We start from the raw sequence: 985,097 nt of genomic DNA, 5'->3' as shown, positions 1-985,097 counted from the left end.
TTTCAATGTGGCTTAAGGTTTGTTACGAACCATGGTCACAGGCCACCCGTGGCTCAGAATCACTCACTTGCAATGTGTCTTTCTTCAAAACACTTAAAACAAATCCCACTAACAAAGTGTCAGCTACAGTGAAAGATTATCTGGTCAGGTCAGAAGAAAAGCTCAGTGAATGCTAGGAGCTATCTTCTGAAGTGTGTGCTTGTTGATGTAACACCCCCGGCTGAATGTGAGAAAGTATCTCCGCAGAATGATGTTGAAAGAAGTAGTGGGTGATCTGGCTATTGTTAGAAACCATAGCCGCAACCATCCCAAAGAATGAAAGCGTTCATGTGATAAAATTGAATAACTGTCATTGCTGAGAAAATTTTGGACAGCTGGTATTCATATCTCATTTGAGAAGGAATGTAGTGTGTTTTCGGCATGCAACACCTTTGTGTCATGTGCACCCACTCCATCAGGCTCAAAGTATAGTGTAATAAGGGCAGTAGATTGATTGATTGATAGGCTTTATTACGATACATAAAATATCTTAAAAGCAATTCAACAGTTAGGAAAAACAGCAGAAAAAACACTTTTCCAACAAGACAATAAAAACAATACTTAATAAATACAATTAGTACAGTTAAGATCAGAATTAAATTGATACAGAAAGCCTTTTTGCACGAATCAACCAGGACCACTTTAAAAATTTAGACACAGCACAAACCACCAAAGTGGATGTGTCGGACAGTAAAATACGCAGGGCGACTGTGTGATTGCGAGTTCCCAACTGTCTACCAAGTGGTCTGAGCCAATACCTCCTGGGAGAGCAATAGTCAGGGCATTCAAAAAGAATATGTGCCACAGTCTCGACCCGCGTGGAGCAGAGGGCACAAAAGGGGGAGGGCCGGGGGGACAATTTCCACCGGGATAGCAAATCACCTACAGGTAGGATCCCTACTCTGAATTTAAAATATAAGGCCCTATCAAAAGGAATAGAAATCATATCGAGATATGGTTCGTAAGCTACCACGTCTTTAATCCTCAAAAAGGCTACAGTTGACTTACATTGGCGTGGATCAACAGTAAGTTTAAACGAAACCCAATCCCAATACAATTTCTTTAGAGTGGCTTTGGGAGGGGCAGATCGAGTAACCCAAGCTTCACCTAGGCCCAACTCCCCCAAAAGATGTTTAACGTCCCTCAACCATTTAATCTTACACCAGCCCCCCATAGACATCACCTCGGACAGTCCCTCCGCATAGGAGGCTAGTTCAGGGACCCTCCACAAGTGGGCCCACAAGAGCAAGGGTCGTAGTCGAGCTTGGTCCGCAATTGATCTACATCCTAAGTCCAACAAAACTGGAACTGTGGGTGTACTCGAAGGGAGAGCCATCAGATCTTTCAAAAATTTGCTCTCTGATTTTGCAAGCACGTCAAGATTGCCTATGCCCCACAACTCTGCCCCATATAAAGCAGCACTAACCCCTCTAGCTTTATAAATCTCCACAACTGGGGCAATAAATTGTTTTGTGGAAGTACGATGTTCCCTGAGCAAAGCACCACCCACCCTTTTGTGGTTAAGGAGCATCTTGTTGATGTGCGGAGTCCAACACATAGAGTCACTAAGGCGGATTCCCAGGTAATCAAACTCTGATACCCTCTCCAGGTAAGCAGAGTTCAACACGGGAGGGCGCCCCAGTTTCCCAGGTGGATTCATGATCAAATATTTGGTCTTATCGACATTGATCACCAATCCCCTAAGGGAGCAAAACTCCTGGAAGCGTTTGAGAAGTTTTTGGAGGCCCTGGGGGGACTTTGCAATATGGAGGGTATCATCTGCAAAAAGCAGTGTAGGGATCCGAGTGCCCGCCAGGGACGGTGCATCAGCAGGTTCTTGTAGCAAATACTCAACCACCCCATTCACATAAAGAGAGAATAGGGTGGGAGCTAACACACATCCCTGGCGGACACCCCTACTTACTGGAATTCTATCTGTTTTCTCCCCATTCTTACCCCACCGCACCTGTGCATAATTGTCTGTATGTAGTTTTATCAGAAGTGATAGGATATAGGACGGCACCCCCAAACCCTGCAAGACCCTCCACAGTTCCTCCCTAGGTACCAGGTCAAAGGCAGTCTTGAGGTCAATAAAGGCCAAATAGAGACTGCCCTTGCCCAGCACCACCACCTTCCAATACAAGAGGGTCAGTCTGAAGACTTGCTCGATAGTCCCGGTTCCAGAGCGAAAACCAGCCTGGAAATCAGATAAAATCTTATTGTCATCTACCCATTGGAGGATTCTCCCCAGAATCACCTTCCCTACCACCTTTTGGGATGAATCAATAAGGGTTATGGGCCTGTAGTTGGCGGGGTTGTCCCGGCATCCCTTCTTGAATATCGGGACAGCCTCCGCCCCTTTCCAAGATTCCGGTACAGATGCTCCCCCCATAATTGCATTCAATAGGGTGGAAACCAACTTCCCCCATTGCTTAGGATTAGCACGTAACAAATCACTGGGTAACCCATCAGGCCCAGCAGCTTTTAGGGGGACCAGGGACTTGATTATGAGCTCCACTTCTCTATCGGTAAAGGGATACGCCTCAGTGTCCACTGCCTCAACCATCAGGGTAAAGGAGTCATTAAGAACCCCCTCGACAGGGGTATAAAGGGACAGGAAGTGGCTAAACCAATTCTGGGCTGGGATATTACATGTCAGCAAAGTGTCAACAGGCCTATCCCTAGATTTTACCAAACTCCAAAATCCCCTTGCATTCCTTTCCAGGCTTGCAGCCAGGAGGTCCGCCCAGAACTTCTCCTTCCCCTCTCTTTCTGCTGCCTTTAAAGTCTGGGAGTAATCTTTCCTTGCAAGCCTGATAGCTACCTGGGATTTAGATTTAACAGCCCCTACCAGTGCTTTTTTCTTGACTCTGCATTTTTTTGTAAACCAACCCTGCGATTTCGGCAGCAACTTCCTGTTGTTAACACGGGAGGCCATGCTAGGGAGAATAAATAGGTTACTCAATGCCCTAGATAAGTCGCAGAAAATCTGCGTAGTCTCCTCGGGCGATCGGGTCAGCGACTCCGACTTGCACAGTGCTGCAGCCAGGAGTGCCCCTATATCCGCCACTTTCTCTTCGGACATAATAAGCTTTGCCCACTTCAGCCGTCTACCACAATTAGATGGGAGAACTTCGTGGGAAATAGGTGCTGTATAGGATGATAATCCCCCCTTAGCAGTTAACCACTGGGAAAAAAGGGTGAGTGAGAGGAGATTATAGTCACTCTCAATGGTAGGTATGATCTCCATATCCTTCAGAGTGCTCCATAGACTAGCGTCAAGAAGAATGTAATCAATTCTGGACGTATGATTTGGCCTATTATAAGTATGGGCACCCACTAGGCCAGACTTGGACCTCCCATTGACAGCCCTAAGATCAAATTCCATGTTAAGTGAGTTGATCTGTACCGCCACTTGGGTCCACCTCTTGATGGGAGGCAGCGCAAGGGCAGGAATACCCCTCCTGGAGTCCTCCTCACCACTTCCCAATATATCGTCCAGGCCCAGGGGCTCAAACGTGCAATTCAGATCTCCTGCCACCAAGATGCGAGATTTATTGGGGCGCTGCCTAAGCAGACCTTCTAGTAAGGATATTGTGGCCGATAGTATACCACCCTTCGTGCCTCTGGCATAGACGTTAAAAATGTCCAAGAAGAGACCACCCCGTGCACCCTTTCTAGTAATGTTGAGGAGGTCGGGAGAATTGGTAGGATGCTGAACCACCTGACAGTCAAGAGCAATATCAACCCATTTGAGGAGACCTCCCGAAGGGCGTCCCTTCCCTGAAACTGAGGGGACAGCAGGGACAAAGTAAGTCGAATAACCTACCTTGTGACAGGGTTCCCTACACCATGTTTCCTGGAAAATGCAAATGGAGTAGCCCTCCACAAGCCCATTCCAGTCCAGGAGTCCCAGCTTCCTTGAAAGACCCGCGACGTTCCAGCAAAGAATCTTGATATCTGGATCCGCCACAACTGGCTCTCTACAGATAAAATCTTGTAGTAAATTGGTGGCTTCATCCAACTGAGAGGGAGAAGAGACAATTCTTTTATTCGGCACATTGGGCGCAGGAGCAGCACCTGGGCAATGATCCTTACAGACCACCCCATGGCACGTGTCGGTTCAATGTCCCGATGGCCCCCCATAATACCCGGGCCAAAATGCCGGTTGAAATAAATGAGGGATAGCAGGATTCACGGGATGAATAGGATCATTGCTCCAACCCCCAACAAAATGTACACCATTGTGATTTACTGCGGTCCTAGGGTAAAAATAGGTTAAGTCTACTACACTAATGTTTGCCCCCCCAATTGCGTACTCTGGATTGCAAATAGTTTGGGCAACCCTAGTATCTTTAAAGTTAACCACCACACAATCTCCTTCTAGGTGCTTACGACCATAACCTACCCACCCTACCCTTCTCACTCCTAGGATCAACCCATCTAAACCTCTAGGAAGAGGTCTATTAGACTTTAACCAGTGCATGGTTTTATTTTTTAAAGCCTGATAGGATTCATATTGATCTTCTCTCAAAATGGGTACGTTGGTGAGTATGGCAACATACTGGTGGCACTCGGGGGGCAAATTTACCGGTGGAAAAGGAGAGATTCCTCTGAATGGGTTTCTCTGGGGTGGTTAGTGCAAATTCTGGCCGAGTAAGCTTGGTCAGGACCAGTGCCCTTAGCAATCCCATTCGAGGTTTCCTTATATTTAGAAGGTCCCTTCCTACCCGGTAGCTCAGCCCGGATAGGCTTCTGTACCGGGACAATAATAGGCTTCGGCACACTCGATTGTGCTAGGCCCAATTGACTAATATCACCTAAAATATCCGTAACCTGAGTAGGAGGTTCATTAACCACAGCCGACAAATTTACAGTGTTTGCTGTGTTAGGGCCGGTAGATATGTCCTGTGTGGGTGCAGCAAGCATCCGGGTGCCACTATCCCCACCCTGTCCACCCTCCTTGTTTTTAGAAAGCAGTTTGATAAGGGTTTTCAGAGAGAAAAAATTATCCAAAGTTGCCTGTTCAAATCTATCCAGCCTCTCTCCCAACACTTTTACTCTTTCCACAATCGGGGACAATAAAGTTTTCATCAGATCTTCAAGTTGTGAAATTGTCACAGAGTCGTTAGATGAAACTAAATGGCAGTCTGATGTTGGATCAACACATGCGTCCTCAGTCCTAGGACCTAAATGACCCCCCCCCCTTTCCCAACCCAATATTTTTCTTAGCCAACCCCTCACCCGCTTTAGTTCCTGTTCCCCTTACACCATGTTTCCTTAGTCTCTTATGAAGTTTAGGGAAGCTGTCTTTACATGGGCTGGCAATCCTTTTCCTTTTAGTATCAGTTATATTCGTAGAAACCGTTAGAGGTACCACAGGCGGCTGAGGAATATTATCTTGGGTAGTTGGAATAGTTGTGCAAGTTGGTACAACAGGGAGTTCACTGGAGCATGAGTCAGCACTACTACTATCGATAGGAGGGGGAATGGATATGGCTGCCAAGCTCTCCAACCTATCAATGCTGGCCTTCAAAGATACAACCCGTAACGTCTCCGGTGGAGGGGATGTCATTACAAGGGGATCTGAACTACATACGGGCGAGGTAACAAGTGCCAGGGAACCCAATGAGGACCTTTTCGACAGAGGAAGTTCTAGGGAGAGACGCCGCTCTGTCATTACAATCTCCTTCTCTATGACAGCAGCCACCCGTGTGATGAACTGATCCATAGTGCCTATAATACAACTGGCTCCACCCTCACCTCCTCTCCTGAGGCTCTTCCCTGAGCGGGTGGACATTAACACAGGCTATAACAGTGACCAAATGATAATAATAGTAGAACACCCCTATATGTCTCAACGTACCAATGATAATATCAGGGGGGTGGCCCAACCCGGCCCTGGACAGCCCCGGACTGCCACAGACTGCCCGCCCTTTGCCCGGGCTTCGCTCCGTGCTTCGACCCGCGCGCATCCCGCATGCGCGGTCGTAAGCGTAGTTAAGTACGTATAAGCTGGGGGCGTGGCTTGCAGGGAGAGCGGGCCAGGTGTGAACTATTGGCCAGGCAGGGACTCCTGGGAGATGGAGTCCCTGCAGTAACGCTCGCAGCCCTGCTGCTGCCACAGACCTCCCCAGCCGGCACTGAAACCACAGGCACTCTACCGCTCCTTCCGTGAAGCGGGACCCGCGAAGCGGGTCCGGCGAACAGCGATGGCAAGCACAGCAGCTAAGTCCAGGTACAACGCTCCCTAAGATGAGGGTCCACTTGCACAGGAATTAGACAGAAGCACACACAGTCCCACCAGCACCGGGAAAGAAGGATGATTTTAAATGCAGCTAGTGTGCTGGGGGCGTGGCTTGCAGGGAGAGCGGGCCAGGTGTCAACTATTGGCCAGGCAGGGACTCCTGGGAGATGGAGTCCCTGCAGTAACACTCGCAGCCCTGCTGCTGCCACAGACCTCCCCAGCCGGCGCTGAAACCACAGGCACTCTACCGCTCCTTCCGTGAAGCGGGACCCGCGAAGCGGGTCCGGCGAACAGCGATGGCAAGCACAGCAGCTAAGTCCAGGTACAACGCTCTCTAAGATGAGGGTCCACTTGCCCAGGAATTAGACAGAAGCACACACAGTCCCACCAGCACCGGGAAAGAAGGATGATTTTAAATGCAGCTGGTGTGCTGGTGACGTGGCTTGCAGGGAGAGCGGTCCACTTGCCAAGGAATTAGACAGAAGCACACACAGTATTGATTGCATGGGCAGGTGAATGTGTACCTTTGGACAGTGCTTAATTTGTAAAAAAATTAAGTCCAGGTGCTAAAAGTTTTATAGGAGGTCACGCCCAATCACCCTGGCTCCACCCACTTCCTCCACTGGCTCCACCCACTTACTCCAGTGGTGAGATATGAAAGGAGGGTGGGTGGTAGGAGAGGAAGCAGAACAGCAGTGGATGCTGTGATTGTTTGCTTGAGGGAGTTCATAATTTAGGGGCACTTAAGGGCAGTGGCATAGGTTGTTGAGAGTATTAGTGAAGCAGGGATTGTTTTTATTGTATTTCTGAAAGGTAGCTACATGCCTCTCCTAATAAATCAGCTTTTTTCTCTCTAATTGTTGTCCTGTTTCTTACTTTAACACCTTGCTGTTAGAGTTGGTATGTGCTTGTGCATTATGTGGGCAGTATGGCTATGGCGATATATATATATATATATATATATATATATATATATATATATATATTATTATTTTTTTCTTGGGTTTGCCACAATAGTGGTTTGCCACAATCACCGCCACAACATGGGACATTCAGGCACAAAGCACAACGCATCTGTGATGATGTATGATATGAAGGATAGTGGAGTACTGTCCTGTGGGACTGTTGCTTTTCAATGAAAGGCTGAAACCTGAAATGGGAGGGTCCGAACCCATGGCGGCAGGTTCAATTTATGATCCTTACTCAGCAGATCAAAGCAGTCCAATACCAGTTAAGAAGTACAATTGGTACTGCTCTGCAAACTGCACAGATTTCTTCTCCTTATGGAGTTGGTTTATATTGTAATTGTATTTATATAGCACTTACTACCCCTGCAGAGGCACTGTAGAGATTTCCAGCTTGTAGAACACTACTCCTGAACTCAAGGTTACTGGTTAGTGCAGAGATTATTGGGTTAAATCTTGCGTTCACAAGGTAACCATTCCATGCACTTACTTCAGTTTCTTACATATAAGTTCACTAATAAGTTCATTCAAATGATGTATGGGTTGGGCTAGAAGGTATTCTTAGGTTGTAGGCATGCGGCTGACAGTCGACGTTATGACCTATGTAATGAGGTATTCACAATTCATAGAAAAGAATAATAGAAAATAAGGCAAACAATTATGCAACTTCTTAAAGAAGATTATGATCGAGGAGAGTAGTTCATGTAAAGGGACATAGCTAAGGATACCATTCATCAGTAGGAGAAGAGATGGAAACATGCAAAAAGTTATAAATCAAGGTAATTTTTTAATGTATGATTTTAGTAATATTGTGAGAGGGCTTGTGAGATCGCATGCAATATTAATTGTGTGAGATGCAAAAACAAGCAACAACATTTACATGGTTTTAGCTGCTGCAAACTATGAACTTTCTGCACAATCCTTCAAGTACAGGGCGGAACAAGGAGACACATGGTATGGTAAAATCAAACACACTCAGTGCTTAATCCATAAAAGAATGATTGTTGGTGCCCAAAACTCTGCCCTGAAGCTATTAAAAGCTGAAGCGCAGAATACCAAGGTTGCACAGTCTTAATTCCACTTTATGCATGTTATTTCACTAAGAGACACTCTCTGCCCCTTTACCTTACTCTTGCAGGGTTCTGCTTTCTCCCTTCCTGACGGGTTTTCCGACTTTCTCTTCCTCCGACTTTCTGCTCTGTGTGTTTTTCCCTCTCATCTCGGTGAACGTGTGACACAGAAAAATGAGTGCTGGTAGTCCTCACCGGCAACCACAGACTCAAATTAAGCGCTACACACGCATGTGTTCACAGATGCACAAATGCTGACTCCAGCACATGTGCTAGCTCGATAGCAATCAGTGCAGCACAGAAGTGTCCTATTTATTTTCATTTATACAGCAGTGCAAGCAAACCTAGCTTTAAAGGACAACAATGAAAATGATAAACTGTAAATGCTAGTTTGTCTAAAAACAGACACTCTGACTGCTCTGTTCCGGTGCAGACTCACTATTGCACAAAGATGCAACATAAAACGTAGCGTACACACTACTACTAGCATCTTGGTACAGAGTTAAATTAATTACTTAGTGTGACAGCTTTTTTAGTTTTCATTGACCTACGAGGGAAGCCTGCTGCTCGACACGCTGATTGCTTCTGTCGTCGGCTGATTAGAGCTGCGGCTGCGCGGTATGCTGGGTGAGACATGGGCAAAAACACTGCTCATTGGTCCACTCCGGGTACACATTTGACGATTCGCCAAGTAGGGACGAATTTGCAATCCTTCACCAATGAACAATTTCAAAATGGGGTGTGGCGTAACTTACGCCGAGGAAGGGGCCCAGCAGTTTCTGGCAGTACTGTGTGGCTCACAATAAGGCGGGCAGCTGGGCTGCAGCAAGCAATGGCATCCAATTTAAATATTTTACACACACGCAGTCACATGAGGCTCTTCACCGGGGAGACTGGGACCCATATCAAAACTTAGTACGCAGCGCAACCAATTATATTATATATATTTCGTGCAGAGTGGAGACACAGCCCTGAAAAATAAGTGCCGGTGCTCAGCACCGGAAAGCACCGGCACAAATTAAGCACTGCCTTTGGGCGAATTTCAGTGTCGTTCATGCCTTAGGCTTGGGAGCATGCAAGAAGCAGTTAGCATTTCTCATCTGATAGCTCTTTTTTTATTATAATATTTTACTGGCATTTTGTAATTGTTGGTATTCATAACCTGGCATGAAAGTTTAATGGTACATGCATGGTGTAATAAGAAATCATACATTACTTGTTTAAATTTCCTTACTGTCCGTCAATTTATGCCCCTTATTCATTGACAACATAGCTACAGAGAATTACTGTAAACATCACTTTATCTTTGACCCAGATCCATTATTCACTGACATCTGACATTGGCACCTCTTGAGGGGGCTCACATATGTTGACCCGAAAAGCATTCCACTTTCCCCACACCTGTGTCCATTTCTTGGGGCACCCTCTGTGTACATAGGCTGCTTTCTCTGCTATTATTGCGCTATCCATGTCACAGCACCATTGGCGATAGGTGGGAGTCAGCCCGGTTCCCCAGTGTTGGGCTATATTTCGTTTAGAAATCACCTTACCCAGTGTCGCCCAGTCTCTGATAGCTCTTTTTGGTTGACTGAGAGGCAATCGGGAGTCGACATTAAAATAAACAATTTAAAGTTCAAGTGACCCATTTGGCCACACAATAAGGACCAGTAATGAGTAACTAAATTTAAGTGGGTTTATTACATGTTAATAATCACTCCAGTAAATGCAAAAATCAAGAACATGTTATAAATGTAAAGAGTCGCGACAGGCAAATTGAGGCGTTGAAGCAAATTCCAACTCAATAGCATAAAGCATAAAATAACAAAAGAACAATACAGATGCCAAGAATTTGGAATTGGAGTTCTTTCAAGATACTCCAGTCCTCCTTCCTAAACATGAATAGATTCTAAAGCCATTAATCCAGCATATAAAATGAGGATGATTTGGAATAAAAGGTCTCAGGGAAATTTAGAAATGCAGGAAGGTGGCAGCATAGTGAAACCTTCAGTAGAAGTCTTCTAAACAGGGAACTGAGTATTAGCATAAAGCCACACTCATGTAAGAATACAAGTGAAGCAGAGAGGTCTGTACATTCCAAAGTCTGAAGGGATGTCTCCTAACGTATAACAGTGTGAGTACTAATTAAAAAACACAGACACCTCATCATAATCCATATCTCGTGCCACCTCTCAAAGGACCAATTGTGTTCAACTCCAAAGGTACAATTGCAACATTTCCAGACTTTCCCATCTCATAGCCTCAGCAACCTTGTGTTTCCCTCCATCCCTTATACAAGATGAATAGGGGGCTTCTTCTGCTCATTAAATCGCCTTTCTCTAGCTACACAATCTTGAGACGCACCTGCAGAGGAGAAAACACGCAGAGTAAGGAAAATACATCTCAAGTAAAGGCTGAGTCATGCTAACTTTAATTAAACCTTTGCATTGTGCACTTCGAACACATGATTATATGTGCACATTTAACTTCAAAATAAATGCAACAAATATAAACGCATTCATGGTTACATATTCAATGCACTTTCAAAGAATACAATACGACTTAAAACGTGTAAATATGTGTGAGATCTACATATTTTGATGTTTAAACTAACATTAATAATCATACCTTCACAAGTTTCTAGTTTTCTACAGTGAATACACTTAAGAAGTACATTTGAATGCGTAGATAGTGCTGAGTGCATATAAGTGTTGCACTTCGGTGACATGCAAGGGGGAGCCTAAATTGTGCTGCTCCAGTCAGCACCAACCTCCTCAGTTTAGCTGCTCAGGAAATGTTTAACATTGGCCTGCCGACAGCCGGAGAGACTGCGTATGCCCCGATGGAGTCTGCACTATCGTCCATCACTGTTTTTATGAGTGCTCTTCAATTAATGACTAGACATGCTGGATTTGTGTTGTGTTGTGTACCTAACCTTTTCCCTTAGCCTATTGCTTCTCACCGCGCGCCCCTCCCTCCTGCGCGCGACAGTTAGCAGCTGGAATGTTGACAGCTGACATTCCTTGTTGACAGTTTAGAACGTTGGTGTTACCCTGAGGAACTCAGGGTGCCCCGTGCCTCCGGTTATGTGTGGCGTCCTGTAGAGGAATAAATTAATTAAAAGCAAACCTTCTGACGCCTCATCTTTACAATTTGCCAGGACAAATCCAGCTTATGCACTTCTCTACTACCATGCAGACATTTTTTTTTTTAATGAAATACATGTATTTTTTAACAGATGGCTGGAAATGCATTTTAAAATGTTTTTGATAGCGCCAACCCATACAGGACGGTCCTTGGAGTCTGGGATCCCCTACAAACACAGATGCAGTGCTGCCTCATCCCCACACAGATGTACCTTGTTGCAAAACGCAGAAGGTCAGGAGCACTGCAGTGTCCAAAAAGATTCTGAGAGGAACACAAGAGTCCAGTCATAAGCAATTAAAGTTATTCAGAAGACTGTGTTCACTTTACATTTACTTTCCCTTGTGTTAGTATTGGTGTTATGGGCACCTTGGAACATTAGCACCACAAAAATGCTGATCTTAGTACCTCGGGTCACATTATATTCCCTTTTCTATGTTCTTGAATATTCTCATTTCAACTCCATCTGAGCCCGATGCAAAATTTCAGACCGAATTCTGTTCAATATCTTTTGGATTGCCCGTTTTTTAAATTGAACATTTCATGACCTTGCTCCTGCCACTTCACTTCGGACTTTTGGTACAGTTGAAGCTTAGGATTTCCCCATGATTCCATGTTCACTGTCTTATCGCCCGGTGACCCACATCCTTCACCCACTTCCAGCAAGGAGATTTTGAAGAGTTGCAGAGGTACCTGTGTATGTGTGTTTTACAGAGGTCTATTGTTCGGATCTGCCATGGGGGATGTGTTCCTGAAGTTGGCCTAATTTCTTAGAGCCAGAGATTCACCATGGTTGTATATCCACGTTGTGAGGCAGACTGTATGGATCTTAGCTTCACTAGGTGTCTTAGGATGGGATAGACTTGACATGATGTTACAGGGTGAGGAGCAGGTGTATGTAACAAGCCAAGCCTTTTCGAGGACCCTCTGCATGCCGAGGCCATTAACGCATTGTGCTCTGGGGATAGGGGAATATGTGAGAGAACCTTTTATGACACATTGAAAGGGAATATTTGGCCTGCAGAGGTCATTACACTCCACAGAGCTGCTTGATGAATGTGAGTCACTGGCAACAGTGATAGCATGTTGGAACTTGTCGGGCCATTTGCTTAGGGTTGTTGCAGGCGTTGAGAAAGCAGCCTGTTGGGAGTGGCAATGCAATTGACAATGTGGTGCTGTAATGGTGGTGGGGAGGAGAAGCTGTTGGCCTGTATTGCCTGCTTGTTCGGTGTTTTGCTATAGAGCTAGAACCAAGGGTGGTGTTCAGTAGAGACCTCTGTCTGGCATCTATTTTGTTGATGTGCTTACTGGTAACCCTGGGCGTAGTTCGCGAAGTAGCACTTCGCGAAGCTACGCAAAGTGAAGTTCGCACTACGCGAGCTATGCGTAGCACTTCGCGAACTGCGTAGTACCTTGTTCGCACTGTGCCAGATGTCGTTTTCAATGATTGCACAGTGCGGACAAGCAACCGGCACTGTGCAATCATTGAAAATGGTATCTTGCACAGTGCGAGCTGTAGTTTTCTGCTGCTCGAGTAGATTTTTACTCGAGCGGCAGCTTTCTCAACGCGAACTGGTAGTTTCTCATCGCGAGCGGTCGCGAGCATACGCGACCACTCGCAATGAGAAACCTGACCTCCTCGCGTTGGTAATTTCGCCGGGAGGTTTATTTTCCATGCTCGTGATCGCCAACTTGATGTTGCTGATCGTGAACAAGGAAAAAGTTTTGCCGGGATATCATTTTGCTTGCTCGCGGTCGCCAACTTGACGTTGAGGACCGCGAGCAAGCAAAAAATGACCGCAGCACTACGCAACACTACGCTACGCGTGTTCGCACTGTGCTACACGCAGTTCGCGTAGTGCGAAGTAGCGCGAACTTCGCAAACTACGCGAGCGTCGCGTAGTGCTTTGCCCAGGCTTACTTACTGGACTACCCGTTTCTCATATTTCATTGGTCCATCTTCATTCTCTCCCATGTCTTCTTTAAAGTCCCCTCTCTTTGTTTGAGCAATGGAGATCACACAGTTCACACTGATCGGTCTTAACTCTGCCAGACTAGTGCCGCTCCTGGAGGGAGTGCTGTGGGGCGGGATGGGGGAGGGGCAGAGTGGGAGGTATTAAACTATGGAATATGGCCGAACAGAGTTAAGTAACTTAATAAATAAATAAAACAAATTACATTGCACCCGATGCAACGCAAATGGCGATGCAGCGCGTGCAATGTAATTTGTTTTATTTATTTATTTAGTTACTTAACTCTGTTTGACTGTATGCCGTAGTTTACTAGCCCCCACCCTGCCTCTCTCCCGCTCCGCCCCCTGCCCCATAGCAGTCCCTCCAGGAGCCGCTACTAATTCAGACAACAGTCACTGCTCTATCAGACCAGTGTTGTTAAAGACAATGTGCCGATTCACAAAGGTAAAGTAGGACGAAAGTCTAACTTTACGACTTTCGGTATTCAGAAAGGGCATTTACTACTCGTAAATGCCCTTTGTGAATACTGAGTCATAAAGTTAGAAGTTAGGTATTCACAAAGGGCATTTACTACTCGTAGTTGCCCTTTGTGAATAACGATAGTTGTAAAATTAGACCTTCGTCTAACTTTACCTTTGTGAATCGGACCTAACATGTTTAGCTTCTATTAAATGCATTTGTATAGAGACACAACATATGTGTGCCTATAGTCACATACATATGTTTAAATCGAGCAAACCATTTAGCAGCATTCATGTGAACCCAGACAAACCAGACAGTAGACATGCACATTCTGTTGGCCTTGAGGGGTGGGAGCTTCCAATGTTTGTGATACTTTCCATGGATGGGATGGAGGACTTCCCGTCTATGACAATTCATGTTTAAGTGGTGGGCCTGCGACGAGGAGAGTATTGACATTTGCACATGGGTTCACCTCTCTCCATGTCAGTTATAGTGGAGGGGTGTTATTCCTGATGCAGGTACTCATTTGACCTGGACGGCTCCCTGGCATTGTGCTTAATGGCTTGGACTGCCTTGTCATGCACACACCATTCAATTGTGACCTTTGCCTATGTCTGGCCTTGATCAGCTGGTGCCACATGATTGGGTTTCCTTTTTTGATTTCTTGGAGTAAAAAGAGGCCCCTCTTAGGAAATTTGGTGGATTAGTGAGGCTGGCATAATAGCACTTAACCATAAACAAACACGAAGGACCCCAAAACCACCAGACTCATCTTCCAAGAAATAATGAAAGACATTGCAGCTTGGATGAGCAGCAGCTGTCTGACACTCAACTCGGAAAAGACAGAAGTCCTAGTCCTCGGACCCTCATGCCCTGCGTGGGACAACTCCTGGTGGCCAGCCTCCCTCGGCACCCCCCCCCCCACCCCCACGGACCACACCCGGAACCTCAGCATCATACTTGACTCCTCCCTCACCATGACTCGACAGATCAACGCCGTCGCCTCCACCTGCTTCAACACCCTCCGCATCCTCCGCAAGACCTTCAAGTGGATCCCCCTGAAGCCAGAAATATTGTCGCCCACGCATTCATAACAAGCAGAATGGACCACGAAAATGCCCCCTACGCTAGAATCAACAAATCCCTGCTACACAAACTCCAGACCATCCAGAACTCCGCATCCAGACTCATCCTCGGCATCTCACGACATGAGCACATCACCCAATACCTGCGAGACCTCCAGTGGCTCCCCGTTGAGATGAGAGTAACGTTCAAGCCACTCACCCATGCCTACAAATCCCTCCACAACACCGAACCCAAATACCTCAATGAAAGAGTCTCTTTCCACATACCCAAAAGGAACCTCCACGCTGTTTCTGTTCTGTTTGATCTCTTTTTAAGTATGTATTACCCCACAGAGAAAAAACTCTTCTCAATATGTATGCTGGGTTTTCGGTTTGCATGTCATATATCTGTTTTGAAAATACTTTATACAGAGTCACTGTGGCTTAATGGTTAAGGTCGGAGACTTTTACTATCAAGGTTATGTGTTCAATTCCCATTGTCTCTGGTCTGTTAGGTCTCTTTTTAAGTATGTATTACCTCACAGAGACAAAACACTTCTCAATATATATGCTGGCTTTTCGGTTTGAATATCATATAGACGTTTTGAGAGTGTTTTCCAGAGTGTCACTGTAGTCTAATGGCTAGGGTCTGAGACTCTTACTTTCAAGGTTAAGTGTTCAATTCTCAATGTTTCTGTTAGATCTCTTTTTAGGTATGTATTACCCCAAAGAGAAAAAAACTCCTCTCAATGTATATGCTGGGTTTTCGGTTTGCATGTCATATATCTGTTTTGAAGGTACTTTATACAGAGTCACTCTGGCCTAATGGTTAAGGTCTGAGACTCTTACTCTCAAGGTTACATGTTCAATTCCCATTGTTTCTGTTCTGTTAGAGCTCTTTTTAACTATGTATTACCCCACAGAGGAAAAACTCTTCTCAATATATATGCTGGGATTTCGGTTTGAATGTCATATATCTGTTTTGAAGGTACATTATACAGAGACACTGTGGCCTAATTGTTAAAGGCTGAGACTCTTATTTTCAAGGTTATGTGTTCAATCCATGGTGTTTCTGTTTCTACAATTAAAGGAGTAAGCAATGGTAACTTACTTCACTAAGGTTGGATTTCTTTGACCTTGTTTGAATAGATTTCTTTTTAATTATTTATAACGCCAGAGAGGAAAAAATCATCTTTATCTCTCTCCTACCCTGTGTTGTCCTTCAATTTCACACTGTAAACCATTTTACTCTATGTGCACTCTAATCAGCTCTATAAATGCAGGTTTACGATGTGAATGTCATATATACGTTTTGTCTCTATCCAATTGAGAGTCACTCTGGCCTAATGTTTAGGGGTTGAGGCTCTTGCTCTCAAGGTTGAGTGTTCAATTGCCATTGTCTCTGTTCTGTTGGATCTCTTTTTAAGTATGTATTACCCCACAGAGAAAACACTCCTCTCTATATATATGCTGGGTTTTCGGTTTAAATATCATATAGAAGTTTTGAGGGGTTTTTCCAGCGAGGCACTGTGGCCTAATGGTTATGGTCTGAGACTCTTACTCTCACGGTTAAGTGTTCAATTCCCAAGGGTTCTGTTCTGTTTGATCTTGTTTTAGGTATGTATTACCCCACAGAGAAAAAAATCCTCTTATTATATATGCTGGGTTTTCGGTTTGCATGTTATATATCTGTTTTGAAGATATTTTATACAGAGTCACTGTGGCTTAATGGTTAAGGTCAGAGTCTCTTATTCTCAAGGTTGAGTGTTCAATTCCCAATGTGTTTCTTCTGTTAGATCTCATTTTAAGTATGTATTACCCCACAGAGAAAAAACTCCTCTCTCTATATTTATGCTGGGTTTTCGGTTTGAATATCATATATCATTTTTGAGGGTGCTTTCAGGAGATTCACTGTGGTCTAATTGTTAGGATCTGACACTCTTACTCTCAAGGTTAAGTGTTCAATTCTCAATGTTTTTGTTCTGTTAGATCTCTTTTTAAGTATGTATTACCCCACTGAGAAAAAACTCCTCTCTATATATATCTGCTGGGTTTTCGGTTTGAATATCATATATCATTTTTGAGGGTGCTCTTAGTAGATGCACTGTGGCCTAATGGTTAAGGTCTGAAACACTTACTCTCAAGGTTACGTGTTCAATTCCCTTTGTTTCTGCTCTGTTTGATCTCTTTTTAAGTATGTATTACCCCACAGAGAAAAAACTCCTCTCTATATATATGCTGGGTTTTTGGTTTGAATATCACATAGACGTTTTGAGGGTGTTTTCCAGAGTGTCACTGTAGTCTAATGGTTCTGGTCTGAGACTCTTACTTTCATGGTTAAGTGTTCAATTTCCAATGTTTCTGTTAGATCTCTTTTTAGGTATGTATTACCCCAAAGAGAAAAAACTCCTCTCAATGTATATGCTGGGTTTTTGGTTTGCATGTCATATATCTGTTTTGAAGGTACTTTATACAGAGTCACTGTTGCCTAATGGTTAAGGTCTGAGACGCTTACTCTCAAGGTTACATGTTCAATTTCCATTGTTTCTGTTTTGTTAGATCTCTTTTTAAGTATGTATTACCCCACAGAGGAAAAACTCTTCTCAATATATATGTCGGGTTTTCGCTTTAATGTCATATATCTGTTTTGAAGGTATCTTATACAGAGACGCTGTGGCCTAATTGTTAAAGGCTGAGACTCTTACTCCCAAGGTTATGTGTTCAATCCCTGGTGTTTCTGTTTTTACAATTAAAGGAGTAAGCACTGGTAACTTACTTGACTAAGGTTGGATTTCTTTTTTTCTTTGACCTTGTTTGAATAGATTTCTTTTTAATTATGTATAACCCCAGAGAGGAAAAAATCTTTATCTCTCTCCTACCCTGTGTTCTCCTTCAATTTCACACTGTAAACCATTTTATTCTATGTGCACTCTAACCGGCAGCTCTCTAAATGCAGGTTTTCGATGTGAATGTCATATATACGTTTTGTCTCTACCTAATTGAGAGTCACTCTGGCCTAATGGTTAGGGGTTGAGGCGCTTTCTCTCAAGGTTGAGTGTTCAATTGCCAATGTTTCACTTCTGTTAGATCTCTTTTTAAGTATGTATTACCCCACAGAGAAAAAACTCCTCTCTATATATGTGCTGGGTTTTCGGTTTGAATATCATAGAGAAGTTTTGAGGGTCCTCTCCAGAGAGTCACTGTCGCCTAATGATTAGGGTCTGAGACTTTTACTCTCACGGTTAAGTGTTAAATTCCCAAAGGTTCTGTTCTGTTAGATCTCTTTTTAAGTATGTATTACCCCACAGAGAAAAAACTCCTCTCAATATATATGCTGGGTTTTCGGTTTGCATGTCATATATCTGTCTTGAAGATACTTTATACAGAGTTTCTATGGCTTAATGGTTAATGTCTGAAACTCTTACTCTCAAGGTTACGTGTTCAATTCCCAATGTTTCTATCTTGATGGACCTTCCCTTCCAGCTCATAACCAGAGAGGGGTACTGACAGATAGTGAGGTGCCTCACGTCCTGAGCAGATGCCAGGTGAGGCAAGGTGTGCCCCTGCAGAAAGCTGGGTGTTTTTCCAGTACAACTGTCTGTAATCTCCCTCTTTGGATTCACAGAAGTGCTCAAGTTGTATTGTTACCAACCTCTACTTTGTTTATTTTTCTGGCACATTAGCACTAGATCTCTTTGCAGTAGCTACAATTTAAGGTCCTGACGAAAGCTTGGATTCTAATATCCATAGGCTGAAACATGTAGACCTGGACATCTTACAGTTATTTGTTAAGCTGAATATGCACTGTTTTTATATTGACAACAAGACAGCGCCTAAATAAATACTTTTTGTGTCTTGATAGTCAATTTTAAAGCACTTTTTTCGCACATTGTCACCAGCACTGCAACCATCACCCTACAAATAGTCAATATGCTTTTTCCAAGATAAAAAATATACTGTTGCTCACTTCTAGGAATCCTGTGTTACCACTACCCTCATTTCAATATAGGTATGTGGCTCACTGATAGTTCCCAGATGATGAAGCAAGCCACCTCGGTGGGTGATGGGAACTTATACCTTTTTGTTAAGGCTCCATTACACCTCTAGTTCAACCTTTTTGTTGTGTTGGGGTCATATACAACGTTTGACCTACAGTTTTTTCATGTATTATACGTGTTCAATTCCCATTGTTTCTGTTCTGTTAGATCTCTTTTTAAGTATGTATTACCCCACAGAGAAAAAAACTCCTCTCTATATAAATGCTGGGTTTTCGGTTTGAATATCATACAGAAGTTTTGAGGGTGTTCTCCAGAGTGTCACTGTGGCCTAATGGTTAGAGTCTGAGACTCAAGGTTAAGTGTTCAATTCCCAATGATTATGTTTTGTTAAATCTCTTTTTAAGCATGTATTACCCCACAGAGAGAAAACTCCTCGCAATATATATGCTGGGTTTTTGGTTTGCATGTTAAAAATCTGGTTTTGAAGGTACTTTATACAGAGTCACTGTGGCCTAATGGTTAGGTTCAGAGCCTCTTACTCTCAAGGTTAAGTGTTCAATTCCCAATATCTCTGTCTTGATAGATCTATTTTTAAGTATGTATAACTCCACTGAGAAAAAACCCATCTCAATGTATATGCTGAGTTTTTGGTTTGCATGTCATATATCTGTTTTGAAGGTACTTTATATAGAGTCTCTGTGGCCTAATGGTTAAGGTCTGAGACTCTTACTCGCAAGGTTATGTGTTCAATTCCCATTGTTTCTGCTCTGTCAGATCTCTTTTTAAGTATGTAATACCAAACATAGAGAAAAAACTCCTCTCTATATATATGCTGGGTATTCGGTTTGAGTATGATTTAGACGTTTTGAGGGTGTTTTCCAGAGTGTCACTGTGGACTAATGGTTAGGGTCTGAGACTCTTACTTTCAAGGGTAAGTGTTCAATTTCCAATGTTTCTGTTCTGTTAGATCTCTATTTAGGTATGTATTACCCCAAAGAGAAAATACTCCTCTCAATGTATATGCTGGGTTTTCGGTTTGCATGTCATATATCTTTTTTAAGGTACTTTATACAGAGTCACTGTGGTTTAATGGTTAAGGTCTGAACCTCTTACTCTTAAAGTTACGTGTTCAATTATCATTGTTTCTGTTCTGTTAGATCTCTTTTTAAGTATGTATTACCCCACAGATAAAAAAACTCTACTCAATATATATGCTGGGTTTTCGGTTTGCATGTCATATATCTGTTTTGAAGGTCCTTTCACAGAGACACTATGGCTGAGAGTCTTACTTTCAAGGTTATGTGTTCAATCCCTGGTGTTTCTGTGTCTACAATTAAAGGAGTAGCAATGGTAACTTACTTGACTAAGGTTGGATTTCTTTTTTTCTTTGACCTTGTTTGAATAGATCTCTTTTTAAATATTTATATCCCCAGAGGGGAAAAAATAATCTTTATCTCTCTCCTACCCTGTGTCTGTCCTTCAATTTCACACTGTAAACCATTTTACTCTATGTGCACTCTAACCTGCAGCTCTATAAATGCAGGTTTTCGATGTGAATGTAATATATAAGTTTTGTCGCTAATGGTTAAGGTCTTAGACTCTTACTCTGAAGGTTAGACGTTCAGTCCCTTGTCTTGCAATGTTACTGTTTGCTCAGTCTAAAGTATAGGCAATGATATTTCCTTCAGTAAGGTTGGGAAATATTTTTTCTTTTCATCTTGTTTGAATGTATCTCTTTTGAAGAACTTCTTACCCCAAGGAAAGAAAACGACTCTCTATCGTTCCCTCTCTCAGTCCTTCCATTCCCCACTATAAAGAATAGTACTGTTGGTGGACACTAACATACTTCTCTACCTAGCCATGGGTTTCTGATCCGCATGTCATATATTAGTTTTCAGGCCACCTGGTAAAGAGTAACTCTGGCCAAATGGTTAAGGTCTTAGACTCTTATTCCGAAGGTTCGGTGTTCAATCTCAGGAATTACAATGTCACTGTTTGCTCAGTCTAAAGTGTAGGCAATGGTATTTCCTTCAGTAAGGTTGGAATTTTTTTTTTCTTTTCATCTTGTTTGACTATATCTCGTTTGAAGAACTTCTTACCCCAGTGAAAGAAAACGACTCTCTATTGTTCCCTCTCAGGCCTTCCATTCCACACTATAAAGAATAGTACTGTTGGTGGACACTAACATACTTATATACCTAGCCATGGGTTTCTGATTCGCATGTCATATATTAGTTTTCAGGCCAACAGGTAAAGAGTCACTCTGGCCTAATGGTTAAGTTCTTAGACGCTTACTCTGAAGGTTAGGTGTTTAATCTCTTGTCTTCCAATGTCACTGTTTGCTCAGTTTAAAGTGTAGGCAATGGTTTTTCCTTCAGTAAGTTTGGGAAATATTTTTTCATTTCATCTTGTTTGAATATATCTCTTTTGAAGAACTTCTTTCCCCAGTGAAAGAATACGACTCTCTATCGTTCCCTCGATCAGTCCTTCCATTCCACACTATAAAGAATAGTATTGTTGGTGGACACTAATATACTTCTCTACCTAGCCATGGGTTTCTGGTCTGTATGTCATATATTAGTATTCAAGGAAACTGGTAAAGCGTTACTTTGTCCTAATGGTTTAGGTCTTAGACTCTTACTCTGAAAGTTATGTGTTCAATCCCTGTTCTTGCAATGTCTCTGTTTGCTCAGTCTAAAGTGTGGGCAATGGTACATCCTTCAGTAAGATTGGGCAATATTTTTTCTTATACTCTTGTTTCAATATATCTCTTTTGAAGAACTTCTTACCCCAGTGAAAGAAAACGCATCTCTATCGTTCCCTCTCTCAGTCCTTCCATTCCACACTATAAAGAATAGTACTGTTGGTGGACACTAACATACTGCTCTACCTAGCCATTGGTTTCTGATCTGCATGTCATATATTAGTTTTCAGGCCAACTAGTAAAGAGTCACTCTAGCCTAATGGTTAGGGTCTTAGACTCTTACTCTGAAAGTTAGGTGTTCTATCTCTAGCTTTGCAATGTCATTGATTACTCAGTCTAAAGTGTAAGCAATGGTATTTCCTTCAGTAAGGTTGTGAAATATGTTTTCTTTTCATCTTGTTTGAATATATCTCTTTTGAAGAACTTCTTACCCCATTGAAAGAAAACTACTCTCTATCGTTCCCTCTCTCAGTCCTTCCATTCCACACTATACAGAATAGTACTGTTGGTGGACACTAACATACTTCTCTACCTAGCCATGGGTTTCTAATCTGCATGTCATATATTAGTTTTCAGGCCAACTGGCAAAATGTCACTCTGGCCTAATGGTTAAGTCCTTAGACTCTTACTCTGAAGGTTAGGTATTCAATCCCTGGTCTTGCAATACCACTGTTTGCTCAGTCTAAAGTGTATGCAATGGTATTTCCTTCAGTAAGGTTGGGATTTTTTTTTTTTCATCTTGTTTGAATGTATCTCTTTTGAAGAGCTTCTTACCCCAGTGAAAGAAAACAACTCTCTATCCTTCCCTCTCTCAGTCCTTCCATTCCACACTATACAGAATAGTACTGTTGGTGGACACTAACATACTTCTCTACCTAGCCATGGGTTTCTGATCCGCATGTCATATATTAGTTTTCAGCGCAACTGTTAAAGAGTATCTCTGGCCTAATTGTTAAGGTGTTAGACTCCTATTCTGAAGTTTAGGTGTTCAATCACTGGTCTTGCAATGTCACTGTTTGCTCAGTCTAAAGTGTAGGCAATAGTATTTCCTTCAGTAAGGTTGGGAAATATTTTTTCTTTTCATCTTGTTAGAATGTATCTCTTTTGAAGAACTTCTTACCCCAATGAAAGAAAACGACTCTCTATCGTTCCCTCTCTCAGTCCTTCCATTCCCCACTATAAAGAATAGTACTGTTGGTGGACACTAACGTACTTCTCTACCTAGCCATGGGTTTCTGATTCGCATGTCATATATTAGTTTTCAGTCCTCATGGTAAAGAGTAACTCTGGCCTAATGGTTAAGGTCTTAGACTCTTATTCTGAAGGTTAGGTGTTCAATCTCTGTAATTACAATGTCACTGTTTGCTCAGTCTTAAGTGTAGGCAATGGTACTTCCTTCAGTAAGGTTGGGATTCTTTTCATCTTGTTTGACTATATCTCGTTTGAAGAACGTCTTACCCCAGTGAAAGAAAACGACTCTGTATCGTTCCCTCTCAGGCCTTCCATTCCACACTATAAAGAATAGTACTGTTGGTGGACACTAAAATACTTCTCTACCTAGCCATGGGTTTCTGATCCGTATGCCATATATTAGTTTTGAGGACATTTGGTAAAGAGTCACTCTGGCCTAATGGATAAGGTCTTAGACATTTACTCTGAAGGCTGGATGTTCAATCCCTAATCTTGCAATGTCACTGTTTTCTCAGTTTAAAGTGTAGGCAATGGTTTTTCCTTCAGTAAGGTTGGGAAATATTTTTTAATTTCATCTTGTTTGAATATATCTCTTTTGAAGAACTTCTTTCCCCAGTGAAAGAAAACGACTCTCTATCGCTCCCTCTCTCAGTCCTTCCATTCCACACTATAAAGAATAGTACTGTTGGAGGACACTAACATACTTCTCTACCTAGCCATGGGTTTCCGATTCGCATGTCATATATTAGTTTTCAGGCCAGCAGATAAAGAGTCACTCTGGCCTAATGGTTAAGGTATTAGACGCTTACTCTGAAAGTTAGGTGATCAACCCCTGGTCTTGCAATGTCACTGCTTGCTCAGTCTGAAGTGTAGGCAATGGTATTTCCTTCTGTAAGGTTGGGAACTATTTTTTCTTTTCATCTTGTGAGAAGGTATCTCTTTTGAAGAACTTCTTACCCCATTGAAAGAAAATGACTCTCTATCGTTCCCTCTCGCAGTCCTTCTTTCCACACTATAAAGAATAGTACTGTTGGTCGACACTAACATACATCTCTACCTAGCCCTGGGTTTCTGATCCGCATGTCATATGTTAGATTTCAGGAAAGCTGGTAAAGAGTCACTTTGGCATAATTGGTAAAGTCTTAGACTCTTACTCTGAAGGTTAGGTGTTCAACCCCTGGTCTTGCAATGTCACTGCTTGCTCAGTCTGAAGTGTAGGCAATGGTATTTCCTTTAGTAAGGTTGGGAAATAGTTTTTCGTTTTTAAATGTATCTCTTTTGAAGAACTTCTTACCCCAGTGAAAGAAAACGAGTCTCTATCGTTCCCTTTCCCAGTCCTTCCATTCCACACTATAAAGAATAGTACTGTTGGTGGACACTAACATACTTCTCTACCTAGCCATGGGTTTCTGATCCGCATGTCATATATTAGTTTTCAGGCCAACTGGCAAAATGTCACTCTGGCCTAACGGTTAAGTCTTTAGACTCTTACTCTGAAGGTTAGGTGTTCAATCCCTGGTCTTGCAATACCACTGTTTGCTCAGTCTAAAGTGTAGGCAATGGTATTTCCTTCAGTAAGGTTGGGATTTTATTTTTATTTTCATCTTGTTTGAATGTATCTCTTTTGAAGAACTTCTTACCCCAGTGAAAGAAAACGACTCTCTATCGTTCCCTCTCTCAGTCCTTCCATTCCACACTATACAGAATAATACTTTTGGTGGACACTAACATACTTCTCTACCTAGCCATGGGTTTCTGATCCGCATGTCATATTTTAGTTTTCAGGCCAACTGTTAAAGAGTGCCTCTGGCCTAATGGTTAAGGTCTTAAACTCTTACTCTGAAGGTTAGTCGTTCAATCCTTGGAATTGCAATGTCACTGTTTGCTCAGTCTTAAGTGTAGGAAATGGTATTTCCTTCAGTAAGGTTGGGAAATATTTTTTCTTTTCATCTTGTTTGAATACATCTCGTTTGAAGAACTTCTTACCCCAGTGAAAGAAAACGACTCTCTATCGTTCCCTCTCTCAGTCCTTCCATTCCACACTATAAAGAATAGTACTGTTGGTGGACACTAACATACTTCACTACCTAGCCATAGGTTTCTGATCTGTATGTCATATATTAGATTTCAGGCCAACTAGTAAAGAGTCACTCTGGCCTAATAGTTATGGTTTTAGAATTTTACTCTGAAGGTTGGATGTTCAATCCCTGTTCTTCCCATGTCACTTTTTGCTCAGCCTAAAGTGTAGGCAATGGTATTTCCTTCAGTAAGGTTGGGAAATATTTTTTCTTTTCATCTTGTTTCAATATATCTCTTTTGAAGATCTTCTTACCCCCGTGAAAGAAAACGCATCTCTATCGTTCCCTCTCTCAGTCCTTCCATTCCCCACTATAAAGAATAGTACTGTTGGTGGACACTAACGTACTTCTCTACCTAGCCATGGGTTTCTGATCCGCATGTCATATATTAGTTTTCAGGCTTCATGGTAAAGAGTAACTCTGGCCTAATGGTTAAGGTCTTAGACTCTTATTCTGAAGGTTAGGTGTTCAATCTCTGTAATTACAATGTCACTGTTTGCTCAATCTAAAGTGTAGGCAATGGTACTTCCTTCAGTAAGGTTGGGATTCTTTTCATCTTGTTTGACTATATCTCGTTTGAAGAACTTCTTACCCCAGTGAAAGAAAACGACTCTGTATCGTTCCCTCTCAGGCCTTCCATTCCACACTATAAAGAATAGTACTGTTGGTGGACACTAAGATACTTCTCTACCTAGCCATGGGTTTCTGATTCGCATGTCATATATTAGTTTTCAGGCCAACAGATAAAGAGTCACTCTGCCTAATGGTTAAGGTATTAGACGCTTACTCTGAAGATTAGGTGTTTAATCTCTTGTCTTGCAATGTCACTGTTTGCTCGGTTTAAAGTGTACGCAATGGTTTTTCCTTCAGTAAGGTTGGGAAATATTTTTTCTTTTCATCTTGTTAGAATGTATCTCTTTTGAAGAACTTCTTACCCCAATGAAAGAAAACGACTCTCTATCGTTCCCTCTCTCAGTCCTTCCATTCCCCACTATAAAGAATAGTACTGTTGGTGGACACTAACATACTTCTCTACCTAGCCATGGGTTTCTGATCCGCATGTCATATATTAGTTTTCAGTCCTCCTGGTAACGAGTAACTTTGGCCTAATGGTTAAGGTCTGAGACACCTATTCTGAAGATTGGGTGTTCAATCTCTGTAATTACAATGTCACTGTTTGTTCAGTCTAAAGTGTAGGCAATGGTACTTCCTTCAGTAAGGTTGGGATTTTTTTTTTCTTTTCATCTTGTTTGACTATATCTCATTTGAAGAACTTCTTACCCCAGTGAACGGAAACGACTCTGTATCGTTCCCTCTCAGGCCTTCCATTCCACACTACAAAGAATAGTACTGTTGGTGGACACTAACATACTTCTCTACCTAGCCATGGGTTTCTGAACCGTATGCCATATATTAGTTTTCAGGCCATTTGGTAAAGAGTCACTCTGGCCTAATGGATACTCTTACTCTTGGGAAATATTGGGAAAGGTTGAGAAATATTTTTTCATTTCATCTTGTTTGAATATATCTCTTTTGAAGAACTTCTTTCCCCAGTGAAAGAAAACGACGCTCTATCGTTCCCTCGCTCAGTCCTTCCATTCCACACTATAAAGAATAGTATTGTTGGTGGACACTAATATACTTCTCTACCTAGCCATGGGTTTCTGATCTGTATGTCATATATTAGTATTCAAGGCAACTGGTAAAGAGTTACTGTGGCCTAATGGTTTAGGTCTGAGACTCTTACTCTGAAGGTCAGGTATTCAACCCCTGGTCTTGCAATACCACTGTTTGCTCAGTCTAAAGTGTAGGCAATGGTATTTCCTTTAGTAAGGTTGGGAAATAGTTTTTCGTTTTTAAATGTATCTCTTTTGAAGAACTTCTTACCCCAGTGAAAGAAAACGAGTCTCTATCGTTCCCTTTCTCAGTCCTTCCATTCCACACTATAAAGAATAGTACTGTTGGTGGACACTAACATACTTCTCTACCTAGCCATGGGTTTCTGATCCGCATGTCATATATTAGTTTTCAGGCCAACTGGCAAAATGTCACTCTGGCCTAATGGTTAAGTCCTTAGACTCTTACTCTGAAGGTTAGGTGTTCAATCCCTGGTCTTGCAATACCACTGTTTGCTCAGTCTAAAGTGTAGGCAATGGTATTTCCTTCAGTAAGGTTGGGATTTTATTTTTATTTTCATCTTGTTTGAATGTATCTCTTTGGAAGAACTTCTTACCCCAGTGAAAGAAAACGACTCTCTATCGTTCCCTCTCTCAGTCCTTCCATTCCACACTATACAGAATAATACTGTTGGTGGACACTAACATACTTCTCTACCTAGCCATGGGTTTCTGATCCGCATGTCATATTTTAGTTTTCAGGCCAACTGGTAAAGAGTGCCTTTGGCCTAATGGTTAAGGTCTTGAACTCTTACTCTGAAGGTTAGGCGTTCAATCCCTGGAATTGCAATGTCACTGTTTTCTCAGTCTTAAGTGTAGGAAATGGTATTTCCTTCAGTAAGGTTGGGAATTATTTTTTCTTTTCATCTTGTTTGAATACATCTCGTTTGAAGAACTTCTTACCCCAGTGAAAGAAAACGACTCTCTATCGTTCCCTCTCTCAGTCCTTCCATTCCACACTATAAAGAATAGTACTGTTGGTGGACACTAACATACTTCACTACCTAGCCATAGGTTTCTGATCTGTATGTCATATATTAGATTTCAGGCCAACTAGTAAAGAGTCACTCTGGCCTAATAGTTATGGTTTTAGAATTTTACTCTGAAGGTTGGATGTTCAATCCCTGTTCTTCCCATGTCACTTTTTGCTCAGCCTAAAGTGTAGGCAATGGTATTTCCTTCAGTAAGGTTGGGAAATATTTTTTCTTTTCATCTTGTTTCAATATATCTCTTTTGAAGATCTTCTTACCCCAGTGAAAGAAAACGCATCTCTATCGTTCCCTCTCTCAGTCCTTCCATTCCCCACTATAAAGAATAGTACTGTTGGTGGACACTAACGTACTTCTCTACCTAGCCATGGGTTTCTGATCCGCATGTCATATATTAGTTTTCAGGCCTCATGGTAAAGAGTAACTCTGGCCTAATGGTTAAGGTCTTAGGCTCTTATTCTGAAGGTTAGGTGTTCAATCTCTATAATTACAATGTCACTGTTTGCTCGATCTAAAGTGTAGGCAATGGTACTTCCTTCAGTAAGGTTGGGATTCTTTTCATCTTGTTTGACTGTATCTCGTTTGAAGAACTTCTTACCCCAGTGAAAGAAAACGACTCTGTATCGTTCCCTCTCAGGCCTTCCATTCCACACTATAAAGAATAGTACTGTTGGTGGACACTAAAATACTTCTCTACCTAGCCATGGGTTTCTGATTCGTATGCCATATATTAGTTTTCAGGCCATTTGGTAAAGAGTCACTCTGGCCTAATGGATAAGGTCTTAGAATCGTACTCTGAAGGCTGGATGTTCAATCCCTAGTCTTGCAATGTCACTGTTTGCTCAGTTTAAAGTGTAGGCAATGGTTTTTCCTTCAGTAAGGTTGGGAAATATTTTTTAATTTCATCATGTTTGAATATATCTCTTTTGAAGAACTTCTTTCCCCAGTGAAAGAAAACGACTCTCTATCGCTCCCTCTCTCAGTCCTTCCATTCCACACTATAAAGAATAGTACTGTTGGTGGACACTAACATACTTCTCTACCTAGCCATGGGTTTCTGATTCGCATGTCATATATTAGTTTTCAGGCCAACAGATAAAGAGTCACTCTGCCTAATGGTTAAGGTATTAGACGCTTACTCTGAAGATTAGGGGTTTAATCTCTTGTCTTGCAATGTCACTGTTTGCTCGGTTTAAAGTGTAGGCAATGGTTTTTCCTTCAGTAAGGTTGGGAAATATTTTTTCTTTTCATCTTGTTAGAATGTATCTCTTTTGAAGAACTTTTTACCCCAATGAAAGAAAACGACTCTCTATCGTTCCCTCTCTCAGTCCTTCCATTCCCCACTATAAAGAATAGTACTGTTGGTGGACACTAACATACTTCTCTACCTAGCCATGGGTTTCTGATCCGCATGTCATATATTAGTTTTCAGTCCTCCTGGTAAAGAGTAACTTTGGCCTAATGGTTAAGGTCTTAGACGCTTATTCTGAAGGTTAGGTGTTCAATCTCTGTAATTGCAATGTCACTGTTTGTTCAGTCTAAAGTATAGGCAATGGTACTTCCTTCAGTAAGGTTGGGATTTTTTTTTTCTTTTCATCTTGTTTGACTATATCTCATTTGAAGAACTTCTTACCCCAGTGAACGAAAACGAATCTGTATCGTTCCCTCTCAGGCCTTCCATTCCACACTATAAAGAATAGTACTGTTGGTGGACACTAACATACTTCTCTACCTAGCCATGGGTTTCTGAACCGTATGCCATATATTAGTTTTCAGGCCATTTGGTAAAGAGTCACTCTGGCCTAATGGATACTCTTACTCTTGGGAAATATTGGGAAAGGTTGAGAAATATTTTTTCATTTCATCTTGTTTGAATATATCTCTTTTGAAGAACTTCTTTCCCCAGTGAAAGAAAACGACGCTCTATCGTTCCCTCGCTCAGTCCTTCCATTCCACACTATAAAGAATAGTATTGTTGGTGGACACTAATATACTTCTCTACCTAGCCATGGGTTTCTGATCTGTATGTCATATATTAGTATTCAAGGCAACTGGTAAAGAGTTACTTTGGCCTAATGGTTTAGGTCTGAGACTCTTACTCTGAAGGTCAGGTATTCAATTCCTGTTCTTGCAATGTCTCTGTTTGCTCAGTCTAAAGTGTGGGCAATGGTACATCCTTCCGTAAGGTTGGGCAACATTTTTTCTTTTCATCTTGTTTCAATATATCTCTTTTGAAGAACTTCTTACCCCAGTGAAAGAAAACGCATCTCTCTCGTTCCCTCTCTCAGTCCTTCCATTCAACACTATAAAGAATAGTACTGTTGGTGGACACTAACATACTTCTCTACCTAACCATGGGTTTCTGATCTGCATGTCATATATTAGTTATCAGGCCAACTAGTAAAGTTTCACTCTAGCCTAAGGGTTAGGGTCTTAGACTCTTACTCTGAAGGTTAGGTGTTCAACTCCTGGTCTTGCAATGTCACTGCTTGCACAGTCTGAAGTGTAGGCAATGGTGTTTCCTTTAGTAAGGTTGGGAAATATTTTTTCTTTTTTGAATGTATCTCTTTTGAAGAACTAATTACCCCAGTGAAAGAACACGAGTCTCTATCGTTCCCTTTCTCAGTCCTTCCATTCCACACTATAAAGAATAGTACTGTTGGTGGACACTAACATACTTCTCTACCTAGCCGTGGGTTTCTGATCCGTATATCATATATTAGTTTTCAGGCCAACTGGTAAAGAGTATCTCTGGCCTAATGGTAAAAGTCTTAGATTCTTACTCTGAAGTTTAGGTGTTCAATCCTTGGTCTTGCAATGTCACGGTTTGCTCAGTCTAAAGTGTAGGCAATGGTATTTCCTTCAGTAAGTTTGGGAATTTTTTTTTCTTTTCATCTTGTTTGAATGTATATCTTTTGAAGAATTTCTTACCCCAGTAAAAGAAAACAACTCTCTATCGTTCCCTCTCTCAGTCCTTCCATTCCACACTATAAAGAATAGTACTGTTGCTGGACACTAACATATTTCTCTACCTAGCCATGGGTTTCTGATCCGCATGTCATATATTTATTTTCCTGCCAGCTGGTAAAGAGTCACTCTGGCCTAATGGTTAAGGTCTTCGACTATTACTCTGAAATTTAGGTGTTCAATCCCTGGTCTTGCAATGTCTCTGTTTGCTCAGTATAAAGTGTAGGCAATGGTATCTCCTTTAGTAAGATTGGGAAATATTTTTTCTTTTCATCTTGTTTGAATATATCTCTTTTGAAGAACTTCTTACCCCAGTGAAAGAAAACAACTCTCTATCGTTCTCTCTCTCAGTCTTTGCATTCCACACTATAAAGAATAATACTGTTGGTGAACACTAACATACTTCTCTACCTCACCATGGGTTTCTGATCCGCATGTCATATATTAGTTTTCAGGTCCACTCGTAAAGAGTTACTCTGGCCTAATGGTTAAGTTTTTCGACTTTTACTCTGAAGGTTAGGTGTTCAATTCCTGGTCTTGCAATGTAACTGTTCGCTCGGTCTAAATAGTAGGCAATGGTTTTTCCTTCAGTAAGGTTGGGAAGTATTTTTCCTTTTCATCTTGTTTGAATATATCTCTTTTGAAGAAGTTCTTACCCCAGTGAAAGAAAACGACTCTCTATCGTTCCCTCTCTTAGTCCTTCCATTCCACACTATAAAGAATAGTACTGTTGGTGGATACTAACATACTTCTCTACCTAGCAATGGGTTTCTGATTCGCATGTCATATATTAGTTTTCAGGCCAACAGTTACAGAGTCACTCTGGCCTAATGGTTAAGGTATTAGACGCTTACTCTGAAGGTTAGGTGTTTAATCTCTTGTCTTGCAATGTCACTGTTTGCTCAGTTTAAAGTGTAGGCAATGGTATTTCCTTCAGTAAGGTTGGGAAATATTTTTTCATTTCATCTTGTTTGAAAATATCTCTTTTGAAGAACTTCTTTCCCCAGTGAAAGAAAACGACTCTCTATTGTTCCCTCGCTCAGTCCTTCCATTCCACACTATAAAGAATAGTATTGTTGGTGGACACTAATATACTTCTCTACCTAGCCATAGGTTTCTGATCTGTATGTCATATATTAGTATTCAAGGCAACTGGTAAAGAGTTACTTTGGCCTAATCGTTAAGGTATTAGACGCTTACTCTGAAGGTTAGGTGTTTAATCTCTTGTCTTGCAATGTCACTGTTTGCTCAGTTTAAAGTGTAGGCAATGGTTTTTCCTTCAGTAAGGTTGGGAAATATTTTTTAATTTCATCTTGTTTGAATATATCTCTTTTGAAGAACTTCTTTCCCCAGTGAAAGAAAACAACTCTCTATCGCTCTCTCTCTCAGTTCTTCCATTCCACACTATAAAGAATAGTACTGTTGGTGGACACTAACATACTTCTCTACCTAGCCATGGGTTTCTGATTCGCATGTCATATATTAGTTTTCAGGCCAAAAGGTAAAGAGTCACTCTGGCCTAATGGTTAAGGTATTAGACGCTTACTCTGAAGATTAGGTATTTAATCTCTTGTCTTGCAATGTCACTGTTTGCTCGGTTTAAAGTGTAGGCAATGGTTTTTCCTTCAGTAAGGTTGGGAAATATTTTTTCTTTTCATCTGGTTAGAATGTATCTCTTTTGAAGAACTTCTTACCCCAATGAAAGAAAACGACTCTCTATCGTTCCCTCTCTCAGTCCTTCCATTCCCCACTATAAAGAATAGTACTGTTGGTGGACCCTAACATACTTCTCTACCTAACCATGGGTTTCTGATCTGCATGTCATATATTAGTTTTCAGGTCAACTAGTAAAGAGTCACTCTAGCCTAAGGGTTAGGGTCTTAGACTCTTACTCTGAAGGTTAGGTGTTCTAGCTCTAGCTTTGCAATGTCACTGATTGCTCAGTCTAAAGTGTAAGCAATGGTATTTCCTTCAGTAAGGCTGTGAAATATTTTTTATTTTCATCTTGTTTGAATATATCTCTTTTGAAGAACTTCTTACGCCAGTGAAAGAAAACGACTCTCTATCGTTCCCTCTCTCAGTCCTTCCATTCCACACTATAAAGAATAGTACTGTTGGTGGACACTAACATACTTCTCTACCTAGACATGGGTTTCTGATCTGTATGTCATATATTAGTTTTCAGACCAACTGGTAAAGAGTCACTCTGGCCTAATGGTTAGGGTCTTAAACTCTTACTATGAAGGTTGGATGTTCAATCCCTGGTTTTGCCATGTCACTGTTTGCTCATTCTAAAGTGTAGGCAATGGTATTTCCCTCAGTAAGGTTGGGATTTTTTTTTTCTTTTCATCTTGTTAGAATGTATCTCTTTTGAAGAACTTCTTACCGCATTGAAAGAAAACGACTCTATGATCGTTCCCTCTATCAGTCCTTCCATTCCACACTATAAAGAATAGTACTGTTGGTGGACACTAACATTCGTCTCTACCTAGCCCTGGGTTTCTGATCCGCATGTCATATATTAGTTTTCAGACAGACTGGTGTAAGAGTCACTCTGGCATAATGGGTAAGGTCTCAGACTCTTACTCTGAAGGTTAGGTGTTCAACTCCTGGTCTTGCAATGTCACTGCTTGCACAGTCTGAAGTGTAGGCAATGGTATTTCCTTTAGTAAGGTTTGGAAATATTTTTTCTTTTTTGAATGTATCTCTTTTGAAGAACTTCTTACCCCAGTGAAAGAAAACGAGTCTCTATCGTTCCCTTTCTCAGTCCTTCCATTCCACACTATAAAGAATAGTACTGTTGGTGGACACTAACATACTTCTCTACCTAGCCGTGGGTTTCTGATCCGTATATCATATATTAGTTTTCAGGCCAACTCGTAAAGAGTATCTCTGGTCTAATGGTAAAGGTCTTAGACTCTTACTCTGAAGTTTAGGTGTTCAATCCTTGGTCTTGCAATATCACTGTTTACTCAGTCTAAAGTGTAGGCAATGGTATTTCCTTCAGTAAGTTTGGGATTTTTTTTTTCTTTTCATCTTGTTTAAATATATCTCTTTTGAAGAACTTCTTACCCCAGTGAAAGAAAACGACTCTCTATCGTTCCCTCTCTCAGTCCTTCCATTCCACACTATAAAGAATAGTACTGTTGGTGGACACTAACATTCTTCTCTACCTAGCCCTGGGTTTCTGATCCGCATGTCATATATTAGTTTTCAGGCATACTGGTAAAGAGTCACTATGGCCTAATGTTTAAGGTCTTAGAGTCTCACTCTGAAGGTTAGGTGATCAACCCCTGATCTTGCAATGTCACTGTTTGCTTAGTCTGAAGTGTAGGCAATGGTATTTCCTTCAGTACGGTTGGGAAGTATTTTTTCTTTTCATCTTGTGAGAATGTATCTCTTTTGAAGAACTTCTTACCCCAGTGAAAGAAAACGAGTCTCTACCATTCCCTTTCTCAGTCCTTCCATTCCACACTATAAAGAATTGTACTGTTGGTGGACACTAACATACTTCTCTACCTATTCGTGGGTTTCTGATCCGCATGTCATATATTAGTAATCAGGCCAACTGGCAAAGAGTCACTCTGGCATAATGGTTAAGGTCTTAGACTCTTACTATGAATGTTAGGTGTTCAATTCCTGGTCTTGCAATGTCATTGTTTGCTCAGTCTAAAGCATAGGCAATGGTGTTTCCTTTAGTAAGGTTGGGAAATATTTTTTCTTTTCTTCTTGTTTGAATATATCTCTTTTGAAGAACTTCATACCCCAATGAAAGAAAGCGACTCTCTATCGTTCCCTCTCCCAGTCCTTCCATTCCACACTATAAAGAATAGTACTGTTGGTGAACACTATCATACTTCTCTACCTAGCCATGGGTTTCTGATCCGCATGTCATATATTAGTTTTCAGGCAATATGATCAAGAGTCACTCTGACCCAATGGTTAAGGTCTTAGACTCTTACTCTGAAGGTTAGGTGTTCAATTCCTGGTCCTGCAATGTCACTGTTTGTTCAGTTTAAAGTGTAGGCAAATGTATTTTCTTCAATAAGGTTGGGGATTTTTTTTTCTTTTCATCTTGTTTGAATATATCTCTTTTGAAGAACTTCTTACCCCAGTGAAAGAAAATGAGTCTCTATCATTCCCTTTCTCAGTAATTCCATTCCACACTATAAAGAATAGTATTGTTGGTGGAAACTAACATACTCCATGGGTTTCTGATCCGCATGTCTTATATTAGTAATCAGGCCAACTGGTGAAGAGTAACACTGGCCTAATGGTTAAGGTCTTAGACTTTTACTCTGAATGTTAGGTGTTCAATCCCTGGTCTTGCGATGTGAGTGTTTGCTCAGTCTAAAGTGTAGCGGTACAAAAGGGGGTGGTGTTGAACAGAGCATCAGAACCAATCAAACACTCACACCCAGTCAACAGATCTGGGTTTAATCCATCACTGTTCTTTAGCCCACTCTGCCACCCCAGTTCAGACATCACCACCGCTTTGTTCGCCATAAGTTGGCAGGGTATGCTCAGACATGAGTCCCTTGCTCACTTTGCCACTGGATTCAAGCAAGCCTGCCAGAAACCGGTCCTAGGAAGCTTGTTTCCGGTCCAGGGAAGGCATGGCTTGGCAGTTCGGGCTGGACTGTTCCCATGAGGCACAGGGTCAGACTGATTTGCATATGGCCATGTCTGAACTGGGGTGGCAGAGTGGGCTATATAACGGTGATGGATCAAACCCAGATCTTTTGACTGGGTGTGAGTGTTTGATTGGTTCTGATGCTCGTCCATCACCACCCCCTTTTGTACCGCAGTCTAAAGTGTAGGCAATGGTGTTTAATTTAGTAAGGTTGGGAAATATTTTTTCTTTTCATCTTGTTTGAATATATCTCTCTTGAAGAACTTCCTACCCCAATGAAAGGAAGCGACTCTCTATCGTTCACTCTCTCAGTCCTTCCATTCCACACTATAAGGAATAGTACTGTTGGTGGACACTATCATACTTCTCTACCTAGCCATGGGTTTCTGATCCGCATGTCATATATTAGTTATCAGCCCAATTGGTAAAGAGTCACTTTGGCCTAATGGTTTAGGTCTCAGACTCCTACTCCTAAGGTTAGGTGTTCAATCCCTGTTCTTGCAATGTCTCTGTTTGCTCACTCTAAAATGTAGGCAGTGGTACATCCTTCAGTAAGATTGGGAAACATTTTTTCTTTCCATCTTGTTTCAATATATCTCTCTTGAAGAACTTCTTACCCCAGTGAAAGAAAATGACTCTCTATTGTTCCCTCTCTCAGTCCTTCCATTCCACACTATAAAGAATAGTACTGTTGGTCGACACTAACATACTTCTCTACCTAGCCCTGGGTTTCTGATCGCATGTCATGTGTTAGATTTCAGGCAAACTGGTAAAGATTCTTTCTGGCATACTTGGTAAGGTCTTAGACTCTTACTCTGAAGGTTAGGTGTTCAACCCCTGGTCTTGCAATGTCACTGCTTGCTCAGTCTGAAGTGTAGGCAATTTTATTTCCTTTAGTAAGGTTGGGAAATATTTTTTATTTTTTAAATGTATCTCTTTTGAAGAACTTCTTACCCCAGTGAAAGAAAACGAGTCTCTATCGTGCCCTTTCTCAGTCCTTCCATTCCACACTATAAAGAATAGTACTGTTGGTGGACACTAACATACTTCTCTACCTAGCCATGGGTTTCTGATCCGTATATCATATATTAGTTTTCATGCCAACTTGTAAAGAGTATCTCTGGCCTAATGGTTAAGATCTTAGACTCTTACTGTGAAGGCTAGGTGTTCAATCCCTGGTCTTGCAATGTCTCTGTTTGCTCCGACTAAAGTGTAGGCAATGGTATTTCCTTCAGTAAGGTTGGGAAGTATTTTTTCTTTTCATCTTGTTTGAATATATCTCTTTTGAAGAAATTCTCACCCCAGTGAAAGAAAACAACTCTCAATTGTTCCCTCTTTCTGTCCTTTTGTTCCACACTATAAAGAATAGCACTGTTGGTGGACACTAACATACTTCTCTACTTAGCCATTCAAGCAGGCGCAGGGTTTTGACGCAGCATGGGCTCAAAAGTGACTGAGTGAAATCTTGTAGATTTCACTCAGCCACTTTTAGGAGGCGTTCCTGCGCCGGAACGCCCCCACCTGCCCTGGAACGCCTACATGTGGCGCAGGGCTTTAAAACGTGACGCATCTCCCAGATGCATCACGTTGTAAATACCCCGCACCATGGCGCAGGATTTGCACCGCTGCTGCGTCACAAAAGTGACGCAACGGCGGCGTAAATGAGGCGCAAGTCAAACATAAATCTGCCCCTTAGATTTTTACTCTGAAGGTTGGATGTTCCATCCCTGGTCTTGCCATTGTCACTTTTTGCTCAGCCTAAAGTGTAGGCAATGGTATTTCCTTCAGTAAGGTTGGGAAATATTTTTTCTTTTCATCTTGCTTGAATGTATTTCTGTTGAAGAACTTCTTACCCCAGTGAAAGAAAATGACTCTCTATCGTTTCCTCTCTCAGTCCTTCCATTCCACACTATAAAGATTTGTACTGGTGGTGGACACTAACATACTTCTCTACCTAGCCATGGGTTTCTGATCCGCATATCATATATTAGTTTTCAGGCTAGCTGGTAAAGGGTCACTCTGGCATAATGGGTAAGGTCTCTGACTGTACTCTGAAGGTTAGGTGTTCAACCCCGGGTCTTGCAATGTCACTGTTTGCTCAGCCTAATGTGTAGACAATGGTATTTACTTCAGTAAGGTTAGGAATATTTTTTTTCTTTTCATCTTGTTTGAATGTATCTCTTTTGAAGAACTTCTTACCCCGGTGAAAGAAAACGACTCTCTGTCGTTCCCTCTCTCTGTCCTTCCATTCCACACTATAAAGAATAGTACTGTTGGTGGACACTAACATACTTCTCTACCTAGCCATGGGTTTCTGATCCGCATGTCATATATTAGTTTTCAGGCCATCTGGTAAAGAGGCACTGTGGCCTAATGGTTAAGGTCTTACAAGCTTACTTTGTAGGTTATGTGTTCAATCCCTGGTCTTGCAATGTCTCTGTTTGGGAAACAACCTTTACAACGCAACTTTTACAACATAATGCTATTACAACGCATTTTTTACAACGGAAAAACTTTTACAACGCATGCATTTACAACGCATGCTGTTATATGGTAAGTACTTTTACAACGCATATACCATTACAACGCATTTTTTATAAATTTTTTAATTTAGGATGTTTGCAAAATAACTAATTAATATTTTATTATTTATATTAAATACTATAATAGATAAATATGAAAAAGAGTAATTATTGAGTATTTATTAAAAAAAAAATTAATATTTTATTATTTATATTAAATACTATAATAGAAAAATATGAAAGAGTAATTATTGAGTATTAATTATTTAATATTCAAGAAACATTTAAAAATATGAGTTGTACTTTAAAAGATTAATACTGGAGTACTTTTAAAATATGAAAGAGTATTTTAAAAAAGAAATTAAAAATGAGTAGTATTATGAGAGTTTAATACTTGAGTATTTTTATCTTTCTTAATAAAAATGAAAATTATATAATAAAATATAAAAAGAAAAAAAAAGTACCTTTGGAGTATGTTAAAAATAATTAATTAATATTTTATAAATAATATTAAATACTATATTCTAAAAATAATTATTGTGTATAATTTTTTTAATTTCTTTTGAAATAATAAAATATATGATTAGTATTAAAAATGATTAATACTTGAGTAATTTTAAAATCAGAAAAAGATTTTAAAACTTTAAAAAAAAAACAAACAAATAAAAAAAAATGAGTAGTATTATGAATAATTAATACTTGAGTATTTTGAAACAAAAAAAATAAAAATAAATTAATGAAAAAAGTATTTAAAAAAAGAAAAAGTACTTTTGGAGTATTAAAATAAGAAAAATGAGTAGTATTATGAATAATTAATACTTGAGTATTTTTACATAAAATTTAAATTAAATAAATGATAAAAAGTATTTAAAAAAAGAAAAAGTACTTTTGGAGTATTAAAATATGAAATATAAAAAATGATTTAAAAAAATTATATTATATCTAAAATAATCATAGTTATTAAAAATTAATTTAACATAATATTAATACGAGAAAAAAAAGAAATAATAATATAGAACTTACTTTAAAAAAATTCCCACGCTTTTGCATTGAAGTCTATGTGCTAAATTGTCCTTCATTTATTTTGGCAGCTTAAGAATATACAACCCGCGGAACAAGAAAAGAAGGAGCGAAAAGAGAAGAAAAAGCAAGTTTGAAAGGAAAAAGAAAATAGAGTCGAGGTAAGGAACACATTTACTAAATTTACAAATTATAATTAACATTTTACATGTTTAAATAACAATTTTATAAATAAATAACAGTAAACAAATAAGGTTTATTAAATATTTCTTTATTATAAAAAACATAGAAAACACTTTTATGTTTTATTGTTTTTTATAACATAATGTACATTTATTACAAAACATATACATAATTTATTTATATTTATAAACATTTATTTACAGAAAAAGTAAATAAAATAGTCCTTTTTTAACATTGATGCACGCGATGAGGTCATGACGTGAACGTAGACGTAAGGCGCCATTTTGAAGAGCATCGGAGGAGGAAGCAGCAGGAAGCTGATCTGCGTCCAGGTAGGAAACTTTTTCACTTCTATTTATAGATAAAACCTTTAAAAAAGAAACATATATAGTAAAAAAAGAATAAGGAGAGGTTGCGGAATAACTAATTGATGTTTAAAATGTTTTAAAACATGTCCACATTTATGTCACTAATGTATGCCTATGTCGGGTCGCGAAAATGTATTGGTTCATTAAAAAATGTAAGTAACTGTAAAAGTAATTTAAGTTACTGTTAACAATGTTTATTTCATAACTTCGGAACCAATAATAATGATTTATATCTTCATTTAAAAAAAAAAATGCGTATTCTTAATTTTTGATAAAAAAGATTGTTATTAATTTGGTGTTTATGCAGCAATGTGCATTTTGGAAAATGGATTGACTTATGAATTTTTGAATAGTTGGTTTTTTTGTGGATTTTAAGGGTCGTAGTTACTTATGAAGTTTTCTATTAATTATTTACTGGCCTTTGGTTTTGGAAAAGTTGGTCGAATATCATGGAAAAGTTGATTTGGTAACATTGGTTGTTTAGAAAAAAATGAAGATTGAAAAAAAAAATACAATTATTAGGAGACCCGACTTTTAAATTTGAAAAAATGTTTGAAAAATAATTGTATGCCAATTGTAATTAAAGGATATTTAAATTTGAAGCAAAGCAAGAAAGTAAGAACAAAACTAATTTTAGAAAGAAAGAATGTTAGAAAGATTTTCCAGGTAGTCTAGAGCCACACACAACGTAAATTGTTGTAATATAGCCAATAGTCTCTCTGACATTTCCTTAGTTTTGACAGTTACTCGTGGGTTTAGACTACCTGCAAGTGTTTGGGCTAGTCTCATTTCTTGAAAACTTTGCTCCTTCTTCAAAGTTTCCAAAAAAGAGTAGAAATTTGGATGAGGTTTGCCAATTGCATGGTTGAAGGAGTTATGCCATCCCTCAATGGCATTGTTTGTTTTTGCTTCTCCCTCTAAACAGCTCGTGTAGCAGTTCCACCACTCCACATGGAATCGTGGCTTCCTCCTGCGACTCGATCTGCTTAGGTGCCCAATCCATGTGTCCTCGAAAGAATTTAGGATGGGTGCCAATTTCTCTTCATTACTTGTATAATAAACAGATTCTATAATAGCAGTGTAGTACTCGTCCACACTATCGGGAGGAACAAAACAAAGTGCTGTTAATTTTTTTAGTTCAAACTGTAGTTTGCTATCACGAGAATATTCTGCAACTAGGGATGTTTTTTGTAATTTACGCCAAAAAGCCTGGGAAAAATGGAAAAAACATCCCTGAATTTGGGTATCCGTGTACGTTTTATTGATCACATTGATCATGCTCAATTCAAAATCAATTATTATTTTCCTAGGACTTTGAGATGTTTTACTTTTAATAACTGATAAAAGTTCAGAGTATGTTGCAGAAGTCTTATCAGGTAGCAAACTATATACTAAGGGAATTACATTATTGTTAATTTTGGCATGTATAGTGTAAATTTGAGTGAAAGGATGGGGTGTACTTTTAAACGTCCCATCCATCATCCAAATTTCACTATTTTCTAACTTTGCAAGGTTACGTGGGGTACTAAAAATAAGAATTCGTTTCTGAGGGTTTTCGTTGTCATGCAAAAGGAAAGGTTCATCAGAAAAAGAAATAGAAAGATCATGTGGAATTCTAATATCTGAAAAAGTATGTGGTGTAGATAATTGGATGTTACTTGCCTGCTTTTGTCTTTGAATAATTCGTCTCAAATTAGGAATTATAGGCATGTTACTAGCAACATGACTGGGGACATGCTGTGCAACCTCTCTTAAAATGGATCCTGTAGAATCATTGGAGGTGCTTGCAATAGCTTTCATTTCATTAACAGTTTCTCTTATTTCTACCTCCATTGCAGAGGCAGAGTGGTTATGTTCTGTTGTTTTCACAACTAAATTATCAAGAGTAACCGCTCTGCCACTGCAATGGGTAGTGTAGTATTGCACACACCTCCAATGATTTCTAGGAAACTTATTCTTTCCTTACTATATATGTATCCTCCATGGTTTAATAAATTTTTTCCTTTCCTCGATTTAATGTATTTAGCTGCTTCAAAACTTGACATTATCTGAAAAGAGAAGAAAAGAAAAAGAAATTAGGATGTAAAAGTAAATACAATACCTCTAATGTTACCCCTACACCATCTAACACTTTCCCTACTGCTGCACCTTCCTGGAGTTAGAATAGTAAATTGTTACCCCTACACCATCCAACACTTTCCCTACTGCTGCACCTTCCTGGAGTTAGAATAGTAAATTGTACCCCTACACCATCCAACACTTTCCCTACTGCTGCACCTTCCTGGAGTTAGAATAGTAAATTGTACCCCTACACCATCCAACACTTTCCCTACTGCTGCACCTTCCTGGAGTTAGAATAGTAAATTGTACCCCTACACCATCCAACACTTTCCCTACTGCTGCACCTTCCTGGAGTTAGAATAGTAATTGTTACCCCTACACCATCCAACACTTTCCCTAGTGCTGCACCTTCCTGGAGTTAGAATAGTAATTGTTACCCCTACACCATCCAACACTTTCCCTAGTGCTGCACCTTCCTGGAGTTAGAATAGTAATTGTTACCCCTACACCATCCAACACTTTCCCTACTGCTGCACCTTCCTGGAGTTAGAATAGTAAATTGTACCCCTACACCATCCAACACTTTCCCTACTGCTGCACCTTCCTGGAGTTAGAATAGTAATTGTTACCCCTACACCATCCAACACTTTCCCTAGTGCTGCACCTTCCTGAAGTTAGAATAGTAATGGTTACCCCTACACCATCCAACACTTTCCCTACTGCTGCACCATCCTGGAGTTAGAATAGTAAATTGTACCCCTACACCATCCAACACTTTCCCTACTGCTGCACCTTCCTGGAGTTAGAATAGTAATTGTTACCCCTACACCATCCAACACTTTCCCTACTGCTGCACCTTCCTGGAGTTAGAATAGTAATTGTTACCCCTACACCATCCAACACTTTCCCTACTGCTGCACCTTCCTGGAGTTAGAATAGTAAATTCCACCCCTACACCATCCAACACTTTCCCTACTGCTGCACCTTCCTGGAGTTAGAATAGTAAATTGTACCCCTACACCATCCAACACTTTCCCTACTGCTGCACCTTCCTGGAGTTAGAATATTCAATTGTACCCCTACACCATCCAACACTTTCCCTAGCGCTGCACCTTCCTGGAGTTAGAATAGTAATTGTTACCCCTACACCATCCAACACTTTCCCTACTGCTGCACCTTCCTGGAGTTAGAATAGTAAATTATACCCCTACACCATCCAACACTTTCCCTACTGCTGCACCTTCCTGGAGTTAGAATAGTAAATTATACCCCTACACCATCCAACACTTTCCCTACTGCTGCACCTTCCTGGAGTTAGAATAGTAAATTGTACCCCTACACCATCCAACACTTTCCCTACTGCTGCACCTTCCTGGAGTTAGAATAGTAAATTGTACCCCTACACTATCCAACACTTACCCTACTTCTACACCTTCCTGGAGTTACAATAGTAATAGGTATGACTATTACATTGTTGGATTTATAACAGTGTAAATTTAAAATACCTATTTCTTTAGCTGATTCTTTTCTTGGTTTGGCTGCTGCTGTGGAATTGGACTGCTGGCTGGAAGTTTAAGTTATTTGTTTTACTGATTTTATACACAAAGTTGCAACCGATTGTCTGTGAAAATGAAAAAAAAATTTAAAAGTTAAAACAACTTTGACAACGTTGGTTTTAAAAAAAAAAATGAGACAAATTGTTTGTAAATCTGATATTTTATTTCACTGTAACTACATCACATATTTTCCATGGTGCTGCATCACACTTGAGATTGAATAATAATTGGTACACCAAAACATACTACACTTTCAATACATTATGAACTTAGAGTAGTAATGGATACCCCTACACCATCACTCAATTTCCCTACTGCTGCACCTTCCGGGACTTAGAATAGTAATAGTTACCCCTGTACCATCAAACGCTTTCTCTACTGCTGTACCAAAGTGCAGTCATATTAGTTATTGTTACTCCTGCACCATCGCACAATTTCGTTTATGATGCAGCGTGATTGTTCAAAAATATTATTAACCTCTATACCATACAACACTTTTGCTAATGATAAAAATATATTTTTAAATTAAAAGAATTAAAAAAAAAATTAAATCATTTAACTTCACAATAGCAAAGGTGAGTCGATTACGTTGAGGTGATGGAAAAATAGGGAAACGATATCTCGCTTTTGATAGAAAAACAACTTTCTGTTTTAGGAAAAACAAGTAGATGTTTTAAGTTGGTATATCTTATAGTTTCTTTGTTGAAAAATTTTTTAAAACAGTACATTTTATAAATTAATAAAAATATTTTTAAAGCATATTTTGTAAGGAAATAAAACATGATTTTAGACAAAACAAGGTGTTAAAATATATTAGTGACTTACTAGTAGTTGCAAAGTAACAATGCTTTTCCAAAGGATTGCAGTGTTCTGTCAGTCGAGGTCACAGTCTAGGTGTCAGAGGGTCAGGTTTTTACGTCTGGTCTCTCTGGTAGTTGATAATCAACTGATTGCAAAATGGTGTCTTCCTGGTATTTATAAGTTTTAGTCAGTGTCACTATTAATTTTTTTAAAAACAGCGTTCGTTGTGTTTTTTAGTATATTTTATTTTGCTGTGGAAAATGATAATTTAAAAAATCATTAACAGAAGTATAGTTTTCATTTGTTTGCTCCGTTTTGGCATCCATTTTGGAACATGTCTTTTGCTATTGTTTTCATAGAAAGTGTTGTAGGACAAGTTTTCAAAGTGAGATGGATAACATGGCGACTATGTGTATGTGTCTTCTGTTTTCATCCGTTTTTTTTCTGATATAATCATGATTTAAATGTATATGAACTGTTGTTAAATTTTTCGTTATTTGTGGAAAACTTTAAAATGTGTGAAAACGGATTTTTTGGGGAAATGGGAGTATTAATTTTAATACTCGAGTATTAATTTTAATACTCGAGTATTAATTTTAATACTCGCGCATACATTTTGTAATGCATTTCAGTAGATTTACGTTCAGTTTTGCTCCACATTTTAATACACTTCCCCACCCTAAAACCCCTAATTTCCCTGCATCCCGTGCCAGATTTTATTGAACTTTTTAATAAAATATATATTTATTTTGCGTTGTAATGGTATGCGTTGTAATGGTTTTCGTTGTAAAAGCACTTTTAAGTATTTTAATAAGTTTGGCGTTGTAAAAGTATTCGTTGTAAAGTATTGCGTTGTAGTAGTGTTTGCGTTGTAAAAAATGCGTTGTAAAGGTAGGCGTTGTAATAGCATACGTTGTAACGTCATACATCCCTCTGTTTTCTCAGCCTAATGGTATTTCCTTCAGTAAGGTTGGGAAGAATTTTTTCTTTTCATCTTGTTTGAATATATCTCTTTTGAAGAACTTCTTACCCGTGAAAGAAAAAGACTCTCTATCGTTCCCTCTCTCAGTCCTTCCATTCCACACTATAAAGAATAGTACTGTTGGTGGACACTAACATACTTCTCTACCTAGCCATGGGTTTCTGATCCGCATGTCAGATATTAGTTTTCAGGCAAACTGGTAGAGATGCACTCTGGCCTAATGGTTAAGGTTGTAGACTCTTATTCTGAAGGTTAGGTGACCAATCCTTGAAATTGCAACGTCACTGTTAGTACCGTCTAAAGTTTAGGCAACGGTATTTCCTTCCGTAAGGTTGAAAAATATTTTTTCTTTTCATCTTGTTTGAATATATCTTGTTTGAAGAACTTCTTACCCCAGTGAAAGAAAACGACTCTCTATCGTTCCCTCTCTCAGTCCTTCCATTCCACACTATAAAGAATAGTACTGTTGGTGGACACTAACATACTTCACTACCTAGCCATAGGTTTCTGATCTGTATGTCAGATATTAGTTTTCAGGCCTACTGGTAAAGAGTAACTCTGGCCTAATGGTTAAGGACTTAGAAGCTTAGTCTGAATGTTAGGTGTTCAATCCCTGATCTTGCAATGTCACTGTTTGCTAAGTCTAAAGTGTGCACAATGGTACATCCTTCAGTAAGATTGGGAAATAATTTCTCTTTTCATCTTGTTTCAATATATCTCTTTTGAAGAACTTCTTACCCCAGTGAAAGAAAGCGCATCTCTATCATTCCCTCTCTCAGTCCTTCCATTCCACACTATAAAGAATAGTACTGTTGGTGGACACTAACATACTTCTCTACCTAGCCATGGGTTTCTGATCCGCATGTCATATATTAGTTTTCAGGCCAACTGGTAAAGAGTCACTCTGGCCTAATGGTTTAGTCCTTAGACTCTTACTCTGAAGGTTAGGTGTTCAATCACTGGTTTTGCAATGTCACTGTTTGCTCAGTCTAAAGTGTAGACAATGGTATTTACTTCAGTAAGGTTGGGAATATTTTTTTCTTTTCATCTTGTTTGAATGTATCTCTTTTGAAGAACTTCTTCCCCGGTGAAAGAAAACGACTCTCTATCGTTCCCTCTCTCAGTCCTTCCATTCCACACTATAAAGAATAGTACTGTTGGTGGACACTAACATACTTCTCTACCTAGCCATGGGTTTCTGATCTGCATGTCATATATTAGTTTTAAGGCCATCTGGTAAAGAGGCACTGTGGCCTATTGGTTAAGGTCTTAGAATGTTAATTTGTAGTTTAGGTGTTCAATCCCTGGTCTTGCAATATCTCTGTTTTCTCAGCCTAATGGTATTTCCTTCAGTAAGGTTGGGAAATATTTTTTCTTTTCATCTTGTTTGAATATATCTCTCTTGAAGAACTTCATACCCCAATGAAAGGAAGCGACTCTCTATCGTTCACTCTCTCAGTCCTTCCATTCCACACTATAAAGAATAGTACTGTTGGTGGACACTATCATACTTCTCTACCTAGCCATGGGTTTCTGATCCGCATGTCATATATTAGTTTTCAGCCCAATTGGTAAAGAGTCACTTTGGCCTAATGGTTTAGGTCTCAGACTCCTACTCTTAAGGTGAGGTGTTCAATCCCTGTTCTTGCAATGTCTCTGTTTGCTCAGTCTAAAATGTAGGCAGTGGTACATCCTTCAGTAAGATTGGGAAACATTTTTTCTTTCCATCTTGTTTCAATATATCTCTCTTGAAGAACTTCTTACCCCAGTGAAAGAAAATGACTCTCTATGGTTCCCTCTCTCAGTCCTTCCATTCCACACTATAAAGAATAGTACTGTTGGTCGACACTAACATACATCTCTACCTAGCCCTGGGTTTCTGATCGCACGTCATATGTTAGATTTCAGGCAAACTGATAAAGAGTCATTCTGGCATACTTGGTAAGGTCTTAGACTCTTACTCTGAAGTTTAGGTGTTCAACCCCTGGTCTTGCAATGTCACTGCTTGCTCAGTCTGAAGTGTAGGCAATTTTATTTCCTTTAGTAAGGTTGGGAAATATTTTTTATTTTTTAAATGTATCTCTTTTGAAGAACTTCTTACCCCAGTGAAAGAAAACGAGTCTCTATCGTTCCCTTTCTCAGTCCTTCCATTCCACACTATAAAGAATAGTACTGTTGGTGGACACTAACATACTTCACTACCTAGCCATAGGTTTCTGATCTGTATGTCAGATATTAGTTTTCAGGCCTACTGGTAAAGAGTAACTCTGGCCTAATGGTTAAGGACTTAGAAGCTTAGTCTGAAGGTTAGGTGTTCAATCCTTGATCTTGCAATGTCACTGTTTGCTCAGTCTAAAGTGTAGGCAATGGTATTTCCTTCAGTAAGGTTGAGAAGTATGTTTTCTTTTCATCTTGTTTGAATATATCTCTTTTGAAGAAATTCTTACCCCAGTGAAAGAAAACGAGTCTCTATCGTTCCCTTTCTCAGTCCTTCCATTCCACACTATAAAGAATAGTACTGTTGGTGGACACTAACATACTTCTCTACCTAGCCATGGGTTTCTGATCCGAATGTCATATATTAGTTTTCAGGCTTTCTTGTAAAGAGTATCTCTGGCCTAATGTTTAAGATCTTAGACTCTTACTGTGAAGGTTAGGTGTTCAATCCCTGGTCTTGCAATGTCTCTGTTAGCTCAGTCTAAAGTGTAGGCAATGGTATTTCCTTCAGTAAGGTTGGGAAGTATGTTTTCTTTTCATCTTGTTTGAATATATCTCTTTTGAAGAAATTCTTACCCCAGTGAAAGAAAACGACTCTCAATTGTTCCCTCTTTCGGTCCTTCTGTTCCACACTATAAAGAATAGCACTGTTGGTGGACACTAACATACTTCTCTACCTAGCCATGGGTTTCTGATCCGAATGTCATATATTAGTTTTCAGGCTCTCTTGTAAAGAGTATCTCTGGCCTAATGGTTAAGGTCTTATGGGCATATTTATAATAACTGATGCATCCCTGCATATCAGCAGGGATGCACCAGTTATTTTGCGCCCCAGCTCCGCCATCATGGATGCGCCGCATTTATAATGCGGCGCACCATGGGGCAAAAACGGCACAGATGCGTCACGCATCTGTGCCGTAAAAGTGGCGCATTGCTGGAGTTGCGTCGCAAGCGCGACGCAGCTCCAGCAATGCTCTGGGGGGCCCTATCTGCACAATGCTGCGTCAATCCTTACGCCTGCTTCAAGCAGGCGCAGGGTTTTGACGCAGCATGGGCTCAAAAGTGACTGAGTGAAATCTTGTAGATTTCACTCAGCCACTTTTAGGAGGCGTTCCTGCGCCGGAACGCCCCCACCTGCCCTGGAACGCCTACATGTGGCGCAGGGCTTTAAAACGTCACGCATCTCCCAGATGCGTCACGTTGTAAATACCCCGCACCATGGCGCAGGATTTGCGCCGCTGCTGCGTCACAAAAGTGACGCAACGGCGGCGTAAATGAGGCGCAAGTCAAACATAAATCTGCCCCTTAGATTTTTACTCTGAAGGTTGGATGTTCCATCCCTGGTCTTGCCATTGTCACTTTTTGCTCAGCCTAAAGTGTAGGCAATGGTATTTCCTTCAGTAAGGTTGGGAAATATTTTTTCTTTTCATCTTGTTTGAATGTATTTCTTTTGAAGAACTTCTTACCCCAGTGAAAGAAAATGCCTCTCTATTGTTCCCTCTCTCAGTCCTTCCATTCCACACTATAAAGATTTGTACTGGTGGTGGACACTAACATACTTCTCTACCTAGCCATGGGTTTCTGATCCGCATATCATATATTAGTTTTCAGGCTAGCTGGTAAAGGGTCACTCTGGCATAATGGGTAAGGTCTCTGACTGTACTCTGAAGGTTAGGTGTTCAACCCTGGGTCTTGCAATGTCACTGTTTGCTCAGTCTAATGTGTAGACAATGGTATTTACTTCAGTAAGGTTAGGAATATTTTTTTTCTTTTCATCTTGTTTGAATGTATCTCTTTTGAAGAACTTCTTACCCCGGTGAAAGAAAACGACTCTCTGTCGTTCCCTCTCTCTGTCCTTCCATTCCACACTATAAAGAATAGTACTGTTGGTGGACACTAACATACTTCTCTACCTAGCCATGGGTTTCTGATCCCCATGTCATATATTAGTTTTCAGGCCATCTGGTAAAGAGGCACTGTGGCCTAATGGTTAAGGTCTTACAAGCTTACTTTGTAGGTTATGTGTTCAATCCCTGGTCTTGCAATGTCTCTGTTTTCTCAGCCTAATGGTATTTCCTTCAGTAAGGTTGGGAAGTATTTTTTCTTTTCATCTTGTTTGAATATATCTCTTTTGAAGAACTTCTTACCCGTGAAAGAAAAAGACTCTCTATCGTTCCCTCTCTCAGTTCTTCCGTTCCACACTATAAAGAATAGCACTGTTGGTGGACACTAACATACTTCTTTACCTAGCCATGGGTTTCTGATCCGCATGTCATATATTAGTTTTCAGGTTGGCTTGCCAAGAATATCTTTGGCCTAATGGCTAAGGACTTGGACTCTTACTCTAAAGGTTTGGTGTTCAATCCCGGGTCCTGCAATGTTACTGATTGCTCAGTCTAAAGGCTAGGCAATGGTATTTCCTTCAGTAAGGTTGGGCAGTATTTTTTTTTCATCTTGTTTGAATATATCTCTTTTGAAGAACATTTTACCCCAGTGAAAGAAAACGACTCTCTATCGTTCCCTCTCTCAGTCCTTCCATTCCACACTATAAAGAATAGTACTGTTGGTGGACACTAACATACTTCTCTACCTAGCCATGGGTTTCTGATCTGTATGTCAGATATTAGTTTTCAGGCCTACTGGTAAAGAGTAACTCTGGCCTAATGGTTAAGGACTTAGAAGCTTAGTCTGAAGGTTAGGTGTTCAATCCCTGATCTTGCAATGTCACTGTTTGCTCAGTCTAAAGTGTACGCAATGTTACATCCTTCAATAAGATTCTGAAATAATTTCTCTTTTCATCTTGTTTCAATATATCTCTTTTGAAGAACTTCTTACCCCAGTGAAAGAAAGCGCATCTCTATCGTTCCCTCTCTCAGTCCTTCCATTCCACACTATAAAAAATAGTACTGTTGGTGGACACTAACATACTTCTCTACCTAGCCATGGGTTTCTGATCCCCATGTCATATATTAGTTTTCAGGCCAACTGGTAAAGAGTCACTCTGGCCTAATGGTTTAGTCCTTAGACTCTTACTCTGAAGGTTAGGTGTTCAATCACTGGTTTTGCAATGTCACTGTTTGCTCAGTCTAAAGTGTAGACAATGGTATTTACTTCAGTAAGGTTGGGAATATTTTTTTCTTTTCATCTTGTTTGAATGTATCTCTTTTGAAGAACTTCTTACCCCGGTGAAAGAAAACGACTCTCTATCGTTCCCTCTCTCAGTCCTTCCATTCCTTTTTTTTTTTTTTTTTTTATAAATGTTTTTATTTTCATCATCATAGTAGACACATAGATACAATAAAACAAAAGCATATAGAAATATACATCAACCATATGAAAAATTCAGAAAGAAGGGAAGAGAATAACATTTTTTTTTGCATAAATAAAAATAAAATATGTAGGAGGAAAGCAGCAATCATAAAGTAAACAGATAATCATGAAGGACCATATAAGCACAAATTGAAATAATCAGCAAATAATATAGAGTTATATAATCACGAGGGCACTAGAAAACCTGAAGACTCAAATTTACATAATCACAAAGACAATATAAAGTTATATAATCAAAAGGACATAGGTCGCCAAAGTGCTTCTAATTTGACCAAGGAACGAAGTCCCCTTGTACTTGCCAGGGCAGCCTCTAAGCCATAAGTTTCTTTGATTATAACCCAAAAATCCTCAACCAGAGGAGGTGTGGGGGAAATCCAAGCCCTAGCAATAGCTAATCTAGCAGCCGCCATTAAGATTGAAAAAAGACGTGCTATACCTGAGTTATTTTCTTTGCATCCCAACATAATTTCAAGATCAGTCAATGGTTGACCCAATCCAAGTTTTAACTGGAGTAACTGTTCGATTTTCTGCCAAAAGACCGTCAGTGATGGGCACGAAATAAACATATGTAACAGATCAGCAGCGTACAATCCGCATTTAGGGCAGTATTTTTTATCCCCCACCATATTTCCTTGAGCCCATTTAGCTATTCTAGCCGGCGTATAATATAGCATACAAGTAATACGTAGTTGCTGGAGTTGCAGATTGACGGAATGCACCGAGTCCTTTACATTAGCTAGTGCTTGTTTAATCATACTAGGAGAGACCACTATACCCAGAGTTTGACTCCAGCGTTCGGCTAATTTTACACTACCATCTAATTTAAAGCTAGATAAATGTATGTACATCATACCTATTAAAGACTTGGTCTTTCCTCCATATATACAATCCCAGACATTTGACTGAATGAACTCATTTGCGACAAAACTTGTAGTCAAATAGTCTCTTATTTGCAAATATTTAAAAAAGAAATTTGTCGGTAACTTATAAATTATGCGCAAATTTTCAAATGATTTAATTCCTCTCTCATCATAAATTTCGCCCAAACATGAGATCCCATACTGACTCCAAGATTTGCCAGCCTGATCCTGAAAAATCTCAGGGAGCAATGGATTCCCCCACAATGGAAATTTAGTATGGATTTTTGGTAGTTTACACTTGAGAGAGATGTCTCTCCAAATAGCCACAATATCCCTCAGAGTCTTAAACTTGACTCTCTTAAAATAATTTGGATCGTTTATTCCATACAAGAACATGTCCCTCTGATTACCTAAAATAAGCTTAAATAATGGATCAGTCTGGTCCAGACCCAACAAACAACGAAAACGACCAGTAAATGAAGCCCAAAAATATATTTTAAAATCCGGGAAGCCTAATCCTCCTTGTTCATACGAAGATTTAAGTAACTCAATTGCTCTCCTAGGTTTTTTATAACCCCATATAAAGCTACTACAAATGCCCTCAAGTTTTTTGAAAAATATGTTAGGGATTTTCAAAGGGATTGACCGAAACAAATATAAGAATTTGGGGAGTATTTTCATTTTGATTAGGTTAGATCTGCCAAGTAATCGAAGAGGAAGCCAATGCCAAAATTTAAACAACTTAGTAGTTGCCTGTAAAAGTGGTGCATAATTAATATCTATGATCTGTTTAACTTTAGCAGTTATTTTTACCCCCAGATAGGTTACAGTTGTACACGCCCCAGACGTAGCATTTTGGATCCCGACTGTAGTAAGCACTTGAGTTTTATTCACATTCAGCTTATACCCTGAGACATTGCCATATTTCTCAGCTTCGTCTGTGATCCTAATCACGGCCACTCTTGGGTTAGTAGCATAAACCGCTATGTCGTCAGCGTATGCTGTGAGTTTAAGTTTAAAAGTACCAGATACCAACGGATTAATATATGCGCAAGATTGAAGAATGCGTAAGAACGGCTCTATGTATAAAGCAAAAAGTAGTGGAGACAAAGGACAACCTTGCCTGGTCCCACATAAAATCCTAAATGAAACTGATCTAGATCCCATATAAGAAAGATTAGCTTGTGGGTTACAATATAAAGCTTTTAGACAGGACTGAAACTGCTTACCTATACCTATCTTTGATAGAAGAGCCCATAAGAATTCCCATCTGACACGATCAAATGCTTTTTCAGCATCTAATAAGATCATACCGAAATCTATTTTCTTTTGCTCTGCATAATCGAATGAACTAATAGCCATGTTAACGTGAGCAGTAGTATCCCTCCCTAATATAAATCCGTGTTGACTTTCAGAAACTAAATCCGGCATAAGCGGAGCTAAGCGGATTGCCAAGATCTTAGAAAATATCTTTGCATCCGCATTGATAAGAGAAATTGGCCGGTATGAACCACATTCAGTTGGTGGTTTGCCCTTTTTTAAAAAGAACACAATCTGTGTCCTATTCCATGATGCCGGCACCTCTCCACTAATAGCTACATATTGTATCACACTAGTAAGAGGTAAAAGTATAGTCTGTTTGAAAGATTTATAAAACTCTAATGGTATCGAATCGATACCAGCCGCTTTCCCATTAGGCAATAATGATAATGCAGATTCAACCTCTTCTAACAAAACCGTTTCTTCTAATGTGACAATTTTCTCATTATCTGCAACTTGAAGACCACAATTATTAATATACCCTAGTATCTCGTCTTGATTAGAGGGCCATGTCAAAGAATATAGCTGTTGATAAAACTGCAAGAATTGATCTAAAATATCCGATGGTTCCGTATATAATATCCCATTTGTTCCCATAATAGAATCAATCTTAGTTTTAGCTTTTGTCTCTGCAGTCTGATATGCCAATACATGTCCTATATGCTCCCCATACTCATACTTTTCTAACCGATGCTTACAATAATTTGCAGCCATTTTTTCTCTTAAATTCTTTTTTACTGCAACTCTTGCATCAATTAAAGAAGAAAACATACTGTCCTGAGCCTTTAGATCCTTATTCTCGACCACCTTCACATGTTGTCTCTCAATGTTACGCAGATTAAGTAGTAAATTCCCCATTTCACTTTTTCGTTTTCTATTCTGTAAGAAAATATATTTTTGTGTAATGCCGCGAACAAACGCTTTCATAGTATCCCATACAATTATTGGGGATGCGGACCCAGTATTTATTTTAAAAAATTCCTCCAATTGCTGTGTGGTACTCGACAGGTATTCATTATCTGTCAGCAAGTACCTGGGGAAGGAAAATGGCCTAATCTCCTTATCTTCAGTTTTAACCTGAAAAGAAAAAATAATAGGATTGTGGTCGGAAGTCACCCGGGGGCATATTTCCATTTTTGATGCTATAAGTACGCTATCAGACACCAGGGCCATGTCAATCCTAGAGTATGATTTATGAGGGGCCGAATAGTAAGTATAGCCCGGTATTAAAGGATATATATGTCTCCAAGCATCCTTAATGGACTGAAGCCTCATCATTTGTAGAATTGCTCTGCGTGTTTTACACATTCTTAGGTTGCGCCTATTCCCTGTAGAATCTATATGATAATCTATAACGCAATTAAAATCCCCCATAATTAGTTTTTCCCCCTCCCAATTTAACAATTCCAAATTGAGGAATTCAAAAATAGCAGGGTCATCCACATTAGGGCCATATATGGCACAGATCACATACTTCTTACGCCCTATATCCAACTGAGCTATTGCCCATCGCCCCCATTGATCAGCCTGTTTTTTAATGACTTTGCAATCAAACTTTTTATCTTTTAAAATAGCTACCCCTTTAATAGATACAGTTTGAGTAGTACTAATAATTATATCTAACCCCAAATCCACCAATAAATTTCGGTCTTTGTAAGACAAATGTGTTTCTGTTAAAACCACTAATTGAGATTGATACATTCGTAGCTCCTCTCGGACTAGCCTTCGTTTAACTGTACTATTAAGGCCGGCAACATTACAAACCAGACATTTGATCCAATTCATAATTAATTTTTGTCTTTTGAGTTAATCCTCCTCCTGTAATAATAATTATCAAAATTAAATGAGTTATAGCATATGGTTTATTAATTATACCACACAAGACTAAGAAAAATCTTCCCCATTCTTTAAATCCACAGTGTCCCAATGATGACGATTTTCTCCCCCCCTTCAACCTCATACTCCCTCCCTGACCCTCACCGAACATAATTCAGATCTGAGAGTGACACCACACCCCGTCTCTTAGAAGAACCCCCCCCTTATTAACAGCTGCCGCTGGAGATGGCAGCGCTGCAGAGCCACAGCCCAATAGGTCAACCCAACCCTCCCTTGTTTCTAATCATAAGTCATAATTCACAATTTCTACAAGTTCTGCACTTCTTTTTGACTTTCAAAAAAAAAAAAAAAAGGTAAGAAAGAGAGAAACGAAAAACCAGGGCCCAAAGACACAATAAAGCAGACCCCCATTCTATCCCTGTTCGGCAGCTTCTGCCCGCCACTTAGCGACTGCCGCACTTGTTTCCTTTTCTTCCAAGAAAATATAAGTATGACTACCCTTAAGAACTTTCAAACGTGCAGGCTCTTGTAGAAAGGCCTGAGCGCCAAGAGCTTTTATAGGATCAATAAATTGGCGCAGTCTCCAACGTCTGTCCATTGTAGCCTTACTTAGATCTCATCTGACAAAAAAAGGAAAAGAGTCTACTGAGACCGGGGCATTAGGTCGTGCTTTTGTTGACACTGCCTGTCTAAGTAAGAAGTTCCCAAAATAAATCAAAAAAGGGTGAGGATATTGCCCTCCCTTGTTCCTCTGGGTTAACGGCAGTCTATGGACCATTTGAAGTTGGGAGTCCCAGTCCCAATCAGAGAGATCAGGAAAGGCTTTTTGAAATAATTTGACCAAAAACCCCCTCGGATCTGACCCCTCCACTCCTTCTGAAATACCAAAGAGTCTGAGGTTCTGTCGTCGCTGGCGATTTTCAATATCCTCCAGTTTAATTTGTATGCCCGAAATCTGTTCCTCATGTTTTTTAGCAGAAACATCTGTAAGTGCTGATAGTTCTTCGGTTGCGGAAACTCTCTGCTGCAATTCAGTTATATCTTGTGTAAGGCCGCTGATTTTATCAGTCATTTCCCGCTGGGATTGTTGGATTTTGTTATTATCCTCTCTAACCTGCGTATAATGTAGCTTCGCCTCTTGTCTTTGCTCAGCTAAAGACTGTAAGATCAGAGAAAGTGATGGTAACGCCCCCTCTTGAGAACCAGCAGCTCCTACCTCAGATAAAACCCTCTCCCGAGTGGCTTGGGTTTCCTTTGAGGAATACACATCACTATGACTTGAAGATATAGGCTGTGCTCCTCCTGGAACACCCTGCACAGAACTAGCTTCTGATATCACACCACCAGAACGAGGTATCGTTAAATTATCCTCGATACAGCTAGCACCTGAGAGTCTTAATGCCATGTTTCGCACGCCACCTTTTGCTTGCACCCATTTCCTAAGGGGGCTGTTATCGGAAATAGCTTTCCCTGTTGAAGGCACAGTATGTAGATGAAATGTACTTTTCTTAGATTTATTTTTAACTTTCCCTTTGCCCTTTCTGATGGTCGATGACTTACTCCCCGTCTGCTCTGAAAACTCGACTGGTTCTTCTATATCGTCAAATGAAGCAGAATCGTTAGCTTCGCTGTTGCCTTCTCCTTCTTGTGTGGCACTGCCTTCTGAAATAAGAGTCTGAGCTCCACCTGCTAGCGAAGCCACATTATGCTCCCCAGTTTCTCTGCTTTGACTTCTAGTTTGACTCAAATCAAGAGATGTGGGCAGCTCCACTACCTCTTCCTCTTCCTCGTGTCTACTGAACCCCTCATCGTGCTGTGCTGACAACAAAGGCTCAGTTAGCAGGCCCCCCCCACCTTCTCCGCTACTTACGTCAGACACACTCACATCACAGTCATTGTCCACTACTACCAAAGCAGTATCTGTTGAGGGAGCAACAATACTTGATGCAACAATGTTACCGTCCGAGATCGCAGTAAGTAAAGTCTCCGTAACATTGTTGCCAGACGAACACTTGCCTGCCAAGAGCTCCGGAACTCTCCCTGTTTGTAGTAGATGCGAGAGCGGTTTGCTGGTCGTAATGCCTGGTCTCTCCTTTCCACCGGCACCCGTAAGCAGGCTAGTCTCTCCTTTCCCAGCGATGTTACGGCCGGTGCGGGTGCACCGCGGTGTCATTTTCGGCGGCGCCATCCTTTCCCCGCGTTCGAGGTCTGAGACAACTGCTGCAGCAGGAGGAGAGAGACCAGGCCAGTGGAATGTCGAGCAACCAAACGAGCGTCTCGGGAGAGAGCAGTAAGCAGCCAGCAACCGCTCTAATGATCTCCGCTCAAATTTCAGAAGGAAAAGCTGCCACATTCGTTCGGCTCAATAGTTACAGAAGACTTCTCCGTGATATTTCGCTTAAAGTTTCAGCATTACGCGAGTTATTGCAGGGGGTATAGGGAGACCGTCAGGCTGCAGCTCTCCGTGGCGGCTTCAATCCGCCATCTTGGTTCTTCGTTCTGACCCTTCAGTCCTTCCATTCCACACTATAAAGAATAGTACTGTTGGTGGACACTAACATACTTCTCTACCTAGCCATGGGTTTCTGATCCGCATGTCATATATTAGTTTTCAGGCCATCTGGTAAAGAGGCACTGTGGCCTAATGGTTAAGGTCTTAGAATGTTAATTTGTAGTTTAGGTGTTCAATCCCTGGTCTTGCAATGTCTCTGTTTTCTCAGCCTAATGGTATTTCCTTCAGTAAGGTTGGGAAGTATTTTTTCTTTTCATCTTGTTTGAATAAATCTCTTTTGAAGAACTTCTTACCCCAGTGAAAGAAAACGACTCTCTATCGTTCCCTCTCTCAGTCCTTCCGTTCCATACTATAAAGAATAGCACTGTCGCCGGCCACCCTCTAGCCACGGACTCCCTCCCGGTGATTCACTCGCCCTTCAATTCTTTTTCATTGACTGTGTCCCCCGCCCTCGATCAATCTAGACCTTCACGGACCTCCCCCATTTTCCTCGAGGCCTTGACCTGCTGGATAAATTTGCCCACCTTTTCCGTGCAACACTGCCCCAAATATGTGTAACCAGTCCTGATGATGGCCTAGAATGTTACAGGCCGAAACGCCGTCGACTTCAACAGCGTTACTTTTGGCGCATTTTTAACATGGGCATTTGCTCTATTGTTCCTTGAATATTCCTGCATTAATTGTGTAAATGCCCCAACTCCGGCATATTTAATGTACCATTGTTTTTTCTGTTGCGCCCTTTCACCGCTGTAAATACCACTTTATGTGTCACTTGCGCCGTCACAAATTCCACGAGCACTTGTGCACAGTATTTTGTTGGTTACATTTCCACTAAGTGTCACGCAGTGCTTCTCACCTGTATGATATGTACATATGACGTAATATGTCCATCATGTGTTGAAAATATAATTCTTCCCTACATTCTTGGTTTCCCTGTGTCTTCCCTGTATGGATTCATTCCTCCGATACTCTATGATACGGTTCGCCTTGGAATAACTTGTCCTTCCAATGAATCCCACATTGAGACATTGTTGTTAGATAGCAGATAGCAACGGAGTGGTAGGGGGAGTGGCAGCACCAGTGGCAGGCGGTGGTAAGTTAGATTCATAATCCTTAACTATTGTTTAACTTGACAGTACACTCACTGCAAGGGTGTATTGTATGTATATGTATACTGTACAGTTGTGACTTAGGGCCCTATTAGGATGGTGGGCGTATTGCCCCCTGCCGGGCCGGCTGGAATTCACTGCCGACACCGCAGGGGCAAACCTCCCGCTATCCCTGTAGAAAATATTCAGACCCCCCACATGTCGACCAGGCGGAAAAGGGTTCAATATGGCAGTGGTGTCTCTCTGAACACACCGCCAGCCATATAATCTGCATTTTGGAATGCCTTTGCGTGGCGACATTGCCGTCCGCCACGGAAAGGCATGCAGACATTGCAGAGTATGCTTGGGGGCCCCCATGGAGGGTACCTACCTATGCTGTGGTACCCCCCGCCTTTCAAAGCAAAACGTGACAGGCTCTGTGCGGGGCCCGTCATGTTGTGCTTGGAAAAGCAGCACAACATGTATTTTTAGCATTGCTTTCGGCTAAGCCAACCAGAATGTAAAAAAAACAGGATGCGCCCGCCACTGTGCCGGGCGCATCATCCTAATTAATTGTCCCCACGGGACCCCCACCCTTTTTAGCGTGAGGATGGCGGGCAGACAAAGTCCGCCCGCTATCCGATGTCGTAAGTAAGTATGAGTTGTTGGGGACGTTTGAAGAGTGAACTAGAAGACTAGAATTCCTTTTAATTGGCATAGGAGCGGGAGTATTGAGTAACCAATGGCCTCATCTATCTGATTTCAACTCCGCTTTGAAAGTTTTATGGAGAAGAGCACCTGATGTACTGTTCAACTAAAAAGTGAAAGACGGGTGGAAGGAAGAAGGACGGGCGAGATTTAAAATGTTATGTACTACTGTGCTTTATAGTGCTACTCTACCATGCCACTATGTGTATAAATAATTAACTTGTCTTACTGTTTTTCTAAGAGTATATTTTACAATTGTCTTGTTTTTTTCTTTTTGATACACAGCTACTCCGAAACAAAATCGCAAGAGTTGGCCGCCAAGGCACGGCGCCGGAAGCTGGAGGCAATCCAGCGGGAATACCGGCGGCTGGTGGTCTTAGCCGAGGAGGAGGAGGAGACTGCGGCAGCAATTGTTCAAGCCTCCTCCAGTGCCCCGGGCCCCAGCCACCGCCCCTAGCGGTACGGCGCCACCGTCTGGTGGCTTCCCGCTGCCACCGTAGTGCCATCTCCGGTGCCCCCCCACTGTGGCTGCAACTGCCGCGCCCTTAGACGCCGCGTCGCCCGTTTAGAGGGCCAGATGCGTGTCCTCCTTGAGTCCCGCCCCACCACTTAGTCCCTGTCATCCTGATCTGCCCCTTTTTTAGTTCTTGTTTGGGTGGGTGGGTGGGAACTTGTTTGGGCGTTACGGACTTTTTTCTCCTATGGACATTGGTTGGGGTTAGGGAGGGGGGTGGATCAGCTTTTGTGGGTTTTGTTTATTTTTGTTAGGGTAAATTAAATATATTTTTCTATCTTACATGGAATGTTGTTAATGTTTTGTAGGTGGGGTAACTGTTTTACATCACACTGTTTCCTTGCTGGTGCATGGCCGCCCGTAGCCTGTGTTTGATTTAAATAATTGGCTGACTGTATAAGACACAAACAGATAGATGCGACACACATCACTCATTGACTTGTCCTTCTAGTACTTTCAGTCTGTCCTCTAGTCTATGCATTATTTGGACTGGTGTGTGAAAATGAAATCATTGACAACATGTCCATTATTAATTCTGCCTCCCACAAACTTCTCTATTACCGGTGCTTGATGTTTATGTCCAACTGTGGCACAGCACTGGCTGCATGGTGAAGATGGTTTCCTTTTTCATACATGCCATGATTGGGGTGGTGGTAGCATAGTAGTAGTAGTAGACACTGGCAGGGCGTCAGCATTTGCAAAAAAAGAAAAGGAGACAGTCAATCGCCTTTGAGAGACTGTTAGAGGAGTAGTAGAATAAAGTACAGTACAGAACTTACCAAGCAACAATAATATGCTCAAATATTTGACAAAAAAACATAATGGTGGTTGGGATAGCCTACTAGACAGAGTTACAAACTATAGTTGTGTCGAGTCACTTGACTAGGCCTACAGCCTAACAGTTAGTGCTGTATATGAGGAATGACAACAAACAAATCCAATCAATGCCGGCAATTCATGCTGAGGTATATGTTCCTTTGTTAAATAAAATAACCTCTGAAATATCCTACTCATGGGTGGGCAAGCAAAAGAAGATCATCGCTCTGCCTTGAAATTGAAGTAGTGTTGCTCACCACATCCGCCCCAGCAAGTGTGTGATTAAGTATTGGTGTACATTTAATTTAGTTACACCTCGACAATAAGTCACACATCCCGGGGGAAGAGGGTTAGGGTTTGTTGAATGGATGGGAAGGGGGTTTTTGGGAAAGGTTTGACATAGAAAAACAGCATGCATACATAGACAAACAAACGACAATCATTGAAGACTACCATCTCCATATATTAAGGGAGAAAAAGGCAATGCATGCATGATGATGAGAGACCCGGATTACATACACTTCTAGTTCTTGTTCTGTTGTTCCGGCCTTAATACTTTTACAGATAGCAAATAAAAATTTTAAATATTGGTAGGGAAAAATCGTAAACACAGAGCAAACCTAATGATGATAATAACAACTCCAAGAACACACTGTTGTAAAGATTGTATACAAAATATTAATCAAATTATTTAAAAGAAGATTAAAGTGGATACTGTTACTGTGTTATCCTGGTAAAAAATGTGGACTGGATTTGCATCTCGGCATTCCTCTTGCTCCTCTCGTCCATCAATCTTGGGTGTGTCGCCTCGCCACTCGCCACTGCCCGGCTGGAAAAAAAATGTTGATTTATTGGTAAGGTAAGTATGCATTGTAATGTTTTACAAAGTATAGGGCAAGGCCCGGCCTGTAATTGTAGATGGAAAACCAAAGGGGATATTGAGAAACAAAGTTGAAACAAATGCACAAGTTGGTGTAGTGCAACAAGAACACTTTCCGAGGTGGCATGTATGCATCATCTCTACTCTAGTCTGTTTCCAGCATTGACCTTCAACAGTAACAGGAGAGAGCAGGCCCACAGTGCTTAGCAGTAGCACATCCTACATTAACACTTTAGAGTCCTTTTTTTTCTCTCAAAGAGTTGGACAAACGCAAAGCACATTATCCATTCCAAACATAGCATTTTACAGTTTCAGTTAGTAAAATCAATGCACTGCAGTCATCCCACCGCTACACTCTATTCCACTTCTACACAGACATTTGGGTCTGCTGTGGTTGTTGTTGACGTGTTTACCTTTAGGCTTTTCCGTTTTATGCCACTCATGAAACGTCTTCCTGACTTCATCATCATCTCCGATACTTTTACTGACTGATTGTGAAGATCGGCCTGCAGTATAAGTAAAATTTTTATGACACAACAAGAGTAGAAATATAAATATTATTGACTTGAGTCATTCTTTAGTGTGTACAGAAAGATAGATTACTAGTACACTTTGACTTCACTTTGTGCACAACAAACAAACAACGAAAACACAAAGACCAATCGCTCAAAGTCAGGTGTCCAAAGCATGCCATTAATTGTCATTACCTGTTCCTTCTCATCTTAAGTTAACGGGCCGTCTATTTCGCCATCATCATGATGGACGGTGCTCTTGTGTCAATCATACTCATTGCGCAGATTGAGTGAGTCCCCTTCCTGTATTGAATTAAAAGCAATGTATCACCTAGCCGTAGGAGAAGTGCAAATTTAATATTTGCAATAAGGGAACAATTGAATTTACCTTGAGTTTAGTTTAGTGTGTTCTGTAGAAAGTTGATTAGTGGCAGTGCACAATTACATAAATTCATGCACAACAAACACAACAAAATCTAAATCATTCAGTCTGCGACTCTGTGTCCAATGCATGGCATCAATCATTACCTGTTCCATCTTATTTTCAGTTAATGGCCAGTTTCTCTCGGCTCTGAAAGGAGGATAGCTATAGTAGTCATCTGATTCACGCTCCACTTCTTTTGGAAGGACTAGGAAAGTTTGAATTTGTTGTTGTATTATTTACCATCATCCAATCATCATTCATGAGGGAAATGGAATTGAGCAGGAGATTCAGTATGATGGAACGGACGAGCTGGATTCGGAGGACTGTACTGTCAAATTGCAGACACCTGAAACTTGTATATTAAATTAGAAGAGTAGAAGACGGTGGTAATGGATTTGTTGTGATTCACAAGTTTGTAACTGGAACGACAGACACACAAACAAAGGGGGAAAAAAGTGAGGAAGACAATAGGTGTGAGCCTAATTGTCAGGGAAGTATAGCTTGTCCTCAAACTCTGGGGGTTCAGCCAGTAGTAGGTAATCATCTGACACAATACTTCCGTCACCTGAGCCGCTGTCCTCATCTTCCTCCATTGCTTCATGTATTGTGTAATTCGGTGGTATGAAGTGCTGATTCCTTTTGATCATTGTTAACCTCTCCACGTTTTTTGGCGATAGACTGGTCCTTCTCAATGTTACAATGGAACCAGCAGCACTGAAAACACGTTCGGAAGAGACACTTGCGACAGGGCAAGCCAGATAGCTTATCGCCAGCCTGCTGAGCTGTGGCCATTCAGACCTTTTCCTATACCAATACTGCAATGGGTTTTGATCAATGTACACCTCTGTTGGGTCGTCCAGATAGGCCTGGACCATCCGCTCAATGTTCAGGGTTGCTGCTGGTAAGCTTTCGTGCTGTTTTTTCTGTGCATCAGCACTGTGCTTATTAAGGCCTAACTTTACATACCAATCCTGTAATGATAATGATTGTACTCGGCCTAATGATCCAGTTATTGTTTCTGTGGTCGATAGTGATGGTGAGTGTTGTGATTGTGATCCAAACGCACTGCCCTCAGCCGACGAAGTTGCACTTGATCCTGCATGGCCTGCTTCAGTACTTCTTGTGGGTTGATCTTGCGGGCTTTTAATTAGCAGCCGTTCGTTTTCCAACTTACTGGCTGCTTCAGCTATACAACTTTTGTAGCGGGCAACATCAATGTCGGAAAAAGCAAAGAATGTCTTCAGCCCTAATTTTGCACGTGGATCCAGAATTGTGGCACAAATGTAATGTTCTTGTGACAAAATTTTATTTTGTATCCTTACATTTTCAGCTAAGCGCCGGGATAAGCTCTCCACCAAGTCATGGGCTTGCCTTCTGTCCTCTACACCTTTGTATGATTCAGACACATTATTCAGCTCATGCTCTAGCATTTGCAATAATGGGATAGCTTGGCCCATTGTACAGTCCTCCTTGCTGACTTCACGTGTGAAGACCTCAAAAGGACACAGCATCTCAGTCAGGCATTTAATTAGGGTCCATTGATCCATCTCAAGGTTCATGCCTTTAACACTCGCATCCCTGCTTCTGTTCCAGACATATTCATGGAGTGACCTGTACTGTTCGTACAGACGATCAAGCATGTAATACATTGAGTTCCAACGTGTTGCCACCTCCTGGATGAGTGCCTTGACTGGCATCCTTTGTTCACGTTGGATGATCCTCAGCTGCTTCCGAGCTTTAAAAGAATGGCTGAAATGAGTGCATATTCTTCGGCAGATGGCCAGTAAATTGCTGACTATGGGTTATTTTTTCAGAAAGTCTTGAACTATAATGTTTATGCAGAGCGCCAAACACGGAACCCTGAAATAGGAACCAAGTTCCATGGCCTTAAGTACATTACTGCCATTGTCTGTGGCAACAAAACCAAAACCAAGCCCTCTGGGCCGCAGCCATTCCAAAACCTTGCTGCGAAACTTGTGTAAAATGTTTTCAGCCGTATGAGATTTCTCCATGGCGAACATGGCTACAGTTGCATCTTTCCGAGTACCTTCAAAAATCGCAGCTGTGTCAACAACCCCTCGTGTAGATAGCTTATCTCTAACCCCCACAAAAGAGATCCAGTGTGCAGTGATGCACATGTAATCTGTGGCTTGGCAACTGGTCCACATGTCTGTTGTCAGGTGGATATTGTGCACAGAACTCTGCTGCAAAGCTTGTCCAACCAATTCCAGCACATCATGATATAGTGCCGGAACAGCAATTCTTGCGAAATAGGACCGGCTGGGAACCTTCCATTTATGGCAGATGGCAGACACAAATTCAAGGAAACCCACCCCTTCCACAAATGAAAAAGGAAGAAGGTCCAGCGCTAACATTTTAGCCAGCTTCGCATTGTACAATCGTGCCGTTAGGTGGTTGCGTTGGAACTGCCCCTCCAACCTAAACATGCTCTCAATGGTAGGCTGGATTACTTTCCTTTGTGGTGCTGTTTTCATTAACCCACTAAGGCTCAACGACACAGATTGTCTCATTGAGGTACTCGGTCGCCTTGGTGTCTCACCCTGACTCTGAGTATGGCTCTTACTGCGGTGCCACTCTGATGTTACTGAGGAGGATGTGGGCGTTACCACTGCACTACTGGGGACAGGGCTAGAAATGCCTCCCTCTTCTTCACCTGCCACCACAATAATATCACTCCCTGATTCATCCTGACCAACTTCAATGGGTTGAGTTTTTCTACTTTCTTTTAACTTAAGTAGGTGATCCTCCCACACGATAGTGTGGTGCATTGTTAGATGACTTGCTTGTCCTCTGGTACCATAGTTTGTACCAAGCTTACCACGCCGAACACCTTGCCGACAAATTGAGCATATAGCAACGTTCTCCTCCTTGGTGCTAACAGAAAAGAAGTCCCAAACTGGGGAGGAGAACTTTCTGGCACTGCTGGATGTGCCACTTTCAACACCAGATGAACTGGAGGGGGTGCTTGAAATGTGACCCTGTGCACCTAGACTGTGACTTTTACTACCACTACCTACTGAGATGGTTGAGCTGGATGTAGGTCCCTGCCGGGCCTTGGAAAATATGGCAGCTGGAGGTAGTGGTGGTGTAACCTGTGTTGGTGATATCCGTGCTACATCCCGCTCAGTAGCAGCCTTTCTGGATAGGGTGAGAATGTTGGTCTCCAATCCCTTTGGGGCGGGAGTAATGTGCGTGATGACTGGCTCATCTTCATCAACATCATCACCCCCCTCTTCTACATCTACCTCCATAACTCTAAGTTTTTCTGGGACCTTCCTTTTCAGAAGCATTGTCTTGTGGCGTATATCACTCTCAGACTGAGCTGGTGGCATCACGATCATCAGAAGCGGGGCTTGAAGAAGAAGATGATGGACTAAGCCTCCTTTTCCTTGCTGGTGGTCTGGAAGACAATAGATCTTCTGAAACAGTGTTTTCACTTTGCTCCACTTTGTCTGCAGGAAGCTCGATTTCCTGAAATGCCCCTACGTCAGGAGCAACAACTACTATGGTGGGCTGTTGCGGCCGCTGCTGTTCTTGTTGCGGCGGCTGCTGCTGTTCTTGTTGCGGCGGCTGCTGCTGTTCTTGTTGCGGCGGCTGCTGCTGTTCTTTTTGCGGCTGCACACTGATCTGCTGATTTTGCGCCTGCGTTGAACTTGATTGTGTACTACTTTGCGGTAATTACATTTCTTCAACATCGCTGCTCGTTAGTAGACTACCTCTGCGACACTAAAGCCCTTGGGCCTAGGTTGGTGGGGTTGGATCGCTGTGCTGCTCCCAGCTTGGTTCCCGGACAACGCTGCTGCAGGCGTAACTTTTTTGGTGCCAAAAAAAACATTGGCCGGCACACCACCAGTCGTGGTTAATGGCACTTCCTTTTTCTGTTCCTTCTTCTCACCGGCAACTTTCTTGGTACTGGACCTGGTACCTTTCTTTGGGGCCATCTTCTTCAGATGTCAGGCAGGATGCAGATGCACAACAAGTTCTGGTCACACGTGGACGTGATGTGCAGCAGGACTTCTGTCTGGCTGGCAGTACAACGGGTAGCCGGGTGATGCTGATGACACCTCCTACTCTGTCTTTTGTGCACCTAAAAGCAAATAAGCCAGGAGAAGAACATCAGTGAAATGTTGCATTTGTTGTTGTGGTTCAGTTACTTAGGGGCATATCAACAAGGGAGTTATCTCTGCTTTTTTGGCTTTAAAAGCCAAAAAAGCAGAGATAAAACTAGCGCCCTATCAACAACAGGGTGCTAACACGCAAATTTGCATGTTAGCACCCTTTTACTCTACGCTTCCCCTTGCATCTCTAATGAGTTGCAAAGGGGGCGTTCCAGAGTAAAATAATAGGAGAAATGTCCCTAAGCGACATTTCTCCTATTATCAAGAATGTCGCTAACCCTGTTGGAGACAAAAAAAGCAGCGCTAACCGCGGTTAACGCTGCTTTTTTACGTCTGCTAATTTTCAGACTTAGCCATGATATCCTATGGAAGGAGGATATCATGGCTAAGTTTGCCTGTCCCTATCAACAAGGTAACTTGTGATTATCGCTGGGTTTCCAGTGATAATCACACGTTAGCCTGTTAGCGTGTAGATTTTTATCGCTATTGAGATAAGTGTTGCTAATAGCACGCTATCTCAGCGATAAAAATTCACGCTAGCCGGCGATAATTATCCTCACGCTAAGAGCGCTGAGCGATAATTATCGCCGGTTGTTGTTGATATGCCCCATAGTACTGTACTAGTGCAAACAAAAGATAGTGTAGCCATTTATGACTTTTTTTTTTAACTAGGGCTATGTTATACAACTGTGTGCAGCCACACACTACACTCTCAGGAAGGATAGGAAAGTTAACAATAACCACCAAAATAAAAATGTAATGGAAGTGGAGTGGACCCTATTTGCCATTAAATTATTTGAGCATCTCAGCATCCATGGAGCTGCTGCTGGCTAAGGGGGTGGATGGATGGAAGCAGTAAGCCAAATAGCCAATAGGAAAACCATGCAGGCCTATGGCAAAAGCAGGACACTAATAACTCCCAGTCCAAACACAAAAAAAGGCCACCACCCACATGGACACTCACAAATCACAAACAAGCCGGGGGCCTGGGAAACACCAGGAGCTGACAAAAGGCCTATAAAAGCCAGGTAAAGGATGCATGCTAAAGCACACTGCTCTGCCTTTTTAATGCAACAAAATGTAAATACGAACATTCACAGGCCCCAAAAAGGTCTGCAGGGTGCATGCATTGCACACCAACACACCAGTGACCAGACACATACAACAAAAGCATGTCTTTAAGACAACCAACATCAGAAAGGCCACCCCCAAAAAGCCTGTTGGCAGACAAGGCCAGGCAAGCTTGCAGGCCTAGGCTTCAAAATGGCCACCAGCCACATGGCCAGGCCCAACAACATCAGAAAGCCCACCCCAAAAAAGCACACTTCCCCAACTCAATCCAATGCCATCCATGCCCTAAATGAAGTCTAAATTCAACAGACCACACAGAAAACACTTGATTAATAAAGCTGTGGCTACCTGCTCTGATCCTAGTGAATGAAAGCAGGCCTGTTGGCAGACAAGGCCAGGCAAGCTTGCAGGCCTAGGCTTCAAAATGGCCACCAGCCACATGGCCAGGCCCAACAACATCAGAAAGGCCACCCCAAAAAAGCACACTTCCCCATCTCAATCCAATGCCATCCATGCCCTAAATGAAGTCTAAATTCAACAGACCACACAGAAAACACTTGATTAATAAAGCTGTGGCTACCTGCTCTGATCCTAGTGGATGAAAGCAGGCCTTTTGGCAGACAAGGCCAGGCAAGCTTGCAGGCCTAGGCTTCAAAATGGCCACCAGCCACATGGCCAGGCCCAAAAACATCAGAAAGCCCACCCCAAAAAAGCACACTTCCCCAACTCAATCCAATGCCATCCATGCCCTAAATGAAGTCTACATTCAACAGACCACACAGAAAACACTTGATTAATAAAGCTGTGGCTACCTGCTCTGATCCTAGTGGATGAAAGCAGGCCTGTTGGCAGACAAGGCCAGGCAAACTTGCAGGACTAGGCTTCAAAATGGCCACCAGCCACATGGCCAGGCCCAACAACATCAGAAAGGCCACCCCCAAAAAGCACACTTCCCCAACTCAATCCAATGCCATCCATGCCCTAAATGAAGTCTAAATTCAACAGACCACACAGAAAACACTTGATTAATAAAGCTGTGGCTACCTGCTCTGATCCTAGTGGATGAAAGCAGGCCTGTTGGCAGACAAGGCCAGGCAAGCTTGCAGGCCTAGGCTTCAAAATGGCCACCAGCCACATGGCCAGGCCCAACAACATCAGAAAGCCCACCCCAAAAAAGCACACTTCCCCAACTCAATCCAATGCCATCCATGCCCTAAATGAAGTCTAAATTCAACAGACCACACAGAAAACACTTGATTAATAAAGCTGTGGCTACCTGCTCTGATCCTAGTGGATGAAAGCAGGCCTGTTGGCAGACAAGGCCAGGCAAGCTTGCAGGCCTAGGCTTCAAAATGGCCACCAGCCACATGGCCAGGCCCAACAACATCAGAAAGCCCACCCCAAAAAAGCACACTTCCCCAACTCAATCCAATGCCATCCATGCCCTAAATGAAGTCTAAATTCAACAGACCACACAGAAAACACTTGATTAATAAAGCTGTGGCTACCTGCTCTGATCCTAGTCGATGAAAGCAGGCCTGTTAGCAGACAAGGCCAGGCAAGCTTGCAGGCCTAGGCTTCAAAATGGCCACCAGCCACATGGCCAGGCCCAACACCATCAGAAAGCCCACCCCAAAAAAGCACACTTCCCCATCTCAATCCAATGCCATCCATGCCCTAAATGAAGTCTAAATTCAACAGACCACACAGAAAACACTTGATTAATAAAGCTGTGGCTACCTGCTCTGATCCTAGTGGATGAAAGCAGGCCTGTTGGCAGACAAGGCCAGGCAAACTTGCAGGACTAGGCTTCAAAATGGCCACCAGCCACATGGCCAGGCCCAACAACATCAGAAAGGCCACCCCCAAAAAGCACACTTCCCCAACTCAATCCAATGCCATCCATGCCCTAAATGAAGTCTAAATTCAACAGACCACACAGAAAACACTTGATTAATAAAGCTGTGGCTACCTGCTCTGATCCTAGTGGATGAAAGCAGGCCCGTTGGCAGACAAGGCCAGGCAAGCTTGCAGGCCTAGGCTTCAAAATGGCCACCAACCACATGGCCAGGCAGAACAACATCAGAAAGGCCACCCCAAAAAAACACACTTCCCCAACTCAATCCAATGCCATCCAAGCCCTAAATGATGCTTGAAAATGAAATACATTCAAAAAACACCAAAAGGAACAGTTGCTTCATCATGCACACACCCATGAGGCCATGCCCATGACTAGCTCGGGCCTACTTCTACTACCCACAACATTTAAAAAAAAAGGAATGATGATAGTTATCAAAAATAAATTGTAGTTACAACAGTTGCAATGCCCACAATCAAACAGACACAACAACCACTTACTTGTAAAATATCCTATTCCAAAAATCCTCAAATCCAATTGCAATGATGCAGCAGACAAAAAGAGTGATCTTTCCAGCTCCAAATCCAAAGGCAGAATGAGCAGGAGATGGACAAAGCACTGGGAGGAGCCTGCTGGACAGGAACAGGAAGTTGGAGATTCTGTGTCACTTCCTCCCTCTCCCCACCTTTTTAAAAAAGGACTCCTTGCACAAAAAAGGACAGCCAAATGTCAATGTGAGGAGTTGTTTTCATCCAAAATCAGCATTTGCAGAAGGTTTCATGCTGCTAGAGCTGATATTCCGCTCCAAATTGAAAATTTTACATGTTCGAGTTCTCGAGCTTCACATTACTTCCGCCGGATGACGATGGCGAGTCGAAAATGACATGATCGCGTTCTCTTGCTCCCTGTCGCGTTGGATATGACGTGTTCGGGGTCTCTTTCTCCTTTTCGCTTTCGATTAGATGTGCCCGCGTCCTCACCCTCTCGCTCGCAGTTTAGAATGACGTGTTCGAGATCTCAATCTTCTCATACTCGTGCGGTGCATGATCGCGAGAAGAATGACGTGATCGCGCGACAAATGACGCGATCGCGCGACAATGCGAGCGCAAACTGTTGCGTGACAGCGCAAAATGGCTACCAACAATCCAATATCTCGTGGAGAACGCGACCGGGTCGGGAAAACTTGTCAGCGAACGCGGGGATTCAGGTAAGGCGATCGCGCGCACGCAAGAATGTATTTTTTTACAGCACGAGCAAGAAACAAATTATCGCTAAGCTGCGGAATGCGGAAATTTTGACATTTTCGCGCTTTCCGCGGAACGCGAAAATGCCAAATTATCGCAATTCCGCGAACGGAAAGGGATTTTGGCCCAGGCCTAGATATAACCAGAGGGACGAGACAGGGATGCCCATGCTCCCCATTATTATTTGCGATATTTATCGATCCATTTATCCATAGACTTGAAACTAATCTGGAAATTCTACCAATACGATCACAAATCTGGAAAACCAAAACACTGGCTTACGTGGATGCTATCGCGTTGGTGACAAGCGATCCTGCCGCCTCAATAAAAGCAATTGAAGAGGAGGCTAAAATAACATAACAGCTGACCTGGATAAGCTAGTACAAGTCAATCTAGATCCATTAATTCAACGAACCGAAAAAGACCTTAACAGATTAAACAACTTACATCTAACTATCGGAGGCAGGTGTAATCTAATCAAGATGCTTTTCTTCCCCTAAATTTTTATATTTCTTTAGGACAATTTGTTTGGAGTTTACACCACAATTATTTAAAACCATAGATAGCATGTTCTCTCGGTTCATATGGGGATATAAAAGACCACGAAGGGCCCTCAGATATATCTCTCTCCCGAAAGATAGAGGTGGTATGGCCTTTCCCAATCTTAAAATGTATTGGTCGGCTACGATTTTGAAATACTGTAGGGTTTTAATGACCCTGAGTAACAATAGTAGACTAGATGGGGACATCCCAACACCACAAGAACTCATCTTGGGTAGTGAAGCTAATGGGTATTTATGGCGACATACATATGATTGTTATTTTAACAAAATACACTTTAAAACCCTGGTGGGTATACATACAGCAATGAAGAGCGTACATAAACTGCTAGGAATTGGAAGATTTTCTTACTAAACAGTCTTATCTAAAAACATTAATATACCGGGAATATTTAACGATATATGTATGAATAGATGGATAAATGAAGGGATTTTTCAACTTGGCTGCTTTTATACTAGAGCTGGATTAAAATCATTCGAAGAATTAAGAAATGAATATACACTAGAACATCGGGACGTCTTTAAATTCCTACAAATCAGGGATTTTTTGACTAGGAAAGGAGGGGGCAGTTCTAAATTCCAGAAAATTTAAACTATCGAAATTATATATAAGAATAAATTAAGTAAGATTGGTGAAATCTATGATAGTATGATCACTATACTTCCGGATAATATGAATAAATTCTCATCAAAATTGCAAGACAAACTAGGGATAACGGAAGAATCTTGTTTCAGATCGTATGAACTATCACAGTCTATATTAATGTCTGCTGGCTGCAAACCCAATATTACAAAACGTTTTTTCAATTATATTATACACCTAATAAAATTGCCAAATGAGGTTCAGAGTGTCCGCGGTGTGCTTTATATGAAGCTGACATAATACATATATTTGCAGAATGCAATATGCTTCAAGAAGTTATAAGAGACATATCCAACTTTTTATCTGAAATTTGCAATACAAGAATAGAAATCACTACGGGAGAAATGATGTTGGGTATAGATGGAGACATTCGACCAACCAATATACAAGGATTGATCTTTATATCAATGGCAATATTTAGAATATGTATGGCCTCCGCTTGGCTAGACCCAAATCCACCAGTATTTCAACAATGGTGAGCAAGACTGTTAGCCTCATGCAGCCTAGAGGTAGCAATATATAGAAGGAAGGGACGGAATAAGAGGAAAAAGGGGTTGCAAATATGGGAGCCCCTGCGACAGTGGATGCAAAATTAAGAGAGTTCGGATTTGATGTGTTGTGACCTTAATTATGTAAATAAAATATACTGGGAAATGGTTTGAACATACTAGATAATCTATACCATCTATGAAACCAATTGCGCAAGATTAAGCAATTATTTTTCCTTTTTTTTTTTATATTGTAACATATTTGACTTATGAAATATATGTGATATTTAAATTCCTGATTTATGTATATATAACGAAATGTAATGCCTAAGTGGGGTGGGGGGAGGGAAGGGAGGGGTGGGAAGAAATGTAAAAAAAATGAGTAATAAAGATTATATTAAAAAAAGGGAATTGAATGCTTAACCTTGAGAGATAAAAGTCTCAGACCCCCAACCATTAGGCCACAGTGACTCTTTGGTGAGCACCCTCAAAACATATATATATTCAAACCAAAAACCCAGCATATACATATAGAGAGGAGTTTTTTCTCTGTGGGGTAATACATACTTAAAAAGAGATATAACAGAACAAAAACAATGGGAATTGAACACTTAACCTTGAGAGCAAGAGCCTCAGACCCTAATCATTAGGCCACAGTGACTCTGTATAAAAATCTTCGACACAGATATGTGACATGCAAACCGAAAACCCAGCCTATATTATGAGGGGATTTTTTTCTCTGTGGGGTAATACATACAAAAACAGCTCCAACAGAACAGAAATATTGGGCATTGAACACTTAACCTTGAGAGTAAAAGTCTCAGACCCCCAACCATTAGGCTACAGTGACTCTCTGGTGAGCACCCTCAAAACGTATATATGATATTCAAACCGAAAACCCAGAATATATGGAGAGGAGGTTTTTCTCTGTGGGGTAATACATACTCAAAAAGAGATCTAACAGAACAAAAGCATTGGGGATTGAACACTTAACCTTGAGAGCAAGAGGCTCAGACACTAATCATTAGGCCACAGTGACTCTGTATAAAATTCTTTCAAAACAGATATATGACATGCAAACCGAAAACCCAGCCTATATTATGAGGGAAGTTTTTTCTCTGTGGGGTAATACATACTTAAAAAGATCTCCAACATAACAGAAACATTGGGAATTGAACACTTACCTTTGAGAGTAAATCAGTCTCAGACCCCCAACCATTAGGCCACAGTGACTCTCTGGTGAGCATTCTCAAAACTTATATATGATATTCAAACAGAAAACCCAGCATATATAGAGAGGAGTTTTTCTCTGTGGGGTAATACATACTTAAAAAGATATCTAACAGAACAAAAACATTGGGAATTGAACACTTAACTTCGAGAGCAAGAGGCTCAGACACTAATCATTAGGCCACAGTGACTCTGTATAAAATTCTTTCAAAACAGATATATGACATGCAAACCGAAAACCCAGCCTATATTATGAGGGAAGTTTTTTCTCTGTGGGGTAATACATACTTAAAAAGATCTCCAACATAACAGAAACATTGGGAATTGAACACTTACCTTTGAGAGTAAATCAGTCTCAGACCCCCAACCATTAGGCCACAGTGACTCTCTGGTGAGCATTCTCAAAACTTATATATGATATTCAAACAGAAAACCCAGCATATATAGAGAGGAGTTTTTCTCTGTGGGGTAATACATACTTAAAAAGATATCTAACAGAACAAAAACATTGGGAATTGAACACTTAACCTTGAGAGTAAGAGTCTCAGACCTTAACCATTAGGCCACAGTGACTATATATAAGACACCTTCAAAACAGATATATTACATGCAAACCAAAAACTCAGCCTATATTATGAGAAGAGTTTTTTCTCTATGGGGCAATGCATACTTAAAAAGAGATCCAACAGAACAGAAACATTCAGAATTGAACACATAACCTTGAGAGCATAAGTCTCAGACCCTAACCATTAGGCCACAGTAACTTGCTACTGGATTGCAACAAAACTTATATATGACATTCACATCGAAAACCTGCATGTATAGAGCTGTAGGTTAGAGTGCACATAGAGTAAAATGGTTTACAGTGTGAAATTGAAGGACAGGGTAGGAGCGAGATAAAGATGGGGTTATACATAATTAAAAAGAGATCTATTCAAACAAGGTTAAAGAAAAAAACAAATCTGGCCTTAGTCAAGTAAGTTACCATTGCTTACTCCTTTAATTGTTAAAACAGAAACACCAGGGATTGAACACATAACCTTGAGAGTAAGAGTCTAAGCCATTAACCATTAGGCCACAGTGACGCTTTATGACATTTCTTCAAAATAGATTTATGACATGGAAACCGAAAACCCAGTATATATATATATATATATATATATTCACTGAAAAAAACATAGGTTTCACACATGTTATAGTTAGCTGGACATTTCACTCATAAAAAAACAATGAAATTCCCCCGTTATAGTTAGTTCAGCTAACTATATCTCGCGCGCCCGCAATCCACTGCTGATGACGTCACATATTACATCACTCATGACATGGTCAGTGACATCACTCATGACATCACTGATGGCATCTCAAATGACATCACTGATGATGTCATCCAGTGAATGTGTGTTTCTGAACAATTTTAATATGTTTAATATATATAGGGAAAGGCCTGTTGAAGAATGCGTGGGTGTATAAGTGTGTGAATGGATGATTTTCTAGGTGCGTAACTGACTCTGTAAGTGAGTCATTAAATGTATCTTACTGCAGACTAGTGACTAAACTGTGTGAATGTCTGTATGTGTCTGTTGGTGGTGTATAAGTGGCTGCATGGTTTTGTGAATAGCTATATGAGTGACTATATGGGTTATTGATTGGTTGTCTGAGTATCTGTATGGGTGCCTAAGTGTTTGTGTGGGTAGGGTGTGTGTGACTCTATGCATAAATGTGTGAGTGGGTGATTCTATGGGTGCATGGTTTTAAGAGTGCATCTGTGATGGACTGTATGGTTGAGTGAGTGTATGTATGGGTGTGTTAGGGATTGAATGTATATCTCAGTAGTACATTTGTGACTAACTAGTTATGTAAAAGGCAGTATATGTGCGTGTAACAGTATATAAATGAGTAGATATGAGAGTGTGTGATTGTGAAAGTGACTGTATGGATGAGTGTGTGCTTGCATGAATGATTCTATAAGAGGGTAAGAATATGGTACTTTTTTTATGACTAAGTGAACTTGAGTGTGTATAACCACATAGGTGAGTAAATGGGAGTGTGATTATTTGCATGATTGAGTAGTTCTGAGAGTACCTCTATGCATGATTGGCAGTGTGTGAGTGTCTATATAGGTGTATAAATGCATATGATAGTCTTGTATGGAGTGACTGTAAGTATGAGTGACTGTACAGGTGAATGAGTGGAGGTGTATGTAGACCTAAGAGTTAATAAGTGGGTATGTAGCTATTGGTATTGCAGTATGTATGGTTTTGAGAATGGAACTCTTAAATTTTGAGTCGGTGTATCAAAGGTTATATTAGGGTGTGAGAAGATGTGCTAATTTTTCACATGGATGACATCATCAGTGATGTCATCAATGATGTCATTTGAGATGTCATCAGTGATGTCATGAGTGATGTCACTGACCATGTCATGAGTGATGTAATATGTGACGTCATCAGCAGTGGATTGCGGGCGCGCGAGTTATAGTTAGCTGAACTAACTATACGGGGGAATTTCATTGGTTTTTTACGAGTGAAATGTCCAGCTAACTATAACATGTGTGAAACCTATTGTTTTTTCAGTGAATTTGTAAGGTATTTTAAATGCTTTTTCCTAACTATAACGTGTGTGAAACCTATGGTTTTTTCAGTGAATTTGCAAGGTTTTTTAAATGCTAATTCCTAACTATAACGTGTGTGAAACCTATGGTTTTTTCAGTGAATTTAAAAGGTTTTTTAAATGCTAATTTTTTATGTTTTTAATATATTTTTGATATATTTCTTTTACAAAAATTTCCCTATGTATACATTTATAAATTATCTGTATCCTTTAATTTTGTGTGGGTCATTTTTTTTTTACTTTGAATTTGGATAAAGTTGAACAGCATAGTTAATATCTTCTATTAACTTATGTACACTTTATTTCTTTTTTTTTTTTCTATACATTTTCAGGGTGCGCGCACTGAGCGCGAACCTAGTACGTTTACGTACGTTTTTCATGTATGCAGGCGCACGTTATCTACATACGCATACATAAGTTTTAGTGCGCGCTCGCAGCGCGCACCTAGTACGCATGCGTACGTTTTTTGTGTACGCATGCGTACGTTATATACGTACGCATACGTACGTTTTAGTACGCACTTGCAGCGCGCACCCAGTACGCATGCGTGCGTCGTACGTGCTCCACGCGCTACACTCGCGTATACGCGTAGAGTACGCGCGCTGACGTTCGCGCATGCGCGCGTGCCGTGTATGCGCGTTACGTACGCGCATAATACTTATGCGCATGCGCGCGTACGTGCATGCGTAATTGCACAGTGCGCGCTCTGAGCTTGCTCCGTGCGCGCACCTCGGGTTATGTGATTAATAAAACAACACTTTTAATTGGTTTTCATTACTTTCAGTTTCAGATTGTTTCAACACCACACCCAATCCCCTCATGGCAAGTCATGTGATCAAGAAACATCACTTTTCATTGGTTCAAAGTACTTTCAGTTTCAGACTCTTCCAAAACTACACCCACTCCCCTCATTATTAGTTCTGATTCCCTTGGAGAAGGAGCTACTCTGTTTTTGTGAGACAATGGCAGAGCACCAGCCACCTTCTGAGAGTGAGCAGGACACTCTTGAGAGACAGAGGCAGAGGAAGCAGAAAGACTCCTTTATATGGCAGTTTTTCACTTTTCCTGAGGGATAAAAGAAGGTGAATGCACCACAGGTCACCTGCACACTGTGTCAGCGCACCTTGCCACATGGGAATGCTAATAAGAAGTACTCTTTTAGTATTCACACTATGATGAGACACGTTGAGGCAATGCATCCTGTGACTTTTCGTCAAGCTTCTGGAGCAAACCCTCCACCTGCTCAGCCGACGACATCTGCAGCAGCTCAGCCGAGCACATCTTCGGCAGCTCAGCCGAGCACTTCTTCTGCAATGGTGCCTTCACCTTCTAACACACCTCTGGATATTCGTCCTTGTTTTGGGAGGATGAGTACACGGTGCATGGATTGTGCTACTCTTATTACTATGGGTGAGAGCAGTATTGATCTCATTCAGAGGAAATTTGAGGAGCACCCTTGCACTAGGCCATAGTTTTTTTTTTCGTTTTTCTCTTCCTCTGTCCCTACATTAACTCAAGGGCTCTTTTTAGAGCCACCTAAAATCAAAACACAAAAACTTGTTTTTTGAATCTATTTGCCTTTTTTTTTTTCGGGTGCACGCACCCTGCGCGCACCCAATGACATTCAAAAAACAAAAAAAACGTTTTTCTCACCTTTAGTAAACCTTCAGGGACTCCCTGACAAAGAGAGGGGAGTGGCAAAGTAATTAAAAAAGAGATGGTGTACATTTCACACATGAAGGGAAGAGAGTCTTCCTATTAAACTTTAAACTCTGCATCAGTACTTACCTATAGGTACCCTAAACCTATCACAAAAAGATAATAGCTCATTTTAGTGCTGCATTTGAATTGGCTGTATTTACAAGGAGAGGAAAAGACACACAGAGTGGCTTATCCTCTCCTTGTAAATATGGAAAAGCACCCTGCACCACTAGTACGTCAAGAAAAGTGACGTAGTGGTGGTGCAGGTGGCTTGTAAATGTGCCCCAGAGATGTTAAGGAAATTAAGGGTAAAAGAGACAAACCAAGAGTGACAGATACAGAGACAGAGAGCAAACAACTGAGAAGGAGAAAGGCAGTTAAAAAGACTAAGACATATGGATACAGAGAAAGAAACATGGATGACAAATTAGTGATGGAGGTAGTAAAGGTAGGGGAGTAGTAAAGAAGGAGTGAGGGAGTTACAAAAGAGTAGTAAAGCAGGAAGAGTGAGTGAGAAGAGAAATGAGAAAAGCAGAGTAAGGAGAGGTGAAGAAAAGGAAGCATAAAACGAAAGCAGTGACACATACAGATATTTTAAACTTACCTGACCATCAAAGTAACTTATTTAGAAATAAATCTTTTTATTTAATTGCAAGGAAACTGAATTACATCTTCTAAATTTTCTTTCTAGTTCTGAAAAAAAGAAAAAAAGTATTAATATTCAACAATACACTTTATTAAACAGTACATGTTTTTTCATATTTAGCAAAGCAATTTTTTGCCCTTTTTTTGCTGTTTTCAGAATGTTTTGATTTTCACTGAAAATAGTGAAATCAATTGTATTCATCATTTAACAGCGGGCAAAAAAAAAAACAATCTGAAAGATTGTTTAAAAAAGTCCCAAATGTATCCTCACTAAAACATACCTTAATAGAAATGTCAAAAATACCTTTTAAGAACAATAACAATTTACAAGAAATAACGTCTGTAAACCTTGTTGCAAAAGAACATTTTCCAAAAGAATATCTGTCAAAGAAGTCCACAATTGTTTGTTTTACCTTTCCTTGAGGCCAAATGGTAAGTTTAAAATCCTTTTTGAGTGAAATATCCAATTTTAATCCTTTTAAATTTTAATAATGCTTTCTTCTGATGCTGATTTTAGTATTTAAAATTTGGGTTTCAGAAAAATTAAGTAACAATTGGGTAAATCATAAGGCAAACGTTGCTTGAAAATCAATTGAGAATCATTACACAGTGTCCATCCTTTTTCACATTTAAGATAAACTGTGTAATGACCAGAAGTTATAGAAGGACCATCATGAAAAATTATTGCAACTGCTACAAAAGTTTTTCCAGAAATAGATAATTGGTTGCCAACAAACTTCTTTAGTAAAGTTTCCAATTTTGTTCCATCAGCTCTACAACGTTGTACCATTAAAATGACATACTGTCCATATTTCTTTAAAAATAACGTTGACAACATTTCAGATTTACATTTAGAACATTCCATGTTGTGATTAGCATCTTTAACTAATTTACTAAAAGTCACTGTTTTACTTTCTGGTAATGGTAAATATATGAACCTTTCAGAATCTACATTACTACTGCTTGTGTTCATACAGTTATCACAACAATGTTCCCATGTATAAGAGACACCAAATACATTTTCTACTTCTACTCCTTCATCTTCCAGTACCATCAGGATATACATCAAGAATTCCTGTGCATCTTGCTGGACATTTTGTGTAAACTGTGTACATCCAGAACATACATCTAAAAGATTTCTAACACCAGAAGCACTTTCTATTTTATTTTTATCATTACTCAGCTTCTCATAAAGGAGACTCAGCAAAGAACAGAATCTTTTTTCATGATTTAGTATTATCTGCTCTTGCAAAGTTTCAAGATACAATACAACATTCAGCACTACATTTGTGTAGCAGTTGACACCAGAGCTATTTTCAAAATGACAACCAACAACCTCTTCCACACTGTCCTTTTTCTTTTTGCTTACAGTCACATCACTATCTTTTTGTTTTCTCTTCTGTACATCCTCATTACAGATATTCTCAAATCTCCTTTGCCGACAAACAACACGTTTTTCAAACACAGGATATTGACCTAAATGAGGAGCATAGCTTCTTCTTAATCTATTATACTCCTTTACACAGTTTGCATCAGCACTTACTTTTGAGTCATCAAAGTCTATCATGAATAAACCAGATAATTTTTTCACGCGTGACAAAGCAACATATGCCATACCTTCTTTGAACACAGTAGACCCAATGTTTACAAAAGCACTATCAACAGTTAATCCTTGAGACTTGTGAATAGTTACAGCATATGCTAGAGAAATCGGAAACTGCTTCCTACGTACATATAAGTCTTTCACTAGCAAAAAACGAATTGAACAACGACTAATGACTTTAACCTCTTCAATCTGATCAAATTTTATTTTTAAGCATTCAATTCCATCTTTTTTCTGGTACTTTACAAAACCCACAACTTTACCCATAGCTCCATTCACTAAACCTTTTTCTACATCCAAATTGCGTCTTAAAATTACTCTACAGTTCATACACACATAAAGATTCATTTCCAAACCAGCTGTTTTTGAAATGTTTTTCTCCAGAGAATCCAATTTAGTAGCCAATTTGCCTGTCAATATAATAGTTATTCGTTCATGTTGAATTTTATCCACAGCTTCCAGTTTTATGATCTCTTCATTTTCCAATTTCAAAAGTTCTTGATTGAATACAGAGCATTCATGTAGTGTTGGCATTAAGCAGATTACAGTATTTTCTTCAGCAATTTTCTTGTATATTTTCTCTGGAACTATTTCTTCTGTTGTAAACAAATTAGTCAGCAATCGACTCTGTAATACTTTTCTGCCATGTTCTGCGAGTAGTCCAATTCTTATATCTTTCAGAATACTTGCATAGTCCTCATCATTGGCTTGCCTCATATTGGTAATGAGTTCCTTATACTCAAAATATGTTCAAATATTTACATTACCTATACTTCCTAACGACTTTTTCGTGTCTTCATGTGTAAGAGTATGGAATACCGGTTGTCCTTTAACTGGAGTAAGTTGCAAAAGATCCCCAAAAACTATGACGTGTTTTCCTCCAAATAACACGTCATACTCTGTCTTCAGAATTTGCTGCATTCTTAAATGCACAAAGGCAAGCATTAAGTTTGATACCATGCTTACCTCATCAATAATGAGTACTTTCAATTTCTTCAATACTCTTGAAACTTCCAAGCATGCTTCTCCTGCTAGTTTGTGGTACTGTATTTTGTTCTCATGCTCTACTGGTAACATTAGCAAACGATGTAAGGTAACTCCTTTTATGTTATACGCTGCTAACCCAGTTGGAGCAGTAACAACACAAGACAAAATGGAATCCATTTTCTTCTGTAGGTAGCTTCTAATTACATTAATTAAGAAACTTTTTCCAGTTCCTGCTTGTCCACTTACATACATTCTCATTGGTTCAAAAGATGTGCATGAGCACTCTTTATTTTCATGTAGTAATCCGTGATCAATTTTTTTCCTGACTTCTTCATAAATTTGTTTTTGTTCTTCATTCAGTTGCTGTTCCAAATTTGGTAAGTCTATTAAATCTTCCTGAGCTTGTTTTATAGCTGTTTCCACTTCATTCATGGCTATTGCTGCTTCATTTTCTATGATTGGTTGTCCTAGAGGATCTTGACTGAATGTCCCAGAACTTTGACTGTCTTGAGAACTGTCTCTAGCTACTTCAGCTGCAATTGTTGCTTCTTGTTCAATTTCTTCATTTAACATTTGAACATAAGTTGTGAAAGTACTGCATTCTATGCTGTCTTTGCTAGCATTGAAGGAATCTTCATAACTCTGGAATTCTCCAAGTAGTTCGTCCTCTGAACGCCATGGTTTAAACAGCTGCAAAAGTGACAAGTAGTAAAATTCCTTTTTGTCAGGAGTGTCGCAACTCAGCTTCCGGTGATTTATCAAACTTCCTTTTGTTTGCTTCACCAAACAGCCCTCCTCACCACTGACTTTATATTTTCCATTGTTGATATCTTCTGTGGCATTCCGTTTAAAAATGAAGTTCTGCAGTACTTCATAAAGACACATGTCCTCAAGGTGATGACTTCTTTGTGGGTAATATGTGTCCAACATGTTTGTTCTTAAAATGTCTGTACTTTCTGGTTCGAACTCTGCTAAATATTCAATTTCTCGAATAGATTTCAGTACCCGATTTCGCATTCCTGCAAGGCCTAAACTTACCCAAATTATTCTTCTGGATTTCGAGTACAGACTTGCAGATGATAACCTATCTGAGCATTCGTAGGATCCAATTTCTCGATGCGATAACATCTTTAAACTGAAACTGTATAGCTTCTTGTGAGAAATCTCTTCCCATATTTCCTTCAATTCCGTTTTCTCAGATTTAGTGATGTAAGATGTGACATACCGAGCACCAGCAATAGAATTGTCAGCTACATACTGAATATCCATGTTAGCATTCCACATGGAAAAAATGACTGGGTTGTAGTCATTTATATATTTTGACTCTTCTTTTCTTCTTAGGTTGTAGGTATTCTTAGGTGATTTTCTTGTAATAGTATGTCGCACAGCTGACATAAAACTGTTTACTCTTCCTTTTGAAAGAACAGGTCGTGGAAATCCAAATCGACATTTTGTGTAGAATTTATCTTTACTCTTGTACTTTCGTCGACAGTATTTTCCACACCGATGACTTTGGAAACGTAAAACTTTCTCTTTTAAGTTTTTCTCTTCTGTGCTTTTAGGTATAGCACATGTTGCATATCCTTCAATGAAAGATAAAACTGCTTCATCAGCATCTGTTCCAAATTTTGGGGCATCCTTGATCCACAACAGCAAATGAATATGAGGAGCACCTCTTGCTTGGTACTCTTTTCTCCAAAAGAAATCCACAACTTCTCCAAGAGGTGGATTTTTTTTATTGCAGATGAAGGACATCATAGCCTCAAATCTATGAATGAAATATCTGCAAACATTAACCGGATCTAATGAGCACAATTCTCCTGCTGTCTTGTATTGGATGTTTTCAATGTTTGAATTTGCCTCTCGCAGAAAATCCAGTAAATCATCCCAAGCGTACTCAGCACAGCTCAGGGTAAGGAACCATGTAGGAGTTCCTAAATTCCGTAACATACACTTCAATTCTCCATGGCGTCGGTACCAATATTCATTAGTTCCACGCTGACAAGCCATCAAATTGATCAATTGAGATTCCAAATGATCATCTCGCTGTTGCACTTTGTTGAGAAAGTCCTTTGCTGACACATTATGTAGATGTACTCCAGTTTTCAAAATGTGATTTACTGCATAAGATAGTGCAGACAAGTCACTTTCAAATAAAAGATGGAACAAATAAGGAATACTTTGACGAAATCTGGGATCTTCTGCATATAATCTTGTAGTCCGATACTCCGAAGCAGGAATCTGTACTGGACGTTCATCATATCGTCCACCTTCTCCTGTAGGAAACAGTTGGGGAAAACAACGAGCTTCCAAGCTCTCCTCCCATACACTCACAGGAGTTCCTTTTGCTTTCTTCATCTGAAACAGATCAATAGCGTTTCCCATAACTTCTTTAGAATGAAGAGGATGTATGCTGAAATGTTCATAAATTTCTTCTTCTTTTGACTTATCCACTTTTTCAATTTGCCCAGTTGGTATTCCTGTGTCTTCTAGTATTTCTTCTTCATCTTCATCCATATAAATGGCTTCATACCATTTATTATTTTTTTTCAAATACAAATTTGCTCGTTGTACTTTTCGTACATCCACCAGCTCCTGCCAAATGTTCTTATTCTTTGTTGGTACTCCATTAACCAGATTAACTAATGGTTCAGTTTCCAATCTATCTGCATCAATTGTTTCCATATTTTTTTTCAAATCCAATGGCAAATAGACAACTCTTCCTTTTAAACCTCTTTGTAAATCCGAAGGAGGTAATTTACCTGTTTTTGGCTCCATACGCACTATGGTCTGAAACGGATGGACACATTGAATGAGTATAGACTCATACGTATTTAAATCAGAAAGTTCTGGAGGAATATCAACCAATTCTAATTTATTATGTACAGCTCTTGCTGGCATTCTATTTTCTTCTAACTTGTTATAACAGTATTACCAAATACGCTGATCTTCACCCAAATCAAAACTATTTTCCAGAAATATATATGTTGCAAAATCCTTCCACTTATAATTATCTTCATTTTCACTTTTTTTATACAGATCAACATTCCTTGTTTGAATTTTGTAATGGCTTCTCCGGCAACAAATACAAGTAATATTTGGGTGCCGATCACAATCCGGTAAAAAATTCCCCCGTGCGACTCGTATCGGGTCTTTTTACCGTACGAATCGTACAAGTGCCGTACGAACTGGCAATCACGATTCGCATGGTAAAAAGTCCATACGAACCGCACTGGGAATCATTCCCCACACGTCCTCGGGTCGGAAAATGTGTCCGACACGTCCTCGGACGATTTACCTTACAAACGTGAAAAGCCAAGTCCGACCGAGGAATCACGATCCATCCCGTGCGTCCGAGCGTACAACCGTATGGAAAAAACACCGTCCGCACCGAACACCCATAGCAACCATGGAGACATGTGCCCGCATACGCGCCCAACACTCCCCCCAGCCCCCGTACGTCCGACACGTACCCCCCGTGTATGTATACCCCCACCCGTCTAGGTACACCCCAGTACGTTCCAGTCGAACCCCCACCCCAGTACGTGTCATACCCCCGTCAATGTACACCCCCCCACCCCTGTACGTGTCGTACCCCCGTGTACCCCCACCCCAGTACGTTCCAGTCGTACCCCCACCCCTGGACGTGTCGTACCCCCCGTGTACCTACACCCAAGTACGTTCCAGTCGTACCCCCACCCCAGGACGTGTCGTACCACCGTCAATGTACACCCCCCCACCCCTGTACGTGTCGTACCACCGTCTATGTACACCCCAGTACATTCCAGTCGTACCCCCACCCCAGTACGTGTCATACCCCCCGTGTACCTACACCCCAGTACGTTCCAGTCGTACCCCCACCCCAGTACGTGTCGTACCACCGTCAATGTACACCCCCCACCCCTGTACGTGTCGTACCCCCGTGTACCTACACCCCAGTACGTTCCAGTCGTACCCCCACCCCAGTACGTGTCGTACCACCGTCAATGTACACCCCCCCACCCCTGTACGTGTCGTACCCCCGTGTACCCCCACCCCAGTACGTTCCAGTCGTACCCCCACCCCTGGACGTGTCGTACCCCCCGTGTACCTATACCCAAGTACGTTCCAGTCGTACCCCCACCCCAGGACGTGTCGTACCACCGTCAATGTACACCCCCCACCCCAGTACTTGTCGTACCCCCCGTGTACCTACACCCAAGTACGTTCGAGTCGTACCCCCACCCCAGGACGTGTCGTACCCCCCCGTGTACCTACACCCAAGTACGTTCCAGTCGTACCCCCACCCCTGGACGTGTCGTACCCCCCGTGTACCTACACCCAAGTACGTTCGAGTCGTACCCCCACCCCAGGACGTGTCGTACCCCCCGTGTACCTACACCCCAGTACGTTCCAGTCGTACCCCCACCCCAGTACGTGTCGTACCCCCGTGTACCTACACCCCAGTACGTTCCAGTCGTACCCCCACCCCAGTACGTGTCATACCCCCCGTGTACCTACACCCCAGTACGTTCCAGTCGTACCCCCACCCCAGTACGTGTCGTACCCCCCGTGTACCTACACCCCAGTACGTTCCAGTCGTACCCCCACCCCAGTACGTGTCGTACCACCGTCAATGTACACCCCCCCACCCCAGTACGTGTCGTACCCCCCGTGTACCTACACCCAAGTACGTTCGAGTCGTACCCCCACCCCAGGACGTGTCGTACCCCCCCGTGTACCTACACCCAAGTACGTTCCAGTTGTACCCCCACCCCTGGACGTGTCGTACCCCCCGTGTACCTACACCCAAGTACGTTCGAGTCGTACCCCCACCCCAGGACGTGTCGTACCCCCCGTGTACCTACACCCCAGTACGTTCCAGTCGTACCCCCACCCCAGTACGTGTCGTACCACCGTCAATGTACACCCCCCACCCCTGTACGTGTCGTACCCCCCGTGTACCTACACCCCAGTACGTTCCAGTCGTACCCCCACCCCAGTACGTGTCGTACCACCGTCAATGTACACCCCCACCCCTGTACGTGTCGTACCCCCCGTGTACCTACACCCCAGTACGTTCCAGTCGTACCCCCACCCCTGGACGTGTCGTACCCCCCGTGTACCGACACCCCAGTACGTTCCAGTCGTACCCCCACCCCAGTACGTGTCGTACCACCGTCAATGTACACCCCCCACCCCTGTACGTGTCGTACCCCCCGTGTACCTACACCCCAGTACGTTCCAGTCGTACCCCCACCCCAGTACGTGTCGTACCACCGTCAATGTACACCCCCCACCCCTGCACGTGTCGTACCCCCCGTGTACCTACACCCCAGTACGTTCCAGTCGTACCCCCACCCCAGTACGTGTCGTACCACCGTCAATGTACACCCCCCACCCCTGTACGTGTCGTACCCCCCGTGTACCTACACCCAAGTACGTTCCAGTCGTACCCCCACCCCAGTACGTTCCTGGCGCACCCCCAACACAACCTCCTAAGTACGGAGCGCACCCCATGCCCCAACATCACAACCGCATGTACGAGTCTTACAAAGCCACACACAAGGACAAAATCGTACAACCAAATGGCCCATGTACACACCGTACACACGCTCAAAACGCACGTACACAACCAGGACAAAATAAAACAACACAAGAATACACCAGTCGAAAGGCACACAGCCACTAAACATGGCCAACAACCACTTAAATAACACAATCACTGACCTGCAACTGCCAAAAACAAACAGAGGCCCAATACACCACCACTCCTTATAACACACCCACCCAAAATTCAAAAACTGCCACACCCACCCATGGACCAATAAAAAGGGCCCACACACACAAACCATGAGCCTTTCCAACAGACTCACTGCTGCCAGACACCACAGAACCAGACTACAAGCTACACCACACCTTACACTTGCACACCTTCAAACGACCACCCTCACAAACACCCTCTCATCACATTCACACACACACACAACCATCCACACCCCCCCCCAACATCCACACCCCCCCCACACCCACACCATCCCCACCCACACCCCTCACCATGCCCACTACCAAGAATCCAAAGTTCAGTCACCGAGAGTTGGAGGTCCTTGTTGATCAAATCCTCAGAGTCGAGCCACAGATCTTTGGAACATTGGTCAGAAGCACCAGCCAGGCAGCCAAAACAGCCATGTGGCAGACCATCGTCGATGCTGTGAATGCTGTTGCGGACACCAGGAGGACCAAGCAGGATTGCCAGAACAGGTGGTACGATCTGCGGAGGAGGGTCAGAGCCAAGAGGCAGGAGGAACACGACCAGGCCAACGCCACCGGAGGAGGGCCCTCCCGCAGAGCCGTACAGTACCATCCCTGGGAGGAGAGGGTGATGGCCATACTGCCGGTGGAGGCAGTTGAAGGAGTAGAAGGACTCCGAGACCCGGGTGAGTACACAAACAACGCACCTCACATGGGGGGAACTGCAACCACAACCAAAATCAATAACAGGCACGCAACCACCACAAGCCATCGCATTACTCAACCACACTCCATGAGCAGGCACATGCCACTGCTGCCACCATGCCCCATGCACCCAGCTGGACAATGTCAAGTCACAGGCCACAGAAGACAACAACACATGACACGGTAACCCGGATGGCGGGAGGCTGGGCACCAAGAATCACATAGTGCGACTCCAAAGCAGACAACAATGCCCTCTGCCCATATGGCCTAGGTCACAGCCAGACAAACACTGTGTCCCAACACAGGAATGACTTGCCAGCAAATGGCGGACGCCTTGCATCAACACATGGGGGTGAAGGCACTGTTTTGCACATGCCAGCAGCTAATGAACAGCCAACAGTGTGAAAGAGTGGCAGCACACACCACCACAGCAGCAGCGCACAGACACACAGCAGACAAAATGGGTGCCTGGAGATCAGAAACAAACTCACATCAACAGGCCAAGGGCCACTCAAAGATCTGCTAACAGTGTGTGCCCAGGAAGCTGGGCCAAGGTGACAGAGGGTGACACACGGAGGGAGGGAGAGGGGGACACAGAGGGAGGGAGAGGGGGACAGAGAGGGAGGGAGAGGGGGACTGAGAGGGAGGGAGACGGACAGAGGGAGGAGGCTGACACACGGAGGGAGGGAGAGGGGGACACAGAGGGAGGGAGAGGGGGACAGAGAGGGAGGGAGAGGGGGACAGAGAGGGAGGGAGAGGGGGACAGAGAGGGAGGGAGACGGACAGAGGGAGGAGGCTGACACACGGAGGGAGGGAGAGGGGGACAGAGAGGGAGGGAGAGGGGGACAGAGAAGGAGGGAGACACAGGGAGAGCAAATCAGTCCTTTGGTGTGTGGGAATGTCTGCTCGTCAGCAGGTGGACTGCGTGCATGTAGACAAGGGTGCCCAGTGCCAGAACCCCCCCTCTTCATCATGGCAAAACGCAGGGCCATGTTACAACCTGTACACGAGCACAAGGACAGCCACCTGCATCATATGAGTGTGTGGATCCACTCCATGTGCACATGTACAGTGCTACAAGGAAGGCGCAAACGCATAGCTCGGCACACATGCACACTCCACTGCTGACTGCAGTCACACTTGACGCAGCAAGTAAGACTGTGCCACACATAGTTAAAGGGGCCAAATTGGTGCCCAAGGGACACACACATGCACAAGTGCACTGTGAGTGGAATGCAAGACAGATCCTAATTCCAAGAGGAAATGTGCCAACTTTGTAACGGATGAAACATGGATGTTGCATGGATCAAAATTAACATTGTCTCTCTCACACACAGGTCAACGTCGTGCTGCACCCCCCAACACTGGGGGGGAACACTCACAGGACCCGGATCTGCAGGAGACCGATCCCACCGGCAGCGACCACTCTCACCACTCTGCGGACGACCCCGACCGACCTGGCCCCTCTGGTGTCCAACCACCTGCAGCACCTGCGTCAGGTACAACCGTGCCAACCACCACCCCCACTCCTGCCACATCCCAGGAGACACCCAGGATCCCTGCCCCAACACCACAATGCAGCCAGGCTCGCCAGGAGGGACACGGTGTCCCGGGCACCCAGGAGGAGGCAGGCGACAACGCCAATGCCACCCCTCAGGGGTCCCGGAGACCCCATGTGCCCACAAGTGCAGGCCAGACGCAAGTGGGCAGGGGTGGTGGGAGTGGAGAGCGGCGGAGGCGCGAGCCTGACCAGTTGGCTGGGGATCCGGTATTTTCCCATGTCCGTAACATCCTGGACTCATACCGGCAGGACACCACGGGCATGGCCCAGGTTGTGTCCGTCCTCGAGGGGATCAAGGTCCAGCAGGCCCAGCAACATGCGGAGCTAATAGCCTGTCTACAGCTACACCAACGGAGGATGGAGGACAGACAGGCTCAGCAAGTGACGGCGTCCCAGGGGATTCACGCTGAACTCCGTCGGATGGTCGACACCATGGCCGACCCTCCCTGTGCCAGAAGGCGGAGAACATCACCACCCACAGGGAGGGATCATGAGGAGGAGGAGGAAACATCCGACGGAGCATCCCAGACGTCGTCACGGCCTGCTGCTGAGGTTCCCCGCAGGAAGCTGGGTCGTCCACGGAAAGGACCGTGAGGGTGGCTGCTACATCACCATCTCCCAGGACACCTGGCCTGGCACCTGGCCCACTGGAGCAACAGCATCACAGCATCAAGAGACATTCTCTGCCACATGGCCCTGCTGGTCACTGGCTGACCAATGTTGACAAAGACTGTGGCATGGACTCTGAGGATTTCCAATGGCAAGGACACCAACTCCCCTACTGAACTTTGGATTCCCTAATCCCGGAAAGGCCCTCACTTGGCCCCCCCCCCCAATAATAAATCACACTATTAAGAGTAGATGCCTGCTGGTAGCATTATTACCTAACATGTGTCTTGTACAGTCTAAACATGCCTGAGTCATCTGTTCACTTCAACCATCCACACCCTGGGGCCTGAGTCTGGCACAGGACACATGGGTCACAGTTTTCTAGGCAAGACAGACATGGAGCACCATACACACCCGTGATGGTCAGAACCAGCTGAGGGGGTGGCCGAACAACCGTGCTGACAGACACATTGAGTACAGCAACAGTCATGCGCAGAGGTCAGGGATCCTGGCCCGTGTCCTGGGGGGCACCCAGGTACGTGTAGACAGGTGGCAGAACCATGTCCTGCAAGCTTGAGTCCGGTGGATGCAGAGAATGGGGTCATGGACAACGTTGGATGCATGGGGATGGCACATGTCACAATACCCACACAGTCATGGACATCATGCCCATTACACAGTCTCAGCACACACACACAGCTTGCATCTTGCCACTCGACACATTGACACATAGCCACAATCAGGGAATACCATGCCAGACATGCAGGATGCACCGTGCCAACACACCAGCATTGACTGAGAAGAGGCACCTTGGAGGCATAGGGACACCTTTAATAGTCATGTGTTTGGGATTGCAGAGGCAACTTGAAGTACACATGAACACATCATGTGGAGTAACATGTGGCTCCAACACTGGCACCCCCCTTCTGCAGCACAAATGCGTGATAGCCATGGAACTGGCACACAAGTGTCGGATAATAGCTAAATACCCACAGCTGCTCACGGAGAGCCTGCCATACACCATACATCCGCTGATGTGGAAGTCCCACGCCATGTCAAGACAATGTTAACCGTATGTGTCCGAGGGCAGTGTCACACACATTGATGCCTTCATCACAATCCACCATCCCATCACTGATGACTGACAACCAGGCAGCCCATCTATTCAGGTGTACCCAGCTGCATGTCGTGTCCCATGGGGATGCCACATGTCTGCAGAGGACCCAAACCCCGACCGGGGCAGTGTGCACACATCGTGAACAACTGCCACACCCAATACACCCCAGATGCATCCCTTACCCCATGGAGACTTCCAAACGTGTCCGTGCCTGTAACGCTGAGTCAGCCCACGATGCCATGTCCATGAGGAATAGCAGTGCCACAACAATGCAACCAGCAAACGGCATGCGCAGGTACCTGGGGAAGAGAGACACACAAGAAGTCAGCCACAAGAAGCACAGCCACTTGCATGTGCATTTACTCGACACATGTATGTATGACAACATGCTAGGTCACAATTATGCCTGGGGAAATACTACCATCACTGCCACCATCACTCCAGTGACACACCCACACACACCTCTGACCCACGTGCCATACATGCAGGTGGAGACACACATCACAACGCATGCCACACGGGGACCAATGCGTGCACACTCAGACCCTGGTACTCACCACTAAGCAAAGAAGTCGCGTATGAGCCGAGTCCGGATGTCCTCTTGCGGCTCCACATCCTCCACATCACTAGCCCCATTGCCAAGCCCTTCGTCCTCCACGGGTGGATGGTCCTCGTCATCTTGATCCAGGATGAGGGGCACAGCTCTTTCAACTGCCATGTTGTGCAGCATGCAGCAGACCATGAAGATCTTGCAGACCTTCGCCGGGGCATATGGGAGTGCGCCGCCGGTCTTGTGGAGGCACCGGAATCGGCTCTTCAGCATGCCAAACGTCCTCTCTATCACTCGCCTTGTCCGGCCATGGGCGGTGTTGTAGCGGAGCTGGGCCGGCGTGATGGGGTTGCGGAGAGGTGTCAGCAGCCAAGGCATGTTGGGATAGCCAGCGTCCCCTAAATGGAAAGCACATGGATATCGTTAGAACTGGCGAAGCGGTAGTGCTGCTCGGCCAAACAGAATACAGGACAGACAGACTGTACCCACCAACAACACATGCACGTTCGTTGCGCAGCTGCATCATCATATCAGGCATCCCGCTACGCCTCATGATGTAGGCATCGTGTGCTGATCCTGGAAAACGAGCACAGACATGTGAAATCACCATGTTGGACAGACACACCACAAGGGCATTGATGGAGTGGTAGTGCTTCCGATTGCGGTACGCCACCTCCCGTGCGTGTGGTGGTACCAAACCTACATGTGTCCCATCTATGGACCCAATGACATGGGGCATCCCTCCCAGGGCATAGAAACCACGCTTGACCTCAGTCATCTGTTCAGGGGTTGGGAACTTGATGAAGTCATCCAGGTGAATCAACATGGCCTCCAAGAAATCATGCAGCACACCGCTGAACATGCTCTGGGACATGCCACCAACATGAGCTATGGTATATTGGAAGGTACCCGTGGCAAGGAAATGTAGGGCAGCCATTACCTTCAGCTGGGGTCTCAGTGCCGTAGGATACCTGTGCTGCGGTTGCAGGTGTGGTGCCAGTCTCGCCGTCAGCTCCAGAATCAACGGTTGGGTGAAGCGGTAGAGCCGGATCCTGTCATTCTCCTGCATGGTGGCCAAGTCTGGAATTCTTCGGGCAACAGGAGGCGCTCTGCAGTAATTTGGAAGTGACAAGGAAGAGTGAGTGCACTACGAGAACAACTCATGTCTACTGAGCACATGTAAATCTGCCAATACACACATGCCACATAGGGAGTCAGGCATGTGCTACATGCCCAGGACACGTATGGATGCAAGGTGACACTCCTTCCAAGACCCAGCTACACACGGTGATTGAGAACCTCCCCATGCCACGCCATGGGAATAGCTGTGTCCCAGTGCAAGTGCACTGCCCGACGCAAGACAGGAGTGACATACACCCACACATCAGCAGAAGTGTGATGCTGATTGCAGAGACTGGCAGCGGAACACTTGAGCCACAGGTCACATGACGTTACACTAGTCCAGCCCACACACCTTGCCATGAAGGTGCACATGTCATGACTCCCCACACATTCCTTGTGAGTTTGCTGACATGGCCTTGTCACGCTACTCCGTGTCCCTTGCATACATGTGCACCTCACATCCGGTAACACATGTGGCATGGTGTTGGGAACAGTGTGCAATGACAATCTACACACAGCCACATGTTGGTTGCTGCAACGGCTGCAGCTTTTGAGGGTGCAACAACATCAACCCGATGTAAATCCCGGACACATATATGGCATAGTCACATTGTGCACTGTGGGTAGTGATGAGTCATGTGTCATGACCCCTGTACCGGGCATCATGGGACACTTCCGTGTGTTGGTGTCCGTGCCATGCCAGTGACGCTCACCCCAAGTGCGCAGTCCCACATGCACACATGTCAAAGGAGTCAAGGGCATGCCTGGCACACATTGCACCCTCACACAGTACACATGTACACATCTCATCATACATCTGGTGCCTTCTCCACTCAGGAGGCATGTTCCACATCACAGCCTGTGACACCTGTGCCCAACACATGTGGTAATGCACAGACGATGCCTTGGTGTCCATTCCTGGACAAGTATGTCCATCCATGGACAAGTATGTCCGCCCTATTCCGACATGTGTGTCGCCTATCACCACAGTGATGTGTAAAATCCGCCGTACTGCTGCTGAGAGGGCCTGTGCATGTTCCCAAATCACTGTGGGAGTGCTGCCGTATGTGTACCCATCGTGATGGCGAGCGTAGATGCGAGTGTACGGTCCGTACCACTACGGGTACGCATACGCGTGCAGACCCATAGTGATAGTGAGCGTAGATGCGAGTGTACGGTCCGTACCACTACGGGTACGCATACGCGTGCAGACCCATAGTGATAGTGAGCGTAGATGCGAGTGTACGGTCCGTACCACTACGGGTACGCATACGCGTGCAGACCCATAGTGATAGTGAGCGTAGATGCGAGTGTACGGTCCGTACCACTACGAGTACGCATACGCGTGCAGACCAAAAGTGATGGAGAGCGTAGGCATGCATGTACGGGCCGTTGCCATGCATTTGGGGTGCCCTAGGGCCCCCACACGCACCGTACCTGTGTGTGATGCTCCAAATTACATGGGGGACAAGTATTAAGGCCTACATGCATGCTGGTTGTCATGGAGACCAAGTTCAAAATTGGAAATTGTTCTGGAAGGTGCACAGCAGAAGTCAGTTGGGATTTGTCTACTTTGTTGCAATGTGTTTGTGGGGCTGACATCATGCAGGAGAATGAAACCGATAGAGAACCCACAGACTGCTAGGTTTGAAGGGATTGGTGGAAACATAGGATGCAAATGTGAGTGACCAATCTCTCTGTACTCCTGTGCATGAGACTGGGCAGAAGGGCACATATAAGGCAGCCAGGTCCCATGAGGGAGCACTTGCCTGCACATCTTTGCATTCGTCGACCCAGCTGCTGCTACTGATTCCCTGGAACCATGTCAAGGGCTGTGGAGAGGACACAGCCATTCACCCTGGAGGAGAACATGGCTCTGCTGGATGTGATCCTCCCACAGTACTCCATGCTGTATGGGCGACCAGGTTATCAGGTGAGTGCATAGGCCACTGCCACAGACTGTCCCTATGTGGTGACTGTGACTTCTGCCATTGCGTCCAGGTGTAACACACATGCCATGTACTGTCGGGGGGGTCCCAGGGGGGGGGGTGCCTGATGTCTCCCAGCAGTGCCCTGAGACAGGAGGGGTGGGGGCCTATCACTCACAGCAGTGCCCTGAGACAGGAGGGGTGTGTGCAGAGTCCTCCCAGCAGTGCCCTGAGACAGGAGGGGTGGGTGCAGAGTCCTCCCAGCAGTGCCCTGAGACAGGAGGGGTGGGTGTGGAGTCCTCACAGCAGTGCCCTGAGCCAGGAGGGGTGGGTGTGATGCACAGTGTGAGCCTAGATCATTGATTGTGACATTGCCATCATTCCACCTGTGTACCCACTGTGGCACGTACTGCTTTTTCCCTCACCAGGGGATGATGTCCCTATGACAAAGGTGCAATGCGTTGGCTGCATGACATGCCTTGTTGTTACCAGCTAATTTGTACCCATATGTCTCTCTGTGACATGTGGCTGGTGTATTGATGTGGTGTCACTTGTTCCTCCTCACAGGTAGGCGCCACTGCCAAGGAGCAGATCTGGCTGACCGCCGTCAGTGCCGTGAGGGGTGTGGATGGTCGGAGGCGGCGCCTGGCCCAGGTGAGGAAACGCTGGCAGGATATCCGGTGCTGGACGCGGAGGATTGCACGGCTCCTGCTGGGGGACTCACCTGAGAGCCACAAGAACCGCGGCCGCCGCCGTCTGAGCCACCTCCACAGGCGTGTGCTGCCGGTGGTCTTTCCAGACCTGGAGAGGCGCTTACAGGCGATGCAGCAGCCGGAAGGGGGTAGGTACATGTGTGTTTGTTGTGTGTCACCGGCATTTGTAAGGGCACAGTAGCATGAATCCACTGGCAGGGTTTAAAGGTGCTGTGCAGATCCTGTTTGGCCCAGTATAGCGCTGTGCCCCTGCCACCCTTCCCCTCCTTGCAATGTGTTCCCTGGTCTGTGTGTAGTCACTCCTTCCCAGGGTAATGTAGGCTGGCGCTTTGTCCACGGGAACAATGTCTGTAGCATCATGTGTGGGGGTGGTGTGTAACAGGTTGTGGGACCTTGCCTGTGCACTGTCAAGTTCACTGCATGTGGGTTCCATGTCAGTTGGCACTGATGCTGACTCCAGACATGGGAGTTGGTCTCTCATGTGTCATGCCTTACAGCGCGCATGTCCTATGTAGTGGCCTGTGACATGATGTGCATGACTGTGCGATACACATAGTGCAGGGATGGTGACGTGTGTTGCTGTCATTACCATTCAGTAGCATGTAGTTGCGTGCCCACTACTGTCCCCTGGGGCACCTTTTCCTCAGTGGTGTATGTGTCATCATGAACGTGGCCACTGTCAGTGTCTACAGCGTAAGTTGTGCTCTGTGCCATTGTCCCCTGTCACCATGTATATAGACGTGCTAATTTGTACAGGTGTCCACTGTGCAGCCTGACCTGATTGTCCTTCTTCATACTCACAGTTGCCAGTGCCTGTGTGTCTTGTTATACTCATCTGAGGATGGGCACTGGTACCTCATTATTTGTACAGGCGCACCTTGGCTGTTTGGCGTCCAATCTTGCTTTTTGCCTGCCCCTGTGTGTATCAGCCAGACCATGAGATGTTGGTGCCACCTGTGTCTCCACAATTTGCCTCGTGTAGGGTCTTGTTGGGGCGGGCAATGCCTATGTGTTAAATCCTGATTACCACTTGCTGGGTCTGGGCAGTGTGTGATGTGCCTGGACACACACGCAATGTGCAGTGACCGAGTCATGTTGTGCATGTTTTCAGCATTACCTATGCAGCATGTGTCTCAAGTTCATGGATATGGTCCCTGGTCATCGGTATTTTCGCAAACGCTGTGTGGTGCAGATGCAGTGCTGGATTGTCCCCAGGACCTGGGTGCTATGTCAGACTCCTTTTCCTGTGTTTAGCTATTGTCTCATGCTCTCCATGGTATTTCAGTGGCATGGTGGCTCAACCAACTGTGTGTTGCATGCCCTACATCGGTACCCTGTTCAGTAGATGTTAGGGATCTTCCTTTTCAGGCCATGCAATGTTACCTATGTAGATTGGACTCATGTGACAGATGTGTACAGGTGTCTGAATAATTTCTGTCTCTCCACCCTGCCCACAGCATCGGCGGGGGACACAGAGGGAGACATGGACACAGACCAGGCGGAGGGACCGAGCACCAGTGCCAGCCGTGACATCGGGGCTGGCACATCGAGTGGGACAGAGGCGGAGGAGAGTGTGGCCGAGGACCTGTCGACTGGCACATCAGACTACGAAGCTGACAGGTCCGGGGACGATGTCTCCGAGTGGGCGGAGGCTGCACCAGCAGCTGACAGCGGAACAACACCTCGCACCGCCCCCTCAGTTTCCACCAGCCGCCTCCCACTTGCTCGTGTCCCTTCCCAGCGTGCCCGGTCACAGCATGTCTCCTTCCTGCCAGGCACCGCGCCCCCTGCCCCTGTCTCCACTGCTGCCGCCAATGCAGAGTCTGTGGACATCCAGCGGCAACTGCAGGTTGGTCAGGCTGCGATCCTTAATGTCCTCCATGCCCACGGCAAAACCCTCACCAACATCGAGGCTTTCTTGGAGGGCATTCATTCATCGCAGGCTGACCAACGCAACTTGCTGAGGTCCATCGACTCCACACTGACTGCAGCAGTGGGTCTCCTGCAGCGCGACCTCCCCCCACCTACCCCTGCCCCATCCACACTTCCCACTCCCATGCCTGTCACACGTACACCCAGACGTCGGCATGCACCCACATCAACGGACACGGGCACCACACCAGCAGGGAAGGTCCACCGCACTCCTCCTGACACGCACACACAGGGTGAGGTAGGCACACCCACTGGGTCGGGGGGCAAACGTGTGACACGCAGCCATAGTGGGAGTCCGCATTCCACCCAGTCCACTCCCTCCAAATCCCCTCCCCTCAGCTCTCCTGGCCACATCTCCCCCAAGGACTCCTTCATGGCCGCTCTGTCCCTGAGCCCCACAGTTACACCACCACGCAAGCGGTCACGGAGGTCCCCGGTCAGGGTGGTTGAGTCTCCGCCCCTGTCTCCATCCTCCCCCGGTGGCGCTGCGACCCATCCCTCTGACCCCCCCCTCCTTGGGGCCTGAGGTCCCTTCGGGTGCAGGGGACTCCCTGGATGACCTTGCAAAGGTGTGTAGTGCCATCCTGGCCTCCGCCTTTGGCACTAACCCACCCCCTGTGGTGGACTCCTCCATCCCTGCACCCACAACGCCGCCCCTTTGCCCTGATGTCCCTGCGGTGCCTGTTGCTCCCCCCCCCCCCCTGATGCCCTCACCAGTGTGGAAGACGATGCCATTTGACTGTGCAGGCAAGGTAGGGGACACGCATCCCACTGTGTCCCCCATCCAGCTGAGAATCATTGACTGCCCTATGGGCTTTGTGAAGATTGAACTGCCTGCGATCCACGGACATTGTGCTCCTGCAGAATAAAGCTTAATTTTGTTTTCATTATCACACTACTGCTATGCTGGTATTGGTGTTGGTGGGGCTGCTACATGGTTTTGGGTGGTGTGTAAGGGTTTGGGTGTGTGGGATATGTAGTAGTGTACTGCTCATTGGTGGGACCCTGTGATCTGTGTGCCATCACAAGGTGTTGGCTAACTTTCTTTGTTCATGTAGGCAGTTACTGCATGGTGCACTTGTCCAAGGGTGTATTCCTTCCTCTGTGTACCCAGCTTTCTTCCCTGCAGGGTGTTCCCAATGTTTAGCGCAGAGCTGTGTCTACATGAGCTGTGTGTGTGACGGAGCCCTTCTACTTTGGCCATGCATGCAGGGCCATGTCTCCACCTGCGACAATCGTGGCATCCTTGGTGATCACTGTACTTGTGTGTGGAGTCTGTTGACATGAGTTCATGGGGACATGTTCCCTTGTAGCCAGTATGCATGTGGATAATTCTGGCCTCACACACATGTGTTACACCCCTCCAGTCTCAGGGCACTGCTGGGAGGACTCTGCACCCACCCCTCCTGTCTCAGGGCACTGCTGGGAGGACTCCACACCCACCCCTCCTGTGTCTGGGCACTGCTGGGAGGACTCTGCACCCACCCCTCCTGTGTCAGGGCACTGCTGGGAGGACTCTGCACCCACCCCTCCTGTGTCAGGGCACTGCTGGGAGGACTCTGCACCCACCCCTCCTGTGTCAGGGCACTGCTGGGAGGACTCTGCACCCACCCCTCCTGTGTCAGGGCACTGCTGGGAGGACTCCACACCCACCCCTCCTGTCTCAGGGCACTGCTGGGAGGACTCCACACCCACCCCTCCTGTGTCTGGGCACTGCTGGGAGGACTCTGCACCCACCCCTCCTGTGTCAGGGCACTGCTGGGAGGACTCTGCACCCACCCCTCCTGTGTCAGGGCACTGCTGGGAGGACTCTGCACCCACCCCTCCTGTGTCAGGGCACTGCTGGGAGGACTCTGCACCCACCCCTCCTGTGTCAGGGCACTGCTGGGAGGACTCTGCACCCACCCCTCCTGTGTCAGGGCACTGCTGGGAGGACTCCACACCCACCCCTCCTGTCTCAGGGCACTGCTGGGAGGACTCCACACCCACCCCTCCTGTGTCAGGGCACTGCTGGGAGGACTCTGCACACACCCCTCCTGTCTCTGGGCACTGCTGGGAGGACTCTGCACACACCCCTCCTGTCTCTGGGCACTGCTGGGAGTGATGGGCACCCACCCCTCCTGTCTCAGGGCACTGCTGGGAGGACTCTGCACCCACCCCTCCTGTCTCAGGGCACTGCTGGGAGGACTCTGCACACACCCCTCCTGTCTCTGGGCACTGCTGGGAGTGATGGGCACCCACCCCTCCTGTCTCAGGGCACTGCTGGGAGGACTCCACACCCACCCCTCCTGTGTCAGGGCACTGCTGGGAGGACTCTGCACCCACCCCTCCTGTGTCAGGGCACTGCTGGGAGGACTCCACACCCACCCCTCCTGTCTCAGGGCACTGCTGGGAGGACTCCACACCCACCCCTCCTGTGTCTGGGCACTGCTGGGAGGACTCTGCACCCACCCCTCCTGTGTCAGGGCACTGCTGGGAGGACTCTGCACCCACCCCTCCTGTGTCAGGGCACTGCTGGGAGGACTCTGCACCCACCCCTCCTGTGTCAGGGCACTGCTGGGAGGACTCTGCACCCACCCCTCCTGTGTCAGGGCACTGCTGGGAGGACTCTGCACCCACCCCTCCTGTGTCAGGGCACTGCTGGGAGGACTCCACACCCACCCCTCCTGTCTCAGGGCACTGCTGGGAGGACTCCACACCCACCCCTCCTGTGTCAGGGCACTGCTGGGAGGACTCTGCACACACCCCTCCTGTCTCTGGGCACTGCTGGGAGGACTCTGCACACACCCCTCCTGTCTCTGGGCACTGCTGGGAGTGATGGGCACCCACCCCTCCTGTCTCAGGGCACTGCTGGGAGGACTCTGCACCCACCCCTCCTGTCTCAGGGCACTGCTGGAGGACTCTGCACACACCCCTCCTGTCTCTGGGCACTGCTGGGAGTGATGGGCACCCACCCCTCCTGTCTCAGGGCACTGCTGGGAGGACTCCACACCCACCACTCCTGTCTCAGGGCACTGCTGGGTGGACTCTGCACACACACCTCCGATTTCTGGATATGTGCGCTTGGCACATACACGGTGGGGTTACGCACACTGCATTAGAGGTGAGGGTACGAGTCTACTGACACTGGTGTGGTGGGGGTACGCTCCGTACGTCCGCGGGTGTGGGTACGGGTCGTACTTACACTGTTGGGCAGGGGGGTACGCTCCTTGCATTCGTGGGTGGGGGTTCGAGTCGTACTTACACTGTTGGCATGGGGGGTACGCTCCATGCATACGCGGGTGGGGGTACGGGTCGTACTTACACTGTTGGGCTGGGGGTACGCTCCGTACGTCCGCGGGTGGGGGTACGGGTCGTACTTACACTGTTGGGCTGGGGGTACGCTCCGTACGTCCGCGGGTGTGGGTACGGGTCGTACTTACACTGTTGGGCAGGGGGGTACGCTCCTTGCATTCGCGGGTGGGGGTACGGGTCGTACTTACACTGTTGGGGTGGGGGGTACGCTCCTTGCATTCGTGGGTGGGGGTACGGGTCGTACTTACACTGTTGGGCTGGGGGGTACGCTCCTTGCATTCGTGGGTGGGGGTTCGAGTCGTACTTACACTGTTGGCATGGGGGGTACGCTCCATGCATTCGTGGGTGGGGGTACGGGTCGTACTTACACTGTTGGGCAGGGGGGTACGCTCCTTGCATACGCGGGTGGGGGTACGGGTCGTACTTTCACTGTTGGGGTGGGGGGTACGCTCCTTGCATACGGGGTGGGGGTAGGGTCCGTACATATCCGTCCCCACGCTATGTGATGTTTGTGCGGCCCGTACCCAGGCCTTTGCCACGTGGGTGCGATCCGTCCCGCCATTGTTGGGGTGACGTGTGTGGGCGTGGTCCGACTCGTACCCACGCTCTTCAGGCGTGGGTACGGGACGTACCTGTCTGGTTGTGTTGCCGGTTCGCGTGGTGACGGACTTCCGTTGTGGCGGTCGCTGGATTATCAGGACACGCCCCCACCCCCTCGTGGTGACCAGGGCATGGGAGTCAGGTATGTCCAGGCCATGTGTAGTGTGTCACTCATGTGGTTGTTTTGTGGCCTGCCCTGGTAGTGCCACCCCCACCCCACCCCACTTTCCCCCCTCCCTTAGTTATTCTGACCTTCTGCGGCGTCTGCGTCGTAACCTGTAGAGGAGGTGGACTGCTATGAGGGCAGGGATGACTCGTAGGTTCGGGTCCATGTCTGTCCGTCACGTACTGGTCCTCCTTGTTCGCGTCGTCATCTGTCCGTCGCGTACTGGTGGTCCTTGTTCGCGTCGTCCTGATTTCCCGGCAGTTTTTGGCTGCCGCAAAATATTCACCGTGCGGGGTGACGTCGGTGCGAATCGTGATTCCTGGGTCGTGAATGGCTGGCTGCGTGCGTCCCGACGTCAGGTCGGCGCTTTCCCGGATCGCATTGGTAGGTGTTTTTTGTTCGGTCGGTCTTTTTTACGATTCGTACGGTAATGGTGTACCCGTGCGAATCGTAATTCCATGTTTGTATATTTTGACGACCGGGTACGCGTCGGACGGAGAATATGCTCCGTCCGACGGTTCGTACCCGGTTTTTACCGGATTGTGATCGGCACCTAGGTCTTTCATTAGAGATGATAGCAAAATTTGTCATTTCATCTTCAAAATTTTTACTAACAGTAAGTTCTACATTCTCTTCCACATTTTCATCAATAACTGTGTCATTTTCTGCACTTTCTTGTTCTGGACCAAAGTAACAAAACTGAATCTCATCAGTAACCTTCACTACATCTGATACAGATCCACGGAACAGAGCATTATTCAACTCATTCAACTTCAGTGCCGGACTTTTAGCAAAATACAATGTTCTCACAAACTTTCTCATTTCAGTATGATGAACAGCCAGCATCCTAAAATGGTGAAAAACACTTTGACACACTTTCCTAGATAGACAAGCCAGAGAATGTCCTTGCAAACCAGTATTCTCTCTCACTCTGCATGGATCTAGTCTTTGAAGCACCTTAATTTTCTGTTTAACACTCTTTTTACTATATTTTCTTAGAAAGTCACGTAATTTATCAATAGATTCCAGACGCACAGTACAAATACTACTACAATTCCAAGTGTACACTGGGGCTTTAGGACGTCTCCCCATAACCTCATCAGTCATCACTTCTTCCTCATTTCTTGGAACCATTTTCTCCTTTTCCATTACACAACCATACTTAACTTCATATGCTCTACCATTGGTGTCAACTGCATGCAACAAACTATTACTTTGAAGATAACTCTCTTCATTAAAAAATGGTTCAGTACTTGAACTATGCTTCCATTCTCCTAAGAACACTTTACAAAAGTTATTTTTTTTTACTTCTCTTTTCCTTTTGCTTTGTGACTTCATTGCATTGACTAATTTATCTAATCTACGCATCCTGTTCAAAATTAAAATGAATAGTTTTTTTTTTATTTCTAATGCCTTGGTAACAATACTTTCAATTATTTTCTTTTTCTTATAAAATTTGGTTTTCTTCTTATATTTTTTCACATCTGTTAGCAAATTTAACATCACTCTTCTCTGAAACATTTTTCGACGAATGTTTTTAAAATCTATTTTCCGTGTTAAGTCACTCTTTCGTACTTCTGAGTCTACATTAGCATTTTGTTTTTGCTGTCGACTCTGTTGTTGTTTTGTACTTGAAACACTGTTTGAATTTATCTTTTGATCATTTTTTTTTTTTGGAAGATATTTTTTAAAAATTCTTTAGTTTGCTTACCAGAAGACTTTTTCTGTTTTCCAACACACGCTTCTCCTCCTATTTTTTTTTACCAGTTGTCTTCAAATATAGTTGTTGTTTCTTTTCTTTTCTCTTTCTTGACTTTATAGGCATCTTTATATTTTTTCACTGTTGCTCAGAAATACCTGCAAAAAACAAAAAAAAAATACCTTTATGTAATTTTAATTCATTACAATTTTTTTTTTCAACTTTTCAAATCCTATCACATGAGCTGATCCTTTCCTACCAGTCCAAGTCTTACAAAACAAGAGAAACATGAATTAAATCTCTGACAACAATTCCTGTGTGAAAACGATATTTGATTGGCAATTTGAAAGCACATTTACTTCTGTTGAGGAGCAAATGATAATTACTGTGACAGCCTGACACATTTTTCTTATATTTTAGAGAAGCAGAAAAGAGCACATGTCCTTACACCTATTTGAGACCATGACCATGTGTTACAGGGTGAGTGATTAGAGTAGAGCAAAGGAAATGAGCCTTGGTGACATTGAATGTGTTTGCGTTATACACTGCTATCTGAAACACAACACAGAGCTGAGTATTATGCATGGGAGTGTAGGAGAAGCTGCTGCATGTGTGCAAAGAGTGTGTTTCTGGAGACTGTGTATTGTCAGTTGCAAGAGAGATCTGCATGGAGACTTTTACAAGTGCATGAAGACTGCAGATATGTGTGTAAGAGTACATGTTTGGTAAAGGTTAATTGGAGTTTTGTACATGTAGGAACTACCTCACTGTTAGAAAAGGTAGATGGACCGGGAGGGTCGGCCGGGGTCAGGAGGAGAGGTCTCCGGGGAGAGCCGTCTCCAGCGATCGTACAGACAAGTAACTTCCCCCCCACAGACAGATATCACACACGGATAAGGTTCAGTGATCTTTATCGCCACTTATTTAAGGTACGGTAAAATGGTACAAGGAGGTCTGGACTCAGGGGTCCCCTCGATTAGAGTCTCGTAAGGTAGGGAAGGGGGTAGCGGGACAGTCTATTTACCAATCAGGTAATTCGGCTGAGCTGGTGATGAGCTCACAATCCTCGAGCTTGGTGGTTAGGTGGTATGGGCCGCGGCAGCGCCAGCAGGTCCCGGTGCGGATGGTCGATACAACGGGCCGCGGCAGCGCCAGCAGGTCCCTGGAAGATGAACGGTCCGCGGCAGCGCCAGCAGGTCCCGGTGAGGATGGTCGTTACAACGGGCCGCGGCAGCGCCAGCAGGTCCCAGGAAGATGAAGGTTGCAGAGGGCCGCGGCAGCGCCAGCAGGTCCCGGTGAGGATGGTCGGTACAACGGGCCGCGGCAGCGCCAGCAGGTCCCAGGAAGATGAAGGTTGCAGAAGGCCGCGGCAGCGCCAGCAGGCAGGACGATGGTTCACAAGAGCGGGCTACGGCAGCGCCAGTAGACCGTCAGGGTTGAGTTCACTCGGTGTCTCTCGACTCCAGGATACAACTGCCTTCCTGCTCCGGAGCTGTCTTAGTTATAGGGCTGGTGCCCTTTGATGTCCGGACCCTCGCACTTGGAGGTCGGAGGGTCCGGGATGAAGGTGTCCAGACACCCCGCAGGGGGTGGAGCCAGCGCCTGGGGGCTGCTGGAGGCGATCGGCACCTGGCGGGGGAAGAGCTCTTGACGCTTCGTTCTCCCATTGACCTGCCAAGTGGTCCGCTCACCTCCTGGGTGGATGGTGGTGCCGGGATGTCGGGGCCGGCCAGGCCCGGGGTTAGGGTCGAGGTGAGGCCACGCGGCCGCGTGGTGCAGGGCCCAAGATGGCGGCTTGACCTGGCCGGGGAAGCCGGTGGGGCTGGACCCCGTGATGAGTAGGGGTCCGAGGGCAGAGGGTCCGTCGGGAGACGGAGTACAGGGGCTTGTCACGGGGGTATGCCGGGTGGGCCGGAGCTCGGGCCCTGTCGTGCGGGGGGGGAGCCAGCCCTCTGTGTGGCCTGTCCAACATGCGTCCCCCCCAGCTGAAGGCGGGGAGAGTCACCCATCTCCTTGGGGACTCTCTTCGTCGAGGCGGAAAAAGCGGGACAGGCCGTCCGCGTTGGCGTGGTCTTGGCCTGGCCGGTGCTCCACAGTGAAGTCCATTCCCTGCAGGGAAATGGACCAGCGCAAGAGTTTTGGGTTCTCCCCCCGCATCTGCATCAGCCATTGCAGGGGTCGATGGTCGGTTTGTACCCGGAAGTGGGTACCGAAGAGATAGGGCCGGAGCTTTTTGAGGGCCCACACTACTGCAAACGCCTCCCTCTCGATTGTGCTCCAACGCTGTTCTCGGGCCAGGAGACGTCGACTGATGAAGGCCACCGGCTGGTCATGACCTTCGGGGTTCAGCTGAGAGAGGACGGCCCCGATGCCGTGGTCGGAGGCGTCGGTCTGTACTACAAATTCCCGACTGTAATCGGGGGCCTGGAGCACCGGGGCGGTGCACAGGGCGGCCTTCAGCTCCTCGAAGGCCGCTTGACAATCAGGAGTCCAGTGGACCCGCTTCGGTTGATTCTTGGATGTGAGTCCCGTGAGGGGCCCCACGATGCTGCCGTAGTCCTTCACGAACCGCCGGTAGTAGCCGGTGAGCCCCAAGAAGGCTCGGACCTCGGTCTGGGTGACGGGGGGCTGCCAGGACTGGATGGCAGCAATCTTAAGTTGTAGTGGGGCCACCAGCCCGCTTCCCACTTGGTGCCCCAGGTAGGTCACCGACCCTTGGCCAATTTGGCACTTGCCGGCTTTAATGGTGAGGCCGGCCCGCTGGAGGGCTTGGAGGACCTCTTGGAGGTGACGGAGGTGGTCGGACCAGTGGCGGCTGTATACAGCGATATCGTCCAGGTAGGCAGCGCTGAATTCTTCGAGCCCTGCTAAGACCTGGTTCACAAGACGTTGGAATGTGGCGGGGGCATTCTTCATGCCAAAGGGCATGACCTTAAATTGATAGTGGCCATCGGGGGTGGAGAAGGCTGACCGTTCCTGAGCCCTGGGTGTGAGGCCGATCTGCCAGTAGCCCGCCGTCAGGTCGAAGATACTAAGGTAGCGGGCGGCCCCCAGCCGGTCGATCAGCTCGTCTGCTCGGGGGATGGGATGAGCGTCGGTCCGGGTGACAGCGTTCAAGCCCCGGTAGTCGACGCAGAATCTCAGTTCAGGGGCGGTGCCGGGGGCGGCGGCCTTGGGAACTAATACAACCGGACTGGCCCAGGGACTGTCCGAGGGCTCGATGACCCCGATCGTGAGCATCTTGGCCACTTCCTCCTGTATGCAGGCCCGTACCCGATCTGGTACGCGGTAGGCCCGGTGCCGGACAGGGGGACTGTCCCCGGTGTCTACGTCGTGCAAACACCAAGGGGTGACCCCGGGGGTGAGTGAGAACAGGGCAGCGAACTGCAGCAGGAGGTCCCGGCAGTCCTGGCGTTGCTCCGAAGTGAGGGCGTTGGAGAGCCGGACCCCATCCACGGAGCCGTCCTTCTCCTGAGTCTTCAAGAGATCCGGGAGGGGCTCGGAGTCTTCTTCGGTACCACTGTCGGTCGCCATCAGGAGGCTTAGTTCGGAGCGCACAAAGTGTGGTTTGAGCCGGTTGGTGTGGAGGACCCGCAGGGGGTTCCGGGTGGACCCCATGTCGATGAGGTAAGTGACGGGGCTTTTACGCTCGACCACTTTGAAGGGCCCCGTCCACTTGTCTTGCAGGGCACATGGTTCGGTGGGGGACATCACCCATACTTGCTGCCCAGGCTCGAACTCAACGGAGGAGGCATTGTGATCATACCACCTTTTCATGTCCTCCTGACTGGCCTCGAGGTTCGCCTTGGCCATCTCCCTGAAGCGCCGGGTCTGGTTTCGTAGGGCCAGGAGGTATTTGAAGACGTCTGGAGGGGTCGTTAGGGGGGCCAACTCCCAGCCCTCCTTCACGAGGCTGAGGGGCCCTCGCACAGGGTGTCCGTATAGGAGTTCAAAGGGGCTGAAGCCGAGGGACTTCTGGGGTACTTCTCGGTAGGCGAAGAGGAGGCACGGGAGCAGTACATCCCACTGGCGACGGAGAGGCTCTTCCAATCCCCCAATCATCCCTTTGAGAGTGCGGTTAAACCGCTCCACTAGTCCGTTTCCTTGGGGGTGATAGGGGGTCGTGAATCTGTATGTGACCCCGCATTGTTGCCAGAGGGACTTCATGTACTTCGATATGAAGTTCGTACCTCGGTCGCTGACGACTTCTCGGGGGAAGCCTACCCGGGAGAAGATCCCCATCAGGGCCCGGCCAACCACTGGAGCGGTCACGGTCCGTAGGGGCACCGCCTCGGGATAGCGGGTGGCATGGTCCACTAGTACCAAGATGAACCTGTGTCCTTGTGCCGTGCGAGGGTCCAGCGGCCCCACAATGTCTATCCCCACCCTCTCGAACGGGGTGGTGACCACCGGGAAGGGTTGTAGAGGAGCCTTAAGCTTCCGGCCACTCTTCCCGCTTGCTTGGCATGTGGGGCACGATCGGCAGTGGTTCAGGACGTCATTCCTCATTTTTGGCCAGAAAAAGTGGGTCACCAGTCGACTGTACGTTTTATCTTGGCCCAGGTGCCCAGCCAGGGGGACATCGTGGGCTAGGTTGAGTAGAAAGTCTCGGAAGCGGAGCGGTACCACCAGAACTCGACTGGCCCCCAGCTCGGCGATTCTTTGCTCGCTGTAGAGCAGGTCGTTATCCCAGTAGACCCAGTGGGTTCCGGTGGTGTCCCCGGCGGCTTGGGTGCTGGCTTGTTGGCGAAGTCCCTCGAGGGAGGGACAGGTCTTTTGCTCCTGGCGGAACTGTTCTTGGGTGGGCCCCCCTTCTTGCCGCCACTGAGCCAGATCCGGAAGGTCCTGGGGTTGCGCGTTTTCTTCGGGGGCCGGGTCTGGGAGGTCGGCCTCGCCGTTGTCCTCTACGGGGGCAACCGGGGGCGGAGGTGCCGGCCATTCGGTTTCTTCTGATCGGGGGGCGGCCCGGCCGGCCAGGGATCGGGTGGTTATGCAGGCCCAGTCCGGGAGGCCCAGCATTCCCAAGTGCTCTCTTCTCTCGACGGTGGCCCACGGGGAACTCTCGAGGTCATTCCCCAGGAGGCAGTCCACGGGGGCATCGTCCCGGACCGTCACTTTCAGTAGGCCGGAGACCCCTCCCCATTCAAACGGGACGCAGGCCATCTTGCACATGCTTTCAGAGTTATCTGCCGAGCGGACGGGGCAGAGAATGTTCGGCAAGATCTGCTCGGGCTTCACCAGGTGACAGCGGACGGCCGTCACGCTGGCGCCGGTGTCGCGCAAGGCCTCAGCTCTCTGTCCATTAATGGTCACCCACTGACCGTATTTCCTGGTGTTGGCGGGTAGGGGAGCCCGCGGAACCATGTCTCTTCCCCCTAAGCATGCCAGGACCATGGCGGCCGGTTCCCACCCTTGCTGGTCCGGCTCACACTCCTCGGGACCCTCCAACGACTGCTCCTCCCCCAGGGCAGCGGCAGCTACCTGGCGGGGTTTGGGCGTTTGGTTCAGCGGGCAGTTCGGATCGTTGGCGTAGTGGCCTAGTCGCTGGCATCTGTGGCACGTGACGTTGGCTCGGTACCCAGGCCGCAACGGGGGGTTGCCCCGGCCGGCCGGCGGCGGGGTGCTGGCCACGGTTGTTGCTGGCAAGGCGTCTCTCCCCCGCCCCTGGCCTCCTCCTCCTCCCCGAGGACGGTGCTGGCCTTGGTTGCTTCTGTTCTGGTCGTGTGGCCCTCTCCGGCCCACTCGGGTGCTCTCCCACCGGTCAGCTTCGGCGGCGAGCTGCCGGGGGTCAGTCAGCTTACTGTCGAGTAGATGCTGCCGGAGCTCGACGAAGCAGTTGTTTGACAGGTGTTCCCATACCATGAGGTTGAAGAGCTGTTCGTAGGTGGTGACCTGACTTCCCTTGATCCAACCCTCGAAGGCCCGGCTGAAATAGTTCACGTATTCCACCCAAGTGGTACCTGGGATCCGGGTGCAATCCCTGAACCTCTGGCGGTACATCTCGGGCGTGAGGCCGTAGCGGGTGAGGAGGGCAGCCTTCATGTGGTCGTAGGACGACATTTGGTGATCGGGGAGCTGCAGCAGGGCATCGCGACCCTCGTTGATAAATCTCCCCCAAAGTCCGGCTCCCCAATCACTCCGGTCGATCCGGTGGGAGGTCATTGCGATCTCATAGGCCTTAAACCATTGTTGTATGTCGTCTTCTCGGACATACTCGCGGACCACATCCTTGGGGATGTGAACTTTTTTCTCAGTTGGTCCCGGGGTGTGTGGTCTTTCAGGCACCCCCAAGTCCTTATGCTGTTTGCGCAGTTCTATCTCTGCCAATTGGCGCTCGTGCTCGAGCGTTATCTTTTTCTCTTCCAGCTCTCTCTGTCTCTGTTTTTCTTCTCGCTCCTCTCGAATCCGCATATGCTCGAGGTTGAGTTTCTGTTCAGCTAACTTGAGCTCCCCATCCATCTTGAGTCGTGCCATCTCTAATTCGTGCAGTCTGACTCTGTCTCTTTCTCGTATCTCCTCCGGTGAGAGGCCCGTTCCCCGTTCCTCGGGAGTCGTGGCGTTCCCCTCTGGTGTGACGCTGTTTTGGTCTGGTGTGACGCTGCTTTGGTCGGAGGGTCTTGCGACCCCCGTTTCTGTCCACGACTCAAGGGCGTGCTTTAGGTCATCCTTGGTACTCAGGCCAGTGGTAGCAATGCCAAGTTCTATGCAAAATTGTCTCAGTTCGCGGTGGTTGTACTCCTCTAGTTTCTCCATTTGGAATTTCTCGGTGGAGCTGCTATCTTTGGTCGACATCGTGCTTTGTCGTGGGGTGAGCTACTCTCTGTACGATTACGCGTTGATTCGGATCGCGCCGCTGGCCACCAATGTTAGAAAAGGTAGATGGACCGGGAGGGTCGGCCGGGGTCAGGAGGAGAGGTCTCCGGGGAGAGCCGTCTCCAGCGATCGTACAGACAAGTAACTTCCCCCCCACAGACAGATATCACACACGGATAAGGTTCAGTGATCTTTATCGCCACTTATTTAAGGTACGGTAAAATGGTACAAGGAGGTCTGGACTCAGGGGTCCCCTCGATTAGAGTCTCGTAAGGTAGGGAAGGGGGTAGCGGGACAGTCTATTTACCAATCAGGTAATTCGGCTGAGCTGGTGATGAGCTCACAATCCTCGAGCTTGGTGGTTAGGTGGTATGGGCCGCGGCAGCGCCAGCAGGTCCCGGTGCGGATGGTCGATACAACGGGCCGCGGCAGCGCCAGCAGGTCCCTGGAAGATGAACGGTCCGCGGCAGCGCCAGCAGGTCCCGGTGAGGATGGTCTTTACAACGGGCCGCGGCAGCGCCAGCAGGTCCCAGGAAGATGAAGGTTGCAGAGGGCCGCGGCAGCGCCAGCAGGTCCCGGTGAGGATGGTCGGTACAACGGGCCGCGGCAGCGCCAGCAGGTCCCAGGAAGATGAAGGTTGCAGAAGGCCGCGGCAGCGCCAGCAGGCAGGACGATGGTTCACAAGAGCGGGCTACGGCAGCGCCAGTAGACCGTCAGGGTTGAGTTCACTCGGTGTCTCTCGACTCCAGGATACAACTGCCTTCCTGCTCCGGAGCTGTCTTAGTTATAGGGCTGGTGCCCTTTGATGTCCGGACCCTCGCACTTGGAGGTCGGAGGGTCCGGGATGAAGGTGTCCAGACACCCCGCAGGGGGTGGAGCCAGCGCCTGGGGGCTGCTGGAGGCGATCGGCACCTGGCGGGGGAAGAGCTCTTGACGCTTCGTTCTCCCATTGACCTGCCAAGTGGTCCGCTCACCTCCTGGGTGGATGGTGGTGCCGGGATGTCGGGGCCGGCCAGGCCCGGGGTTAGGGTCGAGGTGAGGCCACGCGGCCGCGTGGTGCAGGGCCCAAGATGGCGGCTTGACCTGGCCGGGGAAGCCGGTGGGGCTGGACCCCGTGATGAGTAGGGGTCCGAGGGCAGAGGGTCCGTCGGGAGACGGAGTACAGGGGCTTGTCACGGGGGTATGCCGGGTGGGCTGGAGCTCGGGCCCTGTCGTGCGGGGGGGGAGCCAGCCCTCTGTGTGGCCTGTCCAACACTCACCCATTACAAGATTTAAAGGAAAATCTACCCTGTTGATTTGAAATGTGTTACCATTTGCCTCTCATTTTTCTGATAGTGATTTCTGCTGAGTACTAACCAACACATTTGAACAAAACAAGCTGGCCCTTTCCTGAAAGTGCAAATTTTGCAGAACAACAGCAACACAAATAAAATCTCTGACAACAATTCCTCTGTCCACACAGACTCATGCTGTGATTCTACGGAGAAAACGATATTTCCTTTGGCAATTTGAAAGCACATTTAGTACTGTGGATGGAGCAAGTGATAATTACCGAGACAGCCTCACACTTTTCCCTTTTATTTTAGAGAGGCAAAAAAGAGCACATGTCCTAACAGCTACTTGAGACCATCAGCATGTGTTACAGGGTGAGTGATTAGAGTAGAGCAAAGGAAATGAGCCTTGGTGACGTTGAATGTGTTTGCGTTATACACTGCTATCTGAAACACAACACAGAGCTGAGTATTATGCATGGGAGTGTAGGAGAAGCTGCTGCATATGTGCAAACAGTGTGTTTCTGTAGACTGTGTATTGTCAGTTGCAAGAGAGATCTGCATGGAGACTTTTACAAGTGCATGAAGACTGCAGATATGTGTGTAAGAGTACATGTTTGGTAAAGGTTAATTGGAGTTTTGTACATGTAGGAACTACCTAACCGATTACAAGATTGAAAGGAAAATCTACCTTGTTGATTTGAAATGTGTTACCATTTGCCCCTCATTTTTCTGATAGTGATTTCTGCTGAGTACTAACCAACACATTTGAACAAAACAAGCTGGCCCTTTCCTGAAAGTGCAAATTTTGCAGAACAACAGCAACACAAATAAAATCTCTGGCAACAATTCCTCTGTCCACACAGACTCATGCTGTGATTCTAGGCAGAAAACGATATTTCATTTGGCAATTTGAAAGCACATTTAGTACTGTGGATGGAGCAAGTGATAATTACTGAGACAGCCTCACACATTTCCCTTATATTTTAGAGAGGCAAAAAAGAGCACATGTCCTAATAGCTACTTGAGACCATCAGCATGTGTTACAGGGTGAGTGATTAGAGTAGAGCAAAGGAAATGAGCCTTGGTGACATTGAATGTGTTTGCGTTATACACTGCTATCTGAAACACAACACAGAGCTGAGTATTATGCATGGGAGTGTAGGAGAAGCTGCTGCATGTGTGCAAAGAGTGTGTTTCTGGAGACTGTGTATTGTCAGTTGCAAGAGAGATCTGCATGGAGACTTTTTCAACTGCATGAAGACTGCAGATATGTGTGTAAGAGTACATGTTTGGTAAAGGTTAATTGGAGTTTTGAACATGTAGGAACTACCTCACCCATTGCAGGAGTGGAAGGAAAATCTACCCTGTAGTTTTCAAATGTGTTAGCATTTGCCTCTCATTTGTGAGATAGTGATTTCTGCTGAGTGCTAACCATCACAGTTGAAGAAAACAAGCTGCCCTTTTCCTGCGAGTGCAAGTTTTACAGAACAACAGCAACACAAATTAAATCTCTGACAACAATTCCTGTGTGCACACTGTCTCATGGTGTGATTCTAGGCACAAAACAGTATTCCTGGGTGATACCAGGCCCTTTCCTGAGAGTGCAAGTTTTACAGAACAACAGGAACACAAATTAAATCTCTGACAACAATTCCTGTGTGCATGTTGTCTCATGGTGTGATTCTACACAGAAAACAGTATTCCTGGGTCATACCAGTACACCTTAACTTATGGTGAAGACATACTCCATAATATCTTTCAAGTTCAAGGCACTTAAATATCTTCCTTAACATAAAATGTAAAACACAACTTTTAAATTGGTAGGAAAATGTACCATGCTATTTTCAAATGTGTTTGCATTTGCCTCTCATTTTTCAGATAGTGATTTCTGCTGAGTGCTAAGCAACACTGTTGATAAAAATGAAACTGCCCTTTCTTAAAAGTGCAAGTTTTACAAAACAACAGCAACACAAATTAAATCTCTGACAACAATTCCTGTGTGCACACAGACTCATGGTGTGATTCTAACCACAAAGCGATATTTTGTTGGGCAATTTGAAAGCACATTTAGTACTGTGGTGGAGTAAGTGATAATTACTGTGACAGCCTGACACTTTTTTCTTATATTTTAGACAAGCAGAAAAGAGCACATGTCCTAACAGCTCCTTGACACCATGACCATGTATTACAAAAAACAAGCTGCCCCTTTCCTGCAAGTGCAAGGGTAATAGAGCAAGACCAACACAAATTAAATCTCTGATAACAATTCCTGTGTGCACACTGTGTCATGGTGTGATTCTAGGCAGAAAACAGTATTCCTGGGTGATACCAGTACACCTTAACTTATAGTGAAGACATACTCCATAATATCTAACATGTTCAAGGCACTTAAATATCTTCCTTAAAATAAAATGTAAAACACCACTTTTAAAGTGGTAGGAAAATGTACCATGCTATTTTCAAATGTGTTTGCATTTGCCTCTTTTTTGTGAGTAACTAATTTCTGCTGAATGCTAACCATCACACTTTAAGCAAACAAACTGCCCCTTTTCTGAGAGTGCAAGGCTAACAGAACAAGAGCAACACAAATTAAATCTCTGACAACAAATCCTGTGTGCACACAGACTCATGATGTGATTCTAGGCACAAAACAGTATTCCTCAGTGATACCAGTACACCTTAACTTACAGTAAAGACATACTCCATAATATCTTACAAGTTCAAGACAGTTAAATTTCTCCTAAATCACAAAATGTAAAACACAACTTTAAAACAAGAATGACAATTCTATTATTTATATCAAAATACACCACATACTTCCCCTCTCAAACTCATAACTCACCTTTAAAATTAATTAGTTGAGAAAGAAATGTGGCACTCAAACAGCAGATTATCAGAGCCAGAATCTCAGAGCTGTACACCTCTCTCCTCTCTCCACAACCAGTAAATGGCAATTTTTCCCTCTCTTTTTTCACACATATACATGTTAATGTAAAATCACAGTCCTTCCCACATTTTTTCAAATGGAATCACACATTTCTATTGGTTGCAACTTTCAACCCCTTCCCAAATCATCCCTTCCCCCAACATGACTTCTGCCTGCTACCATAGCAACAGGTCATGGAACACTGGTGTGAGCAGAGAGGTCAGAAGTTCAGCACACAATGTTTCAAATCCAAAGAGCAAGACTGCTTGACTTTTCAAACCTAATAGCAAATCCAAAGTAATGTTCAGTGGGAACACATTTTTCTGTACCAATCCAAAACATGCTTTTAAAAATGTAAACATACAGCCTAGTTTTAACTGTAAAATGGTTTGAATCTGCCAATGAGTTCTTTTTATTAAAAAAAAGTATGTATGCCTCCATTTTTCAACTGTCTTTCTTTTCATATTGCCATTCTAGTGAAAGACACCTCCTGAGTGCATCCTGTTCTCCTTGAAAGATGTTCACAGTGTGGATTGTAGGTCATAGCTATGTCTTCTGAAGTGAAAAGTATGCAGAAAAAAGAGGTATTTTCAAAGACCTTGCTTTGCCAAATGTAGACATTAAATGGATTGGTCAGAGAGGGTTTAAGTGGCACCAATTAATGCCTTTGGTGAAAACCTTTCTACATCTCCCACAGCCTAACCTTATTATTGTGCACTGTGGTAATGACCTAGGCACTTTAACTGGGGTAGGTCTGGAAATGCTTATTAAGGACACCTTTCTGCAATTGATGTCACTTTTTCCACAAACTCCCTTTGTATATTCTAATATATGCCAAAGGCAAAAGTGGAACTGGTCCAACCAATTTTGTACGCAAATTGACAAAGCAAGAAAGCACGTCAATAAGTCTGTTTCTGCTTTCCTCAGAGACTATGGTATGGGTTCTATATACCACAACAACTTGCGTTACAACATGCAAGACATTTATAGAGGAGACGGTGTACATTTCAATGATGAAGGGAACAGAGTCTTCCTCTTGAACTTTAGACTCTGCATCGGTACTTACTTGTAGGTACCGAAAAACACTCAATAAACACAGGGGTTCTTTTTAGAGCCACCTAATATCTAAACACTTAAACTTGATTTTTATTTCTATTTTTTTAAATGTTTTTTTTCGGGTGCGCGCAGAGTGTGCGCACCTCGCGATGTCCCACTGTGACCCCCTGACAATGGCTAGGGGGTCAAGAACTCCCTACCCTGCCCCCTATTCACGTTCTCCACCTTTCCTTTTCAGTGCGACAGACAAAATGGCGGCCGACACTTCCTGATTTCGACCGATTCGAATGTTTACTGACATCTAACAACCAATCAGAATTACGCTCGCGCACGGCAGGGTGCGCGCACAGGGCTTGCACAGTGCGCGCACCCTGCACGCGTATAGATATTGATATGCTTTTAAATGCTATTTTCTCAGGAAATACTGAACAGATTTACACCAGACCTGCGAAAGGCACTTCCTTGACCTTATGGCTACCTCTCTGCCAAATTTCAAGTAATTCTGTTCAGCCGTTCGGGCTGTAGCTGTGTCTAAAGGTCCTATGGAAAAATGCATGGGGAAAACGCGTTTTGGGACCCCATTTTTTCTCGCCCCTACTTGACGAATCACCCCGAGACTTTCAGGGTAGGAGCTGAACGGAGCGCCCCATTAGTTTTGAAAATTTCGCGAGGATTCGTCAACCGGCGCTAAAGTTATTCAAAATAGAATTTTGTGATTTCCTATGGAAACTCGGTCCTAACTATAACTGTCTACTGGCGACCGCCAGTAGATATATATATATATATATATATATATATATAGAGGAGTTTTTACTCTGTGGGGTAATACATACATAAAAAGAGATCTAAAAGAAAAGAAACATTGGGAATTGAACACTTAACCTTGCGAGCAAGAGCCTCAGACCCTAATCATTAGGCCACAGTGACTCTGTATAAAATACCTTCAAAACAGATATGTGACATGCAAACCGAAAACCCAGCCTATATTATGAGGGGATTTTTTTCACTGTGGGGTAATACATACTTAAAAAGAGCTCCAACAGAACTGAAATATTGGGAATTGAACACTTAACCTTGAGAGTAAAAGTCTCAGACCTCCAACCATTAGGCCACAGTGACTCACTGGTGAGCATCCTCACAACTTATATATGATATTCAAACCGAAAACCCAGCATATATAGAGAGGAGTTTTTTTTCTGTCGGGTAATACATAATTAAAAAGAGATCTAACAGAACAAAAACATTAGGAATTGAACACTTAACCTTGAGAGTAAAAGTCTCGGACCCCCAACCATTAGGCCAAAGTGAATCTCTGGTGAACACCCTCAAAACTTATATATGATATTCAAACTGTACCTGTTGCCACATCCCTGAGGCTGTCTGTCCTGCCGTGAGGGGAACGGCGTTTTGCTGAGGAGAATCCCGACTAGAGGGTTGCCAATCGACTCTCATTGCCGTGAGGGAAACGGCCACCGGAACACCATTTCCCAGAACTCCCTGCCCCGGGCGCCTGCCAATTGCATCATCAGGCAGCGCCGGGGAGGGATTAAAGCCTGACAACAAACCCGCAGCGCGGGACGCGCGAAAACTGTACCTGTTGCCACATCCCTGAGGCTGTCTGTCCTGCCGTGAGGGGAACGGCGTTTTGCTGAGGAGAATCCCGACTAGAGGGTTGCCAATCGACTCTCATTGCCGTGAGGGAAACGGCCACCGGAACACCATTTCCCAGAACTCCCTGCCCCGGGCGCCTGCCAATTGCATCATCAGGCAGCGCCGGGGAGGGATTAAAGCCTGACAACAAACCCGCAGCGCGGGACGCGCGAAAACTGTACCTGTTGTCACATCCCTGAGGCTGTCTGTCCTGCCGTGAGGGGAACGGCGTTTTGCTGAGGAGAATCCCGACTAGAGGGTTGCCAATCGACTCTCATTGCCGTGAGGGAAACGGCCACCGGAACACCATTTCCCAGAACTCCCTGCCCCGGGCGCCTGCCAATTGCATCATCAGGCAGCGCCGGGGAGGGATTAAAGCCTGACAACAAACCCGCAGCGCGGGACGCGCGAAAACTGTACCTGTTGCCACATCCCTGAGGCTGTCTGTCCTGCCGTGAGGGGAACGGCGTTTTGCTGAGGAGAATCCCGACTAGAGGGTTGCCAATCGACTCTCATTGCCGTGAGGGAAACGGCCACCGGAACACCATTTCCCAGAACTCCCTGCCCCGGGCGCCTGCCAATTGCATCATCAGGCAGCGCCGGGGAGGGATTAAAGCCTGACAACAAACCCGCAGCGCGGGACGCGCGAAAACTGTACCTGTTGCCACATCCCTGAGGCTGTCTGTCCTGCCGTGAGGGGAACGGCGTTTTGCTGAGGAGAATCCCGACTAGAGGGTTGCCAATCGACTCTCATTGCCGTGAGGGAAACGGCCACCGGAACACCATTTCCCAGAACTCCCTGCCCCGGGCGCCTGCCAATTGCATCATCAGGCAGCGCCGGGGAGGGATTAAAGCCTGACAACAAACCCGCAGCGCGGGACGCGCGAAAACTGTACCTGTTGTCACATCCCTGAGGCTGTCTGTCCTGCCGTGAGGGGAACGGCGTTTTGCTGAGGAGAATCCCGACTAGAGGGTTGCCAATCGACTCTCATTGCCGTGAGGGAAACGGCCACCGGAACACCATTTCCCAGAACTCCCTGCCCCGGGCGCCTGCCAATTGCATCATCAGGCAGCGCCGGGGAGGGATTAAAGCCTGACAACAAACCCGCAGCGCGGGACGCGCGCGGGCCGCGCCCGGGCGAAGCCCGGGCCAAGGGCGGGCCCGTTTAAGCCCGTTCAAGCACGATCAAGACCGGACCGGGCCACCCCTCTGTCATCCCTGATACTGCTTGCTGTATCGGCTTCGAGGAGGATTGTAAGTACTGTTATTTTTGCTCCCTGACTAACGTACTATGGCTGCACCATCAACCAGAAGCAGGACTGTATTAACAGGAACCCTGGACAATTTTATAACTAGAGCAAACTCTGTAATTGATCAGGGGATAATATTAATGGAAAGAAGAGTCTCCCAAGACCTAGCGTTTGCAAAAAGATCCTCTTTGGGTCATATTGCTAACGTATGTACTCCGGATGCTCTTAGCAGAGTAATCCCAGATAATCGCCCCTCATGCATGGATAATGTATCCCGTAGTTTAGAGCCACTGCAGCCCCTCCCATCTGAGCAAGCCCTAGATTCCACTTTAGCTTCAACAATGCTAAGCTCACCTGAGAGATTAAGTCTCCCCCAGTTGCGAGGAAGACGTGAGGGAGCGATGCCAAAAAGAAAATTGACTACTGCTCCGAGAGCGGGGGAAAAAAAGGGAAACTTGCCAAAGGTCATACGGGTACCCAGATGACAACTGACTCAACTATAACAGCCCAACACGCAGCTGCCCCCGTCCAGGCCCCACCTACACCCTTAGGAACTGGGGCAGTAACTCCCATTAGCAGTGAAACTCTACTTGAGATACATGACACCCCAGCAGAGAAAAATGCCACTATAACTGCTCTTTTGAGTGCTATTATCAATCCCCTGGAATTGAGATTGTCTCGTATTGAGCAGCAGCTTTCACGGTTAGAACAGGTGGCGCTGGATACACAGAGCAAGTTAATTCCAAATATACCTAATCCATGCCCTCCTCTTGCCAAAAATGGGCGTCCTCAGTCTGACTTATATCTAATTAACAACACGCCTGTCCCTTCAAAAATTCCAACAGCAACAAATTCATCCATTTTTCCAACCACCCTATTGGGGAGGGGGGATGCCAATATAGATGAAGACAAGGGTGATCAGATGGAGAGCAAGGGGTATCTCCCTAAGGAACGTACCATAGATTTGCCACCAGAATGTAGCCCTTATGTGGCAATTTTGGTTGGAGTCCCCGAGCTCCCAATCTCAACCATAGAATCATACCCCTCCCTCAAGTAATAGATTGGCTCAATAAAAACCGACCACTTCCCCAACGCATTACTAGCGAAATCCTCATGGTACGCAGAGCATCGTGGGTGGGTCATGGCCCTAAAAACATCAAAGGCGATTGTATCCTAGTAAATTTTAAAGATCCCCGAACTGCTGATTATATCTGCAATTGGAGGTACCAGGGACAGGGTGCATTGATACAAACTTACCCGCTGTCTTACTTTTATCCACCGACCCGCAGGGATGCTATGGAGAATGGCTGGACATTAGTACAACATAGAGGAGGAGCAAGGCCATCAAGGGCTCCATCCGACCATCCACCAGCACCCCCCAAAATATCAATTCAAAACAGATACAGCTGTTTGGACCAAGTGGATTGAGTTCGTCGGGTAATGGGAGCGGCGCAAACTCAGGATAACAGCAAAAGCCGGGCTGTCGATGAGGCTGAGTGCCCGTTAATAATAGATGGGCTGTCAACTACTGTTATAGAGAAACACACTCATACCGCTGAACTCCCTCCTGAACTCCAAGAGGTTACATCTGATGCTAGGCGTCCAGACGCGCAAGAGGTTATTGAGCTGCACCAATGTGAAAGCACTGTTACAAGGAGCGACTGTAATTCCAGGGCACCTACGAACACTGAATCCCTGGTAATTGCGTCCTGGAATGTTGCGGGCCTACATAGTAAAGTGGCGAGTGGTGAATGGGGAACGTTTATCGATGGAATGGACATATGTCTATTCCAGGAGACCTGGGCAAGAACAGAGGAAAGGAGAATGGGATTTGCGGGTTTTCATATACCTGCACGATGGGGGGGCAAGGGTCGACCGTCTGGGGGTCTTACCATATGGGTGGCAACTCACTTGGGCTGTTCAGCCGAGTCTGTTAGCACACACTCGGACGATATACAGTGTGTAATCCTGAAATGGCCCAATAACTTCAAGCTGGCTGCTGTGAATGTCTACTCGAGGCCTGTCAGTCTAGCTAGTGAGTCTACTACGGTCGACGAACTATCAAATTTTCTGTACTCCATTCCTACGGATGTGTCCCTAATAGTAGCAGGAGATTTTAACTGCCACTTCGAACCCTTACCGGGGATGGACCATGGTGCACTTGCAACCGAGGATGATTACTGGTCCATTCCGCAAATCCAATCTCCTCATACTAGGTCCTGGTCCCCTCTAGCGGTCCAAATAACGGCCCTTACACTAAGCCACTCAATTAGGGCCTGTAACGGATGCACCAACTCAGATACTCCTTCTAGGTGCACATACAACAAAAAGGGTCACGAATCGCGTCTAGACTACATTATGGTTCGGACACAGTCATGGTCGAAGGTCATCGACTTCGAGATTATTGTAAGGGTCGACAGTGATCACAATTTGTTGAGGCTGGAGCTGGCTTCTCCGGTCACACAACCGAAGGATTTAGGACCCAGAGATGTCCGAGTAGACAGGTTAGTCCTAACGAACGACCGGCGCAGGGTCAAGTGGGACAAGGTGGAGGCATCCCCTGTGGACCTGGCAAGATTGTACAATTCAGTCTTGCTGTGTTTTATTGAATTAGATGTTTTAATAACTCAAGAACCTTCTCCAGATTTTAATATCAAACTGCAGGCCCTGCATACGAACCTCGTTATTATCTTGTTAGATATGTTTAATCCAGTATCAACCAAGAGAAAGAATAGGACCCCCCTCTCCTCTTGGTATAATGATGCTTGTCGGCTGGCAAAAAAAGAGTTGATTTGGGCTGTAAAAAAAGGCAATGACAAGATCCTTATCGCCACCAAGAGAACCCATTATAAAGCTATGCTGAAGTTGGCCAAACAGGATTGGGACCATGCAAAATGGACCGATCTGTCATGCGCTCTAGAACAGAGAGATGCCCGTAAATTTTGGTCTATAGTCAACACAGGAAGTGGGGATCCTAAACCGGCCACTGAGCCTAATATAGAGGCTAGCATTTGGGAAGACCACTTTAGAGCCCTGTATGCTATCGAAGTTGATATGGACACATATCCGGCACTACCAGCACTGAATGACTCCTATGATTGTATACAGTTTTCGCCTGAGGAAGTTGTTAATGCCATTTCGAAAATTCCGTCTAGCAAGGCCCCTGGGCTAGATAAACTGCCGGGAGACCTCTTTAAACACCAAATGGAGATCTGGGGACCATATCTATGCATTTTATTTAATGCAAACTTGAGAGGAATGAACGTGCCCTGCACTTGGTTGGGTGCAGAAATCGTTCCCATCTTCAAGAAGGGCTCCCCCCTGTTACCGGCAAATTACAGGCCCATCAGCCTCATAGATGTTCCGCAAAAAATTTTTGCACGGCTTATCCTTGAACGACTTGAGGATTGGATGGAGGAGCACGCTATACTGAGCCAATACCAGGCGGGGTTTAGGAGGAACACCTCTACCATGGACCAAATCTTTCGCTTGTTATTACTATTTTGGAAAACAGAAAAGATTGAGGGTGGCAGCCTCTACATGGTATTCGTGGACCTCCGCTCCGCTTTTGATTTAGTACCCCGAGGGAAACTTTGGGGCGTGTTGGCCAGTCTGGGGGTACCTCTACCAATCCTGACAATACTGATAAAGTTGCATGAGGGCAACTTTGCCCAGGTGCGCCATGGGAAGAACGGGGCTTTAACCTCCAAGTTTCCCATTGGCAGAGGGGTGAGACAGGGGTGCGTTCTAGCACCTACCCTGTTCTGCTTATATGTCAATGGTGTGATTTCCCATCTTAATAGCGCCCTTAATAATGACGCCCCAATTCTGGCAGGTAGCAGGGTGCCAGCAATCATGTTTGCGGATGACACCCTGCTACTTTCCAAATCACCAATGGGAATCCAGCGTGTCCTTGATAGTTTCGAGGACTTTTGTAGAGGTCGAGGCCTGGAAATTAATGTGAATAAAACAAAGTATATGGTGTTTAATCCTTCACCTTCCACACGGCCAAACCCTAAACTTGGATCATTAAATCTGGAAACGGTAAAAATTTTTGATTACCTAGGAGTAACGTTGAGCGAAAATCTTTCATGGGTTCCACAAATTGCCAAGGCGCAGTTGAAACTAGCCCAGTATGCTGGGGGTATCCTTAAGTTTTCCAACACGTCCACATACAAACCAATTAAACCCCCGCTCGAAGTATACAAGAGCCAGGCCAGGGCAGCAATTCTATATGGAGCAGAACTTTGGGGGCATTTACCTGGGTTGGAACTTCTCAAAATTGAAAATAAGTTCATCAGACAGCTACTATCGCTTCCACAGAGTACTCCGTTGCATCCTTTGAGGATGGATCTGAATCTGAGGTCGATGGATGATGAACTAGCTCTGAAGCCTCTTAGGTACTGGCATAGGTTGTGGACTACGCCGGAATTATTATATTATAGATTAGAGCTGAAGGAAATTCTGGCAAGCAACTGTGTACTAAAAATTCCTTGGTTTGTGTTTATAAAATCCCAGTGCATCAAACTTGGGCTGGGTGATATGTGGTATGAACCGGAACTAAGCTGCAAGATGATCTCACGGAAGATGCTCACTAAGATCTATGTGGCTGAGAAACAAAACAGAGTGCAGACTGCCCCTAATATTGGAGTTTTAACTAAATCTTTTTTAAGTGTCAAGGACTTTTGCAATTCGAGAATTTTATGGATATTATTTATCCTATATCATCAAGAAAACTATATTTGCAATGGAGATATGGCACACTACCTCTGCGAACTTTCACTAGCAGCTGGGCATCAAATTCTGTTGAGACCTGCCCTGGCTGCAGTTGTGTTAAAGAGGATGAGCTCCATGTACTATTTTTTTGCCCTGCATACACAAAAGCTAGGAAGCATTGGATAGTGCCTATCTGCAAAAATATGGGTTTTCGGCAATGTAGCCATGCTTTTAGAATTTTAAAAACAGACACATCTGAATGTATAGTTTTTGCAGTCTCTAAATTCCTCTTTGCAATGTGGAATAGGAGAAGGGGACTATGCACTACCTAATGTATTGTCATGACATATTTTCATTCTGTGCCAAGTTTGTCTGTATATATATTTATTTTTATATGTACTTTTTAAGGCAAATTGCCGAAATAAAGATATTTTGATGATGATGATGATATTCAAACCGAAAACCCAGCATATATATATAGAGAGAGAGAGGATTTGTTTCTCTGTGGGGTAATACATACTTAAAAAGAGATCTAACAGAGCAAAAACATTAGGAATTGAACACTTAACCTTGAGAGTAAGAGTCTCAGAGCCTAACCATTAGGCCACAGTGACTCGCTGGAGAACATCCTCAAAACTTATATATGATATTCAAACCGAAAACCCAGCATATATATATGTGGGACCCCGTCTTGGTCTCGAGATGGACATCCCGCGATGGTTGTCGGACCACAGCTAGCTGGAGTGTCTGCATGCAGTAACCTCAGCGTCTCGAGTCAGTGTCTCAGCATGGAAGTCCTTCTTCTCCTCTCTTTGCCTCAGCAAAGATATGGTGTTTATATACCTAAAGTGGTACCCTCAGGGATCTACCTTGCTCTGTCATGTCGGACTAGTATGACGAAAGGAAGGACCCTTATGCACAGTTATTTTGCAGGAGATGGTAGTCCTGTTGAGTTTCCAGGAATCCAAGAATCCTCATGCATGATGAATAAGGCTAGTTTTCGGAGAAAACCCCACGGTCTCTAAGCAGTACCGTAACTAGGTAAAAGGTCAGTACCAACAACCATAATGTAGTGTAATGGCAAGGAAATATAGGTGAAAGGTTTAGCTACTACCTGTACCTATATCGGGGTACTTGTATGAAACATAACATCCACTCCTCTTCCGACAGGATGGCATACTAAAAAGGTCTGAAAGTGTGCTACTGAAATATGCAGACAACTAACAAGTCCAAATAAATGTGCAAAAAATGTAAAAATTCTGTAGAAGTCTATTAAAATATGTTTGTATATACGGTCTGACCTCTATGAGTGTCTAAAAGCCATGCTGTTCAGTAAAAATTAAAACTGTTTTTGTTTTTATTTTAAAATTCCAAGTTTTGGTTGTTTAAGAAAAAGCCAAATTTCTCCCAGCACAGGATGAACCAAATGTTTATGTGTCCTGTGTGGTCGACGCAACATTCTTTTTTTTAAACTGGGACTGTGGCTGAGGTGGTCCAGGAGTGTGAGAGCCCTTCCTTAACAGCTGCATTTAAGGCCTCCGTGAGTAAGGTAGCCTATACCTCAGGGTCATTTATGTACAACTCTGGTGGGATCAGTCTGGACCTGGGTCTTGTTCTTAGAAACTCCTAGGATATTCGCTTTAACTTCCTCTTAAATAAAAACTAAGATGGAAACCCCAACACAGCTGGGTATCATGACCAATACTGGAAGCCACATAGTTATAAATCCAAGCAAAATGTGTCACCCAACTGACAGGGGGAATATGGTGGCACCGGGACCCATTATCATGGGGACAAAACAAGGACAATTTGACAATACTCCAGAACAGAGAACTATCTCCCAGGCTTCTTTTTTGATAACATTTTTCCACCTTTTAATCTCTGCTTTATAACTGGGTCAACAAGCAGGTACCAGGGCTTGGACCTCAAAGCACTCTGTAATCTATTTTTTCCTAGTTTCATGAAGGAAAGTCTTAATTTTACTAAAGACACTGATGAGGATATTGTGCTTCCTCTAACTTGCCTTATTTAAATATCAGCAGTCCAAGACAGTGAATAAACTATTAACCGCATGAGCCTCCGAGACAATAAGCTAATGGGAAGCAAACTATAGTCCAACTGTATAAACAATCAGGGCCCAAGACGCCCTATAATAACCAACTTTCCTGTAAACAGTCCTCTTTTCTAGAACGAGAAGTCATCTAGAAGTGTGGAACAATGGTAAAATAAGAAACACAATAGAAATTACAAAAACAAGTATGAACATATCCTGAGTAAAGTCCAACAATCTGGATCCTGAAGGGAAGATGACAGGAGACGTAGGTTTGTGGAAGGATAGACACTCATGGAACTTGAAAGATGTATCTGGGAGCCAACGTAGCTGTACTTGTTGCAGAAATGGGTACTGCAGGGTAGGAAAAAACATTGTTTTCACAGATGTTGAGGTGGGATAATAATCGCCTCGGTGTCTTTAAAAAATGTTGATTTTTTAAAACTATGAAAATCTAGATTTTATGGCAAGTCACGGAGTATCTAATTGTGCTTGTTTAAAGCATATTTATCACCACTGAAAAGGCAGTATGAACAGGTTGGCAATAAAAAGTTGACCTCAGAAAGTCCTTCATATGAGAACCCGCCCAAAAGTCCTTGGATGCCATGGCTCCCCTGGAGGAGTGGGCTCCAAAAATGGAAGGATCCGTCCTAGCTAAGGACATAACCCACCTAACACAACCGGCAAGGGTTGGGAATGAAACTTGTTAGTGCGGCTTTTTAAAGGAGATGAAGAGTTGAGTGCCCAAGGATGTTCTGAGATGGTTGGTCTGTTGTTCATAAGTTTTTAAAAATTTCCCACCAAGAAAGGGTAAAACACAGAAGTTAGTTTTTGTGTGTTTCCTTACATTAAAAACAACACCCAAATGAGTAAAATGGCGGGAAGAAATGTCTAATGCTTTAACATTAGAAAAACGTGTGATCAAAATGAGGCATAACAACATAGTCAACATAGCAGACAGCATTTTAAGGGAGAAACATTTTCTGGCCAGGTTAAGAAACTTTGCAACACCAAATTAACATCCCATAATTGACTGTATTTTGGAAAAGAAGGATTATAAAATCGTGCTCCCTTTAATAGTCAACAAACCAGAGAATGTTCCCCAACTGGTTTTCAGTTGATACATGGATAATTTGCTGCGATTGCCGATTTGTATATGTTAACCAGACGGTATCTGATATCTGCTGAAAAAGAATTAACAGATTTTCCCATACACCAGCTTCTCCAAACAGACCTGAGTGATTTGTATGCTTTGCTAGTTCCTGGAGCCCAGGATTTACTGAAATATTCTGCAGCTTCTGCTGAAATGCCTGGATTATTTTGGGAAGTCCAGCTACCTTCCACATAGAAAGAGAAAGAGAGTGTTGTTTAGAATTAGGTTCTGTCTGAAACCATTGGGGTCCAGAAGGAGATTGGAGAAGGTTGGAAGCAAGATCGGGTAATCTATTGCGAGCTCCAAGAGGGGGGATACCATTTCTGCGATTGTGAATAGGGGACACGAGGACCAAAAGAGCTCCCCGTCTTCTTACCTAGGCCAGGAATCGACTGACCATGAGAAAGGTAGAGAAGGTATAGTTGGTTTTCTGAGACCCATTCTGGAGAAAAGCATCAGTTGCCAGAGCCAACAGGTCCGGTCTCCAGTTGAAGAACTGAGGAAGATGAATGTTGAGTCTGGATTCAATGAGATCTATATGGAGGGGACCCCATTTGTGGTAAAGAAAGTGGAAAATAGAGGGATGAAGTTTCCAGTCGCTGGAATCATGCAGATACTGAGAGTGCCAATTGATAACAATGTTGAGGGCGCCTTGAAGATATTCTGCTCAAGCCGAAATATTGTCAGAGAGACAAAACTCCCCAAAACGTTTTGACAACTTTGCCAGAGGTTTGGACTTTCTACAGCCGAGGTGGTTGATATATCTTACTCCAGTAAGATTGTTCATGAGGAGGAGAATGGAACACTTTACCTTGTGTTTTGCAAAACACTGGATTACAAAGGACCCTGCAAGCATCTCTAAACAGTTTATGTGCAGTCTTGACTCCCAAGACAAGCATGTATATTCAGTCAAAATTTGACCACACCACATGCCCCAGCCTGTCAGGCTTGCATCTGATTCTAAGACAAGATCTGGACCAAAGTAAATAGTTCTGCCTTTCCAGGCAGCTAAATGGTCTATCCACCATTGATCCGTGGGATTCAGGATCTAATTGTACCAGGTCAGAATAAGAGAGGCTTTTGACAGATGACAAATTGTTGAATCTCTGGAGAGCTCAATAGTGAAGAAGGCCCGGAAAAATGGCCTGATTCAATGTCTGAAGTGTTTGAGATATTTCGGATTTTATTGTTGTGACCATGGAGAGGAGTAAGTGAAGGTTTGGAGTTTCTGAATTAATTAGAAAATCCAGAAAATCCATTTGTCTGGAAGGAGAAAGAATCAATTTCTCCTTATTGATGAGGAAACGTAGGTCCTGTAACAGCGAACAGGTAGTCTGAACTTGAGTTTGTAGGGTAGGTAGATTTTGACACGTTAAAGAATATCATCTAGGTAGATTATTAACGGGATACTGTGAGATCTGAGAAGAGCCACCCAGCTTTCATAATCTTTGTAAAGCAGCAGGGTGCTGAAGAAAGACCGAAGCAGAGAGATGAAAATTGATATGTTTTGCCTTGCCATTGGGATTGAAGATATTTTCTGGAATTAAAATGAAAAGGAATAATTAAATGAGCGTCTTGCAAATCTAGAAGGACCATCCATTCTTTTTGCAACAAGGTATCTCTAAGATGGATAATAGTTTCCATTTTGAAGTGATGGTAGACCACAAACTGGTTGAATACCCCAAGATTTATCACAGGTCTCATTCTTTTGTTTTTCTTTTGAACCAAGAAAAGGCAGCTTAAAAATCCTCTGAGGTGAAGAGAAGTTGATTGAATTACGTGCTTTTGCATAAGAGAAAGAATATTTTCTGTCACAAGCACACCTATCTCTGCCAAACATTTTAAAGGAGTTGGAAAAAGAGTGTGGAAAGGCCTTGAATAAAGTTCCATGGAAGAGCCTTGAACCATGTTCAACACCCAGGGATCTGCTGTGATAGATTGCCATTTGTGAAGGAAGAACCTTAAACGGCCCCCTACTGAATGAGGAGCATAAAGAAGACCTAACTTTTGGGTTTGCTGACTTTGCTCCACTGTTGGTCCTTTTTCCCTGGTTGCAGAAACCTCTACTCCTTTGGGGATAGAATTGGGGTCTACATTCTTGATAACTGCAGTTAGTGAAGCCTCCGGAATTCTGTTTTCTGTAACCGCTGTCAGCAAAACGGCTTCGGCCTCTGCCAGCCCTGGCAAAAACCAATTGTGTGAAGACTTTCTTCAACGACTGTTGGACTTTATCTAGTGAAGCAAAAGAGGTGACATGATTACTTAGTTCTTGGATGAAAGAGTCTCCGAACAGTAAACCATCTGCTCTAAACCCGGACTCCCAGGTTGCCAGATTGGCTAATTTAGGGTCTAACTTCAAGAGAATGCCCATCCTAGTTTTTTTCTTTTTACATGCTGGAGGCAGTGAATCCGAAGGTATCATTCAGGGGTCCCAGATCAACACTGCCATAGTGAACATCAACTTAAATGGACATAAGGTAGCTTCCTTTAGGGGAGTCCTGCTTCCTCAATAAATTAGGCACCCCTCTGGGGAGAGAGCAGTCAGGGTAGAACTATATATAACAGGGCTGGTGGGAACAACATTAGGGTTTGTTGGGGACAGGTGTAACATATAAGCCCAACTCCTCATCTACATTTGTGATCTCTTCGTTGAGAGCCCCAACCGCAGATGATAAGTGTTACATTTAAATACTTATGTATAGACACACTTGTTATGCTTTGTGTTTCATTCTAGTCCCATTGGAACCTTGCTTTAGAACTTCATGTTTCAGTCAGCCAGTTGCACTGGGTCTCCCTGAAGATCTGATTGTTCTGGTAGCTGTGCTGCAATTTATTGCATTAAATCATTTGAACTTTACTTGGATTATTTAATTCTATCAATGGCGACGAGGGAGGAACACTTTTCACAACAAGAAGCAGCAGCACGGAGGATTTGTGTTCCTGAACCCTAAAAAGGATTATTTTGGGACTTTTCAACACCAGCTTTAAAAAAAAAAAAAAAAGAAGATAAAACCTCTTTTAAACAGCAGAAGGATTTTAATACAACAGACTGGTAACTACTTATTAATTGTATTTTGGGACTACTTCCAAGTTGATACTATCGGAAATTTGAACCTTGCCAGCATAAGAATTGCATCGAAATTAAATAATTTGGAAGCATCACAAGGGAACTGAAGGTTTCATCACAAAAAGATAAAAGAAAAAAACCGGAAAAGATTGTGACAAACGGCGCAGGTAAATTGAATTATTCACCATTTTGCCTGGACTGCTCGCTAGTGGTCTGCAACTTTTAAAATCCCTAACGCATTCACCTTCTACAGCCATGGTGCTGCATCATTTGAAGTAGTGCACTGAATCTTCGCAAGCCCCTTGCGCAGGAGAGAGCGGCATTCCTTCTTCCATCGACTTCGTTTGTGATGCGCATTGAATTCTGGGAAGCGCATTGAATGCTGGGAACGTTTATGGAACGATGCAGACAACGTGGTGGCCATTTTGTTTTCCTTGGTTACAGCCTTAACAACCATTACGCTGTGTGTTAAAGGAAAAGCTATCGGTCATCATTTATTATACTTGGATCGTTTTTATTCATTTTGTTGTTGTTGTGTTTAGTCTGTTTCCCGATTTGAAGCTACATAGACTATAAGTAAATGGAATTCATTTGCTATTTCCACAAAATAACTTTTCTGCCCAAATCTATTTTTTTTTTCTCCCACTTACATCACTCTGGTGATTTACATACTCCAAACATTTTAACAAACGAATTGTATTTATTTATCATTTCAAATAGAACAAATAACTTAGGAAGTATCTCAGTTTGCAATAAAAAAAAAGAAAACAAGAACTAATTCAACACAGGTTAAATATTAGCATTTCATGGACATAATGGTTAAGTAGAGTGTGTCTTTACATAGTAAAAAGAAGATTAGTAAAAAAAATGTTGTAAAGAAATATTTATTACTACATATAATAAACAATATGCAATCTAAACTTCCACTTCCATGTGCTAGGTGTAATGAGGAATTCATAAATTATATGAAAGCCATCGATGGAGAAAGAATGGGAGCAGAAAGTAAAAAAAGTATTTTGTTACACTGTCTAGGTTCGGAAGGTTTTTAGAGCATTACCACAAATAGCTATTGCAGAAAATGGAGAAGCTACTAATGTTTACAATGAAGCCTTACCCAGGATGGAAAAAAGATTTAAACCAAGAAGTAATATAGCATTGAATAGGTTTACATTTTATACAAGGGTACAAGAAGAAAATGAGTCTTTTGACGATTTTTTAACAGCGTTACGCACCTTAAGTTTACAATGTAACTTTGGCAACATCTCGGATGAAATGATAAGAGATCAAATCATAGTTCATGTGAGGTGTAAAGAAACACAAAAACAACTATGGGTGATCCCAAACTTTCAGAAGCTATTTCTACTGCAAAAGCTTTTGAGCAAACGGAAAAATGGATGCATGCGGTAAAGAATAATAGTAACAAGTCTGAGAAATCTGAAGAAGTTGCTGCTGTCAAACGTCATGATGAAGTTAAAAATGAATCCCATAATTTGAATTTGTTTTCCCCTCAAAATTCAAATTTTAATACCTATAAAAAAGTTGATAGAATTGGGAAGAATATGGCTTGCTACAGGTGTGGAAACAGAAACCATATGGCTTAGTTTGGAGGATGTCCAGCTATTAAAAGAGAATGTAAGAACTGTGGAAGCATTGGACATTTTTCAAATATGTGCAGGGATCAAAGAAAATATTGCACTCAATATCGTCCCAGGATTTCATGTACATTAGAAGGACCTGGACAATGTTTAAATAATGGAGGAAATGAAAATATGTTACAAAATGCGGGATTTGTGGTGTCTGTTCTTGATAGCATTGCAAACCTTAAAGACTCTGATGACATGCCTATTAAGAATTCTCCCATGTGCATTGTTCAGATAACTAATGTGGATTTAAATCACCATGGACCATCATTTCCAAATAATATTTTGAAGAAAAACGTAGCAGGGTTTTTGATATAAATAAGATTGTTTCATCTGATATAAATACTGTAAGCTATTTATATCACGTATTGACATGGTGCGTTATTTTAAAACATTATTAAGTTTTAAAGACAGAATGGCCAAGATACACTTATATATTGCTGTCAAAGGGATAAATGTACTTGGTTGGTTGGATGGATCAATGGAAGCTTGGCATAATGTTGAATCCGAGACTTAAAGAACCTGTTGTCTTGGATGAATCTGTAGGTACTAATTACATTTCAGTTACAGGATGTGATGACATGGAAAGATTTCTAAAAGACACTTACAAGGATGCATTTACTGATTCTTTGGGAAAACTAAAAGACTATTCTCATCACATAAAACTCAAAAGTAATGTTACACCAGTTAGACAAAAAATTAGACCAGTACCCATCAACGTAAAAGAGGAGTTAAAGGAGATGTTAACGGAACTTGTGTCAGAAGGCATTATTGAACCAATTAACTCCTCTGAGTGGGTTTCACCCATCGTTTTAGTCCACAAAGTAGATAAAAATTGAGGTTATGTGTGGACTTAAGAGCATTAAATTCTGGCATTATTGTGGACTGTCACCCTTTACCCAACATAAATGAGATGGTTTCATTGTTAGAGGGTGCCAAAAAAAATTCTACTTTTGACTTGAGGTCAGCGTACCATCAAGTTCCACTTACTGAAGATTCGAAAATGTTAACAGCATTTATAACTCCACAGGGATTATATCAATACACCAGAATGCCCTTTGGTTTGGCCTCTGCGGCATCAGTATTTTAACACTTAAGCTCACGAATGCAAAATATTTAAGAAAAGTGTGGAATATTTAGGTCATACCCTTACAGGTGATGGTGTAGTACCCAAGAAATCTAATGTTGACGGTATACTAAATGCTTCTTCTCCTAAGAACAAAGAGCAATTACTATCTTTCGCAGGCATGTGCGAGTATTATTCTAAGTTTGTGACAAACTTTGCTTCTAAAAGGGAGCCTTTGAGGAAACTGTTAAGACAAAAGGCTGTTTTTGAATGGTCTGAAGAGCAACAGCATGCATTTTCTGTCATTAAGCAAGATATTGTAAATGCTCCCTCCTTAAGACAATTTTGCATGAACAAACATCGTGTTATTACTGTTGATGCCAGCTTATATGGAATTGGTGGTGTGTTGTCACAAAAATGTGGAAATGAAGAATGGAATGTATGTTTTGCTTCGAGAACCTTAAATGAAACTGAAAGGCGTTATGCTGTTACAGAGAAAGAGTTACTTGCATGTGTCTGGGCAATTGAGCATTATAGGAACTATATTTGGGGAAGCAATTTTACTTTGAGGACAGATCACAAACCCTTGGTTAATATACTTTTACTTGGTGGAGGTTGGAATTCCACTGCAAGAATTGCCAGGTTAACAAGAATATTGTTTCAAGACTGAATTTGTCCCAGGAAAAAAAATGTTACGGCTGACTTTATGTCACGTGATCCATGTGAGTTACACTCTTCAAAAAAAGATGATGACTTAGAAATTGTTACTACCATTCAGGATGTTGTAGTAGGGGCGTTTTCTGATATTTCAGAGGAGACATGGAAATCCAGTGAAGAAAATGATTTGCTATGGCAATTGGTGAAGAAGTATATTGTGGAAGGCTGACCTTCAAAAAAGAATATCAGTGAAGAACTTATGCCCATGTTTAATGTTGCAGACGATTTAGAATTGGAAGGAGATTTTGTTTACAAAAATGGGAAATGTGTGCCACCCCTTGGTGTGCGGGAGGTAATTCTTAAGTTATCTCATAATTCCCATCCAGGGATGTCTGTCATGAAACGTTTAATAAGATCTTATTTTTCGTGGCCAGGAATGGATCGCATGGCAGATCGTGTAGTAAGAGAATGTGATGTTTGCATTTCAAGTGAAAAAATGCTCAAAGTCAATGTCCCTCCCCCTAAGAGTTCGGAGTGGCCAGAGGAACCTTGGAAGAAAGTGGCGTTTGATATATCTGGTCCATTTTTGAATCTTCCACTGGATTCACGTTATGATTTAGTATTAGTTGATTACCACTCAAAATGGCCAGAGGTTAAGTTGGTGCCGATGGCTACTACTAATAGAGTGTTGGATTTCTTTAAGGAGATTTTTGCAAGGGAAGGGTGTCCCTCAACCATTGTAACTGATAATGGGGTTCAACTGATTTCAACAGATATGGAGGAATATCTTAAATGTCACAATATAAAACATGTCACCACGTCCTTGTATGCACCACATGAAAACGGTCAAGTGGAACGCTTCAATCGTGTATTGAAGGGTTATATTGCTGATGTTGTTAAATAGACAGAGGATTGGAAAAATTCATTAAGGGAAAGATTATGGATGTCTAGAATGACACCACATTCTATTACAGAGGTTAGTCCATTCTGCCTTTTGAAGGGCAGGGATCCAGCTTCTAATATTTGTCCATGGTGGCTTAAAGAGAAATGTAAGAATAACATGAGGAATGTTCATAATATAATTGATACCTGCATTAAGGTAAAGGAAAAACAAAAGAAGTACAAAGAATGGTATGACAAGAAGTGGAATACCAAGGAACATATCTTTAAGGTAGGGGTATGGGTGAGAATTAAGAAACCTGGTTTTGTTGGTCAATGTATGAGTAATTCTCTAAACCCATTAAGATCACTAAAGTTTTTAAAAATTCTCTTATAACTCAGGATGGTAAGATGTGGAATGTTAGACGTGTTTCTAAATGTTCTGAAAATGTTAGGACCATGACTGAATCACTTAATGTCAACAATGCTGAAATTGGATTTAAATTTGGCTATTCCTACTAGAGCTCATGATGTTCAACACAATTGTTCTGGTACCACATTTACACATAATGATTCTGTTGCTAATAGAGTTAAGGACTCCACTCGCTCAAGATTGTTACCTGTGAAATTATAAGACTTTGTTAGATAGTTTCATAGCTCCCTGCTTTAGCTTTATTTCCTTGCTTTTGTTTTTTTTTATATAAGGGAGGTATGTTACATTTTAATACTTATGTATAGACACACTTGTTATGCTTTGTTTTTCATTATAGTTCCATTGGAACCTTGCTTTAGAACTGCATGTTTCAGTCAGCCAGTTGCACTGGGTCTCCCTGAAGATCTGACTGTTCTGGTTGCTGTGCTGCAATTTATTACATTCAATCATTTGAACTTTACTTGGATTTTTTAATTATTTCAATAAGTATGACTTATCACAACGGCCCTCTAGCCATTCATTAGATTTGGTTGTGGTGGGTGCATCATTGTGAGCTTACGTTTCCCATTGTTCGAAGGGTCACACAGAAAATGTAAGAGGGCAAGCCCAGTCCGGTCTATTCAGCCATGGACGGGCTCGTCTTGGCCTGGTCTTCGCCAGGGCTTTTCGGCACATGTCCTGGGCAGCGGGAAGCAAGTGATCACTATATAGTGCCTATGCTCCTCCTTCTCCTCATCACAAGGCAGCAGGGTATTGCAGTTGGTGTTGTCCCCTTGGCCAACAGCACATGAAGTATCCAGGCAGTGCATCCAACACAGCAGGCAGCAAGTGAGAGTTTTATAGGTCTAAGGCCCCTCCTTCCCCTCACCAACCGGCAACAGGGGATTCTGGTTTTAATGTTTTTTTAATGCTTTTTGGTGTAGATTTATATAGCGCAAACTCGACCTGAAGGTATTGGGGTGCTTTACATGAGCACCAGTTACATTACACAAGAACACCTTAATTTTTTTGGTAGGCACATGTAGATTGAGTCATTTGCCCAGAATCACAGCCAGCTCCAAAGTCGACAGCTCTAGCCCTAAGGCCACAACCTCTCCCCAAGTTGGTGTAGTTCCCCCGGCTAACAGTAATGGAAGTTTCCAAGCAGTGCATGTCCTGAGCAGATGGAAGAAAATTTGTACTTTATAGCTCAGAGGCCCCTTCTTCTCCTCGCCAACAGGCAGCAGGGGATTCTGGTTGGCATGGTCCCCCAGGTCCAACAGTACAGAAAATCTCCAGGCAGTGTGTTTTCAAGTCACCTGTTCACTTGATGTGCCTTATGCCCATTCCGGACAGTCACCTTCTCACACTTGATGGCTATACTACTATCCCTCTGAAACATGTGAGACCTACACTGAAAGGAACACAAGAGGGAATGGTACACTGTGCGACAATAGGGAGGGTGGCAGGAGAGGCAGGTTGTTATAAGAGTCATGGATAGAGGTTGGGGAGAGGACCTGATATATATGAAGGACGCCAGAGAAAGGAGAACATGTAGTGATCGAGGAATGAGGATCTTCCAACATATTGTCAAAGAGAAGGCAGAAGAACTAACATGTAGGTTGAGAAGTTAGAATAGAAATTGCTTGGTGAGAAAAGTAGGTAGCAACGATAGTCAAGAAGTGAGAGCCACTGAATACAAACGTTGCTAAAAGGCAGCTCACCAGCGGATTTCTTTTTTTGTTTCACAAAGATCAAAAATGTTGCTCTCTGTTCACTTTGTAGAGCTCAGATGTCTGGGACATGTAATTGCTGCTAAGGAAAACAATGATTTGCATCTAAATGGTAACTGAATTATTCACTTAGACAAGGAGGCAAAGAATGGTTTAAACAGGAGTAGTGGATGAAAGTTATGTTTGTGTGTGGGTTGAAGGATTCTTGAAGATAAGTGCATTCGTGAAAAAGAGCAGATTAAGAACTGGTCTTATGTAGAGATGCAAGAGCTCCCAAAAGTGCTGGCCCAGCACTTTGTTTTACCTGAATCCTTCTTTCATTAAATTCGACTTTGACATGATGAGGTTCCTTTGTATGTCTGCAAGGTCTGATGCTCTAACCATTGACGGTAGATCTGTAAGGATCTTGTGAGTGTTGCAATGCGAAACCCTCCTGCAAAATATGCGTAGTGTCTTTTTTCAAGGCTCTGCAATGGGACAGGTGGACACAATGTTAGCGGTCAATTAATGGGGCATAGTTCTTGGTGCTGAATAAAGTTATCACAGGCACAGATGATTTGTGCTCCGGAAAAAGGCTGAAGAATAGATGTTTGCTTTTATGGGTTAATTAGCCTATTGCTACCTCAACAGAAGTATTGTTGTCTGCTCTGATGTTTGCTACTTGCAACATCTTTTGTGAGTGAGTGGAAACCTAATGCTGTTTTTGAGTTGATGCTCAATTGATTGCCTTATTTTTAATTTGCTCTAATTTTCCAATATATTATGACACTTTCAACTGCCCACTCCAGTGTATATCGAATTCATATGATAATGTATGCAGAATACTTTTTTAAAATTTCTTTTTATTGGCATTTAGTGCATCCATACAACATAAGGGAACAGCCTCAACCAGATTAAAACAGGCAGATAACTGAGAGGGGGAGGAAGGACGGGGAGAAGAGGAGGGAGGAGAGAGACGGGAAACATAGCTGACATGTCAAGTAATCACAATAGCATTATAACAGAGTACATATCCTGAACATTGCTGTAGCAGTAGCATTGCATCGGTCAGAATTAATACAGATTGAGGGATCCGTTGAAGTATATGACCGAAGGAGGTGCGCCTCGCAGGGAAACTTAGCATGGATGAGAAGCATGCAGTGCAGCGTTTTTCCTTCTCCCTCATAAAAGTCCACCCCCCCCAAGGTGTCCATAATTTGCACTGTCAGTTGAATGTGTCAGCCGAGAGGAGTTGGCCCAATGGCTAGGGCGGTAGTCCTCGAATCTGGGGAACTGGGTTCGAGTCACGGCAACGACACTGAACATCCTGTGATTCTGGGCAATTCGCTTAATCTAACAAAAAAATGAATGCGTCCTCATGTAACGGAACTAATGCTATGTAAAGTGCTCTGATACCAGATTCGGGTCAAGTTCGCGCTATATAAAACTTCGTAAAATAAAAATACATGTGTTTGAGGTGCAGGGGAATCCTGGAGCCTCAATATGTTAAGAGTGGCTCCCAGATCGCTTTGTGTCGGGCTGTCGGGGGCATAAATTCCAAATAGGTGGCCAATTGTTCCTGACAGAATGTTGCATCTTGCAACCAGGAAGTGACCCTAGGTACAGACCTCCACCCTCTGTGCTTGGCAAGTTGGCGCTTGGCCAATAATAGGGGCATGGCAGTTAGGCGTTGGTGCGCCACTGGCAGATCTTTAAGGTAACCTAGCAAACTAAACATTGGCAGCTGCGGTATGGGGTGGCCGGTAATCTGTTGGACAATAGCATGTAATTCATGCTAATAGATTATTATTGTAAACTCGAAATGGCGGGGGATGATAACAGCTTCCTGTTAGCACTCTTGCTTGCGAGGTCAGCTGTTACTCATCGTAATCCGTCTGTCCCTTGCCGCCGCGTAGAACCACGAGTTTACAAATTTAATAAACCCGGTTCCTCTCCAAGAGTGAGGGGCTCCACTTAAGGTGATATCCCTTTCTTCCTCTGGATTTAGAGGAGGAAGGTTTAGTACCCAGGGATTACAGTGGTGAGAGTCCTGAGGGAAGCCTGGGTATTAGTTTTGCTGGCTGAAACATGCCGACACCTATGCAGAGTAGAGAGTTTGGAATCTCATTATAAGTTCCCCAACCAACCATCCACGTTTTTGTTTTAACTCTGGACAGGGTACCTAATATAAAAATTAAGAAAAGGATTCCCTGATACTGGTTTTACATCACTTCATATCACTTTCTTTGAACCATTATCTCACCTGTGATCTCACACTTCACATTTTGTGTTGTATTGTCTTCCCCTCCTATTGCTCCACCTCCAGCGTTTGGCTGACGCGGAGATGTGTTAGCAGCCCTATGATGAAGCATGGAACAGCTTGCTGTGTGTGAGGGCAGTTTTATAAAGTTGGTGCATTCCCATACACTTATCTACCTTCACCTAGCTTCATTATCCCTCTTCTTTTTGTGAGATTTATTCTAGGGCATCCCCAATCTAAATGTAACAAGCATTTCTAATGCAAACGGTCTCACCATTGGGACCTTATATGTATTTAGCTATGCAGCACATTAGCCAGGGTGCTGAAACATCTACTGTTCTTTAACATGGAGGGAAAGTAAGCACCAAACTGCGTGACACGCCAGGTATGGGAACACATGGAGGGAAAAATTGCCTTTCAGAGGGAAATGGTATAGTCCAAAGCTCTGTTTTTAATATAAAAGCAGGGCCTTCGATTGGGCATATAATTTGAAAAAAATATTATTATTGTCTACGGGTGCGTTTGGAAGACAATTTCTATGGACTGGAATCTAGAGAATGCTAAAGTGATTCTGGTATTTTACTGAACTATGCTGGTCGTTTTCTATCAAGAACGTTAAATTGAGGCAGTGCCAGAAAAAGAAAAAAAAGAAAGTCCCTCAGCAGAAAGCAATTCTGGTATTGTACTGACCTCTGCTGGTCGTTTTCTATCAAGACAGTTAAATAGAGGCAGTTGAACAGAAAAAAAAAGTCCCTAAGCGGAAGCAGACAAGTCCTAGGGCTGATCTCCAGAGCCCACCAAGTACATATACACATATAAGTTTATACTAAAGTATATACAAGAGGTCTTAAATGCTCAACCTAAAAACAAAGCCTGAGGTGTGGAGCATCTCTCGCACCGTGCCTTCTCCCTCAGACCCATGTGATGTAGCTGTATAGGTGTGCGATATAACCGATAGAGGAACTTTAAATGTATGAGACGTAGTCTTTAATTTGGTGAGATAGCAGCGGTTTGCTCACAGCAATAAGCCCATTGCTCAGTAGATAGAGGTGGGTCCCTGTCCAGTGCCCATTGAGCGTGGGCTGGTGGGGTGCGTATTGGCGCCTTGTCTTGCATAACCGTGTAGAGGCGTGTGACTAGCTTGCAGTGTGAGTCATTCGTCAGCATGTGTTCTAATGCATGTAGCATATGTGAAGATTCCGGGAACGTATGTAGAATACTATGTAGAGTACCTCAGGCTCAATGTACACTTTCAACATTCAGGTAATTTTTACATTTGAATTTATGACTAGAATTTATTAATAAAATGCATACCAAGGGAATTAAATACAAATGCATCTTCATGGAAAGAGTAAAAGGAAATATCATTTATGCTTTCTAAATGGAAAGCCGATATGGTGGGCTCTCGGAAGAGCTTCAGCCCTACCCTCTCCAGTGTTTACAGGGTAGCTTGGCATGCAAATTTCATAGGTTGAGTCGGTAACTGTTGACAGTTCATGTGGTGGGAATACCGTCTCATATAATCCTCCATCAGTGCTGACGCCATCCTCTAGCGTCTCATAAATATCTGGAACTCGGTTTCTTTTGTCATCAATCCTGTTATGAGTTTCTGGATATTCGTAGTAGTCAATATGTAGATCATGGCAGTTCACACTCTGAAACACAAACATTACTGTTAAACATTTTCATACCATCGCCACACACACATTTAAGTTGAAATCATGCACCTAAAATGCACTATTGCATTGCCAGTATTCACATGGAAAAATAATGATCTAGTGCTGGACTTGCTGAGAACCGTGGGCCCGATTCACAAAAGTAATCTGAGACAAAATCCTAACTTTACGACTTTTGGTATTCACAAAACGCGTTTAGGAGTAATAAAGTTAGGATATTGTCTTAAGTTTTGGTCTGAAGACGAAATCCTAACTTAAGTTTAACTGTGCGTTTCTGTGAAGTTTAAATATGTTTTATATATAGATAGGCCAAGGTGTATCAAAGAATGAGTGGGTGCATGAGTGTGTGAATGGATGATTTAGTAGGTGCGTGATTGTCTGTATAAGTGAGTGATTAAACATGTCTTGCTGAATGCATGAGTTAGTGACTAAACTGTGTGAATGTCTGTATCAGTCTGTCAGTTGGTGTGTAAGCGGCTGCATGGGTTGGTGAGTAGCTACATGAGTGTCTATATGGGTTATTGATTTGTTGTCTGAGTATCTGTATGGGTGCCTGAGTGTCTGTGTTGGTGGGTGGGGGGTGTGACTCTGTGCATAGATGTGTGAGTGGATGATTCACTGAGTGTATGGGCCCAAGAGTGCATCTGTGATGGAGTGTATGGGTGGGTGAGTGTGTGTATGGGTGTGTTGCTAAATTAATGGATGTCTCAGTAGTATATGTGTGAGTAACTACATATGTAAAAGGCAGTATATGTCAGTGTTGGAGTATATAAATGACTATATGTGAGAGCGAGTGATTGTGAGAGTGGCTGTATGCATGAGTGTGTGCTTGTATCAGTGATTGTATAAGAGAGTAAGTATGTGTTAGTATCTTTATGAATAAGTGAGGTGGTGTGTGTATAACTGTATAGGTGAGTAAATAGGTGATGTTTTTCATGACTGACTAGGTGTGTGTGTAACTCTATGAATGAGTGACGGTGTGTGAGTGTTTGTATAGGTGTATGAGTGCAAATGATAGTGCTGTATTGATGAGTGATTGCATGTATGAGTGACTGAGTGGATGTGTATGTAGACCTAGGAATCAGTGAGTGGGAATTTAGTAACGGGTATTGGTGTGTCTATGGTTTCGAAGATGTTAGTCTGTATTTTAGACTGGGTGTATCAAAGGTTATGTTAGGGTATGAGGAGGTGTATCAGATTATCACATGGATGTTGTCATCAGTGATGTCATTTGAGATGTCATCAGTGATGTCACTGATCATGTCAAGAATGATGTAATGTGTGATGTCATCAGCAGTGCATTGCGGCGGCACAAGTTATAGTTAGCTGAACTAACTATAACAGCCAAAATTCTCTGGTTTTGTATGAGTGAAATGTCCAACTAACTGTAGCGTCCCTGAAACCTGTGGTTTTTTCAGTGAATTTCTATGGTTTTTTAAATGCTCATTTCTAACTATACCGTCCCTGAAACCTATGGTTTTTTCATTGAATTTCTAAGGTTTTTTAAATGCTAATTTCTAACTATACCTACAGATGTATGACATGTGCAGAAAGAGGAAGAAAGGCGCAGAAAGAAGCAAGAGATATGCAGAAAGAACCAACAGAGGTGCAGAAAGAGGCCTTGTTGCAAGTCATCCTGTGTGTCAGGACTCCAAAAGATGGCTTAACAGTAGCGGGCACAGTGTTGGGCGGAGGTCATGGACCAGGAGAAAGAGTACGGGCCAGAGGCAATGGCTGGACCAGGTTGAATCGGAAAAGGAGTCTAAAGATGGACGCCGCCTTCTAATCATCGCGGCGGTCTAGTGTATTTCTTCCCCACAGGTGCTCAGAGGCAGTTAGAGGCGCGCGCGCTGGAACAAACGCGCACTTCACCAGAGAATTCACGACGTACGCAGGGTTAATCTATCTCTCCACAGAATTAGTGTAGAGAATATTTCGTCGGGCTTTCGTCCGGTTTTCGTTCGCTACCTCCGTCAGAAGTAGTTAGGAAAGAAAACAGTTAGAGTTCATACAGAGTATATTGCCAACAAGGAGAAGTTTGCTGAAGCGACAGTTGGTGGCGCCTCTTCCAAGTGATAAACCAAGGCTGGTGTAAGAAACTCGTCGAAGAATATCCTGGGCTGAAAAGAAGTTATAAGCTAAGTGATCTATAGAATTGATAGAAGATGTCAAGACATATGTGAATATTGTAAATAATATAGACTTGGATAGAACGAACAGAAAGATAAGAAATACGTCAAAATTCCTGCAAGAAAAGGGAAGAACGTTAAGGCATATCTGAGAGGGAAATACGGTGCAGCTAGAAAGGTCTTAGACTACAACTAGCAAGGAAGTCAGTAACATTTATGAAGAGTATCTACAGAAAATAAGTACACACACTCAAGTAAGTAGATATACTAATTAAGAGAATAGGAGAGCGTAAGGGTAAATAAGGAAATACTTACATTGAGTGGTATCTTGTTGACAGGTGAACTCCAGAGTGTTATTTTCAAGAGAAAGAAAAGAAATATAGAGGAGAGGCACAGTGCCAGAAACGAAGGGTAGGTTAATATCATAGGAGCAGAATAAATTGGGACACAGTACATGTAGGATAAATGTATAACTTGATGCTTGATTTCTAGATTCTCTCAGTTGACACGCAGTCTGCGGATAGAACTAAGAAGCAGACGTAAGAGAGAGAAGACCGTTTCAGGACCAGTCTCTTCTTGTTTATTGTTTTATCCACTCCCCTTTCCCCCCCCGGGGGTAGATTTGAGGGTCTAGATATTTAACTGGCCCGCAGAAATATCCTTGAAGGGGAGTTGGGAATCAGCATCTCTGTTCCTGTGCAAGACATCAGAAAGAAGAATCTTGTGGCCTTGACAGAGTGAAGTGCCCACGTTTTTTTAACTTGCACCTGAGCAGAGATGGCTGAAGGAATAAATTTACAAACCTTAGGAGTAGTGTTAGAAACAATATAGAAGGAGTTGGTGGCAGTAAGAGAGGAAAATCAGAATCTTAGACAGGAGGTGGTCAATTCAAGAAAGGAAACAGCAGAACTAGATCAAACATTGAGACAACCACTTAGTACAGGACGAGAAACTTTAGACCCTCCTATTGAAGGCCCAAGTAGGATAGCAACACAAGTAATTCATTCTCTGTCCCCGGTTATACCATTAGCCCCCCCAGAGCGATTTAGTGGAGACCCACAAAAGGCGCAGATATTCATCACACAGTGTTCACTACACTTCATGTGTCGCCCTTCAATTTTCCCAGATGCGCAGTCAAGAGTGGCCTTCGTGCTGTCGTACTTAAGTGGAGATGCGGCGTCCTGGTCTATGCCCTTGGTTTCCCGGGATGATCCCCTGCTGCATAATTACGAAACTTTCAAACAAGAATTTCTTCGGATCTTTGACAGACGAAGAATCTCTCAAGTGGTTGATAATGAATTACTAGACTTAAGGCAAGGAAACCGAGATCTAGTGGCATATTTAGCACAGTTTAATAAGCTGGTTGTGGAGACTGACTGGCCGGAGAGTAAAAGAGCTGCAGTCTTTTACAGAGGTTTGAAGGATGAAATCAAAGATGTGTTGGCGCAAATTCCGAATCGACCCACCGAAATTTCAGAGCTGGTAGACCTGGTTTTAGAAATAGACTTCCGTCAAGGAGAGAGAAAGGGAGAAAAGAGAAGAGACTTTAAAACAATGACCCCACGGTTTGACAGGGCTCGGTCAGAAGGTATCAAGATTGCGGACGGACAAATGGTTTCGGAACCAATGCAAATAGGAACAATAAGGGGTCCGTTGACCAAGGAAGAAAAGGAAAAGAGAAGAACAGGCAATTTATGCATGTACTGCGGCTCCAGTGGACACTTCGTTAGGGGGTGTCCGAAGAAACCAAAGACTCCCTTCAAGCCGAAGGAAAACTTGCAGCACCACCTGTAGCGGAAGTTGGACCGGTGGATGCTAATGAAAAATCAACTCCGACAGAACATCAAGTAGCGAATACCCTGCAATCATCTGCCCCACACTTGATCTTATCTATGGTGATTAAGTTCCGGCAAGTAACCTTGACTGAGGTTTCGGTAATGATAGATTCCGGAGCCACCGGAAACTTCTGTGACTTAAAATTTGCGGCCAAGGTAGGGTTACGAGCAATATTAAAATCTAGGGGCGAACCCGTCCGGGCTGTGGACGGAACGAATCTCTCCTCCGGACCCATAGTGAGCCATACAGAGCAAGTGCAGCTAATTTCCAGCGACGGACACCAAGAAGTGATTCAGTTCAATTTAATTGACGCACCCCAGTTTCAACTTATCTTAGGCCTACCCTGGCTTACAGAGCACAACCCAACAATCAATTGGAGCTCCAGGACAATAGTAATGGACTCGGAATACTGCAAGAAGAATTGTTTTGAGACAAAAGAAAAAACCAATGGGAGTAATCCAGCTCATTCCTTATGTATGACTGCAGCGTCTGTTTGCGTGATTAATTCCCAAGAAATTCCACCAGAGTATCGAGATTTTGAGGATGTGTTCAACGAAACGGAAGCAGAGCAATTGCCACCTCATCGGGTGTATGATTGTAAGATAGACCTGGAACCAGGCTCTAATCTACCTTGCAGTCGAGTTTATGCTTTAACAGAAAAAGAACATTGTCATTTAAAAGAATACTTAGATAAATATCTGGCAAATGGTTTCATCAGGCCATCGCAATCTCCTGTGTCTTCGCCTTTATTTTTCGTGCCAAAGAAGGAAGGAGATTTGAGAACTTGTATTGATTATCGCGCGATAAACAGGATCACCAAGAAAAATAGGTACCCCCTTCCACTCATTTCCGTCCTATTGGATCAGGTAAAAGGAGCACAGATATATACCAAACTCGACCTTAGAGGAGCTTACCATCTGGTCCGTATGCGTGAAGGAGATGAGTGGAAGACGGCATTTAGAACGAGATTTGGATTATTTGAATACCAAGTCATGCCGTATGGGCTCTGCAACGCTCCGGCTGCTTTTCAACATTTTATAAATGACATCCTCCATGAAAACATTGATCAGTGTGCAATTGTGTACATTGATGATATTCTGATTTACTCATCCGACAAGAGTAAGCATCGAGGGGAAGTGAGAGGAGTTCTACAGAAGCTCCGAGAAAACAAGCTGTTTGTGAAACTAGAAAAATGTGTGTTCAACGTTTCCCAGGTGGAGTTTTTGGGCTTTGTCCTCTCACCAACCGGAATAAATATGGACGAACGGAAAATCAAGGCAGTGGTCGATTGGAAATCTCCCGAAAGTGTTAAGGAAGTTCAGAGCTTCATAGGGTTCGCAAATTTCTACAGAAGGTTTATAAGTGAATACTCACGGAAGATACTTCCTCTTACAAAACTACTCTGGAAGGGAGTTCACTTTGATTGGACAGAAGAAACTGAAGAGGCCTTTAAATCCCTGAAGAAAGACTTCACCACAGCACCAATACTTTTACATGCTGATCCTTCAGAACCATTCTATGTTGAAACAGATGCTTCCGATTTAGCAGTCGGGGGAGTGCTATCCCAACGACACAAGGAAACTGGCCAGTTGCATCCGGTTGCTTACAGATCAAGAAAATTGACGTCAGCAGAAGTGAATTGCACTATAACGGAGAAGGAGTTATTGGCCATTAAAGACGCCTTTAAGGAGTGGCGACACTACCTCATGGGAGCCAGGCATCTAGTGACAGTTTTTACGGATCACCGAAATTTAAAATTTCTGAAATCAGCTAAGACACTAACTCCAAGACAACTTCGATGGTCATTGTACTTTGCCGATTATGACTTTGTAATCACCTACCGACCTGGGGCTCAGAACGGGAAGGCTGATGCCTTATCCAGACTAGGAACCAATAACCAAAAGAGCAACACAGAAAATCAAACTATAATTCCAAGTACCAGAATCATTGGCGCCATCACTTCGATTGACCTGAAGGAACAAATAACCGAAATCATGAGTCCAGAAGAAATGCAAGGATGGGTTGAAGAGGGCGCTGGAAGAGAGATCCAACATCAATTGCCGTATTTTAAAGGAGCCTTGTATTTGCCTACCAAAGAGTTACAAAACCAGGCGCTGTACGAGTGTTACGATGCTCCTTTAGCGGGGCATAAAGGAGAAGCGAAGACTGAAGAATTAGTTAAAAGACTTTATTGGTGGCCTCAGATGACCAGGGATGTGGAAAAGTACGCAAAGACCTGCGAAATCTGCGCTCAGGGAAAATCTGAACGGCAAGCCCCTAAGGGGTTTTTACAACCCTTGCCTACACCATCTTTTCCATGGCACACAGTTACATTAGACCTCATTGTAGATTTGCCTCTTAGTCAAGGTTTCAACACCATCCTAGTGGTGGTGGACACATTTACTAAGAGGACACATTTCACGGCTCTAAAAGGGGTTCCCACAGCTAAACAACTTGCTAGACATTTCAGTACACAGATTGTGAAAATTCATGGCATCCCGAGGGTAGTTATTACAGATAGGGGTGCACAATTCGTATCTCATTTTTGGAAGGCTTTTCTGAAAGGGTTGGGAATCGAAGCTAGGTATTCAACCAGTTATCACCCAGAGACAGATGGCCAAACAGAAAGGGTGAACCAAGAACTAGAGCAGTACCTAAGATTGTTCCTGTTAAAACAAGAAGGAGAGTGGGCAGATTATTTATGGGCAGCTGAGTTTGCACACAACAATGCCAGGAATGTCTCTACAGGCTATTCTCCATTTTACCTGAATTATGGCCGACATCCAAATTTCACTATAGGGCAGACTGATATTCAAGTTCCAGCTGTAGAAGACCTAGTATCACACTTAAAACAAGTCCACCAGACGGTCATACAAAATTTAGAACAGGCTAAGAAAAAATATAAGACCTATGCAGATAAAAAGAGACGTGAGGGCCCTCCCTTAGAGGCAGGTGATTGTGTTTGGTTAAGTACAAAGAACCTACGGTTAAAAGGTAACAGAAAATTTCAACCTAGATTTATAGGGCCTTATCGGATAGAAGAAAAGATGTCTCACGTTACCTATCGGTTAAAACTGCCCACCAAATTGAAGGTTCATCCAGTTTTTCATGTGTCCTTGTTGAAAAAGGCTCCACTGGAACTGCGAAAAAATTTGCCTCCGAAACCCATTCCATTAGAATCTGGAGTAGAATTTGAAGTCAAGGAGATTTTAGATTCAAAAGAGGTAAAAGACAAACTGTACTATTTAGTTGACTGGAAGGGCTATGGGCCAGAGGAGCGATCTTGGGAATTGGAGTCAGATATCCATGCTCCAAGATTAGTTAAATCCTTTCATCAAAGATTTCCTACAAAGCCACGATTGGGAGGACCTCCTTTGTTGGGGGGTACTGTCAGGACTCCAAAAGATGGCTTAACAGTAGCGGGCACAGTGTTGGGCGGAGGTCATGGACCAGGATAAAGAGTACGGGCCAGAGGCAATGGCTGGACCAGGTTCAATCGGAAAAGGAGTCTAAAGATGGCCGCCGCCTTCTAATCATCGCGGCGGTCTAGTTTATTTCTTCCCCACAGGTGCTCAGAGGCAGTTTGAGGCGCGCGCGCTGGAACAAACGCGCACTTCACCAGAGAATTCACGAAGTACGCAGGGTTAATCTATCTCTCCACAGAATTATTGTAGAGAATATTTTGTCGGGCTTTCGTCCGGTTTTCGTTCGCTACCTCCGTCGGAAGTAGTTAGGAAAGAAAACAGTTAGAGTTCATACCGAGTATATTGCCAACAAGGAGAAGTTTGCTGAAGCGACAGTTGGTGGCGCCTCTTCCAAGTGATAAACCAAGGCTGGTGTAAGAAACTCGTCGAAGAATATCCTGGGCTGAAAAGAAGTTATAAGCTAAGTGATCTATAGAATTGATAGAAGATGTCAAGACATATGTGAATATTGTAAATAATATAGACTTGGATAGAACGAACAGAAAGATAAGAAATACGTCAAAATTCCTGCAAGAAAAGGGAAGAACGTTAAGGCATATCTGAGAGGGAAATACGGTGCAGCTAGAAAGGTCTTAGACTACAACTAGCAAGGAAGTCAGTAACATTTATGAAGAGTATCTACAGAAAATAAGAACACACACTCAAGTAAGTAGATATACTACTTAAGAGAATAGGAGAGCGTAAGGGTAAATAAGGAAATACTTACATTCGGTGGTATCTTGTTGACAGGTGAACTCCAGAGTGTTATTTTCAAGAGAAAGAAAAGAAATATAGAGGAGAGGCACAGTGCCAGAAACGAAGGGTAGGTTAATATCATAGGAGCAGAATAAATTGGGACACAGTACATGTAGGATAAATGTATAACTTGATGCTTGATTTCTAGATTCTCTCAGTTGACACGCAGTCTGTGTATAGAACTAAGAAGCAGACGTAAGAGAGAGAAGACCGTTTCAGGACCAGTCTCTTCTTGTTTATTGTTTTATCCACTCCCCTTTCCCCCCCGGGGGTAGATTTGAGCGTCTAGATATTTAACTGGCCCGCAGAAATATCCTTGAAGGGGAGTTGGGAATCAGCATCTCTGTTCCTGTGCAAGACATCAGAAAGAAGAATCTTGTGGCCTTGACACTGTGCCCCCAACTTTTTGCTGACGGGCACTGGTGGTAACTGACTTTAACTAATCGGGCCTAGAGCCAGTGCTATACTAAAAGACACTTAGAATACAGTGAAAACACCTACATACACTAGGGAACGCTATGCGTTGGGGTACCCCTGTGATTGGCATGACCTCCTCTGTAAGGCCCTAGTACATAATGGAGCAGGGGGATTAAAACTACATCTAAGTCAGAGGTGCAGAAAGATGCTTCTTTAAGTAGTAGTCACGTTTGCAGTGTGGTAGAGAAAGAGTGCTGGACCTCTGACCAGCGCTCAGGAATTCCACAGCGTAGGACTTACATGAGGTACCAGGAGGGCTTCTTGGCCCCCAAAGTCCCTCAGGAGTAAAATGAACTTCATCCCCCATCCCGTAGTCTGCCATGAGGCACAAGCTGCCCCCTTCCCCATTGCCAATTTGGGCCCTGGAGACTGCCACCTCCCAAGGGTGAAGTAAATTCATGAAAGGTGGAGGGAATCCCACAGCCCTCCTCCCGGGCCATATTCGACCCAGGAAATACCACCTCCCTGGAGCGTGGCCAAATTTAAACTGGGAGGAGGAACATGCAGCTTTCCTCCAGGGCTGTTTTCAGCCCCAGAACCCCCACCTCCCTAGGGTAGGCCCTAGAAGAACCAAGGAGAGGGGGCCGCATACCCCCCTCCTGGAGCCATTAATGGCCCTGGGGACTGCCACTCCCCAAGGCAGGAGTCCTACATCCGAGGATGCGCACTCCCAGGACATAGCTGTTTGCTCTTACTTGGCGGGAGCTTTGATAGCTCCTGCCAAGTGAGAGCCGCCAGTAAGATCACTCCCGGCGGGAGCAGGGAAACTGCTCCCGCCTGCTGGGAGCAGACTTTTCATCTTTCTTCCTGCTGGCTGTTAAGTGGGCAGGAAAACAGATGAAAAATTTGATCCCACACACAGAAAGCAGCATTTTATGCTGCTCCGTATGTGTGGGAGCAATGCCGGTATGCCGCTGACCGCGCCTTCTACTTGCCCGGCTAAGAGCAGGTACTGCAGAGATAGGGGCTCTAACCAGCAGGAGCTATAGCTGCCATGGTTAGAAATGGGCGAACAAACAACCCGCGCAAAGCTTTGAAAATGTTTGCAATGTGCATCATGCAGCACACATCACATAAAATATGATATGATTTATAACATACCCAAAGAGTGCATTGCTTTAACATGTGGAAACTGATATTAATACTGCACATATGGCATGGCACTGAGAGGTACTTGTTCAAAGTGCTCGTTTGTAAACATTTCTTAAACAGTGCGAAGAGCCCTTGCAGCCAGATGTTCAGGACAGGAGGAGAGAATGTGGCATTAGGCCAGAGCTGCCGACTATGGAGCTGGGAAACGGGGTTTGAGTCTCGGCACTGACACAACATCCTGTGATCTTGGGCATATCGCGTAATATTCTTGTTCCTACAAAAACAAATAGGCCCCTGTGTAAAGTAAATGGAGTTCATGTAAAACGATCTAATAATACATTCAGGTGGTGTTTGCGCTATATAAAACTGCATTAAAAAAAGGAGATGCAGCCAGTAACAGGGTTTATAAAATACTCAAAGAGTGTATTTCTTTAACATGTGTAAACTTTGATATTAATACCCCACATTACGGCATGACACTAAGAGGTACTTGTTCAAAGAGCCCTTGCAGGTGGAGGTTCAGGACAGGAGGAGAGGACCTGGTGTTACAGCCAGAGCTGCCAGTTATGGAGCTTGGAAACTGGGCTCGAGTTTCGGCATCAGCACAACATCCTGTGATCTAGGGCAAACCACTTAATCTTCTTGTTCCAACAAAAATGAATGTGTCCTTGTGTAAATGAACTGTCTCTCATGTAAAGCACTCTTTCGGCATCAGCACAACATCCTGTGATCTTGGGAAAATCCCCCATCCTCCCTGTTCCTACAAAACGAGTGTGTCCTTAGGTAAAGTAACTGGCGCCCACGTAAAGTGCTCTAATGATGCATTCAGTTGGCGTTGGCGCTATATAAAATGATTTGGTAAAGAAGGGGACCCCTACAATGAACAATAAGACTTGCTAGCTGAAGGGAAATATTACAATTCGGGTAAAGGTAACGGCTAAATGCAAGTTGAACACTTATATACAGCATGCCAGGCCACACATTTCTGTATCTTATTCGTCTAGAGACACAGTGAAATACATTCAAATGGGCATATACATATGACAGAGACCGTCAATATATATTTTATATCACAAAATATTTTTATTCAAGGTATTTTATTGATGACAATACTATTTCTACGTGCATCAAATATATAAATATATGTACATTTGTTTATATTGTTAATCTCAATTCTATAAGGATCATATACATGATTATATGCCAATAAAGGGACAAATACATACAAACTTATATATGACAGAAATTGTAGAAAACAATATAATACAACAAAATTAAAATGCACAAAAGATTGATAGGTTATGGAACAGTTCAAAGGCTGGCTGTAGATGAAATCTACGCGTGTTTCGGCGTGTGTGCCTTTGTCAGGAAAACCCATCTCAACTTTTTCTTCAACAAAATTAACAATGAACAACGTGTAAATATATATGCGTATAACTGGGCCTGAAACGGAAGCTTATTATTAATTAAGCGCAGATCATGCTTCTAGAATAGATCTTCAGTGCTGACGGTTCTAAAGGAATTACATGCACATGTGTTTTATATATATATATATATTCACTTAAAAAACCATAGGTTTCACACATGTTATAGTTAGCTTGGCATTTCCCTCGTAAAAAACCAATGAAATTCCCCCGTTATAGTTAGTGCAGGCAACTATAACTCACGCGACCGCAATCCTCTGCTGATGACGTCAGATATTACATCACTGTATTTAGACACTTATTTACCCATGTCTTCTTCCATTCATCTTTAGCTATACATATATTACATTTTTTTTTTTTTCAGAATGACACATATGTCATCAGTGATGTAATATCTGACGTCATCAGCAGAGGATTGCGGTCACGTGAGTTATAGTTGCCTGCACTAACTATAACGGGGGAATTTCATTGGTTTTTTACGAGGGAAATGCCCAGCTAACTATAACATGTGTGAAACCTATGGTTTTTTAAGTGAATTTGCAAGGTTTTTTAAATGCTAATTCCTAACTATAACGTGTGTGAAACCTATGTTTTTTTCAGTGAATTTGTACGGTTTTTTAAATGCTAAGTTATGTATTTATTAATATATTTTTTTAAACAAAACTTTTTCACGGCGCGCGCACGTTGCGCTTCGCTCGCCGCAAAGCAACTTTACGCAGTGTGCACCCGGTGCACTTCGCTCGCCGCAAAGCAACTTTACAAAGTACGTGCCGTGCACGCACGGAGCGCTTCGCCACCAAGGGCCAAATACATTTTTTTTTCCGATAAATCGCGGAGTGCGCGCACGCTGCGCGAACTTCGCAGTATCTTTTCCATTTTGGGTGATGCGCGCAGGGTGCGCGCACTCGGCGATTTTTCGAAAAAAAAATAAATTGTTTTTTGGCCCTTGGGGGTCCTTCGGGAAACCCTGACCACGGCTAGGGGGTCAGGAACTGTCCACCTTGCCCCCTTTTCACGTTCTCCACATTTGTTTTTCACCCCCTCAGAGTGCGAGAGACAAAATGGCGGCCGACACTTCCTGGTTTCGACCGATTCGAATGTTTACTAAGATCTAACAACCAATCAGAATTGCGCTCGCGCACGGCAAGGTACAGATATATATATTGATTTAAATGCTATTTTCTCTGGAAATACTGAACAGATTTACACCAAACCTGCAAAAGGCACTTCATGGACCTTATGGCTACCTCTCTGCCAAATTTCACGTAATTCTGTTCAGCCGTTCGGGCTGTAGCTGCGACTAAAGTCCCTATGGAAAAATCCATGGGGAAAACGCGTTTTGGGACCCCCCTTTTTCTCGGCCCCCACTTGATGAATCACCCCGAGACTTTTTAGGGTAGGAGTAGGAGCGGAGCGGAGCGCCCCATTAGTTTTGAAAATTTCGCGAGGATTCGTCAATCGGCGCCAAAGTTATTCAAAATACAATTTTGAGATTTCCTATGGAAACTCGGTCCTAACTATAACTATCTACTGGCGACCGCCAGTAGATAATATATATTCACTGAAAAAACCAGAGGTTTCACACACGTTATAGTTAGGAATTAGCATTGAAAAACCCTTGCAAATTCACTTAAAAAACCATAGGTTTCACACATGTTATAGTTAGCTGTACATTTCACTTGTAAAAAACCAATGAAATTCCACGTTATAGTTAGATCAGGTAACTATGACTTGCGCGCCCACAATGCACTGCTGATGACGTCACATATTACATCACTCATGACATGGTCAGTGAAATCACTCATGACATCAATGATGACATCTGAAATGACACATTGTGGATTGCGGTCGCGCAAGTTATAGTTACCTGATCTAACTATAACGTGGAATTTCATTGGTTTTTTACGAGTGAAATGTACAGCTAACTATAACATGTGTGAAACCTATGGTTTTTTAAGTGAATTTGCAAGGTTTTTTAAATGCTAATTCCTAACTATAACGTGTGTGAAACCTCTGGTTTTTTTCAGTGAATTTCAAAGGTTTTTTAAATTGCTAAGTTATGTATGTATTATTATTTTTTTTATATATTTATTTTACAATAAACTACGTATTAAAATTTTTTTAAAAATGTATTTTATTTTTTGGGGGGTTTTTCACCATGCGCGTACGGTGCGCGCACCCCCACGATTTAAAAAAAAAAAAATTAAAATGTTTTTTCTGCCTTCGGGGTCCTTCAGGGGCCCCCTGACAAAGGCTAGGGGGTCAGGAACTCTCTACCCTGCCCCCTTTTCACGTTCGCCACCTTCCTTTTTCACTCTCGCACTGAAAACAAACAAAATGGCGGCCGACACTTCCTGATTTCGACCGATTCGAACGTTGACTAACATGTAACCACCAATCAGAATTACGCTCACGCACGTTAGGGTGCTCGTACGGTGCTCGCAAGGTGCGCGCACGGTGCGCGGCTATAGATATGTATGTGCTTTTAACTGCAATTTTCTCAGGAACTACTGAACAGATTGACCCCATATATGCAAATGGCACATCCCTGAGCTGAGGACTACCTCTCTGCCAAATTTCAAGTAATTCTGTTCAGCAGTTCGGGCTGTACCTTGGACTAAAGGTCCCTATGGAAAATTGCATGGGGAAATCGCGTTTTGGGACCCCCCTTTTTTCTCAGCCCCCGCTTGACGAACCCCCCCGAGACTTTCAGGGTAGGAGCGGAGCGCCCCACCTATTTTGAAAATTGCGCGAGGATTCGTCAACCGGCGCCAAAGTTATTCCAAATAGAATGTTGCGGATTTCCTATGGAAACATGGTCCTAACTATAACTATCTACTGGCGACCGCCAGTAGATAATATATGTACAAGGATATACCGATGAGGCTAGAATTAAAGTAGTGTTAGAAACAGTCATTGCTTATCAAATGAGGATGTAAATGTGTGCTACCTTCACCAAAGCAATAGAGAAGAAAACCCTATATTCCCAAAGTAATAACCATGAGGATGTTAAAAGGCTATTAAAAAACAATGGTTGGGCCAAATGTCACCTATGTATTGGAGGTTTTATGTATAATATCTGCCTCCTATATTATTATAGCTTGATTTAATTTCATAACAGGGTACATTAGCACCATGGTGTTAAGCAAATCACGGTCACCAATAGTTTAAAAAAGGAGGGTGGGTACCTTTAATATATATAATCAGAATTTAAGGCAGTGGCGGTGCGTCCATTGGGGGCATTCGGGCGTTGCCCCACCAATGCCACGGGCCCACGGCCCCATTTAGAAATCGTTCTACTTCTGACGCTAATTCCAGCAATCAGGACTCCTGATTGGAAAGGAATTAGCGTCAGAAGTAGAACGAGGGACGCTGAAGGGGGTGGGGCTGCAGCAGTACTCAGGGTGAGTGACAGTGCAATAGTGCGCATGTTTGTTTTTGGGCTAGTCATTTTTAAGACCAGCCCGAACATGCGCACTAAGCCTTCCCCTTAGGAGAGCGAGGGTTGCTTCATTCGCAGGCCCCGGTCTCCTAAAGGGCAGAGAGCTACCCTGCTCCAGGCCAATCCTGGCGCTGCTGGACTCTGGAGCAGCGTCTGGATTGGCTGAGAGTCTGAAATGGCTTGTCAGCCACTCATGCAGAAGACGACGGTGAAGACGCCAAATGCGCACCCCGGCCCAGAAGCAGGCAGCAGAGGTGGCGGACCCGGTCATGTAATTTTAAGCTTCTTCTTTGTATTTTATTTTCAAACCCCTGCGGCACCCCACCCCCTGTGCAAGACCCCCCTTCCACCCTGCGCGAGACTCCTCCACGAGTATTGTGAGCCGCAACTGCTCTAGTCTGCAGGGATCTCTGTTATGCACAGTGAAAATGTGTGGCTTCGGATTTTGTTGAGGTACACTCAAATCCAGAGGTGGATGAGTTCCCCATCATTTTGTTTCACTGATTCTAAATGTTGTAAGGTTCAGGGGTACACCGAGTGAATGTTTTAGTGTTCTGTTAATTGACTGCAGGTTTTGGAGTGGTGCATTGTTTGGTACCCACTTAGATACAATATCCCGCCTACATACAAGCTGTGAGACCTTGTTTGTATGTATATGTGCAGGGTAGATGATTTGAGGTAGATGTGAGGTTTGAGTTCTAGATGTGTGCCCTGGTACCTCGATTGGGGTACTGTATTCCTGTCTGAAGAAGGTGAGGTGTTAGGGGTACAATGATGCATAGTTACTTTTCTATGTGCATATTCATATCCTTAGTGGCTCATGAATAGATTGTGATATTTTGATCGTAATAGATTAATTGCTTGACTTTATCTACATGCGTTTAGGTGTAGAGGTGTCACCTCCTGAACGCATGTGCAGAGTGGGAAGTTGCACATTCGTTGTTGCATACAAACGAAGTGCAGAGTCCGTCACTCAGCAAGGTCGAGTAATAGCTTGGTTGTGTCTCAGGAGTGTGCATGTGTGTTATGTAGAAGCACGTTTTCCTGTGTCTATTTTTTGGAGTTTTAGGTTCCATGCCTTTAATTTCTTGGGTTAAATGTGTATCTGTGCTGAATTATATTATATTTGAGTCCTGTGGTATGAGACCTTATCTGCGTTGCAATGTTATGCCGTGTCTGCCTCGTTCTTTTAAAACAGGAAGGTGTATTGCGGGATGTGTGTGTTGTTTGTGCTGAGCATTTGCCAATGAATTCCTTAGCTCTGGTAAAGAAAGCAGTATTGCATGGAAAGTAATTTGTGCTGTGTGGCGTCATTCACTTGCTGGAGACAGGAGGCTGGGATGGAATAATGTGATATCACCAGTGGGGTTTATATGTGCCAAAATATATACTGCGTCTGTATCTGAGCTGAGAACATTTGTATCTGACCTTGTCCTGCCTCCTTCATGCAAGTATAATCATTGTACTGAAAGATAAAGAGAGGCTGAGAGACCCTTGTGGTCAGAACTTATCGCTGCTAGGCTTGTGTCCCATGTATGCATTGTAGGAGTTTGGGAAGATGGATCCCCTTTGGTTAATCATGAAGCATTTTCGAAACAACACCCCCTGGCCTGGGCCTTATGGATACAATGGATCCTACAGCCCTGGGCGCCATCTTGGTTTTTAAAGGATATCTTGAAACACACTGTTGTGTCAGGCCGACGTGTGCCCTGTGCCTCAGGAGCACGGCGAGCTTGGAGGCAAGACGAAGGCTGCTCCTAGTTAAGCCTTCACTGTCACATCAAATGTTCTCACAAAGTGTCCAAAGATGTTCTTTATCAGCTGTCTGCTTGTTTACTAAGATCTTTCCAACGTAAGTATGTTTAGATAGCATTATTAATGAGTGTAAAGCTGCACGCTCTATTTATAAGACTTATTCTTATAGCCTGTTGCTTGCTCACATTTTACTCACAAAAGCTTATTTGTTGTGTGAGTCATGTCCCGATTGGACTTGCCCTTACACACTCCCAGGGCAGGGAACGTGCATTATTTTTAAACCGTGTGTGTGCTGTGTGCAAGATGGAGGCCAAGCTGATTATATCCATTTTACACTTCAGAGTCTCCATCTAGATCGACCCTTCCTGTCTCCCTCTGTGAACCCTGTCTTCCTGCCCATTCATTTTGTCCAGTGCATGTTTCCTCTGTCCTGGCTGGATAGAACTCATACTTCCTTCATGGTAAATGTGGAAAGATTTTGTCTAGTGGAACTGTTGACTCATGGAAAGGTAGCACAGAAGGTTAATGTGCCTCAAAGAATTTCTAACATGGTTGAACTTATGTGATTCTAACTTACAATTTACCTCAACCTTTAGTACTGCCCAAAAGGGAGTTCTTGGACATCATCATCAAACATGATACAGGGATGCTAGCTGTCGATTTGTACACTAACCAACAGCGTGTAATACATTATTGCATTACGACAGCTTTCACCCGACAGCACAGAAAAACAGTATTCTGTTCGGACAATTTCTGCGATTACGCAGAATTTGTACACGTATTCATGATTTTGATGCAAAGGCAGTGGCCATGAAAGATAATTTCTGGCAAGAGGGTATCCACGCCAATTGGTGCGACACTCATATAAGAGAGCCAGATTCTATGATAGACAACATCTATTAACGAAAACCAAACAAAAGAACACCACAGAACTAGTGTTCGTTACGCGACATTCCATGCTGAATGCACAAATCAGGCAAATAATTTGTTCAAATTGGCAGATTCTGAATGTTAATAAGGAACCAAAGGACAGAATACCAAAGCCCCTATTTGCCTATCGGAAAAATAAAAACTTGAAGGACCTAGTAGTGAGATCACGTATGCCCCAACGACAACAACCAGTACAGAGAAGTATTGTAGGATCTTTACCTGTCAAAGGAAATTTCAAATGTGGTACATGCAAGGTCTGTCCATTAGTACTACAGACGGATACCATACAACTCAATGGAAAGACCATTCATGCAAAGAATATGACAAACTGTAAAACAAAAGATATAATATATCTTTTAATATGCCCCTGCGGTTTAGGGTATGTGGGTGAGACAGCACGCACCCTTAATACATGCGTAACTGAGCATCGCTCAGCAATTCGTACAAATAAAATGTTAGCACCAATGGTGGAACACTTTATGACTTTAACCACACAGAAGAAGACATTAATTGGTTCATTATTAAAAAAAATCTCTCTCAAACAAGGTCAAAGCAGTGAAAATATCAGGAAAAAAAGGGAGGTATAATGGATTTTTACTTTAGAGACCTGTACAAAAGGTCTCAATTTAGAAATACCGTGGGATCAAGCCATTGGGTTTAATTAGTCACAGGCTATCTATCGACCAATAATCAATTATTACAACCATGAACTTAGAACACTCTATTGATCTATAGGTCTATTTACTTATACCTATGTACATATGAGGATATTTCTGTATCTGTTTACAACATTCTTTTTTCTTTTTTTCCTCATTAGGTCCCATGATATTATTCTGTTTTTTTTCCCTGCCCGTTATCAATAATAATCATCTGGCAATATCCATATATTATTAACTTTATCCCGCTAGTAGTGGCTGCCTTGAGATACTAAACTCTATACCAAGATGTAACCTGTATCTGTACCTGTATTTATGTCCATCTACACGTTATGCAGAGGCATTGCCCTTTGACGTTTTTCGTTTCCACATCTTAAGACATTTAGGATAGTATTGTGACAAGACACTGGATGCTACATAATGTATCACCCAGTTACTTGCATTGAACATCAGGTAGTTTTTAATTACCTCTTTAACCATCCTTCCATGTTTATGAATTTCTGAAAATGAGGTGTAGCACAATCTCGCGATGTTTCCTCACAAGAGTGACGTCTGACGCGTAGCAATCAACTACGGAGACACATAAAATAGCCAAGCTCACCACATTTTTCTTTGCTAACCAAATGCACCACTGTGGTAATTGCTTCATCACCGAGACTAGTAAGTACCCTTATCTAGTGAGACCTCAATAGAAACTTTAGCTATAATACACAATACTCGGCCTCCTAAACAAACGCAAATCAGATTCCTTTTAAATATCATCTATGCCGGGAAATATTCGACTCCCTTCAAACACCATTTGTGCTTGGCATAATTAACGTGTGTAACGCTAGCAGCATAAATGCTTTATGGGGACCCAGGGGGACCTTGGCGCGAGCCGGGTGTCTCCCTGAGCTGATTCGCGTGATGGTACAAGCCATGCAGTGAGATAGGGCAGGTAGGTAGGGTGCGGGGTTAGTTGGGAGGTTATTCATAGGAGGGCGTTGGGCTGGAAAACTCTTACCTGAGGAAAATTAGGCGGTCGTTTTGATTGACGTCGGCTTTATTCTTCTCCAGTCTCAGCGTTAGTGGTGTTTTTATTTATAATGGCTAATAACGCTGCGGTTCAGGAGGAGCTCTGCGTTCTGTGTGAGGCAGAGCGAGAGGATTTGCTGTGCCCCGTTGTTTCTTCATTGCTGCCGTCAGACGGGAGGCACCTGAAGCGAGTGGCGGCGCGGGGAGCGAACGAGGCTGTGGCAGCTTGTCTTCCTTCCAGAGGCCATTCGCAAGTTATTGCCCCCAGCGTTGTGCATTCTCCTGTTCACCCGACAGAACATCGTGGTAGGACTGCCCGTCGGAGCGGTAATCCCAGGCTCCTGTCAGCGTGCTGCTCTTCTGCATCTGCGGCCACGGAGAGGCAGTTGGGGGCGGTCTCAGCTCATCGTGTGGGCCGAGCTAGACGACGCGTCAGCGGTAGGGGCAGCGCTGCATCACGAAGCTTGCATCTTTGAACAGAGGTATCGGTGGGAAGGGGCATGCCTGGTGAGGGTAATTCTTTCTTGTTTTCAGCGTCTCCTTCTCTTGCAAAAAGGGCGTTTTTGGGTGATAAAATGTACCTGTCAAACAGATCTTTTAACATTTCTGGGTCCCGAATTAACATTGCTCCTCCAGTTTCGTCAGTTGGACGCTCTGCAGCCCTGGTTGACTATCCTAGTGATAGTGGGGAGGAGAAAGAGGTTTTTCAAGAAGGGTCCTCTCGCTCCAGTCAAGATGCTGCATCTGGGGATGTTCATTTGACGGGAGCTAAGTTGAGAAAGGTTTTGTCCCAGGCTCCTGTCAGCGTGCTGCTCGTCTGCATCTGCGGCCACGGAGAGGCAGTTGAGGGCGGTCTCAGCTCATCGTGTGGGCCGAGCTAGATGGCGCATCAGTGGTAGGGGCGGCGCTGCATCACGAAGCTTGCATCTTTGAACAGAGGTATCGGTGGGAAGGGGCATGCCTGGTGAGGGTAATTCTTTCTTGTTTTCAGCGTCTCCTTCTCTTGCAAAAAGGGCGTTTTTGGGTGATAAAATGTACCTGTTAAACAGATCTTTTAACATTTCTGGGTCCCGAATTAACATTGCTCCTCCGGTTTCATCATTTGGACGCTCTGCAGCCCTGGTTGACTATCCTAGTGATAGTGGGGAGGAGCAAGAGGTTTTTCAAGAAGGGTCCTCTCGCTCCAGTCAAGATGCTGCATCTGGGGATGTTCATTTGAGGAGAGCTAAGTTGAGAAAGGTTTTGTCAGATACAGTTGTGACTCCTATGCCAATGGGCCCCCCTGGGACAAAATACGCTTTTACTCATGCTTCAACAGATAACATGGGTCAGGTTGTTCCTTCTGCTTTAGCTTTGGGTGATGATGTCTCAGTAGTGACGCCTGATTTTGAAAAGGGGTCCCTCGAGGTCAATGGACATTTGCTGGGGGATCAGTTTATTATCTCATCAGACATTGTCTCCATTTTCCCAGCATCTCGCCCCCCCCCCCCCCATTGTCACCCTCAGGTTGAGTTTGATTCTTCGTTTGGTCCTCAACGTGGTCAGTGGGTGTGAGTTGAACCTTCTGCTCCTGAATCGTCTGAGGTGGGCGGTTTCACGCACTTTTCTGGTCATGGTAAGTCATCAGCTTCTGGCAAGAGCGGCGAGAAGTCTACATCGCATACAGTTCATCAGTCAGCACATGGTTTTCCCCGTAAGACATTTACAAAGCAGGTTGCGGCTTTTGGTAACATAGCATCTTCACAAAGCGGATCAGGTGCGGATTTTGGTGTTGCGGCCGGGCTCTCTGATCGGAGGCCTGTGACCAATTGGGAAGTTTACGATGGTGGGGTGGGAGATGGTGAAATGCCGGGTACAAGCAGTGATGTCTCTGAATTTTCAGATGTACATGGGGGTCGAGGTTTGGAGTATGATGATGGGAATGAAGATGGAGTTTTCAAAAGGGATTTGGATGGTAATACATTTATTTCTGAGCATGTTCATGTTTTGTCACAAAAGGTGTCAGGAAAATCAATTCTGCTAGTATATTACAGAAGTCAAGTGCGGATTTTGCAACGGATCAAGAGGGGCGTCACGGTTATTGGCTTCGTGACGATCCTCAGGAGTTTCAAAAGCGTGCTGCTCAGCTAACGTCAGGTAAGCTTCATTGGTGGGCTGCTTGGTCACAACCTTTGGGGGACAAGCATAGTTCGGGCTCTGTGGGGGTTGGTGAGTCAAATGCAAATGATGTGTTGGTTTTTGGGAATAGTGGGGGCGTGGTGGACATATCTAATCAACCATCTGTTTCTGGTAGCGCGGATAGTTTACTCAAAACGCCTATTTTTGTTAAACAGGTTGCTAATTTTGGTGCTGCTGGTTCAGGGTAGGAGTTGGTTACGGCTAGTATTCATCAGAAGCTTCCGTATATGAGTTTAGCTATGTCCTTGGGTATACATCTGTCAGATAACACCAAGAACAGAATTTGGCAGCATGAATTTGTCGATGTCTTTAAACTCCTTCATAGAGACATTCAAGCCAGGGAAGGGTCCAAAGAGGAAGAATGGGAACTTTCTAGGCCTCCCAGGGTTCCGAAGTCTATTGAAAATTGGACTGCGGTCTTTTTGATATACGCTAGTGTTTATTAGAGGTATCAAGACATTGTTTAAATACATGGACACTATTCGTAAAGCACACCTGCAGTTTGGGGGTATGCATGGCTCAATTACGATGAAGAATTTAGAGATAGGGTCAGTATGTTTAATGATAAACCTTGGGGTGAAGTGGATCAGGAGTTTTGGTTACAGTGGATGTCCTCCACTCAGCCGCCTGCGCCGATTCATACTGCAAGTGGTCTGCATATCACGTATCGGCCCTTTCTACCTCGCCCCGCCCAAGTTGGGGTGGGGGGTGCAAGTAGAGGACATTTGCCTACACCAAGTGCCAGCTGGAATTTTAATCGAGGCTCATGCACCAGGCAATTCTGCAGGTTTAAACACGAGTGCTCCCAATGTGGCGTTAAACATGCCATCACCCAATACTTCACTAAACTGACTTACGGGGGTCAAGGAAGTTTTCAAAGAGGTGGCGGTGCATTCCCTCAATTTATGTCAAAGGGCTCATACCCCAATTAAACTGCGGCTGTTGATACCTTGGTTGGAGGTGTATCCTGATTTCGAAGCTGCGTCTAAATTGTTTTGGGGTTTTAAAGAGGGCTTCAAGATCTTCTATCAAGGACCACGTTATCACCGTTGGTCTGACAACTTAAAATCTGCCAAAGAACTACCTCATGTGGTGCAACAGAAATTGGAGGCTGAATTGCAAGCTGGTCGTATAGCGGGTCTTTTAGTCAATGCCCGTAAACATTTTTTATAATATCTCCTTTGGGAGTAGTTCCTAAAAAACTGGCTGGTGAATTCAGACTAATTCATCATTCGTCGTGGCCGGAAGGCCAATCTATTAACGATTTTATTTCTTTGCATGATTCCAATGTCTCTTATGCTTCTGTGGATGATGCTTTGAGATTGGTGCAGAAAGTGGGGTCTGGTGCTGAACTGGCGAAATGTGATATTCAATCTGCCTTTCGTTTACTTCCTATCCATCCATCGGTTTTGAACTACTAGGTATGTCTTTTAATGGAGCCTTTTACGTTGACAAAGTCCTTCCCATGGGGTGCTCAGTGTCTTGTGCTTTGTTTGAAACATTTAGCACTTTCTTGTAATGGTGTTTTTAGGAGAGGAGTGGTTACACACATGTTTGTCATTACTTAGATGATTTTATGTTCGTTGGTGATGCACACTTAGACCAGTGTCGCAAAGGTCTCAAATTTTTCCAGGACATGGCTGAGGAGTTTGGTGTTCCGCTGGCTCCTGAAAAAACGGAAGGTCCCTGCACTAAACTCACATTTTTTGGGTATAGAGATAGACACTGAAACTATGATGGCTAGTTTGCCAGCTGTAAAGGTAGATGAGATCAGGTCTTTTTTGTTGGAGGTCCTTGGGAAAGATAAGATTGAGCTCAGGCAAGTCCAATGGCTGTTGGGCTACCTTAATTTTGCTTGTCTTGTTGTCAGGGCCGGTAGGACTTTTTGCAGAAGGCTTTGATTGGCGATGTCGGGAGCTTACCTCCCTCACCACAGAATTAGACTTACTAAAGCCATCAAGGAGGATCTTTTGGTTTGGCTCACCTTTTTTCAAGACTTTAATGGTGTTTCTCTCTTTTTCCTTGAAGACAATACTATTTGGCAGATACAGATTTTTTCAGACGCTTCTGGGGCACATGGTTTTGGCCTTTTTTGGGAGGGTCGTTGGTGTGCAGAGAAATCGCCACAACATTGGATATCCCAAGGGTGTAGTATTGCTTTTCTTGAGTTGTTTCCACTAATTGTAGCTCTGCTGGTTTGGGGCGAGGAATTCCGTGACAGTTGTGTGATGTTTCATATTGATAACATGGCTGTGGTTCAGCTCATCAATAATCAGAAGGCAAAAGATCTCCGGGTTTTGTGGCTTTTGCGTTTTTTCATGTTACAAAGTCTTAAATGCAATATTGTTTTCAGAGCGAGACACATTCCGGGCGTCAATAATTAAATTGCAGACGCCTTGTCTCGTTTCAATTGGCAGAAATGCCGCAACTTGGCGCCTGGGGCGGACACCTTCAAAACTCCAATTCCGCAAGACATCTGGGTGCTGGGGGAATGAGGATCATCTAGTTGGTCGAGAAATCTATAGCCCCTTCTACCAGACGCAGTTATCAGCAGATTTGGTTTGAATTTTTAACCTTTATGGAATCACACAGATCTGAAGGCCTTGTAGTTGGTACCAAGTTTTGTATGTTACAGTTTGTTTTACACTTAATTAATAAGGGTTTGTTGCACACAACCATTTCTGGAAAGCTGGCTGGGATTTCATTTTATGGGCAGCTATGGTGGGGTCAAGATTTGGTTGGGGATGTTTTGTTCCGACGGTTGCTGAAAGGTTTTAGTAGAGAGCATTCATGGCCCTTGCGAGAACCAATTACGTTTGGGCTTTTGCAACAGTTACTAGCTCAATTACCTTTTTGTTGTTACGACTTGTGGGAGGTTTCGCGCTTTAGGCTTTTTATGATTTGGCTGTTTTTTTGGAGCTTTTAGAGTTTCAGAATTGTTGGGGCTGCGGGGGCAAATGGGTATTAGGTCCAGTGAAATACATTTTCAACAGGGGGATTCAATCAGGATTTTTTTTTAAAAAGTCTAAAACTGATCAATTGGGCAAGGGTACTTGGATTCATTTGAGTGGTAGTGGCGTACAGGAATGTTGTCCTATTGGGGAATGGGAGTCATTTGTAAGTTCCCCTAATTTCAAGCATGGGTCTATATTTTTGCATCGCAATGGGGAAAAAATTACCAGTGCTCATTTATTGGCTATTTTGCGTAAATCCTTAACGATGATTGGGAAAGACCCTTTAATCTTTGGGACTCACTCCTTTAGGATAGGGGCAGCTACAGAAGCGGCCAAATTGGGCTGGGAGGACATTAAGAGGATTGGTAGGTGGAAATCCGCTTGTTATTCCCGTTTTTTTTCTGCCTAGGTCGTGTCAACAATTCTTTCTCAACAAAAATGCATTCATGGATCATAGGTCACTCCTTCGTCAAATGGTCCGCTGCATTTGCAGAAAGGCAGATCTACGGCAGGTCGCTTGGACTTCCTAGCAAGGACAACGAGGTCCTATAGAAGGGTAAAGGTGGGATGAGGTGGAGCAACTTGTTTCCTATGCTATCAAAATTGTCATCTGAAAGAGGTTTCCCAGACTTGTTAATAATACACTTAGGCGAGAACGATTTAGTACCATTATCTGGTCTATTGCTATTGAAACAAATGAAGTTGGATTTAGCAGTCATTAAGAACAACTGGGTGAGTACGTCTCTGGTGTGGTCCGAATTTATTTATAGGCACCATTGGAGGGGGGCTCGCAATCATTCGGCTACGGAAAAAGCTCGCAGAAAACTAAACCGTGCGATGAAAAACTTTTGCAATGCAATGGGTATTAAGGTTTTGTCTCATGATAACATCACCAGTGTTGAAAATCATCTTTTCCGGGAAGATGGGGTACATTTATCCCAGATAGGACAAGCCTATTATATGATGGAATTGAGGGACTTACTGGCGGGTTTTTGGAATGAAAACCTTTGGTGTGATAAACGTTCAAAGTAGAATATGTTTGGTTCAAATAATTTTTCTTCCTCTTTGGTTTTCCTGGGTGATGTTTTGTTGGGGGTTTGGATAGTCTGGAGCGGGCTTATCCTTCCCTCTGGGGAGGGGGGAGGGTGGACGAAAAGCTGGACAGGTAAACCAAAATGAGGAAAAAAGGAAATTATGCCATTGGGGTATTTTGTGGAAAGTTTGGTTGGGTATTTTGGACTTGGTATTGGGAAAAATGTTTTAAAGCATATGATAATGTGGATTTTGTGTCTTAATAAAGTTTGTTTAGGTTATAGAGTTTTATCTGTTTACCTCTCCTAATAAAGTGACCTTTTTGGCTAAGTTAAAGTTGGTGTGGATTGTCTTATTGCGCAATGCAAGTTTGCCCAATAACTTGATTGATGATATATCCGGCCACCATGTTAAATATATATTGGAGCCCTTTAAATAGTACTCAGGCTGCCATGCAGCAATCTTAGCATTGGCACTAGGCATAATTATCATTCATCTAGGACTTAGAGTCCCATGAGCATATATGTCTTCCTAGTCAGCCGCGATCGGCACCTATGGACACCAGTTGCACAGGTTATTTTTTTTTAATTAAAAATTAGATCTGATGTCGGGGGGACCAAAGAGCATATATGAACTGGTATGATTAAATCTAGTGATTTTGACGGGCTGAGTTCCAGGGTGTACCAGCTGCCTTGTTTTGAGGGTCTGCCTGTTTTGGCTGATTTGGTGGAGGCAGATTGTTCTGTGTAGCTGGTGACCCAGTCGTTGAATTTATGTACTGATCCATGATGGTGGTGTCTTTGGGCTGTGTGGTGGTGAGGGTGCTGGTCGATTGTTGCTGCGTGAACTTGGATCAACTGCAGTAGTGAGCGCTGTGTCATTTGGGAATGGTGCGGGTAAGTCAAGTGATGGTGAAGTGTACAAAGGAGTGGTTGTATCTGATTCTATTACTAAATGTGAAGATGGGGTCCAGCTTGTGTCCTGCTTTATGTGTGGGATCAGTGACTAGCTGCCTGAGGCCGATGGTGTTCAGTCTTTCCAGGAGGTCAGTGGAATTGGTATCAGTGTTGTCATCTAGGTGGAAGTTGAGGTCTCCCAGTAGGATGTAGTACTCGGATTCGATGGCAAGCAGGGTGATGGCTTAGCAGAGTCTGGTACGTGGTCCAGGTGGTCTGTATGCGAGGGTGTCTTTGATGGTGGTGTTGTTATCGGTATGGAGCTGGAACTTCATGTGTTCCATGGTTGGCATGGTCTCGTCATCTGTGAAAGTTCAGGTGATCGATTCTTTATGTTTGATGGAAATACCACCTCCATGTCTGTTGGTTCGATTGCTGTGTTTCATCATGGAGCTGATAGGTGCTGCTGTGGCGATGTCCAGGGCCGATGCTGGGGTGGGCCATGTGAGGGTGGAGATGGTGTCCCAGATTTTGATGGTGTGTTTGCAAAGCAGCAGCTCATGGAAGTGGTCGGTCCTGGAGAGGAGGTGAAGCTGCAGAGGAGACAGGAGAACAGTCCCGCTGTGAAGTGGGGAGATGCAATGCAGCAGTTGTTTTCTGTGACTGGGGTCTAGGGTACAGAGATCGGCAGTGGAGTACCAGTGGGGGTCCTGGGAACCAGGGTTTGTGGCACTGTGCACGGTCCAGGGGCAGACAGGCTTCACTTTGGCATGGCCACACTGCGGCCTTCATTAAAGAAAAAACATTTCAAAATTTCAAAATTCACTGAAAAAAACCCAAATATAACAGGGACGTTAGAGTTAGGCTCAGAATTCACTCGTACAAAACAACTGAAATTCAGCAGTGATAGTTACCTAAGCTACCTATAACTTGCGCCCCCGCAATGCACTGCTTATGACCTTACATATTACACCACTCATGACATGGTTTCCAAGAAAGATTTTAAACATGACTAGAGCCGAATCGCTGAATAGAATCACGCCAAATTTGGCAGAAAGCTAGATCTTGGTCAAAAAAAGGGCTTTTTGTAATTTGGTGTAAATACATACAGAAGTTTTGGAGTTATTAAAGAAATATTTATCGATATCTAGGTTCACAAATCCTCAGCTGATCTGACAAATCTCATGTTGAAATCTATAATAACCCTGTAACCTTTGGGTTTTTTTAAGTGAAAAAATATATATATACCATATGACCAAGGCCACTGCATTGGCCGAAACGCGCCATGATCGACTGCACCCGTAACTGAAAAATAAAACGCTATATTGGCAAAACTAGCATATGAAGTTGTCCGTTTCTCTCGCCGTGCGTGAATGCACACAGGAGTGGTTATTGGATACAAATAAATATATATATTCACTGAAAAAACCATAGGTTTCAGGCACGTTATAGTTAGTTGAACATTTCTCTCGTACAAAACCATAGAAATTGCCCCATTATAGTTAGTTCTGCTAACTATAACTCGCGCACCCGCAATGCACTTCTGATGACGTCACATATTACATCACTGATGACATATCAAATGGCATCACGGATGACATTGCCTCAGGACGTGTTTGCACACATGTCACATTAGGCCCCACCCCCTCCCTTCACCACTGTACAAACGCCCCCGTGCCGTGTTTTAAATTGGGGGACTAAGTCCAGTAAGCGCCGCCACACAACTGCGTTGCAGAGAGGTGTAAAAAGGGGCATGGCCTCGGACCACCTCTCTGCAATGCAGCACTGTGGCACGTACTGGAGGTACCTGGTGGGCTATATAGCCCCCAGGGACTCTCAGGATTCAAGGAGAACTAATTCCCCATCTTAAAATGCGCCACGGGGTGCATTTTCAAAGTGGTGCAGGGAGGGGGTGGGGCCTCCGGCGATTTGCCGTTTCCTTTTTGTCCTTTTTAAAAAATGTTGGGGGGAGGGGGGCTGCGTGGCCTCCCTTCCCTTGGCCATTTTTGGCCCCGGGGACACCATCCCCCAGGGCCATGCACCTTTTTTTTTTAAACTACGTGGAGGGGGAAAGTGTGGCCCCCTTCCAAAGGTCAATTATGGGCTCGGGGACCCATCCCTTGGGGCCTGGCCACCCATTTTTTTTTCCTGAGGGGGCAGCGTGGCCCCCTCCTCAGGCCAATTATGGCCCCAGGGACCCTATCCCCGGGGCCTGGCCTCTCCGTTGGGGACAGTGGGGGGAGCCCCACGGTCCCGCCGTCTCCCTGCCTCCTGCGGGAGCCGGCATTGCTTTTCCACAAGGGGAGCTGCTGAGATGCAGCTCCCCTTGTGGAAAAGCAATCTGGTTTGGATTTTGGAAGCGAGAGCAGGAAACCTGCTCTCGCTTCCAAAATCCAAACCAGTGTTTGCTATGACAGGGCAGGAGCCGCACGGCTCCCACCCTGCCATAGCAAACAGCGGTTTCCCGGGGGTGGGCACCCTGGGACACTGCAGGAGCCGGCCGGGGGAGGTCCCCAGGGCCATGGAGATCTCCAGGAGGGGGGCCCCCCTCCCATCTATTGCAAAGCCGCGGGGAGGTGGTGGTCCATGGGGCATGTGGGGGGCCCACAACTTTCCCACACTAATGTGAGAAAAAATTTAATTTCTTTGGCAAAATTTGAGGTTTGCAGGAAATTCTAGGTAAGAAAACACTGGGGGGTCCACGCAAGCCACACCTCCCAGGACTCCACCAGGTATCTAGTTTTCAGAACAGTCTGGATTTGGTAGGTTTCTCTAGATGGCCGCTGAGTCTCGGACCCAAAAACGCAGATGAGCCCTTGCAAAACCAAGCCATTTTGTGATCAATAATTTTTTATGCCTTTACAATATGTTTTGGGCCCTTCCCTCTTGTGGGCCCTTATCCCACCCACACAAGGGAGGTAGAATTTTTATCAGGAGACCTGGGGGAACGCTGGGTGGTAGGATATTTGTATGGGATTGATGATCCCACAACTTTCTCACACAGAAATGTGAGGAAAATTTGACTTTTATTACCTAAAATTGAGGTTTGCAAGGGATTCTGGGTAAAAAAACATTGGGGGATCCACTCAAGCTACACCTTCCTGGAACCCCACCCCAGATGTCTAGTTTTCAGAAATGTCTGGGTTTGGTAGTTTTCCTTAGATGGCCACCAAGCCCAGGACTAAAATGAGGTGCCCCCTTTACAAAGACAGGTTGTTTTGTGATATATTGGGGGCACTTGCATTTTTTTTTCCTGCCTCGGAGGCCATCAATGTCTTAAACACAGACATTTCTGAAAAACTAGACACCCGGGGGAGTCCAGTGAGGTGTGTTTTTTTTTACTTGCTTGGCTGGCGGTATGTGGAACTGTCACTTGGATGGCAATGTGCGTTTATGGCATTTGGCTGGCCGTGTACATGGATGGTGCTTGGCTGGTGGTGTGCATGGCGATACCTCTTGCCTGATGGTGTGGCTTGCATTAATCCTCCAGCATTTTATTACCCAGAATCCCCTGCAAACCTCAAATTTAGCTGAAAGTCACATTTTGCACACATTTCTGTGTGCCAAGGGTGTGAAATCACCACGCCGGTGCATATTTCCCACCAACCAGCATTCTCCTCAGCCTCTCGATAAAAATGATACCTCACTTATGTGGGTGCCAAAAACAGAGTCAGCCTAATAACTTATCAAAATAAGACTGCCCTTTTGGACCCACTTTGGTGTCCCCTCAGTTTTTGATTTTATACGCTTTTAGTTTCTTTGCTTTAGGCAGCCATACAAGTGAGGTATCAATTTTATCAGGAGATAAAGGGGAATGCTGGGAGGGGCAAAAAGACTGTCCCTTTTGTGTTAGGGTTGGGAGCATTGGCATGCCCATTGTGGGCAGCCCCCAACCCTCTAAAAAACATCCCTGGTGCCTAGCAGGCTTTCTGCCCCCCCCGGGGAGAAGATCGGGGGCTATTGTCCCCATCTGCACCCCAGGGGGCAGAAAGACTGTGCCAATTTTTGGGATGGGTGGGGGCATTATAAATCATATTTAAGGCATTTTCCCCAAAATAGAATCCCTGGTGTCTAGTGGGCTTTCTGCCCCCTCCCAGGTGGACAGATTGGGGGCTACTGCCCCATCTGCCCCCAGGGGGAGGCAAAAAGCTGAATATGGCCAAATAATTAAGGGGGGGAGGCCCTTGCCCAAGGCACCGCTTCCCCTCTATGGTGTCCAGTGGTGGGTCCATGCTTGGAGATAGGCCTCCTGTGGCACTCCCCAAGCAGGGAGCCACTATGGGCCATTGAAATGGGGATATTCTGCTCTTTCCAATTATACCCCTCCCTTTTTCCTACGTGCTCGGGGGCTGAGATAGCCCCAGGAGCACATAGACAATGAAAGTGAAATGAGCTGAATGGCTCATTTCACTTTCACTTTGAGTGTAGTGAAGTCAGCAAACCATGCGCGCCCATCGTCACTATACTGAAAAAAAAATTGGTCAGGCAGCTGGGGAAGTTCTTTCCCTGATCCCGGAGCTGAAGAAAATAAAGGAAATCGCTCTGCTGTTTGCCTTGGAAGCAACTGTTAAGTCCTTGGCATGGAAGGGGTTAATATAGATATACTTGTTAAGTTTAAGGTAAGTTAAACATGTGCCTTATGGTGGCTTCATAATCAATAGTAAGTTAATAATAGACTACTACCGTGTTATCTGATTATATTTAGTAAACATAACACATAGCAATTCACCATTGTTTTCATTTTTAAGTGTTTTGAGACAAAACTACCATCTCTGTTACACAACTATGTCTTCATTTAGAACATTTGCAGTTAAAGGTGGTCATATGGTAGTAGTCATCATGAAACACTGGGGAAAAACAAATCAACAGGATTGCTAAAAACTATAGATGATGTGCATTTACAACTGTTAATTTATCTAAGAAATTTGATGTATGTGAAAGCATAGAAGACAACAAACCTAGAGCAGATTTTTACAAATGTCATCACCTAAGTGTTTCAACATAATGACATTTTTCATGAATTATCTAACTACAGCTCATAAGTACCATTTTCTGGAACAACCATACAGATCCATTTAGAAATGTACCTGTTTTATGTAGATATATATAGATGGAGGTGATGAGGTATACTTTTCAATTAATCTTTTATGTCTTTGAAGAAGAAATAGAGATCTATTGTTTTCAGTCAGCAGAGCCTCTATGGTTGTTGTTGGTATTTAGAAGTATTGGGCTGTGTTTATTCTTCACTTTGTTATCAACCAATCACACAATGCTTTATTTCTTATTTGTATTTATTATCTAGTTTTCTATTTGTTTTCAATGTCCTTTGATGAGAAATGTGTGTTTCAAATTCCTTTCTAATATTTATCATACATCGTTGCTGCTGAATAGCTTATTTTCTTACCTCATTTTAGATTTTGGTAGTATTGTGCTACATTAGTATCCCAAATTTTATTCAAGCCAATAATTGTCCTCCTCCCCAAATTAAGTGGTTGGTATGATGTAGTTTCCTAATGCCCTATCATATAACTCTTTATAAATTTCCTTGTTTGCCTCTGTGTTTTTAGGTCGAGCCTAGGCAGTGCATGCGCTGTCTTTCGACATACTGCATTCAGTCAGGGGGCTTACAGCCCGCCTCCAGATTCTGATTGGATTTTGTGAGTGTTTTTTTAAAAATGTTGCTTCTAATTGGACAACGGTTCCTGCTTGTCCTATTTTTTTTAATCAATTGTTGAATCTCATGTATCACCCCCAGGACTTGTCCTCTTCCACTTGTTTCTATTAACGTTTTGCTCTGGGACTTTTGAAAAAAATCAGAACAGCTCTCAAAGCTCTTCACGCTCTTCCTGCGCCTGCATGATACATTTTAATATCAATCAATGTGAGAGCCGCCACTCTTCATCTTTAACTATGGCCACTGCGCACCTTTTTTTTTTTCCGCAAGAGCCCACACAATCCATTTTAATTACAGTCGGCGCGATGGCTGCTGCGCTTCATCTTTAACCATGACAGCCGCATGCCTTTCATTTTTCCTGCAAGTGCCGCTGTCTATGATGCTATCCATGCCTAAGCTATCCGTCTACATCGGAACTGTGGCACATTGATGCGGCATGGTGCTTATACCAACATGCAAGGAAGCAGAGCAACATACCATAAGACTGGGGTGCTCTTTTCACATTACTTACCACATAACCTCCAAATAACTTACCAGAGGAGCTGAAAGGAGCGGGGAGAAGGAGGTGGGAGTGGGCAACTGTGTAGGGATGTAATAACTTTTGTTAATGAAGCTGCACTCTTGTCGAAGTGTGAATTGCAAAATCTTGTTACTGCTTCCTGGCATGGTGGGCGCAAAGCAGCGGAGGGGCGGTGTGTTATTTATTTTCTATGGCTCTTTGTCAACCAAGCACTGTCCCATGCCTGGCTGCCCTGCTCTCAGATCCGCACCCCCTCATGATCAAGATCTAGTAGATTTTACCTTTGGTCTTAGAGAGAGATCTCTTTAACTGTTTTAACAGTGGAATGCTGTAAAATACACCTAGAGTAGACTTTATGCCATTTTTAGGTGTTGTGCACTGTATCGCTACACTTCTTTGGTCGCACTGAGTGCCCCTTTCATATTTTTACCTACTCTTGATTTTGCTCCCTTTCCAACCTACTTCGTGAATGGATTTATGTTGGGGTTTTAAGCCCAACAAAACCAGCCAGGCAGTCTTATTATTGCCTTGTAGTGTTAAACATTTGTTTAGTGTTTTGAAAATTATTATCTGCACACATTCCTTGTACGCATAGATTTGTGTGCTGCCACACTACTTGCTTTGCTGTTTGTGGTAGGGGCTGAGATTTGATTCCATGTAACATAAAATTGTGTTTCTTTGCATGAAAGCAGCGGGAAGAAGGAGGGGGAGTGGGCAACTGTGTAGGATGTAATAACTTTTGTTAATGAAGCTGCACTCTTGTCGAAGTGTGAATTGCAAAATCTTGTTACTGCTTCCTGGCATGCTGGGTGCAAAGCAGCGGAGGGGTGGTATATTATTTATTTTCTATGGTTCTTTGTCAACCAAGCACTTTTCCATGCCTGGCTGCCCTGCTCTCGGATCTGCACCCCCTCATGGTCAAGATCTAGTAGATTTTACCTTTGGTCTTAGTGAGAGATCTCTTTTACTGTTTTAACAGTGGAATGCTGTAAAATACACCTAGAGTAGACTTTATGCTATTGTTTGGTGTTGTGCACTGCATCGCTACACTTCTTGGGTCACACTGAGTGCCCCTTTCATATTTTTACCTACTCTTAATTCAGCTGAGCAGTGGAGATTGCTGGGAAATGATCACTATGAAGCTTGGGGACATCAGCCTACCTGGTTCACATTTCTGGTAATGCTTTCTAGTTCTTCAAAGATGTGCCTTTGGTTTCCAAATTTTCTTCAAGGAAAACTTGCAGCAAGTACTGTGTATAGTGGCTGTGGTAAAACTGTAGAGCAGCTAGAGTTAACTTACAAAAGTATTGCTGGTAAATGGCCATGGGTAGGGGAGGTGTTTTTCCCGTTCACTGTGCTGCCCCAGAAGTTGAACCTTTCAAAGTGCTCTTAGGGCCAGATGTATGACCCTTCACTTTAGCGAGTCACAACTGCGCCGAATTGTGACTCGCCATTCGCAAAGAAGAAGGGGTCCCCTGGGGACCCCTTCCTTTTTGCAAGTGTCTTACCACCTACTTGAAGTAGGTAGTAAACTGTGAGTGTTTTGCGACTGCAAATGCGGTCGCAAAACAATCATACATTGCTGTGAGACTTCCTATTAGGAAGGGATGCCCTTGGCATGCCCCTTCCTAATAGCAAGTTGCAAACCATATTTTGTGAGGCTGTAATAGGTTACCGACTCGCAAAATATGGTTTGTGCATGGGGCAGACCAGGATTTGTGGTCCCAAACGGGCAAAATTCCTGTTTGCGACCGCAAAGACGGTCATACATCTGTCCGCTAAGCATTTTAAGTGTATTATATGAGCTTCTTGCCTCATTAAAATAAGAAACTTGAGTGCTTTTAGTTGGGTTCTGATCAGATATGTTCTATAACACTTTAGCTAGTGGTTTACTTTGTGTTTAGCTACCGTTGCTAACTTTCCAATCAACCTGGGTTCTCCCAAGCAACCCTTACTGAATTCAACACTCTGACCAGTCAGCCCAGCCTCCCTGAAAGTATATGGGAAAGACGCTTATTTTCTTTTACAGCAACTCCTTTTCTATTTTTTGAATTCCTCATTCCATTGGTGTCCTTTATTTTCTCCTCTCACTCGTAACCTAGTTCCCATTTTCTGGTTCTACAGCACCTCAAGGTCATACAAATGGCAATAGCACTATGCAAATATGACCACTCCACTGCAAACAAAAAACGAAGGTAAAAAACATTGTCATTTACAACGCCAATAGCTCTAACTTTCACAAATGCGAGACCGATTGCATTGCAAATGCTTGTGTATGTGCAAGATGGTTAGGGGTTTGGTTGGTTGGGCACAGTTTCATTTTTATGGCAAGACACCATGCTAAGAAAGTAGGTGTTGAAAAGGATTTAAGTTTGATAGGAGTTGAACTAATATAGATTGGTGAAAGAGATTTGAAATGCAATAAGTTACACCTTCTACTTTCCCCTGTTAGTATTTGTGACCATTCCTACTTTATGATTATTCACAGTGGTTGCAATGATACAGGACATTTAACTGGAGTTAGATTGGATATTGAGATGAACGATACATTTTTCATCTTAATGTCTGTTTCTAAACACACATTTTGCATTCTAAAATGTTTGTCAGAGATAAACGAGGAAGTGATCTATTGCTGTAAATGTTTCTTAGTTTGAATAGACTTGAAGACATGTGAAAAAGTCAGTGTCTTCCATTTTTTCATTTAAATATAAAATATGGCAATGCAGCACAGTATCGTCCTAATGGTATACATGTTTCAACATATTGAAACCAAAAATAAAACACACAAAGGCTCATTTAAGAGCCACCCTATATTATGCCTAACTTTAATTTATCATTTTTTTTTTTAGTATATTTAATTAACTATTGCAGTACTTTCCAGATACGTTCGAGAAAATGCTGTGGTACTTTATATATATATATATATATATAATTAAATTCTAGTTAGGTTAGCGTTTCCATAGGAAATGCACTTCTAGTGTTGCTATAACATTGGCACTTTTAGACGAACCTCCACAAAACCTTCCCAAAGAATGCTCTTTTTTGGCCTAGTTTGCGCATGTAACGCTTTGGAGTGATCCCTAAAGAGGGTCCTCTTGCAATTTGTATACTTTTCTTAAAGAAGCACTACTGCAAAAAGTGCTGAACAGATATCACCAAATTTGGCAGGAAGGTGGGTCTTGGTCCGCAGATTAGGCTTTTTGTGATTTGGTGTAAATTCGTTTAATAGTTTTTGAGAAATTATGGTTTAAAATTATTAGTTTATCTGGACGGTCTCTAGAGAGTCATGCGGGAGTGGCAATTAAAAAATAGAGCATTTTGATTGGCGCAGGGAGCTTTTTTCCCCTTGAACCATCTTGTTTCCGTGGGAGTCAGATCCCTACAGGAGCGAACGCTTTCATTGGCTGCCAGCAAAATGAGAAAAATTTAGCTGGCAGCCATTACAGGCCTCTGACCCTCTCCTGAACTTTAAAATAACATATGGGGGCAGGTTAGGGATACCCTGATCCCTAGGCCCCATTGAGGGGACTAAGAGGGAACACCCCTGTGGGGTCAAAATGAAGAATGAAAAAGAAAAATCTGAAAATTATCCTGGTATCCGGTGGGATCGCGGCAAAAAAAAAAAATGCCAGCTGCCATTATTTACATACATATGGGGGGCGTCAGTAGAGCTCCACCCCCAGCTGATTTATGGCCCTGGTGACCCCATTCCCTGGGGTTGGGTTTAGGTGAGGGGACGGTGGTGCGCAGCCCCCCTCCCTTCGCTGTTTTCAGCCCTGAGGACCTATCCCAGGGACCAATCTATTTTTTAAGGGGAGGGGGCATGCAGACCCACCTTCCCGAGCTTTTTGAGGCCCAGCTACATGAGTGTCTATATGGGTTATTGATTGGTTGTATGAGTACCTAAATGGGTGCCTGAGTGTCTGTGTGGGTGGGTGGGGTGCGTGTGACTCCCTGCATGTATGTGTGAGTGGGTGATTCACTGGGTGTAAGGGTTCAAGAGTGTGGCTGTCAGGGGCTGTGTGGGTGGGTGAGTGTGTGTATGGCTGTGTTGGTGAGTAAATGGATGTCTCAGTGGTACATGTGTGAGTAACTACATATGCAAAAGGCAACATATGTGAGTGTTGGAGTAAATAAAGGATTATATGTGAGAGTGAGTGATTGTGAGCGTGGCTGTATGGATGAGTGTGTGCTTGTGTCAGAGTGTATAAGAGAGTATGTATGTGTTAGTATCTGTATAAATAAGTGAGGTGGTGTGTGTATAACTGTGTAGGTGAGTAAATGGGAGTGTGATTGATTCTTTGCATGACTGACTAGCTGTGTGAGTAACTCTATGGGTGAGTGGTGGTGTGTGAGTGTCTGAATGGGTGTATGAGTGCATATGATAGTGGCTGTATTGATGAGTGACTGCATGTATGAGTGACTGTCTGGATGAGGGAGTTGATGTGTGTATAGACTTAGGAATCAGTGAGTAGGTATGTAGAAACTGGTAAGTGTGTCTATGGTTTCTAGAATGGCAGTCTGTTTTTTAGAGTAGGTGTATCAAAGGTTATATTAGGGAGTGAGGAAGTGCATCAGATTATCACGAGGATGATGTCATCAGTGATGTCATTTGTGATGTCATCAGTGATGTCTATAACACATAAGACATGTCTGCCGGTGCTGTGCAACCAAATGACAGAGCAGAACTACGATGATTTGATCACCTATAAGAGAAGCTACCTGCTTTTTAAGCTACCATCTTCAGATGCATAACACATGTGTGAATACATGTGCAAGTAGACATATACCTCAGTCACGAGAGCACGCAGACCTTTAAACTTGACAGCTTGTACTTCCCATTTGAATATAGAAACAGGCGAGAGAGAAGTACAGAAACGAGCAAGAATTGCAGAAAAAAATGGAGGAGCCAAGATGGCGACCGGGACGGCAGCGTAGATTCCCGGCTCCGTGAACCTCCGCATCCCGCACGGATATCCTGCACGAGATCCTCAGTCTGCGCTATGAGATCGTGTTTGTGAATGAGAGCGGCAACCGATCGTGTGACTCCGAGGTTTCTGGCTGCCGTACCGCCGGAGAAATCTGCAGTTGAACTTTGCGGCCCGTGCAGCCCCGGAGCCGGGACCTCGAGTGGACGCCTTGGCCGGGTGGCAGTTTAACAACAGCGGCCTGTGGTGACTGGGTGGAGTCGGTCCACCGGAGCGGTACTGCCCTCGGCCTGCATTTTGACGTAGGCGCTCCCACTGCTAAGCGTAGCGGACCGAGAACATGCCCGGGGGTGCAACTCTCAGATTCTTCGGTGCTTGCCCCTGCCTTTGACGGTGAGCTGCCCGGACGCCGCCCCTAGCTCGCCCTGATCCTGGCGGGCTGCTCCCGGCTTTTCGCGGGAGCTGGTCCGTGGCGGGGACGACTGTTGCCCGTGACCACGCAACGGCTGAATTTGTGCCTGCCCCCGGACCCCTGTCTTCAGCGACGTGGACCTCGGGGTGCTTGTCCCTGGGTCCCGGCTCCAATACGAGTCGGGACTTCCCGGCGGCCATCTTGTTGCTATGCAGCCTACCATCCTGTCCACAGGGTCGCAGCAGGATTGGGAGTGTGTGACTTTTGGGAGTGTGGCGGAGCGATCGCAGAGAGCTGTGCTGGGGTATGGCGACCTCCTAGAGGCCCTTGGTGCCCTTCATTTCTCCTTGGCTCGTGGCGCCGGGGTCTTGGGGAGTAAGCTCGATGGTGTGGCATCAGCGTTGGGACAGTGGCGGCATGCTGGTCCACAGGTACACAGGGGCTTCCCACACTGCACACAGGAGGATAATGTCGCGGCCACCCCTGCGATTAGTGCACAGCCGGACACTCCGGACAGTATGCTACCGTGTGATCGGCTAACTGAGGGTTTGATCTGTTCCGGAGGTATTGGACCTGAGTGGAAGGTGGTGGCCTTGTCCCGTGCACGGCCTCCGGCGACCCAGGGACAACTCCAGCAACGTTTGCCTACTTTGGCTGATTCACCCTTCCTGGACCTTGTGTGCAGTGCGGATCCTGGGGCAGCACTGGGAAAGGCGTCCCTCCATGATGCGGACTGTGTTGGTGCTCAGGGACTTCCACCCCACCTGTGTGCGTCGCTTCCCGGTTGTTTTTGGACACTCCTTTACCCTGGAACATCGGACATGGTGCTGGGTCGAGGGGTAGGCATGGGCAGAATTGCAAAGAGTGGTCAAGGATGAGGCTGATCCTTCGGGGGTGGTCATCCAGTAGACGGGCGGACTCATGGTTGCGTACTCTCACGGTTATTAGCATAGTTGGTGCATTATGCTCCTCATTCCCCCCTTTTTTTTGATATGGTCGATTTGGTGCTGCTTATTGTTTGCTGTGGGGAGACTTCACCGTGCGGGAGGGAGAAGCCGGGGGTATGTTTTGAAGGCCCTCCTCCAGTTTATTATACTTTCTCCACCCCCCCCGTCTGGTGGGGTTCTTTCTTACTCCTTTTTCCCTGTTTCTTCTATATTTCGGGTCTAGTTCCAGGGCGACAGGCACACTGCTGGGGGGGGGGCCATACTCATTTGCAGAGGTGCAGGGTGGGGGGTTGGGGGAGGGGACTCTTTAGTCTTTATCTCTTTTTCCATGGCCTCCTTTTTCTTCTCCGCTTCTTCTTGTTTTTTCTTTTCTGGGATCAGCGCGGTACACCTCCTTTGTTGTGAATCGTCGCCTCTTCATGTGTGCCACAGTTTCCGGGGTGTTCTCTGGGCGTTAGGTACCGGGGCCTGCAGGCGCAACTGTTTTTGATATTCTTCCCCATCCGGAATTTCCCGTGTCTGCGCCATTGATCCAATAGATTGCTGCTTATTGCTTACGTCTATTATTCTTGCCCCTTATCGTTGTTGGGAAATTGTTTGGCACCTGATCCTACTGTCTTGTTTCATTATAAAATGAAAAACCCTTTTTCTCCTGGTGTCCTACCTGCGTGGCTCACTGGCCGGACTATATTGGAATGAAGATTCTGCTCTCCGAGGTGCCGCCTGTGTTTACATTGGCTCTTATTGCTCTGATTGCTTAGCGGCCGGCCCCGGGGGGTTGTAGGCCCATACTTGTTAATGATTGACATGTCAATAAAGGTTTTTCAACAAAAAAAAAAAAAAAAAAAAGAATTGCAGAAAAAAATGAGAGGTGCAGAAAGAGTAAGAACTATGCAGAAAGAGGCAAGAGCAGTGCAGAAAGAGGCAGAAGAGGAGCAGAAAGAGACAAGAGAAGCAGAAAGAGGCAAGAGTGGTGTAGAAAGAGGCAAGAGAAGTGCAGAAAGGCAAGAGAGGAGCAGAAAGAGGTAAGTGAGGTACAGAAAGAGGCAAGAGTAGTGCAGAAAGAGGCAAGAGAATTGCAGAAAGAGGCAAAAGAAGTACAGAAACAAGCAACAGAGGTGCAGAAGGAGACAAGAGAACTACAGAAACAGGCAAGAGAGGTGCAGAAACAGGCAAGAGAGGTGCAGAAAAAGGAACAGAGGTGCAGAAAAAGGAACAGGGGTGCAGAAAGAGGCAAGAGGGGTGCAGAAAGAAGCAACAGTAGTGCAGAAAGAAGCAACAGAGGTACAGAAAGAGGCAAGAGGGGTGCCGAAAGAAGCAAGGGGTGGCAACATTTTCAACAGAGGTGCAGAAAGAAGCAAGAGCAGTGCATAAAGAACTAACAGAGGTGCAGAAACAGGCAAGAGGGGTGCAGAAAGAAAAAAGAGAAGTTCAGAAAGAAGCAACAGAGGTGCAGAAGGAGGCAAGAGAACTGAAGAAAGATGCAAGAAAGTTGCAGAAAGAGGCAAGAGAGGTACACAAAGAGGGAAGAAGGGTGCAGAAAGAGGCAAGAGGGGTGCAGAAAAATGCAAGAGAGGTGCAGAAAGAAGAAGTGAAGTGCAGAAAGAAGCAATAGAGGTGCAGAAAGAGGCAAGAGGGGTACAGAAAGAGGCAAGAGAAGTACAGAAGGAAGCAATAGAGGTGCAGAAAAAGGCAAGAAAAGTGCAGAAAGAGGCAAGAGAGTTACATAACCAGGCAAAAGAGGTGCAGAAAGAGAGAACATGGGTGCAGAAATGTGTAAGAGAATAGCAGACAGATCAAGAGCAGTGTAGAAAGAAACAGAGATGCAGAAAGAGGCAAGAGGGGTGCAGAAAGAGGTGAGAGAAGTACAGAGAAAGCAAATGATGTACAGAAAGAGGCAAGAGGGGTACAGAAAGAGGCAAGAGAGGAGCCAAAAGAGGCACGTGGAGTGCAGACATTTGCAAGAGAGGTACATAAATAAGCAAGAAAAGTGCAGAAAGAACCAACAGAGGTGCAGAAGGAGGCAAGAGGGGTGTAGAAACAGGCAAGAGAGGTGCAGAGCATGGGAACTGGGGTTCAGAAAGAGGCAAGAGAGGTGCAGAAAGAGGGAAGAAGAGTGCAGAAAGAGGCAAGAGGAATGCAGAAAGAAGCAACAAAAGTGCTGAAGGTGACAAGAGGGGTATAGAAACAGGCAAGATAGGTACAGATAAAAGGAACAGGGTTCAGACAGAGGCAAGAGAGGTGCAGAAATAGGGAAGAAGGGTGCAGAAAGGCAAGAGGAATGTAGAAAGAAGCAACAGAAGTGCAGAAGGAGAAAGAGAACTGCAGAAAGAGGCAAGCGAGGCACAGAAAGAAGCAAGAGTGGCTTGCACACCATTAGAACCAATTTACACCAACATTTATCAATAAGTAACAGGTGACCATTCTGGGTTTACAAAGGACCTTCCACCACACTGTAACACTTGTCGCTGCCTTTTTGGTAAAGTTTGAGCTTGAAAAAAGGCTTTTTTTGTTTAAATCTGCAGATTAGGCAGCAGATGATGGATAATTCCAGTGACCCTGCTCATACCTCTGACTAGGTCCAGAACTGCTCCTCAGGGATTCCTTCTTTTTTTTGTCTCATTGAGTCCATAGTATAGCTTCTATGGAAATGAGGAAGACTCAGATTACCACTCCACAACACAGGCTACCATACCACATAATTACTCTCCATAACACATAATCCCACTCTACATAATTCCTATACACTAAATACCACATACTTTCTAGCCACATAATTTAACTGCACAACATACCACATAATTCCACTACACACAACGTATATCAACTCCACTCCAAAAAACATTAGTAAAAACGTTTACATTTACAATGCCAATAGCTCTAACTCTCACAAATGTGAAACCTATGACATTGAAAATGCTTCTTTAACTAGTAATGGCGGATGCGTAGTGGTGGAGAAAGGTGCTGGGCCTCCAACCAGCGCTCAGGAATTCCACAGCCTAGGACTTACAGGGGGTACCAGGAGGGCTTCTTGGCCCCCAGAGTCCCTCAGAAATAAAGTAGACTTCATCCCCAACCCGTAGAGTGCCAGGAGGCGCGTTTACAGAGTGGTGGAGAAAGGGGGGTGTAGCCTCCAAAGACCTCTTAGCAATCCCACTGTGTTGGACTTACTGGAGGTAACCAGAGGGGTAGTCAACCCCAAGGACATCTTTGGGGGCCAACTACCCCTCCTATTATCTCCAGTAAGTCCCACACAACAGGATTGCTAAGTTCTCATAGCAGGCCACACCCCCCTTGACCAACACTCTGCAGTTGCACCTCCTGGCACGCTCTTGGTTAGGGAATCAAGCTCAGCTCATTTAGTGGGGTCCTTAGGGGACAACTAGCCTACCTGTTACTTCCAGCAAGCCCCACACAGTGGGATTGCTGAGAGGGAGACATAGGCCATGCCTCCTTTCTCCACCACTTTGCAAACGTGCCTCCTGGCATGCTCTTGGTTGGGAGATATAGTCCACTTGCCTCCTGAGGGTCCCTGGGGGCCAACTAGCCCTCCTGTTATCTCTAGTAAGCCCCACACAGGTGGATTGCTGAGAGTGGTCTGAGGTCACGCCCCATTTTTACACCACTCTGCAGACATGCCTCCTGGTGCGCTGCTGCTCAGGGGATGAAGTCCACTTTAATCCTTAAGTCCTCAGGACACAAGAGGACCTCATAGCCCCACCAGCAGTGCGTCAATAGGCGCGTTTGCAGAGTGGTGTAAAAGAGCCTCTGACCACCTCTCAGCAATCCCACTGTGTGGGGATTACTGGAGGTACCTGGTGGTCTAGTTGGCCCCTAAGGACTCTAGGACTGAAGGAGACTTAATCCCCCAATTCAGAACGAGCCAGGAGGCGTGTTTTCCCAGTGGTGCAGGGAGCAGGCAGAGCCTCTGGCGAGATGCAGGCTTTTTAAATTTCGTTTTTTGGAAGGGGGCTGTGTGTCCCTCCTTGCTTTAATTATTTTTGGGCCCTGTGGACCCCATTTCCCACGGCGTGAGCATTTTTTTAAATGGGAAGGGGGTCGCGTGGTCCCTCCTTCCCTTGGCCACTGTTGGCCCCGGGGACCCCATAACCCAGGGCCTGGCCTTTTTTATTTTTTTATTTTTTATTTTCCCAGGAGGGGTCCACGTGGCCCCCCTTCGGACCACTTCTGGCCCCGGGGACCCCACCCACCGGGGCCGGCCCTCAAGTTGAGGATCGTGGAGGGAGCCCCAAAGCCCCCATGGTCCCAGCTGGCTCCCTGCCTCCTGCGGGAGCCAGCATTGCTCTTGGGAAAGGGGAGCTGCTAACATGCAGCTTCCCTTGCCCAAAAGCAATTCTGCTTTGCTTTTTGGAAGCGAGAGCAGGTTTCCTGCTCTCGCTTCCAAAAAGCAAAGCAGTGTTTGCTATGGCAGGGCGGTATCTGTCACGGCTCCCGCCCTGCCATAGCAAACAGCAATGTCCCGGGGGTGAGCACCCTGGGACATTGCAATAGCCAGCCGTGGGTGGTGGCTGTCTCTAGGGCCATTGAGGGCTCCAGGAGGGGGGCCGGGCGGCCCCCCTCCCAACTGTTTAAAGCCACGGGAGGTGGTGGTCCCCAGGGCCTGTGAGTCTACAATGTACCCCCAATTTTAATATACTGAATGCCCTGGGGAGGTGGCGGTCCCCGGGGCTGAGTGGGGGTGCAAGAGCCCCCCATGCTTTTTTTAATTAATAAAGCCCCGGGATGTGGCGGTCCCCGGGGCCGCAAGCCCCCGGCAGTTGAATAAGGATCGCCTCAGGGAGGTGGCAGTCCCTGGGGCTGCAGGGGCCCCATGGACCCCACACCATCATTATATATTTGCCCCGGGACCTGGTCCACCCAGGGGCTTTATGCGGGAGACCGCACTTCTTTTTTTTAAAAAAATGTCTTCCGGATTCGTGCACCCATTATGTAAATGGGTGGGTGGGCCAACTCCCCGGGGCTATAAATAATAATTAGTGTGAGGGGGGCCTCCCTGGGGCACTTAATATTCAAATTTGGGTGTTGGACCCCCAGCCCCGCGGACCACCACCTCCCCAGGGTTTTGAAAATGGAGGGAGGAGGGCCATGCACCCCCTCTCCTGAAGCCCTTGTTGGCCCTGGGAACCACCACACCTCAGGGTCAGGTCCTGCAATATCCCGGGGCACCCACCCCCAGGACATTGCTGTTTGCTATGACAGGGCGGGAGCACGGCTCCTGCCCTGTCATAGCAAACTCTGCTTGTGATGAGGTCCTCTTGTGTCCTGAGGACCTCGGGACACGAGTGGACCTCATCACCCCACCAGCAGGGCGCCAGGAGCTGCATTTGCAGAGTGGCATAGAAAGGTAGCTTGGCCTCGTACCACCTCTCTGCAACGCAGCTCTGTGGCGCATACTTGGAGGTACCTGGTGAGCTAGTTGGCCCCCAGGGACCCTCAGGAATGAAGGGGACTTGATACCCCAACTTAGAACGCGCCAGGAGGCGCGTTTGCAGAGTGGTGGGGAAAGGGTGCATGGCCTTTGTCCACCTCTCAGCAATCCCACTGTGTGGGGCTTACTGGAGGTAAGACGTAGGCTAGTTGGCCCCTAAAGTACCACCAGCAGCAAAGGGGACTTCAATCCCCATCCAAGAGCGCGCCAGGGAACGCGTTTGCAGAGTGGTGGGCAAAGGGGGCGTGGCCTACTATGAGAACTTAGCAATCCTGCTATGTGAGACTTACTAGAGGTAATAGGAGGGGTAGTTGGCTCCCAAGGTTGTTGTTGGAGGCCAACTACCCCTCTTGTTACCTGCAGTAAGTCCCACACAGTGGGATGGCTAAGACGTCTAAGGAGGACATGCCCCCCTTTCTCCAACACTCTGCAAACGCGCCTCCTGGCAGACTACGGAATGGGGGATTAAGTCCAATTTACTCCGGAGGGACTTTGGGGGCCAAGAAGCCCTGTTGGTACCTCCTCTAAGTTCTATGCAGCGAAATTCCTGAGCGCTGGTCGGAGGCCCAGTACCCTTTCGCCACCACTCTGCAAATGTGACTACTACTTAAAAAAGCATCTTTCTGTACCTCTGACTTGGAGGTAGTTTTAATCCCCCTGCCCTATCATGTACTAGGGCCTTACAGAGGAGGTCATGCCAATCACAGGGGTACCCCAATGCATAGTGTTCCCTAGTGTATGTAAGTGTGTTCACTATATTCTAAGTATCTTTTAGCATAGCACTGGCTCTTGGCCTGGTTAGTCAGAGTCAGTTACCACCAGTACCCGTCTGCAAAAAATTGGGGGCACAGGATGGCTTTGCAACAAGGCCTCTTTCTGCTCCTCTGTTGGTTCTTTGTGCATATCTCTTGATTCTTTCTGTACCTTTGTTCACCTTTCTGGACTTCTGTTGCCTCTTTCTGCATTTCTGTTGCTTCTTTCTGTGCCTTTCTTCCTCTTTCTGCACATGTCCTACCTCTGTAGGCATAGTTAGAAATTAGCATTTAAAAAACCTTTGAAATTCACTGAGAAAACCACAGTTTTCAGGGATGTTATAGTTGGAAATTAGCATTTAAAAAACCTTTGAAATTCACAGAAAAAAACACAGGTTTCAGGGACGTTATAGTTAGTTGGACATTTCACTCGTACAAACCCAGTGAAATTCGGCCGTTATAGTTAGTTCAGCTAACTATATCTCGCGCCACCGCAATGCACTGCTGATGACGTCACATATTACATCACTCATGACATGGTCAGTGACATCACTGAAGACATCACTGATGACATCTCAAATGACATCACTGATGACATCATCCACGTGATAATTTGATGCATCTTCTCACACCCTGCTATAACCTTTGATACACCCACTCTAAATTACAGACTGCCATTCTCAAAACCATAGATACTCCAACACCAATAAATACATACCCACTCACTGATTCTTAGGTCTACATACCCATCCACTCACTCACCCATACAGTCACTCATACTTTCGGTCACTCATCAGTACAGTACTACAATATGCACTCATAAACCTATATAGACACTCACACACTGCCACTCATCCATAGAGTTACTCCCATACCTAGTCAGTCATGCAAATAATTAATGACACTCCCATTTACTCACCTATACAGTTATACACACACCACCTCACTTACTCATACAAATACTAACACACACTTACGCTCTTATACAATCACTGATACAAGCACACACTCATCCATACAGCCACTCTCACAATCACTCACTCGCATATAGTCATTTATATACTCCAACACTCACATATACTGCCTTTCACATATGTAGTTACTCACACATGTACCACTGAGACATCCATTTACTCACCAACACACCCATACACACACTCACCCACCCATACAGTCCATAACAGATGCACTCTTGAATCCATACACCCAGTGAATCACCCACTCACATTATCTATGCACACAGTCACACCCCCCACCCACACAAGCACTCAGGCACCCATACAGATACTCAGACAACCATCATCATCATCATTAGTCTTTATTCGATTTAAAAATCATAAAAGACACAAACATATAACCAAGCATAACATATAAAATCCAATAAAATTATTTGAAATTCATCTATAAATACTTAAAAGAGTAGTAAAAAAACATTAAACAGATCCAGATGACAACAGAATTAGAATAGCATAGTTAAAACACCCACATCAACTACAAAGTTAGAGAGAATCAATTAATAAGGTACACGCCATATTGTGTCAGTTTAGACAGGTTAGTAAGGATGCTTCGAATGTTTACCAGAGGCTTGAGCCTTTAGGGTCCATGCCCAACCCAAGAATTTGGCTATTCATATAGAGATAATTGGTAAAGTGCTAGTGCGTAAGATTCTTAAAGCAACAGCATATCTCCTAGTACATAACGTTCTACAGATAGGAGACAGCCACACTCTCCTTGGGATAACTAATACTGGGCAAACAAACAGGAAATGGGCAATGGATTCTGCTTGTAACCCAAAAGCGGGGCACATTTCCTCACGGGTACTAGACCATCTACCTGTAAGAGACTTGAGTGGTAAGGAACCAGCTCTAAGCTGGAAGTAGAGCTTCCTGTCTCCGGGTCTCGTGATCAGGTCCCAGTACTGTTCTAGAGCAGGAGTAATCTTTACCTCTAGATGGCGACCAGTCATCCCAGTGGAGTTTGCTCTGCTCCATACTTGATGGTCAACTCATTCCCAATAAGTCATTTGGATAATTCTCTTTGAAGGAAACTGTGCAGCCGCTGGGTCACTCCACAGCCCCTCCATACCCAAGGCTATCAGGGTCTGGCGGAGCTGCCTCAGCCATTCAATCTTATGAAAGACGTCTAGTTCTGTAACATCCATAAGCCCTTTAGCATACAGGGAGAGCTCCGGAGTAGTCCAGAGCCTTCGCCAGTATAAAACCGGGCGGAGTCTGGCTATGTCCGCAATGGCCTTCCTACCTAACTCGTATCTTAGGGGAACCATAGGGGTACTCTGAGGGAGACCTGTTATGCTACGGAGAAATGTATTTTCGGCTTTAGTTAAAGCAGCCAGCCGATCGAACCCCCATAATTCTGCCCCTTACAAAACTGAACTTAGGGCCTTAGCCTCATAGACTTGGAGCACAGGTTTTATGGGCTTAGTAAAAGATTTTTTGTGCTCCCTAGTTAATGCTCCCGATATTTGCCTATGTTTCAGGGCAGCCATCTCTATGTGCTTATCCCATTTATTGTTTCTGGTTATGTGTGTGCCTAAATAAACAAAATTGGTAACCATTTCTATCGGTTGCCCATCCATAAAAAACTTTCTCCCTCTAAAACTTGGATGTGGGTTAAAAACAATTAGTTTCATCTTGGCCACGTTTACCTCCAAACCATGACCAAGACAAAAATCCTCAAAAACTAGTAAGGCTCTTTGCAAGCCACTCGGAGTTTTTGATACGATAAGCGTATCATCCGCAACATCAGTATCGGAGTAATGACTCCGGCGAGCTTTGGGGCATCTGTGGAGGCGCTAAGCATGGATTTAACTATCCCATTGATATATAGTGAAAAAAGCGTAGGGGCCATGGTGCAGCCTTGCCGCACACCACGTTCTACCGGGAACTCAGGGGTAATGTCACCTAAGCCTCCCCACTGGATTTTAGCAAAATTTGACTCGTGTAGCCTCATTATCAAGGTCAAAATTTCTACGGGGAGCCCTAGTTTTTTTAACACTGCCCACAACCGCAGACGAGGCACGAGATCAAAGGCAGCTCTTAAGCCCACAAAAGCTACATAGAGACTGCCTTTCCCCAAAGTGACCACTTTCCAGTGAAGTTGCACGAAGCGAAAGACCTGATCCACTGTGCTGGTTAGTTTACGGAAACCAGCTTGAAAAGGGGACAGGATCATATTATCTTCAATCCACACTAGTAACTGATTCAAGACCATCCTCCCTATAACCTTCTGGATTGTATCAATCAGGCTGATTGGTCTATAGTTACCAGGCAACGTCCTGTCACCTTTCTTGAACACTGGGATTATAACAGCCCCCCCCAAGATTTAGGGACTGGGGCACCTTCAGCAACAGCATTTGCCAGTAAGGTGATATACTTACTCCAGCAATTTTTATTATGAAGGAAAAGATCAGACGGGACCCCGTCCAGTCTCGGAGCTCGTCCATATGCTACGGATCCCAGAGCCATTAGGGCGTCTTCAATATTAAAAGGACCATGGCGATAGAAGACATGGGTTATCTCACAGGAGGGGTTAGACTGGAGGTCACATGCATATTGGGGTTTAAAATATTTTACCCATTCCTCTTGTGAGACATGGTTTGAGGGTCTGTCAGGTAACCCTCCTCTGTCCCACTTGATGATGTTCCAAAATAGTCTGGTGTCCCTGGCATGACTAGCACCCTTCAAGTCAGACCAGTAGAGCTCATCCCATTTCTTTTTGGCCAGGCCTATACATTTTTTGTATAATTGTCTAGCTTTTCGCACGTGATCACTACAACCACTAGAAAGGGCTGCAGCAAGATCAGCTCTAGCTCTCCTGCAATCACTATCATACCATCGTAGATGCTTTGGTGGTGCCCTCCTATCTTTCCTAGCTGGTTTCAAAAAATGCCGGCGTATTCCCTCGAAAAAAGTTTCGTGGAGTCCAGTGGTTAGTGCATTGCCTGGCACAATAGCCATAAAACTCTCAAACTCCGATATAATTTTGGTCAGCTGTTTATCAATGCTATCAGTGACCTTATCATTGGTCTTAACCACACTCCACTTGAGCCTGCGTATATCGTTGGAGGGGAGTACTTCAGGTAGCATGAGTTTCGGCTCCTCTTCTTTTGTGTTACCGTTCTTCCACCAGCAATGCGTTACACATAGAGGATTGTGGTCGCTTTCTGGTCCAGATTCAACCACCATATCTTTTACAAATTGCCATAACCTCAAGCTACAGAGGACGTAATCAATCCTGCTCCTATGGCGGCCATTGTCAAAAGTGTAGGCCCCTTCCTTATCCCCCGGCGTCCTTCCGTTCAATACCCTCAGACCTCTCTCGTAACAGAGGGCTTTGACCTGCACTACGGCCTCTGTCCATCTTTTAATTGGTTCTAATTCGAGTCCAGGAATACCCCATAGCTGTTCTTCCTCAGGATCAAGTCCCCTGCAAAGATCTGGGTTTAAGAGTGGTTCAAAGGTTACGTTCAAATCCCCCACGGCAAGCACTCCCCTCTCACTCGAGTGCTGGTCAATGAGGGAATCCAATATAACCAGAGCCCGAGTCCTTGTCCCTTTGGTCCCTCTAAGGTACAGATTGTGAATATCCAAATCACCCAGTAGGCCCAGGGATATTCTAACTAATTGAATGTCGGGAGACCCTGTTGGAAGCTCGCTAGCCGCCAACAATAAATCTTGGCATACCCAAGTTGTTAATCCGCCCATGGGGCGCCCTTTGGATCCCTTGGAGGCGGGAACATGGAAGTTCAGAAAGCCGAGCAAGAACTGAGGCTCACAGGACCAAGTCTCCTGAAAAAGGCAAACATCAAAGTTGCCAATGAATTGAACCCACTCCGGAGAGTCCATTTTTGCCTTCAGACCAGCAACACTCCACGAAATCATTGAACCCACCCCTGGTCCCAACTTTTTGACCTGGTAATTGGTTTTGGGGCTTTCTTCGTGTAGAATCTGGTACTCTGGGTGTATTTGTATTTGTAAAGATGGGGCCCTAGTTAAGTTAAACTTCCCGAGGGGGGCAAGGTCCACTTTGTCAACTCCAACCGTGGGCACAACTCCAGCTACAATGGGATCCCTTGAGGCCAGAAATTCCGGTCAGTCAAAGTAATCTGGGTTACAGGAACCATTGTAGTAATCGGAAGAGGGGATAATGAACCCAGGTGATAATCTCTTCCCTACCCAGTATTGCCTAGTTCTTTCGGCTTGATAAGGGGCCGAATTATAAAAATGGCCTAGGTCATACACCCCTATCCCAGACTGGTCCCCTAAAGGTGGACAATCACAGATAAAACGCACTAAGCGCCTATCTTGGAAGTTCACAATAATAGAATCGCCCACAACATCTTTTGGTCTGGATCCAACCCAGCTGACCCTTTTGACAAATGAAATCTTCCTGTTCAAACTGGCGGGGATTGGTCTATTCCTATTTAGCCAGAATGTCACTTTATTTTTAAGTTCATGGTAGGATTCAGACTTGCCACCTTTTAATTTAGGGACACCAGTTAGTACTGCAACGTAGGGGAGAGAAGCTGGAGGAAGATGAATATGAGCATTGAGAGATTTTACAGGTCTATCATGGGTCTCTCTACTTACACCTTCACTCATACCCTTGTTCTCCCTGTTAATATTCTCACTATTGTTATTGCCCCCAGATTCATTACTGGTTCGGCCTAGCCGTAAGTTAGTTTTATTGGCATTGACCAGAACCTTGTGTGCATCAATCCCTATGCTATCCTTTGTGGTTGCAGCGGGATCAACAATGGGAATAGGTGTGGGGGTCAGCATGGGTGCGGCCAGAGCTACTGAATTAGAATTAGATTTTGCTCTCTCGTTTGTTACTAGTTTAATAATGTTTTTTAAAGAGCAAAAATTGTCGAGCATCGTCTGTTCAAGACGTTCAATTCTTACATTGACCAATTTAACCCTTTCTAAGAGGGGGAGTATTAGTGATCGAACCACCTGTTCTAATTGGGCAATCACTTCACCTGGTTGTGAATGGTCAGGGGGGCATTTATTACCCCCCCCCCCAGTTACTTGGCAGTCCCCCACTGGTAAAACAGCAGGTACATTAGTAGGGTTTTCCAGTTTTTTAGAAATTTTCGGCTGCCTCCCTCCTTGGGTATCCCCACCTCTTTTCCTTTTTGGATTAGAAGGTCTTATTGGTTTCTTACTAGCCCGTGCCTGGGGACATACTACTTGAGATCTTATGGAACTTTCATTTACAAAGGCGACCTCCCCAGAGGCCTCGGTAATCCTCATGCTATCCAGTAAAATAATAGGGCTTGACTCAAGATCCCCAAGCTGGGATGGATTACTCTCTTCAAGCCCTACTGGCCTGATAGGAGATTTTGCTAATGCTAATAGCCCAATAGATAATCGTCTAGCTTGCATTGACTGAGTGGAAAGTCGCTGCTCAGTTATGGCGATTTCATGCTCGAGATTAGAATGGGGACCTAGGAGCTTACTATGGGGTAACGAACTATAATGGGAAGCAATGGCGTTTTGGGACCCCCCCTTTTTCTCAGCCCCCGCTTGACGAATCCCCCCGAGACTTTCAGGGAAGTAGTGGAGCGGAGCGCCCCACCTATTTTGAAATTTTCGTGAGGATTCGTCAATCGGCGCCAAAGTTATTCCAAATAGAATGTTGCGGATTTCCTATGGAAACACGGTCCTAACTATAACTATCTACTGGCGACCGCCAGTAGATAATATATATATATATATATATATATATATATATATATATATATATATATATATATATATATATATATATATATATATATATATATATATATATATATTCACTGAAAAAACCATAGGTTTCAGACATGTTATAGTTAGCGGAAATTTTACTGATAAAAAACCAATGAAATTCCCCCGTTATAGTTAGTGCAGGCAACTATAACTCACGCGACCGCAATCTTCTGCTGATGCTAATACTGTATTTAGACACTTATTTACCCATGTCTTCTTCCATACATTTTTAGCTATACATATATTACAAATATTTTCTTTTCATAAAGACACATATGTCATCAGCAGAAGATTGCGGTCGCGTGAGTTATAGTTGCCTGCACTAACTATAACGGGGGAATTTCATTGGTTTTTTATCAGTAAAATTTCCGCTAACTATAACATGTCTGAAACCTATGGTTTTTTCAGTGAATTTGCAAGGTTTTTTAAATGCTAATTCCTAACTATAACGTGTGTGAAACCTATGGTTTTTTCAGTGAATTTGTACGGTTTTTTAAATGCTAAGTTACTTTACGCCATTCGTGGCGTGCACGCCCACTTAACGCAGTTCGTTCCGTGCGCGCACGGTGCGCTTCGCGCACCATGCGCGCACGGTGAGCACGCGGTGATAGGTAATCTGTTAAATTTAATTTGTAAGTGATGACAATAATATGCCATGCACAGAGAGTTTTTTTTTTTTTATTAAAATTTTTAGCGTAAGCGCACCGTACGCGTACGGTAAGCGTAATCGGCGAAATTTTCAAAAAATAAAAATTTACCGTTTTTGGCCTTTGAGGACTCAACTAACATGGCTATGTGCATGGGCGCTGTCTAAACAGCCCCTTTATATGTTTTTTGCCTTTATTTACTGCCCCCCCCTCAGAGTGCGAGAGAGAAAATGGCGGCCGCCGCTTCCTGGTTTCGACCGATTCGAATGTTTACTTAGATGTAACAGCCAATCAGAATTGCGCTCGCGCACGCCACCGTACGCGTACCGTAAGCTTACGGTAAGCGTACCGTAAGCTGGCTCAGATATATATATTGATTTAAAGGCTATTTTCTCAGAATCTACTGAACAGATTTACACCAAACCTACAAAAGGCACTTCCTTGACCTGAGGACTACCTCTCTGCCAAATTTCTAGTAATTCTGTTCAGCCGTTCGGGCTGTAGCCCTGTCTAAAGGTCCTATGGAAAAATGCATGGGAAAAACGCGTTTTGGGACCCCCCTTTTATCTCAGCCCCCGCTTGACGAATCCCCCCCGAGACTTTCAGGGTAGGAGCGGAGCGTAGCGCCCCACCTATTTTGAGAAATTCGCGAGGATTCGTCGACCGGCGCCAAAGTTATTCAAAATAGAATGTTGCGGATTTCCTATGGAAAAGGGGTCCTAACTATAACTACCTACTGGCGACCGCCAGTAGGTAATATATATATATATATATATATATATATATATATATATATATATATATATTATCTACTGGCGGTCGCCAGTAGATAGTTATAATTAGGACCGAGTTCCCATAGGAAATCTGAAAATTCTATTTTGAATAACTTTGGCGCCGGTTGACTTATCTTCGTGAAATTTTCAAAACTAATGGGGTGCTCCGCTCAGCTCCTACCCTGAAAGTCTCGGGGTGATTCATAAAGCGGGGGCTGAGAAAAAAGGGGGGTCCCAAAACGCGTTTTCCCTATGCATTTTCCCATAGGACCTTTAGTCGAAGGTACAGCCCGAACGGCTGAACAGACTTACTTGAAATTTGGCAAAGAGGTAGTCCTCAGGTCAGGCATGTGCCTTTTGCTTAAATGGTGTAAATCCGTTCAGTAGTTCCTGAGAAAATCAAAAGTAAAATCACATATATATCTGGGCAGAGCCTAACCACACATCTCATCGTGAGATCTGATTGGCTGTCAGAACTTCATCCAAGAAGTGTTGGCAGCCATCTTGGGACCAATATACATGATAGCACCTCATTAAAAAGCATTGCAGTTAATAGAAGGTTTTAAGACTTTAGTTACATTATAAATCATTTGTTGATGGTACCATACTCATTTTAGGAATTGTGGTGTGTTCTAAGGTGATTTTACCATGTGAAAAAGCCTTCTGCTGTGATATCATGAATCATGTTTGAGAGAAAACTATTTTCTCATGCTTTTCTTACAGAGGTTTGTAAGCTAACTGAGAGCATATTTTCTGTAAATTCACATTATCATTCTCAGTCATGTGAGAATGAAGTCTGACATTCTCAGTAAAACATGTACATCCAACAAGGGCAGAGACTGTCAGTTGATTCCTTTGTGTTCTACTGCAGCTTCCCAGAGTGTTCTAAAGAACAACTAGAGCGCTAACAGTCCTACTTATGACAAACGTATGGCACACCTGAAGCCATCTTGGTTGGAATAAAGTGGTAATTCTTAAAACCTTTAATTTAAAAAGGAACAAAATGAGGGGGTTCATTTTGCCATAGAAAGTATGATTAGTGCTGCAGAAAGAAAAATTAGGGCACATTTTGAGTGACTTCTCAAATCCTCTTCTATTTCATTAAAAAATTCTGACATGCAGACTGAAACATGCACTTTCAATACCAGCAGCAGACTTCCCTGGTGAGCAGAAGCTTTACTACAGTGATCTAATAAGCAACTAGAGTGCTAACATTCTGAATTTATGGCAAATTTGTGACACATCTGAATGCCTTCTTGATGGAATCAAAGTAAAAAACTGAAAGTATTTCCTACTGAGGAGACTGTAGTAAATGAGGAAATTAGGAAACATCATAACAAATAAGGTGCCGATCACGATCCGGTAAAAACCGGGTACGAACCGTCGGACGGAGCATATTCTCCGTCCGACGCGTACCCGGTCGTCAAAATTTACAAACAAGGAATTACGAATCGCACGGGAACACCATTTCCGTACGATTCGTAAAAAAGCCCGACCGAACAAAATAAACCTACCAATGCGATCCGGGAAAGCGCCGACCTGACGTCGGGACGCACGCAGCCAGCCATTCACGACCCAGGAATCACGATTCGCACCGACGTCACCCCGCACGGTGAATATTTTGCGGCAGCCAAAAACTGCCGGGAAATCAGGACGACGCGAACAAGGACCACCAGTACGCGACGGACAGACGGCGACGCGAACAAGGAGGACCAGTACGTGACGGACACACAGGACGACGCCACCAAGGAGGACCCGTACGCGACAGGACGACGCGATCAAGGAGGACCCGTACGCGACAGGACGACGCGAGCAAGGAGTACCAGTACGCGACGGACAGACATGGACCCGAACCTACGAGTCATCCCTGCCCTCATAGCAGTACACCTCCTCTACAGGTTACGACGCAGACGCCGCAGAAGGTCAGAATAACTAAGGGAGGGGGGAAAGTGGGGTGGGGTGGGGGTGGCACGACCAGGGCAGGCAACAAAACAACCACATGAGTGACACACTACACATGGCCTGGACATACCTGACTCCCATGCCCTGGTCACCACGAGGGGGTGGGGGCGTGTCCTGATAATCCAGCGACCGCCACAACGGAAGTCCGTCACCACGCGAACCGGCAACACAACCAAACAGGTACGTCCCGTACCCACGCCTGAAGAGCGTGGGTACGAGTCGGACCACGCCCACACACGTCACCCCAACAATGGCGGGACGGATCGCACCCACGTGGCAAAGGCCTGGGTACGGGCCGCACAAACATCACATAGCGTGGGGACGGATATGTACGGACCCTACCCCCACCCCGTATGCAAGGAGCGTACCCCCCAGCCAACAGTGCAAGTACGACCCGTACCCCCACCCGCGGACGTACGGAGCGTACCCCCAGCCCAACAGTGTAAGTACGACCCGTACCCCCACCCGCGGACGTACGGAGCGTACCCCCAGCCCAACAGTGTAAGTACGACCCGTACCCCCACCCGTGGACGTACGGAGCGTACCCCCAGCCCAACAGTGTAAGTACGACCCGTACCCCCACCCGCGGACGTACGGAGCGTACCCCCAGCCCAACAGTGTAAGTACGACCCGTACCCCCACCCGCGGACGTACGGAGCGTACCCCCAGCCCAACAGTGTAAGTACGACCCGTACCCCCACCCGCGGATGCACGGAGCGTACCCCCAGCCCAACAGTGTAAGTACGACCCGTACCCCCACCCGCGTATGCATGGAGCGTACCCCCCATGCCAACAGTGTAAGTACGACTCGAACCCCCACCCACGAATGCAAGGAGCGTACCCCCCTGCCCAACAGTGTAAGTACGACCCGTACCCACACCCGCGGACGTACGGAGCGTACCCCCAGCCCAACAGTGTAAGTACGACCCGTACCCCCACCCGCGGACGTACGGAGCGTACCCCCAGCCCAACAGTGTAAGTACGACCCGTACCCCCACCCGCGAATGCAAGGAGCGTACCCCCCTGCCCAACAGTGTAAGTACGACCCGTACCCCCACCCGCGTATGCATGGAGCGTACCCCCCATGCCAACAGTGTAAGTACGACTCGAACCCCCACCCACGAATGCAAGGAGCGTACCCCCCTGCCCAACAGTGTAAGTACGACCCGTACCCACACCCGCGGACGTACGGAGCGTACCCCCACCACACCAGTGTCAGTAGACTCGTACCCTCACCTCTAATGCAGTGTGCGTAACCCCACCGTGTATGTGCCAAGCGCACATATCCAGAAATCGGAGGTGTGTGTGCAGAGTCCACCCAGCAGTGCCCTGAGACAGGAGTGGTGGGTGTGGAGTCCTCCCAGCAGTGCCCTGAGACAGGAGGGGTGGGTGCCCATCACTCCCAGCAGTGCCCAGAGACAGGAGGGGTGTGTGCAGAGTCCTCCCAGCAGTGCCCTGAGACAGGAGGGGTGGGTGCAGAGTCCTCCCAGCAGTGCCCTGACACAGGAGGGGTGGGTGCAGAGTCCTCCCAGCAGTGCCCTGACACAGGAGGGGTGGGTGCAGAGTCCTCCCAGCAGTGCCCAGACACAGGAGGGGTGGGTGTGGAGTCCTCCCAGCAGTGCCCAGACACAGGAGGGGTGGGTGTGGAGTCCTCCCAGCAGTGCCCTGAGACAGGAGGGGTGGGTGCAGAGTCCTCCCAGCAGTGCCCTGACACAGGAGGGGTGGGTGCAGAGTCCTCCCAGCAGTGCCCTGACACAGGAGGGGTGGGTGCAGAGTCCTCCCAGCAGTGCCCAGACACAGGAGGGGTGGGTGTGGAGTCCTCCCAGCAGTGCCCAGACACAGGAGGGGTGGGTGTGGAGTCCTCCCAGCAGTGCCCTGAGACAGGAGGGGTGGGTGTGGAGTCCTCCCAGCAGTGCCCTGACACAGGAGGGGTGGGTGCAGAGTCCTCCCAGCAGTGCCCAGACACAGGAGGGGTGGGTGCAGAGTCCTCCCAGCAGTGCCCTGACACAGGAGGGGTGGGTGCAGAGTCCTCCCAGCAGTGCCCAGACACAGGAGGGGTGGGTGCAGAGTCCTCCCAGCAGTGCCCTGAGACTGGAGGGGTGTAACACATGTGTGTGAGGCCAGAATTATCCACATGCATACTGGCTACAAGGGAACATGTCCCCATGAACTCATGTCAACAGACTCCACACACAAGTACAGTGATCACCAAGGATGCCACGATTGTCGCAGGTGGAGACATGGCCCTGCATGCATGGCCAAAGTAGAAGGGCTCCGTCACACACACAGCTCATGTAGACACAGCTCTGCGCTAAACATTGGGAACACCCTGCAGGGAAGAAAGCTGGGTACACAGAGGAAGGAATACACCCTTGGACAAGTGCACCATGCAGTAACTGCCTACATGAACAAAGAAAGTTAGCCAACACCTTGTGATGGCACACAGATCACAGGGTCCCACCAATGAGCAGTACACTACTACATATCCCACACACCCAAACCCTTACACACCACCCAAAACCATGTAGCAGCCCCACCAACACCAATACCAGCATAGCAGTAGTGTGATAATGAAAACAAAATTAAGCTTTATTCTGCAGGAGCACAATGTCCGTGGATCGCAGGCAGTTCAATCTTCACAAAGCCCATAGGGCAGTCAATGATTCTCAGATGGATGGGGGACACAGTGGGATGCGTGTCCCCTACCTTGCCTGCACAGTCAAATGGCATCGTCTTCCACACTGGTGAGGGCATCAGGGGGGGGGGGGAGCAACAGGCACCGCAGGGACATCAGGGCAAAGGGGCGGCGTTGTGGGTGCAGGGATGGAGGAGTCCACCACAGGGGGTGGGTCAGTGCCAAAGGCGGAGGCCAGGATGGCACTACACACCTTTGCAAGGTCATCCAGGGAGTCCCCTGCACCCGAAGGGACCTCAGGCCCCAAGGAGGGGGGGGGGTCAGAGGGATGGGTCGCAGCGCCACCGGGGGAGGGTGGAGACAGGGGGGGAGACTCAACCACCCTGACCGGGGACCTCCGTGACCGCTTGCGTGGTGGTGTAACTGTGGGGCTCAGGGACAGAGCGGCCATGAAGGAGTCCTTGGGGGAGATGTGGCCAGGAGAGCTGAGGGGAGGGGATTTGGAGGGAGTGGACTGGGTGGAATGCGGACTCCCACTATGGCTGCGTGTCACACGTTTGCCCCCCGACCCAGTGGGTGTGCCTACCTCACCCTGTGTGTGCGTGTCAGGAGGAGTGCGGTGGACCTTCCCTGCTGGTGTGGTGCCCGTGTCCGTTGATGTGGGTGCATGCCGACGTCTGGGTGTACGTGTGACAGGCATGGGAGTGGGAAGTGTGGATGGGGCAGGGGTAGGTGGGGGGAGGTCGCGCTGCAGGAGACCCACTGCTGCAGTCAGTGTGGAGTCGATGGACCTCAGCAAGTTGCGTTGGTCAGCCTGCGATGAATGAATGCCCTCCAAGAAAGCCTCGATGTTGGTGAGGGTTTTGCCGTGGGCATGGAGGACATTAAGGATCGCAGCCTGACCAACCTGCAGTTGCCGCTGGATGTCCACAGACTCTGCATTGGCGGCAGCAGTGGAGACAGGGGCAGGGGGCGCGGTGCCTGGCAGGAAGGAGACATGCTGTGACCGGGCACGCTGGGAAGGGACACGAGCAAGTGGGAGGCGGCTGGTGGAAACTGAGGGGGCGGTGCGAGGTGTTGTTCCGCTGTCAGCTGCTGGTGCAGCCTCCGCCCACTCGGAGACATCGTCCCCGGACCTGTCAGCTTCGTAGTCTGATGTGCCAGTCGACAGGTCCTCGGCCACACTCTCCTCCGCCTCTGTCCCACTCGATGTGCCAGCCCCGATGTCACGGCTGGCACTGGTGCTCGGTCCCTCCGCCTGGTCTGTGTCCATGTCTCCCTCTGTGTCCCCCGACGATGCTGTGGGCAGGGTGGAGAGACAGAAATTAGTCAGACACCTGTACACATCTGTCACATGAGTCCAATCTACATAGGTAACATTGCATGGCCTGAAAAGGAAGATCCCTAACATCTACTGAACAGGGTACCGATGTAGGGCATGCAACACACAGTTGGTTGAGCCACCATGCCACTGAAATACCATGGAGAGCATGAGACAATAGCTAAACACAGGAAAAGGAGTCTGACATAGCACCCAGGTCCTGGGGACAATCCAGCACTGCATCTGCACCACACAGCGTTTGCGAAAATACCGATGACCAGGGACCATATCCATGAACTTGAGACACATGCTGCATAGGTAATGCTGAAAACATGCACAACATGACTCGGTCACTGCACATTGCGTGTGTGTCCAGGCACATCACACACTGCCCAGACCCAGCAAGTGGTAATCAGGATTTAACACATAGGCATTGCCCGCCCCAACAAGACCCTACACGAGGCAAATTGTGGAGACACAGGTGGCACCAACATCTCATGGTCTGGGTGATACACACAGGGGCAGGCAAAAAGCAAGATTTGACGTCAAACAGCCAAGGTGCGCCTGTACAAATAATGAGGTACCAGTGCCCATCCTCAGATGAGTATAACAAGACACACAGGCACTGGCAACTGTGAGTATGAAGAAGGACAATCAGGTCAGGCTGCACAGTGGACACCTGTACAAATTAGCACGTCTATATACATGGTGACAGGGGACAATGGCACAGAGCACAACTTACGCTGTAGACACTGACAGTGGCCACGTTCATGATGACACATACACCACTGAGGAAAAGGTGCCCCAGGGGACAGTAGTGGGCACGCAACTACATGCTACTGAATGGTAATGACAGCAACACACGTCACCATCCCTGCACTATGTGTATCGCACAGTCATGCACATCATGTCACAGGCCACTACATAGGACATGCGCGCTGTAAGGCATGACACATGAGAGACCAACTCCCATGTCTGGAGTCAGCATCAGTGCCAACTGACATGGAACCCACATGCAGTGAACTAGACAGTGCACAGGCAAGGTCCCACAACCTGTTACACACCACCCCCACACATGATGCTACAGACATCGTTCCCGTGGACAAAGCGCCAGCCGACATTACCCTGGGAAGGAGTGACTACACACAGACCAGGGAACACATTGCAAGGAGGGGAAGGGTGGCAGGGGCACAGCGCTATACTGGGCCAAACAGGATCTGCACAGCACCTTTAAACCCTGCCAGTGGATTCATGCTACTGTGCCCTTACAAATGCCGGTGACACACAACAAACACACATGTACCTACCCCCTTCCGGCTGCTGCATCGCCTGTAAGCGCCTCTCCAGGTCTGGAAAGACCACCGGCAGCACACGCCTGTGGAGGTGGCTCAGACGGCGGCGGCCGCGGTTCTTGTGGCTCTCAGGTGAGTCCCCCAGCAGGAGCCGTGCAATCCTCCGCGTCCAGCACCGGATATCCTGCCAGCGTTTCCTCACCTGGGCCAGGCGCCGCCTCCGACCATCCACACCCCTCACGGCACTGACGGCGGTCAGCCAGATCTGCTCCTTGGCAGTGGCGCCTACCTGTGAGGAGGAACAAGTGACACCACATCAATACACCAGCCACATGTCACAGAGAGACATATGGGTACAAATTAGCTGGTAACAACAAGGCATGTCATGCAGCCAACGCATTGCAGCTTTGTCATAGGGACATCATCCCCTGGTGAGGGAAAAAGCAGTACGTGCCACAGTGGGTACACAGGTGGAATGATGGCAATGTCACAATCAATGATCTAGGCTCACACTGTGCATCACACCCACCCCTCCTGGCTCAGGGCACTGCTGTGAGGACTCCACACCCACCCCTCCTGTCTCAGGGCACTGCTGGGAGGACTCTGCACCCACCCCTCCTGTCTCAGGGCACTGCTGGGAGGACTCTGCACACACCCCTCCTGTCTCAGGGCACTGCTGGGAGTGATAGGCCCCCACCCCTCCTGTCTCAGGGCACTGCTGTGAGGACTCCACACCCACCCCTCCTGTCTCAGGGCACTGCTGGGAGGACTCTGCACCCACCCCTCCTGTCTCAGGGCACTGCTGGGAGGACTCTGCACACACCCCTCCTGTCTCAGGGCACTGCTGTGAGTGATAGTCCCCCACCCCTCCTGTCTCAGGGCACTGCTGGGAGACATCAGGCACCCCCCCCCCTGGGACCCCCCCGACAGTACATGGCATGTGTGTTACACCTGGACGCAATGGCAGAAGTCACAGTCACCACATAGGGACAGTCTGTGGCAGTGGCCTATGCACTCACCTGATAACCTGGTCGCCCATACAGCATGGAGTACTGTGGGAGGATCACATCCAGCAGAGCCATGTTCTCCTCCAGGGTGAATGGCTGTGTCCTCTCCACAGCCCTTGACATGGTTCCAGGGAATCAGTAGCAGCAGCTGGGTCGACGAATGCAAAGATGTGCAGGCAAGTGCTCCCTCATGGGACCTGGCTGCCTTATATGTGCCCTTCTGCCCAGTCTCATGCACAGGAGTACAGAGAGATTGGTCACTCACATTTGCATCCTATGTTTCCACCAATCCCTTCAAACCTAGCAGTCTGTGGGTTCTCTATCGGTTTCATTCTCCTGCATGATGTCAGCCCCACAAACACATTGCAACAAAGTAGACAAATCCCAACTGACTTCTGCTGTGCACCTTCCAGAACAATTTCCAATTTTGAACTTGGTCTCCATGACAACCAGCATGCATGTAGGCCTTAATACTTGTCCCCCATGTAATTTGGAGCATAACACACAGGTACGGTGCGTGTGGGGGCCCTAGGGCACCCCAAATGCATGGCAACGGCCCGTACATGCATGCCTACGCTCTCCATCACTTTTGGTCTGCACGCGTATGCGTACTCGTAGTGGTACGGACCGAACACTCGCATCTACGCTCACTATCACTACGGGTACGCATACGCGTGCAGACCCATAGTGATAGTGAGCGTAGATGCGAGTGTACGGTTCGTACCACTACGGGTACGCATACGCGTGCAGACCCATAGTGATAGTGAGCGTAGATGCGAGTGTACGGTCCGTACCACTACGGGTACGCATACGCGTGCAGACCCATAGTGATAGTGAGCGTAGATGCGAGTGTACGGTTCGTACCACTACGGGTACGCATACGCGTGCAGACCCATAGTGATAGTGAGCGTAGATGCGAGTGTACGGTCCGTACCACTACGGGTACGCATACGCGTGCAGACCCATAGTGATAGTGAGCGTAGATGCGAGTGTACGGTCCGTACCACTACGGGTACGCATACGCGTGCAGACCCATAGTGGTACGGACCGTACACTCGCATCTACGCTCACTATCACTATGGGTCTGCACGCGTATGCGTACCCGTAGTGGTACGGACCGTACACTCGCATCTACGCTCACTATCACTATGGGTCTGCACGCGTATGCGTACCCGTAGTGGTACGGACCGTACACTCGCATCTACGCTCACTATCACTATGGGTCTGCACGCGTATGCGTACCCGTAGTGGTACGAACCGTACACTCGCATCTACGCTCGCCATCACGATGGGTACACATACGGCAGCACTCCCACAGTGATTTGGGAACATGCACAGGCCCTCTCAGCAGCAGTATGGCGGATTTTACACATCACTGTGGTGATAGGCGACACACATGTCGGAATAGGGCGGACATACTTGTCCATGGATGGACATACTTGTCCAGGAATGGACACCAAGGCATCGTCTGTGCATTACCACATGTGTTGGGCACAGGTGTCACAGGCTGTGATGTGGAACATGCCTCCTGAGTGGAGAAGGCACCAGATGTATGATGAGATGTGTACATGTGTACTGTGTGAGGGTGCAATGTGTGCCAGGCATGCCCTTGACTCCTTTGACATGTGTGCATGTGGGACTGCGCACTTGGGGTGAGCGTCACTGGCATGGCACGGACACCAACACACGGAAGTGTCTCATGATGCCCGGTACAGGGGTCATGACACATGACTCATCACTACCCACAGTGCACAATGTGACTATGCCATATATGTGTCCGGGATTTACATCGGGTTGATGTTGTTGCACCCTCAAAAGCTGCAGCCGTTGCAGCAACCGACATGTGGCTGTGTGTAGATTGTCATTGCACACTGTTGCCAACACCATGCCACATGTGTTACCGGATGTGAGGTGCACATGTATGCAAGGGACACGGAGTAGCGTGACAAGGCCATGTCAGCAAACTCACAAGGAATGTGTGGGGAGTCATGACATGTGCACCTTCATGGCAAGGTGTGTGGGCTGGACTAGTGTAATGTCATGTGACCTGTGGCTCAAGTGTTCCGCTGCCAGTCTCTGCAATCAGCATCACACTTCTGCTGATGTGTGGGTGTATGTCACTCCTGTCTTGCGTCAGGCAGTGCACTTGCACTGGGACACAGCTATTCCCATGGCGTGGCATGGGGAGGTTCTCAATCACCGTGTGTAGTTGGGTCTTGGAAGGTGTGTCACCTTGCATCCATACGTGTCCTGGGCATGTAGCACATGCCTGACTCCCTATGTGGCATGTGTGTATTGGCAGATTTACATGTGCTCAGTAGACATGAGTTGTTCTCGTAGTGCACTCACTCTTCCTTGTCACTTCCAAATTACTGCAGAGCGCCTCCTGTTGCCCGAAGAATTCCAGACTTGGCCACCATGCAGGAGAATGACAGGATCCGGCTCTACCGCTTCACCCAACCGTTGATTCTGGAGCTGACGGCGAGACTGGCACCACACCTGCAACCGCAGCACAGGTATCCTACGGCACTGACACCCCAGCTGAAGGTAATGGCTGCCCTACATTTCCTTGCCACGGGTACCTTCCAATATACCATAGCTCATGTTGGTGGCATGTCCCAGAGCATGTTCAGCGGTGTGCTGCATGATTTCTTGGAGGCCATGTTGATTCACCTGGATGACTTCATCAAGTTCCCAACCCCTGAACAGATGACTGAGGTCAAACGTGGTTTCTATGCCCTGGGAGGGATGCCCCATGTCATTGGGTCCATAGATGGGACACATGTAGGTTTGGTACCACCACACGCACGGGAGGTGGCGTACCGCAATCGGAAGCACTACCACTCCATCAATGCCCTTGTGGTGTGTCTGTCCAACATGGTGATTTCACATGTCTGTGCTCGTTTTCCAGGATCAGCACACGATGCCTACATCATGAGGCGTAGCGGGATGCCTGATATGATGATGCAGCTGCGCAACGAACGTGCATGTGTTGTTGGTGGGTACAGTCTGTCTGTCCTGTATTCTGTTTGGCCGAGCAGCACTACCGCTTCGCCAGTTCTAACGATATCCATGTGCTTTCCATTTAGGGGACGCTGGCTATCCCAACATGCCTTGGCTGCTGACACCTCTCCGCAACCCCATCACGCCGGCCCAGCTCCGCTACAACACCGCCCATGGCCGGACAAGGCGAGTGATAGAGAGGACGTTTGGCATGCTGAAGAGCCGATTCCGGTGCCTCCACAAGACCGGCGGCGCACTCCCATATGCCCCGGCGAAGGTCTGCAAGATCTTCATGGTCTGCTGCATGCTGCACAACATGGCAGTTGAAAGAGCTGTGCCCCTCATCCTGGATCAAGATGACGAGGACCATCCACCCGTGGAGGACGAAGGGCTTGGCAATGGGGCTAGTGATGTGGAGGATGTGGAGCCGCAAGAGGACATCCGGACTCGGCTCATACGCGACTTCTTTGCTTAGTGGTGAGTACCAGGGTCTGAGTGTGCACGCATTGGTCCCCGTGTGGCATGCGTTGTGATGTGTGTCTCCACCTGCATGTATGGCACGTGGGTCAGAGGTGTGTGTGGGTGTGTCACTGGAGTGATGGTGGCAGTGATGGTAGTATTTCCCCAGGCATAATTGTGACCTAGCATGTTGTCATACATACATGTGTCGAGTAAATGCACATGCAAGTGGCTGTGCTTCTTGTGGCTGACTTCTTGTGTGTCTCTCTTCCCCAGGTACCTGCGCATGCCGTTTGCTGGTTGCATTGTTGTGGCACTGCTATTCCTCATGGACATGGCATCGTGGGCTGACTCAGCGTTACAGGCACGGACACGTTTGGAAGTCTCCATGGGGTAAGGGATGCATCTGGGGTGTATTGGGTGTGGCAGTTGTTCACGATGTGTGCACACTGCCCCGGTCGGGGTTTGGGTCCTCTGCAGACATGTGGCATCCCCATGGGACACGACATGCAGCTGGGTACACCTGAATAGATGGGCTGCCTGGTTGTCAGTCATCAGTGATGGGATGGTGGATTGTGATGAAGGCATCAATGTGTGTGACACTGCCCTCGGACACATACGGTTAACATTGTCTTGACATGGCGTGGGACTTCCACATCAGCGGATGTATGGTGTATGGCAGGCTCTCCGTGAGCAGCTGTGGGTATTTAGCTATTATCCGACACTTGTGTGCCAGTTCCATGGCTATCACGCATTTGTGCTGCAGAAGGGGGGTGCCAGTGTTGGAGCCACATGTTACTCCACATGATGTGTTCATGTGTACTTCAAGTTGCCTCTGCAATCCCAAACACATGACTATTAAAGGTGTCCCTATGCCTCCAAGGTGCCTCTTCTCAGTCAATGCTGGTGTGTTGGCACGGTGCATCCTGCATGTCTGGCATGGTATTCCCTGATTGTGGCTATGTGTCAATGTGTCGAGTGGCAAGATGCAAGCTGTGTGTGTGTGCTGAGACTGTGTAATGGGCATGATGTCCATGACTGTGTGGGTATTGTGACATGTGCCATCCCCATGCATCCAACGTTGTCCATGACCCCATTCTCTGCATCCACCGGACTCAAGCTTGCAGGACATGGTTCTGCCACCTGTCTACACGTACCTGGGTGCCCCCCAGGACACGGGCCAGGATCCCTGACCTCTGCGCATGACTGTTGCTGTACTCAATGTGTCTGTCAGCACGGTTGTTCGGCCACCCCCTCAGCTGGTTCTGACCATCACGGGTGTGTATGGTGCTCCATGTCTGTCTTGCCTAGAAAACTGTGACCCATGTGTCCTGTGCCAGACTCAGGCCCCAGGGTGTGGATGGTTGAAGTGAACAGATGACTCAGGCATGTTTAGACTGTACAAGACACATGTTAGGTAATAATGCTACCAGCAGGCATCTACTCTTAATAGTGTGATTTATTATTGGGGGGGGGGCCAAGTGAGGGCCTTTCCGGGATTAGGGAATCCAAAGTTCAGTAGGGGAGTTGGTGTCCTTGCCATTGGAAATCCTCAGAGTCCATGCCACAGTCTTTGTCAACATTGGTCAGCCAGTGACCAGCAGGGCCATGTGGCAGAGAATGTCTCTTGATGCTGTGATGCTGTTGCTCCAGTGGGCCAGGTGCCAGGCCAGGTGTCCTGGGAGATGGTGATGTAGCAGCCACCCTCACGGTCCTTTCCGTGGACGACCCGGCTTCCTGCGGGGAACCTCAGCAGCAGGCCGTGACGACGTCTGGGATGCTCCGTCGGATGTTTCCTCCTCCTCCTCATGATCCCTCCCTGTGGGTGGTGATGTTCTCCGCCTTCTGGCACAGGGAGGGTCGGCCATGGTGTCGGCCATCCGACGGAGTTCAGCGTGAATCCCCTGGGACGCCGTCACTTGCTGAGCCTGTCTGTCCTCCATCCTCCGTTGGTGTAGCTGTAGACAGGCTATTAGCTCCGCATGTTGCTGGGCCTGCTGGACCTTGATCCCCTCGAGGACGGACACAACCTGGGCCATGCCCGTGGTGTCCTGCCGGTATGAGTCCAGGATGTTACGGACATGGGAAAATACCGGATCCCCAGCCAACTGGTCAGGCTCGCGCCTCCGCCGCTCTCCACTCCCACCACCCCTGCCCACTTGCGTCTGGCCTGCACTTGTGGGCACATGGGGTCTCCGGGACCCCTGAGGGGTGGCATTGGCGTTGTCGCCTGCCTCCTCCTGGGTGCCCGGGACACCGTGTCCCTCCTGGCGAGCCTGGCTGCATTGTGGTGTTGGGGCAGGGATCCTGGGTGTCTCCTGGGATGTGGCAGGAGTGGGGGTGGTGGTTGGCACGGTTGTACCTGACGCAGGTGCTGCAGGTGGTTGGACACCAGAGGGGCCAGGTCGGTCGGGGTCGTCCGCAGAGTGGTGAGAGTGGTCGCTGCCGGTGGGATCGGTCTCCTGCAGATCCGGGTCCTGTGAGTGTTCCCCCCCAGTGTTGGGGGGTGCAGCACGACGTTGACCTGTGTGTGAGAGAGACAATGTTACTTTTGATCCATGCAACATCCATGTTTCATCCGTTACAAAGTTGGCACATTTCCTCTTGGAATTAGGATCTGTCTTGCATTCCACTCACAGTGCACTTGTGCATGTGTGTGTCCCTTGGGCACCAATTTGGCCCCTTTAACTATGTGTGGCACAGTCTTACTTGCTGCGTCAAGTGTGACTGCAGTCAGCAGTGGAGTGTGCATGTGTGCCGAGCTATGCGTTTGCGCCTTCCTTGTAGCACTGTACATGTGCACATGGAGTGGATCCACACACTCATATGATGCAGGTGGCTGTCCTTGTGCTCGTGTACAGGTTGTAACATGGCCCTGCGTTTTGCCATGATGAAGAGGGGGGGTTCTGGCACTGGGCACCCTTGTCTACATGCACGCAGTCCACCTGCTGACGAGCAGACATTCCCACACACCAAAGGACTGATTTGCTCTCCCTGTGTCTCCCTCCTTCTCTGTCCCCCTCTCCCTCCCTCTCTGTCCCCCTCTCCCTCCCTCTCTGTCCCCCTCTCCCTCCCTCTGTGTGTCAGCCTCCTCCCTCTGTCCATCTTCCTGTGTCCCCCTCCCTCTCTGTCCCCCTCTCCCTCCCTCTCTGTCCCCCTCTCCCTCCCTCTGTGTGTCAGCCTCCTCCCTCTGTCCATCTTCCTGTGTCTCCCTCCCTCTCAGTCCCCCTCTCCCTCCCTCTGTGTCCCCCTCTCCCTCCCTCCGTGTGTCACCCTCTGTCACCTTGGCCCAGCTTCCTGGGCACACACTGTTAGCAGATCTTTGAGTGGCCCTTGGCCTGTTGATGTGAGTTTGTTTCTGATCTCCAGGCACCCATTTTGTCTGCTGTGTGTCTGTGCGCTGCTGCTGTGGTGGTGTGTGCTGCCACTCTTTCACACTGTTGGCTGTTCATTAGCTGCTGACATGTGCAAAACAGTGCCTTCACCCCCATGTGTTGATGCAAGGCATCCGCCATTTGCTGGCAAGTCATTCCTGTGTTGGGACACAGTGTTTGTCTGGCTGTGACCTAGGCCATATGGGCAGAGGGCATTGTTGTCTGCTTTGGAGTCGCACTATGTGATTCTTGGTGCCCACCCTCCCGCCATCCGGGTTACCGTGTCATGTGTTGTTGTCTTCTGTGGCCTGTGACTTGACATTGTCCAGCTGGGTGCATGGGGCATGGTGGCAGCAGTGGCATGTGCCTGCTCATGGAGTGTGGTTGAGTAATGCGATGGCTTGTGGTGTTTGCGTGCCTGTTATTAATTTTGGTTGTGGTTGCAGTTCCCCCCCATGTGAGGTGCGTTGTTTGTGTACTCACCCGGGTCTCGGAGTCCTTCTACTCCTTCAACTGCCTCCACCGGCAGTATGGCCATCACCCTCTCCTCCCAGGGATGGTACTGTACGGGTCTGCGGGAGGGCCCTCCTCCGGTGGCGTTGGCCTGGTCGTGTTCCTCCTGTCTCTTGGCTCTGACCCTCCTCCGCAGATCGTACCACCTGTTCTGGCAATCCTGCTTGGTCCTCCTGGTGTCCGCAACAGCATTCACAGCATCGACGATGGTCTGCCACATGGCTGTTTTGGCTGCCTGGCTGGTGCTTCTGACCAATGTTCCAAAGATCTGTGGCTCGACTCTGAGGATTTGATCAACAAGGACCTCCAACTCTCGGTGACTGAACTTTGGATTCTTGGTAGTGGGCATGGTGAGGGGTGTGGGTGGGGATGGTGTGGGTGTGGGGGGTGTGTGGATGTTGGGGGGGGTGTGGATGGTTGTGTGTGTGTGTGAATGTGATGAGAGGGTGTTTGTGAGGGTGGTCGTGTGAAGGTGTGCAAGTGTAAGATGTGGTGTCGCTTGTAGTCTGGTTCTGTGGTGTCTGGCAGCAGTGGGTCTGTTGCAAAGGCTCATGGTTTGTGTGTGTGGGCCCTTTTTATTGGTCCATGGGTGGGTGTGGCAGTGTTTGAATTTTGGGTGGGTGTGTTATAAGGAGTGGTGGTGTATTGGGCCTCTGTTTGTTTTTGACAGTTGCAGGTCAGTGATTGTGTTATTTTAGTGGTTGTTGGCCATGTTTAGTGGCTGTGTGCCTTTCGAATGGTGTATTGTTGAGTTGTTTTGTTTTGTCCTTGTTGTGTACGTGCGTTTTGAGCGTGTGTGCGGTGTGTACATGGGCCATTTGGTTGTACGATTTGGTCCTTGTGTGTGGCTTTGTACGACTCGTACATGCGGTTGTGATGTTGGGGCATGGGGTGCGCTCCGTACTTAGGAGGTTGTGTTGGGGGTGCGCCAGGAACGTACTGGGGTGGGGGTACGACTGGAACGTACTGGGGTGTACATAGACGGTGGTACGACACGTACAGGGGTGGGGGGGTGTACATTGACGGTGGTACGACACGTACTGGGGTGGGGGTACGACTGGAACGTACTGGGGTGTAGGTAGACGGGGCTGTGACACGTACTGGGGTGGGGGTGTGGCTCGAACGTACTGGGGTGTAGGTACACGGGGGGTACGACACGTACTGGGGTGGGGGTGCGACTGGAACGTACTGGGGTGTACATAGACGGTGGTACGACACGTACAGGGGTGGGGGGGTGTACATTGACGGTGGTACGACACGTACTGGGGTGGGGGTACGACTGGAACGTACTGGGGTGTACATGGACGGTGGTACGACACGTACAGGGGTGGGGGGGTGTACATTGACGGTGGTACGACACGTACTGGGGTGGGGGTACGACTGGAACGTACTGGGGTGTACATAGACGGTGGTACGACACGTACAGGGGTGGGGGGGTGTACATTGACGGTGGTACGACACGTACTGGGGTGGGGGGGTGTACATTGACGGTGGTACGACACGTACTGGGGTGGGGGTACGACTGGAACGTACTGGGGTGTACATAGACGGTGGTACGACACGTACAGGGGTGGGGGGGTGTACATTGACGGTGGTACGACACGTACAGGGGTGGGGGGGTGTACATTGACGGTGGTACGACACGTACAGGGGTGGGGGGGTGTACATTGACGGTGGTACGACACGTACTGGGGTGGGGGTACGACTGGAACGTACTGGGGTGTAGGTAGACGGGGCTGTGACACGTACTGGGGTGGGGGTGTGGCTCGAACGTACTGGGGTGTAGGTACACGGGGGGTACGACACGTACTGGGGTGGGGGTGCGACTGGAACGTACTGGGGTGTACATAGACGGTGGTACGACACGTACAGGGGTGGGGGGGTTTACATTGACGGTGGTACGACACGTACTGGGGTGGGGGTACGACTGGAACGTACTGGGGTGTAGGTAGACGGGGCTGTGACACGTACTGGGGTGGGGGTGTGGCTCGAACGTACTGGGGTGTAGGTACACGGGGGGTACGACACGTACTGGGGTGGGGGTGCGACTGGAACGTACTGGGGTGTACATAGACGGTGGTACGACACGTACAGGGGTGGGGGGGTTTACATTGACGGTGGTACGACACGTACTGGGGTGGGGGTACGACTGGAACGTACTGGGGTGTACATAGACGGTGGTACGACACGTACAGGGGTGGGGGGGTGTACATTGACGGTGGTACGACACGTACTGGGGTGGGGGTACGACTGGAACGTACTGGGGTGTACATAGACGGTGGTACGACACGTACAGGGGTGGGGGGGTGTACATTGACGGTGGTACGACACGTACAGGGGTGGGGGGGTTAACATTGACGGTGGTACGACACGTACTGGGGTGGGGGTACGACTGGAACGTACTGGGGTGTACATAGACGGGTGGGGGTATACATATCCGGGGGGTACGTGTCGGACGTACGGGGGCTGGGGGGAGTGTTGGGCGCGTATGCGGGCACATGTCTCCATGGTTGCTATTGGTGTTCGGTGCGGACGGTGTTTTTTCCATACGGTTGTAGGCTCGGACGCACGGGATGGATCGCGATTCCTCGGTCGGACTTGGATTTTTACGTTTGTAAGGTAAATCGTCCGAGGACGTGTCGGACACATTTTCCGACCCGAGGACGTGTGGGGAATGATTCCCGGTGCGGGTCGTATGGACTTTTTACCATGCGAATCGTGATTGCCAGTTCGTACGGCACTTGTACGATTCGTACGGTAAAAAGACCCGATACGAGTCGCACGGGGGAATTTTTTACCGGATCGTGATCGGCACCTAAGTCTCCCAAAATGGCCACCAGAGACAAACGAGCCCAAATGTAGCCCAAATATCACCCAGATGTTGCCCGAGTATAGCCCAATGACAGAATGTCCCAGAGTGTTCTAACGAACAACTAGAGTGCTAACAGTCTTACTTATGACAAAAGTATGGCACACCTGAAGCCATCTTGATTGGAATAAAGTGGTAACACTTAAAACATTTAATTTACAAAGGAACAAAAGGAGGGGGTTCATTTTGCCATAAAAATTATGATTAGTTCTGCAGAAAGAAAAATTAGGGCACATTTTGACTTCTCAATTCCTCTTCTATTTCATAAACAAATTCTGACATGCAGACTGAAACATGCACTTTGAATACCAGCAGCAGACTTCCGTGGTGAGCAGTAGCTTTACTACAGTGATCTAATGAGCAACTAGAGTGCTAACATTCAGAATTTATGGCAAATGTGTGACATATCTGAATACCTTCTTGATGGAATCAAAGTAAAAAACTGAAAGCATTTCCTACTGAGGAGACTGCAGTAAATGAGGAAATTAGGAAACTTCATAACAAATAAATCTCCCAAGATGGCCACCAGACACAAAAGAGCCTAAATGCAGCACAAATATCACCCAGATGTAGCCCACATGTAGCCCAATGACAGAAGTGTGCAAAACACTTATTTTTTGTGTATTTGCAGTTTTATATAGTGAAGACTTGTCAGGTATTGGAATGCTTTACATGAGCATTGGTTACATCACACAAGATCAAAATCATTTTGGTTGTAGACATGGGGAGATTAAGGTGCCGATTACGATCCGGTAAAATAATTCCCCATACGACTCGTATCCGGTCTTTTTACCGTACGAATCGTACAAGTGCCGTACAAACTGCCAATTACGATTCGCATGGAAAAAGTCCATACGAATCGCATTGGGAATTATTCCCCACACGTCCTCGGGTTGGAAAATGTGTCCGACACGTCCACGGACGATTTACCGTACAAATGTGAAAAGTGAAGTCCGACCGCGGAATTACGATCCATCCCGTGCGTCCGATGTTACAACTGTATGGAAAAAACACCGTCCGCACCGAGCTCCCATAGCAACCATGGAGACATGTGCCCGCATACGCGCCCAACACTCCCCCCAGCCCTCCTATGTACGAGTTGAATCCCCCCCTCCCGGCCCCCGTATGTACGCGCCGACCCCCCCAGCCGCCGTACGTTCGAGTCGTACCCCCCCAGCCCCCGTACGTTCGTGTCGTACCCCCCCCAACCCCCTTCGTTCCCGTGTATGTACACCCGTGTACGTTCGAGTCATACCCCCGTGTATGTACACCCGTGTACGTGTCGAACCCCCCGTGTATGTACACCCGTGTACGTGTCGTACCCCCGTGTATGTACACCCGTGTACATGTCGAACCCCCCATGTAAGTACACCCGTGTACGTTCGAGTCGTACCCCCACCCGTGTATGTACGGTGCGTACCCCCAGCGCGTACATACACGGGTGGGGGTACGACTCGAACGTACACGGGTGTACATACACGGGTGGGGGTACGACTCGAACGTACACGGGTGTACATACACGGGTGGGGGTACGACTCGAACGTACACGGGTGTACATACACGGGTGGGGGTACGACTCGAACATACACGGGTGTACATACACGGGGGTATGACTCAAACGTACACTGGTGTACATACACGGGGGGTACGACACGTACACGGGTGTACATACACGGGGGGGTTCGACACGAACGTACGGGGGCTGGGGGGGGTCGGCACGTACATACGGGGGCTGGGGGGGGTCAGCGCATACCGGGCCACCTACTCTGGTCGTTTCGCGCCGTACTTCGCTTTTCCGGCACTTTTTGGGTGCCGTGAAAATATTGCCGTCCGGACTGCTGTCGGTTCGAATCGTACTTCCTGGGTCGTGAAACGCTGCCTGAAAGCGTCCCGACGTCACATCGCAGCATTCCCGGATCACATTGGTACGTATAATTTCGTCGGTCGGTGTTTTTTACGATTCGTACGGAAATGGTGTTTCCGTGCGAATCGTAATTCCATGTTTGTAAAGTTTTACAACCGGGTACGAGTCGGACGGAGAAAACGCTCCGACCGACGGTTCGTACCCGGTTTTTACCGGATCGTAATCGGCACCTAAGTGATTTGACCACAATCACAGAATGTTGAGCTGAAGCAGAAACTCCAACCTGGTTCCCCAGTTGCAAAGTCTGCAGCTCTGGAAGTAACACCACATCCTCTCGCCAAGGTGCAACATTTAATCAAGTGGTCAACTGGATAAAAAAACATAAAGATTACAAATAATTTAAAAGTTCTTTGTCGCTATTTGAAAACTCAGAAAATTTGTCCTCATTTTAGTTTTTTAGAGCACTAACCATAATTTTGATGCAAATAAGACCCTCTCTTATATGTAATTTCTAAAGGAAATACTCTAGGTATTACAGTTTTGATTACATCAAGATGACGTCAGGCCTTCCATACTTTTGTAATAAATATAGAATGTTAGCAATCTAGTTGTTCATTGGGATACTGTTGAGAGGCAGAGGCCAGGGGCACGGACTCTGAAAATTGAAGGCAGGTAGGAGAGTGCGGAGGCAACAATTTGACCACACTGGGCAGGCAGGAAGGGCAGTGGCAGCACAACAGACTATGGAGGGCAGTGGAAAGGGGGGCAGGGGCAACAAACCAACAATACAGGACTGGCAAGAGAGGCTGTGGCAATATAATAGACCATTGTGGGCAGAAGGAAGAGGCAGTGGTAGTACAACCATACATGCCAACAGACCCGTTTCAGCCAGGAAACGTCCAATGTTTTTAAGCTCAAATGGACTTTATTTGATCTGGATCACTGACAGAATATCGAGGAGAAGAATATCGACCTACAAAAATATTGAGGAAAAAATATAGAATGCCAAAATATCGAATCCCTATCTACAAACAGGTAAGTACAAAAATATCGATTCCAAAATATCGTTGTAAAAAATATAGTTGGTCAAAATATCGAATTTTTTAAATGTCTTAAAAGTAATGTAAAATTAATGAAATAATAAATATAATTAACTAAAACATACTTACAAATACTTAAGTAACTTTACAATTAATAAATAATTAATGTAAGTTAAAAAAAGAAGGTTTTTAATACCTATATATATTAACGTAATATTAATAAAAAATATTCTATCTTTTTAGCATAGGATAGCGGGCGGGTCAAATTTACTATTACCACTCCAGTAAATCCAACAGTAGGGAAAGCATTGGATAGCGGGATGGTAAAAATTACTATTCCCACTCCAGAGAGTGCAACAGTAGGGAAAGCGCTGGATAGCGGGAGGGTAAAATATACTATTCCCACTCCAGAGAGTGCAACAGTAGGGAAAACATTGGATAGCGTAGGGGTAAAAATTACTATTCCCACTCCAAAGAGTGCAACAGTAGGGAAAGCGTTGGATAGCGTAGGGGTAAAAATTACTATTCCCACTCCAGTGAGTGCAACAGTAGGGAAAGCGCTGGGTAGCGGGAGGGTAAAAATTACTATTCCCACTCCAGAGAGTGCAACAGTAGGGAAAACATTGGAAAGCGTAGGGGTAAAAATTACTATTCCCACTCCACAGAGTGCAACAGTAGGGAAAGCATTGGATAGCGTATGGGTAAAAATTACTATTCCCACTCCAGAGAGTGCAACAGTAGGGAAAGCATTGGATAGCGGGCGGGTCAAATTTACTATTACCACTCCAGTAAGTTCAACAGTAGGGAAAGCATTGGATAGCGGGATGGTAAAAATTACTATTCCCACTCCAGAGAGTACAACAGTAGGGAAAGTGCTGGATAGCGGGAGGGTAAAAATTACTATTCCCACTCCAGAGAGTGCAACAGTAGGGAAAACATTGGATAGCGTAGGGGTAAAAATTACTATTCCCACCCCACAGAGTGCAACAGTAGGGAAAGCGTTGGATAGCGTATGGGTAAAAATTACTATTCCCACTCCAGAGAGTGCAACAGTAGGGAAAGCGTTGGATAGCGGGAGGGTAAAATTTACTATTCCCACTCCAGTGAGTGCAACAGTAGGGAAAGCGTTGGATAGCGAAGGGGTAAAAATTACTATTCCCACTACAAAGAGTGCAACAGTAGGGAAAGCGTTGGATAGCGTAGGGGTAAAAATTACTATTCCCACTACAAAGAGTGCAACAGTAGGGAATACATTAGATGGCGTAGGGGTAAAACTGACTATTCCCACCCCAAAGAGTGCCACAGTAGGGAAAGCGTTTGATATCGTAGGGGTAAAAATTACTATTCCTATTCCCACTCCAGAGAGTGCAACAGTAGGGAAAGCATTGGATAGCGGGAGGGAAAAATTTACTATTCCCACTCCAGTGAGTGCAACAGTAGGGAACGCATTGGATAGCATAGGGGTACAAATTACTATTCCCACTCCAAAGAGTGCAACAGTAGGGAAAGCGTTGGATAGCATAGGGGTAAAAATTACTATTCCCACTCCAGTGAGTGCAATGTTAGGGAAAGCGTTGGATAGCGTAGGGGTAACAATTACCCACTCCAGTGAGTGCAATAGTAGGAAAAATAATAATTTAATATTTTATTAAAAATAAATTAATTATTAATAGTAATAAAAAAATGTATTAAAATTATTTACCAATCACACAACCTTTAATAATTAATTATTTATAAATACCAATAAATATTTTTTTTAAATTAATCACCTCTTAATAATCATTTAACAACCAATTAATATTCAATACTAAAAAATTAATAAATACAAATACAAATTAATAATTAATAATAAATTATTATCAATATACAAAAATAATTTCAAAAATTAATTATTTACAATTAAATTACTTCCCACCATATTCCAACAGTAGGGAAAGCATTGGATAGCGGGATGGTAAAAATTACTATTCCCACTCCAGAGAGTGCAACAGTAGGGAAAGCACTGGATAGCGGGAGGGTAAAAATTACTATTCCCACTCCAGAGAGTGCAACAGTAGGGAAAACATTGGATAGCGTAGGGGTAAAAATTACTATTCCCACTCCAAAGAGTGCAACAGTAGGGAAAGCGTTGGATAGCGTAGGGGTAAAAATTACTATTCCCACTCCAGTGAGTGCAACAGTAGGGAAAGCGCTGGGTAGCGGGAGGGTAAAAATTACTATTCCCACTCCAGAGAGTGCAACAGTAGGGAAAACATTGGAAAGCGTAGGGGTAAAAATTACTATTCCCACTCCACAGAGTGCAACAGTAGGGAAAGCGTTGGATAGCGTATGGGTAAAAATTACTATTCCCACTTCAGAGAGTGCAACAGTAGGGAAAGCATTGGATAGCGGGCGGGTCAAATTTACTATTACCACTCCAGAGAGTACAACAGTAGGGAAAGTGCTGGATAGCGGGAGGGTAAAAATTACTATTCCCACTCCAGAGAGTGCAACAGTAGGGAAAACATTGGATAGCGTAGGGGTAAAAATTACTATTTCCACCCCACAGAGTGCAACAGTAGGGAAAGCGTTGGATAGCGTATGGGTAAAAATTACTATTCCCACTCCAGAGAGTGCAACAGTAGGGAAAGCGTTGGATAGCGGGAGGGTAAAATTTACTATTCCCACTCCAGTGAGTGCAACAGTAGGGAAAGCGTTGGATAGCGAAGGGGTAAAAATTACTATTCCCACTACAAAGAGTGCAACAGTAGGAAAAGCGTTGGATAGCGTAGGGGTAAAAATTACTATTCCCACTTCAGTGAGTGCAACAGTAGGGAATACATTAGATGGCGTAGGGGTAAAACTGACTATTCCCACCCCAAAGAGTGCCACAGTAGGGAAAGCGTTTGATATCGTAGGGGTAAAAATTACTATTCCCACTCCAGAGAGTGCAACAGTAGGGAAAGCATTGGATAGCGGGAGGGAAAAATGTACTATTCCCACTCCAGTGAGTGCAACAGTAGGGAACGCATTGGATAGCATAGGGGTACAAATTACTATTCCCACTCCAAAGAGTGCAACAGTAGGGAAAGCGTTGGATAGCATAGGGGTAAAAATTACTATTCCCACTCCAGTGAGTGCAATGTTAGGGAAAGCGTTGGATAGCGTAGGGGTAACAATTACCCACTCCAGTGAGTGCAATAGTAGGAAAAATAATAATTTAATATTTTATTAAAAATAAATTAATTATTAATAGTAATAAAAAAATGTATTAAAATTATTTACCAATCACACAACCTTTAATAATTAATTATTTATAAATACCAATAAATATTTTTTTAAATTAATCACCTCTTAATAATCATTTAACAACCAATTAATATTCAATACTAAAAAATTAATAAATACAAATACAAATTAATAATTAATAATAAATTATTATCAATATACAAAAATAATTTCAAAAATTAATTATTTACAATTAAATTACTTCCCACCATATTCCCCTATAAACCCACAACCCACTACAAATAATTAATTAATACAATTAACATAATTATCAATTAAACAATTAATAGAAATTAATTACCAATTAATACACATTAATTAACAATTAATAATTAATCAACAACCAATTAATTTTCAATACCAAAAATTGATAAATAATAAAAAGTACCAATTATTAATTAACAGTAAATTAATTATCAATACACAAAAATATTTTCAATAATTACTGAATTATAATTAAATTACTTCCCACCCTATTACCCTATAAACCCACAACCCGCTCTGAATAATAAATTAGTACAATTAACATAATTATCAATTAACCAATTAATACAAATCAATTACCAATTAATAAAAAAAATTACCAATTATTACAAATTAATTACCAATTAATAATTAATTACAATAAATTAGTTATTACCAATTAATAATGACTTAATAACAATTAAATTACTTCCCACCCTATTCCCCTATAAACCCACAACCCGCTACAGAAGTAAAACGCAAAATTAAATTACAAATAATTAATAATCACTAAAAATTATTATTTATTGTACTATAATTAAATTACTTCCCACCCTAATCCCCTATAAACCCACAACCCGCTACGGAATTAAATTACAAAAAAATTAAATAACATAAAATTCATTACTTTAAAAATATTCAAACATACATTCCAAAATTAATACATACTTTTAACACATATACTAACACTTAAAACACTATAAAAAAATTCGATATTTTTAACAACTATATTATGACTGTCGATATTACTTACTTCGATATTATGTAAATCGATATTTCTTACCTGATTTTCGATATTCTTCACCACTATATTTTGGCTATTCGATATTCTGTCCATTCTATATTAAAAACTCGATATTCTGTCCAGTCGATATTTATTTTTCGATATTTTGACTGTTTACCATTTGATCTGTCTCCTGTCTACAATCTCCTCTTTTTCAATGTAACTCAAAGGGGAAAATCAATACCCCAGTTTTTTTTCAAAATCTCCCTCTTACCAAGTTCAAAATGTTCACAAGTATGGTACATTGAATCATGGTAGGCAGGAGGAAGTGGGGTAGGGACATGGACTCGGATAACAGAGGACAGGAGGGACATGGAGAGGTGCACCAAACTGACCCTACAGGGCAGGCATCAGGGTTTGCAGCACAATACACCACACAGCGCATGCAGGACGGGAGTGCAGCACAACAATCCATGGAAAGCAATAAGGAGGGGACAGGACCATGCACAGAGAACAGATGGGAAAGAGGCAATGGTAGCTAGCTGACCATAATGGACAGACAGGAGAGAAAGCTGCAGCATAACAGACCATAAAGGGCAGGAGGGACGGACCAGGGGCATTACAATGGAACAGACAAGCCAGGAGGGAGGGAATAGGGGGTCTGCACATGGAAACAGAGGGCTGGGGGCAAGGTGGCAGGGCAGGAGCAGCAAGATGACCATGGAGGTCAGGCAGGATGGGCACTAGAAACAAGACACACCATGGAGAGCAACAATGAGACTATGGTGGGATACACACAGACCATGGAGGGAAGGTGGGAGGGTGTCAGGGGCAGCTAGCTGACCACACAGGCAAGGTGGGGGGGCCATGGCAGCACAGAAGACCATGCATGGCAAGAAGGAGGGTTAGTGGCAGCACAATGGCTATGATGGGCAAGAAGGAGGGTGCAGGGGCATGCACAAAGGACCATGGAGGATAGAAGGGAGGGTCAGGATCTGGGCAAAGACAAGAGAGTTCAGGGGAAGGGGCCTCACAACAAACCGCGCGGGGCAGGCAGGAGGAGCAGTTGCAGCACAACAGATCAGGGAGGGCAGAAGGGTGTGGCAGTAAAATGGACCATGGAGGACAGGAGGAAGGGGATAGGGGCATGGCATGTGGACAGGCAGGGTGGAGGTGGCAGGGACAGGTTACAGTCATCTGACAATGCTAGGCAGGTGGGAGGGGAGTGGCAGCTCAACAGAACACTCAGTGTAGATAGGAGTGGCAGGTCCATGGAACATAGTGGGCAAAAAGGATGGAGCAGAGGCATGCACAAAGACATCGGAGGGCAGGGGGAAGGAGAATAGGGGCAGCAAGCTAAGCACAGAGGCTAAGCAGGAGGTCAATGATGGGCCATAGAATTGGGCAATGGAGGGCAGGAGGAGTGGACTGGTACATCATGCTAAATGGAGGGCAGTGGCGGCACATCAGACCATGCATGGCAGGAGGGAGGAGACTAGTCCATTGATTCAGACAACAGAGGATAGGGAGGAGGTGGACGGTCCATGGAACATAGTGGGCAAAAAGGATGGAGCAGGGGCATGCACAAAGACATCGGAGGGCAGGGGGAAGGAGAATAGGGGCAGCAAGCTAAGCACAGAGGCTAAGCAGGAGGTCAATGATGGGCCATAGAATTGGGCAATGGAGGGCAGGAGGAGTGGACTGGTACATCATGCTAAATGGAGGGCAGTGGCGGCACATCAGACCATGCATGGCAGGAGGGAGGAGGCTAGTCCATGGATTCAGACAACAGAGGATAGGGAGGAGGTGGATGGGGCAGCAAGCTAACTGTTCAGAGAAGGTGGGTATTAGGAACTTTATTGTTTTTAAAATGTGTGTCTGTGCGAACTACTTAAAATATGAACAAGTATGCAGCATAATCTCACTTTTATTCAGAAAGAAGAGGACATTTGTGACTGTGACTCCGGGCTCACTTGGTAGAAACACCCCCTGACCCTCCACCCCATCGCAAAATGTAATGCCCGTGAAAAGGGTAGGTGGACGCAGTGTTATATAGAACATATTCCTGAGAGCACGATTGAAAATGAAAACTAGATGTAGTATATGGTATAAACTATGCACCAAAAAGTGTGATATAAGATGAACCGGGGCGTGAAATATAATATGCAATACATTGTGCTCAATGACAGATTCATTGGAGAGCGCGAGATAGCACAGGCACTAGCGCGTGCTATGCGATATGCGCCTTGGAGTGTAATATGCACAGGGCAGTGTTGTGTAACATAACTAGTCTTTAAAGTTGTAATATAAAATATGTGCTGGGGAGTGTAACGTTGCATATGCACTGTGACAAAGATATGGATCCCAGATTGTAATATGTATGGCATAGCGCTGTGCGTTATAACATACACATCGAGGAAGGCACGTTAGATGGGGCAAAATAACCCGTGCGAAGGCAAGTGTGGCATGACATATTCACGGGGTGGTGTTACAGTGCACATGGGCTAGAGAGTGTCATAGCATACGCACTAGCTGGTGGAATACAACACAGAGGTGTGAGGCAATCGGCGAGCACTGGTGGGTGTAACACAGCATTGGGCTCAGCCAGGAGCACGCTGTGACTCTCAAGTGAGGTTCGTCTCCTTTCCAGAGAGTAAAATAAAAAGTATTACACATCCGGCGGTGGATGTGTTTTTTATTAACCGTGAGGGGTGTTTCTTGCATAGTTTGGTCGAATTTTTGTCGAATCCCCTTTGAATGGCTTGGTATGCGTGTATATTAAATGTGCCCGTCAATAGCTACCCATGTTTGTATAAATAAACGACAAGGGTGTCTACTTGGAGAGTACCCACCGGCGGGGGCGCCGGGATTAGGCACGGTAGGGCGTCAGACACGTCAGAGCTTCACTAGCGCTGTAAATACATTCCATGTGGATTCATTCTATGCATAGTTGCCTTTTAATGAATATCACGCAAATCGTCATGGTGATAGGTACATACGGTTTGTCCAGCATGTCCTAGGTGTTTCTATGAATATATATATTTTTTAAATAATAAAAAACAAAGGCCGGCCCCGGGGGATGGGGTCCCCGGGGCCAGTAAATTAGAAAAAGAAGGGGGCCACACAGCCCTCCTTCTTAAAAAAATAAAATAAATAAAAGACCGGCATCGCGCTGGAGGCCACGCCCCTTCCTTGCAGCACTCTGCAAACGCGCCCCCTGGCCAGTTGTAAGTTGGGGAATTAATTCCCCTTCAATACTGAGGGTCCCTGAGGGCCAACTAGCCCAACAGGTATCTCTAGTGTGCGCCAGGGAGCTGCATTGCAGACAGGTGTTCTGAGGCCACGCCCCTTTTTACACCTCTATGCAACGCAGCTCTGTGGCGCTTACTGGAGGTACCTAGTGGGCTAGTTTGACCCTAGGGACCCTTAGGATTCAAGGGGACTTAATCTCTCAACTTAGAACGGCCACAGGGCGCGTTTACACAGTGGTGAAGTGAGGGGACGGGGCCTGAGGTGACGTGTGCAAACATGCCCTGTGGCACGTTTTAAGTTGGGGAAATAATTCCCTTTCAATCCTTTGGGACCCTGGGGGCCAACTAGCCCACCAGGTGCTTCCAGTAAGTGCCACTGCTCTGCGTTGCAGAGAGGTGGTGCAGGCCGTGCCCCTTTTTACACCTCTCTGCAATGGCGCTTACTGGACGTACCTAGTGGGCTATTTTGCCCCTAGGGATCCTCAGGATTCAAGGGGACTTAATCTCCCAACTTAAAAAACGGCCACAGGGCATGTTTACACAGTGGGGAAGGAAGGGGACGGGGCCTGAGGTGACGTGTGCAAACACGCCCTATGGCGCGTTTTAAGTTGGGGAAATAATTCCCCTTCAATCCTGAGGGCCCCTGGGGGCTAACTAGCCCACCAGGTGCTTCCAGTAAGTGCCACTGAGCTGCGTTGCAGAGAGGTGGTCCAGGCCGTGCCACTTTTTACACCTCTCTGCAACGCAGCTCTGTGGCGCATACTGGAGGTACCTAGTGGGCTAGTTGGACCCTAGGGAACCTCAGGATTCAAATGAACTTAATCTCCCAACTAAAAACGGCCACAGGGCGTGTTTACACAGTGGTGAAGGGAGGGAATGGGGCCTGAGTTAACGTGTGCAAACAAGCCCTGTGGCGCGTTTTAAGTTGGGGAAATAATTCCCCTTCAATCCTGAGGGACCCTGGGGGCCAACTAGCCCACCAGGTGCTTCCAGTAAGCACCACTCCGCTGCGTTGCAGAGAGGTGGTCTAGGCCGTGCCCCTTTTTACATCTCTCTGCAACGCAGCTCTGTGGCGCTTACTGGAGGTACCTAGTGGTCTAGTTGGACCCTAGGGACCCTCAGGATTCAAGGGGACTTAATCTCCCAACTTAAAACGGCCACAGGGCGTGTTTACACAGTGGGGAAGTGAGGGGACGGGGCCTGAGGTGACGTGTGCAAACACGCCCTGTGGCGCGTTTTAAGAGGTAGTTTTAATCCCCTGCCTTATTATATACTAGGGGCTTACAGAGGAGGTCATGCTGATCACAGGGGGACCCCAACGCATAGTGTTCCCTAGTGTATGTAGGTGTTTTCACTGTATTCTGAGTGTCTTTTAACATAGCACTGGCTCTAGGACTGGTTAGTCAGACTCAGTTACCACCAGTATCCGTCTGAAAAAGTTGAGGGTACAGGATGATTTTGCAACAAGGCTTCTTTCTGCTCTTCTGTTTGTTCTTTCTGCACGTTATCCTTCTTCCTGCACTTTTCTTCGTCTTTGAGGACTTCTGTTGCTTCTTTCTGCATTTCTTTTTTTTCTTTCTGTGCGTTTTTTCTTCTTTCTTCACATGTCCTATCTCTGTAGGCATAGTTAGAAATTAGCATTTAAAAAACCTTTGAAATTCACTGAAAAAACCATAGGTTTCAGGCACGTTATAGTTAGGAATTAGCATTTAAAAAACCTTATAAATTCACTGAAAAAACCATAGGTTTCAGGGGCGTTATAGTTAGCTGGACTTTTCATTCGTACAAAACCATTGAAATTCCCCCGTTATAGTTAGTTCAGCTAACTATAACTCGCGCGCCCGCAATGCACTGCTGATGACGTCACATATTACATCACTCATGACATGGTCAGTGACATCACTCATGACATCACTGATGACATCTCAAATGACATTACTAATGGCATCACTGATGACATCATCCTTGTGATAGAGTGGCAGACCTCCTCTTCCCCTAATATAACCTTTGATACACACATTCAAAAATAGAAACTACAATGTTCAAAACAATGGACATACCAATACCAGTTACAACAACCTATTCAGTAATTCTAAGATCCACATACACATCCACTCATTCACCAACAGTCCTATACAGTCACTCATACATGTACTCACTCATCATATGTACTCACACACCTATACATCCTGTTACACAACGCCACTCATCCATAGAGTTACTCACACACATAGTCACTCATGCTAATAAAGAATCAAACATCCATTTACTTGCATATACAGTTATACACACACCACCACACTTACTTCTACAGAAACTTACACATACTTAGTCTTTTAAATAATCACTTATAGAAACACATACTTATTCATACAGGAACTCTTTCAATCTCTCACTCTCACATATACTCACTTATATACACCAATAGTCACATATACTAGTTTAAAACATATGTAGTTACTCATAAAGACACTATTGAGACAGTCTATCACTCACTAACACACCCATGCACACACTCATCCACCCATACAGTCCTGCACACATGCTGTCTTCAACACATACAAACAGTGAGTCACTCATTCATGCACCTATGCACTACGTAATACCTCCACTGAACCATACAGACACTCATACTGATACTCAAAAAACCAACTAATAACCTATATAGACACTCATGTAGCTACTCACCAACGCATGCAGCCACTTATACACAAAGTGAGAGACTGATACAGATATTTACACATTTAAACATTACTCACTAAGCCATGTATTCACTAAGATACACTTAATCAGTCAGTTATACAATCAATTTTTCAAAAACAAATCATCCATTTAGACACTTATATACCCATTTATTCTTCCATCGACCTTGAGATATACATATATAAAACATATGTAATTTTCTGAAAAACACACATTCACTGGATGATGTCATCAGTGATGTCATTTGAGATGTCATCAGTGATGTCATGAGTGATGTCACTGACCATGTCATGAGTGATGTAATATGTGACGTCATCAGCAGTGCATTGCGGGCGCGCGAGTTATAGTTAGCTGAACTAACTATAACGGGGGAATTTCAATGGTTTTGTACGAGTGAAAAGTCCGGCTAACAATAACGCCCCTGAAACCTATGGTTTCTTCAGTGAATATATATATATATATATACACACACATACTATTATCAGGGGAACCAATGCAGACGAGCAGACGATGAATCCTATCTGCCACCCACCTGCACTCCAGATACGAGTATCACACTCAATTGTGCCACCCATGTCTTGAGAAAAGAAGCATAACGATGGAGGCACCTGTGATGACCAGGGATGTGCAGGTAGACCTCAATACTGAGCTCATCAGAGGCAGTGGTGGCAGTGATTGACAAGTTCAGCTTGAACCGAACGCAAGCCATGCTGCTAAGATTCACATTGGAGCTGTTAATGGAGGGAATTATAGAAACCAGATATGGGACAAATTCAGCTAAGTCTCACCATCTAGCAAAAACAATTTTGACATGGCTAGTATAAAGTTGATAAGGTACCCAATACCATGCCCCCATGTAAGGAAGCTTACAACATATTATATCCTTTTTAGGCTCTGGTGTTCCCTAAGAAATATGGAAACAAAACAACAATCGCCGTCAATGTTTTTTTTTATTAAAAGAAAGAAGAGTATTGACAAAAGAAAGAGAGCCACTATTTCTTGAAATAGAATCGGTTCTCACTACACATACACTAAAAATAATGTTATAGTCAGTACTGGGTAAGGTAATGATGAGGCCGTCAATGTATGTGCTAATTCATTTCATTTTTCTTGCACAGCTATGACAAATTGAGGGATTTGATAGCCCCAGGGTTTCAAATATTGATATCGGAGAATATTGAGGGTACAAAAGAAGATAAATATGTGCAGTTGCCTGACAGCAATTAAAAAGCAAGTGAAATGCAGCAAAGTCTGTTGGTAGCCATGACTTCACAGCAAAAATCTGTGTGTTATCATGGATGCAACTATCCACAATACGGGAAGCTTCAGAACACAGTGATACTGGTAACTTTTAATGATTGTTTAAAATGGGATTTGGACAGTGAAGTCCAAGATATTGATTCCACTAGAAAAAGAAAAAGTTCTTGAATATACTTACAGACTTTCAGTGTACAACAAGAAACATTTTGACCAAAATGTAATAACTTAAGAGGATATCTAATTGTGGACAAATTTAAATGACTGTATATTGAAGTACACAGTGAAATTGATGTCTTTGTTTCTGGACAAATTGGCAGTTCAAATATTGACAAATAACTCACATGGGTATAGAAAAAATGCTCTTAAGCGGAATTACTTGCCAATCAGTCATTAGGCGTGAAGGAAAGGCAATGGATCGAGATAGACCTGCAAACAGAGGGCTTGTGGGCAGATAGAAATCCAACGGATTTTGATGGTATGTCATGCGACAATGAAAGGAAACACAGCTGATTACGCAGCTGTGTTTGAAGTGTGGATATGCTGTCATTGTCTCATAAATTGATCGTGGTGCACAAGAATGTGACAATTCAGAGGTCACAACTAAGTAGCATGGGGTGAGTTCAGCTGACAACCAAACCTGCCTGAACCAGGAAGGAAGAGACTGGTCCAAGAAATTGCCATAAAACACTTACGGGAGAATGATCCAGTGCAGATCTCAGTATTAGAAGTAAACGTGCTGATTAAGAAAAATTTGATGGGCATAAGGGGCAGGTGGCTGGGGTCAGAGGCGTCATGGCATAACTTATCACAGGGTTTGTGCAAGGGTAAGAAAAAGCCAACTACAAAAAGAGCATGCAATGTGGTGAACAGGGAAATAGCTGGGATTTTCAAAGCCTAGAAGATAGAACTGATAAAGCGCAAAGACATTACATGTATTCACCCATCTTTTTGCATTTAATATAGGCTTTATCTATTTTCCTTAAAGTCAGAAACATACTTAAGCACCTTATAGGCCAGACAACACTCAAAATACTTTAATTGTTAGCTATGTAATGCCCAAAGATCATCTTGAACCTACAGCCATGAGCTTAGCAGTGTGCCATGTTTTCAGATATATTTATATCACTGAGAGAGCATACAAAAAAGGTCAGTCTTGTTGGCAAAGTTGTCTTCCCAAGTGCTGTGCTGCTTTATGCCTCTTAAACCTTGTGCGTTTTTCATTCAGTTTTGTATAATTCACACAGAACTAGTTATGTGTTTACAAAAGAGTGCATTCATAAACGGCACAATGGCCTCCAATCAGAATTGTCAAACACCTTTCATTTCCCCAACTTTAAAGGACCCGCTTGGTCCGTCGTCAGCTTTTTGTATGGGAACTGCATGATGCGCAGAGATTACCTCACAATAGCAACGTTTCGTTCAGAATTACCCATTGGATCTATGCACCTTGTTCTCTAGACACTGCCACTTTATCTGGCAACAGACAAAGTAATTTAGCCCTCTTTATTCTCAGGATTACTGCAGTCCAACAAGCTGTCTCTTCCTTACTAAAGCCATGCTCCTCTGAGCCTCTCTCTTTTTAACACACAATATTTTAGACTGTGAGTCACTGACATGTAGGGTTGATTTAGAGTTTGGCAGAAGGGTACTCTGTCTCAAACGTGACAGATATCCTGTCTGCTTTATTATTAAAAGTGTCAAAGGATATAATGCACTTGTAATAAGGAAGTTAGGACATGCATCAAACTTGTGATGGAGTAACCCATCTGCCAAACTCTAAATCAAGCCCTTAGTAACTCACTGGCAAGTCAATCCATCTTTACCGCACCAAGAAGCACAGGTCATGTGTTTAGTATATGGCAGTTTAACCACATGTCCAGTGTGTGCTGAAACCTAAGCCTGTTCTTGATAAAGAAACTGTTCAGAGACCATTAGAGCCACACCAAGCATGTCCCCTGTAATAACTTGGGAATATTATCCGGGTCTTGAGTTGTTGACATACAGTAGTGTTGACGGCATACCAATTTTTGCAGATTCAAAGTCCTGAGCAGACCTTTTTTTGTTTTTTTGGGGGAGTGTGGCATACCAGTCCTACGTCATGTAAGGTTTCTTTGAAACGTAGCACCCAGACCCTTGCATTGACATTCCGTGTGTCAGTCTAGTGTATGTATGCAAGGTGGATGTGTAGCAAAATATCATGTGTAGTGAGAGCATGATTGCCAGGTCCAGTAGCATCCCTTTTGTATTGCCCCTAGCTTAGCATGGCAGAATATAGAGGGTGGATGTAGCATTCCCAGATAGTAGAAGTGTATTGAATTGATTCTTTAGGCTGAAAAGTAGGACCCATTTAAAGAATTGAGAAAGTGAGAAGATGGGGCTAAATTTAGGAATTCTATGATAAACTTTCAGCAAGGGATAGCTGATTTTTTCTTCTTGAGCACTGCCATTTGGTTTTGAAAGGCGAGAACATTTCGAGCAAAGGCCTTCAGGAAGGCTGATATCAGCAGGTACAGTCTTGTCATACTTCATTGTGCCCATGTTTTAGTCACTCCTATTTGGGCCAACATCATCACTACCTGCTGTGACACCAATCAACTTGCACAAACAAGGCTGTGTCTGCACTAAAGCCCCAAAGTGAATTTGACAGGGAACTATATCAAATTGCTTTCAGGACATTAAACAGTGGAACAACATCTCCGGTATGGAAAAATGAGTTTAAAGGTGAAACCTAAATCATTCCACTTTGTTTCGGTTCCAATTATCTCTTGACCAAGGAAGAGAGTGCTCCACAAAGTACCTAAAGAACTGCTATGACACTGACCTGGTGTCTACAGGACAGCCAATGTCTCATCCCAGAGGTGAGGGGACATAACTTGAAATCTGTGAAACTTTCTGGAGAAGCTGAGAATCTACCTAGAGCCTTGAGGTCTGTCTGGTTGCTCAGAGAGTGAAAGATGGCTTCTAATCATTATTTATCAAGGAACACAATAATTGGAGGGTGTAAGATTCGTTTGACCACGCAAAAAAAATCAAAGAACCTCTTACTGTGACTCTTAACATTGAAAGTTTTTTTTACAGAGTGGGTTTAGCTTTCTTGATGTTCGACAGCAATCCATTTTGATGTTGGTCCAAATATATGTCGATGTTAATATTGGCAAACTACCAAAAAAATACCAACTAGAATCAAACTCAATTAAGGCCACTCACCCACAAGTGATCTGAGTCGTGGGAACCAGCAGAGCTGCAATTTATTGCCTTTGATTTATGTGCTTGTGATAAAGGACCTACCACCTAAAACTAGGTTAAATCAGACTGTTGCAGGAGTGCTGTTTTCTCTTTTTTAGGATAATGTGATCTATTTACTGTGGGAATTTGCTACATCTCTGGAGATGCCTGGTGTCAGTTGTAAAGTTTCAGAATTAAAAAAGAAGCTTTCAAACAGTTTTGATTTTGTTTTGCAGAATAAGAGGATGAATTAGTTAGGTACTCCATACATCCTCAAACTCAGGTGTGTTTTGCTACAATGAGTCTGCTCTCCTGACAGGTCTGTGTAAAAGTCTCTGTAGGTGGGGATGTTAGATTTGTATTGATTGTGGCAGTGACACTTTAGGAGTTTGGGGTCCTGGACAAGGCATATTTTGTGACCCCTTGTTTGGAACTCATTTGAAGTCATTGCCCATTTAAAATGAATTCAAATCTACTTGATATCAAACTATTTTGAATTATACGTTAAACTTTCAGAGACAGGGGCGCATAATAAGAAGCTTAAGCTGCCTGATGTCCACCAGTCAAATAGCACCAAAAGAAATCTTGAGAACTTGTTGAATTACGCTTGGATCTAGATTTGTTTGACTTGTAACAACATTTTATATGGAATTTAGTGTCAAATCAGTCTGTTCATTCCACTAACGGAATGACAAGGTATGGGTGACTTGGTGGCTATTTAGTGGACTGGTTCCAAATGTGAAAATAAGTCATAAGCTCATCATGCTTGAAATCATAGCTTTAGTTGACAGTCATAATCACAAAAAAATCTCCAGTGATTTCTTGCTGTAACAGTGAAAATCAAAGCACTGCACTGATAAATTTCACCATTGCAGAGGGTGGGTGAAATCTAAGAATGTTCTCCTTATTTTTCTTCCCTTAGTTTGACCTCCTAATCCGTCAATGTTTTCACTTCTCTGGCTAAACTGTTACCTGCGACTTTTAGGAGTGCTTTGGTCCCTGACATTGAGAGGTAAGAAATAGCAGCAATCATAAAAGTAGTCCTGGAGAGGATAGTTCCCTGAGGGAATGATACCAGGTACTTTGTGACTGTCCCAATACTACGCCAACGATGACTTCCTTTAAAACACAGAATAGCCAAACAGACAGAGCTTAATTTGTGCCAGAGGTGTGGCGCCGCGGCCAGGGCGACGGAATCTGGGGATCACGGTTCGATCGCCGGCGGCAGATTAGCCCAGCACCATGTGACTGGGCAATAGCTTGCTTAATCTTCCCGACGGCCCCCAGCGCCTAGAGACCCTTACGGGTGATTGTTCGCGCTTTACAAATGTGGATTATTATTATTATTATTATACATTATACATCTAGTGGTTGCTGATGGTAGCCACCATCGATCATTTTTGGACAGTGCAACTTATTTTTCATTGTTAGATTTTAACACAGTGCAAGAGAGAAAAAGGCTGAATAGGTGGAACGAAGGATGAAGAAAAAGATAGGAAAAGAGTGACAAAGGGGAAACAACGGGGATGAAAAAGAACTTGCAAGAGTGCACTAAAAGACAGGAAGTGCTTGGATGGCCCAGAATAGATGCCTGAGTTTGGAGAGTAAGGAAACAGAAATTGCAGTGCAGGACTAAAGCGCACTTGAAAGACAGATTTAATTTTGATGATGAAAGGCCTCCTTTCCAAACTTCAGCTCCTCTGGTCACTTCCAATACAATAGTGCACTTTCTGCAGGGAATTTGTTAACTGGAGCAACCTCCCTGAGGTCCATTTCACACTCACCCAGTGATGTACACATGATTTCACAGTGCCTATATTTCCTCTATCAAAAATAGCATGTATGAATATCTATTTTGAAGACTGATGTGTAAAGATTCTTTTGATTGGTAGACTAATTGCTCCAATCAGTTGGTGTCTCCTTTATATTTCTGTATCCTGATGATAGCCCCGCTTTAAATAATCTAAGTCCAGGGGTCGGAACTTAGACAAAAACATTATATGTGGACTGTTTTTCAAGAAACGATGGTTGCTATCAACACTTGCTTAGCTGGGGTTGATCTCTAACACTCTATTAGCCTATCAGCCATATGTATATATTTCTGTACATAGAATGTATGCACTTTCTGCACTTATAGTCACTTGCACTGTGCGGTCACCCCCCATGTTTTGGAGCACCTTGTGTTCGATGGAGCAAATATAAGTTTTACTTCTCACTGTCAACAATCAAAGAAAAAGTTGCTAAAATAAAATAAAAAGATAAATATGTAATGCGAAGTTATTGTTGTTAGAGGTGTTTGTATCCCCTTCTTAACACGTTGCCATGGAAGTCAAGAGATACACATCCCCCATAGGGACCACCTTTTGTTAAAAAAAAATCCAGCCCAGTTCCCTGGGTTACTGGGTTGTGCCTTTTGTTTCAGAGGGTGGTGAAATAACAGTGCCAGAGTTGGAATCAAGCCTATGCAGCCATGGTATGCAGCATACCTGGCATTACATTAGGCAGCACCAATGAGGAAAACAACCTTGAGACTCTTTTTTAACAAACTAAGTTTTGCCAAAAGGCATTACTAAAATCCACATTTAATCTTACTACGAAACATTTTTGCTGTACACTGATCAAACACTGGAGAACCATTGCTAAGGCTTGCAAACTAGGCTCACAGTCTTTACCCATGACTGAAACCATCTTCTCACAGTGCTCAATGGGTAAGGCTCACTGAAGGCTGCACAAGGCCTTGACGAAAACAAATAAATCTAGGACACCTTCAGGCATCCAGGGATGGGAACAGGATTTGTTAAAAAGCTAAGAGTCTTGGCATAGCTGCACATACAGGAACTAGCATCTAAATCATCTGCATGTTTCCAGAACAAAGAAAATAAATGCAAACAATGATAAAGATAGTTTCTTCAGGCATAATCTACCACTCCACTCTGACTAGTTGTAGGAGGGGACACACCACACTGAGGAACATGCAACATATCTGGTGAACCTGTAACCAAGCCCAATTATTTTTTAAGGACATACTTTCACACATAACAGAAATAACTGAAAATAGACCTCACATTTGGTGTCCTGGTCGGCGGCTCTCCACACACCTTGTCGTAACCAACTAGCCTAGTGATGTTGCAGTTTCCATTGGTTGAAAGGCTACAAGTGGTGTAAAGGTTGCAATTGATGTTGGAAACTGGGATTTAAATATGGACACCACCGGTTTGGTTTTTAATGTTAACTTGCTGAACTAAATTATGTAACACATCATTAGGTCTTGCTGGACAACGCTGAATTGTTACCAATATTTTAAAACCTAAATAGAGCGGGCATTGGTTCTACAAAGAGCAGTATTAACCTCTCCCTTCTTGCCATTTGCCATTTGGTGTATCATTCCGCCGTCAAAAAATGCCTTCCTTGGAAAACACGAAGGACTATTTTACATCTGAAAAATCTCCTCAAAGATCATGCTGCTTGTCCTATTCAGTTTTCTCCTATGCGCGTTCAGCACAGAAAAATCACTTTAAGCTAATTTTTCTCAGGGTCAGTATAGCAAAATTAAATGTGATAAACAGGATTTCTAGGTGTAAGCAGCATTTGTGAATGCTAGTGATTGCATGCTTTGGCACATTTAAAACACAAATATTGGCGTTGGTAGTGCGCTTTCTTCAATGCTCAACAAAAAGATCTTGTAAAAAAGATGAAAAAATATCACCAAATACGTACCGGTTGTTCTTCAGTCTGTTTACTCTGTTAAATAGAAAAAAAACAGTAAGGTTCGGTTTAGAATGTAATTCAAGGCTTCGTAGGCTTAATCGGGTCAAACTTTGACATCTCCCTATATGGAAAAATACATGTTTTCAAATACCATACAGTCCACATTGTTGAAAGTCTGTTTTCTGACGCTGCCTAATTCCTTTTTAAGAGGTATCATAGTTTGAAATAGACTTTGACAAGATATCAAACACATATTTGCAGGTTGATAACATAAGGAATAAAGGCCCTTGATTCACAGTTAATTGTGGATTCGTCAATAGCACAAGCGTAGACCTCCAAGTATGCACACAAATAACATTACAAACTGTCGAGAGACACAAAGAATCTGCCTAAGTGTATGGCTTGGTAGGATTACCATGCTTCAGACACATTTTGTGCGTAGACCATAGATGCTTATGTTTGAAATAGTACATACACGTTTGTGTATGTAGGCTAGCAAATTTCAGGCTGATTCTGACACACTCAAAAATGTCTGGAATTGCATCAAATGAATATATGCATTTGCACCTGAAATATACAAGAGAATTGCCCTCTGCGCACCTGAAACCAGTTACACAAACACACATGCATGCACCCACACACACACACACATTAGGGATGTATGACGTTACAACGCATGCTTTTACAACGCATGCCGTTACAACGCATTTTTTACAACGCCAAATCTGTTACAACGCAAGTCTTTACATCGACTTGCAGTAGATGGCGTGCTGACATTAAAAAAGGGTAATTTACTGTTCTAACTCCAGTCCACGTTGCAGTAGGGAAGGTGTTTGGATAGTAAACTACTCTATTTTTAATGTTAGCACGCCATCTAGTGCAAGTCGATGTAAAGACTTGCGTTGTAATGGCATGCGTTGTAACAGATTTTGCGTTGTAATAGTTTCGTTGTAATGGTAGTGCGTTGTAAAAGTTGTGTTGTAAAGGTTGTTCCCCACACATTAGACCACATAAAGACCTAAACATATAAATAGTACGAGAGGTAAATCCGAGGGTCTCTTTCTCTTCTGATTCAGTGGGTTGAGATGAAATCATAATCATGACGTCAACCTTAACACTGAAGAGAAACAGAAAACTCACTTAAGAGGGGACAGGCCATGTTCGCTCTCTTATACAATGTCATGGCAAGGTATTGGGTCTGCCTCGTAAAATCCGGAGAGCTGCAAACAATCAAGCCATTGGCCCTACCCAATCAATAATGTGAATGTCAGGTTCGAGCGGATCACTTTTCTAAAACAAAAAAATTAAGAAGAATGGCAAGACGAGAAGATGAACAGGTCACAGACCGCAGCTGTGGTGCTTGGTAAGTAACGTGGAGCGTCTAGTAGCATTTGTTTCACCAACCTCCACCCAAAATACTGCATGACCTGTCCATCCTCGAGACCACAATGGAACTGGCACCTAGGTGCCATGGCAGTCAGTATCCTGTTCACCTGTCCCCCCCCACCCATTCTCCCCAGAATTCTGTTCCCATGCAACCCTCTACCAGAATCTTTCACCGTCTGTCTCCCAAACCTGTCTGTTGTTCATCTCCCTCTTTCGTTGCCCCGTTCTCTCGTTTACCCTATCAATAGTCTACTGTTCTCTGTGGCCTGCGTGTGCTGGCTCACCGCGTTTCTTCCTCCACATCTTTAAAGTCCCAGTCTACTGTTAAACCCATCTCCCGTCTCCTTACGCCCCTGCCCTCTCCCCTGCCCCCAGTCTACTGTTAAACCCATCTCCCGTCTCCTTACGCCCCTGCCCCCAGTCTACTGTTAAACCCATCTCCCGTCTCCTTACGCCCCTGCCCTCTCCCCTGCCCCCAGTCTACTGTTAAACCCACCTCCCGTCTCCTTACGCCCCTGCCCTCTCCCCTGCTCCCAGTCTACTGTTAAACCCATCTCCCGTCTCCTTACGCCCCTGCCCTCTCCCCTGCCCCCAGTCTACTGTTAAACCCACCTCCCGTCTCCTTACGCCCCTGCCCTCTCCCCTGCTCCCAGTCTATTTTTAAACCCATCTCCCGTCTCCTTACGCCCCTGCCCCCAGTCTACTGTTAAACCCATCTCCCGTCTCCTTACGCCCCTGCCCTCTCCCCTGCTCCCAGTCTATTTTTAAACCCATCTCCCGTCTCCTTACGCCCCTGCCCTCTCCCCTGCCCCCAGTCTACTGTTAAACCCATCTCCCGTCTCCTTACGCCCCTGCCCTCTCCCCTGCCCCCAGTCTACTGTTAAACCCATCTCCCGTCTCCTTACGCCCCTGCCCTCTCCCCTGCCCCCAGTCTACTGTTAAACCCATCTCCCGTCTCCTTACGCCCCTGCCCTCTCCCCTGCCCCCAGTCTACTGTTAAACCCATCTCCCGTCTCCTTACGCCCCTGCCCTCTCCCCTGCCCCCAGTCTACTGTTAAACCCATCTCCCGTCTCCTTACGCCCCTGCCCTCTCCCCTGCCCCCAGTCTACTGTTAAACCCATCTCCCGTCTCCTTACGCCCCTGCCCTCTCCCCTGCCCCCAGTCTACTGTTAAACCCATCTCCCGTCTCCTTACGCCCCTGCCGTCTCCCCTGCCCCCAGTCTACTGTTAAACCCATCTCCCGTCTCCTTACGCCCCTGCCCTCTCCCCTGCTCCCAGTCTACTGTTAAACCCATCTCCCGTCTCCTTACGCCCCTGCCCTCTCCCCTGCCCCCAGTCTACTGTTAAACCCATCTCCCGTCTCCTTACGCCCCTGCCCTCTCCCCTGCCCCCAGTCTACTGTTAAACCCATCTCCCGTCTCCTTACGCCCCTGCCCTCTCCCCTGCTCCCAGTCTACTGTTAAACCCATCTCCCGTCTCCTTACGCCCCTGCCCCCAGTCTACTGTTTTCAGTGCTTGCTTTTCACCTTGTCTCTTTCTCCCACAATCTCCCCAGTCCACTGTTTATTGCTCCTACTTCCCTATAGCATCACTGTATTTAGCTAATTTCCTTTTGCCCTATCTGAAATTTCTTCCGGTGTCTATCTCATTACCTTTCCCTAATTTTAGCAAAATAAAGCTGATGTTCGCACGTTTCTATTTGCACCATGTAGCGCTTCTTTAGTGCTTGCCCCCAAATCACTAGCGTCTATAACTGATGCTCCCCTGTGGATTTATGCAAGTGAGAGCGTGTGTGTGAAGAACATTACAATCTGGCCATTTTCATCGAGGTGACCTAATTGTTTTTCCCTTTTAAAGTACTTTATCGTCCCTTCTCCACTTAGTTCCCCCTTCTCTTCTTTCTTCTATTATGTATATGGTATTTCAATAGCACAAACCTAGCCGAATGACAGGTTCACGCTATAAAAATGCCATATATACATTCATGAAAAAAAGGGGAGACTAATTGGAGAAAGGGACGAAAGAGTACATTATAAGGGAAAGAACAACTAGGCCACACCCCTGAGGTTCTTCCTTGTTCAAAGTTTCCACTACTCTGCCCTCCTGTATCTCCACTGCCCCATCACTTTGCCCAAGTCTCACCTATATTTCCTCTGGCTTATCCTGTCTCTTTGTCCCATCTCCTTTGCTGGCTCCAGCTTTCTCATCCATAGCCCTGTTTCTCCTCTTCTCCCCAGTTCCTCAAACTCATTGTTCACCTCTCTTCTGCCTCCTTATGGCAACCTAATGCTTCTATACACCTAGTTCAAATTCACCAATTCTCGGGTTCTACTTATTTTCTTGCAGCACTTGTGGAGTAACAACCAGACCTTATACTTCATTTGGCGGTAGGAGAGTAATAACAATCACAAAAGTAAATCCAGGTGTCCTGTTGGTTCTTATGCATAAAGAACATCATCTGCATTATGCTGAGGAGGGGCAGTTGCAATGTTAGGAGGCCCTGGATTTTGTGTGAAGGTCTTGCATACTCCCATATCCATGGCTTGCATCACCGACTCGCACCGCTGTCTTTTATTCTTGCATGTTATTCTTCCAGACAGATACTCCACACTTACATGCCATGTAATGGCTCATACCAGTCAGGATATAATTGATGACTCCACCCTTTCCTTCTTGGTCCCCCTATCCATGTGACCATACCGTTATGCAATCCATGTGTTCCTCTGGTGGAATCCACTGGAAAGGCTTGACCCACTACTGTGCCTTTAGCTATTCCACCACCAAATTCACCAATCCAACCCATGAGACCATCCACACATACAAGTGCTAGCTAGCACCGGGGCATATCAGCATTTGGCAACAGGAGGCAGGAGGAAATGTAAATTAAGGCAGAGTCTGAAAACCATGGTAAAGATCTGGTGGTGCACAGCTGAACCACCAGAACAACACAAAGCTCTTGTCAGGCCCCAGATGAGGCAACAAAATGAGCATATGGTGGATCAAAAGGCAAATACGTACAGGCTGCACATTGACCAGATGCAGCTTACTGGGACTCTTGCCACGGGTCTGGAACACACTGTATAAAAAACCTGTGTGTAATTGAACACCAATCCTTTTCAAGGATACCGATCAATCAATCAATCAATCAATCAGGGAATTGTAAGCGCGCTACTCACCCGTGATGGTCTCAAGGCGCTGGGGGGGGGAGGGTCCGCAGATCTGTTTAGCTGAAGAGTCAGGTCTTGAGGGTCTTCCTGTAGGTGTTGAGGGAGGGGGTGCATCTGATGTCTGCCGGTAGCTCGTTCCAGGTCATGGCTGCAATGTGAGAGAAGGATCTTCCGCCTGCTCTGGCTCTATGGATGTGCAGGGTTTCGGCCAGTGCGAGGTTGGAAGATTGGAGGTTTCTTTTGGGTACGTGGAAGTTCATTCTGTCGTTGAGGTATTTGGGTCTGTTGTTGTGTAGGCATTTGTAGGCATGAGGGAGGATTTTGAAAGTGACTCTTTTCTCTACGGGAGCCAGTGGAGACTTCGTAGGTGTTGACTGATGTGTTCGTGTCGGGAGATGCCGAGGACGAGTCTGGCGGTGGTGTTCTGTATTGTCTGGAGTTTGTAGAGTAGGGACTTGTTGATGCCGGCATAGAGTCATTTTCATAGTCCAGTCTGCTGGTGATGAGTGCGTGGGTGACTGTCTTCCTTGACTCAGGGGGGATCCACAAGAAGGTCTTGCGGAGGATGCGGAGGGTGTTGAAGCAGCTGGAGATGGCGGCATTGACTTGTCGGTTCATGGTGAGTGATGAGTTGAGTACGATGCCAAGGTCCTTGGTGTGGTTTGAGGGGGTAGGTGTGCTTCCGAGGCAGGTGCAGTCCCAGGCAAAAGGGGTGGTACCGAGGACTAGAACTTCTGTCTTCTCGGCGTTGAGCTTCAGGCAGCTGTTGGTCATCCAGACTGCGACGTCTTGCATTCCTTTCTGAAAGTTGAGTTTGGCAGTCGTGGGGTCTTTGGTGAGGGAGAGGATGAGCTGGGTGTCGTCGGCGTAGGATACGATGTTGAGGCCATGTTGTCGGACGATGGCTGTGAGGGGGGCCACGTAGATGTTGAAGAGGGTGGGGTTCAAGGATGAACCCTGTGGGACTCCGCAGGTGATTTTCGTGGGTTCGGAGAGGAAGGGTGGGAGTCTGATCCAGTCCAGGGCTGTTCCTTGTATGCCTGCGTTGTGTAGTCTGCCGACTAGTGTGCGGTGGGAGATGGTGTCGAAGGCCGCTGATAGGTCGAGTAGGATGAGGGCTGTGGAGTGGCCTTGGTCCAGGAGGGTGCAGATGTCATCTGTGGCGGCGAGTAGGGCGGTCTCTGTGCTGTGATTGCTTCGGAATCCGGATTGAGACAGGTCCAGTATGGCGTTCTCTTCAATGAATCATGTCAGTTTCCTGTTGACTGGTTTCTCTGCAACTTTGGCTGCGAAGAGGAGGAGCGACATGGGCCGATAGTTCTTGAGGCTGGTGGGGTCAGCTGTGGGCTTCTTGAGCAGAGGTCTGACTTCTGCGCACTTTCAGTCATCTGGAAAGGGGCCTGTTTTGAAGGTGGTGTTGATGGTGCGTTGTAGTTCGGGTGCGATGGCGGCCATGGCTCTGTGGTAGATGTGAGGAGGCAGGGGTCGGTGGGCCCCCCGAGTGGATACTTTTAATGGTCGAGACGGTGTTTTCGGCTGTGATAGGTGTCCTGTTTGAGATGGTGGGCTGATTGGTGTTTCTGGGGGGCAGAGGTCCTGAGATGGGGTGATGTCTGTGGCTTCGCTGCGTGGGTTGGTGAATTCTTGAATGACACTGAAAAGTTCATTAGAGTTGGCCAGGATTTTGTTGTGGATGAAGTTCCTCTTGGTGGCTCTGATCTGGTTGTGGTAGTCCGTCATGGCGTCCTTGTAGGTGGTGTTGTCTTGGTGTTTCTCCAGTTCTTCTCCAGGCGTCTGCAGGTGCGTCTGGCTTCTTGGAGAGCAGTGGTGAACCAAGCGGCTTTCCTGGGTTGTTGTCTGTCGGGGTTGCGTAGTGGGGCGAGCTCTTCTGCGCAGTCGGAGATCCAGGTGTGGAGTTCTCTGGCTGCGTCGTTTGCGCCGGGTGCCCAGGTGTAGTTGTCTCGGGTGAGGGTGGAGTTAAGTTGCTCATCGGTAACCTTGATCCAGTTCCTTTGTGGTGGGCATGGGGCTGGTTTGGGTGCCTTGGGTTTGTTGATGGCGAAGTGTACGCAGTGGTGGTCGGTCCATGGCGGCTGCATTGTGTGGCTGAATTGGACGCTGTTTCCAGCCGCGAAGATGGGGTCGAGGGTGTGTCCTGCTCTGTGGGTCAGTGTGTTGTCGACTTGATTAAGTCCGATGCTGGCGAGGTTGTCACAAAGTATAGTGGAGTTGGGGTCACAGGGGTTGTCGAGGTGGAAGTTCAGGATTGCCAATGAGCATGTAGTTTGTTGAGGCGATGGCGTGGGGTGCGATGATGTCGGTGATGGTGGTGGCAAAGGGTGTTCTGGGGCCGGGGGGTCTGTAGACAAGGGTTTCTCGGAGTGTGGCTTTGGGGATCTTCTGGATCTGGAAGTGCAGGTGTTTGGCGGAGGGGAAGGTTTAGCTGGAGGTGATGAGGCAGAGGGTGCTCTTGTGGGCGATGGCGAGGCCCCCTCCTGGGTGGTTGGGGCGGTCTTTCCTCTGGATCTTGCATTTGTCTGGGATGGCGGGGGCGAAGGATGCGTTGGTCCAGGTCTCTGTGAAAAAGGCGATGTCGGGCATGAGAGAGTCGAGTAGGCTCCAGATTTCCATGGCGTGTTTGTGTACGGAGCGTATGTTGAGAAGGATGCATTTTAGGGTGTCGTCGATGCTGGAGTCGGCGGTGTTGGAGGCCGGGGTGGCAGTGAGGATCTGGCAGCAGTGGAGGCAGGAGAACTGGCTGTGGGTTGTGTTTGGTGAGGCCTGTTGGCATTCTCTAAGTCTTCCAGGGTTGAGTGCGAGGATGGTGGTGGTGTTGTAGCGATGGGTAGTGGGAAGTCCTGGGTTCCTGGCGCTGGCTTCGGTCCGGTTGCGGACGAGCGCAGACAGGCTTGCCTTTGGCGAGCCTTCAGCGCGCCGGCTGCAGGCCTGCTGTGCGACCGCCATTAAGCAGGGGAGGTGGTAGGGAGGAGAGGCTTGGAGGCGGGAGCGGGGGAATTCCTGGGGGGAATTCCAGGGGGGGGCGCAGGGGCAGCGGCGAAAGGCAAAAGGAACAGGCAGGCACAGGAAAATAAAAACAGTGGTGGAATTAGAGCAAGACACAGATGGGCACATTAACAGTGGCACAACAGGGAAAAGTTAAGGAAAAAAAAGGCTGTGAAAGGTTACGGTGGTTGCAGGCAGTCTGGTCCCAGTTGGAGCGGGCAGCAGGTGCAGGAGCGGACAGCAGCCTCGAACCTCCCAAGGAGGAGGTCGGGGTCTGGAGGCAAGAGACAGCACAGCAGAGGTGCGGAGAGAGAGTGGACCTAGATCAGGGGCAGCTTAATATTATCTCCGCCCAGAGGCTGGCTTCATAAAGTATGCCAGTCACATCTGGATACATGTGTTCAATTTTCACTGTTTGTGAATCCACCAAACTGCAAATCGCCTTGTAAATGTGATCAAGAAGAAAAAATGTGAGAAAGATCAAAATGTACCTCACGTAAGCATCACCAGTGGAGCTGCAGGTTGGTACTCACCAGTTTGTTCAGTCTTTCATCATTGGTGACTTTCATGACAGTGAAAAAGCAAAATATTGCCAAAATTATATTTAGAGGTGAAGAGAGGGAAAGAGACAGAAGTGACATGTGCAATAATGCACATAAAGTGTTTGTGTCATTCTATGCCAACAGAACCCCGTAGTGAAAAAAAGAGAAAATTGCTTCTCCGAGCTAAAATGAGTTGTGACTCACTCGCAAATAGACATACTTTATTGGATGCCGTGAGCACACTCAGATTAAAAAGAACGGCATGTTTTAGACCATTTCAATTAGGAGAGGCCAACATGTTTCATTGCCAATACCTTCCGGCAATTTCATCACGGATCGGGGACCAGTCTTCACCTCACTGGTACTTCAAGCTTAGACTATGGTGACTGACAAACGATAAAAGAAAGATGGTGTCAATCAATGAAGACATATTGAAACGTTAACTGGCAACATTGCCCAGGCGTTAACACATGCAGGTCAGTAGTGGTAAGATATTTACCAGGTGGTTGCTATCAGAGTTCATACCAGCAACACACGTCCTGGGGAGTATTCTCAAATTTTTAGCCACGCATTCCCTGTAGGTAATCACAGTCGCCACAAGTCATACTGTGGGTATATACACACACATAATGATAAATGTGTACACGCTCCTAGATGTTTCACATATTCCCCATTTTGTGCAAGATTGCCTGCCACACCTCCCTCCATCTACCCTATTCGGTGAAGTCATACATCTGTATTTAGACCAACTAGCATTGCCCCATATCTGTGATGTGGAGCTTTTTCGTATTTTGAGTTATTTATATCTCGTAGAGGCCCCATTTAACATCTCAAAACATTCATCCATACTGCCCCCGAATCAGCGGTATCTCAATTTGACAAAGCAAATCACTCTGCCATGTTGCCCCTGAGTCAACAATATCTCGACTCGGAACATTCAATCATGCTGCCCCCAAGTTTGCTGTGTCTCTTTAGTTGTTTGTATATCTCGCCAGACATTCTCACATCCCTAAGTCACGCTCACACACTCTTACCGCGTTACAGGCGCCTCCAGCTTCCACTCGTCCCCATCACCCGGAGCGTTCGCACGCTCATTTAAGATCGTGCACCGGTAGAGCACCTGCAGTCTCGCCCAGTGACATCTCAAACTCGGCCCCATTACATAATCGTCTGCCGGTGCCATATTGGAGTGGTGTTATATACGCACACTCCGATCTAGTATCCTAATATTTATGCTGAATTTAAAAACTGTTTTATGTTTTTAATGGCATTCACCAATTGCGGGAAAATTATAAATTGTGCAGGAGACACCTACCATCACTGGCCAAAGTTACTTAACTACAATGTAGTGGGGTGTGAAAATGCTGGAACCTCCCAGCACTCTGCATAAAGGTGTGGTAGCACAAAAGTGATATACGCTTAGTATGTATGCATCTGCACTGCATTTGAGCTAATTTTCTTCCCACACTTTTTAATTAACAGCATTCTGAAACGTATTTCAAAACAGAGACAGGAATGCTCACTGGTCACAATTATGTAGTGGTGCTATACAATGTAGGTCCAGTCAGGGAACCACTATACTCCACATTTTGAGTTAGTAAAATAATATCATTAGGGGTTCATTGACCACCACAATTGAGCTCTAACAAGAGGTGCTTCTTTTCAAAAGAACTTTAGACCATGGTCCCTTTTTATAGTGAGTTTCAACAAGTTCCTAGCTGTCTGATCAGTGTACCTCCATCCAGTAATTCAAGCGCAATGTGATATACATCTCAGGTGTACTATCTACCCACTTTATTCCATTCGATAGTCATTCAGGCCCACTTGGTCCACCTTCTCTGAAAAGAACCATCGTGCCTCCTTCCTAGCCAGTATATCTTCCACACTATGTGCGTCTCCCACTACTCTCTCGTGCACTATCCATTTCACATCCCTGAACTTGTGTCTCTGCTTTTGATAATGGCGAACTAGTCATGTGGTTAATTTTCCTGCCTTGAGTGTGCTGATGTGTTCTTGTATCCTCACTTTGACTTTCGGGGACATTAGACCAATGTAATGCAATCCACAGGTACATGTGAGTCTATATATTACAGTAGTGATATTGCAATTGCTGAATCTGTTCAAATGCCATGTCTTGCCATTTGTCAACTGAACACTTTTTGATGTCTTCATAAGATCAAACACCGAGCAACTGCCACATGGAAGTGCCCTGGTGTTATGCCTGATTCTTTTATGTGCTGAGTAGGGCAAGTGTGCCTCTCATTCCTTTCTAACAAGGCATCACGGGGGTATTAGGCACTTTCTTGCGTGCCCTTTTCACCAACCTGGTTGGATAGGCTCTGTTTTCAAGCTTTGTCACCAGGTCCTCAGATTGCTCCATATAAATTTTGGTTGATGTACAAGTCTTGCGATATCGTAAAATTGCCCCACGGGAAGAGTATCCCGCAAGGCTCTGGGATGGAAGGAGCGGTAATTAACAGTGGGTTCCTGTCGGTGGGTTTTTGATGGACAGTTGTATGAAGTTCGTGCCGGACGAAGTGTAATCAATGGGCCGGAATACAATTTTTAGAAAAAGGAACATTAGGAACGTGTGAGTAATGGTAGAGGAAGTCATGACAATCAGTTTGGGCAGGGTAAAGGGTGGGGCAGGACACTACATTATATGCCCTGACACTACAGTCAACACAGAGGGGAGTGGAAATAATGGACTGCATAAACCATAATGCAAAGGAGCAAACCTTTCTGGGATATGATGTAGTGTCCTGCACACACCCTTTTCCCTGCCCAAACTGATTTTCATGACCTCCTCTACCATTTATCACACATTCCTAATGTTCCTTTTAGTAAAAATGGTATTCCAGACCATTGATTACACTTTATCTGGCCCAAGCCGGAGACTACGGCCCGGGTGCTGACAGTACGGCCCAACTGTGGACGTAAAGATATGACTCATAAAGGACCTCTGTGAATACCAAAAGTTGTAAAGTTTGACTTTTTTCTCAGACTGCCTTTGTGAATGGGGCCTATTGTGGGGTTGAAGAATTTTGCCAGGTAAGGCATTTTGCTGAGATCAGAGCATGAGAATCCCATTATTCTTGGTGAAAAAACGTATTTTTTCAATGGATTATCGTGAAGATGTGTTGCAAATTGTGGTGAATAGGTTCCCTGATGTGTTAAAAAATGAGATTGGCACGGTCAGAGGGTTTGAATACTGTATTACGGTGAAGCTGCATGCCACTCCCATGATACACAAAGTTCGACCAGTACAGCTCAGTGTCCAGAAAGACCTTAAAATGTTACTTCACAAACTTTGTGATGAGATGTAATTCAAACCATCATTTCTTCTGAATGGATTTAACCTATTATTTGGCTAAGAAGAAAACCATGGACTTGCATCTATGTATGGACTTGCATTTCCCTAATCAGAATATTCTGGTTGTCTCTCATCCTTTGCCCAGAAACGGTGGGAGACCTAGAGCCATCTCCCTTTCGCGAAATCCTGTAGCTATCTCGCCAAAGAAGATAAGACATGACAAACACTCCTAGCCTGTCTTTCCCCTATAACCACAAGTAGATGCTGTAGAGAGAAAATACAAGGACTAAGCTGATGTAACACATACATGTCTGTAATATGAGAAGATCATTATTTGCTTTACCCCTGAGCTAAAGTCAAGCCGGTGGCTGCTAGAGGGACCCACCGGAACTCACACCTGGGGAAACACCCACACATGTTCTCATCAGACATTTTTCTAGAGTATTAGAGGAATGAGAAAGACAGAAAAATGGGCACAAAGTGAAAAAACAGAAACAGGCAAGAGTGAGAGAAAGGGAGGCATGAGGCAGGTGCAGGACTGCGCAGTACTGGCACTAGATGTGATGACATTAAATAGCAGCCGGATGGGCTCAGCAGAACTTTGGGCACCAGCAGTCACAATTTTACCCATTAGGTACTGTCTGGCCCACAGAACAGAGAAAGAAAACAGACACCCATGGTCAAACTCCAAAAGAAAATTTCTTAAGTCTCTGTAAGGAGCCAAGGGGCGGAGTCTACACTGGCTGAAAAATATAAGTTCCTATGTAAAGGTAAAAAATACCCCTTCCAGCCTTAAAAACTCTGCTTTCACGAAGGGGGGTGGATTAAATCCCAATGAGCTACACGTTGTAAACACACTGCTACAGGAGCTGTAGGGAGGGAATTATGCAAACCAATCCCTCAGGCTTCAAAACCATGAGAAGTCAGTTAAATCACTTGGAACTGCCAGAGATCAAGAGCTAAAGCAATCACTTTGCCCTCAAAAACCAAAAGCTAGTTCTGGACTTCTCCCTTCAAAAGACAACACATGCAGTCCCTCTAAATACTGCGGGTCTCTCCTCTCACAAACAACCCAGAAAGTGGTACTCGGGGTGCCAGGACAACAAGCATTTGCAATGCAATAGGTCTCGCATTACTGAAAGTTTGAGCTATTGGCGTTGCTTTATTACTTGAAAAACCAATCGCTCAAACTTTCAGTAATACGAGACCTATTGCATTGCAAATGCTTGTTTACCTTGCATATGGGGTGTGCAGCAGTTCAGTAACAATGCCACTTTTAACCCTTTTCCAGCTTTTAATTTAAAACTTACAAAAAATTCCCGTTCAACCTCTTGACCTGCATGGTAAAAGTTTTATTGAAGCTTGAAGAATGTATTTCAAAATTGCTCCTCTTTCTTAAGGCAATAAAATAGTTCACGTTAAATTGTCAGTGGGAAATTCTAGCACACTTTAAGTCTTAACCTTTTGTTTGCCGCTCAGTGCGTGCACTTTAACCTCGAGAAAAACTTGAAAAAAATGTTTTCCATAAGTTGCTTGGATTTAACATATAACTCCCTGCTAGTCGTTTAGAAGACTTGGACAATAGGTGCTTTTAGCTCCAGTAGTGTATTCGAACGACAGTTCTTGGGGTTAAAAAACGACTGCGAGCAGGTAAATAGGGCCAGCGCTTTCAAGAGCGGCAGGACCGGAAGACTACCAAATGTGACTTATTATGTGAAGGTATTATTTTTGTAAATTGTGCTTTAAGAATTACTGGTTGCCCAGACGTAGGTCCTGTGCTCACTGCGCTCTTGGATTCAAGCTAGCCTGGCTGATGAGGGGTGATGCCCAGAAATCGGTCCCAGGATGCTTGTTTCCGTTCCGGTCCAGGGAGGACCAAGCTTGGCAGTTCGGGCTGAACTGTTCCCATAAGGAACAGGGTCAAGACTGATTTGCATATGGCTGCTCTCTGAATATACAAATAGTTGTGCTTTTAGTTAATGTTTAGGGACCTACATCTTCCCTAGCAAAAATGTTTTGCAAAAACCATGACAACATAAAACAAGCACTGACAAAGTGTAGGCTGTCAGAAAATGTCAAATCTAGCTTTGCCAATGTTTGTGATCCTGATTTGCACACAGGTTAAATAGCCTTGAAAAATAAGGGCAACATTTATACACTGTTGCTGTTAAGGATCGAAACCCAAACAAAAAAAGTGTTTGGTTTTTTTTAAGACAAAGTATACATTCTTTGAGATATAATAACATTATTAAAGCAACTCATAGCATAGGTAGCCAGCCTCCGAGAAAGCTGTTGGTCTCTTCTTCAGGCGTACCTCTCTTAAATCATGTGTGGTCATATCTGGGGTGGATTCTTTCAGTAAACGTTTAACAAAACCTCTTCCGGGACAGTGGGTAGATTGGAACTATTTCATTGGCAGTTTGCAAAGGGGAAGGCGCCAGGTGCCTAGTGATGCGGGTATTTAACCAAAGCAACAGATATTTGTTGTGCGGGCTAGCGAAGCAAAAAAACTGTGAGCAGAAGCTGGGAAGCTTCAGGGGATGATTAAACCTGTTTTGAGGCAAATGGAATTGGAATTCGCTTTCCCTACATCAACACGAGGGAAATGACTCTAGTTCTTACTCAAGACCCCAGGCCGCAGCTATCCAGAATTTTAAAGTATGAATACATGACTACCATTTGCCACGTTCTGGGTAACTATGGCTAGACAAAAGCCTGGCGCTAACATGGATGTCTCCCGAAGTACCTGTTGCCCAACTAGTGCATAATTTCATGAACCAGCATACATACGCTGTTGTGTAGCTATGTACTTTCAGAGGTATCTAGGACGACATACAAGAAGCATCAGTCATCTTCAGGAGGAATTGCCCTTTGGATTTATTTCTCCGATTATACACTAACTATAAAATATTGATTGCGATGCTTTCTGCTTTCTATGTTGTTTCATGAAATGGCCAGCATTGGTCCTCAAAAATTTGGCCACAGTGATAGTCATGGTATCTGGGAAGCAAGCTCCATCAAAGAGTTAGGCCCCCAGGGGGCTCTCTATCAACTTGAAAGCAATTCAGAGGCCCACCTTGCTGCAAAGTGGCCCCTTGTCAATGATGACACATTCATCTCTCCAAGGCCTTTTAGCCAGCTGCACCTTGCATTATGGAATTTGTGAACCCAAAGTTACAATGTTAAAAAGGGGATCCCGAAAGCCCAGACTACAATGTGTTCCTGGGTAAATTAGTTTGGGCTTGCTGGAGGTGTCCAGAATGCTCAAGTTTCCCAAAATGCAATGAAAAACCTGGCCCGGACAACCCACTTACACACACATGGACCTTGGAATCTTCAGAGCTCCGAGGTGACACTGTGGAATGAGACGACTTGTCAGCTATGTAACTCACGGCAAGACCTTGAGGCACAGATAGTTTCTCTTCCCAGCACTGATGCCTGTTCACTTCCTTCTTTAAATCTATTATTCCCGGTAGGTCACCTAAGCTAATAAACAGCGTGAAACCGGATTGGTCATAGGCTAGGATTTAAAAATAACTTGAACGTCATGCTCCTTCTTTTGACACGCTATCCCTAGAGGTTCCTCGATGATGCAATGGCAGTCTTTCCTGAAGGAAATGTCTAGCCGCCCTTTTGTAGTGATCAGATGTGTCATGGTGCAAAACTCGGTGGTTTCATGGCGTGAAAACCATGGGCTATTGTGATCACGTAAGCAATAGTGTAAGGAGCTGCAATACTCAAACCTGTAATAGTACCACAAGCTATAGTTTTCAAATCCGTAGTTGCACAAGGCCTCCATTGCTCACACCTGTAACAATTCAGGTGCGGGAGATCTCAGAGCTGGAAAAGTATGCAAAGGTGCAGGGATCAGGTCTGAACAGCTGTAGTGATCTGACCTATAGTGCAACAGGAGGCAATGATGAGATTTGTGAAGCTGTTTGAGGGTGCCTTTAAGACACAATAGTGTCTACCATGTGGCTATAGGGATGACAACTGTAGAGTGAGGAATCAAGTAAACAGATCTGCATTTGTGTTAGGAGATGAAAGAAAAAGATCTTTAATAGTGCATGTTGCTTCAATGACCAGATCTGTAATGGTGCGGCTGGTTGTTGCAAACAGACATATGAGTGAGTGAAGGTCCGTGGTCGTCTGATTTATAAAAAATATGAAGGACTGTAGTGATCAGATGTATAATTGTTTAAGGAGCGCTTGTGCACAGATTGCTACTAGTTCAAGGAGCTGTAGTGAACAAATCTGTAATATTGTGAAGGCCTGCAGTGAAAAGATGTGTAATAGATAGATGTGCTTCTGTAGTCATATTTGTAATAGGAGAGAGTGAAGTGATCAAGTTAGAAATAATAGCATATGCTTAGTGATCAGATCTATAATGGAGTGAAGAATTGTAGCCAACCGGCCTGTGGTTCCGTTGTGATCAGGGTTATATTATTGCTAGAGACCATTATTGTTATATCTGTAATAGTGCATGTGACGATATGGATCACTTCGATGGCAGCGCTAGATGCTGTGGTAGTCACATGGTTATTATTGGAAAGTACTGTAAAAATCAAATCTGTAATAATGCGCTGTGTTATCAGTTATACGATCTGTAATACAACGGGGAGCTGTAGTGTTCACATTTGTAACTATGCAAGCTTTAGTAATGCAAAGATGTGTAAAAGAGTGAGGGGCTCTAGTGATTAATTCCGTGTTAGTGTGAAGGTCTGTAGAGATAAGATCTGTATTTGTGCAAGGGGCTTTAGTGAACTGATCTGTAACCGTGCCAGGGGCAGTAGCAGTGGTGACTTAATTAAAAGGCAGTGCTAAATTGGCGTTATAGCCAGAACTAGCAACGTTTGAACTGTAAAAGCGGGTTCGAGTCCCGGCGTCGACGCAACACCCTGTGATTCTGTGCAAATCACTTAACCTCCCCATGCCTAGAAATTTGAATGCGACCTCGTGGAAAGTGCTCTTGTAAAGCGTTCCACAAAGCCCTCGGGCAGTGTTCGCTCCATATAAACCTGCAAATAAATAAATAAATCACTAAATTGAATCACTAAATTGTAAGTCATTGAGGACGCCTGAACCCGGGCGAGCACGAGGATTGTAGGACATGAGGGTGCAAAGCAACACAAGACAGGCTAAATTGAATCACTAAATTGAAAGTCATTGAGGACGCCTGCACCCGGGCGAGCACGAGGATTGTAGGACATGAGGGTGCAAAGCAACACAAGACAAGCCCGGCAGAGCGTGGCGCGCGCGCTTGGCGGGGGCGGGGGAGCGCATTCCAGGCAGGGGAGCGGACCCTTTGAAGTGCTCCCAAAAGGCGAATTGCATGGCGGCACGATGCGCGTGATTGTGCGCGTGCTAGCCATGCAATCCGCATTTTGGGAGCACTTTTCAAACCCGCTTTCTATAGTCTCGCTTTGCGATCGCTTACGCGATAGCAAGGTCGAGACCTAAAAACAAATAGGCACTGCCACAAGCAAACAAGAAATTAACCGTGAGCGGATTTCGCCCATGCGCTAGTGTAACTGCGGTAAAAACATCAAGAAACGCCTGTGCAGCCCTAGTGTTAATAAATAAGCAATAACGGTGGAACCGCATTTGACAGTACAGCCACAGAATTAATAAACAATTGGTGCGAGGGGTGTGGCTTTGGCGCCACCTTCTGAGATGGCTGCCTAGGGGAGAGGCGCCTCCGTATCACAGACGCGTCGCTGCTTTTTCAGCGTTTTTGGCGCTGTTTCTTCAAAGGTTTGAGACCACAGAGTTTGTCGGTACAAAGGGGCATGGGGAAACGCCACTTTCCAGGAGGTGTGGCAGCTTTCTAACCTCCTTTTGCAGTGTCATAGCAGTTTCCTCAGGGGCGGCTGCCAATTTATGATCCTCTCCACTGCCGCAAGCAAGTTTAATAGCGTGTTATGTGGTTTAACAGTTTTCTCTCTGGCTGGCTTAATGTTGCTGTTTTTTTTTTTACATGTGACATGTGACTTGTCTAACAATTAGTTTCTTATTGGAGGCCAGGACACTGTTTTACCTTTATGGCTGCATATTACTTCAGTTGAACTGCTATCTGGCACCTGTAGTGTTTTCATTGGATTTTAAAGCAGATATGTGGAGATGTTTTGCAGGTAATTATTCTTGTCTTAGCTAGTGCAGCACCAGATTCTGTGTTTAGTCTTCTGGATACAGTATTTCAAGTTTTTACTGCGAGCTAAGATATCTTTTAACAGTACTGGCAGACTATTTTTCATATGGGAAATCTAAGAAAGCTGTTTTTACTCCCAAATTAAAATCTTCTTTTGTGTCAAGTGCTGATCCTTTTTCAAAGTCATTAGCAGTAGACAATTTGGATCCTTCTGGTAAAATGGCTACCTCTGTTACTTCTCGCGCTGCCTTCTTACAATACTCCACAAGTAAGGCTCAGTCGCCCTCTTCTTCTTCTAAACGATTGAAGCAAGATCCTCCTTTGCCTGAAAAGTCTGTCTCCTATTTCCTTGGAATTGCTGTTGGAGGAAATTCGGGTGCTCTGTTCTTTTGTCAAGGAGACTAATAAACAGATTTAACATCTCGATGATAAGTTGTCAGCGAAGGAGAATTGTATTTCAATGGTGGAACAGAAGATAGTTGACTTTCAGAAAGAGACTAATAAGATTCAATGTCTGGATAAAGAGGTTCTCCAGCTCAAACATCACAAAGAGAAGTTGGAATACAGCAACAGGCGGAACAATCTCTGCATTTATTGCCTTCCTGAGACATTAGAAGGTAAAGGCCCTGTTTCTTTTTTTTACCTCCTTTCTACCAAAATTGTTGGACATGCCTTCTTCAACCTCGCTCAATATTCAGAGAGCTCTTAGACTTGGTCCCTGTCCTGGCAGTGTCTATATCTCCTACCAAACCAAGAGGGATCATCATATTATTTCTAAAGTTAACTGATTTATTAACAGTTCTTTCTGCAGCTAAAGCAAAGCGGCAAGTTACTTGGTTGGGTCAAATCATTTTCCGGTCTCAAGAGGTTTCCAACGCTCTGCTGCCAAAAGCAAATCATTTTTTACTCTCCAAGCTCTCCTTAGGCACCAGATACTGTTTTTTTCATCCTTGCATCTTTAAAGTGACATATCAGTACAATACTACTACATGTGAAGACCCAGCTGAACTTAAAAATGTCATACAGACACATATCTTGGTTAATATGGATACAGCTGCTCCTTCTAATGGTTGACTTTTTCTCTTCGTTAGATTTGTAGATGGTTTATAATGGTCTCTAAATTATTAGTATATTTGATATGTAATTTATGCTACAGTTTTATCATGTCAAACATTTATTTTAAAGTGCTCTTTTTTCTTTTTGTTTACAGATTCATCTTATATGTTTCCAGTATGTGGTCCTTCATCCCGAATGTGTGTGGTCCTGATGTGGCGTGGATTCCTCCCCTTTTGGGTGTGTTGTCGATTCATTTGTCATCACCACCCCATCCTTTCTATTTTGCTATTTATTCAGGCATGTTTTTACACTTGTCCTTTTTGGATGTGTACTGTCTCTTCTTTTTGTTCTTTATTTCTCTACTTTACCTTCCTTTTTTGCCTTCCTTTGTTTCCCTTTTTCTACACTTATTATTTCGCTTCTTTTCCTATTACTCTAATATTCTTTTTCTATTTTTTGACCTTTTCTTATTAATTTTATCGTTCTCAGCCAATTTATTTGTTATTTACCTTCCATAATTCAGTGTAATATCATGGAAGATTAAAGGGCCTATTAATCCTGGTAAACATCAGAGAATATTATCTCATTTAGGTAAGTCCAACCCTGATTTAGCTCTTCTCCAAGAAACTCACCTTACTTAATCAGAAGCTTTAAAACTCAGCGGACCTGGGTGGGGAATGTGTTTGTCTCCCCTTCACGGAATAAAAAGAATGGTGTTATATTGTGCAAGAAGTTACTTAATCTTACTTTGATCTCACAAGAAACAAATGATATGGGTAGATGGAATATTATTACATTTCTCATTGATAATATGCCCCTTATTGTATTAAATGTATATGTTCCTACACTCCCTGATCATACTTTTTGGCCATCTATTGCCAGGAAATGTACACAGTATCATGATTCATATTTTATTTTGGGTGGCGATTGCAACAAAATTATGGATCCATGTTTTGATAGATGTTCTTTGGTTCATTTTTTGTCCCAAAGAATTCATAAACAATTTCACTCTACTATTTCGAATGGTGCCCTGGTAGATTCCTGGAGGCTCTCTAAACGTACAGCTCATGACTAAACTTATTATTCATTCTCTCATGGTACACTTTCATATTTAGATTACATTTTCTTTCCAAATCTCTCTCGCAATACATAACACAAACTCATATTACTCCAATCATCCTTTCTGATCATTTTTCTTTTTTTAATTATAATTTCTGATCATGCTATGGTTATTACTGATTTAGATTTGGTTTCTCCCTGTTCTCCTGCGCATAATTCTCTTTTGCAAGATGCTCAATTTTCAAGTTCTTTTGTTTCCTTTGCTTTAGTTTTGTTTCATTTAATGATACTACTGCTATTTCTTCTGCCTTATTATGGGATACGTTTAAAGCATCTGTACAAGCTTTTATTTTAAGTTATATCTCTAGACAAAAGATTACTGTTAAGGAGCATACTGCTCTGCTCAATTAAATCTTTGGAGCAGAAGTATTTAACTTTAAAATTGCCATCTGATCATCAGAACTCACTTCAAGTCAAAATGCAATTTAATGCCATTTCTACTAATGAAGCAAACCTTATACTTCTAAGGCAAAATGCACATTATTATTGCGTGAAAAATAAAGTAGATAAATTACTAGCAAATTATTTACAAGTTGGAAAAGAGAGATGCATTATTGATTCGGTGACAGCGACGCAAGGTGGTTCCGTCACTAATCATAAGGATAGTTTGGAAGAATTTGTTACATTTTATAAATCTCTTTCTACTTCGGAGTTACCTTCTAAATCCTCCAATGTTGCAGATTATTAGACCTAATTTCTCATCCCATTTCCCCAGATTTAGATTTTCAATCTTTAGAAACCAATCCTATTTCCGATGAAATTTCTAAAGCTTAACAAGCATTAAAACTCAGTAAAACGCCGAAGCTCGATGGCTTTACAGTGGAATTTTATCTTCATTTCTCTAATATTCTTCTTCCTTATTTATATCACTTGTTTACTCATTTAATTGATTCTTGGTCTACGTATGGTACTTTTCAAGAGGCTATAATATGTCTCCTTCATAAAGATGGGAAGGATCCCCATGACTGTAAAAATGATAGGCCTATCTCACTGTTAAACGCTGATTATAAGATTTTTTCTAGGATGCTAGCTCTTCGTCTAGTATCCTTTCTCCTGTATCTTTTGGTAAGGAACAGTCAGGATTTATTAAGGGTAGGCTTATATCAGATAACACTCACTTGTAACGTAATGTTCTTAGTAATGCTTCTCTAATTAAATCTTCACTAGCGGCTATTACAATAGATGCCGAGAAAGCATATGACAAAATAAATTGGGAGCTTATGCTTCAGTGTTTCCAGTTGCATGGTTTTGGGTCTAAGTTTATAATTCCTATTTCTCTTTTATATCATGCTCCACAGGCGTCAGTATTGGTTAATGGCATAGTTTCTGCTTATTTCCCCCTTTATAGAGGTGGAAGGTAAGGTTGTGCATTCTCCCTCTTATTATTTGTTTTGGCACTTGAATCTTTTATTTCCCGGATTCGTCTTACGTCCTCTGTTTCTGGTTTTACGTATGGTGATCATCATTTAAAATTTGCTACCTATGTGTATGATATTGTTTTATTAATTTCTTCTCTAAAACGTTTGTTGGCTCCTCTTTTGCATGACAGTTCCTTGTTTTCTGTGGTTTCTGGATACAAAATTATTTAAAAATAAAACTGACTTTCTTCCACTTAATAAATATACCTTCAGTCATTCCTTTCGTATTACCGATTTTCAATGGTCTACTTATTTGGGTATACGGTTTAAAAACTCTATCTCAGATACTGTAAATACATTTTTTAAAGAATTAAACACCAAGGTTGAAAATATTCTGTCCTCTTGGAAACCTTTATTTCTATTGTGGTGGGGGCGTTTAGATGCTATTAAAATGATGATCTCACCCATTGTTTTAAATATCTTCTTTCTATGTTACCAGTTAATATTCCAAAAGCCCTCTTTAAAAAAACAAATTCAATACTTATTAAATTCTTATGGCATTATAAAAAATTGTGTTTAGCCCGGACTACCTTACAAAAGCCCAAATCAGTTGGCAGGTTAACTTTCCAGATTTCTATTGCTATCATAGAGCTTTTGCCTCAGAGCAAGCTTCCCTTTCAACTTCTGAGTTGACCTCACCTCTTTCTCCATTGTGGTTAGCACTTAAAAAAGATTTTCTTTTGTCACTTACTTTTAATTAGGTATTGTCTTTCTCTATCCTACAAAGTTGCATCTTCACTTTCCTATTTTAAAGCACACAGTTTCACTGATCAAGTCCACATTTCTTCCAATTGATCTGACTCCTTCCATATTCTTAGATATGCCGCTATGGTATAATTCTTTAATTCAAATTAATAATAGACCTCTTTTTTGTGTACTTGGAAGGATAAGAGTCTTATGTGGGCCTCTCATCTCTTTCACAATAATGCTCCTATTCTTTTCCTCAATTTTGTCATACTTATCCCTGTCCCAAGTCTTTTTACTCTTACTTTCTATCTTCAATGAATGTGGTTCTTGATATCTATTTTTCCTTCCTACATTCTTCTAGTTTATTTCCTTTCGCCTCTGGATTTACTGAGTTCCTTAAAACAACTCCTAGAGCAACGGCTATTTACAAGTACCTCTCGCATCCGGCCCCTTCTCAAATCAAATCCAAGGTAGCGCTTTTATGAGAGGAAGATTTGGGGGTAATTTGGAATGTGATAAACTTTATTGTTTAGTTAATTAAAACCGTAACAAACGATTAAAAAGAAAAATTGTCCTTTACAATATAACAAGTAAAATTTTTCAAGCTATAATTTAAAAGGCAAAATTTCTAAGGATAACAAGAACTTTAACAATTGCACGTCAGTAAAGCAATCATTAATATAAAAAGCCTTTTTGTTTTACATTTCATATTGCTTTCAAACGCTTTTCAAAGGCTATCAGGAACTTTATCAGCTTGCAGTTAATTATGGGGTATGTTGAGTCCAGAGCACCTATAATGGCAGACCTGCAGGTGCGTAGTCTCTTGGCCCTAAAAATGTTCTTTAAAAAGTACATACGCTCCTGGTTCAGAGTCTTACAGTGGCATACAATGTGAATTACATTTTCTTTTGTAGTGCCACATAGTCGACAGACATCTGAGTCTGGTCGTTTCCAGTCCGGTTCGTCTGCCAGAGTTGGTAATTTACCGAATCACAGGGCCATCAGCCTCTTTTTAATGAATACGGAATATGTTGTTTCTAAATAGGCAGCCGGGGTGAGTTTTTTATAACTGTTAATCACAGACCAAGAATGGGAGCGGTCTGAAAAGATGGCTTTGTCTGTAATTAGTGAGTGAAATTTGGCCCTCTTATTTAGTGCCATAGAGATATATGGCAGGTTTTTGTCCCAAAGTTTGGCGGTGCATGTTTGCTCCAGTGCACAAATCAGATATTTATTAGCGGCTGAGTTTTGTTGGCTTTCTTTTTCCTGCCACAAAAACCGGTTCATAGTGTTATTTGTGGAGTTCATTTTAATTCGGTACCATACTCTGATGCTTGTGTATAGTTGTCCCAGTGACTCATTCATTAAGCCAAATTCTAGGCGCACCTGAGCAGGTGAAGCAGAGCTTGGTAGTTTTAAGACCTTCTTATAGATTTTTGTGATGAGGTTGTTTAAAGTAACAGCATCCTTGCCGTGCATTGCTACACTAGCATACGCTAGGGTAGGAAGAACTTTGGTGGCCATCACTGTCAATAAGGGTGTAAACGAAGGACCTTCCAGCTTTTTTGAAAGTATACTTAAATCAAATATTAAAGCTCCTGCTCTTTGCGTCATGTATTTTTTTTGAGCGTTTAAGTTCAGTTTGTCATCGATGTAATATCCTAAATATTTGTAATTTGATACTCTTTCCAGGAGTTTTCCTTCAAGCATGATATTAAGATGCGCAGAACGGCGGTTGGTTATTAACATTATTTGTGTCTTAGACAGATTGAGAGCTAGGTTGTTTGCCTCCAGGAATTCCGATGTTACTGCTAGTAGTCTAGACAGGCCCACTTTGGTTAGGCTCAGAAGCACAATGTCATCGGCGTAAGCCATATGAGTAAGTTGGAGGTTGCCAAGTTTTGGTGCATGAGCATTACAGTTGTTTAATTTGCCTGAGAGGTCAGAAATGAATAAATTAAATAGTTGTGGTGCCAGAACGCAACCCTGTTTTAATCCGATCGATGTATAGACTTTTCTTGATAGATGTGACCCATCCCCTAGCTTGATTTGTGTCCAGGTCTCAGAGTAAAACAAGAGTAGGCCCCTAAGTATCCCCTCCGGTATGGCCCATCCTCTTAACTTCGCCCATAGTAGCTTGCGATCAACACTGTCAAATGCCGCCTGCAGGTCAATAAAGCAGAGATTAAGGTCCTGTTTAGCGTGCTGGCCTTTTTCTGCTATCATGGTTATTGACAGTATGTTTGACGTAGTTCCGATTCCAGCTCTGAATCCAGTCTGGTTAATTGGGATCATTACTTTGTCTTCTGCCCAATTTACCAGATCTTTTAGAAGGAGTGAAGCGAAGTATTTAGCTTCTATGTCCTGGAGTGTTATTAGGCGATAATTTAGAGGATTAGCTCTGTCTCCTCCTTTATATAGGGGCATAATGATAGAGCCTTTCCAACTTTCAGGAATGCGATTACAGTTTTGAACATCTGTACAAAGTTTTTCTAGCGGTGGACCCCAAAATTCTGGTGCTTGTTTAAAGGCAATTTGCGGGATACCATTTGGTCCCGGCGCCCCGTTACTTTTACCCTTTCTAATAATAGTGATTATCTCCTCAACTGAGTAGGCGCCAACTGTGGTCGCGGGGTGTACCGAATTCCTTGGGACCATTGTCGTTGGGTGGATACGGCGTTGATCTCTGCTATTGTTCGTATAGGGATCCCCCGAAACGAATTGCTGCCCAAGTGCCTTCGTTGGGTTTTCTTTAAATTTTGACGACAAAAAAGTTGCCCATTCAGTTTCTTGGATGTTTGATGTTAATACATTTCGCGGTCTTATTAGCTGGTTTATAATTTTCCAAAATGTATTTGAATCCTGGAGCTTAGTGCTGGCCAACAAATTGATCCAGAATTCGTCATTCGTCTCCCTTTTATGCTCCCAAATCTTTTTTTTATATAACTTTCTTTGAGCAAGAAAAGTTTCCAAGTAGCTCCGGTCGTTAGTATTTAGTTGCAGGTTTTTTTGACTTCTTCGCAAAACCCTTCTTAGTTCTTGTAGCTCCAGCGGCAATTTCTTTCTTGGGTTCTTTCTCTTGGCCCCTGTTTTAAGTGGTTTCATTTTTGTCTGTAGTTTCTCTATAAAAAGGGACCAGGCTTGAATTTTGTCCATTGTTGCACTTTCCAAATCTTTCAATATGACCTCTATTATTGCGATCCAATTCTCTTCGTTCAAGCTATTCCAGGTTAAGTGTACCTAGTTGGCCCTGTAGGGAATAGGCAGGTTGAAGTGTTTCTGCAAAGAAGTTGAGTTTAAGATGTTGCATCCCGTGATCACTCATTGATGTATATTCTATGTAGAAGGTGAGTAATAGGGGGATCAATTGAAGACTAACAATGGTAAAGTCCAGTATTGATTGGGTGTATGTCCCATAATAAGTTTTTTTCGGGGGTCTGTCTTCCTCTGTCCTGCCATTCAAAACTTGCATGCCTAGGTACTCCAGCTCCGTTACCAGATGTATGGCTAGGCTGTCCTTTCGACTCTTTATTGCTCCAGTTAACTGCTGAGGGACATTCCAATGCGTGTTCTCTTCAGTTAGTATCTCGTCTTCCTCTGGAGTGTATATCAGATTGGAATTGAAATCTCCTGTTAATATAATGTTCCAAGTTGGCTCTGTACTTCGTAAATTTAGTATTTCCTTACATAGCATATCATTTTTTGTCTTTTTTGCTTGGTGATTTGGTTGAATGTAGTAATTGATCAAAATTGTCGTTTTGTGGCCGCATACATTTTGGCCGGATAATTTTACAAGCTGGATGCTTGGATCTGGAGATTTAAGTTGTTCTGAATTGATTTTTAGGGCAGTAGACACGTAAACTGAAAGACCTCCAATTGCTCGGCCAAAGGTTTTGCCTTTTTTCGCAGGTACCGTGTAGTGAATAAATCCGGCCAGTGCGATGTCTTCCTGGAGCCAGGTCTCTTGCAGTGCAATTATGTCGGCGTTGTCCCATTCGTCCGGAGCAAGACCGTCCTCCATTAATCTTTTTGCTCCGGCTATATTCCATGAGATTATGTGTATCTTGTTATTTACTACTTTATTTATATCTGAACCGTTCGGTCAATTCTTCCGATTATTCAGCATACCGGGAAGCCATTTCCAATCGTCAGATGGCGCTACCGCGTCCCCCATTCTATCGGGATCAGGTACTTCGCCTATGGTATCTGCCTCACTTCTGCCTTTGGCGTTGTATAAAAAAGAATAAACTGTTTTTTTCGGTGCAAGGTCCGCCATGCTCCTTGTAAGTTGGCTGCTCTTTGTCTTTAGGGGAAGCGGATATCTTGGAGTGATTGGCTGCGATAATTGGATACCCCATGATTGGAATATATCCGATTTCCCTAGTATTAATTGCACTATCGAGGCGGTTTTCCAGGTTGTCATTGTTTGTTCATTTGTTAATTCTTTTGTGCTACTTAAAAATTGAACTCGATCTAGGTCGGAAGATTTGATGGCAGTCAGATCCTTGATTTCCTTCATCAATTTTAAAATGTTACTCCTATTTAGGATATCATGACTGCCTTGAGTCACGTACTCCGGGGTGAAAATAATTTTGGAAACAGACGTCGTCTAGCTTAATGCTGTCTGTCGCTGGCTTCGTTACCACCTCGTGCTTTGACTGCGTATTTTCATTGTTCACAATGCAGAAGCTCAGTTTTGTCTGGACCACATTACGCTGAGTGACTGATGTTAGGTTATGAAGTATTGGCCGGGAATTTTGTGCAATGTCTTGTATTCCCCATTGATGAGCTATTTTTGAATTGTTAGCTGTTGAAGCCGGCTTTCCCGCTTCACTCAGGTAGGCCTTATCTGGTTGACTACTAGCGCATTCTTGGGCCTCTTTATATCCCTCTTGGTGTGCACCGGGTTGAGCGGTTTGGGGTATTAATATTGGTGTTATGTTGGTTAAATTAGTGTGCCGTGCCGCATTTTTAGTTACCAGGACTGGCACCGTGTCTTGAAAAGTTGACCCATTTAAGACAGTCTTAGACTGCTCAGTAACCTCTTAGTCAATAGTATTGATGTTATCCCTTTCTACGGGAATTTTTTGTTCTGTGCCCATTGGCGGCAGGCTAATCAATTTTACAGTGGCATTTAGCTCGGTTATTGACGTTAATGGGTGGTTTGTAGGACTTTCTGATGAGCGTGAGGCCATGAGTTCCTTTTTTGTCGGTGTATTTGTAATAAAGTGCCTACTGACTTCTCCTGTTGCCTCATGACTACTTCTCCTTTGGCAGCCCTCTGTCGTTTTTAGTGTTTGTTGATTTGTAAATATTGGATACATGCTAGTATGTGAAAGAGAGTCTTCTTTTTTTTTGTTTCTCGCTTTCCGTTCTTTTTTCTTTTGTTTTTTTGTTAATATTTGTTTCATCGGCTCAGCAATAATAGGCTCAGTCATTGATTTTTCCATGATGTCATTGCTCTCTATATTGATCACGGACTTGGCTGGCTGATCTTCAGTCATTTTTACGCAGGACTTGTTGCTGCCTGTTTGTAGAAGCTCAGTTATGGTGATATTTGGGCCATCTGTATCTCTTTCGCGGCTAATGGCTCGTTTATTTAAGTTAATGATCTGTTCAAGGACCATTGGTAGGGTACTCATTTTGTCGAGAATAGGGCCACAAGGACAAGATGGTTGCAAATCGGTGGTGTTAGCTTGGGCTCTTTTGATTAGGGTGTTAAGATTATCGAATTTTGTATTTATCCCAGCTATATAGGAGGCGATTATGTTCATTAGATCAATTTGGATGTCCAACTTGTCGGATTGCATAATTAACGTAGCCGTCGCTGTTTGTAGTGCTTGCAGGAGGGGAGCAACGAAAATCAGGGACCCTTCGCCTTTGTGTGAATTCATATCTGCTTCATTTATTGACGGTTTAATATGCTGCGTTTCGTTTTTTGATGGGGCATGTTTTCCGACAAGGTCCGTTAATCCGGATGAGAGTCTGTTTTTACTCAGATCTAGTGAGAGTAAAGCGTCGTTCTCCTTGAGCTTTGTGGTCTCTGCATTAGGTACTCCCTGGTTCAACCAATGGTCAGGGCCTGTTTCAACCAATAAATCTCTGACCTGTGATGGGCCTGTTTCAACCAATAAATCTCTGACTTGTGATGGGCCAGTGTTAGACCGTAATTGAAGAGGCTCATCAAAGCTTGAGTGGAATAAATGGGTATGATTTTGTTGTAATATATCCCCACTTTCCATGCTTAATCGAGGAGGTCCACTTAAAGCTAATATAGTGAAGCTTGTTTCTCTATAAGGCGAATTTTTTTTGTGCTCGCCGTTTAGTTGGTAGTCTTGAGCTATGGTAACCAGGCAGTCTTTGCTGGATTGTGCAACTTGATTCACGGATGCTTTCACCGGCCGGTCGTTAGCTTCAAGTTCTTTTGCTGAGACCATTGGGGTCAGTAATCCCACAGCGTCTGCTGTTGAAGAAAACAGTGCTGAGCCCGGATCTTTCAGGAACTGGAGTCGTAAATCCTGTAAGGAGTTTTTGCTCGCTATTGATTTTTCAAAGAGGGTGGCAATTGGTGAAATTAAAGGGTTTTTTAAGGTGTTATTTGCCTTGTTTGCCGTTGTTTTTTCAATTCTTCTCCGTTTAGCTGTGTCCTTAAGTGTTGTTGACTTCTCGCCAGGGGCTTTTCTTACTTTGCCAGACCTCATGTATAGGCCAGAAGGGGCTGGAGCACCCGCGGCTAGAGTCTCACAGCTTCCCCGCTATGCCCAGCGGCTTTTTCCCTATGTTATTATTTTTTTTTTCTTGTTTATGGATTCTCACTGTTGGTAACGGGCTGTGGTCAGCGGCGGTGTTGTTCTCACAGCGCTGAACTCAGCGCTCACACCTTCACTCAACCTGCCTCCTCTGGTTTCCTTGCGCAACTCGCGCTCGAACTGACCGTAACTCCCAGGTTCAGAGAATGCGTATCCCCTGGTGTGGCCCTGATGTGGCCAAAATGACTTGTGCGTCCTCTCCGGTTTCAGCCCTTTGTCCCTGGTGCTCCAGATTTCTATTCCACCTCCGCTTAGCTTCCCGCTCACCCTCCCAAGCCTGTCTGCCCCCGCACGGTAGGACAGCTGCCGTCACGGTGCTAGACTGTTTGACCAGGTGTAAGGTGGAGGGGAGGGGAGCTCTGACCTGCTTGTGTGGGCTGGTGAACCACTATTAGGTAATTGGATAGTTTGCTCGGTTATTAAGTCATAGATAAAAAAAAAAAAAAAAATTCACAGGTAGGCCACAGGTAGGCCTCTCTCTGCCTCTCTTGATTGCAGGGATGCGTTGAATTGCGCTGAAGTGTTTAAAACGTTGAGGCGTGAAGTGCGCTTTGCAGCAACTGGCTGGATCCCACACCTCCTCCTCCTCCTCCTTAGGCCAATATGCAATCGCTGGCCCTGACTTGCCTTAGCCTCCTGCCGCTTCCCCCTGATACCTGCAGCCGCCCGTCCCCTCGTGTGACTAGGAGGGAGGGTCCTTGCAATCACGGGGCTGTGTGTAGTGGCTGTGGGTGTGTAGTGGCTGGCAGGCGGTGGTGGGGGTGGCAGTGACGCCCTCTCAGCTAGCGCTGCCGTAGCTCTCTGTAACGCTTTTCATAGCCGCTCGGAAAGTCAGTGCCCCCCGCGGCTCTCACCGGATCACTGCGTCCATCGACCCGTGGCTCTCCGCGACTCTCCGCAGCTCTCTCAGCGGTGGCGGCGGCCTCAATGTACGCGTCACTGAAAGTCTGAACGGCGAACGGCGTCCACAACTGTGCCTTCCGCTCCACTCCGTATCGCACCCCGCACACCACTGTGGCTGCGGCTCCGTTTCCGAGCCGCTGCTGACCGCTGCTCTTACTGCTCCACCTGCTGCTGCTATGCTCCGCTGTAGCGCCACCGGAAGTCTGACTTTGGAATGTTTCTTTGTGGAATAGGATATGGTAATGTATTTATAAAAAGTCTAAATCAGATAGTATTACTCCATCCTTATTTTTCATTTATCACAGACTTTATTTCACTCCTGTACAATGCTTTAAGTTTCCTCAGTTGTTTCTGCTAAAGTTTGGTCTTGGGATTTTCCATCCAGCAGACTTTGTGCACATGTTATTTAGTTGTTCTGAAACACTTTCCTTTTGGCATAGGTTTTGGTCCCTAATTAAAAAGATTTTTAATATACAATACTATTTTAATCCTATTTATCTGTTTTTGGGTAAAATAACTCAACCTCTTATTCCATTTTTATCCCAAGAATAAATTATTAGATATTCTACTGGCAATTGCATCTCAGCAAATGATTTTTTATTGGAAATCGTCAACTAAATTATCATACAAGTTGTGGTGGGATTTTGCATGTTCACATCATAAATTGGATACTATGTATATGATGCAATGTTTATCCTCTCATAATGCCCATGTGTTATGTTTACCTCTCACTGTGTTTCTTAACCAGGTTGGCGGTGTTATATCAGATACTATTCCCATATTGTCTGAAACTTTTCACCCTTCATGATCATTTTATTCTGTGTCCTTCTTTGGCATATTTGTAATTTTATGATTTCTAAGTATATAGTTATTGCTCTGCTTATTATATTAAGGCATAAATGAGGACGTGAAGTTTTGCTTGCCATTATATTTATATATGGGCTATTTTTCTCTTTCCTCCCCCGTTCTTCCATCCCCCTTTATCCCTTCTTTGCAAAACTATAAAGACTTTCATACTTTATATACAATGTATGAGTCAGTATTTGATTGCTATTTTATCACTTATATTTGTTTGCTGCCATGTATTATTGTTCTAAATAAAGTCTTTTGAAAAGAAAATAAACAATTGGTGCCTATGCAGTTGTGTAAGTAGGCGGCAGTGAAGCAGCATTGGTATAAATAAAACACCGCATCAGATCAGCTGCATGAGCCGCTGCGTTTTCAATAAATAAACAAGCAGCGGCAATGCAGTTGCAGTATTAAGCAGCCACAATATAAATAAACTGTGCCTGAGCAGCAGAGGCATCAATAAACAAACAGCGCCTGAGCAGCCATAGAATTGACAGACAAGCTGCATCAATGTAGCAGCAGTCTTAGGGGATGCCTGAGCAGTCGCAGTATATATAAATGGCACCTAATCAGTCACATTATTGAACAAACACTGCCAAAGCCAATAGGTCTTGCCTATACATGAGCAATTGGCTTTGGCAAAGTGGTTTTAACATGTTGTAAACCAGTGTGGCTGCTGTTCAGTATGGCTAAAATGTAGTAGCGTGGAGTGTCCCACAGTGGACTGGCATGAGTAGAGAGTCTTAGACTAGAATTGCTGGCGTAGAATGAGTAGGGAGAGTAGAGAATCATAGAGTATCGCAGAGTTAAGTAGAGTAGCGGGGAGTAGAGTTCAGTGGTTCAGTGGCAGAGAGTGTCATATAGAGCAGAGGAGTGGAGTGGAGTAGAGTGGAGTTGTGTAGAGAGGGTGGCATAGAGTGGAGTGGCGTGGAGTGGAGTTAAATAGGTTGGAGTGGGTTGGAGTGGATTGTGGTAGTGGGGTAGATTGGATTGGAGGAGATTGGGGTGGATTGGATTGGGGTAGATTGGGTTGGATTGAGTGGGGTGGATTAGAGTGGGTGGCCTGGATGGGGTGGATTGGATTGGAGTGGGGTGGATTTAAATGAAGTGAGATGGATTGGATTGGGGTTGATTAGAGTGGGGTGGATTCAATTGGTTTGGTGTGGATTCAATTAGAGTGGGTGGATGAATCAGAGTGGTGTGGACTGGACTAAAGGGGCGGACTGAACTGGGGTGAGGATTGGACTGGAGTGGGATGCATGGGACTTGAGTGGGGTGGGTTGGACTCGAGTGGGGTGGATTGGAGTGTGGTGGGCTGGATGGATTGGATTGGGGTAGAGTGGGGTGGACTGGAGTAGAATGGGGTGGACTTGACTGCAGTGGAGTGGGGTAGATTTGAGTGGACTTAATGGGGCATATTAGACAGGAATGGGGTGGATTGAAATGGGGTGGGGAGGATTGGATTGGGGAGGGGTGGACTGGACTGCAGAGGGGTGGATTGGATTGAAGTAGGATGGATGCAGTGGATTACATGGGTTGGAAAGAGTTGGGGGTGGTTTGGATTGGGGATAGAGATAGGTGAGTTGGAGTAGAGTTAGTTGGATTGGACTGCAGTGGCATGGAGTGGGGTGGATTTGATGAGGTTGATTAGATTGGAGTTGGCTGGAGTGAAATGGGATGGGATGGAGAGGATTGAAATGGGTTACATTAGAGTGGGTGGATTAGAGTGGGCTGGATAGGATTGGGTTGGAGTAGGGTGGAAAGGAGTGGGGTGAATTTGACTGGCATGCAGTGAAGTGGATTGGATTAGAGTGAGGTGGCTTGAATTGAGTTTGTTGGATTGGATTGAGTGGGGTGGATTGGACTGAGGTGGATTGGACTGGGGTGAACTGGATTGGGGTGGAGTGGATTGGAATGATGTGGGGTGGATTGGAGTGGGATAGATTGGATTGGAGTGAGATGGATTGGATAAGGGTAAGGTGGATTGGAATTGGTGGGGTGGGGTGAACTGGATTTGAGTGGGGTGGATTGAATTGGGGTGCATTGGAGTTGAAATGACTAGATTGGAATGAGGTGGATTGGATAATGATGAGGTGGTTTGTTTAGGAGTGGGCTGGATTAGAGTGGAGTGGGGGAGTTAGGATTTGTATATTAGATTTGCGGGAGTAGAGTGGAGTGGGGGAGTAGAGTGTCGTAGAGTTGAGGGGAGTAGAGTTCAGTGGTTCAGTGGCAGAGAGTGTCATAGAGTGCAGTGTCATACAGTGGAGATGTGCTGAGTGGGGTGGCATTGAGTGGAGTGGCGTAGAGTGGAGTGGAATAGGGTGGAGTGGGTTGGAGTGAATTGAGCTAGTGGGGTAGATTTGATTGGAAAAGATTGGGGTGGATTGTATTGGGTAGAGTGGGTTGGAATGAATGGAGTAGAGCCTATTGGAGTGGATGGACTGGATGGTGTGGATTGGTTTGGAGTGGGGTGGGGTGGATTGAAATGGGGTGAGGTGGATTGGATTGGTTTGAGGTGGGGTGGATTGAATTAGAGTAGGGTGGTTTGGGTTGGAGTAGGTGGTTTAGATTGGAGTGGGTGGACAGGACTTGAGTGGGGTGGATTGGAGTGCGGTGGGGTGGATTGGAATATGGTGGGCTGGATGGATTAGACTGAGTGGGGCAGACTGAACGGGGGTGGGTTGTATTGGATTGTGGTGAAGTGGGGTGGCCTGGATGGGGTGGGGACCGGAGTGGAGTAGATTGGATTGCAGTTGGGTGGATTAGATTTGAGTGAGGTGGGTTGGATTGGAGTGGGGTGGGGTGGATTTGACTGGAGTGGGGTGGAGTGGATTAGAGTGGGATGGAGTAGTGTGGTGGGCTGGAAGGATTGAATTGAGTGGAGTGGAGTGAACTTGGATGGGTGAATTGGACTGCAGTGGAGTTGGGTGGACTGGATGGGGTGGATTAGATTGGAGTGGGGTGGTGTGTGTAGGATTGGATTGGGTAGATTAGAGTTGGGTGAATTGAAGTGGGGTGGATTGGACTGGGGTGAGGTGGAATGGAAAATTGACTGGGGTGGAATGGAGCGTAGTGATTTGGCGTGGGTGAATTGGATTGATGTGTGTTGGGGTGGAATGGAGTGGAGTAGATTTGGATTGCAGTGGGGTGGATTGAAGTGAGGTGGATTGGATTGGGATGGGGTGAAATAGATTGGGAAGGGGTGGGTTGGATTGAGGTGGATTGAATCAGAGTGGGTGGACTAGGGTGGGGTGGATCAGAGTGGGAAAGATTGGCTGGATTGGGGTGGATTATATTGAGGTAGGGCAGATTTGACTTGGGCTAGGTGGATTGGAATGCAGTGAGGAGGCTTGGATTGGGGTGAGGTGGATTCTATTGGTGTGGGGTGGATTGCAGTGTGGGGTTTGGAGTGGGATGGATTGGTTTGGATTGGAATGGGGCTGACTGGAGTGGAGCTAATTGTTTTGGATTGAAGTGGGACTGATTGGAGTGGGGCACATCGTTTTGGATTGGAGTGGGACAAATCATTTTTTATTTAAGTGGGGCAGGTTGGAGTGGGGCAGAATGTTTAAGATTGGAGTGGGGTGGATTGTTTTGAATTGGAGTGGGGCAGATTAGAGTGGGGGGATTGTTTTAGATTGGAGTGGGGCAGATTTATTTTGACTAGAATGAGGCTGAGTGTTTTTATAATGTGTGGGGTAGATTGCTTTTGATTGGAGTGGGGCAGATTGGTTGGATTGGAGTGGGGTGGATTGAATTGGAGTAGGGCAGATTGGGGGGAGTGGATTAGATTGGATTGGGGTGAGGTGGATTGATTTGACTGGCGAAGATTGGATTGGGGTGGATTGGATTGTTGTGGATTGTATTGAAATGGGGTGGATTGGAGTGGGGTGGGCTAGAAGGAATGGATTGAGTGGGGTGAACTGAACTGGGGTGAGTGGAGTTGGGTGGATTGGATTGGAGTGGGGTGTACTGGATGGAGTAGATTAGATTGGAGTGAGGTGATGTGATGTGAGGAGGACTGGATTGAGGTAGACAGAGTGGGGTGCATTGGAGTAGAGTGGGGTGGATTGGACTGAAGTGGGGTGGAGTGGAACTGAAAAATGAGTAGGGTGGAATGAAGTGAAGTGAATTGGAGAGGGGTGAATTGGATTGGCATGGGCTGGAATGGAGGGGAGTAGATTGGATTGCAGTGGGCTGAATTCGAGTGAGGTGGATTAGATTGGGCTGGGGTGAGCTGAATTGCAAAAGGGGTGGATTGAGGTGGGATGGGTTGGATTGAGGTGGATTGGATCGGGTGGGATGGGGTGGGGTGGAATGGAGTGGTTTGGAGTGGGGTGGATTGGGCTGGGGTGAGGTGGATTGGATGGGATGAGGTAGATTGTATTGAAGTGGGATGGATTTGAGTAGGGCAGATTGTTTTGGATTGGAGTGGTACTGACTGGAGTGGGGCACGTTGTTTTGGGTTGGAGTGGGGCAAATTGTTTTTGATTGAAGTGGGGCAGATTAGAGTGGGGCAGAAAGTTGTGGTTTGGAGTGGGGAGGATTGTTTCGGATTGGAATGGTGCAGATTAGAGTGGGGGTATTGATTTCGATTGAAGGGGGCAGATTGTTTTGGACTAGAGTGGGGCTGAGGGTTTTTGATTGAGTGGGCAGATTGTTTTTCATTGGAGTGTGGCAGATTGGTGTGGGGTAGATTGTTTTGGATTGGAGTGGGGTAGATTGGATTGGACTGGGGTGGACTGGGAGGGAGTGGACTTGAGTGGATTGGGGTAAGGTGGATTGAATTTGAGTGGGGTAAATTGGATTGGAGTGGATTGGTATGGAGTGGATTGGATTGGAGTGGAGTGGCTTTTGGTGGATTGGAGTGGGGTGAACTGGGATGGAGTTGATAGATTGGGGTTAGGTGGATAGATTGAAGTGAGGAAGGTTGATGTGAGTGGATTGGAGTGGGGCAGATTGGAGTGGGGCTGATTGTTTTGGATTGGAGTGGGCCAGACTGGAGTGGGCAGCTTGGAGTAGGGCCAATTGTTTTGGGTTGGAGTGGGGCAGCTTAGAGTGGTGAGGATTAGAGTGGGGGAGGATTAAAGTGGGGCAGGTTAGAGTGGGGCAGGTTAGAGTAGGGCAGATTAGAGTGTGGCAGATTGGAGTTTAGCAGACTGTTTTGGATTGGAGTGGGGTAGATTGGAGTGGGGCAGATTCAAGTGGGGGTATTGTTTTGGATTGGAGTGGGGCAGATTGTTTTGGACTGGAGTGGTGCAGATTGTTTTTGATTGAAGTGTGGTTGTTTGGTATGGGGCAGATTGCTTTGAATTTGAGGGGGGTGGATGGGGAGGGTTGGATTTGAGTTGGGTAGATTGGAATGGGCTGGATCAGATTTTTGTGGAGTGGACTGGATTAGAGTAGGGTAGATTTTGGTGGAATGGAGTGGGGTGAATTGGGATGGACTTTGTGGATTGGGGTTGGGTGGTTGGATTGGAGTGAGGCAGATTGAAATGGTAGGACTGCAGTGGGGCAGATTAGAGTGGGGCGTATTGGAGTGGGGCTGATTGTTTTGAATTGGAATGGGTCAGACTGGAGTCGGCTGATTGTTTTGAATTGGAGTGGGGCAGATTGGAGTGGCCAGAATGTTTTGGATTAGAATGGGGTTGGATTTCTTGGGGCAGACTCGAGTGTGGCAGATTAGAGTGGGGCAGATTGTTTGGGATTGGGGTTGGGCAGATTGGAGTGGGATGAATTACAGTGGGGCAGAATAGAGTGGGGCAGATATTGAAGTGGCATATTTTTGGGATTGGAGTGGGGCATACTGTTTTGGAATGTAGTGGGGTAGATTGGAAGGGCAGATTGTTTTGAATTGGATTGGGACAGATTGGAGTGGGGCAGATTGGCCTAGAGCAGTTTGGAGTGGGGCCAATTGTTTTGGATTGGAGTGGGGAGGGTTACAGTGAGGAGTATTACAGTGTGGAGGATTAGAGTGGGGTGAGTTAGAATGGGGCAGGTTACAGTAGGGCAGATTAGAGTGGGGCAGTAGTTTGGATTTGAATGGGATGGATTGGAATGGGACAGACTGGTGGTGGGTCAGACTGGAATGGGGCATATTACAGTGGGGCAGATTGAAGTGAAGCATATTGTTTTAGATTGGAGTGGGGCAAATTGCAGTGTGTTGGAATGGTGTGTGGCAGATTGTTTTAGATTGGAGTTAGGAAAACTGGAGTGAGCAGATTGTTTTGGATTTAGTGGGGCAGATTGGAGTGGGGCGGATTAGAGAGTGAGGATAAGAGTGGGGCAGATTGGCATGTGGCTGATTGAATAGGATTGGAGTGGGACAGATTGGCATGGGGCTGATTGAATAGGATTGGAGGAAGCAGATTGTTTTGTGTTGGAATGGAGCAGAATGTAGTTGGGAGGAAGAGTGGGGAGAGTTAGAGTGGGGAGAATTAGAGTGGGCCATATTAGAGAGGGGCATATTAGAGTAAAGCAGATTAGAGTGGGGCAGATTAGAGTGTGCCAGACTGTTTTGTATTGGAGTGGGGTGGGTTGGAGTGGGGCAGACTGGAGTGGGGCAGACTGAAATGGGGCATATGGGAGTGGGACAGATTGAAGTGAGGAAGATTGTTTTGGATTGGAGTCATGTAGATTGGAGTGTGATGGATTGGAGTAGGGTAGATTACATTTGATTGGAGTGAGCAGATTGTTTTGGGTTGGAATGGGGCAGACTGGAGTGGGGCAGATTAGAGTGGGGGTATTGTTTTGGATTGGAGTGGGGCAGATTGTTTTGGACTGGAGTGGGGCCGATTGCTTTTGATTGGAGTGTGGTTGATTGGTATGGGGCAGATTGCTTTGAATTTGAGTGGGGTGGATGGGGAGGGTTGGATTTGAGTTGGGTAGATTGGAAGGGGCTGGATTGGATTTTTGTGGAGTGGACTGGATTAGAGTAGGGTAGATTTTGGTGGATTGGAGTGGGGTGAATTGGGATGGACTTTGTGGATTGGGGTTGGGTGGGTTGGATTGGAGTGAGGCAGATTTAAGTGGTAGGACTGCAGTGGAGCAGATTGGAGTGGGGCTTATTGGAGTGAGGCCGATTGTTTTGGATTGGAATGGGTCAGACTGGAGCCGGCTGATTGTTTTGAATTGGCAGGAACAATACCCGCAGGATTACAAATACAAAATATTCCTGTGATTTTTACCGAGGATCCCCTTTACAAAAAAGGTTACAGCTGTATCGAGACAAAGTGCAGCAGAGATCTCATGGCCCTAACAATAGAGACTGCCCAAAGGATCTCGCATCAACAATTAGAGGAAATCGCAGTACTTGAATCGGAAATAAAAAACAATCAATTAATATCGGACTCAAAAGCACTGCTTGCTAAAGTTGAAAAATAAATATTTGAATTTCAAAGACTACACCATAAATCAAAAAACTCTCAAATTTGATAAAGATAAAAGAAATTTCTCTTTGGAGAGCGTGTATCAATATTTACAAACGGATTTTTACTCCCGAGCTGAATCATGAAAATTCCTGTCAGAATACCAAGGGAGATCAAGGAAACAATTTATATCCTTCTCAGACACGTCCTCGTCATCGGGAGGCGAGACGGAAATAAATGAAGGACGAGGCAATTTCAATACAAACCGGAGAGGGAACAATCAACAACAAAAGTGTTCCTTTTTTAGAAAGAGGCCAACAGAAGCCACGAGGGAGGAATCGATATACAAACTCGCCATGGGAGATGACAACGAGGAGGCAAGATTACAAAAACTAAAGCCGTCCCCGATTTATAACCTTTCATCACGAATTTTAACAGAAGCAGAAGAAACTATTTTAGAAAGAGTTTTAACATTTGTTCCCACTAGAAGCACAGACTTCGTGAGAATGAAGTCTGAAGCAATTAAATTCTGCCGCAAAATTTGTTTGAAAATTTATTTTTCAGAACATGTCTCCACCGGCAACACAGAAGTTACGGGACTGAGGAACTAATCAACTTTCTGTCCCCCGTCCAATAAAACACCGAAGGATGTGCTGACATTTGAAAAAACTGTCCTGTCTGCGATTTCAAATATGAAAAAGAAAAGGAAATTTGTGAAACATATCATCGCAAGGGATCAAAAAGATGCTATCACCACCTTGAAAAATGATACATCAATAGTTATCAAAGAGGCGGACAAAGGGGGCTCCATTGTGGTATGGAGTACCACCGAGTATACAGCAGAAGTTCTGCGTCAACTAGGAGATCAAGAATGTTATCGCAAAATTTCTAGAGACCCAACGATAGAATTACAGGGGGAACTTTTTAACATCTTGAAAGGAGGCTACGATCAAGGCATACTAGGCCAGAAGGAGTTTGAGTTTTTAAAGAATCTACACCCACGTACGCCAATCTTTTATGTCCTCCCAAAAGTGCATAAAAATGAGACCAGTCCACCAGGAAGACCAATAGTCTCGGGGTGCGAATCCTTATTGGAACCAATCTTTTTTGCCTGATGTTCCATCCTATTTACGTGACACAACGGATTTTATAAATAAAATCCAGTCGATTGACTTTGATGAAAATAAACATATTTTAGCCACATTAGATGTTGTGTCTTTGTACACACAAATACCACAAGACGATGGTTTGTCCATCTTGGCTAATTTTCTAGACGAAAGACCAAAACCGACTCGTGTACCAACAGACTTTTATTGTGGAACTGGCTGGATTTGCATTGCGAAAAAATTATTTTAAGTTTGGGAATGATTTTTATTACCAAATAAAGGAGTGGCGATGGGCTGCCCTTTTGCTCCAGAGTTGGCGGTCCTTTTTATAGCCAATTATGAAGAAAAATGTGTGTATTCAAACAACCCATTTGCACATTTAATTGCAAATTGGGTCCGTTACATCGATCACATCTTTTTGGTATGGACAGGAGATGTGGAACAACTATTTCAATTCCATGGCTGGTTGAATGCCAGAACGGCGGATATAAAATTTACTCTGAATCACTCCCAACGTAGAATGGCATTTTTGGATGTTGAAGTTTACACCTCAGAAGGTAGCCTGGTGACAACTTTACTTAAAAAATCCACTGACAGAAACAAATCTCTCTATTTTTCCAGCAATCATCCATGGAGCCTACGGGAAAATTTGCCCCATGGCCAATTTTTAAGGATAAAAAGAAACTGTACTTTTAAAGATGAATACACACTGCATGCTAACAACCTGATAGGACACCTTCTGGACAGGGGATACCCTAAAAAGCTGTGGAAAAATGCCATGAAGCGAGCATGGTGGACACCACACGACTCCCTTTTACAGAAGAAAGAGAAAAAACCACTGGACCGAACGGTTTGTGTTACCACCTTCTGCCCGAACTCCAACCTCCTCAAGAAAGTAATCATCCAAAATTGGCACCTGATTAAAAATTTAGATCAAACGTTTGCAGCCCCTCCCCTTTTTGCCTTCAAAAAGGATAGTAGTATTGCCAACAAAATAGTATGGGCGGCTCTACCAAAACCCCCCATAAAAAACTCATTACGAGACCTTTTGGGACTCCAGACAATTGTAGGACATCATAAATGTGGCACTTATACTAGTTGCGACCAAACAATGGAAGGATCTTTTTTCTCCCATAAAAACGTCCACTGGAAACACAAAGCATTTACCAATTGTAAGACCAGGAATGTTGTCTATGGCATGTTATGCCCTTGCCCAAATCTGTACATAGGCAAGACCAACCAGGAGATACGCAATAGGATCTCCCAACATAAATCCAGAATAAGAAGAAATATACACACGGCACCATTGGTCAATCACTGGAACAACTGTAATCATACAGAAAAAGATCTAAAAATGGATGGTTATTTCCAAAATTGAGCCAGATTCAAGAGGCAGCGACTTGGAACACAAACTGATTCAGTGTGAAGCAATGGTGATAGTGAAGTTCAATACAGCGATTGATGGATTGAATGAATTATCTGAAATATACAAGTTATAACCATCTGCAGGCTAATTTTGATTCAGTGACTCAAACAATGTTGTACTTTCGTTTCCTTTATACAACGGAGTGCAGTCAGAGGAATATGTAATTTTTCAGGCCAGTCCGGGTTGTGCAATAACCGCTTAAAACACAAGACTTCAAACCCCAGAATCCTCTTGTAGATCTTTCACATACCGGAAGTACAAAGGTAATGAGAAGTAAGAGCATGTGCAAACTTTCGTAAACGTATAGAAGAGAAAAGAGAGACACGTCAGGAGAACACGTTTCGAGGTAAGAGGCACATCCGCTTGACTCCTACAGGATAATGCGCTTAATTGTTTTATTAAAATGAACACACGCGTCAGCTGTTGCACCAGTTTTATTCATAGTAAGATTACTGGACTGCGCTAATTTCACAAAAGACATCACCGTTGCTAGCAGATATTCGCTCTAAGTGTGTGGAGCGTTTTGCGAACTGGTCTGCGCGGTAGCGTTACATCGTTAAGAAGTAAAAAGCGAGCAGAAGCAGGCTGCCAATTTACATAGGGGTATAACCTTCTACAGAACACTGATAAGGAATCCCCTTCAACTCTACTGTACTCCCTTTTCTGTTGTAGAAAGCATTTGGAAACTGAATTGAACCGTCAAAGAAAAAACGATTGATCTCTTCACTTAAGAGGTGAGCCAGCGACAGTCTGTATTTTATCTGGGATTTCAAGCCTTTTTTAGTGCAACTCACATTACAACATAAGTCTCTCCTGTTGGTCGTTTTTAGAATAATTCTATGGTGACAAGGGAACCAGACTACTTTCAAGACCTCACAGACTGAATGTAAGTCCATTTTTAAAGCTTCAGCAGTTAATATGCCCATGAGCCATGCAACTAGACTAAGACTGACGGTATCTTTTTGGCTTGTCTGTTTGTTGTTTGTTGTGAACAGAGAGGAATTGTGCGAATAGACTTTGATGAGATCGGCGAATCTCATAAAGTGTTTGAAGGTAAGATGTTGCCAATAAGTAACTGGGCTTACTTGGGGTGCCCTTCATTTTGATATTTAAAAGTCAGGATAGTAAAGATAGAATTTTTTCTTTTCTTTTCCAGCCTGTTGGTCCTGATGAGAACCCCAAGACTTTGAGCGGGTTCGAAACGCGTCGACCTTAGGTTTAGCCAAACATGTGTTTTCTAAAACAATTACCCCTGTGTATTGTAAATCAAGACCTGAAATTATTAGAATAATATCGTGGGTAACACAGAGGTTGTTTAATAAGAACCAGCTAACAGTTTGGCCCCCCCGCTACAATTTTGAGAACAAAGTTGAATAATATTTCTCAATTTTCAACGGGGCGTTTGTGTTGTGTCTTTTGAAATCATTTGTTTATGTGGTGTCTATGTCTTTAAATGTATTTTTATGTTCTCTGTGGTTTGGGTATGAAGAGTATTGTAAATAATGTCAATATGTACTCCAAAATGTGTTATTGAGATTGTGATGTTACTTTTTTCCTAAAAATATGAAATCATTGCTCCATAAGATAATGATCTAGAAAGAAAACAAAAATTCTTGAAATAAGGAATAGAATTCATTTTCTCAAGGCTACAGTGATTTGGTTTTCGTGTAGGGTATGCTGAATAGCATTTCAAAATTAGATCAGTACTGGCATCAGTGTTGTTTATTTGTTGAATTAGAGTGGGGCAGATTGGAGTGGCCAGAATGTTTTGGATTAGAATGGGGTTGGATTGCTTGGGGCAGACTGGAGTGCGCCAGATTAGGGTGGGGCAGATTGTTTTGGATTGGGGTGGGGCAGATTGGAGTGGGATGAATTATAGTGGGGCAGAATAGAGAGGGGTAGATTGAAGTTGGCATATATTTTGGATTGGAGTGAGGTATACTGTTTTGGATTGTAGTGGGGTAGATTGGAAGGGCCTATTGTTTTGGATTGGAGTGGGGAGGGTTACAGTGAGGAGTATTACAGTGTGGAGAATTAGAGTGGGGGAAGTTAAAATGGGGCAGGTTACAGTAGGGCAGATTCGAGTGAGGCAGTAGTTTGGATTGGAATGGGGTGGATTGGAATGGGACAGACTGGTGGTGGGTCAGACTGGAATGGGACATATTAGAGTGGGGCAGATTGAAGTGAAGCATATTGTTTTAGAATGGAGTGGGGCAGATTGCAGTGTGATGGAATGGAGTGGGGCAGATTGTTTTAGATTGGAGTTAGGAAAACTAGAGTGAGCATATTGTTTTGGATTTAGTGGGGCGGATTGAAGTGGGGTAGATTAGAAAGGGGAGGATAAGAGTGGGGCAGATTGGCAAGGGAAAGATTGAATAGGATTGGAGTGGGGCAGATTGCATGGGGCTGATTGAATTGGATTGGAGTAAGCAGATTGTTTTGTGTTGGAATGGAGCAGAATGTAGTTGGGAGAAAGAGTGGAGAGGGTTAGAGTGGGGAGGGTTAGAGTGGGGAGGGTTAGAGTGGGGAGGATTGGAGTGGGGAAGATTAGAGTCGGGAGGGTTAGAGTGTGCCAGAGTAGAGTGAGGCATATTAGAGTGAAGCAGATAAGAGTGGGGCAGATTAGAGTGCGCCAGACTGTTTTGTATTGGAGTGGGGTGGGTTGGAGTGGGGCAGACTAGAGTGGGGCAGACTGAAATGGGGCATATGGGAGTGGGACAGATTGAAGTGAAGAAGATTGTTTTGGATTGGAGTCATGTAGATTGGAGTGTGATGGATTGGAGTAGGGCAGATTACATTAGATTGAAGTGAGCTGATTTTTTTGGGTTGGAATGGGGCAGACTGAAGTGGGGCAGATTAGAGTGGGGTGGAATAGAGTGGGGCAGAATATTTTAGATTGGAGTGGGGCAGATTAGAGTGGGACACATTGTTTTGGATTGGAGTGAGGCGGATTGGAATAGGACAGGTTGTTTTGTCTTTAGTGGGGCAGATTGTTTCAGATTGGAGTAGGGCAGATTAATTTGGATTGGAGTGGGGCAGATTGTTTTGGGGTGGTGCAGATTGCTTTGGAGTGGGGCAGACTGAAGTGTGGTGGGTTGGTAGGATTTGAGTCTGGTGGATTGGAGTGGGGTGTGTTGCAGTGTGGCAAATTGTTTTGAACTGGAGTAGGGCAGGTTGCATTGGATGGAGTGGGGTGGGCAGATTGTTTTGGATTGGAGTGGGGCTGACTGGAGTGGGGCAGCTTGTTTTGGATTGGAGTGGGGCAGACTGGAGTGGGATAGATTGTTTTGGATTGTAGTGGGGCAGATTTGAGTAAGCGGATTGTTTTGTGTTGAAGTGGAGCAGAATCTAGTGGGGAGGATTAGAGTGGGGAGTTTTAGAGTGGGGGTTAGAGTGTGGGGTGTTAGAGTGTGGAGGGTTAGACTAGCCCAGATTATAGTGGAGCATTTAGAGTGGAGCAGATTAGAATGTGCCAGATTAGAGTGTGCCTGACTGTTTTTGGATTGGAGTGGAGTGGGTAGGAGTGGGACAGACTGAAGTGGGGCAGACTGGAATGGGGCATATTGGGGTGGAGCAGATTGAAGTGAGGCAGATTGTTTTGGATTTGAGTTGTGCAGATAGCAGTATGATGGATTGGAGTCGGGCAGATTATATTCGATTGGAGTGAGCAGATTGTTTTGGATTGGAATGGGGCAAACTGGAGTGGGGCAAATAAACGTGGGCCGGAATAGAGTGGGGCAGATCATTTTTGATTGGATTGGGGCAGATTGTTTTGGATTGGAGTGAGGCAGATTGGAGTGGGATAGGTTGTTTTGGATTGAGTGGGGCAGATTGTTTTAGACTGGAATGGGGTAGATTAATTTGGATTGGAGTGGGGCAGATTTGAGTAAGCAGGTTGTTTTGTGTTGGAGTGGAGCAGAATGTAGTGGGGAGGATTAGAGTAGGGAGGATTAGAGTGGGGGAGTGGATTGGGGAGGGTTAGAGTGGCCCAGATTAGAGTGGGGCATTTAAAGTGGAGCAGTTTAGAGTGGGACAGATTAGAGTGTGCCTGACTGTTTTGGATTGGATTGGAGTGGAGTGGGTTGGAGTGGGATAGACTGAAGTGGGGCTGACTGGAATGAGGCATATTGGGGTGGAGCAGATTGAAGTGAGGCAGATTGTTTTGGATTGGAGTTGTGCAGGTAGCAGTGTGATGGATTGGAGTAGGGCAGATTATATTCGATTGAAGTGAACAGATTGTTTGGGATTGGAATGGGGCAGACTGGAGTAGGGCAAATTAAAGTGGGTCGGAATAGAGTGGGGCAGATCATTTTGGATTGGATTGGGGCGGATTGTTTTGGATTGGAGTGGGGCAGATTGTTGTGGAGTGGTGCAGATTGTTTTGGAATGAAGTGGGGGAGAATGGAGTGGGCCCTGATTGAAGTGTGGTGGGTTGGCAGGATTGGAGTCTGGTGGATTGGAGTGGGGTGGGTTACAGTGGGGCAAATTGTTTTGGACTGGAGTATGGCAGGTTGCATTGGATGGAGTGGGGCAGATTGCTTTGCATTGTGGAGTGGGGCAGATTGTTTTGGAGTGGGGCAGATTGTTTTGGATTGGAGTAGGCTGGTTGCATTGGATGGAGTGGGGCACATTGTTTAGAAATTGGAGTGGGGCAGACTGGAGTGGGATAGATTGATTTGGATTGCAGTGGGGCAGATTGTAGAGGGTGAATTATTTTGGAGTGGGGCTGAATTGTTTGGATTGAAGTGGGGTGGATCAGATTGGATTAGAGCAGGGTTGATTGGGAATGGAGTGGGGTGGATTGGATTAGGGTGATGTGGATTGGATTGGGCTGGACTTGATTGGTGTGGGGTAGATTGGAGTGCAGTGGGGTGAATTGCAGTGAATTGGAGAGGGGTGAATTGGGATGGAGTGGTTCGACTGGGGTGAGGTGGACTGGATTGGAAAGGAGTGAGATGGATTGGAGTGGGGCAGATTGGAGTAGGGAGGATTAGTAGTGTGGGGTAAATCCTGTTGGATTGGAGTGGGGAAGATTGGAGAGGAATGGATTGTAGTGGGACGAATTGTTTTGGACTGGATTGGGGCGGAGAAGATTGGGGCAGATTGGAGTGGGGCAGATTGAAGTGGCACAGATTGGAGTGTTGCAGATTGGAGTGGTGCAGATTGTTTTGGATTAAATTGAGGCAGATAATTTTGGATTGGAGTGGACAGATTGGAATGGGACGAATTAGAGTGGGGCAGTCTGTTTTGAATTGGAGTGGGCGGACTGGAGTGGGGTAGATTGGAGTGGGGCATACTGGAGTTGGTTAACTGGAGGTGGACAGATTGTTTTAGATTGGAGAGGATTGGAGTGGGATGGATTGATGTAGGGTAGATTGTTTTGATTGGGGAGGATTGGAGTAGGCAGATTATTTTGGATTGGAGTGGGGCAGATTGGAGTTGGGCAGATAAGATTGGGGCAGATTGAAGTGGCGCAGATCAGAGTGTCGCAGATTAGAGTCTGGCAGATTGTTTTGGATTTGAGTGAGGCAGATTATTTTGGATTGGAGTGGGGAATATTGGAGTGGGGCAGATTGTTTTGGATTGGAGTGAGGCAGATTGTGTTAGATTGGAGTGGGGCAGATTATTTTGGATTGTTGTGGGGCAGATTGTTTTGAAATTGGGCAGATTGTTTTGGATTGGAGTGGGGCAGATTGTTTTGCATTGGAGTGGGGCAGATTGTTTGGGATTAGAGTGGGGCATATTGGAGTGGGGTTGATTGGAGTAGGGAGGATTAGTGTGGGGCAGATTGTTGTGCATTGGAGTGGGGAAGAATGGAGCGGGATGGATTGCAGTGGGGCTGATTGTTTTGGACTGGATTGGGGCAGATTGGAGTAGGCAAATTGGAGAAGGCAAATTATTTTGGATTGGTGTGGGCTGTTTGGAATGAGGCGGGTTAGAGTGGGGCAGACTGTTTTGAATTGAAGTGGGGTGGATTGGAGTGGGGCAGACTAGAGTGGAGCAGACTAGAGTGGGGCAATTTGGAGTGGGGCAGATTGTTTTAGATTGGAGCAGATTAGAGTGGGATGGTTTGAAGTAGGGTAGATTGTTTTGATTGGACTGTGGAGGATTGGAGTGGCAGGTTATTTTTGATTGGAGTGGGGCAGATTAGAGTTGGGCGGATTAGATTGGGGCAGATTGAAGTGGGACAGGTTGGAGTGTTGCAGATTGGAGTGAGGCAGATTGGTTTGGATTGGAGTGGGGCAGATTGTTTTGGATTGGAGTGAGGCAGATTGGAATGGGGCAGACTATTTTGGATTGGATTGGGGCAGATTGTTTTGAAATTGGGCATATTTTTGGAGATTGGAGTGGGGTAGATTGCTTTGGAGTGGGGCAGACTGTTTTGGAATAGTGCGGGGCAGATTGGAGTGGGAATGATTGTTTAGGATTGGAGTGGGGCAGATTGTTTTGGATTAGAGTGGGGTGGGTTGGGAGGATTTGAGTGTGGTGCATTGAAGTGAATTGTGGTGAGTGATTTCAATTTGAGGCAATTGGATTGGTGTGGGGTGGATAGGATTGAGTGGGGCAGACTGGTGTGGGGTGAGGTGGGGTGGACTGGCGTGGATTGGAGAACTGTGTATTGGGGTGGATTGGGGTATACTGCACGAATATGTGTTACAGCATCATTTCAGAAAATACGCATAAGAAATAAATAATGCCGCTTTGCAGTAAAATATTCCTGGCAAGCTTTGCATTAAGATATTCCTGGCAAAACTGGCAACGGCGAAGGTCGAGGGCGTCATTACCCTCGGGCTGTTTTGATTTATGTAGGCAATTTCATTTTACGTCAACCTATGTATCAAGCTGCCAGACCCAGAAAACCGGTCAGGGCACTTGGTGTTGAAGTCTTTCTATGCTCTGAATTTTTTAGAGAAACAGTGGCTTTCAGATGGCCGCTTATCGAGTTAATTCCAGATTTACAGAGGTTGGATGCAACTGAATTTTTGCTCGAGCCTGCTATGCTGAAGTTTAGCTATCAGGGCAGGAATTATTTCTGCAATGAATATGCACCTGATAGATCAATGGTCAAACTCTACCCCACTGGAAAGGGTTGGCTTGACATCTAAGGTGTCAATGTGAGGGTAACAGGCCCTCTTGATTTTTCTTGTGCTTGGCTGTCCGGGCTGGAAGTGATGTTCCTTCGTAACCGTAGCAGATGCTATTTGGGGTACAATTGGGCAAAGGGGAGTTGGCAGGCTTAAAGGTTAGCCAACGCCTGCATCTATGTTTGGGAGTGGTGGGTGGTTGAAGTGAAATTTTTTTTTTTTTTTTTGTGAACCCAGGATAGGTAAGGGACAGTGTGGGTGGGGGGTTGTTGGGAGGAGAGGGAGGAATGGGTGGGTGTTGTTTTGTTTGATAGAAGCTGGTGATGGGGTTGCTCTGTTTTCCTTTGTGGTTTTGGGTTGGGTTGTAGCAAAAAAAAAATGAAAAAGTATCAAATAGAATTGATTAGTGCAGTGTCATATGAAATAGGGTGTTTATAATATGTGCTAACGGAATATGGTAGAGGCAGTGGTAGTTGGGCTTTGCATGCACTTAGCTGGAATGTCAATGACCTAAGAACCCTCGCTGAGCGCTGGCATGTGGAGGTGGAACACCAACTTCTTAAACAAAACCTGCTCTGCCTCCTAGAGACCCATTTAACTACTAAAGAGTTTAACAATCTGAATATTCAGGGGTATAATGTGGTGACAGCTTCAGGCAGGGAAGGTTCTGAGCAGGGGGTGGCCTTATTTGCTGGGAATCGAGGCGGGAAGGTTTATAGGCCTAAAATAGATCAGGAAGATGCTTGATTGACTCTGTGTGGGGAGTATGCACCCAGTAATGATGACCCAGTTTTAGTAGTCGAACTGTGCTAATCGCATCCCCCTTGTGTTATTTGTGGAGAATTTAATCTGCCACTGGAACCACAAATTGATACCACCTCAGGCTAATCTGTCATGGCACGTATGAAAAAATCCAGAAAAGCTTTGAGAGAGATGATGCAATCACATGACCTTATTGACGCGTGGCGCATGTGCCATGGGTTTTCACAAGGCTTTACATTGTACTCAACTCTACATAAGACCCTTTCGAGAGTTGATATTATCTTTGCAAGTCATACTCTTTTACGTTGCATTCTATCAAGCTGAACCTTCGCATTATCTCTGATCACAATTCACTTTCTTTCTTTATGTCACTAAACCTCAGTGATGGTATTTCTTCTCCGTCAGGGTAGTGGTTTGACCGTAAATTATTACTGGACAAGAGATATCTGCATTATATGTCAACCTCTTTGGATAATCACGTTCTGCAAAATCAGAATTCAGCTACTCCAATCATGGTATGGGATGCAGTGAAAGTCGTTATCAGGGGTCAGACTCATCTATAATATCGAGCACAATAAAAGGAAGAGGAACATGACAGAACAGGCCTTTGCAAAACTATTAACTTTGTAACTCAACTAAAAAGTTGGTCAAAGGTCCCACTCAGGTTGTCGAAAATGCACTGAAGTAATTAATCATCTCTTGTAGGAGTCATCAGAAGGAGATCCGAGATATGGCTTATCAGAGATGGCGCTAAAACAAGCTCTATGTTTTGAGAACAGCGAAGAGGTGGGACAGATTCTTTCTTTTTAGATTAATGACATTCAAAGAATACAACTGCAGGCATTTGTGATTTGTTTGGCAAGGTATGCCAGGGTCCTCTGCTATTTTATTTGTCCTTCAGGAAATGTATACAACTCTTTAATGTGAGGAGAGTTCCCCCAAATTATCAGCTATAGAATGGTACCTGGAGGAGGTAAGCTTACCATATCTAAGACCAACTCAATCTCAGATTTTAGAGGCTCTTATTATGTATATAGAGATAAAGAAAGCGTTCACAGAGCTAGCCTCAGGTATAGCATCAGGACAGGACTCTATTTCTCTTGAGTTTTACAAAACACTTGCAGATATTCTAGTCACTAGATTTGAAGAGCTGGTTAATACTCAAGCTTTCTTGTAATTGGTACCTGTGCCCTGGAGAGAAGCATATATCCAAATATTTCTAAAGAAGGGTAAGGACCCGCTTAACTCTAGGTCATATCACCGAATCTCTTTAATGATACAGATACTAACATTTATATTTGTGTCCTGGCTGTTCATTTATCCTCAATCATATCTAATCTAGTGGATAATCAGTAGCATGGCTTCATTCCAGGATGAGACACCAAGGCCCATGTTAACACAGTCCTCTCCGTTCTGGATGTGGCAGAAACAAATGGAGAGCCTGTAAGACTGATCCAAACCTATGCCGAAAAGGCTTTTGACAAGGAGATGTGGGCCTTTCTCTGGGCGGTTTTGGTAAAATTGGACGAAAGCTCATAGGTGCATTTAGGACTCTACACCTCATCTGCTTGGATTGTTGGCATGGGGCAAATATCGGACAGCATTAAACCTCAGCGGGGGACCCTGCAGGGCTGCCCCCTGTCTCCGTTATTGTTTGAGATATATTTGGAGTGCCTTATTCGGAGACCTAAGCTTCTGGATACTATACCTCCATTGCACTTGAATCAGTTTATTGGCAAGGTAATGGCCTATGTGGATGACATTTGCCATCCTCTAGTCATGCCCTGCACAGTATCTAGCTGGTATTGAGGCTGCAGCTGTTGACATTGGCGTAGTCTTTAGTTCTAAATTGAATATTGGTAAAACTCAAATTGTAACTCGCTCTGCTGTAGCCCCTGTCGACCCCAGTCATGTTAAGAAAGCCACCTACTTAGGGGTTTGTATTTCTCCATGTACAGAGCTTGAGATCAAGCTTAATAAGAAGGCCTATACTAGGAATCCATGACACACATTCCAAAATGGGATAAGCTCCAGTTAGGACTGATTGGTCACTGCAATCTCAATAAAATGTCTATTCTGCCACGGTTTTTATACCTTTTTCACTGTATACCGTTACATATGCCTAAGAAAAGTTTTTAAATGGTAGAGACTAGTTGGCAGGGATTCATATGGGGGGACAAAAAACCATGCTGTGTTACACGGTAACTGCAGCTTACCCGAGAAATGGGCGGCATGGCTCTTCCTTTTCTTTCTTCTTTTGGGCTTTGGATCAGGGCAGTCTGAATGGCAGTTATCATATTTATTACCAGAGTACCAAATTTGTAGCTATGTACCACCAGTAACATCAGGTTTGATTGGTACAGTCTGTTTTAGAACACCAAGATTTAAGACACTGGTGGTTTATCATAAGGTATGGGATGCAATTCAGACACACTCTGGCATTGTTGCTTTTAATCAGCTTACCTTCCAGGAGAGTAACCCCGATTTAACTGTGTCCTTGAAAGAAGAATATTTACAATTTTGGCATCAGACCGACATTAAGGACCTTGGCCAACTATTCACTAATGGCAGATTTTATTTCTTTGAGGAAATAAATAGTCAGCATGGAACAAGTCGACAGTTTTTTTTTTAGATACCATCAATTCAGGGATTTTGTTACCACTTGCCATTGAGGATCTCTCAATGTGCCCTCATTTATTTCTGGAGCAGCTATATCGCTTGTCCAAACCTCAGTCCATTGGGACTTAGACTTAACTGCCGACACATAAGTGGACTAAGAAGTTAGAATCTCAGGTGACCGAAGGGGATATTCGTTTAAGTGCTCAGTTGGCTGAAACAATACTTAATATGTCTTGCTTGAAGGCCCTTTTTGTAATGAGCTTCTTTGACATATATTTTACACCTTATAGTTTGTTCAAAATGGGCCTACGCCCATGCGCTGACTGCTGTAGGTGCTCGACGTCAGGTGCAGATGCTATCTATAATTTTAGATCGAGCAGTTGAGACCTGTTGTAATTTCGCATGTTGGCTTAAATCCATACCCCTGCTTTTGATTTGTTTGTTTCAGTGTCCTTCAAAATTCCTTGCTTGCCAGTGGTCAGTCCTGCCTCTTTGTCACTCCTTTTTCTCTTCCGTTCCTCCCGTGCAGCAGGGACTAAGTACGGTCTCATCACACTACAGTTCTTTGTCTGATCTCTGAGGGACTACTTTTTTTCTTGGTTTCCTGCTCTGTTTCTGTTTGCCTGTGTGTAGTTTCAGCACCATAGCTGATTACATTTAAATATAGTTTTCCTCCCTCCCACATCCTCCTAATTGCACAGTTGTATTGGGGATATGTCTTTCGCCATGCCTCCCTTTTCGTTGGTTATATTTTTTGGGCTTTTAGCAATTTTCGCTGTTGACGGTCATTTGGGCATTTTTTTAGCAGGTTGTTAGTTTTGTTTTGGGCTTTGTTTCAAGGAGGATTGGACTTGTTCCTCTTGTTTACAAGTAGTTTTCTAGAGCGCTGCTCATACTCGCTGAGGTAGACTGCAATGCTAATGTCCTCTCTTGTTTTCACAATGGACACAAGATTTTGTACCCTGGGTTTCGTATTTAATGGCTTGAAAAGGTAATGTTTAGGTTTTATTTTTTCTTAAAGTGCCATTTCAATAATTATGGGGCTGAATTTAGTTCTAATTGGAATTTTATGCATTCCTGCTCCGATGGAGCGCGCACACAGCAGTCCCCCCGGGGTACAATCAGGCACAGGCTCAGTGTTTCCCGATCATTGTGTACTTAGTAGGCCCCCTGGGGCACAAGCAGGCATTCACTTCTGTGTTGCCTTTGTGCACGTACATTATTTTTAGGTCACCGCGTTCATGTGACCGCAACACGCAGACATCTCCTGCCCAGGCTCCACACGCAGCAAGTATTCATTTTTAAAATCCGTCCTTGCTCCTGCCTTCTCAGTTAAATTCAGCTTCTCTCTTATTTGTATGCGTTTGTGCTTTCATCTTCTTACTACTTCCCTGAACCTACCATTTTGGCATCTCTTGGTCCAACTTTTTTAGACTCTTCCTGGCTGTGCAATTTTAACAAGCCTTTTTAAGTGAAACCAGATCTCCAATACAGAGACTGAAGTCATGTTAGTGCTATACTAAGCTGCATAATGCATGGTAAAAGGATCAAACCATACGAAATAGCAGCCAACAGTCACATCATAACATACATAAAGATGGCTCCGTGTGTTTATTTTGGGTTAATTATTAATTCTGAGTTTCATCTTGACTGATTAACGTTGCAATATTCACTCTTGAACTCTCAATGTATTACTTTAAAAAATGTTTTTTAATACAGACAGTAAATACTGTTGTACTCAGTTTGTGCTGCCATTGACCTACTCAGTTCTTAATTTCTTTGTCTTTTACTATTTTCCGTAGCCATTACCATTTTGCCTTACTATTTACCTGTAGTCTGCTGATTTATTTTTCATCCTGTACTTTTGACTTCCCATATTTTCTCCAAGATTTAAAAAAAATATTTTTCAAAATCAAAACATCAAACATAAAAGCAGTTTGAGGCTATATTCGGCACAGGAGGGGCCGCTAGCAGTGGTGAAGTAGCTTCACCCAGAGTTCAAATGTGACATTCAGAAGCTGTATTCAGACAATTGTGTGAATGTTGCTTTCACAAATGTAGAAACACCAGGAACACACCAAATTGGTTTCGCCCTTCAATCATAACAACAGAAATGGTTTACTTCTGCTCATGTTTGCCCAATGTAATAGCCTACAGGTAGTATTGCCTCAAAAGGGCAAGCAAACCTCAAAATATTTGAAGCATCTACATAGTGCTTTGTACTTTTGATGAGGTCATGAAGTGCTAAGATCTGCATCAGGTTCCTTGTACTCTTTAGGAATGTTTAGTTGATAGGGTGCTGGTTGTAGTTTGGCATGTTTGGGTAGTGTTGGCTGAGGTGCTTAGGCCCAGATCCCTGTACTGGGGTGAATGTATGACATTGTTCTGCATTCTGTCCATCAACTGTTGTTTTTGTATTTGTCACCCCGAGTGGGAAGGGTATGCCCAGACGTGGGTCCCGTGCTCTGCATGCCACTGGAATCAAGCTATCCTGGTTGAAGAGGGGTGAAACCCCGAAACCGGTCCTAGGATGCTTGTTTCCAGTCCAGGGAGGACCTGGCTTGGCATTTCGGGCTGGACTGTTCCCATGAGGCACAGGGTCAAGACTGATTTGCATATGGCTGGGTTCAAACTGGAAAGGCATGGTGAGCAAAAAAACGATGGATTTAGGCCCAGATCACTGTACTGGGGTGAATGTATGACATTGTTCTGCATTCTGTCCATCAACTGTTGTTTTTGTATTTGTCACCCCGAGTGGGAAGGGTATGCCCAGACGTGGGTCCCGTGCTCTCCATGCCACTGGAATCAAGCTATCCTGGCTGAAGAGGGGTGAAACCCCGAAACCGGTCCTAGGATGCTTGTTTCCAGTCCAGGGAGGACCTGGCTTGGCAGTTCGGGCTGGACTGTTCCCATGAGGCACAGGGTCAAGACTGATTTGCATATGGCTGGGTTCAAACTGGAAAGGCATGGTGAGCAAAAAAACGATGGATTTAGGCCCAGATCACTGTACTGGGGTGAATGTATGACATTGTTCTGCATTCTGTCCATCAACTGTTGTTTTTGTATTTGTCACCCCGAGTGGGAAGGGTATGCCCAGACGTGGGTCCCATGCTCTCCATGCCACTGGAATCAAGCTAACCTGGCTGAAGAGGGGTGAAACCCCGAAACCGGTCCTAGGATGCTTGTTTCCAGTCCAGGGAGGACCTGGCTTGGCAGTTCGGGCTGGACTGTTCCCATGAGGCACAGGGTCAAAACTGATTTGCATATGGCTGGGTTCAAACTGGAAAGGCATGGTGAGCAAAAAAACGATGGATTTAGGCCCAGATCACTGTACTGGGGTGAATGTATGACATTGTTCTGCATTCTGTCCATCAACTGTTGTTTTTGTATTTGTTACCCCGAGTGGGAAGGGTATGCCCAGACGTGGGTCCTGAGCTATCCATGCCACTGTAATCAAGCTATCCTGGCTGAAGAGGGGTGAAACCTCGAAACCGGTCCTGGGATGCTTGTTTCCAGTCCAGGGAGGACCTGGCTTGGCAGTTCGGGCTGGACTGTTCCCATGAGGCACAGGGTCAAGACTGATTTGCATATGGCTGGGTTCAAACTGGAAAGGCATGGTGAGCAAAAAAACAATGGATTTAGGCCCAGATCACTGTACTGGGGTGAATGTATGACATTGTTCTGCATTCTGTCCATCAACTGTTGTTTTTGTATTTGTCACCCCGAGTGGGAAGGGTATGCCCAGACGTGGGTCCCGTGCTCTCCATGCCACTGGAATCAAGCTATCCTGGCTGAAGAGGGGTGAAACCCCGAAACCGGTCCTAGGAAGCTTGTTTCCAGTCCAGGGAGGACCTGGCTTGGCAGTTCGGGCTGGACTGTTCCCATGAGGCACAGGGTCAAGACTGATTTGCATATGTCTGGGTTCAAACTGGAAAGGCATGGTGAGCAAAAAAACGATGGATTTAGGCCCAGATCACTGTACTGGGGTGAATGTATGACATTGTTCTGCATTCTGTCCATCAACTGTTGTTTTTGTATTTGTCACCCCGAGTGGGAAGGGTATGCCCAGACGTGGGTCCCGTGCTCTCCATGCCACTGGAATCAAGCTATCCTGGCTGAAGAGGGGTGAAAACCCGAAACTGGTCCTAGGATGCTTGTTTCCAGTCCAGGGAGGACCTGGCTTGGCAGTTCGGGCTGGACTGTTCCCATGAGGTACAGGGTCAAGACTGATTTGCATATGGCTGGGTTCAAATTGGAAAGGCCTGATGAGCAAATGAAGGATGGATTTAGGCCCAGATCACTGTACTGGGGTGAATGTATGACATTGTTCTGCATTCTGTCCATCAACTGTTGTTTTTGTATTTGTCACCCCGAGTGGGAAGGGTATACCAAGACGTGAGTCCCGTGCTCTTCATGCCACTGGAATCAAGCTATCCTGGCTGAAGAGGGGTGAAGCCCCGAAACCGGTCCTACGATGCTTGTTTCCAGTCCAGGGAGGACCTGGCTTGGCAGTTCGGGCTGGACTGTTCCCATGAGGCACAGGGTCAAGACTGATTTGCATATGGCTGGGTTCAAACTGGAAAGGCATGGTGAGCAAAAAAAGGATGGATTTAGGCCCAGGTCACTGTACTAGGGTGAATGTATGACATTGTTCTGCATTCTGTCCATCAACTGTTGTTTTTGTATTTGTCACCCCGAGTGGGAAGGGTATGCCCAGACGTGGGTCCCGTGCTCTCCATGCCACTGGAATCAAGCTATCCTGGCTGAAGAGGGGTGAAACCCCGAAACCGGTCCTAGGATGCTTGTTTCCAGTCCAGGGAGGACCTGGCTTGGCAGTTCGGGCTGGACTGTTCCCATGAGGCACAGGGTCAAGACTGATTTGCATATGGCTGGGTTCAAACTGGAAAGGCATGGTGAGCAAAAAAACGATGGATTTAGGCCCAGATCACTGTACTGGGGTGAATGTATGACATTGTTCTGCATTCTGTCCATCAACTGTTGTTTTTGTATTTGTCACCCCGAGTGGGAAGGGTATGCCCAGACGTGGGTCCCGTGCTCTCCATGCCACTGGAATCAAGCTAACCTGGCTGAAGAGGGGTGAAACCCCGAAACCGGTCCTAGGATGCTTGTTTCCAGTCCAGGGAGGACCTGGCTTGGCAGTTCGGGCTGGACTGTTCCCATGAGGCACAGGGTCAAAACTGATTTGCATATGGCTGGGTTCAAACTGGAAAGGCATGGTGAGCAAAAAAACGATGGATTTAGGCCCAGATCACTGTACTGGGGTGAATGTATGACATTGTTCTGCATTCTGTCCATCAACTGTTGTTTTTGTATTTGTCACCCCGAGTGGGAAGGGTATGCCCAGACGTGGGTCCTGAGCTATCCATGCCACTGTAATCAAGCTATCCTGGCTGAAGAGGGGTGAAACCTCGAAACCGGTCCTGGGATGCTTGTTTCCAGTCAAGGGAGGACCTGGCTTGGCAGTTCGGGCTGGACTGTTCCCATGAGGCACAGGGTCAAGACTGATTTGCATATGGCTGGGTTCAAACTGGAAAGGCATGGTGAGCAAAAAAACAATGGATTTAGGCCCAGATCACTGTACTGGGGTGAATGTATGACATTGTTCTGCATTCTGTCCATCAACTGTTGTTTTTGTATTTGTCACCCCGAGTGGGAAGGGTATGCCCAGACGTGGGTCCCGTGCTCTCCATGCCACTGGAATCAAGCTATCCTGGCTGAAGAGGGGTGAAACCCCGAAACCGGTCCTAGGAAGCTTGTTTCCAGTCCAGGGAGGACCTGGCTTGGCAGTTCGGGCTGGACTGTTCCCATGAGGCACAGGGTCAAGACTGATTTGCATATGTCTGGGTTCAAACTGGAAAGGCATGGTGAGCAAAAAAACGATGGATTTAGGCCCAGATCACTGTACTGGGGTGAATGTATGACATTGTTCTGCATTCTGTCCATCAACTGTTGTTTTTGTATTTGTCACCCCGAGTGGGAAGGGTATGCCCAGACGTGGGTCCCGTGCTCTCCATGCCACTGGAATCAAGCTATCCTGGCTGAAGAGGGGTGAAAACCCGAAACTGGTCCTAGGATGCTTGTTTCCAGTCCAGGGAGGACCTGGCTTGGCAGTTCGGGCTGGACTGTTCCCATGAGGTACAGGGTCAAGGCTGATTTGCATATGGCTGGGTTCAAATTGGAAAGGCCTGGTGAGCAAATAAACGATGGATTTAGGCCCAGATCACTGTACTGGGGTGAATGTATGACATTGTTCTGCATTCTGTCCATCAACTGTTGTTTTTGTATTTGTCACCCCGAGTGGGAAGGGTATACCAAGACGTGAGTCCCGTGCTCTTCATGCCACTGGAATCAAGCTATCCTGGCTGAAGAGGGGTGAAGCCCCGAAACCGGTCCTACGATGCTTGTTTCCAGTCCAGGGAGGACCTGGCTTGGCAGGTCGGGCTGGACTGTTCCCATGAGGCACAGGGTCAACACTGATTTGCATATGGCTGGGTTCAAACTGGAAAGGCATGGTGAGCAAAAAAAGGATGGATTTAGGCCCAGGTCACTGTACTAGGGTGAATGTATGACATTGTTCTGCATTCTGTCCATCAACTGTTGTTTTTGTATTTGTCACCCCGAGTGGGAAGGGTATGCCCAGACGTGGGTCCCGTGCTCTCCATGCCACTGGAATCAAGCTATCCTGGCTGAAGAGGGGTGAAACCCCGAAACCGGTCCTAGGATGCTTGTTTCCAGTCCAGGGAGGACCTAGCTTGGCAGTTCGGGCTGGACTGTTCCCATGAGGCACAGGGTCAAGACTGATTTGCATATGGCTGGGTTCAAACTGGAAAGGCATGGTGAGCAAAAAAACAATGGATTTAGGCCCAGATCACTGTACTGGGGTGAATGTATGACATTGTTCTGCATTCTGTCCATCAACTGTTGTTTTTGTATTTGTCACCCCGAGTGGGAAGGGTGTGCCCAGACGTGGGTCCCGTGCTCTCCATGCCACTGGAATCAAGCTATCCTGGCTGAAGAGGGGTGAAAACCCGAAACTGGTCCTAGGATGCTTGTTTCCAGTCCAGGGAGGACCTGGCTTGGCAGTTCGGGCTGGACTGTTCCCATGAGGCACAGGGTCAAGACTGATTTGCATATGGCTGGGTTCAAACTGGAAAGGCCTGGTGAGCAAATAAACAATGGATTTAGGCCCAGATCACTGTACTGGGGTGAATGTATGACATTGTTCTGCATTCTGTCCATCAACTGTTGTTTTAGTATTTGTCACCCCGAGTGGGAAGGGTATACCAAGACGTGGGTCCCGTGCTCTTCATGCCACTGGAATCAAGCTATCCTGGCTGAAGAGGGGTGAAGCCCCGAAACCGGTCCTACGATGCTTGTTTCCAGTCCAGGGAGGACCTGGCTTGGCAGTTCGGGCTGGACTGTTCCCATGAGGCACAGGGTCAAGACTGATTTGCATATGGCTGGGTTCAAACTGGAAAGGCATGGTGAGCAAAAAAAGGATGGATTTAGGCCCAGGTCACTGTACTAGGGTGAATGTATGACATTGTTCTGCATTCTGTCCATCAACTGTTGTTTTTGTATTTGTCACCCCGAGTGGGAAGGGTATGCCCAGACGTGGGTCCCGAGCTCTCCATGCCACTGGAATCAAGCTATCCTGGCTGAAGAGGGGTGAAACCCCGAAACCGGTCCTAGGATGCTTGTTTCCAGTCCAGGGAGGACCTAGCTTGGCAGTTCGGGCTGGACTGTTCCCATGAGCTACAGGGTCAAGACTGATTTGCATATGGCTGGGTTCAAACTGGAAAGGCATGGTGAGCAAAAAAAGGATGGATTTAGGCCCAGGTCACTGTACTAGGGTGAATGTATGACATTGTTCTGCATTCTGTCCATCAACTGTTGTTTTTGTATTTGTCACCCCGAGTGGGAAGGGTATGCCCAGACGTGGGTCCCGTGCTCTCCATGCCACTGGAATCAAGCTATCCTGGCTGAAGAGGGGTGAAACCCCAAAACCGGTCCTAGGATGCTTGTTTCCAGTCCAGGGAGGACCTAGCTTGGCAGTTCGGGCTGGACTTTTTCCATGAGGCACAGGGTCAGACTGATTTGCGTATGGCTGGGTTCAAACTGGAAAGGCATGGTGAGCAAAAAAACAATGGATTTAGGCCCAGATCACTGTACTGGGGTGAATGTATGACATTGTTCTGCATTCTGTCCATCAACTGTTGTTTTTGTATTTGTCACCCCGAGTGGGAAGGGTATGCCCAGACGTGGGTCCCGTGCTCTCCATGCCACTGGAATCAAGCTATCCTGGCTGAAGAGGGGTGAAAACCCGAAACTGGTCCTAGGATGCTTGTTTCCAGTCCAGGGAGGACCTGGCTTGGCAGTTCGGGCTGGAGTGTTCCCATGACGTACAGGGTCAAGACTGATTTGCATATGTCTGGGTTCAAACTGGAAAGGCATGGTGAGCAAAAAAACGATGGATTTAGGCCCAGATCACTGTACTGGGGTGAATGTATGACATTGTTCTGCATTCTGTCCATCAACTGTTGTTTTTGTATTTGTCACCCCGAGTGGGAAGGGTATGCCCAAACGTGGGTCCCGTGCTCTCCATGCCACTGGAATCAAGCTATCCTGGCTGAAGAGGGGTGAAAACCCGAAACTGGTCCTAGGATGCTTGTTTCCAGTCCAGGGAGGACCTGGCTTGGCAGTTCGGGCTGGACTGTTCCCATGAGGTACAGGGTCAAGACTGATTTGCATATGGCTGGGTTCAAATTGGAAAGGCCTGGTGAGCAAATAAACGATGGATTTAGGCCCAGATCACTGTACTGGGGTGAATGTATGACATTGTTCTGCATTCTGTCCATCAACTGTTGTTTTTGTATTTGTCACCCCGAGTGGGAAGGGTATACCAAGACGTGAGTCCCGTGCTCTTCATGCCACTGGAATCAAGCTATCCTGGCTGAAGAGAGGTGAAGCCCCGAAACCGGTCCTACGATGCTTGTTTCCAGTCCAGGGAGGACCTGGCCTGGCAGTTCGGGCTGGACTGTTCCCATGAGGCACAGGGTCAAGACTGATTTGCATATAGCTGGGTTCAAACTGGAAAGGCATGGTGAGCAAAAAAAGGATGGATTTAGGCCCAGGTCACTGTACTAGGGTGAATGTATGACATTGTTCTGCATTCTGTCCATCAACTGTTGTTTTTGTATTTGTCACCCCGAGTGGGAAGGGTATGCCCAGACGTGGGTCCCGTGCTCTCCATGCCACTGGAATCAAGCTATCCTGGCTGAAGAGGGGTGAAACCCCGAAACCGGTCCTAGGATGCTTGTTTCCAGTCCAGGGAGGACCTAGCTTGGCAGTTCGGGCTGGACTGTTCCCATGAGGCACAGGGTCAAGACTGATTTGCATATGGCTGGGTTCAAACTGGAAAGGCATGGTGAGCAAAAAAACAATGGATTTAGGCCCAGATCACTGTACTGGGGTGAATGTATGACATTGTTCTGCATTCTGTCCATCAACTGTTGTTTTTGTATTTGTCACCCCGAGTGGGAAGGGTATGCCCAGACGTGGGTCCCGTGCTCTCCATGCCACTGGAATCAAGCTATCCTGGCTGAAGAGGGGTGAAAACCCGAAACTGGTCCTAGGATGCTTGTTTCCAGTCCAGGGATGACCTGGCTTGGCAGTTCGGGCTGGACTGTTCCCATGAGGCACAGGGTCAAGACTGATTTGCATATGGCTGGGTTCAAACTGGAAAGGCCTGGTGAGCAAATAAACAATGGATTTAGGCCCAGATCACTGTACTGGGGTGAATGTATGACATTGTTCTGCATTCTGTCCATCAACTGTTGTTTTTGTATTTGTCACCCCGAGTGGGAAGGGTATACCAAGACGTGGGTCCCGTGCTCTTCATGCCACTGGAATCAAGCTATCCTGGCTGAAGAGGGGTGAAGCCCCGAAACCGGTCCTACGATGCTTGTTTCCAGTCCAGGGAGGACCTGGCTTGGCAGTTCGGGCTGGACTGTTCCCATGAGGCACAGGGTCAAGACTGATTTGCATATGGCTGGGTTCAAACTGGAAAGGCATGGTGAGCAAAAAAAGGATGGATTTAGGCCCAGGTCACTGTACTAGGGTGAATGTATGACATTGTTCTGCATTCTGTCCATCAACTGTTGTTTTTGTATTTGTCACCCCGAGTGGGAAGGGTATGCCCAGATGTGCGTCCCGTGCTCTCCATGCCACTGGAATCAAGCTATCCTGGCTGAAGAGGGGTGAAACCCCGAAACCGGTCCTAGGATGCTTGTTTCCAGTCCAGGGAGGACCTAGCTTGGCAGTTCGGGCTGGACTGTTCCCATGAGCTACAGGGTCAAGACGGATTTGCATATGGCTGGGTTCAAACTGGAAAGGCATGGTGAGCAAAAAAAGGATGGATTTAGGCCCAGGTCACTGTACTAGGGTGAATGTATGACATTGTTCTGCATTCTGTCCATCAACTGTTGTTTTTGTATTTGTCACCCCGAGTGGGAAGGGTATGCCCAGACGTGGGTCCCGTGCTCTCCATGCCACTGGAATCAAGCTATCCTGGCTGAAGAGGGGTGAAACCCCAAAACCGGTCCTAGGATGCTTGTTTCCAGTCCAGGGAGGACCTAGCTTGGCAGTTCGGGCTGGACTGTTTCCATGAGGCACAGGGTCAGACTGATTTGCGTATGGCTGGGTTCAAACTGGAAAGGCATGGTGAGCAAAAAAACAATGGATTTAGGCCCAGATCACTGTACTGGGGTGAATGTATGACATTGTTCTGCATTCTGTCCATCAACTGTTGTTTTTGTATTTGTCACCCCGAGTGGGAAGGGTATGCCCAGACGTGGGTCCCGTGCTCTCCATGCCACTGGAATCAAGCTATCCTGGCTGAAGAGGGGTGAAAACCCGAAACTGGTCCTAGGATGCTTGTTTCCAGTCCAGGGAGGACCTGGCTTGGCAGTTCGGGCTGGACTGTTCCCATGAGGTACAGGGTCAAGACTGATTTGCATATGGCTGGGTTCAAACTGGAAAGGCCTGGTGAGCAAATAAACGATGGATTTAGGCCCAGATCACTGTACTGGGGTGAATGTATGACATTGTTCTGCATTCTGTCCATCAACTGTTGTTTTTGTATTTGTCACCCCGAGTGGGAAGGGTATGCCCAGACGTCGGTCCCGTGCTCTCCATGCCACTGGAATCAAGCTATCCTGGCTGAAGAGGGGTGAAAACCCGAAACTGGTCCTAGGATGCTTGTTTCCAGTCCAGGGAGGACCTGGCTTGGCAGTTCGGGCTGGACTGTTCCCATGAGGCACAGGGTCAAGACTGATTTGCATATGGCTGGGTTCAAACTGGAAAGGCCTGGTGAGCAAATAAACGATGGATTTAGGCCCAGATCACTGTACTGGGGTGAATGTATGACATTGTTCTGCATTCTGTCCATCAACTGTTGTTTTTGTATTTGTCACCCCGAGTGGGAAGGGTATACCAAGACGTGGGTCCCGTGCTCTTCATGCCACTGGAATCAAGCTATCCTGGCTGAAGAGGGGTGAAGCCCCGAAACCGGTCCTACGATGCTTGTTTCCAGTCCAGGGAGGACCTGGCTTGGCAGTTCGGGCTGGACTGTTCCCATGAGGCACAGGGTCAAGACTGATTTGCATATGGCTGGGTTCAAACTGGAAAGGCATGGTGAGCAAAAAAAGGATGGATTTAGGCCCAGGTCACTGTACTAGGGTGAATGTATGACATTGTTCTGCATTCTGTCCATCAACTGTTGTTTTTGTATTTGTCACCCTGAGTGGGAAGGGTATGCCCAGACGTGGGTCCCGTGCTCTCCATGCCACTGGAATCAAGCTATCCTGGCTGAAGAGGGGTGAAACCCCGAAACCGGTCCTAGGATGCTTGTTTCCAGTCCAGGGAGGACCTAGCTTGGCAGTTCGGGCTGGACTGTTCCCATGAGCTACAGGGTCAAGACTGATTTGCATATGGCTGGGTTCAAACTGGAAAGGCATGGTGAGCAAAAAAACGATGGATTTAGGCCCAGATCACTGTACTGGGGTGAATGTATGACATTGTTCTGCATTCTGGCCATCAACTGTTGTTTTTGTATTTGTCACCCCGAGTGGGAAGGGTATGCCCAGACGTGGGTCCCGTGCTCTCCATGCCACTGGAATCAAGCTATCCTGGCTGAAGAGGGGTGAAACCCCGAAACCGGTCCTAGGATGCTTGTTTCCAGTCCAGGGAGGACCTGGCTTGGCAGTTCGGGCTGGACTGTTCCCATGAGGCACAGGGTCAAGACTGATTTGCATATGGCTGGGTTCAAACTGGAAAGGCATGGTGAGCAAAAAAACGATGGATTTAGGCCCAGATCACTGTACTGGGGTGAATGTATGACATTGTTCTGCATTCTGTCCATCAACTGTTGTTTTTGTATTTGTCACCCCGAGTGGGAAGGGTATGCCCAGACGTGGGTCCCGTGCTATCCATGCCACTGTAATCGAGCTATCCTGGCTGAAGAGGTGTGAAACCCCGAAACCGGTCCTAGGATGCTTGTTTCCAGTCCAGGGAGGACCTGGCTTGGCAGTTCGGGCTGGACTGTTCCCATGAGGCACAGGGTCAAGACTGATTTGCATATGGCTGGGTTCAAACTGGAAAGGCATGGTGAGCAAAAAAACAATGGATTTAGGCCCAGATCACTGTACTGGGGTGAATGTATGACATTGTTCTGCATTCTGTCCATCAACTGTTGTTTTTGTATTTGTCACCCCGAGTGGGAAGGGTATGCCCAGACGTGGGTCCCGTGCTCTCCATGCCACTGGAATCAAGCTATCCTGGCTGAAGAGGGGTGAAACCCCGAAACCGGTCCTAGGAAGCTTGTTTCCAGTCCAGGGAGGACCTGGCTTGGCAGTTCGGGCTGGACTGTTCCCATGAGGCACAGGGTCAAGACTGATTTGCATATGGCTGGGTTCAAACTGGAAAGGCATGGTGAGCAAAAAAACGATGGATTTAGGCCCAGATCACTGTACTGGGGTGAATGTATGACATTGTTCTGCATTCTGTCCATCAACTGTTGTTTTTGTATTTGTCACCCCGAGTGGGAAGGGTATGCCCAGACGTGGGTCCCGTGCTCTCCATGCCACTGGAATCAAGCTATCCTGGCTGAAGAGGGGTGAAACCCCGAAACCGGTCCTAGGAAGCTTGTTTCCAGTCCAGGGAGGACCTGGCTTGGCAGTTCGGGCTGGACTGTTCCCATGAGGCACAGGGTCAAGACTGATTTGCATATGGCTGGGTTCAAACTGGAAAGGCCTGGTGAGCAAATAAACGATGGATTTAGGCCCAGATCTCTGTACTGGGGTGAATGTATGACATTGTTCTGCATTCTGTCCATCAACTGTTGTTTTTGTATTTGTCACCCCGAGTGGGAAGGGTATACCAAGACGTGGGTCCCGTGCTCTTCATGCCACTGGAATCAAGCTATCCTGGCTTAAGAGGGGTGAAGCCCCGAAACCGGTCCTACGATGCTTGTTTCCAGTCCAGGGAGGACCTGGCTTGGCAGTTCGGGCTGGACTGTTCCCATGAGGCACAGGGTCAAGACTGATTTGCATATGGCTGGGTTCAAACTGGAAAGGCATGGTGAGCAAAAAAAGGATGGATTTAGGCCCAGATCACTGTACTAGGGTGAATGTATGACATTGTTCTGCATTCTGTCCATCAACTGTTGTTTTTGTATTTGTCACCCCGAGTGGGAAGGGTATGCCCAGACGTGGGTCCCGTGCTCTCCATGCCACTGGAATCAAGCTATCCTGGCTGAAGAGGGGTGAAACCCCGAAACCGGTCCTAGGATGCTTGTTTCCAGTCCAGGGAGGACCTGGCTTGGCAGTTCGGGCTGGACTGTTCCCATGAGGCACAGGGTCAAGACTGATTTGCATATGGCTGAGTTCAAACTGGAAAGGCATGGTGAGCAAAAAAACGATGGATTTAGGCCCAGATCACTGTACTGGGGTGAATGTATGACACTGTTCTGCATTTTGTCCATCAACTGTTGTTTTGGTATTTGTCACCCTGAGTGGGAAGGGTATGCCCAGACGTGGGTCCCGTGCTCTCCATGCCACTGGAATCAAGCTATCCTGGCTGAAGAGGGCTGAAACCCCGAAACCGGTCCTAGGATGCTTGGTTCCAGTCCAGGGAGGACCTGGCTTGGCAGTTCTGGCTGGACTGTTCCCATGAGGCACAGGGTCAAGTCTGATTTGCATATGGCTGTGTTCAAACTGGAAAGGCATGGTGAGCAAAAAAACGATGGATTTAGGTCCAGATCACTGTACTGGGGTGAATGTATGACATTGTTCTTCATTCTGTCCATCAACTGTGGTTTTTGTATTTGTCACCCCGAGTGGGAAGGGTATGCCCAGATGTGGGTCCCGTGCTCTCCATGCCACTGGAATCAAGCTATCCTGGCTGAAGAGGGGTGAAACCCCGAAACCGGTCCTAGGATGCTTGTTTCCAGTCCAGGGAGGACCTGGCTTGGCAGTTCGGGCTGGACTGTTCCAAATGAGGGACAGGGTCAAGACTGATTTGCATATGGCTGGGTTCAAACTGGAAAGGCATGGTGAGCAAAAAAACGATGGATTTAGGCCCAGATCACTGTACTGGGGTGAATGTATGACATTGTTCTGCAATCTGTCCATCAACTGTTGTTTTTGTATTTGTCACCCCGAGTGGGAAGGGTATGCCCAGACGTGGGTCCCGTGCTCTCCATGCCACTGGAATCAAGCTATCCTGGCTGAAGAGGGGTGAAACCCCGAAACCGGTCCTAGGATGCTTATTTCCAGTCCAGGGAGGACCTGGCTTGGCAGTTCGGGCTGGACTGTTCCCATGAGGCACAGGGTCAAGACTGATTTGCATATGGCTGGGTTCAAACTGGAAAGGCATGGTGAGCAAAAAAACGATGGATTTAGGCCCAGATCACTGTACTGGGGTGAATGTATGACATTGTTCTGCATTCTGTCCATCAACTGTTGTTTTTGTATTTGTCACCCCGAGTGGGAAGGGTATGCCCAGACGTGGGTCCCGTGCTCTCCATGCCACTTGAATCAAGCTATCCTGGCTGAAGAGGGGTGAAACCCGGAAACGGTCCTAGGATGCTTGTTTCCAGTCCAGGGAGGACCTGGCTTGGCAGTTCGGGCTGGACTGTTCCCATGAGGCACAGGGTCAAGACTGATTTGCATATGGCTGGGTTCAAACTGGAAAGGCATGGTGAGCAAAAAAACGATGGATTTAGGCCCAGATCACTGTACTGGGGTGAATGTATGACATTGTTCTGAATTCTGTCCATCAACTGTTGTTTTTGAGGTGCTTGAGTTGCATAGATGTGCAGCAAACATGGCATGGTGAAAATTGCTGCGCATAAGCATGAGAAGTTGTAGAGAGGTGAGAACAGATGCAGCAGCGCATACTATCCAGTTTGGAAGTAGCCAGTATCCTAAAGGTAAGACTGTGATACTGTGCATAGCATGTGAATCAGTGAAGCCCACCCAAAAGTGACAGAGAACCACCACTGGAAGCTTGGGTATATGCCACGCTGCATTGATCAAGACACATGGGAGGCAAAACCCCTGGAAGCACCAGGATATGTCTCCCATGGGACTTATGGGAACGATTACTTTACCCCTATTGTTTTAAGAGTGTATACATTGTTGATCCGTACCATTGCAGAAATATCATCCATTGCATTTTGATGTGATATGTGGACGTAGTGGAGATTAGGTAAATCTAGTATTTTTTTCTAATTCATTTTATGTGAAAGTATGTAAATCATAATTGTGTCTCTACAAAACATAATACATGGCTTCAGCTCTCAACTGCTTACATCTTTGACAGACAGTGCCCACTTAATTTGATCAGGGAAGAGCAACTCAATACACCGCACCATTTGAATCACAGCTCAGTCTTTGGGGCTTTTGTTAACATTTAGAATAAGCACATTTGAAGAACAATATGTTTTTACTAGGTCGAGCCTGGGTAGCGCATGCGCTGCTCTGCGAGGCATGCTGCATTCAGGTATGGACGTGAAGCTCCGCACACTCTCTGCCCATCTTTTCAATTGTCTCCTGTTAATGTCCTTTCTAAATGGTTGCTTCTGATTTGTTAATAGGCTTGTTAGTCCCTACTTAGCCTTGACTGCATTTGTAACCTCCCATGAGGACTGGACTTTTTAATTGTGCTGTTACACAGTCTGCTTTATCTACGGTCTGTGAGCACTATTTTCTTTAATGTCTTTAATCTAACTGCTTTTGCAGGCACGACAGTCTCTCCCTAACCTACCCTGTTTTCATGACAGCACGGCGCCCAATCATGGACGCTGTGCTTTATCTTTCAAAAATGCTCCCTGCACAGCGCAGCACTTTTGCACGTGCTATGCTGCTTATCAAATGCTTTTTATTGTTAAAAGCGCCCCATACTGCACCTTTCTTTACACGAGCAGCATCTTAATGAAAGGGGTGTGACCGACATTAAAATGAAAGCGTGGCATGGGGGACTTTCACAAACAAGCATTTGGAAGGCAATAGGTTTCTCATTAGCGAGAATTTAGGCTATTGGCATTGTAAATGACAATGCCTTTTATTTATGTTTTAAAAACCAAAACAAAAATAAAAGGCATTGTCATTTACAATGCCAATAGCTCAAAGTCGTGTAAATGCGAGACCTATTGCATTGCAAATGCTTGTTGCTACTTGTCACTTATATTTGGCCTTGGCATTTCTTAGGCTAAAAAATATATTATGAGGGAAAGTTGATTCTGAGTCTAGGCTTGTTATGCTCGGTCATCTGACCTCTATTACTGACAACCTGGTGCCTATCTACTATGCCATCACAGAGGCCAGACTGTGTATTGGTAGGGCATGGCTACAGCGTGATGTGCCTGAAGCCAGGGGTTTCTGGCAGGAGTTTTTTTTTTCTTGTGTTCCAGAATTCACAGTTGTTCACAATAATCATAAAAGACGTAAACTGGGAACATTGTGGGTTCGTGTAAGGGAAGGCTTTGCACTTGGTATGTCCGACTACCGCTCAGAGATTCTAAATAAATTTGAAACTATATACATTTTGCTGGTTATGTATGTATGACATTGCACTTTATTATTTATTGACGGCTTGTTGACATATTTGAGTGCATTATAACTGTCTTTTGTACTAACTGTATTTTACTTCTGTAATATTTTTTCAATTAAAAAAAATAATCCTCCTCTTTTGAGAACAGCCCCCACAGCAAAAACAAAAGACAACATGAGTGCAAAGTGAGAAAAGAAGACTTGGCAAAGAAAATAAAAGTTAGCTATAGAAAATAAGTCTTTGCAATTTTGTTTGCAATGCTGGGCACGTTTTTGCCAGTCACACACCTTCTGTTTGCAGGACACTAAAAGTTATACAGAATAAAATAGTATCTCAATCATGTCAGGAGCAGCGGACAGGCCCTGATTAAGTTGAATCAATCAGTGCTTGGCCCCTGCTCCACAGAGTGGAACAGAAAGGATGTTAGGTTGCCTTGACGAATTAAAAAACTGTGAAGAGTGCCAAGCACGCCAACAAATGGTAAGCATCGGGTGGGCTCCAAGCCCTATATGTTAACAACATTGTCTGGTAAGCGAAACGCATGCTCTAGCGCAGGCTCAAACCTAAAAACAAACAGCAACCATACTGTCTAGGTGTTATTAAATAATGCACATTTGCACTACCAATCAACAAGGATTGCTTGCCAAATGAAAAAGAATAGAAACACAGAAGCTCCAACTAAATTTAACACTCCCAAGCGACGCCAGAAGCTGCCCCAAGGAAATAAGAGGAAGAATAAACTCCTTGAACTGACATGCTTTTATGATGGATAAATGAAACGCTTCTACCTTGGTAGAAGTATTCAATAGGAGTGCCCCAGCACGTCCTAGAAACAAGGGGACTGCCCATGTAAACACCACAGAGCCCTCAGGAAGGGAAGAGGGCACCAAAAAGAACATAAAGTACAGGGATAGAAACACAAAACAGCTTTAAGAAGTTGTGAGAACATGGCCCTCCTCGCTACTCAGTAAGTACTGGGACGAGGAAAGAGATGAGGAGGTAATAAACTTTCATGTGAACACTACATTTCATGAAGTTGTGTCACTTCAGCCAGATGTAAGAGTGGCATGAACAGATCCCCCACTGATCAGAAAGACCTAGACTGAATAAGAAGAGTGCTGTGTTCGCCCTCAGTGGAAATCCGCTGTCACTGCCAGACTGAAGAGGCATGTGCTTTATGACTCGCCGGCCGTCCTCTGCCCCAGACGAGTAAGGAGAGAGACTGGCCAAAAGAGTGCCATGCACTTTCAGGTTGGCTGCCTATCATTTTGGGAGGGGAAGAAACTGTGAACCCCTGTGAAGACAGGGAGCCCCATGGCATTCAGAGGTGCTCAACCAAGTAAAGTCCAGCCAGGGAAATGAAACCAAAGACAGCACCCAACGGGAAGAAAGGGACCACGACTGCACAAGTTACTATCTACAGGCTGCAGCACCTGTGAAGAGCGGCACAGCCCCACAATGTCAGCTAGGATGTCTCGGTCCCCAGAGGGAGCGAGAACGCTTCAACATAGACTGTTAAAGCAAGCAAGTACCGCTGCCACTGCCTGCAGCCAGAGATCTGCTTCCCATGAGAAGGCCCACTGTGCATCAGCCTAAGAGAAGAGGCAACACAACGAGGAGGAGAAAGTCCCAGAGGACAGAATTGAGCACTACGCAATCCTCGGTGGCCATTTGTCGCCACCAGACTAAAGAAGATAGTGCCGCAGGTTCCCTGGTGGTGAACGGCTACCACCGCAAGCATGAAGAGTAAACACGTACGGCACCAGCAGACGGCACCCACACAGAGACTATCGACTAGCCCCACCACCGCCTGACAGTGCACCAGCACCCAAGAACGCACTTTGCAAAAGGTTAAATGCCGCAAGCATGAGATCAGAGGTGCACAGAGGACTGCACCTGGAAATTTGACAGCCAGGGCAGGAGCCCTGGAGAGTGAGAGCCCTCAGAGAATGAGAAGCAGTGTTGAATGAAAGAGGCAGCACCAGCCGGCCGCCCAAGCACCGAATGGCCAGTGCTGGCCCATCATTGACCATCGTCACACAGATTGACCAATCCTGCCAAGTGCCATGACGGCGTAGCCTCGAGGAGCATGCACTGTGCCTTCAGGTGAAGAAGAGAGGAAGAGAGAGGCATGACCCACATTCCATGGAGTGACCACATTCCATGGAGTGGAGCACTAAGAAGATCCCTGAGAGAGGAACAGAACCTGTGAGGGGTCCATGAGGACGTCAAAGTGTCAAGTCCTATTTTCAAGACAGGACCTGTGAGAGGCTGCAATAAAATAAGAGAAATAGTCCTATGAACAGGATGAGAGTTCCCATCGACAGGACTGGGCCTGTGAGAGGCCATGGTGGATGAAGAGGGACAAGTCTATGAACAGGACGTGAGGTCCCATCGTCAGGACCAGGCCTGTGAGAGGCTGTGATGAGGAAAAAAAGAAAACCAGTCCTGTGAACAGGACGTGACCAGGGGGATACCAGTGAAGAAAGCACCATGGTGAGAGGCCTGATCAGAAGAGTCAAGGAGAAGTGTTGCATGATGTCATGTCTAGGAGGAGTCAAGAGAAAGAATGTGGTAAGATATCACATTGCCACGTTGTGAAGGAGAATAGAGTGGCAAAATACCACGTTGCAAGAAACAGTGATGAGCCGAAGAGTGTAGCATGATGCCACAGTACCACATCGCAAAGATGAAGAGGAGAGAAAGGTGTGTGATAGACCCATCACACAAAAGATCACTGACAGTCATCAGTGAGTGTCATCATTGTCAAGTGCTTCACTAAAACCACCTAAGGAGCACTGTACACAGAGTGGAGCCCTATGCCTGCGAAACCCCCAGAGAGTAACAATGCATCCCTGGAGCCCTTGGGGGCTGGCCATCCAGAAACCATCTGTTAGATCCTGTGTACCCAAGACCTGCTGAAGAATGCATACTCGACCATTGTACCATCCACCCTTGGGGTTGCACGATTGACTTGGACAAAGCCCTGGTGGGTGTTCCACAGCTACCCCTTTGTACTGCCTAGGTGAGGGCCCGCTGAGCCCACTGAGTGCTGTGGCAATCCAATTGCAAGGGCCTCAAGGGAATTCTGGCATGAGGAAATCCGAGCAAGAGAGATATGCCTGCAGCAGCTCCACGACAGGCACCAGGAGGCACTGAGGTCACAGAGGAAGACTAGTCGTCCAAAGACTATCTGGAAGATATCCGTTGCACCTGAGTCCTGATGGCAAGAGCACACTGATCCTGAGACAACCACCATTTATGGTTGCATGAGTGACTTGAATATAGTCCTGATGGCATATCCCCTTTGCGCAGCCTATAAGAGGCCTTGCACAGTCCTGTGGCAGCCCAGCGAAAAGGGCCTCAAGGAAATATTCATGTGAGGGAGCCCTGGCATGAGAGAGAATTCTGAAGCTGCTCCACTAGTAGGTACTGGGTAGCATCAAGGCCTTTGAGGAAGACCCCTTCAATTGCAATGTCATCCTCTGTCTTTGTGGGTTTGCAGTCCACGGAGCTAGGGTGCCTTCAAACAGTTATCCGCAGTGGACTCCTTTACAACTCCTGATGCATTCCCCAGTTTGAACTGTTTTGAATCTCTTCAACACCATGAGCACAGGTGGAATCAAACAATGCTGAACAGGGAGACTGTGACCCCAAGGACAGCAGATTGAGAGAAGCCTAGATGTCATCCATGTCGCACTCGTGTCCAGATCATCTGGTAAAACCAAGGGTGCTGTGATGCTGGGTCTGACCAGCTGCACCTATTTGCCGATTCTGTACTGTCCTGCGACTGACTGTAGAGACTCAGTGATGCTCTGTTTTTTCTTCTCTCCAACAAGTTGGACTTGTTTGTTTCTTTTCAATAACTTTTAGGAGGGATGTATCGTCCTGCAGGACATGTTCTAGTGTTCCAATAAATGTGACATGTAACCAGCCACTCCTTGAGGGCTGGTTCCCACACTCACCCCACAGCCATCCATCACAGGTGTCACCGGTCAAGAGACCCAGCAAATAAAAGGGTCCGGGCGCATGTGCCTTGGGCCAGTTCCATTTTCTATAATGATGTATCTGTGTTGTCTGTATGGCCGCATGCGGGCAAAGCGCCCAATACCCTACACAAAGTGCAGCATCAAAACAAAGCTGCATATGCAGCAATAGCATAAAGAAGACCCCAAGAAACTTCAACAACAGATGGAAGTTACAATGCTAGAATGGCCTTAAAAGGCAGCAAAAAAGCACCCAACCTAGCACAGGAACAAAGCGACACACCTGATGCTCCAGGCACTTCTTAGAAGAAACAAAATCTGCAGGAAAGTGGACGACACACCTTGGAAGAAGGAGGCACTAGAATCACAGCCTGTGCCACCGTGTCAATCAATCAAGACCGGAACCAGCCAGGACAGCAACCCTGAGAAGCAGGAGAGTGACTGTTAAAGATTACAGGGATCAGTTAGCATGAATTGAAAGCCATTTTGTACTTGGCAGCCATTTTAGTTAGCTATCTGCTAGCCATTTGCTGTTTCCCTCTTCCAGAGCCTTGCACATGCTCAGAGGGGCCTAGCTAGTAGAATGCACCTGCTCCTAGTATAGAACTGTCAGCCTGTTCTAACTGATGTCAGCAACCCATTACTCCTCCTACTTGTTGGCTGTGCATTTTCTGTATGACCATCTATGTGTTTAACTCTTCTTGTGTACTTGTACCGCCTTCTTTTGAGCCCATGTGTGGGTATATAAGGCCCCTGTTCTCTGTACTCCTTAGAATGCCTCCTACAGTGACTTGAGGGTACTGTGTGATGCAATCTCCCTCATCTGAAGTTAATAAAAAAGATGTCTTTTATATTACAGCTTCTGTGCCAATCTCTTCTTTGTTGGTTTAAAAGGACAGGGTGTATCAGTGAAACCCCTGAGAAGGTTTTGATTTTTTCAAATGGCGCTCAACGTGGACCTCATCAGAGAAGTGGCTATTCAAGGGAGTGGTCTTGATGGGAGACAGGAATCTACTGAGAAGGGCAGAACAGGACTCTAGTAAGAAGTTATTCTCTGTCTCTGCAGCCCAGTATATTTCTGGTCTTCCTGACTTGACTCCTCCAACTGCTTACCACTCCTGACTGAGAACATTGTTGACGTGAGTATTCTAAAAACGACCGTTTGGTCACTCAGAACTTGGCATTGAGGTTGGAGATTTTTGTGCTTGGTAAGGGTTTTTGTTGCGATGCTTTTTGGAATTGTATGGAAATTGGCCAATAGTTGGAATTTGGAAATATATGAATTGCAATTTATGTAGGCAGGTAATGAGAAACTTTTGAAAACTTGAACGGCACACTTTGAGTTAAGTGCTACTTTGTGTATAATATTGTATATGCTGCAATATTCTTGGCATGACAAGGGTACCGGGGGAAGATGGCGGCCGGCAGAGCTTGCTGAGCGGTCGCGGTCTCTCACCACTCTCGCTGGATGGGAACAAGCTCCTCGAAACAGATGGTGCCGGCGCAGAGATAAAGTCATTTCAATAATTTTCGGCAAAAAACCTACCGGGTCTTTCGTCGCTTCTCTCTTCTGACACCCGAGTGGTGTTTTTGTCTGTGCGCGTCCCTGTTTAACGCTGGGTCCTCGTACAAAGGTTTCGCGGTGGCTGCAGCACTGAATGTCGGAGTTATCGAGGTGGGATCTGGGCAGAGGCGGCGCTGTGGGTTTCTAGAGGTTGGCGCGCTGCTGCTAGAATCGGCTTCCCCACGGGGGAAGCCCTCTTTCAGCGTTTATCTCAACAGCAGCGGCAGATCGGCAGAAGCCCAGTACGGTAGGAAATGACAGTCTGCCGCGGATGTCTCCGGTAAGGAGGAAGAAGAAGGGGGTGCAGGGGTTTTCATTAGAAGGCAGTAATATTATGTCTGAGCCCTGTGGGACCAAGTTAAGAGTTGATAGACCATTTCAGTCATTACAGCCATTGAGGGGGCCTGAGCTTGAGCCTGTAGCTGGAAAGGGGGGAGACAGTAACCCCCAATCAAATAACTGTATCAATAGATACACTCTTCACAGCAAAAACATCTGGGGGCAGGAACCGCCACCTACGGGAAGTCTCTCAGACCATATTTCATCGAAAATAATACAAGTGGAGAAAGTGTCTGTTCGACCCCATTTAGAGGGGAAAAAAGCTATAAAAGAAAAAAAGTTAAAAAGTTAACTCCTCCAATTCAGTAAGCTCTCGTGTCACCCCTTCCCTGCGTACTTACTTTAAAATACAAGCCTTAACCCAAGCCTCCACCACACAGAATAAGCAAAATCCCAAGGTACTGGAGGGACTCAATATTGGGGTCCCAGGATCTAGGGGGGAGCTAGGAGATCCAAAGAAATGAAACGAAATGACTTCGGAGAATAGTTTTTCATTCCTAGCAGGAATGACGGATGCTGTTACTGCACTTCCAGACAACCCCATTCAACAAGATTTAGGGCAGCAAAATCTTGTAGCTACCACCTCGCTCTCTAACTTTACTCCTGGAATTGATTTTACCCCAGACAATCCTCTGACACAGCCTGTTAATCAGGGAGAGGGTCTAGGGAGCCAGGCGACGGACAGCTCCACCACAGAGAATTTGCTCCTAAATCTGACTACAGAAATGAGAGAAAAATTCACAATTTCAGAAAATAACCAGCAAAGGCTACAAAGGACTTGTGAGTTACTGAAGGTAAAATTAAACAATATAATGGGTTGAGTGGAGGCAGTAGAAGCTTCAGTAGAAGATCTTTCAAGGCAAGTCACAGAGAGTTCTGTAGAGATCAAGAGACTGAAAATGAAGGATAGAATAGTGGCGGACAAACTGGAGAGTTTGGAAAACAGCGCCAGAAGAAATAATATTCGAATCTTGAACATCCCAGAAGATCTTGAGGGAGGGGATATTAAATCCTTTGTAATAGATCTCTTTAAAGATCTCCATCCCGAGATTGAGAAATCGACCCTTGAAAATGATATCCAAAGAGTTCACCGAGACCCTTTCAATAGACGATCAGGAAAGAAAACCCCAAGGAAAATCTTAGTATATTTTAAAACATATTCCATAAAAGAAGCTGTTTTAGCACAAGGACTAAAAAGAGGGGTATACAATAAAGGGAACTGGTCTTTCCGTATTAGGACTGACATTTCACGCACCACACAGGACAGGCAGTGGGAATTGGGAAAACAGATACAGTAGCTGGAAAGCTTAGGGGCCACTGCAAAACTCCAATTCTCTGCTTCCCTGAAGGTCATGTGGAAGAATAAAATGCTTAACTTCAGAGATCCGGAAGAGCTTAGCCTTTGGATTCAACAGATTAAAGGCACATCTAATTAGCACTAAAAAATCACAATTATTGTTCCTATCCGCCCAGAGAGGGTGAGAGCCCGAAGAATAGAGGCACTCCAGCTTGCCTCTAGAGATGAGGGTGGGTTCCCCAGGGAGGAAGGGGGAGGGAGGGAGAGGGATTAAGTTAATCAAAAATGTAAAAGGAAAAATTTTCAATCACAAGATGGCGGAGCATTGGGGGAAAAAATAAATAAATAAATGTCCTCACTCACAAAATGCAGCGTTAGAAATGAAGCTACGGTGCTACAAAAGTACCCGTCATAGATGTGGCTCGGCAAATAACTATGGCTAGTCCACTGGTTTTAAAACTTCTATCTTGGAACATGAACGGACTTAGGTTTCCTGCCAGAAGGAAGAAGATTTTAGAATACCTGTACCTCACAAGTTATGATATTATATTTATTCAAGAATCGCATCTTACAAAAGAAGAGTGGGAAGAAATATTAAAAAACTATAAGTGGATAGAACATTCTTTTTGTTCAACACAGACAGTCCAGACAAAAGGCGTGGCCATTATTCTCAGGAGGAATAATCGAGCAGTTATTGGGAATGTACTGGCAGACACTCATGGTAGATGGGTATTGGTCAGGGCAAAAATTAACTTAACTTGGGTCACCTTTGTCAGCTACTATGGCCCGAATTTTGACGACCCGTCCCATCTCCAGTCTCTCTTCCTGCAGATGGAAAATGTAAACGATCAAATATTAATAGGAGGAGATTTTAATATAGTCTTAAACCCCAATCATGACTCTTCCTTTACAAAGCCATGGGAGCTACTCAAAAATCTCGAAAAATTCTGAAACAGCTTATGACAAACAGCGTATTTCTGGATATATGGTCAGAAAAAAAGCATGTTTTGGGGTCAGCAGGGGGAAATTTTACCTATCATAATAAGAAATACAATCACCGTTCAAGGATTGATTTCTTCCTGGTGGACCACAGGACTAGTAAAAACACGCTCCAAATCACCCATTTACCAGAACATCTCTCTGATCATTCCGATGTTCTCTTAGAAATAAATCTTCCTCAGTGTTTCACTCCGCGAAGATGGACTCTTAGTAGTGTAATACTCCTTGAGTCCGCAAATATCGATAAATTTAAAAAAGCCACAAAAGAGTTTTTCCTGTTTAATTTAAACTCAGCAGCCCACCATATGGTATGGGACTCGTATAAGACCTTTTTAAGAGGCCTATTAACCTCCCTCTCCAAAGCACAAAATAAGAAAGCAAATGAAGATATTATAGCACTGGAAGCAATAATTGCCCAAAAATCTATAGTGCTCGAACAGTCACCTACGGATCCTATTAATTTACAACAACTTTCCTTAGCTAAAAATAATTTAGCAGATCACTTAGAGGCAATAAATCAAAAAAATGGGAAAAAAATGGGAAGCAAGTAGACTTGCCCATCATGACTATGGAGAGAGTTGTGGAAAATACTTGGCATGGAAAACTAAATCTGATCACGTTAGAAATACTGTGAAGAGTCTTAAATGTCCAAATACAGGAAAGACTATTGAGGAAGATTCAGAAATTGAAGAAGCCTTTGTTCATTTTTTCTCAGACTTATACTCTGAAGATTTAATTCCATCTAAGGAAAATACAGAGGCCTTCTTCTGAGATCTCCAACTCCCCACACTATCAGTAGTTGACAGGGATAACCTGAGCGATCACATTAAAATGGAGGAGATACTGCAAGCCATTAAAACATTGAAAAAAGGGAAAGCCGCTGGCCCGGATGCCATCCCAAATGAAATATATACTATCCTGAAGGATGAATTAGCTCCATTCTGACTCCAACTTTTTAACTCTGTCTATATTTTTGCTCAGGAATTACCAGTATCCTGGAATGAGGCCACAATTACTATAATTTTGAAGCCAAATAAAAACCCCTATAACTGTGAATCATATAGATCTATTACGCTTTTAAATAGCGACCACAAACTTTATACTCAAATTCTCACTAAAAGATTAGACAAAGTCGTTGGCACTATAATACACCCTGACCAAAAGGGATTTATGAAAGGGAGGCAACTGAAGGAATTGACCCACGATCTTATTGGAGCAATGGATTTGGCAAACTACTATCAAGTTCCATTGGCAGTTTTAACATTCGACGCTGCTAAAGCCTTTGATAGGGTCAATTGGCCCTTTTATTAGAAGTAATCCAATGCTCCAATCTGGGAGAAACATTTGTGGAGGCAGTAAAGGCTTTATATAAAAACCCTTCTTCTAGGATCCTTGTTAACGGGAACTTAACAAGACAACTTAAAATTTCCCGTGGGACCCGGCAGGGCTGCACCCTTTTGCCCCTTCTTTTTAATTTATATATCAAGCCTCTTGCATGCAAGTTAAGATCGTGCCAGATTATTTCCCCTTTTAAATGTCTGGGCTGGGCAAAAAAAAATTGGCCTATATGCTGACGACCTTATGATTCTGACAAGGGATCTAGAAGAGGCACTTCCAGAGATCTGGTCACAGTTGGAGAACTTCGGGAAAATATCAGGTTATTCTATAAACCAGCAGAAAACTGAACTGATGCTATGGAACTCTCCATATAAAAGTGATCTTGAAAAACAGCAAATAAGATATCTGGGGGTTCAAATTACTAAGAATATAGATATGATAACCAAGCTAAATTTTGATAAGACTCTGTGTTCGTCAGCAACTACAACCTTGGGAGTCTATCCCTCTATCTATTATAGGTAGATCTAACCTGTTGAAAATGTGTATTTTACCCAAGTTCACTTTCCTATTTGACACCATTCCTTTGGAATTTTCTAAATTTTGTTTAAGAAAGCCCAAGGGCTATTCTCTTCATTCATTTGGGGCAGAAAAAATCCCAGAATCTCTCAGAAAAAACTCAGGAGGAGAAAACATAATGGTGGTATAGCTACCCCAGATCTCTATCTATACTATTGTGCTTTCCATCTTAAAACTTTTTGACAACTTTTAAACAATAGACAGATATACTCGCCTCTTTTTAATGCCCTAACCCAGAAATATAAAACGCAAGCTGACTTCTTCCTTCTTAAATTTGGCCACCCCATGTTCTTTAAAAAGATAAGGCTGAAGATTCTCAAAGCGGCCGCCAGAGTTTGGGTTCAAGTGAGGTCACTACTAGGCATACCCTTTTATAATGAAGAAACGCCGATTTGGGATTCCCCGGGTACTCCAGCATGTCTACAAGATGCCCTGTCTCTACCTTTACGTAGAGCTGGGATAGTAAGATGGGGAGAGCTAATAGTAGAAAATGAGTTAATTCCCTGGCAATCCTTCTATGCTCTAGCCAACAATTGGATATCGAAATTCAAATATTTGCAAATCCTCAGCTGGACCAACTCAATTAATCATGAAACAGTTGAAAATGGGGATGTGGTAAAAGCAATTTCTATAAGATCATCGCAAAAGGAAGTAGCAGCATGGTATTGGCAAATGATAGAGGCTGAAGACAAAAAATCGAATATATTTGCTGATAGGTGGAAGAAGGACATGCCGAGTGTTGACCTCGAAATTCTCGGGCGAGCATCAATGTCTACTCTCTGGTCGTATGTGAAAGCGGCCCCCCTAAAAATAAACCATCTTTTTACTGTCCATAAGGCGTATTGGACACCATTGAAACTTTCCAAATTAGGGTGACAAAGAAGTGCCCGAAATGTAATGGTATCAACGTAAATGAACTACACATGTTCTGGCAGTGTCCTTCAATTAAGCTCTTCTGGGATCATGTGACTGATATGATGGCTGAAATTTTATGCTGTAGGGTTGAGCTCACACCATCTACAGTCATTTTTAGGACTCCTGAAAGTGAAACCGTTAACTCAGTTTTCACAAGAAATCAAAAGACACTTCTTTTTGTTTTGATTCTTCTAGCACGAAGAGGGATTTGCATTAAATGGATCACACCCGTCCCACCCACTAAATCAGAATGGATAAACTCAGTCCAACGTATTTCAACCCTTGATCGAGTAAGCAAAAGGGGTAGAAGAACAAAATTCTGGGACCTGTGGAATAACTGGTTTTCTGCTTTTGTTTCAAGTCTCTCAGTGCCTAATTAGTCTAGATTGGTGTTTTTTTTTTTTTTTTCTCAGTGGTCCAATGATTATGAATGTGCTCACCCGGTCGAAGTGATGATAAAACAGCTATGGTTAGTTGTGATTCGACCACCGAAGAGATTGAGCTTTGGTTAATTCCGATAAGCCCGATTGAAGGCAGTGCTTGAAGGTCTCATCCACCTTTTCTTCAATGAGAAGAGACGGACTTATTTTCTTTTCTTTCATACTGGGCGATATCTTTCGGTTTGACCAGCTTTATATTCTTGAATTAAGAGCATATTTTGTAGAATGAGGACAAAAATATATATATATATATATATTCTTGGCATGCCTGTTCTTAGCACACATCGTAGAATGTGTTGCTTTCTTGGAGGTACCATTTTGGAACTTGTATGAAATCAGCTGGCTCCCCTAGAGGGGATACCTAACTAGGATTAGGTATAAAAACGTATTTCTTCCTCGGTGACTAGTACCCCAAGAAACTAAATATGCACATAAAATGGATCCTGGTCTGTGCACTTAGTAACATTCATAAGTGGTGATATGCAGAGCGATGTTTGGTGTTCTGCAAGCCAAATTGGTGAATTTGGTGTATTTTGGTTTCTTGAAAATAGAACAGTCTTTTTAGGCTGTTTTTGAACTACGTTTGAGAGCTTTTCTTGTAAATATGACTTACAATTAATATTTACAAATGGCTTGGTTTAAGTACAGTCTGTGGGCTGTCCTTTGTTTCTGTCCTAAGTGTTGATCTGTGGGTTAAATGTGTGTTTAAATGTCTATGTGGTTTGACATTGATGGTACTTGTGTGAGTAAATAGCAATTGCGCCCTTTGTGTAAGAATGGCTAGCCTTAACCACGCTCTATTGTGTGTTCTGAATGTATGACCCACTTCTGTAAATGTCTGGATTGAGCTCAATGTGTTTGTTTGTGTTATCTTTCTGTCATCATTCTGTTATGCAAAATATCATTAAAACAAAATATATTTTAAAATAATCCAGCAATGAATTATATAATATATGCTAAATAGCTGCACGTTATCATTAAAATTGACAGAGTAAGACACTATACGTGTGCAAATTGCCACGATGCTAAAGATAAAATTAAAATTCACATTGAATAGGAATAAAATAGGCATCAAAAAACGAAATTGTATGTTTTGCAATAAATAAACTAAAATACAAAATGTCACAGCATTTATCCTTATGTATTAGGTATTAAAAGGCATTCACATTATTTGAGTGAGTTGGTTGTTGTTGAACTAAACACACATTACAGAACGATAGATTTGTGCTGGCTTGAAAGGCTGGCTTGAAAGGTACATGAATTCGACGCCTGCTGATCACAAGCAGCTGTGTCAGCACATGGCTATTGCTGACTGAAGGCTACAGAGGGGAAAATGCTGAGTCATCTAGATTTTAAGTCAGTGCAACCTCGGTAAAACCCTGCATTTCAGACTGCTGAAATATAATTTCATTATTTTGGATAACAGAGAACAGGTTGACAGTAGGGATTTTCCTTTCTTAATGCCTTTTTAAATAAGTACATCCGTGGTTTTGATGTTAAATAATAATTGTACTTTAAAAAGTGGCGCATATTTTTCATGTTCCAAGTTAGGCTTCTGTGCTTGGGGTTATGAATGAATGCATTTAAACATAATAGGCAAGGGATGTAGCTTGCATTTCATATGTGGACTCATCAAAATGATTGGATTTATTAAAAAAATATTTCTGATTATATGAAAAAAAAGTTATTAAAAATAAGTGCATTAAATTCGTTTTTTGATCTTTATAATGTCTAATAATAATACTGTGAACTCCTAGCATTAAAATTGAATTTAAGCAGCGTTTTAAAGCAATGGGGGAAATTACAATGCGAAATGTCACTTTACCCAGGCATACAAAACTCATTTTTATAAGGGTATACATTATATATTCCTGATCCCCCATCTCTGGGATATGTAGGGAACATTCTGGGGATGACTATTATGCAAACACATTGTAGAATATTCATTTTTAAGTGCCCCAAACACCGAAGTCGAAATTGGGCAAAATTCACCTTTTAAAAGCAGTTCTGTCATTCAGAGCAGCTTTTAAATTGCCTTAGGCTTCAGTAAATACACACATTTAAGTATAACACAAACAGCTGACTTATATACTGCTAGAAAAGTATACTGCACACTGCTTACAATTGAAAATAAATATAAAAAACCACCAGCAGTTATTCTCTTGCCTCTAAACTGGCAAACAGGGATGGAATGGGTCTGCTTTTCAGCTCTCAGTCTCCAGGGTCACTTTGAATTGGGAGAACCGCATGGAAACCCTTGCACACAAAATGGGACAGCTGGTAATGGGTTAAAGGTCGAGTTCTAAATTTAGAAGCCTAGCAGGGCTCAGAGCAAGGTTTGCTTTGACATTTTGACTTTTGAAACGTTTTGAAAGACGAGATAGCAGTGCAGGGAGAGAAAGAGAAGTTTTGCTTACTTTTTTTGGCAAAAGCAAGTTTTTGTGCACTCATATGAACAGAGGGAAATATAATGGTATATGTGAACTCTGATTAAGAGAGTGGCTCTGCCATGTATATAGCACTAATGCTTTTAGGGCTGAGTTAAGGAAGCAATGGGATTTAGTTTGAATTCATGCGCCCTCATGTTGCACTTGTACATTTGCTAAAGGAATTGGTAGTTGGGTATTCATGTTTTTTTGGCTCGCTCCATGTGCTATTTACCTCCTATAACTTTGTTTATGCCCAGTTGCTACAAATAGGGGTTGATAGTGTTGACAGAAGTGAAACCTGTTTCAGGTTTCCTACTGTCAAAATGGGGGAAGGAGGCTAGCTCCTCTACAAATTAAGGGTAGGCAACTTTATGTTTTCTCCCTCTTTTTCTCACTTTGTTTTTGAGCCTGTCTACATTGTCTAGGAAATAGCCATGAGACATTGAATTGGCTATTCAGTAATACTGTTTTACAAATTGTTAGCATTGATAAAATGAATAAATAAATATGCTATGTTACTGCCCATCCTGTTTGATGAAATTATGAAAGGATGAGTAGTCTAGATTGCTGTTCCCTTATTTGATCTTTAAAGTGAACTAGATGTGGGTAGTTTTTGTTCTAAACTTCTCAGGTGATAACACCATTATTGTTTATGTTATTCTCATGCTACATACAGTTTTGCAAGGGCATTGCTAGTCTTATATTAGCTAGTCTGTGTAAATAAACTGACAGTCCTTACTAGAGCTGATGTTGCATAGTTTGGATTGTGAAAAGTAGAATGCAGGGAAGACCCATGTGATCCTCAGCAAACATTTTTGAAGGAATTATTGTTTTATAGGAGTTTGTTTTTCACAACATGTTCTGCTAGAGAAAATGTACCCATTATGTTGAAGTTTTTAGTTCTTTTTGTATTAAAAATCCCTGTTAAATTAGCAGTTTTAGATTTTCCTGTTGCTCCTATAACATGAGAGCATCGTCCTAAGCGTACAATGTAGGTGCTTTTATTAGGAGAAATCATTTTAGAAGTGTATGCAGTCCTGTACAAGTAATATAAAATCTATGAGTAAAAGTGTAGAACATTTCCTTTTTTCTTGACGTTCTCCAGATTAGCACACAGGAATACAGAGATGTAAGGATTTAGGGCATGTCTGTGTTGTTTTTCTCTTTACCTCAGAATTTAGTTTATGAACACAGACTTCCTTGGCTGCTTGGGATTGGGTGACATATTACTCGTCAGTTCACCAAAGAGTTCCTTTTATACTTGCCAATAGGTCCAGGCTGTTGTTTATTTTACTCTCACATAGATGAAAGTGGTTCTTGGGTGCCTTGCTAATATATGGGGCGTCCCAAGACTAGGAAGTATTCTGAGACTATCCTCTCTGTTGATAGACCATTTCTGTGCCTTGTCTAAAGACCTTTTTGTTCTGTCCACCAATAGATATTTGATACCTTACAACCATTGCCAGAGGGGTCCGGACATCAAATCTAGCTTGGGAAGTCAGCACCAGTCCAGCTTGAAGTCAAGGTGAAGGTAATCAGCACAGGCATTGCTGCCAACTAGGACCTCAGTGAAGGCCGAAAGCACTGGGATGTGAATTGTGTACCCCTGCCACTGTCTTGGGTGAAAGACGGGGTCACAAATCAGAAAGGATCAAATTTTTGATGCCCAGCTGAGAGTCACAGACCGACCAGAACAGCAAGGAAGTTTTTGCTTGAGGTAACCCCCTTTGAAACAAGGGTTGCTTCAGGTACTTCAGCATCACGATCCTGAATGCTGGCTGTAATGTCTGCACCTTTGGTTGTTGATTAAGAGATACCTGGGCACACTGGATACAATCTGTGGCCCCAACGAAAGAGCAGTGTGCCAGCAGAGCAATACAGGAGTTAGGGAAGGACTTGAGTTCAGGGTACAGGTGCTGTGTCTCTGGTGCCTGTTCGATTGAAATGAAGAAAACTGGTGCACTGCATGAGACACTGGACAGAATCGCTGAGGGCATTTGCCCCGGAAGGTGATTGCCCTATCCTGAAAGAAGAAACTTTTCCCTTGAAACTGGGCCGTGATTCCTGAGTTGTGAGTTGTGCAGCTCCACCGTGGGAACAACAAGAGCCTGCCTGTGAGGCTCAAACGGGCACAGGGAGAAGTCTCCCCTCTGGCTGGTTGTACAGCGGCTTTAATTTCCCAAGGACGACGACTTCTTTTTTTTTGTTAAAAATGTACCCCTTTAGTCGTCCCATTTTTTAGGAGGAGCAGCCCTTTACAGCTCTACGTCCAAATTCCTATGGCCATGTGTGGTCCTCCTGGTCCCTAGGAGCCAGAATTGTTTTTGTAATAATTTGTGTGACTTCCTTAATATTTGTATTTCTCTTAATGTTTATTCTACCCAAAAAACGTTTTCCTGAGCACTTAACCAATGTTACTTTGCCCTTTCCTTGAATAATTATTGATGTTCGGGCCCTCATAAAGGAAAATGGAAAGTCTATTGAAAATGTTTTTATTAGATATGTGCTGTTGGCTATTCTGAAATTGAAATGGATGGTCACTGAAATGCATAGGAGCCTTGAAAATGTTTTTACTAGACGGTTCTAGGATTTGCTTAGGACTAGAAAGTTAATAATTCTGTTTGTGATAATAGTCATTACTCTCTCCTGGTATCTGTATGTTAATTATGACCCAATGCTTTGTTCCCTTTGTACTCCTGCTTATACCTTATATATACCCGCTTATTTAGAATGAGAAATGTCCACCTATCAATGAATTAGGATATTGATAAATTTATGAAAATTAATGTGCAAATATTATCTGTGTTCCTACTGGATCATAGGAATGTCTTTAGCTCATGCTAAAAGGACCATCTGTTAAAGATTACAGGGATCTGTTAGCATGAGCTTTGCACTTGGCAGCCATTTTAGTTAGCTATGTGCTAGCCATTTGCTGTTTCCCTCTTCCAGAGCCTTGCACATGCTCAGAGGGGCCTAGCTAGTAGAATGCACCTGCTCCTAGTATAGAACTGTCAGGCTGTTCTAACTGATGTCAGCAACTTATTACTCCTCCTACTTGTTGACTGTGCATTTTCTGTATGACCATCTATGTGTGTAACTCTTCTCATGTGTACTTGCACCGCCTTCTTTTGAGCCCCTGTATGGGTACATAAGGCCCCTGTTCTCTGTACTCCTTAGAATGCCTCCTACAGTGACTAGATGGTATTGTGTGACGCAATCTCCCTCATCTGAGGTTAATAAAAAATATATCTTTTATATTACAGCTTCTGTGCCAATCTCTTCTTTGTTGGTTTAAAAGGACCAGGTGTATCAGTGAGATCACTGAGAAGCAGGGCCGGACTGGCCCTAGCGGGCACCGGGCAATCCCCCGGTGCGCCGCATGGGTGGTGGCCGGTTTTTGGCCCCTGGGGGCCGTTTTTGTTACAGGGTCGCAAAATCGGCCCTGTAACAAAATCGGCCGAAAACCGGCCCGGGCAAAGAGCTCGGCGGCACCCCCAACCCCCTGCAGGGGGTAGAGGGGGGGCGGCCGAGCACTTTGCCAGGGCCGGTTTTGGTTCCCAGTCTGGCCCTGCTGAGAAGGTTTTGATTTCTTCATGACCATTCTTTCTTCTTTCAAAGACTGATGTATGCTCTGGAAATTGAGATACAGCCACATGGGAGCTAACGTTTCGTGCTTGGTGCAGCTTTTTCCTCACAGTTTTGTACTTGCTGTCCTTCTGAGTACTCAGTTGTGACATGGATTAGCGTGCATTATTTCTGAGGACAAGTTAATTTACCATGTAGCAGTGCACCTGGTGCCTCTTGTTAACCCCGTTGGGCTATGATTTTTATAAATTATTTTGCTCACGGGATGCTCTGCAATGCTTTGCACTGTTGGTACTACCCTTTAAAATGACCACATAGCCTCCAAATGCATCCATGATGCCTTTCACGCTAAAGCACACATCTGCCATGTTTCAGAAGGCATCACCTCAACCTCACCCTCTGAAAAAGGAGAGGAAGAATGCTTCATGCACCCACCAGGTGTAGAGCAGAAAAGCAGGGAACCAGGAATCCAAACAAAGTCCTCCAAGATGCTGGAAAGAAGGAGAAAATGGGTCCAAACATACAAACAAAAGCCCCGCCACACATAAGCAGGGATACTAGCAGGGAGAGACAAGAGTCTTAGGGCATAGCAGAGACATTGGTCAGAGCAGAGAAACTTGGTTTGGAGAGAATAGAGACAGGGAACAGAGCCGACAATAGCAAGGTGGCTCAGTGGGTAACAAGACAGAATGAGAGATGAGCAACCAGACTACAAGGGAGAGCAGACACACTGGGAGGAAAGATAGACTGTGAGACTGGCAAGACATGGAAGCAGAGTGAAGAGTCTAAAGCAAGAACAGAGATACTGACAGACAACAGAAAGATTGAGGTGACAGTAGAGGCATTTTTGAAAGAACAGAGAGAAGAGTAGACTTGAAGAGTGGCGTGACAAAGTGAAATACCACAGATTGAAAGAGTGAATTGCTGATGGTGGCAGTAGATATACCTGGAAAGGGAGCAGTCAAATTTAAGAGAGACAGCAGAGAGATAGGGAAAGCAGTGATGGTGGTAGAGAAAGCAAAGCTCTTTGATCAGATCGATGCAGAGAGATATAACAGACTGGGTGGGAGAACATACAGACTGGGGAGAGTATACAGAATGGGGATGAACAGAAAGCTGGCAACAAGCGATGCTAGTTTTGTGGAAAGCAGATGCACTGAGGGAGAACAGGTGTACTGGAAGGCAGTGAGGTGATAATGGAGGAAGTGTGTGCAAGTTAAAGTCACACAGGGCAGTCTTGGATTGAGCAAATAATCTGACGGTGAAAAGAGAGTGAATAGGGTCAAGGGAGAACCAAGCCATTTGAAGAAAACAGCAAGCCTAGCTTAGAGTGTGGCCGAGAGGTCAGATAGACGAGTAGAGTGAAGTCCGGTGGAAATAGTGGATAGACAGGGGAGAGTACAGACAGAATAAAGTGAGTTGATATATGAAGGGATAGGGGAAAGACTGAGCTGAGGGCAGATCGATGGGGTGAATAAGGTCAGTCTGGAGGAGAACTTGTAGTCTGGGGAGAGTGGGCAAGCTAAATGAAAAGCAGAGAGATTCAGGAGGAGAACAGGCAGACTGGGAAATGCTAGGAGACATTCAGGGAGAATTGTCTGAGCTAGGAGGCAATGGACAGGCCGCATGGAAGAGGCAAGATCCGGGTGTTCAGGGGAAGCAAGAAAATTGGGTGCAAAGTGAACAGACTGGGAGCAAGCAGATAAATGGAAACTGGGCAGACAGAGAGAAAACTGGCAGAGTAAGGGAAAAGAGACAAACTCTGGAGATAATTAGTATTTTCTGTGCAATGCAGATGGACTTGGAGTGGAAAGCATCATGTCTGAGGGAAAAAAGGTGAACTTGGGGAAAAAGTAACAATCTTGATGAAAAGCTTGGTGACATACAGGAAAACAGGCAGCCTAAGGAGAAAATTGGAAGAATGGGTGAAAACCATCAGACTAGAGACAACCAAAGACAGACACTGAAAGCAGTCTGACTGAGGGGAGTTTGGGCAAATTCGGTTGGAGAACCGGGAAAATCGTGCAGGCTAGGGAGACTGGACAGACTCAGGAAGCAGGCAGACTAGGGGCAAAGTGGTAGACTCGGGGGGATGTGATGAAAATGGAGACGTGGTGGCAGAAAGGCCAGACTGGGGGGAAATAGGTGTTGTGGGGTAAGCAGATAGCGGGAGAACAAACAAACTTAGGATAAAGTGGGCAGACAGGGGAAAACAGGCAAGATGAAAGGAAAAAGGTAGAGTTGGGGAAAGAGGAAAGAAGGCGGACTGGGAAGAGAAATGACAGAGTGGAAGTAAAGTGGGTAAGCAGACTCAAGGGTGTAACTAATGCAGCTTCTTTATTAATTGCATGGTCAACTGCCAGTTGATGCACCACCTGCTATTTTTCCAATGGTTGGGTGAGTAGTTTCCTTGTTATTTGCAAAGCCACCAACCACATAATAGATAATCTTTTTATTCAGCAGCCAGGTAAGTAACAGAGAAAATGTACTATTTACCAGACGCTCAGCTAAATGGCCGCCATCAATCGCATTTGGAAATTATAGCAGAAGTGAATTAATTGCCATTTCCATTATTTAATATATGCAGTAAATATCACTGCACATTGTCATTGAAATCTATATAAGAAAACAGTCTAGCTTACTATTTGTAGGAAGTTTTTTTTTCTGTGTAGAGCTGTGAAAAGTAATTTGGTATATATTTACGCTAAAACATTTGGTATTTGTAAAGCGCAGACTAATCACCCCTAAGGGTCTCAAGGCACTGGGGGCCGTCAGGGAGAGTAAGTGAGCTACTGCCCAGAGTCACATAATGCTGAGCTGCCACCGATGCCAGGGATCGAACGGAAAGTCCAGCGCTCCAGAGTCAGCTGCTCTGGTCGCTGCACCACACCTCTCCTTAAGTACACACACAAATTATACATCACAGACTGCAATACTCAGCGCACATAGTATGCACAGGAAAGCAATACAAACACAGGACACCAAGGTAATTCATACAGCAGACACAGTGCATACATAAACACAGTACTTTACCAATACACTCCCTGCACACCAAGAAACAAATGTGCAAAACAGTAAAAACAACAAATTGAGTACTTCACAAAGCACAAGTGCACTGAGCAACACTTAGTAGATATACATTACAAAACTGTAATTTGGTAAATTCCAAGTAACTAAAGAAATTAAATAACAGCGGGAGAAAGAGGAGAATGAGGCTGAGGTGGTATAGTGGGAGATTACAATTTTTTAGCGTTAGAGATGAGTAGTGGACGACAGACAGAACAGAGAGTAAAGATTAGGAGAAAAGGATACTACACAATCATTCCACAAGCTATTAGCGAAATGTTTTCCTTGTATTATCAAAATATCAAAATAAATCTTGCTTTCCACAGAACTATTTTTTTTACTACCAGTAGAAAGTATCTCCCTGACTACAACATTGCCCATATCTACTAGCACAATACATTCCTTCAATTAGCAGTTCCCCCTCTCTACTGGCATAGTCTCTCATCTTCTACATAGCACCTCAACCTAATCCCTCTAATATTATAATGACAATTGTTCCCAATAGTTCTCCAATATGCCACACACCCTTGCCTTCTACCATTTTATTGGGGGTGATTCAACATGTTATAGGCCATCCACAGCAATGGAATGCAAATGATATGCCTCTGAAATATTAACTTTCAGTCCCAAATCAATACAACTTGTGTTATATTTTTAGCTAACTCTGATGGATTTGCACAAACCCTCCCTTGCCTACATTATTGTGTTTGACAAAATGTGGCAACAACTGATTATAATGGGTTAATATTCTGTCAGTACCATTTAAATGCGTATATTTTATCTGCATGAAATTGCTCTTAGCTAGGCATGCAAACAACATTTGTTCATTATTCTCAGGTCCCTTCTGTCCTCGTCCCATTCATGACAGAGTGGAGATAATCATCTCCCGACAGAAAAAAAGAGGAATGCTGAGATCCTAACCCCAGCCCCTCCCACTGGGAATACATAAGCAGTACTTACCCAGCATTCTGCCTGTTCTTTTTTTTGTCTGTCAGCATAATTGGTATGAGGTGCTGGTGCTGCTCCTGCTGGGCTTAAGTGGAGCTTTCTTATTTGGACTCCCCTGTCCGGCTGCCTGGCTGTTCGGATCGTGGTCCTGCTGGTCTGCCTGCTGGCTTGCCGGACTTGCTGGAGGCTTGGTTGTTCCTGGCCAAAACCGCTCTTGCACACCGGCAAGCCCTTGGCGCCTGGTGCGCCGGCCTTCCAGCTGCTTCCGGGTTGCTGGGCCCGTCTTCCTATAGCATGGCTGAGTTTGTTGACGTGCCTTGCTTGCTGCATGCCTCCTCGGATTCCTGTGTCCCTGGCGTGGTTCCTGGTGGTTGGCCTTGGACTGGCTGTAGGGGTGAGGGTGCAGGTGCCTTTTACGGAGCTGCTGACCCCTTCCCCGAAGAGTACCACATATCGTTTTTTTGTGCTTTTGTCTGTGCAGCCTACTGTGAATGGTGTACTGTGGATGCTATGGGAGCCTGTGCATACCGGTGTTGGCACTAACACCCATTGTATGGGCCTTGGTAATGTGCTGTTCCCGGCATTGCTGTAACTGTCACTGTAGTTCTGGAGGGTGTTGGTTGCCAGCAGCATGGGGGTGCATTCCTGGGTAATTGTGTTTTATTGTCTGGCTTTGCCTGTGGTTCCCCATTGCGCGGGGGTGCTTGTGTGGCCCCCCCGGTTGAGTGTGCCAAGGTTGCTGTCAGCTGGGGTTGAGCAGGTGGAGTCTAGGTGTCTGACTATGCCTATGTGCCCTCTGTCTCCGTTTGGTTTGCCCCTGGTTATACCCTTGGGTTTTTTGCTCTGCTCTGGGATCCTATCCTGGTCCTTGTGGTGCCTGCTTTTCAGCTCCCCTGCCTGTGGCCCTGTGGCGTGCTCCCTCCTGCTGTCTTCTTTTCACTCTGGGAACAGTCAGGGCCTTGTGGCGCCTTGCTTTTGGCACTCGTGCCTGTGTCCCTGTGGCATGCTCCCTCCCGGGGGGCGCATGGCTTGTGCCGCCCTCAGGGCTGGGGATCCTGGTTGGGTCTTGGTTTCAGCTCCCCGTCTGGCATTCTGGCCTGTTCGTGTGCTGTCTCCATGCCTCCCTCCTCTGGCGTTTCAGTCTCGGACAGTGCTCGTGCCTGCTCTGTATGGTGCCGGTCTTGTCCTCCGGGGTATGCCGTCACATGTAGGGCACTGGTTGGTTTGTTTCCCTGGCCCTTGTTTGGGTCCTGCAGTCATGCTGCTTGCTGGGTGCCCAGGGGGGTGCTGCTGTTTCCTTGTGTTGCGGCCACCCTGCCGGTGTTTTGAGGTCCTTTGCCCCTCCTTTGGGAGCAGCTCTATCTTCCAGGTGCGGAAATGGGTCAGGTTCAGGTTTGCGGGGAGGCTCGGTTGTTCCTGTGGAATGTTCTCTTCCTCTCTCGTTGCCTTGCTTTGCCTGGGCCCTTCTTTCATGCCACTGGATGGTTTTCGTCTTATGCTCCTGCTTTTTGGCCTTCTGCCTTTATCCCTTGTCGACCCTGCTCTGGTTTGCTGTGCTGGGTTGTGCTGGTTGGGCCTGGTTTTTCTTGGGTCTGCCATGTTTGGCAGGGGTTTGTGGGTGTTTGCCTGGGGTTCCCCAGTGCTGTGGGGGTTATTCCCCCTGTGGAGGCCCCTTTGTTGAGGTTCTTCATGCTTGTCCCTCCGGTGGCCCTTCTTCCCTTCTCTTCCCTCGAGGTTGGGTTGGGTCAGACCTGGTTAGTCCCTGATTTGGGGTCCGCCTGGGTGTCTGGGTGCTGACTGCTCAGTGTTGCCCGTGCGCTTGCTTGCAGCTCTTCTGGTCTGGTGGGCTGTGTTTGGGGCTGGCTGTGCTGGGGTATGTTTTGCTTGGCCTCCCCCCCCCCCCGGTTTTCTGGTGTCAGTATTCTGGCTTGTGTGGTTTCCGCCTGTTGGGTGGCTGGTGCCTCTGCTGCTGGGTTCCAGTCCTTGTGGGGTACGGTGTTCCTGCCATTGTGATCTCCTGGTTCTGGCTGGGCCTGTCTTTGCCCGTCAGCCTGCCCTGTCTTCCTGTGTGCCCCGTATGGGCCTGCTCCCTTTGTGGGTGTTTGTCGGGCGGCGTCCCCCCTTCCCCTGTCAGGGGGGCAGTCTTGGGGTGTTTGTCTTGCCTCTGCGGTTGCCCGCTGGCCTGGCTGCTGGTTTCCTAGGGTCTGCTGCTGTGTTGTGGGAGGGCCTCTGCCCCTCTGCTTCTCTCCTTTGGCCTCTGCCAGTCTCTGTTACTGTATGGGGCGGTGGGTGCAGTGTGTCCTCCATGGGTGCTGGTCTAGTTCTGGGGCTTTGGCTGCTGGCACTGTTTTGTTTTTGTCCTGGCTGTTGTGCTCTCGGCCCTGGGCTGTTGCCTTGTTTGGGTTTCGGTCCTGCGTGGTCCGGCGGTTCTGTGTCAGGGGTCTCTGCTGCCCTCCTGGCCTTTGCCTGTGAGGTGCTGGGGTCTTCCTCGCGTTAAATAAATGTCGAACTTGTAGTCAAAGTGAATGTGACAGGATCCTTGAATCTGGCCACCGGCATGATGTTAAAAGAGACTGAATGATGCCTCAATTGATCAGACACGCCGCGCTTGACATTTATTGCTACCTCTTGGCGTGATTCTGTCACATTCACTTTGACTACAAGTTCGACATTTATTTTCTATCATCTTCGCACCCGAACCACCCCTTGTGTTGAGTGTCGTGAATCTCCTTGACATTCAGATATCGGTTCCATTCCATCATGGATGTCCAGATGGATGTTGTCACTGGTGCCTTCCATCTTTAGGCCCAATTTACCAATCAGAAGTCTACCCACCTTCAAATATCCGGCTGTCCTACACTACTCCTGTCCTGATGAAGACCCGCTTTTGACCTCTTCAACTTAGGCTGTTTGTTAGGGTCAAAACGTCGACGGTTTTTTGTCCATTCATATCTGAGAATGCCCTTCTAGCACAGAGGTTACAGAATTATTAAGCTAAGGGCGATTATTAGTTTTGAATTCGAAATTGGACCTGTTTATGTTGTAAATATATGTACAGCTTTATGTCACCCTGTTGTTTACACAGATTCTGTCACTTCTGCACCATACCCACTATGTCACTTTGCTCACTCCCACATGCGCCGTTTTTACCAATTGAATTACCGGACAGCCTTGCTGACTATTTTGATTAGGCGTGGTAATTGTTAACCCATTGTATGAATAGGTAAATAACAAATAGTAAAAATATTTTGCTCATTTTCTTTGATAACAATATTCTTCTCTGTGTGTTTCTTGTACATTTAATCACCTTTTTTTTTAAATATATAGAGTTACAAAGAAATTGCTGTCTGCCCGACAGAACCAATTGTTGTTTATGGGTGTGTAGGGGGCTATGGGGCCTTCCTTTCTTCACCTCATCTTTTGGGGTTGCTTGTGTGTCTGTTTGGTGCCCTTGGACATGTCCTGTTGGGACTTCGTCTTCTCGTGTTCACTGCGTTCACTGGCTCCCTTTTTTTTGGCATGTTCCCTCCCCCCCTCTTTTGGCAGCCTCTGTTGTTTTTTTGTTTGGCATGTTCTCCCCCTTCCTTGTTCGCTCGAGGGGTAGGGGCTCCTGGTGTGTACTGGATGAACTCTATGGGTTGTCTTTCTCTTCGTCTTGGTTGTTTCCCGTTTGTTTTTGGTGGGTACAATCTTGCTATGGTGGGGTGCTTCCTGTCAGGGTGCTCCGACTGTTGTCTCCTGCGGTGCTCCGTTTTGCTTCCCTTGGGTTGCTGCCTTTGGTGTGGTTCCCTGGGTGTGCTTGAGGGTTTTGGAAGGCCAGGTTTCTTCTTTAGTATTCTCCACTTTGTCATTAATGGGATGAGGACAGGAGGGACCTGGGGGGTAAATCTCTAGTACTTACCCATAATCTTCATTACTCCGGGTCCTGTTATCCCCGTCCCATTCATTATGCCCCACCTTCCCTCCCGGCTGGGTAAGTACTGCTTGTGTATTCCCAGTGGGAGGGGCTGGTGTTAGGGTCCCAGCATTCCTCTGTTCTCTTTTTCTGTCAGGAGATGATTATCTCTGCTTTGTCATGAATGAGACGAGGACCACGGGACCCGGAGTAATGAAGATTACCCGTAAATAATAGAGCATGTGTTAACTCAGCTGTTCATTAAAGTCAGACCTATCGGCTTTGCCAATTCTTGTTTTTCTTCTGTCCTCTCCCTTTCTGTGTCTGTGGAAACAGAGAGGAAGGGGAAGATAGTGTCTACTATGCAGGTGCATAAATGGTGCAGGAGTTTGTCTCTTTATTTGTTATCAATAGATTCCATTGGAGGCTGCTGTGAGCATGCTTTGAGGCCTAGTTTTTTATCTCCCAAAGAAGCAGCCTTTTGGTCTTTGAGAAAAGGTTGGATGGTGAAGGGAGATGTCTCTTACATTCAGAGAGAACTGCCCTTTTTAGGTCTGGTGTTAGCCAAGACCTTTTGATTTTTCTGAAATATGTATAATATACTTATATATGGGGGCTTTCAGCCAGCTCTCTCCATCCTTTGGTCTGTTGCTGTGCCATTCACATTTTGGTTCCACCCACTACAGTACATAGCATGGGGCAGTGGACCAGCCTGCTTAAGCCACTGGTTAACTTCACTTTGATTGACTGCATTTTGCACATCCGCACATAAGCTGGTTCCCTTCAGTGCCATTGTTTTTACTTTATAATTACTTTCGTATTGCCTTTGCGTTTAGAGCCCTATGTTATGGCTGGGCACTTTTGATAGACATTTCATCTATATCAGATCTCATCTCCTGCCAATGAGCTAAGCTGGCAGAGTGAGAGGCAACTACATATGAAGACAAGAAGCATACAGCTAGTATGGCAGAGACAGGCACTAAAATAGAAGAGTGAGAGAATGTCAAAGAAGGGGTGAGATAATAAACAGGGAGATAGAGAACACTTTAGAATCAGAGTATTATTGGAAAATCTCAAGCTATGAGAAGTGGGCCTAGAAATATGCAAGAGAAAGAGCACAATACATACAGATATGCTGAGCTACAGACATAATGATGTAAAGAACAGGAGACGGGCAGTCATAGAATGAGATTTAAAATGACAGGCACGCATATTAAGCCCCCTCCCACACACACAGAGAAAACGTGTGAGTCAAACAGGTAAATAAACCAAGAGCGTGAGACAGACAGATGGCAAGTAAATAACCACACTGTTATATCCTGCTTATTTAAGTATATGCATCCCAGTTTACCTATCTCCCTGCTGCTCAGCCAGTGTGACTGTTGGGAGTGGAATGTTGGTGTGACTGTGATGCTTGCAATGTTTGGGTGCCTGTGTGGATGAGTGGTGAAGTTGGGAGATGGGCTGAGCAGCAGGCAGGCTACTCCTAGTGGGGCTGTACTATAAGGACTAACAGGCTGAATGGCAGATGTACATGGAAACCAAATTATTGTACTGGAATGCCATCTTGCACCCTGATTATAATAAAGGAACTTATAAAATACAACTCAGCTACGTCTGGTAAGATACATCACACACTGTAGATGTCAGCAGGGAAACATGCACATTAACCTACAAAGAAATATCGGAATATACACTGGGAAATAGGTTAACCAACCAAAAGACATAAGAAGATTGTAATACACTTTACAACGAAGAGTGGGCTAAATAGTGAGAGAAAGATGCAGGTAGAGTGAGAGGAAGAGAGAGAACCCAGAAAGACAGATAATATAGGACTTTGACAATTAGGCAGCTAGGGGATTGGGTCAGTTACCTCCTAAATGTAGTGTGCGCAGCGTAAAAGAGAACATAACTTGATGGAAATGGATGTTTATTTTCCTAATATACAATTCAAATTTCCTGATAAAACTTCAATATTTATAATGAGAATTCGAATATGGCACTTATACCTGTTTGCTGCCACTTCTTTTGTGTACATGGAATATTACTACGACGACTCCAACTATGAAAATCACAGATATTGGTATGCCTGTTGCAAGTCCAATTACAGCACTCTAAAAAAATAATAGGAAACAAACTTGTTACTGCACTTTCCGTGTTCTTTTAACCATCTAGAAACACCAGCGATGATTGCGTGGACAATTGTTGATGCTTAAACACTTTCAAGACTGCAACTCACACCACAGTGTCAGGTATTAAACAATTTCCTGTACTATTCTAAAAGCAACACTGTCATCTGTCCATGAGATAAACTGATGACAATATGTAATTAGTATATTAACATGTAAACATGTATAATCAACATCTCTCCGCCCATGTCGAAAATAATGGCAGCCTGGACCTCTTTCAATCTGGTTTTAGGCCCAGCTACAGTACGGAGTTGGCCCTTCTGGAGGTCACGGATAACATCAGAAATACCTTAGACCAGAGGTCTTCAAACTTTTTGATGCCGGGACCCCCCTGTCAAAAGTTTTAGGCGTAAGGACCCCCTCCTCATCATTGCCAACTATCCAGCGGCGGTCGGTCAGGTAAGCGTGGTGGAGCGGAGTAGGGCGCGGTAGGGATGGAACCAGACAGATGACGGAAGAAATAGGTATTATTCCTTTATTTAATTATACCTATTCCGTTGTTTGTCAACTTCCCCGCCCACCCCACCTCGCTTACCTGAGCTGGCCGCTGCAGCAACTATCGACAACCATAAATGCCCCCTGTTCCCACAGCAAATCATTTTTACATTGGGGAAATAAATTAAACTATGTTTAGCAAACCAAAGGTCAATCATGAGGGGGGGTTTCCTCTTTCAATGTGTGCTGCAGAATGCAGCATACATGGAAAGAGTAAAAAACGGGGAGAAATGAAAACATTTCTCCTCATTACGCCTGCTGTGGGAAGGCATAAGGTTTTGGCGCTGCCACAGTTTTACATGGTTTTCAAATCTGGGGCAGCGTCAAAATCCATGGGTGTTGCGTGGGAACACCCACTGCAATGCCCATGGAATGCCTACTTGACATAGAGTAAGGCAACGCAGCGACTCGCGCTGCTTTGTCTTACTCCATATCTATAAGGCCATGCAAAGCCACGCAGGGTGACTTTGCCTCGCCTCATAGATATGATTGAAACGCTCGTGCCACCTAAGCTTAAAAAAAAAAAGACACTCCGGCAGCACAAGCCTCTCATAAATCAGCTCCAAAGTAATATCAGACCATAAGTAATGCATTTACTTTTTTTGCATAACAGTCCCTCAACTCCTCCTCGGGGTACTAAGCGCTCTGTAAATACAGTTATGATTAAAAGCACCCACTTCACATCTCAGTTGATAAACACCAGGCAAAAAAACAAAAACACATCTTTGCCCTCACAATGCTTGGAGCGATTCGAACAACTAAAGCCAGAACCCCTCCCAAGCATCCTTTACATATGCAGATTAACTTCTAGCACACATTTGCTTTTCATTCAGGCAAGCAGGCACCCTGGAAAGAAGGCTTGTTAGAGGGATTGTTTAACCTGTCTGCTTGGCCTCTTCCTTTTACAGCACATGAGAGTCAAGTTACTTCAGCTGAAGTGTTTTAACGATCGTGGTGTTTTTGTCCAAAGGAAGCGCATATGTTTTGTATAGGCACAAGTTAGGCCTGGAAATGCGCGACCCCCTTCCCAGGACTCCATGGCCCCCCTGTGGGTCGCGCCCCACAGATTGAAGACCTCTGCCTTAGACAGTGGCGACTCTACAATTCTCGTGCGGGTGGACCTTTCTGCTGCGTTGGACACAGTGTCACACCAGATCTTGCTCAGGAGATTGGAGGAGACTGGACTTAGAGGACCTGCCCTTCAGTGGATGACTAGCTTCCTGTCCTCCTGTACTCAGACTGTCATTCTAGGACCTTTTCGGTCTAAGAACATGGAATTGACCAAGGGTGTGCCTCAAGGCTCATGTTTGAGCCCTACATTGTTTAACATCTATAGAGCCCCCTTGGCCAACCTCCTTAGGTCCTGCGGCTTCTTGCCCGTTTCTTATGCGGATGACACCCAGTTTCTCTTCTCTTTTAACAAATCTTCCTCGTTGGCTCAGTCCACCTTTTCAGAGGGAATGACTGAAATTGCCTTCTGGATGAAGAGCAATTTTCTCCAACTTAACGCAGGTAAGACGGAGATTATGCTCTTCGGGGACGCTCCGGTTCTATGGTCCCCAGACTGGTGGCCTGTAGCCCTTGGCAGGCACCCCTCCTAGCCCTAAAGACCTAGTCAAAAACTTGGGCATTCGCCTTGATTGTGCCTTAATATTAAAAGAGCCTGCTGCCCACACTGCTAGCACCTGCTTTTATGTGTTGAGTTTGCTTAGACGTGTCTTCCCCTTTTTGCCAGATCATACCCGCAAAACTCTCATTCAGGCCATGGTCATGAGCCACCTCGACTACTGTAATGCTCTCCTTGTCTCAGCGAATGAGTCATCTCTCAGTAGATTGCAGGTGGTCCAGAACACTGCAGCGTGATTGGTTACCAATGCCCCTTTTAAAACTTCCTCCCTTCCCCTTCTCCACTGGCTCCATTGTCACCCAATCTGCAAGCGTATGAAATTCAAAATCTGTTGTATTGTCCGCAAAGCCTTGTATAACAAATATCCACTATACATTTCTAAGAAACTTAAGCCTTACTTTCCTTCCAGGACCCTTAGATCAGGAAGCAAATCTCTTCTTTCAGTTCCCAGGGTGAGGAAAACGAGACTAGGTGGGAAATCTTTCTCCTACCTTGCTCCCCTGTACTGGAACCAGCTTCCTATACACATGAGACAATGCCCCGACTATCCACACTTCAGTAAACTACTTAAGACTACCTTGTTCTAAAAATCTTTCATCAGCCTGCACAGTAGCTCCGTCCAAAGCACAGAGATACCCCTTCGGGGGTAATTCAGGCGCTATAATAAAACCCACAAATAAATAAAAACAACCTGAAATAAGTTTGGGGTTTTACATCAAATTTGAAACTTTGATGCTTTTACCCATTTTCTAAACCACTCAAGAATTTGAATGTTCGATTTTTTTTTTCCAGATATAAAAATACCTTACTAGCTTGGGGTACCTTAGTTTAAATATCAAAAGTGACATATTCACCATGTGCAAGAGGAGTGTAAGAATTACATAGTAACATAGCTTTTGATGCATCCAATAGCTACCATTGCAGGGTAGAATGCTCTGCAACCACACAAAGGACTGACTGAATACATTGATGTTTGATTTCGATTGTAGAATTCCTCAAAAGAACTCTACTTAATTTGCTCCGGTTTTCAGAAGAGAGTTCAATAAGGATTCTGGAAAAATGGAGAAAGCTGCATTTTTGAATTGTTAGCCCATTCAAAGTCTGTCAGTTGCACTTCCTCGACCACTAAATGCGAATACCACTCATTGCTCCAAAACATTGTCGGTCCAGTGCAACATCATGCTGGTTCTCCACTCTGTCAAGCAATTCCAATATAATAATGCCAATTGTGCGAATGATGACGAAACTCATGATCAAAACTAAGGGGCTGATTACGATGACAGTAGGACCGCCACCGACAGCCCGTCGGTGGTGGTCCGTCTGCCATTGTACTGATGATTCCCACCTGCCACATTAGGATGGCAGGCAGATGGGTGGTGGTCAGAGAGACCAACCATCAAGGTGGCAGTCGGACCGTCAAAGGGATCTTGAATCCCTACAATGGTGGTGGTGCCTGCCAGGAACCTCCATCGGGATTATGACGTCCCTCCCCACTGGCTGTAAGGCTGGCGGAAAGGGACATTGGGGGCCTGTAGTGGGCCCCCCTTTTCCCCTGGCCATCAGTTCTGGCAGGCACCTATGGTGCCCCCCTACATGCCCCTGCACCATGTGGCAGGCACCGCATGGTGCCTGCCAATTAGTGCAGGGATCTGTACAGGGCGCCTTGCAGACGGTTTAACCGTAATACCTAAGGCAGGACCGCCAACGGCTATTTGGTCGGTCCCGTTCCTAATGGCATGGCAGTTGGATGGATGTCTGACCACAATCCTAATCAGGCCCTCAATTCGGTGGGCCTGATCCTCTTTTTTATTTGAAATCTGCGGCCACTGGTTTTTGATCTCGTGTGAGTGGATATTACCAAGAGTTTGGAATTCACAAAACGTTTTCGAGCATGTGCCTGGGAACCTGTACCAGTCCCAGCTTTCCAGGGATCATCCTGGAAAACCTTTTGTGATTTCCATTCACTCTACATCCCTGGAAAGGGAATGAACTCCTGCCCTTAGCAGGAGTAAATCTCTGACCATTTCCAGAACGTGAAGGACCCAGAAAATGGTTTTGGATACTAACAAAAGTGTACATTTGCAACTGTTCGTAAACTTCCAAAGCATTCCCACACTGCTGCGCCTACAACCCCCTCTAACAAGAATTTTACTTACATGGAAACATCGATGTGAGTAAATGTTTTTACAACGGTAAAACTAATATTTGTTTATTACACACATAAAGAGACTTTTTTTGTACATGTAATTCAAGACTTGCACACGTAAACAGTTTTGTTAATGAGGCCCAGTATTCAAATATATATGATTAAGAATCTGACCTGCGACTGAACCACTGAATCTGAAGTTCCAAAGAGGAGCGTTGTCTGAAAAGTAAAACATATATTGAATCATATACAGTTGTTCATTTTTAAAGTTACATGAAGATGTATATTAAAAGATATTTTTTTAGAAAATGTCAATGTTCAAAATATGAAGATAAACTATCCTGTATTATGATTATGGTTGCTATTATAATTATTGTTATCATTATGACTAGCTGGTATTGAAAATGTACATCTCTTACTTTCTTTTAAAATAATACATATATCAGATGTGCACAAAGAGACTAAAATACTGTCAAGTAAAACAATAAAGGCTAGCGAGTACAACATGTTTGCTACACAGATATTAGTTAGCAGAGTTTTAAACTTGGACATATACATAATCATATAGTTGTCAACATTGTCCACACTCTTCTCAATAGCGTTCTATTACCAAGTATAAATTTGGTGATCAAATGTATGTATTTAAGAGGGTTACCTGTACTTCTCCCGGTTTACTTGTGGTTTCAATATTTGCTGTTATCTAGAAAGAAAAACAGTAAATTCGATTGTAAAGTAAAACGCACTAAATTATATAACATTTTAGAAAATGTCAACGTCCAATATATGAATTTAACTATCTTGTATTATTATTATTGCTGCTACTATTATTGTAAAGAATCAGTGCTATAAATACACACAACTTTAATTCAAAGAATACAAAATGCATATTGGGTTAGTACAAAAAGATGATGATAGAAACTAGAACTTAATAGAAGGATACTACAAATTAGGTTCATCAATGATATGTGTTAACAAAGTTTCACAAAATGACTCACCAGGACCAGACCATTTAATCGTGTAGTAATCACTATAATAAAAATAAAAAAATGGAGTATTTTTCCAAACAGTAGCAATGCACAAGGGCCACTCAAGAGCATAGTGCAGATGGAAGAGTTTTACTGAAGGTCTCACTATTAATCCTCACTTACGTGATGAATGTATCGCCTCTAACTCCAAAACCACTCTCTAAAATACTTTTAGTGTTTGAACGACCCCTATTGAGCACATATGCAATGGAGTAAGTGAAAATTGTTATGCTTCCTGTCATCTTAATGGCAAGATCACTGTGAAGATAATCAATCTCAAGTATGTGATTTTTGTGCTTGCAAGATCTGTTCAGGAGGGCTCACCACAAATTCTACAAGAAGTGAAGCCCTATACAATTGCAGCTTGTCATGCTCTTCTTTGTGCGCTTGTGGAATTTAAATTTGCGGTGTACTGCCATGCAATCCTCCTACCGCTTGCATACACCAGCTGTGTAATCAAAAATTCAGAAGAATGTCAATTTATAAGTATGGGGCCAGATGTGCGAAAATTTAATTTGCAAAAAGTGGTCACAAAATTATGTGCTAACTTTTGGCAAATCAAATGAGATTTTGCAAACCAACCCATGTACTAATACGTTGGTTCCCAAAATTACTATTTGGAGTGGGTTGTAATCCAACCTACCTCATTACTAGTCATGAAGTAAGTCGCAAATTGCGACCCACTCTAATTAGATGACATCACAGGAAGGTTTGCCTGTTGGGTTCAGCATATCAATATGCCTGTGATCACATTTGAATAAAAGGCTTTTTAAAATTAAATGCAGCCCATTTTATTTAGAGGAAAAGATTCGGCATTTAAGAAAAAGTTTACATTTATATAAAAAAAATTGGTTTAAGAGAGGGCAATGGTCCCCTTGGATAGTCATGAAAAGTTGATTGGTTTTGATGCCGAATAAATAATGCACTTCAATGTCTATTTATAGTTGCAGACCACACCTATGGGAAGCAAGTGCATGGTAAGTGGAAATACTAGTCATTGTAGTTCCTTTTGGAAAAAGGTTTTTACCATCCATCACTAAACAAACAACAATGATACAGCACGGGCAGCAGCAGCATAAGCTTCCCTAACACTAATAATATGTTCACGTCAGGTAGCATCAGTTGTGCAAGTTACCTTCACACATCAAGAAGAGGTAAACACAGCAGCTGCTGTGCATACTTCCTTACAAGCATAACAGGCATAGCATGTGCATCAGCAGAGTCAGTTCCCATACAGATAGAAAACCATTGCCGCATAGGCAGCAGCAGTGCATGCTTTATCACACACATTTTGAACAGGTACATCATGTGTAATACTAATATAAGCTTCATTAATTGTTTGCTTTAATTTTTATAAGTGCCTTATGTAGTGTGGCAATGTGTGTTATTGTGAGGGGAGACTGACACAGGGAGAGTTGCAGCTGGAGGGAAGTGGAAAATAGTAAACAGGAAGACACTTAGAATGTTTTTTGAGAGAACCTTGGTCCTTTTAGTTCACAGAGGATAGCATGAAAGATGTGCTGTCAGCATCCACTGCAAATATCTGTGTGCACATGATATCATAGATAAAACATCATTAAAATATATTTTGTCCTATTAAGGATGCATCACACTGGGTCCATGATACAAATGTCCTATGCTCCTATTAAAATACTCAAGCACTCTATTCTGGTCAAACAAACATAAATTTGAAAAGAACAAGGTTGAATTTTGGGATATATCAAAAACAACCAACTTCGGCTTTTTACATCTGTGGTTCATTGTGAAGTTAGAATGTTGGAAAAGAAGGGCGGGGTTGCATTGTCGGAAGTCTACCACTGTATCACCTAGTAGTAAGCAGTGGCTTAACTCTCACTTGCCAGTATGACTGTCCATGGGTGGAGTAGAATTTCAATGGTGAATGTGCACTCATAGGTGGGTGATGGAGCAGTCCTAGAAAGCATAAAAGAGGAACTGGTAAGCCCATTCCAGGCAGGGGTGATGGGAGTGAGAAATGTATGCATACTACTTAGGTACTAAGGTTATTTCCATTATGATATGGAATATGAGAAGTCTTAATTACCCCCCAAAAAGGTGACGAGTAGGCTCTTTTTTAAGACGAAATAGGGTAAAATATTGCTCTCATTCTGCAAAAGAGTATATCTGTCAATGAAAGCAAGAAGGTTCCTAAGAAATGGAGAAGACAATTCCACCATGTATCTTAAACATAGCTGAACTAACTATAACGGGGGAATTTCTATGGTTTTGTACGAGTGAAATGTCCAACTAACTATAACGTCCCTGAAACCTATGGTTTTTTCAGTGAATTTCTAAAGTTTTTTAAATGCTAATTTCTAACTATAACGTGCCTGAAACCTATGGTTTTTTTCAGTGAATTTCAATGGTTTTTGAAATGCTAATTTCTAACTATAACGTGCCTGAAACCTATAGTTTTTTCAGTGAATTTAAATGTTTTTTTAAATGCTAATTTCTAACTATGCCTACAAAGTTAGGACATGTGAAGAAAGAGGAAGAAAAGCGCAGCAAGAAGCAAGACAAATGCAGAAAGAGGCAACAGAAGTCCAGAAAGACGAAGAAAAGTGCAGGAAGAAGCAAGAGATGTGCAGAAAGAACCAACAGAGGAGCAGAAAGTCCTCCTGTGCCCCCAACTTTTTAGTGACGGGTACTGGTGGTAACTGACTCTGAATAACCAGGACTGGAGCCAGTGCTCTGCTAAAGACACTTAGAATACAGTGAAAACACCTACATACACTAGGGAACACTATGCGTTGGGGTACCCCTGTAATGAGCATGACCTCCTCTGTATTTGCCATGAGTTAGTGCCTAGGTCATGCACGACTTGAACGATGCACTGGATGAGCTGTGCTCCGTGATTCCGCACGCACACAGTCCCTCTGTGCGCAAACTCTTGGCCACTCTTCTGCTGGCCAAGAACTACAACCTGATGCAGGCTCTGAAGGAGATGTGCAGGCTGGTGGCCTACTTGAACCAGGGCCAGGCGCTGGGCGCTGCTGCCGCCCTGCCTGCCTCGGCCGTTCCTGCCACCCTGCACCCGGCACTGGGTGCCTACGAGCAGGCTGCGGCGGTGGGCTACCCATTCACCACCGGCCTGCCAACCTCCGGGTCCTGCCCAGACAATTGCACCCTCCTCAGCAGCGTCTCGGCCAGCCTCTGCAAGCAGCGTACGGATAAGCCCTGAGGGGATGGGGCTTAGAGGGGAAGGCGCGGGCACTGACCACTGGAAAGGTGCACAGACCGGGACTGGGGGCACGGGAGGCACGGGGTCTGGGTATGAGACATGCACGTGAAGGTACACCATGTCGAACAAGGGCTAGGGAAAATGTGGGTACTTAGTGCTTAGAGAGACGCACAGATATGTCTTTATCGGGACCATGTCATGAGGGGCAGTGGGAGAAGTTTACAATGAGCAGATGTGCCAACATTGTGGTGCACCCTAACCTGAGACTTTCAAGTAAGGAAAAGGGACTTAGAGAAGGGAGAAAATGGAAACAAAAGTTTAAGGCATGTAACTTTATGTAGGGCCCGTGGCTCGACAACTCAGGAGCTAATAGGAAAGGGCAAATGTTGATAAGTCACCCAGGGCTGGCGGTGAACCAGGCGCCAAAGCCGGCACTTTTTAAAGTTTGACTGTTGGACTTGGCCCTTTTTGCAGGGTCATCCCTAAACTTTTTTTGCCTTCCTCCTGTATTTTTCCTGACCTGTTGTTGGCTGTTCTATGACTCTGGGCACCTTACCACTGCTGACCAGTGCTAAGGTGCATATGCTCTCCCTATGGTAAAATGTTGATGTTCATTGGATTCCATGTTTGGCTTATTTGGTTTACTATCAGCCCCTAGTAAAGTGCACCAGGAGTGCCAGGGCTTGTAAATACAAATGCTGCTGGTGGGCTTGCAGCACTGGTTGCGCCACCCACAGAAGCGGCCTAGTAAAATATGTCTAAGGGTCTGCCACCGCAGAACCTGCGTGCAGTCTAGTACTGTCACGCTGATTGCGCAAGTGCACCTACTTGCCAGTCCCTAAATCTTCCCTTAACTACATATTAGTCACCCCTCTGGTAGGCCCAAGGGCAGGGTGCATTTTAGGCATAAGGTAGGACATGCCCTGGTGTGTGTGGCATGTCCTAATAGTGAATTACAGCCATTTTCGTTTTTCACTATTGAAGACTACCTGCTCTCCATAGGCCAGAATGAGCTGCTGGAATTACTACACGCTGTAATCCCAGCGGACTCATAGAGCATGGTAGAAAGTCAAGTTTAGTATGCCTGAACTCAGAATAATAAAATACTTCTTTTAGTAAAGTTTATTTTAATATCCTGTGTTTGGAAATACTACTTTTAGAAAGTTAGTATTTACTTGCTTAGCCATTTCAGTCCGCCTCTGCTTTGTGTGTGTGTGTGCTGCCTAGTTTCAGTGAGAGGCAGGGCTGGGGAATTCCAGGAGACAGGCTGGCTGCCAGGTGGTGGGTAGAGAGATTACACCAGGATGGGTGGGAGGAGTGCACCTTGACTCTGAATAGACCTGTGCTCTGCCATCACAATGCTGGCTCCGCCCCCTGTGGAGCGGCTGATGTCTCTGCCCTTTGCGCTGAAAGGAAAGAGCAGAGTCACCACAACAAAGTGCTCCAGAACCGGACTGAACCAGGCACAGGCCACCTGGCGACAAAGAACAAAAGAAACGTGCTATAAAAGAAGGAGCCCTGCTCCTAAGAAATCAGATCCTGTTTGCGCCAAGAAGAACCTCTGCCCGAAGAGAAGGACCTGGGAAAGCTGCATGGAGGAGTACTGTCTCTAAGCCTGAGAGACTGGCCTGTGGTGGGTGCCTTGCTGCTGAAGGAGAGGAGGAAAAGACTGAGAAAGACTTTGAATTCAACTTGTGCTTTTAAAACAATCTCCAAGGGCTTGCTTGTGAACTTGCCCCCTGAACTGCGCCCCAGGAACAGTGGGCGCTACCCCTCCCTGGAAGAAGAGGAAGCTGCTGTGGGTGGATTGCTAACGCTGACCCCAGAGAACCTGTGTGCCCCCATCTCGCTGAGCAACGCGACTCCTGAATCGACTGTGCTGCTGTGAGCACCGTGAAGGCCTGCCCTGCCTGGCTGAAACAAAGTGAACAACTGCCCCCTCGAGCCGGAGCTCGCAACGTAAGGAGAGACTGCCTGTGTCCAAGCGCCGAGCCTCTGTGACCCCAGGCCGTAGAAACCACTGTGAGGACCGGCGGCGCACTGGTTCGCCGATTCTGGACGAAGCCGACAGCGCGCCGCGCTGAAAAATCACCCCCGAGCTGCCCCTCTTGCTTCCAACATCGAGGTGTGCTGAGACGTCCTGAGGCGCACCACGAAGCATCGCCGTCCACTGACCAGCGGGACTGCAACGCGATGCGGGACGCCCCTGCCAAGGACTGCGTAGGCCGCCACAAACTTTGCCCCCAAGAAGAAGGTACTGTGAGCCCCAAGCGCTCCTGTACGATGCGTACTTTGCTGTGTACGGTCCGTACGGCGCTGTCGTCCCGCTACGCTACTCACGCGGGAAGCGTGAGTCCTGGTGCGGTTCGCTCCAAGCACGTGCGACGCGTCCCTGCGCCTGTACGGCCCGTACCGCTTTAAAGAACTAGACGCTGCTCACGCGGGAAGCGTGAAGAGTGGCAAGAGGCATACCGGACTCGTACGACGCGTACCTACGAAGGTACGGCCCGTACGGCTTGAGTCCCAGTACGCATGCTCACGCGGGAAGCGTGAGAAACGACATGAAGCGTTCTAACACTGGTATGAAGCGTACGGAGGGCCCTACGAAGCGCACAGACCCCCAAAGAGTGCAGATTGCACCAAAAGTGACCATTTTAAGAACTGTGGCCTCATGAAAAGTGATAGCAAGTAACTAGAACCTCATTCTAAAGTGAAAGACTGTATTTGAAGCCTGCCTAAAGAGTTTTACATAAAGAACTTTATATTTTTACAGAATACAGTCTGGTTGTCTCTGTGTGGTGGGTTGGTGGTTATTGTGGGACGCCTTAAATGCTTAACCTAATGCCCTCTGGAATCTATCCTGACTGCTCGCGCCACGTTACCTAGAGGGTGAGCAGGGGTTATTTTCTAAGAGTAATCCTTCGCCCTGACTTAGAGGAAAGGGTCCCTGCTTGTCGCAAGCGCATACCTGCGCCAACCAGAGACTCCGGATTCTAACATTGACTATGACCTAGACTGTGGCCTGCTGCTCAGCCCTCCCAAGCACACCGCCCCTCAGTGCAACCCTCGGCCCAGGGAAGACCGGGTACCCACAGGGACTTCTGCACAGACGCTTGTGTCCTCCCTTCCCTACTTGAACTGAACTGCCACTACACCTCAGCGAAACACCGGGTTCGTGAATATGTTTGTTTTGTATCTTCCTGAATGGCGAGCAGCACTTAGGGAAATGCTCTAGAAGAACTGTTTGATTATATATATGTCAAAAACAAAACCGGGCTCAGTTGAATTGAGTGTCTGGATTTGTAGCTCGAGAAAAGTACTGTATTTTAAAAGAAACCGAAAAAAACATGCACTTGCTTTTTTGATTCAGAATGAAGAGAAGCCGAGAAATAGACCTAAGTAAAAGACAAAAAGTGAACTAAGCGAAAATGATACGACTTGTATTTTTTATTATCTCACCCTTTGATCTGGTGATACTGAACAAAGTTTTGGAGAGAGTGATTTAAAAAAATAGAGTGGATGGAAGTTTTTTTTAAAGAAAGTATTTATGTGTACCGTGCTACTTTAAGTATGCAATGACGTGTGTATGATAATTAAGATTATTTATTTATATATTCCTCGGGCGCCATGAAAAGAGCAGCACTTATCAGTTGCAAGGACCACTGGTCTCGTGTGCATTTTTTTAACGCCCTCGAACACACTCTTCGTCGATTACTTTACATTGAGTGCCAAGTGTTTCTTTGCCAACAGATTACACCTGGTCGCGGGACGCTTAAAGGGTTGCTTGGTTTGTGAATGGTCGCCTGGGTGAATCTACTCTGTATTTTAAATTGAGCTTTAATAAATTGCTTAAATCCAAAAAAGTAGAGAAACAAGTTTATTTTGCCACCCTCTAAATTAAACAATCTCTTCTTAAAAATGAATGCAATTGACGCTGATGGCATTGACATTTTTTTCATTTGCCGCTGTAGAAAATGGTTTACCAGGAGCAATTCTAAAATATATGCTGTTGATGTGTTTCTTTTTTTGACCAGGAAATTTAGCTACACATTGGATGGTGACATTTATGGGAAAATTTAGATTTTCTTTTACGCTTGCTAAAAGAACACGTGCCTTGGGATTTTAATACCCTAATTTGTTCTGAGTGAAATTGCATTCTTGCAAAGTGCAATATACATTTTTATTGTTGTTGTTGTTTTCCAAAATGTAGAACATGAACTGAAGTACGTTTGCCCTGCCCAAACACCACACTACCCTAAACCCTGAAACACCACCCCCAGCCCAACCCCCTTCACTGCCTGACCACCACTGCACTAAGCCCTGAAACACCACCTCCGGCATGACCCCCTACACTGCCCGAACAACACTGCACTGCCCTAAAACCTGAAACATCACCCCAGCACTACCCCCTACACTGCCCGAACAAAACACCTCCCCCAGCACGACCCCCCCTACACTGCCCGAACACCACTGCACTGCCCTAAACCCTCAAACACCACCCCCAGCACGACCCCCTACACTGCCCGAACACCACTGCACAGCCCTAATCTCTGAAGCACTATTCCCAGCACGACCCCTACACTAACCGAACACCACTGCACTGCCCTAAACCCTGAAACACCACGCCCATTACAACCCCCTACACTGCCTGAACAGCACTGTACTAAACCCTGAAACACCACCACCAGCACGACCCCCTACACTGCCCGAACACCCCTGCACTACCCTAAACCCTGAAACACCACCCCAGCAGGAACCCCTACAATGCCCGAACACCACAGCACTACCCTAAACCCTAAAACACCACCCCCAGCACGACCCCCTACAGTGCCCGAACACAACTGCCCTGCCCTAAACCCTAAAGCACCACCCCCAGCATGACCCCCTACACTGCCTGATCACCACTGCACTGCCCTAAACCCTAAAACACCACCCAGCATGACCCCTACACAGCCTGAAGACCACTGCACTGCCCTAAACCCTGAAACACCACCTCCTGCATGACCCCCTACACTGCCCAAATACCACTGCACTGCCCTAAACGCTAAAACACTAGCCTCCGCATGACCCCGAACACCACTGCACTGCCCTAAACCCTAAAACACCTCTCTCAACACAACCCCCTACACTGCCTGAACACCACTGCACTGAACCCTAAAACACCACCCCCAGCACGACCCCCTACACTGCCCGAACAAAACACCACCCCCAGCACGACTCCCTACACTGCCTGAACACCACTGCATTGACCTAAACCTTGAAACACTACTCCCAGCACAACCCCCTACACTGCCCGAACACCACTGCACTGCCCTAAACACAGAATCACCACCCCCAGCACATCCCCCCTACACTGCCTGACCACCACTGCACTAAACCCTGAAACACCAACCCGGCATGACCCCCTACACTGCCCGAACACCACTGCACTGCCTTAAATCCTGAAACACTACCCCCAGCACGACCCCTACACTGCCCGAACAAAACACCACCCCCAGCACGGCCCCCCTACACTGCCCGAACACCACTGCACTGCCCTAAACCCTGAAACACCACCCCCAGCCAGACACCCTACACTGCCCGAACAAAACACCACCCCCAGCATGACCCCCTACAATGCACAAACACCACTGCACTGCCATAAACCCTGAAACACAACCCCCAGCATGACCCCCTACACTGCCCAAAAACCACTGCACTGCCCTAAACCCTGACACACTACCCCCAGCACGACCCCCTACACTACCCAAACAACACTGCACTACCCTAAACCACTACCCCAGCACGACCCCCTACACTGCTCGAACACCACTGCAATACCCTAAAGCCTAAAACACTACCCCAGCATGACTCCCTACACTACCCAAAGACCACTGCACTACCCTAAACCCTAAAACACTACCCCCAGGACGACCCCCTACACCACCCAAAGACCACTGCACTACCCTAAACCCTAAAACACTACCCCATCAAGATCCCCTACACTACCCAAACACCACTGCACAACCCTGAACCTTAAAACACAACCCCCAGCACAACACCCTACACAACCCAAAGAACACTGCACTACCCTGAAGCCTAAAACACTACCCCTCACATGACCCCTTACACTAACCAAAGACCACTGCACTACCCCAAACCCTAAAACACTACCCCAGCACGACCCGCTACACTACACAAACATCACTGCACTACCTTAAACCCTAGAGCACTACCCCCAGCACAGCCCCCTCCACTACCCAAACACCACTCCACTACCCTAAACCCTAAACCACTACCCCCAGCAATACCCCCTACACTACCCAAACACCACTGCACTACCCTAACCCCTAAAATACTACCCCCAGCAGAACCCCCTACAGTACCCAAACACCAATGCACTACCCTAAAACCTAAAACACTATCCCCTGCAGTACCCCATACACTACAAAAACACCACTGCACTACCCTAAACCACTAACCCCAGCACGACCCCTACACTACCCAAACACCACTACACTACCCTTAACCCTAAAACACTACTACCAGCATGACCCCCTACACTACCCAAACATCACTGCACAACCCTAAACCCTAAATCTACCCACAGCATGACCCCCTACACTACCTGAACACCACTGCACTACCATAAACCCTAAATCTAAGCCCCCAGCATGACCCCCTACATTACCCGAACACAACTGCACTACCCTAAAACCTAAAACACTACCACCAACACAACCCCTACACTGCCCGAACACCAGTGCACTGCACTAAACCCTGAAACACCATCCCCAGCATGACCCCTACACTGCCCGAACACCACTGCACTGCCCTAAACCCTAAAACACCATCCCCCCACACGACCCCCTACACTGCCCGAACACCACTGTACTGCCCTAAACCCTAAAACACCACCCCTGTACGACCCCCTACACTTCCCGAACACTACTGCACTGCCCTAAACCCTAAAACCCCAAACCCAACACAACCCCCTACACTTCCCGAACAACACTGCACTGCCCTAAGCCCTGAAACACCATCCCTAGCATGACCCCCTACACTGCCTGAACACCACTGCCCTGCCCTAAACCCTGAAACATCACCCCCAGCACGACCCCCTACACTAGCGGAACACCACTGCACTGCCCTAAACCTTGAAACACTACTCCCAGAACGACTCCCTACACTGCCCGAACACCACTGCACTACCCTAAACCCTGAAACACCACCCCCAACACAACCCCCTACACTGCCTGACCACCACTGCACTAAACCCTGAAACACCACCCCCGGCATGACCCCCTACACTGCCTGAACACCACTGCACTGCCCTAAACCCTGAAACACCACCCCCAGCACGACCCCCTACACTGCCCGAACAAAACACCACCCCCAGCACGACCCCCCTACACTGCCCAAAAACCACTGCACTGCCCTAAACCCTGAAACACCACCCCCAGCACGACCATCTACACAGCCCCAACACCACTGCACAGCACCAAACCCTGAAACACTACTCCCAGCACAACCCCCTACACTAACCGAACACCACTGCAGTGCCCTAAACCCTGAAACACCACACCAATCACGACCCCCTACACTGCCTGAACAGCACTGCACTAAACCCTGAAACACCACCCCCAGCACGACCCCCTACATTGTCCGAACACCACTGCACTGCCCTAAACCCCAAAACACCATCCCCCACATGACCCCTTACACTGCCCGAACACCACTGCACTGCCCTAAAACACCACCCCCAGCACGACCACCTACACTGCCCAAACACCACTGCACTGCCCTAAACCCTAAAACACCACCCCCAGCATGACCCCCTACACTGCACGATCACCACTGCACTGCCCTAAACCCTAAAACACCACCCCCAGCACGACCCCCTACACTGCCCGAATACCACTGCCCAAAACCCTAAAACACCACCCCCAGCACGACCCCCCCACTGTACTCAACCTTAAAATACCACCCAGCATGTCCCCCTACACTGCCCGAATGTCACTGCACTGCCCTATACCCTAAAACACCATCCCCAGCATGACCCCCTATACTGCCTGAACACCTCTGCACTGCCCTAAGCCCTGAAAAACCACCCCCAGCACGACCCCCTACACTGCCTGAATACCACTGCACTGCCCTAAACCCTGAAACACCACTCCCATCATGACCCCCTACACTGCCTGAACAGCACTGCACTAAACCCTGAAACACCACCTCCAGCACAACCCCCTACAGTGCCTGAACAGCACTGCACTAAACCCTGAAACACCACCCCCAGAATGACCCACTACACTGCCCGAACACCACTGCCCTGCCGTAAACCCTGGAACACTACTCTCAGCACACCCCCTACACTGCTCGAACAACACTGCACTGCTCTAAACTCTGAAACACCACCCCCAGCACGACCCCCTACACTGCCCGAACACCACTGCACTACACCTTGAAATACCACCCAGCACGATCCCCTACATTGCCCGAACACCACTGCACTGACCTATACCCTAATATACCACCCCCAGCACGACCCCCTACACTGCCCTAACACCACTGCACTGCCCTAAACCCTAAAACACTGCCCCAGCACTACCACCTATGCTGCCCGAACACCACGACACTGCCCTAAACCCTACAACACTACCGCCAGCAGTACCCCTACAATACCCAAACACCACTGCACTACCCTAAACCCAAAACTACTACCCCCAGGATGAGCCCCTACACTACCCCAACACCCCTGCACTACCCTAAACCCTAAAATACTACTCCCAGCATGACCCCCTACACAGTCCAAACACCACTGCACTGCCCTAAACCCTGAAACACTACCCCCAGCACGATCCCCTACACTGCCTGACCACCAAGGCACTGCCCTAAACACTGAAACACCAACCACAGCACGACCCCATACACTGCCCGAACACCGCTGCACTGCCCTAAACCCTGAAACACCACCCCCAGCATGACCCCTTCCACTGCCCGAACACCGCGGCACTGACCTAAACACTGAAACACCAAACCCAGCACGACCCCCTACACTGCCCGAACAACCCTGCACTGCCCTAAACCCAAAAAACACCACCCCCAGCACGACCCCCTACACTGCCCAAACACCACTGCACTGCCCTAAACCACTACCCCAGCACGTCCCCCTCCACTACACAAACATAACTGCACTACCTTAAACACAAAAACACTACCCAAGCATGACCCTCTACACTGTTTAAACACCACTGCGCTACCCTAAACCCTAAAACACTACCCTAGCACAAAACCCTACACTATCCAAACACCACTGTACTACCCTAAACCCTAAATCTACTCCCAGCACGACCCCCTACACTTCCCAAAAACCACTGCACTACCCTAATCCCTAAATATACCCCCAGCACGACACCCTACACTATCAATACTCCACTGCACTACTCTAAACCCTAAATCTACCCTCAGCATGACCCCCTTCACTACCCGAACACCACTGCACTACCCTAAACCCTGAAACACTACCCCCAGCACGACCCCTACACTGCCCGAACACCACTGCACTGCCCTAAACCCTAAAAAACCAACCCCAAAGCACGACCCCCTACACTGCCGGAACACCATTGCACTGCCCTAAACCCTAAAATACCACTACAATGCCTGAACAAAGCTGCACTGCCCTTAACCCAGAAACACCACGCCCAGCACGACCCGCACCACTACCAGAACACCACTGCACTGCCCTAAGCCCTAAAACACCCCCCGCATGACCCCCTACACTGCCCGAACACCACTGCACTGCCCTAAACCCTAAAACACCACCCCAAAGCACGACCCCCTACACTGACCGAACACCACTGCACTGCATTAAACCCTAAAACATCACCCCCCGCACGACGCCCTACACTGACCGAACACCGCTGCACTGCCCTAAACCCTAAAACACCACCCCCAGCATGACCCCTTAAACTGCCCGAACACCGCTGCACTGCCCTAAACCCTGAAACACCACCCCCAGCACGACCCCCTACACTGCACAGACACCACTGCACTACCCTAAACCCTATACCTACCCCCAGCATGACCCCCTACACTACCCGAACACCACTGCACTACCCTAAACCCTAAATCTACCCCCTGTACAACCCCCTACAGTGCCCAAACAACACTGCACTGCCCTACACCATAAAACACCACCCCGCACGACCCCCTACACTACCCAAACACCACTGCACTACCCTAACCCCTAAAATACTACCCCAGCAGAACCCCCTACAGTACCCAAACACCAATGCACTACCCTAAAACCTAAAACACTACCCCCGCAGTACCCCATACACTACAAAAACGCCACTGCACTACCCTAAACCACTAACCCCAGCACGACCCCTACACTACCCAAACACCACTGCACTACCCTAAACCCTAAAACACTACTACCAGCATGACCACCTACACTACCCAAACCTCACTACACTACCCTAAACCCTAAATCTACCCACAGCATGACCCCCTACACTACCTGAACACCACTGCACTACCATAAACCCTAAATCTAAGCCCCCAGCATGACCCCCTACATTACCCGAACACAACTGCACTACCCTAAACCCTAAAACACTACCACCAGCACAACCCCTACACTGCCCAAACACCAGTGCACTGCACTAAACCCTGAAACACCATCCCCAGCACGACCCCTACACTGCCCGAACAAAACACCACCCCCAGCACGACCCCCTACACTGCCAGAACACCACTGCACTGCCTTAAACCCTAAAACACCATCCCCCCACACGACCCCCTACACTGCCCGAACACCACTGTACTGCCCTAAACCCTAAAACACCACCCCTGTACGACCCCCTACACTTCCCGAACACCACTGCACTGCCCTAAACCCTAAAACCCCACACCCAACACAACCCCCTACACTTCCCGAACAACACTGCACTGCCCTAAGCCCTGAAACACCATCCCCAGCATGACCCCCTACACTGCCTGAACACCACTGCCCTGCCCTAAACCCTGAAACATCACCCCCAGCACGACCCCCTACACTAGCCGAACACCACTGCACTGCCCTAAACCTTGAAACACTACTCCCAGAACGACTCCCTACACTGCCCGAACACCACTGCACTACCCTAAACCCTGAAACACCACCCCCAGCACAACCCCCTACACTGCCTGACCACCACTGCACTAAACCCTGAAACACCACCCCCGGCATGACCCCCTACACTGCCTGAACACCACTGCACTGCCCTAAACCCTGAAACACCACCCCCAGCACGACCCCCTACACTGCCCGAACAAAACACCACCCCCAGCACGACCCCCTACACTGCCCGACTGCACTGCCCTAAACCCTGAAACACCACCCCCAGCACGACCATCTACACAGCCCCAACACCACTGCACAGCACCAAACCCTGAAACACTACTCCCAGCACAACCCCCTACACTAACCAAACACCACTGCAGTGCCCTAAAGCCTGAAACACCACACCAATCACGACCCCCTACACTGCCTGAACAGCACTGCACTAAACCCTGAAACACCACCCCCAGCACGACCCCCTACATTGTCCGAGCACCACTGCACTGCCCAAAACCCCAAAACACCATCCCCCCACACGACCACCTACACTGCCCAAACACCACTGCACTGCCCTAAACCCTAAAACACCACCCCCAGCATGACCCCCTACACTGCACGATCACCACTGCACTGCCCTAAACCCTAAAACACCACCCCCAGCACGACCCCCTACACTGCCCGAATACCACTGCCCAAAACCCTAAAACACCACCCCCAGCACGACCCCCCCACTGCACTCAACCTTAAAATACCACGCAGCATGACCCCCTACACTGCCCGAATGCCACTGCACTGCCCTATACCCTAAAACACCATCCCCAGCCTGACCCCCTATACTGCCCGACTGCACTGCCCTAAACCCTGAAACACCACCCCCAGCACGACCATCTACACAGCCCCAACACCACTGCACAGCACCAAACCCTGAAACACTACTCCCAGCACAACCCCCTACACTAACCAAACACCACTGCAGTGCCCTAAAGCCTGAAACACCACACCAATCACGACCCCCTACACTGCCTGAACAGCACTGCACTAAACCCTGAAACACCACCCCCAGCACGACCCCCTACATTGTCCGAGCACCACTGCACTGCCCAAAACCCCAAAACACCATCCCCCCACACGACCACCTACACTGCCCAAACACCACTGCACTGCCCTAAACCCTAAAACACCACCCCCAGCATGACCCCCTACACTGCACGATCACCACTGCACTGCCCTAAACCCTAAAACACCACCCCCAGCACGACCCCCTACACTGCCCGAATACCACTGCCCAAAACCCTAAAACACCACCCCCAGCACGACCCCCCCACTGCACTCAACCTTAAAATACCACGCAGCATGACCCCCTACACTGCCCGAATGCCACTGCACTGCCCTATACCCTAAAACACCATCCCCAGCCTGACCCCCTATACTGCCTGAACACCTCTGCAGTGCCCTAAGCCCTGAAAAACCACCCCCAGCACGACCCCCTACACTGCCTGAACACCACTGCACTGCCCTAAACCCTGAAACACCACTCCCATCATGACCCCCTACACTGCCTGAACACCACTGCACTAATCCCTGAAACACCACCTCCAGCACAACCCCCTACACTGCCTGAACAGCACTGCACTAAACCCTGAAACACCACCCCCAGAACGACCCACTAAACTGCCCAAACACCACTGCCCTGCCGTAAACCCTGGAACACTACTCTCAGCACAACCCCCTACACTGCTCGAACAACACTGCACTGCTCTAAACTCTGAAACACCAACCCCAGCACAACCCCCTACACTGCCTGACCACCACTGCACTAAACCCTGAAACACCACCCCCGGCATGATCCCCTACACTGCCCGAACACCACTGCACTGCCCTAAACCCGGAAACACCACTCTTTGCACGACCCCCTACACTGTCCAAATAAAACACCACCCCCAGCATGACCCCTATACTGCCCGAACACAACTGCACTGCCATAAACCCTGAAGCACCACCTCCAGCACGACCCCCTACACTGACCGAACACCACTGCACTGCCCTAAACCCTGAAGCACCACTCCCATCATGACCCCCTACACTACCCCCATCAGTAACCCCTACACTACCCAAACATCACTGCACTAACCTAAACCTTAAACCACTACCCCAGAACGACCCCCTACACTACCCAAACCCCACTGCACTACCCTAAACCCTAAAACACTACTCCCAGCACGACGTCCTACACTACCCAAACACCATTGCACTACCCTAAACCCTATACCTACCCCCAGCACGACCCCCTACACTACCCGAACACCACTGCTCTACCCTAAACCCTAAATCTACCCCCTGTACAACCCCCTACAGTGCCCAAACAACACTGCACTGCCCTAAACCATAAAACACCACCCCCCGCACGACCCCCTACACTGCCCGAACGCCACTGCACTGCCCTAAACCCTAAAACTCCATCCCAGCATGACCCCCTAAACTACCTAAACACCACTCCACTACCCTAAAACACTACCCCCAGCATGACCCCCAAAACTACCCAAAGACCACTGCACTACCATAAACCCTAAAACACCACTCCCAGCACGACCCCCTACACTGCCCGAACACCACTGCACTACACCTTGAAATACCACCCAGCACGATCCCCTACATTGCCCGAACACCACTGCACTGACATATACCCTAATATACCACCCCCAGCATGACCCCCTACACTGCCCTAACACCACTGCACTGCCCTAAACCCTAAAACACTGCCCCAACAATACCACCTATGCTGCCCGAACACCACGGCACTGCCCTAAACCCTAAAACACTACTGCCAGCAGTACCCCTACACTACCCAAACACCACTGCACTACCCTAAACCCAAAACTACTACCCCCAGGATGAGCCCCTACACTACCCAAACACCACTGCACTACCCTAAACCCTAAAATACTGCTCCCAGCATGACCCCCTACACTGTCCAAACACCACTGCACTGCCCTAAACCCTGAAACACTACCCCCAGCACGATCCCCTACACTGCCTGACCACCAAGGCACTGCCCTAAACACTGAAACACCAACCACAGCACGACCCCATACACTGCCCGAACACCGCTGCACTGCCCTATACCCTGAAACACCACCCCCAGCATGACCCCTTCCACTGCCCGAACACCGCGGCACTGCCCTAAACACTGAAACACCAAACCCAGCACGACCCCCTACACTGCCCGAACAACCCTGCACTGCCCTAAACCCAAAAAACACCACCCCAGCACGACCCCTACACTGCCCAAACACCACTGCACTGCCCTAAACCACTACCCCAGCACGTCCCCCTCCACTACACAAACATAACTGCACTACCTTAAACACAAAAACACTACCCAAGCATGACCCCCTACACTGTTTAAACACCACTGCGCTACCCTAAACCCTAAAACACTACCCTAGCACAAAACCCTACACTATCCAAACACCACTGCACTACCCTAAACCCTAAATCTACTCCCAGCACGACCCCCTACACTTCCCAAAAACCACTGCACTACCCTAATCCCTCAATACTCCACTACACTACTCTAAACCCTAAATCTACCCTCAGCATGACCCCCTTCACTACCCGAACACCATTGCACTACCCTAAACCCTGAAACACTACCCCCAGCACGACCCCTACACTGCCCGAACACCACTGCACTGCCCTAAACCCTAAAAAACCAACCCCAAAGCACAACCCCCTACACTGCCGGAACACAATTGCACTGCCCTAAACCCTAAAATACCACTACAATGCCTGAACAAAGCTGCACTGCCGATAACCCAGAAACACCACGCCCAGCACGACCCGCAACACTACCAGAACACCACTGCACTGCCCTAAGCCCTAAAACACCCCCCGCATGACCCCCTACACTGCCCGAACACCACTGCACTGCCCTAAACCCTAAAACACCACCCCAAAGCACGACCCCCTACACTGACCGACCACCACTGCACTGCATTAAACCCTAAAACATCACCCCCCGCACGACGCCCTACACTGACCGAACACCACTGCACTGCCCTAAACCCTAAAACACCACCCCCAGCATGACCCCGTACACAGCCGAGCACCGCTGCACTGCCCTAAACCCTAAAAGACCACTACAATGCCTGAACAAAGCTGCACTGCCCTAACCCAGAAACACCACGCCCAGCACGACCCCCTACACTGCCCGAACACCACTGCACTGACCTAAACCCTGAAGCACTACCCCAGCACGACCCGCAACACTACCCGAAAGCCACTGCACTGCCCTAACCCTAAAACTCTACCCCCAACACAACCCCCTACACTGCCCGAACACCACCGCACTGCGCTAAACCCTAAAACGCCACCCCCGCATGACCCCTACAATGCCCGAACACCACTGCACTGCCCTAAACCCTGAAACACCACCCCAGCATGACCCCCTACACTGCCCGAACTCCGCTGCACTGCCCTAAACCCTACAACATCACCCCCGCATGACCCCCTACACTGACCGAACACCGCTGCACTGCCCTAAACCCTAAAACACCACCCCCAGCATGACCCCTTACACTGCCCGAACACCGCTGCAGTGCCCTAAACCCTGAAACACCACCCCCAGCACGACCCCCTACACTGCACAGAAACCACTGCACTACCCTAAACCCTATACCTACCCCCAGCACGACCCCCTACACTACCCGAACACCACTGCACTACCCTAAACCCTAAATCTACCCCCTGTACAACCCCCTACCGTGCCCAAACAACACTGCACTGCCCTACACCATAAAACACCACCCCGCACGACCCCCTACACTACCCAAACACCACTGCACTAACCTAACCCCTAAAATACTACCCCCAGCAGAACCCCCTACAGTACCCAAACACCAATGCACTACCCTAAAACCTAAAACACTACCCTCTGCAGTACCCCATACACTACAAAAACGCCACTGCACTACCCTAAACCACTAACCCCAGCACGGCCCCTACACTACCCAAACACCACTGCACTACCCTAAACCCTAAAACACTACTACCAGCATGACCCCCTACACTACCCAAACACCACTGCACTACCCTAAACCCTAAATCTACCCACAGCATGACCCCCTACACTACCTGAACACCACTGCACTACCATAAACCCTAAATCGAATCCCCCAGCATGACCCCCTACATTACCCGAACACAACTGCACTACCCTAAACCCTAAAACACTACCACCAGCACAACCCCTACACTGCCCGAACACCAGTGCACTGCACTAAACCCTGAAACACCATCCCCAGCACGACCCCTACACTGCCCGAACAAAACACCACCCCCAGCACGACCCCCTACACTGCCGGAACACCACTGCACTGCCTTAAACCCTAAAACACCATCCCCCCACACAAACCCCTACACTGCCCGAACACCACTGTACTGCCCTAAACCCTAAAACACCACCCCTGTACGACCCCCTACACTTCCCGAACACCACTGCACTGCCCTAAACCCTGAAACACCATCCCCAGCATGACCCCCTACACTGCCTGAACACCACTGCCCTTCCCTAAACCCTGAAACATCACCCCCAGCACGACCCCCTACACTAGCCGAACACCACTGCAGTGCCCTAAACCTTGAAACACTACTCCCAGAACGACTCCCTACACTGCCCGAACACCACTGAACTACCCTAAACCCTGAAACACCACCCCCAGCACAATCCCCTACACTGCCTGACCACCACTGCACTAAACCCTGAAACACCACCCCCGGCATGACCCCCTACCCTGCCTGAACACCACTGCACTGCCCTAAACCCTGAAACACCACCCCCAGCACGACCCCCTACACTGCCCGAACAAAACACCACCCCCAGCACGACCCCCCTACACTGCCCTAAACCCTGAAACACCACCCCCAGCACGACCATCTACACAGCCCCAACACCACTGCACAGCACCAAACCCTGAAACACTACTCCCAGCACAACCCCCACACTAACCGAACACCACTGCAGTGCCCTAAACCCTGAAACACCACACCAATCACGACCCCCTACACTGCCTGAACAGCACTGCACTAAACCCTGAAACACCACCCCCAGCACGACCCCCTACATTGTCCGAGCACCACTGCACTGCCCTAAACCCCAAAACACCATCCCCCCACACAACCACCTACACTGCCCAAACACCACTGCACTGCCCTAAACCCTAAAACACCACCCCCAGCATGACCCCCTATACTGCACGATCACCACTGCACTGCCCTAAACCCTAAAACACCACCCCCAGCACGACCTCCTACACTGCCCGAATACCACTGCCCAAAACCCTAAAACACCACCCCCAGCACGACCCCCCCACTGCACTCAACCTTAAAATACCACCCAGCATGACCCCCTACACTGCCCGAATGCCACTGCACTGCCCTATACCCTAAAACACCATCCCCAGCATGACCCCCTATACTGCCTGAACACCTCTGCACTGCCCTAAGCCCTGAAAAACCACCCCCAGCACGACCCCCTACACTGCCTGAACACCACTGCACTGCCCTAAACCCTGAAACACCACTCCCATCATGACCCCTACACTGCCTGAACAGCACTGCACTAAACCCTGAAACACCACCTCCAGCACAACCCCCTACACTGCCTGAACAGCACTGCACTAAACCCTGAAACACCACCCCCAGAACGACCCACTAAACTGCCCGAACACCACTGCCCTGCCGTAAACCCTGGAACACTACTCTCAGCACAACCCCCTACACTGCTCGAACAACACTGCACTGCTCTAAACTCTGAAACACCAACCCCAGCACAACCCCCTACACTGCCTGACCACCACTGCACTAAACTCTGAAACACCACCCCCGGCATGATCCCCTACACTGCCCGAACACCACTGCACTGCCCTAAACCCAGAAACACCACTCTTTGCACGACCCCCTACACTGTCCGAACAAAACACCACCCCCAGCATGACCCCCCTATACTGCCCGAACACAACTGCACTGCCCTAAACCCTGAAGCACCACCTCCAGCACGACCCCCTACACTGACCGAACACCACTGCACTGCCCTAAACCCTGAAGCACCACTCCCATCATGACCCCCTACACTACCCCCATCAGTAACCCCTACACTACCCAAACATCACTGCACTAACCTAAACCTTAAACCACTACCCCAGAACGACCCCCTACACTACCCAAACCCCACTGCACTGCCCTAAACCCTAAAACACTACTCCCAGCACGACGTCCTACACTACCCAAACACCATTGCACTACCCTAAACCCTATACCTACCCCAAGCACGACCCCCTACACTACCCGAACACCACTGCACTACCCTAAACCATAAATCTACCCCCTGTACAACCCCCTACAGTGCACAAACAACACTGCACTGCCCTAAACCATAAAACACCACCCCCGCATGACCCCCTACACTGCCCGAACGCCACTGCACTGCCCTAAACCCTAAAACTCCATCCCAGCATGACCCCCTAAACTACCTAAACACCACTCCACTACCCTAAAACACTACCCCCAGCATGACCCCCAAAACTACCCAAAGACCACTGCACTACCATAAACCCTAAAACACCACCCCCAGCAGGACCCCCTACACTGCCCGAACACTACTGCACTACACCTTGAAATATCACCCAGCACGATCCCCTACATTGCCCGAACACCACTGCACTGACCTATACCCTAATATACCACCCCCAGCACGACCCCCTACACTGCCCTAACACCACTGCACTGCCCTAAACTCTAAAACACTGCCCCAGCAATATCACCTATGCTGCCCGAACACCACGGCATTGCCCTAAACCCTAAAACACTACCGCCAGCAGTACCCCTACACTACCCAAACACCACTGCACTACCCTAAACCCAAAACGACTACCCCCAGGATGAGCCCCTACACTACCCAAACACCACTGCACTACCCTAAACCCTAAAATACTACTCCCAGCATGACCCCCTACACTGTCCAAACACCACTGCACTGCCCTAAACCCTGAAACACTACCCCCAGCACGATCCCCTACACTGCCTGACCACCAAGGCACTGCCCTAAACACTGAAACACCAACCACAGCACGACCCCATACACTGCCCGAACACCGCTGCACTGCCCTAAACCCTGAAACACCACCCCCAGCATGACCCCTTCCACTGCCCGAACACCGCGGCACTGCCCTAAACACTGAAACACCAAACCCAGCACGACCCCCTACACTGCCCGAACAACCCTGCACTGCCATAAACCCAAAAAACACCACCCCCAGCACGACCCCCTACACTGCACAAACACCACTGCACTGCCCTAAACCACTACCCCAGCACGTCCCCCTCCACTACACAAACATAACTGCACTACCTTAAACACAAAAACACTACCCAAGCATGACCCCCTACACTGTTTAAACACCACTGCGCTACCCTAAGCCCTAAAACACTACCCTAGCACAAACCCCTACACTATCCAAACACCACTGCACTACCCTAAACCCTAAATCTACTCCCAGCACGACCCCCTACACTTCCCAAAAAACACTGCACTACCCTAATCCCTAAATCTACCCCCAGCACGCCACCCTACACTATCAATACTCCACTGCACTACTCTTAACCCTAAATCCACCCTCAGCATGACCCCTTTCACTACCCGAACACCACTGCACTACCCTAAACCCGGAAACACTACCCCCAGCACGACCCCTACACTGCCCGAACACCATTGCACTGCCCTAAACCCTAAAACACCAACCCCAAAGCACGACCCCCTACACTGCCGGAACACCATTGCACTGCCCTAAACCCTAAAATACCACTACAATGCCTGAACAAAGCTGCACTGCCCTTAACCCAGAAACACCATGCCCAGCACGACCCGCAACACTACCAGAACACCACTGCACTGCCCTAAGCCCTAAAACACCCCCCGCATGACCCCCTACACTGCCCGAACACCACTGCACTGCCCTAAACCACCACCCCAAAGCACGACCCCCTACACTGCCCGAACACCACTGCACTGCATTAAACCCTAAAACATCACCCCCCGCACGACGCCCTACACTGACCGAACACCACTGCACTGCCCTAAACCCTAAAACACCACCCCCAGCATGACCCCGTACACAGCCCGAGCACCGCTGCACTGCCCTAAACCCTAAAAGACCACCCCCAGCACGACCTGCTACACTGCCCGAACACCGCTGCACTGCCCTAAACCCTAAAACACCACTACAATGCCTGAACAAAGCTGCACTGCCCTAACCCAGAAACACCACGCCCAGCACGACCGCCTACACTGCCCGAACACCGCTGCACTGACCTAAACCCTGAAGCACTACCCCAGCACGACCCGCAACACTACCCGAAAACCACTGCACTGCCCTAACCCTAAAACTCTACCCCCAACACAACCCCCTACACTGCCCGAACACCACCGCACTGCGCTAAACCCTAAAACACCACCCCCGCATGACCCCTACAATGCCCGAACACCACTGCACTGCCCTAAACCCTGAAACACCACCCCAGCACGACCCCCTACACTGCCCGACCTCCGCTGCACTGCCCTAAACCCTAAAACATCACCCCCGCACGACTCCCTACACTGACTGAACACCGCTGCACTGCCCTAAACCCTAAAACACCACCCCCAGCATGACCCCTTACACTGCCCGAACACCGCTGCACTGCCCTAAACCCTGAAACACCACCCCCAGCACGACCCCCTACACTGCACAGACACCACTGCACTACCCTAAACCCTATACCTACCCCAGCACGACCCCCTACACTGCCCGAACACCACTGCACTACCCTAAACCCTAAATCTACCCCCATACAACCCCCTACAGTGCCCAAACAACACTGCACTGCCCTACACCATAAAACACCACCCCGGCACGACCCCCTACACTGCCCGAATGCCACTGCACTGCCCTAAACCCTGAAACTCCATCCCAGCATGACCCCCTAAACTACCTAAACATCACTGCACTACCCTAAAACTCTACCCCCAGCATGACCCCCTACACTACCCAAAGACCACTGCACTACCATAAACCCTAAAACACCACCCCCAGCATGACCCCCTACACTGCCCGACCACCACTGCCCTAATCCTTAAAACACCACCCCCAGCACGACCCCCTACACTGCCCGAACACCACTGCACTACACCTTGAAATACCACCCAGCACGATCCCCTACATTGCCCGAACACCACTGTACTGACCTATACCCTAATATACCACCCCCAGCACGACCCCCTACACTGCCCTAACACCACTGCACTGCCCTAAACGCTAAAACACTGCCCCAGCAATACCACCTATGCTGCCCGAACACCACGGCGCTGCCCTAAACCCTAAATCACTACCGCCAGCAGTACCCCTACACTACCCAAACACCACTGCACTACCCTAAACCCTAAACTACTACCCCCAGGATGAGCCCCTACACTACCCCAACACCACTGCACTACGCTAAACCCTAAAATACTACTCCCAGCATGACCCCCTCTACACTGTCCAAACACCACTGCACTGCCCTAAATCCTGAAACACCACCCCCAGCACGATCCCCTACACTGCCTGACCACCAATGCACTGCCCTAAACACTGAAACACCAACCACAGCATGACCCCATACACTGCCTGAACACCGCTGCACTGCCCTAAACCCTGAAACACCACCCCCAGCATGAACCCTTCCACTGCCCGAACACCGCGGCACTGCCCTAAACACTGAAACACCAAACCCAGCACGACCCCCTACACTGCCCGAACAACCCTGCACTGCCCTAAAACACCACCCCCAGCACGACCCCCTACACTGCCGAAACACCACTGCACTGCCCTAAACCACTACCCCAGCACGTCCCACTCCACTACACAAACACAACTGCACTACCTTAAACACAAAAACACTACCCAAGCATGACCCCCTACACTGTTTAAACACCACTGCGCTACCCTAAACCCTAAAACACTACCCTAGCACAAACCCCTACACTATCCAAACACCACTGAAATACCCTTATCCCTAAATCTACCCCCAGCACGACACCCTACAGTATCCAAACTCCACTGCACTACTCTAAACCCTAACTCTACCCTCAGCACGACCCCCTACACTGCCCGAACACCGCTGCACTTCCCTAAACCCTAAAACACCACCCCAATGCACGACCCCCTACACTGCCGGAACACCACTGGCACTGCCTTAAAACCTAAAACATCACTTACCCGCACGACCCCCTACACTGACCGAACACCACTGCACTGCCCTAAACCCTAAAACATCACCTGCAGCATGACCCCGTACACAGCCCGAGCACCGCTGCACTGCCCTAAACCCTAAAACACCCCCCGCATGACCCCCTACACTGCCTGAACTGCACTGCACTGCCCTAAACCCTAAAACACCACTACAATGCCTGAACAAAGCTGCACTGCCCTTAACCCAGAAACACCACGCCCAGCACGACCCCCTACACTGCCCGAACACCGCTGCACTGACCTAAACCCTGAAGCACTACCCCAGCACGACCCACAACACTACCCAAAAACCACTGCACTGCCCTAAACCCTAAAACTCTACCCCCAACTTAACCCCCTACACTGCCCAAACACCACCGCACTTCGCTAAAGCCTAAAACACCACCCCCGCATGACCCCTACAATGCCCAAACACCACTGCACTGCCCTAAACCCTGAAACACCACCTCAGCAGGACCCCCTACACTGCCCAAACTCCGCTGCACTGCCCTAAACCCTAAAACATCACCCCCGCACGACCCCCTACACTGACCGAACACCGCTGCACTGCCCTAAACCCTAAAACACCACCCCCAGCATGACCCCTTACACTGCCCGAACACCGCTGCACTGCCCTAAACCCTGAAACACCACCCCCAGCATGACCCCCTACACTGAACAAACACCACTGCACTGCCCTAAACCCTAAAACACCACCCACAGCACGACCCCCTACACTGCCCGAACACCAGTGCACTGCCCTAAACCTAGAAACACCACCCCCAGCCAGACACCCTACACTGCCCGAACAAAACACCACTCCCAGCACGACCCCCTACACTGCACGAACACCACTTCACTGCCATAAACCCTGAAACACAACCCCCAGCATGACCCCCTACACTGCCCGAAAACCACTGCACTGCCCTAAACCCTGAAACACCACCCCCAGCACGACACCCTACACTACCCAAACACCACTGCACTACCCTAAACCACTACCCCATCACGACCCCCTACACTGCTTGAACACCACTGCAATACCCTAAAGCCTAAAACACTACCCCAGCACGACTCCCTACACCACCCAAAGACCACTGCACTACCCTAAACCCTAAAACACTACCCCCAGCAGGACCCCTACACTACCCAAAGACCACTGCACTACCCTAAACCCTAAAACACAACCCCCAGGACAACCCCCTACACAACCCAAAGAACACTGCACTACCCTGAAGCCTAAAACACTACCCCTCACACTACCCCCTACACTACCCAAAGACCACTGCCCTACCCATAACCCTAAAACACTACCCCAGCATGACCCGCTACACTACATAAACATCACTGCACTACCTTAAACCCTAGAACAATACCCCCAGCACAGCCCCCTAAACTACCCAAACACCACTGCACTACCCTAAACCCTAAACCACTTCCCCCAGCAGTACACCCTACACTACCCAAACACCACTGCACTACCCTAACCCCTAAAATACTACCCCCAGCAGTACGCCCTACAGTACCCAAACACCAATGCACTACCCTAAACACTACCCCCTGCAGTACCCCATACACTACAAAAACACCACTGCACTACCCTAAACCCTAAAACACTACTACCAGCATGACCCCCTACACTACCCAAACACCGCTGCACTACCCTAAACCCTAAATCTACCCCCAGCATGACCCCCTACACTACCCGAACACCACTGCACTACCCTAAACCCAAAAACACTACCAACAGCACAACCCCTACACTGCCCGAACACCAGTGCACTGCACTAAACCCTGAAACACCACCCCCAGCACGACCCTCTACACTGCCCGAACAAAACACCACCCCCAGCACGACCCCCTACACTGCCCGAACACCACTGCACTGCCCTAAACCCTAAAACAACATCCCCCCACACGACCCCCCACACTGCCCGAACATCACTGCACTGCCCTAAACCCTAATACACCACCCCCGCACGGCCCCCTACACTACCCGAACACCACTGCACTGCCCTAAACCCTAAAACACCACCCCCGCATGACCCCCACACTGCTCGAACATCACTGCACTGCCCTAAACCCTAAAACACCACACCCAACACGACCCCCTACACTTCCCAAACACCACTGCACTGCCCTAAACCCTGAAACACCATCCCCAGCACGACCCCCTACACTGCCCAAACAAAACACCACCCCAGCACGACCCCTACACTGCCTGAACACCACTGCCCTGCCCTAAACCCTGAAACATCACCCCCAGCACGACCCCCTACACTAGCCGAACACCACTGCACTGCCCTAAACCTTGAAACACTACTCCCAGAACGACTCCCTACACTGCCCAAACACCACTGCACTACCCTAAACCCTGAAACACCATCCCCAGCACAACCCCCTACACTGCCTGACCACCACTGCACTAAACCCTGAAACACCACCCCCGGCATAACCCCCTACACTGCCTGAACACCACTGCACTGCCCTAAACCCTGAAACACCACCCCCAGCATGACCATCTACACTGCCCGAACACCACTGCACAGCCCTAAACCCTGAAACACTACTACCAGCACGACCCTCTACACTAACGGAACACCACTGCACTGCACTAAACCCTGAAACACCACCCCCAGCACGACCCCCTACACTGTCCGAACACCACTGCACTGCCCTAAACCCTGAAACACCTTCCCCAGCATGAACCCCTACAATGCCCGAACAACACTGCACTGCAATAAACCCTGAAACAACCCACCAGCATGACCCCCTACACTGCCTGATCACCACTGCACTGCCCTAAACCCTAAAACACCACCCCGAGCACGACCCCCTACACTGTCCGAACACCACTGCACTGCCCTAAACCCTGAAACACCTTCCCCAGCATGAACCCCTACAATGTCCGAACACCACTGCACTGCTATAAACACTGAAACACCCCCCAGCACGACCCTCTACACTGCCCGAATACCACTGCACTGCCCTAAACCCTAAAACACCACACCCAACACGACCCCCTACACTTCCCGAACACCACTGCACTGCCCTAAACCCTGAAACACTAGCCCCAGCACGACCCCCTACACTGCCCGAACAAAACACCACCCCCAGCACGACCCCCTACACTGCCTGAACACCACTGCCTTGCCCTAAACCCTGAAACATCACCCCCAGCACGACCCCCTACACTAGCCGAACACCACTGCACTGCCCTAAACCTTGAAACACTACTCCCAGAACGACTCCCTACACTGCCCGAACACCACTGCACTACGCTAAACCCTGAAACACCACCCCCAGCACAACCCTCTACACTAACCGAAAGCCTCTGCACTGCCCTAAACCCTGAAACACCACACCAATCAGGACCCCCTACACTGCCTGAACAGCACTGCACTAAACCCTGAAACACCACCCCCAGCACGACCCCCTACACTGTCCGAACGCCACTGCACTGCCCTAAACCCTGAAACACCTTCCCTAGCATGAACCCCTACAATGCCCGAACACCACTGCACTGCAATAAACCCTGAAACACCCCCCAGCATGACCCCCTACATTGCCTGATCAGCACTGCACTGCCCTAAACCCTAAAACACCACCCCAAGCACGACCCCCTACACTGCCCGAAAACCACTGCACTGCCCTAAACCCTGAAACACCACCTCCTGCACGACCCTCTACACTGCCCGAGTACCACTGCACTGCCCTAAACCCTAAAACTCCACACCCAGCACGACCCCTACACTGCCCGAACACCACTGCACTGCCCTAAACCCTAAAGCCCCACACCTAGCACGTTCCCCTACCCTGCCCGAAAAACACTGCACTGCCCTAAACCCTGAAACACACCCCCAGCATGACCCCCTACAAAGCGCTGAACACCAGTGCACTGCACTAAACCCTGAAACACCATCCCCAGCATGACCCCCTACACTGCCCAAACACCACTGCACTACCCTAAACCCTAAGTCTACCCCCACCATGACCCCCTACACTACCCAAACACCACTGCACTACCCTAAGCCCAAAAACACTACCACCAGAACAACCCCTACACTGCCCGAACACCACTGCACTGCCCTAAACCCTAAAACACCATCCCCCCACACGACACCCCACACTGCCCGAACACCACTGCACTGCCCTAAACCCTAAAACACCACTCCCAGCATGACCCCCTACACTACCCGAACACCACTGCACTACCCTAAGCCCAAAAACACTACCACCAGAACAACCCCTACACTGCCCAAACACCACTGCACTGCCCTAAACCCTAAAACACCATCCCCCCACACGAAACCCCACACTGCCCGAACCCTAAACCCTAAAACACCACCCCCCGCATGACCCCTACACTGCCCAAACATCACTGCACTGCCATAAACCCTAAAACACCACACCCAACACGACCCCCTACACTTCCCGAACACCACTGCACTGCCCTAAACCCTGCAATACCATCCCCAGCATGTCCCCCTACACTGCTCGAACAAAACACCACCCCCAGCACGACCCCCTACACTGCCTGAACACCACTGCCCTGCCCTAAACCCTGAAACATCACCCCCAGCACGACCCCCTACACTAGCCGAACACCACTGCACTACCCTAAACCCGGAAACACCACCCCAGCACAACCCCCTACACTGCCTGACCACCACTGCACTAAACCCTGAAACACCACCCCCGGCATGACCCCTGCACTGCCCGAACACCACTGCACTGCCCTAAACCCTGAAACACCACCCCCAGCACGACCCCCTACACTGCCCGAACAAAACACCACCCCCAGCACAACCCCCTACACTGCCCGAACACCACTGCACTGCCCTAAACCCTGAATCACCACACCAATCACGACACCCAACACTGCCTGAACAGCACTGCACTAAACCCTGAAACACCACCCCCACCACGACCCCCTACACTGTCCGAACACCACTGCACTGTCCTAAATCCTGAAACACCACCCCCAGCACGACCATCAACACTGCCCGAACACCACTGCACAGCCCTAAACCCTGAAACACTACTCCCAGCACGACCCTCTACACTAACCGAACACCACTGCACTGCCCGTAACCCTGAAACACAATACCAATCACAACCCCCTACACTGCCTGAACAGCACTGCACTAAACCCTGAAACACCACCCCCAGCACGACCTCCTACACTGTCCGAACACCACTGCACTGCCCTAAACCCTGAAACACCTTCCCCAGCATGAACCCCTACAATGCCCGAACACCACGGCACTGCAATAAACCCTGAAACACCCCCCCAGCATGACCCCCTACACTGCCTGATCACCAATGCACTGCCCTAAACCCTGAAACACCACCTCCTGCACAACCCTTTACACTGCCTGAATACCACTGCACTGCCCTAAACCCTAAAACTCCACACCCAGCACGAGCCCTACACTGCCCGAACACCACTGCACTGCCCTAAACCCTAAAACACCACACCTAGCATGACCCCCTACAAAGCGCCGAACACCACTGCACTGCCCTAAGCCCTGAAACACCACCCCCAGTAGGACCCCCTACACTGCCCGAACACAGCTGCACTGCCCTAAACCCTGAAACACCTCCCCCAGCATGACCCCCTACACTGTCCGAACACCACTGCACTGCCCTAAACCCTGAAACACCTTCCCCAGCATGAACCCCTACAATGCGCGAACCCTGAAACACCCCCCAGCATGACCCCTACACTGCCTGAAAACCACTGCACTGCCCTAAACCCTAAAACTCCACACCCAGCACGACCCCTACACTGCCCGAACACCACTGCACTGTCCTAAACCCTAAAACACCACACCTAGCACGACCCCCTACAAAGCGCTGAACACCACTGCACTGCCCTAAGCCCTGAAACACCACCCCCAGCAGGACCCCCTCCACTGCCCGAACACAGCTGCACTGCCCTAAACCCTGAAACACCACCCCCAGCACGACCCCTACACTGCCCGAACAAAACACCACCCCCAGCACAGCCGCCTACACTGCCCGAACATGACTGCACTGCCCTAAACCCTGAAACATCACCCGCAGCATGACCCCCTACACTGCCTGAACACCACTGCACTGCCCTAAACCTTGAAACACTACTCCCAGCATGACCCCCTACACTGCCCGAACACCACTGCACTGCCCTAAAACCTGAAACACCACCCCCATCACAACCGCCTACAATGCCTGACCACCACTGCCCGAAACACTGAAAAACCACCCCAGCACGAACTCCTACAGTGCCCGAACACTGCACAGCCCTAAACCCTGAAACACTACTCCCAGCACGACCCTACCTACACTAACCAAAAACCACTGCACTGCCCTAAACAATGAAACACCATGCCCATCATGACCCCCTACACTGCCTGAACAGCACTGCACTAAACCCTGAAACACCACCCCCAGCATGACCCCCTACACTGCCCGAACATCACTGCACTGCCCTACACCCTGAAACACCACCCCCAGCACAAAACTCTACAATGCCCGCACACCACTGCATGGCCCTAAACCCTAAAACACCACCCCCAGCACGACCACCTACACTGACCAAACACCACTGCACTGCCCTAAACCCTAAAACACCACCCCCAGCACAACCCCCTACACTGCCTGAACACCACTGCCCTAAACCCTAAAACACCACCCCCAGCACGACCCCTACACTGCCCGATCACCACTGCACTAAACCTTAAAATACCCCCAGCATGATCCCCTACACTGCCCGAACGCCACTGCACTGCCCTAAACCCTAAAACACCACCCCCAGTATGACCCCCTATACTGCCCGAAAACCACTGCACTGCCCTAAACCCTGAAACACCACCCCCAGCACAACCCCCTAAAGTACCCCGAACACAAGTGCACTGCACTAAACCCTGAAACACCATCCCCAGCATGACCCCTTATACTGCCTGAACACCTCTGCACTGCCCTAAGCCATGAAAAACCACCCCCAGCACGACCCCCTACACTGCCCGAACACCACTGCACTGCCCTAAACCCTGAAACACCACTCCCAGCATGACCCCCTACACTACCTGAACATTACACCACCCCCAGCACGACCCCCTACACTGCCCGAACACCACTGCCCTGCCCTAAACCCTGAAACACTACTACCAGCACAACCCCCTACACTGCCCGAACACCACTGCACTGCTCTAAACTCTGAAACACCAACCCCAGCACAACCCCTTACACTGCCTGATCACCACTGCACTAAACCCTGAAACACCACCCCCAGCACGACCCCCTAGCCTGCCCAATCACCACTGCACTGCCCTAAACCCTGAAAAACTACTCCCAGCACGACCCCCTTCACTAACCGAACACCACTGCACTGCCCTAAAGCCTGAAGCACCACTCCCATCATGACTCCCTACACTGCCTGAACAGCACTGCACTAAACCCTGAAACACCCCCCCAGCATGACCCCCTACACTGCCTGATCACCACTGCACTGCCCTAAACCCTAAAACACCACCCGAGCACGACCCCTACACTGCCGGAAAACCACTGCACTGCCCTAAACCCTGAAACACCACCTCCTGCACGACCCTCTACACTGCCCGAATACCACTGCACTGCCCTAAACCCTAAAACTCCACACCCAGCATGACCCCCTACACTGCCCGAACACCACTGCACTGCCCTAAAACCTGAAACACCACGCCCATCACAACCCCCTACACTGCCTGACCACTGCACTGCCCTAAACCCTGAAACACCACCCCCAGCATGACCCCCTACACTGCCCAAACAAAACACAACCCCCAGCACGACCCCCCTACACTGCCCGAACACCACTGCACTGCCCTATACCCTAAAACACCACCCCAGCATGAACCCCTACACTGCCCGAACACTGCAAAGCCCTAAACCCTGAAACACTACTCCCAGCACGACCATACCTACACTAACCAAACACCACTGCACTGCCCTAAGCAATGAAACACCACACCCATCATGACCCCCTACACTGCCTGAACAGCACTGCACTAAACCCTGAAACACCACCCCCAGCACGACCCCCCACACTGCCGAACATCACTTCACTGCCCTATACCCTGAAACACCACCCCCAGCACAAAACGCTACAATGCCCGAACACCACTGCATGGCCCTAAACCCTGAAACACCACCCCCAGCACTACCACCTACACTGCCCAAACACCACTGCACTGCCCTAAACCCTAAAACACCACCCCCAGCATGACCCCCTACACTGCACGATCACCACTGCACTGCCCTAAACCCTAAAACACCACCCCCAGCACAACCCCTACACTGCCCAAACACCACTGCCCTAAACCCTAAAACACCACCCCCAGCACGACCCCTACACTGCCCGATCACCACTGCACTAAACCTTAAAATACCCCCAGCATGACCCCCTACACAGCCCGAACGCCACTGCACTGCCCTAAACCGTAAAACACCACCCCCGGTATGACCCCCTATACTGCCCGAAAAACACTGCACTGCCCTAAATCCTGAAACACCACCCCCAGCACAACCCTGTAAAATGCCCCGAACACAAGTGCACTGCACTAAACCCTGAAACACCATCCCCAGCATGACCCCCTACACTGCCTGAACACCTCTGCACTGCCCTAAGCCCTGAAAAACCACCCCGAGCACGACCCCCTACACTGCCCGAACACCACTGCACTGCCCTAAACCCTGAAACACCACCCCCAGCACGACCCCCTACACTGCCCGAACACCACTGCCCTGCCCTAAACCTTGAAATACTACTCCCAGCACAACCCCCTACACTGCCCGAACACCACTGCACTGCTCTAAACTCTGAAACACCAACCGCAGCACAACCCCCTACACTGCCTGACCACCACTGCACTAAACCCTGAAACACCACCCCCGGCATGATCGCCTACACTGCCGGAACATCACTGCACTGCCCTAAACCCTGAAACACCACCCTTAGCACGACCCCCTACACTGTCCGAACAAAACACCACCCCCAGCATGACCCCCTTATACTGCCCGAACACCACTGCACTGCCCTAAACCCTGAAGCACCACCCCCAGCACAAACCCTACCCTGCCCAATCACCAGTGCACTGCCCTAAACCCTGAAAAACTACTCCCAGCACGACCCCCTACACTAACCGAACACCACTGCACTGCCCTAAACCCTGAAGCACAACTCCCATCATGACCCCCTTCACTGCATGAACAGCACTGCACTAAACCCTGAAACACCACCTCCAGCACAACCCCCTACACTGCCTGAACAGCACTGCACTAAACCCTGAAACACCACCCCCAGAACAACTCACTACACTGCCCGAACACCACTGCACTGCCCTAAACCCTAAAACACCCCCCCAGCAAACCCCCTACACTGCCCGAACACCACTGCACTACCCTAATCCCTAAAACACCACCCCCAGCATGACCCTCTACACTACCCGATCACCACTGCACTAAACCTTAAAATACTCCCCACAAGAATGACCCCCTACACTACCCGAACACCACTGCACTGCCCTAAACACTAAAATACCACCTCCAGCATGGCCCCCTACACTGCCCTAACACCACTGCACTGCCCTAAACCCTAAAACACTGCCCCAGCAATACCACCTATGCAGCCCGAACACCACAGCAATGCCCTAAACCCTAAAAAACTACAGCCAGCAGTACCCCTACACTACCCAAACACCACTGCACTACCCTAAACCCTAAACTACTACCCCCACGATGAGCCCCTACACTACCCAAACACCACTGCACTACCCTAAACCCTAAAATACTACTCCCAGCACGACCCCCTACAATGTCCAAACACCACTGCACTGCCCTAAACCCTGAAACACCACCCCCAGTACGACCATCTACACTGCCTGAAAAAAACACCACCCCCAGCACGACCCCCTACACTGCCCGAACACCACTGCACTGCCCTAAACCCTGAAACACCACCCCCAGCACGACCATCTACACTGCCCGAACACCACTGCACAGCCCTAAACCCTGAAACACTACTCCCAGCACGACCCCTACACTAACCGAACACCACTGCACTGCCCTAAACCCTGAAACACCACACCAATCACGACCCCCTACACTGCCTGAACAGCACTGCACTAAATCCTGAAACACCACCCCCAGCACGACCCCTTACACTGTCCGAACACCACTGCACTGCCTTAAACCCTAAAACACCTTCCCCAGCATGAACCCCTACAATTCCCGAACACCACTGCACTGCAATAAACCCTGAAACACCCTCCCAGCATGACCCCCTACACTGCCTGATCACCACTGCACTGCCCTGCCCTGCACCCTAAAACACCACACCTAGCACGACCCCCTACACTGTCCGAAAAACACTGCACTGCTCTAAACCCTGAAACACCACCCCCAGCATGACCCCCTACAAAGCGCCGAACACCAGTGCACTGCACTAAACCCTGAAACACCATCCCCAGCATGACCCCCTACACTGCCCGAACACCACTGGACTGCCCTAAGCCCTGAAACACCACCCCCAGCAGGACCCCATACACTGCCCGAACACCACTGTACTGCCCTAAACCCTGAAACACCACCCCAGCACGACCCCCTACACTGCCTAAACAAAACACCACCCCCAGCACAACCCCCTACACTGCCCAAACATGACTGCCCTGTCCTAAACCCAGAAACATCACCCGCAGCATGCCCCCCTACACTGCCCGAACACCACTGCACTGCCCTAAACCTTGAAAAACTACTCTCAGCATGACCCCCTACACTGCCTGAACACCACTGCACTGCCCTAAAACCTGAAACACCACCCCATCACAACCCCCTACACTGCCTGACCACCATTGTACTAAACCCTGAAACACCACCCCCGGCATGACGCCCTACACTGCCCAAACACCACTGCACTGCCCTAAACCCTGAAACACCACCCCCAGCATGACCCCCTACACTGCCCGAACAAAACACAACCCCCAGCATGACCCCCCTACACTGCCCGAAAACCACTGCACTGCCCTAAACCCTGAAACACCACCCCAGCACGACCCCCTACACTGCCTGAACATGACTGCCCTGCCCTAAACCCTGAAACATCACCCGCAGCATGACCCCCTACACTGCCCGAACACACCTGCACTGCCCTAAACCTTGAAACACTACTCCCAGCATGACCCCCTACACTGCCCAAACACCACTGCACTGCCCTAAAACATGAAACACCACCCCATCACAACCCCCTACACTGACTGACCACCACTGTACTAAACCCTGAAACACCACCCCCGGCATGACCCCCTACACTGCCCGAACACCACTGCACTGCCCTAAACCCTGAAACACCACCCCAGCACGAACCCCTACACTGCCCGAACACTGCACAGCCCTGAACCCTGAAACACTACTCCCAGCACGACCCTACCTACACTAACCAAACACCACTGCACTGCCCTAAACAATGAAACACCATGCCAATCATGACCCCCTACACTGCCTGAACAGCACTGCACTAAACCCTGAAACAACACCCACAGCTCGACCCCCTACACTGCCCGAACATCACTGCACTGCCCTACACCCTGAAACACCACCCCCAGCACGAAACTCTACAATGCCAGAACACCACTGCATGGCCATAAACCCTGAAACACCACCCCCAGCACGACCACCTACACTGCCCAAACACCACTGCACTGCCCTAAACCCTAAAACACCACCCCCAGCATGACCCCCTACACTGAACGATCACCACTGCACTGCCCTAAACCCTAAAACACCACCCACAGCACGACCCCCTACACTGCCCGAACACCACTGCCCTAAACCCTAAAATACCACCCCCAGCACAACCCCTACACTGCCCGATCACCACTGCACTAAACCTTAAAATACCCCCAGCATGACCCCCTACACTGCCCGAACGCCACTGCACTGCCCTAAACCCTAAAACACCACCCCCAGTATGACCCCCTATATTGCCCGAAAACCACTGCACTGCCCTAAACCCTGAAACACCACCCCCAGCACAACCCCCTAAAATGCCCTGAAAACAAGTGCACTGCACTAAACCCTGAAACACCATCCCCAGCATGACCCCCTATACTGCCTGAACACCTCTGCACTGCCCTAAGCCATGAAAAACCACCCCCAGCACGACCCCCTACACTGCCCGAACACCACTGCACTGCCCTAAACCCTGAAACACCACTCCTAGCACGACCCCCTACACTACCTGAACATTACACCACCCCCAGCACGACCCCCTACACTGCCCGAACACCACTGCACTGCTCTAAACTCTGAAACACCAACCCCAGCACAACCCCTTACACTGCCTGATCACCACTGCACTAAACCCTGAAACACCACCCCCGGCATGATCCCCTACACTGCCTGAACACCACTGCACTGCCCTAAACCCTGAAACACCACCCTTAGCACAACCCCTTACACTGTCCGAACAAAACACCACCCCCAGCATGTCCCCCCTATACTGCCCGAACACCACTGCACTGCCCTAAACCCTGAAGCACCACCCCCAGCACGACCCCCTACCCTGCCCAATCACCACTGCACTGCCCTAAACCCTGAAAAACTACTCCCAGCACGACCCCCTTCACTAACCGAACACCACTGCACTGCCCTAAAGCCTGAAGCACCACTCCCATCATGACCCCCTACACTGCCTGAACAGCACTGCACTAAACCCTGAAACACCACCGCCAGCACAACCCCCTACACTGCCTGAACCGCACTGCACTAAACTCTGAAACACCACCCCCAGAACGACCCACTACACTGCCCGAACACCACTGCGCTAAACCGTAAAACACCACCCCCAGCAAACCCCCTACACTGCCCGAACACCAATGCACTGCCCTAAACCCTAAAACACCACCCCCAGCACGACCCCCTACACTGCCCGAACACCACTGCACTGCCCTAGACCATAAAGCACTACCCCAGCACGACCACCTATGGTGCCGGACCACCACTGCGCTGCCCTAAACCCTTAAAACGTTACCCCCAGCACAACCCCCTACATTGACCAAACCCCACTGCACTACCCTAAACCCTAAAACACTACTCTCAGCATGACGTCCTACACTACCCAAACACCATTGCACTACCCTAAACCCTATACCTACCCCCAGCACGACCCACTACACTACCCGAACACCACTGCACTACCCTAATCCCTAAATCTACCCCCTGTACAACCCCCTACAGTGCCCAAACACTGCACTGCCCTAAACCATAAAACACCACCCCCCGCATGACCCCCTACACTGCCCGAATGCCACTGCACTACCCTAAACCCTAAAACACTATCCCCAGCATGACCCCTACACTACCCAAAGACCACTGCACTACCCTAAACCCTAAAACACCCCCCCCAGCACGACCCCTATACTGCCCGACCACCACTGCCCTAATCCCTAAAACACCACCCCTAGCACGACCCCCTACACTGCCCGAACACCACTGCACTAAACCTTGAAATACCACCCAGCACGATACCCTACATTGCCCGAACACCACTGCACTGCCCTAAACCCTAAAACACTGCCCCAGCAATACCACCTATGCTGCCCGAACACCACATTACTGCCCTAAACCCTAAAACACTACCGCCAGCAGTACCCGTACACTACCCAAACACCACTGCACTACCCTAATCCCTAAACTACTACCCCCAGGATGAGCCCCTACACTACCCAAACACCACTGCACTACCCCAAACCCTAAAATACTACTCCCAGCACAACCCCCTACACTGTCCAAACACCACTGCACTGCCCTAAACCCTGAAACACCACCCCCAGCACGACCATCTACACTGCCCGAACAAAACACCACCGTCAGCACGACCCCCTACACTGCCCGAACACCACTGCAATGCCCTAAACCCTGAAACACCATCCCCAGCATGACCATCTACACTGCCCGAACACCACTGCACAGCCCTAAACCCTGAAACACTACTCCCAGCACGACCCCCTACACTAACCGAACACCACTGCACTGCCCTAAACCCTGAAACACCACACCAATCATAACCCCCTACTCTGCCTGAACAGCACTGCACTAAACCCTGAAACACCACACCTAGCACGACCCCCTACACTGTCCGAACACCACTGCACTGCCCTAAACCCTGAAACACCAACTCCTGCACGACCCTCTGCACTGCCCGAATACCACTGCACTGCCCTAAACCCTAAAACTCCACACCCAGCATGACCCCCTACACTGCCCAAACACCACTGCACTGCCCTAAAACCTGAAACACCACGCCCATCACAACCCCTACACTGCCTGACCACTGCACTGCCCTAAACCCTGAAACACCACCCCCAGCATGACCCCCTACACTGCCCAAACAAAACACCACCCCCAGCATGACCCCCCTATACTGCCCAAACACCACTGTACTGCCCTAAACCCTGAAGCACCACCCCCAGCACGACCCCCTACCCTGCCCAATCACCACTGCACTGCCCTAAACCCTGAAAAACTACTCCCAGCACGACCCCCTTCACTAACCGAACACCACTGCACTGCCCTAAAGCCTGAAGCACCACTCCCATCATAACCCCCTACACTGCCTGAACAGCACTGCACTAAACCCTGAAACACCATACCTAGCACGACCCCCTACACTGTCCGAACACCACTGCACTGCCCTAAACCCTGAAACACCTTACCCAGCATGAACCATACAATGCCCGAACACCACTGCACTGCAAAAAACCCTGAAACACCCCCCCCAGCATGACCCCCTACACTGCCTGATCACCACTGCACTGCCCTAAACCCTAAAACACCACCCGAGCACGACCCCTACACTGCCCGAAAACCACTGCACTACCCTAAACCCTGAAACACCACCTCCTGCACGACCCTCTGCACTGCCCGAATACCACTGCACTGCCCTAAACCCTAAAACTCCACACCCAGCATGACCCCCTACACTGCTCAAACACCACTGCACTGCCCTAAAACCTGAAACACCACGCCCATCACAACCCCTACACTGCCTGACCACTGCACTGCCCTAAAACCTGAAACACCCCCCCCAGCATGACCCCCTACACTGCCCAAACAAAACACCACCCCCAGCATGACCCCCCTATACTGCCCGAACACCACTGCACTGCCCTAAACCCTGAAGCACCACCCCCAGCACGACCCCCTACCCTGCCCAATCACCACTGCACTGCCCTAAACCCTGAAAAACTACTCCCAGCACGACCCCCTTCACTAACCGAACACCACTGCACTGCCCTAAAGCCTGAAGCACCACTCCCATCATGACCCCCTACACTGCCTGAACAGCACTGCACTAAACCCTGAAACACCACCGCCAGCACAACCCCCTACACTGCCTGAACCGCACTGCACTAAACTCTGAAACACCACCCCCAGAACGACCCACTACACTGCCCGAACACCACTGCGCTAAACCGTAAAACACCACCCCCAGCAAACCCCCTACACTGCCCGAACACCAATGCACTGCCCTAAACCCTAAAACACCACCCCCAGCACGACCCCCTACACTGCCCGAACACCACTGCACTGCCCTAGACCATAAAGCACTACCCCAGCACGACCACCTATGGTGCCGGACCACCACTGCGCTGCCCTAAACCCTTAAAACGTTACCCCCAGCACAACCCCCTACATTGACCAAACCCCACTGCACTACCCTAAACCCTAAAACACTACTCTCAGCATGACGTCCTACACTACCCAAACACCATTGCACTACCCTAAACCCTATACCTACCCCCAGCACGACCCACTACACTACCCGAACACCACTGCACTACCCTAATCCCTAAATCTACCCCCTGTACAACCCCCTACAGTGCCCAAACACTGCACTGCCCTAAACCATAAAACACCACCCCCCGCATGACCCCCTACACTGCCCGAATGCCACTGCACTACCCTAAACCCTAAAACACTATCCCCAGCATGACCCCTACACTACCCAAAGACCACTGCACTACCCTAAACCCTAAAACACCCCCCCCAGCACGACCCCTATACTGCCCGACCACCACTGCCCTAATCCCTAAAACACCACCCCTAGCACGACCCCCTACACTGCCCGAACACCACTGCACTAAACCTTGAAATACCACCCAGCACGATACCCTACATTGCCCGAACACCACTGCACTGCCCTAAACCCTAAAACACTGCCCCAGCAATACCACCTATGCTGCCCGAACACCACATTACTGCCCTAAACCCTAAAACACTACCGCCAGCAGTACCCGTACACTACCCAAACACCACTGCACTACCCTAATCCCTAAACTACTACCCCCAGGATGAGCCCCTACACTACCCAAACACCACTGCACTACCCCAAACCCTAAAATACTACTCCCAGCACAACCCCCTACACTGTCCAAACACCACTGCACTGCCCTAAACCCTGAAACACCACCCCCAGCACGACCATCTACACTGCCCGAACAAAACACCACCGTCAGCACGACCCCCTACACTGCCCGAACACCACTGCAATGCCCTAAACCCTGAAACACCATCCCCAGCATGACCATCTACACTGCCCGAACACCACTGCACAGCCCTAAACCCTGAAACACTACTCCCAGCACGACCCCCTACACTAACCGAACACCACTGCACTGCCCTAAACCCTGAAACACCACACCAATCACAACCCCCTACTCTGCCTGAACAGCACTGCACTAAACCCTGAAACACCACACCTAGCACGACCCCCTACACTGTCCGAACACCACTGCACTGCCCTAAACCCTGAAACACCAACTCCTGCACGACCCTCTGCACTGCCCGAATACCACTGCACTGCTCTAAACCCTAAAACTCCACACCCAGCATGACCCCCTACACTGCCCAAACACCACTGCACTGCCCTAAAACCTGAAACACCACGCCCATCACAACCCCTACACTGCCTGACCACTGCACTGCCCTAAACCCTGAAACACCACCCCCAGCAAGACCCCCTACACTGCCCAAACAAAACACCACCCCCAGCATGACCCCCCTATACTGCCCAAACACCACTGTACTGCCCTAAACCCTGAAGCACCACCCCCAGCACGACCCCCTACCCTGCCCAATCACCACTGCACTGCCCTAAACCCTGAAAAACTACTCCCAGCACGACCCCCTTCACTAACCGAACACCACTGCACTGCCCTAAAGCCTGAAGCACCACTCCCATCATAACCCCCTACACTGCCTGAACAGCACTGCACTAAACCCTGAAACACCATACCTAGCATGACCCCCTACACTGTCCGAACACCACTGCACTGCCCTAAACCCTGAAACACCTTACCCAGCATGAACCATACAATGCCCGAACACCACTGCACTGCAAAAAACCCTGAAACACCCCCCCCAGCATGACCCCCTACACTGCCTGATCACCACTGCACTGCCCTAAACCCTAAAACACCACCCGAGCACGACCCCTACACTGCCCGAAAACCACTGCACTACCCTAAACCCTGAAACACCACCTCCTGCACGACCCTCTGCACTGCCCGAATACCACTGCACTGCCCTAAACCCTAAAACTCCACACCCAGCATGACCCCCTACACTGCTCAAACACCACTGCACTGCCCTAAAACCTGAAACACCACGCCCATCACAACCCCTACACTGCCTGACCACTGCACTGCCCTAAAACCTGAAACACCCCCCCCAGCATGACCCCCTACACTGCCCAAACAAAACACCACCCCCAGCATGACCCCCCTATACTGCCCGAACACCACTGCACTGCCCTAAACCCTGAAGCACCACCCCCAGCACGACCCCCTACCCTGCCCAATCACCACTGCACTGCCCTAAACCCTGAAAAACTACTCCCAGCACGACCCCCTTCACTAACCGAACACCACTGCACTGCCCTAAAGCCTGAAGCACCACTCCCATCATGACCTCCTACACTGCCTGAACAGCACTGCACTAAACCCTGAAACACCACCGCCAGCACAACCCCCTACACTGCCTGAACAGCACTGCACTAAACTCTGAAACACCACCCCCAGAACGACCCACTACACTGCCCGAACACCACTGCGCTAAACCGTAAAACACCACCCCCAGCAAACCCCCTACACTGCCCGAACACCAATGCACTGCCCTAGACCATAAAGCACTTCCCCAGCATGACCACCTATGGTGCCGGAACACCACTACGCTGCCCTAAACCCTTAAAACGTTACCCCCAGCACAACCCCCTACATTGCCCAAACCCCACTGCACTACCCTAAACCCTAAAACACTACTCTCAGCATGACGTCCTACACTACTCAAACACCATTGCACTACCCTAAACCCTATACCTACCCCCACCACGACCCCCTACACTGCCCGAACACCACTGCACTACCCTAAACCCTAAATCTACCCCCTGTACAACCCCCTACAGTGCCCAAACACTGCACTGCCCTAAACCATAAAACACCACCCCCCGCATGACCTCCTACACGACCCAAACACCACTGCACTGCCCTAAACCCTAAAACACCACCCCCAGCACGACCATCTACACTCCCCGAACAAAACACCACCGTCAGCACGACCCCCTACACTGCCCGAACACCACTGCAATGCCCTAAACCCTGAAACACCATCCCCAGCACGACCATCTACACTGCCCGAACACCACTGCACAGCCCTAAACCCTGAAACACTACTCCCAGCACGACCCCCTACACTAACCGAACACCACTTCACTGCCCTAAACCCTGAAACACCACACCAATCATGACCCCCTACAATGCCTGAACAGCACTGCACTAAACCCTGAAACAGCACACCTAGCACGACCCCCTACACTGTCCGAACACCACTGCACTGCCCTAAACCCTGAAACACCTTACCCAGCATGAACCCTACAATGCCCGAACACCACTGCACTGCAAAAAACCCTGAAACACCCCCCCAGCATGACCCCTACACTGCCTGATCACCACTGCACTGCCCTAAACCCTAAAACACCACCCGAGCACAACCCCGACACTGCCCGAAAACCACTGCACTGCCCTAAACCCTGAAACACCACCTCCTGCACGACCCTCTACACTGCCCGAATACCACTGCACTGCCCTAAACCCTAAAACTCCACACCCAGCATGACCCCCTACACTGCCCGAACACCACTGCACTGCCCTAAACCCTGAAGCACAACTCCCATCATGACCCCCTTCACTGCATGAACAGCACTGCACTAAACCCTGAAACACCACCTCCAGCACAACCCCCTACACTGCCTGAACAGCACTGCACTAAACCCTGAAACACCACCCCCAGAACAACTCACTACACTGCCCGAACACCACTGCACTGCCCTAAACCCTAAAACACCCCCCCAGCAAACCCCCTACACTGCCCGAACACCACTGCACTACCCTAATCCCTAAAACACCACCCCCAGCATGACCCTCTACACTACCCGATCACCACTGCACTAAACCTTAAAATACTCCCCACAAGAATGACCCCCTACACTACCCGAACACCACTGCACTGCCCTAAACACTAAAATACCACCTCCAGCATGGCCCCCTACACTGCCCTAACACCACTGCACTGCCCTAAACCCTAAAACACTGCCCCAGCAATACCACCTATGCAGCCCGAACACCACAGCAATGCCTTAACCCTAAAAAACTACAGCCAGCAGTACCCCTACACTACCCAAACACCACTGCACTACCCTAAACCCTAAACTACTACCCCCACGATGAGCCCCTACACTACCCAAACACCACTGCACTACCCTAAACCCTAAAATACTACTCCCAGCACGACCCCCTACAATGTCCAAACACCACTGCACTGCCCTAAACCCTGAAACACCACCCCCAGTACGACCATCTACACTGCCTGAACAAAACACCACCCCCAGCACGACCCCCTACACTGCCCGAACACCACTGCACTGCCCTAAACCCTGAAACACCACCCCCAGCACGACCATCTACACTGCCCGAACACCACTGCACAGCCCTAAACCCTGAAACACTACTCCCAGCACGACCCCTACACTAACCGAACACCACTGCACTGCCCTAAACCCTGAAACACCACACCAATCACGACCCCCTACACTGCCTGAACAGCACTGCACTAAATCCTGAAACACCACCCCCAGCACGACCCCTTACACTGTCCGAACACCACTGCACTGCCTTAAACCCTAAAACACCTTCCCCAGCATGAACCCCTACAATTCCCGAACACCACTGCACTGCAATAAACCCTGAAACACCCTCCCAGCATGACCCCCTACACTGCCTGATCACCACTGCACTGCCCTGCCCTGCACCCTAAAACACCACACCTAGCACGACCCCCTACACTGTCCGAAAAACACTGCACTGCTCTAAACCCTGAAACACCACCCCCAGCATGACCCCCTACAAAGCGCCGAACACCAGTGCACTGCACTAAACCCTGAAACACCATCCCCAGCATGACCCCCTACACTGCCCGAACACCACTGGACTGCCCTAAGCCCTGAAACACCACCCCCAGCAGGACCCCATACACTGCCCGAACACCACTGTACTGCCCTAAACCCTGAAACACCACCCCAGCACGACCCCCTACACTGCCTAAACAAAACCTCCACCCCCAGCACAACCCCCTACACTGCCCAAACATGACTGCCCTGCCCTAAACCCAGAAACATCACCCGCAGCATGCCCCCCTACACTGCCCGAACACCACTGCACTGCCCTAAACCTTGAAAAACTACTCTCAGCATGACCCCCTACACTGCCTGAACACCACTGCACTGCCCTAAAACCTGAAACACCACCCCATCACAACCCCCTACACTGCCTGACCACCACTGTACTAAACCCTGAAACACCACCCCCGGCATGACGCCCTACACTGCCCAAACACCACTGCACTGCCCTAAACCCTGAAACACCACCCCCAGCATGACCCCCTACACTGCCCGAACAAAACACAACCCCCAGCATGACCCCCCTACACTGCCCGAACACCACTGCACTGCCCTAAACCCTGAAACACCACCCCAGCACGACCCCCTACACTGCCTGAACATGACTGCCCTGCCCTAAACCCTGAAACATCACCCGCAGCATGACCCCCTACACTGCCCGAACACACCTGCACTGCCCTAAACCTTGAAACACTACTCCCAGCATGACCCCCTACACTGCCCAAACACCACTGCACTGCCCTAAAACATGAAACACCACCCCATCACAACCCCCTACACTGACTGACCACCACTGTACTAAACCCTGAAACACCACCCCCGGCATGACCCCCTACACTGCCCGAACACCACTGCACTGCCCTAAACCCTGAAACACCACCCCAGCACGAACCTACCTACACTAACCAAACACCACTGCACTGCCCTAAACAATGAAACACCATGCCAATCATGACCCCCTACACTGCCTGAACAGCACTGCACTAAACCCTGAAACAACACCCACAGCTCGACCCCCTACACTGCCCGAACATCACTGCACTGCCCTACACCCTGAAACACCACCCCCAGCACGAAACTCTACAATGCCAGAACACCACTGCATGGCCATAAACCCTGAAACACCACCCCCAGCACGACCACCTACACTGCCCAAACACCACTGCACTGCCCTAAACCCTAAAACACCACCCCCAGCATGACCCCCTACACTGAACGATCACCACTGCACTGCCCTAAACCCTAAAACACCACCCACAGCACGACCCCCTACACTGCCCGAACACCACTGCCCTAAACCCTAAAACACCACCCCCAGCACAACCCCTACACTGCCCGATCACCACTGCACTAAACCTTAAAATACCCCCAGCATGACCCCCTACACTGCCCGAACGCCACTGCACTGCCCTAAACCCTAAAACACCACCCCCAGTATGACCCCCTATATTGCCCGAAAACCACTGCACTGCCCTAAACCCTGAAACACCACCCCCAGCACAACCCCCTAAAATGCCCTGAAAACAAGTGCACTGCACTAAACCCTGAAACACCATCCCCAGCATGACCCCCTATACTGCCTGAACACCTCTGCACTGCCCTAAGCCATGAAAAACCACCCCCAGCACGACCCCCTACACTGCCCGAACACCACTGCACTGCCCTAAACCCTGAAACACCACTCCTAGCACGACCCCCTACACTACCTGAACATTACACCACCCCCAGCACGACCCCCTACACTGCCCGAACACCACTGCCCTGCCCTAAACCCTGAAACACTACTACCAGCACAACCCCCTACACTGCCCGAACACCACTGCACTGCTCTAAACTCTGAAACACCAACCCCAGCACAACCCCTTACACTGCCTGATCACCACTGCACTAAACCCTGAAACACCACCCCCGGCATGATCCCCTACACTGCCTGAACACCACTGCACTGCCCTAAACCCTGAAACACCACCCTTAGCACAACCCCTTACACTGTCCGAACAAAACACCACCCCCAGCATGTCCCCCCTATACTGCCCGAACACCACTGCACTGCCCTAAACCCTGAAGCACCACCCCCAGCACGACCCCCTACCCTGCCCAATCACCACTGCACTGCCCTAAACCCTGAAAAACTACTCCCAGCACGACCCCCTTCACTAACCGAACACCACTGCACTGCCCTAAAGCCTGAAGCACCACTCCCATCATGACCCCCTACACTGCCTGAACAGCACTGCACTAAACCCTGAAACACCACCGCCAGCACAACCCCCTACACTGCCTGAACAGCACTGCACTAAACTCTGAAACACCACCCCCAGAACGACCCACTACACTGCCCGAACACCACTGCGCTAAACCGTAAAACACCACCCCCAGCAAACCCCCTACACTGCCCGAACACCAATGCACTGCCCTAAACCCTAAAACACCACCCCCAGCACGACCCCCTACACTGCCCGAACACCACTGCACTGCCCTAGACCATAAAGCACTACCCCAGCACGACCACCTATGGTGCCGGACCACCACTGCGCTGCCCTAAACCCTTAAAACGTTACCCCCAGCACAACCCCCTACATTGACCAAACCCCACTGCACTACCCTAAACCCTAAAACACTACTCTCAGCATGACGTCCTACACTACCCAAACACCATTGCACTACCCTAAACCCTATACCTACCCCCAGCACGACCCACTACACTACCTGAACACCACTGCACTACCCTAATCCCTAAATCTACCCCCTGTACAACCCCCTACAGTGCCCAAACACTGCACTGCCCTAAACCATAAAACACCACCCCCCGCATGACCCCCTAAACTGCCCGAATGCCACTGCACTACCCTAAACCCTAAAACACTATCCCCAGCATGACCCCTACACTACCCAAAGACCACTGCACTACCCTAAACCCTAAAACACCCCCCCCCCCAGCACGACCCCTATACTGCCCGACCACCACTGCCCTAATCCCTAAAACACCACCCCTAGCACGACCCCCTACACTGCCCGAACACCACTGCACTAAACCTTGAAATACCACCCAGCACGATACCCTACATTGCCCGAACACCACTGCACTGCCCTAAACCCTAAAACACTGCCCCAGCAATACCACCTATGCTGCCCGAACACCACATTACTGCCCTAAACCCTAAAACACTACCGCCAGCAGTACCCGTACACTACCCAAACACCACTGCACTACCCTAATCCCTAAACTACTACCCCCAGGATGAGCCCCTACACTACCCAAACACCACTGCACTACCCCAAACCCTAAAATACTACTCCCAGCACAACCCCCTACACTGTCCAAACACCACTGCACTGCCCTAAACCCTGAAACACCACCCCCAGCACGACCATCTACACTGCCCGAACAAAACACCACCGTCAGCACGACCCCCTACACTGCCCGAACACCACTGCAATGCCCTAAACCCTGAAACACCATCCCCAGCATGACCATCTACACTGCCCGAACACCACTGCACAGCCCTAAACCCTGAAACACTACTCCCAGCACGACCCCCTACACTAACCGAACACCACTGCACTGCCCTAAACCCTGAAACACCACACCAATCATAACCCCCTACTCTGCCTGAACAGCACTGCACTAAACCCTGAAACACCACACCTAGCACGACCCCCTACACTGTCCGAACACCACTGCACTGCCCTAAACCCTGAAACACCAACTCCTGCACGACCCTCTGCACTGCCCGAATACCACTGCACTGCCCTAAACCCTAAAACTCCACACCCAGCATGACCCCCTACACTGCCCAAACACCACTGCACTGCCCTAAAACCTGAAACACCACGCCCATCACAACCCCTACACTGCCTGACCACTGCACTGCCCTAAACCCTGAAACACCACCCCCAGCATGACCCCCTACACTGCCCAAACAAAACACCACCCCCAGCATGACCCCCCTATACTGCCCAAACACCACTGTACTGCCCTAAACCCTGAAGCACCACCCCCAGCACGACCCCCTACCCTGCCCAATCACCACTGCACTGCCCTAAACCCTGAAAAACTACTCCCAGCACGACCCCCTTCACTAACCGAACACCACTGCACTGCCCTAAAGCCTGAAGCACCACTCCCATCATAACCCCCTACACTGCCTGAACAGCACTGCACTAAACCCTGAAACACCATACCTAGCACGACCCCCTACACTGTCCGAACACCACTGCACTGCCCTAAACCCTGAAACACCTTACCCAGCATGAACCATACAATGCCCGAACACCACTGCACTGCAAAAAACCCTGAAACACCCCCCCCAGCATGACCCCCTACACTGCCTGATCACCACTGCACTGCCCTAAACCCTAAAACACCACCCGAGCACGACCCCTACACTGCCCGAAAACCACTGCACTACCCTAAACCCTGAAACACCACCTCCTGCACGACCCTCTGCACTGCCCGAATACCACTGCACTGCCCTAAACCCTAAAACTCCACACCCAGCATGACCCCCTACACTGCTCAAACACCACTGCACTGCCCTAAAACCTGAAACACCACGCCCATCACAACCCCTACACTGCCTGACCACTGCACTGCCCTAAAACCTGAAACACCCCCCCCAGCATGACCCCCTACACTGCCCAAACAAAACACCACCCCCAGCATGACCCCCCTATACTGCCCGAACACCACTGCACTGCCCTAAACCCTGAAGCACCACCCCCAGCACGACCCCCTGCCCAATCACCACTGCACTGCCCTAAACCCTGAAAAACTACTCCCAGCACGACCCCCTTCACTAACCGAACACCACTGCACTGCCCTAAAGCCTGAAGCACCACTCCCATCATGACCTCCTACACTGCCTGAACAGCACTGCACTAAACCCTGAAACACCACCGCCAGCACAACCCCCTACACTGCCTGAACAGCACTGCACTAAACTCTGAAACACCACCCCCAGAACGACCCACTACACTGCCCGAACACCACTGCGCTAAACCGTAAAACACCACCCCCAGCAAACCCCCTACACTGCCCGAACACCAATGCACTGCCCTAGACCATAAAGCACTTCCCCAGCATGACCACCTATAGTGCCGGAACACCACTACGCTGCCCTAAACCCTTAAAACGTTACCCCCAGCACAACCCCCTACATTGCCCAAACCCCACTGCACTACCCTAAACCCTAAAACACTACTCTCAGCATGACGTCCTACACTACTCAAACACCATTGCACTACCCTAAACCCTATACCTACCCCCACCACGACCCCCTACACTGCCCGAACACCACTGCACTACCCTAAACCCTAAATCTACCCCCTGTACAACCCCCTACAGTGCCCAAACACTGCACTGCCCTAAACCATAAAACACCACCCCCCGCATGACCCCCTACACGACCCAAAGACCACTGCACTACCCTAAACCCTAAAACACCACCCCCAGCACAACCCCTATACTGCCCGACCACCACTGCCCTAATCCCTAAAACACCACCCCTAGCACGACCCCCTACACTGCCCGAACACCACTGCACTAAACCTTGAAATACCACAAAGCACGAAACCCTACATTGCCCGAACAGCACTGCACTGCCCTAAACCCTAAAACACTGCCCCAGCAATACCACCTATGCTGCCCAAACACCACGTTACTGCCCTAAACCCTAAAACACTACCGCCAGCAGTACCTGTACACTACCCAAACACCACTGCACTACCCTAATCCCTAAACTACTACCCCCAGGATGAGCCCCTACACTACCCAAACACCACTGCACTACCCCAAACCCTAAAATACTACTCCCAGCACAACCCCCTACACTGTCCAAACACCACTGCACTGCCCTAAACCCTCAAACACCACCCCCAGCACGACCATCTACACTCCCCGAACAAAACACCACCGTCAGCACGACCCCCTACACTGCCCGAACACCACTGCAATGCCCTAAACCCTGAAACACCATCCCCAGCACGACCATCTACACTGCCCGAACACCACTGCACAGCCCTAAACCCTGAAACACTACTCCCAGCACGACCCCCTACACTAACCGAACACCACTTCACTGCCCTAAACCCTGAAACACCACACCAATCATGACCCCCTACAATGCCTGAACAGCACTGCACTAAACCCTGAAACAGCACACCTAGCACGACCCCCTACACTGTCCGAACACCACTGCACTGCCCTAAACCCTGAAACACCTTACCCAGCATGAACCCTACAATGCCCGAACACCACTGCACTGCAAAAAACCCTGAAACACCCCCCCAGCATGACCCCTACACTGCCTGATCACCACTGCACTGCCCTAAACCCTAAAACACCACCCGAGCACAACCCCGACACTGCCCGAAAACCACTGCACTGCCCTAAACCCTGAAACACCACCTCCTGCACGACCCTCTACACTGCCCGAATACCACTGCACTGCCCTAAACCCTAAAACTCCACACCCAGCATGACCCCCTACACTTCCCAAACAAAACACAACCCCCAGCACGACCCCCGTACACTGCCCGAACACCACTGTACTGCCCTAAACCCTAAAACACCACCCCAGCACGAACCCCTACACTGCCCGAACACTGCAAAGCCCTAAACCCTGAAACACTACTCCCAGCACGACCATACCTACACTAACCAAACACCACTGCACTGCCCTAAGCAATGAAACACCACACCCATCATGACCCCCTACACTGCCTGAACAGCACTGCACTAAACCATGAAACACCATCCCCAGCACGACCCCCCACACTGCCGAACATCACTGCACTGCCTATACCCTGAAACACCACCCCCAGCACGAAACGCTACAATGCCCGAACACCACTGCTTGGCCCTAAACCCTGAAACACCATCCCCAGCACGGCCATCTACACTGCCCGAACACCACTGCACAGCCCTAAACCCTGAAACACTACTGCCAGCACGACCCCCTACACTAACCGAATACCACTGCACTGCCCTAAACCCTGAAACACCACACCAATCATGACCCCCTACACTGCCTGAACAGCACTGCACTAAACCCTGAAACACCACACCTAGCACGACCCCTTACACTGTCCGAACACCACTGCACTGCCCTAAACCCTGAAACACCTTACCCAGCATGAACCCTACAATGCCCGAACACCACTGCACTGCAAAAAACCCTGAAACACCCCCCCAGTATGACCCCCTACACTGCCTGATCACCACTGCACTGCCCTAAACCCTAAAACACCACCCGAGCACAACCCCGACACTGCCCGAAAACCACTGCACTGCCCTAAACCCTGAAACACCACCTCCTGCACGACCCTCTACACTGCCCGAATACCACTACACTGCCCTAAACCCTAAAACTCCACACCCAGCATGACCCCCTACACTGCCCGAACACCACTGCACTGCCCTAAAACCTGAAACACCACGCCCATCACAACCCCCTACACTGCCTGACCACTGCACTGCCCTAAACCCTGAAACACCACCCCCAGCATGACCCCCTACACTGCCCAAACAAAACACAACCCCCAGCACGACCCCCCTACACTGCCCGAACACCACTGCACTGCCCTAAACCCTAAAACACCACCCCAGCACGAACCCCTACACTGCCCGAACACTGCAAAGCCCTAAACCCTGAAACACTACTCCCAGCACGACCATACCTACACTAACCAAACACCACTGCACTGCCCTAAGCAATGAAACACCACACCCATCATGACCCCCTACACTGCCTGAACAGCACTGCACTAAACCCTGAAACACCATCCCCAGCACGACCCCCCACACTGCCGAACATCACTGCACTGCCTATACCCTGAAACACCACCCCCAGCACGAAACGCTACAATGCCCGAACACCACTGCTTGGCCCTAATCCCTGAAACACCACCCCCAGCACTACCACCTACACTGCCCAAACACCACTGCACTGCCCTAAACCCTAAAACACCACCCCCAGCATGACCCCCTACACTGCATGATCACCACTGCACTGCCCTAAACCCTAAAACACCACCCCCAGCACAACCCCTACACTGCCCAAACACCACTGCCCTAAACCCTAAAACACCACCCCCAGCACGACCCCTACACTGCCCGATCACCACTGCACTAAACCTTAAAATACCCCCAGCATGACCCCCTACACAGCCCAAACGCCACTGCACTGCCCTAAACCGTAAAACACCACCCCCGGTATGACCCCCTATACTGCCTGAAAAACACTGCACTGCCCTAAACCCTGAAACACCACCCCCAGCACAACCCTGTAAAATGCCCCGAACACAAGTGCACTGCACTAAACCCTGAAACACCATCCCCAGAATGACCCCCTACACTGCCTGAACACCTCTGAACTGCCCTAAGCCCTGAAAAACCACCCCGAGCACGACCCCCTACACTGCCCGAACACCACTGCACTGCCCTAAACCCTGAAACACCACCCCCAGCACGACCCCCTACACTACCCGAACATTACACCATCCCCAGCATGATCCCCTACACTGCCCGAACACCACTGCCCTGCCCTAAACCCTGAAACACTACTCCCAGCACAACCCCCTACACTGCCCGAACACCACTGCACTGCTCTAAACTCTGAAACACCAACCGCAGCACAACCCCCTACACTGCCTGACCACCACTGCACTAAACCCTGAAACACCACCCCCGGCATGATCCCCTACACTGCCGGAACATCACTGCACTGCCCTAAACCCTGAAACACCACCCTTAGCACGACCCCCTACACTGTCCGAACAAAACACCACCCCCAGCATGACCCCCTTATACTGCCCGAACACCACTGCACTGCCCTAAACCCTGAAGCACCACCCCCAGCACAAACCCTACCCTGCCCAATCACCAGTGCACTGCCCTAAACCCTGAAAAACTACTCCCAGCACGACCCCCTACACTAACCGAACACCACTGCACTGCCCTAAACCCTGAAGCACAACTCCCATCATGACCCCCTTCACTGCATGAACAGCACTGCACTAAACCCTGAAACACCACCTCCAGCACAACCCCCTACACTGCCTGAACAGCACTGCACTAAACCCTGAAACACCACCCCCAGAACGACTCACTACACTGCCCGAACACCACTGCACTGCCCTAAACCCTAAAACACCCCCCCAGCAAACCCCCTACACTGCCCGAACACCACTGCACTACCCTAATCCCTAAAACACCACCCCCAGCATGACCCTCTACACTACCCGATCACCACTGCACTAAACCTTAAAATACTCCCCACAAGAATGACCCCCTACACTACCCGAACACCACTGCACTGCCCTAAACACTAAAATACCACCCCCAGCATGGCCCCCTACACTGCCCTAACACCACTGCACTGCCCTAAACCCTAAAACACTGCCCCAGCAATACCACCTATACAGCCCGAACACCACAGCAATGCCCTAAACCCTAAAAAACTACAGCCAGCAGTACCCCTACACTACCCAAACACCACTGCACTACCCTAAACCCTAAACTACTACCCCCACGATGAGCCCCTACACTACCCAAACACCACTGCACTACCCTAAACCCTAAAATACTACTCCCAGCACGACCCCATACAATGTCCAAACACCACTGCACTGCCCTAAACCCTGAAACACCACCCCCAGTACGACCATCTACACTGCCTGAACAAAACACCACCCCCAACATGACCCCCTACACTGCCTGAACACCACTGCACTGCCCTAAACCCTGAAACACCACCCCCAGCACGACCATCTACACTGCCCGAACACCACTGCACAGCCCTAAACCCTGAAACACTACTCCCAGCACGACCCCCTACACTAACCGAACACCACTGCACTGCTCTAAACCCTGAAACACCACACCAATCACAACCCCCTACACTGCCTGAACAGCACTGCACTAAATCCTGAAACACCACCCCCAGCACGACCCCTTACACTGTCCGAACACCACTGCACTGCCTTAAACCCTGAAACACCTTCCCCAGCATGAACCCCTACAATTCCCGAACACCACTGCACAGCAATAAACCCTGAAACACCCTCCCAGCATGACCCCCTACACTGCCTGATCACCACTGCACTGCCCTGCCCTGCACCCTAAAACACCACACCTAGCACGACCCCCTACACTGTCCGGAAAAACACTGCACTGCTCTAAACCCTGAAACACCACCCCCAGCATGACCCCCTACAAAGCGCCGAACACCAGTGCACTGCACTAAACCCTGAAACACCATCCCCAGCATGACCCCCTACACTGCCCGAACACCACTGGACTGCCCTAAGCCCTGAAACGCCACCCTCAGCAGGACCCCATACACTGCCCGAACACCACTGTACTGCCCTAAACCCTGAAACTCCACCCCAGCACGACCCCTTACACTGCCCGAACAAAACACCACCCCCAGCATGACCCCCTATACTGCCCGAACACCACTGCACTGCCCTAAACCCTGAAGCACCACCCCCAGCACGACCCCCTACCCTGCCCAATCACCACTGCACTGCCCTAAACCCTGAAAAACTACTCCCAGCACGACCCCCTTCACTAACCGAACACCACTGCACTGCCCTAAAGCCTGAAGCACCACTCCCATCATGACCCCCTACACTGCCTGAACAGCACTGCACTAAACCCTGAAACACCACCGCCAGCACAACCCCCTACACTGCCTGAACAGCACTGCACTAAACTCTGAAACACCACCCCCAGAACGACCCACTACACTGCCCGAACACCACTGCACTAAACCGTAAAACACCACCCCCAGCAAACCCCCTACAATGCCCGAACACCAATGCACTGCCCTAAACCCTAAAACACCACCCCCAGCACGACCACCTATGGTGCCGGAACACCACTGCACTGCCCTAAACCCTTAAAACGTTACCCCCTAAACTACTACCCCCACGATGAGCCCCTACACTACCCAAACACCACTGCACTACCCTAAACCCTAAAATACTACTCCCAGCACGACCCCCTACAATGTCCAAACACCACTGCACTGCCCTAAACCCTGAAACACCACCCCCAGTACGACCATCTACACTGCCTGAACAAAACACCACCCCCAGCACGACCCACTACACTGCCCGAACACCACTGCACTGCCCTAAACCCTGAAACACCACCCCCAGCACGACCATCTACACTGCCCGAACACCACTGCACAGCCCTAAACCCTGAAACACTACTCCCAGCACGACCCCCTACACTAACCGAACACCACTGCACTGCCCTAAACCCTGAAACACCACACCAATCACGACCCCCTACACTGCCTGAACAGCACTGCACTAAATCCTGAAACACCACCCCCAGCACGACCCCTTAAAACTGTCCGAACACCACTGCACTGCCTTAAACCCTGAAACACCTTCCCCAGCATGAACCCCTACAATTCCCAAACACCACTGCACTGCAATAAACTCTGAAACACCCTCCCAGCATGACCCCCTACACTGCCTGATCACCACTGCACTGCCCTGCCCTGCACCCTAAAACACCACACCTAGCACGACCCCCTACACTGTCCGAAAAACACTGCACTGCTCTAAACCCTGAAACACCACCCCCAGCATGACCCCCTACAAAGCGCCGAACACCAGTGCACTGCACTAAACTCTGAAACACCATCCCCAGCATGACTCCCTACACTGCCCGAACACCACTGGACTGCCCTAAGCCCTGAAACACCACCCCCAGCAGGACCCCCTACACTGCCCGAACAAAACACCACCCCTAGCACAACCCCCTACACTGCCCAAACATGACTGCCCTGCCCTAAACCCAGAAACATCACCCGCAGCATGACCCTCTACACTGCCCAAACACCACTGCACTGCCCTAAACCTTGAAAAACTACTCTCAGCATGACCCCCTACACTGCCTGAACACCACTGCACTGCCCTAAACCCTGAAACACCACCCCCATCACAACCCCCTACACTGCCTGACCACCACTGTACTAAACCCTGAAACACCACCCCCGGCATGACGCCCTACACTGCCCAAACACCACTGCACTGCCCTAAACCCTGAAACACCACCCCCAGCATGACCCCCTACACTGCCCGAACAAAACACAACCCCCAGCATGACCCCCCTACACTGCCCGAACACCACTGCACTGCCCTAAACCCTGAAACACCACCCCAGCACGACCCCCTACACTGCCTGAACATGACTGCCCTGCCCTAAACCCTGAAACATCACCCGGAGCATGACCCCCTACACTGCCCGAACACACCTGCACTGCCCTAAACCTTGAAACACTACTCCCAGCATGACCCCCTACACTGCCCGAACACCACTGCCCTAAAACCTGAAACACCACCCCCGGCATGACCCCCTACACTGCCTAAACACTACTGCACTGCCCTAAACCCTGAAACACCACCCCCAGCATGACCCCCTATACTGCCCGAACAAAACACAACCCCCAGCACGACCCCCCTACACTGCCCGAACACCACTGCACTGCCCTAAACCCTAAAACACCACCCCAGCATGAACCCCTACACTGCCCGAACACTGCACAGCCCTGAACCCTGAAACACTACTCCCAGCACGACCCTACCTACACTAACCAAACACCACTGCACTGCCCTAAACAAAGAAACACCATGTCAATCATGACCCCCTACACTGCCTGAACAGCACTGCACTAAACCCTGAAACACCACCCCCAGCTCGACCCCCTACACTGCCCGAACATCACTGCACTGCCCTACACCCTGAAACACCACCCCCAGCACGAAACTCTACAATGCCCGAACACCACTGCATGGCCCTAAACCCTGAAACACCACCCCCAGCACGACCACCTACACTGCCCAAACACCACTGCACTGCCCTAAACCCTAAAACACCACTCCCAGCATGACCCCCTACACTGTACGATCACCACTGCACTGCCCTAAACCCTAAAACACCACCCACAGCACGACCCCCTACACTGCCCGAACACCACTGCCCTAAACCCTAAAACACCACCCCCAGCACGACCCCTACACTGCCCGATCACCACTGCACTAAACCTTAAAATACCCCCAGCATGACCCCCTACACTGCCCGAACGCCACTGCACTGCCCTAAACCCTAAAACACCACCCCCAGTATGACCCCCTATATTGCCCGAAAACCACTGCATTGCCCTAAACCCTGAAACACCACCCCCAGCACAACCCCCTAAAATGCCCTGAACACAAGTGCACTGCACTAATCCCTGAAAGACCACCCCCGGCATGACCCCCTACACTGCCTAAACACCACTGCACTGCCCTAAACCCTGAAAAACCACCCCCAGCATGACGCCCTATACTGCCAGAACAAAACACAACCCCCAGCACGGCCCCCCTACACTGCCCGAACACCACTGCACTGCCCTAAACCCTGAAACACCACCCCAGCACGAACCCCTACACTGCCCGAACACTGCACAGCCCTGAACCCTGAAACACTACTCCCAGCACGACCCTACCTACACTAACCAAACACCACTGGACTGCCCTAAACAATGAAACACCATGCCAATCATGACCCCCTACACTGCCTGAACAGCACTGCACTAAACCCTGAAACACCACCCCCAGCTCGACCCCCTACACTGCCCGAACATCACTGCACTGCCCTACACCCTGAAGCACCACCCCCAGCACGAAACTCTACAATGCCCGAACACCACTGCATGGCCCTAAACCCTGAAACACCACCCCCAGCACGACCACCTACACTGCCCAAACACCACTGCACTGCCCTAAACCCTAAAACACTACCCCCAGCATGACCCCCTACACTGTACGATCACCACTGCACTGCCCGAAACCCTAAAACACCACCCACAGCACGACCCCCTACACTGCCCGAACACCACTGCCCTAAAGCCTAAAACACCACCCCAGCACGGCCACTACACTACCCGATCACCACTGCACTAAACCTTAAAATACCCCCAGCATGACCCCCTACACTGCCAGAACGCCACTGCACTGCCCTAAACCCTAAAACACCACCCCCAGTATGACCCCTATATTGCCCGAAAACCACTGCACTGCCCTAAACCCTGAAACACCACCCCCAGCACAACCCCCTAAAATGCCCTGAACACAAGTGCACTGCACTAATCCCTGAAACACCATCCCCAGCATGACCCCCTACACTGCCTGAACATCTCTGCACTGCCCTAAGCCATGAAAAACCACCCCCAGCACGACCCCCTACACTGCCCCGAACACCACTGCACTAAACCCTGAAACACCACCCCCAGCACGACCCCCTACACTACCCGAACATTACACAACCTCCAGCATGACCCCCTACACTGCCCGAATACCACTGCCCTGCCCTAAACCCTGAAACACTACTCCCAGCACAACCCCCTACACTGCCCGAACACCACTGCACTGCTCTAAGTTCTGAAACACCAACCCCAGCACAACCCCCTACACTGCCTGACCACCACTGCACTAAACCCTGAAACACCACCCCCGGCATGCTCCGCTACACTGCCCGAACACCACTGCACTTCCCTAAACCCTGAAACACCAACCCCAGCACGACCCCCTACACTGCCCGATCAAAACAACACCCCTAGCACGACCACCTTACACTGCCCGAACACCACTGCACTGCCCTAAACCCTGAAACACCACCCCCAGCACGACCATCTACACTGCCCGAACACCACTGCACAGCCCTAAACCCTGAAACACTACTCCCAGCACAACCCCATACACTGCCCAAACACTGCTGCACTGCCCTAAACCCTGAAACACCACCCCCAGCACGACCCCCTACACTACCCAAACACCGCTGCACTGCCCTAAACCCTGAAACACCACCCTAGCACGACCCCCTACACTACCCGAACAAAGCTGCACTGCCCTAAACCCTGAAACACCACTCCCAGCACAACTCCCTACACTGCCCAAACACCACTGCACTACCCTAAACCCTAAAACACTACCACAGCATGACCCCCTATACTGTATGAACACCACTGCAGTACCCTAAAGCCTAAAATACTACCCCAGCACAACCCCCTACACTGCTCAAACAACACTACACTACCCTAAAGCCTAAAACACTACCCCAGCATGACCCCGTACACTACCCAAACACCACTGCACTACCCTAAGCCCTAAAACAGTACCCCCTACACTACACAACACCACTGCACTACCTTTAACCCTAAACACTACCCCCAGCATAACCCCCTACACTACCCAAACACCCCTCCACTACTCTATACCCTAAAACACTACCCCAGCAGTACCCCCTACACTACCCAAACACCACTGCCCTACCATAAATCTAAACCACTACCCCCAGCAGGACCCCCTACACTACCCAAACACCACTGCACTACCCTAAACCCTAAAATACTACTCCCAGCACGACCCCTACACTACCCAAACATAACTGCACTATCCTATACCCTAAAACATTACCCCAGCAGTACCCCCTACACTACCCAAACAACACTGCACTACCCTAAAGCCTAAAACACTACCCCCAGCATGATCCCCTTCAATACCCAAAGACTACTGCACTACCCTATACCCTAAAACACCACTACACTGCCCAAACACCACTGCACTGCCTAAACCCTAAAACACCACCCCCTAGCACGACCGCTACACTGCCCGAACAATGCTGCACTGCCCTAAACCCTGAAACACCACCCAGAGCATGACACCCTACACTGCCCGAACACCGCTGCACTGCCCTAAACCTTGAAAAACAACCCCCAGCACGACCCCCTACACTGCCCGAACACAACTGCACTGCCCTACACCCTCAAACACCACCCCATCACGACCCCCTTCACTGTCCGAAACACTACTGCACTACCCTAAAGCCTAACACTACCCCAGCACGACCCCCTACACTACCCAAAGACCACTGCACAACCCTAAACCCTAAAACACTACCCCAGCACAACCCCCTACACTACCCAAAGACTACTGCACTACCCTAAACCCTAAAACACTATCCCCAGCACGACCACCTACACTGCCTAAACACAACTGCACTACCATAAACCCTAAAACACTACCCCCAGCAGGACCCCCTACACTACCCAAAGACCACTGCACCTCCCTAGCCCGTAAAACACTATCCCCCAAACGACCACCTACACTACCCAAAGACCACGGCACTACCCTAAACCATAAAACACGACCCCCTACACTACCCAAAGACCACTGCAATACCGTAAGGCCTAAAACACTACCCCAGCACGACCCCGTACACTACCCAAAGACCACTGCACTACCCTAAAGCCATAAACACTACCCCCAGCACGACCCCCTACACTACTCAAAGACTACTGCACTCCCTAAACCGTAAAATACCACCCCAGTATGTCCCCCTACACTACCCAAACACCACTGCACTACCCTAAACCCTAAAACACTACTCCCAGCATGACCCCTACACTACCCAAACACCACTGCACTACTCTAATCCCTAAACCACCACTACACTGCCGGAACAATGCTGCACTGTCCTCAACCCTGAAACATCACCACCAGCATGACGCCCTACACGGCTACACTGCCCTAAACCCTCAAACACCACCCCCAGCATGACCCCCTACACTGCCCGAACACCGCTGCAGTTCCCTAAACCCTGAAACACCACCCCCAGCATGACCCCCTACACTCCCCGAACACCGCTGCACTGCCCTAAACCCTGAAACACCACCCCCAGCACGACCCCCTACTCTGCCCAAACACCGCTGCACTGCCCTAAACCCTGAAACACCACCCCCAGCACGACCCTCTACACTGCCCGAACACCGCTGCACTGCCCTAAACCCTGAAACACCACCCACAGCACAAACCACTAAACTGCCCGAACACCAATGCACTGCCCTAAACCCTAAAACACCACCCCAGCATGATCCCCTACACTGCCCGAACACCACTGCAATGCCCTAAACCCTAAAACACCACCCCCAGCATGATCCCCTACACTGCCCGAACACCAATGCACTAGACTAAAGCCTAAAACACTACCCCAGCACGACCCCCTACACTTCCCAAAGAACACTGCACTGCCCTAAACCCTAAAACTCCACCCCCAACATGACCCCCTACACTGCCGGAACACCCCTGCACTACCCTGAACCCTAAACCCCCCCCGCACAACACCCTACACTGCCCGAACACCACTGCACTGCCGTAAACCCTAAAACATCAGCCCCGCACGACCCCTTACACTGACCAAACACCACTGCACGGCCCTAAACCCTAAAACACCACCCCCAGCATGACCCCGTACACAGCCCGAGCACCGCTGCACTGCCCTAAACCCTAAAACACCACCCACAGCACAACCCGCTACACTGCCTGAACACCGCCGCACTGCCCTAAATCCTAAAACACCACTACACTGCCCGAACAAAGTTGCACTGCCCTAAACCCTGAAACACCACCCCCAGCACGACCCCCTACACTGCCCAAACACCGCTGCACTGCCCTAAACCCTGAAACAACAACCCCAGCACGACCCCCTACAGTACCCGAACACTGCTGCACTGCCCTAAACCCTGAAACACCACCCTCAGCATGACCCCCTACACTGCCCGAACACCGCTGCACTGCCCTAAACCCTGAAACACCATCCCAGTACGAACCCCTACACTGCCCGAACACCAATGCACTAGACTAAAGCCTAAAACACTACACCAGCACGACCCCCTACTCTGCCCAAAGACCACTGCACTACCCTAAAACACTACCCCAGCACGACCGCCTATACTACCCAAAGGCCACTGCACTACCCTAAACCCTAAAATACTATCCCCAGCATGAACCCTACACTACCCAAAGACCACTAAACTACCCTAAACCCTAAAACACTACCCCCAGCACGACCCGATACACTACACAAACATCACTGCACTAAGCCCTAAAACACTATCCCCTACACTACACAACACCACTGCACTACCTTAAACCCTAAAACACTACCCCCAGCATGACCCCCCACACTACCCAAACACCCCTGCACTACCCTATACCCTAACACTCTACCCCAGCAGTACCCCCTACACTATCCAAACACCACTGCACTACCCTAAATCTAAACCACTACCCTCAGCAGGACCCCCTGCACTACCCAAACACCACTGCACTACCCTAAACCCTAAAACACTACTCCCAGCATGACCCCTATACTACCCAAACACAACTGCACTACCCTAAACCCTAAATCTCCCCCAGCACGACCTCATACACTGCCCGAACACCGCTGCACTGCCCTAAACCCTGAAACACCACCCCCAGCATGACCCCCTACACTGCCCGAACAAAGCTGCACTGCCCTACACCCTGAAACACCACCCCCAGCACGACCCCCTACACTGCCCGAACACCACTGCACTGGCCTAAACCCTGAAACACCACGTCTGCATGACCCCCTACACTGCCCGAACTAAACACCACCCCCAGCACGACCCACTACATTACCCGAACACCACTGCACTGCCCTAAACCCTGAAACACCACCCCCAGCACGACCCCCTACACTGCCCAAACACCGCTGCACTGCCCTAAACCCTGAAACACCACCCCAGCACAACCCCCTACACCACCCAAAGACCACTGCACTACCCTAAACCCTAAAACATGACCCCCTATACTACACAAACACCACTGCATCTATCCTAAACCCTACAACACTACACCCAGCATGCACCGCTACACTACACAAACACCACTGCACTACCCTAAGCCCTAAAACACTACCCCCTACTCTACACAAACACCACTGCACTACCTTAAACCCTAAATCACTAACCCCAGCACAACCCTCTACACTACCCTAACACCACTGCACTACCCTAAACCCTAGACCACTACCCCCAGCAGTACCCCCTACACTACCCAAACACCACTGCACTACCATAAACCCTAAACCACTATCCCTATCAGTACCCCCTACACTATCCAAACACCACTGCACTACGCGAAACCACTACCCCCAGCAGTACCCCCTACACTACCCAAACACCATTGCACTACCCTAAACCATTACCCCCAGCAGTACCCCATAAACTACCCAAACAACACCCTACACCCCAAACCACTACCTCCAGCACGACCCCTACACTACCCGAACACCACTGCACTACCCTAAACCCTAAATCTACCCCCAGCACAACCCGATACACTACCCGAACACCACTGCACTACCCTAAACCCTAAATCTACCCCAGGAACAACCCCTTACACCCCCAATCACCACTGCACTACCCTAAACCCTAAAACACTACCCCCAGCATGACCCCTACACAAACACCACTGCACTGCCCTAAACCATAAAGCACTACCCCAGCACGACCCGCAACACTACCCGAACACCACTGCACTGCCCTAAACCCTAAAACACGACCCCCAGCACGACCCCCTACACTGCCCGAACAGCACTGCACTGACCTAAGCCCTAAAACACCCCCCCGCATGACCCCCTACACTGCCAAAACACCACTGCACTGCCCTAAACCCTAAAACACCACCCCCAAACACGACACCCTACACTGCCCCAACACCACTGCACTGCATTAAACCTTAACATCACCCCCCGCACGACCTCCTACACTGACCTAACACCACTGCACTGCCCTAAACCCTAAAACACCACCTTCAGCATGACCCCGTACACAGCCCGAGCACAGCTGCACTGCCCTAAACCCTAAAAGACCACCCCCAGCACGACCCGCTACACTGCCCGAACACCGCAGCACTGCTCTAAACCCTAAAACACCACTACAATGGCCGAACAATGCTGCACTGCCCTAAACCCAGAAACACCACCCCCAGCACGACCCTCTACACTGCTTGAACACCACTGCACTGAACTAAACCCTATAACACTACCCCAGCACAACCCGCAACACTACCCGAACACCACTGCACTTCCCTAAACCCTAAAACTCTACCTCCAACACAACCCCCTACACTGCCTGAACACCTCTGCACTGCTCTAAGCCCTGAAAAACCACCCCCAGCATGACCCCCTACACTGCACGATCACCACTGCACTGCCCTAAACCCTAAAACACCACCCACAGCACGACCCCCTACACTGCCCGAACACCACTGCCCTAAACCCTAAAACACCACCCCCAGCACGACCCCTACACTGCCCGATCACCACTGCACTAAACCTTAAAATACCCCCAGCATGACCCCCTACACTGCCCGAACGCCACTGCACTGCCCTAAACCCTAAAACATCACCCCCAGTATGACCCCCTATACTGCCCGAAAACCACTGCACTGCCCTAAACCCTGAAACACCACCCCAGCACAACCCCCTAAAATACCCCGAACACAAGTGCACTGCACAAAACCCTGAAACACCATCCCCAGCATGACCCCGTACACAGCCCGAGCACCGCTGCACTGCCCTAAACCCTAAAACACCACCCCCAGCACAACCCGCTACACTGCCTGAACACCGATGCACTGCCCTAAATCCTAAAACACCACTACACTTCCCGAACAACGCTGCACTGCCCTAAACTCTGAAACACCACCCCCAGCAGGACCCCCTACACTGCCCAAACAATGCTGCACTGCCCTAAACCCTGAAACACCACCCCCACCACGACCCCCTACACTACCAGAAAACCGCTGCACTGCCCTAAACCCTGAAACACCACCCCCAGCATGACCCCCTACACTGCCTGAACATGCTGCACTGCCCTAAACCCTGAAACACCACCGCCAGTACGAACCCCTACACTGCCTGAACACCACTGCACTGCCCTAAAACCTAAAACACCAGCCCCAGCATGATCCCCTACACTGCCAGAACACCAATGCACTAGACTAAAGCCTAAAACACTACCCCCAGCACGACCCCCTATACTACCAAAGACCACTGCACTACCCTAAACCCTAAAATACTATCCCCAGCATGAACCCTACACTACCCAAACATCACTGCACTAATCTAAGCCCTAAAACACTACCCCCTATACTACACAACACCACTGCACTACCTTAAGCCCTAAAACACTACCCCCAGCATGACCCCTCACACTACCCAAACACCCCTGCACTACCCTATACCCTAACACTCTACCCCATCAGTACCCCCTACACTATCCAAACACCACTGCACTACCCTAAATCTAAACCACTACCCCCAGCAGGACCCCCTACACTACCCAAACACAACTGCACTACCCTAAACACTAAATTTACCCCAGCATGACCCCATACACTACCCAACCACCACTGCACTACCCTAAACCCATAAACACTGCCCCCAGCAGTACCCCTACACTACCCAAACAACACTGCACTATACTATACCCGAAAACACTACCCCAGCAGTACCCCCTACACTACCCAAACAACACTGCACTACCCTAAAGCCTAAACCACTACCCCCCCAGCAAGACCCCCTACACTACCCAAACACCACTGCACTACCCTAAACCCTAAAACACTACTCCCAGCATGACCCCTACACTATCCAAACACAACTGCACTACCCTAAACCCTAAATCTACCCCAGCACAACCCCATACACTACCCGAACACTGCTGCACTGCCCTAAACCCTGAAACACCACCCCCAGCAAGACCCCCTACACTGCCCAAACACTGCTGCACTGCCCTAATCCCTGAAACACCACCCCAGCACGACCCCCTACACTACCCAAACACCGCTGCACTGCCCTAATCCCAAAAACACCACCCCAGCACGACCCTCTACACTGCCCAAACACCACTGCACTGCCCTAAACCCTAAAACACCACCCCCAGCTCGTCCCCCTACACTAACCAAAGACCTCTGCACTACCCTAAACCCTAAAACACCACCCCCAGCTTGACCCCCTACACTACCCAAAGACCACTGCACTACCCTAAACCCTAAAACACCACCCCAGCACAACCCCCTACACCACCCAAAGACCACTGCACTACCCTAAACCCTGAAACATGACCCCCTATACTACACAAACACCACTGCATCTATCCTAAACCCTACAACACTACACACAGCATGCACCGCTACACTACACAAACACCACTGCACTACCCTAAGCCCTAAAACACTAACCCCAGCACAACCCTCTACACTACCTAAACACCACTGCACTACCCTAAACCCTAAACCACTACCCCCAGCAGTACCCCTACACTTCCCAAACACCACTGCACTACCATAAACCCTAAACCACTATCCCTATCAGTACCCCCTACACTATCCAAACACCACTGCACTACCCTAAACCACTACCCCAGCAGTACCCCCTACACTACCCAAACACCATTGCACTACCCTAAACCATTACCCCCAGCAGTATCCCATAAACTACCCAAACACCACCCTACACCCCAAACCACTACCTCCAGCAGTACCCCCTACACTACCCCAACACCACTGCACTACCCTAAAGGCTGACCACTACCCCCAGCACGACCCCCTACACTACCCAAACACCACTGCACTATCCTAAACCCTAAAACACTACTCCCAGCACAACCCCCTACACTACTGAAACACCACTGCACTACCCTAAACACTAAATCTACCCCCAGCACGACCCCCTACACTACCCGAACACCACTGCACTGCCCTAAACCCTAAAACACCACCACCAGCTCGTCCCCCTACACTAACCAAAGACCTCTGCACTACCCTAAACCCTAAAACACCACCCCCAGCTTGACCCCCTACACTACCCAAAGACCACTGCACTACCCTAAACCCTAAAACACCACCCCAGCACAACCCCTTTCACCACCCAAAGACCACTGCACTACCCTAAACCCTAAAACATGACCCCCTATACTACACAAACACCACTGCATCTATCCTAAACCCTACAACACTACACCCAGCATGCACCGCTACACTACACAAACACCACTGCACTACCCTAAGCCCTAAAACACTACCCCCTACTCTACACAAACACCACTGCACTACCTTAAACCCTAAAACACTAACCCCAGCACAACCCTCTACACTACCCAAACACCACTGCACTACCCTAAACCCTAAAACTTGACCCCCTATACTACACAAACACCACTGCATCTATCCTAAACCCTACAACACTACACCCAGCATGCACCGCTACATTACACAAACACCACTGCACTACCCTAAGCCCTAAAACACTACCCCCTACTCTACACAAACACCACTGCACTACCTTAAACCCTAAAACACTAACCCCAGCACAACCCTCTACACTACCCAAACACCACTGCACTACCCTAAACCCTAAAACATGACCCCCTATACTACACAAACACCACTGCATCTATCCTAAACCATACAACACTACACCCAGCATGCACCGCTACATTACACAAACACCACTGCACTACCCTAAGCCCTAAAACACTACCCCCTACTCTACACAAACACCACTGCACTACCTTAAACCCTAAAACACTAACCCGAGCACAACCCTCTACACTACCCAAACACCACTGCACTACCCTAAACCCTAAACCACTACCCCCAGCAGTACCCCTACACTACCCAAACACCACTGCACTACCATAAACCCTAAACCACTATCCCTATCAGTACCCCCTACACTATCCAAACACCACTGCACTACCCTAAACCACTACCCCCAGCAGTAACCCCCACACTACCCAAACACCATTGCACTACCCTAAACCATTACCCCCAGCAGTATCCCATAAACTACCCAAACACCACCCTACACCCTAAACCACTACCTCCAGCAGTACCCCCTACACTACCCAAACACCACTGCACTACCCTAAAGCCTGATCACTACCCCCAGCACGACCCCCTACACTACCCAAACACCACTGCACTATCCTACACCCTGAAACACTACTCCCAGCACAACCCCCTACACTACTGAAACACCACTGCACTACCCTAAACACTAAATCTACCCCCAGCACGACCCCCTACACTACCCGAACACCACTGCACTACCCTAAACCCTAAATCTATCCCCAGCACAACCCCATACACTACCTGAACACCACTGCACTAACCTAAACCCTAAATCTACCCCAGGCACAACCCCTTACACCCCCAACCACCACTGTACTACCCTAAACCCTAAAACACTACCCCCAGCATGACCACTACACTACACGAACACCACTGCACTGCCCTAAACCATAAAGCACTACCCAAGCACAACCCGCAACCCTACCCGAACACCACTGCACTGCCCTAAACCCTAAAACACGACCCCCAGCATGACCCCCTACACTGCCCGAAAACCACTGCACTGACCTAAGCCCTAAAACACCCCTGCATGACCCCCTACACTACCCAAACACCACTGCACTACCCTAAACCCAAAAACACTACCCCCAGCAGTACCCCTACAGTACCCAAACACCACTGCACTATCCTATACCCTAAAACACTACCCCAGCAGTACCCCCTACACTACCCAAACAACACTGCACTACCCTAAAGCCTAAAACACTACCACCCCAGCAGGACCCCCTACACTACCCAAACACCACTGCACTACCCTAAACCCTAAAACACTACTCCCAGCATGACCCTTACACTACCCAAACACAACTGCACTACCCTAAACCCTAAATCTATCCCCAGCACAACCCCATACACTGGCCGAACACTGCTGCACTGACCTAAACCCTGAAACACGACCCCCAAAACGACCCCCTACACTGCCCAAACACCGCTGCACTGCCCTAAACCCTGAAACACCACCCCAGCACGACCCCCTACACTACCCGAACACCGCTGCACTGTCCTAAACCCTGAAACACCACCCCCAGCACTACCCCCTAAACTGCCTGAACACCACTGCACTGCCCTAATCCCTGAAACACCACCCCCAGCTTGACCCCCTACACTGCCCAAAGACCACTGCACTAACCTAAACCCTAAAACACCACCCCAGCACAACCCCCTACTCTACCCAAACACCACTGCACTACCCTAAACCCTAAAACATGACCCCCATACTACACAAACACCACTGCACTATCCTAAACCCTACAACACTACACCCAGCATGCACCGCTACACTACACAAACACCACTGCACTACCCTAAGCCCTAAAACACTACCCCCTACTCTACACAAACACCACTGCACTACCTTAAACCCTAAAACACTAACCCCAGCACAACCCTCTACACTACCCAAACACCACTGCACTACCCTAAACCCTAAAACATGACCCCCTATACTACACAAACACCACTGCATCTATCCTAAACCATACAACACTACACCCAGCATGCACCGCTACATTACACAAACACCACTGCACTACCCTAAGCCCTAAAACACTACCCCCTACTCTACACAAACACCACTGCACTACCTTAAACCCTAAAACACTAACCCGAGCACAACCCTCTACACTACCCAAACACCACTGCACTACCCTAAACCCTAAACCACTACCCCCAGCAGTACCCCTACACTACCCAAACACCACTGCACTACCATAAACCCTAAACCACTATCCCTATCAGTACCCCCTACACTATCCAAACACCACTGCACTACCCTAAACCACTACCCCCAGCAGTAACCCCCACACTACCCAAACACCATTGCACTACCCTAAACCATTACCCCCAGCAGTATCCCATAAACTACCCAAACACCACCCTACACCCTAAACCACTACCTCCAGCAGTACCCCCTACACTACCCAAACACCACTGCACTACCCTAAAGCCTGATCACTACCCCCAGCACGACCACCTACACTACCCAAACACCACTGCACTATCCTACACCCTGAAACACTACTCCCAGCACAACCCCCTACACTACTGAAACACCACTGCACTACCCTAAACACTAAATCTACCCCCAGCACGACCCCCTACACTACCCGAACACCACTGCACTACCCTAAACCCTAAATCTATCCCCAGCACAACCCCATACACTACCTGAACACCACTGCACTAACCTAAACCCTAAATCTACCCCAGGCACAACCCCTTACACCCCCAACCACCACTGTACTACCCTAAACCCTAAAACACTACCCCCAGCATGACCACTACACTACACGAACACCACTGCACTGCCCTAAACCATAAAGCACTACCCAAGCACAACCCGCAACACTACCCGAACACCACTGCACTGCCCTAAACCCTAAAACACGACCCCCAGCATGACCCCCTACACTGCCCGAAAACCACTGCACTGACCTAAGCCCTAAAACACCCCTGCATGACCCCCTACACTACCCAAACACCACTGCACTACCCTAAACCCAAAAACACTACCCCCAGCAGTACCCCTACAGTACCCAAACACCACTGCACTATCCTATACCCTAAAACACTACCCCAGCAGTACCCCCTACACTACCCAAACAACACTGCACTACCCTAAAGCCTAAAACACTACCACCCCAGCAGGACCCCCTACACTACCCAAACACCACTCCACTACCCTAAACCCTAAAACACTACTCCCAGCATGACCCTTACACTACCCAAACACAACTGCACTACCCTAAACCCTAAATCTATCCCCAGCACAACCCCATACACTGGCCGAACACTGCTGCACTGACCTAAACCCTGAAACACGACCCCCAAAACGACCCCCTACACTGCCCAAACACCGCTGCACTGCCCTAAACCCTGAAACACCACCCCAGCACGACCCCCTACACTACCCGAACACCGCTGCACTGTCCTAAACCCTGAAACACCACCCCCAGCACTACCCCCTAAACTGCCTGAACACCACTGCACTGCCCTAATCCCTGAAACACCAACCCCTCCACGACCCCCTACACTGCCTGAACACAGCTGATCTGCCCTAAACCCTGAAATACCACCCCCAGCATGACACCCTACGCTGCCCGAACACAGCTGCACTGCCCTAAACCCTGAAACACCACCTCCAACACGACCCCCTACAGAGGCCGAACAGCGCTGCACTGACATAAACCCTGAAACACCAGCCCCAGCACGACCCCTACACTGCCCGAACACCACTGCACTGCCCTAAACCCTAAAACACCACCCCCAGCTTGACCCCCTACACTGCCCAAAGACCACTGCACTAACCTAAACCCTAAAACACCACCCCAGCACAACCCCCTACTCTACCCAAACACCACTGCACTACCCTAAACCCTAAAACATGACCCCCATACTACACAAACACCACTGCACTATCCTAAACCCTACAACACTACACCCAGCATGCACCGCTACACTACACAAACACCACAGCACTACCCTAAGCCCTAAAACACTACCCCTACTCTACACAAACAACACTGCACTACCTTAATCCCTTAAACACTAACCCCAGCACAACCCTCTACACTACCCAAACACCACTGCACTACCCTAAACCCTAAACCACTACCCCCAGCAGTACCCCATAAACTACCCAAACACCACCCTACACCCCAAACCACTACCTCCAGCAGTACCCCTTACACTACCCAAACACCACTGCAGTGCCCTAAACCCTGAAACGCTACCCCCAGCACGACCCCCCTACACTACCCAAACACCACTGCACTATCCTAAACCCTAAAACAACACCACCAGCACAGCCCCTACATTGCCCGAACACCACTGCACTGCACTGCCCTAAACCCTAAAACACCAACCCCAGCTCGACCCCCTACACTACCCAAAGACCACTGCACTACCCTAAACCCTAAAACACCACCCCAACACAACCCCCTACACTACCCAAAGACCACTGCACTACCCTAAACCCTAAATCACGACCCCCTACACTACACAAACACCCCTGCACTATCCTAAACTCTAAAACACTACACCCGGCACGCTCCGCTACACTACACAAACACCACTGTACTACCCTAAGCCCTAAAACACTACCCCCTATACTACAAAACACCATTGCACTACCCTAAACACATAACCACTACCCCCAGCAGTACCCCCTACATTACCCAAACACCACTGCACTACCCTAAACCACTACCCCCATCAGTACCCCCTACACTATCCAAACACCACGGCACTACCCTAAACCCTAAACCACTACCCCCAGCAGTACCCCCTCCACTACCCAAACACCACTGCACTACCCAAAAGCCTAAAACACTACTCCCAGCACGACCCCCTACACTACCGTAACACCACTGCACTACACTAAACCCTAAATCTACCACCAGCACGACCCCCTACACTACATGAACACCACTGCAGTACCCTAAACCCTAAATCTACCCCCAGCACAACCCCATACACTACCCGAATACCACTGCACTACCCTAAACCATAAATCCACCCTCAGCGCAACTCCTTACACCCACAAACACCACTGCACTACCCAGAACCCTAAAACACTACCCCCAGTATGACCCCTACACTACACGAACACCACTGCCCTACCCTACACCATAAAGAACTAACCCAGCACGACCCGCAACATTACCCGAACACCAATGCACTGCCCTAAGCCCTAAAACACCCCCAGCATGACACCGTACACAGCCTGAGCACCGCTGCACTGCCCTAAACCCAGAAACACCACCCCCAGCACGACCCCCTACACTGCCCGAACACCGCAGCACTGCCCTAAACCCTGAAACACCACACCCAGCACGACCCCCTATGCTGCCCGAACACCACTGCACTGCCCTAAACCCAGAAACACCACCCCCAGCACGACCCCCTACACTGCCCAAACACCGCTGCACTGACCTAAACCCTAAAGCACTACCACAGCATGACCCGCAACACTACCCGAACACCACTGCACTGCCCTAAACCCTGAAACTCTACCCCCAACATGACCCCCTACACTGCCCAAACACCACTGCACTGCCCTAAACCCTGAAGCACCACCCCTCGCATGACCCCCTATACTGCCCGAACACCACTGCACTGCACTAAACCCTAAAACAACCCCCCGCACAACCCCCTACACTGCCCGAACACCATTGCACTGCCGTAAACCCTAAAACATCACCCCCCGCACGACCCCCTACACTGACTGAACACCACTGCACTGCCCTAAACCCTAAAACACCACCCCCAGCATGACCCCGTACACAGCCCGAGCACTGCTGCACTGCCCTAAACCCGAAAACACCACCCCCAGCACGACCCGCTACACTGCCCGAACATCGCTGCACTGCCCTAAACCCTAAAACACCACTACACATGCCCGAACAAAGCTGCACTGCCCTAAACCCTGAAACACCACCCCCAGCACGACCCCCTACACTGCCCGAACACCGCAGCACTGCCCTAAACTCTGAAACACCACACCCAGCACAACCCCCTACGCTGCCCGAACACCACTGCACTGCCCTAGACCCTGAAACACAACCCCCAGCACGACCCCCTACACTGCCCAAACCCCGCTGCACTGCCCTAAACCCTGAAACACCACCCCCAGCACGACCCCCTACACTGCCCGAACACCGCAGCACTGCCCTAAACCCTGAAACACCACACCCAGCACGACCCCCTATGCTGCCCGAACACCACTGCACTGCCCTAAACCCAGAAACACCACCCCCAGCACGACCCCCTACACTGCCCAAACACCGCTGCACTGACCTAAACCCTAAAGCACTACCACAGCATGACCCGCAACACTACCCGAACACCACTGCACTGCCCTAAACCCTGAAACTCTACCCCCAACATGACCCCCTACACTGCCCAAACACCACTGCACTGCCCTAAACCCTGAAGCACCACCCCTCGCATGACCCCCTATACTGCCCAAACACCACTGCACTGCACTAAACCCTAAAACAACCCCCCGCACAACCCCCTACACTGCCCGAACACCATTGCACTGCCGTAAACCCTAAAACATCACCCCCCGCACGACCCCCTACACTGACTGAACACCACTGCACTGCCCTAAACCCTAAAACACCACCCCCAGCATGACCCCGTACACAGCCCGAGCACTGCTGCACTGCCCTAAACCCGAAAACACCACCCCCAGCACGACCCGCTACACTGCCCGAACATCGCTGCACTGCCCTAAACCCTAAAACACCACTACACATGCCCGAACAAAGCTGCACTGCCCTAAACCCTGAAACACCACCCCCAGCACGACCCCCTACACTGCCCGAACACCGCAGCACTGCCCTAAACTCTGAAACACCACACCCAGCACAACCCCCTACGCTGCCCGAACACCACTGCACTGCCCTAGACCCTGAAACACAACCCCCAGCACGACCCCCTACACTGCCCAAACCCCGCTGCACTGCCCTAAACCCTGAAACACCACCCCCAGCACAAACCACTAAACTGCCCGAACACCACTGCACTGCCCTAAACCCTAAAACACCACCCCCAGCATAATCCCCTACACTGCCGAACAAAAATGCACCAGACTAAAGCCTAAAACACTACCCCAGCAGACCCCCTGCACTTCCCAAAGACCACTGCACTACCCTAAACCCTAAAACACTACCCCCAGCACAGCCCCCTACACTACCCAAAGACCACTGTAGTTCCCTAAACCCTAAAACACTAACCCCCACACGATCCCCTACACTACCAAACGACCACTAAACTACCCTAAACCCTAAAACACGTCCCCCTACACTACACAAACACTGCTGCACTACCCTAAACCCTAAAACACTACCCCCAGCATGACCCGATACACTACACAAACACCACTGCACTACCCTAAGCCCTAAAACACTACCCCCTACACTACACAACACCACTGCACTACCTTTAACCCTAAAACACTACCCCCAGAATAACCCCCTACACTACCTAAACACCCCTGCACTACCCTATACCCTAAAACACTACCCCCAGCACGACCTCTACACTACCCAAACACAACTGCACTACCCTAAACACTAAATTTAACCCAGCATGACCCCATATACTACCCAAACACCACTGCACTACCCTAAACCCAAAAACACTACCCCCAGCAGTACCCCTACACTACTCAAACACCATTGCACTATCCTATACCCTAAAACACTACCCCAGCAGTACCCCCTACACTACCCAAACAACACTGCACTACCCTAAAGCCTAAACCACTAACCCCAGCAGGACCCCCTACACTACCCAAACACCACTGCACTACCCTAAACCCTAAAACACTACTCGCAGCACGACCCCTACACTACCCAAACACAACTGCACTACCCTAAACCCTAAATCTACCCCCAACACGACCCCATACACTGCCCGAACACCGCTGCAATGCCTTAAACACTGAATCACCACCCCAGCATGACCCCCTACACTGCCCGAACAAAGCTGCACTGCCCTAAACCCTGAAACACCACCCCCAGCACGACCCCCTACACTGCCCGAACCAAACACCAACCCCAGCACAACCCCCTACACTACCCAAAAACCACTGCACTGCCCTAAACCCTGAAACGCCACCCACAGCACGACCCCCTACACTGTCCGAACACCACTGCACTGCCCTAAATGCTGAAACGCCACCCCCAGCACGACCCCCTACACTGCCCGAACACCACTGCACTGCCCTAAACCCTGAAACACCACCCCCAGCACGACCCCCTACAATGCCTGAACACCACTGCACTGCCCTAAACCCTGAAACACTACTCCCAGCACGAACCCCTACACTACCCAAAGACAACTACACTACCCTAAACCCTGAAACACCACCCCCAGCACGACCCCTACACTGGTCGAATACCACTGCACTGCCCTAAACCCTAAAACACCACCCCAGTACGACCCCCTACACTGCCCGAACACCACTACACTGCCCTAAACCCTGAAACACCACCCCCAGCACGACCCCCTACACTGCCTGAACACAACTGCACTGCCCTAAACCCTAAAACATCACCCCCATTACGACCCCCTTCACTGTCCGAAACATCACTGCACTACCCTAAAGCCTAACACTACCCCAGCACGACCCCCTACACTACCCAAAGACCACTGCACTACCCTAAACCCTAAAACACTACCCCAGCATGACCCCCTACACTACCCAAAGACCACTGCACAACCTAAAACCCGAAAACACTATCCCCAGCACGAGCACCTACACTGCCTAAACACCACTGCAGTACCCTAAACCCTAAAACACTACCCCCAGCACGACCCCCTACACTACCCAAAGACCACTGCACCTCCCTAACCCGTAAAACACTATCCCCTAAACGACCCCCTACACTACCCAAAAACCACTGCACTACCCTAAACCATAAAACACGACCCCCTACACTACACAGTGCTGCACAACCCTAGAACCCTAAAAAACTACCCCCAGCATGACCCGATACACTACACAAACAACACTGCACTACCGTAAGCCCTAAAACACTACCCCCTACACTACACAAACACCAATGCACTACCTTAAACCCTAAAACACTAACCCCAGCATGACCCCTACACTACCCAAACACCACTGCACTACCCTAAACCCTAAAACACTATTACCAGCATGACCCCCTACACTACCCAAACACAACTGCACTACCCTAAACCCTAAATCTATACCCAGCATGACCCCCTACACTACCCAAACACCACTGCACTGCCCTAAACCCTAAAACACTACCCCAGCACTACCCCCTACATTGCCCGAACACCATTGCACTGCCCTACACCCTAAAACACCACCCCCGGCACGACCCCCTACACTGCCCAAAGACAACTGCACTGCCCTAAACCCTGAATCACTACTTCCAGCATGACCCGCCACACTACACAAACACCACTGCACTACCTTAAACCCTAAAACACTACCCCCAGCACAACACCCTACACTGCCCAAACACCACTGCACTACCCTAAAGCCAAACCACTACCCCCATCAGTACCCACTACACTACCCAAACACCACTGCACTATCCTAAACCCTAATAAACTACCGCCAGCAGTACCCCTATGTTGGACGTGGCCCTTTTTGCAGGGTCATCCCTAAACTTTTTGCCTTCCTCCTGTATTTTTTCTGACCTGTTGTTGGCTGTTTTATGACTCTGGGCACCTTACCACTGCTGACCAGTGCTAAGGTGCATATGCTCTCCCTATGGTCTCATCCCTGACTACTGTCAGTGGCCACTGTAGCATTTTGCTGTCTGTCTGTTGGGACACACCTGTGGGCCAGTTAAGGTTAGGTGCTGCACAGGTGGTGTCCACAGGTGAGGAGAAGGGTTCCCCATGGATTGGCTTGGTGGGCCCTGAGAGTATGGACAGAGGGAGTCCAATAGGTTCAGATTGGCCTAGAACTGGAGTCTGCCCCTGCAGTTGCGGGCCAGGTCCTTGTTCTATCGCCCCAAGCAGGGAAGACCATCACGGTGGTGATTGGTCTACCCTGCGTTTTGGCTGGAAGGGGGTTGTGTTGGACTTGGCCCTTTTTGCAGGGTCATCCCTAAACGTTTTGCATTCCTCCTGTATTTTTTCTGACCTGTTGTTGGCTGTTGTATGACTCTGGGCACCTTACCACTGCTGACCAGTGCTAAGGTGCATATGCTCTCCCTATGGTAAAATGTATACATTGATTGGGGTCCCTGATTGGTTCATTTGGTTTACTGTCAGCCCCTAGTAAAGTGCACCAGGAGTGCCAGGGCTTGTAAATACAAATACCGCTGGTGGGCTTGCAGCACTGGTTGTGCCACCCACAGAAGCGGCCTAGTAAAATGTGTCTAGGGTCTGCCACTGCAGAACCTGCGCGCGGTCTGGTACCGTCGCGCTGACTGCGAAGTGCCCCCACTTGCCAGTCCCTAAATCTTCCCTTAACTACATATTAGTCACCCCTCTGGTAGGCCCAAGGGCAGGGTGCATTGTAGGCATAAGGTAGGACATGCCCTGATGTGTGTGGCATGTCTTAATAGTGAATTACAGCCATTTTCGTTTTTCACTATTGAAGGCTACCTGCTCTCCATAGGCCAGAATGGGCTGCTGGAGTCACTACACGCTGTGACCCCAGTGGACTCATAGAGCATGGAAGAATGTCAAGTTTAGTATGCCTGAACTCAGAATAATAAAATACTTCTTTTAGTAAAGTTTATTTTAATATCCTGCGTTTGTAAATACTACTTTTAGAAAGTTAGTATTTACTGATCTGGCCATTCAGTCCGCCTCTGCGTTGGGTGTGTGTGTTCTGCCTAGCAACAGTAAGGAGCAGGGTTGGGGAATCCCCAGAGACAGGCTGGCTGCCAGGTGGTGGGTAGAGAGATTACACCAGGATGGGTGGGAGGAGGACATCCTTGACTCTTGAATAGACCTGTGCTCTGCCACCACAAAGCCGGCTCCGGCCCCTGTGGAGCGGCTGATGTCTCTGCCCTGCTGCTGAAAGGAAAGTGCAGAGTCACCATAACAAAGTGCTCCAGAACTGGACTGAGCCAGGCCCAGGCCCCCTGGCGCTAAAGAACAAAAGAATCACTGTATAAAAGTAGGAGCCTGGCTCCTAAGAAATCAGATCCTGTTTACGCAACGACGAACCTCTGCCTGAAGGAGAAGGACCTGGAGAAGCTGAAGGAGGAGTACTGTCTCTCTGCCTGAGAGACTGGCCTGCAGTGGGTGCCTGTCTGCTGGAAGGAGAGGAAAAGACTTAAAGAAAGGACTTTGCTTCAACTTGTGCTGAACTATCTCCAAGGGCTTGCTAGAGAACTTGCCTCCTGAACTGCGCCCCAGGAACATTGGGCGCTACCCCCCCTTTGAGGAAGAAAAGACTGCCGTGGGTGATATCAGAATGTAGATTCAATGGAAGCTAGGGATTAGTATGTCTGCATGCAACTACCCGCTTCAGTCGCCAAGGGCATCACTTACCACTACTTACTTTTTTACATATGGCATTAGTTGTAGTCTGCTCCTGGGCATATTTTATAACAAAAAACATTTTGAGTATTACTTTTCAAATTATGATGTGGTCCTTTCTAGTGCCATTATTCAGGCCCTTATATAAGCACACAGCAGAATATCCCGGTAGATACTTCATCATGTCCCAGACCCTGGAGACTGCTTATGCTCACCGACATATTCTAACTTGCGCACTTACGGGGATTCAAAATGAATTTATCGGTCAAGTAGAAGATAGGTTTTGAGCAGGGAAGGCTAATGCAGACATTGGGTTTCACACACAAGACTGGACCCAAGAGTAAAAGGAACGCAAATCAGCAGGATAGACAGGATTGGCAGCATAAAGGCAGATTGTGTTTTTATCACAAACAGACTGACTATAGTTCCATATTTGAAGGGAAGAGTGCATGTAGGCACACCTTTGAAGTCCGTGGCTCATGGAAGTTGTACATAGATAGTTAAGATCTGGTGATCTCTGGAGTTTATTATGTGTGTGGAAAGAATGCCTATTTCAAATTACGCAGTAGATGGTATGGGACCTCTTATTTAAGAGGGGTGTTTCCAAAGCTTTGTCATGGGAATGATTTCGATCACCCGGTTTGGGGAGAGACTTCCAGGCGTAATCGTGAGCTGAGAGCCGTAGAAATTGTGGGTGATGTTTTTGGAGCAATCGAGTGTTGGAGTGATAATATGTGACATTAAGATTAGGTATATACATAGGATATGTGCTGGTCAGGGATGAGTTAGACTGATAGAGCTGTATATGCACAAGGGTGTTGCATGTCATTGGGATAGTGTACTGGCAGAGCGGAAGTTGCATGTCGGATCTAAGTGCAGGCCAAGTACACCGGCTCGTTAGAGTTCAAGGATCCAGGTCAATATAAAATGTAGGAGAATTAGTGCCAGTGCTGTCATTTGTGAAGAGCATTTCTCAAAATCATCTATGAAAGCTACTTATGTTCCAAAACTCTGCGCGTAATACATGAACGTATGACATGGGCGTAATACCTCAATATTTGTAATTGTCACTCAACCCTGCTAACTCTCCATGGGTGCCTCATTCTCGGGGTTAGTACTTAGGAGGACCACAAGTAATTGCGTCAGAACCTGCCAATATTGATGTGACTGAATAAGGTGATCAATTTGGCACAGGATTTCACTACCTATACACGTCATGAAGAATAGCTGTAGTTTGCTAATAACAATTACAGAATACTTTGACTTTAGGATTAAATCATTTTTATTATTGTAACGCCCAGTATACCTAAACCAAGGGCTCCAAAACAGCACAGAGGAATGAATTAATTCAAGTAAAGGAGATTACAATATGTGTTATCTCTGAATTATGTACTCCCACTATAAACCCCTGCTATAGCAATTAAGGTAGAGGAGAGGTGGGTACGCAGGGGAGAGGTGGGGCAAAAAATAGAAACAAATCCTGAATATTGCACTAGAAAAGTTTATATGTTGAAAGCTTTCAATTATTCAAAATACAAGGAACTCACTTTTATTTGCTTTTTTATCCATTAGATGTGGATTACTGTGGATGTTTTGATAATACATACAGTTAGATGTAGCACAAATGTAGTCCAGGGGCATTGGAATGCTTTACATGAGCACCAGATAACAAAAGGTCGGATTCTTTTTTTTATGCTCTGGTAGATTAACTGTTTGGCCCAGAATCACAGGATGTTACCTAGGCGCTGGAACCTGTGCCTGGTTTCCCAGTTTCAAAGACGATAAGGCCACAACCTCTCCCGTTTGTGTGTAGTAACTAATATCAGCAGGCAAAGGAGAACAGAAGAGACTAATTAAACTCTGCCTGTTCCATGGAGGTGAGGGGGATAAAAAAAAATAATTAACTGAGGTGCTCCATGGCTGGCCCTAACCAACCCATCTCTCCAGTCCACTACCCTGTCATAGTCCTCTTCAAATCAAGTGCTAATGACTTTCCATTAGCAGCTCCTTGAAAGTAGCCAGGCGGCAGGGACACCTTATGCTGTGAAGACGAGGGGGAGCCATTTTCATTCTGACTATTGGCAGGCCGGCCTCACTTAATGTGCATCCTCAAGTTCAGTATATGTATGCCTTTGTGTGCTTGTAGTGGAGGGGAGACAGCCCAGGCAGGCGGGGCTGCTTATCCTACCGAATAAATGGCCCGTCAACTGTTCTCAGCCACCCATCGACCTATGGTCGATTGCCCGCCTTGCCAATCCAAGGCTGGTTGGGGCTCTGAGCAGGGCAGGACTGGGGTCAACTGATGGATGGTAGTGTGCACCATACTCCCCTGAGCAGCAATAGGATATACAAAGCCCTTTGAACTACTGCTTGTTTAGATTTTAAAAAATTGCAATTATTGCACTTGCAAAGTTTTTGTAGCGAACATTAGGCTATCGTGAGAAATCTTATCCCATGCAGTAATAAACATTTTATTTAAAGGGGTGCGGAATCCTCTGTTTCAATGTTTTTGTTCCCGTTTCACCGCCTCTTACTCTTCCGAAAGTTGCATCAATTTTTTTAGGATTTTGAAAACAGGCATGTTGTTTGTTTCATGCAATTTATTTGTATTTGAAAGACTAGTTAAAAACAAGCCATTGCAATGTAATCGGTCTCGCCTTTGGGACCTTATATGTATTTAGCTATGCAGCACATTAGCCTGGGTGCTGAAACATCTACTGTTCTTTAACCTGGAGGGAAAGTAAGCACCAAACTGCGCCAGGTATGGGGACACATGGAGAGAAATATTGCCTTTCAGCAGGAAATGGTATAGTCCAAAGCTCTGTTTTCAATATAAAATCAGGGCCTTCGATGGTCATATCACCGAAAATACAAGATTTGAAAAAATATTTTCTACGGTGCTCATGGAAGACAATTTCTATGGACTGGAATCTAGAGAAAGCTAAAGTGATTCTGGTATTTTACTGACCTTGCTGGTCATTTTCTTTCAAGAAAAATAAATACAGACAGTTGCCAGAACATTTTTAAAAAGAAAGTCCCTGCGCAGAAAACAACTCTGGTATTTTACTGACCTCAACTGGTCGTTTTCTATCAAGACAGTTAAATAGAGGCAGTTGAACAAGCAGAAAGCAATTCTGGTATTTTACTAACCTCTACTGGTCGTTTCCATCAAGGCAGTTAAATAGAGGCAGTTGAACAGAAAAAAAGTCCCTAAGCGGAAGCAGACAAGTCCTTGGGCTGATCTCCAGAGCCCACAAAGTACATACACATATAAGTATATACTAAAGTATATACAAGAGGTCTCGAATGCTCAACCTAAAGATACATTTCAACTTGAAAAAATTTAAAACATATAAGAGGAACTGATAAGGAGAAACGCTTTTTGATGGCAGAACAGCCCCGAATAGATTTCAGTAGAAGCAGATGACTCATTAAATAAGGTCTGGGGTAGTTAAAATCAAGTATCAATGAAGCTGCCTGGAGCTGTTTTATGTAACACGAAGTAAGGGAGATTTTTGGATAAGCAAACACGCTTACTTTAAATAAGGTACATTTGCTAAAAAGAGATGCCATTGCGGTAGCTAGGAGTAAAACCAGTGAACATCTCTTGATTGTAAAACATACAAACAACTTTCTCTGAGATATAGGCCATGGTGGAGGAAGTGACAAAACTTGAGAATGCATTTGGGACCTAATTTTTATTTTCAAAAATGTTGTCATTACGTAAGGAAATGGCTGTCGAGGGAATTTGGCCATTTGGAGCAACTATTTATTATACATTACATTGAAACAAATTAACGTTTCCGGCGCAGGATAGGGTTGTTGTTTCCGATGTCAATGAAAAGAGCTTGATAGAGGCAAGTGTTACTCAAATTTCACTTTGAAAAGACAGATATTTGTCAGATAGGAGGCCAGTAATATACAACTGAAAAATCAGTAAGAAAATATTTGCACCAACATTTCCATTAAAAAAGGATCTGTGACTTTTCAAGCTGGTTAAGGCTGCAATCTTTGATCAATTTGGATATCAAAATATAACCGATGGTACTTGTCCTTTATTTGGTCCCACTGATGCCCAACCTGGTACTTTAAAACTAAGCGGGATCACCCCTGCCCAAAATACAGTTCTCATTTTTACGTGGGAATACCATTTGTTGGCTGCTCCTGAGTGGAGACTGGGTCCTCGTATGAGAGCCAGTCTGGATACTCAAAAGGCATTGAAAATATGAGATGGCCCCCAGCAAGCCTATGGTTACTATGTTCTTCAGTTAGGTCAATCTACAATAAACTAATCCCTCCATGAGAGTCTCCACTTATCAGATGATTTCTGATCTTAATCCAGTATGTACACGCACCTATAGGAGTTGTCCTCTCCCATCAGTTCTTTTCGCCTCAGCCTCTGATCCACTGGATTTTTCATTGAATGGTAGGCTTATAACTCATGGGTTAGTTTCCAAGAGATTTCTCATTTGATATCTCATTATGCAAATTACATGCCTTGTTTTATTTATTATTTAAGAGTCTTTTATAGCGCTGGCTAGACTCGAAATGTTCAAAATTGTACATTTTGGATCGGCATGCCATGTCCCCCATGGTCTTGAAATGAATTGAGAGATTCATAATTTTGTCTGGATTGACTGTTAACTGGGAAAAATCTGTTTTTTATCCATTAACCAGTGTTTGGCTAGATGGCTGTCTACACAGCCAATAAGGAAGGCATCCAAACCTTTTCAATATCTTGGAAAATGGGTTGGATCAATAACCAAGAATTGTATGAGGGTAATGCTGTAAATGAAATTGATAATATCTATGAAGTTTTAGAGTTGATCCCATATGTCCCAAATGGGTAAAATATACATATCAAAAATGACACTGCTCGCTACAATGTTGAATGTGTTCAAAGTAATGTCAATGTACTTGCCTACATACAAACACAATACATTAAAGAAGTAGGCAGATTGCTTACGTTCTTCCATTACAATAAGGCTGCGGTTAAAATCTCAATTGGAAAACTGTGGCCACCATACTCGGAAGGGGGGCTGAAAATGTACAGATTTGAGCTAATATTATATATGGGATAAAGTAGCCCAAGTCATACATCATAAGGATATTGCTAGTCAGAGTAATTCCACAGCCATATAGAGGAAGGAGGCCAAAGGCTGAGTTCCTTTATAAGGTATGGAACTGCAAGTTGACTTACAGTAGACTTATCATGTACACCAAGGGTACCTTATTTCATATAATACATGGTCACATCATCACCTTTCCCACAAACCACTTAAAACCTTGGTGCGTAGCTCTGTCATATGAAATAGCGAGAAGGTTTGCAAACATGAAGAACAAAAATAAAACCTCTGGTGTAAAATGAAGGACATCAAAAAAGTCTTACATATTTGTTGCAGACAGATATTAGAAACAGTTCAATACAGCTCAGTTAAAAAAAAAAGCTTCAGTAGCTTGGAATGAGTAGAAACATGCAGGAAGGTTCTAGCTTTTCTCTAACTATCCAAGGAGTGCAACAATTAAACATGTTCTCTCTGGTTGCCATTGTTAGTTAGAAAAATAGAGCAGAAAAAAGAAAAGCAAAGTTCTGTTTTCCGATGCTTTCAATAGCTGCTTTAGTAATGTTCTGTGACCTGACCTGCCTTTCACCTCGACTGCTTGCTCTGGCAGCAGGCATTGTAACATCAGAACTCGAATGTAATAACTTATAATAGCCAAGTTCTAACGTATTTTCTTAATATTCGGTGATAGGGTGCGTCACAAGTCTCCGATTTAATAAGGGATAAATTACCCCCTACCCTACATGAGAAAGATATTGTTAGTCACCGAGGAGTCCCATAACCATATAGAGGACTAAAGCCAAAGGATAAGTTCCTTTATAAGGTTATGTAACTCTGAGGTGACTTGCAATATCTTTATCATGTATGCTAGGGGGTACTTTATCCCATATAACACATGGACACACCATCACTTTTCCCACAAACCACTTACAACCTTGGTGTGTAGCTTCTTCTTGTGAAAAAGTGAGCATGCATTAACATCTGAAAAATAAAACATCTAGTGCAAAATTAAACACATCAAAAACTTTTTCGTTAATTGTTGAAAAGGGTTATTCAAAATAGTTTAATAGAAGTCAATAAAAAAAAAAGCTGCACCAGAAAGGAATGTGTACAAAATGCAGACACGTTCTAGCTTTCCTCTAACTATCTAATGAATGTTTATCATCTAAACGAGAAAATAGAGCAGAAAATAGAAAGCAATGTTCTGTTTCGTTGCTCCAAACAGCTGATTTAATTATGCTCTGTGACCTGACCTGCCTTTCTCCTCAGCTGCTGGCTCTGGCAGCAGGTATTGTAAGGCAAGCACAATAAGACTGTAATGTCAGAACTCGACTGTAATAACTTATAGTCAAGTTCTGACTTCTTCTCTTTACAATCGGTGACTGTATGCGTGATAAATTGCCGATTACAAATAAATTAGAGATTATACAGGGATTACAGAATCCCATGTATAATTTAACTGATTGTGCAGAATGCATGCCCTGAGTGTTGCCAGCCTCCAGACATTCAGGCCAACATTTTCTTGATTTGCATTCCTGGATTTATGTTGGTCCTCCGAGAAATGGAATAAAATATTGGCCAAATGTTTTATATAAAGTCCACATTTTTCATTAAATGCTCTTGATGCAATGCGATGTTGATGCATTGTTTGCACAAATACATACACATAGCTCTAACAAGTATACAGTGAAAGTGTTCAAGTAGTCTGTTTAAATATATACAGTTGTATGACAGCATTTGTAACATGAATTTGAATAGGCAATCCTTACTACCTGAGAGCATTTACAATGGGACTGAAGGCTGGATATATTATTTGAAGATAACTGCTCATAAATTAAAATCTATTAGGCTCCCATAAAATGTGCAAAAATAATGAACAATTGTTTTAATAGGAGGCACACAGCTCTGTTCATAATATCGACCCCAGTCAGAGCTTTGCAGTAAAGAAACAAAAGTGCCTTTGAGCTAGGCACCAGATAATACTAAGACTCTCTAAGAAATCTCCTAATGATCTCTCATTGATCAAAGCCTTTCTTCTGATAATACCCAAACACACTTTGGGGCCGATTACGATGTCAGTTGGAAAGCCTCTGATGGCTGTTTGGAAGCTTTCCAACGGCATCGGAGGCTTTCCGACTGACACGGTCGGTTTGCGGTTCAACCAACGCTAAATTACGATGTTGGCGGTCAGCGTGTAAACCGGCCTGTCTTTCCGACGCAGTTCCAATCGGCTCTGAGAGTCTCCTGGCCAGTCAGAAGCGTACCGCAATCCCCCATGGATGGCGTTTCCGACTTCGGGATTATGATGTCAGAATAAAAACACCTTACCTTGCTGGTTTTTCCGACACTGAAAGCCTGTCGGAAAGTGACTTTGGGGGCCCTAGCAGGGCCCCCTTGCTTCGACGGTCTACTTTCGGTGGCCGAGGGGGTACCCAGAGTGCCTCCCTGTGAAACGCTGCACTGTGTGGCAGGCACCAACTGTAAATATCTCTATCAAAGCATCACTCAGCAGGCCCTTGTCTACTGCCCCAACTTTGGAACAACATCACATACTTTATTTGCCCCTAGTCCTCGATAACAACTCTTTCATCCTCCTATGAGATCTCAGTTTTCATCTTGAAGACTAGACTGACACCAACTCAGCTGCCTTTCGTGATAATCTTGAGAACCTGGGAGTATTCAATCACATCTAGGAGCCCACCCATGCCACCAGACACATACTAGACCCCATCTTTACATCTATCGATAACACTACAATCAACAACCGTAGGCCTGTCACCTGGGCAGACTACGCCAGAGTAAGTTTTACCATCAACGTCCATCAATCCATAAGAGCCTCCACACCAGGCCCAGCACGCTGACACTGGAACAAACTAGCAGTGGTGGACTGGACGACTGCCCTAAATGAGAAAAACCAGAACCCACAGACATCCTGGCATACAACATTGAGAACTTCAACAATTGGATCACCAACTGTGCCAAAATATTGCCCCCATGAAATGAAAAATAGAACAAAAACCAGAACACAAATCAGCAAACACAAATGGAGAACCAGCGAAGGAAAAGTGGAAAAACACACCCTCAAAACCTCCTAGAGGAGGTACCACCAGCTCATCCAAGAAATCAATAGGAAGGCCCTTGTCAAACCAATAAACCCCTGCCCCAACAGCAGCAAAGAAGTATTGGCAATTGTCAAAGACTTCACCACTCCCACAGCTCTCACAGGAAACATCAACACATCACATGACCTGTGCAACAACATCTTGAACTTCTTCTGAAGCAAAATCCCAACCATTTAAAGAAACGTCCCCCCACAACTGTACTACTAAACCCATGGCTATTTCCTGAAGTTAAGACAATCACCACAAGGGACACGTTAGCACAGAGGAAGAAACCACACCAATCATGAAGACCATTTACTCCAGGGCCCGAGCGGACTTCTGTCCCTACCACGCCTTTGACAAAGGAGCAATCCCTATCAGCGAGGCCCTCAACCCTATCCTCAACACCTTCATCACTATAGCCACCTTCCCAAACCCATGAAAACATGCAGCTGTCAATACCCTCCAAAAGCAACCCTCGGCTGACCCAACCAAACTCGACAGTTATCAACTGATATCCCTCCTTCTCTACTCAACCAAAGTCCTGGAAAAAACACCTCTCTGACCCCCTCGCAAAACCCCAGCTTCTCAACACCACATAATCAGGATTAATACTCAATCACAGCACAGAAACTGCAGCTAAAGCAGCAATGGATGGCATCCGGATGATACTCAATGCATGAAAGTACACCCCTCCCCTTTCAAACCTATCAGCAGCCTTCACACCATCTTCCATCACATTCTAACCCAATTATTTCACAAAGTAGGCATCCAGGATCTTGCCCTTAAATGGATGTGCCCCTTCCTCACCGGAAGAACCCAAACTGTCAACATGCCCCCTATGCCTCTGAAGCAAGAGATGTTATTTGCTGAGTCCTGCAGGGCTTCTCATTCAGCTCAATACTCTTCAACATCTATGTGACCCTGTTAGAACTGGGGGTCTCTAGTTGGCAGAAGTAGGTACCTTTGAACAAATAGGGACCCTTGCTTCGAAGTCAGGGAAAGGGGATTACACTACTGGATAACCCCTGCTCACCCTCTTTGTAGCTTGGCACGAGCAGGCAGGCTTATCTCAGAGGCAGTGTGTTAAGCATTTGTGAACACATACAGTAATACAGTGAAAACACTACAGATGGACACCACACAGGTTTTATAAAAATGGGGATTCTTTATATAGACTTAACACAAGACCACAAACAACAAAAATCCACAATACTGTACTCAAAATTGACTTAAAGATGGTAGTTCAAGTTGATGGTAAATGCGACACAGTTCTCACAAAAGTACCTGGATGCGTAACGCAAAATAAACAAAAGGCTTGCAGCGTTGGAGATGCGTTGGTTCCTTGCTTCTGGGGAGACGATGCGTCGTGCCTCAATGCTTGCGCAGAGTAGGGGATGCGTCTTGATCCTTATCGGAGAGGAGATGATGCGTAGAATCTCGTACTGCGGCCCGGTTGAGATGCGGCAAGATGGTGCCTCGATGCGAAGCGACAATCCGGTGTGATGCGATAAGATGGCGCCCTTGATGCGACGACGTTAAGACGATGCATGCACGCCCTGGCAGCCTTGCTGTGACTCTGTACTTTGGAGCCACGACAGGCCCTGCGGCACGCTTCTCCGGTGATGCGACGGCTACCCTCACGGTGGCGTCACATTTCTACGGTGATGCGTCGGCAGACAACTGTGACGAAGACACACTACTTAGGAGATGCGGCGGCGGCACGCCTCTCCGGCGATGCGACGACTACAGCTGCAGCGGGGACACGCTTCTTCTTGTTGCGACGCTCTTCCAGCTCCCAGCGACACGCAGGTTTCTGCAGATAGAATTCCCAGCAAGGAAATTCAGAGGGGAGCTGGTGGTGAAGTCTTTTGTCCCTGAGACTTCAGCAGGAGGCAAGCACAAGTTCAAGCTCTTGGAGTAATATTCTGCAAGATGATGAAAGTCCTTTGAAAGTTCCTTCTCCTCTCCTTGGCACTGAAGACACCACTGTAGGCCAACCAAGCAATACAGCACACTGGCAGGGGGGGGGGCAGTACAACTCCTACAGCTTCCTTTGGTTCTGCTCCTTAGTAGAGGTTTGTCTTGTTGTTCCAGAAGTGATCTAAAGTCTTGGGGTCTGGGTTCCCATATTTATACTACTTTTCTCTGTGTTCTCTGAAGGCAGAGAGGCCTTTGCCTAGTCCAAACCAGTTCTGGTCAGTCCTGGAGCACTTTTTTGACAAGACCCCTTCTTTCCTTTCCCAGTGCAGGCCAGGGACATCAGACGCACCACAGGAGGTGGAGCCAGCATTGTGGAGGGAAGGCACAGCCCTATTTAGGTCTCAGTTGCAGCTCCTCCCACCCATCTACATGCAGATCTCTCTATTCAGACCTGTGCTGACTCACCCTGTCTCCTGGAATCCCCCAGCCCCTGTCACTCAAACTCCAGACAGAAAATACCTAGCAGAGGCAGGCTTGGATACTTAAGCAAGAAAATACCTACTTTCTAAAAGTGGTATTTTCAAACACAGAATGTTAAAACCAACTTCACTAAAAGATGTATTTTATCATTCTGAGTTCAGGCATACTAAACTCGAATTTCTACCATGTTCCCTGGGTCAGTCAGGATTATAGGATGTTATAATTAAACTGCCCATTCTGGCCTGTGGGGAACAGGTAGCCTTGCAATAGTGAAAACGAAAATGGCTGTAATTCACTATTAGGTCATGCCACACACAACAGGGCATGTCCTACCTTATACTTACAATGCACCCTGCCCTTGGGCGTACCTTAGGGGTGTCTGATATGAAGATAAGGGAAGGTTAAGGGACTGGCAAGTGAGTGCACTTGCCAAGTCGACATGGCAGTCAGGGACTGCACACAGGCTCTTCAATGGCAGGCCTGAGACACACTTTACAAGCTGCTTCTGTGGGTGGCACAACCAGTGCTGCAAGCCCACCAGCAGCATTTGATTTACAAGCCCTGGGCACACATGGTGCACTGTACTAGGGTCTGACAAGTAAATCAAATAACCCAATCATGGAGTCACTAATTAGCACATCAATTTAACATAGGGAGAGCATATGCACTTTAGCACTGATCAGCAGTGGTAAAGTGCTCAGAGTCAGAAAACCAACAAAAACAGGTCAGAAAAAATACAGGAGGAAGGCAAAAAGTTCAGGGATGACCCTGTAAAAAGGGACAAGTCCAACAGACGATTTATACAAGCTCACAACAAACATCCTCACTTACGTCAACGACATATAACTGATACTGTCCCTCCCAGACAAAACACCCAACACCAGGAATACGTTCACCACATGCATGACAGAAGTAGCCACCTGACTGAAGTCAAATTGCATCAAATTGATCTCTGACAAGCTGAGGTGGTAGTCTCCAGGAAGAACTCCTCACCATAGGACTCCACCTGATGGCTCACACCCACCCCATGCCCTGCTCACAAGTGAGCAACCTCTGTATCATTATAGATAACAAACTGGACATGACTGCCCAAGTCAACGCAGTGGTCTTGGCCTGCTTCAAAACACGATGATGCTGAAGAAAATCATCAAGTGTCTACTAGACAATTTCAGGAAACCGATCACCCAACCCTTCAACACCGGAAGACTGGACAATGGAAACACTCTGTATAAAGGAACCCCAAACCAGCTCAAAAGAAGACTGCAGGCCATCCAAAATGTAACAGCCATACTAGTCTGCAACCTCCCATGCCGAGCACCCATCACGCCACAAATTAAAGAACTCCACTGGCGAACAATACACAAGGGCGGACATTATAAACTCCTAACCCACACCTACAAAGCTCACTACTGCACTGACTTTGTCTACTGAACAGATGCATTCACTTCCACCAACCTTCCAGACAACTCCACTCTGCTGGTCTCTCATTAGCACATACCCTACGCGCACACAAAAGCAGAGCAAGTGGCCGCGCCTTCTCATTCCTTGCCTGCAAAGTCTGGTAAGACCTTCAACAACACATTAGAGGCTTCTCCTCTCTTCTTGACTTTTGCACGAAGCTAAAGCTCTGGCTTTTTGAGTAAAATCAGTAAATCATCATAAGATTTCATTCAAACACAGCAGCATTCATTGTTTGTTCCTGTCATCAATTTTTCCTCAGCAGTTTTAATCCTGAAAAAGAGAAAGAAAAAACAAAAGGGGAAAGAAAGAGAAAAATGGACAGCTAGAGTCAAAGAGGAGGGATGATACAAATCTGTTAGAGTGAGATAAAGAGGCAGGGAGTGCCTGGTGGTTGATTAAAGAGGCATGAGATAGAATCAAGAATACATAGGCTTTGTGTTCGGCACACTGATCTTCAATAGCATTGGCAGTGGGCTGCTGAGAAAAACTTTGGGCCCTGGCACTTAATCTTAAGCAGCCCGGATGCAACTACTTTTTCTGCACCACGGTTAGCAAGGCCAATGCCTTTTTGAAGGGTTAAATATGTGTGCAAAATGCCTACATTTCCTTTTCTGTAGTAATTTCTGTACTTACTGCATTACTGGTAATGGCGATCGTAGACATAATCTGTTAAAAAAAGAAAAAAAATAGTTATTGTTAAGAACACATAGGGAGAAGCAAGGAGCACATTATAACAGGAAAACACCTTATTTAACAATGATATATTTGAATTTTTAGGTCAGTGTATTTTATGTACCATAAAGTACCTTAGTCTTATTAATCATTACCCCTCCGCCCACTACACACTGCCAGAACTACAGTATTGCAGAACATGTACTTTGGATAGCACAGGTCCCCACTGTACCCGTGTTCAGCAGCATCATGATTACCTCACTCTTTGGGCTCTACTCCCAACAAAAAAGAATATTTAATGTTGTGGACAAGCTCAAATGGATGATTACTTGACATACAAATCACATAATTTGGGAAGTAGTGCAATGCACAAATGAGAACACACAAGGAATGCTGACTATGAGTCTGTTTTCAACTTGCCTTGGACTGATAACAAGAAAGTCACAAAAACTGACATGGTGTTTGATGACCGAAAATCCACTTTGACTGGATCGTATTCCCTCCACCCCCCTTTTGGTCACTTCACCATAATCCTTCTTCTAAACAAAACCAACCTGTGCCGGCTACCAATTACACCTATTGGAAAAACCAGCAACCATCACAAAGATAAATCTTTGTAATGATGCTGATGTTATATACTGTGGTTTCTCTGTGAGAGAGTCCCCTGACTTTTTATGCTCCTCCTTCCTCAAATTCCTGCTCGAATTTTCAAAATGGAATTCATGAGTCTGTGCTATTTTTTTAGAGCAATGTTGGTGTTTTGTTTCCAAAGTTTTAGTTGCTTAATGAAAATTCTGAAAATCCTACACTCTAGCATCACTTACCTTGACAGTTACTGCCTCTTTCTTATTTTCTCTTACTCCTTATGAGTGAGCTGGCTTTAAGCGAGATAAAAAGCAGATGTTTTCCTTCTTTATACATACAATCAAATGAAGTATTGAAACTTTGATACCTGTATACTTTTTTTTTCCAAATTGTGACCGATATATTATAAAGTCATATATCGTGTAGGATGATACGTATATCAAAAAATCAATAGGAGAGTGGATCACTGGTCCTGGGAAACCAGGGTATTGCATGGTTAGTACGTTGTACTGTTTAAGAAACCCTCATTCACGTTTGGTATAGGATCGAGATTAGCGGTATATCTTGATTCTCCGCTAGATTTGTCATTAACGTGATCGCATAATCATTGGGTTAATCCAATGCTTCCTCCACCCGGAGGCTTTTACCACTGGTGGTCACAGTAGTGATCGTGAATAAAAAGAGGTGAGGTGATTGTGGTGAAAAAAGGTGTTGTTTAAAAATCTCGTAAAGCCAGCAGATTTCTTTATTGGTACTGGATTCGGGATAGGTTTAAAAAAAGTTTTGTAATTGTGCACATATCAGACTTATTATGGTCAAGTGCACTTTTTAAAAATAGTGTCCAAAAAAGGTCGACATGTTTCAGCCCTCGTCAGCCCCTAGGGGTCAAGTGGGCTTTCTTCAGGACCTGGTGCAGAACAGAGTGGCCTTAACTACAGGCACCCTTGTGGAAGTGCGGGAAAAAGATTGTTTCCTTCTTGGTCGCACATTCAATCTGGTCTCCTTGGTTACAGACCACAACGGGTGCTCTAGGGGGGTCGCTTCACGCTCTCTTCGGCGTCGGTCTGTGACCTGAATGTACGACCAAGAAGGAAACAATCTTTTTCCCACACTTCCACAAGGGTGCCTGTAGTTAAGGCCACTCTGTTCTGCACCAGGTCCTGAAGAAAGCCCACTTGACCCCTAGGGGCTGACGAGGGCTGAAACATGTCGACCTTTTTTGGACACTATTTTTAAAAAGTGCACTTGACCATAATAAGTCTGATATGTGCACAATTACAAAACTTTTTTTAAACCTATCCCGAATCCAGTACCAATAAAGAAATCTGCTGGCTTTACGAGATTTTTAAACAACACCTTTTTTCACCACAATCACCTCACCTCTTTTTATTCACGATCACTACTGTGACCACCAGTGGTAAAAGCCTCCGGGTGGAGGAAGCATTGGATTAACCCAATGATTATGCGATCACGTTAATGACAAATCTAGCGGAGAATCAAGATATACCGCTAATCTCGATCCTATACCAAACGTGAATGAGGGTTTCTTAAACAGTACAACGTACTAACCATGCAATACCCTGGTTTCCCAGGACCAGTGATCCACTCTCCTATTGATTTTTTGATATATTGAGATAAGGAAGCTGAGTGGACCTAAGCCCTTCTTTCTCCCTCCTATCTGATTTTTGAACGAAAGGATGATACGTATAGCAATATTTAAAAACACTAGACTGTTCCACAACATAAATAATTACATACATACATCTATGCCATATACATTACATAACACCTAACACAATTCAAAGACTATAGGGCCATTGACAATAGTAACACACATACAAGATGATTACTTAATTGAGGTCAATATAACCTTATTTTACATATTTAAACATGAGGCCTTATTCTTTGGTGTAGATATGTCTGATTTGGAACGAACGCCTATTTTTTATTTTATACACTCTTTTTTATTGAAATAAAGGTATGACATAAGAAAAGGCAGTTCACACATAAAGTGGCAATAGAGCTATGCTGCAGGGGAGGCGTGGAGCAAAATAATTAGAGAACAACAATATTGTAATCACAGTTCCAACATGCTTAGACCTTGTGCGACAGTTTCTTCCCTCGTCTTCGGGGACTCACAGATCCCTCCTCTGTGGGTGTTCCACTTTTCCCAGACCTGCCTCCATTTGGTGGAGCACCCCCTAGCTTCATATATAGTCTTTTCTGTTAATTTGCACTAGTTTACATCCTTACACCAATCCCCTATACATGGCGGGATCTGAGCCTTCCACAATCGCGTGATATATCGTTTTGCCACCATCAACCCCAAAGTTACCCATATTCGTTCCCTGGAGGTTAGGTCAGTTGGGCCCCAGATGTTTAGGATGGCCAGCTTTATATTACAGCCAATCTTCTGCCCTAACATCCCTTCCATGAGTCTCACTACTGCCACCCAATACCCTTGGATAATTGTGCATTCCCAGAGGGTGTGGATGAAGGTGCCTTCCTGCCCACATTGCCTGGAACAGCCACCATCAGAGCTATATCTCGTATGAACCAGTAATGGACCAGACAGGTAGGACCTATGTAGGAGCTTCAGCTGTACTAAACGAAGCCTGGAGGATACGGCTATCTCTCGAGGAGAGGCCACGGCAGTCAGTCACTCTTCATCATCCAAACCTGCTACGTCACAGTCCCATTTTGCCCGCAGCTGGACCAGGGGATCCGTTGTGTTATTGATCAGATTTGTATAAGTGAGTGATATGGCCTTCTCCGCCAGGTCCCCATCTAAGACTCTATCCTTGAGAGGGGAGGACTCAGAGAGTAACTCTCCTCTAGGGAGTGTTGCAAGCAAGGCATGTCTAATTTGCAGGTACCTAAAATATTCGGGTTGCGCCAGTTCGTATTCCTGCTGCAACTGAGTGAAAGGGATTATATAGCCTGATTTCCACATTTCTCCCACCTTGGATAAGTCTATAAGGTCCCAACTCTCAAAGCCCTTCGAGCGAATCAGTCTACCCAATTGCTCGCTGTGCCAGAGTGGTGTGGCCTGTGTGATTTTTCCCTCCCACCCCAGGCTTTTCGTAGTGGCCTTCCACACCTGAACCGCGTATCCAGTGGGGCCAGTCAAGGCTGGTTTCAACGAACGCACATAGAGTGCCCCTTCAAAACTCCCTCCCGGCAGAAGCCATCTATCCATCTGGAAGTCAGGGTTGCCCTGTGGTTTGTGTGTGCATTGGTTAATTGTTGAGAGGTGAGAAGACCAATAGTGTTTCCTAATGTCCGGTAATCCAATTCCCCCATCGTACCACCCCAGCGTGGCCTTGTGCGTAGCAATATGGGAGGCTTCCCTCCCAGAGCAGATCCCGTAGGAGACAGTCAATTTCTTTGAAGTAAGAGGAGTCAATGTGATGTGGAGTGTTCTGCAAAACGTATAAAAATCTGGGAAGGGACATCATCTTAAAGAGGAACAGAGGGAGTGATTTCCAATGCTGGACATCAGACTGAAGACGTAACAGGGGAGGGAGGAGGTTCCACTCGTAGAACTTGGACGGGTCCATAGAGACCCAGATCCCCAGATACTTGAAGCCGTCTGCTGCTGCAACCAGCTGATATCCACGAGGGAGCGGGGGCATCTCCCCATGGAGAACACAGGGCACTGATTTGGTCCAGATTATTTTATAGCCATCAAATCTACCAAAACACCCAAAAAATATTCAGGACCCTGTTTAGGGATGCAGCCGGTGATGCCAGATAGAGCAAGAAATCATCCGCATATAGCGATATACGGTCTTCGTGCCCAGAGGTCCATTTGAGGCCCCTGACAATGGGCATCCCTGCCTGGTCCCCCTGCTGAGGGTGAAGGTAGAGGATTTCCTGTTATTGACCATTATTTGGGCCAATGGTCGCGGGTAGAGGAGCTGAATCGAACTGATAAATTCCGGGCCCAAACCTAGTTTATGGAGTACTGCGAACATGTAAGGCCACTCGATGGTGTCAAACGCCGACGCCGCATTGAGAGAAACCACTACTGCATTTTCCCGTATTGTGCCGGCCCGGCACAACACACCATGGAGTCTACGAAGATTGAGGGAGGTGTTTCTAGCTGGCTTAAATCCCGACTGGGCCAGATGAACCAGGCGGGCAATGACCCTTAGCAAACGAGGGGCAAGGACCTTTGCCAGGACTTTAGCTTCGCCATTAAGCAGGGAGATCGGTCTCTAGGAGGAGCACTTATGTGGTGATATGATGCTGGTAGAGATCAGCTAGAATACTGTGATGTCATCTAGAGTGTTGATAAGCATCATATCCTGAGTGTTCCCTCAGTGGCAGTTACAGCCTGTGGCTTGGCTGTGACAGCTGGGACGGCTCTCTGTACCCTGCAATAAATACTTCTTGTGGAAAACTATTACAGCGTCAGCTACACTTCATTTCAGTTGCGACAGAAGATGGGATACCACTCTGCTTACTCAAGGTCATTCAAGTATTCTTGGTCTACAACCCAATCGTGAGTCAAGTACATACTTTGCCTGCAATTCAACTGTGAGTAATATTTATTTTTTATTACTATTTGGATATAGATGAGCAAGACTGGGAGACTGAAGTAGAAGTGTGGCAAATGTTAATCAGGAGTGCTTATCTTTTGTAGAAGATGACTGGATAACTGAAGTTGATAGGGATGTTGTGCTCAGGGAAGTTGCTCTACTTATCAAGAAAGGTTGGCCAAAAGAGAAATGCCTTTCTTCTGATCTCCAGATGTTCTGGAAAGTTAGTATTGAGCTTAGTCAGAGGCGACAAACTGGTGCCTCCCATGTGCTACTGAGAGAAAATTATTTTAGCCGCTCATTCAGGTCACCTTGGTGCTACCATTACTAAAAGAAAAGTCAGGTCTAATTTTTGGTGGCCTTGGATGGACACCCAGGTTGATGAGTTGGTTAAACAATGTGCACGATGTAACGCTAGTGACAAAGTTCTTGTCTTAGAGGGTATTGTTGAATCCCTTGTACCTCCTCCTGGTAGAGCCTGGCAGAAGTTAGGTATGAATTACCATTACTAAAAGAATCATCCAAAGGCAGGAAATATGATTTAATAATATCCTTTAACGGAGCTCGTAAATCAGCTTCCATGTTCATCCCAGTATCTCAATTGAATGTCCCTTGTACATTCTTCCCTTAACATTCTTTTAGAATGAATGACATCATCACAATGTCATTTACACATTATTACATTCTCCCCCCTCCCCCCTAAAACAAATAAAACAAAATAAAACAATATAGATAGAGTAAATGCATTAACATTGTTCAATTAGTCTTCCCGGTTTTCTTGAAATTCTTTCTGATTTTCTCTGTATCCATCCATCTTGTTGATCATTTGAGTGTATAATTCCTTGTTTAGTATTTAGTGTAATTCTTTTAAAAAAAAGACTTATTTCTTGTTATTGTTCTATGTTCATTTTCTGCTGTCATTGCTGTACCTTGTATTCTTGTAATTTCCAAAGGTGTTGGGTGAAATCTAGTTTGTGATTTTTTTACTTGTTGTTGCTGAACTAGTACAAGATCACCAACTTGATTGTCTTGATTTTGATACTCTTTTCCTTTTTCAGTGTAATATTTCGTTTTTTCTTTTTCTTCTTTGTCTTTTTCTACTACTTCTTTGTGTACCTTTGGAGGAATTAAAGGCAACTGCGGTAAGCGAGTTCGTCTTGATTGCCCAAACATTAAATCTGAAGGGCATTTTCCAGTTGATACATGTGGAGTATTTCTATAATCCCTTAAAACTTCACATAACGCTTGATGTATTGAAATTTGTGAGAGTTTCGCTCTTTGTACTGCTTTTTTAATTGTTGCCATCAATCTTTCTACCATTCCATTTGCCCTGGGCCACATTGGAGTTACCTTTCTATGTATTATTCCCAAATAGTTCATACATTTTCCAAATTCCTCTCCACTAAATGGTGGTCCATTGTCTGTCTTCAATATGGTAGGTATTCCCCATGTCGAGAATATTTAATCTAATACTGGAAGTACTGTTGAAGTGGATGTAGAAGATATGCATTTTACAATTGGGAAGCGAGAATACTCATCTACTATTGCTAGCAAATAATGTCCAGAACCTAATGGCCCATAAAAATCTGCTGCTACATTTGACCATACAGCATCTGGTAGATCCGACATATATAGTTCTTCAATTCCTTTTTCTTTCACAGTGCATTGACAGACATAACATAATTGGACAACTTCTACTTGTTTATCTAGCCTTGGAAACCATAACTTTTCTCTTCGAAAAATCTTTGTTGCTGAGACACCCCGATGACTTTCATATTTTAGTTCCTCTGAGTAATATTCCTGATAAAGTCATTGATAGTTCTGAACTCATGTTCTTGAATGCTAGTATATCATTTTTTTTTACATTCATTCGAAATTGACTCCCATTGATTATCAATCTCCACTTGTTTTCATGTAAGATTTCTTTTACTTCTTGTAGAGTATTGTCTTTTCTTGTTTCTTCAATTAGTTTACTTTCTCTAACAATTACTGGAACCGTTGATCTTACTATAAAGAGGCCGATTCCGATCCTGTATTTTTTTTTCCCGTACGACTCGTATCCGTATTTTTTTCCGTACGAATCGTACAAGTCATGTCCGACCCGTGAAGTACGATTCATACGGGAAAAAGTACATACGGATCGGCCCGATCCGTACGAATCATAGCGGGAAGAGTTGTACGAGACAGACCCGGACACTTTTCCAGACGAACCGTAAAAAGACAGTCCGAGCATACAAGTACGATCCGGACCGGCTTTCCTATTTACGATTCATACAGAAAACATCCCGTACACGGGGAATGACTTGTACAAATGCAAAGTCGGTGTACACACCGTACATACAAATGGTGGGGTACGCACCGTACATACGCGATGTCGGTGTACGCACCGTACATAGCAATGGCGGTGTACGCACCGTACATACGTAATGGCGGTGTACGCACCGTACATAGCAATGGCGGTGTACACACCGTACATAGCAATGGCGGTGTACGCACCGTACATACGCAATGGCTGTGTACGCACCGTACATAGCAATGGCGGTGTATGCACCTACATATGCAATGGAGGTGTACGCACCGTACATAGCAATGGCGGTGTACGCACCGTACATAAGCAATGGCCGTGTACGCACCGTATATAGCAATGGCCGTGTACGTACCGTACATACACAACGCATGTGTGCCTGTACGACTCGTACCCCTGTACTGTACTGAACCACGGACACTGTAAAACAGCACAAGGAGGGTCTAATCGACTCGCACAACACCACAAAACACGTCTACAGTGCACTAAAAATGGAAATGACTGACCTGGACACATCAAAACAGGCAAACAGAGGGGCAAACTCTCAACCACCCCTTATAACACACCCATCAAAAATTCAAACTGAGGCCCACCCACAAATGGACCAATAAAAAGGGCCCACACACAAACCATGAGCCTTTGCAACAGACTCACTGCAGCTAGAGAGCACACACCAACAACTGCACCCATCCACCTTAACATATACACCGTCACACAACCTCCTTCACACTTACCCCCTCTACACATTCACACCCACACCGTCACATTCAGACCCACACACCCACAACCATCCACACCCTCACCCCACACCATGCCCACAGACAAGAATTCAAAGTTCACAAGGGAGGAGCTAGACATCCTTGTCAATGAAGTCCTCAGAGTCGAGCCACAGCTATTTGGAACATTGGTCAGACAGACCAGCATAGCCTGTGGCAGAGGATCGTCGATAGGGTGAATGCTGTTCCACCCATCAGAAGGACCAGGAATGAATGCCAAGCCAGGTGGTACGATCTGCGGAGGGCGGTCAAGCGCAAAATGAATGAGAACCACGCCCAGAGCAACATCACTGGAGGTGGTGCGCCCCGCAGACCAGTACATTGCCATCCCTGGGAGGAGAAGGTGATGGCCCTGCTTCCGCCGGTGGGAGTACATGGACTGCAAGGACTTCCAGAGCCTGGTGAGTACACAAACAACTTACGTAAAATGGGGGTAATGGCATCCACACCCCAACTACACAAAATGCACGCAACTACCCCCAAGCCCTCACTGGCCAGAACCACACTCAAAAATAAAGCTAATGCCACTAACATGTGTATGCTCCACTGAGAAAGCAAGGCCATGCTATGTCCCATGCTACACGAAGCACCAACCCAAGAATCGATGTCCGGTATGCTGGGAGGGTGGGTGGCACAAAACACATTGTTGAACTCCAAATCAGACACAATTGCCCTCATCCCATATGGCCCAGGTACATACCCATGCACCATGCGCAATGCACAGGGATTGGGAAAGTACTGACAAGATAGCTCACACTCGGACTGGGTGTAGGCAGCACAAGGCCCTCCTGTGACCAGTGCAAACACAAACACCAAGACAACAAGGTCAGATATCTAGGACAGGAACTCACACTCACTGTCATGGCAGCATGCTCCATGGGGGGACAGCTACATTACCTGGGAGCCCCACTGCCAAATCACACTACACCCACAAGCAGGCCCTGTCACACACACCCCCTACACAAGCAGACACCCCCGGGACAGGCAATGGATGTACCCACTGTCACAATGGACATGTAACACAACAACACCAATACATAGCCAAAGAAGTATCCAAGCCAAAAATCTACATGTCAAAGACTCAGGAGAACATATCAAACTATCCCCCGCAACATACCCATCCACAAGTGAACATTGAGGAGAATGCTAGGCACATACAACTACCTGGAAGAACAGTGCCAACTAGAATGTGTATGATACATGCATGTTGCATGAAACAGCATTAAAATTGTTTGTCTCTCACACACAGGGCAACGTGATGAATCTACCCCCAACAATGGGGGTGAAGATTCACAGTCCCTGGCCCGGGAGGAACTTGATCCCACCGGCAGCGACGCCTCTCAACATTCCGCGGATGACCCCGACCGACCTGGACCCTCTGGTGTCCAATCCCCTGCAGAACCTGGTTCAGGACCATCTGTGCCAACCACCACCCCCATTCCTGCCACATCCCAGGAGACACAGAGGATCCCTGCCCGCAGTGAACAACTGAGTCAGTCTGACCAGGAGGGACAAGGAGCGCTGGGCACCCAGGACAACACTGCCACTGCCATCCCTCAGGGGTCCCGTAGACCCGATGTGCCCACAACGGCAGGCCAGGCTCATGTGGGCAGGGGTGGTGGGAGTAGAGGCAGGCAGAGGCTAGAACCTGACCAGCCAGCTGAAGGGACCGGTATGTCACACATACACAACATCATGGAGGCATACCGGCGTGACACCAGGGAGTTCAGCCAGGTAGTAGTGACACTCACAGAGATCAAGAACCAGCAGACCGAGCAACACGCCAATCAACAAGAACACCAAGGACGGATGGAGGCAAGACTGGCTGAGCTCCTAGCGGTGCAAAGGGACATAAGCCATTCACTCCGTTGGATCGCCGACATCATGGCCAACTCTCCCTGTGCCACCAGGCGAAGATCACCACCAGCCACAGGGAGGGAGGAGGAGGAGGAGGATTCGTCCGAAGGAGCGTCCGAAGCATCGTCAAGGCCTGCATCTGAGGGTCCCCGGAGGAAGGTGGGTCGTCCACGGAAAAGACCGTGAGAGGCAGCGGACCATCCACATCTCTCAGGTCACCTGGCCTGGCACCTGGCCTTCATGTGCGACAACATCACCTCATTGACTGACATCATCTGCAACATGGACCTGCTGATCACAGTCTGACTAATGATGCCAAACACTTCAAATGGCAGGGATCCCATCTCCCCCTGTGAACTTTGGATTCTATTGTCCCTGCATTGCACCTTTTTCTGTGCACAAATCACGCCCCAGACCTATAATTAAATAATTACTACGTGAAATTTCTTGTTGCAGTTATTTAGCATGAGTCTACACATACGTGTGGGGATATGTCAAAGTATGCCTGAGTGTGGAACTAACTCCAGCCATCCATACACTTGGATCTGAGTCCGGTCGAGGACACACATGTGTCTCAATGTATCACCAAATACAGACATGGAGCCCAATACTCACCCATGATGGCCTCAAGCTGCTGAGGGGGGGCTTGCAATACTGACCAATTTGGAAGAGTATCATGAAGGTGTACAGGTCATGGGTCATGTTGATGTTCCCGGGGAGGGAGTCCCAGGTCTGTTTGGCGAGGTGGGAGAACTATCTCCTGCATGCAGTGTTTATGTGGATGTGATGAATGGTGGCCAGGGCAAGGTGGCCTGCACGGAGTTGGGCCAACGGGGTGTTGGATGACAGTCGTCCAAGGTTTGTTTTGGGTCTGGGGTTGTGGACTGCCTCCTGAGTGTGGTTGAGCAGTCTGAAGGTGATCCTGCAGCAGACAGTGAGCCATTCTAGCTAACTCAGGTGGACGGTGATGTGGCTGGGGCTGGGGATGTTGAAGATGAGGTGTGGGGATGCACCCTGGATGTGGACTACTTCTCCTGCAGTCCTGCTGTAGTTCCACGTAGAGGCCGGTGCTGTAGTTGAGCCGGCTGGTGTCGTTGACCTGGGGGACGGTCTGTCTTGCCTTGTAGTGGATCTATCTGTGGATCATTTGCAGCATGCGGAGTGTGTTGCAGCATAAGGTACAGATGGTGGTGAGTTGCATGGTAATTGTCAGCGATGGGTCCATGATGAACACCAGCTTGCGTGCATGGCCACTGGGTGCTGGTGCGGTGCCCAGACCAGTGGGACACAAGGAGTTGACCCAGCCGTAAGGGGACAATCCTCAGATGATGAACTCAGTCCTGTCCAAGACAAGCCTCAGGTGGCTGATGTTCAGCCATTCGTCAATGGATCTCATGCCTTATTGAAGTTTGGATCTGGCAATGACTGGCTCTTTGGTGAGTTTGAGGAGCAGCTGGGTGTCAATGGCATACGAGATGATGATGAGGTCGTGTGCGCATGTAATGGTGGAGAGGGGGTTAATGGAGACATTGAAGATCGTCACGCTGAGAGAAGAGCCCTGAGGCATGTGCCACATGACCCCAGTGTACTACATGCTGCAGGGTGGAGGCAGACTCCCTGGGCCTTGCTGGTGAGCTACTTTCTGATTTAATCCCGGGCCCTCCTCTGGATACCAGTGTTGGAGATGTGTGAGCTGACGGTGTGGTAGCACATGGTGCACAATGCCGTTGAGAGGTCAAGGGGGGTGGGCTCACCATTGTTGAGCAGGGCAAAGTTGTCGTTGGTGGTGGCAATGATGACGGTTGCAGTGGTGTGATTACTGTGGAATATGGTCTGGTGCCGGTTGCCTGGAGCTGGTTGCGTGGAGGAAATATGTCAGTTGCTTGTTGAGTGTCTTCCGGATGACATTTGATGAGGAGGGAAGCAGGGTGATGTACCAAGAGATCCTGCGGTACTGCCGTCCGTTGTTTAAGAAGGGCCTGGGTCTCTGCATGCCTCCAGCACCCATGGAATGTGGCCAACTCAAAGGAGACATTCAGGACGCGCTGGACGTGGGCTGCAAGAATGGGGAATGATGTGGTTGAGATGTTGTGTGGGAAGGGGCCTGATGGAGAGCCAGAGTGGATGGTGCACATGAGCCCGGTGGTGAACTTTCTGCTGACGGGAGTCCAGAACCTGAGGGGGGTTTGTCCTGCGGATAATAGTGCTGTCTGCCTCTGTGTGCCAAGGCTGTTGTGTATGGCCATGAGCTAGCAGTGGTATAAAGTTGCAAGGGATGTGATCTGCCTTGTAAGGGTGGGGTGTCTTGGATGGAGATCTGCTGTCAGTTCACTCACAATGCTGTTGAGCTCCTTGATGTCGTGTGTTTTGGTGTCTCAGCACTATCTGAAGGATCTCCACTTGTCCTTGCTGATGATATGGTGATGGCTGTGTGTGGTCTTTTCCAGGCCTGGAAGGTAAATGATGGCTCTTTGTGTTGCAAGGTGTGCACAAGAGTCCGGCTACGTCTGTAGGAGTCCAGTAGGTCTGCCTCGTCCCAGGTGCCTTAACTATTGTTGTGCTTCACAGGAAAGTCCGTCAATGTGGAAAGATTGTTGGATCAGTTGCTGATCCAGTGCGTGAGGGTTCATGGTGTTGCGTTGGTGTTGTTTTGAGTGTCCCACACAGCTTGTCTGTGGTGACTTACATCAAGCATCTTTGGGGGATCGTTAGCAGGGTGTGGGGCAGTGTGTTGGTTGTCGGAGACGTCGATCAAAATGTTTATGGACCAATGATGGATGGTGGTGTGGTTCTCCTCCAGCCAGAAGTTACTGGCCCCCAGCCACATGTAACCTGTGGAGGTGAGGGCGTGCGTGCAGATGTACGTGTTGATGCCTTAGCGCAATTGTGGATGTAGGCCTGGATATCTGTAGATGAGTGTCACTCTGAGGGTTGCCAGGGAGTTGCTGCAAACCCGGATTTGTGACTCAATTGCAATTCATCCTCCGGGATTGTTGGTGCCGTCCCTGCGGGTGATCTTGTATCCATCTGAGATGGCAATGAAGAGGTCGTGTGCTGAGGATGCTTATGTCCAGGTTACTGTCATGAATGTGATGTGTGGCCCTGTTGTGTTGAGGAGGTAACAGAGACCAATGGCGTGCTGGTGGACGGAGCGGGTGTGGAGTAGGAGGCACATGACCTGGTTGTCCTGACAGGGTCTGGTAGGCTGGGCAGCGCTGTGTAGGCAGTTGGAGTTGCACACTCAGCATGCAAAGGTGTCGTGTGTGCGCTTAGGGGTTGCCTGATAGCAGGCGGATGATTGTGTGGAGGACATTGCTTAGAGGTTGGCTGCAGCATGAGCCTGTTGTGTGACGTGGGTCATGCAGAGACCAGAGGCTCGGGCACTGTGCACGTTGCAGGCACACACGGTCCTGCCTTTGGCACGGCGTTGGCGCAACAGTGGCACAGACAAGCTGCTGGCTGCATGAAGAATTGGTGGAGGGGGGAAGGGAGGAGCATTTTGGAGGCGTGTGGGTTGCAGAATCATGGCACTCGGCGGGGCGGTGCCGCAGGTGAGGCAGCAGCAGGTGGAAGGTGTGAGAAACTATGCAAAAAGTAGCACACAAAAACAAGGAGGCCAGAAAGGCACAGTGCAACAGGTGTATGTAAAGGAAGGAGTGTCAGGTAACTCATGGGTCACTACGAGAAAATGTATGACCAATCACCAAAAATTACAGTCACAGGGTCAGGCAACAAAATGGGGAGCTGCGCACAGGAGACACACCATCAACATGTGTTCATGTCCAGTTGTGGGGAGCAACCTGCACAAATACATACACAACCAGGGACTTCATGCACAATAGATATTATTAGCCATGAATAACTGCATGCATGTTGCCGAAGTAGACATACACATATGCTCAATATTTGACAAGTATGCCATAGATGACGCATGCAAACTGGCAAGATGCAGTGACAGAGATGAGGCACTTTGGATTGTGTTGAACACCTTTACTCCACATACACACACAAAGGGAAATGCATACATGTGAACAGACTCACAGGTCAGTTGACAGAACATGTGGGACATACGCTGGACCCCCCTTCACGACACGGATGATGTCAATCCCAATGAACTGGCACACAAGTCAAGGGGATGAGTCAAACAAATCCTGCTGCACACGGAGAGGCTGCAATTCCCCATAGAGCCTGTTGTTGTGATGTCCCACACTATGTCCACCCGTAGCATCCGCAATGTTTCAGAGGCAAGGATTACACACATTGATGCCTTCATCAGATGCCACAGTCCACTACAGATGACAGTCAAGAAGGGTGACTATCATGTCATGGGAGTGATGCTACATGTTATATGCTCCATGGTGAGAAGACATGTATGCATGGTACCACAGCATGCACAGAAGCAGGCCCACACATTCCCAACCTATACCACCACCAAAAAGCCTTGCTGCTATCCTAACCCAAACTGACATTTCCACATGTTCGTGCATGGCACGCTGATTCAGCACACGTTGCAATCCTCATGAGGAATAGCAGGAGGACAGATGACACGAGCAGACAACAGGCGCAAAAACCTGGGAATGACAGACACACAAGAAGTCACCTAAAACAATTCTCGCCGCACACAGGGACATTTACAAAACATGAACAATGTTGGACACATGTAAATTTCAAAGAAAGTCTCTTCGCAAAACTGTGTGGCATGACATCATCACTCGAGTGACACATCAGAACACACATCAAAGTCACTATGCATTCAGTCAGCTGGACACACACATTGCAACACATGCCACTCAATGCTACAAGCTTGCACACTCATACCCAGTGACTCACCATTATGAGAAGAAGTTGCGTATGAGCTGACTCCGGATATCATCCTCCTCATCACTAGCCTCGTGACCAAGCCCTTGATACTCCACGGGTGGATGTTCCTGCTCATCCGGATCCAGGATGAGTGGCACTGCCTTCTCAACTGCCATGTTGTGCAGCATGCAGCACACGAGGAAGATTCGGCAGACCTTCTCCGGGGCATAATGGAGGGACCCGCCTGTCTTGTCCAGGCACCGGAATCGGCTCTTCAGGAGGCCAAACGTCCTCTCAATCACTCGCCTGGTCTGCCCGTGTGCATTGTTCTACCTGTGATCTGCAGCTGTTCTTGGGTTGCGGAGAGGTGTCATTAGCCATGGCATATTGGGATATCCAGAGTCCCCTACATGGAAACATCATGTAAAAAAGTGGGTCAGGAGATGCCGTAAGAGCCAAAGATACCGCAACACACAGGACAAACAGAGTATACCCACCAACAAGACATGCTCGCTCGTTGTGCAGTGCAAACATCATTTGTGGCACCCTGCTACGCCTCATGATGTAGGCATCGTGTGCTGATCCTGGAAAACGTGCACAGACATGGGAAATCAGCATGTTAGCAAGACACACCACAAGGGCATTTATCGAGTGGTAATGTTTTCTATTGCGATAGGCTTGTTCCTGTGCCTGTGGTGGTACCAAAGCCACATGTGTACCATCAATGGACCCAATGACATGGGGCATCCCTCCCAGAGCATAGAAATCACCCTTGACATCTGTCAACTCCTCAGGAGTAGGAAATGTGATGAATTCATCAAGGTGCTCCAACATGGCTGCTAAAACATCACGCAGGACACGGCTGAACATTGTCTGTGACATGCCACCAACATCAGCTATGGTGAATTGAAACGTACCTGTGGCAAAAAAATGTAGGGCTGCCATCACCTTCATCTTTGGGGTCAGTGGAGTAGGAAACCTGTGTCGCGGTTGGAGGTGTGGTGCCAGCCTGTCGGTCAAGTCTTCAATCAACTGTTGAGTGAATCTGTAATGTCGGATGCAGGCACGTTCCCTCATGGCACCCAAGTCTGGCATTGTTCTTGGGACAGGCGGTGCCCTGCAAGACATTGTTTGTAAGAATGAAGATTGAGAGTCTGCCAATATCAATGTCAATGAACATAGCACATGCCACACTGCTAATACACATCAGGTAACTATGGAGTCGGGTGTGTGCAATACATACAGGACACATATGCCAGCTTGCTGGCACTCCTACAAAAAGCCAGATACACCTGTTGATTGTCAAGTCAACATGACATGCCCTGAAATGATTTGGGGGCCAGTCTGAGTGAAGAGCCACATATATCACCGGAGTGACACACAACCACATAGCTGCATTGGAAGGATGTCATCTCATCCAGACAGCTGACTGAAAGGCACATGCACAGGTCACATGGAATGTCAAATGTACATATCAAACACAGTGTGATGAAGGGGTACACGTGACAATACAAAGACACAGCCATTGAGACAAAGCACACATGTATGACTGGGAAAATATGATGTCCTATGCACACAGACCCTACAGCCATGGGAATCCACATGTGGCATGGTGTGAGTAGATGTGTTCCATGCCCATCTCCACACAGACCCCTGTTGGATGCACCAACAGCAGATGCAGTTGACGGGACACTGACATCAAGGTCATGTGAACACATGACACATACATGACATAGTCACAAAGGGGCACGCTGATCATGATTCGTGACATGTCAGTCGATAGAGTGTCCCTGTCCCTGGCATCAGGAGACAGGTGCGGGTGTTGATGACTGTGCCATCCCACTGCTGCTGTGCATGACACAGTTGGACTACAGACACACATGTGGCAAGTGTCAAGGTGATGTGTGCCACATAGTGCCCCATCACACATGACATGTGTCCACAGGTCATCACACATCAATTGTGCAACTATATGAGATGACCTGTGCAATATCACTGGCTGCCACACCTAGGGCCTGCACATGAAAGTATGCAATGACACGTTCTTGATGGACATCCTTGTGCCACTCCTAGCCCTACATTCCTGGCATGTGTACATCTGTATTCCTATTGTAAGCGCGTGAAATGCGTACCCGTACGTGTACGCACTAGTAGTACACGTACGTGTACGCACTAGTAGTACACGTACGTGTACTACTATTGCGATCCCTTTACGGGTACGCACTAGTAGTACACGTACGTGTACTACTAGTGCGTACCCATTAAGGGATCGCACTAGTAGTACACGTACGTGTACGCACTAGTAGTACACGTACGTGTACTACTATTGCGATCCCTTTATGGGTACGCACTAGTAGTACACGTACGTTCCCCAATATCACCTGGTGCTCTTTTTCATCCCTTCCCCTCCTTGACATGTGTCCCCTGGTCTGTGTGTAATCACATTTTCACATGGTTGGTACCTTGCCTGTGCCAAGACCTGTTCACTATGTTGGGGGTCCATATTTGTTGTCACTGATGATGATTCTCAACATAGGAGTGTGAGCTTTCAACTGAACACCCTTGCAGAATGCATGACCAATGTGGTGGCCTCAGACATGATGTGCATGAGTGTGAGATATGCATATTGCCATGACGGTTGAACATGGTACAGTCAGCTCATTCCAGGACCACGGAGCAGTGTGCCCACTACAGTCCCCTGAGACACCCTGGCTTCCTAATCATGTGTGTCATCCAACACTGTGCACATTCACTGTGGGTTCAGCATAGGTCTGCCTCTGTGGCATTGTTCCCTGGCCTAGTTTGTATTTTTCAAATGTGTGCTACATGTGTCCACTGGACAGGGATACACCATGTTGCTTGTGCATACTCACACTGGGCAGTGACTATGTGGCTATTCACAACAATCTGTTGACGGTTGTTTGTCACAAATATGTGTTGCCAGCCCCACAATGTGATGTTGTGTAAATGAAGCAATTTTTCAAGCACAGTTATTGTAACCCTGATTAGGAGGTGTCACTTCTTTATCTGTATCAATCACATTGACTCAGGTATGAGGGGGGGGTGCGGGAGAGGCATACATGTGCAACCCTGAATTTTCATTGCCAGGTCTGACTTGTGTGTGAGACTTGGCTGTACCGAAACTCACCGTGCAGTGCCCCTGTGATGCTGGCCAGTGCTTCATGTTCGTGCTTTGCAACCTGTGTCAGTTTTTTACAAACATGAATCCTGCTCATACATTTTTTGCACCTGTGTGTGGTTCAGATGCAACGTAGTTTAGACTTTGTGTGCTGACATCTGTGTGTACATTCTGGCTTGCCATGAGGGTGTCCCCACAGTACAGCTATGCTTTTTTACAACCCAATTGCAGGCCCATTAGCTCATGCATTGTCCTGGGTGTGGACATGTGTCCCACTCCAGATGACAGGCAGTAGGTCATATGTGTAGCCAACTGTGTTATCAGGTGACGGATGGCCATGTGACAACTGACATAATTCAAGTTGTTACTCTTAAAAAATTGTACCTTGGCACTCGCATTACTTGTCAACAGTTCTTCATGTTTTAGATGTGGAAATTTGAGGATTTGTGTTAAGAACACTGATGTGCCTGCATGAAAAAAAGTCTAACAAGGAAGTGCACACCAAACGACATTTCCACTTTCATGGAACACGCTGGCACCTTTTCAAATAAGCCAATGTTAGAATTAAATGGTGTGGCAGATTCTCCATATACAAGTTCCCACAGTGGTCTTGATTTTGTGAGACTCCTTTGTTGTTGGTGATACATACTAACGAGTCTCAAGACATCCAGACCTCCATGGGCCCATGTATATGTACTTTCTGCAACCCCATTTATTTCTAACTGTGGCTTCTTAGAAAAGGTGCCAGCTTCTTCAATGACAGTGTAAAAGTACTTTTGTGTGCACTGCCTTGTGCGACATAGTTCATGCAGGCACATGAGTGTTATTTTCACAAAAAGGCGAATTGCCACATTCAAAACATGTCGATTAAGTAAAGTATTGTGAGTCTCAAGGTAACCACATTTTTTAGTTTGGTGTTCCAAAGTACTTACAGGTCTCGGAGTGTGGTGACACCTTGAGTATTGAGGTGTGTTAGTTTACCTTGGGTGCACCACTAATGTTTCTTTCAGGGTAAACAAGAGGTGGCATGACTTCATTGTATTGCTGTGCTCACCGGTGCACAGACACTAGCTTCTCAGTGTATTTCTCATTCAAGTTGTGGCCTGGTGTGTTCTTTTTGTCCTGGTGTCCAAGTGGCATAGTGGGTCTACAAACTGGGCCGTACAGGGCTTACATATGTGCGGAGTAATCTAGCTGTTACTCATGATGCATTGCCGGATATGCACTGTGACAAATTGGTTTGTGCTCATGTGTCAGATGTATACAGGTGACTGATGCATTTCGGTTTCTTCTCCTTGCCCACGGAATCATCATCCGAAACTGAGGGAGACACCTGCATGGACCTGGAGGAGGGACCCAGCAACAGTGCGACCAGTGCTGTGGAGTCAGCAGGAGCCAGTGGCACGGAGGGTGAGGGGAGTCAGTCGGAGGACCTGTCTGGAGGCGAGAGCATCTACGACGCCGACGGGTCTGACGCTGACCTCCCTGGGGAGGCGGAGGCTGCAAAAACAACTGGCAGCATCACCACATCTGTCCCCGCCTCCTCCATTACCATCTCTGCCCTCCCAGTTGCTCCCGTCCCTCCTGTCCGTGCAGAGACCCACCATTTCTTCTTCGGCCCAGGCACCGCACCCCCTGCCCCTGTCACCCCTGCTGCAGTTGCAGGTTGGCCAGGCATCAGTGCTGAATGTCCTCCATGAACACACTAAACTGCTCACTCAGGTGGTGTCGTTCATGGAGGGTATGTCAGCAATGATGACTGACCTACGCAGGATTCTGCGGTCCATGGACTCTTCACTGACAGCAGCAGTTACTGCCCAGCAGCGCTCCGTCCCACCTACCCTGGACCCATCCACACTGCCCTCTCTCATGCCTGCCCAACGCACACCCAGACAGTCACGGGCACGCACCCCAACAGACACATCCAGCACACCCCCAAGTAAAGCACAGCGCACACCTCCTGGCACGCACACTCAGGGGGATGTAGGCACACCGACACGGTCTGGGGCAGATGACAGACATGCAGCCACAGTCGGAGTCCGCAGTCCTCACAACCCTCCGTTGGCCCTGGGGTATCTTCAGGTGCAGGGGTTAGTCTGGACGTCCTAGCAGCAGTGTGCAGCGCCGAGCTCACCTCCACCTTTGGCGCTGCCCCACCCCCTGTGGTGGAGACGTCCACCCCTGCATCCACCACACCTACCCATCTCCCTCATGTCCCTGCGGTGCCTGGTCCTGCCACTGATGATGCCCCCCCCCCGGTCGACAAACCTTGAGGTTACTTTGTGCAGGCAAGGTAGGGGTGGACGCGGTGCCCTACGTCCACCCTTGGACTTGAGAAATGGACTGGCCATTGGCCTTTGTACATAGTTTCTTATTAATTAATTTTTTTATGGTGCTGAATAAAGCCTTTTCTTTTACTTTCAACACTATTGCGTTTCAGGTACTTGATGTTGGTGATGAGGCTCCTGGAGTTGTTGTTCTGGTAATGTGTTAGGGTTCTGAGAAATGTTTTTGTATGATGGTCATGAGGTGGACCATGGTATCTGTGTGCCATCACAATGTCTATGCAAATAATCATTGGTAGTGTGTGTTCATTTTCTTTGGAGACATTGTCCCAAGGAGTGTTCCTTCCACTGTGGCACCTGACATGTTCCCTGCAAACATTTGCACAATTTTTGTGCTGACCTGTGTCAACATTTCCTTTGTTGGTGAGGGATCCCTTCAACAATGGCCATGCCTGCTCACCGATGTCTCCTGCTGAATCGTCTGTGCCATCTTTGCTAGTCACTGTACTTGTGTTTTGTGTATGTAGGAATGCCTTCAGGGACAAGTTGCCCCTTTACAGCACTATTCATGTGTGTAATCACAGCCTACCGAACAAATGGTACTTGTTATGCAGGGTATTTGGGCACCTGACTCACAATTGTGGGCATTGTATCTGGTGGAATTGAACCATATTCGTTCCATGAGAGCCAACATCTTGGTGGCTGGACCAGCACCTGCACATTCCTATCAGTCCTGGGATGTGCGTGACAGTGTGTGTTCCCTTTGGCTATCTTAGTTTTGTATGCAGTTACATGACTATACAGTCTGTTGGCATGAAATCAAGGTGTGTATTGTGCTGCATCCGCCATGGGTGGGTATGCTTGTGTTATATATCCTCACACCCACATGTGGTGTGTCATGCAGTGTGTGAAAGACATCCATCCTCCTGGGAGTGGGACACTGCTGGTAGTGATATGCACCCACCCCTCATATGTCTGTCCACTGCTGGGAGTCCTCTACACCCACCCCTCATATGTCTGGCCACTGCTAGGAGTCCTCTGCACCCACCCCTCATATGTCTGTCCACTGCTGGGAGTCCTCTGCACCCACCCCTCATGTGTCTGGACACTGCTGGTAGTCATATGCACCCACCCCTCATATGTCTGGACACTGCTGGTAGTCATATGCACCCACCCCTCATATGTCTGGACACTGCTGGTAGTCATATGCACCCAACCACGCACCCCCTTGGAGCTGTACACTGCTGGCCTGGACCTAAACACACACCAATATGAAGGTAACATGCTGGGCCAGTCCTCTAAGCCCACATTCCTGGCATGTGTATGCCTCGCATCCCAAATTTACTGCTGCTGTAACGGGGTACGTGTGGAATGCACCGTACCGACGCATTCATGCGTGTGTACGGTCCGTATCACTGTTATAATGGTGCCCTAGGGGTACGTGTGGTACGCCCCGTACCCACGCATTCATGCGTGTGTACGGTCCGTATCACTGTTATAATGGTGCCGTAGGGGTACGTGTGGTACGCACCGTACCCACGCATTCATTGCGTGTGTACGGTCCGTATCACTTTTATGATGGTGCTGTAGGGGTACGTGTGGTACGCACCGGATCCACGCATTCATTGCGTGAGTACGGTCCTTATCACTGTTCTAATGGTGCCGTAGGGGTACGTGTGGTACGCACCGTACTCACACATTCATTGCGTGTGTACGGTCCGTATCTCTGTTCTAATGGTGCCGTAGAGGTACGTGTGGTACGCACCTTACCCACGCATTCATGCGTGTGTACGGTCCGTATCACTGTTATAATGGTGCCGTAGGGGTACATGTGGTATGAACCGTCCCCACGCATTCATGCATGTGTACAGGCGGTATCACTGTTATGATGGTGCCGCAGGGGTACGTGTGGTACGCACCGTACCCACGCATTCATTGCGTGTGTACGGTCCATATCACTGTTATGATGGTGCCGTAGGGGTACGTGTGGTATGCACCGTACTCACGCATTCATGCGTGTGTACGGTCCGTATCACTGTTATGATGGTGCCGTAGGGGTACACGTGGTACGCACCGTACCCACGCATTAATGTGTGTGTACGGTCCGTATCACTGATATAATGGTGCCGTAGGGATACGTGTGGTACGCACCGTACCCACGCATTCATTGTGTGTGTACGGTCCGTATCTCTGTTCTACTGTGTCGTAGGGGTACGTATGACATGCACCGTACCCACGCATTCTTTGCGTGTGTATGGTCCATATCTCTGTTCTGATGGTGCCGTAGGGGTACGTGTGGTACGCACCGTACACGTCCACTTCCGTTGTTGCTGTACGCGGGGTTGCTGGCCACGCCCCCCAAGTGACCAGACCCTGGTGGTAATGTATGGGCTCCATATTATAGGTTTGGATTTGGGTATGGGGTATGTTTCCTGCCCCTAACCCCCACCCTGGCCCCTGGGTGTTGTTCTCCCCTTCTGCGGCGTGTGTGCGTCGGGTCCGGTGCACCAGGTCGTAGGCTAGGAGGACTGGGATGACACGTACAGTGGGGTTCATGGCGTGTACGTCGCGTACCGGGGCTCCGTTGCGTGGCGGTTTGCGTCAAACTCTGCTTTTCCGGCTGTGTTTGACTCCCGTAAAAAACGAGCCGTACGGAGTAACGTAGGGACAAATCGTACTTGCTGGGCCAGAAACTGCTGCCTGAATACATCCGGACGTCTCGTACAAGCTGTTCCGGATCAGAATCATAGGTATTTTTTCCACATACTGTCTTTTGTACGATTCGTACAGAAATAGGCTTTCTGTACGAATCATACTTCCTAGGTTGTAGGGACAGTTTACCGGTTACGAGTTGTACGGAGAAAACGCTCCGTACAACGATTTGTACTGCCTTGTTCCAGGATTGGAATCGGCACCCACATGTATGTATTCCTCCACCTCTAACTGTTGCTCATCCATTGTTTTAGATGGATGCCTGGATAAATGATCTGCTGGATTATGTTTTTTTCCTGGTTTATGAATAATTTTAAAATCATAACCCATGAGTCTCATTCCCCACCTTTCAATTCTTGGTGGCATTTTTGTTTTCAGATTCCCCAAAATAGGCACTAGTGCCTGATGATCAGTGATATTCACAAATGATTTTCCATAAATAAAATCATGAAAATGTTCACATGCCCAAACAACAGCTAAACTTTCTCAGGCTAAGAATATCCCTGTTCTATTTCAGATAAGCTTTTGCTAGCATGTGAGATTACATATCTTGGAGATTCTCTTCCAGGTTTATGTTGTACTAATATTGCACCTAAGCCTACAGGACTGGCATCCACTATTAGTTCTGTACACAGATCTGGGTCAAAATATTTTAAATTTGCTGCATTTGTTATTTCCATCTTTATTTTTTGAAATGCTTGTTCACAGTCAATATTCCACTGAATGTTTTTTTCTTTCTTCATTAATTCTCTTAGAGGTGAACCTACAGTTGCAAAATGTTTTACATATCTTGCGCAGAAACTTGCCATTCCAAAAAATGATCTCAGTTCTGCTACATCTTTTGGTCTCTGCATTGCATTCAAGGCTGTTATTTTGATAGGATCTGGCCTCATCCCTTTTTTCTGAAAATATGTGGCCAAAAATGTTAATTCATTCTTATTTATTTCACATTTTTTTCATTCAAAGTTAATCCAGCTTCTTCAAGCTGTTGACCTACTTTATCAAATGCTTGGTCATGTTCTCCTTGGGTTTTTCCAAAGACCAAAATATCATCACTGTAATTCATACCGTTTTGTATTAGCCTTATAACGTTCTTTATAATTTCCTAAAAAAATTCTGCTGCAGAACAAATTCCAAAGTTTAACTGCTTGTACCTAAATAATCCCAAGTGTGTTGAAAATGTTGTGATATATCTTGATTGATTATCGATTACTAACTGATGATATCCTTTGCATAAATCAAGTTTTGAAAATACTGTTGTTCCGTTTATGGTACTTATCATGTCATTCAAATGAGGGCCTGGGTAAAGTTCTCTTTCAATAGCAGTATTAGGAATCCTCATGTCCACACATATTCTGATGTCATCAGTATCTTTTTTTGGAACAATGACAATAGGACTTACCCAGGGTGTTGGGCCTGTTACTTCTTCAATTATATCCTGTTCAAGTAGTAATTTTATTTCTTTTTCAACTTTTCCTTGCATGTGAATTGGCACTCTTCTATGTGTTTGTGCTGTTGGTTTCATTGCTTCATGTATGTGTAAAGTAACTTCCTTTCCTTTAAATTTGCCTAGTCCTTCAAACAATTTAGGATATTTCTTTAAAATTGGATGATCTGTTGAAATATTACAATTCATTGCCAATAGACCCATTAGTTGAGCAGTTACATTGCTTAATAAACAAGGACCTGGGACTTCACCTTGCAACAGATGTACATCTTCTTTACTTGTTGTACCTCCATATTGGAGAGTTTCTTCAAATTTTCCTAGGCATAGAACTGGACGTTTAGCACCCCATTGAAAACACTAAGATTTGATGGTATCAACACAGGTTGTTTTTACATTTTCATATATTCAGCTATGCACATTATGTTACATGTTGCTCCACTGTCTGAGACAAAACGGACCTCTTGTGATCCAACTAATAAATTTACAGAAGTGGTTTTTTAAAAAAAATTCTCTTTTAATCATATTAATTTGCTGACAAACGCTATTTTCTTGCATAATATTACTTTCTTGCATCATCTATAGTTTTTCTGATTGCTCAAATTCTTCTTCAGACTCTCCTTCAATTTCTTCCATATGTCTTATGTATTTTGTGTTTCCAATTCTTTTTTTAATTGGATTAGCTTGTTTCCAACTCTCTTTATTTTCTTTTTTAAATTTGCAAACACTTGCAAAATGATTGTATCCTTTGTATTCTCTGCATTGTTGTCCTATTGCTGGACATTTTTTCTGATGTGGGAACTGAAATCCACACCTGTAGCATAATCTTTTTCCTCTAAACTGTGTTTCGTTTTCTTTTCAATATTTGTTTTCTTTGACATTTCTCTGATCTGTTCAATTGCTTTAATTCTTCCTTCTTTCATATTTGCAGCATGTTTTTGAGCCTGTGTTTCTGTTTTTGCCATGCGAATTATTTCTTGTAAATCATATTTTTTTTCTAAGGTTTTTCTTCTAAATTTTAGTGAGTTACATCCTTGTATTATTCTTAGTCGAATGGCTTCTTCATTGTTGAATTTATCAAATTCACAAAATGTAACTAGTTTTTTAAGTCTAGTAACATAGTTATCCATTGTTTCATTTTCTTGTTGACATGCTAAATTGAAATTATATCTTTCAAAATCTAAGTTTCTCTGAGGGTCAAACTTTGCATTTAAACATTTCATAATCCCTTCATAGGTGTTTTTATTCATCTTCTGGAAATGTAGTTATCAAGTCTTCAACATCATCACCTACAAGGTTAAGTAATACATCTTTTGCTTGTTCATCTGAGTATTTTTTACATGTTGCTTTTAGAAAATGTTTAAATCTCCTTGTCCACTTTTCCCATCTTTGTGCAATATTTTCTTGTTCAGACAGACTGAAAGGTAATGGTCTTCTGAAAATAGTACTTGAAATGCTTTTAGTAGGATCCTCCTCATTGTATATATCTGAATTCATATTTACAACAACTTCATGGCTTGTTTCTTCTCCAGTCATGTTTTAATGTGTATCAATTCAAGCTATAATTAAACAAACTTTCTATGTCTGTTTGTTACTTTGTTAGTATAATTCAATCAATGTGTTTAATATATCTCAGTCAATATAGTATATTTAAATAATGAATATATTTCTTCTAAAGGATGTAGTTTGAAAGTCTGTTGTTTATTTTATTAATCAGGAAGCTTGGTGCTTGGAAACAGGAATTCCTTTCTTTCTTTCAACTCCCTTCAGTTAGATTGGAGACTTCAGTTGAAGGAGGTGTTTACAACAAAAGGTAATTAAATGCTTCTAAAATGACACAGTAATATGACACAGTAGCTGTTTCAATGTTATTTGTTTAACTTAGCTGTGCTTCTATCAATTAGCTTAAACATTTGAAAATTTAGCACGTGCCTCACAGCTGATTTAATCTCAGAAAATTCAATAATGTATGTTTCTTGTTAAATTGTCAAAAGGTAATAGCATCTAACTGCTTAATGCTATTTCTAAACGTTTGTTTTCCTTTAGCGTGTAGACGTTCGTTTTCCTTTAGCGTGTTCTCCTTTAGTGTGAAAGCAGAGCGGTAATTTATTCCTCACGTTCGCCTCCAAACACACACAGCCGGCTTTGTTTATTTTTAAAGCCTTACTTCACCATTAATCTTTTCTCTCACTTGCTGTGACTTAAACTTTGTTTACATTCAAAATGACTTCCTCTTAGCTTTTGTATTCTGCTCGCGCTCGGCTCTATGTGCGCACAGCAGGAAGCTCTGCCTCAGCGTTAATACGTTGCTCGCGCTCGGCTGGGTTTTGTTTACTTCTGAAGTTCTGCCTCTGCGTTTATGCGTTGCTCGCGCTCGAGCACGAGAGCCATTAATTACTTTCACGCTTCCTGACAAATCTTCAATTTGCAGTCTTCCCTCAACTTAGCGTGTACACGGCAATGTTTTTTTTTTAACTTGCGCATGCCTACATTTTATTTAGCCTGTCTCTCTCACGGCTGCGGACGCTTAGCTAATCTACATTTCTTTCACGCTGAAACTTTGTCACTAACCTCAAATTAGTCCACTTTAATCGCGGCACTCCTCAAGTTATATAATTCAGCCTGCAGCACTCTGAAGTCTCCAAACGCCCGACGTTCAGCCTCAGTTTGTTGTGTGAATTTTAAGAACTACTCTCCACACGTTTCTTTCAGCAAACAAGTCCTCACTCTTTATAGGTGTTCTTCTCCCCTCGTCACCATTGTAAAAGAATCATCCAAAGGCAGGAAATATGATTTAATAATATCCTTTAATGGAGCTAGTAAATCAGCTTCCATGTTCATCCCAGTATCTCAATTGAATGTCCCTTGTACATTCTTCCCTTAACATTCTTTTAGAATAAATGAATGACATCACAATGTCATTTACACATTATTACAGTCAGAGGCGACAAACTAGTGCCTCCCACGTGCTACTGAGAGAAAATTATTTTAGCCGCTCATTCAGGTCTCCTTGGTGCTACCATTACTAAAAGAAAAGCCAGGGTGATGAGTTGGTTAAACAATGTGCACGATGCAACGCTAGTGACAAAGTTCTTGCCTTAAAGGGTATTGTTGAATCCCCTATACCTTCTCCTGGTAGAGCCTGGCAGAAGTTAGGCATGGCCTTTCTTGGACCTTTTCACGTTCTTCCTGCCAATTCAAGATATTTTTTGGTTCTTATTGATAATCTGTCCAGGTGGGTTGAGGTTGAAACCCTTAGTGTACCCAATTCCAAGAGTGTCATTGACTGTTTGAATATGATTTTTCTCAGGGAAGGTTATCCTAAGTAAATTCTTACAGACAACGGAGTCCAATTCATCTTGCACGACATGAATTCCTTTCTACGAGTTTGTGGTATTAAACACACCAGAACCCCTCTTTATCACCCGCAGAGCAACGGCAAAACTGAGAGAGTTAATAGAGTTGTTGTGGAGTGTGTTCAAGCAGCTTTCAGATCCAGGTGTTGTATTTTTCAAGCTGTGAAAGATCTAGTTTGGTCATACCGTACATCGCCTCATGTTGCCACCATTTTCAGTCCATTCAAACTTATGAGAGGGAGAAAAGCTTCTTCTCAGGTCTATCCATTTTGGATGGTAAAATCTTTCCATCATGATGGTGACATGAGGAGCATGTGGGAATCTGCCAACAAAAAATCATCTGACACCTGTGTTAAAAACATTGAACCTACTGTCCAAAAAGAAATCCACAAGATTCGTGTGGGAGATTGGGTTAGAGAAAAAAAAAACAGTCTGAGTAAGATAAGGTCTTTCTAAATTTCTAGATTCTCAGCAGGTGTAGATATTTGCAAGAATCCTGTGAAATTGTCTAATGGAAATTGGTGGAGCACCTCACGTGTGGCTCAGGATCCTTGTTCTTCTCCCAGAAATGTGAAGTCTGACAATAATCATTCGAGGGGAGATGGTGTCAGGAAGAGTGCCAGGGTTCTTGCCAAACCTAGCAGATTACGAGATTATGTATAAGTTTATGTATAAGTATAAATGTGTTTTACTTACATTGACCTTTAGTTTTATTTCCCCTCTTCTTTCTGTATCCTCTTTTCCTTTTCTGTTGTTTCAGTGTCTTTTTGTTAAAAGGGGGAGGTGTGGTGATATGATGCTGGTAGAGAACAGCTAGAATACTGTGATATCATCTAGAGTGTTGATGAGCATCATATCCTGGGTGTTCCCTCAGTGGCAATTACAGCATGTGCCTTGGCTGTGCCAGCTGGGACGGCTTTCTGTACCCTGCAATAAATACTTCTTGTGGAAAACTACTACAGCGTCAGCTACACTTCATTTCAACTTATTACTTGGTTTGCCCTCCTCATGAATAACTACTATATTAGCAAGACTTTGGTCTGCGGGCAGTAGCCCCACCTATTTACTTTCGAGAAACATTCTGGTGAGATAGGGAGCTAATTTACCCGCAGTAAGTTTAAACAATTCAATAGGCAAACCGTTAAGGCCAGGTGCCAGCCCTCCAACCAGTCCCACAACTCCTCAGGGGTGGCGAAGAACCAGGCCTTCCGCCCCGACTCCGCCCTCAACTTGGATTGGAAGAGCATTGCATATTTACGATTTTTCTCACGGAGCATCCGTTTCACATCTAAGAAGATGCGTCGCTGCACCCTGAGGGTGATATCCGGAAGAAAGACACTATACTATTTTGGAATTCGAGTGGAGGCGCCATTCTAGCTGCGTGCAGGATGACGTCTATCCCTATAGTTGAAAATCCTGGCAACTATAGGTCTCGGGGGGCAGCAGGCCTCAGTCAGCCCCCGGCACACGGTGTGTCCTTTCAATGGAAAAGAAATTGGAGAGCCTTGTTGGCTTTAGGTAGGTAGTGCCTAGCTCTTCAAAAAACAATTCCGCTGCCGGCCCCTCAGCTTTTTCTGGGACCCCCAGTATGCGGACGTTGATGCGCCTGGAGCGCCCTCCATATTCGTCCAGTTGCGCCTCCAGTTTAGCTGTGTGGGTTTGGAGGTCGTCCACCCTGCGCTACAAATCAGAAGTGTCGGTGACCAACGAGCTTGCTCTTATTTCTACCTCTTGCAATCTAGTGTTCATGAAACGCATATCTGCTCTGATGAGGGAGACCTCTGTAGATGCAGAGTCAATCCTTGACTCCAGCGACGTACGGACTGTAGTGATAGCTGTAAGGATATCTTGCAGCGTCAGTTCCTTTGCCCCCTCCTCTAATTGTTGCTTCTCCGACTGAGCATCACCCTCCTTTGGAGCTGCTCCAGGGCCCTTGTCCTAGGTGAATTTCTCCAATTTGGCCTGAACTACGGCCTTGTAATTGTGTCCTCCAGCCATGACCAGACCGCCCGGGTAGAAAGTGAGCAGGGAGAAAAGGGCAAGCAGGCAATACGTGAGTGGTGCACTTCACAGCACGGCTTGAGGGAGCCCTACCTGCCGGGCTGTATGTAGAACAGGCGGGTTATGTGCGGCTGGTACCGTGGTAGAGGGCCAGTGCACATGAGAACAGGAGACGGAAACTGCTACGATGTACAAGCTTGCAGACTGGCAGCAACACTCCCAAAAGCCACCGAGCTCGGCGACGTGATGACACTCACTCCCACACACTGCAGCTCAACGAACCCGAGGGCTGTCCCACTCTTTTGGCCCAAACTGGACGATGCTGGTCGGCGGAATGGGGCTGCCAGTGTTAAGAGGGAAGGAGACCTGGGGCAAGAGAATGTCAGAGTTGCAGCTGCCCCTATGCGCTCAATTCACGAGAACACTGTGGAAAGCGTTGGTCATTGACAGTCGCTATTCTCGGCACTGAGGTAAGTGATGGGTTGACAGGGTGGCCATGAGACTCCCACACTATAACTGTGCAGGACTGTCCGCACCGGCCGCCCTGACTCGATAGTGCTGGCATACGTCGACTTCAAGGTAAGTAGGGGATGTTATAGCTGCTGGGCGAGGCACAGAGGCATACTGTGCACAAATGAGCTGAGCCGTGAGCTTTGAGGCAGCTTCTTTCACTGCACCTCCTCTGTAGCCGAGGCCTGCACGCCCTACTCCTTGATGCGCACGGAGGGCCTCAGTCGTCGTTGATTACGGCGCCGACGGCACCAGGTGGCTCAGTCAGGCCCAGTGCTGGGGTGTTAAGTTGTGGTACATCCTCCAGCAGGATGCAAGCTGTGGCGGGTTCCCCTCACCTATATGCCGCGGGCCTGAGTGGCCACCAGTCACCGTGCCAATCTCGCCCAATCCGGGCAGGCAGGAAACACCACCTGTGGCTATCGAGAGCTCTCGGCTGGTCCGTCCCAGCCCACAGAACAGCCGGCGGATGCAGTCACAACGGCTTACTCCGGAGTCAAACATCTGGGGCAGAGCCACTACTGGTGACCTGGGCCTATGCACCCCTCCTCCAATGCCGACCCCACTGCAGCAGGCGAAGTCGAGTCGATCTCTGGCACCGCCAGCTGGAAACGTCAGTAACCCGGCTCAATCGACTCGCGCTGTGTTCCGGAGACCAATTCTATAAATATTGCCGATATTTACTACTGATAAATGGATGGATTTATTCCGGAGTGGGTGAGCTCAGTCAGAACTGCCTCAGAAAGCGGCCATGCTGTTTGGTGGTTGGCCGCACCCCCCAGAAACCTGTATACTTAATTTGATGGGGAGAGTTTGTGATTCACTCCAAACATCTAATAGGGAACTGCCTATTGTCTTATCTCCTTCCATGCAGTAGAAAAGTTTAGATTCCCTTTCTCAATATCAGAGGTGATTCCATCTTCTTCTGACTGCTCAACAATAACAACGTTTGCTATTCATTTTGGTTTCTTTTAGCTTGGTGGATCCCCAACAAATTCCTCGTTTTGCAAAAAGCTGTCCCTCACCTTTTTTTTCTGTGTTTGCAACTGCCTTCCTGGCTGTTCTCATCATACTTTTGGAGCAGCATAATTTAGTGCTCCACCCCTTTATACGTAACTTATATTTTCAATGCGTGTTTAACTGTAGTCATTTGTGTGCATTTTATGAATCAATTGTAGTGAATGGTTACATATTTGCTTTGATGAGGCCACCAGTATATTTAGTTGGTTTATAATAAATCTATTCACCATGAACAGAAATTATATACCTTTCTTAAATGTACTCAATATATCTACTTATGCTAACTGTATTTATTTAGAAACTATTTTGACATTGGCCTAGCTTGTAACCAGGCATGAGCTGCACACGTTCCATGTTCTAAAGTATTTGCCAGTGTCTGGTTTTTTTCTCCACTGCAGGTGTCTTATCAAAGTGTTCATACGTTGTTAAGTATACCACAGGCTCATTGTTTATTTATCAGACTGGCAGGCAACTGAACCTTAATTAGAAGTTAGACTCAGATATGAAGGCTGAGACGATGGAAGGGATCTTCCTGTAACAGGCAGATCGGACTGATGTTATACCCAAGGTCTCCAGTTTGTGCAACAGCAGAGAAAGTGTTGGATTGTAAATCCAACCCCTTCTGCCCCCTACAGCAAGTCGTTGTAACGACTTGCGATGTAATCGTATGCGATGTAACATCACAGTCGTTGTAACAACCGCGTCGTAATGTCATGCAATGTATCGCATGCAAACTGAACGATGTCTCCCGTAAAAAGATTCTAACTTTTCCATAATATCTATGGAATTAAAAAAATAAACATATTCTTCATGCTAGTAACTGTAAGCTAGAAAAAAATAGAGAAGAAGAAAGAAAAGCAGTGTTTCATTTTCATTGCTTTAAAAAGCTACTCCATGACTTGACCAGCATGTCACCTTAGCTGCTAGCTCTAGCAGCAGGCATTGTGACGTCAGAACTTGACTATAATAACTCATTACAGATGAATTCTGACATTTTTTCTTCCTAATCAGCGACCGGGTGCGTCACCAGTCACCAGTTATGTACGGGATAATCGCACACCCAACAGACATTATCAGGATAATGCAAGTTATCGATTAATTCAATAATCAAATAGAGGAATGAAGCTGAATAGGGTGCTTTATCAAATATAATACGTAGTTTCACCATCACCTTTCAAACAAACCACTTAAATCCTTGGTGTGTAGCTCTTTTCTATGAAAGAGAGAGCATGTCTGCAAGTATGAAGAATAAAAATAAAACCTCTAGGGAAAAATGAAACACATCAAAAACCTGTTTGATATTTGGTGCAAAAAATCAGGGGGAAGATACCGACAATAAAACACGATGATGATGCTGTTACGCTACACATAGGCGGAGAATGAAGATATACTACCCACCACCTGTGTACGCTAATGAGGGTTTTTTAACAAGGTTCACAACCGAATGACCCTGGTTATACAGGTACAAGCGGTCCATTCTCCCCCCTGATTTTTTGCATTAAGATAAGGAAGCCAATTGGACCAAAGCTTCTTCTTCCCTCTCCCTTGATCCGAGTGATATTTGTTGCAAACAGATATTAGAAACAGTACAATATCAATATAAGTAAGATTTAAAAAAAGAAAGCTGCAGTAGCTTGGAATGTGTAGAAACATGACAAAATATTTTCTCTAACTAACTAAGGAGGGCAAAAATGAACTTGCTCTCTCTGCTTGACACTGTAAGCTTGAAAAATAGAGCAGAAGAAAGAAAAGCAAGTTTTCATTTTTGTTGCTAAACAGATGCTTCAATTATGCTCCGTGACCAGACCTGCCTTTCACCTGGGATGCTGGTTCTTGCAGCTAGCATTAAGATGTCAGAACTCACTATCATAACTTATTATAGCCAAGTTCTGACATTTTATCTTTATATTGGAAAACTGGGTACATCACAAGTCACAGATTATAAAGAAATTTGAGAATGGGGAATATACCAGGATTACCAAATCCCACATTTTATAAACTAATTCCAAAATAATATCATATCTTTTGTAAGGACTGTTGTAAAGCCACTCTGCATACTAACATTTCTTGGGTTCTTAAGTCACAATGTTTACACTACTACAAGAAAATTAACAAATGCAACAATGAAGAAAGTATATGAGGGAACAAGTTCCCTCCTGACCACATCAAGACAAATGCTACTACTGCAATTGGACCAACATTGTTTTCAATAACATATCTTCTTTAAATACAAGCACACAAAAACAATCTACAGAGCAGTCCATCCTGGAATCAGAGAAACGTTTAGCACACAACAGCTATATTCATTTCAACTCAACCTGACGACTAAATGCACAAAGTAAGTTTCAACCCCGATCCTAATTCAGGTCTACCTTTATAAGACTTTGTAAGTAATTTAGCTTACATATTTTTTGCTCACAGATGTGATGAGGTATTTAACCCCAATCACTTCAGCTTACCATGTCTCTGATTTGAATACTTCTTTTTGTAATCTGCCAAATACTACTTTTACAGCCATAGAGCAGTGTAAGACTTCCTTGGATCATTTTCAGAACACCTGGAGGTCATGCTCCTTGATGGGCAATCTTAAAATGCACAGATCTAAGAAATTAGATTTAGAACCCTCCACAGTGATGACAAACTATTTATCTTACTAAGTTTAGGATTTCAGGATCACCAAAACCTCAGAATGCCCACTTGGCTTATTCCTGATTATAGCACTTGGCACCCTAGCCTAACTCAATGCAATCTATCCAAACTCAGCCCATCAAGTCCACTTAATCTGTCTTATATAGATAATATTTCACATGGCCTCTAACTCACTAAGAGTTCACTATTCCAAGTTGTCTAAGGCCGTGTCCCCTGCTAGCTTACTCCCAAAATCAAGCCTGTCCGGTTTGATAATTTATTGCCCTCCTCTTTTGTTCCAAGAGATGAAAATAAATTCATAAATAAAAATCCTTTGTCTACACCTTGGAAATCCTCATCATAGAGTGCTACATGTAGCCTCACGAAGGCAACATTATGCTTATCGAAACAGACCTTTTTCTCATCATGCAGGACCCTCACTCATGGATAGAAATGATGAAAAGTTTCTACCCCACCACCTACCTCAGGATCATATGCATGAGTACTGCCTTAAGTATACTAGTCATAAACATAATTTTCACAAATTTGAGTTTCAACTCCCATAAAAAAATCAGTCCCATGATTCCTAATATAGCAAAATATCGTTTGATGGCCTCTTCTATAACCTAAACTCCCTTATTTATAAGATACTTACTTCACCACATACCATATCTGCATCCTCTGACTCACCTAACACTTGTAATCCCCGACCAAACAACTCTAACCACAATCTACTTCAACCAGCTTCTCCCTCTTGAAGAGTTAAAGCACAGTACCTTACCAAGGATCTCTCTTGCAACCATCCAGCACAATAAATAAACCCCCATACCTCATTTAATTGTTACCAGCTGCAAAACAGGGGATACTCATTATCCTCGAACCCTCTCCCCCACCTGCCAAGTTCATTGTTCTACCTGGGTCTCACCTTGCACAACCCTCCTCATTCTACTCAGGCTCACCTCGAACCATTTAGTTTAAGAGGAGCGTGCGTCAATAACATGCCATAAATGACAATGTTTCAACAACTCCTCCTTTCCCTTTCTCACTATCTTCTAAATCACATTTTGAAACACTGATTGCTTCTCTGACCAACTCCAAGAACAACCTCTAGAAGGAGTCAATATCTTCTTGTACAATAGAACTACAAGCTGAGACATAGGGTTCTACGTGGTTTACTCTAAAATTCGTCTTTGTTGGACTGAGCTAGATTTATTCCTATGCCATTTACAAATAGCTTCTAGGTAGAGTAACAATCTCAGCTTCTATCCCAGCCACCTGTGGTGTTAATCACAGGTCTCCTCATTGCCTTATGCTGTTCAGTTCATTTATGAAACCGTTAACAATATTGATTTAGACAGAGACAGTTACCGTAATCCAGTCTACATCTCTACTTAGGGATATCCACGTTCCAAGATATCTGCACATTAAAAACCTACCTTTCTAAATTGCATTCATAGATGTCTTTGAACATTCTCAAGCTCAAACTGGAAAAACAGAATTCCGCCTCATACAAAGACCTCATGACACTAAATTAAAAGAAAATACTGGCTCACTGGTCTGCACATTGATGGCTTCACCACTATTCAATAAAGTTAAATCACTGGGCATGTGGATTTATCTTTATCAATCCAATTCCTCACGAATTGAACAAATAGCAAGAACCACCAAAGCTACTCTTCACAAAAACTGAAACCATTTCTGCAAGCAAAATAATTTCCCCTTTCAGTTTAAGCCTTGCTTCTATCCCGAACCATATGTGGGAATGTCATTCCGTGAGAAAGTGGATCATTAGTTGGGGTGGGTTATAGCCTACTGAAAGTAATAATGTCACTATTCTTCTTAGGTCCAGTTAAGGTTTGAGTAGCTTAGGACCGGGCTCAATTTCAGAAAATATGTATAGTATTTAAAAGTACGAAAATCTTTAAAAAGTCAAGCACACAACACTATAAAATTCCCACTCCAATTCGTAAAAAAAGAGAATATTTAAAACAAACAAACTGACACTAAAATCACAAAAATCCAATAAGGGGAAGAAGAGATATAAATTTTGAAGTTTATAAATAAAAGTAGAGCCAAAAAGTGAAAAGTGGCAATCACGGCCCTCTGGTTGCATGAGACGGGGACGAAGTTTAAGGCCAACCAAGATAGAGCACAGGTCGAATACGAGGCCTAGGCTGGTCCCAACCAACCAGTCATCTTCTGACTTCGAATATTTCTGAGAAGATAGAGTCCTCAGTAGGGCAAAGCAGCAGGCTGGATCAGAAGACATGTTTGTCCACAACGGGTTGCAGAAAGATAAGGTCTTAGTGGAGCCATTGACTTTTGGTGGAAGAGCTCTAAGCTGGAGAAATTCAACATTCATGCCCACAGAAAGGCTCTAGCCAGCTGGATACGTTTGGCCCTTTCTTAAGTTGAAGATTTCTACCTTCTGACTTTTTTGAAACTCGTATTCCTCCAGCAGGGCAAGGCTGAAAGCTGTAGCCCATTAGAGCTCCACAAGGCTGGATACCTTCTCTTCAACATCCTGCTGAAACATATTTGCTGCTGCAGAAGAGCTCAGAGCGGAAGCAACCTGAATATTTGGCACCTTCTTCAGATTGATTTGGCAGGTTTGTTCCAGTCTACTGTCGGTTCTCCAGATAAAAAGCCCCAGGTTTCGGTCTACAGAAGAGAAATATACTTTGACACCAGCCAAAGGCCACAGGACGCTGGGAACAGGTCTCAGGGGCCAGGACTCATTCCAACTGAAGGCACCAACAGGATTCAGTGTATATCCAGTTGAAACTTGTCAGCTGGGCTCTTTCAGAAAAGTGGGCTACGTACAGCTTGTGTGCCCCTGTAGCTTAACAGGAGATCAGCCAGCTGACCATTCGGAGTTTACTTCTTAATCTTAGGTATACGAGGGAGCAGGTTTAGCTCTTAGGGATCTCTTCACAGGTCACAACAGTATGGGCTCTGCCTTTCACAGATCCAACAGTGCTCAGAAGAGGGTGCCAAGGGCTGCCAAACTGATGCCTGGCACTAACCTATGGGTAGGAGTGACTCCTGGTCCCTCCCTAACCAATAGCGAAAAAGTTCTCACAGGCAACCCTACCTACTTTTGCAGTAGATCCTGTGTGCCCTACTGCAAACAACCCCAGAGTGCCCCTCTCTTCCTAAATCCAACATGAGAGAACATTTCTTCCCTTGTGCAGAGATCCTGTGATCACCCTAGAACTGAGCAAACCCTCCCCTATGGTCACTCAAAACTTGCGGCCTGATTACAATGGTGTAGGGATTGCCATCACCTGCCCGGCGGTGGCGGTCTCTCCACCATCTGCATGCCCATTTCCCCCTGCCAGATCAAGATGGCGGGGGAATCGTTCCGCAAGCGTGGCGGGCGCAATGACCGCCCTCCACGCTTCCACCACACGCAATCGTAACAATTGCCTGGCGGTGCAGATATGACTCGATGGCACCGCCAGCCTGATCACGATGCTGGCGTCAAGCCAGCCTTTAAAAGGCTGGAGGAGGCTGGCTTCAGGGGGCCCATAATGAGCCCTCTGGGGTGGGAGGGCACTTGTGCACTGGGGGCTACCCATGGTACCCCCCTCCATTTCAATACACAAGATGGCAGGCACCGCGCGGTGCCTGCCACGTTGTGCATGGAAATGCACAACATGGCCATTTGGCATTGCGGCGGGTGCTGCAGCCAGCAGCACCCGCCGCAATGTTAAATGGCGAGATGCGACCGCCGCGGTGGCATGGCAGGCGGGCGGTCCCGTGACCGCTAGGATGGCGGGCAGACTGAAGTCCGCCGCCATCCTAATGACCCCCTTAATTCTGTTGGCAACTCCTAACCTACTAGGATTGGTGCCTGCCATGTTAGTTAGACAAATGGGAAGCTGCCCCAGGTATAAGCTCTATTTTCCAATGACTGGGTAGATCTCTTTTGATGATATGCAAGACACACTGATTTGGCAATCCCAAAAGTTGCTTTGAAGACCTTGACACCAATAGGTCAAGCATCTTCAGATCTTTCCCTCTAATAATGGGGGAACCATATATGAGGGTTGGTTGTAATTTGGCTTTAATTACTTTAAGAATAAAATCATATGATTGGCAGTTCAATGACTTTTTAAGACATTTAAAAGCGTGGATCAAGGTCACAGCCTTGGCCCTTAGATCCTTAAGATGAAATTTAAAAGACACATGGTTATCAAATACCACCCCTAGGTATCTATACGTCTTAACTGTGTCAATTATACCTGCTCTGGCCTTCCAGGAATTAAACTTCTGTTTTGCTACACCAATTTTCCACACTTTGTTTTTTTTTACATTCAATTGAAGGCCATTTTGTTGGGTGTAGTCATCAAAGGCGGTAATAAGTCTTTGTAGGCCGATAGGAGTATGACTCGCGAGGATGGTGTCATCGGCATACTGGAGGTAACTAATTTTCTCCCCTCCATCCTAAGAACATGCCCATTAACAACATCCAAATGTTGGGAAAGATCTGATAAAAATAAATTGAATAGACAGGGGGCAAGGACACAACCCTGCTTTAGGCCGTTATATGTTCTTATTTTCCTTGATAAGAAATTGCCATCACCCAACTTAACTTGAACCTAAGTATCGGCATACCAAAGAATGATAGCCTTCAACAGTTTCCTTGAAATGCCCCGATCCACCAATTTTTTCCATAACAGGTTTCGTGGCACAGAGTCGAAGACTACCTTAAGATCAATAAAAGCAATATATAAATTTTGTTTATTTACGACAGCCCTCTCCGCAAGTAAGGTTAAAGCCAGCAGATATGTGATAGTGGATTGTCCTTTCCGGAAACCAGTCTGATTACATGGAATAATGCCCTCCTGCGTAGCCCAATCTTCCAATTCTATCAACACCTTTGCATCGACATCGGTAAGTGATATTAATCGATAGTTAGCAGAGTTGGCCACCGGGCCGCTCTTATAAATGGGTTGCAGTATGCTGCTTTGCCAAGATTCTGGGACCATTCCCAGAGTCAACACTTCCCTGAATAAACGATGCAAAATGCTAGCCCACATGTCACCATTAGCATGAAACGGGGCATTAGGTAACCCATTGGGTCCAGGGGCACCATTTGCTCGAAGCCTACTTAGCAGGGTCAATACTTGATCATAACTCGAGATTTCCAGGTCAAGATTTGGATCAAAACTGGTGTCGATAAAATGGTCAATTGAATTCAAATCCAGGCACTCTCCATTCCCCACATTGGATGATAATATATTATTCCTCACACATCCATCAAATGTATCAATAGGATTTTACCTCTGGCCCAGCGAACCATACAAATTAACATAATTATTTTAATTATGCTATTTTTTTAGGAGTAGGTTGTGGGTTTATAGGGGAATAGGGTGGGAAGTAATTCAATAAAAAAAATGTAATGATTCATTTTTATTTATTATTATTTATATTTAATTTATTCTTAATTAATTTTAAAAAATGGTTATTAGTTATTATTAATTAATTCATTGATAGTTATATTAATTGTGTTTTTTAAGGAGTGGTTGTGGGTTTATAGAGGAATAGGGTGGGAAGTAATTAAATTATAATAAAGTAATTATTAATATTTATTCAATAGTATTTATAATTAATTTATTATTAATTCATTATTAATTGGTTATTTAATTTTAATAATTATTTAATTGATAAGTATGTTCATTTTAACCCTCTGCTATCCAACACTTTCCTTACTGTTGCACTCACTAGAGTGGGAATAGTAATTTTTAATCCTACGCTATCCAACACTTTCCCTACTGTTGCACTCTCTGGAGTGGGAATAGTAATTTTTACCCCTACGCTATCCAACACTTTCCCTACTGTTGCATTCTCTGGAGTGGGAATAGTAATTTTTACCCCCATGCTATCCAACTCTTTCCCTACAGTTGCACTCACTGGAGTGAGAATAGTAATTTTTACATCTCCGCTATCCAATACTTTCCCTACTGTTGCACTCACTGCAGTGGGAATAGTAATTGTTATCCCTCCGCTATCCAAAACTTTCCCTACTGTTGCATTCACTGGACTGGGAATAGTAATTTTTACTCCTACACTTTCCAACACTTTCCCTACTGTTGCACTCTCTGGAGTAGGAATAGTCATTTTATCCCCTCCTCTATCCAATAATTTCTCTACTGTTTTAGTTAATGTAGTGTAAAATGTATTTTAAAAAGATTAAAAATATTGTAATATTTTAATTTGTTATATATATTTTTTATTTATATTATTGGTGTATGCGTATATATATATATATATATATATGTATTTATAATTTTTAATGTGTTTAACAATTTATACGTTATTAAAATGGTAATTTATTATTATTAAGTATATATATTATATTTTATACATAGATATGTTTAATTTATTTTGACATTAAGGTGCCGATTCCGATCCGTTAAAAAAAATTACCGTCCGACTCGTATCCGTATTTTTTTACGTACGAATCGTACAAGTCCCGTACAAACGTCGAAGTACGATTCGTACGTGAAAAATACATACGAATCACTGCGAGAAAAGTCTACGAGACGTCCCCGGACAGTTTTACATACAAATCGTAAAACTGAAGTCCGAGTGCGCAAGTACGATCCGTACCGCCTGTCCGAAAACACAAGTGCATGGAAAAGGCCCCGTACGGAGCGAACGCCGTACCACTCGTATCTGGGTAAACTTGTGCCCGGGATACGAGTCATACAGCCCCCCCTCCCCCCATATGTCTGCACCATACCCCCCATGTCCGCACTCTACACCAGCCCCATACGTGTATGCACCGTACCCCACCCCTGTACCCCAGCCCCGTACATGTACGCACCGTACCCCACCACTGTACCTGAGCCCCTTACTTGTACGCAACGTACCCCACCACCGTACCCCAGGCCCGCACTTGGACGCACCGTACCCCACCACCGTACCCGAGGCCCGGACTTGGACGCACCGTACCCCAGCACCCTACACCAGCCCCGTACTTGGAAGCACCGTACCCCAGCACGTACCCCATGCCCCTACTTGGACGCACCGTACCCCAGCGCCGTACCCCAGGCCCGGACTTGGATGCACTGTACCCCAGTGCCCTACCCCAGCCCCGTACCCCAACACCGTACCCCAGCACCGTACTTGTACGCACCATACCTCACCACCGTACCCCAGGCCCGTACTTGGACGCACCGTACCCCAGCGCCGTACAACATGCCCCTACTTGGACGCACCATACCCCAGCGCCATACCCCAGCCCCGTACTTGGACGCACCATACCCCACCACCGTACCCCAGCATCGCGTATGTACGAACCATACAACAACATTGCATATGTGAGCACTGTACAACAACATCGCGTATGTACGCACCTTACATACGCTAAAACTACTCGTACAGAACCAGGACAATGTAAAACAGCACAAGGAGGGTCAATTCGCCTCGCACAACAGCACAAAACACGTCTACAGTACAAAAAACATCTAAAAGACTGACCTGGCACATCCAAACAGGCAAACAGAGGCCCAAACTCACAACCACCTCTTATAACACACCCACCAAAATTTCAAACCCAGCCACACTCACAAATGGACCAATAAAAAGGGCCCACACCCACAAACCATGAGCCTTTTCAACAGACCCACTGCTGACAGACACCACACACAAACAACTGCACCCATACACCTCAACATACACACCTTCATACAACCTCCTTCACACATACCCCCTCTACACATTCACACACACACCTACACATTCACACCCACACACCCACAACCATCCACACCCACACCCCACACCATGCCCACAGACAAGAATCCAAAGTTCACAAGGGAGGAGCTGGACATCCTTGTCAACGAAGTCATCAGAGTCGAGCCACAGCTCTTTGGAATATTGGTCAGACAGCCCAGCATAGCCGAAAAATCACGCCTGTGGCAGAGGATCGTCGATCGGGTGAATGCTGTTGCGCCCATCAGAAGGACCAGGAATGAATGCCAAGCCAGGTGGTACGATCTGCGGAGGGCAGTCAAGCTCAAAATGAACGAGGACTATGCCCAGAGTAACATCACTGGAGGTGGGCTGCCCCACAGACCGGTACATTACCATCCCTGGGAGGAGAAGGTGATGGCCTTGCTTCCGGTGGTGGGAGTACACGGAGTCGAAGGAGTTGCCGAGCCTGGTGAGTACACAAACAACTTACGTAACATGGGGCAATGGCATCCACACCCCAACTACAACAAATGCACTCACCTACCCCCAAGCCCTCACCGGACACAACCACACTCAAAAACAATGCTCATGCCACTAACATGTGTATGCCCCATTCACAAAGCAAGGCCATGCCATGTCCCAGCCTACACAAACCACAAACCCAAGACTGGATGTCCGGGATGCTGGGAGGGTGGGGATCACTAAACACATTGTACAACTCAGAAACAGACACCATTTCCCTCAGCCCATATGGCCCAGGTACATACCCATGCACAATGCACAGGGACGGGCAAAGTACTGACAAGGTAGCAGACACTTGGCCCTGCTGTAGGCAGCACAAGGCCCTCCTGTGACAACTGCAAACTCTAACACAAACACAACAAGCTCAGATATCTAGGACAGGAACTCACACTCACTGACATGGCAGCATGCTCCATGGGGTGACAGATACATCACCTGGAAGACCCACTGCAAAATCACACTACACCCACCAGCAGGCACCGTCAATCAATCAACAATCGATCAGGGTACTTATAAGGCGTGCTACTTACCTGTGAGGGTCTCAAGGCGCTGAGGGTTCCACTACTGCTCGAAGAGCCAGGTCTTGAGGAGTCTTCAGAAGGCAAGTAGGTCTTGGCTCAGTCGTAGGTGGGTTGGGAGGGTGTTCCAGGTCTTGGCGGTGAGGTAGGCGAAGGATCTGCTGCAGGCGGTCGTACGTTGGATGCGGGGGATAGCTGCGAGGGCGAGGCTGCTGGAGCAGAGCTGGCGGGTGGGGGTGTAGAAGCTGAGTCTGATGTACAGGTAGGCTTGTCCGGCGTTGTGGAGTGCCTTGTGTGCGTGGGTGAGGAGCTTGAAGGTGATCCTCTTGTCGATGTGGAGCCAGTGCAGGTCACTCAGGAGGGGGTGATGTGGCTGTGTCGGGAGGTGTTGACGATCAGTCGTGCGGAGGCGTATAGGAAGCGTTGTATCCGCCGTTGGTGTTTGGATGGGAGTGCTGCGTAGAGTGCATTGCCATAGTCCAGTCAGCTGCTGACGAGGGCCTGTATCACTGTTCTACTTGTTTTGGTCGGGATCCACCAGAAGATCCGGCGGAGCGTGCGTAGGGTGTCGTAGCAGGAGGAGGAGATGGCGTTGACCTGCTTGGACAGGGAGAGGGAGGATGCGAGGATCAATCCTAGGTTGCGTGCGTGGTGGGTGGGTGTCGGTGCTGTCCCCAGAGCGATCGGCCACCAGGAGTCGTCCCGGGTTGAGGGTGTGGGTCCCAGGATGAGGACCTCCGTCTTGTCCGAGTTCTGTTTCAGATGACCGCTCCGCATCCAGTCGGCGATGGACCGCAGCCCTTGTGGATGTTTGTTTTGGTGGTGTGGGGGTCCTTGGTGAGGGAGAGGATGAGCTGGGTGCCGTCGGCGTAGGAGATGTTTTTGAGGTTGTGGTGGCGGGCCACTTGTGTGAGGGGGGCCATGTGGATGTTGAACAGCGTCGGGCTGAGGGATGATCACTCACCCCTTACACAAGCACACACCCCCGGGGCAGCCAATGGAGTTACCCACTCTCACAATGGACATGTGACACAACAAGATCAAGCCACAGCCAATGAAGCATCCAAGCCCAAATTTGACATGTCAAACACCCTGGAGAACATTTCAATCAGTCCCCTGCAACATACCCATCCACAAGTGAACATTGATGTGATTGCTAGGCACATACAACTACCTGGAGGAACTGTGGCAAATAGAATATGTATGAAACATGGATGTCGCATTAAACATCATTAACATTGTCTCTCTCTCACACACAGGGCAACGTCATGGATCTCCCCCCACCAATGGGGGGGAAGAACCACAGTCCCAGGCTCGGGAGGAACCCGGTCCCACCGGCAGCGACACCTCACAACACTCCGCGGATGACCCCAACCCACCTGGCCCCTCTGGTGTCCAAGCCCCTGCAGCACCTGCTTTAGGTACATCTGTGCCAACCACGACCCCCATTCCTACCACATCCCAAGAGACACCCAGGAGCCCTGCCCACACTGAACAACTGAGCCAGTCTGACCTGGAGGGACAAGGTTCGCCGGGCACCCAGGAGGAGGCAGCCAACACCGACACTGCCATCCCTCTGGGGTCCCGTAGACCCGATGTGCCCACAACGGCAGGTCAGGCTCGTGTGGGCAGGGGTGGTGGGAGTGGAGGCAGGCGGAGGCGAGAACCTGACCAGACGGCTGAAGGGACTGGTATGTCACACGTCCGCAACATCATGGTGGCATACCGGCGTGACACCAGGGCCATCAGTCAGGTAGGGGCGACCCTCACAGACATTAAGAATCAGCAGGCTGGGGAGGAGCCTAGCGCGCAACCAAGATGGCCGCGTAGGTGCGAGGCTCCCGAGGACCTCCGCGACCTCCTGAATTAATCCTGGCGATATCCTGTCCTTGTTGAGGGGACTGTGTCGGGGAACCCGAGCTGAGGCGCCACCCGTTTTTCGGGCTCGAATCGGACCCCGGACACCGGTGGGAGCACCGATCGAAGGTTGCGGCCTTCTCCTCGCCGGCCCCCCGGATTGGAGTAGTGGGGCGATCCGGGGACACAGTGAACAACAGCGGCGGGCAGGGCTGGGCGACTCGCGTACCCCGCACTTTCACTTTCGCTTTTGCGCCCTCCTTGCACTCAAGCGAGGTTGGGTTGCGGAGCCGGGTGCGGTGGTGTGGTCTTGTCCAGGAGCCCGGCTGACCCGCCGGCGGTGGGTTGACCTGCGGTTCGGTGGTCGCCCCCGCCCCCCCCCGGAGCCCGTGAATTGGTATAGCGGCCCGTTCGAGGAGATTGGCACGACGGTGGGAGAGCAAGCATGTCCACCAAACAAGATGGCGACCGGGCGAAGGTGAAGACAACCCGCCGTGGCACGGCGCACCAAGCTAACAGTATGGACCGCTACACGCTCCAGAAGGGTTCTCCGGAGACATCGCGCGCATCCCCGGTGGGCCCGACGGAGGCATCTGCTCATCCGGTGGATCTGACCCTCCGGGACGTCATGGGCGCCATTGCGGAGATGAAGGCCTCGGTGGACCAGCGTTTCGACACCCTAGCGCAAAAAATAGACTCGGTCCTGGTGGATGTGAGCCTGGTGAGGGCAGACTTGTCCAAAACGAACGACCGGGTCGATTCCCTGGCCCACACCACAACGAGCCTCACGACGGACGTGGTGGCCCTCCAGAAGGAGGTGCGCCGGCTTGGCCGGGCGAGCGCCCTGATGGACCGGCGACTGGAGGATTCTGAGGGTCGGGCCCGGAGGAATAATGTCCGTATTGTGGGGGTGCCGGAGGGACGAGAGGCGGAGGCGGCGGATCTTTTTGTGGAAGAATTGATCCTGACCCATCTCCAGCCCCGGGGGCTGAGTAAGCTTTTTGCGGTGGAGCGTGCTCACCGGGTCCCTGGGGGCAGACCTAAGACCGGTGCCCCGCCGCGGCCTCTCATTGCCCGGATTTTTAATTTTCGGGACAGAGATGCTATCCTCCAGACCTCCAGGCAACAGGGACCGGTCAAGCTTGACAACATGGATGTGCATTTTTACCCAGACTTTACTCCGGCGGTTCAGAAGCAGAGACAGAGTTTTCTTGGTGTTAAACGTCGCCTACGGGACCTGAACCTCAAGTACTCAATGCTTTTTCCAGCGAAGCTGAGGGTGGAGGTGGATGGTCGCACGCACTTCTTCGACCGGCCCGAGGCGGCTGGGGACTGGTTGGACACTCTGCCTGGAGATCGGGGCCGGGGGGGCGGGGGGGGCGCGGCTGGCGAGGAGGGCCCGCCGGATCAGAATTGAGGGGTGACTGAATAGGCCTTGCTCTGGACGATGTTCCTTCACCATTTATTGATTGCATATGTTCCCCTCCTATGGAGGTCGTGCGGGGTCTGTTGGGGGCTTCCCGCCTCCTCTGGGGGACTAGTTAGTTTTAGCTATGGGGCGACAGGCACACTGCACTTTGGGGGGGCTGTCTGGGCTCATGCAGGGGTGCAGGGAGGGGGGAGTTCTGTTGGGATGGGGGGGTGGGGGGGGTGTGTTGTTTGTTTGCACCGCAAGGCAAACCCGCTACTGTGTTGTTGTTTTTAAGATGCTCGGTGGGGGACGACCGATTGTTTCGACGTATGATGGGGGGTAGGGATTTGACTGTGTTGTCATGGAATGTTAACGGCCTGGGGGATAGGATTAAGCGTGGTGTGGTCCTGCAGTACTTAAAACGTATTTCACCAGATGTCGTCTTCCTGCAGGAGACGCACCTTATAGGTAACTCCTTTCATGCAATGAATCGGCGGGGATATCGTTTGGCGGCCCATTCTGGCTTCACTTCGGGCTCGCGGGGGGTGGGCATTATGATCAAGAACTCGCTCCCGTTGGAGATTGATGAGGTGGGCCATGATGAGAGGGGACGCTACACTGTTCTGGTGGGAAGAATGGAGGGTAGAGTGTTTATTTTTATATCAGTGTACGTCCCGCCTGGGTTACAAGCCACCACATTTGCGGATCTGGGGCACCTCCTTCTGGACCTTCCGAGTGGCCTGCTGGTGGTTGGAGGGGACTTTAATGCGGTAGCTTCTGGGTCTATGGATCGCCATCCCCCTAGGGACCTCCCCCGGGCACAGGCGTGGCTGCCCGGCCTTTTAGACACGCTGGGCCTGGTGGATTGCTGGCGATTAAAGCATCCCGCACAGCGGCAGTACACCTTCCACTCGGGTGCCCATGGTAGCCTCTCGCGGCTTGATTACATCCTTGTCCCGGCGGCCCATGCAGGGAGGGTGGGGGAGGTGCGCCATCTGGCGCGGGGTATCTCAGACCACTCCCCATTGCTGTTACATTTCGATGTCTTCCCGAGGGGGGATGGCAGGGTGGCTCCAATCAATGCATGGTATTTGCGCGACCCCACCATTCGTGCCGATTTGATCAAATCCTTACAGCGATATTTCGACGAGAATGTGGGGTCGGTCCCTTCGGCCATCTCCCTGTGGGAGGCTTTCAAGGTAGTTCTTAGAGGGGAGGCCCTCTCCTTTATCTCCCATGCCCGGCGGCGCGAGCGGGAGGAGGTGACCCGGCTAGAGGCCGAGATTGCAGAACTGGAGGGTGACCTGGGGAGCGGGGTAACAGACGCCAAGCTGCATGTTCTACACCTAAAGCAGGCGGCCTATCGGGCCCTCGTCACAGAGGCGGCCAGGGGCCTCAGTAGAGAGCAGCAGGGGCGATTGTATGATGTGGGTGATAAGGCTGGCAAATTGATTGCGTGGTTGGATAAGAGGGAGAGAGCGAGCCGCGTGGTTCCTTTGATTGAGAGTGTGGATGGTGCGTGTGTCACCGAGCCGGAAGCCATTGTCTCCTGCTTTGCGGATTATTTCCGCGAAGTCTACTCCCCGGTTTCCCCCTGCTCGGAGGAAGATTCCCATGCCCTGCTTCGGGACATCGCACTGCCCTCCCTCACGGTGGAGGACAGGGATTCGCTGGACGCTCCTCCCACCTCGGACGAAATTGCCTTGGCTATTCGCTCGGTTGCATCCGGCAAGGCCATGGGCCCCAATGGTATTCCCATTGAGCTATACAAGCTACGCCCGGATGTGTTGGCGCCCCACCTGCGCGCGATGTTCCTGGCGGCCCACTCGCAGGGTTCCCTCCCGCCGGACCAGCGTCTGGCCACAATTGTGGTGATCCACAAGGAGGGGAAGCCCCGTGAACGGGTCACGTCCTATAGGCCGATCTCGCTCTTGAACGCGGAGCCCAAAATCCTCGCCAAGGTGTTGGCCAACCGGTTGGTTGGCGTGGTGGGCGATTTGGTCCACCAAGACCAATCTGGCTTTATACCACACCGCAACACGGCGCTCAATCTGCGGCGCTTGCACGGGGTGCTCGCGCGTGTCCCATTTGTGCGGGAGCCGGCCATCTTGGCGTCCTTGGACGCCACCATGGCGTTTGACACGCTGGAGTGGCCATACATCTGGGCGATGCTGGCGAAATTTGGATTTGGACCGGGCTTTATCAGCTGGGTCAAATTGTTGTACTCGGGCCCATTGGCGCAGGTGGTGGTGAATGGGCGAGTCTCGGTCCCATTCGCGCTGGGGCGGGGCACGCGACAGGGTTGCCCCTTGTCACCTCTCCTGTTTGCACTGGCCCTGGAGCCCCTGGCGGAGTGGCTGCGGTGGCACCCTTCCATCCGTGGTCTCCGCTGGACCCCCGAGCATGAGGACCGTGTGTCCCTCTATGCTGATGATATCCTCCTGTATCTCGCCTCCCCGCGTAAATCACTGATCGTCCTGGTTGATGTTTTGCGCTCATTCGGTCGCAACTCAGGACTTGTCATCAACTGGGCGAAATCCTGTGTATACGTGCTTTCCGGGGAGGCTCCGGTCCTGCCACGGGACTGTCCGATCCAGATTGCCTCCCAGGGGTTTTGGTACCTGGGTATATATATCACTCTTGACCCGGAGGCCCGCTATGAGCGGAATTTGCTGCCCCCCCTCCAGCGCTTGAAGGAGGACGTGGTGCGCTGGCGGCGTCTGCCGCTTTCGCCGCTCGGCCGAGCGGCCTTGTTTAAAATGATGTCCTTGCCGCGCTTCCTCTACGCCCTCCAGAATACTATGGACTTGGTTCCGGCACGCTATTTCCGTGAGGTGGAGGGCCTCCAGCGGCGCCTGTTCTGGGACGGGAGGCCGCGCATTGCTCTAGCTAAACTGACGCTCCCGTGGTACGATGGGGGGGTCGCCCTCCCGGACATTAAACGGTATTACTGGGCCTCCCAACTGGCTGCAATTAATCATGGCCTTTACGGGCCCGCCTTGAACCCGGCGTTTGAGATGGACAAGATGCTCCTGCCCGGTGGCGACTACAATCGAGCGCTCTACTCTGCCGCGCCCGACTCCCGTCTGACGGGACCGACGCGTGTCATGGTGCGTGTCTGGCACGCGGCTAATGCAGCCATGGGGTGGAAGGACCGTTTGACCCGAGCGTCACCGCTGTACGCGTCTGAGAGGTTGGGCTCCCTGTGGACGTCGAAGGGCTTCGAGAAGTGGGACACGATCGGAATCAGCACGGTGGGAGATCTCTGGACGAGGGGGGGATTCAAGACTTTTGCGGCGCTGCAGACGGAGTTTCAGCTGCAGGGCAGTGAGTACTTTCGGTACCTACAAGTCCGCCATGCGCTGGGCTCCGTCTTCCCGGATGTCGCGTCCATTCCGGAGTCTTCCCCCCTGGAGGACAGAGTGCTGGATGGCCATGTCCCAGACAGCACGATCTCCCTCATATATAAAAAACTGATCAACGACAGATCGTGCCTGCTGACTAGTCTCCGCGAGGCCTGGGTCGCCGACGGGCTAGAGCTGGACGACGAGGATTGGATTTCCGCGGTGGCCTCTCCAAAAGAGGTGGCCATCCCGGCTCGCCTTCGTTTCGTCCAGCTTAAGATCCTTCACCGGGTTTACGTGACGGGGCCAAGGCTTCTACGTATGGGCTTTGCTGGTGGCGGAATGTGTAAGCGTGGCTGTGGTGCGTTGGCAACTTTCATGCATATACTGTGGGAGTGCCCAAAGGTGGAGCGATTCTGGCGTGGTGTGCATGAGGTCCTGCGTGTGGTTACGCGTGTCGCGCTGTTGCCTGAAGCGAGGAGATGCCTGCTGAATGTGTGGGAACCAAATGACTATTCGGTCCCGCAGACGCGGTGGGTGACTCTGGGATACATGATAGCTAAGCGTGATATTGCTCAATTGTGGGGATCCCAGAGGCCCCCTGCGGTGTTGGCCTGGAAAGAACATATGGATTGGTGTATGTTTCGTGAAAAGGTGGTGTATGTGGCGAGGGGTAAGCCTGGGGCGTGGGTGAAAATCTGGGGCCCCTGGAACGCTTACCGCGGGGGTATTTGTGAGCCGCCACTGCTACCGGCTGCCTCGCCTGCTCCGTCTCCCTAGATGGCCCCCCTCCCTCGGCCGTGGGCACGCGGTCCCCCAGTCCCTGATCTACTCCCATTCCCCTCTTCAGAGTTCTGCTGCTGGTTTGGATCCCCCACTTATGGAGCACGTGCTGTCACTTTGGATCGCGGGTTGCCTTGCGGGTGTGGTTTTTCGTGTTGTTTTGTTTTGAGAAAAGGGAACCGTACTGTGGGCATGGAGCTATGCGGCCTGCAACATTGATTTCTCCTGTTTCGCTACTCTGCACTGCCAAGAGACTCTTACTGTATGTATGCAATATGCTTTTGTCACTCTAGCGGCCGGCCGGGTGGTTGTAGGCCCATACCTGTAACTTTTACAAACTGCAATAAACGGTTTAAAAAAAAAAATAAAAAAAAATAAAAAAAAAGAATCAGCAGGCTGACCAACACGCCAGTCAACAACAACACCAAGGATGGATGGAGGCAATACTGGCTGAGCTCCTGGCGGTGCAAAGGGACATGAGCCATTCACTCCGTCGGATCGCCGACAACATGGGCAACCCTCCCTGTGACACCAGGCGCAGACCAGCACCAGCCACAGGGAGGGAGGAGGAGGAGGAGGATTGGTCCGACGGAGCATCCCAAACATCGTCAAGGCCTGCATCTGAGGGTCCCCGGAAGAAGGTGGGTCATCCACGGAAAAGACCATGAGAGGCAGCGGACCATCCACATCTCCCAGGTCACCTGGCCTGGCACCTGGCCTTCATGCGGAACAGCAGTACATCATTCACTGACATTCTATGCCACATGGACTTGCTGGTCACAGTCTGACCAATGATGACCAACACTGTGGTCTGGACTCTGATGACTTCAAATGCCAAGGATATCATCTCCCCCTGTGAACTTTGGATTCTATGCACCCGGTAGAGCACCTTATTTTATCTACCAAAACACGCACCCCACCGAGAATAAAACTATTTTTTTTCATGAGAAGTTGCAGTCATTTTGCTTTAGTCCACAACATACGTGTGTGTAAATGTCAAACTATGCCTGAGTGTTGAACTAACTCCAGCCATCCATACCCTGGGATCTGAGTCCGGTACAGGACACACATGGGTCACAATGTATCATCCGATACAGCCTGGGAGCACAATACTCACCCGTGATGGTCTCAAGCTGCTGAGGGGGGGCTTGAAATACTGTGCGGACACACCAATCAGGAAGAGGATCATGAAGGCCTAGAAGTCATGGCTCATGTGGAGGTTCCTGGGGAGGGAGTCCCAGGTATGTTTGTCCAGGCGTGAGAACCACCTCCTTCATGCTGGAGTGTTGTGGATGTGAAGAATGGTGGCCAGGCCAAGTTCGGATGCATTGAGTTGGGCCAACGGGGTCTTGGATGACAGACGTACAAGGTTAATTTTGGGGTCTGGGGTTGTTGACTGCCTCCTGAGTGTGTGTGAGGAGTGTGAAGGTCATCCTGCAGCACACAGTGATCCCTTGCAGCTATCTCAGGTGGACGGTGATGTTGATGGGGTGCGGGATGTTGAAGCTGAGTTGTGCAGATGCACCCTGGATGTGGACAAGTTTCCCGTGAGTTTGGATGTACTTGCTCCGTAGAGGGCGGGGCAGTAGTTGACACGGCTGGTGTCGTGGACCTGGGGGATGGTCTGTCTTTCCTTGGAGTGGATCTATCTGAGGATCATGTGCATCATGCAGAGGGTGTTACATTAGGTACAGATGCTGGTGATTTGCATGGCAAATGTGAGTGACAAATCCATAATGCACACCATCTTGTGTGCGTGGCCACTGGGTGCTTGTGAAGGGCCCCTGCGGGTGGGACACAAGGAGTTGAGCCAGCTGTAAGAGGACAATCCTCAGATGCTTACCTCAGTCCTGTACAAGTCCAGCCTCAGGTGGCTGATGTTCAGCCATTCATCCACGGACCTCATGCCTTCTTGAATGTTGGAACTGGCAATGGCTGGGTCTTTGGTGAGGGTGAGGAGCACCTGGGTGTCAATGGCATACGACATGATGATGAGGTTGTGTGTGCATGTGATGGTGGAGAGGAGGGTCCTGGACACATTGAAGAGTGACACGCTGAGAGATGATCCCTGGGCCATGTGCCAGATGACGCCACTATACCACATGCTGAAGGCTTGAGTCCCACTCCCATGGCCTTGCTGGTTGACGGAGCCGGTGTGGATCAGGAGGGACATGATCTGGTTGGTGTGACAGGGCCTGGAAGGCGAAGCAGCGCTGTGTAGGCAGTTGGAGTTGCACACTCAGCATGTAAAGGTGTCATGTGTGCGCTTAGGGTATGCCTGAGAGCAGGCGGTTGAGTTTCGGATAGACATTGCTTGGAGGGTGGCTACAACCTCAGACTGTAGTGTGATGCGGGTCATGCAAGGACATGAGGGTCGTGCAATGTGCACGTTGCATGTGCTGACGGTCCTGCCTTTGGCACCGCGTGGACCCAACAGTGGCACAGACAAGATGATGACAGCCATGAATGGGTGGAGGGAGGCAGGGAGGAGCATCTTTGAGGCGTGTGTGTTGCCGAATCACGCCACTTTGTGGGCCCTTGCTGCAGGGGCCGCAGCAGCAGGCGGCATGTCCTTGAAACTATGCCAAAAGTAGCACACAAAGACAAGGATGTCAGAAAGGACAACTGCAACAGGCGTATGTAAAGGAAGGAGTGTCCGGTTACCCATGGAACACCCAGAGAAAATGGATGCACAATCACCAAAGATGACTGACACAGGATCAGGAAACAGAAGGCCGAGCCGTGCACAGGAGACACACCCTCAGCAGGCGTTGACGGCCCGTCGTGGGGACCAACATGCCCAAATACATACAAAACCATGGAATACAGGCACAATTGAGGTTCTAACCCATGAAGAACTGCATGCATGTAGCCAAACTACACATAGACTCATATGCACAATCTTTGACAACTATGCCAGAGATGACGCATGCAAAGTGGCAAGGGACCTGCATTGACAGAGATGAGGTACCTTGGAGGGTGAGGAAAACCTTTATTACTCAGGCTCACACTAAGGAAAAAGCATCAATATGAACAGACACACAGGTCATTTGGCTGAACATGTGGGACCTACACTGGACACCCCCTTCACAACACAGATGTAGTAAATCCAAATGGCCTGGCACACAAGTGAAGGGGATGAGCCAAACAACCCCTTCTGCACACGGAGAGGCTGCAATTCCCCATTGAGCCTGTTATGGGGATGTCCCACACCATGTCCACCCGTAGCCTCCCGTATCTTTCTGAGGGAAGTTATACAGACATTGATGCCTTCATCAGAATCCACAAACCATTAGAGATGACTGTCACGAAGGTTGACTATCAATTCATGGGAGTCATGTTACATGTCATGTGCCCCATGGTGAGTCGACATGTATGCATGGTAACCCAACATGCACAGGAGCAGTCCCCACACATTCCAAACACCTAACAACCCCAAAATGCCTTGCTGCAATCCTCACCCAAAATGACTTTTCCACATGTCCGTGCATGGAACGCTGATTCAGCACACGTTGCAATACTCATGAGGAATAGCAGGAGGCCAACGATGACCCGACCAGACAACATGCGCAAGAACCTTTGGATGACAGACACACAAGCAGTCAGCTAAAAGATTGTTATCCGCATACATGGTCATTTACTCTACAGGAATAATGTTGTCACCATGCGAAAAGAAAAATTAGGGTCACAGCTAAAATGAGTGGAATTACATCATCACTCGAGTGACACATCAGAACACACATCTAAGTCACTTAGCATACAGTCAGCTGAACACACACATTGCAACACATGCCACACAAGGCTCCAAGCGTGCACACTCAGACCCAGTGACTCACCATTATGAGAAGAAGTTGCGTATGAGCTGACTCCGGATATCCTCCTCCTCCTCTTCCTCCTCACTTGCCTCGTGACCAAGCCCTTCATCCTCCACGGGTGGATGTTCCTGCTCATGCTGCTCCATGTTGTGCAGCATGCAGCACACAAGGAAGATTTTGCAGACCTTCTCCGGTGCATATGGGAAGGACCAGCCTGTCATTTGAAGGCACCGGAATCGGCTCTTCAGGAGGCCAAACGTCCTCTCAATCACTCGCCTGGTCTACCCGTGTGCATCGTTGTAACGGTGATCTGCAGCTGATCTTGGGTTGCGGAGAGGCGTCATCAGCCATGGCATGTTGGGATAGCCAGAGTCCCCTACATGGAAACATCATGTAAAAAAGTGGGTCAGGAGATGCCGTAAGCTACAAAGATACCGCAAAACACAGGACAAACCAAGTATACCCACCAACAAGACATGCTCGTTCGTAGTGCAGCCGCAGCATCATTTGTGGCACCCTACTGCGCCTCATGATGTAGGCATCGTGTGCTGACCCTGGAAAACGTGCACAGACATGGGAAATCAGCATGTTAGCAAGACACACCACAAGGGCATTTATAGAGTGGTAATGTTTACGGTTGCGATAGATGACCTCCTGTGCCTGTGGTGGTACAAAAGCCACATGTGTACCATCAATGGACCAAATGACATGGGGCATCCCTCCCAGGGCATAGAAATCACCCTTGACACCTGTCAACTCCTCAGGAGTCGGAAAATGGATGAATTCATCCAGGTGCTCCAACATGGCTGCCAAAACATCATGCAGGACACGGCTGAACATCGTCTGGGACATGCCACCAACATCAGCTATGGTGAATTGGAACGTACCAGTGGCAACAAAAATGTAGGGCTGCCATCACCTTCATCTTGGGGGTCAGCGCAGTAGGATAACTGTGTCGCGGTTGGAGGTGTGGTGCCAGCCTGTTTGTCAGGTCCTCAATCAACTGTTGGGTGAATCTGTTACAGCGTATGCAGTCACGTTCCCTCATGGCACCCAAGTCTGGCATTGGTCTGGGGACAGGCGGTGCCCTGCAGAAATTTGGAATGAATAACGAAGAGTGAGAACATAACAACATCAATGTCAATGAACTGAGCACATGCTCAACTGCTAATACACATCTGCTAAATACAGAGTCTGGTCTGTGCAATACATCCAGTTCACGTATGCCAGCCAGGTGATACTCCTACGAAAAGCCAGCTACACCCGTTGATTGTCAAGTCTACATGACATGCCCTGATACAAGCTGTGGGCCAGTGTCAGTGAGTAGCCAGAGACATCACAAGAGTGACATACATCCACATCTCAGCATTTTAAGGATGTCATCTCATACAGACAGCTGACGGCAAGCTAGATGCACAGATCACATGGAATGTCAAATGCACAGATCACACACATTGCGATGAAGGGGTACACATGAAAACAGAAAACACAGACATTGAGACAACGCAGATATGTCCTCATGTCAAAATATCAAGTTAGATGCATACAGACACACGTTACGTGGAAATCAACATGTGGCATGGGGTGCGTAGATGTGTGCCATGCCCATCTAGACACAGACACATGTTGGATGCAGCAACAGCAGATGCAGTTGACGGAACACGACCAGCAAGCTCATGGGAACACATGACACACACATGACATAGTCACATCGTTGCACGCTGGTCGTTAAATGTCAGTTGTTAGTGTCCCTGCCCCTGGCATCAGGTGACAGTTGCGGGTGGTGGTGACTGTGCCAAACCAGTGATGCTGTGCTTCACACGTTTGTACTACATGCACACATGTGCAAAGTGTGAAGGGGAAGTGTGCCTCATAGTGCCCCATCACACATGGCATGTGTACACAGGTCATCACGCATCAATTGTGCAAATACATGAGGAGACATGTGCAATATCACTGCCTGACACACCTAGGCCCTGTACATGTAGGACAGCAATGACAATGACTTGATGTACATCCTTGTGCGAGTCTGAGACCTCCATTCCTTTCGTGTGCGCATCCTCTCAACAGTGTAAGCGTGTGAAGCGCACCATACACACGCTCTGAGGGCGTGTGCACGGTCTGTATCACTAGAGTTGTGTGGCCGTAGGAGCACGCGTGGTATGGACCGTACAAGTACGGTCCGTATCACTATAGTAGTGGTGCCGTAGGAGCACTCGTGGTATGGACTGTACACACGTACGTGTACTACCAGTGCCTACACATACATGTACGCACTGGTGGTACACGTACGTGTACGTGTACTACCAGTGCCTACACGTATGTGTACGCACTGGTAGTACACGTATGGGTACGTGTACTACCAGTGCCTACACGTATGTGTACTACCAGTGCCTACACGTACGTGTACTACCAGTGCCTACACGTACGTGTACGCACTGGTAGTACTCGTATGGGTACGTGTACTACCAGTGCCTACACGTACTACGTGTACTACCAGTGCCTACACGTATGTGTACGCACTGGTAGTACACGTATGGGTATGTGTACTACCAGTGCCTACACATACTACGTGTACTACCAGTGCCTACATGTATGTGTACGCACTGGTAGTACACGTATGGGTATGTGTACTACCAGTGCCACACGTACGTGTATGCACTGGTAGTAAACATGCGTGTAGGCACTGGTAGTACACGTACCCGTACGTGTACTACCAGTGCGTACATATACGTGTAGGTACTACCATTGTGTACACGTACGTGTACTACCAGTGCGTACACGTACGTGTAGGCACTGGTAGTAAACGTACGTGTAGGCACTGGTAGTACACGTACCCGTACGTGTACTACCAGTGCGTACATGTACGTGTAGGCACTGGTAGAACACGTACCCGTACGTGTACTACCAGTGCGTACATGTACGTGTAGGCACTGGTAGTACACGTACGTGTAGGCACTGGTAGTACACGTACGGGTAGGCACTGATAGTACACGTACGGGTACGTGTACTACAAGTGCGTACACGTACGTGTCAAAGGCACTGTGCAACTGGTGCCGTAGGGGTACGTGTGAAACACACCGTACCTGTGTGTGGATTTGAAAATTACATAGGGGACACATAAGGGACAAGTATTAGGCACTAAATGCATGCTGGTTGTCATGGATACAGAGTTTTCAGTTCAAATTTTTCCATCAGGTGGCCTGGAAAAGTCAGTTGGCCTCAAAATACAATGTTGCAAAGTGGTTGTTGACTTGACATGATGCTCAAAATTTGAACGATGCAAATGCTGTCACTGGTGTATGTGGAAAGGGATTGGAGTAAACGTAAGATGTGAATGAATCTGACCAATCACTATGTACTCCTCCAAATGAATGCCCCTCAGCAAGACAGATATAAGTCAGCCAGAACCCATGAGAGGGCACTTGCCTGCACAACTTTCCTGTCAACAACACTGCTGCTGTCTGTGCTTCCTCTGGCACCATGTCAAGGTCTGTGGAGAGGGCCCAGCCATTCGCCCAGGAGGAGAATGACGCATTGCTGGATGTCATCCTCCCACAGTACCCCAGCCTGTATGGGAGACCAGGGGAGCAGGTGAGTGCTGACTCCACTAGCTTTGACTGTGCACCTTTTTTGTGACTGTCACTTCTGGCATTGTGTCCAGGTGTGACAGACATGCAATGTTGTTTAGAGTGGGTCCCAGGGGGGAATGGCTTATGTCTCCCATGCAGAGCATGATGTAGTTCATGTGTGCACTCCTCACTTGCATTGTGCTTACTGTGAAATTCACTGCAAAGTGCATGACACATTCAGCCTGGCTAATCCTTTGTGGCATTTTTTGGCTATAGTCCTGAGGTGATTCAGTGGTCCCCCCGGTGTGACAGGTGACTGTACCCACAGATGTGTGTGAGTTGAGTGGAGCTGTGGTGAGAGTGTCCAAGTGATGTGTATGCCCCCTGGACATTGATGTGTGTGAATGTTCCTTGTCATGTGGGTGAGTGTCTATGTGAAGTGTTGCACCACAGCTGCTTGGAGGAGGCAACAGCTCTACCCATCTGATGTAAGAAGTAAGCCGTGCTGTGTGTCTGACTTGCTGAGGTAGACCCACACCTGTGACACCCCACAGGCAAGTGGCACATGTGCAGAGTGAGGTTTGTATCCGCTGTTGCCAATGGCATGTGATTGATCTGTGCCTGTGTGTGTCTGAATACTCTGCTGAGGTTGCGTCAGTGGCCTGGGGCATGTAACTGCTTGGAGGTGCTGTCCATCAGTCTGGTGTTGCTTGTGATGCACAGTGTGTGCCATGTTCATGGAGTGTGTCGCACCCCTCATGCCACCTGTGTACTTTATATGCCATGTAGTGCATTGGGGCTTCCACAGAGGCCAATGTCCATATGACTAAGATGCTAGTCCTTGGCAGCATCCTATGCCCTGTTCAACATATCAAAGATGTTCAAATGTGTGTCTCTCTCTGACATGGAGCAGGTGTAGTGATGTTGTCTCACTTTGTCATCCTCACAGGTAACTGCCTACGTCAAGGGGGAGATCTGGAAGCGGGCCGTGAGATCGGTGGAGGGTCGCAGTCGGCGCCTAGCCCAAGTAAGAAAACGGTAGCAGGACATCCGGTGCTGGACCCGGAGGATCGCCCGGGTCCTGCTGAAGGACTCACCTCCACGCCCCCATGGCAGGCGCCGACGCCTGACCCATCAGATGAAGCGTGTCCTGGCGGTGGTCTTCCCTGACATGGATAGGCGGTTACAGGAGATACAGCAGCAAGGAGGGGTAGGTACATGTGTATTTGTTGTGTGTCACCAGCTTTTGGAAGTGTTCAGTCGCCTGGATACACTGCCATGGTTTATATGTGCAGTGCATATCCTTTCCCCCCCCAAGTCAATCGGTGCTGTTCTTCCTCCCTTCCCCTCCTTGACATGTGTTCCCTGGTCTGTGTGTAATCACTATTGCACATGGTCATCTAGGCTGCCAGTTAATCCAAGTGCACATTGCTTTCTGCATCATGTGTGGGGGTGGTCTGTGACATGTGTTGGTACCTTGCCTGTGCCCTGTCCTGTTCAGTCATTTGGGGGTCCATATTTGTTGGCACTGATGCTGAGTCTCAACATAGGAGAGGGAGGTTTCAAATTAACAGACTTGCAGCATGCATGACTGATGTTGTGGCCTCAGACATGATGTGCATGAGTGGGAGATATGCATAGTGCCGGGACGGTTGCTCATGTTACAGTCAGATCATTCCAGGACCATGGAGCAGTGTGCCCACTACAGTCCCCTGAGAGACCCTTGCCTCGGAATCATGTGTGTCATCCAACACTGTGCCCATTCTCTGTGTGTTCAGCATAGGTTGGCCTCTGTGGCATTGTTCCCTGGCCTCATTTGTATTTATGTAAAGTGTGCTACATGTGTCCACTGTACAGGGTGACCCCATTTGGCTTGTGCATCCTCACACTGGGCAGTGCCTGTGTGTCTATGTACAACTATCTGTTGATGGTTGTTGGCAGCCTCACGAGGTGATGTGGAGTACATTTAGAAATTCTTGATGCACATTTTAGTAAACCCAGATTAAGAGGTGTAACTTCTTGATCTGTCTCAATCACATTGTCTCAGGTATGGGGGGTTTGTGCGGGCAAGGCCTACATGTCCAAACCTTATGTCTCCTTGCCAGGTCTGACCTGTGTGTGATAATTGTCTGGACAGACACTCAACATGCAGTGACCCAGTCATGTTGTGCAGGGTTTAATGTTTGTGCTTTGCAGCATGTGTCAAAAGTTGAAATACATGATTCCTGCTCATCCATTTTTGGCACCAGTGTGTGGTCCAGATGCTACGTAGTTTGGTCTTTGTGTGCTGACATCTGTGTGGACATTCTTGGTTGCCATGAGGGTGTCTCCTCAGTGCAGGTGCTCCTTATTCCGACACAATTGCAGGCCCATTAGCTTATGCATTGTCCTGTGTTTGGACATGTGTGCCACTCCACATGACAGGCAGTGGGTCAGATGTGTTGCCAACTGTGTCATCATGTTACGGATGGCCATGTGACAGGTGGCATGATTCAAGTTGTTAGTGAAGAAGTCTTGTACCTTGGCACTCACCACACTTGTCAACATGTCTTAATTTTTTCAATGCTCGACTTTGATGTTTTGTTGTGAAGGACAATAATGTGTCTGCATGACAGATGTCTCCCAAGGAAGTGCACAAGAAACCACCTTTACACTTTCAGGGGACACGCTGGCACATTTTAAAGAAAGGCACAGTTCGAATAACACTTTTTTTCAGATTATACATATACATGTTCCCACAGTGTGGTGGCATTTGGGTAAGTCCTTGGTTGTTGCTGATACCAACTTACGAGTGTCAAGTCATCCAGACCGCCGTGGTGCCATTTATATGTACTTACTGAAACCCCATTTCTTTCTAACAGTGGCTTATTTGAATAAGGCTGGCAGCTCATACAATGACTGTGTAAATGTAGTTTTGTGTGCACCTCCTTGTGTGACTTCTTTTATACAGGCACATGTGTGTTCTGTTCACAAAGTGGCACATTCACACATTCTAAACATGTAGATTGTGTAAAGTGTTGTGATTCCCAAGGGATCACAATGTATTTCGTTTGGGTTTCCAAAGTACTCACAGGTCTCTGAGTGTGGGGACACCTTCAGCATTGGGGTCTGTTATTTAGCCTTGGGTGCACCAATACTGTTTCGTTCACAGTAAACAAGAGGTGGCATGCCTTCATAGTATTGCTGTGCTCAACTGTTCCCAGGCACTAGCTTCTCAGTATAATTCGATATCAAGTTATTTGCTGTTGTGTCCTATTTTTCCTTGTTTTCAAGTGGCATGGTGGGTCAACCAACTGGGGAGTGCAGGGCTTACATATGTGCGGAGTAATCTAGATGTTACTCATGATGCATTTCCTGATATGCACTGTTACCTATTTTGTTTGGACTCATGTGTCAGATGTATACAGGTGACTGATTATTTTCAGCATCTTCACCTTGCCCACAGCATCATCGGAGGACACCGTGGGAGACACCTGCACGGACCTGGAGGAGGAATCCAGCACCGGTGCCACCACTGCTGGTGAGTCTGCGGGAGCAAGTGGCACGGAGGGCGAGGGGAGTCAGGCGGAGGAGCTGTCTAGTGGCGACACCGACTACGACGCTGACGGGTCAGAGGCTGAACTCCTCGAGGGGGCGGAGGCTGCTACAACACCTGGCAGCAGCACAACATCTGTCACCACCTCCTCCATTCCCATCACCGCCCTCCCAGTTGCTCCGGTCCCTTCTGTCCGTGCAGGGCACCACCATGTCTCCTTTGTGCCAGGCACCGCACCCCCTGCCCCTGTCACCCCTGCTGCCCTCACTGCAGAGTATGTGGACATTCAGCGGCAGTTGCAGGTTGGCCAGACATTGATGCTGAATGTCCTCCATGGCCACACCAGACTGCTGACACAGATGGTGTCGTTCATGTAGGGCATGTCAGCAGCGATGTCTGACCAACGGATGTTGCTGAGGTCCATGGACTCTTCACTGACGGCAGCAGTGAGTCTCCTGCAGCGCTTCGTCCCCCCCTACCCCTGCCCCATCCACACTTCCCACTCCCATGCCTGTCCCATGCACACCCAGACATTCCCAAGCACGCACCCCACCAGACACAGGCAGCACACAAACACGTAAGGGAAAGCACACACCTCCTGGCACGCACACTCAGGGGGATAAAGGCACACCCACTGGGTCTGGGGCACACAGGCATACATGCAGCCACAGTCTGAGTCCGCATGCCTCACTGCCCAGTCCCTCCAAAGGCACTCCCCTTGGCTCCCCTGCCACACAGTCAGACAAGGAGAGCTACTTGGCTGTGCTGGGCCTCAGCCCCACTGGGTCACCAGCCCGCAAACGGGCAAGGCACTCCCCGGGTAGGGGAGTTGAGTCCCCCCCTGTCCACCCCCTCCCCCAGTAGCGCTGCACCCCATCCCTCCGACCCCCCCCTCCTTTGTGCCTGTGGTTTCTTCCGGTGCAGGGGATACTCTGGACGCCCTGGCAGAAGTGTGCAGCGCCGAGCTCACCTCCACCTTTGGCGCTGCCCTACCCCCTGTGGTGGAGGCGTCCGTCCCTGCACCCACCACACCTACCCTTACACCTCCTGTCCCTGCGGTGCCTGGTCCTTCCCAACATGATGCCCCCCCCGTCGACAAACCTGAGGGTTCTAATGTTCAGACAAGCTAGGGGAGACACATGCCCATGTGTCCCCCCAAGGACTTCTATTCTGGACTGGCCATTGGCCTTTGTATATAGTGTTGTTGAAAAAAATATTATCTTATGCTGATTAAAGCATTTTCCTTTGACTTTGAACACTATTGCATTTCAGGTATTGATGTTGGTGCTGATGCTCCAGGAGTTGGGGTTGTGGTAATGTGTTATGTTTCGGGCAAAGGTTCGAGTCTGATGGTCATGAGGTGGCCCATGGGATCTGCGTGCCATCACAAGGTCTCTGCAAAGGATCTTTGGTTGTGTGTGTTATTTGTTTTTTGAGACATTGTACCAAGGATTGTCCCTTCCTCCGTGGCACCTGACATCTTCCCTGCAGAGAGTTGCACAATTGTTGTGCTGACCTGAGTATACATTCCCTTTGTTGGTGACGGATCCCTTCAACTATGGCCATGCCTGCTCAGCAATGTCTCCGGCTGTATCGTCTGTGCCATCCTTGCTAGTCACTGTACTTGTGTATTGAGTATGTTGACATGCCTTCATGGAGAAATTGTCCCTTTTCCGCACTATGCATGTGTGTAATCCCAGCCTAGCACACATATGGTACTTGTTCTGCAGGGTATTTGGGCACCTGACTCACAATTGTGGGCATTGTATCTGTGGGAACTCCACCCTATTCCTTCCATGAGAGACAACATCTTGGTGGCTGTCCCAGCACCTGTACATTCCTATCAGTCCTGGGATGTGCGTGACAGTGTGTGTTCCCTTTGGCTCTCTTAGTTTAGTAGGCATTGACATGACTATACAGTCTTGTGGCATGATCTCTGTGTGTGTATTGTACTGCATCCGCCAGGGGTGGGTATGCATGTGTCATTTGTCCTCACACCCACATGTGGTGTGTCATGCAGTGGGGGAAAAACATCCATCCTCATGGGAGTGGGACACTGCTGTCAGTAATGTGTTGTTATGGCACTATCAACATAGTCGAAAATTAGGGATGTGTACATACACCCATGGAGTTGTGGTCATCTGATAATGATGTACACACCCCCATGTCTCTGTCCACTGCTGGGAGTGATAAGCACCCACCCCCATGTCTCTGTCCACTGCTGGGAGTGATAGGCACCCACCCCTCACATGTCTCTGTCCACTGCTGGGAGTGATAGGCACCCACCCCTCACATGTCTCAGTCCACTGCTGGGAGTGATAGGCACCCACCCCTCACATGTCTCAGTCCACTGCTAGCAGTGATAGGCACCCACCCCTCACATGTCTCCGTCCACTGCTGGGAGTGATAGGCACCCACCCCTATGTCTCTGTCCACTGCTGGGGGTCCTCTGCACCCACCCCTCACATGTCTCTGTCCACTGCTGGGAGTGATAGGCACCCACCCCTCACATGTCTCTGTCCACTGCTGGGAGTGATAGGCACCCACCCCCATCTCTCTGTCCACTGCTGGGGGTCCTCTGCACCCACCCCTCACATGTCTCTGTCCACTGATGGGAGTGATAGGCACCCACCCCTCACATGTCTCAGTCCACTGCTGGGAGTGATAGGCACCCACCCCTCAAATGTCTCTGTCCACTGCTGGGAGTGATAGGCACCCACCCCCATGTCTCTGTCCACTGCTGGGAGCCCTCTGCACCCACCCCTCACATGTCTCTGTCCACTGCTGGGAGTGATAGGCACCCACCCCATGTCTCTGTCCACTGCTGGGAGTGATAGGCACCCCCCTCACGTCTCTGTCCACTGCTGGGAGTGATAGGCACCAAACCCTCACATGTCTCTGTCCACTGCTGGTATTCCTCTGCACCCACCCCTCACATGTCTCTGTCCACTGCTGGTATTCCTCTGCAACCACCCATCACATGTCTCTGTCCACTGCTGGGAGTGATAGGCACCCACCCCCATGTATTTGTCCACTGCTGGGAGTGATAGGCACCCACCCCTCACATGTCTCTGTCCACTGCTGGGAGTGATAGGCACCCACCCCTCACATGTCTCTGTACACTGCTGGGAGTGATAGGCACCCACCCCCATGTCTCTGTCCACTGCTGGGAGTCCTCTGCACCCACCCCTCACATGTCTCTGTCCACTGCTGGGAGTGATAGGCACCCACACCTCACATGTCTTTGTCCACTGCTGGGAATCCGAGGCAGCCACCCACCCACCCACCCACCCGCACCCTTGGTGCAGTACACTGCTGTCCTGGGCATACACACACCCCAATATACTGGTTATATGCTGCACCAGGCCCTAAGCCAACATTCGTGGCGTGTGTACGCCTTGTATCACAAATGTGCTGGTGCCCTAGGGGTACCGGTGATGCGGTCCGTACCCTCGCATTCATAGGTTGGGTACGGTCCATACCACGCGTACCCCTACATCTCCACTACAATGGTGGTACGGACCGTACCCACACTGTGAGGGCGTGGGTACGGTCCGTACCACGCGTACCCCTACATCACCCCAACAATGGTGTTACGGACCGTACCCACGCCCTCAGAGCGTGGGTACGGTCCGTACCATGCGTACCCCTACATCACCCCAACAATGGTGTTACGGACCGTACCCACGCCCTCAGAGCATGGGTACGGTCCGTACCACGTGTACCCCTACATCACCACTACAATGGTGAGGGCGTGGGTACGGTCCATACCACGCGTACCCCTACATCACCACTACAATGGTAGAACGGACCGTACCCACGCCCTCAGAGCGTGGGTACGGTCTGTCCCACCATTGTAGTGGTGACGGGTACGCGTACACGTCCACCTCCGTTGTGGCGGTACGCAGGGATTGGTGGACACGCCCCCTAAGTGACCAGACCCTGGAGGTAATGTATGTACAGGATATATTTTTTTTAAATTAGGTAGGGGTTATGTTACCTGCCCCTCTCCCCCCCCTTTGCCCCTGGGTGTTGTTCTGACCTTCTGCGGCGTACGCGGCGGTTTCGGTGCACCAGGTCGTAGGCTAGGAGGGCTGGGATGACACGTAGGATGGGCTTCATGGCTGTCCGTCGCGTACCGGTGCTCCTTCTTTGCGTCGTCCTCAATTTCCCGGGAGTTTTTGGCTGCCATAAAAAATGAGCTGTGCGGAGTGACGTAGGCACGAATCGTACTTGCTGGTCCGTAAAACGCTGCCTGGCTCTGTCCGGACGTCACGTACGCGATGTCCCGGATCGGAATTGTGGGTATTTTTTCGCCGCACGTAGTTTTTTACGATTCGTACGGAAATGGTATTTCTGTACAAATTGTACTTGCTGCTTTGTAAGGAGGATTTCCCGGGTACGAGTCGTACGGAGAATACACTCCGTCCGACCATTCGTACCCGGGTTTTACAGGATCGGAATCGGCCCCAAAATGTATTACTTATAATTTTAAACATGTTTTAGTAATTTTAACTATGTTTTTAATTATATGTATTATTTACTTTATTTTACATTCTTTTTTAAACATTACAAAAACAATATTTTTAACAACACATCTTAGTGCCTCCACTGGATTGATTTTAATGGCTAGCCTGAAGCCGTGGAGAGGTCCCGCTGCAGGACAGACCCGCGGTGTCGCCAAACAGTGAGACCAGAATGTGGGACCAAGAGTGATATTGGAGGCACTAAGATGTGATGGAGAACGAACATTGTACCTGATTACCCACTGTGGAATGTTTGTTTCATCACGGACTGAAGGCTACTCACTGTAGCAAGATGTAAAATGCACTACAAGCACCAGCAGGCTGTGCGAAGCAGTCCCGCCCACTGAGGCAGGTGCTGTAAATTACACATTGCATTTAAACCGCCAAGCCACATCCGTGATGTTGGCCCATTGAGAAAGTACAAGAGCACGAAACGCGTCTGGGCAAAGAATATCGTTTTGGGCCGGTTGTTCTGAACTTGCATTGCAGCCTCCAATAAAGATCGTGCTAAATCAACTTGGTGTTGGACCTCTCCGTTGTTAGGCAACTTGGTGATGGATTTTAACGGCTGGCCTGAAGCCATGGAGAGGTCCCGCTGCAGTACAGACCCGCGGGGTCGCCAAACGGCGAGACCAGAATGCGGGACCAAGAGCGATATTGGAGGCACTAAGATGTGATGGAGAACGAACATTGTGCCTGATTACCCACTGTGGAATATTTGTTTCATTTGCATCGCAGACTGAAGGCTGCTCACTGTAGCAAGATGTACTACAAGCACCAGCAGGCTGTGCGAAGCATTCACGCCCACTGAGGCAGGTGCTGTAAATTACACATTGAAACCGCCAAGCCGTATCCGTGATGTTGGCCTATTGAGAAAGTGCAGGAGGACGAAACGCGTCTGGGCAAAGAGTATCGTTTTGGGCCAGTTGTTCTGAACTTGCAATGCAGCCTCCAATAAAGATCGTGCTAAATCAACTTGGTGTTGGACCTCTCCGTTGTTAGGCAACTTGGTGATGGATATATATACATATATTACCTACTGGCGGTCGCCAGTAGGTAGTTATAGTTAGGACCCCTTTTCCATAGGAAATCCGCAACATTCTATTTTGAATAACTTTGGCGCCGGTCGATGAATCCTCGCGAATTTCTCAAAATAGGTGGGGCGCTACGCTCCGCTCCTACCCTGAAAGTCTCGGGGGGATTCGTCAAGCGGGGGCTGAGATAAAAGGGGGGTCCCAAAGCGCGTTTTTCCCATGCATTTTTCCATAGGACCTTTAGACAGAGCTACAGCCCGAACGGCTGAACAGAATTACTAGAAATTTGGCAGAGAGGTAGTCCCTATGTCAAGGAAGTGCCTTTTGTAGGTTTGGTGTAAATCTGTTCAGTAGATTCTGAGAAAATAGCCTTTAAATCAATATATATATCTGAGCCCGCTTACGGTACGCTTACCGTACGCTTACCGTACGCGTACGGTGGCGTGCGCGAGCGCGATTCTGATTGGCTCTTAGATCTTAGTAAACATTCGAATCGGCCGAAACCAGGAAGCGGCGTCCGCCATTTTGTCTCTCGCACTGAGTGTTATTTATCAAACATGATGCCCAAAAACATGTTACGGGGCTGTTTTGACAACTCCCTCCCACATAGTCATGTTGAGGGAGTCCCCAAACATCCCCCAAGAGCAAAAACGGTTTTATTTATTTTCGGCAATTTCGCCGAGTACGCTTACCGTACGCTTACCGTAAGCGTACGGTAAAAAATAGAAATAAAAAAAACACTACCCACACTTACCCCACCCCCTTTGCTTTTGGTGGCCGTCGGCCACCAAATGTACAGGGCTTATTACATCAGTAAAAAAACTATATTTTGGCAACATGAAATTATAAAATCGAAATAAAAAAAACACTATCCACATTGACCCCACCCCCTGTGCTTTTGGTGGCCGAAGGCCACCAAATGTACAGGGCTTATTAAAGTTGATAAAAACCGTGCACGGAACGCACTGCGTTAAGTGGGCGCGCATGCCTCGAATGGCGTAAAGTAACTTAGCATTTAAAAAACCGTACAAATTCACTGAAAAAACCATAGGTTTCACACACGTTATAGTTAGGAATTAGCATTTAAAAAACCTTGCAAATTCACTGAAAAAACCATAGGTTTCACACATGTTATAGTTAGCGGAAATTTTACTGATAAAAAACCAATGAAATTGCCCCGTTATAGTTAGTGCTGGCAACTATAACTCACGCGACCGCAATCTTCTGCTGATGACATATGTGTCTTTATAAAAAAAAATATTTGTAATATATGTATAGCTAAAAATGTATGGAAGAAGACATGGGCAAATAAGTGTCTAAATACAGTATTAGCATCAGCAGAGGATTGCGGTCGCGTGAGTTATAGTTGCCAGCACTAACTATAACGGGGCAATTTCATTGGTTTTTTATCAGTAAAATTTCCGCTAACTATAACATGTGTGAAACCTATGGTTTTTTCAGTGAATATATATATATATATATATATATATATATTCACTTAAAAAACCATAGGTTTCACACATGTTATAGTTAGCTGGGCATTTCACTCGTGAAAAACCAATGAAATTCCCCCGTTATAGTTAGGTCAGATAACTATAACTCACGCGACCGCCACTCTATCACAAGGATGATGTCATCGGTGATGTCATGAGTAATGCCACTGACCATGTCATGAGTGATGTAATATGTGACGTCATGAGCACTGGATTGCGGGCGCGCGAGTTATAGTTATCTAACCTAACTATAACGGGGGAATTTCATTGGTTTTTCACGAGTGAAATGCCCAGCTAACTATAACATGTGTGAAACCTATGGTTTTTTAAGTGAATTTGCAAGGTTTTTTAAATGCTAATTCCTAACTATAACGTGTGTGAAACCTATGGTTTTTTCAGTGAATTTGTATGGTTTTTTAAATGCTAATTTATGTATTTATTTATTTTTGTAAAGTTTTTTCACCGTGCGCATACCGTGCGCGCACGGTGCGCTTCTCGCACCGTGCACGCGCTGTGGGCGCACGGTGCGCTTTGCGCACCGCGCGCCCACGTTATGTAGTTTCGACCGATTCGAATGTTTACTAAGATCTAACAACCAATCAGAATCGCGCTCGCGCCCGGCAGCATGCGCGTACGGTAAGCTTACGGTACGCGCTCGGAGCGCGCCTATAGATATATATATTGATTTAAATGCTATTTTCTCAGGAAATACTGAACAGATTTACACCAGACCTGCAAAAGGCACATCCCTAACCTGAGGACTAACTCTCTGCCAAATTTCAAGTAATTCTGTTCAGCCGTTCGGGCTGCAGCTTGGACTAAAGGTCCTATGGAAAAATGCATGGGGAAAACGTGTTTTGGGACCCCCCCTTTTTCTCAGCCCCCGCTTGACGAATCCCCCCCGAGACTTTCAGGGAAGGAGCGGAGCTCCCCACCTATTTTGAAAATTTCGCGAGGATTCGTCAATCGGCGCCAAAGTTATTCAAAATAGAATGTTGCAGATTTCCTATGGAAACACGGTCCTAACTATAACTATCTACTGGCGACCGCCAGTATGTAAAATATATATATATATATATACATATATATATATATATATATATATTTTTTTTTTACAATCCCACCATACCATGTATCATGCTCTCAAAAATTCATGAAAATACAGAAATTAATTATCCCCCCAACAACTGATCATCTTCGGAATTAGATCATCAACTGAAAAGGTGTCTAAATATATAGATGGACTCCTACAGCCATCTGTAAAGAATCTTCCATCTTTTCTCCAAGATACCAAAGATGTATTGAACAAACTGGAGGACAGACAGTGGGCTGCAGAAATGGTTTAAGTTACATTTGATGTTAGCTCCACATACACATGCAAACCGAAATCAAAGGGTTTGGAGGCAGTATGACATTTCTTGTCCATTAGATCGGCCTCCTATATTGAACACACGTGCATGGTTCTTGACATGATTGAAATAACTCTAGACAATAACGTATTCATGCATGAAGGGCAGTGGTTTAGACAAGACCAGGAGTTGCCATGGGTACAATGTTTTCACCCTAAAATACAAACACCTACAAGGGCTTTTTTGAGTTGAGACATCTATGGCGCGATGGACCCCACCATCTGACAGAACACATATTTTTATGGGGAAGATGCATAGCTGATGTCCTTTTAATTTGGATAGGGCCTGAATCACATTTGGTTGAATTTTGTACCCATCTCAACACAAACAATTTCAATATGCAGATGACATGTACATTTAGTAAACAATCCATCTGTTTTTTTTTATATTTAAATTGATATAAATGCTAGAAAAGTCCAAACCAAAATGTATCTGAAACCAACAGCATGCAATTCACTCTTGTATGCCACCAGTGCCCACCCTACACCCCAGATATTAACCATACTATGGGGCCGATTCCGATCTCGTTCGGATGGGCTCCGAATCGGGTTTGGCCGGAAAAACTACGAGCCGTACGCGTGTTTTCCGGCCGACTCATACAGCTGTACGAGCGAGCAAGTACGATGCGAGCTACATGAAATTCACTGACCGAGTCGTTTCCGGGTCCGCACCGCTCCGTGTGTCCCGGTTGGAAGCTAACCGTGGCGTGCAATGGATGCGATTTACAACCGAGCCAGAACGATGCATGCGTCGGACAGCATGTGCGAGCCGGAGTGTCCGGCTCGCAAAAGCCCCCAGAGTCGGACTTTGGGGGTCCGTGTCGGACCCCCTGACACCCACAGCCCTACGACTCAGACACAGGGGGAGACCTATGGGTCTCCTCAACACAGGCATGTACGGTGCGGGTGGCACCGATGCGTACCCACTGTAGGGGGCGCACTTGTTAATGACGTACCCATTCAATCAATGGGAGCCCATGTACGCGTCGTACAACCGGCTCCCATTGACTTCTATGGGAGTCCGACCGAACCGAGTCCGACAGCATACGTGCGCATCGTACTCGCTCGGTCGGACTGTAGGGGTCTGGCTCGGTTGGACAACACTCCGGATCCGACTCGGTCGGAGTGGTTTCCGACCCGGATCGGAATCGGCCCATAATGGAGAAATGACAAGAATCTGAAGAAATCATAGTGAGGCAAATGTGTGTGACGGTGAGCTGGACAATCTCACAAAAAGATTCACACAAAGGGGTTACCCTAGGAAGCTCATAACAGGTGCCAGAAAAAATATTCTTTGATGAGGAAAAAGAGACAACTACTCAAGAAACATGTGCTATGAATCCTTTCTGTACACCTTTTAGCTGTGACAGGAATGGCAGATATAAAATCCTATTAAAACTTTGGCATGCCCTATGCACTGATAAGACTTTGACTTGGATATTACCACCCAACCCAGGATGGTGCACAAGAAGGGAAAAACTATTAGAGATACAGCATATAGTAGTTATCTGCCAGTAACAACTGGATATACCAGTACATGGCTATCTACCAAGTGCAGTTCATGCAATATGTGCAGCATTACAATGCGTAAAACTCACCATTTTACTTTCAATGGGAGCAGGGAATATACAATTGAGACAATTATTAATTGTAACATGAATATGTAGTGTATGTTCCTATTTGCACATTTGATACCATTTGATACCATTTACGTTGGAAGTACCATTCACCCCTTAAAAAAACATCCACACAGGAGCATATGAGGGTGGTGAGAAACAAAAATATTACATATCTAAGGTTCTTGCCTTGCCACGGACTGCTGTTTGCCGCCTGGTTTACGGGATAGCGCTGCTCTCCCCAAGTGCTGCTTTGCCGCCGGAGCCCTTAGCCCACCTCCCGCCGACTCGCCGGAACCACCACCTTGCTGGCGAGGTTGCCGAGTGGAGTGAGGGCGGAAGACTTCATCTCCCAGCTGCCCCTGCGGCTACACGCATCATTCTGCAGCACCAGGAGGTGCTTAAAAACATTGTAAGCCCCTGCTGAGTGGGGTTCTTGCCCTGCCACGGACTGCTGTTTGCCGCCTGGTTTACGGGATAGCGCTGCTCTCCCCAAGTGCTGCTTTGCCGCCGGAGCCCTTAGCCCACCTCCCGCCGACTCGCTGGAACCACCACCTTGCTGGCGAGGTTGCCGAGTGGAGTGAGGGCGGAGGACTTCATCTCCCAGCTGCCCCTGCGGCTACACGCATCATTGTGCAGCGCCAGGAGGCGCTTAAAAACGTTGTAAGCCCCTGCTGTGTGGGGTTCTTGCCTTGCCACGGACTGCTGTTTGCCGCCTGGTTTACGGGACAGCGCTGCTCTCCCCAAGTGCTGCTTTGCCGCCGGAGCCCTTAGCCCACCTCCCGCCGACTCGCTGGAACCACCACCTTGCTGGCGAGGTTGCCGAGTGGAGTGAGGGCGGAGGACTTCATCTCCCAGCTGCCCCTGCGGCTAAACGCATCATTCTGCAGCGCCAGGAGGCGCTTAAAAACATTGTAAACCCCGCCTCGCGGGACGCGAGCGGGACGCCGGGCTAAGCCCGGGCAAAGGGCGGGCCCTCTTAGGCCCTCAGAGGCCGAGTGAGGCCGGGCAGGGCCCATTGATTTTCATTCTGTTTTCATCTGTATTCCTTGATATTATTGTTTGTCATGGCCCAGAGTCCCGACAAAGTCATCCTTGAAAAGCCGGGGGGGTTGATAAATGGCTCTCTTGATAAATACTTTACAAGGGTCCTCCCGGACGAAGACAGGGAAAACATACTGGCAGAGCGCAGGGCAGAGCGTCGACGCTCAGTTGAAAGTTTGAAATACAGGGCTCCCATAGATCTCACGCTCCACGCCTTTTCCCATGATGGAGGTAGCCCTAGTGGTAAAGAAGACTTTCTTTCTCAGGAGAGTGTCCCACTTTTGCTGTGAGATTGTACTCATATACCTTGTGTTCCCATTGACCAGGACATAAGTGACACTCCCTTCCCAGTCCTATCAGTACAGCTGTCGACCTGACCACCCAGACCCTTATCCGTGGCAAACCGGCTAGGAAGAAGCCGAAGAAATCAGTGACGGTTAAGATTCATGGTCCACCACCAAGTAAAAGAAGACGAAAGGAGGGGGGGGTCTGGTTAAACCCAAGATCAGTCATTTCGACTTTGGTAAGCACACAAAGCCTGTTGCTAGAACTGTTCCGGCGACAGCGGCCGTACCAGCAATTTTGCCAAACTTGGCACTCCCCCCATCATCTGCACACCTTGAAACAGATGCTAACATCACTGAGTTATCCCCTATCCTTGTTGAATCGCTGCTGAAGGCAGCACCCTCGACTTCTTCACAAGAAAATATGGGACATCTAATTAGGTCTTTCATTCTGCCCATTATTGAGAGTTTGAAGAGGGTGGAGAAAAGACTTGCGGACATAGAGTCTGTTATAAGCAGCAAGGTTGATTCAGTCAGGGCTCAGGTGAGTGTGGCTGTGCCACTCACTCCCATGGCCACACTACCTATCAATAATGCCCCTAAAGGCACATCCCAATCTACCAAAGCTACATTACAGCCTTCTAGTCAGGCAGATTCTAACCAACAAAGGTTACTGCCCCATAAGCATGTAAATAAACCGGCTGGTAATCGTGCTAGTGAAGTCTTGAGGGGAAGGGCAAAGGCACCCACAGGGAACACGCGGGAAGAGTGGGGAAGCAATAGACACACCAGGGCTTTAGTGAATAAAGGGCCACAAGTAGAACTACCCCCAGAAGCTGTGCCCTTGGTGGTTGTTCTGACGGGGGTGCCCACATTGGCAGACAACAAGAGGGAAGGGTTCGCCCAGTTGAAAAATAAAATCATGCACTGGCTCAGTATATACAGACCAATCATAAAGAACATCAATGGTGAGATAGTGCACGTTAGGCGACTCCCTTGGCTGGGTGGCAGATGCAAAGATATCGAGGGAGACTTAGTTATAGTTAATTTCAGAGATCCTCGCGCGGTTGACTATATACTAGATTGGCCTACGGGAAATGGTAATAACTGCATCATCCCCCGTGCCTTGACATATTTTTATCCTAGATCCCTGGTGTTCCCCCTAACCCATACAAGTGGACAGGCTCCCACTCATACAAACCTCTTAATATCATACAACACTAGGCAACCGGCACATGGACAATACACAGCACCCGCTGCTGATCCCTTTGGGTGGAACATCGTACCTCCAAGATTTAACAGAAATACCAACAGGAGAATGGATCATTTGAGACCCTCTACACCCCTGGAGACAGTGAACAGGTTTGATGTGTTCACTGGTATGGATGATTGCGACTGAAGATTACAGTCTACGCTGGGCATGTGGGGCCGATTATGCGCCGCTAGCCCAGTGGGCAGTGATTATGAGGTCCTTATGGAGGCCATCAGCCCTGATAATGGGAAAGTGGTTCCTATAGCAGACAATAGTTCTGATAATAGTGGGACCACAACCACCACACAATTATTGTTTTTGGGGTGCAATGGTGACAGTAGTTTATCCCCAAAATCAATAGGCCCATTAGAAGTTACCATCGAGCCTATCCCATGTGTGCAGGGTGGGAATAAGGGGGTTATCCCTGACTTGTCCGCCACAGGTCATAAGGTTATCCATTTGGTATCTTGGAATGTGGCTGGGTTGCAAAAAAAGATGGCTTTTCCAGAATGGAATGCGTTTATCGAGAAGTTCGATGTATGCATGTTACAAGAAACCTGGAGTTTGCTCCCAGTACACAAATCCGGTTATGCAACCTTTTTCTTGCCCGCACTAAGTTGTGGGAAGGGCAGACCAGCAGGAGGCCTACATGTCTGGGTAAAAATTGAACTGAATTGGGATGTTACCACCCACGAATCAGCGAGTAGGGATATCCAACACCTTTCATTCGCAGGGCAAAACAAGTGCAGTAGGATAGATTTATTTAATATCTATTCTAGAGGGACCCCGGGGGATTCAACCTCATGTACATTAGTGACCTTAGAACAGGCACTAGCCAACTGCCCCCCAACCTCTAAAATTATCGTGGGAGGGGACTTTAACTGTACATTCGAACCCCTCAGTGGGGATGATCCCTTGGGCATAGAGGAGGAGGATTCTAGATGGTCTATTCCAGCCCTGTCATTAGCCCCAATCAGAAAATGGTCAGCAAAGGCAATACAGATCAATGCCCTTACCGTGGAATTCAACTTAAGAGCGCTAAATGGCAGGACACCCTCTGACCGTGCTGGAGCGATGACCTTTAATAGGCTTAATGGCACGTCTAGAATTGATTATATCTTATTGGATGTCACATTGTGGTGTGATCTAATAGATATGGAGGTGGTACCTTCGCAGGATAGCGACCACAACCCCTTATGTATGAAGCTAAGGTGGGGTAAACTAAATGGATGTGTGAATAATGTCCCTTTGAGGTCAACCAACGAGGTCGTCCCTTACAATGGTAATCGTAGGCTGAAATGGGATACGGTTCAATCCCAGGAGGGTAATCTTGCGAGGATCAGGGCGCACGTAGCAGATCTGACTGTAGAGCTGGCGGATCTTGAACTGGGAAAAGGTAGAGCCCAGGGGCCGTCCTTCGCCTTGGCTTATAAAAACGTAATAGAGGAAGTAGGACAATACTTTTTAATCCAGGGTAAAAGTGGTAGAGTGAATAATAAACTGAACAAAGCCAGTAACCCTTGGTACTCGGACCAGTGTAAGGTAAAAAGGAAGGAGCTAACAGTTGCCCTGCTTAAAAAGAATCCCTCACTAGTTAGAGCGGCTAGGAAGGATTATGCGAGGGTAATGGTGTTGGCCAAACGAGAGTGGGAGGAACAACACTGGCAGGATCTCAAATCTGTAGCTAACACGAAGAATGCAACGCTGTTCTGGGAACTGATTAACAAGGCTAGGCAGCGAAGCATGCCACCAATAGCTAACCACATAACAAATCAACAATGGTATTCCCACTTCTCTGCACTGTACGGCGGAATAGATGCGACACGTTCATCTCCTTCTGATCCAGATAGTAGGGCCCTATCTCCACTGATGTTTGAGGAGCCATTTCTGGCCTCTGAGGTAGCACTGGCCATTAGACACCCGACCCCGAGGAAGGCTGCTGGCCCTGATGGGATACCGGGGGACCTCCTTTTGGAAGAACCTGTAGCCTGGGCTAAACTTATTGCCCTAATAATGAATTTGATTTCCAAGGGACACCCTGTGCCAGACTCGTGGAAGGGAGCAGAGGTGGTAACTGTGTATAACAAGGGTGCCAGAGATGACCTTGCCAATTACAGACCAATCAGTCTGATCGACGTGATCCAGAAGGTGGTTGGCAGGGTCATTATCTCGAGGGTGGGTGTCTGGATGGAAGAGGAGCATGTCCTTTCTCATTTCCAAGCAGGGTTTCGACAAAAGGTGGGCACGATGGACCAGGTCTTCCGCTTCTTTGCGATCTATTGGAAGTCTGTGACCATCAATAAAGGTAGCCTCTACCTGGCTTTCATAGATCTCAAGACGGCGTTCGACCTGGTCCCCCGTGCAAGGCTGTGGGATATCTTAGAGAAGATGGGCTTCCCAGGGCCACTTTTGGGTTTTATTGTGAAGCTCCACGAGGGGAATTATGCGAGGATTAGATGGGGCACCCAGGGACAACTGACAGAGAGGGTGCCCGTGAGGAGTGGAGTCCGCCAGGGATGTGTTATGGCGCCGACCCTGTTCTCCCTCTTTGTGAATGGAGTGGTGGACCACCTGAGAGAGGAATCGGCAGACGCGCCATCCCTGGCAGGGGAAAAAACACCTACCCTACTCTTCGCGGATGACACCATTTTGATCTCTAAAACCCCCGCAGGCCTCCAAAAGCTCTTGCACCGTTTTAGTGCGTTTTTTACCGATAGAGGCCTTACCATCAACACCTCTAAAACAAAGCTTATGGCCCTATCACCCTCCAAGAGATTTAGGAACAATCTCTCGCTTAATGGTGCACCCCTGGAGTTGGTAGATTCCTTTGACTATTTGGGTGTTAGGGTAAATAGCCTGATGAGTTGGAAAGATCACTTGGCCAAAATGTTATTAAACCATAAAAGAGTCTCAGGGGCGGTCTTGAGAGAACAGCGGGACTCGACGAGTAAACCCGTGGCACCGACTCTCGCAATTTATAAGGGACAAGTATTACCGGCTGCCCTATACGGTTCCGAGTTGTGGGGGTTTGAGAATACATCGGAGTTAGTTACATCTGAAAACAAGTTCATGAGAGATCTGGTAGCCCTTCCAGTTTCCACCCCGCTAATCCCACTACGGTTAGATTTGGGTAGGCGCCCCCTTAAAGACTTAGTGCGCCTGCGCCCACTACTTTTTTGGGTTAGATTGAGAAGGACCCGGGAGCTTCATAACTATGCAGCAGCTCTAGATGAACTTATTCTGCTTAATACAGGTAATAAGATCAAGTGGTTGTGCAATCTGAGGCAGATGGTTGTGCAATTGGGATTGAGTGAATCATGGACGAGCCAAACACCGCCCCCCAAGTTAGTGATCAAGAAGTTGTATTGGGACTGGGTCCAGGAGGAGGCCACATGTAGAGGTGTAGGGGGTCCTCTCACTGAGCGGTTCCTAGAGTTTAAATGGACAAGGAAACTTGAACCTTTCCTTGACTTCATAGGAAAACCCCTGGATAGATCACTCTACCTAAATGTTAGGCTCGGGACTCTTCCGGTGAACGACTTCACCTCCGGGTGGAACAACCTGGGTGGTCCAATGAAAGCTTGCCCTGGTTGTGCAGCCCCTAACGAGTCTGTGGCGCATTTCCTCTTTGCCTGTCCAGCATATAGGGTTGCCAGGAAGATATGGTTAAAGCCATTATGCAAGGGGCTGGGTCTCAGATGTCACAAAATGGCCCTGCGGGTTCTTTGCACCGACACAACCTCTACTGCTATGGTGTGTGGAGTAGCTAAATACCTGGGTAGTGCATGGCAGACACGCATGAGGAGGGCCAAGTCCCTCCCCCACTCCACCTAATTGCTAGAGGGTTTCCTGGTAGGATGTTCCCATGGTTCCTGGTATCTGTTCTTATTGTATATTTTATCAAATTAGAATTTGTGTAGTATGTGATGTTGTATGTATTTAAGGATTGGCGGGTTCTCGTTTTTATCCTTTTTGTACTGTATAAATTGCATACTTTTATGATGAAATTTTTTTTATCGAATAAAGTATATCTTACTTACTTACTTACTAATAAGACACATTCAAGAGGTTATTTAACTTCTCACGGTGCCCACATCCAGCACGGTCCCCTTATTCAAGCTCTGTTAGATGCAATACATCTGCCTACTTCAATATCTATCATGAAGTGCAAAGCCCATACGAAAGTGACGGACATTATTTCTCAGGGTAACGACCTAGCTGACAGAACAGCTAAACAGACTGCTCAGAATCAGACTCATCCAACTGACACGACAAAGACAATAGTTCCGACACCAACACACTGTATGACAGTTAAGGATCCCACCCTTGATGTAATTGACATACAGACACATGCTACACCAGAAGAAATAAAGAGATGGACTGAATTAGGAGGGATCCAAACGGATCAAGGATGGATGACGAAGGGAAAATCTATATGGTTTCTCCCCGACTCAATGGTTCAGGTCATCATTAACACAATACATAGTCCAGCGCACCTAGGAGAGAAAGCTATGCTAGACAGTATTCAACGCATTTGGTTTAATAAACACTTACGAGCAGCAGCTAAACAGAAAGTACGTACCTGTATGATTTGTTGTCAGTTCAATCCAGGAAAAGGCGTACCTGTAGACCAGGGTGGATTTCAACCCCCCGATCACCCTTTTGAAGTCCTCCAGATGGAACGTTGTCGAGGATTCAAATATGTCCTCGTAGTTGTATGCGCTCTTTCCCGGTGGACAGAGGCGTATCCCGTCTCAGATTACACTGCCCCGACTACTGCCAAACAGTTAGTTCGAGAATTCTTCCCACGGTATGGTTTGCCCCGTATCGTGTATTCAGATAATGGCCAACCGTTCTCATCCGAGCTAATGAAACATGTTTCACTTCTGTTAGGCTACCAATGGAAATTCCACTGTGTCCGACATCCCGAGGCAGCAGGTCTAGTGGAACGACATAATCAAACTCTGAAAATTAGACTGTCCAAAGTATGTAGAGAAAAAGGTGTCGACTGGATAGTAGCTTTACCAGTTGCGCTCTTTTACATGAGAATGGTAGCGCACTCTCGAACAGGGCTATCCCCGTATGAGGTGATCTTCGGTAGACCACCAAATATGTGGGGGACGCCTATACCTCGTAAAATAACTGATGTTGATTGTAATATGCTGACGGATTACCTGGCTTCCTTGATGTCTGCACTACAATCTTGTCGTTCACAGGTAGCTGCAGCTTTTCCCGACAACACTGAGGTGAAGCCCCACGACGTGGTTCCGGGGGACCTCGTGTTTGTGAGGAATTTTGACAGGAGGAACCAGCTGGAGCCTCGGTGGCAGTCGCCGAAGCTCGTCTTATTGACCACAAGGACAGCCGTGAAGATTGAGGGACGTAAAGGGTGGTTGCACTCGAGCCACATCAAAAAATTTTATGGACTACCGTCCGACGTGAACCCTCAGCCCTGCATTCCCTCACAGACTGATTCAAAACTACCCCTGGTTGAAAAAACCAAGAGTGAAAACTATAAACTGAAACTAAGGTCTAGCAAGTCAGACAATTTGATTGTTTAAGTCCTCTCCAAGGTGAATCGGTTGAATTTGTCTCTGACATGTATCCTCTAGACCGAAATAGAGAGAAAAATGGACAGAAACAGCTCAGGACACATGCGTACTGTAAATCACTTCGTAGTCACTGCATAGTGACATTGTTAATTATGTTTTTTCTAAGTCTTCTGATTATTATCTCAGGTATATCATTACACATGTATTACCCTATCTCCAAGCATGCTTTCAATGCTACTGCCTAACATTCTTTTAGCGAATTACCCCCACATGAGTTGTCCTATAGATTTGCGCTGCGCAACAACACATTCATTAGTATGTTACATCATTCTCATCAGACCAGCAATGCTACAAATTGTTGGATATGTGGCCGACTCCCTCCCTATCAGAAATACAAGGGAGTTCTGCCCCTCTTTCCGTATCCATTCACACACAATGGCTCCTGTGGAGCATGGTTTAGTTTGATTAATTCCCTAGATTCAAATACAGTAGTTTACCAAGACAATTGGGTATGGGGAAACCTGAACCTAGTTTTACTTAAAGTCTGCTACCCTAACAAGGAGGGACTTCCCAAAAGAACAGGAACTGATCTAGAAAATGAAGTATATGGATTAGGTAACTTTACACTTAATCTTATGATCCTGAATATTGAATCCGAAGCTACACCGATCTTGCCCGCATGTCAGTATTTCCAGTTAGAGGCGAATTATGTGTAAGAAAGAATGGTTCAATACACATGGGCCATAGTAAATGTACCACTGTAATAGAATTCAGTGATAAAGGCAAATCTACATTTAGAGCTTCCCATCACTCCTACTTCATCTGTGGTCACACCGCATACATACGCCTACCCCTAGATTGGGATGGTACCTGTTACATTGCATTCCTTCTGCCACCTGTTTCCTAGCCCCGCCTGATTATCATAGGAACACCCATTTAGTACACAATAGACAGCAGAGAGACCTCCCGATTGTCGACTACACTGAAACAGCATGGGAGAAATACACAGATTTCAATAAAGGTTTCTTTCCCTACATAGGTACAGTCACCAATAGTAAGCTGATACGTAGATTAACTAGAACCCTTGAAGCAGTAGTGAATGAAACTACTTCCGCTTTGGGCAACTTAACGGAGGAGCAGTCTGCGATGCGGATTGTTGTTCTCCAAAATCGTCTTGTCCTTGACGTCATTCTGGCTGATAGGGGCGGAGCTTGTAGGGTCATCGGATCAAGTTGCTGTGTTTTCATACCAGAAAACGCGCCGTCAGTATATAAAGCCATAACTCGACTTCATAAGATCGTAAGCCAGATACACCAGAACCCAGGCACCTGGACTTGGTCCGGTTGGTTCTGGAGCGTGTTGTCAGCCTGGGGATGGAGGATCCTATCCTTCCTAGGTATTGGCTTTCTCATACTATTCAGTTGCTGCTTGTGTCTACAATGTGGGCCAGCGATTTGTGGTCTGTGTGCCACATCGTGTATCCCGCCTTCAAATTTTCACTCAAGATCCCGGAAGAAGAAAGAAGAACAAATGATGCTATATGAACAGATTGATGGATTAATGAAGATGGATATTTCATGAGGGTCCGTAGGGGACAAGGAGGGAATGAGGAAATATGAATTTTCATGGTCAATTGTGTCCCCTATCTTAGACCCCAACGGCTCCATGTACATGCTACAAGTACATGTATGTTCCCTCCAGTTCCAGCTATGAAGACGCAAATACATGTGCGTCCAACGTCAAAATGCCCTCTTTCAGATCCGCCATGAATGGGTCGAATATTCCATTCCTAAGTATGATTGGCCACCGACTTTATATGGTTCACTTTTCTAGTTTTACAGTTCAGGCAAGTAGGCCCTGAATTCTGTCATCAAGCCTTTTCCTGCTTCTGCCTCTGAAATGCTCCAGCCTGGACCTGCATCCGTGGCCATGAACTTTGTCTTACTCCCTACGCGGCCTGTTGCCTGCCAAAAACTGTATTCAGCCTTCAAGTTATCTGCTCCGCTCCTCATCCAATGCATTCCTGTCTAGTAGTTTAGGTAAACATCCTTCCAGCTACCGTGCAAAAGGCTCGGCCTCGCTGTCTTTATGCAAGTAATTCATAGCCCCTGTTACCATGGAAGATTCCTGCCCCCTCGCATCTCATGTAGACACATAGACGCTTGCACATGCACTAACAGTCAGTATAGAATAGATTCCGTCCGAGAGACCTTTCCTTTTGGATAAAACAGTTCCTTAAACAAAGATATTAGATACGATTTGGGATTAGGTTGACCTGACCCCCCAGACTTCTGTCTCCACATGTAGAGCTAAATGCCAATTCCCCTTCACCCTCTAGTTGCGCGTCAATCACACGTCATGCGGCTGCGCGCGCATCTCTGCCAAATATTTCTGCTGACACTGCAGGATTCTCTTATGGATCCACCCACTTGTGACATCATTTTAAATGACGTTTCTAGTATACGCCTGTATTTACGCCTACTTTCATTACGTATGTGTATTCTTATCTGTATTATCAGCTGTTACGCCGAACAGGGACACTTTCTCATCTCACGCGCCGGAGGTGCGTTGCAGGCCCGGTCCCCTGCCACAGCTGAACGGACAAAAACGCGTACCCGCAGGATTTCCTGTATCTCCCTCCGGCCAAGCGGGGGTGACTGAGGCTGCGATCAACACCCAGACGAGGCGGTGAGAAGTGCGAAGTATCCCGACCAGAGCCTAGCTGAGAGAGCAAGATCCGAGGTATACAGAGGCCCACCAGGTTCCGAAGTTCCGAGTCGAGTCGAGTCCAGTCCGGTCCAGTTCAGTTCAGTTCCGAGGCCTTCCGTTCCGTGCTACCCGGTGAGTACCGTTGCTGGGGAGGCAGTTAGACGTGCACATTAATTTGTGCCGGTCCTGACGGGTTTGGGTACACAGATCCGGTCTGCACTGTTTTAGCAGTGTATCTGTACTGTTTAGCAGTATATCCAGTATGTTCATGTATATAATTCAGTATTATCTAGTATTAGTATTATGTCAGTAACTAGTTTTCTTCTAAATTATCATTGTTCGTTAAAAATTAAATGTTAAATGTTAAATGTTTTACTGTGTCCAAAAATTGTGGTATGAATGAGTGTTCAATATTGTGTTTATCGTATTAATTGTGTTCAAGTCCAGTTCGAGTAAGAACCAAGTAACAAGGTTTAAAGATGCCGTTCTTTTCAAAATTAAGACAGATCAAAACTAGAAAAGGAGTACTCGAAGAAGCTGTTCCCATTCCACCTAGGGACACTCCAGGGTATTTTATGTATCATAAACATGGCCTAGATGCCGTATTATATCTTGACTTATGGGTGGACTACACCAAGGATCTAGCAGAAAGTCAGAGGTGGCCCGCAGCTGGGACATGGGATGCAGATTGCATCATGAGAGTAGAAGAAGAATTATGGAAAAAGAAAGCCAGACAGTCACAGAAAGATGCTATTGAGTTATGGCGTAAAGAATCGCATAGGCGTACAGAGAAAGCGCTCAGACTGGAAGAGAAAAGTAGGGAGAACTCAAATAAAGCCCGAGAAAACGTATTAGTTGAGGAAGGTATCCGAGTAAAAACAGAACAAGTAGACAGACAACGAAACACTCTTATGAATGGTATGTATCCTCTTTTGGCCGAAGGTTTACCTAAGGCCACCCCGGAAATACCGAAAGATTTGCCACCCCCATTACTCCCGACTAAAGCACATCCCAAGACCGCAAAAGATATTTTCCTTTCCTCTTATTTAGACGATGTAGCTCCAGAATATGTTAATGGTCCACCACCCACGCCACCTGTCGATGGTGCTCAACGCCGAGATCATCCGCCCCCACATCCGCAACAACAAACTCCTCCGCACGATCCCACAGGTCCATCTGTTTCCACCGCTTTTCCTGCATCCACAGTCTCTACCTTACACCCCACAAATCCTTTTGTGCCTAGCACCTCAGAAGGTGCGACAGCAATTTTTGCTACGCCACCATCAAGAAGCAAATCGTCTCTTAGAGATTTAGCAAACCAACGTACACCCCAAATAGCAACATCCGACATGTTTAAGGAACATCTTGTAGATTGTAGATATGATCCAGTGCCCGGTAAAAATGATAGAATGCTGCTATCATCACTACGTATACGACGCGCCTCACTATATTTAACGACGCTACCAGGAATGATTAAACATTTAGACAATATATATCGCTTTGTCCAAACAGGGCAAGGCCCTGAAAGTATTGACGAAGCCATGGAATACCAGAAAGCGGATATACAGAGACAACTGTTACGTTTCTTCATAAACTGCTTGATCAGAGACAGAGATAGGTTCGAGGTAGACCAGGATGAAATGCAAGTACTTACCCGATGGGGTCAGAATATATCCGAGGGAAAACATGATAAACAGACATGTATAGTAGTTATGTGCCGAAAGATCCGCAAAGAAGTAGAACGAATACATAAAGCCAGATTAGAGGCAGACAAAACTGAATCAGAGGGAGAGGAGGAGGAAGAATCAGAAATGCCCACAGGACAATTAGAAACGATAGCTTATGTAGGTAGGGGAAGACCTTGTAACAATACCAGATACTCTAATGACCCGATACGTCCGATACGTCCAGAATATAACAGACATCTTCAAGCCCTTATGCTAAATACGAAGTCCCCTGAACACTTATTCCAGGCTGCTGATAAATTACTCCGAGACCGAAGGGGGTATCATATGCTCGATTCTATGGATGAACAAGAATTAGCCAGGTCAGCAGTACAATGGGCTGACAGTTCTGAAAAATACAGTGATGATGCGTTGGCACACACGTTTTTGAATCTTACCCCAGACGAACAGCGTTTAGCTGGTATATACATGATACAACATCTCGTTATATTATATAGAAGCCAACACTCCGATCCCGGTCCCCTGCCTGATATACTGATAGAATTACTCACGAATAAATGGAGAGGTTCAGGTACTGATTTAATTAAAGAAATTCTGGAATATCGACACCAGTACATTGTCTTCATATGCCCAGAACATGTTTCAGTTCCCCCCAAGTTGGAAAGAAAAACGTATCACATAGACAGACAGAATCCCTTACGCGAAGTGCACCCAGTCAGAGGTGAGGACAATGTTTTTAAACGCGTGTTTGTGTACGCGCCCATAACTAAAATTGAATTATTAGAGATGAAGAAAGTAGTACCTAGCCATGACAAAGACCCAGCAGGTTTCCACCGTGAGATAAAAGACATGTTACTCATGGGAGAGTATACTTACCCGGACATTATGAAAATATTAAAAGTCCTATTACCCGCCGGTATTTACGAGAAACTCAAAGAAAAGGAATGGGAGGTGGGAGACCAAAAGATAGATTGGACAGTATTAGAAAACGAAGAAAAGGCCCGAGCTGCAGGTTCAGGGCTTGGGGAAAGGACTACAGCATTACCAGGATTATTAGTGCAGGTACTACCACGTTTATTAACTACGAAAAAGGAATACTGGGGTGCAATCTCAGCCTGTAAACAAAAACAAGATGAAGACACTAGTGATTTCTATTCCCGATTTGAAAAATGTTTTGGTATTAATAGTGGCATAAAAGCAAACAGTGAATGGTATCCACATCTGTTTGTGACAAAATTAGTTGAGAATTCCCTGCCCCAAGTCAAGAGTAGAGTACTGAAATTCGAGAGTACCTGGCAAGGAAACACACCGTCACAGATGTTACAAATGTTACAATATCATCACAATAGAATTAGGGAAGAACAAGAACATGAACAAAGACGTATGAAAGACACGAAAATGAAAATGCTTGTTGCTCAGTCAGTTCCAGCTGACGGTCATAAAAAGGGTATGACACAGTCCAATGATTCAGTAGGTCCTGTTAGAGGGACATGCAACTATTGTAAACAGCCAGGTCATTATATACACGATTGCGCAGTTTTGAAACATAATATCTCTACGGGTATAACGAAAGAGAGACCACGTCCGCCTAGACAGGATCAGATCCAACAACAAGTACCTCAGAATATACAGCCTATGCCAGCTGTACAACAGACCGCACCACAACCACAACAACAATTACAACAACAGCCACAGCCTATTGCTGCAACACAAAACACGACACAACAGATGTACCAGTATGCACAAAATGACTATCCAGAGTATCAGCGCTACACATGAAATAGCCTAGAGAGGGAAGTTGGCTTACCCCTTATTGAGGTTCCAGTAGATCAAGAGGGTCCTTATGTACAAAGTCAGTTATTAGGGAAAGATAGAAAGTTTCTACTCGATACAGGGGCAAGCAGAACCACTATCCGTCACAGCGAAGTCCCAGGGGTACCCCTCTCAGGCTCACAAAATATTTCCCTTGGTTTTTCGGGAAAGCCTACTGTTAACGAAGTATCGCAACCACTTGCATTTACAGTCGGTCCATTAACACGGACTACAGATCTATTACTTACTAAATCATGCCCAGAAAACTTGTTAGGTATAAAAACATTGAAAGCTCTAGGAGCTGTAATATGTTGTTCTCCGGAAGGAGTACGACTATTTTTACGTGACTTTAAAGGTCATTACGTGTCTAGAGACATGGATCACCGGTTACAGAATCTACCTGCACACTTATGGGCACAAGGCCCCACTGATGTAGGTTGTATGCACATTACACCATATCGAGTCACAATCAAAACAGGAGTGGTACTACCACGAATACGACAATACAAGTTACCCCCAGATGCTGTAGTGGCTTTACTGCAAATCATTGACGAGCTCATCGCACAAGGAGTGGTTGTAGAAACCGACTCCAATGTATGTAATTCCCCGATAATTCCGATTCTTAAACGAACTGATCCAAAGGCACCACCAGTATATCGATTAGTTATTGATCTGCGAGAATTAAATAAATGCATTGTACCACAATACCCCGTGGTCCCAGATATCTCTTCATTATTAACGGCCATAGATTCAGAAGCAACGTTCTTTACTGTAATTGATCTCAAGAACGCTTTCTTTAGCGTCCCAATCGATCCGGAAAGCCAATATTTGTTCGGATTCAGTTTAAATGGACGAAGTTTTAAATTCACACGCGCACCTCAAGGATTCACAGAAAGCCCCAGCATCTATAGCCAAGCACTGAAAAGAGAACTTGACAGTATTCACATGCCAGCTAACACTGCCCTGCTTCAATACGTCGATGATCTGCTGATCACCGCACGAAGCGAACCTGAATGTGAAAAAGCATCACTGACGGTTTTACATTTCTTAGCCGACAAGGGGCACAAAGTGTCCCCTTCGAAACTACAATTCTGTGTCCAGCAAGTTGTGTACCTAGGGCACTTGCTGTCCAAATGGGGGAGACAGCTCACACCTGATCGCATCCAGTTAATTGTAAACATGCCACCACCCAAGACACAAAAGGAGGTACGGGCCTTCATAGGCCTCACTTCGTACTGTAGGCAGTGGATCCCCCAATATGCATTTTTAGCTAAACCACTCATTCAGTTAACAACACAGGAGGCAGCGACACCGACTGTCCTCCCTTGGACTCAGGAACATACACAAGCTTTTGAAAGCTTAAAGAAAGCTTTATGCCAAGCACCTGTTTTAGCAACGCCATGTTACAGCAAACGTTTTACACTTTTTGTTACAGAACGTGAAGGTACTGCTTTGTCAGTACTCACGCAGGAACAAGCAGGATCACACAAGCCATGTGCTTATTTTTCTAGTACATTAGATCCCGTAGCTCAGGCTCTTCCTGCGTGCCTGAAATCAGTCGCAGCAACAGCTTTAGCAATCAGACAAAGCGACGCCATAGTGTTAGGACATCAATTGACAGTACAAGTACCACACGCAGTAGAGGTTCTCTTGAACCGGACCCAAACACAACACCTGACTATAGCAAGACTGACGGGTTATGAACTAACATTGTTCCAGCCACACATAGAAATCAGACGCTGTAGTACATTAAATCCTGCCACACTTTTGCCATTAAATGGAACAGACCCATTGGCACATGATTGTATTGAAGTCATTACTATTACGACGAAACCCAGACAAGACTTGACAGATATTCCATTATCAGACCCAGACCTGACATTGTATGTAGATGGTTCATGCATGAGAACAAATACAGGAGAATTAGTGGCCGCTTATGCAGTCACAACAGACACTGAAATTATTGAAACAAATTGTATCGATACCTTGTCAGCTCAAGCAGCAGAGCTCATCGCTCTGACACAAGCCTGTATTCAAGCCAAAAATAAGAAAGTCAACATATACACAGATTCACGTTATGCATTCGGAGTCGTCCATGACTTCGGCGTGCTGTGGCGAGAGAGAGGTTATTTACCACTTTGGAAACATTGACACTGAGATTCTTGGGAATCAGTCAGACCATAGCAAGTCCAATAGGGCATAACTGTATGGCCAAATTCCGAAAGAATGAGGCACAATGGATTATAAAACTAAGAGCTAGGGAATTAAGGAAAAATCTTGACAATGAAATGAATCATTTCCAGTACTAATTCAATTTGCAGATATCTATTTTCTATCAATGTGGATCTTCCGCTTACTTGGGGGTTACTTGAGCTTCCAAAATCTTTATGTATGAAATACAGGGTGAAAAATATGACTAGTACTCAGGTCGGTATGTAAATAAAACAAAAAAAGCAATCAAGGAATTTTCCATTTTATGATCAATGAATTATCAGTGTTTTTGCACTTTGTTCTATTGAAAGGCATTAACCAATGCAATGGTTTTTCATGTGGAGAATGACGAAAATAATGGAAGCGAGTACCAAGTATTGTAATTCTTGCACAAAGTATCTTATTTAGTCCCTACTGCTTATATATGTAAAAAAGTAATATCTGAATGCAAAATAATTTGCTTTGTTTTACACCTGGTAGAGTACTGTATCTTTCTTGATGCCCCAAAAGCACCTAGAGACTCCTGCAGTGTGGGATACACACATCGGGCTGTCCAAGGTCCACACCCATTCCTTGCCTGCCTGTCATTGCACTCAGTCCCCTAGCGTTCCCTTCACCAAAGAGTAGGAGCAACCATCCCTGAAGCCACAAATACGCCTGGTGACTGAGCCAAGGGTGGTCCCGTCTGCACCTGTCTGAGTCCGGATGAGAATGGGTTGCGCCACCCCTCTGAGATAGTCATCTTGCGCAGTAAGGTGAGTTTTTTTCCTGTATGGACACCTGAGTTTTCACTGAACAAGAAAGAGTGCAAGCGGGGGGAATGACTGGGCCTGGTCCCCTGTAAAAAGCCCTATACAAACTTACCAGTATTGTTTTCATGCTGAAGCGAGCAGTACCAGTGGTGTCCAATGAAATTGCCCTAACCGAACGATGGTTGTCTCTGGGTCAAGGGGGGCACAGGAAATAGTTGGTATTGGTGTTGCCTCATTATTGCTATTAGTTGCCCTGTGGAAGAAGCCTTGATTGGCATTGGTGAAAGCATAGTATCTTCCACTCACCGACTGGACTTAAATGAAGGCAAACAATGGTCTCTTGATAGGTGATCTGACGCAGGACAACACCATCGCCTCTGCTGAACCTGTGCCTAAAGAAAGAAGGCAAACACAAGGATACCATGGGCAAAACCCAAAGGGCCTAAGGAAGTGATAAAAGAGGGGCCCAGCACCATGTTTTTCGGATAAAACCTTAATGGAGGAGGTGTATAGGAACTTCTCTAAAATCCTGGATGCACATTCACAGCCTATAAGGGAGCACCTTGAGAAGAATAAGTCTAATCTAATTGGAACATGTGACGGTATCATGCAAACACGCGCCGCAGTAATCACTGGGGTCACTCGCACTGGAAATGCACCTGAATTTACATCTCAAACTATGCCCTCACAATGCTCAGGTGGCATGGTCTCGAATAGGGGCGTCATCTTATAGATTTCAGAACTTCAATCCCAATCTACTCACCCCACCCACCTGCAGTCTCGGGGCCAGATTTCTTTTTGATAATGGTCCAATGGTTATTGCATAAAGAACAATTGATGGACAGAATGCAGAACAATGTCATACATTCAGCCCAGTACAGAGATCTGGGCCTAAATCCATTGTTTTTTTTCTCACCGTACCATTCCAGTTTGAACCCATCCATACACAAATCAGTCTTGACCCTCTGCCTCATGGGAACAGTCCAGCCCAAACTGCCAGGCCAGGTTCTCCCAGGACTGGAAACAGGCATCCTAGGACCGGTTTCGGTGTTTCACCCCTCATCAGCCAGGATAGCTTGGCTCCAGTGGCATGAAGAGCACGGGACCCACGTCTGGGCATACCTGTCCCACTCGGGGTGACAAAGGCAAAAAGAACAATTGATGCACACAACATGAATGGCTCCAACAGGAGCACCCCACAGGGAGCATCAAGGGATCGAAGTACTCCAGTTACACAAGGAGGGGGAGGCACAGTCCTGGACAGAGTTTCTAGTACTGAAAATTGAAATCTGCAGCCAGGTTCATGCCCCTATGTTTTGATAATGGTGGGGTTAACACGGTTGCAAGTAAATCAGGTGGCATCATGGTGGGAGCTTCAAAACAAGGTTACCAACTGGCTGAGCACACATAACTACTTTGACGCAGCTGATAGATGTGATATCTTAATGGTGTGAAGAGAGGGCTGGGTTGGGTCTTCGAGGAAACATATAGATGGGGACTGGGTCGTAGTCAACTTCTGGCACCCAGTTATGGTGAGGAAACTACTGAATGTTAACTCAATGGAAATTTTGAAAAAATCTAAGATTGCTCCACTGCCTTTAGGGTATTTCTACAAACCGATTACACGAGTACCTCATTATTTCCAAATTGCTACTCCCAGCATATGATATGAGGCCTGCAATGTCAAAACAGATATGCACCCTTATTGGACTGCAATGAGGTGGACTGACTGGCCAGAGTGAACTCTGGAGAATGCTTATTGCCCGTCCCTGGGAGAAGTACTATTACTAGAAAATTCTGGAAAAGGGTCTCTCCAGTAAAAGAGGGGCAAACAATATCTGGTACTGACGGTGAATCTGATAGCATTGTATCCAGAACAAAACACACTGCCCAGCCAATGCTTTGCCTAGTACCTCCTACGTAGTCCATTAGATTTTGCCCCAACCCTCACAAGTTTAATTCTGCCTGCCAAGAACTCTGGGCTGAAAATATTAAGCTGGAACATTATTGGTCTCAATACCAAGTTATCAATGCCTGATTGGCAAATGTTTGTAAAAATGTATGATATTGTTTTATTTCAGGAGACCTGAGAAACTAATTTAATAGAGTTCGATGGTTTCATCTTTTTTAGCCTTCCTGTTACTTCATCTCGCTCTGGCAGAGCCTCTGGTGGACTGTCCATTTGGACACATCTTTTGATAGATGCTGTGCAGAGTCTATAAGCACTCCATGGTCGGATTTTCAAGCTGTTATATATAACATGGGTTTGACGCTATTTTTGATTAATTTTTATAATAAGGACTTTGTGAACATGCCCAATCAAATATTTACTGGCTTACATATATCTCTACCATAGTGGAAATTAAATTCCAACAGGGTCAGCAGCTGCATCTCTGTCAAGGGGGGATTTTAATGCCCAATGAATGCAGGGTTTGTCCACCTTCAGAGGAGGGAACAGCCCCTCAATTATTGATTATATATTAATCTCTCATAATTTGAGGGAAATGCTGTTGGATGGTGCAATTGTCTCAACTGACTATGGGGATCATAATCTGACTGAAATAACTCTGAAGGTACAAAATAGGGAGATTAACCAAGAGGTGCCAGGCCTTGAAAATTAGACGGCAACTTCTGACAAAATAAGGTTATGATAGAAGTTGACCGATCCACCTACGTTCCTTAATGAGATAGTAGCTGCAAATTTGCAGATGGTTCTGGATTGTTTACGACAGAATGAAGCTATTGGAGCAATTGTTACCTCTTTGATTGCTCTTTGTGACCAGATAAGACTCTCTCGCTCTAAACCTATTAGACCTGAGCCTGGGTGCCCTCGATGGTTTAACAACAATTGTTCACAGGCAATCAAACTCCTACGAAGGGCCTTAAACACACAGCCATTAAAATCACATTCTAGTGGACTCTCAGTGTAAAGCCTCTAAATTAACCATACATAGGAGGAGGAAAGTGGTTATGTCCCAGCATAATGGTCCTTTCTAACTGACACCACCCATGTATGCATTATTTAGATCAAGGAGGATCATCGGTTAGCTGTCACATAAATGGGGAGGACTGGATGGCACATTTTGAAAAAAAATTATTCTGATGTCAGTCTGACCTGTCTGCAGCTGTGGCCCGGAGGCGTTCTGTCATTCCCAATCATTTCATTTAAAAAAGTGAAGACCATGATTCAGAAGAGTGTGGTAGGGAAAGCACCTGGGCCAGATGGCATCCCAAATGATATTATAAAGTGCAATATAGATCTCTGGGCCCCATTCTTGACAAATGTTTACACCAGCCTGAACAACCTGTTGATAACACGCTCTTAGGTTTATTCAGTTATTGACCCGATTTTTAAAAAAGGCAACAGGGCCGAGCCTAAATGCTACCACCCGATCTCCTTGTTTGACATTCCAGCTAAAATCCTGGGAAGAGTTTTGTACAATGAAATAGTAGAATTGGTCAGTGAAAATAATGTGGTAAATAAATTCCAATATCGTTTTCGGAGTGATATTGAGACGATCGATCAATGCCTCAAATTAAACCTGATTTTTTAGAAATACAGTGACCAAACAGTCTGTACAGTATTTAGCCTTTATGAATTTGGCAATGGCCTTCAACTGTGTTAATCGGGTAAAGTTGTGACAGTCTCTTATCAAGCTGCAAATGGACCCATCTCTAGTTCATCTGTTGGTTTCCCTGCATACGGTCACTAAGGCTCGATTCAGGTTTGTGTATATAGGAGAAGTCACTGGTTAATTCAGCATTGGTCAGGGGATCACCAGTAGTGCGTTTTAGCCTCACTTTTTTTTATCTAGTTATTAATGATCTTAGTATGGAGCTTTGAAAGTGCACTGTGGAAGAGGTGTTGTGCAGCAGCAAGGGTGCCTGACTCCAGACTGCGGGGTTCACAGTTCTATCCCCGGTGCCGGCGGCAGGTTAGCTCAGCACCATGTGACTCTGGGCAATAGCGTGCTTAATCTTCCCAAGGGCCCCCAGTGCCAGGTCACCTCTCCGGAGGTAGCTGTGCGCTTTACAAATGCTGGTATTTCATTTCATTTCACCCCAGACGTTCCCATGGTGAATGGTGCCCTATTACTGTATGCGGATGACGTGGTGTTAATTGCTCACACCCCTAAAGCCCTGTGTCATCTAGTTCAAACCTTTGTTAATTTTATGTTCACGCTGGATTTATTAACTCAGTTAAATAAGTCTTTTATAATAACTTGTGGCTCAAAGTGCACACAACCTCTAACTGTTGCTGTAGGTACCGATGTGTTATTTAACACTAGAACCATCTCCTATTTGGGGGTCACATTTAGCTCATCTAGGACATGTTCTGGATATATCGCACAAAGTAGGACCAAGCTTTCAAGGGTTGTTGGCTCTGTGCTGTTGACTCTCTACTTAGAGGGTCCTTAGGATGGCGGGCGGACATGGGACCACCTGCCATCGGTGCGGGGGTCCCGTTGCAGACATTAGGATGCGCTCGCCATACTGGCGGGTGCATCCTGCATTCCTGACATTGCGGCGGGCGGTGCTCTCAGCACTGCCCGCTGCAATGCCAGGAAGGCATGTTGTTCACTTCCATGCACCACGTGGCAGGCACCGCGCGGTGCCTGCCATGTTGTGCATGGAACTGCAGGGGGGGTACCATAGGTACCCCCATGTGCACCCTGCAGAATCCCTGGGGGCCCACTACGGCCTCCAATGGCAAATACCGCCTAACTTTCCGTGGCGGCGTTGGCACATCCCTGCATTCATGCTAATATGGATGGCGGTGTCTCCCTGACACCGCCACCATGTTAGCTGCTTTTCTGCCCGGTCGACTCTGCGACCGGGCGGAAAACCAGCAGACGGTCTTTATGTCCGCCGGAGTCCCCCCCCCCGTCATGGTAATGTGGTGGGGGAATTTGGAAGCGGGCGGTGGTTTTTAGCGGGCGGATCACCTCTGCCATATGGGCGTTGGTGATCCGCCCGCTATCCAAATGAGTCCCTTAGTCATCCATCACCTGAGGGAGAGAGGGTTCTCGCACTTCTCCTGCAAATATACTCTGCACAATGTGTACCTATAGCAACTTATGGGGTAGGTCTATGGGGTCTGGGTGGCTCGATTAACCTACAATTTGAAGAAAATCGATTCTGTCGGAGAGTACTGTCTGCCCCTGTATCAACTTCTAGTTTTATCTACCACAATGAGCTAGGCCTAGACTTCCTGAGTGATTTTATTCATAGCTGCCAGTTCTTTGATGGATATCTATCTGGAGATCGGATGAAGCAAAATTAACTAGAGAGGCAGTTTTATATTGCCTAGCATGTGATGATGGTCTTTTGATTCCCTGGATAGCGTATGTAAAAAAATCATTGGATGCAATTGGATGATATGTTTTTAGATTGAATGCTGCGGTTATCCCCAGTCAGAAAGTAAGTATAAACGTTATTGCTAGAATGCACGAGCGCCTTGTTCAGTCCTTCGGCATTAGAGTCTCCACCAAAATAAACCACTGAGCCGTCACTCACAAGCCCCCTGTTCCGTCCTTTGGCATTAGAATCCCCACCAAAATAAACCACAGAGCCGTCACTCACGAGCGCCTTGTTCCGTCCTTCGGCATTAGAGTCCCCATCAAAATAAGCCACTGAGCAGTCACTCACAAGCCCCTTGCTCCGTCCTTCGGCATTTGCCGCTGACCGAGGCACCCACAGGGGGCCACTAGAGAGGTCAGCGCACTAGTGTCGCCTGGGCACCCTACACCCCCGGCCCCCTTTGGGGGCAGGGACTCCGGTTGGAGTCCCCCTACTTCTTGCCTGGTCGTGACCCAAGGGGCGTCACTTCCTGGGCGTCTTGGTCTTGGGGGAGGATATATATCCCTCTCCCACCATGTTGGCGACCTCTTTGTCGCCGTGCACGCCGTCTCCCTCCCTACCACTTACCCGGCGTGGTGGTGGCAGGAGGGGGGCAGAGAATATTGTAATGTTTTTCTTTTTTGTTGCAGGCGCAGTTATAGGGCGATCTGGAAGCAGGAAGGTACCAAGGGTACCTCTGCGTGGCACCATAGGGGGTGCCAGAGCCAAATCCGCGGAGACTCATAGGAGGGTCCTTGAAACCGTGTCGGCGCCCCACAAGTCCTTTGGGAGGTTGCGGGCCTGAACAACCGGGGGGGTTTGCTATGTGACGCTCCGCCCTGAAAGGGGCGTGAGTAAGAAGGTACCAATGGTCACGTGATCCGGGAAGAGGATCACCAGTAAGGGCAGCTGAGGCGGGGTTCGCCCCAGTGCTGCCTGGCTCATCAGGTGGGCAGGCAGCCCAGTTGGTTGCCTGCCCATGGATCGCCCGTAAGATAACCCACCTATTACATAACGGTGTATGTAGTAAACCTGCAGCAATTGTACCCAAACAAACAATCTGTTTCTTCTTGGGAAATATATATATTGTTGGAGGGGTGTAAAAAATGATGCCAATGACGATACTAAGAGTCCCCACCAAAATAAACCACTGAGCCGTCACTCACAAGCTCCTTGTTCCGTCGTTCGGCATTAGAATCCCCACCAAAATAAGCCATTGAGCCGTCACTCACAAGCTCCTTGTTCCGTCCTTCGGCATTAGAATCCCCACCAAAATAAACCACTGAGCCGTCACCCACGAGCGCCTTGTTCCCTCCTTCGGCATTAGAATTCCCACCAAGATGAACCCCGGAGCCGTCACTCACCAGCGCCTTGTTCCGTCCTTTGGCATTAGAGTCCCCACCAAAATAAACCACAGAGCTATCACTCTCAAGGGCCTTGTTCTGTCCTTTGGCATTGCATTGGTGATCAACTGATAGCACTGCACTTTTGAAGTTCCTCTATTATTCACTGATATTCCCCTCACCATGAGGCCAGGTGACACACACTTCTGGCGCCTTGTTTATCACCACATCCATATTGCACAGTACTATTTAGCGCTTTTTCTTACTGTGACAGCCTTTGTTTTTCAGCAGCAAACATCAAAGTTTGTTCAATTAAGCTATGAACAATTATGTTAAGCTATGAATCACATGTTTTAACAAATCATGAACAATTATCTGTGCCTCCACAAAACATGTATGACAAGGGCAATAGAATAGAGGAAACAAGGACGCACTCAAAACAAGTAAAGTGGTGTTGAATTGCACTCCAGTGCCACTAAGCATCATGCGGGACCAATGCGCACCTGGAGATGAGTCTAAATGTCACTGGAAGTGAGGGCGGGAGAAAAGGATCACACTCCACATTCCCAGTAATATAGGGGCATATATATGAAAGTTTGGTTTTGTGATTCTCAAATAGCAAATTTTAGAGAATCGCTTTTTGAGAATCGCAAAACAAGATGTATGTAGGATTTGCCAAGAGGTCCATAGGAATGAATGGGAAGACAATCTCAATTTGTGATTAGCAATTAGAAAATCGCAAATTGAGACTGCAACTTCAAGGGTGCCAGAGTGTCAAAAGGACACCCTGTTGCACCCCTGAAATAAGCAAGGGTGCACATGTGGCGCACATACATGCCCTACGGGCATGTATGCGCACCACACTGCACTTTGAAAAATGCAAAAAAGTGAATTTTTCAAAGAAATCGCAACTGACAGGAACCTAGACCCTAATGCCGTATACGTCATCACTTCCGGCAGCCCCTAGCTCCCGACGTGCGACGCGTTGAGCATTGGTGAATACTTCAGTCTTTTGCGCGCAGGTGCCACCAATATACCTTCAATGCTCTCGCCCAATTAGCGTTCTTATACCGGCGCCCTATGGTTAGCAGCGATCATTTCATTCCAGAGGATGCCGAAGTAAGTTTAAAAGCAGATGGGCACTGAGACAAAGTAAGAACTTTCCTTTTAAAATGATAGGTGGTCTATTCAGTTACCACTTTATTGCAACGCCCTGACATTTTTCTCATCTATACTCCATTTTTTAAACCCCCCCTGTTTTTCTTAGAGTACCATATATATATACCTTATATGTTACATGTCGTTCTGTCTTGTCATTTTTCTCTCTACAGGGATTTTTTACTTCTGAACCAATAATCATGGTTAGTTCATCATTGCATGGTAAGCACACCTTAGGGAATGCGTAAATATGCGCTACACACGTGGTTAATTTTTACCACCCACTTTTTCACACTTGCACATTAATCACTATATTGATAAGGTCCTGAAGAAAGCTCCATTTTATTTTTTGGGTGAGCTGAAACATGTCGACCTGACCTAAGGATAATCCAGACACTTAATTATAGTCCTGTAATATTATCCACCTCATTTTTAAACATACCCTGGGCCACTGGGAATAAAGTATCGTATAGTGAGTTTCCCAGAGGTATTTTTAACATCACCACATTCACTATATCATCACACAAAAACCAAAAAATAGCTTCACTGTAATCAGGTGTCGCAGCACAGTTGGGTAGCATTTGGCTACCCAAGTGGGAACCCAATGATGTCATCAGTGATGTCATTTGAGATGTCATCAGTGATGTCACTGACCATGTCATGAGTGATGTAATATGTGATGTCATCACCAGTGCATTGCGGCGTGCGAGTTATAGTTAGCTCAACTAAGTATAATGAGCGAATTTCTCTAGTTTTCAATTGTCCAACTAACTATAATGTCCCTGAAACATATGTTTTTTTAAGTGAATTTCAAAGGTTTTTTAAATGCTAGTTCCTAACTATAACGTCTGTAAAACCTATGGTTTTTTCAGCAAATTTCAAAGGTTTTTCAAATTTTAATTTCATATTTTAATATTTATAAAACCTATATTTTTTCTATTTTTTTGTAATATTTTGGATCTCTATTATCCTTTTTTATTTGAAAAATTATGTAATTTTTTATATCTTCAAAAAAAGCATGTATATATATTATTATTAAACTAGACTCCTGTACCAGTAGTGTACCAAGCTCCATCACCACACGAATCCTATCCGCGATATTGCGAAACTCATTAAGGATGCATATTTCATATCCGATGGCTTCGTAGCACCGTGTCCTGCCTAACATCATATATGTATAAGGTCTCGCCAGCTCCTAGTTTGGTATGCGATGGCTGCCCGGCACCAATATGCGCGTTACATCCTCTACGTATAGTCTCGCGCCGGCTGCGCGTTCCGTATGCGACGAGTACACGCTGCCAAGCCCTGTGTTACATCATAGACGTATGGTATCGCGCCGGGTACGCCATTCCCTCCTTTATTTTTTTATTTCTCAAAACTATATCTAAATAAGTTTAAAGTGTACATCAGAGCAAGCGATAATCTAAAATATTTTCCACATTTATATATTTCTAACTGTAATAAACTTATATTATGGAAAATATATTTTCTCAAATCGCGTCGGGGCAGCCCCCCTGCGCACTTTGTGCGCGATTGCCATGTGACCTTAAAAAAAAGCTTTTGATTGGTTCATAACATTTCCCATTGTAACAGTTGGAGGACCCCACCCATTTTAGTCATTCTCTCTACACCGTTTGATGAGAGACACCTCTTCTGCTTACAGAGCTTTTTTGAAAACCTTTTTGCTGTGTACACATATCTTATAGTACACACAACATGCAACGATCATCTTCATCAATAATCATGCTCTGTACAGTAGCCTTTCATGTGTGATAGCCATGCATCTAAAACGTTACATCAAAAAACAAATGTGTGTTACACAATGCCCCTGGTGTGTGTGTGCGCGTATTATTGTGCTGCGTTTCGGCCTGGGTATTGGTGGCTCAAAGGGGTATCATCAGCCATGAGCAGAGTGCACATCCTAGATCACATGTGACAAACAGTAAAGGGTAATGTGTAGATTTGTGTTACAGTATGCTCTGTTGTCAGGCTTTACCAGTATAGTAGTGTGTCATATGGGAGACTTTCAGATTCACGTTTGACGTGCATTGCTTGACTGTAATGAGCATTATCACTGTGTATGACGTACCCTCACTGCTGATCCTCCCTCCATCCGAGCACATTCACATGTGTGCGCTTCGCGATAGCAAACTTTCAATAATACTGCACACCATTGACATGCGTGTCTGCGCATATCCACAAGCTTGACAATGACATGTAATTTTGTCCATTCAATGTTTTCGGACAGCATCTCATTAGCGATAGTTGCCGCCCTCCCGGTACATGCTACATTAATGTAAATTGCGGATTGTGCGACGTCAAAACTGCAACAGGGACCATAAGTACACTTCCTGGCCAGGCAGGAACTGAACAACGCCCAGGTCCCCGGAATAATTATTCACACCCCTACATTGGCCAGTTGTACGCAAGCCCAGCCCACTTTGCATACGTATAAATAGGATAACTACGACGCCACATGTCCCAGTTCTTCCACACTGCTTCAGGTGATATAGCCGCATCCACCTCGCATATCACAATGCGCAATAAAAAAAAGGGATCCATCAGGTGTACACCATCCTCGCAATCAAAACTCTATCTGAATTGTGAACCCTGCTGGCCGTCGTGTTTGGATACACACCAATGACAGCAGGTGAGCAGTGGGGCCTGGGTGCACAGTGGCTGCAAATGAGCGTGGTGCGGCGGGAGGGATGAAGTGCATCAGCCAGGGTGCACAGGTGCAAACAAGTGATGTTGCCATGCGTAATGATGTGATCTCTGACCTCATTCAGTCACATCTCTGTCTCATTTTAAGGACCTGCTGGACAGTACTGTAGGCCTGAGCCAGTGGGCAGCGCTGCCCTACAGACACGTGGCGTTGGCTTTTGGGGCACTGTAGTGAGCTGACTACTAAGTGTACATGCACACAGGCTTGCACCACTGCATTGCATGCACACATTATGCTTCTAGCATGCGCTCTGTTCCTTTGTATGTGAACGTTGGCATAACATATTATTATTTACCCTTGTCTATTCTTGTGCACTCCAACTCCTCTTTGAACTACGATTACCACTAACAGTTGGTAGATTGTACTTCAAGAAGGAAGGATGCACTCAACTGGTGTTCTCTCTTAAGCTTGAAATAAACCTTCATTTACCTTAAGACGTTTCCACCATTATATTATTTCTCCCTTTTCAGACACTGGGTAAGTTGCACAAAAAAAGCACACAGCAGGTGTTCAACCGGTGCTGATGCTCAGGCTTTTCTGACGCCTTCCATCATGGTATCAAGATACCGTCCCAGACTGGAGACCTGCTGTGACACCCTGAGAGGCACCACGGAGTCGCAGCATGCACCGGCACGTCGTTGGACACACCGGTTGTGGCAGGTGAGCAGTGAAGCCTCGGTGCGCAGGAGCTGCATTTGAGCACAGTGCAGGGGAAGGGCCGGGGGTCCAGCAGCCTGAGTGCACAGGTGCAGGTAAGCAATGTTGCCGTAGATAATAATATAGTCTCTGGCCTCATTCATATCTCTGTTTAATTTTAAAGACTTGCTAGACCGCACTGTTTCTCGCGGACCCCAGAATCCCAGACACACGGGTCTGACGGGAGGTGAACAGTGAGGGCTGGGTGCAGTAGGCCGACGCTCTGTCTCCTCTTCCCTCTGTTCTTTTGACTCTCCCTCCCTTCTCCCTTCCACCCACCCGCTCACTGTCCCATTCTCACTTTCTTCCTTTCATTCTGACTACCTTTCTTTTTCTCTTGGACATGGCACACATACTTATGTTTCTTTTTTCTCAGGTTTTGTACGCTGCTTCCGGAGGAGTCCTGCCCACTTCTTTCATGGTTTACAGTTGCTCGAATAAAGTTACGTTTCCATTTATTTGTGTTGTTTAAAAAAAGTTATTTTTTTTACCAATAAATAAGTGAGTGTATGGGTCTTCTTTTTCTCACAACACTTGGCTGTAGTTTATGGTGAAAATCGGCGGTTGATAGGAGGTTATGAGGGAAAACATTTGTAATTTTGCAGTACACCTACCAAATATAAATCAACAGACTATAACATAAATTAAGCCTGGGTAATTCTACAACGGCAAGGGTTCTATGAGTGAAACACTTTATAACACCATGAGTACTGCCCGTGTGATTACAGAACCAAGAAGGCACTGCCTAGGGCCACCGAGGCTTCAAGGACTGGCAAGGCCCATCCTGCATATGTAAGTAAAGCCCCGGAGGTTGCTGATCCCCGGTCTTAAGTTGGCCTTGAAGCCCCCCGAACAATTCGTAAACAATACCCGGGGAGGTGTAGATCCCCTAGTCTAAGAAACATCTCTGTGCCCTCCCGCGCCTAATTTACATGTGAGATTAAGGTCCCCAGTGCTGCAGAGACCCCGCAATATAATAATAGGATTGGACCCCGAACATTACCCACCAGTGGGCTCATTTAAATGAACGGGTGAGACCCCGCTTCATTTCTATTTCTCCCTTTTAACCATCTGGATCCGCTTTATTGAAGCGATACGAGGTTTTCCTCCTCTCGCTTCAACGAGGCAAACAAGGATTTACTATCACAGGGTGGAAGCAATACTCCCGCCCTGTAATAGCAAATATAAATTTCCCGCTGACGCACACCCTGGGACATTGTATGACCTGCGCCTGGGAGGTGGCGCTCCATAGGGCCATGATGCATTGGTTAATGCATAACTACAGAATTAGTATAAATGCATACTACCACTACTTGCACACGTGTAGTACAGCAACCAGAGTGTAGTGAAGAGGCAGAGGAAGCCCAAAATCAAAAAATATAAATCCTACCAGAGGTAGGATCACATAGTTTGATCAGCCAATGACCCTGGGATGAGTAGAAACAGCTTCACCAAGAAAATGGGGCTTCAGCAGAACGCAAGCAAGCTCAAAATCTTGGTGGGTGCTGCCTTCTTTTTACTTCTCCTGCTCGTTACAAAATTTATGTAGTGAAGAGGAAGATAGCAGTGGATCCGATAAGTAGATTTATTGCAGGAAAAGAAGACAGCTTAAACAGCCACCAACAGGACCAGACAGCAAGGCAACCGTCTTATCCAGCACCATGTTCAAATTCCCCAAGATTCCCCTCATGACAGCTCTACATTCTAACATTACATACTAACATTATAGTAGCATTACATACCAACATTCTACTATGACTTACATTGGAATACTACACAGAGCACATGACTTTACAGCAATGAGTTCATGGTTTCATCCACGAGTCTTGAGATCGGTATGGGTGAGTAGTTAGCTTCCCACTCCCTGTATGGTATAAACGCATCCTAACACTACTTCCACAGGTATGCTACAAAGACCAGAGCACATCACTTTACAGCAATGACCTCACGGTCACTCTGAGCAACACCGCACTTTCAGTCCGGTAGGAGTGACTACTTTTTTTTTTTTTTTTTTTTTTTGGTTTTTCAAAACCTTTATTCAGCATGAATACGAAATACACAGCCCCACGCCTACAACCATCCTGTGGCCGGCGGCTTGGTGCAAGGATGAAAATGAGTGTTAAACACAGCTGCCTGCCTACAACCCTCCAGGGGCCGGCTGCGGCATAAGAAGCAGGATAATTGGCGTGCCAGAATGAAAAACCATCACCCCCGAAACACTTTGCATTGAAACATTCGACCCCCAGTAACATGCAGCAGTGGTATAAAGGCGCCTGGCAATCGTGCACAATGACCGTCTCAACTCTCATCCCCATGTGCTGTCTGGCCAAGGGGCAGAAGGTGGATCACTACCGCAGGAGCGATGTCTAGGAAGGTTTAAGGGGAAAGCGGGATGAAGGCCCGCTATGTCTGTGGGTGTGACAACAGATATGCCTGTAGGGGACCCCAGATGTCAGTCGGCCTTGAAGCGGAAGGCAGGAGTTCAGCATATCGAAGTAAAGTATCCTGACAGTGTACCATATCACCGATTCAATCCTTAAACTTGGGAGCTCTGCCCCGTCCCCATCTACAGGCTATCAGACGTTTCGCCATGAGAAAGGCGATAGTGGCAAATCTGCGGACCGGTTTTCGAATAGTTCTTGTATAGCCCAGGAGTGCCTGTGTCGGAGAGGGTGCCAGTGAGACATCTATCATTTCGGAAATGCCGGAAAACACTTGTTGCCAATAGTCGGCAATTTCCCGGCATCCCCACGTCATGTGAAGAAAATCAGCCCCCGGAGCGTGACAGCGCCAGCATAGATCATCCTCTCGAAGGCCCACCCTATGCATATGTGCTGGAGTACAATAGAGCCTATGTAAGAACCTATAATGAATCACCCTGAACCTGCTACTGGAGGAGATCTGTTCGGTTTGTAAGCAGCAATAGCTCCAGAGTTCGTCATCTATGGGCAGTCCTAGGTCTTCCTCCCATTTTGTACGTGCCTTGCAAGGCAAGAAGTCTAGGGTGGTGCGTAGCGAGTGGTATAGGGTAGAGACTGCATGAGCCGGAGTGGTAGCCTTAAGTAAACGATGCAAGGGTTCCAGCGTGGGTGGCTCACTAGGAAAGTCCCCCGTCAATGCACGAATACCACTACGAAGCCTGGTATATAGGAAGGTGTCCATAAAAGTGGGTGCAGAGTGAGCGAACATGTGAGATTGGGAACGGAATTGTCCATTATGATAGAGGTCCCCCCATGTTGTAATGTGGAATTTGGCCCTAAAGTTTTTGAATAGTTGCTCCTGTAAAAGGGGCAGCCGGGGATGGTATGCCAGAGGAAGCAGTGGGGAATAAAGCAGCGGTGCGCATGTTATCTTCGCAATGTATCGCCACGCTAGAATGGAGCTCGAGATCGTGGTGCGGTACGCCGTATGTGTCTCTGGTGTACTGAGTATCGCTCCCTCAAGTGGAATAGGCTCTGCCAGCCAATGTTCCACAGCCGTCTGCGGCAGGAAGGGCGTGGGGCGAATCCAGTGATGAATGTAGTGGGCCTGCGCGCTGTGATAATACATCTCAAAGTCTGGGAGGTCGAGCCCTCCCTGCGTGAATGGACGAGTCAACACCTCCCAACGAAGACGCGGCCTCCTCCCTCCCCAGACCAGGCGAATGAGCTCAGACCTCAAAAGACGAAAGAAGGACTTGCCAGGGTAATATGGGATGTTCATGAAAAGGTACAGGAGTTTCGGAAGAACCACCATCTTGATTAAGGATGCGCGGCCCGCAAATGAGAGTGGCAGCGTGATCCATCTAGACACGCATGCCTGGATATAGTCAAACGTGCGGCCATAGTTCATCCGCATTAGCTCCTCTCGGTCATGGGAGAGGAGTATGCCCAGGTAGCGGACCTCATCCATTTCCCAACGTAGAGGGTAGTCCAGAGGGAAAGGCTGGGCCGCCGCAGTCAGGGGAAAGATAGTGGACTTTCCCCAATTGATATGGATACCAGACATACCCGCAAAGCGAATAAACTCACGGAGGATAGGGTTGAGGTTGGCAGCGGGGTCACGTATATAAAGCGTGATGTCATCCGCGTATAGGGAGATGAGGACCTCTCGCTGAAGACAGCGCAGAGCCTTGTCTCGGTGATGTTGGCGGAGCCGGGCCGCCACAGGTTCCATCGCCACCGCAAACAGCAGCGGAGATAGTGGGCAACCCTGCCGGGTACCTCGCGACACCACAAAGGGGTCCGATATGCGCCCGTTCAACCCCACCCTAGCGACTGGTCGGTCATACAGGAGATCAATCCAGCGCGTAAAGCCCAACGGCATGCCCATATTGCGCAAAATACAGTGGAGATAGTCCCATTCCAGAGAGTCGAAGGCCTTGGTGGCGTCCAAAAAAACGGCTACCAATGGTAAATCCGGATTTACATTATGCATGATGGAAAATAGCGTCCGGAGATTATTGGAGGTGGCCCTACCAGGGACAAAACCCGCTTGATCAGATAACACCAGGCCTCCCAGTAACAACTGCAGCCGGTTTGCTAGTATTTTAGTCAGGATTTTGGCGTCGCAATTAATTAGCGAGAGTGGGCGGTACGAGTCGCAACACTGAGGCGGCTTCCCAGGTTTCAACAAGGAGGTAATCAGTGCCTCCTGCATCGACGGAGGAAGCGTGCCCGATTCATGAGCTTCCATGAAGACCTCACGGAGCACCGGAGCAAGGATATCCATATACGCCTTGTAAAAGTCCATAGGTAACCCGTCCAGGCCGGGGGCCTTTCCCGGAGCCATCTGTTTGATCGCATCTCTAACCTCCTCCAGGCCAACCGGCTCTGCCAGGAACTCCCGGTGCAGGTCAGAGAGCCATCCCAGTGTTAGCTCCCTAAGGTAGTCGTCCATGTCCAGTGTACCGACCCTGGTAGTAGAGTATAGCGTGGAATAGTGTGTAGTGAAGGCCGCCAGAAGCGAGTGCGTGTCCCGTAATGGAGTCCCATCCTCCCCCTCTAGCTCCAGCACAAAATTAGAGCCTCGCGGTGGGCGGACCGCTCCCGCCAAAGATTTACCGGGTCGTTCCCCTTCCCCGTACGTGCGAGCTCTGAAGTATTTGCCACGGAAATTTACCTCTCTTTCAGCAGTGGACATGTAGTCCGGTAGCGTTTCGCGGTACTTTGCCTGTGCATCTGTATTGGTGGTGTAGTCTGGGCTATGTTCTAGGGTGTGGAGTGTGGCTTCCAGTTTGCGCAACGTATCTCGCAGGGTCCGTAGTACCCCAGAGCTCTTGGAAATGCAGAAGCCCCTTATTGTGACCTTTAGCGCCTCCCAGAGAGTGGCCACCCGGTCCACCGTTCCCTTGTTACGGGATATGAAATCTTCTAGCTCTTGACCCAATTCGGTGCGAAATAGTTCATCAAGTAGGATGGTGGGTTGGAGCCTCCAAGTCTGAGGTCTGCCCATGATGTCGGGTAGACGGAACTCGGCCAGTACCGTGGAGTGATCGGAGTATGTACGGCCCAGATGTCGCACCCCCACCAAGGAAGGGGCTAGGGCCCTATCCACCATGATGTAATCTAGTCTGGCCCAAGTTGCATGTGCATGATTCCAATGTGTGCCTTCCATAGAAGTCGGGTGTAAGTGTCGCCAGGTATCCACGATCTCATGAGTGTCGCATATGTCCCTTAGGTATCTGTGTGTATTAGTGTAGTGGTGCGTGGAAGGGTTCGACCTGTCCAAAGCGGGGTCTAAAACAGCGTTGAAATCTCCCAGATGAGGTGTGTGGATCCCACTTCTCTGACCTTGTTCCAGAGAGCAATGAAACTGCTCGGATTATCGCAGTTGGGGCCATAAGAGCAGGCTAGGGTGATGGTCTCGACCCCTATCCTACCCCACGCTATGCAATAACGACCCTCCCGATCCTTGGCGGTGCCAATGGGAACGTAGGGAACTCCCCTTTTAACTAAGATAGTAACGCCTCTTGCATAAGACGAGTAAGGCGCATGAAGTGAATGGGCAGCCCACCTGGCAGCAAAGGTGGCATTGCGAAGAGGGTCCATGTGAGTCTCCTGAAGAAATACAACCTGAGCATGCAACCTGTCTAGGGCACCCAAGATTCGCCTACGTTTCCTGGGATCCCCCAGGCCACGAACATTCCAGGTGATAGCAGTGAGCAATCCTCCCCCCCCCCTAGCTCAGCGCGTGTGGCGCGGGTCATGTGTGCCGAGAAGTGAATTATGGGTTAAGTGGTGCAACTGGCCGCAGGGCCATAAATGTATTGGTAGAAGAAGGGTGGCACATTGTGCTATTTCAACAAGTTTATTCGCAGTATTCATGCTGAAGATCAACAACAACCCCAAAACAGTCCCTGGAACTCCCACCCCCTCGCCCATTTCAACATCCCAATCATGTCGAGCATCCCCAAATCCCATCCCACTCCCTCCCACCACTGCAGCCCAATCCTGCCGGAATTCAGACCCCCTCCCAACCTTTACTACAAACATATATGCAAAAGTGGGGTATACCCTATAGGGGACTCGCCGGTGTGCCGGGCCTGCCCTTCCCAATCCCTTTGTTTTACCCACCACACCATCACCCCATTGGGGGAGGATATCAGGTGGGACAGGGGGGGGAGTGCCAGGGCGAATCTAGTCGTCAATGTCCAGACCAGTACCCTGTTAACAGTAGGCGATAGCATATACAGGGCCCCAGACCGTAATGACTGTTCATCCCTTACATCTTAGTGAGAGGGCGAAAGGTAAATGTAGTCCCGCATTGGGCTATCGGAAACGGTCCCTCCCAAAAGAAAAACAGGATCCTCCCAAGTTCCACGGTCAGAGTAAACGTCTCTCAAAGAGAAGAATCAAGTGCGAGGGGGGAGCCAACAGTGCCAAGGAAGAAGGAATGGCACATGAAGGGGTAAAGAGACAAAACATAAACCAAAACAGCGGTACTCATCAGTCTGGTGCAGACGTCGGGGAGCTGGAGCCCGATCCCGTTACAGGACTGCGTCGCCGAGGGGCCGCTGAAGATTGTTCCTTCAGAAAGTCCTCCACCTGTTGCGGATTGCCAAAGAAAAGGGGCTTGCCATGATGTGTAACCTTGAGCTTGGCTGGATATTGCATGGAATAAGGAATGTCTCGTTGCTGTAGTTTCTTCTTTACTCCTGTAAACTTTCGCCGGGCCTCTTGCACTGCCTGGGTAAAATCCGGGTAGAATGAAATGGTGACGTTTTCATGTAGGATCGGTTGTTTCTCCCTGGCCAGGCGCAATACGGTGTCACGATCCCTGTAATTAAAAAATGTGATGATAACAGGGCGTGGTGGGGCCCCAGGAACTGGACGAGGCCCCAAGGAGCGGTGGGCTCGCTCCACTACCAGTTGCGGCGAGAAAGAGTCCCTTCCAAATTTATCGATCAGCAGCCGCTCAATGAAATCCTCCATACGGCCCCCACCGCTGGACTCCGCAAGGCCAATCAGGCGAACGTTGTTCCGCCGGGAGCGTGCCTCTAAATCTTCATTTTTGTCAGCAATGACCTTGAGCAGCCGGTCCATCTGCGTCAACTTAGTCGCACCGGCCACTGCGCCATCCTCCAGCTCCGATATTCGCCCCTCTGCCTCTTTCAGGCGCTCTCCGTGTTGGTCCAGCCGATGCACCACCGCCTCCAGGCGTGTGTTCATGTTGTCGATTTTGGTGTCAATGGACGTTAAGCTCTTCTGCATGCCGAGGAGGATAGACTTCCAGTCCACTTCCTCCTCCTCGCTGGGACCTAACTCGCCACTCTCCGCAGGCAGCGCTCGTGTTTTCTTTTTTGGGGGGTTGAATTATAGAGTCGCTTGTTTTGCGTCCGCTTTGCCCATGGCTGCTTCAGACGAGAGCCCAGGCCTTAGATAGGTAGTCTGCCAGGTAAGTATAATATCGTGGGTGATTGCGTGAGCACCAAGTCGAGGGGTCCGCCACACTCCGCAGTGCCAACACCAGCTCGCCAGATGAGCAGATCCCTCTAGATGCCGGGAGCCTGCAGGTCAGCTTGGCCTTAAGGTGCTACGTGCAGCCACAGCCCTCCTCAACCCCCGCAAGTACAGGGCCACGCACCTCCGCCCCGTAGGCCACGAGGTCCAGACCAGAAGAGACGTCCGTCGGGCAAGGGCCGCCGCTACTCCGCAACGCCAGCGGAGGGGCTCCACCGACAGCCCCCCCCTCGAGGCAGCCCCCGGTGTCTCCGGCTACGGCACCCCCGCGGCCCCCGGGCGCAGAGGCGCGCACCCCGGCCTCAGTGCGAGTTGGCTGGGCGGGCAGGGCACCGACACGTACCATGTCTGCAGCCTCGATGTAGCGAAGTCCTCTCCACGTTCCCAGCACGCACAGCCCCGTAGTTGGGTATCGGCAGTCGCGATGCAGTGAAGGGGACGACCAGGCTCACCGTGGCCGTCCAGCAGAGCGTCCTTCGCGCCAGCCACAGTCCACGACTCCCTCGCGGCCCGCAGGGTCCGATGAATCCCCGGTCTCGCGTTGTTGGGAGCCTCCGCTTCCAAGGTCCGCTTCTCTTGCTGCTCCGTCCGCGGCAGGTAATATCTGCAACCGTCAAGGCGCCCACAGACTCGAAACTTGCACCGAGTGGACCCGCGACCTTCAGCTGTCCATCGGTATCGATTAAATATCGGTAACTGGCCTGTAGGATGTAGTTGCAGGGTTTATTCTCGCCCGGCTGGCGAGAGCCTCACTAAAGCGCGGCCATGACGGTCCAGCGCCACCTAGCGCCCCTAGGAGTGACTACTTCGCTTTGCACTCCCCCACAGAGGTTACAGTGCTCCTATCCTCCTGTTTCCTACTCTTTTTGCCCTTTTTCTCCCTTACTCGTTTCAACAAAATCACAAAATGGCTGCCAAAACTTCCTAGTTGCATTCGCTCGCACCGCCCGCTGCCAATAAGCATCAAGCTCGTAACGCCTCAGCCAATCAGGTGGCAGAATTCCCAAATATCGATATCTGCAAATTTCGATATTTCTCCAAAACTATTGAATGGATTTACACCAAATAAATAAAAAAAAGGGCTTTCTAGACCAAGACCCTTCTCCCTGCCAAATTTGGGGTAATTCCGTTCACCCGTTCGACTTGTAGCCTTGTCTAAAGTTTCCTATGGAAATTAACATCGAGAAAACACGTTTGTGGACCCCCTTTTTTCTTGGCCCCCCCCTTGATGAATCACCCCCAAACTTTCACCATGGAAGCTGATATGAACAAAGAATAAGTTTGGAAACATTCATGAAGATTCATCAAACGACGCCAAAGTTATAAGCAAAACAAAAAATGCTCTTCCTATGGAAGCTTAGTCCTAACTATAACTACCTACTGGCAACCGCCAGAAGGTAATATATATATATATATATATATATATATATATATATATATATAGATTATAGATATAGATATTACCTACTGGCGGTCACCAGTAGGTAGTTATAGTTAGGACCTATTCTCCATAGGAAATCCACAACATTCTATTTGGAATAACTTTGGCGCCGGTTGACGAATCTTCGTGAAATTTTCAAAACTGGTGGGGCGCTCTGGTCCGCTCCCATCCTGAAAGTCTCGGGGTGATTCATTCGTCAAGCTGAGAAAAAAGGGGGGTTCCAAAACGTGTTTTCCCCATGCAATTTTCCATAGGAACCTTTAATCGCAGCTACAGCCCGAACTGCTGAACGGAATTACACCAAATTTGGCAAAAAGGTCGCCCTTGGTTCAGAGTTGTGCCTTGTTGTTAAATGGTGTAAATCCATTCAGTAGTTCTTGAGAGAATCAAAAGTAAAATCACATATATATTTGGGCGGAACCTAACCACACATCCGATCGTGAGATCTGATTGGCTGTCAGCACTTCATCCAAGATGTGTTGGCAGCCATCTTGGGACCAATATACATGATAGCACCTCATTAAAAAGCATTGCAGTTAATAGAAGGTTTTAAGACTTTAGTTACATTATAAATCATTTGTTGATGATACCATACTCATTTTACGAATTGTGGTGTGTTCTAAGGTGATTTTACCATGTGAAAAAGCCTTCTGCTGGGATATCATGAATCATATTTGAGAGAAAACGATTTTCTCATGCTTTTCCCACAGAGGTTTGGAAGGTGATCTATAAGCTAAACTGAGAGCATATTTTCTGTAAATTCACATTATCTTTCTCAGTCATGTGAGAATGAAGTCTGACATTCTCAGTAAAACATGTACATCCAACAAGGGCAGAGACTGTCAGTTGATTCCTTTGTGTTCTACTGCAGCTTCCCAGAGTGTTCTAAAGAACAACTAGAGCGCTAACAGTCCTACTTATGATAAACGTATTGCACACCTGAAGCCATCTTGATTGGAATAAAGTGGTAACTCTTAAAACATTTAATTTAAAAAGGAACAAAATTAGGGGGTTAATTTTGCAATAGAAAGTATGATTAGTGCTGCAGAAAGAAAAATTAGGGCACATTTTGAGTGACTTCTCAAATCCTTTTCTATTACATTAAAAAATTCTGACATGCAGACTGAAACATGCACTTTGAATACCAGCAGCAAACTTCCCTGTGAGCAGTAGCTTTACTACAGTGATCTAATGAGCAACTAGAGTGCTAACATTCAAAATTTATGGCAAATGTGTGACACATCTGAATGCCTTCTTGATGGAACCAAAGTAAAAAACTGAAAGTATTTCCTACTGAGGAGACTGCAATAAATGAGGAAATTAGGAAACTTCATAACAAATAAGTCTCCCAAGATGGTCACCAGAGACAAAAGAGCCCAAATGTAGCACAAATATCACCCAGATGTAGCCCAATGACAAAAGTGTGCTTTTGAAGTTTTATATAGTGCAGACTTGTCAGGTATTGGAGTGCTTTACATGAGCATTGGTTACATCACACAAGAACAAATTAATTTTGGTTGTAGACATGGGGAGATTAAGTGATATGACCAGAATCACAGGAGGTCGAGCTGAAGCAGAAACTTCAACCTGGTTCCCCAGTTGCAAAGTCTGCAGCTCTGGAAGTAACACCACATCCTCTCCCCTAAGTGCAACATTTAATCAAGTGGTCAACTGGATAAAAAAACAGAAAGATAACAAATAATTTGAAAGTGCTTTGTCGATATTTGAAAACTCAGAAAATATGTCCTCATTTTAGTTTTTTAGAGCACTAACCATAATTTTGATGCAAATAAGACCCTCTCATATATGTAATTTCCAAAGGAAATGCTCTAGGACGGTATTACAGTTTTGATTACATCAAGAAGACGTCAGGCGTTCCAGCCTTTTGTAATAAATATAGAATGTTAGCAATATAGTTGTTCATTAGGATACTGTTGAGAGGCAGAGGCCAGGGGCACGGACTCTGAAAATTGAAGGCAACAATTTGACCACACTGGGCAGGCAGGAAGGGCAGTGGTAGCACAACAGACTATGGAGAGCAGTGGAAAGGTGGGCAGGGGCAACAAACCAACAATACAGGACTGGCAAGAGAGGCTGTGGCAATATAATAGACCATTGTGGGCAGAAGGAAGAGGCAGTGGTAGTACAACCATACATGCCAACAGACCCGATTCATCCAGGAAACGTCCAATGTTTTTAAGCTCAAATGGGCTTTATTTGATCTGTCTCCTGTCTACAATCTCCTCTTTTTCGATGTAACTCAAAGGGGAAAATCAATACCCCAGCTTTTTTTCAAAATCTCCCTCTTACCAAGTTCAAAATGTTCGCAAGTATGGTACATTGGATCATGGAATGCAGGAGGAATTGGGTAGGGACATGGACTAGGATAACAGAGGACAGGAGGGACATGGAGAGGTGCACCAAACTGACCTTACAGGGCAGGCATCAGGGTTTGCAGCAGCACAATACACCACACAGGGCATGCGGGATGGGAGTGCAGCACAACAATCCATAGAAAGCAACAGGGAGGGGATAGAACCATGCACATGGACAACAGAGAACAGAGGGGAAAGAGGTAATGGTAGCTAGCTGACCATAATGGACAGACAGGAGAGAAAGCTGCTGCATAACAGACCATAAAGGGCAGGAGGGACGGATCAGGGGCATTACAATGGAACAGACAAGCCAGGAGGGAGGGAATAGGGGTCTGCACATGGAAACAGAGGGCTGGGGGGCAAGGGGGCAGGGCAGGAGCAGCAAGATGACCATGGAGGTCAGGCAGGATGGGCACTAGAAGCAAGACACACCATGGAGAACAACAGTGAGACTATGATGGTATACACACAGACCATGGAGGGAAGGTGGGAGGGGGTCAGGGGCAGCTAGCTGACCACACAGAGAAGGTGGGAGGGGCTGTGGCAGCACAGAAGACCATGCATGGCAAGCGGGAGGGTTAGTGGCAGCACAATGGCTATGATGGGCAAGAAGGAGGGTGCAGGGGAATGCACAAAGGACGATGGAGGATAGAATGGAGGCTCAGGACCTGGGCACAGACAAGAGAGTTCAGGGGATTGGGCCTCACAACAGACCACGCGGGGCAGGCAGGAGGAGCAGTTGCAGCACAACAGACCAGGGAGGGCAGATGGGTGTGGCAGTAAAATGGACCATGGAGGACAGGAGGAAGGGGATAGGGGAATGGAATGTGGACAGGCAGGGTAGAGGTGGCAGGGACAGGTTACAGTCGTCTGACAATGCTAGGCTGGTGGGAGGGGAGTGGCAGCTCAACAGAACACTCAGAGTAGATAGGAGTGGCATGTCCATGGAACATGGTGGGCAAAAAGGATGGAGCAGGGGCATGCACAAAGACATCGGAGGGCGGGGGAAGGAGAATAGGGGCAGCAAGCTAAGCACAGAGGCTAAGCAGGAAGTCAATGATGGGGCATAGAATTGGGCAATGGAGGGCAGGAGGAGTGGACTGGTACATCATGCTAAATGGAGGGCAGTGGCAGCACATCAGACCATGCATGGCAGGAGGGAGGAGGCTAGTCCATGGATTCAGACAACAGAGGATAGGGAGGAGGTGGATGGGGCAGCAAGCTAACTGTTCAGATATGGCGGGTATTAGGAACTTTATTGTTTTTAAAATGTGTGTCTGTGCGAACTACTTAAAATATGGACAAGTATGCAGCATAATCTCACTTTTATTCAGGAAGAAGAGGACGTTTGTGACTGTGACTCTGGGCTACTTGGAAGAAACACCCCCTGACCCTCCACCCCCATCGCAAAATGTAATGCCGTGAAAAGAGTAGGTGAACGCAGTGTTATATAGAGTATAGTCCTGAGAGCACGATTGAAAATGAAAACTAGATATAGTGTATGGTATAAACTATGCACCAAAAAGTGTGATATAAGGTGAACCCGGGGCGTGAAATATAATATGCAATACATTGTGCGCAATGACAGATTAATTGGAGCGCGCGAGATAGCACAGGCACTAGTGCGTGCTATGCGATATGCACCTTGGAGTGTAATATGCACAGGGCAGTGTTGTGTAACCTAACTAGTCTCTAAAATTGTAATATAAAATATGTGCTGGGGAGTGTAACGTTGCATATGCACTGTGACAAAGATATGGATCCCAGATTGTAATATGTATGGCATAGCGCTGTGCATTATAATATAGGCATCGAGGAAGGCACGTTAGATGGGGCAATATAACCCGTGCGAAGGCAAGTGTGGCATGACATATTCACGGGTGGTGTTACAGTGCACATGGGCTACAGAGTGTCATAGCATATGCACTAGCTGGTGGAATACAACACAGAGGTGTGTGCACTCGGCGGCCACTGGTGGGTGTAACACAGCATTGGGCTCAGCCAGGAGCGCGCTGTGACTCTCAAGTGAGGTTCGTCTCCTTTAGATATAGTGTATGGTATAAACTATGCACCAAAAAGTGTGATATAAGGTGAACTCGGGGCGTGAAATATAATATGCAATACATTGTGCACAATGACAGATTAATTGGAGCGCGCGAGATAGCACAGGCACTAGTGCGTGCTATGCGATATGCACCTTGGAGTGTAATATGCACAGGGGCAGTGTTGTGTAACCTAACTAGTCTCTAAAATTGTAATATAAAATATGTGCTGGGGAGTGTAACGTTGCATATGCACTGTGACAAAGATATGGATCCCAGATTGTAATATGTATGGCATAGCGCTGTGCATTATAATATAGGCATCGAGGAAGGCACGTTAGATGGGGCAATATAACCCGTGCGAAGGCAAGTGTGGCATGACATATTCACGCGTGGTGTTACAGTGCACATGGGCTACAGAGTGTCATAGCATATGCACTAGCTGGTGGAATACAACACAGAGGTGTGTGCACTCGGCGGCCACTGGTGGGTGTAACACAGCATTGGGCTCAGCCAGGAGCGCACTGTGACTCTCAAGTGAGGTTCGTCTCCTTTCCAGAGAGTTAAATAAAAAGTATAACACATCTGGTGGTGGATGTGTGTTTTATTAACCGTGAGGGGGGTTTCTTGCATAGTTTTGGTTGACTTTTTGTTGAATCCTCTTTGAATGGCTTGGTGTGCGTGTGTATTAAATGTGCCCGTCAATAGCTACCCATGTTTGTATAAATAAATGACAAGGGTGTCTACTTGGAGAGGACCCACCGGCGGGGGCGCCGGCATTAAGCCCGGTAGGGCGTCAGACACGTCAGAGCTTTACTAGCGGTGTAAATACATTCCACGTGGATTCATTGTATGCATAGTCGCCTTTTAATGAAAATCACGCAAATCGGAATGGTGATAGGTACGTACAGTTTGTCCAGCATGTCCTAGGGGTTTCTATAAATATATTAAAAAAATATATAAAAAAAAACAATGGCCGGCCCCGGGCGATAGGCCCCTCCTAAAGATTTTTTTTTAAAAAGGCCATGCCCCGGGGGTTGGGGTCATTTTTTTTTTCGAATTATTTTTTTTAGGGGGAAGGCACTGGGGGATGTGGTCCCCAGGGCCAATAAATTAGAAAAAGAAGGGGGGCCACACAGCCCCCTTCTTAAAAAAATAAAATAAAGAAAAGACCGGCATTGCGCCGGAGGCCACGCTCCCTCCATGCAGCACTCTGCAAACGCGCCCCCTGGTGAGTTGTAAGTTGGGGAATTAATTCCCCTTCAATACTGAGGGTCTCTGAGGGCCAACTACCCCAACAGTTATCTCCAGTATGCGCCAGGGAGCTGCGTTGCAGACAGGGGTTCTGAGGCCACGCCCCTTTTTACACCTCTCTGCAATGCAGATTTGTGGTTCCTAGTGGGCAAGTTTGACCCTAGGGACCCTTACGATTCAAGGGAACTTAATCTCTCAACTTAGAACAGCCACAGGGCTTGTTTACACAGTGGTGACGGGAGGGGACGGGCCCTGAGGTGACGTGTGCAAACACGCCCTGTGACATGTTTTAAGTTGGGGAAATAATTCCCTTTCAATCCTGAGGGACCCTGGGGGCCAACTAGCCCACCAGGTGCTTCCAGTAAGCTCCACTGCGCTGTGTTGCAGAGAGGTGGTGCAGGCCGTGCCCCTTTTTACACCTCTCTGCAATGGCACTTACTGGACGTACCTAGTGGGCTATTTTGCCCCTAGGGACCCTCAGGATTCATGGGGACTTAATCTCCCAACTTAAAATGGCCACAGGGCGTGTTTACACAGTGGGGAAGGGAGGGGACAGGGCCTGAGGTGATGTGTGCAAACACGCCCTATGGCGCTTTTTAAGTTGGGGAAATAATTCCCCTTCAATCCTGAAGGCCCCTGGGGGCTAACTAGCCCACCAGGTGCTTCCAGTAAGTGCCACTGCGCTGCATTGCAGAGAGGTGGTCCAGGCCGTGCCACTTTTTACACCTCTCTGCAATGCAGCCCTGTGGTGCTTACTGGAGGTACCTAGTGAGCTAGTTGGACCCTAGGGACCCTCAGGATTCAAGGGGACCTGATCTCCCAACTTAAAATGGCCACAGGGCGTGTTTACACAGTGGGGAAGGGAGGGGACAGGGCCTGAGGTGACGTGTGCAAACACGCCCTGTGGCGCATTTTAAGAGGTAGTTTTAATCCCCCTGCCCTATTATATACTAGGGGCTTACAGAGGAAGTCATGCTAATCACTGGGGGACCCCAACGCATAGTGTTCCCTAGTGTATGTAGGTGTTTTCACTGTATTCTAAGTGTCTTTTAACATAGCCCTGGCTCTAGGACTGGTTAGTCAGACTCAGTTACCACCAGTATACATCTGAAAAAGTTGAGGGTAGAGGATGATATTGCAACAAGGCTTCTTTCTGCTCTTCTGTTTGTTCTTTCTGCACGCTATCCTTCTTCCTGCACTTTTCTTCGTCTTTGTGGACTTCTGTTGCTTCTTTCTGCATTTCTTTTTTTTCTTTCGGTGCGTTTTTTCTACTTTCTTCACATGTCCTATCTTTGTAGGCATAGATAGAAATTAGCATTTAAAAAACCAAAGGTTTCAGGCACGTTATAGTTAGGCTTTAGCATTTATAAAACCTTAGAAATTCACTGAAAAAGCAATAGGTTTCAGGGGCGTTATAGTTAGCTGGACTTTTCACTCTAACAAAACCATTGAAATTCCCCTGTTATAGTTAGTTCAGCTAACTATAGCTCGCATGCCCGCAATGCACTGCTGATGACGTCACATATGACATGGTCAGTGACATTACTCACTAAGCCATGTATTCAGTAAGGGACACTTAATCAGTCAGTTATACAATCAATTTTTCAAAAAAAAATAATCCATTTAGACATTTATATACCCATTTATTCTTCCTTGGACCTTGAGATATACATATATAAAACCTATTTAATTTTCAGAAAAACACACATTCACTGGATGATGTCATCAGTGATGTCATCAGTGATGTCATTGGAGATGTCATCAGTGATGTCATGAGTGATGTCACTGACCATGTCATGAGTGATGTAATATGTGACATCAGCAGTGCATTGCGGGCGCGCGAGTTATAGGTAGCTGAACTAACTATAACGGGGGAATTCAATGGGTTTGTACGAGTGAAAAGTCCAGCTAACTATAACGCCCCTGAAACCTTTTTTCGGTGAATTTCTAAGGTTTTTTAAATGCTAATTCCTAACTATAACATGCCTCAAACCTATGTTTTTTTCAGCGAATATAGATATATATATATATAACCTACTGGCGGTCGCCAGTAGGTAGTTATAGTTAGGCCCTATTTTCCATAGGAAATCCGCAACATTCTATTCCCAATAAATCTGGTGCCGGTTGACGAATTTATGCGAAATTTTCCACACTTTTGGCCAGCTCCGGTCCGCACCTATCCTGAAAGTCTCAGGGTGATGCGTCAAGTGGGGGCAGAGAAAAAAGGGAATCCCAAAACAAGTTTTCCCCATGCATTTTCCCATAGGACCTTTAGCCGCACCTACAGCCCGAACTGCTGAACGGAATTACACCAAATTTGGCAAAGAGGTAGTCCTCAGTTCAGACTTAGGTCTTTTGCTTAAATGGTGTCAATCTGCTGAGTAGTTCCTGTGAAAATTACAGTTAAAAGTACATATTTATCTATGGCCTCGGAGGATCCGTACACCCGATGCGCACCGTGAGCGCATCCTGCGCACACCCTCCCGATCACGCGCTGAATGCTAATTGGCTGTCAAGTGGTGGTCAACATTCAAAACCAGGAACTGTTGGCAGCCATTTTGTGCCTCGGTAGAAGCGAGGCTGAAGAAGTCTGTGGAATAAGTGTGTAAAACATACAAACATATAAGGGGGCAGGGTAGAAATACTCTGACCCTCTAGACCTGCTTAGGGGGTCCCAGAAGGACTCCCAGGACCCTTCTTTTTTTTTTAAATGGCAAAATGCGCGCTGGTTGCGCGGATTCGGCAGTAAAAAAAAAAAGACCGAAGAGCGGGCTCCCGCGCTTCTTTAATAATTAGCCCCGGGGGAGCCAAATCCCGGGGGCAAAAACTGTCAAATTTAATGGGGGGCCCAGGGGAGCCCCCAGCCCCGGGGACTGCTACCCCCCGGGGCTACAGAATAAATGGGTGGGGGGGCTCAACGGAACCCCAAGCCCCAGGGACCACCACCTCCCGTGGCTTTATTTATTGAGGGAGGGGGGGCTGTGTGGCCCCCCTCCTGGAGCCCTCGAGGGCCCTGGGGACCGCCCCCTCCCAGGGCCAGCTCCTGCAGTGTTCTGGGGTGCCCACCCCAGGACACTGTTGTTTGCTATGAGAGGGCGGGATTCTCCCGCCCTCCCATAGCAAGCTTCCTTTGGATTTTGAAAGAGAGAGCAAGGAAACCTGCTCTCTTTTTCAAAACCCGAACCATATTGCTTTTCCACACGGTGAGCTGCATGTCAGCAGCTCCCCATGTGGAAAAGCAATGCCGGCTCCTGAAGGACGCCGGGAGCCGGCTGGAACCGTGGGGGCATTGGGGCTCCCCCCATGGTCCCCAACGTTTTTTATAAGCCCCGGGGGATGGGGTCCTCGGGGATAATAAAAGTTAGTGATAGGGGCTATTTTTTTTTTACGGTAAAATTAGGAGTCGCGCATCCAGCGCGGCTCTCAGCGCGGCCACCTGTTGTGCACACCTTGGGTGCACGACTCCTATCGCGTTGGGTGCACGATTCCTCTCACGTAGGGTGCACGATTCCTAACGCATTGGGTGCCCGACTCCAAGCAAAAAAAAAATGAAATCTTTTTGAGATAAACATCAAGCTTATTTGTTTCAATCTTGAGTGGCTCTAAAAAGAGCCGTTGTGTTCATTGAGAGTTTTTGGTACTTATAAGTAAGTACCTATACAGAGTCTAAAGTTGTTGACGAAGACTGTTACCCTCATCAATAAAATGTGCACTATCTCTCCTATATATGTCTTGCATATTAAAACGCAGATTGTTGTTGTAAATGGACCCCATTCTATAGTCTCGGAGAAAAGTAGAAACAGATGTATTCACATGTTTACTAGCTTTCTCAATCTGTTGACAAAAATTATTGGACCAGTTCCATTTCTGCCTTTGGCATATGTTAGAATAGACAAAGGCAGTTTGGGGGAAAAGTGAAATCAATTCTGCAAATGTGTCCTTGATAAGCATTTCCAGACCTACCCCAGTCAAAGTGCCTAGGTCATTGCCACCACAGTGCACAATTATGAGGTCAGGGTGTTGGAGATGCAAAAAGGATTTTACAGATGGCATCAAATGATGCCACTTTAACCCTCTCTGTCCAATTCATTTAATGTCTACATTTGGCAAACCTAGGTCTTTGTGAATGCCTTTGTTTTCTGCATACCTTTGGCTCCAGAAAATATAGCTGTGTCCCACAATCCACACTCTAAGCATCTTGAAGGGAGGTCTGGATGCACTCAGATGGTCTCTGTAAATAAAATGGCAGTTTGAAAAGTAAGATTTTTCTTAAATGGTGGCTAAGATGCAGTTTTGAAAAAAGAAAATAAATGATTGGTTGTTTGACAACATTCTACACTGAAAACTAGGGTGCATGTTTCTGTTTTTTAAACGCATGATTCTTATTGGTAAACAAAAACTGATTGAAAGGAACCTTTTATTTATTTTATTTTTTATTTTGAGAGTTTTATATAGCGCTGGCTAGACCCGGAGGTATCAGGGCGCTTTACATAAGGTTCCACAGAAGTTACAAGGATAAGCTGATATGTTGAAAAGTCAAGCACACTTGCTGTTTTGATTAGCATCATTGTGTGCTGAACTTGTGACCTGTGTGCTCAGTTAAGTGTTCCATGAACTGTTTCTATGGTAACAGGCAGAAAGCAGATTGGGGGTAGGGTTCAAATTTATGTCATTTGGAAAGGGTTGAAATGTGTAACTAATAGAAATGTGTGTTTGAGTTTGAATAAATGTGGGAAAGAATGTGATTTGGTGTTTACATGTATATGTGTGCAAAATGAGAGAGAAACATTGCCATTCTTTGGTTTTGCTGACAGGTGCACAGTGCAGAGATTCTGTATAAGAAAATCTGGTGTGTGACTGACATACTTCTTAATCTACAAAAAAACTTAAAAGGTGAGTTTTTTTAATTGTGAGGGGGTGTCTGTGGTCCATTTTGATTTTAATCACACTAATGTGTTTCTCCTGCTAAAGTGCAGGGAGTACTTTTTTGTGTGTAGAATCTTATTGTCAGTGTGTGTGCATTTAGAAACCATCCTGTGATAAGCATTTGTGTTTTTCATGTGTTTACAGACAGATAACTGTGCTGTTTTCATGTTTTGGTAGAATTAGAAACCACTCATTGTTTATGTATTTGCAAAATGAGTCAAGTTTCTACACTAAAATGCAGTACTCCTTCTAGATTATGAAATGTGTTTTGGTAAAATGCAAGGGATAATGTTGTTTGTCTAGAATCACACAGTGAGTCTCTGTGCATTTAGGAATCATTTTGAGAGAAAAATGTTGGTACTAATGTGTAGTAGAAAATTTTGTGCAATGGGTGCAGTCACCTTACATCTTGTAGACTAGTAAATGTATTTCTGTAAAATGCAAGGGATAGTGTTGTTTGTTTAGAATCACACAGTGAGTCTGTGTGCATTTAGGAATCATTCTGACAGAATCACTCTATACAAATGTGTAGTAGAAATTGTTTGGGAATGTGTGCAGTCACCTTACGTCTTGTAGACTACTAAATGTGTTTTGGTAAAATGCAAGGGATAGTGTTGCTCGTCTAGAATCACACTGTGAGTCTGTGTGCATTTGCGCAACCATTGTGAGAGAAGCATTTGGTTACATCAGGTATTTGCTGAGAACTAACTGTTTTAAAATCGGTCATGTTGTCAAGTTTTAGTAGTACTGGAAGCCAGTCATTGCTTATGCATTCACAAAATGAGTCAGGCTTTCACAGTATTGTGCAGTATAGAAATATGTAGAATGTGTGCAGTTACCTTACCCCTTCCAGACTACTGAATGTGTCTTGGTAAAGTACAAGGGATAGTGTTGCTTGTCTAGTATCACACTGTGAGTCTGTGTGCACTTGTGAAACCATTGTGACAGAAGCATGTGGTTACTTCATGTCTTTGCTGAGACACACCTGCTTAAAAATCTATCCTGTTGTCAAGTTTCAGTAGTATTAGAACCCAGTCATTGCTTATGCATTCACAGAATGAGTCAGGCATTCACAATAGTGCAGTAGTGAAATGTGTAGAATGTATGCAGTCATCTTACCCCTTCCAGTCTAGTGAGTTTCTCCTGCTAAGGTCCAGGGAATAGTCTTGCTTGTCTAGAATCACACTGTCAGTCTCTGTGAACTTGTGCAAGAATTCTAACAGAGCCATGTGGTTACTTCATCTCTTTCCTGACACATAACTGCTTAAAAACCTACTCTACTTGCACTTTTCTAGTGACCCATTCAGCACCATGAACTAATCCATTCACTGTGCCAAACCGCAACCACTTATAAATTCACCCAGGCACTCTCCTTGCAATACTCTAAACATTCAGTCAGTACCGAAGTACTAATGGAGTGAGGCAGGCCTTAGCACATGGATTGATTCAAACGCCTATCCACTATGCATGCAGGCCTCTAACCACCTACACAATTGTCTTTCACTCCTTTAATTTCCAAGTCAGTATTTATATTCTCCAATAAACACCTTGTCACTCCCCTTGCACACCTTCAGTGACTCATCCAGCACCTTCTACTAATCTATTAACTGCGCCAAAACCCCAAAACTTAAAAGATTCACCCAGTCACTCTCCTTGCAGTACTCTAATGATTCACTCAGTACCCAGGTACTCATGCAGAGACCCAGTCCTTAGCTCATGGACTGCTTCAAACGTCTGTCCAGTATGCATGCAGGCATCTAACCTCCTACGCACTAGTTTTTAACACCTTCAATACCCCAGTTAGTATTCATACAGTTCCCGCAAACACCCTGTCACTCCCCTTACACTTCTCCAGTGACCCATTCAGCACCATGTACTAATCCATTCACTGCGCCAAAACCCAACCAGTAATAAATTCACCCAGGCACTCTCCTTGAAGTACTCTAATGATTTAGTCAGTACTGAGATACTTATGTAGTGAACCCAGCTTTAGTACATGCACTGCTTCAAACGTCTATGCACTATGCATGCAGGCCTCTAACCACCTACACACTTGTCTTTCACACCTTCAATACCCCAGTCAGTATTCATACAGTTCCCACAAACACCCTGTCACTCCCCTTACACTCCTCCAGTGATTTATTCAGCACCATGTAGTAATCCATTTACTGCGCCAAAACTCAAACACTTATAAATTCACCCAGGCACTCTCTTTGCAATACTCTAATCATTCAGTCAGTACCCAAGTACTTATGGAGTGAGGCAGGCCTTAGCCCATGGATTGATTCAAACGCCTAGCCACTATGCATGGAGGCCTCTAACCACCTACACAATTGTCTTTCACACCTTCAATTGCCCAGTAAGTATCTATATACTCCAATAAACACCCTGTCACTCCCCTTGCACACCTCCAGTGACTCATCCAGCACAATGTACTAATCTATTCACTGTACCAAAACCCCGAAACTTAAAAGATTCATCCAGGCACTCTCCTTGCAGTACTCTAATGTTTCAGTCAGGACCCAGGTATTCATGCAGGGAACCATGCCTTTCCACAAGGACTGCTTGAAATAACTATCCACTATGCATGTAGTGGTCTAACCACTTTCACACTTGTGCTTCAGGCCTACTATTCCACAGTCACAATGCATACACTCCAGCAAACACACTGTGACTGCTGTTGCAAACCCATAGTGAGTCTTTCAGTGCCATGTAGTAATCTATTCAGTAAAGTAAAACTCAACCAACTATGAATTCACCCAGTGTCTCTCCTTATAGTACTGTAATCATTCAGTCAGTAAGCATGTACTCTTTCAGTGAGGCAGGCTTTAGGGCATGAACTGCTTCAAAGTAGTATGCACTATGCATGTAGTGGTCTAACCACCTTCACACTTGTGCTTCAGGCCTATAATTTCTTAGTCAGTGTTTATATAAAATGTGTTATAATTTATAAAGATATTAATATACATTTATTTGTGATTAATTTTTACAGATACTGTTTATCACCATTAAAATAAAGTAATCATGCCGGACAAAGTAAGAAAAAGAAAAGAACAGAAAAAGGACAGTTACTTGAAGAAAAATTAACCACAAGTATTGGATAAACAACATAATGTTGTTAAAAAGAAAGAATCTTCTGGTAAGATCACAAAGCAATTTATTAAAAATGTTTGTAGGATCAGACAGAATGGACAGAATACTGAAACCTCTGAGAATGCTTCAACTAGAAAAAATACTCAAAATAATAGGAAAAGCAAAAAAGCAAATGGACAGTCAAAGTACACAAAGTATGGTAAAAGAAGACAAAATCAGTATAAAGAAATACGGAAAACAATTTTTTTACAAGAGAGTAGTACATAATTTGCTGAAAGATACGAAGAAATATAAAAAGAGAGCTCTATTTTATAAAAAGAAGAAGCATATTGAAACCATTGTTGAAAAGGCTTTTGAAGTAAAAAGGAAACTATTCATTTTAGTTTTAAACAGAATTCGATCACTAGATAAACCAATCCATTTAATGAAGGCCAAAAGTAAGAGGAAAAGAGTAATTAACTGAACACATTTTTGTGATGTTTTTTTGGGTTAATGGAAACACAGTTCAAGTTCAGAGCCTTTCTTTAATGAAGAGAGTTATTTACAGAGCAATAATTTATTGCATGTAGTTGACACCAGTGGTTGAGGTTATGAGGTTAGAAATGGTTGACCAATTGGCAAAGAGAAAATGGTTTAAAGAAATGCAGAAGAAGTGATAGCTGATGAAGTTCTAGGGAGATATCCTAAAGACCCTGTGTACACTTGGGATTGCAGTAGTATTTGTAGTATACGACAAGAATCTATTGATAAATTATGCAATTTCTTACGAGCATATAGTAAAAAAAGTGTTAAAAGATTAAGGTGTTGCAAGGACTAGACCCTCGCAGAGTGAGAAACATACTGGTTTGCAAGGTCATTCTCTGGCTTGTCTTTTTAGGAAAGTTTGTCAAAGTGTTTTTCACCATTTCAGGATGTTGGCAGTACATCATACTCAAATGCGGAAGTTAGTGAGAAGATTGTATTATGCAAAAAGTCCAGCACTAAAGTTAAATTAGTTGAACAGTGCTCTTTTGCGTGGGTCAGTATCAGATGTGAAGAAGGTTTGTGATGATAATGAGTTTTGTTACTTTGGTCCTCAGCAAGAGAGTGCAGAAACTGACACATTAATAGAATAAAAAGTTGAAGACAATGTAGAACCCATGATTACAAAAAAATTTGAAGATCAAATCATAAAGTCTAAGGTGATTTCAGGTGAAAGACCACATTTTTCTTGTATTTGTTGTCGGCGAACTCACTATAAAAATCAGACTAGGAGTGTCAATCTGTATTTAAAAAGTGAAACAGAAAATAATGATAAGTGGAAGGAATTTGCAACTTATTTGTTGGTAGAGGATTGTTTTGATTTGGGTTCTGACCAGCGTATTTGCAAATATTGTTATAACAAATTAGATGAGAATAAAATGCCTGCTAGAGATGTTCATAATAATCTAGAGTTGGTTGCTATTCCTCCAGAGCTGATAGATTTAAATACCTATGAGTCTATTCTCATTGAATGTGTGCACCCGTTTCAGGCTATTGTTCGTATGGAGCCTAAAACAGGTAAATTGCCTCCATCAGATTTACAAAGAGGATTAAAAGGAAGAGTTCTGTATTTACCGTTAGATTTAAAGAAAAACATTGAAACTACTGGTGTAGACCGTGCAGAAAATTAACCACTAGTTATTCTAGTTAATGGTGTTCCTACTAAGAATAAGAAAATCTGGCAAGAGTTAGTGGATGTTAGAAAAGTTCAAAAGGCAACATTGTATCTGATAAAAAATATTGAGTACTATAGAAATGAGTTTGTAGGAGAAGAAGAAATAGATTTAGCAGAAGATACTGAAACGTCAAGTGGACAAATGGAAAAAGTGGACATGTCCAGATGTGACGAAATCTATGAACATTACAGTGTACATCCACTTCATTCCAAAGAAGTGATGGGGAATACGATTGAGTTATTCCAAATGAAAAAAGCAAAAGGTAGTCCCATGAGTGTATGGGAAGGGAGCTTGGAAGATCATTGTTTCCCGCAGTTGTTTCCAACAGGAAAAGGTGGACGATATGATGAACGTCCTGTGCTGATTCCTGCATCTCAATATCGGACAACAAGATTATATGCAGAAGATCCAAGATTTCGACAATGTATCCCTTATATCTTTCATCTTCTGTTTGAAAGTTACTTGTCTGGACTTTCATTTGCAGTAAATCACATTTTAAAAACTGGAGTGCATCTGCAAAATGTAACTGCAAAGGATTTTGTGGATAAAGTGCATCAGAGAGATGATCATTTAGAATCTCAGTTGATTAATCTGATGGCATGTCAGCGTGGGACTAATGAATATTGGTACCGTTATCATGGAGAACTGAAATGTATGCTACGGAACTTAGGAACTCCTACATGGTTCCTTACACTAAGCTGTGCTGAGTACGCTTGGGATGATTTACTTGAATTTCTTCGAGAGGCAAATTACAATATAAAAAACATTGAATACAAGACACCTGGAGAATTGTGCTCTATGGATCCTGTTAATGTATGCAGATATTCCAATCATAGATTTGAAGCTATGATGTCTTTCATCTGCAATAAAAAGAATCCTCCTCTTGGAGAAGTTGTGGATTTCTTTTGGAAAAAGGAGTATCAAGCAAGAGGAGCTCCTCATATACATATGTTGTTATGGTTCAAGGACGCCCCCAAATTTGGAACAGATTCAGATGATACTGTTTTGTCTTTCATTGAAGAATATGAAACATGTGCTGTACCCAATAGCAGAGAAGATAAAAACTTAAAACAATAAGTCTTACGATTCCAAAGCCATAGATGTGGAAAATACTGTCTACGAAAGTACAAGTCTAAGGATAAGTTCTATACCAAATGTCGTTTTGCATTTCCACGTCCTGTATTATCCAAAGGAAGAGTGAACAGTTTTATGTCAGCTATGCGACATCCCATCAGAAGAAAGTCTCCGAAAAATACCTACAACTTAAGAAGAAGCGAAGAGTCAAAATACATAAATGACTGCAATCCAGTTATTTTATCCATGTGGAACGCTAACATGGGTATTCAGTATGTTGCGGACAATTCCATTGCTGTTGCTCGATATGTAATGTCCTACATTACTAAATCAGAAAAGACGGAATTGAAAGAAATGTGGGAAGAGATTTCTCACGAGAAGACTCTAAGTAAGAAATTATACAGTTTCAGTTTGAAGATGTTATCACATCGAGAAATTGGAGCATATAAATGCTCAGATCGGTTATCATCTGCAAGTCAATACTCCAAAAGTAGAAGAATCATTTGGGTGAGTCTAGGTCTTGCAGCAATGCGAAATCGGGTACTGAAATCTGTTCAAGAAATTGAATATTTAGCAGAAAAAGAACCAGAAAGTACAGATATTTTGAAAACGAATATGTTGGACACATATTACCCAAACAGAAGTCATCATCTTGAGAACATGTGTCTCTATGAAGTGCTGCAAAACTACACTTTTAAACGGAATACTACAGAGAACATCAATGATGGAAAATATGAAGTCCTTGGTTACGAAGGATGTTTGGTGAAACAAAGGAAAGGAAATTTGATTAATCACAGGAAGCTGAGTTGCGACACTGCTGATAAAAGGGAATTTTACCATTTAGCTCTTCTGCAAATGTTCAAACCGTGGTGTTCAGAACTGGAATTACTTGGAGATTTTCAGAGCTATGAAGATTCATTTAATGCTTGTAAAGATAGCATACATTGCAGTGCTTTTGCAAATTATGTGAAAATGTTGAATGATGAAATTGATCAAGAAGCTACAATTGCAGCTGAGATTGCTAGAGACAGTTCTCAAGACAATCAAAGTTCTACTGCACTGAGTCAAGATCCACTAGGACAACCAATTGTTGAAAATGAAGCAGCAATTGCCATGAATGAGGTGGAAACAGCAGTGCATCAAGCTCAAGAAGATGTAATGGAGTTAGCAAACTTGGAAGAACAACTAAATGTTGAACAGAAACAAATATATCAGCAAGTGAGAGAACAGATTGACCATGGATTACTTCATGAAAAGAAAGAGTGCTCATGCACATCATTTCAACCTATCCGAATGTATGTGAGTGGACAAGCTGGAACAGGAAAACGTTTCTTAATTAAAGTAATTACAAGTTATCTACAGCAAACATTTGACTTGTGCTGTCACTGCTCCAACTGGGTTGGCAGCACATAACATTAAAGGAATTGCTTTACATTACATCGTTTACTAATACTACTAGTAGAGCATGAGAACAAATTAGAATACCTCAAGCTATCTGGAGAAGCTCATTATGAAGTTTCAAGAGTCCTGAAGAAAATGAAACTTCTCATTATTGATGAGGTAAGCATGGTCTCAAACTTAATGCTTGCCTTTGTGCATTTAAGAATGCAGCAAATTCTTAAAACAGAGTATGACGTGTTATTTGGAGGAAAACACGTCATAGTTTTTGAAGATCTACTGCAACTGACTCCTGTAAAAGGACAACCAGTATTTAAAACACTTGCGCATGAAGACACCAGAAAGTCTCTGGGTAGTGTTGGAAACGTGAACATTTGGTCATATTTTGAATACAAAGAACTGTCGAAAAATATGCGACAGGCAAATGATGCTGAATATGGAAGTATTCTTCAAGATATAAGAATTGGAATTCTGACAGAACATGGCAAACAAGCTTTGCAGAGTCGATTACTTTCCAATTTGTTTCCAAATGAAAATGTAGTTCCTGAGAAAATATACATGAAAATTGCAGAAAATAAATCTGTAATCTGCTTAATGCCAACACTGCGCCAGCATTCTATATTCAACAAAGAACTATTGAAACTGGAAAATGAAGAAATTATAAAAATGGAAGCCATCGATAAAATAGAGCATGAAGGAATCACTATTATTTTGACGGGAAAATTGAAAACAAAACTGGATTCTTTAGAAAAATGATATCTAAAACAGCTGGTTTAGAAAAGAATCTATATGCATGTATAAACTGTCGGGTAATTTTACGGCGTAATTTGGATGTAGAAAAAGGTTTCGTTAATGGAGCAATGGGTAAAGTTGTGGATTTTGTTAATTCTCAGAAAAAAGATGGAATTGAATTTTTAAAAATTAAATTTGATCAGATTGAAGAAGTTAAAGAAATTTGGTCGTTGTTCAGTTTGTTTTTTGCTTGTTAAAGGTTTATTTGTCCGTAGGAAACAATTTCCATTTCCATTTTCTCTGGCATACGCAGTGAGTTTCATAAATCTCAAGGATTAAGTGCATTGGTGAATATTGGATCTACTGTTTTTAAAGAGGTTATGGCATATGTTGCTTTGTCGTGAGTCAGAACATTATCTGATTTGTTTTTGATTGATTTTGATGACACAAAGGTTACTGCGGATGCAAACTGTGTAAAAGAGTATAATAGGTTAAGAAGAGCTTATGCTCCCAATTTAGGTCAATATCCTGTATTTGAAAAGCGTGTGGTTGGTCTAAAAAGAAGGTATTAGAGTATCTGTATTGAAGGTGTAGAGAAGGGAAAAAAACAAGGTAATGTAGTCATTACAAGCAAAAAGAAAAAGGACACTGTTGAAGAGATTGTTGGTTATCAGTTTGAAAATAGTGCAGGTGTCAACTGCTATGCTAATGTAGTGGTCAATGTTGTTTTTTTATCTTGAAGTTTTGCAACAACAAATTATGCAGAATCGGGAAAAAAGATTTTGTTCCTTGTTGCATTCGGTTTATGAAAAATTGAGAACTGATACAAGTAACATACAACCTGTTTCTGATGTTCGCAATCTTTTGGATGAATGTTCTGGTTCTACACAATTTACGCAAAATATCCAACAAGATGCTCAGGAATTTCTAATGTATATGCTTACCGTTTTAGAAAATGAAGGTGTAGAAATAGAAAATATTTTTGGCCTTTGTTACAAATGGGAACATCATTGAAAAAATTGTATGTATACATCTACCACTAATGTAGACACTAAAAGATTTCTATATTTAACATTACCGGACTGTAAATCAGTGTCTTTCAATAAATTAGTTAAAGCTGCAAATAAAAACATGGAGTGTAGCCAATGTAAATAAGAAATGTTATCAACATTATTTTTACAAAGATATGGACAATATATAATTTTAATGATGCAACGTTGTACAGCTGATGGAAGAAAATTGGACACTTTAATACAACATTTTGTAGCAACACAACTATCAATATCAGTAAGGACTTTTGTAGCAGTTGCAATAATTTTCCATGATGGTCCTTCCGCTACATCCGGACATTACACTGACTATCTAAAATGTGACAAAGGCTGGACACTTTGTAATGATGCCCAGTTGGTTTTCAAACAACATTTGCCTAGTGAATTACCAAATTCTTACCTAATATTTTTAAAGCCAAAGTTTTAGGAAGATAATTCAGCTTCTGAGGAACTTATTATTATAATTTATTAGGATTACCATTGGACAATTTACATAAAAAACAGTGCAAAAATACCATTTGGCCTCAAGGAAAGGTATATGTTTGAATTATGGACTTTTTCTTACACATTAACTCGGTGTATATTTTAAAGCGACAACATTTATAGTATTTATAAATTTAAGTTATAACATTTTCTTAGCAGTAAGCATTTTATAAATGTGTGATTTGTATTTTCTGGTATTTTACTGAGAATAGATTGTTGTTTTTTATTAAACAATCTTTTTGATTGTTTTTTTTTGCCCGCTGTTATGTGATGAGTACGATTGAAATCACTATTTCTAGTTAAATTCAATATATTCTGAAAACAGCAAAAAAGGCAAACAAATTACTTTGTTTAAATTATGCTATGTTGTTAAAAATGTATTATTACATGTTATAACTATATTTTCTTTTATTTCACAGATCCTAATTCTAAAATAAGCAATGTACCCCAATTTACATTGCAAAAACATCTGAAAAAAATGTGTACCATTTTTTATTTCTATTAGTGTGAAGGTAAGTTTAACTAAGTATTAATATGCACAATGGGCAGATCTGCAAGAAGCAACAAAGTTTGAATGCGTTTTTTCAATACACCTTGTTTATACCTATGTAGTTTTGGAATGTCCCTGTCAGAGGGTATCATGTGACCTGCAAAAAAACAGATTTGAGTGGTTCATAATATTTCCCATTGTACCTATTGAAGGACCGCAATGATTTCAATCATTCTTCTTTGAGCATCTTTGCAGGCAAAACTCTGTGCTTACCTCCTATCATTCACAAGCAATTTTCCACACAGAAATATGTCACTGTCATAGTTATAGCGCAAGACACTCTTTCATATTTACAAAGAGAGGAAAAGGCACTCTGTGTACCTTTTCTTCTCCATGTAAATGCAACCTCATCATACACACCACTTTGCGTTGAAAGGGCGGTCTATAAGTGTTGCTGTGTGTGATTGCACAAAATACTCATAGAACAAGACACATCTCCAAATATATCAAAATTCATAAATCTGGACATGTGTGTGAATGCTGCACCATTCTCCAATTGGTGTAGCAAGGCACAACAAGGAGAATCGTTCAGTGATGTCATGAGTGATGTCACTGACCCTGTCATGAGTGATGTAATATGTGACATCATCAGCAGTGGATTGCGGGCGCGTGAGTTATAGTTAGCTGAAATAACTATAACGGGGGAATTTCAATGGTGTTGTACGAGGGAAATGTCCAGATAACTATAACGCCCCTGAAACCTATGGTTTTTTCAGTGAATTTCTATGGTTTTTTAAATGCTAATTCCGAACTATAACGTGCCTGAACCTATGTTTTTTCAGTGAATATACATAGATATATATATATAGATATATAATAACCACAATCCTTGATTGCCGAGCTCACAGCAACAAACAGGTAAGGACCACAGCGTGGAATTTAAAGTGCGGTGCTTTTATTTCAGGAAAACGTGCATTCGATAATTCACAAAGCAAGTGCCCAGCCTGACGCGTTTCAACCGCATTTCCACAGTCTTGCTCACATGACGCGCTGGACCAATAGAAACCTTTAAATAGCGACGTGATAATTTGCATTAGCACCATAGCCACATCCTTCTCAGCAATAGAAATAGACAACATACTGATTAGGAGTCACTTCAAAATTAAGTTCTACCTCTCTGCAGTATTCAAAAAATATTTAAACATAACAAATGTGATAAATAGATTTGATAAATCAAACGGAAAAGGGGATTCTTCCTATTCACAGATTCTTACTTAAACCACATTCATTATTAATAAACTATTATATACATAGTGCAAGTTGTTGCCAAGTGACCATACAAGTGTATTCACCTAGACAGAATGCAGTTAAAATGCATGTGTGCTGGAAAATTAATACTATCCTTTTTCAATATTTTTCAATCGCTATTGCTCTGAGATAAAGTGCAAGTGCAAGAAACAATGTGCAAAAGTGTGCTATAATATCAACAATAACTCTTGATTGTTTATCACAAATAAATTCAAAACATACAAAGGCAGACCAAATTCATATAAATATAAAGTGCGAGTGCACTGTAATCGTATAACTGAGCGCTGAATTTATGTTGTAAACGGTATATATGTATTGCATAGTTGTAATTCACATTGTCATAAAGTGCAAGTGCATTATACATAATGATTAGTGCACAACTAACAGACGTCGTCATCTATGATTAGAAGCCTCCAGAGTACACCATACAGCTGATTCAAGGAGCTAAAAACCAGTAAAAAACCCTCTTAAAATCCAGGTAAAAACTAAGTTCAAATGGAGCTAAAACCTAGTAAAAAGCCATCTTAAAACCATACAGCACAGAATATAATAGAGGACACTAAGAAACCAATCTATAAAAAGATAGGCAGGTCTACCCCTGTGTTAAGACCATTAGGCATCTTAGTGTCTAGCTGCATGATAAATTCCGATTCTAGCTGCCTTAGTGTTTTCTCTTGATTACCACTCCTGATAGATTTCAGTATTGAACCTATAACATAGTAACTGAGATCATTCAGAATATTATTGTGAACCAGTTAGAGGTGGCGCGACACTGGATAGTTGGGATCTGAGTTAACTACTACTCGTAAATGCTGGAGTATTCTATTAAAAACTTGCAGTTTGGTACTCTCAACAAAGTAAACGACAAGTACATTCCAATATATAAACTGCAAAATCAGTCCTACATGTGAAATGACCTTAATGGGTTTGGAATCAAAGGCAGTAGTGTACTCAGTGGTGTTCTTGCCAAATTTGCAAGCTCGGCACGAGCTGCACTTAAAAAATTCTGACCGTGTGGACAACCATATACTGGAGACAGTTACCTCTGGGCTAGTTTTAACCAGAGCATCTCTCATCGATAGTTCTCTCCTAAATATTAAGGAAGGGAGCTCTGGCAGTATTTGTCAAATAGTAATGTCAGACAATACTATAGGCCAGTTTTTATAGAGGATCTTACGTACTTGTCTCTCTTGTTGACTATAAGTAGTTATTAGTCTGACTGTGTTCATAACTTCAAAGGTGTTTTGGTGGGTGGTAGTTGGAATAGGGGGTGTACTCCTAGTAGTAACGGTAAGACACTCATCCCTAGTGTTTCTACTCATCCCTATTGGCTCTACTCAAAGCGACGTGCAACTCTTTGGTTTTGTAACCTCTGGCACTAAACCGATGGAAAGCTTCTAGTTGGCAAATATTTAAATCAACATCAGAACTGCATATCCACCAGATTCTTAAAAACTCCACATAAGGAATACTCCGTATTAGATGCTTTGGGTGGGAGATACTTGCATGGAGTACTGAGTTTATGGCAGTCTTTTTCCTATGAAGTCTGGTGTGGATGGAGTTACCCTCAATGTATAACTCTACATCTAAGAACTGCACCCTCACATCACTCATATCCGCTGTAAATTGTAGATTCAGTGTGTTAATGTTTATGGTCTCCACAAAATGTCTAGCTGAATCCATTGAACCTTTCCAAATTAAACAGACATAATCAATAAATCTCCACCAATGGAGAACATGTTCATCAAATACAGCTTTGTGGGTGGTCCTGAGGACATGTTCCTCCCACCAGCCAACATGTAGACAAACATAGCTGAGTGAGAAGCATGCCCCCATCGCCACGCTACACAACTGCTGGTAGACCTCCTTGCTGAACATAAAATAGTTATTAGTAAGGCAAATTTCAATCATCCTCAAAATCATTTTGTTGTGTTTACATAAGTGCATACTGCGTTTGCCCAAAACATGTCATACTGCTTCAATGCCATCAGAATGGAGAATACTGGTATATAATGAGCAAATATCCATTACTATCAAGAGACAGTTATCTTCCCATTTTACCACCTGAAGTTTTGATAAAAAGTGACCTGTGTCTCTGATAAAAGAAGGGAGAAGCTCAACAAACTCATGTAAAAAGTAATGAACATATTTAGACTTTGGTTGTAAAATACTTTTTTGAGCTGAAATAATCGGCCTCCCTGGCACTGGAGTTATATTTTTATGGACCTTGGGTATAAAGTACAATACCGGTGTTATTGGAATATCGTTTTTTAAAAAGCAGAATTCATTCGTTGTTAGCAAGCCCATGCATTTCCACTGGGCCAACTCTTTAAACACAACGTCCTTAACTTGCCTAAGTTCATTAAGGTAGTTTTTCTGTAGCAGTCCGCATCATTTAAGTGGTGAAAGGCTTCTTCCATATAGAGAGTCCTTGACCACAGCACTATGTTGCCCCCTTTGTCTGCCTTGTTGATAATTAGATCAGAATTATCTTGCCCCTTTTATGCAGCTTTTAACCTTTCTAGTTCAGTTTTTAGATTTTTCTATTTTTTACTTGTTAGGTCAGGCTGGAGACAGCAAAAGCTGTCTTCCAGAGCTGATATCAATAAACAATACAGAGAGAGAGGCAACAAGTCAGCCCCACCCAACCACTGCTAATTCAAATTTATCAGCCTGCATTAAAATTAAGTAATTGAGTGTTATATCTCTTAGTTTTGCTAGACAGAAATGTTCTTCTTTGGCATCCTGCCATTTCATTGATGGGGCAGATGTATGAGGTTGCACACTTTTTCAAGGATTGAATTGCAACGGTTGTATGACTTCAGCACGCATACATTTACAACACATACCTTTAACACGCATCAATCAAAACACGTTGCCATTGGCACGCAAATCTTTACCACGCATATACTTTTAACATGCGTGCTTTTGAAATGCAAATTAAGTATATGTGGGATAAGTGAAACCTGAAAAAAAAAAAATATATATATATTTTTTTTTTTTCACTGAAAAAATCATAGGTTTCAGGGACGTTATAGTTAAAAATTATAATTTAAAAAACCTTAGAAATTCACTGAAAAAAACACAGGTTTCAGGGATGTTATAGTTAGTTGGACATTTCACTCATACAAAATGAGAGACATTTGGCCGTCATAGTTAGTTGAGCTAACTATAACTCGCGCCCCCACAATGCACTGCTGATGACTTCACATATTACATCATTCATGACATGGTCAGTGGCATCACTGATGACATCACTGATGACATCTCAAATGACATCACCGATGACATCACTGATGACATCATCCATGTGATAATCTGATGGAGCTCCTCACACCCTAATATAACCTTTGACACACCCACTCTGAAACCTGTGGTTTTTTTCAGTGAATTTCTAAGGGCTTTTAAATGCTAATTTCTAACTATAACGTCCCTGAAACCTATGGTTTTTTTCAGTGAATATCAAAGGTTTTTTAAATGAAAATTTTGAACGATGCCTACAGAGGTAGGTCATGTGCAGAAACAGGAAGAAAGGCTCAGAAAGAAGCAAGAGAAATGCAGTAAGAGGCAACAGAAGTCTAGAAAGACGAAGAAAGGTGCAGAAAGAAGCAAGAGATGTACACAAAGAAGCAACAGAGGTGCAGAAAGATGGAAGAGATGTGCAGAAACAAGCATGAAAGGTGCAGAAACAGGAAACAGGGGTACAAAAAGAGACAAGAGAGGTGCAGAAAGAGAAAAGAGTTGTGCAGAAAGAGGCAAGAGATCTGCAGAAAAAGCAGCAGAGATGCTGAAAAAGGCAAGTGAGGTGCATAAAGAGGCAAGAGATCTGCAGAAAAAAGCAACAGAGGTGCTGAAAGAGGCAAGAGAGGTGCAGAAAGAAGCAAGAGAGTTGCACGAAGAGGGAATAGGGGTACAGAAAGAGGCAACGGGGTTACAGAAATAAGCAAGTGAGGTGCAGAAAGTGGCAAGAGGTGTAGAAAGAGGTAAGAGGTGCAGAAAGAGGCAAGAGAATTGCAGAAAGAGTCAAGAGAATTGCTGAAAGAAGCAACAGAGGTGTAGAAAGAAGCAAGAGAAGTGCAGAAAGAGGCTAGTGGGATACAGAAACAGGCAAGAAAGGTACAGAAAGAGGGAAGACGGATGTAGAAAGAGGCAACAGGGGTTCAGAAAAAAGCAAGAGAGGTATAGAAAGAAGCATGGGAAGTGCAGAATGAAGCAACAGGGGTACAGGAAGAGTCAAGAGAAGTGCAGAAAGAAGCAACAGAGGTGCAGAAAGAAGCAAGAGAACTGCAGAAAGAGGCAAGAGAGTTGTAGAAACAGGCAAAAGAGGTACAGAAAAAGGGAACAGAGGTGCAGACAGATGCAAGAGAGGTACAAAATAGGTAAAAGGGGTGCAGAAAGAGGCAAGAGGGGTGCATACATTTGCAAGAGAGGTGCAGAAAGAAGCAAGAGAGTTGCAGAAACAGGCAAAAGGGAATGGTGTGCAGAAAGAGGCAAGTGAGGTACAGCAAGAAGCAAGATAAGTGCAGAAAGAAGAAACAGAGATGCATAAAGAGGCAGAAAATGTGCCGAAAGACATAGGAGGGGTACAGAAAAAGGCAAGAGAGGTGCTGAAAGAGGGAAGAAGGGTACAGAAGGAGACAAGAGGGTACAGAAAGAAGCAAATGAGGTACAGAAAGAGGTAACAGACATGCAGAAAGAGGCAAGAGATATGCAGAATGTAGAAGACATTTGCAGAAAGAGGCAAGAGAAGGGCAGAAAGAAGCATCAGAAATGCAGAAAGAGGCAAGAGAGGCGCAGAAGGAAGCATGAGTAGCTTGCACACCATTAGTACCAATTTAACACCCACATTTAGCAATAAGTAAGAGGTGACCATTCTAGGTTTGCAACACACTGTAACACTTGTCGCTGCAGTTTTGGTAACATTTGAGCTGTTTGAACTAGAAAGAAGGCGTTTTTTGTTCAAATCTACAGATAAGGGAGCAGATGATGAATTACGTGGCAAATACGGAAAATGTATATTTGTGCGAAAGTCGGTGCAGCCAAACAGTCGCGTGATTCCAGTGGCCCTGCTCATACCTCTGATTAGGTCCAGAAGTGCTCCTCAGTGATTCCTTTTTTTTGTCTCATTGAGTTCATAGTTGAGATTCTATGGAAACGAGGCAGACTAAACCTGACATTATCACTCCACAACACAGACTACCATACCACATAATTACTCTCCATAACACATAATCCCACTCTACATAATTGATATAAAATAAATACCACATACTTTCCATTCACATAATTTCACTGCACAACTTACCACATAATTCCACTACACACAATGTGGTGGAGAAAGGGTGTTGGGCCTCTGACCAGCGCTCAGGAATTCCTCTGCATAGGACTTACAGTAGGCACCAGGAGACCTTCTTAGCCTCCAAAGTCCCTCATTAGTAAATTGGACTTCTTCACCCATCCCGTAGTCTGCCAGGTGGAGTGTTTGCAGAGTGGTGAAGAAAGGGGGGCATGGCCTCCATAGACATCTTAGCAATCCCACTGTGTGGAACTTACTGGCGGTAACAAGAGGGGTAGTTGGCCCCTAAGGACATCCTTGGGGGCCAACTACTCCTCCTATTACCTCCAGGAAGTCCCACACAGCAGAATTGCTAATTTGTCATAGCATGCCACGTCCCCTTTCCCCACCACTCTGCAAGCGCACTTCCTGGAGCACACTTGGATGGGGACTGAAGTCCCCTTGACTGCTGGGGGTCCTTTAGGGGCCAACTAGCCTACATGTTACCTCCAGTAAGCCCCACACAGTCGGAATACTGAGAGGTGGACAAAGGCCACGCCCCCTTCCCCACCACTCTGCCAACACACCTCCTGGTGCGTTCTATGTTGGGGCATTAAGTCCCCTTCATTCCTGAGGGTCCCTGGGGGCCAACTAGCCCACCAGGTACCTCCAGTAAGCGCCACACCCCTAGATTACTGAGAGTGGTCAGAGGCCATGCCTCCTTTTTACATCACTCTGCAAATGCAGCTCCTGGCGCACTGCTGCTCGGGGGATGAAGTCCACTTGTGTCCTTAGGTCCTCAGGACACAAGAGGACCTCATCGCCCTACCACCAGTGTGCCAAGAGGTGTGTTTGCAGAGTGGTGTAAAAAGGGGCATGGCCTCGGACTACCTCTCTCCAACGCAGCTCTGTGGCACATACTGGAGGTATCTGGTGGACTAGTTGGCCTCCAGGGACCCACAGTATTCAAGGGGAATTAATTTCCCAACTTACAACGCACCAGGGGGTGCATTTGAAGAGTGGTGCAGGGAGGGGGCGGGGCCTCTGGGGAAATCCTGGCTTTTTTTTTTTTTTAAATGTTTTTCGAAGTGGACCTGTGTGCCCCCCTTCTTTTACCGTGTTGTTTGAAAAGACAAGGGAACCCAAGAGGCAATTGGTCAGGGACCTTGGGTAAGTATTTTATGAAAGACAGGGGTCCCTAGACAGTCTAGGATTGTATGAAAAAATAATAAATACAGGCTAAATAGCAACTATATTCTTTGTCCAGCGGACAGGGTTTTTTAATCTCAAGATATTTATATGGCATAGAATACATACACAAAATACAAGTGGGACACATCCAGCGTCTAACTAACATACAAAAACAAAAACAACTAAATAAAAAGGGAGTTCAGGCAAAGAGAAACGTATCTGTGTAATATCAATTAAAGCAGATTGAAGTGACGTAAACACCATTGCACATTTTAAATTCCACAGTATATTAATTTGCATATGATGTAATCAAAGTCGACGATGTTTCGATCCCTAATAGATATGTAACGGGACCATCATCAGGACTTATTACTAATACATGCCTGTATACATTTGGCTAATTACTAAATAGTGTTTGCCAGAGTATTTACAGTGTATTCATATCCTTTTGCAAAAACCATAGAATTAGGGGAGATAAAATAAGGGGTTAGAGGGAGAGAAAAAGGAAAAAACAAACATTTAATTTGGGCAATAAGTAGGCCACACACACTGTGATGTAAAACCTAAAAGAAGGCATTATTCTTCAGAAAATTGTTTAAAACATCGAGTATAAGAGGATGAATTAAACCAGTTAACCAAATTAAGATCAAGGATTTAACAGTTTAGATAAAAGGTAAATGAGGCCAGTCGGGGAGACATTGTGCGAAGGTATGAAGCCAAAAGCGCGACGGTGCGTGCGGAGGAACAATTTGTCGTCAACATAAGCATAGAAGACTGAATTGCTTGTAACCATCAGTCGATGTGCGCAGAAAAGACCGTTCTGTGAAAGGTGAGCCTTCAGTTGATAAGTCATCATTAGCATAGAAGACAGATTTGCTTACAATCATACGTCAATGTGCACAGATTAAAGGATCGTTCTGTGAGAGGTAAACATTCAGTTGAGAGGATAGGGCGGGCCATGTCGCAAGAAATGGCAAAAGTAGCGGCTATGCTTATAATCATACGTCAATGTGCGCAGATTAAAGATCGTTCTGTGAAAGGTAAAAATTCAGTAGAAAGGATAGGGCGGGCTAGGTCGCAAGGAATGGCAAAAGTAGCGACTGTGCTTATGGAGAAGCAATTACTGTGTGAAGACAATTCATAAATGCTTACAATCATTGTGTGTAGACAACTGTTTGACAATCCCTGGTTGCCAGTAAAGAGAAGAGTGCTGGCGGCTCAGGATTAGCTAAAATTAGAGAGAGTATAGTTGAGAATCGGTGCCAAGTAAGAGAGTGCTGAATGGTGGGGAGAAGGGATTTAGGCTTACCGAGAGGTTCAATTGGAGCCGGGGCGGGCACCGGGATGAAGGGAGATTGTGCTCAAAGGTATCTGGGGAATAAGATATAATGGAGTGAGAACTAGAACCCAAAAAGCAAGGGTGTATGGGAGGGGCGGGGTAAGTGCACTGGAGACGACTTACCCGGTCGAAGTAATCATAAACCATGCCAGGTGAAGCCAATACGTGAATTATCTGTAAGGGAGGAACGGCAAATAAGGACCAAGCTAATGCGAGGCGGGCAATGCGTAGGGAGCGCGGTTGCAGTAAAACTTACTTAGAAGTATGTCCAAGGCTCGATGACCTGGCGCCAGGGGAGTATGTCCAAGGCTCGATGACCTGGAGCCAGGGACCCGAGGCAGTACTCGTGGTGTAACAAGTCCATAATGTGAGTGCATATATAATTAAGGTGAGAAGTCATGTGATAGGAATCACGTGACTGGAATTGGGGGGCGGCCATATTGGTAAGGGCAATCCTGCCCTAAGGGGATGGAAATCCATGGGGAGGTCACAAAGCGGGGCTATCTTAGTGTGAATGAAAATAGTGAGTGAAGAATGGTGAAAACGGCGGCCATCTTGGTATGAAGGAAGTAAACAGAGTTAAGATGAGAAGTGGAAATGAGAATAATAATAAGAGACATTTAAGGATAACAGCATATATACATATTTGGCAAAATATTCCGGAGATTTAAGTGCAGAAACCTCTCACAATTTACAGAGGATGTTTTATCAAAGAGCAATAAACATTAAATTTGAATGACAGTAGGGAGGTTCAGTCCTCAAGTCTGTTCAACCCATCGTGGATACTATTAGTTTTCAGTATCCATCTGAGTTCTTCCTTATTCAACAGCTGGTGAATGTCACCCCCTCTTGCTGGTAATTTTCTATCCATTTCAGAGTGTCCGGTCTTGATAAAGTGGTCAACAAGTGGTGCGTTAGGGGTTCTGCACCGTATCCTGCTGCAGTGCTGGCAAATCCTAACACGGGCTTTCTGTGTGGTTTGTCCAACATAAATTTTATTGCAGGGATAGAAAATAGCGTATATAATGTTACATGTATTACAGTTGGTAAAATATTTTCTCTCAAACTTAACTTGGTTGAACACAAATTATTTTCCTTCAACAGTAGTCTCACATGTAATTCAGTCTCCACATTTTGCATGGCCCGTAAGGGGCGTTAGCCCCCACAGATCATTTATGGTGTTTCTGGTTTCAGTGGTTGGTAGTGCTGCCCGTAACAAATGATCTTTTACATTTTTAGCTTTCTTAAAAGCGAAGAGGGGTCGTTCAAGTCTTAATTCCCCTGCATTAATCACTTGCCAATGTTTTATAATGCTCTTTCTTATGGCATGTGAGACAGGTGAAAAAGTGGTAACACAGACCAGCCGGTTCTGCGTCTTTTTGGGCTTAGGTTCCAAAAGTCAGTCTCTAGGGCAATACCAAGCCCTTTTGAGGGAATTTTTAACAAGTTTACGTGGGTAACCTTGATTGCAAAGTTTGTTACTTAAGGTTTTAGGTTCAGTGAAATAGTCTTCCTTGCGATAACAGTTTCTCCTTATACGGAGAAATTGGGAATAAGGGAGTGAATCCCGGAGGGCGCGGGGGTGATGGCTGTCAAAGCTGAGTAGTGTATTGCGTTCAGTGGGTTTACGGTACAGGCTAGTTATTAGTCTACCTTCATCATGCTGTATTTTTAAGTCAAGAAAGGCTAGGGTTTCTTTATCTTTTGAGAGAGTGAATGAAAGGCCACTACAATTATTATTGAGCAAGTGGAGGAAATGCATCATGGATTCATGGCATCCACGCCAAATCATTAATATATCGTCTATATAACGCTTCCACAGGGCATTGCCACTGTAGAAGGGGTTGGTGGGAGTGAGAATGCGACCCGTTTCAAAGTCATCCATGTATAGAATGGCTAGATTGGGAGCGAAAACTGCTCCCATGGAAGTACCTCTAACTTGTCCGTAGTACTGTTCATTAAAGAGAAAAAAGTGTTTTGTTAGGCAGATCTCTAAAAGTTGTAAAATGAAAAGAGTGGGGACAGCATGTGGCCGTGGGCGCGTATTCAGAACTTTCTCAATGACCAACATCGAATCAACTTGAGGGATATTAGTATAGAGTGACTCCACATCCAACGTGCAAAGTGTGTCGGATGTGGGGTCAAACGGGTGCTCTTCGATTACATTTATCATCGCCATACTATTGCGTATGTAGCAATCAGTTTCGGGTATGAAGTCTTTAAAAATATGATCAACATACTGGCCCAATGGTTCCAGGATTGATCCACAACCTGAAACTATTGGGCGGCCAGGAGGGGTTTCTGAATTTTTGTGGATTTTGGGCAAGGTGTATATTACTGGTGTCCTAGGTGATTTGGTATTTAAGAACAAATGTTCTTTCTTACTGAGAAAGCCAGCTTCTAGGCCTTTATTAGTGACCTGGATGATCAATTTCTGTATTTCTTTAGTGGGGTTAGTTGGTAGTCTGCAGTAGTGATCAGTGTTATTCAGTTGTCTTAGAATTTCATTTTTGTATTTTTCTGTTTCTTGCAAGACAATCCCACCCCCCTTGTCTGCGGGTTTGATGACAAGGGAGGTGTTTGTCTCAAGGGCAGCTAGTACATTTTTCTCATCTAGCGAGATGTTATAGGGTATGAAAGTTCTATGATTTTCCATTTCAGTGACATCCTTGGGAACCAATTTTTCAAAGGTCAAGATTTCTCCTGGGACCATGTTGGCTGATGGTAAAAAAGTGGATGGGGACCTAAGTGGGGTATTGGTGTTAGTAGTGGGTGTAGGGTTGAGGAGAAAGTAGCTATGCAGTCATATTTTACGGAAAAACCGAAGGATTTCCGTTTGAATGTTAAGAAAATTGGGGCGAACAGTGGGTACAAAAGACTTTTGGGGGTACGAAATTGCTTGTTCGTATATCGAAAGATGATTCGTTAGATTAAAATAGTGAGCATGGTGTTGGGTGTAGTATCGGTTACCATTGGTAGTGTTGGCGGCGTGTGTAGTGCTCGCCCAGGGGATTGGGCCATCGCTGCTGTTGTCTTCCTCTTCCTCTCTTGGGTGGTTCCCCTCGGCCACGGCCTAAAAAGGTATCCTATTTGAAGTACTGGGGCCATCGCCTTGGTCTGAGCTATCAGAGGATTCAGCAGAGGTATCTGAGAATCCAACCAGGGTTTGTCGTTTATTAAATCGACCCCACGGTCTTTGATTCTGAGGGGCACTATATGACCTATTTGTGTAGTAATCTTATGCCAAATAGGGATATGCCCGTTCTAGTGTGAAGGCTTTAATGTCCTTCCTTACTTTGTTTGATTTTTTATTTTGCTCCAATCTGTGAAATTCATCTACGGTCTTTTGTACTTCCTCTAAAAGTTTATTTCCTTCACCAGTAGGTGTGTTGTCTTTTATCTGTTTCTCTAGGTCAGTTATTTCGGTGGTCAATTTTTTAAGCTCTTCGGTTGCTATGTCTTTACCTAGCACCATCCAATGTCTTGAACATGTGGTACTGATATAGCTAAATCCTGTGGTATATTTGGGGTTATCTGTGAACGCTCCGGGAATATTCCGCACGTGTAGTCCTACCGGAATAATATTCGGCTTTAAATATTCTGTCAGTAAACGAATCATTAGCTGTAAACGTACATATTTCTGTTTACTCTTCTCTAATTGTTCACCTAGGGATATACTCTGATCCCCTGGCGTGTCAATGGATTCTCAGAGTAGAGAGGGACCTTCTAGAATCTTCTTAATATAGTCATCGGAGTAAAGAGGGGTGTGGTCAGACATGCCCAACAGGTCAGAAAAATTAGTGTGAGAATAAAAGGTCAGAGATCAAAGGTGAATTGGACAGAGAACTTATCCACTTGCTGAGAAGTGGTAGGGGAGCAGTTCACTTGCAATCTACTGATTGCGCTACAAAATGTTTGAAAAGACAAGGGAACCCAAGAGGCAATTGATCAGGGATCTTGGGTAAGTATTTTATAAAAGACAGGGGTCCCTAGACAGTCTAGGATTGTATGAAAAAATAATAAATACAGGCTAAATAGCAGCTATATTCTTTGTCCAGCCGGACAGGGTTTTTTAATCTCAAGATATTTATATGGCATAGAATACATACACAAAGTACAAGTGGGACACATCCAGCGTCCAACTAACATACAAAAACAAAAACAACTAAATAAAAAGGGAGTTCAGGCAAAGAGAAACATATCTGCGTAATATCAATTAAAGCAGATTTAAGTGACATAAACACCATTGCACATTTTAAATTCCACAGTGTATTAATTTGCATATGATGTAAAGGAAGTCGATGATGTTTCGATCCCTAACAGAAATGTAACGAGACCATCATCAGGACTTAGTACTTACACATGCCTGTATACATTTGGCTAATTACTAAATAGTGTTTGCCAGAGTATTTAGAGTGTATTCATATCCTTTTGCGAAAACCATAGAATTAGGGGAGAGAAAATAAGGGGTTAGAGGGAGAGAAAAAGGAAAAAACAAACATTTAATTTGGGCAATGAATAGGCCACACACACTGTGATGTAAAACTTAAAAGAAGGCATTATTCTTCAGAAAATTGTTTAAAACATCGAGTATAGGAGGATGAATTAAACCAGTCAACCAAATTAAGATCAAGGATTTAACAGTTTAGAGAAAAGTTAAATGAGGCCAGTCGGGGAGACATACAATGCATTAGCTTGGTCCTTATTTGCTGTTCCTCCCTTACAGATAATTCACGTATTGGCTTCACCTGGCATATATATACACGCCAAGGTGTATTGAAGAATGATTGGCTGTATATGTGTCTGAATGGATGATTTAGTGGATGTGTGACTGACTGTATGAGTGAGTGATTAAACGTATTTTAGTGAATGCATGGGTGAATGACTAATATGTGTGAATGTCTGTATCAGTCTGTCAGTTGATGTGTAAGTGGCTGCATGGGTTGATGAATAGTTACATGAATCTCTATATGGGTTAATGATTGGCTGTCTGAGTTCCTGTATGGGTGTCTGAGTGTCTGAGTAGGGGAGTGTGCGACTCCCTACATGGATGTGTGAGTAGATGATTCACTGGTTGTTTGGATTCATGAGTGCGTCTGCGAGGGGCTGTATGATTGAGTGTGCGTATGGCTGTGTTGGTGAGTGAATGGATGTCTCAGTGGTATATGTGTGAGTAACTACATATGTGAAAGGCAGAATATGTGAGTGTTGGAGTATATAAGTGACAATATACGAGAGTGAGTGATTGTGAGAGTGGCTGTATGGATGAGTGTGTGCTTGTGTCAGTAACTGTAGAAGAGAGTAAGTATGTGTTACTATTCTTATGAGTAAGTGCGGTGTTGTGTGTATAACTGTATAAGTGAGTAAATGGCAGTGTGATTGATTCTTTGGATGACTGACTCAGTGTGTGAGTAATAACCCTGGGAGTAGGACTACGTTACGCTCACGTAGTTTGCGCAACTACGTGCACGTAGCACAGTGCAAAAACGCGTAGCGTAGCGTCCTTTTTTTGCTTGCCCGCGGCCCTCATTGTTAAGTTGGCGACCGTGAGCGAGCAAAAAACCATCCCGGCGAGACTTTTTCCTCGTTCGCGATCATTAACATCAAGTTGCCGATCGCGAGCGTGGAAAATAAACCTCCTGGCAAGATTCTCAACGCGGGGAGGTCAGGTTTCTCATTGCGAGTGGTCGTGTATGCTCGTGACCGCTCGCGATGAGAAACTACCAGTCTGCATTGAGAAAGCTGCCGCTCGAGTACAAATCTACTCGAGCGGCAGAAAACAACCACTTGCACTGTGCAAGATGCGGTTTGCAATGATTGCACAGTGCGGACAAGCATTCGGCACTGTGCAATCAGTGCAAACAGCATTTTGCACAGTGCACTACGCACTTCGCATAGCAACGCGTAGCTTGCATAGTGCGAAGTGCACTTCGCGTAGCTACGCGTAGTGCTACTACGCAAACTACACCCAGGGTTAGTGAGTAATTCTATGGGTGAGTGATGGTGTGTGAGTGTCTGTATGGGTGTGTGATTGCATATATCTGTGGCTGTATTGGTGAGTGACTATATGTATAAGCAACTGCATGGGTGAGTGAGTGGATGTGTGTGTAGAGCTATGAATCAGTGAGTGGGTATGTACAAACTGGTATTGGCGTGCGTATGGTTTCAAAAATGATAGTATGCATTTCAGAGTGGGTGTATGAAAGGTTATATTAGGGTGTTAGGAGGTGCATCAGATATTAAGTGGATGATGTCATCAGTGATTTAATCGGTGATGTCATTTGAGATGTCATCAGTGATTTCATCAGTGACGTCACTGACCATGCCAGTGATGTAATATGTGATGTCATCAGCAGTGCATTGTGGGGGCATGAGCTATAATCAGCTCCGCTAACTATAACGGCTGAATTTCTCTAGTTTTGTATGAGTAAAATGTCAGCCTAACTATAGCGTTCCTGAAACCTATGTTTTTTTCAGTGAATTTCTAAGGTTTTTTAAATGCTAATTCCTAACTATAACACCCTTGAAATCTCAGTTTTTTTTTGTGAAAATATATATACAAGACCAGAAAGCCATGGGGGTGGCAACGCCCACTCAGGGGGGGGAAATAAGACTGAATGTTGCCAAAATTGCAGTGCCTTTGAGTTTGCAAGTCGACGCCTCTGAGGAAGTGTTAAAACACAAAACGCGTCAGGCTTTGGACAATTATTCCTGTGCTGTTCCAGCCGAAATCCTCGCAGCATCCTTCAATAAATGATGGTTTGACAAAAAACATACCTGTCGTGCGGCTTTCTCCTCAACAGGCAAACTTTCTGGATGTTAGTGGCCCCGCCTGAGCCACGGGGAATGCTCCGATGCAGTTTACATTCCTGCAGCGACGCCAATCGATGCTGCTGCTTTAGGAGCAGGTGCCTGTTGTTGATGGGCAAGAGTGCAGCGGGGACTTGAGGCTGACACCACAACCCACTGTGGTTTTATCATTATTTTCAATTTTGCACCAACGGCATGTCAGCTCACTGAAGCAAGAAACGGTATTACCAAGACCAGAAAGCCACGGGGGTGGCAACGCCCACTCAGGGCGGGGAAATAAGACTGAATGTTGCCAATATTGCCGTGCCTTTGAGTTTGCAAGTCGACGCCTCTGAGGAAGTGTTAAAACACAAAACGCGTCAGGCTTTGGACAATTATTCCTGTACTGTTCCAGCCGAAATCCTCGCAGCATCCTTCAATAAATGATGGTTTGGCAAAAAACATACCTGTAGTGCGGCTTTCTCCTCAACAGGCAAACTTTGTTCTGGATATATATATATATATATATATATATATATATATATATATATATATATATATATATATATATATTTATATATATATTTTTTTTATAAGCAAAGGACGCCGCACTCTGGAATCTTGAGATGTGCACCTGGTGCGACAGAATGGCTCTGTAATGAATTGCACATCTCAAGATTCCAGAGTGTGGTGCCCTTTGTTTTAAAAGTTTACTATGGCCATTGGTTCGGCCCAATGCCTGCACCCGCTGTTGCGCGCACCAGCAGGAACCACATTGAAGGAAATATATATATATATATATATATATATCTATATATATATATATATATATAACCTACTGGCGGACGCCAGTAGGTAGTTATAGTTAGGATCTATTTTCCATAGGAAATACGCAAAATTCTATTCCCAATAAGTCTGGCGCTGGTTGACGAATCTTCGCGAAATTTGCCAAACTTTTGGCCAGCTCCGGTCCACTTCTATCCTGAAAGTTTCGTGGTGATTCGTCAAGCGAGGGCAGAGAAAAAAGGGGGGGTCCCAAAACACGTTTTCCCATGCAATTTCCCATAGGACCTGTTGACGCAGCTACAGCCCGAACTGCTGAACGGGATTACACCAAATTTGTCAAAGAGGTAGTCCTCAGTTAAGACTCGTGTCTTTTGCATAAATGGTGTAAATCCGTTCAGTTGTTCCTGAGAAAATTAGAGTTAAAAGTATAGATATATCTATGGCCTTGGAGGATCCGCGCACCCTATGCGCACCCTGAGCGCACCCTCTGCGAACCGAGCGAGCACCCTCCCGATCACGCGCTGAATGCTAATTGACTGTCAAGTGTCTGTCTACATTCAAATCCAGGAACTGTTGGCAGCCATTTTGTGCCTCGGTAGAAGCGAGGCTGATTAAGTAAGGGAAATAAGTGTGTGACCATTGTATGAGAAGCATTTGGTAACATCATGTATTTGCTGACAGATAACTGTTTTTAAACCTGTCATGTTGTGAAGTTTTAGTAGTATTAGAAGCCAGTCATTGGTTATGCATTCATAAAATAAGTCAGGCTTTGACAATAAAGTGCAGTTGTGAAATGTGTAGATTGTGTGCAGTCTTACCCCTTCCACAGTAGTGAATGAGTTTTGGTAAACTCATAGGGATAGTGTTGATTGGCTAGAATTACACTGTGAGTCTGTGTGCATTTGGGTAAGCATTGTGAGAGAAGCATTTGGTAACATCATGTATTTGCTGACAGATAACTGTTTTAAAACCTGCCATGTTGTCAACTTTTAGTAGCATTGGAAGCCAGTCATTGCTTATGCATTGATAAAATGAGTCAGGCTTTGACACTAAAGTGCAGTACTGAAATATGTAGATTGTGTGCAGTTCCCTTACTCCTTCCAGAGTAGTGAATGAGTTTTGGTAAAGTCCAAGGGATAGTGTTGCTTGTGTAGAATCACACTGTGAGTCTGGGTGCATTTGGGAATCATTGTGAGAGAAGCATTTGGGTACTTCATATCTTTGCATACACATAACTGCTTAAAAACCTTTCCTGTTCTCAAGTTTTGGTAGAATTAGAAGCTAGTTATTGCTTATGTATTCACCCAGGAGCTCTCCTTGCAATACTGTAAACATTCAGTTAATATCCAAGTAGTAATGGAGTGAGGCAGGCCTTAGCACATGGATTGATTCAATCGCCTATACACTATGTATGCAGTCCTTTAACCATCTACACACTTGTCTTTCACACCTTCAATTCCCCAGTCAATATCCATACACTTCCAGGAAACACCCTGTCACTGCCCTTGTACTACTCTACTGATCCATTCAGCACCATGTACTAATCCATTCACTGCGCCAAAACCCAAACACTTATAAATTCACCCAGGTACTGTCCTTGCAGTACTCTAATCATTCAGTCAGTACCCAAGTACTCATTCAGTGACCAGGCCTTAGCACATGGACTGCTTCAAACCCCTATCCACTATGCACGTAGTCCTCTAACCATTTACACACTTGTCTTTCATACCTTCAATTCCCCAGTCATTATCCATACACTTCCAGCAAACATCTTATCACTCCCCTTGCACTCCTCTAGTGACTCATTCAGCACCATGTACTAATCCATTGACTGCACCAAAACCCAACCATTTATAAATTCACTGAGGCACTCTCCTTGTAGTACTCTAATGATTCAGATAGTACCCAGGTACTTATGTAGTGAACCCGGACTTAGAACATGGACTACTTCAAACGTCTATCCACTATGCATGCTTGCCTCTAATCACCTACACAATTGTCTTTCACACCTTCAATTGCCCAGTCAGTATCTATCTACTCCAATAAACACCCTGTCACTCCCCTTGCACACCTCCAGTGATTCATCCAGCACCATGTACTAATCTATTCACTGCGCCAAAACCCAAAAACTTAAAAGATTCATCCAGGCACTCTCCTTGTAGTACTCTAATGATTCAGTCAGTACTCAGGTATTCATGCAGTGACCCAGGCCTTAGATAATGGACTGCTTCAAATGTCTGTCCAGTATGCATGCAGGCCTCTAGTCACCTACACACTTGTCTTTCACACCTTCAATATCCCTGTCAGTATTTATACAGTTCCCGCAAACACCCTGTCACTCCCCTTACACTTCTCCAGTGACCCATTCAGCACCATGTACTAATCCATTTACTGCGCCAAAAGCCAAACACTTATAAATTCACCGAGGCACTCTCCTTGTAGTTCTCTAATGATTCAGTCAGTACCCAGGTACTTATGTAGTGAACCCGGCTTTAGCACATGGACTACTTCAAATGTCTATCCACTATGCATGCAGGCCTCTAACCACCTACACAATTGTCTTTCACACCTTCATTTGCCCAGTCAGTATCTATATACTCCAATAAACACCCTGTCACTCCCCTTGCACACCTCCAGTGACTCATTCAGCAGCATGTACTAATCTATTCACTGCACCAAAACCCCAAAACTTAAAAGATTTATCCAGGCACTCTCCTTGCAGTACTCTAATGATTCAGCCAGTACCCAGGTACTCATGCAGTGACCCACGCCTTAGCCCATGGAGTGCTTCAAACGTCTGTCCAGTATGCATGCAGGCCTCTAGTCACCTACACACTTGTCTTTCACTTCTTCAATTAACTAGTCCGTATCTATAAACTCCAGTAAACACTCTTTCAGTCCACTTGCACACCTCTACTGACTCATCTGGCACTATGTAGTAATCTAATCACTGCACCAAAACACAAAAACTTAAAAAGATTAACCCAGGCACTCTCCTTGCAGTAGTGTAATGATTCAGTCAGTACCCAGGTAATCATGCAGTGGCTGAGGTCTTAGCTCATGGACTGTTTAAACGTCTATCCACTATGCATGCAGGCCTCTAGTCACCTACACACTTGTCTTTCACTTCTTCAATTAACTAGTCAGTATCTATATACTTCAATAAACACCCTGTCACTCATCTTGCACTCATCCAGTGACTGATCCAGTACCATGTACTAATTTATTCAATGCGCCAAAACCGAAAAACTTAAAAGTTTTACCCAGGCACTCTCCTAGCAGTAGTCTAATGGTTCAGTCAGTTCCCAGGTACTCATGTAGTGAACCATGCATTACCACATGGACTGCTTCAAATGTCTATCCAGTATGCACGCAGGCTTCTAACCTACTAAACACTTGTCTTTAACAGCTTGAATTCCCCAGTCAGTATCCATGTACTTCCAGCAAAAACCCTGTCACTCACCTTGAACTCTTCCAGTGACTTATTCAGCACCATGTAGTAATGCATTCACTGCGCCAAAACTGAGACACTTATAAATTCACCCAGGCACGCTTCTTGCAATAGTCTAATCATTCAGTCAGTACCTAAGTACTAATGGAGTGAGGCAGGCCTTAGCACATGGACTGATTCAAACGTATTTCCACTATGCATGGAGGCCTCTAAGTACCAACACAATTGTCTTTCAGACCTTCAATTTGCCAGTCAGTATCTATAAACTCCAATAAACACTCTGTCACTTCAATTGCACACCTTCACTGACTCATTTGGCACTAAGTACTAATCTATTCACTGCGCCAAAACCCAAAAACTTAAAAAGATTCACCCAGTCACTCTGTTTGTAGTACTCTAATGATTCAGTCAGTACTCCTGGTAGTTTTGCAGTGATCCAACTGTTACTGTTTCAAACATCTATCCACTATGCATGCAGGTCTCTAGCCACCTACAAATTTGTCTTTCACACCTTCAATACCCCAGACAGTATTCATACAGTTCCCGCAAACACCCTGTCACTCCCCTTATACTTCTCCAATGACTTGTACTAATGTATTTATTGCGCCAAAAAACAAATACTTATAAATTCATCCTGGTACTCTCCTTGCAATACTCAACACATTCAGTCAGTATCCAAGTACTATTGGACTGAGACAGGCCTTAACATATGGATTGATTCAAACACGTATTCCACTATGCATGTAGGTCTCTAATCACCTACACACTTGTCTTTCACACCATCAATATCCCAGTCAGTATCCATACACTTCTAGCAAACACCCTGTCACTCACCCAGTGTCTCTCCTTATAGTACTGTAATCGTTCAGTCAGTAAGCATGTAGTCTTTGAATGAGGCAGGCTTTAGGGCATGAACTGCTTCAAAGTAGTATGCACTATGCATGTAGTGTTTTAACCATCGTCACACTTGTGCTTCAGGGCTATAGTTTCTTAGTCAGTATTTATATAAAATGTGTTTGTACAGTAATAGAAAAGTATACATTTTAAAGTTATTAATATACATTTATTTGTGATTCTTTTTTACAGATACTGTTTTTCACCATTAAAATAGAGAAATCATGCCAGAAAAAGAAAAGAACAGAGAAAGGAGAGTTACTTGAAGAAAAATCAACCGCAAGTATTGAATGAACAACAAAATGTGGCTAAAAAGAAAAAATCTTCTGGTAAGATCACAAAGCAATTTATTAAAAATGTTTGTAGGACCAAACGGAATGTACAGAATGCTGAAACCTCTGAGAATGCTTCAACTAGAAAAAAAATTCAAAATAATAGGAAAAGCAAATGGATCGTCAAAGGAGACAAAGTATGGTAAAAGAAGGCAAAATCAGTATAAGGAAATACGCAAAAAAATATTTTACAAGAGAGTAGTACATAATTTGCTGAAAGATGTGAAGAAATATAAAAAGAGAGCTCCATTTTATAAAAAGAAGAAGCATCTTGAAACCATTGTTGAAAAGGCTTTTGAAGTAAAAAGGAAACTATTCATTTTAGTATTAAACAGAATTCGATCACTAGATAAACCAATCCATTTAATGAAGGCCAAAAGCAGGAGGAAAAGAGTAATTAATAGAACAAATTTTTGTGATTTTTTGGGGGGAGAATGGAAACACAGTTCCAGTTCAGAGCCTTTCTTTAATGAAGAGAGTTATTTACAGAGCAATAAATTATTGTATGCAGTTGACACCAGTGGTCGAGGTTATGAGGTTAGAGATGGTTTTCCAATTGACAAAGAGAAAATGGTTGAAAAAAATGCAGAAGTGATAACTGATGAAGTTCTAGGGAGACGTCCTAAACACCCTGTGTACACTTGGGATTGCAGAAGTATTTGTAGTGTACGACAAGAATCTATTGATAAATTATGTAGTTTTTTTGGAGCATATAGTAAAAAAAAGTGTTAAACAAAAGATTAAGGTGTTGCAAGGACTAGGCCCTTGCAGAGTGAGAAAAAATACTGGATTGCAAGGTCATTCTCTGGCTTGTCTTTCAAGGAAAGTTTGTCAAAGTGTTTTTCACCATTTCAGGATGTTGGCAGTACAACATACTCAAATGCGGAAGTTAGTGAGAAGATTGTATTATGCAAAAAGTCCAGCACTAAAGTTAAATGAGTTGAACAGTGCTCTTTTGCGTGGGTCAGTATCAGATGTGAAGAAGGTTTGTGATGATATTGAGTTTTGTTACTTTGGTCCTCAGCAAGAGAGTGCAGAAACTGACAAATTAGTAGAACAAAATGTTGAAGAGAATGTAGAACCCGTGATTACAAAAAATTTTGAATATCAAATCACAAGGTTTAAGGTAATTTCAGGTGAAAGACCAAATGTTTCTTGTATTTGTTGTCAGCGAAGTCACTATAAAAATCAGACTAGGAGTGTCAATCTGTATTTAAAAAGTGAAATAGAAGATAATGATAAGTGGAAGGAATTGGCAACTTATTTGTTGGTAGAGGATTGTTTTGATTTGGGATCTGACCAGTGTATTTGCAAATATTGTTATAACAAATTAGATGAGAATAAAACGCCTGCTAGAGCTTTTCATAATAATCTAGAGTTGGTTGCTATTCCTCCAGAGCTGATAGATTTAAATACGTATGAGTCTATTCTCATTCAATGTGTGCACCCGTTTCAGGCTATTGTTCGTATAGAGCCTAAAACAGGTAAATTACCTCCATCAGAGTTACAAATAGGATTGAAAGGAAGAGTTGTGTATTTACCGTTAGATTTACAGAAAAACATTGAAACTATTGGTGTAGACCATGCAGAAAATGAACCACTCGTCATTCTAGTTAATGGTGTTCCTACTAAGAATAAGAAAATCTGGCAAGAGTTAGTGGATGTTAGAAAAGTGCAAAAGGCATCATTGTATATGATAAAAAATAATGAGTACTATAGAAATGTGTTTGTAGTAGAAGAAGAAATAGATTTAGCAGAAGATACTGAAACATTAAGTTGACAAATTGAAAAAGTGGACATGTCCAGATGTGAAGAAATCTATGAACATTACAGTGTACATCCACTTAATTCCAAAGAGGTGATGGGGAATACGATTGAGTTGTTCCAAATGAAAAAAGCAAGAGGAAGTCCCATGAGTGTATGGGAAGAGAGCTTGGAAGCTCGTTGTTTCCCGCAGTTGTTTCCAACAGGAAAAGGTAGACGATATGATGAACGTCCTGTGCAGATTCCTGCATCTGAATATCGGACAACAAGATTATATGCAGAAGATCCAAGATTTCGACAATGTATCCCTTATATGTTTCATCTTCTGTTTGAAAGTGACTTGTCTGGACTTTCATATGCAGTAAATCACATTTTAAAAACTGGAATGCATCTGCAAAATGTAACTGCAAAGGATTTTATGGATAAATTGCATCAGAGAGATGATCATTTAGAATCTCATTTAATTAATCTGATGGCATGTCAGCGTGGGACTAATGAATATTGGTACCGTCGTCACGGAGAACTGAAATGTATGCTACGGAAATTGGGAACTCCTACATGGTTTGTTACACTTAACTGTGCTGAGTATGCTCGGGATGATTTACTTGAATTTCTTCGAGAGGCAAATTCCAATATAAAAAATATTGAATACAAGACACCTGGAGAATTGTGCTCTTTGGATCCTGTTAATGTATGCAGATGTTTCAATCATAGATTTGAGGCTATGATGTCTTTCATCTGCAATAAAAAGAATCCTCCTCTTGGAGAAGTTGTGGATTTCTTTTGGAGAAAGGAGTATCAAGCAAGAGGTGCTCCTCATATGCATATGTTGTTATGGATCAAGGACGCCCCCAAATTTGGAACAGATTCAGATGAAACAGTTTTGTCTTTCATTGAAGATTATGCCACATGTGCCGTACCCAATAGCAGAGAAGATAAAAACTTAAAACATCAAGTATTACGATTCCAAAGCCATAGGTGTGGAAAATACTATCGACGAAAGTACAAGTCAAAGGATAAGTTCTATACCAAATGTCGTTTTGGATTTCCACGTCCTGTATTATCCAAAGGAAGAGTGAACAGTTTTATGTCAGCTATACGACATACCATCACAAAAAAGTCTCCAAAAAATACCTACAACTTAAGAAGAAGCGAAGAGTCAAAATATATAAATGACTACAATCCAGTTATTTTATCCATGTGGAACGCTAACATGGATATTCAGTATGTTGCGGACAATTCCATTGCTGTTGCTCGATATGTAACGTCCTACATTACTAAATCAGAAAAAACAGAATTGAAAGAAATGTGGGAAGAGATTTCACATGAGAAGACTCTTAGTAAGAAATTATACAGTTTCAGTTTGAAGATGTTATCGCATCGTGAAATTGGAGCATATGAATGCTCAGATTGGTTATCATCTGCAAGCCTATACTCCAAAAGTAGAAGAATCATTTGGGAGAGTCTCGGTCTTGCAGCAATGCGAAATCGGGTACTGAAATCTGTTCAGAAATTGAATATTTAGCAGAAAAAGAAACAGAAAGTAAAGATATTTTGAAAATGAATATGTTGGACACATATTACCCAAACAGAAGTCATCATCTTGAGAACATGTGTCTCTATGAAGTGCTGCAAAACTACACTTTTAAACAGAATACTACAGAGAGCATCCATGATGGAAAATATGCAGTGATTGGTTCCGAAGGATGTCTGGTGAAACAAAGGAAAGGAAATTTAATTAATCACAGGAAACTGAGTTGCGACACTGCTGATAAAAGGGAATTTTACTATTTAGCCCTTTTGCAAATGTTCAAACCGTGGCATTCAGAACTGGAATTACTTGGAGATTTTCAGAGCTATGAAGATTCATTTAATTCTTGTAAAGATACCATACAATGCAGTGCTTTTGCAAATTATGTGAAAATGTTGAATGATGAAATTGTTCAAGAAGCTACAATTGCAGCTGAGATTGCTAGAGGCAGTTCTCAAGACAGTCAAAGTTCTGCTGCACTGAGTCAAGATCCACTAGGACAACCAATTGTTGAAAATTAAGCAGCAATTGCCATGAATGAGGTGGAAACAGCAATGTATCAAGCTCATGAACATGTAATACAGTTAGGAAACTTGGAAGAACAACTAAATGTTGAACAGAAACAAATATATCAACAAGCGAAAGAGCAGATTGACCATGGATTACTTCATGAAAAGAAAGGGTGCTCATGTACATCATTTCAACCTATCCGAATGTATGTGAGAGGTCAAGCTGGAACAAGAAAAAGTTTCTTAATTAAAGTAATTACAAGTTATCTGCAGACAACAACTGAGTCACATTTGTCTTGTGTTGTCACTGCTCCAACTGGGTTGGCAGCACATAACATTAAAGGAATTACTTTACATTGTTTACTAATGCTACCAGTAGAGCATGAGAACAAATTGGAATAACACAAGCTATCAGGAGAAGCTTGTTGTGAAGTTTCAAGAGTCCTGAAGAAAAAGAAACTTCTCATTATTGATGAGGTAAGCATGGTCTCAAACTTGATGCTTGCCTTTGTGCATTTAAGAATGCAACAAATTCTTAAAACAGAGTATGATGTTTCATTTGGAGGAAAACAAGTCATAGTTTTTGGAGATCTACTGCAACTGACTCCGGTAAAAGGACGACCGGTATTTAAAACACTTGCACATGAAGATACCAGAAAGTCTCTTGGTAGTGTTGGTAACATGAACATTTGGACATATTTTGAATACAAAGAACTGACAACAAATATGCGACAAGCAAATGATGCTGAATATGGAAGTATTCTTCAAGATATAAGAATTGGAATTCTGACAAACAAGCTTTTGAGAGACGATTACTTTCCAATTTGTTTCCAAATGAAAATGTAGCTCCTGAGAAAGTGTAAACGAAAATTGCAGAAAATAAATCAGTGATCTGCTTAATGCCAACACTGCGCGAGTGTTCTATATTCAACTATTGAAACTGGAAAATGAAGAAATTATAAAAATGGAAGCCATCGATAAAATAGAGCATGAAGGAATCACTATTATTTTGACGGGAAAGTTGAAAACAAAACTGGATTCTTTAGAAAAAAAAATGTCCAAAACAGCTGGTTTAGAAAAGACACTATATGCATGTGTAAACTGTCGGGTAATTTTAAGGCGTAATTTGGATGTAGAAAAAGGTTTAGTTAATGGAGCAATGGGTAAAGTGGTGGATTTTGTTAATTATCAGAAAAAATAATGAATTGAATTTTTAAAAATTAAATTTGATCAGATTGAAGAAGTTAAAGAAATTGGTCGTTGTTCAGTTTGTTTTTTGCTTGTTAAAGATTTATATGTCCGTAGGAAACAATTTCCATTTTCACTGGCATATGCAGTGTCTATTCATAAATCTCAAGGATTAAGTGTAGACAGTGCATTGGTGAACATTGGATCTACCGTAATTAAAGAGGGTATGGCATATGTTGCTTTGTCGTGAGTCAGAACATTATCTGGTTTGTTTTTGATTGATTCTGATGAGACAAAGGTTATTGCAGATGCAAACTGTGTAAAAGAGTATAATAGGTTAAGAAGGGCGTATGCACCCAATTTAGGTCAATATCCTGTATTTGAAAAGCGTGTGGTTGGTCGAAAAAGAAGGTTTGAGAATATCTGTACTGAAGGTGTAGAGAAGGGAAAAGAACAAGATAATGTTGAGATAGCAAGTAAAAAGAAAAAGGACACTATTGAAGAGATTGTTGGTTGTCAGTTTGAAAATAGTTCAGGTGTCAACTGCTATGCTAATGTAGTGGTCAATGTTGTTTTTTACCTTGAAGGTTTGCAAGAACAAATTATGCAGAATCGGGAAAAAAGATTTTGTTCTCTGTTGCATTCTGTTGATGAAAAATTGACAACAGATACAAGTAAAATACAAACTGTTTCAGATGTTCGTAATCTTTTGGATGTGTGTTCTCGTTCTACACAATTTACACCAAATATCCAACAAGATGCTCAGGAATTTTTAATGTATATGCTTACCATTTTTAAAAATGAAGGTGTAGAAATAGAAAATATTTTTGGCCTTTCTTACAAATGGGAACATCATTGTGAAAATTGCATGTATACATGTAGCACTAATGTAGACACTGAAAGATTTCTGTATTTAACATTACCAGACTGTAAATCAGTGTCTTTCAATAAATTAGTTAAAGGTGCAAATCAAAACATGGAGTGTAGCCAATGTAAATCAGAAATGTTATCCACATTATTTAAAAAAAAAATATGGACAATACATAATGTTAATGATGCAACGTTGTACAGCTGATGGAAGAAAATTGGATACTTTAATAAAGCAATTTGTAGCAACACAACTATCATTATCAGGAAGGACTTTTGTAGCAATTGCAATAATTTTCCATGATGGTCCTTCCACAACATCTCAACATTACACTGCCTATCTAAAATGTGAGAAAGGCTGGACACTTTGTAATGATGCCCAGTTGGTTTTCAAACAACGTTTGCCTAGGGAATTACCAATTCCTACCTAATATTTTTAAAGTCAAAGTTTTAGGAAGATGATTCACTCTCCGAGGAATTTATTATTATAATTTAATAGGATTACCATTGGACAATTTACATAAAAAAGAGTGCAAAAATACAATTTGGCCGCAAGGAAAGGTATATGTTTGAATTATGGACTTTTTCATGCTCATTGACTCAGGGAATATTTTAAAGCGACAACATTTACAGTTTTAATAAGTTACAGTTATAAAATTTTGTTAGCCATAAGCATTTCATATATGTGTGATTTGTATTTTCGGGTATTTTACTGAGAATAGCATGTAGGGTTTTTTTTAAACAATCTTTTTGATTGTTTTTTTTTGCCCGCTGTTATGTGATGAGTACGATTGAAATCACTATTTCTAGTGAAATTCAATATATTCTGAGAACAGCAAAAAAGGCAAACAAATTACTTTGTTTAAATTATGCTGTGTTGTTAAAAATGTATTATTACATGTTATATATATTTTTCTTTTCTTTCACAGATCCTAATTCTAAAATAAGCAATTTACCCCAATTTACATTACAAAAAACATCTGAAAAAATGTGTACCATTTTTTATTTCTATTACTGTGAAGGTAAGTTTAACTAAGTATTAATATGCAGAATGAGCAGATCTGCAAGACGCTACAAAGTTTGAATACGTTTTTAAAAACACTCTGTTTATACCTACGTAGTTTTGGAATCTCTCTGTCATACGATATCATGTGACCTCCAAAAAACAGATTTGAGTGGTTCATAATATTTCCCATTGTAATTGAAGGACCGCAATCATTTCAATCATTCTTCGAGCATCTTTGCAGACAAAACTCTTTGCTTACCTTCTATCATTTGCAAGCAATTTTCCAAACAGAAATATGTAACTTTTTGTAACATAGTTATAGCGCAAGACACTTTTTCATATTTATAAAGAGAGGAAAAGGCACTCTGTGTACCTTTTCTACTCCATGTAAATACAACCTCATCATACACACCACTTTGCATTGAAAGGGTGTTCTATAAGTGTTGTATTTTACTGAGAATAGCATGTTGTTGTTTTTTAAACAATCTTTTTGATTGTTTTGTTTTGCCCGCTGTTATGTGATGAGTATGATTGAAATCACTATTTCTAGTGAAATTCAATATATTCTGAGAACAGCAAAAAAGGTAAACAAATTACTTTGTTTAAATTATGCTGTGTTGTCAAAAATGTATTGTTACATGTTATAACTATTTTTTCTTTTCTTTCACAGATCCTAATTCTAAAATAAGCAATTTACCCCAATTTACAATACAAAAAGCATCTTAAAAAAATGTGTACCATTTTTTATTTCTATTACTGTGAAGGTAAGTTTAACTAAGTATTAACATGCAGAATGGGCAGATCTGCAAGAAGCTACAAAGTTTGAATACGTTTTTAAAAACACTCTGTTTATACCTATGTAGTTTTGGAATCTCTCTGTCAGAGAATATCATGTGACCTCCAAAAAAACAGATTTGAGTGGTTCATAATATTTCCCATTGTACATATTGAAGGACCGCAATCATTTCAATCATTCTTCGAGCATATTTGCAGACAAAACTCTGTGCTTACCTTCTATCATTCACAAGCAATTTTCCAAACAGAAATATGTAACTTTTTGTAACATAGTTATAGCACAAGACACTCTTTCATATTTACAAAGAGAGGAAAAGACACTCTGTGTACCTTTTCTACTCCATGTAAATACAACCTCGTCATACACACCACTTTGCGTTGAAAGGGTGTTCTATAAGTGTTGTTGTGCGTGATTGCACTGAATACTCATAGAACAAGACACATCTCCAGATTTATCAGATATCATAAATCTCGACGTGTGTGAATGCTGCACCATTCTCCAATTGGTGTAGGAAAGCACAACAAGGAGAATTGTTTTCATTTCTACTCATTTTTTAACCTTCTATGCATGCTAAAATGTTCAGCATACATTGAAGAAGAAAAATGCGTTTTCTAATTGTTTTTGTGCAGGAAGGTGTGTCTTCCTGCACAAAAACAAACACCACATGACACATGCAGTTTAAGCAGCCGTGCAGTGAGAAGCATAGATTTACAACATATTTATGTACATATGTTGCATCCCTGTGCTTCGGAAGTACTACAGCACACTGCAGTTAAAGAGGTCACTATGTGATGCTGCAGCACTTCCTTCATTCAGTCAATTACGTACTACACATACATTCATCTAAACTTTCACACACTAACAAACAAATATAGCTCTTTTTTAAACCAGGAAAGTTAGTTCTTAGAAGAACTTTTGTTTTTCTTCTTTTTTTTAAATATTTTTTTTCTTGGTTTTTTGAACAATTTTTAATTTCTTTTGGTTTTTCTTGGAAAAAAAAGGAAAAAACAGAACTGGAGGAACAAAACAATGAACTTCAGGGGAAAAAAACAAAAAACTAGCAATGATAATTCTCTTGCTTTCGACAGATAAGATCAATGGACTGCTCTCCATAGCATAGTACAGCGTTGCATTTTATGCAGAACTCTTCGGCATTCCTCTCGAGCAAGGTTGACCGGATGGAGGGTCCTCAGATGCTTCATCATACTTGCTGTTCCGCAGGAATATTTTTTGTTGGGATCCCCACGGGAGAGCACTCGCTGGCAGATCTTACAGGTCACTAAGGTGGCATTCATTTTGGTTTGCCCCTCAGGAAAAGTGAAAAATTTCCACACCACAGATGAATATCTTGCTGGGCGTGGTGGTTCTTCCAAAAAATCATCCTCAGATGAATGAGGAGATCCTGGAGATACCTGCAGCCCTGAAGCCATTGTTTAAAAAAAAAAAAGTTAGAGCTAAATGTAAACTTAGTCCAAAAAAGGTTCTTCTCTGCAGAGAGATGCTCCTCCAAAGAAGGTCAAAGAAGAATGATTGAAATGGGTGGGGTCTTTCAATAGTTAGAATAGGAAGTGTAATGAACCAATCAAATCTCTTTTCAGGTCACATGGGATCCGCGCACCGTGCGCATAGGCAGCACGCACCTAGCGCGAATCCGCGAAATTGAATTTAAAAGGAATATAGGATTAGAAGTAAAAATATATTACTTTTATGAGTAGTTTAGATTATGTCTTCAATTAATTTTCAAATGAAATACATATATATATATATGTTTTTTGACATTTAAAATATTTTGCGTGATTCGCGCACCCACCGCGTCATACACGCACATGAGCGTCGCGTAACGTGCTTCGTACGGGTCGCGTATAGGCTTGGAGTCGCAAGTATTGAAAATATAGTTTACAAAATATTTTAAAAATTATAAAAAAATATTTTAGTTTTTTTACAATTTAAAAAAAAAAACATTAAAAACAAATATTTGTTTATTTTTAAAAGAATTAATTGAAAAAATAAGTTTAAAAAATGGTGAAAAAAAATATTTAAGAAAACATAATTTAAGGAATTAACACACTGAAATAGAAAAATTTAGAAATCCAATGAAAATCATTAAACATCATAGCTTTAGAGATAAGTTATAGATAGGAATTAGCATTTAAAAACCCTTTGAAATTCACTGAAAAAACCATAGGTTTCATGCACATTATAGTTAGGGATTGGCATTTAAAAAACCTTAGAAATTCACAGAAAAAACCATAGGTTTCAGGGGTGTTATAGTTAGCTGGACATTTCCCTCGTACAAAACCCTAGAAATTCCCCTGTTATAGTTAGTTCAGCTAACTATAACTCGCGCCCCCGCAATGCACTGCCGATGACGTCACATATTACATCACTCATGACATGGTCAGTGACATCACTGATGACATCACTGATGACATCTCAAATGACATCACTGATGACATCACTGATTATGTCATTCATGTGATCATTTGATGCTTCTTGTCACACCCTAATATAACCTTTGATACACCCACTCTAAATTACATACTGCCACTCTCAAAACCATAGACAATCCAACACCAATAAGTACATACCCCATCACTGACTCTTAGGTCTAAACACTCATCCACTCACTCACCCGTACAGTCACTCATACTTATGGTCACTCAGTACAGGACTATCATATGCACTCATACACCTATATAGACACTCCCACACCGCTACTCATCCATAGTGTTACTCACACATATACTCAATCATGCAAGTAATTAATCACACTGCCATTTACTCACCTATACAATTATACACGCACAAGCTCGATTACTCATACAAATAATAGCAAATTCTTATGGTCTTATACAATCAATGATACATGCATACACTCATCCATACAGCCACTCACACTATCACACACTCTCAGTTATAGTTATTTCTGTACTCCAACATACATATATACTGCCGTTCACATATGTAGTAAATTACACATCTACTAATGAAACATATATTCACTCACTAACACAACCATACATACACTCACCCACCCATACAGTCCATCACAGATGCACTCTTAAAACCATGCACCCACTGAATCACCCACTCACACATCTATGCACAGAGTCACACACACTCCACCCACACAAACACTCAGGCACCCATACAGATACGTAGACAACCAATCAATAACCCATGTAGACACTCATGTAGCTGTTCACAAACCCATGCAGCTGCTTACACACCAACAGACAGACAGATACAGACATTCACACAGTTTAGTCACTAGTCCGCAGTTACATAGATTTAATCACTCACTTATAGAGTCAGTCACGTACCTACTAAATCATCCATTCACACACTTATACACCCACTCATTCTTCCATAGGCCTTTCCCTATATATATAAAACATATTTAAACTTTACAGAAACACACAGTCACTGGATGATGTCATCGGTGATGTCATCAGTGATGTCATTTGAGATGTCATCAGTGATGTCACTAACCATGTCATGAGTGATGTAATATGTGACGTCATCAGCAGTGCATTGCGGGGGCGCGAGTTATAGTTAGCTGAACTAACTATAACGGGGGAATTTCTAGGGTTTTGTACGAGGGAAATGTCCAGCTAACTATAACACCCCTGAAACCTATGTTTTTTTCAGTGAATTTCTAAGGTTTTTTAAATGCCAATTCCTAACTATAACGTGCATGAAACCTATGGTTTTTTTAGTGAATATATATATATATATATATATATATATATATAGATATATTCACTGAAAAAAACATAGGTTTCAGGCCTGATATAGTTAGGAATTAGCATTTAAAAAACCTTAGAAGTTCACTGAAAAAACAATATGTTTTAGGGGTGTTATAGTTAGCTGGACATTTCACTCGAACAAAACCATTGAAATTCCTCCGATATAGTTAGTTGTACTAACTACATCTCTCACGCCCGCAATCCACTGCTGATGATGTCACATATTACATCATTCATGACATGGTCAGTGACATCACTGATGACATCTCAAATGACATCACTGATGACATCATCCAGTGAATGCGGTTTGGTTCGTTATTTAAATATGTATTATATATATATCGCAATTTGCATTGAAGAATGAGTGGACATATAAATATAAATACCTGGATGGAGGATTTAGCAGCAGTGTGATTGACTGTTTACTTGACTAATTTATAGTGTCTCACTAAATATATTGGATAGTGACTAAACTGTGTGAATATCTGTATCACTTTGTCAGTTGTTGTGTAAACTGCTTCACCAGTTGGTTACTAGCTACGTGAAAGTCTATATTATTTATTGATTAGTTAACTGAGTATTTGTATGGGAGCGTGAATGTGTGTGTGGTTCGGTGAGGGGTGTGTGACTGCCCAAAGATGTGTGAATAGTTGATTCAGTAGGTATCTGAAGTTAAAACTACATGTTATAACAGTTGTTTTGGTAAGTGAATATCTTTATGGGTGTGGCGATGAGCCAATATATGTCTCAATGGTACATGTCCAACAAACTAGAAAAATAAAAGCCAGTGTATGTGTCAGTTGTTGTATATATATAAGTATACATAAGACTCAGTGATTGTATGAGTGACTGTATGGATAACTGTATATTTGTAATAGTGTTTTTCTAACACACTAAGTATGAGTTATTATCTATATGAATAGATTGAGTGGTGTTTTTATAAGTGTATTGCTAAGTAAAAGTAAGTATGATCCATTGTTTGCATAAATGAGTAGGATGACTTCATAAGTGATTAGGATCTGTGCTGGTGTGTAATGTCGATATAGGTGTATATGTATATTTGATAGTGTTCTATTGATCATTGATAGCATGTATGAGTGAATCTATAGGTAAGTGATTAGATGTGTGTATAGATCTAGGAATCACTGAGTGGGTGTTTAGAAACTTGTATTGGTGTGTCAATGGTTTTAAATCAGGCACTCTGTATTTTACAGTGAGTGATGAAAGGTTATACTAGCGTATGATGAGGTGTATCTGATTGTCAAGTGGATGATGTCATCAGTGATGTCATCAGTGATATTACTGACCATGTCATGAATGATGTAATATGTGACATCATCAGCAGTGGATTGCGGGCGCGCGAGATGTAGTTAGTACAACTAACTATATCGGAGGAATTTCAATGGTTTTGTTCGAGTGAAATGTCCAGCTAACTAAAACACCCCTAAAACCTATTGTTTTTTCAGTGAATTTCTAAGGTTTTTTAAATGCTAATTCCTAACTATATCAGGCCTGAAACCTATGGATTTTTCAGTGAATTTCAAAGGTTTTGTAAATGACCATTTTTAATGTATTAATTGTTATACTGATTTTTTTTATACTGATTTACTACATTTTTTAAACTATTTATTTTTAGATTTTATTTTTATTACATTATAATTACATGATACATTACAATACATAATATACTTTCTCAGAATGAATTACTTTAGTTTAAATACTTTGCAAATAGGCAATAGACTTTTAAGTACAGTAGTTACAGTTGTTGCAATGGGCAACACAATTTCAAACACAATGCAACATTGACCTCAATGTGAATTTCTAGTCAAATGCAATTAATTATTTTATGGATCACTTTTCTAACCATAGGTCTGGATCCTAGATTCACTCCTTGGACATCTCCTGTAAACAGTTGAGTAAAAGCGTTTTGGTTACAGTAGTGATTTTTAAGGAATATTATTTCAATTTAAAAGTTGACACTTAGAACTTTTTTCACATAGAATCACCAATGTTATCCTATGGCAGAAAATTCACCTAGCAGGTAAGTAGTGTTATCGTTACTTTTTTTTACTCAGTGGTGGATCCTGGATCCAGCACTGGTGAATCTCCTGTAAACAGTTGAAAGAATGTGTTTAAGTCATACAGACGATTTTTCAGGAATATTTATAGTTTGTGAAAATAGACACTTAGAAACTTTTCTGCTGAAAACCACACAATGGATTCTTATGGAAGGAAATACAAGTTACTGGTAAGTACGCTTAGAATTACTTTTCAGGGTCAGTGCTGGGCTAAAAGATGCAGCACTGGGTTTACTCCAGATAACAGGTGAGTAAATCGGAATTCGTAGTTCGGCTGATTTTAGAGGAATAGAATATTTGTACAATGGTGAAGGAAGGGGGCGGGGCCTGAGGTGCATTTTAAGTTGGGGAATTAATTCCTCTTCAAACCTGCGGTCCCCTGGGGGCCAACTAGCCCACCAGATACCTCCAGTATGCACCAGGGAGCTGCGTTGCAAAGAGGTGTTCAGAGGCCACGCCCCTTTTTACAACACTGTGCAACGCAGCTCCGTGGCGCTTACTGAAGGTACCTGGTGGGCTAGTTGGCCCCTAGGGGACCTCTGGATTGAAGAGGAATTAATTCCCCAACTTAAAACGCGCCACAGGCCGTGTTTGCACACGTATCACCTCAGGCCCCGCCCCCTACCTTCACCACTGTGCAAACGCACCCTGTGGCGTGTTTTAAGTTGGGGGATTAAGTCCCCTTGAATCCTAAGGTCCCCTGGCGGCCAACTAGCTCACCAGGTACCTTCAGTAAGCGCCACGGTGAAGCGCTGCAGAGAGGTGTAAAAAGGGGCATGGCCTCATTACACCTCTCTGCAACGCAGCCCCCTGGCGCATACTGAAGGTTCCTGGTGGGCTAGTTGGCCCCCAGGGACCCCCAGTATTCAAGGGGAATTAGTTCCCCCTCTGCAATCGCGCCAGTGGGCGCGTTTGCAGAGTGGTGCAAGGAGGGGACGTGGCTTCCGACCCGATCCAGTATTTTTTTTATTAATTTTTTTAGAAGGGGGGCTGTGTAGCCCCCCCTTCTTTTTCTAATTTATTTGCCCTGGGGACCCCATACCCCAGGGCCTGCCCCCAATTTGTATTTATAAAAAACAAAAAATCGGGAAGGGGGCCGCGTGGCCCCCCTCCCGTGGCCAATTCCGTGCCCCAGGGACCCCATCCCCGGGGCATGGCCAATTTTTTAATATATTTTTGTATTTTGGAGGGGGGCTGCGTAGCCCCCCTCCTCAGGCCACTTCAAGGCCCCGGGGGCCCTCATCGTTGGGGACTGTGGGGGGTCCCCAATCCTACCACGATCCCACCGGCTCCCCGCCTCCTGCGGGAGCCGGCATTGCTTTTCCACATAGGGAGCAGCTAACATGCTGCTCCCCATATGGAAAAGCAATCTGCTTTGCTTCATTGAAGTGAGAGCAGGTTTCCCTGCTCTCGCTTCAGTGAAGCAAAGCAGTTTGCAATGGCAGGGTGGGAGCTGCGAGGCTCCCACCCTGCCATTGCAAACAGCAGTGTCCCGGGGGTGGGTACCTCGGGACACTGCCGGAGCCGGCCCTGGGGGGTGGCGGTTCCTAGGGCTTATACAAGGCTCCAGGAGGGGGGCCGCGTGGCCCCCCTCCCACATTTTGAATTTGCCCCGGGGGCTGGCAGTCCCCGGGGCTGGGGGGTCTGACAGCCCCCACACCAAATATATTGAAACCCCGGGGGTGGCAGTCCCCGGGGCTGGGGGGCCTGAGAGCCCCCCCACCCTTTTTAAAGAATCCCTGGGGGGTTGCGGGGCGGCCGTGAGCCCCCGATATTATGTTAGAACCCCAGGGGTGGCAGTCCCCGGGGCAGTGTGGGGGGGATTGGGACCCCGCCACACTTCATTTTTCAATATGCCCCCGGGATTTGGCCCCCCGGGGGCAAATTAGCATATTCAGCGCAGGAGCCCGCGCTGAATTTTTTTTCTTATCAGCAGGATGGCTGCATCCAGCGCGCATCCTCCTGTTAATAAAAAATATTTAATAATTTGGGGGGCCTTGGGGTGCTTGTGGGACCCCCTAAGCAGGCCTAGATGGTCAGGGTGTTTCTACCCTGCCCCCTTTTCCCATTTTGCAACGTTTTTTGGGGGGTTTCTTGTGCCACAAGATGGCTGCCAACACTTCCTTATTCAGAGTGTTGGCAGCCAATTAATATTCAGCTCGTGATCGGGAGGGTGTGCGGATCCTCCGAGGCCATAGATATATATGTACTGTTAACTGTATTTTTCTCAGGAACTACTGAACGGATTTACACCATTAAAGCAAAGGGCACAAGTCTGAACTGAGGACTACCTCTTTGCCAAATTTGGTGTAATTCCGTTCAGCAGTTCGGGCTGTAGCTGCGGCTAAAGGTCCTATGGGAAAATGCATGGGGAAAACGCATTTTGAGACCCCGCTTTTTTCTCGGCCCCCGCTTGACGAATCACCGTGAAACTTTCAGGATAGGAGTGGACTGGAGCTGGACAAAAGTTTGGAAAATTTCGCGAAGATTCGTCAATCAGCGCCAAAGTTATTCCAAATGGAATGTTGCGGATTTCCTATGGAAAATAGGTCCTAACTATATCTACCTTCTGGCGACCGCCAGTAGGTAATATATATATATATATATAACATTTTATATATAAATATATACATATTCAAAATGCATTTATACATATGTAATATTTTTAAACTGTATTTAATATTTATTCAATTATATATTTTTTTAAACTTAGTTTACATGCATTTTTGAATATATATAAATATACACATATATATAATATGTGTATTTATATATATAATTTATTTTTTAATAAAACCATGGAGTCGCGTACCAGATATGAATCCCTGTACATTGCTGAGCGTTAGTTCTAGATCCATGTACGGAACATGGCTCCTGCGTGATTTTTCACATATATATTTTTCATATTTATAGACAATAATAATATTAAGTTCAAGGTTAGAGGTTTGTCAGGATACTAGCTAAACTTATATACTAATAAATGAAACTTTTTTAATAGTAATTTCAGTAATCGCGGTACCTCTGCGTAGATTGCAACTTCCAGATTCGTGTACGGGACGAGAATCTTTTGTTTTTTTACAAATAAAATTGTATATAAATATAGATTTATTTACTGTTATTTAAATGAGGAGGTACAGTTATTTCAAATTGAAATAATATATTATACAACCTAATATTGTTCAAATGCAAAATAAATTTACAAAACGTAATCACGTCCGGTACACGGTAGCATCACCTAAGAGTCTAGCACCCCACGTCACACAAAAAAAAGGGATTTGATTGGTCAAACATCCTGTCAACATTAAACTTGCTAGATTCCCTACTCTTTCTTCTTCTTTAGGGTGTGGTTACCAACAGTCACTCTCATTCTAGGACCAGCCATTTTGCAGGTGGTTTGGTGTTTTTCACATTTTGTTTTTCATCTTTCAAAATGGCAACATCAAGAGACATGCAAGAGGAGGAGGACCTGACATTGCTTGAAGAAGAGGATAAACTCCCAAGAAAGAAAAAGGAGAGCATTGTTTGGGTGTTCTTCACAGCTCCGGAGGGAATGAAAAAAGTAAATGCTCAAAAGGTGTCATGCAAGGTATGTCAGAAGGTGTGAAAGCAAATATTCCTGCGGCACGTCCTCAATGTATAAACATTAGAGGATGATGCATGGAAACCGTCTTGCCAGAGCCGAACTGGCAAGACTCAAGAGTGCTGAAAAAAGGATAAGAGGCACAGTCATCAACAATCAAACCTGAGACATGGTGCACAGCATTCCACCAACTCTGCCTGATTTGGGAAAAAATTGCACTGTTATGTCCAAAGTGCAAAACTGTTTTGAGGGTAGGGGAGCAAGTTGTTCAAACAATGCTGGACACTATAAATAGTCATCATTGCTATTTCTTTTGTTCAATTTTAAAATATAAAAAACAGCAAAAAGACTACAAAATAGTTATAAAAACAAAAAGATATATAAAATAGTTTTTGAAAAAGAAGACAAAAACCGGTTCTTATGGAACCAACTATTCTGGTTTGAAAAAGAAAAGCTATAAGTTGTATGAATATATAAGTCAATAGATAGTGTCTGGTGATTGCATTAGTGCATATGTAGTGTCTGAGTGATTGGAAGAGTAAATGAGTAGAGTTTGAGTGAATAGTTGAGTGCAAGAGCAGTGCCTATGTGAATTGTTGAGTACAAGAGTAGTGCCTGAGTGATTGCATGACTGCATGGGTTGTGCCGGGGCGATTGCATGAGTGCATGGATAGTGCCTGGGTGATTGCATGAGTGCAGGAATAGTACACGGGTGACTGGCTGAGTGCATGGGAAGTACTTCAGTGGAAGCTTGGGTACAAAGGGAATGCCTGGGTCATTGCATGAGTGCATAGGTAGTGCCTGAAGGAATGTATGAGTATATGGGTAGTACCTTAATGAATGTTTGAGTGAAAGACTGGTGCCTGAGTAATTGCAAGAGTGCATGGGCGGTGCCTGGGTGATTGCATAAGTGCAGGGGTACTGCCTGCGTGATTGGATGAGTGCATTAGTAGTGCCTGAGTGACTTTATGAGTGCAACAATAATGACTGGGTTCTTAGATCACTGCATGGGTACTGCCCGAGTAAAAAGATGACTGCAAGAGTAATGCCTGGGTCATTGGATGAGTGCATGGGTAGTGCATGAGTTATTACATGAGTACATGGGTAGCCCTTGAGGGAATGGCTGAGTGCATGGTGTAATGTTATTTTACCCCAGCCTGAATGTTCGATGTCCTGCATATGCCTTGTTTCTCCTGAAGGTTTCTTTCTTGTAATCTTGCAGTCTTTCAGTGGGAGCTGTCATGGAGTAGAACAGCCTTGCCAAGAACTGAACATGTGGGATGTGCATTTGAAAGCATGAGAGAGAGAGAGAGAGAGAGAGAGAGAGAGAGAGAGGTGTGGAATGTACTTCTTGGTATTGAAGTGCAGTGTTTTGAGCAGTGGTGGGATGAAGTGTGTGATGCTATAAGCAGTGGTGCACAAATGTGCACTTTGATGTACAATTATTAATTTCATGGCCTCATGTCATCCTGAATTCTGACTCGCCTGGCTTGAACTTTAGCTGCGTGCACATCCAGGTGCGCAAGTTGTTTGGGTTTATCATGTTCAAGGATTGTTTTTGTGAGAGATTGTTTCATGTACCCTGGAAGGCTTTTGTGAGCTTTGTTAAGATAAAGGCTGGAACATGCAAGAATGTAGAGGGGACATGGGAACTCCTTTCTGCCATGGAATGCTTGCCCGGAAGCTGGCCAGTTCCAGTAAGATTCCTTTGACATGGGGGGGAAGACTCTCGAACCTTCTAGTGTGTGTTTTGAGACTATAAAGCTGAGGTTTGTTGACAGCCGAGTTGGTAGCTCACTTACAGAGTAGACGTACTGCTGTAAGACAAACGGAACCTGAGTCCCGTCGAGAGTCCAAGCCAGCTGTGAATGCCCCACCCAGCGTGAAGTGGCAAGGATGTCGAGTGAACGACTGGGTGAGGTGACTTGTTTCTGACTAGTGCCATTGTGATGCGTGGTTCCAGTGGCTTTGGTTATTTGAGGTGTTTGAGCTTTGATTATTGCCATTTTGATGTGTGGCCAGTGGCTTTGATCATTTGAGGTGTTTTCTTTGTGATGTGTTAATGAGTGAATTAATCATTTGATGTATTCAGTGTATATATCTTTCTGATTATTCTTTTGCGGACGTCCAGTATAGTCACTTCAGTCTTATCTCATATTATTTGCTGCTTGTTTATTCATTAGCATCATTCATGCATTTAACAGTTGCATTTATTAAGTGTGTAATAATGCTTGCACATAAAGATATATCTCTAGGTGATTCATTTTGGCATCTGGGAAAGCCTTTCTGTTAGAGAGCATTGTAAAATAAAACCCCAAGCCTTATTCTAAAAAGAGAGTCTTTGCATTTTGCAAAATAAAACCTTTTTCTAAAGGTGTTGTTATGTTTTATGTCTCCTGCTTTGCCGTGTTTGAGCCACCATGTGGGAGATTCTGTATTATCTGAAAGGCGAAGCAAGACACACGGGTAGTGCCTGAGTGAATGGTTAAGTGCAAGAGTAGTGCCTGAGTGATTGCATGACTGCATGGGTAGTGTAAGTGATTGCACGACTGCATGGGTAGTGCCAGGTTGATTGCATAAGTGAAGGAGAAATGCCTGGGTGATTCGATGAGTGTATGGGTAGTGCCTGAGTGGAAGGATGGGTGCAAAGATAGTGCCTGAGTGGTCTGGTCTGCACCATACATTCGGGGGTGGGGGTACGCTCCGTACATTCGGGGGGTAGGGTGGGGGTCCTCACCGTACATTCGGGGGTGGGGGTATGCTCCGTACATTCGGGGGTGGGGGTACGCTCCGTACATTCGGGGGTGGGGGTCCGCACCAGACATACACGGAGGGGGGCTGGGGGTACGGCGCGTCCATCCGCGGGGGGCTGGGGGTACGGCGCGTACATACGGGGGCTGGGGGGGACGGCGCGTACATACGGGGGGCTGGGGGGGACGGCGCGTACATACGGGGGGCTGGGGGGGACGGCGCATACGTACGAGGGGCTGGGGGGTACGGCGCGTCCATCCGCAGGGGGCTGGGGGGACGCGCGTACATACGGGGGGCTGGGGGGGACGGCGCGTACATACGGGGGCTGGGGGGACGGCGCGTACATACAGGGGGCTGGGGGGGGACGGCGCATACATACGGGGGGCTGGGGGGGTACGTACCGGGCCCCCATTTCCGCTCGCATCGCGGCGTACTTCGCTTTTCCGGCACTTTTGGGTGCCGTAAAAATATTGCCGTCCAGACTGCTGTCGGTTCGAATCGTACTTCCTGGTTCGTGAAACGCAGCCTGAATGCGTCCCGACGTCACGTCGGCGCTTTCCCGGATCACATTTGTATGTATATTTTCGTCGGTCGGTGTTTTTTACGATTCGTACGGAAATGGTGTTTCCGTGCGAATTGTACTTGCATGTTTGTAATGTTTTTTTCCCGGGTACGAGTCGGACGGAGAAAACGCTCCGACCGACGGTTCGTACCCGGTTTTTCCAGGATCGGAATCGGCACCTAAATGTGTGGCACTCAAGGCTGTGTTTAACTAAAGAGCGTGCGTTTAAAAGGATACATTTCCATGTTTGGTTGGGCACAGTTTTTTTTTTGTAACTGCTGAGGTTAGTAGCAATCTTAATAGGAAAAAGGGTTAATTCAGGCAGAATGGTACCGCAGCCTGGACATGTCAGCGAGTGGACCAATGCGTGGGCTGCAGACAGACAGTTCGGATAGTTGTGGGGGTTGAGATTATGCAGGGTCTTGCTGGAATAAAAAATAGAGCTAGAAGTCCCTATGTCTTATTGGGCAGGGGGTCTGGCGCTAGGCGCGACCTTGGCGCGGACGGGCACTGACGGGCTTGCCTTAGGCGCGCCTTTGGCGCGCCTAAGGCGCACTCGCACCAGCCTCCTAATTATAGAGTCAGGGGAAGCAGAAAACTAGACTAGTTCGCTGACCTATCTCTCCCCAAGATGGTGCCCGCGTTTAGCAGCGGTCCTGGGGAGGGAAACAAGAGAGTGCCAGGGTGATTGAATGAGTGCAGGGGTAGGGCCCTGGTGATTGTATTACTGCATATGATATACCTCAGTGAAAGTATGAGTGCAAGGATAAAGCCTGGTTGATTGGATGAGTGTATGGGTAGTACCCCAGTGAATGGTTGAGTGCACTGGTACTGCCTTAGTGATTGGTTGACTGCAGGAGTGGTGCCTGAGTGACTGGATAAGTGCATGGGTAGTGTCTACGTAAAAGGATGACTGCCTGCCTGATTACATGAGCAACATAATGATAATTTTCAAGTAGTCTAAAGGATCAGCATTATTTATATTAGAAACAAATGAGATATAATCTTTAAACATTTTTTTCACGTTATCATGCATATTATATTGTGTATTCTTACCTTTTAAGAAATTTGTATACATTACTATGTAGAAGTATTTTGGAGTAGCATTCTCCTAAACAGCATTAAAACTCTTTCCAAACTTCAACAGCACCTACTATAAAGAAGAAGAAAAACTGTTATTAATGATAATGTATTACAGCAATAATAATAGATTTTCAAAAACACAACATCAATTTAGAATTACATAACATTTTCAGTTTCCCTTTTTTGCAGTACTCAGAATCCACTTAACTTCACCATACACAGTGATTTCAATGTAGTATCATCATTGAACAGCAGGGGAAAAAACAATCAAATTGATTGTAGAAGGAAAAAATCAGCGTACAGCATCATTTTCAATATGTGTAGCTCTGTGTTTTTCTATCTACACTTTGTTAATTGTTTCCTTCATCTAAGTTAACTCTATTATTTATCTCAAATACTGTTGCCAAAATATAGATTCTCATTTACATCTGGTACAATATAGAGAACAAATATATAAACTAATTGCTTTTAAACACATTTTTCCAAATGCAATATCAATTACCGTAAATAATAATTCAAACACTAATTATAAATACTAATAGTTTGCACTCCTGCCTACTTTCAGTTTACATCTTCCCAATAGGCCGAATGATGAACTCAAAACTTTGGCTTCAAAAATAACAAATATGAATTTGGTAATTCATATGGCAATCTAGGTTTGAATTCCAAGTGGGCATCATTGCAAAGTGTCCATCCTTCATTACACTTTAAGTACACAGTATAGTGTCCAGATGTTTTAGTAGGTCCATCACCAAAAATAATAGCCACTGCTATAAAAGTTCTTCCTGAAATAGATATTTGACTTGCATTCAAACTTTTAATTTTCGTTTCCAATTTTCTTTCATTTGCTCTACAAAGTTGTAGCATTAAAATTAGATATTTCCCAAATCTTTCTATATGTAATGTAGACAACATCTCTGATCTACAATGTGAACATCTCATATCCTTATTGGCTGTTTTTGTCAATTTGTTAAAAGGTACTGATTTGCAGACTGGTATCGTCAAGTATATGAATTTCTGTTTGTATTACAGTGGTAGAAGTAAATGAATACTCTTCACATTTCTGATCCCATCTGTAACTTAGACTGAATAAGTTTTCAATCTGTATTCCTTCATGTTCTAATACTCCAAGCAACTGGTATCCTACAATGTCATCAACATTTCCCATTTTCTTTTTCTTTACGCTTTCAAATTTCTCTTGATTTGTTTTTGATTTTTGAACCTCAATTGCATCTTTGACATGTTTCCATTTTGGACACACTATTCGTTTCTCATATATTGGATATTAACCTAAATCAGGAGAATAAAGTCTTTCTAAGCGATTGTACTCTCTTACACAATTTGCATAAGCACTAACCTTTTTGTCATCAAAATCTATCAAATACAAAGCAGACATTGATCATACTCAAGACAATGCAACGTATGCTATTCCCTCTATGAACACTGTACTTACAATATTTACAAAAGCAGTGTCTATATTTAAACCTTGAGATTCATCAATAGTTACTGCATTTGCTAAAGACAGAGGAAACTGTTGTCTGTGAACATACAAAATCTTTTACAAGCAAAAAACATACAGCACAACGCCCAATCTATCTTACCTCTTTAATGTGATCAAATTATATAATCAAAAATTCTATTCAATCTGTATTCTGAAATTTTACAAAAGCAACAACTGTTCCCATTGCTCCAATTACCAAACCTTCTTCTACATTCAAATTACGCCGTAAAATTACCCAACAGTTTATACATATATGTAAAGTCTTTTCTAAGCCTGCAGTTTGAAATACAGACTTTTCCAAAGATCCAATGTAGCCTGTAGTTTCTCTGTAAGAAAAATAGTCACTACCTGGTGTTTAATTTTATCAATAGCTTCCATTTCCACTATTTGTACTTTTTCCAATTTTGAGAAGTTGTTGATTAAATATAGAACACTCTTGCAGTGTAGGCATTAGGCAAACTATAGACTGCTTTTCTTCAAGCATATTGCACATTACTTTAGCTGCTGTGTTTCCAGTTGCAAACAAGTTCCTTAGTAGCCGACTTTCCAAAGTTTGTTTACCATTTTTCATCAAAACACCAATTCTTATGTTTTGAAGAATATTTCTGCAATCTTCATCACTCGCTTATTGCATATTCCCAACAAGTTCTTTATATTCAAGATTTAACCAAATGTTCAAATTTCCAATACTTGCCAAAGATTTCCTAGTGTCTTCATGGACAAGTGTTTTAAAAACAGGTTGTCCTTTTACAGGAGTAAGTTGTAGTAGATCTCCGAATACAATTAAATGTTTTCCTCCAAACAGAACATCGTAATCTGTTTTTAAAATCTGTTGCATTCTTAAATGAACAAAGGCAAGCATCAAGTTTGAGACCATGCTCACCTCATCAATGAGTAAAAGTTTCTGTTTCTTCAGTACTCTTGAGACTTCATAACAAGCGTCCTTAGATAGCTTCTGATATTCCACTGTATTATCACACCCCTAAACCCTAAAAACACCCTTACCATCCCCAAACCCTTAAATACCCTTATTTTAATCATTGGAAGATGTTAAAGTTCTACGGAATTGAAACAGTGGCAATAAATTAACATGGGGGAAATCGAGAAAAACTCCTACGTCAGAAGGAATCGCGGCATATCCTCAATTTACGAACACTAACACCACATGGCCTCAACCAATCTGAAGAACTGTATATTCATTTATAGATCAGGAACTGGTTTTCCCTTTGAACTGGAGGAACTGAAGAAGAGAACAGACATATGCAAAAAACAAGAATTAACTAATATGAAAATTGATACTAAAAATGATTGGGTTATGAAAAATAAGTTGAACACACCCCATTGAAAGAGAAATGAAAGATGTATAAGGAAAAAAAAGGAAATGAAAACGAACGTTACATGACCCACTAGAGGGATCAATTTGAGGGTCTTAGGATAGAATCTCTAATGGACTTGGTGACTATGTCAATACCAGGAGATCTCTAAAAGCATAGGGGGGTGTCTCTTTTGTTAGCACTTAATATAAAAATTAAAAAAAGAAAAAAAAAATCTAAAAAATGCATGACACTACAGCTCCCATAATCCAGAGGGGCACTTGTGATTTCAAACAGGAAATTATGTAATTGAGGTTTGAAAATATTTAAACAATGTTCACAAGTGTGTGTTTGAGATCGTGATCAAGGTATTGGGTAATACCGAAACTGGTTGATCTTTCTGCCTGTGTTCCCATCAATGAAACGGGGAAAATAAACAAAAAAATTGCAAAACTCTACGGGAGTGCGACCCTTGTCCTTTATAGCCTGGAAAGGATTGTGTGGAAATGTGAAGCGCTGTGGTTCTGCCGCGGGGTCACACACCCATGAGGAGCGCTGCTACAATCCGGCAACGCTGAACCGATATGGAGGATATATATTACCTACTGGCGGTCACCAGTAGTTAGTTTGCGCTTCTACGCACTACGCAAAATGCACATAGCACAGTGCATAAACTGTGCTAAAACACGTAGCATAGCAGCATAATCAACAACACCAACAAATGCTTTGATAAAGCACTTTTCCATGCTATAAAGCATATAACCAATTCACAAAAGTGAACTTTGAGAATGAAAATATTAGGCAATGAGAGAGGTGATGATTTTGGGGTCCCATAATGTTTTTCAGGGCCTTTGGTTGGGATTGTATTTTTGCCAATAACTGTGCTTGGGGTGGTTCTAAGAGGATGGGACCACCACAGAATCGTTCAATAAGATGTGCTTTTTGTTTTCAAGGCATCTGCTTGGTTCTATCCCTAGGTTAGGGAGGATCCCAAAATGTTCACCTCTCTTACTGCTTGCTAATTTATCATTTTTACTTTTGTGAAATGACTATATGCATTTTAGCATATAAAGACAGAAATACTTATTGTATGATAACTTGCACTGTACAAAATGTTGTTTGCAATTATTGCACAGAGCAGACAACCACACAGTGCCAACAGCTACGCACTACGCAGTCTGCGTAGCTGCATGTAGATCAAAGTGTACTTCGCGTAGCTACGCGTTGTGCTACTATGCAAACTACGCCCAGGGTTAGTTAGGACCTAGTTTCCAACGGAAAAGTGTTTTTTGTTTTCCCAATAACTTCTGCACCGGTTGACGAATCTTCGCGAAATTTTCAAAACTAGTGATCAGCTCTGGTCAGCTCCTGTCTTGAAAGTTTCGGGGTGATTCTTCAAGCGGGGGCAGAGATTAAAGGGGGTCCCAAAACACGTTTTCCCCATGTTATTTTCCATAGGAAACTTTAGACAAAGCTACAGTCCGAACTGCTGAACGTAATTACACCAAAGTCGGCAAAAAGTTAGCCCTTGGTTCAGAAAGAGTCCTTTTTGTCAAATGGTGTTAATCCGTTCAGTAGTTTTTTTCAATATTAAAGGAAAAAGAACTTTATATATCTGGGCGAAGCCTAACCACACATCTCATTGTGAGATCTGATTGGCTGTCAGCACTTCATCCAAGAAGTGTTGGCAGCCATATTGGGACCAATATACATGATAGCACCTCATTAAAAAGCATTGCAATGAATGGAAGATTTTGAGGGTCACCAAAAGGAGAACGTATAAAAGGTGATAAGACTTTAGTTACATTATAAATCATTTCTTGATGGTACCATACTAATTTTAGGAATTGTGGTGTGTTCTAAGGTAATATTACCCTGTGAAAAAGCCTTCTGCTGGGATATCATGAATCATGTTTGAGAGAAAACTATTTTCTCATTTTTTTCCCCACAGAGGTTTGGAAGGTGATCTAGAAGCTAAAATGAGAGCATATTTTCTGTAAATTCACATTATCTTTCTCAGTCATGTGAGAATGAAGTCTGACATTCTCAGTAAAACATGTACATCCAACAAGGGAAGAGAATGTCAGTTGATTCCTTTGTGTTCTACTGCAGCTTCCCAGAGTGTTCTAAAGAACAACAAGAGTGCTAACAGTCTTACTTATGACAAAAGTATTGCACACCTGAAGCCATCTTGATTGGAATAAAGTGGTAACTCTTAAAACATTGAATTTAAAAAGAACAAAATGAGGGGGTTCATTTTGCCATAGAAATTATGATTAGTGCTGCAGAAAGAAAAACATGCAGACTGAAACATGTACTTTCAAAACCAGCAGCAGACTTCCCTGGTGAGCAGTAGCTTTACTACAGTGACCTAATGAACAACTAGAGTACTAACATTCTGGGTTATGGCAAATGTGTGACACATCTGAATGCCTTCTTGATGGAATTAAAGTAAAAAACTGAAAGTATTTCCTACTGAGGAGACTGTAGTAAATGAGGAAATTGGGAAACTTAATAACAAATAAGTCTCCCAAGATGGCCACCAGAGACAAAAGAGCCCAAATGTAGCACAAATATCATACAGATGTAGCCCAAATATAGCCCAAAGACAGAATGTCCCAGAGTGTTCGAAAGAACAACTAGAGCGCTAACAGTCTTACTTATGACAAAAGTATGGCACACCTGAAGCCATCTTGATTGGAATAAACTGGTAACACTTAAAACATTTAATTTAAAAAGGAACACAATGAGGGGGTTCATTTTGCCATAGAAATTATGATTAGTGCTGCAGAAAGAAAAATTAGGGCACATGTTGATTTCTCAAATACTCTTCTATTTCATTAATAAATTCTGACATGCAGACTGAAACATGCACTTTCAATAACAGCAGCAGATTTCCCTGGTGAGCAGTAGCTTTACTACAGTGATCTAATGAGCAACTAGAGTGCTAACATTCTGAAATTATGGCAAATGTGTGACACATCTGAATGCCTTCTAGATGGAATCAAAGTAAAAAACTGAAAGTATTTCCTACTGAGGAGACTGTAGTAAATGCGGAAATTAGGAAACTTAATAACAAATAAGTCTCCCAAGATGGCCACCAGAGACAAAAGAGCCCAAATGTAGCACAGATATCATCCAGATGTAGCCCACATATAGCCCAAAGACAGAATGTCCCAGAGTGTTCGAAAGAACAACTAGAGCGCTAACAGTCTTACTTATGACAAAAGTATGGCACACCTGAAGCCATCTTGATTGGAATAAACTGGTAACACTTAAAACATTCAATTTAAAAAGGAACACAATGATGGGGTTCATTTTGCCATAGAAATTACGATTAGTGCTGCAGAAAGAAAAATTAGGGCACATTTTGATTTCTCAAACCCTCTTCTATTTCATTACAAAATTCTGACATGAAGACTGAAACATGCACTTTGAATACCCAGCAGCAGACTTCCCTGGTGAGCAGTAGCTTTACAACAGTGATCTAATCAGCAACTAGAGTTCTAACATTCAGAATTTATGGCACATTTGTGACAATCTTAATGCATTCTTGATGGAATCAAAGTAAAAAATTGAAAGTATTTTCTGCTGGGGAGACTGCAGTAAATGAGGAAATTAGGAAACTTCATAACAAATGCATTTCCCAAGATGGGTACCAGAGACAAAAGAGCTCAAATGTAGCACAAATATCACCCAGATGTAGCCCAGGTGTAGCCCAATGACAGAAGTGTGCAAAACACTTTTTTATTTTTTGTGTTTTTGCAGTTTTATATAGTGCAGACTGGTCAGGTATTGGAGAACTTTACATGAACATTGGTTACATCACACAAAGACAAATTCATTTTGGTTGTAGACATGGGGAGATTAAGTGAGTTGACCAGAATCACAGAATGTCAATCTGAAGCAAAAACTCTAACCTGGTTCCCCATTTGCAAAGTCTGCAGCTCTGAAAGTAACACAACATCCTCTCCCCCAAGTGCAACATTTAATCAAGTGGTTAACTGGATAAAAAAACATAAAGATAACAAATAATTTAAAAGTGCTTTGTCGCTATTTGAAAACTCAGAAAATATGTCCTCATTTTAGTTTTTTAGAGCACTAACCATAATTTTAATGCAAATAAGACCCTCTCATCTATGTAATTTCTAAAGGAAATGCTGTAGGTATTACAGTTTTGATTGCATCAAGTTGACTTCAGGCATGCCACACTTTTGTAATAAATATAGAATGTTAGCAATCTAGTTGTTAATTAGGATACTGTTGAGAGGCAGAGGCCAGGGGCACGGACTCAGAAAATTGAAGGCAGGTAGAAGGGTGCAGAGGCAACAATTTGACCACACTGGGCAGGCAGGAATGGCAGTGGCAGCACATCCGACTATGGAAGGCAGTGGAAAGGGGGTAGGGGCAACAAATCAACAATACAGGACAGGCAAGAGAGGCTGTGGCAATATAATAGACCATTGTGGGCAGAATGAAGAGGCAGTGGTACTATAACCGTACTTGTCAACAGACCCAATTCAGCCTTGAAAAGCCCAATGTTTTTAAGCCCAAATGGGCTTTATTTGATCTGTCTGCTGTTTACAATCTCCTCTTTTTCAATGTAAGTCAATGGGGAAAAATCAATACCCCTGTTGTTTTCAAAATCTCCCTCTTACCAATTTCAAGATGTTAGCAAGTATGGTACATTTGATCATGAAAGGCAGGAGGAATTGGGGTAGGGACATGGACTCAGATAACAGAGGACAGGAGGGACATGGAGAGGTGCACCAACCTGCCCATACAGGGCAGGCATCAGGGTTTGCAGCAGCACAATACACCACATGGGGCATGCGGGATGGAAGTGTAGCACAACAATTCATAGAAAGCAATAGGGAGGGGACAGCACCATGCGCATGGACAACAGAGAACAGAGGGGAAAGAGGCAATGGCAGCTAGCTGACCATAATGGACAGACAGGAGAGAAAGCCGCAGCATAACGGACCATAAAGGGCAGGAGGGAGGGCTCAGGGGCATTACAATGAAACAGACAAGCCAGGAGGGAGGGAATAGGGGTCTGCACATGGAAAACAAAAAAGAGGGCAGGGGGCAAGGGGGCAGGGCAGGAGCAGCAAGCTGACCATGGAGGTCAGGCAGGATGGGCACTAGAAGCAAGACACACCATGGAGAGCAATAGTGAGACTATAATGGTATACACACAGACCATGGAGGGAAGGTGGGAGGGGGTCAGGGCAGCTAGCTGACCACACAGGGAAGGTGGGAGGGGCAGTGGCAGCACAGAAGACCATGCATGGCAAGCTGGAGGGTTAATGGCAGCAAAATGGCCATGATGGGCAAGAAGGAGGGGACAGGGGCATGCACAAAGGACCATGGGGGATAGAATACAGGGGTAGGAGCTGGGCGCAGACAATAGAGTTCAGGGAAAGGGGCCTGACAACAGATCAGGGAGGGCAGAAGGGTGTGGCAGTAAAATTGACTATGGAGGACAGGAGGACGGGGATAGGGGCATGGAACGTGAACAGGCAGGGTGTAGGTGGCAGGGACAGGTTACAGTCATCTGACAATGCTAGGCAGGTGGGAGGGGAGTGGCAGCTCAACAGAACAATCAGAGTAGATAGGAGGGGCAGGTCCATGGAAATGGTGGGCAAAAAGGATGGAGCAGGGGCATGCACACAGACATCAGAGGGCAGGGGGAAGAAGAGTAGGGGCAGCAAGCTAAGCACAGAGGCTGACCAGGAGGTCAATGACGGGGCATCGAATTGGGCAATGGAGGGCAGGAGGAGTAAACTGGGACATCATGCTAAATGGAGGGCAGTGACAGCACATCAGACCATGCATGGCCAGAGGGAGGAGGCTAGTGCATGGATTCAAACAACAGAGGATAGGGAGGAGGTGGATGGGGCAGCAAGCTAACTGTTCAGAGAAGGCGGAAAGGCCAGTGGCAGAACAACGGCCACACAGGGCTGTAATAAGGGAGCAGGGACATGGACTTGGACAATGGATGGCTAGGAGGTGGGGAGGCAGGAGCAGCAATCTTGGGTGGGGGCAGCACAATGCCAGGCCAGACCCTGCTACCAACCGCCCACCATCCATTGTGATATGCATCTTACTTAACATTAAAAAAACTAGAAATTTGCTGAAAAAAACAAAGATTACAGGGATGTTTTAGTTAGATTCAGATTTCACTCATAGACAACCAGTGAAATTCAGCAGTTATAGTTACCTGAGCTAACTATAACTTACGCTCCTGCAATGTACTGCTAATGACCTCAGACATTACATCATTCATGACATGGTCAGTTACATCACTCATGACATCACTCATGACATCTCAAATGAGCTGTGAAGGAAATGGAACTATAATTGGTAGAACTTTATTTAGGGATAGTGTGTGTATATTAACACCATAGGTTTCAGGAGCATTATAATTAGGAATCATCATTTAAAAAACCTTTGAAATTAACTGAAAAAAACAGAGGTTTCAGGAACGTTACAGTTAGAAATTTGCATTTAAAAAACCTCAGAAATTCACTGAAAAAAACCACAGGTTTCAGGGACGTAGTAGTTAGTTGGACATTTCACTCGTACAAAACCAGAGAAATTCAGCCGTTATAGTTAGTTGTGCTAACTATAACTCGTGTCCCCGCAATGCACTGATGATGTCACATATTACATCACTCATGACATGGTCAGTGACATCACTGAAGACATCACTGATGACATCATCCACGTGATCATCTGATGCACCTCCTCACACCCTAATATAACCTTTGATACACCCCCTCTAAAATACAGACAACCATTCTCAAACCCATAGGCACACCAATACCAGTTAGTACATACCCACTCACTGATTTATAGGTCTAAACACACATCCACTCACCTATACAGTCACTCATTCATGCAGTCTCTCATCAATATAGCCACTGAAATATTATCTCATACACCTGTACAGACACACACACACATCGCCACTCACCTATAGTTACTCACACACCTAGTCAGTCTTGCAAACAATCAATCACACTCCCATTTACTCACCTATACAGTTATACACACACCACCTCACTTATTCATACATATACTAACACATACTTTCTCTCTTATACAATCACTGACCCAAGCACACACTCATCCATTCAGCCACTCTCACAATCACTCACTCTCACATATAGTCATTTATATAGTCCAACACTCACATATACTGCCTTTCACATATGTAGTTACTCTCACATGTACCACTGAGTTATCCATTCACTCACCAACACACCCATACAAACACTCACCCACCCATAAATCCCTTCACAGATGCACTCTTAAAGCCATACACCCAGTGAATCATGCACTCACAAATCTATGCAGAGAGTCACACACCACCCACCCACCCACACAGACACTCAGGCACCCATACAGATACTCAGACAACCAATCAATAACCCACATAGACACTCATGTAGCTACTCACCAACCCATGCAGCGGCTTACACACCAACTGACCGACTGATACGGACATTCACACAGTTTAGTCACTAACCCATGCTTTCAGTAAGACACGTTTAATTACTCACTTATACAGCCCGAACTGCTGAACGGAATTACACCAAATTTGGCAAAAAGGTAGCCCTTGGTTCACAAAGACTTTTTTTTTAGATTTGGGACAAGCTCACTATATGGAGAGATAGGGGTTTATTGGAGTGGGAGGAGTACTGTTATCTTAAAAAAGATCATCCGGTGCTCCCAGTACTGTATTTGTTACCGAAACTTCACAAGGACCCCATTAATCCACCAGGGCGCCCCATTGTTTCCTCTAAAGGGAGTGTAGCTGAACATAGCTCGAAATATGTGGATCACTTTTTGAGAGATCTTGTTAATACACTACCCAGATACATTAGGAACACCAACGATTTCCTGAATAAACTTCAGGATGTCTATATGGCAGGTGATTCCCTCCTTATTACATTGGATGTTCATTCCCTATACACCATCATTGATCATACACAAGGTTTAGACGCGTGTAACCATTACTTGATGAACAGACCTGCTAGATACCTAGAACATAGCCAGATGATATTGGACATGATAGAATTCTGTCTGATGAATAACATATTTTTGTTCAATGGGATTATATATAGGCAGGTTACAGGTACCGCGATGGGTTCATGTTTTGCTCTCAGCTTTGCGAACCTCTTTATGGGGCGCTGGGAGCAAGAACTGTTTGCCAATCCTGACCATGTCAGACACCTTGGACATGTGACGGCATGGATGAGGTACATAGATGATCTCTTTATCATCTGGAGGGGTACCGAACAAGAGTCCAGGGAGTTTATAGACCAACTTAACATCAATGATCGCAACATCATTCTCTCTGCTAATATTAGCAGCACAAGAGCACAATATCTCGATGTTGGTCTCAGCTTTAGCAACAGACAGATTCAAACTACTCTTTTCAGAAAGTCCACCGCTGGCAACAGTATTCTACATGCCCTCAGCAGCCACCCAGAGGCCCTCAAGTGGAGTATCCCATATGGGGAGCTGCTGAGGGCAAAAATAATCTGTAGCTCTGAGGAAGCATTTCAGGCAGAAAGCAAGATTATGATGGAACGTTTTGAGATCAGGGGTTATCCCAAGTGGGTTCTTCGCAGAGCCAAAGAAAGGGCAGATGGGGTTACCAGAGCCCAAACCATCGCTGCTACCATCATTGAACCCGGTTATATCACTGAGAATGAGACTAGAATCATTATGACATTCAATTCGGACTCTGGTAACATCAAACAGATTTTGAGTAAGAAATGGGACATTCTTGAAAATGATAATATCATAGGAGCGACTCTTCCTGACAGACCCAGCATTACTTACAGAAGGGGCAGGAACATCAGGGTCCTATTGGTACACAGTGATATCACTATACAGCCCAATAGAAACGAACATGGGCTATGTGAGTTCTTCCCTTGTGGCCACTGTAAGGCATGCAGAAACAGTAAATTTCGTAAAAGGGTCACACATAATAAAATCTGCAAGGATATAGTTCAGTTCCTTACATGCAGTTCCACATTTGTGATTTATACGATCGAATGCCCTTGCGGGCTATGGTACATTGGCAGCACAACATGCATGGCCAAAAAACGTATTCTGGAACATAGCAGAGCCATAGCTAATAACGATGAGAAATACCCTGTGGCACAACATTTTTATAATGAACATTTCTCCAATCCTGCCCTGTTGAGTTTTTTTGATTTTGGAACAGGTGGATAGACATCCCGGGGGGGGGGGGGGAACAGAAATTTGAAACTCAGACAGAGAGAGTCCAAACTGATCATAGAATTCCAAACTTAACACCCGAGGGGTTTAAACTGTGATTAGCAATTGGCAATCCATCTGAAAGATGATTAAGATCATGATGTAATCTGTTTGACTGCCTTTAAGCATGGCAATTTCCTTTGATCATGTATATCATTTCAGGCCGCTCTTGTTCCTCTATTTTCCTTGTATTTAAGAAAAAAAGCATCACTGCATTTTAATGTTTTCTTAACTTTTTTTATGATATGCAACTAATATTATGCTTCTGCTCTCTTCTTTTTTGTTTCATTCAAGGGAGGAAATGATGGGGCCCACTCACTGGTATTCATATTCATGGGCCTCCTACCCTTTTCCCCTCTAGTCTCACATTTTCACAACTCAGAGACGGGCTACTATGAGGATACATCTACAACAACATTTGGGGCAGGGTTTGTCAATCTATATTTACTCTTTGTATATTTGCGTCATTGCCCTTAAATATTTGGAGGGATACTCGGGCACTGGCCCAGTATTGTTAATATATACAACACACCTATGTCCCCTTGCTTTTTGATGATAGACAGGTACTGATATGAGACTGTCAATATGCACATGCCATTCACGTAAGTCCCCCCTCTTCTCCTTCTTCTGCATTTGCGCTATTAATATCCATTTTGTGTTGTATGTGCATTGGATAGGAAATTCATTGAGGTTTCCCACACTCTTTCCAGTATTGTATTTTTTTACTTGGCAATGCTCTTGCACTTTGCGATTATTTCAGGCACTTGCCTCTTATATTCTGACATACTTTCTGGCAAGCACAAGGTGGTTACATTTGCGCATTGAGTTAAAGGATAAGGTTTAACTTAAGAGATGACATGTCACCCGCAGGTGCGTCAAACCAGCTTTTAAAGTGTCTGAACACCGGACTGATAAAGTTATTGCATGTTGTATATTTTACTCGTATCATGACAGATTGCTGATTTACATTTTATTTGGCGTTTGCCCAATCAATTGTCATTTCATTTACGGTACACATGTTTCGTAATTTGGAGATAATATTTGGGGGCATGGTGAACCCTTCTGACTGTGGGTAAATACATGATCTTTGCAATAGGGCAGTGCATTACTCAACATTGTGCCTATTTCAAGATGTCTGCCAAAAACGCTGAACTTACTATTGTCCCTTAATTGTGTTGTTGATATGACGTATGCCTTATATGTTGTTCATTATTTGTGCACATTTCACGTGTTCAAGGCTTTGTCGTAAGCCAAAACGCGTTGTGGTGAAATAAACACCTTGTGGATACTTTACAGTTGCGCAGTCCGTTTGTCACTGAGAGCGCACTTATTTGGTGTATTTTGGATATATGTATGTATGAGGGACTTGATGCGCATCTGGGACACGACCAAAAACAGACACGCATGTAACTTATCACCCGAACAACGACTGGCACTGGGCACTTTAAACAGTGATCCTGGGTTTATAATTAAACCTTCGGATAAAGGGGGCAATGTTGTCCCATGGGACATCAACTTGTACAAACAAGAGGCTCATACACAATTGATTCTGTCTGGCAACTATGTTAAATCGAGCAGGGAAGATTACACTTGGGCAATGAATACTTATTACAACAAATTGGGGGAATGGAGAAAGAAAGGCCTATTAGAAGAGAGTGAATATAGATTCCTCTATGTGAAACATCCGGTAGCATCCTGTTTTTATATGTTACCAAAGGTCCATAAGAATCCAGTCACCCCCCAGGCAGACCAATAGTCTCGGCTAAAGGTAGTCTTCTCGAGAACACTTCAACTTTCCTTGATGCTTTTCTCTCCCCCTACGTACTAACCCTCCCCTCATACTGTAGGGACAGCACAGATTTTATTAATCAAATTGAGGGTATATTGTGGCAAGAGAATTTTTGGCTTGCAACGGTGGATGTGGTATCGTTGTATACCTGCATCAGGCATTCTGATGGAATACAGGCGTGCAAACATTTTTTCAGGGACAGGTCCATCTTTTTATATGATCAAACGAATATGCTTCTAGATATGCTGATGTTCTGTTTGAATAACAATTTTTTCCTGTTTGAAGATCAATGGTTTAAGCAAGAGATTGGTACGGCGATGGGAAGTTGCTTTGCGCCGAGTTACGCTTGCATGCTGATGGGATGGTGGGAGCCAATAAATTCTTTCTTGAATGACCGAGCCTTGGAGTGCGAGTATTCCTTTTCTAGGATACAACCTTGGGGAGTTTCCGTTTATATATACCGGGACCCGAACCCGGGAACTCGCACCGGCCCCGACAGGAGTGGAGCTGACGTGTTCGGGGAATCTTTCTACTGCTATATATATATATATATATATATATATATATATAAATATATATATATATATATATATATATATATATATAGAGAGAGAGAGAGAGAGAGAGAGAGAGAGAGAGAGAGAGAAAATACAAAAAACATAGGATTGAGGTACATTAGACTTACAAATTTTCATTTAAAAAACCTTTGAAATTCACTGGAAAAACCATAGGTTTCAGGCACGTTATAGTTAGAAAGTATCATTTAAAAAACCATAGAAATTCACTGAAAAAAACATAGGTTTCAGGAACATTATAGTTAGTTGGACATTTCACTCGTACAAAACCATAGAAATTCTGGCGTTATAGTTAGTTCAGCTAACTATAACTTGCAACCCCGCAATGCACTGCTGATGATGTCACATATTACATCATTCATGACATGGTCAGTGACATTACTGATGACATCTCAAATGACATCACTGATGACATCAGTGATTACATCATCCACGTGAAAATCTGATGCACCTCCTCACACCTGAATATAACCTTTGATACACCCACTCTAAAATACAGACTACCTTTTTCGAAAAAATAGACACATCAATACCAGTTACTAAATACGCACTGACTGATTCCTAGGTCTACACACACATCCACTCATTCACCCATACAGTCACTCATACATGCAGTCACTCATCAATACAACACTATCATATGCACTCTTACACCTATACAGACACTCACACACTGCCACATATCCAGAGTTACTCACACACTTAGTAAGTCATGCAAAGAATCAATCATACTTCCATTTACTCACCTATGGAGTTATACAGACACAACCTCACTTATTCATACAGATACTAACACATAATTACTCTTATAGAATCACTGATACAAATACACACTCATCCATGCAGCCAATATCACAATTACTGACTCTCACATATAGTTATTTATATACACCATCACTCACATATACTGCCTTTTACATATGTAGTACCTTGCACATGTACCACTGAGACATCCATTCACTCACCAACACACCCATACACACACTTACCAACCCATACAGCTGTATCCACATGCACTCTTGAACCCATACACCCAGTGAATCAACCACTCACACATCTATGTAAGGTCACACACCTCCCACCCACCCACACACACACACTCAGGCAGCCATACAAATACTCAGGCAAGCAATCAATAACCCATATAGACACTCATGCAGCTACTCACCAACCCATGCAGCAGCTTACACAACAACAGACAGACTGATACAGACTTTCATACAGTTTAGTCACTAACCCATGCATTCAGTAAGACACATTTAATCACTCACTTATACAGTCAGTCACGTACCTACTAAATCCTCCATACAGACACTTATACACCCACTCATTCCTCAATACAGCTTGGCATATATATCTAAAACAAAATTAAACTTTACAGAAACACACAGTCACTGGATGATGTCATCAGTGATGTCATCAGTGATGTCATTTGAGATGTCATCAGTGATGTCACTGACCATTTCATGAATGATGTAATATGCGACGTCATCAGCAGTGCATTGCGGGGGCGCGAGTTATAGTTAGCTGAACTAACTATAACACCAGAATTTCTATGGTTTTGTAGGAGTGTAATATCCAACTAACTATAACATTCCTGAAACCTATGTTTTTTTCAGTTAATATATATATAAACATATTTATACTTTACAGAAACACACAGTCACCGGATGATTTCATCAGTGATATCATCAGTGATGTCATTTGAGATGTCATCAGTGATGTCACTGACCATGTAACAATCCAGAGCATCTAATGGGTTCTACATCAGCGATTTAATATTTGCCAGACAGACGTGTTTCGGAGACAATGCCTTTATTGATGTTGGCTACAATGAAGGCTGGCAAGTTCAAGTCTTTTAAATGAATCCTGAACACTCCATATTGGAGAATGACATGTGGCAACTGAAAGAGGACTGCAACAATCATCATAAAATACTAAATTCTTCTATGGCCATTCCAGGGTATACATAACACATTTGTTGTTCCAGTACTCGTAAAACATGAATTCGTAAATCTGTAAACAAGTGTTTCAATAATCAATTCACCTAAAAATAGGTACGAATCATGTTAAGTTGGTACGGTGGTGGCTATAACTTAGCAGTTCTCCCACAAATTATATCCCAGTGGGCTGCCACATTGTAGTCCACAGGAGTCCATATACTTCACAATTAAAAAGCTGATGGAATCCCTCATCCTGCTATCAATGTCCAGTCACCCACTCACTCACCTATACAGCCAATCACACAGATACCTACTGTGTAAAACAGCCAGTCACACACCCACTCACTTACCCATACACCCACCCTAACAGCCACTCATGTATCCATACTCCTGCTTACACACCAATAGGGCCATTCACACAGCCACTCAGTTACCCATACAGCCACTCACATACACACTCACCCACTCATAGAGCCACTCAAACTGCCACACAGTCACCAATACAGCCACTCACACACACACCCACTCATACAGCCAATTCGCACAGCAACTCACCCACCCATACAGCCACACACACACTCACTCACTCACCAATACAGCCACTCACACAATCACCCACTCATCCATAGAGCTACTCATAATGCCACTTATACATCCATACAGCCACTTACACACCCACTCACATACCCATACAGGCTCTCACACACCCACTTCCTCACTGATAGAAACAGGCAGTCAGATGACATATGTTAGAAACAATATCACTCATTAGTAGTACAAAAAGAATAGTAATTTAACTTAGTAGCTTGGTATATATCTGTAAGTCCCAGAAAAAATTACGAAACACACTCACTGGATAATGTCATCAGTGCTGCCATTCGAGATGTCATCAGTAATTTCATCAATGATGTCACTCACCATCTCGACAAGTGATGTAATATATGAGGTCATAAGCAGTGCGGAGGAGTAAGTTATAGTTAGCTCAGTTAACTATAACTGCTGAATGTCAATGGTTTTGTACGAGTGAAAGCTGACCCTAACTATAAAATTCCTGTAACCTTCTTTTTGTGTGAATTTCTGTATTTAAAAAAAATTATATTTCCAAACTATAACGTCCCTGTAACCTTTGGTTTTTGAAGTGACTTTCTAAGTTCTTTTTAACATTAAGTAAGATGCCAATCACAATGTACAGGGGGGGATTGAATGCAAGGCCTGGCCTGGCATTGTGCTGCCCCCACCCAAGCTTGCTGCTCCTGTCCCCCTCCTCCTTGACATCCATTGTCCAAGTCTATGACCCTGCTCCCTCATTACAGCTGTGTGTGTCCATTGTTCTGCCACTGCTTTACCTGCCTGCCCTAAACAGTTAGCTTGCTGCTCCTTCTTACTCCTCCCTACCTTCTGTTGTCCGGGTCCATGCACCAACCCCCTCCCTCGTGCCCTGCATGGGCTGCTGTGCTGCCAATGCCCTCCATTTATTTTGATGTCACTGACCACTCCTCTTGCCCTCCATTCCCCAATTCTATGCCCCATAATGTCCTTCCTGCTTAGCCTCTGTGCTTGGTGTGATGCCCCTACTCTCCTTCCTCTTGCCCTCTGATGACTGTGTGCATGGCCCTGTCCCCTCCCTTTTGCCCACCATATTCCATGGACCTGTCACCTGCCTATATACTCTGGGTATTCAGTTGAGCTGCCACTGCCCCTCCCACCTTCCTAGCATAATCAGAAGACTGCCACCTGTCCCTGCCACCTCCAACCTGCCATTCCAAGTCCCATGCCCCCATACCCTCCCCCTGTCCTCCATGGTCCATTTTGCTGCCACTCCCTTCAGCCCTCCATGCACTGTTGTGTTGCGACTGCTCCTCCTGTCTGCCCTGCATGGTCTGTTGTGAAGCCACTTCCCCTGCCCTCTTTTGTCTGTGTCCAGCCCTTACCCCTCCCTTCTGTCCTCCATGGTTCTTTGTGCATGTCCCTGCTCCCTCCCTCTTGCCCACCATGGCTGTTTTGCTACTACTAACCTTCCTGCTACCCATGCATGGTCTTCTGTGTTGTCACAGCCTCTCTCACCTGCCCTGTGTGGTCAGCTTGCTGCCCCTGACCGCCTCCCACCTTCCCTCTGTTATCTGTATGTATACCATTATAGTTTCTCTGTTGCCCTCCGTGGTGTCTTGTGCTTCCAGGTCCCATACTGCCTGCCCTCCATGGTCAGCTTGCTGCTCCTGCCATGCCCGCTTGCCTCCTGCCCTCCGTTTTCCATGTGCAGACCCTAACTCCTCCCGCCTGCTTTGTCTGGTCTGCTGTCGTGCCCCTGCCCCCCTCCTGCCCTTCATGGTCCATTATGCTGCAACTGTCCTTCCTGCCTGTCCTGCATGGTCAGTTTGCTGCCCTTGCCTCTTTCCCCTCTGCTCTCTGTTGCACATGTGCATGGCCCTGTCCCCTCCCTAGTGCTTTACATGGTCCATTGTGCTGCATTGCTGTCCTGCGTGCCCGGTGTGGTGTATTGTGCTGCTGCAATCCCCGACACATGCCAAGTAAGGTCAGTTTGGTGCCCCTGCCCATCTCTCTCCTGCCCTACCTTAGCCAAGTCCATGCCCCTACTCCATTCCTCCTGTCCTCTGTGATCCAATGTACCTTACTTGCCAACATGTTTAACTTGGTAAGAGAGAGATTTTGAAAAATAAAACTGGATAATTGATTTATCAATTGATTTACATTGAAAAAGAGAGGATTTTAGGCAGAAGATAGGAAAAATACTGCCACTGCCTCTTCTTACTGCCCTCAATGGTTTTTTATATTGCAAAGCCTCTCTTGCCTGTACTGCATGGTTGGTTTGTTGCCCCTGCCCCTCTTTCCCCTGCCCTCTGTGGTCCATTGTGCTGCTACTGCTCCTCCCGCCTGCGCAGCGCGGTCAACTTGTTGACTGTGCACCCTCCTCCATGAGAGGGTCTTACTCCCATAGAAGTTATGGTTAGTGCTCTAAACAACTAAAATAAGGACATCGTTTCTGAGTTCTCAAATAGCGACAAAGCACTTTTAAATAATTTGCTAACTTTATTTTTTTTTTATCCAACTGATCACTTGATTATATTTTACACTTAAGGGAGAGAACGTGGCATTACAGCCAGTGATGCACACTTTGCAACTGCTATATAAAACTGCCAAAAAAGCAAAACAAGTGTTTTTCAGTCTTCTGTCTTTGGGCTAAACTTGGGCTTCATTTGGGTGATATTTGTACTATATTTGATCTCTTTTTTCTTTTGAGACTTATTTGATATGAACCTCCCTAATTTCCTAATTTATTGCAGTATATCGAGAGAAAATGCTTTCAGTTTTCTACTTTGATTCCATCAGGATGCTGTCCAGATGTGCACTTTTGGCATATATTCTGAATGTTAGCACTCCAGTTGCTCATTAGAACACAGTAGTAAAGCTGCTGATCACCAGGGAGTGATGGCAGTCTGCTGCTGGTGTTAAAAGCGCATGTTTCAGTTTGCATGTCAGAATGTTTTAATGAAATAGAAGAGGAAGATATTTGAGAACTCGCTTAAAATGTGTCCTAATTATTCTTCCTACAGCACTAACCATAATTTCTATGACAAACTGAACCCACTTATTTTGTTCCTTTCTAAATTAGATTTTTAAGTTTTACTCGTTTGATTCAATCAACATGACTTCAGGTGTACCATACTTTTGTCATAAGTAACACTGTTAGAGCTCTAGTAGTTCTTTAGAACACTCTGAGAGGCAGCAGTAGAACACAAAGGAATCAACTGACAGGCTGCTTCTCGGTGGCATAACAAATGCCCCCGTAGCCCCGGCAGCATGTGGGCCCCCCTCAGCACAGTACCCTGGCCTGAGAGTTCCTGAGTGAGTCCAGAAGGAGGCCCCTCCATGTACTTTGCAGGGGAGCCCCCTCAAGTTTCTTTATGCCACTGCTGCTCCTGTTGGAAGTACATGATTTAGTGATAATGTTGTCAGACTTCACTTTCATATGGCTGAGAAAGATAGTGTGAATTTACAGAAAATATGCTCTCTGTTTAGCTCCTGGAGAACCTTTATGGGAAAATCATGGAAAAAACAGTTTTGTCTCAAATGTGATTCATGAATTCCCAGCGGAAGGCTTTTCCACAGGTTAAAATCGCCTTACAACACACCACAGTTCCTAAAATTAGGATGGTCTCATCAGCAAATGATTTATATTGTAACTAAAATCTGTTATCACCCTTTATACATTCTCCTTTTTGTGACCATCAAAACCTGCCATTCATTACAATGCATTTCAGTGGGGTGCTGTATATTGGATCCAAGATGGCTGCCAACACTTCCTGGTTGAAGATTAGGCAGCCAATCAAATCCCACCATGAGATCTGTGCTTAGGCTCTGCTCTGATATTCAAATTTGGTTTTCCTTCAATATCTCCAAAACTACTAAGCCGATTTACACCATATAACAAAATGCTTTATTTCGGGAACAAAATCTACCTTTCTGTCAAATTTGGTACAATTCCTTTTAGCGGTTCAGGATATAGGCGTGTCTAAAGACTCCATGGGAAACATACTTTTTTGACCCCCCTTTTTCTTGGGCCCTGCTTGACGGATCACCTTGATCCTTTCCATGCACAAATAGAATCACTGGGGCACTTTTTGGAAAAAGTTTGAGAAGTTTCGACAAACGGCACTAAATATATAGGCAAGTCAAAAAAATGCTTTTCCTATGGAAACATGGTCCTAACTATAACTACCTAATGACGACCACCAGTAGTATTTAAAGTTAGGTCAGCATTTCCATAGAAAATGCATTTTTTGTGATACTAATAACTTAGGCGCTGTTTGATGAATCTCCATGAACCTTTCAAAAAAGTTGTGTTAATTTTCGACTAGTTTGTGCATTGAAAGTTTCGGATGATCCATCAAGCATAGGCTGAGAAAAAAGGGGGCCTCCAAATTACAAAACCCATATGCATTTTTCATAGACTTCTTTAGACCGGGCTACAGCAAAAACTGAATCAAATTTGGCAGGGTGGTACATCTTGGTGTGCAGATTGTGCTTATTGAGTTTTGGTGTAAATCTACTAATTAGTTTTTGCGAAATTACGGTTGAAAAATATTGTATATCAGGACGGTTGTGTTTGAGGGACTCTTAAACCCATATTTTAAAAATAATAGAGCGTTTTGATTGGCTTAGGGAACTTTTTTCCCCTTGGGCCATTTCACTCCCGTGGGAGCGAGCTCACTGATTGAGTACCTGCAACATCAGAAAAATGTTGCTAGCAACCTTTGCGGGACTCAGGGACTAAATCTCCGGTACTAAATTAAATTTAAAAAATAATATACAGGGGCAAGGTAGGGATATCCTGTCCCCCTAGACCCTGTGAGGGGACCCTCCACCACACGGACCACAATAAAAAAAAAAAAGCAATTTTTGCCACATTCCTGCAAGACTTCTGTGGGATTGGCAAAGAAAAAAAAATAATAAAATGGCGGTCAGGGCCTCAATCTTCTATCAATAGTCCCTTGAAGCACATCCCTGGGGCAGCATTGTTTAGTTAATTCAAGGGAGTGCGTGCCCCTCTCCCCAAACCCGGGGAACCCATCCTCTGGGTGGAAATGTTCATAAAAGGGGAGGCAAACCATGCGCCCCCCCATCCTGTGCATCCAGAGGTCTTTGCAAGTGAGGCAGTACCAGGGGATGTGACTGGCTCACTTGCTATGTCCTAGATAGGCCACCCCCAGGACACAGCAGTTTCCCTGCCCGCACCAGTGTGGGCAGAGAAACTTGTGTTCGCTCTTTCCTGGCGGGGGCATTTTTTAATCACCCTCCCATGCCGGAGGAAACCCAAACTCTCACACTGGCAGGGAGAAGACTTTTGATGTGTTTCCCTGCCTGCACAGAAACAGATCAAGAGATTTCTCCCACCCAAAGGGAGCAGCATAAATAGCTGCTCCCTGCAGGCAGGAGCAAAGGCAATTCCCTCCGAAGGGGGGAGTTGGCTGGGGCCCCAACAAGTATATCGTGGATGCCCTGAGCGGATACCAGGGCACCCACCTATATTAAATAGAGGACCTGGCGATGGAGTACCCAGGGCTTTTTTATGACTTAATGAGGGGGACCACATGGCCCCCTCATCTTATCACATTGGGCCCCTGTGGAAGGAGGGGGGCATGGGGCCCCTCTCTCCATTTGAACAAATGGCTCTAGGAAATGGTATCCACAGGGCCTAATAAGGCTCAGGGAGGGGAGTCAGATGGCACCCATCCTGTTGAAAAGGCAGAGGTCCCAGGGGGATGAAATCCCCAGGGCCTAGTGAGGCTTGGTGAGGGGGGCCACAGGGCCACCGGACCATTAAAAAATAATGTCCCTCAGGGATGGGGGCCCCAGGTTTTATAAAAGCTTGGGGAGGGGGCAACTTGGCCCCGCTTCCCACTCAAAAACACAGAGAGTCCTAGGGGATGGAATCCCGAGGGCTTAATGAGGCTCTCCACTTTAAAAAGAAAAAGTCCCTGGGGGACGGGGTCCCCAGGCCTCAATGCAGTTTGGGAGGCCACGTGGCTTCGCTCCCCATAAAACACTTAAGGCCCTGAGGGATGGGGACCCAGGGTTTTATGCCACTTGGGCAGAGGTGGCCACAATGCCCCTTTCCCCTTTAAACTACAAAAGGTACTGGAGGATGGGGCCCCCAGGGCCTAATGAGGCTTGTGGAGATAAGCCACAAGATCCCCCTCCCCCTTTTTATTGATATAGCCTAGGGGATGGGATTCCCCGGACCTAAACAGGCTCAGGTGGGAGTCAGCGAGGCCCCCTGCATTTTTTTATTACATTGGGCCCAGGAGGATGGGGTCCCCCTGGACCAAAGGCCAATATGCTGGTCACGGCAAAGGCTGTGCACAGTGTGGGGTTGGCAGCCTGCAGGGGGTTTGGCCACATGGCCTGGTGTCAGGCCAAGCCCTGTGTTCAACCCACATTGCCCATGGCCAAAGGCTGTGCACAGCGTAGGGTTGGCTGCCTGTGGGGAGTTAGAAGCAGAGCCTGGCTGCCAACACAGGCCATGTGGCTAATCCCATTCCACGCATGAGCAAAGGTCATGCACAGTGTGGGGTTGGCCGCGCCTGAGTGGCGGCTTGCAGGGAGTTCGATGTAGGGCCTGGGTGCAAGTCAGGTGCTGTGTTCAAAAATTCAGAATAATTCACTGAAAGGTAATGTTAAACGAATAGTATAGTTAGGTGTGATAGAAAGATCTGTTTTTGTTTTAAAAAAAACTTTACTAAATTCACTGAAAAAGGAAAGGTTCAAGTAACGTTATAGTTAGGTGAATATGTCGGTGACAACATTAATGTTTTGAACTAAAAAAAATATGGAAATTTAAAAGTAATAGCTAGCTCTCGCAATGCACTGCTAATGATCTCACATATTACATCACTCATGACATGTTCTATGACATCACTCATTACATTTCAAATGACATCACTGATGACATCATCCAAGCTTCTTTTGTACACATTCCTCTCTGAACAGGTACGGCGTTAGAGCTATGTAACACATACAACCCCATAGGTAAAGCAAGCTTATGTTATGTGCAACATTGACCCCATACCATACATTTCATGAGTAGCTGAGTTCATGTAGCCTATGAACCACAGATGAAAGAGTAACCTATACTGCACACAGTGTTCAATCTGTATTCAACTGTTCAGGTAAAACCAAGTGCTTCCACATACTCAAGTCCTGTAGAAACATAATATGATTTTTTACCTGCCACTTTTAAACTATAAAAAAACTGGCACACTCACTGGATGATGTCATTAGTGATGTCATCAATGATGTCAACTGAGATGTAATCAGTGATGTCATAAATGATGTCATGGAACATGTCATGAGTGATGTAATATGTTAGGTGATAAAAATAGTCCTGGGCGTAGTTCGCAGAGTTTTGCTATGTGAAACCCAGCGAAGTTACAAACCCACGAGTGGCGGAGTGCAGTGCGAACTGCAGTTTGTGCTGGCATTCCTGTAGCTTGGGTAGAAATTCTACCTGAGCCGAGCGGCAGCTCGCGAACTTACTGTTCGGGATCGCGAACTTACCGTGCGCGATCGTGAGCGGGGAAAAACTCAGCTGCACATCACGAAGTGGAGTTTTCTGCAATCCGCGAACTCCACGGAGTGCGAAGTGCAGAAAACTCCGCGAACGGAGCGAAGTTCACCGCCCCTGCCTAGATAAGAAGTGCATGGCGGGATGCAAATTATAGTTAGCTCTGCTGTATCCTCGATTGAGGCTGCACTACCCATCAGCTCTTAAATAATGTGGCACAAACCGGCATGAGAAACAGCTACATTTCAATGCCTGATGCGTTTCAGACTGCCAAAGTCCTTGTTCACAGGCTTGCTTTACAGAATCACCATTGCTGTAGGGTACCGATTCAATTCACCAATTAGCTTTTAATTACTCTCTGGTGGGTGTTCACAAGTGAACTATTGCATTCAGGTCTCAGTAGTCCCACAATACTAAATACTACCCTCCAGTGGGTGTTGTGACTCCATAAAACAATAATTTCATGTACATAACATGCTTATGCATGCATATATATATATATATATATGTCAATTCAATTCAATTCAATAAACACTTTATTTCGGTCAGTATGACCTCAAAAGTGCAAATGACAATGCATACAGATGTAAAAAAAAAAAAAGACGTTAAAATATAAGCCAGTTGATTAAACAAGAGTAGGCATAACTTGGCAAACGTATTTGTGGATAAAGATTGCCTAACACAGTTTTAGGATGTCCTCTAATCAGTTTACTTCACCAGAAAAAATGATTGCTTCGAGTATGGCAGTGGATTGGTCAGGACAGGAGGCAGTGCTCACATTTGAAAGTGCATAGTGTGAAATGAATAAATAATTTAAAAGATCAATTTATCCTAAAACATAGTCCCAGATACTACATAGAAAGGATTTAATTAAAACAGTATATGGACATTATATGTGGCAAATATTTGTAAAAGTATTGCCTGCCATATTTCTAAGGTGCCCTCATTTCGCGTTATTTCATCAAGAAATAATCACATCTAGTATGACAATAAATTAATCAGGGCGAAAAACAGTACTAGCATTTAAAAGTGCATAATGCATGGTAAATAAATAGTTAAAACAAATGATTGATTAAAAAGTCAGTATCTCCGGAGGCGTGATACCAAACACTGAATATGTAACTCAGGTACAGCTAGTCATTAGACAATAGGGCCTAGGTGCAGAATGGGTCCATGGATACGTACTTTTTACAGATTGCCAAAAATATATGTATGCATATATGTATATGTATGCATGCATTTATATTTGTATTTAGATAGATATGCAGATTATATATATGTTTATATATGTATGTATATATATACACATACATATATATAAATGCATATGCATATATATGCATATATATGTGCATATGTGTGCGTGTAGAGAGAGGTAGAGAGGTAGAGAGGTAGAGGTAGAGAGGTAGAGAGTAGTAGAGAGAGAGGTAGAGAGAGTAGCAGAAAGTGAGTAGTAGAGTGTAGTAGAGTGAGTAGTAGAGAGTGAGTAGGAGAGAGTGAGTAGGAGAGAGTGAGTAGGAGAGAGTGAGTAGAGAGTGGGTAATAGAGAGTGAGTAGTAGAGAGTAGTAGAGAGTGAGTAGTAGAGTGAGTAGTAGAAAGAGAGTAGTAGAGAGTGAGTAGTAGAGAGAGTAGTAGAGAGTAGTAGAGAGTAAGTAGTAGAGAGTGAGTAGTAGAGAGTGAGTAGTAGAGAGAGAGTAATAGAGAGTGAGTAGTAGAGTAGTAGAGAGTGAGTAGTAGAGTAGTAGAGAGTGAGTAGTAGAGAGTGAGTAGTAGAGAGAGAGTAGTAGGGAGTCGTAGAGTAGTAGAGAGTGAGTAGTAGAGAGTGAGTAGTAGAGAGTAGTGGAGCAGTAGAGAGTGAGTAGTAGAGAATAGTAGAGAGTGAGTAGTAGAGTAAGTAGTAGAGAGTGAGTAGTAGTGAGTAGTGGAGAGTGAGTAGTGGAGAGTGAGTAGTAGAGTAGTAGAGAGTGAGTAGTAGAGAGTGAGTTGTAGAGAGAGAGTAGTAGAGAGTGAGTAGTAGAGAGTGAGTAGTAGAGAGTAGTAGAGATAGTAGAGAGTAGTAGAGTAGTAGAGAGTGAGTAGTAGAGAGTGAGTAGTAGAGAGTAGTAGAGAGTGAGTAGTAGAAAGTAGTAGAGAGTAAGAGAGTAGTGGAGAGTGAGTAGTAGAGAGTAGTAGAGAGCGAGTAGTAGAGTGTGAGTAGTAGAGTGTGAGTAGTGGAGAGTGAGTAGTAGAGAGAGAGTGAGTAGTGGAGAGTGAGTAGTAGAGCTACAGTAGTAGAGAGTGAGTAGTAGAGAGTGAGTAGTAGAGAGAGTAGTAGAGAATAGTAGAGAGAAGTAGAGAGAGAGTAGTGTAGAGTAGTAGAGAGTGCGTAGTAGAGAGAGAGTAGTAGAGTAGTAGAGAGTCAAGTGCGTAGTGGAGAGTGAGTAGTAGAGAGTAGTAGAGAGCGAGTAGTAGAGAGTGAGTAGTAGAGAGTGAGTGAGTAGTGGAGAGTGAGTAGTAGAGATTAGTAGAGAGAGAGTAGTAGAGAGAGAGTAGTAGAGAGTGAGTAGTAGAGAGAGAGTAGTAGAGAGTAGTAGAGTGAGTAGTCGAGACGGAGTAGTAGAGAGAGAGTAGTAGACAGTAGTAGAGAGTGAGTAGTAGAGAGTGAGTAGTAGCGAGTGAGTGGTAGAGAGTAGTAGAGTGAGTGGTAGAGAGTAGTAGAGTGAGTAGTAGAGAGTGAGTAGTAGAGAGTAGTAGTAGAGAGTAGTAAAGAGTAGTAGAGAGTGAGTAGTAGAGAGTAATAGCAAGTGAGTAGTAGAGAGTGAGAAGTTTAATTTAAAAGGAACACAATGAGGGGGTTCATTTTGCCATAGAAATTATGATTAGTGCTGAAAAAAGAAAAATGAGGGCACATTTTGTGTGACTTATCAAATCCTCTTCTATTTCATTAAACAACTTCTGACATGAAGACTGAAACATGCACTTTCAATACCAGCAGCAGACTTCCCTGGTGAGCAGTAGCTTTACTACAGTGATCTAATAAGCAACTAGAGTGCTAACATTCTGAATTTACGGCAAATGTGTGACACTTCTAAATGCCTTCTTGATGGAATCAATGTAAAAAACCTGAAAGTATTTCCTACTGAGGAGACTGTAGTAAATGAGGAAACTAAGAAACTTCATACCAAATAAGTCTCCCAAGACCGCCACCAGAGACAAAAGAGCCCTAATGTAGCACAAATATCACCCAGCTGTAGCCCAAGTGTAGCCCAATGACAGAATGTCCTAGAGTGTTCTTAAGAACAACTAGAGCGCTTACTGTCTTACTTATGACAAAAGTATGGCACACCTGAAGCCATCTTGATTGAAATAAACTTGTAACACTTAAAACATTTAATTAAAAAAGTAACACAATGAGGGGGTTCATTTTGCCATAGAAATGATGATTAGTGCTGCAGAAAGAAAAATTAGGGCACATTTAGACTTCTCAAATCCTCTTCTATTTCATAAAAACATTCTGACATACAGACTGAAACATGCACTTTGAATACCAGCCGCAGACTTCCCTGGTGAGCAGTGGCTTTACTACAGTGATCTAATGAGCAACTAGAGTGCTACCATTTAGAATTTATGGAAAATGTGTGACACATCTGAATGCCTTCTTGATGGAACCAAAGTAAAAAAGCATTGAAAATGCAATAGGTCTCGATCTCATTTAAGTTAAAGCAATTTTGTTTGTAATTAGGTGGCTTCTTAGCTTTGCTTGTATTAGTGTTTTTGCAAACTTTCATGTACATAATATGCATATGTATGCATATATGTCTATGTATATATATAGATGCATTTATATTTGTACTTATATAGATATGCAGATTATATATATGTCTATATATGTGTATATATTCACAGAAAAACACGTAGGTTTCAGGCTTGATATAGTTAGGAATTTGCATTTTTTAAAAACCTTAGAAATTCACTGAAAAAAACATCGGTTTTAGGGATATCATAGTTAGCTGGACATTTCACTCGTACAAAACCCTTGAAATTCCTCCGATATAGTTAGTTGTACTAACTACACCTCGCGCGCCCGCAATCCACTGCTGATGATGTCACATATTACATCATTCATGACATGGTCAGTGACATCACTGATGACATCTCAAATGACTTCACTGATGACATCATCCAGTGAATGTGGTTTGGTTCGTTATTTAAATATGTATTATATATATATAGCAATTTGCATTGAAGAATGAGTGGATATATAAATATAAAAATCTGGATGGAGGATTTAGTAGCAGTGTGATTGACTGTTTACTTGACTAATTTATAGTGTCTCAATAAATATATTGGATAGTGACTAAACTGTGTGAATATCTGTATCACTTTGTCAGTTGTTGTGTAAACTGCTGCACCAGTTGGTTACTAGCTATGTGAAAGTCTATATTAGTTATTGATTAGTTAACTGAGTATATGTATGTGAGAGTGAATGTGTGTGTGGTTCGGTGGGGGGGTGTGTGACAGCCCAAAGATGTGTGAATAGTTGATTCAGTAGGTATATGAAGTTAAAACGACATGTTATAACAGTTGTTTGGGTGAGTGAATATCTTTATGGGTGTGGTGATGAGCAAATATATGTCTCAATAGCACATATCCAACAAACTAGAAAAATAAAACCCATATATGTGTCAGTTGTTGTATATAAATAAGTATACATAAGACTAAGTGATTGTATGAGTGACTGTATGGATAACTGTATACTTCTAATAGTGATTTTATAACACACTAAGTATGAGTTACTATCTATATGAATAGATGAAGTGGTGTTTGTATAAGTGTGTAGCTAAGTAAAAGTAAGTATGATCCATTGTTTGCATAAGTGAGTAGGCCTGAAACCTTTGGTTTGTTCAGTGAATTTCAAAGGTTTTTTAAATGCTAATTCCTAACTATATCAGGCCTGAAACCTATGGTTTTTTCTGTGAATTTCAAAGGTTTTGTAAATGGCAATTTTTAATGTATTAATTGCTATACTGATTTTTTTTATACTGATTTACTACATTTTTTAAACTATTTATTTTTAGATATTTTATTTTTTTAATTACATTATAATTACATTATACATTACAATACAAAATATACTTTCTCAGAATGAATTACTTTAGTTTAAATACTTTGCAAATAGGCAATAGCATTTTAAGTACAGTAGTTACAGTTGTTGCAATGGGCAACACAATTTCAAACACAATGCAACATTGAGCTCAATGTGAATTTCTAGTCAAATGCAATTAGTTACTTTATGGATTACTTTACTAACCACAGGACTGGATCCTAGATTCAGTCCTTGGACATCTCATGTAAACAGTTGAGTAAAAGCGTTTTGGTTACAGTAGTGATTTTTAAGGAATATTATTGTATTTTAAAAGTTGACACTTAGAATTTTTTTCACATAGAATCACCAATGTTATCCTAAGGCAGAAAATTCACTTAGCAGGTAAGTAGTGCTATCGTTAGTTTTTCTTACTCAGTGGTGGATCCTGGATCCAGCACTGGTGCATCTCCTGTAAACAGTTGAAAGAATGTGATAAGTCATACGGACGATTTTTTAGGAATATTTTTAGTTTGTGAAAATAGACACTTAGAAACTTTTCTGCTGAAAACCACACAATGGATTCCAATGGAAGGAAATACAAGTTACTGGTAAGTACGCTTAGAATTACTTTTCAGGGTCACTGATGGGCTAAAAGATGCAGCACTGGGTTCTCTCCTGATAACAGGTGAGTAAATCGGAGTTCGTAGTTCGGCTTATTTTAGAGGAATATTTGTACAATGGTGAAGGAAGGGGGCGGGGTCTGAGGTGACGTGTGCAAACACGCCCTGTGGCGCGTTTTGAGTTGGGGAATTAATTACTCTTCAATCCTGCGGTCCCCTGGAGGCCAACTAGCCCACCAGGTTCCCCCAGTATGCACCAGGGAGCTGCGTTGCAGAGAGGTGTTCAGAGGCCACGCCCCTTTTTACAACACTCTGCAAAGCAGCTCCGTGGCGCTTACTGGAGGTACCTGGTAGGCTAGTTGGCCCCTAGGGGACCTCTGGATTGAGGTGGAATTCCCCAACTTAAAACGCGCCACAGGGCGTGTTTGCACACATATCACCTCAGGCCCCGCCCCCTACCTTCACCACAGTGCAAACGCGCCCCGTGGCGTGTTTTAAGTTGGGGGATTAAGTCCCCTTGAATCCTGAGGTCCCCTGGCGGCCAACTAGCCCACCAGGTACCTCCAGTAAGCGCCACGGAGCTGCATTGCAGAGAGGTGTAAAAAGGGGCGTGGCCTCATTACACCTCTCTGAAAGGCAGCCCCCTGGCGCATACTGGAGGTTCCTGGTGGGCTAGTTGGCCCCCAGGGACCCCCAGTATTCAAGGGGAATTAGTTCCCCCTCTGCAAATGCGCCAGGGGGCACGTTTGCAGAGTGGTGCAAGGAGGGGGCGTGGCCTCCGGCCCGATCCCGTTTTTTTTTGTTTAGCTTTTTAAGAAGGGGGGCTGTGTAGCCCCCTTCTTTTTCTAATGTATTGGCCCTGGGGACCCCATCCCCCAGGGCCTGCCCCCACCTTTTTGTTAAAAAAATATAAAAATCGGGAAGGGGGCTGCTTGGGCCCCCCTCCCGAGGCCATAATTTGCCCCGGGGGGGGAGGTTTCCTGCTCTCTCTTCCAAATAGGAAATCAGTTTGCAATGACAGGGTGGGAGCCGCGAGGCTCCCGCTCTGTCATTGCAAACTACAGTGTCCCAGGGGTGGGCACCCTGGGACACTGCAGGAGCCGGCCCTGGGGGGTGGTGGCCTCCAGGGCCTAGACAAGGCTCCAGGAGGGGGGCCGCACGGCCCCCCTACCACATTTTGAAGAAGCGCCGGGGGGGTGGTCCCCAGGGCTGGGGGAGCCTGAGAGCCCCCCCACCCAATTTTAATAAGCCCTGGGGGTGGCGGTCCTTGGGGCAGTGTGAAGGGGATTGGGACCCCCCACACTATTTTTTTAAAATACCCCTGGGATTTGGCCCCCCCGAGGCCAATGACCAAAGAAGCGCAGGGGCCCGCGCTTCATTTTTTTTGGGGGGCCGAAACTCGCACTGGGTGCGCGAATCTCGCCGTTTTTAAGAAAAAAAATGCTTTTTTTGGCCCTGGGGGTCCTTGTGGGACCCCTGAGCAGGCCTAGGGGGTCAGGGTGTTTCTACCCTGTCCCCTTTTCGCGTTTTGTGCGTGTGTTTCTTATGTTTCTTGTGCCTTGGTTCTACCAAAGCACAAGATAGCTGCCAACACTTCCTGAGAGTGTTGACAGCCAATTAGAATACAGCTCGTGCACGGCAGGGTGCGCGCTGGGTGCGCATAGGGTGCGCGGATCCTCAGAGGCCATAGATATATATATACTTTTAAATGTCATTTTCTCAGGAACTACTGAACGGATTTACACCCTTTAGGCAAAAGGCACGAGTCTGAACTAAGGACTACCTCTTTGCCAAATTTGGTGTAATTCCGTTCAGCAGTTCGGGCTGTAGCTGCGGGTAAAGGTCCTATGGGAAATTGCATGGGGAAAACGCGTTTTGGGACCCCCCTTTTTTCTCGGCCCCCGCTTGACATATCACTGTGAAACTTTCAGGATAGGAGTGGACCGGAGCTGGCCAAAAGTTTTGAAATTTTCGTGAAGATTCATCAATCGGCGCCAAAGTTATTCCAAATAGAATGTTTCAGATTTCCTATGGAAAATAGGTCCTAACTATATTTACCTACTGGCGACCGCAACTAGGTTATATATATATACACATACATATATAAATGCATATGCATATATATGCATATGTGTGCGTGTAGAGAGAGGTAGAGAGGTAGATGTGTAGAGGTAGTGGTGTAGAGGTAGAGAGGTAGAGGAAGAGAGGTAGAGAGTGGTAGAGAGAGAGGTAGAGAGAGGTAGAGAGTAGAGAGTGAGTAATAGAGAGTAGAGAGTGAGTAGTAGAGAGTATTAGAGAGTAGTAGAGAGTAGTAGAGAGAGTAGCAGAGAGTGAGTAGTAGAGAGTAGTAGAGTGAGTAGGAGAGTGAGTAGTAGAGAGTGAGTAGTGGAGAGTGAGTAGTAGAGAGTAGTAGAGAGTGAGAGAGTGAGTAGAAAAGTGAGTAGTAGAGTGTAGTAGAGAGTAGTAGAGAGAGAGTAGTAGAGAGTGAGTAGTAAAGAGTGAGTAGTAGAGAGTGAGTAGCCGAGAGAGAGTATTAGAGAGTAGTAGAGAGTGAGTAGTAGATAGTAGTAGAGAGTAGTAGAGAGTGAGTAGTAGAGAGTGAGTGAGTAGTAGAGAGTAGTATAGAGAGTAGTAGAAAGTGAATAGTCCAGAGTAGTGAGAGTGAGTAGTAGAGAGAGAGTAGTAGAGTGGTAGAGAGTGAATAGTAGAGAGTAGTGGAGTAGTAGAGAGTGAGTAGTAGAGACTAGTAGAGAGTGAGTAGTAGAGAGTAGCAGAGAGTGAGTACTAGAGAGTAGTAGAGAGTGAGTACTAGAGAGTAGTAGAGAGTGAGTAGTAGAGAGCAAGTAGTAGAGAGTATGTAGTAGAGAGTGAGTAGTAGAGAGTAGTAGAGAGTGAGTAGTAGAGAGTGAGAAGTAGAGAGTGAGAAGTAGATAGTAAGAGAGAGTAGGAGAGTAGTAGAGAGTGATTAGTAGAGTGAGTAGTGGAGAGTAGTTGAGAGCGCGTAGTAGAGAGTGAGTAGTGGAGAGTGAGCTGTAGAGAGTAGTAGAGAGTGAGTAGTAGAGAGAGAGTAGTAGAGAGAGAGTAGTAGATAGAGAGTAGTAGAGAGAGAGTAGTAGAGAGAGAGTAGTAGAGTAGTAGAGAATAGTAGAGTGAGTAGTAGAGAGAGTAGCAGAGAGTGAGCAGTGGAGAGTGAGTAGTAGACAGAGTAGTAGAGCGTAGTAAAGTAGTAGAGAGTGAGTAGTAGAGAGTGAGTAGTTGAGTAGTAGAGAGTGAGTAGTAGAGAGTGAGTAGTAGAGAGTGAGTAGTAGACAGTATCAGAGAGTGAGTAGTAGAGAGTGAGTGGTAGGGGGTAGTAGAGAGTACTAGAGGGAGTATTAGAGAGTAGTAGAGAGTGAGTAGTAGAGAGTGAATAGTAGAGAATAGTAGAGAGTGAGTAGTAGAGAGAGAGTAGTAGAGAGAGAGTAGTAGAGAGTGAGTAGTAGAGAGTGAGCAGTAGAGAGTGAGTAGTAGACAGAGTAGTAGAGAGTAGTAAAGTAGTAGAGAGTGAGTAGTAGAGAGTGAGTAGTTGAGAGTAGTAGAGAGTGAGTAGTAGAGAGTAGCAGAGAGTGAGTACTAGAGAGTAGTAGAGAGTGAGTACTAGAGAGTAGTAGAGAGTGAGTAGTAGAGAGCAAGTAGTAGAGAGTATGTAGTAGAGAGTGAGTAGTAGAGAGTAGTAGAGAGTGAGTAGTAGAGAGTGAGAAGTAGAGAGTGAGAAGTAGATAGTAAGAGAGAGTAGGAGAGTAGTAGAGAGTGATTAGTAGAGTGAGTAGTGGAGAGTAGTTGAGAGCGCGTAGTAGAGAGTGAGTAGTGGAGAGTGAGCTGTAGAGAGTAGTAGAGAGTGAGTAGTAGAGAGAGAGTAGTAGAGAGAGAGTAGTAGATAGAGAGTAGTAGAGAGAGTAGTAGAGAGAGAGTAGTAGAGAGAGAGTAGTAGAGTAGTAGAGAATAGTAGAGTGAGTAGTAGAGAGAGTAGCAGAGAGTGAGCAGTGGAGAGTGAGTAGTAGACAGAGTAGTAGAGCGTAGTAAAGTAGTAGAGAGTGAGTAGTAGAGAGTGAGTAGTTGAGTAGTAGAGAGTGAGTAGTAGAGAGTGAGTAGTAGAGAGTGAGTAGTAGAGAGTATCAGAGAGTGAGTAGTAGAGAGTGAGTGGTAGGGGGTAGTAGAGAGTACTAGAGGGAGTATTAGAGAGTAGTAGAGAGTGAGTAGTAGAGAGTGAATAGTAGAGAATAGTAGAGAGTGAGTAGTAGAGAGAGAGTAGTAGAGAGAGAGTAGTAGAGAGTGAGTAGTAGAGAGTGAGCAGTAGAGAGTGAGTAGTAGACAGAGTAGTAGAGAGTAGTAAAGTAGTAGAGAGTGAGTAGTAGAGAGTGAGTAGTTGAGAGTAGTAGAGAGTGAGTAGTAGAGAGTGAATAGTAGAGAGTAGTAGAGAGAGAGTAGTAGAGTGAGTAGTAGAGAGTGAGTAGTAGAGAGTGAGTAGAGAGAGAGTAGTAGAGAGTGAGTAGTAGAGAGTGAGTAGTAGAGAGTGAGTGGTAGGGGGTAGAATAGTAGAGAGTAGGCGGCCCCCCTCCTACATTTTGAAGAAGCCCCGGGGGCGGTGGTCCCCAGGGCTGGGGGGGCCTGAGAGCCCCCCCCACCCTATTTTAATAAGCCGCAGGGGTGGCAGTCCCTGTTGGGGCCTGAGAGCCCCCCACCCAATATTAATAAGCCCCGAGAGTGGCGGTCCCCGGGCAGTGTGAAGGGGATTGGGACCCCCACACTATTTTTTGAAAATACCCCTGGGATTTGGCTCCCCCGGGGGCCAATTAGCAATGAAGCACAGGAGCCCACGCTTCATTTTTTTTTTTCGGCCAAAATTCGCACTGGGTGCACGAATCTCGTTGATTTTTTTTAAAAAAATGCTTTTTTTGGCCCTGGGGGTCCTTGTGGGACCCCCTGAGCAGGCCTAGGGGGTCAGGGTGTTTCTACCCTGTCCCCTTTTCACGTTTTGCGCGTTTGTTTCTTAGGTTTCTTGTGCCTTGGTTCTACCAAAGCACAAGATGGCTGCCAACACTTCCTGATTTGGAGTGTTGACAGCCAATTAGAATACAGCTCGTGCACGGCAGGGTGCGCGCTGGGTGCGCATAGGGTGCGCGGATCCTCCGAGGCCATAGATATATATGTACTTTTAAATGTCATTTTCTCAGGAACTACTGAACGGATTTACACCATTTAGGCAAAAGGCACGAGTCTGAACTAAGGACTACCTCTTTGCCAAATTTGGTGTAATTCCGTTCAGCAGTTCGGGCTGTAGCTGCGGCTAAAGGTCCTATGGGAAATTGCATGGGGAAAAAGCGTTTTGGGACCCCCCTTTTTTCTCGGCCTCCGCTTGACATATCACTGTGAAACTTTCAGGATAGGAGCGGACCGGAGCTGGCCAAAAGTTTTGAAGATTTCGTGAAGATTCATCAATCGTCGCCAAAGGTATTCCAAATAGAATGTTTCAGATTTCCTATGGAAAATAGGTCCGAACTATATCTACCTACTGGCGACCGCCAGTAGGTAATATATATATATATATATACACATACATATATAAATGCATATGCATATGTGTGCGTGTAGAGAGAGGTAGAGAGGTAGATGTGTAGAGGTAGAGGTAGAGAGGTAGAGGAAGAGAGGTAGAGGTAGAGAGTGGTAGAGAGAGAGGAGTAGAGCGGTAGAGAATAGAGAGTGAGTAATAGAGAGTAGAGAGTGAGAAATAGAGAGTAGAGAGTGAGTAGTAGAGAGAGTAGCAGAGAGTGAGTAGTAGAGTGAGTAGTAGAGTGAGTAGTAGAGTGAGTAGTAGAGAGTGAGTAGTAGAGAGTGCGTAGTAGAGAGTAGTAGAGTGTAGTAGAGAGTAGTAGTGAGAGAGTAGTAGAGAGTGAGTAGTAGAGAGAGAGTAGTAGAGAGTGAGTAGTAGAGAGTGAGTAGTAGAGAGTGAGTGGTAGGGGGTAGTAGAGAGTACTTTAGTGAGTACTAGAGAGTGAGTAGTAGTGAATAGTAGAGAGTGAGTAGTAGAGAGAGAGTAGAGAGTGAATAATAGAGAGTGAGTAGTAGAGGGTGAGTAGTAGAGAGTGAGTAGTAGAAAGTGAGTAGTAGAGAGTAGTAGATAGTAAGTAGTAGAGAATGAGTAGTAGAGAGTAGTAGAATAGAAGAGAGTGAGTAGTAGAGAGTGAGTAGTAGAGAGAGAGTAGTAGAGTGAGTAGTAGAGAGAGAGTAGTAGAGTATTAGAGAGTAGTCAGTCAGTGTCATTCAGTGTTAGTCAGTGTCAGTCAATCAGTGTCAATCAGTGTCAGTCAGTGTCAATCAGTGTCAGTCAGTGTCAGTCAGTGTCAGTCAGTGTCAGTCAATCAGTGTCAGTCAGTCAGTTTCAGTCAATCAGTGTCAGTCAGTGTCAGTCAGTCAGTGTCAATCAGTCACTGTCAGTCAGTCAGTGTCAGTCAGTCAGTGTCAGCTAGAGGAGCTCTGCTGACCTGGTTCTCTGGCTCTAAAGCAGCTCTGCTGACCTGGTTCTCTCCCTCTAAAGCAGCTCTTCTGACCTGGTTTCTCTGGCTCTACAGCAGGTCTGCTGACCTGGCTCTCTGGTTCTAGAGCAGCTCTGCTGACCTAGTTCTTAGGCTACAGAGCAGCTCTGTTGATCTGGTTCTCTGGCTCTACAACAGCTCTGCTGACCTTGTTCTCTGGCTCTAAAGCAGCTCTGCTGACCCGATTCTATGGCTCTAAAGCAGTTCTGCTGACATGGTTCTATGGTTCTAAAGCAGCTCTGTTGACCTGGTTCTCTCCCTCTAGAGCAGCTCTGCTGACCTGGTTCTCTCCCTCTAAAGCAGCTCTACTGACCTGGTTTCTCTGGCTCTACAGCAGCTCTGCTGACCTGGTTCTCAGGGTCTAGAGCAGCTCTGCTGACCCGGTTCTTAGGCTCTAGAGCAGCTCTGCTGACCTAGTTCTCTGGCTCTAAAGCAGCTCTGCTGACCTGGTTCTATGGCTCTAACGCAGCTCTGCTGACTTGGTTCTCTGGCTCTAGAGCAGCTCTGCTGACCTGGTTCTCTGGTTCCAAAGCAGCTCTGCTGGCCTGGTTCTCTGGCTCTAAAGCAGCTCTGCTGACCTGGTTCTCTCCCTCTAAAGCAGCTCTGCTGACCTGGTTTCTCTGGCTCTACAGCAGCTCTGCTGACCTGGTTCTCTGTCTCTAGAGCAGCTCTGCTGACCTGGTTCTCTGTCTCTAGAGCAGCTCTGCTGACCTAGTTCTTAGGCTCTAGAGCAGCTCTGCTGACCTGGTTCTCTGACTCGACAACAGCTCTGCTGACCTGGTTCTCTGGCTCTAAAGCAGCTCTGCTGACCCGGTTCTCTGGCCCTAAAGCAGCTCTGCTGACCTGGTTCTATGGCTCTAACGCAGCTCTGCTGACTTGGTTCTCTGGCTCTAGAGCAGCTCTGCTGACCTGGTTCTCTGGCTCCAAAGCAGCTCTGCTGGCCTGGTTCTCTGGCTCTAAAGCAGCTCTGCTGACCTGGTTCTCTCCCTCTAAAGCAGCTCTGCTGACCTGGTTTCTCTGGCTCTACAGCAGCTCTGCTGACCTGGTTCTCTGGCTCTAAAGCAGCTCTGCTGACCTGGTTCTATGGCTCCAAAGCAGCTCTGCTGGCCTGGTTCTCTGGCTCTAGAGCAGCTCTGCTGACCTGGTTCTCTGGCTCTAAAGCAGTTCTGCTGTCCTGGTTCTCTCCCTCTAAAGCCGCTCTGCTGACCTGGTTTCTCTGGCTCTGGCATACCAAAGTAGGGCTACTGCGAAGGGAAATCAAGTTCGTATATACGTCACCTCCCGCAATATCAGCTGCCTACCAACAGCAGAAGGCGGGGGTCGGAGGATTCGGGGAGCCGCTGGTGTCCTGGGTTTGCGGTTCAAGGCCCAGTCTTCATGCCCTCGGCCTTTTGTCCTTCTGAGGCCAGGGGGATCGGGGGCAGTTCATTGTCAGCCGCGGTGCCTGCGGGTGGGTACAATTGGGTGGCGTTGGGGTGTTAAGGGTGGGTTGTTTTCTATGCCAGTCAGGTATGCACGAGTGCTGGGAGATGGCAATTTGGGCTCTATTCAGAGAGGATGGAGGTGGTTACTGGGTCTGCCCACTAGCGGGTGGCTATCTGTGAGGAATTTGAGGTGCCACTTCGGAGACGTGTGCACAGCAGACCAGCAGTGTGACCTTGCACCGCAGACGGCTCTCACAGGAACGTGGGCGGGGTCCGGGTACAGTTGGGCGATAAAAGTATAATGGATGGCTCAGAGTGCCTTCGCTGGCACAGGACGATAGGCGCAGGCATGACGCTCTGGATGTGTTGGTTCTGGGTCTGGCGCAATGGTGGTTAGAGGATTTGGGAGTTAATGACAGGCTGGGCTCCAGGGGCAAACGAGGTGGCAGGAGGTCTATGAGGGGAAGGGCGCTAAGGACCCACAAGGACATGTGGGTCGGTTTATGGGTCACAGTAAAATGATGTTAAAGGAACGTGGGGGTTAGGGCCCTAAACAATAGTGGTGGCCAGTGGAGGGGTAGAAGCCGCGTGAATGGGGTAGCGCTGGGAGGGCCGCATCTCTGCTATTTTAGCCGAGGGAGGGTCAGGATAGGGGATCTTGATTAAGGTTTAGATGGAGGCAAAAGCGCGCCAGGGGGTGGGGGGCAGTAATTTACGCAGCTACGGAAGAGGTAGCGAAGGGTCTGGTTCCAGGGTTAATGGGGGAGGAGGAGGCAGTCCAAAGGAGGGAAATTTTCCAGATAAGGAGAACAGGGGGGTTGCTGGCTATAATCCAGTGGGCGGTCCCTCACCTCGGGTGGGTGCGGTACGGGGTTGGCGCCATTCCAGCAATATCCCGAGTACTTTAAGGTTACAAGCATAAGTAGAATACAGTCTAAAATATGGACATAGCTGTCAAGTTTTTGGTTTGCTATGTGTGACATTTTCAGTGGGGTTGTGAGTGACGTTTCAGACGCTGTCCGGCAGGCAGGGGTCGGGCAGTGAAGACAAGGAACACATAGGTGTCAGAGGCTGCACCCATTTGGGCGGCGGGAGGCTCTGGGAGAGTCTTGGAACTACTGCAGGTCACCAGAGATGGAGGGGCACTGGTCTGGTGGTCTGTGGTTTTGGGGGTGTGCAGTGCATCATTGGACAGTTGGGTGCTTTCAACAGAAGTGTTTACCCCCCACCCTCGGTGAAAGATTTCTGGGGTAGCGGGGATTTGGTAGTACCTGGTCTCTGGTGATATCGCAGCGCCAAAGGAGAAAGGTGGGAGGGAGGTAAAGTGCGCCAAGGGGAACGGAGAGGGTGGAGGGCAGGGGGCACTAACTTAGGCAGCTAGGAAAGAAGCAGCATTGCCTTTAGTCACAGGGTGAAAGGAGGGAAGGAGCCGTCCAAGTAAAGGAATTTCTCAGATAGTGAGAACAGGGAGGCTATGGCCTATGGGGCGGTCTCGCGAATTGGGTCTGTACCGGGTGGGTGGGGGCTGCTCCACCAGGCATGGCAGGGAGCGCCAAATACATGTGTTTTGGTGGTGTGGGATGTGGGGGGGCAACAGGAGGACTTGGTACAGTTTGGCAGGTGTGGCATGCAGCTCTGCGGTGGGACCGAGTGCCGCCTTTCGGACCATGCACCGGAGCGCATGGAGGATTGCGAGCAGGGAGGTTTGCGCCCTCCCCCCTGTGTTTGCTGAGGTTAAATAATGTGACAACCATCAATAAAAACATGATACAAATATTTCCAATACAATTTGTAGTTACGAAGTTCAATTGTGGAATAGTTATTTACCGACTTATGCCTCTTGACTGTGTTAACGATCCCACTCCTCGCATTGTCTGCGAGAGCTTAATCAACAAAGCTAAAGTCTGGAACATTGTTTTCCAGAAAGCAGGGATTGGCGCCATTTCTTACAATGGCAGGAGTAATTTACTTATGGCACCATTCGGCAATATGGGGGAGACACTGGGTAGCGCGCTCGTGGGCACACAAAGGCGGTGGCGTGGGCATGCAGGCGGCAGCGGGTTGTTACACACACATAACTTCTGTTCCTTGCCTCCTCCCTTCCTCACAGCCTGCCTGTCTTTGTGTCTCTCCTCTTTCCATGGGAGTTTATAAGCTCTCCTGCCTTTTACAAAGACAAGACCGCCACCAACTTGCAATACCACATACCATCGTCCTTCCCTAACAGCCCCGTATAACGCCATAATTTCCTAAAATGTGAGGGACAGTACAGCAGCAAAAACTGGATTGAATGGATAACACCAGCTTGCATTTTGCTGTTTCTGTCATTGCATCCAGATATATGAGACAAGAAGTAGCAGCATACTGACAGTAAGTCGGGTCTATTGGCTTTGTCAATGGTTGTTAGTTGCATAAGATAACTAAGCAGCAACTATGGCTAGGGCTAAATTATGCAGCAAAAAAACCTGCAAATTATGCGGTATAATGCAGCACATTTGGGTGCAGGGGGAAGACTAAAAAGGCGCAAGCTGCCACAAGATAGTAGGAACACAAGTCACACAACTACAGGTGAAATGTAAATGGATAAGGGGATTAAGACATGGGGAGATAATATAGCTCACAGGCTAGGGCAATCAAATAACGTTCACGGGTAACAACGTATGATTGTGGTAAATATTTAATTTCACCAAAGTCTCGCCGTCGTCGTCGGGCAGCGGGGGGGGGAGGTTGTGCGGAAGGATGGGTGCAGGGCAGTGCCACTCCAACACGGACATTGACTTGCTCCAGCTAACGCGACACGTTGCCCTTCCTCGTTCTTGCTTGGACCCGCCGATCTCCCAGCGTTGCTCCTTGCTATATTTGGGTATTAAACTGGTACTAATGAAGTGCAACCGATACCTAAACAGCATACTAAGTTTACAATTTACGAAATATAAAGTAAGACTACTACAAAATGTGCTGCATTATGTGGCATCATTTTCCTTTTCTTGCTGCATGATTTACTGGCCCATGCTGCATAATTTGGCCCTCTCTGGACTCAGAATTCTAGTGGCCTTGGCTGGTGGCGCTGCCAGTGCTGGTTTTGGTGGATCAGTCGGGCGCAAACCCTCTAAAAGGGTAGTTGGCTGGAGTGTTCCCAAAAGACAAAACGAGCCCAAAAAAAAAAAAAAGACAAATGAATTATGAAATTTAAACTAAAGCAGAAATAAGTTAAGGAGTATATAATAAGAGGGGGGATTCAATGAGGTTTTCAGAGGCCGGAATCTGGGTAATACTTTTATAACAGCAAATACCTCTGACACCATGGATCACAGTATCACTTTAGTCTCAGCAGATCTATTTATTGACTGCGAGTTGAATATAATTTCATATATTTAGATGCCTTAGTGAACACTTTCTCGGTGTGACAATCATAAATCTCCAAATTTCCACTTTTTCAACAATACAATGTGACAACAAAACACAAATATAAGTTTCTCAGTGTGACAATAGACAAATTTTCACTTTTCCAACAAAACATTATAACGACATACATAAATGTGAAAAATTAAAGCATGAATCAAAACAGTACTCAGATATCCTCTTTATAAGTGGCATATAAAGTCATTATTGCCTCCACGTTGTATGATTGATTTGGTCCTAAATGGGATTAAAGAAAAAAATATATTTTTTCAAAGTGATGATAAAGAGCATTGACTAGATGTTTGGTTTTGGCTCTTCAAGGGGCGTTATTGTATAATTTTATCCCCAATAAGTTCTCATTTTCTGTTAGCCGACGCGTTTCGACCTTTCCTGTTGTGGACCTTTTTATTGCCTTCCTAAGGTCTTCATCAGGGCTTGGTTACAATTCCATTGGGACATCTTTTTCTGAAAGAATCAATGATATATCTTATCATAAAATAGTGTGATAATGGGTAAGTTTTAAGTGTACTCAATGTATTTACTGAGCAATCTCTTGGTCATTTTCTTAAAAGCCTGGTTAAAAACTGGAACTTACGTGCTGTCAGGTAAAGGGTGCTTGCGCCTTCTTTTACCTGCGGAATATAAGGGGGACATTTCTATGTCACTGTTAGCTTTCTGACGTTATATATTTCATGTTTGACGAAAATATAACATTGCTATTTCTTTAAGTGTGGCTTCACGTACCTTCCCGTTTGACCTCTAGTGACGGGGTTTGATGTGTGGTTCTTTTAAACGATTAGTGACTTCTTTATAGATCTATTGGATACAAAAATGGTTTATGAGCTGTAGTGAGCGTTTGTCTGTAAACTGGTTGTTGTGACTGGTTCTCCCGTTTGTGTTCTTTCATGCGTGGGTCTGTGAACACCAACTTGTGCTCTAATGCGGCATTTGTATAACGTGCTCGATCCCCAATGGTGTGACAGTGTATACGGCGAGGTTTCCTGTCAAATTGCTATAAATGATTTACACGCATGCGTTTGGTGATTTGACTGAACTTTTTTATATACAAAGACTATGTTGTTCCGAGCTACCGTGCTTAATTTCAAAGTGACCAAGATTTGGTGATTAGCGGGACCATTTAGAACTTGTGTTGTTCAAAGCATCCGTGCATAATCTCAAGGGGACCACGATTTCCATCATCGCATGTATCATTCATACCGTTTTGTTTCTGTGTCGATCAGGGTTGTTTCTTCTCCTCCGTGATCTTCGTCGCCGTCCTTCGTTGTGCGAAAGATTCCTTTCTCGGAAGTTTGTGTTGATAGGGCGCGTTTATGCTAGCACTGACGTCACCGCGTTCGCGTTGCGTTGTTATGGCAACGCTTGATTTGTGGTTGTACGACTGCTTCCTTTTTTCTTCGTATATTTTATTGACCACTGCGAATTGTGTTCGCTTTCGTATTTATCATGATTGCCTGTGTCGGGGTACTACTGATGTGGGGTTAACTTTGTTACTTTTTGTTCCATAATCTCTGTTGTGGTGTGTAGTGGAGTGGCTGTTTCGCTGCTAACTGGTAACTTGGTTTCTCAATAAAGTTTTGTCTCTACGGTGTTTTACCATTTCCATGCGGTAGAGATTATCTACTGTGGACCTCCAAGTTTGCTTTTGAATGGGGCTCCTCTTTGTGGCTCTTCCAAAAGTCGTCACGTGCAGGACGCCTTGTTGGATTGTTGAATGGCGACTTCCTGTATTCTTCATATGTGGTCTTGCCATCTACGAGCTGCATTTATTTTAGCTATGTGTCTAAATCACTTCTTTTATGCTCCTCTTATGGTTAAGAAAAATAGGTAGTTTTCCGTTTTTTGGTTTTTGGTTCGCAGTTTCGCCGTTCTGTGCACTTCTTGGTTTGTCATTAAAGTTTTAAAAAAATGTTGTCACTTTCGTCTTTTGTTGTTCGGGGAAGGTACGGGGTGTCTGATATGAACCTCCAACTCCGCTTCTCTGAGAGGAAACATGTAGCATTCTCCTTCTAGGTGATGTGCGTCAATGCTGTCATTTCATTCATCCCGTTAACAATGGTTCCCAGGAACATTATCATTTTTGCTTCGCTTTTTGATAAAATTGCATCAATATTGGTCCCTCGTATGTGTCGAAGGACTGTCCATTTTAGATCTTTTGGGCCATGATTTTTTTCAATGCAGTGTGTGACCATAGGGGCGGTCAATACTTTACACTTGATCCTGGATCGATGTTGGGACATACGGTTTTTGATTGGTTGTGTGGTTTTCCCAATGTAAGCCAGTGGGCATGGACAGGTGATGCAGTATAACACGTTGTGGGTATTACAATTTGTGAATTCTTCGTGTTTGATGTATTTTTCTCCATACGTGAATCTAGTTCCTTCTATGGTGCTGTCGCATGAGGTACAAGTGCCACATTTTTTGTGTCCTTTGATGGGCGGTAGTGATAGCATAGACCGTAGATTGATTTCTGGTTGCCTTATAGTCGTGTTTGCTCGTACCAATTTTTCTCTGATGCTCGTATTTTTCTTCAGGGCAAATATTGGAGTCTGTGTGAAAGATGGTATGCTTCTTATTGTGTGCCAGTTTTTCCGGATGATTTTTTGCATCTCTGTAGTCTGTCCTGAGAAAGTGGTGACACATACCAGTGGTGTACTTTTTTCCTCTTTCTTGGTGGTGAGCAGCGCATCTCGTGGAGTGTACCATGCTCGCTTCAGCGCTTTTTTCAGAAGTTTTTTTGGGTAATTTCTCATTACCAGTTTCTCAAGTAGTGTTGTTGCATTCTTGAAGTAATCTTCTCTTTTTGTACAGTTTCGCCTGATCCTTAGGAACTGGCTAAAGGGTAGATTCTCTCGTAAATTTCTTTGATGGAAACTGGAGAAATGCAGGAAGGTATTTCTATCAGTGGTTTTTGTGTACAGTGTTGTGTAGATGTGTCCCTCTTCGTGTTTAATAAGGAGGTCTAAAAAGTTCATTTCCACGTTGCTGTGACTGACAGTGAATTGAATGTTTGGATTTCTATCATTCAGCCAAGTCACGAAGTTCTCAAGTTGTTGTATGTTGCCTCTCCACAGTAGAAACACATCATCGATGTAACGGCGCCATATTTTGATATGGCCGTCGTAAGGGTTATTATTGAAAATCCATTTCTCTTCATAGAGGGCCATGAACATTATGGCCATCTCTGGGGCGAATGGACAACCCATCGCGGTGCCCATGATCTGGAGAAATTGAATCTCATTAAAGGTGAAAAAGTTGTGCTTCAAGCATATTTCAGCTAGTTGTATTAAATAGATGGTGGGTACATTGTGTGGCCTGATACGTTTGTCCAAGAATATTTGCATGGCTTCCAGACCGTCTTCTTGGGGGATATTGGAGTATAGACTCACAATATCAAGAGTAACCAAAAGTTCATTTTCCTCTTCAAACGGAAACTCCTCCAAGAGATTGATAGCTTGCGTCGTATCTTTAATGTAGCTGGGAATATTGCAGACTAGAGGTTTTAGGAAGGTGTCCACGTATTTTGCCGGTCTTTCTAGAATAGAGTTGACTCCCGAAATTATAGGGCGGCCTGGTGGGTTATTCGAATCTTTATGCACCTTGGTACGTGAAGCCACACTTAAAGAAATAGCAATGTTATATTTTCGTCAAACATGAAATATATAACGTCAGAAAGCTGACAGTGACATAGAAATGTCCCCCTTATATTCCGCAGGTAAAAGAAGGCGCAAGCACCCTTTACCTGACAGCACGTAAGTTCCAGTTTTTAACCAGGCTTTTAAGAAAATGACCAAGAGATTGCTCAGTAAATACATTGAGTACACTTAAAACTTACCCATTATCACACTCTTTTATGATAAGATATATCATTGATTCTTTCAGAAAAAGATGTCCCAATGGAATTGTAACCAAGCCCTGATGAAGACCTTAGGAAGGCAATAAAAAGGTCCACAACAGGAAAGGTCGAAACGCGTCGGCTAACAGAAAATGAGAACTTATTGGGGATAAAATTATACAATAACGCCCCTTGAAGAGCCAAAACCAAACATCTAGTCAATGCTCTTTATCATCACTTTGAAAAAATATATTTTTTTCTTTAATCCCATTTAGGACCAAATCAATCATACAACGTGGAGGCAATAATGACTTTATATGCCACTTATAAAGAGGATATCTGAGTACTGTTTTGATTCATGCTTTAATTTTTCACATTTATGTATGTCGTTATAATGTTTTGTTGGAAAAGTGAAAATGTGTCTATTGTCACACTGAGAAACTTATATTTGTGATATTTGTGTTTTGTTGTCACATTGTATTGTTGAAAAAGTGGAAATTTGGAGATTTATGATTGTCACACCGAGAAAGTGTTCACTAAGGCATCTAAATATATGAAATTATATTCAACTCGCAGTCAATAAATAGATCTGCTGAGACTAAAGTGATACTGTGATCCATGGTGTCAGAGGTATTTGCTGTTATAAAAGAAATAAGTTAAGGAGGCATAAAAACAACAAGACCCAAATGCTAACAACACTCAATCCCAACTGAAGCCCACCAGGCACCAGACACCGTGTCCATAGAGTTTCCAAAGCCAAACCTGCCGCAGCAACAACCGTCTGTTGATGTACGTCACGTCCGCTGAAGGCAAACCGCAAAATAGATGACCGACATATGTAGGCATCATAGGCATCGAGGAAAGACACTTTTGCGCCGACTTTTACTTTGCGGAAAAGAACACGATTAACCGAGAAGAGTTCTTATAAAGAACACAGTGCTGCTGATTTACTCCTCAAATGTGCCCGCACTGGTTGCAATGATTCTTGACAAAGCAGCATTAGAATCCCTCACGCTATCGTGCAGCAAAAACAATTCGTATTTAAAATACGTTTTGTAAAAAATGGTTTGAACTTTTGCATTTCATCATTTGTGCTTCTATTTTAATATATTTGCCACATTGTTGGTCATATTCATACTGGTTCTAGATATGGGTAAGCTAGTAAATTCAGAGCTACGGTACTCTCGAAGAACCAAAGCAAGACGCGGAGTCATCAAGGAGAGGAGGAGGCAGCAGGGGGAGGGGTGAGAGGAGGGGGCCTCCGCCAGTTTCCCTTGTGGGAGCGAGCAGGAACCATATGTTTGTAATTAACACATGGTTTGAAAGCTCGCTCCTGCAAGGGAATCGCCAGACGTGCACGCGTTGCCATTGGAAGCAATGCAACGCGTGCACGTTTTTGGCTAAAAAACCGAAGCAATTTCAATAGGTCTTTTTCCTATGCTGCGCAGGCGAGACCTAAAAAAAGCCACTCCAAAAGGAATTTACACCATGAGCAGGAGATAAGAACTGAGAAAGCCGGAATGTGCACTATGCTCCTCATGGAAGAACTGGAAGAGAGCATCAGACTCTAAACACAAAGGCAACACGAGAACAATAAAGTAAAAACAATAATACTTCCACTGAAGAGAACTACCTTGTGTGTGGATATGCCCCTTGTAAAAGACAAATTGCATTCACTCAAAGTGAAATTACCCAGTGGCTGACCCCCTGTCCTATACTGTATGCTGTAAAGGGTGGACGCAAAATGTGAATGACAAACCAAAAGACCTGGCTGAAAGTCCTCTTAAATAAATATGTTACACATATATCTTTTTAAAAATCAAATGGTTTGGCTATCGCTAGACCTAAAAAAGTGTGCCTCACGTTTATCGGTCAATAGACTATATTCGAAAAGACGCTGCAATCAGAAGCCCCACACCGGAGAACCAGAACATGGCCAAAGAAACCAAATAGTGCCAGGAGACAAGTCAGTATGTTGTGAAAATAGAAATAGAATGTGTAAAAACAGTTGATACATTCAGCCCTTAGGGCCTAATTATGAGTTTGGCAGTCCATTGGATCACCAATCCCGTGGTGGCAGCCCCTGGACCGCTAGACTGTTGGGCCAGCCGCCATATTACGAATACGGTAGTGGGACCACCCCAGGATCACTGCTACCACCGGCATCCATGATTCCCTGACAGTGGCGCAGCTGTCAGAGGCCATAATATGCTGACTGTGCAGCTTCTGAACTGCCAAGCATATTATGAGTTTCCTCACTACCACAGTTTTCATGGAGGTGAGCCCACCTTGAAAACTGTGGCAGTGATTAAACTAAGGGAACCATACAGGTCCCCCTGGTGCATCAGACTTAATGGGATGCATGCAGGGGGGCACATGGTGTGCCCCCGTCTGCGGGCAACCCCTTTCCTACATGGCATGGACTTAACAGTCTATACCGTGTAGGAACTTGCTTTGGAGTTCTCATTGCGGTGCCTTTCTAAGGCTCATCGCCTGGGACTGCCAAAGCACTGCCCGCCGCACCAAGAGAAAACTCCTAATCTGGTGGGCGGTTTCAGTATGGCTTTAGCGGTGTTATGGATCGGGCGCTAGTGTGGTGGCCTGCCTCCACACCGCCAAAGTTGTAATTAGGCCCTTACGGCCTGATTCTGACTTTGATGGGGTGGCAGAGGGGCCGCCACGCCACCGCCCTGCTGCCACACCATAAAAGCTGTCTGAACACCGCCCGCCAGATAACGAGTTTACTTGTGTCTGGAGGGTGGTGCTTTGGCGGTCCCACAGTGGTGCCCATTAAAAAAAGGCACAGCAATGGGAGTGCCAAAGGCCGTTCCTACATGGAATTGATTATGTAGTCTATGCCATGCAGGAAAGGGGGTGAATGCACACTGGGGGGCACAGCATGTGCACGAACCCCATGGCTCTGAGAAAACAGGGGGCCCTGAAATGCCCCCTTTGTTTCCTCATCACCACAGTTTTCATGGCAGGCTCACCGCCATGAAAACTGTGGCGGTGAGGTAACTCAGAATATGCTTAGCGGTGCCACAGCGGCACCACCAGCATATTTCTGGGCCAGACCGCTGCACCACCGCCGAGGAATCTCAGATCCCCGGTGGTGGAGGCGGTCTTCTGGCAGTGGGACTGCCAAACTCTTAATGTGGCAGTCAGATCACCAGTGCGGCAGTTCCCGCCATGCTACTACAAGTACTGTGGTCCTATGGATCGCAGTACTCATAATCAGATCCTTAGTCTTAATCATCTTTTTGCATAAAGGCGTGGTACATTAATAAAAGGATATTTAAGATATTATGTCTACAATCAATATTTTATACCTACATTTCAGTATTTTTACATCTGGTGAGTAGTTTTAGAGTTTCCCCGATTCTTCTGAGAACTGATGAGAAAGGTGGCCAACTGTAATCAGACATTTCTTATTATTGGTTTGAGTGAATAGATTGTATAAGTTTTCAAATTAAATGTTAATAGATTGCACCTGGCAACCATCTCTGCTACATTGAACTCATAGTGACATATTTTTATAGGATAGTACCCCTGAAAAAGGTTAACAATTATTTGCTTGGAATTCAAAGCAGATCAGTTATTGTTAATGGTTCCTAAACATCATTGCGAATCTGCTGATAGTGGGACTTCAGGTCTCTAACCATATAAGTTACCAGAAAAACTAGGAACTCAACTGATTCTTCCTATGTCCGTAGTCATTTTCTGAATTGTTTGGTATAGCCAAGAAATTCAAAGGGCAAAAAAAGAAAAACATCGGCAGACAGTGATTTATATCAGTAATCGAATACATAAATATTTCTGCATACAAAATTTTAACAGCCAACAATGCCACGTTTAAATTAAATGGAAACACGTATACATTCCCTCGACATTCTCATCCTGGAAACTCACGTTCACATGTTTAACCCCTTCAGTGCCACGCCCTTTCCCCCTCCTGTGCCGGGCGTTGCACTAGTGGGTGGGGTTCATGACGAGATAGTCTCGCATAGGCACAGCGCAACCGTGCTCCATGACGAGACTATCTCGTCATGGGCACTGAAGAGGTTAATGGAGCTATAGTTCTGTGAGAAGTTCTGGCACGGGTTCCCATTAAGGCCTCCAGGGCCGGACTGAGAACACATATCAGTCCTGGCAATTTTATCAGACCGTCCCCCCAGTAGGGGCAAGGGTTCAAGTGTGAAGCACTGCTGCTTAACCAAACCAGCGCCCCCGCACTGCTGCTTTTGTTACTGTGCCCGATATTGCAGCACTGCTGCAAAACCATCCCCTAGTAACCCAAACTGGCTCCCATCGCTCCAAAACTGGCCCCCACCCTTCCAGACTCCTGGGAAAACACCCGAGGCCATGTGAAATGTACAGAACCAATCCCCCGGATTTTGAAAACAAAAAAGAAATCCACCGTGGACGTCATTTAGGAGTCATCAGGGGTTACTGCTGTGACCCCAGGCTTGCCCCTTGCAACCCCTGCCACTTACTTTGAGACTGATGGCCTCAGAGAAGGCAATGAAGACAAATGAAGGTAAATTGTCCTGAGATGTCCACTGTTTGCTTTCTGCAGCTCCTGCTGCAAACTTAGGTATTCAACGCTTAGCTGTGTAAAACAAATAAGTCTACAGCAGTGTGATGTATGGTCTGCTGAATAAAATATAAACAGTGAAATAAAAAAATACATTGTTAAGTAAGATGTTGCAGATTTATTATCATTGTGAACATATAGTAAATTATGTGCTTGAATAAAAGAAATCTCACCTATGTGCTGTAGTGAGTGATATTTCCTAACACGTGATGTTAATCAAAATGAATTAACAATGCTAAGGACCAGTTTATGTCAATAACATTGTTCATATTGGTCTACATAATGAAATACAGATTATGCGTCATGGTTGACTAAATTATGCAGTGAGAATGGGTGCATTGTGTATAACTTTATTATTTTGTCGTTTTTACACATGGGTGATATACTCTGGGCAAATATTTCACCTCATTAGTACCAGTTTAATAACCAAATACAGAAATAAGCAACCAAAAGATGACCAGTTAACCTTTGTGAAGCGCCTTCTACTGCGCTTGAACACTTGTCGCAAGGTTCTTAGTAACTTTTGATGAGTTTGAGCTAGAAACAGTTGATGTTGGTTACAATCTCCACATTATGCAGCAGATGATGATGCAAATACAGCAAATCTATAGTTCTGGGAAAAAAAACTGGGACTGAAGAATCACATAAGACCATTGCCCTGGTTACATGTATGCAGTGCTTTAAATGGGAAAAAATAAGTGCAGGTACTCATTAGAATAGAGGTGTGGCAAGTGGGCGGGGCTAGGGGCGGGGCGAAGAGCAAAACACGATAGTACCTAATGACTTATGTACCAGTTGTAGCACATGTCAAAACACACAAGAAATGCGTTTATGGCAATGAAACAGATAAACCCATTACACGCTCCTCAGAAGCAGAGCGGAATGTGTCCTGGAGGAGAAACCTAACCTGCGGCTGCCGTGCTGTGGATCAGGGTACCGGTACTCTCCCTGACTACAGAGAAGTGCCGGTACTAACGGGAAAAAAAGTCGGAAGTGCCGGTACTCAGTACCGGTGAGTACCGGCCCTTTTAAAGCACTGCATGTATGAACTTTAAAAACCTCAAACGCAAAACAACAAGCACTCGGTTCTGTGCTGAGCCAGCGCATCGCATCTCTCGATGATACGATCCCTCGTGTCTTAAATCCATGCATTATATAATTCTCAATTTCTCCGAGTTAAAACATGAACATTTGAACAGTCGCAATTCTTCATGGTACACAGCCAGGAAGGCTTCTTGGCTACATTCACAACAATGAAGCGCACGGAAAAAAATGCGTATTGAAATGTCTGTCATTGTCTACCCTTTCTATCATTTCATGTAACCTTTCAGACCCTCCCATACGCATTTCGGCAACCAATGCACAGTACTCACCACAACTCAGTCTTCATTCCCGAAACGTCTCTTCTCATAACAACTTTAGTGTTGCAGAGGGGCGCGCGGAAAACTCCGTTCTTTCCACCCAGTTTTAGTTCCTGCTGCTAAGTGGAATCTAAAAGTAGTGAGAAGGAAAACCATACGAAGCAGTGACTTCCTTAACCCGACTGACGAACAATGCAGAGAAGGAAGTAAGTTAATTGTATTTACATTACGTGGGCACACCACAGGCGCTGGTTAAAACACTGTAACAATAACATGCATGCACAATGCATCATGGCCGACAGGTTCATCATCCTAGGTAGCTGCCGGCTTGTTCTAAGGGACGCTGTTCAATGCAAGCCGACTGAGTTTGTGAACCCAGGAACTGCTCCTTGCAGAACGTCTGCTTCTCACATTCGGCTATATGCCATATAACGCCATAAACAAGTTTCTACCTTGCTCCTCACACGAATGAGGCATTGCACCGTGTGTGGGGTTATTCTGAACTCTTCTCTGTATGAGAGAATTCAACCCTACAGCTCTAGAGACGGAATAGGGCTCCTACTAACTGCGTTTGAGCCATTGCACTACAATACAGAAGGTGAATTGATCAATGTGCTCTCCGGGTGTGTAGGAGATTCTTTACCTGTGGACTACGGGGGCTGATGGCTGATCTTTGTGTGTGTAGGCAATCCAACTGCTGGACTAGGAGGGAGAAGGGCTCCACTGTGAGCTCCCACGCGCCTAAACAGAAGAACCGACAGAGATAAACAGGTTTCAGGACCGGTCAATGTGACCAGTGGGACTTCGAGGGCTGTGCGTTAGTGGAGAAGTAGGGTCAGAAAATCCTACGACAAAAGGCAGCATTTGGTCTGTACCCTGCAGGGTGCAGCACATAGTTGGTATATTTTCCGTTGGATGGGCACCTCCCTCGGGGGCCATGGGGGAGGGGGGGGGGAGTCTCAAATAAAGGAGCGGCAGATATCAGCCTGGTCGTACTTAGAATGCCAATCCTCAGAAGAACGTGTGTGTGTAGCATCTAATCAAACTAAAATGCAGGTTGGAACTAAGCAGCGTCGTCTTCCACTTTAAGTTTAACTTAAAGTATAACCTTTCCATTTTTTTTTACAAAGTTAGGAAAAAAGATAAGGAATTCTAAGGTTATGGAATGTAATCTTGAGTGTGGCAGTGTTAGGGAACTACTAAGGAGGCACTAAGAGACTTTCGGAATTTGGACAGGACCTGCACACACCCTCCTTGCGACTGACCCTAAGAGCGCACAGTTGGATAGAACTGGGGTTTTGTCCTGCATAGGAATTCCATCTTTGCACTTAGATTAAAAACTCATGGAGCACAAAACTCAAGTGGGACAAACCATCAGGTGAGATCTGATCAAGGCACGAGGAATGTAGACCAAGAGGAAGGTAGAACAAGATAAAAGAGTCCTCCAGACAGACCTGACCTATTAGGGCACAGGGTCGGTCTGGAGTTTGGTGCTTTCTTCTAGGCACAGCTAGAGAAATGATGCAAAATGTAGTTAGGCGAAACTGAAGACTGTGTACATGCAAGGCTTCAAATGTAGTTAGATTCATCTAGTCAGAATCCTCGTCAGATGCCGCCATTGGGCATGCAAAGAGCTAACAGGGGCAAGTTATCAAACAAGGTCAAACTGCAAGCCACACAGCAGGCCTGAAAATGCCAGTTGCCCTTGGTCAAACGTTTTGTACCAGGACTTTGAATCACGTGATTGGAAGTTATCCAACAAAGGCTCCCTGAGGTTGGGGAGACCTTAATCAGCGCTATTTATGTACTTCAAGTATCTTGGAGCAGGACAAGGCTGTGTGGCTATCTGACAAAGTCATACTGTAAGTTCTTGTAGTTCACCCTTCTACATCAGAACCCACTAAGGACCTTTTACTTTTGTAACCAGCAAAATAAGGCTTTGAAAGGAAAAACTATTGCCAGATGATTTTATTTTATTAAAGTTTCTTCAGTAAAGGTCCGAATGATATTACTACTTTTGATCAAAGTCAACGGGTGCCTTCACTGGAACCAAGTCCATAAAAGTTCTAATACCACACTGTGTATCTGGGGTTTATTTTTATACATGGCTGCCGTGGTTTCCTGTTAGTGACAACATGAATATCTAAGAATCAGACATTAGAAAATAAAATATGGTCGACAGTATGATCCATCCGTTCAAATCAAACCAAGTGATTCAGTGCAACCTGTACAAGTCTGGCCAGCACTGTCACAAACCAGCACAGTCTTAATGGTGTTACTCACAGAGGTCACTTGTCCCTGGGAAACAGCCTTTACATCACAGATATTACCACTCAATACCTTTACCATGAATTTGGGTGATACGTGTATTTTGGGGATTTTGGGTGGGTAAAGTTATTTGGGTGGCAAGGGTATTTTTAGGTTTTAGGATGGGTAAGGGAATTTGGGTGGCAAGGGTGTTTTTAGAATTTAGGTTGGGTAAGAGTATTTGGGTTTTAAGGGTATTTTAAAAGTTTAGGGTTGTAAGGGTTTTTGGGTGGCAAGGATGTTTTTAGGGTTTAGGGTGGGTGAGGGTATTTTGATGGCAAGGGTATTTGTTGGGTTTAGGGTGGGTAAGGGCATTTGGGTGGCAAGAGTGTTTTAGAGTTTAGGATGGGTAGAGGTATTTGGGTAGTAAAGGTTTTTTTATGGTTTAGGGTGGGTAAGGGAATTTGGGTGGCAAGAGTATTTCTTGGGGTTTAGGATGGTTTTGGAAATGGCCCTTTTTGCAGAGTTACCCCAAACTTTTTGCCTTCTCCCTAATCTGTTTTGACTTCGTTTTTGCTGGTTTTAGGACTCTGGGCACTTTACAACTGCTGACTAGTGCTAAAGTGCATATGCTCTGTGTCTAAAATGTAATAGTATTATGGTTTTTCCACGACTGGAATATTTGAATAACTAGTAAGTCCCTCGTACAGGGCACTGTGCATGCCCAGGGCCTGTAAATCAAATGCTACTAGTAGGCTGACTAGTGCTAAAGTGCATATGCTCTATGTCTAAAATGTAATAGTATTATGGTTTTTCCATGACTGGAATATTTGAATAACTAGTAAGTCCCTCGTACAGGGCACTGTGCATGCCCAGGGCCTGTAAATCAAATGCTACTAGTAGGCCTGCAGCACTTATGGTGACATCCACATGAGTGACCCTTCAAACCTGCTCACGCTTGCCACTGCAGAGTCTGTGGGTGCAGTTTTGAAACTGCCATTTCGACCTAGCAAGTTCACCTAATTGTCAGGCCCAAACCATCCCTTTTATTACATGTAAAATACCCCCAAGGTGTCCAATGGGCAGGGTGCAGTGTACTTAAAAGGTAGGACATGCACTTGTAAGTTTTAGATGTCCTGGTAGTAAAAAAATGGATACGTTCATGATTCACTTCAGCGATGCCTATCTCTCCCATAAGTTAACATTGGAGCCGACTTGTAACATCTTACAAGTGCATCTTCCAATTGGGAGCAGATAAAAAATTGGAGTTTGGTGTATCTGGACTCACAATTTAAAAACACATCTTTTAGTGAAGCTGGTTTTTAAATTACAGGTCTGAAAATGCCACTTTTAGAAAGTTGTTAGATATATAAGGGGTGGGCCCTTAACTCAGCTAGAATATGCAGATAAATACTAAACACACAGAAACTGCTAGCTGGCTATTTAGTAGGCTGCCACTAGTTTAAGCAGACTAAGACCAAACTCTCTGATAAGATCGTCAACATCATTTATTAATTCATATTTGTTCATTATTCTTCATTTTAATAAAAATATATTTAGAAAAGACAGAAAACACAACACCTCACAAATTACAATACATCAAAGTAAATTTGGAACAACCAATTTGCAACCAGTTATGCTGATGTTCCAGTCAGTAACAAACAACAGTGCGAAAAGTAATCCGCGTCAACAGTATCAAAGCAGCAACTGCGGATTACAGACCAAAGGGGAATAAACATTTCAAACAACAGAGGATATACATTTTTGGTACATTATTTTCCCTGTTGTTATAGATTTTTCTACTAAACTTCGTCCCCTTATGGTAATTTATACCAAATTACCATAAGGGGACGAAGCTTAGTATAAAAATCTATAACAACAGGGAAAATAATGTAATAAAAACCATTTTCTTTGGGTCAGTTTTGACCTGCACCTGGTCGTACACCTCACCCAATCTGGCATAGAGTTGGATTTGGCTGCAGCTAAGAGCTCAGTTTTGGCTTTCCTGCATGCATGGTTATACCAAGCCACAGCCTTGAATATTTTCTTATCGACTCATTTGACTTGACCCAAAAGGTCTCTAATATGGGGGATACAATACTTCGTGAGTAGGGGGTTCTTTTCCACCCAATCCCATTTAATAGTCTTCACATTATTTGTCTGGGAAAGGGCGCCCATAGGTCTGTACTACCCAAATGTGTAGGTTTTGTTACTGAACTGCCTAAAGTGTCAGGCTCAAGCCATTGTGATCACTATCAATCCTATCCACCACTATTACATCCAGTACAGATAGCCCATTCACAAAGGGGACTCCAGATCAGATCTGAGCAAATATAGACTAATTGACAATGTCGCTAAATTTTATGCTAGTCTGCTCCTGAAGGATCTCCACTTATGGGTGGAGTCGAAGGGTCTCATCCCAAAAAACCAAACAGGCTTTATGGCGAAATCCAGCACACTTTCAAACATACTAGCAATATCAATCTTGGTGGACAAAGCAACTTCCTCATAAAACCCTGCTGCACTGCTGTCTTGTTACCTTTAAAGCAGCCTTTGATCATGTACCAAGGGGGGGGGGCACTTTGGGTCAAGCTATCGAAATAGTGATTTCCTTCAAAACCCTTGGAGCCTGTAATCCAACTGCACTCCAATCCCTGGATCCGCTTTAAACTGGTGAAGGTGTCCGTGTACCGAGGAAATCCCCACCACGCGGGGCGTTAAGCAGGGATGCGTGTTAGCCCCTCTACTTTCCAATGTGTTTATCCCTGATCTGTCACAATCTCGTGTTCTATCAACAGTCACCCTCCTAAGTTAGGTGGGGAGAGGTTCAGTAACCTGCTGTACGCCGATGACCTCGCAGTACTCAGCTTACGAGAGTAGGGCTACAATGTTTGCTAAATCAGCTATATTCTTATACCGCCACCAACAACTTGGAAGTTAATCTGAAGAAACAGGGGTAGTAACATTTGGAAGGAAAAACTATTGGGGGTGGCGAGATCTACAATGGTAACAGAATCACAGTGGGCCCACTTTGGGCCACAGAGCTATCCCACCCACTGCTTCGAACACTGTGGGTTAGAATTTCTCCCCTCCACTGTCATATGGCACTGTTTTCTTTCCCACCAGCTGCTGTAAGATAGTTTTCTCTTATACAAAGTCTGGTTGGCTCTTATCAACCTCTGTGTGCCTCTATACGGGTCAGGGTCTTTATGGTTATGCAATGCGGCTAGAGGGCACTCTCATTGAATAATTCCGCTGTCATCATTACTGTCATGCTGTTAGAACGTTCTTTCTACATTAAGTGAGGCTGACATTCATCACATTTTGGTGCCGATCACGATCCGGTAAAAACCGAGTACGAACCGTCGGTCGGAGCGTTTTCTACGTCCGACTCGTACCCGGTTGTAAAACTGTACAAACATGGAATTACGATCCGCACGGAAACACCATTTCCGTACGAATCGTAAAAAACCCCGACCGACGAAAATAAACGTACAAATGCGATCCGGGAAAGCGCCGACGTGACGTCGGGACGCACGCAGCCTGCCATTCACGAACCAGGAATCACGATTCGCACCGACGTCATCCCGCACGGTGAATATTTTCCGGCTGCCAAAAACTGCCGGGAAATCAGGACGACGCGAACAAGGAGGACCTGTACGCGACGGACAGACAGGACGACGCGAACAAGGAGTACCTGTACGCGACGGACAGACAGGACGACGCGAACAAGGAGTACCTGTACGCGATGGACAGACATGGATCCGAACCTACGTGTCATCCCGGCCCTCATAGCAGTCGACCTCCTCTACAGGTTCGGACGCAGACGCCGCAGAAGGTTAGAACAACAAAGGGAGGGGGGAAAGGGGGGGGTGGCAGGACCAGGGGCAGGCCACAAAACCACCACCAAAGTCACACAGCACACATGCCCTGGACATACCTGACCCTCAGGCCCTGGTCACTACGAGGGGGTGGGGGCGTGTCCAGCTAAGTCAGCGACCGCCACAACGGAAGTTCTTGACGACGCGAACCGGCAACACAACAATACAGGTACATCCCGTACCCACGCTCTTAAGGCGTGGGTACGAGTCGTACCACGCCCACACCTACGTCACCCCAACAATGGCGGGACGGCTCGTACCCACGTGGCAAAGGCCTGGGTACGGCCCGCACAAGCATTCCACAGCGTGGGTACGGATATGTACGGACCGTACCCTCACCCGTGTATGCATGGAGCGTACCCCCCTACCCCAACAGTGTAAGTACGACCCGTACCCCCACCCGCGTACGTATGGAGCTTACCCCCCACCCCAACAGTGTAAGTACGACCCGTACCCTCACCCGCGTATGCATGGAGCGTACCCCCCATGCCAACAGTGTAAGTACGACCCGTACCCCCACCCGCGTACGTATGGAGCATACCCCCCACCCCAACAGTGTAAGTACGACCCGTACCTTCACCCGCGTACGCATGGAGCGTACCCCCCATGCCAACAGTGTAAGTACGACCCGTACCCCCACCCGCGTACGTATGGAGCATACCCCCCACCCCAACAGTGTAAGTACGACCCGTACCCTCACCCGCATACGTATGGAGCGTATCCCCCACCCCAACAGTGTAAGTACGACCCGTACCCTCACCCGCGTACGCATGGAGCGTACCCCCATGCCAACAGTGTACGTACGGACCGTAACCCCACCCCGTATGCATGGAGCGTACCCCCAGCCCAACCGTGTATGTACGACACGTACCCCCACCTCGTATGCATGGAGCGAACCCACACACGTGTATGTTCTAAGCGTACATATTGTGAAATAGGAGGGGTGTGTGCAGAGTCCTCCCAGCAGTGCCCAGATACAGGAGGGGTGTGTGCAGAGTGCTCCCAGCAGTGCCCAAAGACAGGAGGGGGTGTGTGCCTAACACTCCCAGCAGTGCTCAGACACAGGAGGGGTGGGTGCAGAGTGCTCCCAGCAGTGCCCAGAGACAGGAGGGGTGTGTGCCTAACACTCCCAGCAGTGCCCAGACATAGGAGGGGTGGGTGCAGAGTCCTCCCAGCAGTGCCCAGACACAGGAGGGGTGTGTGCAGAGTGCTCCCAGCAGTGCCCAGAGACAGGAGGGGTGTGTGCCTAACACTCCCAGCAGTGCCCAGACACAGGAGGGGTGGGTGCAGAGTGCTCCCAGCAGTGCCCAGACACAGGAGGGGTGTGTGCCTAACACTCCCAGCAGTGCCCAGACACAGGAGGGGTGGGTGCAGAGTGCTCCCAGCAGTGCCCAGAGACAGGAGGGGTGTGTGCCTAACACTCCCAGCAGTGCCCAGACACAGGAGGGGTGGGTGCAGAGTGCTCCCAGCAGCGCCCAGAGACAGGGGGGGTGTGTGCCTAACACTCCCAGCAGTGCCCAGAGACAGGAGGGGTGTGTGCAGAGTGCTCTCAGCAGTGCCCAGAGACAGGAGGGGTGTGTGCCTAACACTCCCAGCAGTGCCCAGACACAGGAGGGGTGGGTGCAGAGTGCTCCCAGCAGTGCCCAGAGACAGGAGGGGTGTGTGCCTAACACTCCCAGCAGTGCCCAGAGACAGGAGGGGTGTGTGCAGAGTGCTCCCAGCAGTGCCCAGAGACAGGAGGGGTGTGTGCCTAACACTCCCAGCAGTGCCCAGACACAGGAGGGGTGGGTGCAGAATGCTCCCAGCAGTGCCCAGAGACAGGAGGGGTGTGTGCAGAGTGCTCCCAGCAGTGCCCAGAGACAGGAGGGGTGTGTGCAGAGTGCTCCCAGCAGTGCCCAGAGACAGGAGGGGTGTGTGCCTAACACTCCCAGCAGTGCCAGACACAGGAGGGGTGGGTGCCTATCACTCCCAGCAGTGCCCAGACACAGGAGGGGTGGGTGCCTATCACTCCCAGCAGTGCCCAGACACAGGAGGGGTGGGTGCAGAGTCCTCCCAGCAGTGCCCAGACACAGGAGGGGTGTGTGCAGAGTGCTCCCAGCAGTGCCCAGAGACAGGAGGGGTGTGTGCCTAACACTCCCAGCAGTGCCCAGACACAGGAGGGGTGGGTGCAGAGTGCTCCCAGCAGTGCCCAGAGACAGGAGGGGTGTGTGCCTAACACTCCCAGCAGTGCCCAGACACAGGAGGGGTGGGTGCAGAGTGCTCCCAGCAGTGCCCAGAGACAGGAGGGGTGTGTGCCTAACACTCCCAGCAGTGCCCAGACACAGGAGGGGTGTGTGCAGAGTGCTCCCAGCAGTGCCCAGAGACAGGAGGGGTGTGTGCCTAACACTCCCAGCAGTGCCCAGAGACAGGAGGGGTGTGTGCAGAGTGCTCCCAGCAGTGCCCAGAGACAGGAGGGGTGTGTGCCTAACACTCCCAGCAGTGCCCAGACACAGGAGGGGTGGGTGCCTAACACTCCCAGCAGTGCCCATGGAACGCAAAGGGTGGAGTAGCCACAGATACCATGCCCACAAATGTCAGTCAGGTGCACAAAGACCCTGCAGTACATGTACCACATGTGTGCGAGGCTGGGAGTATACGCATGCATAGCGCCAAAAAGAAAACATGTCCACATGAAGTCATGTCAATCGTCCACATACACAAGTACAATGACTACCAAGGATGCCACGAATGATGCAGGTGGAGACATCGCTCAGCATGCATGTGCAAAGTTGAAGGAGTCCGTCACACACCCAGCTAATGTACACACAGCTCAGCGCTAAATATTGGGAACACCCTGCAGGGAAGATGTCAGGGTACACAGAAGAAGGAATACACCTTGGGACAATTTCACCATGCAGCAACTGCTTACGTGAATAGAGAAACCTAGCTAACACCGTGTGATGGCACACAGATCCCAGGGTCCCCCCTATGACAAGCACACTACTACATTTCCCACACACCCAACACATGAACACCACCCAAAACCATGTAGCAGCCCCACCAACAGCATTACCAGCAAAGCAGTAGTGTTGCAAGGGAAAAAAATAAATTGCTTTATTCAGCATGATCCAATAAATCTTGTTTGTAGGAAGTTCAATATTTACAAAGCCCATAGGGCAGTCCAGAAGTCACAGCTGGATGGGGGACACAGTGGGAAGCGTGTCCCCTAGCTTGCCTGCACAGTTAGATTCCGTCGTCTTCCACAGGGGTGAGGGCATCATGTGGGGGGGAAGAACCAGGCACCGCAGGGACAGGAGGGTGAAGGGTAGGCGTCGTGGGTGCAGGGATGGAGGACTCCACCACAGGGGGTGGGGCAGGGCCAAAGGCGGAGGCCAGGATCTCGCTGCACACCTTAGCAAGGTCCTCCAGGGAATCCCCTGCACACGAAGGAACCACAGGCCCCAAGGAGGGGGGGGGGGGGTCAGAGGGATGGGTCGCAGCGCCACTGGGGGAGGGCGTAGACAGGGGGGGGAATCAACCACCCTGACCGGGGACTCCCTTGACCGCTTGCGGGGTGGTGTCACTGTGGGGCTCAGGGACAGAGCGGCCATGAAGGAGTCTTTGTGTGATATGTGGCCAGGAGAGCTGAGGGGAGGGGATTTGGAGGGAGTGGATTTGGTGGAATGCGGACTCCCACTCTGGCTGCGTGTCTTACGTTTGCCCCCCGACCCAGTGGGTGTGCCTACTTCACCCTGTGTGTGCGTGCCAGGAGGTGTGCGGGTGACCTTCCCTGCTGGTGTGGTGCCTGTGTCCGTCGTGGTGGGTGCATGCTGACGTCTGGGTGTATGTGGGACAGGCATGGGAGTGGGAAGCGTGGATGGGGCAGGGGTAGGGGGTTGGATGAAGCACTGCAGGAGACCCACTGCTGCAGTCAGTGTCGAGTCTATCGACCTCAGCAAGCTGCGTTGGTCAGCCTGCGATGAGTGAATGCCCTCCAAGTATGCCTCCATGTTGTTGAGGACCTGGCTGTGGCCATGGAGGACATTAAGGATCGCAGCCTGACCAATCTGCAACTGCCGCTGGATGTCCACAGACTCGGCATTGGCGGCAGCAGTGAAGACAGGGGCAGGGGGTGCAGTGCCTGGCAGGAAGGAGACATGTGGTGACCGGGCACGTTGGGAAGGGACATGAGCAAGTGGGAGGCGGCTGATGGCAATGGAGGGGGCGGGGTGCGATGTTGTGCCGCTGTCAGCTGGTGGTGCAGCCTCCGCCCACTCGGAGAGATCATCCTCGGACCCGTCTGCTTCATATTTGGTGGTGCCAGTGGACAGGTCCTCGGCCTCACTCTCCTCCGCCTCAGTACCACTCAATGTGCCAGCCACGATGTCAACGCTGGCACAGGTGCTCGGTCCCTCCGCACCATCTGTGCTCATGTCTCCCTCCGTGTCCCCCGACGATGCTGTGGGCAAGGTGAAGAGACAGCAATTAATCACACACCTGGATACATATGTCACATGAGTCAAATCTACATAGGTTACAGTGCATAGCCTGCAAAGAAAGACCAGTAACATCTACAAAACAAGGTACAGATGTAGGGCATGCAACACACAGTTGGTTCACCCACCATGCCAATGAAAATCCATGGAGAGCATGACACAATAGCAACTGACATGAAATGGAGTTTGACATAGGAGCCAGGCCCTGGGGACAATCCAGCACTGCATCTGCACCACACAGCGTTGCCGACAATAGGGATGAGGAGGGACCATATCCATGAACTTGAGGCACATGCTGCATAGGTAATACTGAAAACATGCCCACCATGACTGGCTCACTGCACCTTGAGTGTATGTCCAGACAAACATCACACACTGGCCAGACCTAGCAAGGAGAATTCTGGTTTTGACATGTAGGCTTGGCCCGCACCAACCACCCCCTACATGAGAGAATTTGTGGAGACACAGGTGGCACTTACATCTCTTAGTCTGGGTGAAATACACAGGGGCTGCAGAAATGCAAGATTGGACGCCAAATACCCAAGGTGCGCCTGTCCAAATAATCATGTACAAATGGGCATCATCAGAGGATTGTAACTAGACACACAGGCACTGGCCACTGTGACTATGAACAAGGAAAATCAGGTCAGGCTGTACAGTGGACACTTGTACTACATTTCACCTCAATATACATGGTGCCAGGGGACAATGGCACAGAGCACAACCTATGCTGTAGACACTGAGAGTGTCCACGTTTTGTGATGACACACATGACACCTATGAAAATATGCCCCAGGGGACAGTAGTGGCAACACAACTCCATGGTCCTGAATGGGAATAACTGCAACACACCCCAACATCCCTGCACTATGCGTATCGCACACTCATGCACATCATGTCACAGGCCACAACAGAGGACATGCGTGCTGTAAGGCATGACACTTGTGAGTCTAACTCCCATGTCTGGACTCTGCATCAGTGCCAACTGACATGGAACCCACATGTACTGAACTGGACAGGGCACAGCCAAGGTCCCCAAACCTGTTACACACCACCCCCACACATGATGCTACAGGCATAGTTCACGTGGAGAAAGCGCCAGCCTACATTACCTTGTGAAGGAGTGACTACACACAGACCAGGGAACACATTGCAAGGAGGGGAAGGGAGGCAGGAGAGCACAGCTATACTGTGGCTAACAGGATTTGCACAGCACCTTTAAACCCTGGCAGTGTATCCATGCAACTGTGCACTTACAAATGCTGGTGAAACACAACAAACACACATGTACCTACCCCCTTCCTGCTGCTGCTTCTCCTGTAAGCGCCTCTCCAAGTCTGGAAATACCACCGGCAGCACACGCTTGTGGATGTGGGTCAGTCGGCGGCGCCCGCGGTTCTTATGGCTCTCAGGTGAGTCCCCCAGCAGGACCCGTGCGATCCTCCGCGTCCAGCACCGGATATCCTGCCAGCGTTTCCTCACCTGGGACAGGCGCCGCTTCCGACCATCCGCACTCCTCACGGCGCTGACGGCGGTCAGCCATATCTGCTCCTTGGCAGAGGCGCCTACCTGTGAGGATGAACAAGTGACACTACATCAATACACCTGGCACATGTCACAGAGACACATATTAGAACACATTTGCTGTTTACAACAAGGCATAGTATGCATCCAACACATTGCACCTTTGTCATAGGGACATGATCCTCTGGGGAAGGGCAAAAGCAGTATGTGCCATTGAAAGTACACAGGTGGAATGAGGGCAACTACACAATCAATGATCCTTGCTCACACTGTGCATCACAAGCTACACCAGGATAATGTGCAGCACCTCTAAGCAGTCACATGCCACAGGCCACTGACGCCACCGCAGCAGAGTACACAGACACACACAGGCACAGGACATTCACCTGCCATTGCCAAATGCAGCGACATACCTCGCTCTGCACATGTGCCACTAGACGGGGGGGCCCACAGGTGTGGGGCTGGCTCTGCACGTCAGACACACAGCACTGCTCCCTGCTCACATCCCATGGCCAGGGTATATCCATCCCTCATGCAGCTGGGGTGCTATACTCCACATATGCACCCACCCAATGACAGGGGACTTACACACACACCGATGTCCAGGGGACGAACACATCATGTGGACACTCTCAGCACAGGTACACAGAACTAACACACATCTGTGGGTACAGTCACCTGTCACACTGGGCTGAACACAGAATCACATGAGGACTGTAGAGGCTACATTCCCAGGAGGACAAGACAGGCAGAATGTGGCATGCACCATGCAGTGATTGTCACAGTAAATACCATGCTAGTGAGGAAGGCAGACATGCACCACAGCATGCTCTGGCTGTGAGACATCAGGCATTCCCCCCCCTGGGACCCCCCCTACAGGACATGGCATGTGTGTCACACCTGGACACAATGGCAGAAGTCACAGTCTTAAAAAAGGGACACAGTCTGTGCTAGTGGACTCTGCACTCACCTTATAACCTGGTCGCCCATACAGCAGGGGGTACTGTGGGAGGATCACATCCAGCAAAGCCAGGTTCTCCTCCAGGGTGAATGGCTGTGACCTCTCCACAGCCCTTGACATGGTTCCAGGGAATCAGTAGCAGCAGCTGGGTCGTGGAATACAGAGATGTGCAAGCAAGTGCTCCCTCATGGGACCTGGCTGCCTTATATCTGCCTTGCTGGCCTGTTTCATGCACAGGAGTACAGAGTGATTGGTTACTCACATTTGCATCCTATGTTTCCTCCAATCCCTTCAAACCTAGCAGTCAGTGGGTTCTTATTGTGTTTTTTTCTTCAGCATGATTTCAACTCCACAAACACATTGCAACAAAGTAGATTCATTCCAACTGACTTCTGCTGTGCACCTTCCGGAAAAAATTCAAACTTTAAACTTGGTCTCCATGACAACCAGCATGCATGTAGGCCTTTATACTTGTCCCTCATGTGTCCCCTATGTAATTTGGAGCTTCACACACAGGTACGGTGCGTTACGGGGCCCTAGGGCACCCCAAATGCATAGCAACGGCCCGTACAGGCGTGTGTACGCTCCATCTCACTATGGGTGTTCTCGCGTATGCGTACTCATGGTGGTACGGACCGTACCCACGCCTGTACGCTCACTATCACTATGAGTACGCATACGCGAGAACACCCATAGTGGTACGGAGCGTACCCACGCGTGTACGGGCCGTCTCACTATGAGTGTCCTCGCGTATGCGTACTCATGGTGGTACGGACCGTAGCCACGCCTGTACGCTCACTATCACTATGAGAACGCATACGCGAGAACACCCATAGTGGTACGGAGCGTACACACGCGTGTACGGGCCGTCTCACTATGGGTGTCCTCGTGTATGCGTACTCATGGTGGTACGGACCGTACCCACGCCTGTACGCTCACTATCACTATGATTACGCATACGCGAGAACACCCATAGTGGTACGGAGCGTACACAAGCGTGTACGGGCCGTCTCACTATGGGTGTCCTCGCGTATGCGTACTCATGGTGGTACGGACCGTACCCACGCCTGTGCGCTCACTATCCCTAGGGGTACACATACGGCAGCACTCCCATTGTGGTACGGGAACGTACACAGGCCCTCTTTGCGAAAGTACGGTGCTTTTCACACATCACAGTGGTGACAGGCAGCACACAGGAAGGAATAGGGCTGACATACTTGTCCATGGATGGACATCAAGGCATTGTCTGGGCAGTACTACATGTGTGGGGCACAGGTGTGAAAGGCTGTGATGTGGCACATTACTCCTGAGTGGAGAAGGCACCAGATGTATGATGAGATGTGCACACATGTAATGTGTGACGGTGCAATGTGTGCCAGGCATGCCCTTGACTCCTTTGACATGTGTGCATGTTGTACTGCACACTTGGGATGAGCGTCACTGGCATGGCACGGACAACAACACACGCAAGTGTCCCCTGAGGCCCGGTACAGGGGTTACCTCACCAGACATGTCACCACCCACGGTGCACGATGTGACTATGTCATGTATGTGTGGGGGGTTCCCATTAGGTTGATGTTGGAGCTCCCTCAAAAGCAGCAGCTGTTGCAGCAACCAACATGTGTGTGTGTGTAGATTGACATGGCACACTGTTCCGCACACCATGCCACATGTGGTATCAGATGTGAGGTGCATATGTATGCATGGGACACGGAGTAGCGTAACAAGGACATGTCTGCATCCTCTCTATGAATGTGTGGTGAGTCATCTCATGTCCACCTTCATGGCAAGGTGTGTGGGCTGTCCTAGTGTAATGTCATGTGACCTGTGGCTCTAGTGTTCCGCTACCAGTATCTGCAATCGACATCCTACTTCTGCTGATGTGTGGATGTATGTCACTCCTGTCTTGCGTATGGCTGTTCCCTTACACTGGGACACAGCTAATCCCATGCCATGGCATGTGGAGGTTCACAATCTCCGTGTGTAGCTTGGTCTTGGTAGGGGTGTCACCTGGCAGCCATACGTGTCCAGGGCATGTGGCACATACCTGACTCCGTATGTAGCATATGTGTATTGACAGATTAACATGTGCTCAGTACAAATAAATTGTTGTTGTGGTGCGCTCACTCTTCCTTGTCACTTCCAAATTACTGCAGGGCGCCGCCTCTTCACCGACCAATTCCGGACTTGGCTGACATGCGGGAGAATGACTGTATACGCTGCTACCGCTTCCCCCAACCGATGATTCTGGAGTTGACGGCGAGACTGGCACCACACCTGCAACCGCTGCACAGGTATCCTACGGCACTGACACCCAAGCTGAAGGTAATGGCAGCCCTACATTTTCTTGCCACGGGTACCTTTCAAAATACCATAGCTCATGTTGGTGGCATGTCCCAGAGCATGTTCTGCCGTGTGCTGCATGATTTCTTAGAGGCCATGTTGATTCACCTGGATGACTTCATCCATTTCCCAACCCCTGAAATGTTGACTGGGGTCAAGCGTGGATTCTATGCCCTGGGAGGGATGCCCCATGTCATTGGGTCCATAGATGGGACACATGTGGCTTTGGTACCACCACAGGCACAGGAGGTAGCGTACAGGAATCGCAAGCACTACCACTCCATCAATGCCCTTGTGGTGTGTCTGTCCAACATGGTGATTTCACATGTCTGTGCTCGTTTTCCAGGATCAGCACACGATGCCTACATCATGAGGCGTAGCAGGATGCCTGAAATGATGACGCAGCTGCGCAATGAACGAGCGTGTGTTGTTGGTGGGTACAGTCTGTCTGTCCTGTATTTTGCGTAGACTTCCAGCACGACCGCTTCTCCTGTCCTACTTATGTCCATGTGCTTTCCATGTAGAGGACGCTGGCTATCCAAACATGCCATGGCTGATCACACCTCTCCGCAACCCCATCACGCCGGCCCAGCTCCGCTACAACACCGCCCATGGGCGGACAAGGCGAGTGATAGAGAGGACGTTTGGCCTCCTGAAGAGCCGATTCCGATGCCTCCACAAGACCGGCAGCGCGCTCCCATATGCCCCGGCGAAGGTCTGCAAAATCTTCATGGTCTGCTGCATGCTGCACAACATGGCAGTTGAGAAAGCTGTGCCACTCATCCTGGATCAAGATGATCAGGACCATCCACCCGTGGAGGACGAAGGTCTTGGCAATGGGGCTAGTGATGTGGAGGACGTGGTTCCGCAAGAGGACATCCGGACTCGGCTCATACGCGACTTCTTTGCTTAGTGGGGAGTACCAGTGTCTGTGTGTGCACGCATTGGTCCCCGTGTGGCATGTGTTGCGATGTGTGTGTCCATCTGCATGTATGCCACGTGAGTCAGAGGAGTGTGTGGATGTGTCACTGGAGTGATAGTGGCAGTGATGTGTATTTCCCCAGTCATAATTGTGACCTGGCATGTTGTCATCCTTACATGTGTCGAGTACATGCACATGCAAGTGGCTGTGCTTTTTGTGGCTGACTTCTTGTGTCTCTCTCATCCCCAGGTACTTGCGCATGCCGTCTGCTGGTTGCATTGTTGGGGCACTGCTATTCCTCATGGACACGTCATCGTGTGCTGACTCAGCGTTACAGGCACGGACAAGTTTGGAAGTCTCCTTAGGGTAAGGGATGCATCAGGGGTGTATTGGGTGTGGCAGTTGTTTACGATGTGTGCACACTGCCCCTGTCGATGTTTGGTTCCTCTGCAGACATGTCGCATCACCATGGTACACATTACATGCAGCTGGGTACACCTGAATAGATGGTCAGACTTGTTGACAGTCATCAGTGATGGGATTGTGGAATGTGATGATGGCATCAATGTGTGTTACACTGCCCTCGGGCACATACGGTTTGCCTTGGCTTGACATGCTGTGGGACTTCCACATCAGCGGATCAATGGTGTATGGCAGTCTCTCCGTGAGCAGCAGGGGGTGTTTAGCTGTTAGCCGACACTTGTGTGCCAGTTCCATGGCTATCACGCATTTGGGCTACAGAAGGGGGGTTCCAGTGTTGGACCCACATGTTACTCCACATGACCCGTTCATGTGTACTCCGAGTTGCCTCTGCAATCCCGAATACATGACTAATAAAGGTGTCCCTATGCCTCCAAGGTGCCTCTTCTCAGTCAATGCTGGTGTGTTGCCACGGTGCATCCGGCATGTGTGGCATGGTTTTCCGTGATAGTGGCTATGTGTCTATGTGTAGAGTAGCAAGATGCAAGCTGTTTGTGTGGGATTAGACTCTGTATTGTGCATGTAGTCCATGACTGTGTGGGTATTGTGACATGTATGTTAGAAAGGGTAGACGGACCGGGAGGGTCGGCCGAGGTCAGGGGGAGAGGTCTCCGGGGAGAGCCGTCTCCAGCGATCGTACAGACAAGTGACTCCCCCCCCCACAGACAGACACCACACAAGGATAAAATTTAGTGTTCTTTATATGCACTTCTTAAGGTACGATGAAATAGTACAAGGAGGTCTGGACTCAGGGGTCCCCTCGATTTAGGTCTCTTAGGATAGGGAAGGGGAAGCGGGACAGTCTGTTTACCAGTCCGGTAGTTCGGATGAGATGATGGTTAGCCCACAATCCTCGAGCTTGGTGGTGTAGCTGGTACGGGCCGCGGCAGCGCCAGCAGGTCCCGGTAGAGATGGTCGATACACGGTCCGCGGCAGCGCCAGCAGGTCCCAGTGGAGATGGTCGAGGTACGGTCCGCGGCAGCGCCAGCAGGTCCCGGTGAAGATGGTCGTTACAACGGGCCGCGGCAGCGCCAGCAGGTCCCGACAAGGATGGATGTTGCAGAAGGCCGCGGCAGCGCCAGCAGGCAGGACGATAGTTCGCAAGATAGGGCTACGGCAGCGCCAGTAGTCCGTCAAGGCTGAGTTCTCTCGGTGTCTCTCGACTCCAGGATACAACTGCCTTCCTGCTCCGGAGTTGCCCCAGTTATAGGGCAGGCGCTCTTTGATGTCCGGACCCTCGCACTAGGAGGTCGGAGGGCCCGGGATGAAGGTGTCCAGACACCCAGCAGGGGGTGGAGCCAGCGCCTGGGGGAGCTGGAGGCGATCGGCACCTGGCGGGGGAAGAGCTCTTGACACTTCGTCCTCCCATTGACCTGCCAAGTGGTCCGCTCACCTCCCGGGTGGATGGTGGTGCCGGGATGTCGGGGCCGGTCAGGCCCGGGGTTAGGGTCGGGGCGAGGCCACGCGGCCTCGTGGTGCAGGGCCCAAGATGGCGGCTTGAACCGGCCGGGGGAGCCGGTGGGGCTGGGCCCCGTGATGAGTAGAGGTCCGAGGGCAGAAGATCCGTTGGGAGACGGGGTACAGGTGCTTTTCGTGGGTTATGCCTGGTGGGCCAGAGCTCGGGCCCTGTCGTGCGGGGAGGGAGCAAGCCCTTCGTGTGGCCTGTCCAACATGCGTCCCCCTCAGCTGAAGGCGGGGAGAGTCACCCATCTCCTTGGGGACTCTCTTCGTCGAGGCGGGAAAAGCGGGACAGGCCATCCGCGTTGGCGTGGTCTTGGCCTGGTCGGTGCTCCACAGTGAAGTCCATTCCCTGCAGGGAAATGGACCAGCGCAAGAGTTTTGGGTTCTCCCCCCGCATCTGCATCAGCCACTGCAGGGGTCGATGGTCGGTTTGTACCCGGAAGTGGGTACCGAAGAGATAGGGCCGGAGCTTTTTGAGGGCCCACACCACTGCGAAGGCCTCCCTCTCGATGGTGCTCCAGCGCTGTTCTCGGGCCAGGAGACGTCGACTGATGAAGGCCACCGGCTGGTCATGACCTTCGGGGTTTAACTGAGAAAGGACGGCTCCGATGCCGTGGTCGGAGGCGTCGGTCTGTACCACGAATTCCCGACTGTAATCGGGGGCCTGGAGCACAGGGGCGGTGCACAGGGCGGCCTTCAGCTTCTCGAAGGCCGCTTGACAATCGGGGGTCCAGTTAATCTGCTTCGGTTGGTTCTTGGACGTGAGACCCGTGAGGGGCCCCACGATGCTGCCGTAGTCCTTCACGAACCGCCGGTAGTAGCCGGTGAGCCCCAAGAAGGCTCGGACCTCGGTCTGGGTGACGGGGGCTGCCAGGACTGGATGGCAGCAATCTTAAGTTGTAGCGGGGCCACCAGCCCGCTTCCCACTTGGTGCCCAAGGTAGGTCACAGACCCTTGGCCAATTTGGCACTTGCCGGCCTTAATTGTGAGGCCGGCCCGCTGGAGGGCCTGTAGGACCTCTTGGAGGTGACGGAGGTGGTCGGGCCAGTGGCGGCTGTATACAGCGATATCGTCCAGGTAGGCAGCGCTGAACTCTTCGAGCCCCGCCAAGACTTGGTTCACGAGGCGTTGAAACGTGGCGGGGGCATTCTTCATGCCGAAGGGCCTGACCTTGAATTGGTAGTGGCCATCGGGGGTAGAGAAGGCTGACCGTTCCTGAGCCCTGGGTGTGAGGCCGATCTGCCAGTAGCCCGCTGTTAGGTCGAAGATACTGAGGTAGCGGGCGGCCCCCAGCCGGTCGATCAGCTCGTCTGCTCGGGGGATCGGATGAGCGTCGGTCCGGGTGACAGCGTTCAAGCCCCGGTAGTCGACGCAGAATCTCAGTTCAGGTGCGGTGCCGGGGGCAGCGGCTTTGGGGACCAATACAACCGGACTGGCCCAGGGACTGTCCGAGGGCTCGATGACCCCGATTGTGAGCATCTTGGCCACTTCCTCCTGTATGCAGGCCCGTACCCGATCTGGTACGCGGTAGGCCCGGTGTCGGACAGGGGGACTGTCCCCGGTGTCCACGTCGTGCAAACACCAAGGGGTGACCCCGGGGGTGAGGGAGAACAGGGTAGCGAACTGCAGCAGGAGGTTCCGGCAGCCCTGGCGTTGCTCCGAAGTGAGGGCGTCAGAGAGCCGGACCCCGTCCACGGAGCCGTCATTCTCCTGAGTCTTCAGAAGATCCGGGAGGGGTTCGGAGTCTTCCTCTGCCCCACTGTCCGTAGCCATCAGGAGGCTGAGTTCTGAGCGCACAAAGTGTGGTTTGAGTCGGTTGGTGTGGAGGACCCGAAGGGGGTTCCGGGAGGTCCCCAGGTCGATGAGGTAAGTGACGGGGCTTTTGCGCTCGACCACTTTGAAGGGCCCCGTCCACTTATCTTGCAAGGCACATGGTTCGGTGGGGGACATCACCCATACTTGTTGTCCAGGCTCGAACTCAACGGAGGAGGCATTGTGATCATACCACCTCTTCATGTCCTCCTGGCTGGCCTCGAGGTTCGCCTTGGCCATCTCTCTGAAGCGCCGGGTCTGATTGCGTAGGGCCAGGAGGTATTTGAAGACGTCTGGAGGGGTCTTTAGGGGGGCCATCTCCCAACCTTCTTTTACTAGGCTGAGGGGCCCTCGCACAGGGTGCCCGTACAGGAGTTCAAAAGGGCTAAAACCGAGGGACTTCTGGGGAACTTCTCGGTAGGCGAAGAGGAGGCACGGGAGTAGTACATCCCACTGGCGACGGAGGGGCTCTTCCAATCCCCCAATCATCCCCTTGAGAGTGCGGTTAAAACGCTCCACTAGTCCGTTCCCTTGGGGGTGATAGGGGGTCGTGAATCTGTAGGTGACCCCGCATTGTTGCCAGAGGGACTTCATGTATTTGGATATAAAGTTCGTGCCTCGGTCGCTGACGACTTCTCGGGGGAAGATCCCCATTAGGGCCCGGCCAACCACCGGAGCTGTCACGGTCCGCAGGGGCACCGCCTCGGGGTAGCGGGTGGCATGGTCCACCAGTACTAAGATGAACCTGTGTCCTTGTGCCGTGCGGGGGTCCAGAGGCCCCACAATGTCTATCCCCACCCTCTCGAACGGGGTGGTGACCACAGAGAAGGGTTGCAGAGGGGCTTTCAGCTTCCGACCACTCTTCCCGCTGGCTTGGCATGTGGGGCAAGATCGGCAGTGGTTCAGGACGTCGTTCCTCATTTTCGGCCAGAAAAAGTGGGTCACTAGGCGGCTGTACGTTTTGTCCTGGCCCAGGTGTCCAGCCAGGGGGACATCGTGGGCCAGGTTGAGCCAGGTTGAGCAGAAAGTCTCTGAAGCGGAGAGGTACCACCAGTACTCGACCGGCCCCCAGCTCGGCGATTCTTTGCTCGCTGTATAGCAGGTCGTTATCCCAGTAGACCCAGTGAGTTCCGGTGGAGTCCCCTGCGTTCTGGGCGCTGGCTTGTTGGCGGAGTCCCTCGAGGGAGGGACAGGTCTTTTGTTCCTGGCGGAACTGTTCTTGGGTGGGCCCCCCTTCTTGACTCCACTGAGCCAGGTCAGGAAGGTTCTGGGGTTGCGCGTCCCCTTCGGTCGTCGGGTCTGGGAGGCTGGCCTCGTCGTTGTCTTCTACTGGGGCGACCGGGGGCGGAGGTGCTGGCCATTCCGGTTCTTCTGATCGGGGGACGGCACGGGCGGCCATGGACCGGGTGGTTACGCAGGCCCAGTCCGGGAGGCCCAGCATCCCCAGGTTCTCTCTTCTCTCAACGGTGGCCCACGGGGAACTCTCGAGGTCATTCCCCAGGAGGCAGTCCACGGGGGCATCGTCCCGGACCGTCACCTTCAACAGGCCGGAGACCCCTCCCCATTCGAACGGGACGCAGGCCATTTGACACATACTCTCAGAGTTGTCTGCCGAGCGGACGGGGCAGAGAATGTTCGGCAGGATCTGCTCGGGCTTCACCAGGTGACAGCGGACGGCCGTCACACTGGCGCCTGTGTCACGCAAGGCCTCGGCTCGCTGTCCATTAATGGTCACCCACTGACCGTATTTCCTGGTGTTAGCGGGTAGGGGAGCCCGTGGGACCATGTCTCTTCCCCCTAAGCACGCCAGGACCATGGCGGCCGGTTCCCACTCTTGCTGGGCCGGCTCATACTCTTCTGGTTCCCCCGATAATCGCTCTTCCCCCAGGGCGGCGGCAGCTACCTGGCGGGGCTTGGGTGTTTGGTTCTGCGGGCAGCTCGGGTCATTGGCGTAGTGGCCGACTCGGTGGCACGTGACGTTGGCTCGGAACCCAGGACGCCACGGGGGGTTGCCCCGGCCAGCCGGAGGCGGGGTGCTGGCCACGGGTGTTGCTGGCAAGGCGTCTCTCCCTCGCCCCTGGCCCCCTCCTCCTCCCCGAGGACGGTGCTGGCCTGGGTTGCTTCTGTTCTGTTCGTGTGGCCCCCTCCGGCCCACTCGGGTGCTTTCCCATCGGTCAGCTTCGGCGGCGAGCTGCCGGGGGTCAGTCAGCTTACTGTCGAGGAGGTGCTGCCTGAGCTCGACGAAACAGTTGTTCGACAGGTGCTCCCATACCATAAGGTTAAAGAGTTGTTCGTAGGTGGTGACATGGCTCCCCTTGATCCAACCCTCGAAGGCACGGCTAAAATAGTTCACGTATTCTACCCAAGTTGTACCTGGGATCCGGGTGCAATCTCTGAACCTCTGGCGGTACATCTCGGGTGTGAGGCCGTAGCGGGTGAGGAGGGCAGCCTTCATGTGGTCGTAGGACGACATTTGGTGATCTGGGAGCTGCAGTAGGGCATCGCGACCCTCGTTGACAAACCTCCCCCAAAGTCCGGCTCCCCAATCACTCCGGTCGATCCGGTGGGAGGTCATGGCGATCTCGTAGGCTTTAAACCACTGTTGTATGTCGTCTTCTCGGACATACTCGCGGACAACATCCTTGGGGATGTGGACTTTTTTCTCGATTGGCCCCGGGGTGTGTGGCCGCTCAGGCACCCCCAGTTCTTTATTCTGTTTCCGAAGTTCTATCTCCGCTAGTTGGCGCTCGTGCTCGAGCGTTATTTTTTTCTCCTCCAGCTCTCTCTGTCTCTGCTTCTCTTCTCGTTCTTCTCGGAGCCGCATATGCTCGAGGTTGAGTTTCTGTTCAGCTAACTTGAGTTCCCCATCCATCTTGAGTCGTGCCATTTCCAACTCGTGCAATCTGGTTCTTTCTCTTTCTCGGATCTCCTCCTGCGAGAGGCCCGTTCCCCGCTCCTCGGGAGCCGTGGCGTTCCCCTCTGGTGTGATGCTGCTTTGGTCGGAGGGTCCGGCGACCCCAGTTTCTGTCCACGACTCTAGGGCGTGCTTTAGATCATCCTTGGTACTCAGGCCGGTGGTAGCAATGCCAAGTTCTATGCAGAATTGTCTCAATTCGCGGTGGTTGTATTCTTCTAAGTTATCCATTTGGAATTTCTCGGTGGAGCTGCTATCTTTGGCTGACATCGTGTTTTTGTCGTGGGGTGAGCTACTCTCTGTACGATTACGCGTTGATTCGGATCGCGCCGCTGGCCACCAATGTTAGAAAGGGTAGACGGACCGGGAGGGTCGGCCGAGGTCAGGGGGAGAGGTCTCCGGGGAGAGCCGTCTCCAGCGATCGTACAGACAAGTGACTCCCCCCCCACAGACAGACACCACACAAGGATAAAATTTAGTGTTCTTTATATGCACTTCTTAAGGTACGATGAAATAGTACAAGGAGGTCTGGACTCAGGGGTCCCCTCGATTTAGGTCTCTTAGGATAGGGAAGGGGAAGCGGGACAGTCTGTTTACCAGTCCGGTAGTTCGGATGAGATGATGGTTAGCCCACAATCCTCGAGCTTGGTGGTGTAGCTGGTACGGGCCGCGGCAGCGCCAGCAGGTCCCGGTAGAGATGGTCGATACACGGTCCGCGGCAGCGCCAGCAGGTCCCAGTGGAGATGGTCGAGGTACGGTCCGCGGCAGCGCCAGCAGGTCCCGGTGAAGATGGTCGTTACAACGGGCCGCGGCAGCGCCAGCAGGTCCCGACGAGGATGGATGTTGCAGAAGGCCGCGGCAGCGCCAGCAGGCAGGACGATAGTTCGCAAGATAGGGCTACGGCAGCGCCAGTAGTCCGTCAAGGCTGAGTTCTCTCGGTGTCTCTCGACTCCAGGATACAACTGCCTTCCTGCTCCGGAGTTGCCCCAGTTATAGGGCAGGCGCTCTTTGATGTCCGGACCCTCGCACTTGGAGGTCGGAGGGCCCGGGATGAAGGTGTCCAGACACCCAGCAGGGGGTGGAGCCAGCGCCTGGGGGAGCTGGAGGCGATCGGCACCTGGCGGGGGAAGAGCTCTTGACACTTCGTCCTCCCATTGACCTGCCAAGTGGTCCGCTCACCTCCCGGGTGGATGGTGGTGCCGGGATGTCGGGGCCGGTCAGGCCCGGGGTTAGGGTCGGGGCGAGGCCACGTGGCCTCGTGGTGCAGGGCCCAAGATGGCGGCTTGAACCGGCCGGGGGAGCCGGTGGGGCTGGGCCCCGTGATGAGTAGAGGTCCGAGGGCAGAAGATCCGTCGGGAGACGGGGTACAGGTGCTTTTCGTGGGTTATGCCTGGTGGGCCGGAGCTCGGGCCCTGTCGTGCGGGGAGGGAGCAAGCCCTTCGTGTGGCCTGTCCAACAATGTACCATCCCCATGCATCCAACGTTGTCCAGGCCACCATTCACTGCATCCACCTGACTCAAGCTTGCAGGACATGGTTCTGCCACCTGTCCACACATACCTGGGTGCCCCCCAGGACACTCCACATGATCCCTGACCTCTGCGCATGGCTGTCGCTGTACTCAATATGTCTGTCGGCACGGTTGTGCGGCCACCCCCTCAGCTGGTTGGGCCCATCACGGGTGTGTATGGTGCTCCATGTCTGTCTTGCCTAATACAATGTGACCCATGTGTGTCCTGTGCCAGACTCAGGCCCCAGGGTGTGGATGGTTGAAGTCAAATGAGAACTCAGGCATAGTTAGACTTTACAAGACACATGTAAGGTAATAATGCAATCAGTAGGCATCTTCTCTTTATGGTGTGACTTTTTATTTTGGTTGGGGTAGGGGGGGGGTTTGACATGAGGGGCATTCCGGGTGTGTGGAATCCAAAGTTCACTAGGGGAGTTGGTGTCCTTGCCATTTGAAATCCTCAGAGTCCATGCCACAGTCTTTGTCAACATTGGTCAGACAGTGACCAGCAAGTCCATGTGGCAGAGAATGTCTTTTGATGCTGTGCTGCTGTTGCTCCAGTGGGCCAGGTGCCAGGCCAGGTGTCCTGGGAGATGGTGCTGTTGCGCCGACCCTCACGGTCTTTTCTGTGGACGACCCGCCCTCCTGCGGGGACCCTCAGAAGCAGGCCGTGACGATGTTTGGGATGCTCCGTCGGATGTCTCCTCCTCCTCCTCATCCCTCCCTGTGGGTGGTGATGTTCTACGCCTGCTGGCACAGGGAGGGTTGCCCATGTTGTCGGCCATCTGACGGAGTGTACTGTGAATTCCCGTGAACACCGTCACAAGCTCAGCCTGTCTGTCCTCCATCCTCCGTTGGTGTTGCAGTAGACAGGCATGTTGCTCCGCATGTTGCTGGGCCTGCTGGGTCTTGATCCCCTCGAGGATGGACACAACCTGGGCCATGCCCGTGGTGTCCTGCTGGTATGTGTCCAGGATGTTTCGGACATGGGAATATACCGGTTCCCCATCCAACTGGTCAGGCTCGCGCCTCCGCCGTCCTCCACTCCCACCACCCCTGCCCACTTGCACCTGGCCTGCCCTTGGACATCGGGTCTCCGGGACCCCTGAGGGGTGGCATTGGCGTTGTCGCCTGCCTCCTCCTGGGTGCCCGGGACACCGTGTCCCTCCTGGCCAGCCTGGCTGCATTGTGGTGGTGGGGCAGGGATCCTGGGTGTCTCCTGGGATGTGGCAGGAGTGGGGGTGGTGGTTGGCCCAGTTGTACCTGACGCAGGTGCTGCAGGTCATTGGACACCAGAGGGGCCAGGTTGGTCGGGGTCGGGTTCGTCCACAGAGTGGTGAGAGTCGTCGCTGCTGGTGGGTCCGTCATTCCGCCGAGCCGGATCCTGTGTGTCTTCCCCCCCAGTGTTGGGGGGTGATCGACGACGTTGACCTGTGTGTGAGAGAGACAATGTTAATTTTGTTCCATGCAACATCCATCTTTCATTGTTTTCAAAGTTGGCACATTTCCTCTGGGAATTTGTATATGTCTTGCATTCCACTGACAGTGCACTTGTGCATGGGTATGTCCCTTGGCCACAGCTTTTGAGACTTTACCTATGTGTGGCACAGTCTTACTTTCTGCGTCAATTGTGACAGCAGTCAGCAGTGGAGTGGGCAGGTGTGGCGAGCCATGCATTGGCTCCTTCCGTGTAGCACTGTACGTGTGCACATGGAGTGGTTCCACACACTTATATGATGCAGGTAGCTGTCGTTGTGCTCGTGCACAGGTTGTGACATGGCCCTGTGTTTTGCCATGGAGAAGAGGGGGGGTTCTGGCACTGGCCACCCTTGTCTACATGCACGCAGTCCACCTGCTGATGAGCAGACATCCCCACACCCCACAAGGCTGATTTGCTCTCCCTGTGTGTCCCTTTCTCGCTCCCTCTCTGTCCCCCTCTCCCTCCCTCCGTGTGTCAGCCTCCTCCCTCTGTCCGTCTCCCTGTGTCTCCCTCCCTCTCTGTCCCCCTCTCCCTCCCTCCGTGTGTCAGCCTCCTCCCTCTGTCCGTCTCCCTGTGTCTCCCTCCCTCTCTGTCCCCCTCTCCCTCCCTCCGTGTGTCAGCCTCCTCCCTCTGTCCGTCTCCCTGTGTCTCCCTCCCTCTCTGTCCCCCTCTCCCTCTCTCTGTGTGTCAGCCTCCTCACTCTGTCCGTCTCCCTGTGTCTCCCTCCCTCTCTGTCCCCCTCTCCCTCCCTCTGTGTGTCACCCTCTGTCACCTCAGCCCAGCTTCCTGGGCACAGACTGTTCGCAGATCTTTGAATGGCCCTTGGATTGTTGATGTGAGTTTGTTTCTGATCTCCAGGCACCCATTGGGTGTAGTGTGTGTGTCTGCACTGCTGCTGTGGTGGTGTGTGCTGCCACTCTTTCACAGTGTTGGCTGTTCATTAGCTGCTGTCATGTGCAAGAACGTGCCGTCACCCCCATGTGTTGATGCAAGGCGTCCGCCATTTGCTGGCGAGTCTTTCCTGTGTGGGGACACAGTGTTTGTCTGGCTGTGACCTAGGCCATATGGGCAGAGGGCATTGTTGTCTGCTTCTGAGTTGCACTATGTTATTTTTGGGGCCCACACTCCCGCCATCCGGGTTACCGTGTCTTGTGTTGGTGTTTTCTGTGGCCTGTGACTTGACATTGTCCAGCTGGGTGCATGGGGCATGGTGGCGCTAGTGGCATGTGCGTGTTCATGGAGTGTGGTTGAGTCATGCGATAGCTTGGGGTGGTTGCGTGCCTGTTTGTGAGTTTGGTTGTGGATGACGTTCCCCCCAAGTGAGGTGAGTTGTTTGTGTACTCACCCGGGTCTCGGAGTCCTTCTAATCCGTCCACTGCCACCACCGGCAGTATGGCCATCACCCTCTCCTCCCAGGGATGGTATTCTACGCGTCTGCGGGGCGGCCCTCCTCCAGTGACGTTGGCCTGGTTGTGTTCGTCCGTCATTTTGGCTCGGACCCTCCTCCGCAGATCGTACCACCTGGCCTTGCATTCATACCTGGTCCTTCTGGTGTCCGCAACAGCATTCACAGCATCGACGATGGCCTGCCACATGGATGTTTTTTCTGTAATGGTGGTCTGTCTGACCAATGTTCCAAAGAGGTGTGGCTCAACTCTGAGGATTTCATCGACAAGGACCTCCAACTCTCGGCTAGTGAACTTTGGATTCTTGTTAGTGGGCATGGTGAGGGGTGTGGGTGTGGATGGTGGGGGGGGTGTGGATGGTTGTGGGTGTGTGTGTGTGGTTGTGCAGGTGTGTGTGTGAATGTGATGTGGGGGTGTTTGTGAAGGTGTGTGTGTGAAGGTGTGCAAGTGTAAGGTGTGGTAAGGCTTCTAGTATGGTGCTGTAGGTTGTCTGTGGGGTCTGGCAGCAGTGAGTCTGTTGCAAAGGCTCATGGTTTGTGTATGTGGGCCCTTTTTATTGGTCCATTGGTGGGTGTGGCTGTGTTTGAACTTTGGGTGGGTGTGTTATAAGGAGTGGTTGTGTTTTGGGCCTCTGTTTTGGATTTTGGCAGTTGCAGGTCAGTGATTGTGTTGTTTTTGAGCTTGTTGGACATGTTTAGTGGCTTTGTGCCATTCAAATGGTGTATTCTTGTGTTGTTTTGCTTTGTCCTGGTTGTGTACGTGCATTTTTAGCGTGTGTACGGTGTGTACTTCGGGAATTTTGCTGTACAGTGCTGTCCTTGTGTCTGGCTTGGTACGACTCGTACATGCGCGATGTTGTGTGGAGGTGCTGGTGTTGGGGCCTGGGGTACGCTCCATACGTCCGCGGGTGAGGGTACGGGTCGTACATACACGGTTGGGTGTACGACACGTACATGGGTGTACATACACGGGGGTAGGACACATACACGGGTGTACATACACGGGGGGTACGACTCGAACGTACACGGGTGTACATACATGGGGGGTATGACATGTACACGGGTGTACATACACGGGGGGTACGACTCGAACGTACACGGGTGTACAAACACGGGGGGTACGACTCGAACGTACACGGGTGTACATACACGGGGGGTAGGACACATACACGGGTGTACATACACGGGGGTACGACTCGTACACGGGTGTACATACACGGGGGGTACGACACGTACACGGGTGTACATACACGGGGGTACGACTCGAACGTACACGGGTGTATATACACGGGGGTAGAACACGTACACGGGTGTACATACACGGGGGGTACGACTTGTACACAGGTGTACATACACGGAGGGTAGGACACGTACACGGGTGTACATACACGGGGGTACGACTCGTACACGGGTGTACATACACGGGGGGTAGGACACGTACACGGGTGTACATACACGGGTGGGGGTACGACTCGTACACGGGTGTACATACACAGGGGGTACGACACGTACATGGGTGTACATACACGGGGGTACGACTCGAACGTACACGGGTGTACATACACGGGGGTAGGACACGTACACGGGTGTACATACACGGGGGTACGACTCGAACGTACACGGGTGTACATACACGGGGGGGGTACGACTCGTACACGGGTGTACATACACGGGGGGTACGACTCGAACGTACACGGGTGTACATACATGGAGGGTAGGACACGCACACAGGTGTACATACACGGGGGGTACGACTCGTACACGGGTGTACATACACGGGGGTACGACACGTACACGGGTGTACATACACGGGGGTACGACTCGAACGTACACGGGTGTACATACACGGGGGTAGGACACGTACACGGGTGTACATACACGAGGGGGTACGACTCGAACGTACACGGGTGTACATACACGGGGGGTACGACTCGTACACGGGTGTACATACACGGGGGGTAGGACACGTACACGGGTGTACATACACGGGGGTACGACTCATACACGGGTGTACATACACGGGGGTAGGACACGTACATGGGTGTACATACACGGGTGGGGGTACGACTCGAACGTACACGGGTGTACATACACAGGGGGGTACGACTCGTACACGGGTGTACATACACGGGGGGTAGGACACGTACACAGGTGTACATACACGGGTGGGGGTACGACTCGAACGTACACGGGTGTACATGCACGGGTGGGGGTACGACTCGAACGTACAGCGGCTGGGGGGGTGTTCGGCGCGTATGCGGGCACATGTCTCCATGGTTGCTATGGGTGTTCGGTGCGGACGGTATTTTTTGCATACGGTTGTAACATCGGACGCATGGGATGATTCGTGATTCCGCGGTCGGACTTGACTTTTCACATTTGTACGGTAAATCGTCCGGGGACGTGTCGGACACAATTTCCGACCCGAGGACGTGTGGGGAATTGTTCCCAATGCGATTCGTATGGTCTTTTTCCCATGCGAATCGTAATTGGCAGTTTGTACGGCACTTGCACGATTCGTACGGTAAAAAGACCGGATACGAGTCGTACGGGCTATTTTTTAACTGGATCGTGATCGGCACCTAAATCTGTACACATTGTATCCTTGAAACATTAAAATACGAAGCACATTTATTCAATGCACACTATCCTTCTGTATTGGCATATACTCATTACAAACGGGTGTACATACACGGGGGGTACGACACGTACACGGGTGTACATACACTGGGGGAACGTCTCGAACGTACACGGGTGTACATACACGGGGGGTACGACTCGAACGTACACGGGTGTACAAACACCGGAGGGTACGACTCGTACACGGGTGTACATACACGGGGGGTAGGACACGTACACGGGTGTACATACACGGGGGTACGACTCGAACGTACACGGGTGTACATACACGGGGGTAGGACACACACACAGGTGTACATACACGGGGGGTACGACTCGTACACGGGTGTACATACACGGGGGGTACGACACGTACATGGGTGTACATACACAGGGGGTACGACTCGAACGTGCACGGGTGTACATACACGGGGGTAGGACACGTACACGGGTGTACATACACGGGGGGTACGACTCGAACGTACACGGGTGTACATACACGGGGGATACGACTCGTACACGGGTGTACATACACGGGGGGTAGGACACGTACACGGGTGTACATACACGGGGGGTACGACTCGTACACGGGTGTACATACACAGGGGTAGGACACGTACACGGGTGTACATACACGGGTGGGGGTACGACTCGAACGTACACGGGTGTACATACACAGGGGGGTACGACTCGTACACGGGTGTACATACACGGGGGTAGGACACATACACAGGTGTACATACACGGGTGGGGGTACGACTCGAACGTACACGGGTGTACATGCACGGGTGGGGGTACGACTCGAACGTAAAGGGGCTGGGGGGGTGTTCGGCGCGTATGCGGGCACATGTCTCCATGGTTGCTATGGGTGTTCGGTGCGGACGGTATTTTTTGCATATGGTTGTCACATCGGACGCATGGGATGGATCGTGATTCCGCGGTCGGACTTGACTTTTCACATTTGTACGGTAAATCGTCCGGGGACGTGTCGGACACAATTTCCGACCCGAGGACGTGTGGGGAATTGTTCCCAATGCGATTCGTATGGTCTTTTTCCCATGCGAATCGTAATTGGCAGTTTGTACGGCACTTGTACGATTCGTACGGTAAAAAGACCGGATACGAGTCGTACGGGCTATTTTTTAACCGGATCGTGATCGGCACCTAAATCTGTACACATTGTACCCTTGAAACATTAAAATACGAAGCACAGTTATTCAATGCACACTATCCTTCTGTATTGGCATATACTCATTACAAACGATCAATACCTGAACATAATATAAACACAACATTACTACTTTTCCTATTACTCCTATCCTTTGTGTCCCTGGCGAATGCACTGCATTTAGACTGCATTTTAGCACATTCCACCTTACACTGTAATTTATTACTCCAATATTCTCTCCAACTCTGAAGAACATCTGCTTGTGAAGATGGCAGTGTTCCTGTTGTGGCTGATCACCTGTCCTCTTCTTCTTTGGACTCAGGGATGATGGGGCCCTTCCCCTTCTGCCTGAATACCTGAGTAGAAAGAAACTTCGCAGCGGGTGTTAATTTATACAAATATATGCCTTCTTACATAATTTCAATGCCACTGTGATGTCTAGTTGATGTGACCTACACATATATTAATTGATCAGGGAGAAGTATATGGGACGTTAAGTTGTTGTCAGAACATTGTAACATATGTGAGTGAAAACAGAGTGATCCATGGGCAATAAACTATTTTTTGCTTTCTCTCAATTCCTTACCTTTAAACAGTCCGTTCAGGCATTGCTGAAAGTTGTTGCTGCTTTTATATCATAATGGACACATGGTCTAGCTGTCATCCAAACGTGTGGGAAAATGTGGTAGGCTTGAGCCTGTGGTATGATAAATTTTCCTATTTGTATTTTATTTCTAACCAGACACGAGGTGATGAAAACAATAACATTGAGCTCATGTAAGCAAACATCCCAAAGACAGGAAATCCAATACACTTCTTGGAGATGCAGGGAAGAATCTAATAATGATAATGTTGCAAAACCTCTAATCATTGATTAACTAAGAAAGCGCAAGAAGAACCCAAACAGAAAATAGAAACTTTTAAGAGAGATAAAAACTTGTAGTGGTCGAACTGCAAAATATATGCAACCACCTCTAAAGTTTGCAACTCTACTTTTAAAAGGCCTCTTTAAATTCACACCTATTATTCTGACAACACTGCGATACTGAGCATTGCTTACTCTATGCATACCGTCCTTTAACATTGAGATCTATTTTATATCTGCACGTATTATTTATTCTTTTGTATTTTCCTAGTACTGGGGCATGTGGTGGCTACCTGTGGTAATCTTATTCCTACAAATCTCTGGTTGCCCCATATTTCAAAGGCTGCACACGGCTGTGCATATCCAAAAACGTATTCCTCCACTAAACTGCACAACGTGAAACCTGAAACACTGTATTCAATCTCGGCTTTCCCCGTTACCAGGTGCCGATTCCAATCCGGTAAAAAAAAATACCGCATGACTCGTATCCGTATTTTTTTACGTACGAGTCGTACAAGTACCGTACAAACGGGCAAGTACGATCCGTACGTGAAAAATATCTACGAATAACGTTGGGAAAAGTCTACGAGAGTGCGTCGGAAAGTGTCCACGTCCGAATATCGTCGGGAAAAGTGTACGAAAGTGAGCCGGACAGTTTCACGTACAAATTGTAAAACACAAGTCCGAACGCCAAGTACGATCCCGACCGTCCGTCCGAATACACAATCGCACGGAAAAAGGCCCGTACGGAGCTAATGCAGTAGCACACATGTACACGGGTAAACCTATGCCCGTGTACGAGCCCCCCCCCACTGCATGTACGCACCGTACCCCCTGCCCCCCACTGCATGTACGCACCGTACCCCCTGCCCCTCACCGCATGTACGCACCATACCCCAGCACCGCATGTACGCACTGAACCCCCGCCCTCCCACTGCATATATGCACCGTACCCCCTGCCCCCCACCGCATGTACGCACCGGACCCGAGCACCGCCTGTAGGCACCTTACCCCCTGCCTCCCCCACCGCATGTACGCACCGTACCCCCTGCCCCCACCTCATGTACGCACCGCACCCCCCCATGTACGCGCCGTCCCCCCTGTACGCGCAGTACATCCGCATGCACGCGCCGTACCCCAGGTCCGCCCATGTACGCACCGTACCCCCACCGCATGCACGCGCTGCACTCCAACACCGTACCCCAGCACCCACACCCAGCATCACGTATGTACGGATCGCACCTACGTGAAAAAGACTCATACAGAACCAGGATACTGTAAAACAGCACAAGGAGGGTCAATTCGACTCGCACAACACCACCAAACACATCCACACGACAAAATACATCTCAATGACTGACCTGTCACATCCAAACAGCCAAACAGAGGCCCCAAATCACAACCACCTCTTATAACACACCCACCAAAATTCAAACACAGCCACACCCAAAACTAGACCAATAAAAAGGGCCCACACACACAACCCATGAGTCTTTGCAACAGACCCACTGCTGCCAGACCCCACACACAAACAACTCCACATAGAAACTACTCCACATCACTCATACCTCCACTACACCTTCAATCACACACCTTCACACAACCTCCACCACAAACATCCCCCTCTTCACATTCACACACACACTCACATACACACCCACACACCCACACCCACAACCATCCACACCCACAACCATCCACACCCCACACCATGCCCACAGACAAGAATCCAAAGTTCACTACGGCGGAGCTGGAGCTCCTTGTCAACGAATTCATCAGAGTCGAGCCACAGCTGTTTGGAACATTGGTCAGACAGACCAGCATAGCTGCAAAATGTGGCAGAGGATTGTCGGCAAGGTCAATGCTGTTGCGCCTGTCCGAAGGACCAGGCATGAATGCCAAGCCAGGTGGTACGATCTGCGCCGGGCGGTCAAGAGGAAAATGAATGAAGAATATGCCCAGACTAACATCACTGGAGGTGGGCCGCCCGCAGACCCGTACACTACCATCCCTGGGAGGAGAAGGTGATGGCCCTGCTACTGCCGGTGGGAGTACACGGAGTCGAAGGAGTCGCAGAGCCTGGTGAGTACACAAACAGCTTACGTCACATGGGGGCAATGGGGTCCACACAACATATACACCAAATGCACGCAACTTCCCCCAAGCAGTCACCACACACAACCACACTCACAAACCACGCTCATGCCACTAACGTCTCCATGCACCCTTCACAAATCAAGGCAAGGCCATGTCCAAGGCTACAACAACCACAAACACAAGACTGGATGTCCGGGAGGCTGGGAGGGTGGGCCCCACACAACACATTGTGGAAATGAGATGCAGACAACAATGCCCTCAGCCCATATGGCATAGGTACATACCCATGCACAATGCACAGGGACTGGCAAACTACTGACAAGGTAGCTGACACTGGGCCCTGCTGTATGCAGCACAAGGCCCTCCTGGGACCACTGTACATTCAAACTCCAACTCCACAAGCACAGGTATCTAGCACAAGAACTCACACTCACTGTAATGCCAGCATGCACCATGAGGGGACAGACACATCACCTGGGAGACCCAATGACAACTCACACTACACACGACAGCACGCCCAGTCACACCCCCCCCCCCAACACAAGCACACACCCCCGGGGCAGGCAACGGATTTACACACTTGCACAATGGACATGTGACACAACTACACCAATCCAGAGCCAAATAAGCATCAGAGCCACCAATCTACAGGTCAAACACTCAGGAGAACATCCCAATATGTCCCCCGCAACATACCCATACCCAAGTGGACATTGAGACGAATGCTAGGGACAACGAACTACCTGGAGGAAATGTGTCAACTTGAATATGTATGAAACATAGATGTGGCAGGAAACACCATTGACATTGTCTCTCTCTCACACACAGGGCAACGTCGTCGATCTCCCCCCAACACTGGGGGGGAAGAATCACTGTCCCAGGCTCCGCGTGAAGACGATCCCACCGGCAGCGACGACTCTCACCACTCCGTGGATGACCCCGACCAACCCGGCCTCTCTGGTGCCCAAGCACCTGCAGCACCTGCGTCAGGTACATCTGTGCCAACCACCACCCCCATTCCTGCCACATCCCAGGACACACCCAGGAGCCCTGCTCGCACTGAACAACAGAGCCAGTCTGACCAGGAGGGAGAAGGCCCTGCGGGCACTCAGGAGGAGGCAGGCAACCCTGCAAATGCCATCCCTCAGGGGTCCCGTAGACCCGATGTGCCCACAAGGGCAGGCCAGGCTCAAGTGGGCAGGGGTGGTGGGAGTGGAGGCAGGCGGAGGCGCGAGCCTGACCAGCCAGCTCAGGACCCCGGTATGTCACACATACGCAACATCCTGGACTCATACCAGCGTGACACCAGAGGCATCGACCATGTCGTGTCCAGACTTTCCGGGATGCAGGGGACCCTCGATGAGATTAAGAACCTGCAGGTCGAGCATCATGCCAGTCATCAACAACACCAAGGACGGATGGAGGCAAGACTGGCTGAGCTCCTGGCGGTGCACAGGGACGTCAGATCGCCCAAAGCCTGGCAAACCCTCCCTGTACCACCAGGCGTAGACCTGCACCAGACACAGGGAGGGACGAGGAGGAGGAGGATTCGTCTGACGGAGCGTCCCTAACATCGTCAAGGTCTGAGGGTCCCCGGAGGAAGGTGGGTCGTCCACGTAAAAGACCGTGAGAGTCAGCGGACCATCCCCATCTCCCAGGTCACATGGCCTGGCACCTGGCCCTCTGGCGCAACAGCAGCACCTCACCCAATGACATTCTCTGCCACATGGACTTGCTGGTCACAGTCTGACCAATGATGACCAACACTGTGGTCTGGACTCTAATGACTCCAACTGACAGGATGCCATCTCCCCCTGTGAACTTTGGATTGTATTCCCCCGGTAGTGCACCTTAGCACATCTACCAAAAGACTCACCCCAACAAAAATAAAATCTTAATATTCTGCACATGAGATGTTGCTGTCATTTGGCATTATTCAATGACATATGTGTGTGGAAATGTCTAACTATGCCTGAGTGTTGAACTAACTCCAGCCATCCATACCCTGAGATCAGAGTCTGGTACAGGACACACATGGATCACAAGGTATCATACAATGTAGGCATGGAGCACAACATTCACCTGTGATGGCCTCTGGCTGCTGAGGGGGTGCTTGCTAAACTGTGTGGAGAGACCTATTTGGGAGATTATCATCAAGGCCTAGGGGTCATGGCTCATGTGGAGGTACCCGGGGAGGGAGTCCCAGGTATGTGTGGCCAGGTGGGAGAACAATGTCCTGTATGCTGGAGTACGGTGGATGTGAAGAACGGTGCCCAGGGCAAGGTTGGATGCACGGAGATGGCCCAACGGGATCTAGGATGACAGACGTACAAGGTTGGTGTGGGGTCGGGTTTGTGGACTGCCTCCTGAGTGTGGGTGGAGAGTGTGGAGGTCATCCTGCAGCAGACAGTGATCCATTGCAGCTATCCATGCTGGACGGTGAGGTGGCTGGGGCGCAGGGTGTTGAAGCTGAGGTGTGCAGATGCCCCCTGGAAGTGGACCAGTTTCCTGGGAGTTTGGATGTACTTGCTCCGTAGAGGGCAGGGCAGCATTTGACGCGGATGTTGCCATGGACCTGGGGGATGGTCTGTCTTTACTTGGAGTGGATCCATCTGTGGATCAAGTGCATAATGCAGAGGGCATTGCAGCAAGAGGTACAGATGCTGTGGACTAGCATGGCATATGTGAGCCAGCCAAACATGATGCACACCATCTTCTGTGTGTGGCCACTGGGTGCTTGTGCAGGGCCCGCAGCAGCAGGCGCCATCTCCCTTCAATATGCCACATTTTGCACACAAAGACTAGGATGTCAGAAGGACAACTGCAACAGGCGCGGGTATAAAGTAAGGAGTGTCCAGTGTCACATGGCACACCCAGCAACAATGCATGCACAATCACCAAAGAGCCATTACACCGGATCATGAAACTGAAGGCCTACCTGCGCACAGGAGACACACCCTCAGCAGCTGTTGATGGCCCATTGTGTGCTCGACCTAGCAAAAAAACATACACGACCATGTATTACATGCCCAATTTGGAGCCTAATCCATGAGCAACTGCATGCATGTCGCTAAACTAAACATGGACTCCTATGCATTATCTACAACAAGTATGCCAGATATGCCGCATGCAAAGTGGCAAGAGACCTGCATTGACAGAGATGAGGCACCTTGGAGTGTGACAAACACCTTTATTACTCAGCCGCACACTAAGGGAAATGCATCAATTGGAACAGACTCACAGGTCATTTGGCTGACCATGTGTGACCTACACTGGACACCCCCTTCAGCACACAGATGTGTAAATCCTACTGAGCTGGCACACAAGTGAAGGGGTTGAGCCTAACACCCCTTGCTGCACACGGAGAGTCTACAATTCCCCATTGAGCCTCATATGGGGATGTCCCACACTATGTCCACCATTAGCATCCCGTATGTTCCTTGGAGCCGTTATACACACATTGATGCCTCCATCAGAATCCACACACCATTACAGATGACTGCCAGGAAGGGTGACCATCAATTCATGGGAGCCATGCAACACGTCAAGCGGCCCATGGTGAGTCGACATGTATGCATGGTAGCACAACATGCACAGGAGCAGTCCCCACATATCACAAACACGTACCACCCACAAAATGCCTTGCTGCACTCCTTACCCCAAATGACTTGTCACCATGTCTGTGCATGTAACTCTGATCCACCACACATGGAATACTCATGAGGAATAGCAGGAGGGCAATGATGACATGTGCAGACGACAGCCGCAAGAACCTGGGGAGGACAGACACACAACAAGTCAGCGAAGAGCTAGTAATCCGCAGACATGTACATGTACTCTACAGGAATGATGTTGTCACCATGCCCTTAACAAATTTAGTGTCCCAGCTAATATGCGTGGAATGACATCATCACTTGAATGACACATCAGATCACACCTCCAAGTCACTTAGCACACATTCAGCTGGACACACACATTGCAACACATGCCACACAAGGCTCAAAGCGTGCACACTCAGACACAGGGACTCACCATCATGAGAAGAAGTTGCGGATAAGCTGACTCCGGATGTCCTCATCCTCATCCTCATCCCGAGCCCTTCATCCTCCACGGGTGGATGATCCTGCTCATCCGGATCAAGGATGAGTGGCACGGCCTTCTCCACTGCCATGTTGTGCAGCATGCAGCACACAATGAAGATTTTGCAGACCTTCACCGGGGCATATGGGAGTGAGCCGCCGGTCTTGTGGAGGCACCGGAATCTGCTCTTCAGGAGTCCAAACGTCCTCTCAATCACGCGCCTCGTCTGCCCATGGGTGTCGTTGTACCGGTGTTCTGCGGCTGTTCTGGGGTTGCGGAGAGGCGTCATCAGCCATGGCATGTTGGGATAGCCAGAGTCCCCTACATGGAAACATCGTGTGAAGAAGTGGGTCAAGAGATGCCGTAAGAAACAAAGATAGCGCTGAACACAGGACTAACAGAGTATACCCACCAACAAGACATGCTCGTTCCGCGTGCAGCTGCAGCATCATTTCTGGCACCCTGCTACGCCTCATGATGTATGCATCGTGTGCGGACCCTGGAAAACGTGCACAGACATGGGAAATCAGCATGTTAGCAAGACACACCACAAGGGCATTAATGGAGTGGTAATGTTTTCTGTTACGGAAGGCTACCTCCTGTGCCTGTGGTGGTACCAAAGCCACATGTGTCCCATCAATGGCCCCAATTACATGAGGCATCCTTCCCAGGGCATAGAACTCACCCTTGACACCTGTCAACTGCTCACGAGTGGGAAAATGGATGAATTCATCCAGGTGCAACAACATGGCTTCTATAATATCATGCAGGACACGGCTGAACATTGTCTGGGACATGCCACCGACATCAGTTAGGGTCAATTGAAACGTGCCGGTTGCAAAAAAATGTAGGGCTGCCATCACCTTCACCTTGGGGGTCAGAGCTGTAGGATACCTGTGTTGTGGTTGGAGGTGTGGTGCAAGCCGGCGGGTCAAGTCCTCTATCAACTCTTGCGACAATCTGTATCTGCGTATGCAGTCATGTTCATGCATTGCATCCAGGTCTGGCATTCGTCTGGGGAGAGGCAGTGCCCTGCAGAGATTTGGAAGGAATTACGAAGAGTGAGTACATTACCACACCAATGAGCACATGGTCAACAGCTAATACACATCTGCTTAATACAGAGTCTGTGCTGTGCAATACATCCAGGACACGTGGGCCAGCCAGGTGATACTCCTACGAACAGCCAGCCACAATAGTTGCATGGCAATGTTGACGTGAAATGCCATGAAATAGCTGTTGGACAGTGTAAGTGACAAGCCAGACACATTACATGAGTGACGGACATCCACATATCAGCATTAGAAGGATGTCATCTCATACACTCACGCGTGTACGGCCCGTACACGCGTGAGTATGTGCCGTATCACTAGGCCCTACGGTACCCCCAACGATAGTGAGAGGCACGTACTCACGCATGTACGGCCCGTACACGCGTGAGTACGTGGCGTATCACTAGGCCCTACGGTACCCCCAACGATAGTGATAGGCACGTACTCACGCGTGTACGGCCCGTACATGTGTGAGTATGTGCCGTATCACTAGGCCCTACGGTACCCCCAATGATAGTGATAGGCACGTACTCACGCGTGTACGGGCCGTACACACGTGAGTACGTGCCGTATCACTAGGCCCTACGGTACCCCCAACGATAGTGATAGGCACATACTCACGCGTGTACGGCCCGTACACGCGTGAGTACGTGCCTATCACTATCGTTGGGGGTAACGTAGGGCCTAGTGATACGGGCCGTACATGCGTGAGTACGGCCCGTATCACTGTAGTGATGTGCCCTAGGGGGACGTGTGAAAAGCACCGTACCTGTGTGTGGATTTAAGAATTACAATGGGGACACATGAGGGACAAGTATTAGGGCCTAAATGCATGCTGGTTGTCATGGATACCGAGTTTCAAGTTCAAATTTTTACACCAAGTGATCTGGAAAGTCAGTTGGCCACATTTAACATTGTTGTGAAGTGGTTGTTGACTTGACATGATGCTGCAAAATCGAAAGGCTGTCACTGGTGTATGTTTAAAGGGATTGGAGGAAACGTAGGATGCAAATGAGTCTGACCAATCACTCTGTACTCCTGTATATGAAATAGGCCAGCAAGGCAGATATAAGGCAGGCAGAACCCATGAGAGGGCACTTGCCTGCACAACATGTCAGTCAATACCACTGCTGCTGTATTGTCTTCCTTAAAAGGTAAGGTAAGGAAAGGTTAAATGGACACCCCTAGGTAAAGATGTCGTTTAAGATAGTAAGAGCAATTACTAGTCTTTCCCCTTTTTTTCAACAGAGGTAAAAGTTTAAGGATATTCCAATACACTCCTGCATAAAATGAAAATCATGACCAGGCGTTGAATTGCGGGAGAATAGAGATTCGAAAGGTAGGAAGTGTTATTGACCGCTTATGGAGTAGTTTAGAGTATGTAGCCATACGTTATGGCAAGTTACATCTGGACTTTGTTTTTTGTTATTTATTTTAGAAAACGATTGAAAGTGATCTGGTTGAAAAAAATTACGAAAAGACCTCAGGGTATAACAACAGAATGACATTTATCAGTAAGTTTAATGAACCTAATAGAGGTGTTTGGATCATTATATTTAACCATGTAGACACTATTCTAATGTGGTACTTATTTGTTTCTAGCGCTCTTAAGAGAGAGAAAATGAATAAAGGGAACACATCCGTTTACCTTTAGAAATCGTTTGTTGAAAAGAGGTAATATATGTGTCCTTTGTCATTGTACCACACGATTCTTCGAAAGATCTAGAATGAAATTTAAGTGGAATTATCGCAAGGGCTTTCTCTAGATTCACTTCACTTCTATGATAAGGTAGAACACGTATATAAGTACACAATTGGGTGTGTTTTATTTTATTTTGTTTTATTTTAGTTGAATATATTATTGGTTTGTTGCGGTACGCCACTTCAGCGCTTGTAATATAATGAAACTCCATTTTTGTATGATATGTTCCTGTGTGTATATAGTGTATATAAAAATATATGTAAAAACAAGGATTAAAGTACAAATGGATAAAAAGGAATATTTAATGTGTTCCTATAGGTTGAACTTTATGAAATTATACGTTCAGGTGCCCTAGTCCTGATGAGGCCTAAAGATTGATTTGGCTGAAACGCGTCGACAACGATTTTGAAGACACTCGTTTGATTTTGAGTTATTTTGAGTAAATAGCAAAGAGTACTTTAATAAGGTGGAGATTGTAATAACAAGATCTCAAAGTGTCTCTTTAGGAGTGATCTTCGATAGAAAGGAATGCTCTAGTAAAATAATTTCATAGACATCCTAACTGAATTGAAGGGTTGTTTTGATATGTATATATTCAGTTTCTTTGTCCTTGTATGTAAGTATTGTAAATATTGGAAATGTTTGTGTATATATATCTAAAAAATTGATCTTTATATAATTGTGAGGAAGATGTTAAGTATAAAATAAATATACTTATACATACATAACCTAAAAGTTTAAAAATATATTTTTCTTGGTTCGAATTGCCTTTGACGTTCATGTGAAATAGAACAACAAAGTTTTTTGAGAAAGAATATAACTCAAGGGAGGATATAATTTATTTATCTCTCCACCAAAATATATGTTACATTATTGGTCCAGAGGCATTATTTTTCATTAATACTGTATTGTCTCCCTCTGGCACCATGTCAAGGACTGTGCAGAGGGCCCAGCCTTTCACCCAGGAGGAGAACGAGGCCCTGCTGGATGTGATCCTCCCACAGTACCCCATGCTGTATGGTCGACCAGGGGAGCAGGTGAGTGTTGACTCCAGTACCTTTGCCTGTGCACCGTTATTGTGTCTGTCACTTCTGGCATTGTGGCCAGGTGTGACAGACATGCAATGTTGGGTGGAGTGGGTCCCAGGGGGGGGGATGGCTTATATCTCTCATGCAGGGCTTGATGTAGTTCATGTGTGCACTCCTCACTTGCATTGTGCTTACTGTGACAATCACTGCATAGTGCATGGCACATTCCGCCAGTCAAATCCTCTTGGGCATTCTTGTTCTATTGTCCAGTGGTGATTCAGTGGTCACCCCGGTGTGACAGGTGACTGTACCCACAGATGTGTGTGAGAGTTGAGTGGAGCTGTGGTGAGAGTGTCCAAATGATGTGTACGCCCCCTGGACATTGATATGTGTGAATGTTTCTTGTCATGTGGATGAGTGTCTATGTGGAGTGTTGCACCACAGCTGCATGGAGGAGGCAACTGCTCAATCCATTTGATGTGTGAAGTAAGCCGTGCTGTGTGTCTGACTTGCAGAGCTAGCCCCACACCTGTGACCCCCCCTGGCAAGTGGCACATGTGCAGAGTGAGGTTTGCATCTGCTGTTGCCAATGGCAGGTGATTGAGGTGTGCCTGTGAGTGTCTGTGTACTCTGCTGAGGTTTCGTCAGTGGCCTAGCGCATGTGACTGCTTTGCGTTGCTGTCCATCAGCCTTGTGTTGCTTGGGATGCACAGTGTGTGCCATGATCAGGGATTGATTCGCACCCCTCATGCCACCTGTGTACTTACTATGCCATGTAGTGCATTGCTGCGTCCCCAGTGGAAAAAATCCCTATGACTAAGGTGCTATTACTTGCCAGCATACTATGCCCTGTTCAACAGATCAAAGATGTTCAAATGTGTGTCTCTGTGACATGGTGCAGGTGTAGTGATGTTGTCCCACTTTGTCATCCACACAGGTATCCACCTACCGCAAGGGGATGATCTGGAAGGATGCCGTCAAGGCCGTGCAATCGGAGGAGGGTCGCAGGCGGCGCCTGCCACAAGTGAGGAAGAGGTGGCAGGACATCCGGTGCTGGACCCAGAGGATCGCCCGGGTCATGCTGAACGACTCACCTCCTCGCAAGCATGGCGGGCGCCGGCGCCTGACCCACCAGATGTGGCGTGTCCTGGCAGTAGTCTTCCCTGACCTGGATAGGCGGATACGGGAGTTACAGCAGCAGGAAGGGGGTAGGTACATGTGTGTTTGTTGTGTGTCGCCAGCTTTTTGATCTGCTCAGTCGCCTGGATACACTGCCAGGCTATATATGTGCAGTGCATATCCAGTTCCCCAAAGTCAACCTGTGCTGTTCTTCCTCCTTTCCCCTCCTTGACATGTGTTACCTGGTCTGTGTGCCATCACTATTGCACATGGTCATCTAGGCTGCCAGTTTATCAAGGTGCACACTGCTTTCAGCATCATGTGTGGGGGTGGTCTGCCTGTGCCCTGTCCTGTTTGGTCATTTTGGGGTGCTTAATTGTTGGCACTGATGCTGAGTCTCAACATAGGAGTGTGAGGGTTCAAATTAACAGACTTGCAGCATGCATTACCAATGTTGTGGCCTCAGACATGATGTGCATGAGTGGGACATATGCTTAGTGCCGGGACGGTTGCTCCTGCGACAGTCAGCTCATTCCAGGACCATGGAGCAGTGTGCACACTACAGTCCCCTGACACAGCCTGCCCTCCTACTCATGTGTGTCATCCAACACTGTGCACATTCACTGAGGGTACATCATGGCTCTGCCTCTGTGGCATTGTTCCCTGGCCTAGGTTGTATTTTTCACATGTGTGATACATTTGTCCACTGGACAGGGATACACCAGTTTGCTTGTGCATACTCACACTGGTCAGTGCCTGTGTGGCTATTCACAACAATCTGTTGAGGTTTGTTTCAGACCAATATGTTTTGGCAGCCCTCCAAGGTGATGTCGTGTTAATGAAGCTAGTTTTCAAGCACAGTTATTGTAACCCTGAATAAGAGGTTTCACTTCTTGATCGGTATCAGTCACATTGACTCAGGTATGGGTGGGTGTGTGCGGGAGGGGCGTACGTGTTCAACCCTGATGTTTCATTGCCAGTTCTGACTTGTGTGTGATGAGTCGTAGTACAGACAGTCATCGTGCAGTGCCCCCGTGATGTTGGCCAGTGCTTAATGTTTGTGCGTCATTGCCAGTGTCAGTTTTTGACAATCATGTATCCTGGTTGTACATTTTTGCCACCTGTGTGTGGTTCAGATGCTACACAGTTGTGACTTTGTGTGCTGACATCTGTGGGTACATTCTGGCTTGCCATGGGGGGGAACCCACAGTACAGCTAGGCTTTTTTGCTACACAATTGCAGGCCCATTAGCTTATGCATTGTCCTGGGTGTGGACATGTGTGCCATTCCAGATGACAGTCAGTAGGTCATATGTGTAGCCAACTGTGTGATCAGGTGACGGATAGCCAGGTGACAAATGACATGATTCAAGTTGTTACACAGAGAAAATGTCCATTGGCACTCACTACACCTGTCAACATGTCTCAATGTTTCATATGCGTGACCTTGTTGTTTTGTTGTGAAGGATAATGATGAGCCTGCATGCCAGATGTCTCCCAAGGAAGTGCACAAGACACCAGCTTTACACTTTCCAGGGACACGCTGGCACATTTTACAGTAAGGCACAGTTTGAACAAAAATTGTTTGGAGTTCATACATGTACATCTTCCCACAGTGTGCTAGCAATTGGGTTCGTCCTTGGTTGTTGCTGATACCAACTTACGAGTGTCAAGTCATCCAGACCACCCTGGTGCCATGTATATGTACTTACTGATACGCCGTTTCTGCCTAACAGTGGCTGATTTGAATGAGTCTGGCAGCTCAGACAATGACTGTGTACATGTAGTTTGGTGTACACCTCCTTGTGTGACTTCTGCTATACAGAAACATGTGTGTTGTGTTCACAGAGTGTCACATTCACACATGCTAGACATGTCTATTTTGGAAAGGGTTGTGATTCTCCAGGAGTCACAATGTATTTCTTTGGGGTGTCAAAAGTACTCGCAGGTCTCTGAGTGTGGAGACACCTTCTGCATTGGCATGTGGTATTTGGCCTTGGGTGCGACAATACTGTTTGTTTCCCACTGAACAATAGGTGGCATGCCTTCATAGTCTAGCTGTGCTCAACTGATCCCAGACACTAGCTTCTCATGATCTTGTGATTTCAAGTTATTTGCTGTTGTGTCCTAATTTTATTTTTATCCAAGTGGCATGGTGGGTTAACCAACTGAGGAGTGGAGGGCTTACATATGTGGGGAGTATCCTAGATGTTACTCATGATGCCTTTCCTGATATGCAGTGTTGCCTATTTTGTTTGGACTCATGTGTCAGATGTATACAGGTGACTGATTTTTTCCTGTCTCTTCACCTTTCCCACAGCATTATCTGAGGACACCGAGGGAGACATCGGCACGGACGTCGATGAGGGATCGAGCAGTGGTGCCACCACTGCTGAGGAGTCGGTGGAATCCAGTGGCACGGAGGGTGAGGGGAGTGAGGCGGAGGACCTGCCCAGTACCAACACAGACTACGAGGCAGACGGGTCCGAGGCTGAGCTCCCAGAGGGGGCGGAGGCTGCTCTCACAGCTGAAAGCAGCAGTACATCTCTCACCGCCCCCTCCATTCCCATCACCGCCCTCCCACTTGCTCGGGTCCCTTCTGTCCGTGCTAGGTGCCCACATGTCTCCTTCGTGCCAGGCACCGCACCCCCTACCCCTGTCCCCCCTACTGCCCTCGCTGCTGAGTCTGTGGACATTCAGCGGCAGTTGCAAGTTGGGCAGACATCGATCCTGACTGTCCTCCATGGCCACACCAGACTGCTGACACAGATGGTATCGTACATGGAGGGCATGTCATCAGCGATGTCTGACCAACGGAGGTTGCTGAGGTCCATGGACTCAACACTGACGGCAGTAGTAAATCACCTGCAGCACTGCGTCCCCCCCTACCCCTGCCCCATCCACAAGACGCACAACCATGCCTGTCCCAGTCACACCAAGACATCCACACACACGCACCCCACCAGACAGTAGCAGCACACCACCACATAAGGGCAAGCGCACACCTCCTGACACGCACACTCAGGGGGAAGCAGGCACACCCACTGGGTCTGGGGCACACAGGCAGGCACGCAGCCACAGTCCTCGTCCACATGACTAACTCCCCAGTCCCTCCGATGTCACTCCCCTTGGCTCCTCTGCCCAAGATTCGGAGAAGGAGGCCTCCTTTGCTTGGCTGGGCCTCAGCCCCACTAGTTCACCTGGGCAGAAACGGTGGAGTCGTCCGTCCCTGCACCCACCACACCTACCCTTCCCCCTCCTGTCCCTGCAGTGCCTGGTCCTTCCCCACATGATGCTCCCCCCCCAGTCGACGACACAGTGTTGTGATGTGCAGGCAAGCTAGGGGAGACGCATGGCCATGTGGCCCCCCCCAAGGACTGATGTAATGGACTGGCCATTGGCCTTTGTGAATAGTCTTGTTTACACATTATTATTTTGCTGCTGAATAAAGCCTTTTCTTTTTCGTTTGGAAAGTCTTGCATTTCAGGTATTGATGTTGATGCTGATGCTACAGGAGTTGGGGTTGTGGGCATGTGTTATGTTTCAGGGACATGTTGTACTCTGCTGCTCATGGGGTGGAACCTGGTATCTGCGTGCCATCACAAGGTCTCTGCAAAGATTCTTTGTCGTGTCTGCTCTTTGTGTTTGGAGACATTGTCCCAAGGAGTGTTCTTTCCTCTGTGTCACCTGGCATCTCCCCTGCAGAGAGTTGCACAATTGTTGTGTTGCCCTGTGTCTACATATCCTTGGCTGGTGATGGATCCCTTCAACTCTGGCCATGCCTGCTCAGCAATGTGTCCGGCTGCATAGTCTGTGCCATCCTTGGTACTCACTGTACTCATGTATAGAGTGTTTTGCCATGCCTTCACGGAGACATTGTCCCTTTTCCGCACAATGCATGTGTGTAATCCCAGCCTAGTACACATATGGTACTTGTCCTGCTGGGTATTTGAACACCTGACTCACAATTGTGGCCTTTGTATCTGTGGGAACTCCACCCGATTCCTTCCGTGACAGACAACATCTTGGTGGCTAGGCCAGCACCTGAACATTCCTATCAGTCCTGTGATGTGCGTGTCAGTGTGTGTTCTCTTTGGCTCTCTTAGTTTATTAGGCAGTGGCATGACTATACAGTCTTGTGGCATGATCTCAGTGTGTGTATTGTGCTGCATCTGCCAGGGGTGGCTATGCATGTGTTAATTGTCCTCACACCCACATGTGGTGTGTCATGCAGTGGGGGAATGACATCCATCCTCCTGGGAGTGGGACACTGCTGTCAGTGATGTGTTGCTATGGCACTATCATCATTGTCCTAAGTTATGGATACGTACATTGACCCATGGAGCTGTGGTCATCTGATAATGATGTACACCCCCCCATATCTCTGTCCACTGCTGGGAGTCCTTTGCACCCACCCCATGGTTCTGTCCACTGCTGGGAGTCCTCTGCACCCACCCCTCATATGTCTGGGCACTGCTGGGAGTGATAGGCACCCACCCCTCATATGTCTGGGCACTGCTGGGAGTGATAGGCACCCACCCCTCATATGTCTGGGCACTGCTGGGCGTGATAGGCACCCACCCCTCATATGTCTGGGCACTGCTGGGAGTGATATGCACCCACCCCTCATATGTCTGGGCACTGCTGGGAGTGATAGGCACCCACCCCTCATATGTCTGGGCACTGCTGGGAGGCCTCTGCACCCACCCCTCATATGTCTGGGCACTGGTGGGAGTGATAGGCACCCACCCCTCATATGTCTGGGCACTGCTGGGAGTGATAGGCACCCACCCCTCATATGTCTGGGCACTGCTGGGAGTGATAGGCACCCACCCCTCATATGTCTGGGCACTGCTGGGAGTGATATGCACCCACTCCTCATATGTCTGGGCACTGCTGGGAGTGATAGGCACCCACCCCTCATATGTCTGGGCACTGCTGGGAGTGATATGCACCCACCCCTCATATGTCTGGGCACTGGTGGGAGTGATAGGCACCCACCCCTCATATGTCTGGGCACTGCTGGGAGTGATAGGCACCCACCCCTCATATGTCTGGGCACTGCTGGGAGTGATATGCACCCACCCCTCATATGTCTGGGCACTGCTGGGAGTCCTCTGCACCCACCCCTCATATGTCTGGGCACTGCTGGGAGTGATAGGCACCCACCCCTCATATGTCTGGGCACTGCTGGGAGTGATAGGCACCCACCCCTCACATGTCTGGGCACTGCTGGGAGTGATAGGCACCCACCCACCCACTTGCGCCCTTGCTGTGGTACACTGCTGTCCTGGCCATACACCACCCCCAATTTACAGCTGATGTGCTGCACCAAGCCGTACGCCTGCATCCGTGGCGTGTGTACGCCTTGTGTCCATCATGTAATGGGGCTGTATGGGTACACGTGTACGGACCGTACCCACGCTCTGGGGGCATGGGTACGGTCCATACACGCGTACCCCTACATCACCACTGCTATGGTGGTACGGACCGTACCCACGCTCTGGGGGCGTGGGTATGGTCCGTACACGCGTACCCCTACATCACCACTACTATGGTGGTACGGACCGTACCCACGCTCTGGGGGCGTGGGTACGGTCCGTACACGCGTACCCCTACATCACCACTACTATGGTGGTACGGACCGTACCCACGCTCTGGGGGCGTGGGTACGGTCCGTACACGCGTACCCCTACATCACCACTACTATGGTGGTACGGACCGTACCCACGCTCTGGGGGCGTGGGTACGGTCCGTACCACCAGTACCCCTACATCACCACTACTATGGTGGTAAGGACTGTACCCACGCGCTGGGGGCGTGGGTACGGTCCGTACCACCATAGTAGTGGTGATGTAGGGGTACGCGTGTACGGACCGTACCCACGCTCTGGGGGCGTGGGTACGGTCCGTACACGCGTACCCCTACATCACCACTACTGTGGTGGTACGGACCGTACCCACGCTCTGGGTGCGTGGGTACGTCCCGTAACACCATTATGGTGGTGACGGGTACGCGTCCACGTCCACTTTCGTTGTGGCGGGACGTGGGATTGGTGGACACGCCCCCCGAAGTGACAAGACGATGGAGGTCATTATTGTGCAGGTTGTATTTGTATTTTGTGGGGTGTGGGTTATGTTTCCTGCCCCTTGCACCCCACCCACCCCCTTTGCCCCTGGGGGTTGTTCTGACCTTCTGCGGCATCTGTGTCGGTTTCTGTACACGAGGTGGTAGGCTATGAGGGCCGGGATGATGCGTAGGTTGGGGTCCATCGCTGTCCGTCGCGTACCGGGGCTCCTTGTTCGCGTCGTCCTCAATTCCCGGCAGTTTTTGGCTCCCGTAAAAACTGCTGCGTGCGGAGTGACGTCGGCATGAATCGTACTTGCTGGTCCGTAGAACGCTGCCTGACTTTGTCCGGACGTCGCGTATGCGCCGTCCAGAATCAGATTTGTATGTATTTTTTTGCCGGTCTGTGTTTTTTACGACTCGTACGGAAATGGTAGTTCTGTGCGAATCGTACTTGCGAGTTTGTAAGGTGTTTTTCCCGGGTACGAGTCGGACGGAAAAAACGCTCCGTACGATCATTCATACCCGGGTTTTACCGGATCGGAATCGACACCCAAATTGTGTGATTCTAAGCAACTATTTCCTCTTGCTCACTTCCACAGACACAAATATATTTCTACACATATATTTTCTTTCTTCTAAATCCTATGTTTGCTGCCAACCACAGGGAGCCCATTTCCTGCCTGGCTCAACGCCCAGAATCTGTGGTTGGCCAGGAATGCTACTTCTGAAGGTAGCCTCAAAAATCTGTTAACCCTTCAACACCATGTAATATCCAGACACGTGTTTACTTTAATTGTACGTAAAATATAGCTTATTTTAAAATAATATGGCTTTTTTTGTAAAGCGCACTTTTACTCAGAATGGTATTGTGGCACAAAATAGCAAATCTTTATTGTTCCCCTGACTCAATGGTACTCATTTTATCCAGCTTGGAAAGATGAAAGGCTGAGGAGACCTAACAGCATTTGACGTGTGCCCATGAAGTCAAACCATGGGTATATCTAGCGTGCATTCCACTCCATCATTTTATCTTCCCACCTCTGCGCACTCCAATGCACAAGAAACTGGAAGGGAACAGTCTCCAGTCTTAACTTGCTTATTCCAATCTTCTGTCTAATGTTCGCCATCTGCTCCGACATTTACGTTGCTATAAGTCTAGTGTCACTAACTTTTTTGGCCGTGAGACACAATTTCAAAATTATCCCTATTAACTAACCCCCAACTGTGTGCTCTTTGTGTTCTTTGTGGCAGCACTTACTGGATCTACCCTAGCATTCGGGCTACTGCTTGTGCCTGCTTCAGTTGCTGTTGAATTTGGACGCAGGTAGGAGTAAATAATTCTGTACTTTGTTGCTCAGTACTACAGCATTTGGTGTAATCTTCAGTGTGAATTATAATTGGCCATCCAAATAGAGAGACATTAATATGCATTTGAAACTGAAAGTATCTCCTTTTCTGCCAGGAAACTATATTACTTATATTGATGGCACTTTTAGTCTTTTTAATATTGTGGGCCATGATCCAAAAATATCAAAAGGAACAGCTCCATTTTACCTGGTATTACATCTTCTATCATTGTGCTCTGAGCGGTAAGGGACGGCAGTCCTTGACCTCACCTTATTATGTTAGCTCCAGAAAGACTATTCAAAACTACAATTGTAATCAGCCAAAAATAGTAACACAAGTATAGATGTTTATGACGCTCAAGTATCTAGAAGGCTAACCCTTAAATGAGAAAATTAATTATGCAAGGATTTACATTTTCAAAATACATTTAAAGGCAATGAAAGGGTGAAATTTCATGGTCCTGGGGTACCAAGGCAGCTTAATTTGAGGGGGTGCTTCTGCAAAAGTATGACAAAATAGACGTGTAAACAATAGGGAAAAATAGCTGTCTGATTTATATGAAAGAAGAACCCCTTTTATTAAAAAAAATATTCAATATATAGCCTGGAAGTCTTAACAAAGTCTTGGCATTTAAAGACACATTTCTGGAGCGAAGAACAAACTCATGTAATGCAAATATATTTTAAGTCAATGGAAATACTTTAAAAATGTAACATACTTTACTGCAATGCTAGGAATGCACAAGTTAAGTTAGGAGGGACAACCATTAGTGCTTTGCAATAATGTTTTAGAATAAGGGCAATGCAGAGGAGAGAGAAAAAGACCATTTCAAAGTACAGTAAGAAAATAGAGCTTCAGCCAAAGATGCTTAGATAGAGGGCTGAAGGAGACCACACAGGCGTCAGTGACCCAAGGGGTCACTGCAGCGGGATAGTCCGTCGAATGGACTAAGGAGCAGATCTTTATACTCTTTTAATGATGAACTATTGACCACATACGGACAACATTATCAGGTGCCTCTGACCTATAGGACATGACGCATTGTGGTCACTTCTGGGAAAAAGGCCTATAAGCCAGGTAAGAGAGGGAGAGACGCTAAATTGCAAATCGAGATAAGGTGACAGACATTATATCTATTAAAGTGCACCGCATGTAATTGAAAAAGGAGAAGAAAAGAAGACACCCATTACAATATGGAGAGAGAAGTCGAAAGGCGTTGGCTACTGCCAGGCCTGAGATAGGAAACCACAATGCGATATGATGAAGGATAGTAGCTCCCCTTTTGGAAGCACGCAGTTGAAAAAAAAAAGACACTGTTAAAATCAATGCGATAAGATGCCTCCCATTCCTTGCAGAAATAAAGTTCAAACAATACAATTTACACCAAATAAGTCATCAAAATTCAAAACAAATGTGAGCTGCCAGACGCAGTTCCATAAACATGTATTTGTGGCACAAAGTGAGAGACTACAGACACAACCTCCTGTCACCAAGTACATGCTTCAAAATATAAATGTGAGGAAATAGTTAAACAATTCGGGGTATATTGTTGTGCACTACATGGTCAGTTATCTGAAAGTGACCTGTGCTAATTAAATGTGGTGCTGAGCCACATGGGTCAGACAGGGGCTGGGGGGGCAAGGGGTAACTCTATAATACTATTTATTCACAAAAAGGCAACAGCTTTAATATATAAAAAACAGTTACAATCCTAGTTATTATTGGTCTTACTAAATACATGAAAGGTCGGTGCGCCAGGCATAGATGTTTAAAAAGACAACCACAATGCATGCTAAAAAAGTCCATCATAAAAAGACATTTGACCCTAAAATATTCGCACTACAATTATACAAAATGTGAAGCATATTATGTACATGTCTATCTATATATATATGAACCCACAGCGCTATTTGCGCATTCTCCTCCGCTGGCCTAAATGCGTACAGAAGGACGTCTTAAAATAACATAGCAAAAAATAAACGTCTTTACATTTCATTTTAACACAGGAAGAGAACAAAAAACCACATTGGAAGGTGTTCTGTTCACAAACCAGCACACAATACTCATGTTTACTGTCTTTGGAAATAAAAATATACACTGACAGTCCCTCGCAAAAGCCGAGGAAGTCTGATAACTGCTTATCATAAATCCTCATGTGCCAGTAACAAGACGTAGAGTGGCACATCTTTTCCGGGACTCGGAACCACTCCTGAGCCCGCAAAAAGCTGACATTTGCATCATACAAACTGAATCTGAATAGTCAGAGGAGCACTGGAAATAAAAAACACATAAATAATCACTGAAAGATTGTAAATGCAACCTTTCCCTCCCTGTCAGGTCCCTATGACTCCTTGGAACTCCTCGGACAGAGTCCTTCTCCTTGCTATATGTGGAGAGGCACAGTAACACGTTATAACAATAATAAAAAAATGAGCACCACTGAAAGACGCCAGACGTAGTCTTTCCTTTGGCCCTACGAGAGGCACAATAATAACGTACTTCTATTTATAGCAAGAAAAACACAAAAATCACCTAACTTCCTAACTTTACTCTCTGGCTCAGAATTCCATTTTGCACACAAGTTTCCTCAGCTTTAGAATGTCCTTTAGCGAGACCAGCCAGACATGGAAGAAAAACTGAAAGGGAGAAGGAACGCAGAAGTCTCACTAGCGCTCCTCTCAAAAACTGTTACCAAAAGACACAATCACGTCAGGCAGCAATCATAGACTTACCTGAGTGTCTGTCTCTGAGGTTCAGTCAGAAAGGAGTCACGAGTGTTTACTCTGCGTCCTCTCGGTCCCAGCTGTCTGCTGGTACTGCCAATCTGAGTCACGGCACTAAATGTTGGAGGGAGCTTTATTAAGGGTCAAGAGGGCAGGGGGCTGAGCACAGAGCTCTTGGAGCCTTCACGGAGTGATCGAGGGAGTGAGTTAGGGACAAAAGGGGCACCTTAATTTGAGCCGGGGTGTCTGGGAACGCTCGCTCTAAAAATGAAGGAAACAGACATGTGAGCCATGGAAACTGATACTGAGAGTTTTAGCAGTTTAATTAAGAAGGTGCAACTTCAAAAACTGCAAGACAAAGGCATAAAAATACAAAATACAGAATCCAGATAGTCACATGGATAAGATGGCATTGCTGTATTAAAAATATTGTACTGTCTGAGAGCGAGAAAGACTAAACCTCAAAGACACATTTATAAATGCATTATGAAAAACGTAAGTTAAATCAAGGCAAATGTTCTCAGAATGCAAAACACACTTGATCTAAAATACTGAGAATACTCACGTACCTACCTAAAACCTAAAAGAAAGCAGCTTTGTAAATGTAATATAAGTATGAAATGCTCAATAAGAAAACACCAATTTAGGGTCAAAATAGCATAGCAAAATAGCAGACATAGCATATACAGCAAATATATTGGCAAGTTAAATTGTATCTTAAAAACAAAAAACAAAAGCTCTTGGGAACCACCCACACCCGCCCGCCATCTACTAACAGATGGGTGGGGTAGTCCAAAGATGTCTCTGTGGTCTCCCTTCTTATACTCTTTAAGGTGGTTAGAAGTGCCTACGGTATCGTCATCTCACGCCATGTCTACCTCGTTACTTATGGTATGGTTCTAATATTTTACCATACATGGTGACACCCCTTCCAGTAACTGTGGTACGTGAGCTAGGTGAAAGTTCATATCTCAGGCAAGGTGCTTGCCAAAATTTGGATGGGCAAGCAGAAAAATGTGTATTGTAAAGGGATTCTGTATATACATATATAAATCTCCACGTCCTGTGTTCCTTAGCTTGACACATCTGCGGTGGCAACTTCCCTAAAAGTATGTACCAGCCCAGGATGCAGTATGCTGTATGTCGAAAGAACAGGGGGATGTTGAAACTTGAGACAGTGAACTTCGCACACGAGTAGGGTGGGGGCTCTTAGTTTGGAGCAGGAGGCCTCACAGAAAGAGGAGCTGGATACAATTTGGATCAGACCTGCCGTCAGCCTGCTATACAAGAAAATGCAGAACTAGGGTCAACTTAACAAAGAGGCCTACATATTGAACAGAAGGGCCTACACAGGGGTTTCATGCTGGCTGAGTGGTAAGGATGTCCCAGGGTATTTGTTATATAGTAACACAGGACCCTCTGGTCAATTTAACACGGCCTACAAATTAGGCTGGCAGGGCAAGGAGAGGGGTCTCATACCTCACGTGTGGACAGAACGGGCCTGGGGCACCCTATGATATAAAATCGACCCTCTCTCACGCCTAGAAAGTTCCCATTCTTCCTCTTTGGACCCTTCCCTGACTTGAATGTCTCTATGAAGGAGTTTAAAGACATCGACAAATTCATGCTGACAAATTCTGTTCTTGGTGTTATCTGACAGATGTATACCAAAGGGCATAGCTAAACCCATATACGGAAGCTTCTGATGAATACTAGCTGTAACCAACTCCTGCCCTGAACCAGCAGCACCAAAATCAGGAACCTGTTTAACAAAAATAGGCGTTTTGAGTGAACTAGCCGCGCTACCAGAAACAGATGGTTGATTAGATATGTCCACCACGCCCCCACTATTCCCAAAAACCAACACATCATTTGCATTTGACTCACCAACCCTCACAGAGCCCGAACTATGCTTTCCCGTTAGCTGAGCAGCACGCTTTTGAAACTCCTGAGGATCGTCACGATGCCGATAACCGTGACGCCGCTCTTGATCCGGGGCAAAATCCGCACTTGACTTCTGTAATATACTAGCAGAATTGATTGTCCCCGGCCCCTTTTGTGACAAAACATGAACATGCTCAGAAATAAATGCATTACCATCCAAATCCCTTTCAAAAACCCCATCTTCATTCCCATCATCATACTCCAAACCTCGACCCCCATGAACATCTGAAAATTGAAAGACATCACTGCTTGTACCCGGCATTTCACCATCTCCCACCCCACCATCGTAAACTTCCCAATTGGTCACAGGCCTCCCATCAGAGAGCCCGGCCGCAATACCAAAATCCACACCTGATCCGCTTTGTGAAGATGCTACGTTACCAAAAGCCGCAACCTGCTTCGTAAATGTATTACGGGGGAAACCATGTGCTGACTGATGAACTATATGCGATGTAGACGTCTCGCAGCTCTTGCCAGAAGCCGATGACTTACCATGACCAGAAAAGTGTGTGAAACCGCCCACCTCAGACTATTCAGGAGCAGAATGTTCAACCCACATCCACTGACCACGTTGAGTACCAAACGAAGAATCAAACTCAACCTGAGTGTGACGGGGGGGTGAGATGCCGGGAAAATGGAGACAATGTCTGACGAGTTAATAATCTGATCTCCCAGCAAATGCCCATTGTCCTCGAGGGACCCTTTTTCAAAATCAGGCGTCACCAATGAGACATCATCACCCAATGCTAAAGCAGAAGGAACAACCTGACCCATGTTATCTGTTGAAGCATGAGTAAAAGCGTATTTCGTGCCAGGGGGGCCCCTCGGCATTGGAGTCACAACTGTATCTGACAAAACCTTTCCCAACTTAGCTCCCCTCAAATGAACATCCCCAGATGCAGTGAGAGGACCCTTGTTGAAAAACCTCTTCCTCCTCCCCACTATCACTAGGATAGTCAACCAGGGCTACAGAGCGTCCAACTGACGAAACCGGAGTAGCAATGTTAATTCGGGACCAAGAAATTTTAAAAGGTCTGTTTGACAGGTACATTTTATCACCCAAAAATGCCTTTTTTGCAGGAGAAGGAGATGCTGAAAACAAGAGAGAATTACCCTCACCAGGCATGCCCCTCCCCTTCCCACCGATACCTCTGTTGAAAGATGCAGGCAAGCTTCGTGATGCAGCACCGTCCCTACCGCTGACACGTCGTCTAGCTCGGCCCACACCATGAGCTGAGACCGCCCCCAACTGCCTCTCCGTGGCCGCAGATGCAGACGAGCAGTGCGCTGACAGGAACCTGGGATTACCGCTCCGACGGGCGGTCCTACCACGATGTTCCGGCGGGTGAACAGGAGAATGCACAACGCTGGGGGCAATAACTTGCGAACGGCCCCTGGAAGGAAGACAAGTCGCCACAGCCTCGTTCACTCCCCGTGCCGCCACTCGCTTCGTGCGCCTCCCGTCTGACGGCAGCAATGAAGAAACACCGGGGTACAGCAAATCCTCTTGTCCTGCCTCACACAGGAAGCGGAGCGCCTCCTGAACCTCAGCGTTATCGGCCATTATAAATAAAAACACCACTAACGCTGAGACTGGAGAAGAATAAAGTCGACGTCAATCAAAACGACCGCCTAATTTTCCTCAGGTAAGAGTTTTCCTGCCCAACGCCATCCGGTAAATAACCTCCCAACTAACCCCGCCCCCTACCTACCTGCCCTATCTTGCTGCATGGCTTGCACCATCGCATGAATCATCCCGGGGACACCCGGCTCGCGCCAAGGTCCCCCTGGTTCCCCAATGCGATTCTGAATTGCTTGTTTTGCACTGAATCTTGCTGTTTTAACTGTGGCGCTGTTTTAGTTTGCTGGAATTATTTTAAACTGAAGGTCTTATTTTTTTTTTAAAAACACTCATTGCTTCTTACTGTGGGGAATTAAAATGTATTTTTACCAGGGGCTGGCGGGATTCGAACTCTGCTCCCACATGACCAAACACTCCCCAGCCGCCATTTTCACCAGGGGTGCGGTCTAGTTGTTACGCTGGGGAGATGAAAAGGGACGCCGCGCTAGCACGCAGCAGACACGCACAGTGGATGCACGCAGCGGGCGCGCCTAAGGCAAGCCTGTCTGCGCCCGTCCGCGTCCCGGAGGCGACTGCTGCCGGCAACGCTGCAGGTGCCTCATCAGGTAATACTTGCCTGAAAAACCAGCAAATAGGTTACAGTAGAGACAGTCTACTAGCTATGGGAAGGAATACGAGCTGCGGCTCTTATTTTACTCTCTCGGTAGACTCTGACTGACTCTATTGTCGTAACTGCAATTGGAACACCCACACCCCCTCAACCCGATTCAGGTGTTATGTTACAGGGGAGCGACCTGGCTGAGGGCACTACCAACCTGCAAAATGCAGTGATAGGAGAGCACCTGAAGGCAGTCCTTCTGAATACTAGGTCCATAAAAAAACATGAGCTACAGCTCTTTGATCTCCTCAGTGAGTCCAACCCTGACATAATGTTTGTCACTGAAACTTGGCTCAACGAGGGCTCAAACCCAACCATCGCTACTGCCATCCCACCGGGGTACATGATAATGAGGAAGGATAGACCCAGCGGGAGGGGCGGTGGTGTGGTCATCATTCATAAAAACGACCTCCCCTGCCGGCCATTACCCATTGAAGAGCTTGAGGGGGCCGAAAGCCTTGGCTTCCATCTGACGGTCTCTGCTCACCAGTCTGTTGCTGGGGCCGTAATATACCGTCCACCTGGGCTGGCAGGGCACTTTTTGCAGTCCCTTGGCCATGCTATTTCTCCAATAGAAGCCAAGTACAGTCAGTGCCTGGTCCTGGGGGATATTAACATACATCTGGATCAACCAGCAGACTCAGAATCTATGAAGTTATGTGAATCTCTTAGCACCTTCGACCTTACTCCCTATCTCGTCCCCCACCCATGATAAGGGTCATATCCTGGACCAGATTTTCTAAACAGTTAAGATTGAAACAGCTGTGCCCCTCCCTATTATCTGGTCTGATCATTTTTTGATCACTTTTAAGCTAGGCAAAGCACCGGGAAGGTCTCAATCCTACTGTGAGCAGTGGGCCAGTACTTTTCGATCTTTCGAGCAGCTAACACCGGCAACCTTGGCTGCTCCACTCAGTCTGGACCTCATCCCCACAAATGGTACCCTAGAGCATGATGTGCCCTCATTGAAAGGGTGGCTCCAGGAGTAGACCATGCAACTTGCCCTGTCCAAAACTCGAGTAGCCAAGCAAGGCAGAGCCTCGGCGCCGTGGTTCACCGAGATACTCAGAAAAAGAAAAAGCGCATGCAAAAGCCTTGAACACATCTGGAGGAAAAACTACAATCCTCTGAGTAAAACCATCTATAAACTGGCCCTAAAAGCTCATGATGTCTGAGTCCGTGAGGGAAAAAAATCCTTTCTGGCCTCTAAAATTGAGCTAGCCGGAAATAGTAGTAGGGAACTGTGTAAGATAGTTAAAGACTTTTCTTCCCCCAATGCCATAAAAAGCCCTTTCACTCCCACCTATGAATGGAAGAATCATATTGCGCAATACTTTTACAGTAAAATAAAAACTATCCAGGATTCATTTGGCTCTGTGGTCCTTGATAGCATGGGCACTTCTGACTTGCCCTCCCCCACGGGCCCAGTTGCGGAAGCAACTCTTCTGGAGTTTCCCCCTATTCCTACGGCCACTTCACTCAAAATTATGAAGGCACTGAAGTCCGGCTGACATCCATCACTGAGGTATTGAACGCTGCTGTCAACAGAGTCTTGAACTTATCTTTGTCTGAGGGTTCGATGCCGGACAGCTGGAAGCACGGAAAGATCCTCCCGCTCCTGAAAAAACCCTCAGCGGATCCTGCGGTAGCCAGGAACTATAGACCGATATCTCTGCTGCCTTACTTCTCCAAGGCTTTGGAGAAGTACGTCAATGCTGTCATCACTGATTTCGTTGAGGCTACCCATGTTCTGCACTCAAGCCAGTTGGGTTTTAGAGCCAACTTCAGTACGGAGACGGCTCTACTAGCAGTCTCTGAGACGATCAAAACTACTCTTGATAGAGGAGGGAAAGCTGTACTGATACTATTGGACCTATCGGCAGCTTTCGATACAGTGCCACACAATCTACATCTGCGCAGACTTCAGGACTGTGGCATTGGGGGCACGGTTCTTAGGTGGTTCTCCTCCTTTCTGGAAAGCCGCCAGCAAACTGTTTGGTCCCCCCCTTTCTCGGCCACCATCCCTCCGTTGAATGTAGGAGTGCCTCAGGGATCGGTTCTAAGCCCAAACTTGTTTAACATTTATATGGCCCCCCTCGCACTCATAGCAGAACAGCATGGTGCAAAAGTTATATCTTACGCCAACGACACTCAGCTGTTGTTTATGTGTGAGAAAGATGTGGCGTTAAGAGGAAACAAAATCAGCACTTGCTTGGCCAAGGTGTTTGCCTGGTTCAAACATAACCAACTGCTATGTAATTCAGATAAGTCTGAAATCATCTTTTTTGGACACACACCGGATGATGAATGGCACCAATGGTGGCCCCAGAATTTGTCCCCCCCTGCCTGCCCAGTGCCCACTGTAAAAAATCTTGGAGTGAAACTGGACGCAGACATGTCTATGAAGTGCCAGGTCCAAGCGGTGGCCGGCACCTGTTTTGGGCTTTTAAAAATTATGAGAAATGTTCTCCCTCTGCTCCCTATCTCATATAGGAAAACAGTGGTTCAAGCCTTGATCATGTCAAGGCAGGACTATGTCAATGTGCTTTACCTGGGCCTCCCCGAATATCTACTTGGCTGCCTACAGGTGGTAAAAAACGCGGCGGCCAGGGCCATACTGAGGGTTGGCTCCAGGACTCACATGACCCCTTGTTTGAAGTCCATGCACTGGCTCTCAGTGAAAAAGAGGGTTAACTTTAAAGCTCTGGTGCTAGCTTTTAAGGCTCTCCACAACATTGGAGCTCCTTACCGCATTAACAAAATCCAGCCCTATACCCCATCCAGAACCCTGCGGTCATCGTCACAGCACCTGACAATCGTGCCCAAGTTCTTTCGGTTTCGAAAGGGTGGGCGCTCCTTTCAGGTAGCAGCTGCAAAACTATGGAATAGCTTGCCTCCCTCTCTGAGACTGATGCAGGATCTCCTTGTTTTCAGGCGGCATTTGAAAACCTGGCTTTTCCAACGGTAGAGGAGACGCGCACTGTTTCCTGTGCACACTGCTTTGTCATGGGTTTTTTGAGACAGCGCCGGGATACTCCTCGGAGTAGCCGTACGCTCAACAAATACCTTATAACATAGCAAAAAGGCTTTTGGCATGTACACAGTCCAAATGGTGAGTCAGTAACGTGTTACAAAATTGCTATTTTGGTTTTGCGATTCGATATTAGAAAAGGGCGTCCCTTACTAATAGCAACTCGCAGTGGAATGTACGAGTGTTTTGCAATTGAAATGCGGTCGCAAAACATTTGCATTTTACCACCTACATCAAGTAGGTGGTAACCCAGTTGCAAACAGGAAGGGGTCCCCCCAGGGACCCCTTTCCCTTTATGAGTGGTTGTGAAAACATATTTTAAGCGCAGGCAGCAGTCCTAGGGACCACTGCAGACTCTTAAAAACCTGAAACAAATGTTTCATTTTCGTTTTTGAAACGCATCCAGTTTTCCTTTAAGGAGAACGGGCTGCATTCTCACAACAACAACAAAAGAGTTGATTTATTCAAAAGCAAACACAGACATAAAAGGTCTGCTGACCCCAGCAGGCCACCATCCCTGTGTTTTTAGCTATTCTCAATGGGTCGCTAATTGCAACCTACCTCATGAATATTAATGAGGTATGTCAATTTGGACCCCATTTGAAATTGATAAATGTATAATGACTTCATTGTGAGTCACAAAATGTCGCAATTAGGACGTCGCAAAAAAAAACCTCCATACATGTGGACCCAAATTGTTTTGCCACAGTTGGAAGGTTATAGGTATTTAATGAATTTGCCTATCAAGAATACAATGTTTTATGATATGCAAATTAAAGTTTCACAACGCAATCCTTACAGACACACGCTTTGACAAAATGGAAACATTACATACGCAAAGCTCAATGGCAGTTAGAAATGTAATAGTGACAAGAACGTTTACGGTGTAAATACATTTCCATTTTATCAACTTCAAATGTTTAGTTTTACTTACAAGAATCACACATATAATTACATATTATTTTTAAAAAGGACTCATACCATTCTTATAACATTACAACACAGGTTACAGACAACATGGATTGGTCAAACCAACATCAAACTGGACACATGCCTGGACAATACTTAAAAAATCTTCACTTATGTTAATATACACAAAGATAAAATATACCGCCTCTCTACTACATAAACACTTCCAGCTGACCTTCAGGACCCTCCTGTGCAATGATATCAGTCAGGGGTGCCAAGAATGTAGCTGGGAGGACACACCAAGAAATTCATGGGCCTTAATTCTGACTCAGCGATGAAGGTCTTCCCACTGTTACTATAATGTTTCCCACACCGGGTGTGACCACCGGGTGTGACACCCGCCTTGCAGCACGTAGTGATGCTCCGCTGGAGTTGGACCCATATTGCTTTGCTCAGCTGGGTCTTATGCCCCATATATCTGAGGGAAATTTTGGAGGACCACATCACAAATAAATTTCAACTCTTCATTAGTGAAGCTGGGGGTCATTTCTTCTGAATCCTCAGCCATGTTGGGGGACTGTAGAGTAAAAGGAGACACAGCGTAGATGAGGATGGTGTTGTAATGAAAAGGATGGCCCAAAATGACCAGAATAAGCCAACTTCTAGTTCAGTTAGTGGCAGTAGGTGAAGATGTCCACTCCGAGAATAGCAGTACCTGCCCCACATGTGGCTGCCTCCAGCCCACTTGGAGGACGGAGAACTCTGCATATGGAAACCATTCATAACAATATGACCATACTAATTTCAGTATAGGAAGTGGTTTGGGACATTAACTAGAAACTAAATAATATTTTATAGTGTTTTGTTATGCATTAGAACATACAATGTGAGTTATTTACCTTAATTGTTTAAAGTGAAAATGTAAAATTGATTGAGAAAGTGAAGTGGCAATATCCTAAGAAATAGAACATAGCACGATTGATTGTGACACTGTTAGGAAAACCAGGTTGTCTCAGGTTGGTATATATGGATGCAGGAGTAGTCCACCATAAATAATTGAACTGACACTGACAAACCACATAAATACAGATATCAAACTAGAAGCTCAAGTGAAATATTGAGGAAGGGGGAGCAGTGACAGAAGAGTGGAAGCAATGAGGAATTGATCAGTGAACGGAAGTGGTTGATGTGAGAAGGTGGCTTGGTATATGCTGTCCACTACTTAAAGTGGGCACCCTGTACCAATCCACACGACCCTTATGATGTATGAGGTCAAAGATAACCTTTATGAAAGCTATCCTAGTGGTAGCTATGGAGAGCAGCATTCAGGCTTAATCTTGAAGGAATGTAAAGTAGCTTGTTTTACCAGAATATCACCTCCTGAATGACTAAATGAAGGAGAACCACAAAGTAGTTATATAAAAATATGTATTTATTAATATAACACTCTCTACTATCCTCTACATGAGGTTAGACCACAAAGCACACAATACTGGATCAATAGAACAGTTGTAAGTAGCACAATACGCACCGGGTTCCAGGGGGAGACCGAACCATATACTAAAATAGTGGTATAACAATCAGGACTTGACTAGACACAGTGCCTAGTGCACGTAGAATCGCTGGGACCCCAAGGAACCACCCAAGGTGATGACACAGGAGACCCACGGAGGAAACACGACCGCATGCTCTGTACAACTCTATGGGAAAGTCGCGGTTGCAAAGTTTAAGGACCCTTCTAGGAGGACTTTGAGCAAACCCTTCGGAACTTAAGAGTTTAGAGAGCAACCCCACCCGTGGATACCGTAGTATCGGAGTTACCTAACCAAGGGAAGCCGGGTGCATAGGTCTGAAGTGGTGTCAGAAACTCTTGTCGTTCTCTATGGAAGGAAATGAGGAAGTGCTGCTGCCATGAAGGTAAAAAGTGTCCGGTGGAATCCAAGCCTGGATTCTAGATGGAAGGAACCTGAAAGTAGAGGGAACAGAGTCTGGGTCACTTCAGAGTGACCAGGGATCAGTAGACAAATGCCCACCGATGTCAGGTGCTTCAGGAGTGAAGACAGGATGCTTGACCCTGCAGCCACAAGGTCCCGGAGGCATTGAGGATGACCAGGAGCCGGAGGTGAGCTGTCCCACAAAGGATGTAGAGTGCTGAGGGGTCGGCGTCCGGTGGGAGCACCAACAAGCCTTGGCAACAGCAACCCATGCAGGAAGGACAAACAGATTACGGTGTGGACCAGCAAGGTCCAGGGGACTCTCCAAGCAATGGAGAGTCGGGGCACATCTGGAGCAACCAGGAAAGCCCAACAACAATCAAGATGACCCTCAGGGGGACCCACAGGCTGAAGGACCAGGAGTCGTGAGGGAACCTACAGCAAGTTTGCAAAGCATCAGCCCACGGAGCACACAGTGTGAGGGAGGCTGGATTTCTTTGGTGCCAATACTGCTCAGGATCAAGACCACACTTGGTCCAATGCACAAGCTCAGGATTTGTAGAGGGCAGATCGACTTCATGGATCTTCAGAAACCCATCTCCTGTGTTGCTGAAATCTTCGGAGTCTGCAGGAGCTCATGAGCAGCTACTGGTCAGTTTTGCTTTAGGTGCCTGCGAAGCAGGGGAGTGACTCCTTCACTCCAATGGGAGATTTTTCTGTTGTCGTAAGTGCTCCACAGGTCCTGCATGGAGCCTGTATGGAGGCACGGAACAAATGATGCTTCGGGCAGAAAGGGGCACGAAGTCAAACCCAGTCGAGGTCCAACGAAGTTCAAGTGTCCAGACAGTTGAAGGTCAGTGTTTTTTTCTTGTAGAATCTTGTTCACGTAAAATCCAATGTCCTGTAGCCAGGCAACCCATTTTATACACACGGGAGAGGGTTGGACAGATTATGGGGACCCTCCTAGGGGAGGGGCAGGACAGAGGGGTGGCTACACCCATGTCCTTTGTCCGGTTTCACGCTAGAGCAGGAGCCAATGGCTCCCAGAACTGGTTTGAGCTTGACTATGCACAGGGACACCAAATGTGGCCCAAGTGCAGACTTTCAGGCCCTCTTAGAGTGCACCCACCCAGCCCCAATACACTAAAAAACCCTGTCTGGGAGGTGGTCACACCTCCCTGTGACAGGATGCCTATTGTGCTCTGCTAGAGCTTGGCTCCGCAGCAGGAGGGCAGAAATGTGTTTCTGGCTGGCAGCATCCATTTAGTGCTGTACGGGTCGAGAATAGGTCTGGGCCAAAATTCCGTTCCATTCGCGGAAATTGCGATAATTTGGCATTTTCACGTTCCGCGGAAAGCGCGAAAAATTCAAAATTTCCGCATTCCGCAGCTTAGCGATAATTTGTTTCTTGCTCGCGCTGTAAAATAATACATTCTCGCGTGCGCGCGATCGCCTTACCTGAATCCCCGCGTTCGCCGACAAGTTTTCCCGATCCCGTCGCGTTCTCCACGAGATGTTGGATTGTTGGTAGCCATTTGCGCTGTCTAGCGACAGTTCGCGCCCGCAATAACGTCATGCGTCGCGTGATCACGTCTTTCTTCTCGCGATCATGCACCGCGAGACAAATGAAAACAAGATGGCCGCGCCCGCGAGCAACCGCATGGGTAAGTTGGCGAGCCGCGACCAGGCAGAAAATACCGCGAACGGGCGGGAAAAAAACTTCCGCATCTTCGCGATATTTCCGCGTGTTTGCGGAGATTTTTAGCATTTTCACGATAATTTGCGAAAGTGAATTTTGCAAATTCGGCCCACCCCTAGTCGAGAAGGCTGGTAGCGGATAGACCGGTGACCCTACGAAGCTCGCTTCAGAAGGGTGGAATCGTACCTCGCACACCAGTTACTGGTGTGGAGGTGTGATTCCAAGGTGTCTGATACCAAACACAATATGTTTTTATGCAGCCGTTTTCAAGATAGCATTTACCACAAGGTTATAATGCACCTCTATCTATATGTCCGGCTGAGTCACAAACAACCCGGGAGAATGGTCTCCGAAGGCTGCAGAGAGGCTCTGCTCATGCAGGGGCACCCTCTCACATAAAACCCAGAACCCTGCATTCAGGATTGTTAAGGCCTGTTATAGGGTTGACATAAGGTTTAAGTGTAGTAACCATTAGATATAGTGAACCTATATCTAAAGTATGTGGTGCAAGCACCATCTTACACAAGCTGCAGTAGCAGACCTAGAGTTCCATTTTGCATGGCCTCTCATGGGTGGCATAATACATGCTTCAGCCCATGGGAGGCCTCTGGGGTACTTATACCCTGGGTACATGGTGTACCATATACTAGGGACTGATAAGGGTACCCCAGTATCGAATCTGGAGTGTACCAAAGTACATGTATGTCAATTTAAGGGAGAAAGCAGATAGGCTGGGGTCCTAATTAGCAGGATCCCGGCCATACTAGTCAAAAACAAAGAGACATCAAGCAAAACGTGGTGGTAACCATAAGAAGCAGATCCTACTTTCCTACACAACGCCCCCAAACGAAAGGACATTAAGCTAACCTTGACCAGTTGGGTCTTCATGTTCCAAGTGGAAATATCTGGAGAGTACATCTGCATTGGCATGGTTACTCCCGGGTCTATGTTCCACTGTATAGTCCATCCCCTGTAGGGAAATGGACCACCTCAAAAGTTTGGGGTTTTCACCCTTCATCTGTTTAAGCCATAAGAGGGGCTTATGGTCTGTCTGAACAATAAAGTGAGTGCCAAACAAGTATGGCCTCAGCTTCTTCAGAGCCCAAACCATAGCAAAGGCTTCCCTCTCAATAAGTGACCAACGTTTCTCTCTGGGCGTCAGCCTTCTGCTTATAAAAGCTACTGGCTGATCCTGACCCTCTTCATTCAGTTGTGATAACACAGCCCCTACCCCCAACTCATGCATCAGTTTTAACAATTAATTGTTTGGAATAGTCAGGACTTTGCAGAGTGGGAGCAGTGCACAAGGCCTGCTTTTCAGGTCATCAAATGCCTTTTGACAGCTACCTGTCCACAGAAATCTTTTAGGCATTATTTTGGAAGTTACATCATTCAAATGGGTCACTATGGATCCATATCCTTTGCCAAACCTCCTGCAGTACCCAGTCAGGCCCAAGAAAGCTCTGACCTGAGTCTGGGTGGTTGGAGCAATCCATTCCATTATGGTCTGGATTTTGCTCTGCAATGGTTGAACCTGTCCTACACCCACAAGGTGGTCTAGGTATACAACCTTACTCTGCCCTATCTGGCACTTAGTGGCCTTGATAGTGAGGCCTGCCTTTTGCAGGGCCTCCAAAACATTTCTCAGGTGGACCAGGTGATCCTCCCAGGTGGAGCTAAAGAGAGCAATATCATCAAGATAAGCTGCACTATAGGCTTCCAGGCCTGTGAGAACTTTATTCACCAACTTTGAAAAGTGACAGGTGCAGTCTTCAAACCAAAGGGCATCACAATAAATTGATAATGCCCACTGGGGGTTGAGAATGCTGCTTTGGGCTTAGCATTGTCAGCTAGTCTGATTTGCCAGTAGCCAGCTGTAAGGTCAAATGCACTTGGAAACTTGGCTGAGGCCAGAGTATCAATCAGTTAATCTGCCCTAGGAATAGGATGAACATCAATCTTAGTGACTGTATTGAGCCCCCTGTAGTCTACACAAAACCTAATCTCTCTTTTACCACCCTGGGTGTGAGGTTTGGGTACTGGGACTACTGGACTAGCCCAAGGGCTATCTGAGGGTTCATTTACTCCCAATTCCAGCATCTTTTGGACCTCTGTCCTGATGCAGTCCCTGACATGGTCAGGTTGTCTGTAAATGTTGTTGTTTACAGGTAAGCTCTCCCCTGTGTCCACTTCATGGGCACACCAGGTGGTCTGGCTAGTAGTCAGTGAGAACATGTGTCTATACTGATTGAGGACTTTCCTGCAATCAGTCTGTTGTTGTTCAGTGAGGCTGCCTGCCAAGGCTACACCATCTACTGAATCATCATTAGGGTTCTGCGAGAGGAGGTCAGTCTGGGAGTGGGTCACTCTCTTCCTCCTGTCCCTCATCAATAGCCATGAGCAAGCCCATGTCTGCCCTGTCAACATATGGTTTGAGCCTGTTCAGATGGAGCAGCCTGTGGGGGCTCCTGGGAGTTCCAAGGTCCACCCGGTAGGTAACCTCTCCCTTCTGCTCAAGTATGGTATGGGGCCCACTCCACTTGTCTTGGTGAGCTGCTGAGGCCACAGGCTCCAACACCCATACCTTCTGTCCTGGCTGGTAGACAGTCAAAACAGCCTTTTGGTCATGCCAAGCTTTCTGTAATTCTTGCCTAGCCTCAGGGTTTTTGAATGCCTTCTTCATGTACTCAGCCATCCTGGAGCGGAGACCAAGTACATAGTCCACTATGTCATGTTTAGGTGGTTTAAGAGGTAAATCCCATCACTCCTTCACTAGACATAATGGACCCCTAACTGGATGTCCAAACAGAAGTTCAAAAGGGCTGTAACCAACCCCCTTCTGAGGAACCTCTAAGTAAGCAAATAGTAGGCAGGGCAACAGGACATCCCATCTTTGCCTAAGCTTTTCTGGGAGGCCCATGATCATGCCCTTCAGGGTTTTGTTGAACCTTTCAACCAACCCATTGCATTGTGGGTGATAGGGTGTGGTGAATTTGTAATTCACTCCACACTTCTTCCACATAAAAGTTATGTAACTTGACATGAAGTTTGCATCTCTATCAGTTAAGACCTCCTTAGGGAAAAAACCCACTCTGGAAAAATTTCCCAGGAGGGCCCTGGCCACAACACAAGCTGTGGTGGTCCTAAGGGGTATTGCTTCTGGATACCTAGTGGCATGATCCACCACCACTAGTATAAATCTGTGCCCAGATGCAGTTGAAGGATCCATGGGACTAACAATGTCAATCCCAACCCTCTCAAAGGGAACCCCCACCACAGGTAGTGGTATCAGGGGGGGCTTTGTAGTACCACCTGCCTTACCACTGGCTCGACAGTACAGGAGCGACAAAACTCCTTGGTGTCCTCTGACATATTAGGCCAGTGAGAGTGAGGGACTAGCCTGTCCCAGGTCTTACTTTGGCCTAAGTGTCCTGCTAAAGGGATATCATGTGGAAGTGATAATAGGAAACCCCCGAACTTCAGAGGTATGACCAATCTCCTGGTGGCACCAGGCTTGGGGTCTCTACCCTCTGAGTAAAGGAGTCCATCATCCCAGTAGATTCTGTGAGACCCACTGGCACTCCCAGCAGCCTAAGCAGCAGCTTGCTGTTTGAGGGGTTCAAGAGAGGGGCATCTGTGCTGCTCTAGGCTCAGATCTGCCTTGGAAGGGTCCCCTGTCCCCAAGAACTCAACCTGATCAGGCTCAAGTTCCTCTGAGACAGTTCCTTCACAGGGACTGGGATCATCTTAAGCAGGAGACTGATCTTCACTCTGAGGCTGTGGGAAGACACTGCCTTACCCCTACTGCTCCTTCTCTTGGAAGGCACCTGGTTCATTTTTCCAGGATCCAGGGCCTGTTCAGTGGAATACATTTTTGCCTGTGACCTGGTCACAGCAAACACATCTGCAGAGATGCCCAACATTGCTGCATGTGTCCTGAGTTCCACTTCAGTCCAAGCTGAAGATTCCAAATAATTGCCCAATAAGAATTCCACAGGGAGGTCTGAGCAAACTACAACCTTCTTAGGGCCAGTTACCTCTCCGCAGCTGAAATTCACAACTGCCAAGAAATTGTCTGTGCTGACATTGCTTGCATTGGCCACTTGGTACATTTCACCAAGTATGATCTGATCAGGTCTCACAAGATCCTTAGTCACCATTGTGACACTGGCTCCTGTGTCCCTGTATGCCATGGCCTCTTGTCCAGTGATTAAAGGCTGTTGCTTGTATTTGCCCAGGTTACTGGGACTGATAAATAAGGAGGCAATATCCATGCCTCCATCACAGACTAGAACAGCCTGAGCTGGAGTTCTGACTAGGACAGAACCCATCTCAGTTCCCAGGGTCAACCCTACTAAACCCTTGTTTGCAGTACCACCGCTTGTAGCTACACTAGGGGGAACAGTTGCCTTAGGGGCAGTGGTGTTGGTAGGAGGATTCCTGGCTCTGGCACAATTTGCATCCCTAGGCAAATGTGTCTTTTTCTTACACAGGTAAAACCAAGGCTTCTTTCTGCCTTTTCCCTTGTTAGCTTGTGAACCACCCTCGGATGCAGGTTTTTGGGGCCCCGAAGAAGACTTTTGGTATTTACCCTTCTCCCCACCCTTATCTGCTGGTTTAGAATCAGACTTCTCTTGGTGGCCACCTTGGTTCTGAGTTTTCTGCTTCACCCTGGTTCAGACCTATCTATCTGCCTTATTTCCCAATTCTTGGGGAGAAGTCAGATCAGAGTCAACCAGGTATTGATGCAACAACTGATTTGGCAATTATTAAGGATCTGCTCCCTCATAATTAAATTGTACAATCCCTTGAAATCATTCACTTTACTGCCACGTAACCAGCCTTCCAGAGCCTTAGTAGCACAATCTACAAAGTCAACCTAGTCCTGAGTCTGCTTTCTGGGTGTCTCTGAACCTAATCCTGTATTGCTTAGTGGTTAAGCCAAACCCATCAATGAGAGCACTCTTCAGAACTGAATAATCATGAGCATCTTCTTCTCCAACAGTGAGGAGCGTATCTCTACCTTTGTCAGCAAAGGAGAGCCACAAGATAGCTGCCCACTGCTCTTGGGGGACCTTCTGTACCTTACAGGCCCTTTCCAAGGCAGTTATCCATTTGTGAATGTCATCCCCTCTATGGTAGATAGGGACTATCTTGCTCAGGTTCCTATGGTCATAAATATTCTCCTTAACCCCAGGGACACTGTTGCTGCCACCATGGGATTCTAGTACCAATCTCTTTGTAGCCCTTTAGAGCTCTAGGGATTCCCTGTCTAGGGTCAACTGCTCCTTCTTGAGTTGAAGCTTTATTTTCACAAGCTCTAGAAGTTGGCACTGTCTATCGTAAGAGGATTCCCTCTTATTGAATATGGAAGACCCTACTGAAGTTCCTGAGTATCGAGATTCTACAGAGGGAGATCTGGATCTCCTAGGTAAACTCTGTACCCTTCCTGGTGGAGTAAAGAGAGGGCCATTGGGGCCTTCTCCTCCACCTAATGGAAGTTCTAAGTTGTCCAGGTTGGAATCATCTTGATCCCCCTGGTCAGGGTTTGTTTCCAGGTCAATAAAGGTTTCACTACCTGGTCTTTCCTCATTCCCTGCACCACCCACTCTTTCTACCTCATCAGATCCTGGGGTCTTTCTAAGATCATCTAAGAGTAACACCTCAATGAGACTTTGGGTTTGCATTTCTCCCTGTCCTCAAGTTCCTAGACACACACATGGCTTTCAATTCCTAGAATGAGAGGCCATTGTACCTAGTTGGCAGAGAGCCACTGGCTTCTCCTCTATAAGACATACTAGTGTTATGTGGTGTAGGCACCTACCTAACCTAGTGGAGAATAAACTCTCTTGAGTTGGAGAAAGGGTGTGCTAGACCCTTGACTTACTCACCTCCAAGTTCAGGAGATCTTACTTATTAAAATCCTGAAGTAATATATGTGCTTAATACTATTAGTGGTTTTCAGTTAATCCCTCAATGTAAATGTGTAATGTAAATGTATGTGTCTTGTAAAGCGCACTGTTGCCCTGAGGCGTCCTGGCGCTGTAGACCGCTGGGGAACCCGTCCTGGCTATCCCTGTGAGATGGTCCCTCCAGGGTATCTCCAAGGTGAAACCAGGCATCCCTGGCGAATGTGGGGGGCCGTTGTGGAGATGAGGCAAGCTAATGCCCAGAGTTGCCGAGTGTGTTCCTGGTTAGAGTAGGTACCGAGGTGAGAATTATCGAGTCCGTTTTTACCCTGGTCCACGACCCTGCCGCATCAGGAATTGAACCCTGGTCCCTGGCCGATTCTCTGCTTACGGATCTGCCACCTCTAACCAGTGAGCCACACCTCCCCACTATGAGATTTATCTGGTAAAACAATAGCAAGCTTGAATCCCAACTGCTGCACACCAATGTGAGAAGGTGGCTTGGAATATACTGTCCATGGTTAAAGTGGGCACCCTGTACCAATCCACATGACCCTTATGATGTGCGAGGTCAAAGATAACCTTTATGAAAGCTATCCTAGTGGTAGCTATGGAGAGCAGCCTTCAGGCTTAATCCTGAAGGAATATAAAGCAGCTTGTTTTACCAGAATATCACCTCCTGAATGACTAAACGAAGGAAAACCACAAAGTAGATATGTAAAAATATGTATTTATTATTATAACACTCTCTACTATCCTCTACACAAGGGTAGACCACAAAGCACACAATACTGGATCAATAGAACAGTTGTAAGTAGCACAATACACAGCGGACTCAAGGGGGAGACCGAACCATATACAAAAATAGTGGTATAACAATCATGACTTGACTAGACACAGTGCCTAGTGCACGTAGAATCACTGGAACCCCAAGGAACCACCCAAGGTGATGACACAGGACACCCATGGAGGACAAGTGCAGTGAGAAAACACGACCACGTGCTCCGTACAACTCTATGGGAAAGTCGCGGTTGCAACCCTTCGGAACTTAAGAGTTTAGAGAGCCACCCCACCTATGGATACCGTAGTATCAGAGTTACCTAACCCAGGGAAGCCAGGTGCATATGTCTGAAGTGGTGTCGGGAACTCTTTTCATTCTCTATGGAAGGAAGTGAAGAAGTGCTGCTGCCGTGAAGGTAAAAAGTGTTCGGTGGCATCCAAGCCTGGATTCTAGATGGAAGGAACCTGAAAGCAGAGGGGACAGAGTCTGGGTCACTTCAGAGTGACCAGGGGCTTGGTAGACGAATGCCCACCAATGTCGGGTGCTTCAGGTACGAAGAAGGGATGCTTGACTCTGCAGCCATGAGGTCCCAGAGGCGTCGAGGACAACCAGGAGCCGGAGGTGAGCTGTACCACAAAGGGGTCGGCGTCCGCCGGAAGCCCTCTTGCCTGGCACGCCTCTTTGCACCAACGTATGGCTTCGCCCCAGGCCAACAGCATTCTTGCCTAGCACCCCTCTTCACACCAATGCGTACCTCCCTATGCCGCACAGCCCTTCAGCCCCACAGTCCCCCAGCCTTGTCCTTGGCCATCAGTGTGCCCCTGCGGAGGAGGGTTTGCTGGGTATTGAAGCAGCAACTCCCGAGCAAATCATTAAAACAGCAAACATAAAGCATCAAGCACTGTCAACAGCGCACACAAGGCGCATATAAGGGGAGCTGACTTAGGATCTCATGAACTCAAGGCCCTGGAGGCAGGCTTGGCTAAGGGAGAGAGGAGGATGGAAAAATCGCATGCTACAGGCAGGTTGCACGAATAGAGCCTAACTAGCCTGAGAAGCTATTTCCAGTCGGAAAACTGCTGTGAAAACTGAAAGTCAATAGAGGAGCAGCTTCTTCCATCATGGAAAGACTTAAATAAGGCCTGAGACACGCACACATGTAAACATCACTAAGAAAGGAAAGGCAGCCACCCGCAGGCCCTGTTCACTTGTAAACTGCCTCCACCAGTTGGATAAAAGTCAGTCTAAAGATGCCCCTGCTGAAGAAAAATGGCTCAAAACCTGCAGGAGCAGCAAAAAAAAAAGAAAGTCAGGGGGAACGAAGATCAATACATCTACAGCTGGAGATTCACAGGCCTTTGAGTCCCCCTGCATTTATGATATAGCAATTCAGGCTAGAGGTGACTGTACTTCTGCAGTTGATAAAGCTCATCCTACAGATACATCTTTGGCGGTATCAATAAAGGATTTTGTGGGGAAGCATTTTAAGCACCTTGCCTTGCAGGATTCTGTAAATGAGGATCACTGACTGGCCCATAAGAGTCGAATGAGCCTCTGGTAAAGAAATCTCTGGAGCTCAGGTTTAATACATCCTCGACTTTCCTCCTCTCCTTGACTCTTCCGTCCCACTGAGTTGAGCTTTGCGTGCTCCAGAGACGATCTGAGGCAGCAGATAGTGGAGAGGGGAATTCCCAAAGTAGGAAGGAATAAAGCACTGGTCAGGTGAGGAGTGTGCTGTCAGGTATTTCAGATATGACCAGCCAGATATCTCATGATGGCTACTTCAGCAGCTAATGTTGATTCTCTACTGGCAGGCCCCTCCCGATGCTGGATGTTCTTCTATTAATGTAAACAGCTTTACATGGTTTGCTTGAAGCCTCCCTTGTTGCAAATGAGTCATTGAAAATGGTGGCCCGACTGTTAAAGGAGATACTCTGTGAATTAAGAGCAATACATTATTGTTGTCTCCGAAGCTGGAGGAAATGAGATGCCTCCGGCACTAAGAGGGGAGGAGGAAGTTCCGACAGTATATCCATCTGGAAGGCTGATGCTGGTGAGGAGACAAAATTACGGTTGGGGTATGGGTTAGCAGTTGGGGCAACAAAAAGGAAGGAAATTGGGTCTTAAGTTACCCCCCACAGAAGCAGAGGTTAGCCAAAGTTTCTAATGTCTATATAAATCATGATGAATCCTGGAAGGAGATGTGAGAGGTGCTCCAGAGGGACCTGGTGGGTCCGACAGAATTGCCAGGGCCCCTGTTCCCCTGGTTCTCCTTTTAGGGGACTTCAACCTCCGCCTGGCCCCAGGTAAGGTAGACGTGGGAGCCTCAAAGATGTTAGATTCCTATGGTATCCCAAACACATGCTTCCCAGGGTGTGTTTAATCTAAGTTAGAGGGGAAATGTACGCTAATTCTTGTGGAGTTAGGGTTGGTCTGTTTAAATGGGCGTTTTAAGGGGGATTCACCGGCAGCCCAAATGTATCTGCATGGGAACCAGCACTGCCCAATAGACTATATGTTTATACAGGCATGTTTTTTTACGTCTGTTAAGGATTTGAGGTGCTAGGAATCAGGGGCAGTGATCATAGGGGTTTGAAAATGGTAATTGCCACAGAATTATTAGTAAGGGAGTGGGTGATCCCGATGGAAGTTGCCTTCACAAAATTTCTAACAACAAGAACAGATGAAAGGTACATGACCCAACTGACGGAGTATCAAATTCTCAGCAAGCTGGATTTTAGGAAGGTTGACAGTCTTGGAATGGTATTTTAAGACCATTTCTGAGATAGTTAAGCATTTGATACCAATAGTAAGGCTATGCAATAAAGCAGCAAGAGAGGAAAAGTCTAGCTGGTCCTCAAAGCAGCTATGGTTTGATATGGAGTGCTTGCAGGTTAGAAAGGAGTTAAGGAAAGAAGGAAGGGCCAGGCGTCCTAGGGACCCTATGATTTCTCTTGAAAGATAGAATTATAAAAAAAGGGCGTACAAGACCCTGGTTAGGGTTAAGAAGCAGGCCTATTATCAATCTAATTGGGACTTCATGATTAGCACCCTACAGGGTAAGGACATGAGTAAAGTTTGGAAGTTAGCAAGAATGGATGGAGTAATGTGACACCACCAGTAAGATGCATGTTTCCAGAAACAGTTTGGGTGAACTTCTTAAGCTATATTTACAAGCCCAGAGAGGAAATTGTGGGGAGAACTGCAAGAGGAGGCATTGGAGTCTTTCTTCATCCAATTGATGGTCAAGTTAATAACCTCTGTAAATCTGAATAAAGCAGCTAACCAGATAATCTTCCCGCAATTGTGATAAAGACTAACCCTCTGTGGTGGGCAACTTTCTTCTCCAATGTGTTTGTAGCCATAACTAAGTCTGGTATATTCCCGCTTAGTTGGAAGGCTGCAGTAATCTAACCGATCAATAAAAAAGGGGAGATGGGTGTACTTGGTAATTATCAGTCAATAGGCCTACAAGATGTGGGTGCAAAATTGCATTCCAAGGTCACCTTTATCCCTCTAAAGAATTGGATTGATTGCAATGAAATAATACCAATTAAACAAGGCGGACCCTCAACTATAGATCATTGTTTTAGTTTGGGGGCCTTGGATCAAAAGGTAGTAAAAACTACAGGGAGTTTATTCTGTTTCGTAGAATTGAGTTCAGCTTTTGATTTGGTAGATCCCAGTATTCTTTGGACTAAACTTTGACAGCAGGGTATTCCCCTATGTTTATTGGCAAATCTGCAGGAACTTCATTCACAAAATTGGGCCCAGGTGCAGCTTGACATGGATGGTGCCCTCTCAGAAAGAATATCTCTAGGCAACAGACAGGGTTGTGTTTTGGCCCACACGTTGTTTAAAATGCTGTTTTATACAGAATGGTATAAAACATCGTAATAATGCACTCGCACTTTCGTTGAATATGGCAGTTTTAGATGCTGCTTTTGCCATGGCAAGACTTTTAAGAATATGTATTGGTTAGAAATGTAGGAATCCTTAGGGAAGAATGATTTTATTGATGAAGTCTACCCAAGTATTTGTGGCCTAGGGATACGGACAGGGAAGGACAAAAGACTGAATCTGTATTAGAATGATTATTTTTAATGTTAATGTAAATTTAAATCGTCATGTATTTATGTTTAAAATACCAAACATTAATAAAACAAAACTGATTGATCGAAAGGTGTAATATAAATGTATTAGTCCATCCTGCACCTTTAGAATCTGACTGATGTTCTGTGCCCCACCCCAGGAACCCTGATGTGGCTTTAGATCACGGATAAAGTCTGTATGCAAGCCCTGTCACTCGACAATGTTATGCAATAAACAATAGACTACTACAATCTTGTACACAACTTCAGAGGTCAAGATATCTGAATCACGACTTAAGCATACAAAAAGTGCATTCAATAATGGCTCTTGCATGTGTGTGCTGATATGGAGCAAGAGAGAGTATATTAGGCATCACCTGCACTGACAAAATGTGGACTTTTCTTAAAAGTGTTCAATTCGAAATGTATTACAACGTGTGTTCACAGAACATGGTTTCAAAAAAGATAACAAATACAGGATGAATTTTTATGGACAATTTCCATTGTACAGTAACTGGGTTTACAATGTCCTCAATAGAAAATGAACCAGCATTTTTTTATTGCTGATTGTACTGCAACTTTGACCTTCCTCTGCCTCAAATTGTAAAGCGTTCTGATATCCTTCAGGATCATGTTCGTACTATATAAAACTTTATAAATAAATAAACAAAACTTTTGGTAATGATCTGTGATCATATCCTTGCATACGAATTACATCCCATTAGCCTATTGTTCAGAATCCTTGTCTATTAATTTTGCAATGATATCTCACTACAATACTCTTGTTGCAAAGCTTCACATCTTAAAAAAGTTCAAGCTTTCAGTCTGTCTTTTTATCTGGTAGGTAAATAATGACAGATAGGATCCCAAATCTAATGTCCTACATTGAGATCCCACTTAGTAATTAAGACCAGAGTTCCTTTAAGTCGAGTACTGTGTTTTGTAAAGATTTGTGCTATCGTCGCTGAAGTGGGTCATCTTGGTAATGAGAAAAAATGAAGCATTCTAGTTAAATGATTCTTAACAACCAGAATTAGAGAGCAGTTTTGACTTTATTGTAATTTTGCATGGCATGCCAAAGTTTCAGTGATTCAGGTAACGGTCTCCAAAAAACTCACAGTTTCAATACAGAGCACAGAAAGAACATGTGAAAACCCACTGCTTCTTATAAGCAAATTGATATGGTCACCAAAATTACTTCTTAACTACTGCTAACGTTTTAGCTTACCCAGAATCCCCAGTGTTTTTTGTGTCATAAAGCAAACTCGTAGCTAGCAGTGTGAGCGGAACTGATTGCAAGTAAATGGGGGCAAATTAACAAGCCCCTTGTGCCACCCGTACGTCACTTTTCCCATGTTAAAAATGACACAAAAGTGGTGCAAGGCACTTGTAAATAAGCCCCATAGTCTTTCCTTGATACAGTAACCCATGCGAGAATTTCGGGTAAGAGGGTTACATGGAAGCAGGACGTTCTGGGTCCCAAATATAACAACTTAGGTCTTTCGCCTTCGCTTTCCTGGGGCCACTCATAATATGAACGCTTAACTTAGGAATTAAGTACTGTTAGGGTTTGTGCACAGCAAAGAGCATGTCCCCTCTCATTGCACTAGTGGTCTTAGTAATAGCTCTCTTTTAAACATACTATTGAAAGCCTTTCTTGTTATCTCAGCCCCCTCCCTAGGCTTCTGTGTATGTTGCTTAATGTATTCACAAGTTTGGATTTTTCTGTTTGATTGCACATTGGACCTTGCATTTACCAAGGCTTATTTAGAAAACCCCTCCCTAGGCCATGTGTTACTTCAACTCATTTGCTTAATAACTGAGGCTCTGCACCCCTTTCTAGAACATGGGCAGCAGGTGTTAATTCTACTCATTAGCATAATAACAGAAGCTCTGCACACCGGCATGTGAGAACCACACCCAGTTCTTTGAACCACACCCAGCTCTTCGAACCACATCGAGTCCTGTCTATCAAAGACAGCCCCTGAGCCTCATTCAGTGCTTGTGCTCGTCTGCCTCCTGCTTACCTGAGGACATATCCTTCGGTGCTGGCATTCCTGCTCTCTCCTGACCTTCATTGGCTTCAACGGGCGTGACTGCTGGCTCTTCCTTTTTCCGGTTTCCGGCTCCTTCCTGCCTCAGTCCCTCTTCTTCCCACTGTAATCAACCTGCAAAAGAGAAAGAGGACAAGGTTAGACTGATCAGTTTCCCTTTCCAGCCACAAGTAAGTGCAAAACCTTTTATTACCTGAAAGAACTTTGACGGCGATTTCTGGATTCATGTATAGACAATTTGGAACAAGATAGCTCCCACGAACTTGTGGAAGAATACTTTGTGGAACTTAGTGAAATAAACATTGTTTTACTTGGAACTTTTGAAAATCGAACAGAGGAAATCATTGGCAGCAAGGCCAACAGTAAAGCAAGGACTTGAACTAATTACCTGCGTTACCTTGATGTAAAAGTACAGTAATTGTTTTATAAAAGTCTGGAAATGTGTGAAAAGTGAGTTTACAATTAAGAACTTCGGCTTTAGTTAAATTAAGGTGAATGTTAGATGTTGATAACTCTGATAATGATATTCGTTTGATTTTTATAGGAATATAGGAATTTTACAGTAATAGAAAACACATCCCAGAACAGTAACACATACCAAACCTGGAAGCTAAAGACCAGGATCCAAGAGGTACTTGTAGAAGGGAATTTCTAATAGATTAAGGGTTAGTCAGGAACACATGTAGGGATAGGTTGCACTTATCTGTTCTTTGTTTATATTCCAATAGGCACCCGTTTCTACCGAAATCAGAGAGGGCCGCAGCTTGTAACGGCACTTCAAAAGTGGAAACGCAAGAACGGTGTTGTCTCTCTTTTTTTTTATTTTATCCACTTCCCCCCTTCCCTTGAGCTTCTGGTTCTTAGTGCACTGTTTACACTAGTGTGCTGGAACAAGCGGTTTCAGGGTGGGGTCGGACTGTCTTCAACCTCCATCAGAACTGAACAGAAACTCAGGTGAGCTGGGCTTTGACAAGTACACCTTTTTAGCATTTAACTAGGAGGGTATCAAGGCTCAAGTGAGTTTCTGTGGGCTAGAGACTCAACTCAGCAAAGCAACACACATTTATAAATTGTTTGTCCAGTCAGTGCTTTTTCTTATGAAAAGTACTTGCTTACACACTACTAAATACAGTGCACAAATGAAACAAATATTTGCAAAATGTCTGGTTGAAATACCAACATTGACACCCAAAACATGGTCTTCCAACCCATAGCGGGTGCACAGCATGCAAATTCCATACAGGTCATGTAACCTCTAAACATGCTCTGGACTCAGTTTTGGATGGAGTATATTAATTGACTGCTCTTGATCTGTTAATGAAGAGCTCAGGTACCAGCCTTCCGCCCCCCAGCCCCGGGTAGCCTACCCCGGGGACTCTCAGCAGTAGCTCTTCATGCTTTCGGAAATGGTCCACAGATGTTCAATTGTACCCACTTCTCTAAAGTTCCTAGCAAGTCCACCCTCTACACCGCCTCCGGAGGAGTAGTGAGGACAGTGCCACTGGCCCTGGAGAGACAGTCCAAAGAGTCCCAGGAAAACCAGTCATAAGGATACTGTTATATGCCAGGCCTGTCTCCTATGACCCAATGTACATATTATTATCCCCCAAAAATATGTTTATTGTGTGATTAATTAACCCCTTGTATGCCCATGACGAGTTGGACTCGTCTTGGAGCACAGTCGCGCCGTGCCCATGACGAGTCCAGCTCGTCATGAGGCATACCCTAGGGAATCCCTCTGGTGCGGGCACCAGAGGGATACCCTTTCTGCACAAATAGCCTCGGGAGCTGGGGAGAGCTTCCCCAGCACCCGAGGCCCCCCCCCCTTTCACTGTAATGATGATCGGCGCGCACGTCGCGCCGACGCCATTACAGTGAAAGTGAAACTGAAATGAGCCAAGAGGCTCATTTCAGGTTTCCCTTTGTACGTGCTCAGGGGGCTATCTCAGCCCCCTGAGCATGTAGAAAGACGGGAGAGGTATCGTTGGAAAGGGGAGAATCTCCCCTTTCCAATGGTACCCCTCCCCAGTGGATCCCTGCTTGGGGATCGCCACAGGAGGGCGATCCCCAAGCAGGGATCCACCCACTAGACACCAGGGAGGGGGGAGCGGCCCCTTGGGCAAGGGCCTTTGCTCCCCCCTGTGTAATTTTGAGAATTTTAGACTTTTTGCCCCCCCTGGGGGGCAGATGGGGGCATTAGCCTCCAATCTGCCCCCCGGGGGGGGGGGGTAAAAAGCCCACTAGACACCAGGGAAGTTGCGTAAAAAAAAAATAGGGGTGGGGGCTGTCCAAAACGGGCAGGCCCATGCCCCCCCCCAATTACTACAGTCTTTCTGCCCCCCCGGGGGGCAGATGGGGCATTGGCCCCTAATCTGCCCCTCCGGGGGGGGGGGCAGAAAGCCCACTAAACACCAGGGATTAGTTTTTAGTTTTATTTTTAGGGTGGGGGCTGCCCGCAACGGGCAAGCCAATGCCCCTACCCACCACCATTACAGCCGTTCTGCCCCCCCGGGGGGCAGATGGGGCATCGGCCCCCAATCTGCCCCACCGGGGGGGGCAAAAAGCCCACTAGACACCAGGGAATTGTAAAAAAAAATAAAAAATAGGGGTGGGGGCTGCCCAAAACGGGCAGGCCCATGCCCCCACCCGCCCCCAATTACTACAGTCTTTCTGCCCCCCCCCGGGGGGCAGATGGGGCATTGGCCCCTAATCTGCCCCTTCGGCAATTTGTTTTGGGCCCTTGCCTGTCGCGGGTACTTGGGCCTCCCACACGAATGAGGCACCGTTTTTATCGGGAGACCCGGGGGAACGCTGGGTGGTAGGAAATTTGTGTCAGCGCGGTGAAGCCACAACTTTCCCACACAAAAATGTGTGAAAAAGGTGATTTTTTCAGCTAAATTTGAGGTTTGCAGGGCATTCTGGGTAAGGAAACGTTGGGGGATCCATGCAAGCCATACCTCCCTGGAATCCCCCGGGTGTCTAGTCTTCAGAAATGTGTGGGTTTGGTAGGTTCCCCTAGGTGGCGCTGAGCACCGGGCCAAAAACCCAGGTGACCCCCCTTGCAAAACCAGGTCGTTTTGAGGGAGGCAATTTTCATGTCGCCTCAATACGTTTTGGGGCCTTGCCTGTCGCGGGTACTTGGGCCTCCCACACGAGTGAGGCACCGTTTTTATCGGGAGACCCGGGGGAACGCTGGGTGGTAGGAAATTTGTGTCAGCCCGGTGATGCCTCAACTTTCCCACACAAAAACGTGTGAAAAAGGTGATGTTTTCAGCTAAATTTGAGGTTTGCAGGGCATTCTGGGTAAGGAAACGTTGGGGGATCCACGCAAGCCATACCTCCCTGGAATCCCCGGGTGTCTAGTTTTCAGAAATGTGTGGGTTTGGTAGGTTCCCGTAGGTGGCCGCTGAGCACCGGGCCAAAAACCCAGGTGACCCCCCTTGTAAAACCAGGTCGTTTTGAGGTAGGCAATTTTCATGTCGCCTCAATATGTTTTGGGCCCTTGTCTGTCGCGGGTACTTGGGCCTCCCACACAAGTGAGGCACCGTTTTTATCGGGAGACCCGGGGGAACGCTGGGTGGTAGGAAATTTGTGTCAGCCCGGTGATGCCTCAACTTTCCCACACAAAAATGTGTGAAAAAGGTGATTTTTTCAGCTAAATTTGAGGTTTGCAGGGCATTCTGGGTAAGGAAACGTTGGGGGATCCACGCAAGCCATACCTCCCTGGAATCCCCCGGGTGTCTAGTTTTCAGAAATGTGTGGGTTTGGTAGGTTCCCCTAGGTGGCCGCCGAGCACCGGGCCAAAAACCCAGGTGACCCCCTTTGCAAAACCAGGTCGTTTTGAGGTAGGCAATTTTTATGTCGCCTCAATACGTTTTGGGGCCTTGCCTGTCGCGGGTACTTGGGCCTCCCACACGAGTGAGGCACCGTTTTTATCGAGAGACCCGGGGGAACGCTGGGTGGTAGGAAATTTGTGTCAGCCCGGTGATGCCACAACTTTCCCACACAAAAATGTGTGAAAAAGGTGATTTGTTCAGCTAAAATTGAGGTTTGCAGGGGATTCTGGGTAAGGAAACGTTGGGGGATCCACGCAAGCCATGCCTCCCTGGAAGCACACAGGTGCCTAGTTTTAAAAAATATATAGGTTTTCTAGGTTTCCCAAGGTGCCCGCAGAGCTAGGGCTCCAAAACTACAGCTAGACATTTTGCCAAAAAAGGGTCATTTTTCACTGCGAAATTGAGGTGTGACCACGTTGCGTTTTGCGCCGTTTCCTGTCGCGGGCACTAGGCCGACCCACACAAGTGAGGTACCGTTTTTCTCGTAAGACTTTGGGGAATGCGGGGTGGGTGGAAATTTGTGGATCCACGCAGATTCCGGAACTTTCCACCACAGAAATGTGTGGAAAATGTGTTTTTTTTGTCAATTTTTTAAGTTTGCAAGGGATTCTGGGTAACATACCCTGGTGGGAGGCAGTCAAGTCACCCCATCCTGGATTCCCCTGGGTGTCTAGTTTTCAAAAGTGTATAGGTTTGCTAGGTTTCCCAAGGTGCCCGCAGAGCTAGGGTTCAAAAATTACAGCTAGACATTTTGCCAAAAAAAGGTCATTTTTCACTGCGAAATTGAGGTGTGACCACGTTGCGTTTTGCGCCGTTTCCTGTCGCGGGCACTAGGCCGGCCCACACAAGTGAGGTACCGCTTTTCTCGTAAGACTTTGGGGGACGCAAGGTGGGTGGAAATTTGTGGATCCACGCAGATTCCGGAACTTTCCACCACAGAAATGTGTGGAAAATGTGTTTTTTTTGACAATTTTTTAGGTTTGCAAGGGATTCTGGGTAACAGACCCTGGTGGGAGCATTCAGTCTTTCCTGTCTAGTTTTCAAAAATGTATAGGTTTGCTAGGTTTCCCAAGGTGCCTGCAGAGCTAGGGTTCAAAAACTAGAGCTAGGCACTTTGCCAAAAAAGGGTAAATTTTCACTGCGATATTGAGTTGTGACCACATTGCGTTTTGCGCCGTTTCCTGTCGCGGGCACTATGCCTACCCACACAAGTGAGGTACCATTTTTATCGGGAGACTTAGGGTAATTCAGTTTTGTAAAGGAACTGTTATTATCTATTGACTTTCGATGCATTTCTGCCTTCCAAATGAAAGATATTGTGTAAAAAAGAAGTCATTCTAAAAAATGACTGATAATTCTCATGCTAGTATGAGTATTCCCAATTTCAGAAATGTGCAAATATCTACTGTTTCTAAACTTTATATTTTGTTCCCATTTCAGAAATACATAGGTGTCTTTCATACCGATTTTTCCATGTACACATTTTTACAGAATAATTACTATAAACCCGGTACATAATAAAAAACCATTGCAAGTTGCTGCTCAGTTTTTGGCTCTGGGTTCGTCGGGTTCTTGGTGAACCTACAAGTCCTATATAACCCCACAACCATGAATGTTCAGCGGATGTAATGGTATATTGCTTTCAAAGAGTTGTCATAATTAGAAGAAGTTACAGGTGAAAACGTTGACACAAAAGCCTTTTTTTTCAACTAATTTTCAATTTATCCTATATTTAACTGTTAGTTTCTATAAAAAAACCTTGATGGATCTACACAAATGACCCCTTGCTGAATTCAGAATTTTGTCTTCTTCTCGAAACTGTATAGCTTTCCAGGATCCATTATTGCTTTTGTACCCATTTCTGCCATTAACTGGAAGTAGGTCAAAAGCACAAAAAATAGCAAAATTAGGTTATGTCCCAGAAAAATGCCAAAACTGTGTAAAAAATGTTGGGTTTCTGACAAAAGTCTGGTATCCCCGAAAAGCTGGGAAAATGGTGATTTCAACCCCACAAACCCTTTTTTGATAACATTTGCAGGGAAAAACCCAGATGCTTTCATTTGCAGCCCGTTTTTCCAATTTTTCAGAAAAAACCAAAATTTTGCTGTATTTTGGCTCATTTCTGTGACCCCTCTAGGAGAATCCACAAACCTTGAGTACCTTCAGAATCTCCATGATGTTGGAAGAAAAGGATGCAAATTTGGCGTGGATACCTTATGTGGTCAAAAAGTTACAGGGGCCTCAGCACGCACTACCCCAAATAGCCAAAAAAGGGCGTGGCACAGGAGGGGAAAAGGCCTGGCAGCGAAGGGGTTAAAATTGTTTACAATGTTTTTGTTAATCGAAAAGCAGTATATTAAATTGCAACAGGACTGACAATAGCTAAAATATAACGGCAACATTTATTTCAACCTTATAATGCTGTAAAATCATTTAAATAATAATAATACTATATTGTTTAGGTACTAAAAACCTTTACAATTTAAAATATTGCATAAATTCTTAAAAACAACAAGAGTTCAAGCATGTTACTGCGGCAATATTGTGTCACATTAGTCGATTGCTGTAGATAGCTGAATTTCCTTGTTTTGATCAGCAGTGCCCTAATAAAAGTGCAAGTGTCGGCGGGTGACATTTGAAAGTAGTGAAGCGTAAAATGATTTTCATACTGCACCGTAGCGAGCGAGCGTAGCAAGCGAGCCTGAACAACCTATCGGGGTTCGGGGGGGTTTGAAAAAAGAGTGGAGAATTGGTGCATTTTCAAGCAAATTTGAGAAAGGAGGATGGTTAATAAAGCAATTGTGAAAGTGCAGGTATAACATTAATGAAGAGATGTCATATAACATAGGGAGCTGCTTATTCAGTATAACCACAGAGCTTCATAACAGACTTAGAGATACAATGCATTTCTGAGTACCTCACAGATGTTTTTTATTTAACAAACCACTAAACAGGTTGCAAACTTGCAGCATTCAACATTGTTCACTTTTTGTAGTTAAAATCAGCACGTCTGTCTTTAAGAGCAGCAAACTTTTCAATAACTTGAACGTTAAAGTCTGGGATTCCTTTAACTAGGTTGCTCTCTACAGAGAGCATTGCTAAAGCATTCAGTCTTTCCTGAATCATTGTGTTCATCAAGAATGTCTTAATTCTGTTTAATGTGGAAAAACATTGTTCCAACTCTGCAGTTGTCATAGGAGTGGTAATGACAATTTTTAGTAAAGCCACTGTCTCTCTGTGTGACTTTTCCATATTAAGCTTCTGTATTAAAGCCAGCAAAGAAATGGCACCAGTGGCCTTCCGGTATACACTCATTCCGTACAGTACAGTCAACTCAGTTTTCAGGTCCTCTTTGTTGAGCATAGGATAAGCTTCCACAGCATCATTCAGAGCTTTCTCGGGAAGGAAAGAAAAACGTTCTTGTGCATGCACAATTATAATGTCACATATCTCCTTTGCAATTCGGACCAGACTGATGATGTTTTTCCTGCGGTTTGAAAAAGTTGAATCCTCTGGCAGTTTGCTGCCTAAATTGTCAACCCCATCTCTCACTTTGCTCATGTTGGTGACAAACATAGTGGTATCTCTTTGCACAGAGACAGTATGGCTCGTGCTTGTAACTGGTAGTATAACATGTCGACCAAATATATTATTTCTTGAAATAAAAACAGAAAGAACTGAAACTTTCTGTCTTGTAGTGTTCTAGCAAAGCCACAGGCTTCATTCTGACTTTTGTAATCAAAGGCATCATTGGCTTCTAAGGCGTCAAACATTTCTCAAGGTCCTCCCTATGTTTATATATTAGTTTGACTGTACGTATGTTAAAGTTCCAACGAGTTGAGGATCCCCTTTTGTCCACAATCTCCTGAAAGTGCTTCCGTTATTTTGGGGGAATGTGAGAAGAATGCTGCCATGCCTCCTACATCCTGAAAGAAAATTTGTGTCTCGGAGATCCTTGATACTGCCTGTTGCATAATAAGATTAAGTTGGTGGGTGTAACAGTGCACATAATGAGCATTAGGGTACACATCTCTAATTCTTTTCTGTACTCCACCAAGGCTTCCACTCATTACAGACGCACCATCATAGCTTTGTGCGATACGTTTTTTTTTTTGAGGCAGCTCCGTAAAAATGAAGTTCAATTCATGCAGTATAGCTGAAGTAATGATTTCTGCACTAGAGTCTCTTAAATATGTGAAACCATAGAACCTCTCCACAACTTTCCTATCATTGTCAAGGTACCGAAAGACTAATACGGACTGTGTTTTTATGGCCACATAAGTGGTGTCATCAGCGTGAATAGCCACAAAGTCTGTGTTTTGAACCTCTTGGACAATATGGCTTCTCAATATTTGCAGCATACACTCAAGGAGTTCATTTTGTATTGTTTTATAGGTGCCCTTAAAGACTGTAGCACTTGCTAAATGTGCTTCCATGTCATGGCCTATGCTTGCTATTAAATCCACAAGGCCTCTGAATATTCCAGGATTTGAGGAACCTTCCGATTCATCATGGCCTCGCAATGCCAGTTCGAAAGCACCAGAGAAACTAATACAATCAATTATTTTTGATAGTATGTGTCTATTCCCATCAACTGTTTCAATGTGTTTCTGCATTGTTTTCCGGTATGCGTCGTTTATCAGTGTGTCTTCCAACATTCCCAGTCTCGTCAGGTTTTCCATATGAATTCTTTTGTGTGCATGCTTCTTGATTTTGTCAGACAGATGCTTCAAGTCTATTACTCCTTGTTTTTTCCAAGGCAATTCACCACCAAACAGCATGCAGGGGAAGCAGAACAGAGAATGTTTTGACGCGCACCCTGTAAGCCAATCAACTTTTGTGTACCAGGTGTATGAGAATGTACGTTTGTAAGTCTTCCCTCTGTCCTGGGTAATTTGTAGTAGTTTCAGGTCAGGCCGATCAGGTCCTAATTGCTTTATATGTAGTTTCTCTTCACGTGTCCGTCCAAAGAATGACCTTGCAAGTAGCTGTTCTACTATATTCATGATGATGCTGGCCTTACCAATATAAAAGAAGCCTGCCAATAATCAAAGTGCAATGTATAAGGTTTGGTGCAATTATATAAAACTTCAGTATAAATACATATATCTTGTGCAGTATCGCAATAGAGCTCCAACAGCTCTCCTCTTCACAACATGACTGCTAAAAATACATCCTTACTGCCTGCTCCCTCTGTGTGCCATACTGGTTGCTGAAGGCACTGAAACAGACACTGCTTGAAGTTGAGGGCCTTTAACAAGGCAAGGGATAGATAGTGCCTTTAGCAACCGTTATTGCCCAAAGCACAGGGCTAAGGCTATTAGTAAATTCAATCCACTGAGGGTACAATGTTCAAAATGTGCACCCACCCCAACCACCATGTAGAGCGACCACATACATAGCCCTAACTCAAATGTAAAAAAATATAGCATCAGTTTCCTTACCTTTAACACTGGTGTTTTCTGGGTTGTAGCCGGGGTGAAAGAGCAGCAAAGGAGGTTGGGGTCTCTTGTTCTTCACCCAGAAATGGGGCAGAAATTAGGTGATACTGTTGTCAGGCTTTACCAGGTGCTGAAAATAAAAATATAACAATTTAGTCAACCAAATACAGACGTCCCTCTCACAGATGAGACAGCCCCCATCAGCCTTCACATGGGCAGAGCACATCAGAGATTACACCGAGCCAGGCCCAAATCCAATCAGGCTTCCACACGAGGCTGCATCTAATCCAATATTTACACGAGGGGCTGTTGGAATGTCAATGTTGGGTTCGGGTGAAATCAGATGTTGACGTTGGCGTAGACCACAGCCCCTGTTTGCACTTGAACTTATTACGTCAGACTAAAGGCCTACTCCGGGCCTGGGCACAGATAAAGGCTTGCCCTGGGCCAGTGGGAAATACAGTAAGCATGTTCTTAAGCATTAGCGAAAATAAAACAAAAGCTGAAACGCCCCAAAACCAAGACGTAAACCCCAAGACGAATGAACCGAATAAAAACATTTGTTTAGCTAGTGTTTCTGTCTTATCAGTTCTCAAAATACAATGTTACGTATTCCTATAAATAGTCTACCTTCCAAATTGAGTACCATAAACAGCATTATCTATCATGCCCTGCCATTAAAAATGTTTTTCATACACTTGAGAGCCCTTTTAACTTTCAACTGTAGTGATAAAAATATGTTTGGTAACATTTGCAGCTTTTATTTCAATTTTACCAGAACCATGTAGGGGCCTTGGGTCACAGAAGGACTAGTGCCTTATGTGTGTTTCAAACAGCATTGTGGAAGATTTTGCAAGTGGAAAGCAAACCCCCAGCGGAAGCCTGCCTCAAGGATACAGGTGCAACCACAAACATATGCTTAAGGCAAATGAAATCCCACAATGGCATAATGCAACTCTTTCATTATATCACCTCACCTACTCTATGTTTAAAGGCACATTGGATAGTTAGCGATGATCCCTATGTGAACAGCTACTTTTGGGCGTAGGTTCAGTTTTTGAGGAGCTTGCTAAATGGTGGCCAGAGCTGTGGTTATTTTATCTACACAACCAGTTCACATTGATGCTGTGAGCTGTTTCAGAAATATTGTTGGGGAAAGTTGGAACTCTACAAGTGTAGCTTCACTCCTATGATTTACGTAGATTTTAAACTTTTGGGATACTCCAATACATTGCTATGCTTACATATGAACATTTTCTCTGGTCATTGATTGCCATGCATCCACGCCCCGATACTTACTCCCGAGGATTGTTTGCAGGTGTACGCTTGTTAGTGAAATGTACATTATCAGTACACCAATCTTTTTTACACTAAGGAAGTGTGTTTTACTGATAAAGAAATCATTTTCCACAACTGCCCCATCAAATTTGTCAGTACGTGGATGTTTACAGCCAGTTTGCTTTGCACACGATGGCCGGGTCAGATGACCCCTAGTCAAAAAGGAAGATCATCTTGGACTCATTCTGAAGTCATTCGATGACTTCAGCCAGGCTATTCCTGCAATTAACTGGAGAAGTCATCCGAAGCCATCCTGAAGTATGCCTACAGGGCAGATTATTTATATGAGATGACTCCTCGAGTCATAAGAGAAACTACTCCAGGATTAGTTCCAGATTACTTCAGTGGAAAAGATGTGATGATCTTGTACTACTGCAGGATGATCCCATGATGATTACAGGATTAGGGTGGATTACTTCAGGATGTGTTCCTGATTACTTCAGTTGGAAAACATGTGGTGATCTTGTACTACTCCAGAATGATCCCATGATGATTTCAGGATTAGGGTGGATTACTCCCTGATGATCCTTTGAGCATTTCAGGATGGAGCTGTATTATTACAGAATCATCTTGTGATGACTTCAGAATGAGGCTGCATTACTCAAGGATGATCCAAGGATAACTTTAGAATGGGACTGGGACCGTACTAGTCGACTAATTCATGATGGGGATGTATTACCGTAGGATGGGTTCTGGTTGTATTACTTCATGGCGGTTTCAATATGCAGATGTATTATTCTAGGATGATCTCGAGTAGTAATACTTGATTGACATGCACAGGATGTTAAGAAATTCACAGTTGTATTAGTTTGTTAGCAGAGCAAATAATTGTTACAAAAATACAAGCATTGGCAAAGCCAACAGGTCTTGCCTTTATGACCATGTGGCTTGCCAATGCCTTCTGCCGAAGATCTGCAGTATCAGTTAAAATAAACAAGCCTTGGCAAAGCCAAACGGTCTGGCCTTTGCAAGAACAGAGTGGCATTGAGTGTTGCGTAGAGTAGATTGCTGTAGAGTGGATTGGCATTAAGTGGAGTAGTGTAGGAGAGTGGAATGGCAGAGGGGAAAAAAGTGTTGTAGAATCGAGTGTCAGAGTGGATTGGCGTGGAGTTGTGTGTTATAGAATAGAGTGGACTAAGGTGACATGGAGGGGGTTACATAGAGCATTGTTGAGTAGTGTTGAAGAGTGGCATAGCATGGAGTAGTGTTGTAGAGTGGAGTGGCATAGAGTTGGGTAGAGTTTAATGGAGTAGAGCATCACAGAGTGGAGTATCGTAGCTTATAGTGTCGTAAAGTGCAGTAGCCTAGATTGAAGCTGTGTAAAACACAGTGGTGCAGAGTAGACTGGCGTAGAGTGCACTGGTTGATTAGAGTGGTGTAGAGTGCATTGGCGCAGAGTAGAGTGACGTAGAGTGCAGAGTAGATTGCAGTGGTGTAAAGTAGATTGTTTCAGAGAAGAGTGGCATAGAGTGGAGTGGTGCAGGGTAGATTGCAGAGGTGTAGAGCAGAGTGGAGCAGAGTGCAGTGACAGTAGTCTAGAGTGCAATGGTACAGAATAGATTAGAGTGGCGTGGAGCAATGCAGATTGCAGTGGTGCAGAGTGCAGTGACTTAAACTGCAGTGGTGAAGAGAAGAGTGGCATAGAGTTCAGTGGCAGAGAATGCAGTCTTGTAGAGCTGTGTGTCAGAGTGCCGCGGCGCAGGGTAAAATAGTGGTGCAGCATAGAGTGTTGAAGCTTAGAGGGCAGTGGCATAGAGTACAGTGGTAGAGAGTGCAGTGTTGCAGAGTAGAATGTCGTAGAGTGAAGTGGTATATGGTAGAGTGGCGTAGAATACATTGGCATGGAGTCTAGGGGCATTGAGAGCAGTGGTAGCAGAGTGGTGGTGTCAGAGTAGTGGTGTCAAGTGGTGACACAGAGTGGTGTTGTCGAGTGGAGTAGAGTGGCGAAGCGTAGAGTGTTGTGGAGTGGCAGAGAGTAGAGTGAGTTGGAGTGGCATAAAGTTGTAGAGCAAACTTAGTCTACCATCCTTCTGAGACTGGTAAATGGAGAAATATGAAAGAGTGCAATAGTAACAACTGTAAGATATAGCGCTTAAAAGAAGGAATATAAGAAATGATTTATACTTTGGTGATAGTAGACCTTTAATGCAGAAAAAATCACCAAAAGGGACCCTAACTTCACTGCAGAATCATTTGCAATGAGAACAGCGCCCTTGACACTAATAGGACTTCTTGCCACCAAATGTGATTTCAAGGCAAAGAGCCTACCTGACTCATAGCTTTATTTTAAGTCTGGTATTTTATATATATATATATATATATATATATATATATATATACATACAAGTTGCAACAATCACTCCATCAGGAAATGACACGAACTCCTCTTAGTGGCAAAATGGAATTTATTTTCAGTTCTCACTGCTGTTGGTCACACACACACATATATATACACATACACACGCATATATACACATGCATATACACAAACACACATATATATACACACACACTTATACACACATATATATATACACATACATACACACACACATCCACATACAATTACACACTGACACACATATCCACACACACACACACACACATATATACACGCACACATATATACACGCACATGCACACATATATACATGCACATTTACATATATACACACACACTTACATACACACACACACATTTAGAGATATACAACTTTGGCACCATTTGACAAATCTTCACAAACTTTTTCCAAAAAAGGTGCTCCGGTTATTCTTGTTGCACATGGAAAGTTTTGGGGGATTTGTAAAGCGGGGGATGAGAACAATGGGGTTGGAAAAAAGGGTGCGTTTGCAATGTTAATTCCCATAGGACCCTGTCAACACTACTACAGCCCAAACAACTGAATAGAATTACAGCAAAATTGGCAGAAAGGTAGATGTTGTTATGCAAATTGTGCTTTTTGTTGTTTTGTGCTAATAGCCATCTCCTCGAGGCTAATTTCAATAATATAGGGGGGCTATGAAGACCCCCAGTCTGGGAACCACTACCTCCCCGGCGCTTTTTATATTCGGCTTGGGGGGGCCTCAAGAACCCACTGAGGTCCCTGGACCACCACCTCTCCAGGGGCCAAACTCTAAAATAGGAGGGAGCCACGTGGACCCTCCTCCCGCACCATTCTTGGCACCAGGGACTGCCACCTCCCCAGGGCAGGCCTTAAAAGAAGAAGAAAGGGGGGGTGGCATTTTGTCCCCCCCCCGGAGCCTTATATGGCCTGGAACCACCACCCCCCAGGGCTTTCTCCTGCTATGTCCCGCCAAGGCATAGAAAAGAGTGCCCCGCTTTCAGCAAGCAAGAGCAGAAAATGCTCTTGCTTGCTGAAAGCGGAGCATGTCTGTTTACCTACCTGCTGTCAAGTGAGCAAGGAAACAGACACATTGCTTTGAGATCCAGGGAGCTGCAGTTTGGCAGCTCCCTTGGTCTCAAAGCAATGCCGGTCCCGGCAGGAAGTAGCGAGCCAGCAGGGACTACATGGGCTTTCAGGGTCCCCCCTTGATCCCCATGGTTGCCCTGGGTGGGACTAGGGCACCCAGTCTAGAAGTCAGGCCCCGGGCGATTGTTTCCCCGTGGAAAAAATCGGCCTTTGGAGGGGGCTGCGTGTCCCACCTCCTATGTAAAAATAAGAAAAAAATAAAAGGCAGGCTCCGGGGGAATAGGGCCTCCAGGGCCAAAATTGGCTCATAGAAGAGGACCCTGTGGCCCCCGTTCCTCCTTAAAATGTCTGACCTCTGGGATAGGGACCCCGGGGCCGAAGCCCCACTTCCCTTAGAAAATAAAACCTTGCAACTCGCCGGAGGCCCCACCCCCATTCTCCACCACTCTGCAAACACGCCTCCTGGCGCAAAGCTTGTTGGGGGTGATGACACCCGGCTTCCTATGGACCCTTAATAGCCAAGAGGACTTCATCCCCCTACCAGTAGCGAGACAGGAGGCATGTTTGCAGAGTGGTGGAGAAGGGGGCATGGCCTCTGACAACATCTCAGCAACCCTGCTGTATGGGACTTACTGGAGGGAACAGCAGGAGTTGTTGCCTCCCTAGGACATCTTTGGGGACCAACTACCCCTCCTGTTACCTCCACTAAGTCCCACACAGCAAGATTGCTTAGAGGTCTTCAAGGCCATGCCCCTTTTCTCCTTGCTCTTGGCGCACTACTGGTTGGGCAATGAAGTCCACTTTACTCCTGAGGGACCTGTGGAGGCCAAGAACCCCTCCTTGTACCTCCTGTAAGTCCTACACAGCGGGATTCCTGAGAGCTGGTTGGAGGCCCATCCTCCTTTCTCGACCACTCTGCAAACACCATTACTACTTAAAAAACTTTAGACATTCACTGAAAAACATAAAGGTTACCGGAGCGTTAATAGTTAGGAAAGGAAATTTGAAAAACTTTAGAAATTCACTGAAAAAAACAAAGGTCACAGGGCCGTTTTAGTTAGGCTCAGGTTTCACTTGTAGGAAAACCAGTGAACTTCAGCCGTTATAGTTAGCTGAGCTAACTATAATTAGTTAGCTCCCACAATGCACCACTTATGACCTCACATATTACATCACTCATGACATGGTCAGTGACATCACTCATGACATCATCCACAAAATCACTAATGCACCCACTCACACCCCCTTAATACCTTTCATGCACCCACTCCCACACGATAATTCACAAACCCATTTACAGACCCATACCCCTACTTACACACCCACTCACTAATTCATATATCTACATACACATCCACTCACCCACACAGCCATGCATACACCCACTCATTCACTAATACAGCCACTGATATATTCACTCATACACCCAGAGACTTTCTCGCCAAATGGCTAAATCAAAAGGATCATCGTCTAGTACTGCTTTTTCAAGCTGGTTTGGTGACTGCTTGGTTGCTTGGAGTGGCTGTTATGTCATAGGTTGGTGCTGCTCTGAGTTTTCGTGCGCATGGACTAAAACCTACACTAGTTGGTTACTAAGGGTGTTTGGGTTTGATGAGGTTTGGAACTCTGGGTAATTCACTAGCCTTCTTGTACTGTACATTGGAGTGACCTTTGACTGCGGTTGTTTTTTTGCTGATTGTGCTCTATCTTATTACAGGGAGCCCTCTCCTCAAAGGATAGATCATTGTTATTGCCTAGCTCATCGTCCTCTTGGGGTGCAGAGGTGGGCCCCTTGCAGTGCACTTTCAAAAAGTCTGTTACATTTACCTTTTTTTGCCTGCCATGGTGTTAGTTCCTGTAATACTTGATATACTTGTCGAGGTTTTCTTTAATGTCTGTGCCCGTTTGTGAAACCATGTTCTGAATTTTGTTGTTTTTGATCATCAAATCCTTGTGTTTTCCCTTTTCCTTCTTGAATCTTTCTTGTGTTTTTTGCTGATTTTGAGGTGCCTCCGACTTTTCCTGGCCTTTTAAATGCTTTTTTAATTGCTTGGTAATTGTGTTTTCAAAGCAAGTCTGGACTTCTGGGGTTGGTGCTAGCTGGTCAATTCTGAGGGCCATGAGGCGGGGAAGCTTTCGCAGGGAGCACAAGCTGCACCCAGGCCTGGCTGCTTCCGCGCCGGCCCCAGCCCAAACCCTTGGCGGCAGCTGCCTAAAGCTGTGTCACGACCGCAGCGTCTTTTTCTAACTTCTGCGTCCGGACTCTTGGTCAATCTCCCAGTCCACTGATCATTCAAGCTTTAGTTGCTGGTAGTTGTTGGTTGCATATGGAGCACAGCGCCGCCTCACCTTCCCCTCGCCTTCTCTTGCTAGATATGCAAGGCTTCTGGGTTGCTTCTTGGTTGCTGCTTTGTCAGCAGGGGGGAAGGGACATGAATGAGCTCTTACTTGCCTCTTTCTTGCCTTGATTTGATTGGGGACCTGGGACAAAGGTACCTGAGATCTGGAGTCTAGAATTTAATGTCTATGGTTGGGAGTGTCCCCCCTGCACTCTGGGGCGCTGCTTGGAAGGATGTATGTATCAAGGACTGCCTGCCTGTGCTGGAGCGGGTTATGCAAATTTTTGTATACCCACCCCATTTTGCATGTTGTTTTATTAATTAGATTAATTAATTAACTATAATCGAACTAATGGATTGGAGTGATGTGGAAAATATTTACCAACCTTACTAATGTATGAATAATACGTGGGATTTGCATCTGCATGGCTTAATTAATACGTGAACTAAATTTCATACGCATACTAATGATAGACAATTAGAATATTGCATGATATATGTCGCTTTTGTAATTGTGATTCTTGCTTTATTTCGTAAGTATAAACCGCATTGAGTGTTGCTTTTGGCTAGATAAATACACACACATATGGGTATTAGCGAGGGAATAACATTTAATTAGTCATTTCTATGTATTAATTACGGTTTTGTGTTTCTTTACTTAAGTTGACCATTTTGGCCTATCGAAAGATGGCTGCCTTTGGTGCCTAACCCAACTGCCAAAGCTGAACAAGGCTTGGGTGAAGTGCGCCTGCGCTGACAACAGATACACAGTGGCCAGGACCTGACCCCAGATGAACATGTACCTTTCAAAGACAGCCTGGGACGTCGTCCAAATATTCCGAACAAAGACTGTTGTGTGAACCGGAACTGACAAGGGTCATAACCCAAAAGACACTTTCGTGAGAACTTAAAAGGATGATCCCTGATTGTCCAATCAGCGAACTCAGATGCCCAAAACTTTGATACATTTGATATTGATTTTACTATAAATTATGGTAAAATAGAGAGGTAAGCGGCGGGTTCGTTTCTGGCCTTTCTCGATTTCCTGACGTTATGCTGACGGAGAGGACGGTGACACTGCAGGACAGCTGTTAGCCTGAATCTTTGACGGACTGAATAAATGCCCAAACTCCTGATGAACTGAACCTACTAAAATTGATGGGCATAGATTTGCGAGACTGCCAGATTTGACATAGAGGACGACTTTAGCCAGAATAGGTAAATATGAATAGCAACTTGATCAAATGAATGATTTAATTTGCAATATTAATATAAATTTGAATATCTTCAGAAATGAGTTGGGTTGTTTATTCATTGAAATGTGTTAATGAAAAGGTTAATTAGGGAATTAGAAATTCACTCAAACCAGCAACTAGCTGATCCGTCCCGTTATATGAGAGGAATACCAAAGGTGAATTTTAGGGCCTAATGAGTATCAGAAGGTTGTGTAGATTTGTTGCTCATTAGGGTAGAAGTGGTATCTTCACTCTCATTTCCAGCGCTTGGAAGGATAATCGCCTCCCACACGGACTGATGGTGAGTGAATGTTGGTGTTATGGGCCCCACCAGCGAATGTATGGATAGTGTGTGTATGTGAGATCTTTGGTCTGTGACGATAGGGAAGGATTTTGCACTCCGCGCTGGAGCAGTTTTTCTGGTAGCAAGATGATGGTTGTTATTGTTTTGGTTTAGTGACTATTGCTTGTACATTGCTTATTGATTTTGGTTATTGATTGGTATTGATTTATGTACTAACACTCTATGTTGAGTTGCGTTGAGTTATACGTTGTTTGCACGGCTTCTGGGATGTAGGAAGACGGAAGTTTGTAACGGTTCCGTAGAAGGGCAGAGGTAAGCGCTGCTCTCTGGAAACACGGAATTGTTGATGCCCTGTAGGTACACAGGGGAACGTGTGACAATTGAAGTTGCACGGCGCATTGTCTGAGTTCGATTCGGTAGCATCGTCGTGTGTTGCTATTAGAGATATTTACAGTGTGAGAGAAGTGTGTATGATAGCGAAGGTTATCTGTGAAGTTCTGGTCTTAGGTACCAGGGATCCAACTGGCATTCCGATAACGCTTATCACTGGAAAGGTAATAGGTACTCTCTGAGCTTGTTAGAAGGACAAAGGAAAGGTAAGCGCTGCTTTGTTAACGTATGTCATAATTCTGTAGTAGGACAGGCTGTTCGCTGTTCTCGGGAAAGACAGGATTCTGTGTGAATGTACTATACTTTCTTGTGTGAATGAGTGTAAATGTAAAGGCATTTGGGTTGATTGCGAAACTCTAGGTTTATTTCTCAGGAGCATTGGGTCTCCAACTATGTGTTATAAATGCTAGAGAAACAATGAGCTAATGCTTGTTAGAAGGGTGAAGTAGAGGGATGTGCTACTTTATCAACGGAAGTAATGATTCCGTGGTAGGGCAGAGGTAAGCGCTGCTCTCGGGAAAGACGGAATTCTCGTGAGAAAGGTCTTTTGCTGTTCTTTGGTTAGCGAAGCGGACAATGGAGATGTTTCTATGTTGTTACTAACAGAAGTGTAGAGATTGAAACAAAAACTTATTGAGCGGATTTGTAAAGGAGGGGTAGACAGGAGCAGGAGCTGCCGCAGCAGCTGCTGACGTCAGAACGACCGCGCTGGGATTGGACAATTGGTCAGAACTGTGAAACGCCCCGAATTGGTGCGTTAGTGTGCGCCGTGCTAGGATTGGAGGAAACAGGGTGACGTAGACGCTTCTTATTGGTGCGTTAGTGTGAGTCGCGCTAGGATTTGAGGACTGTGACAGTGACGTGGACGCTCTGAATTGGGGCGTTAGTGTGAAGTCGCGCTGTGATTGGATAGATTAGCGGTACAGTTGTCAAGAGGGACTAGCGTTGCGTGAAAGACAAGAAAATGTATTACGACCCACCAGAGAAAGAAAAGAAAACCTGGTTAGGGAGAATCAAGCAGTGGTTTAAGAAGGACAAACCAGTTAAGACTAGGGAAGGACAGTTACTTCCTCCACCGAAAACACCTGATTGCGAAATATGGGTATCATACTTGTATTTGGTTGGATAACTGGGTGAGATATAACAAGGATGACGGAGTATTAGCTTTTCCAGAGCATGGTTCATTTAATTTGGCTGTTTTAAGAAATTTGAGAGAAAAGATGATGAATTTGGAACCAAGGCCTAGACCGACACAGTTTGAGGCTTTGCAGGAATGGGAAGACGAAATGCATCAACGAGAAAGACAAAGAAGTGGTAGGGGATATAGGTACTGGTTTGGAAGACCATACGGACAGGAAACGCATAGCTATAGAATGAAAGGATTGCGAGATGCGAGTATGACTGAGGGTGTGTTCCCCGTAAGAACTGTAGGAGAGAATGAGGGACGAAAGTGTGTAGAAAACAGGCATAATGTGGAGTCAAGAGAATATGGAACGAATGAGTCTGAGGATGATGTTCTTGATGATGTGTTCTATAAAAATCCACCACTGTATCGACCAGAACCAGAAATGTTAACTCCAAGTGCCCCAATGAGAGAAACAATGCGAATTATAAAATCAGAACCAGAATCCCTAAGTTTAAGAAAAAACAGTGTTACCAGGGAAGTAGAAAAGAGATCGGAAGGAAGAACAGATGGAGAAAATTCTGCAGAATTAGCAAAAACAACCCTGGAATTAACTGAGAAAATACGAGAACTGACTAAGAATTTAGAAGCGGTAACTGTTCCAGTAACGATAGGTCCAGTAATGCCTATTTTTGACAAACAAAAGGACAGTGAGCACTGTTTGCCAGTCCCTTATAGAAATAATAATCCAGTAGAACAACCAAGAGTGAGTCAGAATGAGAATCCATGGAGGCAGACTATGAGTGTAATGGAACCAAATTTTACAAATAATCCATTTATAGATCAGAATTGTGCAGAAAGGCGTATGACAATGATAGAGACAGTGTCAGAAACACAAAAAGATTTTGGACACGGAAGTATAGAAAAACCAGTAGGACCATCAACAGACGAGTTAAGTGAATGGTTAAGAAGCTTGCAGAGGAAAGACAAGGAATCCCAATCAATTGATGTGGCCAAGTTACGAATGGTATTGGAAGAATTAATCGTAGGGACTATCCCGACAGAAGAATTAAAAACCTATCAGGATGAAGAACTATTATTCTTGGGCAAGAGTGTGACCTGGAGAGCATAAAATTTGCATGAAAGGTTAGAAGAAGTAGCAAATGAAATGGGTATTGATATTGAAAAGGTAAAAGCCTTACAGAAACCTTATCGAGTAGAATTCACTGAAAAGGATATTGAGAATATGAACACCACAGGACGAATAGGTCAAATTAAGGACATAATCATTTTGCTGAGAAAATGGGGAGACGTGGATAAATGGAGAAGCAGGTGGTATAGAAAACGAGGTGATGCCTCAGATAAGACATTTTCAGCCTTTCCTGTAAGAGAAAAGGAGAAGGTAGTGACAGAATGCCCTATGAGAGAGATTCCAGGAGGAGGATATGTACATGTCCCATGGACGAGATAGGATATTTTGTCTTTTACGAATGACTTCCCTCGACTACGCGAAAAGCCCGTCGAGTGGTACAGACAGGTAGACAGATTTGTGAAATTGTCAAAAGTACTATGGATTGATTTGAATAGTCTATTTGACATTATTGTACCAGCAGATCTATGGTCAGAGTGTAAGCTAATGATAAATTGGCCAACCAAGGAATATCCTAGGGATCCTAAAACAGGAGCATCAGACCCCGAGGTAATGAAGAAATATGAGCAGGTTATGGTATTTCTGAAAAATAAAGTACCCCCTAAAGAGACAGACTGGGTAAAAATTGATCGAACACACCAGGAAAGTAAAGAGTCAGTACATGCATATTACGAGAGGCTAATACAAGCTTTTAAGCAGTGTAGCGGAGATGAGAATCTGAGGGAAAAGGATTGGAACCATTTTGTATACAGATTTGTATATGGTTTACGACCAGAAATTGGTGAGATGATTAAACAGCATATGGTAGATTGGCAAAACAAGAAAATAGATGAAGTATTGAGACATGCTAAATACTTCAGTGATGAAATTGAAGCAAAACAGCGGAAGTTAAAGGAGAAGGCGATGTGGGCACAGGTAAAGGTAGCGGAGAGACAGGAAGCACAATTGGTGGAACAAGCAGGGACAAAGCCAAAATGTAATAATGGGAAGTACAAAGGGAACATTGAAGAAGCTAAAAAGAAATTTCCGTGTCATAATTGCGCCAGGATAGGGCATTGGAAATCCGAGTGTAAGTTTCCCCTGAGTACTAACAATGAAAATCCATCATTGAACCCACAGGTGCAGCATGAGGTGAGTGGTCAACTGCAGCAACAGCAGCAAGTTGTTCCCCCACAGAATCAGGTGCCAAACACGCCTTTTCCACAGAGCAGAAACACACAGAAGTATAGTAGTGAATCGGGATTCTACAATGAAGAACAGGTAAATATGCCGCCACGTGCTAGCGCTGTCTCGCAGTATTGACTGCAACGCGATGAGAGTGACGCAGAAGAGAGCTATTGACGGTGCCGAAGGGAAGAAGAAGAGTGCGTACTTGGCGCAACTCTAGAAGTTGACCAGACAGGACCTTTTGTAGATGGGAGGGTTAATGATGAAAATATTACTTTCCTAGTGGATACTGGTGCTACTCGATCAACTATTAGATCAGCTGATGTTAAGAATCTTCCTCTCTCGGATGAAACGATCCAAGTAGTTGGTGTGTCCAACAGACAGATTAAGACATATCTTACAGAACCAGTGAAAGTTAGCATAGGGAAATTTTCAGAAATGCACCGCTTTGTGGTGTGTGACACCAGTCCTGTGAATTTGTTAGGTAGGGACCTGTTGTGCAAAATGAATTGCACTATAATTTGTACTCCGGATGGAATAGCTTTTGAAACACCAGTTGATGATGTATTGTACAAGATGACCCTAGCTAACAGAGAAAGTGAAGTTACTGAAACATATGCTGTATTCAACCCTGATGAATTACCAAGGGAATTGAGAAAATCTGTAAAGGCAAAAGTTTTGGGATTTCACTGGAGAAGATGTAGGACTAATGAGAAATGTAGATCCAGTCAAAATAACTGTAAAAGAAGGAGTAACATATCCAAATGCTCCACAGTACAGATTGACACCTGAAATAATTGAAGGTGTAACTCCTGTGATAGAGAAAATGATCAGGCAAGGAATTTTGAGAGAAATAATGAGTAGTCCATGTAATTTACCGATAATGGGACTGAAAAAGCCTAATGGGAAATTTAGGATAGTGCAAGATTTGAGAAAGGTGAATAAAATTGTGGTATCATGTTGTCCCATTGTGCCAAATCCATCAGTGATTTTATATCAGATTCCCCATGATGCAGAATGGTACACGGTGATTGATCTGTGTCATGCTTTCTTTTCCATCCCATTGCATCACGACAGTCAGCAAAATTTTGCATTTCGGTTTGGTGAGCGTATTTTGGCATGGTGCCGAATCCCACAGGGGTATACAGAAAGCCCCTCAATATTCAATCAGTTATTAAAGAGGTCTTTGGAGAGTTTAGAAATGCCTGAAAGCTCTGTTTTGGTCCAATATATTGACGACCTTTTGGTAGCGTCAAAAACACGTGAAGCCTGTGAGGTAGATACAATAGCCTTGCTGAATCATTTGGCAGATGGAGGACTTAAGGTGTCACCAGCGAAACTACAGTTTTGTAAGAAGGAAGTGCAGTATTTGGAACATAACATTGAGAAAGGACTAAGGAAAATAACCATAGACAGAATCAGAATAATAAAAGGAATGAGAGCTCCCATGACTCAAAGAGAAGTGGGAATGTTTTTGGGAATGGTTGGATACTGTCGTCAGTGGATAAGTAACTTTTCCTTGATCACAAAGCCTTTGGTGCGATTAACGAGAAGTGATGTGAAAGATCCCCTTGAATGAAACAAAGAAGAATTGGCAGCATTTAGGCAATTGAGAGATGGTTTGTGTGAAGCACCTGCATTAGGTATGCCTGACTATGAAAAAGAATTTGAGTTGTATTGCAGTGAGAGAAATGGATGTGCACTTTCTGTGTTGACCCAAAAACATGGAAAAATGAGAAGACCAATTGCATATTTTTCATCAATGCTAGATCCAGTAGCTGTAGGTTTACCTGGATGTTTGAAAGCAGTGGCTGCAACATGTCGAAGTTTGGAGCAGAGTGAAGGAATTGTGATGGGATATCCATTGAAAGTGTTTGTACCCCATGATGTAGCAATTCTGTTGACAAGGAGTCGTACACAGTATATGACACACAGTCGGCTGACTAAGTATGAAAAGGTCATATTGGGTGCCACTAATGTGAGTCTTGCGAGATGTGTGAATGTGAATCCTGCAACTTTGTTGCCGGATGCTGAGATTGTGGAAGTAAGAGATGAAGTAGATCATGATTGTCTGGATGTACTTGATTTTTGTACAAAACCACGACCAGACATAAAAGATGTACCTTTGCCAGAAAGTGATTTTGTAATGTTCGTTGATGGGTCATGTTTGAGAACAGATGAAGGAGTGCTGAGTGCAGCGTATGCAGTATGCACAGTCGCAGCAGTAATCGAAGCATCATATTTGAAAGGAGTGAAATCAGCCCAGGTAGCAGAACTTGTGGCTTTGACTAGAGCATGCAAGATTGGGAAGAGTGTGAGAGTGACTGTGATAACTGACAGCCAGTATGGCTTTGGAGTCGTTCACGACTTCGGCCAACTATGGCTACAAAGAGGTTTCCTGACCTCGAGTGGAACTCCCATTAAGAATGCAGAAGTGGTTGGAAAGTTGCTTGAGGCGATACAGCTGCCTCTGTCAGTCAGTCATTCTGTCATGACATTTGTATAGCGCGCTACTCACCCGGAGGGTCTCAAGGCGCTTGGGGTAGGGGGGGTCCGCTACTGCTCGAACAGCCAGGTTTTGAGTTGCTTCCTGAAGGAGAGGTAGTCTGAGGTCAGGCAGAGGTGGATGGGGAGGGAGTTCCAAGTCTTGGCTGCCAGGAAGGAGAAGGATCTTCCTCCCGTGGTGGCTCTTCGGATGCGTGGAACGGAGGCGAGGACGAGGCTGGTCGATTGTAGCTGGCGAGTGGGAGCGTAGAAGGTCAGGCGGTTGTTGAGGTACCTGGGTCCCAGGTTGTGGAGGGCTTTGTGTGCGTGGGTGAGGAGTCAGAACGTGATTCTTTTGCTGACGGGGAGCCAGTGCAGGTTTCTCAGGTGTCCGGAGATGTGGCTGTGTCGGGGATGTCCAGGATGAGTCGTGCTGAGGCGTTCTGGATGCGTTGGAGTCTTTTCTGCAGTTTGGCTGTGGTTCCGGCGTAGAGGGTGTTTCCGTAGTCCAGTGCCTGGGTGACCGTCTTCCTGGTTTCGGTGGGGATCCCTCGGAAGATCTTTCAGAGCATGCGTAGGATGTTGAAGCATGACGAAGAGACGGCGTTGACTTGTCTGGTCATCGAGAGGGAGGAGTCCAGTATGAAGCCTAGGTTGCGTGCGTGGTCCTTTGGTTTGGGTGCGCTGCCCAGGACCGGGGGCCACCAGGAGTCGTCCCAGCCTAAACAATTGGCTGTTGTAAAATGTGCTGCACATAGTCAAGGTGGTGATTATATTGCCACCGGGAACAGGTACGCCAACGACATGGCACAGTATTGTGCATGAAATCAGAATTCGGTCAATCGGGCTAAGGAAAGAGAAATGTGTTCTTGCTCAGTGATGTTCACTAACATTGTGGGAACTTGGGAAGAGGTAAAACAATTGCAGGATGAGGCAGGAGATGAGGAAATGAGACAGTGGGTAAAAGCAGGATGTGCCCCAAGGGAAAAGGATCATGTGTGGGTCTACCGAGATGGAAGACCAGTTATGCCTGATAGCATGATGTCTACCATGGACCGGATGTATCATGGCCAGGGACACATTTGGAGAGATGCCATGATTAGGTCATTTAAGCAGACCTGGTACAATGCAAAATTCAGACTTGTAGCAGAAAGTCTTTGTCAGAGATGCTTAATATGTCAGCAGTACAATCCTGGAAGGAAGACAGTAGTGAGTCTGGGAACAATAGGTCGAGAAGGAGGGCCTTTCACCAGAATGCAAGTAGATTTCATTGAAATGCCTCCCTGTAACAGACTGAGGTATGTTTTGGTTGTGGTCTGCCTATTCTCTAGGTGGGTGGAAGCATTCCAAACAAGAAGAAATGATGGGTTGACCGAAGCTAAGCTACTGCTGAGAAAGTTCATCCCCAGGTTTGGGTTCCCAGTCACAATTGAGTCAGACCGAGGAGGACATTTCCATAATGAGATTGTAGGATTAATTTGTGAAGCATAGAATGTACAACAAAAACTACATGGTGCCTACCGACCAGAGGCTTCTGGTGTGGTTGAACAGATGAATGGTACTCTCAAAAATAGAATAGGGAAAATGTGTTTGGCCACAGGTATGAAATGGCCTGATGTCTTACCTCTAGTACTCATGACAATAAGGTCAATTCCAGACCGAACTACAGGATTGAGTCCTCATGAAATAATCATGGGGCGTGCTATGAGACATGTGTTTATACCAGTCAACAAGCTGATGACAATAACTGATGACATGGTGTTGGAATACTGTAAAGGCCTGGCTGACGCAGTTCATTCTGTGTTTCATCAGGTTGGACCAGATGCCACCACACTTGAAAAGAAGCATGCCCATGATCTGAGCCCAGGTGATTGGGTAAGGATAAAGGTCCACAGAAGAAGAAATTGTCTGGTTCCAAGGTGGGGAAAACCACGACAAGTCATTTTGACCACGACCACAGCTGTGAAGTGTGCTGGACTGAAGAACTGGATCCATGCAAGTCATACATTGAGAATTCCAAATCCGGTGGACAGCACAGGAAAAGAATACTTTGATGAATCAGAATCAAGCACTGAATCAGATGACGAAGGGTCAAAGGCACGAGGAAACTCTGAAAGGGGGGAAACAGAACCAAGTTTAGCTTTGGTCCCCAGAAGTAGCTCTCTGAGAGGAAGATTGCAGATTTCTGAATCAAGCGATTCTGGAAACGAGCAAGAAGCACAGGGTTCTAAAAAAGAACACAGAAAGAAAAGAGGGAAGAGTACTGAAGACACAACAAGAGAAATTTGTGAAAAGGAAGTACCAGATGAGAGACTGAGAGAAATTCCACCTGAAGTAACAAATTTAAGTGAACAAGGGACAGGTACAGAGAGAGAGGGACAGATCTCTGCGGAAGACCCCCGAGGAGGTGTAGGGAACTGCAACATCCAGTTAGGTGAAGGGACAAGTAGCCAGCAGGAAGATTGCGTGTCGGAGATCCGAGAAGGGACAGAAGTAGGGAAAACAAAACAAGTGATGGAAGAAAAAGTTGCTGAAAAGACTAAGCAAGTTGAGACAGAGTCTGAAGAGAGTGAAAATGAAATACCTGAAGGTCGAGTTCTAAGAAAAAGAGCTTGGAGGAATGAAAAGAATGACAAAGGAAGTAAAGTAAAGCAAGAGATGATGTTTGGCCCAATAAAATAAGGAAACTGAGATATCGACTGACAAGAGTGAATTCACCGAGAGCTGAACAGGTGAATGAAGTGACAAGTCAACAAAAATCAAAAGAAGACAAATTAACTGAAGACAAAGAGAGTAGAAGAACAAGGAAACCTAACCAGAAGTATAAGTCACCAGAATGGACGTACGTGGCTCTGCCTGAAAAGGGAGAAGAGGCAGATAGTCAAGGAAATCCAGAGGAGGCTGTACTGAAAGTGGTTGAGGATGAAATAGAATCGGAAATCCTGAGAGTTCTCTTGTGCGACATTGGAGAAGAAGAAACGGAAGTTCAGAAAAATCCATATTTGGATGATGAGAGGAGAGTGAAAAACGATGAGATGCCAAACTGAATGAGTTAAGAAAACTATTGATGAAGAAAACAAGATATTGAATCAAAAGATAGAGACTGGTAGAACCAAAGAGGTGTTAGAACCTTAGGTTAGAAAAACTAGTTGTGAAGTGAAAGAGGCTAAGTCAAAAGACACGGTCCATTTTAAAAAAGATGGCTAACATAGAAAGTAGTAAAGGTAGATGTACATTCATGAAAAGATGGTGTAAAATGTGTTGTTGTTGTACAGGATTATTAATGCTTTTATGGAGCATCCTTGCTCTTGTCATTTCTTTTAAGGCCACTATAGATACATTAGAAGGAAATAGTGAGAATAAGACTAATATAGGGAAGATTTCAAAGGTAGTTCCAACTAGAATAGATAATAATTATTTACATAAAGACAGGTCAATAACAGATTTTTCTAATAATGTGTTTTCAAAATTATTGTATGACTATGTAAACACAATGGACGTACGGGACTGCTACGTATGTTATGTTATTACGTTTTTATAGAGCGCGACTAATACCCGTAGGTGTCCTGGCGCTATAGAAAAGGAGTCCATCCTTGGTCTGAAACCGGGTAGGTAAAAAAGGCGTTAAAGTGTGAATAGCCATGTCTTGAGGGCCTTCCTAAATTCCAGATGATTAGTAATATTTCTGAGATAGAATGGAAGTGTATTCCATGCCTTAGTTGCTCTCACTAAGTAGCTTTGTCCACCCCAATTCGCTTTATTTGCCCTTGGGACTGAAGCTAGTTTTGCCTCTGAAGACCGCAGCCTTCTACCGGGTGTATACCATTGAAGGTGCCTTATCAAATGGAAAGCTCCACTTCTGTGTAGGGATCTATGCGTAATGCACATGGCTTTAAACAAAACCCGTTTGTTTACTGGCAGCCAGTGTAGCCTTCTGATCTCCGCCGATATTGAGGCATATTTGGGAATCCCAGAGATAAATCTGGCCGCTGCATTCTGCAGTAATTGCAGTCTTCTCAGTAGTCCCTCCTGAATATTTAGGTAGAGGCTATTACAATAGTCGAGTCTTGATAGTGCCAGGGCTGAGATTACTATCCTTTGGGACTCTTTGGGTAACAGAGGCAAGATCTTTTTACAGGACCGCAATGTATGCGAGGTGGCGGAGACTACCGCATTGACTTGATCTTTGAAAGAGAGTTTATCATCAATAATGATTCCTAGGTTTTTTACTTTTCTGCTAGGTGTTGGCAAAGGTCCCAGTGAATCTGGCCATCATGCTGGTGTCCAGAAATGTGGATCATGTCCAAAGATCACCACCTCCGTTTTATTAGTGTTTAACTTGAGGCAGTTCTGGGCCATCCAGCTGCCTACTGTCGTCATACAATCCTTAAATGCAGATGCTGTACTCGGAAGTCCTCCAGGGAGTAGAGAGACCACAATCTGAGTATCGTCCGCATATGAGGTAAGGTAGAACCCAAAGGATTCTACCAGAGGGGCCAAGTGTTTTACATAGACATTAAAAAGTGTCGGACTGATAGACGATCCCTGTGGAACACCACAGGGAAGGGAGAAAGATTTAGCAGTAAAGTCTCCCAGAGTAACTGTTTGTAATCTGTCAGCTAGGAAGGACTTAATAAGTTTCCAGGCTTCTCCTTTAACTCCAATCTCATAGAGCCGGTCCATCAATAGACCATGATGGACCGTATCAAAGGCAGCGGATAAGTCTAACATGATCATTGCTTCTTTTCCTCCTTGGTCCAGTATAGCTCTGATTTCCTCGGTTGATTTAAGAAGCGCTGATTCAGTGCTATGTCCCCCTCGGAAACCATACTGTGTAGGATCTAGCACCTGGCCTTCTTCCAGGAATCTACTGAGTTGTGTGTTCATTATTTTCTCAACGATTTTTGCAGGTAATGGAAGCCTGGATATGGGTCTGAAATTATTTGAATCGTTGGGATCCAGATGTGTTTTTTTCAGGAGTGGAAGGATTGATGCTAGTTTCCATGCTTTGGGGAAGTAGCCTTTTGCAAACATTATATTGATGATGGTAGTTAAGATAGCGGACACTGGTTCCGGGAACTAATTTCAGTAATGAAAGGGGACAGGGGTCCTTGGGTGAACCTGATCTGGTTTCCTCCAGGAGATTTTGAACCTCGTTAACTGAAACAGGCATAAAATTGTAGAGCTGAGTCTTATAATTATTTAAACTATTTGTATCTGCCAACCCCAATACAGATGTCACATTTGGGGAGTGTGAAAATGTGGAAAAGATGGCTTCAACCTTATCAAAGAGGGAATTGGCTATTTTGTCACAGAGTTCTTGACTTGCTTGTATGGGGGGAGAAACCTGATGGGCCAGAACTGTGACCGTCTTAAATAGTTCTTTAATAGAGTTTTTTGCCTTGTTGATTTTAGTGGCATAAAACTCTTGTTTAGTTTTATAAAGCAGTTGTTTATATTGGTTCAGACTGTCTTTGTTTTTTATCATGTACATCGTACTTTCTTCGCCAGGTTCTTTCAAGGTATTTGCAACAGAGTTTTTTCTCTCTAAGCTCTTGTGAGTACCATGGAGCAGACGGTCGAACTCTAAAATTATGACGGATTTTTTTAGGAGCCAATTCATTGCATGCTGCTTCCAACCAATTGGAGTAATTCAGTGCTGCTTCATCCAGATCTGGAGGAATAGTAGGGAGGGTATCTACTAGGTGATTATTAAGTTCGTCAGCCTTCACTCTTTTCCACGATCGATACACCATTCGTTTAGTCATTATTTTATTGGTACCTTGCGTGGAGGATGATACTGTGAATTTCACTGCCTTGTGGTCTGACCAGGTCACTGAAAGTATGTCAGTGAAAGTAACATGTGCATTATGTGCGTATGTATGCAGTTACCTGCATCTGTTTCTGAAGGAGTGACTTATCACCTCCCAGCAACGTATGGAATAACATGTAGTGTAATAGCTAGTTTATTTTATGAGACAGGAAAATTAGAATATTATTTTTCAGATGTAGATAACATTTTTGCGCAAGTGCCTTCTTATAATAAATTGAACAAAGTAAAGCCTGCTAAGGTATTAGGTGAATTCTTCTTAGAAACTAAGGAACTAACATTAGAGTATATTTTTAGAAACAATTTGACATGCAGTTTAAAGAAGGAGGAAAAGACATTCCTAGACATGGTTGAGGAAAGAAGATTGAAAATGCAAAGAAAGGCAGCGGAAGGGAAAGTGGAGAAAACAGTCTGGGATATAGAGAAAGAAAAAAACTTGAAAGGAGAAGCTAGTCCAACTATAGCTTTAGATTGGCCTCAGAAAGGGAAATTTTGGATTCGAAGGAATCAAACTGTGTATGATAACTATTTTCTAGGTAATAGTGAGTGCCATGATACATATCGAATCATGGGTGGATGGAGATTCAAGGATGGAAGAGATCCAGTCTTTCCTGGATTATATTTTATTTTTGGGAACAGGGCATATTATCGTTTGCTAGACCATTGGTATGGCACATGTTACGTAGGCCTGGTCTTTCTGAAAATCTTTCATATGGATAGAGGAGAAGATGGTGTACATAGCTTAAGTAATCATTTAGCTAGATCCAAGAGAGAATCTTGGGCAGAAATTGTAGGTGACATTTTTCAGCCATTGATACCAGCAGTGGGAATAACTCTGAATGCAAACAAAATTAGAAAATTATCAACAGTAGTGGATCGCTTGTCAACAAGCACCGCTGGAGGATTTTTATTGGTTAACACTGAGATGGTTGCAATGCGTGCTATGGTAATGCAAAATCGACTTGCCCTTGATATATTATTGGCAAAAGAGGGTGGAGTCTTTGGAATGCTGAAAGTTCAACATTGTTGTGCTTACATTCCTGACGAAAGCAAAGATCTGAAAATTTATATTAAGAATATTACTGAATTGCATGATGAACTTGCACCACTGGAGGTTGAAGGTGTTTGGGAAAGAATTGGAAAGAAAATAGCTGCTTTTAAGAATTTCTTAGTAAAAATAGGTAGTACTCTTATAGGTAAAATATTGTTTCCATTAACCTGTGTAATCTGCATAATTTTAGTGATAAGATTAGGTTGTATTTGCTGTAAAAATAAGAAAAATAAGAAAAGAATAAAAAGAGAAAAATTAAAAAGAAAGGACAAGGATCAAGATAGGGATTTGGAAGAGATAACATTAGAAGAATGGAAGGAGAGTATGTATAAAACAGCAAAAAGAGAAGAAATGGGTGAAACTGAATTATGATTAAGAGCAAGAAAACATTTTAAAGATTCCGTAGGACAGAACAAAAATTTGGGTGATGTGGTGTGTCATGCCATCCAAATCCGAGTCCTCAGGGCTGTGTCGATGCTCTATGGGGGCCCACCTCTGAATCGACCCAAGTCTGGCGCATGTAGAATACACAGACTCTTGGGGCAATTGAGCGGGGGAAGGAAAGGATGGGGACTGCGGGGAGGGAGACCTGTGTAGACAAAGAAGAAACAATATAAAAACCAAACAGCTATATCCTTCTTCCTACTTCCAATCCCCCTTTCTACTACACTCAACCGTTCTACATCTCCTTTCCTACCTGTAAAGAAAAGAAAGGTGTCGTGCAACACATTCACATAGGAATCCAAAGTGTCACGGTAGGAGACCAGCCAGACGTAGATCAGGACCAGGAAAATCAGGGTTCCCTACAAGGCTTTCTTGTTAGTTCCTGAGCAAATGAAGAAATGAGAAAACAAAACTACTGCACATTACAGTGCTCCACCATGGAACACATATCGGATCACGCTGGTTGCCTGTATATTGCCCCACCTGGAGCTTCAGTTAAATAAGTGAACTCAGAGGTCGCCTCCTCCGAACACAATAGTTGCGTGGTTAACGACCACACACACTCTCTCTACATACTCAACTTAAAAGTGATGATGACGGAAAATAAAGTCCCAAATATGGAGGTGTGTTTAATCCTCCCTTCGTAAGTCAATTCACACACCCACACTCACTGCGATGAGCGGACGCTCTGTTGTGTACTGCACTTCCCAAAGTACGAAAGGCACCGCACACTGCACGCTCTCCAACAACTGCTTATACGTGACTGCGTGTCTCTTTCAAAAGTACGAAAGACACTGCACACTGCACGCTCTTCAACAACTGTTTAGACGTGACTGAAAGATAGCTCGCGGGCACTATACCCTCCCTGCAATAAAGGACCACGAGTCGGCCTTTTTCCAACAGGGAGCAGGTAACCCACGCGCCACTACGGGCGACGACTCCCCTCTGCATGTAACGGCTGGAAAGCACGTTACGGCCAACAGAGAAGATCCCAGGACTTGGGTTGTCCGATGACGGACCAAGGCTATGAAATGACGGTTCCGAGAGTTAAGACTCCAGAACCCTCTTACCGCTACCACGGAGGCGAAGACTTTCCTAACTGCCACTGGAACAGACCACAATGGAGGAATAATCGGCAACGCCGCCCGGGGCTCAGCCGCTTTGTATTCTGCTTCTTGGTTCCAGCTCCGCCCTTGCTTGCGCACGTCGCGTCCCTCTGGGCATTCTGGGGAATGTAGTTCCTGGCCGGCAATACGCGCGTACAGCTAGCGTAACACCCGGCCAGGAAATCGTGACAGGACATTCCCCTTCCCAGAAGACGCTAGCTGTCACGTGGAGCATTCGGATTGAGTCTATAAAACCGGGCAATCAACTTGGGCGCATGAACCGCATCTTTGGGTTCCCAGGAGTTTTCTTCCGGGCCATACCCTTTCCATGCGATTAGGTACCATAGTTTGCCACGAACCCTCTTAGCGTCTCGTATTCCCTGCACTACATATTCTGGCTCCCCTTTTACTAGCACAGGACCTGGCCTTTTCTGTATCTTTCCCTGCACAGGTTTCAGAAGGGAGACATGGAATACGGGATGTAGGCGCATATGTGAGGGAAGTTTGAGTTTGATTGCCACAGGATTTATGTGTTTCACAACTTGATACGGACCTATGTATTTAGGATGAAATATACTGTGTTTCTTAAACCGTATATGTTTTGTGGCCAGCCATACCCACTCCCCCTTCCTGTACCTCGGAGTAGCCCTTCTGTGCTTATCAGCTTGTTCTTTATTCTTCTCTTTAGCTTGGATTAAGTTGTTTCGTGTCTGGATGAGCGTTTTCCGCATGTGTAACAACTTCTCTCGAACATCGGGAAAGCGGACTTGTGTACTAGGAAGGATCAAGGGGGAGAATCGGGGGTGAAACCCATACGTGCTGTAGAATGGAGAGTGTTTTGTGGATGAATGTATTGCACTATTGTATGCTATCTCAGCAATCCATAGCCAATTGACCCATTCATCTGTGTTTTCCGCGACATAACATCTGAGGTATTGTTTGAGTGTTTGATTCAGACGTTCAGTTTGGCCATCCGTCTGAGGATGGAAGCTGGTGGACAGGGACGAAGATACCTGTAGCTCAGAACACCATGTTCTCCAGAACCCCGCGGTAAATTGAGCCCCTCTGTCTGAAACAATGTCTGTGGGCAGGCCGTGAAGACGTACTATGTTGATTAACAACAGCTTGGCCAATTGGCTGGCCGTGGGTGCTTGTCTGCAGGCGATGAAGTGACCCATCTTTGTCAAAAAATCGACCACTACTATTATGGCTGTGTTGCCTTGATCTGCTGGCAATCCAACCACGAAATCCACCGAAATCCTTTCCCATGGGATCTTTGGTGTGGGCATGATTTGTAGCTGTCCTTGCATTTTCCGATGATCTACCTTCATCTGTGCGCATTTTGCGCATTCTTGTACCCAAGTTAGAACGTCGGGGCGCACCGTTGGCCACCAGAACTGTCGTAGTATTTTCTCCAGGGTTTTCATACCTCCTAGATGACCTGCCCAGGGAAGATTGTGACACCATGAGAACGCGATCTTGCGTAATCTCTGTGTAGGAAGCAGCACTTGTCGGTTTTTTACCGGGAGCCCTTGCCTCATTCGCCATTCCGGATGGCTCTTGATCCAGTCTTTCCACTTGAAGGAACATATTCCTTGACGTATTTCTTGCAAGAACTCATCAGTGCGAACAGCACATAACACCCTACTGGCTTCAATTATGGAATTTTCAGTGGGACATGTATCTGGAAGCGAGAGGTCTTGTCTCGTCAGGGCATCTGCTTTCTTGTTCTGGATCCCTGGGCGAAAGGTTACCACGAAATGATACTCAGCAAAGAAAAGCATCCACCTAAGTTGTCGAGGGGTTTGATGTCGAGCTGCCCGCATAAATTGCAAATTTCGATGATCGGTGTACACCGTTACTTGATGACTCGCCCCCATCAGCCAATGTCTCCATTCAAGAAACGCTTCTTTAATCGCCAATAGTTCTTTCTCTGCGATGTTGTAATTCCGCTCTGCGGAATTGAACTTTCGTGACATGAATGCTATAGGATGCATACATCCAGTCTCTTCGTGTCTTTGTGACAGGACCGCACCCAATGCCACGTCCGAAGCGTCGGCCTCCACTACAAACGGCAAAGACGGGTTGGCGTGTCGAAGGACTGGAGCTGTGGTGAATGCGGTTTTGAGACCTTCAAATGCCTCTTGGGTGTCTGCCGTCCACTCGAATGGTACCTGTTTATTGGTCAACCGGGTTAAGGGGGTTACCAAATCCGAAAACCGACGAATAAATCGACAGTAGAAATTGGCGAATCCTAAGAGACTCTGGATTTCTTTCACGGAGCTAGGACGAGGCCAGTCCAAGATGGCCTTCACCTTTCTTTCAGCCATGATCTGACCCGAGGGGGTGAGCATGACCCCTAGGAACTCTACGGTGGTGACGTGGAACTCACATTTCGTGATTTTGCAGTACAAGGAATGCTCTCGAAGGGACTGTAATACCAAACGAACATGATCAACGTGTTCTTCATTGGTGTTGGAATAAATCAAGATGTCGTCAATATAAACGACGACAAAACGATCCAGATACTCCCGCAATACTTTGTTTAGAAAGAACTGGAACGCAGCGGGGGCATTACATAACCCGAAAGGCATTACCAGGTATTCGTAAAGCCCATACCGCGTTTTAAATGCTGTCTTCCATTCATCCCCTTTCTTTATTCGGACCAAGTGGTACGCTCCACGGAGGTCCAATTTGGTGTATATACCTGCCGTTCGTACTTGCTCCAGAAGCACCGGTATTAGGGGAAGCGGATACTGGTTTTTCACCGTGATGTCATTCAGCGCCCTGTAATCGATGCAACAGCGTAAATCTCCGTTAGCCTTCGGAATGAAAAACAGCGGGGACGCTGCAGGCGAACGTGAAGGTCGAATGAAGCCCAATGCTAAGTATTTGTCTGGGTAGGTTCGAAGATACGTCGTTTCGGGCACCGTAAGAGCATACACTCTCCCGCAGGGGACGACCGCACCGGGTATCAGGTCTATCCGACAATCATACTCCCTGTGGGGTGGTAGCTCTTCTGCCTTGGTGTCGCTGAATACATCAACAAAATCAGCGTAGCAAGTGGGCAGTTCCACCTCTTTTTCTGCCGCTGTTGCAACATGATGAATAGTAGAGAGAATTCGAGCAGGCTGAGGACCATTCATAATACAATGGGTTTGACAGTATTCTGAGTCAAATGACAGCGTCTTGGTGGCCCATCGGATATTCGGATCATGTTGCTGAAGCCATGGAAGACCTAATATGATCCCGTAGTGTGGTGCTTGTATGATTCCAAACGACACGATTTCTCTGTGGTAACCTTCGGATACCAATTCGCAATCCGGTGTGTTATGGGTGATGGGGCCCGAGTCTAATTCTTTACCATCCACTGCATATACTCTTTCTGGTCTTGGTTTAGGTACCAAGTGAATTCCTAATCTATGAGCCTCTCCTTTATCCATGAAACAACCCGTGGCTCCTGAGTCAATCATGACCATTACAGGATTGCTGGTTTGATTTATTTCCAGAGTCATTGAAATAAAGAAGTGGTCTGTCTTGGTAAAAACAAAGGTATCCATAGAAGGGATGGACTGACCGCTTGAGACCCTCCCTTCTTGAGTGCTCAAGCTTTGAAGTTTCCCTCCTCTTTTTCAGTGGCTAGAGCTACCACCTGTCCTTGTCGGGGTCTACTGAGTTTGGGTTTAACTGGACATTCCCTCAGAAAATGGCCCTTCTTCCCACAGTACAGACATAGTCCTTGTTTCCTGCGATAGTCTCTCTCACTGACAGTTAGTGAAACCCTTACGGTCCCTATTTCCATTGGTTCCGCCAAAGTAGTCGGTTTTTCCATAGGGGAAACTCGATCACCAGTGGGTGGATGGCGATCTTTTTTCTTATGGTCTCCCCGACGTTCTCGCAACCTGTGATCCAACCTCAGGGTGAGGTCTATGAGCGCGGAACATGTTCGGGGTTGAGGATCTATTTGCACCAACACATCCTTTAGGTCGTCCGAGAGGCCTTGATAAAATATCGCCGACTGTTTTGCTTCTGGCCAATCGGTTTCGGCGACTAAATGACGAAAGCTGTTTAAATAACTGATCAGTTCGGAAGACCCCTGTCGTAGTCCCAACAAATCTCTATCCGCCGAGAATGTTTCGGCTCTTCTATCAAATGTCTTTTCAAAACACTCGCGGAACTCATCCCAATCATACAACTTCGGGTCATCTCTTCTTACTATGGGGACCGCCCACTGAGCTGCTTCTCCCCCAAGGTATGAGATTAGAAATGCCACCCGAGCTTGGTTTGTAATAAACATCTTTGGTTTGCATGAGAAATGTAGAAGCACCTGAGTGAGGAATACTTGAACTTTCTTTATATCCCCATAGAATCTCTCAGGGGGCGCTAAGGGAATTTGTGCCGGCATTTCGACTACCACCGACTGTGGGTGCGAGGTACCCCCTGCATCAAATGGGTTATTTTGCATTCTGTCTATTCTGGCGTGGAGTGCTGCGGTTTCCTGCCGTGAGGTGACTAATTCTGCTTGGACCTGCGCTAAGGCGGCCACTACATCTTCTAATGTGGCCATCCCTACTTTCAACACAACAGGGAGGAGACTAATTTGTGGGCCGATTATTCTGTCATGCCATCCAAATCCGAGTCCTCAGGGCTGTGTCGATGCTCTATGGGGGCCCACCTCTGAATCGACCCAAGTCTGGCGCATGTAGAATACACAGACTCTTGGGGCAATTGAGCGGGGGAAGGAAAGGATGGGGACTGCGGGGAGGGAGACCTGTGTAGACAAAGAAGAAACAATATAAAAACCAAACAGCTATATCCTTCTTCCTACTTCCAATCCCCCTTTCTACTACACTCAACCGTTCTACATCTCCTTTCCTACCTGTAAAGAAAAGAAAGGCGTCGTGCAACACATTCACATAGGTATCCAAAGTGTCACGGTAGGAGACCAGCCAGACGTAGATCAGGACCAGGAAAATCAGGGTTCCCTACAAGGCTTTCTTGTTAGTTCCTGAGCAAATGAAGAAATGAGAAAACAAAACTACTGCACATTAAAGTGCTCCACCATGGAACACATATCGGATCACGCTGGTTGCCTGTATATTGCCCCACCTGGAGCTTCAGTTAAATAAGTGAACTCAGAGGTCGCCTCCTCCGAACACAATAGTTGCGTGGTTAACGACCACACACACTCTCTCTACATACTCAACTTAAAAGTGATGATGACGGAAAATAAAGTCCCAAATATGGAGGTGTGTTTAATCCTCCCTTCGTAAGTCAATTCACACACCCACACTCACTGCGATGAGCGGACGCTCTGTTGTGTACTGCACTTCCCAAAGTACGAAAGGCACCGCACACTGCACGCTCTCCAACAACTGCTTATACGTGACTGCGTGTCTCTTTCAAAAGTACGAAAGACACTGCACACTGCACGCTCTCCAACAACTGCTTATACGTGACTGCGTGTCTCTTTCAAAAGTACGAAAGACACTGCACACTGCACGCTCTTCAACAACTGTTTAGACGTGACTGAAAGATAGCTTGCGGGCACTATACCCTCCCTGCAATAAAGGACCACGAGTCGGCCTTTTTCCAACAGGGAGTAGGTAACCCACGCGCCACTACGGGCGACGACTCCCCTCTGCATGTAACGGCTGGAAAGCACGTTACGGCCAACAGAGGAGATCCCAGGACTTGGGTTGTCCGATGAAGGACCAAGGCTATGAAATTACGGTTCCGAGAGTTAAGACTCCAGAACCCTTCTACCGCTACCTCGGAGGCGAAGACTTTCCTAACTGCCACTGGAACAGACCACAATGGAGGAATAATCGGCAACGCTGCCCGGGGCTCAGCCGCTTTGTATTCTGCTTCTTGGTTCCGGCTCCGCCCTTGCTTGCGCACGTCTCGTCCCTCTGGGCATTCTGGGGAATGTAGTTCCTGGCCGGCAATACGCACGTACAGCTAGCGTAACACCCGGCCAGGAAATCGTGACAGGGTGATAAAATCACCAAAGGGGGGATTGCTGGAGCGGGTTATGCAAATTTTTGTATACCCACCCCATTTTTCATGTTGTTTTATTAATTCGATTAATTAACTATAATCGAACTAATGGATTGGAGTGATGTGGAAAATATTTACCAACCTTACTAATGTATGAATAATACGTGGGATTTGCATCTGCATGGCTTAATTAATACGTGAACTAAATTTCGTACGCATACTAATGATAGAGGATTAGAATATTGCATGATATATGTCGCTTTAGTGATGTAATTGTGATTCGTGCTTTATTTAGTAAGTATAAACCGCATTGAGTGTTGCTTTTGGCTAGATAAATACACACACATATGGGTATTAGCGAGGGAATAACATGTAATTAGTCATTTCTATGTAGTAATTACGGTTTTGTGTTTCTTTACTTAAGTTGACCATTTTGGCCTATCGAAAGATGGCTGCCTTTGGTGCCTAACCCGACTGCCAACGCTGAACAAGGCTTGGGTGAAGTGCGCCGGCGCTGACAACGGATACACAGTGGCCTGGACCTGACCCCAGATGAACATGTACCTTTCAAGGACAGCCTGGGACGTCGTCCAAATATTCCGAACAAAGACTGTTGTGTGAACCGGAACTGACAAGGGTCATAACCCAAAAGACACTTTCGTGAGAACTTAAAAGGATGATCCCTGATTGTCCAATCAGCGAACTCGGATGCCCAAAACTTTGATACATTTGATATTGATTTTACTATAAATTATGGTAGAATAGAGAGGTAAGCGGCGGGTTCGTTTCTGGCCTTTCTCGATTTCCTGACGTTATGCTGACGGAGAGGACGGTGACACTGCAGGACAGCTGTTAGCCTGAATCTTTGACGGACTGAATTAATGCCCAAACTCCTGATGAACTGAACCTACTAAAATTGATGGGCATAGATTTGCGAGACTGCCAGATTTGAGATAGAGGACGACTTAAGCCAGAATAGGTAAATATGAATGGCAACTTGATCAAATGAATGTTTAATTTGCAATATTAATATAAATTTGAATATCTTCAGAAATTAGTTGGGTTGTTTATTCCTTGAAATGTGTTAATGAAAAGGTTAATTAGGCAATTAGAAATTCACTTAAACCAGCAACTAGCTGATCCGTCCCGTTATACGAGAGGAATACCAAAGGTGAATTTTAGGGCCTAATGAGTATCAGAAGGTTGTGTAGATTTGTTGCTCATTAGGGTAGAAGTGGTATCTTCCCTCTCATTTCCAGCGCTTGGAAGGATAATCGCCTCCCACACGGACTGATGGTGAGTGAATGTTGGTGTTATTGGCCCCACCAGCGAATGTATGGATAGTGTGTGTATGTGAGATCTTTGGTCCGTGACGATAGGGAAGGATTTTGCACTCCGCGCTGGAGCACCTGCCTAGGAGATCCTGGGCTGGAGGCAGCAAGGCAGGTGCAGGCGCAGCAGTTGTCCAAAGGCAGTCTGCTGAAAAGTGCTTGCGAGTAGGCAGAGGGCTGACGCAAATACTACCACCGCTGCACTCTGCTGCTGCACGTTGCTGCAGGGAGGGCCGGACGTTGCAGACTCTGGCTCTGGTTTCACAAGACCGGGGACATGTGAGGGGCGTGGGGGGAAGAGAGCCAGGGTCAGTGACTCACAGGAAGGAGCCGAGAGGCCGAAGCAAGAGGTTCAGCGAGGCCCAGCTCCCACAGCTACCCACCCCTGCATCTTGCTCCGCTCTACTCAATACGCTTGCGTTTGCTCCGCCCGCTTCCTTCCGGATTGCAATCAAGAACCATAGCCCATGATAATCTGAATAACTATGGGTCATTAATCCAATAATACTCAGGAGATATTCTGCTACAAACTCTAGTCCTTGTAGGCCGAAGATACACTTACCCTTGGTTTTTGGTTATGCTGTTTCTCTACTTCATCAACCATTATGGCAGATTTAATATCTACTGCTAGTTAGCATTTGGCCATATAGGAAAAAAAGGAAAGGTAAGAAATGGATAACAATTAATGTAATGACCATTTTCTTCATTCTTTGTGCATTATCGTAACTATTGACAAAATATGCATGGCATTTAATACCATTGCTTTGTATGTCTTATACTATTGCGGTGTGTACTAAAAATTATGAATCCAATACGAGTGATAGCGTTGATTGGTAGGTTAATTGACTGTGAGTGGAGACAGCGTGACATGAATTCAGGGGGTCACCCTAGAAAAACCCTGGGAGAAAAGCAGTAAAGTGGGGTTGTTCATAAAGGAACCAATCTCAGACCGAACATGCACCAAATATTATCCAAATGATATTAGCACAAACACTAAAAAGTAGAAATAGTCTGTGGCAAGAGAAAATTTACTTTTCAAGGAAATGTAGAATTGTATTTTAAGAAACTGAGCACAGGAGCCGTAACAATACAGAAACAGGGTGTGTGAAACGCAGGACTGAATTCTAAGAAGGTGTGGCACAATCCAAGAGCAGCGCTTGGCAACTAGGAATCAAGAAATCTGAAACCTGTATGACACACAGGAACTAGGAATTGGTCATGAAGTACAGTAGAAAGTGGGATCAGGTTCTAGCAGAGTCTTGGTAGGAGAGTTGGGATAATGAGTGGCATTGAGTTCAGGGATACTACAAGTAGAATCTCCGGACAAACAGGGAGTAGGTTCAGGCAGAGAGCTATGTGATTTCACTGAGCCTGATACTGTTAATCACAGTTGCACCTAGACAGTTAAGGCTGCACACAAATTGGGAGTTGCAACTAAGTAAGTCAATTTATGGCTTCAGCCTGACCATACACTATTTAGTACAAAGATTAAATATGATAATAAAATTATACAGCGTAAGAAGTGATTGTATACGCAAAAGTTTAAAAGTGTCTCCCCCACTGTTTATCTATTCAGATTTGAGAAAACAACCAACTAATAAAGTGCTTGTTCTTAATAATGAAGCCGAGTAATAAAGTGCTAGTTTATATCACTAGTGCATAGTCAACTACCTGGCCAGGGTGTCGTTGAACCAGCTGCTAACCTCAACTAAAAACACATAATACAATGTAATATTTGATTAATGCTTGGGGGGTTCAATGTCTATAAAGTACAAATGCTACTGATTAGAGTGGTCAGACATGGTTGTAGGAGTGTTGACTGAATACTCATTCTAGAAATATCACACCATATGAATTCAGCGATTCTAGACGTATACATAAAAGTTACTAGCAGCTACATGATGGAACTTAAAACAATACAACAGCATAACCAGATAGCACGGGACTCATTTTATGAGCCCAAGATCTTGTTGTTCGCAGTGGCTAAGGATCTAGTGACCCTCCAGGAGATATATAAAGAGACCTGTTTAAAGAATTTTTCGGAGTGTGTGCAGAGACAAAAAGCCAAAGCATCCTTGCAATGTCTAATGCATGGATGCTAAAGAGAGGATGGAGACAAAATCTTAGAGCCTTCAAAGAAAAAGAGCTGAACAATATAAAATAAGCAACAGATTCTATCCCCTCAAGCTTACAAATGATGGGTGGGTGGGCTACTGCTGTTCTTTTTCCTGGTGCCGGTAAAAGGTTTCCCTAGCAAAATGCCTAATCTAAATACCATATATAGAGCCCTTTTCAGCTCTGGATCGCGCATGTCCAAATCTGGTTCAAATTTAGAAAAGGATTTGAGAACCTGGAAATGATTTGCCATTTTCCCTTTCAAGGATTAAAATTATAGACCCGAAACTTCTCCTTTACCAACTGCCCACTTGCTGCTTTCAGGCTTTCTAGTTTAAAGCACAATTCTGAGTAACCTATTGTGTGGCGGCTAAATGATTGCACCAAGGTAGTTTCGCTAATTTAGCATAAGCCTATAGCTTCCGCATAATCTCCAAATAGTTCCTCAGTTCAGGGTTTGTTCAAATTATTATCCAGTAAAGGAGGGGTCTTAGTGCTACCTGCTCCTTGACAGATTTAAAGCACAGATCAAGCCTCAATGCATCCATTGGAGTCCCTGGGCAAAGGATAAGTAGTTGGCGTAGAAACCGGTTCTCTGCTCTTGCCAGGCCCTTGGCCTTTTTATCGCCACACAGCTCTGCCCCATAGGACTCAGCTTGTGCTTGATATGCCTCGAGGGCAGGGCCTATTAATGTATGGCCCTGACTTTTAGCAAAACTGAGAATTCCACTGGCATACTTGCTCAGCACGGCCTCACTTTTTAGTAAGTAAGCAGGCCAAAACAACTTTGCGTCGAACCTCATCTCAAGGTAGTCATAGTGATTCGAACGCTCTAGAGGAGTACCATATATATTGAAAGAGCTGCTGGGTTTAGCACAGATCTTTAGGATCATCTATTGTGTTTTTGAGGTGTTGAGCCAAAGCTTCTTGGTATTGCAATAACCCTCGAATGCCTTAAGGAGTTTATGCATAGCCATCTCCGTGTAAGACAAAAGCATTGCATCATCAGCAAATAGCATGACAGCCAGTTGTTGTCCCCCACAACCTGACACATCACGGTTAGGGCCTTCTTATAGCTATTTACATCATTATTGATGATATTAAAGAAGGCTTTAGCCAAAGCGCAGCCCTGCCTGACCCTAACATTGATGTCAAAGCTGGCTGTTACCTTTCCCCTCGGGCCATATCTGACTGAATACGTGTTATTATGATAGAGGAGTTTGATTGCCCATACGAGTTTTTCAGAGCAGCCCAATCATGAAAGAGTTTGCCAGAGTAACTCACGGTCCATGGTATAAAAGGCCATTTTAAGGTCTTTGAATGTCATGTACAGCCTTGATTTTTTGATGCAGGTGTATTTCAAGCTAATGTTATATAGCCGCATAGCTTGATCTGTAGTGCCTTGTCCTTTTCAAAATCCTGCCTGTGAGACATTGATGATCCCACTGTCACTGATCCCATTACCCAACTGGGTATGTTGTGTAGTTCCTATAAAACCTATATAGGATCTGCGTGTTTAGACAATATACACTGTAGGATTGGCACCAGACTGATTCTAGACATCTCTACCGGGTATATTAGCCTGTATCCCAGCCAGCTCACAGTGCCAGTAGAAACCCCTCTTTACCAAGGAGAGAATAGTTCTTGGCAACTATCGAACAGGACAATCCTGATCTCTCAGGACAGTGGAAACAGTGTAATACTTTTCGCTCAGTCACTCATGCTCACTTTGTCCCAGAGAGGTACACAGAATGACCAATCTGGATTTTTTCAATACACATTTATTGAACAGTTGTCATTCTAGTGTAAAATAGATGTGCTGAAACAACCACTAGACAGAAACATATATAAATGATTAGAAGCACTAGGAAAGTAAAAGGATGGTAGATATCTACCATTGTGCTAACACTATGAATACAGGCAGGTCTATAAAATACATGACAATAAAATGTTTACTCCTACGATGCAATCCTAATTATTTGTACCTAAGTGTACCTAGCATGTGTGTAGGTGTTAAGCCAAGAATCCTTCTAGGATAAAGTCAATCCTATTACCTGAAGTGAGAGACTGTGGGAGTCTCACGTCAGTGTATCAGCATGAAAGTCCTTGTTCTCCTTCGTTTATCTCAGCAAGATGTGATGTTTATATACCCAAAGGTCTCTCCAGGGGTTCTACCTTGCTGTGCCATTGTCGGACTTAGGATGACGTCGGGAATGAACTTTATACATAGTTATTATGCAGGAGATAGAAGTCCTGCTGAGTTTCCAAGAATCCTCAGGCATAATGTATGAGGCTTTTACTAGGTAAAATCCTGCGCTCTGTGTGCAGTGTTATATCTAGGTAAAAGGTCAGTCCCCAAGAACTGTTACGTGTGTAATGTAGGGGAGAATATAGGTGAAAGGTTAGGATGTTAACCAAGCCTATATAGGGTACCTATATGGAATATAACAGAACCAAGAGTCAGGCGAGATATTGGTTTCCATGTTTCTTGCCCTCCTTTCCGAGCACCAGGTAATTCCCAAAAATGCCTGGTGTTCTTCCTTCTCACTTCTTCCTTAAGTGACTGCCAAGCTTTTACATAGCGATGACTTTTTAAAAAAATGTGCAAGACCCTTACACTTCTGCCATAGAGCTTTTAGACCAATTTAGTCCTCTTAATTGCTGTGGCTAGTTTAAAGTCAATGGATAGAGATTGTTTTAACCCATTGCACTCCACATCATACCAATCAATGAGTGTTTAGGTATGACTGTTGATGGATTTATAAGTTGCAGCAAATTGTGGGGCTTTTATCCTTTGGGATAATTTAATTAGGTTTTGGAACTTTGACATTGCCTCTGGATCATGGAGATTTCTAATCTCCAGGTATTCTTTGCTCTTGAGATGCCAGAGAAGAAAGGCTGGACCGCGGCCAGGGTTAACCCTATTACTGTGCCGCCAGGCAATGGACTTCCTGTTTGTTGTTAAATACAGTATCCCATTTTTTGATCCTTGGTGGAATGTTTGCATAGCAGATGCCTCATCAGGAGTCTTAGATGCGCTATCAGCGGGTCATGGACACTCTTCATTCTCTACTTCAAGATCATCAACCACCTGCCATGCTTCCAGACTGACTAAAATATAATCTATCAGGCTTACATGGTCCCACGATTGGAACGTATACTGTGCAGATAAGTCTGAAGGCATAGATCCATTTAGGGGATGTAGGCTGTTGTTAAGTATAAAAGACGAGAAGAGGCCCCTCTATGTGCACTACAAATTGGCAAGGTTGCTGAATCGGACTGCAGACATGGGAATTGCGGAGAACATCCAGGTTACCAGTTTGGCATCTGCTTTGGTGTTAAAATCCCCACACACCAAGATGATGTGATATCTTGCCCCTAGAAGGCTTGGTTGTACTGGTGGCATAAGGTTACAACGGAGAAAGTCAATGTGTTTGTGTACCTCATCGAGCTGTTCGTGAAATTCTGATGGAAGCCCCGGCAGAAAATATACACTCAGGATGTCTAACTCTCATAGAGCACTGGAAATTCGTAGCAGCTGGATGTTGTTGCTGATTTGAGAAAATTCCCGTTTAATTGTGCCTGTCCTCTAGATTTTGGTTTAGGCTTGCAATGTTCCAACTTAACACTTTTATCTGGGCCTCAGATGCTGTGGAAGGGGCGGACTCCTGTGAGCGGTACATTCCTAACGTTGATGATCATAGGCAAGATAAGTCCGACGATCTAGCCCATCAGCTTGGCATGGTTTTATGTAGCATAGAATACCTGCTGACAAGTTCTTGCGCATCACCTGAGCTCTGGGCTTTCATACTTGTGGTTAATGGCTGCACATTCATTTTCAGGCTACATAAATTGTTCTTGAAGCCACAAGTAAAGGGAATTCTGGTGACTTGTGAAGAATACAGGAACAAGAATTTCTAATATGAAATTGTGGAACGCAAAACAGAGTGTTGACTGGAGCACAGATGGAGGACTTTGAGTAAAGCGTGCACATGTGAGTCTGTGAATCTGTAGTGGTAGGATACAATAGAAAAACTGGGCTGCATCACCGGGCATGATCTCATCAAAGTCAGATAAAAGAAAGATTATAAAAACTAGAATACAACAGAGTGGTAGACTGAAAATGTGGTAGAGGGTGACAAGTAAAGCAAGATGTGCAACGTTTTACATAGTTTAATTTAGCAAACAGGGCTAAAGGCATGAAACCCTCACAAGTGTCACCTGATGGCAGGATAACAAATCCTGACACTAGGTTTTATAGTGAGTGTGAGATATTTAAAGTTATATCCAAAGAATGAACAGGGGGGGCGTAAAGGCGCTTTATGAAAAGGTCCAGCTGTGTGTGCCCTCAGAATGTACAACAAAAATGACAGAGCTGTTCCTGTAAGTGGAAAGATAAGGGAAAGGAAGAGGGAAGAAATTGTGTTCACGGACAATTGAAATATTGGATATTGAGGCCCTCACACAACCTAAAGGGTATCGTGATTCACGTACCCCTTCGGATGTATCGCGTCATCATCGGGCTGCTCCTGCGTCGAGTCGGCTGGTGCAATACCCGACGGGCTCTTGTTTAAGGAGCACTTTTATGGAGATCTTTTTATCCAATGAAGCCGGTAGTTGCATGGGTGTGTGGGGCTCTAGGGTGATGTAGATGAAGTGTGTTGATTAAAAATAGGGGTCGAAGTGCTTACTCAAACAATTTATTAGGAAGCCTTCTCCCCTAATTAAAAAACTATGAGGTTGAGTGTTACTAACTTAGGGTTATAGACTAGGTTATATACACTGCCTCAGTAAGGTCGACATGTTTCTCGCTCCATTAGAGAAATACTCTGGCGATTCCTCAGGACCAAAAGATATTCTCTATCTACATCTAAAATTCATCATAATATCTTAATAAACAGTGAGCATTCTAAGTCACAGTTGTAGTGTTACCTGCAGCTCGGTCTACCTGTAAGGGGATAAAGGCCAAGGAGGTTAAAGAATGCATGGAACAGTCACTGTGTACTGACATTGAATATCACGTGAACACTTGAGTGCAAATGTGGTGAAAGTGCACTCTAGACGTGAAGGGTGGTAAAAAACTTAGTGAATCTGAACCCTGTGAAGTGACCTCTACTACAAGTGATGAAAGTGAAATTTAAATTAATAAAGGGACTTACCCTAAGAATTCCTAAGGATAGTCCACTGCAGTTCCTGGTAGATAAACGCAAGGAGTTCCTAGCGTTCTGTAATTATATAGGGAGAAAGCTAGAGGAACGGGGGTGGTTAGAAATAACATACTCCAGGGTTGTTAGTAACCCCTTCTCTTATTGCCAAAGTCAGATCATAAAACTGGCAAGTGTGGTTAGAAACAGGTTATTCCTCGATTAAAATAATCCCTTCTCTGGTTCCGTTAAGGCATTAACGAGTCATGGTCTGAAGAGAACTACGGTCGGGGAGCGTTATATCCAATACCCCTATATCTGGAGATGGTTCAGTCCCTAGTCTCTTACTAAATGAATATATTCAGTAGATGTAAATGTGGCCATCTCGAGTGCTCTTGTCAGAGTAGTTTGTGTGCTGTGATTTCGTTTGTCAGATACATAAACAGACACAACATTGAATAAGTTTGCGTTAAATGCTATCTCATTTAGGTCTGGCATTAACAGTCAAATCTATACTCATCTAATGTTGAATCTAGAAGTGAAGATCACCCACATAGTAAATCTATGAACGTTGAAGGAGCCACGGTAAATAAGCGAGTAGCACCTCAGTTAAAGATCAAACCATAGCGTGGGCTCAACAAAGTGAGGTTTCTGTCTATTTAATGACACGCCGGATCCCTCTTTCAAAAATATATTATTCGCCCCATGCACAACTCAATTTACAAAAGTAAAGGGTCAACAAGTAAGATTTGGTCTACTTACTGACACGCCGAGTCCGTGTCTCGTATACACCTACCCCGTTCTACCAGGACTGGGTGGCGATACTCCGAGTCTCGTGTCGGTATATGAAGGCAGCGTCTGTTGGATTCAGACCCGGAAGTGAAAGAGACACTAGAGATTGCATTACCCCATCCCGACCGGCGGTGAATCCGGTCGCCATCTTGAGTGAGGGATCTAGTCCCATAACAATGTGTGTCAGGGGTGTGATTCACTATTCAGTTTACCGATGTGCATTACTGAATCATCTTGGTGATTGAGCCGCTGTCTGGGCATTCTACTTATAGGTACGAAATGTATGGTCGTTGTACTCATCCTGAATAAAGTTTGACCCAGGATACATGTATACAAAAAAGACTCGTTGTTATACTGATCTAGGTACTTTCTCTGAGTGAAGGGGTGGTCCCTGACTCCGTTGTGTCAGAAGAGGCACGTGATTGTGTTGATATATCTTTATGGTAGGGTCTTGAACCTCCGGGCTGACGTGAGGTGTAGACACCACCAGGGAGTAGCGGTGGTAGGGAAGGGGGGGGGGGGTTTATTTGGTGTCGTCATGGCACTCGTGAAGTGCAACGGTTCTTGTTCTATGTCAATTGTTGTTGCATGTACACATAGAGGCAACCACTCACAAGAAAGAGTCTATTCCACGGGTCTGCGTGATTCACTCTATTTATTTCTTTCAGGGTCTCTGATTTAAACACACTCTATTGTCCACTCAGGCATATATGTCAGTATCGGAGAGTGCAGTTTGTCAAGAATTAGTGTTAGCACAAAGGTGGTATTGTTCAAGGAGGTTTGATGGAGGCCCAAGGAATGGCGTCATTTAATCCTGTCACATGGGAGCCCAATCTAAACACCCACCTCTGTTCTTTAGCAAGCAAAGCTTCCTTGGTGATATTGGAAAATGATTCCAATATGAGCCAGGTGAATGACTCTGGTGGATGTCCCTTTTCTAGAAAGTGTGTACACATTCTAGTGTTAATTTTTCTGCAGCGAAAGTTGCTGCGATGTTCAGTCATGCGTGTTTTAATTGGGCGGGTGGTCATGCCAACGTATTGTAATCTACAAGGGCATGTAATCAGATATATGCAATTGGCTGTGTTGCAATTAGTGTGGCGGCGTAACTCCCATTTAAAATTATTGTCAAAAAGGACAGACTTGTGTGTTGTAGTCATGGGACATACCGAACATGAGCCACAGGGGTAATGTCCAGTTACAGGTGGCAGATCCCATAATTGTCTTTGGATTGGCTGCCCCTGTGGGGGTGGGCGAGTGTGAATCAAGATGTCCTTCAAGTTTTTTGTACGTTTGAATGAAAATCTCGGGGTTTCAAGTTGCATAGTGCCTGTGTTTAAAATGTTCCAATGTTTCTTGATTATCTTGGTGATCTGATTTGACAATGGGGTAAATGATGTGACACACGTCAGGATCCCAGTTGGAGCTGTTATTTTGGGTTCCAACAGGGCTTCTCGATGGTTATTTCGGGCTCTCTTATTGGCTAGGGCTATCTGTTTGGCAGGATAGTTACGTGCCCGTAGGTTGTTAGCCAATTTCTTCGCTTCTACTCTGTAGTCTGACAAGTTACTGCAATTTCGTCTTACCCTAAGGAACTGTCCAATAGGTAAATTATCCCTCAGGCTTCGGGGGTGATGACTTGTGTATAGTAACAGACTATTGCGGTCTGTTGGTTTTTTATACAAGGAGGTTGATAATGTGCCCCTGTGCAAACTGATGTTAAGATCTAGAAAAGGGATGGTATTGTCAGACACTGTTTGCGAAAACTTGAGGTGTGGGTCAAGGGTATTGATCCAGTCACAAAACTCAGTGCAGGCCGTCATATCCCCCTTCCAAAGGAAGAGGATATCGTCAATGAATCTCTTCCAAAGGTATATGTCTGTGTTGAATGGGTTAGAGTCATGGTAAATGTATCGGGTCTCGAAATCAGACATGTACAGGCAAGCCAGACTGGGCGCAACTGTACTCCCCATGCAAGTTCCTTGTGTCTGTTTAAAGTTATCTCACGTTGTTAGACGTGAAGTCTTTGAAAGAGGGCACCCAGTGATTTGTAAATCAAAATAAACTGGGTTTTCCTCTGGATGCATGCGTGAGAAATGGTGTTTAAACTTATAAATCTGAAAGTATTCGGTACTACGCAAATGCTTCAGAAACATCATCATTATCGTTACCTAGTGACAACTACCTAATCTCCACGTTCCAAAACAGATGAAAAGGAGGATTCCATATGCCCTTGTGTTTCCAGCCATTATTCTTAGCACCACCGAACTGTGTAATGGATATTGAGTCTCCATTGTTAAACAGCCACCACGGGAAAGGCCTTGATGCATGCCAGAAAAGTGGGGGTGCCTGTGGACCTTACGAGGTTATGGTCCTTTCATGTGTACGAAAATAAAATGCATTTTTTTTGTAAATCCCTGCATCATCTAGGTCCTTGAAATTGTGAAACCAATAAATATTTGATCAAAGTGCAAGAATGCTACCCATGATCCTTCTTCAACTCTCCTTCATTTAATGCAGGTCCAGGAATGTCCTGTAGTGTATGTCAGTCATTTGGATAGAAGAACCTGACTTCTTGGTGTTCTTGACTGACATCGTCCGAAGATGCACCTGTTTCCCATAACAGAATAATGCAAGCAAAATCAAATCAGTATGCGAATGTCACATCCATTACCACAAACAATGCTTTTGCCAAGGAAGATTTTAGAAAAAAATATTATGAAATGGAAGGTAGAGAGGACTTCTTAAAATCAAGAGGAATACAGGGGGCTTGATCAGTTCCCTTGTAATAGCAATTACCAAACACAAAGGATGAGGCTAAGGGAAACATGAGAGAACCTGAATCAGATAATCTTGGCGAAAAACTAAAAGGAAGGAATGCTAAGGATTTCTTTTTAAAGGGAAATTTACTTTCAATAACCACAAACTAATACGGTCTTTAAGACCTTGGATGGCAGCTCTCTGGGTTAGCAAAGCCAAATTTATGAGAGATCACCCACCCAGGCATGCCGATTCAATAGTTTCATTGAAGAAACTGAAGCTGTCCTGAGCAGGTGCCATATTTTATTTCCCAGTTTAGCGAAGTGTTTGGTTTTCTGAAAACAAAACTGCAAAGTGGGTGTATGTTTTCAGAAAACAAAACATATCAATGATCTCGGGGTTAGGGAGTCTAATGTAATTTTTGACCTGATGGTCCTATAAGGGATGGGCCATTAGATGAAAGGTTTATAATAGGGGATGCATTGCCCATGTAAAGCTAGTGCTTCCCCTGAACCTAAATAGAGCAGGGAAAACAGTGAGTTTAGCTGGTGATGGAGCAAGGACTCGTATAAAAGAGACTTGCTCAAATGCAATCCCCTCCTATAACTCGTAATACTGTATTAATTGAGTATTGTGTAAACTAATATGCACCACATTCTATGTTTTTAGCAAGAAGACGCTTGCGTATGTGTCTTACTAACAAGTAACCCGAGTAAAACTTAAAATGGCTGCTAACGCGGGAAACTGTACTGCACATGTGTCAACTGCATCTATGCAGGATGACGGAATAACGCTTGGAGGGAATTTTCTGCACCTGCGCAATCGCATTTAAAATGGCCGCTTGAGAGCTCACATGCTAATCATCTCCCTTGCTGAAACTAAAACATGCTATTTACTAAATGCTAATACGGGGAGAGCTATTATAAGTAAATGGGATTAGAGTAGAAATAGGTGGTATACAGTGAAATAATTTTATTTTTAATTTAATATATTTCTTATTGACTTCTCTACTAGTTCATATTTGGGCCTCCGAGCGATGCTAAAGTCTGTACTTCACGTGACTCCTCACGCAGGCGCAGTAATAACAAGCCGGAAGCCATGATGTCGTTTTTTTGAATCCCATCCAAGATTATCTTCGCTACATGTCCTGGGAACCTGCTGGACATCCTGCATATTGAACAGACAACTGTTATATGTATTCATTTTTATTAATAAAGATGTGAAATGCGGGTGGGAAATAAAACTTGGGAAAATAAATTAATGGGCGGGAACATTAAACAAAGAACCAAAGAGAATTATTAAAACTTAGCATGGTGCGATGATCATTCCCCCCGCCTGTCCAATCAGAATTAGGAGTTTAATAAAGTTGAAACATTAATTGGTGGTACATGAGCATAGAAAGGTATAACTGCGGTAGTTTAGTTAGTTAGAGTATCGCAGCAAGACCAGAATGCTGAGAGACCGGGATGCTGTAAGAGAACGGAAGAATCGAGGAGGAAGATAGTGCCAGAGAGGGGTGCGACGCAGGCGTAAGATCTAGAGAGGTCATCTATCATGTTCTGAATCCTGTTCTGATGCCTTTGTCACCTGTTCTTTCCCAGGGGACCCTTCCAGCTCCTTGGCCAAGAGGTTGGTTTCCACACCATCCTAGGTACATATACGTTTGTGTAGTATGTCATTGTACTGCTTGCTCTCTATCCTCTTCTTTCTGAGTGCTGTCATTGTGAAATCTCGTTTTAATATAGATGACTGATTATTGGATTCATTGACTTTTCCTTCCTTGGAAAAACGGAGTTCTTACTGTATTTGATGTTGGCTCTCATGAAATGAACTAGATAAACATTTAAAAATCCTTCCTGAGTCTGTGGTTATTTTCAAAACCAGTAAGGTAATTTCGATATATGTCATTTCACCATGAGCTAGTTCCAACTAATAGGTCCATTGACCAGAGGAAATAACTTTTTGATCAGTGAAAGATTAGTTAAAATGACAGGTAACTAATCTCATAAAAAGCATATTACAAAAATTGACCCGCAGCGGTATTTACTGGCCTATGTGAACGTGTGTGTTTACAGGTCCAGGTGAGTATATGGTGTTGTTGTGTTTCGATTTAGATGCCCGTTAGGTTTTCCTAAATCATGTCCTTATATAGGCACAATTCGCATTGCCCTTATTTAGGCATAGAATCCCAGTCCTTATTTAGGCATTAGCCATGCTATCCAAATACAAGCATGGTTACCTACATCCGTCTATCCCCATGTCACAACGAGTTCCTAGAAACCAGACCCTTAAGCCATTGGGACTTTCCCTAGCTAGGATTATTGATTTCTCCAAGAACTCATCTATTATGCATGAACTACTATCCTTAGGGGTTCATTCATTACGTCTTCCTCTGCCCGAATTACGTCAATGCTAACATTCCTAAGCACCTTCCAGGTATAAATATACCTTCCCTTAACATGGCAAACCACGGCTCGGCTGCACAGCTCGATACGGCTCGCCACGGCAAGTTCGGAAAAATTAGAGTCCCTGCCTGATGCACTGACCAGACACTGTCATCCCTGCTCGCAGAGAATCCAGGTTCCACTGTTCTGACTCCCTTCGTGGGGTGCTAGAGTTTGAGACCAGGAAAGAGATTCCCACCTCTCTCATTCTAAGGTAGGGAGCTGACAAGAACCTAGAGGGACTCTTGGCAGATCAGACTTAGCATATGCAAAACTATAGCATACCATACTATAGAATACAGCACCTACTTCTTACCTTGTACCGCACTTAGGTTAGGTACATTGGGGTAGAACTATTTAGAAGCTTCAAACGAGTATCCACTTTTTAGCCTATGTTATTTATGTATGTGTATATGAATATATGACATAGCTAGAAGACAATGCTGTAGCAGTATTATTTCTTCTTACTGCTTATGCTGTAAGTATTATATTTCGCATACTGTTTTGCGATTGTAACAGCTCATATCTCTTACACGAGAAACAAGACTGTTCAATAAATCCTTTTATTGAAATGCCCGTCTATCTATTTCTGTGTAACTCTGAAGAAACTAAGCATGCATGATTGACTGAGTGAAACTGTTATCTGTTGTTTCCACGCTCCTGAGACATGTTCCGATTCTAAGGGAAACAAAGTTGTCATGTTTATGCGATTACCAGAAACTACTCCCTTCTTGTTTATTCCAGGAGTCTCTAGTGGCCTCTGAGTTAGCTGGCACACAAAGTAATTAAGTTTAATGTACTCGATGGAGGCATACTGACCTCAGTCCTATGCCACAACTATAGTGTATATTATTCCAATGTGCAGAGCCTATAAGGGAAATAGGAACTACACTACATGGCGCCCAACGTGTTTGGTTAGGCACTAATTTAATGCTAGATACTGAAGTACCTCAGTCGTGCTTTTCTCAGGGACCCCTACTCATAATACTCCATAAGACGTCTGGAGTGGGTAGGGTTAATATCCGCCAAAGCTGAGTAGGACGACAATCCTATCTATTAGCTGTTTGGTTTGTTCAACGTTGAAGGATACAGTGGTCCAAAATATTGTGCACCTTATCTTTGTTTCATTGAAACTTGTTCTACATTTTTCAAAAAACAATGTCCCAAAACGGGGATAATAATACAGTGACCGGTGAGGCTACGACTAACCAAGTCGTAACAGCTTTTAATCTTACTGGCTTGAAATGAAACCGATGAGGGTGTTATAAACATCCATCCAAATTTAAGGAGAGCCATCACTCTAAAACTTATAAAACACAGCCTAACACCAAGAGGTGGTAGAGCAGTTTTTGTGACAGAGGCACATGAATCTTTTCAGACAAAGGTATTCTATTCATAGATAGTATTCCCAGAATCAAATCCAGTGACAAAACTGTTTCACTTCTATAAAGAAGATGAACCACCTGAGGAATATATTCCCTTTGAGGATGCTGAAATTCCACTCACATACCAGGAACATAATCTCTGGTTTAAAGGCGCCCTTAAACATTACAATCACATTACCAGGCTCAGTCCACTAGGTAGACCAGGTGCAACATGGCCGATTTTAGCCGGCTACACAACTCATCCTGACATTGAAGCAATGTCAGAAGAGGAATTACTTAATCAAATACAAGAATTAATAGAATTACACAGTTAAACCACAACTGTCTTAAGGTCCTGAGAAGGACTCTATTAAACACAATCCTACATCTTCTAAAAAGAAGTGGGAAAATAACAAACAACATTCAAAAGAGAAACATTCTCAATCCCGAGGTAGGTCTCCTCAAAAGGAGCCCTCTGAAAGAAGGTATTACCTCAGGAAAAGGGATAATTTGAGAAAACCTGACAGGTATCAAGATACTGATACACGTTCCTCTCGTACCTTTCAGATATCGTCACAGACATCCGAAAGAAGAGGACGGTCAGATCACAAAGAAGAACACGTAAAGTCCAAAGACGAACAACACGTTCAGAAAAACAAACCAAAACCTCACTAAGAAGAAGGTAGCAGGTCTGAAGATCAGGCATGCCGAGGATTCTGAGAACACAACTCAAGAACAGAGAATGGGCTCAGACAATGCTGGACAGTGCAGCAGAAGTAACAATTGCTCGCCAGAACCTGAAGGAAATTCTGGAGATAGTGGACTTGAATGAGTACATCACAGTTAATACTGTAGACACCAGGGTTAGTACTCCACAAAGGTTATATGAAATAACACTCCGGATGAAGGGAGACATACCAAGAAAAGTGAGGGCACTCTTTTGGGAGAAACTTTCAAGGGGTTATGATATACTTCTAGCAGAACAGGACTGGCCACCAGAATTTGTCAGGGAGTGCACACATGGCGAAAACATCATTATGCCAGCCTTCACCAACCATGTTGCAATACACCTAAAATATACTTATGCCAGGAAATGGGCAGTTGCCCAGGCCCCAGCATTATACAAAAATCATGTAGGATGGGATGAGGACTCACCTCACCACAAGATACAGTTAAAAAATCAACTTACTGCACAAAAGCAGTACCCAATTAAGCAAGAAGCTAAAAAACAGGTCAGGGAGATCTTAGATCAACTTGAATACCAAGGGGTGATTGAAACATGCACCTCATCAATGAACAAGCCTTTGTTTCCTGTCTCCAAACCAGACAATACATATCGCCTAGTTTTGGATTACCGACACCTGAACACTTGTTCTAAGACATTTGCAGAGCAAAATGCACACAGTACAGCATTAATGAAAAACATTGTGCGTAAAAAATATAAAACCACATTAGACATTTCAAATGGGTTCTTTTGTCTAAACATAGCACCTGAAAGTAGGAACTTGACAGTTTCTCAATAATGGGGACCCAGCGTCACTTTTGACGACTCCCTCAAGGGTTCAAGAACAGCCCGGGGTTATTCTCAGCAAGAGTAACAGAGTTACTACAAATGTATGATGACGAGGCATTGTCATATGTCGATGATATCTATCTGACAGACGATGAACTGGATAGGCACTTGAACAGGGTGAATACCATTATACTGGGCTTCGCCTCTGAGGGCTATAAATTCAACTTTAAAAAATCCAGAATTGCTCATCTCAATGTCCTTTTCCTAGGATATGAGCTTTCAATTGAAGGCAAAAGCCTGGCAGCTAACATTTTAGAAAAGTGTGCGCTGCTCCAACCTCCAAAAATGGATTTTTGGAACAACTTACATTCTAAATTATGCAGAAAGGGTTAAACCTCTCTACGAATTAATCAAACCTGATTTCAAAATAAAAAATTGGACACAGGAACACACTGATATCCTGCGCTCACTTCAAGCTGATATGTTAGCAACAAATCACTTACAAACACGCGTAAATACACGCAATTTAGTGATCTGAATAATTTCGGGCCAATGCGGATTCAACTACTTAACTTTTAATGAAGGTGAAAAAGTACCATTTGCATACAAATCACATTTGTATACACAAGTAGAAATGCGCTTCACTTTGACAGAAAAAATCTGACAGCAGTTCAAACTGCAGTAGCAAAAGAAAGAGCTCTAGCTCATGGGAAATGCATTATTGCCGTGACTCCGGTACCAGCCTTAGAGGCAGTTACAAAAGCGAGCATTCCAAATGCAAAAGCTTTACATCCAAGATGGATATAATGAGTTAATTCTCTTGCTGCAACGGATGTTGAATATGTTTTTGATCCTTATTTAAAAACACAAGCATTCTCCCTCTTGATCAGTACAAATTTATAATTTATACTGACGGATCAGCACAACCTGCTACGGGAAGTAAGCAAGCTTACAGGGCAGCGTGCACAATCATTAAAGGTCGCATGCACGATGGTAAATTCCGACCAATGGTCACTAAAACACAACCTCTAGGAGATTGTACAGCTCAGCAAACTGAACTACAAGCATTCAAATTGGCACTTGAAAATACGGATCGCGAATTCCCCACACTTATAGTGTGCGATTCTTTTTACTGTCTTCAATCATACAATGAATATTTACAGAATTGGCTTCAAAATGGTTTCAAAGATGCAACAGGGTGGCACAATCAAGCATAAAACGCTTTGGGAACAAGTAGTTCAGTTGTGAGAAGCACTATAAAGCACTCACGTGATTCACACGCTGAGTCATCAACGTGATGGCGTCACGTTGCAGGGAATTCATTGGCTGACGAAGTTGCGAAGGGGCTGTGCAAATGGCTTCCTTAGCTGCGATCACTCGTTCAAACACGAGAATAGACAGTGAGATATTATTGGCTGTCAATGCTTCAAGGAAAGGCAGTGGTGCAGCGTCACCTAAAAAATGTCCACTCAAATACTCGTATATAATTGATGCGAACAACATTCCATTTGCTCAAATCCCTGGAGTGGGGGATAGGATAATTACAAACATGGAACATAGATTAGGACTAATCCTTGCAGCACAATAAGGGATAGCCTCTGCCCATGCAGGTGTTTCTGCCACAGTATTGTTATTAACACAGAGATATTGGTGGCCCGGCATTAGGAAACAGACCAAAAACTATGTTTTGGAATGTGAAATATGCCAACAGATGAAAGTCTCTACAGTGAAACGTCCTGCGCAGACACCCCTGTTAATTTCAGATAAATCATTAGCTTGTGTTTACCTGGATCACTGCGGTCCCTTGCATAGGGATGGTAACTATAAACATATCATGGTCGCAGTAGATTTGTGTTCAAGGTTCCTATGGATGTGGCCTCAGCGCTCGGCTGAAGGTCAAACTGTTATAAAAGATTTGCGAGTCTTTATCGGCACATACGCATTTGGCACACTACATTCTGACCATGGCCCTGCGTTTAGCTCTCGAGCTTACAAAGAAGCTATGGCTATTTTGGGCGTTGCATTGCGGTACTCCTCTCCATTCCATCCCGAGGGAAATTCTGTCGTGGAAAGGAAAAACTGGGACATAAAGCAGTCTATAACAGCCAGGGTATTAGGTTCGGGTGATGGGTGGATCAAACATCTTTATGGGGTCCAACGCTCATTAAACAATTTGCCAAGAAGTTCTCTAGTGGGGGTCACTCCATATGAGGTCCTATTTGGGACAAGAATGTGGGTTCCAGATCTCGAATGTAAAGGCACAGTGGTGGAAAATAAACCATTTGATATCAAAGATCGTTTGGCTGTTTTACAGGACTTAAATAAACTAAGATCGAAACAAAGCAACGTGTTCCTGAAGCCAACCACCACTGGGGAAATTCCAGCCGTCTCAGCAAGGCCTGTCTGGATCCCAAAGCTTGGGGATCTAGTCAGAGAGAAGATCACAGACAAGAAGGAATTTGGGCCTTCTTACAGACAACCAGTACCTGTCCTAGCCATCCACGGAACAAGAACAGTACTTCTGCCGCCCCTTGCTGGAAAAAAGGAGAAAAGATTTGTGCCCATCGACCTCATCAATCCACACTATGTGGCCAAAACTAAACAGTAGGCCTTGTGGACTCCGACCAAGTAGCAGACACACTCCTCTAGCTACCATTCAAGAGGTTCAAACTGAAAGACTCATCACCATCGAGGAGTCAGTAGTAAGAAATGAAGTACTAAGCAACAATGCTATGGAACTCATTCCTCTTGAAACCCAAATAACAGTTCGTCCTGATACACCTGTCTACACCAATGTAACACGTGATCAACTGGTGCCAGCAATTTCAACGAATCCTGCTGGAATTTCAACCATTGACAGAACTGCCTCTGGCTATTTCATTAACTTTGATGCGTTATCTGAGGATCCAAGCGAACCGGAAATGATGCCAGCCAAAAGAACTTTCAAAGAACGAGCACAAGACTTTTTTCATCTCCTGGGAAAGACTTATCTGGTTTCAGCATGGTTTTAACTATGGATTATTTCTGGAGTACTTTTCTTTCTGCTTTGGCTAGCTTAAGTAATGACTCTGAGCACGCTGATAAATAGAAGATATATTCACTTGAACACAGAAAGTAAAAATGTTAACTTACTTTTGAAACCACACAAATCATCCCATTGTGAAGCAAGGGACTTGTCAGCAGTAAAAATCACAGCCATTCCTATGCAAGATGGCATAATTTGGGACAAAATGGATTATGATATATTCGGCCCGTCTGAACTTTTGAAGATTCCACACTTATTTAAGATTTCATTAAGTGGCTTTATCACCTCCAGTACCTATTCTGATGATTGGGACTTTGAGACTGTTAATAACATGACGTCTGATCTAGAAAGGTCTGCTGCATTCACTAACCATGAATACTTAGAGGGTTCAACAGACTATGAACAGCTTTATTGTTACAACCACTATGGTCATCATTTCTTGCATAAATCTGCAATACCTAGAAATGTATTTATGTATAACCAATGGGAACATTGTCCTACACCACCAAGGGGTAGCTCAAAAACGTTTGCAATGAAGTTTCCATATTTTTCAGGATACAATACATCCAATCCGGAAACGTTTTAAAAATGTGAACAAAATAGGAGCGAAAAATATGTTAACCAATACAAAACAGATGTATTCTGCAGCCTTTATTGCCCAACTGTCTAGACAGGGTTTCGACTTTTGGAAAGTACAGTTGACACAAAATCTGTCTGGGGTACAAAAGATTGGCAAGTGCAGGGGATAGAAGCTTTGTTTAGAGCCTGCATCATCCCACAGCAAATAATGTTTTTGAATGACACTGTCCAGCAAACGTCTTGCCTTGGGTTAGCAAAGATTAAAGACATGAACACACTGTCCATACCTATACCTGCAAGTAATAGCACTACACAGGGGGAGGTCAACGTACATACAATTTTACAAAACAACAGATCAGATCCTGGTTGGGAAAAATGGTTGCTCTGGCCCACAGACACAAACATCTGTCAAGAGACGATTCCTGAACAGAATACAGGGTTTTACAATCAATAGGCCAGACCCACTTTATGTTCAAAGAGAGCATCCAGGGGTAGTAACAACATACAGTGTAGGACATTTTTACCTTGATTGGCTACAGAAATCTACACTAGAGGATGCGAAACAACACGTATCTTTACTTACAGAAAGCACAAACCTTAGGGAAATCGTACTAGGTCCAAGAAAACCACGGCAAAAACTTTTCATATATGCCGGCATCTATGCTGCTTATAATTAAATATGGAAGGTCACCCAAGCAGACGCCGCAGAAAGAATACGAGAAATTGATCGTATTCATTTAGAGAAATCTCTCGCTGTGGTCGACAATGGGTTAACGACTGTCATCCAGGATATATTCACTGGGCAACATTGTATCCTCTGCTATAGACATTGTGAAACAAGATTTGGTCCTGCTGCGACAAGGCCAGTCTCAATTACGTTCTATTCTGTTATTAAGCTGGACGCTACAAAACTTGCGTGCAGGCTATGTGCCTTGGCGTTTCATCAACACGTCGTCTCTGTTTTCAGAATATAATCTCACTGATAAACAGATCGAACTGGCACAAAGGGGAGCAAAGTAAACAGTGCTGAGCATTGAAAAACTGGAAAAATTGCCATTTACAGTAGCCAAAAAACCAGCTACAGAATGGATCATTCATGGCAAAATAACTCTGCCTGTTACAACTTTCCATTTTCAGTATAGCCTCAAATAAATGCAAGCAGGCAAATATTAAAGGTTGGGTAAAGAATACACCAAGACATCCTGGGATTTACCTTACACACACAGATGTTGGAGTGGGGGGCGTGAAGTGTTTCTTAGCAGTACATACTGTGAAAACGAACTGAGCGGTTCACTCATATGTCGGGATATTAGTTTACACGGGGCATGTAGCGGTTCTACTGCAAATTTATCCTGCCACCTGCAAGGTTCACCAGCCGCAGTGATTAATTCAACGTTTGGCCAACTTTCAAATGGGAGTTACCTCATGTTGAATGATCAGACCTGTTCTGGCATGTTGCCAGGTATCCCATATCTAGTAACGGTTGACTCCAGGGTCACTTGCTGTATGCAAGTTTTGTTCCCCCAAATAGACACTATTGTTCAGATAGTGGCCTTCACTGAACATCTCTTCTATACAAATTGATACTTTAAGCAGAATGAAAGCCATTCTTTTACAACAAACTGTGCCTTTGACCTCGGCCAAAGAAGCCTATGATGTACAAATTGCAAGGACTTCTGCTGAGATACAGGCTCTGTTACGTACAAACTGCCCTAACACATTTCACAGAAATGTTGGGACGTATCTTAAACATGTCTGACACAAGCGGTATTGTGCATGTATTTAAGACCATATGTTCAGGACTGTTAACACCTTTACAAGCAGTCCTCGGAATCATTCCAAACTTCGTGCACTCGGTGTTTGGTGGTCTGCCGCTAATTCTAGCACTCGTTGCAAGAATCCTGTTTTTATTTCTACTACTATGCTATGGAAAGCCAATCCACCAGCGTCACTCCCAGCACCTTGGAGAAACCTCTCCTGGAAAGGAAGTGTCGTGAGCGCATAGTACAACTTTTGGGCTTACCTCATCTACGAGAATTAAATACCACATGGTTTCTGTCATTTAGACCAATCTGGCAAGATTGCATCTTACCTGTTCTACGCTGCCTGCTTTGCGGTGAAGAATGCGTGAGAGACATCTGTCTAACACTCCCATCAGTCATGCCAATGGATATCGATACTCTGCTGGACCCAATAACGGCCCATGCTCTGTGTTGTCCCCAGAGGCTCCCAATCCTGAGGACGGCATTCGTTCAGATCTCCCAGACGCAACATGCTACTGCTGAGGTACGAGATGGATCAACACGCACACAGGTAACATCGGAAATTAACATTGCTACTGGCGATGCTTCACATCTATGTGCAGTTAATCTTCTAAACAAGGTATTCCAACTATCACCGACATCAGTAGACGATCTTTTGTCTACAGGAATAGAGGATTTCATGTTTTCACCAGCCCCTTACACTGGCTTTTGATTCAGCTCAGAGTGTACCAGGAAAGCTATGAATTTGGCCTTCATTTTTCAAAACAAAGGCACAACCTTGGAACTTTCTTCCTATGATTAATTTATTTTTCTAAATTTGAATTTTTCTTTGTATGCTTACAGTAGAACTATTCATAGAGAACAGACTTCTTTGAACACTTCCAGGGACACAGTGTCACATTTATTCACAACAATTTCATTTATGTACCAGGACATAAAATGGCTTTGACCTTTTCTTCTGTAATAGTGAGCCATTTCATCATATGTGTATATATTCATGTTCATTCATTTAGCATTCACTGTAAACATATGCTAAGAATGAAACATTGCTTTAATATGTACAGCACCTTTTTGCATTTCATGTTTAGCAAACGTTTTTAACGAGGACTTATTTTAGTCTGCTTTTACAAATGTTTTTAGCAACATGCGGTACTCAGTTTTAAATGTTCCGCGTTTCATGTTTAGTATTTAGTATTATCGTTCATTTGAAAGTGGAGTGGGTGTTGTGTTTCGATTTAGATGTCCATACATAGGTTTTCCTAAATCATGTCTTTATATAAGCACAATTCGCATTGCCCTTAGTTAGGCATAGAACCCCAGTCCTTATTTAGGCATTAGCCATGCTATCCAAATACAGGCATGGTCACCTACATCAGTCCATCCCCGCGTCACAACGAGTTCCTAGAAACCTGACCCTTATTTCTTGGGACTTTCCCTTATGCATGAACTACAATTCCTTAAGGGTTTATTCATGACGTCTTCCTCTGCCCGACTTTACGTCAATGCTAATATTCCTAAGCACCTTCCAGGTATAAATATACCTTCCCTTACCATGGCAAACCACGGCTCGGCTGCACAGCTCGATACGGCTCACCACGGCAAGTTCGGAAGAATTCGAGTCCCCGCCTGACGCACTGACCAGACGCTGTCATCCCTGCTCACAGAGAATCCAGCTTCCAGTGTTCTGACTCCCTTCGTGGGGTGCTAGAGTTTGAGACCAGTAAAGAGATTCCCACCTCTCTCATTCTAAGATATGGAGCTGACAAGAACCTAGAGGGACTCTTGGCATATCAGACACAGCATATGCAAAACTATAGCATACCATACTATAGAATACAGCACCTACTTCTTACCTTGTACTACACTTAGGTTAGGTACATTGGGGTAGAACTATTTAGAAGCATCAAACGAGTATCCACTTTTTAGCCTATGTTATTTATGTATGTGTATATGAATATATGTCATAGCTAGAAGACAATGCTGTTGCAGTATAATTTCTTCTTACTGCTTACACTCTACGTATTATATTTTGCATAATGTCTTGTGATTGTAACAGCTCATTTCTCTTACACGAGAAACAAGACTGTTCAATAAATTCTTTTATTGAAACGCCCGTCTATCTATTTCTGTGTAAATCTGAAGAAACTAAGCATGCACGATTGACTGAGTGAAACTGTTATCTGTTGTTTCCATGATTCTGAGGCATGTTCCGGTTCTAAGGGAAACAAAGTTGTCATGTTTATGCGGTTGCTACTCGCTTCTTGTTTATTCAAGGAGTTTCTAGTGGACTCTGAGTTAGCTGGCACACAAAGTAATTAGGTTTAATGTACTCGATAGAGGCATACTGACCTCAGTCCTATGCCACAACTATAGTGTATATTATTCCAATGCGCAGAGCCTATAAGGGAAATAGGAACTACACTACAGTGTTTGAGTACCTGGGGCTGGTAACCCGCTAGATCACTGGGTAGAAGTCCCCCAATTTACAGTGGTGCTTCTGCTCCGCCAAACTATAAATGACCTTGTAAGTGTCCAACAAACATTAAAAAAATAGACAACTGCCAATGGATGAACTAAGTGAGGAGGCAGTAAGGTCATGTGCTCAAAATGCATTGTCGTGCTCTACACCAGTTCACAAACTATACATACAGTAATGTGCATGCAGAGCACTTTTGTGTTGAAATGCAGTGGAAGAGGAAAGTTTTCAAAATAACTCGCAGTCCACTGAACCATACATGACAAGACAGGAGTACTTTATACACAGGATCTTGACCACTTTGCAGCATTGCTGTTGGTCTGTGAGTTGGGATTAGATGTTACTATTGGCGACTTTATAAACTGACAACAGTGGTTTTGCAGTGTGGTACACAGGGATTGAGCTAAGAATTAGAAATCCATGGAAAGAAAACACACAGGAATAAATAACATGCAAGAGGTAGTTTTATTGGAAAAGAACAGATTAGAATGGAAGTAAAAAGGAATAGATACATATGATATTATATGAATGAGACTAAACAAAGCCAGGTTTCAAGGCGTTAGTCAAACTTTACTGAGAATGCATGATTGAATCTGGATTTATTCATGTACAAACGTTTCTCAATTAGCAAAAGAGGACACACAAATATATTTTTTTTAAAATGTCATTTAAAAATAGTAGGAAATAAAACTTATGTACAATCAACATAATTACAGAAAAAAGAACCATACTAAGACTTGGTCAATAATAAACCAAAACACTGGCCTGTGTTGCTAGGTAAATGAATGTCATTTTATTTCAGGAGCATTTTTTCCAGTGTTAGTGATACAACTACCCACCACAGTTGATCTTGAATGATCTCAATACACTGAAGTTCACTTAAAGACTAAACATCTAGTTTTGAACGAAGGCCTTTTAAAGTGGGCTGACCCACACCAGATTTTAATTCTTTAGAGCTTTAAAATAAGTGTACATTTGAAAACATTTAGTTACACATGGGGCAGTGAGCCTCACATAGGATACTTCGCAAAATTCCAATGAAGGACTGGGTGCCACCTACCTGCGGACATTTCTTATTTCTCTGTTAGGGTAATAAACTCTATGTAGTATCTCTGATGGTGAAAGGCTCCCATGCGACAATACAGGTTATCAGTTATGTACTGGACCAACTTTGAATGGATACCATAGGAAATTACAATACATTTCTGAAAGAAGTGTATACAATGAGCATAGTACAATATTGAACCTGAACATATGATTAGTGAAGGCAAACATGTCAAAGAAACAAATGAATGACAAACACTTCTGAGTATGTTTTCATCCTTCCCTGTCGAAAGAAACTATAGACAATAATGCAAGCATACCAACAGGTAACTTCTCTCATAGATTATGTTGAGGCTTTCCTACGTACATACATAGTAAAATAAGTTGTGTTAATATTCTCACAGAAATAAACCCACATATCTCAGATTTTACTTGGACATATTGAGAAGTTGAGTCTATTATGTAAAATAGCGCACACATGTTCTAAAAAAAATACAATAATCATGCAGCATCACAGAGATTTGCAATTGTCTTTTATATACTTTTTATTAGACTATAATGTCTAATACAGGTAGTTAAAGTCTGCTGTGCTACGGTCTACATTTTAAAGCAGAAAAACATACAAGAATGTAAATCCTGGATTTCTTTTTTTTTTAAACTATAAATATACTTTTTATTAAACCTAAGAATTTACGTCAGGCTGTGCTACATCTGAAACCGATGTTACTTTAAATATAAAGAGACTCAGGGTAAATGAGGCACTGATGTATCTGCTGGACACAGCTTGTTGATGTCAGACCTTAAACACAATGCTGGTTCAAGTCTCAACGTGACATTTTATTAAAGCAGTAATATTCTGTGCCTGCTATTTTTACATTTTGAATGCATCTTAAAAGGACTGCAATAAGACGGAAACGATTCCTCCAGGTGCCTAATGCTTAAATAAGCTTAGTATATTAGACCACACTCACTGTATAATTGCACAAGAATGAGACGAGATTGAGAAAAGGAAGGAGACTGACTTCAACACAGCATCTGAGTGTGACAACATGATTAGCCAGATCAAAGTAGCTTATGTTTAGATTAATGTGAGAATTACAAATGGTAATACAAAGTGTTAGATCCTTTGGTAATCAAGAGCAAATTTTAACTGAACTAGATTATTACGTTTTCCATTAGAGCCTTATCCAACTTTAGAAACATTTGTGTCATAGAAGTGACCAGCAATAATGATACTCTCTGAAAAAATTGGGATTTAGAATACTATTTTAACCGATATGCATTTCCATTGCTTTGGTAACAAAATAACAGTGAACATGAACAACATAGAGGTCAGGAGAATTGCACGATGGTGTGTGTGCAGTAGATTCACAACACAATGCCATGCTTTCATTACCAATAATGCTTCAACAGAATGGAAGGGACAACAGAGATGTTTTTTTGTCAAATGCGTGAACTGTAATGGATTTTTTCCATCCTTAAAAAATTGAAAGGGTTGTTTTGATTCAGAATGTGTAGAACTAGCAATACAATACTTTGTCTATTATAGATCATTTTGACGTTATAAAAGCAAAAAATGAAAAATGGATGCAAACACGTAGCAATTCTTTGTGAAACAAAATATACAGCTGATATGATTTGTTTAACCCCCAAGCCCTACACCACAAAAACATTTATCACCAAAAACTAAAATAAACTAAGGCAAATTGTGACCAAGTGATCTTCAGACTCTGCACATTACATTCTTTTAACTGTGACTACTAGATTGTTCTATATGGAAACTTGTTGTGTGCTGAGTGTACAAGATTTTAAGGTGAAGAGTTAAAATTTCCACAAGTACAGCATTAGTGATATTTACAACACTTCCTGCTTTTGGGTAAAGAAGGTGAAATAATTCAGGATTGTTGATAGCAAGTGGAGTTTTTTTGTTATGGTTCCTCGTTTGCTCATATAAGGACATAGCCATAAAAATATATATGCACCCAAAAAAACTTCCAAAGCAAGAAGTGCAGTTGCAAATTCATAACGATGGTGTAGTAAATTTGAACTCTGTAAGAAGGGTTCCTCTGAAAATTGTAGGGTGCAGTTATGGAATGATTACAGAAAGGGAAAACATGCCGATGAGAGAGGCAAAACAGAAAGAAACAGACAGCCCTAAAAAATACCCTAGCCTTCTCACAAGACTGTAACATAATAGCCAAAAGCATGCATGCGTGAGTATTCCCATTTGTGCGTGGAAGGAGTTGTATAAAAGAGGTGTTAGTGTGCTAAGTTGGTATGACATTGCAAAGTGTTCCTTGTGTGTTGGCTTCAATATATAATGTAGAGGATAATGAAAAGCTAAGTTGAGATGATTATGCTTAAAATCTCTTGCAGTGTTCACAGGAAAACGAATATGTCAATTCATTAGAGAATCCAAACTACCCCTATTCATCTGCTGTCCTTTCTAAACAAATAAGCTTCAGTATTAAATATATTGATAACAGCAAGGCTGATATATGCATTGTATAGGGCATTGAAGCTCTGCACTCACAAATGACTATCCTGGAATGATGGCAGAGGGGCACTCATGAAGCAAAGTGTTTAGCAGCCACCTTTTAATTCCATCTGATGGCAATCACTGGCTATGTGAATAATTAGAAGGCCTCTCACAGGTGAATCATTTTTCTGAATCTTGACCAGTGCTGCAATCTTACAGTTTAACACGGAGTGTAATTGGTAGAAAGAATGTTGAAATAATGTTTAACTAGAAAGATGACTCCACAATTTTTACTACTTCTTCTAAGATATGAAGAATATAAAACAAACTTCAGGATCCATGCAGACATTTAGCTCAACACCATTCTAAAGCAGTAATGAAATGAAGAGGTTGTCCATTGAATGAAAGATGTCTCACTTTGTACAAAGTCCAAATCTTGGCTGAGGCCATCCTCTTACGGGGTATCAGTGCTAGCATGACCCATGCTAGAACAACTGGCTTGAAAAAAGTAGCTTTATTGAGGCCATTTATGTGGTAAGGTCAGCAAGAGTTCACTTTCATGCTAATTCAATACAGACCATGTATTTTGTAACTTCTCAGAATGGCAGGATGAACAGGCCTATAGTATTAGCCAAGCTTGGTTACTGCATAAGGACTGACAGATGTCTTTACATATCAAATGCAATGATATGGTATGCTTGCCCAGGATGGAAAATTCCATGTTGGTAAACACAGTTTCATCAGACTGAGAAACTGGCACCTCGTCCCACCTCTCAGAGTTTAAATGTGCCAAAATCAGCTTTTCCAGATACCACAAACCTTCCTAAATAAGCATTAATGTTGGATAGGAAAACTCTCACTGCCAATAAGAATCGATGAGAAGTTTTTATAAAGGATAATCAAGGATTTGGAACATTGAATGGCTATGTATTGTACAACTAAATCCAACGAGGTCTCAGAAAAAAGTAAGAAATGAAATATAAAGGTGATTCATATTTTACTTTTGGGTCTGTAAGTCCAAGCACCTAATAGAATTCAAATCAGTACACTCAAAAGATTCATCACCAACAGCGATAAAGTCACAATGTTTCAAAGCACTTACAATTTAAAACCTTTGAAAATGTAAGAGCTCTCCGACTCTTTCCACAAGACTTAATTCTAAACAATGAAAAGTATTTTTCTAAAACGTCCATGCCATACCTATTATTCTATCACTGATACAGTATATTAACTATCACACGTAATCACTGACAGAAAACGGAATCATACCTGTGCGTAAAACTGGCACTGCTTAACAGTTCAATGAGCAGTGTGAGCATTATTTACATGATGAATGAATGTATTTAATTGGCCTGCAAATTATCCTATTTACTTTCACTGCAGGGTTTTCATCAATATCCCACAACTATAAAAGTTCATTCATAAGTGATAAAAATATTTTATGAAAATCCTAAACTTCACTTTTCTGTTTCACCTAAAATCACTAGTCAATAAATCAATCAATAAAAACTTTATTTCAGTCAGTATGACCGTAAAAGTGCTAATGACAAATCACTAGTTAAAAGTACTTAATATTAGTAAAAGGATAAAATGAATTTGCACTGCTGTTTAAACAGTTCTAACATTGTCAGACATTGTAGGGTAACTAAAAGAAACCGTTGTTAAGCATAAAATGTTACTGTCATCAGACAACAATTTTCATAAGTCACAGCCTGTTATCATATGCTGCAACAAGGGTATTTATTTCTATGGAGTGCTCACTCATTCGGAAAATAAATAGTTTGACAATGGACCAGAGAGGATGTGTCCACACCATTAGCTAAACCGTTTCCAAAACATAGGTTGATGTCACAAGTGGAGAAAGCTGCAAAACATATGGATGAACCACATGATCCGCCTTACTATATATTCTTCACAACTAGCTCTCAGAAGAACTCAAAGGGCTTTGCGACAGGCTACTCTAGGAATCTTTCTTAAGAATGAAGCAGAATGTTACAGATGGACTTTGTGAATCAACATCCTTATGCTATTTGTTTCCTCAAAACATGATCAGCCCTTGAGGGACAATAAATGTTTAAGGAATCAGTTTTGCTTGAGCCCCAATTGAAAAAATGAAGGAATATAAAGTGTTCAATCGTAAACCAATTTTCAATTATTTGAAATAACATGAAATAATTATATCGCATTGACTTGATATTAGAAAGCAACTTTTCAGTGTCATTTATAGTGACTATATTCAAAATACAGAGGAAAACTGCCGTAAAATATGTTATTTGCTGTAATTAGGTAACAGCATAGTTTGTATTTGCCATCATGTTTGGGGAAATTACTGTAGAAATGGAACTTGTGAATGAAAAAAGACAAAATAACTCCATATTATGTATTGTACTCTTCATTTAGAATGTTTTACCTAACAATGGTCAGTGAATATTTCCTCTATACACCGTAGAAATTCTCTTGGTTTTTATAGATGAGATTCTTAATAAAGTTTTTGTTCCAATATTTAAAATGAGTTAAAATGCAGGCAGTACAGAGCACAAAAATTGTAATTTATGTAAGAGTAAGGAGGATTTATCCGTGCATATTTACCAAACATTGATGATGTACCAGATCAGGCTGATCATATTCTTTCCTCTGTTAACCACCATTAAAAGGGCAATGTCAATTGGGAGCAAATGCTTAAGCTAACCAACATAGTAAATGCTGTAATGAAAATGTTCCTCTCTGACAAAAATAGTGCCACAGATGTCAACACTTACATATGGACAAGATTCTATTTGGTACTCAGTATGTCCCTTCTGGTCCAGGCCTTCCTACTTATGCAGAAGAATACAACAGATGAATACATGAGAGCACTTTATGAACATCATAACAAACACTGAGTGTTATGAAAGTTAAGCTATCAAGTGACTGAATATCCAAGAACTGCAGGTCCCAGGTTTTGACTTTCTCTAAGCATTGGAAACAATTGTTGTGCATGTCATTAGATGCTAAAGAAAAACACATGTTGGCTGGCAAGAGAAATTATAAAATAGAACTGGGCAGAATTTTCCTGATATTAATATCGCAACAATTCTCTGCTTACATGAGGATCTGTAACACTCTAGTGTTTATTGAACTTCCATTATCGTTGATTTATTGAAGTGTAATTGTTTCTTTAAGACCTGTTGGCTAATGAAATCAACCCCACCTGTTTCGCCGTCCTATGGAGTGGTGGTTGAAATTTACAAACCTATCAAATGCAGGCCTAGATGCATAAATCAAATTTAAAGGCACCACGCTAATCTGCTTAAATGTAACTGAGACACGAAAACACTTTAAAGTGCATCAACTGATTAAAAGAACTTTCATTTGAGTTTTGCACTCCAGATAATTAATAATTAGCATGTCATACATTTTCCACAGTACTTGAAACCACTAAAATAGCTGCAGAATATAGTCCCATGAAATTAATCTTGAAACATTTGCTTTCTGTGACTCGTAATGGAAATAACCTATATTTGTAATTTACAATGAATAATTTACAATGAATATGAATATTTTCTTTGTATTATTTTACCAATGTTGAGGTACATTTAATTGAAATATAAAAGTACCTGATTTACTTTCCTTGTTCCGTAGATGTACAACCAAGGCCTTCTATGCAAAGTATTTCAAAGATGCATAGGAGTATTTCCGAAAATACATGAAAACCTATTTCAAATGTTAACATTAAGTCAAAGACAAAGATATCTTAAACGTATGCATGATATTAATTCAGATATTACTTTTAAAACTCAAGTGCTGGCCGACCAAAATAGAAGAAAGCCAGGTCAGAGTTCACTGACAATGTGTTCAAAAATTTCAGAGTAAATTATCAAGAATCAATTTGAAAGATTTGAATCTGAACAAAAAAAAACGTGTTTACCTTTGACAGAAAACACACTCTTAAATGTAAACAAACATACACGTTTTAAAATTATAAACAAACAAAAAACTGTTGATCACAGCATGAAAAGCTTGCCAGCTTACTTAGCACCATGTCTGGAACATTTTCATTATTCAGGAGTTTGTTGAACGCTTTTAACTCAGGACTTTATTTGACTGTGATGCATACCGTCAACCTTTAGGGCTCCTACCATCATATTTGCCTCTGGTCATTTTCTGGATATCTGCGAGCTACATGTTATGACAAGTATACCTAGCTTAAGCGCTAGAATAGCTAACAGCTCTAACACATTGATAGGGAGAAGGCTCTCACATATTTGGTCCTTAGTATATTTGCAAGAGAGTGCCATGCGACCAGAGTGTATTGCAAATGTATATGTACTTCAAATAGACTGGATTCGGTATCCAAGGACATAAAGCACAGTTTTATGCCAGCCTCAACATTCTTATTGTATTCTGGAAACTATCGCTGGCCAGGCCGTGGAAGTCTCGGAGATGCAGCTAAGCTATTTGGGCAAGTGCAGGGCATCTTGAAACTTAGTACTTGTGTACTCCGCATGGAAGCCTTTCTTGTTAATAGTGTCATCGGAATGAAAATGGATCATGACAGAATCCCCAGCTGAGTAGATTTCCTCTGGAGGCTGTGAAAGGAAAGAAGAATCATCAGTGAAGGCAGGGAAATTAACAGGAATAAACTTATGAGATGTTTTTTGCTGCATATCTCATACCTCATGCTTGCTACACAGAGCTTCACAAAGACATTTTTCTCCATATAATTATTATGGCCCACTCGAAAATGGGTCTCATCTTACTGACATTGGAAGGATAAAGGTTGAGTGACAATGCGGGAATTCAAACCTGTGACTGCAGATTCACGTAAAGACCTCAAAAGCAAGCGATCAAATCCCTAAGCCATCTACCTAGCAACTAAACCTGTATGTTCATAGATTCGAACTGTTCACATGGCCATGTGCATTGGTTTCAAAGTCATGACAAGACACAAATTGTGGTTAAAAGTATCCACTTAAAGCCAGATTGTGACAGAAAATTGTTTTATTACAAGTCAAACTTGACTGTCGTAAAAATAAATCTGGAAACTGAGTTATAGTCACTATTCACTGGAACAAGTATTTGTAATTGAGACAGGTTTAAAGGCACGTTGCGGTATACCAATCCAGTCCTCAGTTCACATCACTTTTTGTACTTTGAAGTGATCAATCAATATTATTTTCTTACTTTGATCACCACCTCCTCTTTGACCCACTTCAAATCATTTAGTCCATTTCTTTTTCACAAAATTTCAGCTAAGACTGCAGTAATTATCTTAGGGCCTCATATACTAATATTCCTAATAAGAAATCTTAAATTGTGACAAATACTGCTTTGCAATTTGAGATTTCTTATTTGGAATGTATTACAATGGATTCAGTAGAAAGGGTAACAAATTGAGCGCGGACTTTTACAGAATCCTTTGGAAATTTGCGAGCCAACCTATATAATATATACTGAATCGTAGTGGGTTGCAATTCAACTCATCAGTAATACAAATGTGGCAGGTTGCAAACTGTGACCCACTATGGTTGGTAGTGTCACAGGCATGGTGGCTTGCTTTTAAATAAACCAATATTTTGTTTTGAAGGCAGCCCGTTTTCCTAAAAGAAATACAGGATGCATTTAAAAGAATATTAATATTTAGTCGACATTGGTCCCAAGAAATGTTTTTGTCAACATCAACAAAGGGGATGGGTTCCCTTGTGGACCCTCCTTGTTTGTGAATGGCTTACCACCTCCTTTGATGAGGAGGTAAAATATTAATGTTATGTGACCGGAGTTTGTTCGCAAAACATTAATACATAATTAGGGAATCAGTTATTGTAAGGGACCTTCTTTACAAGCCCGTTCGAAATACCAATTCCTTAATTTTTTCTAAACCCATTTAACATCTTGGAAAACGCTTTCCAAATCATTAAATGGGTTTAGTACATTGAAAAAATATTTTAGCGGTCGCTAACTCTCAGGCTAATCGAATCTAAGGGTTTGCAACCGGTAAAACACTTTGCATATGAGACACTTAGCGTGTATCTCTGATCTATGTTCTTTTTATGCTATGTCACACTTCTTTTTGTCTCACTTACTTAAAGAAAGCCACAAGGGCAGATACATATATTATGTGACTAATTCTACCATTCAGCAAAGGTTGTATGGTGAGATCTATACCATTCATATTTAAACGTCTTTTACATAACCAGCATTTACCGCAAACTTAATATGTCAAGGGGGAGTCCAGAGCCTCTTCAGTGTGTTATTCCAATCACTCAAATTAATATGTGCCCTCAGCAAATCATCTAACTTGTTCTTATTATTCCAAAGGGCATGTAGTGGTTTTTGCATCTGTTGCCGTTCTGTCATGTTGAGAATGTGCCTAGCATTAATCACATTTTCAATTTGATAAATATTTGAATACTAAGGGCCCGATTCCGATGCGGTTGGAAATGTCTCCGACCGCATCGAAATTGCCTGTTCAGATTCCTTTCCGACTGATCCATTTTGCTTCTAAAATAAAATAAAATTAATCACACCCGGTATATCAACTGCCCATCCCTAGTTGGGGGGGCTAGTGCTTTCAATCTTCCTGTGTGTATGGAGCAGAAATTCACATAACTAGTATGTAATATATGTAACTCCAAACTAAGGCCTGTACCCAACGTCTGCAAACAAAAGTATTCATTGAGGAACTGGACTAATATTGGGTGGTGCAGAAAAGGGCAAACCTGCTCACATTGTTTAGAGCACAGGCATATGCCTGAACATGCTCAAATTTCCAATCACAGCCTACTCCTCTGAACTGGGCTCTGAGTCTGATCCAGGGTACAAGTGAGCAATGAGAGTCTATTAACAGTATGAATTAACAACAAGGCACAATCAGAAAATCAACATCAGATCCAGTCTAGACTTTAATCCTGAGCTATTCTGACCCCTTGACATCGACTAACTCAATGACTATCACATTAGCATGTAGAAATTTGAGATCAGTAACCAAGTGCTCTCAAGGTACATTTCAGCATGATGCTCAATGATTCAGATAAGCAACTTTGCACACATTAAATCAATTAATTCATCCACATACATCAATATAGCCATTGACAAACTCCCTTTTCCACTTGTGTATGTTTGTTGTTTGGGGTGTTTGTCTGGATGTCCGTGTGGGTCTGTGTGTCTTCATTCATGTAACAGAACATGTCCTTTCTACACGGGCAAGAAACAAAAGATATAAATTGCAACTGTTTTGTTTTGTGGCCGAGATCATCTCAACACTGCTACGTGCCCAAAGAAAGGCTGAATATAAGCAGGACCTGCAGTGCACTGCTTGGGCCTGTTCAACCTAAGCTTCAGCAGTCACTTCAGTGTAGGCTGAAGGGGCCCCTTCACGTGCGGGGGCCTCCGTTACGACCCTGTCTTTACCCACTCTGAATCCACTAGATATTTATGAGCTAGACTGAATCATATAAATTGGTGATATAGCCATAGGAATACCATAGCTGTAGAGCAGAAATATCAGAAAAAGGGTATATAACTTATCATCTCTTTGAGATGTACACTGAATTTGGGGCAGTTGGATACCCACCTCTGGAATTGCAAATGGCTATGTTAGCCCAACTAAAGAAGACAGAAAAGTCCCCTGGGGACTACACCTCATATAGACATATATAAATATGTAATATACTGGACAAGTTATTAGCTAACAGACTTTACACCTGCATCAGTACACTATTATATCCAGACTAAGCAGGCTTTATGCTGGGTAGGGCGAGAAGGCATAGCTTTAGGATTCTGATTTGGATCCTAGAATGTATTTGCTTGGCGACAGATGGAACCTTTGTTGCTGGATGACAAAAATGTGTTTGACTATAATAAATGGTGCTTTCGGTTTGCGATCATTAGAAGGATGGGTTTTTACCTCAGCTTCAATGTCTGGGTAACTGGCTCTACGCGGCACCAGTGGTATGTGGTGGGGCCACTATTTCCTTTTATTTGCCTTAATATCTGAGCTCTGGCATGTTGGATTAGAGGGATGCCTTAATTGAAATGGGGTAACAGTAGGGATTTCACAATTGAACTCTATGTTGGCGAGACACTACTGTATTTGACAGATATGGCGGAAACCATTAGAACAGGCTTATAGATATTCTGTATCTAGGGCAATTTCTCTGGTTTCAAGCAGTGGTATAACGAAACATGAGGCCCCCCCGGCAATATACATGGAGGGGGCGCTCCATGCTCTGGACCCAGTCAGGCGCTCTCAGAGCACGGGCATGCTGCCAGTGGCCCAACCTGCACTGTGAGGGCTTATGTTATACCACTGGTTTCTAGATAAATTAGTCAAAACCAACCCTTTACCTACTCACACCTTGGGCCCCAGTGTCTAATTTCCATTGTGTGCTTCATATGCACTAAACAAGATTTTAGTATTTAGGAATGCATATTACTAGGGATGCAGGGGAATGTTAGAGTGTATTTTGAGGGATATGCTAGAGCCACTCGGGCTTCATGTATCACATTGATGAGAAATCCTACTGTATTTGCTGGGTGGGGAGGCGTTCTACTAAATGTTATCCTTGCCTAGATTTTTATGCATCTTACAAAACATGCTATTCTAGATCCAGCAAACCTTCTTCCTAAAGGTAAACAACTCACTATTTTGGGATGGGAAACCCCATGGATATCACTGGCTAAAGTATATAATGTAGAATTTGTTGGGCGGATAGTAGAATATTCTCCCTTTATGATGACTCCCATCTGAAGACTGAGTAGTATGCCACAGGGCCCGGGGGATACCGATAATAATATATGGCAGTAAACCTTCCTGTGCATTGTAGAAGCCCATTCAAAATGTGGTTCCGAAGAAACCACCAATCTGGAACTAGCGAAAAGAGGACTAGCGTCCTCTACGTCGGTTTTGATGAAACCACCAGTCAGGAGCCTATTGTGTTCCTACAGCTCGGAACAGGGGGGCAGTCGACTGACCTTTGGAAACTTTCTGGTAGTGCTGGATTCAAGCAACAAGGCAGGCCTCAGACAACAGGGTAGTCCTTTTTGTATTGTCTGCAAATTCAGGAATGTTCTGTAGAGTTGGCCTCAAGTTCCAACATTTATACCTGGTACCAGCTTTGAAGTGGGAGAAACTTCTAGACTGCTCTCCTACAACTGATTCTGGAATTTCCTTCCTTCTCCTGCCCAGGCCTCAAGATGTCTGGGGCGACAAAAAGCTAGTGTAACATTCTTTTCGAGTGTAGCAGACAGTCCCTATTGAAGTGCAAGGTTGGTAGGTGACACTTCCGTCCCCACCAATCCTATCAGGTTGGCGCATCCTGCCAACACCCTGTCCCTCTTTGCTACCCTGTCTGAGAGGAATACACAAAGGGAAACTTCCAACTACATCTATTCATGTGACCCAGGACAAAGGCCACAAGCACCAAAGGGTTAGGAGAAGAAAATACCAACTGTCTAAAAGTAGCATTTTCAGAATTGTGATTAAACATGGCATTTCCACCTGTTGCCAAGCAAACGTTACCACTTATTAAATAATGTAATAAGGTAATCCAATGTTATCCTATGGGAGAGGCAGGCCTTACAGTTCTGAAAAACATATTTAAGAGTATTTCACTACCAGGACACGACTACCAGGACAAGTAAAACTTAAAAGTACATGTTCAACTTTCTAAATACCCTGAACCCTGCCGTAGGGTCCGTTTAGAGCCTCCCCTAGGTATTATTTATATGTATTTAAAAACAGAAAGTTTAGGGCTGGCACAAGGTTTATTGTTTCAGGTCAAAATGGCAGTTTAAAACAGCACACCTGATTAAAAAGGGCTACTTCAGTAGGAGGAAGAATATGTGCTGCAGGCCCACTGGTAGCATTTATTTTACAGGCCCTGGGTACATGTAGTACCACTTGACTAGGGACTTATAAGTAAATCAATGTGCCAAGTGGATGTAAGCCAGTTTTATCATGTTTAAAGCAGTTAGCATAAGCACTTTAGCACTAGTTAGCAGTGATAAAATGCACCGGGTCCTAATCCCAAAATTCACAAAACAATAGGGGAGTAAGCAAAAAGTTTGGAGGAAGGCCACCCTAAGGCTGACTGGTCTAACAATGGTGTATGTGGGCAGCTGATGGTATTTGTGATAGTGGCTTATGTGCTGGAATTTGACTCTGTATGGATGTTTGATGATGGATGGTATGTATGCATGCGTGGGTATATGATGTGTTTCTGGGCATAAGATTGCAGGTTTGTAGACATGGGTGATATGTGTCTGATCATGTGCATGGGTGTTTGAGCAGGTGCACTGAAGTTGAGTGAACCATCTATTTGTATCAGAAACCGCTAAACAGATGACATTTGCCAAATAACACGGCTGTGTCACCTAACCACTGCTTGTCAGAAAATGTTCATGACATCAAATCACAGATAACAGCTGTGATCACATCAAGTATGACAATCAACATACCTCACTAAAAGATTACACATAAGGTTCAAATGAAATCAAATCAAGTGTTTGTTAAGCGCGATTACTCACCTGTAAGGATCTCAAGGCGGTGGGGGGTGTAGGGGGGGGGTTCGCAGGTTTCAGTCCATCAAGGAGGGGGTCTTTCGAAGAGCCAGGTTTTGAGGTTTCTTGTAAAGATGGGGAGCGATGTTATCTGTCTGAGGTGGAGCGGAAGGTCATTCCAGGCTCTGGCCGCGTGGACGGAGAAGGAGCGGCCTCCCGATCTGGTCTTTCTGGTGCGGGGGACCACGGCGTAGGAGAGCTGGGCAGATCGTAGGGTCCGTTGGGGTGCGTGGAATTTAAGTCGGCTATTCAGGTATGCTGGTCCGGGGTTGTGGAGTGCCTTGTGAGCGTGGGTTAGCATCTTGAAGGTGACTCTAGCTTTGATGGGGAGCCAGTGGAGTGTGTGCAGGTGATGGGAGATGTGGCAGTGTCCTGGCAGGTTGAGGACCAGTCTTGCGGCGGCATTTTGGATGTTCTGTAGCTTGCGGGTGAGGTTTTTGTTTATTCCGGCATAGAGTGCGTTGCCGTAGTCGAGCCTGCTGGTGACCAGGGCGTGAGTGATGGTCTTTCTGTGTTCGAGGGGGATCCATTTGAAGGTCTTATGTAGGAGGCGGAGGGTATGGAAGCAGGAGGACGAGACAGAGTTGATCTGGCGGTCCATTTTGAGCTCTCAGTACAGGATGATTCCCAGGTTGCATGCATGGTCCGTGGGGGTGGGCGGGCTTCCGAGGGCGGGTGGCCACCAGGTGTCGTTACAGGCGTCTGGGTTTGGGCCCATGATAAGTACTTCCGTTTTGTTGGTGTTTAGTTGTAGGTAGCTGTTTTTCATCATTTGGGTTATGAAGATTGTAGTTTGCAGTGTAACACCCTTGCACTGAATACTTTATATTTTCTAGCATGGCCCCTGCTCCATTCCTGCAGTAACCCCAGAGAGAGAGGACAAAGAAACATCAGAAGTAGTATTTATGGCAGACTCAATGATGTTGTTAAGGTGGTGGAGAAGTGAAAGAAGGAACTATTGGAGTGTATTCTCAGTCAAATTAAGTAGGCAATTTGTATATGGGAGCAACATGTATAGTAGGAGTTCATATTGAGAAACATGCACATCAATAGTATATCAAGAGCAGAAAACAAATGAGTTTTCATTATGAACACCCCCTCCATAAGTGAGAAGAGTGGCAGAAGGTAGAATAGTAGTGTAGGGCTCAAGTGAATTCAAGGCACATGTATATGTTTATCAAGTATGAGTAATAAGAACATATTTAGAAACAACATGAATACTATATAGGTCTGTAAAGAACCTACAAATTCTACTGTTTTCTGAAAAGGAATATGTAGCTACCTAGTAAAAGTTATTATGCCATGTGGATAGTATGAATGTATAGAAACGACATTGACACCAGCACTATGGTCACCATGAACTGTTGCTAGGATAATATATTCAGGGCATATTACTTCCAGATATGTATTTAAACATATTTGTACCATGGGCTGCATAAAGAATACATTACTATAAAGAGTGAATATATATGCTCCTCAGTTCAACTCTGGAATGTTACCTTGTATGTGATGTAAGCGATGCAGTCTTTAAAATTAATAGTGTGATGGCATCAAAGTTGCTGTTGATATAATTTGTTATTGATCAGTGATACCATTAACCATTCAACACTGCAGCCTAAACGAAATCAGAGACAACATGATAATGTAATATTTAGGGGCCCATTAGGATGGCGGGCGGACTTCAGTCAGCCCGCCACCCTAGCGGTGCTGGGACCGGCCGCCAGTGGTGCGGCGGTCCTGCACTGGCAATTAGGATGCAACCGCCACGGTGGCGGAGGCATCCTGCATATATTACATTGTGGCGGGCGGTGCTGTATGCAGCATCCACCACAATGCAATATATGCGTGTTGTGCAATGGCATGCACAACGTGACAGGCACTGCGCAGTGCCTGCCACCTTGTGCATGCCAATGTTGGGGGGTACCGTGGTGTTGTGTGCAGATTTAGATTCTGTATATAGGTTTCCCGATTTATGCCCTTATATAGGTACAATTCACATTGCCCTTATTTGGACATAGAAATCCGGCCCTTAATTAGACATTGTCTGTACAAACCAAATACTGGCATGACCATCTACATCCGTCCATCCACGTCACAATGAATTCTTGGAAAACCAGACCCTTAAGTCTTTAAGAATTTCCCTCAGCTTGAATATTGATTTCTCCAAGAACTCATTAAGTATGCATGAACATCTATTCCTTAGGGATTCATTCATGATGTTCCTCTGCCCGACTTTTATGTCAATACTGGCAGTCCTAGACACCTTCAAGGTATAACTATACCAGCACTTGCCCTGGCAAAGTGCGGTTCCCGGAGGATTCGATCCACCCCAGAATACGCGGTTCACAACGGCAAGTTCGGAAGGAGATCGAGTTCCAGCCTGATGCACTGACCTGACACTGCCATCCTCCTCGCAGAGAATCCAGCTCCAGTGCTCTCTGACTTCCCTTGCGGGGGTTAGACTGTTGAGTCCGGAAAAGAGATTCCAACCTCTCTCATTCTAAGGTATGGAGCTGACTAGAACTTAGAGAAACTTTTGGCAACTCTTGGCTAAACTAAAATGTAGCTAGCTATACTTTAGAAATGGCACCTACTTCAAACCTCGTACTGCACTTAGGTTAGGTACACTGGGGTAGAACAATTTAAAAGCATACGATGAGTATCACATTTTAGCTTATGTTATTTATGTATGTATTTTGATTAATATATGTCATAGCTACAAACCATGCTATTGCAGTATTATTTTATCTTACTGCTAACCTCGTACATATTGTACTTCGCAGTCTGTCTTATGATTGTAGCAATTCATATCTCTTGCATGAGAAATAAGACTGTTCAATAAACCCTTTTATTGAAACGCCCGTCTCTCTATTTCTGTGCAACTCTGTAGAAACGATGCATGCACGATTGACTGAGTGAAACTGTTATCTATTGTTTCCACGATTCTGGAACTGTACCGATTCTAAAAGGAAACAAAGTTGTCACGTTTATGCGGTTGTCAGAGACTAATCCCTTCTTGCATATTGGAGAAGTTTCTAGTGACCTCTGAGTTAGCTGACACACACAAGTAATTAAGTTTAATATACTCGAAAGAGACATACTGACCTTAGTCCTGTGTCAAATCTATAGTGTATGTTATTCCAATGCGCAAAGCCTATCAGGGATATAGGAACTACACTACAATGGGTACCCCCCAAGTGCAGCCCACCCCTCTGGGGGCCGGCAACAGGCCCCGAAAGAGAACTCTGCATGCCTTTCCATGGCGGAGTTTCTGCCATGGAGAGGCATTGGAAATGCCACATCATAATATGGATGGCGGTGCCTGCAAGGCATCGCCACCATATTATGGGCCTTTTCCGCCCGGTAGGCAATCGTGACGATTGCCTACCGGCAGAAAAGCGGTGGACGGTCTTTCCATCCGCTGCGGTACCCTCCGCCATGCTAATGTGGCGGGGGTAAAAGGCCATCGGCGGGGTGCTTTGGCGGGCGGATTGTCACCGCCCAACCGCCCGCCATGCTAATAGGTCCCATATTGTTCTCCTGAAGTTTTCAATCAATCCTTTAATATAATGGGAACTAAAAATGTTAGTTTCATTTCAATGGATTTGCTATTTCACTTAACAAATCTGAAGATTTTTTAAGATGATTTACTTGCCATGATTCACGGGGTCTTCAGACATAATAGCCAAATTGTGATTATAGTATAATTTAAATTTCATATACAGAGGTCAAGGACTCTCAATTAAACTCCCATGTTTTCCTGACATTGGATTTATACAATTAAACAGCCTTTCCATAAAAAATGGAAGGCATGTTACAGGACCCTGATCTTCAATAGCCTAGTCACAGTGCTCTTTAAGTGATCTTTACACTTTCCCCAAAAATATAAAGACTTTCAGTCAGAGACAAAATCTGAACAATAAAATATATCCCAAGAGATCTTTCAACACTGATTTAAAACTGACTATTCCTTCTCGGTTAGGGTGCTGAGTCAACCTTTAGGTGGCTACCTGTAATCAATTCTTGACCGGTCCCTCTTAAATCATGATGAATTGGAGCACTACAATAGCCCAATGACACAGGTGGTTCCTAGCCTCACTGAGGAAAGCTAAAAAGACTATCTGCTACCAATCAATGAAAATCCAATTTTAATCAAGATCACCAGATGCTATATGCATCAGGCCCTCCTACAGAGGTGAAATATAGTAGGGAAAAAAAGAGTTTTATACCAAAAAAATTCAGATGGAAGGAAGATACTTTCATCAATGTATTTTTCTTAAAAATGTAGAAGAACGTCAAAGTGAGCATTAAAACTGAGGAGATTTGTCAGAAGACACTCAGCCAATGGCATTAGTCACTAATAGAGATTATAAGAGATACAGTAGAAGGCCTCCCAAATCACTAAATCATAGCCAATAACCCCAAGACCTTGTTGTCCTTTCAGCTTGTTACAGTACAAGTAATCAGTGTGATTTTACAAGACATGGACACCACCAGGTGCCTGAGACACAATGTCCCACTTATATCCTATTGGTAGCTCCTATTGCAGAACTTAGAATGGGTTCATTTTCCAAGAGCATATTGTATGAGTTGCTAAAACAATCTTGAGTCTTTCCCTTATAGAAATGTTGGCCCACCTGCTCCATTTAGCTACAAGTCCATTGCAGGTGCTCCTTTTCTAGCAAGTATTATGGGGAGGTTTGTAATCCTTTAGCTGTAAAAAAAACAGACTGATGGCCATAACGGTGATGAGATTGCTTTACAGAATATCCAAGAACAAATTTTGTAGGCACCCATCTAGGGAGCTACATCTCTCTTAGTACTAATGCGCCAATTGGCTGCCCACAACATGATAGACAATAGTATACTTCCTGACCACATCTTCGGTGTGGCTGGACCGTCTAGTTCTCAATTGGGCTAGATGAAGAATTTCATCTCTAATAGCATGACATGTGTCGAATATCAGAATAATGTAGCATCCCTCTATTAAGGCAAATGCGGAGTCACAAGACTTCCTCCCACAGTCACTCATTTTGTTCATGCAATCTTGCACAATCTTTTGAGAGATCCAGAAGGAGGTGGCAGACGTCATATTTACACTAATGACACACAACCATTCTTCCCACCGCTGAACATTTGTAGCTGAGATTCTTTACAAAATTAAATAGGCAGTTTGTACACATAAAGGGCTGGATAGAGAGTAACTAGGTTGTACTGAACACAGCCAAAGCTGAATTGTTGATCATAGGCTCTAAATAGCTAAATAAAATTGGTTCAAAGAATTGCTCATTTGATGTGAAGAGAGTGGAAATCTCAAGTTCCCAAAAACATGAAAAATCTTAGTTTTGTCGTTGAGGTTACTGTGGCCACAAAAAATGTATCCACAATGTCTGTCAGATAGGTAGCGTAATGTCAATGAAGACATACAAGCAAGGACAACTATTACCACAGCTATTACTCATTATGGGAGTCACAGCAAAAAACAACAGCCACAGTCAGAAAGTGCACAATTAAACAGTCCTGATAGTCATGGGGTTCTTGGAATTTGACCAGGTCTCTCTGATTCCACAATCACCTCAGTGGAAGGTTCCAGGTTTGGACTCTAACCAGTATGTTATCAATGGACAGATTCCATCTCCTACTATATTCCTCCCAGAGAGTTAAGATATGTATGAACCAATATGTTGCTAGGCAGTCCAATCAGCCAATAAGGTTTGTTTGGATATCCGTTTTCAGTGATTGGTGCAGGACTCTAGAACTGTGCCTCCTACCCATAGAGTGGTACAATCCAAATACATCTAAAATCCTATCAGTGCCTTAGGGCATGAATCTATTGTTGAAGTGCCTAGGGTGGGGGATACCTCAGGGTTTTAAATATTGATAAGTATTTTCTAAATACGATAGAATGGAGCATCTAATGTGCACAGTGATGCCATTGATGTCTTGTGTGAGGTCATGAGTGATTCCATTGATCTAATGTTTAATTCAAAAGTGATGCCATTGGTTATATTAACAGAGATCTTAAGAACCACTGCTATGCACATTGTCCTTATTGACTACTGCTATGCATGTTTCCACATTGATCTGTATATAAAGCACCATGGTTGTGAGCATTTCCACATTAAACTATTTTCACATTTTACTTTAGAGGGGTTTCACAACACAAACCAGACTTTAACTGCCCATCTAGACAGGGATATATCCGGTTTGACAGCCATAAGTGAAACTCCCACTATAATCAGAAGCAATAGAGATTTTGGGTAAAGTAATACATTTAGGTCAGCTTTTCTTCACATAAGTGCGTCTGGAGCAGAGTGGGTCAACAAAAAGGGGTTGCTCGAAATTAAATTATAAATTACAGCCATTTCAGTAATTCCTAAACTGGAGGTAGCAGAAACATTGCTAAACATTTTGCACCTATTAGCAGTACAGGACTGCAATCAGATACTGGTCATCTACCCTGAATATTTTGCAAAGATGTATTATGACCCACAGAAAACTTTATAAACGGTGATGATATACTGCTTTCATTACAAATTTCTATGTACTTGTCATAGTGTCTCAATTGTATTAATATTTCATGAGCATTAGAAAGTTCAGATTAAGATGCTAGTCTGCCATTTCTGTTAAGTTCAAGTCGCTGGAATCTGAAAATTGATAGTAGGCCTTTGAATGGTGCCTTCTGCTACTCTCTCATTAGGGGTACAAGAAAAGTGGATTCAAATTTCATGCTAGGGGGAAATCTCAGTAAGCTCCTCCTAGAAATATATCTATTGAATAAAAAATTTCAACTTTCCTACATGTGGTTGAACATTTATTAGACCCTGCTAGCATTAAATAAACTTGCTCTGTTTTTAGTCACAACTGTTCTATTGTAAAAGGTGACCAATGATTTCCCCTTCCAACCCTCAAATTCTATTGTATCACACTCATACATAAATTAACTATCCATTAATTGTTTAAACTCGATTCAACTGTTACTCTAATTCAGACGAGAAGGAAGAACTCTTCTTTTGTGCCTGCAAGTGTGTTGGTTGTATCTGTGTCTGAGAAGGATACAGTACAAGAACAGATCCAATGATCCTAAGGCAATGAAAAAGATAGGCTTTCCTGTTTTCAGTGTTTATTTTTTGGGTGTTTCGGCGGTGTTTTCCTAACCTTTTCAAATCATTGCTTGTCAGTGTTTATTCAGCTGCCTAACTAAAAAAACTAATTGTTTACAAAAAAAAAAAGACAAAATTGTGTTTTGCCAGTGTTTATGAAGCATTTTGTTGTTTGCAATGATTCTTATAAAGCATATATTTAATAGAAAGGAGAAGCAATGCATTTTATTTAGTGCCTTCCGATTGGTAGTGTGCCCAATGAGCTTTGCTAGACATTTTTAAGCATAGAAATTCTGTGTATTGCACTCTCTCACTCTTATATCTCATTATCCCTCACACTCTCTCTGAAGGCCCTGTCAGGTTTTTTGGAGGACTATTAATGGATTTAAAAAGTGAGAGAGCTATATTTTCTGCACACAGTTGGGTCAGTCACCTACTTCTTACTAAATATTATGAAATTGTAGGGGTGGTCAACCCTGCCCTTCATTGTGAAATGTAAAATCTTTCAAATTTAAAATTAAACCAGATTAATTTGTAGGCCTGCGTTCTAGAGCAACTGCAACCTGATGCTTTAAGCATGCTCACCACTGCCTTTCTGCACTCTTTTCCTAACTACATTAAGGTGGTGCTGCTGTTTTGTGGACATTCACACCAGGTAATTCCTGACCTTTTAAAAGACATACAATTGTATTATGTGACTTGAAACAATGCTGTTAAAATTATACCTATGGGTTCAAAACCCCCAGCTGTAAATTGTAGTTAGGTAAAAAACAAATTAGCTAAAAGTGTCATACTTAACAAAGAAACACCTTGCAGGTAGGAATTTTGTTAATATGTGGAAAGTCTTTTGTCATATTTTCACCACTATCCCATGTGCATGGCGACAGCACTGTTTTCACACATACCTATCAGGACATCCTACACAAAATGTTTTAGTCTAGCATGTTTGGCAGGCGACCTTCTACAAATACTGATTTCGTAGAAAGGGAAGCTAATATATAAATGGGTAAACACTGCGAAAAGGATATATATGATTTAATATTCCCAGATTCTGTAGAGTGTATTAAATAATTAGATCAAACCAAAAACATGCTCCTAAACCCCATTGCTTTAATTCAAGCAGACAAAACTGTAGGAAACAACAGTAAGAAACAATAGTTTAGTGGCATCTCGAAACAGCAAAGCTCAAGCAGAATATTTGTAGACAATGTGTTGGACCCATCAGTGAGAAATACAAATGACTCTCTTTCATTTTCCTCCTAAAATGGCATTTTAGTTTTTGGTTGTGCAGGTGTTTATCAATGTGTAAATGTTTACATGAATAAGGACTCTTTCCCTTCTCATGGGGTTATATTAGTTGTTATATATGTATTCCTAAAATAGAATAGCTTAGAAATAGAACATCAAATTATGATTGTGATCAATGGGATCAATAGGTCCAATTAGGAACTTCCCTATTATACTAATATTTCCTGTAGAAACTACTTTGATCTCCTTTCAGATGTAACTAATTGAATTTCTGGTGGTAAAAGATAACCATGTCCCCGGGAGAACTAACACAACCCCTAAAATCTCATGTTCAATGGAGTAATGCCAAGATAGCTCAAAAGTGAGGCCATTACCATCATATTTTTTAAAACCATTTTTATTGTTTTCAATAATATTAAACAATGGTACATTAAGGGGCCGATTCCGATTCCGATTCCGGCCACAAACCGAACCGACCGACACGGACCCGGACCGGATACTGACCGACACGGACCAGCGCCGTACGACCCGTGCAGTACGATGCAACGCGTGTGAATTACAACCGACACGTACGGAATACAAGCCGTACGAAAGAGCCGTAGGGAAATAGTGATCCGGACGGAAAACCGATGCGAATTTCACCGACCGACACGAACCCGGAATTAACCCGACCGACCCGTTCCCAGTACGATGCAATGCGTGTAAAACCAGACCGACAACCGGGCCCACAAGCAATAGAGACCTTCGCGACCGACGCGTATGAAACACAGAAGATAGGCAGCGTGAACGAGGCGGAGAAGCCCGTACAAGACAACATTAGCGTCCATTTCCGTCAAATGAACGTCTCCTTCATGCCTACAAATCCCAAAGGAAAAAAGACAAAAAAAGGACCAAACAAGCAAAGACAAAGCCAATAAATATCAAATAAAAAAAAACTGGGACAAAGAAACACCCACAACTCCAACTACATAAAGGACTACAATCACTACCATCGTTCCTTGCAAACAGGAGACACAGCCAGCAGCAAACACCATTACACAGCAACCACAGACACACTCACAACTCACCCATCACACAACCCACACACCATCAGTACCTCATCCAAAAGCACACACACATACAGCCAGCAAAACCAACACCAACCCACCCTCACTTGCACCCTCACACACACCCCTCACCACCCATCCCCATGCCCCAAAGAAGAATCCAAAGTTCACAGATAGTGAGTTAGAAGTGCTGGTAGACGAGATCATCAGAGTAGAGCCACATTTGTTTGGCACATTGGTCCAAAGGACCCCCATGTCACAGAAAACAAAGATGTGGGCGAGGATTGTGGACAAGGTGAATGCACAAGCACCAGCAAGGCGCACAAAGGACTATATCCAGAACAGGTGGTATGACGTGCGCAGGAGGGTCAAGAAACTCATCGAAAAAGATCACGCCCTGAGTCAGTGCACCGGTGGTGGCTCTCCTGCCAAACAAGTCTACTTCAGGACCTGGGAGGAGATGGTGCGGGACATCCTACCACCAGAGAACATCCATGGGCTTACAGACATACCAGGTGAGTACACAAACAACATACCCAGGATTGTGTGGCAAGGGGACAGTGAAACCATGCACCGCAAGCAAAGCTACAGTAACCAATAGATAATCATACCAAGATGTGTATGCCAGTCAGACAAACACAATACCTGCCATCTCATAGTGACTTGGAACTGTGTCATGACATGCACCAACCTACAAACAAATAGAGCAAGGCAGTGGCGCAAAGCTAAATAGACACTGCCAGACAGTTTGCCACCACAAACACACTACCTCACAGTGCAGCTGACTGACAGGAAGGAATTGTGGGGATGCAGGTGAAGTGAGTGTATCCAAAAGCATGATGGGGCCTGTAGTCACAGATAATGCTCCCCCTCCTGATTGGCCCATCAAGACCTCTCTGAAACATGCCCACATCACAGGGAGTGGAAAATGACTGACAAGATGGCTGACACTGGCTCCTGCTGTGGGGAGCACAAGGCCCTGCTAGGGCATGTGCACAAATCAGAAGCAGGACACCACTGACTGACATCCTGAAAGACAACTTGCACGCCCCACAATGGAAGCACGTTTCATGGTGGGATGTCTGGCTGGGTGGGAAGGAGGACTGACAGCTCTCACCATAATTACCAGCATGTGGACACACACACACCCCTCAACACAAACTCCACACAACTCACCGGGTAGAATGCATTGACCCACACCTCTGTGAAACATCAGCAAAAGATACACCATACTGGGTGCTGCTGTGTGAAGCACAGGGGCTCTTTTAGGACTTGTAGCCAAACAAACACCAGGTCAGCCATCTTGCCATTGCTGTCACACCCCCTCACAGGGAAGCAGAGTCAAGAGGAAGGAAGTATGGGCATGCTGGGAAGGGGGGTGTAGCCAAGAGTATGATGGGAGTCACAGACAATCTACACCCACACACATGGCCCAGTAACCATACACTGAACCATGCTCGCCTCACAGGGAGTGGGAAGGGACTGACAAGATGTCTGACACTGGGCTCTGTTGTGGGGAGCACAAGGCCCTGCTGGGAAATGGGCTACAACAAACACCAGGACTTCACAGTCAGCCATCTTGCCATTGCTATCACACCCCCTCGAGGGGAAGCAGAGTCAAGAGGAAGGAAGTATGGGCATGCTGGGAAGGGGGGTGTAGCCAAGAGTATGATGGGAGTCGCAGTCACAATCTACACCCACCCACATGGCCCATCAAGTTCTAACTGAAGTGATGTCTGACACTGGGCTCTGTTGTGGGGAGCACAAGGCCATGCTGGGACATGGGCAAGAACAATATCAAACTCTGTCCGTGGCAAGCTGGGAAAAAGCAGTGTACAAGCAGGCATCTGTTCGTAAAGTAGAAAATTTCATGTTTGTGAACCATCGTTGCATGTAGAAACATAACTCACATCGTGTGTCTCTTCCAAACACAGGTGGTGCTGGGCACCCAGCACCAAATGAAGAGGATTCCCAATCCCAGACTCTGGCGGACACTGAGCTCTCTGGTTTGACTCTGTCTCTGTCCTCTTCGGATGACGACGACCAACCTGGCCCCTCCGGTATGAGTCATCATGCAGCACCAGCAGCATCAACATCTGCACCCCCTGTACCCACGCTTCCAGCATCTGGAAACCGACAGGGCACCCCCTCCAACATGGACAGACCAAGGCCACTGAACAGCCACAGCACAGGGACACAGGGCCCCCCGGAAGCTACAGCAAACACCACCAGCAACACCACTCAAGGGGTCTCAGTATTACCTGTGCGTCCCGCCGCTGGTCCTGCCCGTGTGGATAGGGGTGCTGGGAGGGGTGGGAGGCAGAGGGCGCGCCTTGCAGAGGGGTCTTGAATGCATGATGACTCCCACCTAGCACGCATCATAGATGTGTACCAGGATAGCACCGGAGGATTTGGCCAGGTAGTGGGGATCCTCAAGGAAATGCAACAGGAGCATGCTTCCCACCATGCCCGCATGGAGGCCAAGTGGGATCCCCTTACTGCGGTGCATCGGGACATACTCCAATGCCTCCGCCAGATCAACACAAACCTGTCCACACCTCCCTGTGTGGCCACAACATCTGTTGCAACACCATCTGCCAGCGCCACAGGGAGGGAGGAGGACTCTAGCGGAGAGTCCCCTGCACTGCAGAGGCCTGCACCTGAGGATCCCCCCCACGAAGAAGAGGGGTCATTCGAAGAAGGACATGTGAGAGGCAGATGTCCCAGCACATCCCCCAGGGCCTCTAAAACCTTTTCTGGACAATGTTCTTTGTGCGCAACCCGTTTACCTTGTCCAATCGCACACAACTCGCCCACATGACATGGAGGGTTCATGTTGGGCCAATGTAGCAGATGACTGTGGACTTTACTCTGGACATTTCATCTACCAGCACATCCAACTCTAATGTGAACTTTGGATTCCAAAACCAATGTACAGCACCCACCATCCTGTGCACTTTACTCACACATATTTTAAAATAAACTCACCAGTGCACCATACTTGCCTCTGTTGTGATTTCAAATTGTCATGTGTCATGGAGATGTCGATCTGCTACACAACACAGTGCATGCCAAATACTGCAACAATGTGACCAACGTAACAAGAGTCATGGTGATGTGACACATGTGAGGGAGACACACCACTATGGCACCACAACACATACTCACCATGGTCATGTTACTCATCCCACACAATGATGTTGACCTGAAACACATTGGCATGCACAGACACAACACCAACCCCAGTCAGTGGTAACAAGTCGACAGGTGAGGTAAGAAGATGTCAGTCAGATGTGGGAAGACAGACAACGCACATAACAAAGCGTTGCACAGGTTCATTACACATCGGCAACATGTTTATTCCACAATAGTTGCACGGTAATTCTACATAACAGTGGACACACACTCACAAAGTGTTGGAGAATTGAAGTCCAGGGATGTGTGGTACATCAGTTGATGGGAATTGACAACTTTCACACTGGTGTTGCATTCTAGGTGTTGGGGTCAGTGTTGACCAAACAACAGGCAAAGTACCCTGGGAAGGACAGACACAAGACACAGTCAAAAGCACAGCAGAACAGGAGAGAAATGCAATACACATGCACAAAACATGTCACAAGAAACCTACACAAAAACAAGTTAGCAGTACTACCCTATTGTGGACTACACAACACCTGAATGGACACATCACTGCACGCATCCAGTCAAGTGGCACACAGACACACTCAGACAGCAACAGAGCAGCCACAACACATTCCAGGCTAACTACATACATTGACATAACAACCCTGGAAACTCACATTCAGGTGAAGAAGTTGTTGATGAGCTGTGAGCGGACGTCACCCTCATCCTCATCATCACTGGCATCTTGGCCCAGGCCGGGATCCTCCAAAGGTGCCGGAGGTTGGTCATCGTCATCCTGGATGAGAGGCACCTCCTTCCGCACTGCCATGTTGTGTAGCATGCAGCATACAAGGATTATTTTGCACACCTTTGCAGGCTCATATGGGAGGGCCCCTCCGGTCTTGTCCAGGCAGCAAAAGTGGCTTTTCAGGATGCCGAATGTCCGCTCAATCACCCTCCTGCTCCGACCATGTGCCTCATTGTTGCGCATCTCGGCTGGTGTCACAGGGTTCCAGAGAGGTGTCAGCAACCACATCATGTTGGGTTATCCGGAGTCACCTACACACACAAAAATGAACAAGTAGCTGAGTTTTGTAGGAGTGCGGAATACAACATTGACAAACACACACAATGAGAAACAGTCAGTACACACCGACAAGCCAGGCATGCTGAGCTGGCATCTGTGACATCCGCGTTGAAATGCGAATACTCCTCATGAAGAAGGCATCGTGCGCCGAATCAGGGAACCGTGCACACACATGTGTGATAGACATGTCAGCAAGACATACCACCAGAGCATTGATGGAGTGGTAGTGCTTCTTGTTCCGGTATGCCTGCTAATGTGCCTGTGGTGGTATCAGGGCCACATGTGTCCCATCAATAGATCCAATGACGTTTGGCATCCTCCCCAGTGTATAAAAGGCATCCTTTATTTCAGGGAGTTCAGCTGGGATAGGGAACTTGATGTACAGGTCTAGGAAATGCAACATCCCCTCCAAGACATCGCATAGCACCCGACTAAACATTGTTTGCGACATACCACCAGCAGTAGCCACAGTGTACTGGAAGGTACCAGTAGCAAAGAAGTGCAGGGCTGCCATCACCTTCACCTCTGGGGTCAGTGCTGTAGGGTATGTCCGGCCAGGTAGCAGATGTGGCGCAAACTGCTCCGCCAACTCCTCAATCAGTGGCCTGGTGAAGCGGTACCGTCTGATGCAGTCGCGTTCCTGCATGGTCGCAAGGTCTGGGAATGGTCTATGGACAGCTGGTGCCCTGCAGTACAGAGATGCACAAAGGAAGATTGTCAGTTCATCCACCCATGTGACCATGACCAGGCTCAATATCACATGATAGATCATGACATTACACAATGTACTGAGGTGTGTGCTATTGGGCATGGACACATATGTCACCTACATGACCATCACCTCACATCTCAATTCCACATGTCCACATGAGTCCCATGTAGTGCAATGGCCAATCATCTGGCTGTGTCACCTGACCTATGCACTGCTGTGACGTTACAAACACATACCACAGTGACAAGTGAGGCCTGATGTCTCCCAGGCATCACAGATCTTTTCCATGCAGAAACCCAGGGTCCCTGTATTGCCACATCGACACTGGCATGGACATAGCGTATCAAATACACACCACAAGGCAAGCGTAAGTCCCACAAGTAGTGGCCACTGTTGTTCCTGCAGGCCCTACATGTACGTCTCTTAGACACACACACACACCATCAAGGTTGATGCATATACCACATGGATGTGGAGACTGTCACCCATTGGGCACATTTGATCAGACACATCATGCACACAGACTGTGGGTGCACATCAGTATTGTGGCTACAAGTCTCACTGTGACGTACATGCCATCACCCCCTGGACTCAGGGTGTATGTGACATGCCCCAAACATATCCAACATGAAACTGTGTCCGTGACTCATGCCCATTACTGTACAATTGTACATCACAGTGGTAATGTGCATGACACACAAAGGATTCTGCCCCATGTACACATGCACAGCCTGGGAGTGGCTGCACAAAAGTGCCACCCAACAAACCAAATGTGCCCCCCCCCAAACATCCAGGGAATGCAGCCTTACATGCCATGGTACACTGTGTGGCCAATGCTGTAGTGTGGTAGGTGTGCACAGGTGTCCCTGGCTAGTAATTGTGTGTTGAATCCGAAGAATAGTCACACCAATGAGGTCCGACGCGGGTAACATTGCGTACGCATTGCACGGTTCATGACCGAGTCGTGCGTACGCTTTGCCAATGAATGCAATGAGGTCCGACGCGGGTGACAATGCATATGCATTGCAAAGTTCATGACCGAGCCGTGCGTACGTTTTGCCATTGAATGCAATGAGGTCCGACGCGGGTGACAATGCGTACGCATTGCACAGTTCATGACCGAGCCGTGCGTATGCTTTGCCATTGAATGCAATGAGGTCCGACGCGGGTGACTATGCGTATGCATTGCACGGTTCATGACCGAGCCGTGCGGACGCTTTGCCATTGAATGCAATGAGGTCCGACGCGGGTGACAATGCGTATGCATTGCACGGTTCATGACCGAGTCGTGCGTACGCTTTGCCAATGAATGCAATGAGGTCCGACGCGGGTGACAATGCATATGCATTGCAAGGTTCATGACCGAGCCGTGCGTACGTTTTGCCATTGAATGCAATGAGGTCCGACGCGGGTGACAATGCGTACGCATTGCACAGTTCATGACCGAGCCGTGCGTATGCTTGGCCATTGAATGCAATGAGGTTCGACGCGGGTGACAATGCGTTTGCATTGCACGGTTCATGACCGAGCCGTGCGGACGCTTTGCCATTGAATGCAATGAGGTCCGACGCGGGTGACAATGCGTACGCATTGCCCGGTTCATGACCGAGCCGTTCGTACGCTTTGCCTTTGAATGCAATAGGTCCGACGCGGGAGTCAATGCGTATGCATTGCACGGTTCATGACCGAGCCGTGCGTACGTTTTGCCATTGAATGCAATGAGGTCCGACGCGGGTGACAATGCGTACGCATTGCACAGTTCATGACCGAGCCGTGCGTATGCTTTGCCATTGAATGCAATGAGGTCTGACGCGGGTGACAATGCGTATGCATTGCACGGTTCATGACCGAGCCGTGCGGACGCTTTGCCATTGAATGCAATGAGGTCCGACGCGGGTGACAATGCGTACGCATTGCACGGTTCATGACCGAGCCGTGCGTACGCTTTGCCATTGAATGCAATGAGGTCCGACGCGGGAGTCAATGCGTATGCATTGCACGGTTCATGACCGAGCCGTGCGTACACTTTGTCATTGACTGCAATGAGGTCCGACGCGGGTGACAATGCGTATGCATTGCACGGTTCATGACCGAGCCGTGCGGACGCTTTGCCATTGAATGCAATGAGGTCCGACGCGGGTGACAATGCATACACATTGCACGGTTCATGACCGAGCCGTGCATACGCTTTGCCTTTGAATGCAATGAGGTTCGACGCGGGAGTCAATGCGTATGCATTGCACGGTTCATGACCGAGCCGTGCGTACGCTTTGCCATTGAATGCAATGAGGTCCGACGCGGGTGACAATGCGTATGCATTGCACGGTTCATGAGCGAGCCGTGCGTACACTTTGTCATTGACTGCAATGAGGTCTGATGCGTGTGACTATCATGCATACGCGTCGGGCAGGCATGGTCCGAGACAGGCATACGCCTTGGCCATTGAATCGTATGGAGACAGGTGCATGTGTATTTTCAAAATACGCGTTGTACAGTCAGTTGACCGAGCCGGGCGCACCCATTGGCTCTGGACTGTCATGGAGACGGATGCGGATTCAAAACTTGTACGAGTTGTGCACTGGCAATTCAGTTGGATGCCTACAACAATGTTGCAATTTCAAGTGTTTCATGAAGGTGAAGATGCTGGATGGGCTCCTTCCACAGTACAGCAAGCTCTATGGGAAACCAGGGGAGCAGGTGAGTGTGCAGTCCACTGCCTTCCTAATTATGCATGTTGTCTGACTAGCAGTACTAGCAGTGTGTACACCAGTGGCAAGCATTCTCACTGACTACTTTCATCCCCCAAAGTGTGTAGGTACATGTATTGAACAGGTGTCCTGCTGCTAAAGTGCATTAGTGCAAGCTTAAACTATCCAGGCATTGTTAACATGTCAGACATGCAGGTTATTTGTCCTTTCCCATGGTTGCACTACCTGTGAAACTCATTTCCCTTTGTGATGATGACATGTATATCCAAATGTGTGCAGCACAAAACTGGGACAGGTTGATGCCCACCAGAAGCAGGAGATATGGCTGACCATCGCCCGGGCTGTTCGTTCGGTGGGGTTCTACAAGTGCCGGATCCGCAACAGCCAGATGAGGTGGCAGGACCTTCAGGGCTGCACCCGGAGGATAGCTAGAGTCCAGCTGAAGCTGTCACCTCCGTGCAGGAGGGGCAGACACCGGACCCTGACCACCCACATGCTCCGGATACTGGTGGTGGTCTTCCTGAACCTGGATAGGCAGCTGAAGGCCAGACAGCAGCAGGAAGGGGGTAAGTACATGCCTAATCTGTGTACTATGTCTGACATGCTAATTGCAGTCTTTTGGCCTGGTCACTACGTAGGTCTTGTAGTCCAATACTCAGGTCTCTCAATTGTGTGATGCACCCTCCTCATCTGTTCCACAGGTGTGGCCCCTACAGTCTGTTGCTTGTGTCACTAGGGCACTGTGTCCCTGCAGTCAGCTATGCTTCATCTACCAGAAAGCATCTGTACCCGTGGCTCTGTTGTGTGTTTCATGGGTGGGTCAATTGTTTGCCCAATGCCTGAGATCTGACATGTGATCTGTGTGTGCCCTTGAGATGTGTTCCAATTGCTGGTCTGACTCGCCACATGTGGCTGAGGTATTCCAAATAAACCCATGCAGCAGGGGACTTCAATTTTGGGGCCTCAGGAGTATGTATATCAAGTATGTCACACTTGCTTAGCCACCTGACTACGGTCCAGGGCCAAACACTGTTTCATGGAGACCTGGGCAGTCATGCCTCCTCAAGCGCATTTAGAAACACTCTGTAATCCCACTCCTGTGTATTAAATTACAGGTTGTGCTTAGTGACATGTGCCCTCAGGTGTCTGCCTCTGTGTCATTAGGGTGTGGCTTGTTGTTATGTACAACTGGGGTGTCCATGATTCAGAGGGTCAGCAGGACATCTGAGATGTGACTGTGAGAGACGAGACCTGTGTGACATATAGGTGTGTGATCGTCTGATAGCGCACAATGGTGTATGCAACTGTGTCCTTCATGCAGCTGGGTTACATGCATGGCAGACTGTGATGTCTTAATGTACAGGGTGTTGTGTTTGCAGAGACTCATATGTCTGATTTGCATGATGTGGGGTCTTCTGGGTCCTGTATATTTTGTTTGCAGGAGATGGGCAAGTGCGCCGGTCATCTGCAGAGTTAGCTTTACCCCTGAGCTAGGATTGTGAGTCAGTGCATATTGTTGTTGTCTGGATGCCCTGCCCCTGTGACAAGAGACAGTGTTAACTGACTTTCAGGGCATCCTAGTGCCATGACATTTAACTTGCTATGAGTGATCCTGCATTGTGTTCAAGTGGTCACCATACACCCAATTGTGGCATTGCCCATCAGGACATGAGAACATCATAGTGTGTGTTGCTGGCATGCATCACAAACATGTGAAATGAGTCTCTGCCCATCCCTTCATCCGGACACCTGTACTGAGTCAGTAGCAAGAGATGTGCTGTGTGTATAGTGACATACTCCCACATGTTCACTTGCATGTCCAAATCATGTGTGGGTGGTGCATGTCGGCACATTGGGGTATTCGCATCCAACATGCAACAGACCTATGTGTGCAAGTCAAGGAGGGATATGTGTGCCATGGTTGATGTTGAGAATGACAATTGGCTTATTCTAAACAGTGTTGGCACTTTGAGCTGTGTTCAGCTGATGATGCCACGGCTTGCCATGTGATGTGATGTACTCACTGTGGTGTGTGCAGTCGGTGCAGGTGACTGATGTTGTTCTCTTACTTCCTATTCCTATCCAGATACATCCACGGCCACAGGAGGGGACAGCTCCATGGACCAGGAGGAGCCATAGAGCCTGACAGGGACAGAAGGAGAGGAGTCGGGGGGACCCAGTGGCACGGAGGGCGAGTGGAGCCACACAGAGGAGTCATCAGCACCATCCCCCCCAGCTGAGGGCCACAGCAGCTCTTAGGATGACTCCCTTGTGGAGGTGGGTGTCAGCAGACCCCAAACCCCAGCTAATGAGGCTGTCCCCACCACCACCACCCTCCCATCGGCTCCCATCCCAGAGGTCCCTGTAGGCTCCTGTGTTCGTGAGCATGTCTCCTTTGTGCCAGGCACCGCACCCCCTGCCCCTGTGTCCCCTGCTGCCCTGAGTGAGGAGTCTGTGGACTTACTTAGACAGATCCATGTAGGGCAGACGTCGATGCTGAAGGTCCTCCATGCACACAAAAGTCTGTTGACACAACTGGTGTCGTTCATGGAGGGCATTGCATCGGGCATGTCTGCCCTACAGAGGACCAATCAGTCCATGGCCTCCTGCCTGACGACAGCAGAGTCCCTCCTCCAACAGTCCCACACCCCTCCTACGCTTGCACCACCCACGATTCATAGCAGCCTACCTGTCCCAAGCACAGAGACTCCTGCACATACTCACAGAGCCACAGACACGGGCAGCACACAAACACCCAAGCCAAGGTCTAGACATGCACAAAAGCAAGCACAGGGGACTGATACCACACTCACAGGGGCTGTTTGCAGACACACACACAGTCATCCACAACCACTTTGCAGTCCTCCGAAAGCTCTCCCTCCCAACCCCCTTCCCTTGCCTCACCTGCAACCCCATCTCCCCAGAAGCTCTTCCTCTGTGACCTTGGCCTCTTCCCCACCGACCCAGCAGATCCTGATTACAAGGGCAAGAGGAAGTCCCCACACACAGTGGGGAGTGCCCCTCACACCCAGACACCCTCCCCCAGGCGCAGTCAGACTGAGAGCCCCACCCGCAAGTCCCCCCAGGCCGGAACAGCAAGACCCCTCCGCCACCACGCAGCTCCAAGGCAAAGTCTCTGTCCTCCATCCCCCAGGCCACCACTCCAGAGGTTCTCTCGCCACTCCCTGCCCCGGGTTCCCCCACCCACAGATACACCATCCCCAAAATGCTAAGGCCCTCCCACCCTACCACTTGCTCCTCCACACCTGGTCAGACAGTTAGTGCCACTGATGTGAGGACCGTGTCCCCCCCTGTCCTGCCCACCTCACCTGCACCCCATTCCACTCACATGGATGTAGGCACTGCAGAGAAGTCCAAGACCACCCCGTCTGACTTGGGCACTACCGTGGGGACCCAATCCACTCCATCTGACCTGCCCACTGGAGTTGTGCCGGCACAATGAGCAACTGGGTCCTCTGTGCAACTTTCTAGACATATGTTTTGAGTATGTGCAGATGACTTAGGGGAGACTCATGTACCCAGGCTGTTGTGACCAGAGCCTTCATTGTGTGGTAACTGATTGCTGACTGACCAAGTGTTCTGCTGACATGAGTGAGACGTGCTGTGAATATGTTTGGCACAATTGGGCTTCCAAGGAGTTGGGTCCCCTCAAGTAAGTGTGTTGTCCCGTGACATAGCCTGGGCCCATGGTGTGTGTTGTATGAGCATGTGTGTGTGTCCACATCCCTTTTCATACACAGGCAGTGTTCCCTTGATATGTTTCTGTTGTTGATGCTTGCTGAGTGGTACTGGGTTAATTCCACTACTTTGCCATGGGCTACCAGATGTGTGGGTGCATGACACACTACTGTTAATTGGTGTATCATCATTGGGATTTGTCAGTTCTGAGTGGTGATGATGTTGTCAGACACAGATGGGACACAGTCAGGGTTCCCCAAGGCACTTGTTTATTTGCAATGTCATGTAGTTGTCCCTAGGTGGTACCTTTCAGTGATTGAGACATGTGTATGTGTGTGTGACTGCTCCAACTTGTCGGGTTCAGGGCTGCAATGTTGGCAGGTGTCAGCATGTGTGCCTTGTGGTTCTCCTTGGCTTCTGCATTGTCCTGGGACTGTGGCAGGCATTCTGAAGGTTATGTGAGCTTTGACGTCATGGCCATGTACCGCATACTGTACACTATGTCTGTTATTCCCCAGGGTTGTAAACTGTCCTTGTGTGATGAGTCTGTGCACCTTAGTTCCTCCCAACATTCCTGTGTTTGTCATGAGTGCATGTGCAATGTCACCTGTCCATGTGGTCTTCACAGATGCACATTGTTGCAGTTCAGGGTGTGTGGTGTTGAGGGTCGACTGATATAAATGTTTGCATGGATGGTCCCCTAGCACCCGTTTGTCCATGAATGAGGGGCTATGCTGAGTGATTTGTGTTTGTGTATGTGTGATGTACGTTTGTGGAACAGGACACATGTCTGGGTTTCCCAGTTTGTATGACATCTGCCTTTGTCATCACAGTGGAGGTGTCATGCATGCTTGTGTCACCCCAATGTCCGGTCACTGGGGGTAGTGCTGTTGTGTGTCAGTCTCTTGCTGTGTTTATTCCAGCTTGTGTCACATGTGTCTGTTGTGCTCCCTCTCATCTCACAATGCCTGATTGCCCACTAAGGGTGTCCCAATGATGGTTTACTTTTGTATGGCACTGTGTCCACATCTGTTTTTACTGTGGTTCAACCCCCCTCATGTGTTGTGTAGTTGCCTGGGGATACTGAGACACACACACACACACACACACACACACACACACACACACACACACACACACACACACATTGTGTCAGATGTGCAGTGTGAGGTTGCCTGTTTGTGATTGTGCATCTGCATCAGTGCATTGGTATTGCTGTCGTGGGCCATTGTCTGGATGCTGTTTCTGTGATTTTCCCAGCTGTCCCTGTGAGTCAGATCACATCATTGCGCACATTCATCCTGGTTGTTAGGTGCCATTGCTGGCATGGAATGGGAGTTTGTGAGCGGACACCTACAGTCTACACAGGTTGTTTTGATTAGTGTGTCTATTTTCGAGATGTGTGTATGCTTTGTGATGGTCACTTCTGCTCTTGTGTCATTGTACACTGTATGCATTGTCAGCCCCCATGTGTGGTGCCTGCCTGCACATGGCCGAGAGTGTGTTATGTTTTCACAGCACTGTTAGCCTCACCACATCTCTGTGGGAATGGGACACAACTAGGCCTGGGCAAAATTTCCGTTCCGTTCGCGGAATTTGCGATAATTTGGCATTTCCGCGTTCCGCGGAGAGCGCGGAAATGTCAAAATTTCCGCATTACGCAGCTTTGCGATAATTTGGTTCTTGCTCGCGCTGTAAAATAATACATTCTCGCGCGCGCGCGATCGCCTTACCTGAATCCCCGAATTCGCCGACAAGTTTTCCCGATCCGGTCGCGTTCTCCATGAGATGTTGTATTGTTTTAGCCATTTGCGCTGTCTCGCGACAGTTCGCGTCCGCAGTGACGTCATGCGTCACGCGATCACGTCTTTTTTCTCGCGATCATGCACCGCGAGACAACTGAAAACAAGATGGCCGCGCCCGCAAGCAACCACATGGGTAAGTTGGCGACCCGCAACCATGCAGAAAATCTCGCGAACATGCCGGAAAAAAACTTCCGCATCTTCGTGATATTTCCGCTTGTTTGCGGAGATTTTTAACATTTTCGCGATAATTTGCGAAAGTCGCTTTCGCAAATTCCGCCCACCCCTAGACACAACCACTACTTCACCCCAGAAGTGTTTAATGTGTTGGGAGCAGGGATCATACATGCTGTTTGTTATTTGCAGCTTTGACCATGATGACACTTACCTTTTGGTCACTGTGATGAGGGAGGGTTTAGACCACATCACCACAATGCTCAACATCTGCTGCAGTTTGGAAGCCCAAACTTAACTTATGTTCTACACAGTGAGGGGGTGTTCTTTTTACATTGACACAGTGCTATGGTGATGCTTGCCTTGTGTAGGGCACACTCATTTGTTGGTCACACATGTGCTGTTAGTTAGATTGTATGTTCGAAGTCATAATCACTGTTGTGGGCATTTGTCACAGACTACACACTGTTGTCATGATGTTAGGGGGGATGTATTTTGCTGACATACCTAATATTGGAGTATGATGGATGCGTGGTGCATCACCCATCCTATGAGTGGGGGTGGCAGGGGTGATGGGCAACAGATCACCTATGGCTGGGGGTGGCAGTAGTGATGGGCTACACAAGCCCTATGAGTGGTGGTGGCAGTAGTGATGGGCAACATGAGCCCTATGGCCGGGGGTGGCAGTAGTGATGGGCAACAAGCCCTATGGCTGGGGGTGGCAGTAGTGCTGGGCAACAGGTCCCCTATGGATGGGGGTGGCAGGGGTGATGGGCAACAGGTCACCTATGGGTGGGGGTAGCAGTAGTGATGGGTACTAGGTCCCCTATGAGTGGGGGTGGCAGGGGTGATGGGCAACAGGTCACTTTTGGCTGGGGGTGGCAGTAGTGATGGGCACCAGGTCCCCTATGAGTGGGGGTGGCAGGGGTGATGGGCAACAGGTCTCCTATGGCTGGGTGTGGCAGTAGTGATGGGCAACATGAGCCCTATGGCTGGGGGTGGCAGTAGTGCTGGGCAACATGTCCCCTATGGGTGGGGGTGGCAGTAGTGATGGGCAACATGAGCCCTATGGCTGGGGGTGGCAGTAGTGATGGGCAACAGGTCCCCAGTGGCTGGGGGTGGCAGGGGTGATGGGCAACATACGCCCTATGAGTGGGGGTGGCAGGAGTGAAGGGCAACAGGTCCCCTATGAGTGGGGGGTGGCAGGGGTGATGGGTAACAGGTCACCTATGGCTGGGGGTGGCAGTAGTGATGGGCACCAGGTCCCCTATGAGTGGGGGTGGCAGGGGTGATGGGCAACAGGTCACCTATGGCTGGGGGTGGCAGTAGTGATGGGGACCAGGTCCCCTATGAGTGGGGGTGGCAGGGGTGATGGACAACAGGTCACCTATGGGTGGGGGTGGCAGTGTGATGGGCACCAGGTCCCCTATGAGTGGGGGTGGCAGGGGTGATGGGCAATAGATCACCTATGGCTGGGGGTGGCAGTAGTGATGGGCTGCATATGCCCTATGAGTGGGGGTAGCAGTAGTGATGGGCAACATGAGCCCTATGGCTGGGGGTGGCAGTAGTGATGGGCACCAGGTCCCCTATGAGTGGGGGTGGCAGGGGTGATGGGCAACAGGTCACCTATGGCTAGGGGTGGCAGTGGTGATGGGCACCAGGTTCCCTATGAGTGGGGGTGGCAGGGGTGATGGACAACAGGTCACCTATGGGTGGGGGTGGCAGTAGTGATGGGCACCAGGTCCCCTATGAGTGGGGGTGGCAGGGGTGATGGGCAACATAAGCCCTATGAGTGGGGGTGGCAGTAGTGATGGGCAACATGAGCCTATGCCTGGAGGTGGCAGTAGTGATGGGCACCAGGTCCCCTATGAGTGAGGGTGGCAGGGGTGATGGACAACAGGTCACCTATGGCTGGGGGTGGCAGTAGTGATGGGCACCAGGTCCCCTATGAGTGGGGATGGCAGGGGTGATGGGCAACAGGTCACCTATGGGTGGGGGTGGCAGTAGTGATGGACACCAGGTCCCCTATGAGTTGGGGTGGCAGGGATGATGGGCAACAGGTCACCTATGAGTGGGGGTGGCAGGGGTGATGGGCAACATAAGCCCTATGAGTGGGGGTGGCAGTAGTGATGGGCAACATGAGCCCGATGGCTGGGAGTGGCAGTAGTGCTGGGCAACAGGTCCCCTATGGGTGGGGGTGGCAGTAGTGATGGGCAACATATGCCCTATGGCTGGGGGTGGCAGGGGTGATGGGCAACATAAGCCCTATGGGTGGGGGTGTTAGTGGTGCTGGCCATGCAACCCCTACGGTGGCCTGTTGTTAGTGGCCAGGATGTGGATCCCCTGTGTGTGTGTACCATTTTGCGGGTACGTGTCGTTTGTTTGTGTGGTAGGTGTCTGACTTACGTGTCGGTCGCACGGTAAGGCTACGGACAGCTCTCGGAGAGCTGTCCGACCCGGGATCGGAATCGGCCCCCATGTGTTAGGAGAGCAGAACTACCTATTTTGCATAGTATCAACAGCTGGGTTTATATGAATGAAGAACAGTAGATATTGAAATATTAGCATGAGATCATTAATTACATACAAGCAGTACTAAAATACTAGCAAAAGAAAACCTACAACCACAACAAAGAAATAAACATGCCTGGGCTTAAAACTGGCATACCAAGGATGACTTGATGAGGAAGTTCAGATGAGATGCATCCCGTGTGGAACCACAGGGTTCGTAAGAGTAAAAGACAGCCCGTTGTGCAGTGAAAGTGATAATGTGATATTAAATCAGGATCTTCAAGATGACATAAATTAACAGGCCACAATGGTTTCATTTACTAGTAAAATGACAATGGAAGGGCCACTCCAGGATAATTTCCATAGGGACAATAAGTGACCAGTGACCTGACAAATGGGTGCCCATCTACGGGGGTCTGGAATGATCCATGTTATGTTCTCTGAATGCATAAACCATGCAATGTCACCAAGGGTAAATAGAACATTGTTGTAAGCCTCTTGCCTCCTCACTCCAAATAGAAACAGATTCTATGTCAGTCCAGCGGAGCACTGTGGCATGCCAATAGGACTTCCAGGACTGAGAGTAAGCTTTCCAATGAATGGTAAGTAAGAGCTGTGCCAGAAGAAAGTCAAGATTCCAGAAATCACTTAGTAACTTTGCCAGTTTGTGGGCAGGCATTCAGACCTAGTATGTAACATTGGGGTTTGTGTAATCATTGCCTACCCATTACAGTTGTGAAAACTGCTGTAATCTTAGATCATGGGTTATAACCGGAGGTGCAAGAGACTTTGGAAAATCTTGGCCCATTTATGAACAGGTGGCGACACACAATCCTTGCTGTGCAGGCATGATTTAATTTCCTTTGTTGAGTATAAGGTGTTCGATTATGAACTGATTTTTTTCTTGATTATTTTGTATGTATAACAAAAAAGTACTTTTGTCGAAAGGTTGGCTGTATTACTGTATAATTTATGAATTGCAATGGACAATGGTACATTGTCAAATTTTTGATAATGTCCTAATCAAAAAAAGTGCAAGTGCGATAATCTCACTCCAAAACACAGCAACCATAGGCCAGTCCCAGAACATGCATTTGATACCTGTATCACGAACATGACAGCAAAGAGTTAAAGCTTGTAGTAGTGTGCATTTTACTTAACAGTGGTGGAGTTAAATAAGCGTGATGTAAGATATTCATTTGGATATATTGGAATCTGGCATTCCACAAGATCATGTGAGGATAAAAACGGAGATTATCCCATTATTTTTGTGTAAATGTATGGCCCATGTCAGATTCTCATTTCTCACGCGGTTCTAGTGGAGGGTTAGTCAGATCGGGGAAAGACCGAACAAATAAGATCAGCTTTCTCCCAGATCCTATGGTACAAAGAGTTTGTAGTAAAGGGTTAGTGGGTGGCTCCAGTTTGTAGTAAAGCGTTAGTGGGTGGCTACACATGGGGAATGCCTCAAAGATCTTTGAGGGCCACCATGAGATGTCTATGTGTTGGAAAGTGGACAGCACGAAGGTCAAGATGTTCATCACTAAAGTCAAAGAGGAGAATCCATTCATCTTGGAATATGTCACCTACACAATGCAGTCCAAAGATCTCCCAGGCTTCACTTAAGCTTGGCCTAGCACTGTCCCAAAAACATTGAAAACTTCTCAAGCGAATCCCAGGAGCATAATGTGTAGTTGTGGGAAGAACGATGAAGCCCTGTGGTAGCTATCCAGGCTATGCATAGCAATTTATTGGATGTGTGAGGTAACTTAGATTAAGACAGGAAAATTATTTACAAATGAGTATAAAACACTATGTTGCAGTGAAAGATCCACCTCATGTAGAAGTTTACTGGCTAACCAGCATGAGGGTCATTAAAGTTACACTGCCAAATAGTAATGTTCAATGTCCGGGGCACCAAAGCCACCGTGATCCGTCAGGCGTTTCAATTTGGAGGAAGTGACTTTGTCATCCAGTGTTCCAAATAAAGTACCACATCATAAAGTCTAGTGTACAAATATATTTTAGAGACCCGGAGGGGCAGATTAGCAACATAATATCTAAATCTGTGTGCGTAACTCACCCTTGGCATACATCAGGTAAGATGTGGTGTGCTGCACAGCACAGCGCAGAACCAGTTTGTTGGTTGTATGTGTGCCTGAGTAGAGTACTGTCAAAAAGTGGACCAGTACTGTGCAGAGCAAGTGTGGTTAGAACATATGCTGGGTGTATGTATGCCTGAGAGGAATACATTACATGAGAGATGTAGTGCTTGGCAGTGCATGTGCAGGGAAAGTATATGCTGGGTGTATGTGTGCTTGCATGAATTAAAATACATGAAGGGTGAAGTGCTGTGCACCGTGCACATAGTGAGTGTGTGTTGGCAGTGTGTATGCTGTAAATAACGCCCCTTGGCTAAAGATACAATACGGTCAGTGCTGAATAGAGCAGGCAGATTGATTGTGTTTACTGAATACATATGCATGTATAAGGGTACAATGCATAGAGGTAATAGTGCTGGACCCAAAGTGTGCTGTGAGTGTACACTGAGTGAGTGTGCCTGCATTTGTACATGTATGATGGAGCCTGGGTTCCATTTTGGGAACCCCTGGCCTAACTGGTCAAGACATAAGAAGGAGAGGAATTCCCCCAGAGAGATTTGTGTATTCCTGCATTACTGTGAGCTGGTTGGGACACACTTAACGGAAAAGGAAGATAATCCGTCTACACTTCAAAAAGACTGCTCTTTGATTCAGTGGTAGATCACAATGATGGGGCCTGGATACATCTCAGGAAGGAAGATGGGGCTGATAAGGGGATCCTAAAGAGTAGGGCTGGGGGATTGGGATTAAACTTGTGTTGCACATATCACTGTGGCTGACATCCAGGCATCAACTCTGGTCACTTCCATAAATTGTGTTTTGGACAATCAGCCTCGGAGTCATGCCCGCTGTGACAGATACCTTTCCTGAAGAAAAAAGTAATGGGCGAAGTGGCCATTTTAAAAGAAGCAGAATCACTGTTAGTTGGCAGAGGTATGTACCTTTGTCCAAGAAGGGACCGCTACTTTTAGTCAGGGCAAGGGGGATACACACTTCAGATAACCCCTGCTCACCCCCTTGGTAGCTTGGCACAAGCAGACAGGCTCAGCCCCAAAGGCAATGTGTAAAGTATTTGTACTCAAAACACACAGCAACACAGTGATAACACTACAAATGGACAACGCACCCGTTTAGAAAAATAGAGTATCTTTAAACAAGACCAAAACAACAAAAATCCAGCATAGATGTAGTAAAATATCACTTCAAAAGTGTTATTTCAAAAATCAAACTTGTGGAACACAAACAGCTCCACCTGGGGCTATCAAGACATTGTGACGGTGATAAATCCAAAGTACGGTGATGGAGCAGGGGAAAATACAAACATTTTTGTACCCCCTTCAAAGTCAATGACCTCATAACCCTAATTTACTAATTGCTTGAATGAATGTACTAATCAATCAATGCACCTTTAATTAGACACTACACGCGGGAAAACTAACTGGCATATGCAAAATTCTAATTTACTTACAGATGTGAACTTAAACTAACATAGCTTTGTGCTTCGTGTAGAAAATAGAAGTAAATTGCATATATTTGTTGTGTAGCTAAATATTGTAAGTAAAACGGCTTTAAATGTTGCTTAAATGCCAGGTAAAACCTAACACGGGTCATTAGAATGGTGGATGGTAAACAGAAGGGCTTATTTGCTATATCTAATTTCTGCTATGTTGTTTTCACATTAGTTCCGTTCAGGCCTGCTTGGCCTCGCTGAGAAAATGGCCGCTGCCGAGAGAGGATGACCACGTATTACCAAGATGGCCCCAGCGCATGAGCAGAATGAAAGTTACAGTCACGAGTGATGTCCTATGCCTGGAGTGAGAGATGTCAAGGCTGCACTGGCCTAGGACAAGAGTGGATGCCAAGATTCTCTGTACAAAAGCCTGGAAAACGGATGCAAGAATTTGACTACAGCATTTATGAATAATACAGTTGTTACAAATGGTGGCACATGACATGTGACAAGGATGCATATGAATATGAAATTTACGGAACCGGATTAGGCAAGGAGGACAATGAGGTGACCATCACCACCCCTCCAATGGACCAATTGAAATTAATCACAGCCACTAAAAAGTTTCAATTCTGGGTATAGCAAGTTAGTGAAAGGGTATCAAATTTAGTGCCTATGATGACGTTGTGGCACTTGCTTTTTCTATTCAACATGACACGCTGTCTGTTGAGACAATTTATCTCCCTGATTCAGAAAAGACTTTGACAGATTTTGAACTTTGAACTTTGATGGGAGAAAGGAACGAGACCGTCGCAAGATTCAATCTTGGGAGGGAATACGTCCGAGGAGGTTAGAGGGACAGTCAGCCAGTATGGGAACCTATCCTATGATCTGCGGTTCATGTTCTAGTGAACCATTCTTGTCATCGCCTTAAGGCCAAGGGTAATGAGTATTTTTCTGTTTCTTTTGAATCCTTACTTGAAACGCTTACGAAACTAATGATTATAAATTGTCTAATAAAATTTTACTTATTCAATTTATTCAAAAAATCTAGATAACATTTCATGCTAACTCTAACTGAGTCTGTAGTTATTAAAAAATTAAAGTTATGATCTATAAAGTTTAAATGTTTAACTGTGATTGAGCTGGACTTAATCACTTTCAACTGATTCCTACTAGTTGGTCCATCGACCCAAAATAACGGAGTACCTTGATGTTTAAACCGGAAAACTCCAGAGTTAATTGTATATAATGTATATAGATATTTTAGAGAAATTATAGTAATAAGGTATCCCGTGTTGTCTTGCAGCTCGTCAGCTTGTCACTTATCCGGAAAATTGAGTGAATGTGTGTTTTCGGTGTTATGGGCCCCACCGATGAATAAGTGGTGTGTGAGTTTTCCTGGGTTGAGTGACATTTGTAAAGCGTTTGTTTTAGTCTCGCTGCATCAGTTTTCTTGGTAGCAGAGTTATTGTTTCTATAGGTCAGTTAAGCGGATTATTGACTATGGATTATTAATCTCTATGTTTAACACTCCATGTTGAGTCTGTGTTACGTTATATGTAGTCGGAATTTGAAGCTTCCGGGAAGTAGGAAGTGGATTTGTGGGACAAGAGAAGTCACATGGAATTGTGCATTGTCTGATTTCAATCTGGTGATAACACAGGATAACACAGGATTCATGTGTGAATAACGTTGAATGGAATAGCAACAGGTGTTCTTGTGAAACTCTGGACTTAATTCTCAGGAGCAGTGTAGACTCTACATGTGTTTTATCTCCAGAGAAATGGGTTTACTTCTTGCTTGAGAGAAGGGTAAGGTAAAGGAAAGTGCTACTTTATCGGCGAAACAAAAATTCTGTGGTAGAGTAGAGGTAAGCGCTGCCTACTGGAAGAACAGAATTCTTGAATGATTGGGAAACTATCACTGTTTAGCGAAACGGACAATGGAAAACGTGGTTATGTCGTAACTAACCGACTTTGTAAACTAAACGAGTTATAATAAAATTGTGCCGATAATTTGTAAAGGAGGGGTCAGCAGAAGTAAGAGTAGAGTAGGGATTGGTCAGTTGCGGGAAAAAAAAATGAAGAGTTTCTGATTGGTGCGTAGGTGTGAGTCACGCTGAGATTGGTCAGTTGCGGAAAAACGAGAAGCTTTCTGATGGGTGCGTTAGTGTGAGTCGCGCAGGGATAGGACAGAATGGTTAAGCATCTTGGAGAAGAGTTGTGTGAATAGTTTCGACAAATAATTGTGAAATATGGCTTATTATGATGAACGAGAGACAGAGAAACCTTCATGGTTCAAGAAAATCAAGAGTTTCTTTGAGAAGGATAAAAGATTGTGACGAGAGAAGGAGAAGTTCTTCCTCCACCAAAAACAGCCGCATCATATATGATGACGAAATATGGTTATTATACTTGTATTTGGTTGGAAAATTGGGCAAAATATACACAAAATGATGGAGTATTGGCATTTCCAGAAACTGGTTAATTTAGCACAGCTATAATACGGAATTTAAGAAATAAAATGATGAAGCTTGAACCGAGACCTAGACCGACACAGTTTGAAGCCCTAGATGAATGGGAAGATGAGATGTATGAAAGAGAGAGACATAGAGGTACATGGGATGATGGTTTTGTTCCTGGAAGAGTATGGGGTTGGAATCATGAGGACAGGATGAGACGATGGCGGTACGCTAATATGATGGATGGTATGTTTCCTGCTAGAACAGTTGAAGAGAGAACAGGGAAAAAGTGTACGGAGAAAAAGAAGCACACAATATCAGAAAGATGTGGATATGGAGACAGTGATACAGATGATGAGTTGCTAGAGGACATATTAAATAAAAGACCCCCTCCATATCAACAGGTTTCTGCGGTGGTGACACCAAATGCACCGCCAATGGAAACTGGGATAAATCAAAATCTAGAATGATTTTCTGAAGTAAATAATTCATTCAATAGACAGAAAATACCACAGATTGTAGAACCTGATAATTATAATGCATCTGAACTAGCAAAAACAACAAAAGAATTGGCTGAAAAGATAAAAGAATTAACAAAGAATGTGGAAGCTGAGGAGGAGCCTAGCGCGCAACCAAGATGGCCGCGTAGGTGCGAGGCTCCCGAGGACCTCCGCGACCTCCTGAATTAATCCTGGCGATATCCTGTGCTTGTTGAGGGGACTGTGTTGGGGAACCGGAGCTGAGGCGCCACCCGTTTTTTGGGCTCGAATCGGACCCCGGACGCCGGTGGGAGCATCGATCGAAGGTTGTGGCCTTCTCCTCGCCGGCCCCCCGGATTGGAGTAGTGGGGCGATCCGGGGACAAAGTGAATAACAGCGGCGAACGGGGCTGGGCGACTGGCGTACCCCGCACTTTCACTTTCGCTTTTGCGCCCTCCTAGCTCTCAAGCGGGGTCGGACTGCGGAGCGGGGTGTGGTGGTGTGGCCTTGTCCAGGAGCCCGGCTGACCCGCCGGCGGTGGGTTGACCCGCGGTTCGGTGGTCGCCCCTGCCCCCCCCCTGGCACCCGTGACTTGGTATAGCGGCCCGTTTGGGGTGCTTGGCACGACGGTGGAAGAGCCAGCATGTCCACCAAACAAGATGGCGACCGGGCGAAGGTGAAGACGACCCGCCGTGGCACGGCGCACCAGGCCAACAGTATGGACCGCTACACGCTCCAGAAGGGTTCTCCGGAGACATCGCGTGCATCCCCGGTGGGCCCGACGGAGGCCTCCGCTCATCCGGTGGATCTGACCCTCCGGGACGTCATGGGCGCCATCGCAGAGATGAAGGCCTCGGTGGACCAGCGTTTCGACACCTTAGCGCAAAAAATAGACTCGGTCCTGGTGGATGTGAGCCTTGTGAGGGCAGACTTGTCCAGAACAAACGACTGAGTCGACTCCCTGGCCCACACCACAACGAGCCTCACGACAGACGTGGTGGCCCTCCAGAAGGAGGTGCGCCGGCTTGGCCAGGCGAGCGCCCTGATGGACCGGCGACTGGAGGACTCCGAGGGTCGGGCCCGGAGGAATAATGTCCGTATTGTGGGGGTGCCGGAGGGACGAGAGGCGGAGGCGGCGGATCTTTTCGTGGAAGAGTTGATCCTGACCCATCTCCAGCCCCGGGGGCTGAGTAAGCTTTTTGCGGTGGAGCGTGCTCACCGGGTCCCCGGGGGCAGACCTAAGACTGGTGCCCCGCCGCGGCCTCTCATTGCCCGGATTTTTAATTTCCGGGACAGAGATGCTATCCTCCAGACCTCCAGACAACAGGGACCGGTCAAGCTTGATAACATGGAGGTACATTTCTACCCAGACTTTACCCCGGCGGTCCAGAAGCAGCGGCAGAGCTTTCTTGGTGTTAAACGTCGCCTAAGGGACCTGAACCTCAAGTACTCAATGCTCTTTCCAGCTAAGCTGAGGGTAGATGTGGATGGTCGCACGCACTTCTTCGACCGGCCCGAGGCGGCTGGGGACTGGCTGGACACTCTGCCTGGAGATCGGGGCCGGGGGGGCGGGGGGGGCGCGGCTGGCGAGGAGGGCCCGCCGGAGCAGAATTGAGGGGTGACTGCTTAGGCCTTGCTCTGGACGTTGTTCCTTCACCATTTATTGATTGCGTATTTTCCCCTCCTATGGAGGTCGTGCGGGGTCTGTTGGGGGCTTCCCTCCTCCTCTGGGGGACTAGTTAGTATTTTAGCTATGGGGCGACAGGCACACTGCACTTTGGGGGGGCTGTCTGGGCTCATGCAGGGGTGCAGGGAGGGTGGAGTTTTGTTGGGACCGGGGGGTGGGGGGGGTGTGTTGTTTGTTAGCACCGCAGGGCAAACCCGCTACTACGTTGTTGTTTTTAGGATGCTCGATGGGGGACGACCGATTGTTTCGACGTATGATGGGGGGTAGGGATTTGGCTGTGTTGTCATGGAATGTTAACGGCCTGGGGGATAGGATTAAGCGTGGTGTGGTCCTGCAGTACTTAAAACGTATTTCACCAGATGTTGTCTTCCTGCAGGAGACGCACCTTATAGGTAACTCCTTTCATGCAATGAACCGGCGGGGATATCGTTTGGCGGCCCATTCTGGCTTCACCTCGGGCTCGCGGGGGGTGGGTATTATGATCAAGAACTCGCTCCCGTTGGAGATTGATGAGGTGCGCCATGATGAGAGGGGACGCTACACGGTTCTGGTGGGAAGAATGGAGGGTAGAGTGTTTATCTTTATATCAGTGTACGTCCCGCCTGGGTTACAAGCCACCACATTTGCCGACCTGGGGCGCCTCCTCCTGGACCTTCCGAGTGGCCTGCTGGTGGTTGGAGGGGATTTTAATGCGGTAGCCTCTGGGTCTATGGATCGCCATCCCCCTAGGGACCTCCCCCGGGCGCAGGCGTGGCTGCCCGGCCTTCTGGACACGCTGGGCCTGGTGGATTGCTGGCGATTAAAGCATCCTGCATTGCGACAGTACACCTTCCACTCGGGTGCCCATGGTAGCCTCTCGCGGGTTGATTACATCCTTGTCCCGGCGGCCCACGCAGGGAGGGTGGGGGAGGTGCGCCATCTGGCGCGGGGTATCTCAGACCACTCCCCATTGTTGTTGCATCTCGATGTCTTCCCGAGGGGGGATGGCAGGGTGGCCCCAATCAATGCATGGTATTTGCGCGACCCCACTATTCGTGCTGATTTGATCAAATCCCTACAGCGATATTTCGATGAGAATGTGGGGTCGGTCTCTTCGGCCATCTCCCTGTGGGAGGCTTTCAAGGTAGTCCTTAGAGGGGAGGCCCTCTCCTTTATCTCCCATGCCCGGCGGCGCGAGCGGGAGGAGGTGACCCGGGTAGAGGCCGAGATTGCAGAACTGGAGGGTGACCTGGGAAGCGGGGTAACAGACGACAAGTTGCATGTTCTACACCTAAAGCAGGCGGCCTATCGGGCCCTCGTCACGGAGGCAGCCAGGGGCCTCAGTAGAGAGCAGCAGGGGCGATTGTATGATGTGGGTGATAAGGCTGGCAAATTGATTGCGTGGTTGGATAAGAGGGAGAGAGCGAGCCGTGTGGTGCCTTTGATTGAGAGTGTTGATGGTGTGTGTGCCACTGAGCCGGAAGCCATTGTCTCCTGCTTCGCGGATTATTTCCGCGAAGTCTACTCGCCGGTTTCCCCCTGCTCGGAGGCAGACTCCCATGCCCTGCTTCGGGACATCGCACTGCCCTCCCTAACGGTGGAGGACAGGGATTCGCTGGACGCCCCTCCCACCTCGGACGAAATTGCCTTGGCTATTCGCTCGGTTGCATCCGGCAAGGCCATGGGCCCCAATGGTATTCCCATCGAGCTCTACAAGCTACGCCCGGATGTGTTGGCGCCCCACCTGCGCGCGATGTTCCTGGCGGCCCGCTCGCGGGGTTCCCTCCCGCCGGACCAGCGTCTAGCCACAATTGTGGTGATCCACAAGGAGGGGAGGCCCCGTGAGCGGGTCACATCCTATAGGCCGATTTCGCTTTTAAACGCGGAGCCCAAAATCCTCGCCAAGGTGTTGGCCAACAGGTTGGTTGGCGTGGTGGGCGATTTGGTCCACCAAGACCAATCTGGCTTTATACCGCACCGCAACACGGCGCTCAATCTGCGGCGCTTGCACGGGGTGCTCGCGCGTGTCCCATTTGTGCGGGAGCCGGCCATCTTGGCGTCCTTGGACGCCACCATGGCGTTTGATACGCTTGAATGGCCATACATCTGGGCGATGCTGGCAAAATTCGGGTTTGGCCCGGGTTTCATTAGCTGGGTCAAATTGCTATATTCGGGCCCATTGGCGCAGGTGGTAGTGAATGGGCGAGTCTCAGCCCCATTCGCGCTGGGGAGGGGTACGCGACAGGGCTGCCCCCTGTCGCCTCTCCTGTTTGCCCTGGCCCTGGAGCCCCTGGCGGAGTGGCTGCGGTGGCACCCTTCTATCCGTGGTCTCCGCTGGACCCCCGAGCATGAGGACCGTGTGTCCCTCTATGCTGACGATATCCTTCTGTATCTCGCCTCCCCGCGTAATTCACTGATCGTCCTGGTTGATGTTTTGCGTTCATTCGGTCGCAACTCAGGCCTGGTCATCAACTGGGCGAAATCCTGTGTATATGTGCTTTCCGGGGAGGCTCCGGCCTTACCACGGGACTGTCCGATCCAGATTGCCTCCCAAGGTTTTCGGTACCTGGGTATCTATATCACTCTTGACCCGGAGGCCCGCTATGAGCGGAATTTGTTACCCCCCCTCCGGCGTTTGAGGGAGGACGTGGTGCGCTGGCGGCGTCTGCCGCTCTCGCCGCTCGGCCGAGCGGCCTTGTTTAAAATGATGTCCCTGCCACGCTTCCTCTACGCCCTCCAGAATACTATGGACTTGGTCCCGGCACGCTATTTCCGTGAGGTGGAGGGCCTCCAGCGGCGCCTGTTCTGGGACGGGAGGCCGCGCATTGCTCTGGCTAAATTGACGCTCCCGTGGTACGATGGGGGGGTCGCCCTCCCTGACATTAAACGGTATTACTGGGCCTCCCAACTAGCTGCAATTAATCATGGCCTTTACGGGCCCGCCTTGAACCCGGCATTTGAGATGGATAAGATGCTCCTGCCCGGTGGCGATTACAATCGAGCGCTCTACGCGGGCGCGCCCGACTCCCGTTTGACGGGACCGACGCGTGTCATGGTGCGTGTCTGGCACGCGGCTAATGCAGCTATGGGGTGGAAGGACCGTTTGACCCGGGCGTCACCGCTGTATGCGTCTGAGAGGTTGGGCTCCCTGTGGACGTCGAAGGGCTTCGAGAAGTGGGACACGATCGGAATCAGCACGGTGGGGGATCTCTGGACGAGGGGGGGATTCAAAACTTTTGAGACGCTGCAGGCGGAGTTCCAGCTGCAGGGCAGTGAGTACTTTCGGTACCTACAGGTCCGCCATGCGCTGGGCTCCGTCTTCCCGGATGTCGCATCCATTCCGGAGTCTTCCCCCCTGGAGGACAGAGTCCTAGATGGCCATGTCCCGGACAGCACGATCTCCCTCATATACAAAAAACTGATCAACGATAGATCGTGCCTGCTGACTAATCTCCGCGAGGCTTGGGTTGCCGACGGGCTGGAGCTGGACGATGAGGATTGGATTTCCGCGGTGGCCTCTCCGAAAGAGGTGGCCATCCCGGCTCGCCTTCGTTTCGTCCAGCTCAAGATCCTTCACCGGGTTTACGTGACGGGGCCAAGGCTTCTGCGTATGGGTTTTGCTGGTGACGGAATGTGTAAGCGTGGCTGTGGTGCGTTGGCGACTTTCATGCATATACTGTGGGAGTGCCCGAGGGTGGAGCGATTCTGGCGTGGTGTGCATGAGGTCCTGCGTGTGGTGACGCGTGTTGCGCTGCTGCCTGAAGCGAGGAGATGTTTGCTGAATGTATGGGAACCGAATGACTATTCGGTCCCGCAGACGCGGTGGGTGACTCTGGGATACATGATAGCCAAGCGCGACATTGCTCAATTGTGGGGATCCCAGAGGCCCCCTGCGGTGTCGGCCTGGAAAGAGCATATGGATTGGTGTATGTTTCGTGAAAAGGTGGTGTATGTGGCGAGAGGTAAGCCTGGGGCGTGGGTGAAACTCTGGGGCCCCTGGAACGCCTACCGCGGGGGTATTTGTGAGCCACCACTGCTACCGGCTGCCTCGCCTGCTCCGTCTCCCTAGACGGCCCCCCTCCCTCAGCCGCGGGCGCGCGGTCCCCCAGTCCCTGATCTATTCCCATTCCCCTCTCCAGAGTTCTGCTGCTGGTTTGGATCCCCCACTTATGGAGCACGTGCTGTTATTTTGGATCGCGGGTTGCCTTGCGGGTGTGGTTTTTTGGTGTTGTTTTGTTTTAAGAAAAGGGAACCGTACTGTGGGCTTGGAGCTGTGTGGCCTGCACCATTGATTACTCCTGTTTCACTGCTCTGCACTGCCTAGAGACTTTTACCGTATGTGTGCAATATGTTTTTGTCATTCTGCGGCCGGCCGGATGGTTGTAGGCCCATACCTGTAACTTTTACGAACTGCAATAAACGGTTTCAAAAAAAAAAAAAAAAGAATGTGGAAGCTATAACTGTGCCAGTAACTATAGGTCCAGTGATACCTGTATTTGAAAATCAGAAGATAGATGAACATTCCAAAACGATTCCCTTAAATTCTAGTATGCAAAAAGTACAAGAAAAAATGTATCCTGAAATTAGGGAAACGAAAGATTCGGTCAGATTAACTCCACCTATGGATTTGACAATAAATCAGAGTCCTATAGATACAATTCCTATGGGAACTGAGTAAGCAACAGAAACACCAGAGAAAAGTGTCAGGAATTTGCAGAAAAAAGATACAGAACCACAACTTTTAGATGTAGTGAGATTAAAAATAGATATGGAAGAACTGATTATAGGAACTTTTGGTACAGATCGGTTAAAGACATACCCAGATGAAGAATTAATATTCATGTGCAAAAGTATAACGTGGAGAGCTAGAAATTTGCACGAGGAATTGGAAGAAACAGCAATTGGGTTGAGAGTAGATTTTGCAAAGGTTAGAGGATTACAGAAACTTTTTAGAGTAGATTTCAGTGAAAAGATATAGAGAATTTGAACACTTCAGGACGGTTAACTCAGATAAAAGAACTAATTGTGTTACTGAGAAAATGGGGAGATGTAGATAAATGGAGAAGTAGATGGACAAAGAAGAAAGAAGATATGACTGATAAAATGACTTTAGCTTTCCCAGTAAAGGAAAAGGAACCAATAGCAGTAGAATGTCCAATGAGAGAAATTCCAGGAGGAGGTTATGTACATGTCCCATGGTCTAGACAGGATATATTGTCATTTACAAATGATTTTCCGAGATTGAGAGAAAAGCCTGTAGAATGGTACAGACAAGTGGAAAGATTTGTAAAGGTTTCGAAGGTATTGTGGGAAGATTTAGATGGACTGTTTGAGATTGTTGTACCTGCTGATTTATGGACAGAATGTAAAATTACAATTGATTGGCCAAAGGAAGAATATCCTAGAGACGCCAAAACAGGAGCTCCAGGTCCAGAAGTAATGAGAAAATATGAGCAAGTGATCACCTTTCTGAAAAATAAGATCCCTCCAAGAGAAACAGATTGGGTAAAGATAGATAGAACGACACAGGAAGCAAAAGAGATTGCGCATTCTTATTATGAAAGGTTGCTCAAAGTTTTATAGCAGTACAGTGGATATGAGAGCTTGAGTGAAAAAGACATGAGTCACTTTGTATATCGATTTGTGTATGGTCTAAGACCCGAGATAAGTGAAATGATGCACATGTTATGTTGGCAGTCTAATAAAGTGGATGAGGTGTTAAGGTATGCAAAATATTGTAGTGATGACATAGAAGCTAGACAACGTAAACGCAAAGAAAAAGCAATGTGGGACCAGGTGAAGGTTGCAGAACAGCAAGAAGCTCAAATATTAAACCAGATTAATGATGCAGGGCAGACAAAAATGAAACCTAACATTGGTAAAGGAAAAGGTCCAATGAATATCGAAGAAGCTCAAAAGAAATGGCCATGTCATAATTGCGGAAAATTAGGGCATTGGAGAAACGAGTGCAAATTACCTCCAAAAGTAAATACCGAAAATAAATCATTAAATCCACAGCTGCAGAATGAGGGGGGTTAACAACAACAGCAACAGGTAGTTACTCTGCAGAGTCAGGTGCCGCAGCCACCTCTCCCAAAGAGTGTAAATCTTCAAAGATACAGTGCAGAGACAGGATTCTACGGTGGAGAGTAGGTAACAAAATTGCCGCGCGCAGCTGCTGTTTCACAGTATTGGCTATGACCGGATGGAAATGAATCGGATGAAAGTTTATGACGGTGCCTAGGAAGAGGAAGAGGAGTGCATGCTTGGTGCAACTCTAGAGGTAGATCAGTCAGGTCCGTTCGTGGATGGAAAGGTGAATGGTGTAAAGGTTACTTTCCTTGTAGACACTGGCGCTACCCGTTCTACTGTAAGATCAGTTGAAATTCCAAACCTTCCTCTCTCAAGTGACTTCATCCAAGTTCTAGATGTCTCCAATAGACAAATTAAACCCCCTCTTACTAAACCAGTAGAGGTGGAAATCGGTCCCTTCAAAGATATGCACCGATTTGTAGTGTGCAATTGCAGTCCTGTAAATTTGCCTGGACGCGATATCCTTTGTAAAATAAACTGTGCCATCTATTGTACCCCTGATGAAAAATTGTGATATATTTCCTGTGTTTGATGCAGAGAAAATCCCTACTGAACTGAAAGAAACAGTGAAGACTGATGTATGGGATTTTACGGGTGAAGACATAGGTCTAATGAAAGGAGTTGACCCTGTAAAAATTACTGTAAAGGAAGAAGCAATTTACCTGAATACTCCACAGTACAAATTAGCACCAGAAATTATGGAAGGAATAACACCAGTGATTGATAAAATGATTGAACAAGGGATTTTGAGAGAAATAATGAGTAGCCCATGTAATTCACCTATAATGGGATTGAAAAAGCCTAATGGAACTTATAGGATAGTGCAAGACCTGCGAAACGTGAATACAATTGTTGTTCCTGGATGTCCAATTGTACCAAACCCTGCTGTAATACTGTATCAAATTCCACATCATGCAGAATGGTATACAGTCATTGATTTGTGCCATGCATTATTTTCAATTCCATTGCACCCTGATAGCCAACCATTATTTGCCTTTAGGTTTGGTGAGCGTATTTTGGCATGGTGCCGAATTCCTCAAGGGTATACTGAAAGTCCTTCCATTTTTAATCAGCTTTTAAAGAAATCATTAGAAAGTTTGAGAATGCCAGAGAAATCTGTTATGGTCCAGTATATTGATGACCCGTTGGTGGCATAAAAGACCAAAGAGGCCTGTATTACCGACACCATTGCACTGTTGAATCATTTGGCAGAAGGAGGACATAAAGTGTCTCCATCCAAATTACAGTTCTGTCAACAAGAAGTGCAATATTTAGGTCATAAGATTGAAAAAAGGATGAGAAAAGTAACAACAGAAAGAATCAGGGTTATCAAAGGAATGAGAACCCCAATGACACAGAGAGAGGTGGGAATGTTTCTTGGCATGGTTGGTTACTGTTGACAGTGGATAAATGGATTTTCATTTATTGCCAAGCCTTTACAGCGATTGACAAAGAGTGATGTAAAAGAGTGATGTAAAAGATACAATTATGTTGAATGAGCAAGAGATGGAAGCCTTAGAGCAACTGAGAAACAGGTTGTGTGAAGCTCCAGCTTTGGGAATGCCTGACTATGAGAAAGAATTTGAGTTATACTGTAGTAAAAGAGATGGATGTGCACTTTCAGTACTAGTACAAAGGCATGGAAGAATGAGACGGCCCATAGCATACTTTTCAGCTTTTTTAGACCCAGTAGCAAAGGCATTGCCTGGATGATTTAAAGCAGTAGCTGCCACATGTGTGAGTTTGGAACAGAGTGAAGGTATTGTGATGGGATATCCGTTAAAGGTGTATGTCCCACATTCAGTTAAAATCCTTTTGATCAGAACAAAAACTCAATTCATGACACATAGTCGTCTAACCAGATATGAGGTGAGTTTGGGTGCAGATAATGTAACGATTGTGAGATGCATAAATGTGAATCCTTCCACTTTATTACCTGATGCAGTAAATGCAGAGGTCAAAGATGACGCTGATCACAATTGTCTGGATGTACTTGAATTCTGTACAAAGCCTCGCCCTGACATCAAAGATGAACCTCTGGAAGAATCAGATTATGTGATGTTTGTGGATGGATCATGCTTGAGGGAATTTTGAGTGCCGCATATGCTGTATGTACAGTGGCAGACATCATGGAAGCATCTTGTTTGAGAGGAATACGTTCGGCCCAAGTTGCCGAGCGGATTGCTCTGATTCGAGCTTGTAAACTGGGAAGAAATTTCCGAATCACTGTAATCACGGATAGCCAGTATGGCTTTGGAGTGGTGCATGATTTCGGACAGATCTGGTCACAGAGGGGATTCATCACTTCTTCAGGATCTCCAATTAGAAATGGTGAATTTGTGAAATTGTTGCTTGAGGCGATACAGCTGCCTAAACGGATTGCAGTCGTGAAGTGTGCTGCACACAAAAATGGTGATGACTACATTACAGAGGGCAATTGGCACGCAGACGAAATATCTCAGTATTGTGCCAGACATACAACCTCAATGAATCGGAGAAGGGAAAAAGAACATGTTTCATGTCCTTTGATGTTTACTAACACAGTTGAAACGTGGGAAGAAGTGAGACAATTGCAGGAAGAAGCAGGTGATGAGGAAAAAGAGATATGGATAAAATCAGGCTGCAGACAAAGAGAAGAAGATGGAGTCTGGGTTTACAGGGATGAAAGGCCAGCCATGCCTGATAGCATGATCTCTTATATGGCACGGATGTACCATGGACAGGCACACATAGGTAGAGATGCAATGATTAGACTCTGCAAACAGACTTGGTACAACCCAAAATTTAGGGTTATAGCTGAAAGTCTTTGTCAAAGATGTCTTATATGTCAACAATTGAATCCAGGAAGGAAAACAGTAGTGAGTCTAGGAACAATAGGACGAGAGGGCAGTCCTTTCACCAGAATGCAACTAGATTTCGTTGAAATGCCCCCAAGTAACAGATTGAGATATGTCTTGGTAATTGTCTGTTTGTTTTCTCGTTGGGTGGAGGTATATCCGACAAGAAGGAATGATGGAGTTACTGTAGCTAAACTCCTGATGAGAGAATTAATTCCTAGATATGGTTTTCCAGTCACAATAGAAACAGATAGAGGAAGTCATTTTCAAAATGCGGTCATTCAGCTGATATGTGAAGCATTAGACATTCAACAAAAGCTGCATTGTGCCTACAGACCAGAGGCTTCTGGGGTGGTTGAGCAAGTAAATGTCACGATCAAGAATAGGCTAGGGAAAATGTGTCTTGCCACAGGACTCAAATGGCCAGATGCCCTACCTCTTGTGCTTATGAGCATGAGAGGCGTGCCAGACAGAAAAACTGGTTTGAGTCCGCATTAAATAATAATGGGACGAGTAATGAGACAAGCATTCGTACCTGTCAACAAACTGCTGACTATAACTGATGATCTTATTCTGGACTATTGCAAAGGATTGGCTGATGTAGTGCATTCTGTGTTTCATCAGGTTGGATTGGATGCGATCACACATGAAAGAAACCTAGGTCATGATCTGAGTCCGGAAGACTGGGTCTGCATAAAAGTCCACCGAAGAAGAAATTGGCAGGTTCCTCGCTGGGACAAACCACGACAAGTGATTCTAGTGACTAACACAGCAGTGAAGTGTGCTGTGCAGGTGTGAAAAACTGGGTTCATGCCAGTCATACGATCTAAGTCCAAGATCCTGGAGATCGACCTGTGAGCCGACATCTGGAAATATCAGACACCAGTTCGGCATCTGAGACAGAAACTGAAACAATCAGAGTTCCAAATCCTGAAGATCGACCTGTAAGTCGACATCTGGAAATATCGGATACTAGTTCGACATCTGAAACAGAACAAACTGAATTTGGTGAAAACCAAACTGAGGACTTTGAAAAGCAAACTGAGGACATTGAAAAGCAAACTGAGGACATTGAAAATTAGACAATTGATATTGAAACAGAAGAGACAGAAATAATTCACAGTGATGTCGAACAGCCAAGTACAAGTTTTGAGGAAATCCCTTAAACAGTAATCGAAAGAAATCAAAATTCAGATGGTGAATTAGTAATCATAAAGTTCAAAATTAAGGAGAACGAAGTAAGGTCTGAAACAGAATCAGAAGAAAGTGAAGAAGAATTAAGACAAAGGGGAGGACCAAGAAAGAGAGCTTGGAAAGGGGAACGCGCGGAAACAGAGGCTGGACTAAAGAGGCCACGATAAGGAGATAATTGGCCCAATGAATATAAAAGACTGAGATACAAGATAATACATTTGAATAAAGAACAGGAAGAACAAGTGAATGAAATAAGTCAAAGAAATCAAATACATTTGGATAAAGGACAATTGCAGAGACCGAAAAGAGTAAAGAGACCTAATTTGAAATATAAATCGCCTGAATGGACTTACATAGCACTGCCTGACATTGAAGAGGTGGATAGCAGTCAAGAGAACTCAAAAGAAAATTGTAAACAGGAGGGTGAAGGTGAATTGTGTCCATCCTGAAGAGACTGAAGAAGCCAGATAAAAGACAAACGGATGAACTTGAAAAAGATTTGAAAGAGCAATTGGTTCAGAGGCCATATACTTTCTGAGCGTGGAGAGATACAGTTTCTGTACATATCTTATATTATTGTTTATCATGGCAGAAATTGAAAATAGAAGAGCTAGGTATAGTTTTCTACACAGATGGTGTAGAATGTGTTTTTACTGTACAGGTTTACTGATGCTTATTTGGTTCATTTTAGCAATAGTCATCCCACTTAGATTAGCTGCAGAAAATACATCTGGATTGACCAATAAAACAAAAAATGATAAGGCACATAACGCAAAGGATACTGCAACACTGATAGATAATACTGAGACACATAGAGACAGGTCAATAAATGATTTTTCTAAGAATGTTTTTACAAAACATTTATATGAATACGTTGTGACAATGGATGTTAAGGATTGCTATGTCTGTATGCAGTTACCTGCGTCTGTGACAGAGGGTGTAACATATCACCTTCCTTTGACATATGGAATAACTTGCAGTGTGTTAGCTAGTTTCTTTTATAGGACAGATAAACTAGAATATTACTATACTGATATGGATGCTGTTTTTGCTAAAAATTTCTGTCGTTTCTGAACTAAACAAGGTGAAGCCTGGTAAAGTATTTGGAGAATTTTTCTTAGAAACAAAACAACTAACATTAGAATATGCATTTAGACATAACTTCACGAAATAGGTAAACCACTAACACGTAGAAGAAGGGAAAGTTTTTCGGAGATAATAGGTGACATTTTTGGAGCATTGATACCAGCAGTGGGTGTATCTTTTAATGCATACAATTATTCAGAAATTGTCAACAATAGTAGATTGTTTATCAACGAATACTGCTGGAGGGTTATTGATGGTAAATACCGAGATGGTTGCCATGAGAGCCATGGTGATGCAAAATCGACTTGCCCTTGATATTCTTTTGGCAAAAGAGGGAGGAGTCTGTGGAATGCTGAAAGTACAACATTGTTGCACTTACATTCCTGATGAAAGTCAGAATATTCAAAAGTATATAAAAAATATTACTGAATTGCATGAAGAAATTACCCCACTGAAGGCTACAGGTGCTTGGGAGAAACTTGGTAAGAGGTTTTCCTCAGTAAAGAAATGGTTCACAGAAGTAGGTAGTTGATTAGTTGGGAAAATATTAATACCAGTGACTATAGTTATATTAATGACATTAATATTGAAATTAGCACGTGTATGTATTAGAAAAAGAAAAGGAGAAAATAGGGTAAAAAGACAAAATGAGAAAAATAAACAAAGGGAACGGGAAATGGGACAGATTGAAGTAGAAGAATTTAAAGAGAAAATGTACAACAAAACTAAGAGACAGTATGTAAAGAATACAATTGTTTAAACTAACAAAATAAAAAGGACAAGAAACATGACTTCTGATAAAATGGTAGAGATGGTTTTGTGGTGATATTAAAAATCACCAAAGAAGAGAATTGATGGAGCAGGGGAAAATACAAAAAATGTTGTACCCCCTTCAAAGTCAATGACTGCATAACCCTAATTTACTAATTGTTTGAATGAATGTATTAATCAATCAATGCACCTTTAATTAGACACTACACGCGGGAAAACTAACTGGCATATGCAAAAATCTAATTTACTTACAGATGTGAACTTAGACTAACATAGCTTTGTGCTTCGTGTAGAAAATAGAAGCAAATTGCATATATTTGTTGTGTAGCTAAATATTGTGGCAAAGAATGCAGATGGTAAGTAAAACGGCTTTAAATGTTGCTTAAATGCCAGGTAACACCTAACACGGGTCATTAAAATGGTGGGTGGTAAACAGAAGGGCTTATTTGCTATATCTAATTTCTGCTATGTTGTTTTCACATTAGTTCTGTTCGGGCCTGCTAGGCCTCGCCTAGAAAATGGCTGCTGCCGAGAGAGGATGATCACGTATTACCAAGATGGCTCCTGCACATGAGCAGAATGAAAGTTACAGTCACGAGTCATGGCCTATGCCTGGAGTGAGAGATGTCAAGGCTGCACTGGCCTAGGAAGAGGATGCCAAGAGTCTCTGTACAAAAGCCTGGGAAACTGATGCAGGGATTTGGACTACAGCATTTATGAATAATACAGTTGTTACAAATGGTGGAACATGACAAGTCACAAGGATGCGTATGAATATGAAATTTAAGGAACTTGTTTAGGCAAGGAGGACAATGAGGTGACCATCACCACCCCTCCAATCGACCAATTGAAATTAATCACAGCCACTAAAAAGTTTCTTTAGTTGTCTTGCAGCTTGTCAGCTTGTCACTTATCCGGAAAACTAAGTGAATGTCTGTTTTCGGTGTTATGGGCCCCACTGATGAATAATTGGTGTGTGAGTTTTCCTGGGTTGAGTGATGTTTGTAAAGGATTTGTATTAGTTGCGCTGCATCAACGGCACCGACTGCAAGGTGCCCTCAAACAGCCTGTACCTTGGAAAACAAAGTCTATGACAATGCACAGTACATGAGCTGTGGTTCTGCAGCGGGCATAGAGCTTCAGATCTCAACCTTGCGAAGGCTTGAAAAGACTTAATAATGAGGTCTTATAATATTTTGGATATGAGTATGCAGGTTGCAATGCAACCATAGAAAAATGAGCTAACAGTAATCCTGAGTGCTTATGTGCGACTCTGGGGCCTTCTAAATCATAGTTACCCATAGAACGGTTCTGAAGCGGCCATGAACTGACATTGGTACTTTACCAAAGACTCAAAGAATGTTGGAATGGGCTCACATTGATGTATCCAACACTCTGCCCTCTGTCTACATTACAATCATGTCTATACTCAAAGTGACATACCTTTAATTAGTACCTACATTTTTCAATATTATTGAAAGTTGAGTCGTGTGTCACTAGACATTGCAACACATGATTCTGATTGTAAACTGGTTAGGCAAAGGCTTCAGGAGCTTTCTGGTCTTAACAATGATAGAGCTGATATCTCATCACTATTCTTTGCCTATATTGAAACCTCATTTTTTGTAAATGTATTTGCTAAAGAAGATATTTAGTTCTCTCTGGCTGAAGCTCAACAGGCAATTGATGAACCTGATAAAAGTACAAATTGACCTGTATCTGAAAAAGCTGTGATATCTAAAAAAAAATTGTTGCTCAGAGCCCAACTCTTGGCAGGGTGCTATTAGTGGCAGCTCGCAGAGGGAGTGCTGCAGGGTGGTGGGGAGGGGGAGGGGCAGGTTGAGGGGGTAGTGGAGTCAGACATATGACGGCAAGGAGTAAAGTAAGTGAATAAATAAATAGAACAATTTACCTTGTGCTCGCTGCATCGCCGAGTTGGCGATGCAGTGAGCGCAAGGTAAATAGTTTTATTTATTTATTTATTTACTTTACTCCTTGCCATCGTATGTCCGACTCAACTACACCCCACCCTGCCCCTCCCCTGCCCCGCCCCACCGCCCCGCAGCACTCTCTCTACGAGCAGCCACTGGGTGCTATGATTATCCAAGTCTTAAAGAACAGCTTCAGGAATCATTGGTCTAACACCAATCGGCCTCAGATTGCACTCCAACATCTTATCCTATCCTAGGTATTTTAGTGCACTTTGTTTTTGATTCAAACAAAAAAGCATATATTCTGACCCTCAGCCAGGGTTTAGAAAACAAAGTCAGCAATATAGTCCTTCACTGCCATCGTATCATTCACAAATACGCTGTGCTGATGAAAACCTTCCTGTACATTGCATCCATTGACTCGAAGTCAGCAACTGATAATGTTCCTCATGACAAACTGTGGAGGATATTCAGTGATACATGCCTTCCAGTTTAAGTGCTGAATGTTTTGATTGATCTCAATGCATATAATTTCAGCAAAGTTAGATGTGGTGCATGGAATGATATAACACAACTACTTTCTGTAATTAGATTTGTATGTCAACGCTGTGCCCTTGCCCAAACCTTAATTTCCCTGAAGACTAAAAGTGTTGTTTCCCATCCAGTCAGCTGCGTGGGGACAAGATGATAGATCTATTGTTTGCTAATGAGTCCCTCTTTATTTCAAGCACACTTACCAAACCACTTTACTCATTTGTTCCCCTAGAGAGCTTACTGTAACACCAAGAAAACAAAATAACCTACCTAAACATCCACACAATTCTTTAAAATCTAAAACGCCAATAGAAGGTGGAAGATTTTAAAAAGTTTCAGATATAGGGCACATAGGCAACTAAATATCTGCAAATATCGGATGTGTAAAACATATTGATAAAAGTAATGATCTTACATCACATCGCACATGAGCCATATAAACAACTGCTTCTGGGTGCGTTGCCAGAGAAACACCATTAGCTTTCAAGCGGTATAAATCCAAAGCTTAAGCAGCAGCATATTGTTGTGCAGAAATATGTTTATACAAAAAATGTTAACGTTGATAGCCTCTGAAAATCAGTTCTTGAAAACTTTGTGGAGGCATCTGGTTGGCACTCAAGCAATCTCCCTTTACTTTGAACTACATTTTATGAGTTAGGAATCTGTTGCATCTTTAATACCTATTGGCACACTTTTGGGTTACAAGGGACCTAAAATCCTTTTCTGAGGCATTGTTGGAATTAATATGTATCATTTCATCATTGCAATTATTAATAATGAGGAAGCCCATCAATTTAATTATGTGCATTCAAGCCGGTACTTTTAGGTTTAGCATATTTTTGGATGCATCTATCTTCTCTTCGAGGTTCAGCTCAAAGAAGGAACGTTTTGAAAAGATAAATAAGAAAAGTTCATGGCTTAATAAACCCTACCTAGAAAAATTGATTGAAATGTTCTTCAATGTCAAAATATTATTTGAATGCAAAATATCTAGACTGTGTTTATCCACACTTTGTTCACAATGTGTACATGGAACTTAAATTTTAATTATACCCATAGCTACTTTTCCATATAATGGCAGCTTTCAATAATTCAGTCTAAGGATTGTTATCAATGCCAAGAGGATTACGAATCTAAAATATTTTTATCCGGCTTCATCAGTAAGGGGAAACAGAAAAAAGAGATACCTCAGTTCTATTAGTCTACTTATTACCCAAGTACTTCTTGTATGTATGGGATATTCTAAAAATATATCTCCATTTGGCTATGAGATTATGTACATTTCCCTTTGGAAGAAGACACAGTATAATTCATCACCCTTTTACTATCTATTTCGAAGGGTCACTGCCATTGTTCATAATCTATTGATTGCTCTTTCTCATGGGCACATTTTCATTTTATGCTGGATTTAAGATAATCCTATTTAATCAGCATTATACATTTATGCTGGTATTAATGGTATTTTGATGTGTTTGAATTTGATTATTTGTATATTACTATGTTATTAGTTTTGTGAGTAAATCGTTTGGTATTTCTATGGTGTTATTATGCCCAACTTCTTTTCTTGTAGAAGGAAGACAGTACAATTCAAGGTTATAACATGTTTTAACAAAATCTAACATTTTGAAATTTCTCCTTTGAATAGAGGTCTGAGCCTAAAAAACAATATATATTCCACATCTATACAAACTCTTGAGAAAATGTCAAGCAAATATTTTGAGGTGTACATCCAAGTTATGGAAAAACAACAGAACCAGATAGATACTGTCTTATTCTCAGTGCCCTATATTATTCTCTATTGTCAAATAAAAGGGTTGACGAGATGAATATGCTGTAAAATCTAAGTAGCTTAAAAAAATCTAACAGTTTTATGGTACAATTAGCAACACACTAAACGGAAACATAATCCACTTTAGAATATAGCAAATGTTAAGCGTTCTGTTTAACGGATCTGTGTTTATGGAAATGTATGGGTCATGAAATGAGATTGGTGGCATGAGATTGGTAGCCTTGTGTAGTTAAACTCCATGCTCAATATTTGTTTGCAAGCAGATGTCTGTGGTATGAGAGCCATTTGCTCTGCTGTTGTCTTTTTCTTCTCTTTTCAGAGGTACTTGTAGACAGTTTTCAAACCTTCTGGCCATTTACCAAAATGATCGCTGGACCAAAATATAGGCTGGCCATGTGGAACTACATTATGATAGCAGGATGTGAGGTTGAGGGCAGTACTTCTTTGTTGAAATGGATTCCTTGCTAAATATTACAAAAGAGTCAGTAAACAACAAACTCAAAGATAACATCATTCTATTAGCAATGTATCGCAACTGTACAATAGCAGCTGTTTTAAAGATAAATGAATATGGACAACACATTGCATTCTTACAGTTTACCACTGCAGTATGTAAATTGGTTACTCGGTCTAATTATTACATTCCACCTCTATGAAACACCAATAAAACAGCCATAGCGCAAATGGGCAGTAGGGCCTTCTTTGATGGCATATTTTGAAAATGTGATACAAAGACGTCAGAGTAAAAAGGATCAATTTCAAGTATATCCCAAACCCTTTCTACACTTTTGCTTTTTCTAAAGGTATTTCCCATCTATACCATGTTTTACTGCTAGGAAACTTGAACAGTCTCCAGTCTTTCATTTAATGTAGAATCTTTTTAAACTAAGATCCGTGACCATTGCATAAATGGTCATTATGCTCTTTGTAAGTAAATCTGAAATACAATATACACGGTTTCTAAAACATACCCCTGATCCACAGTATCTTCCAAGTCTGGGTGCTGTGTTGTCATATCCATCATAGATTTCCAAGTAGTCGTAGCCGCAGTCTGCTTCTTCTTCAGTTTCAAAAGTCTGAAATATCACTTCTACCCCATATCCATCATCTGCTACTATCACCCAATTACAATCCGACTGTCCGGGATAGTTATTATCACCAAATTGGGCATGGGAATAAAGGTCTTTTGTTTTAACTTCTGCCTTCAGGCGTCCGCCACATTCTAGAGGAAAAGCATACATTTTAGATTGCTTCAAAATTGCGCAAAAGTTAATGCATCATATCTAACAGAGTGACTTGGCAGGCTATGCACCACTGAATTCACAGTTTACATTAAAAACTGAAGATAAAGCCTAATACAAGTCATTTTTTCAAAACATTTATTTTTAAAACCAAACACATAGATCAAGGGCAATTAAATCTCTCAAATTTAGGTTAATAACATTCACAATTAAACAAAGCATGAGATAAATCATACTGCATTTATATGAGGCATACTAAGGGGTCCAGTAAATAAAATTACAGAAGGCACAGGGTGCAGATGAAAGAAATAGAGCAATTACAGTTACATGATCCTAACAAGACTACAACATATGTATGGATATATGAATGGTATTTATAGTGTGTAATTCAAAAGAAGGCAACTGACCAAGGGCAGGCAAAATGTGATATGATTAAGGATCAAAATGGATCAAAATGGAGTACTTTCTGAGATTAAGAATAAACACCCTCTCTCGCCATAAATGTTCTGAAATTGTTTCCATGTAATATTAGTGTAGTTTCTTTTTCTTCAAGCCTAAATATACATTTACATCTTCGTTAGGCATTCCTTGATGAAAAAGTTGGAAGAGTACTTTTCCCAGGGATAATCTTTACTGCTGTTCTGATAGGCCCCAAGCACCATACAATGAAGAGTAAGTAATTGCATGCCAAAATTAATCATTATTTATATACTAATTACTCAGGCCATAATTAGTGATTAGCCCTTCTCCTTTACATTACTTCAGTTTTTTGACCGTCCTTCCGTACAAGCCAAAGGAAATAGTGCAAACAGATAGGAAGTTCAATGAAAATCTCCTGGCAGCATATGGGCAGTAATGCTATCAGCAACTGTCCCCTAATACCAACCACCACAGATAATTCAACAACATTGTCCCTGTCTTCGATATAAGCAAAGTTGACCCTGTAGGCTGTTACATTTCAATACTTAATATCATGAATATTCTTTTAGCTGTGTTGTTCTGTTATTACTTGATATTAGAACAGTTCACCAGCATATGAACAAAATTGGCATGGTAATTTGGCAAAACTAATAATTTCCTTCTTCACTTACATTTTTCTTTTGTCACAATGATGCCCTGTAAGATAACATAACACTTGCTGTGTAAACCGTTTGTAGATTTACATTAATTTGCTTTAGTTTCCCAGAGATCACATATCTTAATTTACCTTGAGAGTCTATTTCATCATTAAGACATTTATAATCATCTTGATATTTGTTTAAGTTAAATTAAATCACACCGCATTTAAACCAGTTGTACACCCCTCATCAGAGGTTTAAGTTCTTTGAGACTAATAATCATGATTTGTTTTACTACCTGTGTAATGTGGATGTATTATGTTGCATTGCTTTGTTTACTTCCAATTTCAGAGTGGAACCTTGCATAAAAATGTAGTTCTGATGGATACATCTACCTGCAGATATTTCACTTTTTGAATCTCCTACTGGCACTGTAGAGACTGAAAAGTTGAACCACCTCTTTTCCATTAGTAGGTGGTGCCATAGTTCCAAGTCGACTCCAGTGCCTGCTCTGGATGTGATGTCAAAGAGCATTGTATGGCACCACCCGGTGCTCTAACATCTAGTCTTTCTCTTCAGTGTCATTCAACATTTGCTCTAAAATGTAAGTGTAGTAGCTTTTAGAGCAAAATGCCAAATCCAAAAATGTCATGTTCTAAACATGTCAACCCTGTCACACTTGGAAGAAGTCCATTTGAGATCCCCTTGACATCTGTCATTACAGTAAAGAAAATAAGAATGACTCGAAGTCTTATTATATATGTGGGTTCATGCATTTAAAGACTATCAAGGAAGAGGTTTTTAAGCTTTTCAGGTCACATTCCAAATCCTTTTCTGGTGGCAGGTATAGGGAAAACGGATCGTCCTCAGAAAAATCTTCCCACAAAAAATAGTGAGGTGCTGAATAGGAGACCCATCCTCACTTTCATATCGCTCCTGTTCACGGGGCAGATCGTCTGATGGCAGGTCTGTACGCTGATCTCAACTCTCGTCTTTGGGTTCAATACCTCCTCTGGAGGACAAAAGCTCAGTGTTGAAACACAGCTCTGCTTCCTGTGCTGCCAGACCCGCTGGCACTGACCCCACTCAAGTGGTAGCATTCACCAAGGCCTTTTAGTCTATGTTCTGACTTTATCAGGCTTCCAATAGTGGGCCTTCAGGACCCAGAGCACGTACAGCATCTCCAATCATGCCTCTACTTGAGCCCCATTGATTTTCATGATACTGTCCTAGCCCCAGGATCAATTACTGTACCACCATAGGCCTTCCTGGTTGCTCTGGCATCAAGTCAATGTCACCCACAATACCAGCTCCAGATCTACAATTTAGTACTCCCTGGAAGCAGGACTACTTTTGCCAAAGCACATGGCAAAGTGAAAACTAACTTTGGGTCACGCTCCATATCTAAAGTCCAGAAAGTCTCTTTTATGAGGAAGATGACAGGTGAACAATTTGGATACTGATAGCGATCTGTATTTGGGCCTCCAAAACACCAGTAACTTGCATTCTTCTGCAGAGGTTGACTGACATTTGGTGGCCTCTTTGGCGGACTACCTTCCTTTTAATGTAGTCCTATGCAAGGCAGATGATGTTCTAGAATTGCCCTTTTCAGTTGCAGACCATAAGGCTAACCTAGGTACAGAAATCTTCCAACTCAGTGTTTCCACATCCGAACTCCTGTTGCTTTACAACAAGGCTCATCTTCAGTACTATTTTGCACATTTGGAATAGGCTGATCTCTGCTCCGGCCATCAAAAGACACTGTCATCGGCCAGCTCCTGGCAATCTAAAATGTTAACCCTCTCACCTTTCGCCTTTCATGTGGGAGCCTCGTATTACAGGTTTACACTTGCTCCAAGCATAACTCCAATTTGTTTTCCTCATTCCACCCAGCAGACAGTCGAAATAGATTGAAGAGGTAGGAAAGAAAGTGCTCTCTGTGTTGAGTGTGGCTCTTTGTGCCTGTAATTCTGCATGTCTGTTGGTTTGCTACTCCCAAGCCCTTGGCATTTTGTGAAGATGGCATTTTTGCTTTTAGCAGACCATCTTTGTGATGTTTTCCCTGGCACATTTCCTTTTATCCCTGCAGTTTGGAGATCATAATCACTCGTTCTAATGGTTGTATATTGTGTGCATTGGTTGTGCAGTCTCACAGAGACGTTCTTTGTCAGGGGTTTCACTCACTATCAGTTTGCACCATGTGTCTTCACTGAGATCATTTCAGTGATTGTGGTGCATTTTCAAAGGTCAGAGACACATGTATTTTGTATGGATCGCGGACTTGATGCTGACAGTGGACCAGCTTCAGGGTGCAATTTTTTACTCTTAAATTGGGGTTTTCCTGCATCAACTTAAAATCCTCACCTTCAGATACTGGCCCTCTTCTCCTTCATCAAGGATAAGCGGGGTACAGGCATCCTGAGGGCTTTCCACACTTCGCAGAGGGTTTGAGACATTGATGGCACACTTTTGATACTTTGGGAGACGGCACAAACGAGCAAGCTAGCATTTGTTCACATTCCAAGTGTCTGAAAGCTCTCACACTATGGCTTTGGGCCTGTAATTATGACGCCTTGTTGACTGCCAATCAGCTGGCCAGCTCGGTGAATTTTAGGGCAGATAATCCCAATGAGTGCCATCTTGCTGACCACGAGTTGATTTACTGAGAGGTAGTACAGGCTATCTTCTCTCAACAGGGCACCACTCTAGAAGATTTCATGTCTTTCATTAAAGCACTTAGTGGCATAGTAATGACCCTTCATTTCCAGCAGGAAGGGCCTCTGGGAGATGCATTCCTCTTTGGTTGGAACTATTACAATTATCACCCATTTTCTTCCATTCTTCTAATTTCTTGTGTTCTGATGAAGCTTTGTCAGGGCAAGGTTCAGTTTATCTTGGATCATGCACATTTGCACGAGTGGATGTGGGGGGCAAAAAGGCCTGCTACCCTTCTCTCCTCACCATATCCATTCATGGTAAATCACCTCCAATGATGGTAGGGCAGGTTCTTCATTTGAGCCTGCTGCTTTATGCTTGCAGATGTAAAGGTGGTATCTGAGCTCCTTTGATCTACCGCCTAGGGATGTCATCTTGGTTGCACGCCATTATTCTAGCTAAATTATGGTTGACAATTGCTGGACAAATTTTGTTTTTCGTACACTAAAGAGAAGGTTGTTTCTCTTCAGCAGATGTGTTAAAGGGTGTGCTATATTTGGCTCAGTAAGGCTTTGCTGTGGGATTTTGTGTTTGACAATCCAATCACCGTTGCTTTCTTTGAAGGGGCTTTCTCATATGTTCACTGTTTCTCATCTATAAGTTGGACCTTACTTGGTGCTTATTTTTGTAAATGCCTCAATGTTCAAACCTGGTCCCAGTTGACCCTTGAGACTGTTTTCCTTAATCGCTGTTTCTGTGTTCATCACTTAGATATGTTTCAGAGTGCATCCGTCCTTCATATCATTCTCTTCTGAAACTCTGGTGCTCTGAAAATAGGCTTTATTTTTTCTGACAGTGTTATTCACATTTTATGTTGGCCAATCCATTACCTAATCATTATTCTTTCTGCCTCTGTATCTTGACAGAGAGGAGGCTGCACTGCATGGTTCTATAAAGTGTTTGCAGTTTTTACATCGATTGAACTCGACAATATGCCTAGCTCTTTGGTTCTCATTCGATAACATGATTCCAAAGAGGGTGAGGTGATCCAGAAATTGACTATTTCCGAGTGAATTGTTCTTTGCATTAAGATCTGCTAAAAAAAAATAGAGCCCCAGTTTAAATTCCATCAGGGCAAATACCGTTTTTGTGACCATTGTTGAGGGATCATGCTGTCCTGGCTTTCATTTGGGTTGTGATGTGGGGTTCTGTTCACACCTTTACCAGGCATTACTCCATTTACTATGAGGTCTGCATGGACGGCCACTTTGAAGTGTCAGTATTGCAAGACTTCTTGGTTCAACAGTCTCCTTAGATCCACCTTCTAGTGAGTACTGCCTGATATTGATTCAGGAGGTGAGGAATCTGCAGGCAGAAGCATCCATAAGAGAAATGCTACTTACCTCTTGTGATAATGTTTCTGTCTACCTACCAATTGCTTACTGATTTGCTCTCCTTCCTCCATCTGAGTAGTCTGAGATGTTTAATAAGGAACTAAGATAGCTTTTTGCACTGCATTCGAAAGTATTTTGTCAATCTCATTTCGAACTGTAAGATTGTGGAAAAAACGACAGGAACTGATGTCAGAGCGCTAGGTTGCATCATATGTGGCCTTGTGACATCACATCTGAAGGAGGTACTAGAGTTAAGTTAAAGAACAACGACTGATGCTCCATATTTGGTATTACTGACAGGAGCACGAGAGGGCACAGAAGAAGTGCTGATGAACGAGTAAGCGTATTGTGAGGTGGAAGTCATGTGGGGGTGTCCAGTTCAAGCCAACTGGTAAATAATATCTTGGCAACAGTGTTGAGGATGATGTACACAAGTTGGGTTGCAGTACCGCTGCTGGTATTCCTTATTTACCTATGTTCTGGTATATAGTGTGCCTGATTGAAGACTTGGTGCTATGCATCGTCTGAAGTGTGCACATGGAAACAAGTAGTAAACATTGATATAAAAAAGGCCTGTTTCTTTATCAAGAAGTATTCATTCTCTGTTTAGAAAACATCCTGAAGCCGCCTACAAGCTGCACATGGTGCCAAGAAAGTTATCAATAAATACATAAATTACAAGCGAGGAGGGAACACAGACAAAAGAAGCTTTCCAAACATCCTAACAGGGGCACTTCTACAACTGTTCCTGTGATCCTGCCTGCTGTAACTACTTCTCTGGCTCTTATGAAGGTGAACCAGCCACAATAACATGTGGAAGCAACTGTGAACACTGCATGGAATGTGTTTTCTGGGTGAACAAATAGAGGATATAAGGTCTAGTGGTTAAGCAACCGACTTTGAAACTTGGAGCCCTGGTTTCTAGTTCCGTTATTAGTTTTTTGCAATGCAATCGGTCTCACCTTTGGGACCTTACATGTATTTTGCTATGCAGCACATTAGCCTAGGTGCTGAAACATCTATTGTTCTTTAACATGGAGGGAAATTAAGCACCAAACTGAGTGACATGCCAGGAATGGGAACACATGGAGAGAAATATTGCCTTTCAGTGGGAAATGGTATAGTCCAAAGATCTGTTTTTAATATAACATCAGGGCCTTCAGTGGTCATATCACTGAAAATACAAGATTTGGAAAAAATATTATTGTCTACGGGTTCTTGTGGAAGACGATTTCTATGGACTGGAGTCTAAAGAATGCTAAAGTGATTCTGGTATTTTTCTGACCTCTGCTGGTCGTTTTCTATCAAGAAAGTTAAATAGAGGCAGTTGCCAGTAAAATAAAAAAACAAAAGTCCCTCAGCAGAAAGCATTTCTGGTATTTTACTGACCTTCACTGGTCGTTTTCTATCAAGACAGTTAAATGAGGCAGTTAAACAAGCATAAAAGCAATTCTGGTGTTTTACTGACCTCTGCTGGTCATTTTCTATCAACAAAGTTAAATAGAGACAGTTGCCAAAAAAATTTAAAAAAGAAAGTCCCTTAGCAAAAAGCAATTCTGGTATTTTACTGACCTCTACCGGTCGTTTTCTATCAAGTCAGTTAAATAGAGGCAGTTAAACAAGCAGAAAGCAATTCTGGTATTTTACTGACCTCTACTGGTCGTTTTCTATCAAGACAGTTAAATAGAGGCAGTTGAACAGAAAAAAAGTCCCTAAGCAGAAACAGACAAGTCCTAGGCCTGATATCCAGAGCCCACAAAGTACATACACATAGAAGTATATACTAAAGTATATATTAAAGGATATACAAGAGGTCTTGAATGCTCGACCTAAAAAGAGTGTGGTTCTTGGCAAAGAACCACTGTCACTGTGCCTAAAGTTCCTACTTGGATAATGTCTGAATTTAAATATCAGTAACATCCAAATTCCGTTTCACGAAAGCCGCATACACTATGCCCTGCATTTGGTGTTTTAGATACTTGTGCTACCAAAAATATTTGTAAAGGGCTTCTCTACACTTTGGATGTAGATCCAAAGAATATCAAATACCTGAAATAAATTAAACGAGTATAGCAGCGCCGATAGGTCTCACCTTTAACACTTGAGTAACAAGGTACTATCTGTGCCAACGTTTAAAAAAAAAAATATTTGTGGGGGCTCAGCAGCTTCAATTTGTTACCAGACCACTTGCTTTCCTTTATGCGCTTCCATGCAGCATATTTTTTTTATTTTTTCCATTCTGACATGGCATTGGCCATATTAGAACGGTAAAGAAAAAAGCCAGACATGGCATCTGACGGACGTTTTCTTTTCGCACAGATAAATTAAAAAAAATCATTAAATAACTATAAATATTTTAAAATAATTATTTCTTAACTCTATGACCTGTAAACAACTTGTCCGCCTTTAGTTAATGTGATTAGCACGTGGGAGCCAAGCGCTATACCAATTTCACAGGCCTAATAGTCTATCAAGTTGACCCAATTCCCCCCCCCCCCCCCTTTGTTAGCACTACAGCACCGTGGCCGTTTTAGGGTAGTAAGAAAAAGGATCCAGTATCTCTCTTTGAGAGTGTCTATCCTACATAGATGAGAAACAAAAAAAACAAAATCAAACTGATAGTTTTCATTTTGCAGGAACATTTAATGTGGCAACAAGGTGGCATTTTGATAAGGGTGACAAAGGTGAACCATCTCTTATGAGATACGGTCTGTGAAGAGGAAGAGCGTAACAAAGACTGCGGGTAAGTATTCGGGTAGTATTGAATACATCTATGATATCCGATGAAATGATGACATCTTTGCTGAAATGCTACACAACTAGAACATGACAGTAAACTCAATTTAGTTTCTTTGTTATACACAATGCACCTGTGCTGTGCTTTGCCTGGAATCCTTTTCTTTGAACAGAGGCATCCGAATAAAACCTGAGGAACATTCTGTTAGTTGTTGACACGACAGGATCTGGTGCCTTGCTGCCACAAAAACGACCAAGGAAAGGCGACTTGCTGTTTGGACCATCGTATATTTCCAAGTGATCATAGGCACATTCTTGATGCTGTTCTATTTCAAAATCATTAAAGACCTGTGGCAGAAAGTAAAGAACAATAAGACTGTAGACCAGTTGTTAACACACCAATAAAAAGATCTGTCATGTGGATTGTAAAACAAAATTACACTTTCTGGATTATTATTTTCATGCAATTTACACATTAGATTACCATCTTTTTTTAGTGATACACAGGTAACTCAGTAAGATACCAATATAACACATCCTCAGGCAGAGCTGAAGTTGCTCTTTATTTCCCAAATGCGTTCCGAGTGGTTTCTGTCCAACTAGCGGACCCCAATACAAGTTACTATTCAAGAACAGCTGGATTTGTTCATGTACTTATGTAGGTGTTAGGTTTCTTGAGGCGTTTGACTCCCCCACACACATTTCTTTTACAGATGTGATGCCAGGGAAGGGCAGTAAAATTTCCCAGAGAATAGTCATCAAACAAAGAAAGAATCAGATTGAACTTAGATAGGTAAAACATAGATTTCTACAAGTTGCAAAGTTGCTCACTTACTGGTAGCGATGTAAAATAAACACCTTCATTGTAGAATAGTAGAGATATCAGAGATGCACTGTGAGAAGGACCATGGCACTGACAGGAAGTACAACCCAGATGGTGCAGATACTTCCCACCTGCAGGAAAGACACAGCGGTCTAGTGTTGCCAAAGGAGGAGGAAGGGAAGCGGTTCAGTGCAGAAAAGGAGAATAACGTAGGCGCTGTGATGTCATCCTCAAGGGACGGGCAGAAACCCACGTAGGACTTCCCTGGAGATCTGGACCAGATGGATGGAGCCTACGACTTCTCAGCGAAGGCAAGTGAAGGGGGAGGAGGCGAGCTGAGTTCCATGTATGGTGCCAAAGGAACAGCACGGACACCCTGGGTCCTGACGCCACTGCCCTAGAGACAGGCCATGGCCTCAGGCAAGTACCCTCAAAGGGGTCATTTTGGTGGGGGTGGTGAGGTGGCACAAGAGTGTGAAGCGCAAACTCAGTGATAGGGAGCATGTTTTAATATCACTCCCTAAGACGGTGTAGCATCAACCCTGAGAAAACCCAAGACAGGATACAGAACCTTCAGCTGGGATAAGAAAGGACCCCAAAAGCACTGTTCCTTAGTCACCTTTATTTTTCCTCCCTGTTCACTCCAGAAGAGCAATAAATATTTACGGTCACATCTGCATTTCTACGCGTCTTCCCCCTCTTATTATCTCTACAGTGGTTTCAGAAGTAGAATAATCCCCCATTTAGTGTTGAATCATGAAACAACTTGTGCCCATAGAGGGAATAATAACCCAATTAGCGGAAGGACAAAGACAACTGCAACTTGTAATGGAGCAGCAGGCACGGACTGCCCAAAGAGACCGGGAAGCGTTACAGGAAGCCCTAAAAGATTAAGCAGCACTTATCACCAATACTCGGCAGGTCCAAGACACTGCCATCTTGAGACTGACAGATGCTGGTACTAGGGTCAGACCCAACATTCTGGGATCAGTGCAACAAAAATACCATGAAGGGGATGACCCAGATTATTTTTTCATAAATTGTGAGAGCGTGGCCACCACCGGGGCTTGGCCTCCAGAAAGTTGGGGCCAACATATAGCACTTCTCCTGTCAGGGGAATTACAGACGGCCTACCAAGAATATTACAGGGCCAAAGTTAGAAAAGAAAGATGGACCACTGATGACAATCCACAAGCCCTTTATTACCCGATCAGGGATTTGGGAAAAAGATGGTTGATACCCCATACGTCTATCATCGACGTGCTTATCGAAAACAATTCCTAGACACCTTACCAGTCAGTACCCGGACATGAGTAAAACAACACCCCAACCTCACATCCACAATAGCAGTAGAGCTCGCTTGTGTCTTTCACAGGTCTCCTGACTTTAAAACAAATAATCCACGCCCCCCTACACCTCCCTTAGGGGAACCTAACGCACAGAAATGAAACCAGTGGCTACTCCCCGCATCCGCCTTAGACCCCCATGCACACTAAGTGGACAGGGACAGCAGTTTTATCAATGTGCAGAGTTGGGACACATAGCCAGACAATGCCCCCACCGGACGCCGATAGCCGAACCCATGCAAATAGGGTATTCCAGAGCTCATATATACATGACAGGAAAAGGACCCCACTAGTATAGGAAGAATGTCTTACCTTAATGGAAAAACACAGCAGGCTTTGTAAGACACCGGACGTCATATTACTGTTGTAGACCAAAAATTAATATCCCAACCACATATGGGAGGGGCAGAAAGTATGTGTCACGTGTGTTCATGGTAATATGAAGGCCTATCCAGTAGCTGAAGTCCTGTTAGATGCAGAAACTTATCCCCACTTGAGGAAGGGCTTTCCTTTCTGAAGCAATCATAATAGGTATGGACCATCCCAGATTCGAACAATACTTAGAAGGGACAAAAGGGCATAATATTTCTTGGTTACAGGAGGCCCCATTTAGTGCAAGCTAAATAGAAAACACAAGGGTAAAGAACAGAAAGACAAGGCAAGAGAGACAAAAAGAAAAAAGGATTCATAGGTACATACATAAGCAACAACCTCCTTTGGCTCTTTCTCAAACAGAAAGAGACAGAACTACACAGACAAGCCTCCGAGCAGCTCAGCGAGAGGACAACACTCTCAAGTATGCCTGGGAGAGAGACAAAGAACAAGAACCTGAGCGGGTAGGACCCTATTTTATCGTAAAAAGAGGTTTATTGTATCGTGCTATGAAAGGGGAAATGCACCACGGTACACAGCTACTAGTCCCAACACCTTTTAGGGAACAGGTCTTACACTTAGCCAATATCAAAATGGGAGGAGGGCATTATGGTAGGAAAAACACCCTGAAGTACCTGTTAGAAAGGTTTTACTGTCCTGGGGTTTATAGGGATGTTGCCAGACAGTGTGCATCTTGTGTAAGGTGTCAATATGCAAACACGGGTAACGTAAGAAAAGCACCCTTATTTCCGCTACCCATAATCGACAACACCTTTAAAAGAGTCGGTATGGACCTGGTAGGGCCTCTAACTTCATCCGCAAAGGAGCACCAATATATTCTAGTCTTAATAGACTATGCTAATCAGTATCCCAAAGCCTTCCCTCTCACCAGTATGACACAACAAATGTGGTCCAAGCCATGATTTCCTTTTTCTCAAGGTTAGGGTTCCCATTGGAAATCCTAACGGATCAGGGAACTTCCCCTTTATGTCCCGTCTCATGTCACATATCTGCAAAGTGTTAGGAATTAGCCAAATACAGACTTCTGTGTACCATCCCCAAACCGATGGCCTTGTGGAGTGTTACAACAGAACTATCAAAAGTATGTTCCACAAGGTCATTCCGGAGACAGGGTAGGAGTGGGATAGGAAGCTACCATTCGTTCTGTTTGCAATAAGATTGCATGAACAGCGGTCCACAGGTTTGACCCCTTTTGAACTAATATTCGGAGGAAAACCCAGGTCCTTCTTAGACATGGCGGCGGAACAAAGGGAGAATGAAGACGAGGAATGAAACCGCAGATGGAATATGCAGACAACTTAAAAGATACTTTCGCATAGTTATGGAGTCTAGTACATGACCATATAGAAAAAGCTCAAGAGACTCAGAAGAAGTATTATGACAGGGCAGTTATTTAAGGGAATTTACCCTGGGGACAAGGTACTCATACTCCTCCCGTCTACAGATAATAAACTTCTGACCCAATGGCAGGGACCCTTTATCTTAGAAAAGAAAATAACCCCTTTTACCTACAGTGTCCTTTTACCACTTCGTTCAGGAGGCAAGCAAATATATCACATCAACCTCTTAAAGAAATGGGAGGAACCACGCACTCATAGAGTAGAGCATATTCCTGTTCATTACGTCAGTAATGCCAAACATGTGGATATCCCTTTGCTCTCTAGTCAGGAAACTGAAACAGAGCCAGTGAAGATGGCGACTGGTATAAACCCTGCACAGAAACAACAACTTCTTCACTTACTAGATGACTATGCAGGCCTTTTTTCCACCATCCCGAGATTAACTCCCCTTGCGTTTCATGAGATAGTCTCTTTGGAGAATAAGATTGTAAAACTAAAACCATACCGCATATCAGCTGCGCAAAGAGAGGCTGTGGAGAAAGAGGTGACAGCTATGGTACAATCCAAGATAATAGAGCCCTCACAGAGTAATTGGTGTTCCCCCGTGGTGTTCGTTTCCCACACTAGACGGTTGCTTGCGCTTTTGCATTGACTTTCAACAAGTCAATAAAATCACCAAATGTGTCACCTACCCCATGCCCTAAATCGATGAATTGATCGTGAAGCTGTCTACCCTTGATCTCACGAAGGGGTATTGGCAAATTCCCCTGACTCCACAAGCCAAGGAGAAAACAGCCTTCTCGACCCCTTCAGGGCTATATCACTTCAAAGTTCTTCCTTTTGGCTTACACAGGGCACCAGTCACTTTTCAACGGCTCAAGGACAAAATTCTTAGGCCCCATAAGGGTTATGCAGCTGCATATCTGGACAACATAGTCATTTGCAGTCCCACCTGGGAAGAACATTTGGTACACTTGACTTCATTATTCACTGCTATCCAAGCGGCAGGCCTGACTATAACCCCAAAAAGTCCTTGTTAGTCACAAACACTATCCAATATCTAAGGTATACCATCCAGGAAGGGCTCATAAAACCACAGGTAGACAAAGTAGAAGCCATTAGGAAAATCCCCACCCCCACGACTAAACGGGATATACGCTCCTTTTTGGGGTTTAATGGGTATTACCGTCGGTTCATCCCCCAATTTTCAGCAATAACCAGTCCTTTTTCTGACCTTCTGACAAACAAATATCCATCACGTATGCCCGTATGGAAACTGGAACATGAGAGAAGTTTCCAAACCCTGAAGGACTCTATTTGCAAAGGACCAGTTCTGCATTATTCTACACACCGATGCTTCAGGACAAGGTCTGGGTGCTGTTCTATACCAACCCGACTCAAGCGACAATCTAAAACCCCTTTTATTTAATAGTAGCAAACTCTTAAACCGAGAAATCCATTATTCTTCAATCGAAAAAGAGTTCTTGGCCATAACATGTATCATAGAAGAACTACAATATTACCTTCTGGGACGTACATTTTTGATCCTTACTGACCATGCACCCCTTACTTGGCTGTCTCATAACAAAGATTCCAATACACATATTCTCCACTGGTTCCTAGAATTGCAACCTTTTTCATTCCAGACCATCCACATGCCAGGAATAAAACAGATAGGAGCTGACTATCTATCCCAACACCCGTCTTCTGAATGGCCCAAACATCCATTCCTAAGGGGAGAGTTATGTGAGAAGGACAAGGTCACTGACCAGAAGTACAACCTGGATGGTGCTGATATTTCCCATCGGCAGGAAAGACACAGCGGTCTAATGTTGCCAAAGGAGGAGGAAGGGAAGCAGTTCAATGAAGAAAAGGAGACTGAAGGCAGTGCAGTGACATCATTATCAGGGTATGGAATGGAAACCCGTGGGAGAGAAAGGTCGGGACTGGAGAGAAAGAGAAGCCGCAACGAGCAAAAAAGCAAGCAACGGGCAGGACAACAGGTGGATCGATGGACTTCCCTGGAGATCTGGAACAGACGGAAGGAGCCGATGACCTCTCAGCAAAGGAGAGTGAAGAAGGAGGAGGCGGGCTGAGTTCCATGTGTATGGTAACAAAGCCCAGTGGCCAAAGGAACAGCATGGACGCCTTGGGTCCTGACGCCACGACCCTGGAGACAGGTCATGGCATGAGGGAAGTACCCTCAAAGGGATCATTTTGGTGAGGGGGTGGGGTGGCACAAGAGTGTGAAGCACAAACTTAGTGATAAGGAGCATGTTTTAATATCACTCTCCCTCTCCCACGCACTCCATGACTGGTGAAGGTAGCACTGTGGTCGGGTAGCCAAGCTTACCTATTGACTTCTAAAACCTCTTTTTTGTTGTTTTTCTTTCCCTGTCCTTACCTCATGGCCTGAGTGACTTGACGCCTCCGAGACTCCTAAGATGTTGTGGCATCAGCCCTGAGAAGACCCCAGACAGGATACAGAACCTTCAGCTCAGATAAGAAAGGACCCCAAAAGCATTGTTCCTTAGTTACCTTTATTTTCCTCTGTTCACTCCAGAAGAGCAATAAAGATTTACGGTCACATCTTCATTTCCACGTGTCTTCCCCCTCTTATTATCCCCACATGCACCTAGTTTAATTTAATTTAAAAATGTTATGGAAAATCAAAGTTCTGTACATTTAAAAAAAGGGAGTTTATTACCTACATGTAACCAAATGTAGTTTGATCAGGCTAAGTGGATATTAGAAAATAGGTAGCTGGGTAAAAATGAAGAATACCGATCAAAAATCAGACAACAGTAGTTTAAAGTAGCAAAGAAAAACAAGTGTCTGTGAATGTGAAAATATTTATTGGTCTATGTTGATAACAATTTACCCTGATGTCAATAAATCTCTCATGCCAAAACTCCTTGCGAAACCTAGTTTAGTGGGCTATGCAGTAAGGATCTGCGCTGTGGTTTCAGCGGATGTGCAGGGTCTGTGTGAGGGCAAGGGTAGTAGAATGAAGGTCTCTAGATAGTTGGTGGAAGTTCAGGCAGCGGTTGATGTATGCTGGCCCGTAGGTTCTGGAGGGCTTTGTAAGCATGTGTCAGTATCTTGAATTGGCATCTTTTCTGGACGGGGAGCCAGTGAAGGTTCCTAAGGTGTGAGGTGATGTGGGTCCATTTGGGCAGGTTGAGGATGAGTCTGGCCACTGAGTTCTGTATCATCCGAAGTCTCTTCATGAGATTGGTGGTGGTTCCTGCATACAATGTGTTGCCGTAGTCCAGCCGGTTGGTGACTAGGGCTTAAGTGATGGTTTTCCTCGTACCGATGGGGAGCCATTCGAACATTGGCATCACCATAGCAGGTCTCACAAACTCTGCCTGATATTGAAATCCTAGCACATTGCTGAAAATGTATTGAACATTTTACTGTCATAGGCCTAAAAGTAATAGAGAGCAAACAATACAATGCAACAACGATTTTTAAGTTTTAACCAACCTCATGTTACTAACATTTTATATCAGAGTTCTCCGAAGTCGGTCATGGAGAGCCAGATTCTTGCCAGATTTTTAAGATAACTACATTTATCTAAATGGGGATATGCCAAAACATTTGGCATGGATTTGGACCTCCAGGAATCACTTAGGAGAGCCCTGTTTTATATGATGCATATTAAAAAGTAGTGTAGAGGGAGTAGGTTGTCTGTCAACTCCATGGATTTTCATGGAAGGGTACAATGTCCCATTAGTGTTGCCATTTGGATTTTGTCATGGGACCTGAATAGTTTGTTTGTTAGGGTATAGATGCATCCCACCTTGCAGGCCATAATTTAGAGCTACTTTTTGTTTTCACTGGTTATAAGTTTAATGAAGATTAGAAATGGTTGCTGTTTGTATACTTAAGCATGCAAGAATGACATGGACTATTTGGTCATTTCTGTTGCCAGTTTGTCAGGCTCAATCAAGAGAATAACTTGTCTGACATTTGTATAGTGTTGCTGGCCTTAATTAATATTTTACAAGAAACAAAGAAGATGCTGTGTTTCCAACTCTAGAGGTTATATATGTTAGATATTTTAACGGCGTTTTACCTGTTTAGTTATTGGAAAGCACTTGGTGACTTTTGTTAATGTTATCTTTACTGTCAAGGCCACTGCTCAAACAAAGCAATGGAAGGCCTACTTTGAGAGACACATAAAAAGACTGTCATAAAGTGCCATCATGCCACTATATATTATATAGCTACCAACATACATAGTTGTATAACTATATTACACACACACACAAATATAAATATATATACATTTTCACTGAAAAAAACATAGGTTTCAGGGGCGTTATAGTTAGTTGGACATTTCACTCATACAAAAGCAGTGAAATAACCCCGTTATAGTTAGTTCAGCTAACTATAACTCACACCCCCGCAATGCACTGCTGATGACGTCACATATTACATCACTCATGACATGGTCAGTGACATCACTGATGACATCTCAAATTACATCACTGATGACATCATCCACTAAATTTAAATGTAAATTTGATACTTGTATAGCGCACTACTCACCCGCAAGGGTCTCAAGGTCCTTGTACGAATACCGCTGTGGAACCCATCCTGGCTTTCCCTGTGAGGCGTCCACTCCTGGGCACCCCCAAGGTGGAGGCCAGGCATCCTTAGCGTTTTGGGGGCCGTTGTGGAGATTAAGCAAGCTAATGCCCAGAGTTGCAGAGTGGGACTCCATGACTGGAACAGGCACCGAGGCGAGAATTATCAGGTCCATGGAATTTTGAGCCCAGGACCCGCAGAGGCGGGGAATTGAATCCTGGTCCCGGGCTAGACCTCTGCATCAGGGTCTGCCGCTCTAATCATTGAGCCACACTTCTCCACAATCATTGAGCCACACTTCTCCACTGATAATTTCATGCATCTTCTCACACTCAAATATAACTTTTGATATACCCACTCTAAATTACAGACTGCCATTCACAAAACCATTGACACTCCAACACTAATAACTACATATTCACCCACTGATTATTAGGTGTACACACACATCCAGTCACTCACCCGTACAGTCACTCATACTTACGGTCACTCAGTACAGGACAATCATATACACTCATACACCTATATAGACACTCACACACCACCACTCATCCATAGAGATACTCACACACCTAGTCAGTCATGTAAATAATTAATCACACTCCCATGCACTCACCTATACAGTTATACACACACCAGCTCATTTACTCATACTGATACAAGCACACCCTCATCCATACAGCTACTCTCATAATCACACTCTCACTTATAGCCATTTATATACTCTAACACACATATATATATTGCCTTTCACATATGTAGTTACTCACACATGTACTACTGAGATACACATTCATTCACTAATACACCCAAACACACACTCACCCACCCATACAGTCCATCACAGATGCACTCTTGAAACCATGCACCCAGTGAATCACCCACTCACACATCTATGCAGTCACACACACCCCACCCACACAAACACTCAGACACCCATACAGATACTTAGACAACCAATCAATAACGCATATAGACACTTATGTAGTTATTCACAAACCCATGCAGCCGCGTACACACCAACAGATAGACGGATACAGAAATTCACACAGTTTAGTCACTAACCCATGCATTCAGTAAGATACATTTAACCACTCACTTATAGAGTCATGCACCTAGTAAATCATGCATTCAGACACTTATACATCCACTCATTCTTCAATACGCCTTTACCTATATATACCGCCAGCAGTTTTTCACCCGTTATTAAGTTCGGACCATAACTGTCAACGATTCAGGCCATCCGGCAGCAAAGTTCTATTCGATCGTCACACCAGTTATTTCACTGCAACCTAACAGGGCATTTCCCCCATTGTGACAACGTTTCTCCATAGAGTACTAACGATTTTTGATTACGAGGTTGATATTGATAATAGTCTGACCACTTTTGCTATTTGAGGTTGCCCCTGATGAAGGGACGTGCCAGTCCCGAAATGCATCGGGCTCTCTTCTAAACATTCTGTATATTATTTCATGTGTCGATCATGATGTAATGACCACATGTTATGTACCTTAATGAAATATGATGCATATTTGTGAAAGAATTATGTTCACCTAATTTTGATTTATGCAAATTAATGTGTATCACGATTTAATTAATACAATGATTAAGATTTATCACTGGTTTAAATGTGCTTATTATTTTTTGATTACTTAAAGAAAACCTGTAGGGTTCTCTAGTAACCCAGTGCACAGTGAACGGTGTATACAACCCCGCCGGTTTGTAACTCTTTACTTCCTATATATATTAAACATATTTAAACTTTACAGAAACACACAGTCACTGGATGATGTAATCAGTGATGTCATCTGAGATGTCATCAGTGATGTCAATGACCATGTCATGAATGATGTAATATGTGACGTCATCAGCAGTGCATTGCGGGGGGTGTGAGTTATAGTTATCTGAACTAACTATAACAGGGGGATTTCACTGGTTTTGTATGAGTGAAATGTCCAGCTAACTATAACGTGCCTGAAACCTATGGTTTTTTAAGTGAATTTCAAAGGTTTTTTAAATGCTAATTTCTAACTATAAGGTGCCTGAAACCTATGTTTTTTTCAGTGAGTTTCAAAGGTTTTTCAAATGCTAATTTCTAAGTGTAATAGTAGTTATACCTATGTTTTTTGTACTGAATTTCTAGAGTTTTTTAACTGTTTATTTGTAAATATATTATTTATTAAACAATATTATATACTTTTCTGAATATTGCAATTTTTTTATTTAAAAATTTTAAAAGTAAAATATTGTATAATTATTTTGTTCTATTTTATAATTGTAATATATTTTTATTATTTTCTTTTTTTTTTTTTGGAGTCGCGTACCGAAAGCGTACCTAACACGGCGGGTGCGCATACCCAGGTCGCCATTTTGGGAAAGTCGTGAAAGATCCGTGTATGGTGTGCAATGGGTGCGTGTGTTCCAGTGACGTCATTTACGTATAATATTACGTGGTGTGCGCATTTGGTATGCGACTGGTACGCGACTCCTGCTCCCTCTTATTCGCACCACATGTGCATTAAGGTACGCGACGCTTGCGCGGTGGCGGGCCCCACGTGACGTCATATACGTGCTGGGTTGCGCTGGGTGCACGACTCCCGCGAAAGGTTTTATATTCTAAAATTATATGTATGTGTCTTTAATGTACATATTAGGGCAAGAGATTATCTAAGGTATTCATAAAAATAATATATTTCTACTTGTAATAAAATGTTATTATTTTTAAATACATTTTCGCTTAGTCGCGTCGGGTGTGCTCTTCGTAAGCGCAGGGTGCGCGACTCCCATGTGACCTCAAGAAAAAGGATTTGATTGGTTCCTAATATTTCCCACTGTAATAGTTTAAGGACCCCACCCATTTTCTTCATTCTTCTTGGAGCAGCTTAAGTGAAACATCTCTTCTTTTGGGTGTTCAATCAAACCTGAACAATTGAAATGGCAGCCCAGCAGGAAGAAGTACACGTTTCTTCGGATGAAGAGGTGTTACAGGAGGCACCACGCAAGATGAGACCGGAATCAGTGGTGTGGAAGTTTTTTACTTTTCCAGAAGGACAAAAAAAAGTAAATGCAACAAAGGTGACGTGCAAGCTGTGCGATAGGGTGCTGTCAAGAGGCAGCAATAAGAAATACTCTTGTGGTACAGCTAGTATGTATAAGCATCTTCATACGATACATCCCCACAATCTTGCATGAGAAGAAATGTGACGTGAAGCTGAAAATCCAGCATCAGGTGTTGCAAGCACCTCAGGAGCATCATCATCCATGGCTCCTCTCAATATTAGGCCTGAATTCGCTTTTTTGGAGCAGCACTGCATTAAGTGCAAGAAGGTGATTTGTTATGGTGAACAGTCTGTGGATGCTGTGTGTGCAGCACAAAGAAATCACCAATGTTAATTTTTTTTTTCTTGTTGGAATGATAATTAATTCCAAAAGTTGATAGTTTACTTTGTTCCTTTTTTTGTTCAGTTTTTGGAAAAACACCAAAACAATACAAAATTGTTCAAAAAAATACAAAAGAAAAAAATATATATATATTTCTTGTCAGAACTACCTTATCTGGTTAAGAAAAAGAACTATAATTGATTGGTAATGTCTGAAAGTTTGGTTGAATATATGTGTAGAGCATGATTGACTGAAAGAATGCATTAGTAGTGTATGGTGCATTTATAGGTGCAGATCTATGAGGAAGTGCTTCAGCATGGCACTGCAAGCCCTTTGGCTGTACCACGCTGCAACACTTCCAAAGCACAGGGATGCGACATATTTACATGAATATGTCGCATCTCTGTACTTCCCTCTGCAGTGGCGCACAAACTGTAGCCATGCGCTGGCGCAGGCAACCTTGCACCATGGTGCAAGGATGCCTGCATTGTGGGGAGATTGTTTTTGTGCAGGAAGGGACACCTTCCTGTACAAAAACAATCACTAAAGGCATTTTCCAAGTTCAATGCACACTGTGCAATGAAGCACGCATTGAAAGAGAAAAAAATGAGGAGAAATTAAAACATTTCTCCTCGTTGCGCCTTGCTATGCCACCTCTACAGTGGTGCAGCATTCACATGATTTCTCGTCAATCTTGAGATGTGTCTTGTTCCATGGGTGTTGTGTGGGAACATACACAGCAACACCCATGGAACGCACCTTCAACACAAAGTGCTGTGTGTGAAGAGGCCGTATTCTCAAGGAGAGTAATAGCCATGCACAGTGGCTTTTCCTATCCTTGTAAATATGGAGGTGCCCCAAGTGCCATCACTACATCACAACAAGCATTCACAATGCAATGGTCTCGGCATTGTTAAAGTTAAAGCTATTGGCATTGCTCATGACATTATTTTTGTTTATGTTGTTGTTTTTAAAACATTTAAAGAAACGGCATTGTTATTTACAATGCTCAAGCCCATCAACTTCTTTGATAACAGTGAACTGGCATTTTAACCATATTAATGTTTCTCTAAGTCCCCTCTCCCTTGTTTAGTGGTAATTCATTGAATTCCTGTTCTCAAGGCACAGTCTCACCTGATCCAACCTTAGTCATGAGGGTAAATGTACGTTGGCTAGACCTTCAGTTAAAAGTATGCACTGTAGTGTAAAAGGTTGCACTAAGTTCCTCATACCTTACCCTCGAACCTCTGAGAACTGCATCCGGGTTTCTGCTCAATGTCTCACATTACTAAACAGTACAGGAAAGTGCAACTTTTACACAGTTCAAGATTCCAAACTCTAAAACTACTTATCAAATCAAATTCGAACGGCCAATAGGAAAATTCTTAGAGGGTATCTCATTATAAAATACACCCGTTTCTGCAAAATTATAGTGCATCAGGGAACGCTGCATAGAGAGATGCAGTGGCACTTTGTTCTCCAAGCTCCAGCACCAACCGCCCCCCTGTTGGTGAGACGGTCATCTCACTCCCCCGATGCTAGTAGTCTTACCTGGCGCCCTCCGCACGCTCCCCGTGCGTGTTGTAATTGACGGTCATGACCTTCACCGAGCTCTTGAAGACTACCTTGCCCTCCTGCAGGTAGGCTAGGGTGCGGCAGATCGGGAAGCGCCCCTTTATCGGCATGTTGGAGGGTAGCAGGCAGCAGAACCGGAGGAGTAAAAACAACCCGGTACTCACATCTGCTGGAGGTACCAGCAGCACGCGGCCGCGGAGAGTCCTGGGAAGTGTAGTCCGAACGCAGTAGCAGTGACCCGGAAGTAACTTCTAGCTTGTATACGGACGTGAGTATAGGAGAGTAAAGACTAGAGCGTATTTCCATGTGAAAGCAGAGCAGAGCTAGAGAGTGTGAACGAGAAGCAGTGAAATTCATGGCATTTCCAAAAGCAGTATATCACACTAATGAGAGTACAGTGGTAGCGGCAATATAAAAATTGTGCACACGATTGTGAATATAGCAGCGGGCCACGCACGGAGCTAATAACAGTACAATCCGAGCTGTGCACATGCCGATGACTCCTATGACGTTTTCTCGCACTAACATAAGCAATGCTTTACTCATCCACACGCTGCTAAATCAAGTTTACAGTGCAGTGTTGAGCAAAGACAGTTAGCCACGCACGGGGGCTAATAACAATACAGTCTGAGCTGTGCACATGCCGATGACTCCAATGACGTTTTCTCGCACTAACATAAGCAATGCTTTACTCATCCACACGATGCTAAAGCAAGTTTACAATGCAGTGTTGAGCAAAGACAGTTATTAAACAACAACACTACGTCCACGTTAATGATGGTTACAACATGGGACTCTTAGCTTAAAACTATCTTGGAATGTTCCGGTCGAGCCCCCGCCGCCTAATCATTTCTGCTTACTCATATAAGTGAAAATTGACTCCGAACGTGACTCTGTGGCAATAAGCAGATGCCTTCTTCCGGTCCAGACGGCTACAGGGGCGGGGTGAGGGCGGGTTGTTGTTGAAAATAAGGCGTGGGGTCGCCATTGGCTGCTTCTCCAGGGGAAAATAAAGTGCGCGGCAGCTATAATAAAAGCGTGCCGTACTTACAGATAAGTAAATACTACATTTTAAAAGGAGCAAGCTTAAAAGAAAAAGGCACGTGGCCGCTTGTAAGCGGACCAAGCCGCAGATTACAGAGATAACTACTAAAGGCACGAGGCCGCCTGAAAGCGGACCGCACCGTATATTAAAGAAATAAATAAGTGCGGCCGCTATAGTTGAAGCGGACCGCGCTTAACACCACCGCCTTTCTCCGAGGTCAAGCAGAAATGCCTCGGAGAAAGGCAGCGGCGTTTTCAGATTCGGGGGCGTGTTTTTCTTTCTCTCCTCTTGCCATTGGCTGGAATGTTTACATTCCAGAGGAGAGAAAGAATCGAAAAAACACGCCCCCGAATCCGAAAAAGACGGGGCTTGTTTGGAGAGACAATGCTCTTCTCCAATGGCTGACCAGTATTTCAGAGGCCAGCCAATGGAGAAGAGGTAAAAAAAAGGGGCGGGTTAAAGCCCCACTCCTAAACATTAAATCTCGGAGCGAGACTGCGCAAGCGCAGCCTTCGAGCCGAGACCTAAAAAGTGATGTACTGGTGGCGCAGGGTGCTTGTAAATCTGCCACATAAGTGCTTAGGTATTAACAGAGTGATTCGATAAGAACATAGTGGTGGATGGGTGATTGAGGAAGTGCATGAGACTGACAGGAAGAATCCTAAGCTCTATGAGTACTACTTTAATATTTACTGGAGTGTACCAATAGTATTTATGTGCTTAGATGTTTGTAGGGATTGTGTACAGAATATTGTAGTTGTCGTTGTGTTAGTGCCTAGGCCATTCCATAAGAACATCACTAGTAATTGCAATTATCACAGTGCTGCAAATAGAGTGCATGGTCAAATTATAAGTGCTTAGGTATTGGCAGAGTGATAGGATAAGTAGATAGTGCTGGATTGGTGGTTGAGGAAGTGCATGGGAGTGACAGGAGGAATCTTACACTGCATGGGTAGTACCTTAGTATTTAGAAGAGTGTACCAATAGTATGTATCTGGTTACAGGTCTGAATGCATTGTGCAGAGAATATTGTAAGTGTACTTGTGTTAGTGACTAGGCTACTCCATAAGTACATGACTAGTAAGTACTATGATGACAGTTCTGTAAACAGAGTGCCTGGTGAATTTATAAGAGGCTAGGTATTGGCATACTGATAGGATAAGTAGATAATACCGGATGGGTGATTGGAGAACTGCATAGGACTGACAGGAGGATTCCTAGGCTGCATGGGTACTACTTGGATATTTAGTGGAGTGTACCAATAGTATGTATCTGGTTAGAGGTCTGCATGCATTGTGCAGAGAATATTGTAGGTGTACCTATGTTACTGGCTAGGCAACTCCATAAGTACATCACTAGTAATTGGAATGATTACAGTGCTGCAAACAGAGTGCATGGTGAATTTATGAGTGCTTACGTATTTGTGGAATGATAGGATAAGAAGATAGTGCTCGATGGGTGATTGAGGAAGTGCATCGGAGTAACAGGAGGATTGCTAGGCTGCATGGGTGGTAAGTGGGAATGTGTATGAGTGTATGAATAGTATATACCTGGTTTGAGATCTGCATGCATACTGTACAGAATATTGGAGGAATACTTGTGTGAGCGGCTAGACCACTCCATAAGTACATTAATAGTAATTGGAATGATTACACTGCTGCAAATACAGTACATGGTCAATTTATGAGTGCTTACGTTTTGGCGGAGTGTTAGGATAAGAAGATAGTGCTGGTATTCGCAAACTAATAGGATAAGTAGATAGGGGTTGATAAGTGATTGGAGAAGTGCATGGGATAGACAGGAGGATACCTAGAATGCATAGTTAGAGTGGTGGTAGTTGACAGTAGGGTGAGTTTATAAGTGCTTGTGTTGCAGCACAGAGATTAGATAAGGACATGGATCTGTCAGGATGATTGCAAAAGTGGACAGAGAGTGACAGTGTGATTGGGGCACTGCATGAGTACTACCTAGATTACTTCAGGACTGAATCAGTAGTCTACAGGGGGTTAGGGGCCTGTATAGATTGTGCACATTTGACTGTAGCATGGTGTCTCTTCATGCCTGAGTCATTCTACAAGTGCATGAACAGTGACTGGGTAGGTAGAGTTCTGGTAGTTGACAGCAGGGTGAGTTTATAAGTGCTTGTGTTTCGGCACAGAGATTAGATAAGGACATGGTTCTGTCAGAATGATTACAAGAGTGAACAGAGAGTGACAGTGTGATTGGGGCAGTGCATGAGTACTACGCAGATTATTACAGGAGTGAATCAGTAGTCTACATGGGGTTAGAGGCCTGCATAGATTGTTCACATTTGACTATAGCACTGTGTATCTTAATGCCTGAGGCATTCTACAAGTGCATGAACAGTGACTGGATAGTTAGAGTGCTGGTAGTTGACAGCAGGGTGAGTTTATAACTGCTTGTGTGTCGGCACAGAGATTAGATAAGGACATGTTTCTTTTAGCATAATTGCAAGAGTGGACAGAGAGTGACAGTGTGATTGGGGCACTGCATGACTACTATCTGGATTATTGCAGGAGTGAATCAGTAGTCTGCTGGGGGTTAGGGGCTTGCATAGATTGTGTACATTTGACTGTAGCACTGCGTATGTTAGTGCCTGAGTAATTGCACAAGTGCATGGACAGTAACTGGGTAGGTAGAGTGCTGGTAGTTGAGAGCAGGGTGAGTTTATAAGTGTTTGTGTTTCAGCACAGAGATTAGATAAGGACATGGTTCTATCAGAATGATTGCAAGAGTGGACAGAGACTAACTGTGTGATTGGGGCACTGCATGAGTACTACCTAGATTATTACAGGAGTGAATCAATAGTCTACAAGAGGTTAGGGGCCTGCATAGATTGTGCATATTTGACTGTAGCACTCCGTGTCTTAATGCCGGAGTCATTGTAGAAGTACATGGACAGTGACTGGGTAGGTAGAGTGCTGGTAGTTGACAACAGGGTGAGTTTATAAGTGTTTGTGTTTTGGTACAGTAATTATATAAGGACATAGTTCTACTGAATGATTAGAGTATTGCAAGGAGATCATCTGAGAAAATGCATAACTGCTTGGGTACTGACAGAGGCATTGAATTAGTACATGCTAGTAATAAATGACTTAGAAACTGCATTACCAGTAACATAGTGATTGGTGGACTGTATGGTTAGTACCTGAGGTATTTTAGACATTAATAAGCAGTGAGTAGGTGTTTAAAGGTGTGTATGAATAGTGCCTGGATGAATGTAGTAGTTGATGGATAGTGTTTGGATTACTTAACCTTACCTTTACAGTAGTAGATATCAAAATATTGTAAACATTTTTTGCAGTCGTTTGTTATATTTTAAAGTTTAAAAACTTTTTAACTTTAGAATTATGATCTGTAAAAGAGAAGAAAAAATATAATATATAATATTATCATTTTATAAATAAAACATAATTTAAGCATAATATACATTACTTTGTTTGCCTTTTTTGCTGTTCTCAGAATATATTGAATTTCACTATAATTAGTGATTTCAATGTTACTCATCACATAACAGCGGGCAAAAAAAAAACAATCAAGAAGATTATTTTTTTTTAAAACAAATCAGTGTCAAAAATATTTTCAACATACTGAACTATCTACGCACATTGCGTACAAATAGCATCCTCAATAACATAGCATATAATACAAATCACGCATATATAAAATGCTTCTTTGCAAGAGAATATTGTTACTACAATAAGAAAGAACTGAAATAATAATTCAATCAACAATTCTTTATAATTTCCTTATATTCTAAATGATGTTTCTTTATAATATATGTTGCCAGAGTATCCCAGAAAAAGTGCTTAGTTCATATTAATATCTTTCATCTAAGCCAAATGATATTCCTGAAATCTTTTCTACTGAAATTGTCCAATGTAATCATATTAATACACTTTAACATATTCCCAATAGGCCGAATTATGTTCTTAGAACTTTGGCTTTAAAAATATTAGGTATGAATTTGGAAATTCGTTCGGCAAACGATATCTAAAAACGAAATGAGCATCATTACAATATGTCCATCCTTTATTGCATTTTAAATAGACAGTGTAATGTCAGATGTTGTAGAAGGTCCATCGTGGAAAATAATTGCTACTGCTACAAACGTTCTTCCTGATATTGATAGATGACTTGCTACGAAATTTGTAATGAAAGTTTCCAATTTTCTTCCATCAGTTGTACAACGTTGTATCATTAAATTATATATTGTTCAAATTTTTGTATAAATAGTGTTGATAACATTTCTAATTTGCATTGACTACACTCCATGTTTTGATTTGCTGCTTTAACTAATTTGTTGAAAGACACTGTTTTACATTCTGGTATTGTTAAATATATAAATCTCTCAGTGTCTATGTTAGTGGTAGAAGTAAACGTACAATTTTCACATTCATGTTCCCATTTATAACGAAGTCAAAATAGATTTTCAATTTGTATTCCTTTCTCTTCTAATACTGCAAGCATATACATTAGAAATTCCTGAGCATCTTGTTGCACATTCTGTGTAAATTGCGTACAACCAGAACATATATCCCAAAGATTCCGAATATCAGAAACACTTTGGATTTTACTTTTATCAGGTCTCAATTTTTCAAAAATAGGATACAACAAGGAATAAAACCTTTTTTCTCGTTTATCCATAATTTGCTGTAGCAGATTTTCTAGAAAAAATACAACATTTACCACTACATTAGCATAGCAGTTGATACCTGAACTATTTTCTAACTGATATCCAACAATCTCTTCAATAGTGTCCTTTTTCTTTTTGCTTGGATTTTCAACATTATCCTGATTTTTCTTCCTCTCTTTAACTTCACTACAGATATTCTCATACCTTCTCTTTCGACCTACTACACGCTTTTCATATTATGGATATTCACCTAAATTGGGAGCATACAGTCTCCTTAACCGATTATACTCTCTTACACAATTTACATCTGCACTAATCTTTCTCAAAATCAATCAAATACAATCCTGATAAATTTCTGACTCGGGACAAAGCAACATATGCCATACCCTCGTTAAATATGGTACTTCCAATATTTACCAAAGCACTGTCTACACTTAAACCTTGAGATTTATGAATAGTCACCGCATATGCCAAAGAAAGAGGAAACTATTTTCTACGAACATACAAATATTTAACAAGCAAAAAATGAGCAAACAACGAGCAATTTGTTTTACTCCTTCAATCTGATCAAATTTGATTTTCAAATATTCTATTCCATCTTTTTTTTGATAATTAACAAAATCAACAACTTTTCCCATAGCTCCATTTACTAAACCTTTTTCCACATCCAAATTACGCCGTAAAATAACCCAACAGTTTACATATACATATACATTATTTTCTACACCAGCAGTTTTAGATATAGATTTTTCTAAAGAATCCAGTTTTTTTTTCAGTTTTCTGTCAAAATAATAGTAATTCCTTCATGCTCTATTTTATCAATGGCTTCCATTTTTATTATTTGTTCATTTTCCAGCTTTAAAAGTTCTTCATTGAATGTACAACACTCTCGCAGTGTTGGCATGAAGCAGATTATAGATTTATTTTCTGCAATTTTTTTGTATATTTTGGCAGGATCTATATTTTCATTTGGAAACAAGTTGGTAAGTAGCCGACTTTGCAAAGCTTGTTTGCCATATTCTGTCAATACTTCAATTCTTATATCTTAAAGAATGGTTCCATAAACTTCATTATTTGCTTGTCGCATATTTTTAATGAGTTCTTTGTACTCAAAATATGACCAAATGTTAACGTTTCCAACACTTCCCAAAGACTTTCTGGTGTCTTCGTGCACAAACGTTTTAAATACTGGTTGCCCTTTTACAGGAGTAAGTTGCAGTAGATCACCAAAAACTACCACATGTTTTCCTCCAAATAAGACATCGTATTCTGTTTTATAAAATTTGCTGCATTCTTAAATGCACAAAGGCAAGCATTAAGTTAGAGGCTCACCTCATCAATAATCAGAAGTTTCATTTTCTTTAGCACTCTTGAAACTTCATAACAAGCTTCTCCAGATAGCTTGTGATATTCCAATTTATTTTCATGTTCCACAGGTAGCATTAGTAAACGATGTAATGTAATTCCTTTAATGTTGTGTGCTGCCAATCCAGTTGGAGCAGTTACAACACAACTCAACACAAATGTGAGTCCATTATTTTCCATAGATAAGTGGTCAAAACTTTAATCAAGAAACTTTTTCCTGTACCAGCTTGACCACTGATATACAGTTCAAAGTTCAAAAAGTCTTTATTTCGAAATTTTCATCATAAAGACATTACCATGCTTAAAACCTCATTTTAAAACAAATACCAATATAAAATCTGAATAAAAACCAGCAATAAAAATAGAGTTTAAAACCTACAGCAAAAGTAGGATAAAATACCATAATTAATTTCTGAGCCATCAGAACAGATCGTTAGGAAGACCTACCACTAGGTCCTGTTTAGCCCTCAGGATCCACACCCAGCCCAAACATTTTGATACAGCTATAACAATTGGTTCGCTTGTATCCAACTTAAGAAGTCTTAGGGCCTCAGACCCAACCCTTATTGACAAGTTACGACAAATTGGTTTGAGCCATTTGGCCCGAGGAGCTGCATAAACCGGGCATTCAAAGAATATGTGGGCAATCAATTCTTTGCATTCTGGGCATCTACAACAACGATCAGACTCCTGACCTTTCCATTTTTTTGCAAACAGTCTCGTTGGAAGGGAGCCAACCCTTAGCTGGTGATAGAGTTTTCTATCACTGGGCTTTGTTACTGTGTCCCAATATTCTTCCAGGGCCGGAATAGATTTGAGATCCAGAAACATTCCTGACAGGGATGTAGATGGAATTTGGCAGGCGAGTTTCTGGTAAACTATTGCCCAATAGATGTTTTTATAAACTTTTTTGGGGGGAAACAGGTTGTTGACTGGATCTGACAACAGGTTACCCAAGCCCATTGACTCAAGTGATAATTTGAGATTTTTGAACCAAGGGATGTTACCCGAACCCAGGATGGATCTTACATCCATAGTGGCCTTGGCATAAGCCGCTAATTCGGGGGTGGTCCATAGCCTCCTCCACAGAGCCACTGGCTTATAGTGAGCTAAGTCATCTATTGCATGACAGCCTAGATCCATTAATAAAGGTATCGTAGGGCTAGAGCAGGGGAGACCTGTCAATTTTCTTAAGAATTTGTTATGTATTTTTACCAGAACAGACAGGTCAGCAAAACCCCAGAGGTCTGCACCACACAGGATCGCAGAGCCTATCTTAGCGTTGTAAATCTTCATGGCTGGGCCTATCCTCTTGGTCTCAGACTTTCTCTGTTCTCTTATCAAGCACCGCGTGAGCTGGGCAAACTTGAGCGACAAGGCTTCAATCTGGGGCTTCCCACTCATTTTACTCTCCAAAACAATCCCGAGGTAGGTCATAATGTTTGTCTGTGCTAACTTGATGTTGTTCATTTTAATATGGCCAACCGCGGGTCTGCTCTTGGTGAACACCATAAGTTTAGTTTTCGAGATATTGACCTGCTAGTCATGGTCATGACAAAATTTCTCAAATGTGGACAGTGCCGCTTGTAGGCCTACCTGGGTCTGCGATAGCAGAAGGGTATCATCCGCAAACATGAGTAGCGGAAACTTAATACCACCCAGAGAGGGGGCATCGGTCAGAAGGGCTGAGTAGTATTGCACCACCCCGTTGATGAATAACAAAAACAGGGTTGGTGCTAGTACACAGCCCTGCCTAACACCCCTGGACACAGCAAATCTTCTAGTGACCTGCCCTTGCTTGCCCCAATGGACTTGAGCAAAATTAGCTTCATGCAACTTAATTACCATATTCAAGAGCTCCGGGGGCATCCCCAGAGCCCTTAGCACCCCCCACAATTTACCCCTGGGTACTAAATCAAACGCTGATTTTAGGTCGACAAAGACAGCGTAAATAGTTCCTCCGCCTAAACTAACAACTTTCCAAGAGAGCAATTGGAACCTAAGGACCTGCTCTATTGTACTAATACAAGACCTGAACCCTGCCTGTAGGGGTGATAATATATCCTCCAGTTCGATCCAACTCTGGATTCGTATCAAAACCATCCTAGCGATGATTTTTTGTATGGCATCAATCAGGCTGATCGGTCGGTAGTTCCCCGGGCTGGAACGATCCCCCTTCTTATAAATCGGGAGAATCTCAGCTCCACGCCACGAATCGGGAATTTTAGCCCTCTTTGCTATTGCATTGCCCAGATAGACTATATAAGGGATCCAGTTTTCTTTGTCGTGCTTAAAGAGATCGGCAGGGACACAATCGATACCTGGTGCCTTGCCGCTGGGGATCATTTTTAGTGCCGCCTCAACTTCGCTGCTTGCAAATGTCAAATCATGGGCAGTGTCCTCGAGGGTAGGAATGGGAATGATACTAATATCAGTCAAGTTATCCCCAGAAAACTGGGACCCAAAATGCTCAACCCAGACTTCTCTCGGTACATGATTAGCAGGAACCTGTGAGACACTGCCATTGCCCCATTTGACTAAATGCCAAAACTTTGTTACATTTCTATGATTACTGGCTGCTAAAAGGTCCTGCCAATGTTGGGTATCCCAATCAAGTTTAGCCTTCTTTTTTGCTTTATGGTAGTTAAGCCTTGCTATCCTAATATTGGAGATTATTTTGGTTTTGATAGCAAGAGCCAATCTACTATAGGATTCCCTACAAGTCTTATTATACCATGATTTACACAGTGGATTACCATGAGTCTTCTTTGGTATGTCAGGTTTTGAAAAATACAATCTGAGGTCACTAAAAAGATCTTCAGGGAGATTAATTATCTCTCTGTTTATATCTTCCTGAGTTGGAAGTGAATGCAAAACCCCCAGAGTCCTAGGTAGCCTAATAGAAATCTCGCCCAAAACCTCGGGGTCAATGGCAATCTTAGCCCAACGCACCCTTCATAAGTTGTTAGTAAGCAGGGCGTCAGCGGTGGCAACCTTAGCTGTATGCTTGTGCTTGCCACCGTTTTTTAACAGGAGTCCCAGTATAAGAGGATTATGATCACTCTCTGGGCGGTCCATAATCACCATGTCATTTAGTATGGACCAGTACTCGATTTTTATAAGGGCGTAATCAATTCTACTTTTGTAGCGGCCATTGTCAAAGGTGGCCCTACCCATTTTATCAGATGCAGATCGCCCGTTGGCAGCCCTAAAGCCGCGCTCAAGGCAGAGACCCATCCACTGCAGAGCTGATTCTGTCCATCTCTTAATGGGTGTGAGGTCTAACTGGGGGATGCTCCACACGACATCCTCCTCTGTCGTGAGGAATTCCCCGTCCGAGTTTAGGGGCTCGAACGAACAGTTTAAATCGCCTACAATTATTATATTGCTGTCGGGTCTAAGGGAGTCCAGAAAGAAGTCCAATATTGGAAAAGTGTCGGAGCCACGCCCGCCAGGCTTAGCTCTGTTATACACATTGATAATATAGAGCTCTGAACCATCTAACTGGTGCAGCTTTAGGGCAAGGATGTCTGGGCTACCAACATATAGTTCCTTGATTAGGTGATTCATAGATTGTTTGATCCAAATGGTTAAACCTCCTGACGGTCTACCTTTTGTCCCACAAACTGCAACTTTGTGGAAATTAAGGTACCCCGTATGATGTACTGATTCTGCAGCCCAGGTCTCCTGGAATGCCAAGATGTCGTATTTGTCCACCAGATCAATCCACTCTGCGGTGGAGATTTTACTCTTTAGACCTGCGATATTCCAGGATACCAGGGAGTGCAAATAAGTGCCACCACCGAAAATAGTAGAAGAGAGAGGCAATGCCGCTTGGGAAACATTAGTACCAGATGGATTTAAATTACAACCTAATTTGGGATGACTAGTGTCCTCAATCATACGTGCTCCACGGGGTTTCTCCACAGCCTGAACAGATGCCCCTACCACGGGGGACGGTGTAGTTGAGTCGGAGGGGGTTGGGACTCTGGGACCCACAATAGGGGCAGCAGTAATTTTAAGATTCTTTCTTAGAGCAATAGGTGGGAGCAGAACGGGTGCTGTGGAGGGAGTCACGCAGCTATCCCCCCAAAATACCCAATTAGTACTATTACTACTATCAATTGTTGACGCTGCATGAGGCACAATCTCATTGACCTTTTGCCAACCTGCACTACCATTTCTATTTCTAGAGCCCAGTCAATCAACCCCCTCCAAGCCACTAGGGAACTCAGGACGATTGACCACTGATATACATTCGGATAGGTTGAAATAATGTGCATGTGCATTCTTTCTTTTCATGAAGAAAACCATGGTCGATCTGCTGTCTAACTTGCTGATATAGTTCTTTCTGTTCAATATTTAGTTGTTCTTCCAAGTTTTCTAAGTCCATAATAACTTCTTGAGCTTGATGCATTGCTGTTTCCACTTCATTCATGGTGATTGCTACTTCATTTTCAAGAATTGGTTGTGCTAGTGGATCTTAACTCAGAGGTCCAGAACTTTGACTGTCTTGAGTACTGTCTCAGCTGCAATAGTAGCTTCTTGATCAATTTCTTCATTCAACATTTTCAGATAATTTGCAAAAACTGGGCATTCAATGCTATCTTTACATGAATTGAAAGAATCTTCATAGCACTGAAAATCTCGAAGTAATTCCAATTCCGTATGCCAAGGCTTGAACAGTTGTAAAAGTGCTAAATAGTAAAATTCTCTTTTATCAGCAGTATCACAACTCAGTTTTCTGTGATTAATCAGATTTCCTTTACTATGTTTCACCAAACATCCTTCTGAACCAATCACTGCATATTTTCCTTCATTTATGTTTTCTGTAGTATTTTTCTTAAAACTGTAAAATTGCAGCACTTCATAGAGACATATGTTCTCAAGATGACGACTTCTATTTGGATAGTATATATGCAACATGTTTGTTTTGACAATATCTGTACTTCCTGGTTCATTTACTGCTAAATATTCAATTTCTTGTATAGGTTTAAGTACTCGATTTCGTGTTGCAGCAAGACCTAGACTCACCCAAATGATCCCTCTTGACTTTAAATATAAATTCGAAGACGACAACTGATCCGAGCATTCGTATGCTCCAATCTCTCGATGGGATAACATCTTCAAACTAAAACTGTACAATTTATTACTAAGACTCTTGTCATGGGACATTTCTTCCCACATTTCTTTCAACTACGTCTTTTTTGATTTTGTTATGTATGACGTTACATACCGAGCAACAGCAATGGAATTGTCCGCAACATACTGGATATCCACATTAGCATTCCACATTGAGAGAATAACTGGATTATAATCATTGATATACTTTGATTCTTCACTTCTTCTCAAATTGTACGTATTTTTGGGAGATTTTCTAGTGATGGTATGTCTCACTGCTGACATAAAACTGTTTACTCTTCCTTTGGTTATTTATTACTGGACGTGGAAATCCAAAACGACGTTTGGTATAAAACTTTTCCTTTTACTTGTATTTCCGTCGACAGTATTTGCCACATCGATGACTTTGGAATCATAACACTTGTTGCCTTAAGATGTTTTCTTCTGTACTTTTTGGTATAGCACATGTGACATAATCTTCAATAAAAGATAAAACAGTGTCATCTGAATCAGTTCCAAATTTGGGTGCATCCTTGATCCATAAAAGCTTATGTATATGAGGAGCACCTCTAGCTTGATACTCCTTTCTCCAAAAGAAATCAGTAACTTCTCCAAGAGGAGGATTCTTTTTATTGCAGATAAAAGACATCATAGCTTCAAACCTATGGTTGAAATATCTGCATACATTTACAGGATCCAAAGAGCACCATTCTCCAGCTGTCTTGTGTTCAATATTTGTAATATTTGAATTTGCCTCTCGAAGAAATTCAAGTAAATCATCCCAAGCGTATTCAGCACAGCTTAGGGTAACAAACCACATAGGAGTTCCTAAGTTCCTTAGCATGCATTTAAGTTCTCCATGATAATGATACCAATACTCATTAGTACTGCGCTGACATGCCATCAAATTAATCAGTTGAGATTCTAAATGATCGTCTCTCTGATGTACTTTATCCATGAATTCCTTTGCAGAAACATTTTGAAGATGTACTCCTGTTTTTAAGATGTGGTTGCCTGCATATGAAAGTCCAGACAAGTTACTCTCAAACGAAAGATGAAATATATATGGGATACATTGTCGAAATCTTGGATCTTCTGCATACAATCTTGTTGTCCGATATTCTGATGCAGGAATCTATAGTGATTGTTTGTCATATCGTCCACCTTTTCCAGTTGGGAACAGCTGGGGAAAACAACGAGCTTCCAAACTTTTTTCCCATACACTCATGGGAGTCCCCCTTGCTTTTTTCATTTGGAATAATTCAATATTATTCCCCATCACTTCTTTTGAATGAAGTGGATGTACACTATATGTTCATAAATTTCTTCACTTTTGGACATGTCAACTTTTTCAATTTGACTACACCAATAGTTTCAATATTTTTCTTTAAATCTAGAGGTAAATATACAACTCTTCCTTTTAATCCTCGCTGTAAATCTGTAGGAGGCAATTTACATGTTTTAGGCTCCATGCGAACAATAGCCTGAAATGGGTGCACACATTGAATCAGAATAGACTCATACGTTTTTAAATCTATCAGTTCTGGAGGAATGGTTAGATTATGATGGACCGCTCTAGCAGGCATTTTATTATCGTCTAATTTGTTATAACAATATTTACAAATACGCTGATCAGTACCCAAGCAATCCTCTACCAACAAATAAGTTACAAATTCCTTCCATTAATCATTATTTTCTCTTTCACTTTTTAAATATAGATCAACAGTCCTAGTCTGATTTCTATAGTGAGTTCATCGGCAACAAATACACGTGTAATTTGGCCTTTCACACGAAATAACCTTAAACTTTGTAATTTGTTCTTCAAACTTCTCTGTACTACTATTTTCCACATTTTCTTCAACATCTACTTCTATCAATGTCTCACTTTGTCCACTCTCTTCTTCAGGACAAAAGTAACAAAACTATTTCATCACAAACTTTTGTAACATCTGATACTGTTCCATGCAAAAGAGCACTGTTTAAGTCATTTAAAACTAGTGCTGGACTTTTAGCATAATACAATCTTCTCACAAACTTCTGCATTTGAGAATGATGTACTGCTAACATTCTAAAGTGATGAAAAACACTTTGACATACTTTTCTTGAAAGACAAGCCAGAGAATGACATTGCAAACCAGTATTTTTTCTTACTCTGCAAGGATCTAGTCCTTGCAACATCCTAATCTTTTGTTTAACACTTTTTTTTACTATAGACTCATAAGAAATTGCGTAAAATTTCAATAGATTCCTGTTGTATGCTACAAATACTACTACAATCCCAAGTATACACAGGACCTTTAGGACATCTACCTAGAACTTCATCAGCTACCACTTCTTCTACATTTCTGGGAACCATCTTCTCTTTCTCAATTGGACAACCATTTTTATCTCATAAGCTCGACCACTGGTATCAACTGCAAGCAACAATGGATTGGTTTGAAAATAACTCTCTTCATTAAAAAAAGGCTCTGAAATTGAACTGTGTTTCCATTCACCCAAAAAAAATCACAAAAGTTACTTCTGTTAATTACTCTCTTCTTCTTACTTTTGGCCTTCATAAAATTGATTGACTTATCAAGTGATCGAATTCTGTTTAAAACTAAAATGAATAATTTCCTTTTTAATTCAAAAGCCTTTTCAACAATAGTTTCAATTTGTTTCTTCTTTTTATAAAATGCTGATCTTCGTTTATATTTCTTCACATCTTTCAACAAATTAAAAACAACTCTATTGTAAAACGTTCTCTAATTTCTTCAAACTGATTCTTTCTCCTTTTACCATACATTGATTCTTCAGAATGCATTTTTCCATTAACTTCTCCTTTTTATTCTTCTTTGTTGTTGGGGCATTCTTTATACGTTCCATATTGTGTACACTGTTTTTAGCCTTTGAAGTTTTTTAAACAAATTCTTTTGTTCTCTTACCAGAAGACTTTTTCTTTTTTCCCACATGTTGTAGTTCATCTGATTTTTGCTGTTCTGTTTTCTTCAAATAATACTCCTTTTTTGTTGTTCTTTCGTGTTATTCTAGTCATGGTAATTTTTTTTAATGATGATGAACAATATCTGCAAAATAAAACATTTATATATGACATTATTAAAATAAATTTATAAAATATACTATTGCATTACTAAAGAAACACGTATATAACGTTGTACATGGCTACTACTTCGGTAATTGCAGGAGTGAATCAGTACTCTGCATGGGGTTAGGGGACTGGATAGATTGTGAAAATGTGACTGTAGCACTGTGTGTGTTAATGCCGGAGTCATTCTACAAGTGCATAGACAGTGACTGAGTAGATAGAGTGCTGGTATTTAAGAGCAGGGTGAGTTTATAAGTGCTTGTGTTTCGGCACAGAGATTATATAAGGACCTGGTTCTGTCAGGATGATTGGAAGAGTGAACAAAGAGTGACAGTGTGATTGAGGCACTACATGAGTACTATCTGGAGTATTGCAGGACTGAATCAGTTGTCTAAAGGGGGTTATGGGCCTGCATAGATTGTGCACATTTGACTGTAGCACTCTATCTCTTAATGCCAGTCATTCTACAAGTGCATACACAGTGACTGGGTATATAGAGTGCTTGTAGTTGACAGTAGGGTGAGATTATAAGTACTTGTTCTTTGGCACAGAAATTAGATGAGAACAAGGTTCTGTAAGGATGATTGCAACAGTGAACAGAAAGTGACAAGCTAAAGCGGAGTGGGATGCCAACAATTGGGACGTTTTAATACAGGCACTCAATAACATAGATTCCCGAATGTTTTGGCAAATTGTCAAAACCGGCTCATCTGCCCCTATATCAGCACTTGTTCCTAACATAGCTGCTACCGTGTGGGAGGCTTACTTTTCAGCTCTTTATGCCTGCAACTCTCTTGCTCCTAATGATGGCCCAAGTGAAGAGGTAAATTTGGAGGAGTTTGGAGTTCATTTATCTGTTGACGAGTTTGCGGTCCATGAAGTTGCAGACATTTTGAATAGCCTCCCTATTGGGAAAGCTCCGGGTTTAGATAAGGTCCCGGGAGATCTTTTTAAAAACGAGCCGTTAATTTGGGCTCCTTATCTAACTGCACTATTCAATGCCATTTTAAAGGGTATGGCAATTCCTATCACCTGGCTTGGAGCAGAGATAATTCCAATCCACAAAAAAGGTTCTCCTTTACTCCCTGGTAATTACAGGCCGATTAGTCTTATAGACGTCTCCCAAAATTTTTTTGCCCGCCTGATTTTAAATCGATTACAAGACTGGATGGAGGATTGCTCTATTCTCAGTCCCTACCAGGCTGGGTTCAGGAAAAAGGTCTCTACGATTGATCAAATCTTCCGGCTTATGCTTCTACACTGGAAGACTGTCCATGTTGAGGCTGGTTCACTCTACACTGTGTTTGTCGACCTCCGTGCGGCCTTTGACCTGGTCCCTAGACCAAAGTTATGGACTGTTTTAGCTAACCTGGGAGTTCCGGCACCCTTGTTGAACATTATAATTTGCTTACATAAACGGAACTTTGCACAAGTAATGTATGGGAAATCTGGATCACTTACTTCAAGATTTGCTGTACAGAAGGGAGTTAGGCAAGGCTGCGTTCTTGCCCCTACCCTTTGTCTCTACGTAAACGGAGCTTTTAGTAATTTGAATAAGGTTATTAACAGTGATGCTCCCAAGTTGGATTGTAGCAGGATACCGGCGATAATGTTCGCTGATGATACCCTGCTCCTTTCCAAATCCCCCATGGGTTTGCAGAGGGTATTGGACGGGTTTGAGCAATTTTGTCTGGAGCAGGGTTTGGAAATTAACACTCTAAAAACTGAATTTATGATTTTTAACCCCCCAACCAAGTCACGCCCAAACCCCTCTATAGGTGGGATCACTCTAGAGAGAGTTCATACCTTTGATTATTTAGGCCTCACTTTAAACAAAGGTTTGTCCTGGGCCTCGCATCAAATTAAGGCACAGCTAAAACTAGTCCAGTCAATTGGCGGGATCTTGAAGTTTTATAATTCTTCTTCTGCCAAACCGCTAGCGCCACCTGTTGAAATCTACAAACTTAAGGCGCGTGGCCGGATATTATACGGTGCAGAACTCTGGGGACTAAAATGCTGCACTGAGATTCCACTTGTTGAATCCAAGTTTATTAGATATCTGACTGCTCTTCCCCAGAGTACTCCTTTATTTCCATTAAGACTTGACTTGGGACTACGACCAATAGTTGAAGTCCTTGGACTAAAGCCTTTGATTTTCTGGAGGCGGATATGGACAACGCCAGAGCTGGAGGTCTACAGGAATGAACTAGTTGAAATATTGAGCCTACCGAGTGCAGCTAAACTTCCCTGGCTTTTGTATGTAAGGAGACAATTTGCCGCTCTCAAACTCTCCGATCTCTGGTCAGCCCCCGCCACAGCCTGTTTTACTATCTCTCGCAAAAAACTCACCCATACTTACTATGAGTTTAAACTAGCAGAGTCTATTTCTAAAATTCAATCTTCTACCATAAACCAAACCTTTTTAATGGTTAAAGACGACTATCATTTTGAAGAGGCCATAAGTGAGATTAGACCCCACTTTACTAGGAAGCTGTTCTTACAGTGGAGATATGGCACACTCCCTGTAAGAGCATTTACAGCCAAATGGTCCCATTTTACCGTGGAAAATTGTCCTAGTTGTGAGGCAGAACTAGAGTCCGATATACACATCCTATTTTTTTGCCCCGCCTACAAAAAGAGCAGGAAATATTGGATTCTACCTATCTGCAGGAATCTGGGGTTTACACACTGTTTGGAAGCCTATAGGGTCCTTAAATCAGACCTATCTAGGCAAATAGTATTTCCAGTGTCTTCATTCCTAGCATCAATGTGGAGGATAAGAAGACCAAAAGTGCCTCTAAATTGAACTTTGATGTCTCGCTTTTTTGCATTAATCCGATGAACGCACCTTTGCAATTTTACGTTCACTAGAGTATTATCAATCTGTTAGACTTGAGGACTGAAATGATTTTCTCTGCGTTTGTTCTCCTTTGACCAAATTTTTATGTATTTTATTTATCTTTTATATGTATGAGCTTTTATGACTAGCTTGTCGATATAAAGTTGGAAATGAATGACAGTGTGAATCAGTAGTCTACAGGGGGTTAAGGGCTGCATAGATTGTGCACATTTGACTGTAGCACTGTGTGTGTTAACGTCTGAGTCATTCTACAAGTACATAGACAGTGACTGGGTAGATAGAGTGCTGGTATTTGAGAGCAGGGTGCGTTTATAAGTGTTTGTGTTTTGGCACAGAGATTATATAAGGACATGGTTCTGTCAGGATGATTGCAAGAGTGGACAGAGAGTGAAAGTGTGATTGAGGCACTGCATGAGTACTATCTGGAGTATTGCAGGACTGATCACCCACTCAGGTGTTCACCTGCGCTCTGACATAAACAATAACGGGCACAGAACTAGACTGATGTCATATACCTCACGATGGTTTGGTTGGCTTGAGGTATGCACGGTTGCAACCTTGAACATAAGCAAATATGATTCTGATATGAATTTTGAAATTCCCTTCTCTGCAGGTTGCTCCACTGCGACGATTGGCACACCTGGTGCCAGACCCAGATAGTGATAGTATCACCCTCTGTACACTGTAGATAGAAACACACACAGGTCCTGACGAAATGCCATGAGGGCATGAAACATGTCGACCACTAGAGTAGGAGACAGTTAGAGACAAATACAAGTCACACTAACTGTCCATCTTCCTCTAACTTGTTAATGAGGTGGACAGCTGTCCTAAATAAACACATTCAACAGACTGTCCAACCTTTTTTAACTCACTCTACTCATCTACACTCCTTCAGGCCCCTCACACCCACGCACTCAACGGCAAGGAACAAAAGATCTCCGCTAAAGAGCCCCTTCACGGGTGCTCGTCGGGCATTGCACCGCCGGCCCGACGAGGATCAGGCCCAGATGATGAAGCATGACACCTAGCTTGCTGGGTATGTGAGGGCATTAGTTCCGAATATGGGAACTCCCCTTCCCTACCTATAGGTTCTTTGAGTCCAATCAATATCGACGGATTTGAGAATTGACCTCACTAACAAACCATCCCCTTAAGGAACTGCATACCCTTTCTAAATATAGTCTATCCGGGGCATGTATGCTGGACCTCTTGTAAAAGCCCTTCTGTCCTCCCCCTTTTGTTAATAGATACCTGCATAGATTGTGCACATTTGACTTTAGCACTGCATCTCTTAATGCCAGAGTCATTCTACAGGACATGGTTCTGTCAGCATGATTTCATGAGTGGACAGAGAGTGACAGTGTGATTGGGGCACTGCATGAGTACTATCTGGAGTATTGCAGGACTGAATCAGTAGTCAACAGGGGGTTAGGGGCCTGCATAGATTGTGCACATTTGACTGTAGTACTGTATCGCTTAATGCCAGAGTCCTTCTACAAGTGCATACACAGTGACTGGATAGTTAGAGTGCTGGTAGTTTACAGCAGGGTGAGTTTATAAGTGCTTGTGTTTCGTCACAGAGATTAGATAAGGACTTGGTTCTGTCAGCATGATTGCAAGAGTAAAAAGAGACTGATAGTGTGATTGGGGCACTGCATGAGTACTACCTAGATTATTGCAAGAGTGAATCAGTACTCTGCAGGGGATTAGGGGACTGCATAGATTGTGCACATTTGACTGTAGCACTGCGTGTCTTAATGCCTGAGTCATTGTACAAGTGCATAGACAGTGACTGAGTAGGTAGAGTGCTGGTAGTTGACAGCAGGGTGAGTTTATAAGTGCTTGTGTTTTGACACAGAGATTAGATAAGGATATGCTTCTGTCAGGATGATAGCAGGAGTGGACAGAGACTGACACTGTGATTACTGAACCACATGGCTACTACTTGGATTTTTGCAGGAGTAAATCAGTAGGCTGCAGGGGGTTATTGGACCGCATAGATTCTGCACATTTACCTACATACTAACTACGCAATTAGACATTATAAAACCACAACACCACTTCTCATGCACTTATAAAATCACATATTCACTACCTTTGCACTCCTGTAATCTATCAGGTACCTCTCATTAATTCAGTAAATATAGCTACAACTATATATACAAAATGTAATATAAACAAATACATGACTCATGCCATACTATTCTTTTTAAGGAGACAACTGCTACATACCAGAAAGAGTAAAATGTAGTGGTTTTCTTTTGAAATACATATTGTCAATTAAATATAGAAATATGTAACATCATCAAACTGTACCTCTCAACAGACTTAATTAAGAAGAGTAATCAACAACACTGTTTTTATGAGGATTTCTAAAACCACTCAAAATGTACAAACTAATAACAGAATTGTAATCATTAATACCTTATATGATCATCTTGCAAACAGCACAGTTCTACCTCATTTTACCAAACTATCTATACTTTTGCCATTTTATTAAACTGTACCTTTTTTACTGAGAAGAAATATGCATGCCTAATAAACTGCACCTTATATACTTTTTTGAAAATACACATTCTTTATCCATATTAACCCCTTCGGTGCTCATGACGGAACGGTTCCGTCATGAGCCACGGTTGAGCTGTGCTCATGACGGAACCGTTCCGTCATGACCCCGCCCGCGCAAGATTCCGTCAGCACAGCGGCGGAATCTGCGCAGCATGGAAGGGGTTAAACCAATTATTAATAAATAAGAAGCATCATTCAACTATAACTTTCAAGACACTTAATAATATATATATTAGTGCACATACTATTTTTTAAACAAACTTTAAGTACAATAAAATTATCCCAATATATAGCAAAGTTTCATAAAAATGTCAAATTTATATTACATAAATCTCTTTAAAATATAACTCACCGTTTAAATAAATCTGTTGAATGAAAAATCTCACACACTCAGTCAGGATTTTCTTGTAGTCACAGAGAATGTAGATCAGCACACTCTCCAATGTAAAACCAGTAATGGCAAACTTTCCCTCAAATTTTCCATACATATACACATAACCCACAAAATACATTGCTTCCCAGTGTTTTTTAAATTGAAAAACAATTTTACATTGGTCACAGAGAATAATACTTTTCAACTGACAGCTTCACCCCTTTTCCTTAATATCAGCTTCCATAGCAACAGGTCATGCAACATTCAACTTAGCTGCCAGGTCACAAGTTCACCACACAATGTTGCAAGTGACAACAGCAGGTGTGGTTAGCTTTGCAAAGCATGCCCTTATCCTTTCTGCTGTACCTTACAAACATTTCAAAATAACCAATAAGAAACATGCTTTCTAAACAAAGTAAAATGCACTCTATATTAGAATGTAGAGTGTTCTTTCTTAAACAGCCAATCAAATCTCTACTTTCTTAAAAACAGCATCTTGTCCACCATTTTAGATAGATTTCATTCTACCACCTGCCTACCTCAGGTACAGACATCTTCTGATTACCAGAGATCGCTTCAAGATGCTTTCAGTGTGGTTTGTTGGGCACAGCTATGTTTTCTGGTGCAAAAGGTATGCTGAAAGCAGAGGTGTTGACAAAGACCTAGCTTTACAAAATGTAGATATTAAATGGATTGGACAGAGAGGATTGAAGTGGCACCAATTGATGCCATTGGTTAAATCCTTTATGCACTTCCAGCCCCCTGACCCCATGATTGTGCACTGTGGTGGCAATGACCTAGGCACATCGACTGGGGTAGGTCTGGAAATGCTAATGAAGGACACCTTTGCAGAATTGATGTTGCTTTTCCCCCAACTGCCTTTGTCTACTCTAACATATGCCAAAGACAGAAATGGACGTGGTCCAATCAATTTTGTCCTCAGATTGAGAAAGCTAGAAAAAATGTCAATAAAGCTGTTTCTGCTTATCTCAGAGACCATAGTATGGGGTCCATATACAATAATCTGCGTTTTAATATGGATGGCATATACAGGAGAGATGGTGTACATTTCACAGATGAGGGAAACAGAGTCTTTCTCAACAACTTCAAACTCTGCATCGGCACTTACATGTAGCCACAAAAATCTCCCAATAAACACAAGGGCTCTTTTTAGAGCCACCCAAGATGCTAACATATAATATAGCTTTTTAATGAAAATTTAATGAGTCGCGCACCCCTCGCGTTTACACCAGGGGGCCACGCTGGAAGTTGTGCACCCCTCACGTTCACACCAGGGGGCCATGCTGGGAGTCGCGCACCCCTCGTGTTCACACCAGGGGCCGCGCTGGGAGTCGCGCACACCTTGCGTTCACACCAGGGGGCTGCGCTGGGAGTCGCGCATCCCTCACGTTCACACCAGGGGACCCTGCTGGGAATTGCGCACCCCTCGTGTGCACACTAGGGGGCCACACTGAGCACCACACTAGGGTTACAACTCCAAATTTTTTGATAAAAACAAAACGGCTCCTACCATTAATTTATATTCACCAGGGGGACCCCATCCCCCGGGGCCTATGCACTTCGTAGGAGACCGTGGGGGAGCCCCAATGCCCCCACGGTCCCGCCGGCTCCCTGCATCCTGCGAGAGCCGGCATTGCTTTTCCACATGGGGAGCTGCTAACATGCCGCTCCCCGTGTGGAAAAGCAATTCTGCTTTGGATTTTGGAGGAGAGAGCAGGTTTCCCTGCTCTCGCTTCCAAAATCCAAACCAGAGTTTGCTACGATAGGGCGGGTGACCATGCTCCCACCCTACCGTACAAAACAACAGTGTCCTGGCGGTGGGCACACCAGGACACTGTAGGAGCCGGCCCTGGTGGGTGGCGGTCCCCAGGGCCATCACAGGCTCCAGGAGGGGGGCCGCGCAACCCCCCTCGCAACTGTTCCAAAGCCCTGGGGAGGTGGTGGTCCCCGGGGCATGTGGGGGGGCTGCAGCCCCTCACACATTTTTTTTTTATTTAAAAAACCGAGCCCCAGAGAGGTGGCGGTCCCCGGGGCTGCAGGGGCCTCCGCGGGCCCCCACTTTTCATTGTACAAATCCCCCCAAGACCTGGCCCACCCTGGGGGTTAAAAGTAACAAACCAAGGAAGCCCTCACTTTATTTTTTTAACATTTTTCGTCCGGATCCACGCACCCAGCGCGCATTACGCAGTTTAAAAAAAAAAAGCTTTTTTTGGCACTGGGGGTCCTTGTGGGACCCCCTGAGCAAGCCTAGGGGGTCAGGGTCTTTCTACCCTGCCCCCTTTTCTTCTTTGTCACCTTTGTTTCCCTGTTTTCTTCTGACTCGATTCTACCGAGTCACAAAATGGCTGCCAACACTTCCTGGTTTGGAATATTGACAGCCAATTAGAATAAAGCTCATGGTCGGGAGGGTGCGCGAATCCACAGTGCATATTTACACCATTTTCAAAAAAGTCGCTTTCTGAGCCAAGCACTACCTTTCCGCCAAATTTGGGGTAAATCCGTTCAGCAGTTTCGACTGTAGCCTTGCATAAAGTTTCCTATGGGAAATTGATTTTTTTACTCTTATTTTTTTAATTTCTCAGCAACTACTGAACGGATTCACACCATTTAAAAAAAAGGTCTCTTTCTGAACCAAGGGCTACCTTTTTGCCAAATTTGGTGTTATACCGTACAGCACCTCGGGCTGTAGTTGTGTCTAAAGTTTCCTATGGGAAATAACATGGAGAAAACATGTTTTTGTGACCCCCCTTTTTTCTGGGCCCCCACTTGGCGAATCACCCCGAGGATAGGAGCTGACAGGAGCGGGCCATAAGTTTTGAAAATTTCGCAAAGATTCATTAACCGGCGCCAAAGTTATTGGGATAACTAAAAACACTTTTTGAATAGAAACATGGTCCTAACTATAACTACCTGCTGGTGACCGCCAGTAGGAGATTATATATATATATATATATATATTACCTACTGGCGGTCGCCAGTAGGTAGTTATAGTTAGGACCCCTTTTCCATAGGAAATCCGCAACATTCTATGTTGAATAACTTTGGCGCCGGTCGACGAATCCTCGCGAATTTCTCAAAATAGGTGGGGCGCTACGCTCCGCTCCTACCCTGAAAGTCTCGGGGGGATCCGTCAAGCGGGGGCTGAGATAAAAGGGGGGTCCCAAAACGCGTTTTTCCCATGCATTTTTCCATAGGACCTTTAGAACGAGCTACAGCCCGAACGGCTGAACAGAATTACTCGAAATTTGGCAGAGAGGTAGTCCCTAGGTCAAGGAAGTGCCTTTTTTAGGTTTGGTGTAAATCTGTTCAGTAGATTCTGAGAAAATAGCCTTTAAATCAATATATATATCTGAGCCCGCTTACGGTACGCTTACCGTACGCTTACCGTACGCGTACGGTGGCGTGCGCGAGCGCGATTCTGATTGGCTCTTAGATCTTAGTAAACATTCGAATCGGCCGAAACCAGGAAGCGGCGGCCGCCATTTTGTGTATTTCACTCTGAAAAAAAGAGTGAAAACAAGAAAAGGGGGCAAAGAGGAGAGTTACAGACCCCCTTACATTTGTGAGGGGGTCAAAGAAGGACTGTAAAGTACAAAAAAAACATTTATTGTTTTTTAAAAAAATCACGGGGTACGCGTACGGTGAGCTTACGGTAAGCGTACGGAAGAAAAATGGCGTGCGCGAGCGAGATTCTGATTGGCACTTAGATCTTAGTAAACATTCGAATCGGCCGAAACCAGGAAGCGGCGGCCGCCATTTTGTGTATTTCACTCTGAAAAAAAAGAGTGAAAACAAGAAAAGGGGGCAATGAGGAGAGTTACAGACCCCCTAACATTTGTAAGGGGGTCAAAGAAGGACAGAAAAGTACAAAAAAAACATTTATTGATTTTTAAAAAAATCACGGGGTACGCGTACGGTAAGCGTACGGTAAAAAAAAAAAAAAAAATGACGCGGCTACGCAAATTGCGTAACTATACGCAAGCAGCGTAGAAAAATTACGGGCGTTGCGTAAACCGTACGCTTACCGTAAGCTTACGGTACGCGTACTAAAAAAATAATAAAAAAAATAGAAAAAATGTACTGCAAATAAATTTTACATGTTTATTTTAAAAAATATATTAAAAAAAAACATTAAAGAATTTTAAAAATTTAACCATAGTCTTTATAAAAGGTAAGAAAATAAAAAAAAAATATGTTAAAAAAAATAGAAGAAAAAAAAAAAATTAGCATTTAAAAAACCTTGCAAATTCACTGAAAAAACCATGGGTTTCACACACGTTATAGTTAGGAATTAGCATTTAAAAAACCTTAGAAATTCAGTGAAAAAACCATAGGTTTCACACACGTTATAGTTAGGAATTAGCATTTAAAAAACCTTAGAAATTCAGTGAAAAAACCATAGGTTTCACACATGTTATAGTTAGCTGGACATTTTACTCGTAAAAAACCAATGAAATTCCCCCGTTATAGTTAGTTCAGCTAACTATAACTCGCGCGCCCGCAATGCACTGCTGATGACGTCACATATTACATCACTCATGACATGGTCAGTGACATCACTCATGACATCACTGATGACATCTCAAATGACATCACTGATGACATCATCCTTGTGATAGAGTGGCAGACCTCCTCTTCCCCTAATATAACCTTTGATACACACATTCAAAAATAGAGACTAAAATTTTCAAAACAATGGACATACCAATAACAGTTACAACAACCTCTTCAGTAATTCTAAGATCCACATACACATCCACTCATTCACCAACAGTCCTATACAGTCACTCATACATGTACTCACTTATCATATGTACTCATACACCTATACATCCTGTTACACAATGCCACTCATCCATAGAGCTACTCACACACATAGTCACTCATGCTAATAAAGAATCAAACATACATTTACTTGCATATACAGTTATACACACACCACCACACTTACTTCTACGGAAACTTACACATACTTAGTCTTTTAAACAATCACTTATAGAAATACATACTTATTCATACAGGAACTCTTTCAATCTCTCACTCTCACATATACTCACATATATAAACCAATAGTCACATATACTAGTTTTAAACATATGTAGTTACTCATAAAGACACTATTGAGACAGTCATTCACTCACTAACACACCCATTCACACACTCATCCACCCATGCAGTCCTGCACACATGCTCTGTTCAACACATACAAACAGTGAGTCACTCATTCATGCACCTATGCACTACGTCATACCCCCCACCGAACCATGTAGACACTCAGACTAATACTCAAAAAGCCAACTAATAACCTATATAGACACCCATGTAGCTACTCACCAACCCATGCAGCCACTTATACACAAAGTGAAAAAATGATACAGATATTTACATATTTAAACATTACTCACTAAGCCATGTATTCACTATAATACACTTAATCAGTCAGTTACACAATCAATTTTTCAAAAAGAAATCATCCATTTAGACAGTAATATACCCATTTATTCTTCCACCAACCTTGAGATATACATATATAAAACATATTTAATTTTCAGAAAAACACACATTCACTGGATGATGTCGTCAGTGATGTCATCAGTGATGTCATTTGAGATGTCATCAGTGATGTCATGAGTGATGTCACTGACCATGTCATGAGTGATGTAATATGTGATGTCATCAGCAGTGCATTGCGGGCGCGCGAGTTATAGTTAGCTGAACTAACTATAACGGGGGAATTTCATTGGTTTTTTACGAGTAAAATGTCCAGCTAACTATAACATGTGTGAAACCTATGGTTTTTTCACTGAATTTCTAAGGTTTTTTAAATGCTAATTCCTAACTATAACGTGTGTGAAACCTATGGTTTTTTCACTGAATATATATATATATATATATATATATATATATATATATATATAAAGAGTGTGAGAAAGAGGAAGAGAGAGAGAGATTTACATCCATTTACATCCACTCCCGCCACCTAGAGGTGTCTGCCCGCCCCTGAGTACCCAGGCCTCACTGCTCACCTTTTCACGGACAGGGCACCCTGCAGATCATGCAGCCCCGCTCCGCAGGCCACCAGGTGTCACATTTGGTGCTGCGTCTTGATTTTGCCATGACAGAGGACATACCAGTGCACCCATCATCATCGCAGGTTGCACACCCGCTCAGCCCTTGCGGTGCCACTAACTCAGAGACCAGCGAGGCGGTAGGCCTGCGCTGTCTTATGGCTCAGGCCTACACTGCAGTCCAGCAGGGCACACAAAACCTGAGCTGTCCAGACTGCCGGGACGGGCCATCACCGCAGGGTGCACACCCGCTCAGCAGTTACGATACCCGCCCGTCAGCGGACCGAAAGTGCCGGTGTGCCAGTGCTGGCCGCAGTGCATCCAGTGCGAGCAACTCTGAAATGGTGTCGAGAACGTGCGCCCAGTCTTTTTTTTGGGAGGGTCACGTGTCCTGTGATGCCTGTGCTGGATGGGTGTGGTGTGGGTGTATACTAGCCGTGAGGGAGTGGCTGTGGTGTACTGACAACTAGGGTGTGACCAGCAGATCACTACAAGGAAAATCTGGGCCATGTAACGTTGTTGTCCTTCCCTGTAAGTGTAAGTAGAGTGGGCTGGCCTGGCGTATGCCAGTCCTGTGTGAGGCTGTGAAGAATGACTCTGGAGCTATGGGCATGGCTCCACAGTGAGCTGTATGAGGAATCAACTGATGCGGTGTTCTTGTTGTAGTGCTGCCGTCACCCGGGTCACAAGCGTCAATGTGTCACTCTGTGAGCAAAGTCCCACAACATGGCCAACATGGAAGGTACGGGGAAACACTGACCCTACATTCATCCATAGTTCCACACAAGAAATATGGCGGACATGACACATCTGTGTGGATGTGAATGTTTATTGCACATTCAGTGGAGTATTGCAGCTGTAGCAATACAGGGCCATGAAAAGCCCAAACTTCCATTTTTGGGACATGGGGGGCAGCCAATTAAAGACAAGCTCGTTGTCGGAGTTAGGCTGCGCCAACATATATACTTATACAATCACTCCGTCAATCCCCACACACTTATGAATTCATTATACACTCTCCTTGCAGTACTCTAATCATCCAGTCTCTACGTACATACTTGTACAATGACCGAGACAAAGTTACATAACCAAAGTTTTCTCCCACTGTCAAAGGTAAGTTGGTTGCATACGCTGTCCAGAGCACAATGTAATGTGGTAGGGCCCAGGGGCAGCATGTTGCATCCTTAATGATTACACGGACACAGATAGATAGTGGAACTGGGTGCGGGCACATGCGCTCGACTCCTTTTTATTACTAGGGTCACATGTCCAGTGACATCAGTGCTGGATGTGTGTGGGGTGAGTGTAAGCCAGCCCACCGAAAATGGTTGGTGCTGGCAACAAGTACAACAGTTATCATTGGATCAGACACAGAGATTCAATCATAAAGGGTCAATGATTTGTGCTGCACTAAGGTAGGGGCACCAGATGTGAAATAATACACAAGAGATTCTATCGTAAAGGGTCCATGACTTGTGGTACACTGAGGTAGGGAATACCAGATGTGAAATTATACACTAAATATTGTATCATAAAGGGTCTGTAAGTTGTGCTACAAAGAGATAGGGGCATCAGAAGCATTCAGAGTGTGCGCAGCCAGCGATGATGTGTGGTTCGGGCTGGCCGCACTGCGAGCAATGTCTCTTGCCTAATGGACTGTGTCATCTGCAATTGCGACTCGATCTGAATTGTGAGCCCTGCAGTCTGCAAAGTGGATGGATGGCAGTAGTCAGCACAGACATCGAGGAATGCTTTTGGTCACTTCCTCTTGACAAAATCATACAGACAGAACATAGAGTACAATTCTGTCTGCAATTAATAAATCATGTCTCAATGTAAATTGTGAGCTCTGCTGATCGCAGGGTAGGTAACAAAAGATGAAATATGTATGGAATACATTGTCGAAATGTGTAGGTTTAGGGGACGTTATAGTTAGTTGCCTACTGGACTCTGAAATTAATTAATCAAGACTGAATTCGAACTGTGAGCTCTGCTGGCCGCAGTGTAGACTGCCATTCAGTGTTCCTTTGGATTTGAAAGATGAATTTGGTCATTGCACTAAAGCTATCATTAGTATCAAAAAAGTTCTTGAAGGAAGGATACTAAAAGGATATTGTGTACGTTTCAGGGACGTTGTAGTTAGTTGCCTACTGGACTCTGTAATTAATGAATCAAGACTCAATTTTAATTGTGAGCCAAGCCGAGCTGACCGCAGTGTAGGCCAGAGGCAGCGGTCAGCAAGGGCCCACAGCCACGTGGCATTGAGTTGAGCTGCACAGTTAGTGGCATCAGAAGCATTCAGCGTGTGCGGGGCCTGCGATGATGCATGGTCCAGGCGGACCGCACTCGTAGCAATGCCTTTTGTATAATGAATTCTGCCTCAGTAAGGCCACGTGGCGGTTACTTGTTGTGCAGTGAGTTAGTGGCACCTGATGCAAATGCAATAACAAAATGGGCAATCAAAGTGTAGACTTACTGCATTTATTTAAATAGGCCCAGCCCATACGGGCGTGTCCTTTGCCCCAGTGGGCGTATGCCGACAAGCATTCTGGTACTCGCAGTCTCTACACCCTTATTTCTCCACAGTGGGTGTTGCCTCATGCCATCTTGATAAAAGCAAATAAAATCCTCAGTGGGTTAAGTGGAATAAACACAGTAAGTCTACAGTGTTGTCATTGCATTTGGCTTGTGAGCAAGAACTTTTCTGAAATGCGTTAAACCTGCATTCGAAAGTGGTGAAGTACTGGGTATTTTAAGCCCAGCGGTGCAGGGGAACACACCCTATGACTTTGGGGTTCTTCCTGTTTCAGACCTACAGAAACACAGAGTCTTCTGGGTGAAGTCAAAGATCAGTTTATTGGCTGCAGACCAATTACAGGTATCCTAGAAGTACAACAGTGTGTATGTTCTCAGGAGACTGCTGAAAATCACAGAAACAAGCTTCTCCTTAAATACAAAATATCCTGCTTCAGGCATACATTCCTTGGTTTACGACATGGCCATATAAAGTATACATTACAAACTAAAAGGCAGAGTCATGATGACCATCCCACATTCCAGTTAAGCCAGCCCGTAATTATTTACCCAGCAAGGCTCAGATCCCACATCAGATATCGATAGGCCCCAATAAACATGAGCATCTCCTGTTTGGAAAACAAGCCATAAAACAGGAACAGTCCGGTGCGAAAGAGATTAGCTGGAGGCTCGTGTTTAATGTAAAGGCTTTATGGTGTGTCAAGCCCTGATGCTAATCACAGGTGGCCAGAGGACGGGGAACTCGTGAGACCGGACTGACCTGGGGCAGCGGAGCCAAGCTGCCCAGGTCACAGAGAAGTCAAAGGAAAGCACATGTGCTCTAAAAGGCTCGTATTTGCTTCATGCTATGTAGCCTATGTGAGGGCAACCATAAGATGGCCACCGCTCTAAGATGGAACCCACGTAGTGATGTATAATAACGTATACACAGTGCATTCATAGCTAGAACGTTATACAAAGCACTTGTACATACCGCATTGACCATTCGCGGTTCACTAATACCGGGATAGACAGGGGTAGGGCCCTGCCTCCTACGCGGTCCCAAATTCTAAAGTACGACAGTGGGAACTTCAAAAGGGCTGCAGCACTCACCTGTAGAGGTTCCGAGAGGGAGTCCTCACAATGGGCAACTGTTGGAGATATATATATATATATATATATTCACTGAAAAAAACAAAGGTTTCAGGGGCGTTATAGGTAGGAATTGGCATTTAAAATACCTTAGAAATTCACTGAAGAAACATAGGTTTCAGGGGTGTTATAGTTAGCTGGACATTTCCCTCGTACAAAACCCTAGAAATTCCCCTGTTATAGTTAGTTCAGTTAACTATAACTCACGCCCCCGCAATGCACTGCTGATGACGTCACATATTACATCACTCATGACAGGGTCAGTGACATCACTCATGACATCACTGATGAAGTATGAGTGACTGTACAGGTGAGTGAGTGGAGATGTATGTAGACCTAAAAGTCAATGAGTGGGTGAGAAGTTATTGGTATTGGAGTATCAATGGTTGTCAAAATGGCCGTCGGAAATTTTGAGTCGGTGTATCAAAGGTTATATTAGGGTGTGAGAAGATGCACTAATTTATCACATGGATGATGTCATCAGTGATGTCATCAGTGATGTCATTTGAGATGTCATCAGTGATGTCACTGACCATGTCATGAGTGATGTAATATGTGACGTCATCAGCAGTGCATTGCGGGGGCGCGAGTTATAGTTAGCTGAACTAACTATAACAGGGGAATTTCTAGGGTTTTGTATGAGGGAAATGTCCAGCTAACTATAACGCCCCTGAAACCTATGTTTTTTTCAGTGAATTTCTAAGGTTTTTTAAATGCCAATTCCTAACTATAACGCCCCTGAAACCTATGGTTTTTTCAGTGAATTTCAAAGGTTTTTTAAATGCCAATTCCTAACTATAACGCCCCTGAAACCTTTGGTTTTTTCAGTGAATTTCTAAGGTTTTTTAAATGCCAATTCCTAACTATAACATGCATGAAACCTACGGTTTTTTCAGTGAATTTCAAAGGTTTTTTAAATGCTAATTCCTATCTATAACTTATCTCTAAAGATATCATGTTTAATGATTTTGATTGCATTTCTATATTTTTCAAATTCAGTGTGTCATTTTCTTTATTTATTTATTTTTTTAAATACTTTTTTATCATCACTTTTTAAACATATTTCTTCAATTAATTCTTTTAAAAATTAAAAAATATTATTTGAACTTAATGTGTTTTTCAAACATATTTTTTTATATTTTAAAAAATATTTTTTCAAGTATAAGTGCAAAACTCTATTTTAGATATATTTTTTTTCAAATGTTTTTGGATCGGCGCACCCTATGCGCACCGTTCACGATCCGTACGTGATAGCATCCGCGCATGGTATGCGTTGGGTACGTGTTTAGTACGCGATCGCTATGCGACCGGTACGCAACTCCCAGCCTATACGCGACACGTTCGATGTACGTAACGCAACGTTTACGCGCTTCCGCGATGCGTCATATGCGTCCGTGACGCAATGGGTGCGCGGATCCCGCGAAGTATTTAACATTTAAAAACACATATTTATGTATTGCATGTGAATATTAATTGAAGACAAACTCTACACTAGTCATAAAACTAATATATTTTGACATCTAATGCTATATTTGTTTTTTATTCAATTTCGCGGATGCGCGCTGTGTGCGTAAGCGCACGGTGCGCGGATCCCATGTGACCTGCAAAAAAAAGAGATTTGATTGGTTCATTACACTTCCTGTTCTAACCACTGAAAGACCCCCACCCATTTCAATCATTCTTCTTTGAGCTTCTTTGGAGAACCATCTCTTTGGACAGAAGAAGATTTTTTTAGACTAATTATACACTTAGTGCTAACTTTTTGCAACCAAAAATGGCTTCAGGGCAGCAGGCATCACCTGCATCACCTCAAACCTCTGAGGATGAATTTTTGCCGGAGGAACCACAGAAAAAACGTTTTGCTTCAGTGGTGTGGAAATGGTTTATTTTTCCCAAAGGACAGAATAAGACCAATGCCACCTTGGTCACATGTAAGATTTGCAAAAGAGTCTTATCGAGAGGGGATCCCACCAAGAAATACTCTTGCGGCACGGCAAGTATGATGAAGCACATGAGGAGCCTTCATCCAAACAATCTTGCACGTGAAGAGTGCCGACGCATGAGAGACACTCCTGCTCCTGCGCCATCCACCTCATCGCAGCCGAGCACGTCAAGAGTGCATCCCTCAGACTCAACCTTGGACATCCGTCCTCAATTTCAATTTTTAAAAGTGCTCTGCACTAAGTGCAATAAGACTTTGTGCTATGGCGAGCAGTCAATCGACCTCATCTGCCGCCGGCAGGAAAGTCATATTTGCTAGTTTTTTTTGTTGTTGTTTTGTTTACTTTTACCTGAAGTTCATTATTTGGTTTCTCCTGTTTTTTTTTTTTTCAGAAAAACCAAAAAAAACCACAAAATTGTTCAAAAACCCCCCAAAAAAACATAAAAGAAGAAAGAAGGAAAAAAAAGTTCTTTTAAGAACTAACTTTCCTGGTTTAAAAAAAGAGCTAAATTTCTTTGTTAGTGTGTGAAAGTTTAGATGAATGTATGTGTAGTATGTAATTGACTGAATGAATGCATTAGTAGCATATGGTGAATGTATAAGTGCAGAACTATAAGGAAGTGCTGCAGCATCACACAGTAACCGCTTTAACTGCTGTGTGCTGTAGTACTTCCGAAGCACAGGGATGCCAAGTCAAGAAGAACTTTATTTCGGAGAAAATCTCCATAAAAGATACATAAAATGGTAATTAAAAACATTTAAGAACATACATATAGAAAATAATTTAAAAATGATTAGTCATTAAAAAAGAAGAATAGCAAAACATCTGTATATCCACAAGTTGCATCAATGGTACACAATTTAGCCCAGTAAAACTTGGTTCAGGTAAGTATATTCAGATAACGTCTCCTGGTGTGCCAGAAAGCCCCCAGAAATTTGGCCACAGCAAACACAATAGGAGTAGCCATTTCAGTCTTGAGAATCCTGAAGGCTTCGTGACACCTAATGAAACCCAGGTTCCTACAAATGGGAATGATCCATTTTCTGCGCGCCGCACTATAGCCCGGACAAAAAAATATGATGTGCAGCTCGGTTTCATCACTTACTCCACATGCCGGGCAAGTGCTGGGTGCAGACTCGGACCAGTGACTAGTAAGTGCACGGGTTGGCAAGGACCCGTGCCTCCATTGAAGATAAAGCTTCCTGATTAATACTGGGTAAATATTGTCCAAAGTTAGTTCAAAACTGTAGTTATTTTTAATACAGAGAAATTGCTCCGTTAATGTCCCTAGGGCTGTGGAGGAGTTCAAGGTGGGAGCTTTGGAGTTATAGTACAATTTAGTTAAGGCCTTTTTTGGGAGCCTGGGGCAAGCATCCAGGGGGTCATTCCAGAGGGTGTCAAGACCTAAACCCACCAAACTGCTTCTTACGAACTTGAGCCAGGCAATACTCCCCGAATTTGGAAGATTGAGGACTTCCTGCAAGCCCTGTCTATAGTGAATTAACTCTGGCACCGCCCAGAGTCTGCGCCAGTAGATCAGAGGGCGGAGCGCCAGTTCTTCTTCCAGGGGTCTGATGCCTAGGTCAAGTCTTAATGGCACTAGGGGTGTGCTTGGAGGGAGGGCTACTAGGCACCTTAGAAACCTGTTCTCCTCTTTTGTCAAGCTAATCAAAACTTTATGACCCCAAAGTTCACTGCCGTAAGTTGCAGCTCCTCTGGCTTGCACCCTATAAATGTGGAGCGGAGGACCTATGGGTTTAAGGGTTGACCTGTTCTTCCCCACCAGCTTTAGAATCCCACCCACATGCTGCACTAGTTTTAACCTTGCCTTTTCCTGGTGCGGACCCCAACCCATTTTCTCATTAAGAGTTACACCTAGATATTCAAAGGTGTTAACTCGTTCTAGCATGTTGTTCCCTATGCGTGGGATACGATGGAACCTGGGTGGCGGATTGAAGACCATAAATTTGGTCTTTGAGGTATTAATCTCCAATCCGTGCTCTCTACAGAAGTCCCCAAAGCCATCTAGCACACGCTGTATTCCCATCGGTGACTTGGAGAGAAGGAGGGTGTCATCCGCAAACATAATTGCCGGCACCCTCCCTCCCACCAACTTTGGGACGTCGGAATTGGGGACCTTGTTGAGGTGTTCAATGACCCCGTTGACAAAGAGGCAGAACAGGGTCGGTGCAAGCACACAGCCCTGTCTTACCCCTCTGTCAACGGGGAACCTGTTAGATAGAGCACCCTGCCTACCGCACCTCACTTGAGCGTAGGTGTTGGTATGGAGGCGGATAATCATCGTCAGAAGATCACCTGGCACCCCGGCTCTAGCTAGCACTTCCCACAGCTTACCACGTGGAACCAGGTCAAAGGCCGCCCTTAGGTCCACAAATACAGTAAAGAGGCTGCCACCCTCCAACTGCACTGTTTTCCAATATATAAGGGACAGCCTAAAGACCTGGTCTATAGTGGAGGTCTTTTGCCGGAACCCAGCCTGTAGGGGGCTCAGAATGTCTCTTTCTTTGATCCAGTCCAAGAGACGATCCAGCAGGAGCCTCGCAAAAAGCTTCTGGGGGACGTCTATCAGACTGATCGGTCTGTAATTGGCCGGAAGTAAAGGAGAGCCCCTTTTAAATATGGGGACGATTTCGTCCCCAAGCCATGTTGGGGGAACCGCCATACCATTGGCAATAGCATTAAACAGAACCAGGAAATAAGGGGCCCAGATTCTAACCTCGTGTTTTAAAAGGTCACCCGGGAGCTTGTCAAGGCCTGGTGCTTTTCCCGAGGAAAGGCGGGTGATTGCCATTTCTAATTCCTCCAAGTTAAAATCTTGCATCGCGATAGAGTTGCTAATGGTTAGGGAGACTATTTCCCCAGCCTCTATTCCTAGGGAATCCGACCCAGCTGCACTATAGAGCGATGAGAAATGTTGCTCCCACACTTCAGGGGCAACATTTCCCTCTATAGCCAAAGCAGGCTCCGAGGATCCATGCTTGACTATTTGCCAAAATTTCCTAGGGTCTCTAATTTTGAGTGCAGATGTCATTTCTGACCAGTTCTCCCAGTCCCAATCTATTTTGGCCTTTTCAAGAAGGAGCTTATAAGCAGCCCGTTTTTCCCTGATAATCGAAGGGGGCTCCTTACTTTTGAATGCCTGGAGGAGGTCTACCTTAGCTCTCCTGCAAGTAGCGTTAAACCAGGAGGCTCTTTCTCTCCTCACTTTCCTCTCCCGGACCTGTGGGTTCAATACCTCTGCAAGGTTGTTGCACAGGGTTAGGTGAATGTCCCCATGGGAGAGGCAACCATCAGGCGAAGGCAATCGTGGGAGAAGTCTTTCCACATCTTCAAGGACTAATGCCACTAACTCGTAAATTGTCCTGATGAGGTTAGGGTTTTCTAAGAGTTTCTCCCACCTTATTCTTTGCCTGTTACTGGATATAGTTAAACCTGAGGTGAAAACTCTATTTACTGGAACAGCAGCGTTGAGAAATCCGTCTGAAGCCAGGGAGAGAGACAGGCCATTATGATCGCTGTCCAGTCTGGGGACTATTTTAAATTCTTTGACTAATTTCCAGTCCTGGAGTTTTATTAATATGTAATCTATCCGGGACTCCTGGCCTGGTCTGTTAAAAGTTGGTTGCGGCGGTATATCCCCTTTAAACCTACCATTGCAAGCTCTGAGAGAGTTCGCAAGGGTCATTGTTATTATTTGTGATAGAAGTGGTGAGCATGACCTAGCCGGGGGGCCCGCTATATTTGGAATGTCCCAAAGATCATCCTCCTCACTGCTAACCCCGTCTAAATAGCTTGGCAGTGGTTCATATTGAATGCAAAAGAGAAGAGCAGAAGTCCAAGTAATCCCAGCCGCCTCGAAGAAATATCACTGGCAGAACCCGCAAGGCGAAGGCTGCACCAGCAGGTAAAGGTATTGGGGAGGAGTCGGGAAGAGGACCAGGTGCGGCTGTTCTGCGTCTCGCTCAGCACCCTGGTCCTCGCAGTCCCGAGCACACCCAGAAATCAGTTGTCCAGCAGCAGCCCCTCAGTGGATTGAGTCACGGCAAACAGCGCAGGATCCAATCGCCGCTGTCACCCCGGGAGCAAACAACAGAATCCCAGTACCTCGAGCGGCGCCCGCGAAGCGGGGGCCGCGAGTCGTGGAGAAATGCAAAAGGGAAGAGCAGAAGTCCAAGTAATCCCAGCAGCCTCGAAGAAATATCACTGGCAGAACCGGGATGCAACATATGTACATAAATTTGTTGCAAATCTATGCTTCTCTCTGCACGGCTGCTTAAACTGCAGCCATGTGGTGACACAGGCACAGTTGCACAATAGTGCAAGGATATCTGTGTCATGTGCTGTTTGTTTTTCTACAGGAAGACACACCTTCCTGTACAAAAACAATGAGAAAATGCATTTTTCTCCTTCAATGTATGCTAAACATTTCAGCATGCATTGAAGAAATAAAAATGTGGAGAAATTAAAACAATTCTCTTTGTTGTGCTTTCCTACACCAATTGTAGAATGGTGCACCATTCACACACATATCGAGATTTACGATTTCTAATAAATCTAGACATGTGTCTTGTTCTATGAGTATTAAGTGCAATCATGCACAACAACACTTATAGAACACCCTTTCATCCGAAAGTGGTCTGCATGATGAAGTTTTATTTTCAAGGAGTATAAAAAGTGCACAGAGTGCCTTTTCCTCTCTTTGAAAATATGAAAGAATATCTTACACAATAACTATGTTACAAAAAGTGACATATTTCCGTTTTTAAATTTCCTTGCGAATGATAGAAGGTAAGCACAGAATTTTGACTGCAAAGATGTTCAAAGAAGAATGATTGAAATAATTGCGGTCCTTCAACAGCTAAAAAGATGAAATATTATGAACCCCTCGAATCTCTTTTTTTGCAGGTGACTTGATATCTGATTATGGTCAAATTTCAAAACTACATAAACAAAGTGTTTTAAGAAACGTGTTTCAACTTTGTAGATTCTTGCAGGCCTCTTCATTCTCCATATTGAGATTTAGTTAAACTTACCTTCACAGTAATAGGAATAAAAAATGTTATTCATTTTTGCCTATTTTTCTTTCAAATATAAATCCTTAAAAATTGTTCATTTTAAAATTTGGATCTGTGAAAGAAAATAAAATAAAAATTATAACATATAATAATAAATTTTTTACAACACAACATAATTTCCACAAAGTAATTTGTTTGCCTTTTTTGCTGTTCTCAGAATATATTGAATTTCACTCGAAATAGTGATTTCAATGGTACTCATCACTTAACAGCGGGCAAATAAAAAAAACAATCAGAAAGATTGTTAAAAAAAAACAACATACTATTCTCAGTAAAATACCAGAAAATACAAATCATACACATATGAAATGCTTACAGATTACAAAATTTTATAACTTTAACTTATAAAAACTGTAAATGTTGCCACATTAAAATAATCACCGAATAAATGACCACCAAAAAGTCCAAAATTCAAAAATATACCTTTCCTTGAGGCCAAATGGTATTTTTGCACTTCTTCTTTATGTAAACTGTCCAATGGTAGTTCTGTTAAATTATAATAATAAATTCCTCAGAGAGTGAATTAGCTTCCTAAAACTTTGGCTTCAAAAATATTAGGTAGGAATTTTGTAATTCCCTAGGCAAACGTTGTTTGAAAACCAACTGGGCATCATTACAAAGTGTCCAGCCTCTGTCACATTTTAGATAGGCAGTGTAATGTCCAGATGTGGTGGAAGGACCATCATGGAAAATTATTGCAATTGCTACAAAAGTCCTTCCTGATATTGATATTTGTGCTGCTACAAATTGTTTGATTAAAGTATCCAATTTTCTTCCATCAGCTGTACAACGTTGTATCATTAAATTATGTATTTTCCATATTTTGTTAACAATAATGTGGATAACATTTCTGATTTACATTGGCTACACTCCATGTTTTGATTTGCACCTTTCACTAATTTATTGAAAGCCACTGATTTACAGTCTGGTAATGTTAAATACAGAAATCTCTCAGTGTCTACATTGGTGCTACATGTATACGTGCCATTTTCACAATGATGTTCCCATTTGTAAGAAAGGCCAAAACTATTTTCTATTTCTACACCTTCATTTTCAAAAATGGTAAGCATATACATTAAAAATTCCTGAGCATCTTGTTGGATATTTTGTGTAAATTGTGTAGAACCAGAACACACATCCAAAAGACTACGAACATCTGAAACAGATTGTATTTTACTTCTATCTGTTGTCAATTTTTCATAAACAGAGTGCAACAGAGAACAAAATCTTTTTTGCCGATTCTCCATAATTTGCTCTTGCAAATCTTCAAGATAAAAAACAACATTGACCACTACATTAGCATAGAAGTTGACACCAGAACTATTTTCAAACTGATAACCAACATTCTCTTCAACAGTGTCCACTTTCTATTTACCTGCAATCACAACATTATCTTGTTCTTTTCTTTTCTTGATACCTTCAGAACAGATATTCTCTAACCTTCTTTTTCGACCAACCACACGCTTTTCAAATACAGGATATTGACTTAAATTTGGAGCAAAAACCCTTCTTAACCTATTATACTCTTTTACACAGTTTGCATCTGTAGTAACCTTTGTCTCATCAAAATCAATCAAAAACAAACCATATAATGTTCTAACTCGCGACAAAGCAACATATGCCATACCCTCTTTAAATACAGTAGATCCAATGTTCACCAATGCACTGTCTACACTTAATCCTTGAGATTTATGAATAGTCACTGCATATGCCAGAGAAAATGGAAATTGTTTCCTACGGACATATAAATCTTTAACAAGCAAAAAACTAACTGAACAACGACCAATTTCTTTAACTTCATCAATCTGATAAAATTTAATTTTTTAAAATTCAATTCCTTCTTTTTTCTGCTAATTCACAAAATCCAGCACTTTGCCCATTGCACCATTAACTAAACCTTTCTCTACATCCAAATTACGCCTTAAAATTACCCGACAGTTTACACACACATACAGTGTCTTTTCCAAACCAGCAGTTTTAGATATTTTTTTTTCTAAACAATCTAGTTTTGATCTCAACTTACCCGTTAAAATAATAGTGATTCCTTCATGTAGTATTTTATCGATGGCTTCCATTTTGACAATTTCTTCATTTTCCAATTTTAATAATTCTTCGTTGAATATTGAACACTCACGCAGTGTTGGCATTAAGCAAATCACTGACTTATTTTTAGCAATTTCCACGTACACTTTTGCAGCAACTGCATTTTCATTTGGAAAGACATTGCAAAGTAATCGACTCTCCAAAGCTTCTTTCCCTTTTTTTGAAAGAAATCCAATTCTTATATGTTGAAGAATACTTCCATATTCAGCATCATTTGCCTGTCGCATATTTGTTGTCAGTTCTTTGTATTCAAAATTACTCCAAATGTTCACATTACCAACACTGCCAAGAGACTTTCTGGTATCTTCATGGGCAAGTGTTTTAAATACCGGTTGTCCTTTTACCGGTGTCAGTTGCAGTAGATCTCGAAAAACTATGACGTGTTTTCCTCCAAATAACACGTCATAGTCTGTTTTAAGAATTTGCTGCATTCTTAAATGCACAAAGGCAAGCATCAAGTTTAAGACCATGCTCACCTCATCAATAATGAGAAGTTTCATTTTCTTCAGGACTCTTGAAATTTCACAACAAGCTTCTCCAGATAGCTTGTGGTATTCCAATTTGCTCTCATGCTCTACTGGCAGCATTAGTAAACGATGTAAAGTAATTCCTTTAATGTTATGTGCTGCCAACCCAGTTGGAGCAGTGACAACACAAGACAAATGTGACTCAGTTTTTTTTTGCAGATAACTTGTAATTACTTTAATTAAGAAACTCTTTCCTGTTCCAGCTTGACCACTCACATACATTCGGATAGGTTGAAATGATGTACATGAGCAGTCTTTCTTTTCATGAAGTAATCCATGGTCAATCTGCTCTTTCACTTGTTGATATATTTGTTTCTGTTCAACATTTAGTTGCTCTTCCAAGTTTCCTAACTGTATTGCATCTTCTTCTGCTTGATACATTGCTGTTTCCACCTCATTCATGGCAATCGCTGCTTCATTTTCAACAATTGGTTGTCCAAGTGGATCTTGACTCAGTGCAGCAGAACTTTGACTATCTTGAGAACTGTCTCTAGCAATCTCAGCTGCAATTGTAGCTTCTTGATCAATTTCATCATTCAACATTTTCAAATAATTTGCAAAAGCACTACATTGTATGCTATCTTTACAAGCATTAAATTAATCTTCATAGCTGGGAAAATCTCCAAGTAATTCCAGTTCAGAACACCATGGTTTGAACATTTGCAAAAGGGCTAAATAGTAAAATTCCCTTTTGTCAACAGTGTCGCAACTCAGTTTTCTGTGATTAATTAAATTTCCTTTCCTTTGTTTCACCAGACATCCTTCAGAACCAATCACTCCATATTTTCCATTGTTGATGTTCTCTATAATATTCCGTTTAAAAGTGTAGTTTTGCAACACTTGTTCTCAAGATGATGACTTCTCTTTGGATAGTATGTATCCAACATATTGGTTTTCAAAATATCTGTACTTTCAGGGTCATTTTCTGCTAAATATTCAATTTCTTGAACAGATTTCAGTACCCGATTTCACATTCCTGCAAAACCTAGACTCACCCAAATGATTCTTCTACTTTTGGAATATAGACTTGCAGATGATAACCGATCTGAACATTCATTTGCTCCAATTTCACGATGCGATAACATTTTCAAACTGAAACTGTATAATTTCTTACTTAGACTCTTCTCGTGAGAAATCTCTTCCCACATTTCTTTCAATTCAGTCTTTTCTGATTTAGTAATGTAAGACGTTACATATCGAGCAACAGCAATAGAATTGTCCGCAACATACTGAATATCCATGTTAGCATTCCACATGGATAAAATAACTGGGTTGTAGTCATTTATGTATTTCGATTCTTCGCTTCTTCTTAAGTTGTAGATGTTTTTCTTGTGATGGTATGTCGTACAGCTGACATGAAACTGTTCACTCTTCCTTTGGCTAATACAGGACGTGGAAATCCAAAACGACATTTGGTATAGAACTTATCCTTTGACTTGTACTTTCGTCGACAGTATTTTCCACACCTATGGCTTTGAAATCGTAAGACTTGTTCTTTTAAGTTTTTGTCTTCTCTGCTATTTGGTACCGCACATGTAGCATAATCTTCAATGAAAGACAAAACACTTTCATCTGAATCTGTTCCAAATTTGGGGGCATCCTTGACCCATAGCAACATATGTATCTGAGGAGCACCTGTTGCTTGATACACCTTTCTCCAAAAGAAATCCACAACTTCTCCAAGAGGAGGATTCTTTTTATTGCAGATGAAAGACATCATAGCTTCAAATCTATGATTGAAATATCTGCATACATTGACAGGATCCAAAGACCACAATTCTCCAGGTGTCTTGTATTCAATATTATTTATATTGGAATTTGCCTCTCGAAGAAATTCAAGTAACTCATCCCAAGCATACTCAGCACAGCTTAGTGTAACAAACCATGTAGGAGTTCCCAAGTTCCGTAGCATGCATTTCAGTTCTCCATGTCGACGGTACCAATATTCATTAGTCCCACGCTGACATGCCATCAGATTAATCAACTGAGATTCTAAATGATCATCTCTCTGATGCACTTTATCCATAAAATCCTTTGCAGTTACATTTTGCAGATGCATTCCAGTTTTTAAAATGTGATTTACTGCATATGAAAGTCCAGACAAGTCACTTTCAAACAGAAGATGAAACATATAAGGGATACATTGTCGAAATCTTGGATCTTCTGCATATAATCTTGTTGTCCGATATTCAGATGCAGGAATCTGCACAGGACGTTTATCATATCGTCCACCTTTTCCTGTTGGAAACAACTGCGGGAAACAACGAGCTTCCAAACTCTCTTCCCATACACTCATGGGACTTCCTGTTGCTTTTTTCATTTGAAACAACTCAATTGTATTCCCCATCACCTCTTTGGAATTAAGTGGATGTACACTGTAATGTTCATAGATCTCTTCACATCTGGACATGTCCACTTTTTCAATTTGTCCACTTAATGTTTCACTATCTTCTGCTAAATATATTTCTTCTTCTCCAACAAACACATTTCTATAGTACTCATTATTTTTTATCAGATACAATGATGCCTTTTGCACTTTTCTAACATCCACTAACTCTTGGATTTTCTTATTCTTAGTAGGAACACCATTAACTAGAATGACTAGTGGCTCATTTTCTGCATGATCTACACCAATAGTTTAAACATTTTTCCTTAAATCTAATGGTAAATACACAACTCTTCCTTTCAATCCTCTTTGCAACTCTGATGGAGGTAATTTACTTGTTTTGGGCTCCATACGAACAATAGCCTGAAAAGGGTGAACACATTGTATCAAAATAGACTCGTACGTATTTAAATCTATCAGCTCTGGAGGAATAGCAACCAACTCTAGATTATTATGAACAGCTCTAGCAGGCATTTTATTCTCATCTAATTTATTATAACAATATTTGCAAATACGCTGCTCACATCCCAAATCAAAACAATCCTCTACCAACAAATAAGTTGCAAATTCCATCCCCTTATCATTATCTTCTATTTCACTTTTTAAATACAGATTGACACCCCTAGTCTGATTTTTATAGTGACTTCGCCGACAACAAATACAAGAAACATTTGGTCTTTCACCTGAAATTACCTTAAACTTTGTCATTGCATCCTCAAATTTTTCTGTAATTACAGGTTCTACATTGTCTTCAACATTTTGTTCTACTAATGTGTCAGTCTCTTCACTCTCTTGCTGAGGCGCAAAGTAACAAAACTCAATATCCTCACAGACCTGCTTCACATCTGAAACTGACCCACGCAAAAGAGCACTGTTTAACTCACTTAACTTTAGTGCTGGACTTTTTGCATAATACAACCTTCTCACTAACTTCCGCATTTGAGTATGATGTACTGCCAGCATTCTGAAATGGTGAAAAACACTTCCACAAACTTTCCTAGAAATACAAGCCAGAGAATGACCTTGCAAACCAGTATGTTTTCTCACTCTGCAAGGGTCTAGTCATTGCAACAGCTTAATCTTTTGTTTTACACTTTTTTTAGTATAGACTCGTAAAAAAACTACATCATTTTTCAATAGATTCCTGTCGTACACTACAAACACTACTGCAATCCCAAGTGTACACAGGGTTTTTAGCACGTCTCCCTAAAACTTCATCAGCTATCACTTCTTCTGCATTTCTTTCAACCATTTTCTCTTTCTCCATTGGACAACCATCACTAACCTCATAACCTCTACCACTGGTGTCAACTGCGTATTATAATTTTTCACTTAGTGAATAACTCTCTTCATTAAAAAAAAAGGCTCTGAACTAGAACTGTGTTTCCTTCTCCCAAAAAAAATCACAATTTTTTTTTTATTAACTCTTTTCCACCTACTTTTGGCCTTCATTACATATATTGATTTATCTAGTGATCGAATTCTGTTCAACACTAAAATAAACATTTTCCTTTTTACTTCAAAAGCCTTTTCCACAATGCTTTCAATATGCTTCTTCTTTTTATAAAATAAAGCTCTCTTTTTATATTTCTTTACATCTTTCAGCAAATTATGCACTACTCTCTTGTAAAATATGTTTTTGTGTAATTCCTTATACTGATTTTGTCTTCTTTTACCATACTTTATCTCCTTTGACTGAACATTTGCTTTTTTACTTTTCCTCTTATTTTGATTTTTTTTCTTACTCAAAAAATTATTTGAAGTTGCAGCATTCTCTACATTCTGTTTGCTCCTACAAACATTTTTAATAAATTGCTTTGTGATCTTACCAGAAGATTTTTTCCTTTTAGCCACATTATCTTTTTCATTCAATACTTGTGGTTGATGTTTCTTCAAATAATCCTCCTGTCTCTGTTCTTTTCTTTTTCTTTTTTTTCTGGCATACTTTCTCGATTTTAACGTTAAAAAACAGTATCTGCAAAAAAGAGTCACAAATAAATGTATATTAATAACTTTCAAATTTACAATATTCCATTACTGTACAAACACATTTTATATAAAAACAGACTAAAAAACTATAGCCCTGAACCACAAGTGTGACGATGATTAAAACACTACATACATAATCCATACTACTTTGAAGCAGTTCATGCCCTAAAGCCTACCTCACAAAAAGACTACATGCTAAACTAACTGAATGATTACAGTACTAAAAAGAGACACACTGGGTGAGTAACAGGGTGTTTGCTAGAAGTGTATGAATACCAACTGGGGAATTGAAGCTGCGAACTTGAGAACTGAATGCAAACTGCATAGGCATTTAAAGCAGTCCATGTGCTAAGGCCCGGCTCACTGCATGAGTACTTGGGTACTGACTGAATGATTAGACTACAGCAAGGAGACTGCCTGGATGAATTTATAACTGGTAGACTTTTCGCACAGGGAATAAATTAGTACTTGGTACTAAAAAGGTCACTAAAAGACTGCAAAGGGAGTGACAAGATGCTTGCTGGACTATATGGATATTGACTAGGGAATTGAAAGTATAAAAGAGAAATCTCTAGGTGGTTAAAAGACTGCATGCATAGTGCATAGGGGTTTCAAGCAGTCCATGTGCTAAGTCCTGGCTCAGTGCATGAATACTTAGACAGTAACAATCATTAGAGTACTGGAAAGAGAGTGTCTTGGTGAATTTATAAATGTTTGGGTTTTGGCACAGTGAATGAATTACTACATGGGTCTGAATGGGTCACTAGAAGACTACAAAGAGAGTGATAGGGTGTTTCCTGGAAGTGTATGGAAATTGTCTAGAGAATTGAAGGTGTGAAAAACAACTGTGTAGGTTGTTAGAGAACTACATGCATACTGCATGGACATTTGAAGCAGTCTATTTGGTAACGAATGATTCACAACATAAGTACTTAGAAACTGACTAAATCATCAGACTACTTCTAGGACAGTGCCTGGGTAAAAATATTAAAATTTCAGTTCTGGGGCAGTAAAGACAATACTACATGGTACTGTACTTTAGTGTCAAAGCATGACTCATTTTATCAACGCATAAGCAAAGACTGGCTTCTAATGCTACTAAAACTGGACAACATGACAGGTTTCAAAACAGTTTTCTGTCAGCAAATGCACAATGTTACCAAACGCTTCTCTGACAGTGGTTCCCAAATGCACACAGACTCACAGTGTGATTCTAGACAAGCATCACTATCCCTAGGAGTTTACCAAAACTCATTCACTACAGTGGAAGTGATAAGGGAACTGCACACAATCTACATATTTCACGACTACACTTTAGTGTCAATGCCTGACTCATTTAATCAACACATAAGCAAAGACTGGCTTCTAATGCTACTAAAACTTGACAACATGACAGGTTTCAAAACAGTTTTCTGTCAGCAAATGCACGATGTTACCAAACGCTTCTCTGACAGTGGTTCCCAAATGCACACAGACTCACAGTGTGATTCTAGACAAGCACCACTATCCCTAGGAGTTTACCAAAACTCATTCACTACAGTGGAAGAGGTAAGGGAACTGCACACAATCTACATATTTCACGACTGCATTTTAGTGTCAATGCCTGACTCATTTAATCAACACATAGGCAAAGACTAGCTTCTAATGCTACTAAAACTTGACAACATGACAAGTTTTAAAACAGTTATCTGTCAGTAAATAAACAATGTTACCAAATGCTTCTCTCACAATCCTTACCCAAATGCAAACAGACTCACAGTGTGATTTTAGACAATCAACACTATCCTAGGACTTTACCAAAACTCATTCACTACTGTGGAAGGGGTAAGGGGACTGCACACAATCTACAAATTTAAGTACAGCACATCAATGTCAAGGCATGACTCATTTAATCAACATATAAGCAAAGACTGGCTTCTAATGCTACTAAAACGTCACAACATGACAGATTTCAAAACAGTTTTCTGTCAGCAAAAGCACGATGTTACCAAACGCTTCTCTGACAGTGGTTCCCAAATGCACACAGACTCACAGTGTGATTCTAGACAAGCACCACTATCCCTAGTGGTTTACCAAAACTCATTCACTACACTGGAACTGGTAAAGGAACTGCACACAATCTACATATTTCATGACTGCACTTTAGTGTCAATGCCTGACTCATTTAATCAACACATAATCAACGCATAAGCAATGACTGGCTTCTAATGCTACTAAAACTTGACAACATGACAGGTTTTAAAACAGTTATCTGTCAGTAAATAAATGATGTTACCAAATGCTTCTCTCACAATCCTTACCCAAATGCACACAGACTCACAGTGTGATTATAGACAAGCAACACTATCCTAGGAGTTTACCAAAACTCATTCACTACTCTGGAAGAGTTAATAGTACTGCACACAATCTACATATTTAAGTACACCACATCAGTGTCAAAGCATGACTCATTTAATCAACGCATAAGCAAAGACTGGATTATAATGCTAGTAAAACTTGACAACATGACAGGTTTTAAAACAGTTATCTGTCAGCAAATACATGATGTTACCAAACGCTTCTCTGACAGTGGTTCCCAAATGCACACAGACTCACAGTGTGATTCTAGACAAGCACCACTATCCCTAGGAGTTTACCAAAACTCATTCACTACAGTGGAAGAGGTAAGGGAACTGCACACAATCTACATGTTTCACGACTGCATTTTAGTGTCAATGCCTCACTCATTTAATCAACACATAAGCAAAGCCTGGTTTCTAATGCTACTAAAACTTGACAACATGACAAGTTTTAGAACAGTTTTCTGACAGCAAATACACGATGTTACCAAACGCTTCTTTCACAGTGGTTCCCAAATGCACAAAGACTCACAGTGTGATTCTAGACAAGCACCAGTATTCCTAGGAGTTTACCAAAACTCATTCACTACACTGGAAGTGATAAGGGAACTGCACACAATCTACATATTTCACGACTGCTCTTTACTGTCAATGCCTGACTCATTTAATCAACACATAAGCAAAGACTGGCTTCTAATGCTACTAAAACTTGACAACATGACAGGTTTCAAAACAGTTTTCTGTCAGCAAATTCACGATGTTACCAAACGCTTCTCTGACAGTGGTTCCCAAATGTACACAGACTCACAGTGTGATTCTAGACAAGCACCAGTATTCCTAGGAGTTTACCAAAACTCATTCACTACACTGGAAGTGATAAGGGAACTGCACACAATCTACATATTTCACGACTGCACTTTAGTGTCAATGCCTGACTCATTTAATCAACACATAAGCAAAGACTGGCTTCTAATGCTACTAAAACTTGACAACATGACACGTTTTAAAACAGTTTTCTGTCAGCAAATAAACGATGTTACCAAACGCTTCTCTGACAGTGGTTCCCAAATATACACAGACTCACAGTGTGATTCTAGACAAGCACCAGTATTCCTATGAGTTTACCAAAACTCATTCACTACACTGGAAGTGATAAGGGAACTGCACACAATCTACATATTTCACGACTGCACTTTAGTGTCAATGCCTGACTCATTTAATCAACACATAAGCAAAGACTGGCTTCTAATGCTACTAAAACTTGACAACATGACAGGTTTCAAAACAGTTTACTGTCAGCAAATTCACGATGTTACCAAACGCTTCTCTGACAGTGGTTCCCAAATGTACACAGACTCACAGTGTGATTCTAGACAAGCACCAGTATTCCTAGGAGTTTACCAAAACTCATTCACTACAGTGGAAGAGGTAAGGGAACTGCACACAATCTACATATTTCACGACTGCACTTTAGTGTCAATGCCTGACTCATTTAATCAACACATAAGCAAAGACTGGCTTCTAATGCTACTAAAACTTGACAACATGACAAGTTTTAAAACAGTTTTCTGTCAGCAAATACACGATATTACCAAATGCTTCTCTCACAGTGGTTCCCAAATGCACACAGACTCACTGTGTGATTCTAGAAGAACACCACTATCCCTTGCACTATATCAAAACACATTTCTTCATCTAGAAGTAGTACTACATTTTAGTATAGAAACATAACATAACTCATTTCACAAATTCATAAACAATGACTGGTTTCTAATTCTACCAAAATATAAAAACTGCACAGTTATCTCTCTACAAACACATAAAAAACACAAATGCTTATCACAGAATGGTTTCTACATGCACACACACTGTCAATAAGATTGTAGAGAAAAAAAAATACTCCCTACACTTTAGCAGAAAAAATACATTAGTCTGATTAAAATAAAAATAGTCTACATACATCCCCTCACAATTAAATAACTCACCTTTCAAGATCTTTAAGAAGTATATCAGTCACACACCAGATTTTCTTATACAGAATCTATGCACTGTGCACCTGTCAGCAAAATTAAAGAATGGCAACGTTTCCCTCTCATTTTCCACACATATACATGTAAACATCAAATCAAATTCCTTCCCACATAAATTCAAAAGCAAACAGACATTTCTATTGGTTAAACATGTCAACTCTTTCCAAATGACATAAACTTCAACCCTTCCCCCAATCTGCCTTCTGGCCGTTACCATAGAAACAGGTCATGGAACACTGTACTGAGCACACAGGGCACAAGTTCAGCACACACAATGTTGCTAATCAAAACAGCAAGTGTGCTTGACTTCTCAACATATCAGCTTATCATATATAATGTTCCTTACAATCTGTTTTTGTTAACCAATAAGAATCAAGCGTTTAAAAAACAGAAATATGCACCCTACCTTTCAGTGTAGAAGGTTGTCAAACAACCAATGATTTCTTGTCTTTTTTCAAAATTGCATCTTAGCCACCATTTTAGAAACATCTTACTTTCCAAACTGCCATTTCATTTACAGAGACCACCAGAGTGCATACAGACCTCCTTACAAGATGCTTACAGTGTGGATTGTGGGACACAGCTACATTTTCTGGAGCCAAAGGTATGCAGAAAACAAAGGCATTCACAAAGACCTAGGTTTGCCAAATGTAGACATTAAATGGACTGGACAGAGAGGGTTAAAGTGGCACCAATTGATGCCATTGGTGAAATCCTTCATGCAAATCCAACACCCTGACCTCATAATAGTGCACTGTGGTGGCAATGACCTAGGCACTTTGACTGGGGTAGGTCTGGAAATGCTTATGAAGGACACCTTTGCAGAACTGATTTCACTTTTCCCTAAAACTGCCTTTGTGTACTCTAACATATGCCAAAGGCAAAAATGGAACTGGTCCGATCATTTTTGTCCACAGATTGAGAAAGCTAGGAAACATGTGGATAAATCTGTTTCTGCTTTTCTCCGAGACTACAGAATGGGGTCCATTTACAATAACAATCTGCGCTTTCATATGCAATAGATGTATAGGAGAGATGGAGTACACTTTACTGATGAAGGAAACAGAGTCTTCCTCAACAACTTTAGACTCTGTATAGGTACTTACTTATAAGTACCAAAAACTCTCAATGAACACAACGGCTCTTTTTAGAGCCCCTCAAGAACAAAACACTTAAGCTTAATCTTTATCTCCCATCAATTTCATTTTGTTTTTCCTTGGATCCGCGCACCCACCGCGAGAGGATCCGTGCATCCAACGCGATAGGATGCGCGCACCGTGCGCGAATTTCGCCGCTTTTTTATTTAAAAAGGGGGGCCCCAGGGGGTCCTTCTGGGACCCCCTAAGCACCTCTAGAGGGTCAGAGTATTTCCACTCTGCCCCCTTTATATGTTTTACGCACTTATTCCCCTTGCTTCTTCAGCCTCGCTTCTACCGAGGCAGAAAATGGCCGCCAACAGTTCCTGGTTTCGAATGTAGAGAGACGCTCAACAGCCAATTAGCATTCAGCGTGCGATCGGGAGGGTGCGCGCTCCGTTCGGGAAGGGTTCGCTTACGGTGCGGGTACGGTCCGCGGATCCTCCGCGGCCATAGATATCACTAACTTTTTTACCCTAATTTTCTCAGGAACTGCTGAACAGATTCACACCAAATATGCAAAAGGCACGAGTCTGAACTGAGGACTACCTCTTTGCCAAATTTGGTGTCATTCCGTTCAGCGGTTCGGCCTGTAGCTGCGACAACAGATCCTATGGAATATTGCATGAGGAAAACGTGTTTTGGGACCCCCCTTTATTCTCGGACCCTGCTTGACAAATCACCACGAAACTTTCAGGGTAGGGGCGGAGCGGAGCTGGCCAAAAGTTTGGAGAATTTCGCGTAGATTCGTCAATCGGCGCTAAAGAAATTCCCAATAGAATGTTGCGGATTTCCTATGGAAAATAGGTCCTAACTATAACTATCTACTGGCGACCGCCAGTAGATAATATATACAGACATACATATATATATGTGCTACTTGCAGTCACCAGTAGGTAGTTATAGTTAGGACCTAGTTTCCATAGCAAAAGCATTTTTTTACTTGGCTATAACTTGGGCGTTGCATGACCAATCTGCATGAAATTTTGCCAAAAAAGTGTCACGAAGGGTACTATTGCTTGGGGGTGATCCGTGCAGTGGCGACCAAACATTTGGGGCACAAAATAAGGTTGCATTTGTCATGTTAATTCCCATAGCAACCTTTAGCAGCCCGAAACACTGCACGGACTTACACCAAATCTGGCAGGGAGGGAGATGTCGGATCAAGGAAGTGCTTTCTGCTTATTTGTTGTAAATCTGTTTGGTAGTTTTTGAGAAATTTAAGCTTAGAATTATAGTGATATCTCTGGCTGCTGATATTTCACAGTGGTTTTGTGATGAATCGTGGATGCACGGGGATGCGATTGGGTCTATGGCCTCTGGGAAAACGCCAGGGCCAGATGGCCTGCCAGCCGAATATTACAAAGCCTACCGCAAATCACTTGTGCAACACCTCCACACACTATATACTACGGCACTGGAGGAGCAGGAACTGCCCCCCTCGATGCGAGAAGCATACTTGGTGTCTCTACTAAAACTGGATAGGGATTCTACAGCCCTGGGTTCGTATAGACCCTTAGCCCTACTCAATACTGACTATAAGATACTCGCTAAGGTTTTGGCGGACAGACTAGCACCAGTAGTCCCTGACCTGATCCACACCAACCAAAATGGATGTGTGCCTGCACGGAGCTCATCACTGAATTTGCAGCGGTTTTTCAGGGTGGCGACAGATGCCATACAGGAAAGGCCCAGAGCAGGGTGTCTCAGACTGGACCTGTAAAAGGCATTCGACTGCTTGGAATGGGGCTATCTGTCAGCAGAGTTGTTGCAATATGATCTGAGCCTGGGGTTCCTTCAGATGGTCAACTTGCTATACAAAAATCCCACAGTCCGGGTGCGACTGGGGCCACACATATCCAATGCCATACCTGTGCAAAGAGGTACTAGCCAGGGGTGCCCCCATCCCCCCTCCTGTTCGCACTTGTGATAGAGCCCCTAGCGGCAGCAATACGTACAACACTGGGAGTAGGTATACCTCTGGGGAATGCGACACACCAAGTGTCACTATGCAGATGACCTACTGGTCTATGTGAAGGACATTGACAACATACCTGATCAACTAGCGCTCCTACTGCAGGACTTTGCTGCCATCTCGGGACTACGAGTGTATGCCGGCAAATCCTGCATCTATGCGTTCGGTAAGGGAGGCCACGACCTGAGGAACTTCGATTTTCGATCACGATCGAATCGACCCGCCATTTTGTGGCCCGCCGCCATTTTGTGTTGCCATCACTCAGGCAGCACGGCGAACAAAGTCTATTCTGCCTTTTCTTTAGCCTGGTGTCGAAATACGCTTTCTGCCTCCATTTACAAAGCTGGTGTTGGAACTAGCCGAGTACACTAATCCCTGTCTGGCTTTTCTAATCCCCGTCTCAACTATCTGTTGATTCACACTATTCTTTCCTGACCTTATCTTATCGACTGGCCTTCACTGTCTCCTGCTAGCATTCTCTCGTTTCACAACTGTCCTCCAACACACACAAACGTATCTCGCCACCTGCAAGTTAGTTATGAGTCTGTTAATAAATTAGATTGAGGGTGGGGTGACAAACATAGTTGGAGGAGAGGTCTCTCCGAGTCATCTGACACTTTTGTTTTCCAACTTTTCCCATTGGTTCCATCCTGTTTTCTAACTTTTCTTATTGGCTCTTTCTGTGTGTTTTGGGAGTGCTTTTGGACAATGTATACGAACTCTATACAGTATAAAACCCTGTGCGCCACAGAGTGAAGTGGCAGTCTCCTGAGAACCTACTTTGTGTACTTCTAGGATAACTGTACTAGCTTCAGCTAAATAAATTTGATCTTCTAACGCCGACAGAGTGTCCCGTGTCTCTGTGTAGCTAAGCAGGTGAACTCCGGAGACTTGGGCGTACCCTGCGCCGCCAGGCCCAAAAGGTTCTGGTTCTTCAACTGGCGCCCAACGTGGGGCGGCTTCAGTGGTACCGGTTCTGCTCGAAGGTCGTGAGGAACCCCGCAAGAAAATTCCGGAGGGTTCGCGAGCCACATTAAGCGACCCCTGTATGTCGAAAGTGGTCCGAAGGTCTTTTGCAGCGCGGTTACTCCTTCCTGACGGCTACTGACGACCGCTGCCCTGACTGCCGCCCTGTTTTGGCCCTTGCTTTGATGATGTATGGTAAGGCGAGACGATAGATGGGCCTCTGTTGATGGGAGAAGACGTCCTTAGTTAAGTATCTTCGTGGGTCGCGCCCACAATTTTGGTTCTTTGTTTTTCTTTGGGTACTTAGATTCATCGATTGCAATAGATAAAGCCGAGGGTAATTGCATTTGTGCTGCGTAAACTGAGTTTTACTCCCTTGAAGTTTGTGAACAGACAGGAAAAATCGTGAGATGCCTGGTCTGACTAAGTTTGGAAGAATTTGTTGTCTTGGTTGTAATAGGGATTCCCGACTTGAGGACTCTTGTCCGATTCCTTCAGTTGGAACTCCCACATATGAGCTCTATTTAAAACATGGTATCGGCCCCATTGCTTTTAACGAGACATGGACCCGATACACGAAGAAAGATGGTGTTCTAAAATGGCCAGAGAATGGTAGTTTTGATCCTGATGTGCTAGACAATTTGAAAGCAGTTTTATTCAAAAGAAAAGCCCGGCCGGCAATGTTTGACTCTTTCCGCCTTTGGCGTAAGGAAGCCAAACAGAAAGAAATTAAACAAGCAAAACGCGATAGGAAAGCACAGGGTATGACAATTATACAGGCTGCCCAACAGTTTAAAAATGATGAAATTGATAATGCGACTGAAATTTCAGAAAGACAGCATCGTATGGCAATAGATAAATGATATCCGATATTGCCTGTTTCTCCTTCTGATAATAAGAAAGATATAGAAGAAGATCCCCTAATGTCCCACTTATTAAGGTTGCCTCCGCCCTTTGCACAAAGTGCTAATGTACCTCAGCCTTTACAGCCTGTTCAGCCGCCAGTGGTACCTCCGCCGGTTCCGGCTCTTCCGCATTTGCCTCCTCCAGTATTACCGCCCTTGCCGGTTTTACCATTAACTATGACTTCTTTGCCTTCATCTCCTGATCTTAGATCTCCTTTACCTTCTGCTCCTCCTGCAATTATCGATCCTTCTCCTGTCAGTTCTCCTAATACTCTGTCTCCAATTCTCATGTCTAATTCTCCGTCCGTGCGTAAGCGTCTCACAGACACTGTCACTGATATTCTATCTCCTTTCTTTGAAGCTTTAAATGTGGCTCCGGCTTTTGTTCGAAGACAATCTCGTAGTCAGTTCCCAGATTTTGAGGAACGAGAGAGGTTGGACTCTCTTGCACGAAGATGGATCAAGAAGGGTCCACAATACAGTGTGCTTGATATCATGCCTACCTTTTTGCAATGGAATGCACCTACGCAAAGATATGTTTTTAATGTAATGTGCGACACTCTCATTAAAGAATGGGAAGATGTGAGTTCGAGTCCAATCCCACCAGATTTGTTAAATGTTCAGACTGATTTTGAAAAAGGTCTTCTTGTGGGACCCGGAAGCAGAGGACAGCCTGGGACCAGGGTTCAATTCCCGACGCGGCAGGGTCGTGGACCAGGGCCAGCGGACTTGATAATTCTCACTTCGGTGCCTACTCTAACGAGGGATCACACTCGGCAACTCTGGGCATTAGCTTGCCTCATCTCCACAACGGCCCCCCACATTCGCCGGGGATGCCTGGTTTCACCTTGGAGATACCCTGGAGGGACCATCTCACAGGGATAACCAGGATGGGTTCCCCAGCGGTCTACAGCGCCACGACGCCTCAGGGCAGCAGTGCGCTTTACAAGACACATACATTTACATTTACATACATTTGGGTTCCAAAATTGAGAAAGCTGTAAGGACACTTATTTCTTATAGATCCTTGTTGTTCTTTCAGACTTTTCTTGATTCTGATCCGTCGGTTAAACTGACGTTGAAAAATTATCCTATGAGAGAGGTTCCTCCAGTATGGAAGGAAGAGGTTGCGGCAGTAGGTGCTAATGCAGCTATTCCTGCTAATTTTCAGCGTATATGGGTACATGTCCCTTGGAAGAGATCTGAAGTTTTGGCCCTTAAGTAGACTCTACCAGATCCTCGTAAAAACCCTGCAGGTTATTACAAAGAATTATCACAGACAGTTGATGCTTGCATTATGAACTTAGCTGATATTTACATGTTAATGGGAAATGTAGTCCCACAGACAATATGGGCTAAGATTCGTAGAGAGGATCACGCACAGGAACTAGGTGCTACTTGGGATGTTATAACTACTACAGATAGAGACCAAGTGGGTGGCGCAAAGCCTGACGCTCTGATCTCGGAACCCCCTGGTAGAATCATTACGTTAATGAAAACTATGATGCCTGCATTGAGAGTTAATTGGGATAAATTAGCAGCATGCAAGCAAAAGAAAGATAAAAGTGTCTCTGATTTCTTTACTCGTTTCGAGGAGACATGTATCGACCACAGTGGTCAAGACATGGCTACAGAGGGTGGACAGCGATTATTTGTGGACAAATTCGTATTTAATTTGCTTCCCGAGCTGTCACACAAATTAAAAGATTCAGAAAGTTCATGGGCTGTTTCTTCTTCTGCCTAGATATTGGCAACTGCGCAATATTATGAGAATAGGGACAAAGAAGAAAAGGAAAAGCAAGAGAAAAAGACGAAAGATTTAAAAACAAAGGTTCTCTTGCAACAAGCCTATCCTCCACATTATGTTCAGCCTCAATTTCAACAGCCTCCGCAGTTTCAGAGGTTGTATCAAAAACCTGAGCCATACATTCCGCGACCTTTGTTAGGTCCTAATCAATGTGCCAATTGTAGAGAGGAAGGTCATTTTAAGAATAGTTGTCCGGTTTTATTGCAACGCAACGGAGCATTATCTGCTCCACGAGGTCGTGCTGGCCTCCAGTCAGTAAACAGAGGTAGAGGTCGAGGTGTGTTGACTCAAGAACAGCGTGCCCTTCCTTCTCCCAATTCCATGAATTACTTTGATCAGCAAAATGTGAGGTCTAGTCAGTATTACAATGAAGACCATTATATTGAAGGCGAGAATGAAAGTCTTCATGCTAACTAGGACAGCCATGGACAAAGTAAGGGAGTTGTGTCGATTCCAGTAGATCAGAATGGACCTTATGTTAACGTCACTACAATGGGTGTTTCAGAGCCATTTCTTCTGGATACTGGGGCAATGAGAAGTTCTATCATTCATTCTAAACTCCCTGGGGCACCTTTGTCTGGCTTAACGAATGTATCTGTAGGATTTTCTGGCGCCCCTGTTCGCAACCCAGTTTCTTGCCCTTTGCCTATTTCAGTTGGACCTTATGATTTGGAAGCTCCACTTCTGTTGACAAATGGTTGCGGTGAGAATCTGTTGGGTCTAGACCTATTGAAAAGAATGCATGCTACGATATATTGTTCTCCTTCTGGCGTACATCTTACTTTAGGACAGAAATTGGCCTCCCCAATGTATTTATCCAGAGATCAGTTTCCACCCGAATTACTTTCTCTTCCAGCAGCGCTTTGGGCCACGGGTCCGAACGATGTGGGTTGTCTTGAGATTCCACCTTATGTTGTCACTCTCAAGCCCAATGTTGAATTACCGCGTATCCCACAGTATAGAATCTCTACTGAAGGTGAGAAAGCGCTTTTGGGAATCATTCATGACTTGATTCAGAAGGGTGTGGTTGAAGAAACAAGAGGTAACACATGCAATAGTCCTATCCTTCCTGTTCTTAAACGCGCTGATCCTTCTCAGCCTCCTGTGTATCGTTTCGTAATTGATTTGCGAGAGGTAAACAAAATCGTTGTCCCACAATTTCCTGTTGTTCCAGATATCACTGCTCTGTTAACGATGATACCTTCCACAGCGACTTGGTTATCTGTTATTGATTTAAAGAATGCCTTCTTTAGTATTCCCATTGCAGAAGAGAGTAGGGACATTTTTGGTTTCTCTCTTGGAGGCCGAAGCTTCCGGTTTAAGCGCGCACCTCAAGGCTATTGTGAAAGTCCCTCCATTTATAGCCAAGCTTTAAAATGTCATCTTGATACTTTTCATTTGCCGTCTGGTGCTGCTCTCATCCAGTATATGGATGACTTGTTAGTCGCCGCTGATTCGGAAGATATCTTCAAAGATGTCACTGTTGCATTGTTACACCATTTATTTAATCCGAATCACAAGGTTTCACCTTCCAAACTACAATATGTTTGTCGAGAGGTTACCTACTTGGGTCATCTCCTATCAAAGGAGGGACGACGATTGACACCAGAACGAATTCAGGCGATTGCACGAATATCTGTACCATCCACACAAAGGGAGGTACGTGCCTTTCTGGGTATTACTTCTTATTGTAGACAGTGGATCCCTAACTTCTCTCTAATAGCCAAACCTTTGTTGGCACTCACTTTAAAAGATACGCCTCAGCCCCTTCCTTGGACTGATGAGTGCCAAAAGAGTTTCACTGATTTACGTACCGCTCTCTGTTCTGCTCCTGTACTAGGCACCCCAGATTACAGTAAGCCTTTTACGCTCTATGTTCATGAGAGAGAAGGTTGTGCATTATCAGTTTTGACACAGCAATTTGGAGACAAACAGCGGCCATGTGCCTATTTTTCGGCTAGGTTAGATCCTGTGGCTAAAGCATTGCCCAGTTGTCTCAAAGCGACAGCAGCAGCAGCAATTTCTATTCGACAGTCTGCTGGAGTGGTGTTGGATAACACTCTCATTGTCATGGTGCCACATGCAGTAGATACTTTACTAAACAGAACGAAAACGCAGCATCTTACGAGTGCTCGTCTAACTGGATACGAGCTGACACTTTTGTCTAGTCACATACACATCAGGTCTTGGTATCAAGCAAACGTTTCATGCGGCAAATCATCCACAGTCAGCGGGTTTAGTAGAATGTTACAACGGAACCTTGAAGTTGAAATTAGCAAAGGTTCAAGCGAGTACAGGACTCAATTGGCCCGATGCTTTGCCATTAGCCTTGCTATCCACCAGAACTGCAGTACACTCTCGTTTGGGACTTAGCCCTTACGAGGTGATTTTTGGTTGTCCAGCTAATGTATGGGGAGTCCCTCGCCCTAAGAAATACTCAGACTTGCCATATCCAATGTTAATTGACTATCTGCATGATCTTACGACTACATTGCGTGTTCTCCATCAACAGGTTCAAAGTGCTCTGCCGGAGGCTTCCACAGACCCAGGTCATTCCATCCGACCAGGTGACTGGGTCTGCATCAAAAATTTTCAGAGGACAAGCAATTTGGAACCCAGATGGCGAGAGCCCCGGATGGTCTTGCTGACCACGAGAACAGCAGTTAAAGTCGTAGGAAAGAAAAATTGGATTCACGGTGTGCATTGTAAGAAAGTGCCTTTGCCTTTGCCCTACGATCAATGGGTACGCAGAGGTACTGGTGACTGTGAGAGTGAAAAGATACCACAATTCGTGCCTTTTAGCGATGCACACCTGAATGGGACACTGTCTGAGAAAGAGGACGACGGCATTTTACAGGAAGCAATTTCATCACATCGTCGCTTGGATACGACTAACCCACGAACATTGTTCCAAGACCAGAGTGTTCCGGGGAAGGAACGATACGACTTAAGACCTAGACTAAAGAACACTTAAAATTTATCTCTTGTGTAGTATTCTGTCCCGGTTGCAGGGTCACGGTAGGAGTCGGATTCACGACCTGAGTAGTGGCAATAGGCCTGCAGGACCTACAGTGTCATAAGACGGTAGACAATCGTGATTTAGTGATTGAGGAAGATTGCTGTGAGCATCCATTAGTAAGATGGAAACTACACTAGGTAAAAGAGAGAGAAAAGAAGAAATGAAGAAAGGATCCTGTAAAATAATGAACAGTCGTTTCAGCATAACTTTATGTATCATTATATCATTGTGTATTGTTTTGGCATTTGTTGGTTGGATTATTTATGCTTTGCAGCCAAAAGTTGTCTCCCCTTCTTCCTCTTTGTCTTCTTCTACTATCTCTTCACATCTCTTTCATACTCTTCCTCCACATGAACTCATTAGAAGAACTGAATATTATAACAATTCCTTTGTCCAGTTATTACATCAGCATCAGTTAGTGGTCAATACGACTGATTGTTGGGTGTGTGGACTTATGCCACATACCGCAGAGAAAGGAATGCCATATTTAGTTCTCCCGTTTTCTTATGAAGGTTCTGCTTGGGCTTACTTCGTCATTTTCTCCAATGCTTATCAAAGCAAATTCAGACAACCTGTTAGTTCACATGTTAGCGATCCGGATTTTAGTCATAGTTCTTTGATTAAGGGAATGGTAGCTATGGCTAAAATTATGGAAAATAGTAAAATCTCCATTGATGAAAGGAAAGCATACACTAACTAGAATGTCACCCAATATATGTCTAGTCTTAGTAGTAAAGTTAGAAAAGGAAAGTCCTCGCCGATTTGGACTATACCACATCAGGGCAACTTCTGCTTACAGATAAACAATCGCTCCTCTGACACTATACAAAAGAATAACTGTTCCTACACGTACGTTTATTCCTCTCAGAACTCGCGTCCTCTAGTGCCGTCTCAGGGCACCTATTTCATCTGCTATAATAGAGCTTATACTTGGTTACCAACGGGTTTCTCTGGTACTTGTTATATAGCCTTTCTTCTTCCCCCTACTTACAACGCTTCCGCAAATCATCATCGAACCAGATACGGCAGAGGTATTATTGATTCGAAAGACACAGCAGGACAAGAGGGAGGAGATTTCCTTAAAGGATTTTTTCCCTTCTGGGGTCCCATGGCTAACAACAGAAATATAAGGCAACTAGTCCGTGTCGTAGAGACTACAATAGACATCACTGTAGGAGCCTTAAGTAACATCACGGCAGAACTACAGGCGGAACGTCTTATGACATTACAAAATCGAGTTGCCTTAGACTTTGTTCTCGCAGATCGTGGTGGAGTATGCAAATTGATCGGGTCAAGTTGCTGTATTTTCATACCTAATGACGCTCCGACAGTATACCAAGCTATCTCCAAGTTGCACATAATCTCTGAGTCTATTCATCAGGACGAAGGAGATTGGTCTTTTACGGAGTGGTTTTGGGGACTACTGTCCAAATGGGGTTGGAAAGCATTGACGTTTCTTGGTATAATCTTGACCATTATTTTCTCCTGTTGCCTTTGTATGCACTGTGGTCCCGCTATCTGTGACCTCTGTGCTACTTATGTGCATCCCAAAACCCAAACCACAAGTAACAGAAAACATAAGAATGATGTTGCAGCAACAGCTCGATGACCTCATGGCTATCGACATTGACTCAGATTAGCATGAGTCTATCTTGCCTGAGTTCTGGCAAAAGGAGGGTCTGAGGAACTTCGATTTTCGATCACGATCGAATCGACCCGCCATTTTGTGGCCCGCCGCCATTTTGTGTTGCCATCACTCAGGCAGCACGGCGAACAAAGTCTATTCTGCCTTTTCTGTAGCCTGGTGTCGAAATACGCTTTCTGCCTCTGTTTACAAAGCTGGTGTTGGAACTAGCCGAGTACACTAATCCCTGTCTGGCTTTTCTAATCCCCGTCTCAACTATCTGTTGATTCACACTATTCTTTCCTGACCTTATCTTATCGACTGGCCTTCACTGTCTCCTGCTAGCATTCTCTCGTTTCACAACTGTCCTCCAACACACACAAACGTATCTCGCCACCTGCAAGTTAGTTATGAATCTGTTAATAAATTAGATTGAGGGTGGGGTGACAAACATAGTTGGAGGAGAGGTCTCTTCGAATCATCTGACACTTTTGTTTTCCAACTTTTCCCATTGGTTCCATCCTGTTTTCTAACTTTTCTTATTGGCTCTTTCTGTGTGTTTTGGGAGTGCTTTTGGACAATGTATACAAACTCCATACAGTATAAAACCCTGTGCGCCACAGAGTGAAGTGGCAGTCTCCTGAGAACCTACTTTGTGTACTTCTAGGATAACTGTACTAGCTGCAGCGAAATAAATCTGATCTTCTAACGCCGACAGAGTGTCCCGTGTCTCTGTGTAGCTAAGCAGGTGAACTCCGGAGACTTGGGCGTACCCTGCGCCGCCAGGCCCAAAAGGTTCTGGTTCTTCAACCCCATGATATATTCTGAATGGTGCAGGAGTATAATGGAGTGAGTGCACCTTCTGCTACCTGGGGATCCAGATATATATCACCAGCTGAAAGACTTGTTTGACGGAAACCTGGGGAGGGCCTTAACTGCAATCAGGTCACAGATGCGATTCTGGTCACTGGCAGAGTAGCGTTAGCCAAGATGGTGATACTACCCAGACTTCTGTACTATTTCGCTGATTTGCCTCTATATGTTCCAGCAACCTTCTTTGCTACATTCACAAAATTACTCAGGGACTTTCTTTGGGGAAACGCCCGACATAGAATGGCACTAGTGAAACTATATTTGCCCACTGACCAGAGAGGCCTTGCCGCGAATTGTTATGAGCACTACTATTTGGCTGCCAAACTGCAGTAGCTAGCCCGCTGGCTCATGGATAGGGGCCGCAAAGACACAGAGACCACGCTGCCACCATACTCGCTTGAGCACATAATCAGGCTCTTCAGCCCCGCCACTAAGGCTGCACCGCCAACGCTGCTCCTTCTAACAGTGGCATACAAATACTGTCGCAGGTGCCTATACATTAATAGAGCTATTATCCCCTACGCGCCAGCAATACCACTAGAGGGCTTTCCTAGCGGGCCTACGGTACTTACGTTGCTTTCGCTTACGGACTGGCGAGAAGCCGATATACAGACGCTAGGCGACTTGTACCGAGATGAGGCTCTCATACCGTATGTGACATTAGTGGACCCACCGGGGAAATTCCTCATACACCGCTCACTAGTGGCAACACTGACGACCAGATGGGGGGGACATGACCACTGAACTGAACCAGCACCTCACCATACAGTATTTGCACATTATGGGGCATGGACGACACCTTATACGATGGTTTGCGGCGTCACTCCGAATTCATGCGGTGATCAGTTTAGATCCACTCCGCCGTAAATGGGAGCTGGACTTGTGGCGACAATGGGCAGATAAAGAATGGGAAAGGATGCTTAAAAGTCCAGTGCGCATACCTAGAAACATGAGATTTCATCAAATACAATTATTCATTATTCATAGAGCATAGAGCCTGCGATGATCAATAGGTACTTTCACCACACAGACGCGACATGTCCAAGATGTGCCGAACAAGGGGCTGAGTTGATACACATGCTATGGAGCTGCCCCAGAATATATACATATTGGCACACGATAAGCAGACTACTACATGCATGCACAGGCAGCGACATACCCTTTGAATGGACTGTATACCTATTTCACCACTTTAGGAGGACCCCCCGCCACAAAGGTAACATCTAGGTTTCTGGACTTAGGGATAGTGGTCGCTAAGCGCCTTTTAACTAAATGATGGAAGGTGAAGGACCCACCACACATGCGCGCGTGGTTTTGCTCGCTGTTAGCATGGGCCAAAGCAGAGGGGATTGCCATTTAACGGGAAGAAACACTGGGACTGCGTAAAGAACCCATAGCGGTCCAATGGGAGGGAATCCTCCATGCGCTACAGCAGATGGAGGAGAAGGGTTCAGGGGGGCGATCTGTACAGGAGGAGCACAAACAAACAGAGGGAGACGCGCACACCATCAGGGACAGGTCGTGATCCTCCATGAACACATGTGGACTGATCGATTGCCTACGTAGAAGTAGACGTTCACTAGCAAGGGGGGATAAATGTCAGGTTGCTTAGAACACACTAGGGAGATACGTATGGGAGGGCAGTAGGGGTGGTTCAATGCACATAAACTGGTCACTGTTGTTGTTTTTTTTGTTCTCTATTGTACCATCTGTTTGGAAGCCCACGTAGAATGTACTGGAAGGACTTACGTGGAACATCACTACGGTACTCCCATATGCTTAAGCTGTGAAAACCAGGGGCTATACTTGATCCTCCGCAGAGGGAACTACATGGTATTTACTGTACGCCCAGCAAAAATGCGAAGAAATGTATGTCATACTGCTGATTAATGGTTGTAAGCGATACCAAAGGGGATGATGGACGGAGCGTTTGAGCAAATCAAACACTCACCCCCAGTCAACTGATCTGGGTTTAATCCATCATCATTCTTTAGCTCACTCCACCACCCCAGTTCAGATATGGCCATATGCAAATCAGTCTGACCCTGTGCCTCATGGGAACAGTCCAGCCCGAACTGCCAAGCCATGTCTTCGCTGGACCGGAAACAAATACAAAAACAACAGCATCGTAGGAGTATGCTCTTTCTTTTATAAATGCATTTTATATTCATGTATATGTTCAGGACTATTGCAAAATAGTAGAACTGTACTATTACTTTGTATTCACTGTACTGCTGATCCTATATCTCTGCTACTGTGTAACAGTTGTAGCAGCACATATACTTTACACTAGAACAACAACGGTGCAATAAACTCTTATTGTAAACATGCTCAACTGTTTCTTCCATGTATCTCTCTGAGACCAAATGAGCAAGCACGAGTGACTGGGTGAAAAGTAGTATATTGTTTCCCCGAGTCTGAGTAATCAGGGTTGTTATGTTCCGAGGTTGCCAAAAACTAATCTCACTGATAAAAGGAGATTCTAGTGGCACTGTGAGCTAGCTAATGCAAACAAGTCTAACATATGCGGTGGGGTGCACAGAATCAGTCTACCACCAGACCCACAGTACATGTTATCCAAAAGCGCAGGTCCTGCAGGGGTACTATAGGAACTACACTACAAGGGTGGCTCTGACAAGAGCTGTTGCGTTGGTTGTATGTATATGGCTGCTACACATAAGATCGGATGCAGAGTTATAGGTTACTTAGAAACACCCTGTTGCCGTCATCTGTTGTGCCCCAAATGCAAAAAACATGCTGTGTGTGCTCTGAAATGAAAACGGCATGTAGCCACAGTAGAGTTACAGCCGAAACTGAGTATCGGGACATCAACCAAACCTGTATGCAACATCGCTTATTGAAGCAATTTACAATTTGAGTTACTGCGGGGAAAGCTGTGGTGTGTGTCCACGGGCAGGACCAGCGGTGAATGCTGGATAGAGCAACTCAGTAAACTATCCAGCGCGTTAACGATGGCCTCGAGACCACTTCCTGGAAGCGGCTCAGGGCATGATGTAAAATTTAGTTCGGAAGGGAGGGCGTGAGTTCAACGCAAACGATGTCCCGATTGTTAGTGGGACTTGTAGTGAATTCTATATGTATGCCTGAAAATTAGCGCTGTCTTTATATAAATAATACATTAATACAAAAAGGTGGCAGGTTGATAGTTGAAAAGCGTAGGGGGCTACAGTAAGAGTATATCTGTTAAAAATTAACGATAGATGGCCTCAATTGGTAAAAAATGAACGCTGATGCTAGCCCTATAAAAAAGGTCAAGAGGCGGGATAATCCCTGATTGTTGGATGGTGCAGGGGAGCCATGGACATGGATGTGACTGTTGGCACTCAACAACTAGCCTCTGTTGGTTAAGGAAGAGCACAGGTCCTGGCCCGTTGGTTAGATATCTGAAGGGCATGGAGCGTGATACTGCCCAGGAGGGTACTGCTAGAGTCCCTTGGTATGCGAGACTCATGGTAGTGTTCGGTGTAGATAATAGGTGGAATATGGAGCTAGCGAGAACTACCCGTGGACCTGGTAGGTGACTAGGACAGTGCCAACCATGGTATGTCATCATTCAGCCCATTTTCAGAGGTACCCAGCCTGAATACCCATCTCTGTTTGACCCTCAACAGTCTCTTAGTTAAGTTGGGTGTGGTGGGATGAAAATTCGGTTTGTCTAAAACTGTCCATCTCATGGTATCTGCATGATGATTAATTTCTAAGAAATGTTTGGTGAGCTTGGTAGTTTGTTTTGCATATCTGATGGTACTTTTATGTTCAAGAATCTGGATTCTCACTTTGCGAGTAGTCATGCTCCCGTATCTGAGGCCGCATGGGCAAGTGATCAGGTATACCACTCGTTCACTATTACATTTAGTGTGGTGTCTTAATTCCCAGGGTTGTCCGTGCCAATGTTGATCATCTTGGTTGTAGTAGTCTGTGCGCAGACAGTGCATGACCCACATGGAAAATGGCCTTGGACCAGTGGAAGTCCCCATAGTACATTCTGCCTAGTGGGTGGTACTATAGGTGGTCTAGTATGTACCAAACTCTTTGAGATTCCGACCCCGTTTGAAAGCAAACAGGATTTTTTCAAGGGCTTGGGTAACTTGTTAAGGATGTTCCAGTTCCTGTTGATTAATCTTTTGACTTCATTGGAAGGAGTGAGGTTCTCTGTTTGGAGTGTTGCCAAGCAGAGCATCCCTATTGTTGTTGAGAGCTCGTTTGGCTGATTTTTGTTATAAGTGATGCAGGGTAGAGTCCAGTAGATTACTCTGTAGTTTGGTTGCATGTTCCTTATACTTCTCTATGCTTGAGCAGTTCCGTCTAAGTCTGAGAAACTGCCCAAACAGTAGACATCAGATTGCAGGAGAGCATCCCGGATATATTCCTACAAGTCCATAGTATGCGTGTCTTTCGTTACACTCTAGAGCGCCACTCGCATATAGCAGCTAACATCCAGTCTTCACCATAAGACAGCAGTAACAGCCCACCATTGATGTCGGCACTACTTCTCATCATAACCCTCTATAGCTTACTCAAACACGTGTTTGTCTACATGTCTTTCTATTACTAGATCTTGATACAGGGGTATGTCTGTTGGACATCCGCACATTATGAAGAGTCCCCTTCCCCCCTTGGGCACTCTCCAGCCTGTATCTTTATCATGTCCTGAGTAAGCACAATGCACTTTAAACACACCAACGCCACTCACATACAGCCACCTATACACATTTCTCGCCACTAGATGACAACCAGATCATGCGTCTTCAAAATATTAACTATGCATGACCTCTTGGGACAGACAGATTGTCACAATTTCTTTCTTCTAAAGACCCATGCTATGTTTACCATACTACACAGTCGCTGCTTCATAAGTTGTTATTTGTTATGCTTGTCTTTTTAAACTTGGGGCATCTCTGCTTCTTTTTAACACCACAACCTCTACTTATAAGGTTGGATGGGTGTGTAAACCTGAGGCGATTAGCCAGGGTCAGATGCGGCATGGAACCGGATGTTTGCAGGTGAGTGACGCCACTCGTAGGAAAGGGCATAATATATCTACAGTCATCATACATCCTTTGTGATATAATAGACTTGTGACTATTGCATGAACAACTGTTGTTGATGTTTATTGTTGTAACGTTGATATGTCTAATGTGGGACAACTGCACAGCACTTTTCTATACTGACTTATACGTGTGGTCTGTTTTTATGTCCTATTGGTGAATCCGTTGAACTGCTTGGATCACTGGTTTAGTATTTTCCACCTAACACGTCGACGAGCTGTTAATTTTTTAATTTCTACTTTGTGTATCAGCCACACACAGGAATAGCTTTAATAGAGATCCTGATGAAAGCCACAACACTGTCTAGGTCTTAGGCTGAAACATGTTGATCACTATTCAGTGCGACTGCATCTAATGTCTGCAGCCACGCTGCACGCTATTTGTTTTTCACCCTAGCATAGGGTAGCAAGACTAAATTGCATCAGGCTAATCTTGTACCTAGTTTTAATCAGCAATTCATCAGCACTGCAAGTCTCCCATCACACCCACTGCTCTCATTGGGTTTTAGGAATCCCCCTCATATTTGAAAATATCCCTGAGCTCCTCCTTCACAGCGAGGGGGTCGCTGCCCGCATCATGACCAGGCTTCATGATACGAGGAGGATTCCCCATGATGAAGCATGACACCTCCAGTGTGTGAGGGAAACCGTCCTTAAAAGGGAAACCCCCACTAGCCTAGTTGTTCCCACTCCTTGACTTTCACTTAGTTACGTCGGATCCGAGGGCCTTGTGTGTGTTTTTGAGTCTTCAATTGGGGAGTGTCCCCTCACTGGTCCATTAAAACTCCTCAGCCCCCCCTGGCGTGTATTTATATGAAACAGTGTTATTAAAATGTTGCCTGGCTTTGTCAATTTGTGGACAGAATTGATTTGACTACTTCCATTTCAGTCATTGGTACCCCATAACAGTGTGAGGGAAAAGCAACATCAGTTCTTCAAAGGTTTCTTTTATTAGGATTTCCAGCCCTACCCCAGTCAATGTGACTAGGTCATTGACACCACAATGCACAATAATGAGGTGAGGAGCTTGGGAAGCCACAATGGATTAAACCAAAGTCAGCAACTGATGAAACTTTAACCCTCTCTGGACAAACCAAGTAATCTGCAAACGCAAGTCTCTGTCAAGATCTCTCTTTTTCGCTACATCTTAAGCCCGATAGATGTGGCTGTGGCCAAAAATCCACACTCTAAGCATTTTGAAGTGAAGGAACAATAGCAGTGAGGAGAAGGCTGGAGCTAAATGATGAGGTAGATTTCCAAAGTAAAAGCAGTTAAAACTGAGTTTTTTTTTTCACTATCTATTTATATATTTCATTGGATGCTTTCAGCATGGAAGTGAATAACGTTAGGTAGTACGTTGGATGGCTCAGAAAGAAGTCTTATTATTGGCTGTTGTTTAAAAAAGAAATGTAATACAGACATGGAAATGCTTTTGAATCTGTGGAGTAACCCACACCTGCTGTATCTTATTTGAAAGCAGAATGCTCCTTCTAGAATGTGCTGTGAACGTTTGACATACTGGTTCAACTGGATTACTAACTACACTGAGCTAAGACTGTATTGGGGAAAGGGTATTAAAGAGGCAGATATTTTGGGGAAAAAGTTGGGCAGTGATGACACAATGTAAGTAATGGGAAGTGTTAATTTCCAACTCAGGACTATGTAATAAACTGTTGCGTAGTATTTAAATTTCAGAAAAATGAAGCTAGATATCGGTTGTACTCCTGTTTTTTTTCACTAATGTTCTGTGATTATTTCAAAAACATTGTGAAAACGCAGCGACAGGAACCTTGTTTTGAACCTCGTTTTGAAAGAGAGGAAAACGGTTAACAGATGCTAACCATTTACAAGTGGAGATGCAGTAGTCGAAAATGAGAGACATGATTTCATTTGCTGCCTTTCTCATGATGATAGTGTGGAAAGTTGAAGAGGTTGCCATTTTAAACTTGCTTTGTATGAGAGTGGTGTACCATTCTTGTGCTTAGTTTTTACAAATCTTAACAGTGTCAAAACCATGCAGAAAGAGCTAAAACAACAATATCATTTACAAACTGTATTCAGTGGTATGTATATAATTTTTATTTTAAACATGTACATTAGAAATGAAGATGTATGTGGGAGTTTGATTAAAAGGAGTATCACAGTGATGAGACAAAATATATGAGATGAACTGTTCAAGAGGTTAGAGGTGAATGTTTTGGGAAGTAAGAGAAAAATGAATTAGTGCCTGTTTATTACATTGTGTATTTTATTGAAAAAAAAACAGTATAGTTATGTGGAAAGTTGCAATGAGGAACTAAGAATGTTTTAAATGTCTAAACAGCATGTGCAGAACAAATACATCTGTCATCTACATTCTTGGAGTTGTAATACTTTTAGTAACATTATTAAACAGGACTAGTGTAGTGAGAAATAAAATATGAGAACATGTTGTCTGCATGTATATGAATTAGAAAGAGGTAATACTTGTTATGAATATATTGGAAAGTATTTGTCAATGTGTTTTTTAACTTATATGACCACTTTGTAGAGGCTTAGACGGTGAGATATAGTTTTTGTGCTTGCACATAGCAATATACACGGTGGGACTTTTGAGTTTGCTTAAAGATGCAAAAGAGGTATATATTTTGAGAAAGATGTCTTGAAGGTGTACATCTATTAAGAAATCGCATATATGTTTACATAGTGATCTATGTTCAGTAAGGCTGATGAGAATTTCATGTATATGGTGAGGGTAGTGTTTTTATTTAAACATGGTTTGTTTAAAATTGAGAAGGATTAATAGTGCAGAATGCCTCGAGAGTTCTTGTGCTAGCCTCATTTCGAGCATAACTTTTGTTTGAGGTATTGAGATATGCTGCATATTTGTTTTAGAAGAGGAGGAAGTATTTGAGAAATGTTGTAGGTATGCCATTCACAAAAGGTACCAAAGCAATGTGTGTTTCTAGAGGGTCATGTATGCAATTATACATCAAGTGTAATACATAGTTTTCACTCACACATAGCTCAGAAGAAAAGCATGTATACAGTAAAACAGGTAGTTTGATACTGGCAGGAGATAACCAGTGACACAGAAATATAGTGATAAGTGTTATGTATCTAACAGGAATAAAGGTACTTTCTCAGTCAGTCAGGCAGCACTCAGGCACTCTTGGAATCACCCAGCTACTACTCAGGCAGTCATCAAATCAGTGATTCACTATCAGTTATTCAATTATCCAGAAACTATACATGTACTCTTGTAATCTGGCAGGCAGAAATTATGTAATTATTGCAGTATTCAGGCTCTACAAATGCATTCATCTAATCACCTAGGTACTATCTATTGACTTATGTAGTTAACGTCCTGGTATGGGTGTGTCAATAGATTTGAGAAAGATAGTGTGAAATTTGGAGTGGGTGTATAAATGGTTACATGGGGGTGTGAGTGGCTGTGTCAGGGATTCTGTGGATGATTTAATCAGTGATGTCATTTGAGATGTCATCAGTGATGTCACTGACCATGTCAAGAGTGATGTAATATGTTAGGTCATAAGCAGTGCATTGCGGAGGGGGTGAATCATAGCTATGGTCAGCTAACTAACTGCTGAATTTCTCTGGTTCTGTACGAGTGAAATGTCAGCCTAACTATAACGTCCCTGTAACCTTTAATTTTTCAGTGAATGCATATATTTATATACATTAAGTGCTATTTTGTGCCTAGTTTGTGCATGGAAAGTTTCAGGGTGATCCGTCAAGTGGGGATCAAGGAAAAAGAGGGAGTCCCAAAATGCAAAAATAGATTTCTTTAAGAAGAGCTACCGCAAATACTGCTGAATAGAATTACACCAATTTTGGCAGGATTCTAGATCGTGGTCTGCAGATTGTGCTTTTTGTGATATGGTATGAATTCATTCAGTAGTTTTTGAGAAATTAAAGTTAAAAAATATTTGTATATCTGGACTGTTGAATTCAATCCAATTTTTGAAAAAATAGAGGATTCTGATTGGCCCAGGGAGCTTTTTTAACCCTTGAGTCATCTCACTCCTCAGGAGTCTGACACTCTGATTGGCTGCCAGCAACATGAAAACAATGTTTATGGCTGCCATTACAGGACTCAGGGACTTAGTCCCTGGTCCTCAACTTAAAAAGTAATTATATAGGGGCAGGGTAGAGATATCCTGCCCCTCTGAACACGATGGGGGCGACCCCCTATCCAAAATAAAACAAGAAAATGGCAACTTTTGCAACAATCCCGCTGGACACTTGCAGGATCGTGGCAAAAAAAAAATGGCAGCCTAGGGCTGCATTGTTTAGTTAGTGGGGGAGAGAGCACATGCCCCCAAGTGCATTTCGGCCTGGGGGATAGGGATTTATTAATGTGTGGATGGGGTGTGGTCTCCCTCTCTGAGCAGTATTTGGCACTGGAGCCCAACTCCTAGCACACAATTTATAAATATGTAAAGGGAGGTGTGCGGACCCCTTCCCTAGCCATATTAAGCCCTGGGGGCTCCATCCCCCAGAGCCTGGTTTACTAAATATAGAAAGGGGGTGCAGGCCCTCATCCCCCAGCCTTATTCCGCCTGGGGGACCACATCCCCCAGGACAGTCACTTTTTGAAAAAGGGAAGGGGGGCTGCACACCCCCCATTAGCTCTTACTGGCCCCAGGGATCCCATCCCTTAGGGCAGACTCACTTGATGTGTCCCGGGGAGCAACTTGTGTTTATCACGCCTGGCAGGAGCATTTTTTAAACTCCCACCAAACAGGAGCAAACACAGTGTGTGCTCCCAGTGAGAGTGAGAGCTTTAAAAATGCTCCTGCCAGCTGGAAGCAGACTTGATGCAGGCAGGGAAACAGATCAATAGATTGCTCCCACCCGGAGGGCACAGCATTAATAGCTGCTCCCTATGGGTGTTAGCAAAGTCGGCTCCTGCAGCATGAGGGGAGCCAGATGGGCCACGGGGGCCCTGGGGTTTCCCCAGCGGCCTCCAATATGTGTCTGGTGGGTGCCCTGGGTGGGCAGCAGGGTACCAACCTTCCTGAAATTAGGCCTCCAGTATAAAATAAGCTTGGGGAGGGCCCTTCCATTTAAATTAGACATGTTCCTGGGGATGGGGTCCCCAGGACCTAATGACAACAGGTTACAGGAACGTTATAGTTGGGCTGACATTTCACTTGTACAAAACCTGTGAAATTTAGCCATTCTAGTTAGCTGAGCTAACTGTAACTCACGCCCTCGCAATGCACTGCTGATGACGTCGCATATTATATCACTGATATCACTGATGACATCTCAAATGACATCACTGATGACATCCTCCAGTGAATGAGTGTTTCTAAAAGTTTATTATTGTGACATATATATATATATTTTTTTTTTCACTGAAAAAACCACAGGTTTCAGGGACGTTATAGTTAGTTGAACATTTTACTCGTACAAAACCAGAGAAATTCAGCCGTTATAGTTAGCTAACTATAACTCGAGCCCCCGCAATGCACTGCTGATGACGTCACATATTACATCATTCATGACATGGTCAGTGACATCACTGATGACATCTCAAATGACATCACTGATGACATCATCCAGTGACTGTGTGTATCTGTAAAGTTTAAATATGTTATGTATATATATATAGGCCAAGGTTTATTGAAGAATGAGTGGGTGCATAAGTGTCTGGATGGATGTTTTAGTATGTGGTGACTGACTCTATAAGTGAGTGATTAAATGTGTCTTACTGAATGCATTGGTTAGTGACTGATACAGACATTCACACAGTTTAGTTTGTCAGTTGGTGTGTAAGCGGTTGCATGGGTTGGTGAGTAGCTAAATGAGTGTCTATATGGCTTACTGATTGGTTGTCTGAGTATCTGTATGGGTGCCTAAGTGTCTGTGTGGGTGGTGGGGGGTGTGACTCTGTGCATAGATGTGTTAGTGATTGATTCTCTGGGTGTATGGGTTCAAGAGTGCATGTGTAAATAGCTGTATGGGTGGGTGAGTGTGTGTATGGATGTGTGGGTGAGTGAATGGATGTCTCAGTGGTACATGTGTGAGTATCTACATATGTGAAAGGCAGTATATGTGAGTGTCGGAGTATATAAATGACTATACATGAGAGTCAGTGATTGTGAGAGTGGTTGTATGGAAGAGATTAAGTATGCGTTAGTATCTGTATGAATAAGTGAGGTGGTGTGTGTATAACTGTATACTGAGTAAATGGAAGTGTGATTGATTCTTTACATGACAGACTAGGTGTGTGAGTAACTCTGGATGAGTGTGTGAGTATCTGTATAGGTGTATGAGTGCATATGATAGTGTTGTATTGATGAGTGAATGCATGTATGAGTGACTGTATGGGTGAATGAGTGGATGTGTGTGTAGACCTAGGAATCAGTGGGTGCGTATGTAGTAACTGGTATTGGTGTGTCTATGGTTTTGAAAATGGTAATCTTTATTTTAGAGTGGGTGTATCAAAGGTTATATTAGGGTGTGAGGAGGTGCATCAGAATATCACGTGGATGATGTCATCAGTGATGTTATTTGAGATGTCATCAGTGATGTCACTGACCATGTCATGAATTATGTGGTATGTGACATCATCAGCAGTGCATTGCGGGGGCGCGAGTTATAGTTAGCTGAACTAACTATAACGTTCAAATTTCTCTTGTTTTGTATGAGTGAAATGTCCAACTAACTATAACGTCCCTCAAACCTAATGTTTCTAAATGCTAATTTCTAACTATAACGTGCCTGAAACCTGTGTTTTTTTCAGTGAATTTCAAAGGTTTTTTAAATGCTAATTTCTAACTATAATGCCCCTCAAACCTATGATTTTTTCAGTGAATTTCGAAGGTTTTTTAAATGTAAATTTCTAACTATGGCTACAGAGGTAGGACATGTGAAGAAAGAGGAACAAACGCACAGAAAGAAGCAAGAGAAACGCAGAAGGAGACAACAGAAGTCCTGAAAGATGAAGAAAAGTACAGGAAGAAGCAAGACATGTGCAGAAAGAACCAACAGAGAAGCAGAAAGAGGCCTTGTTGCAAAGTCATCCTGTGCCTCCACCTTTTTGCTGACGGGTACTGGTGGTAACTGACTCTGACTAACCAGGCCTAGAGCCAGTGCTATGCTAAGACACACTTAGAATACAGTGAAAACACCAACATAAACTAGGGAACTCTATGCATTGGGGTACCCCTGTGATTGGCATGACCACCTCTGTAAGGCCCTTGTACATAATAGGGAAGGGGGATTAAAATTACCTCTAAGTCAGTGGGGCAGAAAGATGCTTTTTTAAGTAGCAGTCATGTTTGCAGAGTGGTGGAGAAAGGGTGCTGGGCCGCCAACCAGCGCTCAGGAATTCCGCTGCATAGAGCTTACAGGAGGTACCGGTAGGGCAGCTTGGCCCGCAAAGTCCCCCAAGAGTAAATTGGACTTCATCCCCCATCCCATAATCTGCCAGGAGGAGCGTTTGCAGAGTGGTGGAGAAAGGGGGGCATGTCCTCCAGAGACGTTTTAGCAATCCTACGGTGTGGGACTTACTACAGGTAACAAGAGGGGTAGTGTGCCCCCAATGATAACCTTGGGGGCCAACTACCCCACCTATTACCTCCAGTAACTCCCAAACAGCAGGATTGCTAAGTTCTCATAACAGGCCACGCCCCTTTGTCCACCACTCTGTAAACGCGCTCCCTGGCACGCTCTTGGATGGGGATTGAAGTCCCCTTCGCTCTCGGGGGTCCTTTAGGGACAAACTAGCCTACCTCTTACCTCCAGTAAGCCCCACACAGTGGGATTGCTGAGAGGTGGACACAGGCCACGCCCCCTTTCTCCACCACTGTGCAAATGAACCCCCGCTGGCGGACGCCTGTGCGCATCACAATGGGACAGAACGACTTCCTCGCTGCATCAGCCACAGAGAACATTCCTTGGCTGAGGCAAGGAAACCTCCTCGCACTGGGAGCGAGGGGGGCCCAGGGTGGGCTGCGCAGGTGCCTTGGGCCAGCTGAAGAAGGCGCCCTCTGGCGGAAAATGGAAAGAAGGCGCCCTTCACCCACCTTTTTAAGCTGGTGGGCTGGAGACATGCCCCTGTGCAGGTGCTGCCTGCTGGGGGTGCTGTTGATCTTATCTCTCTGCCTGAAAGGGTTGCCCCAGCAGCCCCCCGATGCAGACTTCGGTCCCAATACCTTTCAGGGAGCAGAGGTCGAACCATGCGGGCGTATAACCAATTGCGCAGTCATGTTCATGAGGAAATTCAGGATGGAGCTGTTCAACCTAGCAAGCAAAAGTGAGCCTTACCCGGGTCTGTCCTCACTGAGAAAGGTGTCCCCGGCAGATGTAACTTCTGCTGGAGAGGTCCTTGCTTCAAAGGCAGAGACTGGAAGGGGCAATGTGACTTGTGAAACTACGGCGTGTCTGGGGATGGAGGAAGAGCCTCGCCTACGAGGAGAGAGTCAAGTCTCTCAGGAGCAGCACCAAGCACCGTCCAGAAGATACAGCAGGACACCCGCCCTCCTCACAACAGAATGCTCTAATAAACTAATGCGAACACTGATTACACATGCAGATAGAAAACTGACGAAAGCAGTCACAAGGATTAAAGAACTTGAAGATGCCCTGGAAACCATGCAGGACAGAGATGTGAAAAACACATTACAAAAAATTGAAAAGAAGCTGGAAAAACAGGAAGAGGAAGTTGAACAAAAGAAAGCTAAAAAGTTCAACAGACACAAAAGAGATTATGATGCAGGTCGTATATTCAAATTTGCCCGCAAATTCAACTATCTATACGCTAAGCAAACTGCGGCCATTAACATTAGGGACATAAGATCAGCGGCTTCAAGTGCGGAGAGCTCTGAAGTGAATTCGGGGGACGAGGAGCCCACCACATCCCTCCCCAACTGAATTTTTCAGGGGAAATGAGGCTCTTCCAGATGACAGCAAGACAGAAAGGAAGAGTAAAAGTGATCACAACCCAGGAAAACCCCACAAAACAAGAAGAGCAAAGGGGAGGTACAAAAAAAGGAAGAGGAATACAAAATAAAAAGTGCTAATAAGAGCAGGAGCACAAGACAATAATGTAATCATCAATCTCTCCCAAAAATAATTGATGATAACCATAGGAGCCTTTTAAATAAGGGACACAGTTTTTGTCCAATTGCTGGCTTTGACTTTGTATATACACGGATAGACTTCTACAAATTCACAAGGAATGTGAAACTTAAGAAATACTACTCTATGACGAGCAAGGAATGAGAAAATCACACCAGCAAACCCAAGGCAAAACCTTCCAGTATCACAATGAGCGATTTAAGTACACTACAATCAGGATCAGGATTAGAAGGTTTACCTATTGAATTGCTATCAGAGAAAGATTTCTGTGAATACCTGGAAATTCCAACAGACATGACATCCAGGAGTTGATGTAAGCCAAAGTCCCAATTCTGCTCCCAGTTACTCATTGGCAATAAAATTGATCTGTTTTATGAGATTGTAACAGATGAACTAAAAGACATGGTGTCAACAGAGACTACTAGACTGCATAAGAGAAAGGTAAAAGCTAAAAAAATGTAACCAAAAAGGAATGGGAAGCTTTAAGGGATCTTCAAAATGATAAAAACATCATCATAAAACCCAGCGACAAAGGGGGAAAATTGTAATCATGAGTATACATCAATATCTAGCAGAAGCTAATAGACAATTTAGCAACAGAAAACATTACCAAAAACTCCCTGGCAATCCAATACAAGATCACATGGTCCAGTTCTCCCAAAAACTAAAAGGCTGGCAGGAAGAAGGAGTGATAGACATAGATGAATACAACTATCTGAACACGTTGCATCCGATAACTGCAACAATCTACTTTCTACAGAAGGAGCATAAGGACACAAACAACCCACCGGGTTGACCTGCTGGAAAACACCTCAAGGTTTATAGACATATTCCTCTCTCCATATGTTAAAGACTTACCATCTTACCTACGTGACTCACAAAATTTTCTCAACAGAATCAATGATCTCCCACGGAAACCGAATTATCTGATGGCTACTGTGGACGTGGTCTCATTGTATGCCTCGATTCAACATCAGGATGGTATGGAAGCCTGTAGATATTTCCTAAAAACTTATTAAGTCTCACTTTTGAAACATGATATCCAATTGGAACGTCGATGTTCGCTCACCTGGTGGAGTCGGGTAGTCAAAAAGTAGTTAAATGTTTGGGTGCCTGATAGGTTAACCCTCCTGGGCTTGAGGATGTAGACAATACTGGTCAAGCGATATCTCCCGTAGGAGTAACGTCTCCAATCGGCACTCCTTTGGGGTGAATTTCAGAAAATGTAGAAAAACGCTGTAATTGACTGTTTCATTGTATATTCTTTTCTTTTCAATTTCAGTTCCATACTATTGCAGTCATAGTATATGTATATCGAATATTTAATGTGTTTAACGTATTTCTGCCCAATGCAGTTCGGGCTTGCTCTTCATCAGGGGACTTGCGTTCTGAAAGTATTAATGATGGAACAAAACAACATTGGTACAGGCAAAATTATGGTCTCTAAGTCATAAAATAAACACCAATCTTATACTCAGTAATGAGTTGATATCCTAGTTATAAAAGGTGAATTAATTAGAAAAAAAGGAGATTGGGTTAAGTCGATACGAGAGCAAAGGTTCGAAAGGAGCGAAAGTAGCAGACGTTTGATACTGATGGTCACCGGTGGAAAAATTCATGTGAAAAAGCGTGTGTTTCTTAACATTCAAAAATGTATCTGTTTTTAAATTCAAATAAGCGCACGTGATTGAAGTGTTTAAATATACATGCTCGCAGTTCTGTGAAAAGGGGTGAAGAGTGATAGCTGGTTCCCAAGTTTTAGTTAAATGTGTTATAAGTGCATTTTAATGCATTAACTGTGTAGTCATGCGACGAATTGAATAATATAACAAGTCAAACCTTTGGTAAAAACGGAGTGACCCGCTTCAGGGGAAAACTACACGTAATGGCAATTTTTAACAGTGTTTAACCTGTCAATAGAACAAAAAGTCAGTGCTCGTGATTAGCGGAATGTGCAGCTAAAGTGAAGAATTCAAAGTAACCTTAAAGCAACTCACCATTTCATACAAATGGGTGTAAAACGTAGCGTCCGTATTCGTGTGTGTGAGCGGTTAGTGGGCAATGTTGTACTTTCAAAAGGGTTCCGATCACGTGATTGTAACGATAGAAGATAGAATATGAGCATGCAAAAAATTACCGAAAAGAAAAAAGATTAGGTAAACGCTGTGTGGGCTTCATGTGACTAAGTGTAGAGCCAAGTGAAGATCTTTTAAAAGATCCGGGAAGAAAATGAAGAATGTTTAGTTTATGGATAAGTATAAAAGGAAGAAAATACGTGGGAATGTGAGCTAGATAATAAGCGTGGCATTGGTTAATACCATAGTAGTTCAGTGTGAAACACACACAGTTCTCTACTAAGGTACAGCTGAAAATGGTGACATCATATAATAGAATGTGGCTTATCGTCATAAGAAACAGTTCAGTTCTAAACTTTCATTCAATCCTTTTGGCTGTAACGTATTAAGGTGATTAATCCAAAATGTTTCTCTTCTCAAAAGATGTGTATTGTCTCTTCCAGGAAGAATTGGCACGTTCTCTAGTATACAGAAACAAAGTTGACTGGGATTGTCATTATGCTGACTAAAATGCGTAGCCACGGTTGATTTAGTGTTTTTCAATCTTATGTTGCTTTTATGTTCAATAACTTGTGTCTTAATTTTCCTTAGAGTTTTGCCAACATAAGCTTGTCCTCAAGGGCATTTCAGCATATATTTAAGATTACTTCTCTCACATGTTCCTGTTACTCTTAATTTAATGGGAGTGCCACTTGTAGGATGCAAAATTTCATTACCCTTAATAATGGCGTTACAATTGCCACAATTATGGCATGGTAGGGTAGGGTACCTCGATACTTCACATTGGTTTTGTCTTCCTTTGGTTGTAACAACTCCTTGAAATTTCATGTACGTGCATATTCGAAGAAATATCCCATACAACCGATCAACGAGCAGATACATTCCTTTCCACTGAGGAAGACACTCAGCGCATTCACTCTCTCATTGAGGAAACTGAAAGTAGAAGCACTGGCACAGGATCAACTTAGTCCAATATTAAACAATCAATCACGGCATTTGTAAAGCGCGCTACTCACCCGGGAGGGTCTCAAGGCGCTGGGGGAGGGGGGTAAGTTACTGCTCGAACAGCCAGGTCTTGAGCTGCTTCCTGAAGGAGAGATGGTCTTGGGTTCACCGAAGGTGGGTGTGGAGGGAGTTCCAAGTCTTGGCTGCCAGGTAGGAGAAGGATCTTCCTCCGGCGGTGGCTCTGCGGATGCGTGGTACGGTGGCGAGGGCGTGGCTGGTCGATCGTAGCTGGCGGGTGGGCGTGTAGAAGGTCATGCGGTCGTTGAGGTACTTGGGGCCCAGGTCGTGGAGAGCCTTGTGTGCGTGGGTGAGGAGTCTGAACGTGATTCTCTTGCTGACGGGGAGCCAGTGCAGGTCTCTCAGGTGTCTGGTGATGTGGCTGTGTCGGGGGATGTCCAGGATGAGTCGTGCGGAGGCGTTCCGGATGCGTTGGAGTGTTTTTTGAAGTTTGGCTGTGGTTCCGGCATAGAGGGTGTTCCCGTAGTCCAGTCGGCTGGTGACGAGTGCCTGGGTAACGGTCTTCCTGGTTTCAGTGGGGATCCATCTGAAGATCTTGCGGAGCATACGCAGGGTGTTGAAGCATGAAGATGAGACGGCGTTGACTTGTCTGGTCATCGACAGGGAGGAGTCCAGGATGAAGCCCAGGTTGCGTGCGTGGTCCGTTGGCTTGGGAGCGGTGCCCAGGGCCGGGGGCCACCAGGAGTCGTCCCAGGCGGAGGGTGATGATCCCAGGATGAGGACTTCCGTCTTGTCTGAGTTCAGTTTAAGGCGGCTGTTCTTCATCCAGTCGGCGACGTCTTTCATCCCTTCGTGTAGGCTGGTTCTGGCGGTGGTGGGGTCGTTGGTGAGGGAGAGGATCAGCTGGGTGTCGTCGGCGTAGGAGATGATGTTAAAGTTGTGTTGGCGTGCGATGGCTGCGAGGGGGCTCATGTAGACGTTGAAGAGGGTTGGGCTGAGTGAAGATCCTTGTGGTACGCCGCAGATGACTTCGGTGGCCTCGGATCTGAACGGGGGAGGCGGACTCTCTGGGTTCTTCCGGCAAGGAACGAGATGATCCACTCCAGTGCTTTCTCCCGGATTCCGATGTTGCTGAGGCGTTTCACTAGGGTGCGGTGGCAGACAGTGTCGAACGCCGCAGAGAGGTACAGGAGGATGAGGGCCGCTGTTTCCCCGTTGTCGATCAGGGTTCTGATGTCGTCGGTGGCTGCGATTAGGGCGGTCTCGGCGCTGTGGTTCGCCCGAAATCCGGACTGCGAGGGGTCGAGGGATCCGTACGTCTCGAGGAAGGCGGCGAGCTGTCTGTTGACGGTCTTCTCGATGACTTTGGCCGGAAAAGGAAGGAGCGAGATGGGACGGTAGTTCTTGAGGTCGGTGGGGTCCGCCGTTGGTTTCTTCAGGAGGGCGGTAAGCTCGGCGTGCTTCCAGCTCTCCGGGAAGGTGGCGGTGTGGAAGGAGGAGTTGATGATGTCCCGGAGATGGGGTGCGATGACGGAGTTGGCCTTGTTGAAGACGTGGTGGGGGCAGGGGTCGGTTGGTGATCCGGAGTGGATGGAGTTCATCGTGCGGGTGGTGTCTTCGGTGCTGATCGGGGTCCAGTTGCAGAGGGTGGCGGTGGCGGGCGTTGGATCGGTGGTAGGGTGCGTGGTCTGTGCCTCGAAGCTGTTGTGTATGTCGGCGATCTTGCAGTGGAAGAACGAGGCGAGTGAGTCGCAGAGGTCTTGCGAGGGAGTGATGTCGTTGTTTCCGGCGCTGGGGTTGGAGAACTCTTTGACGATGCTGAAGAGTTCCTTGCTGTCGTGGGTGTTGTTGTCCAGTCGTTCTTTGAGTGCCGACTTCTTGGTGGCGCGGATCAGCTGATGGTGTTTGCGGGTGGCGTGCTTGAGGGCGGTCCTGTTGTGTGTGGTCTGGTCGAGCTGCCATGCTTTCTCAAGGGTGCGGCAGTTCTTCTTGGATTCCTTGAGTTCATCGGTGAACCAGGGGGTTTTCTTGCTGCCGGGTCTGCTGGGAGGGTTCTTTAGTGGTGCAAGGTCATCGGCGCAGGTGGTCAGCCACTTGGTGAGGTTGCTGGCTGCTTCGTTGGGGTCCGTGCTGGTGGGGGTGTTCTGGCTGAGGGAGGCGGTGAGCTGCTCGGCGGTGATCTTGCTCCAGCTCCGGCGGGGAACCTGTTGCGGGTGGTGGTGGGTCGTAGTTCTTCTGAAGCTGAAGTGGACGCAGCTGTGGTCGGTCCAGTGGAGTCCGGTGGAGTGGCTGAAGGAGATGTGCTTGCTGGATGAGAAGACGGGGTCAAGCGTGTGGCGGGCGTAGTGGGTGGGGGTGTTCACCAGTTGCTTGAGTCCGAGGTTGGCGAGGTTGTCCAGCAGGGCGGTGGTGTTTCTGTCATTGTTGTTCTCCAGGTGGAAGTTGAGGTCTCCTAGGAGGATGTAGTCGGCGGAGGGAAGGGCGTGCGGGCCGATGAAGTCTGCGATGTCTTCGCTGAATTGTGTGCGTCGTCCCGGGGGTCTGTAGATGAGGGTGCCTCGGAGGGTGGTCTTGGGGTCGGTGTGTATCTGGAAGTGGAGGTGTTCGGTGGCGGTGAAGGTTTCGTCGGAGTTAGTCGAGATGCGGATGGTGTTCTTGTGTACGATGGCGATGCCTCCTCCCGTCTGGTTGACGCGGTCCTTCCGGGTGATCTTGTATCCGTCCAGGATGGCTATGGCGATGTCGGGCGCTGAGGAGGCGTTCATCCAGGTTTCGGTGAGGAAGGCGATGTCCGGTGCTGTCGCGTCGAGCAGGTCCCAGAGTTCCACGGCGTGCCTGTGGAGGGAGCGGGTGTTGAGCACGATGCACTTCAGGTGGTTGCTGCTGGTGCTCAACTTGGCGGGGTTGGTGCAGGTCCGGAGGCAGGTGAATCGGCAAGCTTGGCAGGCGAAGGGTCCGTGGGTGCGTTTCGGGGTGGCTCGGTAGCAGGCAGGGTTCCGGCCGGCATTGGGTGCGTTGAGGGTGGCGGCGTCGTAGGTCCGTCGGGTAGTCTTGCGTCAGCGGGGGCCAGGGGTCCTGGCGCTGGGCGCGGTCCAGGTGCAGACGGGCTTGCCTTTGGCATTCCTTTGGCATGCCTTTGGCGCACAATCGGCGCGCCCGGTGCGCGTGACCGCTGCGCATCCGTGCGGTCGCCATTTATGGCTAAGTAGGAGGGAGGAGCAGCTGGGAGGCGGGAGCGGGGATGACGTGGGAAAAGGGGGCATGGCCGCGAGGACGGCAGTGGCAGGAAGCGGAGAGCGGGGCAGGCGGCAGAGCGGGAACAAGTACAGAATAAACAATATTATACACAATGAAGCACAAAGTACAACAGTTGAACGCAGAAACAGTCGAAATAGCTGAGGGACAGAACGGCAGGCAGACGGCAGAACCAGGCTGTGAGCAGCAGCTATGGCACACGAGGGGAAACACACACAGCTGGGGGCCATGCGATGCAGGGGTGTCCTGAGAACAACTAATTTATATGTCAAAACGCATAGGGAATGTGATGGTTTCCCATCCTGGTCGGGCGAGACGCATCCCTCCAACATGACGGCCGCTGGACTCCAGGCAGGAAGTGGGATGAGTGGTCTAGACGCTCAATCTGGAGCTTCTGGAACGGAAGTGGCAAGTCCCGAAGAGGGACTAAAAAAGCTGGTTTACTGAGGAATGGGGTCGCCAACGAGGAAGCGGAGGAGGGAGAGGCGAACGAGACGGAGTTGGAACGCGAGAAGGAAAGCCCAGAGGTCCAGGGTACAAAGGCGGAGGCAGCAGCACGACGGGAAGACCAGCTTCGAAAAACAACGAGGATAACTGCTCTGGGAGCAGCGCCTTTTAGTCCAGTACTCCAGCAGGGGAAGCGGAGGCTGCGATTCCCCTCCCCACAGTCCAGGAGGGTCGTGGGTTCAGTCAAGTGCCGGGGTCTCTTTCATTACGGGGTTGGTGGGCGGGAATAAGAGGCACAAACCACTAGGACACCTAAAACCCTTCCCTCTCATAGGCACCTCACCATTAAGAACTGGTGGCGGCAGCACTAACCCCTCAATCTGTGTAACCCCTTTGAAGAGAGACCCGACAATTGCTTTGTTCTTTTTGTGGTCTTCCTGTTCCCCATTCAAGGAGACGGGCACCCTCACAAAGCTGACCAGACGTGGACCACCCCAGCCATCAGGAGGACCTCCCATTTTTTTGGGATCAGGGACATAAGGAAGCATCCCGCATTTATTTGTTTTGGATTCTACACCCTTCTCAACCCCCCCCCAGGAACCTAGGGAGGTTGGATATACAAGGGGACGCGTATTAGTGTCTGGGGAGAACCCCTCATTGTACAAAAAAACTATCCACGTGAACGGTAGGCCGGTAGTAGCCTTGATAGACACAGGGTGCCATCATACCGTTGTTAGTAAGGACCTTATCCCTGAGTCCCAGATCCTGAGAAACGATATTGTCCAAGTTACCTGTGTACACGGAGAGAAGAAGATGTACCCATTAGCAGAAGTCCTACTTGAAATAGACGGGGATCCCCAGCTAAGGAAGGTGGGGGCGGTATCCTGTCTGCCAGAGTCAGTGCTTTTGAGAACCGACCTCCCAAAGTTTCCAGAATATCTCTCCGCCCTCGTGTCTCAACCCTCTGTTGTGGGGTGGTTAAACCAGGCCCCGTTCTCTCAGGAAAACATAGACAGCCCAAAACCCTAAAGACACGCAAAATGAAAAGAGAGGAGCGGATTGCATATTCGAGAACCCATTATACTCTGACGAATTCTCTCTTTTTTTCCACAGAAACACCCCAGTACCCTGGGCAAAACTTCCGGGCCGCCCGGCGAGATGATGGCACATTGAAAAACGCATGGGAACAAACCCAAGAGGACCACCCTGAAAAGGTAGGCCCATTGTTTTGTATAAAAAGGGGGTTGTTGCATCGCATAACCAGAGAAACAGGGCACAAGAAGGAAGCTACTGGTTCCAAAACCATTTAGAGAACAGGTGTTGGACCTTGCGCACAGTCGAACAGGGGGGGACACTATGGGAAGGAACACACATTACACTACCTGTTAGAAAAGTTTTATTGGCCTGGAGTCTATCAGGAGGTAGCCAGATATTGTGCTCGTGCCAAAGATGTCAGCTAATTAACAAGCCCGTTCTTCCCAAGGCCCCCTTGCATCCACTCCCGATCATTGATGTACCTTTTCAAAGAGTAGGGATGGACCTAGTGGGACCCCTCCTACCCTCCTCTCGAAGTCACCAGTACTTACTCGTACATGTTGACTATGCAACATGGTATCCTGAAGCAGTACCCCTGACCAGCCCAATCACTATGGCTGTGATCCTGGCAATGGTCTCCTTCTTTTATCAGGTGGGCTTCCCCCGCGAATTTACGTACCGACCACGGAACCCCATTTGTCTCCCGCCTAATGAAACAGATATGTGAGCTATTAGGTATTAAAAAAATACGAACCCTGATGTATCACCCCCAAACAGACGGTTTGGTTGAGCAGTACAACCAAACCATAAAAACCATACTGAAAAAGGTCATAGATAAAGCGGGTAGAGACTGGGATTGACAACTTCCCCTGGTATTGTTCGCCATCTGCACCCATGCCCAGAAGTCCACCGGCTTCTCCCCATTCGAGTTATTGTTTGGAAGACAACCCCGCACCCTCCTCAACATGGCAGCAGAATAATGGATAGAGGAGGAGGACGAAAGCAAGCCACTCTTATGGTATAGCCAAGGACTGTGAGACACTCTAGCGTCCCTCTGGGAAGAGGCCCATGTGAATATGGAAAGAGCACAGGCCACCCAAAAGAAGTATTACGACAAGGGTACCAAGCTAAGGGAATTCAAGATAGGAGACTTAGTACTAATTCTTCTTCCCTGTTCTGATAAAAAGTTGCTGGCAACCTGGCAAGGCCCTTACAAAATACTGGATCGAATCACCCCTATCTCCCCCACAAGACTCACACAGGCCAGACATATCATGTAAACCTGCTAAAGGCATGGGAGGGCCCCCAACCAACCCCCCAATAGTAGACACCTCGGTCTTACATGTGTCCCTTACGCAACCCCTGGACATTCCCATAGCACCCTTTCCCAGCCTAGGAAATGACTGGGCGAACAGCTCTCCCTTTTCCAAGTACAACAAATGCAGGCCTTTTGCAGTGGGTACGCTGATGTATTATCAGGAATACCCGGAGAACATCGTTAGTTGAATATAAAATAGACACCGAGGGGGCTGATCCGGTTCAGTTGAAGCCATACCGGCTGCACGAAGGCAGGCCGTGGACCAGGAAATAAAGGATATGTTGCAAGCAGATATTATTGAGCACTCGCACAGCCCCTGGTCTTCCCCGGTCGTTCTTGTGCCCAAGCCAGGCGGAAGCATTCGATTCTGCATCGACTTCCGCCGATTAAACTCTAGGTCCAAGTTTGATGCTTACCCTATGGCCTGGGTCGACGAGCTAATCGAACAACTGGGGGAAGCAAAAATTATGTCCACGATCGATCTCACGAAGGGATATTGGCAAATACCCCTCGCCAAGAAAGACAGAGAAAAAACAGCCTTCTCCACTCCCTCAGGTCTTTATCAGTTCAAGAGTCATCCCTTCGGCCTACACGGCGCACCGGCCACCTTTCAAAGGTTAATGGACATTCTCCTAAAAAAAACACCATACCTACGCTGTGGCCTATCTGGACGATATCGTCATCCACAGTCCTGACTGGGAAACCCACCTTACACATTTACAAGCAGTATTAGACACCCTGAAGGAAGCCAGCCTCACTATTAACCCGAAAAAAACAACATTTGGGACTGATCATATTCAATATCTTGGGTACGATATACAGGCAGGAAAGATCAGACCCCAGCTAAATTAACTTGAAGCCATCACTCGCATTCCTCATCCAACCAGTAGAAAGGATGTCCGTTCCTTCCTAGGGCTGGTGGGTTATTACAGGAGGTTTATTCCCTGCTTCTCAGAACTAGCCTCCCCCTTACTGACCACTTAACTAAAGCCACAACAGGGAAATACTTCCACTGGTCTCAACCCCAGGAACACAGTTTTACCCTTCTGAAGACCATGTTATGTCAAGCCCCGGTCCTTACCTGTCCTGACCACACCAAAACGTTTGTTCTTCAGACAGATGCTTTGGGTAGGGGGCTTGGGGCGGTCCTATCACAACCAGACGAACAGGGGGGATTGCGTCCTATTCTTTTCCTAAGTAGGAAACTTTTCCCTAGGGAAACACGATATGCCACAATAGAAAAGGAGTGCTTGGTCAAGTGGGCGGTGGAATCTCTACAGAAATATCTCCTTGGTAGACAATTTCTTCTTTTGACTGACCATGATCCCTTGACCTGGCTCTCCATGCATAGACTCAAACTCAAAAGTACTCCGGTGGTTTCTTGCATTGCAACCCATTTCTTTTTGAACCTTACATGCCCCAGAGAAACTACAGGCGAACGTGGACTTCCTCTCCCGATACCCTGTGACTGAATGGCCCACACGTCCATTCCTGGATGGAAGGCAATGTGATGGTTTCCCATCCTGGTCGGGCGAGACGCATCCCTCCAACATGGCAGCCGCTGGACTCCAGGCAGGTAGTGGGATGAGTGGTCTAGACGCTCAATCCTGAGCTCCTGGAACGGAGTGGCAAGTCCCGAAGGAAGGACTAAAAATGCCGGTTTACTGAGGAATGGGGTCGCCAACGAGGAAGCGGAGGAGGGACAGGCGAACCAGACGGAGTTGGAATGCGAGAAGGAAAGCCCGGCGGTCCAGGGTACAAAGGCGGAGGCAGCAGCACGATGGGAAGATCAGCTCCGACCGGAGGCGATGAACGACAAGGATAACCACTCTGGGAGCAGCGCCCTTGAGTCCAGTACTCCAGCAGGGGAAGCAGAGGCTGCAATTCCCCTCCCCACGACCCAGGAGGGTCGTGGGTTCAGGCAAGTGCCGGGGTCTCTTTCATTACGGCGTTGGTGGGCGGGAATACAAGGCACAAACCACTAGGACACCTAAAATCCTTCCCTCACATAGGCACCTCACCATTAAGAACTGGTGGCGGCAGCACTAACCCCTCAATCTATGTAACCCCTTTGAAGAGAGACCTGACAATTGCTTTGTTATTTTTGTTGTCTTCCGGTTCCCCATTCAAGGAGATTGGCACCCTCACAAAGCTGACCAGACGTGGACCACCCCAGCCATCAGGAGGACCTCTCCTTTTTTTTGGATCAGGGACATAAGGAAGCACCCCGCCTTTATTTGTTTTGGATTCTAAACTCTTCTCAACCCCCCCCCTTTTTTTGTGTGAGAACCATTGACTTAATAGAGATAAAGGGAAGCCCGGAAGGCCCTGGGCACAAGAGTCTGAATATCCAAAAGAAAGACTCATCCCTATCCTGACCCCAGACTATTGCGTTTTATTAAGAGGAGGGGGCAGGGGTTGGACGACAGACAATGTCCGAGGAGGGACACGAGGACAGTGAACTAACGATTACATGCGAGCACATTATTCAAATATCACAAAGCTCAACGCATACCGCATGTTTCACAGAGAAGTGGTTTTCTATCTTAAACAAATGCTCATTGGATTTAATACTACTGATTATTGAAGAATTAGCAAAACTCATAGAGGATCTGAATAAAGAGGCAATTCAACTGAAACAAGAACTAAGCACCACCATAAACAAAGAAGAATGGGATGAAGTGCTTAAAGACATCAATGAGCAATTAGAAAACTACACTAAAGAAATAAATGATCGAAAAATAAGAAAATTTAAACGAGACACTACGGATTACACGCTTGGTGAAGTCCATAACTGGGCTGACATATACACACGTCGCCGACAACAGAGACCAACTACAGGCATATCATCTGAAGATACATCATCATCAGATGATTCCCAATATAAAAAGCAAACCCCGATGGGCACAACAAATTTTAGAACAGACGGTTCAGACCCCTCAACATCCAGAGATTCTTCAACACGGCCTCCATCAACAGATACTTCTTTTTTAGAGAGAGGTACAGGACAACAAGAAGAACCCGGAGGGGCAGGTCAAAAAAGAAAGCCCACACAAGACATAATAGCCAAGAACACAAGATGCCAGAAATCTTAGTGATGAATATATCGAAGCAAAAAACTTCAACTAAAGACTCTACAAAAATGTACTTCATACCTTCCAACATACCATTCCAACATTTTAGAGACACAAATATGCCTGTATAAATTTTTACGATCCTTACGACTGAGACATTTTTTCACCAATGTGGTAGAAAAATCAGATGAACCCAAACAAGACATGCTATTAGGCTTGAGAAACAAAAGCAAATTCCCACCAGTGAGCCATAAAGTATTGGATGCATTTGAAAAAGTAATCTTGAAAGAAGCAAACGAAATATTTAAACATCCTAGATCTAAAGCAACACAAAAAGAAAAACAAGCACTACAACAATTGGCCACAAATAAAGAAGTAACCATTCGTCAAGCTGACAAGGGCAGCACCCTTGTAATTACAGATACTGAGTTTTATTTGAAAAATGTCAACGAACATGTCAACAACATCAATACCTATATGAAATTGGATATGGACCCCACTAATGAATTTCCAAAGATCCTGACTCAAATCATGGATACAGCAATCGATCAAGGAACAATTGGTAAAAAAGAGAGCGATTACCTCACCAAGTCCAATCCTGTGATTCAGTATATCTACAAGATCCCCAAGGTCCACAAGCACGCCACTTCACCGCCATTTTGACCAATTGTTTCCACTGTCAATTCTATGCATGAACCAATAGGAAAGTTCATCAACAAACACCTTTAACCCATCGTTCAGAACATGTGCACCTACATCAAAGATACCACTCACTTCTTAAACATTTTGGAAGATCACAAATCACTTTTCACTAAAGAAATGATTCTATGCACAATTGACGTGAGGTCACTCTACATCTCTATCCCACACGACATGGGTTTAACAGCAGTAGAATCTTTTTTAATACTCAGAAACAAAGAAGAAAACCTGAAACTATTTTTGATGGAGCTATTACATTTTACACTTTATAACAGCTACTTCAAATGGGATGAAAATGTCTTTGTTCAATCATAGGGAACTTCAATGGGAAATTGTGCTGCACCATCCTATGCCAATATTTTCATGCACAGGTTTGAGCTAGATCACGTACTCCAACACCCAGATTGGAATCAAAATCTCATCATGTATAAACGATACATTGACGACATTTTTGTGTTGTGGAAAGGAACAGAATCCACACTCATGGCTGCGATCCAAAATCTGAACTCAGTAAATGATAGAATAAGTTTCACATCCACAATCAGCAAAAATGTAATAGCTTTTTTGGATGTTTTGATTATTAACAATGACGGATTCTTAAATACAAAAGTAGTCACCAAACCTACTGACAGGAACAATCTTCTCCACTACACCAGTTTTCATCAGCCATCTTTAAAAAAAACACTTACCATTTCCCCAACTACTCTGCATCAAAAGAATAGCTTCAACAGATGAATATTATAATGAACACAAGGTTACCACCATCAACAAATTCAAACAAAGAAGATATCCGGAAATTATGCTCAATGAAGCCATGGAAAGAGCGCAATGGATTGAAAGGAGACAGTTACTTACACCGCAACAAAAAAGTGAAGAATACAGGACAGTTTCAGTTTCAAAATTTTCTACCAGAAGTCAGATTAAAAAAATCCATACTAACACATTGGCCCTTACTAACCCTTGAAGAAGATTTCACAGGAATATTTTTAATCAACCCGAGATTTGCATATGCACGTACAAGAAATTTCAAGGAGTTGTTACAACCAAAGGAAGACAAAACCAATGTGAAGTATCAAGGTACCCTGCCAAGCCAGAATTGTGGCAATTGTAATGCCATTATTAAGGGTAATGGAATTTTGCATCCTACAAGTGGTACTTCCATTAAATTAAGAGTAACAGGAACATGTGACAGCAGTAATCTTATATATATGCTGAAATGCCCTTGCGGACAAGCTTATGTTGGCAAAACTCAAAGGGAAATTAAGAAACAAGTTATTGAACATAAAAGCAACATAAGGTTGAAAAACACTAAATCAACAGTGGCTACGCATTTTAATCAGCATAATCACAATCCCAGTCACCTTCGTTTCTGTATACTAGAGAACGTGCCAATTCTTCCTGGAAGAGACAATACACAACATCTTTTAAGAAGAGAAATATTTTGGATTAATCACCTTAATACGTTACAGCCAAAAGGATTGAATGAACGTTTAGAACTGAACTGTTTCTTATGACGATAAGCCACATTCTATTATATGATGTCACCATTTCCATCTGTACCTTAGTAGAGAACTGTGTCTGTTTCACACTGAACTACTATGGTATAAACCAATTCCACGCTTATTATCCAGCTCACATTCCCACATATTTTCTTCCTTTTATACTCATCCATAAACCAAAAATTCTTCATTTTCCCCTCGGATCTTTTAAAAGATCTTCACTTGGATATACTCTTAGTCACATGAAGCCCACACAGCATTTACCTAATCTTTTCGGTAATTTTTTGCATGTTCATAGTATATCTTCTATTGTTACAATCACGTAATCAGAACCCTTTTGAAAGCACAACATTGCCAACTAACCGCTCACACACGAGAATACGGACGCTACGTTTTACACCCATTTGTATGAAATGGTGAATTGCTTTCAGGTTACTTTGAATACTTCACTTTAGCTGCACATTCTGCTAATCACGAGCACTGACTTTTTGTTCTATTAACAGGTTAAACACTGTTAAAAATTGCCATTACGTGTAGTATTCCCCTGAAGCGGGTCACTCCATTTTTACCAAAGGTTTGACTTTTTATATTATTCAACGCGTCGCATGACTACACAGTTAATGCATTTAAACGCACGTATAACACATTTGACTAAAACTTGGGAACCAGCTATCACTCTTCACCCCTTTTCTCAGAACTGTGAGATGTATATTTAAACACTTCAATCATGTGCACTTATTTGATTTTAAACACAGACACATTTTTGAATGTTAAGAAACACACGCTTTTTCACATGAATTCTTCCACCGATGACCTTCAGTATCAAACATCTGCTACTTTTGCTCCTTTCAAACCTTTGCTCTCGTATCAACTTAATCCAATCTCCTTTCTTTCTAATTGATTCACCTTTTATAACTAGGATATCAACTCATTACTGAGCATAAGATTGGTGTTTATTTTATGACTTAGAGACCATAATTTTGCCTGTACCAATGTTTTTTTGTTCCATCATTAATACTTTCAGAACTCAAGTTCCCTGATGAAGGGCAAGCCCGAAATGCATTGGGCAGAAATACGTGAAAAACATTAAATATTCGAGATACATATACTATGACTGCAATAGTATGGAACTGAAAATGAAAATAAAAGAATATACAATGAAACAGTCAATTACAGTGTTTTTCTACATTTACTGAAATTCACACCAAAGGAGTGCCGATTGGAGACGTTACTCCTACGGGAGATATCGCTTGACCGGTATTCACTTTTGAAACACTCATACATGTTAAGGGAAATGATAGACTTTTGTCTACATTACAATGTCTTCAATTTTAAAATCAAGCTTTATTTACAAACCCAGGGGACAGCATGGGTACATCTTTCGCTCCAACTTATGCAAATTTACTCATGGGACGTTGGAAAAACAGAAACAATCTGGAGTGAACAAAAGAAGACGGAAATGGAGCAGATGGTCCTGTGGGTCCGTTTCATCTACGACCTCTTCCTAATTTGGGAAGGTGAGAAGGTAGACTTGGAAAATTTCTTAAGATCCTTGAATCAAAACACGCTTAACCTTCAATTTATATTCGACATCCAGTGAAATATCAGTGATGTCATCAATGATGTCATTTGAGATGTCATCAGTGATGTCTCTGGCCATGTCATGAATGATGCAATATGTGACATCATCAGCATTGCGGGCGCGCGAGTTATAGTTAGCAGAACTAACTATAACGGAGGAATTTCTATGGTTTTGTATGAGTGAAATGGTCAGCTAACTATAACACCCCTGAAACCTATGTTTTTTATGTGAATTTCTAAGGCTTTTTAAATGCTAATTTCTAACTATAACATCTCCGAAATCAATGGGTTTTCCGTGAATTTCAAACCTTTTTTAAATGCTAATTTCTAACTATAACGTCACTGAAACCTATAGCTTTTTTCAGTGAATTTCAAAGGTTTTTTAAATGCTAATTTTTAAGTGTGATAGTAGTTATACCTATTTTTTGTACTAATTTTCTACAGTTTCTTTAACTGTTTATTGATAAATATTTCATTCATAAAATAACATATTTTTTTCTGAAAATTGCAACAACAAAAACATTTTACAAATTCAAACTGAAATATTGATACATTTTGTTTTCATTTTTTATTTTAATATAGTTATATTATTTACTTTAAATAAAAAATATTCAATTTGTTTTCGGAATCGCGCACTCAAAGCGTACACATCACGGTGGGTGTGTGGATTCTAGCCGCCATTTTAGAAAAGTCATGAAGGATCCGCGTACAGTGTGCGATGGCTGCGTGTTTTTCAGTTACATCACATACATTTAATATTACATGATGTATGCGATTGGTATGCGACCAGTCCGCGACTCCTGCTCCCGCCCCTTCGCGACACATGCGCATTACGGTACGAGATGCTTGCGCAGTGGCGGGTCCCGCGTGATGTCATATACATGCTGGGGCGAATTATGTTCCAAAATTATACGTATGTGTCTTTAATATACATATTAGGGCAAGAGATTATCTAAGATATTCATAAAAATTATATATTTGTACTTATAATAAACGTATATTATTTTTAAATATATTTTCGTGAAGTCGGGTGCGTGCATCGTGAGCGCAGAGAACCAGGTCAGCAGAGCTGCTGTAGAGCCAGAGAAACCAGGTCAGCAGAGCCGTTGTAGAGCCAGAGAACCAGGTCAGCAGAGCTGCTCTACAACCTAAGAAGCAGGTCAGCAGAGCTGCTCTAGAACCAGAGAACCAGGTCAGCAGAGCTGCTTTAGAGCCAGAGAACCAGGTCAGCAGAGCTGTTTTAGAGGGAGAGAACCAGGTCAGCAGAGCTGCTTTAGAGCCAAGGGACCAGGTCAGCAGAGCGGCTCAGGAGCCGGAGAACCAGGTCAGCAGAGCTGCTTTAGAGCCAGAGAACCAGGTCAGCAGAGCTGCTCTAGAGCCTAAGAACTAGATCAGGAGAGCTGTTCTAGAGCCAGAGAACCAGTTCAGCAGAGCTGCTGTAGAGCCAGAGAAACCAGGTCACCAGAGCTGCTTTAGAGGGAGAGAACCAGGTCAGCAGAGCTGCTTTAGAGCCAGAGAACCAGGCCTGCAGAGCTGCTTTAGAGACAGAGAACCAGGTCAGCAGAGCTGCTCCAGAGCCAGAGAACCAAGTCAGCGGAGCTGCTTTAGAGCCATAGAACCAGGTCAGCAGAGCTGCTTTAGAGCCAGAGAACCAGGTCAGCAGAGCTGCTCTAGAGCCTAAGAACCAGGTCAGCAGAGCTGCTCTAGAGCCAGAGAACCAGGTCAGCAGAGCTGCTGTAGAGCCAGAGAAACCAGGTCAGTAGAGCTGCTTTAGAGGGAGAGAACCAGGTCAGCAGAGCTGCTCTAAAGCGAGAGAACCAGGTCAGCAGAGCTGCTCTAGAGCCAGAGAACCATGTCAGCAGAACTGCTTTAGAGCCATAGAACCGGGTCAGCAGAGCTACTTTAGAGCCAGAGAACCAGGTCAGCAGAGCTGTTGTAGAGCCAGAGATATACTACACAAACTAACAACGAAGGGGGAGAAGGATACACCCTACCTCATCCTCCTCATATATTATGTCACAACACATCAAAGAAGTAGGGTAAGTCAACTGTCGTAACTGTTTGTTGGACGTTATACCCCAGGGGAGCACACTGTACTTGTAAAAACTGCCCTCACCCACAATAAATTGTGGCATGCTTCATCATAGGGCTGCTACTGATGTCTCTGCGCAAACCAACGCTAGAGACGGAGCAATAGGGAGGGGTAAACAATACAACAATGATAAAGACACACAAGAATAAGAAAGGATCCTGAAAAATGTGCAAAAACTAATAATGTTAAAACTAACTGGGGGATATCTGTATAATAATTTTATTCATAGATTCCCTCGTCAGGACTAAAAAAAGATATGCGGGTAGTGGTGGTGTGAGTTTATTATGTACTCACCACCCCCCGTCTGCATAGAGGTCAACATGTTTCAGCCGGTCATAGCATCTTTATCCAGCTTTCATCAGGACTATAAGGATCCCTATGCTCTTATCCTAATTACCCCTTCTACACTCCCCAGTTGGGGTTCTTACTCCACTGGAAAATTGTTTTAGTTGGTAACTTTACTCTTCAACGAGTTTATTAGAAAAAACGCTCAAACAGGCAGAGGAGAAGAGGGCGACCCCCTGTAGTCACACATTCGTCAAGGGTGGTGCGCTGCTCAAAGAAATCAGTCTCTCTCAGTGCCGCGTAGAGCTGCTTTAGAGCCAGAGAACCAGGTCAGCAGAGCTGCTCTAGAGCCTAAGAACTAGATCAGGAGAGCTGCTCTAGAGCCAGAGAACCAGTTCAGCAGAGCTGCTGTAGAGCCAGAGAAACCAGGTCACCAGAGCTGCTTTAGAGGGAGAGAACCAGGTCAGCAGAGCTGCTTTAGAGCCAGAGAGCCAGGCCTGCAGAGCTGCTTTAGAGCCAGAGAACTTTGTCAGCAGAGCTGCTCTAGAGCCAGAGAACCAAGTCAGCGGAGCTGCTTTAGAGCCATAGAACCAGGTCAGCAGAGCTGCTTTAGAGCCAGAGAACCAAGTCAGCAGAGCTGCTCTAGAGCCTAAGAACCAGGTCAGCAGAGCTGCTCTAGAGCTAGAGAACCAGGTCAGCAGAGCTGCTGTAGAGCCAGAGAAACCAGGTCAGTAGAGCTGCTTTAGAGGGAGAGAACCAGGTCAGCAGAGCTGCTCTAGAGCGAGAGAACCAGGTCAGCAGAGCTGCTCTAGAGCCAGAGAACCGGGTCAGCAGAGCTGCTTTAGAGCCAGAGAACCAGGTCAGCAGAGCTGTTGTAGAGCCAGAGAACCATATCAGCAGAGCTGCTCTGTAGCCTAAGGACTAGGTCAGCAGAGCTGCTGTAGAGCCAGAGAACCAGGTCAGCGGACCTGCTGTAGAGCCAGAGAAACCAGGTCAGCATAGTTGCTTTAGAGGGAGAGAACCAGGTCAGCAGAGCTGCTTTAGAGCCAGAGAACCAGGTCAGCAGAGCTGCTTTAGAGCCAGAGTACCAGGTCAGCAGAGCTGCTTTACAGCCAGAGAACCAGGTCAGCAGAGCAGCTCTAGCTGACACTGCCTGACTGACTGACACTGACTGACTGACACTGACTGACTGACACTGACTGACACTGACTGACTGACACTGACTGACACTGATTGACTGACACTGACTGAATGACACTGCCTGACTGACACTGACTGACACTGATTGACTAACACTGATTGACTGACACTGACTGACTACTCTCTACTACTCACACTTTACTACTCTCTACTACTCTCTCTCTACTACTCACTCTAACTACTCTCTACTACTCTCTCCCTACTACTCAATCTCTACTACTCACTCGCTACTATGTTCTACTACTCACTCTCTACTACTCACTCTCTACTATTCTCTACTACTCACTCTCTACTACTCACTCGCTACTACGCTCTACTACTCACTCGCTACTACTCACTCTCTACTACTCTCTACTACTCACTCTACTACTCGCTCTCTACTACTCTCTACTACTCTCTCTACTACTCACTCTCTACTACTCTCTCTCTACTACTCTCTACTACTCTCTCTACTGCTCACTCTACTACTCTCTACTTCTCTCTACCACTCACTCTCTACTACTCTACTACTCACTCTCTACTTCTCTCTCTCTACTACTCACTCTACTACTCTCTACTACTCTCTCTCTACTACTCACTCTCTCCTACTCTCTACTACTGACTCTCTACTACTGACTCTCTACTACTGACTCTCTACTACTCACTCTCCACTACTCACTCTCCACTACTCGCTCTCCACTACTCGCTCTCCACTACTCTCTAGTACTCACTCTCTACTACTCTACTACTCTCTCCTACTCTCTCTACTTCTCACTCTCTACTACTCTCTCTACTACTCACTCTACTACTCACTCTCTGCTACTCTCTACTACTCTCTACTACTCACTCTCTACTTTCTATTACTCACTCGCTACCTCTCTCTACCTCTCTCTCTACTTCTCTCTACCTCTCTACCTCTCTACCTCTCTACCTCTACACCTCTCTACCTCTACACCTCTACCTCTCTACCTCTCTACCTCTCTCTACCTCTCTCTGCACGCACACATATTCACATACATATATGCATACATATATAAACATATATATAATCTGCATATCAATATAAATACAAATATAAATGCATGCATACATATACATATATGCATACATATGCATGTTATGTACATGAAAGTTTGAAAAACACTAATACAAGCAAAGCTAAAAATCCACCTAATTACAAACAGAATTGCTTTAACTTAAACGAGGGCGAGACCTATTGCATTTTCAATGCTTGTTTACTTTGGTTCCATCAAGCAGGCATTCAGATGTGTCACACATTTGCCATAAATTCTGAATGTTAGCACTCTAGTTGCTCATTAGATCACTGTAGTAAAGCTACTGTTCATCAGACTGCTGGTATTCAAAGTGCATGTTTCAGTCTGCATGTCAGAATTTTTTAACGAAATAGAGGATTTGAGAAGTCAAAATGTGCCCTAATTTTTCTTTCTGCAGCACTAATCATAATTTCTATGGCAAAATGATCCCCCTCATTTTGTTCCATTGCAAATTAAATGTTTCAAGTGTTACCACTTTATTCTAATCAAGATGGCTTCAGGTGGGCCATACTTTTGTCATAAGTAAGACTGTTAGCGCTCTAGTTGTTCTTTAGAACACTCTGGGACATTCTGTCATTGGGCTATACTTGGGCTACAGCTGGGTGATATTTGTGCTACATTTGGGCTCTTTTGTCTCTGGTGACCATCTTGGGAGACTTATTTGTTATGAGGTTTTCTAATTTCCTCATTTACGACAGTCTCCTCAGTAGTAAATACTTTCAGTTTTTTACTTTGATTCCATCAAGAAGGCATTCAGATGTGTCACACATTTGCCATAAATTCGGAATGTTAGCCCTCTAGTTGCTTATTAGATCACTGTAGTAAAGCTGCTGCTCACCAGGGAAGTCTGCTGCTGGTATTGAAAGTGCAAGTTTCAGTCTGCATGTCAGAATTTTTTAATGAAATAGAAAAGGATTTGAGAAGTCACTCAAAATGTGCCCTAATTTTTCTTTTTTCAGCACTAATCATAATTTCTATGGTAAAATGAACCCCCTCATTGTGTTCCTTTTAAATTAAACTACTCACTCTCTACTACTCACTTGCTACTACCCTCTACTACTCACTCTCTACTACTACTCTCTACCACTCGCTCTCTACTACTCTACTACTCGCTCTCTACTACTCTACTACTCCCTCTCTACTACTCACTTTACTACTCTCTACTACTCACTCTCCACTACTCACTCTCCACTACTTTCTACTACTCACTCTCTACTACTCACTCTCTACTACTCTACTACTCTCTACTACTCTCTCTCTACTATTCTCCTACTCTCTACTACTCTCTCTACTACTCACTCTCTACTACTCTCTCTCTGCTACTCTCACTCTCTACTACTCTCTACTACTCACTCTCTACTACTCACTTTCTACTACTCGCTCTCTACTACTCTCTACTACTCACTTTCTACTACTCGCTCTCTACTACTCTCTACTACTCACTCTCCACTACTCACTCTCTACTACTCACTCTCTACTACTCTCTACTACTCACTCTCTACTACACACTCTCTACTACTTGCTCCCTACTACTCGCTCTCTACTACTCTCTATTACTCACTCAACTACCCATTCTCTACTACTCCCTACTACTCACTACTACTCACTCTCTACTACTCTACTACTCCCTTCTACTCACTCTCTACTACTCTCTCTCTACTACTCTCTGCTACTCACTCTCTACTACTCTCTACTCATTCTCTACTACTCACTCTCTACTACTCACTCTCTACTACTCTCTACTACTCACTCTACTACTCTCTACTACTCACTCTCTACTACTCTCTACTACTCACTCTCTGCTACTCTCTCCTACTCACTCTCTACTCTCTATTACTCATCCTCTACTCTCTACCTCTCTCTACCTTTCTCTACCTCTCTACCTCTACCTCTCTCTACCGCTCTCTACACGCACACATATGCACATATATATATGCATAGATATGCATATGCATTTATATATATGTATGTGCATATATATATACATATATATAATCTGCATATCTATATAAATACAAATATAAATGCATGCATACGTATACATATATGCATACATATGCATGTTATGTACATGAAAGTTTGAAAAACACTAATAAAAGCAAAGAATTGCTTTAACTTAAACGAGGGCGAGACCTGTTGTTTTTTCAATGCTTGTTTACTTTGGTTCCATCAAGAAGGCATTGAGATGTGTCACACATTTGCCATAAATTCAGAATGTTAGCACGCTAATTGCTCATTAGATCACTATAGTAAAGCTACTGCTCACCAGGGAAGTCTGCTGCTGGTATTGAAAGTGCATGTTTCAGTCTGCATGTCAGAATTTTTTAATGAAATAGAAGAGGATTTGAGAAGTCACTCAAAATGTGCCCTAATTTTTCTTTCTGCAGCACTAATCATAATTTCTATGAAAAAATGAACCCCCTCATTTTGTTCCTTTTAAATTAAATGTTTTAAGAGTTACCACTTTATTCCAATCAAGATGGGTTCAGGTGTGCCATACGTTTGTCATAAGTAGGACTGTTAGCGCTCTAGTTATTCTTTAGAACACTCTGGGAAGCTGCAGTAGAAAACAAAGGAATCAACTGACAGTCTTTGCCCTTGTTGGATGTACATGTTTTACTGAGAATGTCAGACTTCATTCTCACATGACTGAGAAAGATAATGTGAATTTACAGAAAATATGCTCTCAGTTTAGCTTATAGATCACCTTCCAAACCTCTGGGAGAAAAGCATGAGAAAATAGTTTTCTCCCAAACATGATTCATGATATCCCAGCAGAAAGCTTTTTCACATGGTAAAATCACCTTAGAACACACCACAATTCCTAAAATGAGTATGGTACCATCAACAAATGATTTATAATGTAACTAAAGTCTTAAAACCTTCTATTAACTGCAATGCTTTTTAATGAGGTGCTATCATGTATATTGGTCCCAAGATGGCTGCCAACACTTCTTGGATGAAGTGCTGACAGCCAATCAGATCTCAAGATGAGATGTGTGGTTAGGCTCCGCCTAGATATATATGTGTTTTTATTTTTGATTTTCTCAGGAACTACCAAACGGATTTACACCATTTAACCAAAAGGCACGACTCTGAACCAAGGGCTACTTTTTGCCAAATTTGGTGTAATTCCGTGCAGCAGCTCGGGCTGTAGCTGCGACTAAAGGTTCCTATGGAAAATTGCATGGGGAAAACACATTTTGGGACCCCCCTTTTTTCTCGGCCCCCACTTGACGAATCACCCCAAAACTTTCAGTATAGGAGCAGGCCGCAGCGGGCCACGACTTTTGAAAATTTTGCGAAGATTCGTCAACCGGCGCCAAAGTTATTCCAAAGTAGAATGTTGCGGATTTGCTATGGATAATAGGTCCTAACTATAACTATCTACTGGCGACCGACAGAAGGTAATATAGGTATATATATATATGTATTGCAGTCAGCTCGCGCTACTCCAGCACAAGAAAGAGTCGCACTCAGGATTTACGATTCATGGAAAATTTGTATTTATTGACTTTGACGCGTTTCGACTACACAGTCTGTGTCAAAAAGTCATACAATGGCCCGGAAGTGGAGGTGAGCTTATGAACACTTCCTGTGTGTTAATAGACATAGAAAAATGTACCTCTGATGGCCATTGCGGTAGGAGCGGCAGCTCCACCATTCAGCACTGGCATGCCTTTCTTGTCCTCCTTCCCTGCACCGTTGTATATACACCTTTTGTGTTTTCCCCTTATTTTGAAGTGACCCACAGTGGGCTTGACATAATGGTCCTTTTTTCCTGTTCTAGACATTGGCCCGGTTTCAACTTTAAAATACTGGCACTGGCCATTAATCATGGTGCATGGCAAGTCCATCATCAGTTGAGGTTGGAACAATAGCACATAGCGCGAAATATGAGACGCACAAGAGAAGTACTAGCAAGTTGCAGCACTACCACAATCAATGCCACTTGGCATATTGCATTGCGCGATGTTTATATGTTTATTTATATATATAATTCTTGCTCTTTTTCTTTTTTTTTTTTTTTTTTTTTTTTTGAAACCGTTTATTGCAGTTCGTAAAAGTTACAGGTATGGGTCCACAACCATCCGGCCGGCCGCTAGAATGACAAAAACATATTGCACACATACAATAAAAGTCTCTAGGCAGTGCAGAGCAGTGAAACAGGAGTAATCAATGGTGCAGGCCACACAGCTCCAAGCCCACAGTACGGTTCCCTTTTCTTGAAACAAAACAACACCAAAAAACCACACCCGCAAGGCAACCCGCGATCCAAAATAACAGCACGTGCTCCATAAGTGGGGGATCCAAACCAGCAGCAAAACTCTGGAGAGGGGAATGGGAATAGATCAGGGACTGGGGGACCGCGCGCCCGCGGCTGAGGGAGGGGGGCCGTCTAGGGAGACGGAGCAGGCGAGGCAGCCGGTAGCAGTGGTGGCTCACAAATACCCCCGCGGTAGGCGTTCCAGGGGCCCCAGAGTTTCACCCATGCCCCAGGCTTACCTCTCGCCACATACACCACCTTTTCACGAAACATACACCAATCCATATGCTCTTTCCAGGCCGACACCGCAGGGGGCCTCTGGGATCCCCACAATTGAGCAATGTCGCGCTTGGCTATCATGTATCCCAGAGTCACCCACCGCGTCTGCGGGACCGAATAGTCATTCGGTTCCCATACATTCAGCAAGCATCTCCTCGCTTCAGGCAGCAGCGCAACACGCGTCACCACACGCAGGACCTCATGCACACCACGCCAGAATCGCTCCACCTTCGGGCACTCCCACAGTATATGCATGAAAGTCGCCAACGCACCACAGCCACGCTTACACATTCCGTCACCAGCAAAACCCATACGCAGAAGCCTTGGCCCCGTCACGTAAACCCGGTGAAGGATCTTGAGCTGGACGAAACGAAGGCGAGCCGGGATGGCCACCTCTTTCGGAGAGGCCACCGCGGAAATCCAATCCTCATCGTCCAGCTCCAGCCCGTCGGCAACCCAAGCCTCGCGGAGATTAGTCAGCAGGCACGATCTATCGTTGATCAGTTTTTTGTATATGAGGGAGATCGTGCTGTCCGGGACATGGCCATCTAGGACTCTGTCCTCCAGGGGGGAAGACTCCGGAATGGATGCGACATCCGAGAAGACGGAGCCCAGCGCATGGCGGACCTGTAGGTACCGAAAGTACTCACTGCCCTGCAGCTGGAACTCCGCCTGCAGCGTCTCAAAAGTTTTGAATCCCCCCCTCGTCCAGAGATCTCCCACCGTGCTGATTCCGATCGTGTCCCACTTCTCGAAGCCCTTCGACGTCCACAGGGAGCCCAACCTCTCAGACGCATACAGCGGTGACGCCCGGGTCAAACGGTCCTTCCACCCCATAGCTGCATTAGCCGCGTGCCAGACACGCACCATGACACGCGTCGGTCCCGTCAAACGGGAGTCGGGCGCGCCAGCGTAGAGCGCTCGATTGTAATCGCCACCGGGCAGGAGCATCTTATCCATCTCAAATGCCGGGTTCAGGGCGGGCCCGTAAAGGCCATGATTAATTGCAGCTAGTTGGGAGGCCCAGTAATACCGTTTAATGTCAGGGAGGGCGACCCCCCCATCGTACCACGGGAGCGTCAATTTAGCCAGAGCAATGCGCGGCCTCCCGTCCCAGAACAGGCGCCGCTGGAGGCCCTCCACCTCACGGAAATAGCGTGCCGGGACCAAGTCCATAGTATTCTGGAGGGCGTAGAGGAAGCGTGGCAGGGACATCATTTTAAACAAGGCCGCTCGGCCGAGCGGCGAGAGCGGCAGACGCCGCCAGCGCACCACGTCCTCCCTCAAACGCCGGAGGGGGGGTAACAAATTCCGCTCATAGCGGGCCTCCGGGTCAAGAGTGATATAGATACCCAGGTACCGAAAACCTTGGGAGGCAATCTGGATCGGACAGTCCTGTGGTAGGGCCGGAGCCTCCCCGGAAAGCACATATACACAGGATTTCGCCCAGTTGATGACCAGGCCTGAGTTGCGACCGAATGAACGCAAAACATCAACCAGGACGATCAGTGATTTACGCGGGGAGGCGAGATACAGAAGGATATCGTCAGCATAGAGGGACACACGGTCCTCATGCTCGGGGGTCCAGCGGAGACCACGGATAGAAGGGTGCCACCGCAGCCACTCCGCCAGGGGCTCCAGGGCCAGGGCAAACAGGAGAGGCGACAGGGGGCAGCCCTGTCGCGTACCCCTCCCCAGCGCGAATGGGGCCGAGACTCGCCCATTCACTACCACCTGCGCCAATGGGCCCGAATATTGCAATTTGACCCAGCTAATGAAACCCGGGCCAAACCCGAATTTTGCCAGCATCGCCCAGATGTATGGCCATTCAAGCGTATCAAACGCCATGGTGGCGTCCAAGGACGCCAAGATGGCCGGCTCCCGCACAAATGGGACACGCGCGAGCACCCCGTGCAAGCGCCGCAGATTGAGCGCCGTGTTGCGGTGCGGTATAAAACCAGATTGGTCTTGGTGGACCAAATCGCCCACCACGCCAACCAACCTGTTGGCCAACACCTTGGCGAGGATTTTGGGCTCCGCGTTCAAAAGCGAAATCGGCCTATAGGATGTGACCCGTTCACGGGGCCTCCCCTCCTTGTGGATCACCACAATTGTGGCTAGACGCTGGTCCGGCGGGAGGGAACCCCGCGAGTGGGCCGCAAGGAACATCGCGCGCAGGTGGGGCGCCAACACATCCGGGCGTAGCTTGTAGAGCTCGATGGGAATACCATTGGGGCCCATGGCCTTGCCGGATGCAACCGAGCGGATAGCCAAGGCAATTTCGTCCGAGGTGGGAGGGGCGTCCAGCGAATCCCTGTCCTCCACCGTTAGGGAGGGCAGTGCGATGTCCCGAAGCAGGGCATGGGAGTCTGCCTCCGAGCAGGGGGAAACCGGGGAGTAGACTTCGCGGAAATAATCCGCGAAGCAGGAGACAATGGCTTCCGGCTCAGTGACACACGCACCATCAACACTCTCAATCAAAGGCACCACACGGCTCGCTCTCTCCCTCTTATCCAACCACGCAATCAATTTGCCAGCCTTATCACCCACATCATACAATCGCCCCTGCTGCTCTCTACTGAGGCCCCTGGCCGCCTCCGTGACGAGGGCCCGATAGGCCGCCTGCTTTAGGTGTAGAACATGCAACTTGTCGTCTGTTACCCCGCTTCCCAGGTCACCCTCCAGTTCTGCAATCTCGGCCTCTACCCGGGTCACCTCCTCCCGCTCGCGCCGCCGGGCATGGGAGATAAAGGAGAGGGCCTCCCCTCTAAGGACTACCTTGAAAGCCTCCCACAGGGAGATGGCCGAAGAGACCGACCCCACATTCTCAGCGAAATATCGCTGTAGGGATTTGATCAAATCAGCACGAATGGTGGGGTCGCGCAAATACCATGCATTGATTGGGGCCACCCTGCCATCCCCCCTCGGGAAGACGTCGAGATGCAACAACAATGGGGAGTGGTCTGAGATACCCCGCGCCAGATGGCGCACCTCCCCCACCCTCCCTGCGTGGGCCGCCGGGACAAGGATGTAATCAAGCCGCGAGAGGCTACCATGGGCACCCGAGTGGAAGGTGTACTGTCGCAATGCAGGATGCTTTAATCGCCAGCAATCCACCAGGCCCAGCGTGTCCAGAAGGCCGGGCAGCCACGCCTGTGCCCGGGGGAGGTCCCTAGGGGGATGGCGATCCATAGACCCAGAGGCTACCGCATTAAAATCCCCTCCAACCACCAGCAGGCCACTCGGAAGGTCCAGAAGGAGGCGCCCCAGGTCCGCAAATGTGGTGGCTTGTAACCCAGGCGGGACGTACACTGATATAAAGATAAACACTCTACCCTCCATTCTTCCCACCAGAACCGTGTAGCGTCCCCTCTCATCATGGTGCACCTCATCAATCTCCAACGGGAGCGAGTTCTTGATCATAATACCCACCCCCCGCGAGCCCGAGGTGAAGCCAGAATGGGCCGCCAAACGATATCCCCGCCGGTTCATTGCATGAAAGGAGTTACCTATAAGGTGCGTCTCCTGCAGGAAGACAACATCTGGTGAAACACGTTTTAAGTACTGCAGGACCACACCACGCTTAATCCTATCCCCCAGGCCATTAACATTCCATGACAACACAGCCAAATCCCTACCCCCATCATACGTCGAAACAATCGGTCGTCCCCCATCGAGCATCCTGAAAACAACAACATAGTAGCGGGTTTGCCCTGCGGTGCTAACAAACAACACACCCCCCCCACCCCCCGGTCCCAACAAAACTCCCCCCTCCCTGCACCCCTGCATGAGCCCAAACAGCCCCCCCAAAGTGCAGTGTGCCTGTCGCCCCATAGCTAAAATTCTAACTAGTCCCCCAGAGGAGGAGGGAAGCCCCCAACAGACCCCGCACGACCTCCATAGGAGGGGAAAATACGCAATCAATAAATGGTGAAGGAACAACGTCCAGAGCAAGGCCTATGCAGTCACCCCTCAATTCTGCTCCGGCGGGCCCTCCTCGCCAGCCGCGCCCCCCCCGCCCCCCCGGCCCCGATCTCCAGGCAGAGTGTCCAGCCAGTCCCCAGCCGCCTCGGGCCGGTCGAAGAAGTGAGTGCGACCATCCACCTCTACCCTCAGCTTAGCTGGAAAGAGCATTGAGTACTTGAGGTTCAGGTCCCTTAGGCGACGTTTAACACCAAGAAAGCTCTGCCGCTGCTTCTGGACCGCCGGGGTAAAGTCTGGGTAGAAATGTACCTCCATGTTGTCAAGCTTGACCGGTCCCTGTTGTCTGGAGGTCTGGAGGATAGCATCTCTGTCCCGGAAATTAAAAATCCGGGCAATGAGAGGCCGCGGCGGGGCACCAGTCTTAGGTCTGCTCCCGGGGACCCGGTGAGCACGCTCCACCGCAAAAAGCTTACTCAGCCCCCGGGGCTGGAGATGGGTCAGGATCAACTCTTCCACGAAAAGATCCGCCGCCTCCGCCTCTCGTCCCTCCGGCACCCCCACAATACGGACATTATTCCTCCGGGCCCGACCCTCGGAGTCCTCCAGTCGCCGGTCCATCAGGGCGCTCGCCTGGCCAAGCCGGCGCACCTCCTTCTGGAGGGCCACCACATCTGTCGTGAGGCTCGTTGTGGTGTGGGCCAGGGAGTCGACTCGGTCGTTCGTTTTGGACAAGTCTGCCCTCACAAGGCTCACATCCACCAGGACCGAGTCTATTTTTTGCGCTAAGGTGTCGAAACGCTGGTCCACCGAGGCCTTCATCTCTGCGATGGCGCCCATGACGTCCCGGAGGGTCAGATCCACCGGATGAGCGGATGGCTCCGTCGGGCCCACCGGGGATGCACGCGATGTCTCCGGAGAACCCTTCTGGAGCGTGTAGCGGTCCATACTGTTGGCCTGGAGCGCCGTGCCACGGCGGGTCGTCTTCACCTTCGCCCGGTCGCCATCTTGTTTGGTGGACATGCTGGCTCTTCCACCGTCGTGCCAAGCACCCCAAACGGGCCGCTGTACCAAGTCACGGGTGCCAGGGGGGGGGCAGGGGCGACCACCGAACCGCGGGTCAACCCACCGCCGGCGGGTCAGCCGGGCTCCTGGACAAGGCCACACCACCACACCCCGCTCCGCAGTCCGACCCCGCCTGAGAGCTAGGAGGGCGCAAAAGCGAAAGTGAAAGTGCGGGGTACGCCAGTCGCCCAGCCCCGTTCGCCGCTGTTATTCACTTTGTCCCCGGATCGCCCCACTACTCCAATCCGGGGGGCCGGCGAGGAGAAGGCCACAACCTTCGATCGATGCTCCCACCGGCGTCCGGGGTCCGATTCGAGCCCAAAAAACGGGTGGCGCCTCAGCTCCGGTTCCCCAACACAGTCCCCTCAACAAGGACAGGATATCGCCAGGATTAATTCAGGAGGTCGCGGAGGTCCTCGGGAGCCTCGCACCTACGCGGCCATCTTGGTTGCGCGCTAGGCTCCTCCCCCGTCAATTCTTGCTCTTTTTCGACGTATTTTAAAACATGAATTGTGCATTTAATTCAATTTATTGCATTTGCAGTGTTATTCTCACTGATTGCTTGATTACCATGTCATATTGAAACGAGAATCTTTTGAAGTCGGTTTTCCTAATGTTAAGACGTATCATTAACATGCACTCTGTTTCTATGTCTATGAACACACAGGAAGTGTTCATAAGCTCACCCCCACTTCCGGGTCATTGTATGACTGTTTGACAACGACTGTGTTGTCGCAACGCGTCAAAGTCAATAAATACAAATTTTCCACGAATCGTAAATCCTGAGTGCGACTTTTTCTCGTGCTGGAGTAGCGCGAGGCGACTGCAAAATTACAGTGGGTCCAGCGCCCGCCTGTCATTACCGACCCCGACTGGTGGACGAGATCGGAAGAGAAGCTGGACTTTGGTTGGATATATATATGTATATACATATATATATATGCATATATAGAGATATATTTATATATTTGTGATATTTCTCCAAATATCACAAATGGTGAGTACCCCTGGGACCTGGCCCACCCGAGGGCTTTCAAAAACGAAGCGGTTAGGTTTTTGTAAAATTTTCTCGTCCGGATTCGCGACCCCAGCGTGAATTCGGGTGATTTACTTTTATAAAAAATGCTTTTTTTGGGCTTGGGGGTCTTTGTGCGACCCCCTGAGCAGGCCTAGGGGGTCAGGGTGTTTTTACCTTGCCCACTTTCCTTGTTTTGTAACCTGTATTTCACTGTTTTCTTGTGACTCGGTTCAACATCTAGGTGTAAGACTGATTTTAACCCGTCGTCTTCTCCAATCCAGGGTATTCAGCCATCAGTTAGAGAGTTGGGAGATAATCGCGGCATCAACCTGCCAAGGTTATGAGGGGACTGCCAAAAGCGAATGACCCAAACCTTCAATCGAAGGTCACTTCTTTGGACACTCCCTTTCATTTTCTGAACGATGAAGCAGTCTGGGAAAAATTAGAAAAACTGATTGCTATCTCATTACAGCCTATACTGAACAGATTAATTAAAATAGAAGAGAGGCTAGAAGACAGGTTAACAACTAGGGACAATATGGGTGACATAGGACTGGGCTCAGGTGGTTCTGAGGCAAGGGGAGAGACCCAAATAGGGGGAACACAGAGATAGGAGACCCTGAGGTACACCCAGACCAACCCCTTGAATGTAAGGGTCACCCCCGAGACACCCTCCAACATCAGAATAGGGGGAAATACAAACAGGCCCAGCCATCAGAGTCACAACTGTTCCGTTCTACTCCCTCAAGGCGAGACACCATACAGGTGGGGTCCTTTGATGGTCAGCTTGTAGTGGATCAGCCAAGGTTACTTCCACGTGCAGGAAGCCAATTCAGTCAGAGAGGTCAGACCGAATCTTGGGATCTTCCCCCTGCAGCGTCTCCAT

At 45.6% G+C, this 985,097-nt stretch overlaps 2 protein-coding genes across 3 annotated transcripts in view; both read right to left on the bottom strand.

Annotated features, from left to right (window-relative positions):
- Positions 1 to 135,377: 135,377 nt before the first annotated feature.
- On the bottom strand, positions 135,378 to 649,451 carry LOC146867156 (uncharacterized). Of its 2 annotated transcripts, XM_085603679.1 has the most exons (8): positions 649,347 to 649,451; positions 597,915 to 598,011; positions 425,414 to 425,446; positions 331,489 to 331,533; positions 331,008 to 331,052; positions 326,386 to 326,490; positions 231,110 to 231,133; positions 135,378 to 138,449 (listed from the first exon to the last, which is right to left on the bottom strand). In XM_085603679.1, the coding sequence occupies exons 3-8, from the start codon at positions 425,441 to 425,443 to the stop codon at positions 138,159 to 138,161; spliced, it is 540 nt and encodes a 179-aa protein (XP_085459805.1). In that variant the 5' UTR covers positions 425,444 to 425,446; positions 597,915 to 598,011; positions 649,347 to 649,451; the 3' UTR covers positions 135,378 to 138,158. The 2 variants fall into 2 exon arrangements, with proteins under 2 accessions (XP_085459805.1, XP_085459808.1); XM_085603682.1 differs by lacking the exons at positions 326,386 to 326,490; positions 649,347 to 649,451 and having other exon boundaries at positions 597,915 to 597,988.
- A 142,200-nt stretch (positions 649,452 to 791,651) lies between these two features.
- The window catches only part of TLL2 (tolloid like 2), a 2,438,103-nt gene continuing 2,244,657 nt past the window's right edge, over positions 791,652 to 985,097 (bottom strand). Inside the window, exons 19-21 of the mRNA XM_085603672.1 lie at positions 864,073 to 864,286; positions 855,826 to 856,076; positions 791,652 to 799,274 (exon numbers count right to left, since the gene is read on the bottom strand). Of these exons, the coding sequence (XP_085459798.1) occupies positions 799,140 to 799,274; positions 855,826 to 856,076; positions 864,073 to 864,286 (600 nt within the window). The 3' untranslated portion in view covers positions 791,652 to 799,139. The remainder of the gene's footprint in view (positions 799,275 to 855,825; positions 856,077 to 864,072; positions 864,287 to 985,097) is intronic.

Source organism: Triturus cristatus, chromosome 1_2, assembly GCF_964204655.1.
Source record: "Triturus cristatus chromosome 1_2, aTriCri1.1, whole genome shotgun sequence".
Taxonomy (NCBI): domain Eukaryota; kingdom Metazoa; phylum Chordata; class Amphibia; order Caudata; family Salamandridae; genus Triturus; species Triturus cristatus.
Note: the sequence above shows the minus strand (reverse complement) of the source record. Positions and strands in the feature narration are given on the sequence as shown.

Bases quoted from the DNA above. Each gene is read 5' to 3' on its own strand.
- LOC146867156 (XM_085603679.1), bottom strand. From the start codon at position 425,443: ATGTCTACGATCGCCATTACCAGTAATGCA. The intron at 326,491-331,007 runs GTCAGATTCTTA...TTATTTTTTTAG, and splicing joins ATTCAGTGGTTCAGTCGCAG to AGTGCTGTAATTGGACTTGC. The intron at 138,450-231,109 runs GTACGTATTTGG...TTTGTGTTTCAG, and splicing joins AACAGACTGAAGAACAACCG to AGTGTGAACTGCCATGATCT.